A 1,153,433-nucleotide genomic window follows, 5' to 3' on the forward strand; every position below is an offset into this window, starting at 1 on the left:
TCTCTTTCTGACTTACTTCACTCTGTATGACCGACTCTAGGTCCGTCCACCTCACGACAAATAACTCAATTTCAGTTTTTTGTGGCCAAGTAATATTCCGCTGTATATATGTGCCACATCTTCTTTATCCATTCATCTGTCGATGGACATTTACGTTGGTTCCACGTCCTCACTATTGTAAATAGTGCTGCAATGAACATTGTGGTACATGTCTCTTTTTGAATTATGGTTTTCTCAGGGTATATGCCCAGTAGTGGGATTGCTGGCTAATATGGTAGTTCTATTTTTAGTTTTTTAAGAAACCTCCATACTGTTTTCCATAGTGGTTGTGTCAATTTACATTCCTACCAACAGTGCAAGAGGGCTCCCTTTTCACCACACCCTTTCAGTCATTTATGGTTTCTAGATTTTTTGATAATGGCCATTCTGACTGGCATGAGGTGATACCTCATTGTAGTTTTGATTTGCATTTCTCTAATAATTAGTGATGTTGACCCTCGTTTCATGTGCCTCTTGGCCACCTGTATGTCTTCCTTGGTGAAATGTCTATTTAGGTCTTCCGCTCATTTTTTAACTGGATTGTTTGTTTTATTGATATTGAGCTCCATGAGCTGTTTGCATATTTTGGAGATTAATCCTTTGTTGTTTCATTTGCAAATATTTTCTCCCATTCTAAGGGTTGTCTTTTGTCTTTTTTATGGTTTCCTTTGCTGTGCAAAAATCTTTTAAGTTTAATTAAGTCCCATTTGTTTGTTTTTGTTTTTATTTCTGTTACTCTAGGAGGTGGACCAAAAAAGATCTTGCTGTGGTTTATGGCAAAGACTGTTTTTCCTATGTTTTCCTCTAAGAGTTTTATAGTGTCTGGTCTTACATTTAAGTCTTTAGTCCATTTGGAGTTTATTTTTGTGTATGGTGTTAGGGAGTGTTCTAATTTCACTCTTTTACATGTAGCTGTCCAGTTTTCCCAGCACCACTTATTGAAGAGGCTGTCTTTTCTCCATTGTATGTTCTTGCCTCCTTTGTCATAAATTAGGTGCCCATATGTGCGTGGGTTTATCTCTGGGCATTCTATCCTGTTCCATTGATTTATATTTCTGTTTTTGTGCCACTACCATATTGTCTTGATTACTGTAGCTTTGTGGTATAGTTTGAAGTAGGGGAGCCTGATTCCTCCCCAACTCCGTTTTTCTTTCTCAAGATTGCTTTGGCTATTCGGGGTTTTTTGTGTTTCCATACAAACTGTAAAATTTTTTGTTCTAATTATGTGAAGAATGCCATTGGTAGTTTGATAGGGATTGCACTGAATCTGTAGACTGCTTTGGGTAGTATAGTCATTTTCACAATATTTATTCTTCCAATCCAAGAACATGGTATATTTCTCCATCTGTTTATGTCATCTTTGATTTCTTTCATCAGTGTTTTATAGTTTTCTGAGTACAAGTCTTTCGCCTCTTTAGGCAGGTTTATTCCTAGGTATTTTATGCTTTTTGTTGAAATGGTAAATGGGAGTGTTTCCTTAATTTCTCTTTTTGATTTTTCGTTGTTGGTGTATAGGAATGCCAGAGATTTCTGTGCTTTAATTTTGTGTCCTGCAACCTTACCAAATTCATTGATGAGTTCTAGTAGTTTTCTGGTGGCATCTTTAGGATTTTCTATGTATCGTATCATGTCATTAGCAAACAGTGACAGTTTTACTTCTTTTCCAATTTGTATTCCATTTATTTCTTTTTCTTTTCTGATTGCTGTGGCTAGGGCTTCCAAAACTATGTTGAATAAGAGTGGTGAGAGTGGACATCCTTGTCTTGTTCCTGATCTTCGTGGAAATGCTTTCAGTTTTTCACCATTGAGTATAATGCTTGCTGTGGGTCTGTCATATATGGCCTTTATTATGCTGAGGTAGGTTCTCTCTATCCCCATTTTCTGGAGAGTTTTTATCATAAATCAATGTTGAATTTTGTCAAAAGCTTTTTCTGCATCTACTCAGCTGTAGATGTTAATGTGGTGTATCACATTGATTGATTTGCATATATTGAAGAATCCTTGCAGCCCTGTGATAAATCCCACTTGATCATGGTGTATGATCCTTTTACTGTGCTGTTGGATTCTGTTTGCTAGTATTTTGTTCTGTATTTTCCCATCTATGTTCATCAGTGATATTGGTCTATAATTTGATTTTTTTGTGATATCTCTTTCTGGTTTTGGTATCAGGGTGATGGTGGCTTCGTAGAATGAATTTGGGAGTGCTTCTCCTTCTGCAATTTTTTGGAAGAGTTTGAGCAGGATCGGTGTTAGCTCTTCTCTAAATGTTTGATAGAATTTTATTTGTTGGAAGATTTTTAATTACAGTTTCAATTTCATTACTTGTGATAGGTCTGTTTATATTTTCTAAGTCTTCCTGGTTCAGGCTTGGAAAATTGTACCTTTCCAAGAATTTGTCCATTTCTTCATGTTTGTCCATTTTATTGGCATATAGTTGTAGTAGTCTCTCATAATCCTTTGTATTTCTGCAGTGTCCATTGTGATTTCTCGTTTTTCATTTCTAATTTTATTGATTTGCATCCTCTCCCTTATTTTCTTGATGAGTCTGGCTGAGGGTTTATCAATTTTGTTTATCTTCTCAAAGAACAAGCTTTTAGTTTTATTGATCTTTGCTACTGTTTTCTTCATTCCTATTTCATTTATTTCTGCTCTGATCTTTACCATTTCTTTCCTTCTACTTACTTTGGGTTTTCTTTGTTCTTCTTTCTCTAGTTGTTTTAAGTGTAGGGTTACATTGTTTATTTGAGATTTTCCTTGTTTCTTGAGGTGAGACTGAATTGTTATAAACTTCCCTCTTAGAACTGCTTTTGCTGCATCCCATAGGTTTTGGGTTGTCGTGTTTTCATTGTCATCTGTTTCTATGTATTTTTTTATTTCTTCTTTGATTTCTTCAATGATCCCTTGGTTATTTAGTAGCACACTGTTTAGCCTCCATGTATTTGTGTTTTTTACAGTTTTTTTCCTGTAACTGATTTTCAATCTCATAGTGTTGTGGTCAGAAAAGATGCTTGATATGATTTCAATTTTCTTAAATTTTCCAAGGCTTGATGTGACCCTAGATGTGATCTATCCTGGAGAATGTTCCGTGTGCACTTGAGAAGAAAGTGTATTCTGCCACTTTTGGGTGGAATGTTCTATAAATATCAATTAGATCTCTCTGGTCTATTGTGTCATTTAAAGCTTGTGTTTCCTTATTTATTTTCTGTTTGGGTGATCTGTCCATTGGTGTAGGTGGGGTGTTAAAGCCCCCTACTATTATTGTGTTACTGTCAATTTCTCCTTTCATGGTTAGCATTTGCCTTATGTATTGAGGTGCTCCTGTGTTGGGTGCATAAACATTTATAATTATTATATCTTCTTCTTGGATTGATCTCTTGATCATTATGTAGTGTCCTTCTTTGTCTCTTGTAATAGTCTCTATTTTAAAGTATATTTTGTCTGATATGAGAATTGCTACTCCAGCTTTCTTTGATTTCCATTTGCATGGAATATCTTTTTCCATCCCCTCACTTTCAGTCTGTATGTGTCCTTAGGTCTGAAGTGGGTCTCTTGTAGACAGCATATATATGGGTCTTGTTTTTGTATCCATTCAGCCAGTCTATGTCTTTTGGTTGGAGCATTTAATCCATTTACATTTAAGGTAGTTATTGATATGTATGCTCCTATTACCATTTTCTTAATTGTTTTGGGTTTGTTATTGTAGGTCTTTTCCTTCTCTTGTGTTTCCTGCCTAGAGAAGTTCCTTTAGCATTTGTTGTAAAGCTGGTTTGGTGGTGCTGAATTCTTAGCTTTTGCTTGTCTGAAAAGCTTTTGACTTCTCCATCGAATCTGAATGAGATCCTTGCTGGATAGAGTAATCTTGGTTGCACCTTTTTCTCTTTCATCACTTTAAGTATCTACTGCCACTCCCTTCTGGCTTGTAGAGTTTCTGCTGAAAAATCAGCTGTTAACCCTATGGGGATTCCTTGGTATGTTATTTTTTGTTTTTCCCTTGCTGCTTTTAATATTTTTTCTTTGAATTTAATTTTTGTTAGTTTGATTAATATGTGTCTTTGTTTTTCCTAGGGTTTATCCTGTATGGGACTCTCTGTGCTTCCTGGACTTAGGTGACTATATCCTTTCCCATATTAGGGAAGTTTTCGACTATAATCTCTTCAAATATTTTCTCAGACCCTTTCTTTTTCTCTTCTTCTTCTGGGACCCTTATAATTTGAATATTGGTGCATTTAGTGTTGTCCCAGGGGTCTCTGAGATTGTCTTCAATTCTTTTTTTTTTTTCTTTATTCTTCTCCTTGGCAGTTATTTCCATCATTCTGTCTTTCAGCTCACTTATTCGTTCTTCTGCCTCAGTTATTCTGTTTTTTATTCCTTCTAGTGTGTTTTTCATTTCAGTTATTGTGTTCTTCATCTCTGTTTGTTTGTTCTTCAGTTCTTCTAGATCTTTGTTAAACATTTCTTATATTTTCTCAATCCCTGCCTCCATTCTATTTCCAAGATTCTGGATCATCGTTACTGTCATTACTCTGAATTCTTTTTCAGGTAGGTTGCCTAGTTCCTCTTCATTTATTTGGTCTTGTAGGTTTTTACCTTGCTCCTACATCTGTGACATAGTTTTTTGCCATCTCATTTTTTTTTTTTTTTTTTAATGAGTGGGATTGTGTTCCTGTCTTACTGGCTGTTTGGCCTGAGGCTTCCAACACTGGAGTTTGGAGGCTATTGGGTAGAGTTGGGTCTTGGTGCTGAAATGAGGAACTGTGTGAGACCTCACTCTGATGATTATTCGCTAGAGTCTGAGGTTCTCTGTTAGTCCAGTGGTTTGGACTCAGAGCTCCCACTGCAGGAACTTTGGCCCAACCCCGGGCTCATGAAGCAAGATCCCACAAGCCTCGTGGGGTGGTAAAAAATAAATAAATAAATAACAAAGTAAAAAATAAAATTAGACTAGGAAACTAATAGATATGTTAGAAAGAATATAAAAATAAAAATATAGATGAATCAACAACTGGAAGGTACATCATACCATAATAATAACAAAGAGGAGGAGGAAAAAGAAAAAACAGGGGGGGTGGGGGAAGGCCTTGGCTGTGGAGGATGGGGCCTAAGCAAGGGTGAGGTTTGGGCAGTAGGTGGGGCCAATGCTCAGGACCCACAGGGCTGGAAAAGGCCCTGGTCCTGTGGGGGATGTGGTTTAGGCTCAAGGAACAGAAGGAAACCAGGCATGCCCCCCACCCCTGGTCTCAGAGGGCAAGGGACCTCACCTGGGAGCCCAGCAGGCTTCCTGGGTTCAAGTGGGTGGGGCAAATGCTCTCCTCTCCTCTCCTGCTCCTCTGGTCTGGGAGGGCCCCTCCCACCTGCCTCTCCTGATCTTCCCGGCCTCCTTCCTGTGCCCCCAAGGTCCCACACAACCTGGACAGGGCTTTGGAGGGCAGAGGATCAGCCTGGGAGCTCAGCAGGCTCCCCAGGCCTGAGTGGGTGGGGCAATCCCCCTCTGCTCCTCTCCTGCTCCTCCCAGAGGGCCCCTCCCACCTGCCTCTCCTGATCTCCCCTCAGCCTCCCTCCTATACCCCCAGGACCCACATGGCCTGGAGGGGGCTTTGGAGTGCAGGGCACTGGCCTGGGAGCTCAGCAGGCTCCCAAGGCCCAAGTGGGCAGGGCAATCGCCCTGTGCTCCTCTCCTGCTCTTCTCAGAGAGTCCCTCCCACCTGCCTCTCCTGATCTCGCCGGCCTCAGGGGCACCGATCCTGTCTGGCCTCCACTTCTCCTCCCCCCTCAGTCCCCCTACATCCTACCAGTTCACTTTGGGGCTCCTCCCGTCTCTTTGGGTGTCAGAGTCCCCCACCAGCGGCCATCAGGCATCCTAGCTATGGGGAGACACTAATTCCACATCTTCCCACACCACCATCTTGACTCCGCCTCCTGTTTACTATTGCTTTTTGAGAGTTCTTTACATATTCCAGATATGAACACTTTATCATATCTATGGTTTGCAAATATTTCCCTCCTAGTCTGTACCTTATCTTTTTATCCTCTTCAGTCTTACATAAAACAAATTCTTTTAAATTTGATGAAGTCCAATTTATTATTTTCTTTTTTTCTTCCTTTTTTTATAAATTTTTTTATTTTTATTTATTTTTGGCTGCATTGGGTCTTTGTTGCTGTGCATGGGCTTTCTCTAGTGGTGGTGAGCAGGGGCTACTCTTCATTGTAGTGCGCGGGCTTCTCATTGTGGTGGCTTCTCTTGTTGCGGAGCGCGGGCTCTAAGTGTGCGGGCTTCAAGTGTTGTGGCACACGGGCTCAGTAGTTGTGGCTTGCAGGCTCGAGAGCACTGGTTCAGTAGTTGTGGCACATGGGCTTAGCTGCTCCACAGCATGTGGGATCTTCCAGGACCAGGGCTTGAACCCGTGTCCCCTGCGTTGGCAGGTGGATTCTTGACCACTGCACCACCAGGGAAGCCCTATTCTTTTCTTTTATGGATCGTGCTTATGGTATCGTATCTAGGAACTCTTCACCAAACCCCAGGTTTCAAAATTTTTCTTCTATTTATCGTCCAAAAGTTTTAGTTTTATATTTTAAATTTAAATCTGTGATCCATTTTGATTTAATTTTTGTAGGTATGAGGTTTACGTCAAGGTTCATATTTTTACCCACAAATAGCCAGTTGATCTAGCATTATTTGTTAAGAAGACTATCCTTCCTCCACTGAATTGCTCTTGCACCTTTATCAAGTATCATTTGGCCTTAGGATTTTTGTGGGACTATTTCTGAGCTTTCTGTTCTGTCCTATTAATCTGGAAGTCTCTCTCTACCATACATTCTTAAATGCTATAGCTGTATAATAATTCTTGATACTGGGTTAAATGATTCTTTCTACTTTATTCTTCTTTTTCAAAATTGTTTTAGCAATAATAATACCTTTGCCTTCCCATATAAATTTTAGAAAACAAGCTTCTCTATATCTACAGAATTCTTCCTGGGATTGTGATAGGAACTGCATTAAAACTGTACATCAATTTGAGGAGAACTGACATGTTTACTATGTTTAGTCTCCCAGTCCATGAACACAGCACATCCACTGATTTAGATTTTCTTTGATTTCTTTCATCAGTATTTTGTAATTTATAACATAAAAGTCCTGAACGTGTTTTAAGTTTACTATTTCTTTTTAAAATGATTTTAAATGATACTGTATTTTTAATTTGTTTTCACGTACTTATTCATATTATATCGAGGCACAATTTATTTTCGTATGTTGATTTTGTGGCTTTGTATCCTGTAACTTTGCTGAACACACTTATTAGTTCTAGGGTTTTTTTTTTTGTTAGATTCCTTTATTTTCTACTTTATATTTTTAGATTCTGTTATTTTCTACTTTATATTTTTAGATTCCTTTATATTCCTTTAGATTCCTTTATATTCCTTTATTTTCTACTTTATATTTTTAGATTCCTTTATATTCCTTTAGATTCCTTTAGATTCCTTTATATTCATTTTCTACTTTATATTTTTAGATTCCTTTATTTTCTACTTTATATTTTCAGGTGTCTAGGGGCAACAGATTTTTTTCTGTCATATTTGACTGGGTAGAAAAGTAATTGTCTTAAAATTTTCTGTCTTGGTAGACTGATCCTTTGGTGATAAAGGGCAGGAATTTGTTGGTTGTGTGTTTTTGCTTTCGCTTTTTTTGATTTTTCTTTGTCTGCACCCTTTGGAATTTCTGGATTATTGACTCCTCTAGAAATGGAGAATTACCCAGTCTGTGATCTATGAAGCAAAAAGAAAACCCAAGGAACTCATCACCATGTCTCCCCTCAGGTCCCAAGTTCCCTAGCTGGTCTGCCTTCCTCTCTTTAACGTTCAGTCTACTTGTGTTTGTTTTATATATAATGGTCAGGACTTTAGCTCAACTTAATGAGAGGAATATGGGAAAGAATATCTACTCCATCCTTCTGGAAAAGGAAGTCATCCATATCACAACATTTTTATGTCTCAATTAAATTATTTAATTTTTAATTTTCCCAGCTGAGACCTCTAGTTCAGGAAAAGAAGAGTAGTTTCCTTCTTTCTCTCTCTTTCCCTCTCCCCCTCCTTCCTTCTCTGTCTTCATTTCAGGGTATCTATACTTCCATTGGCTAGATAAACACACTTCCCAGACCTTCTGTGGTTGAAGGCATTGGAGGAAAGAAACAGAAATGGCATCATAACTCTCTAGAACAGGTGGATATTTAAAGTTGACTCTTTCTCTTAAAGTTGACTCAACCTCTTGGATGGAGGTTCTCCAGAATCTCTCCATCCAAGCCCCTCTGAATGCCACTCCTTTGTCATAGAAAGTACCTCCTCTTTAGCCACGTGCTGCTGATCACACCTCAACTGCAGATTCCAGGTAGTACACTCCACAGCCTCTTACTACAAGAGCTTCCCTATGGCAGGATCACTATTTACAAGTCCCTCCAAAACATTTCTACTCAGAGTTCCACATCTCTTCCTTAAAATCGAAATTCTTTTGGCTGCGATAGAGGAAAGATATGTTATCAAGGTACCTAGACATGGCCTCTATTTAGCTACCAAAGTTTTTTAATTTTTTCTCAGATGTAAACCTCATCTACTGTGTCCCTTCAACTTTAGGACACACTTACAAAACACTCCCCCACCAGTCTAGGATGGCAGTGGTGGGGGAGAGGAAAGGAATCACAACTCAGCTTTTTCCAAAGAAACCCTACTCACCAAATCACATCAAATTCTCAACCTCCACCTTTTCACATGTTCAAAATAAGCAAAGGGCTCACGAGTCCTAAAGTCAGGTCTCAATCATTTTCATTGAAAATATGCATCACGTGGTACCTCTCCCTGTCTTATATTACCATATCTTGACACTTGAGTCAAATTTTCCCATTTAACATCTTATTACAGTTACAATAAGGGCAAATTCAGCAGATGCTCTGTAAATATGAATGAATGTGGTATTACTGCATTTATTTAGCACTTCCATCAACTGATTAAAACAAAATGGAAGGCTCTTAGAATGGAATTGGATTTCTTCTCAATCTTAACTAAGATATCCATACACAGGATACACATAGTAGGCACTCAAATTGTGAATTACTGAATTGAGTTACAGTCAATAATGAAACACTATTGTTCAACCAAAGCTCAAGTAGCATATAACGAATTAGCTGGCATGCCATAATCATGTGTTATTGAAATTGTGATAATTTACTTATTATATGCAATGGGTTTCTGAAAAAACTACTCTTTCCATTAGGATTTCATTTTCAGCATTTTCTTGTCAGTAAAATCCTCACATCACTAATGTAACTTCTCATCACAGGCAGAATTGAATATTCATGCCTAGCTCAAATCACTGTTATTCTGGCCTGTTGCTTTTTTTTTTCCCCAGATAGTTAACCCATCATTTGTATGGAAAATTTATTACAGTTTGCCATTTATAGACTCTCTTTCAGTCTGTTCTATGAACTGTAAATGTGGTAAGAAATTGTATTGGATTATTATGGAGGGTGGGGACAGAAAAATTAGACACATAGTAATCTTATGTTTGTTCATAAGACGCTTATCATTCTTCCTACTTTTGCTGAATGTTCCTAGTAACAGAATTCTTCTACTAGTTATGTGTTCTTCTAAAGTTTTCCTATCATATTAATGAAGAATCTTATTAAAGTCCAAAACAAATTAACCAGTATAAGTTAATTTGTTTTGTTAACTTTCTATGAATACGGACAGGATGAACTGCTATGATTTCAAATAACAAAAAAGTATACTTCTCTTCTTACCTGACAAATAGACTTGCATTTTAATTTTTTATTAGATTATTTAGTAATAGACCAATAAATGTAGTCTAGCACTTTTTTGCAGAAGTAATGAATTCTTTGTAATATGAGATTTTCATGACAGCTCTCTGCTATTAATAAACTTTGCTGAGAGTATAGAGAGAAGGGTGAGGTTGGTTTGAGAATTACTGGATCTGCAGATTAGTGAAATGAATGAGTCAAGTTCTACTATATCAAAAATATTATCCATATTAATTTGTATGCTAAACAGTTTACAGTGATTCTGTCCAGCAGCAGCAGAAGCCACCATTAATTCTAGTGATAACCCAGGGCTGGTATTTTCCTCTACCAGGCAACCTGTGAAAACAAGCCCAAATTATTGTTGAAGCTGAATATTAATTAGGCTCTCTCTTGCCCTGTGACTTCCCCAAATAATTCTCTGATAGTTAGGCAACCATTAAATGGCTAAGTATGCCCTGAAACAATATGTGTGCAATCTGGGAGTAATGCAAAAGGAGAACTAGATTAACTGAATCTTATAAACAGCATATTCTGTAGGGTGTTTACTTTCTAGGAGCTTCCATTCTGAAGCCTGGCATTCATCATTGACACCATACAGCTTTTAGCATAAACACCTTCTAAACGAATATTAATTGCATGTTAACAATATAACCCCTATATTTTGCCCACATAGAAAGCTAAATCTGTACAATCCATTATCAAAATAATATCTTGCTGTTAACAAGCAATAACAGGCATAAATTCCCTAAGCATATTCAGGCTCAAGTCATATACTGTAACCCATACAGCTTTTAGCATAAACACCTTCTAAACGAATATTAATTGCATGTTAACAATATAACCCCTATATTTTGCCCACATAGAAAGCTAAATCTGTACAATCCATTATCAAAATAATATCTTGCTGTTAACAAGCAATAACAGGCATAAATTCCCTAAGCATATTCAGGCTCAAGTCATCTACTGTAACCCATACAGCTTCTACATCATATTCAGCTCATTCCAGCCACACCCCCTCCTCAACAGGAACAGCAGGCTTGCCATCTTCTCTGTCTTCTTATTTCCCCAGAACCTCTTCCCTCTCTCCTCCATGACAGGTCCTGTAGTTCCTTAAAAACCATTGCTTCTCACCAACATCCACCCTACCTCTCAGCCAACCTTCATATCCTCGCCTGCTCAATTTTGGACTAGTTGCCAATGTTTCATCCAGTTTAAGAAAGTTTCGGTTATTTGTCCCTGAAGGTTGGGTTTTCTTCCCTTCTGAAGGAGATGAAGAAAAGTTTCTTTCAATTATTATGATTTAGAATCCAGCAGCTACAAGACAATCAGACGTCTTTTAAAATGCCAAGAGTCATCAGTTCGCAGAGTATCATGATTCCTATGAGTTATTATGCAAAAAAAGTTTTTGTCTCTCCTTTTCCCTTGTGATACATTACCGAAGGCCTCTTACTATTATCCTAGCTCAATGTGAACCTGACCACAGAAGGCAGATGGGTATGTGCAAGGAAGCAATGGTGAGGTGGGGATGGGAGTGGTGAGGGGAGGAAAAACTCTATCTTGCCATAATACAGATTAAGGAAAATGTGATCCTTGACCTCAAAAAATATATTTGAAGGCGAGCCTCATAAATGTTGATTCACCTAAAGTGAGATAAATCAATAGAAAAATAGAATCCTGGATTGGAAGGGGATTGAGAGATCATCTAGTCTAAGGTTGACCCTCTAAAAATACTCTTCAAGTGTCTTTCAGACAAGGAAATTAATTCCTTGGGTGAATGTCAGACATTTGAGGGGATAACTGTCATTAAAGGGTTTTCTTTGCCATGTGCACAAGCAGGCAAGGCACTGTATGAAGGACTGAATTAGCATGGCTTCAGGACCTGGAACACTACCAAAGAGTTAATAAAGTAGCTAGCCAAGAGCAAAAGGATAAATGACATGCCTGGACCTGGTCAAGTTTAAAAGCAGGAATTATTGTCCATGGAAAAATGACCAAATGTAAACTTCAAGTTACACTGACAAACCAAAGCAATCTCAGGAAATTTAACAGTCTTAGCTGTAAAGTGATGGGTTAACAATCTACACTTTCAGGAGGAAAAAAAAAAAAGTAAGAGGCCAAAATAACAGTGATTTGAGCTAAGCATGAATATTCAATTTTGCCTATGATGAGAAGTTACATTAATGATGTGAGGATTTAACTGACAAGCAAATGCTGAAAATGAAATCCTTAATGGAAAGAGAAATATTTTTCAGAAACCCATTGCAGATAATAAGTAAATTATTACCAACTTCAATAAAATATGATGATGAACACGCAAACCTTTAATGTCTAACATTAGGCATTACTGAACAATAGAGGTTTCAGAAAGATGAGCACCTTTTCATGTTGCTCCTTTTATTTTTGAAGTATCCACCTCTCCTTGAGATTTCTTTCAGCTACTAATAAAAGAAAAGCTGTTAGAGGGTTTTAATGTATTCTTTACTTTTTAAAGAAATAAGGGAAAGTGGAGGATTCCCTTTTTTCCCTACTAATAAATGTGATTTTTTTGAAAGTAGTGTGTGATTAGGTTTTTTTGGACATGTCAATAAACACATATTTATAATTATAGATTAAATTTTTACTAGTAAACAGTATTTAGACGTCTACTAAATTAGGAATAAAACAAAATTTATTCTATCAATTTTAAATACGAAAGTGTCCAATTGTGTTCAGTCAGTAGGTGTTACCCTGTTGTTCTCAGGGTCAAAGAAGAAAAACCAAACCTTTCAAGAGCTTCTTGTTAACAGTGTTACTTCACAGAGCAAAATTTATATTCGGAATTCACAGTGGTTTGGCCTTTCTGGAGGAAATGCCTAAGCAGAGGACTGTCTGTCAGTCAACTAGCAGTGCGAGTTTGGAGAGAAAGTGATTCCTTTTTCATTCCTGCTTAGTGTCAGCCTTTTACTGGGTTAGAAAACCATTTCACCCATCAGGATGAAAATCAAAGACCCTTTCTGAAGCAGAATAGAAAAGAAAATCTGAAACTGAGGTAAGGTGCTAATTTCCGGTATCTCCAGTGGCTGAGCGGTGAGTTGGCCCAAGGAGGTGGGACCTTGGGAACCCTAGGAGTCAGAATTCCCAAGAGGTCTCTTGCTGCAACAGCCTTTAAAGCTCTACGGATGTAGAACAGAATGGAATAATCTCTCCCCCACATAAAGATCTATTACTTCAACAGACGCCAAGGTAATTTACCACTGAATACTTGGAATTATCCTCCTGATGCTTTCTCCTGGAAATAACTATCTGTGGAAAGGAGGAATAAAAATTATTTGAAAAAAAAAAAAATTATTTGAAAAGTAACTTCTTATCCTCTCTTGATCCCATACTGGGTTAACATGATCCTAATAGCTCTGTTAAACTTCAAGATGCAAATGACCTCAAGAAATAAATCGTTTCAATACAGAACATAACATTACTTAGCATGATAATGGTTCTGAGAAGTCATGAATTAAAGAACTCTATATATTCTCAGTGAGTACTTTTTACTATATACAAGTGTTCCTCTGGACACACTTTGGGAAATAATGCCCTAAGCAATCAAAAAAGACATGAGTCTTCCTTTAAGTGATATTAAACCTGGTGTTTGCCTGATAGATTTGTCTGCTCAGTTTCCTCTATTTTTCTAGTGTATCTTAATGACTCAACTTGAATTTAGAAAGAAAAATAGAGTCCTATTTTTTAATCAAAAAAATCAACTTCGATCACTGAATGAAATTGTAAAGAGCCTTGGTAATCTGGTTTTTACAGAGATGAAAACTAAATTGAAATAATAAATGCTTATGAAAAGGGAAATATGGCCAAAATCACACAGGACATAAGACCAGGACTAGCATGTGCCAATCCTGCCTGTAACCCATTATAACTCAGCACACTGGTCCAAGCCACAGGCCTGATTTTTCTCCCCATCCTTCTCAAAACCTGCCTCCCACTCATCCACTCCACCATTCTACACTCTCAGAGCTCCTGACTTCTCAATCTACTCCCTTGTCCTCTACCTATCTCATTTTCCTGAAGAGATGCCCTGGTTGTAGACTGCTTCTCCCCATGGAACTTCAGTCCCTATCACCTCCACCTTATTCTTGGATACAAATCCTTTCCCTGACCTCCAGATCCACACACTGTCTAGTTCCCTAGATCCAACAGAAAGAAGCGAACAGAACCCAGATCTCCAAACTACTAATCCACCCATCATTCTTCTCATTAGATTCACTGACTCACTGTCTTTTCAGTAAATGCTCTCATTTATCTTATTGAAAAGGATAATCAAGATAGCAAGTTCCTAGTTGGGCGGGGGGAGAGGCAGCATGAGAAGACCTTAACAGAGCAAAAAAATATTGTTTCCCTATATATAGTCTTTCAATTAACCAAATACAGCACTAAACTTTTATTTTAGTTTTTAATTAAAAATTATTAGATTAGTGCCCAATTTATCATAACTTGAGTTTTACATTGGACAGGCCAATCACATAGAGTTATTCAGTACAAATAAACAACAAACTTTCTTGAGTAATAGAAAGTTTTCCAGATAGGCATTGTAGGAGAGGAAAATAAACTTTTTTTCTACCCTCCTAGATTTGGTCAGGCCCAGCAAACTAAACTAACAAAAGACAGATTAACAGGAGAAAAACAGTTTATGTACACATATAATGAGCATAGATACAAGTGAACTCAAACGAGTAGTTAGAATTGGAGGCTTATATACCATCTTAACAAAGGGCAATAAATTGTGGAGAAGTGATAAAACAAAGGAAAAGGGATTTGGGCTTGTAAGGATGGTAAATTGTGGTAAGCTAAATATGAGAGGAAACTAATGGAAGATAAGAGTTATGTCAGTAAGGCTTGTTTATAGAGATTCACCTCAGTGCCCACTCTTTGCCTCCAGTGAGAAGGGTTGTTCTCCTGCTCCTGTTACAGGAGAGAGGAGGAGGGCATACCTTCACAAAGGAAATTTATGCTCCGCTTTTAGGTAGAAATGGGGAGGGCAGATAATTCCTCCTGTGTCTGCTCTTAATTGCCTTCAGTTCAAAATGATCCTTACACCAAAGTGGCATGTTTTGAGGTAGCATATTCTGATTCCCTTCAGCACAGAATGAAATGAGGAAAAAGGCCATATGCACTGGGAACTGCAGGGATGTGAATACATCCAGCCTTGGATCTAGGGGAAAAGTCTCTTAAAGTGGTGGTTCCTTATTTCACTTTGTGTGAACTGATATTTGATTCATATCATATGCATCATATTTGATTCTACAGAACATAAGGCTTGAAACTGTAAATCAAGAAATCAAAAAATACAAATAATCCTTAAACTGTCTATCCATCACATATCTGGAAGACTTATTATTTTTATTTTCCTCACTAGGTAGTTATATAAATGAATATTTGGGACCTGAAACCTTCAAACAGAAAGTGCTTGTGCTCTATCAGTAAATACTCTATTACTGGCAAGATGGTCCTCTCATTTATTATAGCTGCTAATATACCTAAAAAAAGAATGAATGAGTAGCATTTTCCTATTTATGAAAAATAAGCATGCCTAATTCGATAATGAAAAAATAATGTTTTCCAGAGGAAGTATTAGAGGAGAGCTTATCTGATTTTTCACTTCATGCCAGTAGAATTAGTACTCTGCTTATTCTGGTGATGAGTGGGGAAGAAGTGAGGAGCAACAGAACTCAAGGATACAAATTAAACTGTGACAAAGACAGATAATTTTGAACAACCTTACAGAGCACAAACCAACTACAACAGCCTCCAGCCTCCTTGCCTCCCCTCTTCTCCATTCTTCTTTCTCTGTCACTCTCTCTCCCTCTCTCTTCTTATAATCTGTTTTTTGTCTTTTTTTTTTTTTCTCTATCTAGGGAAATAAGATTTGGGGGAATATGAATATTTTTTAGTCTCACGAGTTTTTATGTATATGATGCTTCCTGCCAAATAGTTGAGCCATTAGAATTATAGATCTAGCCTGTAACACTGTGTGTTGTCCTTTAGTTGACCGTCTGCACCAATGAAAGGCACTGTTGTCAAGACATTCCCCTTTGCCCTTGTGGTTACCATTTTACTCCAAAGGATTTCCAAGGGTGAAGCTATTATATTGCTCCAGTTACTGTATTCACCCTATTAAGTCACATTTTGGCTAAAAGCCTAATAGATGGCAGAGTCAATACTGAATTCAGATGAATTTATTCTTCAATATTTTTTAAAAGATACTTTTAGAACAAGGTCCTACTGGCAATTAACTAATATAACTGACAGTTATAAAATCAAAATAACATAGAAGCATGTATCATTTAAGTAATGCTTAAAAAAACATTCTTATGTAAAGTGAATTTCCTTTAAAATGTCATTGATTTTAATCTAAATTCAGATACACATTCTCCTGGCAAAAAAAAAAAAAAAGCTCTTGTATCTGGTAGCAGTTATAACTAAAAATGTGGTTACTTGTACAGAATCAAATATTTGAAAGAAAAGTAACATTGTTCTGATATAACATTAACCAAATATTCAGAATTATAATAATATAACAAATAATATAAATAATTTATATTATAAATTATAATAATATAACAAAAAACATTATAAAACAAAAATGGAACTATTAATATAAGGGAAACTCTGAAAGTACATCCCATTATGCCTCATCTGATCCTGCTTTTATAGAGTAAGCAAATTCTAAATCTAAAATAGTCTACTTTCCACACACCTCAAAATACTTCAACTCTTGAGGCAACTGTCTAATTTTTATTTGTACTTTAAACACAAATGGAAGAAATCAATCTCTATCTAAGCACTGGGGTTTAATAATCTTTGGAGTCACTCCGCTGCTTATTCGCTATGTTACCCTGGACAGTTCACTTTAAATCTCTGGATTTCAGTTTTTTCACTTAGAGATGCTTCAGAGACAGCAAGAGAGAAGCTCAATTTTGTCTCTGTTATGTACTGAGGTCCCACACGGGGACATCATGAGTGGGTTGGAGGGGATTTATCTGACTCCCAAAAAGCCATCTCAAATAAATGTATAACCTAACAAAAAAGACATGCCCCCCAGCCTCAACATACCTGCAAACAGGCTGTTACCCCCAAATCCTTCCATTTAGACATTCTTAAGCCACAGCAGGACCCACGTCCTATTTCATTTTATAAAAGGTTTTTGAGGGGTTTTGCTCAATTTGGAAGGAAAATGACCCAAACCAAATGAGCTTTGGGTTTTATAGTTAGACCACTTGGGACACAAACTCCTAATCTGCTCTCTATGATACCTTGGGCAGGTTCTTTAACATCTAAGAGCTTCAGTTTCCTCACTTTAAAACCAAGGATAACACCCAACTGGCAAAGTTGCTGCAGTGATTAATAAAATACTGCATATAACTGGGATGTTAAACATTGGGTGGCTTTCCCTGGGCTGTAACAACTCCACAGTCCTTTGAAGTGACACCTCTAAGACTTCCAATAATCCCCAAGGCAATTATACACATTGGCACCCTTTGTCTTTTAGGCTCTGGCTTCCCCAAATTTTACCTCTGCCTCACTCCACATAAAAATCAGTATACTTATTTCAGTTTTCACAAGCATTTATAAGTAAAAATGTGATAGATTTTTACTTATAAACCACCTAGGGTGGTTCATACTTTTTTCTCTCTTCCTGGCTTCCTCTCCCACATCTATCTCTACCTTTCCATGCCTCCCTCCAGAACTGGCTTGGGAGCTCTAAATTTTTCTCTATTATGAAAAACATCTTCTCTTACTGTAAAATCTTGGCAATAGCTATTACTCATATTCTGATTCTAGCCCACACATCGTCCATGCATTATTTAACAGTTACAGAAAATATAATTCTAAAAAATTTTAGACATTGTGATTATCTCCCCCAAATTTATTCTATCAATCACTCCTTATTAAATAGTTACTCTGTTTAGGTTTAGATAAATCTTGTTACTCAAAGTGTGCTCCACTGACCAGAAACTGTCAACATCACCCAGGAAATCATTAAAAACGCAGAATCTCAGGACCCACTCCCGACTAATGAGTTGGGGTCACAGATAACCCCACCTCTCTTGCTGCACAATCCTTGAGACTTCATGCAATTCATGCCTAAGCCAACCAGTGCCATAAATCCTTGGTCTCAGGAATCGGTTTAGGATGTGGACAATGCAATGATTGTCCAATCAGAGTGATGCTCAGTATTTGTGCTTTGTGTTTATCAGCAGAGGCCCTCTCTTCCACATCATACCATCCATCAAATATGAATAAGGAAACATAAAACCCTAGTTGTTCTGCACAGCCATCTTGCAATGATGAAGACAAATCCAATACAAAGAGGGTCTCAGTGAGTCTCAGCAGAGTGGAACCAGAACTCTGATGGACTGCCTTCTGAAACATATCCTACATTTACAACACATAAGCAAGAAAGTTCAGCTTAACTCTTGAGGCTGGATGGAAAAATCATGAACTAAGAGCCAAATCTGGTTTGTACTGCTCCAAACTAAGAATAATTTTTACATTTTTAAAAGGTGTAGGAAAAAAGAAGAAGGAAGGGGAAGGGGGAGGAGAGAGAGAAGGGGGGGAGAAGAGGGAGAGGAGGGGAGGTGGAAAGGGAAAAAAGGAGTGGAGGAGAGGGAGGAAACGAGAGACATACATGGCCCACAAAACCTAAAATATATACTATTTAGCCTTTTACCTCAAAAGTTTGCTGACCCCCTAAGGCAACCAAAGCAACCAAACAGAGGTTCTCTTAACTTCCTCATGCATGTAAATGGCCTGGCACTTAGCAAGTATTCAATTAATATTAGTTCTCACTATCACTCTCCTAAATTCTCCCTTCCCTAAGATTCTGTGATACAGTACATAAAACTAACAAGTGAAATATGCAAATATTAAATAAAATCATATTTTTTACACCTATAATTCTTTACATTCATCAAGAGATTGTGTTGCACTATTAATGGTTAAAAGCACTAGTTCTAGAACTAGTCGGCCTGGGACCCAATCCTTATCACTCACTAGCTGTGAGACTGTAGACAAGTTATTTAACCTTTCTATGTCTCATTTTCCTAAGCTGGAAATAATATCCACAGTACCTACCTCATAGGGTTGACAAGACGGTTAAATGAGTTACTACATGTAAAGTACTTCAGATAGTGCCTAACACATGGTAAAACAAATTAATAAAGGTTATCTTTATCATATCTCTGCTTTACAATTTTCTAAAATGTTTAAATATCAATCAAGATTCATCCTAATGTTGATAGAGATGTATAATTGTTCAACAAATGTTCACAACTGTGGGGAATAAAGATGAGATTGCTCCCAATACTACAAACTTCATCTAACTGATCACTGGAATCCTCGCTTATGCTTTCAGCACACTGTTCTTTAGTAGTGATGGTTTGGGGTTGGTAAAACATTCTTTGTTGCCTACTAGTTCTCAAACTGTGGGTATTGGGAAAGAAACAAGATTAAAAAGTATCTGAAGAAATTGCTATTCTGTTTCCTCCTTTATTGGTTTAAATGATAATCTGTCACTACTAAAGAACAAAAAATATCCCCAAGAGCATTCCTTTTGACCCTTCTTAACTTCCTCTTTTCCTCTGACTTTATTTTTAGATAGCTATCAAACAGGAAATTCCACTCCACTAAGAAATGGTGAATTTTCTAGCTAGAGATTGGATGGTGGGGCCCATTAGGAAATTAGTAATGAAGAAGAAACCAGGGAGTTGAGGAGGGCAAGGATGGATGGATACTGGTAAAACAAGAGGCTATTTCTATTTTATTTCCCCTACTAGGAGTGAAACCAGTAGCTTCCATTTATCCCTAAGGAACAACTTTTAAAAACCAGACCAGATGATTTCAGGCAAAATTCAAAAAATCAAAAGACTGGCAAGACTACTGAGCAGGTACAGCCAACAGAACTGTTCTAATGCCCCAACACCGGATGGATGAGGGTGTGTAGGTACCAAGAGACATAACAATGATTTGCCGCTTACTGCTAAGTGTTGCCAAATGTGCTTTAAGCACCTCATGTACTGGAAATACACTGCAAATTACCTTCCTTATGTTGTGAAGAGAAACAGAAGCTTTTTCTTTCTTTCCTGTTTATATTATCGATCACTGCATATTCAAATCCACCTCTTCTGCCTTGTAAGAAATTGATGTATAGGATGTACTTTATAACACTTTGTACCATTTGGATTTGAAACTGTAAGATGCCACAGTGTGACCTTTCTGAATGAGTCTATTAGCCTAAATGTAGTTTCAACTTCTTAAGCCAGGAAATATGAAATCTCATACAACTACTAAAATTTTACATATTTTTTTGCAATTCGCAAAAATAGCATTATATTCTGGATTAAAGAATCAACTGTAAACATAATTCTACTGGTCACTATTACTAAGGATCTCTAGTATTGGTTTCTGTAGTGTCGGAGATGTGGATGTGGTAATATTCCAAGTCGAGAGATTATCATTTTTGTTGCAGCTTGCACATAACAAGGTAAAAGAAATGTTATACACTTACATTACCAAACTGGCAAGCTCACATAACAGAGACTGGCCTGCTGATCTTAAAATACCTTTGTACAAAAATAATGATTAACAAATGATTTAATACTATGAAAGCTTTCTTAAAGTTTTAATCTATTAAAAATCATCAAAAATTAAGCTTTATTCTTAGTTTGTCCTCTTAACTACATTTAACTATTTTTTCAGCCAAGTAATATCTGCTTATATTAAACAACTGAAACGGTACAAAAGGGTATATATAATATATATATAAATATATATATACACATATATATATGACTCCCTTCCACGACAGACACCATCACAGAAGAAACTACATATTACTAATAGTTTATTGCATCTTTCCTGAAATTTCTATACAATATAGGAATATATATTCTTTTTTTTTTTTTAAACACCAATTGAGCATCTTCTGTACTTTGCATTTTTCACTTAATATTTTTGGATTAAATTTCCATCCAATCCTAGTGGCCATGCAATCTTTTCAATCTAATGATCAAATCTTAAAATCTGAATACCGTAATACTGCACAAAGTGTTATTCCTAGTGCATCTTCTACCTACTCAATATAAGTAAAAGAATGGTTGGTCAGACATGTATGAGAAACACTTGGTTAAAAAAAGGTAAATAGCCTTCTTTCTTGCTGAACTTTCCAGATTCCTGAATGTACTGATTTGCACAGTGACTCGTTAAAAGTCTTATGCAGTAAATTACATTTCACGAAGTAATTTAAGCAAGAAGTTTTCTTGCAGAGGAGCACCTTTTGGGGTAGGTATTCCAAAGAACACACTTTGGGAACTGCTGAGTTATAGCATCTAATTTAATCATACTAAAACCCCTGGCAGATGGGTTGTACTGTGCCCACTTTACAAAATAATAAAACTGAAACACAAAGTTTAAGTGCCTTTCCTATAGTCACCAGCTGGAAGTGGCAGAACTGGCATTAATCCACCAAATATATCCTCTGCTCCTTATACCACTCAGAGCTCATCATCCTTTTAGCATCACTAGTGCCTAGTGATATTAAATACATATCCCTTGTCTTTAACTTAACTGATGAGCTAAGCTTAAAAACATTTTAATAGTATAGGTCTTGAATATCAGAAGGACCAAAAGCACCCTACATATAAAGCATGCAACAGGATTTCAGAGAGGGAAGAAATGATTGTGGACATAAGAGACCAGGAAGCGCTGATCTATGTGACTTAAGAGTATGTTAATCATGCCCCTCCATACTCAGTTTTTTCAGCTACAAATCTAAGATAATGCCCTTCTGGTAGTATTTAAAAGCAGATCAAATGAAGGCACTTACACAAAAACTGACTTCTCAAACAATGTTGGTTCTTATTGTCATCTCCCATAATTTCCAATTTCCTTCCACTCTTAATCTTCACATTATTTGGAAAAATAAACCATTTTGCAGAAAACTGCATATCTTTTTGCCATGATTCACATAAACTTCTGGCTTATTAGAATTCAAAAATGCCAAATCTTTTGAAAATATTTCTCTAAAAAAAAAATTCAAAAATATTTTTGAAGATTTCTAAGTCAAAAAGTATAAATATTTTCAAAATAACTGTCAAGCCTTGTAATTTTTGCTTACAGATTAGAAAATGGAAATAAGACCAGTCGTAGAAAAAAATACCATGGGCCTCAGATGATGAGGATGGGAGAAGGTTATACGCATGAGGTCAGGAAGTGGCCTGAAGGAAGAATAAGGAAGACACTGACTTCTCCTCTCCTCTCTACCACTGAGTTGAGATAGAAGGTAGAAAGTGGATGGGAGGACACCAAGAGATGTCTACTGGCAAGAGCAACCTAACACAGGGTATCACTATTCCTCCATAACTTTCCCCATTCAGTTTCAGAATTCACCTGCAGTCACAGTTTTCTCTCTCTAATCACATCCGCAGCCCAAGGAATAACAAAATTATGGGACACTCAGTTTCCAGCCTTTGCTTTAATTTGCTCCCTAAATTGTTAGCAACTTGACCTATCTCTTGATAGTTTTTGAATTTCTGACAGCATCTCCTCTTTCTTGCTATGACCTATTGGCTTTGGCAGAGATAATGCCATTTCTTGGACTAGTGGGCCTCTTGCTCCAGTAAAATGCAATGTCTCCTAGTAAATTCTCATATAAACATGCCATTATTTAACCTCACTTACACACTGCCCTGCTCAGTGTTTATTTTATACAGGGCCGATCTCCCACTCACTCTCACCCTTATTAGATCTAGACACTTTAAACGGAGGAACCAAGCTGCAGCTCACATATTTTTGAATTACTAACTTAATTTTCTCACCTTGAAATTTTAGCTAAATTTTTATAAGACATTCAAGAAAAGATTTTTAAATATCCATTTCTTATTTTGGTAATTACACCAAACATGTCTTATGCACCAATTTACACATTCTGCTGCCTTCACCTCTTATTCCAACCACTGCAGCAGCAATCAGTTCTATGCAGGCTTCAACCACATTGGCGCTGATGAAATCTGATAGGCTTTCACTCTAAACAATGGGAGAGGAAAGCCAGTGGATAAATGTTTACTCCAATCTTCCTCCTATCTGCTCTGAGATAGATTTCATAGGTTTCTTAGAAGGGCCCATGGGATTGAAAACCCATTGCCTACTATACTAAAAAGCTACAATAATCAAACGAGTATGGTACTGGAACAAAAACAGAAATATAGATCAATGAAACAGGAAAGTCCAGAGATACACCCACACACCTATGGTCACCTAATCTATGACAAAAGAGGCAAGAATATACAATGGAGAAAAGAGAGTCTGTTCAATAAGTGGTGCTGGGAAAACTGGACAGCTATATGTAAAATAATAAAATTGGAACACTCATGGGACTTCCCTGGTGGCACAGTGGTTAAGAATCCGCCTGCCAATTCAGGGGACATGGGTTCAAGCCCTGGTCCGGGAAGATCCCACATGCCACAGAGCAACTAAGCCCGTGCGCCACCAACTACTGAGCCTCTGCTCTAGAGCCCTCAAGCCACAACTACTGAGCCTGCGTGCCTAGACCCCATGCTCCGCAACAAAGAGAAGACACCACAATGAGAAGCCCACGCACTGCAATGCAGAGTAGCCCCCACTCACCGCAACTAGAGAAAACCCGTGTGCAAAGACTCAACACAGCCAAAAAATAAATAAATTTGTTTAAAAAAAAAAAAGAACACTCCCTAATACCACACACAAAAATAAACTCAAAATGGGTTAAAGACTTAAATGTATGACTGGATATTATAAAACTCTTAGAGGAAAACAGAGGCAGAACACTCTCTGACATAAATTACAGCAAAATCTTTTTTGATCCATCTCCTAGAGCAGTGAAAATAAAAACAAAAATAAACAAATGGGACCTAAATAAAAGCTTTTGCACAGCAAAGGAGATCATAAACAAAACGAAAAGACAACCCTTCATTTGAAAATATTTGCAAACAAAGTGACCAACATGGGGTTAATCTCCAAAATATACAAACAGCTCATGTAGCTCAGTTTCAAACAACAATCCAATCAAAAAATGGGCAGAAGATCTAAATAGACATTTCTCAAAAGAAGACATACAGATGGCCAAAAAGCACATGAAAAGATGCTCAACATCACTAATTATTAGAGAGAAATGCAAATCAAAACTACAATGAGGTATCACCTCACACCAGTCAGGAAAGTCATCTTCAAAAAATCTACAAACAATAAGTGCTGGAGAGGGTGTGGAGAAAAGGGAACCCTCCTACACTGTTGGTGGGAATGTAAATTGGTACAGCCACTATAGAGAACAGTATGGAGGTTCCTTAAACAACTAAAAATAGAGATACCATACGACCCAGCAATCCCACTCCTGGGCATATATCCAGAGAAAACCATAATTCAAAATGATACATGCACCCCAATGTTCATTGCAGCACTATTTACAATAGCCAGGACATGGAAGCAACCTAAATGTCCATCAGCAGAGGAATGGATAAAGAAGATGTGGTACATAAATACAACTGAATATTACTCAATCATAAAAAAAAACCAAAATAATGCCATTTGCATCAATATGGATGGAACTAGAGATTGTCATACTGAGTGAAATAAGTCAGACAGAAAGACAAACATCATATGATATCGCTTATATGTGGAATCTAAAAAAAGAATGGTACAAATGAACTTATTTACAAAACAGAAGTAGAGTCACAGATATAGAAAACAAACTTATGGTTACCAGTGGGGAAAGCCAGGGGCGGGGGCGGGGGGGGGTGGATAAATTGGGAGATTGGGATTGACATATACACACTACTATATATAAAATAGATAACTAATAAGGATCTACTGTATAGCACAGCAAACTCTTCTCAGTACTCTGTAATGACCTATATGGGCAAAGAATCTAAAAAAGAGTGGATATATGTATAACTGATTCACTTTGCTGTACAACAGAAACTAACACAACATTGTAAATCTACTCCAATAAAAATTTTTTGAAAATAAAAAAGGTTATGAAAAAAAAGAAAGAAAGAAAATCCACTGCCTGCTGGCATGACCAACTTGATAACACATCTTTGTATTGCTTTTTCCTTCTTCCTGTTTCATTCCTCTGTCCTTGTCTTTGGCTCCCTAAGATTACATCCCCAAACAAACAGCTCTCACAAAGGCCTCTGCCTCAGGCTCTGCTTCGGTGGGTAAGCTGGTGTATTAATCATGGTCCAGTAGGAAAACAGAAACCACGCCAGAAATTTTAAGAGAGAAAATGTAACATAAAGAATTTTTCGATTTTAACAGAGGATTAACTACAAAGAGGTAAGAGAATGGTAAAGAACATGAGTACATCAGATAAAGGAAGCAGCAGCTGCTTCCAGGGCTAAGACAAAAGTACTCAAAGCAGGAATAAATTTGGAAGAGGGCTCTCCCCAAGGCTGAGAGTCAAAGCTCATTAGCGAGGGTGTGGCTGTGGCCCTTGGATGGCTGAGGAGTCAGCTGGAGTGTCAACAGGCAGTTTCCCGCTGGCCAGCCCTATTGGGGGCCAAAGAGGAAGCCATCCTCTGAGACGCCAGGAAGACTCTCTGTCAAGCTGTGCCCAGGGGTTCTGGTGAGACCCTCCAGGAAGCACTGCTGCTTCTGGCTAAACTGGCCAGGAAGCTACCTTTGGGGGCACTGGTAAAACTCACTGGGAAAGAACCCATCGTACCAACAAAGCTTCACATTGTGCCAGCGGGCTAAGAAAAATGTCTACAGGGTCCCACTCCAGGAGTACAAAGCAGGGCAAAGACGGTGGATTGGAAACAGAGAGGCAGTGATAACTAGCACACAAGGCAAAGGCCGCAATCTACTCACAACTGGCAAAACGTGTTCTTTCCCCCGGCCATTTACCAAAGTCCCTGGGACAGAGAAGCTCAGGCATGAGCCGCAGCTTCCTTCCAGTATCTTCCCAAACCACCTTCCTCTCACCGGCTGTTCTTTTGTTTTATCTTCCTAGCTTCCCATCTCAGAAGAGAACCTGAGCCTTCCTTGCTTTCAGGACTCACATTTTGCACTCACCAGCTCCTCGTATCTATCCCTGTAAGACGGGCTCTCGTGCCTGGTTATAGCCCATAAGGCCCCACGTAGGCCATACCAGCTAATGAGCTCCTCCACCAGGGAGAGGCATGCAACACCTCCCTTTCTCTCACACTTTCACTCGGAACTAGCTCTTGCATGTAAGATATTACCCAGATTCTTTGAGTCCGAAGTGCGCAGGGGATCTTGAAACCAAGGGTAATCACCAGTTAGAGCCATACACCTGCAACTTGCCTTCACTGGTCAAGCTCGCGCGAATTGTTTTTACGAAAACTTACATGTCCTCCAGGCGCCACGTAGCCTAAACAGTAAAGTGTTTCCTCGAGTTGTTTTTCAGAGACTTGGAGTCAGCAGCATCCAGTTCTAGCTCCAGCCAGCCAAGACTGGTTAAGACCACCGACCTTCCAACTGGGCATGCGCCGGCGTCCACTCCGTGACCTTTTGACGTCAGAGGGCCGAGAATTCCACCCTCAGAACTTGCTGGGGCCAAGCGTCTACAGCTCAGTTGCACCTGAGCAGAATGATTGTCTCACCTCTTTCTTATCTCCAATTACCTTTCTCCGGGTTTCCCCACCCCTCAGCTTTATCCCATAAACATCCTGAGCCTTTGGGGAGGCAGATTTGAGATCCCTTATCTCGGCTCCTCGCTTCGCTGCCTTGTGAAGAAACTCTTTCTCTGCTGCAAACCTCTATGTCTCAGTGTTTGGCTTGCTGCATATTGGGAAAACGAACCTGGTTCAATAACACTTTCATCCTGTCAACTTCTTCCTCACTCAATAAAGTCATCACAATAATTGAAAAACTTTGAAATGGTAAACTCAGCTAATCAAAATGCTTCCAAAGTCCTGATATTGAGAACATTCGTTTTGGAGTCAAACAAACCAGTGTTAAAATTCTGGCTCTGGCATTTGCTAACTGTGTGTTCTTAACCAAATATATACTTTTTAAACCTTTCTCTCTTCTCTAAATGGGAGATAAGGTTTGTTTTATAAGGTTATTTTAAAAATTAAAAAAGATGCATTTGTTCACCCAACAAATATTTATTGAGCACCTACTATGTGCCAGAAATTTTCCTAAACACTAAAAGGTAATGTATATAAACATCTGGTTCATGATTGAAGCTAAATATACAAGAATTTCCTTTCCTTTTCCTTCCCTTTGTGATTATGAACATTGCCCATAGTAAGTGAGCAACAAAATTTAGTTATCACTATTCTTCTTCTTTGTATTTCTTTGTCATATAGGAAGCACAAAAGAAAACTCTTTATAAATTACATTCATATACTAGCATTATTAGGGCTCATTCCTATAAGGATACCCAGGTGGCTTTTTTCATAAAGGTGTTTTGAATATTCGTTATTTATGTGAAATTTGCCAAAAGAGAAAAATATCTCAGATAAACTGCTGTGTGCGATTAAGATCATTGTTAGTGGGCACACGTGCTTTCTATCTTACCCATTATAAATAATAGCACACATGTCAAATACCTTTGACATTCTTATTGTTTCAAAGATCTTTGTAAGCAAGAAACATTAACATTTTACATAGGGGGATGGAGAGGTTAAATCATTTGCCCAAGGTCACTCAGTACATCACTGACCTAATTACTAGCTAAACTCTTAGCTTCCTGTGCCCTGGTCCTACTACCTTTTCCCTGTCCTTGAGAAAACATTCACATACAGTGATGCCTACTTGCTTTTTACTCTTAAGAAAGTACACTGAAAAAAAGTATAACTTGAATTTTCCCCAAAATCAAATTAATCAGAAAATAAAATTAAAGCACATTTATTTAGCAGAAAGCTACTCTTTCCATTAATGAGAATTTTATTAAATATAATATTTCAGGCAATTCTTTTCTTCATGGTTTTTTTTTTTTCCTCTTCCTTTCTCAGATTTATTGAAAAGCATTTTTATTAGTGCAATAATAGGTTCTGGGACATGCAATTATATTGAGATGCTGACACTTTCCTGTTAGTTGCAGCCTTTGGCCTGAGGCCAAACACTGAACCCAAGCATATGAGTTTCTTTGCCAGCAGTCCTGGCATGCCACTCGCCTGCATTTGTCCTTACAGCAACCTCCAATTTTATGCAATATAAAGAGAATTAACTAATTTTTCCCTACCATTACAATGGATCCAAATAGATACTTCCATCTCTCTTTTAGGGAAAACAAAAAATTCCTTATAAAATTTTTGGAGGATGCAGTTAAGGACAAACCTGATTAGAAGCTTTTGATTGGTTTCATGTGGGGAAACACCATAAAGGGTTTCATTACTTTGTGAGTCATTTACAAACATGAAATGCAAATGCTTGTGCCTTTGTCATGAGTTTTCTTTATAGCTTTCACTTCTGTATATTTTTTATTGCAAATCCTCCTTCCAAGCTCTGAGCCAGAGCATTTCATAGTAAAAGTGTAGATATCGACTATAAATAAAATACAGATCCAAACCTCTGGAACTTTTTTTAATTTCTCAAACCATCCTAAGAAAAAAGAAACCACCAGAGGATGCTTCTGAATCTACTCCCACTTTTCGTTTAAAGACATTATGTTCCAATCTTAAAGAAGTTAAACCTTTTATCTTTGCTAGGTTCTGTGCCATAGATTACTTTACCCACATATCCCAACCTCCTTCTTGGAAATGTTGTATGTGTTGTTAGAAAACCCACATACAAACCTTAAAAATTTTGCTTTTCAGTTAGATGTAAAGAATGAGAAAACACACACACACTAGACCATGCCCTCTAAAGATATCTCTGGGGCTTCCCTGGTGGCACAGTGGTTAAGAACCCGCTTGCCAACACAGGGGACATGGGTTCGAGCCCTGGTCCGGGAAGATTCCACATTCCGAGGAGCAACTAAGCCTGTGTACCACAGCTACTGAGCCTGCGTTCTAGAGACCACGAGCCACAGCTACTGAAGCCCACGTGCTCTAGGGCCTACGTGCCACAACTACTGAGCCTGCGTGCTGCAACTACTGAAGACCACACGCCTAGAGCCCACGCTCTGCAACAAGAGAAGCCACTGCAATGAGAAGCCTGCACACTGCAACGAAGAGTAGCCCCTGCTCGCCGCAACTAGAGAAAGCCAGCGCACAGCAACTAAAACCCAATGCAGCCATAAATAAATAAATAAATAAATAAATAAAGCTCTCTGACCCAAATGTGAACAAAAACAAAGGGCAAAGTAGGTTCCTGCCATCCCTAGACTGCCCAACAATGTACTGATGACCTTCCACCTCTACAGGTTGACTGTTCCAGCAAACTTTGGCAGTGTTTTGGGCATCACTTCCTCAGCCAGGAGGTTGAGACTAGAAAGACTAGTCCTTCTGACCTAAATTGGTGTGAAAGGCTCCTGGGAGAGGTCCCAAACACTCATGTGTCTTTTGAACTACAGCCCCTCAGCACTGACCATATCCCCTTCCTTTCTCACGGCTAGGGTCATCCTTGGTTTCCTGGGGCCATTTCAGTCCTACTGGATTAGGACTCTGACTGCAGTATATCTCTCATCAATCTCCTTTCTTGGGTACATACTGGCCAGACTCCTGCTTTAATCTAGTCAGACCTCACTCAGTGGCAAAGATTACTGGGAGCACTTTGAAACCAAACCAGATGCCAAACCAGATCAGGCCCAGTAGGCACAGTCCCTAAGACACTGACTGGACTCCTGCACACCTTTCTTTAGGTTGGCTCTACAGCCAGGTACTAAGCAAATGAAACCCAGGCCTACACAACCACCCCCCCCACCACCACCCTCCAGAGATCAAGCCTCTAAGCTAGTCTCAGGGGTTCAAATGGTACAAAGGTCAGAGATGATCATTTTTCATTCTTAGGAAGGTGTAAAGGAACAAAGGTCTCTAGGAATCTGTGAAGTTCAGAATAGGTGTGAGGTGAAAAGAAATTGAATTTGTAACCCGAATGGGCTTTCATAACGGAGGAGGAATTACAACGAGGCAGCTGGTGATGCTCTACTGACCACCAAATCAACTCCATTTTAGCATCACAGAGAGCTAGGATGGAGGAACAAGAACTGCTTGGGAGACAGGAATGGGAAAGGACCTGGTTAACAGGCAACAAGTGAGGCTCCAAGTCCCCTCTCTCTCACAGAGTGTAAGACAAGGAGCCACATTCCCACACTGATAGAGTATATTCTCTTGAATATAATCTATAATCTTTGTGTTTTAAAGTGTACTCATTTGTTATTCTGTTCTTTTAATATAATCATAATACAATCATGAATATTAAATACAGAAATATACTCATATATGTATATGTGCACCTATATGTAGGTATGTATATGATATATCATGCATATATATAATAATGATGCATTAGATTTTTCACAGTACCCACTGGAACCTCTCTCATCAGTGAAGACATTCTCATGTTCTCCACCTCTCAACAACACGTCTACCCCTCTATATAGTCCCTAACAGCACTTGTAATTTACATGACTTCTGTTCCCTTCTCACCTGCCCCCCACACCTACAATACAGGCCTTGACCATCTTGTGTGTTCTATTGCCTACCGTCTTCCTTCTATCACTGGCCAATGCAATTTACCTTTCTCCTTCTTAAACCAGTTTCCTAGCCTCCTTACACACCAATATTTTGCCACCTTCTTTACATATTTTACTCATGGGTAAGAAATAATCCCCATGTAATTTTGTCCTCATAAATCCCATTCAAGTGCATTGAATTTTCTTTGTCAAATTACTTCTCTGTTTTTGTTCAGAGCCCTAAAATGACATGGACAAAGACTAAATATAAGCAATAATAAATTCTCTTTTAAATTAATATTTGAATAAGTATGTGGAAAATAATTGCCATTAATACCAATAACAGTATTAATTTTGAAGCTAGAGCCAGAGAATCATTAGGGCCATACAGATTGGGAATTACTCTATTTGAAATGCTCATTTCATTGGAATCTACTTATATAAAACATTGCAGGGAACTTGTTTCTATTGTACCCTAATTTTTATGATGCTTGAAAAATATACACTGGTCACATTTTATGTACAAGATGAATGAAAACCTTACCTAATTCAACAGTCACATAATTCATATATTACAAAGGATAGGAAAATTACTGTTTACATTTTAAATGTCATCTCCAGGAGGAAATAAGAAAAATACAGGTTCCTCGCTTGATCTACTTGACCTACCAGGTTTGAAATGTGGAATTGTTAGCAGAATTTTTTTTTAATGCAGGAAGAGTAGTTGCTTCAGATTTTGAATGTAAAATGAGAAATTATTGATATTTTTAACAGATGTGGGTTTTTCTATAATCTTGAAATGAGCAACTAGGGCTCAAGGGTAAGGAAAGGGACAAGCTTAATACTTCCAAACTTTAAAGAGATTTACCAATGATTAGAGAGAGACAACTTCCCCAAGGCTTACTAGGAGTCAGCTGAGAGGATTCTACCCAATTAACTACTGCTGTCCTACTACTGTCTCTGCCATCTATATTAGCCATGGCCAGGGAAAAGGAGGAAGAAAGAGTCACTGGGATCATTAGCCTTATGGGAAATTCAGATTTCAAGGTGAAAATAGATTCTCTTGCCTCCTCATGGGTAAGGGAAAGTGTTGCCTTCCCCCTACCAGATAAAAGAGGAGGAATCCAAGAGAATCACTCGTGAAGTTCAGAAGAGGCTACTTGGAGGATACCAGGATATCACTCCTCAATGTGAGAGTTTCTGAGGCAGCAGACTTGCTCGTCTGCTTCAGTGTCTATTTCAGGAGAGAAAAGGAGAACTAGCGAGATGGAGAGCAAGGTAGGAACAGCTGACAGGTTCACACCAGTTTTCCACCATTCAAGTGAACACTACAAGGAGTAGCTAGGCCTGGGCTATCTAACCTGAATTCCACCCAAGAGGGAGACTACCATTCAAGCGTGAACCCATAGAGCAGGGAAGAGTAAGGCACCTCCCCTCCCCCAGAGCTTTTTGAAGAAGTTGGACACATGCCCTCAAAAGAGCCAGCTTTCAGACACCTGCCATGCCAGGATCACTAAAATTCAAGCCAAAAAAGCAGTGATAACTAAATGAAAACCAATTAACGAACCTTCTCCTTCCCCCTCATCCCTCCCCGCTCCTTCTCACAATGCCAGGGGAGCTAGACCCAGCATAAGGAGGAAGACAAGAAATTCAAAACACACAGTGTGAGACCCTCCCTTTCAGCATGGCAGAGTGAGAAGAATGAAAGAAGAGACCTCACTCCCTTCCTTACTTCTGGTCAACCCTGCTCTGGAAGCAGGCATGGTGATACAATTCAAATCAGTCAATGAATTGAAGATTTTAACTGAACTAGATTGAATGAGCCCAGAAAGTTATACAGTTTGCCTAGGATGTGTCTATGGGCTCCACAACCTAGACAGAAATATTCTTAACAGTACCCTTGAAGGCAGATTTTTAAATGTAATAATCCACATGGTTGAAACTCTTCAATAAATCAAATATATTTCTATAGACCCCCAAGCATGGATTTGCATAATTTAGATTTGTATCAAATAACTACTGTGTACTTTACTTTTGAAAAATAGGATGTTTTGGAACTCAAGAGGGTTCATGTGGCAGTGGCTACCAAGATGTCTTGAGAAGGTTTATTTATGAATCTAGCCCAGATGGGTACAGAGGAATCTGTAGCCATGCCACATGGTGACCTAAGTTCAGCTTATACCTGGCAAAATCTAGCTATGCTGGTCTCAGTCACACCAAGTAAAAATTCTCAATTTTGTTAACTAGTAAAATGAGCAGTTTAATAGTTTTGTCCTACTGTACTTACCAATAGCCCAAAAACAGGTAAATTCTGCCTTTGCTGAGACCAGGAGCCACTGGTACAAAATTTTTCTTTTGTAAATTCTAGGCCAATGTCCCATTCATAATTCATCTATGAGTCAGTTTTAAAATGAGCAGAGCTACAAGTGCAATCACTGCCCAGCACAAACACGATTGTTTTGGTTGTATAAACCTAACTACCTAGATTTATATCCAATTTGCTCAGCCTCAGAAAGAACAGAAATACGAGCTTAATATTGATGGTGAACAAGTATTATATTTTGATTGACTTTTCTGTGCTTGTGAAGATTAAGGAGCCCATATTATTTGAAACTGGAGTCCTTCATTTTCTCTCATGTTAATAGCAGGCAGTTGTCACATGAACATAGTCCATCAAAGCCTCCCGTTGCCAGGAGCCACAGTAAAACAATAGTGGGTCAAGCAGCAAGTAGCACCAGATTACACAAAGTGCCTTTGTCTCTGGCTTCTTTCTTGAGCAGAGATCAGCAATACATATGTAGTGTATCAGAGGTTAGAATTAGACTATATCCAAAGATGAAAACTGATATTCCAATTTGTTTAAGGTATTTTCTTTCATAGCTACATTAACTCATGAAGTCAAAATGCAAACACCCAAATTTATGTCTAAAAGTATATTTATGTTGTTAAAAGTACATTTGCTATACTAGTGATAATTGATAAAAAGCAAGAACTCATAAATATGATTGGATGTAATACAAAATATAAGCCTTAATCAGTGTCAGTTATGCTGGAAACATAAGCCATTATAAAATAACTATGGTTGCTTTTTTTTTCCTTATTTCATTAAAATAATTTAAGCTTTTGCTATACATTTATTATTTAGATTCATATAAGCAAACAATCAACTTCTTTTATTTGGAGTTTTACAGTCTTTGTTTAGAGAGAGGAGAAGTTTGACGTAAGCAATTTAGCTCCATTTTTTTCCCAAAATAACAAAAGAAACCATTTTTCACCTACAGAATCCCAAGGAGATTCTCCTTATAGAGTTATCTCATCCTATGCAACTGCTCCCATCGACTTTGTAGCCAGTGACAATGTAACTGTCTAAGTATTCTAATGAATCATGATGGGAACCAAATTTAGATACAGTTCAGCTTTTCACTGTACGAATGCTTTATTTTGAATTAATCAAAAATAAAAGTACAGTCTGTTGTTCTGACCTGAGGAGACACAAATAATTTACTAAGTTCAAAAAACTAATTTTAATATTAAAAATAAATATAAATATTTAGTATTCATGTACATTCAGGTTATCCTAAAAATAAAATGGAAAACAATCTGCAAGAATTATTTCTTAAATCTGTTTTGATAAAGCTTGGAAGTAACATGAAACTCATGAGAAAGTTCAATATCATAAAGTTTCTAGTTTGATATTTAGGAAAAAGGAAAGTAAAGGCTCCACATTTTTTACTACTTAACTCCAAATTCCGTCCCACATTTCAAAAGAAAGAAAAAGAGGAAAGGAAGGAAGGAAGGAACAAAGGAACCAAGGTATGAAGGGAGGGAGGGAGAAAATAAAACTGAAATTTTATCTACAAAGGCTAGCACAAATTAGTAAGCTATTTAGCTAGTATACTACTTCTGAAAATTAACAGATATTGTAGGAAAAAAAGGAAAGGCTACTGTTCAAAAATTGGAGTCATTGTAAGGAAATTTACTTTTTTTGTCAATAAATATTTATAATGCCTTCAATGTGCCAGACACTGTTCTAGATGCTGGTGAAACCACAATGAACCACATAAATAAAATTTCTCTCATAATAGAGTGTATATCCTAATGAGAGAGGCAGGTAATTAACTATATAAACCAAAATATACTGTAATGGTAGGTAGTAATAAAAGTTATGAGAAAAAATAAGCAGGGTATGGGATAGAGAGATGTGGGTAAGGAGACTTTTGTGAATAGGTTAATCGTGAAAGGCTTCTCAGAAGAGATGACTTGTTTGCAGAGACCTGAGGGATGATAAGGAGAGAGCCAGGGGTAAGTGTGGGGGAAGACCATTCCATGAGGGAAAAAGAAGAGTACCAAGGTAGGGATTTTATCCTGATTCCTCACATCTTCTGATTCACGTGCCAGCTTTCTTTAGCTCTTACTAAAGCACTCAATTTTTATCAACTTTTCAATGATAATTTCTTGCTAAAGAATGACGGTTTTCAGTGAAGCCCTCTTTTAATAATGTTTATTTAAGAGCTGGAAAGGCTCTTGGAGATAAAGTGGATCATACTCTTATTTTACAGATGTGGAAACTAAGTCCCAGAAAGGCTACATGATCTTCCTGCTGTCACACAACCAGTTAATAGTAGAACCAGGAGTAAGGGAAAAAAAAAAAAAAAAATATATATATATATATATATACACACACACACACACACACATACATACATATATGGAGACAGAGAGAAAGAGAGAGGATGGTGGCTTTTATAAAACTGGTGACAATAAATATTTCATGAATGACCAACTACTCTTCTAGGTCAGCCATTTTTCAAAACTGTACAATCTCTTTGGTAAAGTTGGTTTGTCTCCCCTAATGGAATTCTTCAATAAATTTGCAGGGATCTCCTTCACATACCATTCTATAAGTGCAGATAGGATTAAGCATGGTCCTTGCCAAATGGTTCGTGACCTAAATTAGAAAGGAAGACAGAATATAAACATAGAAGAATCTAGTAATATGCTCATTTCATGCCTGGATAGTCCTGCTGAGTAATATATAATTTTGACAGTAAGCTCTTAAGAAAGAAACTTTATGTTTACTGTAGACATCTGAACATATTGTTGGCAAGAAATAATCAATATTGATAACAGCCAAAATTTAGGCAATGTGCTCTCAATAAAATACATTGGTCTCTGTTGATTGGCACATATGCTATTAATAAACATTTTCTTAAGTACAATATTAGGCTTCCTATATTGTTATACTTGCAACACATATAAATGCAAATTAGGACTACAAAGGCTATTATCATTTGATCTGTATTAATTTATCAATGATAACAAGGTACACTGTTATACAGCATGGGAACTTAAAACTGGAGTAGTTGATAGTTCTGAAATACAGTAAATTCTTCCTAAATTTGTTCTTCCCTTACATAAACAATATAAAAAAGAATTAAACCCTCCCTGAAAGACAGCAATAAAAAAAATGACCTGGTTTTCTGTGCCCAAGTTCCCAGTACTTTGCAGAGCATAAGTTAAAAGTCTCAGCTTTTCCACCGTGCGATTCAGAGAATGTGGTGGGAACAGAATGCGAAGGCAACTCAGCTGGAAAATATCTTAGATGAAATATTTTTGTCGAGCACTTTTCTCATGTGAATTTGCCTCTAGTTTGGTATATACCAGTCACCAGAACATGGCATTCATTTTACCTCATGTCTTGAGGATTTTTTTTTTAAATCAACAAACTGCTGCATAAGCCAGCAGAAGAAAAGCAAAAAACAAAGCAACCATGTTTAACAGGAGCTGTTTCTCTTATGAGATCAACAGACAAGAGTCAAATTTCAATATCCTCAAAGGTCCTTTCCTGTGATAAAGTGGCAATGAGGAAAACTCCTTAAGGCTCTCTGCCTAGTTTGGCTTTCTTCCTAACATCACATCAAATCCTTACCCATAAGGATTCATTTCTATTTTTTAAAGATACATGTCAATTTGATAGCTTTTATTCAAAGTGAATAACAATCTAAATATTAAAAGCATGTTTTCCTCCAGATGTGCTGATGTCTCAATAGGTTCTTTTTTAAATCAAGGAAAACAAAGCATGTACAACTGCTTATCAGATTTACAAGCTTGTAAAACTGATGTCCTGGACAAAACAGCAGCTTATCCAGTAGGTGTCATCTGATCAAACGTATTTCATATACACGAAAAAAGAAAGTTAAGAGAACCATATGAAAATGTAATCGCTAAAAAAACAATTTAGAAATTAATTAACTCCAATGATGGAACAAAAATAAATTAGGTTATCTTGACCCTATTAAAAGTTTACATTCCAGAGCAGTGGTTCTCAATTGCTCTCAAATTTATTTGTTCTGGGATAGGGGCCAGGTATTAGGAATTTTCTTTTAAGCTCCATAGGTGATTCTAATGTGCAGCCAGATATGGGAATCAATGTACTATATTAACAATAAATACTAAAATGGGAAATGAGATCTAACTCCAAATAATTTCTCAGAATACAGCAATAAACAACAAAGGAAAAGAAAAATTAAAAGAGCCTTAACAATACGTGTTCATACAAATTGCCATTTAACTTTACCAATGATCAGCAACCAACCATGTTTCTATAGAGGTGAATCTTCCAAAGTGTTGCCAATTCCTTTTTGCCCCGCCACAATCTCATAAACCCCCTTTCACAGAGTACTAAGAAACTTTTTTCCCTCATTCATTGCTACTCTAGCTGGACTGATTCTGGCTTCAAAATTGCTACAGATCACAGAGGAGACAATCATTAACTGCTAATTTATTATGATGATGCTGGTACAACCCTAGAAGTACTTCCTAAAAGATTAGCCTACAAAAAGAAACAGTCATCTCTACTGAAAATTTGTTAAGATTTTACAATTATTTGAGGTAATGGAATCCTTTGTTTGCTCAAATATCCAGAATTTCTCATTTTTGTAACAGTCACCAATATGCTAGGATGGGAGGGAAAAGAATGAGTTAAACAAGGTGTAGTCATTAGACTTTTTCTTTTTTCTTTTTTCAAAGATTTATTGAGGTATAGTTGGTGTACAAAAAAACCCTGCATATATTTGATGTATACAACTGGATGAGTTTGGATGTATGTATACACCTATGATACCATCACCACAATCAAGGTAATAAAATTATCCATCACTTCCAAAAGTTTCCTTGCGTCCCTTTGGGATTTTTGGGGGGGGGGGGAGGGGGGAGAGAGTTGTTTGGTTTTTTGTGGTGAGAACATTTAACATGAGATCTATCCTGCTAAATTTTTGAGTACACAATATCATATTTTTTAACTATAGGCACTATGTTGAAGAGCAGATCTTTACAACATATTCATCTTGCAGAACTGTAACTTTATACCCATTGAACAGGAATTCCCCAATTCCCCCTCCCCTGGCAACCACCATTCTATTCTCTGCTTCTATGAGTTTGACTAGTTTAGATTTTTCATATAATGAAAAACAGAATCATGTAGTATTTGTCTTTCTGTGACTGACTGATTTCACTTAGCATAATGTCTTCCAGGTCCCTCCACGTGGTAGAATTTCCTTATTTTTTACGGCTGAATAATACTTTATTGTATGTATATACTATATTTTCCTTATCCATTAATCTGTTGATGAACATTTGGATTGTTTATTTTGGCTATTGTGAATAATGCTGCAATGAATATGGAAGTACAGATATCACTTTGAGATCCTGATCTCAATTATTTTGGGTATATACCCAGAAGTGGGATTGCTGAACCATATTGTTACCGGTAAACTGGGTTTGACTCTTGTTGGGTGTCAAGCTGAAAGACACAACCAAGACAAAGATCAGGAGAAGGAAGAATATATTACTTGCAGCAAGTAAGGAGAACACCAGGGATCCTTCCCAAAGCAGTGTCCCTCCAGCAAAACTGGGGAAGCTTTAAGCTAAGGGTATGTGCATATTCGTGTAGGGGCTTGAGCAGAGGAGAATTCTGCATAGAATTGGGGCAAAGGTTGATTGAATCCAAGCTTTAGTTGACTGAAGTCACAAGAGTCAGAAAAGGTCAACATCATCATTTCATCCTCCACCTGGATGGGGCGCCTTAGTTCCTGCACAGCTCAAAGATATATGTCAGATTGTTAAGTATATTCCTTGAGGAGGAACTAGGACTCTGTTTTACCATTGAACTATTGTTTCTTGACTGCTTTTCCTTTGTTCCTGCATTCCCTTACTTCCCTTAAGATCATTAATTACTGATACCTGTTCAAGGGCAAGCACTGTGGCCAAGCTTAGATCACAAAATGTCTTAAGCCAAAAATGTCTTCTCTTATGTCAGAAAAGCCATGCCTGGTTCTCTTTCTTGGGGAATTACCTACCCTATCTGCTTACAATATGCTATTTCTATTTTCAATTTTGGTGGACTACATCAAACTAAAAAGCTTCTGCACAGCAAAAGAAACAATCAACAGAGGAGAAAAGGCAATCTATGGAATGGAAGAAAATATTTGCAAACCATATATCCGATAAAGGGTAAATAGCCAAACTATTACTCAATAACAAAAATAATAATAATGATGATACTGAGCAGGACCCTGTGGGGCTTCTGGGCACAAAAGCCTTTCTGTGTCCCCTATTTCTTGATTACAGGAAACAGGCTTCATTCAGCCTCCATGACCTTCCCTGAGTTCCAAGGAGCAGGTTCAAACATTTGCTAATTAGGGAAGGGAGGGAATGCGGAGAAAAGGGAGGAACAGTCAAGAGAAAAAATAGTGCAACCTTTTGTTTAGGGGCAAGGTCCTGGTTCCCCATCAAGGGATATACATAACAATATCTTTGAGCTGTTTTGCAGATACTGAAACCCACACCAGGTGTGAGAAATTAACAATATGCTGCCCACAAGCATGCAGACCCCAGACCAGTTGGAACCAGAGGTTGATGACACTGACTCCCATTTACTTCACCACCAACCAATCAGAAGAATGTCCACGAGCTTATCACGCTCTCTTTGAACCATTACTATAAAACTTCTCACTACCCACTCCAGGTTGGGACACACAGTTTTGAGGGCATTAGCTCGCTGTGGCCCCCTTTGCCTGGCAAAGCAATAAAGCTATTCTTTTCTACTTCACCCAAAACTCTGTCTCCGAGATTTAATTCAGTGTCAGGGTACAGAGGCCAGATTCAGCTTCAATAATAAAGATAACTTAATTAAAAATGGACAAAAGGCCTGAATAGACATTTTCAAAAGAAGACATACAAATGGCCAACAGGCATATGAAACATCACTAATTATGAGGGAAATGCAAATCAAAACCACTGTGAAATATCACCACACACTAGGATGACTATTATTTAAAAAAAAAAAAAAAAAAGATAAGTGTCAAAGAGGTGGAGAGATTGGAGAAATTGGAGCCCTTGTACACTGTCAGTGGGAATGTAAAATGGTGCAGCCACAATGGAAAACAGACCTTCACTTCTGATGCCAACAAGCCTACAGTTTATGTGATCACAAAAAGAAAAGAACAAGAAACGTTGACTGGATCAGGACTTATCCTTTAAACCTCATTTTAGAATTTATAAATAACTTGACTTCCATTTAGTCAGAAAATACATTATCCACTGTTATCCCTTTTCCACAAAGAAATAAGAATATTGCCATTTTCAGTATGGGGCCCATGTGGCTCATAGAGATAAGCTGGTGTCAAAAATCTATCTTCAGACAAAGAAAACTATAATTAAACAGATAAGCACAATGGGGGGTGGTGAGAAGGAACCTTAATTTGTAGTATTTGTCAATTTCCAACTTGTAAATACTCTCATCATGGCAGAGTTCAAGCTACAAATGTGATGTCAACCAGCTAGCGAAATTCCTGAAAATGTAACAGTTGGCTCTGGTGAAACAATACATGTAGACTTCAGTACACCACTGCCTATTAGTGTCTAGTTTATTTTACCTATTCCCTGCTGTATATGTATTAAAAGCTTGATCCCATAGAAGTAATCATTATCTCCTCACAAATGCCAAAATATATTGAGATTGCATTTTACAGGAGACCTGACCTGGAAAAACTCTCCAGTCAAGATTTATACCCTTTATTTTATGCCACTTGCCCCATTTCTAGTCCCTCATAGGAATCACATTAGCAATCTCATTCATTTACTATTAAGATAAATTTTAACTCCCTGGTTTTAATTTGGGCATGGTTTGTGGTATTATATTGCACCAAATATTGTCAGATTTCTAGTCCTAGCTCTGCAGCTCCAAGAATTTTGTAGCCCTGAGGGAACAACCACAAAGCCCATGTATTCATTTACAGACCACTGTTAATAAATGAGGTACTCTCCATCAAGTAGGGGCAGTGCTATTCTCACAGTGGTAAGTGTTGGAATGACATTCCAGAATCTCTCATTAGGAATTACAAACGGCAGAAGGATATTCTGTAACATAAATTACAATAGAGATCAATCATATAACCATGAAATTTAGTGTTCATCAACAACCAAATGTTTGTTTATATAAATATTATGTATTTTATATAATAAAAGAAATCATGCTTTTAATAAATTATTTTTGAAGTCAGGAAAGAACTCCCAATCACTTGGATCTTCTGTAAGTTCAGCCCATTCTTACAGTAATGGAGGTAATGGAGGAACCCCAAGAGATGGAGAAGACAGTGGAAGAAGAACATTTAATATTTATTAGTTTATGAGGTTTAGTTTTAATTAGTCATTCTATTCGTCTTTCAATGTATCTTTCTGAGTCTCCCCAAAAGGGGTACAAAAACTGGGGGGTAAGGAGAGAAAGATGTTTTTGCTCAGTTTTTAGATAACCTCTTGGTCATTTGTCCCCTACCAAACACAACTAGTCATAGTAGGAGGGCATCATTCACCTAGTATAATAGTAAAGAGATATTGAGGGAAGAGACTACTGCTCAACTATATATGAAACAGTGATGAATTTATTGCCCAGGCTAAGAGAGGGCAAAACATAGTCTCCTGAACAAAGCAAAAACCTGATCTTGCATTGGGTTTGGAGGAACCATGGAGTTCAGGGATTGGCTGGATTTTAGAAATGGAGTGAGTATATAGGCAGTGGCTGACTTTCAGTGTGGAGTTTAGTGATTGTCTGGTTTTCAGAAATGTAGGTACCAGGGCAAGACTGCTGCTGATTGTTTGGGAAAAATTTAGAACTAGTTTTGTGGTACTTTGTCAACAACTGGGATTTGAACCAAAACACAAAACAAAAAAAACATTCTTTTACTTCCTTTCACAAACTTGAAGAACAGGAACATTTTAGCCTCAGAAAAAAATCAGGAATGGTGATACAGTCAAGTGTAGAATTTCTTCTAGATGACACCTTCCTAATACATTTTATGAGAAAATATATAGATTGTCTAAAGAAATTAATTTTTACTTCATTAATAAACACAATTATTATTTACTAATATAATAATGCATTGCGTTTTGTAGTTAATCATAAAATCTCTAACAATTCAAATATGTGATTAGGTCTAGCTTTAATGGTGAGAGAATAAACCTGATCTAAACAGCCAAAGTTAAAAATGTTGAAATACGGGGGACTTCCCTGGAGGTCCAGTGAGTAAGACTCCACGCTCCCAATGCAAGGGGTCCCAGTTCAATGCCTGGTCGGGGAACTAGGTCCTGCATACATGCCACAACTAAAGATCCCACATGTTGCAACTAAAGATCCCACATGCCACAGTGAAGATCCCACATGCCGCAACTAAGACCCAGTGCAGCCAAAAATAAGTAAGAAATAAATAAATAAATAAATATTTAAATAAATATTTTTAAAAATGTTAAAATATGGACTATTGCACATGATAGTTGGAGGATGTTTTTTGTGTGTTCTATGTTTATCTACTTTCAAAAATGGAAATTTAGGAATCAGCTGGATCTGTTCAAAATCTAACTCTGTCATTTACTAGATGTGTAACTGTAGAAAAATTAGTCACTTTGCTTCATTAATAAAATAAAGATAGTAATAACTTTCAATGTTGTGAGAAGCAATATATAGAAGAAATGCCTGCATTCATGTAGAATACATTGTTGAAATTATAAACAGAAATGTAATGTGAGAAAAGTAAATGATAATGTTGCCTGTCATTGCATCTACAAGAATTGCTGCTGAATAATAACAATGATAATAACAAATTTGTTTTAACAATAATAAGAAAATTATCTAAATCCTGAATTATGTTTTACAATGTATTTCTATCATTTTTATATGCAGTCTTTATCTTTATTTTCTCCTCAACTGACTTCACAGGTTAAGTTGAGGAAGAAGTTTTACCACTTTCAGGACACTTAATGATTTCTATCTATGCCTTAATTAAACCTAATTTATGAGACCCACATTTATTAAGACCAGTAATAACATTTTCATTTTTCTATTTCCACAAAGTGGTCAGAGAAAAATGTAATAAAATATTAAAACTGTTGCAGTAATTGCCAAAGACAGCAATAGTGCCAAACTCAAATCACTAGCTAGGAGGCAACAGCACCAATGCAATTCTCAAACCATCTAATTGTTGAGTCAAATGTAAATGTTGCTATTTCTTGTGGAAGAGATGCTGCACTAATACAGTAGCCATTTGCCACATGGGATGATTTAAATTTAATTAAAATAATTAACATAAAATAAAATTTTAAATTCAATTCCTGTCTCAATAGCCATACTTCAAGTTATCAATAGTTACATGTGGCTAATGGCTTCCATTTTGGACAATGCAGGGAACATTCCAACATCACAGAAAAAATTCAGATAGTGTTGGTCTAGACACTTTTCCATGTATAATGTTTAAAAATGCAAATATTTTCTGAATTGTCAATTCTTCTCTCATTATATTTCATCCCTTTCTCTCCATTCTCACAACTATTTATCACATTTCAAGTTCAGGATTCTCATGATTTAGCTATTATAATCATCTGTAAATAGTCTCACAGTTTCTATTCTTTTTCCCAGCTCATCCATCCTATAACCCAAACTTGATTAATTTTTCCAAAGCAATGCCTTTTTCCCCACCCAAAATCTTCAGAGTCTTCACCTTGACTATAGTATACATGTCAACAAAAGTATTTAGTTCATAAGGATCTTCCACCAACTGGTTTCTTTCCTTCTACAAAAGGATTCCCAAAACTATGCAAGTTCTCTGTTCCATCACAAATATAAGTTCATTACTCCCTAGTTATGCTTTGCCCATTTCCACTTTCGCTCAAGCTATTTTTTTTCTATCTGGAAACACTATCCCCCATACTTAAATGCTCTGCAGAATCCTATCATATCCAGTCTAAGTCTGATTTTATCCTTACAGCTGAACTTGACCACCTCACAACTGTCTAATAACCCATGTCAGTGATCTCTCCTCTGTAACTCAGATAGTCCCCATTGACTATCATATTTTATGACATTCATCATAACTACTGCTCCTTGCCTTCAAGGACTTTACAATCTGTTTTCTAGAGAGAATTATATATCCACAAACAGTAGCCAAGAACTGTGAGAGTTCTTTTTGTATACCCCCATACCATTTACCACACATCTTTCATGAGGTATATTTTATAAAATAATAGATTCAGATTTTATCTAGAAAAGGGAGTAAAAGGTAGGAAAAAAAAACAATATTTCTTGAGCATAACTCTGGATCTTCACAACCTTCAAGGTTAAGTATTATTTGATTTATTTTACAGATGAGATTCAGAGAAGTTAAGTAAATTGTTGAAGGTTATAGTTAAGTAATGGCACATCAGAGATTTTAAAACAGAGCAGCATCTAAAGCTCATGATCTGTAGCTCAAAGGCATATCTCCTTCAAGAAAGGACCTATGCTTTTTCCTCCAGAGCCAGTAATTTGAAAAAGTACTCATGGCACATAATCAAAAGTTATCTCTATGATTTCTGTCTTCTTCTGTCCTTTAAAACATGATCACAGGGGCAAGTTTTACCCTTCTCATTGGATTGAAAGTTAGGCAGCCCCAGGGCTGTCTAGGCTCTTTTTGGTAATAGAAATTCCTATGGTCACTTTAGCCCTTCATTCAGAAATTACAATATTTAATCCAACATATTAATTAACCCCTCAAACGTCATTCAGTGGGGAAGTAAGACTCTTCCCCGCTGCTCTCCAGCTAGTCCTGGCAGCAGATGGCCACCTGCCTTCAGGAGTGAAATGTGGTCTATTTCTTCTCTCTTTCCCTCACTTTTTTTTCTCCTTTACTCAATAGCTGCTGTTTCTTGACCTTCCAGGATCAAATGTGTGGGGGAGGAAGGAGAGGTAAAAGAGATAGGAAAGTTCTTCCTTGACTGTAAGTCAGGAGAAGGTACCATGGAACATTCTTTAGGCCTGGCAGACTCATACTTTCATGGGTGCTTTAGCAGATTCTTTGGAGAGTTTCATGCTGGGTACCTGCAAATGCAATTCCCTTGACTATGCTATGGCTGGCTGCTCCTAATCATTCTGTGGTCTCTGACCTCAGTGACATAGCTCTTAGCCTCTTACTCTAGGGTCCCCTCACCCTGGTCTTTTGCCAATTCCCATGTTTAAATGACTTCAGGCTAATATTCCTACTGAATTTTCCCCATGGCTACAATTCATGTACCTTTGTCCCCCTAACAGAGGCACATACAGAAACTTTGCAAATATGGTCCTTTTCCTTTAAAGGTTGCTTTAACTTACTCAGGTATGAATCGGACGTCAGTCTACTCTGTTCCCGATTGTAAGGAACACACACATCTAGTTCTCTGAGCTGAACCTCTCTCAACAAGACTCCAATCACTCCCATGTCAAGGAGGAGGGGTGATATTCATAGCACTCAGAGTTGTCTCCAAAAACTCTCCCCACAAAATCCTATTCTGTCCTCACTTTCTTGGTTCCTCAACATGGGTTGCAGAGTCGTCTCTCTAGTTCTCAGATGGGGGGGGGGGTCACTCTCATAATTCATTCTTGAATGTAGCCCTCAATGTCTTTATGCCTCAGCCAAAACTGAGAGGATGAGTCCCATTGTAACATCCTGTTGTGCATATTAAAGGACAATTACCTCAGATAGAATATAATCTCTGTCATGGGTTATAGATTGTATTGATCCCAAAGTGGCAACTTTTGCTCTAAAATATCCATTTTCTATGTACTTACTCTGCATCCTTTCAGTTCCCAATTATTTTTTCATGGCGACATAATTTCTTCTCTTTTCTCACCATTCTATATATCGCTTTTAGAATCTACCAAGTACTAAATTATATTTTGTTTTAATTTTCATCTCAAGCATCACTCTTGGCATTTGTACTCTTTTAACCTTTCTCTTTTTACCTAGAAAATGTTGTTCGATAATATTCCTCACTTCCACCCATTTTGAGTCAGAATGAACAAAAAGTAGATATTGTTTTTGCTCTGCCTCTAATTTCAGATAAATTGCTAGTGTTATTGCAAGTAGTAATCTTCACTCATCCAGTTGTCTTTCACAAAAGGAGCAAAGCAGAATCTGCTCCTAAGTTAAACAGAAAGCAGAAATCAGAATGTCAAATTATAATTGGCATATCCCAGACATAATCAATATTGCCTTTTGCAAGTTCCTCCCACAGTTAAAGCAAACCCTGGTTAGCGCTGGCCAAATCTTGACTAATTTGGCTTCAAGTTATTACCATACTTAATATCTCTGAATCAACACTGATGACTAAGAAAAGTGAACTACAAGAAATGATCAGTCTTCAGTGCAAAAACTTTTTCACTTTGTGCCAACTCTTGCTCGTGCACCTGTTTTATGTTCAGAGTGGGAAGAAAATCAAAAAAGATGTGGCCAATTTTGAAAGAGACACAATGTTTTCAATGTCTCAAAATAGCTCAAATACATAGCATTGCTTCTTCTACTTATTCAAACTGCAAGGCTGATTAAGCATATGTGTAAAGCAGGCATGCAAATAAAAAATTACCTACTCAAGTCCCACCTTACTCTCCCAGGTTTCAACTTCTTATCTAAGAATTGATATTCACCAAATAGAGGCAGAGAGAAACCAGCAATTCAGGGGTTCATACAAGGAGGCAATGTGAGAGGAATTTCAGTATTGCATTTGTGAAGGGCTCTAGAAATAATCTAACCCAGCCTCTGTTTTTCAGAGGAGACCTCCAGTCTTAGTTCAAGTACATTGCACTTGTTAAGCTAACATAATACTACAATAAAATCACTGTGATTTGAATCCTAGGAAACTGAGAAGAAATGGAATTTATGTTAAACTGAGTCAGATTTTTACCAAAGTTGTCATTCGAGAACCATGAAAGGGCCCAGAAATTGGTGATAAGAAGGTATTTTAAAGGATTATTAATATGAATAAACCAATTTCATTTTCCTGGAGAGCCCACACTGCGAAAGTGGAAATATGAAGAGTCATGTTCTAGATTCTTTCCTTCAAGCAATTATGTGAGTGCCACAGGTTCTTGCAGGGTTCAGGACAAAATATAGGGTTAGATGCATGGGTGAAGACTGAGACACATCTGTGCAGATCAGGTTTAGACTATGAGGGACAAGATGAGAGTCGGAACAAGGATCAACCATTAATGGATGAGCGTGCTGTAATGAGACAGATGGGTGATTCAAAACTGAGGATAAATCCCTAGGAGGAAAAGATATCCAGGGTTTTAGTACAAATAGCTAAAAACTCAAACCAAGTTCAAGATTCAAAGTATGTACCCAAGAAATAAAGGACAGGAAGTGGTTAGAAATCCAGATGGGTAATGTTACATATGCAAAGAAGATTCTAATCTCCCATTAGCAGAACAGTGAAGAATGTAATGATGCAATACTTCATTGAAGAGTGAATGTACATTATGTTGTATAGATATTTTTCTATTGATCAAAAATTTTATTTCATTTAATCTCCAAGGGTAAATTTTTTAAGTTGAAACAATGACATTTTAAATAACCCACCAATATTTTCTAAAACAATTAGGTCACACTTTTTTGGGCAATTGATCCACAAATTTTATTTCAAATCAACTCAGTGCAATGTAATACAAAAACAATTTTTAAGAAACTATCTGGGACAAGGTAACAAGGATACAATGATGAATAAAACATAGGACCTGCCCTCACAGAACTCAGTGTGACCGTGAAAATATCCAAGCAATTAAAAATGTGGTGAGTGTCAGGAAATGAATGCTATCGGAGTACTACAAGGGGAATTCAATCTAGTATGTGGAATCAGGAAATGTCTCCTTGACAATGTGTCTAAACTAAGATCTGGAGAGTGAGTAGAAGTTTGTCAGGTAGAGATTTGAAAATGTATGGGGTTTATTTTGGACTGTCACCATGACTGGAGAGGCTAGACTGGCATTCACAGGAATTAACCACCCAATCAACTGACCAAATTGTGAAAACTAACATATCATTGTTGTTTTAAGCCATTCAGTTTTGGGGTATTTTGTTGTTTTGCCTTCACATGGCCTAGCCAAGGTGCTGATGAACTAAAAATGGTCTTCTGATCATCCAAACACAGTACTGACATCAGAGCCTGATTTTCTATGCTTTTGCTGACTAAAAACTATGAGTACCCATGATTGGATCTGGCATTTAATTATTTTGTTGCCACAATGATGGAGGGTGCTATTAGCATTTAGTGAATAGGGCCCAGGGATGCTACATACCTTGCACCACAAGAAATTATTCAGCAACTCATTTGACTTTGGAATATCATGCCAGACATTCAATCAGGGGGAAAACCTGAGCCTACAACTTAAGTTTCTTTCACGTATAAACACAAAGTGTGCTTTATGCTGTTTTGATATCCATGATATTTGAGGAATGTAGCTACTATGAAAAGTGAGAGAAGATTGTATTTTATTTTGTTTGAAAGTATACCTGTGGTTGTTCATCATTCTGGAAAATCACATCACTGACAGCAACACCACTCATGGTATTTGGGCTGCTGGTATAACACAACTGTGTCAGTTTGCATTTGTGCCATCAAATCCACAGGGATTCTTCAAACAGGGGCACACACATCTGACTACCTCATGATATCTTCTAGTGTCACTTTGCCAGAATATTTATGTATGGGAATGCATACTATTTTAACATTAATCTTTTTATTCATTTTTACATTATATAAAAGTTGTGGTATTATTGATTTTATATTATCTGTGGAGTTTATTTCAGGAAAGTAGAGGTGACATTACCAAATATATATTGTAAAAAGAGAACTTTGGCTTGGAGACGATTGAGCTCGGAAGGAAAAACGTAACCACTGGAGCCCGTCAAATTCTTGTAAGCGTTTTAAAATGTTGGTATTCTAAAAGAAGATAATACCTTTGCATCCAATTGATCACTTCCCTATTCTTAGACAGTTCCTTTGGATTGACATATGAGTTAAAATGTGTAATGTTTGCAGCCAATCTTAACGCATACAGTTATTGACTGCCGTACGTGTATCTCATAGTTTGGGCAAATTGCTCAACAGTTTGGCCCTATTTTCCCCCCAAACCAAGGACTGAATCAATTGTATAGGTTCTCTCTGGTCACTAGTGCAGCCCAATCTTATTCAGTCAGGGTTTCAATCGATTCTTCTATGGAACATCAAAATTGTCTTCTTTGAACAACTCAAGCATGGATCAGCATTAGGACTGTACTCTGTCCACTTAAGTTCCCTGAATTAACCTTTCTTGCTTTTCCTTATTTCATTTTCCATCTTTACTCACTGCTTTATCTATCAATTATCCCCATAAAATTCCAAGAGATATATTCCTTGTATCTTGAATATTATGATACTCCTATATTATCTATACTGCCCTCTACATAGCCATCTGAGTCTTCCAATCTCCTCTCCTGGTCACTAAGTCTCAACTCAATGCGTTTCTAGAGCAGGTATCCATCTCCTGATTGTTTTGCCTCCTCCTACAAAAATAGCTGTAAATAGCAGCCCATGTAGAGGTCTGATGAATTTTTTTATGCCAGACTCTCCCAGAAAAAAAAAAAAAAGTGGGAGCTTTCGTATAACCTTGAGTTTTTGTGCAATTTAGGCAAAACACTTAACCTCTTTTTGCCTTAATATCCTGATATGTTAATTGAGGTTAAAAGAGAAAATTAATCTCATAGAGTTGTGAGCATAAAATGAACTTATATAAGTTAAGCAATTAAAACAGTGTTTACTCAGAGTGAACATTATACAATATATTATTATTATTACACACAATTTTGGAAGTTATACTTTACAGTCCAGTTTGGTGTTTAAAGGCAATAATTTTTAATATATTTAGTAAAACACTCTAATTCCCATTTAATTAGAAAATTTGCTGATTATACAAACATAAACATACACTATAAAATTCTAGGGCCCCCCAGGAGACACAGAAGAATCTGGCCTATTTCCAAATAGAATTTGCTTCAACACCAGCAGCCTGGGTGAGGCAGTCAGCAACAGCCTGTAAGCATACATTGTGCTGGCCCTTGTCATTCATTGGGCTTTTGTCCCAACTGTGGCATGGTAAGCCCTCCAATCTGACGTTCACTCCAGGTTACATGAAGTGAAAAACCATCCACTGAACTTTCTAGAAGCTTTGTTCTCTTGCAAAAATGACTCAGCATTTAGGCAGTTGTTCTGCACATGCCAAATTACTACAGACTTTAAAGCCCAGAGAAGGTAAGAAATCAGTTTAAGGTCTTACCAGCATGAAAATTAATCAGAATTCAATTCTCCCTTCTAGCTCTCAAATCTGTGCTTTAATTAGACTGGCGAGGGAGAACCAGACAATAAACTGAAACCAGTCATGAACTTCATTTCATTAAGCCCCTGGCAAGCTTCCTTATTAATTGCCTACCCAACATCCCGTTCTTGACTGATAAGCTCATCCAGTTGTGCAAACGTCCAAAATAGAATTCTAATTGTATGGTTGAGGTCCCTACATCACATACAGCACTCCATTCTGAGATTCTCAGAAAAAAGGCAGATGAGTCCCAAGCAGTTGGTTTCAGCATTTAAAATTGGGTGTGAGAAGGAAACATGAGCATTGCAAAAACAACAGACTTAAATCACCAGGAGAGAGATAGTTTAAGGAGGTGCTGGATCCCATATTCCCACCATGGGCACTGGGAGAATCTTGGCCTTCAGATAAAGATGGGCTGAGGGAGAAGCATAGGCATGGGTTGTAACAACTATAGAGTGGCCAAGAAAGACATATTGGGGGCCAGACAACAGTCATGGCTTTCAGTAACTGTTAGGAGGAGAAAGATGATTTTCCAAGTCTTTGGAAAGGAAATTCAGGGCTTAGGCAGTGGAACAAAGAAATATAAGGATTCAAAGCACAATGAATAAAAGATTATGTTCTTATCCTCTTCCTCTTTCTCTTTCCCCTCAATGTCTCATTCCTTAACTAGCCATGATATAAAATTGTATTTTTGTATGACTTGTGAATCTATTTTCATTAGAAAATAGATTAAACTGCTTTGGTTTGGGGGTTTGGGAATTTCTTCTTGTTTTGGCTAATGATTATTGGCCCGCCATAGAAAAAAGATACCTATCACTTTGAGCAGCTACTTTGCTAAAGCAGTAAATTGTATAGCAGAGTAACCAACTATTTAAAAGTATATTCAGTTTATCTGAAGAAATGAATTACCATCTTGCATGGTTTGAAGAGGTGAATTTGTGGTACACATATAATGCCTGACTAATGGAATACATAACTAAAAGAAGATCACTCTTTCAGGCATACAAATTATACAAGAGCAACACTTTGGACAGTGAATCATTAAATGTCTCCCTACTTGGAGTAGGCCAGTTAGCAAAAGTTGCCCCCTTCCTAAGGACTGACACAATTCCATGCCAGGTTGTACTTTCCAGTCCTCAGCCAGCCTCTAAGGAGAGCATAATCATACCTCGGAGCCCTCAACACAAATAACATCTTATTTTATAATCTTTACAGGCAACAGAGCACATTCAATATTCCACATCCCCAGGGCCATTGCACTGTACAACTCTAGGGGATACCAAGCACATGAAAACATCATGATGGTCTCCCTGGAGTTGTGCCACATGGCTATCCTGCATAGTACTTCTTCCCAAAGGATGGAATTAGCATGCAATTTTGAGTATAGGGTGGGAAATCTCTGACAAATGAGGCCTTCTCCCAAACCCTTCCCAACTACACATTGTTCAGCAGGCATCTGATCTATCAATTCTACCTATCCATTCAATATCTAGTCAATATCCATAACCTATCAATCAATTCTGTCTTGAGTCCATGTCCTTCTCTCCATCTCCACCTTCTTTTCTGAGGTACCATCCTCCCTCAGCTAGACCACTGTTCTCATGTTTCCGCTATGTTCCCTCCTCCAGTACATTTTCCACAAATATTACCATAGTCATATTCTTTAAACAAAACTCTAATCATGTCAATGTTTCTTAAAACTTGTCAATCATTTTCTATTTCTCTTAAAATAAAATCCTAAATCCCATGGTCAGCAAAGTCTCTGCATGGTCTTCTCCTGTCTTCCTCTCTAGTCTCATCTTACATCACCCACTCTTTCTCACTATCCTGCAGGCACATGTGCCTTCTTTCAGTTTCGTCAGAGTGCCAAGCTCTTTTCTACCTCAGGACATTTGGATGCCCTGTTACCTTTGCCTAGAATTCTCATCCTCCCCATCTTTCATTAGGTCATTCCTGCTCACTCTTCAGGTTGCAACACAATTGCTTCTTCCTTAGAGAAACTTCAAAATCTAAATCAGTTTCCATCATGAGAGGTGGTAATCTCTCATCATCTTCTGTGCTTTACTGAATACTAATCACAGTTCATAATTAGATATTTATTTGTATCATTTATTGAATGCATCTCCCCAGGTTGTAAGCACTGCCAGGACAGGTGGATCCACTGCATCTAGCTCAGTGCCTGCTATACTTGATGAATAACAAGGTGGGTAAAGCGCTTAGAGAGGGCTGGACTGGATACATAATTTTAGAAATTTTCAGCATATATTAGACATAAAAGTGCTACAAAACACTCATAGTAAGAAGAGAAGATGATGAAAGACAGAAATCTGGGGATCTCAAACATCCCTATGTATGGACAGCCTATGCCCAATCAAGTTAATTCCCAGCTACCCAGATGAGAAAGAAAACTTTATGTGAAGATGATGGTAGTATTGGTGGCAGTTGCATTGAAGGTAGCATTTGTGTTGGCAACAACGATAAGAAATTTTTTTTTTCCTACCCACCATTTTCTGCACAATTTCAGTAACTTATTTTGATGTCAAACTTTATCACAGTTGCGTTCTAACTTCTAAGCACATAAACTACAGAACATAAAATCCTCCTCTTTGAAAACCATAGACAGTTCTGACAATATATTTGAATTCATTAACCTCTTAACTCTGGTACAAGTCCATATTCACAAGTATGACAATGGTTAAGTTAATGAGTTAATCATTCCCTTCTAGTTACAGTCTTTCTTAATTAGTTGATTTAAATTGGGGAGTGGGAGGAGGAAGGGGAAGAATATTCTGTGGAGTCTATTTTCATAGTGCCAGATAAGATTTCTGAAGGCTCTTTTTTTTTTTAAAGATGCAGAAATGTAGACATCTTTTTAATACTGTTTATGATTTTTTAAGCTACCAAGTCCTACTAAGCCGATTATCATATTTTAGTGAAATAAATCACTTGGCAAGCACTTTCTACATGCCTGTCCTGCCCTGCAGAGACCATACTCTTAAATTGGGCCCTAAGGGAACACAAAGAGACCAAAGGATGTGACATGGGCCTGACAGGCTTGTGAATTTGAAGTTTTCTAGTCACCTAACCAAAAATTAAGGGCCACGGATCATATTTCCAGGATCAGCTGCATCCCCTTATAGGGCCTTAGTTCACATGTAACACCCTGTTCTCTGGTTTTAAAAATAAGTGTCAAAATTTACTCTAATGTCCCCACATGAATTGGATGAGGCCCCACAAATACTCTATCGTTACATTATGCAGATATTGTTCAAATAATATTCTTGGCATTTTAATTTCTCTTTCTCGTTTATGATTTAAAGAATTCTCTCAAGTGACCTTAAATGAATGCTAGATGACAGTCTCAAATTTCCTCTCTTCAATAATTTCTCTCTTATCAGTGCACTTGTAAGTTTTAAAATATCTTTGCTCCTCTCCCTATATAGTATAAACAATTAGGATGGTGTATACTCATTCTGTACTTTTGGAGTTCAGGGGTATTTTTCCTTTTACCTCCCAGTGTCTGTAGCAGAAAGAAGCAGAAAGGTGAGTGATTCACTAAAAGCAAACCGAGCTAAAGAACTTAGAAGATGATACCAGAGATTCATTGAGGCACCTAAGAGAAGTGATTTACACACAACTTCCCTTTCCACTTCCACTCTCATCTACTCCCTAAAACATTTCTCACTCTCTGCTTCTATGAGTTTGACTCTTTCACATACCGCATGTAAGTGGAATCATGCAGTACTTGTCCTTCTGTGACTGGTTTATTTCACTTAGCCTAATGTCCTCCAGGTTCATCCAGGCTGTCACATATGGCAGGATTTACTTTTTTAAGGCTGAATCATAAAAGCAGAGAGTAGAATGGTGCTGGCTAGGGGCTGCGGGGAGGGGAAAATGGGGAGGCGTTGTTCAACTGGTATGTAGTTTCACTTATGTGGGATGAATAATTTCTAGAGATGTGCTGTACAACTTGGTATACTTAACATAAAATTACCAGGTTGAATTGATTTTCCTCTTTCCACTATTTTTTAGTCAAACTCAAAACATATTTTAATTTAAATACTTTTAGGTTTTGTTTTCTGTTTTGTTTTGTTTGTTTTACTATGCATTAGTCTCCAGGATCCTGAAGTAATCAAAATTGGAACTCTGTGACACTACCATTTGGAAGTATAGAGAAGAGAATTTTTTTCTTTATGTTTCTTAGGTATCATCTAATTGTTTACAATTTTTACAAATTTATCTTCACTTAACAAATGCGAATATTAAGGCCTCCCTGAGAGTGTCTTGCCATAATTCTCTTCAGTAAATTTAAGCCATTGTAAAAAAAGAAAGAAAGCTTGTAAGGGCAGGAATTTACTGAAAACTGAATCTTTGCTGAAGAAGGCCAATGATCCCAGGACTTCCATTTGGGTCTGTAGAGAGGTCTCATACTATGTTTGGCTCAAATATTGGCCATGGGAATGGGGATAGGGTCTCAGCTTAGCCCTGAGGTCCCTAGCAGGATGAAGTAGAAGAAAAAGGAGGGAATGGGGGAAAGAAAAGCAAGTTAAGCACTGACCTGGCAAACCATTATGTCATTTCATTTCTGATTTGCATTTTTCCCATGTATTCTGAAAAACAAAGAATATGAAAATTAAATGTAAGAAATCAAGGTTGTTCTAAAAAGTAAATACAACCTAGCACTTTTCACTTTAATACAAAAAATAATTTTAAATTGTTTATACCTTTTATATTTATTTATATTTATATTGTTTATATTTTTTTTCATACTATATTATAAGCTTCTTGAAGGCAGGGACCTTGAAGTAGGGCTTGTACATGCCACTCAGGAATCACAGTGCACCAAGTACATATGTACTTGAATGCAGAGATGAAACAGAATCTAACGTTACTTACATTTTTAGTGCCATAAGAAATTAAACGTTTCATATTGAGTTACGAGGGATTAAATTTATCTGTATTTTAGTAAATAATTTAAAAATATGTTTGAGAAAATTTTTATAACTTTACAGAAGTGTTTCTTGTTTACCTGTCATTTTAAAAATTAAAAACAACAGAATATGATAATTCCAGTCTTTGTGTATGTGTGCACATGTGAGGTTATGTATATATATATTTTATATGCGTGTGTGTGTGTATGAGGGAATGTGTGTGTGTGTGTGTGTGTGTGTGTGTGTGTGAGGGAATGTGTATGTGTGGGTATGTGCATAATAAGAGAATGGAGGGAAAGAAGCATCTCTGAGCACCTGAGCAGCCACTTGACTGAAGAGGACCACAACCAGCATGGCGTCTTGTCCTTAAGACTATACACTTAGTCAGCACCTGCCTTGACACTTGCAAGTCAAATCTCTATTGATTTGCAGCCTCACTGCCTCAGAATGTGCTGTTGGTGAGTAGAGCGTCTGGCCAGTGGGAGAATTCAGAATGCAAAACACTGGGGGAGACGTTGGCTCCACTGGGAAAGAGGTCACAGGGCTTTCCTCTTCATGGTGCATTCAAGGGAGTACAATCTTTCAGAAAAGCAACAGCAGCAAAACAGAGAAGACTAGTATAATGCATCCAATATGATCAGACAAAGAAAAATAACCCCAATGAAAAATAATATGTAACTCATGAACCTGACTCTATCTAGCACCAGATAAAGAAATAATTTAACCATTATAAGTCCATCAGATCAAAATAAGTAGTCAACATTTAGACTAAAATGGGTATTTTTCACACTGGTTTATGCAGTTTGGCCAATTTCACTCTCTAAATCAATCTGTTTAAGCAGATTGATCAATTTCACATGGATGTAGTTTAAGAATGTTACAAGAATGTAAAAAAATCACACACACAGTCATTTCATAGGTGATTGACCAAAAATGGAATTTCCAACACAAGATAAAAACGAATACAATTATATGAATGGTGTTGGAAGTTGTATCTGCAGTTGAAAGACTGCTCTAAAACATATGATACCTTATAAGTGTGTCCAGTTTTTTAAAGCTGCCCCCTGGCATCCTTGCTGTAGAAGGTTTAGGGGCAGGTTATCAGACACTCATGGAAGTATCTCTGGGCTAAGAAAGGGACTTTCAGGCCACAGCATTCTCATGAGTTCTAAGAAGTCATTCCCAGTGAGAGGGACCACATTCGAAGAGGATTGACAGTTTAGACTGAAAACAGCTTTCAAAGAGACTAATCTTATAAAGTATTGCAAATGAATAAGGGCAACAGGAGTAGGTGTTCACCTGCCAGTCTCCGCCGAGCAAGATGAGAGCCTGTCTGTACTCACACATGCGCTGACTTAAAAAAAAAAAAAAAAAAATCACATAAAAAACAACATCTTTGCTAGGGAGACGTTTTTAACAAGTATTACAGAAAGAGCACCAGCTACCAAAAAGAGTTGCCAGGGCCAGAAGGAGCCATCAATCGAAACAGTTTACATTTCAAAGTTTTTCCAAGAAGAGTGAAACCATCTCCCCGCCTTGATAGAAAACGGAGGCACTGTAGTAAAGGTCCTACGTGCTGCCTTCTAAGACAAGTTCCTTTCTCTCCAGTGGTCCTTTAACCCTTAGGTTGGTGCCAACAGGTAGAGACAAACGGAAGTGTTTTCATCTCCTGGGGCTGGTGATCTGAGCAGCTTACTAGGCTGTGGAGTTAGGATAAAAAATCCTCTTCCTTTTATGAGTTTTGTAAGAAAAGATCTTTCTTGCTCTTGGGTACTATTTGAGATTAATAGGTCACTTTTACTTCTATACTCAGTACTTCCTCCTATCGCTTAACAAATAATTACACATATCTGCCTTGGAATGTTTTTTTCCCCTGGAGATAATTCAAGAATTGACTCTTACTTAGCTTCTTTAACAATCTAAAACATGAGTGCTAACAGTGCTACATTTTACCAGGGTATTTATTTGTCCCTTTTAAGAAATGGGGTGGTTTTTTGTGTGTGTTTGTTTGAAAGAAAAAGTTTGCATGTTTTTCTCTGGCCTCGGGAAAAAAAGAGCATTTCTTAAATTCAGTAACAATTTTCAAAAGGTCCATAACCTAATGTATACTTTTGGTTTTAGTTTTAATTTTCTGCTTAATTTTTCCATGACATTTCTAAACACCATATCTAATTTCCTGAATCTATTAGAATAAACTCTACATACTTTCATTCTTCGTTCTAGAAGCCAGTCAAATAGAAACACTAGTCTAAAACAATCTTTAATTTCATAATTAAGACTTGGGGAAAGAAAATAACAGACACTGCGAACTTTTTTCACTGACTTGGTCCGGTGAAAATAGTTACTTGTGTGCCTCCCTCCCACACGTATGTCCCTATGTCAACAATCCCTCCACTAGATCCAATTGTGTCACCACATCTCTTTGACCCACTGGCAATTTGTACAACCATGATAAAGATTCAGACACCCTGATAACCCAGCAGCATTGCCATAACCATTTTCTTAGATTGCAGTAGAATAGATCGGATAGAAAAGGGGAAAACTGAAAGGACCATCCTCTCTTTTTGCACACACATACAAATGCTATTCATTATGATTATAAAAATTACAGTCACTTTCTTAGATTGATCTGTTGATATTAATTACACAGTATCACTGAAAAATATTACCAGTTTCCATGCCAACATTCTTTGTAAATACCACCGGTTCTCAATGAACTCATTCTGACCTTCTGGTCTGAGGCTGTCACTGTGTGATGTACATAATTCTCTCAACACTGATCCATTACTTCTGCTCAGTGTTGGGGGTCAGGCCAATAGTGTAAAGTCAAAGATAATTAGCATCCCTATCAGTAACCAGCTACACGATTGCTGCCTAAGTGACAGGCCAGAAAAGCTAAGAAAAGAGGTAGCAATATGAAGTAGAAGGGAAGTGCCGGTACTTTCTGTGGTTCGAGCAGCTGCTATGGACTATCGGCATCACCAGGAGACCTCATTGCATTAGCATAAATTCAAATGACAAATGCACAGTGCTATTCAGAGACTCATTAATTTGCAATGGGTGCAGTGCTCATGACATATTAGTGCAAAATTCAAATGTCTCTGTAGCAATGTGAATTCAGTTGTGAGACCAAAGTCGCTAAAATGAAAATGTGTGGGTTTTTTTACCAGTTTATTAAATTATGAACTGTGATGACTATATCCGTGCATCTTTTTAAGCAGATGAGGTCCAGCGTGCTCCAGCGGCAAATCGCATGGTTTATGTTGATATTTTCCTGTCAGACAATTTCCAAGCAGCAGATAAGATACTAGACTGTCTGCTTTGCTCTGCTGCATGTGGACTGAGAGCTCCCCCTTCTGGACAAATGACACTGCCACTCTAAAAGAAAGCCCGACCATTTATTGTCTTCTTTCCGTATTTTTAACAACAGGTTCTGATGAAAAAATTTCGGTGTCCACCGAGAGCCAAAAGAAAGTAATTTGGTATCATTTATTGTAAATGAAAGTATATTATCACCTTCTACAAAATGCAGAAAAGCCACCCTCAATTGAAGTTGGTCTTGTATAATTTTATATGAAGCTACTCCAAGATCTCATTTAAAAGTATCTTTTTTAAAAATAATTGCCTGATTTATATATACCAAGAAAGTAAGCAAAATACAAGATAATAATAAAAAATTGTCATATCCATATGCTTTCATGATGCCATAAACAAGCTTACAATTATTAGCATTCAATTGTATAAAGAAAAAAGCATGCATATATATAGACAGAGCTTTTTAAACAAAGCAACCGAGTGTATATTGTATTCAACTTTGTTGAATGAGATTGTGAACATACACAGACAAGAAAAGTCAGATTATACCTGTGCCAAATGTGTCTGGTGGATTAATTTTTCTTTTAATATAAGGAATCTTCTGCCAAATTATTTCAAATTAGTCAAAGCAGATTTATCACTGGTGTGCCTTTTAAATATAGGCACGCCATATATATATATATATATATATATATATAATGATTCAGATTAGTATAACAATGGGATAAAAGGGGTTAACTTTGTCTGCAGCACTGACAAAACCCAAACATACAAAATGTCAACCCCTGGACTTCTTAGTATCTAGGGTTCATAGCCTCTTAGAGGAGACCCAGATCTCAGTTTATATAACTACTCACGTTCGTAACTAATACTTACAAAGACATACATTTAGCATTTTGCAGTAGAAGACATAGCTTTCCAAACCATGAAAACATACCTTTGAATAAACTGAAAAGGAGGTTACCATTTAAAAGTTGCTTTTAGGAGAATAGAAAATCCACAAGTAAAAGTTTACCCTTTGGCCATTTGAACTAACTAGTCTCCACCTGGCTACCAGAAGTGTGCTTTAGCAGATCCTTATGTAAAACTATGCTTATCACTTTCTAAACTTTGAATAAATTATGTAATGTAAAAAGAGGGTTATGTCACACTATTATTGCTTCTCAACTTAATTATGTACTTTCTGACTACTCAGTTTATGATGAATTTGGGGAAAGCCATTCCACTAAAAGCTGTGTACTTTAAAATTACATTTTATAATATCATTGATGTTTTGTGTCATCTTCAACAATTAAAAGATCATTGTCATCTATTCTACCTACTTGCACCTGAATTGGTCTTCCGTGACTTAGTAGGCTCATTTTATCTTATAGTCACTGCTACAAGAAAGATACAGAGGAAATGAGGATTGAGAAGGATAACTGTACATTAAACATGTGGAAGGAGCATGTAACTGAGCAATATCAGATTTATCTCTGTATCTGGATGTACGGGCAGTGCTTTTCCCTACCACATTCTTTTTCACCAAGTAATTAGAATACTAGGCTCACAATATGTTAGGGCTGGAAAGGCCGATTATCATTGATAATTGTTGATTATCATTTTACAAACACAAGAACCAGAGACTCAGAAAAGTCCATCAAATTAACCAAGATCTAATGGCTAGAAAGTGGTAGAACTGAAAAAAAGGAACCCTGATCTCTAGACATTCCTTCCCAACTTTATCACACAACAGAACCGCTTGGAGGGCTTGTTACAACAGATTGTTGGGCCCACACCCAGAGTTTCTGATTCCTTATGGGGGGGTTGGAGCAGGAAGGGGGGAATTCTCATTTCTAGCAAGTTCCAGGTGATACTGCTCTTGCTGGTCTAGGGATCACACTTTGAGAACTACTGGTCTCTAAACCAGTTTTTGTAAACAGCTGTTATCTTATTCCTAATAACTTTTCTCATCATAATGAGCAAAGCAAACTCAAGTTAATACCACATTAATTCGCTATAATCTCTCTAATAGAGGGCTGGGGTAATACCTACAGTGTGAAAAGTCTGGAAGGGTACAACAACAAAAAAAAATTAAAGCAAGATTAAGGACTGTAGGGGCACTAAACACTAAAAAGATTATGGCCACTGAGGTGAATCACTATCCCAGCCCAACCCACCTAAATCTTAAGGTAAAAAGCAATATTAAACCATATCCAGTGTAAAAGAGACAAACAACGTCCTAAAATGTTCTCTTTCTCTCCATTCTCAGAAATCTCTATGTCACTTATATCCTAAGAATTTCCTACTACATTTATCAAGTCATACCAAAGGCAGCTCTACTTCTATCATTTCCAAGTTACCCTTTTTCATTATCTCTTACCATTATCACGTGTCTATTTTGTGAGTGCAAAATAATCTCCGAGCTGCAGTTTTCTTAAATCATAACAGAATCTAGTCAGAAGCCAAACACAGGGAAGATGACCTTATCCTCTGCTGCCTTCCCCCACTAGCTGGCAATATTTAGACCAACACAGACGTTTACCTTCTTTTCAGTCTCTAAAACAGAATAGCATCCATAGACCTAATGAATCAAAGTGCAACTCATCATTGCCTATAAAGTATTAGCAAATTTATCTCAGAAGAACCAGAAAGAAAGAGCCCCTGCATAAGGGAACTTGAAATTGCCATTCTTGAAGCAACAGCTCAGAGGAACAGGAGTATATTCAAGAGGAATTTCACTCAGGCATTTGCCGGTTCCTTAGCCTCCTGTACAGAAGTCAGCAAACCCGTTCAGCACCATGGTCTCACAGTTGTGATATCACTGCCTTTTTTCCTGGTTTGGAGAATGACTGTGATGAAGGTAATCACCAGAATACCACCAAAAATAAAACAGTTTTTAAAATAGTTGGTTTGGAAAGTGAAAGTGACTGATGGTGTAAAAAGATTTTAATTATATATATAAACCTTGATATGTTTGTGCTCTCTCTCCCATTTTTATTGGGGTTTAACTACCTCTTTTTTCATAAGATTTTTAATTAAATTACCTTTTATCAATTTTGTTAAAAAATTGATTTCATGGAATAGGTTTGATTCCAATTCATACAATAAATAAGATAGCACTGTTCTGAACATTGATAATCCTCCCCCAAAAAATAACACCCCTATTTCTGGGGCTCTTTAGTAAGTTATCACATTAAACTCTGCTTTAATATATTAAACTTCTACAGAAAATAACTTTTCCATTTTAGAATAATTTTTAAATATAAATGGTTTATAAGCAGATTTCACTCTTTTTGCCTTATATCCACTTTCTACCATTGTCCCCATTTTTCAGATAAGCCAACCAATGCCAGAAAAATTAACATAGGTTTGCCATAATTACAGGTGCATCCAGGGTGTCTCTGGGCTTACTCCCTGCCTAAACCAACACTTTATGTCCACCATCATTTAACCTCGGCCTTCCTTTAATAGACTCTGAATCCCAAAATCTTTCCCACTCTAGGTGATTCCTTTCTCATTTCTTCTTCAGGTTTAGATAAAATAGACCTTCTGTCTACCACAATCCTTGAATGTTTTGAAATTTCTGAATTGTAGCAAAAATTTTATTTTCTTCTGTCTGAATTAAACTGAGTGTTTCTATCATTAATAATAAATAATAATAATTTAAAAAATCATGAGTGGCAAACATGGAATTTGTTCAGAACAAAAGACTATAAGAATATGATTCTTCTTTACAAGACAATAAAATATGTACTCCTTTGAAAAAAAAATTGTCTTTTTTTAAAAAATGTATTGAGACCAAGTATTGTAACTCAGAGGTTATTTGGCAAAAAGTTTATTAATGTAAATGGCTAAAAGCTAGCCTCATGTGAATACTAAGGCAGAAAAATAGTACTCCATTAATTCAGGTTATCTGCTCTACAACTGTATTTTTATTTATACCTTTTCATTTCAAAATATATGCGCATATACTATTTTTAATCCCTCAGTAAAAATAAAACTAGATGTTTTCCGGTATATTAAGCAAGTCTGTTTTACCTATTTCTAAAACCTTCTCTCTGATATTTTTAAGACAGTTATCTTACACAGACTCTAGAAATGCAAAGGCAATAAAAATGAATATGTTTTGTCTCATAGAGGAATCTTTTTAAATGAATATGTGAACATTCTCCATACAATTTAATAATCTGTATCCACACATAAAATTCTACAAAGAAGTATATTTTTGTGTGTGAGCCAATTGGCAAATTTGATTTTAATAAGAAATCAGTAAAATATGCATATTAAAAATGAAGAGGGTTCGGGTCCCTATCTGCCATTTATAGTAAGAGCTTATATTTCAGAGCTTAATAATGAACCTCCCTGGGGAAGATTTAATAAAGCAGGTGCTTTGGTATTGCAGGCAGTTTTGCTTTTCTGTCTCTCTTTTTCCTACCCCCAAAGGAAAAAAAAAAATCTAATGACCTTGTTTATCTAGCATAAATCTAGTAAAGTATAGTCTGGACGATAAATCACCTAAGCTGATCCAGATCTCTGACCCAACCCACTGTTCGTTACTGAGTTTATAAAGCACAACATGCCCCATGAAATTATAGGTTGAATCATTCTCTCTCCATCCTTACCACAAGAAGTATAAAACCAGTTTAGAGCAACTGGCAATTGCACAGTGTTTCAAATTTAAAGAAATACGTGTTATGAGGGGGTGGAGTAGGGGTAGGAGTTGTTCTTAACTGTTCTTTTCTCCAACAGAACACTGAACATCTAAAACATGTTCAATCCTGATAATGCTTGTCAAATATTTCACAGTTAAGCTTTGTTCAGATTTTTTACTATGAAAAATCAATTTAGTGGGATTCAGATTCTAGAGATAGAAGAGCTGGAAGAGACCTTAAATAACCTTGTTCTACCAGGTTCTATAGGTGAAAAACTGAGTCCCAAGAAAATTAAGTGATCTGTCCAAGCTTTTGCAAAAAGTCCAGCATAAAACTCAAGTCTGCAGACATCCAGTCCAGCATCCTTCTGACTGCTCTTTTCATCTGATTTTTTTCTTTAATAATTAAACAATTTCAAGGAGCTATACAATCTGATTTCACAATTAAGATAAAGCAGTCATTTTATAACCAGGACTGTGTAAAAATTCACTTGGTGTTTAGTCATTATAGTCAAATAGTATCATTATCTTTCAATTACAGAGATCAATTTTAGTTCATTAGCAAAATAAAATGCTTGCAGAAGGTCCACGCGAATTCTTCAAAGCTGCAATCTTCTAAATGCCAGAAGTGAAATACATTTCATAAAAAAACAAAATTTGACAAAAGCACTTGAGGTTAAACCACAGCTGTGCAAGCCTCACTGCCCTGCTTTATCATAGATCTGCTATAAAAGCATGATTCAAAGGTCTGAAAAGGAAAATATGTGCCATGGCCAACTAATAATTGCCATTTCCCCCTATTTCTTAGTTTTAGCGGCTTTTCCAAGAGAGATTTGGGTCACGGGATAGTGTGACATGAATAGAGCATTATGCGTACAGATTCAAGCTAAGATGATCTACAGGCTACATAAAAGGAAGACTAGAATAATCTTTAAGCTTTACAAAAGGATTACTACCTATAGGTAAAAACAGTGGCCCAAACAATATAGCTATTAGGAATGGTGGCAACCTTATTAGACTTTCTGAACTGTGAGCCTTAATTGCTACCCAGGGAAATCCCAGCCAGCTAAGCAGAGCTAAAGCCAGAGGGGTAGCAATATTATCAAGTTTAAGTTGATGCTAATATACTCTAAGTAAGACTGTATTGGTATATTTTGGAAGAAATCATTTACGAAATATATATAAAGGTGTTGCAGGACTTCCCTGGTGGCGCAGTGGTTAAGAACCTGCCTGCCAATGCAGGGGACACGGGTTCGAGCCCTGGTCCAAGAAGATCCCACATTCCGCGGAGCAACTAAGCCATGTGCCACAACTACTGAGCCTTTGTTCTAGAGCCCGCAAGCCACAACTACTGAGCCCAAGCACCACAACTACTGAAGCCCGTGCGCCTAGAGCCCATGCTCCGCAACAAGAGAAGCCACCACAATGAGAAGCCCACGTACCTCAATGAAGAGTAGCCCCTGCTCGGCTCAACTAGAGAAAGCCTGTGTGCAGCAACAAAGGCCAAAAATAAATAAATAAATTTATTTTTTAAAAAAAGATGTTGCTCCTTAATATGTTCAATTATTGTGAGGTTACATGAGAGTTTCTAAGATGATATGGACTTGTGAGTGTTAAATTGTTAGACTGTGTAAACTGAAAATATGGCCTTTGGTATTCCAACATATTATTTATTTATTTATTTATTTATGACTGTGTTGGGTCTTCGTTTCTGTGCGAGGGCTTTCTCTAGTTGCGGCAAGTGGGGGCCACACTTCATCACGGTGCGCGGGCCTCTCACTATCGCGGCCTCTCTTGTTGCGGACGGAGCACAGGCTCCAGACGCGCAGGCTCAGCAATTGTGGCTCACGGGCCTAGTCGCTGCGTGGCATGTGGGATCTTCCCAGACCAGGGCTCGAACCCGTGTCCCCTGCATTGGCAGGCAGATTCTCAACCACTGCGCCACCAGGGAAGCCCCTCCAACATATTTTTAATTGTATGTTTTTCAAAAAAAGGAGGTGGTGGTCCATTCATACTATGATGTGGCCACATTAATATCACAACTAGTGATGCTCATGGTATTAAGTCAGGCTTCTTTTATACATAAACCCTTTTCAATGTAAATCAACTCTTCATAAATTTGGTTATGCAACTTAAACAATACATGATCTCATTCTTCTTAGTGATTATTTGTTTCATGGGACACAATCCCTGGAATTCTCAGTTACTAGAAATTCAAGATGTTCATCTTGTTAAACAGTTAGTTAATATAATAGAAAGACCTTTTTGTGTCATACTGGACAAAGAGCCGTGGTAGTCAGGGAGCCTGACAGTAAGTTAAGGAGGTAAGCAAGTAAACTGGTTGGTTCAGGCCAATCAGGCGTGTGGAGGCTTGAGCCAGTCCAAATTTAACCTAGCAGGGGAAAAACTATGTGACTGTCCTTGCATGAAGAGCCTGGGAAATGGTTTATCCCAGTTATATAATATTGTGTTGTGTTGCTGTCCCTTCTATTTTAAAACTATTACTGAAAGTAACTGCTACATGTGCAGGTGAAAGTGAAAACCCCACTGCACAACTCTTGATCTATTCTGCATTTTTCACCTGCACACCTAGTCTTTTGGATTATGATATTTACAACTAAATGCCTTGTACATAAAATCTAGTATTGTTCCTACTCTTGCTCTTGTACTTTATTCCATAAATAAATCCATGTTATTAGGGATCCTTCTTGTCAAATTGTCCTAAATGCTGCCATTAATTCTTAGAAATTTTCAGCACTGCCTATTGTTTCATAATATGTTGCTGAGCATTCTTCACTTATATTTACCTTACGAAGAAAACAGAACTAAAAGAAATACTTCGGTATATTTATGTTCTCTTGATTTAGCTTAGAGATAAAGGAAAAAGTTTCAACCTTAGAGTTTAAAAAACACTGGAATGATCAGCTCAGTGCTTTGTGACCACCTAGAGGGGTGGGGTAGGGAGGGTGGGAGGGAGACACAAGAGGGAGGAGATATGGGGATATATGTATATGTGTAGCTGATTCACTTTGTTATAAAGCAGACACTAACACACCATTGTAAAGCAATTATACTCCAATAAAGATGTTAAAAAAAAAAAAACCCGGAATGACTAGAAATGAAGCTCTCCATCAATAAAAATTTTTACATAAAAAATAACATGCTACCTTAAATAGCTTAGATATTCTGTTTAAGGGCAAGCACCTAGAAAAGATAACTTCTCAGATTATTTTACTTTTTAGTCTCTTAAGTGACACATTTATGCATTTGCATTAAACTACAAACATTACAAGAACTCTAAAGTTCCACTTGATCATCACCCTAATCCAAATCAGCTTCCAAGAGGTAAGCACTGTGACCAGTTACAAGTGTCTTCTACTAAACTCTTTCCTATGCATTTCTTTCTTTATTTATTTATGTATTTATTTTTGTTTAAGGCCTCACCGTGCAGCATGCAGGATCTTAGTTCCCTGACCAGGTATCAAACCCATGCCCCCTGCATTGGGAGCACGGAGTCTTAACCACTGGACCACCAGGGAAGTCACTCTTTCCTATGCATTTATAAAGATATATAGAATAAGTGCAAAACTGCTTTTATATATATATATATATATATATATATATATATAGCGAGAGAGAGAGAGAGAGAGAGAATCAGGATATATTATTTGCTTGGTTTTACATGAACACAGAGAAAATAACTTTTAATTCTTGGATTGCATAATTTGATTAATTGTTCTGGGCAAAATAAAACATTTCCTTAGAACCATTGGCCTATGAGCTAGCATTGAATTTTGCTTCTGAAATAGCACGTAAGCAGGAGCATCCCCTACCTGAGGAAGAAAAATCTGCTTTTGTAGCCCTATCATGTTCTTTGCAGCCCTCCGACAGACAGCATATATTTGGCTTCAGGCTCATCTACAAACGAGCAATGTTATTCACCCTCAGTATCCATTATAAAAACTTGTACCTGATGAACCTCAAAGTTTCTGGATCACATACCCTTTTGGTCCAGCAACCGACTTTGCTCATCTTTTATTGTCATGCTTGTTAAATTCGCAACACACACACACACACTCATAAACATAGCCATGGAAAGAATTAAACCCTACACTGATATTCCCTTAGTGGGGAAAAGGAAAGAAAAACAGGAAAGTCAATATTCAATATTTGCTGTGGTTATTTAAGTATACATATGTGTGTGTTTCCCCTTGGAGGCTGCTTGATAGAGGATGGGTTTACAGAAAGTTTAAATAAGTGGGTCAATCACTCTAAGACATACAGAGACAACTCTTTTTCAACTCTATTATTGGGGAGCTGTTCGATTTGATGTTTGATTTGAAATTAAAAGGTTTAAATAAATGCTTGGAAAGTATACTGGATGGCAGTATTTAGCAATCTTGTTTTCTTTACATAATGTAACACACTAATGGACTACATTTTTCTTTGCTTTCTGCCATTAACTCTGAAAATAAGCAAGTTACTGTCCAAAACAGAGCCAAAAACACCACAGGGTTTCTGGCTGTGAAGGGACACTTCATGCATAAATGTGGGAAAGGAAAAAGTTGATAAACAGCCAGTTGGGAAGTGTGAAGAGATTATTTTTATTTCGTGGTGTTTTCAGCGTGTAGTAAGTATCTCAGATGTTCAAAAATATATTACTGTGCCTGAGAGTTTACAATCCCCATAGTAGCTATTATCCAATGTAGTTGATATGAAACACTTATATCAGGGACATTCTCCCTTAGTCCCTCCCTCTTGCTCTCCCTCTCTCTATTTCTCTACTCCAAATCCAACAGGGTTAAAATGCAGCTTAACAGAAATCAAACAAACATAGGTACCTTGGAATTTTAATGAATGGGTCCATGAGATGCAGTTCCTGAAAAAATGAAACAGATGCTGCCCCTTTGCTGCTGTTCTCTCTTCCTGGTTATTCTTCTTTCTTTCTCAGTCAAAAGAGTCTGGAACTTCAGGGTGATTTTTCTTTGCTAACCATCTTCTACCCAACATTGAATACCAAAGTATTACGCTCAGACCTCAAGGTTTACAATGATAGTGTTTGAACAAAACTGGGAAAAGAAAAAACTTGAACAAATTACAATCTGCATTCCATTGTTGATCCTGTAGAATTTTTTTTTAGTTATATATAAATACACACACACACAACATGGCCAACCTGGATCTCTGAAATGATAAAAATTAATTATCTGACCAGAGTGCCGACCTCCAACATCTTTGCAAGGTTTCCAGGGTATGATACACATTTTCGGTCTACATGAAACATTACCTGTGCTAGTCTTGCTCATTAGTTCATTCTTCTCGTTGTCATTGCCTCTGATCATTCTATTAGTCATGATCTTGAATTTTTTATTATTATTTATAGATTGTGACAGTTTTATAACACAGGAAACATTTGAAATTTAATTTAAAAAATCGAAATTGTCTTATTTAATCAATAAAGGTATGTTGCTTGGGAGTATAAATGGGAAGTTAATTTGTTTTGCAAAATAAATGCCACAATAGTGGAAAGACAAAAATATCCAAAATTCTCTTAATAAAAAGCAGCATGAAGAATATTTTCATTTGATATCTTGGAATAAAGGAGTATTAAAATATAATCAATTGACACATGTATAATCATGATTATAAATATTTCTTATATATTCACCTCCCCAAAAAGGCTACTTTAAAAGCAAAGAAATTATCACATAAGAGATCAAAAGGATCCACCTATAATAAATCTGCTGAGTGAACATTCAGAAAGGCAGAGAGTTAGAACTTTTGTGAAGCTAGAAAACAATTTATAAATACCATCTAATCATAATAGGTAGTGATTGCATGGGTAATTCCTCTAGGTATTCCATCCCAGTTCATTAGGTGAAAAACAAGAAAATCCAGAATAAAACTTGTTTCTTGGACCCTCCATCCAAAAGGAACCGAAGTAAATCACAGAATTTCCAATTTAATTTTGGAAGCTAGTCAACCCTCTGTTTAAACTTCTGAAATAATATTGGTAAAATAGAATCACAGACTCCTATCTGTTAGCTTTTCAAAGACATGTGGTTCCTCTGTTCCTATGCATAGAAAAGTTTTATTTCTAGTAAACAAAACATTTCATGGGAAAAAAACAATAAAAATGATTTTATAAAGATAAAATAATACTTCTAAGGAGAGAAAAAATGGCAGTGTGCTTATATTCACTATTTTAAGATAGTTTCTTTTTATATCAGCAGTTTCTTATCAAAACAAGAAATAAACTGTTCTTAAGATATTGAACGATCAGCCCCTGAAGGATATTGGTGTTTGACAAATAAAAGATAAAAAACATAGTGATTTTTCCTTTTGTAAAATTTGAAGATTACTAAACTCAAAATAAACCTCAGAAATAAGAGGGACTCAGTAGCACCAAGAGAAATGTATTACGCAGAGAAAATTCTTAACCAAAAACTGCCAATTTTCCTACTTAGTTTTATTGAATAAATAAATCCATTGGTAGAGTAAGGGGTTGGGTGTTAAGGCTTCCTTCTTGAGTCTCCCTACCTTAGAAATAACCAGACCAATGTACTCCCACTAAGTGTTAGAAAGTGACGTACATCTTTGGGCCTCAATCTTTGGAGGAAATGTTCCCATACTTAGATGGCCACCCCCAACTCTCTCTCCTGAGTGACCTCTTTGAGAATACTCTTACAGCTGTCCTGCCTATAAAACTAATTCCACAGTTCATCAAAAAATTTAACATAGAATTACCATGTAATCCAGCAATTCTCCTCCTAGATATATACTCAAAAAAACTGAAAACAGCTGTTCAAACAGAAACTTGTGTATGAATATTCACAGCAGCACTATTCAAAATAACCAAAAGGTGGAAACAACCCAGATTTCCATCAACAGATGAATGGATAAATATCATATACCCATACAATGAAATATTACTCACCCGTGAAAAGTAATTGATATGTGAAGTATCAATACATGCTACATGGTTGAACCTTGAAAACATTATGCTAAGTGAAAGAAGTCAGACACAGAATGCCATATGTTATATGATTTCATTTATATGAAAAAAAACAGAAAGGCAAATGCATAGAGACAGAAAGTAGTTTAGTGGTTGCCAGGCACCGAGGAGAGTGGGGAATGAGGACTGACTCCTTAATGGGTATGAGGCTTCCTTTTGGGGTAATGAAAATGTTCTGCAACTAGATAATGGTAATCATTGCACACACTGTGTAATAAAAGCCACTAAATTGTAAGTGGTTAAAATGGTGAATTTTATATTTTATGAATTTTACCTCAATTTAAATAATAATAATTTCAGTGCATGTGACCTGGCCCAGAAAGCCTTCAGGTTTGGTGTGCCTGGCGCAACTAAGTTAGAGACTCTGGTACCCAAGACTCCTCACAGCAATACTAAAGGTGCACTGTTTTCACGTTGGGTAAAGTTCCCACAGCAACACCTCAGTGCCTAAGCTAACTCTCTTAAAATGTGGCATTGTGGTCCTAAAGATAAAACCCTTGGTATGTTGACTTTTATTAGTCATTTTAACAGTATGCATTTTCAAGAGATCTGGATTTTAGAACATTCTTCTTTCCAAGCTAAGGACTTTCCGCCTTTTAGCTCTTTGGCCATTAGGTAAAAGATATTTTGCAGAGGAAGTGGTGAATTGGCTTCCTTATAGGGCAACCATACATTCAGCTTCCTGGAAAACTTCTAGTTCACATCTATTGACCTAGTGTAATTATTAGTAGTGTCCCTACCACTTTCAGAAGTGTCCCAGTCTGGATGATAAATTATATGGTCTCCCTACTTCAAGGGGACCACTGTTAAGCCTCCCTTCCTGATCTGTCCAACAGAAGTCTTTTTTGTGCCAGCTTTGATCCAGTTCTCTGGCAAGTTAGATATGATTTGTCTTAATATATGCGTTCTGTTTGCCAAGGCATACATAGCATGTTTGGACAATATGGTCTCATTTTATGATCTTTTGCTCTTATTTATTCTTCATATCCTATGGTAGAGCTAATCGTTTGTGAAAACCAAAATGTTAGGAATGATGCCAACAGCAGACTTTTCTGTAGGATATACTTTCAAAAGTAGGTTAATCCGAAAGGAAAATGTCTTAATATACTCAGTTTGGGTAGACCCTGGTGTTACTGAATAGTAGTATTGAGCTAAATCTGGAAGAAATTTCACTTTCACTTATTTGATGGGACCAAGTGCTACAGATAATTTCATGGTTGTCTTCCAAAGCTTACTAACATCCCTCTAGGTAAAAAAGTTGTCATCCTTCTTTTTTCTTTTAATTTATTCATAGTCTTAGAACTTATCTTCATACAAGATTAGATCAGAGAAGTAAGTGGTCTGAGAAGTCTGAAATGGGCTGAGAGGTTTTCAAATTAGATTTCTAGTAAGCATATCAAATGTAATGCATTCCCTTAAATGTCTGCTTATCACATCTAGAAATTTCTTACTTCTAGGAATTTGGTGGAATAATGGTCACATACCTCAGTATTTGCTGTCAAGGTTATCCTAAACAAAAATTAATCAGGCAATACTTCAGTTGGGCTCCTTTGACTACAACAGAGGATCACATAGAACGTCTTAAGAGAAGGGAAGTTTATTGTGAGATTATGCAGTCTTGAAGAATCAGTTACTCTCTGCAACAACCTTCCCTGGGCTAGGTGGTCTTAATTACTGCCTTCCTTCGCTTATTCAAAATGTAAGTTCCCTAAAATCTTCACTTTCCTTATGGCCCACCATGGTGCCAACTTCACTCCATAGCATACCTTGAGCTCCAGCTCCTAATTCTGTCCACTAATTTAGTTCAAATAACTAAAAGTGAGAATCTAATTAGGCCAACTAATCTTGTATTAGGTCATTGACTCCCCTATTGAACAGCTGCCCTTGTGTCAGATTCACCACCCCCTCTCCTCCCCCCCAACCAAGATAAGTTGTTTTGGTCAGAGAAGAAAGGCTGGGTCATGTAGCATAGTTAAAATGCACACCACCTCCCTGTTGGCAGGGATTTTAAGCAAGGGAATCTCCCTCAAAATGGGAGATTCGGTATACCCACCTGGGGCAGATTTTCTTTTGTATTTTCATCAATCTTTTCAGTCCATCTCCATGAAAAGCTAGCACTGTGAACATGCTTTACCTCCATTCCTGCTCCAGCTACCCTGGACTCCATTCTCATTAACTCCTACTCTTAATTAGATATCAAATATTTCCAACATCAACTGTTAATGACAACTTGATGCTTCTCCCAGGAGATTACATTTAAATTAGTGACTCCTCACAGCTAATGGAGACATATTGGGAGCCTATCTGTACTATTAGAGGAATAATTAGAAACAAGAACTGCTGAGCACCTCCTAGCCCCCAATTATATCATACTTCTATTTACTTGACTAACTCAGGATTTTCTTGCTTTTCCATTTAATTCAAATCAATACCCAAACAAAACATGTTTTGCTTTACATTTCCATAACACTGTTTCAAAGTACAAAATTCATACAATAAAGTCTGATTTTTTAAAGTATTTTTTAGAATTGTAAGCATAAGGTGTATTTGAAAGTCCTTTCTGGGGAAATAAAGGTCAGAAATCAGGTGATAAAGCATATTGTATTATCTGTGGTCTTTGCTGCACAGTCTACAAAGTGGTTTCTATGAAGTTTAAATAATTGAATAAGATTTACTAAATGACTATCTAGCATAATATAGTACTGTAAAATAATCTACTTCTTTAATGAAAGCTATCTCCTTGCCCTCAAAGAGCATATATTCAGTTTATGAGTTCCTCAGTATTCCCATCCTTGCTCAGTCTCTCAAGTTTTCAAATGAATAACTCATTCAGAGACTTGGGGAAAATAGCAAGTGAACAACCCTGGAAAGCTTCTCTGGGCATAAAAAAAAAAAAAATCCCATGGAATTTAATGTGTTAAGAAAATATCTTTCTTATTTCTCTGGTCCCCCAAGCAAGCCTGTCGAATTCCCTTATTTGTCTGCGTAGGAGACAATCAGGGACTGTACCAGCAGCCAAGGTTCAGGAGAATGACGTGTCATGAGCAGAGGGTGGCATCAGGAGCAAGCGCAGAAGATAAAGGTACACCTATCTTTAAGGGGTCACGTGTTTTGACTATCTTTTGTTCTCTTCCTGTGTCCCCAGGAAACATCATTCTGGAAGGTGAGGGTATGAGAAACAGGAGATAAGATGAAAGATATCAGGCAAGAGAAAGGGAGGGGAAGTAGATACACGGCCTGGCATCTCAGAATGTGAGGATTTTCTCTTTTCTGGGAAGCAAAAAAAGAAAAAAAGAAATGTCTTCTCAAGGAAATTTAACACTTTCATGCATATAATTAATGTATGAACACTTTAAAAAACATAGAGATATCAACTGTAGCTAATTCTATACTGAAGATACTGTTTTCAGGCATAGACCATGCAAAGAGTCCGCAAGCATATAATGAATTACATTCCTGGAAGAGAAGCTATCAATGATATAATTGGGTCTAGATTTTTCAATAGAAGTAATGCCGTAAGGAGGATAGGGGGAGTATGTCCCCAGCTAAAGCTGATATTAAACATTTTATAGACTAGGCAGCAAAAAGCTATTTAATCCCCCCAATTAAAATGTTTGTTTTAAACTTGTACAGATTAAAACCTAAAATATGTTGAAATTCAACGGCACCCAAGTATGAATCCCAGCTCTATCACATTCTAGCTATGTGACTTCAGGTAAGTTTCCCCATCTATAAAATTGAGATAATACCTATCTCATAGGGTGTGATATTGTGATATAACAAGTGATACATATTTTGCTTTTCTTCCCTGACTCCTGGCCAGAGCTCTTAAAACTCTAGTAATTTCCTAAGTGATAAAGGTAAAAGGAGTGTCTTTTGTTATAATGTTTGGTTTTTGTCCCTGGCTCCTGAAGTAGCTCAAGAGTGATAAAGATGAAAGTAATGTCTTTTATTGCTAATGACAAGCTCCTTTCAACCACACCTGAGTTTATGTTAATGAGGGGACCTACGGCTAGCCCCTAGGGATGGGAGGGCTTGTTACCAGGGGAACCAACAATGTGATCAGAGACTTGGAACTTTTAGGCCACCCCCCAACCTCAGGGTGGAGGAAAGAGGATGGAAGTTGAGTTAACCACTATTGTGCGATGATTTAATCAGTCATGCCTACCTAATGAAGCTTCCATAAAAGCTCTACTAACCAAAGGGGTCTTGGAGGTGTTGGTGAACACAGTTGCTGGGAGTGTGATGCATCCAGAGAAGGCATGGAAACACCCCACCCCTTCCCACATATCTTGTCTTATGCATCTGTTCCTGAATTGTATTATTGGGCTGTACCCCACAGGCCTGCAAGCCCTGTACTTGCCCAACTTCAGGACCAAAGAAAGAGCCTGGAGTCAGCAACAGAGCCATCAGTGATTTAATGGATGGGGGATCTACATGTCTGAAGCAAGGTCCTGGAGCAACACACCATGGTGTGCAGCAGATGGCAGGGTGGACATGGTGGCAGTCTTCACTCCCAGGGGGAGGGGGAGGTTACCAGTTATAGGGAGATTTGATATCGGATTGGCTCATCAGTTACCAGGGAAACCAGCAGAGGGGCATGTCCCTCACCACCCTTTTGATAAGCTATCATGGTAGAGATGTTCTGATCTAAAGATTAGGACAATCACTAGCTGAGGCCTGGGACAAGTAAGTGGGAAGGTCAGTCAGGTGAGTAGGGAGTAGGTGATACAGGCGCTGGTCAGGCAGGGGATGTACAGAGCAAGAGAACAGCCATCTTGAGTGGCCTGACCATACATGTATCTTTTATAATAAACCAGTAATTGTAAGTAAAGCGCTTTCCTGAGTTCTGTGAGCCATTCTCGCAAATGATCAAGCCTGAAGAGAGGGCTTCAGAAACCCCTGATTTATAGTAGGTCAGTCCGAATTACAGGTGACAACCTGGGACTTTTGATTGGTGTCTGAGGTGGGGGGCACTCTTTTGGAACTGAGCTCTTAACCTGTGTGGTGTGCACTAACTCTAGTCAGTTAGTGTCAGAATTGGATTAATTGTAGGACACCCAGTTGGCATCCACCAAGAAATGGAGACTTGGTGGGAAAGCCCCACACATTTGGTGTCAGAAGTGTTATGAGAGTAGAGGAAACGAGTTTTTCTGGTATAGGGTATTGAAAGAGTTAAATTAGGTAATCTATATATAGTACTCGGCAATGCCTATCAAACACTATGCACTCAATAAATGTTAGTTGTTATCATTATCACATGTATTGATTAATAAACAGGCTCCTGTCTTGCCACTCATCTTATAAATTGGCCTGGTTCATCAAAGCACTTTGCAGCTCACATGCCCTAGACAGAAACACCAGCCAATCCTGTAAAGTAGAATCTTCCATGGTTATTTCTGACGTGGTTTTGGTTCAGTCACTTCTCCTCCTGGCTTGAACCATACCTCTGGTTCCCAATATCCACACTGCGCCCTTTTTAGTTCCAGCCCTATTCTGGCCCCCAACACTTAGTTGGGACCTGCCCAAGCTAGCTATTTCCCCTGCACCAACCACTCCCCCCACCTCAGCTCAGTGAAAGGATTTGAATCACCATAATCGTCATATATTTAATACAATCCAGTATAAAGATATAAAATATAATGCCCTCATAATTTTCCTTTAATTTAATTGAATCTTGATTCTTCCCCTACTCCTATCCCACTAAAAACTGCTCCTTCTCATCTCAGTGAAAAGCCCTCCCCTACTTCTCCAAAATTCTAGGTGTTGATTCTTCTCTTTTTCTTCTTCCTAAAATCAACCCATCAACAAGTTCTATCACTCCAATTTTAAAATACATTCTGACTCTTTCCCCTTTTATCTGTATTGTTGACACCTTTGTCCACTGGAGAGTCCGCATCAGCCTCACCTGAGAACTTGCTGGACTGTGCTCAGGTCCCATCCCAGATGTACTGAATCAGATACCTGACGGAAGGGAGAAGAGAAAGGGCCTCAACCTGTGGTTTAACAGGCCCTCCAGGTGATTCTGTTGAACATTTCAATCTGAGAACCACTGCTTCCATCAAAACCACAATCATCTCTCAGTGTCAGTGTGTGGAAATATCTTAACAGCCTTCTGACTCAACTTTCTGCTTCAACACTTGCTCCCCTACCATCCATTTTCCACACGGCAGCCAGAATAATATTTTTTGAGTTGAAATGCTCCAATGACTTCCTATGTCCATTAAACTAAAATCCATTTTCCTTACTCTGGTTTACAAATCCCTATATGATCTGGCTACATCCTACTTCTCCAGCCACATCTCTCTCCATCTTTCATGATCTTGCAACACTGTTCTCTTTTCACTGCTTGAACATACCATGCTGGTTTCTGCCACAGGGCCTTAGGAAAAACTTGTTCCTCAGCTGGAAGCATTCTTGTCATTTGGGTCTCAGCTTCAATGCTTCCTCCTCACAGTGGGCTTCACATTAATTTTATTTAATAAACAGCTTCTGGGATCCAATAACTAGTCACTATTAGATAACCAACATTCATTCTCTACATATCAATGTGATCTCATAGATTTCTTATTTGCTATTTTGAGAGTTTATTATCTTTCTTCTACTATAATAGCCTAAGAGTAAGGACTTGGTCCATTGTGTTCACCTTTGTTCATCCGGAAACCAGAACAATCACGGGCATATAGCAAATGTTTAACAAATATTTATTGAAATAATTAGTTAATTGCAACAAAGCAGCAGAGGAAGAAATACTTTTACCAGTGTCAGGGAATTTGTAAAATCTTTGAGGAGATTGTGTCAAGTGACTCGAAAAGGAGGTAGAGTAGTACAATGGATCAAAGCTAAGCTTGGAGTTGGATCCAGCAAGGCTCAAATCCCAGCTCTACCTCTCACAGGGTAGAAGACTTGGAGCAAATTTCTATCTTTTTTTTGTAACCTCTTCAGCATCTTCCTCTCAGGGTTGTCATTGGGAACAACGAAAATGATATAACAGGGAACTCAGCACATAGGAAATACACAGTAATTATAACTTGGAACTACAGAAGATTTGGAGTTCCTTAAAAAATATGTTATATATTGCATATGACAATATGAAAGTAAATCAAAATTAAATAAAGGAAAACATTCACCTATAATCTTGTTACCCCAAAAAAACAATTTCATCTTGTTATTTCCCTTTTATATACATGGAATATTTTTACATAATAAAAATCCTAAAGTAGATTCAATTTTGTAACTTCTTGACTTTTTGAAAACCCAATTCAGAGATGTCTCCTTTTCTGTCTCCTTTTTAAATTTCCCTCAAGAAGACAGAGAGAAGTGTTCAAGTTGCTGGTCTCTCCTGCCTTTGAAGCTGAAAGTTTTACTACCTTCTTGAACTGTAATCTCTACATTAGCAGTTTCATCTTGCACTCTGATATTATGAATGTCATGCCTTTAAAATGCATGAATCAACCCTTATTTGCACTAAAAATTCCCAGCCTTTGATCATTTCTCATCCTTTTGTCTCAAAAATAACTATTCCAGGTTTTGACTCGAATAGTGGTCAACTCAAAGGCACACATCTCTGTGTTTGATCATGAATCTACAAAATTAAAAGACTTTGTTCTCATTGGAGGAATGCTAGTAACAGGGAGAGGAGTGAATCCTGGAGGCTGGTGGAAGCTGGAAGTCACAGTAGCATGATGACTGTTATTGTTCAGGAAAAACCCTGAGTGCCATAAATTGTTGGCGTGCCCGTGGTCACTCTTAAGTACTGGGAAGGGATGACATAGATGTAGTGAGAGAAGCACTGTAAACTGATGGACTCTCAAAAGTAAACAGGGGAAAGTGAAAGTCCCCAAGTTCACAATCTATCCAAACAATATTAAACAAGTGACTACTACATGCCATACAATGTGCTAAGTGCTAGGAAGATAATAATGATCAAAGATAAATAAATGCATAAAACTGAAACCTAGCCATAGTTCCTATGGCCTTAAATTTATAATCTAGTGTAGGTAATCACAATGAGCCAAATAAATGCACAAATGCACATAAATGTATAACTGAGATTATTGTTGGAAAGAAAGGTACATAGTGTTACAACATCATGAAATAATTGGATCTCACCTGGATTTGGGGATCAAGAAAGGCCTAAGAAGGGGGCATTGAAACTGAGATCTAAAAGTAAATGTTAACTAGGAAACTTTTTGAGTTGGGGGTAGAAGGGAATGGATAGCAGAACATTCTGGACAGTGAGAATAGCATACACAAAGGCCGAGTCAGGAGGAACAAGGCATGTTGATGGAACTGATGGAAAAGCAATATGATGATGACCAAAACTGCTCAGAAGGTGAGCTGGAACACTCTGGAAGTCAAAGTCGCATGTAACTGAATCAGTGATGGAGTTCTAACTCACAAAAATCTGTTGTGAGGATTAAAGGAATTAAATGAGATAATTCTGGTAGAGCACATAGTACAATGTCTGGCACAAAATAAAGCAGCTTGTGTTTTCTATTATTATTAATGGGAAAAATTAAATAAAATGGAGTCACTAATGTCAAAGGGTTTTTAAATGGAGCCCGGAGCCATTAAGGAAGTGGACCTTATGCCTGTCCTCACTGGGTGAAACATGAACTTTAGAACTGGGCCAAACTGCAAATATTCCACATATTCCAAGAACTCTGCAAGAACACCTGCAACTTGCTCCAGTAACAGACTTTAGCTTAGTGATAGCCTTAGCAACCAATCATGTTTAGCCAAGACTAACTTTCTGTTGCCAACACCAATGAAAATTATTTATAAGCAATTTATGCAAACATTTCCTTTATTTTTTATTTTTTTCTTCTTTGGCTTTTTTGGTTTTTAAAGCCCATGACTTGTCTCCCCAGGGAGACACTATTTGGGTGGCTACCCAGATCTGTGTAACACAAATTGCAATTCTTTGATCCCAAATAAATGCTTTTGCTTGATTACTGCCTCTTAACATTGTTGGGTTGGCATTAACATTATTTGGTATTACCATGTCTAATGCCTACTGTAGGTCATCCCAAAATATTCCTCAATGGCCTATTAATTATTTTAAAGTAAAGTTTCTCAATGAACAGCCAACGTAAGAGGGACACTCTGACTCTCCTTTCTGTCTCCCTGAAAGCAGGAAATAATTCTATCATGTGAAAAGAGCACCTCCTACATCCGGAGGTATAAGGACACTCATCACCAAAGACAGGGAATTTGGAGACAAGAAGCCTATGTAAACACACCTTGTTACTTCTTTAATTTACTACCCCAAGCCCAAACTCTGTTTAGATTCTTTACCAATTGGGCATGAGAGTTGAGAACATTTACTTTGTTAATAATATTTATTTATTTTCTGGTCATTAAAAAGTATATTCAATACAGAAAATTTGAAAAAAAATTTAAAAACATGAAAAAGCAAATAGAAAATCAGCTGAAAACATACATAAACCCTTTATTAATATTTTGATGTATTTTCTTACAGTACACTTCTCTCTATGTGTTTATGTATGGGTATGTACACTTTTCTAACAGCTTTATTGAGATATAATTCATACATCATACAATTCACCCATTTCAAATGTACAATTCATGTTTTTCAGTATGTTCACAGGGTAGTGCAACCATCACCACAATCTAACTTTATAACATTTTCATCCTCCCCCAACTTCTACTCTCCCCTCCCCCCACCACCACCATCATTTAATTAGCAAGCACTCCCTATTTTCTCCAGTGGCCCAGCCCCCAGCCCCAGGCAACCACTAATCTACTTTCTGTCTTTATGGATTTATGAAATGCCTATTCTGGGCATTTCGTATAAATGGAATCATACACTATGAATTTTTTGTGACTCACTTCTCAGTATAACATTTTCAAAGCTCATCCATGTTGTAGATGTGTCAATACTTCATTCCTTTTTTATAGCTGAATAATATTTCATTGAATAGATATACTGTATTTTATCTATCCATTCATCAATTGATGGATATTTGAGTTGTTTCCATTTTTTGGCTATTAGAAATAATGCTGCTATAAACATTCATGTACAAGTTTTGTGTAGATGTATGTTTCCATTTATCTTGGGTATATACAGAGGAGTAGAACTGCTGAGTTAATGGTAACTCAACGTTTAACATTTTGAGCAACTGCTGGACTGTCTTCAAAGTGGCTATACCATTTTATATTCCCACTAGCAACGTATGAGGATTCCAATTTCTCCTATACTCTTTGAATTAAAATCTTAGTGTATTTAGTTTTGTGTAGTGCTTTACAAACTACATGAATGCTTCTCTCTTTGAAAGAATTACTTTTAATGACTGCATTAGTCTGCTTAGGTGTCATAACAAAATACCATAGACTGGGTAGCTTAAACAACAGAAATTTATTTTCTCACAGTTCTGGAAGCTGAAAAGTTCAGGACTAAGGTTCTGGCTGGGTTCAGTTTCTGATAAAAACTCTCTTCCTGGCTTGCAAATGGCCACCTTTTCACTTTATCCTCACATGGCCTTTCCTCAGAGCACATGCAAAGAGAGAGAAAGGTTTGGTTTCTCTCCCTCTTTATAAGTACATCAATCCTATCAGATTAGGGGCCCACCCTTATGATCTCATATAGCCTTTATTACGTCCTTATAGGTCCTATCTCCAAATACAACATATGAATTTGGGGGTTAGGACTTCAACATATGAATTTGGGGGGAGTGGGGTAGAGAATTCAGTCCACAGCAAAGGCTAAACAGTAGTCTACTGAAAAATTCTATATGAAAATAATGCTCCAGGAGCAAGGTACTAAAGTTAAGAAACTTTTTCCTTAAAATATATTATTTGCAAATTTCCTTTAAAATTCATTTTGTTGTGTTAGCTACATACCCTTCACGTCCAAGTGTGGATAAAAGTGTCTTTCTGAAATTTCTCACCTGCATCTACTTGCAATCTGGAAGAACAGACTTCACACTCTTTCAAAAGATATTTAAATTTTCTGTGTAGCTCAACTGTTGTTGTCTCTAACTCCATTTCTATGCTAGAGAAAATGATGCCTTTTACACTAGTGAGAGCCTGAATAATCTTGAAAGTTTTCATGTGAACTGATGAAAGAAAAGAGGCCATCCTAGACTTAGCCTTATTGGAAGCTTCTACTAAGCAAAAGAAAAACTTCAGAATTCCAAAGAAAACTAATTGGAACCCTGGAGCAGATGGGAAAAGCAGAAATTTCAGAACACCTCTGTGACCTCATTACAAGCATAATGAAGGAGGCAAGATGGAGTTAATTAGAAAAGAGGCAAGAAAAAAGATTAAATGAGAGTACAAAAACAACAAAATGTAACTCAGAGAAAGGGAGGCATTCAGCAAGAAATAGAATAGGCTGATCTCTGCAAAACTATTCAGAATGGAGGGAGATGGGAGCTAGAATCAAACAAAGGGAATATAAGCCAGGTGGCCACTGAGGATGAAAAGTCTGTAGAAAACACAAAGAACAGGCACCTGGGAAAGAACTACCATGTATCAAGCAGAAAATATAAGCCTGGTAGCCAAAGTAATTTAGCTGGTTACACAGGAGGAGTCATTCTTAGCTGAGTGGCACTAACTGTGTGCCGTGTAGGTGATGGATAAAATTCAAGAGTTTTTTAATAGTCACAAATAGACACTAGTCCAAATTTTTCCTTTGCCATTTAAGACCACCTTAGATTTTTGACATCTTTACCACTTTCTAACTTAAGGGATATTCCTCTATTAACTATGTGTAGAGACTGAATATGACCTCTAAAGATCAATGATTATTTTCACAAGCAATATTTGTTCTTCAGATATAGCCTGCAGACAGTAAATTTTAAGACTTGTTCATAAAACAGCATTTAAGACATGCAGTTTGTTCATTTATCTATGGCTCACACTTGTTTTGACAACAATAAAAAGACAATGTCATACCCCCAAATTTCACTGTAAAAGTTTGTGACAAAGTATATCATGCTTTCTAATCCAAATATAATTTTGCTACTTGTGTAGACTGGTGGTTTAGATTACGAGAAATAAGTGAAAAAGGGATCAGGAAATTACTCAGATGACACAAGTCAACTTCCGGCTAGTTCAGCTGAAAATCATGTTTCTGAATTGTATAGATGAGCTAGTTACAATGAGCACACAGACGAGACATTTTCCACATATTTTCTTTATTTATATTTAAAATAATACCTGTCTGTATCCTGTGGTTGAATTGAACATGAATGAAACCATAAAACATGACTTACTATGATTGTTAATACAAAAATGCTGGTAAATTTAGGGCTCCAGGTTCTCACTCATGTACTGCCCCAGGGATGTCACCAAGCAGGCATCAAATTGGACTGACCAATCATTTTTGCTGTATTCATACAGCTCTCTGTGTATCAAGAATGTAAGATTTCTTCTAGCTCATGACTGTCACATGAATAATGTAGAGGGTATGTTTCTCACATGTACCATATCTTTAAACCTCTCACAGAGCTACATTACATTATAAAGGTAAATGAAAAGTTAATGCTGCAAACTTCCTTTACAGTATAAAGGAAGAAATGAAAAGTTGAAATAAAACAGAGAGGAGGGTCAAATTACTTTGAATGTGATTTTTGGAGGGTAGATTCCAAATGAGAGGAAGGTACTATCTTATTAGAACTTATTTAAGAATTTATACCATGACAGTCTACATCATTTACCCCCCTTGTGAGAATTATTTCCTAGCAATTAGTCTCTCCTAGAAAGTCAGAACCTCATTTTAACAACCATGGTCTTTCTAATCCACTAATCTCTTTAATCTCTCCACCTCAAACCCTTCCAATTATCTGCCAGGACAATTCCAATTTCTGCCTGAAATTCCTGACTGTTCTCTTCTGTGTCTTCTGAGACTGTAGACCATTTCTAAAAGAAGTCAGATAGCCATGTGGACTGGCTTCTACAAACTCTTACCACACGTTTTTTTCCCCAATTGTTTTTAACGTACAAGATTGCCATCAATGAATAAACAACAGCAGCTGTCCACTTGTCAGCACTGGAGTCATTCTTTTCCCATCTTTTTACATCCCCTCCCCCTGCCTTCTTCATGATAATCTGTGTTTGTTAATAACCTTGATTCCTTATATCGATTCCTTCTCTTGCCTGGCCACTTGGATTTGAGCTGTGTTTTGAACTGTAGTTATTTGTACTTAGACTTGCTTTTTGATGATGATCATTCAGTGCAAAATACAACACTCTTTTTTTTTTAATATTTATTTACTTATTTAGCTGCGTCGGGTCTTAGTTGCAGCACATGGAATCTTCGTTGCTGCGTGCAGGATCTTCATTGTGGCATGTGGGATCTTTTAGTTGTGGCATGTGGGATCTAGTTCACTGACCAGGGTTCAAACCCTGGCCCCCTGCATTGGGGGCACAGAGTCTTATCCACTGGACCACCAGGGAAGGACTTCAGCACTACTCTTTGAGGATAGGTCTTAATCACCTTTGATTCTCACACACAAAAATACAAGAGCAGCCACTGAATTAACCTGTTCCCATCACCTACCCCAAAATTACTACCAAACCAGATGCTCCTTCTTCCTGACTCCTCCCAGATAGGGGTAAATTCTGAACATTTTTCAAACTTATTTAGGCCTCAACACTGTTTGATAATCTTTTTTTTCCAGGTCCTGGTTTAATTTTTATTTCCTTCTATTTTATTTTATTTTATTTATTTTCCTTCTATTCTATTTCCTTCCTTTTATTTCCTTCTGTATTCTTCCCAGCTTCTACAAGTCTCCAGAAGGCTGCCCAACACTCCACCTCTCATTTGCAGTGGACATTCTACTCTATCAGTCACTCCAAAGTCATTCAACAATATTAAGGCCGTTGACTTCTTAACATCCCAGGGGGCAAGTACCAGTTTCTCAAGAGCTGAGTTTGGAAAAGCCTTGAGTTTGCAATGTCTTTCTGTAGCCTTAATACTTGAAGCCACTGGCAGAATCCTTGCAAATATGGCAGAAACGAGGTGGTCTCCAAACCTAAGCCCCCTATCTGAAGATCTGCTGGTTAAATTGGTTTTATTTGAAGTAGATGGAAAAACTTAATAAGGGAAAGGGTATAAATATCAAAGTCACAATGGAGATAAAGCGTTACTGATACCAAATTGAGCTCATGAGGATCCTGGAAAATGTTTTAAATACTCATCAAGGAAGATGTGAAAGCCAGCATCAGTCACTAGGAAAAGCATCAGAGTAAACAAGCAGCAGCAAGCAGAATGCATATACCAGGGTGGCCCGGCAAATAGAGCAGGATGGGAGTGAAAACACATCTCTCCTTAGATGGAGCTGAGCTGTGAGCGACAGCAACACAGTATGATGACAAGGGTAGAATGGGGAACTGACCAGCTGAGAACCAAGTGCCAAGACCTCTGCTCTCACAGAAGAGGGCGAGAGAGGAAATAAGACCACATTAACAAATCATGCTCCTCTTTTAAAACAAGTTTAGAATTTCATTGTTATAGATTGACACACACTCTTACACAATTTGTTCTTATCCTATTTTAAATCAGAACTACATGCAATGCATGGAGCAAGTATATTCTATACTCTGTAGGGAAGCCTTTCAGGGGAAAGGCTTAAGAGTATAATAATAATGCCACTATTATATCTATAGCATTTTATCATAATGCATTTGACAAAATACTTAATTTTATAATAATGAATAGTATATAATGTATAGTATTTTCTTATTATTATGTAGTATAATAACAAAGATTACATAATATATATTATAATATAACATAATAGTCAATACTGTAAAGTGGTATTTGTCTCCAAGCCTTCCACCAAAGCACCGACCTTCTTCTCTCCACTTCTGGCTAGCTCCTAAATTGCTCACACTTCTCCTTATCTGTGATTGGACTGTGAAAGTATTTATCCTTCCACTCAGTGAAGGTCTTGCTTTGTGGTTGCTCTTTGCACTGCCCAGAAAAGAAGCCAGTCCTGGAGCCACTGAGGCTACAGACCACCTGCTGCCTTTCCCTTCTCCAGCCCCATTATTATCCAAGCATCAGTGTTCAGGGACATATTCTTCTCATTTATCTCATCTTCTCTCAAAGCTTTTCTAATAGAACTGAAGCTTCTACTTCAGAGTTCCCTGGACGTGACCAGGTAAGCATCAGTTCACATTTTCAGATCTCAAAAAGTATGCAAAGGCCAAGTAAACAGAGATCAGAGACCTGCCCACTCCAGCTCCCCCAGAGATCTATAGCAAAAAACACAGACTGCATCCTAAGCCACTTCATTTAGTACCTACTAGATAGATCATCACAGAGGGAAATATTGTGAAACAGTTGATGGCAAGCAAAGACCACACAATAGCCTACTGTGGGTAGCTTACTAAGACTGAACTTTGTGGAAGACAGACAAGTATGAAGATGGAGGAGATGGTGCAGGATAAAAAGGGGCAAAGAGGAGGAGAAGGAAAAAGAAACAGTATTCTTATTCGAAAACACATAAGATACCACCACTTTTACAAGATAAGTATATTTGGAAAATGACCACTGCTCAGTTAGACCCTAGATAACCACTCATCCTGATGGCTTACTTCATTCCCACAGTTGTCACTTTCCTCTGAGCCATGGAGATCTAAGTTGTCAATTAATAGATAGTGTAAGTTTACCTAGATGTCATGTAAGCTTTTAGCCATGTAGAAATACTTACAATGTTGTACTTCTCTTTCAAGGCTATCATGCTAATTAAACTCTGTTTTTCTGAGGAAAATCAGTGTTTAACAAATGTTCAAAGATTATAGAGTCAGTGATCCTTCGGGATGGGAAGTAATACAATTATCATTTTTTAAATGGCTCTCCACTCCTCTGAGACTACAGAATGTAATATCAGCTCTGAAAAATGTTTATAGTATATGTATATATGTATATATACATAGATTATATAAATTTTGAAATATAATTGCATGATATTTAAAATTTCCTAATACTAAGCATGGATTAATTTTAAACAGTTTTGTTTCAGTAAATGCTTTTTCTCTGTTTTTAACACCTGAGTACCACATAATAAATGTAATACAAACTGGAAAAGAGCTAGATAATGGAATATGATATAATTAGAAAACACTTGTCTCATAAAGATACAGCATCAATGTCTCTGAAAGAGTTAATATAACTTCCAAAAATACCAAACCAGGGACTATGAGAAAGCAGTGAGAAAACTGGTTCAATATAATATTGATTTTTCAAATTCTTGAGTCCAGAGCGTGAGTTCCCCACTTGGTCTATAGATCCAGTCTAGGTATTCCTGGAACGAATATCTATAGTTGAGGCAGAGAGCTCAAGAGAGATCTAGCAATATAAATAAAGTTTGACCAAATTAATTCTAACATGGTTTAGCTACAGGTCTACAAACAATCATGCCATTGTTCTCCTGTGAACCCTTGGACTTTCCCATATTATCCATCTTGCTGTGAAATGCCCAGATATACTCCAGCAGCCAGGTAAACAATGGATGGCATTTAATAAAAGCAAATCAAAGTTAACATTTTGAATCAATTTCTTTCCCTAATATAGCAGCAGAGATTTAAAGCAAATGCTTTAATTGTGCATTTCTTCTGGCCAATCTTATTCTAGCATTAAAACAGTGCCTCCTACAAATTCGTCACTCCCACCTGCCAGTACTAATGTTGTAGTTGTGTAGGCATAACCCATGTGCATTTAGGCCCAAATTTAAAATATTCTGGAAGTTAGTGTTCCTTTTCAGTGTACTTATCTATATACAAACAGGAAGAAGTTAAGTCTAGACAAAATCTGTATCTCTTAGGACATTTTGTCTTAAGCATTTTCCTCACGCTTTTTATTCTTCTTCATAAAACTGCTTTGTCAGATAATACTGGTTAAATTCTTAAACAAAAATAGCAGAGAATTGTAAATAAAGAACAGTATAAACAGCTCCAGCTCCTTGCTCCAAATTAATACATTTCCTATTATATTTTGTCAGTGTAGTTACAGCTTAAAAGATATAAAAGGAAGGTCCAAAGCAGCTGTGTAAACAATAAATATTATCTAAAAATGAAACACCCTTTATTAGCTTTTTAGGTCTTTCTATTTCTTTTGGCTAATAGAGTGAATAATTCAAATAATACATTTGAAGCTGAATCATAAATCCATCAAAGAGCTTATTTTCCCTAAATCCCAACTTCCAAAACATATGGAAAATTGCCGTAAGGTAAAGAAAGTTGTTGTTTTTATCACACTGTGCATCTAAATTCCCAAGATGATTGATTTAACGAGGTTCGCACATTAGAAGCCTTTTCCATCGTTACAATAAGAGGAAATCACGAGACAGATTAATGCCCTCTGCATGGTGCCACTGTATTAAAATGTCTTTGAAATGTCTTCGCTCCAGGAGCACTTCCTACCCATGCCAGTGCTTAGTAAAGTTGGTCTCTGTGTAAAGAATTTATTAGTTATGGCCGATGAAGCAGTTGTGCTGGAAATAAATACCTGCGACATGCTTACTTTCAAAGAGACATATAAGCCAGTCAGTTTGCAAACAAAATTTGATTTCATGGCTTGGTTACAAGGAGAGCACATCTCTGAGTTGCTTGCAAGTGAGGCCACTCACAGGCCTGCCACGGTATCTAGGATCTTGTCACAACAGGGCAGTGTTAGCAAACTGGAAGCAAAGCCATGAACCCTCCTATCACTTAGGAAACTTCTCACACTTAGAGGCTTAAGGTGTTTTCTCTAAAGTGACAGAATGTTTTCTTGCCCTCACCTTCCCTCTTTTCCACATACACTGGAGAAAAGAAAACATTTCAACCCACTCTTACAAATCACTGGGATGGTGATATCTACCTGAGTCTGTCCCTTCTTACACCACTCTGGTAATACAAAAGAGGTGACTTTAGAAGAATTTTTTTAAACCAGATTAAGCTCATACCACATGCAATCAACCATCCTACGAATAACATTAACTGGGCACCAATCATATGCCTGGTAATGTGCTGCATGCTGGGATATACACATGAAATGATTTATGAACCAAAAATATTATTTATTATTTCATGACCCTGAAGTAGATAATAAAGTCCAAAGTATGTAGCCTATACAGTAATAAGACAAGTTAGAAATAATAAAAAGCACATTGAAAAGCAAGAGAACTATGGCTGACAGATACCAAAATGTATATGGCATAGAAAGACAATTGTTGGCACACACTGCACATTGGACCAACAAGCCTGGAAACAGAAAGGTTTCTATCTATCACGTCAGTCTTATTCCCTGGTATTATGCATTTCTGCTTCCTAGCCTTTACTTACGCTCCCCTGGTCTGGAGTGTTGTGGCTCCTCTCCATGTATCCAAGGGATGCTCTTCATAAAGACCCAGCTGAAATCCCACTTGCCTCATGGCAACTCCAAACCCCAACAACCTCTCACTTCCGTAAATTCTTACAGTTTTTTTAATCTCCACCTCATACTTCAGCAAATATTGTCCTATACTGCTTGCTATTGTTTCCCCTTGGTTAATTTTATAATCCTAGCTAGCTAGCTTGCAAGCTTCCTGAGGGCAGGAAACAAGTCTTCCTTAACGTCTGCCTCCCCACAATACTTACTATAGGAATGAGCCCATTGTTATTTGCGCTAAATAAATACCTGACAGTTTGCTCTAGGATGTGCTGTTACCAAAAAGGCTTCCTGTGGTTCTAAAAAAGTTGAGAAGTGCAGAATACATTTATTTACCACTTTAAAGTTAAAAATGAAACAGTTATCAAAATACATAGAAAACAAGAACACTGGGGTACAAATAGTAAAGTTGTAAATGTTTAATTAGGTCATTAGTTTAAAACAGTGAAGATTAGAATCATGAAAAAAATCCATAAGCAAACATAACAGGAACAAACAATGTAAGAAAATGCATAGTCTCTTTGCCTTACTCTGAAAAATTCTAGTATTGCTTCTTGAGCATCCCCCTCGATTTAAAGAGAAGATAGAGAGAAAAGCTGTTGAGGCAGCTACTGGTGAGAGAGGTAAGCATGAAAATACAGACCAGGGTTCCACTTCTACTCAGATACTAACCAGCAGAAAGATTTGGGAAAGTTATTTAAACTCTTTAAATTTCAGACTTCATATCTGTAAAATCAGACTGATAAAACCTAGCACACTGGGTTGCTGGAAGGATTAAGTGAGTTCTTAGCCTATGTTTGACTCTCAGTAAACGGAGTGAATGTAACCATGTTGTTATCCATAACAGGCTTTGAAATTTTTACTGATAATTACTTAGAAGAAAAAAAGTATCATTTGTTCCTACTTGAAAACATGCTTCCTCTTAGAAATTAGCATATCTCTAGGCAAATTTTAAGAACTGGACCCTATAAGAGGAGATCCCTATAGCAGAGACTAAACAGCATGCTGGTAGTGCATAGAGAAGCCAGGTGAGCATGCCAGACCCTGAACTTTGCACATGTCCTTTCTCTCCATTTCGCACTTCACCCTTCCCATTCTTTTGGCTATTTCTTCAAGCATTCTTGACCTCTTCCTACCCAAATCCTACTTTCATCCATTCTTCTTTTCCTATATTTTCATGAGTTCCCCTTCAGCCATCCTGTTGCCTACACATATTGCTCCTGAGAATGCAGAAATTTTAAAAATGAAAACGAGGAAAAATATTGATTCTCTTTCATGTGTGTAATAAGTTGAACCACATGAAATTGTCATTTTATAGGTAAAATTTATAGACACAAAAATATACATTATGTCTACCTACAAATATTACAGATATCTTTTAATGCTCTTACTGTTCTGAGTTTGTAAAAAGTGAAGGTAACTTCACTTTGGTAACTGAAAAGTCATGTTCAAAGTGTGTTGAAATTTCAACTGGTTTTGAAAAACCTTAAAACTTCCTTGCATTTGGCCAAGATGTGACTACAGCTTGTAAGTCAAATGCTTTTTCAAAAAATGAGTCATAAAACATGGATCAGTGTGTGTGGGTATGCAGTTAGGGTTCTCTGGTTGCAAGCAATAGAAGCTCACTCTGTCTAACTTAAGCATGAAAAGTAACTTAATGAAAGATAAAAGATAATTCATAGAATTTTTAAAAATCTGAACAATCAAGTCTTGCGAGAAAAAGAAGACGGCCAACCATGAGCTCTCAAGAGCAGGAATTAATGTTCAGAATCCTTAGGAAGCTCCCAAAGAACGATAAAACTCCATTTAAAAAAAAATAATAATAGGGCTTCCCTGGTGGCGCAGTGGTTGGGGGTCTGCCTGCCAATGCAGGGGACACGGGTTCGAGCTCTGGTCTGGGAGGATCCCACATGTCGCGTAGCGACTGGGCCCGTGAGCCACAATTGCTGAGCCTGCGCGTCTGGAGCCTGTGCTCCGCAGCAAGAGAGGCCGCGATAGTGAGAGGCCCGCGCACTGCGATGAAGAGTGGCCCCCACTTGCCGCAACTAGAGAAAGACCTCGTACAAGAAACGAAGACCCAACACAGCCAAAAACAAATAAATTAATTAAAAATAATAATAATAATAGACTTTATTTTTTAGGGAAGTTTTAAGTTCATGGCAAAATTGAGTGGAAGGTAAAGAGATTTTCCATATACCCCCTGTCCCTACATATGCATAGCCTCCCCCATTATCACCCAAAGTGTATAGCTTAAATTACGGTTCACCCTTGGTGTTGTACATTCTATGGGTTTTGACAGATGTACGACATGTATCCACCATTATAGTATCATACAGATTAGTTTCACTGCCCTAAAACTCCTCTGTGCTCCACCTATTCATTCCTCCCTCCCCATAACCCCTAGCAACCACTGATTTTTTTTTTTTACTATCTCCACAGCTTTGCCTTTTTCAGAAAGTCATATAGTTGGAATCTACAGTATTTGCCCTAAAACTTATCTGAAAAAAAAAAGTGGTAATAAAGTTCTTATAAGTTAATATATATAGAGTGCTTAGAACATGGCTTGGGACATCATAATGCTCAATAAAAATTAGCTGGATATTATTCTCCCAACTCTCCTGACATACGACTGTTATTAATTCTACCATTACAGTCACCCCTCACCCTTTAAGCTTGTATTTATACCCGTCTCTCTGGAATATGGTCTTAGCTTTCCCCCAGACTATATTTCTTTGCCTCATCCCTCAGAAAACCAACAAAGAACACTCCTTTTGGACTGACCTAATTTTTTCCCACCCACATATTGCCCCCATAATCAGTCTCTTAGTCTGATCTCTTATGACTCCAAATATGTCAGCAAACCAATGAAAAAGCTGACCCTAGGTATTCAAGACATCACCCTCATGTTGTTTAGAAAAGAAGATCACAGTAATTAGGAGGGCATCAATTTAGTAGTGAAACCACCATTCAAGTTAGGTAACTTGGGATAAAATCCTATACTCTGGAAATTTCACTTATCTATGCTAAAAGTTATCTTTATAGTATTCTTCTATGCCTAAACTTCACATAAATGTTTCAAATACTAACAAGGTGGCTTGGACAGCAAGAGCTCAGTGGTACTCAGATTGATCCCAGGGAAGGAGTCAGGCCATGGGATCATAAAGCAATGGCAAGCCATTGAAAGAGAGGGAAGGAAGTAGATCAGCCATTAAAAGTTGTAGTGGATTTTGTTAAGACGTAAAAATAAAGGTTCAAGGAAACTAAAGAGTACTCAGAGTATACAGGTAAAGGATAAGGTTTATTTTAGTAAATTTAGTTAGCTTGTTAGTGATCAAAAAATAAGGAGTGACAATGACATACATATAGAAAGTTATGTTCCACCAGGCATTGTAGTTGCCTACCCACTAGCAAGTTCTCTGCCTTTTCATTACTAACAGCACTCAGTTTTTTCAAATATAAAGCAGCATCTTCTCCTCAAAAAACTGGGCTTCTATTCAACCCCAAGAAGGTAAGCTTGTCTGATTCAATTTTATTGTGGTAATTCTACTTCCCTTGCAAATGATCACTTCAGGAATAGACATGTGCTACCAAAGTGGCCAATAAGAAGTAAAGGGAAACTTCTGAAGATGGGTGGATGCGCAAGTTTTATCACTCTTAAAAAAGGCCAGGAGAAAATTTTAAAAATGGAAAGGAAGTATCAAGCATTTATTCTCTTTCCTGTATTTTGAGTAACTAAATAGTTTATGAGGAAAAAATCTTCTTTATTCAAGAATTCCAACTAATAAATGCAACCTTTAAGAGAATAACAAATCTAGGCAACAAGTATCAGTGCATGCCAAAATACTATGCAAAAGCTGATGTGGAACTTTATAAAGAATGGATCTTATTGACAACTTCTGAATCCACTGATGAATCATAATATCACTAACAGTAGAACAACCAGATATTACCTGTCTTCTGATTTGAACTTTTAGGAAGTACACAGTATCACTTATGAAATATTCCTGCAAAATAAAACAAAAGTGAATCTGAATCTGTTCAAGTCTTTATATTTAAATATCTTAAATATGAGGAAGAGGATCAAGTTTAATGCATCACAAGGAAGCAATCAGTCAAATCCAGTATGTGGATAGTCTACAGGATAAATGATACAGTTTCTTCAACAAAATAAATGGAGAGAGACAATTATAGATAAAAATAGATTTAGAAAAATATAACAACCAAATGCAGTGTGTGGACCTTATCTGGATTCTTTTTCTTTCTTTAGATAGTTGGGGAAAATTGAACATAGATTAGTATGTAAATGATTTTAAGGAATTACTATTACTTTTACATGTGATAAAAGTATATGATTTCATTAAAAGTCCATATTTACTAAATGCATGCTGAACAATTTATGGGTTAAATATGTGATATTTGTTGTAATATAGTCAAGGTTAAAAAGTGGAGGAGAGGAATAAATGAAGCAGATGGGCAAAATGTTGATAATCGTCAAAGCTGGGAGAAGGGTGTATGCTTGACATTTTCCAAAATTGAAAGATTTTAGAGACATGGGAAAAATCTGACATAGAAGGATGCACCCTCTTCCTGTTTCCAGATTCTGAACATTACAATGACCCTGATGGGGCACCTCTTCTTATGGCAGAGCAGAAAAAGGGAAAGAAATTCAGTCACTGATGACATCATTGAGCCACTGGATTAGCCAGCTCTGACACCATCCTACTGTGTGATTTTATTAGGTCAAGTAATAAATGCTTTATTATTTCAACTAATTTTAAGATGGGTTTTCTATTACTTGCAGCCAGAATTATCCTAATTGGCACAATGTGATATGAACTTATTTTATTACTGCTTTTTAAACTGTTATTTTTAATTAAACAAGGTATTGCCTGCTCATTGAAAAAAATAAACAAACAATAGAGAAGAAAATAGGGCACAAAGTTATTATGCCTCTTCATGCTCCCCCCCACCCCATTTCCCGCTCCTTATCAGATGCATCCACTATTAACACATTTTTAATTAACTGGAATATCTGCACCTATGTTTGCCCAGATGATACTGTTTGTAAGGATTCCTTTGTGAATCTGTGTGCCTATATATCCATGTGTATCCTCATATGGGACCTAATCCTTTTGGGACAAAGAACTTGTCTTTTCATTCAGCTATGATTGTCTCCCTAAGTGGCTAATGTAGCACTAAAATTTCACCAGGCTCTCCGTAAACATTTGTTTGTAGGTGATCATGATGTTAAAAAGAATAGCTGGGCTCACAAGAATCATTTCCAAACTGCACACAAACTGAACTCCAAGTCTGCAAATTCAATATTATACCTTCCCCACCCCCGCAGAAAAATAACAATAGATCACAACTAAGGATACCAGCAGGTGTGCAACATGCAAATGGCAAGCATGGAAACTGAAGTGACTGACATTCTGAAGACATTTTCCAGCAAGATAAATTGTCAAAGCTGAGAACATTTGAACAGCAGGGCACAGCAAAGAGGCATTACATCTTCACATTTCAAGTCATTTGGCTGTGCACAGCAGAGTTACTTATAAAACTTAGTAAAGAGAAATCTACATTAACTGTTGAGCCATCCATAGGACTGCATTTGGTAAGGAGAGAGGGCATATGTGCCCATCTGTTCCGGATCTAGCTACCTTCCCAACCTTCCCTCTCTTGTCATTTTTAGAATGTAAACATTTTGAATGTAGGGAGGAACTGGGTTCTGTGGTATGTTCTGAACAGTTTCCAGCACTTTGAGCACTTAGAACATTTTTAAGGAATAACAACATTTTGCATTGGACTGGAGGGAATAGAACTTCCCCTTCATTTGCTAAAATGAGAATATCTTTTATTCACCAAAAGCTGTTCTTTGGCTGACCAATTTAGTAAAAGAATAAAGAACTCTTCTCATGCTTAGAAGAGACCTGTTCTTAAACAATGAAATGGTAATTCAAGAAGACATGTAGCATCAGAGAGTTAGTTTGTAAAAGTAGTACTTCTGTGAACAAGAAAGATAGTTTCAGAATGTAAAAGCTCAGTTGAACCCAGCCAGTGGTTCTGCTTTGGGAGGCCCAGTCTCTAGAGCAGATATAGAAGAAAAGTGTGCAAGATTAGGCTGGGCAGTTATAAAAATGGACAGAAAACTTTTTAATTCCACATGTCCAAGTTGCAAAAGAGGGGAAGGGCTAGTGTCAATCTTGTAGAATCTTTGAGAAATAATAATAACCTGTTTCTTAAAAAGAAAATCAAAAAATTTTAAATCCTATCTGGAATTTATCCTACAAATATCATTGCTCAAGTGTGAAGCAGGTATGAAATTAAAGTGAGTCATTGTGCACTGTAATAGTGAAAGATGGGAAACAATGTAAGCACCCATCAATAGGGGACCAGTTGAGTCATTTATAGCACATCAACACAATGGAATACTACGTAGCTATAAAAAAGAATGAAAAAGTGCTCTACATCATTATGGAAAGATCTGAGTTTAAAAAATACAGAATAGTATGTATAATATAATGTCAGTTTTAGAATAAATGAAAGATAAATATGTATATTAGTAGCAAGTATATGCATAAACAAAACTCTGTAAGGGCACATTTAAAATTTTCACAGTAGCTACCTGGGGAAAGTGGGAACTGGTCATGTGTGAGAAAAGAATTGAAGGACTGCTTTACACTGTGTAGGTTTTCATAGTTTCTTATTTTGAATCACATGACTACTAAAAACATTTTAAATTAAGTTCCTTTTAAACTTTTATTAAAATTTAAAATCAATTAAACAGGCCAAATTTCTTTTTAGGACGATTTTTAAAAATACATTCTTCCAAATATTACAAAAGAAGGCCATGCTTCCTGCCCCGATTGCCTCAAAAAATGAAAAATTAATAAAAAATTGGAGCAGGTAAGAAGGATGTAAGTGTATACAACACACTATTTTTCCCTAGATAGCTGTTAACCAGAATATATAAATATTTGAAATGGTGAGTTGCTAATGTAAAATGAAAGATGTAACCTCAGGGGTAGACCTGAATGCACAAGGGAATGACTACAATTTAGAGAAAGAAAAATACGCAGTCAGACTAATGCTAAAACCTCAATTTTGTCCACAGAGACTGTAAACAAGAAGTCTAGGTGAGTGACAAACATTATAAGATCTTCAACAATGAATGCTGGTTTATATTCTCCACTCCACTTACATCAATAACAGTTATATTTATGGAATATATAGCTGGCATCACCCAAAGGCCCTATTACCATAGAAAATAAAAGTGTGGATAAGGGCAACTCTGCCCATTGCCCCCGGTGAAAATAAATTGTTGAGGATACAATCTAGTCAAAAAATGAATGCCTAAAGGCCTCTGTTAAAAGTTTTAACTTAATTCCTGAAAACTTTTGTTGTATCTTTATTTTCTGTTATTTCTCAATTGTTTTGAAAATAAGTACTTATGATAGTAGGGGAAATAAATGCTGTATTAGGTTCTCTGCCAAGGCAATATGGGTCCTTCTCCCTCAATAATAACACAAAACAAAACAAAACAAAAAATTCAAGTACTATTGTTGCCTTCATTTTACCCTCTTTTCTTATTAAAAATAAAAGTTTAAAGAAAATGGCCACTGCTTTTTAATGTTGATTAAATGAGAAATAAGCCAATAATACACTAAAAAAATGCAATGAACATAAATGATAAACCAGCTAACATTATTATATTTGCTATTTAATTTAGAGATATTAACTATAAATATAAATCAATATAATGTAGGCATAATATTCTCTGATAGTGATAAATAATTTCACATTGTAATTCACACAAAAATCTTTCACTGGAAAATGAAGTCACTTTTTTAAATCAGGGAAAATACACTTGAGAAGATTGGAGCCTCTCCAAATAACTCATAGAAGCACAAACATGAGTTAATAATCTGAGTGTCATTTCAACTCAGTGTTTGTGAAGTATCAGATGTATGAAAAACTATGGTGAAAAACAAGGGGAAAACATGTCTCAACAAATTATCATTATAAGTTATTTTATTTCTATACATGGTTTTTAGGTTTGTTTTAAATCAGTTATCTTTCCTACAATCCAGACCACAGTATATCATAGATGGCATTGTTTCATTTGTCTAACATCATTAAAATTTATACCCAAGTAGTTATCAGTAGTTGCAACTGAAAACATTTATAAAAGGCCCTGTTTAACAATTTGGGTATGCTATACTGTGACCCAAAATCAATCAATCCATCAATCAAATCAATCCAAATGCAAAAGCAAAAGTGCAGTCACTCATCTTGATAGTTTGCCTAAGTCACTAAGTATCCAAAAGTAGAAGTGAAAACTCTTAAGGACTGGAAGGCTCTAAGAGGCTTTTAGTAACAGGGGGGACTTCTTCCACAACTCCCCTTGACAGATGATCATTCACACTGGATAACTGAGTAAGCACTACCAGAGATGAGGAATTAACAGAGAGCAGTTCCTTGTTGAATAGTTCTAATTCTTATTGAAAAGCTTTCCTTATTCCAACAACTAGCCCCCATACCTTATAGCAATTATTCCAAATCAAACAAAAAAAAGTCTCTTTCCCCTACATGGCAGCCTTTCAAATATTCAAACACTGCTGCCATGTACTGAGGTTCTTTTAGGTTCCAAACCAAATATCCCGAAGTCATTCCAGTGTTTTCTTATAACATACTTTCCAGACTCTCTACCGTCTACCTTCCCCGATTCTCTTTGATACTCATATATGTCAGTGTCCCTCTTGGAGTGTGACACCTAGAACTGAGTGTAATACAAGTTTAGTCTAACCAGCAGACAGTGCCCCAGGAAAAGTCTCTTGATGTGAACAATGCCAAGCTTCAATGAATGCATCCTGTAATTGTATGCCTTAACAGTCATACCACTTTTTTTGGTCTCATATTGCATTTAGGATTAACCACAATGCTAAGGTCTTTGTAATATTATACTTTCTGATTTCTTTTATATTATTTTAATGATCTTAGGACTTTATATTAATATTGGCAAAATTTTATCTGATTTCATCTTTCCAATGAGTATTGATTCTGTTATCTAGTATATTCACTATACCTCAAAGTTCATATTAGTTGTAATTTTTATAAGCTTGGATGCTGTTTCCAAGGCATTAAAGAGAATGTTTAATAAGAAGACTAGCGCATTATGAAACTTCACTAAAGAAAGTCTTAAAAATTGACATCAGTGCATTAATTAACCATTTTTTTTTGCATTTAGTTCACAGTCATATGCAATTCCAGTTAATTACATTATCACCAATTCTACATTTTATAACCTGTTCAAAAAGTACATGAAGAGGGGCTGTCAAATGAGCAAGCCACTCTGTACCATGGAATATTGCTGACGCATCAATTTCACAATCCAAAAAAAAAAAAAAAAAGGAAATGGCATTACTTAAGAAGGACTTTTTGCTGGTGAATACATGCTGCCACCCAGAGATTACATTTCACATTTCTATATACCATGTACAAGTTTATTTTCTCATCAAAAAATTTTTCTTGTCCACCACAGGTGACCCTAGAATTTGGAATTCAACTGTTATGGAGTGTGAAATTTTTAAAACACTAGTGAAATTACTAAGAGTGGTCAAGGGCAAAAAGTAGAAATATGGTATGATTACTCAGTTCCAGTTGAATCGGATAGGTGAGTTCTATCCAGTTTTATTTCCAATGTAGTAATAACATAAAATAGTCTGGAGAAAACAGTCTTCTTTTAAACCATTATCTTATTAATAGTACCCAAAGTTGCATGAGTGTTTGTTTTAAGTGGCTTCTCTTCTGTCAACATTTGTTACCTTCTTGGCAAATAGAGGAAGAGTCTAGGAACAAGATACTCCTCCTTGGTTATGATAGTATCTAGGATGAGCAAGTGAATGAACTAATGAATAAAAAATAGGTAGAGAGAAAGAGAGACAGGGAGGGAGGAGTGAGAATTTTGTCTACTAACAAATTGATCTTGAAGCTCCCTTTGTTAGGGTATAAATGCTTTCCTTAAGTGACTTGTGGTGGGAAAGCAAATTCACCAAGGAGAGGAGCACAGAAGCAGTGGGAAAGAGGTACACTAATAACTTGAGATATACCACCCAAATCTTTCACACAAGTTCTTGGATAGACTTGATTAACTTATTCTAAAAGATTTTTAATTTTTAGTAGGGAAAGATAAACCCCTCAAAATTCTGTCTGTGGACTAATACAGAAACATAAGCCAGTTGAGAGACCGTGGTCTGTCTACATGCAACATTTTGGAAGGCCTAATTAAAGTTGTAAGAATGATATAAATTATTTCTTCAATTATTTTAAAAATATTCCTTTTATAACAGATGAGTCTAATGCAAAACACTTTTTTCCCCAAGGGAACAAAATAAACTTGAGATGAATAGATTTCTAGAAAAAACTAATTGAGTTGACGTAACCTTATAAGAAAACATTAATTATAATACAAGTAGACTATGTAGAGATTAACTGATCTAAAATGCTACACATTGTGTAGGTGAAGATGAACTTGGTTTCACAAAGCAATTCTGGTCATTAAAATTTCAGGTTATAGGGCAAGCTAAAAGTTTTAAAGAATATTCTCAATTTTTGAAAAGTAGTTTATTCTATAAGATTTCTCATTAATGTGCATTCTTTTCTTGGATCTTTTCCCTTGACATTAAGAAAATCACTTGATTTTTTTTTTTAACTTGCACTGTTCTGCCAACTACAAATTTGAAAGGCAATATTATTTGCTCTTCCTCCCCCTTATTAAAAATTATAAGCATTAAATAATTTTATTCCTATTTATGTTTTGTGCCACTTTGGATAAAGTGTGTAGGATGTTAACTGTGTAACAGAGAAGGGTGATTCTTGTTGACTTAACTCTCCCGCAACATCTTCTTAGCACGATATTGTGTTGGTCCAGGGATGGCTAGGAAGAGGAGAGATGCATGGGTACATTGAGCCACACTGGCTCTAAGCTCTTTGGATCCTTGAAGCTAGAAAAACTACCTTTTCAATACTGTGAGCAACTTTATGTCCTCCAAGATGTGAAATCATATACCACTTTTTCCTTTGTCCTTAGAAAAATACCACAATGAGTCCCTTTGTTATATAGATACAAAACAGCGATGTTTGGGAAGCTGTGACTCCTAAGAGCTAAATTGTTCATTGAGATCATGGAAAAGGCTGAGTTCAACTTCCGCAAACTCTTTCCTTTAAAGCAAAATTCCTTTTTCATATCTGTTTTCATTGCAGCATACTTCCAAACTGTTGCTTTCCTTGTGGGTGAGGATGTGTGATAAATCTAATTATTGCTCACAGAATAGCAAGAACTAAGATTTAGAGCTACTGAAAAGATATCTGATATTATACTCGTTTCAAGGATAGAAAAGTGAACTCGAGTCAGAATCTCTGGGGATGGAGCCTGCACATGTATATTTTAGAAAGCTCCATGTATGCTTCTGAAGAACAGTCAGGTTTGAAAAGCCTTCTACAATGGATTGTAGGTAACCCTCTCATGGTCTAATTTAAGGTTAAAAAACCCAGATTTTGAAAATAATCTGATGTTGGGCTATTATGTTCTGATGTGACTGGAGCAAAGACACACCAGGAATGTTCTAAGACTGAGGGTTTTCTAAAAAGAAGTGGAAGTGAGAAGATCCAGGGACAAGACTGAGACTGCACGTGTGAGACTGGAATGGTAAAAATTTCTCAGCTCACATTGGGCCTTATAGTTCAGAGTATAGGACCTTGGAGTATCAAGTCATACTAGACGGTGCTCCTGGAATAAGCTGAACTTCACTCGTAGAAGCAGACCAAAAGCCAGACTAGAAAGCACATGGGAATGGCAAGTGCCAAGGGAATAGTGGCAGGGCACTGACAGCTTCACCTACACTCAGGAGCTAGGTTGTACTTGTGCATGAATTATGCACAAGATTGTCTAGTTACCCATCTATTTCTCTTTTTTGTGTGTGTTAAAGTTATCTAAATTTGGTTCTGCGCTTAAGTACAAAGATCACTCCATTTAAGATATTACAAATCATCACTAGTTCAAAACATCCTCTGCCTCTGGGACAAACAAATAGAGAAGAAAAGTTTCATCTGTCATTCTTGGCATCCGACTTCTTCTCCATCAGCAGCTCAAGATGAAATCGAAACGCTAGCACATGCTCCAGGCCCTGACAGAGAGAAATATGTTGCAACAACAATTGTTGCTACCATGTTCAGATTCACATGGATAATAGATACGACTTTGCAGGTTGTCTAGCAGTGATGGGACTGTATTTCATGTAAGTGAAAAGTGTATGACGGTAATATCTGCATGTGGGCTCAGAAAACTAACATGTTGCAATGAGACGTGCAAGATTTACAATATTTAATGACTTTTGTGCCATATAATGCACAAGGATCCTTGGACTCCTTTTTTTGGTAAAAGATCTCATCACTGAATGTGCTGATACTGTGATGCAGTGGCTACAGGAAGATTCTAAAATTTCATACAGATTTACACATAAGATTCCTATTGCTGGGTAAAAAGGGAAAAGTCAACTTGTCATTTTGTTAAATATTGCAAAATTCCTTCCAGAGGAGTTGTACATTTTACACCCTCTTCCCCCAGAAATGTAAGAAAGTGCCTATTTCCACAAACTTACCAACAAGAGTATATTACCAAACTTTTGGGTGATGATAAGCTGATAGATGAGAAATACACCTTGGTGTCATTTTAACCTAACTTCACTTGTTATGAGTTTGCTTGACTATCTTCTCATGTGTCTAGGGATCACATGTACTTTTTTCTGTGTTGTGTATGTTTATGCCCTTTGCTCACTTTTCTATTGAGTTCTGGTCTTTTTCTTCTCAATTTCTAAGATTTGTAAGACTCTCCCTAAATTAGCTTATAGATTTAATATAAGTCCAAGAAAAAATGCCAACAGTTTTTTTTTTTCCTGAAATAAGAAGTGCTGGGTTTTTTTGGATGCTTCTTTCTTGTTTATTTTTCTCTAAAAACTTGAGAACAACTTGGGTTTGCTTTAAATATATAGAACAACTTATAAGATTTGCATATTTCTTGTTAACTTTTCTCTAGGTACCTATTTTATCTTTATGTTGCTATTGTAAATGGGGTCTTGTTTTCGACTATATTTTCTAACTCATTTTTGTGTCTATTAAAGCTATTTTTTGTATATTTTAATTTCATATCCTGTTACCCTTCTGAGCTTTGTTTGTAATTACTTTTTAACAGATTTTCTTGGAATTTCCCAGATATCCATTCATAGATGGTCTTTTCCTTTCCTATTCTTATCATTTTAATTTTTTATCTTATTTAATTGTGCTAGCTAACACTGCCAATACAATTTTAAATAGTAGTGCCAAAAACACGTGTCACTGTCTTATTCCTGACTTCACTGAGAATGCCTCTGATGCTTCCTTTATTGTGTAAGATGTTGTTTGGGGGATGATGACACACAAATATGCACATATGTGTGTATATGTATTTCTCCATTTAGATAGATATATAGATATAGTTAATCTACCAATCGCCATTTTATCGTTTTTTACTAAATCAGAAATGGAGACTGAATTTTGTCAAATGCCTTTTCAGCATCTATAGACATAATCATATGATTTTTTTCCCCTAAATCCCCTAACGTTACTAATATCAAACTATCCTTACTTTTATGGGATAAACCCCACTTGGCTATGAAGTCTTATTTTTTACTATACTGATGAATACTGTTTGCTTATATTTTATTTAATATAGTAATTGCATCAATATTTAGAAGTGATACTGATTTGTAGGGTTTTTTTGTCTTGTGAAACTTTAGTTGTTTTGGTAACAGTATTATACTCCCTTCATGAATGAATTTGGACATATTCTCATGTTTTCTTTATTAAACTGGAACAGCTTAAATAGCATAGGAAACACCTATTATGATATTTTTAAGGGATAACACTTTGACCAATTTTTCTTTTTTTCCTAAACCCATCTTCCTTTTCCTTCATCATCCAATTTTAGTCAATAATTATTTTGCAGAGTACTTATTTTGGGAATCTTATATATGTTTATACTTCTACCACTTGATTTGTCACCTTAAAGTGATATTACTTTACTTCTGGTTATTACTAAGGAAGCACTATTGAACTTACATTACTTTCTACCATCTGACCTCCTCCTTCTCCCAATTTTTTCTGAGGTGCTCAATTCTTGCATTGTTGAGGCATATAACATTTATATACCATTATTTCACCCTTATCCTTTTGTACGTTTTTTAAAATTCTTGGTGCTATATTTATATCTATGTATTGCTTACTTCTAGTCCTTCTGCCACAGCTTCCTGATGGGAAGAAGTGCATCTTCAAGTTCTTACTTGTTCTACACTTTTTATCTGAAACTTCAATTTCTTTCCTGAATGCTATCAATTCCAATTTTCCTTTCATTCCTATTGTCATTTCATTCCTATTGTCTGGCCATCTTTTCTCTGAGTTCCTTTATTTCTATTTCATGATTTTTAAATAGCTGTATGATATATATATATATATATTATATATATATACATATACACACATTTTCCTTTCTAAGAACATCGTTTGCAATTTTCTTCTGATTGTGGTGCTGTTCTCTAGTGAGTTTTCTTCCATTGCCAAGCTCACTTGTAATTCCTTACTATGTGGATGTAGCACTTTTACTTTTTTTATTCATAATTGAATGAGTTTCTTTTTCTTGGCTTACCTATTATCAAGAGAACCTGGTGGATGCGAGAAGAGAGGTAAGGGTGCTTTCCCAGTTTCTTAGATCAAGGAATCTGCCTTCTGTTGTTACTGTGACAGGTATTTTCTTTACTATCTTCCACTGCATCTTTCCACAATCGTTCTCACTGCTTCCCCAAGCCCTAATGCCTTGTCCTACTTGTTCTCAGTCCTGCCCTCAGCAGTCCTCACTCAGATAGGACCCTCCCTCTTTTGGAGGGTGAATATTTGCTGATTTTGTGTGTGTGTTCTGCTTCTGCTAGAAAAATCTTACTCCAAGTTCTTCCCCACAGCACCTGCCATCCTGCAGCACCTGCCATCCTGCAGCACCCTTTGGCATCCCAAGCTATTCTGGTTTCATACGTTCTTTCCTCAACTTATATTTTATTTAGAGTTGGTGGAGTAGGGTGTGGGGAGTTGTATGTTTTGTTGTGGCTTTTTGTTGTTTTTACTTGAACCCAGAATTCCTCTAGTACAAATTTCAAGTTATTATCTCTGTTGTTTTTACCTTGTGTTATCCAGGAACCTTTAGTAAATTTTGATAAAACTAATAGCCAGGTTTCTGGAAGATCGTGGAACACTCAGAAGCATCTGTGTTCACATATAGCATCAAACAGAAGGTGTAGAAGAGCTTTTCCAGTCGAAGGATGGCCTGCCATCTGAGACTAGAGAAAGCATGCTGAGCAGAGGGAAGCTAAAAATCAGAGTATATCTGCAGTGTCGAAACAGCCAAAATAACACATGATGTGTTATTTATGAAGCTAGTAGGCACACTCAAGAACCCTCACAACTTCCTGTGGGGGAGAAGAATAATAATAACAGCAATAACAGCTAACACAGAGTGCCTCCTATGTGCCAGGCACTGTTCTCAGTGCTTTACATTTCTCTCTCACAACACTGTGAGATGGTTACTGTTCTTTTCCCTATTTTACAGGTAAGAAAACTGAGACACAGAAAGTATGAGTAATTTGCCAAAGATTACACAGCCAGTGAATAGTAGAGCTGAAATTCAAACCCATTCTGCTCCAAATGCCATGCTCTTGACTGGCATGTGATCTATATCTGTCAATCTTTTTCAAAAAAATTAGGCATCTTCAGAAAAGCTGATTTTTAAGGTGTCCTAAATATAGGACTCTACTTTCTTCAGTTTCTTAGGACATATGCCCAAAGCCGCCATAATTTGAGCAGTAATGTTAATGTGACTACATATGAGCCAATGTATAGATCAGGGAAATTTTGCTTTGCACATATATATTAAGAACAAATATCACTCTGGTACTTTAGAAACCAATGGGTAAAAATTCAAATCTGGAAGATAGTTATTTAAGTGAGAAAGTAAATGATTTACTTCAAGATGGCAATGACTTGATGTGCGCCACATTTTAAATAGAAAATGCGATTACAGTAAGTCCCCTACATAGGAACGAGTTCCATTCCAAGAGCACGTTCGTACGTCCAACAAAGTTAGCCTAGGTACCCAACTAACACAATCGGCAATACAGTACCAGCTACATCGCCGATGCTTTTAAACTTGCTTCCGACATCCTGGGCTTGAAATAAAGATACTGTACTACTGTACTCTGTACAGTACTGTACAATAAAGTACACAAAAGCACAACCACTTGTAGAGGATGCACGCACGTGATAATGTACACCAGACATGTGAACTAACATGCAAATGCACATTCACATCTTTGAAAGTTTGCAACTTGAAGGTTCGTATGTAGGAGACTTACTGTAATTTTATTTCATTTTAAAATCAAACTAATATTAAAAAATAAAACCTCTTCAAATTAAAAAACATACCTGCTCTGTTTGCTAAAATGACATCTTTCATTTGGGTTCTATGTATGGCATACAATCTTGCTTCCTTGAATATGGTCCCATGACTAAAAAAAGAGAACTCTTTTAACAATCACCAGAATGTACCAAACACCACTGATGAGTTAGTGTCACAATTATTAGAGAATATAGACATCGCATAGACAATTTGTGTTCTTAATTCCAAACTAAAATCTGTCTTTCTAAATTTTTTTTTTTTAAAAAGGTATTTTCAGGAAAGCTGATTTCCCTGAAATATTTTACTCAGAGATGCCTAAAAATGATTACTCTGATTCATATAATAAACTGTCCAAAGAAGTTTTTGAGACACATTCACAATCTTAAAATTTTAAATTTCTGCTCAAATGGTTTTCTTATTGGTTTTCAAAAAAATCATTAAGAAAATGAACAAGCAAACCAATGAAGAGGAAAAAAATAGTTACAGTACATATATCTGAAAAGGACTTGGGGTATATAAAAACTCTTGTAAATTAACAATAAAAACACAAATCACCTAATAAAAAATGTGCAAAAGATTTAAACACTTCACAGAAGAAGATATGCAAAGGGTCACTAAAAAAGTTTTTTTAAGAGCACAACACTATGAATTTTTAGGGAAAAAGAATGAAATCTTGCCATTTGGGACAAAATAGGTACACCTTGAGGGTATTAAGTAAAATGAGTTAGAGAAAGGCAAATAACATGATTTCACTCATATGTGGAATCTAAAAAAAGACAAAACAAACAAACAAAAGAAATGAAAACAAACCCATAGATACAGAGAACAGATTGGTGGTTACCAGAGGGGAAAGGGGTTGGGGGTGGACGAAATGGGTGAAGGGGTCATTTGTATGGTGACGGACGGTAACTAGACCTTTGGTGGTGATCACTTTGTAGTGTATACAGATATCAAATATAATGTTGTACACCTGAAACATATAATGTTACATACCAGTTTTACCTCAATTTTTAAAAAGTGACCATGCAAAATGTAGCAAAGATGTAGAACAACTGGAATGCTTATTCTCTGCCCATAGAGGTATAGATGGTATAACCACCTTGAGAAATGGGTTGATAGTTGCTTATGAAGGTAAACATGCATCTACACTGTCATCCAGTGATTTCACTCCAGCTATTTACTCAAGAGAAAGTAAAACGTATGTCCACAAAAAGACTTATACAGGAATACTCACAGCCCCCAAATTGGAAACAATCCAAATATCCATCAACAGGAGAAAAAATAAATAAATTATGCTGTATTCATACAATGGAATACTAATATAGCAATAAAAAAGAATGATTTCTGAAACACACAGCATGGATGAATCTCAAAAACATTACATTGAACAAATGAAACAGAATACATAAGAATATCTGTTGTATGATTTCTTTTATCTGAAGTCCAAGAATAGGTGATATGTGGTGACAGATATCAGAAAGTGATCCCCTCTTAAGGGTTGGGAGAGTGATTGAAAAGGGACATAGGAAACTTTTGGAGATTATGGAAATGTTTTTTATCTTGATTGTGGTGGTGCTTATACACGTGAACCCAAATATCAAACTCATCAAACTGAACACTTAAAATATGTGTATTTTATTGTATGAGAAATATCCCTCAATAAATAAAAAGGGAAAAATTAACAATGGTCATTTTCACTTATTTATTCAAAAACATTTCTTGAGTAAAGTTAGTATAATTATATATTTGATTTAAATTTGGACTTAAAATGATAAATGCCATATATTTCCTGCCATCAGGATCTTAAATTTCATTATTTTTCCTTCTATAAGTAAAGGAAACACAATAGCATCTGAAATGATCCTTAAGTTCTTTGGCTGAAAAAGAACAGACCCTCATTCAAATTACCTCAAATAATAAGGATATTTTGTGAGCATGCACACTGACGTAATCTCAAGAAAACCCAGAAACAGCCATGAGGTGGACCTCTGGAATTTGCAACAGGTCAAAAATTGAAGGACTTCATGTACCACAATGTTCATTGCAGCTCTATTTACAATAGCCAGGATATGGAAGCATCCAAAGTGTCCATCCACAGATGAATGGATAAAGAAGATGTGGCACATACATACAATGGAATATTACTCAGCCATAAAAAGAAACGAAATTGAGTTATTTGTAGTGAGGTGGATGGACCTAGAGTCTGTCATACAGAGTGAAGTAAGTCAGAAAGACAAAAACAAATACCGTATGCTAACACATATATATGGAATCTAAAAAAAAAAAAAAAAGGTTCTGAAGAACCTAGGGGCAGGACAGGAATAAAGACCCAGACGTAGAGAATGGACTTGAGGACACAGGGAGGGAGAAGGATAAGCTGGGACGAAGTGAGAGAGTGGCATGGACTTATATATACTACCAAATGTAAAATAGTTAGCTAGTGGGAAGCAGCCACATAGCACAGGGAGATCAGCTCAGTGCTCTGTGACCACCTAGAGGGGCGGGATGGGGAGGGTGGGAAGGAGGGAGACGCAAGAGGGAGGAGATATGGGGATATATGTATATGTATAGCTGATTAACTTTGTTATAAAGCAGAAACTAACACACCATTGTAAAGCAATTATACTCCAATAAAGATGTTAAGAAAAAAAAAAATTGAAGGACTCAAAGCAGGTATGGGAGCTAATTAGCCTATCACCCCCTCAACAGAAGGACTTTGTCGATCTCCCTCTGTTACTAGCTCCTGTGCTTCTGCTCTAGCCACTACCAAGCCAACTATCTCGCTCTGTGCTGTAGTATGTCTTTTGCCTTCTGCTTATGAATGATTTCTGCTTGCTCATAGCTTAGTCTCTAAGTAACGACTGCTTACTCATCACTTCAGCTCACTCAGCCCTACTGCTGCTAATAAAATAACCATTGCTTTCTCCATATATCTTCAGTAAGATGTACCCAAATAGAACATCTAAGTTGGCCTAAATAAACATCCACACTTTGACAGAACTTACTTGCAAAATCACCTTGCAAAATGACCAGGCCATTCACTAGACAGCTTAAAGACCAGCTGCACTGAGTTTACTGTCCTTCCTTGAGTCAACCACAGTGACATAAAGACAGAATAGATGATGCCATTATAGCAAGATATGGGTAAGAAAATACATATGGCTTTACTATCAACAGGGTGCTGCTTTAAGCAGAGCAATCTCCCTTAGATGGCGCAATAATTGGTAAGAACGTGATTGGCCTGTACTGCATGTTATCACTCTTAAATAATCCAAAAATATACCTGAAGTCCATAGTGGATTTTTCTGATGGGAGAGGAGAGACTGGCAGGAGGGTACCAATCCCTAGAGATAATACTTAATTTGCATTGTGTCCTAAAGCTCATGGAAGTGAAATGAAGCGTAATCAGTGTGCTCTTGGTGGATCCTTACAAAAAGAATACCAGGAACCAGGCCGGGAGTGAGGCGTAAGTCACCCCATTTAAGTGAGGGGTCAGTTAGATTAACATAATTATAATAACATAATAACAATTACATGGCACTCCCTACACACCAGGAGCTCTTCTAAGCACTTTATGTTATTAACTCTTAATTCTCATACATACTATGAGGTAGAGGAGACCAAGACACATATGGAAAAAGTCATTTATTCAATGCCAAATATCTCAGAAATGGCAGAGGTGGGATTTGATCATAAACAGCTTAGCTCCAGAGTACATTTTAACCACTATATTATTTGACTTCTTTGTGGCTATTCACCAATTTACCAAGATAGAATCTAGTTTGAAAATGGAGGACTGATGCCTATTTTAAAGGAAGGAAACCCTCCCTGCTCCCAGTGGGTGACCTGCTTCTATAACAGTGACTTGATTAAACCTTGTAAGAAACCATTAGAGTAGCTCCCCAATGAAGTCATGAGACTTCATTAATGAAGTGACTTAAGTGACTCTCTAGATCTAAGGGGAAAATGCAGGCTCCATTCCTGGTACTATCTGGATATCATTGGTGAGAGGGAGAACCTTCACCCATGAGGTGGAAGATAAGTATGAACCAAGAGCCAAGCTCAGAACCATCCAGCAGTGGCTGCTTAATCACCTGCAACACATGCACCCAGGAGAACATCTCACCTCTCATCTTACCTCACCTTACACTGTTACACAGCACCTAATAATTTTCAAAGCATCTCCACTCCTATTTTGAGCTTACACCAACCTGGTAAGGTAGGTAGAACTTTATCATCCTCATGTCACAGATTATGAGGTTCAAGTTCCAAGACGGTAAGTGATCATGCAAGGCCACATGAAAAGTTAAATAGTGTAAAGGGGATGAGGACCCAGGGTTTCTGCACCCAGATTCAGTGTTCTCCCCCTAGCACTTTACCAGCATGGACATGTGAGAGACAATCCAAATGCTTTCAAATAATAGATCAATGAGACAACTTAGCCAGGCTTTCCACGTTAGGTCTAAGATCAGTAGTCAGATACCCAAGAATGCCATCCTAAGTATATGGCAGCTCATGACTTCTGATTTCTTGTTCAGTAGAGAGGGTACAAATTCATTTAGTTTTCTGTATATTTGCCTTTTGAAGTCATCCATCGGTCAACAATAACTGGGTATTAAGAGAAGGACTGTCATGTATGTTAATCAAACATATGCCTAAGTTTTCACCGGGGCAAATGAGAAGCTTACATGGGTTAAAACTAGCTGAATTTCCATTACAAGTACATTCCAATAGATTAAAATCAGTTGACCTAAACCCACACAAATGATCCACCAACACGATATTTAAGTATACTACATTCTATTAATAGTCTATTTTTACAAAAATTTTTTTTAAAAACTAAATAACTCTTTGATTTTAAATTATGAACAACAAAGTTTAAATTTCTCAAGAAACGTACCATTCTTTAGGAAATAATGCATTTGTTTTGAGAGTCAAATTACCTTTGACCAGAACTTTAAAGATTCCAGTCAGAAAAGACAACAAAATATACTAATATGGTAGCACTTGAAAGGTAGCAGAATACGCCACCCCAAAATATGATCGTAGGAGTTCAGGACAGGACACCCCACCCCAAACTATGCTGGTCTGGTATATTGATTATTTTGAGCTGTAGGTACTTAAAAAAACAGAAAATTCAGGGACAGGTTTTCTCTGAACTCCCCTTATCTGCCTAAAGGCAAATCCTCCAAAAGTAACTCAGTTGTCATAAATCTCCTCCCTCGGGAATTTCTTCAACCAGGAAAGATTGACTCATCACATGAGATGAGAGTAGAAATGGCACCACATGGGAATGTAAATTGGTGCAGCCACTATGAAGAACAGTATGAAGGTTCCTCAAAAAACTAAAAATAAAGTTGTCATATAAAAAAAAAAAAGAACTTTATGGATTCAATAATTTACTTCAGGAAATATATCCCCAACATATATGATTTCTTCATATATGATTAACACTTCCTAAAATTCTCATTAATTTATTTATTCATTCAAAAACAGTTACTAAGTACCTACTCTGAGCCATTCTGGACACAAGGGATGCAACAGTGAAAAAAATAGCAAATTGAAAAAATCTTTGCCTTCATGGAGATAGCACTGGGGGAGGAAGAAAAGCAACCGATAAAAAACAAGTAGGTAAAATGTATAGTATAATAGATGGTGATAAATGCTAAGAGAAACAGCAAAGGAGGGTTAGAAGCCAGTTAGAAGGAGCTATAGTTTAAATAGGGTGACAAAGGCATCTTAGTTTGCCTGGGACTGATCAGGTTTTAAAACTAAAGTCCCACGTCCTAGAAATCTTCAGTCCCAGGCAAAACAGAATACTTGTCACTCTAAATCTAGACTGAGTGGCCAGAAAAGACATACCATGAAAATATTATTTGAGTAAAAAGAACATTCCAAATAGAGGAAACAGAAAGTGCAAAGACTGAGGCTGGAACATGCCTGGCTTATTTGAGCAAAAAGCAAGGACCAGTGTGGTTGGAGCTGGTGTGAGCAAGGTGTGAGAGAAGTAAAAAATGAGATGAAAGTATGACCCAGTGTGGTGCTTCAGGGAAATGTTCAGTGTCCTCAGCAGGAGGAAGGAATATCGTCAGTACTGCTGCTCCTTACCAGGAAGAAACCTGCCCTGGATGCTGGTTGTTCCCAGTTCTGACTTCTGGTACTTCAGGGAGACCAAGAAGCAAAAGGGGACAAGAAAAGTAGTTGGGGAAGGGAGGAGAAAGAAATGAGCCCAGCCCTAAGGAAAGGATCCCTCCCATAAATTCATCTTCCTCAAGGAAGTTTGAGGTTAAATCCTCAGATGTGCCTGCGTATTTATCCCATCTCTCCATTTCTTCCTCTCTAATCCTGTTCAGCTAGGCTCCTTCTGTTTGTTGACAACTCAGGGTTTTAAAGTTAGTACTACCACCAGACATTCCTGCTAATGGAAGAAGTCCAAATTCTATTTGGCCACGAATACAATTACACCCACAGAAGTATATTTTTGCTCCTAGCTTCAGTCTTCTTTTTGCCAGGTAGATAATTTATACAGAGCTAGAAAAAGATTGCTTGGGGGCAAATGACACAATACACTTGGCGCAGAAAGACACAGCCTCCATTTCTGAGACCGAGACATTGAGCAGTTCACTTCACTTTTCAACTCCCATTTCAGCATCTGTTTTAATTTAAATGGAGACGATATTTCTTTACAATCTACTAGCACCAGAAGGGTGTCATGAGGACACTTTTAAAATGCTTTCAACTACCCAAGATGAAAGATACTTTATGAGCATTATGCGATGCTGTCACTGAATCTTCATTCTCACTAGCCCTATTTATGTATCTTTCTTTTTTATTTTCAGCAAACATAATCATGCAGTACACCCATTGTCTGCATACTTGGTAAATTTGCTAACTAGGCATTCGTGTGCTCCTTCAGGTGTTTCATCCATATTTATTGATATTCATCAAATAAGCAGGAATAGTGATGTAGCCTGTTTGCTTTTTTAATTTTCTGCTGCTTTAGTTGAAGACGAATTAAATTGTCTTTCACATGTTATCAGCAGCTGTCAAAAAGCATACCTTACTCAAAGACTTATTTTGTATTCAGAAAGCACAAAATCATGCAACCCAGTCACCCCAGAAGCAAACTCAAAAGTTATCTATAGCTGTTTATTGAGAGGCAATTATGTGTCAACCATCAAATTCTTAAGACTGTATCTGGGAGCATTACCAGGAATGGGTAAACCACCATGTGACATATATGATTTCAAAGACTCCTAGCAATAATCCTTCCCCTGAATGTATTTTCCTAAATAGATGCCTCTAAATAATACAAGAGGGCCCATTAATGGTCTCCAGGCCTTGAGTGGAGGCTTCACAAGTAATTTCAGCCACAAACACCCTCATAAGAGGGGTGAGTTTAGGTTTGGGAGAGTAGGAAGTAAGAGGATAAGAGCATAAGCATAAGAAAAACACTTGAAGGAGATTAAACTGGATATGTGAGACCCCTGCCTGATAGAAGAATGAAGAGTAAAAATGAAAATATTGTATTTTAAAAGGTATTTTTATAAGTATTTGAAGTCATTCAATTTCTAGAAATTGACAATTGATACCTTGTAAGAGCTTATAATGTAGCAAACATTTAGCCTTTAAAAATTATTATGTATATTTAACATAGCAGAGATGGGACTTCCCTGATGGCGCAGTGGCTAAGAATCCACCTGCCAATGCAGGGGACACAGGTTCGAGCCCTGGTCTGGGAAGATCCCACTCGCCACTGAACAACTAAGCCCATGCACCACAACTACTGAGGCTGCACTCTAGAGCCCGTGCACCACAACTACTAAAGCCTGCACGCTAGAGCCCGTGCTCCGCAACAAGAAAAGCCACCACAATGAGAAGCCCACACACCGCAACAAAGAGTAGCCCCCGCTCGCTGCAACTAGAGAAAGCCTGTGCACAGCAACAAAGACCCAACACAGCCAAAAATTAATTAATTAATTAATTAATTATTTTTAAAAGCTAATTGGAGAATATTAGAAGCAATTTAAAAAAAACATAGCAGGAGTTTTTTTGTTCAACTCTTTTTTTTCTTGTTTTCCTTGTATTTTGTTTTGTTTTCTTTCTTGAAAAAAAAAAGAGGGAGGAGTAAAATATTTACTAGAAAATGTACACACACACACACACACACACACACACACAGAGAGAGAGAAAAGAAACAAAAAGTTTAAGTTCATGAACCTCATTCTTAAATCTGAGATTATTGACAAATTCATTTAACCTTCATATATATTGATTACCTAATATGGCAGATGCTTATAACATAACCACCCTTCTCTTATCCCAGGATTACTCCATTATGTGAGATAATGTGTACAAAAACACTCTGAAAAATATATCACTATTCAAATATTAGATAGAATTCATTATTTTTTTAGTTTCAACCTATTAATTTTATTCTCCCTTCTGTCCATCAAAGTTTACCCTGAACAAACTTGCAAAAAAAACCTTATGTGGGACTTCCCCAGTGGCGCAGTGGTTAAGAATCTGCCTGCCAGTGCAGGGAACACGGGTTCGATCCCTGGTTCAGGAAGATCCCACATGCCACAGAGCAACTAAGCCTGTGCGCCACAACTCCTGAGCCTGCACTCTAGAGCCTGGGCGCCACAACTACTGAAGCCCACGTGCTCTAGGGCCCGCGTGCTACAACTACTGAAGCCCGCACTCCTAGAGCCCGTGCTCCACAACAAGAGAAGCCACCGCAATGAGAAGCCTGCACACCACAAGGATGAGTAGCCCCCACTCGCCGCAACTAGAGAAAGCCCACACGCAGCAACAAAGACTCAATGCAGCCAAAACAAAACAAAACAAAAAAAGAAAACAAAAAAAAACCTTTGGCATTTTCTTATGCAATTGCACTCTGCCACTTCCATAGGAGACTATGTTTATATTCGCCCAGCCTCTAGCAAGCATATCACTCCACCCTGTGTAGCCAAAGTGAAAGAATAGTCCTGAATAAAAAAATAAGGGTCAATCATTCAATAAACAAAAACTCCTTGTGTTTCAGTCATCTACTTGTCATGATGAGAAGCCACAAAACTATATTTGCATAGGAAGTACAAAAATAAATAAATAAATAATAAAGAAGGGGGAAAAAAGAAAAACCTGAGCAATCATCACATATTTTTCCTTTGAGGGAACATTCCTCAGTCTGTGTTTCAAGAAGGTATTTTTGTTAAGGATTTTTTTTGTAGATTTCCCAATATGTAACCTTATAATGATGTAACCTGCATCTCTATAAATTATATAGCATGTGTCAGAATCAAATGCTCTTAAAATATTATAAAAGGTTGCTAAATATATTTTGCACATTCCTTCCTAACTCTATGTTATACAGTAATTGATACACAGCCCACAAAACATCTAAAAATACTTTTACAGCAAAATAAATGTCTGCAATTTCTTTCTACTCTATAGTAAATGTGGACCACAAAAACCAATGTAGAAGTTCAAAAGTACAATTCAGGAAACGAAGGAAAGGAAAGATAAAATAGTGGTCTCCACAACTCAACATTTACTTCATCTCTGCCTAATTACCGATCCACGCATAGTTCAAAGAGTTAGAATCCGTTAGAATCATGCCCTTTTCCCAAACATATAGAAGTATTTTTTTCTCTGGTCAGGAGACTGAATTTAAATTAAGCAAATATGAAGAAGTAGCAAACAACTTGCTTGGACACACTGTTGTTTGTTTATCCCACATCCAGTCTCCCTTCATCCTTCCTAACAGAAGGATGGTCTTCTTTAGGTATCCATGTCTCCCCTCCATGACTCAGGAGAGGAGCTCCTGACTCCTCACCCTCTCTAAGCGTAGCTCTCCACTGAGTAAATAGAAAATTGTGTAACTCTCAAAACTGCTTTTGGTCTAAGGTAGGATGTGTCCTAAGGTACACAGATTAGACTGAAGGGAACAACTTGATTCCATATGATTCCATACTTGAGGTCGGGGATCTCACTCTCTCCTGCTGGATGTGAACAAGAAATCATATAGCCCTGACAGTAACCACAAGGGAGAGAAACAGGAATAGGATGAAGCTGATGCTGTGTATGCTAGACCACAGAGGTAGAAAAAAACCTGGATCCTCAATGACTTCACACCAGCCATTTGATAACAAGAAGCCTGCCTTACTTCTGACTTAACCAGTTATATAAAATAAATGTCATAATTGTTTAACCAATTTAGGTTGGATTTTTGTTGTTGTTGCTACTTGCAGCCAAACACATTGCAACTGTTAGCAGACATATTCCTTTCAAGTGTTATTTTGTGCAGCTTATTAATGAGTAGACCTGTTAGGTAGGTACAAGCAAGCTCATACATGTACGTTTGCATTCATTGTATTGTATGCAAGTGACTAGTTCAGCTAGCTGCTGTTACTGGGCTGGAGAGGTGAGGGAGTCAACAGTAAAAATGCTTCATGCATCTCCATACAAAGGTATCAGTTATAGCACTAACACAAAACAAGTAGTGACTCTTCCCTGCTAGGAGTTGTTAAAACAACATTCTCATCACCACAGTGTACAAAAATTATTTATGAAGAGAAAACTTAGTTTAAAAGGCTGCATGCTATCTCATCTTCCTGAAGGAGTCTTTCCACTCTTCCTCTCCACCTGATCTGGCTGAGTCTTACTCACTCTTCAGGGTTCAATATCATGGCCTCTTCTCCCGGGAAGCCCTTTTTGACCCATGAACACCAGACTAGATGCTCTTCTTATTTGTTTCCAGAGCATTCTCTTCTAACCCCAATCCCAGCTCTCTACTATATGGCAATTTCCTTTTTGTTTGTTTGTACTCACACCTAGCATGTAAGTTCCCCTGGGGCTGGGATGATGTCCAATTCACTATTGCATCCATAGTATCTAACCCAATGCCTGTTCATCATAGGTGTTCAATAACCATTAACAGAGTGAACATAGGCCCAGAATGCTTTGAATAGAACAAGACCTAGAGTTGCAGCATAAAATAGCCATTCCTTTTAGAAAATTGAATAGGAACTATTTTGGAAAAAGCAAAATTTCCAAAATAAGACTTTCTTTGAGGTGAATTCTGAGCATTTGTAATTGCATATTTCAAAAAATTTATTAAAGGCCCTGATGCAAGAAGAAAATATATCTTATGCTATAAGAGATAAATATATGTATGCATATACACATATATATATACATATATTTTTAAACTATGTAAACTAGGGAAGAAAAAAAATTGGGGTTTATAGCAGAGACAGTACCCTTAGCTAGATTGTCTAGAGTAATCATCAGTTCCTTAATGAGAAATAATTGAACATGGAGATCAGAATTCTATGTCCTTTATCATTTATTGTTCTTAAGTACAGTTATACACTTCAGTCATTCTCAACAATTTTGTACTGTTCATAAAGGTCCAGATTAAAGAGTCCTTTCAAGTATTTTTGATGTAGGTAAATCCTAATTGACTGTTTTACCCTAAAGATTCTGTTGCCCAGAAATGATGATTTCTATTATGTATGAAGTTTTAATAATTATTAACTTTTTAAAATTTTAATTGGGATTTCCCTGGTGGTCCAGTGGGTAAGACTCCACGCTCCCAATGCGGGGGCCCGGGTTTGATCCCTGGTCAGGGAACTAGATCCCACATGCATGCCGTAACTAAGAGCCCGCATGTCGCAACTAAGACCCAACACAGCCTAAATAAATAAATAAATATTATTTTAAAAATTCCCCATCTCCACCTTTAAGTAAGTAAACAAATAAATAAAATTTTAATCACTAGTCATGTTATTCTGGGTGCATATAATTCTAGAGGTCAATTACTATTTAAAATGGAACCAGAGACAACCAAAGTTATGTTATTACACCACAATTTTTGGTATCAAATAATTACAAAAACTCAAACTTCACTAGAACTTGGAAATCTCAAGCACTTTTCTAATATAGGACTTTGTTAAAAATAGAACTTGTTTTATGCCATTAGAAAATGTCAAAATTTTAACAATATAAATTGTAACAGAAGGCTTTCATTTTCCTTAATTAGAGCAAAGAAATTTGTTTTTTTAAAGTAATATTTTTATTCATGAAAACTAACACCTCAAAGAGGTCATAAAGTGTGTGAAGAGCAGATTTTATGGGAGATAAAGCAGAATAGTCACACTATATATCTAGAATACTTGCATTTGTTTTTTTTAAATTTTTTTTTATACATCACGTTCTTATTAGTTATCTATTTTATACATATTAGTGTATACATGTCAATACCAATCTCCCAATTCGTCCCACCACCACCACCACCACCACCACTACCCCCACTTTCCCCCCTTGGTGTCCATAGGTTTGTTCTCTACATCTGAGTCTCTATTTCTGCCTTGCAAACCAGTTCATCTGTACCATTTTTCTAGATTCCACATATATGCGTTAATATACAATATTTGTTTTTCTCTTTCTGACTTACTTCACTCTGTATGACAGTCTCTAGGTCCATCCACATCTCTACAAATGACCCAATTTCGTTCCTTTTTATGGCTGAGTAATATTCCATTGTGTATATGTACCACATCTTCTTTATCCATTCGTCTGTCGATGGGCATTTAGGTTGCTTCCGTGACCTGGCTATTGTAAATAGTGCTGCAATGAACATTCGGGTGCATGTGTCTTTTTTTTTTTTTTTTTTTTTTTGATTTTTAGAAATTTCATGTAATGTCTGAAACATTTATATTAACATATTTCCATACATATTTCCATACAAATACAAATATAAGATTTTTAGAAATTTCATGTAATGTCTGAAACATTTATATTAACATGTTTCCATACAAATAACCCAATGAAAGTTTAGTATTAGTTGTTTGTTTTTTTATACTGCAGGTTCTTATTAGGCATCAGTTTTATACACATCAGTGTATACATGTCAATCCCAATCGCCCAATTCAGCACACCACCATCCCCACCCCACCGCAGTTTTCCCCCCTTGGTGTCCATATGTCCATTCTCTACATCTGTGTCTCAACTTCTGCCCTGCAAACTGGCTCATCTGTACCATTTTTCTAGGTTCCGCATACATGCATTAATATACGATATTTGTTTTTCTCTTTCTGACTTACTTCACTCTGTATGACAGTCTCTAGATCCATCCACGTCTCAACAAATGACTCAATTTCGTTCCTTTTTATGGCTGAGTAATATTCCATTGTATATATGTACCACAACTTCTTTATCCATTCATCTGTTGATGGGCATTTAGGTTGCTTCCATGCCCTGGCTATTGTAAATAGTGCTGCAATGAACATTCGGGTGCATGTGTCTTTTTGAATTACGGTTTTCTCTGGGTATATGCCCAGTAGTGGGATTGCTGGGTCATATGGTAATTCTATTTTTAGTTTTTTAAGGAACCTCCATATTGTTCTCCATAGTGGCTGTATCAATTTACATTCCCACCAACAGTGCAAGAGGGTTCCCTTTTCACCACACCCTCTCCAGCATTTGTTGTTTGTAGATTTTCTGATGATGCCCATTCTAACAGGAGTGAGGTGATACCTCATTGTAGTTTTGATTTGCATTTCTCTAATAATTAGTGATGTTGAGCATCTTTTCATGTGCTTCGTGGCCATCTGTATGTCTTCTTTGGAGAAATGTCTATTTAGGTCTTCTGCCCATTTTTGGATTGGGGTGTTTGTTTCTTTGATATTGAGCTGAATGAGCTGTTTATATATTTTGGAGATTAATCCTTTGTCCGTTGATTCATTTGCAAATATTTTCTCCCATTCTGAGGGTTGTCTTTTCGTCTTGTTTATGGTTTCCTTTGCTGTGCAAAAGCTTTGAAGTTTCATTAGGTCCCATTTGTTTATTTTTGTTTTTATTTCCATTACTCTAGGAGGTGGATCAAAAAAGATCTTGCTGTGATTTATGTCAAAGAGTGTTCTTCCTATGTTTTCCTCTAAGAGTTTTATAGTGTCCAGTCTTATATTTAGGTCTCTAATCCATTTTGAGTTTATTTTTGTGTATGGTGTTAGGGAGTATTCTAATTTCATTCTTTTACATGTAGCTGTCCAGTTTTCCCAGCACCACTTATTGAAGAGACTGTCTTTTCTCCATTGTATATCTTTGCCTCCTTTGTCATAGATTAGTTGACCATAGGTGCGTGGGTTAATCTCTGGGCTTTCTATCTTGTTCCATTGATCTATGTTTCTGTTTTTGTGCCAGTACCATATTGTCTTGATTACTGTAGCTTTGTAGTATAGTCTGAAGTCAGGGAGTCTGATTCCTACAGCTCCATTTTTTTGCCTCAAGACTGCTTTGGCTATTCGGGGTCTTTTGTGTCTCCATACAAATTTTAAGATGATTTGTTCTAGCTCCGTAAAAAATGCCATTGGTAATTTGATAGGGATTGCATTGAATCTGTAGATTGCTTTGGGTAGTATACTCATTTTCACAATGTTGATTCTTCCAATCCAAGAACATGGTATATCTCTCCATCTGTTGGTATCATCTTTAATTTCTTTCATCAGTGTCTTATAGTTTTCTGCATACAGGTCTTTTGTCTCCCTAGGTAGGTTTATTCCTAGGTATTTTATTCTTTTTGTTGCAGTGGTAAATGGGAGTGTTTCCATAATTTCTCTTTCAGATTTTTCATCATTAGTGTATAGGAATGCAAGAGATTTCTGTGCATTAATTTTGTATCCTGCAACTTTACCATATTCATTAATTAGCTCTAGCAGTTTTCTGGTGGCAGTTTTAGGATTCTCTATGTATAGTATCATGTCATCCGCAAACAGTGACAGTTTTACTTCTTCTTTTCCAATTTGTATTCCTTTTATTTCTTTTTCTTCTCTGATTGCCGTGGCTAGGACTTCCAAAACTATGTTGAATAATAGTGGTGAGAGTGGACATCCTTGTCTCGTTCCTGATCTTAGAGGAAATGCTTTCAGTTTTTCACCATTGAGAATGATGTTTGCTGTGGGTTTGTCATATATGGCCTTTATTATGTTGAGGTAGGTTCCCTCTATGCCCACTTTCTGGAGAGTTTTTATCAGAAATGGGTGTTGAATTTTGTCAAAAGCTTTTTCTGCATCTATTGAGATGATCATATGGTTTTTATTCTTCAATTTGTTAATATGGTGTATCACATTGATTGATTTGCGTATATTGAAGAATCCTTGCATCCCTGGGATAAATCCCACTTGATCGTGGTGTATGATCCTTTTAATGTGTTGTTGGATTCTGTTTGCTAGTATTTTGTTGAGGATTTTTGCATCTATATTCATCAGTGATATTGGTCTGTAATTTTCTTTTTTTGTAGTGTCTTTGTCTGGTTTTGGTATCAGGGTGATGGTGGCCTCATAGAATGAGTTTGGGAGTGTTCCTTCCTCTGCAATTTTTTGGAAGAGTTTGAGAAGGATGGGTGTTAGCTCTTCTCTAAATGTTTGATAGAATTCACCTGTGAAGCCATCTGGTCCTGGACTTTTGTTTGTTGGAAGATTTTTAATCACAGTTTCAATTTCATTACTTGTGATTGGTCTGTTCATATTTTCTATTTCTTCCTGGTTCAGTCTTGGAAGGTTATACCTTTCTAAGAATTTGTCCATTTCTTCCAGGTTGTCCATTTTATTGGCATAAAGTTGCTTGTAGTAGTCTCTTAGGATGCTTTGTATTTCTGCAGTGTCTGTTGTAACTTCTCCTTTTTCATTTCTGATTTTATTGATTTGAGTCCTCTCCCTCTTTTTCTTGATGAGTCTGGCTAATGGCTTATCAATTTTGTTTATCTTCTCAAAGAACCAACTTTTAGTTTTATTGATCTTTGCTATTGTTTTCTTTGTTTCTATTTCATTTATTTCTGCTCTGATCTTTATGATTTCTTTCCTTCTGCTAACTTTGGGTTTTGTTTGTTCTTCTTTCTCTAGTTTCTTTAAGTGTAAGGTTAGATTGTTTACTTGAGCTTTTTCTTGTTTCTTTAGGTAGGCTTGTATAGCTATAAACTTCCCTCTTAGAACTGCTTTTGCTGCATCCCATAGGTTTTGGGTCGTCGTGTTTTCATTGTCATTTGTCTCTAGGTATTTTTTGATTTCCTCTTTGATTTCTTCAGTGATCTCTTGGTTATTTAGTAACGTATTGTTTAGCCTCCATGTGTTTGTCCTTTTTACGTTTTTTTCCCTGTAATTCATTTCTAATCTCATAGCGTTGTGGTCAGAAAAGATGCTTGATATGATTTCAATTTTCTTAAATTTACTGAGGCTTGATTTGTGACCCAAGATGTGATCTATCTTGGAGAATGTTCCGTGCGCACTTGAGAAGAACGTGTAATCTGCTGTTTTTGGATGGAATGTCCGATATATATCAATTAAATCTATCTGGTCTATTGTGTCATTTAAAGCTTCTGTTTCCTTATTTATTTTCATTTTGGATGATCTGTCCATTGGTGTAAGTGAGGTGTTAAAGTCCCCCACTATTATTGTGTTACTGTCGATTTCCTCTTTTATAGCTGTTAGCAGTTGCCTTATGTATTGAGGTGCTCCTATGTTGGGTGCATATATATTTATAATTGTTATATCTTCTTCTTGGATTGATCCCTGGATCATTATGTAGTGTCCTTCCTTGTCTCTTGTAACATTCTTTAATTTAAAGTCTATTTTATCTGATATGAGTATAGCTACTCCAGCTTTCTTTTGATTTCCATTTGCATGGAATATCTTTTTCCATCCCATCACTTTCAGTCTGTATGTGTCCCTAGGTCTAAAGTGGGTCTCTTGTAGACAGCATATATATGGGTCTTGTTTTTGTATCCATTCAGCCAGTCTATGTCTTTTTGTTGGGGCATTTAATCCATTCACGTTTAAGGTAATTATCGATATGTATGTTCCTATGACCATTTTCTTAATTGTTTTGGGTTTGTTTTTGTAGGTCCTTTTCTTCTCTTGTGTTTCCCACTTAGAGAAGTTCCTTTAGCATTTGTTGTAGAGCTGGTTTGGTGGTGCTGAATTCTCTTAGCTTTTGCTTGTCTGTAAAGCTTTTGATTTCTCCATCAAATCTAAATGAGATCCTTGCCGGGTAGAGTAATCTTGGTTGTAGGTTCTTCCCTTTCATCACTTTAAGTATATCATGCCACTCCCTTCTGGCTTGCAGAGTTTCTGCTGAGAAATCAGCTGTTAACCTTATGGGAGTTCCCTTGTATGTTATTTGTCGTTTTTCCCTTGCTGCTTTCAATAATTTTTCTTTGTCTTTAATTTTTGCCACTTTGATTACTATGTGTCTCGGCGTGTTTCTCCTTGGGTTTATCCTGTATGGGACTCTCTGCGCTTCCTGGACTTGGGTGGCTATTTCCTTTCCCATGTTAGGGAAGTTTTCGACTATAATCTCTTCAAATATTTTCTCTGGTCCTTTCTCTCTCTCTTCTCCTTCTGGGACCCCTATAATGCGAATGTTGTTGCGTTTAATGTTGTCCCAGAGGTCTCTTAGGCTGTCTTCATTTCTTTTCATTCTTTTTTCTTTAGCCTGTTCCGCAGCAGTGAATTCCATCATTCTGTCTTCCAGGTCACTTATCCGTTCTTCTGCCTCAGTTATTCTGCTATTGATTCCTTCTAGTGTAGTTTTCATTTCAGTTATTGTATTGGTCATCTCTGTTTGTTTGTTCTTTAATTCTTCTAGGTCTTTGTTAATCATTTCTTGCATCTTCTCAATCTTTGCCTCCATTCTTATTCCAAGGTCCTGGATCATCTTCACTATCATTATTCTGAATTCTTTTTCTGGAAGGTTGCCTATCTCCACTTCATTTAGTTGTTTTTCTGGGGTTTTTTCTTGTTCCTTCATCTGGTACATAGCCCTCTGCCTTTTCATCTTCTCTATCTTTCTGTAACTGTGGTTTTTGGTCCACAGGCTGCAGGATTATAGTTTTTCTTGCTTCTGTTGTCTGCCCTCTGGTGGTTGAGGCTATCTAAGAGGCTTGATGGGAGGCTCTGGTGGTGGGTAGAGCTGACTGTTGCTCGCATGTGTCTTTTTGAATTATGGTTTTCTCTGGGTATATGCCCAGTAGTGGGATTGTTGAGTCATATGGTAATTCTATTTTTAGTTTTTTAAGGGACCTCCATACTGCTCTCCACAGTGGCTGCATCAATTTACATTCCTACCAACAGTGCAATAGGGTTCCCTTTCCTCCACACCCTCTCCAGCATTTGTTGTTCGTAGATTTTCTAATGATGCCCATTCTAACTGGTGTGAGGTGATACCTCATTGTAGTTTTGATTTGCATTTCTCTAATAATTAGTGATGTTGAGCAGCTTTTCATGTGCCTCTTGGCCAGCTGTATGTCTTCTTTGGAGAGATGTCTATTTAGGTCTTCTGCCCATTTTTGGATTAGGTTGTTTTTTTTTTAATATTGAGCTTCATGAGCTGTTTCTTTTTTGGAGATTAATCCTTTGTCCATTGATTCATCTGCAAATATTTTCTCCCATTCTGAGGGTTGTCTTTTCCTCTTGTTTATAGTTTCCTTTGCTGTGCAAAAGTTTTTGTTTCATTAGGTTCCATTTGTTTATTTTGGTTTTTATTTCCATTACTCTAGGAGGTGGATCAAAACAGATCTTGCTGTGATTTATATCAAAGAGTGTTCTTCCCATGTTTTCCTCTAAGAGTTTTATAGTGTCTGGCCTTACATTTAGGTCTTTAATCCATTTTGAGTTTATTTTTCTGTATGGTATTAGGGAGTGTTCTAACTTCATTCTTTTACATGTAGTTGTCCAGTTTTCCCAGCACCACTTATTGAAGAAACTGTCTTTTCTGCATTGTATATCTTTGCCTCCTTTGTCATAGATTAGCTGACCATAGGTGTGTGGGTTTATCTCTGGGCTTTCTATCCTATTCCATTGATCTATATTTCTGTTTTTGTGCCAGTACTATATTGTCTTGATTACTGTAGCTTTGTAGTATAGTCTGAAGTCACGGAGTCTGATTCCTCCAGCTCCATTTTTTCCCCTCAAGATTGCTTTGGCTATTCAGGGTCTTTTGGGTTTCCATACAAATTTTAAGATTTTTTTGTTCTAGTTCTGTAAAAAATGCCATTGGTAATTTGGTAGGGATTGCATTGAATCTGTAGATTGCTATGGGTAATATAGTCATTTTCACAATATTGATTCTTCTGATCCAAGATCATGGTATATCTCTCCATCTGTTTGTGTCATCTTTGATTTCTTTCATCAGTGTCTTACAGTTTTCTCAGTACAAGTCTTTTACCTCCTTAGGTAGGTTTATTCCTAGGTATTTTATTCTTTTTGTTGCAATGGTGAATGGGATTGTTTCCTTAATTTCTCTTTCTGATCTTTCATCATTGGTGTATAGGAATGCAAGAGATTTCTGTGTGTTAATTTTGTATCCTGCAACCTTACCAAATTCATTGATTAGCTCTAGTAATTTTCTGGTGGCATTGTTAGGATTATTTATGTGTAGTATCATGTCATCTGCAAACAGTGACAGTTTTACTTCTCTTTTCCAATTTGTTCTGTTTTTATTTCTTTTTCTTCTCTGATTGCCGAGGCTAGGACTTCCAAAACTATGTTGAATAATAGTGGCAAGAGTGGACATCCTTGTCTTGTTCCTGATCTTAGAGGAAATGCTTTCAGTTTTTCACCATTGAGAATGATGTTTGCTGTGTGTTTGTTGTATATGGCCTTTATTATGTTGAGGTAGGTTCCTTCTATGTCCACTTTCTGGAGAGTTTTTATCCTGAGTGGGTGTTGAATTTTGTCAAGAGCTTTTTCTGCATCTATTGAGATGATCATATGGTTTTTATTCTTCAGTTTGTTCATATGGTGTATCACATTGATTGATTTGTGTATATTGAAAAATTCTTGCATCCCTGGGATAAATCCCACTTGATCATGGTGTATGATCCTTTTAATGTGTTGTTGGATTCTGTTTGCTAGTATTTTGTTGAGGATTTTTGCATCTATATTCATGAGTGATATTGGCCTGCAATTTTCTTTTTTTGTAGTGTCTTTGTCTGGTTTTGGTATCATGGTGATGGTGGCCTCATAGAATGAGTTTGGGTGTGTTCCTTCCTCTGCAATTTTTTGGAAGAGTTTGAGAAGGATGGGTGTTAGCTCTTCTCTAAATGTTTGATAGAATTCACCTGTGAAGCCACCTGGTCCTGGACTTTTGTTTGTTGGAAGATTTTAAATCACAGTTTCAATTTCATTACTTGTGATTGGTCTGTTCACATTTTCTATTTCTTCCTGGTTCAGTTTTGGAAGGTTATACCTTTCTAAGAATTTGTCCATTTCTTCCAGGTTGTCTATTTTATTGGCACAGAGTTGCTTGTAGTAGTCTCTTATGATGCTTTGTATTTCTGTGGTGTCCATTGTAACTTCTCGTTTTTCATTTCTAATATTATTGATTTGAGTCCTCTCCCTCTTTTTCTATTTTTTTTTTTAGAATGCAAGTTTTATTTTTGAATCTGCATTGAAATAAATATGTTAATCTTTGAAAAATATTTGGTTATATGCCACTAAAATTATTCCTAGAGCCCCCAGTGATAGTCATGCCCCATTCTGGAAAACAGTACCATAGGGAATTAGTGGAGGTACCCTGGGGAGGTAGGATGAGGCCACTGTTTGTTAAGCAAGGGTCATCTTTGTCCCAAGTAAGCTGCTTGTTGCTGTTCATAATTCTCTGAGCCCCAGACCTACCAGCATATTTGATCTTATCTTTCCTGGCTGGCAACAATTTGGTGGCTCCCTATTCTCTTCTAGATAGAAGAGTAAATGCCTTAACATAACCTACAAGGTCCTTGGGGATCCTGGGATAGGCCTACCATGGCCCCATCAGGCTGGTGAAGAGAGGAAGACAGGAGACAGGGAGGATCTCCTGGAGGAAGTGACATTTGAGCTGAAGTCTAACTGATTTATGGGAGAGAAGTAGGTGATGGTGGTGAAGAGCTTTTTCAGGTAGAATCTCCCTCTTTTTCTTGATGAGTCCTCTAAGGGTTTATCAGTTTTGTTTATCTTCTCAAAGAACCAGCTTTTAGTTTTATTGACCTTTGCTATTGTTGTCTTTGTTTCTATTTCATTTGTTTCTGCTCTGATCTTTATGATTTATTTCCTTATACTAACTTTGGGTTTTGTTTGTTATTCTTTCTCTAGTTCCTTTAGGTGTAAGGTTAGATTGTTTATTTGAGATGTTTCTTGTTTCTTGAGGTAGGCTTGTATAGCTATAAAATTCCCTCTTAGAACTGCTTTTGCTGCATCCCATAGGTTTTGGATCATCGTGTTTTCATTGTTATTTATCTCTAAGTATTGTTTGATTTCCTCTGTGATTTCTTCAGTGATCTCTTGGTTATTTAGTAATGTATTGTTTAGCCTCTATGTGTTTGTGTTTTTTACGTTTTTTTCCATGTAATTTATTTCTAATCTCATAGCTTTGTGGTCAGAAAAGATGCTTGATACGGTTCCAATTTTCCTAAATTTACTGAGGCTTGATTTGTGACCCGAGATGTGATCTATCCTGGAGAGTGTTCCATGTGCACTTGAGGAGAAAGTGTAATCTGCTGCTTTCGGATGGAATGTCCTATAAATATCAATTAAATCTACCTGGTCTATTGTGTCATTTAAAGCTGTGCTTCCTTATTAACTGTCTGTCAGGATGGTCTGTCCTTTCATGTAGGTGAGGTGTTAAAGTCCCCCATTATTATTGTGTTACCATTGATTTCCTCTTTTATAGTTGTTAGCCTTATGTATTGAGGTGCTCCTATGTTGGGTGCATATATATTTATAATTGTTATATCTTCTTCTTGGATTGATCCCTTGATCATTATGTAGTGTCCTTTCTTGTCTCTTGTAACATTCTTTATTTTAAAGTCTATTTTATCTGATATGAGTATTGCTACTCCAGCTCTCTTTTGATTTCCATTTGCATGGAATATGTTTTTCCATCCCCTCACTTTCAGTCCGTATGTGTCCCTAGGTCTGAAGTGGGTCTCTTGTAGACAGCATATATATGGGTCTTGTTTTTGTATCCATTCAGCAAGCCTGTATCTTTTGGTTGGAGCATTTAATCCATTCACATTTAAGGTAATTATCAATATGTATGTTCCTATGACCATTTTCTTAATTGTTTTGGGTTTGTTTTTGTAGGTCCTTTTCTTCTCTTGTGTTTCCCACTTAGAGAAGTTCCTTTAGCATTTGTTGATGGTGCTGAATTCTCTTAGCTTTTGCTTGTCTGTAAAGCTTTTGATTTCTCCATCGAATCTGAATGAGATCCTTGCTGGGTAGAGTAATCTTCGTTGTAGGTTCTTCCCTTTCATCACTTTAAGTATATCATTCCACTCCCTTCTGGCTTGTAGAGTTTCTGCTGAGAAATCAGCTGTTAATCTTATGGGAGTTCCCTTGTATGTTATTTGTTGTTTTCCCCTTGCTACTTTTAATAATTTTTCTTTGTCTTTAATTTTTGTCAATTTGATTACTATGTGTCTTGGCGTGTTTCTCCTTGGGTTTATCCTGTCTGGGACTCTGTGCACTTCCTGGACTTGGGTGGCTATTTTGTTTCCCATATTAGGGAAGTTTTCAGCTATAACCTCTTCAAATATTTTCTCTGGTCCTTTCTCTCTCTCTTCTCCTTCTGGGACCCCTATAATGTGAATGTTGGTGCATTTAATGTTGTCCCAGAGGTCTCTTAGGCTGTCTTCATTTCTTTTCGTTCCATTTTCTTTACTCTGTTCTGCAGCAGTGGAGTCCACCATTCTGTATTCCAGGTCACTTATCCGTTCTTTTGCCTCAGTTACTCTGCTATTGATTCCTTCTAGTGTATTTTTCAATTCAGTTATTGTATTGTTCATCTCTGTTTGTTTGTTCTTTAATTCTTTGAGGTGTTTGTTAAACATTTCTTGCATCTTCTCGATCTTTGCCTCCATTCTCTTTCCGAGGTCATGGATCATCTTCACTATCATTATTCTGAATTCTTTTTCTGGAAGTTTACCTATCTCTTCTTCATTTAGTTGTTTTTCTGGGTTTTTATCTTGTTCCTTCATCTGGTACATAGTTCTCTGCCTTTTCATTTGGTCTATCTTTCTGTGATTGTGGTTTTCGTTCCACAGGCTGCAGGATTGTAGTTCTTCTTGCTTCTGCTGTCTGCCCTCTGGTGGATGAGGCTATCTAAGAGACTTGTGCAAGCTTCCTGATGGGAGGGACTAGTGGTGGGTAGAGCTGGGTGTTGCTCTGGTGGACAGAACTCAGTAAAACTTTAATCTGCTTGTCTGCTGATGGGTGGGGCTGAGTTCACTCCCTGTTGGTTGTTTGGCCTGAGGTGACCCAGCACTGGAGCCTACAGGCTCTTTGGTGGGGCTAATGGTGGACTCTGGGAAAGCTCATGCCAAGGACTACTTCCCAGAACTTCTGCTGCCAGTGTCCTTGTCCCCCAGTGAGTCAGAGCTGTCCCCTGCCTCTGCAGGAGATCCTCCAACGCTAGCAGATAGGTCTGGTTCAGTCTCCTATGGAGTCACTGCTCTTTCCCTCTGGGTCCTGATGCACACACCACTTTGTGTGTGCCCTCCAAGAGTGGAGTCTCTGTTTCCCCCAGTCCTGTCAAAGTCCTGCAATCAAATCCTGCTAGCCTTCAAAGTCTGATTCTCTGGGAATTGCTCCACCCATTGCCAGACCCCCAGGAAGCCTGACATGGGGCTCAGAACTTCACTCCAGTGGGTGGACTTCTGTGGTATAAGTGTTCTCCAGTTTGTGAGTCACCCACCCAGCAGTTATGGGATTTGATTTCATTGTGATTGCGCCCCTCCTAACATCTCACTGTGGCTTCTCCTCTGTCTTTGGATGAGGGGTATCCTTTTTGGTGATTTCCAGTGTCTTCCTGTCGATGATTGTTCAGCAGTTAGTTGTGATTCCAGTGCTCTCGCAAGAGGGAGTGAGAGCACGTCCTTCTATTCTGCCATCTTGAACCAATCTCCTGCATTTGGTTTTTATTTGATGCCTATTTTCACTTATTTCTAGTTTGCTGGTGATAACAGGATTTTCCAAGTTTATTTCTGTTGAAAGATAATGATTTTAGCTGCATATCTCAAGAGGACACCTATAGAAGCTTTTAAAAGGCAGCAAAGTTGCCCCTAATAAGAGTTCTCCAAATATAATTTTTTAAAAGCAAGCAAAAAAACAAACAAACTGGTTAACTGAATCTTTTGCAGGTTACAATTCCTATCTATAAATGTTTATTGAAAACCCATTGTGGTTATCACTCAGCCCCTGTATGGGTTAGGGGTAGGAGGTTGAAGAACTGTAGTTAAAGACTTTCATCTTGCATCCTAGCATCTGCATCCTTGGCATGTGCCAATAGAAAGAAAGAGCAAGAGATCTAAGGAGAGATGACAGAGTTGGCAACAAGGTTAGCTTAGTAAATTCTTTGAGCCTCTTATAACCACCATGAAGAGTCTTGGTTCACCTTTATTGAGTATCTACCTACTTAAATCCAAGCATGTTAATTGGGACAGCTTATTCTGTTATTGCGTGATTGGTTGGTTGACTGGGTGATTTTTGTTGACAAGGGAGGGAGTAGTTCCCTATACTACTATTGCCTAGACTAGTACATATACTACAGTTTGTTGCTTTACTAATATTTCCTTTTAAATAGTGACTGTTCTTATATGTCACCTTAATGCTCCTCCCAAGATATATTATATTTGTGTCTCTGTCTCATGCTCTAGTTCTCTATCTCTCCTCTTTACCTCACTCCCACTCTCCCATAGGTAAGTCTCTTTAGAAAAAAATTGCTAAGAGTATTAACTATGAAATGATGCACCCTATAATTATATGCATCTCATTTTAGAAGTCTAGAAAGGAGAGAAATTCAAAAGCAGCCAATAGATTTTACCTACATAACCTACTAGGAAGAAGAGACGTAAGATTATCAAGCTGACCAACTTGAGACAGAGGCAACGTAAGGTTCAAAGAATGATGGCATTTGGGCCCTAAATATTGTGAAACATCTCACAGTGCACCACACATACTAAAAACCTCATGTTAAGCAAAGAGAATGGAAAGCTTAGAAACCTGACATTTGAAAGGAGAAAGGTAAAAGTTGGTTACAATCCAGAGATGAACTGCGAGGAAGGTAGCATTGAGAAGAGTGGAAAATAGAAAGAAATCAGAAATGCTGCCAAATCCCAATCATATCTATGGAAGATGCATAAAGAAGAAGTGGATGGCAAAGTGGGACATTTAAAAAAAAAAGAACTTACCTCAGAAAATAAAAATGTCATCATCAAAAGTAGAAACAACAATAAAGGGAAAAGCTAAATAGATTGGGAGTAGAAATTATAAATGTAATTGCATGGGATTTTGAATATTTACATACACAGACCCATATGAAATGTCTATCCAACAAACTGCAGAACAATGGAGAAGAGGTTCACCTTGGAGCCCCTTTGTTGAGTGGAAGTGAGTCTTAGGACCACGCCTCCCTATGCTTGCTAAGACATTAATGTCAAAACCTAATATTGATATTAAATAAATCACTAAATCTTTGCTAAAGTCTGTAATATGTAACTGGAAATAATTCTCTAAAGATGTGTGGATAAATGTGAATACTCATAATAGTGTGCTGTACTACTATAAGCACTTTTTCCTTTTTTGATATTTCAATATCCAGCAGTGTGTAATTATATAATGTCAACCTGTTATGTTTGAAAATAATACCCCCACAGGGGTTGGCTTATATCACAAGATCTTTGAATATGAATGTGCTTATAAAAATTTTCCTTTTGATTATACCTATGTTGAGGTAGTTTGTTGCTATAAGTTGTGGTAATAATACTTCACATTTTATAGCCCTTTCATACAAGGATTTGGAGAGATGTTACTAAAAATAGGAGAGCTAAAATTCAATAACTAGAAAACCTAAAGTTGTGGTTCTTTCTCTATTTATTGTGGAGTATTTTAAAGATAAGATTTTTTTTTTTTTGGCTATTTCTCGAATTTTTCTGTGATAACACAGAGGAAGATTATACTAATATAAATGCAGAGGCAATTACAAAAAATATACAATTGCATAATCAACTAGAGTATATGTAATTGAAGAAAAATTTGTATCTAGAGCAAAGAAAAGACAAGCAGTTAAAGATTGCTTTGAACTCTGATGAAAACGTGCTATATTTAAAAATAAGATGACATTGGTAAGCTTCTTTTTGAATTGCTTTCTTGGGAATATAACTGGACCCATATTTGCAAAACAGCAGATTATGTCTAGTATGCTAGGCTAATTTACCATTTGGAATGGAATCTACAACTAGTTCTTATATAAAATATAAAAACTACAATGAGAAAAATATTAGTAAAATTACATTAGATTTTGAAGATTTATAATTCATTATAGCAAAAGTCCCCAATCTTTTTGGCACCAGGGACTGGTTTTGTGGAAGACAATTTTTCCACAGACCAGCAGTGGGGGAGATGGTTTCAGAATGGTTCAAGCACATTACATTTATTTTGCACTTTATTTCTATTATTATTACATTGTAATATATAATGAAATAATTATACAACTCACCATAATGCAGAATCAGTGGGAGCCCTGAGCTTATTTTCACTTGCCAGTCACTGATAGGGTTTTGATATGAGTCTGCAAGTAATTGATTTATTATGGTCTCTGTGCAGTCAAACCTCTCTGCTAATGATAATCTGTATTTGTAGCTTCTCCCCAGCGTTAGCATCACCACCTCAGCTCCACCTCAGATCATCAGACATTAGATTCTCACAAGAAGTGTGCAACCTAGATCCCTTGCATGCACAGTTCACAGTAGGGTTTGCACTCCTATGAGAATCTAATGCCGCTGCTGATCTGACAGGAGAGGGAGCTCAGGCAGTAATGCCAGGGATGGGGAGTGGCTGTAAATACAGGTGAAGCTTCGCTGACTTGCCCGCCACTCACCTCCTGCTGTGCGGCCAGGTTCCTAACAGGCCACGGACTGGTACTGGTCCGTGGCCTGGGGGTTGGGGACCCCTGCATTATAGTGTGATAAGAATATAAGAATTTACTGCTAAATAGAGAAGGTGAACATACATTGCAAAAAATTCTTATTTCATGAATCACTTGATTTCGAAAAGGATTGGATTTCTTCATACTTGTGAGCAAAACCTGAATTTCAAAGTAAAAAAAGAAAAACTCATTCTAAAATAAGGGCTTCAGTGACAGACTAAGTTTTAATTCTAACTTTGCCTTTTACTATGTTCCTTCAGCATTTTCTTTATATATATTAATACCTGCTGTGGAAATATGTTGTGATGTATATAAAGCACCTAAAGCTTCCTGTTAAATATGGTGGATTAAACACACCTGTTCTCCGAGAGCTACATGTAAAAGAATGAAATGAGAACACTCCCTAACACCATACACAAAAATAAACTCAAAATGGATTCAAGACCTAAATTTAAGATGGGACACTATAAAACTCTTAGAGGAAAACATAGGAAGAACACTCTTTGACATAAATCACAGCCATATCTTTTTTGATCCATCTCCTAGAGTAATGGAAATAAAAACAAAAATAAACAAATGGGACCTAATGAAACTTAAAAGCTTTTGCACAGCAAAGGAAACCATAAACAAGACGAAAAGACAACCCTCAGAATGGGAGAAAATATTTGCAAACGAATCAACGGACAAAGGATTAATCTCCAAAATATATAAACAGCTCATGCAGCTCAATATTAAAAAAACAAACAACCCAATCAAAAAATGGGCAGAAGACCTAAATAGACATTTCTCCAAAGAAGACATACAGATGGCCAAGAAGCACATGAAAAGCTACTCAACATCACTAATTATTAGAGAAATGCAAATCAAAACTACAATGAGGTATCACCTCACACCAGTTAGAATGGGCATCATCAGAAAATCTACAAACAACAAATGCTAGAGAGGGTGTGGAGAAAAGGGAACCCTCTTGCACTGTTGGTAGGAATGTAAATTGATACAGCCACTATGGAGAACAGTATGGAGGTTCCTTAAAACACTAAAAATAGAGCTACCATATGATCCAGCAATCCCACTACTGGGCATATACCCAGAGAAAACCATAATTCAAGAAGACACATGCACCCCAATGTTCATTGCAGCACGATTTACAATAGCCAGGTCATGGAAGCAACCTAAATGCCCATCGACAGATGAATGGATAAAGAAGATGTGGTACATTTATACAATGGAATATCACTCAGCCATAAAAAGGAACGAAATTGGGTCATTTGTTGAGACGTGGATGGATCTAGAGACTGTCATACGGAGTGAAGTAAGTCAGAAAGAGACAAACAAATATCATATATTAATGCATGTATGTGGAACCTAGAAAAATGTTACAGATGAATCGGTTTGCAGGGCAGAAGTTGAGACAAAGATGTAGAGAACAAATGTATGGACACCAAGGGGGGAAAGCCACGGGGTGGTGGGGATGGTGGTGTGATGAATTGGGTGATTGGGATTGACATGTATACACTGATGTGTATAAAAATGATGACTAATAAGAACATGCTGTATAAAAAAATAAATAAAATAAAATTCAAGAATTAAAAAAAAGATAGACAATCTACAGGGACCCATGGAGCTGGGCTGGAAAAAAAAAAAAGAAAGTAGTTGCCTCTGGAGAGAGGGAATTAGAAGAGGAGAAAAATAAAACAGGGGCCAGCTATTTCTCATGAGTCTTGAAGTATTGCTTGGGCTTCCCTGGTGACGCAGTGGTTAAGAATCTACCTGCCAATGCAGGGCACACAGGTTCGAGCCCTGGTCTGGGAAGATCTCACATGCCATGCAACAACTAAGCCCGTGTGCCACAACTACTGAGGCGGTGCTCTAGAGCCCACGAGCCACAACTACTGAAGCCCGTGTGCCTAGAACCTGTGCTCCGCAACAAGAGAAGCCACTGCGCACTGCAATGAAGAGTAGCCCTTGCTCACTGCGACTAGAGAAAGCCCACGTGCAGCAACAAAGACCCAATGCAGCCAAAAATAATGAATAAATAAATACATTTATTTTTTTTTAAAAAGCTGGAATAATTTATCACTATCCACCCCACAACACCCCAAAAACAAAAAAATCGTTTAACACTCACATTTCACCTCCAAGTAACAATCAGTTCTGCTTAGGTGATCATATATCTGAGAAATGGTATTTATAGTGTGGCTATTTACAGCTTCAAATAGCACAGTAAACCTGATGAGTACCTGCAGAAACAAAGTAGTCCAGAGCAGAGGCTCAGTGTTTGTCATTAGGATGGACGGATAGTTGGATGGTTATAAGGATGAGTACTGACTAAGAGGACAAAACATAATCATAGCACACACCTAATCTTAGACATGCAGTCTGCAAATATGAGAGTGAGGCTGTACCTCATGTATTCCTTCTTTCACAAATTTGGGTTACCTTATACAGTCACAGGTCTCAGAATTGGAAAGGATATTAGGAGTTCATTTCGTTCTCTTTATCTAACAGATGAAGAAACAAAAGCTTTAAGAATTCAAGGTAAGGAGAAACTCTGGGAAGACAGTGGTGGCAGTGGGGTAGTTTTGAATCTCCCCAAATTCTGTCATAAAAACAGAAGACAGTTATAACAGCAAAACAAAAACCCACAGACCAATACCTAAAACAAAGTAGGTGATAAGGTATTCTGTTGAACCCCCAAATCAAGCAGATAGGGACAAAACATCAGCATCTACATGACCTGCGTGGAGTTGGCATTTTTGTATAAGGAAGTGGAGAGGTGTCTGACTGACCTGAGGATGGCAAAAACCCCAAATCATTGGAAAGTGTTTCAGGCTAAGACTCAAGGCTTCTTCCTAATAAAAATAAAATCGCTGTTTTAGAGGTTAATGTTGATTTAATTGATATCACAAAAGATTGGTGAGCTATTCTTATGCTCTAGACTGCAGATTGGGTCACAGAAAATTTGAATATTGGAAAGTTATCAGGTTATAACAGTCACATTAGTTGGCAGTTTTTAAAAATTCGTAGGAAAATAAATAGCAGTTTGAAAGACTATTCATGTATGTGTGTGTGACCTTATCTATAACAATCTATCAATATTTTTATATAATCTTTCCTTCAGACTATTAGTTTTGTACTCTTTTTTTTGGTACTAAAACAAATATTCTAGAAAATCACTATATTTTGATTTTAAAATTGTTTCAAACTATGAAATTGACCTTTAAAAATACTAATGTTTTAGCTAAGGGCTGAAGTATCCTTTTAGCATCAGGAATACTTACTCTTATATTGGGGATATCAAATCTGCTTTTTTCCCTCAGAATGCATGAGAAGACCCTCCAGTATACATTGATATGGTGCCCTGAGGATGTCTCTATTTATAATGTGGGGTATCTCATGAACAATTCTGGTTCTAGGCAATAGTGCTCCAAGGCAGAAGAGCGTGGTCTGTCCCAGGTGAGTTTCTTAGGTGGCCCCCTACGATGTAAATTGGGCTGCCCTCAAGGCACCCTGTAAATTTATTATAAAAATCTAAAATAAAAAATACACAAAAACCCCAAAAAGTTTGCCTTAATAAAATGTAAACTGTTCCCCTGAACTAAATGTAACTTTAAAATAGAGCAGAGCAACAGCTGCCATAAGAAACAATGGAGGAGGCCTCCAGCACCTCAAAAAACACTTGTATATAACTCTGAAAGAAGTTTTTAAAAATCTGATTTTAAGTTGCTGAGGTGATTATAGTGTCTTCCGTGCTTTGCAATCATTACATTGCTTTGTGGGTAGACAATGAGCATTGACAATTGTTACAGTTTATTATAACAAATCCAGGATTTGTTTTAATAACCTTCTCGCTTTAATGTCTCCAGAAATGGATCCTAGCAAGAATTGCTGAACAAATAGTTAAATCCAAGTCTTAAACTACCTTTTAAACTTTAGTTATTTGCAACATCTGCTTCTGACTGTGACAGAGTAACAGGGAGCGTTCCACCTTAAACAGTTAGAAAACTTGACCAAAATATAGGAGAGAGTTGTTTTCAGACATTGAATAATAGATGGCATAGGAGTATGGTTCCTGAGGAAAGGGAGATGCTGAGCTCTACAGCCCTCCAGTATTCTGCATGAAGACAGTTAACAGTCCTCAGGGAAGGGAAGGGAGCCCAAAGCGAACCCAGTGGTCTTGCTGAGTTGAAGAGACAGAAGTTGGAATTCAGAAAGGCCAAGACAGGTAGACTTTCTGGGGCAAAGTACCAGAGAGGAGGGAGCTACAGAGAGATTTCCAGAGTTCTGTGGAGGGTGTCCCACAGATCTTTGGCTAAGCACTAATTTGTACATGCAAGAGAAGATAGTACCTCTGACCAAACAAAGAAGCAGCAGAAAGCAGTAAGCAGATCAATTTTCACATCTCCTACAGGGATGGAAATAGTCCCATGTTCCCACCAGGCAGAGTGGGAAGACATGTAATACACTAAGCTTGAGGAAGAGTCTTCAGAGGGTACTGCCTTAGCCACAGGGCCAAATTAGCCCTAGACTAAAGGCTGTTCTGGATCTGCCTAACAAAGCTTAAAACTTAGCCTCACCCCACGTGAAAGTGCGAAGTGAGAGTGGCATGGACATATATACACAACCAAATGTAAAATAGATAGCTAGTGGGAAGCAGCCGCATAGCACAGGGAGATCAGCTCAGTGCTTTGTGACCACCTAGAGGGGTGGGATAGTGAGGGTGGGAGGGAGACGCAAGAGAGAGGAGATATGGGGATATATGTATACGTATATCTGATTCACTTTGTTATACAGCAGAAACTAACACAACATTGTAAAGCGATTATACTCCAATAAAGATATTAAAAAAACAAAATTCACCCAAAAAAACAAAAGCACAATATCCATTATCCAATCAGTATTCACCACACAGGAAAAAGAGGAGTACATGACAGAGATGATAGAATTGGCAAACATGATGTGATGAGGTAAGAAATGGAAGATATTTTTTTTATGGAACTTTTAGAGATGAAAATTTTAGGACCTGAAATTTTTAAAAAATATATCCTGATATAATTAACAGCAGATTAGGCACTACAGGTGGGGGGCGGGGGGAGTGGATTTGAAGACATGCAATAGAAACTGCCCGAAATGAAGCATAGAGAGAAAAGACTGGGGAAAGAAAGTATCACTGACCTCTGGGACAATGTAAAGTTGTGTAATATATGTGTAATCGAAATCCAGAGGAAAGCCAAGAGAGGGGAGGAGAGAAAAATATATGAATAAATAATAGTTTGAAATCTCCAAAATTTGGTAAATTCTAGTTATTTTTTAAATTCATACTATCTCTAAGAAAATTCCATTCTCCAGTGATTGATGAGCCTAATATTTAACTTGGGGAGATAAAAAAGTCAAAAATTCAAAGCTAGTACTGAGAAATTCAACATAACATCTCAACTCTTTTATCAAAAAAAAGGAACAGAGAGAGAGAAAGAAAAAGAAAATAAATAATAGCCGTAAGAAGTGAATTAAGGTTGAAATGCCATGTGGTATTTTACCCTTAATTCTGAATTTCCTTGTTCTCATCTATCTAAATGAGGCCCTAATGATATTTAAATGAAGCTACTTGTAATTCCCATAATAGGCAAAGAGAAGGGAGGTTAAAATAATTCTATTATTTCACAATGATGAAACAGATTGAATATTTCAATTATTCTACTTATTATAGTACACATAGAACAATGCTCTGTAATCTGCTTCGATATATATAGGTTCTTTACCCACACCACAGTGGGACTAATGCAGTCAATTTGGTTGAGCCTCACTCGCTGATTCAGTGTTGGAATAAAGTACTTCACAGATTAGCTTAGTCTGCAGCACTTAAAGGTCAGGATTTATTGTAATGTAAATCACAAAGCAATTTTATCTTGACAGAGATTACATACTGTTACAATATTTCTCGCTGAATCTAGCGATGCGTTTGCTTTTTCTTTGCAACTGCTGTGCAAATTGGACCGTAGCCCAGAAAAGAAAAAGAGATGGCAGGCTGCTTTGGCTTTTTAGAAACAACTTAATTCTCTTCATTTTTCAAAGTTCCACAAAGAAAAAAAAAACTCTGAATATACACATAAAACCATACATAAATACTTGTAAACCTTTACAAATCCTGAGCTTGAGTGCACACAGATATCTTTGAATGACCATCTTGCAAATGTTTTGACGTGTTTTAGGAAAGAGTATAATTGCTAATGGCTGACCTCTTATCATTCATACCAAAGTGTCTTGATATATTATCTAAACTGTCTCCATTTGAAGCAAACAAACAAAAGCAATAACAAGCATTCATGCTTTCTATTGTCGGAAGTCACAAACAAAAAGAAAACTGAGTGCAAACAAAGTAAGGTGAGCATTAGGAAGTCCACTGCTGTCAGATCTTGGTAACACATACTGAAAGACAGAATGACAACACCTTCCTAATTTTTCTGTTTCTTTAGAGACTGCAATTAAAATAGAAGGGATTGAGACTAGATATCAGAAAGACCTTTTTGATTACCAGAGAATTAAATGAACTACTCAAAGAGTTTGAAGAGTATTCATTCCTGAAATTCTCAAGATGAGATCAACTAAGTCTCCATCCTAAATCATGTATCTCAAAGAATAAACATGAATAAAATGTTCCCACAAAGTTTAAACCAGTGTATGTATTAAATTTTGCCAAGTTTTATCAATTCTTCATACATAGCTTCCATTAATAACATACAAAATTACTGGTGAGGCCCAGGACTTACCAGGAAATATAACCAAGGCTTATCTTCAGGTGCAAATACTCCATTTCTATTCCCCTCACCTGAGCCACAATTGGGTATTTGTCTTTTCTCCAACTCTTGCAAAGCACTTTTCCTGGAATGAAAGGTGATATATTATAATACTGTTTATTCAAATACTGAATAGTTTATTCTTTCATTCTCCTGGCTGTATCCTATCAAGCAGAGCTTCACACATGTCAGTCATTCTGTAACCCATTTATATGATTTATTTGTTTCCTTTAAATCAATTCTAAATTTGGTCTAAATAAATTTATTTTAAAATTAAAAACTTTACTTCCAAAAATATAGATTTGACATGCTAGTTTAAAAAATTTAATGTTTGCTATATAACAATTGAAATGGTCTCAGGTAACACCTGTTGTCCATGTAGCAAACTTTGGGAAATACAAGCTATACAAGGAGTTGTGAAAATAAAAGATAAGTGGTACAGGTTCATCTTGTATGTGGGCAATGAATGATATTCTTATTCATAAAATTCAGGTATCTGTTTCCACAATAATATGTACAATTAGGCATAGGCACTTCCCATCTGAAAGTTCCCTACGTATGGACTGATCAGACATCCTGGTTTGCTCGGGACAGTCCCAGTTTTTGTCTGTCATTGTCCTGGAGCCCCCTCTTTCACTCTCAGAAAATGTTCTGGTTTGGATGATAACCAAAAGAGTAGAAAACCGGACACCCTCAGAAAACTGGACAGTCAGATGTTTCTGATTGGCCTTAATCTTATCTGCTGGACAGTTCTGCAGCTCTTCCACACACATTGCCTTATTCAGTCTTCACAACAAACCTGTGACTTAGGTAGTATGTATAAATTACAAATGGGGGGAAAGGCTCAGGGAGGTTAACAACCCAGGGTTCACACGGCTATTCCAGGACACAGCTAGAACTCACATCCAGTCTCTGCTCCATATCGAGAGAGCTTTTCTAGGGAATTGGGAGGTGTGGGGCTCTAGGAAGGAAAAAATGGGGTTTAGGAGGCAGAAGCATTCTGAGAAACAGCCCATTCCCTTTCACAGTGGATTTGAAGAGATCAGAGCAAGAAACAGCACAGCTCATCTGCAATGTTGCCACATTCTCATGTCATAAGAAGAACTCATTTTCCATTAAAAATGTAAGTACTGGTTAGATTACCAGGATTATAATCAACAGGCCTTGTGAGTTAAATGGACTTTTGTGTTCTGCCCTGAAAATCTAACCAGACTTAATCACAGTTAAATTTTATAACTCTGTTTTCTTTTTTGATGCTGAAAAGGAAAGAACTAGATGGAGGAAAAGGAGGCACCCCTGTGTGGAGACATGGAGAAAAGGGGAGGAGGTGTAACAACATAGTCAGCCTGCCTTTCCCCAAGACCCTCCTTTCCTCCTGTGCCACTGTGCACTGCCAAGCACATCTCCCCTCCCAGCTTGCGTCGGAGAGGGCCAAAAGCTTTGCGTTACACCACTGGTTTACACCCTGAGAAACGTCGCGTGAGCTGCAAAATACACTTTGAAGCAACTTTCTAAAAGGCACATCTATATTTACCAATGTGTTCCACATGATTAAACTGTGAAATTTGTCTCCAGTTTGGCAATACCTTAGAGAGATGTTGTGAGGTTTAGAAAGAAAATGTCTGTGAAGTGCCTTAAGTTCCATGGAAGGAAAGCACTATATACATCCAAGGTGCTGTTACATGCCTTGATGCTATATTGGTGCAACAGCAAATAAAATAACGTAAGTTATGATGTCACAATGTTGTCACGCAACATCATCCACAGTGAGAGCAAGAAAAATCTGTTTTTAAAATGCCTCCTTTCCCCCTCCTCTTCAGCATGTTAAAGCATATGGTATCCAAAACTAGTTCGCAGTGAACTTCATTTCTGCCACTGCTGTAAATGAAGTTTCTTCTCAGGCAGATGTCAGTGCTAAAAGTTTGGTGCTCATAAATACCAAATTTACATAAAATCTATATAGCTTTTCTCAAAAGTCTTCCTTGGTTGGTTTAGGCTGATTGGATAGAACTCATAGTTCACTTATTTATTCCTGAATCCCTAATACATTTCCAGATTCACTAATTTGAAAAACAATAATTATGACTGAACCACAAGTGATATTCCCTGAGGCCTCTCTGACTGTAAATGTCATATGTCAAAAGAAAGAGAAAAAACTAGAAAGGTAACGGATATTCTTGAACTGTTAATTTAGGCCTTATGGGTCTAAACTATGAGTCACCACTTATACAAAAAGCATTTGTAGATGGAATAAGAAATAAATCTTGTATGTACTTTACTCCCTGAAAACACCACCATAATAACCTCTTAATAAAGCAAACCTGAATTTATTGCTTACCACAGTACGAGAGGCCAATTCTCTTGACAAGAATCATGATGGTGTCTCAGAAGAGGAAAGGCAAAGACATACATATAAGATTTGGGGGATCTAGTTTAAGATGGATTTACTGGAGGGCTTGATTACAATTAGGCAAATTTGTGATCTGATAGTTTAGGACTGGTAGACAGAGGGAGGGGAAAGCTTTTTTTAAAAAAAGGGTTTCAAAGCACATCTTGAAAAGTAAAAAACTGTTTAATGCTACTTTAGTTTGAGTTGTCTAATATTGGTTTAAATGGATTCCCAGGAATTTTCTGAAATGAACAATAAAGTTATTGTCAACTTTATCTTTTTGGGCAAGAATTTTCTGAAATAGTAAGTAAAGTCATGTCAATGCAAACCATAGGCTGTTGTGGGTAGAGATCGTTTTGTTTCTCAACTGTTATTCAGCTGGAAAAGCCCAGCACACCAAGAGCAGCTCCTTTTCTGAGAAAAGGACTCACTTTAAGCCACCAAAACAGACAATGGTCTCCTCTCAGATGCCACCTCCCTTCAACCTTGTTGTCATTGCTTACCAAATTCAGATTGGTCCATTATTTCTTAAAGAAGCTACTACTTCTTTAAGCTCACAGTTAGTTCTTGGGACCATTCCTTTCCTTTACGTGACTTAACATATCTCTATGTATACAACATAGTTCAACACTTCGAGGACAAACCTCCAGTTCTTTGGAAACACCTCATCATCATTTCCACAATAAAAATCCTGATCTTATCTCTACTCTGCTTAAAACTTTTTAGTAAGTCTCCTTTGTCCTCTGGTTGAAGACTAAACTTCTCAACATGCCTCTTGAACTGTATTTCCCTCTGCTCCTCTCTCACTTCTCTACATTTATGAGTTCATACATGAATTCTTTATGCCAATCACATTAAACTACTTGCAATTCCAGGACACATTTGGCTCTCTCTTCCCTCACTGAAAGTTCTCTTCTGTGCAGAGCTGTGGCTTTCTGGAAAACTCACCAACACTCCTTTACTTCTCTTTCCACTGGTTAATTCTACTCATGTTAAAGATCCACTCAGTTGGATCTTTCTCCAGGAAGCCTCTTGCAAATATAAGGGAAATGCTCCCCTTTAGTGCTCCGTTAATACTTTGTACTTATTTGCATCAGCCAACTCCATCCCCAATAATAAGGTTCTTGTTACATTGTACTGTAATGGTCCATTTACTTGCTTACCCCGTCCTCCCTGTCAGTAAGCAACTTGAGGGCAAGTACCATGTCTTACCACATTGTCTGGGAAATAGAGGTCACTCAACATATTTTTTGAATAGGTAGTGAGTGAGTGGATAGATAAAACCTTATGACTGTGACCAAAAAAATTATAAAACTTGACAGGATCTCAAAAAAAAATCATCTGATAGATCCTAAAAAATAAAAAGAATTCTCAAAGTGTTAGTTCCAAATCAACAGTAAAATTTAAGAGAATTAAAATTAAACTTTACACAAACCAGATAAATAAAACTTTTAAAACATGGGAATGAACTCTGTTAGTGAGGCTGTGGGAAGGCAGGCACTTTCGTACCTTAGGGTACACGCTTTTGGAGGGGAATTTGACAGCAACTAACAAAACTACATACGCATGTACATTTTAGCCCAACAATTCCACTTCTGGAATTTAGCCTGAAGATTCACTTACAATAGAAAAAGACATATACATCAAGTTGTTCATTGCAACATTGTTTACAATTGAAAAATACTAGAAACAACCTAAATGCCCATAAATAGAATAATGATTAATAAATCATGCTACATCCACAAATGGAGAATTATGCAGCTAAAAAAAAAGAATAAGGAATATCTCTATGAGCTGATATGGAGTGATTTCCAGGATACTTGGCTAAGAGAAAACAGCAAAATGCAAGAGTATCTATGGTATTCTGCCATTTGTGTTAGAAAAAGAAAAGGGAAATAAAAGAAGATATACATATAAAGGATAAACCAAAAACTAATAAAATTGACTACCTACAAGGGGTGGGAACAGAATGGAAGGAAGGAAGAATAAGAACAGGATAGAATGGATAAGGGGAAATATCTCTAAGTACATCTTCTTGTATAATTCTGGTTTTTAGAAAAGTGACATTGTTTCACATACAAAAGAATATAAATAAATGATTAAAATCAACCAGGACTTGGAGAAAACCCAAAATGGAATATAAATAGCAACAAATGAACCTAACTCTATTAGAAAGGAATAACATAACTAAGAAGAAAAGAAGAAAAGAACTAACCTAAGTAACTTTGGAAAAAAATTTTTAATATATATTTTAAGTCTAAAGACAATAAAAACTGTACATAAGTATTATACCCTAATTAATAAATTATTCTGAAACTAAATACATTCTAGAACTGAGCAAATAAATATATATGGATAATAAAATCCAGGTATCTATTTCACTGTTGGAGAAAGGATTTACAAATAATGAAAGAGGGAAGGCTAGAATGAATCCTGTAGTGTAGGACTGGAATTAGAGATATCAGTATGAAATTGAGGTTTTTATCTATACAGAGAAAGAGAGAGAGAGAATGTTTCCTTACTCTGTCCACTGAAAGGGTCTAGAAGCAATGACAGCACAGTAGTAATGAACACACTTAGCCCCCAGATCTTGATTTCTAAAGGTATCAATACAATGAACCAGGACTCCTTGGAGAAATGACTGATTCAAGGGCTGGAGCAAAGAAAGTTCAATATGAGCCTAGAACATCTCGTGGAGCCAGAAAGTATGGAAGTGTTCGAATAGGTAATGTTGATCTATAGTCCCTATGCACACACAAATATACAAAATCTCACAAAACCTAAGTGAAATAGAGAGGGTGGAAAATATATGACGTTTTTTGTTTTAAAAAAAACCCCACTGGTGGCAAGGGAGTGTAGAGAAAATGTATAGGGGCAATATTCAAAATAGGTACCTAAAATTAATTAATTAATTTAACTCTCATTTAATTTTTTATTTTATTTTGTCTAGGTATCCAACTTTCCCAGCCACTTTTTGAAGGGTATTTAGAATGAAAGCATAAGCAATTATTTTATATCATGTGCTCTAATACCATAAGTGGGAAAAAGAAAACATTCCACTTGCTTGATCATTTTAATCCATTTTCTCTTTACCTATTATGGTCGTTACAAATAAAGATTAAATACTGCATACTTCAATGGTATTCTCAAGAATAATTTCCAACAGTAAGAATAAAGATCCACTTTTATGTCTCATGGCCTTACAATAGCGGTTGGTAAATAACTATAGACAGTATTTCTTTGTTCTCCCTGGGTTACCCCGGAAACAGAAAAGGGAAAAATGTAATTCTCGTTGCCAATATCAACTTCAGATGAATGCTTTTATTTCAAATGAAAGTTGACCATTCTTCAGAGAGTTGCTTTAGCACATATTTATGCTAATGGTGAGTGTTCGGACAATTACTCAGGTACTACCTGGGTCAGCTCTTCTAACGTTGCTTTGAATGTTATTTAAATCTTCTATTTTTATTTACTTTTCCACTTGTTTCTGATGTCTGTCCACTGGTGAATCAAAGACACCTGAGGGCACAGATTATATCTTACAATTCTCTTCTTTACACCCCCTACAGCATGTATCACAGCATTTGCTTAAAGAAGGAGATTGGGTTTGAGTAAGAGAGTGCTTATTACCTTGCAATTTTGATACATGCTTCCTTTACAAAGGAAGATAGATCAATATTACATACTATGAATAGAAAGGACAACCAATTAATCAGAAAAAAATACCTTTAATCATCTTCAAACTATTAGAAAAATATAAATACAAAGGAGAATTTGAAAATGATAAATACCTTTAGTCAAGTTAAATTAATCTAAGCAATTTTTTAAATGGCCAAAAGTTACTTTAGAAAAAAAGTAAAGGAGGGACTACCCTGGTGGCACAGTAGTTAAGAACCCGCCTGCCAATGCAGGGGACACGGGTTCAAGCCCTGGTCCGGGAAGATCCCACATGCTGCGGAGCAATTAAGCCCATGCACCACAACTACTGAGCCTGCACTCTAGACCCCACGAGCCACAACTACTGAGCCTGTGTGCTGCAGCTACTGAAGCCCACGTGCCTAGAGCCCATGCTCCACAACAAGAGAAGCCACCTCAATGAGAAGCCCATGCACCACAACGAAGAGTAACCCCCGCTCGCTGCAACTAGAGAAAGACCACACAGCAACGAAGACCCAATGCAGCCAATAAATAAATAAATAAATAAACAAATAAATCTTTTTGTTTTAATGGGGTTTTTTCCTGGCACATTCCATTCTTTTTTTTTTTTAATTTAATTTTATTTATTTTTTTATACAGCAGGTTCTTATTAGTCATCCATTTTATACACATCAGTGTATACATGTCAATCCCAATCTCCCAATTCATCACACCACCACCTCCACCTGCCACTGCTTTCCCCCCTTGGTGTCCATACGTTTGTTCTCTACATCTGTGTCTGAATTTCTGCCCTGCAAACCAGTTCATCTGTAACATTTTTCTAGGTTCCACATATATGCGTTACTATGCGATATTTGTTTTTCTCTTTCTGACTTACTTCACTCTGTATGACAGTCTCTAGATTCATCTACATCTCTACAAATGACCCAGTTTTGTTCCTTTTTATGGCTGAGTAATATTCCATTGTATACATGTACCACATCTTCTTTATCCATTCATCTGTCGATGGGCATTTAGGTTGCTTCCATGACCTGGCTATTGTAAATAGTGTTGCAATGAACATTGGGGTGCATGTGTCTTCTTGAATTATGGTTTTCTCTGGGTATATACCCAGTAGTGGGATTGCTGGGTCATATGGTAATTCTATTTTTAGTTTTTTAAGGAACCTCCATACTGTTCTCCATAGTGGCTGTATCAATTTACATTCCTACCAACAGTGCAAGAGGGTTTCCTTTTCTCCACACTCTCTCCAGCATTTGTTGTTTGTAGATTTTCTGATGATGCCCATTCTAACTGGTGTGAGGTGATACATCATTGTAGTTTTGATTTGCATTTCTCTAATAATTAGTGATGTTGAACAGCTTTTCATGTGCTTCTTGGCCATCTGTATGTCCTCTTTGGAGAAATGTCTATTTAGGTCTTCTGCCCATTTTTTTGATTGGGTGGTTTGTTTTTTTAATATTGAGCTGCATGAGCTGTTTATATATTTTGGAGATTAATCCTTTGTCCATTGATTCTTTTGCAAATATTTTCTCCCATTCTGAGGGTTGTCTTTTCATCTTGTTCGTAGTTTCCTTTGCTTTGCAAAAGCTTTTAAGTTTCATTAGGTCTCATTTGTTTATTTTTGGTTTTATTTCCATTACTCTAGGAGGTGGATCAAAAAAGATCTTGCTGTGATTTATGTCAAAGAATGTTCTTCCTATGTCTTCCTCTAAGAGTTTTACAGTGCCCGGTCTTACATTTAGGTCTCTAATGCATTTTGAGTTTATTTTTGTGTATGGGGTTAGGGAGTGTTCTAATTTCATTCTTTTACATGTAGCTGTCCAGTTTTCCCAGAACTACTTATTGAAGAGACTGTCTTTTCTCCATTGTATATCCTTGCCTCCTTTGTCATAGAGTAGTTGACCATAGGTGCATGGGTTTATCTCTGGGCTTTTCATCCTGTTCCATTGATCTATGTTTCTGTTTTAGTGCCAGTACCATACTGCCTTGATTACTGTAGCTTTGTAGTATAGTCTGAAGTCAGGGAGTCTGATTTCTCCAGCTCCATTTTTTTCCCTCAAGACTGCTTTGGCTATTCGGGGTCTTTTGTGTCTCCATACAAATTTTAAGACTTTTTGTTCTAGTTCCGTAAAAAATGCCATTGGTAATTTGATAGGGATTGCATTGAATCTGTAGATTGCTTTGGGTAATATAGTCATTTTCACAATATTGATTCTTCCAATCCAAGAACATGGTATATCCCTCCATCTGTTGGTATCACCTTTAATTTCTTTCATCAGTGTCTTATAGTTTTTTGCATTCAGGTCTTTTGTCTCCCTGGGTAGGTTTATTCCTAGGTGTTTTATTCTTTTTGTTGCAATGGTAAATGGGAGTGTTTCCATAATTTCTCTTTCAGATTTTTCATCATTAGTGTATAGGAATGCAAAAGACTTCTGTGCATTAATTTTGCATCCTGCAACTTTACCAAATTCATTGATTAGCTCTAGTAGTTGTCTGGTGGCATCTTTAGGATTCTCTATGTATAGTATCATGTCATCTGCAAACAGTGACAGTTTTACTTCTTCTTTTCCAATTTGTATTCCTTTTATTTCTTTTTCTTTCTGATTGCCGTGGCTAGGACTTCCAAAACTATGTTGAATAATATTGGCAAGAGTGGACATCCTTGTCCTGTTCCTGATCTTAGAGGAAATGCTTTCAGTTTTTCACCATTGAGAATGATGTTTGCTGTGGGTTTGTCATATCTGGCCTTTATTATGTTGAGGTAAACTCCCTCTATGCCCACTTTCTGGAGAGTTTTTATCAGAAATGTGTGTTGAATTTTGTCAAAAGCTTTTCTGCATCTATTGAGATGATCATATGGTTTTTATACTTCAATTTGTTAATATGGTGTATCACATTGATTGATTTGCATATATTGAAGCATCCTTGCATCCCGGGGATAAAATCCACTTGACAATGGTGTATGATCCTTTTAATGTGCTGTTGGATTCTGTTTGCTAGTATTTTGTTGAGGATTTTTGCATCTATATTCATCAGTGATATTGGCCTGTAATTTTCTTTTTTTGTAGTATCTTTGTCTGGTTTTGGTATCAGGGTGATGGTGGCCTCATAGAATGAGTTTGGGAGTGTTTCTTCCTCTGCAGTTTTTTGGAAGAGTTTGAGAAGGATGGGTGTTAGCTCTTCTCTAAATGTTTGATACAATTCACCTGTGAAGCCATCTGGTCCTGGACTTTTGTTTGTTGGAAGATTTTTAATCACAGTTTCAATTTCATTACTTGTGACTGGTCTGTTCATATTTTCTATTTCTTCCTGGTTCAGTCTAGGAAGCTTATACCTTTCTAAGAATCTGTCCATTTCTTCCAGGTTGTCCATTTTATTGGCATAGACTTGCTTGTAGTAGTCTCTTAGGATGCTTTGTATTTCTGCTGTGTCTGTTGTAACTTCTCCTTTTTCATTTCTAATTTTATTGATTTGAGTCCTCCCCCTCTTTTTCTTGATGAGTCTGGCTAATGGTTTATCAATTTTGTTTATCTTCTCAAAGAACCAGCTTTTAGTTTTATTGATCTCTGCTATTGATTTCTTTGTTTCTATTTCATTTACTTCTGCTCTGACCTTTATGATTTCTTTCCTTCTGCTAACTTTGGGTTTTCTTTGTTCTTCTTTCTCTAGTTCCTTTGCGTGCAGGGTTAGATTGTTTATTTGAGATGTTTCTTGTTTCTTGAGGTAGGCTTGTATAGCTATAAACTTCCCTCTTAGAACTGTTTTTGCTGCATCCCATAGGTTTTGGATCGTCGTGTCGTCATTGTCATTTGTCTCTAGGTATTGTTTGATTTCCTCTGTGATTTCTTCAGTGATCTCTTGGTTATTTAGTAACGTATTGTTTACCCTCCATGTGTTTGTGTTTTTTACATTTTTTTCCCTGTAATTGATTTCGAATCTCATAGCATTGTGGTCAGACAAGATGCTTGATATGATTTCAATTTTCTTAAATTTACTGAGGCTTAATTTGTGACCCGAGATGTGATCTATCCTGGAGAGTGTTCCATGTGCACTTGAGGAGAAAGTGTAATCTGCTGCTTTCAGATGGAATGTCCTATAAATATCAATTAAATCTATCTGGTCTATTGTGTCATTTAAAGCTTGTGTGTCCTTATTAATTTTCTGTTTGGATGATCTGTCCATTGGTGTAAGTGAGGTGTTCAAGTCCCCCACTATTATTGTGTTACTGTCAATTTCCTCTTTTAGAGCTGTTAGCAGTTGCCTTATGTATTGAGGTGCTCCTATGTTGGGTGCATATATATTTATAATTGTTATATCTTCTTCTTGGATTGATCCCTTGATCATTATGTAGTGTCCTTCCTTTTCTCTTGTAACATTCTTTATTTTAAAGTCTATTTTATCTGATATGAGTATTGTTACTCCAGCTTTCTTCTGATTTCCATTTGCATGGAATATCTTTTTCCATCCCCTCACTTTCAGTCCATATGTGTCCCTAGGTCTGAAGTGGGTCTCTTGTAGACAGCATACAGATGGGTCTTGTTTTTGTATCCATTCAGCAAGACTGTGTCTTTTGGTTGGAGCATTTAATCCATTCACGTTTAAGGTAATTATTGATATGTATGTTCCTATGACCATTTTCTTAATTGTTTTGGGTTTGTTTTTGTAGGTCCTCTTCTTCTCTTGTGTTTCCTACTTAGAGAAGTTCCTTTAGCATTTGTTGTAGAGCTGGTTTGGTGGTGCTGAATTCTCTTAGCTTTTGCTTGTCTGTAAAGCTTTTGATTTCTCCATCGAATCTGAATGAGATCCTTGCTGGGTAGAGTAGTCTTGCTTGTAGGTTCTTCCCTTTCATCACTCTAAGTATATCATTCCACTCCCTTCTGGCTTGTAGAGTTTCTGCTGAGAAATCAGCTGTTAACCTTATGGGACTTCCCTTGTATGTTATTTGTCATTTTTCCCTTGCTGCTTTCAATAATTTTTCTTTGTCTTTAATTTTTGCCAATTTGATTACTATGTGTCTCAGCATGTTTCTCATTGGGTTTATCTTGTATGGGACTCTCTGCACTTCCTGGACTTCGGTGGCTATTTCCTTTCCCATGTTAGGGAAGTTTTCGACTATAATCTCTTCAAATATTTTCTCTGGTCCTTTCTCTCTCTCTTCTCCTTCTGGGACCCCTCTAATGTGAATGTTGTTGTGTTTAATGTTGTCCCAGAGGCCTCTTAGGCTGTCTTCATTTCTTTTCATTCTTTTTTCTTTATTCTATTCCACAGCATGAATTCCACCATTCTGCCTTCCAGGTCACTTATCCGTTCTTCTCCCTCAGTTATTCTGCTATTGATTCCTTCTAGTGTAGTTTTCATTTCAGTTATTGTATTGTTCATCTCTGTTTGTTCTTTAATTCTTCTAGATCTTTGTTAAACATTTCTTGCATCTTCTTGATCTTTGCCTCCATTCTTTTTCTGAGGTCCTGGATCATCTTCACTCTCATTATTCTGAATTCTTTTTCTGGAAGCTTGCCTATCTCCACTTCATTTAGTTGTTTCTCTGGGTTTTTATCTTGCTCCTTCATCTGGTACATAGCCCTCTGACTTTTCATCTTGTCTATCTTTCTGTGAATGTGTTTTTTGTTCCACAGGCTGCAGGATTGTAGTTCTTCTTGCTTCTGCTGTCTGTCCTCAGGTGGATGAGGCTATCTAAGAGGCTTGTGCAAGTTTCCTGATGGGAGGGACTGGTGGTGGGTAAAGCTGGCTGTTGCTTTGGGGGTCAGAGCTCAGTAAAACTTAAATCCGCTTGCCTGCTGATGGGTGGGGCTGGGTTCCCTCCCTGTTGGTTGTTTGGCCTGAGGTGACCCAACACTGGAGCCTACCCAGGCTCTTTGGTGGGTCTAATGGTGGACTCTGGGAGGGCTCACGCCAAGGAGTACTTCCCAGAACTTCTGCTGCCAGTGTCTTTGTCCTCACGGTGAGACACAGCCACCCCCCGCCTCTGCAGGAAACCCTCCAACACTAGCAGGTAGGTCTGGTTCAGTCTCGTATGGGGTCACTGCTCCTTCCCCTGGGTCCCAATGTGCACACTACTTTGTGTGTGCCCTCCAAGAGTGGAGTCTGTTTCCACCAGTCCTGTCGAAGTCCTGCAATTAAATTCCGCTAGCCTTCAAAGTCTGATTCTCTAGGAATTCCTCCTCCCGTTGCCAGAACCCCAGGTTGGGAAGCCTGACATGGGGCTCAGAACCTTCACTCCAGTGGGTGGACTTCTGTGGTATAAGCGTTCTCCAGTTTGTGAGTCACCCATTCAGCAGTTATGGGGTTTGATTTTATTGTGATTGCACCCCTCCTACCATCTCATTGTGGCTTCTCCTTTGTCTTTGGATGCGGGGTATCTTTTTTGATGAGTTCCAGTGTCTTCCTGTCAATGATTATTCAGCAGTTAGTTGTGATTCTGGTGTTCTCGCAAGAGGGAGTGAGAGCACATCCTTCTACTCTGCCATCTTGAACCAATCCAACAAATAATTTTTTTTTTTTAAAGTAAAGGAAATAGGAATGTAAGCATCTATTTGTTTCATCCTTACAATAACCTTATACTGTAGGAATTATTATCCTCATTTAATAGATGAGGAAATTGAGGCTCAGAGAACTTATTAAATTTGCTCACAGTCATTCAGCTAGTAATTGGCAGAACTAGAATTCACAATTCAATTTGATTTCAAAGCAAATAATCTTTCTACTATATCACAAAAAGAAACATCTCTAATAAAATCTGAAAAAGATGAAATCAAAATAGTCAAATGAAGTTTTAATTATATTAAAACTAAAAACAGAGCATGAGAGGCAAAAACAACCTTAGAAATTAAAAGCAACTCAAATAGCACTGGACTAGAAGTAAGGAGACCTGGGTTCTAGATTATTTCTCACTTTACACCTCTTCACTCTTCTAATACCTAGCTCATCTAAACCAGTCATTAAATATTCATTGCCTCATCCACTGACTGCAAGGTACAAATAGAATTCTTAAAATCAATCAACAAACTGTATTATAGTAAAGTTTCAATTAGCCAGAACAATTAGGAGATTGTTCATTTTAATATAATCCTTGGTTAATTAACCATAAATGAGAAAATCCTTTTTGTAGGTTCAAGGTTGCCATTGGAAATCTTTCCAACTCTATTTTACTAAGCAGAGCAAATTTTATTGTACAGAAGCAGCACTGGAGGACTTGCTACAATGCAGATTCCTAGTTTCCACCTCAAGAGAGTCTTATTTGGTATGTACGTCTGGAGAGATTCTTATTCAGATCTTAAGATGAAACTAAGAAGCATTAAGTAAAGGATACAAAACATAATAAAACCTTTTTTGATGGCAAGACTTGACAGTACCTCAGCCATCATCCTGACCACTAATCATTTTTTCCAAACCTCTGAAATTAGAGGTTGAAGGCACAGAATCCTGGACAAGAATCTAAGAGTCAATAACTCTGCTTTTACCTTTGTTCTCTAAGGAAACTATATTTTAAAACTTCAAACTGAGGTTAGTTGCCTTCTAGTAAATTGAGGTTTTGAAATTTTTATTAGATTTATGTGACATGGAATACAAAGTGATATTTGGGATTATTAAAAACAATGTTCATGATACATCATATCTCAGAAATTAATAAGAATATGCCAGTGTCACACAAATGGTGTACACCAGACCTACTATTTCACACCTCCTATTTCAGTAGATCATAGGCTCAGTATATTCATGATTACAACACAAAGTGCATGGTCAATAGCTATGGGTTGCTAATGGATATATTAGGAATTAGTCTATAAGTAGCAGAATTTAAAAGATATGTTAAACAGCTGGTACAAATATTATTCTTAAAGAGAGAAAGAACAGTCTTTGTTTAGGAAAATGTCCTGGTGAGCCACTTGGATGGGAAAATATAGATCAGAAGAAAACAGAAGAACAAAAGGAAGATTAAATTGTTCTGGATGAAAAATGTAAGAAATTTGGGAAAGATCTTCCTTGAGAGTGGAGAAAGAATGGAGAAAGATAAAGGTAAGCAGTATGGCAGGAGGTTAGAGTATAAGCTATGAGAAATAGCTAAAGTTTTTCATTTTCTTTAAGCACAGCAATGTTCAATACAATTTAAAATTATCTGTTTGGCTAAGATATAAACTTTTTCTCTCTCTCCAAACATTCACTGAAGTCCACTATTCTCTAAACTTATACTTTTCATTTTAATCCCTTCTGAATTGTTCTATTTTTAATGTATATATATATATTCATAAAAAGGAGATAATATTCAAGTACTAAGCTCTTCAGTATTTATTATTTCATTTAATCTTCAGACCAATTCTATAAAGAAGGTACTATTATCAAATCCATTTTACGGATGAGAAAGCTGAGTTTAGAGAGGTTGAATAACTTACTCAAGGTCACAGAGCTACTAAATGATGTACTGGGATTCAAACCATTACTAGATCAAACTTATGTTAACAGCTAAATAGGTACATACAGACATATACACATATATACATACATACATAAAGAGACATCCTAGTATCTACATTTAAGTAAAATACATTTTTATAAAATAGGAATATTCAAAATATGAGTAAATATTCAAAATACTAGCAACAATGTTATATTACTATTATTTTCAAAATATTTCAAAATCACTAAAAGTGAAAGTATAGTAATAATGAATTCTAGCTATTGAATTCTGGCTATTCAGCATTTCTACTTTATTCCTTTATCATAATATCATCTTTGAAGAGTTAATCACTAATTAATTAATTGCTAATATTAGTAAATAACTAATAACTACTTAGTTAAATACTAATTATAGAGTATAATCTGTACATTGATTTTAAAATATGCCCACGAATTTTTTTGACACTCCTCCCTCCAAAAGTGGATCCTAATTCCCCTTCCCTTAAGTGTGGACTGGACTCAGTGACTCACTTTTAATGAATAGCATGTGGCATAGTGATGGTATATGACTAGGTCATAAAAGTCTGTAGCCTCCTCATTGCCCTCTATCTTGGATCACTTGCTCTGGGGGAAGCCTGCTGCCATGACATAATGACACTCAAGCAGCCATATGAAGAGATGCAGATAACAAGGAACTGAGTCCTCCTGCCAACAGCCAGTGACGAATTGAGGCCTCCTGTCAACAGTCAAGTGAGTGGGCCACATAAGAAGTGGATCCTCCAGCCCCAGTCTAGACTTCAGATGACTGCAGCCCTGGCTGACATCTTGACTGCAAACCTATGAGAGACCTCAAGCCAGAACCAGCTAAAGCACTCCCAGACCTGTGCCCACAGAAACTGTGTAAAATAATAAACATTTGTTTTAAGTCATCTAAGTTTGGAATAATTTTTTATACTAGCAATAGTTAACTAATACACTCCCTGTGTCAGTGATTCCCAAAATGTGGTCCCAAGACCAGCAGGATCAGCATCTCCTAGGTACTTGTTAGAAATGCACATTCTCACTCTCTACCCAAGACTTACTGAATCAGGAACTCTGGAGTTGTGGGGCAGCAATTTGTGTTTTAACAAGGTCCCTAGGTGATTCTAATGTACACTAAAGTTTGGGAACCACTATGCTAAGCCCTCAATAATTTGGCTAACAGTTAACAAACCTCAAACCTCCTTAATACCAGCCCTCACTCTCCACCTCCAGGGAAACCTGTATTTATTCTTGGAATATGGTGTAATATTTCAGCATCAGATTGTGGACATGCTTCATTCTCATGACAAAACATCAGCTCAGAAAGGGCAGAGAATCTGCCTATCTCCACATTGTGCCTGGCACATAGTCAATGTTAAATAAATATTACTTGGATAAATACATGAATAACTAAATACACAACCACTGTTTAGTGAAGATTAAAATGAAGTCTTATCTTTTTTCTTTTCCATTTATCATCACTTGAACTTGAACTCTTTTAAATTGACTTCAGCCAATATCATGTTTGCTATGATATCCATGGAAATGAGATGCTCCTAGTATTCAAAAGTAGAGATTAAAATGACTAAGCCTGACTTCACACAGACACTCACTTTGGTGGCTTGTGGAGTTGTAGAACACAAAATGAAGTCCATCAATTATCAGTAATGTACAATATGTCCCCTGGTCCTTATTAGGGACCTCATTTGGTGTTTGAACACTGAAAAGAGAGCTTGAGGAACCTGACAAATGCTAACATTTGCCTGACATTTGTTCTTATCATTCCTTTCTAAAACATGTATTATTAGAATATGATAACTCCAACTGACTACAGGAGTGTAGGAAAATTAACAGGTAGTGATATGAAGCCCTCAAAATCAGCCAACTTGCTGCGCTCGTAACACTAATTCTGTAGCATTTTTAATTAATTAAATGATAAAAATCTGTATTCAAACAATTTTGGGTTACAAGGTAGAACAGCCTTTTTTCCTAGTGAACATATCAGAGCCTTTGACATACACTAATGTGAAAATATGGAACCTTTTAAAGGAGCAGCTTGTAAAGCTAACACTTTAGTAAACAACAGTCTATTGCAAACCCTTAACAATTCCTTTACTTTCTTTTTTTTTAATTGGAGTATAATTGCTTTACAATGTTGTGTTAGTTTCTGCTGTTCAAGGAAGTGAATCAGCTATATGTATACATATATCCCCTCCCTCTTGGACCTCCCTCCGACCCACCCCCATCCCACACATCTAGGTCATCACAGAGCATGGAGCTGAGCTCCCTGTGCTATACAGCAGGTTCCCACTAGCTATCTATTTTACACATGGGAGTATATATGTCAATCCTAATCTCCCAATTCATCCCATCCTCCCCTTCCCCTGCTTGTCCACACGTCCATTCTCTACATCTGCGTCTCTATTCCTGCCCTGCAAATAGGTTCATCTGTACCATTTTTATAGATTCCACATATACGTGTTAACATACGATATTTGTTTTTCTCTTTCTGACTTACTTCACTCTGTATGACAGACTCTAGGTCCATCCACATCTCTACAAATGACCCAATTTTGTTCCTTTTTATGATGAGTAATATTCCGTTGTATATATGTACCACATCTTCTTTATCCATTCATCTGTCAATGGACATTTATTTTAACTGACTTCCATGTCCTGGCTATTGTAAATAGTGCTGCAATGAACATTGGGGCACATGTGTCTTTTTGAATTGTGGTTTTCTCAGGGTATACGCCCAGTAGTGGGATTGCTGAGTCATATAGTAGTTCTATTTTTAGTTTTTTAAGGAACCTCCATACTGTTCTCCATAGTGGCTGTATCAATTTACATTCCTACCAACAGTGCAAGAGGGTTCCCTTTTCTCCACACCCTCTCCAGCATTTATTGTTTGTAGATTTTTTGATGATGGCCAATCTGACCGATGTGAGGTGAAATCTCATTGTAGTTTTGACTTGCATTTCTATAATAATTAGTGATGTTGAGCATCTTTTCATGTGCCTCTTGGCCGTCTCTATGTCTTCTTTGGAGAAATGTCTATTTAGGTCTTCTGCCCATTTTTTGATTACATTTTTGGTTTTTTGATATTGAGCTGCATGGGCTGCTTGTAAATTTGGGAGATTAATCCTTTGTCAGTTGCTTCATTTGCAAATATTTGCTCCCATTCTGAAGGTTGTCTTTTTGTCTTGTTTATGATTTCCTTTACTGTGCAAAAGCTTTTAAGTTTCATTAGGTCCCATTTGTTTGTTTTTATTCTCATTACTCTAGGAGGTGGGTCAAGAAAGATCTTGCTGTGATTTATGTCAAAGAGTGCTTTTCCTATGTTTTCCTCTAAGAGTTTTATAGTGTCTAGTCTTACATTTAGGTCTCTAATCCATTTTGAGTTTATTTTTGTGTATGGTGTTAGGGAGTTTTCTAATTTCATTCTTTTACATGTAGCTGTCCAGCTTTCCCAGCAGCACTTATTGAAGAGACTGTATTTTCTTTACTGTATATTCTTGCCTCCTTTGTCATAGATTAGGTGATCATAGGTGCGTGGGTTTATCTCTGGGCTTTCTATCCTGTACTACTGATCTATATTCCTGTTTTTGTTCCAGTACCATACTGTCTCGATTACTGTAGCTTTGTAGTATAGTCTGAAGTCCAGGAGCCTGATTCCTCCAGCTCCATTTTTCTTTCTCAAGATTGCTTTGGCTATTCGGGGTCTTTTTTGTTTCCATACAAATTGTAAAATTTTTTGTTCTAATTCTGTGAAAAATGCCATTGGTAATTTGATAGGGATTGCATTGTATCTGTAGATTGCTTTGGGTAGTATAGTCATTTTCACAATATTGATTCTTCCAATCCAAGAACATGGTATATCTCTCCATCTGTTTGTGTCATGTTTGATTTCTTTCATCAGTGTTTTATAGTTTTCTGAGTACAGGTCTTTTGCCTCCTTAGGTAGGTTTATTCCTAGGTATTTTATTCTTTTTGTTGCAATGGTAAATGGGATTGTTTCCTTAATTTCTCTTTCTGATCTTTCATTATTAGAAAGTGGGCATACCGGGAACCTACCTCAACATAATAAAGGCCAAATATGACAGACCCACAGCAAATATCATTCTCCATGGTGAAAAACTGAAAGCATTTCCTCTAAGATCAGGAACAAGACAAGGATGTCCACTCTTGCCACTATTATTCAACATAGTTTTAGAAGTCCTAGCCATGGCAATCAGAGAGGAAAAAGAAATAAAAAAATACAAATTGGAAAAGAAGAAGTAAAGTTGTCACTGTTTGCAGATGACATGATACTATACATAGAAAATCCTAAAGATGTCACCAGAAAACTACTAGAGCTAATCAATGAATTTGGTAAAGTTGCAGGATACAAAATTAATGCACAGAAATCTCTTGCATTCTTATACAATTTCTTTACTTTGAATTTTTAATTCTAAATTTTAAGTAAACTGTTTGCTTTATAAGATATGTCTTCTAGTGATATTTAAATCATTATTTCATATACTTTCTATAAACTTAACTACATACCCATTCCCAACTCCATAAATACTATTATATATTCATTGATATTATTATTATATACAAAGTAATTCTTTTATTATAAAGTACAACTTAATTTTTTAAATTGCATGCCCAAAATCACATCAATATTTTCCCCTTATGTTATTAATTTAAATAAAAACCATATAGAAATATTCTTAACAGCTCAAGGAAACAATTTTAGAAACTGACTGTGATAGTCAAATCCTTTGAGAGTATACTAATAATCTATATAATTGTACTGATAATACTCTAAAAGAATGATTTCCAACTATACTGTTTTCCAACTGTTATCTGCCGCATACACATTCTAGGTTGTCAACCTCATTCTCTGAGAACAAATATTCCACCCCATTCAGAGATGGGTCCTGATACCCATGTGTCCTGGTACCATAGACCAGAATTAATTGGGCCAGATTTGGATACTCAACTAAAGCTTGTCCAATCAGATTCTCTTTCCAGGAAATTGTATTTAGGAATAAGAAATTCTAGTATGTCTCTGCTGGTGTTAAAAACTGAGTCCATATAAATTGGGGGACTTGTGGGATGACTATTAAAATAGAAAAGAAAAATCAATCTGCAAGAAAAGCAATAAAACATACACACCAAGGAAAGTGTGTATGACCTTAGAAAGGTGCTTCATAATTTTCTATTTGTAAAAGCATGGCATGTCTTTATAATGGATGCTTTACAGATTTAACAAAGAAAAGTCCCTTCAGTTTGTCACAACCTACATGAAATACACACAATAGAATGGTTATAAAGTAGTAGGTAAATTGCGAGTCACAGAACCATACTTAGAAACTTCTACTTTAACATAAATAAAAAAATAAGGAAACAAATAGATAAAAACACTAAGCATTCTCCATTCTCCAAGGTCAAGCTTTCAAAGATCCTTTACCCACGTCTAAAGCAGCAGCCCTATTTTTATAAATGGCTTCTGTAGCTGAGCCACAGAACACAAAGGCTGCTCTCTGTTCTTCTATCAGCAGATTTGATTCTAGGTAATGGGCCCTTGTAAGGAAAAACTTACTTCTGTGTGTTTCTCCTTTGCTTTCACACTACTACCACACTCACACTTCTGATACCAGATGTGTGGGGCTTTTTCTCACACCAAGCAATTTTTTGTGACACCAGCTGGGTGTCCTACAATTCAACTCAATTATGACACTAACCAGAGTTAGTGAAGACCCCACAGGTTAAGAACTCAGTCCTACAACACTGTCCCCAACTTTAGATGTCAATTATAAGTAGTAGGACCTTTGGTTACCCACAACTGCTGTCCAACTTAGTATAAATTGGAGGTTCCCATGACCCCCCTCCTTGGATTCAATCATTTGCTGAAACAGCTCACAGAACTTAGGGAAACATTTACTTACATCTACCAGTTTATTATAAAGGATATGATAAAAGATACAGATGAACAGTCAGATGAAGAGATACATAGAGCAAGATCTGGGAGGATCTTAACACAAGTAATTCAGTCACCATGGAGTTGAGAAGTACCACCTTCTAGGTACATGGATGTGTTTGCCAACCAAGAAACTCCCTAAACCCTGTACTATGGGGATTTTATTGGAATCTCCATCATGTAGGCACAATGGAATATTAACTCTGTCTTGTCTCTGGAGAATGGAGATTAGGGCTGAAAGTTTCAAGCTTTTAATCTTGGCTTGGTCTTTCTGGTGATTGACCCCCATCCAGGAGCCCACTTAGAGTCACCTCATTAGAACAAAACACATTCCTATCACCCAGGAATTTCAAGGAAGTCTCAAGGAGCTCAGTGTCAGGCATTCTTTTCACTCAGGAAATTACAATGGTCTTAGGAGCTCTGTGTCAGGAACCACATTTTTAAAAAAATTTCACAGCCTTGCTGGAAAAACTTTCACCATCTTGTGAACTACCTGTGACTGTCATGACCTGCAGAGAAAGCTAAAGGTAAAACTTACAAACACTCCTTGCCCTACAAGGGGTGGATGAAAATATAAGATATTCGGTGTCTGAGATTTCAACTCTTCCTGACTTACTAGTGTATGATAGCCATCTGGGTTAAAAAGAAAAAAAACTATTCATTTGAAAAACCAACTACTCAGCGAATAATCTGTGGATGGAAATCTGTGTTGTTAAGATATCAAAAAATTATACTTTTGTTTACTTTTTTATCGATCCAACAAAACTGGATTATGATGTGATAATAAAACACCTCCAAAACATAGCAACTTAATACAACCAGTTTAAGTCTTTCCATGCTAAATATTAAAGGTAGATCATAGGAGATTTCAGTCTTGTCACTAAGTCACTAAGAAACCCAGGCTGTGGAAATTCCATCTTAACATATAGCTTCAGGATCGTCACAGCAAGGGAATGCCAGACTGCACATGGGCTCTTTACATTCCCACCACTGGTTGACACATATCATTTCTGCTCCAGTTTTATCATCCAAAACATATAATATAGCCCGCCTAACTTCAGAGGTGGTGGGAAGTTCACTCCTTTCAAACTCCTAGAAGTAGAATGTAATACTTGTGAATACATTATGACATGTTTTGCATTGGAGCACCTGACAGTTCACATTTCTGTGTAAGAAGTAGAAAACACTCCTCCTCACCTCCATAGCCTCTTTTCACTTAAAGTTCAAGTCTGACCCAAACATTTCAATTCATACACAGCACCTCAAACACTTCTGAACTAGCTTCTTATGATACAGAAGAATTCGCTAAGGGATTCTGGCACAGGCACTAGCAACCTTTCAGAAATAAGAGGAAGACGATTTGTGTAAGCAAAAGAAATAGTGAGGCCTTGCTTTTCACAAATATCTTCTACCCCCAAAGTCTATCAGTTTTACCTCTTTAGGTTAAAAGGACCTTAAAATTATTTTAAATTTAAAAAGCAATGTATGCTCAGAAATTTCAGAAAGGGTAGGAAAGAATCAAGACAATTAAACGTACTCTTTTTCACTACCTAGAGATATCTATTTCTTATTATAGAGAACTTCAATGCATATTCAAAAGTATCTAAGCCTTTGATACATGGCATTATATTGTTGGGCGTTTAAGGAGATTATAGTTTTATCATTATAAATAATGATGCAATAGGAATTTGTGTGCATCAATCTTTCCACAAATCTCTAAGTATCAGATTAGATTAATAAAAATATAATAACTAAATAAAAAAGTGAGGACATTTTTTAAGGTTTTAATGCAATTGCTCACCTGTAAAATCCATAAGGTCAGGAACTTTGTTTTATTTGCCCCTGGGTCAGCAGAGCCAGAAAAGTGACTGGCACATAGTAGACCTTCACTAAGAATGTGCTAAATGAATGAACATCTTGCAGAGACTTTCCAAAATAAACTGTACTTTCAAATATTATTTTTCCCACAGAAAGGTAAGTCTATCACTTGTTGCCATCTTGATCTGATTCGTTGTTTAGCTAATTTCTTTCTTCCTGATACTCACTAAAGGAATAGGCACATTTAATGAGAGCCATTTCCTGGGAAGTAGTAAATGAGAGGATACAAATTCACTTTTCCCTCTAAGTCCTCCCCCAAATTTCCCTGAGACCTTAGGATTCAACAATTTATTTGACAATTTTGCAGCAAGAAAAAGAAATACACTCCATAGGCTGAAAATATTTATATTTTCCTAAAGCCTGGGTAGGGGATAGATGCTTATAGTTGAATGAATATAAATACTATAAATTACTGGTGTGTGTGTGTGTGTGTGTGTGTGTGTACACCCACTAATGGACACAATAACACCAATTACATTTTGCCTCAGATGAAAAATGTTTAAAAAAATTGTTCATATTCTTCAAATTAATCCACATCCAAAATGCATACATCGTTTTCCATTTCTAAACAGTACTATGATCTCAGCTAGATCAGCCTTTGACAAATTCTTTAGCTTGCCTGGCTCACTTTTCTCTAATAATACAAACGAAGTACACATGTAGTAGTTTGATACGAGCTTCTATATCTCAATTCCTAAATTAAGACCTTTCACAGAGCTTTTAATAATACAGTCCCATGCTCCTGGAATTACAAAGCTAAAAATCATTCCTTCTTTGTCTTTCAACAAATTTCAGTTCTCTCCTCTGTGTGCATGTAAATTCTATTAATGCTAATGGAGGCAATGCATGTGCATAAGGCGTGGAATATATCTCTAAACCACACTTTAATCTTTAGCTACATAACTCTGGCGCCTGTTCAAATGATGCATGTGCCTCAGATACACACTGTATGTCTGTGGTTTCCGGTCTGGATATTAAAATTTATTCACGTATTTTTAGTAGCTATTACAACATTTTGGCCAACAAATTTTCCTATTATTACTATACATGTGTTGAGTTTTCACTGAGTGCTAAATGTGACTGTAAACATTCATGATTTATTATAATGTATTAGAATGTAAATGCAATTCCTGACCAGGTTATATTTGTTTTAAAAAATGGAAAATTTCTGTTGTTTTCCACCTGGTTAAACATAGGTAGTAAAGAGAAAACATAATGCAAACAAAATAAATATAAGTAACCTGGTTGCTTGTTCCTGTACTGAATCATGGTTATCCTTACATTAAAAAAAAAAAAAAATTTAATGCATGTATTTAAAACCCAGTTAAATGATATCATATTAGGTCTACTAAAAATACTAATAATATTTTATTAACCATATTAACTTTTTGGAGAAAGTGGTTAGCTAAATAATTTTGCATTATTTTTACATAATCCTAATTGATGTTCTGTAAAACCATGTAGCAATTTCTCAAGAGAGCCCTACGCATCTCCATCTTTATATTTCTTCTTTCCTTTTCCACTTTTTACAATATTGCCCCAAAAGATTAAAGAAAGAAAAAAAAGAAGATAATCCTGAAATATGTAAAACATTGCATGGCCAAAATTTATATACTTTGAGGTGAAGAAAAATGGTAATTCTTCTCTATAACTGATCTCTTCTTATCCTGAAGCCCTATTCCAGTAGAAAAAAAATTCCCAATTAAATGTAATTCAGTCTATTTGCATTTTGAAATGTGAATATTCAGTCAATGCAAAGTTCAAAATCTCTGTCAGATCTGTTTTTCCCCTTCCTTCCCCTTTCCCTTCCAGAAACAGTAGAGGGAGTGTGAAGCTTTCATATCCTCAGGCAGTGATGTAGGGAAGCTCTCCTGTGATCCATGCAGTTTTGTCAGTTCTTTTGGTTGCAGCCCAGTCATTGGGCTCAACCAGTCTTCGGGCATAAAAATCCACCTTCTACAGGAACTTCAAATTATATGGCACTCACATACCCTCTCAGACACCTCTCACTTGCCGCATTCTTCAGCAATCTAATCTCTTACACAGTGGCATGTTGGATGTGGCTTTATTCCAATTTCAGGACTTCTCTAAAAGACTTGCAATGTCCTAAACCATGTCTTAAGAAGCCAAGGCTAAGGGTCCCTTCACTAGTAACCTGTGTGTTTCCATCACCCTTAACCTCTGCCTGCAAGGCCCCTTCCCAAGTTTAAACCCCAAGGTGTGGAGTCAGGACATTCATCACTGACCTTTCACTGCCTTTCTCTCTCTCCTCCTCTCAGTGAAAGAATTTTCCACTTTCCCTTCCTACCTCACCAGAACTATTGCTAAAATGTATATTTCTTCTTTTCTATTCCATGGCATTTACCTTTCTCCTCCCTTATTCCTTGCTAACATAATCCTGACTTTATTCAGGTATGAGTCAGAGATGTGTTTCAGGGGAGCCTGAGCCCCTTCCCAACTTCAGAGAGCATTATTTGGAGTAAGCCAACCTTGGTAATTCCATTACTCTGGTGACTTGTTTAGGAATGACATGTGATGCAATTATGATCATTGAGATGTGAGAAGAGACATGCTGGGGCTTCTGGCAAAATGTTCAAATGTGAATGTCTTCTTCTCCCATGCTGCCTTTGGATATTTATGAGGACGTAAGGCCTGAACTGATGCAGTCAGTTATTTTGCACCTACGACAAGAGTAGCCACCATGCTAAGAATAGCACACAGAATAAAAACAAAAAATCTGGTCCCTAATAATGTCATTGAGCCATTCAGCTAGACACCCTACCTAGAACCAGTCATCTCAAGATTTCTTTTTATGTGAGAGAATATTTCCTTATGGTTAAACACTCCTAGGTGGCTATTATTTGCAGCCAAAAGCATACTAACTGATTATATCTTCTCTGGGGTAAAAATGTCAGAACGGCCACACAGAGAGAAATCAGAGACCAGACAAGGAAAACTATATGGAAATATAGTGTAAAAAAAAATTATACCCATAACAAATACGCTGTTGTCAAGTGAGGTGAGAGATATGTAGTATCATTTCACAATTCTCTCGGGGGGGGGGGGGTCAGCTATAAAAGAATTATTGGTGGACTTCCCTGGTGGCACAGTGGTTAAGAATCCTCCTGCCAATGCAGGGGACATGGGTTCGATCCCTGGTCCAAGAAGATCCCACATGCCACAGAGCAACTAAGCCCATGTGCCACAACTACTGAGCCTGCTCTCTAGAGCCCGCAAGCCACAACTACTGAAGCCTGTGCACCCTAGAGCCGGCGCACTGCAACTACCGAGCCCACGTACCACAACTACTGAAGCCCGCGTGCTCTAGGGCCCGCATGCCGCAACTACTGAGCCCACGTGCTGTAACTACTGAAGCCCATGCGCCTAGAGCCGTGCTCTGCAACGAGAAGCCACCGCAATGAGAAGCCCACGCGCAGCAATGCAGCCAAAAAAAAAAAAAAAGAGTTACTGGTGAATTCAGGTTCCTACCCAGGAGTAATGAGTCCCAGTTGGCTACCTGGACATTATTGTGGCTAGATTTAATCTAGCCTGCATTAAAAAAGAGTGCCCAAAGTGCTATTAGCCCCTATTTAGTGGCATCTTTGATAGAGACCCAGATGTCTACAGTGCTTGAAAGAGAACTCCAAAGAGTTCTTAATGACTCAGATAAAAAAAGACAAGAGATAACTGATTTATCAGATGCTGCCTTCCATTTTTTTTTGTTTGTTTGTGCTTTTTTTCAGTTATAAATATACATAGTTTACGGAATCAACGAGTTCCACAAAGTTTTCATTAGGAAAAAAAAAAAGCCATCTCTCTTCTGTACTATCATATCCTGCTTCCCAGAGACAACCACTCTTAGCTCTTTAAGGTAAATCTTCTGGAATATGACGATGTATTAGTTTGCTAGGGCTGCCATAACAAAATACCATAGATTGTGCCTTAAATAACAGAAATATATTTTCTCACAGTTCTGGAGGCTACAAGTCTAAGATCAAAGTGTCAACAGGTTTGGTTTCTCCTGAGGCATCTCTCCTTAGCTTGCCTTCTCTGTGTGCCATCTGTGAGGAGGACACACTTCTCCTCACATATCCTTTTCTCTGTGCCCATGCATCCCTGGTGTCTCTCTGTGTATGCCCTCATCTTTCTTATAAGGACACCAGTCAGATTAGATTGAGGCCTACCCTAAAGGCTTCATGTTAACTTAATTACCTCTTTAGAGGCCCTAGCTCCAAATACAGTCTCATTCTAAGGTACTAGAAATTAGGGCTTCAACATATGAATTCGGTGGTGGGGGAGGGCACAGTTCAGTCCATAACAAATAATGTAAATTGAAAATATTTATACTGCAGTTACTACATAGCAGTACAGTGGTGATCTAAGCTCACTTACATATTACCCTCACAATAATCGTGTGTGATGTGTATCATCATATCTCCCTTTTATAGATGAGAACTGATATACAGAGAAGTCAAGTAACTTGCCTAAGGTCACACTGCTGGAGAGCAGCAGAGCTATCTTTCAAACCTAGGCAGTCTGAACCCAAAATTCATGTTCTTAATACTAAAGTATGCTCCATTCTTATATTGCTACTTCTCTCTATAGAAGATGAGCATTTAGTTCTCTAACACAGCTAATACAGACACATGAACACATGCACATACACATGTGCATGTGCACACACACACCCATTCTTCCCTCATCTTCTCAATATTATTTCATTAATTTTGGTTAGATCAATATTCAACATTTACCTTTTATGATTATGTATGTGTTTTTTACAGTTAGGCAGTAAAGACATTATTTCTTTCTCTTTCTTGCATAAGTTTTCATTTCCCTGGAGTTAACAGCAATCTTGTTTTTACATTTACTTAGTTTTACGTGTAGTTATCACCAACTTAACCCCAAACTCTCTGAAAATTATTAAATCTCTTCTCAATTTTTTATTCATGGTAGGTGTTCTAGTGATTTCATCTTGAATAATTCCTGCCAGAGCTTTCGGACTTACTCAAATCTGGATTGGTCATTCTCTAAAGCCTAAGGCACAATCAATACCTTGGTATTTGCTTAATCCACATCATATTTTGCTTTGCTTCTTCTTTCATGGACAATACATCTTATAGTTTCTTATAATATGTCCTCATTTTACAGGAGTATATCTTCCAGGAGCTTCCAAAGAAGACAAATGGGGAGGTAAATTTTTTGAGAACTTTCAGGTCTTCAAATGTCTATTCTATCTCACACTTAACAGTTTGCCTGGCTATGGAATATTAGCTTAGAAGTCATTTTTCTTCACCATTTTGAACCTATTGATATATAGTCTTCAAGCTTCCAGTGTGCTAAGAAACCATTCTGATACTTAATACTTTGTATGTGACCTATCTATTCTCTCTGGAAAGTTACAGAATCTTGTTTTTGCTCCCTAGTATTCTGACATTTTGCTGTGAGGTGCCCTATATTCACAACTGGGCCAAGCACTCAACCTGGAAGCTCATATCTTTAAGTTCTTAGAAATGTTATTTTACTGATGATTGCTTTCCCCTTATTCTCCCCCATGACACCCATTTCCTCTCTTGTCTCTTTCTGAAGCTTTATTCAGATGCCAGATATTTAGACTCACCTTCAGAACACCTTTTGCTGTACTTTCTGAGATTTCCTAAACTTTACCTTTAAACTTATCTATTGAGTTTTCTACATTTCTACCATCACATTTTTTTTAAATTTTCAGCTCTTTTTTATTCTTTTAATTTTTCTTCTTACAGTGTCTTGCTTTTGTATCATGGATGTAATATCTTCTCGTATTTATCTGAGGTTATTAATCTTTTTCTTTCCATTTTTTTTCTGTTTATTTGTTTTAGATTCTGTAATAGATAGGGTTTCCTGAGGCCGAGATTTAGGGGCAGGTGGTTAATTGGGGAGTGCCTTCAGGAACAATACCTTTAAGTGAGTGAGGAAGGCAGGATTGGGCCGACCGAGAAGCTGACCTCTGATGCAGTTGCAACAGCCAATCCCACAGGGAATTCTGAAGCCGGAATGGCCCTTTAGAGTTGTTCCCCATTTTTGTCCCCAGTTGAGGCAAGGGAACCATGTCTTTGTGACCGCAACTCAACATCTTACCTCTCAACCAGATGTGGGCTGCTCTGAGGAGAGGATGTAACCCTAGGCAAAGTGACACTTTTCAGCCACTCAGCTGAAAGTGAGCCCTCAGTAGTCAACATTACCAGCAGCTGGAGGAAAGCTTCAGTCCTTGAAGGGCCAATCTGAACAGTGCAACACAGCGTCTACTACAGTCTTTATCTTTCAGGTTAAAAACTTTCCTCAGTTAATTAGTGATCTTTGGTTTTTCATATTTAAGAGTGAGGTACTAAAACGTTGCCTGAAAGCTCTAAGTTCATGTTAGCACTTGTCAACTGTGAGCTTTACTGTACTGTGTTTGGGCCGGTCATTCCATTGGATTCCCCAGATGTCTTTTCTCTTGACTGGTCAGATTTCATAAAGAAGCATCTTCAGCCTAGACTGGACTGTGAACACTCTGCGCACCAAGTGGGAAAAGAGAAATGAGAGAAAGGTTCTTGATATTCAGTACGCAAATGCTCAATTAATCACTTTGTTTTCAGCAAGTTACTTACCCCTCCCCTACCTCTTCCTGGTACATCTTAATCCAAAGAGTTTTGTGGGATTTTTTCTTTTTTTAACCCAGTCCAGAAACTAAACCAGAAGATTGGGGAAGGGAATTTGCCTGGCTGTGAAACTGGGAACTTAACTGCTTAAAGAGGCTTTCAACCATTCTTCCTATTTTTAGCCCCACCTTCAATCGCATTTCCAGAGGTAACTGGAGAAGCCAATTCCTGAACCTTTTGGATATTCTGCAATGTGAAAGCTTCTCAGCTTTTCCCACTGTCAGCGAAGAATTTGGCTTTCTGGGTCTGCTGAGTCAGTACCATTCATTCATCTGCTTTCCAGCTTCCAGAAATTCACTATTTCTTCCTCTTCCAATCTCTCTGTCCTTGTTGGTGTACGCCTTTTCAAAAATACCTCTTTATTGTCATTTTAGGAAGCAAAAGTATATGTGTCTACTTAATCTCTGACTTACATATTCTCTTTTTCTTTCCTCTTTCTCACATACACACTTTTAAAATAGGTAGAATATTCTCCTGGTTCTAAAGAAAATGTCTTTTTTACCCATCTCTCAGCTACCCAGTTGCCTCTTTTGCCTCCAATCCCAAGCAGGTAATCACTTGTATTAATCCTTTGTGTATCCTTCAAGAGTTTATGAATATAAAAGGAAATATGAATATGTATTCTTATTCTTTCCTTTTTAGACAAAAGGTAGCTTAAGACTGTTCTGCATCTTGCAGTTTTCACTTAATATTGCTTAAAACTATTTGCATATCAGTGTAGAGCTTTCTCATTCTCTTTAACAGCTGTGTAGTATTCTATTTATCCAACCTCCTATCAAGGGACATTTCCAATTTTTGCTATAATAAACCTATGAATAACCTTAAACATAAATAATTTTGCATGTGCACAAGTATATCCACAGGCTAAGTTCCAAGAAACATGCTGCTGGACCAAGCAGTGTCTATCATTTATAGGGCTGATAGATGTTATCCATTGGTGGTTGTACCAATTTTTAATCCCAGCAGTGGAAGAATGTCTAGTTTATTTATTTATTTATCACCCCCCAACACACACACCTTCTAGTGTTTAACAGAGTATATTACAAAAATAACTGAATAGGTGAAAATGGTATTTCACAGTACTTTAACTTGGCATTTCTTTTAGTATGAGTAAAACTTTTCACATGTCTGAAACACATTTTCATCTCATTTTGCTTGAGTTGCATTCAATTCTTCATAATGTAGAGTTAAAACTTTTCTTTGGGGAGAAAAATGGTGTATGTGTGTGTGTGTGTGTGTGTGTGTGTGTGTCTGTAAACAGAAATTCAAAGGCATCCTTAAAACACTGTTGAGTCAAATGTATTATTATGGTATGAACAAAAAATATCTCTTGCTACAACTAAAACACCATGTGCTGGTATTTCCTAGGGACAATGGAAATTATCCAAATACTTTATCTAGAGCAAGGCATTTCTTGTACAGAAAAACATATCTAGTCAGAAGGTACACTAACTCAAATTATGAGTTCACTAGTCTTGGTTGAGAAATATGCTTGGAAAGATGATTAGTCCATATCTGGAATACCTTAAAATCAACTGTGGTATTGTGGAGAAAATCCTGGGCTTAGAATCAGAAGGTACAGTATATTACATTAGTCAGGTGATGTAATCATTCTCAGCCTCAGTTTCCTGATCTGAAAAATGGAGATAGTAATATCTGCCCCACAGAATTTGTAAACTGTTCATCACTGAAAACCATTAATGTAAATTACTTCTAATCAGTAAACTCAGGAAGGAGGTAGTAACATGAGTCATGTAAAAAACACTTAGAATATAGAAACAGAATTACTTGAACCATAAAAAAAATTAAGGAATATTAAGAAATATTAGTATAAACAAATAGAATAGTACCTGATGCTAAGAAAGCATGTATAATCTGAAGGCACAAAAGAGAATGTCTTCACTAGAAATGAGGCAAAAAGATTTACCAATTTTGTGATTACACAACTTACCCATTTTATGATTATAAATATTATAGTATAAATTAAAATGCTCCATAAAAACTATAAGCCTTTACATCACAGACAAAAGCCAGTAGAGTAGGGAATAAAATATACTGAATTGGCAAAATTTAGAAACGTGTTTTGTGAAAAAGATTTTTCTCTGTTTTATGTAGGTCATCCTATATATAATTTTAAATACAAATTATTCTCAAATAAAGACTGAATTTATATTTTCATTTTATAATTATTTACTAAAAGAAGTTTGTTAAATCAAGAAAACCTCATCTTATTACCCTATTTTTATATTTTAATTTTTACATATAATGTAAAAATAAAATTATGAGAAATATTCATATGGAATATAAAAGCATTTTTTCAAATGTGTGTATACCTCAAAAAAAAAAAAACTAATGTCATGTAACTGTCAGTGAAATGCATGTTCTTCCTCAGATTCAATTTTTTAGTTGCAGTAATAGGTCCCCCTGGTGGAAGTTGAAAGTATATTTTGTCCTATTTTTCTCTCTCCAAATACTATTCTAATTTGAACAGATTAAGTACATTTATATTCTTCCTTGAAGAAATGCATCGAGAAAGGTTTAAGCGAAGAACTGGTTGATTAAAATAAGTTAGAAGGCCTGTGAATTGTCAATTGCACCACATGTAAATTTGTTCTTAACACATTCATAATTACAAGAATCAAAATCCCTCCCCCTAAAAAGAACATCCTCAAAACATAAGATTTAGTTAATAGAGATTAACAAAGTTGAATATGTAACAAGATGAAGCTTTAAAAAATCAGACCCATAGATTACAAGAATCTAGCTAATGACTCCTCTTACTGGTCTACAGCTATTAATGTATACAAGGCAAATGGCTCCCTAGAGACAAAAGTGCAATCACTGTTCACTGAAAACTCACAAGAATACTACCAAATTGAGGTACCAAGAGTTATTACACTTCTCACTTTTAGGTTACATGGGATGATACCCTAAGTGATACAAAATGGGAGAAATAAGTGTGCCAACTTCTTCTATGCATGAATGAAACAAGTTTTTGAAATGAAACCAGAACCAGGTGTTCCCATTCAATCCCATCAGTGGATTCCCACCCAGTCACCTTAGAACAGTATGGAACTAAGATTTCATTCTGTGCTCTTTTGAAAACTGAGGTCAAGCAAAGTCAGTCTCAGGACAAAAACAGAAATCTGGATGATATTGTTTTCCACACCCTAGAGGTCCTGGAGATCCCAGAACATCCAAGATCAGATTGTAAATGCACAAGCCAATAACTACTGAGCAGTCCTTGCCATCAGTGTTTCTCGGCTACCCATCCTTTTCCGACAACTCCTTCCAGCTTCTCCCACACCACTCCTAAATCTCTGGCTTCCTTGAGGCTTAGGAACCCCTGAGCAGCTATTGATATGGTTAGCAGCTATTGAATTGGGCATTCCTCAATGCCCAATTTATCAGAATCCTGAGCCATGTTTTAAAATACTGGGCCATACATTACAGCAATCCTAATTTCTTTTAATTTCATGTTTCTAGACTTTCTTTAGAAAGTAGTATATGGGGTATGTCACTGGGCAAACAATGAGTCTGTGAATTACTTTGCACTTTGGAAACTTCTACATCAACACAGTAAGTCAGAGTCTAAATCAAGCTTATATTTTTTTTACCTCTTAGCCCTCACCTTTTACCTTGGTCTGGATTCCTGGAACAAATGTCTTGATTATGTAGGAACAGGTTAACTACTCTGTAGATTAACAACACTAAGGTATAGCAGGAATCCAGTATTTTCCCTCCCCTATAGTCTAGGAGTTGGGGGCATGTACTGGAGAATAAGGGGCTGCTGTAGGTTCTCACCCCCACTTCAACCAGAGATGCTTCTCAGTTAACTCAGCACTTCTCCAATCCCAGGGAGACAAAAGGAAGAAGGAGAGACTAAAAGGGGTAAAAAGCAGCTATTTATGATGGGGAGATAAGCCTTGTCCCAGGTCTCTGCTAGCCAGTTAATTTGAAAACTCTTTCAAGTTAACACTGAATAACTGAAGTTGACTCTGATTTGTCTCTTCTTCCATCCATCTGGTTTATAATCTATTACTGCTCATTAAATAATCTTACTGTATTTGTGCTGGAGACATTTGCTATAAATTTTTCTTTGGAAAAAGATGAGATATAAATTATCAATAAAATAGAAACAACTCTTTAAGGAAAAAAATTTGCCTTTTCTCTTTTTCACATGAATTAGAAATGAAGAAATGAATACCCTTTAGAAATGAAGACCCTAATACCTGCTAGGAATTAAGATTAGCTTTTTACAATAATGCTTTTAATATCTTTTGATCATAATAACTTAAGTAGAAATATAAACTGTTATGATTTTAAGCTTATTTCAACCAAATGGAAATAATTAACATTATTATTGTTTTGACCAAATGTAAACAGTATATGATTTATATAATTCTCTACTTTGAGATACCCCAGGTTCCCTAAGAATATACTTCCTTCAAATGGACTGAACACTGTGCCTGCTCATACGCTTATGAACAGTCCAAAGAAGAAACTAATGTGGGTTTAAAATTTTCCTCTAAGCAATCTCCTAGCTACCTGGGTCTGGGTACACCTGAGAGTCCCTTAGAGGCCTTGGAGATCCCAGAATTTCCAGGATCACACTATAGAACTGTAAGTCACCTGGGCCCATAGATCAATAATTCCAACCAAAGTACACGCCTAATTATATAAAAATTCGTATTTTAATAAAATTTGCAATTCGCAAAACATTTTCACAAGTATAATCTGATTTAATTTTTCCCAAAACCAAATAAGTTAGTTACAACAGATATTACATTTTCTAGTTTTAAAAAATCTTTCCTAGCTATTTTTTTCTTTTAATCTTTGCTATAGCAGTGAAAATAGCCAATTAGATTTGAACACAGTTTCCTTTCGTAAAGAAAATCTTTAGAATCTATATCTTGCTGCTTTTCTTTCTATGAGGGAGTTATTTTGTTTTTATTGCCAATGCTGAAAAACAACACACCATCTCTTAGGACTTAGGTTAGCAATAATCCTCTCTCAGCAGGATTGGTATAGAAAAAGTCTCCTGGAAAGTTTAGTTTTGGCCAACTATTCCAGATTTAATTGAGTATGTTTATCTTAATAGAAAATGAAAAAGAAAAATGTAGATTTTGCTTAAAGTATGGTTAAGTTTACCAGCTTGGCAAGGACTTTAAATGCCTGAATTTTCAACACAAGCAAAATGCATGTTTTCTAAGGAAAGACTGCTCCTCAGTAAGCCAAACACAAATCATTAATCTGCTGCTAAATTTAAGGAGGTCATCCATGATAGGAAATATGATTTGGACATATTTTAACCATTTAGCATTTAGCCGATGTATGCTGAATGCTATTTACTCTAAAGAGACATCCATTAGGAGTAGGCTTGTATCAATGAGTCAACAGAATTTATGTTCTACAACAGTACACGTTTCCTAGCTGTCAGGCTTACACAGACCTTTTGGAAGACCTTGGGGGCAGACAGTCTATGATGATGCCACACGGAGAAAATAATTGCTCTTTTCAGAGAACACAGTGGTATGTTGGACAAATGTTACAATCATATTAAAATTAGAAATATTGGACTCCAGAAGTCTATTAAGTATCCCTGATTTCTTTTATTATGGAATAAAGAAAACCCATTTAAAAATATTTTTAATTAAGTATAAAATGGAAGTAACCCTGCTGATCTTTGATTCTATAAAATGTCAGTAATCTTCCCAAAATTATCATACAATGAAAAAATACTTTACATATTCTCAGAACAGCACAAGACATACAGCTTTCCCAAGTTCTAAAGAAAAAGACAACTTGGATTTTTGCAGACAATTAGATAATACTATTATAATTACACTCAATATTTACAGTACAACTCACAAAGGTAACTCTAACGTAAATTTATTATCTCAGAAGAAACAGAGACTTGATTTCACTAGTTTTAGATTGTATTTGGCAATCTTTTGTAGAGTCTTAGATGAAGTTTTCAATGAATGCTGTAAATGTAGAATGACATATGACTTAACACAGAATCAGGATATGTAGGCAAATTACCTATTTCAATTGAATGGGTAAGCCTAGGCTGTTTAATCAAGATCTCCAAGACCCAACTAAGCTGCCATCCAGATGACTGCCACATTTCATCCCAAGAATTTCTCTTTGCAACCCAAAGCCTAAACAAGTCATCATTCTACCATTAAAATAACCTTTACTGACCCTCTTCTCTGACCACTGAGACCGACAAGAGCTTTGCTTTAGACTATCAGGTCCATAAACCTTCCTCCTCTCCAGCTAGATGCCTCAAAGATCTTCCCACACATCCTTTTACCAAATATACTCCTAAGCCCAAGGTTCCTTCCATTTCCTACCAAGAATTTAAAGAGTTCTTTCTTCATTCAAACAGCCCCTAAAATAAAATCTCCACAAAGGGTAAGTGGAAAAATGTTTTCTCAAAATGAAAATATTTTATGACTACTCAATAATATGCACTTTATCAATAAGCATTTGCTTAATATTGTATTGATTATTTTTTTCCCAAACATCTACTTTTTCAGTGTATTGACTCCATGATTTTAGAAACAGTCTATCGAAGCTTATTAGCTTCCAGAGGACTGGCACCAAATGTTAACTCACATGGAATAATACATAATACAACAAATGCCGTGCTAGATTATGCATAAATGTTTAATGCTTTTGCTGCTGAGCCTCTGAATTCCAGATTCTATCTCTTAGTTTTGTAGTTTTAAAAGTCTGATCCTTTACACCTTGAGATAGTTTATAAAAGTCACTGTAAGGAGATAATACAATCTAGTGGCTATGAGTGGGCCATGGAGTCAGAAGATTTAGGATCAAATTCCAATTCCTATTCCTACTACCTTGAACAAGTTACTTAAGCCTAAGCTTTGGTTTTCTTGCGTGTAATATAAAGACAACCCAACAGTATCTACCTCAGGTTACTGAGATTAAAATATATAATGTATGTAAATAACTATGTGTGCCTGGAACACAGCAGCACTTAAGTTACTAAATTTTTAAAGACATTTCCTTTATAAAACTTAGCTGAAGAATGGATAGAATATTCATGTGGAAAAAAATACTTCTATAATTTCATGTAAATACAAAGGAAACAGGTTGAAAGAATCTCTAAAATAACAATGGTTACTATCCCAGAGATCAGGTGACAGTTATGTCCTAGTCTGCCCAGGCTAGTTCTGAATTACACCTGTTGTGCCAAGATAAATAATAGTCTCCCCTAAGCTCCTTCACTCTCAAGTAACCCGGTTTAGATCATAAAATATATGGTCAATTGTGTTGGTCATTACACTTTTTTTCCCCACAGCTCCAAACCACTATTCTGTATTCAAATGTGTAACAGTAGGGTTAGGACTGTGTAAACTACATTTCCCCTTTGCCAGCTGAATTTTTTTAAGCTCCACTAAAAAGAGGACTAGAAGAATAAAACAGGAAGGCAGGAGGGGAAAAGACTCTTGCTGTTTCCAGTTTGCCTGGAGTTCCTGTCAGCATCCCCAGGGCAACAGTTCTTCGTTCCAGGAGCAGCACTTGGTTCCATCCTCCAGCTTTTTCTCGAGATTCCCCAAACCAGCCTCATCATTCCCCATCAACATTAGCACCACCTACCAGTACCCCCTTCCTCAAACATCTCCGAGTCCCTGCTCCATAGGACCTCTCCTCCCAGCTTCTAGTTTCCAGTAACTACAACTTTTACCCTCAGCTATCCCAGTGTTCCTTTCCTGATTTTTTTTTTTTTTTTTTTTTGGTTCTCCAGCACCAATTTAACCTATTCCCTATATTACACTCTTAAAATATCCAGTTGTGCTCCTCTTGATGTCTGAGGTCTAACTGAAACTGATACTATTCAGAGGAATGGGAGTGGAGCTGGCAGTTAAAAAAAAAAGAATTTTCACTTTTACTTTATATATTACCTTTATATATTACTTATGTAATTTGTTTAACTTCATATTTTAAGTGATTTTTTGAAACTCTTTTGCCTTCTTCACATTGGTCTTCAGAACATTAGAAATTATCTTTAGTGTAGAACACATCACTAGCAATTCCCAAGAGAATTTACATCCAGAGATTAGCATCAGACAGATGGTTTAGGGAGTTGAGGAAATTAGCAACTCAATTGGATCATCTAACTCATCATGGTGTTTGCTAATGCAAGACCATTAACACTGGCACATCAACTAAATTTGAAAGTCTTCCATTAGAAGTGCTGTATGAATTTCCTGCAATAAACGATTAAATAAGCCTAGTGCAGTACCCACACCACATATTAAGTGCATAACAAATATGTTTTTGATTTCCTCCCCATCCCAACTACCTACCGCCAGACTCTAATCTAGGAGCTGTTAAGAGGTACATAACTTAAAGTAGGCTTTGTTGGTTTATATGTAAGACAAGATCTTAGCTGACAAATCCCAAACTATCAAAGCTTACCAGGATACCAGAACAGCAGATGCAGTAGGTAAGTTTAGCAAGAAAGTTATTTTCTTACATCATGAAATGCCATTGCATAATAAATATAACTATAATGGTAAATGACTAATACCCACCTCCACGTCCTTCTTGTTTAAAGCAAATTCACTCCTTTCTTCTTATTGCCGCCTCTACTAGCCAATTTTATAAGCCTCTGACTCTACAGTTATTAACACTGGAAAAAACTTGAAAATAATTCATATCCTTCTGTAGGAGAAAGCTTTCACAAACATAAAGAACTGAAGTGAGCACTCTTCCCTCAACCCACAGTAAGAAGAAACAAAATGCTGGCATCCCAAGGAGTAACCATTTATATTAAGAATAAAGAAGTTATCTCTGTAAGTGACAAAAAGTACCTTAGGTTATTTATTCCAATAAAGTGGTAGAAGACTAGCAAGCCTAGATACGTTTGTGTTTTATTCTTCATTTTCTTTATTCTTCAATTTCCTGGAAATCAACATATTTTGTGATTGAGATATAGAAGGCAAATTCATCAGTAAACGTGATACAATTTTTTAAATTTCACAGTCTATTTGTTGCCCTGGATATTGGTATTACTGTGAACACTGATTTCATATTCAAAACTGAATTTTAATATGGTGAACAATTAACTTGCTTTCTAGATAACTATCTGAAATATCACCACCGTTACATTATTCTCTACTGATTTTTTGGTTAAATTTCTAGTGGATAACTCTTTCTGTAATATTCTAGGAGGCTCACAACATTTAAAGTGCCTCAAATTATTACTATGACCTATCTTCCCTAACCATGTGTTTCCCCCTAACTTACACTTCTACAAGGAAGAAGAACCCACCAATATCTGGAAAATCTGTCTCCACTGTTTCCTGGTGAATCACAGAACGTTCCTTTATACAGCTAAAACAGAGCCTTAAATGATTTCTGTGGCTTAGTTTCCTATTTTCATCACTGTGACGTTTAATTGAGTGATAATTATCTTAACAGATCAAAATTCCAAAATTTAAATCTTTCACTTTGTCAAGAAGTTAGATGATTCAAACTATATTCAATTAGTTTAAGAAAGAAATATCCAGATTTAACTGTCATAACTTAAGATACCAAAAGCGTTACAGAACATAATATTGAATACATGAGGATAAATGAGTCTATATGCACAATACTTTTTCCCTCCAAACTGAAAGACATGACTCATGAAAAAGGAATTATGCCTATACTGAGTCATTTTGTACTGAAACATCAAATGTCAAACTTGTAATGGAAAAATGTGCTCTTCTATTGCAATTTATATTTCAATTTCCATTTCTGAAAACAACCGTGTAAAGAGAAAAGATTTAAGAAAGATACTCTTGAGGGTTAGCAGACATTTGGAATCAAAATAAACAGAAAATTTACCAAATTTTAAAATACTAAAAAATAAACATTTTATTAAGGAAAGTCTGAAAAACATGTGCACCAAAACAAAAGTGACTACTAATGCTAAATAAAAAACCTTCAAAAAATGTGTACCACGATTCAATTTTTTAAACTTTATATATAAAAACTATATTATAAATACAAAGCTAAACTATTAGAGTACTAACAATACTGTTCATATAAAGAAACTTAACAGTAGTAAAATATGAATACATATGATGCTTATTTTTGGGCCTTTTGGAAAAAAGAACTAAGTTGTTTTCTTTTTTTAAACACAGCTTCAGGCACAAAAATAGAATATAAGATGATAACTGCAACATTCTTAGTGTTTATCCTTGTAATTCTTTAAATGTCACCAGTCATAATAGCAATGAATTCCTCTTGATTTACTGTGGTAAGAAAGAAAATGTAAGTCAGAAATACAAATTTTTTTCAGAGAACACTATTACTATTTTACTAAGTATCTTTAAATTTTATATTATACAAAATTCTTAATAAACCAAGACATAGCTTTTTGCTTTTACTTCTTTGCTAGGAAGTTGAATACGTTAATTAAATTGAACTTCATGAATACAAAAATACATAAAATATAATAAACAATATAAATTAACATTCTATAATATTAGCTAGGAAAAAGACAAAATGGTATATGTTAAAAAAATCTATCATAATAATATTTATACACACTTAATAAAATAGTTTTAAAAACTTAAAATTTTAAATTTCTTAGATAGTTAAACTCTCTTGATAATCATTATTGTACTAGTTCATTTAGCAAACCCTTTCTTAATAAATAAGCTTAAATATATCACACATGTAAGTTAGAATTCTGAAAGATAAAAATATATTAGAATTAGAAAAAACGTCAAATCATTGTTTTTTGGAACTTTTATATATTTAAAAGCCTATGTTAAAGAAAAACTAAATGAAACATAGTTAAAGAAAAAAATACTGCAAAAAATAATCTATAAGGAGTTAAGAGGAATGAGCCGTCCAGGAGCTGATAAAGAACCATGAATTCATGCATTCAATATGAAACATCTACAAGACACTATGATAGACACAGTAGAAAAGAATACAAAACCTGTAATACAAAACTGAAAATACTTTCAGTGATTTTATAAATTGTAGTACTGATCTTTAACCTTTGCAGTTAAATGAATACATTTCAGTATCTTATGAAAGCTATGACCCCTCTCGTCCTAGTTAAAAAAAAAAAATCCAAATATATAAAAATTTTAAACAATTTCATCAATATGTACCTTCATTTAAGAACCCCTGATTTAGAAAAATCTAGAGTGAGGCATCTAGACCAAAACAGGAAACAAGGGTATATTTTTAAGAAAAACAACATAAGGAAAGCAGCCTTGGAATGATCTGACTACACATTATTTTAACAGCATAATAGAGCCATGATTAAAATATTCAAAATCTGAAAAGTACTTATGTTTTGTTACTTAAAGATCTAAAACTGTTTTCCCTCAATTTGTAAAATCTCAATACTCAAATTTCAAATTAAGCTTCATATAGTTCTAAAACAAAGCAACTCAATATTTATATTCTTTATATGTAAACACTTTAAAGCACTGTAGCATTTCAAAAGTATTTTAAACTATTCCATAATTTCATACCTAAAAACAAAATACTTAAGTCCAAAAAAGTGAACCTAAAAGCTGAAGGGAAGAAAGTGGCTAAGGAATTTAAACTAGCTCCTTTATCGTCAGTGAGACTTTAAGACAATTAGGAGAATCTGTGATGCCTTTATACATTCGGTTTTATAACCTTCTCTATCAATCGTATCTTATATCAAGTTCCTTGATGTAAGGAACACAATGCCTACCTTAAAATAGGCATTTGATAAAATATATATTGAATCAAACATATATGACACTTCATTTTTTTCTACACCGCCTTTTTAAACAAAATTTTCATAAATCAATCATTTCATAGGGTAAATCTTACTACATGTCATTAAAATAAAAAATTTTAGAGAAATTAAGTACCTTAGAGACCATCTGGCTTTGAGGGGAAAAAACAAATTTTAATATCTGAAGTGCCAGTTGAATATTTTACTAACACACTGTTTCCCATAATAGTATACAATTTTAAAAACCCCATAAACATAGAAACCTAATTAATATTTTACTTTAAAGCACAAGAGGCAATACAGTGTTATGGTTAAAAGCATATTCTTTGTCATTATGGAGGTATGAGTTTAAGTCTGGCTCTGCCATGTATTAGCTTTGTAATAACCTTGGACAGGTTATTAAACTCTCAGAGCTAGTTTCCTCATCTATATATATGCATGTATCCTATGCATAAATGGGTATAACACTGTATTCACTTCACAAAAGCTATTATGTAAATTAAGTGACATAATCCACAATGTAACATGCTAAGCACAGAATCTAACATATATAAAGTACTAAACAAATGTTAACATTCATCATAATTATTTAGAAGATGGTCCACTTTGGTTTTTTAAATGTTGCTTCCACTTTTCCAAAATGATTTACTGTATTTTATTTTATATATCTTGGGAGGGATTCTTTCTATATCATTACCACAGCTGTATTTATATTTTGTATTATGTCTTCTTCTCCTTTAATTCCTCATTTACCATGTTTATTATTCTATATATACAATAAAAAAAAAATTTTTCATTGCTCTCAAATACTGAAGTGTGAAAAATTCGTAAAAACAGAACAATCACTGAAGTCCAAAAAAGGAAGCGAAGTATTATGATCTTTACCAGTTTAACATATACAAAGAAAGCAGGTTAGTTATATCTAAGAAAAACTCTGCCTACAGTCCAAAAAAAAAAAAAAAAACAGATTACGTGATCAGATTAATAAATTATTATAAAATCTAACTTCCCACTTTTTCAAAAATGGGCAGATTTTCAGATAGCTACAGAGACCCAATATAAATTAAGGCAGTAACCCAAAGCCACACTAAACAGATTAGGGTTGGAGTTCTCATTGTTTCTGAATATGAAAATGCCTTTAAATAATAATTTTCTGGACCTGCCACAATAACAGCTATCCTTAGTGTATCTCGTTTGAGAAGTAGATAATGTCAAATAGCTATATAAACTCTGCAATCAATCTCAATAGCATTTAAATATAACCGAAAAAAGCAGTATATGTATGCATGTGCAATACTATTATTCATATGGTCTACAGACAATATTTGATGCATACATGAACTCCCAGACCCTGCACAATACCTCAGAAGGCCTCCACCCCTAGATACCCACATCTCAGATTGGAAACTACTGGATTAGACTATTTTAATATGATAAGACCACCCTCCTATCCCCCCCCAAAAAAGACAAGTCTTAACAATAAAAGATTATGTGTCAGGTGTATTTTATTTGTAATCAATCACTTGGAAAAAAGAAATAAAAAGTGTTATTTGCCTGTTATTTTATTTGTAATCAATCACTTGGAAAAAAGAAATAAAAAGTGTTATTTGCCTGTTATTTTATTTGTAATCAGTCACTTGGAAAAAAGAAAAAAAAAGTGTTATTTGCCTGTTAGTCATGTGAATAAATGACAGTAGGATGCCCAAGCAACAGTTGTACAGTGACTTAAAGCAGAATAATGCAAGCAGTGAGGACCGAAGAAATGTTTTAAGGATGCACTAAAATAAATCTCCCAGCAATGGAGCACAGGTGTGAACTCAAACTCAAAAGCAGCAGGTAGAGCAGTCTAGCAAGGGATGCAAGAAATGGACACATTTTCTAAGAAAAGTTTCACATGATGTTTGAATTTAAGAACAGGTTACTAACTGGTATTTTATTCTAATGTCAAATGAAGCTAATAACTAAAACCTAACTTGCATGAGCCTAGTACAGGAAAAAGAAACTGTTTATAACTCTGGTCGTTTGACACGTAAGTAGCTGGAGTATGAAAAAGACATACCAAGATTCTCTCTACCACTGAAGAGAGTACCTTTACATAAAGGAACTCATTTAAAGCTAATTTAGGGTAATAATCAACAGCTAGGGAAGACACAAACATTTTTTAACTATGAAGACAGCGGATTATAAATCCAAATATTAGAATTATAGCTTAAGAAGTCCTTTAAGTCTTCTCAAGTTTTAATCATCTCTGTTTTAAAATATAACTAACTATATCGATACCCTTCAAAGAGCTAGTACTAAAAATAGAAAAGTTGTATAATGCTCAAATAATAGTCACATAAATATAATGAGAAAGCATAATAATGCGCAATTCTAATGGACAATCTGAGCTGATAACTATTTGCTACTGTCTTATCTCCTTATTGAAGCATGCCAGTATTTCCAAGGTTATATATATATATATTTATGTAAAAATGAATAGTTGGTACTATAGCAACATGTATCTACTGTAACGCACACTCCTGCTCGCTGCTTAAGTCAACAAACGTCAGAGTACTCATCATGTTCAAGAAAATGCAGGAGAATATAAAGATGAAGAAGAAAAAGGAAAACAAGTTTACATTTAGTGCTAGGCACCTTCAATTATCTTCATTTAATACTCACAACCATCCGGAAAGGTATTACCATTCTGATTTTTATAAATAGGAAAACTGAGACTCAGACAATGTTAAAAACTTGCACAAAATTACAGAGCTACTAAGTAACTGGTAGAGATTCAATTCGAATCCAGGTCTGTATGATTCCAAAGCCTCAGGCCTTTCACACTATATGATTCCAAACTACTCTTCAATGGCTCACAATATAACTGGAGTGACACACATGTATATAACTAACAGAAGGCAGTGTACAAAAGGTCAAAATAGTTTATTTCTCTAAATGTTATGGGCCCTTAATGGAAATCTCATAATTTATAAACAGAGACCACTGAGGGAGGCTTTTGAGAAAAAGACGGAGTTTAAAACGAACCTGAGAGAACAACTAACATTTTAGCAGACAGCAATTGGCAATTAGAGCATTCTAGGATTAAAGAATAGCATGATGAAAGGCACAGCATAAAAAGATAGGACAGAGTATATTTTGTCAAAGTATGTATACTATATGGGAGGTGAGGGTTAAAGTAGAAAGTAGAAGAATACAGTGGGAAATAAAACTAGATAATTATGGTACGACAGATCATAGAAGACTTTGGACTTTACTCCATAGGCACTGAAGAATCACTGTAAGTGTTTGAACAGGAAAATGACATCACCAAACCTGCATTTTAGGAAAAGAATGCTGCTAGAACAAATTAGGAAGAGAAAAGAGGCTTATAGGCATAGAGGGCAATTAGGAGGCTACAAGAGACTGTAAAGTCAGTGAGAGCAGGGACAACATCAGCCTCTTTCATTGGGTAGCACCAGTCAGCACACAGAACACGGTACCCAGCAGGCATTCAAGGAAATAATGAACAAAGCTATGATAACATTCCTACAAAGAAACTAGGGCCTGAATTAGGACAGTAGCAGTAAACAAAGAAATAAAACAGATTAAAAATATCTGGAGGGTAGACTCAACAGAACTTAGACACGCATGTAGGTTGAGGAAGAAGACATTAAAGGCTGAAATTTTACTGAGTGGCTGAAATTTTGGAGATATTTCACCTCAAAGAAAAGTAAAGCAGTTTCTTGAAGTGTGGAAGCTCATACTATAATCTGTACAGTTGGTTTTAAAGGTCTGCTTCATTCTAAACTGAGTATGTGAAATACTTATGCAAAAATCCCATTATAGGATGAAAAACATTTACACTAAATAGATAGCTTGCAAAGGGTCTTGAAAATCATTCGGTTTTAGAAAAAATTACTATATGTGTACAGTAGGAATATTTGGAATGTATGTTTTACTCAAAACTTACTTTCTCCATCACCATCTTTATCAAATTCTTCTATCATAGCCCGAAGTTCTTCATCACTCATGTTTTCACCCAATTCTCTGGCAACACGTCGCAAATTCCTCAGGCTTATTTTACCTGAATCATCATCATCAAATAGTTTAAATGCCTTCAATATTTCTTCATGTGGATCTCTTTCCAATATCCAGTCTGTCACTATAGTTAAAAAAACATGAAAAGTAAACCTTCATAGTCTCAAAGGCATTCATTTGTGAAATCAACTAATTATTAGATGAGAATTAAAGCTATGAGTCTGTCAACATTTAGTTTGACAATAAAAATGCCGAAGTCCAAAAACCCAAAGAGATAAACAGAAAATTAGAAAAACCAAATCCATATTTTAGAATTTAACCTTTACATTATCAACAATTTATCCTATTATAAGAATAAGTATAACTATATCACACAGAAGCAAAATTTTGAAAACTACATTTATACCATATTTATTTAAGGTTTACTATTATCAAGAATTGTACTAGGCTCCACTGACATCAAGCACACAAGTCTAGGAGTTTGTAACCTAGTTGTAGAGATGATATACCAACAAAACAATTAAAACCAACTAGATAAAAGTTGTTTGTTGGCTAAACTTAATAGTAATACTGATTGTTCTTCAAATTTAATACAACTTAAAAAGAAACAAAAAACCCCTGACAAATTTATAAAATTAACTGCCACCATTGATACAGATACAGTCTCAGACAGTAGATGAAAATTCCACTCATATCCTCATGATTTAAAAGAACCTCTTGGTTTCTCAAAAGTAGTTATTAAAAGGATTGAATCTGATTGTAAGAAAAAAAAAAGGTCGAAAAGGAGATCTCTCTAAAGTCAAATCCATTTTGTTCATCAAGATAATAACTATCAGACAGCTAAGTTAAAATTAAATGTGAGTAATTTCAGGCCTCAATAGTAATAATTATTTTAAAATACTAAATGTAATAATATATAATAATAGAGTCAACTTAATATTTTCAATATAGCCACAGTCTTTAATCAATAGCTACAATAACAGAAAATTTTAAATCTGTGGTATAAAATTTTTTAAGTTACTAGATAAAATTCTGAAAATATCAAAGGAAATATCTCTGAAGTAATTCTACATGCTAGTCTACCACTACAACAAGACGTATTTATGACCTTCACTGTCCCATTAAAAATAACTCAATCCTGTTGAGGTTTACAGAATCACTAAAAATTTGCAAATGCTTATAGATGGAAAATACTGGAATATTTAATGCATCCAAAAGAAAAATACAATTCAAGTCCCCCACAAATAGTTGTTTTGCTGCTGTTTTCATATTTGGTTGAATAAGCTTTAGAATAAGCACCTATTCAAGCTAATGTTAAATCATCTACACATATATTCAATAGTTTTCTTTTATCCATTAATTTTATACAAAAAGTCTTCCAAGTAACTAATTGAAGTATATTACTATAAGTATGCAAATCATCAAAGCTCATAAATATTCAGTTAAAAAGGAGTTGGCATATATACAGCCATAACACCAAAATAAAATACCACACTTAACTCTATGGCTCATACTCAACTTATTTTGAATTTAGTCCCAACAAAAAAGCAGGACAAGGAAAAAAAAGTGTTAAGAAATTTTCTTCACCAATTAAATAATTTACATGACAGGTGAACCAAAAAAGCAGCTTGCTGAAAATATTAATGTATTTAAAGAAGCAACAGGGTGACGTGGGGAACAGATGGGGCTCCAAGATGTATAAATTCCTATCCCACTGGTGCTTTAATTGTGTTAGTTACTTGAGACTTATGTGTCTATATAATCTTTTATCAATACTTTGTCTTAGAATGCAACTTTTCTTTGGAACTATAAATACCCATCATTCTGGACAGCTAAAACATTGTAACTTTATGGTGACTATCCTCCAGGCCTGCCTCTTCTATTCTTATTCTACAAAGTAGAATTATAAGAAATATATTTATTTTTCAATGAAAATAAATCGACTGACATACAAGCAGTAAAGATGGGTTCAATCTATTTCACAAATTTCTGTCCATGTAACTCAATTTTCAAATGATTTAATTATACTCTCAGAAATGTACTTACTCAAAATACTTAGGCTTTATACATTATAACAATCACTTAATAAAGCAAATTCAAAAACATCACATTAAAACTTTAAACCCTATCAGTTACTTATATCCTAGAGTACTGAGGTTACCACCTTTTTTACTCTTGAATGTACCCCTTTTCTTTTTATTCTCACCACCCTCAGCATAAAAAGTCTATTACAGTTATCCCTCAGTTTCCATGGTATCCATGGGGGATTGGTTCCAGGACTCCCCTCAGATACCAAAATCTGGGACGGATAGCATTTGCATATAATCTATGTACATCCTCCTGTATACTTTAAATCATCTCTAGATTACTTATAATACCTAATATAATGTAAATGCTATGTAAATAGTTGTAAATATGATGTAAATGCTATGTAAATAATTGCCAGGCACACAGCAAATTCAAGTTTAGCTCCTTGGAACTTTCTGGAATTTTTTTTTCCTAATATTTTCAATCCGCAGTTCGTTGAATCCACAGAAGCAGAACCCAGGGATAGAGAGGGCCAACTGTATCTTCTGCCTGCAATCTCTTCCCTCCAACACATCTTTAATAATCTCAACAGTTACCTCTCTAAAACATATTATCTCCTCTTCTTTAAAAACTGACATAGATCCTCTGACTAAAGTCCAAACTCTGTGTTATGCAAGACTTTACCTAGCTAGCCCGGTCCTACCTTTCCAGTTATTTCCCTGTCCTCTAGAGCAGGAGACTAACTGAAGTTTTCTGAACATGCTATATGTCTACTATTACTCCTTGTTGTTGCTGTTTTCTCTGCTTAGAATGCCTTTCTATACCCCTCCCACAATTTTTCCCTTGTGATGAAATCCTATTCCTGTTCCCAAAGCCTAAATTAAAAATCCCTTCTGCAAAGTCTTCAATTGCTCTAGATCAGGAATTGACAAACTTTCCTGCCAAAGACCAGACAGTAAATATTTTAGGCTTTTTTTGGGGGGCGCCGGGGGAGCATAAGGTCTCTATCTCAACCACTCACTCTGTCATGGTACCACAAAAGCAGCATAAAAGAATGGATGTGGCAGGGACTTCCCTGGTGGGGCAGTGGTTAAGAACCCACCTGCCAATGCAGGGGACACAGGTTCGAGCCCTGGTCCGGGAAAGATCCCACATGCCACGGAGCAACTAAGCCCATGCACCACAACTACTGAAGCCCGCGTGCCTAGAGCCCATGTTCTGCAACAAGGGAAGCCACCACAAAGAGTAGCTCCCGCTTGCCACACCTAGAGAAAACCTGCACGCAGCAATGAAGACCCAACACAGTCCAAAATAAATAAATAAATAAATAAAAATTTAAAAAAAAAGAATGGATGTGGCAGCATACAGGCAACAGCTGAATTTGGCCTAAGGGCTACAGTATGCCACTACTGCCCTATACAAAATTATAATTTACCACAGAGTATCATAGCTTGTTATCACCTGCATTTAAACTGTAAGCTCCTTGAAAGAAGAAACTCTTAGTAACTTCTGATTAATTCCCCTCCCTCACCCCAGCATAGTACTGAATGCCAAAAAAGTCAGCAAATGTTTGCTAAGCAAAACAAAAAAATATATAATATTCTATTCTAAATAGGCAATGAAATAATAAATAGTACATGCCAAAAATAGACGAGTACAAATAGCTGACTTATCTTGGTCTTACTTTAAAGCAGCAATTCCTAAAACACCTGTAACTCACTAGCCTCAGGCTGTCTAAATTCTAAACTTACATTAAGTATGTTTTAGTACTTTTTTCTAGCATTGGGAAGAATATGAAGTGCCAAACTTTATCTAGAAATACCTGTAAATATCTGTGGAACAATATCCTTAAACAGTAATAGATAGTAGATAAAAGTAAGATTCAAATATTCTGATTTAGAGTTATTTGTCCCAAACTATAAAACATATATTCATCTGTGGCCAGTTACTATTTAAAAATGATCAAAAAATGGGGAAAGTAATAGTTTTTGATTATTTGATTCCCAAACAGTAATAAAATTTTATTTTACAGTTGATATTCTCAATAGGTAACCTTAGGATAGTTAAAGTATGTACTAAGCCTGCCAAATGGTTGATCTTTGAAAGTCAGGCTGAAGTTTACTCATGACCATTTATTCTAGAAGGAACCCAGTATTTCTGTTCTGTTAATAACATAGAAGAGATGCAGGGTTAGGAAAGGCAGAGATTACATGGGACTCTGGCTTCAACTGCTAATAAAATCAAAATTTTAAAACTGTATTCACCTAAGATGAAATAATGTGTTTTGTAAAATTATTAGAGGCAAATAGTGCTTAAAATAACCTACAACTACAGGAAAAAGGTAATGAGAAAAATATAAATACATGGAGCAGAATACTTTTTATGTTCCAGTGATATACATATTTTCCAGCCATTGAAACAAAGACTAATTTTTGAAGTAATAATAACAACAAATACTTAATAGAACTTACTACATACTAGGCCTTTTTCTAAATACTTTACATATTTTTAGCTTAGTTATTTCTCCTAAGAACCCTATGAGATAACACAACTATCCCCATTTTATAGCTGAAAATGAGGCACAGAGAAGTAAAATGACCAAGTTACACAGCTAGTAAGTGGCAAAACCAAGATCTAAACCCAGGCAACCTGGTTCCAAAATGTCCATGCTAAACCACTACACCGTACCAAATGTGCCTGAATTATAGCTCTTTCCTAGTAGTATCATTTCTACTGTATCCTGATCCTTGTTTCTATAAACAATCTAAGTTGAAACTTGAACTAAGATCATAAACCCCAGAAAGCTTCAATACTGGGAAAATAAAGATGGCTCTCTACCTCTTCTCAAGTAAATAATTCTACGAACTAGAGAAAAAAAAAAAAAGAATATGCTCTCCAAAGGGACAAGCTGCCTCTCTAAATAGTCATCTATTAGTTCATAAATTGGGGATCTTCTGTGTAGTGGGTTTTTTTGTCTTTTAGATTTATTTGTTCTTTAATTTCTTTTTTCCTTGCTTTTGGTTTGAATTTTCAGATTTAAAAGAAATTACTAATGATATGAATCTATTTTTTCCACATGTACTAACTGCCATTTCTTTTCATTTCTCATATTACTTCTTGTTGAATATGTAAAATAAAGGGTTTGTGTGTATGTCTGTGTGTAACTGAATTTTCCTAGATTTTTAAAATATCTAAAAATAACTAAATAATATGCTGATATTATAACCCAGTGGGTTGTTCTAAAATGTTTTCTCCTGCTCCCAGTCTGCTAAGTGCCTCCCTTACTACAATCTTCTCCCCAGCAGCAACTTTAAAGAGATGACTTTATTCATTGAGATCAGGGTCATCCAGAGTAGGAAGCCCCTCATAAGCTTTGTCAAGCTGAAGGCATGCACTTCATCTACAGCTAAAGATACCAACTGCTACCAATTTCCTCTCCTTCCACTTTGCTAACAAAAATCACATACTAGGATGATCCTGGGAAATATTTTCCAAACAAAAATATACCAAATTTTATCTTTTACTGTGAGAAAATAATTTTTTGATCACTCTTTTACTTTTATCACATAATATAGGTACATATTACATGGAAAGACATCTTCCCGGGAGAAGCTACACAATAGTTCCTTGGTTAAAATCTTCAGAACAAAAGACAAAAAGATAAATCCCATTTACAGTGAAGCTATAAATCTTATTTTTTCTTTGAAAATTAGCAAAAAAAAAAGTACCAAAAAAACTCCAAAATAAGATCCACATTACACAGCAATGTTCAATAGCAAAATTCCATAACCCAGAGACTTCTAAAAATATTGATAGTAACCAGATAATTTCCTAACAAACTGCTGATTACAAAGACTATTGTAAAATAGTCTTTACAATATTGTAAAATACACACCAACTTCATTAAAATCTTCAAAGGTGATTTTCCCTGTGGCTTCTCTGTCATAATCTTTAAGAATCTTCAGTACATCAGCTTTTTTTACATCAAACCCCAAGGCTCTCATTGCCACCTTTTGGATTAAAAGGGAAAAGCAAATTATAAACATATTTTACAAAAGAAGTGAATTCCAATTCTTAAATAAGTTTTTACTACTTAAAAGATGACAACACATCAATAAAACCACACTCTTTTGCATGTTTTATGTCTCTAAAATAACAGTGATAGTTCTTCATTACTGAAATTAAATGGCAATTTTTTTCATTTATATATCCCTTTTTTAATGACAAACTAATCAATGAGTGTTTATAGAATACATTCTACAATGTACTGACTTTAGTGCACAGATAATTTTAATAAGTTATTTTTTCTCAAAGGATTAACAAACAAATCCAAAAAAAGGCACAGCATAAATATTAAAAAGTTATACAATAGAAGAGATTAAAAAAATTATAATAAGAATTTTCATCAGACTCGACATGATTAGTTACCAAGTAAGTGGTCTAAGAACCTGATCTTAGAGAAAGAAGAGATCTAGTTACTAGTAACAAGGAAGGAGAGATGTTACTGGTTAAAGAAGTCTTATTTGGAGAGATTCGAGTTGTTCCTCGAATCGTATATGGATGAAGTAGAGTAGAAGGGCATTTAGAAAAGAATGACTAGTATTAAAACACACACAGAAATAAAGAATAGTCTTGAAGGCAATGAACAAAGCAGTTTACCTTACCTGAATGGGAAAAGATCAGGCGGAAGAAAGCAGCTAGCAAATGAGAAAAGTAGGTGGTAGTAAAAGTGTGGAGGGCATTCAATACAAATGAAAAAAATCTGAACTTTATCCAGGGTACAATGAGGAGCCACTAAGGGTTTATGAGCAATGAATAATATGATGAAAGAATTTTAGAAAGACGAATCTAATGATAGTGTACAGGAAATGGAGAAACCATTTAGGAAGTTCCAGATATAAAATAAGATCCCAAACCAAGATAATAAGAATAGCAACAAATGGAAGAGACATTATAAAGGAAGAATGGATTGAAGCTGGGTAACTAAAAGAAACAGTGAAAAAGTGAGCTAAAGAGATACAAAAATACTATCTTTCTCACTGTGCTGAGTTTAAGACCCAAACTACCTTAAACATCAATTTCCCCTTGGTTCTTTATAAATAATTCTAAAACTTAAAATTGACATTTTTTCCCCATTAGCATTGTGTCAACATCAGACATCACTTATATTGTTTGCACCAGAGAAAATAGGTTGAGACTGTTAATAACATGTTCAAATTAAAAAACAAATAACACTCCCTCAATCTGAAAAATGAATGGATCACCAAAAAAACAAAACCAAAACAAAACAAAACACAGTGGGAAGAGGAATATAGTTAGAACTGTTTAAAACCTACAGTTTCAAATTTTTTAAGTATGTGAGTGGAAAATAAGCTCCTCCATAGGAATATATTTTTACAGTTAAAATACTATTCATTTTACCATGTGAAAAGGAGTTTCTAAAAAGGTATGTTTTGAGTACTATTCAATTTTATTATAGCACTTAATGGTAAATGCTTAAAATGGTTTCGTATTTCCAAAAACAGTTTAATTAAAACACTTTAAAATATATTTTTAATCAACTGTCAAAAATGCAAATCATTTTAACAGAAAAAGATATATTTTAAGTATATTACCTTTAATTCATGATAATCTATTGCTTCATCTTTGTCTGTGTCAAAAAGTTCAAAAGCATCTTTAATTTCCTGTTTCTGTTCTTCAGAGAGTTCTCTTCTTTTTTTCCTCTTTGTTTTGTCAACTACAAGCTCATTTCTATGAAATGATAAGAAAAAAGTCTATTTAGTCCACTTTAATCCTATTCTCCTAGGCTTCTAAATAATAAAATTCCAAAAATGCAATAAAAATTAGCCAATGAATAATCTTCTAAATTTCGAAAAAGGAAGTATTTTGTAAAAATATAAAGAAGTTTTCCCTACGTGAGTCAAAGCCCTGCTCATTTTATAGTCTAGGCTGCTATAAATGTGTACTTCCTAAACTGAAAAGTGTTACAGGTTATTAAAAGAAATGAGGACCTAGCTTTCCCTCTTCCTAGCTTTGTATTTATTCCCACTAATATTACTGTGGAAGAAATAAGAACTGTGAATAAGAAACACTAGTTTTATGTCAGAAACCCCAACAAAAAACAAAGCAACCGTAGTCCCATCATTCTACAATACAGACTGTTAAAAAAAAAAAAAAAAATTCAATTCACAACTGATGATCACTATAGATTAGGTTTACTTTTATAGTGCTTATAATTATCAAAATCATTGCAAAAAACATCTAATTCATCAATTAACTTACAAACTATTTTGGCATTGTGGGTTAAAAATGTTTTTAGATTACACATTTTTAACAGTTTGGCACTTCTTTGTAATTTCTCCCATTAATATTAACAAATCAGTCAAAATAATGAACCTAAGCATACCATGAATACTAAACACCAAAAAAAGTACATAATATTTGTGCTAATTCTATATAATAATGTGAAGAGTCAATAGTCTTGTAAATCTCACTTAACATATACATCTAGACTTAATTTCTCATAAACTCTGAAAAAACTTTAAGAAAGTAATTTACTGTAAAAGCCAGAAATGTCTTCCTTAAGAGGTGTCGATCTAAGTGTTCCAAATTTTCGAATGGGGCTACAAAACTTGTATAAGAACAAGTTTTGAAACGGAAAAATTCTATAAATTTAAAAAATGTAAAACCCAGTGGACTTTATTTGCATTTGAAGTTGTTTTGTTCTCTGAAATCTACCCCCAAAAAGGCAAGAGACGACTAAAAATGATCAAAAGAGGTATGACAAAGCTGAGGAAGTTATTTCACAAGAGACCTGACTTCACACAAACTTGCAGCTCCCGGGGGTCATTCTCTTCCCAAGATTCTGAAGGGACAAGTTCGCAACCCACCAACAGCTGACCCCATCCAAGAATACCACGATTATCCCTTATTAGAACTCGGTACCTTTTTAGTGTGACCTAACTACATAGACATTTTTAAGGTAAAACTTCTAGCTGGGGTTGGGGGCGGAGGCAACAAACAGTGCGTTAGAGGTTGGAACTGAAGGAAAGGTAAAGAAGCTTAAGACATTTCGGAAATCTAAGAGATTACCAACTATAATCACTAAAATGTGTCTCCGATTATACCGTAAAGCATGGCCGCAGGAGAAGAGCGAGGAGTGGGTTTTGTGTTATTTCCAAAATTTATGGGTAAGTATGTTAGCAGGAGGTCAGCGAGCTGGAAGCCGCTGACAAGGAACTGAAACAAGGGATGCTCCAAGGCCTGGTTTCCCGCAAACACCACGCATAGAAACCTCGCGATATTTCACTGCCTCCTCGAGACTAAGACAGCCCACCTTCTTGGCGGTCCAAAGCCCAACGCCCTGACAGAAATGACCACCTCAGCAGAAGTGTGCGGAGCTCACCAGAGCCTCCAGGGTGAGGGGTCCGGGCCCGGGAAGGTTGGCCAAAGATCTCTCCTCTCGTCCCAAACTGCATTCCCTTCCTCGACTCGGCCCCAAGCTGCCTCCCTTCCACACACAGCCGCCCTGGGGCCCGCGGCGGAGTGTGGAGAGCATTGCCGCCTGCTCATTACCGACCTCAGAGCTAAACTCATGTTCTCTTCGGACAGAGACGTTCCTCTCGAGAACGATTTTAACCCCTACCCAAGGCAGCACGACTTCCACAAGCCGTTCAACAGACACCAACGACCTCCGCGGCCTCAAGCACCTCCCACAAGGTAGACACGTCTGAGCTGGATTGGTTGAAATCGCTAATGTCCTGCCCATTGAGGCGAAAGCGTCACTAGTCCTCTGCTCTCATTGGGCATATTTCGCGTAAATCAAAGAGATCTCCCTGCCGGCCTCCCCCGCTACCTCTCCGGCCTTTTAGATTGGCCTATTGCTTTTCCCCCCTAATCCTTTGCGAAGCGCGGATCTTAGTGTCTGTTTGGCTTTTCGGTCGGAAGGTGGCTGAGCTACGCCTCAGGGGAGAAGGCCTGCGGCTTGTGGGCCAGTGTCTGGAGACGGGGCGGGAAGGGAAGGGAAGAGAGACGCCGCAGGCTGTCCTCTGGCTAGAAGGAGGGCGTGGCTTACGAACGCGGTCTGCGAAATTTGACTGCCTTGTGTTCTACATTTTTGGATGGTTTAAGTACATGGGTAGTTCGTTTAAAACGCAGATTTAAATATCCCTCATTTTGATTCTAGTAGGTGTGAATCTGCGTTTGTTTTTTTTTTTTTTTCCTTACAAACGCCAAGTGATTCTGAGGCAGGTGCTATGGATTATACTTTGATAAACACTGGGTTGAATTATTAGGCAATTTACGGTGGAGCTGTACCTAAAGGGCCATTTGCTCCCCTCTTCCTCCTTTGAACGTTTCTGTCCTTATTTTCAAGGTCTGTAAGCTGCTTATACACATGATGTTACCTTCACTTACCTAACCAAGTCTCTTGAAGCTCACTTGGGTATTATCTTTACCTGTTCATCTCTCCTACTAATCTTGAAGGCCAGGATTATACCTTTCATTTAACGCTATTCCTAGATGCTCAATATTTATTGAGCATTTGTTGCACTGAATGGAATCTTGCTGTGAAAACTCATAAAGTACTGAGCTAAACTGAAAATCTCATAAAGGAATGAAATTGCCTGAGAGTAGGTGTCGAGCCGGGGAAGGAGGAAGATATATAAACCCTGTGGTATAAATATAAAGGGATACGTGTACAGGTTTAGAGAAGGGAGAGAACATAGCAGGGTAGAAGAAAGACTTCTTGAAGGAGATGACATATATGTTAGGCCTAGAAGGATGAGCTAAATTTGGTTAAGTAAAGATGGTATGATGGAATAAAGCTAAATAAAAATTAATATTTACAGGCTAGCCCCCCAAAAAAACAAAAGTAGAAAACTTCAAAGTGTCTTTATAAATTATCTTTGAGTCTAAAAGGACAGTAAAATTGTAATTACATACTTGAACATAATGACAATGAAAAAACTATGTATTAAAATTGTAAGATAGAGACCAAGCTATAGAAGAAAATTATTATTAAATATGAATGAAAATAAACCAAACATTTATTAGAATATTTTAGAAATGAAGAACAAAATTAATTGAAATTAGGAAGAAGAAATTACTAAAGATAAAACGACAACAAAAGAATTAGAAAACAGGTTTTAAAAAGAAAATTGTTAAAATAGTAAGTTGGTAAGATATTCTCATAATCTAATAATAAACTGGTTTTCGGCAATACCAATAAAATTGACAGAGTTAGAGAAGTGTAACAGGAAAGGGAATATTGCCACTAATAAAGTTGGTAGTTTAAAAGGGAGGTTTAAAAATTATTAAAATACTTTATACAACTTCATTCTGCCAATAAATATTAATACCAAAATGAAATAGTCACTTTTCAGGGAAAACAAAGATAAGGACTCAAAAAAGGTGGAAAACTGATTTAGGTTAATAGCTATAGACAGGACTTAAAAATGATGCCAAAGTTCTGTATCACAAAATAAAAAGGCATCCAGCCTACTCAGATGTATGGGTGAGTTTTAAAAATTCTTAAAGAGCTAATTCTTGTGCTTTAAATCCAAAGCATGATGGAGAGCTTCTTAGCTTAATTTTTGAAACTAGCACAACCCTTAGCGTCTAAAAAAGCATTTAAAGTACTGAATGCATGCTCCATGATGAGAGTGTGTGCATGTTGCTCACCATTGTATGTGTTGGCCTCATATTTGATATTCATTAGTGAACATATGTGCAAAAGTCCTAGATAGTGACAAAATGAATTTGGCATTGTCTTAAGGAACATTTCACTATAACCAAGTAGTGTTTATTTTTAAAATGCAAAGATAGTTCAAAATGTAAATCTGTATTAATTAATCATAACTAATTAATCATAATTCTAGGTTAAGGTGATCATCTCAAATGTCCAAAAAAACACTGGAAAATACTCAATACCCATTCCTAATAAAATACATATTAATAAACCAAGTATAAAAGATACTTTTTTTTAACATGACGAGTAATGTACCTAATAAAATGTTAGTGTTTTTCACACTTGGTCTCTGAAACACTAGAATTTTGTGAGATGTTTATGGTCATTTCGTGGAGAATGGGTTTTGTGGGCAAATAATTTGGGAAAATAGAATATGGTAATCAGAATGGTAAGTCCAGAGCCAGAGCCAAAAGTAGATAAAACTCCTGATTTAAGACGATAGTAGCATTAGTATTTGTTTAGTCTTCCTCCTGAAACCTTAATGAAACAATAGTCGAGAAATTAATTTCTAATACTGAAGTGACCTGGAGAAAAACCATCAGCAGACAAGATATTTCAAAAAATATTTGAAAGATCTAAAGAGACATGGAAGCCTGTTAACAAATGACACAGATCATCAAAGTGGCATCTCAGAATTTGCAGGAGATGACTAAAGGTTCAGAGAGAGTTGATCTGACTGGCAGAGCCCCAGAGAGACCCTAGGATTAGAGTTATACAGTAGAGGGTGGAAATGAGAAGAAGGCTAAGTACAAAATGTAAATTTAAAAGCTCTTTAGGAAACCACTGCACTTCAGTTTCTCCAGATACCCCTCCTCATTATTCTTTCTCTTCACCTCTGTCTAGAACCCCACTCTTAAAAAAATGAATGAAAAATCAAAAACCATCAGAGATAAGAAGAAAATCAATGGCATGAAAGATAAAACTACAGAAAACAAACAGCTATCTAGGAAGACTGAACTTAGGAACCAAAAGAAATTCATAATAAATTAATAATATTAAGCTTTCTAAGAGGTGGTCAAGAAAATACTGTATTGGAGAATGGGATACTTTGAAAAAGGAACATCCTGACAGTAAGAAAAGACTTGAAAATAAATATGATTGCAGAAATTAAAATTTTAATACAATGGTGAGATGGTTTAATTGAAATATTTCAGAACATATAGCATTCAGACAAAAACATGGAAAAATTGAAAAAACGTGGAGGATTAATTCAATAGATCCATCATATGATTAATAGGAATTCCAGAAAGAGAGCAAAAACTGGAGAAGAGACAGAAAACTATCAAAGTAATAAATACTTGAAGAAAAATTTCAAGGTACTGAAGAGTAGCACAAGTCTCCAGATTGATAGATATTCCTAGTGCTGAACAAAATAAATGGTAAAGAAACCACACCTAGCCACATCAACAAGACATTTCATAACATCAAAAAGAAAAGAAAAAGGCCTAAAAGCTTTCAGATACAAGAATCTGATCTCCTATAAAAGAATAATAATTGAATTAGCATTAGATTTCTTTTCAGAAACATTAGATAGATGACAATACCGTCAAAATTGTAAGGGGAAATTATTTGAATTTAGGATTCTATTCCCTGTCAAGACAAAAATCAAATGTGAGAACATAATAAAGATTTCAGAAAATTCAGTCATCATTTATGCTGTCTGAGAGGTATACGCCATAAAAATGAGTGAAATAAAAAACTAAGATAGACATAAAAGACAAGAATTATAACCTAGTGTGGGAGGTAGAATGGCTCACCAAAAATGTCCATGCCCTAATTCCTGAAATTTGTGAATATGTTATATTACATTGCAAAAGGAACTTTGCAGGTGTAATTAAGGTTACCAACCTTAAGATCGGGAGATTATCCAGTAGGCTCAGTCTAATCACATGAGCCCTAAAAAGCAGGGAACTTTCTCCATGTTGAGGCAGAAGAGGTCAGAGAGATGTGCATAATGAGAAGGACTCAATCCACCATTGTTGGCTTTAAAAAGAAAAAATGATGTTATGAGTCAAGGAATGTGGGCAGCTTCTAGAAGTTGAGATAACCTCCAGCCAACAACCAGCAAGGAAACAGGGACCTCAGTCCTACAAAAGCATGGAACTGAATCCTGGCAGCAACCTGATTAAGCTTGGAAGCAGATTCATCCTCAGAGCCTCAAGAAGGGAGCACATCACTTCTGACACCTTGATTTAGGCCTTGTGAGACCCTAAGCAGATAACTGAGTTGAACCACACTGTACCTAGACTTCTGACCTATAAAACTGAGACATAATGAGTGGGTGTTGTTTTAAGCCATTGAATTTGTAGTAATCTTTTATGGCAGCAAGAGAAAACTAGTATGTTTCATAATTCAATGAAAAGAGAAAAGGTGAGATACAAAAGGCTTAGAAGGCAATTAGTCTAAAATAAATAGATGGACACCTAGAATGTTTTCAAGAAGAAAAATTGAATGGATTGCAAGCAATAGACAGAAAAGATATATGTGTAAAAGACAAGTATGATAATAAAACCAATAAAAACCCCAAAATACAAAGATTAAAAAATTGAAAGGCAAATAATGAAGTAGGAAAAATATTTGCAAAATACATGAAGGACAAGGAGGTGTTATTTTTTATAATATAACTGAAAACTGTTTACTATACAATCTGACCTTGACCTGTTCCAAACAAGAAAGAAGTTTATTTTCTTGTTCTTCAATTACTGCTTTCAAGTATATTTTACCCAATCTCTCCTTCTGGTTGCTTTCTGTCTAAGGCATATCTTATAGCTTTCTTTTCATTGTTGATTATAAGAATAAGTCCCATTTCTATAATTATGATTTCCTTTCTGGTATTAAAACATCCAATCTAGTCTATGGCAAAACCACATCTAGTCCATTGCTTTTCCCTAATAGTTAGATAAGTTGTATTGGAACTGGGTAGCCTTGTGGAAAAAAGATAAAGATGGATTCATACCACAAACTTAACACCAGGATAAATTTCAAATGGATGAATGATTTAATAATAAAAAAATGAAGTCTAAAAAAGTACTACAAGAGAGTGTGAGGAAGTGCTTTTATAATATTAAGAGTGGTGAAGTCCTGCCTAAATGTGACACAAAAGTCAGATGCTATATAAGTGTGTTATAGGCTGAACTGTGTCTCCCCAAAATGCATATATTGAAGCTCTAACCCCCAATGTAACTACATTTCGTGGTAGGTTCTTTAGAGAGGTAATTAAGGTTAAATGAAGTCATAAGTGTGGAGCCCTAATCCAACAGGACTGATGTCCTTATGAGAAGAGGTTGAGAAACCAGGGATATGTGCACACAGAGAAAAGATCATGTGAGGACACAGCAAGGAGGCAGCCATTTGCAAGCCAGGAGAGAGGCCTCCAGAGAAACCAACCCTGCTGGCACCTGGATCTTAAACATCCAGCCTCCAGAACTGTGAGAAAATAAATTCCTGTTGTTTAAGCCACCCAGTCTGTTGTACAGGGTTGGCCAAAAACTTCATTCGAGTTTTTTGCTACATCTTATGGAAAAACCTGAACGAACTTTTTGGCCAACCCAATATTTTGTTATGGCAGCCCTAAAAGACTAATACAACATGCAAAGATTGACAGATTCTACTATATGATAATGAAATATTTCTGTACAGCAAAAACTCCATTAAGCAAAGTAAACAAGCAGACAAAAGCATCGAATTCAAGATAAAATAACTGCATTAAAAAAATTGATTTGTGATGGAGAACTGTATCTTCATATATTTCCGAAGCAACGCCACATAGATGACTTTCTGGTCCCAAGGGGGAAAATGTAATTTTACCACAGGGTGTCACCAGTCTAATCTAATGATTTAAGTTAGCATCAGCAACTTGGAGTATTACCAGATATCAAATATCTGCTAATGTAATTCAATATGAAGTACCCAACCCAACTTCTTACATCTTTTAGCCAAGAATGTTTAACTTCAATTTTATTAAATTGTAATGTTTAATCTTCCATTTTATAGGAAATACAGGAGATAAGGAAACCTCTTTTTTAAAAAAAAAAAAAAAAAAAGGCACCATGAGGAAACAATCAGACAAGTCCAGAAAGTAAAACATTCTACAGGACAAATGGCTATTCTCTTCAACAAGTCAGTGCATGGAAAAAAAGGGGCTGACCTAGATCAAAAGGGTCTTAGAAGAGAGTACAACCAGATAGAATGCCTTGTCCTGAATTAGATACTGGTTTGGACAAAGCAGCTATAAAAGGCATTATGTAGACAATTGAGAAAATTTGAATATGGACAGGGTGATAGATGGACAGGGTGACAGATGATACAAGCAAATTATTTTGTCAGGCATTCTAATAATATTTTGTCAATCTATGAAAATGTTCTCTTGTTTAGAGATACAAATTAAAGTGTTTAGAGGTGAAATGTTCAAAATGTTTGTAGTTTACTTTAAAATAGCATACCTAAAACAGTTTAAAATTTTTTTAGTGCAATGATAAATTCTATGATGAAAATAAGACAGGAGAGTGAGATAAGAGGTGAGTTGAATACTCAAAGGTTGAGTACTACAAATTTGGGAAGGTCTCTGAGAAAGTGACGTTCAAACTGAGATATAAAATGATTTCCAGCTGTGTTACCTCAGGTCCTGTAAAGTCCAGAAGAGAAGATAGAATTGGGTGTGACAGAGACTAGGAAACATCTGTGAGAATAAGGTGTGGCAAGAAGAAGGCAAGAGAGTCTTCAAACAACAATCCAGTTGTGACACATGGGAAAGGAGAGCAGGAAGGAAGGAAAATTAGGTAGGAAGAGCTTCAGAGTGAAATGTAGTTGTGAGAAAATCTTAGGCCAATGAGGAGCCCCAAAGCCAGAATTGCCCTTTCAAGGAGTCCTGTGTTAGGCAGAAATAGCCTAACACTAGCTCTGATACCCCTGCAGTACTCACTCATTGGCTAGGTGCATCTCAGGGTAAGTGTGGTCTCAGTGTGAGTGGATCTGAAGGTAGAGCAGCTCGAAGGTGTTAACTAATGATCCTCACAGCAGGTTCTTTTAAAGGGAGATCTGACCAGGATGCCTTCATTACTGTTGCACAAACCTTGCAAAGGTCTGGAGGGAGAGTCTATCAAAAAGAGGAAATAGCAAAGGCCCTAAGATAGGAACGAGATTGGCATATTCAAGGGAAAAAAAGAATTCAATAAGTTTGAAGCACAATGAGAGTGGCAGAGTGGTACAGAAAGGCAGATTGATAAACAGTCCTAATCACATAGAACTTAACAGATTATGATAAGGAGATGAATTTTATTTCAAGTGTAATGGAAACCCATCAGCATGTTTTAAGCAGTGAATTATTATGATCTGATTTAGGTTTTAGAGCCAAACTTCCTGAAACAATCTATATACAGCATCCATTTCCTCATATCTCATTTTCTCCGAACCCACAGCAAATCTGGCTTACATCCTTACCTCTCTACTGGAAGAGCTTTTACTAGGTCACCAAAGACTTCTTAATTGCTAAGTTCAATTGCTTCTTTTCAATTCCCATCCTAGTTGTCCCCTGGGTCGCATCTGCACATTGACCACTCACTCCGTAAAATTGGTCTCATGGCTGCTTTTTACTACTCCTTCCTTGTTTCCTTTGATGGCTTTTCTTCACCTACTCCCTAAATGTATATTTTTTACAGAATTATATCCTTAGTACTTCCATGCTATCTCTAGGCCCTCTCATCTCCTAAATTCCAATAATCACATAACATGCTAACAACTCCAAAATTTCTCAAATTTTTTCCTCTAGCCCTCTACTCTCAGTCTTTCCATTTGCACGTTATGCATGTCCATCTTAATGGAAAACAATATACCAAAACAAAAATCTTTTCTCCTAAAAGACTTCTTATGTATTCTCTACATTGGATAATGGCATTGCCAGTCACCCCGTTCACATAACTCATTGGCGTAACATTTAACTCCTCACTGTTGTCAAAGTATAATTTTCAAAATTTAAAGATATGACTATCGTACAAATGTAGAATGAATATGAATATGTTTCCAAGATCTATTTAACTCTTTAATCAGGAAACCAGCAAGATGATAAAGCTGGTTTATAGAAAAATTAGAGAAACTGAGTGTACGTAGGTAGTCACAAAAGGTATGCTGAAATAAATTTGCTAAGTTACAATGTCCTGCAGGTTAATGTTTTTACAGGTCAAAATAAACTCTAGCCTTTGGTGTTACATTCTCTACCAGAGAAAAATCATTTGCAAAAATCTACAAGTTAACATTTTACTCAGTTTTAGCCCTAATCAATGGCAAATGTATCAGTGGAGTCGACCTACTCATACAGTCAGTTGATTCACTACAAAGGCACTAATATCATTCAATGAGAAAAAGATCTTGCAATGAATGGTGCTGCAGCAACCAGATGTCACACAAAAGAGAAATGAACCTGATTCCTACAAAAATTGATTTGAGATGGATCATAGACTTGTACATGAAAGAAAACATTATAAAGCTTCTAAAGGAAAATATAGGAGAATATCTCCATGACTTTAGGGCAGATAAGATTTCTTAAACAGGACTTAAAAAGCATTAATCATAAAATTAAAAATTGACAAATTAGATATCATCAAAATTTTACATTTCTCTCATCAAAGACACCATTAAAAAAGTGAAGAGGCAAGCCACAGACTGGGAGAAGGCATTTACAGTACATATATCTGACAAAGCGTTACAAGTCAATTATAAAACTACGAAAACCAAATTAAGAACATTGGATAAAATATTTGAATAGGCACTTTGCAAAAGTGGATATCTAGGTGGCCAATAAACATATAAAGAGGTGTCCAACAGTATTAGTTCTTAGGAAAATACAAGTTAAAACCACAATAAATATTATCACACATGCACCAAAATGACTAACATTTTAAAAAATGAAAGTTTTTTGAAAGACTAACAATATCACATGCTGGCAAGGATGTGGGCCAACTCTTAAACACTGCTGCTATGAGTGTAAAATAAAGCAACCACTTTGTAAAATTGTCTGTCTCTACTAATGTCAAGCTCACTTACCTTATGACACAGCAATTTCATTCCTAAGTATATACCCAAGAGAAGTAGTATGTCTCCCTAGAAAGATTTTTACAAGAATGTTTATTGCAGCTTTATTCGTAATAACTCCAAACTGGAAACAACCCCAATTTCCATTAACAGGTTAAAGGACAAACAAAGTGAGGTATAGTCATACAATGGAATACTACCAGTGATAAAAGAAAAATAATAAAGGACTATTCATAGAGTCAACAAAAAGATGGATATTTATGGATATTGTTTTAAGTGAAATAAGTCATTTACAAAAGAGTACAGGCAAATGAATTTGTAGCACATGATTCCATTTGTATAAAGTTCAACAACAGGCAGAACTAATCAATGTTTGTCTAAATCACAACAGTATTACCTTTGGGTAGGTAGTAGCCGATGGTATGTACTGAAAAGAAGCACAAAGGAACTTTATGGAGTGGTGGAAATATTCTATATCTTGATCTACATGGTGGTTATGAGTGTATGCATATATAAAAATCTTCTAACTGCACACTTAAGATTACTGTACTTTATGCATTTTATTAGGTATGTTATCCATTAAAAAATATTAGTTTTTCACAGGATTTTTGGATGAAAGTTTTGTAGAATTAGGGAATATAGATTGTAAAGGGTTAAAGAATGATGAAGCAGTGATTAACTTCACTTTGAAGAAATTCGGCTATGAAGAGGAGCAGAAGATTAAGGAATTAATAAAGATATCAACAAGTCAAAGAAAGTTTTAAAAATTCCTTTAGAATAGGGAATGCTTTATCAGGGGAGAAGCCAATTGAGAGGTACAGGTCAAAGATAGGAGTGAGATAGGAGAAGAGAAAGTTGATAACACTAGATGCCTTGGAGTCAAAAGTGGAGGATTATCTAAATAAAGGGAAAGAAGATAGAGTGAAAAAAGAGAGGTAGGGTGAAGATACTCAGAGACTGTGAGGTGGAAGATAATTTGAGGACTTTTACTGTACCTGTTCTCAAACTTCTTAGTAAACTAGGAAGTCAGGACATCTACTAAAAGTCAGGAGGTGGGATGAAAAGATGACTGGAGGGTTTGATGAAGCCAGTTAGCTATTTCATTAGCTGTGAAGGACTAGTTATTTACTTTTTATGTTTCCTCATCCCTGTGATGGAGATTACATTTACTTCACAGAGTTGTTATGAAGATTAAATAAATTAATGAATCTAAAGTATCCATTAAGACAATCAATAAATGTTAGTTTCCCCTTTAAAAAAAAAGGACCAGAGTTGCAGAAAATCATTCTCCATGAGTAGTTTGAAAAACAAATTGAATAATCTGAAGTCAGGATAAAAGACCCAGTGGAGGACAAGGAACCTAGTCCCCAGCACTTCCTTAACATTTGTGAGGGCTGGTGCAAATGAGACTCCAAATACCTTATATACAAATATTTTAAAGTTATAAATCAAGCTGGCAAGCTGTTAAATAAAATATGTTCTATCCTCCTACTTTGACAAGTATAGCTTCATAATGACCTGAAGTCCAGGTTCAAAGTTAGAATTCTCATTCCTTAGTGTTTCATACTGAATCCTGGTAATGTGGGAAGATCCAGACCAACTCAGCCTTTCCTTCCTTCTTCCAACTCCACCCCACACTGTGAGGGGCCTGTAGTGTACATGTGTGGATACGCCAGCCTGGAAGCCCAAGCTTCATTCTCACCCTTAGCAAACAGCGGCCACTTGGCCACCCATGAGCTTAGGGTTATACACTCCAATGGCAAGGTCCTTGTTGTGCAAAAACCCTAGAGGCAGGCTCAGAGCCATTTGCACAGGGAATTCTGGGGTCCCAAGTATCTGGAACTTGGTCGTGAAGTGGGTATGTGGGCTTTGGGTGTGTAGGGGAGGAAAGTAATTTTCCCTCTACCTTTCTGAGGTCTTGCCTGAGATCCCTGTAATAAAAGACAGATTAACAAGAGAAAAACAAACAGAAGTTTATTAACATGTTTACCCCTCTGGGCTAATAAGGGTCTGTCTCTAATAAAGGATCTGTATCCTTTGAAGGGGGTGGGTAGAGAGAGCTTTTCCTGCATTTGCTGCTTCTTAATTGCCTTCGGCTCAAAATCCTTTTTTTTGTCCGAGGCACATTTTAAGGTAGCGTATTCTGCTACTCTTCAGACGGGTATATCTTAGGCCCCTGAGACTCCTCACCTCGTATGAAGTACAGCTGAGGAAAAGCCAGAGTGGGTTCCAAAGTGTGGTGCCCTGAGTAGGGACCTCTTGTTCCCAGAGCTCAGGGCAATATAGCTAGTCACACTTAGGTCTAGGATTAGCCACACTTCCTGCTTCTAGCAGTGAATACACATAGATTCTAATACTATTAACTAGAAAGAACAAAAAACTTAAGATCAAAATATGCTGAAAAATATAATAAAAGTGAAGTGGAACATATACATCCTTAAGAGGCTGCTTTCCACTTAAAAAGTAAGCCATCTAGCCTTTTGAGTTATTTTGATGGATTGAAATCTTCCCTGTGAAGCACTGCATAAAATTGAAAATGATTTATTAATCTCAGATCTACTCTTCAGATCAGAGTATTTAGTTACCAGCAGTGGTCTGGTAACCACCTTTGGGGAGCCTCGGCTAAAGCAAAAATATGTCATGGCTTCTTTGTCTGGCTTTACATTTCTTAAAACCAGGTAAGTTGTATTTAGGTACTCATGCTTGTAGATTCATAGGCTGTCTTTGAACCCAAACTGTGTTCTTATCACAACAGTTAGAAACAAAGGATTTTGCATTTTTTGGATGAATTCTCATTAGTAATGAGTCACTAAACATGCTACTAAATACAATATAGAGAAGAAGATTAATAGAGTTATTTTTAGCTACCACCTATATACTATAGGCAGACAATATCGAGAGCAGGAGGGAAATAATGGTTCTTTTAGTTTAATAAATCATAATGTTCCTTAAAAAGTCTTCTCTTTCCTCCCAAAATTGGGGCATCCAGTTATATAAAGTGATTACTGTTGCAACAGCTAAGATATGAAGAAAAAGAAAAAGAGAGAGGGAAAAGAAGGGGAGGTGGGAGAGAGAGAGAGGGAGAATTGGGCTATTATACAAAAAAAAAGATTAAAAGAAAAAAGTGTTTTGACTGAAGAGTAAAATGTGGTAACTGGTAACTAAAAGAGAAACGAAACACTGAAGTAATTATGTTTAGGGCTTAAACAACTCAATATCTGAATATCAAAGTAAAGAAAAACTTTCTGAATGTAGATAAAAGAAACACAATAGTAGCTTGCATACGATAGGGTGGGAAATATATGTATATTTTCAAATAAACCCTCAAGTCAAATTCAATAGAATGTAAAACACCATATGAAATGAGAAGATCAAAATTTACATGTTATATAGTATATTATATATTATATATTGTTATCTATAACATTTAATATGTTTTTATATTAGAACCTAAAATGTATGGAAGACAGCTCACATAAAAAGACATACAAATAGCTTTTAAACATGTGACTTGCTCAGCTTTTCTAAAAATAAGTTAAGCGCTCAAATAAATTACACTGAGATATAAATCTTCACCTACTAGATTCGCAAATGTCTAAGTCTGGAATTATAAACTTACTATGGAAAATAGCAGGAAAAGCCTTCCTTAAGCATTGTTGATAGTTAGGTAATTTGCAGCAACCTCTTTGGAGAGCCTTGGAGTTCATATTTATCAAAATTTTAAATGCACATACCATTTGAACTAACATTTATACTTCCCTGAAATTATCCTGTAGATGTACTTGTGCATAAAGTATGTGCAAAACTATTCATTGCCATTTAGAAAAAGATTGGAAAAACACTAAATGTCCATGAACAGAAGGCAGTTAAATATATTAATTTACATCCATAGCATGGAATTATTATACACCTGTTAAAAAGAATAAGGCAGATCTGTACATACTAATATGAAATATGTTTGAAATATATCAAGTGAAATAAAAGAAAGTACAAACCAGTGTATATAACATACTATTATTTGAGTTAAAATAATAATAACAATAATAATAAAGAGAGAATTAAGCCCACTTCACAATGTCAATGCTCTTCAGCCAAAGACTAAGAGAAATAACTGTAGTTGAACAAGTGAGTTTATTTATTTATTTTTGCTGCAAACACCATGAGGGAACTGTGAGGTGTCTCAGAAAAAAGAGTGTAAGAAAGGACTTGTCTCTGGTTGAGTCATTTGAGAGGGTCCAAGGAAGCAGGGGGAGCTATAGGATTGGGTGTCTAAACAAATTTCATCTATAGAGAGGACAGCCTATAGGAGGATAAAGATATAATTGGGTGAAGTCTCAGCTCCCCACTTGGCCTTTGCTGGCATGGGTGGGAATGGGGCCATAGCTTCTTCTGTGGTAAATTGGTTATTTTCGAACAGTTTTCTGTCTTGCTAGGCTGCCCTTTTCTGGTCATTTGGTTCAAGGGAGCAGTCTTTTACTGGGCCTTTGTCAGTGCCCATTGTCATTTTCAGGTTGCCGACTTCTCCGGTATTCGTTCTGGGATGATGTGCATAAAAAAAAAAAAAAAAAATCCAGGCAACTCACCATGTTGTTTGTTCTTTAGATCCTGAAGTCCTTAGCTACTCTGCTTTCTCTTTACCTATCAGAATCTTCATATGTTTGTTTTATATGTTATGCCCAGTATTTTTAATTGTAATTGGAAAAGTGCAGCTATTCCATCTTCCGGGAAATGGAAATCTCCTGGATGTATTTTTGCACTGCTTGAATTGTTTCATTCAAAGCGTGACTCATCCATTCAGATAGATAAAAACCTACATAGATACATGCCTTGCTTTCTTAGAACTGATCATTGCTAAATATCTGTGAAGAAAATAAAGGAGAACAATAAGATAGAGAGTAGATGAAGTATGTAAAGCTGCGTGGATAGGGTAGTCAGGGAAAGCCTCTCTACAACACTTGAACTGGGATGAGAAGCCAGTCTAGTGAAGAGCTGAAAAAGAGCAGAAGGGTAAATGCAAAAGTACTGAAGTAGGAAGAAGCTTGGCATAATCCAGGAACAGAGAGAATTCTAATATTAGTGGAGTCCTAGAGCTGGCTAGTGTTGTCTTACTTATCGACATAATGAAAAGAATTAATGAACATTCATATTGGAACTACATTTGTTTTATCAGTTGCAACCACAGTTTGAATACAGATACAAGGTTTTGACAAAACTCAATGAGAGAATTCCGCAATAATTGATATACTATGTGGAATTTATAATAAAGAATATTTTCTATTTTTATTAATATTTACAGCTTTGTGCAACATATTCTTTATATCATTAAAATTTATTCTAAAATGTATGAACCTTTGTATAAACACGTGTGTGGGTGTATGACGCTTCAGAAAAAAGTGAAGGCTAAGAATAAATTTGAGTCATCAGTATTTAAATGGGTAAGCTATATAACTAGATAAAATCAACTAGAAAAAGTAGCGTGTGTTAAAAAAAAATAAAGTTCAAGATGAAATACTGGGCATGTGAAATGGAATGGTCAATATAAGAAAGAAAGAAAACCAGGACAAAATGTTGTGCTCAAAACCAAGTAGGAGGAAGTGGTCAACTCAGTTGGACTTGGCAATATTGGTAACTTCAGCAAGAGCACATTTAGTGAAAGGTTGTTGTTGGAAGCCAGACTGGATTAATTTAAAATAGTCATAGCATTTCTATTGTTGATCAAGATTTATGCAAAATGTATTTTGAAATTTTCTCCTAAGTAAGAGAACTATAAGGTAGAAAGAAAACTACTTATATGCATAGGTTTACCTGATAATTGGAGAAAGAATTCCTTCCTTTAACCTGACTCTATTATGAGACCATCCCTTCTTGCTTGCCCTTCCCCTCCCTATCATCACTAAGAATCTTCCCACAAGACCACTGTTTTTCATACATTCCTTAGGAAACTGTATAAATATTGAAGTATTTACAAGTGAGATGATGTGATGTCTACAGTTGGCTTCAAAATAATCCAGTGTGTGTGTAGGGTAGGAGAGTAGGGATTTGATGAGGGTGTGGATGAAACAAAATTGGCCACATGTTGAAAATTGTGAGGATAATCAACTCAGGGGTTGATTATAGTACTATTTTTCTACATTTGTATATGACTGAAATTTTCCAGAATAAAAAGATTTTTTAAGTGTGGGGGAAGAACAAGGATAGTCTTTACCATCAAAAAACTTACACACAATTTGAGAAGGACCTTATTCAAAAGAGTTAAAACTTGGCAGGTGAAGGGGGGAGATTGTTCACTGACGGAGATGGCTATACCGTGTTGATGGAGGAAGCCAGACTGCAGCATGATTCAAGCATAGTAGGAACAAACATTCATGGAATGCTTATTTCTGTGTGCTATGTCTTACAGATGTTTTCTCATTTACTGCTCATACATCCTGTGAGGACAGTGCCATACACACACACACAAAATTAATGCTAGGATATGTTAAGTTATTTTTCTTGGGTCACAAAGCTGGTAACTGGTAACTTCTGGGTGAGTAATCTCACTGGAAAAGCCAGAGTGAGGAAGTAATGGGCTAAGGAAGAGATGACCAGAGACCACCTACTAGCTTAATAAGACCTACAGAAGGTATGTTTAAAATGTTTGATTTTGCTACGAATATTTACAAACCAGGAACAAGGAACAAAAACTTGCAATTTCTAGCTTGTCTTAAAGAATCGAAGATTAGCATTACAGATGCTGCCCCCTCTCACAGCCGAGGCACGGCTGCCCCCTTTCTGTGGGACTTGAGCTCCTTTATGCCGGAATCCCCTTCACTCATTTTATTGCAAATGAACTGCTTCACTTTGTGCATTATGGCCTGTATAATTATTTGAGTTCATTTATATACTAATTATATTCAACTTGAAGTGCTATGACACACTAGTGTGGATCTGATCAGTGAGAGAGAAAGGAATATAGTCATAGAAACAATGTGATTTGTCCACCACATGTTGAGAACTACAGTCCAAACCACTCGTCTAGCCATTAATCCTGTACTCTATGCCTATTGTAATGTCTCTTGCAGAGTTTTCTTGTGCTATAAATGTTAAGTGCCATATGAATGAGTGATATAATAATAAATGCTTGATGATTCAGAGGAGGGCACAATAATTTCTACAATCATTAAGGCAAAGAATTTTAAAGTTGGGTTGAAATTTTATAAGAGAATCAAAAGTATTTCAGATGGAAGGAAAATCAAAGGAAAAATGCATGAATTTAGGAAAGTACAAAACATGTGGAGGGACTAGGATGGCAGACTAGTATATTTAAAGCTGAGACTCCTTCATTCCAGTAAGTCTAGTATTCCATCAGGATTGGATGGAATCACAGAAATGTTAATACTAGAAAGGAACTTACAGGTAATCTATACTTGAAGCCCTTCTTTCCTCAGATAACAACCAAGATTTTGAAAAGCTAGGTGATTTGCTTAATGTCACACAGCTAATTGGTGAAGGAACTGAAATTAGATCTTCCGATTTCTGATATTCTTCCTCCATACTTCCCTTCAATGTGAGTTATTTTCATTATAGACAAGGAGAGGAAAATATGAGCTGAGTTCTGGATATATTATTTTTAATGACCTCAAGTAGCAGCTGCCTTTTCCTTTCATCACTCACTTCCACTTCAAATTTTTAACCAGGAATTAAACCATGAAAGTGCTAGGGGAATCTGAAAGAAGAACGAAGGTTTAAGAATAGTTGATGTATCATACCACTTTCTGCCATTACATTATTATATTTACCTCATTCAAAAGGGGTCGGCTCAGCTTCTAAATTCTACGTGACTACCATTCTAGTAAGAGGAAGAAACTACATAATGAATTTCCAACCCTCTAAAGTGGACATGAAAAGAGGAAACAGGGCTTCCCTGGTGGCGCAGTGGTTGAGAATCTGCCTGCCAATGCAGGGGACACGGGTTCGAGCCCTGGTCTGGGAATATCCCACATGCCGCGGAGCAACTAGGCCCGTGAGCCACAATTACTGAGCTTGTGCGTCTGGAGCCTGTGCTCCGCAACAAGAGAGGCCGCGATAGTGAGAGGCCCGCGCGCCGCGATGAAGAGTGGCCCCTGCTCACCGCAGCTAGAGAAAGCCCTCGTACAGAAACGAAGACCCAACACAACCATAAATAAATAAATTAAATTAAATTAAATTAAAAAAAGAGGAAACATATGCTGGCAGCCAAGTCTCAGGCTTAGCCTTTATAATAGTAAGGATCAAAATCTGAAAATAGTAATCAGTCTCAACATTGCTCAAAAGAGACTGACAGGCTGCCTCTGGCTTTCACTCCAAGTTAGTCATGCCTGGTTTACATCTTGGAATTTGAGACTGGCAGTATAGCATAGTATTAAGATCACAGGCTTTGGATTTGAACCCAGGCTCTAGCATTTACCAGCTAAGTGATAAGAACAATTTATTTAACTTCTCCAAGCATTAGATTGCACATATATAAAACAGTGATAAGAATAGTTTCTACCACTCTCATTGAGTTCGTTGAGAATTAAATACCTTGGTTTTGGTTTCCTCCAGAGCAACCTCTTAGACAAGGATTTGGGTTCGAGTAGTTTATTTGGGAGGTGATCCCAGGAAGCATGGTGAGGGTGTGATAAAGTGAGACAAGGAAGGGAATCCTATTGGGGAATCCTCCACTGATGGGCTAGGAAACTTGGAAGGATAGTTATCCACGACCTCTATTCCCCACTGGTTGAGGGTTGCCCCTGGGGTATTAGCTGTTACACACTTCTGGCTTACCCTGAGCACAGGTCAGGCACACTCCAGGGTCAGAGAAAGCCCTCACAGAGAAAGGTTCAGGGCTTGAAGTAAGAAGCTTTGGGTTTTTCCAGGAACTGTCAATGAAGGCTACAGGTGACCTCTGGAGGGGGCTGAGAGGATATGGGTAGGGCATTGACAGCATCTTCTATAGGGAGATAATGTGTTTGTCATGGTAGCATTTGGAACATAACCAGCCCTAGCAAAAGACATTAGTTACTTAAAGTACAAAATACTAAGATTCCAAAGGGAAAGTCTTCCCAATTAAAAAGAAGAAGCACTCTTACCAAGGAGATGAGATGAATGGACTCAAAACAAAACCCAGAAGTCATCCTTCACTCTACCTTCCTCTCATCCCATCAATCTAATCACTTTAACACGTTCCGCTCTCTCTTCTCTGTCCCAGCAACACTCCTTAAAGCAGGTGTTTCACGTTTCTTGCTTGAATTATCAGGTAACCTTCTAACTGGGCTTCCTGCCAGTCTCCCTTTCTTGCCCCACCACTACCCCACTCAACCCCTTCATTCAGGACTATGAGAATGCTTTTTCTAAAACCCAATTCAGAGGGAGTTACCTTCTACTTCACTACTTCAATGATTCGCCACTTATTTCTGGGTGAGAATAAAACTTTTCAGCTTAGGATACAAGACTCTTCATGATCTAGTCCTGCTTACTTCTCCAATCACATTTCCCCTGTGCCACACTCTTAACTCCTAAATTCCAGATGTAAGAAACTTTCCTTGGTTCTTCATATATGCCACACTTTATCATAATTCAATGCCATTTTTCATGCTCTTCACCACCTTTCTTCATCTAGAAAACTACTAGTTTTTATTCAGGAATTCAAGTTGGGATCTTTTTATAAAAAACTATCCCTGACATTTACCCTTCCCTTTGGTCTAGATCAGTGATCCAATAACAGTTTTGTATATCTCTTAAAACTTACCACGTGTATTATAAATGTCTGTTTACTTTCTTACTTACTAATTATAACAATGTGCTTCATAATCAGATACTGAGAATCTGTATTCTTAACAAGTACCCAGGGTGATTTTTATTCCTACTGAAGTCTAGGAATCAATTTATTGTACTAAGTGCTTCTTAAGGGAAAACATTTTTCTCTGTAATTCTAGTGCCTATTTATAGCATCTGGCATGTAGTTGGTATTCAATAAGTAACTCCTGGTTTAATAAATACTACTGTTTACATTTTGAGGATTTCCATTCTTTCACAGAGATTTTATCAGGTTGCCATCTATGGTAATATGACTCATTAAAAAATTATTCCCTGTACCAACGGTATTATAAATTGGGAATCTCACTGGTGATCTGCCAGTCCTCCAGCTAAGTGGCTATTAAATTTGACCTGTTGTTCCACTTTTTCACCCTTGATTGCCTTTAAACCTTTTCCATGAAAAGTATTTAGTCTGATTGGTTTTGTTAATGGTGTCTAGAAGAATAGTTCTCAAACTAAGATGTATCATAAAGACCTGGAGAGCTTGTTAAAAATAGATATGGCCCCAATCTCATAGATTCTAACTCAGTAGTATTTGAGAGAGGAGGGGCAAGGCTCTATATTTTTAATAAGATCTTGAAGAAGAAACTATCCCCTATAATAAATAGATCTACGTATTATATAGACAGAGAAAAGGCTGACATTTCTACAAACTGACAGACTCATGTTTTATTTCTTCTAGACAAATAGTGTGACCTGTTTCAGCAGAGACTGTCAACACACTTTACAAATAGCACTTGAAGTTTAGCAGTTCTATAATATTTTGCCTTGATTGACTTGCCTGGTAACTTAATGTACCTAAAGAAAATACATTGTCTAATTTTTTTCTTTTGCTTTTAGTAGATATAAATGTAGATTACATACTTAATCTACCAGGATCCTTTGCTTTTATTAAATAGCTGCGTGACAGCAAAATTGGAAATGTAGTCAAGGATTAGGAATGTGGTCATCCAGCTTTGGCTTGTGTGTGCTCACATGGCTTGCTTCCTGCACGTAGCCTTCTTACTAGATGCCAGAATCAAATCTTTCTCCAAACCTTGAGTCTGTGCTTTTTTCCATTAGAACCACAACAGGATCTGTAGTTACCTGAACCCTGACAACAACTGTGCGTGGGTCAGGTGGGTGCCTGCAGGATGAGAAGTATACACAGTAATACTACTTCCTTCTCCTTTTTGTTTGTTTGTTTTTTCCACCTACTATCAGTCATCTTTCTTTTATATGTATATTTCCTTGAAGTATAGTTGATTTACAATGTTAATTTCTGCTGTACAGCAAAGTGATTCAGTTATACATACATATATATATATATATATATATATATATACATTTATTTTTACATTCTTTTCCATTATGGTTTATCATAGGATATTGAATATAGTTCCCTGTGCTATACAGTAGGACCTTGTTGTTTATTCACTCTATATAATAAACTTCTCCTTACTTCTAAACACTACTCAGGGGTTATATGGCGATCTGTGCCACTGAACCATTTTCAGAGTAGAAGGTTTCATCATTTCACACAGGGATCATAAATGGAGGCTATCTGTCCCTCTGTCTAGTTTCTGTGTCTCTCCTTTAGATGTTTGTATACCCTAGAAGATGCCATGAAAAGACATCTTTTCTCTTGTTTGTCCCAGGCTGGATGGATTCTATCATGATACTTTCCTGACCAAGGATGAGAAGGCTCTGCTAAGTTCAATGTAACATTATGGTTCCCAGAGTATAAAGTCTGCTTTAAAAGTGGAATCAGAGTACTCAGAAATTTTTATTTAAAAATTCCTCTTTGAAGAAACCTGGGTACATGATTATCTGAAAATCCAAGAGGAACTTGGAAAAATCCCTATCACAGCCAGATGGAGTCAGAATATCTGCAGGAGCTATTGTCTCTCATGCTGCTATTAGAAATGAAGTAGTTCTTGGGACTTCCCTGGTGTCACAGTGGTTAAGAATCAGCCTGCCAATGCAGGGAACACGGCTTCGAGCCCTGGTCCAGGAAGATCCCACATGCTGCAGAGCAACTAAGCCCATGCACCACAACTACTGAGCCTGTGCTCTAGAGCCCGCAAGCCACAGCTACTGAAGCCTGCGCACCTAGAGCCCATGCTCCTCAGCAAGAGAAGCCACCTCAATGAGAAGCCCATGCACCGCAACGAAGAGTACCCCTGGCTCACCGCAACCAGAGAAAGCCCATGCACAACAACGAAGACCCAACACAGCCAAATAAATAAATAAATATTTTTTAAAATTAAAAAAAAAAAAGAAATGAAATAGTTCTATAGTACAACAGAGTAATTCTGTTTTACACAGGACTGTAAAAATGTATACCAATGCAGAAAATAAATGATAATATCTGTGAATTTTCTGTTTACCTCTAAATGAAATTTTGCTGGACTTTTAAGTATAATTTTTATGTTTAAATGTCAAAGTTTTGGGGTTGGAGAGGTTTTTTTTTTAAATTTTTTAATTAACTTCAAATTTTTTTTTTATGATGATGAAAGCTTGATGGTATTCACATTGCTTAATTTGTGTCATGCTTTATTTATTTATTTATTTATTTATTTATGGCTGTGTTGGGTCTTCATTTCTGTGCGAGGGCTTTCTCTAGTTGTGGCAAGCGGGGGCCACTCTTCATCGCGGTGCGCGGGCCTCTCACAATCGCGGCCTCTCTTGTTGAGGAGCACAGGCTCCAGACGCGCAGGCTCAGTAATTGTGGCTCACGGGCTTAGTTACTCCACGGCATGTGGGATCTTCCCAGACCAGGGCTCGAACCCGTGTACCCTGCTTTGGAAGGCAGATTCTCAACCACTGCGCCACCAGGGAAGCCCTGGAGAGTTTTTTATAGAAATACATTTCTTATAATCAAAATGAGTGATAAAATAATACTTATTTAGTGGAATATTCTTTTGTAGCCAATTTGCTGTAATGGAGCTATTTAATAAAAGCAAAGGCTCCTGTTATAAGAGCCTAGCTTTAGATCATACTTTAGAGAACACGCTATTATAATTGTATGTAATGTATACCTATTTACTTTATATAGTTCCTTTTTAAAATTTGATTTGAACTATTAATTTTATCATTAATTTGATTTTATGATTTGGTTTAACATTTGGTTTGTGGTTTGTGTAACATCTGACAATTTATTCAGTGGAACATTGTCTTTTATTAATATTTTCTTCAAATTATGAAAACATCTTTGCCTGTTCTAATTCATATTCTACAGAGCTTAATAATTAGGGAACATAACATGAAAAAAAAGAGTGACAAAATCTGAAACAGTAATTTTTTAAAGTATTTTAATAGTTGCTTTTCTAAAAGCAAGTTTTTTGTGTTGTTGTTTTAACTTAGGGCCACATAAAGAAACTATTAATGTGAACCTTCATGAGAAAAATTGTTTTACTGAATTTTTTCAATTAAACCACTAGATGGCAATATCTTTGTTTCTTTATGAACCCACTAGACAAACGGCTCTTGAAGAAAACACTCAGTTATCATATGTTTTTAAAGCTCTGACCTCAGCTACCAAATTGCTATTCCTCAATTCTAAAGAAAGAAATCTACAGAGGAGAAAACTCCAGTCCAGTTAAAGAGTACTCTGTTGTATTTGGGTAGTAAATGAACGTCCTTCCTTAATAACCAGAGGTGTCACTGGGTCACTGAGGTGAAAACTCACTTTGAAGTTTGGCTTCACTTTGGAGCGCACAAACTTCCAAGATTTTAGGCCTGTAAGGATACTCTGTACAGAAAGACAGCTGAAACAGTGTTCTTGAATCTGTCTTCATTTCTTACCACTAATTTTTTTGCTTTCTCATCTGATTTCACTATTTCTAAAATTTCTCTTTCCCCTTTATGGATTGAAAAATGCAGCCAATTTCTCTTTCCCCTTTATGGATTAAAAAATACTCCTTTGTGGAGGAGATTCCTTTACCACAGAAAAGTTTACATACTGAATGCCGAAACTATAGTCACTATACCTAAAATATTCTACACCTAAAATTATCACTACAACTAATTTTTGTATAATTTAGGTTTACATATTTAGTAACCTGTCTGAGTTTCTTTTTCAATTGGAGCTACTGAGATACAATAATCAAAATATCAGGTATTTAATTGCTAAAGTATTATGTTCAAAAAGAAAAAATATATTTTTTACTTTTATGTATATATAAAATGAACACACATGAAAGATTTTATTCAACTTAATAATAATGAGAGAATCAGTTTAAAAGAAAATTTCAAAAACATACATGCATACACACACAATCAGGAATGCTGAAAAGAACTTGCTAATAGATGCAAAACTGGTTTATTACCAATAAGGCAATAATATTTAATGTTTGTGGTAATCTTTCCTATAAGACAGAAATCAATTTTATATCTATGACACAAAATTAATTAATTTGCATTGGTGTGCAAAAGCATTATTTGCTTTATTATTAGTTTTGTACAAGTTAATTTCTACGATATTGAGATGTAAAATAGCCTCCTCAGTAGAAAGTCAATCAAAGATGCACAACGTTATATAATCAGATAATCCCCAGAAGGTCTGCTAAACTCAATTAACTCTTTTGCCTATTTCCAAGTAGTGGACAGTTTTTCCTAGCATTACTACTTTTTAAAATAATTATGTTGTTGGGATGAGCATTATGGTTGCAGAAAGAGCCTTATTCCATGTGCTGCAATATTTAGGGCAAACCACAAGGAGGCACTTTTTGCACTAGATTCCCTGCACAGATGATGACCAGGACCAATGATTAAATCAGGCACACTGTCATTAAGTTTTGTAATAAATTAAGCAGACAATGGATTTCCTTAGCTCTGGAAGTAGATGTCAGAGGAGGTAAGCAAAGAATTGTCCCTAAATTAAAAGAGAATAGAAATTACTTGTCTCTGACTTGCCTCACAATTTTGAGTGTAATGTGGCACCACAAAATATTCTCAAATCTTGAGATGTGTCACAATTTCTCCAGAAGTTAGATTTGGAAAAAATTAAAAGAATACAGTAAATTTCGTGAACTAAGAAAGATCAAGATTTGCAAACACAAATGCCTACAAGGGCATTTAAGTAAAATGAGTCAAGCAGGCTGGATATAATACAGGACACAGTAGGGGAACTATGACAAATTGGGAAGCTCATGCCCCATCTAAAGAGGGAGACTACTATTTGGGTCCAGCTGTATGAAAATACAGATCCCCAAAGGCCAGATTTTCAGATTTTTCAAGAGAAACAAGAAAACCATATTGTTATTTGAATTCTCCTGATTTTTTTTTTTTTTTAAGATGCTAGCCACTTAACCAAAGTAAATAAATAAATAAATAAACATCATGTGTCTTCCCTTCCTCCCCCATAATTTGCCTAAGGGAATTTTCTAGAATCCTTCTCTCATGTGAAGGCTGTTGAAGGGGCAAGTTCTGAGAAGTGAGAGTGTGATTGCAGAAGTAGTGGCAAGAATTGAGCGTCACAGATGAGCAGGTCAACAATAAGTTTGTGTAGACTACACACCTATGAGCCCATTGGTAATTACCAGAAATGGAGGGTCCTTTAAGGATTTAGACTTTTCATAACTTAGAAAAACCTAGGATGTCAAAGACCACTTTTATCACTTATTGTCCTCCTCACCTCTCCCACCCTAAGTTGTCCAGTGCTGAGCTCACTGAAGGGAATCAATAAATATTTCCTCATTGAGTTTTCATTCAAATAACAAGTCAAACAGAAGGATCAAAATAACAACCTTAATTTTTTGTCAGCTGTTCAATAATTTAGACTGTGTGTGTGTGTATTGTCTAAATTTCTTAAACTCAGTAGGGAAGAAAAGCATGAATGAATTAATGGTGAGATTCCAAAATGGAGCTGGAAATATACTATCGCCATCGGCCTCTTTATCCCTTAAGGGTTTCACAAAACTGTAGATGATGTGTATTTTAACTGGTCACAGCCCCTGTAAGGCCATATACTAAGGCCTCCACACCCTATTGCTCCACCTGGAGACACCTGACCTAAACTGAACAAATCGGATTCTTTTTCTCGGACTTTTGAATACAGATACTGAGCCAATGAGTCAGAAGATGCTAAATACTTGAACTGAAAGGTCAGGGCAAAACATGAGAAAGGACAACAAATCAAAGCCAAGAACAAGATAGTTTATGTGGGAGCAGAGATGCCACAAGTAAACAGAGACAAACAGAGTCCATAACACTCTGACGGAGGTGAAAGGAAGTTGTTGGGTTTATAACAGTCTTTTTCCATTTTCCAGGTGACCCAACTGTATTTTATTCTTCAAATGTTTTTCAAATGGCCAGTTTTATCCCTTTGATAAATCCCCTCTTTCCTGATGCTGATTTGAATGTGTATTTGTTATACTTACAACCGCACAATTTTCTGTCTACTAGATGCAGCCCTGCCAGATGCAGGGAACTCGTCTTTGGCAGAATGGAGAGACCTCATTAATGTGACCTGAGAACACAGTGTGGTCTCCATGGTGATTCTTACAGTTGATTCTCAAGTACTTTTTATCGTTTTGATTCTGAGGTTAAATTAAAGTGTTGCTGAAGAGACATGAAATAGAACTTCAGGGTCAAATTGAGTCTTCCTTGGCATTTCCTCTGTAATTCTCTCAACACAATACATTTCTGTTAAAAATATCATGATGACTGCTAGGCTTACATTTAAAGGTTGTAATTTTTGCAGTTTTTGCCATAAGAAATATCATTTAAATATTTAAAATTTAGTTCATCGTATTGTCTATTTAATGGCCAGATATTTCTAAAAGCTTGAAATAACCTAAATAGTTCAATGGAAACAAATAACCTAAAAACAAATGTATTTCTCCTTGATTCATTGATCAATGGTTCAATTACTTTTTTTCCGCTTTCCCATTGTCTCATTTTTCCCAATACCTTACCAGAATTTCTACATAGCTTGATAATATAGAACACACTCCCAATATTCTCTATTTGTGTATTCATTTGTCTATTCCCATACTACAACATATAGTTCAGTACTATGTACCTTGTAAATGTTAAATAAGCAAGAATTGGGGCTTCCCTGGTGGTGCAGTGGTTAAGAATCCGCCTGCCAATGCAGGGGACACGGGTTCGAGCCCTGGTCCGGGAAGATCCCACATGCCGCGGAGCAACTAAGCCCGTGTGCCACAACTACTGAGCCTGTGCTCTAGAGCCCGCAAGCCACAACTACTGAGCCCGCGTGCCGCAACTACTGAACCCCACGCACCTAGAGCCTGTGCTCTGCAACAAGAGAAGCCACCGCAATGAAAAGCCCACACATCGCAATGAAGAGTAGCCCCCGCTCGCCACAACTAGAGAAAGCCCATGCGCAGCAACGAAGACCCAATGCAGCCAAAGATAGATAGATAAATAAATAAATAAATAAATTTATTTTAAAAAAAATAAGCAAGAATTGAAATGAATTATAGAAGATGCATAAAGCATAGTTTTTTAAAACATCTTTTTTCAAGTCTTTTACTGGCAAGTAGCTTTGTAATTATGTCTAATTATACCAACTATGTGGACAGTTATGTTATGGATAATTAAATTTCATTATTATTATTTTGCTATGAACTTACAGTATAGCAATAAGAACAAATAGACTCTTCAGCTTTTTTACCTCTAGTAACAAGCTTCATGGTACATTAGTTTTTATCATCAGTAAATAAATATATAAATATTAAATGATACTGAGCTGGAGAGGATCTATTAAAACCAGTCTTTTAGGGAAATTATTCTAATGGTAGTACTCAGGATAAGAGAGAGAGAAATGATGGGAAGCACAGTAGGAGTTTCCTGCAGTAATCCATGTGTTAGACGATAGAACCTTGAAATAGAGGGAAGCAGAAGGGATGAAAAGTAAAAGGACAGCTTGAGAGGCATCATGAAGATGATGGCATTTTTGATAGGGAAGAATCAGGATAACTTGAGTGTTTGAATCTGAGTACCTGTGAGGGAAATGGGGAAATCAAGAGAGTTGGTTTTGTGGCAAGACTGTCTAAGTCAGAGTGATGATACAACTATTCCTTTCATGATCAGTGACAACTTTTATTGTTATATTCTACACTATTGGCACCAGAAATAGTTATTTTATCAATATTACACATAAGAATCCAATCATTCGGAATAATCAGGTCTACCCACATTGAATAATTCTAGCCTAGAGCAAAAATTGGTCTGAAATAGCCTTCTTTTTTTTTTTCCTCAGTTATTCATTAGATAAATATATTACTGAGCACCTACCTTGAGCATGTTTGTCATATTCAAAGAACAACAAGGGGGCAGATGGGACAGGAATTATGTGAGCTGGGGTAGAATGGGAAGAGATCAGAGAAGTAAGTGGGTAGATTGGTAGCAACTTATAAAACTACATAAGCCATCATTAGGACTTAACTTTCATTTGAAATGAGAAAAAAAAAACTGTTAAAGGTTTGGGGCAGAGGAGTGATGTGATCCACCTTATGAATTTTAAAATGTCACTCTGGACACTTGTTGAGAAAACACCGTGGGGAGCCAGGCAGGAGAAGGGAGACCAGTTAGAATTTGTTGTTGCAATAACTCAGGTGAGATTTGATGGGACAAGGGTAACAGTGGTGGAGATAGTGAGAAGTACTCAAACTCTGAATTTGAATTAGATTTTGAAGGCAGAACCAATAGGATTTGTTATAAGTGGAGTGTATCAGGAATTTAGAAACTGTATTCAGCAATTAGGAACAGAACTCTACCTAGACCGTTGTTGTTTTTTTTTTAACGTAAAATAATCCCAGAAGTAGGCCATCCAAAAAGGTGTGGTGGCTCTCTGTGTCTTCTATACAGCTAAGTCGGACCTTTTAAACAACCTTTCCAGAAGTCCTACAAAGTATTAACATTTTGACTTATAACTCCTTAGCTAGAGCTTAGTCACAAGGCTATGCTTAACTACAAGGAGTGTCTGGGAAATGAAGTCTCTCAGGTGAGAATATTATTGCTCCCTGCCAAAAAACCCTGAGGTTCTGATATTAAGGAAATAGGAAGACTAGATATTGGTGGTAACTAGCACCTTCTGCCACATGAATATGAGATAAACTGAGAGGTCAAGGATGACCAGAAGAAAAGGGCTTTTACCCCTCTTATGGCATGGACCCTTTTAGCCCTTGGTGATGCTTATGAACCACCCTCTTAGAACAATGTTTTAAGTGTATGAAATGAAATGCATAAGATTACAAAGGAAGCCAATTATATTGAAATATTGTTATCAAAATATTAGAAAATATGTGATATATATGCCTTTTCATAATTGCTCCTATAATTTAAAGCAATGATAAGTATTAAAGATATTTTGAAATTTCTGCAACAACTGTATATGATATAAAAATATCTGTGATTTTTATTGGTGACAATGTGGTTTATTGCCTGTGATCATAAATGAAGGAAATATTAAATTTTAGTTATAGGTTCATGGTATTATAGGTGTAAATTTTTCCCCATCCAAGTTTATAGACTCCATCACCCCTTGAGCATTCATGAACCCAAAGTTAAGGACCCCTTTCCAAAAGGATTTTAGCCTGTGCAACTGGAAGGATATAAGATGCCATTACTGAGGTTTGAGAGAAAAAAAGCCGAAGTCCATTTTTGGACATATTAAATTTGAGATGTCTATTTTACTAGTTAGGTTTAGATTCAGTTAAAATAACAGAAAAATTCAAACTATCAGTGGCTTACATAACATTAACACATAAAGGTCTGAGATAGGCAGTCCAGAGTTGGCACGATGGCCCCACTATGTTAGTAACCCAGGATCCTTTCATCTTGTTGCTCCACCATGATTTTTCATTCCTAAGTTTCCTCTATGGGCCAAGATGGGTTTTGGACCTGAATCATTATATCCATTCTAAATGCCTAGAACAGAATTCTGGCAAAAAGATAAATATTTGTTGAAGGAATATGATAGAGACACAAATATTGTAGTCATCTTCCCAGAAGTAACAGCTGAAGTTTTAAGAGGAGATGAAATTTTTAAGGAAGACAAATAGTTATGAGTGTGTGTATACACACACACACATATATGTATATATAAAAGCATATATATTTGAGATTTTTCCTTAAAAATCTAATTTTTATATAAAAGTTTGTATTTGTGTATATATACATTCACATGCAAAACACACACACACACACACACACATGTGTAGAAGGGTCTGTGTTTAGAAGGCTTCTACACTCAGCTTAATGCTCTGCCATTGCCATCTTGAAAGTCTTCATAATTTCTGAACAAGGGGCCCCACATTTTCATTTTGCACTGAGTCCCACAAATTAAGTAGCTGGTCCTCTGAACAGACTTTTTGTTTTGGTGATCCAAAACCTTAGATCAGTCTTGAGATTGTACTTTGTCTGCTGGAGAAAACAAAACCATGATAAATCTTGAGCTAATGGTCCTGGAGTACAAATGGTGAATCACAAATTTTAACTCCCACATAAAGTCTTAGTTCCCAACAGATAATACCTATGCTAAGATACACATAGAGAATTATTACGTAGCCAAACACATATCTGAATAAGCACATATAGTGACTTGATGGAATCTAGATTAATACTGCTTTTCTGTATTCACAATTTGCAATACAGGGCAAAGAAATTCAACTTCCTTGCTTGTCAGAAAAGCCTCTTAAGTGGAATTCCAGGTTTTGAACTATTTAATCTTAAATGGATGACACCAAAACATTAAGTTAAAAAAGAACTTAGTGAAACAAAAAGACTGGTGGCAGATAAGTTTAAAAAAAAAAAAATTCTTGACAGACTGTATCACTAGAAATGCAGCTGGTTCTAATCTGCATTCACCAGCTACTTTTTCCTCATTCAAGCACAGGCTGCTCTTCATCCTCTAACCAGCCAAGGTGACTGTCACTGTCAGTCCCAAATATAAAGGAAGCCAGCTTGGAGAAATGTTTTGGGCATTTTGCCTAGTCTAAGAAAAGAAAAGGAGACTGACCAAATCGTCATTTGTCACAACTGGATTTTTTTTAATTTAAAAATATGTTGATTACTTCAATCCAAAAGACCCTGGATATCTTGGAAATGGTGGAAAGAAAATATGAGTCAACAGGTCTGTTGCTTAAAGTTACCTAAACTGACATTCAAAATTTCAGTATAATAATATTTCTAGTGGTGGTTCTTAACCCATTCTCTGAGCATCAGAATCACCTCTGGAAATTTTAAGCACTCAGATATCCAGGCTTTTAAAATTACAGCCCTTCAGTTATACTTTTTAAATTGGTTTGTGTGCATCCCAGGCTTTCATATTTTTAACACTCCTACATGATTTATATGTACAGTCAGGCTGAGAATTGTTATTTCTCTCACTTTTATATAAAGATATTAAAATATCTATTTTCCTATCACCCAAATACCTCTGGATTTTTTTTTTTTCTTTTTCTTTTTTAAATTGTAGGGCAGGTCTGGGATGGTCTGACAAACTTTAGAGTTAATAGTAGACTTACAATTCACTTTTGGTGAGTCCTGTGATTACCTGAGAAAGATAGGCAGCCATCTGCAAAACAGCTACAGAAATCAGTATGTTTTGAGCTGATTCACACAACTTTAAAGAAGGCTTATGCAGCATAGCATGCTCCAGGGTGAAGAACAGCAGGATTTTATTTAACAATCGTCAATGGACTTCCATGCAGTGCTGGGAAGGCCACTAACTGATGTGATAAAAGTTCAACTACTTGGACACCTTGGGAAATAAAGCATTTTGGGTGACAATTTTCTGGATAGCTGTATGTTTCTTCCTTTAAGCTTTAAAACCTACTTTAACCATTTGGGGTACAAATAGTTCTCAACTGTGTTACAGACTTATTATTTTCCTAAGAATTTTATTGAGTATAATTTAATCTTTTCTTTTTAATACAGATTCTTAATTATTATCAACTATTATGGAGTAATCAGTCAAGAAATTGTAAAGAAAGGTAGAAATGGTGAGGTGAGCCGGGGTTATCCAAGGTCAATAGGACCTGCTTTCTAACTTGAAGGCCCAGAGAATCATTCTTATCATAGGTGTTAAAAGATAAACTGAGGCATATTAAAAATGTTAAGAGTTTATTTGAGCAAAAATCAATTTGAATTAGGCCGCATCCAATCTAGCAGATAGAAAGGAGCTCCAGGGAGCTATACAAAATGAAAGACTTTTATAGCCTTAAGGGAGCAGGAACAAGGAAGTTATACTAGGCAAAAAAACAGGTGGTTATTGCAAGGTTACTTTTTTTTAGGGGATTACAGGGATCTATCAGGCAATTCCTGATTGACTGATTTAAGATTCCATTCCTGGTAGTGCTGAAACTGTAATTAAATTGTCTTGGTTTGGTGACATGGGGCTTAGAATAAGCAACTCCATTTTGGTCCTGTTGTCTTGTCTTTACCATAGCCTAGAGCCATGATCATATAAGATTAAACTCATACTCACTGGGGGGAGGGATAGTACAAGAATGCCAAGTTTGTAACTCTAACTCTCTCACACTGGAAATACTGATGTTAACCTAGCACGCTTTTGCTAATCTTCAAGCTCCAAGGGAAGCCAAATCAAAATTAGAAACTAATTTATAGATTCATCTTGAGAAATCTTAGAGGCTTAAGACAGTTTTCTCTATGTATAGGGAGTATACTGTAGTGGTGAAGAGTGTGGACTCTGGAATCAAGCTGCCTGGATTTTAATCCTATTTCATTCATCTTCGAACTTTTGGTCTCAGGTTCCCCATCTGCCACAAAAGAGTGGAGGGTAGCAAGCTATTAACAGTACTTACTTTATGTACTTTGTTGTGAGGAACAAATAATGTAAGCAAAACAAAACAGAGTTGGGCATATGATAAATTCTGTAAAAAAATAAAATAAATTCTGTATAAGCAGGCAAATATGGGAGTAAGTCATATTAAAAGATAATTTTCAAAAACAGTTAAAAACGGGAATTCCCTGGCGGTCCAGTGGTTAGGACTTCACGCTTCCATTGCAGGTGGCACGGGTTTGATCCCTGGTCGGGGAATTAAGAGCCTGAAAGCCACCGGTGCAGCCAAATAAATAAATACTTTAAAAAAATACAAAAAAAACCAATTAAAATCAAGCTCTGATATAGTTATAAAATATACATGTATCAAAGATTCTACTTAACTTATTCTTAATGAGAGAACCAGGAAAATGTCATAACTGATTCAAAGGCAAAGTTAAAGAATGGAGTTTGTTTTTTTTTTTTTTTAACATGTTAGTCAGAGTTTAGTTTTTTCTAAGGAACAGAAACTCATTGCAGCTTGGCCCCTCCTTTCCCAATGGAAGAAAGCATGTTATTTAAAGTAGTGCTTCTTAAACCATCTGTGGTGAAAAATCAGGTGTTTTTTGTTTTGTTTTTAAAAGCTTTTTTTAAAATTAATTTATTTTATTTTGGCTGTGTTGGGTCTTCATTGCTGCATGCGGGCTTTCTCTAGTTGTGGTGAGCGGGGGCTACTCTTCGTTGTGGTGCGCGGGCTTATTGCGGTGGCTTCTCTTGTTGCGGAGCACGGGCTCTAGGCGCGCCGGCTTCAGTAGTTGTGGCTCGCGGGCTCTTGAGTGGAGGCTCAGTAGCTGTGGCACACGGGATTTGGGATCTTCCCAGACCAGGGCTTGAACCTGTGTCCCCTGCATTGGCAGGTGGATTCTTAACCACTGCGCCACCAGGGAAGCCCTTGTTTTGTTTTTTATATTATTTATTTTTGGCTGCGTTCGGTCTTCGTTACTGCGCGTGGGCTTTCTCTAGTTGCAGCAAGCGGGGATGGAGATATTTATAAATCAGAAATACTGAAATGAATTTGCAGAGTGACTTAAAACTTGCTTTTTGGGGTGAGAGGGTCCCTATTGTCCTTCCACCAGAAAAAAATATACTTGCACTTCTATAGACAAGAATTTTATACATTGCTGTTTACTCTTCCAAGGCTAGGAAAACAAACCCAAGCAACTCTCTGACCAGGTTTCATAGACAGTACCTATAAATTTGGGGAAATCCCTCATTCTTGAGGTCTCCAAAATATCAGAGTATACCTGGACTGCCAGGAAGGAAAATTCCTTACCATTTGTCAGTCTGGAGCTGTCTTGGTCCCTTCAGCCTTCTATACCAAAAATGCAATAGACTAGGTGGTTTATAGACAACAGAAATTTATTGCTTACAGTTCTGGAGACTGGGAAGTCCAAGATCAAGGAAGATTCCATGTCTGGTGAAGGCCTACTTCCTCATTCATAGATAGTCGTTTTTTCATTGTGTCCTTACATGGCAGAGGGGCAAGGGAACTCTCTGGATACTCTTTTATATGGGCACAAATTCCATTCATGTAGGCTCTGCTATCATGACCTAATCATATCCCAAAGGCCCCATGTCCAAATACCAGCACACTCAGTTTCAACATATGAATCTGGGGGGGGGGGCAAAAACATTCAGTGTATATCAGAGACCCCGTAAGGCAGGAACAGGCCAACTTTCCTGAAAGGACTCTGTAGACACCAACTTACAATTTCTTTAACGTTGAATTCTTTTGGTATTTATGCCTATTTGGATGACACTAAATTTATACACAGCTTAGGAAGTATAGATATCTTTATGATATAGAGTCTCCTTGTCAAAAACTATGAAGGGTATGAAATTTTACCCCATTTGCAAACTAACAAGTTAAACTGTTACAATTTTATATATGCTGGCAGAAGACATGAGACTTCTGAATAAGAGACAAAAGATTTCATCACTCACAGCAATGGCAGTAGCTAGAATATTAGAATTTTCTTACACTGGTTCCCCCAGCACCAATTCCACAAGGTGATGTGATGAGAGCCAGGTGACATCTGTACATGCAGTGAATTACTTCATGGGAAAGAAACTCTTAGCTTAGGGACCCAAAGTTTTTATATTGGACAGTAAGAAAACCTGCCCTTTGCTGTAGAGGAGATACCATCTCTATTTTTCAAGGCTATTCACTATATAAACACCCTTGAAAAATTTATTTCAAAAAGGGTGCCAAGACAATTTAACGAGGAAAGAATAGTCTCTTCAGACAAATTGTGCTGAGACAACTGGCTATCATTTGGCAAAAAAAAAAGAAGTTGGACCCTCTACCTCGCATTGTAACCAAAATTAACTCAAAATGGATCAGTGCTCTAAATGTAACAGCTAACACTATTAAACTTATAGAAGAACACATAGGCATAAATCTTCATAACCTTGGACTAGGCAGTGGTCTCTGAGATATGAAAGTCCAAGCAGCTAAAGAAAAATTAGATAAAATTATCTTCATCAAAATTTAAAACTTTTAGGGCTTCCCTTGTGGCGCAGTGGTTGAGAGTCTGCCTGCCAATGCAGGGGACATGCATTCGAGCCCTGGTCTGGGAAGATCCCACATGCCGCGGAGCAACTAGGCCCGTGAGCCACAACTACTGAGCCTGAGCGTCTGGAGCCTCTGCTCCTCAATAAGAGAGGCCGCGATAGTGGGAGGCCCGCGCACCGCGATGGGGGGTGGCCCCCACTCGCCGCAACTGGAGAGAGCCCTTGCACAGAAACGAAGACCCAACACAGCCAAAAATAAAAATAATAAATAAATAATAAATAAAAAATTAAAAAAAAAAATTTAAAACTTTTGGGCTTACCTGGTGGTACAGTGATTAAGAATCCGCCTGCCAATGCCGGGGACACGGGTTCAAGCCCTGGTCTGAGAAGATCCCACATGCCGTGGAGCGACCAAGCCTGTGCACCACAACTACTGAGCCTGCGCTCTAGAGCTCACAAGCCACAACTACTGAGCCCAGGCGCGCCACAACTACTGAAGCCCGCGTGCCTAGAGCCCGTGCTCAGCAACAAGAGAAGACACCGCAATGAGAAGCCCGCGCATCACAACAAAAAGTAGCCCCTGCTCACCACAACTAAAGAAAGCCCACATGCAACAACAAAGACCCAACACAGCCAAAAATTAATTAATTAATTTTTTAAAAAATTTAAACTTTTGTGCTTCAAAGGACACTGTAAAGAAAGTGAAAAACTTTCACACAATGGAGAAAAAATTGCAATCATATATCTGGAAAGTTATTATTATGCAGAATATCTAAAAATCTCTTAAAACTAAATTTTTAAAAATCCTATAAAAATGGACAAAGGATATGAATAGTCATTTATCTAAAGAAAATATACAAATGGCCAATGTGCACATGAAAATATACTCAATATCATGTCATTAGGAAAATACAAATCAAAACCACAACTAAACCTTCATACACACTAAGATGGTATTCTAAAAAAAGACGAACAATGAGTTTTGGGGAAGATGGAGAGAAATTGGAACACTTATACATTGCTGGTGGGACATATGAAATGGGGCAGCCACTTTGCAAAACAGTTTGGCAATTCCTCAAAAAGTGAAAAGTAGAGTTGCCATATGACCCAGCAATTCCATTGCCAGGAATAAGTTGAAGAGAATTAAAAACATATGCACAAAAAACTTGTACATGAATGTCAGAGCAGCATTATTCATAGTAGTCTAATATTAGAAACAACCCAAAAGTCCATCAACTGATGAATGGATAATCAGAATGTAGTATATTATACAATGAAATATTATTTGACATTAAAAAGAAACGAAATACTGATACATGCTACAACATGAATGAACCTTGAAAACATTATGCTAAACTGAAGAAGCCAGACTCAAAAGACACATATTATATGATTCCACTTACCTGAAATTTCCAGAATAGGCAAATCCCTGGAGGCAGAAGGTAGAATAGTGGTTACCAGGTTCAGAGGGAGAAAATGCAGAGTGATTACTAATAGGTACAAAGTTTCTTTTTAAGGTGATAAAAATGTTCTGGAATTAGATAGTGGTGTTGGTTGCACACTTTAGTGGATATACTTAAAAGTACTGAATTGTATACTTTAACATGGTGATTGTTTTGGTATGTAAATTATACCTCAATAATAAACATTGGGAGCTTCCCTAGTGGCGCAGTGGTTGAGAGTCTGCCTGCCAATGCAGGGGACACGGGTTCAAGCCCTGGTCTGGGAGGATCCCACATGCCGCGGAGCGACTAGGCCCGTGAGCCACAACTACTGAGCCTGCGCGTCTGGAGCCTGTGCTCCGCAACAAGAGAGGCCGCGATAGTGAGAGGCCCGCGGACCGCGATGAAGAGTGGCCCCCGCTTGCCGCAACTAGAGAAAGCCCTCGCACAGAAACGAAGACCCAACACAGCCATAAATAAATAAATAAATAAATAAAATTTAAAAAAATAAAATAAACTAAACAGTTTTTTAAAAGTTAGTGTAGAAAAACACATGCATAGCCTCCCCCTGTTATCAACATCCCCCATCAGAGTGGTGCATTTGTTACAGTTGATAAATCTACATTGACACATCATAATCATGCAAAGTTCATAGTTTACCTTAGGGTTCTCTCTTGGTGTTGTACATTCTATGGGTTTGAACAGAGGTCCAATGACTTGTATTCATCATGATAGTATTACAGAGAGTATTTTCACAACCCTAAAAATCCTTTCTGCTCCACCTATCCATACCTGCCCCGGACCCCAGCCCCTGGCAACCACTGATCTTCTTACTTTATCCATAGTTTTGCCTTTTCCAGAATGTCATACGACTAGAACCATACAGTATGTAACCTTTTCAGAATGGCTTCTTTCACTAAGTAATATCCATTTGAGTTTTCTCCATATCTTTTCATGGCTTAGTAGCTCATTTCTTTTTTTTCTTCCACTTTTATTGAGATATCATTGATATGCAGCACTGTATAAGGTATACAGCATAATGATTTGACTTACATACATCATGAAATGATTATCACAATAAGTTTAGTGAAATCCATCATATCATATAGATACAGAATTAAAGAAATATAAAAAAAATTTTTCTTGTGGTGAGAACCCTTAGGACTTACTTTCTTAACAAATTTGATATATGACGTACAGCAGTGTTAATTATATTTATCATGTTGTACATTATATCCCTAGTAATAATTTATCTTATAACTGGGAGTTTGTACCTTCTGACTGTCTTCATCTAATTCCCCATCTCCCACTCCCTGCCTCTGGTAACCACAAATCTGATCTCTTTTTCTGAGTTAGTTAGTTTGCTTGTTTTTGATGTATAATTGACCAACAACACTATGTTAGTTCCTGTTACACAACAGAGTAATTCGATATTTCTATACATTTCAAAATGATTACCACAATAAGTATAGTTACGATATGTCACCACAGAGATATTACAAAGTTGCTGACTATATTCCCCACAGTGTACATTTCATACCCTTGACTCATTTGTTTTGCAACTGGAAGTTTATACCTATTAATCTCCCTCACCTATTTCTTTCCTCCCTTTCCTCCCCCCAACCCCAAACCTCCTGTTTATTCTCTGTAACTATAACACAGTTCCTGTTTTCTTTTTTCATTTTTTTTCACTTAAATTATAATGATATTTTATTTTAAATAGTCACAACATCTGACACTTCAAAAAAAGATACCACTAATAAATAACAAAAGTAGAAATATCAAAGTTAACAACAGACATAATGTTTAGCTGAGAATCACTTCAACAGAGTAAGGCTCTTAAGATATCAGACAAACCAATACTTGTTTGGAATAAGGTGTGCAACTTTCTTACTGTATAGGCTTACAGACAAGGCCCTGGTTCCATGTGGTCAAGGTTACAGTCACAAAACCTAAAATTTTAGCACAATTGTGCTTCAGACTAAATTTTCAATAGTTGTGCTCATCTACACAGGATGTTATGGACTGCCCCCTGCAAAAAATTACAACTTGAAAGATTTCTTTCAAGCATTACCAGTATCCAATATGTATACATTCTTAACATTTCTGAAAATAGAGCAAAATTAATAGGCGCTGGTATTCACATCTCACATCTCAGGTTTTATGACTGACAAGTCTTAATGCTCCTAGACTTTGGGGTGTACAAGGTAGCAGTATTTTAAATTTGTTTAAGTAGAATGTGGGGAAAATCAGGATCAAATGGACATTCATTTCTTGACTGTAGCGCCATTAGCCCTCAATTAACTCTTTATAGGGAATGGTTAAGCCATCAAAAACTAAACCGATAGTTTTTATATTAAAATGCTTCTCCATACTAGTAACACTTCAAAGTCACTAAAAACTAAGTATTTACCTTGCAGAGGAAACACACAGAAATGAACTGACAAACAGAACAAAACAAATTATGAAAAATGCTAATCACCTAAATGGATCCATGTCCACCCTTTGTGTCTACTTCATACATTCTACCCACCCACCCCACTCCAAAAAAGGTTCAGGTTATTACGTCCCAAAGTAATCTATTCTTGAATTACTTTTAGAGAGACAAACTGCTCTGTAGTGTATAAGCTACTTAGGTCTACACATTCTAGGATGATGCACTTCCACTGTCATAGCTCTCAAATTTGGAAATCTGCTCAGGTTCAGTCTCCTTTTAAAACCTTTCCAAATAAACATAATTAGAATTTGGGATCCCTAGATTCAAAGACAGTACAGGTTATATGACACCTCCTTTTTTTTGGATTAAATAAAAGCCACAGGATTCTGTGTGGCTAAACGCTAAATCTGAATTATTCGTGTCTGGCATTGAGTAAACATATTTTTAAGTTCATTCTGCTGGACTTCATTAACTACTTCAGGTTCTGCAGGGCTCTTCTGAACCTTTGCCACTGCAAAGTTTATCCCCTGGGTTAATCCAGCTTGGGTAATATTAGCAACCTGGACCATGCAACTTCGAATCTTTGCAAAGGGAGAGACTGCTCTGCTGCTACAGCTCTCTGAAGGAGAAGGAGTTACGTGAAGACTTCTCTCAAGTTCAAGTGTGCCAGATTCAGAGCCGGGGGTCTTTTGAGATACAACTGAATGCCCTGGTTCAACTGACAAAAGATGTGGGCCTGCTGCAGAAAAAGACACATCTAATTGAGATGGTCGAGAAGGTATCTGTTCCGTTGATTCAAAGTGAGTTTCTTCTTTAGAAACTTGATTGGTCATTTGATTTCCTTCCTCACTAGCCAGCTGAGAAACAGACCTGGTTTCTGACAGCTGGGTCATTTTGTTTTGTGCATCTTGAACAAATCTGTGGCAATAAATATCCATGGGCTAAGCAAAGCCAGTCAATATGTGTATGTTGGCAGCAGAAGGACTTTTCTTCAAAGAAGACGCATAGCCTTTTCCAAGCCCACTTTCATGAACAAGAGTAACCTCTGAAGGAACATAAGTGCTAATATCAGTGCTGCTAATAGACTGGGATGGACTGCCTAATCGAGGTATTGAAGCAATTATACCACAACTAGGAAGAACATAGTCTACTGGCCCCACATTCTCTAAAGAGTTTGCTAGCTGCCTGTCTTCATCAGACTTGGAATTTGTAAAGAATTCATCAGAGTGGTATGAGTCATTATCTGAAGACATTTCCCCGTCTGACTCTGCCTGGGCTTCATTATCCATCACACTAGTGTTTTCCATGGTTTCAAGACTACTATCTGATTTCCAATTTTCCCCTGGGCCAAAGAGCCTTGGTTTTGAGATCTGATGCCAATGATGTTTTCATGAGGTCTACTGCTCTTCCTCTCAGGCTTTTTCTCTATTATAGGTACATCTAATCCCATGGCTTCCTTGGTGATCTGCAGCACCTCTGCAATGCACTGAAGGGTATCTTTTCCATCCTCTTCTGGATTGCGCATTACAGCTCTCAGGGTGTGGAAATAGCCACTTGCTTCTTTAAATCTGTAGTGCAGTCGCATGCAGCAGAACTCTGCCTTACCGGAAAGAGTGGGTTCAGGACCTATTTCAATTTTTTCCAGGTCTTCTAGACTTAGTCGTTGATACTGGTTTACTTTGTCAACTTCATCATCGTAATAGGCCACGTAGTAGGCAGAGTTGGAAAGCAGCAACAGTACATCCACATCTCTGTGAGCAGCATCAATGAGGGTGCACTCTTAAAACTGTCGCTCGAGCCAAGCCAGAAAAATTACATCACGACACGTATTTTAATATGAAATAAATTCTAAACCTACTAATTAGTGTTACTTTATCTTAGCTTCTATTCTTTTTTTTCTATTTATTTATTTATTTATTTATGGCTGTGTTGGGTCTTCGTTTCTGTGCGAGGGCTTTCTCTAGTTGCGGCGAGCGGGGGCCACTCTTCATCGTGGTGCGCGGGCCTCTCACCATCGCGGCCTCTCCCGTTGCGGAGCACAGGCTCCAGACGCGCAGGCTCAGTAGTTGTGGTTCACGGGCCTAGTCGCTCCGCGGCATGTGGGATCTTCCCGGACCGGGGCACGAACCCGTGTCCCCTGCACTGGCAGGCGGATTCCTAACCACTGCACCACCAGGGAAGCCCTTAGCTTCTATTCTGACACTAATATTTACATTAGTCAGACATGATCTCAGTCAAAAGCATTATGTCCAGAACGAAAAGCACTTGGCACCTTAACAGGCAGTGGGGAAAGATGTCAGCCCTCCCCGCGCCCCCATTTTTACCGAAGTATAAGCTGCAGTAAATACTTAATTTCCCTCCCCTCTTAAACAGAAAAAAAAAAAAAAAACCCCAAAAAACAAAAAACCCACACTTTTTCTTTTTAAACACGGACAAGAAAACCCCTTTCAGTGCTTCCCGGCCCCCCACGCCTGCAGCTTGGAAGCAAGGGCTGCGCTGCTCGTTTTTCTCTTCCCGCCAGTCAGGCATCCCCTCCTTCCACACGATGAACACGAACCCCGCCAGCACCACATGCAGGCCCACCACCGCGACAATGGTCGCGCAAAAGCCACTGTCATCAGGGGACATTAACAGGAGGCTTTGGAAAAGCAGTAATTTTCAGGAAAAATACAACCCCACGGGAAATTTAACCAGAAGTCCTGCAAAAAGGAGAAAAGTCTTGAAAAGCCGTCGCCAGGCGGCCGCCTTCGGGCTTGGGCTCAGCAGTGTTGCCGGCTGCATCGCCCGGGGCGGTCGCCTGCCGCCGGGTGGTCGGAGGAGGCCAGTGGGAGCGCAGCACCTCGTCAGTCCGCCGGTCCGTCCACGAGTGGAAGCTCAGTCAGAGCTGCCTGCACCAGAGCTAACACCTGCAGCGACTGCCTGTTTTGTTTTTTAAGATTCCACATATGAGTGAAATTATACAGTATTTGCCTTTCTCTGTCTGACATTCTCTATCTGATTTTGGTATCAGGGTGATGCTGACCTCGTGCATTGAGTTCAGAAGGGCGCCTTCTTCTGCAATTTTTTGGAATAGTTTGAGAAGGATAGGTGTTAACTTTTCTCTAAATGTTTGGTAGAATTCACCTGTGAAGCCATCTGGTTTTGGCATTTGTTTGTTGGGAGTTTTTTTTTGTTACTAATTCAATTTCATTACTGGTCTGTTCGTATTTTCTGTTTCTTCCTGGTTCAATATTGGGAGATTGTACATTTCTTCTAGGTTTTTCATTTTATTGCTGTGTAGTTGTTTGTAGTAATCTCTTATGATCCATTATGTTTCTGTAGTGTCAGTTGTAACTTCTCCTTTTTCATTTCTGATTTTATTGATTTAGGCCCTCTCTCTTTTCTTCTGGATGAGTCTGGCTAAAGATTTGTCAATTTTGTTTATCTCTTCAAGAACTAGATCTTTGTTTCTTTGACCGTTTCTATTGTTTTTTTAGTCTCTATTTCATTTATTTCTGCTCTGTTCTTTAGGATTTCTTTCCATCTAATAACTTTGGTTATTCTCCTTCTTTTAGTTCCTTTAGATATAAGGTTAGGTTGTTTACTTGAGACTTTTCCTGTTTCCTAACATAGGTTTGCATGGCTATAAACTTCCCTTTTAGAACTGCTTTTTCATTTGTCTCCAGGTATTTTTTTTTAATTTATTTAATTTTATTTATTTATTTTTGGCTGTGTTGGGTCCTCGTGGCTGCACACAGGCTTTCTCTAGTTGCGGCGAGCGGGGGCTACTCTTTGTTGCAGCATGCGTGCTTCTCATTGCAGTGGCTTCTCTGGTTGTGGAGCACGGGCTCTAGGCACGTGGGCTTCAGTAGTTGTGGCACACAGGCAGCTTAGTTGTGGCTCGTGGGCTCTAGAGCACAGGCTCAACAGTTGTGGCGCACAGGCTTAGTTGCTCCACGGCATGTGGGATCTTCCCGGACCAGGGCTCAAACCCATGTCCCCTGCAATGGCAGGTGGATTCTTAACCATGGCACCACCAAGGAAGTCCCTCCAGTTATTGTTTGATTTCCTCTTTGATTTCATCAGTGATCCATTAGTTGTTTAGCAGCATATTATTTAGCCTCCACAGGTTTGTATTTTTTGCGGTTTTTTTTTTTTTTCTTATAGTTGATTTCTAGTCTCACAGCATTGTGGTTGGAAAAGGTGCTGGATATTTCCGTTTTCTTATATTTACTGTGATTTGTTTTGTGGCCTGGCATGTGATCTATCCTGGAGCATGTTCCATGTGCACTTGAAAAGCAGCAGTAGGTGCTGCTGCTTTTGGATGGAATGTTCTATATACATCTATTAAGTTCATCTTGCCAACACATGTGTCCTCATGGTAGAATGACTCCCTCAAATGGCTGCAGTCAGTGTCTGTCCCAATGTGATCTCCCATTGCCTCCTTCCTCTCCAGGAGGCTCTCCAAGATCAGCAGGGAGGTCTGGACCCAGGCTCCTTTCAAATTACTGCTTCTGCCTTGGGTCCCAAAGCATGTGAGATTTTGTGTGTGCCCTTTAAGAGTGGAGTCTGTATTTCCCAAAAGGGTCTCCCAAAAGTAAACCCTGCTGGCCTTCAAAGCTGAACATTCTGAGGGCTTGTCTTCCTGGTGCAGGAGCCCTGGGCTGAGAAGCCCAATGTAGGGCTCAGATCCCTCACTCTTTGGAGAAAAACTCTGCAATTGTAATTATTCTCCTATTTGTGAATCGCCCACTGGTGGGTACAGGTATTAATTATACCACATCTCTGCCCCTCCTACCTGTCTCACTGTGGTTCCTTCTTTACATTTTTAGTTGTAGAAGATTTTTTCTGCTAGTCTGCTGGTCCTTCTCATCAATAGCTGCTCTGTAGATAATCTAGTTGTAATTTTGGTGTGCCTACCAGAGGAGGTGAACTCAGGATCTACCTACTCTGACATCTTGGCCACTCCCTGATAGCTGGTTTCTTTTTTAGCACTGAATAATATGCTATTGTCTAGATGTACCACAGTTTATCCATTCATCTACTGAACGACATCTTGTTTGATTCCAAGATTTGGCAATTATGAATAAAGCTGCTATAAACATCCATGTGCAGATTTTTGTGTGGCCATAAATCTTTACTTCATTTGGGTAAATACCAAGGAGCACAATCAGATCATTTAGTAAGAATATGTCTTGTAAGAATGTGCCAATATTCTTACAAAGTGGCTGTATCATTTTGCATTCTCACCAGCAATGAATGAGTTCCTGTTGCTCCACATTCTCACCACCATTTGGTGTTGTCAGTATCCTGGATTTTGGCCATCCCAGTAGGTCTGTAGTGATATCTCATTTTTATTTGCACTTCCCTGATGACATATGATATGGAGCGCCTTTTCATATGCTTATTTGCCATCTGTATATCTTCTTTGGTGAAGACTGTATATTTTTTATGTTAATTTTATATCCTGCTACTTTGTTAAATTCTCTTACTGCTTTAAGTGGGTTTTTTTTTTTCATTTATTTCCATTTATTCTTTTAGTTTTCCATAAGATGCTGGCTCTTGGTGTATATATTTAAACTTAAGAGTAGAAGACTTTACAATTCCATGTGTGAAGGTGCTAAGGAAGGGAGGCTCAGCAATTGTGCACTGCATTGTAGGGTAATCTCACAGGAACCTTTCTTTGGGGACTCTAGATTCAGTATCATTAGGTCTTTTCTTTGGGGAGTCAACTTTTTAAGAAACGGCTTTTAAAATCTACTGTCTAGAGGGTAAATCTTGGTTGCCAGCATTCTTTAAGCTAGGTTAGAGGAGTCTGGGAATGTGAACTTTTATTATACAAACTTCACTGTACATTAAGCTTTGCTAAATCCCTCTCTTTTTAGTATAGGACCCTGGCTTAACAATGTCTAGTTTCTTTTGAGTAGAGATCCTATTTAATCCTCCTCACATAATAATCCTCTAGTCAGGAGCAGATCCCAGTTTTGCAGGGTCTGAAACTCATGAAATTTGGGGGCGTTGAGACAGAGAATAAAAAATAACTTAGTTTAAAAAATTAAAACCAACCAAAAAATGACCATTTGAACACATTTCTTGGGCCCCTCCCAGGGCCTTGGAAGGGACCCATGCCAGTGCTAGGCTCTGAACCTAAAGATTACTTAATTTCATGGTAAATCTAAACTAGCCTCCAATCTTCCTTGAGGTGGGGGGAGAGGAAATTGCTTAGTAGTATAGAATTAGGGGGGATTTGATTTAAATTGCAAACAAACTTTGAAACGAAAAGACTTTCACTCCAAGTCCTAGAGGTACCTGCTACTATCAATTTCTAAGCCTTTTTAGGGGGAGTTGTGTTGTAAAGGATTGCTTCTTTGCTTTCCGCATTCCTGTTTTCAGCTTTCTTGTGTTTGCCAAATTAGTTTTTGTTTCTCTATCAGCTTTCCAATGTCCAAAATGTTGATGCTGTTGGGTCCTTTACATTCTTGCTGTTCTTGTTAGTTTATGCCGCTTGAAAAAAAACAAAAAAAGCCTTCCTTGTCATTTTACTGAGTTTCAGAAAGGGGCAGAAGTTAAGGTGTGCTATACCTGCCATTCTTAACCCAAAATCAGAATGTGCCATATCACACTCCAAAATTGCCCCCCAAAATGGCTGGAGGACTTTACACTCCTAGCAGCACAGCATGAAAATATCCACTTACCTTACCCTTGCCAACACTCCATATTCTCCACATTTCTCAATCTGGTTAAACTATCTCATTGCTTAAATTTGCATTTCCCTGATTACTAGTGAGGTTCAGGATAATTTTATGTTTACTGGCCTTTTGTGTTTCCTCTTCTATGACTAACCTGTTTATATAATTTACCCATTTTTCTAATGGGTAGTGAAGGGTATCAGAACATGCCACCCTAAAATATATCACTTTGGCATACTGATTAAGCTGAAGGCAATTGAGAAAAAGCAAATACAGGAAAGGCTCTCTGACTTCCCCCTTACTACTCAAAGCAGGGCATAAAACTTCCCTTGAGAAAGATGCCCTCCCTGTACCAGGATGAGGAGAACATTCTTATCACTGGAGATGGGGATCCAACATCAAGATTAACCTGTATAAAAAATATCCATTAAAATAACCCTGGGACTTCCCTGCTGGCACAGTGGATAAGAATCCACCTGCCAATGCAGGGGACACGGGTTTGATCCCTGGTCCAGGAAAATCCCACATGCTGAGGAGCAACTAAGCCCATGCGCCACAACTACTGAGCCTACACTCTAGAGCCCACGAGCCACAACTACTGAGCCCACATGCCACAACTACTGAAGCCCGCACACCTAGAGCCTGTGCTCTGCAACAAGAGAAGCCACTGCAAGGAGAAGCCCTAGCACTGCAACGAAGAGTAGCCCCCGCTCGCCACAACTAGAGAAAGCCCGCGAGCAGCAAAGACCCAACACAGCCAAAAATTAAAAAAAAAAAAAAAAAAAAGTTGTATTTCATTAGTTTCCACAATTTATCAACCCTAGCTCAAGCCCCTTTTTCCTGTCTCATCATTCTCCAGTTTGTCTTTCTTTGCTAAAATGGTATACATGCGCTCAAGCCTATCCATTCCTTTGGGTTTATATTTCATATATATTAACCTCTGTGTACATGTAAAAATATTAACGTCAAATAAAATTTGTATGCTTTGCTCCTGTTAATCTCTTTTGTAAGTTTAATTCTCAGGCCCAGCCTCAGAATCTAAGAGGGTAAAGGAAAGGTCTTTCCTCCCATACATTAGTTTACCTTTTTCTTGTTGATTTGTAGGCATTCTTTGTATTTGTTTTAAAATTTTTTTCTGTTACACAAGGTAGGAATATTTTTAAATTTCTCTCCCTCTTTAACTTTCATTATGACATCTGAGTTCTAAGACATTTTAAAATTTGATATAGTTTTGCTTTTTGTTTCTATATAGAAAAGATCTTCCCTATCCTAATGTCTTAAACATGATTAAAATTTTCTTTCAGTACACATGTGATTCTGCTTTTTTATATTTAGATGTTTAATCCATTTGGAATTTATTTTTATGATGGTAGGGGTCTTCTTTCCCACATCAACAATTAAAATATATATTAAATAGTCCCTCTTTTATCCATTTATTTGAAATGCTATATTTATTAACTACTTAAGGCTTATACAGGTATTATTCAGTTTCTGGGTTCTCTATTCTTGCCTAGGGATTTACATCTTATTTATTACAAGCTTTTCAAAACTGCACTTCATATAGAAAATAACCTTGTAAGACATTAAATGGAAATTTGCTAACATTATAAAAAATACCAACTATAGATTGAAATAAAATGTCCACTTTAATAGTTATCACATAAATGTTTACTTACACTTATCTGAAGATTATAAGAGGACAATTTGTGCATGTCACATTCATATTACTATCCATATAAGAACAACTACACATAATCATTTATTCAACTATATCAGAATAACACACAAGGTTTTGTTTGTTTTAGACTTCTCAGTTAAAAGGAAACACCAAATAAGGAAACTGAATCTCCAAAAATTAAGTTATTAACAAAATGAATAATAAAAATTATTTCTAAATGTCTTAGGTTTTGACAACTTCGAATTATACTTACATAATATTACTTCCCCAAACCATAAATTACAACAAGGGTCACTGTCAGGGTGAAAATATATATTTTTAAAGCTTCTTTAAAATATGCTATTATGCTTTAACATCACTTGATTTATTCTTGGCACATGTGGCATCTTGAAAAGTAAAAATACACTTTGCCAGTTTTATGTTATTGTGCAGGTATAAGAGAAAGAGCACAGCTTGGGAGACAGACAGACTTGTGTTCAGGTACCAGCTTTGTCCAAAGTTGTGTTGTTAGGCTGGTCAATTACTTCTTGGCACTGGGGCCAGGATTAAATTAAATAATGCCTATTTTAAAATGCATAGCATGGGCACTAAATGAATGATACATCCTTTCCCTAATTTACCCACATTGAAGCAATAGCAAAATATCACAGTCTTATGTTTTGGTACAATTTGAAAAACTAGGAAAAAAATTGGGAAATTTAAAAATAAAATCAATGTGCTTTGAAAAAATCGCACTTTGAAGAAATAAGGAAAGCCTTCATCGGTTTAAATATTTTTCAATAAAACTTAGTGCCTACTATAACCTGATTTTTAAAAAAAGTCCTAAAATATGATAAAGTGGTCAATGGTTAAGGACTTTTGGTTTTCTCTTGTGCTATTGATATAAAAATAATGGCTATATTTAAGGCTCATTAAGTGATATAGTTTGTAGTTGCCCTGAACCAAATCTATGTTCTTGATGTTGCACTATCAATTAAAACAGACCTACTGCCTTGAATGACTGTCATAGAGAAATTCCCATGATATTCTTCATTTCAACAACCATGGCTTCCTTGCTGATTTTAAGTAAGGGTTCATTTTGTGGCATGTGGCAGTACAGCTTGTCTGTCTTAAGGATGATTCTTATATACACAATCACAGACCCATCTTTCTTATGCTAAATGCTTGGTGTTTAGAAGATCTAAGACACCGGAAAATTGAATTGACACAAGGAATAGCCTACTCTAGACAGCAATACTTCCATCCCTATTCTTAGCACTGAGGATGCAGAAACAACCCCATTCTTGTTTTCTACCCTCACCACCCAACAAATCATCCTTCCAAATCTGACTCAAAAACTCCTCCTCCAGGAACCTTTCCCTAACCAAACTTCACACCCCTCCATTCATGTCCCTGACACTCATGTGTAATTTGTATTAACTTCAACCTGCATATACTATTATTCAAGTTTTGTTTGTCTTCTACTTCCAGCTAGGATATAGTCTCTGACTTTTTAAGCTTCCACAGTGTTTAGCACAATGTATGCATGTATGTATGTAACTGTGTGTTTGCATGTGGGGTGTGTGTGTGTGTGTGGAATGAATAAAAGACTAAAGAACCTAAGTGGGGTGTAGGGTAGGAAAAGTTTCATATTTTTTCAGAAATCAAAATTGCTGGACCTTCCTAATACTAAAAAATCTGATTTTCAAAGCTATCTGAGTTTGGTTTTGGCTATGTCAATAATAAAAAGGCAGTGAAAAAACTGTTTAAAAAACCCTCATGAAATATTCCAAAAGGCTTTTCAATAAATTATTAAGAGTACCAAACTAAAATATTTTACTAAATAGTGGGATAATCTTTCCTATATCTTTATAAATGTAGACTTCTTTTCATTCAAGACAAAGAATACTGAACAGGAATAGGTGTTGTGAATCAGGATAAAAAAGGCAATTCACTCTAAGTCAATATCTAATGCACATTTTGCAATTAATTTGAAAAGCCTTCTGTGGCAAATATGTATGTTATGTTAAGTAAAAGAATGGTTTATATTAGGATGTTGTTTGGTACTATAAAATATGACACATATACTACAGCTGCTATTTAAAAAGAAAAATTTTGTTTATTATAGCTGTTATTATTAAAATAGAATATAATTTAAAAATTACTCTTAATGTGTATATTTTCAAATTTGCCTGACAGTGTCCTTTTGAGAAATCTGACAACTTAGAGTTAGATTACAGACATTTGAATTTCACTTTTACAACTGAAAGTATTACACTTACTTAATAACAAACAACAATATATAGTAGTTTTTTTTACTGAAGCACTCTGCAATTTATATTTAAAGCTTTGCAATAAAACAAAATTCACTGTACTTTTTGTACGTAAAATTACATTAACACATAATGTACACTATAATTACATTAAGAATAAATAAAATGAAGCATAAAAATTCTGTACCATAACAATGGATTGTTTTAGCTGTCATTCTAAATGTTAGTTTAAGTTTTGAGTTCTAATGTACTTTAAGCCCAAAAACCTTTATCTTCAAATAATATATTAAAAATATCAAGTTTGGAGTATAAACATAAAACTCTTTATTCTCTTTTTTCTAGGTCATCTAGGAAATAAAATGAGAGAAATGAGACGCAAGGATAGTTCTTTCTCTTACTGCAAAATGCCTCCTTGCTTCCCCATATACCTCTATATCATTTCTAGAACAAATATTACAGAATGATGGCAAATTACAAGCTTTGGCAAATTATAAGCTTATTTAAGTGGTTTCTTATTTGGAAAAAAGAAAAAATTTAAACTAAGAAGTTCCGTTTTTGGCTTATTCATTCTCAACCTTTTTTTCTCTAATACATAATAGTAGTAAAAAAGCACTTCTTAAAATGCTCATTATTTTAAACAACACAGAATTAATTGGATTAATTTACAGAATTAAATACTAGGGGGAGGTCCTAGAATTTGTTACACGTAGGGCTAAACTTGCAAGAGATCGCATGGCAAAAGTAGAAACTTTGTGACATATCCCAGCTTTTGAAATATAGTTAGAAGCCAATCGAAAAAGTCTTTCAGCACCAAAGGTATTGAAGTGCCCAGGAAGCACCCTCTCTACCAGACCTCTGTCCACTAATTCTATCAGACGTTCACAGGTTCCAACATAGTCACTTATCCTGCTGTATGGGAGCCAGTCAATCAGTGATCCATCATACACGACGTCTCCACTGAAGAGAATCTTTCGGTCTTTGTCATGTAAGCAAATACTGCCCCTAGAATGACCAGGCATGTGCATAACAGTGAGCTGTCTGTCACCAAGGTTGATCACATCCCCTAAAAATGGAAACAGAATTTACAGATAAACATGTTATATATTTGACTTCAATCACTTAAAGAATAGAAGAACACAACGGTTTCAAAGATGTTGGGAAGGATGAACTTATTTTACTTTTATTTTAAACATACCTACTTCTTATTGATGATTTAAAATAAGTTGCCTATATTTCATTTCTGTTGTTTGCTAGACCAGTGTTTGCCAAAGTAAACAGTGAAACACAATTTCTGCTGGTTGTTATAATATATAAAAGAAAAGAAGATTCTGTGGTCAAATAATTTTGAAAACTCTTCCTTCAAAGAAAATTAAGCAGCTTTCTTTTCTGCAAGATATGCTAATGTACATTTAATATGCTAACGTACATTGTGGACATACACAAGGGAGATATGGCTGTATAGTTTCTCAAATTTATTTGACCCAAAACCTCATTTTTCAGAATATCCATTGTACTAGTATCTGGTGACACAATTCATGAATGGTGCTCTAGTGAACAGTATTATATTTTTGCCCTTTGTTTTGTCACTCTATGGAAATTAAGGCCTGAGGAATCAGTACAAATGATGATGCTCTGGCTACTGGTATTGCTGTAATAAACTGTTGTTAGTCTCTGACCCAGGAACCTCATGTCTTCTGTCAGAATCCATGAAACTGTGGCAGGCTAACTTACTAACCTGAAAGTACGGTAAAATCTCACACTCTTCCCAGTTATTTGACAGTGGGGAGGAAACTGAGCTATATGAATACAAATTGCTCTTTTACTGGATTTAAATCAGTACTAATTTAGGTAAATCATAATAAGTTAAAATATTCATATTGTTATCTCTAGTGCAAACATACACATATACAGAAAAAAATCAAAGAAATGTAGCTAAAACTAATAGTGAAATTAAAATGGTGTAATAATCAGGAATTGTTAAACATAAAAGAAGAAAATAAAGGAAAAACAAAGACATAAACAAGAAATGAGACACAGAAAACAGATAACAAAATGGCAGACCTAAATACACCATACCAATAATTATATTAAATATGAAAGGGATAAACACTCTAATCAAAGGCAGAGATTGTCAGACTAGATTAAAAAGTGAGATATGTATGCAGTCTACAAGAAAGGAACTATAAAATCAAAGACAAAAATAGTTTGAAAAATTATACCATATGAATATTAACAATAAGGGCTTCTCTGGTGGTGCAGTGGTTAAGAATCTGCCTTAACTTAATGCAGGGGACACGGGTTCGAGCCCTGGTCCAGGAAGATCCCACATGCCATGGAGCAACTAAGCCCGTGCACCACAACTACTGAGCCCACACGCCACAACTACTGAAGCCCATGTGCCTAGAGCCCGTGCTCTGCAACAAGAGAAGACACCACAATGAAGAAGTGCACCGCAACTAAGAGTAGCCCCTGCTAGCCACAACTAGAGAAAACCTGCATGCAGCAATGAAGACCCAACGCAGCCAAAAATAAATAAATTAAATAAATTAATTTAAAAAAAATATATTAACAATAAGAGAACTAGAGTGGCAATACTGTCAGACAAAATGGATTTTTATATAAGAATATTACTAGAGAAAAGAGGTACATTTTATGAGGCTATACATTAGGTCAATACATGAAAAAAAATTCTAAATGCATATGTACCTTAAATAGAGACTAAAAATTCTTCAAATAAAAACTGGCATAATTAAAATAAGAATAAACAGTTCAACAACTGTGCTTAGAGATTTGAATAGTCCTCTCTGAATAATTCATAATACAAGTAGATTGAAAATCAGTAAGGATACAGAAGACCTAAACAACACTATCAACCAGCTTGACCTATATAAAACTGACATATATAAAATAGTTTACACCAAAACAGTGAAGTACACATTCTTTTCAATTGCACATGAAAAAGGTGTGTGGTTATATTTGTACACTGAAAACTACAGAAACACTTTCAAGAGAAATTAAAGAGGATCTAAGCAAAAGGAGAAACTTGCCATATCCATTGATTGGAAGACTCAAAGCTGTTTGGATGGTAATTAAATCCAGTTCTTCCTATAACTGCACTGTCTAATAGTACTTTCTAAGAAAATGGAAATGTTCTGTATCAACACTGTCCAATATGGTAGCCACCAGCTACATGTGGCTAATGGTACTTGAAATAAAGCTAGTGCAACAAGGAACTAAATTTTTAATTTTAATCAATCTTAATTAATTTAAATTTGTATTAGATAGCTACATGTGGCTAGTGACTACTTTAATGGTCAGTGTAGATCTATAGGTTCAAGAATCTCAATCAAAACCTTGACATGCTTTTTTACAGAAATTGAAAATCTGCCTCTGAAATTTATATGGAAATGCAAATGACCTAGAATAGCCAAAACAATTTTGAAATAGAGGTATAAAGTGGGAGGACTTAATCTAATTTCAAGAAGTATAACGAAGTTGCAATAATCAGGAGAGTGTGGTGCTGGTTAAATGATAGACATAATCATTGAAAGAGACTAGAGTCCAGAAGAAAACACTCACATATATGGTCAGTGGATTTTTGACAAAAGTATCAATTAAGATAATTCACTGGGTAAAAGGATAGTCTCTTCAACAAATTAGAGCAGAATACTTTGGATATATATATATATATGCAAATAAACAATAAGCACCTCTCAACCCTTACTTCACAATATTAACAAAAATTAACTCCAAATGGATCATAATCCTAAATGTGAGAGCTTCTAGGAAAAAAAAAAACAGAAGAAAATCTTTGTGATCTTGGGCTAGTCATATAACTCTTAGATATGACACAAAAAGCATAAAACATAAGGAAAAATGACTAATTGGACTTCATCCAAGTTATAAACTTTCTTGCTTAAAAAGATACCATTAAGAAAATGAAAAGGCAGGCCACACACTGGGAGAAAATACTTGCAAAATGTATATCTGATAAAGGACTTGAATTCAGAATATATAAAGAACTCTTAACAACTCAATAAGAAAACAATTTTTCAATTTTTAAAAAAGAGAAAAGTTTTGATAGACCCTTTAACAAAGAAGATATTTGAATAGCAAATAAGTACCTGAAAAGATGCTCAATATCATTAGCCATTAGGGAAATGCAAATTAAACCTCAGTGAAATACCACTACATACTCACTAGAATGGCTAAAATCAAAGGACTGACAAAATCAAGCATTGACAGAGATGTGGAGAAACTGGATCTCTTATACACTGCGCTTGGGAATGTAAAATGGTATAGCACTTTGGAAAACAGTTTGGCACCTTCTTAAACATTTAACATACATTTACCATACAACCCAGGAATTCCATTTCTAGCTATCTACCAAGGAAATGAAAGCATGCATCCACACAAAGGCTTATATGCAAATTTTCATGCTGCATTATTCATAACAATTTCAAACTAGAAAGTTCAAATTTCCTTCAACAGGTGAATATATAAAATGTGTTTTATCCATAAATGAGTTATTTCTCAGCAATAGAAAGGAATTATTAATAGATAAAACAACATGGATGAATCTCCGAAACAGTATGTCAAATGAAAGGAGACACAAAATATATGATTACATTTGTAGAAAATTTTCAGAAAAACAAAACAGATCAGTGGGGCCCGGCATGGGAATAGGGATTGTTCTGGTCTTGCCTTGAATCCCAAAATTACATTAAAATGGAATCAGGTACTCCCAAAGTTCCCCACATTCTAGTCATAAGGGGCCAGATTCCTTCACAGGATAATTGTTCCAGATTCAAAGTGCTCCTGGGGCTCACAAACCACTGCCATTTCCTGTATGATTGGCAAGTAAGGTAAAGGAAATTATAGCTAAGTTGATTTAATAATAGAGCTGTTGGAGACAGATTGTTTAATAAATGTACAGAAAGGAAAGGAATGAGGGAAGTTCGATGCTAAAAAAGGAGCTCTAGAGAATTACCGATGGAGGGGTAGAGTCTTATGGGTTTTTGATATTCAAGGCAAGGTGATACTCAAAATACTTAGCAACAGATAAGACATAAGCACCCACCTATCAAAATGGATACCAACTATAAGCAATTGATAAGGCCATAGTGACTGAATATTACTAGATCTGCCATTACCCTATGGCTTTATAAATGCCTCCCTTACGCTTATAATGCTCACATATAGAGGTCATCAAGACCTCTCTTATAAGAACCAAAACTGCCTATGAAATGTATCATACGTATACCATATATAAATATATATAAAAATATATATATACACACACTATCCTTCCAAGCCCTCACGCTAACCCAGTTGTCACCAGATTCCAACCATACTAGACTTCTCTTGGCTGCTCAAATACCCTTTCCCATCTTGGCATCCCCAATTTTTAATTTTTATTTCATTTTTAACCAACAATCTAGATGTACATATTTCAAATAAAAAACTTCAGAAGCACTTAAAATATTCTTTGCCACATCCTGGCTCTATCTCCAATTCTGCTCCCAAGAGGCAACAACTTTTAACAATTTTAGCAACTTCTTCTGGTAGTTGCCTCTACTAGATATAGTTATGTAAATAATATTTATACTCCATTTCTTGTTTTCCCAATTAGATATACTTTACTGATTTCGTTCATGTATAACCATTTCTTGGTTTTTAAATTTTAGATGTTGCCCATTGACTGCCACTATGAAATATAAGGATTTTTAGTAGCTCTTTTTACTCCCCTCTGTCCACCTACCATCAGCACACATATATACATTTCTCATCCTTTCACCCCTCAAAAGAGTAATGATTCAACTGCTTAGATCTGGAACACTCTGTGCCTGAGGTTCTATCATTGTCAGTGTCATCCTTTGCCATCATCCTGATGCTTCCTTTCAACTTTTTCTTGCATTAGATCTCCTGTTTCCTTTACTCCGTATCTTCCTCTTGGTTTATTCCCTTATTTTGAAGGGAGTAAACAGGATAAAGGTATATCTTAGTATCTTCCTAAGTAATAGCATGCGGGATTTTTTGAGAACTTGATTGATAGTGGAATGGATGTTAGAATTCTAAGCTGGAAATCAGTTTTAGTCAGATAAAGCACAGCTCTTCTTTTCTAGCTCCAAAGCCATTGTGATCTAGATGACCTTTTTTCCTTTAAATTTGGAAGCCCATAGACTCTTCTTTGACCCCAGTGTTCTGAAATTTTATAATAATGTGCCTTGGGTTGGATGTGTTTTCATCCATTGTGCAGGGAAGTCCATGGGCTCTTTCAATCTGGAAATTTACATCCCTTAATCATGGGATATTTTCTTGAATTTTCTCTACTATGTTTCTTTTCCTCTACTTTCTCTGTTTGCTCTGTGCTCCTATTATTCCAATGTCAGATTTTTCACACTGGTCCTTTACTGGTTCTCTCCTACTTTTCATTTTGCCTATTTGTTCCTTTTGTATGTTTTTCAACTTTATCTTCCAGATATTCTAGTAAATAATTTCTGACATTTTAAATTCCAAGAGTTCTTTTATGAGTGTGAATATTGTTCTGTCTGCTGCTTATTTTTAAGGCATCCTGTTGTCTCTCAGATATCTTGAATGCAATAGATTGTTATCCCCTGATGATATTAATGATTGCCCTCTCCTCTCAAGTTGCTTTACGTTGTTTTAGTATTTGATTTCATGTAGGATTTTCTCAGATTTTTTATAATGCTTGGTTGTCTGTTTAAGAGTGGGGGGATAATGAAAAAGTTGTTTGAAGCACATGCATGCGGCCTAGTGAGCTAGGCTTCACTGTAGAAAGTTCAAGCCAAAGATTACTTAGGAATCAGCATCTTAGTCTTTCCTCTAGGGCTGGGCAGATTTTCCAGATAAGATTCTTCCAGTTTCCTACTTGGGTGGGGGAGAGGTAAAGGTCTGGCTCTCATTCTTCTGGGAAACTAGTAAAGAACATATATATTACCTCTCTATCATCTATCTATCTATCTAGTCTTTATTTGTATATATATATACACATACACTTATCCCATTTTCCATCTGAACTCCTGAGCTCATTAGTACTTGGCATCCCTCAATCAAGAAACCCCTTTGCTTGCGACTTCCCTGGTGGTCCAGTGGTTAAGACTCCTCGCTTCCACTGCAGCATGGGTTTGATCCCTGGTGGGGGAACTAAGATCTCATATGATGCGTGGCGCAGCCAAAAAAAAAAAGAAACCCCTTTACTTTATTCTCCCCAGAGAACAAACTAACACTGGGGAGAGGAGCATTCACTTAGGGAGAAGAGTTCGGAGTTTTAACAGCTTCTTAAATGGCTTTCAACCAATTCTACTTATTTTAGTTTTCTTCCCTTTGCCCCCACTAAGGTACCAGCTACTGCTAATTCCTGAGCCTTTTAAGTCTCCTGCAGTGCAAACTGGATTGGCTCCCAATTCTCTATTGCTGGCATAGGATAAAACTGCTAACTCAGTCATCACATTTACTCTCCAGCATCCAAAACAGAACCTCAGTCAATGTGGATTTATACATAAAACAAATAGACAAACCATGGCCCATTTGCTGTAATCTTAGTGGGATTTTGAGAGGGAGTCAAATTAGATGTGTTCATTCAATCTGCTACCTTTCTGGAATCTATTTTTTGTTTTTAACCTCCCCAAATGATTTTTAAGTTTACCTGAAACAACTGTTCTAATATCTTGATGACTCCAGGAAAATTGTTTAAACATGTACAATAGGGGCCAAAATGCCTGCCTATTGTGAAAAACAGGCAGAATGATGTGTGCCCATTCAAGAAGAATGTGCTGTATCAATTTAGGGTTTATCGCTATCTTCTTATAGGAAGATATGATTTCACTATTAGCAGGGCGAGTTGTTTTTCCATCAAAGATGATGCACTTGATGATGATCTCTCCTTGCCCTCCTTGTCCCTCATAAACAAGTCAGCTTTTGGGTTACTGATACACTGCACAGATTTATGCTTCTCCATGACAGGTGGTCATCAATACAGTAAATGAAATGTAATAAGCTAATGAATTCAGCCTCCTTATTTTCTAACCGAAACAATGAAGACTTCATGCTGTTAGGTATGTGCGGTTCATGTGTATGCAACTGTGTATGAATTTTTAATATAAATATTTTCTATCTCCTTCCAGGCACCTGGATTATGATAATATCAAGTTAGCAGGCCACACCATTCAGAAGAGACAGGAAATTAATATTCCTGAGAAAAGAGGATATTAGATACTACTTGAGAGGGTGAGACATCCAGCTCCTAATGAAAAACAATTTTTAATCTAACACAGTATTACCACCTTCAAAGTTTTTAGTAAATATTAAGCTTTCATTTCACACTTTCAAAGTCTTAAAGCACCACACAGGTAGCTTGCAGGTCCCTTGCAACTCCAAAATCCTGTAATTCCAGCATCAACTGGGATTTAGGAAACCTGGTTTCCAGTCCGAGCTCTTTCCCTAACTGGCTATGTGACTTCAGGTATGATATTCAAGCCTGACACAGGCTTGAATGAAGGCTTCATCATGAAGCTTTTTATAGGCTTCATCATGAAGCTTTTTATAGGCTTCATCTATAAAACAATAATTCCTGTCATTCTTTCATCATTGATTTCCTATTTCTGGCACAGAAGCAAAAGTAAATAAATCAAAAGTCATTTATTCATTTAGACAATTTAAATATATTTTAAATACTAAGGTAAACTTTTTTTGGGGGGGGGAGCTGGGTGTTAATTTAGTCTGAATACCCATCAACTGCATGGAAATCCTACCTCTAAAAGTATCAATTCCATCAAGAAATACAGTAATTAAAAGTACCTTTAATGTAAATTTAGTTTTCTTTCACCTCAAATTGTCAGGTAATGTAAGACTCCCATCTAAACCATTGTTTTATTTAATCTTTAGATTTAAAATTTTAATGAAAAGACTGTTTAAGTGGGGTGTGAGGTATAGAATCTTGCTTTCTATTTTTTATGTCTCAAGTGATCAAGATCTCATCTGTAAGATAAACACATTTTTGTAAAGTACTTCATTATTTGTCATACTGGTTGGTCATAAAAGTGAGACTTATTGTACTGCAGCAACTGGATTTTTCTGCCTCTTAGAGGAACGGTTTAATAAATTAATTTGGAAAATAAAATAGTTTCAAGATAGAAAGGAAAGAGGGTTTCACCTCCTACTCAGAATTACCATAATATATTTATGGGGTAGGATTTATGTATGATCTGCATGCTTTGATCTATTGTGCCTGGGTTGCAATCCTAGCTTTTGTCTGTATCTTGCTCTGTGGACTCTAGACAAGCCATTTAATAGGGAGTCAGTAGCCTCACTTCAAATGTGTTGTGAGGATAAAATCAACAGAAGCATTCTAAAAAGAAAAAAGAAATTAATATACAAATATCACTGCTGTGACCAACTGGCTCAATTATTTAAGTGACTGTGAGGTTGGAAGGGCTGGAACCCTACACTATTTTATTCCATTAGTTTCTTTCTGAACACCATCCTGTTCTTCACAGAGCCAAAGAGGCCCAAGGTTATCTATGCATTAGTCCACATACTGCACCATTACGGGAAATAGCCTCCTTATTAATCTTTCTCAGGCCTTGCTTTCAACCGGAACAGAGAGCTGTCATAACATAAGACTCAGACATATTCTACTTCTTATGTTCACAATCAAGCTTTTTCTCTTGTGAGGCAACATTAAGAACAGAAACCTATCTGGAAGATAAAGATGCATGAGCAGATGAGAACCACTGCTTTCTAACGGCTTTCTAAGACTACAGGTGGGAATTGTTCATACCCGGCGGATGAAGTCAGCAGTTCTCAAAAGCATAGAACATGACATGCACTCTCCATGAGGCGTCATTCCTTAAAAGTCTTTTCGCTAGAAAAATGCCTGGAAATGTCAGACTTATGTTCGGGAAAAGAATGGGAATCCTAGTCAGAAGTCTCTATAGTGTTACTACATACCGTACCTTACACAGGAAACTGACTAGGGGGTGGGGCCGGCTTTCAGTCGAGTACTCAGCATTACTACAAGGGGCCGGAGCTTGTCTCTGGTAGGGAAGGCTGCAATGGCCTTCCAAAGACTCTATGGTCGAGTGGGCTTCTGACTCAGGGAAGGGAGAAACAGAAGTAGTGTTTCTGCGATGTAACACCTTACAGCCGAGCAGGTCTGCAACAAGCATCCCTCGGACAGTTTCTCCCCAGTCCCTTCCCTTAATGAGAACGCGCGCCCGTGAGGAACCATTACCATCCTGCAGGATGAGGGTGGGCTGCACCGCTTGCACTCGGAACTGCCTGGCCCTCCAGCCCGGGCTCGGTGCCCGCACCACCTCACTGTCGGAGAGCCAGGTCACGGTCTCAAAGTTGTCCCCGCGAGCCAGCGCCTCGGCCTCGGCGTGGTGCACCGCCACCCGGTCGAACTGGTAGAGGCCGCCGGAGTGGTCGAAGTGCACGTGGGTGGCCACAGCCAGCAGTGGCCGGCAAGCCGCATCCTCTTTGGCCCTGCGGTCCTGCAAGAGGCCGGAGGAGTACAGGTACTCCGGGAGGCTGCGCAGCCCCAGGCCTGTGTCGATCACCACGTCCTGCTCGGAGCCGCGCACCAGCCAGATGTTGGCGCGGTTGCCAGACTCATAGAAGCGTTCCTGAATCCAGAAGATGCCGTCGCCCAGGGACTTGTGGGCGTACCACTCGAGCGCAGACATGCTGGGCAAGGATGCGGCCAGGCGGAGTGGGTGTGGGCGTGTGTGCCTCCCGCAGGCTGTCCAGACTCGGGCGCTGCAGCTGTAAGGAGCGGTCTGCCCGCAGCCTGGGAGAAAGCGCAGAGCTAGAGGGGGCGGGGGATGCGGATGGGGTTGGGGGGAGAACCAGGAGGAGGAAAGACGCGCGGAGACTCTGCCTGGAGCGTCCGCCCGCACCCTCCCGCCAGGTCCGCAGAGAGCAGGAGCTGCTCTCCTCGCACCGGGGCGCTGGAACAATCGCAGCCTCACTGGCCGTAGCACAAGGGAGCGTTAACGCAGGGGCCAATGCAGTAGACGAGAGATCCAGAAAGTGATAACTCTTCCCACCTCTGGGGGTCTGACTGCAGAGGCCGCGAGCTAAGCGTGGGAGGGAGCAGGACAGCCCACCCACCGCGCGCTACAATGCGCACTTCCAGCTGGCGCAGAAAGAGTCAGGCCAAGGGGTTGACGACTACGGCGCCCGCCAAGGGCTAAAAAGCTCTTTGCCAGGAGGGCGGGGCCTAGCTAGGAAGTGGGTGGGGCTAATTGGTTGGGTTTGAACGCGGCTCTGAGGCCGCGTGGAGGGCGGAGCGCGCTTCTCCAGAGGTGGAACCAGCCCTGGAGCGCCGGAACCTTCTGTCCGCACCCCTTCCTTGCCGGCCGGCACTTCGGTTGCACAGTTTTCCAAGCCTCGAGACTTAGTGAGCAGGTAACAGAGGAGGCAATTGAGGGCTTGGGAGGAGTTGGAGAGGGTAAGTGGGGAGTTAAAGGGGCACGTGGAGAAGGTGGGGGAAGTCAGGAGTGGAGATTCATTAAAGCGCCTCTGGATTGAGGGGCATTGGGAGATAGCTTTACGTCCCCTTCTCCTAATCCCTTCACAATCGTTTAAAACTGTCGTTTCCAATTTTTACCTGGTTTCCACTTCCTAGGACTGTTTGCAGTGGGAATGGAATTTATACTCTTACCGATGGTAGATTTCCAATTCCGATGGTATGACTGGTTCAAATACGAGTCATTGCCGCAGACTTGCAGCTAAGGACAGACTATTCAATATGTTTTCTTAACTGTTAGCACTTTACCCTGTATCATGGGGGAGAGGTGTTGTTGATAAGATTTTTCCTCTCTTCTAAAAAATTAAATTATATATTCGTTCCCCTACCCTCCTTTGTTTTGCATTGTTTGTCCGCTCTTGGAAGAGAGCAAAGAAAGTTGGGAGAAAGGCTCAACTAAGGAAAGGTGGAGGCAGCCGCACCTTGAGAGGACGGGAAAAGTGGATAATGCCTGGGCGTGGCCCCAACAGCCACAGAAATCACCCCCACTATTAACACCAGGTTCCTGTCCCCATCCCGCATCTCCCCGCTGTTGAAACATCCATTTAGGCTTCAGAAATTCCCTTGAGAACTTGACTAACCTCCTTGCTCAGCCAGGAAAAATTATAAAGAGACCCATGAGACAGCATTATAAAAGATAATTAGGAAAACACTTATTGTGGCAGCTGCTAATAAGCCTTCTTAGAGGGAGAGGTGTATTCTCCTCCCCTACAATCCTTACGTCTTTGATGAGGATGTAGCCTTTCTGAATATTTGCCTAACCTAGTTAGAATTTATCCAGACACTCTGTTCAGGGTTATTCTTATGTGCAAGTCCCAAGCTAAAAGATGTGTAAAAAACAGAATTGTATTAAAAAAAAAAAAAAGTCATGATCTGGGTTCTCAAGAATTTGAAGGAAGATAATAACTGTACACAAATGTTTGCAATGTAAAGCAAATGAGATATGTACCCCGGAGGAAGTAAAAACTAGGTGCTATGAGAATATGCATGGAAGGGATTGTTGAGTGGCATTTGAGCTGGCCTTAAAAGACCACTGTTTGTTAGGATGTTCTCAGCAGGGAAGTACAGAACTCTCTGCAGTTTTATTTTTCCTCTAGGCAAGGGGAGGTGAATTGGAGTAATATCCTTACTAGGCCATGAGCTCAGCAATAATTCTCCCAATTTTTATTGGACTTTTGCCAGGCTCTGGTTGGTAATGGGTCGGGAAAAGGTGAATAAGTCTTCAAAGAGGCCTTCACACTTACAGATCCTTCTGCTTGTATTACACTTTCCCGTATATATCCTTCCCTAGTTCTCAGCCTGGCTTTTTCCTTCTCTTTGTCAGGTTTGTGCTCAGATATTACAAAATACAGGAGGACTTATTCAACCATTCTTTCCATAATAGCACCCGTGTTTCCTGCCTTTTTTTTTCATAGCACTAATCACTACCTGGCACTCTATAAAGTATATTTTTTTCCATTTCCCATAGTAGACTATGAGCACTATGAAACCAGGGATTTTGTTTTGTTCACTATTATATTCTCATTATGTAGAAGGTGGTCTGACACAGAGGGTGCTTAACAAATACTTGAAGGATGGATAATTGAAGAAATTACTGGGGAGACAGACAAGAACTGACAATTACAACATGATTTTTAAAAGGGTAATAAAAGCAGTGTAGTACTTGGGAAACAGAAAAGAGATAGGCCTACCTCCACTTAGGATGGAGGAAATGGTCAGAAGTGACATTTGCATAGTATCTTAAATGATGATGGGGGCTTGCTTACGTGGATGTGGCCTTCGAGGAATGTGACATGCAGCAGCTGGTGTAGCAGAGTTGGGAGCGGTTAGAGCTGGGGGGGGGGAGGTGCAGGGTGCAAGAGGCGGAAAGTTAGTCTGCGAAGCTCTGTTAGTCAAGGAGAGTGATACATCAAGGTTTGTGTTCTAGAGAGATGACTGGAGAGTGGATTGAAAGGGGGAGTCTGGCCATGAGAAGTTTATTTGTTCTGTATTAGAGGTCCAGGCAAGAGATGGTGAAGGCCTGAACTAAAGCGGAAGTGAAGAAAGGCAAACATGTAAGAAGGGACACAGAGCTGATAGTCTTCTACTGTTAGATGAGGAGATCAAGGGAGGTGGAGACAAGGTCAGCATGACTGTTAGTTTCTAATTAGGGCAATTTAGGTGTTATTCATCAGGAAAGAAACTGTGACCTGGCTTTCAGTGCCTCTCCTAGCTTCCATGCCTGCTTATATCTGTTTGTATGTTTACTGACCAAGGTAATATGTGCAAGAGACTGTGTGAGATGTGGAGGACAATACAGTTAAGCCACAATTATAACTCATAAAATGTTAGAGCTAGGAGGAATTTCAGAGATGAGCTAAATCTCTGCCACAAAATTGTTTCCACTGTTAATTAGAATAGGCTTTTGCATTTCAGCTCTTGGATACTTGAATTACACTCATCAAACTATCTCAGAACAATTCTGAATAGGAATTTTCAGGAGGCATCCCAAAATGGAAGGGTGGTGCATCTGATTTTACATTTCTAAATCCAATCTATTTTGCCATTACTATTTCACTTCATTGTAAAAATTAAAGACATTGCTGGGATTTAAAAGGTCTTCAACTAACCCAGAAGTGTGCTGCAGGCAGCATAATATAAATGCAAGGACAATGGAAAGGTATCATGAAGCTTTAACCCAGTCTTGTCTTTGTTAGGAATTAACTCTGTCTTTAGGCACTCAGCTGACCTCTTAGAGCCTCGCTTTCCTCTTCTATATAATGGGAAGTTCAATCTGGAGCAGTGGTTCTTAATGTAGGTTACATATTGGAATCTCCTGGAATGCTTTAAAAAGTCCTAGTGCCTAAATCCTACCTCCAGAGATTCTGATTTTATTGTTCCGGGGTGATGCTTGATGTGTTTTTTTTTTTTCTGTTTTTTTGTTTTTTTGTTTTTTTTTTAACTCTCCTGATGATTCCAGTGTACAGCCAGGTCGCAAACTTGTTCTAGAAGTTAAAAAGAAAAAAAAAATCCTTAATAGTAGGCTGACTGAATTGTATTTCTGTGGGTAAATTTGCTCATCAGATCACAGTAAGTAAGTGAATAAATAAATAAGGAAAGCCTAGGGGGCTTCCCTGGTGGCGCAGTGGTTGAGAATCTGCCTGCCAATGCAGGGGACACGGGTCCGAGCCCTGGTCTGGGAAGATCCCACATGCCACGGAGCAACTGGGCCCGTGAGCCACAATTACTGAGCCTGCGCGTCTGGAGCCTGTGCTCCGCAACAAGAGAGGCCGCGATGGTGAGAGGCCTGCGCACCGCGATGAAGAGTGGTCCCCACTTGCCGCAACTAGAGAAGGCCCTCGCACAGAAACGAAGACTCAACACAGTCATAAATAAATAAATAAAAGAACGTGAATTTCTAAAAAAAAAAAAAAAAAAAAAAAATAAGGAAAGCCTAACATTGATTACAGAGCTGTTGTATAGAGAGTATTCTGCTAAACAGTGGGAGATATAAAATCTCTACTGTTAATATAGTTGAAGAAATAAACAAAAAAAATGGAAGTGAAACTCCTTGTCTTCGGAGCAGGTCCATTTCCCAAAAGGGGCATTGTCTGTATTTCTTCCAGAATTGAAGAATGCTGCTGCCTTGTATGTATCACCTCAATTTTTAAAAATCCATTTATTTTAGCAAGAGGATCTTTCCAAGAGCAAGGTGGGATGAAATGACAGTTGTGCATGTTGAGGGACTTAAACTGGATCTTAAGGTAAAAAGGGATGCAGCCAGGCAAGGAGGAAGAGGGTTCCAGTGGAGAGAATGCTACTCAAGATATGATTATAGGCGAGTGAGTCAGGAGCGTCAGTGCAGCCATCTTAAAAGGGCCCCCAGTACTTGTAATAGGGAGTTGGGTTTTTAAAAAATAATTAATTAATTAATTAATTATATTTATTTTTGGCTGTGTTGGGTCTTCGTTGCTGCGTGGCCTTTCTCTAGTTGTGGTGAACGGGGACTACTCTTCGTTGCAGTGTGCGGGCTTCTCATTGCAGTGGCTTCTCTTGTTGCAGAGCACGGGCTCTAGGCACGTGGGCTTCAGTAGTTGTGGCACGCAGGCTCAGTAGTTGTGGCTCGTGGGCTCTGGAGCTCAGGCTCAGTAATTGTGGCACACGGGCTTAGTTGCTCCATGGCATGTGGGATCTTCCCGGACCAGGGCTCGAACCCATGTCCCCTGCATTGGCAGGCGGATTCTTAACCACTGCGCCACCAGGGAAGTCCCTGGGATTTTATTAAAACCTAGAGAAGAGACAGTTTCATAAGGATGGAGGCAGTAATGAGTGGTATGCTTTGGAAGTCCAAGAGCATGAACAAGGGAAAAAGGCCTGTGGATTTTGCCACTGAGGACCATTAGGGACCTTTGCATTTCAGCATCTGCCTGAGTATATATAGTTCCCATCACAAGTAAGATAAAAGCCAAACCTTTTACCATAGCTCACCTAGGGCTCCACAAGATCTGGTCTTAACCAGACTCTCCTGGTTCCTCACCAACTGCATGAGCTTCATGTTCCTCAGATGCTCCCAGCTTGTGGCTTCCTCCTTTGCCCCTGTTCTTCCTTCTGTCCATAGCCGTCTTCACCTCATTCCTTCATCTTGAAGCTCACAGCCCCTCTCCAGCGCACTGCTCCGATTTATCCTCCACAGAAAGGCTTCCCTTGTGTGAAAAAGTCAGTACCATACCCCTTTGTTATTCTTTACCCCTTTACCATGATTTATTTTTCTTCAGAGCTATACTGATTTTCTAGGGCTGCCATAACATATTGCCACAAATTGGGTGGCTTAAAACAACAGACATTTATTCTCTCACAGTTCTAGAGGCCAGAAGTCTGAAATCAGGGTATTAGCAGAGTTTGTTCCTTCAGGACGCTCTGAGGGAAAATCTGTTCAGTGCCTCTCTTCCAGCTTCTGTGGTTCCTGGCACTCCTTGGTATTCCTGGGTTGCTGCTACAGCACTCAGGTCTGTGCCTGCATCTTCACGTGATGTTTCCCCTGTGTGTGTCTCTCTCTGTCCAGATTTCCCCCTTATGAAGACACCAGTCATTAGGAGGGGGCTCACTCTTATCTCATATGACCTCATCTTAATTCGATTACATCTTCAAAGAGTTTATTTCCAAATAAGGAAGGTGACATTCACAGGTACCCGGGGGGTTAGGACTTCAACACATTTGGGGGTGGGGGGACATAATTCAACACTACAGGAGCACATAATATTATGTTACATACTTATGCTTGTTTGCGTTCTTTCATCCACTGAAATATGAGCCCTGAAGGCAGGGTCTTGGTTTTGTTCAGTGCTCTCTGAGTCCTACCACAGTGCCTGGAATGCTCAATATTAGTTGGATGAAATTGGCCCACATGAAGTAGAGGATGATTTGGATAATGACAAAAATGGGAAAAGCTCGTTAAAAAGACTCTTCATTCAAGAAGTTTAGCAGGATGAAAAAGGACCACGGTAATGGTTAAATCAACTTTAAGGATTTTAAACAGTGAAGCTTAGGTCACACTTGTGAGCCACTTTTTCCATGAGACGGTTACCCGAGTCCAGGGATTACCTCTCAGCTCTGCAAGAGAAGAAAATGAATTTAGCAGCTTCCCCAGGTACAGGAGAACTGACTCCTGATAACCAAACTAAAAAGAAATGGATTTGTAGGCCAGAATGCCATGTAACTATTAAGAGTGTCTCAATATTTAGGATTGATTTTTCTGCCAAGGGCAGTACATTCACTAATGGTAATCAGTTTATACACCCGAAGGTTTCTTGATAAATATGAAAGTTTAGAGTCAGCAGAGTTGATATTTCTCAAGGGATACTCCATCAAGCAATGGCAGCTGATATACTCTCTTTTTAGGGTGGGTTTTCATTAGAGTGAGGGTGTGAGCTCTTCTGCCCAGCAATTTTTATACTTGGGAGACCTGCTTTCTATAGGCTCAGCATATGTTTTAGTGACTCCGCAATTGAAACAAGGCCATTTGGATATTTTCCCTCTCTTAGTGTGGACAAATGGAATGAGCTTGGTAATTAAAGTAAGTATCTTTTCTGTATGAATTGTGTTTCATAGTAACTAAATAGTAGATGAGGGGAATTGATTACTGGTGGGATTCTAGTTAGTAAAGAAAGAATGATAAAATTTGTGTATCACCACATTACAATCCATGATGGAACCGTGAATCTAGGCTATGATCATCAATGGCTGCAATTTTAAAATCATTAAGTGAAAACTGATAGGAACTTTATACTGGACGAAACAGACTGACAGCACCTAAACCCAATGACCAGAGAACATCACCGAGAAAGACTTCATGTGCGTCCTGTGATGCAATAGGAAAAACAGAGCATCTCTTTTAAGTATTCTTGTAAAAAATCAAACCCAAATTTGAGTAAGCCTCTATTCCATCTGTTTATAGAAAATACGGGGAGTAGAGGAATGTGTTAAACCACATCTTGTGTAATCAATCATGTAAATCCAGAATATGGGAAATTGTACAGCCTTCCTACTCTCAAAGTGTGGTCTGCAAACCAGTAGCATTGATAGCTTCAGAGAGCTTGTTAGAAATGCAGATTCTGAGGCCTCACCCTGGGCCAGCTGGTTCAGATTCTGCCTTTTAGCAAGATTTCTAGGTAATTTGCACATGCCTTAAAGTTGGAGAAGCATTGCAAAGGACAATGACCTTGTTTTTTTCAACACATAAATGGTTAGGGAAAAAAAGGAGGGAACTGTTACAGTGGTATGGAGGGCATATTATTGCTTTCTTGGGCTTACAGAGTTGAATGATACTCAGTAGCATCATTGGGGGAAAGATTTAAAGAATGTGCATTATAATCTTCACTACAGTCCAATGCAGAGTTGTAGTGAAAGAGCCCTAGCGTAGGAATCCTGTTTTCGCATTACAGTTGACTCTGAACAACACAAGTTTGAATTACATGGGTCCACTTATATATGGATTTTTTTTTCAATAAATACTAACACTACACAGTCTGAGGTTGGTTGAATTTAAGAATGCAGAACCACGGATTTGGAGGGCTGACTATAAAATTATACATGGATTTTTTTTTTTTAAAACATCTTTATTGAAGTATAATTGCTTCACAATGGTGTGTTAGTTTCTGCTTTATAACAAAGTGAATCAGCTACACATATACACACGTTCCCGTATCTCCTCCCTCCTGCATCTCCCTCCCTCCCTCCCACCCTCCCCATCCCACCCCCCCAGGCGGTCACAAAGCACTGAGCTGATCTCCCTGTGCTATGTGGCTGCTTCCCACTAGGTATCTATTTTACATTTGGTAGTGTATATATGTCCATGACACTCTCTCACCCTGTCACGTCTCACCCCTCCCCCTCCCCATATCCTCAAGTCCATTCTTTAGTAGGTCTGTGTCTTTATTCCCTCTTGCCACTAGGTTCTTCATGACCTTTTTTTTTTTTTTTTTTTTTTCCCTAGATTCCATATATATGTGTTAGCATACTGTATTTGTTTTTCTCTTTCTGGCTTACTTCACTCTGTATGACAGACTCTAACTCCATCCACCTCATTATATACATGGATTTTTGACTGCATGGGGTGTCGGTGCCCCAAACCCCATGTTGTTCAAGCATCAACTGTAGAGTGTCATCACATTTCAGACGATTCAGAAATTCAATACAGGACTTAAGAATGACATTGTTATTATCTCTAAAGTTAAAGAGTACAGGTTTATCTTACCTTTAACTATTTGAGATGTTTTTCTCTGAACTTTAAAAATTTCTTTTGCTTGGACAGACCTCTTCAAAGTTTTACTGAGCCCATTCCCATTTCTAAAAGGAGGACATTGGAGGATCTCAAGGATTCTAACACTCAAATTTTAGGATAAAAAATTATTAAAAAATTTAAAGTATACATGACTGCTGATAGTCCCCAAGTTGATTAAAAAAGCAAGGTGTCCCCTCTTCATCAGCACAACCTTTCCTTGTCCACATTTTGTAATATCTCTCTGAGATCTTGTTGCCAAACCACAGAGCGGTGGAGAGAATTGCATCAGCTGGCTGCCCAGCGCTTGGGGCAGCATCGCAAAGGCGCCCCAGGATCAGCCCTCCACCCAGGATCTGGGTGAGGTAGTTGAGCCCATCATCACTTTACTTGCCAAACATGACTAGATGTGACGGGTTCAGGAGTCAGTTTATCACATATTTATTTCTTTACAGGTTTTGCTTTCCAGAAGTGTTTGAAATGGGCCATGCTATTTAAGGGGTGGAGTGTATTTGGTTTTAAAATGTTGGTTTCATTTTTCATTTGATCCAGTGAATCTTAATCATTAACAGTGTCTTAATTTGCCCACTTTTTCTGATGTAACTAGTTCTGATGGCTGGGAATAAAGGAAGAGGACGTGCTGCTTACACCTTTAATATTGAGGCAGTTGGATTTAGCAGAGGTGAAAAGTTACCTGATGTAGTATTGAAGCCACCCCCACTATTTCCTGTAAGTACATTAACAGCAAAGTGCTCACAGGGTGTTTTTTCATGTTTCAGAGAAAATTTAAATTCTGTATAAGACTTGAATATATGATATCATTACAATATCCTAACTATAAGAAAGTAAAAGAGAGTGTGTCACTTACCTTTAATTTAAATATTTCCACTGTTCTTTTCTGAAACTTTTCTAATTTTCAAACTGCTTCCTTAAAATACAGAAAACTATATACACCTTTTCCTGAATGTATTCAGTATTTTTTGAACCAAGAAAGAATTTTTTTTTCAATCCTTGCATCTTATAATGCTGTTATTGATATATTCCAATATTAAAATAATATTTTTAAAAGTAAAGTCAGGTTTTACAGTGGTCCTCACTTCCCATTGTGCCAGACCTTCACCTAATGATTTTCTTCTCATCTTGTATCTATAGAATTTAATTTTGCTCCCTGGTATACCACTTGACCTTTTACCCATGGAACTTTTTTTTTTGCTTATTTCCTTATTAAAGTCAATTTTAATTTTGTTACTCTTTCTCAGAATGTAAGCATTTCTACTACATTTAGTGTTGCTTTTAAATTTAATGAGTATGCTGCAGACTTAATTGGTATAATTTTTAATCTAATGTTTTTGCTTTATATTAAGTTTAAAATGTAAGCTTACATTTCCAGATGCACATGTGCTGTAGTATAAAATACGAAAAAATCATAAATAACCAGGTACTCCCTCCAGGAATCTTTTCCCTCTTTTAAAAGGAAACATCCTTTGTTGAAAGATTTACGTAAGTAGAGGACCCCGGATAAATGTATTGGGGATCTAGATGTCTCACATGGGGAGTGTCTACTTTTTGCTTTTGGTATTTTGCCTTTCTGATATATTCATTATAGCCTAAAAACAAAGGTAAATATCTCAGGTATAGACATAATGTCACTTTACATTGATTTCTTTTAAAACAAGCTCTTCTTCATGTGTGAGGTTACTTCTAAAGCTTGGGAATATTAGTACATACTGTTTTCTTCTGCTTGGAGTAAAAATGAAATTCCTTATTACTGGCTAAAAGGCTCTGTCTGATCTGGCCTTTCTGATGTCTCTCTGACCCTTTTCCTACCACTGTCCTCATTCCTTAGCCATGCTGATCTCCTTGTTCCCTTAGGCATTTTCCTCTGCTTGTTTCCCTGGCTGGAGCCATTGATTTCCCCGTTTCTTTGCATGGATGGCTTCGTAATTTTATCCAGATCTCTGCTCAAAGATGACTTCCCCGAGAGATCATGCGTGCTTACCCTGTCTAGACCAGCCACTTCCAATCTCTACGTACTCCGTTAGTCACTCTTTCCTCTTCCTGGCTTCAGCCCTTCTATTTCACTTATCACTATCTGAAATTATATATTACCTCATTTGTTTACTTATTTTCTCCCCTAGAATGTAAATTCCATGTAGGTAGGAAGTTTGACTAGTTCATCTCCTGTTGTCTAACCCCTTGTGACTTATAGTAGGCACTCAATAAATAGTTGTAGAATGAATAAATTCAGAGTGAAATTTTTTAAATGTACCCTATACTTAGCCTGTGAAACCAGAAATATCTTTTTTATGTACCCTGAGGACCCACATTTTAATGAATATATATATTATAAATATATATACATATGTGGGTGTGCATGTAATTTTTAAAAATTGAAGATACAGATTCAAATTTCTGCTTTGCCACTTTTGTGCTATATGGGCATACAGATTGTTCATTTCTCAGTTTCCTCACTGTAACAGGGGAGATATTGATACTTTAGATGAGTTCATGGATTTTGAATATTGAGTACATCCAGGTTGTAGTATGTAGTAACCAGTTGTTAAATGGTAGCTGCTACTACTTTTTTTTTAATGCTACTGCTCCCACCAATACCACCACCACTGACTGAGGTTAATAGGAGACTAAAGTGGCTGCTTTTATTTGGGGGCCTTGATTGTTAAAATATAGAATCACAGTCAACAGACTATATAGGAAAGTGATTATTGGTGTGATCAGTAGAAAAATTAGGCAGTTAGGAAAACTAAGTATCTTTTCTACTTCTAAAAGAAGAGCAAAATAGGAGATGGGTGAAAGGTTTAATAGATTATAAAAGCTCAAAATCTTTTAAGTTGATGGTAAACTTAATACCTATAAAATGTAGTTTTTCAATAAAACTGACATTTTTCAGAATATAGACAAAAAGGATATTAAAATATTTAATTTATTTTTAAAAATTGCCTCTCAATTTAAACAGGATACAGATTATAAACCAGTGCCACTGAAAACAGGAGAGGGTGAAGATTATGTGCTGGCCCTGAAACAGGAGTTGAGAGAAACAGTGAAAAGAATGCCTTATTTTGTAGAAACACCTGAAGAAAAACAAGGTGCGTATTGGACTCTTTATGTGGTTCACTGTCTACAGATGAAATAGTGTTTCAGCATAAGATATATGACCTTTAATGCTGATTGATTTGATTCAGTCAGAAATTTCAATCAACTACCTTGAAAAAGCATATTTATGTTGATTTAACAGAAAATATATTTTAAACTTTTTGATATTTTATTTTTTAAATTACCTTTCAAAACAGAAGTTTTATATGTTCAGTGAAATTTATGAAAAACAGAAATATTAAGAAAGTAAAAATCACCTGTATTCCTTATGTCTAGAGAACTACTATTAATATTTTATTATATATTCCAGATTTTTCTTCCATGTGTGTATCCCTTTTATAAAATTGGAGTCATATTACTTTGTATCTTCCTTTTTCACTCAATAGCATATTATTAGCATTGTCACATATTCTTTTTTAGTTAATTTTTATTGGAGTATAGTTGATTTACAATGTTGTGTTAGTTTCAGGTGTACAGCAAAGTGAATCAGTTATGCATATACATATATCCACTCTTTTTTAGATTCTATTCCCATATAGGTCATTACAGAGTATTGAGTAAAGTTCCCTGTGCTATACAGTAGGTTCTTATTAGTTATCTATTTTATCCACATATTCTTAGTATTCTTAGAAAATATGATTTTTGATGACTACGTGGTATTCCATTGTGTGGATATAACATTTTTAATTGTAACTAGTTCCCTGCTGTAAGATTTAAGATTGTTTCTAGTTTTTTTTCTCATATGTATAATACTATGAGTACTATCCTTATACATAAATCTTTAATCAGGTCTCTGATTATTTAATATTTTGGTTAAAATTTTTGAAAGCCTTGACTATATTTTGGCTTACCATTTACATATCAGATATAAAATATAAAATATGTATTCACTGGTTGTGCCAAGGACAGAGAGGAGAAATTACAGTTGGAGAAGGCTTGACAGTCTCAGACTGGAAGTGCAAAGTGGTTTTAGAGGAAGAGAACCCATTCCTGAGTAGTTATTTAGCACAGTAGAACTATATTGATTTTCGGTTTCTGCCCCTGAATGTTGAAATTAGAGAGATCGATACCATCCTTCAGTTCTCAAAACAACATCATTAAAACATGAGAAATTCATATAGTATCATTTCATTCCATTAGTATTAAAAATGCATAGCCTTTTCTCTCTTTCTAAAAGATTTAGAATTGGATAAGAATCAAAAAGGAAGGCTTATATAGTAATATTACACTTGCTTATAATTGTAAGAAGCATTTTAGACAAGTTTATTTAATTTTTCAAAACATAGCTTCTTGAAGTTATGTAATAAATGGTTTGATATTTTTACCTCAAAAATACTGAATTTTTTTACTTTCATGATTATGTTGCATGCTTTTATCTATTTGAGTTTAAAAATGAAATTAAATCTCATTTTAAAGATTTAAATAAGTAAGATTAAATGAACTAATAAATATTCATTCTTAGTGAATAGTGTAGGATATACTTTAGGCTTTTTAAAATTAGTCTCCTCTAGATTATGGGATGTACTTACTTAACTAAATGTGGTTGTTATTAAAGTAAATGTCTAATTTAAAAGTATGTCATACCATGGAGACATTTATTTGAGTCTTTTAAACCAGGAATATAATTTTGTTCCTGGTTTGTGAGAGTAGTTGGCTTATACCTGGATCAAGAGGCTCTTTACCTTTGATAACTGCATAATAAAGTATTTAAATATATAAGGAATCTTTTGTTACTGTTCCAGAAGAAACCTCTTGCATAGAATTTTCCAAACTGATACAAGTATATTCTCTTTGAATATACTCATGTTTACCTCTCTTTCCTGATATAATGTGTTATTAAAAAAACTATGGTTGAAAATAAAGGCTTTTTGGGTCGGGGCATGACCTCGACTGACCTGCACTCTGAGCCTCTGTTTACCGTGTGTAAAAGGCACACAAGGCCCAGGGCACCGCCTAGAGGCACCTGCAGGAAGGAGAGTTGGTGCAGAGCCAGAAGAGCATGCAGCCAGGTGGGGGTCGCGGCTCCTACAAAGGCACAGAGCATGTCAGTAAGCTGAGATTCTGTGGCTGAGACCGCTGTTAAGAGCCTTCTGGCACTACTAATATCAGAGCCCTGTGGCTGATAGGGTCTTGGTGCTCCAGCTGGGTGTCAGGCCTGTGCCTCTGAGGTGGGAGAGCCAAGTTCAGGACACTGGTCCACCAGAGACCTCCCGGTTCCAGGTAATATCAAACAGTGAAAGCTCTCCCAGAGATCTCCATCTCAACGCTAAGACCCAGCTCCACTCAACGAACAGCAAGCTACAGTGCTGGACACCCTATGCTAAACAACTAGAAAGACAGGAACACAACCCCACCCATTAGCAGAGAGGCTGCCTAAAATCATAATAAGGTCACAGACACCCCAAAACACACCACCAGACGCGGTCCTGCCCACCAGAAAGACAAGATCCAGCCTCATCCACCAGAACACAGGCACCAGTGCCCTCACCGGGAAGCCTACACAACCCACTGAACCAACCTTCGCCACTAGGGGCAGACACCAAAAACAACGGGAACTACGAACCTGCAGCCTGTGAAAAGGAGATCCTAAACACAGTAAGTTAAACAAAATGAGAAGACGGAGAAACACACAGCAGATGAAGGAGCAAGATAAAAACCCACCAGCCCAAACAAATGAAGAGGAAATAGGCAGTCTACCTGAAAAAGAATTCAGAGTAATGATAGTAAAGATGATTCAAAATCTTGGAAAAAGAATGGAGAAAATACAAAAAACGTTTAACAAGTACCTAGAAGAACTAAAGAGCAAACAAACGATGAACAACACAATAAATGAAATAAAAAATTCTCTAGAAGGAATCAATAGCAGAATAACTGAGGCAGAAGAACTGATAAGTGACCTGAAAGATAGAATAGTGGAAATAACTACCACAGAGCAGAATAAAGAAAAAAGAATGAAAAGAATTGAAGACAGTCTCAGAGACCTCTGGGACAACATTAAACTCACTAACATTCAAATTATAAGGATCCCAGAAGAAGAAGAGAAAAAGAAAGGGACTGAGAAAATATTTGAAGAGATTACAGTTGAAAACTTCCCTAATATGCAAGAGGAAATAGTCAATTAAGTCCATGAAGCACAGAGAGTCCCATACAGGATAAATCCAAGGAGAAACATGCCAAGACACATATTAATCAAACTATCAAAAATTAAATACAAAGAAATAATGTTAAAAGCAGCAAGGGAAAAGCAACAAATAATATACAAGGGAATCCCCTTAAGGTTAACAGCGGATCTTTCAGCAGAAACTCTGCATGCCAGAAGGGAGTGGCAGGACATATTTAAAGTGATGAAAGGGAAAAACCTACAACCAAGATTACTCTACCCAGCAAGGATCTCATTCAGGTTCAATGGAGAAATTGAAACCTTTACAGATAAGCAAAAGCTAAGAGAATTCAGCACCACCAAACCAGCGAAAGGAACTTCTCTAGGCAGGAAACAAAAGAGAAGGAGAAGACCTACAATAACAAACCCAAAACAATTTAGAAAATGGTAAATGTAAAATGTAAAAATGTAAATGGATTAAGTGCTCCAACCAAAAGACATAGACTGGCTGAATGGATATAAAAACAAGACCCGTATATATGCTATCTACAAGAGACCTACTTCAGACCTAGGGCCACATACAGACTGAAAGTGAGGGGATGGAAAAAGATATTCCTTGCAAATGGAAATCAAAAGAAAGCTGGAATACCAATTCTCATATCAGACAAAATAGACTTTAAACTAAAGACTATTACAAGAGACAAAGAAGGACACAACATAATGATCCAGAGATCAACCCAAGAAGAAGATAAAACAATTGTAACTATTTACGCACCCAACATAGGAGCACCTCAATACAAAGGCAAATGCTAACAGCCATAAAAGGGGAAATCGACAGTAACACAATCATACTAGGGGGCTTTAACACCCCACTTTCACCAATGGACAGATCATCCAAGATGAAAATAAATACGGAAACACAGCTTTAAAGGACACATTAAACAAGATGGACTTAATTGATATTTATAGGACATGCCATCCAAAAACAACAGAATACACTTTCTTCTCAAGTGCTCATGGAACATTCTCCAGGATAGATCATATCTTGGGTCACAAATCAAGCCTTGGTAAATTTAAGAAAATTGAAATCGTATCAAGTATCTTTTCCGCACAACGCTGTGAGACTAGATATCAACTAAAGGAAAAAATCTGTAAAAAATACAAACACATGGAGGCCAAACAATACACTACTTAATAACCAAGAGATCACTGAAGAAATCAAAGAGGAAATCAAAAAATACCTAGAAACAAATGACAATGAAAACACGACAACCCAAAACCTATGGGATGCAGCAAAAGCAGTTCTAAGATGGAAGTTTATAGCAATACAATCCTACCTCAAGAAACAAGAAAAATCCCAAATAAACAACATAACCTTACACCTAAAGCCATTAGAGAAAGAACAAAAAACCCCCAAGTTTGCAGAAGGAAAGAAGTCATAAAGATCAGATCAGAAATAAATGAAAAAGAAATGACAAAAACAATAGCAAAGATCAATAAAACTAAAAGCTGGTTCTTTGAAAAGATAAACAAAATTGATAAACCATTGGCCAGACTCATCAAGAAAAAAAGGGAGAAGACTCAAATCAATAGAATTAGAAATGAAAAAGGAGGAGTAACAACTGACACTGCAGAAATACCAAGAATCATGAGATTACTACAAGCAACTATATGCCAATAAAATGGACAACCTGGAAGAAATGGAAAAAGTCTTAGAAAAGCAGAACCTTCCCAGACTGAACCAGGAAGAAATAGAAAATATAAACAGACCAATCACAAGCACTGAAATTGAGACTGTGATTAAAAATCTTCCAATAAACAAAAGCCCAGGACCAGATGGCTTCACAGGCGAATTCTATCAAACATTTACAGAAGAGCTGACACCCATCCTTCTCAAACTCTTCCAAAATATAGCAGAGGGAGGAACACTCCCAAACTCATTCTATGAGGCCACCATCACCGTGATACCAAAACTAGACAAAGATGTCACAAAGAAAACTACAGGCCAGTATCAGTGATGAACATAAATGCAAAAATCCTCAACAAAATACTAGCAAACAGAATCCAACAGCACATTGAAAGGCTCATACACCATGATCAAGTGGGGTTTATCCCAGGAATGCAAGGATTCTTCAATACATGCAAATCAATGTGATAAACCATAGTAACCAATTGAAGGAGAAAAACCATATGATCATCTCAATCAATGCAGAAAAAGCTTTCGACAAAATTCAATGCCCATTTATGATAAAAACCCTCCAGAAAGTAGGCATAGAGGGAACTTACCTCAACATAATAAAGGCCATATATGACAAACCCACAGCCAACATTGTTCTCAATGGTGAAAAACTGAAACCATTTCCTCTAAGATCAGGAACAAGACAAGGTTTGTCCACTCTCACCACTATTATTCAACATAGTTTTGGAAGTTTTAGCCACAGCAATCAGAGAAGGAAAAGAAATAAAAGGAATCCAAATCGGAAAAGAAGAAGTAAAGCTGTCACTGTTTGCAGATGACATGATAATATACATGGAGAATCCTAAATATGCTACCAGAAAACTACTAGAGCTAATCAATGAATTTGGTAAAGTAGCAGGATACAATTTAATGCACAGAAATCTCTTGCATTCCTATACACTAATGATGAAAAATCTGAAAGAGGAATTAAGGAAACACTCCCATTTACCACTGTAACAAAAAGAATAAACTACCTAGCAATAAACCTACTTAAGGAGACAAAAGACCTGTATGTAGAAAACTATAAGACACTGATGAAAGAAATTAAAGATGATACAAACAGATCGAGAGATATACCATGTTCTTCGATTGAAGAATCAACATTGTGAAAATGACTATACTACCCAAAGCAATCTACAGAGTCAATGCAATCCCTATCAAACTTCCAATGGCATTTTTCACAGAACTAGAAAAAAAATTTTACAATTTGTGTGGAAACACAGGAGACCCCTGAATAGCCAAAGCAATCTTGAGAAAGAAAAATGGAGCTGGAGGAATCAGGCTCCCTGACTTCAGACTATACAACAAAGCTACAGAAATCAAGACAGTATGGTACTGGCACAAAAACAGAAATATAGATCAATGGAACAGGATAGAAAGCCCAGAGATAAACCCACACACCTATGGTCAACTTATTTTTGATAAAGGAGGCAAGAATATACAATGGAGAAAAGACAGCCTCTTCAATAAGTGGTGCTGGGAAAACTGGACAGCTACATGTAAAAGAATGAAATTAGAACACTCCCTGATACCATACACAAAAATAAACTCAAAATGAATTAAAGACCTAAATGTAAGGCTGGACACTATAAAACTCTTAGAGGAAAACACAGGCAGAACACTCTATGACATAAATCACAGCAAGATCCTTTTTGACCCACCTCCTAGAGAAATGGAAATAAAAACAAAAATAAACAAATGGGACCTAATGAAACTTAAAAGCTTTTGCACAGCAAAGGAGACTATAAACAAGAGGAAAAGACAACCCTCAGAATGAGAGAAAATATTTGCAAATGAATCAACGGACAAAGGATTAATCTCCAAAATTTACAAGCAGCTCATGCAGCTCAATATCAAAAAAACAAAAAACCTAATCCAAAAATGGGCAGAAGACCTAAATAGACATTTCTCCAAAGAAGATATACAGATTGCCAACAAACACATGAAAGGATGCTCAACATCACTAATCATTAGAGAAATGCAAATCAAAACTAAAATCAGGTATCACCTCTCAACAGTCAGAATGCCCATCATCAAAAAATCTACAAACAATAAATGCTGGAGAAGGTGTGGAGAAAAGGGAACCCTCTTGCACTGTTGGTGGAAATGTAAATTGATACAGCCACTATGGAGAACAGTATGGAGGTTCCTTAAAAAACTAAAAATAGAACTCCCATACGACCCAGCAATCCCACTACTGGGCATATACCCTGAGAAAACTATAATTCAAAAAGAGTCATGCACCACAATGTTCATTGCACCTCTATTTACAATAGCCAGGACATGGAAGCAACCTAAGTGTCCATTGACAGATGAATGGATAAAGAAGATGTGGCACATATATACAATGGACTATTACTCAGCCATAAAAAGAAATGAAATTGAGTTATTTGTAGTGTGGTGGATGGACCTAGAGTCTGTCATACAGAGTGAAGTAAGTCAGAAAGAGAAAAACAAATACCGTATGCTAACATGTATATATGGATTCTAAAAAAAAATAAAATAAAATGGTTCTGAAGAACCTAGGGGCAGTACAGGAATAAAGATGCAGATGTAGAGAATGGACTTGAGGACACGGGGAGGGGGAAGGGTATGCTGGGATGAAGTGAGAGAGTGGCATGGACTTATGTATACTACCAAATGTAAAATAGATAGCTAGTGGGAGGCAGCCCCATAGCACAGGGAGATCAGCTCAGTGCTTTGTGACCACCTAGAGGGATGTGATGGGAGGGTGGGAGGGAGATGCAAGAGGGAGGAGATATGGGGATATATGTATATGTATAGCTGATTCACTTTGTTATACAGCAGAAACTAACACACCATTGTAAAGCAATTATACTTCAATAAAGATGTTAAAATAAATAAATAAATAAACAAAGAAATAAATTAATAAATAAAAAGAAAATAAAGGCTTTTTAAAAAAATATATGTGTGAATACAGGTTTATATATACTGTATATATACATTATATATATATATATATACACACACACATAGACACACATACACACACACACACACACACACACACACACACATATAGTGTGCATATACACACCATGAATGGAAAAGAATTGGCCAGACTGAATAGAAGTACACAACTGTCATAGGGAGCCATATTCTAGATAGTGTTCCATCTCTGTATCTTCACCAGCCTTCTCTCATCACTCACTACCTATGTGCTTTAGGAAAGAGAGACTTACGGACTAATGTAAAGAACTAAAGCTCTACAGACTTGGACAAATAAGGTAGGAGATCTCTTCCTGATAATCAAATGGCTGGTGGCTCAGGGCATTGAGATTTGTTCACAAAGAACTGAGGGCACAGAATAAACATATTTCATGTTGTGATAGATTCAAGATTTGTTTGTAGTGTTCTGAGGTAGAATTATAGAAATGGCTGGTAGTTTCTCTGCAATGAAATTTATTATTTTTTTAATAAAGAGAAATGAATCAATGAATTTTATTATTTTAATGAGTTTTAGCTGCAAAGGTGCATAGAGAGCATCTGGTCCAGTGGTTCCCAGCTCAGGTTCCTGAACCACTGGGGTCCTCTGAGCTAGAAACAGGAGTGACAGTGGTGATGGTTCTGTAAGCCATTTTCAGAAGCTTAATGGAAATCATACATTTACCTGCATTATGACCACAAGGTCTGTTATTGAACAAATGGAGTTTGTTTGGTTTATTAACTCTCAATATACTGTCAGGGTCCATTTTAATTTTTTAGTTTCTTTCTGAGCAGTTCTTACTATTTTATGTAATGATTGATATTCATTACTTATTTTTTCATAGACATCTTCCAAAGAACAAAGAGAATTTGCTTTAGAAAAGAAAAAAATTCATATTATCTTAGCATTACCATACTGGCCAATTGGACCCTTTCATAAATCTAAAATACATTTTTGAACCTTAGTGATCTTATTTTTCTTGCATCTTGAAATAGTTTTCTGTTTCATCATCATAGGTATTATTTCATCATTTTTCATTAACTGTTCTCTAATATGAACTCATGAATCAATGAGTAAACAGTATATCTCTAAGAATGAAAAGGAAATATGGTATTTTCATACAGTTAATCTTTCGCATAATATTTTGTGATAGGAACCTTGAAAATTCTGTTTGCTAAAATGACGTGACCATATTTTTTTTCTTTTTTGATGGTATTTATATACCAAATTTTATTTCATATAGTTTGTAACAAGACAACTGCTGAAGGCAAAGGCAAAGACAAAGATGGTTGAAAGGAAATAGATTATGTAGAAATGAAACAATTTATTGGATTGATCACATTAATTGGTAATTATAAATTTAATAATGAAAATGTTTTACAATTATAGATTAAAGAAGATGGCTGGGCCATCCTCTCTTCAACAAAAGTGTGAGCCATAACAGTTTTTTAAAGTGTTACATTTTGATGGTGCAAATACAAGAAGAATTGGAAGTAATGATAAGCTAAAACCTGTTAATAGAATTGTATTTGTAATCTAGAATCACTTGGGTGGTGCAGGTGTGAGAAAAAACAGAAATAGTAAGTTAGAATTTATTAAAGATGTATTTGAAATCTGGAATCAGGATATATGAAATGCTTATATTTAAGGCTTGTACATGACAAATCCACAATGCACAGTTGATGCGCAGTTAGCTGCATTCAAAGGATGTAGCTCATTTTGGGTGAATATACCTTCAAAACCAGGAAAATAGTGGAATATAATGAGTTTACTATATTTTGTTATTAAAATCCCCAGTAATTAATTTTCTTTCTTTTTAAAGAACACCTTTATTGAGATAAAATTCACATATCTAAAATTTACTTTTTAAAATATTTCAGTGCCTTTGAGTGTACTCACAGAATTGTGCTACCAACAGTGCTATCTAATTTTTAGAACTTGTTCATCATCTTGAAGAGATACCCCCATACCCATTAGTATCACTCCCCATTGTCCCCTCCCTCCCCTCAGCCCATGGCAACCAGTAATCTGCTTTGTCTCTAGTGATTTGTCTGTTCTAGACATTTCATATAAATGGAATCATAATATGTGTTCTTTTGTGACTGATTACTTTCACTTAGCATAATGTTTTCAGGGTTCATACATAGTAAACCATGTATCAGTGTTTCATTCCTTTTTATGGTTGAATTATATTCCATTATATGTGTATACCACATTTTGTTCATTCATCAGTTGATGGACATTTGGGTCAGTTCCACATTGGGGCTACCATGAATAATGCTGCTATGAACATTCGTATACATGTTTTTGGGTGGACATATGTCACTTTTATTGTGTACATATCTAGAGTCATATGGTAACTCTTTATTTTACATTTTGAGGAATTGCCAAACTGTTTTCCAAAGTGGTTGCACCATTTTACATTACCAACAGCGTATAAGGGTTCCAGTTTCTCCACATCCTTGTCAGCACTTATTACTGTCTTTTTAGTTCCAGCCATCTAACTGGGTATAACGTGATAGCTTATTGTAGTTTTGATTGGAATTTCCCTAATGACTAATTATGTTGAACATCTTAGCATGTGCTTTTTGTCCACGTATATCTTCTTTGGAGAAGTATCTATTTATATCCTTTGCTTTTTTAAATTGAATTCCAGTAGTTGGTTTTCAACATCTCTTATTCTTCTGTAAATTATTTGAAAGTAACAAAAATATAAAAATGGTTCATTGGTAGTAACCATTATTATTAATAAATGGTAATAATTTTTTCTTGGTAAATTGAGGGTTAAATTTTTTCAAAATATACAATCTGTTTTGGAGAAAAATTTAAAATGCAGATGCTGGGAATCTCTCATTGGCCTTCTCTTTACAGATGAAAAACTTGAGAGCAAGATTGAAGTCAAACAGTTAAATATCTATAAAAGCCTTGTGTCTTAGTTTCTGATCTACTCTTTATTTTAGTTATCTTTGTCTAACACCATGGTCTTAGTATTATTTGGTGTACAATATTATATGTTACAGGTGTACAATATAGTGATTCACAATTTTTAAAGGTTACACTTCATTTATAGTTATTATAAAATATTTACTGTATTCCCTGTGTTGTACAATATATCCCTGTAGCTTATTTTATACCTAATAGTTTGTACCTCTTAATCCCCTACCCCTGTATTGCCCCTACCCACCTCCCTCTCCCCACTCGTAACCACTAGTTTGTTCCCTGTATCCGTGAGTCTGTGGAAGCATTTTTTTTAACATGGAAGAAAAATCAGTGTCTACTTGGGTCTTGATTTTTATATTTTAATCTTTTATATTACCGTCTGCTTTTCATGACTATACTCCTAAACCAGTTTTTATGATGAACCATGGTTTCAAGCTATTGTATAATGGTGTCACTTGCTAACTTGTGCTGTTGGGAAAGGGTTTGGGCCCTCATTGAGGGAATTTCTTGTGGCAAAGTGGGCAAAGCAGAACAAGAGCCACAGCCACAGTCCCGTTTTTGGTGAGCTCATAAGGTCCCTGCACAGTTCTCAGCAGTGACATGGAAGGCTTACAGCTTGCTCATTCATGCCCCATCAAGTCCAACCTTGCCTACTCCTACCCTTTTCCCCATTCTCTTCCCCAATGGATTGTGAAAAGTAGCTCACTGAGAAGCCTAAGTAAATGTGTGTATTAAGCATTTGCTTACCTTACTGGAGGTAAGCAAACAGCCCTCCATCCTCACTTAGGTACTTAATACCTTCCAGTTATACAAGGTTTAGAGATTGGGAGCTGGAGGCCAGTGTCACAAGAAGAAAATAGAAGATGCCAAGTAGACCCCTGCCCTTATGTGTAAGTGGCTTCCTGACTTGCATTTGGGCTTTTGTGAATATTCTTAGAGATGAGTCAGATTGTCTGATTCTAAGAACCATAATTAGGGTTTAGGTCTCTGCTCACCCCCAGCCATTCATACCCAGGTGCTTCTTGCCACTTCCCTAAACATGTAATACTCATTGAACTGTTCAGTATGTGTCCAGGAACACATTGTGGAGAAATGTAAGAAACTCCCTGTATGTGAAATAAAAGATGTTACCTGGTGTTTTCAATTATTTTAAAATTTGTTTTTTCTATCTTTTTTCTAGATATTGAAAGATATAGTAAAAGATATGTGAAGGTGTACAAAGAAGAGTGGATACCAGGTAATTGTAAAACTGAAAATGTTCAAATAATCTTTAAAGGCTATCTTCCTACCCCATATTTTTTAGGACAAATTTTGTATTTTCACCATAGGAAAATAGAGTCTGGCTCTTTTCCTATAATTAATTAGCAACATATATCTTTTGAAAACTAAGAAGAAAAGATTTTTATATTGTAACATGGAAGGGTTGAAGTGTTTTTGTGGAAATTCTTAGGATACTTTGTTTTTTTTTTATAAACTGGGGCTCACCAGAACCATTGGGTTTTCCATTTCCTTTTGCCACAATCACAGTTTTAGTCTCTAATACCAGTAATCCTCACTTCTGTGCACCTGTGTGATTTTATAGCTTCTGAGGAGAAAACAAGTCTATTTTTATGAATATTTTAAGCCAAGTTTGTGTATCTTCCTTTCTTTCCAGCAGGCATAGACTCTTTTTGATTGTTAAAATGCCTTTTCAACAGAACCATACCTAAGAGAGTTTTTTTTTTTTTCAACATTCACAAAATTGCCTTGGATAGAGACAAGGTGAAAGGGGGCTGCAGAGAACTCATCCAGTTCATTCATTTTATAGAAAATTAACAGTTGCCATAGAAATGAAGAGACCTGTCAGGACGACATGGACCATACTACTAAAACTCAGGTCTCCTCATTTTAACTCACTTTCCTTTGACATCTCTGTCCTTGGTGTGTTATAGAAACTGCCTGTATGTAAATGCGTAAGTTGCATTTACAGCATTATTGCTTTCCTGACTTACAGTGCTCTTTCTTTTCAGTGCCGATTATTGATAAGGTTGTGTCCCTCTGAAAACACTGTCTTAGGTCTCTCATTTCTTCTACTTCATAAACATTCATCTCTAAATGATTCTCTTTAAATACTTTCTCATGATCACCTGTGGATTGTTTATAAAAAGAAACATATTTAAAGCAAAATTTATTAGTTCGGCTAAAATAGCTTGAGATATAAATGTTTTCTGCAGAAGACACTGAGTTTTTCTTTTATTAGCAGGTAGCATTTTTATCTATTTTTATGTTGCTTCATTTTTCTGATTAAGCTTAAAAATGAAAAGGAAGTGACAAATTAAAGGAATTGTTTAATTAATGCAGGCACAATTATTAATTGGAGAGCATTTACTTTTCCATAGCTATTTGTATTTTTAATTTTAAAGTTTTCCTATAATTATTAGAATTGTTTATTTAGTTTTGCATGTATTAGGATTGTGATCACATTTTAACTTCTGAAAAAAAAATTTTATTACATAAGAAATACATATCAACTACAGGGCTTCCCTGGTGGTGCAGTGGTTAAGAATCCACCTGCCATTGCAGGGGACACGGGTTCGATCCCTGGTTTGGGAGGATCCCACATGCCGCGGAGCAACTAAGCCCGTGCGCCACAACTACTGAGCCTGCGCTCTAGAGCCCACAAGCCACAACTACTGAGCCCACAAGCCTAGAGCCCATGCTCTGCAACAAGAGAAGCCACCACAATGAGAAACCTACGCACCGCAACGAAGAGTAGCCCCCACTCACCACAACTAGAGAAAGCCGGCGCGCAGTAACGAAGACCCAACGCAGCCAAAAATAAATAAGTTAAATAAATAAATTTAAGAAAAATACATATCAACTACAGAAAACTTACAAAATACAGAGTAGTTAAATAAATAACACTTAAGAAAAACAGCTGTAATCCTAACACTCACAAGGAAATACTGTAATATTTTGTCCCCCACCTAGAGCTTTCTCTGCACAAATATATATAAAAATATTTATATGGTAGGTTTATTTTTTAAATGGAATTCTATATGTATTGTTTTAGAAGCTTTTTTAACTTACCAGTATATCATGAATAACTTTTCATGCCCATAAATATTTTTCTACATTTTTTTGTTATGAAAATTTCTGTATTTGAAATTAATTATATAAATACTATATAGCTGTTAAAAGAATGTTGTAGAAATTTTATAACACTGTTTCAAAGCTATTTTAATAAACTTTTTTTCTTCATAGGAGAAAATATATCACTGTTATAATTTGATCCCAGCTAAATATGTATAGTCAGATATTAAGAAACTTTATTTCCTTTGCATGAGCAACTATCATGTTCTTTAAATAGTTATAGCTAGTGCCAGTAATTCCTAGAGGAAACTGCCATTTTTATATTTCTCCTTTTGTACACACAGATTGGAGAAGACTCCCTAGAGAGTTGATGCCAAGAAAAAAATGCAAAAAAGGTACATTAACTAATATAATAATAATAATCCAGGTGGGAAAAGGTTATTGCTTAACTTCCATTTAATATGGAACTGTCAGTCTAATGTTACACTCAATGTTCTGAATGCTTTTTCTTAAAATATTTTTGACATTATGATTATTCTGTTGGAGCCTTTTGCTGTTGATTTTTTGTTTTGTTTTCTTTGTTTTTGTTTGTTTAATTGTTTTTCCTTTAATTATGGAATTTTGATGTGCTAGGAAAGACTTTTCAATTATGTAGATATTCTCATTTGCATATTTGAAAGTTTTAAAATGATTATACTGGCTATATTTTAAGTTTTTAACTAAAACATTTGTAACTGGTAACGTTTGGGAACTGTCAAATAGAACTTTATGGTGTATATAAAATATCACAGTGAAAGCTTCTGTTGTGTTGTTCTTTCATAATTCCACCGAACACAAAGTTGTTGAGCATCTACTATTGCCACACATTGTGCTAAGAGGGATAAAACAGTGAGCAAAGTAGGAGTAATCCTCGCCCTCACAGAGCTCACGGTCAGTTGGAGTAAAGACATTAAACGTAACACACTGTCTTCACTGGGAGGCCAGGGAAGGGTTCTTTGAGGAGGTACAATTGAACTCCAGATTGAAGGACGAGTACAAGTTTGCTAAGATGAGGTTGTGGGAGAGACATTGGAGAAATTGGGTTTTTTAATGTGTTTTTATTGTTGAGTTTTAGGAGTTCTGTGTATATTTTGGATGATAGTCTGTAGGAAAAACACTCTTGCTGGGTGTTTGTACTTTCCTGTCACACCACTACCACATTCACAGCAATTCTGACACCAGATGTATGGAGTTTTTTCCTGCACATCAAGCCATTCTCTGCAACACCAGCTGTGTCTCCTACAATTTAATTCCATTCTGACACTAACTGGAGTTAGCACAGACCCCACAGATTAAGGGCTCTGTCCCAGGAGACTACTCCCCACTACAGATGTCAATCACAAATATAGTGTGTCTCCAGGTTACCCACGACTTCTGTCTGAGTTGGCTACAAATCAGAGGTTCCCATGCCCTCCACCCCCAACCTTCGATTTGATTTGCTAGAACAGCTCAAACTTAGGGAAACATTTACTTACGTTTACCAGTTTATTATGTAATAAAGGTTATGATAAAGGATACAGATGAACAGTCAGGTGAAAAGATACATAAGATAAAGTCTGGAAGGTCGCCAGTGCAGGAACTTCTGTCTCTGTGGAATTGGGATGTGCCACCTTCTAGTACATGGATATGTTCACCAACCCAGAAACTCTTGGAACCACATACTTTGGGGATTTTTATGGAGGCTTCATCACATGGGCATGATCAATCATTAACTCAATCTCCAGCGCTTCTCCTCTTTTCCAAGGGATGGAAGATGAGGCTGAAAGTTCCAGGCTTCTAATCATGGCTTGATGTTTATGATAACCCACCCCATCCTGAAGCTGCCCAGCAGCCCACCAAGTGTCACCTCCTTAGAACAAAAGGCACTCCTATCACGCAGTAAGTTCCAAGGGATTTAGACACATATTAGAACAACAAAAATGCACACTGTTGTCACTTAGGAAATTATAAGGGTTTTAGGAGTTCTGTGCCAGGAACCAGGAGCTGAGACCAATATATATTATTTTCTATTATTTCACACAGTCCTTTTTCAAATATGTCTTTTGAAAACATTTTCTCCCAGTCTGTAGCTTGTCTTCTTATTCCTTGACAGTGTCTTTCATACAGCAGTTTTTAATTTTAATGTAGTCCAGCTTATCAGTTCTTTTTTTCATGGATCATGCCTTTGGTTTTGCCTCTCAGAAGTCATCACCAAGCTCAAGGTCATCTAAATTTTCTCCTATGTTATCTTTTAGGAGTTTTATAGTTCTGTGTTTTACATTTAAGTCTATGATCCATTTTGAGTTAATTTTTGTGAAGGGTGTAAAGTCTGTGTAAATTCATTTTTTTGCATGTGGAAGTCCAGTTGCCTTTTTCTGTATTTATGTGGGTCTCTTTCTGGGCTCTCTATTTGGTTTCGTTGGTCTATGTATTTATTCTTTCACCTATACCACTGTCTTGATTACAATAGCTTTATAGTATGTTTTAAAGTCAGGTAGTGCCAGTCCTCTAACTTTGTTATTTTTCTTCGGTGTTGTGTTGGCTATTCTGGGTCTTTTGCCTCTCCATACATACAGTAGAGTCAGTTTGTTGATTTCTGCAAAATAATTTACTAGGATTTTGATTGAGATTGCATTGAATTTATAGATGAAGTTGGGAAGAAATGACACCTTGAAGATATTAGCTCTTCCTATCCATGAATATGGACTATCTCTCCATTTATTTAGTTCTCTGATTTCATTAATCAGAGTTTTGTAGTTTTCCTCATATAGATCATTTTGTTAGATTTTTACCTAAGTATTTCATTTTGATGGGTACTAATGTAAATAGTACTATGTTTTTAATTTCAAATTCCACTTGTCAATTGTTTATATATAAAAAAACTATTGAATTTTGTGTATTAACCTGTATCTTATAACCCTGCTATAATTGTTTATTAGTTCCAGGAGTTTTTTAGCCAATTCATTCAGATTTTATACATGTCGTCTGTGAACAAAGGGAGTTTTATGTTTTCCTTCCCAATCTACATAACCTTTTGTATCCTTTTCTTATCTTATTGTATTAGCTAGGACTTCCAGTGAAATGTTGAAAAGCAGTGATGAGAGGGAACTTTCTTGCCTTGTTCCTGATCTTAGTGGCAGAGTGTCAGATTTTTATTATTAATGATATCAAGTTTTTCACCACTAAGTATGATGTAACTATAGGGTGTTTTTGTAGATATTCTGTATCAAGTTGAAGAATTTCCCCTCTGTTCCTAACTTACTAAGAGTTTTTATCATGAATGGCTGTTTGATTTTGTCATATGCTTTTTCTGCATCTATTGATATGATCATGTGATTTTTCTTCTTTAGCTTGTTAATGTGATGGATTACATTAATTGATTTTGGACCAGCCTTATATCCCTGGGAGAAATCCCCCTTGAATGTGGTGTATAATTCCTTCTATACATTGTTGGATTGGATTTAAGAATATTTTGTTGAGGAGTTTTGTATCTTTATTCATGAGAGATAGTGATCTTTAGTTTTCTTTCTCATAATATGTGTCTGATTTTGGTATTAGGGTAATTCTGACCTCATAGAATGAGTTAGGAAGTACTCCCTCGACTTCTATCTTTTGAAAGAGATCCCCCTCCCCTTTTTAACAGCTTTATTGAGGTATAGTTCACATATAATAAAATGCACATATTCGAAACATACAATTTGGTGAATTTTGACATATATTTTAAATGGAAGTATTTTTATTTTGTTTTATTTCAAAGCTACAACATATAAGAATATTTAGCTTGATTGAGAACAGAATTATTATATATTGAGATCTGATAGTTTACCTGCTGTCCTTTATACCCTTGGCTTTTCTTAGACAAATATATTATTTTCACAATAAAATAACATTTGCTTGAATGATACTGGTCATGTCCTAGTGGATCACAAATTTTTAGCAGACTTTAAAGAGCTGAAAAGAATATATCTGATTTGGAGGAATTAATGTTCAAATACATCCCACCAACTGCTCATCCCTAGAATCACATATACACATTGCTGATTTGTAAAAGCTTCCAGTGCATCAGGATTTTCATTTGTTGAAAAAGAAAACAACAAAACTTTCTTTTTCCATTCTTCTTAATATTTTTATTGCATATTATATAATTTTTGTGTTATGTTCCTGGTAAGCTTATACTCTCTCTTTTGTTAAAATGGCCTCCCCTGATTTACATGAAAGTAGACAATACCAAAAGAGCCAAAGACTGAAAAAGTTTGTTTCTTGAAGAACCAGCTATTGGCAGGTGTTGAAAGAAACAAAAAAATTGAAATATATGCATGTATTTGGCCAAAGATGAAAAAAAATTCATGTAAATGTTTTGGGGTTAAAACAGTCTTTTAACAGATTTTCATAATTTGACACTTCTTTCTCAATTATAAATAATACATAGCCAAAATTGCTGAGTGGACTTGAATATGCAACTAACTTTCTTGGCTAAGAGATTAATAATTTTTATAAGTTTATTTACCTGACCATGTTCTATAATATCCATTTAACAGATTTATGTGTATGAAATTTAAATAATTTGATAAAAGCTCCTTAGAGAAAAAGACTTCTTGATGTAAGTTACATTCTTAGCTAGTGTTTTCTGGCATCAGTATTATAATATATATTGAGAGCTTGTTCATATATGATATTTTATGTGCTACAATTCAGATTAAACAGTCTTTGCTCTCAAGGGGAACAGAGATAGTTACCCATCATTAAATCTATCTATTTTTTTTTAAATAACTTTTGTTTGAGCAAAACCTCACAAATGTGTATGTTTGGGAGTTCTGAACTCAGTGACTCCCCGAGGGGCAATTTGGTATCACATAATAAATTGTAAATTCCATCAGTTATGGGTCATGCACCACAATCTAAAAATTTCTTCTTCTATAGGTTAAATGTTAATCTTTAACAAAATTAATCTTTCTGAGCCATATTTTCCTCTGTTACCAAGTAATTTCTAGGTATTTAGTTTGATTTTGGAAAAGAATGGTAATACTTTTTGATCACCATGGGACAATTTTGTAACGTATCATAATGTTTTGGTAACTGACTAGCAGGATCTATATGTGAAACAATTCTTTATACCCTGCAGTTTCACATTAGCCTCAAAATGAAATATTTTTGATATAGCTTAAAAAATTTTATATCCCAAAGCTATTAAAACATTTTATTTATATTGCTTTGAGTTTTCAGATTCATATGATGGGTGTGTTGCATTTAACTATTTTAATCTTCATTACAAAGATAATGCTATGCTGCCCTGAATATAACCTCTTTCTCATCTCTTTAACCACTGGCAAATATATATTTATTCTACACTTGTATGTTTTTTAATTGAAGTATAGTTGACTTACATATTATATTATATATTATATACATTATTATATTATATACATTATTATATTAATTTCAGGTGTACAACATAGTGATGTGATAACTTTTATACATCATGAAATGATCACCACTATGAGTCTAGTTACCACCGATCACCATATAAAGTTATTACAATATTATTGACCTATTCCCTGCACTGTACATTACATCCTCGTGATTATATATTTTATAACTGGAAGTTTGTTTTTTATTTTCCCAAACCTGGTAAGATTGCCCTATTTAAAATTCCTGATCAGTGAACAGGAAGCCAGTGCAGATGATACATTTGTGAGAGCCTTTCACTGGCCCTCTAGTGCTTCTACCTGAGGGAACATTGTCGCAGTTTTGGCCCTGGGGACATTAAATGCCAGTTCAAATTTTCAGTAAAGATATCTGGTTGCAGTCTTAGAAAATATCCTATTAAGTGATTATCGTTTACCTCCTCACCATGGAAAATTGGTGATGTGTGCTGATTTATTTTGTTCGTTCTTTAGGAAAATTAATTCAGCCTGCAAATTTTGTGTGCCTGCTATGGCATACCAGCATGCTAGATGGCATATTAAAAGGCAAAGACATTTAATATACAATTGCTGTTATAGAAAAATGTGTTAACAGTGGTTTTACTTCAGCAGGCCCCAAATCCAAAAAGGCAAAAGATACAGGCAAAGGCACTTCACTCACTAATACTGCAGATGTATTGAAAAAAATTGAGGTAAGGTTTTCTTCTTATTATAAGAACAAACTGAAAAAATGTCATACCTCTTTTTGTCTTCTTCCACCTTTCCACCTTCTCTCTCTTTTAAATAACGTGTACACTTGGCAGAGCCAAGCCCAGCATACAGGGTAACTAGCAAGGTTTGAACATTGTTGGCTAGGAGATATGGGGGCTCCATTCTGTCCTGTCTACAACTCACCTGTCAGCTTGCCTCACCTTTTGTCACCTGACTCCTTTTTCACTCTATTCGTCTTTTCCCCTTGCATTTGAATTATGCATGGGAAAGAAACATGAATGTATATCTTTATAAACCTCTCATTTTTTTCTCTTATTGGTATATGTGTATTTTTAATGCTTTTCTTCTGCTTTATGTTTAAGTGTAGAAGATTCTATTGAGGGAAAATCCTATCTCATGGCACTTATTTTTATATCTTTATTTTTTAATATTTAAAAAAAAAGATGTAAAATTAAAAAGATTAATAAACTAAAAATATGCCCTCCCATCTCTGTCCCTAGCCATCCATTCAGTTCCTCTATTTTAGATGGCCAGTGTTACCAGTTTCTTATATATCCTTCCAGAAACATTTTATGCATAGAAAATACAGATTTTTTTTCTTTTTAATGACAAAAAAGTAGCATATTGCACTGTTTTGCCTCTTCACCTTATCACTTAAAATATCTTGGCAATGTTTCCATGTCAGTCTGTGAAAGAGTTCCCTCATTCTTTTCTTTTTCTTCTTCTTTTTTTGGCTACACTATAAGAATGAACCATAATTTATTTAATCAGTAATCTATTGATGGACATTATGTTTCATCTAGTGTTTCACAATTATAAACAATGCTGCATTGAATCCATGTTAGGTATGTGATTTCACATGTTTAGGATAGATTTCTAGAAGTAGACTTGTTAGGTCAGCTGTCATGTGTACTGTATAATATGGAAAATATGGATAAATATTGGCAGATCACTCTCCAATGAGATTATACCAGTTTATTCCCTTTATTCCCACTATCAATGCATGAATTACCTTGCACTGATGGTGATGGTGATGGTAATGATAATGATGATGATGATAATGATAGCAGCTAGTGCTTTTTGAGAACTTTTTATATAGCAGGCTCTTTGATGAGCTATTTACATCCATTATGTGCTTAAGGCTTCATAACAACAAAGAGAGATGGGTATTAAAATTCCTTACTTACCGATGAGGACGTCAAGGCTTTAAAACTTTTACTTGCCTGGCCAAGTTGGCATAGCTACCTGGTAACAGAAACTCATCTTTTTAAATTTTACTTTTGACCAGTCCTTGAGCTGAAGATAACATGTCTGAAAATCAAGCCAGGAAGATTGTTGAAGGAATAGCAATAACTGTCAGGTTTTACTGTGGTGGAATGATGGATGGGGTTGCAGAACTAGCCATCTTGTATTGATTGAACACAGATTCTGACTGTTCTTAAAACTTCCTGGAAAGAAGTTGCTAAGATGACATGTGCTATAAGGAAGACAGATCTGGACCTCCGGATGTGGTTTCTCATCAGAACAAGTTGTATTTCCTTATTCCCTATATTTAAACACCTTTTTTCATTACGCACATTGTTAAAACTGGAGTTTTACATCTAGAAATCCCAATGAGTTAGCAGCTTTATTTAATAGAGCAAAGTTAGCTTCCAGATGACTCCATTATTGTTCATTTCTTCAGCAAAAGTAGTTGCAAGTTTTCTTTAATAAAACTTCTGTGATGGAGAGGGAATGACATCCAGTCAAACCTCATGGTTATTGTGTGAATAATCAGACAGCAGTAAACTAATATTTGAGCTTATTTTCTGTATGACATACAGGTGGCTCTGTGAGTGGTCTATAGTATTTAAGCTGGAAGAACTGTTAACTGTTCATAATTCAACTGTTTTCAAAGTGTTTTCACATTGTTCTTAAAATAAATCCATAAAGTAGTAGGGGTAAATAGTTATATCTCACAGAAGAGGAAATGGAGACTACTAAGTAGATGAATTCAAACTAATACCTTAACACAAAAGGAATAAAGTGATGAGACAGTGTGTATGAGATCTTTTTTCTAAATTTCATAAATCTGATATTTGTTAACTGATTCAGGTATTTTATTGGTTTGATTTAGGTCTATGTAGTAGAAATAAAGTTGAAGTTATTTATTTAAAGATAATTGAGGTGGCAGTAGTGGAAATCAAGACCTCCTAGTCCCTACGTAGCACTGAATGAATTATATATTTAAAAATATTTTTACATAAATGGTTTAAATAATTCTATTGCTAATTATTAAATAATAGCTAATAGCGTGATTTTTCAGATATAGCGTATACCTTGCACAGAGTTAAATAAGCATAGCACTACAATTCCCTTTTAATTATACAGTCTTGTGGGTTGTCGGCCTTTTTACTAGGGTTTGATTAAAATAGAAAAGAAAAAAATTTCATATCTTAATTAACATTAACATGTCATCATTATATGTATGTGTTTTTATAAACACTTAAAAAATCTGTAAATACTGTTTTGTTTACATGCAGTTTTCCAAAGGGATTGCCAATTGGTAAAAATTGCACACATTATATTGTAGTAATAACTCATATAAGGTAACATGGGTCAGTATGAAGATAAATCATCTTATGTCTATTACCTTGGTCTTATTTGTTCTACCTAAGTGGGGTAAGGTGACAGGAAGGGTAGAGTTTGAATTTTGATTAAAAATTGAGACTATCTGATGTAGTCTTTCATTGCCTTTGGTTTTCTTAAATTCAAATTTGAATGTAATTAAAGGGATTAAAAAAAATATTTAAGAACCAAATGGAATAGTTAAGTTATAGTCACACCAAATACAAAATATGTTTTCTCTCTGTATGTAATCTACAGAGCAAATATCTTATAATAGGGTAGAGTATTTACAGATTTGTGAATTAGTGTTCTGATTACTGATTAAGAATAATAGTGTTTTAAAGTGATCTTATGCATTAATTATGAGTATTAATATATGAAATTATTGCTGTCCCCCACCTCCTAGAAAACTGGTGAAATTCTTTCACTTGTGCAAATTAAGCATAGAACAATTTAGCAAATGGATAGTAACAGTAATAAAAACAGGTCACTTTTTATCAAATGGAAAAAATTATTGGTAGTCATAATGGAAATATAAAGATGTAATCTTAAAGTTAAATCTCTGTTTTATGAGAAAGTGACAGTGGTTTTAACAAGGTGGATAAGTGGAGCCATCAGGTAATCAAAGTTTCTCTAACTCTGCATCTCTTCTTTGCCTCCATTCTTAGAGTTGCTAATAATTGCTAAGATTGACTGAGATTTGAGTTTTAATCTCTCTTTTCTTAAAGTACCTGCCAGATACATTAAGAAACAAAAATCCTTGGAAATGGGAAGTAAATAATGAGGGAGAACAGAGATAAGAACATGGATAATCTGTAAATAGGATGACCTGATATTATTTTAAACAGTTTCACTTAGAAACTAAAACATAGACATTTTGAAATGTTACCATTACATTCTCTTTTCTCCTTTCATGCTTGAAGGAAAACAAAATAACATTCTGAAAGTGATTCTCCATAAACAGAATCAACTCAATATTTTAGAAGGAGGTAGGATAGGAATCATAAAAATAAAGCATCGGGCAGCAGAGCTGATATCACAGCATGACTCAAGACCCAGTTATGAAGTAGCAAACTCAGAGAAAATACCAGTGTAATGACAGACCATTTAGTCCCATCTTTCTTGAGTTAACTCACGGTGTCCTAGGTGGTGGCCTAGAGGCGTCGGTAAGGGAGGGTTAGAATTAGGGTGATAGGTAGCTGCTCTCTTGAGGTTGAGCAGGCAAGTCAGAGTCTAGTGGTTTCCATTTAAATTAATGAAGCTCATTTATACCAGGAATTGGAAAAGAGAGGTGATGGTGAAAAATCAGATGAGGAAAATGAAGAGAAAGAAGGAAGCAAAGAGAAAAGTAAAGAAGGTGATGATGATGAGGATGACAATGCTGCAGAACAAGAGGAATATGACGAAGAAGAGCAAGAAGAGGTAACGGTCTGTTCTGGGAGAGTAACAAAGTTAACTAAGCTTAAGGATGATCTAATATGGTATATAATTAAAGTAAACCAACAAACAAAAACCAAGTTGATGGGAACCAGGGGTATTATTATCACTGGCATCAAGATCTTGGTACCAGGAGAATTATTATTGCGTTGAAATTATAGTGATACCAAATGGAATGTAGGAGGTAAAAGTAACTTGATAGGCAACTTTGAAAGTGGAAGTCCACAAGTTAAGGAAATTGATCAGATTAGTTTGAGATCAATATACATACAATTTTAAGTCAGCAATAAGGTAATTAAGGGTTTAGTCACATAGGTTTGAGGGGGGACTCTGCAATACCATCAGGTTTTAAATCCCAAAGTGCATGTGGACATTATCAGAGAACATTCATAATCCAACCTCAAGTATCTCAGTCAGAACTCAGTGTTTTAGATTTGGGATTTCCAACTTTCAGAAACATGGTGCATTTCAAAATAAGCTGGAGTCAGTCAAGCAGGGTAAGTTTGTTGGTCACGGCCTCCTTGGGACTTTGTAAACGTCTCATGCATTAACCCTAGGCTGAGAGTTTCTTCTGCATTGCAAGTGACCATTGTCTTCACTCCATTTCAGCTTCTCACACCACGCTCTGAATCTTTTTTTCACCTGAATTGCTCCACCTAAGAAATCTTTATTATATACTACAAGTACTTTACATTAAATTTTGGATTCTTATAAAATTTATATTGGTGTGCAGTGAGGGGGTACAGATGGATTTTTATCTGTTTCCAAATGGTTAGCCAGTTGCCTACCTCATGTACTAAATAATTTTCTTTCTGCATGGATTTGAAATTCTCTTTTATCAGCTATTAGATTCCTTCACCTACTTAGATGTATTTCTGGACTCTGTTCCATTGATCTATTTCTGAACTATCACTAAGATGTTCCAATTAATAGAAGCTTCTGATTATTTGTTAATATTTTTAGAGCATGTTACCCTTCTTTTTCAGAATTTTCCTGAATATTCTTTGGCTTTTGAAATGCTCTGTTTATAAAGTCTACTTGAGTTGAGCTGTGTTGAAATTTAGATCTGTCCTAACAAGAACAGCAAACATTAGGATTCTAGTAATTTCAGAATTCTGTATTGGGTCTTAACAGAGTCCAAAACACCACCAGTGGGTTTATATAAGTATATTTCATTAAAAAAAACCGCAACTTTCTACTTTAATAAAGAAAGGATATATATTCTGAGTGTGAGGCTGGGTGAGTCTGGGTATAAGCAAGCTCAAAGCCTTTCCAGATTTAAAGTTACTCTTTGCTCTTTCTAGCAGTTAACTAATTAATGAAAAATTACTGCTAGTTAACTCACCTGATATATATTGAGGATTTAAAGAGCATTTTGTTTTGAAGAGTAAAGTGGAGCAAATTATCTATGTAACACCTACATATAAAATTGAGAAAATATAGACTTTTTTCTTTCTGCAGTCTTTTGAGTGCTACAATTAAATAAAAAAACAGGGGCCCAAATGAAGCCAAGAACCATTTAAGCCATCAATTTCAACAAGTTCTCACTTTGTACCAACCTTTGTATCAAGATTACTAATCTCACAAAATTACCTAACACGAATCATTGAACATACGTGGAGGTGCTCATGTCTAAACACAAGTGGCATATGCTCAATTTGAAATACAGTATCTCTTCCTTACTCATTTCCACTTGTATGTACAAATTGGCTAGCTTATATTTTCACACAAGTGTCCTTGCCAAGATCTCACTTACAAGGTGGCCTCACTTGAACTCTCAACCATGCCACTCCTCCCTGGTACGTGGCCTCCGGATTCAGCCAGGTTTCCAGACTGTTGGATTTCTTGGCACCAGAGAAACCAGGCTAACTTTCTAGGGTCTTAGCTGGATATGGAACATTAAAGTGTTTAGGGAGGACAAAGTAATGAAATACATATCTGAATAATACAAGTTACCTTTCTTATATTATTTATATAAATCTATATATAAAATCTCACCATGCAGATACTAAAAAAGGTGATATCCAGGAGACTCTCTTTTGAGAATAGTCCCTATTTCTTACTCTATCATAATTTCTGCTGTAGATAGTAGAGATGTGGAGATTAATTTGGGGGGGGAGGGGGTGAAGTAGAAGAGAATCGCTTTATTGCTTTGCTAGGCCAAGGAGGCCACAGCGGGCTAATGCCCTCAAAACTGTGTATCCTGGAAATTAATTTTTTTATGGCAAATTTCAATCATTTACAAAAACTAGTGACTAGTAATATAAACACCTACAGACTCATCACCTAGCTTTAACAATGATCAATTCATAGCCAGCCTTTCGGCCACTCTTTCATCCACCCAGTCTGCTCCTTTTCCCCCCACTTCAAGCCCGCAGCTGCCTTGGATTACTTTAAAGCAAATCCCAGGCGTTATATCATTTCATCCATAAATATTTCAGTATGTACTCAAAAATAAGGGCTCTTTAACAATATCACAATATCATTATCATACCTAACACAATAAAATGTAACTCTTTAATATCATCAAATATTAAACCAGTGTTCAAATAGTTTTGATTGGAAAAAATTTTTTTGCTTATTCCAGTTGGAATCCAGCTGCAGTCCATACACTGCAGTTGGTTAATAACTCTCTTAAATTTCTTTTAATCTATATCCAAAATGGATTTTTGAATTTTTGATAGAAAGCAGAAATATCGTGAGTCATTTACACAGATAGTAGTCTTACTCAGCCATAAGAATTGGAATGTTCCCAGGGGCTTAATCTCTCTTAATTTAAAAGAAACTGAGGGGCTTCCCTGGTGGCACAGTGGTTGAGAATCCGCCTGCCAAGGCAGGGGACACGGGTTCGAGCCCTGGTCCGGGAAGATCCCACATGCTGCGGAGCAACTAAGCCCGTGAGCCACAACTGCTGAGCCCGTGTGCCACATCTACTGAAGCCTACACGCCTAGAGCCCGTGCTTCTCAACAAGAGAAGCCACTGCAATGAGAAGCCCCCGTGCAGCAACGAAGACCCAACACAGCCAAAAATAAATAAATAAATAAAAATTAAAAAAAAATAAACTGAGGGGCCCTAGATGTAAAATAATATGGCATCTTCTGCATTTGATTTAGTATCTTGAGGTCTTTTCATTTGTTTGTTTTTTGGTAGGAAGCAAAAATCTCTCTGCTTATGCTCAGCTATGCATTGTAACTGGAAACCTCAGTTCTGGTGTATTCGAATGAATGTTAGTATAAATTGACTTTGTTTCTTGAGTGTTTGTACATTTGTTTGGAGTAAGTGTTTAGTGCTTTAACTAACTAAACCATGTATCATCCCACTAAGGTATAATGAATGAGATGTATAATCCTATTAAGGTGTAATGGGCATCCGTTTATGTTCTCTTAGCTAGTTGGTGCCTGAGAATAGTAGGAGATGGTGGTCTTGAGGAAGAAAGCACAGTTAGATATGTGAAAGTTAATGTGTGTTTTAAGCATTGAAATAACAGAGACTTCTTTTAAGCCTGGCATGTTTTCTAATTACCTAACTTTGATATTTATAAACTTATATTAAAGGGACAGCCTACATTATGTTCTTTAATGTTACTACTCATACGTTTAATGTTTACTGAGGAATATATCATTTCACTTAGGAAAATGACTACATTAATTCCTACTTTGAAGATGGAGATGATTTTGGTGCAGACAGTGATGACAACATGGATGAAGCAACCTATTAGCTATGAAATTTCTCAAAAAATATTTTTATGATACAGCTTCTGAACATTTGAACAGACTTGTTTTCTATTTTATTTCCGATAAGGAATGAGTATTTTATTTTTGTTCCTGTTTTGTTGGAAAGATACTTGTTATCAAAATATTCAGAACCACTTTGAGTTTACATACTAGTTACCTTACCAATTAGTCTCTGACATTCCTTCTCAACACCTCTGTCATCTCTCTAATGTATTCAAGTGGATTTTTTTTTTTTGATATTATTTGGATTAGAATGTACCTAAAGAGTTTTTGCATCTTTTAATCTATGTATTCATACTTAAACAAATTTTTCTTGTTTAACTGCTGATCTTTTCTAAAACTACTAGTCATCGTAACGGATTTCTATAATCTGAAAGTTGGTTTAATACTGCACATGGAGCACTTTAAATACAAAGAAACTTGAAAATAATTTTATTTTTTACTTTTACATGGTATGTTCTGTGCTACTATATTATGACTACATAAACCTACCTGAGCTCTTACAAGTGCATATTTTATGAGATTAAAAATTTCGTGATCGGAAACACATGCACAAGGAAAAATCCCAATCTGAGCTAAATAAATTTCACAGCTTACATCTCAACCAATACAAAGGCCTGGGATGAATATTAAAAATACCTGAATTGGAGGCTAACTTCATACCATACAATATATGAATTAATCATCCCACGGTAACAAGTTTGATATCTCTGAGTCATTGGCTTATGAAAAATTAGACTGAGATTTAATTTTGTACTTTATAAAAATGTAGACTAAGTTCTAGTCATATAAATCTCATTAAAGGATGCATGTATGTGTAATCTGTGAGGTGTAGTGGCCTCTGTTACGTTTCACAGGACTGAGCTCTCCAATTGATTTATATAACAATGCAGAATGAAACTCAGGTCACTTTGAAATTTAGATTAATCTTTTTTGATTCATTTAAAAACTAGCTCCCCTGCCTTTTTGTATTGGGGTGGGGGAGAGGATATCTATAAACTTCAGCCTCCAATGACTCACATATGCCAAAGATTTTCAAGGAAATTCATATTATATATTTTAAAAATGATTTATGAACATTACCCACCAAAAGAAATACATTTTTCCCTCTTGGGAAGATACCACCCATTACCCTCTAACCTGAGAATCAGAAGCCCTAGATTCTATTTCTACCTTTACTGTTAAACTCAACCTTGAAATTGAGCTTAAGTTTTCTGTGCCTTAGTTTCTTCACTTGTAAACAATTTTCTATAAAAATTGTTTAAACTCTAACCAAAGTTTACCATATGTATTCATTCTCTCACCTTGTAGAAATGATCATTCTTAATTTAAATTTGGTTCTCACCCTTTAAAAAATTGTAGATGGTAAAGTGATTGAAAACAGCTTTGAGAAACAAACATGTTTTCCTCATAAAATATATTATAATCTGATTTTCCCATCTTATTTTCTGGTGGGAAAAATTGGAGAAAATGTGTATTGTCTTGTGCCATTTTGTAACATGGCTTTCTCAGGAAAAAGACCACTTTCAATTGTAATATTTCCTCAGATAATTCAGTATGTGTGTGAGGGCCGTTATTCAGTATTGTGCTGATCCTATGTGATTTCTTATTTAAAGGAGCTTATCAATAACTTTAAAGATTCTAAATGGAAAACATGAATAAAACACTCTGAAGTATTAGCAATCTACCGTACTTCTTAGAGTAGAATCCTCAGTTTTCAGTTGTAATGGGCAAGTAGTCATTTAGGATTGATAATTAACATAAGTTTCTTAATCTCTCACCTCCTTAGTACTACAGCCAAATACAATTTATAGAAAGCTTATCTTTATGGTTCTGTTTACTTGCTTTATTATACATCTGAAGATAACACTTAAATTGGGCAACTACACCAAAGATACAGGAATCTTTTCCTGGCTTTCAATGTGTTGCCACCATTTTAGTCCTGCAGATGGTAAAGCATCTCCTATGGGCAAGGATTTCCCGGGAAGGCCCCAGCCATCTCCGTTAAGTGCATTGTCTTCCTCCTTTGGAAGATCTTTTTATGTTTAAAGTAGACTAATTGTGAGAATAGGCAGAAAGTATTTGCAGGTTGCTTTACCAGCATGAATCTTGTTTTTCTGGCTTAAAATCTCAGAGAATGCTAAATTATTCTATAAGAAGGCAAGCTTTAATACAGAGATTAACCTCATACTTGTTGGTGAAGTATCTTTAAAATTTCTATATAAGATGCAAATCTGTTTTGTTGCTCTAATGCTTATTTTTCTGTATTTGTTTACACATTAAATTCTTACAATAGTGTCCTTTTGTTTTATATTGTTTTCTTTGACCCTGCTGAAATATATTTGATAGAGAAAACTAATTTGTTAATACTTATTTTACCTAGTAAAATAACTGTATATTTATTGAGCAGGGATGCCAGTATCAAATGTTCTTGAACAAACCACCATCAACAAGAAAACTCTAGGTGATTAAAGTTGTGATAACAAACTAAGAGATTTGGATATTGAGAGAATGCTAAGAAACTCAGATGACCTTGTTAACCTTTCCTTCCCCACTACCTTCAGATGTACAGTATCAGTGGCTTTCCTTAATATGGTTAAAGGCTCTTAAGTTAGTAAAAACTTCTTATAAAAACTGTAAATACAATTTTAAGATCAAGATACTTTTAAAAATGGAGAAAACAAGGATTACACCACAAATTCTCCATTAAATAAATGAAATCTCCAAATAACTGTCAATTCTTTTTGCTACTGGTAATTTTAAAAATTAGTATTTTGAGATGGAAAGGTTGTTTCATGATAATAAAATTTACATATAAATAGAGCATATTGTTACACGACCAATCTGTAACTTGCCAAGGTGTGGACCAGGTCTCATGAGGCCTTCTTCCGTGAGATCAGAGATCCCCCCCAAATAACATTCATCTGAAATTTGTTTTCATTTCCTTTCACTTATGTACTATAAATAATCCAGTGTATTTTGTTTCAGTATAACAAGGGGGAATCTGAATTGGTAAATCTTTGGCAATTCAGTCTATCTTACATAGTATGTCTAATAGAGGAGGAGAAAAGGTTTGCTTTATTCAATTAAATTAACCAGATTCCATTTTCGATTGAATAATAAAATAGAAACTTTATTACATTTTGCAGATCTTTTAAAATATGAAAAATGAGGGGCAAGAAGTTTTAAAAACCAGTTTTACAGATGTACATGCTAACATAACATTCTACAATTCCATGCTGCATCTGTATAAAATACATTATACAAAAGATTTATACAATTTGCATACATAAAAAGAATTAAATAAAGCATTCAGATTTCTATGATCTAACAGTGCAATATGCACATACTTGGAAGAAAAATACTGATTTCTTGAGCAACTTTGTAATTCAAAATAAGAATGATTCCCATCATAATGTACCATTTAAATACAGACTCCTAAAAACTACACCTTTACTCTGTAACACTTTGACTGGATCTTTGTTTCACGATATTTCTAAAACTCTAACTGTATCCTTCATATTCCCAAGTAGGTAATTTTAGTAGTAGATACCTTTAAAAAGAACTAATGACTAAACAGTGTTTCATTTAAAGAACTCTTCAGGCCACTGAACAAGTAAGTAGAGTCCAGAAAAAGATAAGCTTTAAAAAACAAAAAGTCTTTGGAGAAATTAATTTAACATTACTGTCTTCTAATTCTTAACGTGGCCACCAGACTCTATAACTGATCTTAATATATCTTTTGGGGACATGAATCCTATAATTTTCTAGGAATACGATGGCAAAAAATATTTAATTTAAATGGCATCTATTAGTTTGAAACAATCTTAACCATTTGTACCCATTTAAGAAAGAATCTGCCCTTTTTAAAAATAGCAGGTTTTTCTTCACTTGCAACTCCAACTTTTTAAGTGAACCAAATGCAATGATTCACAGTTCCGTTACTTTTACGTCTGCATGTATGTGTGTGTGTGTGTACATATCTTCTAATGTAAAGCCTCAAAGTAAATTCAAATAAGGGTTTCAACACAAAAGCCACAATATCAAATAACTTTTCTTGTTTTATTAAGTTTTACAAAGTAATCTGCATTTGTTACAAATTTTGATGTATTAGTACTTTTTAAAAGCTAAAATTATTCTAAATCTATTAAATGCTTAGGAAACTTTTCTTTTACAAATGACACTTAAGGATTAGAATCTAGAATTCTATATATATAACACAGAATTCTATATATGTTATACATATATAGAGAATTATATATAATTCAAATTATATTCAATTAAGTAAAAAAATATATTGGGTTGGCCAAAAAGTTCCCTCTGGTTTTTCTGTAAAATGTTATGGAAAAACCCGAACAAACTTTTTGGCCAACCCAATGTAATTCAAATATATGGACAAAGGAAACTGCCTGTGTCATACGGATATGTTATACTGCCTTCAAGGAATAGGACACTCTGCAAGACAGAAAAGGTTTTTAATCAAGTACATAGTATACCTCATTACTTTTTAAAAAGTTACTTATTTTATAAATCAGACTTCTCTATCACAATTTCAAAGTACCACTAGCAAAAAGGAATCCCTGACTCCGTAATTTCATCAATTTGATGTAAACAAAGTTCTTCAAAGGACATCTAGCCCATTCTACCCTAAAATAATCTGTATTTTCTTTCTTGAAACTTGATTTTCAGCAGGCTTAATAAATACAATGTAAACTGACCAAGTTAACACTGAGCATAAATTAGAAAGATCATACTTTTCTCAAGATGCCCAAAGCACATTAAAACAATTTTTTAAATCTTAAACTAATAGAGTTAACTCAAAAAATCAATTTGCTACAAACTTCCATATTAACACTTTTTGGTAATTGTCTAAGGCCCTCTAATATATGCAAGGGCTTTAATGTTTGACATCTTTGTCCTGTCTTTCTATGATACACTGCTCCTAAAAGTACATTAAGCCTCATTAAGCATATATATTTATTCACCCCACTTTGTATCAAGACTGAAGTTTGAAATATAAAATGACTGGTCAAAAGCTGAAACATTAAAAGTTAGGAAATAATGCCCAGAAAATGAGGTGGTATAATATATCTTAAGGTACATACTTTATTATACACAAACAGCCAGACTCCACCAAATGAATCATTTTGATAGCATTTTAAAAACACATACTTTTAAAAACTAAATGATGGAATCAGTATGCAAATGCTTATTTAGCCAGACTCTGATCCACAACAGATCTTAAAAGTGGCACTCTTTTGACCAATCCATATACACCTTTGGCCTCTCTTCCCCAATTTGATGCTCTAGTTCAGGGAAAAAAGACCTAAGTTGAACATTTTCTCTTTGAAAAACAGAGGTTAAGGGATCAATATACAAAGCAATTTGTCTGTTTTTGCTAATGCAAAAGGTCTCTTTACCCTTGCTTTTCTGCAACAGACCTCAGAGACAGACAACGAAAATGTTATGATCCCATTAACTTGTGCCTGACAGTGAAGGTGGAGACAAATTTATACAGCCTATGTTATGAATCCTATTGGACCATCTGAAATAATGCTTAATTTTAATTCTAAAAATTATACTAGTTTACATAAAGTATTATAAGGCATTAAATGTAATTAAGGCATGTTATTACATGTAACACAGCAACAACTTATCACAGTATGTAAGGAAATATTTGCTAATTAATACTAATCTGTACATGTATAACACTTTTCATCAAAGAACAACAAAAGTGCTTTCAAACATCAGAGGCAAATATAATCACTTAAAAAACAGAAGCAGAGGCAGCATTCTTTAAGAGACAAAGATAACTTTTAGGTCCTGACATAATCCAGTGTTCTAGTGACCAAATGGCAACTTCCCAACAGTAACACATTAATTTGGGGGCTTAAAAATAATAATATATCTCAGCTTCTATTACAGACATTATACATTTCTTTCCCCTTTCTGTTCTACTTATGTTTTCATAGCGTATGTACTAAATGTGGGGTTTTATTTAAGTTTCGAAATGAAATTTTAAGTAAGTCCTATCAAATAATTTTAGAATCAAACTTTTCTGCAACTAAATATTTTGATGGTAATAAATTTTCTTCAGTTGCAGATATCTGATGCTATCATTATTCTGCTTAATGAATTTACTATTAATAACCTCAAACCAAAAACAATTGCTTAAAAAATAAAATTTGAACATAACCAGTCTTGAATAAGAAAAAATGCATTTTCCAGGAACTTCCGAGACACATATTTAAATTCATTTCTGCTTTAAGCGTTGATAAAACAGATACACAGATTTACTGCTTTCAGTATCAACAACTAGCAACTGTAGGGATTTTATGCTCAATCCATTTGTAAATGGCTCCAAAAAACAAACCAAAAAAAAGGTGAAAAACAAAGCATCTTCAGTCTCCCTAAATCCTGCCTTTGAAGTGGTTATTTAATATAACTGATTCACCCACCACATTCCAGATACACAGGTGATCACTAACACTGTAACTGAACTAACTGCTATGTTTTGTGTTGAGCAGCAGGTAACTGAGAATATTGACTATAAAGCTTATGGTCATCTTGTGGGCCAAAGGGTATTTCTTTAGTTGGAGCAATTTCATTTTCCATTTCTCTCTGCTGTGATGGGGGTGTGACTCCTGAATGCAAATGTGAAGAATCCACTGTTGAATGGTGACTAACATCCACTTTAGCTAAAATTTCATAATACAGCAAATAAAATACTGGCGTTATTATGCCTACTATCAACATTATCACTACAGCTGTCCACCACCCTATTCCCCAGTCTGCTCCATAATAAGGATCCTTACGTTGAATGTTTTTGTTATCAGGTTCAAAACGTACTTGTTGTGCTGTCAAGGCAGACACCACCTCATTAAGGTTCTCTCTTTTGGTGTCTGTACATTTTACTATTTGTTCTATGTCTCGGTCTACTTCTTTTAAAAAGCTACCAGCTGACTCACTGGAAGAAAGAGAATCATTAGCTGACAAAACTTCCTGTTGTTCTGAAAGGTACTGAACAGATGAAGGACGTGAAGTCTGTCTTCCTTTTGGAGGATAAAGTGTTTCAGTCAATGAACTAAACTTTTTTACTGGAATTTTGATAGACCTAAGGGCAAAAAAGTCTTGATCACTGATGAGATTGTTAACCCTCTTGATATCTGCTACCTGTAAAGAAAAAAAAAAAGCAAAATTCAACTAATTCTAAATCAAAATAGAAGTAGTAATATTCATTCATCCCAGTTACTTTTGGAGGAAAAAAAATTGAGCTTAATTATTAGAAGTAGTAAGTTATCACATCCAGAGAGGATTTTATATTATTTGTGGATAACATTTCTATACCATTCTTGATCTACCAGTCTTAAGGAATCACCAATTACATTCTATAATCACCCACATATTATCAATATTAACACTAATCCTAGCTATTTAAGTAGATTCTAGGATCTTTTGGTATTTCTCTTTCTATATCATGTGCAAATATCATACTTCTGCCGCTTGTAAACAATTTGTGAAGGAAGGATTACAGATACTTATGTTCTTTCTTCTAATGTGGCGATTAGAGTATAGGCAAATGTCAACTTACCCAACTAAAAGTACCATATTTTATCAAAGCCAAGATGCAATCCACTCTAAGATGTGCCATTATTTTATGTATCATTAAGGTAAAAAAAACCCCACCAAATATTGAAGATGCCACCATTCTAACTTCAAAGATGTTAAAATGTGTAAAAGTATACACCTTAGAATTGATAAAATATGATAATTTGTCTCCTTCACTTGTCTCCTGAAGCCATTTTTCCCCAAACCTCTTGGTGTAAATGCATTATTCAACTATCCCCCAGATCAGCCATTTTTATAAGCTTTCCTTATATATTTTATATAGTCCTCGACCTGTCTACATGTTCTCTCCACCTGCCATTGTGAGTAAGGGGAGCAGGAGAGTGTTTCTCAGGTTACCAATTACTATGCCAGGCTCTCCAACTGCCTTTAAGTTATTAATCCATCATTTCCATCAATGCTGTAAACCCAAGCACTGATCATTTATCACGTGATTGATATCAGAGAGGTAAAGTGAGTCTAGGATAAAACTTAGATTTCTGGCTTGGCCAACTCGATGGATAATGATGTCACTCACTGAGATTATGGAACACTGTAGAGGGATAAAAGAATGAACGCAGATTTCACACATGTTGACTTCGAGGTGCTTGAAATGTGCCAAGTGGAAGATGTCCAAAGGCAGTTATAAATGTATGCCTGAAATTCAGAAGAATGATCTCAGCTAGAGATATAGATTTGTGGATTACCAGCAAAAATGGTAATTGAAGTCACAAGAGTAGATAGATTCACTAGAAAAAGTCTAGGAGAAAAAGGTAACATAGGAAAGATCCCTGAGGAATGCCAACATTTGAGGGGTATGCTGAGTTAAGAGAAATCCACAAAGGAGATTAAGAAACAGTGCCCAGGAAAGCACTATATGATGGTGGTTAAAAGCACAGACTATCTGGGTTTGAAGCATGGTCCTGACACTTTCTAGCTGTATGATCTGGGGCAAGTTGTTTAACCTGTCTGCAAATCAGTTTCACATATGTAAAATGACAGTAATAATACTACCTACCACATAGGGTTACTGTGAAGATTAATGTATTAAAATGTCCAAAGAACATCTATAGTAGTGACACACAGTATGTTATGTAAATGTTAGCTGTTATTAAATTTTAATAGTAGGAAAGTCAGAAACCTGCAGAATCCAGGTTGTCAAACAGGGTTCTTAAGAGGTAGTAGTGACCTGGATTAACTGCATATTACTGATGAAGAATGAGAGTTCTTATTGGAAAAATCAATTCCTTTGAAGTGTATGTGTGGGAGGAAAAGGGAGAGAGGACTGAACAGTAACTTGGAGATGAGTGTAATGTTAAAGGGTGCTTTGTCATTTTACTACCTTGAGACTCTTTTAAGGCAAATGAAGATTCACTGACAAACCCCAAAGCCTGATTCTATTCTCTTTAAATGCTCTTTTGCCTCGTATTGTATATTCCGACTAATAACTACTCAATAATCTTTCTGAACCAGGTTTCCAAGGTTTAGCATCTACCTAGGTTATCTCTCTAAATATCCCTATAATATTTTCTCTGTTACGCTAACTTCCTTGGTTACATTTAGGATTCCAAATGTATCCTTGAACTTTTTGTTCCTCTTATCACTGTTTTATAACAGGCATATTTTTAATAATTCCTAAGACTGAATATTTATAAGTGGAATATAGCACTAATTACCATATTTTTAAATGAGAAATCCTTTTGTAAGGTTAATCTTTTGCTAGTTGAGCTCTGTCAAAAGGGAGCACTGCTTAACTCCCTATCTCTGCTATATCAGTTTTCCCATTATTGTGGCCAATGCCATCTTTTCCCTAACGTTCAGCTAACTGCCTTTCATCACTCTTCATTTTAATTAAGGAAACCGCGGATACACCCTGTGATTTCCCCCCCAATACATTTTCTATTGGCTTCTTCTCTTCTTTACTATAAATATTTTAGCCTAAGCCCTAATCATATTCATTGGATCATCTTCCAGTAACTTCTTTCTTGGATTCCCTCTAATTCACCAGCAGGTTCCCGCCGCCCCCCCACCCCATTTTGCAGCACTCTTGTTAAAATCTTACAATGATATTCTCTTACTATATATCAAACTTTCCCTCAGTTATCTTAAAGCACTTCATCCTAGTCTGTCACTCATTTCTGAAACAGCTATTAAACTTCCTCTGTTGTCCGCCTTATTTCCTCCTTGAAATCTCCACATCACTGTCATGCCTGAAATACTTTCTCCTTTTCACTTCATTGGAAATATAACCTATTTTTAATCATTCAGATGGCACTTCAAATTTCTCTTTTTCTAAGAAAATTTTCTAGGCTCATTAAAAGAAAACTAATGTCTTTCTCTAATAAAGCTGCTGGACCACTCTCTTCTCTTGGATCTTCACCTTGATATTTTCAGTCTTGCCCCTAATTTTAAAGTCTTGATTACTTTCCATTATCATCCTTCTAAAGCACATTCTATAATTTATTTCTCAGTGGTCTTCTCTACAGAACACATATTAACAATTTTATTTGCATTAAAGAATGAAATCAGATATTTTCTGATTTAACAATAAATAATGTTGCCATACATGAACAAGTCGCAAAAAAAAACCCAAACCCAGCTTTTCTTACCTCATCAAGAAATGCATTTCAATAAAATATTTATTAAACATTTAAATTAAAATTTATAATATTTGTTTTGATCAACTGTGAATAATTGCAATAATTATTCAGGAAAAATAATACATAGAACCTCATGGTCATCGGAGACTTTAAAATTAAATTTAAATATATATATATAAATTTATCAATATATGTGTGTGTTTCTATTGCAGAGAACTATGACAGGTAATCAATAAAAGGTTTTCAAGATAAAAATATTTCATACTATGAAAGATTTTTGGGGGGATGAAAATATTAATCAAGGAGAAAAAATTTTTAAATATATAAAAAATTTTAAAATATAAAATTTCATGCTACTAAAACAAGAGCTCATATATATATATTTTAAATGAATGATTTTAGGTAGCAAATCCTGGTGGTATTTAGGATTCCATGCATATATTTAAAGAGTATTCTAATAGTCTTGTTTTTAAAAATCAATATTGACAACATTCTGGAAATTAAATCCTTTATAACTACTTTAAGTCAGGATGTATTTAAGATGTTCACTTTAAAAGGTGCAAGGAGGTACACAGTATATACATTTCAAAATTCTTTTGGGAGCATGAGAATAAAAAGTTTGAAAACGAAAGATATCAACAGTTTCCATATCAATGTGTTTACATGAAAATAGATTCCATGCTATGGATACAAGATGGACATGACACAGACATTAAATGGATTTAAACAGAGTTTAATACCTAGTAAAATAAAAAATATACCTTTCATCTATAAATCCCACTTTTGAGGATCTATTTCACAGAAATAAGGTACCAGTTGTGATGATATTCACTGCACAATGCAAAACATGGAGAAAATCCTATCAATGAGTAAGAGAACAACTTAATAATTATGGTACATCCATACTATGCAATATCATATAGCTACATAAAATAATGAGTTAGATCTATAAGGCTATGGGGGATATCCATGATATACTAAGAAATGAAAAAGTCAAAGGCAACTTGCAGAGTAATAGGTATAATATAAACCAATTTTTAAAACACAAAAATCACTACACACATATATATCTCCCCCCCAAAAAAGGTATGGAAAGAAATACACCAACGTGTGTTATCTCAGGAAATTGGGGCAGGAAAAAACCTTTCCTTATATATTTCTACATTCCCTTACAACTTGAATAAGGAGAAAAATAAACACATTTGAGTGTTTTTCAATCTGAAAATAGAATCATGATTTAGAAATAAACAGAAATTCAAGTATTCACTTAAAAATTTAAAAAGTTAACATCCACCAACATGATACTGATTTCTGTGAAAAGACAAAAAAGTGGGTGGGGGGGGAATACAAGATAAAAGGGCACAGAATTTATTTCAATTTTGTGCTATGAACAAATAATTTATTTGGGGCTGCATTATGCAAAATCAAATTAAAACTTACCGTACAACAGTATTGAAGGGCTATTGCATTTAAAGTGTCTCCTTCCTGTATATCTTTTGTTAATACTATAATGTCATCCAGTCTATCTTTCGATGTACTTCTTCGTATTTTTTCTTTTCCTCTGGATCGAAGCTCATACACTTCAGCATCCTCCTCCAACATATCATTGTCTGTACAATTTCCAAATGCATGTACTTGACCACTTGAATGAACTCCTGGAAGAGGAAAACTACGATTCTGATGCCTCCCTGCCATAATGTCAAAATCTGGTAGGGAAAGAAGGCAGAGAAAACTTTGGAATGTAGCTGATCCATTTGACTGATTTACATGAATCTTATATTCAGGACACTTTATCTTTTGTTTTTTAAAGAATGGTTTTAGGTTCAAGTTTTAAAGTTGTTGAAGTACAATGAACGTAATTGGCAATGGAGACAATGGGATGGGAGGAAGAAGTAATCCATTCTTATAGACCATATATCACAAAACATGGTGATGATTACATTTTAACAAGGGCAAATTGCTATATTTTTTTAGGTCAAAAAATTAAGTTTCCCCATTCTGAGTATGTGAAGAAAATTACAGAAATAATTTTGTATTATGTCTTAAAAACGTGTGATCATATATACAATTTACAGATCTGATAGAATCAAAGTATATGTTTTATATGTACACACACAACACTTTTATGAACCCCAAACTTTGAGTTGTTCTGCATTTTAAGTTCCATGGGATTGAACTGTCTTTTGAACTCCCTACCTACTTCCCTGGATCACGTTGATTTCAGTGTTTTTATTTAGTATAGTATGTGCCTTCTATACAGGTCATAATTTTGCTCTCAACCAGGGATTTTTCTTCCCTGGCAGCTTTTCACCAAACTTTAACTTACCAAAGTCCTCATGAAACTCAATTTATGGTCTATAAAGATTGCGAACAGATTATAAGTTCTACATTCATTTCTACTTCAGAAAAGACATCTTAAGACTGACTGAGATGAGAGCTGACCTAAGTGTACTCACTCTCAACTCACCTTCATCAAGTTAATCTATCCTCATTAAAAAAGAACAATAAGCGGGAGAAGTTCTCCGATGGGAAGGGCACTGGGTGCTACATGTTCCGAATGGATGGCTTTGTTGTGGGGATGCCACGATGCATGGCAATGCTGCCCGTGTCATCAACCACTCCTGTGAGCCCAACTGCTTCTCTCAAGTCACCCATGTGGAGCATGGCAATGCTGCCCGTGTCATCAACCACTCCTGTGAGCCCAACTGCTTCTCTCAAGTCACCCATGTGGAGGGCCAGAAGCCCATCATCATCTTCACCTACCCTGCACTGCACCCTGCATGGTGAGGAGCTCACCTATGACTACAAGTGCACCACTGACAATGCCAGCACCAAGCTGCCCTGCAACCGTGGCGCCAAGTGCTGCTGAAGCTGTGGCTACCTGCCACAGCCCCTGCTGCCAGCTTGCCCCTAGCCTGGGGACTCCCTCATCCCTCCCAGAGCATCTCACCCCACCCTCATGTTCAGGGTGGATGTGGGCATGCAGGTGGTAAGGGCCCTGCCTCCACCCCTCCAGCCCGCCCACCCAGCAATCACCCCCTTCCTGCCCTGGGGGCCCAGAACAGATACTGTACAGAGGTTTCTAAATCCCTTCTTATCTATATTAAGAGGGTAGGATCCCAGGTGGAAACCAGATCCTCGCCCCCATAAAGTCTGTCAATGTTAAAAACAAAAAACAATACAAGAACATAAAAAACTATTACCACATTCACAGTTTTAGCTTCATATTAATTGTTCACATAAGAAAGGATAGTAGATTGTTCTCAATTATTGTGAAAGATGGAGAGTAGAGAGGTAGTAAGAGGAATTTGGGGAGATAAATACTTAAGGCTTAATGATGTGGCTCAGATATGAAAAGAAATTAGTTAAGGATCACACCAAGACTTCTGATTTGCATCCCTGAGTAAACGGTGGTGCCATTCTCTAAGATCTGAAACACTGGAAGAAGAGCTTGGTGGGGGCGGGGGGCTTGGTAACTTTGACTGTAAATTCCTTTAAGACAACCAAAAAGAATGTCAAGTAGTCAAGTGGGCTATGTAGTCAAATTCAGAAAGGTCTGGGTGATATAATTTCATGACTCATCCGCACATAGGTGGAAACTGAAGCTGTGTAGATGAGATTAGAGAAAGAGAGACAGAGACAGAGACAGAGAGAGACACAGAGAGAGAGAGAGGGAGAGAGAGAGGGAGAGAGCGCACGCAGAATAAGAGGGTCCAAGACTGACCCTTGAAGAACTGCTACGTTTAATACCTAGACGAAGGAAAATCAGACTGCAAAGACGAAAAGAAGTGTTCAGAGGAGTAGGAAACCAAGAAAATGTTGTGCCATAGAAGCCAAGACTAAATGATGTATCAAAGGCAGTTGTGAATACTATGGACAAGTACCAGGTGAAAAAGAAAAAAATCAAAAAAGACCAACTCCAGAAGTCTGAATTTGTAATATACATGACAATAGATTACATACTCTCTATGTTGGGACATACTTTAAAATTTGGGGAACTATTTCATATCATTGAATAGAACCCTTGAAAACCAGTTTCTGACTCTGCTCTATGGCAACACTGTAATGCTTCAAAAACTCAAAGGTTTCTATTCAGATAACATAAATAATAGCTATATATTAAGTCGATAATTTCACCTGTTCCCCCAAGAGCTACATTATTTATTACCATGAACTGGAATTCCTAACTCAACAGCCACCCAACTAAAGAAAGCTACCACATTTTACATCTTAAAAGCAGTTTTAAGTCACACCTATTCCTTCAAGGAATTCTAACAAGTGACAACTCTAACAAGCTTAAACTTGTTTTAATACAATAATAAATTAAGGATGCTTTATTTTTATTCTGTTCTCAAAAAAGTTGAAAGAGTGGAGTATCTCACCTTCATCTAAAACAGATAATGATTTTATTTCCACTTATTTTACAGTCTTTCCTGTCTTTAATGTAGGGAATGTCTGTGAATCCTGTGGATTCCTAGGCAAAATTTTATACATATGTACATTTTTCTGGGGATAATATTTATTGTTTTCATATCCTCAAAAAGTTTAAAAAGTTATGAACCACTTAATATACAGCAATTTACCCATGGCTATACTGACTCAGTTATGCTGCCCTTTAGACGTTTTTCCCCTGATAATTTGGTCTTAGAGCCCCAAACTGGCTTAGTACAGCTGAAATTCACTGAGCAATGCCCCAAAGCCATTTTAGATACTTATATCAACGTCTCTCCATGATATATTGCTAAATAATATTTAAAGACTAGAACGTCATCTGTTTCACGATCTCGTCACTCCGCTTGGAATGAAACGCAGGCAGTAGAATACCACAAACTGTGTAGTTTGTTTGTGGACAATCAAGAATTGGTTGTGTCCCTAATTGACGCGAAAAGGTAGACTCTGGCCCAGGCATATAATTATCTGAGCCAACTATATACAGATTAGAAAGTACACAGTATTCAAGTCATCTGGTTCAATTCTCTTCACCTGTCATACTTCTCTTAAGGCAGGAAAAAAAGCACGAATACCCCCTTCAGAAAACTGAAACAAGCCTGCAAGAGTAATCCAATGGATACCGTGTTGAAGCACTCATCAGCTAGCTCACTTTCTGACTGAAAATGATTTCCCAAACGCCTTCGTGCTGCATAAATGCTGTTGGGTGTTTCGCTTTGACATTCCTTAAGCAGAGAGCAATAAAAGGGCCACAGGTCACAATCTAGTTCAGCACTGGGCCAGTATCACAGGGACTGTACCTGCCACGGCCAATTCAGTTTCTAAAAACTTAACTTCCCTCCTCCTCCTTTCCACACGTCTTGTTTTTTCTTTCCCTGTTACCCCCTGCGAGAATTAAATCTCAGATCTCTATCTTACACCATCACACTTGGACGACGTGGACGAGATGCTGTCAACGAATATTCAACAGAGACACGAAGTTGTGGGAGAAATGTAGTGTGTCTAGGTGGGAAATGCGCTGCTCCGGAATTGGGGCAAGTAGGAGTCCTTCCTCTGAGCCTCAGTTTCCCGGACAGTGTAACAAGGGGCTTTGGTGGAGCTGGTCTCGAAGGTCTCCCCTGCCTCGGAGTGTCTTCCACGCGGGCCGGGGTCCAAGCCCCAACCAGGCGCCTCGCCACATCTGCGGCCGCGGGGTCCGCGCCGCCTCCAGCGAGGGTGCAGCTAGGGCCCAACCCCGCCGGCCGGGACCCGGCCACCCCCGATCTCTCACCACCATCTTTACCTGTCCCGTTAGCAGGCGGGACTCAACGAGGAGACGGCTACCAAGTCCGCCGCCGCCGCCGCCGCCAGGGCTGCCGTCCCGGGCCAGTTCATGGCCAAGCCTCCGTTTTTGGCTGCCCCTGTCGACCGTCACCGCCGCCGCCAACGTCTCGGCCTTTAGTGCCGTGCGCCGCCGCCACGTCCGCAAACCTGCCGTGCGTCATCGCGTCAAGTGGGCGGAGGTGGGAAGGGACCTGGAGGAGGCGGGGGCCGGGGCGCGAGGGCGAGCCCAGAACCTGGGGCTCCCCAACCACAGGCCTACGCGGGCGCGCAGGCGCAGAGATTCCGCCGCAGCCCAGGAGTAGGGTCCGGTTCCAGCCCCGCCCCTGACTCCTCCCCTTCGGCCCCGCCCCTTCATCTCCAGTACGTAATAGATCCAGGGCCAAGGCCCGGGGCTAACCCGGCGGCCCGGGGCGACCTTCCGGGTGCGCCTTTGTCCTTCGTTCGCACAGCGGTGGCAAAGGCTGGCTAGAAAACACTGAGGGGGGAGGTGCTGGGGATTTGTCGGCGGCTGTTGTGCATTTCCTCTTGCTCGGCATCTGGAGGTTTCTGTGTGATGGGGAAGGACTCCCCAAAGCATAGTATCGACATCCATGTTTTAGATTGTTCTGTGCTTCTGACGCTTCCTGCTGAATCCTCTAGACTCCTGCAGAAAAGACAAAATGCTGGAGAAAAAACCCTTGGGCGGCGGGAGACAGTTGTTTCAGCCTTTGTGTTTTTAGGTGAGGAAAGTGAGCCACCTAGAGTTAGGCCCCGGGAAGTAATTGCCCTCGAGCCCTGGTTCCAGGCTTCCTATTCTCAATGAGACAAGGCTGTCTACAAGTTATAACTTAACTTATTTTGTTTTGAAAATTAACTGAAAGTATACCAAGTCAGTTTTGGAGTCAATAAGATATTAGTTTGTAAAATGACAAATTCATGACCTCATATATGATTCTTCTCAGAAATTTACTGAATGAGTATGATAATGTGTTTGAATTTATGTAAATGAGTGTAAAGCGTTTTAACGATGTGCCTAATGTCTCCCAGTGTTGACGTTAGACTTTGCACTTTGACGACCGTGCTGTCTTATAACAATATACATTTTAGACCCAAACAGGCAGGGTGCAGGGTGCAGGGCACTTCTTTTCAGAATGTCTGAATATTTATGCATCATGAAACCTTTGAAGCTTTGTTTTAAATTATTCTCAAAGAGTATGTTTTTTGTTTTCTGGGAAGTGCCTCAGTAAAGGTTAGGAATTCTGCATTGCAATATTTTTCTTTTATTTGAGGGGATAGGCACTGCGCTCCACAATCTGCAAAAAGAACTGGAGGAGAAGAAGACTTAAAAAAAAAATGTTTTTTAAGTTTGTCGGAGCTGTTCTGTATGCTGTTGCCCTTGTGACACCCCTGTCTGTAACCATTTATCACTGAGACATTTTCTCATCGGTAAACAAAGGATATATTCCCTACTTGATGTGTAGGGCTCAAGCTGCTCAGCCTTCATGAATGTTAATGTGAATACAACCTTCTTTCTGCATATAGGTTACTTTTCTTATTTTAATGTCAATAGGCAGTGGAATCCATGTGAAAGCCCAAGAGATAGAATTTCAAGCACTTCTACAGGACTGCTACCTGTTTCCTTTGTATAAATACTTTCTCAATGACATGTGCATGCTCTTGAACCATTATTTATATTTGACAAAGGTGCAGTTATTGAGCTTTTTACAAAAAGACAGTAATAGAATTATATCTTATTATTAGAATACACAAAGGAAGCAGTTAGCCATGAATTTTGGCCAAGTTCCAAAAAGCTGGCCAGAAGGAACAAGTACTTTGTCCTTGAGAAAAAGGATGTGCCTAGTGCTGAGCAAGGCCACAAGGATTTTCAGTTTTTTTAGATCTCATCTGACACAGTTTTTATTAAAAGGCTGTAGACGAAAGAATACGTAGTTTCTATGAATGTGTATTTCTGACATTAAACATTTAGGTTTTGTGGTTTGCCCCAGAATAAAAATTGTATTTTAGTAAGAGTGTAAAGTGATGCAACCAGTTAGGAGTGTTACTTGGAAATGTGAAAGTTAAAAATGCAATTGACTGAACTAGTACATTGCAAAGTAATTACCTTGGATTCACTTACAGATAAACATGTGTAAGATTTAACAGATAGGTTCAGGAATGTTTACTACAGTAATAGCCAAAAATCTGAAAATATTCTAAATGTTCATCAATAGCAGACTGGAAACTTCTGGTACATTTAAATAATGCAATATTATGCCTTTGCTCAAAACAATGAAGTTGTTTTTCTTCTGATTTATTCATTCATTTACCTAACACATTTTTTCTGGAGAAAAAGTATTTGTGAGACCTTTGTTCTAGGCATTGGGGATACAATGCTTAAAAAGACAAAGTTTCCTTATTCATGGAGCTTCCATTACTAGGTACATGGAAAGGTCTCCAAAATGTATTTTAAAGAGAAAACAGTAAGCTGCCACATAGAAGGTATGTTATTCTTTTGTAATAAAATTTTAAATGCACAGCCCTCATCGCCCACCCCCCCACACACATTCATATATCTATATAGGAAAATGCATTTAATTTTTCTTTCTAGAAAATAACTAAAGGAATTTTTAACAGTGGTTGAAAGGACTAGATGCGGCAGGAAACTTTGCCTTTTCTTTTTAGACCTCTCTACATAGACTGAATTTTTATTACCATGTGCTTTTATTATTATTTAAAAATATTAAGACTGAACACATATTATTGATGAATAACTGGACTTGTTTTATCCACAGTTAACCAATAGTCAACCATGCACCCCCTTAATCATTCCTGAGTCTCTTTGTACTTTGTGTGCAAGTAGTGAGTGTTTGTAAAAAAGAACCAGATCAAATCTGGTTCTTGGAAATCAAAAAAAATGAAAGAGTAATGGAACATTTAATTCTTTCTATATTTCTTCTTTATTTCCCTCTGCCAGATTTCTTTCATCCTTTTATCAGCCGTTCCTTCTCATTCTACTTTCTAGAAGCAAAAGACTGTAGTACACCAAGGAAATACTTAAATGAATTTAAAACTGGATTATGAGATGAAACCTAAAAAAAACCCCTCATCTCTGATCTTCAAACTATCTATATATAGAAAAAATTATTGTGTCTCTTCTCCAAAAGTCTTGAAAAAAACAAACAAACCAGACTGCATGATTCAGATTATGTTCTGCTAGAGATAAACCAGATGAGCTCCCTAGTTGCTGTTCACCCTGTGATTTTAAAGCATAGCGATTATCATAATCACAGCTCTGCCATAATGTAGATAAAAGAAGAGTCAAGCATACTTCAGGAATTCAGAGTTGCTTATAAATGCATTTATATATGCAAATATAAATGCTTATAAATGAAAGTAAATGTAATTCAGGGATATTAACTGTGACTTGAATGACTTCAAAAGTCTCTATCTATACAGACGTTACTAGATGAAAACTAGACTCAAAATACTATTCTTAAATTCTTTAGCTAAGTAGTTGTTACACATAGAAAGCAATAGTTATATATGTTTACAATTAAGTAGACTATAGTTTTTTTTTTTAATAAATTTATTTATTTTTGGCTGCGTTGGCTCTTCGTTGCTGCACACGGGCCTTCTCTAATTGCGGTGAGCCAGGTCTACTCATCGTTGCAGTGCACGGGCTTCTCATTGTGGTGGCTTCTCTTGTTGCGGAGCACGGGCTCTAGGCATGCGGACTTCAGTAGTTGTGGCTCGCGGGCTCTAGAGCGCAGGCTCGGTAGTTGTGGCGCACGGGCTTAGTTGCTTCGTGGCACGTGGGATCTTCCTGGACCAGGGCTCGAATCCACGTCCTCTGCATTGGCAGGTGGATTCTTAACCACTGCACCACCAGGGAAGTCCCAAGTAGACTATAATTTGAAATGCCTTGTTTCCTGTGAGCTCTACAATTACTGTGGCCACATAAGTAAATTGGGGCAGGTGAATGCCCTAGAATCTATAACCTGCTTGCTGTTTTGCCTACTCCTCCAACGACCTATGATGGTCAGAAAGAATTAATTGAGTCCACTTCACCAAAGGAGAACATGATAGATGACCCAGTCAGTGGAACTGGGTGAAGGCATCTGGAATTGGAGGACAAGTCAAAATAAAGTCCAGAGAGTGGATATCCAGTTAGATTTCTCAGGTATTCAGTAATGTGTTCATGGAGTCAGGAAGATCAGGAGGTGGGGAAGCATAAAGAAAAAATGAAGACATACATGGAAAGATCTCCAAAATGAAGACACAAAAGTGTTTTCGGGCTTCCCTGGTGGCGCAGTGGTTGAGAATCTGCCTGCTAATGCAGGGGACACGGGTTCGAGCCCTGGCCTGGGAAGGTCCCACATGCCGCAGAGCAACTGGGCCCGTGAGCCACAACTACTGAGCCTGCACGTCTGGAGCCTGTGCTCTCCGCAGCAAGAGAGGCCGCGATAGTGAGAGGCCCGCGCATCGCGATGAAGAGTGGCCCCCGCTTACCACAACTAGAGAAAGCCCTCACACAGAAACGAAGACCCAACACAGCCAAAATAAATAAATAAATAAATAAATCAATCAAACATACGCCAAAAAAAAAAAAAAGTGTTTTCTTGTTCTAGTCTAGGTCTTTCCAGATAGAGTACACTCCCGTGACAGTCCTTAGCTTAACCAACAGTATTTGAAAAGACAAGATAGAAATTCAAAGCAAAGCTTCCATGCCCATCCATATAAAGAATCATAGAACAGCACGGTGCATATACCTAATGAGAAGGTAGTGCTCATCTGACAAAATATAGACAGAAATTACATCTATTCATTTGACAAATATTAACTAAGCACTTACTGGGTTTCAGGCTCTGTTTTAAGCACTGGGGATCTGTAGTAAACAATCAGGCCCAAATCCTTGTTTTCATGGAGCTGAGTTTCTTGTGGTGGAAGAGAGATAAAATAAATAAATGAAACATTAGTACGTTAGATAGTGATAATTTAATAGAGGAAAATTAAGTAGGGAAGGAGGTTGCCGTAGTTTGTTGTTTTTATTGAAGTATAGTTGATTTACAATGTTATGCCAATCTCTACTGTACAGCAAAGTGACTCAGTTATATACATATAGACATTCTTTTTTGCAGTGTTTTGGGTAGGGGGAGTTGCTTTTGCAATTGGGTAGGTAAGGAAAGGCCTGATTGAAAAATTGATAGACACAGGCCTGAAGAGAGTCAGTTTGTGAGCCATGTTGGCACATGGGAGGAGAGCTTGCCAGGCAGAAGGAACAGCCAAGTGCCAGGTCTAGAGGAACTGTGCAGTGTATTGGAGGGACAGCAAGAAGGCCTGCGTGGCTGGAGTGGATTGCACAAGGTCAGAGAGCAACAGGACATGAGGTTAGAGGGAGACAAATCGGATAGGACTTTGTAGGCCATTCCCAGGACTTGGACTTTTACTCCCAGAAAGATGGGAAACCATGGGAGGGTTTGGAGCAGAGGAGGACATTATCTACCTTTTAAATGGATCATTTTAAAAGGTAGAACTCATAGAAGCAGGTAGGTCAGTTAGGAGGCTATTGCAGTAACTGGAGCAGGAAAGAGGTTGGCGTGAATCAGAGAGAACATAATATATCAGATTAATTTGGATTAAAAATACTTGGTTTAAAAATATTTTTTCAAAGCACCCAAATTCGTGAGGTTGCTCCATTTTGGTTTTTAAGATATTTTTCACTGGTTCCTTCTTGTATACCTTCATTAGTGAGTCTGTTTTCCCTGTTAATACAAAATAAGCCAGATTTACCACTGTAGCAATTGTTGCATCTAAGTTTCCCTTCTCCCTTCTCACCATGTTTTCTTTTATTTACAGTTAAGGTTGAGCTGATTTTTTTCCTCTTTTTTCCAAGCTTTAATCCTATCGGGCTTCTAAATCCTTTCAGAATTATTTGAAGCAAAGAATGCCTGCTGACTTCAAAGAGGGTTTCACACTTGGATTTACCCGCTGGGGCATATAACGAGAGTAGTGGAAACTTCCTTCCTTTCCACAGAATAGTGAGTTTGGCAATGGTATATGTTGACCAGTGAACAGTCTGTTAAGAAGAAACACATTGAAACTCATTTTTTTTTTAATCTGTTATTTTGAAAAGGACTTATTTTCCTTTCTAATATTCTAAATCTAATCTGTTATTTTATAGGAGAATCAATTTGTATTAATAGAAACTTGATTTACTTCCCTTTTATTACTTTGCCTTTAAGGTTACACTATAGATTTGGTTATCTATAGCATAACTTAATATAAATGAATAATTTGTTTATAAAGATATCTAAATCTTATTGCTTCACTACAGCAGTCCTCAAAAGAAAATTCCTTGTGTATTACTCTTGGCTTTGTGAAAGACAATTTATATAGATTTTATAATTAATGCTGATGCAAAAGAAGGGATTAGCTTGAGAAAGAATGATTCTTTGTATAATGGTTGCTCATAAGACAAAAGCCATTAAAACCATTACATAATCTAGTATGGTGAAATAGATATGCTAGCTTTTCTGCTTTATTTGGTTTTAGCAACTGGATGGGATAGAGTTTGGTGGTGAAAGGGATGTGAATACATGAAAGGGTTTATAATAAATCTTTTTTCTGCCTGCCTTGTCCTACCTTCCATGAGCCATATTCACCTTTCTCTAAATATCTGTCCTTTCCCCATTAAAATTCCAATTTCATAATAATTGAAATTGGGGACTACTATTGCTGTTTGGGTGTGTGTAATGAGAGCACCTAAAGGCATTGCTAGTAGACTGGAAAACTTCAACAAGGAGATTATGATAAGAATGGTAACATCCACTTCTTTCAACATTTGTGAAGTTAAGGCAGTCTTATGCAAAACTGACATTTCAATAGCTATACCAGCTTTTGTCAAAGTGTGGTCTGCCAAACTTGTCTAAGTGTGGTCTTGCCAATCCCCAAGACTCCTTCATAGAGTCCTCAAGGTCAAAACTATTTTTGCAATAATTCTAAGAAGTTATTTGCCTTGCTCACCGTGGTATCATTTGTACTTGCGTGAATGAATCAAGGCCGTGGCATCAAACTATATTAATAGTCATTATATTGCTCACTGCTACATACTCATTTTTTATTTTTAATTTTATTTATTTATTCATTTATTTGGCCGTGCCGCGCAGCTTGCAGGATCTTAGTTCCCCAACCAGGGATCGAATCCGGGCCTGCAGCAGTGAAAGGGCCAAGTCCTAACCACTGGACTGCCAGGGAATTCCCCATACTCATTTTTTTTTTAAAAAAAAACCTTTACTTGAGAATGTTCCTTAATTATTAAATTTCAACCCTTGACTACTTAGTTTTATTATTATTCTTTCTGATGAAATGGTAAAGCTGCATAAAGGTCTTCTACTACATATCAAAGTACAGTGGTTGTTTGGAAGAAAAGCCCTTGAGTTGAGTTGGAAGCTGAACAAGCCATTTTTATCATCAGACACAAATTTAATAGAAAGAATGACTGATAGAAAAACTATGGTCAATAAGACTTGGATATTTGGTGGACATTTTCTTGAAAATGGACAGAGTAAGCCAGTTACTTCAAGGAAAACAAGACAGCATTTGCTACCATTGATAAAATTCAAGCTTTATCTCAAACAAAAATTAGATTTTAGAAAACTTTTATTGCCTCTATAAGTTTGGCCGCTTCCCAAAACTGAAAGAATTGAAATTGGTGGTGATGAAATTGGTGGTGATATTATAATAACATGGTTTTTCAAATATCATATTATGAAAAGTATCAACACTTAAAAAATGTTCATAACTCAGTATACCTAATATTTTCCAAATGTACAGTGTGACAAAATCATGCACAGATAAAAGATGCATTTAAAGTATAAGGCCAAGGGGGACTTCCCTGGTGTCTGAGACTCTGCGCTCCCAATGTAGGGGGCCCGGGTTCCATCCCTGATCAGGAAACTAGATCCTGTATGCCGCAGCTAAGACCTGGTACAGCCAAATAAATAAATAAATATTTTTAAAAAATAATAAAGTATAAGACCAAGGGATTTTAATGTGAGTAAATAAAAAATGCTTATTGATACGATTTCACATGCCACATTGCAGCTAACCTTTAAGAAACTATCACTTACTGAGACTTGATATAGTTATCAAAGAAAATATCTATAATTATCTGAAAAACTTGCTAAAATTCTTTTTTTCCTATCCTAACTAAATATATATGAGAAGTTGGATTTTCTTCATATACTTCCACCAAAACAATATATAACAACAGACTGAATGCAGAGCAAACAGAAGAATCCACCTGTCTTTAGTGCTAATAAATACCTTTAGCAAAGTTGTGGGATGCAAGATCAATGCATAAAAATCACTAGTATTTCTATACACTGCAATGAACAATCTGAAAGAAAATTTAGAAAATAATTCCATTTATTATAGCACTGAAAAGAATAAACACTTAGGAATATATTTAACCAAGAAGGTGCAAGACTTGTGCACAAAAAACTACAAAACAATGCCAAAAAAATTAAAACAACATCAATAAATGGAAAGACATCCTGTATTCATGGATTGGAAGACTTATGATTGTTAAGATGGAAATACTCCCCAAAAGTGATCTACAGTTTCAATGCAATCTCTATGAAAACCCCAATGGACTTAGAAATGGAAAAGCTAATCCTAACATTCATAACAAATGGCAAGGGATTCCAAACAGTCAAAACACTCTTAACAAAAAAAAAAGCAAAGTTGGAGGACTCATGTTTCCCAATTTCAAAACTTACCACAAAGCTAAACTAATCAATACAGTGTTGTACTGGCATAAGGATAGACATATAGAATTTATTCAATGGAATAAAATTGAGTTCAGAAATAAACCTATACATCTATAGTCAATTGATTTCTTCTTTTTTTCTTTTTTATTGATTTTTTTAAAATTATTTTAACTTTTTTAAAACTTCTTTTAATTGAGTTAGAGCTGATATACAATATTATATAAGTTACCAGTGTACAATATAGTCATTCATAGTTTTTAAAGGTTATAGTCCATTTATAGTTATTATAAAATATTGTCTACAGTCCCTGTGTTATATAGTATATCCTTGTAGCTTACTTTATGCATAATAGTTTCTGCCTCTTAATCCCCTAGCTCTATATTGCCCCTCTCTCCTTCCCTCTCCCCACTGGTAACCATCAGTTTTTTTTCTATACCTGTGAGTTGGTTTCTTTTTTGTTATATTCACTAGTTTGTTGTATTTTTTGGATTCCACATATAAGTGACATCATATGGTATTTGTCTATTTCTGTCTAACTTATTTTATGTAGCATAATACCCTCCAAGTCCATCCATGTTGTTACAAATGGCAAAATTTCATTCTTTTTTATGGCTGAGTGGTATTCCATTGTATGTATTACCAATCTTCTTTAGTCATTCTTCTGTGCCTGGACAGAAGATCACTTCCATATCTTGGCAATTGTAAATAATGCTGCTATGAACTTTGAGGTGTGTGTATCTTTTCGAATTAGTGTTTTTGTTTTTGTTTTTTATATATACCCAGGAGTGGAATTTCTGGGTCATGTGGTAATTCAACTTTTAGTTTTTTGAGAAATCTCCATACTGTTATCTACAGTGGCTGTACCAATTTACATTCCCAGCAAAAATATATGAGAGTTGCCTTTTCTCCAGATCCTCTCCAACATTTGTTATTTGTGTTCATTTTGAAGATAGCCATTCTGACAAGTGTGAGGTGATATCTCATTGTGGTTTTGATTTGCATTTCCCTGATGATTAGTGATGGTGAGCATCTTTTCATCTGCGTGTTGGCCCTCTGCATTTCCTCTTTAGAAAAATGTTTATTCAGATCTTCTGCCCATTAAAAAAAATTTTTTTTGATGTTGAGTTGTATGAGCTGTTTACATATGTTGGATATTAATCCCTTATCAATCATATCATTTGCAAATATTTTCTCCCATTCAGTAAGTTGTTTATTTGTTTTGTTGATGGTTTCCTTTGCTGTGCAAAAGGAATAAACTTACCTCAGGAGATAAAAGACGTGTATTCAGAAAACTATAAGACACTGATGAAAGAAATTGAAGAAAACACAAAAAGATGGAAAGATATACTGTGTTCTTGAATTGGAAGAATTAGTATTGTTAAAATGACCATACTACCCAAGGAAATCTACAGATTCAATGCAATCCCTATCAAAATACCAATGACGTTTTTCACTGAACTAGAACAAATATTATACTTAAAAATTTTGCAAGGAAACACAAAAGACTTTGAATAGCCAAGACAATCTTGAGAAAGAAGAACAGAGCTTCAGGAATCACGCTCCCTAACTTCAGACTATACTGCAAAGCTACAGTCATCAAAACCGTATGGTACTGGCACATAGATCAATGGAAAAGGATAGAGAGCCCAGAAACAAACCCACACACTTATGGTCAGTTAATCTATGACAAAGGAGGCAAGAATATACAATGGAGAAATGACAGTCTCTTCAATAAGTGGAGCTGGGAAAACTGGACAGCTGTATGTAAAAGAATGATATTAGAACATTCTCTAACACCATACACAAAAATAAACTCAAAATGGATTAAAGACTTAAATCTAAGACTGGCTACTATAAAACTACTAGAGGAAAACGTAGGCAGAACACTCTTTGACATAAATCCAAATTTTTTTGGATCTGTCTCCTAGAGTAATGGAAATAAAAACAAACAAATGGGACCTAATTAAACTTAAAAGCTTTTACACAGCAAAGGAAACCATAAACAAAATGAAAAGACAACCTATGGACTGGGGAAAAATATTTGTAAATGATACTACTGACATGGGATTAATTTCCAAAATATACAAACAGCTCATATAGCTTAGTATAAAAAAAAAAAGAAAACAATAAAAAATGTGCAGAAGACCTAAATAGACATTTCTCCAGAGAAGACATACAGATGGCCAACAAGCACACGAAAAGATGCTCAACATCACTAATTATTAGAAAAATGTAAATCAAAACTGCAATGAGGTATCACTTCATACCAATCAGAATGGCCACATTAAAAAGTCTACAAATAATAAATGCTGGAGAGGGTGTGGAGAAAAGGGAACCCTCCTACACTGTTGGTGGGAATGTAAATTGGTTCAGCCACTATGGAGAACAGTATGGAGGTTCCTTTAAAAACTAAAAATAGAGATACCATATGATCCAGGGATCCCATTCCTGGGCATATATCTGGAGAAAACTATAATTCAAAAAGATACCTGCACCCCAATGTTCCTTGCAGCACTATTCACAATAGCCAAGACATGGAAGCAACCTAAATGTCCATCGACAGATGAATGGATAAAGAAGATGTGGTATATATGTACAGTGGAATGTTAGGAAAGATGTTAGGAAATTCATAATTCAGTACAGTACTTCAATTTGACAAATGTATAATAATTTCAAATGTGATTTTTCCTGTTATCTAGGTAGCTATGCTAATAATACATAATTTACTGATTATTTATTATGTGCCAGGTATTGTTCTAAGAGATTTATTATGTGTATTGTACTATTATTTTTATTTTTAATATAATATTTTGAAGAATAATTTGAGAATAAGGTACAGACTTCATGACGCTTCATCCCTAAATACCTCAGCATATGTTATGTTTCCTGAGAAGGAAGACATTAACTCAAGAAATATAATATGATACAATCTTATTCTCTAATATTCAGTTTACATGTAGACATCCAAGATTGTCCTGATTATGTCCTTTATCTGATTTTCTTTTTGTGTTTATTTATTTATTTTAAAATGAGATCCAAGATTTAATCAAGGTTCATGCATTGCATTTAGTTGTCATGCCTCTTGAGTTTCTTTTAATTCAGAAGAGTTCCCCAGCTCTCCTCCCCCATCTCAGTTACTTTATCTTACACAACTTTGATATTTTTGAGAAATCTAGTCTGCAGTTGTTTTGTAGCTGTACCTCAATTTGGATTTGTTTGATTGTCTTCTCATGATTAGATTCAGGTTAAATTTGGGGGGACAAGAATCCTACATGGGTGATGTTGGGTACTTCTCAGTGCATCATATCAAAAGACACACAATGTGCAGATTTGCCTCCTTATTGGGGACCAGGCACTTTTCTAAGTACTTAACACACTTAATTTTAAAACAATTTATGTTGTAGGTATTTCTTTTATTTCTTATGGGTTCCAGTACTTTGTAAGGATGCTGAGAGATTGTGTCTTGTCTAAGGTCAGCTAGCTAGTAAATAGTATAGAGCAGAGTTCTGAGCTCAGTTGTTATAGAATCTGCAAAATTAACCACTAACTAACATTGTAAAGAGACTGATAACTGGTTTTGTGATTTTTATCTTTTACCTACAGGGTATATAAGTGGAATCCAGGAGATTGATCTTGAGGCTTGTCGTGAGAATTCCTTTGGAGAGAGCTGTCATTGTGCTGTGCATTCCACTCTGCCACCCCCAGGCAAGAGTGGTAGAGAGTCAGAGAATCGCTTAGGGAACTTGACATGGAGTTTGAGGGACAGATAGACTGGTACCTGACTCATCCTAAAAAAGTCAAAAGGTGAGTTTGACGCTGCTCTGAGTCAGAGTGATGGCAAGGGAAAGGTGTGGTGTTCTGAGGGTCAGTTGTGGACATGAGAGAGAATCTAGATCGTTTAAAGATACCGCACTCAAGAGATATATCTGGAAGAATGAAGCGACCCCCTACCAAGAGGATCTGTGACAGACTGTGAGCAGGCAGGGCCTGAAAGGTTAATTATAAGTGGCCTGCCCAGGGAAACATAGCCCTCCTGTGTCGGAGATCCCCATAGATGAGACTCTTCGAAGAACTCATTTAGGAAAGAACATTTCTTTACCTCTATATATCTCTTTCCCTTCTTTCCAACCCTGAAGGACCCATAAAAGAGCACAGTAAAATGGATAAGTTTAAGAGTTGGGAGGAATCGAGAAAAAGAATGACAATGCCCTCCTTCTCCATTGTAGGTTTTATCACCTGGATCAGACTCAAGCAAGAACAGACTGACTCTCAAAGCATAAATGGGAGGGAGGTTAAGCTTTGCTTATACTATCTGAGCATGAGATCATTTGTTAGTAATTGAAAAGTGAATGTGAAACATGGGATCCACCCAAGATTTCATCCTGGGACAGAGAAGAATGCAGCATAGCTTTAATGAGTCAGTGGTGAGAAAGAACAAAACTGAGTTAATTTAATAAACTGGCTACTTTGATGTGGAACCGCTTTCCAGTATTTCTCCTCAGGTAACTCTGGAAAACAGCTTCATCCTCCATCACTGCCAGACTGCCTCTGATCTTTGACTTTAATTTAGGAAGAGTTGTTTAATGGTTATTCTCCTTCTGGGAAATGTCCAGAGATGTGTGCTAAGCACAGTTTTGTGAACTGCAAACAGTGTGAACTGCAAACAGAACTTTTCCAGTTGTTGAATGGAGGAGATTATCACTGACAACATAATATTTTTCAGTAGTACCACCCAAATCCTGCCCCTACAATGGGAGCCAACCACAGTTGTGTGAGCATGGGCCAAGCATTTGTTGGGATACCCATTCTGCTCTGGCCGTTGAGCCTGGAATATGGACAGTGCTTGTCCACTTCCCCATCCGACTCCCAGTACTACATCTTTAAACTAGGTTGTGCAGGCAGCACTCAGTGGCAAAGTTCTTTGTCTCTTTCAACTCAGTCCCATTCTGCCCCTCTTCTTGCTTCCCATTCTTCTCTCCTTTCACACTGTTCCTAAGATGAGACAGCTTCTCATCTTTAGCTTCTCATCTTTTCTCATCTCAGCTTTCTCTCTTCTCTCATCTCAGAAGGCTTTACCTTCTGTTTTCCAGCACTAGGCTTTCTCTCGAGACCCTGGAGGAGATGTGGTATTTCTGATTGGAGGTAGGATGGTCATCCATAGTAGGACCTGCTTTTGCCCTCTAGTTCCATTTGGGTTAAATTCCACTCAGTCCCACTCCAGCAGCCCTACACCTCCCTCTCAGCTCCTCCAATCCCTCAATGCACCCACACTACCTGCTTCTGGGCCCCTCAAAGTAGCAAAGGGAGGAAGCCTGGCACATTGTTTATGTCCCCATTTTGTAGAAGGGTTATAGGAGCAGAGTCGATCTGGAAAAGAGTTTTCTCCTCCTACCATCATCTCAAATAGAGAAGGGCCTCCACTGAAGTGCCTCACGACTGTCTGAGAGTAGCCCTAACAGAAGGACAAGTGAAAAATTTTAAGTAAGTAACTGTAAGTATATCCAACTTATAAAATATTTATTAAACAAGGGGGAAAGGGCTTCCCTAGTGGTGCAGTGGTTAAGAATCCACCTGCCAATGCAGGGGACATGGGTTCAAGCCCTGGTCCGGGAAGATCCCACATGCCGTGGGGCAACTAAGCCCGTGCACCGTAACTACTGAGCCTGCGCCCTAGAGCCCACGAGCCACCACAACTACTGAAGCCACCACAACTACTGAAGTCCGCATGCCTAGAGCCCGTGCTCTGCAACAAGAGAAGCCACCGCAATGAGAAGCCTGCATACCATAACGAAGAGTAGCCCCTGCTCTCCACAACTAGAGAAAAACCCGCGTGCAGCAACAAAGACCCAACGCAGACAAAAAAATAAATTAAATAAAAATAAAACAAAAAAACAAGGGGGAAAAAGGAACATTAATTCATTCATGTGTTTAGGGAAAGGGGCTAAAAATGTTAAATAATTTAAAATTAAATAAACTGCATAAAATTAAATAAATGTCTTTTATTCTACTGAATGATGATGATAAAGAACCGAATGGGCTGCCATTTTAAATTAGGAGGAAAATTGTGTATTAGATTAAATTATATAAAATTGCTACTATTCAACAATTTTGCCATTGTTTGACCATTTTAATGTAAGAAAATATCAGTTTCATGTGGTTCAGCCTAATATTGATGTTTTAAAGGCATTTCTGATAGTATTTCTCTGCTGTAAATAAATGATAATATATGTTAGTCTAAATTTTTTCTTTTGTATTATTTTCAATTACTTCACACTGCCAGCAGAGTGTGTTGGGTGCCTGGTGCTATCAAAGGAAATTTTTATAATAAAAATGTATGCTTAGACACATCTGGTTATGATTTGCTTTTCCTTTTCTCCAATTGCATAATTCAAGTTGATGCTGCATAATTCTTTCTTCTTTATTCCATTCCATATGGTGGCAGAACAACTACCAAAAGATGAATACTTTCAGTACCTTTCATATCAAAGCTGCAGCTTTCACATTCTGTTCTATTGACACCGCATTTTGGCAGTGGATTAAGGGACACAGTTAAAATCTCTGCTCATAATTGGTTTTATTTGGGAAAGATTTTCTTTGAACTGGTGACCACCCGTGATTTTATAATTATCAAAAATTAACCAGCTCAGCATTTCTTGTAGGACATATTCACAATTCACTTCTTTGCTTTTAGAAGAAAAAAGAAAAGGAAAAAGAGAAAAAAGAAAAACTAAGGAGTATTAGAGAACTCCATTTTGTTTGGGAGTGTTCCATGTGGGATTACTCTAATGCAATGCTAAGGCTGTATTTGTCTGCATAGTACTCTTTCAAGCACAATCTTAAAAACCTTTTTTCTTTTTCAGAACCCTACAAAGAGAAAAACTCAAAAGAATTTAGATTTTCTGAAGAGTGAGGCAATTCCAGTGTAACTTTTCTGATATGACCTGACTTACAATACAAGCTACAGACAAAGCAACGAAGCTTTCTGCAGAATACTCTTTTTTTCTTTCCTTTCTTTAAACCATTTTCTTGAGATATAATTCATGTACCATACAATTCATCCATTTAAAATGTACAATTCAATGGTTTTTGATATATAACGTTATTAATGTTGAAAAGTAATAGTAAAATAAATATAGCATAAAGTTTGCCATTTTAATCATTTTTAAGCGTCAGTTCAGTGGCATTAATTACATTCACGATGTTAGATATCATCATGATCCACTTCAAAAACTTTTTCATTACCTTAGCCAGAAACTGCAAAGAGTACTCATATGCATTTCAGTATGAGTTGAAATTCCTTTGGCTGTATGAAATTGTTTAAGTTAAGAAAGCTGACTGGATATTTGGAAGGTAAAGCACTCCAAACTTAAGTCTAAGGCTGCTGGCAACGATGTCTGTTTTAAGTAGACAGGCACCCACACATACATATACTTTGCAAGGCCCTGTGTGATCTCCAAACATAGCATCAGTCAAACCTCTCTTCCCACTAGGCTTGATTTTCCCACCCATGTGGGGAATAGACAGCGGGAGCTTTGTTTGCAGTGGCTTTGTTTCCTTGCAGCCATTGGTAAAATAAACATTACCTCAGTCTGAAGAAGTTCTTGGTAGAACTTGGGGGTCCTGGGATAGCAGATCCTATGGCCCAACGCCGATGACTTCATCATTTTATCTGGTGTAGACTCGCCCCACTGAAGATAACTGCATCACAGCGTCCTGTGTGGATCCTCGTAGGACTGGCCTAGGTCAGAAGATGTTAAGTGGGAGACTCCTTGGCTCTGGGAAGAGATGTAAAGGAGGAATACTGAAGAGAACCTTGCCCTCTCTCACATTAGCCTGCCCTATATGTCAATGAAGCTTCAAAGACATTTCAGGGTCTCACCAGGCAGATCCACACTTATGAAAATTTCTCATTTCATTGTTGGACAGTATTGATGAGCTCTACACTGAATTTAGCCCAGTGATAACTGAAAATACACACAGGGAGTATTTAGATTGAGAAATCAGACTCATTTTGTGACCCCATCCACTAGAAACTTACGTGATTATAAAAAAGTCTTTGAAGAAATCTCAGTATTTGAAAATAGAAAAGATCAGTTTTACAATTTTATATTTGTTGAAGGGGAAAGTGGACATTAATAAACAGAAAGATTTAGTAGTTAACATGCTTGTCCTGGTTCTTATTAATTATGCCTCTAGATGGGATATATAAAAATGGAATTTAAGGAATCGTATATTAAAGATTTAAAGATTTTCTATCAAAAGAAAATCTCTCCTCCCTGCCCTCCTCCCCCACATCGCCCAGGAAATTAGCTATTTGAATTCAGCATTTGACAAGCTTACCACAGTCCACAGAATGTTTTTAGAAACTTTAAATTCTTTTTCACTGTATTATCAGGCATGTAAATGCAAGCTTATTACAAGATAATTATGCAAAGAGGGGAAACCTTATAGTCTATCCTCATAAATAAAGTGTCGACAGAAATCATAATCTTGACCCAAATGGAACTTGATATTAGGAATGAAGGATTTGTTTGCCTCGCTTGCTCCCAAACCTCAAGTAATAAATCTCAAAAGCTTCAATATTGATTCAACAAAATGAATGGCTGAGTCACACAGAACGACTCTGACAAGTGGACAAATGCTGCCATGGCGACATTTTGATATGCAGTGTGGTTACTGAGCTTTGCTGGTTTCTTCCCCTGCCATTAAAGCAAAATGACAAACCACGGGAAGTACCACACACAGCGTGCCTAAACCAGAGGCAACTAGGAAAAAAGATTTAATTAGCTGTTCTTAAAGGATTAAAAATTCCATACACATTTGTATCTAATTTATGGGGAAATTCCTTTTAAAATATGAGAAAAACTGTTCTGAGACATGCTTCTTGTTAAGAAATAGAAATTATTATTAATCTAAAAAAAAGTCTCAGATAGCATTTTCTGTAAATGTTTTGTAAACAGATTTCTTGAGGAAAAAACATTTTTAACTTGGCAAGATAAAGTTTTAAAATATTTTCTACAGCACATAAAATTGTACTTAATTCATTCATTGCTAAATAATGTAATAGATATTGAATATGGCCATAATAAAAATAAAATACAGTATATATGGCCAAATACTACTACTGTGTATATTTAGATTTATAATGAGATGAGACTATTTGTTAGAAAGTGATATGAATGCTCGGCTATTACTTGATCTTAATGTTTATTTGATGGAGCTATTTAGCAATTACATGTATATTCTTTTCTTTATTGGTATAAAATATACACAGATGTATTAAAGACAGATGCCATCACATCATAGCAATGAAAAGAAATTATTTAAAACTTTTAATGGGAAAATGCTTTTAAATATATAATTATAAATTTGTAAAATTATTTATGTATAATTACCATAGTGCTTTCAATATTGGATTGGTTAACTCACAAGAGAAACTTTGTCAACTACATTTAAAATAGAGCTAGAGTAGGAAATCATTGTTTTTATTTCATTGTTTTTCTGTCAGTTATTGAAATCTTACTATGTACCAGACTTCACTACCTCTTTCAATCCACACACAAGTCTGTACAGTAGGTATTATAAAAAACCTCCATTTTGCAGATAAGGAAAGTAAAAGTGTGAAAGACTAATAAATTTATATTTGCTCGACCTAGTTATGTTATATTACCCTCTTGGCATCATCTGGACCTAACTATGAGAAATGCTTTTATTTTTGTTCTTCTATGCCTTTATTTTTATTTTTTTAAAAATAAATTTATTTATTTATTTTTGGCTGCATTGGGTCTTCATTGCTGTGCGCGGGCTTTCTCTAGTTGTGGCGAGCGGGGGGCTACTCTTCATTGTGGTGCGCAGGCTTCTCATTGAGGTGGCTTCTCTTGTTACAGAGCACAGGCTCTAGGCGCGTGGGCTTCAGTAGTGGTGGCTCGTGGGCTCTAGAGCGCAGGCTCAGTAGTTGTGGCGGACGGGCTTAGCTCCGTGGCATGTGGGATCTTCCTGGCCCAGGGCTCAAACCCGAGTCCCCTGCATTGGCAGGCAGATTCTTAACCACTGCGCAACCAGGAAAGTCCCTGTTCTTTTGTGTCTTTAGAAATAGAAACAGTGTTACCGTTCTCACAGTCACAATATCAGGTTTTGTAAATGGACTTCTTGAGGAAGAATATTTTTAACTTGGGAAGATAAAAGATTTAAAACATTTGTAGTGGAACATAAAAATCACACTTAATTCATCCTTTACTTTTTGCTCATTAATTTTAGAAAAATTAAATATTGAGAGTATGAGAAACTTAGAAAAGGGAGCTAATACCAAGTACAGAAAAAGTGAAATATTAATTTCACATGAAAAAAGCAAGAGAGAAGTTTTAATGTTGTTATTTATTTTTTTGCATCACATTTCTGATTCTAAAATGCCACCTCAACTTCTGTTGTGGTCTGGGTTGACTGCTACCTTGTCAAACATCTCATCTTAAATTAAGGAGGAACGACTCTTTGTACACTGCATCTCTGTAGGAACCAAATCATTTACAGAGAAGGTTCTGACACGGCACATCAGAGATTTCAAAATAATTGTGATAAATCATGACAAATTAGTCACCTCTAGACAACCCGTAAATAGGTAAGAGCCAGGGTAACCAAAGGCTTTGGCAAGACAGGAAAATATGGGGACCATGGCTCCTGCTAGCTCTTCAGCCTCTTCCAGTTGGCCCTCCTCCGTTGGCTACTGAGCAGTAGCTTTTAGCAGCCCCAACTTGCCCAACTAGAACCAACCAGGGCTCAAGACTAAGTCTTTCCTCACGCCTAAGTCTTTTCTCCAGAAGGTGTAAAGCCATCTCTAGCTGAAGCTGTGTATGAACCCTTTCTGCCATACTCCTTTGCCCTGGCTCCTCCCTCATACGACTGTACAGATGTCAACTTTCCTGGGGCTTTGGTATCATTTTTGTTTTGTTTTTTGTCTTGTTGACCTAAAACAGATAGACTGCCAAATAGTTTTCCAGCAAAGATGGGTTTATTTGGGATCAGCAAAGAATATCAATTCAGGACCTGCAACCATGGTGAGCCACATGCAAGTACCCCCACAACAAGGAAAGGAGAACACTTTCATAGAGAGGAAAAGGAAGTTGGAAGGACTACAGTAAACAAAGGCTATTCTTTGCCTGAGTCTTTGCCAGGAAAGGAGAGGAGTCTTTCTCCCTACTGGGCTCTGCTATTGCCACAAGGCATGAGAGCTCCCTCTTCTTGTCTCCCAACCCCACTTAAAAAAAAAAAAAAAAAAAATTTTTATTTATTTATTTAATTGGTTGCACTGGGTCTTAGTTGTGGCTCGCAGGCTCCTTAGTTGTGGCATGTGAACTCTTAGTTGTGCCATGCACATGGGATCTAGTTCCCTGACCAGGGATCAAACCTGGGCCCCCTGCACAGGGAGTGCAGAGTCTTAACCACTGTGCCACTGGAAGTCCCCTGACCCCATTTAAAAAAAAAATAAATTTAATTAATTAATTAATTAATTTATTTTTGGCTGCGTTGGGTCTTCGTTGCTATGCGCGGGCTTCCTCTAGTTGCAGCAAGCGGGGGCTACTCTTTGTTGTGGTGTGCAGGCTTCTCATTGCAGTGGCTTCTCTTGTTGCAGAGCATGGGCTCTAGGTGCGCCGGCTTCAGTGGTTGCGGCTCGCGGGCTCAGTAGTTGTGGCTCACGGGCTCTAGAGTGCAGGCTCAGCAGTTGTGGTGCATGGGCTTAGTTGCTCCGCGGCATGTGAGATCTCCCCGGACCAGGGCTCGAACCTGTGTCCCCTGCATTGGCAGGCAGATTCTTAACCACTGCGCCATCAGGGAAGCCCCCCCGACCCAATTTTAACTGAGGTTTCTGTTTATTAATTTTTTACAGTCTGCAGAAGTCTGATCATGAAAGTCTTGTATAGGGTAGGAAAGACATGAAAAATGCCTCTCAGGAGCTACGGTATTGATAACCTTCCACTTATTCCAGGCTTCCAACTTTATTTTCTGATTTAAGCCTTATACTCCCCAGAAGGACTTACTCCTCTCAATTTTCCAAGACCTTTTCCGGCTTTTCAACCCCCTCATAAAGTACATGTTTTCTCATGTGGTCCTCATTGGCGCGAACAACTCCAGGGGGCATCCCTCACATAGATTTCCGTGTAAATGATACTGCCAAGAGTTGCACAGCTCCTGCAGTCCTGGAGGGAATGACGCAGACAGGCAAGGAACCCAAACCCAAAAGAAACAGGTTTCTTTCCATTAATTGCCCAATTGGCATTCATATGACTTTGAGTTTAGACCTATTAGCCAGGCTTTGATATTTTTTTCGAACAGAATTTTCAAAAGTGTATTTTGAAGAATATTAATAAGAATCACATAGAAAAAGAAAGTTTTTATGAACAAATAAATATATAAAACAGTGAGCTAAGCAAATTTAAACTGGTTTATTTACTATAGTATTCAGATGCTTTAACATTTTAAAGTGCTTAATGGTTTTTTAAGAATGTTTCCCACATTTATGGTTTGATTATAGGGCCTTTTGCCATTTGCAAATTTGGGAAACTGAAATCCACAGTACATGCTTTCGGAAATGCTGATATAGCTGGTTTACTGAGGAGTTTTAATTCAGTGGGGTTCAAACATGAACTCCAAACATAAATGTGATTTAATATTGTTGTCTACAGTCTCTTCCCTCTGTGTCCTATGTCAAATTATTCTTTCTCATTGGGTAGCAAATCTCTTGGGGAGATTCCGTAATTTCAATATATGCCAAACTCAAATCGGATTCAAAGCTTTTTCCTCCTCGCTACAGGCTAGACCAATGGCTCCAGGGGCCTGAAATGGAAAGGAGATATGATTAGGTGTTGAAGTATGTAGTGTGTGTGTGTATGGTGATTCTGGTTCTAGAATACCTGTCTTTTCTACCTGTTCCTTTTCAAGGTCTAACTCTTCTGATGCTGAGAGCTGAGAGGGAGAATAGGAGAAGGACAAACATCTCTTTGACTGCTTATCGGCATAGTGCCCTCCTTTAAGGCTGTGGCTGCTTCTCTGGATAATACAGAGTAGCTATCCTCTGTGAGACTGGCATGTTGATGTTCTCAAAGGCACATGGGTATGTTCTGGTGGGTTCTGTGAGCCCTTCCCATTGCATGCTTCCTTGAAATCAGTTTTTTCTTAATCGCCTCCTTCAGCTACTTCCCTGAAGTACACAGTCTCTTGTTCCTGGGATCTTCCCACTTCATGGGCTGTTCTCTTGGGTCAGGTATTGACAAGATTTTACCAAAGTGCACCCTCCATGGTATCACAATCAATGAGAGATCTACACATTTTTGTACAAAGGTGACAGTGAGGCTGCTCCCTTACCCTCTTTCTCTCTGTCCTGCCTTCTTTCTTTCCCAGTTCTCTTTCCTCTTAGTGGTAGGGTCAGGGCAGATCAACAAATTTATTGGCCAGAGCAGACAACGCTGGAATGAGTAGCCAATCCTGCCTCTCTACTTTGATCTCCAATCTCTACCACAGTTCTGAAAGAGAGATAAAAGCAAGAACCTCCCCCATAGGCTAACTACTCAGGGATGATTTTCTTCCCCCTGAGGTGAGGGTGGAGGTAGGTAATTGTCCTGTATTTATCTTTCCACCTCTTAAAAGGCCCTGGAGGCACAGTCTGGTCTCAGTGGTTGGCTGCTTACTTTAGAAGTCAGGTACTTGTCTCTTCATTCCTAGCTTAGGCCAAATCAACAGTTCTATGGGAGCAGAAAACGGCCCATTCAGTACATTGATTTTTAATACTGTACAATGTACACAGCAGGCGGACAAGACACCCCAGTTGATGCATAAGTTGATAATAGTTGTTAGCTGCTTTTTTAAAGTTTCTTTTCTTTTCTTTTTTTTTTAAAGAGTGAGAATGTAGAACTCAAGGCAAGTTTGTTAAGGGTCAGAAGTTCAGATCAGAACAAGCAAGAACTTAGCCAGAACCTGCACATACAGTTGTTGTGAAGGTCAGATTAAAACATTGATTAGAAACTAGGCAGAGAAAAAAGAAACAGCAGATTATAAATATGTGGATCTAGGACAGGGAATAGTCCAGACTTCTTGCAAAGACTCAGGGCTAGAATACATAAAAAATGGAATATATAGAGGGACCTTGTGGAACAGGACAGCAAATTCTGCTACAGAAATATTCTTAAGGACTGAGACCATATCCTTATTCATCTTTACATTTCCGAAACATCATAGATCCTTGGCACTCAATAATTGTTTGTTGAGTGAATTAATCAATTTAGGATAGCAGTATAAAAGAAAACCTGCTAACTAAAATAACTTTTGCTTCTGCATAGAGCAGGGATCAGCAAACTATGGCTCCTTGGCCATTTCCGGCCACTGCCTGCTTTTGTAAATAAGTTTTATTGGAACGCAGCCATGCTCATCTGTTTACATATTGTCTTTGGGCGCTTTCACACTACAATGGCAGAGTTGAATAGTTGTGACAGAGACCGCATGGCCTGCAAGTCTAAAATATTTACTGTCTGGCCCTTTATAGAAAAAGTTTTCTGAGCCCTGGCATACAGGTTTAAAATTGTTTTTCTATATGTTTCCTGTTGAGTGTGACTCAGTCACAGCATGGCTAGCTCAGGTCCAGAGGTCATTGGGAGCAGCTGGTTCTTCTGTCAGACAGGACAACGCAAGCCCTGGGAAGCAGAGCCGGGTGGATATGACAGATCTGTCAGAGCCAAGAGGAAAGTCGTCTTGATGCAGCCCTGTAATCTCGTCTCTCCCTTCTCTGAACCATCTTTGTAATCTCTTTGATGGTCACATTGCACTTTCGATTATCATGATTTATGTCTTCTTTCTCCTACTCAATGTGGACTATAGGAGGGCAGAGGCCACATTTTGTCCATGTTCATATTCTGAAGGTCTAGCAATGCTTCTGGTTAAGTAGGTACTCACTTAGAAGACGAATTGTAGCTAGCAGGATTATGGTGCTATCCGAAGAAGAGGAAAAGCAAGGTCTGGCAGCTCAGAGGCAGATGGCTTTTAATTATCAGTAAGCAAGAGATTAGTTAAATGAATTTGGAGTAGAGTGTTCAAGGAAGTGGTAACACCAAGGGATAGCTATAGTTCAGGGACTTGCTCAGATTTTTATGTCCAGAAAGTCCAAGAATATTTTTCTTTTTCTAAACTGGGAGAAGTACCTCAAGCTTAAAGTATTCTCAGTTATTAAATGGATTCTCTGGTCCCTTTGTGGCAGAGAATGGTTTCCTTTGGCTCACGAAATGAAATTCTGGGTCCGACAGTGGGGCCTCCTTCTGACGTATTTGTCCAGTCACATCACTCATTCAACAAATGTTTAATGAGCTACTACAGTGCGCCAGGCCCTTTGAGAGCTTGGATTTAAGCTCTGTTTGTTTTTCCATTATGAAGTGCTAAGATGATAAACACTAAAATTTATTGAGAACTTTATGACATATTGGGGGTGCAAGGGAGGAAATTTGATTGGCTAGTTGCCTAGGCAGGTCTGAACCTAGAGAAAGAGGAATCCAGGAGTGTAGCAAGCTCCTGACAAATCTTAATTTTTTTCCTGTCTGGGCCCAAACAGAAGAAGCCTCTGGCAGACAGATTTGGGTACTCCTGCAGTAACATCCTACTTCTATTTTTTTGGAAGGAAGGGGAAGTAGATACTGCCTAAGCTTGGTTTTGTTCCTTTGATGAAATTCCCTTATGCATATCTAAACTTAGATATCTAAACTCAGAATGTCAAGTATGAGAAACACCTTTTTCAAGGAACTGAAAAGATCTTTGGAGAAGATGTACAAGGCTTATTAGTATGCAAGACTAACTAAATTGGAGAAGGAAGAAAAATTGTACGACATCAATACTTTTCTTACAGGGTTTAGGAAAACTAATTATTCTTTAATGTGTGAAATTTAGTGATTGATTTGATTTCATGAAGATTACAATAGTGAAAAAGACTTACACTTCATCAGTGCTGCACTTAGGCAGAATTGGGAATTAGGCCAACTTGCCTTCAGATCTTTCAACTTTCCTTTCAACACCCTTCTCTCTCAGTGGCCCCTCCACCTCCCACTTCCAGATGCCCAGTAATCCCCCTCTTTTCTGTTTTCCTTATCAAAGTGTGACTTGAAGAACCAGCTCTCTAAGCTGTAAATGACGGAAGAAGTTTAAAATATCTCTGATTCTAGCATATTTGTACTTTAACATGGGATCAAGTCATGTTTTCTAAGGCTGGATTGTGAAGTACAAGAAAATAAGCTCTGAAAAAAAAAAAAAAAAAAAAAAAGAAAATAAGCTCTGGGAATCCTTTTGATATGATAGCCTCCAGGTTCTTCACACAATCTTATTATATAGGCCTTTCCTCTCTCTCTCCCTTTCTTCCATACATATTAACTTTCTGCTATAACCCAGAGCCTATTCTAGCTACTAGCTATAGAGCAGCCAATGAGAGAGACATGGAACCTACCCTCTTGGGGCTTTCATTCCTATGGGCAGACAAAACACCTAAATAAACAAATAAGATCTTTATTACGGATAAATAATATGAAGAAAATAAAGCAAAGTAGTAGGTAAGAGTGCCCACAGAAGTAATCAGGGCAGACACCTCCAAGGAAAGGACAGTTGAGCTACCCCTCAAATGAAAGATATGATGGAAGGAGCCAGTCATATGAGGATCTCTGAAAACAGTGTGCCAGGCAGAGAGGAAAGCTTGTGCAAAGGTTCTGAGGCAGGAATGATTTTGCTGTGTTTGAGCCAAAGAAAGAAGTTCAGTGTGATGGGAATACAGTGAAAAGAGGGAGAATGGGACAAGTTGAAGCTGGAAAAGAAAAGACAGAATCATGCGGTTCTTGCAGTCCAGGTGAGGAGTTTGGATTTAAGTGCAATGGACGGACATTCATTGAATACTTTCAGCAGTTGGTAACATCTACATGATTTAGCTAAAAATATCAGCTATACTGTTTGCTGTGGTTTTATTTTTCAGCTCTCGGGAGAAGCTTTCAGCATTCTATATAATCTCTTCCTCTCGAAGCATTGCTACTACTCTCTGGGATGCTCATTTTTTTTGCTTGTCATATTCTGCTTTGTGGTTCATTAAACTCTCACCCAGAGAGAGAGTGCAACCTCAGTGAACTCAGGGTTGTGATTTAGAGATCATTGTTTTTCCCACAGTGCCTTCCAGTGTTTTCTGCTTCCTAAACACTCAGTAATAATTGTTAATGAATTACTTAATTCCCTGAGGTAGCTCTGAGAAAGAGAGTGGGTGTTAAGTTTTCATTTTGACCCACACAGGGCCTAGGATGGTGTCACACACACAGAGTGAAAATGCATGCTAAGTCCAGTTGTGCAGAATGGATTTAATCACAGAACTTGGTGAAACAATGATTAAGACAGAATTGTTCGTTGATAAACACTGACTTTGTTGGGGTCTCAGTAAAGTAACATTTAGCTGCAAATAAAGCCTTTAAGCATCCTAATAATACAATAAAACTGTGGGTGGACTTCCCTGGTGGCGCAGTGGTTAAGAATCTGCCTGCCAATGCAGGGGACACGGGTTTCGGGCCCTGGTCCGGGAAGATTCCACATGCTGCGGAGCAACTAAGCCTGTGCGCCACAACTACTGAGCCTGCCCCCTAGAGCCCACGAGCCACAACTAGTGAGCCCGCGTGCCAAACTACTGAAGCCCGAGTGCCTAGAGCCCATGCTCCACAACAAGAGAAGCCACCACAATGAGAAGCCTGCGCACCGCAACGAAGAGTAGCCCCCGCTCGCTGCAACTAGAGAAAGCCCACGTGCAGCAACAAAGACCCAATGCAGCTAAAAATAAATTAAAAACAAACAGAAACAAACAAACAAAACCCGTGGGCTGAATATGTATTTTAGTAAGACATTTTAAATAATCTGAAAGCTATAAGAGGTTTTAAATAATTTAGAAGCTGTAAATTCATGGGTGTATTAACAGACTAAACACATGTTAACAATAACTAAGGTAAGTAAGCGGATCTGTTAATAATGCCTCATGGATTTACAGCTTCTAGACCCAGATTCACCTTTGCAGCTGAGCCTCACAGGGAAAACTGTTCAATCCCCTAGATCATTTAGGTCGCTCTTCTCACAACCTTCTCTTAAGCTTTGAAGTGCATCATTTGCAGTCCCACACCATTTCTGCATCAGAACACTTTTGCCTGAATAACTTTTGGATTTGATGCCATTTGTTGACTGTTGCAGCTTTGAGATGATGCACTTAGTAACAGCTCATAATAATGCTAAATAAATACTCCTGGATAGCAGTTTGGCACTCAAAGTAACATTCTGGTTATTCCTGTTCCTACACCCTTCCTTAGGAAGGGAAGCTTGGAAATAGGAAACCTAGGACCTAGTCCTAATTATGCCTTTAACTAAGCCACTCAATCAGCATTTATTTTAATTTTTTTTTTTTATTGAAATGTTTATTTTTAATCTTTTCCCAAAGATCCTTTTTTTTTAGTACTTTTTAAAAAATTTTATTTATTTAATTTATTTATTTATGACTGTGTTGGGTCTCTTAGTTTTCGTGTGAGGGCTTTCTCTAGTTGCGGCAAGTGGGGGCCACTCTTCATCGCGGTGCGTGGGCCTCTCACTATCGCGGCCCCTCCCGTTGCGGGGCACAGGCTCCAGACGCGCAGGCTCAGTAGTTGTGGCTCACGGGCCCAGCTGCTCCGCGGCATGTGGGATCTTCCCAGACCAGGGCTCGAACCCGTGTCCCCTGCATTAGCAGGCAGATTCTCAACCACTGCGCCACCAGGGAAGCCCTATTTTAATTTTTTCGACCATAAAATCAGCGGTGAGGTGGTGCTGGACTGCTAATTGCTAATTTCAATCTCCCTCCTGGTTTCAAACGTCTATAATTCTAAGAATGCTGCATGTGCTTTAAAAATCTCTGATGCAGATGGTGATTTGCACGTTGCCGATGAGATGGTCTGACCTTGGGGGCTTTACTTTTAAGCCTTGGAAATAACTGCCAACATTTGTTGAGGATTTACCACGTGCCAGGTGTAAAGAGTTGCACCTCACACGATCTCATTCATCTAATCCTTCCAACAGCCTTCTTAGGTAAGAATTAATACTCGTATTTTATAAACGAGGAGACATAACTTACTCAGATGTTGACCTCAGTCTGTGCTTTTAAGTGTATGTGAGAGTAGATTGCTCATTTCTAATATTTCACCAACTCACGCGCAAATTCTCAAGAGGTGAACATCTCAGGGCGTGCTTCGACGTTAAAACAAATGTCCTTTTAGGAACGGAACAAGAGTCAGTAAATGGGTTTTCTCCCCGGAAAGAACACTAGCAATTGCTTACAGTGGTGTACGTAGGGCGGAGTACCCCGCTGTCCAGGTGTGTGTGTTGTTCTTGTGCCCAAAGGGACAAACTAGCAAGTTTCGTCAAAGCGGACTACCAGAAAGCGCAGTCCGCTCTCGAGGTCGAAGATGCGCTGCAGCTGCAGGACTCGCGTGTTCCTGCGCGCAGGCAGGTCAGCTCGGGGGCCTAGCTGCTGGAAGAGTCCATTAGGGACGGCCAAGACAGGGTGTTCCCGCCGCCGGAGCGCGGACCTAGCTGCCCGCTGCGCAACCGAGGGCGCGCTGCCTTGGGCGGCCACCCCCGCTCCGCTGGTCAGGTGAGCGCAGCCCGGGGAGCCGCGAGTCCTATTGGAGCAGACGGAGGATGGAGGGGGAGGAGGCAGGGGGAAGGATGAGAGGGGGAGGATGGAGCCACCTTCCTGAGCCGACAGCGGGAGAAAGACTCGGCAGCCCCGGCGAAGCGTGGGGACGCGAGCGAGAGGCGGAGCGAGGCTGTGCGAAGGGAGGACCGGCGGGGACCTCGGGGCGCGTGCGGATGTCGGTGTTCCCGGGGCCAGGTAAGCTGTGGCTGCGGGGTGGTTCTGCGGGCATCCCGGTGGCCCACGGGAGCGCCGCCGCATGCTCGGCGGCACGGAGTCGTTCGCCAGCACCTGTTGCTGGAGGTGGGCGGCGAGCGTGCCGCGGGTTGCTGCTAACTCAGCCGCGCCGCCCGCGTCCGCACTGTCTACGGCCGCGGCCGTGCATTGAGCGTGGCGTTCCTGTCACCCGCCCTTTCCACAGCTGCCTCATCTCAAAGAAGGTGAGAAGTGAGTGAGCAGAGGGAAAAGTTTCTTTTATTCTCTTTCTGCCTGTTTGAAACGTGAATCCTAGCTTTAATTTTAAAAAGTCTGCCTGAAAAATAACCGATCAAGAAAGGCGCGCCTTAGGTAATAATTAATAGCGGGAAGGTTGAGATAAATTTAAGGAGTCTTATGTTCCAGAATACCCGCTACGTCGAAGAACTTTCAGGGAATTAGGAATTAGCCTGGAGCTGTAGAATAATACATATTAAAAACGTACACATTTTTAATGTTTTAAACCATTTTAAAATTGATTTTTTTCTTAAAACTAAAACTAAGAAATTATGGCAGTTTTCATCAGGGGTGCAGCTGATTTTAAGGTGCAGTGTTTTTTCTTATTCTGTGTAACTATTGTTTTAAACTAAAACAAAAATTTCACAAAACCCAAAACCTTTAAAAACTTGTGTAATGTGTTTATATGTTAGATGCACACTGTTTTAGAGATTACTAATATCGAATCTTGAAGGTGCATAATTACTGACAATTAGGATAAAGCTCAAAAAATGTACCGTAACTGATGCATTCAGCATTATATACAAATTCTTGCTGAAGTTATTACCTTACTTTACTAAAGTTCTTTTTCCGCCGCTGTGTGTCATTTATCAAAAGAGCCACATGGAACCACACAGAATAAAAAAGAAAAAAAGATGTTCTATGTTCTAGTCATGATACAAATGAACACCAGCAATTTATTTATTTTGGGGTAATTTCCTAGGATGCTGGGACGTGCCAAATACATCTTGAACTGTGTTGCAATAAAACGTTTTAAATATATGCGTTTAAGTATAACATGCTGGCTTTGCCATTAACTTACAGTGACTTTGGACATTCACTCATCCTTCTGTGCCTTAGTTTCTTCATTTATAAAGTAAAGGGATTGGACTAGGTGCTTGGAAAGACTTCTTTCAGCTAGAAATGAAATGTCTCAAGATTATAACTTTTTAAAAAGGAGTAACCAAACTGTATACGCTAAAAATAAGTATGACCGAAGCCTATCTCCATGATGAATGACAATAGCAGTCACCCAGTATTGAATGCTTGCTATGTAATGAATTCTAAGAAGGCGTTTATATACGATATTTTATATAACACTCACAACAAGACCATAAATTAAATAGTATTATCCCAATTTACAGATAATGGCACTGAGGCACGGAAAGTTTAAGCTCCTTGTCCAAAGTTAATAAGAGCTGGATCAAGGATTTCTCCTAAGTGCTTTGAGCATGTACACTATAATGAATGTGAAGATTAAAAGCTGAAACTGCCCATAAACACCAGCTAAGAAATAATCTTAGACTAAAATATAATTTCATAATGGAGTGAAAGTAAATTATGAAACAACACTGAATCTTGATATCATCATATATAGAAATGATGTATCGGTCAACATTTATTATATTTTAATAACAACGATTATAGTTTATATTGTATATATACTTATCAAATATTGAGTGCTAATTGTATTCATTGTCCCAAAATGATAACATGAGGTATATTTGGAACACAGATGCTTTTGTGGTAATGAAAAGTAACAATTAGAAATAATATGGGAAGTCAGAGGCTAGTGTTACACAAAAGTATTTCAGATATCTTTCTACTTGGAGGTGCCCTTGCCTATGCTACACTCAAAGAAAAAGTGTTCATAGAAGAATCAGCTGTGAGTAAATCCTTTTGTGCATATTCCCACAATGAATGATAATAGTATGCCACATTTTTTGAAGGTCCACTATATACCAGGAATTCTACTAGGCCCTTTAAATAGAGTAACTTTATATTTAGTTGTCAAATACTATTTCCTTGATTTGCAGATGAAGAAACTGAGGCAGAAAGATCTATGCTGTGGGAGGGTCCACAAAGAAAATACATTTTGACTTAGATTAGGTGTGTGATCCTTTATTGTTCAGAAATTCATAGGCGGTGAATATAGCATTCAGCTGCTCAAGTACTGGGAGGAGACTTGGAGCCAAACTAGACCAATCCCTTTATTTTATATTTGGGGAAACTAAACTTAGAAAAGTTAAGAGATTCACTTAAAGACATATATTCTATTTTCCCATTTATGACTTAAGTCATTTGTACATTCCTAGAAACTAATAAGTGAGAAGCATGTTACCATTAACTTGGTCATTAAATGTTGAATTTATTGCCACTCAACCAAATGCTGCCCCATGCCCTTTTTTATATTGCTGTCTTACTGTTATTGAAAATTTCAAAGTTGCCCCAATTAGGATATAAAATCTTTGAGGACAGTGACTGTATTATATATTTCTCTAGTATCTCTAGGGTTTAACAAAGTGGTTAATATATTGAACAAGTGGTTTTGTTACCTATTTACCTGTGACAAGGGATTATTTTATGTACTGGGTCCAAAATCTGCACAGTGGAAGCACTATGCCATCACCACTTTGACTTCATGTAGAGGGCAACTAGACAATCTACACTTGCTTATAAAGCATATTAAGCTGCTTAGATCATGATTGTTTAATTTGACTATAAAATATAGTATGTTACCATGGAGAGATGTGGTTGGGCATTTCCCTGATGTTGTGAGAAAAAAAACCACACAGCTAAGTATTACACACAGTTGAGTGTACATTTCTCTCTCGCTGATTTGCAAATACCTTTTTTTTTTTCCAATTGTAAAGATAATACAAAGTCATGTAGGAAATTCAAATAGTACAGAAAAAAAGAAAAATTACCAGGAACTCCACTGTCCAAAGATTTTGGTGAACATCCAGCCAGAGAGATGTCTTTCTTCCCTTAAATCCTGCCGAATCAGGGTGAGAACTGAATTATTTATTTAACCGTTTATGGTTTAAAGCTCTATTTAGTCTTAGTATTCTCTCACTCTCAGGCAGCTCAACCATTATATAAACAAAGATATCTGTTGAGAAATGAAAATAAACATACTGCTAATAAACTGGACTCTTTCCCTCTCATGCAGAATGAAGTAGTACAGAAAGTTGATTTTGCCACGTATGCAGGCCTGTTTTTTTCCCTTCAGAAGGCAGTAAGCATCTTTGCAAGTTCGGAGGGTTCCCCGTTATGCCAGGCTCTCAGGCCACACAGGAAGCCGAGCTCTGTTGTCCTGATAGAGGTGTGGCAGAGGAGGAGGAGGGTGGAGCTGGGACACAGGAGGCTGTGGTAATACAAAGGCTGTGTTTTCTGATCGCACTGTGACACACTATACACTTTAAAATGTACCACACCAAGTCCCTCCCCCAGCTGTTGGGCAGGTGGTCATGGGGGCCCTTTCTGGTGCAGTCAGGCGTAAGTCTGCCTGTACCTCAGAATGAGGGCAAGATGCTGAAAGGACATTTCTCATTCATTTATTCAGGATTCTGAAAACCCAGAATGGACCTTCTTTCATATAAAGGGCTAAAACTGACTGTTGGAATAGATGTCCATAAATGAGCTTTGAACTAATACAAAATTATTAGTTAAAAAGGAAGGCTGGGGGCGGGGGGGGGGGTGTCTCTTTGAGAGAGGCAATGCCAGCTCTCCATATGCATTTGAATGTAATTACATTGAAAATATTCATTTTAAAGATTATATTGACTATTTAAATTTAATAAATGTATTTGTTATTCAAAATTCTTTTTCCCTAGGCACGTTTTCTTGATTTGTACTATGTATTTGGGAGTAGAATTCTTTCATGCTTTACTTTATTAGGGGCTTAACATGGCTTAAATCCAACCATCTGTTCGCATCTTGGCACGTCAGGTTGGAGGTGATGGTACAGGCTAAATAAAATTCCCACAATTTAAAGGTTAGGGAAAGAGCTACTTTTATGAATAGATTTCCAGTGATTCTCAGCAAGACAATAGTGCAGAAGTGGAATAAAAATGAACTTCATTCTCTGAAGCACAAGGTCCCCTGTCTGTCTTTAGTTTTGCTGAAAGGCAATTAGCATTTCAACTAGCCAATTTGGTTACATGCAACGAAGTACTTGGGTTTATAATTTGCTGCTCTCTCTGTCTGAGGCTGTTGAGCTCCAGCTCTTATGTAATCCTCTCCAAGTAGCCTTCTCTCCAGTATAGTTATTGTTGCTGGTCTTAAATAACTAATCAACAGAGAGTGTTCCTTGCCTTCAACTGTAGGGTGCTATAGGGCAAGGAAAATGAAATGCCAAGCTAATAAAGGGATGATTGTAATTATTAAATAGTCATTATTGAAATGTGGCCCAGGTTGAAAGATACTGAATAGCTTCAAATCAAATGCAACTTCAAAAAGGCATTGTGTGATACTCTTAATAGTTTATTTCTGCATGTAGTATGTGCAATAAACAGAGGGTATATATATTGGAATTAATTAAGATGACTCAAAATTAACAAAGAAGAAGCAATTCTTAATTATTTATATTGACTTTGCTCCTTTCTGCAAGAAAGAATTCTGTGGGGAATATGTGTAAAAGAGAAAATAATTTTTTTCTTAAGGGTTATAAAAAACTTACAAGTGCTCTGAGGCATATTGTGGAAATAATTCAACGGTTTGTATTTGTGTGCTAATTGGAAATAAGATTTTGTTAGCTTCTTTAGTCATGAATTCTGATAATTATAGTACTGCTGATATATTTCATGTATATACTCATATCCCTCTGAAGGAACCACTGTATGTTATGATAATCCTTTTGTTAGGATAACTGGAATGATATCCTTTAATCCATGTCATGTGGCAATAATTCAATTTAGCTCATCTTTTAATGCAGTCCTGTTTTGCAAAGTTGTGCTTATGTAATTATTTGGAAAAATAATACATTTCGCATTTTTTCAAATAATGTTTAACTGAAAGAAGGCATGTATTAGATACAAGCCTTGCAAGTGATCATTATAATTGAGAACATATATGAAAAAATTGCCTGATCTTCTATATTTCCAATCTGTGATATAAAGTGAAAGCCCTATCTGCAGCTACAATTAGAGTCATTTGTATATTATTCAACTAAATTCAGCAGTGTTGATGAGTAGGAATGAAACAAAGAAGGCTTACCTGTCCTCTGGCAGACTAGTCAACTAAGGATGGAAAGTGTTCTGGAAAAAGTGGGACTTGATCTGGACTTTGCAGAGTGGTAAAGGAGAGGGAGTGGGGAGAGGTAGGAAGAAGGGCCTGGGGAGCATCTCAGATCAAAGGTGCAGAGATAAGAATGTTCCGGCTGTCTTGTCCCAGATACACATTATATCAACTTGACTGGAACTGTTGACAGAAGAGAAAAAGATGACTGAATGTACAGGGTGGGATGGATTTTTTTTTTTAAAAATTGAGATATAATTCACTTAACAAAACAAAAAAATCACCTTTCAAAGTAGATAATTCAGTGGTATTTAATGTATTTACAAAGTTGTGCAACTGTCACCACTGTCATTCCAGAACATTTTCATCACCTCAAAAAGAAATCCTGTTCCCATTAGCTTTTACTCCCCATTCTCTCCCCACCCCCAAGTCCTCAGCAACCCATCTACTTTTGGTCCCTATAGGTATGTCTGTTCTGGACATGTCATGTAAATGGAATCGTCTAGTACATGGCCTTTCATGTCTGCCTTCTGTCAGTTACTATGATATTTTCAGGGTTCATCATGTTGTAGCATGTATCACTACTTTGTTCTTTTTTATGGCTGAATAATATTCCATCGTATGAATATACTACTTTTTGTTTATCCATTCATCAGTTGATAGACATTTAGGTTGTTTTTACGTTTTGACTAAATATTATGGACATTTGTGTACAAGTTTTTGAGTGAACATATGCTTTCAGTTCTCTTGGTTAGGAGTGGAATTGCTGGGTCAATAGAGAGGTGAATAAAACAGCCAGGATGCATTTAGAAGAAATTTATCCCTTCTATACATTCTGTTAAGCTTAGGGTTGCATTATGAGGCAAATGCATCAAGTATGGCCTGAAGGTTTATCACTTAGAACTCTGCTTGCATAGATCTCTGCCAATTATAAGACATTTAATACAACCAAACTGTGATAAAACAAAATAAAGGAACAGTTTGCAGCCAACAACTTCTCCCTCACCACTGGCTGTATGTTTTCTTAAGAAGGGAAGTATGGTGATGGCTGGCATAATGCTTGACCTATCTAGGATATGCTAAAATCGGAAATATGATTGTATATTATCTGATGCAACTGAATTCAATTTTCTGATGACTTCTTTCCTTTTGGTAGGCACTCATCTAAATGATATGGTTGAATTGACAAAATGAGATAAATTAATTTTTGCTACTAAGACAAATTACAGAAGCTTTAAAATGTTATTTTGTTAATGAGGGTAATTCATTAAATCACTTGATTGAGAATTGGGCTTTAAGTAAAAGACATGTCCAATTCACTAATGTATAGTTTGCCAGATATCACTAATTCTGGTGTGTGTGTGTATGTATGTATGTGTGTGCATTCGTGTATTTGTTTATCTGAAACCTTAAGTAGTTTCCTGAAAGGGTCTGATGTACTTTATAAAATAAATTGACATTTGAACACATTTGTCTAATTTTGGTTGAGGCAAAATATTTTAAGCTCTTTTGAAAAAACCTAAAAAATATATTTGCTTAGTGCCTTATGATTTGGAACATATGTTCACATAAATTAATTCATGTCATCTTAATAACCACTTCATTGTAAGTTAACTGTTTTTACTTTATAGATGAAAGGAAGATTCATAAGTCAACAAAATTAATTAAAAACAACAACAAACCCAGATCTTCAACTTAATGTCCAAAAGTTGTCCACTCATTAATAATCACAGTAATGATCATATTGTAATATTTTGTTGTTTTTGGTGTCTCACAAAAATATTTTTCTATTAATTTTAAAATGAATTGACTTCCTATCTTAAATCTCCTAATATAAACAAATCTGTTTCGTTGGGTAGCATTACATTGAAAACCTCACTATTATAAAAGTATAATGAAAACCTCAGCCAGGACTTCACTTCTTTTGAACATTTGTTACCAAAATTATTGTAAATAATTGGAGATAGTCTTTGCATACCAGTGTAAAGCAGTTTGATCATTGTGTAGCAGTTTTACATAGTATGTAAATACCTTTCTTAGAGAAAGTCAGCAAATTTTGGAAATTGTTCTTGTTTTTTGGTGACTAAAATGCCCTAGCTTTTATAAGTCAGTGCTGTACCTACTACTTGAGACCTTGGAATAATATGATTAATAGAATTTCCAAAAGCTGTTTTAGCTTGCAGGGAATTTTATTACTAATATTCATGAAAGATATTATATTGGCGGTTGGTCATTCACGCATTCATTGTTCACTGAAGCAGTCTACCATGGACTTGGAAAACACACTGAGCTGATAGTGTCTACTTTCATATTTTATTACATCTATTGACCTCAAAATTTATTTCGATTTTATAGTGATTTTTTTTTTTTTAAAGTATTTGTTTATTTATTTATTTATGGCTGTGTTGGGTCTTCGTTTCTGTGCGAGGGCTTTCTCCAGTTGCGGCAAGCGGGGGCCACTCTTCATCGCGGTGCGCGGGCCTCTCACTATCGCGGCCTCTTTTGTTGCGGAGCACAAGCTCCAGACGCGCAGGCTCAGTAGTTGTGGCTCACGGGCCTAGTTGCTCCGTGGCATGTGGGATCTTCCCGGACCAGGGCTCGAACCCGTGTCCCCTGCATTAGCAGGCAGATTCTCAACCACTGCGCCACCAGGGAAGCCCTATAGTGATTTTTAATGATACAAAATTCCAGTGATTTCATAGCGCTGCGTGTTTAGAAATCCTAATGCTACTCTTATAGGCAGCCAACAGCTTTCCCCTCCGCCCCCAGGCTCACTTCTTTCAGCACAGGAGATGAATGTAGCCATGGAAAGAATTAGGGCTGCTTACTTGCCTTCTTTCATTGCTTCTGCTCTTATTAAAGTATCATCAGCTACAAATAAAATTTATACTGGCAACTAATTACCTTGCAAATGGCCAGTCACTCTGGGTGTGAAATTGTACATAATATGACCATTCTTATTACATCATTAAGCATTGGGTATAGCGCTGTTCTATTCACTAGACTCCGAGAGTGAGTAGGTTGTGGCTGCCGGTAAGAGGCTGAGTTTGATTATAGAGAGAAGAGAATAAAGACGTGCACTTTTCATTTCATGGCTTTTTGATATGATAGGCTGTATGGAGTGGTGACTTTTAAAATTATCTGTCCTGTATGACTGTTAGCAAGATTCTTTTGTTAATAGAGAATAGTAATCTAGTATTTACTTAAGACCGTAGGACCTGGACCTTGAGAGCCTGAGTCTGTAACCTGGCTTTGCATTTCCAGGGTACAGTCTTGACAAATATATTTAATCTCTCTGTATCTCAGGTTCCTCGTCTGAAAATGAGTGTGATAATAGTACCCATCTTATATTTCAAATGGTTGCTATGAGGATCAAATGAGTTAACACATGTGAAGCAATTAGAACAACATCATTACCTAGCTTAGTAAAGTTAGCTGCTATTAGCTAATATTGTCACACATGAAATCCAAATTATTGATGATTAAGGTGCCTAAGGATATCTTCTTCCTTAGCTCCTTTTGCCCTCTCTAGATCCCTGAAGAGGATTTAAATTTACATCGAAGCTACTAGAGCTCAAGCTTCAACCCCTAATGTTTTTTTTTCTTTTTTACTTTGTAGGCTTATTTTGGATCCTTAGAACATTAATCTTTAGCTTTTTTATTTTTTAATATAAGCACTTCCTTGAGAAAGTCTTCCACAAACCCTCAAATTAGGTTTTACATCGTTCAGGGTCCTGTTTCTATAATGATTGCTGCTTTGACCCATGAGATATTCTAGAACTTGTTTTTTTTAAAAAAATTTACAAGTAATGCTGCTTTATTTTTGGTTTTTGGTATTATTAATTTATCAATGAATTTTATTGTATTCAGCATACAAGCTCAATATGATAACCAGTTTCTGGAACTTACTGTCAGTTTTTATAAACCTTTCCTGTGTGTTCAAAAGAACATTGTGTTTTCTGATTGTTGGGGATATATTCTATATGCCCATCGGATCATCACATCAAGCTTATTAACTGTGTAGTTCAAATCCTCCAAATCCTTCCTAATTTTTGTTTACTTGATATAGCAACTACAGAGCGGCGGCAGTGAGTGGGGAGGGAGAGGTGGAGGGAGAGAGAGATAGAGGATATGAATTGAAATCCCACACTTCTTTTTGGGGTTCTAGCAATTTTTGCTTTATATATTTTGAAGCTATGTTGTAGCTTGTAGTATCTCCTGGTAAATTGATATTTTTGTTACTATATAATGACTATCTTTATCTGTAGTAATGCTTTTTGCCTTGAAGTCTGTTTTGTCTGTTAGTAACAGACACCAGTAATATTTCAGTAGTATTTGCCTATTATCTCATGAACTTCAGGAAGAAGGGAATGATCCCAGAAGGGTCTAAGGTATAAGGAATGTTGACTAAAGTAGAGAGTAAACATTTGGATAAATGAAGAAAATATGAATGATTAAATTCTATATTCTAATGTTAAATATTGGGAGTTAAGTAAAACAAGATATAGCTTATGTTGTAAACAAAATTAGTATGATAGTGGGGTTTGTGTGACAGATGGTTGGGTTTAAGTATTCTAAGATCTTTTTATTGTTCAACAATAAGGTGAAGATATTAACTTTATTATTATTTTTCAAAATTAATAAATTTATTTTTGGCTGCATTGTGTCTTCGTTGCTGTGCGCGGGCTTTCTCTAGTTGCAGCGAGTGGGGGCTACTCTTCGTTGCGGTGCGCGGGATTCTCACTGTGGTGGCTTCTCTTGTTGCAGAGCACGGGCTCTAGGCGTGCAGGCTTCAGTAGTTGTGGCGTGCAGGCTTAGTAGTTGTGGATTGCAGGCTCTAGAGCACAGGCTCAGTAGTTGTGGTGCACGGGCTTAATTGCTCCACGGCGTGTGGGATGTTCCCAGACCAGGGATCGAACCCATGTCCCCTGCATTGGCAGGTGGATTCTTAACCGCTGTGCCACTGGGGAAGTCCCGAAGATATAAAATTTATTTATTTATTTATTTTTTCCATTTTAAAATTTGATTTTTAATAAAGATATAGTTGACATATAACATTGTATTAGTTTTAGATGTACATAATGATTTTTAAATTGAGGTATAATTGACATACAACATTGTATTAGTTCAGGAGTGCAACATAATAATTTGATGTTTGCATATGGTGTGAAATTATCACCACAGTAAGTCTAGTTAACATCCTTCACCTCACATAGTTACAATTTTGTGTGTGTATGTGATGAGAACTTTTTTCTTTTTTTTGGAAAAAGGCTTATTTTTTAATTATTTTTTTTAATAAATAGGTTTTTTCTATTTTTTTTTTATACAGCAGGTTCTTATTAGTCATCATTTTTATACACATCACTGTATACATGTCAATCCCAATCGCCCAATTCAGCACACCACCAACCCCACCCCCCTGTGGCTTTCCCCCCTTGGTGTCCATACGTTTGTTCTCTACATCTGTGTCTCAATTTCTGCCCTGCAAACTGGTTCATCTGTACCATTTTTCTAGGTTCCACATATATGCGTTAATATATGATATTTGTTTTTCTCTTTCTGACTTACTTCAGTCTGTATGACAGTCTCTAGATCCATCCACGTCTCAACAAATGACCCAATTTCGTTCCTTTTTAATGGCTGAGTAATATTCTATTGTATATATGTACCACATCTTCTTTATCTATTCGTCTGTCGATGGGCATTTAGGTTGCTTCCATGACCTGGCTATTGTAAATAGTGCTGCAATGAACATGGGATGCATGTGTCTTTTTGAATTGTGGTTTTCTCTGGGTATGTGCCCAGTAGTGGGATTGCTGGATCATATGGTAATTCTATTTTTAGTTTTTTAAGGAACCTCCATACTGTTCTCCATAGTGGCTGTATCAGTTTACATTCCCACCAGCACTGCAAGAGTGTTCCCTTTTCTCCACACCCTCTTCAGCATTTGTTGCTTGTAGATTTTCTGATGAAGCCCATTCTAACTGGTGTGAGGTGATACCTCATTGTAGTTTTGATTTGCATTTCTCTAATAATTAGTGATGTTGAGCAGCTTTTCATGTGCCTCTTGGCCATCTGTATGTCTTCTTTGGACAAATGTCTATTTAGGTCTTCTGCCCATTTTTGGATTGGGTTGTTTGTTCTTTTAATATTGAGCTGCATGAGCTGTTTATATATTTTGGAGATTAATCCTTTGTCTGTTGACTTGTTTGCAAATATTTTCTCCCATTCTGAGGGTTGTCTTTTCGTCTTGTTTATGGTTTCCTTTGCTGTGCAAAAGCTTTGAAGTTTCATTAGGTCCCATTTGTTTATTTTTGTCTTTATTTACATTACTCTAGGAGGTGGATCAAAAAAGATCTTGCTGTGATTTATGTCAAAGAATGTTCTTCCTATATTTTCCTCTAAGAGTTTTATAGTGTCCAGTCTTACATTTAGGTCTCTAATCCATTTTGAGTTTATTTTTGTGTATGGTGTTAGGGAGTGTTCTCATTTCATTCTTTTACATGTAGCTGTCCAGTTTTCCCAGCACCACTTATTGAAGAGACTGTCTTTTCTCCATTGTATATCCTTGCCTCCTTTGTCATAGAGTAGTTGACTATAGGTGCATGGGTTTATCTCTGGGCTTTTCATCTTGTTCCATTGATCTATGTTTCTGTTTTTGTGCCAGTACCATACTGCCTTGATTACTGTTGCTTTGTAGTATAGTCTGAAGTCAGGGAGTCTGATTTCTCCAGCTCCGTTTTTTTGCCTCAAGACTGCTTTGGCTATTCGGGGTCCTTTGTGTCGCCATACAAATTTTAAGACTTTTTGTTCTAGTTCCGTAAAAAATGCCATTGGTAATTTGATAGGGATTGCATTGAATCTGTAGATTGCTTTGGGTAGTATAGTCATTTTCACTATATTGATTCTTCCAATCCAAGAACATGGTATATCCCTCCATCTGTTGGTATCACCTTTAATTTCTTTCATCAGTGTCTTATAGTTTTTTGCATACAGGTCTTTTGTCTCCCTGGATAGATTTATTCCTAGGTGTTTTATTCTTTTTGTTGCAATGGTAAATGGGAGTGTTTCCATAATTTCTCTTTCAGATTTTTCATCATTAGTGTATAGGAATGCAAGAGATTTCTGTGCATTAATTTTGTATCCTGCAACTTTACCAAATTCATTGATTAGCTCTAGTAGTTGTCTGGTGGCATCTTTAGGATTCTCTATGTATAGTATCATGTCATCTGCAAACAGTGACAGTTTTACTTCTTCTTTTCCAATTTGTATTCCTTTTATTTCTTTTTCTTCTATGATTGCCGAGGCTAGGACTTCCAAAACTATGTTGAATAATAGCGGTGAGAGTGGACATCCTTGTCTTTTTCCTGATCTTAGAGGAAATGCTTTCCGTTTTTCACCATTGAGAATGATGTTTGCTGTGGGTTTGTCGTATATGGCCTTTATTATGTTGAGGTAGGTTCCCTCTCTGCCCACTTTCTGGAGAGTTTTTATCATAAATGGGTGTTGAATTTTGTCAAAAGCTTTTTCTGCATCTATTGAGATGATCATATGGTTTTTATTCTTCAATTTGTTAATATGGTGTATCACATTGATTGATTTGCGTGTATTGAAGGATCCTTGCATCCCTGGGATAAATCCCACTTGATCATGGTGTATGATCCTTTTAATGTGTTGTTGGATTCTGTTTGCTAGTATTTTGTTGAGGATTTTTGCGTCTATATTCATCAGTGATATTGGTCTGTAATTTTCTTTTTTTGTAGTATCTTTGTCTGGTTTTGGTATCAGGGTGATGGTGGCCTCATAGAATGAGTTTGGGAGTGTTCCTTCCTCTGCAATTTTTGGAAGAGTTTGAGAAGAATGGGTGTTAGCTCTTCTCTAAATGTTTGATAGAATTCACCTGTGAAGCCGTCTGGTCCTGGATTTTGTTTGTTGTAAGATTTTAATCACAGTTTCAATTTCATTACTTGTGATTGGTCTGTTCATATTTTCTATTTCTTCCTGGTTCAGTCTTGGAGAATTTGTCCATTTGTTCCAGGTTGTCCATTTTATTGGCATAGAGTTGCTTGTAGTAGTAGTCTCTTAGGATGCTTTGTATTTCTATGGTGTCTTTTGTAACTTCTCCTTTTTCACTTCTAATTTTATTGAGTCCTCTCCCTCTTTTTCTTGATGAGTCTGGCTAATGGTTTATCAATTTTGTTTATCTTCTCAAAGAACCAGCTTTTAGTTTTATTGATCTTTGCTATTGTTTTCTTTGTTTCTATTTCATTTATTTCTGCTCTGATCTTTATGATTTGTAACTTTGGGTTTTGTTTGTTCTTTCTCTAGTTCCTTTAGATGTACGGTTAGATTATTTATTTGAGATTTTTCTTGTTTCTTGAGGTAGGCTTGTATAGCTATAAACTTCCCTCGTAGAACTGCTTTTGCCGCATCCCGTAGGTTTTGGATCGTCATGTTTTCATTGTCATTTGTCTCTAGGTATTTTTTGATTTCCTCTTTGATTTCTTCAGTGATCTTTTGCTTATTTAGTAAGTAGTGTTTAGCCTCTATGTGTTTGTGTTTTTTATGTTTTTTCCCCCTGTAATTAATTTCTAACCTCATAGCGTTGTGGTCAGAAAAGATGCTTGATATTTCAATTTTCTTAAATTTACTGAGGCTTGATTTGTGACCCAAGATGTGATCTATCCTGGGGAATGTTCCGTGCAAACTTGAGAAGAAAGTGTAATCTGCTGTTTTTGGATGGAATGTCGTATAAATATCAGTTAAATCTATCTGGTCTGTTGTGTCATTTAGAGCTTCTGTTTCCTTATTTATTTTCATTGTGGATGATCTGTCCATTGGTGTAAGTGAGGTGTAAGAGTCCCCCACTATTATTGTGTTACTGTCGATTTCCTCTTTTAGAGCTGTTAGCAGTTGCCTTATGTATTGAGGTGCTCCTGTGTTGGGTGCATATATACTTATAATTGTTATATCTGCTTCTTGGATTGATCCCTTGATCATTATGTGGTGTCCTTCCTTGTCTCTTGTAACATTCTTTATTTTAAAGTCTATTTTATCTGATATGAGTATTGCTACTTCAGCTTTCTTCTGATTTCCATTTGCATGGAATATCTTTTTCCATCCCCTCACTTTCAGTCTGAATGTGTCCCTAGGTCTGAAGTGGGTCTCTTGTAGACAGCATATATATGGGTCTTGTTTTTGTATCCATTCAGCAAGCCTGTGTCTTTTGGTTGGAGCATTTAATCCATTCACATTTAAGGTAATTATTGATATGTATGTTCCTATGACCATTTTCTTAATTGTTTTGGGTTTGTTTTTGTAGGTCCTTTTCTTCTCTTGTGCTTCCCACTTAGAGAAGTTCCTTTAGCATTTGTTGTAGAGCTGGTTTGGTGGTGCTGAATTCTCTTAGCTTTTGCTTGTCTGTAAAGCTTTTGATTTCTCCATTGAATCTGAATGAGATCCTTGCTGGGTAGAGTAATCTTGGTTGTAGGTTCTTCCCTTTCATCACTTTAAGTATATCATGCCACTCCCTTTTGGCTTGTAGAGTTTCTGCTGAGAAATCAGCTGTTAACCTTATGGGACTTCCCTTGTATGTTATTTGTCGTTTTTCCCTCGCTGCTTTCAATTTTTTTTGTCTTTAATTTTTGCCAGTTTGATTACTATGTGTCTCAGCATGTTTCTCCTTGGGTTTATCTTGTATGGGACTCGCTGCGCTTCCTGGACTTGGGTGGCTATTTCCTTTCCCATGTTAGGGAAGTTTTCGCCTATAATCTCTTCAAATATTTTCTCGGGTCCTTTCTCTCTCTCTTCTCCTTCTGGGACCCCTACAATGCGAATGTTGTTGTGTTTAATGTTGTCGCAGAGGTCTCTTAGGTTGTCTTCATTTCTTTTCATTCTTTTTTCTTTATTCTGTTGTGCAGCAGTGAATTCTACCATTCTGTCTTCCAGGTCACTTATCCATTCTTCTGCCTCAGTTATTCTGCTATTGATTCCTTCTAGTGTAGTTTTCATTTCAGTTATTGTATTGCTCATCTCTGTTTGTTTGTTCTTTAATTCTTCTAGGTCTTTGTTAAACGTTTCTTGCATCTTCTCAATCTTTGCCGCCATTCTTTTTCCGAGGTCCTGGATCATCTTCACTATCATTATTCTGAATTCTTTTTCTGGAAGGTTGCCTATCTCCACTTCATTTAGTTGTTTTTCTGGAGTTTTATCTTGATCCTTCTTCTGGTACATAGCCCTCTGCCTTTTCATCTTGTCTGTCTTTCTGTGAATGTGGTTTTTGTTCCACAGGCTGCAGGATTGTAGTTCTTCTTGCTTCTGCTGTCTGCCCTCTGGTCCGAAGATATTAACTTTATACCTTTAAAAGTTTATAGGATAAAAATGAAATCTCTCAAAGAACAAACACATCCCCAAGCACAGCAAAGGGGAGAAAGAGAAGAAAAAATAAAACTGTGTAAGAGCAGGGCAAAAAAACCACAAAATAATACGACAGAAAAAAACTAAATGTAAGACTAATTGTAATAAATGAATATAAATTGCACTCTTCAGTAAGAACACAGAGATTATCAGAAATGACCAAAAAATATAGAAATCAATTATATATTGTTTACAAGAGACACACATTAAACATAAGGACATAAAAAGGTTGAAAGCCAGAGAATGCAAAGAGAGATAACAACCCCTAACAATTTTGTATTTAATTTTGTACTCTTACTTGAAGAGGAGCCCTCGGTTATTATATGCTTCAGTTACATCCAAGCACTCTGAAACTTAATGGCTTAAAATAAACACTCCACACAGTGTTTTCTGGGACAGCTTACCTGGAGCTGGAGGGTCCTCTTCCAAGGTGTCTCATTCCCAGTGGCTGGCGGGTTGATGCTGGCTGTCGGTTCCTCTCCACGTGGACTGCACTATGAGGAGACTTGGACTTCCTCACAGCATGGTGATAAGTTCCTTGAGCAAGCATTATTTAAGAGACAGGAAGTGGAAGCTGTCAGTGTTTTAAGGTTTGGGCCTGGAAGCTAGTACAGTATTCACTTCCACTGAATTCTGTGTCCAAGTGGCCACAGAGTTTAGATTTAAGAAGAGGGGACATATAAGCCCATCTCTCAATGGAGAAGTGCCAAAAATTGTGGGGCCATATTTGAAAACTACCACACTGCTGTTGTTACTAAAAACAAAATAAGAAAAGTAGCTATTGTGGAGTACTTTGTTGAAGTGATGGCAGTTTGGCAGAGGGTATGTTTTCTGGGTTATTTAAAAGGGGAAAAAGCCACTTTGACCTCCTGATGGCAGTATATTCATGCATTTTTTTAGACTGGAATTTTCAACTGAGGCACCAAAAAATATGTATATTAAATGTCAAAGCAAGTTGTGAGAAATTATTGAGACTCAAAATTTCAAAGAAGATAACAGACTTATTGCATAATTTAAAAATTTACTCGTATAAAGTGTATAAAAAATTCAAAAGAGTGAAGTCTGAGAGAGGATTTTCTGAGGAGAATTTATATTGTAAGAACCGTGGAAGTGCTGTGACTGTCCTCTTTCCTGGGTGTATCTGTGCCTTACCTTAAATGCGGTGAGGAGGACTTCAGCTCCCTTTGGAGAGTTTGATTTGTGGATGAGGACTGTAGCAAAAAAGTTTCTGAATAATTTCTGAGAGGGCTTAGCATGATAGAGGGACGTGTCCGGGCTGAATGCATCACCTCCCACAGCAGGGCAAAGGGAAGTAAGCCTTAAGGGCCAGCCATGACACAGTAGGGATGTTAGCCAGAGGTCATTTTAAAGAGATCTTGCCGAAGAGGACCGCTTGCAGGCAGGCCCTAGTTGGGGTAAAAGAAGTGTTAGTGTTAAATTAATTAGAGCTTTGAATTGTTATGTGGGTTTGCCAGTAAATATGTATTATTATGAAAGCTTTCAAACATACACATACATAAAGAGAATAGGAAAATGGACCCCTTTACACCCACCGCCCAGAATTGGCAGTTTTCAAGATTTTGCCATACTTGTTTCATGTATCTCAACATATCACAGCAGGAAGCTATAAAAAATGTGGTCGTTTTCTTACGTAACCAGAATGCTATTATGTTACCTAACGAAGTTAACAATAATTCCATAGTCTCATTCAGTAATGAGTTCATACTCAGATTTCCTTGATTGTCTCAAAAATGTCTTTTCAGAGTTTGATTCTTCTATTTAGGATGTAAATAATTCTTAGATATCCTATCTGACAGCCTCTTTAAAGTCCCCTTGAATCTCCCCTTTCCCCCATACCTTTGATGTGCTGAAGAAACTTGGTAATTTGTCCTCTAGACCATGTTCTGGATTTGATTGTTTCTTTCTTTTTGGAATACTTAATGTTTCTTTATTCCCTGTTTTTTTTCTTTCCTGGTAAACTTGGAGTTAGCTTTCAAGCCTCCATTGGATTCAGGTTCTGTACTTTGGGCAACATAAGTGGTGCTCTGAACTTTATATGATATTTATATGGTCATGTCTGGTTCTCTCTCTTTAGCGACACTAGGAGTCAGCAGTGGGTTTGGGTGGTAAAAGCCCAATCCCTCCATTCACAAGTTTCCCAGTAACTGCCCCCCCCCCAGTGGTTTTTATAACTGACATGTAACATTGTATTAGTTTAAGGTGTACAGCAAACTGATTTGATATATGTATATATTGCAAAATGATCACCACAGTAGTTGAGATAACATCCATCACCTCACATAGTTACAAATATTTTTTCTTACGATGAGAACTTTTAAGATCTACTCTCTTAGCAACTTTTGAATATATTGTCAACTGTAGTCACCATGCTGTGTATTACATCCCCAGGACTTATTTTATAACTGGGAGTTTATACTTTTTGAACACCTTCACCCATTTCCACCCCTACCCCCCTCTGGCAACCACCGATGTGTTTTGTTTCTGAGTTTGTTTTTTAAGATTCTACATGTAAGTAAGACTGTGCAATATTTATTTTTCTAGGTATGACTTATTTCACTTAGCGGAAAGTCCTCATGGTCCATCCATGTTGTCAAAATGGAAGGATTTCCTTCTTTTTTAAGGCTGAATAATATTCCATTATATATATATAAACATTTTCTTTATCCATTCATTCATTGATGGACACTTAGCTTATTTCCATGTTTTGACTATTGTAAATAATGCTGCAGTGAACATGGGGGTGCAGATATCTCTTTGAGATAGTTAATTTTTTTCCTTCAGATATATACTCAGAGGCGGAATTGCTGGATCATATGGTGGTTCTATTTTTAATCTTTTTGAGGAAACTTTTTAATGTTTTCTACAGTGGCTGCACCAATTTACATTCCCTCCAACAGTGCACATCCTTCTCGACACATCTCTTGTCTTTTTTGATTATAGCCATTCTAACAGTATGTGATATTTCATTGTGGTTTTGGTTTTCGTTTCCCTGATGATTAATGACGTTGAGCATCTTTTATGTACCTGCTGGTCATTTTTATGTCTTCTTTGGGAAATGTCTATTTAGTTCCTTTGCCCATTTTTTAATCAGATTTTTTTTTTTTTGGTATTGAGTCATATGAGTTCTTTATATATTTTGGATATTAACTCCTTATCAGATGTATGATTTGCAAATATTTTCTTCCATTCCGCAAGTTGCCTTTTCATTTTTTTTGATGGTTTCCTTTGCTAAGCAGAAGCTTTTTAGTTTAATATGGTCCTACTTGCTTATTTTTGCTTTTGTTGAATTTGCTTTTAATGTCAGATCCAAAAGATCATTGCCAAAACCAATGTCAAGGAGCTTACCCCCTATGTTTTCTTTTAGGAGTTTTATGGTTTCAGGTCTTATATTCGAGTCTTTAATTTATTTTTTGATTTTTATCTAATTGTTTCATCCGTGAATGATAATTTCTTTAGTTATTTTTTTAGGAGTTGCAAACAGTTGCTTTTCTAACTCAGTCATTCTTGCCACATTAGCTGGAATTCTTTAAGGAAAAACTTTTTCCTTAACTAGGCTATTTGGTTACTCTGAAAAGGGATTTACCCAGGATAGACAGGATAAATATTTAATTCTTCTTCTTTAAATGTTAATTTCAGAGTAAGGAGTTGATGCCCTAGTTGCTTTCAGTGGTGACCAATGAGACAGGCAGACAGACAGATAGATTGATTTTAGTATCCTTTTGAACATAAGGATTTATATATTCAGTGTGTTTCAAACAATTGCAGTCATTACCCTTTTAGATGCACAAAATTTTAATCTTTGATCAGTGGGAATCCTTTCATGTTCCTCTTGTGTCCCATTGACATGACCTCATTAATCTTCAGTAGCTTCCTTGATGGTATGAGATGTTCAGGTTCATTTTGCGTGTTTCCCTCCCCAGACATCAGTTATTCCTCTAAAGAGCCTTGGTTCCTTTTGGGGGGGGATGGTGTTTAGAGACAAAAATCTGGGCACTAGTGATGCTTATTGTTTTGGGTTTGTCATTACTTCTAAGCCTTTTAAATGCTCAATAGTCAGGAAATACCTGTTTTTACAAAGAAAACTCATGAAGTGATACTGCTATTTCCAACTTAAGTTTAACCTTATATAGATTTGGCATAATTTCTTTGGTTTTATTTTCGTTTCTTTCTTTTCTTATGTAGTTACTTATTATTTGTTCTATTCTACAACATATATAGTTTCAAAATATATTCTACAATGTATAAAATATGGTCCTGAAATGTATATTCTACAATATAAAAATTTAATTTAAACAAAATAATACTGATATTACCACTGACAATAAGAATACTGAATGAAGTATAAGCTTTCTTTACAAGTGTATTTGTCCTTAGAATTTATTCTACTTAGGGCAGACAGTCGAAATACTATGTTCTAAACACACTAAAGATAATTATTTTGTCTGTGTGATTATATCACCACTTGATATACAGTTACCTTCTTTTGCTTCAGTTTGTTTGTCTCTATATAGATATGTTTGCCAAAGAAACATTACCAACATAATTCCAGGGCTAGTAAAAATGGTTTCCTATAGGGGGAAGAAAGGAATAGGTGGATGGAGGTGAGAATTCTTTGACTATACCTTGTTATGCTATAGGTTTGAGCTTATATTCATAGATATGAGTTATATATTTTGAAAATTGAAATTAGATTGAAAAATTACCTACACCTTGAGGTGTCAAATAGTCTGTTTGATATCTTTGCCCCAAATTTAGGGGCGAAGTTTGGCTGGAGATGTAAATTTGGAAGACGGTGTTTAAAGCAGTGAGGTGAATGAGATCACAGTGAGAGTGAGTGTAGATGGAGACGAGGTCTGGGCCTGGGAACTGGAATATTCTGTCACGCAGACATCAGGAAAACAATAGGGATCCAGCAAAGGAGGCTGAAGGGTACCCAGTGAGTGAGAAGGAAAACCGGACGAATGTGGCGTCAGGAAGCCACGTGAGAAAGTGACTCAAGAAGCAGGAAGTGACCACCTGCTCTTTCAGTCACATTTTGTATTGCTAGCTTTCCAGTATATCCTAAACCACAAGAGCATATTTAAAGAGTTATAGGAGGTTGCTGAACTTAGGGAAATGGGAGATATTTAGAGTGGGAGGGGTTGTGCTCTGATAACGGGAAAGCAAGTCCAAGTTAGAGGAGAAATTCAAGTAAGCCAATTTTTGTAAACCCTTCACTCCTCGTCTGACTACCTTCTCACAACCTCAACCTTCTCAGTGGATTTTGTAAGTGTAAATGGGACTCGGGATTTAAAATAGGATGAAGTTAAAATTTAAAGTTGAAAGAATAAGAATTAACAAAAAAAGTATTGTCCTTCATGAGTTGTAAAAAAAAAAATTCAGACAGAAAAGTGATGCATCTTTTTAAAAAAGCCAGTTAATCTGATAAATTTTATGATGGAAGGAAGGGACAACTACCATGCTAGAAAGTGAGGGCCGAGTGGGTAGTATAACTTCAAAGTATTCTGTACCCTGGACACATCGATCAAAGGCAAAATAAAAAAAGGAGCAAGTCTGAGGGAGTCATTGCATTATGAGAAAAAGACTCCCTGTATTTCAGTTCGTGACACCAGATCTCCTAAGGCAAAGTCAAGAGATGAAAGATATTGTAGTCGATACACGCAATGAATTCTATTAAAGGCTTCCTTTCACTTGTGAATTTTCTTCAAAGGTAAGTTTTGGGTATAAAGGATTTCATAGAAGGATGTGAAATAACACGTGTGGGGGGAACTGTGTTCTCTTCTCAAGTCATGTATTGCAGCTGAAAGAAGAAAATGGAGAATGGAACATAAGGAAGAAAACAGGAAAGGTACAGAGATGATGAGAGATTTGTTTGTATTCTTATTTTGATTAAATGATGTTTCTGCCTTTTTTGTTTTATAAACACACTTGGGTACTAAACATATCTAGAAGTTCCGTATTTTGATAATGGGTTGAGAATACATTCACAGAATTCTAAGGTTGTAATTCTTGGATTATAATTAAGCCCTGGGGATTTATATCCACAATTCAAGTGTTAGGATGGGGGTGTTAAATGATCTTAGTTTTAGGGTTTAGTTTCAGAGATCTGTATTTTGCTTTTCAAAAACAGGATCAGGGACTTCCCTGGTGGCGCAGTGGTTAAGAATCTGCCTGCCAATGCACGGGACACGGGTTCGAGCCCTGGTCCGGGAAGATGCCACATGCCACGGAGCAACTAAGCCTGTGCGCCACAACCACTGAGCCTGCACTCTAGAGCCCACGAGCCACAACTACTGAGCTTGTGTGCCGTAGCTACCGAAGCCCAAGTGCCAGAGCCTGTGCTCCGCAACAAGAGAAGCCACCGCAATGAGGATCCTGCACACCACAGTGAAGAGTAGCCCCCGATCGCCGCAACTAGAGAAAGCTCACGCAGCAACGAAGACCCAACGCAGCCAAAAATAAATAAATAAATAAGCAAATAAATAAATAAGTAAATAAATTTATTAAAAAAAAAAGCCAGACTTCCCTGGCGGCGCAGTGGTTGAGAATCTGCCTGCCAATGCAGGGGACATGGGTTCGAGCCCTGGTCTGGGAAGATCCCACATGCCGCGGAGCAACTGGCCCGTGAGCCACAACTACTGAGCCTGCGCGTCTGGAGCCTGTGCTCCGCAACAAGAGAAGCCGCGCCAGTGAGAGGCCCACGCAACGCGATGAAGAGTGGCCCCCGCTCACCTCAACTAGAGAAAGCCCTCGCACAGAAACGAAGACCCAACACAGCAAAAAAGAAAAAATAGATAAATAAATTTATTAAAAAAAAAAAAAAAGCCCCAAGAAACAAAAACAGGATCAGAAATGACCAAAGTAAAACATATTCAAATGTGGTAACTATGGAAAATGTAGAAAAGCACAAAGAAACAGCAAAATCACTTCAAATTTTTTTTACCTAAAGTTGACCACTGTTCTTTCAGTACTTTCCTATGTGGATACTCACTTGTATACATAAATGTGTGTGTATGTTTAGTATTTACTTTTTACATAAAGTATTATGTTTTAGGTTAACATACTGTAGCATAAAATTCAGTTAAAATAGACTGTAATATTTCATAATATGATGTTCTTCATTCTTTTAAATAAGAACTAAAGTGACATATTTGATTTGGGGAATTAATATATATTAAAATGGCAGGATCATGAACAGAGATATTCAAGTTGTCTATTGCTGCATAAATGAACCATCCCAAAACTTAGTGGCTGAAATTAATTTATGATTATCTCTCACAGGTCTGGGGTTTGAAGGGCTGAGGGGTCATCTTGCTTGGGATTCATCACAGAATTAAAGCCAGATAGTGGCTGAGGATGAGTCATCTGACACTTAATTACTCCTATATCTGGTCTGACTTGTGAGGTCATGTCTGGACATGGCATGTGTGGACAACTAGAAGCTGTCTAGGTATCTCTCTTTCCTTGCAGCCTTTGCATGTGCCTAGCTTGGGCTTCCTCAAACCATGGCAGTCTCAAGGGAGGCACATGTCCTAAATTGTGGTTGGCTTCTGCTGGGGCAAGCATTCCAAGAGGACTGGGCAGAAGCTTCAAAACTTTTTATGACCTAACCTCAGAAGATCCAGAATGTCACATTTATGCTACATTTTATTGGCAAGATTCAAGAAAAGAGGAATTAGATTCCACCGTCAAAGGAGGAGTGGCAAAGAATTGGCAGCTATCTGTAACCTGTTGCAAGTGCCCTTATCCAATTTTAAAGTGGAATAATGCACTTCAGTTCCAACTTTCTATGATAGTAGACTCATACCAGCCATGTTATATGTTCATCTAACTACTATTTGTGAACACGGACATTTAAAAATAAAAATGCTCTCATAGTGTAATATTGTATTCATCCTACTTTTTAACCTTGAACGTTTTCTCATGCCTATAAATATTTTTATAAAAAATGTTTAAGGACTTCATATTGCTCTGATGCAGTACTTCTTAAAAAATAGGTCTTTGCAGAAGGATTATCTACTGGTATTACTGTATTAATGACAAAATAGTTTAAATTGTTTACTCTAAGTTGCAGAGAGGTTAAGCAAACCAATATAAAGGGCTAAAGTAACTAGAGATCTGCTAAAGGAAAGGTATAACTGCTAATGGCTCATTACTTAACTAGCCATTAGGGATCTGTAAATGATTTAAGAAGTCAACTAATCAGAGACATTTAAAGTGAATTCCTGTCTTAGTTGCTAAAAATAATTTCAACCTGGTGGAAATTACTACTTTTTGATGCATCCTTATAGAAGCTATGGTTTTGTTAGTATTATTTGGGTGAATTAATAACAGTAATGCACAGTTATTGAGTAGTTACTCTAAGTTAGACAGTGTGCTAAGAGTAGCTAGATGGAAGTGTCTAGGTAGTTGAAAATATGAGTCTAGTTCTTCAGGATGTACATAGATACCAGTAGGGGTGAATTGTTCTGTGGTCATTATAGGCTTGGGAAATGATGGGTTAAATAAAGTTAAGTCTGCTGTGTTTAGGTCATCTTGGTGCTTGTTGTTTGCTTTAAGTATTTTGAATATTTAGGAAGATATGTATAGTATCTATACCACTTTTTTTCCTAAACATGATTCACAACAGATTTCTTTAGTCTGATCAAAATGTGGGCATAGCATTGCATAGTATATTGGGGAATATTGGTTGGAGCTTACATGAGAATTTAAGAGTTGGACTTGGGAGTCTTTTATAGGGGTTAGGAAAAGTTGAGATTGCTAAGAGGGAAAGTTTAAATTTGATATTGAAGGGAAGGATAGAGTTGAGGTAGAAGCTTGAAGAGGAAGCAAGGTTGAGGACAGGGTATTGTTTGACTGCGTCTGGGGCACAGGGAGGGCTGGAGAGAAGGAAGGAGAGGGAGAAGAGAAAAGGTAGAGAAGAGGTAGAGAGACTAATAGGGGTAAAGTCTTAAGGAAGCATGAACGAATAGGGTCAGAAGCGTAGGTGGTGGATTATTCTTAGCAGTATGGGTGTTCCATTTTGGGAGACAGTCATTGGTGATGGAGGAAGAGAGGGAATTTTGGGGGAAGGGAAATAAAATCCTTAAAGTGTTTGAAATATAAAATTTTAAATGTGGGCAGTTAGTATTAATAGGCATTCTGATGCAGTAATGAAAGCAAAGAAGAATAAACCTTAGTTTAATTTTGAATTTACTAAGATGTACAATCCATTTTCCAGTAACTGTTTACACATCTATGTGGAGTGCATAGTTGGGAGGCAAAAACTGATCTAAAGAGGATTTACCTTTCCTTTACCTAGGAAGAAACCCAAGAGGGAATTCTATTTTAATGTCTTGATTTTGGTCACGTTAACTGCTGTGTGCTCAGGCCTTAGACAATGCCTGGCACATAGTAGAGACTCAGTAAGTATTTTTTGAATGTTGTTGAGTGATGAATGAATGTTAGACACAGCCACGGTACAGCAATAGGGTCCACGTGCCGCACATGGGTTTCCTTTGAGCTCTTTCAAACTTGTGTGCATGAACGAAAAGACTAAGCTCTTGAGAGGACTTGACAGTAAACTCTGTTGCTGGAGGGAGCTGGTTAGGGACTCTGTGGGCTGAAGAAGTGGTACAGTCCGTGCAGTGGCCCTCCTCTGAAAGGTGGTGCTGACCTGTGCTGGGAGCTGGGAGCAGTGTGGCACGAGGGCCACAGCCTGAGGCAGCAGGTCCAGGCAGATGGAGGAGGGCCAGGTTCAGACAGGGTACGGGGTTCTGAGGCTCAGTGGCAGCTGGAGCACTTGAGTCTGGGAGACACCAGACCTTTTTTAGGAATGCATACTCCACTCGAATTCTTGGAGCATTCAAGTAAAGAGCCTCCAAGAGGTAAAACTGGATTTCCTTTTAGCATGATGCATGAGCCTTGAGTAGGATTTAATTTAATTTGGAGAAATAATGGCATGGTGACATATTTGCACCATGGTTGTTTTGGGCTAGTTCATACTTATTACATACTAAGGATTCCAAGGAATTAATAATTTTCATTATATCATAGCTGTAAGAAAATTTTAATCAGATCTAACTCTGTCATCCTCCCAATGCCTAGCATAGTGCTGAAGTAGAGTTTGGGCTACATTTCAAACAACAAACACTATATCCTTTAAGAGGAAGAAAGAAGAGAAATATTTAATTTTGGAATACGTGTAGGCAGTGGATCATGGCCATGAAAGGCCCAAAAGAGTGGAAATTTAAAGTAAGACAAGAAAAAAATTAGATGAGTTAGAAAGAATGCTTTGAGAAAAGCACAGATACAGTTACCAAGCATGTTTATGAAAGCAAGAAAGAGTCAAGTCAATATAGTTATTAGGCATTTACTTTTCTGTAAAGATGAGTTTAAATGAAACCTAACAAATATTTATAATGAAAAATCAGAAGATCTTTCAAAATGTTTTATACAGCTCAGACCCATCTCAACGATCTATTAATGATAAACTCCTGGGCTTTCCCTGAACTGGAAAAATTTCAAACTTTGACATAGAATTTTGAAATGATGCTCTGATAGATGTTATAACGCTAATAACATCTATCACAACATTAGTCAAAATCCAGCCTGAAATGAGTTTACTCTGGAGTTAGTGGCACTTCCGGAGGGTGCTTAACAGTATATAATAAGTTCAGTGAAGAGTATTTCAGCATTTGGAAGTTTTGACCTGCTTGATAGGGATACTTTTGTTATCTACAAAGTGTTGTAGAGATTTATCAAAATGGATTTTTGGCTTTATTGTGATGCTTTTTATTTGTAAACCAGTCTGTGTAATTGGACAGTGTGAGAAGGTTAATCTCAGTGATTTCCCTTAGAGATACAAGTATATTGACAAAACATGGTAGCATACTGAGGTGACATTAAATCTATTTCTCACAAGTTCAGTGTGTGTGAGTCAGATGGAGAAATAAATTAATATTGAAAGGTCATTGGCTTCAAACTTTTTGGGATGGAAATGTTTGTAATCCAGTCTTAAGTTTTACAAGTTTCAAAGTTGCTGAGGACTATGGAAGTTGAAGGAAGAGTAGAAGGTGCTCAGACATTTTGGTTTCAAATTAGTTTTGTTTTAACATTAAAATTTTGAACAGTTCTTGAGGCCCTATGGAAAATTTGAAAATTGCTAATTGAAGGGGTTGGGTATCTAAATTTGTTTAAATTAGAAGAGGACTCCTGGCAGTTATAACAGATTGCATGGCATGTAATACCTTACAAATGGGAAAGAGGAATTACTCATCTGGACCGTAGGTGATTTTCTATCATTTTACCTAATTCATCTGAACGTTACATATTTAGGCAGTGTAGTTACTTTAAAGAAGCTATTTACTTTACCTTAACAAAATTTTGGTGAGACCAAAGAACTAAGGGCTTTTTCCCCCCCCTTTTTCTTTTTTTTCCCCCATATATTGTTTAGCTCGCACAATTCAGTTTTGTTTCATACTTAATAAGTGAAAGAGATTAACAGAAAACAGAATGTTATGAACAAAGTTAAATAAAAGCCTACTTTTTATTAAAACAAAAGTAAAAATGATAATAAATTTTTAAAAACCTCCCTTCTGCTTGGAAACAAGAGAAAACCCAGCTCTTCTAAATAATCCTTGTTTTACCGAGGAACTAATATCTGCAGTAACAAAATTTTTAGAATATCATAACAGCAAAAACTTAGCTTATCAAAACCTATGAGATGCAGCCACAGCTATTCTTGGAGCAAAACCATAGCTGTAGAGGCTAAGGAGTAATGAAAACTAAAATAATTTTAAATTTATGAATCTTAAAAAAATACTATAATAAACCAGTCAGGATAGAGGAATTGATAAAGATTAAAGAAAAAAATAGGTGAATTCTAAAACAGAATATTTGTGGACTTGGTAAATAAATCCAAGGTCAAATTAGCCAGATAAAGTCAGTAGACTTATTACTTCATTTTACAGATGAGGAAGTAGACTCACAAGGTTAAGTGACTGCCTGAAGTAGCTCAAGAGTTTTATTAACAGAAGCAGTAATGAGCTTATGCACATTATAACTTCAAGGAAATTGAGGAGCAAAATCTGAAATTGCTAATTAACCAACCATTTGGCAACATATCTTCATAATGACCCTATATTTTATTCTTTCTATTAGACTTCCATATGTATCCCTGAAAGGTACATATCTTCCAAGGATACATATGGAAGTATCTGCATCTTTCAATTAGATTCCATAGACAAGTTATTACAGAGTTACAATACTATATCTAGAAGATGTTTTGATGCTTGATATAGTTTTTAATAAGTGGATGGATGGATGAAAGGAAGTTGAACTTGTTTGATTTAAAGGAAAGCAATAAGAAGCTTAAAAAAATAAAAGCGTAGTTGGCTGCACATAGTGACATCCTTCCAAAGAGTATAGTATGGAAAGGGGCAGAGGCAGGGGCCAGTAACTTTGCAGTGGAGAACCTGACAAATAGTATCTCAGTCAGGCGATCAAGGGCAGCAGCAACAGTGATGTCATTTTGATAGAATGTACCTTGGACACGATGTGAGGAGAGTGTCACTATGTCTGAAGTCTTCCCCGTGACCCCAGTCTAATCATGAGAAAGTCATCAGATGAATTTCAGTTGAAGAACATTCTACAAAATACCTGGCCAGTGCTTTTCAAAACTGCCAAGGTCATCAAAAATAAGAAAAGTCTGAGAAACTGTCACAGCCAAGAGGAGCCTAAGAAAACATGACCACCAAATGTAACATGGTACCCTGGATGAGATCCTGGAACAGAAAAAAGACATTCGGTAAAAATTAAAGAAAATCAGAATAAAGTATTGACTTTAATTAGTTAAATTATGTGTTTTGTTTTTCTATTTCATTATGAAAATGATAAATATTTATTTACGAAATCATGATATAAAGTCATGGTGATGACCCAGCAGAAGCCAGGTGGTTAAAAGTGTGTAGTGTTTAAGCCTGAAGATATCACTGGGCTCTGGCACAAAGCGGTTGTGGCAGGGGTTTTGACCTCAACACACCTTCAGGGTCTCTTGGTCTGTCTTCTGTTTTTCTACCCTGTTTTTTTTTTCCTCAGGAAGAATCTCACTTTACTACAGATAGAATACAAATGCATTCTTCTAACTCTGAAAAGTACTCTCTTTCTGGGTTGATAGGTTGGACCAGGAGGGTGGGCATTTCCCACATTCCCAGACCTCCCTTCTACCTGTGCTTCCCATGCCAGGTACAGTGTTGTAGAAGTAGCTGATACTCTGGTTCAAGTTTTGCAGGTCATCCAGGAACATCAGGAACCCCACCATTTTGTTCTTCAAATACCATGTTGCAGTTCATTCCCCTTCTGACCTTGAAGTTAGAACCTGATGGGTTTTCATTGTGCTTTTTGAACTTTCCTAGGTTCTCAACATTTGCATTTACCACAGACATCCTCCTTTCATTCTAATGTTGCTGCTGTGAGGGTGGGTGGGTGGGAGGATGGTCTTTACACGGGCAGTCTAGGATACCCAATCTATTTCCTTTGGTCTCTTGACCATATGGACGTTGAAGGCCTAGAACCTGGAATCTGGCACTTGGTGGCATGCTGGGATGAATTCCTTCCACTGAACCTTACAACTACCCCAGTGCTGTAGCTGTTCTTTTTTCCTCCCTTTAACAGTTGAGGGAACTTGAGGCCCAGAGAAGTGAATTAATTTGTCCAAAGTCACCCAGCTGGGAAGATGGTTGAGACTAGAGTAGAGCCCATGTCTGACTCCAGAGCCGGTACTTACCTCCTGCTTTAGAGGCATCTGTGGGCTCAATACCCCCAGAGGCCTTGGCAGTGTCCAGCTACAGGCTTCATAGCATCTATAGCAGGATCTTCAGGTATAACAGGAATGCTTTCCCGTTGTCTTATAAAATCAAATTCCTGAAACTGCAGGGAGGCAGTCTGCAAAGTGTGTGAGTGTGCGTATCCATATGTATGTGTGGGCACACACTTGTGCTTGTTTTTCTACCTTTGGCATAAATAGAAGAAATATTTTACTTGCCTCTTTGACCCTAGTCTGAGGAGACATTGGCAGGGTACTGGAGAGCAAATTGTCTGTCTAAATAACAGCTGCTGGACAGATCCAGCCAATTGATGTCATGTAAAAATGTGGACTCAGATTTGCCAGTTCTGTAATTTTTCAAAATAGTCTAGAAATCCATTTTTTAAAATGCAAAATATTCACATTTGATCTTGGCAAAAATTCTTTTAGTGTTATTTTGTAAACACAGTTTAGACTAAAAAACACACATCTCTAGGCTTCTTTGGGTTGAAACCTCTGGGTTTATATCATGAAGCTCTCTCCCTTACCTGCCATGAGTGCAAATAATTCATTTAGAAAATACAAGCACCTACATGCTCAGTAAAAACAGATGATATTCAATAACTAGGTACAGAATAGAAGGAAACTCACACAAAGTGGCTGAGAGAACCTTTCCCCACCTTTTTTCTTTAGGTTAATACTGAATCTCAGAGGAAAGACTAGAACTATTAGAGCTCTAATAGTGAGATCTTAATTTCAAAAAATTACTCTTGTGACTTTTGTCTTTGAGTTCTATGAAGAACTAAAAATTGTAGTTGTAGAGAGTTATGGGTGGCAAAAATCTGTCTTTAAATTCTTATAACCTCTTTTCATAATTTGAGAAATTGTTTATAGATTGTTTTGGAAGATGGAGGGGTGCCATCTAATGGTGGCTCAAGAAACCTTCCTTTAGACACAGGATCCTTGTGTTTCAAAGGAGCAGAAAGGCAAGTGTGTCTCACTTCTCCTTGACAGAGCTGCCTTTCACACACTCAGATTTGGCGGCTGTGTGAACATATCTTGACTTAATTTATCGCTTCTGAGTTTGTCTCAAAGGATTTAGTATAGTGAAGCTTTCATTTTGCGTTTTGCCAAAGTGGCGTTGAGAGAGCACAATTGAAATCCATAATCTTCGAGGGCTCCGCATGTGTACTCTAGAACTGAAGCATCTCTACACTGTTCATCCTTTTTCCTTGATGGGCATTTGTAATCCAGATATGAGCAGCTTGAATGGTTTTTGTGATATGCTTATTTGGTGACTTATGAAAATGAGAGTACATGATCTCGTGGATAATGAAGAAATTTTACATAGAAGATAGATTCCAGAGTAAATACCAAAGCAACTTGGAGGTAACAGAGACTATAAAGAGAATAGAAAATTTTAAAAAATAAGTATTTTCTGAAAGGGAAAAGAGGTTAAAGGAAGAAGAACAGGATACCACTAAATTCTTATAAATTGAAAACACAGTGGCATAAATTAAAAAAATTAGTAGAAGAATTGAAATTTAATGATGAATTAAATTCTCTGAAAGGTCAGAAATCAAAGGATTGGAAATTAGAGAGAATTAAAGATTAGAAAATCAGAGGGTTAGTCAGAGAATACCAGTATCAAATAATAGGAGTTTCAGGATGAAAGAACAGTGAAAATGGAAGGAGGATAAATCATTGTGAAATAATATAAGAAAAATTTCCAAGTCTGTAGGATGTGTGTCAGATTGAAAGGAACTGACTGAGTGCTTAGCCAAATGGACAAAAATAAACCCATTCCAAGAAAAATCCCCTGCAATTTCATAACACTTTTGGACAAAGAGGAGAACATTCCAGAGAGGGGATGACACAAATATGCAAACAGATATAATACTTCAGAATCAGAATGATTTTGGATTTCTTAACAGCAACACTGTTCCATTGAAAACAATGGAACAAGGCTTTCAAAATAATGAAAGAAAACTTTTTACCTAAAGTTCTATACCCAGTGAAAGTATTAAGTGGAAGATTAATATTACAGTAATTTCTAATATGCAAGACCTAAAACATTTATCTCTACACACCCTTTCTTGGGAAGTTACTGGAGGATGTTCTCCATCAAAACAAGGGAATAAACCAAGTAAACCAAAAAAGAGGAAAACATGGAATCAGCAAACAGGAGATCAAACACAGGGAAGAATCAAAGGGAATCCCAGGATGATGTAAAAGGGGATCTCAAGATGGCTCTTGTGTTTCAGGTGTAGAGATCATGCTTAATGTAGGTCTTAATTAATGTAGGTTTGATAATGTGTGATCTAGGAAAGTGCAGGTTTCCAGATTTGTGTCTACTGTTCCCTAGAGGGTGAATTGATAGGTATAGTAAAAGTCAGCGGAAACCATCATTTTATTGATGAGATCTACAATATTGATGGGGATGTAGTTGAGACAATAAATATGTTCCCATCATGAATGTCTACATCGAAGCCTAGTATTTACCTCTCTATTAACCACTGTCTTGAAAAAATGTGTTGATTCCTGTAGTCTGTATGTAGAAGAAAACAGAATTCGTTGCAGGCATTTTCTCCTATAGACGTACATTTTTTTTTTTTTTTTGATGTGAACCATTTTTTTTAAAAGTCTTTATTGAATTTGTTACAATATATCTTCTGTTTTTATGTTTCTGGTTTTTTGGCCACGAGGAGGCATATGGGATCTTAGCTCCCCAACCAGGGATTGAACCTGCATCCCCTGCATTGGAAGGTGAGGTCTTAACCACTGGACTGCCAGGGAAATCCCTAGACATACATTTTAATATGTGTATAATAGATTCTCTCATGAGAGACAGATGACATTGATAACTGTAATGGACTATGGGTAGAAGAAGCATTTGGCTGGTGGGGGCTGGAGTGAGGGAGACTGACTTTTTATTGTTTAATTTTTGTTCCTTTTTAATATTGTACTACCTCTACATATGTTAAAGATGATTAAAAATATATTCCTTAAAACTGTAAAGTAAGTAAAAAATAAAAAATAAAGGTAAGAAACATCATTTATAGTCGGAATAACTATGAGACTATTCTCTTTATCATTTTTTTTTTTTAAGATTTATTTATTTATTTGGCTGCATTGGGTCTTCTTTGCTGTGTGTGGGCTTTCTCTAGTTGCGGCCAGCAGGGGCTACTCTTCATTGTGGTGCATGGGCTTCTCATTGCGGTGGCTTCTCTTGTGGCGGAGTACGGGGTCTAGGCGTGCGGGCTAGTTGTGGCACGCGGGCTCAGCAGTTGTGGTTCGCGGGCTCTAGAGCACAGGCTCAGTAGTTGTGGCGCACGGGCTTAGTTGCTCCGCGGCACGTGGATCCTCCCGGACCAGGGCTTGAATCCATTTCCCCTGCATTGGCAGGCGGATTCTTAACCGTTGTGCAACCAGGGAAGTCCCTCCCTTTATCATTTCAAAGTATTTAGCATTTCCTCAATTTGTAACATTAGATTATTTTGCTTTTGAAAGTTGCACATTTAAATTCTATTTTGGTATGGAAGAAGGAAACGGCCAATTTTTTGTAGTACTCGCCAAATACCAGTAACACAAATTAAGAATTCTTAGAGGCTGAATAATTGATGATATGAATGATGAAACTTCTCTTGTTCCACAGGAGTAATTCTATAGTTTTAGAATGCTCTTTAGTAAATGTAATAGAATTCAAGTAAGTCTAAACTTGAAAACCTTGCTCCATTAGGATCATATTTTTAGTATGAATTACCTGGTGGTCACACCGTGGGAAGATGCTTGCTATGGCATTGACAAGGCAGCAGCTGAAGCTGAAAGGTCGATGTATCTCTTCAATTCATCACTAGTAATGTTTGTCTTTTCACCTTGTCCTGTCATTCACAGAGGTTGTACAGTTTTTATTGTGAAACTTAAAAAGACCAAGTTAACTTTCACATTGATGAAAGGTTATGTATGAAAGTTGATTACTTCAAAATCAGCAAAATCAGTTGAATTCTCCTGTTTTTCTTTACATTGTCATCTATTGGGTCCTGATTCTCATTTATATATTTTATTCTATTTTGTTTCTACAGACTTATCGAAACTTAAGGTAGAAGACTATTCCCATTTATTCAAAATATAGTATACTTGTTACCTTTCCTGAGGTACCTATTAATAAGAGGCAAGATGGGAGGAAGGTAATATCCTAGATAAACAGAATTTAGAATTCAGTGATTATTATAACATATTGTGGGAGCAGATATTTTTTAATAAATGAAATTTAGTATGTTTCTGTGCTAAGTAATGCAAGTGAGGAATGAAATTAGCAACACCAGTAGATTTTCAGAAGGGAAGAAGAGCTAGGCATTAAGGGAAAAAAGCAAGAGAAAGGAATTAATGCCTGGCTAATTTGAAGAAGCATGATATTGGGGTTCCTTAGGACAATCAGAAGGGCACTAACTTTTTCTGAGTCAGTGTGGTATACTCCTGTCCTGCTTTGTTCTATTGTGAAAGCATTTTTGGTTTGTCTGCATGTCCTAAATTTTCTCACCAGTAATTGTCCATTTCAGGGTGGAGGGGAAAATATTGTAGATGGTGGTAATAATTGCATGAGAACAGGAAAGATAGCTGGTGTGGTGTCCTTTCACAAATGTTTAGAAAAGACTGTGGCTGTTGAGTGTGAGAGGGGAGCAGGAGGGATCTTCCACTTGGAATATCCTAACATGAGTTCACAATGTCACAGGTTTGAATTTAATGGATAAATATTGATGCTGGAAGTGACCGAATATCCAAACCAAGCTGGCTATAGCAGAAAATGTAATTTATTGCCTCAGCAACTGAAAAGGCAAGGGTAAAACTGGATTCAGTAACCTGAGCTTGATTATCAAGACTTGGCTCTTCTCCACCTCTTAGATCTGTCTTTGGCTGTGTTGGCTTCATTTTCAGACTTCAGAGAAAACTGGCCCCAATCAACATGATCCTGAATCCAGCAGTAGAGGGAATCTGCATCTTTATGCTTAAGCAAAAGTCTCAGAATTGTCTTTAAAAATTTTTTTAATTTTATATTGGACTATAGTTGATTTACAAGGTTGTGTTAGTTTCAGGTGTACAGCAAAGTGATTCAGTTATACATATACATATATCTATTCTTTTTCAAGTTCTTTTCCCATTTAGGTTATTACAGAATATTGAGCAGAGTTCCCTGTGCTATAAAGTAGGTCCTTGTTGGTTATCTATGTTGTATATAGTAGTGTGTATATGTTAATCCCAAACTCCTAATTTATCCTGCCCCCCCCACCCCAACCCCAGCCTTTCCCCTTTGGTAACCGTAAGTTTGTTTTCTAAGTCTGTGAGTCTGTTTCTGTTTTGTAAATAAGTTCATTTGTATCATTGTTTTTTTTTTAGATTACACATATAAGCGATATCATATGATACTTGTCTTTCTCTGTCTGACTTACGTCACTTGTGTGATAATCTCCAGGTTCATCCATGTTGCTGCAGATGGCATTATTTCATCAGAATTGTGTCTTGTTGGCTTTGATGGCCTGATCTAAATCCTTTGCCCATCCCTGTGGGTATCTTGGAACCAAGGGCCATCTCTTGTGGGTCTTTGTGTCCTCAGTGATTAGCACAGGTGTTATACAATGTATAGTAGGCGCTCAGTATACAGATGTTATACCAAACTGTAAGCTGCTCTTCTGAAAGCAACCAGTTTGCATTGTTAGAGCTGTTCTAATATATTCCTGATTTTAGTTTTGAAGTATTTTTTGTAGAATTAGGTGACTTGTTGGATAGGCTGAATATGATTACTAAAATGCAAGAACCTGAGACTTTGTGTCTGCATGCTCTCAGGACTCTATGCAAACTTCATAGTATAATCCAGGAAATAAGTAAGAAAGTAACCTAAATCTCATATTGTTTTAACACAATAAGAGATTGATTAAGAGTTAAGAGATCTACTGGCAGGAACAATTTTCATTTTTTTTTTTTTTTGAATCATGCTGAGCAGGAGTGGGAGGTGTGAGGGTAACATGGATGATAGCTGGAAATGAGAGGATTTGAATGTTAGAATATCATGCCATTGCAGAGCAGAGGAATGATTCAGTGAAGCTAAAATTATTCTTTCACAATTGTGACAGAATATGAATTAAGCACATAATGATCTTTAAACATATGTGGTTTGAAATTCACTTTATAGAGACGTTTAAAATAGGTGGTCTTGTGGGTCATGTAAAACATTCATTAATAAGAGAAGAGTGACCTGAAATAGACGTAAGACTTATGTGTTGTGTCAGTTACCAACGCGTAGTTTTATGAGTTTAATAAAGGGAATTCCAAAGACTAGATTTTTAGTATGATAGAGGAAAATGTACCTAGTTACCCTAAAAAAGGAACTATTCAGCATTTGTGTCATTATGCCTGTCTTCTAATGGGAACTTCACTTTCAAAGCTTTTGCTTCATCTTCTAACTTCTATTGAATGCCAACTTTGCCTCAACAACTTTTCTTACAAGTTGAAAAGATGAAAGCAGAGGAGATTCAATTATCAATGATGTCACAGAATTGGAGGCATTTCCAGTGATGCTTGTTTGTTCATTTTGCATAATCTCAAAACTCACTGATGTGAGTCAATTTAAAATGAGTTTACTGACTTAACCACAAGATCTAATTGCCTGGGAGACTGCAGGAATGCACCTTTTGAGCTCATTGGTCCTGACATTAAAAGATGTTAAATATTTAAAGTAGTCAAGAGAACCATAGTTTTAGTTAAATAAATTTCATGTTTCTCAGAATAATAAGGTGCAGACTTTTAGGAGATGCGTTAAGTATGCAATTTTATGGTAGTTTTGGTTATTGCGCATGAGTTTAAAATAGTAGAATGGTTGGAAACATGTAGCATAAATTACCTACCATGTTATTAAAGGCAGAGAGATGTGTGATTTGTAGGAATAACGTGTAAGAGGCAGTCTAGTGTGGTTATGGGTAGAGAGTCTGGAGGTAGACTCCTGGGTTCAAATCCTGCATAGCCACTTACTTAGCTAAGTAACACTGCCTGTGTTAACTACTCTGTCTGTGCCTTAGTTCCCTGAGCTATAGAATAGGGTTAATGATACTAGCACCTTCTTCACAGAGATGTTGTGAAGATTAATTGTGTTATTGTGTATAAAGTACATAGAACAACACTATATAAGCATTTGCTGTTATGATTACGTTCTATAGGTCATGACATTTTTTTCTTCAGGATATATGGAATCTTAAAATGCTATATAGTAATATGTAGAAAAATATATGAGGACGTCTGCAGTAAGTTCAAGTGTATTGCATTGAAAAATTCAGTAATTAACTTAAAGCTACAAATGTGATCTATTTCATGCCTCCTCCAAGACAGGTCCCTCATAATTTCTCACACTCTTGGATAATGTATTTCAAAGAGTGTCCCAAGGACCAGTTGTATTAGAATCGATAGGGCTGTCTGTTAAATGCAGATTCCTGGGCCCCACCCTAAACTCACTGGATCAGAATTTCTGGGTTTGCAAATCAGCATTTTAACAAATGTTGGAGTTGATTGTTATGCATGACAGATTTTGGGAACTTATGTTCCCAGTCATACATGATTTGCCCTTCTCACGCTATAACTCACTCTCACTTTTTCTTACTTAGAACTTCAGGTGTCATCTTATTTCTCTTAGCTCACGGTTCTATTACATCTCATGTTCAAGGAATTGAGATTTTTCTTTCAAAATTGCAACAGACCAAAGTTGTCTTTTTCTTACACATCCAAGGGCTGGGTTGCTACCTCCTCACCCCTCCATCCTGTATTCTCTTTCTTGTCCCTAGTTTCTTTCTTTCCCACTGTTTGTCATAAGTGAGATGTAACATCATCCTGGCTTTAGAATTCCACAAAAGATCTTCAGTTGTCTCTGGTTTAGCCCAGATCTCCCAGTTTCCCGCCTTACCTAGGCTTTCTCCTGTTTTCCTTCTCTTTCATCTTTTTTCTTTCCTTCTCTCTCAGTACACACTCCTGGCTTAGAAGTCGAGGAAGAGTTGGTGAGGGAGAACTATTTTATTTCTTCTCCCAAGTCCCTTAGCCCCATGGCAGCTTTCTAAGAGAGAAGGCACAGGTGTAAAAAATGCCTCAGTGCTCCAGAATCTCTGTCCCTGTTGGTCTACGTCTGTTTCCTGGACTCTATCTGAACTCTGCATCCCTGTCTATGGATTTTGCAGCCATAAACATGTGAGACATCATTAGGCAATCCCAGATTGCATTGTTTGAATACACTCGACTGAGAAAATTGCATTTTAACCCTAAAATATATCAAGAGCTCGTTTATGTGGTAGTTCCTAAATAGAAAGCCATGTTTCGCCATGTGGAAATACCAGATACATGAAAATTTTATTACATCTTGACCAAGGTAAAGATTAATAGGAAGCATTTTGGCTCATAGAGTACATAATGCAACTCTTCTTTAAAACGCATGAACTTGTTACGTTTGTGTGACTGATCACATAATCCTTTGGAATCTTAATGATCCGTGAGATAAATTGTTCACATTTTTAGAGGTACATCTACATTACAAAATAGCAGCTCTTTCAAGAGGCCACTACACTGTTATGCTTTTGAAAACACTTGAATTACACAGTGTTAAAAGTAGGAACAATATTGATGACTCATAAACACACACATTGTACTAAGAAAACTATAAGAGTTATGGAAAAGAAAGAAACACTTTGCCAAATTTCCTTAGTTTTAAAGCAACATGGACACTTTCTAAGAAGTGATATTAGTATTTTAGTTAGTAAAATGGGAGAAATTTAAGTCCTGGAAATTTACGTGTTCTTTGAAAGGATTAGCATTTCCTTGAAATAACTAAAAAATTTTAAAAAGCATTCTCAAGACAAAACTATGGGAAAAGTAGATACAAACAAGATACAAACTTTTAGCTTCAACTGGTTTATGTAACAGTTCCAAGAGTTTGCTCATATTTGTATAATCATCAAATAAATAATGTCCCATTAAGATTATCAATCCATTTGGTAATTTTTAGTTTTGGCTTGTATTTTACGGTTTGATTTGGGGGAAGATGGGCTTTAATTCAACTTTCATGTTGCTGCTTAGGTTTTACTTAGAATAAATTGGAGGGACTTTTTTTTTAAAGATTATTCTTTTTTAAATTAATTAATTAATTTGTTTTTATTTTTGGCTGTGTTGGGTCTGTGTTGCTGCACGCGGGCTTTCTCTAGTTGCGGCGAGCGGGGGCCACTCTTCGTTGTGGTGCGCGGGCTTCTCATTGTCGCGGCTTCTCTTGTTGCAGAGCACGGGCTCTAGAGCGCAGGCTCAGTAGTTGTGGCGCACGGGCTTAGTTGCTCCACGGCATGTGGAATCTTCCCGGACCAAGACTTGAACCCATGTCCCCTGCATTGGCAGGTGGATTCTTAACCACTGTGCCACTAGGGAAGCCCTGGAGGGACAAATTTTTTTAATAAACTAAATTTAATAAATAAGTTTAAGGCAAGTTATAACTATTACGTTAATATGTAAGTTAAATAACAAAAAGTACTTATGGATAGTAAACAGTACCGCAGAAGAGGGTTGTGATTTTTGACTTACTTCTGTGATCACACATTTGAATTGGATGGCTTAATATTTGATGGATTTTTATGTCTTAGTTGCTTACTAACTCTTCACTCTTATCTGTAGGTAATGCAACGTAATGAAAATATATTGGATATATTTTGTGAACAAAATCTTTTTTTTTTTTTCCCCTATAGGGATGCCCTCTGCATCTTTATTAGTAAATCTTCTCTCAGCTTTATTCATCCCTTTTGTGTTTGGAGAAACAGAAATAAGGTTTGCTGGACAAACAGAATTTGTAGTTAATGAAACAAGTACAACAGTTATTCGTCTTGTCATTGAAAGGATAGGAGACCCAGCAAATGTCACTGCAATTGTATCGGTAAGAAATGACAGTAGTTCTGTTTTTACGGAAATAGATAGGAAATGTCTTAGTTTCAGTGATAGGAATTTTTTAACTCTTTGAGATTGAGTAGTTCCATTATGATAAACAATTTGCAGATAAACGATTTATTCCTTTTATATCTGTTAGAAGTTTATAGAGTGCTCTAAGGTAGCATGTGCATTTGACAGTAAAGATATAGTATTTTAAAGATATAGGCTGATTATTTTTAAATGTTCATATGTTTATTTTAAAACAAATAAAACCCCAAGATATGAAGAAGTATTTCTAAGTAAAAGAACATTTTATTTTGGATAACTTGGATTCTCGTTATCTCTGCTTGGATTTATTACTTAGTATCAGGTGGCTTAGAGAAAATATATGAAATATTTAAATGTAGAGAAATGGCAATTAGAAAAAAAACGCTTCTTATGTCAGAGAGCTCCTTTTTTGGGAGAAATTAAGTATATTAAGTAGCAGATAGATGGAATTTGTTAAACTATTGCTCTATCTTGCACACAGTTTAGTTAGTAGATAGATTATATGTACATGTATTTGTGTTTGTGTTTAACCAGAAAATCATGTCATATGACCACTAAGGACATTGATATATTTGAGGCCCAAACTACTTGGAATTTTTATTTTAAAAAATAAGTTTTTAAACAATAGGTTAAATTGTCACATTGGGAAACACTGTAAAAAGAGACAAAGAAGAAAAACTATCTATGAAAGAAACCCAGTATTATAATTTTGTGCATTGCTTTTAGTTTTTAATTTATGACATGTATATATATTTATTGAATTTATTTTTAGTTTGAATATATATTATATTTGATAACTTTTTACATATAATTTTGATCGTATCCTAATAATTTTTTCAGGTTGCTCTGTCGTATTCACAACTTTTCTTGATGGTGGGGTCATCATTTCCCAATCATTTCTCAGCAGTTTTTCATAGAGCTTGCTTCCAGTTTTTGCTGTTGTAAATATTGCTCTGATGAAACTGTTTGCATACATATCAATTTTTGTATATTTTGGATTGTTAAATGAATTTTTGGGTTGGATTACTGTGGTTTTTCTCTTTATTTGTATCAGTGTCTCTTGATATTTAATGCTTTCTAAAAAGACCGTGCCACTTTTTTTGTGTCACTTTTTATATTAAGGTATGAGAACAAGTTTTCTAACACCCTTAACAACTTACTTGGATTTTTCAAGTATTTAAAACTAACTTTATTTTGTAAATGAGAACTAGAAATTGACTACAATATCCCTATAGACATCCTTCATTTTTAGTTTATACTAAATCGTGTTTTTTTCTAGTAGCTAAGTTATTCATTTTGGGTTCTTTGGCAGAAGAAATCTCATTTGGATTTGCACAAGAAGTTGCTCCATTATAATTTCATAATTATTGCTCCCTTGAGAATCTTAGCAATGCTGATGTTACAGAATGAAGTCTTAAAAAGTTTTGAGGAAAAATTTATAATGACTAATAAATTGGTATGCTAAAAGAATTGGGTCCTTATTGGTGTTGTGGGAGAATATAAATAAAACTTCAGGTTTAAAGCTTTGGAAAGAGTAGTTTCTTTAAGACTGATAGGGAAATAATTGATTTTCCTGATATATTTTGGCAGGCTACTTAACACCTCTTCTTTGGGAGAGTTTTAGCTACAATTTGTCTTCCCTGTTAGGTTTGCTGTAATCCACTTCAGATCAATCAAGAGACGGAGAAAAAAATTTCACATCATTACTTTCCTATATAATTATTACTTTTCTATGTAATGATTCCTTTACCTTCTAGAGCGTAAACAAATGTTTTTATGTAGAATCATTTCTTCTTATAATGCTTTTTTAAGGTGATTTTTATTAGTTGTTAGATATTTGTTTTGTTTTTCCACATCCTGTTTATAAACATCAGTGTCATTTGATGATTCATGTTTTTTTTGCCTGTTGATTGCTCTAATTAGCATCAATTTTGCTTGTCCTAACACTGTGTTATGTAAGAACTGTCTATGTTTTGCATTTGATAGCTGTATGGAGATGACACCGGTGACTTTTTTGACACATATGCTGCAGCTTTTATACCTGTTGGAGAAACGAATAGGACAGTGTACATAGCAGTATGTGATGATGATTTACCGGAGCCGGATGAAACTTTTAGTTTTCACCTAACTTTACAGGTAATTCCTTTTTTCCCCGGTAAGCTTAAACTCATAAAAATCTTACAACGCTTAAAAATCATTTTCTCTAGAGATGAGCCAATTTAAGTGCCTGGTGGTGGTTTTCATAGAAGCCAGAACTGACAATCTCTTCGGCAATTCCACGGTCTGGTTATTCCTCAGACAATCTTGTTTAGAAGATTCTACAGCTAGTTTTTGGATTAATTCAGCTTATTTAGGAATTGCCATGACAGATGCTCAGGAAAACCTTGTCTTCCCTTTGGCCCTTTTCTCTTTTATCCCTCTTCTGCTACCAGATGCACAAAGAATGACCGTGACTTCTGAGTTCAAAGGAGAAGGGTACAAAAAGCAGGCTTGGCAGTGGGAGGTCCCTGTGCCTTAGAATAAATTTGGAGCGCCCCTGGGAAAATGCTTGACTAGCCTAAGGTTTAATTGTCCTTTATGACTGAGGCAGTGATGGCTAACACTGCTCTAGTTAATTTTTCTGAAGTGAATTGAGAATTTTTTTAGAATGATTGGGTTGGTGTGATTAAAATTTTTGTGAAAATGGCACTTGAAGCAGTCATGTTTTACTTTTGTAAGACACTCTTTTTTCGTATTTCTTTATGCTGCTATTGAATATTAATAGAAATGTAGCAAACTCTTCCCATATTTATTAGAAAAATTGCTTTAATAGTTTAGCTTTAATTTGGTTCTATGATTTATAGAATAACTAATTCTTAAGTTTCAGCACCTTCTATAGTGTAAGAAAAAATCACATATGAATAGAATTTCATACTGTTACTTAATTCTCTGTTATATTAGTAATGAAATTAGAATATATTACTAGCCAGTGATTATTTATAGTTATAACAATTTATATTTTAATAGTGATAAATGGTTTTCAGAACTCTTTTGAAGAATTCTTGTTTGGAACTTAACCACGTTGACTTAGTTTTAATATATTTTCTTAATCTGTGCGTTAAAATATACTTGTATTTTTATTCATATTCTGAATGATTACTTAAAGACCAAAATCATTTAAAAATAATTTTTATTTTCCTCTTATGTTTAATTTCTTAATTTACTTTGGGCTTTTATTTTAGAAACCTTCAGCAAATGTGAAGCTTGGATGGCCAAGGACTGTTACTGTGACAATATTGTCAAATGACAATGCATTTGGAATTATTTCATTTAATATGGTACGGTTATAATTTGATTAATCTTGTGGTTGCTTAGATAATAGTCTATTAAATTTTTTGATTACTTTCTCTGCTACCTAGAATCATCCTGTCTTTTGATATATAAATAAAATTTGCTCCAACTCTGTCTGTATTCCACATTCTGTAGACTGTTCTTTTGTTTTACCTAAGATTTCTACGAAATGAGGGGACCCCTATGATCGTGGTCATCTCTTGCCCTACTCTCTTTCTGCTGATCATTTCACCTGACTCATTTGTTACCTCCTCTGGTGGTCTCTGACTCAGATGTTGTCCTTGTCAGTTTGGTCTGCTATAACAAAATACCATAGACTGGGTGGCTTAAAAACAACAGAAATTTATTTCTTACAGTTATGGAGGCTGAGAAGTCCAAGATCAGGGCTTTAGCAGTTTTGGTGTTTGGTGCGGGCTGACTTCCTGGTTCATAGACAGCTGTCTTTTTGCTGTGTTTTCATGTGGTGGAAGGGGCAAGAGAGGTCTCTGGGGTCTCTTTTATAAGGATACTAATCCCATTCATGAGGGCTCTGATCTCATGACCTACTCCCCTCCCAAAGGCCCCAACTCCTAATAACATCACTTTGGGGGTTAGGATTTGAACATGAATTTTGGGGGGGACACAAACGTTCAGTCTGTAGCAGGTGTTGTAACACAGTTCCTTGTGCTTGATGTCCCCAACTGGCACTTCAAAGAGCATTGTCTCTTAGCCTCCTCTGAAAGTTTGGAGTGATTCGAGACAAGAAAAATGTATTGAAAGAACACTGAAAAAACCTATAGTAAACTTACAATTGAATTGCAGACGTTATAGCTCTTAATATAGTTATTCTATACTTATTCCCTACCCTGAGATTTTCCTATTAATTAATATTTCTTGAAGGTTAAAACTCCATGTCATCTTCCTCAGTTTTGCTCAACAGTTCATTTTTTTCTCCTTTATCACCAAATTCCTGTGTCCCTGGCCAGTTCTATGTTCAGAGGGTTTTGTTCTTTAGAAAAAAAACACACAACACAGGTCCCCCCCCCTTTGAGAGAAATTGTTTTCAGCTCTGAAATAAAACAATTTATCTCAAGTAAAATTGGATATTGCAAGTAAGTTTTAGTCTACAATATGCTTCCTGGTGTGGAGTCTTTTTGAATCATGTTACTAATTATCATTACTAAAAGGTAATGTGACACTCCCCAGCTTTTTATTTATTTTCCAATTTAGGTTGCTACTTCAGTTGGTGTATTGTATGTCATTTTCTTAGCACCTTGAATTATCTTTGAAACAAGGTGAGCTATAGATAAATACGATCTTTATAGTTGCAGTATCTTTATTAAAATGGATATGTGAATAATGCCAAGGTAGTAGACATTTTGTAACTTCCATTATATCGACATTTACAAAAATTAATAATTAATCAATTAATCAATCGCTTCTATTTGAATGATATGGAATTTTTAGTTAATTATGAACCAGGCTCCCTTAATTGCTTAATTTTTCTCCCTACTGCTTTTCCTCTACACTCACTCCCAACTTTCATCCCCCACCTCAGACTGACTTGTTTAAAGGTTTCTTTCCTTCTTTCTTTTGACATTAAATATCTTAGCCTCTGGGAGTGAGTCCTAGTCTCTAGCATTGGTTCTAGGTCCCTGACTGTTGTGGTCTCAGAGCTGCCAGGAAGCCTATGACTGGGCACCTGCCCTGTGTGATTAAAATTAAACTAAGTAACTGTTGAGCTCACAGTCGTTACTACATAGGCTGGCTTTGATTTCCAGACTGGATAATGATTATATCGATGATGAAGGTAACGATGATGATGATAACAATTATAGCCAACATTTGCTGGGTCCTCACTATGTGACATGTACTAGGATAAGCACTTAGACGTGAATTATCTCATTGACACCTCATCACAACTGTTTGAGACAGGCATTCCTATTCCTGTTGATGGATGGGGATACTGAGACTTAGTGTCACCTGCTGCCTTAGCTAGCGTGTACCTGCCCACTCATCTCTTCTGCCCTGCCATGCCAACACTTTGCAACATTTGAAGCCCTGGCTTTCTCTTCCCCTCAGTGATCATGTCCTGAAAAAAGTCATTAGCAGATGTCTGTTTTCAGTGGCTAGCTGACCAATGAGGAGGGAGCAGTGGTTGGGAGCAAGGCTGAACCGTAGTCCCAATGAGCTGCCCTGGTTTGGAGGCACAACTCATTTCTGTGACCTCCTGGGCCCCTGGGAGCATTTGAGTTCATCATCTTTCAATGAGATAACCTTTAAGATTCCTCAGCGGAGCAGCTACTTGTTGCTGGAAGCAGGACAAGAACCTACATCTTTTGCCGGTCTAGTTTTATGTTCCCTTTATTCTATTATTTTAACCTTTTAAGCGTTATTAGCTACAGTTAGTGAATGCTAGGAAACCCCACATTTTTAGAGCACAATGTGGATTGATTTGTCTGTGGAAAATTAGGATTGCTAAGGTAACAGTTTGCACGAGCTCCTGCCTCTGATTGATCAGCACGTGATGGTCTTTGCTCTTCCCAATAGCCTTTCTCAATCACAGTGCGTGAGCCCCGGGGCAGAAATGAATCTGTGCCTCTTACTCTCATCAGAGAAAAAGGAACCTATGGGATGGTCACTGTGACTTTTGAGGTAAGTTTACTCTGAAATCATTTTAAATGGTAACGCTTCAAAGTTCATACCAGACGGCTGTAATTTTAAAATCAAGGTCCTTTGTATAATAAACATGACTCTTAATGAAAATAAAATAAAAGTAAATACTTTGATCATCTGATAAATTTCATGTTTAATATAAAACTGTTTTCCTCGCTGCTTGGATATACTGTGCTTATGTGAAACACAACATATCATTTTAGATTACAGGATAATAATAAACCACAAATTGAATAATAATAATGTTAATTCTATAAAATTCGTAGAACGTTTATGATAAATCTTTTCAAGGATATAAAATTTTAAAATGCTCATGGGTTCCTTAGGCTTATATAAAATTATTTAATATGTAGTCTTCCCCCATATACATTCCCCATTTTAAAAAATACACTTAATGGATGGTGTTAACAGCAGTTGTACTCCAAAATTTGGAAGAAAATTGGCTGTAGAAACGATAAGGCATCATCAGGTTATAGTGTTTTCAACTCTCTATGGATGTCTGAAGTTATTTTATTAGCTCTTGAGCCTTCTGTTATGTTGAAATAATTACAGCTAACATTTGTGGAGCACTTAATATTGCCATATACTGTTCTAAGTGCTTTACACTGATTATCGCTGCATGTAAACTGCAGCTCTTCCCAGCACTCAGTCTCCCTCATGCCCTTTAAAATTTTTTCTCCATAGTACTTACCATCATTGGACACACATTTATTTATCTTCCATTTGTTCCCTTTCATTAAATGTAAGGTCGTGGTGGGTAGAAAGTTTGCCTTGTTCCCTGCCATATCCTTAGTACCTAAAAGAGGGTTAGACACAGAGTACTTAATAAATACTTTTCAAAAGGAATATGATTTTATTAAATATTCATATCTAGCCTGAAAAGTGGACATTATTACGCTCATGTTAAAGATGAGGAAAAAGCTGGACAGAGTTATTAAATACCTTGCCCAAGGTTACACCGCCAGTGGTGGAACTGGTCTTTGATTCCGTTACTTAAGAGAATACACAAATTGTGAGTACATTCCGGTCAAGAAAAAGTACTTATAAGTTTTTTTGTCAGGTTTAATAGTATGGTTGAGAAAAAAAGAGAAAGCTCTTAGAAACCATGTAGTTTAATGTAATTATAGTCAAGATCTGTAATTATATTACAGGCCTTGACTATTAGTTAGAAGGGCAGACTTAATATAAGTTAGTATCATTCTTCTTCTTCTTCTTCTTTTTTTTTTTCTTTTTGGTGGAAGTACCAGGATATACTTATTTATTAAAAATTTTTTTAAAGTATCATTCCTCTTGCAAAACATTTTTAACTAAATATGTCAGCTGATATCACAATAATGCTTTCTTATTCTTCTGAAATATTTCATGTTTATTGATGGCACTGTGTTTCCTTGCAGGTAGAGGGTGGCCCAAACCCACCTGAAGAAGATTTAAGTCCAGTTAAAGGGAACATCACTGTTCCTCCTGGCAGAGGAACAGTAGTTTATAACTTGACAGTTCTCGATGATGAGGTAGGATGTGTTAAGTGCTTAAAAGGGACAAGGCCTCTCTCTGTGTTACAGACATGTTAGAGAATATTATGTCAAGTATTAACGCAGTTGTTAAGAACCCACCTGCCAATCCAGGCATCACGGATTCGAGCCCTGGTCCAGGAAGATCCCACATGCCGCAGAGCAGCTATGCCCATGCGCCACAACTACTGAGCCTGCGCTCTAGAGCCTGTGAGCCACAACTACTGAAGCCCGTGCGCGCCTGGAGCCCGTGAACTGCAACAAGAGAAGCCACTGCAATGAGAAGCTTATGCACCGCAACGAAGAGTAGCCCCCGCTCGCCGCAACTAGAGAAAGCCTGCGCACAGCAACGAGGACCCAATGCAGCCATAAATGAATGAATGAATGAATGAATGAATTTATTTATTTATTTTTAAAAAGTTTCATTTTAACAGTGTCATCATTTTGCCTAATAGTGACTCTTATAGCTTGTTCTCCAGAGAGACGTGATATGTATTTTGAAAATCATGTGATTGGTATCATATGTTTAAATCTTGAGATAGAAACTGTTTAGAGAGAAGCAAGAATAATTTGACATGATTGAAAACTAACAGTTTGTATGTGATGTTAATGTAGCTTTCCAGATTCTTATATATTATCAGACCTCGAATGCTGCTTCTGACCCTACCCACCTGATGAAACTAGTAAGAACTAGTTTTTACTGTCAGATCTTTAGTTATCTAAAGATTGATCAAGGTTGAAAGCCATTATACTGACACTTCCTTACTTGTTCTTGTCATTGCTTTATCTAAAATATGTTGTTTACCTTTGGAAAATATTTTAGTAAGTAGACACTGAACAAGCCTCTTTATCTGCTCCCTTCAGTTAAAGATTTTTTTATTTCTATGTAATTGCATTGAAACAGAGGGACTTTTCACACTTTGTTTTTTTTGCAGGTGTTTTGGTTATTGATGTTTTACCACTATTTATATTTCTCTGACAGGTACCAGAAAATGATGAAATATTTTTGATTCAGCTGAAAAGTGTAGAAGGAGGAGCTGAGATCAACACCTCCAGGAGCTCAGTTGAGGTCATCATTAAGAAAAATGACAGTCCTGTGAGATTCATTCAGAGTGTTTATTTGGTACCTGAGGAAGACCACATACTCACAATTCCAGTGGTTCGTGGAAAAGATGACAAGGGAAATATGATTGGATCTGATGAATATGAAATTTCGATCAGTTATGTTGTTATAACTGGGAATTCAACAGCACATGCCCAGCAAAATATAGACTTCATTGATCTTCAGCCAAACACAACTATTGTTTTTCCACCTTTTATTTATGAATCACACCTGAAATTTCAAATAGTTGATGATGCCATACCAGAGATTGCTGAATCATTTCATGTTATGTTACTAAAAGATACCTTACAGGGAGATGCTGTGCTATTAGTCCCTTCTGTTGTACAAGTCACCATTAAGCCAAACGACAAACCTTATGGTGTCCTCTCATTCAGCAGTATCTTGTTTGAAAAGACAGTTATAATTGATGAAGATACAACATCAAGGTAGGATTTATTTTAAATGTTGTATTGCTACAATTATTTTAATATATTATTCCAAGATTTAATATTTGTGGTGTTGGACACAGTGCTGAAATGTTAAGTGTATGTGTCATTTCTTTGACTATGGTTTCACTGTTGTTTTTCTTATTTTGGGAGTGATATTTAAATCACATATTTAAATATGCAAGTTAATTCACATTATGGTAGTTTCCTAGGATACATCTACATATCTACTCCTTCATATTAAAAACAGTCATTCTTTATGATTTTGATTCTGCTTTTACCAGTGTCTGGTGGCCAACTGGACGTTGAAAATGCCCATTTCAAGGGAAATGGAGTGTATCATATGACCATATATTTCTTTAAACAATTCTAGATTTGAAGAAATTACAGTGGTTAGAAATGGTGGCACTCATGGGAATATTTCTGTGAACTGGGTATTGACACGGAATAGGAGTGATCCCTCACCGGTAACAGCAGATATCAGACCAAGTTCTGGAGTTCTCCATTTTGCACAAGGGCAGATGTTGGCATCAATTCCTCTTACTGTGGTTGATGATGATCTTCCAGAAGAGGCAGAAGCTTATCTACTTAAGATTCTCCCTCATACAGTACGAGGAGGTGCAGAAGTGAGCGAACCAGCAGAGGTAGATCTCTTATTATGCTTTACTTGTGGGAATATTTCTGTGTCATAGAACAGCTGAAGAATTTGACCACACAAAGCACATTTATGTTTAGTTTGATGTGACAGGAAGAACACTGATTTTAGAAATGGTGGTTACTTCCCTTGCTGAAGGTTGTCCCTCTGTAAATAAAAAGTTTGCTCTTAAAAAAATTCCACAAAGTTTTCAAATGTGTTTTTGATTCATCTTTTACTGTATTACCTATGAGAATAATCATTTTTAGATGTGATACATAAATAAATATTAAAATTCAAAATAGCCTAGAAAATAAACCGTTTGGTAATCTCAGATGTGAGAATTCTGCACTTTAATATTTTATTCCTTTATCTGCAGCTTTTGTTCTACATTCAGGATAGTGATGATGTTTATGGCCTAATAACATTTTTTCCTGTGGAAAACCAGAAGATTAAAAGTAGCCCAGGTGAACGATATTTATCCTTGAGTTTTAAAAGACTAGGAGGAACTAAAGGAGATGTGAATATGTTTTATTCTGCACTTTATATTCCTGCTGGAGATGTGGACCCTTTGCGAGCAAAAGATGGCATCTTAAATATATCCAGGAGAAGCAGCCTCATTTTTCCAGAACAAAAAACCCAAGTCACTATAAAATTACCACTAAGAAATGATGCATTCCTTCAAAATGGGGCCCACTTCCTAGTACAGGTACTTGAATAATTAAAATAATCTCAAATTTGGTTAAACTACAAGCGTGCTTATCTGTGTGAGAGAGTTACCTAGTCATTATTTTGCCCTCATTTATATTTTGGATTCTGTTGCTTACTAGAAGTTATGTAGGGAGTCCAAAGAGAGACTGTCTGCCCCTAAGGCATATAAGGATGAATAAAACAAGGATTATACTAAAGTCAGTGTTTTAATCATGTGATAATAAAAGTAGATCAGACATGAAATGTAGGTCAGAATATAATGGATGATGTAATGGAGAAATTCATGAACTGTGAGTGGGGGAGGGCCAGGAGAGAGTGAGCCATTCTTTTGAGTTGATTTAGGAAAATGTGACATAGGAATATAGTTTGCAGAATAAATATGTTTTTCATGATGGATACTGCAGGGAAGGCATTCCAGAAATAAAAAAAGCAATATGAGAGAAATTGTGTAGATAACTTTAAATAGTATACTAAAAAATCTATTAACTGTAGATAGAATCTATGGACTTCTATCTACTTAATAAGAAGAAATAAGGGCCCTATATTTCTCCATCTTATCTCTTTTATTTCTTAACTTTTATTAACCAGAGCATATTTTCATTGCCAAAGTTTGAAACATCTGTACTTACTTATGATACTATGGTTATATTTTCCATATGGTTGGTATTGGTTGATTTTGAAAATTAGAAAGCAATAAAGGGTGCTTATCAAATTTTGGTTATATAAATAAATTTAATGCAGAATCAGATAGTATGAATGGATCAGTAAAGAAAGAATGTATGATCTATGTCACCATACATTTTGCTAACTGAAATATATATCAAATGAAATCTCATATTCCATTAATTTCTTTGAATAATGCTGCATTTAAATTTGTTTCATATTTTTGCCTAGACTTTGTTTTATACTTTATTATTGCTTTCTCTGGAGTTTCTAATTGCCCCTTTTTATTTATTTATTTATTTTTGGCTGCACTGGGTCTTCGTTGCTGCACGCGGGCTTTCTCTAGTTGCAGCGAACCGGGGCTACTCTTCCTTGTCGTGTGTGGGCTTCTCATTGCGGTGGCTTCTCTTGTTGTGGAGCACGGGCTCTAGGCACACGGGCTTCAGTAGTAGTTGTGGCATGCGGGCTGTAGAGCGCAGGCTCAGTAGTTGTGACGCACAGGCTTAGTTGCTCCACGGTATGTGGGATCTTCCCAGATCAGGGCTCGAACCCATGTCCCCTGCATTGGCAGGCGGATTCTTAACCCCTGCACCACCAGGGAAGCCCTGCTCCTTTTTATATGCCATTCTTACCAAATTAGGTCTTCCAGCTGTCTTAGATGTGTTGAATGCTGAGTTTAGCTGTACCAACTGCTTTCTTCACTTGCTTCACACCTGCTACTTGGGACTGTTTTTTACTGAACTCCTCAATTTTCTTGATTTCTTGCCTTTTACTTCTTGGATTGTGTTTTAGTTTTGTTGAAATATATCTATCATCAAATACATGTGCAGAAAAAGTATGTGCAAGGTAAACTTTTTGAGTCTTTGAGCAACTGAAAATGAAATTTCATACATTGATAACTGGCTTTGTAGAATTTCTAGATTAAAATAACTTCTTCTTCAGAACTTGAAAGGTATTGCCTTTTAGCTTCCAGAGTTGCCGATAAGAAATTTGAGGGGAAAGAAATCATTTACCTTTAGGTTAACTTGCTCTTTATCTCTGAAAGCTTTTTTTTTTTAACCTTGGCATTCTGAATTTCTCAGGGCTGTGTCGTGCCTTGCTTAGCACTTGGTGGGGTGGGCCCTTTTATTTTGAAGACTTTTGTCTTTTTTTTGGCCTAAGTCACTGCTCACGCTTGTATGGTTTGTGCATTAATTGTGGACTCCTAGTGGAGGTGTCTAGTGAGTGGCCTGTTATGAGGATATATGATTTGTCGGTACGTAGGGATGCCTTTTTGCAATATGCCTACATATAGGGAGACCTTTGGTCAACATTCCAAAAGCTTTGTGGTGGGAGATCTGCTTTTCACCTTTATTATTATAACTATTATTATTATTCTATTGTGTCTCCTCAAAATGGGGAAATTATGATACGATGCATCCTTCTGTCGGTGAGGATAACCCACTTTTTTGGAGGACCCTTGAATTCTCTTCTTGGGGTGATGGGTGAACAGAACATGGTGTCATTCATAGTTGTTTCCGTTCCCCCGGCAACTTGTGGAATGCTCTTATGAGATGACTGGCCAGATGGTGGGGGATCTGGATCTGTGAAGTGGAATTGAGCAAGTGGTCAAGCCCATGGCCCTGACCCCATTGAGCAGGAAGTTAAGGCAATTAGAATGCTGCCACCAGAGCACATTTAGAGAGATATTTAGAAAATTTTAAAAAGCTTTAAGTTTGACCTTCTAAAAAACATGTCATAACTTACTTTTTAAAGTTGGTCCTTTTAATATATGGAAATACATACTAATTTCACCAGTTTGCAATTAGGGTAGCATTTCCCAAACTTAGGAATTCTCAGGTGCCTCTGGGAGATTTAAATAACTTGTTGAGAGGAGTGTCAGAATTTATTGTGGGTTTTTGTGTTTTGTTTTTATTTTTGGCATCAGTGCTCTCCTTTGCCTTCTCTGTGGTTGGTGTCCTCTGGATTCAGAGCATTCTTACTAGTAGACATTGTCTTGGTCAGTTCGGGCTGCTATAAAGACTACCACAGACTGGGTGGCTTAAACAACAGACATTTACTTCTCACAGTTCTGGAGTCTGGGAAGTCTGAGATCAGAATGCCGGCATGGTGGGGTTTTGGGGAGAGCTGTCTTCCTGGTTTTCAGACTGATGTCTTTTTGCTTTTTGTCCCTACATGGTGGAGAGAGAGAGAGAGGATGCAAGCTCTTTGGTGTCTCTCCTTATAAGGGCACTGATGTATCATGAGAGATCTACCCTCATGACCTGATCACCTCTCAAAGGTCCCATCTCCAAATACCATCAAATTGGGCATTAGGGTTTCAACATGTGAATTCTGGGTTTGGGGATACAAACATTCAATTCATAGCATATATGTTTAAGGTTTTTTGTCCCTAGAACCTCAGTATTCAGTTCTCCCTCTGTCTGTCTCCTATCCTGCATAGGTCAAAACTCATATGAAAAACAAATTATTAAAACAAGTGAAATGAAGCAAAGGTTTCACACAGTTGCTTTTGCTTTCATGGAGGCCTGGGCATCCTGGAATTCCTGTAGTAGTTGCAGTGACATGACATGAGTTTGAGAACTGATGATGCAGAAGGGTTGATTTTGAGTTGTAGAGAACTTTTCTGTTTTCCATTTCTGATATCTTTTCTTACTCTGCCTCAAAACCAGTTTTTACTGTGGATAGACACCCCCTATATCTATGCCAATATTAGTAACCTTTATATTAAACTTTCAGTCTCTTGAAAATATCCAGTATCTCTATCCAAGTAGCTGCAGAGAATCCTTTTGTAAACAAAACTTTATTAAGAACCTTCAATCGGTCAGATATTATTCTAGCTATTTTATTTCAGCATTCTATATGAACATGACAATTTATTTTAGACAACACTTGAAAAGAAAGGAAAAGCTTGAAGAAGCATGTAATATCTGAATTTTGGTGATGCCGGGTTAGAAATCTGTTTGCACCACTAATCCCAGGCTCAATTTTTTATCTATCTCTGTATTCAGTTGAAAAACAAAGGTTTTACAGTACAGGCAGTCAATTTAACACTTTAGGACAAAAGGTCATTATTAGTCACTGACACAATTCCTTAAAGTTCAAAACAGCTGTAGGTTCTGGAAGGCTAGTTGGAATTAGAAGGTTGTGTAGTTTGTATAGTACGTAATGGATGAGCAACTCAAGAATAGGAGGCATCAGACTCTGCATGGAAAGCTGAATGAGGCTGAAGAAAGGAGAATCTGAGACATGAGCTCCTCATTCTTCAGTAACCCTCTCAGCTAAAATACGTTAGTCTGAGATACCGTTTTTGGCAGGCATGGGGTTACTAATGTGCTGTCTCAGTTGCAAACTGTCTGGAAGCAAAGAACGACTCTTTATGAATGGAGTAGTTTGATTTAGCAGATGCTTAAGGAACCCAGACAAAAAGGCTTAGAGACTAGGAAATAAGCCATGGAAAATTAGCATTTTTCTTTTGATCAGTTCATTCTGTAGCCTTCTATATCTTCTTTCTCTGTATTTTCCAAAAATACTATATTTAGAATTAATTCTTTAACTGTTTTGATAAATGTAAGTAGAATATGAATTTTCTTTCTTTCTTTTTGAAAAGTTTTGAAGTAAAAATAAGTCATTATTTTCCTTGCTATATTCAACAGTATTATCAGTTTAACTCTTTGTGAATGTGTGGGAATGAGAGTGTTCATTCACGAACACGTGCTAACTCACACAAGACCAGTGTATTTTAAAAAGTCTTCACCTCCATCCAATGCACACTTTATATTTATATGCCATTCAAATATATATTTTTATTTTTAATTTCTTGTGCTATTTTTAAAGATAAATACATATATATGAGTAGGTATATTCTTTTTCTCTAGCAGGGATGACAGTTATACTTATGTGGTTTGTTTTTTTTTTTTTTTTTTTACTTATGTGGTTTTAACTATGTATCTTTATGTTTCATTTATTTTATAGAGTAAATGCAGTATCCTAAAGAACCACATGCTATATTTTACTTGACTTAGTCCACATACCAGTATTTAGCAAAATTGGTCAGTCTGATTTCTTTTTTTTTCTTTTACCCAAATGAATATTTACCAATCATGGAACTTTTGATATTCTTCTACTGTATATTATTTTCAAAGCAAAGTATGTTACATTTAAAAAGGCATTGACTTTTACCCTTAAAATGTATATTGTTCATCACAAAATGTGAGCGTATGTGCAGGATCAGTGCAGTCCTTGCCCACCTGTGGAATATCAACTTAAATCACCAGTCTCTACAGGGGGTTACTTAGTGGCATTGCTTCCACATTACAAAGCCTAACAGAGGGCTCTGAAGAGTGGGCAATCCATAACGCCCCGTTAAGTTCACAGTTGCTTTTTACCTTAAAATCTCTATGCTTTTTGCAGTCCTGTAATGATTGTCTATGCCTACACTCACGTGAACACTGTGAGGATTGATAAGTTGGATTTTGAAAAGTTAGAATATTAAGATGTTGGAAGTTTTGATGTATCAGGATTCTTATAGAGCTCATTTTGTCTTGTAGGGATAAATCAACAAGTTTGTTGTGTAGCTGCTGTACTTAATGTCATGTTGCAGGAAAATACTGAGAAGGACACAGACACATAAGAGGTTTATAGTCCTGTTGGGAAGTAAAAGTCTGGAACACACAAAATGCTGATAAGCAAGCAATATGTGAAGTTTAACGTTAATTTCCAAGTTTAGTGAGTGTAGCAGTAGAAGTTCAGGAAGAGATAGAAGAAAGAGGGCGGGAGAATCCAAGGAAATCTTTATGGGAGAGAGGGATATTTAACTAGTCTTTAAGTGCGAGTACATTTTGACTTGTGAGATGATGGAAGGAGGCCATTCTACATGAGGATAAACTGTGAAAGTTACTCTGAAGGTCATGTTCATTAATCACAGGGACATTATATGTTATACATGTGTCACATTTCTTTAAACATAAAGACATATTAAGTCACATTTGGAGTTCTGAATGGTCTTCTGATAGTGAATTTTCTCTGGTAGAGAAGGGGAGTGGGTGATTTGATTGGAGGTGTGGGTCAGTGGAAGAGAGGAGGGAAATGTGGGCAACTCACCAATATTTGGCTTTATATCAAAGTAGTTGGGTATAGGCAACAAGGAGGAAAAGCGGATGGTGGTATTGGTGAAAACAGTGGTAAGAGGACATGGAGCAGAGATAGTGATTTCTCTTTGGCACATTCTGTCTGTAAGGTGTCTCTGTGATATTTATGTCATATTCAGTGACAGTTGGTTATAAAGATTTGGAATTTGAAGGAGAGATCCAGAGATTATTATTGAGAGGGTATGAAATTATAAGATAAAGGTCTTAGGAAGAACCCTGGGGAATAATAATAATTGAGGATCAGAAAGCTCAAGAAGCCAGTGTGGGACGTTGAATCAGATGGTAAATGAAGAGGGAAGTTGCCAAGTTATTGGTGACCTTTACCCATGCTTACTTTGTTTTCCCATGCAATTAAGACTTTAACATTTTTCTTAAAAATGTCTTTTCTTTCCATTTTTATGGTTTTTTTTGTTTATTATAGTTGGAAAATCTGGAGTTGGTGAATATAGTTCCCCCAATCCCACCCATAAGTCCTAGATTTGGAAAAATCCGAAATATTTCTTTAGTGGTTACTCCAGACATTGCAAATGGAGAAATTGGCTTTATTAGCAATCTTCCAATCATTCTGCATGAACCAGAAGATTTTGCTGCTGAAGTGGTAAGTAGGCTTTTTCTTATTGATGGGGCCTAATGAGTTTGAGATTATGTAAAGACACTATTTTTTAGAGGGGGAGGTGGGGTTAGTTTATAGAGTTAACAGATCTTGAAAAGCTTCACCATTTACAGCAAGCCTTCAATATGTAATTTGACATAAGTAACTGATGAATGTGTGATTTTTCATCATCTTTTGCGATATTCGATAGAATAAAATTAGAATTAATTGCTCACAGCAAAAGTAGGATATTTTGATGAGGCTGCATTCAGCTAGTGGTATGACATTTGGTAGAATAATAGCCAAACACAATTTTTTTTTATTGGCCAAGTCATATGTGCCACAGGAATCCTTGACCTTTTCTATTTCTGAGCACTCCTCATGCTTGCCTTGGGCAGGATTCAGGTGACGTCCTATACTTGGTGGTGGAGGTGATGGTGGTAAAGTAGTAGATGCCAGATCTTTGGAATTATATATATATATAATTTTGTTTACATATATATGTAAATTTCTGGATACACACACACAGACACACACAAACATGCTCACATATACAGCACCTCTCCCTGCCTCCCCGCACCCTGGTTGAATTTTCCTGCCATCTATATAGGGACCACTCCTGTTTTTGACCTTACCATTCCCGGAGCCACAGTCTGTCCCTAAAACCCTCTCCAAGTCTCTTACACTTAGATTTGGTTTAAACTGGGTTGCAGTTGAGATCAGGAAAGTGGAGAGTTGTTTTTGTTATCAAAGCCTCATGTCAAAATATGGTGACCAGAACTTCCTTTGTTTGTATATTTGATTCTGTGAATTGGCAGAGAAGCTCTATTTTTCAAGATGGTTTTGACTTTTTATATTTTTCATAATATTTTTATATTTTTCTTCTAAAAACTAAAAAGTGTTCAGTTTGTTCTGAAAGAATAGGTTGTTTTTATTCATTTATCTTACAAAGCTGTACATTTACCATTTCATATTTTTCCCTAGAGGGAAATTAGCTTCTAGGGAAAGTTTTGGGCTCTGTGAAACCTGCATTCTTCCCATCCTGGGAAACAGCAGAAAGAGTGAGAATTTCCCTTTGTTCTCTTTGTCCCCAACTACAGCCTGGCCACGCCCACCCTCTTGGGGTGATTTAAGGGCCCAGTCCTTTCTTACTTTTTTTTGTCTTTTCTAAGAATCTTGCTTTGCTTGCTAGGCTACAGACTTGACCGTTGCTAGCCAAATTAGAAGAATGGTTAGTGAGGAAAATATCTTCCATGTTTTTCAAGATGGCCTATGTTCAAGGGCAAAGAGCAGAGGATACTTTTTTTAGGCACTTAAAAAGAATAACATTATATACTATTAAATATTTGTTTACATTCTTTGGAAAAAAAACTTCATTATGATCTTCGGTGATCCTTTTCTTATACATATTTAAAGTGTGCTGCACTTAAATAAAACTACCAAATACAATTTGTTTCAGAATTATTATAATAGTTTCCATTTATTTAGCTCATGCTATGGAGAGACACTTTAATCTTCACCAGGAACTTGCAAAATAGGCAACCACTAGCTTCATTTCACATGTGGAAATTGAGGTCAGAGAGGTTAAGTAACTTGCCCAGGGTAACCCAGAGCCATGATTTGAGCATCTGATTTTGTTTCTGCTGCATTTGTTGTGTTGGTTAGAAACATTTCTTATTTGTATTATTATTTTCTTATTTTGCCCCCTATCATGTTAGGATGCATTTGACATAACTGTGTACTTCCCAGATTTAGTCACAAAAGCTTATTTTTCAGTTTGTATTGTGATATTAAATTAATTCTTTTTTTCCGAGAACCTCTGATGGAAATTTATTCTTTAGCCATTGTTCTGTGTTTTTCATGGTTCTTTGGCTTTTAAAATGAAGTCTTTTTATTAAGACAAATCCCAGGTTAGGCGTGTTTTTGGGTGGGGGAAATTTAGAGAAATTTGATTAGCAAAAACTAATATAAAATAGTCAAATCTGAAATTACCGTCATACTTAAAGAGAAGCTTGTTCAATTGTGCTTTTAATATCATTTTAATTGTTCACTTCTCTATGCACAATACATAAACATATTCATATAATAAGTGTATGCACTCGCTGAAAAGCATATGTAATTTGTGAGCATGTATTTCAGAAGAACTTGTTCTGTTTTCTTCTTTTTATAAGGTATGCATTCCCTTACATCGGGATGGAACTGATGGCCAGGCTACTGTCTATTGGAGTTTGAAGCCCTCTGGCTTTAATTCAAAAGCAGTGACCCTGGACGATATAGGACCCTTTAATGGCTCTGTTGTGTTTTTATCTGGGCAAAGTAACACAACAATCAACATTACTGTCAAAGCTGATGACATACCGGAAATGAATGAGACGGTAACACTTTCTCTAGACAGGTAATAACCCATTTAGGTAATGTTTAGTGACATTTATATGTTCACAAATAATTTTGTTTCTTGTTTTAATTCTTTTCTCCACATAAAGTAAAAAGAAAAAACCTAACTAGATAACATCATGCTGACCTTCTTCTGACTTTTCTGCTGTTTGTTGATGGCTTCTGGTTAGACTTTTATAACATAGTGAACTCTTACCCTGCTATTTATCATGAAGAAACATTACATAGAGAATTTATGGAAGGTATTAGATACATCTTAAGCATAGCTAATATGTTGCTATGTTCAAAAAATAGGCAGCAGCAAATCCAAAATGTTAGGTTAGGCAAACATCTCTGCTGGCTTCATTTTCATCAGGGAAGAGGATTAGAGCTTTTTTGAGTGAGTAAAAAGAAAGTGTTAATCTTCATATAATGAAATTCTCTTTTTTACATGGAATTTAACATTAAATAATACTAATTTTCCAGAGAATAAAAAATAATACAAATTTAAGCAGTATTTTTAAGTAATAATAAGGATTTAGTTAACATTTCTCAGTAAGTAATTTATATCAAGGAAATATCACAATCTCTCAAAGAGAAATTTTTTCCAGCAATTCAGAAAATTCCAAAAGTAAAAAACTACTGTGCTTAATTGATGTTAATTTAAAAAATTGAAACCAAGCTTATCTACTACAGGTCTCTATATTAAAGTTGATACATATTAGAGAAGGTTAATGTGTGACTTGAGGGCTTTGCAAAATTTTTATTTTAAAAACAATAAAATTCATAGGTGAATCAATATGTGTTATTTTATACTGTTTTAATCAGGACTGAAGTAGTAATAATTATTTTATGTAACCCCTGGTCCTCTCCAAATTTTACTCTCAGTCTCTTATAGGTTTTTCTATGTTGGTGTATTGTGTAAACACATTTTATAAACCTTATGAGTAGTTGTTTTTATTTTTATGTGGAAGAAAAATTCAAAATATAGGGAACAAATCTGTTGAATGTCTGCTGTTCATTTTGTGTGCTTTCAGTACCACATTGTGTTTTCTTCCTTTTTCTTAACATAAAAATTAAAACAAAACAAAATAGGCAAACAACAAAAAAAAAGCAAAAACCAAATACAACACACACACACACACACACACACACACATGCACAGTCTAAATGACTTATGGTTTTAATATATATTTTCCATTAAATCTTAAGGAAAGATATTTCATATGATGAAAAAATTGGTGAAATGTAATGAAATGTAAACTGAAAATTATTATTTTTTCACTTGTGTGCTTTTTTTCCTTAAGTTAGATTTGAGTACTTATTACATCAGTGGACAGTCTTAAAAACAAACTAAAGAAAAATGAACAGCAATTATAAGCCAAAGAGGTAGCAATCTATAGAAACTTTGTTAGCTAAGCTGCGAGTTTCTGCTCTGAACTAAATGTCTAAAGAATGATTTAAATTATACCTCTGCAAGTTCATAAGTGACTATTCTTCATATTCTTTCAAAATAGTCATTTTCAACCTTATCATGTAAATCTTTGAAAGTAACTAAATATAATTTTAAAGTATTTTTTCTCTCTCTCTTTTCTCTGGGTTAAGGCAGTACACAAGAAAGTATAAACCATGGGGCAGAGAATTTCAGAAATTAATGGTTCCTCTGTTTTCAAGCAGAAGAAATTAGTTCAAATTTATACTAAAATGTTTTAATGCAATTAGTAACTAGTGCATACTTGAATTATCTCAGTTGTGCATGAACAAATTACAATTCAGTGTTCTAAGACATATTTAATTAAATAAATGTGACAGTCTCGTATTTTGTCAAAATCTCCGTCTCAATTTTGCAAATTTTTAACAAAACTAAAATGAAAGAATGAATGAATGCTACTGTGATTACAGTAAGTTACAATAAAATATTGCAACAAAAAATAATTAACACTTTATTGTGATAGCATTTACAATTTTCTTTTAATGTCAAATTCAAATGAAAATTTTCTATATTTCAATTAAATAGAGATAAAAGTTGCCCTGGTACTGAATGATTTATGATGCTTTTAATACCATACTAATTAAAAATATTTTGTTGTTTAGTTCTCACCAAATCAGAAACAATATTATTATGCCAATTTATTTCAGAAAAAATTGTAATATATGTAGTATACAACTCCTTATTTATAGTGTTATTTGACTTGAAAAATGAAGCACTAGGACTCTACATTCTGACATGTTTCTCCAGGCTGTTTAAAAATACAGCACATTGGGAATTTGGCAAAGTGTTTAGATTTCCTGATATGAAGTTATATTTAAGTAATATTTGTCATAATTAAAAGATACAGTGATATCTTTTGGCTTCTTGAGTATATTCCTATGCAAATGATGAAAGATATGTATTTCTCTGCTGATAGAGTTTTTATATTTTCAAACAATAACTGGCTTTAGATCTGAGGATGTGGGATTTTATTTTTTTGAAACCTAATTAAAGCTACTAAGTAATTAAAAGTCGGGCTGAATGAAATATGCTCAGCTGCTGTGGTTTTGTGAGCATGCACAGAGCTTGGCAGCCTCCAGCGCCTTGGAGCAGGCCTGGAAAGGAATGTCTTCAATGGGTCTTGACGTGCTGGCTGGTCATGGGGTCATCTTCCCTAAGTGGGAACTGCTGAACCTTTTGCTAGCATTTGTGAATAGCAAAGAACCCAGTGTGCAGAGTTCCCTTAAAGTGAATATGACTAGCTTGTGCGGGGGGAGGGAAAAAAGAGAGCTTTCTTTAGCTTTATTTTTACCCTGCCATTCACATTTCTAACAGTATTGGTGAGATTCTGGCAAATAGTGTCTCTGTCTTTCCTCCCCCCCACCCGCTCCCCCCCTTCTTTCTGTGTTGACAGGGTAGAAACCGAAAGGTTTGTTGTGTATTTTGGGTAAGTGTGCTAGAGAATGTCTTGTTTTTGGTGATTCAACATTTTGCTTTGCAAGTCAATGTTTTGAACAAGGCTGCTGTTCTGCATGACCACCAGTCTTGAGAAAGTTTGCTTGTCCACCTGCCTGTGCATGCTTTGTGTGTCCTTTTATCTTCTAATGATAAGCTTATATGAAGTTTTTTTTTTTTGTATTAAGAGTTTTAAATTATGAATGCATTTAAGATAGCTGATAAAATTTTTGAGAATTTATGTAATTCCATGTTTTGAAGAACTTAAAAATTTTAACTTTCCTGATAGTGTACATATAACCAAGAGAACAATTAGTGTCCTTTGCTTGTGAGATTCTTACTTAACATCTTTTATGAATCTTGTGGTTTAACAAAGAATTCAGAAGCAGGGCGCTCATCTCTTCCATTGGTTTTTGAGTGCATCTAAGCAATTTCTTGCCTACATTCTCTCAGTTGTCGTATAAAGAACTTTGCAAAAATTTGCCTTTTTCCAAAAGGGTAGCACATTAAAAATAAATTCATTTGTTTAATGCTCAGAATGGATTTTTATATTTCACATTCTGATCGTGTTTTTTTTGTCTCTTAGCTTATATGGACATAGGAAATTTTAATTAATTAGAATATCAATGTAAATGAAATATGGGCAAATTTGCTATGAAAATTTGCTATTAAAAAATTTGCTATAAAAAATATGACTGCATTAATAATATAAAAATGATAACTATCTTATTATTTGGATTATATCTTCTGTGGCCACTAGTATACTAGGTATTGGCTGTCAGATTTCCAAAAGCTGGGGAAGGATGTTAATTCAGATTCTCTATTACACAGGAAGTGTGCTGTCCTTTTTATATATTAATTGTGACTGCATTGTAATTTTGAGGTCTGATCGGCGGTACTTTTTGATTCAATAGAAAGTGACATTTGGAAGGGTTTAGAACAGCTTGCAGGATTGAGAATTCTCAAAGAGTATGCTGGCTTTTAAACCCTCAGAGCCTTACAGTCCTCGTTCCTTTGATCATTCTAATTATAGGCTGAACATAAAAACCAGAAATAAAAAACATCTTGGTTTAATATGTTCTTTTGAGATTTGTATAGGAATTGCTATAGCATGTCACGTATCTCAGATCTATTCTATTCCATTTTTTTTCAAGTATGTCACGCATTTTCTTTTGTTTTATTATTTTCTTTTGTTTTATTCTTTTGTTTTATTTTTTTTATTTGTAATAAAACAAAAGAAAATGCGTGAGGTTAAAATCAAGGTGAATAGAATCATATTAAAGGTCACAAAATATTTCTAAAATCTAATCCAATTTTATTTTTGGTCAGTGTGTCTTGCTTTAGTCCAAGCAGTTAACCAACTTGTATTCAGTTAGTATAATCTTATGTAATGAGTTTTTTTTGTTTGAAAGAAATTCAAGTGTATGTAAAGTTAAAACAATTTTATTTAAATTATTTTTAAACTACATGTTACAAATTAACTTCTTCTAAAACTGGAAACAAATCTGTGAATTTGATACTACTTTATAAAATATATTTAAACCTTTGATTAATGTATTTTTAATGTACATATGCAGTGTTTGGTTTCAGTCAAATATGAAAGAACCAATGAATTCAGAAATAGAAGTTCTCCCATAAATGTTATCAGTAAAACGGTTTTGATCTGAAGTGATTTTAATACACTTAAATTCAACTTAAATTTTACCTCCTAATAACCTGCATATTCGTTATCTGAAGTGTTGTAAATATTTAAAATAAGACTTCAAAATTCAGAAGTAAGACTATAGGTAGTCTATAATACTTAAAAAGCCTATAAGACTTTTTCCCCTCTGAATTCTCCAGGGTCAACGTGGAAAACCAAGTGCTGAAATCTGGATATACAAGCCGTGACCTAATTATTTTGGAAAATGATGATCCTGGGGGAATTTTTGAATTTTCTCCTGCTTCCAGAGGACCCTATATTATAAAAGTAAGTATGAAAGAAACTTCAATCTATTCTGTACTCACAGCTTCAAAAGAACAATCTCAAAGGATTTAAACTTTTATGGACTTTTTTTTTCCTGTCCTGTATATGGTACTTCACTGGCAAGAACACATCACTATTATTGTTATAATCATATAGATAACATATAATGAGGGCCTTCTATATTCTGTTCCCTGTTCTAAGCACTTTGTAGTCACAACCCTTAATCTTCACAATGTGTTAAAGAGGTCTGTGCTCTATTTCACATTTTACAAATGTGAAAAAGAGACACATTGGCATTTCTAGCTGAGCCTTAGACACATTGCTTAAAGTTGTGATGCAAAACCTATTCAGTCCAAAATTCAGGGTGTCTGATTCTTTTGTTTTTTTAAAATACAGTTTTGAAAGGTTACAGTTCCGTTTACAGTTAGTACAAAATATTGGCTATATTCCCCATGCTGTACTATATATCCTTGAGCCTATCTTACACCCAATAGTTTGTACCTCCTCTCTCCCACCTCTCTATTGCCCCCCCACGCACAGGTAACCACTAGTTTGTTCCTGTATCTGAATCTGCTTTTTTTTTTTGTTATATTCACTAGTTTGTTGTACTTTTTAGATTCCACGTGTGATAACATACAGTGTTTGTCTTTCTCTGTCTGACTTACTTTATTCAGCATAATGCCCTCCAAGTCATCCATGTTGCTTAAAATGGCAAAATTTCGTTCTTTTTAATGGCTGAGTAGTATTCCATTGTGTGTGTGTGTGTGTGTGTGTGTGTGTGTGTGTGTGTATATATATATATATATATATATATATATATATATATATATACACCACATCTTTATCCATTCACCTGTTGATGAGCACTTAGGTTGCTTTCATATCTTGGCAATTATAAATAATGCTATGAACATTGGGGTGCATGTATCTTTTTGAATTTTGTGGATTTTTTTAAGGAAGGAGAATCTATAGAGCTCCACATCATCCGTTCCAGGGGAGCTCTTGTTAAGCAGTTTCTACACTACCGAATAGAGCCAAGAGATAGCAATGAATTCTATGGGAACACAGGGGTACTGGAATTTAAACCTGGGGAAAGGGAGATCGTAATCACCTTGCTAACAAGATTGGATGGGATACCAGAGGTATGGGATTTTATTTTTTCTGTGTGCTTTTGTGGAAAGTTGATAGTATCTTGTATATTATGAATATAAATATTTTGAACATTGGCAAGGAGATACAGGAAAGGAAGCGGGCAAGAAAAGATTGAGAAGTGCTTTTGTTTGGAAAATAAAAAAAAACAAGCTTAAAAAACAAAGTAAGACTTATCCCAATTTGAATTGTCCATGTTTGTCCTACGTAAAGCAATACCAAACAATCTGAAATGTTCAGTGTGTAATCAGTTTTCATCTCCTTTTAGGTTTATATATGTTAAACCTTATTTTATGTAGTCTGTATTGACTGAACTTTCAGTGATACAGTTTTGAACTGAAGAAATTTTTCTGTGAAATTACTCTTTTAAAGGAAATAAATTTTAGTTGTATATTAAGGGAATCAGATATTGTTCCATTATGTTTGCACACCGTTGCATATGTAGCTTTTACATTAATTTTATTTTATTTACTCTTATTAGTTTAAATGACTAGATCATCAGTGATAAGGTTAAGTCTTCTTACAATTTTAATATAGTATCATGGTTTATCTTTTCCCTTTTTGAATAATGTATACTTATATCTGATGTCTCAATTGATGGAAGGATGTTAAAAATTAAAAAATATCAGCTTTGTTTTTTCAGTGAGTGGCATGTTTGTGAAAAACTGATTCTTGAATACATATATTCTTATTTCCTCTGAAAATTTCAACTTTATATTTTTCCTAATTTGGCATGTTCATTTTAGTTGGATGAACATTATTGGGTGGTCCTCAGCAGCCATGGTGAATGGAAAAGCAAGTTGGGAAGTGCTACAATTGTCAACATAACGATTCTAAAAAATGATGATCCTCATGGGATTATAGAATTTGTTTCTGATGATCTAATTGTTACGATAAATGAAAGTAAAGGAGACGATACCTATAGTGGTAATTTATTCTACTTTTTATATTCTATTACTGTTTACTGAAGAAGACATTAGTCATATTTTTAGTTTATTTCTTTAGTAAGTAGTTATTTTTAGTTGTCCAACTGCTGAGAAATTATATGTAGTACAGAAATTGGTGTTTTAAAAAATCATATTGCTATTTTTATTTCTTACATAGTATTGTGATGATGACTTCAGTTATATTTTGATTTCAATTAACCATATGTGGTAGAACTCAAACACTCAAAAGAATGAGTTGAGTCAAATAGGAAAAACTAAGAGTTACTGCTAGGGAACTACTGCAGTGGCACGAAATGAGATGTATTGATAGGTTATTTTTAGAGCCATGTCTGTCTGGGTAAGAAAATCACTTTTGAGTATGCAGCTTCCTCTAGCTGCCCTTAACAAATATTCTTATAGGACTTTGTGATAGGTGTACCTAAGTAGTCACCATTCTGCTCCTTTTGCTGAATGACTTTTAAAATCGCAAACTGTGATAGAAAAGATCGAGTCCATTTATTTTATCAATTGTATACCTACAGAGGTAAGACTAGGTTAATTTATATATATACCTTGAGGCTGGGCTAAGGAAATAATTGGTTTTTATTAAAAAGAGGGCTTATTTTTACTTTTATTTGAACAATTTCTTCACTCATCATTTTAAAATTGTTTAATATATGCTCATATATGTTATACCCATTTGTATTTCACAGCTGTTTATGGTGTAATAAGAAATCGAGGCAACTTTGGTGATGTTAATGTATCATGGGTGGTTAGTCCAGACTTTACGCAAGATGTATTTCCTGTTCAAGGGACTATTTTCTTTGGAGATCAGGAATTTTCAAAAAATATCACCATTTACTCCCTTCCAGATGAGGTAAATGTTACACATATGACTCTCTCTTTTTTTGTTTAATAATTATTTTTTAAAATAATTAAACATCTGGTAATTTACTTTGTCATGAGAGTATGTGATAAAGCAGCAGCCCCCAACCTTTTTGGCACCAGGGACCGGTTTTGTGGAAGACAATTTTTCCACTGATAGGGGTGGGGGGGGGCAGGGGGCGGGGGATGGTTCAGACGGTAATGTGAGCGATGGGGAGCGGCCGATGAAGCTTCACTCGCTCACCTGCCGCTCACCTTCTGCTGTGTGGCCCGGTTCCTAACAGGCTGCCGTGGCCCGGGGGTTGGGGACCCCTGTAAAGAACTCATGTGTGATAATGCCTGACTCTAAGCCAAAATAGAAATATTATTTTTGGTTTCCCTGAAGGCACTTTTAACTCTTAGAACAGATAGTCGCTGGTGACACTGCGTAGGTGTCAAATATCAGGGATTCATACTTGTGAGAGAGGTTAAGCACTTGGTTTGTACTTAGGCCCTTTGAGGATGAGGGCACCATCTACCAAGTATCCTATGGTGCACCCTCAGAATCAGGACATTGGACCAGGTGGATGGTGGATTCAGGGTAATGCAGAGAAAGAAGTTAGTAACCATGGGGTGGACCTTTCTGAGGGACACTGTGCTTCGAGTAGGTATGGAAACCTGTCTCCTTTCCTTCACACTTGTGCCTCGAGAGACAAAGTTCCAACACTGTTCCATTTTAGGATCTGGAGAAGACCGGCTTACATGGATGAGAAAGAGAAGCAGTGTCCCCCTGGGGAGCCACATAGGCTCAGATATGTGGGGAGTCTCATCTTGTTAGGACAGGGGAATGAGGTCTTTGTGCTGTACTTCGGTGAAACTTAAGTAAGGTTTGTAAGGGGCCTTTGAGAGCTAGCTGAGCTTTTGTTATGGTTATGAATTCTGTTCTGTGTCAAAAAGTTATTTTTCTGTTCCATTGTTTTTCCTTAAAAACAATATATATCCCATTTTCTTATAGAAATAACTTAAGCTATGTAGTATTTCTGTTTTTAACTTATGTAAGGCAAAATATCTCTATTTCCCTTAAATTTTATAGTGAGTCAAAATAAAGTGACTGTTTGGATGAATGTACATTAAAATTTTGAGGGGTTCTGAGGCCTACTTGAATAATTTAGAATGGTTCTGCCTCAGAAGTAGAAACGAACATTAGTACTGTTATTAATAAAGCTCTTTTTTTAAAGAGATAAAAATAATTTAGGAATATGTAGTGGAATTATTTATACAAATCACCTGACTAAAAGCATGTGTAACATTTTCCAAAAGATTCCAGAGGAAATGGAGGAATTTACCATTATCCTACTTAATGCCACTGGAGGAGCTAAAATAGGAAATAAAACTACTGCAACTCTGAGGATTAGAAGAAATGATGACCCCATTTATTTTGCAGGTGGTATTGCTTTCTTATTTGAGTGAGTTTACATCTTTCTTGAACCGTATAAAAATACTTTTTTTCAATAATTGTTTGAAGTGAACATTTTCAATAAAGCACAATTGTCGCTTGTTTAAATAGGATTTCATAATTTGTTTGGATGATCATTATTCAATCTCTTTGACATTTTAACAAATACTTTTAAGAATCTTCTGCAGGAAAAAGAAAAGAAAATAAGTACTATTTTGTTAGCTTTGTTCTCCTCCCACTTTTAAATTCCAAGGTATTTTCTTTCCATTGTGCAAAAGTGAACACTCTTCCACATAACCTCTTCCAGTACACAGTGTAGCCAGTTCAGGGTCTGCGTATTGTACTTAATGAATGGTTACTTACTATAATTACTGTTATTTAATGGGCAGATAAGTTAACGTATAAATTAAGGTTTCCCCATTTTTGCCACTTTAATGCTTTCTTTAGAACTGTCTTTTCCACCTGAGACATCTTTTAGTTTTATTTGGTATGTAATCTACTGGTATCTAATTCTTTCTTAAATCATTTTTGCAAGCTGTTCAATTTACAACTGTAGGACACTTAAACCTCTTGAGTATTATTGATTTATATTTTAACCTTCAGTTAACATGTACTTAATGAGTTAGTCCTGTGTTCAGTCTTCTACTAACCCTGTAGAAGAAGTGACAAAAATAAAACCTAAGATATCTGGGCCTATTCTCAAGGAACTTATGGCCTAAATTTGAAAATAAAGTGTATGAAACAGTAGGCAGAGGATTCCAGATAGTATGTAATTTAATGACAGACTGGATGTTGAAGACAGTGGGTTCTATAGGAGTCAAGGCAAGAGGAAGGCCATTGACTAGAAGTAATCAGAGGAGACCTCTTGTAGACGTTGGGATCAGAGCTGAGTCTTTAAGTAAAGACACAGTGGAGGTCATTTCTTGTAGGGAGCAGGGGGAAACATATGTGATCTGAAAATATGTAGATGGAATCAGAAAAGCTCACACGTTTCTTCTTTTCTTTATGAATATTTCAGAACCTCGTGTAGTGAGGGTTTGGGAAGGTGAGACTGCTGACTTTATAGTTCTCAGAAATGGATCTGTTGATGTTGCCTGCACTGTCCAATATGCTACCATGGATGGGAAGGCTACCGCCAGAGAGGGAGACTTTGTTCCCATTGAAAAAGGAGAAATGCTTGTTTTTGCGGTTGGAAGTAGAGAGCAGAACATATCTGTATTCGTTAATGAAGATGATGTCCCAGAAACAGATGAGTCCTTTTATATAATCCTCTTTAATTCAACAGGTAAATAAATTACATTTATGGCAGATCTGTTGTTTCAGTGCTTTTATGAGATGACATTAAGCACTTAACTGTCACCTGGGATTGTTCAAGAGCAAAATTGTTTATTTCATTGCTTTCTTGAGGGAAGGGCTGAGGAATATATGTGTTGAGACTTCGTGTACCTGGTATACTCTGCGTCATTATTCTTAATCTTTTTTCACAATACAGCACACATAGAAAATTATGTTATTATTATATGAGGAATAGAAATCTTTTAGCTAAAGCTACCCTAAGTCTTTTCTAGTCATCCAAAGGCTTAGGGCATCTGTAGTCTCTTCCCTCCTAGCAGGCTGCTGGGCATAGTGGTTGGGAAGCTGCATTCTGTGGGTGACTTGAGCCCAATTGGCTCTACAGCCACAATGCATGACAATTTGCAGGAGGGGAAATTCCATCTTCTCCATGCTATAAATGAAGCAGGATGTTTTGTCCCCATTATATGGGTCCTGAGAATGTTTTCACCCCATCTTTAGTAAATTAGAGGGATTATAGCTTCTTTTGGTATTTATTTTATTCTTTTAAGAGTACATAGAGTTATTTTTTTCCTTAATCTTTTAGAGTAAGTTGAAGACATGATACTCCATCACCCCTGAATACACGAGTGTGTTTTTTCCTATATACTAGGACATTTTCCTACATAACCACAATGTAACCATTGAAATCAGGTTAACATTAATACAATTATTGCCTCAGACCCCATTCAGATTTCTCCAGTTTAACCAACAATGTCCTTTCTAGCAAAAATGATCCTTTCCTAAATCATGCATTGCATTTAATTGCTGTGTCTCTTTAATCTCTTCAGTCCGGAATAGAGTCTTTCCTTGACTTGCATGACCTTTATAATATAGAAGATTACAGGGCAGTTCTTTTGTTGAATGTCCTTCATTTTGGTTTGTTTGATGTTTCTCATTATTAGATTCAGGCTTTGCATCCTTGGCAGGAATTTCATAGATGCAGTTCTGTGTTCCAATTATATCCCTTCTGTTGGCACATGATTTTGTTTTGTCCCTTTACTGCCATGTTTACTTAGACCACTGTTTAGGTGGTGACTGTCAGGCTTCTCTACTGTACTTTTGTTCCTTTGTAATTAATAAATATTTTGTGGGGGAGATAGTTTATGTAAATATCCTGTTACTCATCAAACTTTCAATTTTTTCATTGATATATTTATCAGTATGGACTCATGATTTCTGTTTAATGCAGTCGGTTATATTTCGCTATCATTTTTCTTTTTTAACATCTTTATTGGAGTATAATTGCTTTACAGTGGTGTGTTAGTTTCCACTTTATAACAAAGTGAATCAGCTATACATATACATGTATCCCCATATCTCCTCCTTCTTGCGTCTCCCTCCCACCCTCCCTATCCCACCCCTCTAGGTGGTCACAAAGCACCGAGCTGCTCTCCCTGTGCTATGTGGCTGCTTCCCATTAGCTATCTGTTTCACATTTGGTAGTGTATATATGTCCATGACACTCTCTCACTTTGTCACAGCTTACCCTTCCCCTCCCCGTGTCCTCAAGTCCATTCTCCACATCTGTGTCTTTATTCCTGTCCTACCCCTAGGTTCTTCAGAACCATTTTTTTTTTTTTTTTTAGATTCCATATATATATGTGTTAGCATACGGTATTTGTTTTTCTCTTCCTGACTTACTTCACTCTGTATGACAGACTCTAGGTCCATCCACGTCACTACAAATAACTCAATTTCGTTTCTTTTCATGGCTGAGTAATAGTCCATTGTCTATATGTGCCACAACTTCTTTATCCATACATCTGTCAATGGACACTTAGGTTGCTTCCATGTCCTGGCTATTGTAAATAGAGGTGCAATGAACATTGTGGTACATGACTTTTTGAAGTATGGTTTTCTCAGGGTATATGCCCAGTAGTGGGATTGCTGGGTCGTATGGTAGTTCTATTTTTAGTTTTTTAAGGAACCGCCATACTCTTCTCCATAGTGGCTGTATCAATTTACATTCCCACCAACAGTGCAAGAGGGTTCCCTTTTCTCCACACCCTCTCCAGCATTTATTGTTGTAGATTTTTTGATGATGGCCATTCTCACTGGTATGAGGTGATACATCATTGTAGTTTTGATTTGCATTTCTCTAATGATTAGTGGTGTTGAGCATCCTTTCATGTTTTTTTGGCAATCTGTATATCTTCTTTGGAGGAATGTCTATTTAGGTCTTCTACCCATTTTTGGATTGGGTTGTTTGTTTTCTTGATATTGAGCTGCATGAGCTGCTTGTATGTTTTGGAGATTAATCCTTTATCAGTTGCTTCATTTGCAAATATTTTCTCCCATTCTGAGGGTTGTCTTTTGGTCTTGTTTATGGTTTCCTTTGCTGTGCAAAAGCTTTTAAGTTTCATTAGGTCCCATTTGTTTATTTTTGTTTTTATTTCCATTTCTCTAGGAGCTGGGTTAGAAAGGATCTTGCTGTGATTTATGTCATAGAGTGTTCTGCCTATGTTTTCCTCTAAGAGTTTGATAGTGTCTGGCTTTACACTTAGGTCTTTAATCCATTTTGAGTTTATTTTTGTGTATGATATTAGGAAGTGTTCTAATTTCATTCTTTTACATGTAACTGTCTATTTTTCCCAGCACCACTTATTGAAGAGGCTGTCTTCTCTCCATTGTATATTCTTGCCTCCTTTATCAAAAATAAGGTGACCATAGGTGTGTGGGTTTATCTCTGGGCTTTCTATCCTGTTCCATTGATCTATATTTCTGTTTTTGTGCCAGTACCATACTGTCTTGATTTCTGTAGCTTTGTTGTATAGTCTGAAGTCAGGGAGCCTGATTCCTCCAGCTCCATTTTTCTTTCTCAAGATTGCTTTGGCTATTCGGGGTCTTTTGTGTTTCCATACAAAATGTGAAATTTTTTGTTCTCGTTCTGTGAAAAATGCCATTGGTAGTTTGATAGGGATTGCATTGAATCTGTAGATTGCTTTGGGTAGTATAATCATTTTCACAATGTTGATTCTTCAATCGAAGAACATGGTATATCTCTCGATCTGTTTGTATCATCTTTAATTTCTTTCATCAGTGTCTTACAGTTTTCTGCATACAGGTCTTTTGTCTCCTTAGGTAGGTTTATTGCTAGGTATTTTATTCTTTTTGTTGCAGTAGTAAATGGGAGTGTTTCCTTAATTCCTCTTTCAGATTTTTCATCATCATTAGTGTATGGGAATGCAAGAGATTTCTGTGCATTAATTTTGTATCCTGCTACTTTACCAGATTCATTGATTAGCTCTAGTAGTTTTCTGGTAGCATCTTTAGGATTCTCTATGTATAGTATCATATCATCTGCAAACAGTGACAGCTTTACTTCTTCTTTTCTGATTTGGATTCCTTTTATTTCTTTTTCTTCTCTGATTGCTGTGGCTAAAACTTCCAAAACTATGTTGAATAATAGTGGTGAGAGTGGACAACCTTGTCTTGTTCTTGACCTTAGAGGAAATGGTTTCAGTTTTTCACCATTGAGAACGATGTTGGCTGTGGGTTTGTCATATATGGCCTTTATTATGTTGAAGTAAGTTCCCTCTATGCCTACTTTCTGGAGGGTTTTTATCATAAATGCGTGTTGAATTTTGTCAAAAGCTTTTTCTGCATCTATTGAGATGATCGTAAGGTTTTTCTCCTTCAGTTGGTTGATATGGTTTATCACATTGAGTGATTTGTGATTATTGAAGAATCCTTGCATCCCTGGGATAAACCCCACTTGATCATGGTGTATGATCCTTTTAATGTGCTGTTGGATTCTGTTTGCTAGTATTTTGTTGAGGATTTTTGCATCTATGTTCATCAGTGCTATTGGCCTGTAGTTTTCTTTCTTTGTGATGTCTTTGTCTGGTTTTGGTATCAGGGTGATGGTGGCCTCGTAGAATGAGTTTGGGAGTGTTCCTCCCTCTGCTATATTTTGGAAGAGTTTGAGAAGGATAGGTGTTAGCTCTTCTCTAAATGTTTGATAGAATTTGCCTGTGAAACCATCAGGTCCTAAGCTTTTCTTTGCTGAATATTTTTAATCACAGTTTCAATTTCAGTGCTTGTGACTGGTCTCTTTATATTTTCTATTTCTTCCTGGTTCTGTTTCGGAAGATTGTGCTTTTCTAAGAATTTGCCCATTTCTTCCAGGTTGTCCATTTTATTGGCATAGAGTTGCTTGTAGTAATGTCTCATGATTCTTTGTATTTCTGCAGTGTCAGTTGTTACTTCTCCTTTTTCATTTCTAATTCTACTGATTTGAGTCTTCTCCCTTTTTTTCTTGATGAGTCTGGCTAATGGTTTATCAATTTTGTTTATCTTCTCAAAGAATCAGCTTTTTGTTTTATTGGTCTTTGCTACTGTTTTCTTCATTTCTTTTTCATTTATTTCTGATCTGATCTTTATGATTTCTTTCCTTCTGCTAACTTTGGGGTTTTTTTTTGTTCTTCTTTCTCTAATTGCTTTAGGTGTAAGGTTAGGTTGTTTATTTGAGATGTTTCTTGTTTCTTGAGGTAGGATTGTATTGGTATAAACTTCCCTCTTAGAACTGCTTTTGCTGCATCCCATAGGTTTTTGGGTCATCGTGTTTTCATTGTCATTTGTTTCTAGGTATTTTTTTGATTTCTTCTTTGATTTCTTCAGTGATCTCTTGGTTATTTAATAGTGTATTGTTTAGCCTCCATGTGTTTGTATTTTTTACAGATTTTTTTCCAATAATTGATATCTATTCTCATAGCGTTGTGGTCGGAAAAGATACTTGATACGATTTCAATTTTCTTAAATTTAGGAAGGCTTGATTTGTGACCCAAGATATGATCTGTCCTGGAGAATGTTCCATGAGCACTTGAGAAGAAAGTGTATTCTGTTGTTTTTTGGATGGAATGTCCTATAAATATCAATTAAGTACATCTCATTTAAAGTATCATTTAAAGCTTGTGTTTCCTTATGTATTTTCAATTTGGATGATCTGTCCATTGGTGAAGGTGGGGTGTTAAAGTCCCCTACTATGATTGTGTTACTGTTGATTTCCCCTTTTACAGCTGTTAGCATTTGCTTTATGTATTGAGGTACTCCTGTATTGGGTTCATAAATATTTACAACTGTTATGTCTTCTTCTTGGATTGATCCCTTGATCATTATTTAGTGTCCTTCTTTGTCTCTTGTAATAATCTTTAAGTCTATTTTGTCTGATATGAGAATTGCTACTCCATCTTTCTTTTGATTTCCATTTGCATGGAATACCTTTTTCCATCCCCTCACTTTCAGTCTGTTTGTGTCCCTAGGTCTGAAGTGGGTCTCTTGTAGACAGCATATATACGGGTCTTGTTTTTGTATCCATTCAGTCAGTCTATGTGTTTTGGTTGGAGCATTTAATCCATTTACATTTAAGGTAGGTATCGATATGTATGTTCCTATTTCCATTTTCTTAATTATTTTTGGTTTGTTATTGTAGGTCTTTTCCTTCTCTTTTGTTTCCTGCCTAGAGAAGTTCCTTTAGCACTTGTTGTAAAACTGGTTTGGTGGTGCTGAATTCTCTTAGCTTTTGCTTGTTTGTCTGTAAAAGTTTTAATTTCTCCTTTGAATCTGAATGAGATCCTTGCTGGGAAGAGTAATCTTGGTTATAGGTTTTTCCCTTTGATCACTTTAAATATGTCCTGCCACTCCCTTGTGGCTTGCAGAGTTTCTGCTGAAAGATCATCTGTTAACATTATGGGGATTCCCTTGTATGTTATTTGTTGTTTTTCCCTTGCTGCTTTTAATATTTTTTCTTTGTATTTAATTTTTGATAGTTTGATTAGTATGTGTGTTAGCATGTTTCTCCTTGGATTTATCCGTATGGGACTCTCTGCGCTTCCTGGACTTGATTATTTCCTTTCCCATATTAGCGAAGTTTTCAACTATAATCTCTTCAAATATTTTCTCAGTCCCTTTCTTTGTCTCTCCTTCTTGTGGGACCCCTAGAATTCGAATGTTGGTGCATTTAATGTTGTCCCAGAGGTCTCTGAGACTGTCCTCAATTCTTTTCATTCTTTTTTCTTTATTCTGCTCTGTGGTAGTTATTTCCACTATTTTATCTTCCAGGTCACTTATCCGTTCTTCTGCCTCAGTTATTCTGCTATTGATTCCTTCTAGAGAATTTTTAATTTCATTTATTATGTTGTTCATCATTGTTTGCTCTTTAGTTCTTCTAGGTCCTTGTTAAACGTTTGTTTTTTCTCCATTCTATTTCCAAGATTTTGAATCATCTTTACTATCATTACTCTGAATTCTTTTTCAGGTAGACTGCCTATTTCCTCTTCATTTGTTTGGTCTGGTGGGTTTTTATCTTGCTCCTTCATCTGCTGTGTGTTTCTCTGTCTTCTCATTTTGCTTAGCTTACTGAGTTTGGGGTCTCCTTTTCACATGCTGCAGGTTTGTAGTTCCCGTTGTTTTTGGTGTCTGCCCCCAATGGCTAAGGTTGGTTCTGTAGGTTGTGTAGGCTTCGTGGTGGAGGGAACTGGTGCCTGTGTTCTGGTAGATGAGGCTGGATCTTGTTTTTCTGGTGGGCAGGACTGTGTCCGGTGGTGTGTTTTGGTGTGTCTGTGACCTTATTATGATTTTAGGCAGCCTCTCTGCTAATGGGTGGGGTTGTGTTCCTGTCTTGCTAGTTGTTTGGCATAGGGTGTCCAGCACTGTAGCTTGCTGTTCGTGGAGTGGAGCTGGGTCTTAGTGTTGAGATGGAGCTCTCTGGGAGAGCTTTCGCCACTTGATATTACATGGAGCTGGGAGGTCTCTGGTGGACCAATATCCTTAACTCGGCTCTCCCACCTCAGAGGCCCAGGTTTGACACCTGGCTAGAGCACCAAGACCCTGTCAGCCACACGGCTCAGAAGAAAAGGGAGAAAAAAAAGAAAGAAAAAATAAATAAAAAGAAAGAAAGTTATTAAAATAAAAAATAATAAAAATGATAAATAAAAAATTATTAAAAATAAAAAAATTTAAAAAGTAATTAAAAAAAGAAAAAAGAAAGAAAGAAGAGAGCAACCAAAGCAAAAAACAAATCCACCAATGATAACAAGCGCTAAGAACTATACTAAAAAAAAAAAAAAAAAAGGACAGATGGAACCCTAGGAGAAATGGTAAAAGCAAAGCTATACAGACAAAATCACACAAAGAAGCATATACATACATACTCACAAAAAGAGAAAAAGGAAAAAAAAAAATCTTTTGTGAAGTGTGAGGTCTTCTGCCAGTGTTCAGTAGGTGTTCTGTAGGAGTTGTTCCACATGTAGATGTATTTCTGATGTATTTGTGGGGAAGAAGGTGATCTCCACTTGATACTTCTCCGCCATCTTGAAGTTGTCTCAGGAAATTTATTGCAGATGACCTCATCATCTGAGGGGCTCACACGCCGCCGTGGTGACTACCTTCGCCTGCCGTCCAGTACCCTTCATGGTGACCGCAGCCGCCACCGCCGAGCAACTGACACTAACAACTAGCTAGTCACCCTATTTTGCTATCATTATTTACTTTGATGGTCAAATTGTCCCAGATTTGGCCAGTGGTAGCCTGTTCAAGATGACTTCTTTGTCTTTGTGACCTGTCCCTATTATTCTGTGGGCATTTTCTTACTTCCTGGAACAGCAAGCTATTCCAGACTCATCTTATACTTTCCCTGTCAAAACCTCGAAATGAGTCATTTTTTCAAGAAGCCCTGACTCCTCTTAGTGAGGAATGTTATTTATTTATTTTATTATTATTATTATTTTTTGGCTGCGTTGGGTCTTTGTTGCTGCGTGGAGGCTTTCTCTAGTTGTGGTGAGCAGGGGCTACTCTTTGTTGTAGTGCACGGGCTTCTCATTGCGGTGGCTTCTCTTGTTGCGGAGCATGGGCTCTTGGCGTGCAGGCCTCAGTAGTTGTGGCTCATGGGCTCTAGAGGAAGGGCTCAGTAGTTGTGGTGCACAGGCTCAGTAGTTGTGGCTCACAGGCTCTAGAGCGCAGGCTCAGTAGTTGTGGTGCATGGGCTTAGTTGCTCCACGGCATGTGGCATCTTCCCAGACTAGGGCTTGAACCCATGTCCCCTGCATTGGTAGGTGGATTTTTAACCACTGCACTACCAGGGAAAGCCCAAGAATGTTATGTAGAAACCAGGACCTTGGCACTAGGTATGCTAATTATTATTGAGTTTATGGTCCTCCTAGGCCCTCTTACAGAGATAGGGAATATATGTATGTATGTATGAATTTATGTATATAGAACATCTGTAGTTCTGTACCCAACTGTATACATTGAAGACGTTAGTTCACCTAGGGTCTCCATTTCTATCCAATATCACAAGTTTCATTCTAGTTTTCATATTTATCCCTTCCTCCCCTGGTAATGAGAAATCCAGTTCCCATTATCTTTAATATCAATATATTTACTTATTTGATTAATTCACCCTGTGTGTAACCACTTTCCCATTGCTTCGTTTACCTTCTTCCCACAATGAGACTGCTTTTCTTACTGCAGTAGCGTTCTAGCTTCCTGCTCTAGGCCAACCCCCTACCCTCATGTGGATGCCCTCCCACTCCACTCAGACTCCAACATCGAACTCCAAGCTTTTCTCTGTTGGAGATGCCCTCCTTACTCTGCGTGAGCTCTAACCTTGTGTTGGGTCACTGTGGTGTCCTATCCCTAACTCACAGTGTGCATGCCTGTGTTGTGCTCTACCTCTTAGACTGAAATATTCAGAAAGAAGAAGAGGAAAAGAAAGAGATCACTTAATTTTTGTTTGTGCTGTGTCTATCATTCCCCCTATTCCTTTGTCTCTCTCCATTTGTGTCTTTCTTCCTATTCCCCTTCCTCTCCATTATTTTCAGTACCACCTATGACATGCTGCATAACAAATGCACATGATAGTAGAACCCTGCCAAAATTAGGCGTTCTTGTTTTTATTTGTTTTTGTTAGATTTTATGATATATTTTAAGTTATTTTATTACTCCGTAATGTCAGGATTTTCCATACAGTTATTTACTGTCTGTTTTTATGTTTTTTTTCCTCTTTCCATTTGCTAATTATCAAGTAAGGTTGAGTACAATTGTATATTTATATAAATTATTTTTAATGTGCTGGTTTGCCACATATTTCCGTTTCTCTAATTTTAGTTTTAGGTGTTGTCCTTGTCTAATTTTCAAAGTTTTATTTGTATCAGTTCAGCGAACTTTGATAAATACCAATGACTGAGCATCTACCCTGCTAGGGGATGAAATTGATTAAGAAGCATTCGTCCAAGGACTTAACAGTAATATTGTGTGTGTGTGTGTGTGTGTGTGTGTGTGTGCCTGAGTGTGTGTACTTGTCAGTGTGTGTGTGTATTAATATAAGATGATAATCGCTATGCCAGATTGACAAAGTGTGAAGTGCTGTAGGGACACAGTGGAGGATGCACTTAACTTGGGAATTCAAGGAAGAATTCCCGGAAGAGTTGTTGCTTGAGCTGGGTCCTGAGGAGTTAAAAGAGGTGAATAAAGGTTAGGAAGCCTTTTGTTCACAGAGGGAACAGCTCCAGTAAGAGAAAAAGCTATGGACCTCAGGGTAGTGATGAGAAGAGACCAAATTTATTGGCTGTAATGGTGCTAACATGCTGTGGAAACAATTGGAGTAGAAAGGAATCAAGTTCAACACCATAAAGATTGCTTTGTTCTGTGTATGACCAGACCAGACTCTGCTGCCTAAAGGCGGAGATCTAAAGGGAAATATTGGGTTGCCCAAAAGGTTCGTTTGGGTTTTTCCGTAAGATGTTATGGAAAAACCCGAATGAACTTTTTGGCCAATCCAATATTTAAACCAGTGATTCTAATTAATATACCTTATGGGGTAATCCTTTCATTAATTTTTATGAAATGAAAGAATCTACCTCAAAATGTTGAAATTTGATAAAGCTATGTTTTTAATTTCTAATTAAACTATTGAGGTGATATTCCTATTGCAAAGAAAAATATCATGTATGTTTTTCAGTAAAGTAGTTCTTCTGTAATTAAACATTTCTTCAGAGACAGGTCACATTAAACTTATTTAGGCATCTCTTTCATTTATTTATGACCTTCAATGAGGAAATTCTTCCTGGAATTTGAACCTTATTTTAAACTGTTTCTTAGTTTAAAAATACAAATTTAACAATAAGTTAATTACTTTTTTGTTATTTTGACTTTTCCATTTTTAATTTAGGTGATACAGTAGTATATCAATTTGGAATAGCTACAGTGATAATTGAAGCTAATGATGACCCAAATGGTATTTTTTCCTTGGAGCCCATAGACAAAGCAGTAGAAGAAGGAAAGACTAATTCATTTTGGTAAGCATATTTGGACAAGGCAAATTCAAAATTGGTTAAAATAAAATAAAATCTTTATGTATGCAAAAATTTGAAACATTGTTAATCTTTCAAAATTAAAAAAATGGTTAAGAATGGAATTTCAAAGTTGGTAGTCTGAATGAATTGTAAACTTTGTTCATGCTGTTTCCACTTGTTTAAAAAAAAACCCTGACACTTTAGATGGAAAGCAGAAAATACTCTCCCCACCCTCCTTTACCCCACTTCTGTTCCTCGTCAGGACTGAGAGACTTCAGTTATCCAAGGTCTTCTGGAATTCTTCTTTCAAATGATATGTGACTACCCTCACCCTAGGCTTTGCTTTTGAAGAACTTTTGCCAATTCTCATCTAAATATTTTTCGATTGGATTTATCTTAGAATTTATCTTTCAGTTTGGACTTCGAAGATTATGATTTTTAAGACGGCTTCTTTTTATTATTTAAAGTTCTACTTCATTCTTCCTTTTCCATGAGATTCTTCATGGTTGCTCAGTAAGAACTGGCTGGCTGGTTTATATTAAAGATGATAAATAGACAAAGTGTATTTCTGAGATAATACAGAAAGTTCTCAGTAGATTTAGACTCACTACTTATACATTTTTCATAAAAAATAATTTTCTTTAATTTGTTATACAGGATTTGGAGGCACCGAGGACACTTTGGCAATGTTTCTGTGGCTTGGCAGCTATTTCAGAATGATTCTGTTTTGCAACCTGGACAAGAGTTCTATGAAACTTCAGGCACTGTTAACTTTATGGATGGAGAAGGAGCCAAACCAATAATTCTCCATGCTTTTCCAGACAAAATTCCTGAATTCAATGAGTTTTATATTTTAAAGCTTGTAAACATTTCAGGTGCTGTGTTTTCTCATCTATTTTATTTTACCACCAAAATTTACTATTTTATGCTGGAATAATTAGAGCTGTATAGAAAATACAGTTAAATGAAGTTTTATGGATGGAGACATATCCATCCTCAAACTTGTAAATAGATTTTTTTCCACACCAAATAGAGTATCTCAAACAAAACATTAATGGTAGTTAGGAAGTACAGATTCATGGTAGCTTAAAGTTGGTCTTCGTACCATAATTTTAATAATCAATTTTCCCATCACTTTTGGTTTTAAGCATGGGAATTAAACCTTTCTAGTTAGTATCCTCTTTTCAGGCTCCACTGGTTGTTAATGAAATTATGCTGAACCAGAATACCCTTGAAAATGTGGTGAAAGCCATATGGTGACACTATTGTTCATTGATTAACAAGTAAATTACTTAATGAGAAGTTTGCTAAACAAATTCTTTTTGTCTTCATCTTGTACTAGAAAGTACTCCCAATTCTGCTTTTTCATTCCTTATAAATTATCTTATTACAGGTGGGTCCCCAGGTCCTGGGGGCCAACTAGCAGGAACCAACCTCCAGGTGACAGTCATGATTCCATTCAGTGATGATCCCTTTGGAGTTTTTATCTTGGATCCAGAGTGCCTAGAGAGAGAAGTGGCAGAAGATGTCCTCTCAGAAGATGATATGTCTTATATCACCAACTTTACCATTCTGAGGCAGCAGGGTGTCTTCTGTGATGTACGAGTAGGCTGGGAAATACTGTCTAGTGAGTTCACTGCTGGTTTGCCTCCAATGATAGATTTTTTGCTGGCTGGAATTTTTCCCAGCACTGTGCATTCACAACCGCACATGAGGCGTCACCATAGTGGAACAGATGCTTTGTACTTCAGTGGGCTAGAGGGTGCATTTGGAACTGTTAATCCAAAATACCATCCCTCAAGGAACAACTCAATTGCCAACTTTACATTTTCAGCTTGGGTAATGCCCAATGCCAATACGAATGGATTTGTTTTAGCAAAGGATGATGGTAACGGAAGCATCTACTATGGGGTAAAAATTCAAACAAATGAATCCCACGTGACACTTTCCCTTCATTACAAAACTCTGGGTTCCAATGCTACATATATCGCCAAGACAACAGTCATGAAATACTTAGAAGAAAATGTTTGGTTGCATCTTCTAATTATCCTCGATGATGGTATAATTGAATTCTACCTTGATGGAAATGCAATGCCCAGAGGAATCAAGAGTCTAAAAGGAGAAGCCATTACTGATGGTGAGTGTTATCTTTACAATTAGGACCCTGAATTTTGAGTTTTTAAAAATTTTGACTTCTTAAAAAGGCTAGTGGGTATTTAAAAATCTGCTTGTGTATTGGTTTATTTTTTTAAATAAAACTACATGTCTACCAAGACCATAAGTTCTATGCTGAGTGTTGCAGAAATGAATCAGGCAGAGTCTCTGCCCTTAAAGTACCTGAAATAGGCTCTGGGAGAGAGGTGTGCAAACAGATCACTTCAACACATTGTAGGAAGAAAGAAAAAATTAATAAGGAAGAAAGAGAAAAATTCTTCTTGTGATGGTAGGAGGGATGGGTGTGATATTCCAGGTAGAAAAGAGAACAAAAGTGTAGAAGTGTGAAGCAGAGTATTGTATCTGGAGAACTGCTGTCAGCTCAGTGTTCTGGAGGTAAAGGGTGGTGGAGATAAGGTTAAAGAGGAATCAAAAGAAAATCATATTGAACAATCCAGCAATTACAGGGGTTTATAGTATCAGGAGTTAAATTGATGAATTCTATGGTGTGCTTTAAAGAGAGAATCCTTGTCTTTAAGCTGAATTATGTGCTGTTTCCTTGAGAAACACACTTGTGTGCATGTTTATGTACAAATATCAGTTATCTCTGTTATAATCACCAGTTCCCTCCCAGCGCCTCTATCCTATAATTTGATTCTGTTTTTTTATTTAGTAGGAAAGTAGAGCAGAGCTTATATGGTTATATCTTAACAGAATATTTTCCTTCTGAACCTCCTGCATTAGATATCTGGTTGTATTTTTTCTTTCCTAGTAGGGAAAAAGATGGGCAAAAGAACAAGATACACACAGTACTGATTTCAACCTGAAGAACTGTGCTTACAACAATCTGTGGCATTAAATTATTAATCTTTTGATTGTGTGAATATATGCATGTGTCTGTTAACATTGATGTTAACATCAATTTTTTTGACATGATGTTAACCACTGTGATGACATGGTGGTAGAATGGGAAAGACTGGGGAAAGTAAGAGCTGGTGTTTATATAGCTTACTGCAAAGAACATATGTTGTCTATGTAATTTGTAGCTTAGAAATAAAATTGAAAAGGTATATATATATTTTTAGGTTATTAATGAAATATAGGATATTTTATGTATATTATAAAATATATAAAAGTGTATAGAGCTGTACAGGTAGATGAATTTTTAAAAATTTTAAATTCATCAGTTTCAGCACTCCATGTAACCAGCCCCCAGATCAAGAAACAGTGTTCCGGAAGCCCCGTTTGGCTCTTCTCTAGTCATTGACTCATCACCATGCCCAACTACTGTTGCCATTTCTAAGAGCATAAGATAGTTTTAAGTGTTTTTATAATTTATGTAAATAGAATTGAGCAGTGCGTATGCTTGAGTGTCTGGGGTTTGTTCAGTATTGTGTGTGAAGTTCATCTGTATTTTTGTCTATTGTAGATATTTCACTCTCATTACTATATAGTCAGTCCAGAACCTCTGGAGAAGGCATGGAGGCAATCCCAAATCACTGCCAAACTCTCATCTTACATAAATATCTTAGTTGAGTTATTGGAGAGGGAATAAGTAAAGTAATAAGAATTGGTGAATTCCTAAAGAGGGTTATTATTGATGCATAGTAAATAGTTGAGCTGCATATTGTTATTATCATGAAAAAGTCCCTAAAACTCATATAATGTTCCTGGGAAGGAATATTTCTTTTTCTACATTTATTGCATTAGTTGTTTGGATTAAAAGTTATTTTTGGTCCACAAAAACTTCTTTTGCTGAACTCTCACAGCTTCATTTAACTCAAGGTGAATTTCTAACAGATCAAGAATTGAAATTCTCAAAGAATAGTAATACTAAAGTTTTAAAACTGTGACTGAATTGAATCATTCCATTCTTAGATGTGCAAGGAAATTTTTAGATTTCCCAGAAGAAATATCTATCCAAATATATACATATACCTCTGTATATACACGTACATACGCATGTACAACATATCCTTTGGTACAAAATATCTTAAATCCCAGCGATTACTTTACTGATTCATTTTTCCTTATAATAGATAGCCTTTATTTAATTGTGTTCTAGTTATGCGAAAGCTTTACTTACCTAATAAGACTTTTTAATAAAATCGCTTCAGTTTCTGAATCACACTTGTAATTCAGGACAGGATAGTTGTGGTTATTGTAGCATTTAAACCCATTTCTAATTTCAGGTCCAGGAACACTGAGAATTGGGGCAGGAGTGAATGGCAATGATAGATTTACAGGTCTGATGCAGGATGTGAGGTCCTACCAGCGGAAATTGACCCTTGAAGAAATTTACGAACTTCATGCCATGCCAGCAAAGAGTGATTTACACCCTGTTTCTGGATATCTGGAATTCAGACAGGGAGAAACTAACAAATCATTCATTATTTCTGCAAGAGATGACAATGAAGAGGAAGGAGAAGAATTATTCATTCTTAAACTAGTCTCTGTATGTGGAGGAGCTCGCATTTCTGAAGAGAATACTACAGCAAGATTGGTAATACAAAAAAGTGACAATGCCAATGGCTTGTTTGGTTTCACAGGAGCCTGTATACCAGAGGTAAGTAGTGAGTCTGGTGAATTTCAGAGTTAAAAAGTTCATCCTTAATGGATTTGTTTGGGAGTGGGCTTTCTTTCATTTGGTAAGATTGCCTGAGTATTGACGCTAGGCCCAGAAGTATGCTATAGCCAGCGGTGCAAATGTAAATTATAAGGTCTTTTCTCTTATAAGTTCACAGTTTGAATCAGAAGCTTAATAAGCTGAGGGAAGTAATAATAAGTTAGCAAATGAAACTTTAGCAATTATCTTTAAAGTTAATGCATTTCACAGAATGCATAATTGTACTCCACATGTAATTTACTTTTTGGCTACTGTGTAAGTAAATGAAATAATATATATTGAAAGCTTCTATGAAAAATTGTAATTGAGACTTTATTAAAATATGATTTTTTGAGGTTTTTTTCCCCACATATGAAACGTTCTTAAGTAACGGTGTTCTTCCATGTTGGATGTAAATGCCTTTCTTATCACCCATCTTGGCCAGCTTAATTCATTAGGCAGTTTTACTGCCCTTATCAGTCCTTTCCAAGTGTTCAGGGATTCGTAATCATCTTGGTTTCCTGTTCGGTAATGTGAGATCTTATGAAACCGCTTCACAGGTGTTGTGTGTGAAGCAACAGCTCAGTGTCCATGAAAGGATGCCAACGAACAAGAGAGGCTTTCCTTCTGCAAGTTGATTCTTGTAGGTTTAGAGGGGTGCATATGTAAATTGAAGCAATTAAGAAAAACATGAATGGGTAGAGCTTGAAAAAAATATCTAGGTCATCGGGCTCATTGTATCAATAGCTCAAATTGGGGTGCCTGGCTCTCTGGAGTGTTTTATGGCCCCTCTTATTCTTTGGTTTGGTGACAGTCATAAGAGATCTTCAATAAGTGTTCTTTTTCTATGCCAGAAATAGAATATCCTAGACAGGGAGGACAAATGTCATACAAATCTATGACTTAAAAGAGAAGTATGTTTATCTATAATGATAATACGTTTAGATACTTAGTTGTCAAAGAACTTTACATGTTAGTTTTTTATGCACCTTTCTGACAATTCATAATGTAGCTGCAACAAATATTAATTATTACCTTCTCCACTTCGTGGAGTTAGAAACGGCAGCTTAGAGACCTGAGAAAATAACTAACCCTAGTTGAATTAAATGAGATAGGATGAAATACCTGATTCACAGTGTGGCAATTACTAGTATTTAATAAATACTTATTTTCTCCCCCCGCCTTTTTTGTTTCTAAGATACAGTGGGAAGAACTGGAACTTGAACTTATGTCTCGTGAATTCTAACCTGTTGTCTTTCCCCCATGTATGTTTGATATCATCATGTCTATTTTTAAAAAGACAAAGTGACTTCCATCAGGTTGTGAGAACCATTCTGTGCCATCTAAAATCAGCTTCCCTTCATATCTCTTCATGACCCGGCACCTGCCTATGGCTCTGACTTCTTGTGTAATTCTCCTCTTTGGTCAGTATGTTTCAGTCAGACTTGCCTTGTTTCAGTTCCAATCTCAGGACATCAGCACTTCCTAGCCTTTCAATCTGGAATGCTCTTATTCCACATCCTCAGAATTAGTCATTCAAGTCTCAGCTCCAAAGACATCTACTCAGTGAAGACTTTTTAATTTAAAGTAATCCTCCCACTTCTCCTAACTGGTCACTCTCCATCCTTTCACCTAGTTTTACTTTTTTTTGTAGCATTGATCACACGCTTCAATTTGTTTGTAAGTCTTCAGTGCTGGCTTGTCTCACAATTTCCATTGATAGATTGTGTTGGTGTTGGTTTAGTTCCACCTAGGTATGCACCTTTGTTCCCAGATATTTCAGAATTTGAACAGGGCCAGTCAACCTTTGATTGCAGAAGAGAACTTCCTTATAGGAGCCACAGCATCTATAGTTGTATAACCGCTGGAAAGAAAAAGAAAACTTGACTGGTTATTCTCCAAGCCCACTTGAGAGAGAAATAGAATACATATATGTTGGAAAGAGTAAAGTTTAGATGGTTAAATTGGAAAAGTGTTGTGTCTAAAAGATCAGATATTGGAATTTGATTGTTAGGAAGATTACAGAATTTTCATTCCTGAAAGTCTTAAGAATTGAAGTATAAAACTCCTACTTTCATCTTGGTGTGATTTGAAGACAGGAGTGATATGAAATATTTTTGTCGTGATGACCATCATCAATATTTATTGATTGCTTACTGAAGTCATTCTCAAAGTGTAGCACAAGAACCCCTAGGGGTTCCTGAGATCTTTCAGGAGTTCTACAAAAGTCAAACCTAATTTTATAAAATACTATGATGTCTTTTTCATTTTATTGACATTTGCACTGCAAAAGCAATGGTTGCCAAAACTGCTAGCTGCTAGTGCCTTTGTATGAATCAAGGCAGTGGCACCAAACTGTACCAGTTGTCACTGTTTTATTTATCACCACACACCTGTAGTTTAAAAGGTGAAAATTTCACTTGAGTATCTTTGATGAAACAGTACAAAACATTAATTTGATAAAATTTCTACCCTTGAATACCCACCTTTTTAACATTCTGTATTGTGAAATGAGAAGCACAAATAAAGCACTTCTGCTACATTAACAAAACATGATAGTTGTGAAGAAAAGTGTTTGTGCACATACTGAGTTGTGAGCTGAACTGGCTGCTCTTTTCGTGGAACACCATTTTTACTTGAAAAATAACCAACAAAGTTTGGTTATTCAGACTTGGGTATCTGGCAGGCATTTTCATGGAAATGAATGAAGTGAGTCAGTGACTACCAGGAAAACGACTGATAGTATTTGTTGCCAATGATAAAAATTTGAGCTTTCAAACAAAAATTAGAGTTGTTGGGACATTTTACCTGCCAAAGTGAGCTTGATGGTTTCCCAATACTTAAAGACTTTTCAGATAAGATCGATAGTGATATTAGCAAGTGTGATTTACTTATTTTGTATAATGAAATACATCAACATTTGGAAGATCTGTATAACTCAGTGAACCAATATTCTCCAAATAATCAACGTGTATTGTTACAAAATCATGCATGGGTAAAGATTGATTTAAAGTGCAAGGTAGACCAATGGATTTTAATGTATTAAGAGTATGATTCCACATTGCAACTAAACTACTAAGCAATTAAGCAATTGCTTAATTAAGCAATTGCTTAATTCTAAAAATAGAATTGAGAGATGGAGAATTTAAGAATAGGAAGACCTATTCTAAAAGATATTCCAATTTCTTGCTCCATGTAATTTCTAAACATTATCTTAAATTACGTAAATAAAAATACTTTTCACATGAAAAATGCACACACATGTATGTATACATATGTATATGTATATATGTCAGAAATAGCAAAAAGATATTAAACATAATATCAGTGCCCTCCTTTACCTGACTATTGTCTCCCCACCAGGAATTTCTCCAGGCTGTCCCCACTGGATAGTTTATACCACCCTCAAAATGATTTCACCAAATCCACTCGATTACTTCTTGTGTCTGTGCCTAGAAAGTTCTCCCTGATGTCATGTTACACTCTTTTTACACCTGACTTTTTGTGCTGAACTCATCATAAAATCATGAGTTTGTTTTCCTCTTTAGAGTTACCCAGATAAAGGGTTGTGCTTTTTTAAAAAAAATCATTTGTAACCGTAGCATCTAGCATACTGGCTGACACACAAGAGGTTTCAATGAATGAATTACATGTGTAGTTAATTAATTATTATTATTTCTGCTTTTATTTATCCCTTTAAAGGAATGAGCGGAAAAACTAATGATTGTAAATACTTTTTAGCAGTCAAAAATATGTCCGGAGGAATGTAGAGGCCGCCTTAGAGAGGGAGAAAGTTATAGAATTAAGTTTATGGTAAAAGGATTTCAGGAAAGCCTTGTAATTTTATCACTGATTTGAATTGGTGTATACTTATAAAGAACTTATGTTCAATTTCAGATTGCAGAGGAGGGATCCACCATTTCATGTGTGGTGGAGCGAACCAGAGGAGCTCTGGATTATGTACATGTTTTTTACACCATCTCACAGATCGAATCTGACGGTGTTAATTACCTTGTTGATGATTTTGCTAATGCCAGTGGAACTATCACATTCCTTCCTTGGCAGAGATCAGAGGTAAACTCTACCTTCTCTGTTTCTTTGAAAGCCTCCTGGAAAGCTTTTCCTGATCTGTCTGTTCTGTAATTTATTTGCAGCTTCCTGCTTTTTAAGCAATTTAGAATATTTAGGCAATTAGTTATATATCGTGGCATAAAATATTTTTGTATTTATTTCTGCAATGAAAAATTAAGGATGTTAAATAATGTCTGTTATATCTGTTCTTTAATCTCAATATAATAAAGGTGGTATAGCTTGAAGATTTATCATTGTGGGTTTTTGGTTATTACAGATACAATGAGAAACTGCAGAATTCTTAATGGTACTCTTCCTGTCAGCCAAGAGGAATTCCTAAAACTGTAATATCATTTTATTTTTAAATTTGGAAAAAATAGGTAATTTTTCTTTGTTTTGAAAGTAAAAGCGATCACCAGTTTTATCAGACGCTTTCCGTGAATCGTTGTCTGATTTCTGAATAGATGCTCCAGAAATAAGTGACACTTACTGTAAGTGAAATTGAGATGAGACCTTCTCCTATATAAATTTTTTTTTACATTCTAATATAAAATGTCTGATACGTTGGAATATTCATATCAGTATAATTTTTCATTAGAAATGTAAATAGTTTATAGGTCATCAGGGATAAATAGTAAAATAACTTAAGACTTGCAAATATCTTTGAAGACATTTCTAAGGGACTTAGGAGTTGATTGGATGAAAGAGATAAAATTAGGAAAAATTTAAAATATTCTTAAGATTTAAAGAGTTCAAGCTAAAGAAGAGTGATCAAATCTCTATAATTTGGGGGAAGAAGGAAACAAATTAAATAACTTATAACAGAAGTTCCCAATAGCAGTCTGTAAATAAGAGCCATGATAAATGTTTTACTGGTCTTTGGTAAAATGAGGAAAATTAGGACAATGAGTAAGTTTTCGTAAGGCTGAAATTATTCCATTTAAAGGACTATAGTTTATTCTGATCCTGTCTTTTTCACTTCTTTTTTGGATTTAAATTGCTATTTCTTTTATCAAGTAACAGTGATGATATGTGATAACTTTTTAATGTTCCCACTTGGAAAACAGAGTTGATCCTCAACATTTTCCCCTGGAAAATTTACCTGCTATGAAATAAAAATATAACTGGGAACCACTGTTCTGTAAAGAGTATTCATATATATTTTGGAAGAGCTAAGAGTTAATAAAAGTTTGGTCAGGAAAATAGTCGTGTATGCTCCTGTCAAGATTTATTTAAAATATTTTCCTCTGTCATTTTAAAATTTCTTTAAAAAATAATTGACCTTTCAAGCAACAATAACATTGAATACTGGGGTTGGTTTATAGCGCTGTGCCTGCTGGATCTACACTAGCTTCTCAGTCTTACTAAGCCAGAGACTGGATACTGAGGTATCTGCTGATGCTCTGTGACTATGCTTTCCAGCACAGACAGCAGTCAGGTGACCTCCACTTGGCTATTGCCTTCCAGATGTCTGGGGAGTGCATTTAATTAAATACACTTAAATCACATCTAGAAACCTAGCGGCAAGACAGTCTGGGAAGAGTGTGTGTGTGTGTTTTGCTGCAGTACAGGAATGTATAGTGGAAATGTGTTTTTCAAGTGTTTTAAAATGGCCCATTAGTTATGAAATCAGTTGAGTGAGTTATGAGGAAGATTTTCAAAAGAGAATAGAAAATAGCAGAGTGTATAACATATAGTAAAGGTAAATACTGTTTTGTGTACTGAGTCACCATGTGAGATACATTTATACCTTGATAGGGTCTTCAGTTTCAAACTCTTCATTTCACTAACTGAATTGAGCGAGTACTTTGGTATGCTTCAATACTTTAAAAATGTTAATTGCTTCATTTTTAATGTACATCTTGATGTTTTGGTATTGCTTTTCATAGCAACATTTGTCAGCTTACTTTCTAGGGGCAAGATATTTTAAATCTTCAGACCACTATTGTTCCCTTTAGTTAAAAAATAATGACAAGATTTGGGTAGAAGTGTCATTTTTATACTTTGAGCACATTGACCATGCCATGTATTACTTTATTAATTAAAATTTTGATTAAAATGAACATTAAAACCAAATTCAGATTCTGTCTTGGGCCTACATTAAAAAAAAAGTTCTCCAAATGCTTTTAGGCCTAATGACTAGTGTTTTGGAGATTGCATTTGGAGTTACAGTTTGTTTTCAGACTGTTGTCACCCTCCTTTCTGGAAGAAACCAGGAAATCATACATCATTCCTTCCTGTCCCTCACTCCCTGTGCTCAGTCTTTAAGGCCTTGGTCTTCTATTTCCAGAACAAATTAAAATCCATCCATTTTTCCTCATCTCCATTGTCACTGAATTAGTTCAGTAGCTCATTAATTCTGGTCAGTCACCTCCTAACTCAGCACCTTGCGTCCTTTTTTGCTCTGTCCACTCTGTTTACACTCTGCCATGGTATTGATTCTAAAATGGAATTCTCATTTTGTCAGTCCCCTGCTTATGATTCTTCCATTTTCCTTTACTCTCTGTGGAGTGAAGTTCATTTTTTTAATGATAGCATGAACTGTCCCTATGATCTTGACTCCTGTTTATCTGTCCAGACTGCTCTCCCACTCTAGCCTTAGTGGTCTAATTGTAGATACCCAGATGTCTTATTCTTTCATGCTGTTGTTCCTTTTACTTGGAATGTCCTTCCTCATTATTACTCATAACTACAACTAATTCATTAAGACTTGCTTCAGACTTGTCTGTTGTAAAACCTTTACCAGATAGAGTTGATTGTTTTGTTCTCAGTTTACTTTGTGCATAACTCTATCATGACATTTTTGCATTGCATTTTAAATGTTTTTCCACAGATCTCTCTCCTACAGAAGACAGTGGGTCTCTTAGCGACTGGGGCCATTTCTAGCCCTGGCACATTGCAGATGTCAAAACATGCTTGTTCAGTTAATAAAAGAAGGAGGAATGGTTTTTTTCACTTCAAATTTTGACTTATATATTGTAGAGCATGGCTGAGTTATTGCTACTTCCTTTCCTAATTTTTTTGAGCAGTTTGTGTATGCCAGACTTATAGGGCTCATTGTAGATCTGTTTTCTAGCATTTATTGTGGATCTGTTTTCTAGCATGCGGCTGCTAGATATGTCAGGCTTTCCTTAGGCCAGAACTAGACATGGATACATTGTCCTTTCCTATTGCCTTACCGCATTCTATCAGATAACATGCAGTTCCTTAACCAGGAACTCTATACCCTGAGGTTGGTAATACCACTGTCTTTGGTACAAAGAATATATGATACTATATTGATATATCAATGTGTAATATATGGTATGACATTAATACATGACTAGGATATTTTTATACAGAAAGTATTACTCTTCAACACCCATTATTGATTAAAGAATTAATTTCTCAGATCTCTCTCTCTCTTTCTTTCTCTCTCGCTCTCTATTTTTATGTCTAAGTTTGTGTAGAAATCTGTCATGTTAAAAAGTAACTTTGTTTGGCTGCTTTATTTTCTTCTGATAAGTGGCACATAATTTCTGCATGCCTCATTGCTTAATGCCTTTGGATTTTTATATTTATAGGTCCTGAATATTTATGTCCTTGATGATGATATTCCGGAGCTTAATGAGTATTTCCGTGTGACATTGGTTTCTGCGGTTCCTGGAGATGGGAAACTAGGTTCAACTCCTACCAGTGGTGCAAGCATAGACCCTGAAAAGGAAACAACAGATATCACCATCAAAGCTAGTGATCATCCATATGGTAACCAAGCCCTTTTGCAAGAATAATCCCCTCTTCTCTGGGTGTACTTGATCTCGCTAAGGGTTTAAGGGACTTCTGCAAATGATTGAAGTAGAACTCCTTTGGATGCTCTAACTTCCGGGCTCTTGGAACTTCTAAGCTGCCATTTTGAGGGACAGTGCTTATGAAAAAAATATAAGGATCGATTTCTAAAGTTTAATAATATATTTTGAAAAGTATTTTTAAATGCAGGATTATTTTAAATGAAAAAAGTATTTTAATTCATGGTAATCAAATTTTTTTTTAAATCAAATTTTTTTTTACTTTTGAAAATTGTCCTACTGTGATATGTTAACACCTAATTGAAATACTTTGTAATTTATATTTTATTTGACTTCAAGAAGTAGCGTTACCACTGTCTGTTTATATTAGTTTCTTTTTGTCTTATGCTGAAAAGTGATAATTTTCTTAATTGGGAAACTATCATAGATGTCTGTCATAATAAGTTGAGACTGTTTTCTGCATTGAAAAGTAATAGTTCTTTTGTAGGAATAAAGCAAGACCATCCAATAAAAGATCTGTGAAGGAAACCTGGGAAGTTCTTCAACTCTGATTTTCATACTTAAATTTTCAAAAAAGTGTGTTGCAAATTCTTTAGGGTGCCATTAATTTTGTTCTGCTATAAATTTAAGGATGAATTCTAGAGAGTCAAATATGAGTAAATGTTTGATAATAATATTTTAAAACTCCATCACTATTCTTTTTATTGATGCTTCCATTAAAAAAAGCTTTCTTTGGGTGGAGACAAGGAAAATTAGCATTTTAATTTTTAACATCCTGAAAAGTTACTAACATATTCTGTCAAGAGCATGTTAGTCAAATCTTCACTCAAGTCTTTTCTAAATGAGAGCCCTCTGAATTTTATCCTGGTGATCAAAATAATTGTGTAAGATTGTTTCAAGTGAATAAGAGATTCTTCCACAGATAATTGGGGCAAGAATGCCCTGCTTCTCTTTGTATCTGCCAGGCTTGCTACAGTTCTCCACTGGGCTGCCTCCCCAGCCTGAGGACACAATGACCCTGCCCGCAAGCAGTGCTCCACACATCACCGTGCAAGAGGAAGATGGAGAAGTTAGGTTGCTGGTCGTCCGTGCTCAAGGGCTCCTGGGGAGGGTTATGGCGGAATATAGAACAGTATCACTGACAGCATTTAGTCCTGAGGACTACCAGGTAAATCACTTAATCCTTTTGAAGCAGTATTTATACTCTTAAAACAGACACGGTCCTCTTGGGGGATTGGAAGGGACTTGGCACTGTACCTGGAACTTACTAAACAAGGAAAAGAAGCATTGATGGCTTTTCAGCCTTTAAATTTCTGTGAATTAAAGTATTTCAGTCCACTGAAGCCTGACACTTAAATAGCTGTCATATTGATTTCTCTTGTACCTTATATTTGTCATAGGCTTCATTTGTATTATTTAAGTTATAGGTTTTAATCATATATATTTAAAATTATGTTTCTTACACATTTTAAATCCTCTTGTCTGTGTCCATTGAACAACACCAAAATTGTAAAAATGTTATATGTCTATGTCATTTCAATTTTAATTTTTTTTTTCTCCAAATGAGAACCAGTGTGGTACTGGCAAAAAAACAAAACAAAACAAAACAAAACAAAAAAACCTGGAATTTGAAACTGGGCAGAACTGGGTTTAAATTGACCTTCTAAATATGTGGCCTTGGGAGACTCAGTCTTTCCTGACCTCAGTTTCCTTATTTGTAAGGGAGAGATAATATCTGCTGGGCCGGGCCACTCTGAGGATTGATGGCAGCATTTTAAGTGTCACGTATAGTACGTGGAACATATATAGTAACCCTCAATAACTGTTGCCTAGTCTTATTATCACCAATACTCATATTAAGTGAATGCTCATAATTTCTTCTCAGCTATACTTCTCAGGAAGTATTTTATATCCTTCAACATTTGTTTTCCCAAAGAATCTTTTTCTTTAAATTTAATATTAGTTTTCTTGATTTTCCTCTTATTCCTAATAAGACCTGTACAAGGATGTAGTCTTAAGTAATTTGTACACACTTTTTCTCCCAAACCCCAGAAAACTTGGCTAATTGCATTCAATTAATTTTGGCTGTATTGCAGTTAGCAGAGTTTTCTTTGCTAACTGCAAGAAGATGATTTCTTCTTTCTCAAACGCATTTATTGGGCAAGTTATATTTCTCTTGCCCTGACATTTATTTTGTCTTTAGTTTGGTATGTAGTATACTTCATAGGGCATCTCAGCTTGGCTCAGTATTGTCTTCTCTGTGTTCTGTTAAAGAAATACTTTAGTCCTTATATTGATGGTCTTTTTAAAGTTTTTTTTAGCTTTATTGAGGTATAATTGACAAATAAAAATTATATATATTTAAGATTTACAACTTGATATTTTGATACACATATACATTGTGAAATGATTACCACAGTAAGCTAATTAACATATCCATCACCTCACATAGATATAATTTTCTTTCCCTCCCTTCCTTCTTTCTTTCCTTCCTTCCTTCCTCTCTTTCTTTCAAGATGCTTAAGATCTACTCTCTTAGCAGATTTCAAGTGTACAATATAGTATTGCTCCAGAACTTACTCACCTTGCATAACTGAAACTTTGCATCCTTTGATAACTTCTCCTTATTTTCCTCTTCTTCCAGCTCCTGGCAAGCACCCTTCTAGTCTAGTTTCTGCTTCTATGAGTTTGACTGTTTTAGGTTCCACGTATTAGTGAGATCATGAAGTATTTGTCTTTCTGTGTCTGGCTTATTTTACTTAGCATGGTGTTCTTCAGGTTCATCCCTGTTGTGGCATATGACAGGATTTTTTTTTTTTTTTTTAAGGCTGAATAATATTCTGTTCTATCTATCTACTATCTAATTTTCTTCATTCATCTGCTGAAAGACATTTAGGTTGTTTTCATATCTTGGCTACTGTGAATAATGCTTCAGTGAACATGGGAATGCAGATATCTCTTCAACATAGTGAATTCATTTCCTTTGGATATATATCCAGGAGTGGAATTACTAGATCATATGACGGTTCTATTTTTAAGTTTTTGTGGACCCTGCATGCCGTTTTCTATAATTGCTATATGAATTTGCATTCCTACCAACAGTGTACAAGCATTTCTTTTTCTCCACATCCTTTCCAATACTTGTCATCTCTTGTCTTTTTAACAGTATCCATTCTAACAGGTGTGAGGTGATATCTCATTGTGCTTTTGATTTGCATTTCCATGATGATTAGTGATGATTTGCACCTTTTCATATAGCTGTAGCCCATTTGTACGTCTCCTTTTGAGAAATGTCTATTCAGGTCCTTTATTCATTAAAAAAATTTTAAAAAAATTATACAATTTTTAAAGGTTATGTTCCATTTACAGTTATTATAAAATATTGGCTATATTCTACATGTTATACAGTACATCCTTGAGCCTATCTTACACCCCATAGTACCTCCCACTCCCTCAGCCCTACATTGCCTCGCTACCCCACTGGTAACCATACTTTGTTCTCTATATCTGTGAGTCTGCTTTCTTTTTCTTATATTCACTAGTTTGTTGTATTGTTTAGATTCCACACATAGGTAATATCATACAGTGTTTGTCCTTCTCTGTCTGACTTATTTCACTTAGCATAATGCCCTCTAAGTCCATCCATGTTGCTACAGATGGCAAAATTTCATCCTTTTAATGGCTGAGTAATATTCCATTGTATGTATATAGATATATATATATATATATATATATATATATATCCATATCTTCTTTATCCATTCATCTGTTGATGGACACTTAGGTTGCTTTCATATCTTGGCTATTGTAAATAATGCTGCTATGAACATTGGGTTGCGTGTTTCTTTTCAAATTAGTGTTTTGGGTTTTTTTTGGATATATATACTCAAGAATGGAATTGCTGGGTCATATGGTCGTTATATTTTTAGTTTTTAGAGAAACCTCCATACTGCTTTCCACTGTGGCTGCACCAATTTACATTCCCACCACCAGTGTATGAGGATTCCCTTTTCTCCACATCCTTGCCAACATTTGTTATTTGTGCTCTTTTTGATGATAGCCATTCTGACAGGTGTGAGATGATATCTCATTGTGGTTTTGATTTGCATTTCCCTGATGATTAGCTATGTTGAGCATCTTTTCATGTGCCTGTTGTCCATCTACATTTCCTCTTTGGAGAAATGTCTATTCAGTTCTTCTGCCCATTTTTTATTTGGGTTTTTTTTTATGTTGAGTTGTATGAACTGTTTATATATGTTGGATATTAATCCCTTGTTGGTCATATCATTTGCCAATATTTTCTCCCATTCAGTAGGTTGTCTTTACATTCTGTCGATGGTTTCCTTTGCTGTGCAAAAGCTTTGAAGTTTAATTAGGTCCCATTTGTTTACTTTTGCTTCCATTGGTCTGTGTGTCTGTTTTTGTGCCAGTACCATACTGTTTTGATTACTGTAGCTTTGTAGTGTAGTATGAAGTCAGGGAGTTTGATTGCTCCAGCTCTGTCCTCAAGATTGTTTTGGCTATTCAGAGTCTTTTGTGTTTCATACAAATTTTAAAATTATTCTAGTTCTGTGAAAAATGACATTAAGGGACTTCCCTGGCAGTCCAGTGGTTAAAACTTCACCTTCCAATGCAGGGGGTGCAGGTTGATCCCTGGTTGGGGAGCTAAGATCCCACATGCCTCGTGGCCAAAAAACCAAAACATAAAACAGAAGCAATATTGTAACAAATTCAATAAAGACTCTAAAAAAGTGGTCCACATCAAAAAAACTTTAAAAAAATGACTAATATTTTGATAGGGATTGCATTGAATCTGTAGATTGCCTTGGGTAGTATGGTCATTTCAGCAATACTGATTCTTCCAATTTAAGAACACGGTATATCTTTCCATCTATTTGTGTCGTCTTCAGTTTCTTTCATCATCATCGTATAGTTTTTGGAGTACAAGTCTTTTACTTCCTTAGGTAGGTTTAGTCCTAGGTATTTTATTCTTTTTGACGTGATTGTAAATGTGACTGTTTCCTTAATTTCTCTGATACTTTGTTGTTAGTGTATAGAAATGCAACAGATTTTTGTATATTAATTTTGTATCCTGCAACTTTACCAGATTCATTGATGAGCTCTAGTAGTTTTATGGTGGTCTCTTTAGGATTTTCTATGTATAGTATCATGTTGTCTGCAAACAGTGACAGTTTTACTTTTTCCTTTCCAATTTGGATTCCTTTTATTTTTTTTCTTGTCTGACTGCTGTGTCTAGGACTTCCAATACTATGTTGAATTAAAGTGGCGAGAGTGGGTATCCTTGTCTTGTTCCTGATCTTAGAAGAAATGCTTTCAGCTTTTCACCATTGAATATGTTGTTAGTTGTGGGTTTGTCATATATGGCCATCCCCAATCTCCAGTTGGATTATCATTTTCTTTAATAACTAAAACAAAATGAAATAAACAAAAAAAATCTATGTATGTATCCTTCATGACTATCAGAAAGCTAATACCCTTTGAGATGTTTCTGAGAATTTTCAGACCATGGGTTGCAGAATGGATGTTGTGTTAGCAGGTATGAAAACAACATGAATCTCATTGTACACCTCCATTAGAGCTCTTGTGACCAGGTGCATTGTCAATGAGCAGTAATATTTTGAAAGGAATATTTTTTTCTGAGAAGTAGGTCTCTACAGTAGGCTTAAATATTTAGTAAACCATGTTGTCAACAGATGTGCTGTCATCTAGGCTTTGTTGTTCCACTTACAGAGCACAGGTATAGTAGATTTAGCATAATTCTTAAGGGCCCTAGGATTTTTGGAATGGTAAATGAGCACTGGCTTCAACGTAAAGTCACCAGCTGCATTAGCCCCTGATAAGAAAGTTAGCCTGTCTTTTGAGGCTTTGAATCCTGCCATTGAATTCTCCTGTCTAGTTATGAAAGTCCTAGATGGTGTTTTCTTCCAGTGTAACACTGTTTTAACTACATTGAAAATCTCTTGTTTCGTGCAGCCACCTTCATTCATTATCTTAGTCAGATCTCCTGGATAACTTGCTGAAGCTTCTACATCAGCACTTGCTGTTTCACCTTGTACTTCTGTGTTATAGAGATGGCATCTTCCCATCAACCTTATGAACTAACCTCTGCTAGCTTCAAACTTTTCTTCTGCAGCTTCCTTACCTCTCTCAGCCTTTATGGAACTGAAGAGAGTTAGGGCCTTGCTGTAGATTAGGCCTTGGCTTAAGGGAATGTTGTGGCTGGTTTGATTTTCTACATAACTACTAAAACTTTCTCCATATCATCAATAAGGCTGTTTTGTTTTCTTATCATTCATGAGTTCACTGGAGTAGCACTTTTAATTTCCTTCAAGAACTTTTCCATTGCATTTAAAACTTAGCTAACTGTTTGGCTCAAGAGGTGTAGGTTTTGGCCTGTCTTGGCTTTTGACATGCCTTTCTCACTAAGCTTAATAATTATTTCTAGCTTTTGATTTAAAGTGAGAGACATGTGACTCTTCCTTTCACTTGAACACTTAGAGGTCATTGTAGGCTTACTGATCAGCCTAATTTCAATATTGTTGTATCTAAGGGAATAGGAGGCCCCAGAAGAGGGAGAGAGATGGGGGAATGGCTAGTCAGTGGAGCAGTCAGAGCACACACAATTATTAAATTAGCTGTCTTATATGGGTGTAGTTCCCTGTGCCCCAAAACAATTACAATAGTAACATCAAAGATCACTGATCACAGATCACCGTTTACAAATATAACAATAATGAAAAAGTTTGAAGTATTGTGAGAATTACCAAAATGTGACACAGAGACAAGAAGTAAGGGAATGCTATTGGAAAACATGGAACCAATAAACTTGCTCTACGCAGGGTCGCTAAAACCTTTAACTTGTAAAAAATACAATATCTGCAAGGTGCAATAAGGCGAAGTGCAATGAAATAAGTTATGCCTGTAGAAATTTGGAAGTTGGGAACATATACATGACATTAAAAGCCTAGAATATGGTAGCCTTTTCTAGAGATAGGGTCTAGAGGGAATCTGATGAAAAATAGTTTTTCCAGGTCCTAGGAGAATGTTAAAATTGGCAAAGAACACAAAGATGAGCTAAAAAGGTAGGAAAAATAGGAAATGTGGTATCACGGAATACCAGAGAGAGAGAGGGAGTGGCCAATTGTGTAAGATATTGCTAAGGTCAAATAATATGGTTTCCTAAGACAGTCAAATGTTATTTCTGCTGTTAAGATTTGTAGAATTACTCCTTTGATGACTGCACTCTAGGCAAGGTTAATTACTTTCTTTTCTTGAGCTGCTATATGTCTTTTATAGCAGTTGTTTTCTATCCTATGCTTAATACTCCTTAGGGAATGTTTGCGTGGAGATACAGATATGATTTGGCTGTTTTTGAATCCCAAGCATCTAAAATGGTGCAACGCACATGCTGTGTGTTTGAAAATATTGAAAATAATTAGTAAGTGAGTGATTAAGTGCATTGGTACTTGGGTTCCTCAGTTTAGCTTTAGGATCATTAATTGCTCCGCAGAATGAAATATAGTTGTCCACAAAAGCTAACCCTAGAAAAAATTTAAACATCTTTAAAATTTATTGTCATGACTTGAGGGGAAAATGCTTATATTAGATAGTGGGAGAAAAAGGGCCTTAAGACTTTAAATAACTACTTTTCTAGTAGCTATGAACTTTTCTGATGGGAGATCTGTATTGCGAATTGCAATTGTGATATAATCAAGGAAAGATTAATGCCCAGTGGATTGATATTTATTATTGCTAGGGGAAATTTTTGGAACGAAAATACCATTATTATTATGCAGTGAGTATTTAAATTACTCAATGACATAAACCGAATAGTTCTCAATATACTTAATCAAAAGAATTCCATGCATCTCATTGACTTAATTCTTTAGGAATTTGTGGATGTCACCTATTCAGATTTCTCATTTGCCTTAAAAATTTTTTTTGATGAATAGGAAAATAAGAGAGATCAAAATCCATCTGCTTTATTTAGTTTGAGGATATTTGTTTAGAATTTATATTGAACACTATTCATATCCACTTAAACGTTTTCAATTTTATATTTTACTTCATCTGTTTCAGTATTTATAACAATTTGGGATATAGTGAACATTCTCATTTTACACATTCACATACAGAATAATTATAATCTAATGGATAAATCTTTTATTTATATTTCAGAGTGTTGCTGGTACCTTAGAATTTCAACCAGGAGAAAGATTTAAGTACATTTCTGTTAACATCACTGATAATTCTATTCCTGAATTGGAAAAATCCTTTAAAGTTGAGTTGTTAAACTTGGAGGGAGGAGGTAAGACTCAAAAATGTCAAATATTTACTTGTACACTCACCATAGTGGTAGTAGATTCTATTAAGGAAACAGGTTCTTTTGAATTAACCTATTGTGCTGGTTTTCCCCCTTTCATTACCCATTGGTCTTTTCCTAAAGTAGATGTGCTTTTACAATGAAATAATTTAATTATACTGAATCACCAAATTATAGCTATCATTCAGAGTAGGTGCCCCTAAAATCACCTCTCTACCTTCTTCCTTATTTCAGTTTTCACAGTAGCTCCTTTAGAGCTACCTCCAGCTGTAGAACAGGTCAAAGTTAATCTCTTTAGATAATCCATTATGAGGTGATTATCAATAAAACAGGTTAACAATACCTTACTCTCAATTCTGTAATGCCGAAAACTCTGATTATCACAGATTTTTGGAGTCAAAAATCCATTTTGTGGCAAAACTTACCTGTATTGAAGACAGGCTACTTATAATCTTTATTTATCCCACTTAGATTAACTACATATGTTTCTTTGCAGAAGTATCACTGTGTTTGATTATCAGGTGCTACTGGGGGTGTTACAGTATACATGAGATGTGTACCATATTACCTTTATAAATGTAAGAATTTGGGAGTTGGTATGGTATTCATCAGGTCAGTCTCTTCCATTACAAAACTGGTATTATTAGCTTATTATTATTTTTATGTTTTGATGAAGAAAGTCATAGTACTGGGTAAGCCATCCAAAGGGAGAAATTGGGTAAGACAGAAATACTAAGATTGTCTTTTAGTATGCAGTGAGACTTTGGGGTAAGTATGACAAAATTTTCCCATGTTTCCCTTCCTTGTTTTCCCAAAGCCCAGGTGGCAGCAAAGGAGAACAAGCCAGGGAAATGATTAAACAGCGCCACAGCTTGGTTGACTACATAAAACAGTGAAAGTATGCTGGACAACCTGCTGGGCTGGTGTCATGTAACAATACCAGCTATGCTTGTCTTCTAGAGACAAGTCCTTTCATTTCCAAATCATTATTTTCATGAAACGACTTCATTAATCAGAGGTCACTATAAAGTATTTGAAGAGTTGTTCTTTGTATTACTTATAGCTAAAAATACTTGTGTAATAGAGAAACTGTTAGTGAGCATTACCTAATATTGATTAATAAGGAGCATCAAATATTCTTCAGAAATGATATTTGTGATCATAGTGATACTTGTGATTTTATATAGAAACTTCCTCCTGTATCTCTAGAATATGCATCGTTATGTATTAATTGGGCATGAGTACTCATTTGAAAACCAATCTTGCTCCTTAAGTGGGCAATACTGGCAGAGAATCTGATCCTCCCCTCCCCCTTTGAGTGCGCATTGGAGGCAGAGGAATCTAGACGCTGGCCTCCATTCCTCGAGTCGTAGCTGGGAGTGCCTAAGAGGTGAAATAGCTTGTAGAGCTAAATTCTTTTGAGGATCAAAGGAGAAACCCTTATTCCTCACTGTTTTGCCTATAAGACTAATTCTACATATGATAGCCACCTGAGTAGATGTTTTATGCTAGCCAGGGTACATTGGTGTTAAATTTCACCCCTCTTCCTCACAACTTGTGGTTAATATGGAAGCCAAGCCATGCACTGGATAGTCCCTGAAATCCGTTTTGCCTCTAATGTCTTTAAGATCATTTCAGGTTTTGGATGCCATAAATTCTCATATATATCCCAGTCCTTTGGAGGGGAAGCACAGAAGAGCAGGGCAGATCTTAGACTGGCCTGTCAGTCAAGGATACTGGTAGAAGCACATAGGTGTGGATGTGGTCTTGCTACTCTTACTCCTTTTCCACGGCTGCCATCGCTGCCCTTCCTGTCTTCTTTGTTTGCAAATATTTGGCAAAATAATGGTTGGCTTGTGAGTGTAGTGGAAGTAAAGTTAGAATCACTTTCTCTTTATTATAGTCTTTATATATTGCCAGGATACTTCATTTTCTACACTATTATTTATTTGGTCTGTACAGTAGTTCTGTAAAAGGCAGCAGACACCTTTCATAGGTGAGAAAAGTGAGGTACCAAGAGGTTTAGTGACTTGCTGAAGGTTTTACAAATGGTGTCTCTCACAGCTAGGGCTGCAGCTGAGGTTTTTAGGCTGCTTGTTTAGGGTTCTTTGAGAAATGTCAGTGGCAAAAGGGTGATCAAGCCTGAGAATGGTACATATGGTGGAAATTTAAGTGTGTGGTTGAAGGGAAATGTTAGATGCCTTTCCCTAATTTTGAATTGGTGGTTGTAAGCGGTAAGGTGACTGTCAAAGGTATGTAGGACTAAGTGTAAGCTGATACGTGCACGCAGATGTTTAAAAAATATTTAAAATGTTAAAAACAATTTACACTGTTGTAAAGTGAAAATTTAAAAATAAAACTAGTTAAATTGGCAGAAATGGGGCATGCCAATTACAGCCTACATGGAATATTTCCTGAAGCTATGAATGAAAGTTTTATATATTGGTAGCTTGACTAATGTTATACTATTACCACCTAATCTGTTTGTTGTTTTTTTTTTTTTTTGAAGAATGCATGTCTAATATTACTGTATTTTCCTCTTTGCTGGATATGTTTTAAGAGCTCTCAATTTTCTCATTGTGTCAACGTGTGTTGCGTGGGTTGTGTCTCTGTGTTTCTCCTTGTGAAGTGACTGAACTCTTTAGGGTTGATGGCAGTGGTAGTGGTGATGGGGACATGGAATTCTTCCTTCCAGCTATTCACAAACGTGGTAAGCAGCTGTTCCAAGGCCCTTTACTATTCTACATTTTAACTTTTCTTTTTAGAGACAAGAAAATTAACCATTTATTGATACCTACTACATGCAGGTCCTTTATGTATTTCGTCTCATTAACCAGCACAACTTTATGAAGTATTATTTGTTCCGTGTTATTGTCAGCCAGCTAGAAAGTGATCAAATCACAATCAGGTCCTGTCTGCCTCCAAAGCCCAGACTCTCCTCCTCTCTGTGTGAACCTAGTGCAGTTTCCTGATTCTAATTGTAACAGAAATTTTGCTTGGTATCATTTACAAAAGTGATTATTGAAAAAGATTTTACATCGGCTTTGAGTACCTGAAAAAGAGATAAATAGAACATTTATACTTTCATGTAGAATGTATCACACTGATTTTCTTTACGAAAACAATTGGGTCTTTATATGTAACTTTTAATCAGAACAAATGGGAAAGAGAAATTAAGAAGAAAACAAATGGGGAGAATAAGTTGCCAGTTAATGGGCGGGAATATTGAAAAGAGGATGCCTTTTGAATTATATTCGTATACAAACATGATTCAGTGTTTTACCTCAAATATTTTTCATATTAAGGGAGAATACATAGAATACTTGTTTTCTTTAGGGAGCACTTAACTAACCCTCAGAACATTCCTTTTTCACCATGTCACGTTTTATATTTTGGTTTCAGAACTCATGTTCCCACCCCTCTCATTCCTGACTTCCATCAGTGCCTCATGGAACTTCTGTATTTAATTACTCTCCTAATTTAGGCATTGTTTATTTTGTCATTCGAATCCATTAATACAACATAAATGTTGAACATACTTCTTAGGAAAAAATTAAATACTTCTTTAGATCTTGGCATCTTTTTAGTTATAGGACTGGATGAGATCAGGAGAGGTAGATCTATAATATCATAATATGATGAAAATATGCCTAGAATTAATGCACATTTGGAAACCAAGAATCTGTGCAGTCAGATTGATGAAAATCCTAGGGAAACTACTGTTTCATAAGGGTAAGAATCATTTTGGCTCACGTTCTTCTGAGGTTAGCAAAGGTCATGGGAGACTTTCCTTACATGCTCCATGTTAAAGAATGTTCTCTTTCATAGAGAAGAAAAAGAAAAACGAGTTTTCCTTATTCATCTTCAAGTGCTTATGCAGCACTTGTATATCACGTTAGTGCCCAGACAGAGGAAGGTCATAAAAGCATGAATATGTGTGGCAGCCATTTGTGTGTGCCTTTCTTTCTAAAGCAAATTAGAACATGCTCAGTGAATGGTACATCTCTTTTCAAAAAGTTGTTCCTTGCTTTTCCCTTTGGTTTGTAAATTACTGATTAACATTTTCTTCTGTTTGTTGGAACTTATCCATGCAGCCAGTCTAGGAGCGGCTTCCCAAATTCTAGTGACAATTGCAGCCTCTGACCATGCTCACGGTGTATTTGAATTTAGCCCTGAGTCACTCTTTGTCAGTGGAACTGAACCAGAAGATGGGTACAGCACTGTTATATTAAAGGTGAGTATGTTTTTCTCCATTCCTAGACATTGCTTTTAACACTGTTTTATTGTATTATTAAGGTGTACTTTATGTTCATTTTTTTCTATTTAAGTGGAGGGGAATGAGTCTAGAGGCACAGACAATTCAAACTGCTAATTAAACAGTGATTTGGCATTTGTCTTTGTATTTCACTTTGCATACAAATTCATCTCATGACTCTGAGGATTCCTGACTCTTTAAGGAATACAGTGGATCTGTACTACATAGATTTTTATATTGATTCACATAGGCTCTGGTCACAAACATCTCCAAAATCTCATTGGCTTACTACAACAAAGATTTATTTTTCACTCATGGTTTATGTCCATCTGAGGTGGGCTGTCATCAGTTACTTAGGACTGAGGATTGTAGAGGCTACATCTCAACAGGTGCTTCTCTCTCCACGGAGTGGGGAAATGTGAATGTGAGGAACTGCACACTGGCTCTTCAGCTTCTTTCTGGAAGTGATTCACAGCATTTCCACTTAACTTCTTTGGTCAAAGCAAGTGCAAGTCACATGACAACGCTAATGTAACCAGGTAGAGAAGTGCAATCCTGGCTTGTATCTCTCCCAGAAGGAAAGAAAATCCAAAACATTTGTGAACAGCAATAATAACAACTCTGTGTGTGTGTGTGTTTGTGTGTGTGTGTGTGTGTGTGTATATGTGTATGTCTGTATGTCTGTGTGTGTCTACTCTGCATTCATCCAGTAGGAATTAAGTAGGATTCTATGGTTAAATAACTTAGAGGAGCTAGAAACTTGCTCAGCTTTCTCAGATTTTATACAAGTGATATGAAGGATCACTCAAAGTATATCCTTTTTGTATTCTCATGGCAGATCTTCAGTAAACTGTTGTGGAGTAAATTAAACAACTTCAGAAGAAATAACTAATTAATTTTATTATTATTATTTTTTTGGCTGCTTTGGGTCTTCATTGCTGTGCACAGGCTTCTCATTGCGGTGGCTTCTCTTGTTGTGGAGCACGAGCTCTAGGCGTGCGGGCTCAGTAGTTGCAGCATGTGGGCCCTAGAGCGCGTGGGCTTCAGTAGTTGTGGCGCATGGGCTCAGTAGTTGCGATGCGCAGGCTCTAGGGTGTGTGGGCTTCAGTAGTTGTGTGCTCGGGCTCAGTAGTTGTGGCTCATGAGCTTAGTTGCTCCACAACATGTGGGGTTGAGTGGGGTTACTTTTCGTTGCGGTGCACGGGCTTCTCATTGCAGTGGCTTCTCTTGTTGCAGAGCATGGGCTCTAGGCAAGCAGGCTCAGTAGCTGCAGCATGCGGGCCCTAGAGCACATGGGCTTCAGTTGTGGCATGCAGGTGCAGTAGTTGTGGCTCATTGGCTTAGTTGCTCCATGGCACGTGGGATCTTCCTGGACCAGGGATTGAACCTGTGTCCCCTGCATTGGCAGGCAGATTCTTAACCACTGTGCCACCAGAGAAATCCCGATAACTAATTATTGGATTGGCCAAAAAGTTCCTTCGGTCTTAAAGTAAAAATAAAAGACACATTTTTCATTTTCACCAAGAACTTTATTGAACAACGTATTCACCCTTCTGTTCCACTACCTTCCGCCATTTTTCAGGCAACGTCATAATTCCATCTTCCCAAAACTTTTTATCTTTTTGAGCAAAGAACTATTCCAGGTGTCTTTTACAGTCTTCCAGGGAATTGAAATTTTTTCCATTAAGAGAATTTTGTAAAGACTGAAATAAATGGAAATCCGAAGGTGCAGTGTCTGGTGAATATGGCGGATGAATCAGAACTTCCCAGCCAAGCTGTAACAGTTTTTGCCTGGTCATCAAAGAAACATATGGTCTTGTGTTATCCTAGTGGAAGATTTTGTGTTCTCTGTTGACTAATTCTGGATGCTTTTCGTCGAATGCTGCTTTCAGTTGGTCTAGTTGGGAGCAGCACTTGTTGGAATTAATCATTTGGTTTTCCGGAAGGAGCTCATAATAGAGGACTCCCTTCCAATCCCACCATATACACAACATCACCTTCTTTGGATGAAGACCAGCCTTTGGTGTGGTTGGTGGTGGTTCATTTCACTTGCCCCATGATCTCTTCCATTCCACATTATTGTACAGTATCCACTTTTCATCGTTCATCACAGTTTGTTTTAAAAACGGAACATTTTCATTACATTTCAGTAGAGAATCGCATGCGAAAATGCAGTCAAGAAGGTTTTTTTCTCTTAACTTATGTGGAACCCAAACATCAAAGCGGTTAACATAACCAAGCTGCTGCAGATGATTTTCAGTGCTTGATTTGGATATTTTGAGTATGTCGGCTATCTCCCACGTGGTATAATGTTGATTGTTCTCAAGTAATGTTTTTATTTGATCACTGTCAATTTTAACTGGTCTACCCAACTGTGGAGTATCGTCCAGCGAGAAATCTCCAACATGAAACTTCACAAACCACTTTTGACATGTTCAATCAGTCACAGCACCTTCTCCATACACTGCACAAATCCTTTTTTGCATTTCAGTTGTGTTTTTACCTATCTTGAGATAATACAGCTATATGCTGAAAATGTTGCTTTTTTCTTCCATCTTTAATATTAAAATGGCTACACAAAAATTCACCAATTTTGTTAAGTTTTCTTTTTTTTAATGCACGCTGATATGATAGCCGTCACAATACAATCTAACAAAATTGTTTCTAATGAAGTTAAAGACAACTAAGCACTACTAGAGCCATCTTACGGAAAAAACCAAATGAACTCTTTGGCCAACCCAATACTAAAGAAAGAAAAAAAAAAAGGATTAAGGGAAAGCATCAAGTTTTATAAATTCCTGTCTCTAACTTTATTTTGAGCCAGCATTCATATTTTAAGTATAAGTAAAAATTACTTTTAGTTGGGACTTAACTTGAAGTGATTTTTTTAGGCTTTTTATTCTTTTTAACATAACTGTTGACAAAATATTTCTTGCTTTTTAAATGTGTTTTATATAACCTTGGGTTATGTACTTTTTTGGTGAATTTTTGTTTTTTATATTATATTGAACATACAATTAAATATAATTTGTTTTAAAAAATGAGTTTTATGGCTAACTTTTCAGAAAAATTATGAGTCATCTATTCCTTACAATAAAGTATATACCTTCTTTGCAGGAAATGTAAACATCTTCATGAATATACTTAAATATAAGACACTGTTAATTACATTTGCTTTATTACTAATATATGTTATAGTTGCAGAAGTGATACAGCTATAGTTTAGTTAGAAGCTAAAAATGTTCAGTCAGTCTGTCGTTTCATGCAACAATCACGTTTTAAGTGGGACTCCCTGAAGGTCTTCAAATATGGGTAGTACATTGCCTTCAAGAATTTTATATTCTTGAGAACAGCTTATATAAAATAAAGTAAAAAATTAATGTCCCTTTATCATTCTGTATTTACAGACCTCTAAGTCAATGGTTTTAATTCCTCTTTTAATACATTTTAATATTAAATATTTTAAAGATTATGAGAAGTCATGGGACTCTGTCTCGAGTGACTTTGCTTTGGAGCATAGACTCTGATCCTGATGGCGATCTGGCCTTCACCTCTGGCAACGTCACATTTGAGATTGGACAGAAGAGTGCCAACATCACAGTGGACATACTGCCTGATGAAGATCCAGAATTGGATAAGGCATTCTCTGTGTCTATCCTCAGTGTCTCCAGTGGCTCTTTGGGAGTTCATACTAATGCCACATTAATAGTTTTGGCTAGTGATGATCCTTATGGGATCTTCATCTTTTCTGAGAAAAATAGACCTATTAAAGTGGAGGAAGCCACCCAGAACATCACGTTGTCAATAATAAGGTTAAAAGGCCTCCTGGGAAGAGTCAAAGTCACATATGCAACACTGGATGATATGGAAAAACTGCCTTATTTTCCACCTAATTTAGCCAGAGCAACTCAAGGAAAAGACTATATTCCAGCTTCTGGATTCGCTCTTTTCAGAGCCAATCAGAGTGAGGCAACAATAACTATTTCAATTTTGGATGATGATGAACCAGAAAGGTCGGAGTCTTTGTTTATTGAACTGCTCAACTCTACTTTAATAGAGAAAGTACAGAATCGCCCAAGTAAGTAACCATTAGTGGGTTGTTATTATTATTAGAGGTAAGAATCCTGAAACAATAAATTAAGAATTTGGTATAGTAGAAAATTCTATAAAAATAATAAGTTCTAACTTTGAAAGCATCTTCTTACAAAAGTTTATTGATAAGGCAAATGGAAGTGGGACACTTGAAAACATGAAATCATGTTTTAAAAGCCTGTTACATTCCCAGACTAAATTTTTAGAAGTGTCTGTGTAATCCAGTGTAACTGATCTCTAGTACTATTGTACTTGATGTTGTAGCTTCCAAAACATTCTGGAATCAATCTGGGGATTCCAAGGACAGTCCTAGTAGCAAGATCCTGAGTCTCTTTCACCTTGATCCACTCTGGAAGATTCCTTAAACAACAGAGTCTCTTTGTATTAGTGAGGAGCATGAGTGAGGATCTGGCAACTGCATGAGGGAAGTGGGGGGACAGGGCTATGTAGTAGTAAGAAATCCTGGAAATTTTGTGGGTCACCGTGAGAGCTGAGAAGAAGGCAGTGGTTGGGGATAAGAATGAGGAATGCAGAGTGACCCGTGTTGGGCAGAGGATCTGGCTCAGCGGCTTCTATTGGAACACAGCAGCCTCTACCCCTGGGGTTGTGGCTCAGTAGCTTTGTAGAGAGAGGGGGGCTACTAGTTGAGAGCAGGGCCTGAGCTTGGGGAGCTAAAGGTAGTTATTGCACTATAGCTTGTTCATTAGTCATATCTCTCTGCGAAGACGTATAACTTTAGAAAGGGGGTTTTAAATAAAGAGAAGAATCTAGATTTCCTGGAACAAGACAACAAGGAAAGGAAGAATGGTGATATTAATTTAATATCAGTTTTAGGATAATATTTGTAAATATTTATAAATGTAATACAGTAAATAAATCTGTATCTAACAATATAATAAAACCTTCTTAAGGAAATTGGAATTAAATAGTCCAAAGAGTAAAATTAAAAAAAAAAAAAAATTTAAGATCTGCATGTTGACTGTGTTCTGCCATATAGATTAAGGTTTCTTACAAGTAAATTTCTTCACCTTACTGATATACTGTATAGTGAGCACCATTTGCCCACAGTGTAATTGTAGTCCAGGGTTATAGAAGGAAATTTACTTTCTAGGACAACTGCTAGCATTAAATTTTCAGGTTACAGTCAAGGTTAAAATTCTCACACAATAACCCATCCCTTTTTTTCTTAGCAAGATTTAGCATCAGTTATAATAGCAAATACATTGAAAAAAACCCCAATAATTAGTCTTATTAAGTAAGAATTATAAAATATAGCCCTGTTTTCAAGGAACTCACAGTTTATTGAGTGAGCTAGAAATAAAACCGGGAGGGAGGATCGCATATAGCAGTGGCTAGGAGCGATGGTTGCTGGTGCAGATAACTTAGGTTCAAGTGTATAGTAATAAATTGTTGCCCATAAACTTTTAAAGCCCCAGTTTCCTAATCTACAATACAGAATTATTATAGGGCTTAAATATCATAATATATGTGAAAATGAATACAGTGTCTGGCACGTGGTAAGCATTCAATAAATGTGAACGATTATTATTAATAAAGTGGTGTATGCAAAATATTAATGTGCTGTGGAATGGGAGAAACAGTCAACATGTATTTATGCTTGATATGTTCTTGGAACCATGCAGCATACTTGGGGCAATTCAGAATAGGCATAAGCTATGATGTGAAATAATTAAAGGACAATTAAGTGCATTAGAAAGAAAACAGTAAATGTCATTAGAAATGAAGAAAAAGAACAATTAAGTGCAAATCTATGTGATATTGTCTCCATTTTAATAGGCAAAATCAGTGTAGGACCTGATAGGGTCTCTGTACTCTGCTCTGAGTGTAATCATCAACCTTCAGGAGAGCAGTGTGAGAAGACTGGTGATGAACTGGCGCAGGGCAGGATGAACAGTTGTGGATAATTGAAGGTTTGATGAGGAATTGCATATAGAGAGCAAGAGATTAGACAAACCCTTACATGATGCCTCTTAATTGTGTCCAGCAGGTACTATTCTAATGCCTTAGCTTACTTCCTCAACATCTTTGTGCCCTTGATTCCACATCTGTAAAATGTGGACAGTGTTACCCACCACACAGAGATGGTATGGGAATTAAATTCCTGGATGCAAGAAAAGTGCTTAGAAAAATGCCTTTTGAATAGGCCATACTCAGAAAATGTCATCTGCTTCTACAACTCTGTGTTACTGCCATTTTTTTCCAATGTAGTTAAATTTAATTGTTATATTGATTTATAGTTTTGTGTTTTTAACTATATAATTTAGTGCAGTCTGGGCCTGTATCATTGAAATTAAATTGTGTCATTACTTGTTTTGACAAGGGTGCTAGTTGGAATTGAATCTAGAAAGTAAATCAGGGAGTTTGTGGAAGGTCCTAAATACCTTCAAAATAAGTTTTGCTCTCTCTAAAATCAGTGCAAGTAAGAAGAGAGTCTTAAAAATAGGCTTAAAAGCATAGCCTTAAAGTATAACCTTAAAAGCCTAAGTGAGCACACTATTATAGCAGCGTTGGGGTAGCATGACTCTGCTTTCTGGACGAGGTAGTTGCATGACTATTAACTGAGATGGGGCAGGGGGAACAGGTTTATGAGGAAGCACAGTGAAGCAGGGAGAGAGGCAGTAATTGAATTAGAGTGTGATGATTTTCAGCTCCTCTTTGAGGGCAAGTAACTAAATTACTTACCTACTCAATTTTGTAACTGTAGTGCCTTTAAAAAAATTTATGGCATGCTGGTAACTAATTAAAAGAGCATAATTCTGTAGGTTTCATCATTTTCTGTTATCATATTTTGCAAAGTGATGATTAATTATACTCTAATCATTTTTTTGCCTTTTTACAAGTTTCCAATAGTTATTAAAATAATTCTTGTAGGGTAACTATTCCTTTGCTATAATAAAAATCTCCCTAGAAGTTATAGGAGAGTAGGGACTTTCCATTTAGTTTATTTTTGTATCCCCAACATCTAGATTAGTGCTGGTACATAGTAAACGATAAATATGTTTTTGCTAAAAATAGTAGAAAACACAAAATGATTATCCCATTTGGCTGATGGATCTTGCTGAGGCTTTTTTAAAAAATTTTTTATTGAAGTATAGGTGATTTACAATGTTGTGTTAATTGTACAGCAAAGTGACTCAGTTATACATATATATACATTCTTTTTCATCTTCTTTTCCATTATGGTTTATCACAGGATATTGAATACAGTTCCCTGTGTTATACAGTAGGACCTTGTTGTTTATCTATTCTATATACTGGCTGAGGCATCTTGATGACTTTTGGCCAGTTCTTAGAATTTTGATATATTAGCTTTTCTTCTGTCTTTCAGTTCCAAACTCTCCATGCCTTGGGCCTAAGGTAGAAACTATTGCTCATCTAATTATCATTGCCAATGATGATGCGTTTGGAATTCTTCAGCTCTCAGCACCAATCGTTCGAGTTGCAGAAAATCATGTTGGACCCATTATCAATGTGACTAGAACAGGAGGAGAATTTGCAGATGTTTCTGTGAAGTTTAAAGCTGTGCCAATAACTGCAATAGCCGGTGAGAAAAGACATCTAAGGAGCAGTGAAGTGTTTTAGAGGGAAATTGTATCCTTGATTAACAAAGCCCCTCAAAGATGTAGTTAAAAAAATCAATTAGAAAGGAATAATACCCTTGAATGTTTTCAAGGCACAGACCTAGAGTTTTTATTATATATGACATTGATTTTGTAGAATTTGTGAAAACTGTTGGCAAATTGTATATGAATTTAAAAGCTTTGATGGCCCAAATATGCACAAACCAATGAAAAGTAAACCAAGGAAAACGTTGTTAGGCTTTCTCTGTGTGTACTTTTAAGGTTTTTGGAAGGGATTCATGTGTAAATAATACTGAAGAATACAGGATAAAATGTGCAGCCATATGATTGCAGTGCTTGGCAACAGTCTTGTCTCTCAACTCATTTATCTTGCTTATTTATTTATTTATGAAGAACATGGTAGAGGCAATGATTAGCATTAACTATTTTATGTATAAGCAAAAGGATTTCATTGCCAAATGTAAACATTAGGAGACAGCCGTCTTTGGTAGTGCAGTTATAGCATCTAGAGGGAGATTTGCCTAAGAGCTCTTCAATCAGAACCTTTCTAGTGTGCCCTCAAAGGACGTGAGTGTGAATGGATGGGATAACATGATTGATTTTTTGAAATAAATCATCTGGATGTGATACTTGCTTGAAAAGACAATGAACCAGGCTCACCTAGTCTTTAAATGACGTGTGTGTAAGGGGTGGAGTGAAGAGGCGTAGCTCAGAGGAGTGCCTATCTGTAGGTGGCTTTACACATTGACAGATGGTGAGGGTTGATCACTGTTCTAGAAAATCAGCACCCAAATTCCATAGGAAACCTCTCTGTTTTCCTCATTCACTTTTTGACCAGAGACAAAGCCACCCCGAGTGGTATGCAGTAGCAGCTTTTAATCCAAATTTGTAGAAAATTTCATAGTTTCCAACCATAAGATTGATGATGCTGACATGCCTGTCTCTGTGCAGCACTGTAATTTATCTCCCCAGTGAGATCAGAAATCTAGTTTTGCTCTTTGTTTTAAGGTATCTTACACATTTTTTTTACTGTTGTAGATAAGGGGCCATCTTGCAGTAATGAATGACTCTCTGTGTTCATGTGCATATCCATATCCATATGTATATGTCTGTGTCTATATCTGTATCATCTATATGTGCATATGGCAAATAGAACACATATGTATACATCTTTCTAAAAATGAAGAAATGAACTTGAACAACCCGGATGTCTTTTTCATTATTTTGTTGTATGAAACCCATTTTTTTCTTGCAAGAGAGGTAAATCTTGTTTAGAATAAATGTAGTCTCTATCCTCAAAAAAGTCTTTCAGAGTATGTCCATGGAATGTGATATGTCATAGTATTTCCCTAGAGTATGGGATGTTTATTATCATATACTGGAATAGGTCTTAGCATTTTTCCTTTTTGTCTTTATAGGTGAAGATTATAGTATAGCTTCATCGGATGTGGTCTTGCTAGAAGGGGAAACAAGTAAAGCCGTGCCAATATATATCATTAATGACATCTACCCTGAGCTGGAAGAATCTTTTCTTGTGCAACTGCTGAATGAGACAACAGGAGGAGCCAAACTAGGGGCATTAACAGAGGCGATCATTATTATTGAGGCCTCTGATGACCCCTATGGATTATTTGGTAATGAGACTAGTTTGTGTCTCTCTTTTACTTGTCTGTATAGATTCATACATTCCTTTATTTTTAGAGACTCAGAATTGATTTGATCTTGTTTCCTTTTAACCTGCTATTACTGATATGTAGGGCACCTATGTATGCTCACTAGCAGTGGTTAGTAAACCTAGCAGTGTTTAGAAATCAACCTCTCAGCATAAATCTGGAAATCATATGCTTTTAGGCTTTTAGGTCAGATCTCGTTCCTAGATGTGTTTTGTGAAGTTTAGACAATTCTTTAAAAAACTAATTTAATTCACAGAAATTTGTACAAAAATCTGTATTTCTGGCCTATCTTTATAGTAGAAAAATATGGTGACATCAAGGCCCTTTCCTTCATAGCATCAGTCTTAGGAGAAAAATAGCAACTGCCAGGCTTGTCCCATTGCAGTTAGCCCCCGAACTCACTAGACCTACTTCACTTATGACTGGTATATTCCTGACCTCTGTGGACATCTGAGTTTATGCTTTCTGCTTCTATCATAATGAAAAATAATTTGGAAAATTTGGCAGGCCTGACCAGTTTGTATCACAGCATGTTTCTCTGATTTTGTAGGGTTTAGCTTCTTAGATTGCTTAGGGGAAAAAAAGAATCAACTGTAGGATGGCAGTTGGTTTGCTCTACGTTGACTTAGTTTCACTTTGTATTTGAAATTATCTCTGCTTTGCCCTTTAGGTTTTCAGATTACTAAATTTATTGTAGAGGAACCTGAGTTTAACTCAGTGAAGGTAAACCTGCCAATAATTCGAAATTCTGGGACACTCGGCAATGTTACTGTTCAGTGGGTTGCCACCATTAATGGACAGCTTGCTACTGGCGACCTGCGAGTTGTCTCAGGTAATGTGACCTTTGCCCCTGGGGAAACCATTCAAACCTTGTTGTTAGAGGTCCTGGCTGACGACGTTCCGGAGATTGAAGAGGTGAGAGGAATGGCTACTCTAGAATGACACTGTAAAACATATCTTGTCTTATAGTGACTAGAACAGATGGCTGTTATTGTGACATTTATAGAGGTGTCCGATAAATTATTTCTGCAAGAATGTTCAAAATATGGTAGTGTGAAAGTGATCCTTAGAGATAACAAAAAACAGTGTTCTAAAAATAGGTCTCGTACACATACTAGTTTACTAGTATGAGATTTTTTTGGTACAGTTATGTAATATTTTCCTACGTTTTGGTTAAATGATTAAACATGTATAGTCTGTCATAAGTTTTGCTGTATTGTTTCATATAAACTCTTTGTTTGTATTCAGACTCCCTTTTGACTTGAGTGTGAGCCAGTCAGTCTTAATTAAGTGTAGATTTTGATTTTCCACTCATTCGTTTATTCTTTAGGATTTACTATGTGACAAATACCATGCTAGATTTATCTGCCTGATGTTTATTTTTCATTATGAAGAAGCAAGGTGGCAAATAAAGATAGAGTCTCAGTGGGGAAATTGATTCATCACTAACATATATTGGCTGAAGATAATTTTATTTTATTAAATTCAAGTATTAAAAGCTGGAGCTCATAAAATTACATTTAATAGCATTTATTCTTTAATAGTGTCAAATTTTTGTAGAAGGGAAGTCCATAAAATTTCTTTTTGGGTGCTAATTGTCATTACTCACTTCTTAAGTATTAGATATTAGTTAATACATATATAACATTTCTCTTTCCTTTTCTCTAAATTTAGGTATGAAAACCTAAAAACTTATCATAAATTTCTCTAAATTTATGATATGTTTTTAGTTTTACATTTTATCAGAGAATTTTCATTTGTGAGAATGTGGGAAATAAAGCATAATAAATGAACTATTCATAAAACACATATGCAGTATTCTCCCTAAGTAAAAAAAAAAAAAAAGGGTATAGGGATTAAAAGTATATTATTGAAGTGGTAAACATAAACAGGCATCTTAAAATTGATTCACAAGATTGTATAACAGAATATTAAGGAACTTAAACAGCCTGTATTTCTTCTGTGCAATCATGCTCTATTGTTAAAAGTTGGTGATGGATTGTTCTGTTACGTGTTGGGATTGTAAATGTAACGGAGGAGTTTCTTTGAGTCCATTTATATTTTACTCCATTTTGTTCTTGTACTTGTATGGATAGTTTTGATTTTTTTTTTCCTGCATCATTTTTATTCTAATTTCAGAACCGGGATTCTGTTAAGGAAGTTTTCACTGTATTTTTAGGTTATCCAAGTGCAACTAACTGATGCCTCTGGTGGTGGTACTATTGGGTTAGATCGAGTGGCAAATATTATTATTCCTGCCAATGATAATCCTTATGGTACAGTAGCCTTTGTTCAGTCGGTTTATCGTGTTCAAGAGCCTCTGGAGAGAAGTTCCTGTGCTAACATAACTGTCAGGAGAAGGTATATGAGATGGCTACTTGTATCTGGCGGGGGAGGGTGATGGGACTTGTGGGGTGGTGGGAAAGGATCTCTTACACAATCAAATAAAGTTTGGTAGTTTTTATAGAATGTAAATTATTTTACAGGTTGTTATAATTTGTTAATTGAATTATGCCTATTAATATAAAGAGCTCATTGTATCTATCATACCTTTTATTAGTGAAATGGATTATACGTCATTGGGCTTTCTAGCCCCAGACATTTATTGCTTTAATTGGTGATGTGTTTGAATTAGAACTTACATACAACTGGCTTCTAAATTAAAGAACATTCAGATGCCATATGAAGTGGTTGACTTTCAGGTTCTGTTTTGTCTGGATTTCTTTTGTGAGGCAGCATCCGGTTCACTGAGCTCCTTCAGAAATAGAAAATAATTGGTCTTGTGGCAAGTAGTTACATTTCCTTAAAATGTACTCATGTTGGTATCATTGTTACTTTGTTTCAGTGAAAGCTAGTAATGAAGATTCATTTTCTAAGTCTTTGACAATTCTGAAATGGATATGATTTGCGTATCTTGCAAGATATTTTCATAGCTTGGTTAAAAATAAGTAGTATTTGATTGAAAACGAGCCAGATTTCCTTACATGAGAAAACACAATGTGAAAGACAAATGTAATTAAGAAACATGGTTGTGTTTGCGCTAGTCCTTTATCCACTTAAAAAAAAAAAAAAGTGAAAACCACAATCAGCGTTCTCTTCTCTATTATGTAATCCACAGATTGCTTTGAGTGCTTAACCTGTCTTTTAATTGTCACTCCACATTTTAGCGGAGGGCACTTTGGTCGGCTGTTGTTGTTCTACAGTACTTCCGATATTGATGTAGTGGCTCTTGCAGTTGAGGAGAGTCAAGACTTACTGTCCTACTATGAATCGCCAATTCAAGGGGTGCCTGACCCACTTTGGAGAACTTGGGTGAATGTCTCTGCAATGGGGGAACCCCAGTATACCTGTGCCACTTTGTGCCTCAAAGAACACGCGTGCTCAGCGTTTTCCTTTCTCGGTGCTTCTGAAAGCCCCCAGTGTTTTTGGATGACATCGTGGATCAGCCCAACTGTTAACAACTCAGACTTCTGGACCTACAAGAAAAACATGACCAGGGTAGCGTCTCTTTTTAGCGGTCAGGCTGTGGCTGGCAGTGACTACGAGCCTGTGACAAGGCAATGGGCCGTAATGCTGGAAGGTGATGAATTTGCAAATCTCACGGTTTCTATTCTTCCCGACGATTTCCCAGAGATGGATGAGAGTTTCCTGATTTCTCTCCTTGAAGTTCATCTTATGAACATCACAGCCAGTTTTAAAAACCAACCAACCATAGGACAGCCAAATACTTCTACAGTTGTCATAGCATTAAATGGTGATGCCTTTGGAGTGTTTGTGATCTACGGTATTAGTCCCAATACCTCAGAAGATGGCTTATATGTTGAAGTTCAGGAGCAGCCCCAAACCACAGTGGAGATGATGATCCACAGGACAGGGGGCAGCTTAGGTCAGGTGACAGTCGAATGGCGTGTTGTTGGTGGAACAGCTACTGAAGGTTTAGATTTTATAGGTGCTGGAGAAATTCTGACTTTTGCTGAAGGTGAGTGATGGTTCTAAATGGATTTCAGTTCCCCCTGGTAAAGTCGTTATAGTCAGTTTTTATGACAAGGTTCATATGAATTTTTACTGTATACATACTTGCTAATATGTAAAAGTGAATGATGGTTTTGAAATAATAGTAGTTGGCTTGTTAATGGTTGACATGACATATGTAGGCCCATGACATAGGGCCCTACATGTGTATCTTTTTAGTTTATTAAAAAAGATTTTCAGGGAATGTGAGAATTTTATCCCTTTTATGTGTGGTAGCAGAGGCTTTAAGGAAGTGTAGAGACAACTCTAAAGCAACTTTTAATTTTGTAAGGGAAGTTACAAGAATGAGCCGTGTAGCTACAACCAAATGTGGGTAAGAAGTATTGGTAGCTAGGAAAATGGGTACTAACTGGGAAGCTTTTTCATATGCTCTAGACAAATCAGGATAAACCTCCAAAGAAAATAATTTGTAAGTATAAATAGCATAAACTTTGGTGACTTGATTCATATTAAATTAAGCCTAGTGGTAGATCAACTTATAATACTGTTCTTAGACTTGGATGGAACCACTATTTTAAATTTTCATGAACAATGAAATTACAGAGAACTTGGACAGTAATTATAATTAGGGTCAGATTCACTGATTCTTTTCCAGGGTTGGTTGAATCATTTATATTTGAAAATTTCAAAAGTTCATATATTTAAAGTAGTCTTCTTTGGGTAGAAAAACGATATCTTTACTGAGATCATTATTTAAATCCTGATTTAGGCAATTATAAATTCCATATAGTTTTTTAACATAGTGTTTTTCTGATTGAAAAGTAATATTTATTCATGAAAACTTCAGGTTATACAACAAAATGAAGGAAGTAAATGTTATTCACAATTCCATATCTTAGAGCAATTCATTGCATCTTCTATCATTTAATTTTAATGCATATACTTTTTTGGAAACAGTAGTCAGGGGTCATGATACATATAGATTATATACTTTTTGAAACATCTAATAAGCATTATATTTAAGAGTAAATTTTAAAAATAATATAAAACTTCTCAAAAATGATTATTTCCTAGTAAATGGTTTTGGGAACAATGGAATAATGATCTGCTTGATGCATGGGGTTGTGTGTGTGCACAGGTTAGTAACTGGTAACATTTCTCCCTATTTCAAAGGAAATAATGAGATTTGAGGAGGGAGTGGAGATGAAAATTTAAAGTTAGATTTTTTTAGTGGCTTTGGTAACAATAAAGAAGTTATCATATAAAGTAGTGGCATTATACAAATTAGTATTACCTTGAATTGTAACTGTAGAATCACACAACATGGACTATATTTTATAGGTAACCTAGATTCTCAGATAATATATACTCTCTTGAGGCAATCTTGACACTGAATTGATAAAATATACCAGGGTTGTGAGAGAGAGAACATGCATTCACATCCATTTTCTCCTTTCTCCTGCCTTTTCCCACCCTTTCAACCTCTTTCCAGAAAGTGGCAAAGAATTAGATGGGGAACACTGTAGGTGAACAGCAGAAGCAGTGTTGGGTTTGGGGGTTTTCAGTGATGCCCTATCTACTAGTGGGGTCCTAGACCAAATTGCAAAGTAGATTGCTTGGCCCTTGTTGCTGTTATGCTTCCCTTTGAATTCCTTTTCTTCCTCCTTCCCTTATTGCCCAAATCCTGGAGACTAGTATTTGATGTTGTCATCTCATCTGGCTCCCCGAAGACTTATCCCATTTAGGTGGGTTCTCTTGCTCAGAATTTACCATCCTTTTCTGTTTCCCATTTTGACCACTATTCCCTAAGTGTTCCTGGTCTTTCAGGGAAGTTTTGGCTTGATTACCTGAAAATCATTCATGGTAACGCCAAAATGAGAATGAGACCCCACTTTCCAGAGGGAACTGTTTCTAAACAGTAGATGCTTCAGAACCTCTTCCCCTCGCTAGGTCATGGTTCTAGGCTAAAGACCAGGAAGTAAAACCATGATTCCTTGAAATAATTCTACCCTTTAACTTTCCATAATTCAAAGTGTCCTCTTCCACAATCTGCCCATATTAATGAAATTTTTACAGTGTTTTATAGGTGAAAGGGTAAACAGACTAACATACAACATTTGCTTATAGTGGCACTAATACTGCTCATGGTATTGAACTGTTATAATTCACTCATGTATTTTTACTTAACTTTTTTTTTTGAAGGAAGTTATCTTGGACCTTTGTGAATTCTCTATTGATGATTTTCTTACTTAGATTTTATTCCATTAATTCTTTATAGGTGAAACCAAAAAGATAGCCATTTTAACCATTTTGGATGATTCTGAGCCAGAGGATGATGAAAGCATCATAGTTAGCTTGGTGTACACCGAAGGCGGAAGTAGAATTTTGCCCAGTTCCGACACCGTCAGAGTGAACATTTTGGCCAATGACAATGTGGCAGGAGTTGTTAGCTTTCAGACTGCTTCCAGATCTGTCATAGGTCATGAAGGTGGGTTCCTTTTTTTGTTGAGCACATTCATTCTCTTTTCCATGGATGTCATTTTTTGTCTAGTTTTTTAAAGTTTCCCATTTTAAAAATTCTTTCATTATTTTGTACAGCTGGATATGTTAATGTACATGGAGCTTATTTGGGAGAGGGCTGTATAGTGAACTGTTTAACTAGATTTAGGAGCCTCGCAGATTGGTATTGTGTTCTAGCTTGCCACTCCCCACTAGTGTGGTTTTAATGAAATTGGTCAAACCTAGGATGCTCAGCTTTCTCATCTGTTAAATGAAGGGAAATACTACTTCCTTTGTAGGTTTCTGTATGAGGATTAAGTGGATAAATGTAAAGTGCTTAGCATGGTTCTGGGCACATAGTGTGTATGTGCTCAGTGGTAGCTGTTGATGTTAAATGATGAAATATTGGCTCTCTGTTCAAAAAAAAAATAGCAGTTTCTGATCAGTGAATATTTTAGCCTGGATTTTATGTTTATATGTTTGTATATTTTATGAACAAAGTGCCAAACTAGAAAAAAATTATACAATGTCCTCTTTTCCCATAAAAAAACAGTAATTTCCTTGAATCTTAATATTGTACATCATTTATAGGGTTTACATTTATAGGCTACTTTTTGTTTAAACCATTATAGCAGTGTTTTTGTCTTTGAATAAGTCTGTTTGAGATAAAACTGGTATTTATAGTCTGTTTCACTATGATTTGTGTTTAAAATTAAAAAATAATTGTACCTAAAAGAGTTAAGAAATGAAAAGGATATAGATTATGCATTTGGACTTCGACTTTATGGATGAGAAAACTGAGACAGAGATTAAGGGACTGGGCAGAATCATATAGCGAGTTAGTGGCTGTGCTGGAAACTGAATGCATTTTAGTGTGCATCACCTTTTACCTTACTGTACTCCCAACTTGCAAGTTTATTTAACTTAATGAAAATATCTGAGCCATTTTCCAATACTCTTTCCTTTTATTAGCGGTTTAGAATCTCATGTTGTCATAGCAATAGTGAGTAAAAGTAACTAACAAGTTGCTATAAGTCAATCTAAAGACAGATCATCAACTCTCGAAAAATTATTTCTAGTATAATACAAGTAAAAAGTCACTGGAAGAGAAGTTAATCTCAATAATAATGACAACAGCAATAACACTTACTGAGTGTTTTCTGCATGTCAGACATTTTACATCCATCATTTCACTTAATTTTAACAACACGGCTATGAAGTGGGTATGACGATATACACCAGATTTTCACACAAGGAAACTGCGAATGTTAGAGGGATTACCCAGCACATAGTTATTCATGGTGGGGCTTAAACCTAGTGTTGTCTGAATCCAGAGCTTATGCTATAGGGCACCTTGTGAGAAGAAACTTGTTTTGCTTGAACTTAAATCTACTGCAGAACCCGACAATGCAGGAACATCGGGTAAATATTTCAAGATTTGAGTTGGAAGAATAATGAATTTGAGTAACAGTGTCCATGTGAGAGGAGGAAATTTGGTGAGAGAATCTGACTCTATCTTAAGCTAGGGGTGGAAATTGGATTTTAAGAGATAATCGTTGAAATCAGGAAAATTAAAGATCTAAAATTAAGATCTTAGTGGATAGAGGAAGAAAAGCAAGTTGTCAAGGATGGAGCTATGTGGGACACCAGGGTAAGGTGCTGGGACAGGCAAAAGGCAAAGGGGAGGCTTCCCTGGTGGCGCAGTGGTTGAGAATCTGCCTGCCGATGCGGGGGACACGGGTTCGAGCCCTGGTCTGGGAGGATCCCACATGCCGCGGAGCAACTGGGCCCGTGAGCTACAATTACTGAGCCTGCGCGTCTGGAGCCTGTGCTCCACAACAAGAGAGGCCGCGATAGTGAGAGGCCTGCGCACCATGATGAAGAGTGGCCCCCGCTTGCCACAACTGGAGAAAGCCCTCGCACAGAAACGAAGACCCAACACAGCTATAAATTAAAAAAAAAAAAAATAATAAAATAAATAAATAAATAAATTACTTAAAAAAAAAAAAAAAAGGCAAAGGGGAAAGGGGAAAGAAGGCTCTGCCAGAGAGGTGGGAAGAGACCAAAATAAGAATGTGTTTTCATTAGTTACCAGAAGAAAGTAACCAGCGTGTCTTGTACTAACATGGGCAACAAGTGAGATTAGATTTCCAAATGGGCTAGAGGGAACGGTAGTAACTGCAGAGAAATTTTAAAGGAGAACTTGGCATGGAAAGCAAATAACTAAGGATAACAAAAGACAAGACTGTAGAAGCCTTGGGGGCATTGCTCCTCAAAGTACTGTCCTCAAGCTGACGTCTGCACACAAAGTGTTTGCTTTTGGTTTGTGACAGGATAAGTTTGAAACTTGAAAGAATCTTTTCTAGAGACTTTTATAACGATTTCATTTTGCTGTGATATCTATGGGCTTACGTTTTGTATGTGTGTTCTTTTTGCCATTTAACTTATCTAGTCATTTATTTTATTGTGTTTTACAAAAATGTCAGTTTATGATAGATCAAGGAAAACAAAACAAAACAAAACAAAAAACAGACAAAAAACCCCGTGTCTGGGACTTCCCTGGTGGTCCAGTGGTTAAGAATCCACCTGCCAATGCAGGGGACACAGATTTGAGCCCTGGTCTGGGAAGATCCCACATGCTGCGGGGCAACTAATCCCGTGCGCCACAACTACTGAGCCTGTGCTCTAGAGCCCGTACACTGCAACTACTGAGCTCACGTGCTACAACTACAGAAGCCCATGCGCCTAGAGCCCATGCTCTGCAACAAGAGAAGCCACCACAATGAGAAGCCTACACACCGCAACAAAGAGTAGCCCCCGCTCACTGCAACTAGAGAAAGCCCGCACACAGCAACAAAGACCCAGCGCAGCCAAAAAAAAAAAAAAAGTGCTCAAAGCAGAAAAAAGCCAACCCAGAATTCTATACTAGTGAAAACATTTGTCAAGAATGAAAGTGAAATAAAGATATTTTCAGATAAAAGAAAACTAAAAAAAAAAAAAAATTATTAAAACAAAACAAAACCCTTGTCCTTCACTGCATTAAGGGTGAGAAGCACTGCCTTAGGGGATACTGTTTGTTGGCTCTGAGAGCAAGGAAAGGAGAAAAATTGGAGAAACCAGATTAAAGCGTAGAGTATTTTGGACTTGCTTTGTTTTGTTGAAGAAATATAGAGAAGAAGGTAATGTAGAAGAAGAGAATAAAAGTGTTAGTGGCATGGGGGATATAAATAAGTTCAGGGACCAGAAAGGATTAGATTTAAGGGAGGACACAGAGCTGGACTAGGTATGTGATTTTCAGCAATATGATGGGATTTTTTTTTTTTAAGAATACAAAAATATTTGGATGTCCAGGATCACTTGAAGGGCATTTTAACTGTAAAGGAGCTAGCGTCATTACATGCATCCTACGGGAGTCTGGGTGGTGACAGTGGTGGTGGGTTGGAGGCTCTGAAGAAACCCAGGCTCTTGTGCTGAGCAAGGAAACTGGGGAAACTGCATCTTGGGGAAACTGCAGGGTCTTGGCACCTGTGTTCTCTTTCACCTGAACGCACTTAACACCTGAAAACCAGATTATGGTCTCTTTAGTCTCCAACAGCTAAATATCTGCAGGGGATGCAAAGAGGAAAAATGATTAGTCATTAAAACACGTGGTCCAAGTGTGTTATTGGTTTATCTATCAAAAGCGTATCCTATCTGCTTCATCATATCAATCTATGAGCATGAGTTTGGTACAGGAAATAGAACAATGAATTGCTTTCATTAATCAGTACTCTCTAGAATTTTTACATTTTCTAAATAAAAATTGGGAGGAATTTCTTTTTTTTTTAATTTACTTTTCTTTCCCTTTCCTCCTAAACCTTTTCCTAGAGTCTAAATTAATTTTCTTTTTTCAAAAACATTATGTCTAACCTCAAGAATTCAGTATTTTGTGCATGTATTCTTTGTACTACTGCAAAATTGCCTAGAGAAATGTATATCAAGCAGATGTTTACAAAACTGAAAACTTCATTGTGATTCTTTAAAGATAACTGCTAAAGAAATGGGGTAAAAAAATCATGCCATGTAGGCTTTTGACAATGTTAACATTGCTTTTGACTTAGTGTTGGAGTTTAATTTATGTGATTAGATTTAAAATGTGGACAATGCTGAACTTCTGGCTCTAAAATACATTTTCATTTCATGGGGAGGAATTGCCTTAGTGTTTAACAGTGTATTGAATTCTGTAGAATCCTATTTCTACATTTTTGTCCTAAAGCAATTGGACAGATGCCCAGTGGTAAATATTACTTTCTTTCAAACGTAATGGGCAGACTTTAGAAATATAGGACAATAGATTTTTACTGTGGTTGCAAAGTATGTATAAATGCGCTCTTTATAAATCTGTGTTAAACGTTTCACTTCACACATCTCTGCAGCATCATAATCATGTCATGTTCAATGGATTTAAAATTTCTCCTTTTCTCAGAGACAGCATGTATTTTTTCTAGGTAAAGATTTGAACAAGAGATGTGATTCTTTAAAAATATATATCGAACTGCTATATTAGAAACACTCAACTTTTTTTCTTATTGACAGTTTGTGTTTCATATTATTCGTATCCCTGTAATTGTTTTAACTCATTTTCTATTAATTGTAGAGCACAATCAGTTTGGATGGTTCCTGTATACCACGTATACATGAATCTATTAAAACATATTTCCTGTATTTTAGTTTTCCATTATTTTTATACACATTGTAGTTGATATTTGTCTTTGTAAAAACAATTCTGATTTGTTTTAGGAAGAAATACACGAAATACTCTGGGTTATTAAAATGAATTTTATATTCATATTTCTTATTTGTGTTAGGCTAGGTCTAGAACCCATATGATAGAGCTTCCTTTTTTTTGGTCTTTTATGGCCGTGCCACATGGCATGTAGGATCTTAGTTCTCAGACCAGGGATCGAACCCATGCCCCCTGCAGTGGAAGTGTGAAGTCTTAACCACTGGACCGCCAGGGAAATCCCTTTTTTTTTTGGTCTTAGATCTTCTGCTTAGAGTTAAAATGTATCACCGATTTTTGGTGGACTCTAGATTGCATATCAAGATGATCTTCCAGGAATTAGTCAGACTCTTTAGTAGGGGAGGGCCCTCTCTAGGTCTTCATTCTGGGCAAAAACTAGAAGGCAGTGTGGTAAAATATTGGCTATCTGAAAATTTTACCTTCCTTCTTTAGGACCTATCTTCTGTCCTTCCCTTGTATTTAGAAGACTGAGCACTTGTTTCTAATTTTTTCCTTTTCCTATGTTCTTTGACTCCTCCTCTAGGTAGAAGGTAGCTTTCTGGTAATTCTTCCTAGAAGGTTTTTTTTTTTTTAAATAAATAAATTTATTTATTTATTTATCTTTGGCTGTGTTGGGTCTTCGTTGCTGAGCGTGGGTTTTCTCTAGTTGCGGTGAGTGGGGGCTACTCTTTGTTATGGTGTGTGGGCTTCTCACTGCGGTGGCTTCTCTTGTTGCGGAGCACGGGCTCTAGGCGCGTGGGCTTCAGTAGTTGTGGCTCGTGGGCTCTAGAGCGCAGGCTCAGTAGTTGTGGCGCATGGGCTTAGTTGCTCCGTGGCATGTGGGATCTTCCCGGACTAGGGGTCGAACCCTTGTCCCCTGCATTGGCAGGCGGATTCTTAACCACTGTAACACCAGGGAAATCCCTAGAAGGCATTTTAAATGGACCTGATTCTTGGCAGTCTGCCTTAAAGAGGCAGTTAATACATCTATTTTGATTCTTAGGAAAATCTTCACACTATTTATGCTGTTGACGTGATTTTTAATAGGCTCATGAAATTATGTGTTTAAGGAATACTTGGTTTACCTTTTATTTGTGTGTGTGTTGTGCTTCAAATTGTGTTTCTTGTAATATTTTCTTGCAAGTTAAATTCTTGCATGGTAACATTAAATTTTCAAAGGTGATATTAAGTGGTATTAGACTGAGCATTTTTACATGTAATAAGTTTGTAGGAGGATTTTACTTTTTCCTCTCCTTAGCATTTCATTTTTAGTTTTGCCTTTAATGGTGTATTTATTCCCAAATCTCTATGTACCATCTTACAATCATAATTTTTTTATTATGATATTTACAGGTTCCCCTTCAACATGGATTTTCATTGACCTACATTATTTTTTTGCCACTTGTATTCCCACTGCATTTTTAGCACTTGTTCAAACTTCTATAATTTTCATTTTGAAATATTACTAGGTTTTGTGATTTAAAAAAAAATTGAAAACCATGACTCTGTATACCTGTTTATTTGGGTCACCAGACAACACTGTAGGTAAAAGAGCTTAATAACTCCAAGGTTCTCTCTCTCTGGCATTCAGTAATAAACCCTTGAGAAATTCTGCTTGGTATACAATAGAGAGACTCCAGGGTTTCATTGTAGTGCCTGTGTTTTATTCATAGGAGTTATATAAGTATAAAAATTTTAAATTGCATGGCAATTATGGCTGATTGTACCCATTCTTTCAGTTATATCCTAACCTTTGGACACTCTGATTTCTAATAACATTTCCTTTATGTTTCAAAAAAAACCATCCAAGTCATAGTCTGCTATTGTGATAGCAATTAAAAATTTTTTTTTGTATTGAAACATTTTAAAATGTATACATTAAACATTGAACTGTTTTAGGAAATTTTATTTAGAAGTCTTCCTGTTTTTGCTTTCTTATATTTTCTGCTGTCCCAAAATAATTTATGTAATAAATGTATTAAAGTTATGTATGCTTAAATTTAGTATGAAAATTTTATTTTGTTTTTTAGTAATTGAAATAAGATAATCTCTAAATTAATGAATTTATGATATTTTAAGAAACCTTTCTATTAGAAATAATTATTTAACTTTATTATTTTAAAAATTTAAAAAACTGTGGTAGTTAAAACATATTTGGAAAGGGTGTTCGTATTTTACTGTGTTGTTGCTACTCTCATTTAAAAGTGTCAGAAGTGTGTATTTATTTGGATAACTAACTAAAAGTGATATTTTTAATGAATATGCATGGATTTCAACTATATGTCTATGCTGTAAGGATGTGTTCTTTAAAGCCTTTTAAACATGAATTCATTTATCTTTTAATAATTATTAGTTTTTAGTAATATACTTCATTAATGTACCTTAACTTCTGTTCATCATCATAAAACTTTTGAATTCAACATATTTTCAGCAAGACACATGGCCATCACCAGTACTCCCTAGGAGCTTACTTTTCACTTCCAGCAATTTAGAAGAAATGACTTTTATGATTTTCTTCAATTTTACAAAATATTACATGAGGATAAAAGCCAGGAATGGAAAGTATCTAAAATGCCTCATTTATCCAGGAAGGATAGCTGTAACTTCGGTGAAGTTACAGAGGTTGATATACAGATTTGACACCTTTCCTTTGTATTTCTTTTTATAAAACAAAATCGTTGATGGTATATGTAAGTTACAATTTCAAGAAATGTGATTTTCAGGTATTTGCAAGCATTTTTATGCATGCATTGTGTAAAATCACATTGCACACCAGTGTAAGGAATTTTTGTCCTTTTGGGAAGTGAAGGAAGAATTTACTTGTGTTATTACTAGTTTTGACCATGAGGACTTAATTATTTTCTTTAATTTACAGAACATTTATGTTCTGGTGCATGTTTTGGAGTGTATAAAAGTTTGTGTTTTCCATTTTAACGTGTGCTTTTGTAACTTTTACATATTAAACTTCCTGAAGTTCTACTAAATAGAAGTATTTAGAAGTGGGATAAGCAATAATGTGTTAATAAACAATAAGCATGTATAAAGCTTCTAGAAAATTGCAAACAGAACAGGTTTGTAATGTTCTTGGAAAAGGTACTGTAGTAGTTGCATGTTTGGGATTTGGGTTTTGTTGACTTCAAATGTTAAGCTCATTTTACATTAAACATTCATCAATCTGTACATTTCACCTGCAGGAGAAATTTTACAATTCCATGTGATGAGAACACCCCCTGGTCGAGGAAATGTTACTGTTAACTGGAAAATTATTGGGCAAAACCTAGAACTCAATTTTGCTAACTTTACCGGACAACTCTTCTTTCCTGAGGTAATACCACCAAGAAAAGCTTTACTGCAATATCTGGAGGTAACTGTGTTTTGTGAGGAAAATGGGAAAACTCTGGTTACATAATACAAAGATTAATAGAGATCCATGAGGGAGCTGCTTCCTTAGAAACCTAAAGGAAGAACATTACTCAAAGAATTTCTAAGACTTAAAGAGAGGGTTTGTTTTTCCATATGTACTAGGTAGATCTCCTTTAAGGAAACAGAAAAAGTTGACTTTGTATTTGAGGCAAGCCCTCTTGTTGCTTTCTTGCCCTCCCACTGTTGGTGTCAACTGTGTCATTCTGAAGATGATGAGTACCGCTTGTCCCTCTTCTCTTACCCCTCACTGTCTTGGAACTTTCAATGCACTTGGAACTTAAATGTTTCACTGCTATGAAACAGCAAATATAGCCTGAGAAACAAATGTCTTTTTATCTTCTGTTCACACAGTATTTTTGAGGTTACATTTAAAGGCTCTTGCTGACAGTTTGAAAGAAGATGATGGTGGAAAATAACTATAAGAAAGCAGTTCTTGGGTAGAAAGTTAACACTACTTTATTGTTTCTCTTCGTCTTCTCTTCTCCACGCTCACTTGATATGAATTCTTATTTGGTAAATTGTTTAATTCTTTTTCTCTTCATTTCCACTCCCTCAATATTAAGCCTAACCCCTATAACCTTCTGCCTTGAGGACTATATTTGACTTCTAATAACTGGTTTCCCTATAACACTGGTCTTCTTTTCCATACTCCAGTTTTTCCCATTAACCACTGCCATAGAAATCTCTCCAACTTATTGCTTTGTCTGGAATTTTCAATAGGGCTACATTGCTCACTAGATAAGATCTATATTCATGAGCTCAGCACTCAAAATCTTCCACAGTTGTTCCCTATCTACTTTAAGCCTGTTTTCTTATGAGTCAATGGTTTTTTATTTAATTTATTTTTTAAGCCACAGAACACTTTGTTTAAGTGAAAATATAGTTGGATGCACAATTTATAAGGCCAGTAAAAGCGGGAGATAGTTTGTGCTCAGTGACAGTAGAGGGATGAATTTCTTTCTGTTTGACATAGGGGTCATTGAATAAAACAGTATCTGTGCATCTGTTGGATGACAATATTCCTGAGGAGAAAGAAGTGTACCAGGTCATTCTGTATGATGTCAGGACACAAGGTAATGCAGAATTTAATTAAATTATTTTTCTGGTGTATTATTCTTTTCAGAAAAAAATAATAGTTGCTGTCTCTATATTTAACAGTTCGATGCATAGCGATTTTAAAAATGTTATTTAAATATCGTCTGCCCCATAACAATTTAGATCCAAAAGAATCAGCTCAGAATGAAAATACTTATCTTTATGGATTCAGTTAAAACCTCTAAAAATTTTGCTAAATATTTCCTATGGGATAAAATATATTTCCAAAGGTAGAATTTAATGAAATTAATTTTATACTAAGCTGACCAATTTGGATTCTGAATCAGTTTTATGGATAAATTAGATTTACTGATTTGGGCAAGTTATCTGGGTATTTTCCTCAGTTTCTAATCAATTTCTGTAATTCAGATGACCAGTATAGCACGTAATGACAATAATAGGTCGAGCCAAAAAAAAAAAAAAAATTTGCTATCTAAGAAGAAAAAAAACTAAAAGGTAACTCCTGTTTGTTAGCCTGAAGATTTCTGTTAGAGAAGTGAAAGTAACCACTTTCTGGTTACTTTAATATGTTTCAGAAGGTGGGGTTATATTTTAAGTATTTAGAGGTTAAGGTCAAGTCACTGTTAGATTTCTTGTGGTCCCTGACTTTCTTAGGAGTTCCACCAGCAGGAACTGCTCTGCTTGATGCTCAAGGATATGCAGCTGTTCTGACCGTAGAAGCCAGTGATGAACCACATGGAGTGTTAAATTTTGCTCTTTCATCAAGATTTGTTTTGCTACAGGAGGCTAACATGACAATTCAGCTTTTCATCAACAGAGAATATGGATCTCTAGGTTTGTGTTACTCTAGAATGAATGGAGTTTCCAGGCAGGTGCTTTTTTAATATTCTACTAGGGTGGATGAAAGCCATTGCTAGAATAAATCAGGGACAGGAAAACAATGAATATTTCTTAATTCAGGACAGGACTTTATAACTTCTTTATTTTTGAAAGATTAAAGGAACTTATCTAGTGTCACAGAATGCTGTGCAACAAACAATCATAAACTCTTAGCAGCATATGGTAATGGGCCAGCCGTGGGTGCACTAACTGAGCCTGGGCTTGGCTGGGGTGGCTGTATTCCATGTGTCTCTCATTCTTCTCCTGGCATCAGTAGAGGCACAAGAAGGCAAGCAAAGACATGCCAGACGCCGTAAGGTCTAGGCTCAGAACTAGCACACCATCACTTTTACCTTGTACTAGTAGCCAAAATAAGTCACACAGTCAAACTCAAAAGTCTAGAGGTAGGCAGAGATGCCTTGCCCACAGTGCCCATCACTGAGCCATTACATGGTAAAGGCCAAGAACAGAGGAAGGGGTGAGGAATTGGGGCCAATAATACAGCTACTGACGAGCTTTTAGGAAAGTCAGCAAGCTCATAATGAGATACTATTTTTTAACTCTAAATAATTTTAAAATCGCTTCCCATCCAATTCAATTAGGAGCCATTAATGTCACATATACCACAGTTCCTGGAATGTTGAGTCTAAAGAACCAAACAGAAGGAAACCTAGCTGAGCCAAATGTTGACTTTGTCCCAGTAATTGGCTTTCTGATTTTAGAAGAAGGGACAACAGCAGCAGCCATCAACATTACTATACTTGAGGTAAAACGCTTATTTTGCTATTACTGTATTAAACGCGAATAACCAGATAAAAAGTAGAAGTTGATTAAATGTTCTGGTGTCTTTAAATCAGCTTATTTCTTTTTGTGACTTTTTTTTTTTTTTTTTTTTTTCAAATCACACAGGGGATTCTGTTCTTGTCTAGATAGGCTGGTCTGTTGTTGTGTATTTTATCACAGAAGCAACTTGTGATAAAGAAAATTTCCTTAGGGCAGTCCCGTTTAAGATTTCTTTGGCCTAAGAGATTCCAAAGGAGCATTTTGATTACTCCAAGGGATTCAATGGACCAGCAAAGCCATGTAGGTCAGCGACTTAGTTGTTAGGACTGGTTAAATTAGAGATAGTGAGAAACTCACTAGAGGCTGATGGTATAAAATGTGATTATGGTCAGACTTAAAGTAGTCATTTCTGACTGAAATTATGTTTTAAATGATTTTTCATGTTGGGAAATCTCGTGTTGTTTTGGGACTTAGTGTTTCAACTACCTAAATTCATTTCCAAGAAGTTTATGAAAATAGTACATGTGGAGAGGGTAGGACATGGTGTGTGGGGTGGAGGGGTAAGGGAAGGGAGAAAGAGAGAGAATGAATATTGCCTTAGAAAAATAATTTTCAGTTACTATGTATTTTGGGGTTCTATTTTTTAAAGTTTTAATTTTCTCAGAGGCTCTTTACTTTTACAAAATTATAAGTACTGTAAACCATCTACCCTCTGAAATCAGTAATTCTTATTTTGTTGATTACTGTGGCACTGTGACCTAATATGGTAGTATGAGAACTCTAAAGCCGTAAGATGAAGGGTAATATTATTTCAGTACGTGACATACAACACAAGATTTGATAAAACTTTGAGGTAAGTCTTCTTCCAAATATATAATCTATTAATGTAATTGAATAAAAATAAATGGATTATTCCTTAGATACATTAGTTTCTAAAGCAGAAAATATATAGCCACCTTCAGAGGTTTGGTTTACAGTCTTGTTTTATGAACACAAGGTTTCAAAGTTTCCTTTTTTCTCCCCAGGTTTTTGCAGTCGTTTCTGTTCTCAGAGTAGCACAAGATTAAGAGACTGCAAGCCTGTATTTACAGAAATAAGCTAGCCTAGGGCATGATAGGGGAGAGTTGTTGCATGGAGGTGGGGAACAGTGCGGGTAGGTGGGGGACAGTCCCTTTTACATCGCTGATTCTGTAACTCACATTGGTCCCCTGTATTACAGAAGATAGAAACTGTGACCTTCATTTTCTTATTTTTTCACATGCCAACATATCTCCATTAAATACAATGAAGAGAGAGGTGTATGTACTGATATTATATATTCATATATATACATTGGGTTTCTATGTCACAATATTGTTGGCTGTCTGGTTACTACTGATGTGGGTTTTGCTCGTCCTCATGTTTTGAGCAACTGCCTTATTAGTGATTAATAGTAATATTGTATTAAAATTAACCATCATAAATATCTATCACTTTGTAGGGACCCTCTCTAGGCCAGGTACTCCATACACATTATTATTATTATTTTTAATTTTTAAAATTTATTTATTTATTTATTTATTTATTTATTTATTTAATTTTGGCTGTGTTGGGTCTTCGTTTCTGTGCGTGGGCTTTCTCTAGTTGCGGCGAGTGGGGGCCACTCTTCGTCGCGGTGCGCGGGCCTCTCACTGTCGCGGCCTCTCTTGTTGCGGAGCACAAGCTCCAGACGTGCAGGCTCAGTAGTTGTGGCTCACGGGCCTAGTTACTCCGCGGCATGTGGGATCTTCCCAGACCAGGGCTCGAACCCGTGTCCCCTGCATTGGCAGGCAGATTCTCAACCACTGCGCCACCAGGGAAGCCCTGTTTCTTTAAAAATTTCAGCTTTATTGAAGTATAATTAACTAGTACTGTATGATAAACTTATGTAGAATCTAAAAAATATATAAAATTATAAGATATTTGAAGTGTATATTCTGTTGATTTGATATATGTTTGCATTGTGAAAGAATTCCCCACATCTGGTTAATTAACACATCCATCACCTCATGTATTTATCTTTTTTTGTGTGTGAGAACATTTAAGTTCTATTCTCCCAGCAAATTTCAATTATACAGTACAGTGTTCTCAACTATAGTCACCATGTTTTACCTTAGATCCTCAAACCTTACTCATCTTATAGCTGAGTTTGTACTCTTTTACCAATCCCTCCCTATTCAACCTGCAACCCCAGCCCAGCCACTGGCAACCAGTTTTCTACGCTCTGTTTTAACGAGTATGACTTTTTTTTTAGATTCCACACGTGAGTTATACCATGCAGTATGTCTTCCTCTGTCTGGCTTATTTCCCTTAGCATGATGCCCTCAGGGTCCATCCATGTTGTCAAAAATGGAAGGATTTCCTTCTTTCTTGTGGCTGAATAATATTTCGTTTTATATGTATACCACATCTTATCCATTCATCTGTTGACAGACACTTGGGTTGTTTCCATAACTTTGCTGCCGTGAATAATGCTGCAGTGAACATGGGAGTGCAGATACCGCTTCACTATTCTGTTTTCATTTCCTTTGGATAAATACCCGGGTGTGGGATTGCTGGTAGTTCTATTTTTAAGTTTCTGAGGAACCTTCATATTGTTTTGCACAGTGGCTGCACCAATTTGCATTCCCACCAACAGTGTGAGGGTTCCTCTTTTTCCACATTCTCACCAACACTTACCTCTTGTCTTTTTGATAATAGCCATTCTAATAAGTGTAAGGCGATGTCTCATTGTGGTTTTGACTTGCATTTCTATGATGATTAGTGATGTTGAGCACCTTTTAATGTACAGGTTGGCCGTTTGTATTTCCTCCTTGGAAAAATTTATATGCTGTCCCTCTTCATTTTAAATCAGATTATTTGTTGTTTTGCTATTGAGTTGTATGACTTTTTAGATATATTTTGGATATGTATGATTTGCAAATATTTTCTCCCATTCCATAGGTCGCCTTTTCTTTTGTTGATGTTTTCTTTTGCTGTGCAGAAGCTTTTCAGTTTGATATAGTCCCACTTGTTTATTTTTGCTTTTATTGCTTTTGCTTTTAGTGTTAAATCCAAAAAACTCATTGCCAAGACATGTTTATTTTTTCTGATTTAAATCTTTTCTACTCTGTTTGCATTTTATATTTTCTGTATACTATTTAAATATTTATATTTAAAAGATAATTTTTAAAAACAGCTTGCAAGGTAATTAATTTGAGAGCATAATTATAGATAATTTAATGGCTGTAATTTTTGCAGGACGATGTACCAGAACTAGAAGAATATTTCCTCGTGAATTTAACTTATGTGGAACTTATCATGGCTCCTTTAACTTCATTTCCTCCTAGACTAGGTATGATGGGCTTTTTTGTTTGTTTCTGTTTACTCACTGCAAACGAAGTAAAGTTTCTTCATTTTTTAATCAGAAGTGATCACTGTGAAGTTTGCTAATCTCAGCTATATGTGTAAATATGTGAGCTTTTAGATTTATTTAAATTTAAAGACCATCATATATTGTAGCTTTGTACATTGGACAGCATAAAGACATTTAAAAATTGTGTGATGCTTTTTAAACATTACAATTATTTTATAACCAAATTTGTAATCTTCAAAATAGAATTAGTTCTTATGAAGGCATTTTCCTTTTAAAATTTAATTTGCTATTTTCATTAGATCTCCAAACTATCAGATGTTTTTATTTTCTCTTAGTTTAAGTAGAGTGTTTGCTGTGTTCTCTGCTTCTTTTTTGACTTTTTATCTCTTTCTTTTCATGCTTTAGAAAAGACTCAGTTAATTCATTACAGACTGAAAGGTAAAACTTGAACCTTAGTACAAATTTATGTAGATTACTTTAAAAAGATATATTCCTATTACTAAAACACAAACTCTTGCTTACGATTTGGACATTTGATATTGGAAATTTTGTCTGAAAGTTTTAGGTGTGACGGCCTAGTGGGGGTTGGTGGTGAGTTGCCCTGAAATAGCCTGTTCCCCATCCCTTGGTTAGAACAGCGGTCCCCAACCTTTTTGGCAACAGGGACCGGTTTTGTGGAAGATAATTTTTCCAAGGACCAGGGTGGGGGTGGGGATGGTTTTGGGATGATTCAAGCGTATTACGTTTATTGTGCACTTTATTTCTATTATTATTACATTGTAATATATAATGAAATAATTATACAACTCACCATAATGCAGAATCAGTGGAAGCCCTGAGCTTGTTTCACTTGCCACTCACTGATAGGGTTTTTGTTTTTTTTTAACATCTTTATTGGAGTATAATTGCTTTACGATGGTGTGTTAGTTTCTGCTTTATAACGCGGTGGATCAGCTATACATATACATATATCCCCATCTCTCCTCCCTCTTGCGTCTCCCTCCCACCCTCCCTATCCCACCCCTCTAGGTGGTCACAAAGCACCGAGCTGATCTCCCTGTGTATGAGGCTGCTTCCCACTAGCTATCTATTTTACATTTGGTAGTGTATATATGTCCATGCCACTCTCTCACTTCGTCCCAACTTAGCCTTCCCCCTCCCCGTGTCCTCAAGTCCATTCTCTACATCTGAGTCTTTATTCCTGTCCTGCCCCAAGGTTCTTCAGAACCACTTTTTTTTTTTTTTTTTTTTAGATTCCATATATATATGTTAGCATACGGTATTTGTTTTTCTCTTTCTGACTTACTTCACTCTGTATGACAGTCTCTAGGTCCATCCACCTCACTACAAATAACTCAATTTTGTTTCTTTTTATGGCTGAGTAATATTCCATTGTATATATGTGCCACATCTTCTTTAACTGATAGGGTTTTGATAAGAGTCTGCAAGCAATTGATTTATTATGGTCTCTGTGCAGTTAGACCTCTCTGCTAAGGATAATCTGTATTTGCAGCTGCTCCCCGGCGCTAACATCACTGCCTCAGCTTCACCTCGGATCATCAGGCATTAGATTCTCACAAGGAGCGTGCAACCTAGATCCCTCACATGCGCAGTTTATAGTAGGGCTTGTGCTCCTATGAGAATCTAATGCCGCTGCTGATCTGAGAGATGGTGGAGCTCAGGCGGTAACGCGAGTGACGGGGAGCGGCTGTAAATACAGATGAAGCTTCGCTCGCTTACCTGCCTGCCGCTCACTTCCTGTTGTGTGGCCTGGTTCCTAACAGGCCACGGACTGCTACTAGTCTGTGGCCTGGGGGTTGGGGACCCCTGGGTTAGAAGGTGCTCTGGGCAGAGGGAAAATTAGTCTGAGTTAAAGGGGCCCAGAGCAGGGGCGTGAAGAATTGGAGTTCCTCACTCACTTCTGAGGCTCAGTATGACAACTTTGAAAATAGCAAAAGGGAATAATCAGTTTTTAACATATTATTACATTGTTACTTGGAAAACTTCCATTTTTATGCAAAAGAAATATACGATTCCAACAACTAAGCTGTTTACATCAAGCAGTTATTACAAGTTAATTATTGTTCACACTAAGAAAACTGACAGAGTACATCATATTTCCTTATACTCAGAGGTAATTTGAATAGTTTAACTTTTGATAAGTGCTTTCTAATGCTCCTGTTTCAAGTGCTTTGTATATTAGTACCATTATTCCTTATGTTTGCCCATTTTATAGATGGGGGAGCTGAGCTAAGTACCATACCAAAGTCACACAGCTAGGAACTGGTGAGGCTGGGCTTGTGCTCTGTAGCTTCTAGCTTGATGGGCACAAATCCTGATATTATATTCTTTCTTCAACATTGTTGATCCCTTCACTCAGAGAGAATTCCACTCTCCTTACCCATTCTTCACCCCGACAGCTGTCATAACGTATCCGAGAGTAAGGTAGACCTTCTGAAATTTAAAAGATAAAGGATGAACATATTAAATAACAGAACAAAACAGTAACAGGGTTAGTTACTATTTCAAGACTGAATAATGGATATTGGTAACATACTGAGCTTGGTGGACAGAATACAGAATAAAAAGGGATAAGAGAAATTTACTCTAAGCTTAGTCTTTATTCCACCTAACCTTCCCCATCTTTCCTACCTTCTCAACTTCTGTTTGTATCCCTGTATCTCTCTGTCTCTTTTTCACACCTGTATTTTTCTCTGCAGCACGTCCTGTCTTTCTCTTCCCATTTTTCCCCTCCTCTTTCTACTCCTTGCAACTCTCTCCATTTTCCTTTCCTCTTGAAATGGATTAAAATAATAGAAATTAACTGTAACTTCAGTTGCTTATTTTATACTGTTCTCAGTTGATTAGATTTCTGTAAGTCAGTGGTTCTTGTTAGCAAAAGTTTCCTCATTCATATATTATAAGCATTTATGTCTTATTTTCTTAAACATCTTTTGAGTAATGTTGGCAATACCTCTATATTAGGAATTATATAATACCAAAGGTCTTTAAATTCTATATCAAATATTTCTCTTTTTAACTACTTACATTTATTTAAAGATATGTTTCTATGCTTTTTCAGATTCAGAAGGCTTGACTGCACAAATTATTATTGATGCCAATGATGGTGCTCGAGGCATAATTGAGTGGCAACTGAGCAGGTAAACCAAAGTCAGCATAAGAGCCCTTTTCTGAGTTTCAGATTCTCTACTATCTACTGAATAAAAGCTTATAAGGAAAAATGAATGTATTCTCTTTATTATAGATTTGAAGTTAACGAAACCCAAAGAAGTTTAACATTGGTAGCCCAGAGGAGCAAAGGGACTCTTGGCCACGTTTCCTTGTTTGTGTATGCCCAGAATTTGGAAGCACAGCTGGGGCTGGATTACGTCTTTACCCCAATGGTGAACTCATTGAGAATTATAGTGATTTAGGCCCTGTAAATAAGTTAATCTTGAAATAATAAACTACTGTATATTCCATAGTAAATTAGGGCAGAAGATTTCCACATGATGGAATAGCTCTCTTCACTATTTTGGTAAATTGTATAAATTAAACTTTCAGTACTGTTTTAAAGATTCTTCTGTATTTTACTTCATTCATTATTTTATTGTAATACTTGATACCCACTTCTTATTAATTTACTATCTTATTGCAGTATTTGATACTGGAGAACACACATTATTGTACTAAACAATTTATATCATTAGATGACCTTCCCAGAGTGTTTCTTACGCTTCTTGAAAATGTTAACTCTTCTGTTTCTTTGTTTTACTTTACCAAAACACCTGTAGTGTTTGAAAATGTTTTTTATCTTGTCTCTTCGTGCCTTTTACTGCTTAGTCAAATGTTTCCTTTCTTCCTCCACAACTTCTGCTTTTTAAACTTAATATTGTCAACTTAAATAAAAAGAGATCATGAAAAAGTAAGGGAAAAATCCTGTAAATAGGTTAGTTCACATTCAAAAGTATATTGTATTTATTTCCAAACATTTAAAAAAAACTCAGAGTGTATTTAAATATAATACTGCTACTTTTACTTTTTTGACCAGATTCTTCATTTTGCTAATGGAGAAAGGTATAAACATGTTGACATCATGATTCTTGATGATGACATTCCAGAAGGAGATGAAGCATTTCAGCTGATTTTAACAAATCCTTCTCCTGGACTGGAGCTGGGGGAAAATATAATAGGTAATTGATGATTTCTTACACACAGCTCCTTTTCACCCCTTCGCTCCTGAGTGAGCCATGGGCTATGGGTGATGCACTGACACCATCTGCTGCAGTCACACATTAACATTTTACAATTTTTTTCACGTAGGTCTTACTTTTTTACTTTGATTGCTAGGTATTGTTGCTATTATGAACGAGGTCCATTTTTATTATATTTTTAAATGGTTATACCTGATATATAGAGGTATTACAATAATCTTTTTGAATGCATGCTCCGAAGCAGACTTCCTAGCTTTGAGTACCAGTACTGCCACATCCTAACTTGTGAACTTCCACAGATTGCCTGTCTGTGCTTCAATCATCAGTTCTTAAAATGAGAATGATAATATAATCAACCCCATAGGGTTATTGTGAGAATTAAATGAGTTAATAATATAGGTTAAGCAATTTGTAAATTCTCAGTAGTATTAGTTGTTGTTTCGGCTATTATTATTAACATTATTAGTAGTGGTGGTAGAAAATAGAAAGCTCTTGATTTCAGAAGGTTACTCACCTTATATTTTAAACTCTTATAATAGTTCTAATAATTTTTTTCTCTTGCCTTTTCTAAGAAGACAATCATGATGTCTAGAAAATAGTGACAGTGCTGGCTCTTCCTTTCCATTGCTTTTATACCTGTTACTTGGCTGTTAGCTCCAGGACGATGCTGAATAGTAGCAGTGATGACAGGCGTCATTGTCTTGTTCTGTTTTTAGTGGCAACCCTTCTAATGTTTCAACATTAAGTTTAATACTTTCTATTGGCTTCTGAGACATATCACTTCATCAAGTTGAGGAAGCTGTCTTTTATTTCGAGATTACTAAGTGTTTTTATTTATATCGAGTGAATGTGGAATTTCATTAGATGCCTTTTAAAATTTCTCTTGTTTTTAAGATGATCTAGAAAAGAGTTGGCCTGGTTTACAATGAAACATGCACATGCTTCTCACTTACAACCCATTCTATTTTCATTTATTGTTTTAATACTTTTATTTGACAGCCTTAATCACTGTCCTTGCTAATGATGATGGCCCTGGAGTTCTAGCATTTAACAACAGTGAGCACTTTTTCCTACGAGAACCAACAGCTCTCTACATCCAGGAGAGTGTGGCAGTGTTGTACATTGTTCGGGAACCTGCACAGGGACTGTTTGGAACTGTGACAGTTCAGTTCATTGTGACAGAAGTGAATTCTTCAGTGGAGTCGAAAGATCTAACTCCTTCCAAAGGCTATATTGTTTTAGAAGAAGGTGTTCGTTTCAAGGTACAGGATGAACTTTTACTGAGAATGAATGATTAATAGTTACAAAATAATTTTCTCTTGGAGGAACACCCTAGATCCTAGAAAGAAAAAAAAAAATCCAGCTTAGGCGATAGGTAAAGACATGATTAGATGACCACGTGAAAGTGCTCTAGTGCTGTATTGTCTACATAGAGTGCAACCGGAGAAATTTGTTCCATTAATAGAGTAGTGGAATGTGCAAATAATAAAGAAAATATGCATGTTGCTGCTTTAAATGTTAAGTATATTTAAATGGCATACTTCACTTTATATTGTCTATAAATCACAAACTAAAAGAAACTCCAAGCCATTCATTGCAGTCATTAAGCCATAGCCAGTCATTCTTTTGCCACATTTTCATTAGACAAAATACAACTGCTTCCTTCAGACTGCTTATTTGAGAAGCAAGTATCCTATGTAAACAGGAATAGCTTATTGGGGGGAAAATGCTGGATTTGGGATTAATCATAAATGTGAACTATACTTGCAGAAGTTTACCTTCTGAAACTTCTATTTCTGTATATTAGTAATTTTCTGTTCCTGCTACTAAATTTTATTTTTAAGACACAGTTTAAGTTTAAAGTAACTAATTGTATTAGCTTAAGATATTTTTTAAGCCAGCTATATAAAGTATAATAATTCTAAAATAATATACTTTACACTATTTCATCTAAAAACAGTCCACCTAATTATTAATTTTATTTATGATCAGTTTGTATAAACTTCAGTACATTTTTGAATTCATATTCATTTGCATGTCTAATTTTTTCATGTTTCTGGAAATTTAGAACGTTTAATTGATTTATTCAAGGACACTTACATCTTGATATAGTCGAAAAGAATTCAAATTTGAAGTATTTTGTGAATTTTCTATTTTTTTACATTCACATGCCTTTTTAAAAAAGTTTTAAATTTTATTTCATTTAATTTTTTGTATATTTTAAATTTATTATATTTCTATTGTGTTTTTTTCTTAAAAGACTCTTTTTCAAAGTGTGTTTAGAGACCTTTCTGTTCATTAGGCAAATTAAATTTTAGAGCAATTTGGATTAAATCTATTTTTCTCTCACCCACATAATTATCTTTTTCTCCACATGTTTTTATTCTGAGGTATAAACAGTAAAATATAAAAATCTTAAGCGTATGGCTCAGTGACTTTAAAAATATGTATACACCAGTGTAACAACCACTTGGATTAGTATATTAATCATTAAACAGGGCATCCCTGGTGGTGCAGTGGTTGAGAGTCTGCCTGCCAATGCAGGGGACATGGGTTCGAGCCCTGGTCTGGGAGGATCCCACGTGCCGCGGAGCGACTGGGCCCGTGAGCCACAACTACTGAGCCTGCGCGTCTGGAGCCTGTGCTCCGCAACAAGAGAGGCCGCGACAGTGAGAGGCCCGCGCACTATGATGAAGAGTGGCCCCCGCTTGCCGCAACTAGAGAAAGCCCTCGCACAGAAACGAAGACCCAACACAGCCAATAAATAAATAAATTAATTAATTAATTTAAAAAAAATCATTAAACAAACCATCACACAGAAGTTTCCTGCTTGTCCCTTACCCTCCCCAGAGGAAAGTGCTTTCTGGTTTCTGTCACTGAAGACTCATTTGCTAATTCTTGAACTTCTTATAAATAGAACCATACAGTATGTATTCTTTTTGTGTCTGACTTCTTTTGGTCAACGTCATTTTTGGTTGCACACATGAGTAGTTGGTTCTTTTTTTATTGCTCAGTAGCATTTCATTGAATAGACCACTCTTTGTTTATCCATTCTTCTGTTGATAAACATGTGGGTTGTTTCTGATTTGTGCCTGCTGTGGCTATAACTGCTTTTTAAGAGTGAATTCTAGGCTAGAAAGAGGCTTAATGCAGTTACATAGCCAGGGCAGGATAAAGAAGTAGCAAAAATGAATATCTAAATTTAATTTTTTAATCTCAGTGATGTTTTCAAATGCCATAAATTTTATTTTTAGACATTTCAGTTGGACTGTGTCACAGTGTTGATAATCTTGAAAGTTGTAACTTGAAACAGTTGTAACTATTACTTTATGAGGATCAGTATTAAAATAAAAAAGAGGTACTGTTTTCCAAAAATACTGTTTTGTTGTCATAAATGTTTAGCAAATTACTCTGTATGTGTGTTGCTGAATTCTAGTAACTTTATCTTTTGATTGTGTTTTCAGGCCCTACACATATCAGCCGTATTGGACACGGAACCAGAGATGGATGAGCATTTTGTCTGTACCTTGTTTAATCCGACTGGTGGTGCTAGACTAGGGGCCCGTGTTCAAACCCTGATAACAGTTTTGCAAAACCAGGCCCCTTTGGGGCTATTCAGTATCTCTGCAGTTGCAAATAGGTATAATTTATTCGTAAGGAAATTGTCACTTCTGAAGCTAAGTAGGAAATAACTTTTGACGTAAAGAAAATGCAGAAGAAAATTGATCTCTGACTCTCGTAATGGGGACTTTTAAAATGAGCTCTAGCGGATAGATCGAGAGAGGCCATATGCCCCCTCATAACAGGGAACATCAAAAACCTAATCATGTGCTGTACAGTGGTGTCATTAGAATTCTTATTTTCTCAGAATCCACACTTCCAGGTAAAAGCACTATTTTGTGTTTTCAGTAATAATAAAAAGCAAGAAATAGTTTTAACTTATATTTAGCTGCTCAAACCAAATGAATGACTCTTCAAACATATATTAACATGATTGTAGTTTAAAAATTCCCTCTGGAAACTGACAAATATTTGTTTTTTTTATATCTTAGAAATATTCTAATAGATCTAGTTTTATTAATATGTCAAGAATTTCCTGATTCATTTTTTCTCTGTAAAATGTTTCTAGTTTATGTGAGAAGAAACTCAAGAATGACAAAGCTTTATTTATTTTAGAATGTGTAGTGTGAAGTTACTGAAGTTACTGACTCTCAGTATTTTCTTACTATCATAGTATCAGATAATAGTGCTTTTTAAATGTCTTCATAAGTGAATATTTTTGAGCTCTAGAGTCTAGTCTTCCTCCTGTATAAAATTCGTGGATGGATCTCACCTTGCGTAAATTTAAAAGTGTATTAAATATATACTAGCAATGTGATATAGGTATTTAACATGTAGAAATTACATGCTTTTTCTGCTTTCTGCAACTGTTTGTTTCTTTTAGAGCCACCTCTGTAGACACTGAAGAAGCCAACAGGACTGTATATTTAAATGTGTCACGTACTAATGGCATTGATTTAGCTGTGAGTGTGGAGTGGGAGACAGTTTCTGAAACAGCCTTTGGCATGAGTACGTTTAGTTTCTTATAAAAACAAAATTCTATAACCAAGAAAGATTGCATGTATAAGATTTACATTTTCCCCCATGAATTGTATCTTACAGATCTGTTGAAAATGGAGAACAGATATCTAATTCTTTTACTGCATTCACAGATATTTATTGAGTGCCTATCCTGTGACAGGCATGGTACTGAACTCATGGAACTTAGAATTTAAGGGGAGACAGAAATAAATAAGTAAAAATCAATGTGTAGTTTGAACTATAATAAATGTTTTAAAGGTGAAGTTCTAAATGTTGTGAGAACATAAGGGAATGCTTCCGAGGGGAATCAGTGTTTGAACTAAGACTTAATGTTGAGTAGGGATTATGCAAAGACTTGAGTTGGAGGAACATAGAAGAGAAAGCGGGAAGCTATCAAGGCAGAAGTCTAGAGCGTATAAGTGAAGAACTGAAGAGTGGGCACTGGGTTTAGAAATAAGGGGGAGTGCTGAGTTTGGAGAGCTAGATAAGACTAGATCATTCAAGAACCTGAAGAATATATCACATACATTAGTCTTTATCTTAGGGTTATGGAAAGTCTCTGAGTGGTCTAGGCATGAGGGAGGGTTCCCATGTATAGATGTGGGGTGGTCTGATCACATTTGCACTTTGAAGGTATCATTCTTGGTGCCAGGTAAAGAATGGATTGGCACAGGAGAAATTAGAGGATGAAGGGAGACAAACAAAAGGGCAACAGTTGATGGTAGCTTGGACTGGGTGATGGACTAGATGTGAAGAAGGTACCTGAGATGACTCTTAACGTTTCTAGTTTGTGCAGTTGGATGGAGATTCAGGCCGTTCAGTAAGAAGGAGAGTGCCTAATGAAAACAAGGTGTTACTTTGGTGAGGGGAGTAAAATATTTGAATTTGAGTTAACTTTTTAGAAGACATTTCTCTAGACTCAAAAGAAGATCTCTGCTGGAGAGAGAAATTTGGGGACCTTTAGCATGCATATTGTTTTTAAAGTCATGGAAGTTGAGGTAAAAACCTGGAAAGCAAGGATGAAGATAGAGAAGGGAAGAGGACTCAGACAGACTGAGTCAAATTGAATGACGAGGGAGAGGAGAAGGGGACTTCAGAGACCTGGTGAGAAAGCCAGCGGAATGCAGGATTGCAGGCAGCAGTGAAAGAACATTTTAAAAAGAAAGGAGTGGTAAATCGTGTCAATTGCTGGTGAGAAGTCCAGTAAGATGAGAACTGAAAAAATACACATTGTCATTAGCAATATAGAAGACATAAAATCACAAGAGCTATTTGTATAGAGGGACGTGGACTGAATAACATTTTGAATGGAAGTGAGAGAATGCAGGCCTCAAATATGTACAACTAGTTCAAGAAGTTTGGCTGAGAAGGGTAGGATCTAGTAAGAGTAGTGATGGGGTGTAGGAGTCAGGGTTTTTGTTTATTTGTTTAGTTTGAAGAGACTAAGCATGTGTAAATGCTGATGGAAAAGGCCTGGTAAGTAGAGAAGGACTGAATATTTAGAAGAGAAGGGATAATTAATAGTGGGACAGTGGCCTGGAAGCCAGGAAGAGATGGGATCCAAAAAAGAAAGATTATGGTTTCTAATTCAGAGTTATCTCATTATAGTTTGGGCTCTGCATGTGTTTTGTGGAAGTGCTTGTGGGAATATGTGTTGGAGGTTCTTAAATGTTAGCAGGCATTGTTTATTCTTCATTCACCATCTTCCGGAATTACGGTAGGGGAGGATTTGACCATGTGGTCGACTTCAGTGCAAAACATTCAGACTCTTAATGCAAAAGCTGTAGTGTGCCTTTAAAAGGTGGCAAAGCAGGAATCTAAAATATTGGATTTCTAGGAAAGGATATCACCAATGGATAGTACATAAAAGGCACTGACATTATGACTTCATCAACTGGTAATCTAAAAATGATCAATAATTTACAAGGAGCCTAGGTTTCAACTTTGACATTTGTTCTTGGTGCATCATGTTCACACCATTAACTAAAGTTTAAAAAGAACTAACTTTCTATGGGAAACTGTCATGATAATAGAACACACAAGGTGTTTTAAAGGTATTTTTCATTAGGCAGGAATTTTTTGTTTCTGTCTTTGTTTAATTGTAGCACAGAATTTTAGGACATGTACCTGTTATAGCAGGCTGATAAAACTTGATAGCTACTTGTAGTAGGTGAATCTGCTTTGACATTCTTAAAATATACAGCATGTAAAGTTAGAAATCATTGGATGGGGATAGTTTCAAATTAATAGTGTAAGTTTTAAAAACCTATCATTTAGCATGTTTCCATAAAAGGTGTTTATTATTTCTAAATTTCTCTGTTATATTTTCATCATCTTTATGAAAGCTGATAAAAATCATACTGAACATATTTCCTTTTAAAGTATAAATTCAGTATTTATTTATAAATATAACCTGGAAAAGTCTTTGTGGTTTTAGAGCACAGTATTAACAATTTTTCTTGTCTTTGGGTGTTGATATTTTTAGTTACTATCTATTTTGAAGTTCTCTAGTTTGTCTCTTCTCTCTCTTTCTCATACACATGCACTTACCATGGAAGCATTTTCACTTCTAGTAACAAACTCACTAGTTTCACTATTTAAACAATAAACAGAATAGATAAAGTTTGGAGAGGATTTTACACAAGCAAATCACGATTTATGTTTTTCAGGGGGAATGGATGTTAAGTTTTCTATATTTCAAAGTTTTTTGGATGCATCGGCTTCTGGCTGGTGTTTCTTTACTTTGGAAGATTCAGTATATGGTATAATGTTAAGAAAATTGTCTTCTACTGTTTACCGATGGCAAGGGATTTTTGTTCCACTTGAGGTAAACATCACTTATTTTATGGTACACAAACTATAATGTACATATAGATTTTGGATGCCCCGTGAATTACTGTTATTCCTTGTTTCCTAGGATTTACATATAGAAAATCCTAAAACTTGTGAGGCCTTTAATATGGGTCTTTCCCCCTACTTTGTGATTACTCATGAAGAAAGAAATGAAGAAAAACCTTCTGTTAACAGTGTGTATACATTCACATCTGGATTCAAATTATTCCTGGTAAAAAAACACTTAACTTTTTTTTATAGATTGCTTTATTTAAAAGAAAAATCAGATTCGTGAGATTGAGCTAAATAGAAGATAGTGTATGTTCTATGTTAATGTGATAAGGGGTTTTTGGCAAATTGATACACATTTTAGCAAGGTGTCTTGATCCAGGGATATTTTGGTCTTTCTTGAAATGACATCTGGATATGCATACCTAGGGATCAGAATGATTTTTCAAGTTTTGAACTTCAAATATTTACTCAGACTATTACTGTAATTCAGAGCTTTTCTTAGTTAAATTTTCGTTTAAATTTTTATTCTCACTGTTCTGTCTTCCTTGCAGGTACAAACAATCACTATTTCAGAAAGTTCTCAAGTAAGATATTTTACTTCAGACAGTCAAGATTATGTAATTGTTGCAAGTCAAAGTGATGATTCTGAATTAACTCAGGTGTGATTCTTTTAAAATGAATTTTTTTAATAGCATAATTGAAACACATCAAAGATGTAGTCTGTAGGTTTAGTATAAAAGAAAACCATAATTTGATTATGGTAAAGTAGTAGAAAGAATATAGATATTGATTAGTCATAGTTAATTTTTAAATGATAGAGTTTTGAATATTATATTGTCTTCAAGAACCAGAGCAAGTGTAATAATAAGCATGAACATTTAATTAGAATTTAATTGCATTGGAAAACATGGAGAAAAATCACACAACTGGATAGATGGTATCACTAAAAATTCATGATTAACATTGCCAGATGGACACACAATGTTACTCCAGAAATCCCATATTTCTCTAGTAAACTATATCACAGTGTCTTAATAATATTTATTTGATAATTTTCGTCACTCCTGAGATTCCCATACCTGCTTCTCATCTCTTCACTTTCAGCTCATGACTTTGTTGAAATGAAAGCTACCAGAAAGGAGATTACTCATCTTCCCAACGCCAAATTCAGAAACTGTCTTGTAAACCAGTCTTATTCCTGCCTCCTGTTACAATGGCAGAAGTGTTTCTTCTATAAAAGACAGGCGCCTCACATAGGCTCCCCTCTTGCCTTCATAAGGGTCAGTTATTCCTTCTAGTGCCAGCGTAACTGGCATCTCTCTCTCTCTGTAGGATTATTACAGTCAGCATAAATGCAGGATTTCCAAGCTTAATAAGTGATTTCTCTTCTGATCTTATCCCCCTGTACTTCCTGCTTCATTTCTTTTCTCCGCTCTCTATTGATACCTTGAAAGAATTATCTACTTGCTTTGCAAACTTCTTCATGGTCACCAGTGACACCTGGGTTGCAAATACAGTGGGTGTTTTTTTCTGTCATTATTTTGCATTGCTTCCCATCTGCACTTGACCGTCGCCTTATCCTCAAATTTAAACCATCTCTTATCTTGATTTTTGAACTACCACACAGATTTTCATTCTGTCTTTCTGTGTCTCCTTCTCAGTCTCCAATGCCACTTCCTTCTCCCTTTTCTGAACTTAGATATCTTGAAGTTTTTCAGGTTCAGTTTTGGTTCACATTTCTTTTTTCTTTCTCTTCACTCACTCTGAGTACTTTTTATCAATCCTATGGCTTTAAATATCAACTATAGGCTGTCTTCCAAATTTATCAGTAGCCTTTCCTGTGTATTCTAGATTTCGTGTCTAACTGCCTGTTGGCGTGTACACCTAAATATATTCTAGGTATCTAAGATTTAACATATCTTGAACTAAACTGTAGATTTTCTCTATGAAACTTGTTTCAAGTGTTTGCTTTCATCTCGGGAAATAGTAACCTCATAAATGCAGTTGCTCAAGATAGAGTGCTGGGCTATATCTTTTTTTAAAAATATTTATTTATTTATTTTTTGCTGCGTTGGGTCTTTGTTGCTGCGCGCAGGCTTTCTCTAGTTGAGGTGAGCCGGGGCTACCCTTCGTTGCGGTGCATGGGCTTCTCATTGCAGTGGCTTCTCTTGTCGTGGAGCACGGGCTATGGGCGTGCAGGCTTCAGTAGTTACAGCTCACGCGCTCAGTAGCTGTGGCTTGCAGGCTCTAGAACGCAGGCTTAGTAGTTGCGGCTACTAAGCATGGGCTTAGTCGCTCCGCGGCATGTGGGATCTTCCCGGACTAGGGATCGAACCCGTGTCCCCGGTATTGGCAGGAGGATTCTTAACCCCTGTGCCACCAGGGAAGTCCATATCTTTCTTGATTTCTGCTGATTATTCATTCCCATCTAATTTATTATTAAGTGTTTTTGATTATATCTCCTGATACTATTTTGAGTACAGATGTTTCTTTCCATCTCTGCTGCTTCTTCCCTAATCCAGGTCCCCATCACTTCTCACCGTGCTAGTAGAATAGCCTCCTAGCTGGTCTCCAAACTTCTCTGATCTCCTCAGATCCATGTTTCAAGTAGCTGGAGTAGTCTTTTAAAAATATTAATTCATGTTGCTCCTCATTTTAAAATTATTCAATGATTTCCAATTATGTTTGGAATAACTTCTAAGTTATTTAATATGGACTGTAAATAGGATAACCATATGGTCTTATTTGCCCAGCTCAGTGCTGGGTTGTGCCTATTGTCCTACAATGATTAAGATTGTCTCTTTCACTCTCTAAAGCATCCCTGTGTTAAATTATATGGGCACCTTAACAAAAGGTACCTCGTGATCGTACCTCTCCAGTATTATCTTCATTCCCCCAGTGCTGTCAACTGCATTCCAGCTGCACCAGTCTTCATTCAGGTTATGGCAAACTTTTTCTGCCTTAGAAACTTTGTCATGTCATTCTTTCTAATTTTATTTCCTAGGACATTCATAATTCTCTATCATACCTTCCTAATTGTTATGTTGAGTACTTGTCTCAGGTTAGTAGTCATACATTTATTTAATGATTGATGTATTTATTGTTTGCCTTTCCCTAGTAGTTAATAAGATCCATAAAGGAAGAAGTGATTCTGTCCATAACTTCTTGCATAATGCTTGGCTTATATAAGATTCCCAGTTTTTACTGAATAAATATAATTCTTTGTGAAATTGACCAGATGGCATAAGAAATCAGGTAGATTCAGGGTTTTCTTTCAGTTTAAAATACATGAACACTCACCTGAAACCTTGTATGCAGTGCCACCTTCAGGACTAAAAAGTTTAGGTGTTTTTCTTTATATTCTATTGCTTGAGCAGTGGGTAATGATAATACAGCATTAGAAAGTTTCTTATCTCGCTCTGAATTTTTCATATTTAAATAAATTTTCTCCTATTTTTGGCTTCCCCTTCTCTTGCTGTCACCCACCCCTGCCCAGATGTATATTTGAAATTGATTTATTTTCAGATAACTTCTCTTTCATTCTGTGTGTGTGTACTCAGGCACACACACATACACACACAGATAAAAAGAGGGAGAGAGCAATGAGAGAGGATCAGTTTTGATATTTTCTCATTTATGAAAGTATCTTCCTAACTAAATTAAGGGGTCTAGGAGAGTAAACATGTGATATTGGCTAAACTCTCACAAGTGCTGAATTGCTAGTCATGAGTGTTTTGTACTTGAACATTCCCTGCAGGTCTTCAGATGGAACGGAGGAAGCTTTGTGTCGCATCAGACACTCCCTGTCCGAGGTGTGCTGAGCATGGCCTCATTCACCAGAGGAGGTGCTATGTTCTTAGCCATTTCCCAGGCTAATGCCAGGTCAAACTCCCTTTTACTCAGGTGGTCTGGAAATGAGTTTATTAACTTTCAAGAAGTTCCCATCAGTGGAACAACACAAGTTGAAGCCTTGACTTCAGGCGATGATATTTACTTAATTTTTGCCAAAACTGTCTTTCCAGGTAAGACGATTTAGTGTTTGCAATGCATACATAGTTGTTATCGAAATTATCTTCCATTCATTTTATGTTCATATGAAAATGCTCTTGTAATAATTTTTTAGCTAATCCATAGTATGTTTCTTTAGCTAATCCATAGTATGTTTCTTACTTTTTTAGCTAATCCGTAGTATGTTTCTTGATGTTTCATAGTATGTTCATATGAAAATGCTCTTGTAATAATTTTTTAGCTAATCCATAGTATGTTTCTTTAGCTAATCCATAGTATGTTTCTTAATTTTTTAGCTAATCCGTAGTATGTTTCTTGATGTTTCATAGTATGTTCATATGAAAATGCTCTTGTAATAATTTTTTAGCTAATCCATAGTATGTTTCTTTAGCTAATCCATAGTATGTTTCTTACTTTTTTAGCTAATCCGTAGTATGTTTCTTGATGTTTCATAGTATGTTCATATGAAAATGCTCTTGTAATAATTTTTTAGCTAATCCATAGTATGTTTCTTTAGCTAATCCATAGTATGTTTCTTACTTTTTTAGCTAATCCGTAGTATGTTTCTTGATGTTTCATAGTATGTTCATATGAAAATGCTCTTGTAATAATTTTTTAGCTAATCCATAGTATGTTTCTTGTTTTAGCTAATCCATAGTATGTTTCATAGTGTTGATTGTCAGCTAACAAATGGATTTTGGGAAAAAAGAAAAACATTTTAAGTGTTATGTCCATAACCTTTGGGTGTTCTAAACCACTATTTTAAAGATATTAAAATAAAATTGGGGATGGGTGGGTAAAGTAGAAAGAATTATGAAGATTTTACACCCGAGGTACAAACAGGTAACTTTGTATGTGGCTGTACTTGGGACGCCATGCGTAATCTGCAGTGGTAATAAATAGTGCCAAGCAACTTTCGATAAGACCATTTAAAAATGTTCTCTGAATCCAAATATGCTTTTTTCTGCTCAGTAGGACTTTCATAGGTAAAATTTCAACATTCCTGAAAAATAAAACATTTGTTACTATTCTTTTTTTTGATACCAGATCATGATTAATGGCTAAAGCATGTATCAATATATACTTCATGTGGTAAATGCAAGAAGACTTTTAAAGTGTTCCCTACTAAATTGTATTTTTGTTTAATTGAATGAATTCTGAGACATGTCCTAAATTTGTTTCTTTAATTAAGTTTAATATTTTTATTATAGTTTTATTGTGTAATTTTGTCATTTTTTTTCTGTCACTTGTGCCTTCAGATTTGCTTTTTATTCTGTTATTGTAGGAGATCAGAACTCAATTGAAATTTTCATCTGGGAGGGAGGACAGTCTTCTTTCAGATATTTTCAATCCCTGGATTTTGCTACTGTTAACAAGATCCACTCCTTCACACCAGCCTCAGGAATAGGTAAGGGCATTTTTAAAAAAATTTTTATTTATTTATTTTTGGCTGTGTTGGGTCTTCATTGCTGTGCACAGGCTTTCTCTAGTTGCGGCGAGCGGGGGCTACTCTTCGTTGCGGTGCGCGGGCTTCTCATTGCGGTGGCTTCTCTTGTTGTGGAGCATGGGCTCTACGCGTGAAGGCTTCAGCAGTTGTGGCACGTGGGCTCAGTGGGCGCACGGGCTTAGTTGCTCCACAGCATGTGGGATCTTCCCGGACCAGGGCTCGAACCCGTGTTCCCTGCATTGGCAGGCGGATTCTTAACCACTGCGCCACCAGAGAAGCCCCCATACGTTTTAATTTTAAAAACAAAAACTTTTGTGAGAAGGGTTTTCATTACTTTTTTGTTTTTGCAGATCTCTTTAATGTCTGGTTTAATAGTTAGATTCTCATGTTTGCATCTGTAATTCAGCCTTTTTCAATAATATCAGTCATCTGGCCTCTGGAAGATCCCAGTGTGCACTCATGAAAGAATGAGAGTGAAGTAGACAAACAGCATCTTAGTATTATTAGGGAAATAGTTTTGACCTCACAGAACTTCTTGGAGGGTCTCAAGGACTCTTAAGGGTCCTTGGACTCACTCTGAGCATTACTGAGGTAGAGAAATCCTTGAAGGCATTTCAAAGGCAGGTGACGATCCAAGGCGTGTTTTTCAACTCCACCTAGCTTCAGTGTGTAGAACATGCTGGGTGCAGTTTGCAGCTGTCCGGGCAAGAGTAATGGAGAAGGTTTTGTGGGTCGTTAGAGGTGAGGGACTGAAATCAGGAGGACGTTAGTAAGAGGACATGTTGATGCATGGGGGTGGTTCAATTCACAAAAGTTAAAAATCTACAGAGGAAATGCTGTTGAGAAGAGTGGAGGATTTCACACAAATACAGGAATCTATTCTTGGGTTTTTCTCTTAGGTGCCGCACTGCTGCTTTCTCTATCAGGTGTTATAAACTTTAGGCACTGTCACCTTCAGTCACCTCAACTGCTGACCAGGACTCAGAGGTTATTTACCTCATTTTTCATAGTAGATTGTTTACCTCATTGTACTTTGCTTCCATGTGTCCTACTCCCCCCTCCTCAGCCCTGCGTCCTCCCAGATGTCCATGCCACGTGCTCCCCTCGCTCTGGACTCTTACATCAGTTTCCAGCCTCCCCCCCAGGTTGACTCTGCTGACAGTCCTGTGTCTGTCTCTGCTCTGCTCATCCTCTTCTTAAATAACTTCCCTTTACATTGTCAGCCTCTGACAGGCCATATAAATCTGTGATGTTATCCTGTGATTTCCAACTGTGTGACTTTCTTATCATTCACTCAACAATTGATTTACTGAATAAATTATGTATCCTTCATCCTGTATGTGTTTAGTTTTTGTTTACTTGTCCTTTAATTTTGTGCCTTTATCATTTTTGCTTTCCTTATACCTCAAGTTTTCTAGTGGACTATCTACATCTACTTGAGTCACTTATTATGATTCAAAATAGTTGCTTCATGAATGTTTTTAAGGGTGAAGAGTGCTGCCTGAATGGGCCATTAATTGAAGTTATAGAATTCTCTTTAAAGGCTTAAAAAAATAGAATAGGCACTCTTTCTAAAAGAATTTGTGAAAAATTCTGCCAAGGGCTTGTTCTCTTTATTTCTTTTGTTTCTGTGACTTGAGGATGTAGAAGTATGAAAAGATTATAGGTAATTATTTAGAATGGCTTATTATAGATCCCCTGAAAGCTGAAATTATGCATTAAATAATATTCAAGGACTTTCTTATTTTGAGTGTGTCAAATATTTTATTAAATGTATTAGATTGGAGACATGACTGTGAGGATTACATATTTATTCTGGTTAATGGCTTGACAGAGGTTATTGGGTAGTGACTGAATTCTTTAAATGGCAGAGGAAGAATGAATATGACAGAGACTGCAAAGACATATAAACGTAGCCTCCCCTTCTCCCTTTTCTCCTTCATTATTTAATAGATATTTCTTAGTGCCAGTTATGTGCCCAGCACAGTGGTAGACCCCAAGGAGACAAGGGTAAGCAAAATCAGGTATAGTCCTTGCCCTGAAGAAGTTTAACATCTAATAGAGGAGAAGGCCATTATATATAATCACACAAGTAAGTTTTTAGGTACAAACAGATAACTGCTATGAAAGAATAAAGTACTTGCATAACACAAAATGGAGAGGAGATGAATGACCTGGTCTAAGGGATGCCCAGAAAGCTTTCTTAAGGAAGAAACATTTAATTGTGAACTATAGGATGAATAAGAGTTAATGAGGCAAAGATTTGAGCATGAGGCAGCCTCTAGGCAAACGGAGCAGCAGGGGTAAAGAGGTCAGCGTGTGGCAAAGGACCAGGAGGAGGCCAGTGTGGCAGTGAGGGGAGAGTGGTCCAGGGTATAACTGAAGATGTAATCAGATAGGCCAGATAGGGACTTAAAGGGCTATTGTCTTTATCCTGTAGGTATTAGGGTGCCTTTTATGAGAACATAATGAGGAGATGAAAAAGAGAAGCGTTCAGAGAGAGAAAGAGAGAGGGAGACAGACACAGAGACAGATATTGTGTGTGTGTGTGTGTGTGTGTGTGTTTTAAAAATGGAATGTTGACTACCAATGGGAGAAAAGCTTAGAGGCTGGTAAGAGAATATGTCTGTAGACAAGCTGGAGGCTCTTATCACAGTTCAGACTGAAGATCTTGAATGCTGGAGCTTGGAAAGTGGTAGGTGATACAGGTGCAAAATCAGAGAAGTAGATTAATTCAGAAGCTGTCTCTCAAGTAAAATCCTGGGAGTTGATGATAGATTCCATATGGGAGTAGGTAAGAGAGTGAATATCAAGGATGAGCCCTAATTTCTGCAACTAATGGATGAGAGGTAGTCCCTTAACTATTATGGTGATCCCTGGGAGGAAACCAGGCTTTTGGGGGCAGAGATAATGAGTTTTGTTGGGATAATTTGAAATGCCTTTGAGTCTTGATATTTAGATACCAATAAGTGTTACTGGTTGGAGCTTAGAAGAGAAACCTAGACCGCAGCTACAGATTTTATACGTACAGAGGGTCATTTTACTACAGACAGGGGTGAAATTGTCTAGAAAGAGACTGTGTAGTATGTATGAGAGAAGGGGGCCTTGAACCAAGTTTTGCTGAATTCCACTTTTTAAAGAGAATATATGACAAAGGAGTCAGGAAAGATGGAAATCTGTAGCTAACATATGCTGAATGTTTATTATGTCCAAGGTCCTATTCTAGTCCTTTACTTTATCTCCTTTAATCCTCAAAGCTCTGTACGTTGCTGGAAAAATTCACCCCTCCCTCCCTAGTCCCTGAGCACTCTTAAGTTTCATCAAAACGATTACCTTTGGAAATCATGGTCTTTGGAGATTATTTGTATTAATTCATCACTCTCTTCATCCCTGTTTAATCATCCTAAGAAGACCAGGCCCCCTGGGGATAAAGAGACGCTCTTCCCCATGTGGTCTATGCATGCTCTAGACCATATGAGCCCTAATTTCCAGACCAGATGCTCAATTCACACCTCCCCCAACTCCCCTTCCATAGTGCCCTGTGTATTGTATCTCGAACGTTTGTCAGAATCTTCCCTTCATCTCAGTGCTCTGGAACTCAGCACTCTCCTGAGGACACTGCCTCTCATGCAGCCCTCTCTGGCTGCTCTGTCTCTTACTGGTTCCTCTTTATATTCCCAGATCTCTAAATGTTAGGAATGCTCACTCTTGCATTTAGTCATGGAACTTTTCTTTGTCTACACTTACTTTTTAAATAATCTTATTCAGTTTCCTTCCTTTGGGATATTTTTTCTTTTTTTTTTTTTTAATAGTTTGCTGTATGGAAGAGAATTCTGTAATCAGTACTAGTTAAAAATCCTGTTCCCCAGAGTAGATAGAGATTTAGGGAGTATTTTTTCCCCCCTTATAAATTCTCTGTCTAATATTATCTTGAACAAATATGAATGTCTGTTTTCTGAGAAAGTACTCTCTGCACACATATATGTAGATTTGAGTCCCTACATGTCCTGCTCTGAATGTCTGATGATCTATTTGCTGCCTTGTCATTCTAATCAGATTGCGAGGAATTGAATAGGGTATATCTCCAAGGGTTAAGATAAATAATCAGTGATGTTCAGGACACTTTAGTTTATGATTTTGGTTGGACTATAGAATCACTTAAACTTGAGACATGTGATTCATCTGAGGGGTTTGCTCTTTACTGAATGTATATAACTATAAAACTTCATGAAAAATGTTTGGTCAGTTTTAAAATGCAAGTTTATTAATAACAATCTTCTTTGATCTTTATTATATAATATTTACTAAACTGAAATAGTACTTAAATTAATTACCATAAATAAACATTATCAATAGTTTTTGATATTTAAGAGTAAGGATATGGGATTTTCCATTTCAACCTATTGGCTAAAATTTTAGAAGAGACTCATGGTTTCTGGTTCTACATGTTATTTTAATGCCCAGTAAAACTTATTTGATATCTTCAGATTCCAGTGTGTTTTTCCAAGTACTGGAATTTGTACGTTTCTCCATGATTTCCTACTTTTCTTCCCAGTTTTAAGTCTGAAGATTGCTTAATGGTATACACAGAGTAGTAAGCCCCCTTCCCCTCCTAATTTCTGCAGATATAAATATATACCATTGCTTTGAACTATTAAGAGTATGCTTTCCTACTAACATTTCAGAAAGCATTGGCAGAATATACTCTAAGATCATAAATTTGTTAATATCCTTTGGACACCTTTAAGAATTTATCAGGTGGAAATAAATAAAATGATGAATGCTGTCTCTAATTAATATTCACAAGTTAAATAGAATACAAAAATAAACATCCAATGTAGGGGAATAACTAAATATATTTTAAAGATCAACTCTGTAGATTAGTATCTGTATATTAAAATTATAAATCTGAATGCTATATAGCAAAATATAAAGCTATATATATATATAATGTATACTATAAATATAACATTAAGCTTTTTTTGTTTTGTTTTGTTTTTTTTTTTATGTTTTTTTAAACATCTTTATTGGAGTATAATTGCTTTACAATGGTGTGTTAGTTTCTGCTTTATAACAAAGTGAGTCAGTTATACATATACTTATGTTCCCATATCTCTTCCCTCTTGCATCTCCCTCCCTCCCACCCTCCCTATCCCACCCCTCTAGGTGGTCACAAAGCACCGAGCTGATCTCCCTGTGCTATGCGGTTGCTTCCCACTAGCTAGCTATTTTACATTTGGTAGTGTATATATGTCTATGCCACTCTCTCGCATTAAGCTTTTTAATTAAGATTTTTTGTATTTAGACTGTGTCGATTATGAATTCATATGAATGGTGACTGGAAAGGAAAATATAAAAATGAAACATTTAGTGGTGGGATTATGAGTCTTTTTCACTTTAAAAATATCCTACCGGGCTTCCCTGGTGGCGCAGTGGTTGAGAATCTGCCTGCCAATGCAGGGGACACGGGTTCGAGCCCTGGTCTGGGAAGATCCCACATGCCGCGGAGCAGCTAGGCCCGTGAGCCACAACCACTGAGCCTGCGCATCTGGAGCCTGTGCTCCGCAACAAGAGAGGCCACCACAGTGAGAGGCCCACGCACCGCGATGAAGAGTGGCCCCCGCTCGCCGCAACTAGAGAAAGCCCTCGCACAGAAACGAAGACCCAACACAGCGAAAAATAAATAAATAAATAAAATTAAGAAGAATGCAGCCTATCAGCCAAAAGCTGTTAAAAAAAAAATATCCTACCATGCTATCCAATAAATAAATATTAAGATGAATACAAAAGAGTTCAAAATTCATTTGGGTTTTATCATCCAGTGATTTTTTTTTTTTTTTTAAGTGGATTGTGGGTACACTGTCAGGCTGACTTGCACCTTCCACAGTATTTAAAAATTTTTATTTATATCTAGTTATTTCAGAAATTGAATCATATTTAGTTACTGCAGCAATCACAATGGAACTTTGAGAGGTGGGAGGGTTTTGCTGGGGGGAGCTGGTGAGGTGACATTCACTTTTCATTCTCGCTGCCTTTTCTCTCCTTCCTCTAGTCCACATACTTCTTGTTGGCCAAGCTGTGTCTGCTCTTTACTGCTGGAATTCAGAGCTGAATCAATTCTCTTTTCTTCTGGAAGCACCATCTGCTCATGATGCAGCCTCTGTTACAGTAAAGTCCCTTAATGCAAGCAAGCATTTAATTGCTCTTGCGGGAGCCTTCCACTCACACACATATGAACTGGCCTATGTCTCGAGCCAGTCTGACTTCATTCCTAGGTAGGTTCAACATTTTATGCTGAATGTCTTTGTCTCACCATAATTTTATATGGTACCTACCTTCTAAGTCTTTATCTAGTGATGGAAGAATATACAAAATATAAGAGCTATGAATAAGCCAGAAGTTTGGTTATTATCCATATTTCTAATATCTATTCTACCAAGTTAATTAGTCGTATATGAACATTTTGGATTAAAATTTTACTTATGAAATGTGATTTCTGCAAACTTTTAATACTAATCAGTATTATGAGAATTTTATGATTAATCTACCATTTATATGTCTTTAATTTGTTGTAGTTGACTTATTTTATATATACTTCTTATGCTAGTTCAGGTGAATTGATATTTGAGCCTGGAGACAAAGAAGCTATAATAGCGGTAAATATCCTTGATGATACAGTTCCAGAGGAAGATGAATACTTCAGAGTTCAGCTTAAAAATCCCAAAGGAGGAGCAGAGATTGGTATTAATGGTTATGTAAAAATAACTATTCTGTCTAATGATGATGCCTATGGAGTTGTTGGATTTGCTCAGGTAAAAATTCCACACTTAGACGTCAAATGATTTATTCATTGTATTTATTTATTAGTTTCTGTCAGCACTCAGTGAGTCATACTTTGAGTGTCTTAAGCCTCTCTTCTTTTCCTTTCCCTGCTTCATCCCCAACTCTGCATTATAAGGTGAATTCTACTGATGATTGAAATTTACAGACTTGCACAATGGACCCTTGAGTCAACTTGTCTTAACGTTTTTTTTGGTACTGATTCCTTTCCTAAGATTGAATTTGAAATGTTACCAGTTGGCCTTGGTCCAGGAGTTTGGCTCTGCTCTTACCCTTGTTTCCAGAGGGTAATGGTGAAGCAGATTCCAAATACACACTATGCACTGTGTCTTGTCACACACATCACCTACAAATACATTACTGTCCTTTTACGCCTTGTTACTTCTGTGTATTAAGAGAAAGAGAGAGAAGGATGTTTGTAACTGTATGTGCACTGTACACATGGAGATGCTTTCTCCTGAGGAAAGAGAGCTATCCAGTTATTCCAGTTTGACTTCCGTACCCAGAATTCATATTCCTTTACCAATGAGCAAAAGGACAACCTTCATATTGCATCATTTAGTCCTATTTGCAAAATGTATCACGATTTCTTAGTTAGAGTTACAGCTGCAGGTATCTTGTGTTTTTCTCCGAAATATTCTGCAAATAAGGAAAACTGAACTGAAACTGGCTTAAAACACCTAGGGCGTGTCCACAGAGAAGGTGGGCTTGGGGTTGACTGGATACTCTGCTGTGTCACTATGGCTCAGATTCTTTTCATCTGTCTATTTTGCCAGCAGAAAGCTAACCTTTCGTTTTGTTGTTTGAAAGCTGATGCTATCATTAGGGCTACTGCTTTCTTGTTCATGTCCATTTGCAGAGAGAGAGATGCTTTATGTGGCTCTCTGTGTAAGGAAGAAGTTTCCCAAAAGCCTCTTCTTATGTCTCATTGGCCGGAACTGGGTAACAAGCCCACTTACTCAGTTATTTATTCATTCATGTAGCAGGTATTTAATAAACACCTTCCATGTACTAGATGCTGTTTCAGATACTAGAGATATGTTAGAAAATAAAACAGTAAAAATCTCCGTCCTCCTGGTCCTTAGATTCTAGAGAGGACAAGGGGAGACAGACAATAAGCGAAGACAAAAGAAACATCTGTACCATAGCTGATGTTAATAAGTGCCATGGAGAAACATTAGACAGGGAAGGCAGATGGGGAGTGAGGGAGGAGGTGGAGGTTGTGTGCTGGGAAATCAAAAAAATCAGGGAGGGCTGCGCTGAGCAAGTGACATAGGGCAAAGGCCTGGAGGAGATGAGGGAGGGAGTTCTGTGCATATCTCGGGGGAGAACATTCAAGGCAGGGGCACCCATCAGCAAGGGCAGAGGCCCGGACGTGAAGCCTTGCTCCTCTGGTGCAGCGAGAAGGCCACTGTGGCTGAAGCCAGTTACTAGGGGAGATGAAGGGCCAGGGCCCCGTGTCGGGGTCCCCACCAGCACCCACAGTTGCAGCGACTTGCTAGGACGACTCACAGGATCAGCATTTAGTCTTTCTCATGTCTCTGATTTATTGGAGTGAAAGGTTACAAAGCAAAATCAGCCAAGGGAAAAGGCTCATGGGTGAACTCCAGAGGAAACCAGGTGCCTTCTCTCCCAGTGGAGTCACACAGGACACACATCAATTCCCCCAGCGTCAAGTTGAGTTGTGATAACGCGTGTGAGTGTTGCTGACCAGGGAAGCTTATTAGAGACTCAGCGCTCAAGGTTTTAACTGGGGGCTGATCACATAGACACCCTGTACCTGGCATAGAACAAAATTCCAGAGTCCCAGAAGGAAAAGGAGTGTTCAGTATCAACCACATTGTGTGTACAAACAGTTCAGGCACAAGAAGCTGGTTATCAGTTCTGTGGATGGTGAGAACCCTCCCGATATCCAGGTTCCCAGACATCAGCCAAGAAGGAACCCCGTAGACCTTTTGAAGGATAGCGGTCAAGCCTGCTACCTTAACTCTTTCCTGCACGAGCCCCTTAGTATTTTCATGAATTTGGCCTCTGAGGGAAACTGGGAGCTTTTGGAGGACTGGGGTAAAAGAGAAATTTGATCCAACTTGCACTTTTAAAGGACATTCTGTTCATAGAATTGAGACTAGATTGTAAGTGGGCAAGGACAGAAATAGACTAGGAGACTATTGCAGTAATTCAGCAGCAAATGATAGAGCTATGGGGAGCAGGAATGTGCCTTTCACCAAGACACAACCACTGTAAGAGGAGCAGCTTGGGGGGATAAGATTGGACTTACTAATACCCTGAGTCAATTCCTTGCAAGGATCGTAGGGTCACCCTGTTACCTGCTCTGTCCCGTCTCTGGAGCCAAAGGCAGGTCAGCTTCCTCTGAGGCACCTCTGCCCAATAGAAATATAATATGAGCCCCTGGGTAATTCTGAGTTTTCTAGAAGCCCCATTAAAAAAGTAAAAAGAAACAGGTGAAGTCAGTTTTCATGTTATATTTCATTTAACCCAATATATTTGAAATATTGTTTCAACATGTAATCAACATAAAATTACTTATGAAATATTTCACATCCTTTTTTTCCCATATTTTGTCTTCAAATCCAGTATGCATTTTTACACTTAAAGACTAGCCACATTTCAAGTGCTCAGTAGCCACATGTGGCCAGGAGCTGCTGTGTAGGACAGAGTAGCTCTAAGATGTGAGCTGCGTGGTTAGGATTAGAAAGAAAGAAGACAACTTCTCTCCCCACCAGGTATTCACATGACTTGTTTCCTCACTGCTGAAATGCCATCTTACACAAAGGCCTTTTCTTGCTGATAATTGTGACTCCCACCATCATTCTTCATTACACCTTAATCTTCCTTATGGCACTTACAATGGCCTGATTTGTCTATTGCCAGTTTCTTTTTACTAGAATTAAAGAATATGAGAGCTGGCATACTGCTTTCCTCGCAGCTTTCCCTGAACCAGGCAAGTGCCTGGCACTCTGTAGGTGCTTCCTGTGAGCCTGTCATTATGCAGGGGAGGAAACAGAAGACTCACGGGGCCTTCTCAGGATCTCATACAACTATGGAGGGCAGAGCTGGGGCTCCTGGGGCAGAACCCAAATGCTGTGCAGCTCAGCCTCATCTTCTCACCGGGAGCTGTGCCGCAGGTGGGGAGTACATTCTGTTCCTCAGCTGTTTAAGCACAGATCGCGCTTTATGAAGCCTGTTTCACAACTGTTCTAGACACACGAAGTCACCATGGTCTGATCCTTGCCAATAGATAGTATCCTAGGTTTCTTCAATCCGCTTAGGAAAATTCCTCAGTACAGGCCTCTCGTGTCTGGACAGCCTGGTTCCAAGATGAGACTTAGTAGATGTTGAGAATTTCTTGAATATTTTCTGGCTGTATTAATCCTCATTTTACTAATCCTTGTTAACAGATGGCATGAAGCCTGAGAGAGGCTTCTCTTTTTAAAAAGCATTTTCTTTCTTTTTTTTTTTAAAAGGCATTGTCTTTTGTGAACAAATTATATGCATCTTTTAAAATCAAAGCACTTTCTGTAGGAATGTGTGATTGCCTTGAGCAAGATTTTACTACTATGTAACATCTGTAACAATGTGTTAAAATGCTGTGTAAAACACTATAGGATTGGATATCTACTCAAGTTAGCATTCTAACTGGAAGCTTACATAAGCTTAAATGAAATTTCTTAATTTCATTTAAGAAGTTAATGGGGGGGGTCTTTTTTTAGATTAAGTAAAAGTAAGTAAAAAGACGAGAACCATCTTACTGGAAAGATTTAAAAAAATCTTTATACTCTGTGTTCTTGCTGTATTGCCTACGGAGAAACAAAGGTTATTGTAAGAAGGGATTTTTTGGAGTATTAATTTTGAGGAAGCGTTCATTAAATGGCTGGCAAGAGAAGTTGCAGGCCTTGGGCAAAGAATGTTATAGTCACACAGAGGCAGCAATCAGTTTGGAACAAAGGAAAGAGGCTCAGAAGTATAGGTGAGAAGAAGAGAGTAAGAGATTCTTACATGAGGGAAAAGGATCGTTCTGGCAGGAAAAACAGTGGTAAAGACCATGAGCTAAGAATGAAACATCATCCATGGAAACATCACAGCCTATAGAAACGTTTCAGAGGATATGAATTTAAGGATAAGAGACTTTTGTAAATGATCAGTAAGAGCTCACTGCTTCTCATGATGTCATTACATTTGGGTGGGTCCTTGGGGACCATGTAGACCAAACACTTATTTTACAAACAGGAAACAAAGACCTAGAGGGATTGCCAGAGCTTAACATAGGGGAGGAAGAAGATTTCTCTGTTCTTCTAACTCTCTCTATGACACTTCTGTTGTATAAGCTATTTACATGCTATGTATACTCCTTTTAAAAATGTGTATGCTTTCTGAGTATAAAAATAGTATGTTTATTGAAGAAAATTTGAAAAATATAGAACCTGGAAAAAAATCCTATAAAAATTAACCTTTTCATTTACTTTAACTTAGTCTTTTACTTATTCAGACATGCATGTTTTAAAGTAAAATCTTGGTCATCCTATATTACTGTTTTTTAAATATTGTTTTTTTACATAATATGTCATGTTGCTTAGTACTGTGAAGTTTGCAAATGCATAATAGCATGACCTAAAAGTCTGCTTAGATGATTTCAAATAACCCCTTATGACTTCCTGTGTATTTTTCAGAATTCATTATATAAACAGGTGGAGGAAATGGAGCAAGATAGCCTAGTAACCTTGAACGTTGAACGCTTAAAAGGAACATATGGTCGTATAACTGTAGCGTGGGAAGCTGACAGAAGTATTAGTGATATATTTCCTACCTCAGGAGTGGTATGTAATTTACGAAATTATAGGAGAGTCACTTTTAAATTATGGTTACTATTGATGCATGAGACCAAACCCTGTCTTGTGGGTGAAGTGTTTGAGTTTGACCATGTCAGCATTGGATTCCTCCTAATCACCATAGAGAGGGATACAAGTTAAGGTTAGTTTTATTGTTGTGATTTTTCTTTTTTCCCTATAATACCAAAATTGTCTGTAAAAACATCATCCCTTTTGAGATTCAATACACTGGTTGGCCAAATTATGGATGTATTACACTGTCAGAAAGATAAAACTAATCCAGCTGGGGCTGGAAATGTGGTTTCGAGATTTGGGTAGAATAGAAGCAGTAAATAGGGAACAAGTCCAGTGAAATAACCAGAAGTATGGAAAAGTAGACCAGAGTTGCTGAGTGATGTAGGTTGAGTTTCCTATAAATAGACTCTGAGATTGAGAGTTGTGGGCCAAATGTTCATTGGGAAGAGCACGTATAAGGAAGTGAGGAAGGCAGTCATGTGCAGAGGGAGAAGTTGATCCACAGGGACAGTTGTCCCTGAGGTTGAGTTTTGGAGCTGAGCTTGTCCTTTGGACTTGTTTCCAGTTGGGGCGAGAGGATATAATGTTGCATCCTGTTTTAGCTGTCCTTGACCTCTGGTCATCTTTTGGTTGAGGCATAACCTGGGGTGAAATAGTTTGCTGCAGCTAAGGACAGTTCCCAGTGAGAAATACAGAAGCTGTTATTCCCAGCAGCTGGGGGATGCGTGCATCAGTCCCACAAAGGGATCTGGACAGAGGATCACATTATCTACTGTTGGAGGGTAGAAGACAATTGTGACACAGGTTCAAGAATGGACTCAGAATGGGCCAGAGAAGTAAATGACTAACAAAGTGAGGATTCAAGGGGACTTTAGTTCCTAACTGGAAGATGGGTTCCTTGACTTGTCTTGGGTTTCATAGATTAATCTGTATATTTGGCCGAAATGCTTCTCTGAAGAGTGCTTTTAAAAGACCCCTCGTGGAATTGTCTCTAAAAAGGATGGGTGTATATTATGGTTCATCATTTCTTGGTTTCTGTATCATTTGAAAGGTGATTGAAGCTTCAGTGTCTTAAGAATATTATGGCAAATTTTCTTGCAGTGAATATTTACTTTATTCAAGCTACCAAAACTGTAAGTTCTATCTCTCAGGTGCTGTGTGTTCTGAATTATAATATGTTTCCCCAATTAATATTTCTTATATAAGCATGATTAAAATTATTTCTAATTTAAATACACAATAGTATCTTAGGTATGGACTGTATTTTTTAAAAATGTATTTATTTATTTTATTTTATTTATTTTTGGCTACATTGGGTCTTTGTTGCTGTGCACGGGCTTTCTCTAGTTGTGGCGAGCAGGGGCTACTCTTCGTTGCAGTGTGCGGGCTTCTCATTGTGGTGGCTTCTCTTGTTGCAGAGCATGGGCTCTTGGCATGAGGGCTTCAGTAGTTGTGGCGCACAGGCTCAGTAGTTGTGGCTTGTGGACTCTAGAGCGCAGACTCAGTAGTTGTGGCACACGGGCTTAGTTGCTCTGCGGCATGTGGGATCTTCCCAGACCAGGGCTCGAACCCATGTCCCCGCATTGGCAGGCAGATTCTTAACCACTGCGCCCCCAGGGAAGCCCTGGACTGTATTTTGGAAGAGAATTATCTTATCCAAAGGTCAGTAAGTTCTGTAAAGGGCCAGATAGTAAATATTTTAGACGTTGAGGGCTATATGTTCTCTTTCCCAGCTATCAGCTTTGCCCTTGTAGCACAAGGGAAGCAATAGACAGTATGTTATCAAATGACCTTTTCTGTTTTCCAATAAAACTTAATTTATAAAAAATGGATTTGACCAAAGGGCAGTAGTTTTCTGACTCCTGATTTTATTAATAAAGCTCTTGAGTTTACATCCTGAAGTGCCTTCTCTAGGTAGAGAGATGAGTGTCAGCAAAATAGGCCTGTAATGCTAGTTTGAATTGTTGTAAATAGTTTGTATCCCTATTACTAGAGAATAAAGTCTGAGATGGGGAAAAAAGGGAAATGACATTCAAGAAGCAGACAGAAGCCCTATCAGAAAGGACTTCAGATGCTTTTAGCAAATTTAGGTTTGACTCTTCAGACAGTGGAGACACAGGAGGAGAGAGAGACTCTGATTTGTATCTCTGCCTATCTTTCTCTCTCTATTTCTATTTTGATTGATTCATTGTTAAATAATACATCTATTCAGAGTTTAGGTGAGGGAAGTAGCACTCCTAGCAAAAGTTCTGTAGAGAAAAATGTTTAAACTATATGCCACCTGCTTTTATGTTTTTAGATTTTTATATATGGTATCCAGGACTTAAATTTCCAGAAAGAGTATGTACTCAATATTTTATTAAGAAGGTAGGTTTCAGGATAGGACAGTTTGGCTATATGTTTTATTAGCTAAGTTTTAGCAGTGGTTTACTCTTTCTTTTTCCTAACAATCTTCTACTTCTCATGTGAAAGGCATTTGATTGATTTGTAGGATCATATTATGTCGCTTAAATACCTCATTATTTAAGATATGGTCGATATTAAAAGATAATCTAACCTTTTGATATTCTTACTGTACAGTGATAAGTAGAATATAAATAAAATCTTCTTTCTTTAAAATTTTAGATTTCATTTTCTGAAGGCCAGGCACTGTCTACAATTACTCTGACTGTTCTTGCTGATGACCTACCAGAGTTGTCAGAGATTGTGATTGTAACACTCATCCGTATTATCACAGAAGGGGTTGAGGACCCATCAAAAGGTGCTACTGTTGATCAGAAAAGAAACAAGTCTGTGATAACCACTCTGCCCAATGACTCGCCCTATGGCTTGGTGGGCTGGCATGCTGAGTTTCTCTTCGTTAGAGTGGCAGAGCCTAAAGGTAAATCCTGTTAAATATTTTCCAGGTTCTAGTAAGTTTTATTGGATGACTTAATTCTAATATTTACTAGGGATGTAAGTTTCTTTTTACATGATATTTTCCAGTTTGACAGGTCATACTCAATCCTTTTTTACTTTTTGTTTGTCTTTATTAAATTTCCTGATCATGTCATTACACAGTGATATGGCTATATGAAATACTTTTACTTTTTGAGACATTGCTGTCATAATAGAAATAATAATATTTTAGTAAATCATTGTACTAGAAGTGTTTGGTTTTTATTTTACTTTCTCTTTGTCATTTTTGATATATCTGTTCTCTTTCCCCACTCAGATTTCTCCGCTATAGATTTTCAATAATTATAGAAAACAATGAGCAGCACAGAGAAATGCATGTGGTACTCGAGGTGTTAATTATTAAACCCAAAGCAGTAATTAGAATAATATTTTTTCTGTGAAGCGTAAGTGATCAGTGCCTCTTTTCCTGTTTCCTTTGAGCTTAGTGTTGACATCTTTGTCTAAATGACTATTCTTATCAACTGTAGAATAAATAGATTTTTATAGATAAAGGTCATTTGACTTATTTGAATAAAAGGTTATATATAATATATATGTATTAAGAATATGTGAAGGCGCTAAAATTTTCAGATAGGAACATGGACATCTTTCAAGGACCTTTTATTTAAAGAGTTGATGGAAAAAAATGGCATGTAATGATGCATCTAGGTCTTTATATATCTGTATATATCGGAATAGAAAGAACAATCTTAAAATAAAATGATCTGTTCATTTATCCATTCAACAATCATTTTTGAAGTACCTAGTAAGTACCAGAAATTGTGCTATGTGTTCTGGAAACAAAGACACGGTATTTGGTCATTAGAAATTCACAGACTGGTGGGGAAATTGACAAGCATTTTTTTCATTTATATAGCAAATTAAATTTTAAAAATCTAAGAAATGAAATAAAAAATACGTGCTGGGAAATACTTTGAACTTTGTGATAGCCACCTTTACTGTAAGAACGAAATTGCTCTTCTTCTAATGATTAGTTATTAAATGATGACTCTGTGTGCTTAATTTTGCATTTTCAAAGAATCTTCCTAGCATTTGTAATTAGCCCCTCTGCTCAACCAGCAGGTATGCACTTTCCTAAGATTTTCAGCAGTTTCTGTTAAAGTGCATGACATGTGCAACATAGGAGAGTGAATCAGAGTACCAAAAGTGAGGGTTTAGAACTGGGATATAATGCTAACAGCGTGTGGTGATTCTCAGCACAACTTTGGAGACAAGGTGGATAAAACACTAAATACTCCTTGGGAGTACACATTGTCTTTGTTTTACCTCTCTTTTTTACCTGTCTGAAAGGGGTAGTGCAGAGCATTCTATCCTAAGTGCTTGGAATAACATCAATAGCAAATAGAAAAGCTTACTTACTTAAGGCATGTCTGTTTCACAGAGAACATCACCACTCTTCAGTTACAAATTGTTCGAAATAAAGGACTGCTTGGAGACATAGCCATTCATTTGGTTGCTAAACCCAATTTCTTACTGCACGTCAGTAATCAAGCCACTGAGAATGAAGATTATGTGCTACAAGAAACAATGATAATAATGAAAGAAAACATAAAAGAAACTTATGTCAAAGTTGCCATTTTGCCGGTGAGTCTAAGGCTGCAATGAATGTGATGTAAAATAGAGGAAAATACTCTTGAAGATAAAAATGTGATGCTCTTAAAGGTAAAATCTTTAAAAAGGGTGCTTTTTAAATATAAAGATACAAGTACTCTAATGCTCCCACCCACCCTAATATTTAATAATGAATGACTATTTGATAACTGAAAGATAAAATAACAAGTGTATTAATTGTTTATATTTATTTTTGAACTGGAATATTGTTTGAATGAACTTTGAAGCATTGAATCTGGATTGATTATGTGTCTGGTTGGATCCTCTATTCTGTTGCTTTGTTAGTTGTTTTCAACTAATGATTGAATGAATAAAATACCCAAGTCAATATGGTTATTTTTATTATTGGTTTTATAGGACGATGTTTTCATTCCATGATACAATCACTTGAATTAAGATTAGTCTTCAGATGGGGTTTAGATCTGGTTTTAGTGCTCTCGCTCTCTTTCTCTCCTTTGTCTAAAGAGAATGTGTATATACATCTGTAGTGATGCCCAAGAAACTGAAATTTGTTAATAGTATTATCACTAATATATAATTAAATATTGTATTTATATATTATAGTCCTACATATAATATTAATTATCATATCCTATTAAATGAATATAATATTGTATAATAATATTAGTGTTATTAATAGTGGTAATAGTGGTATTAGTGGTATTAGGTAATAGTGGCTTCTGGAGAGGACATTCTGGAAAGATGTAAGGGATGGGGCAGAGCGGAGGTTTCCTTTCCTTTTCACTAGGTATTCTTTCTATCTTTTGAAATTTTTTATTACCTATTGAAAAATAAGGTAACAATTTTTAAAAAGTTAATTAAAATATAGGATTATAATTAGATTTACAAGTCCAGAGCTTTCACTTTTTGAGATGTATGTAGCATTTACCAGTTTCTCCTAAATTGAGGGGATGTTATATATGTAAAACATATTCAGTAGGATGGGGTCAGAATTGTAGGCTAGATACTTTTAAAAAATTATTTTACTTGCTCATGAGTATGTGGCTTCCATTGAAACATCACTGATAAGCTTGAATATCTCCTAAGATTCTGAAGTTGTCAGTGGGGATGTACTAAAATATAAAAAGGAATCTTTTTTTATATGTGTGGTAGAGCTGCCCATGCCTGTGGACAGTCATTCTTTACTGAAAAATATTGTCTTTCCAATGCAAATTCAATATATTTAAAAAAATAAAACACCGTCTCTCTCCCCTCCCCCTGTTCCTTACCCCCAGGATGATGCCGCCGAGCTGGAGGAAGGGTTTATTGTCAACATCACTGAGGTGTACCTGGTGAACTCTCACTTCTCTGCAGGACAGCCAAGTGTGCGGAGGCCTGGGATGGAAATAGTTGAGATAATGATTGAAGAAAATGATGATCCCAGAGGAATATTTAAGTTTCATGTTACCAGAGTGAGAGGAACTTTCACGTATTTATAGTAATAACAAAAGCTTGTACCTGCTGATTTGGCCAGTGTCATTTATTTTCTGAAAAATAATTGACTTTTCTTGTAGGTATTAACAAATACCCGTCTTAAAGTTTTTCTTATAGCCTAACTCTCAGTTCTCTTTGAGCTAGAACAAAGGATTAAGCAAGTTTATTTACATTGCATTTAAATGTAAGAGTTCTGAAGACCGAATATGCATACTTATAGTCAACTATTGATTTCTACTTTGAAGAGTGAAGTATAAGAACTAATAGTAGAAATAATAAATTTAGAACGTGATGACTTATATGAATTACTTTTGTCTTGCATTTTAACTTATATTCTTTATTAAAAGGATATTGGTGGAGTTATTACTGCCTATGAGGTACCTCCACCCCTGAACATTCTTCAAGTTCCTGTAATCCGGCTGGCTGGAAGCTTTGGGGCAGTAACTGTTTATTGGAAAGCAACACTGGACAGTGCTGGCCTGGAAGACTTTAAGCCATCTCACGGGATTCTTGAATTTGCAGATAGACAAGTATGCTAGTTATGGACATATTAACATTTTTTGGTTGTACTTGAAACATTTTATAGGCATCCACCAAATGAATGTGTAGTAGTGATTGCTGAATGTATTAAATTCTAAATTTCCATGTCAAGCCAACAGAGATATCATTAGTTAATGTATAATTTTTTAATGGACAGGGGAAGAGAATATAAATAGGCAAGAATCTTACCCTCTCTGAAATTCCCCACCTTACTCTATTTTAAATAGAAGTTATAAAATGATAATAACTGGCTAGGAAGTGTCTAAGAATGTATAAAATACTGCCTGATGAACTAGACTATTCCTATGAACTTCAGGTTCTTTTATTCTATTTATTTCTTAATGATTATAAATATAAAATTTTTTTAGGATTTGCAGTAAAAGTGTATGCATTTATTACTAAAGACATTTATTATTATGTACATTTATTATTACCCAAAGATTTTTTTTTACAATTAAAAAACACTAAAATGATAGAAAAGGAACAAAGTAGTTAAAACTGGAAAAAATTGAAAAACAGTATTCTAGATTTGGGCCAACCAATCTTAAAAATTATAAAATATTCCTTAAAAATTGTAAGCTTGTGAACTGGGCATTTTGCAATATGTAAGAATAAGGTGTTTTGATAAATTTTTAAATCAGTAAGTGGAAAAAGCATGTGAACAACCATGAAAATGTTAGTAACTTCAAATAGCAGTATCTATTTACATGCAGTCTGATTTTGCCTGCACAGATTTGCACAGTGGGCATCAACTTATTAGTTGCCGTTAGGGGGATAGTAATTACTGCTAAAAGATAAGCATACAGATCTAGATTTTCCTACATATAAAGGTCTATTGTTACTATTTGAAATCATGAGATTTTAACAAATTTAAGACTTTAAAACATTTCCTACTAAAAGGAGGGGAAATGCAGATTTTCATGTTAAAAGTAGAAACAAATAAATTGATTTTTCATTGAAGTAACCTTCCAACTTTATATTATCAGGACTTTATTCTTTTCATGAAGTTAAAGTCCCATCACTTAGCAGCACCCTTAGGATCATCATTATTCTTAAATTTAACATCCTGTAGGGAAAGTATTCTGTGTTCTACAGTACTGATTTGAGGTGCATTTTGACAAGCTTATATTTTAGCATTTGATTTTGTTCAGGTTTCTCTTTCTCTGAATGTGACGTCCAGATTTCTCACTTTTCTCTGTTATTATATTAAAGGTGGATTTAGGTAGGAAAACTTAATTTTTTGATAAATGTCTGTGTCATTTCCCTTTGGGATACAGAAAAATATTTTAAATATGGACATAGAGCTGGGATATTTTTATGACTAATAGTGAAATCACAAGCTGGACCAAAGTTTTACTCATTTATAAGTTATAAAAACTTTTAACATAGATCCAGACAGATGAATGAACTCCTGATCACAAAGTTCTAAAAACATGAAATTTGGGTTTTCTTCCTGCCTTTTTCCCTACATTACAAGAACAGTAATTTGAAACCGAAGGGATTTATTCTAGTTACAGAAGACAGTAATAATTTATATGGTACCATTTTATATCAGGTCGTATTAATGCTAAATATACTGAAATTTATGTTTGTGCAGTGGTTATTGGAGCCTGCATGACATTTTAAATATTTTTCTTCAAGAATAAGCCTTCAGGGCTTCCCTGGTGGTGCAGTGGTTGAGAATCTGCCTGCCAATGCAGGGGACATGGGTTCGAGCCCTGGTCTGGGAAGATCCCACATGTCGCGGAGCAACTAGGCCCGTGAGCCACAACTACTGAGCCTGTGCATCTGGAGCTCGTGCTCCGCAACAAGAGAGGCCGCGACAGTGAGAGGCCCGCGCACTGCGATGAAGAGTGGCCCCCGCTCGCCGCAACTAGAGAAAGCCCACGCACAGAAACGAAGACCCAACACAGCCAAAAATAAATAAATAAATAAAATTAAAAAAAAAAAAAAAGAAAGAAACAATTCTTAAAAAAAAAAAAAGAATAAGCCTTCATTGGTTTTTTGAATCTATAAATTATCCTATATTTTATTACATGTATAATTTCCTTTATCTTGGAAACAATAGACTGAAAAGTTTTGACTTTGAAATACTATAAATATATGACTTCTTTTTTTTTAAATTTTTAAATTTTTATAGAAAATTTTTGGCCACACTGCACGGCTTCTGGGATCTTAGTTCCCTGACCAAGGGTTGAACCCAGGCCCTCGGCAGTGAGAGCGCAGAGTCCTAACCCCTGGGCCGCCAGGGAATTCCCTAACTTTAAAATAGTATTATGAACACCACAGGCAAAAGTTCCTGCTTTTTTCTTTGGTACTATGTTTCTAAGTTTCAACTAAAAAGTTAAAATGTATGCGATCAAAAATTGCTATTACATTTTACCCTCTCTGCCTCTCTCCCTCCCTTTTTCCTTCTCTCCCTCCCTCTTCTCCTTCTTTCTTTCTTTTCTTTTATAGGTTATTGCAGTGATAGAAATCACCATAATTGATGATGCTGAATTTGAACTCGTGGAGATATTCAATATTTCCTTAATCAGGGTGGCTGGAGGTGGCAGACTTGGAGAAGATGTTGTGGTAACTGTTGTTATTCCACAGAATGATTCTCCATTTGGAGTGTTTGGATTTGAAGAAAAGACTGTAAGTGAAATGTATCAGGAAAGGGGGTGCCTTCCCCTAGGCTAATTTTTCGTGTAATTTATAGTAGAAAGGTCTTTTTCTTTTTAAAAAAAAAACTCTGCATTAGTCTTTACTTGCAGTTCTTTTCTCAAGACTCTTTTGAGTTGGCTGTTGAATTAGCGGCCAATCTGCAAACCTGTGCACACAGTTTGATAGTAGTGAGAGCTCTTAACATCAGGCAGTTACAAAGGGGTGTAATAGACTACGAGGTACTTTTTGTCTATACATGCTGTTCTGTACCGGCTCTGCTACCAGGCTGCCATCCTGATTACGAGGCAAAATTCTGTCATGCTCCAGTTTTACACCCCAGGAATGGATTTAGCTGAGGAGGGATTTATATTCCCCACCTTTCAGGCCCTCTATCTTGATTTATATTGAACAAAACACTACAGTCACCCCAGCTCCTGTGTTTCTCTGTGTTTCTTCTCTCTCTCCCCTCTTACTTCTCATTGGCTGCCTACTTCTAAGACCTGCAAGAGTGAGCCTAATTATTATTGGTTCAACCCCTGAGAGAGAAAAAGAAGCTTTGGCTAGTACAAAATTATCTCTCTAACTATACAATGAGGTGCTATAAACTATATCATAATTATTATGACATAGTGATTGTATCATCATCATTATGACTTTACCTTTCAAAGGAAATTTCAAGATGAAATAATCATACAAATATTTAGATAATTTCGATAGACACAGCAACTTTTTGGCTCCTTTGTCACCATTCCCTTTATTTAATCACTTATAGGTAATCAGTAATTCACCATAGATCATTTTAAATAATAGAAAATTGTTCTAATGCCTATTGTCTTTACTGTTCAGTGGATGCAAGGCTAGACCTGCAGCTTGGCTATCAGGGCTGGGCTTCCTAGATGCTCCAAAATTTAGATAAACCCTAATAATTGCCTAATTATTTGATCATTGAAATTTCAACTTCATAAGAAAATGGAAACTATAAAAGGAACAGAACCCTTCTACTGCTGTAGCCTATTTGAGACTCTTTCTTCCTTGAGAAAGGAATGAGCAGAAATAAGTGTTTGTAAAGAGTGGTAGATTCACAAAAGAGTAGCTGTGAATGTTTTCTAGGCAACCTAAAAAGTCTGGAAAATACAAGATGTATAAAGAAAAGAGTAAAAGTACCCATAATATTATTGCTCTAAGATAGATATCACTAGTATTTTGTCATATTTCCATCCAGGCCTTCTTTGCATATATGCAGAGAAATATTTTAATATATACGAGTATGAAATTTATTTTTAGAAAATGTATTAAATGTACTAAAAATGTATTCTCTATTACGTTCTGAGGTTAGATAAAAGGTTCAGGGTTTAAGTAGTCCAACCTCCAACTGATGAAATGTTATAATAATGTTTTTGCTTTTAACTTTGTCACACTTTTGGACTTAGCCATTGGATGGTATATTTACAGGTTTCTCTCACCTTTTGAGAAAATGAAAGAGTTATGCTACTATTCGTAAATAATTTCTGTTTATTCATTCTATCTTAACTACTGTCGTAAACCTTACCGCAATAACTTAGTGCATCCTTGATCTGGGAACTACTGTCTTATTGTAATAGCCTCAGATTTCCAACTTGTCTTATAGTCTAAAAGTAAGATTTAAGGTACCCAAACCCTTGTTGTGAGGAGTGAGTTGATACATGTAAAGCACATATAATTGGGCTTTACCCTCAATAGGTGTCAATTGCTGTTTTAATTGTTGATAATATTAGTAGTAGCTTGTGGCTCAGCCCTTTGTGGCTACTTTCCTTGTATCCTATCTTTCTTATAGCCAATAGCTCTTGATAACTTGGAGTTTATCTTTTAACCTGTATCTAAGATACACAATATTGTGCGCATAGTGAACATTCTGGTAGCATTATTTGGTGAGACAGATTATATTCAGAACTGAAGAACACTGAGAAAGGATTATTGCTATTAATCTGTCAAAATTAATAAGCTTCTCACAGGGCAATGTGCTGAGTATACCAAAACACTGGGAATCACAGAGACTCCTGGAAATATGCTTGTGAAACTGAAACTAGAATATTATTATCTATGGAAATGAAAAGGGCTTATATACGCAGTTTGTTTAAAATGGATTTTTTTTCTTTCTCACTTTGCTTTTTTCTTACTTGATATTTCTGGTGTCTGAGGAGTGCTTTGAACAGCACTGTGTGTGGAGTCAAAACATCTGAACTAAATCCCAGGCTCCTTTTCTCCAAATACATGTATATCTGTGCTCCTCAGCTTTCTTAGAGTTTTTGTGAGGCTTAAATAAGATAAAGTATGTGCAAGAACTGACACATAATAGAACCTCAGCAAATATCAGTTGGCTCCAAATCCCTACTCTTGGCACCAATGCAAAATCTCATGAAAAAAGAACCCAACAAGATTGAATTATACACTCGTTAAGTGTCTTTCTTGAAAATGGAAAGCATTGTGTTATATTTTTGTATTTACATAACAAGTGCGTAGTATAGGCTCAGTTTGGACTTTGCTTCACAGAGTCAATATGTGTAATTCATATTAGGTCTGTATTATGTGGGGAGCCTGACTGCCATAAAAAGAACCCCCAAAATCTCAGTTCCTTAATATAATAAGAGTTTATTTGTTCTTTATGCAAAAGTCCTACATCAGTGTTCCTAGTTGGAGTCTTATGGACACCTCTTCTCCAACTGGCATCTCAGGCACCAGGGTCTCTCCATCTGTGACTCTGTCCTCCTCTAGTCATCCAGCAAATGGAGGAAGAGGGAATGTGGAAGATTGTGTGGGAAGTTGATGGTCAGACTATGATTAGCATACTTCACTTCTGCCTGTATTCTTTTGGCCAGAATTCAGTCACAAGCTCCACCTAATTGCAAAAGGGGCTAGGAAATGCCAAGTAGCTGAGTGTCTAGGGAAAAAAGGGAATGGGATTTGGTGAAACATTTTTTTTCTGCCACATGATTGTAACATGCTGTGATTAGAGTTCTAAATTCAAAAATTGCAGTCATTGAGAAGAGAAATGAGATTCTGTTTGTTCTTCCTGCTGCTTTTTGCTCTTTTTTTTTTTTTTTTTTAACTTTACTGGATTTTCTTTTTTTCAGGTAATGGTTGATGAATCCCTTCTGTCTGATGACCCTGATTCGTATGTGACATTGACAGTTGTCCGGTCCCCAGGAGGAAAAGGAGCCATCCGACTTCAGTGGACCATAGATGAGATGGCTAAAGATGATCTCAGTCCTTTGAATGGGACACTTCATTTTGATGAGGTATAATCGTCATCAGGACTCCTGTAGTTTTTCTCTAACTTGTCTTTGTTTGATTTTCTGAATGTTTTGAAATCATATGCACCGTGGAGAAAAATCACAGACACACACACACACACACACACACACACACACATGCACACACACAACCCCCACCCCAAGATGTCTGAAATTTAATTCAGACACTACCTACATCCCACCCTTAAACTGCTCTTTTCTTGACATATCCTACCCTGATTGAGGGCAAAACCAGTCAACCAAGCCAGACATCTGGGTGTCATCCCCATCTCTACCCATTCTGTAACTCTTGCATATATTTGACAACTGAGTTTAGTCAGTTTTCCCTTTTAAATACCCTTTCTGTTCCTCCTACTCTGTCATGGCTGTGACAATCCGTGCCTCCATCATCTTTCCTTGGATGGTCTTTTAACTGATATTCCCACTCCAAGTCTTTTCCCTTTTCTGTCCAGTATCCGTGCCACTGAGTAGGGTTATTTTTCTATAAGGAAGATCTCGTTATGCCACCCCCTGCTTAAAATGATCCAGTGGCGGCGTCTTACCCACAGAACGTCAGGCTCTGAAATGTGGAACACAGAGCCTCTCGGAGGGAATCCTGGCTGTACCTTCCTCCCAGTTAATCTGAGCACAGAGTTTCACTGTGAATGCAGTGTAACCAGAACCAAGTAGCATTTATCTATCAACCTCTGAACTCTTTTTCCCTGGAAGGAGGGATGGACAGATGGAAGAGAATTGACAGGCTGATTCTTAAATCCATATGGAAATGCAAAAGACCAAGAATAGTCTCAGAAACTCACAAAGAAGAATGGAGGGTGCCCTTCCCTAACTAAACTTAAGATAATATGTAGCACAGGTAAATGTGACAGTATGATATTGGCTCTGGGATAGACAAATAGACCAAAGAGAAGAAACTGGAGAGTCCAGATTTATCAGTCTTTTATGGTTTTTGCTTTCATGTTTGCATAAATCTTTCCTAAATTAGTAAAAACTAAAGCAAAAGGAAATTAGTTAAAAACCAGAAAAACAGTAGAACTGATGAATAAGTTTTTTAAAAAGCAACAAAAAATAACCTCACAAAATAAGAACAAGCAAGAAAGAACCATTAAAAGTGAAAGTATAAAATTTTAAGAGATTACTTTGTACGTATCTAGACAAATGAATGTAAACATCTATATGAAGTTGACTCTAATAGGTAAATAGTAGTTATAGAAAGTCTAAGCAGATGAATTTCCATAAACGAAATAGAATTTAAAAAATTAAATAGGAGAGTAGAAGGTCCCCAAGGTGGATTTCTAAAAGAAATGTGACCAGATGATCCCAATGAAACATGGTCAATCTATTTTTTTTTTGAGTCTATTGACCTTTTATCAGAGCTTTCAACACCAAACAACACAAAAGCAAATACTTTTTTTTCATTCAGTTTTCTAATAGGTGATGAATAAATTAATCGGTGATGCCCTCTGGCAATCCATTTGCCACTTAGATATTCTGCCACCATTTTTGAGGTGTTGGTTACTCTAATGGAATTAAAGATCTCAAGCCAGATGGCACAGTTATTTCATCCACTCATTTCTTAGGTTCTGATATGCAATAGCTCAAGAAACATCTCGGTTGCATGCCCTAAACCTCTATAAACTTCTCATTTGGCATGAGAAGAATTTAGAAATTACTTTGAAATTTCTTTAAAGATTTTCCATAGTAATAATGAGCAGTCATTTCCCAGTTACTACATCTACTTCCCAGATGATTAGAAACATTTTCTGGTGTTGAGCAGGATATCCGTACCAAAATGGCAAATAGTCTGATCTTTTACCCCAGGGAATAAGGCCATCCTTGTTCAGAGTACTGCATCAGGAGGGGTGAGTTTGTGGGTCACCCTGGACTTGACCCATCTCCATCTTGTTCTTTGCTTGCCAACCTGGTGCGTTCCATGTACCTCTGCATAATAGCTTTATTGTTCTTGTATACTCAGCTACTGGCATATCTATGTCTCCATTCTAACAAATGGCTTTGTAGCTAAGCACATAGTTCAGAGCCGCTAATTGACAATGTGCAGAGAGTAAAAGGGATGGGAGTGATTCATTGCATCCCAGGAATTATAGATTTTCCATGAGTGCATTTAATAAGGTCTGAGGCAGGAAGTATACATTTTCCTAGCAACTCTTATAAAATTTTTAAGAAGTACAGTTACTGTAAAATAGAAAAAAAGGACTCTTACGAAGAGAGGACAGCTTGAGTGAAGAGATTAGAATAATGCTTTTAATAATAAAAATCTCAAAGAAAAGATGCGATTGCGGAACTAAGATGTACATAAGAAGCAATAAACAGCAGAATTCAAACTGTAGAAAATTAATCGGTGATGCATAGGGCAAATTCGAGTTTTTTTTATCAGCATACGGAGGAGGCGGTAAAGATAAAAGTGATTTCTGTCACGGTTATGTCTCGAAGTATTAAGCTGGTTGTCTTCTATATATTTGCTTTTCCTATTCTTTCTCTTCCAGCCTACACTGAAAACTTAGCACATGTTCCAAGAAATTACTGAGCTAAGTTTAAGCCAAGAGAGGGAAGGAATAATAGTGAAAATGCTTGAGATCAACACCTATGGAAGGAATGGGAAGGAAGCAGGAGTGGGTAGAGGGCAAGGAGTAAAAATGGGTAGTAGAAAGATAACCTTTATAAGTATTAAACCTATGACATTCATCTATTTACATCATGCTGTGACCATTTAATTCTAAGTGATCGAACTTTCAATGGTTGAAAATTTTCAGGAAATTTAAAAGTTGTGTTAACATTTCCCCCCTTTTTCCTATTACGAACCTTAATCGGATTTATGCTCAGAGCTAATTTTTACATAGTAATTCTCTCTAGCAGAAACCCATAATTCCAGGGCACAGAAAGGACACACTTTAAAAAATGCTTATGCACATAAATGTTATTCTGCTAATGAGAACATTTGAAACTCAACTTTGGTCAATCTGGAAAATGTGTTATTCCTCCTCATTTGATGTAGACTGAGTCCCAGAAGACCATTGTGTTGCACACACTTCAAGATGCCATGTTGGAGGAGGACAGGAGTTTCACCATTCAGCTGGTACCAGTTGATGAGGTAGAAATATCTCCAATAAAAGGTAAGAGAAGTCGACATTTTTGGAAATTAAAAAGTAGATTTTTAGAAAAACGTAACCAGATAATCAATAGTTACAAAGATAGGTAGTATTTGTTTTTATAATTCCTAAAACGTTTTCTAAATCATAAAGATGTTATTTCCTACTTGTATAACAGCTAAAGACTTTTTAAAGCTAAAATTACCATACCCATTGTTGGTGAGGTCATACGCCAAAGACTTCATACTACTTAGCTGTGTGATTTTTAAAAAGATAAAGATGTTTGTTTTAGCAGTGTTTATAAAGTAAAATAGGAAAGCTTCTTAAATGATCCTACAGTAGGAGACTGGTTAAATGTAACAGAATACTATGCAACTATTCAAAAAATGTGGCAGAAAAAGCCTTACTTACATTAAAATTAAGAACACTTCATTACATGGATAATTGTTACATTAATAAAATAGGCTTTGTAACAACATGTTCATTGTAATCCCCTTTTTGTCATGTGCATGTCATAAACATGTTTGGAATTATTTGAAATGTTGATAGTGGTTTTTGATTACCTATATTTTCTACACCTACTTACAATGATCACATGTTACTTTTGTAATAAAATGTTATTTTAAAACTTAGCATCTTATTATGTCTCTTTCAGCCTATCTATTGCCTATTTTGATAAGAAAGTAATTACTTAGATTTTGACATTTCAGAAACAGGCATCATAATTCTCACTTGCCTATGGTCCATGTGAAAATTTGTTTCTTAGGTCTGGAGAGAAAGGATTACTGGAGCTAAGATGGTTTCATTATAGTACAAACAGTAATAACCATAAAAAATGGCCCAGCAACTTTGATATGAAAGCTTAGTTACTGTTGCATGTCCTTTTTTGCCATCAAGAACTTCATCCTATGCAAGGGTTCGTGGTCAAAGAAGCAGAATTCCGTGGCTAAGGAAATTTGCAGAATTGTAGAGAGTATTGTGTACTGTCACCTATGATATCACGTAGGGTAGTTATTCCTTTTGCATTTATATCTAGAGTACTTCCAGCAAGCATTTGAGGGATTCATATCTTTGCATTATATTCTTCCATAAGTTTTAAGTCAGCTCAGTTGTCTACATCGTGTTAAACGTCAGGGTTGATATTATATAGACTAATTAGATGCAAAAACAAGAATATAACAGTGGATCAAGGTAAATCATTTGTTAATATAAAAAATTCATAATATATTTCTAACTGTGACATACTTGCACTTGACAAACCACTCTTGATCCCATTAATCCATTGCCAAAGAAACTGATAGTATAGTAATCCAATCCTTTGTTTCATTAAACTCTAATGTGTGCTTCTGGAAACAATTTTATTTAAGTTACTGCTAAATTATGATATGAATACTCAAATTACTTGATATGGTTTTTATTTCCATTTTAGTAGGAATACTTGACACATTTTATAAACACTTACAAGCAAATGGTAGAGTCAGAAAATTAAAAATAAAAAAGGGCCCCCAAGAATTCTAGCTTTTGCTACATAGCTAATAGATACAGCCACATAGCCAATTTCAGTGAGCTACAAAATGGTTACTGTAGAAGTGGATTAATGCACATGGTAGAAGAGTACTTACTTATGATGGGAGTGATAGTGGAAGTACTGCGCACTTTATCCCTTTCATTAAAATGTGATCTTGGGCAAGTCATTTGCCTTAGTGTCTTCAATGCCTCTCTGTGCTTAAATATCTGCGCTGGTAAAATGAGGATAATATTAGTACCTAACTTATATGATTGTCATGAGGATTAACTCACAAGATTAGTATATGTAAAGCCCTTAGAACATTGCCAGGCATGTACTAAGTGAATCCATGTGTTTTCTACATAAGTGGTATATCATCTTCAACTCAGGTAGCGCATCAATAATCATTCGAGGAGATAAGGGAGTGTCAGGAGAAGTTGGGATAGCTCCATCATCTAGGCACGTCCTCATTGGGGAACCCTCAGCAAAATATAATGGTACTGCTATCATCAGGTAAGGGTTTCCTAATTTTTGTTTGCCTATGTTAGGGTTTTGAAGTTTTATTTAAATAATTAGCATTATTAATTAAATACATTGTTCTCAATACAGACATATTCTTCAGGCATTGTCTTTTTATATATTTGTAAAATCCTGTGGAGAGTAGAACATATTTTTGATAAAAACTGAAGGTATGTTTTGAGTTATCTTGACGTTAGATCATGAGAAGTTTTCTTTTTTTTTTTCAACAACTTTATTGGAGTATAATTGCTTTACGATGGTATGTTAGTTTCTGCTGTATAACAAAGTGAATCAACTTTACATATACATACATCCCCATATCTCCTCCCTCTTGTGTCTCTCTCCCACCCTCCCTATCCCACCCCTCTAGGTGGACACAAAGCACCGAGCTGATCTTCCTGTGCTATGTGGCTGCTTCCTACTAGCTATCTACTTTACATTTGGTAGTGTATATATGTCCATGCCACTCTCACACGTTGTTCCAGCTTACCCTTCCTCCTCCCCATGTCCTCAAGTCCCTTCTCTATGTCTGCGTCTTTATTCCTGTCCTACCCCTAGGTTCTTCAGAACCATTTTTTTTTTTTTTTAGATTCCGTATATATATATGTGTTAGCGTATGGTATTTGTTTTTCTCTTTCTGACTTACTTCACTCTGCATGACAGTCTCTAGGTGCATCCACCTCACTACAAATAACTCAATTTTGTTTCTTATTATGGCTGAGTAATATTCCATTGTATATATGTGCCACATCTTCTTTATCCATACATCTGTCGATGGACACTTAGGTTGCTTCCATGTCCTGGCTATTGTAAATAGAGCTGCAATGAACATTGTGGTGCACGACTCTTTTTGAAGTATGGTGTTCTCAGGGTACATGCCCAGTAGTGGGATTGCTGGGTCGTATGGTAGTTCTATTTTTAGTTTTTTAAGGAATTTCCATACTGTTCTCCATAGTGGCTGTATCAATTTACGTTCCCACCAACAGTGCAAGAGGGTTCCCTATTCTCCACACCCTCTCCAGCATTTATTGTTTGTAGATTTTTTGATGTTGGCCATTCTGACCAGTGTGAGATGATACTTCATTGTCGTTTTGATTTGCATTTCTCTAATGATTAGTGATGTTGAGCATCCTTTCATGTGTTTGTTGGCAATCTGTATATCTTATTTGGAGAAACGTCTGTTTAGGTCTTCTGCCCATTTTTGGATTGGGTTGTTTGTTTTTTTGATATAGAGCTGCATGAGCTACTTGTATATTTTGGAGATTAATCTTTTGTCCATTGCTTCGTTTGCAAATATTTTCTCACATTCTGAGGGTTGTCTTTTCGTCTAGTTTATGGTTTCCTTTGCTGTGCAAAATCTTTTAAGTTTCATTAGGTCCCATTTGTTTATTTTGTTTTTATTTCCATTTCTAGGAGGTGGGTCAAAAAGGATCTTGCTGTGATTTATGTCATGCAGTGTTCTGCCTGTGTTTTCCTCTAAGGGTTTTATAGTATCTGGCCTTACATTTAGGTCTTTAATCCATTTTGAGTTTATTTTTTTGTATGGTGCTAGGGAGTGTTCTAATTTCATTCTTTACATGTAGCTGTCCAATTTTCCCAGCACCACTTATTGAAGAGGCTGTCTTTTCTCCACTGTATATTCTTGCCTCCTTTATCGAAAATAAGGTGACCGTATGTGTGTGGTTTTATCTCTAGGCTTTCTATCCTGTACCATCAATCTATATTTCTGTTTTTGTGGCAGTACCATACTCTCTTGATTAGTGTAGCTTTGTAGTATAGTCTGAAGTCCAGGAGCCTGATTCCTCCAGCTCTGTTTTCTTTCACAAGATTGCTTTGGCTATTCGGGGTCTTTTGTGTTTCCATATCAATTCTAAGGTTTTTTGTTCTACTTCTGTAAAAAATGCCATTGGTAATTTGGTAGGGATTGCATTGAATCTGTAGATTGCTTTGAGTAGTGTAGTTATTTTTGCAATTGTTGCTTCTTCCAATCCAAGAACATGGTATATCTCTCCATCTGTTTATATCATCTTTAATTTCTTTCATCAGTGTTTTATAGTTTTCTGCATACAGGTCTTTTGTCTCCCTTGGTAGGTTTATTCCTAAGTATTTTATTCTTTTTGATGCAGTGGTGAATGAGAGTGCTTCCTTAATTTCTCTTTCAGATTTTTCATCATTAGTGTATAGGAATGCAAGAGATTTCTGTGCATTAATTTTGTGTCCTGCAACTTTACCAAATTCATTGATTAGCTCTAGTAGTTTTCTGGCGGCATCTTTAGGATTCTCTATGTATACTATCATGTTGTCTGCAAACAGTGACTGTTTTATTTCTTCTTTTCCACTTTGTATTCCTTTTATTTCTTTTTCTTCTCTGATTGCCATGGCTAGGACTTCCAAAACTATGTTGAATAATAATGGTGAGAGTGGACATCCTTGTCTTGTTCCTGATCTTAGAGGAAATGCTTTCAGTTTTTCACCATTGAGAATGATGCTTGCTGTGGGTTTGTCGTATATGGCCTTTATTATGTTGTGGTAGGTTCCCTCTATGCCCACTTTCTGGAGACTTTTTATCATAACTGGGTGTTGAATTTTGTCAGAAGCTTTTTCTGCATCTATTGAGATGGTCATATGGTTTTTATTCTTCATTTGTTAATATGGTGTATCACATTGATTGATTTGCATATATTGAAGAATCCTTGCATCCCTGGGATAAATCCCACTTGATCATGGTGTATGATCCTTTTAATGTGTTGTTGGATTCTGTTTGCTAGTATTTCGTTGAGGATTTTTGCATCTATATTCATCAGTGATATTGGTGTGCAATTTTCTTTTTCTTTTTTTTTTTTTTTTTTAAAGCTAGTCTTTTTTTTTTTTATTTATTTATGGCTGTGTTGGGCCTTCGTTTCTGTGCGAGGGCTTTCTCTAGTTGCGGCAAGTGGGGGCCACTCCTCATCGCGGTGCGCGGGCCTCTCACCGCCGCGGCCTCTCCCGTTGCGGAGCACAGGCTCCAGACGCGCAGGCTCAGTAATTGTGGCTCACGGGCCCAGTTGCTCCGTGGCATGTGGGATCTTCCCAGACCAGGGCTCGAACCCGTATCCCCTGCATTGGCAGGCAGACTCTCAACCACTGCGCCACCAGGGAAGCCCCAATTTTCTTTTTTTGTAGTATCTTTGTCTGGTTTTGGTATCAGGGTGATGGTGGCCTCATAGAAGGAGTTTGGGAGTGTTCCTTCCTCTGCAATTTTTTGGAAGAATTTGAGAAGGATGGGTGTTAGCTCTTCTCTAAATATTTGATAGAATTCACCTGTGAAGCCATCTGGTCCTGGACTTCTGTTTATTGGAAGATTTTTAATCACAGTTTCAATTTCATTATTTGTGATTGGTCTGTTCATATTTTCTATTTCTTCCTGGTTCAGTCTTAGAAGGTTATACCTTTCTAAGAATTTGTCCATTTCTTCCAGGTTGTCCATTTTATTGGCATAGAGTTGCAAGTAGTAGTCTCTTAGAATGCTTTGTATTTCTGTGGTGTCTGTTATAACTTCTCCTTTTTCATTTCTAATTTTATTGATTTGAGTCCTCTTCCTCTTTTTCTTGATGAGTCTGGCTAATGGTTTTTCAATTTTGTTTATCTTCTCAAAGGACCAGCTTTTAGTTTTATTGATCTTTGCTATTGTTTTCTTTGTTTCTATTTCATTTATTTTTGCTCTGATCTTTATGATTTCTTTCCTTCTACTAACTTTGGGTTTCGTTTGTTCTTCTTTCTCTAATTCCTTTAGGTGTAAGGTTAGATTGTTTAGTTGAAATTTTCTTGTTTCTTGAGGTAGGCTTGCCTTGCTGTAAACTTCCCTCTTAGAACTGCTTTTGCTGCATCCCACAGGTTTTGGATCATCGTGTTTTCATTGTCATTTGTCTCTAGGTATTTTTTGATTTCCTCTTTGATTTCTTCAGTGATCTCTTGACTATTTAGTAACATATTGTTTAGCCTCCATGTGTTTGTGTTTTTTACGTTTTTTTCCCCTGTAATTCATTTCTAATCTCATAGCATTGTGGTCAGAAAAGATGCTGGCTATGATTTCATTTTTCTTAAATTTACTGAGGCTTGATTTGTGACCCAAGATGTGATCTATCCTGGAGAATGTTCCATGTACACTTGAGAAGAAAGTGTAATCTGCTGTTTTTGGATGGAATGTCCTATAAATATCAATTGAGTACATCTTGTTTAATATATCATTTAAAGCTTGTGTTTCCTTATTTATTTTCATTTTGGATGATCTGTCCATTGGTGAGAGTGGGATGTTAAAGTCCCCTACTATGATTGTGTTACTGTCGATTTCCCCTTTTATGGCTGTTAGCATTTGCCTTATGTATTGAGGTGCTCCTATGTTGGGTGCATGAATATTTACAGTTGTTATATCTTCTTCTTGGTTTGGTCCCTTGATCATTATTTAGTGTCCTTCTTTGTTTCTTGTAATAGTCTTTGTTTTAAAGTCTGTTTTGTCTGATACGAGAATTGCTACTCCAGCTTTCTTTTGATTTCCATTTGCATGGAATATCTTTTTCCATCCCCTCACTTTCAGTCTGTATGTGTTCCTAGGTCTGAAGTGGGTGTCTTGTAGACAGCATACATATGGGTATTGTTTTTGTATCCATTCAGCCAGTCTATGTCTTTTGGTTGGAGCACTTAATCCTTTTACATTTAAGGCAGTTATCAATATATATGTTCCAAATACCATTTTCTTAATTGTTTTTGGTTTTTTATTGTAGGTCTTTTCCTTCTCTTGTGTTTCCTGCCTAGAGAAGTTCCTTTGCATTTGTCATAGACCTGGTTTGGTGGTTCTTAATTGTCTTAGCTTTTGCTTATCTGTAAAGGTTTTAATTTCTCTGTCGAATCTGAATGAGTTCCTTGCTGGGTAGAGTAATCTTGGTTGTAGGTTTTTCCCTTTAATCACTTTAAATATGTCCTGCCACTCCCTTCTGGCATGCAGAGTGTCTGCTGAAAGATCCGCTGTTAACCTTATGGGGATTCCATTGTGTGTTAATTTTTGCTTTTCCCTTGCTGCTTTTTATATTTTTTCTTTGTATTTAATTTTTGATAGTTTGATTAATATGTGTCTTGGCGTGTTTCTTCTTGGATTTATCCGGTATGGGACTCTCTGCGCTTACTGGACTTGATTGACTATTTCCTTCCTCATATTAGGGAAGTTTTCAACTATAATCTCTTCAAATATTTCTCAGTCCCTTTTTTTTTCTTTTCTTCTTCTGGGACCCCTAGAATTCAAATGTTGGTGCATTTAATGTTGTCCCAGAGGTCTCTGAGACTGTTCTCAATTATTTTCAATCCTATTCTTTATTCTGCTCTGCGGTAGTTATTTCCACTATGTAGAATGTTCTTCTGCCTCAGTTATTCTGCTATTGATTCCTTCTAGTGTATTTTTAATTTCAGTTATTGTGTTGTTCATCACTGATTGTTCTTCAGTTCTTCTAAGTCTTTGTTAAACATTTCTTATATCTTCTCGATCCATGCCTCCATTCTAATTCTGATTCCTTCTAGAGAATTTTTAATTTGATTTACTGTGTTGTTCATCATTGTTTGTTTGCTCTTTAGTTCTTCTAGGTCCTTGTTAAACATTTCTTGTATTTTCTCCATTCTGTTTCCAAGATTTTGGATCATCTTTACTGTCATTACTCTGAATTCTTTTTCAGGTAGACTGCCTATTTCCTGTTCATTTGTTTGGTGTGGTGGGTTTTTACCTTGCTCCTTCATCTGCTGTGTGTTTCTCTGTCTTTTCATTTTGCTTAACTTACTGTGTTTGGGGTCTCCTTTTCACAGGCTGCAGGTTCGTAGTTCCTGTTGTTTTTGGTATCTGTCCCCAGTGGCTAAGGTTGGTTCAGTGGGTTGTGTAGGCTTCCAGGTGGAGGGGACTGGTGCCTGTGTTCTGGTGGATGAGCCTGGATCTTGTCTTTCTGGTGGGCAGGACCGCATCTGATGGTGTGTTTTGGGATGTCTGTGACCTTATTATGATTTTAGGCAGCCTCTCTGCTAATGGGTGGTTGTTTTTCTGTCTTGCTAGTTGTTTCGCGTAGGGTGTCCAGCACTGTAGCTTGCTGGTCGATGAGTGGAGCTGGGTCTTAACGTTGAGATGGAGATCTCTGGGAGAGCTTTCACTGTTTGATATTACGTGAGGTTGGGAGGTCTCTGGTGGACCAGTGTCCTGAACTCAGCTCTGCCACCTCAGAGGCTCCGGCCTGACACCGAGCCAGAGCACCAAGACCCTGTCAGCCACACAGCTTTTTAAAAAATGCTACTTTAAGGTCCCTGCACCTCTTTCTTTGTGGAATGGGAGTGTGGACCTTCTGCCTTCTGCCTTGGACCTGCTAGTGTTGGAGGGTCTCCTGCAGAGGCGGGGGTAGCTGTGGCTCACCGTGGGGACAAGGACACTTGCAGCAGTAGTTCTGGGTAGTACTCCTTGGTGTGAGCCCTCCCAGAGTCCACCATTATCCCCACCAAAGAGCCGGGTAGGCCATGAGAAGGTTTCTGACTGTTTTTTAGATTATTTGCACAAGCCCATGCCAAGGAGAGCACACTGAGTAACATCAAGAGATCTATGCTTTCAGCCCTGTTCTGTCACTAGCCATGTAAAATAGGAGTTACTTCATCTCTGTAAGCTTGTGTGCCTTAGCTACAGAATCATTCCTTAAAAAATCATCTGGATCAAAGATTTTATGATTCTGATTGTTCTAAAATTAGGACCTATTGTTTAACTAGGGTGGTATGCTCATAGGCAATTTTGTTTATCATAAATTTTCTCATGAGGAGTGAGATAGCAGTTATCAATAAAGTAGCTGAATTTGTGTTAAAACTTTATCTTTTTGGTAGTTTTTTCATTAGCATTGCATGTGTGAAGTGTTTACTGTCCTTTATTCGTATTTTGTATCTTGTGTAGTAAGTGAAAAGTCCATATGTACTTTTTTTTTATTCCTTTAAACCTTCTACTTTTAGTGTTCAGCTTTTCCTAGTATTCTTGTCAAGCAGATTTACGCAAGCTCAGTATTTTGGGTGTTACTGTCTTGGAATTAAAAGACTTTTTTTGCTTTGCAAAAAGATAGGGTTATTGAAATTTATAATATTCTTGAAATAATTGAAAATTGTTTATTGTTGAAGGATAGAGCAAATATTTAGGAAAAGCTCTTTCAATAAAAATGAAATATACATTTGTGTGTTGTTGTAGCCTCGTTCGTGGCCCAGCGATTTCTGGGGAGGTCACAGTGTACTGGAGGATATTCCCTCCTTCCATGGGGGAATTTGCTGAAACTTCAGGAAAACTAACAATGCGAGATGGACAGTCTGCGGCAATTGTAGTGTTACAGGTATCAGTATTACTGATTGCTGTTATGCCCTTTGCTGTGTGTGTGTGTGGTTGGGGGGTGGGGTGGTGGGAGGTGGTCAGTATCACAGAGTTCGTTGTTTTGCTTATATGGTAGATATTTTTCTTTAAATGTTCAGATTCTGCTGCTCATGGCTCTTTCTGTCCTTCTCTAGGCTTTGAATGATGACATTCCTGAGGAAAAGTGTTTCTATGAGTTTCAGCTCACTGGAGTCAGTGACGGGGCGGTACGGCGTGAATCCAGCAGCACAGCCAACATCACAGTGGTGGCTAGTGACTTTCCCTATGGACGATTCGCCTTTTCACAAGAGCAACTTCGGGTGTCAGAGGAAGTGCAAAAGGTGGAGCGTGAAATGCTTAAAATCTTAAATATCATTTTTATTTTTTATATCGTGAGTGATCTTTAAAATGTGTTTCTTTGTTCATATTCCAAAGTGTTCACAAACTGATTAATGTGTTCCTGATATCATTTTAACGTAGAATTTATATACTTGATAAATTTACATGTAACTTCAACCTAATCCTGGTAAATAGAATTAGAGACACTCAGAATTAAGTCTTGCCTGATAGAGTACTCATCCAAAATAAAAAACTGCTTCTTGCATAGGTTAACCTCACAGTCGTCCGTTCGGGTGGCTCTTTTGGCCCCGTGAGGCTTTGGTTTGAGGCTGTGAGTGGGACCGCCGAGGCCGGCGTGGATTTCATCCCTCCACCAAGGCAGCTCCTCTTTGAAGCGAGGGAGACGGTGAAAAGCGTGCACATTGAAATCCTTGATGACGGCCTTCCTGAAGGCCCTGAGGAATTTTCCCTAGTGATTACAAAGGTGGAACTCCTGGGAAGGTAAAGTAAAAGAGAAAAATAGGAAAAAGGAAACAAAACAGAGAGAAAGGATGAGTGAAAGCTAGGTTGTGCAGGGATGAATACTGAACTGACTGTAGAACAGTCTTTCCCTGCTTTGTCTCACATTTATGTGACACTAGACCAGGACAGAGGTGGCAAAGACTGTTAATTATACAATGTTCTAAAATAAAATTTTTTCCTGAAAGTTGAAAGTATGTGTTTCTGTTGTGTGAAGTCACTGTGGGCAGCAGGGGAATCAAACATGGTGTGGGCTTGTAGTAATTTGGTGAGGAAACAGAGGGGCCGTTCTCTAGGTCAGGTCAGCTGGCGGGGCCGATTTTGGTTCCCCCATCTGTGTCTCTACACCAGGGAACAGGCTAGACTGAGAGATTTCTTTCCTTGATGTCTCTGAAGGCTGTACAATATTGTCTTCTTTGTGATGAATGAGGTAGATGTTTGCCCAATGGCATTTTTAAAGCAGGGGAGAAAATTTGAGTAAAAGATGGTTGGTAGTTAATGCACCATGTTTTCATTGAAGATCAAGAGTTAACCATATTGAGGCCCTCTCATTCTCTGATTTAGTGCAGCGACTTGATTAACAAGGGTGGGAAACACGTGTTGCATGATGAAATAGATGGAATACGTACAGGTTAAGTGGCTCAAGAAGCACCTCTGCACCTATGGCTTACATACAACCTTCAACTGGAATAATGTTTGCACTTAGATAGGTCCTAAAGGAAGTTTACTTGTGCATGCAATGAAAATGCTTTTGCATTTGTGATATTAATGCAAAGCTTTAAAGCTTTTTTTAACTAAAATATTTCACTGAATGACTGAGGCAGAGTGTATATCATTCCCCCGGGAAAAATTACTGTGGCCTCACTAACACTTCAACTCTTAAATTTCCCAGGTATGATTCTGTGTCTGACGATGGGAATGAATGTGTACTTGTATTAAATGTATTAAAACTTGGGTTGGTCACTGACTATTTTAAGTGAGTGAAGTTTGGTAAATGTGGCACATTATGTGTGAGATTATATCTGTGTTTTTGACTAAGTGGGGCTTGAAGCATTTGTCCTCGCTGCCCTTTAAAAAAGGCAATTCCTACTTAAGCTTAATTCTGAGGAAACAAGTTTTTCTTCCAGATAAATTTCTAGGCTTCCTTTGATCTGAAAAGGAGAGTAGTATAAACCCAATTTGCCTAGTTGCTAGAAAATTTACTGCCTTGATATTCAGTTACGGTAAGCAGCTAAACCATGATCCATCTCAGACTACTGATAACGGTTTCTCTTATCATTTAATATTTTAACCCCCAGTTTTCTAATTTTGTCTTGTATGTAATCTAATTAATGAGCGTTCAACCTTTCCAAACTAGGTAGGTCAAAAATACTAGGTAAATAGAATTTGGGAATTGAAGGAAGGACTAAAATGGTTTAGTGCCATCTTTTTTGGTGGCTTCAGGAATTAAAGCGATGTAAAACCCGGGAAGTCAAAACTTTTCTTTGATGGGAGTAATAGCAATCTTTAAAAGAGACTTTCTCAGCAGAAATATATTGCTAGACAAGTAAACTACCATCTATATGAAAGAATAGAGGCATTGATTTAATTGATATTCACAGAAACTGGAATATTTTCTTGAATCTTGATGGTTTAGCTTAATATTTCTTTAGTGGCATGACACTCATTATATCCTTAAAGTAACTCTCTCTTCCATTAAAAAATAAAATAAAATAAAGTAACCCTCTCAACGTAACACTGTAGATCTCAAGCCCAGCTGGTTTCCATCTTTGAGTGCACTACAATTTAATGTACATTCCCTTCCGTGACCCATTACTGTAGTATGTGTTCAGCAGTACATTCCTAGCCCCAGAAGTTCATTTTCCAACTTCTTCCCAATTTCCTAATAGTTTTATTATCTTCCTATTGCCTAAGTTTAATAACTTTATATTAGTTTTGGTTTTATGCAGGCAGTGATAATTGGGAGCAGCACAGAAATATATTTCAAACATCATTTCAGAAAAGAAAAGTATTTTTGTGTTGGGATCTTTAAAAGGATGAAAAAGCTTAATAGGACTAAATTATAGGAGCTAATAGGACCCTTCTTCAATTCATGCTAAGCAATTATACTCAGTTTATTTTATTTATTTTTTATGACTCTGATAGAGGGTATGATTTTACCATCCAAGAAAATGGACTTCAGGTGGATCAACCTCCTGAAATAGGAGACATCTCCATTGTCCGAATCATCATAATGAAAAATGATAACGCAGAGGGAATCATTGAATTTGACCCAAGGTATACTGCCTTTGAAGGTAGGTTCAGTAACGTTACTTATAAATTTACCACCAATTTCTGAATTAGAGTACCTCAGCCCGACATTGTCAGTTTGAATTGCCGTATGCAAATTTTCCTGGTTTGGGGTGTGTGCATGCGTGTGTGCGTGCGTGTGTGTGTGTACACATATATACACCTTTGTATGTATTTATATATGCCTTTATATATATTTATGTATTTATTTTAAAAATATATTTTGAGTTACCTTTGGGCAGTCTTGAATCTCACTTTTGTATGGCAAAGTGGAATGGTTGGGAATAAGGCGTTTAGAGAAATTATGTTTAACTTTAAGATTGTTGAAATGTTTGTATTTTGAACACTTTTATGAATATATTTCTAATTTATGTAATGCTTAATTTCCTTTGTGATTAGAAATCAGTGAATATTCACTTTCTAATGAATAATCACCTTTGAAATATTTTACTGGACCGCAGATGCAGGTAGTATCTGGACTCCTAGTCATGCTTTCTTGAAACAGTTCCTAATAGCAGCTTGCCTTATCTTGCCAATTCTCCCCTCTTGTAGAAGCAGAATGCAGAATATATGGTTATATTTCCTCCTGGTAGAAGGAGGTGGCTGCTTTTCTGATTTTATTCAAAAGCAGAATATGAATATACCTTTCAAAATAAACATGTTATCTTCTTGTTGCAATTAATTTATTGGCTTCATTGCCTCCGTCAAATTCTTTCGTTATCTAGCCATTTTTAAAGTTCATCAGAAATCACTTTAGGAGTTGATTTGTATTGACTTCATGGGTAAAGTCATGGAAAACATCACCATTTTGTGAACTTCAGTCTACAGCGAGTAAAAAAAGGCTGCATTTTTACACCAACAGAAAAATGGGACTTGGATCTTTTTTGTTCACTGATTTCTGTTTGATTCACTATCGTTGGGGATATTTGGGACAATACATTTATAATTACAATGTAAGTTCAGTACTATTTAGCCCTGGCTAATGTTAACTCTATTAAATGATATTTTAATATACATATGTTAGCATAGCTGAAGAAGAAATAAAATGTGAATAGAATTTTTAAGTTGAAATCAAGCACTGAGGATACATTTTCAGATTTACAAGTAGATTTCATAGGAACTGAAAATGTAACAGAATCATCTTTATATCTGGATTTTTCAAGCACTCATTTGATATAAATAACATACACCTTATTTTTTATATTACTGATGTTTCAGTTAAATATGCAGAAACAATCCAGAATGGTTTCCTTGAGTACACATATTTTAAGTGTTTTTTGTGCTCATCTAGCATTGTCAAAAAAGCAAGGGTTATTTATTTATATGTGGCACACAGAGAAAGAATGGCTATGCTAATGATTAAATCGATTATTTAAATTCTAACTTACACTCACTATAATTTTCAACTTGTGACACACTATAGTTCTCCTAAAAAAAATAAGTCATGACATTTTCACTAATTGTTTTTTAAAGCGATAAATGAACTGCGGAAAAATTGAGTGCTTGTGTTGTACTGTTATATTTAATTGTCATGTTTGATTTGACTGGATCTTATAAAAGTCACTTGCTTTGTCTGGCATACCAATTAATTTCAAATTCCTGTTACAGTGGAGGAGGACGTAGGGATGATCATGATTCCAGTGGTGAGGCTTCATGGCACTTATGGCCATGTGACAGCTGATGTCATCTCTCAGAGCTCTTCTGCAGTTCCTGGTGGTGTTGATTATGTACTGCATGGTAGTTCAGTCACCTTTCAGCATGGGCAGAGCTTAAGTTTTATAAATGTTTCCATCATTGATGACAATGAAAGGTAATACTATTTAGTGATATTGGAAATAACATGGGCATATGTAAAGCATGAGTATTGTGCTCCAGTCCTTACCTATGTTTTGCACTGATAATAGAATTTTAGATTATACTTGTACCCGTTGAAAAACGAGTGAGAAACTTTAGGGGGTGCTGAGATAAGGAAAAAGGGATTGGGAGACCATTGTGATTGTGCGTCACTTTTTCTCAAATAGAAGAAGAAATAATCATTTTTATTCTTCTAGATTTGAAAAGTCTAATCAGAATGTGGAAACATCCTGCAGATCACTTCCTTAATGCATTAAGCAATTAAAAAGAGGGGAAGAGAGTCCAATAACTATCCCAGTTTATGTAATATTGAAGTGATCATTTGTGCTGTTAGCTAAGCACCCTCTTCTTACCACTTGGTGTGTGACTACTGTGCCTTGAATATGTATGACCAATTTGGAAAATGACTAGTTATTTGGATTTTAGAAGCATTTTAATATGTTTAGACTCACAGAATTGCTCCTTCTTGCTATGCAGTGAATTTGAGGAGCCCATTGAAATCCTGCTCATTGGAGCTACTGGTGGAGCGGTCCTTGGGCGCCACCTAGTGTGCAGAATCACGATTGCCAAGAGTGACTCTCCCTTTGGTGTAGTAAGATTTCTCAATCAAAGCAAAATTTCTGTTCCTAATCCCAATTCTACAATGATTTTACCCTTGATGCTGGAGCGGACTGGAGGACTCTTGGGAGAGATTCAGGTAGAGTTATTCTTCCCATGATTTAAAAAATAATTTGGATTGATAGATACGGTGTTGGATTTTCTTATTCCTCAAATACAGTCATTTATTTATTCACAGTCAGTAATATTTATTAATTACCTAGTAGGTATAAAGCAGCTTCTAAAATCCTTTGAAGTACATAAAAATGCATGAGATATATAGCTGTCTTCAGGGCACTCTTGAGAGAAAGTTAAAAATTAAATGAAGGATTCTGGTAAAAGTCAACAAGTATTTGTAGAGGGCTTTCCATTTACCAGACCGTGTTATAGGCCCTGAGAATGCACCGGTGAACAAGACAGACTTCATCTCTGTTCTCATAAAGTTTTCAAACAATAAACAAAAAAAAAATGAAAAGAAAATGATCTGATAACACGAAGTTTTTGGCAGGAATGTAAAATCAGGAGACACAATCATAAGTGACCTGCTGGCCACTGTTGATTGGATGGTAAGGGTGTGATATTAAAGCTGAAAGATGATACGAAAGAGGTGCTCAAGTAATTGTTAGAGGGATGAGCATTTGGGCAGAGGGATTAGCTAGTGCAGATCTACAAACTTGGCATGTTTGCGGTATGCAGAGCTCCATGTGGTGGATGGGCTTGGAAATGAAGGGATAACAGCACAAGATAGATCAGAGGGGCCCATAGGTGTTTGGTCACAGAGAACTTTCTAAGCCAGGTTAAAGATGAGTCTAAGTGCAAATAGGATGCCATTAGAGAGTTTTAAGCAGGGGAATGATGTCAGTGTCACTGGGTTGTCAGCTCACTTATAACTGCTGTGAGGAAAATGGGTTGTCAAGAAGCCGGAGTAGAAGCAGGGAGAGCAGTTAGAAGGCTCCTGCCCTCTATAGCCCAGGGCAGAGCTGACGATGGCTCAGACAGGGGTGGAGATGGAGCTGGCCAGATGGGAAAGGACATCGAGTATGTTTTGGAGGAAAAATTCACTGGGCTTGTGGAGGGAAAGAGAGTAATCAAGGATAACTGCTAGAATTTTAGTTGAGCAACTGGTTGAATTGTAGTGCTGTTTACTGAGATGCCGAAGCTTGGGGGAAAAGCAAGGGTGGGTTCTCTTTTGGCCTTGTTGATTTGAGATAGCTACTAGACACCCCACTGGAGGGGCAGGTAGGCAGGGGAAAGTTCGAGTGTGGGTTGTGGGGAGGTCAGGGCTGCAGACAGATTCAAAAGATGTTGACACACCTGGAGGCATTTGAAACTCTGTGGCCTAAGGAGTGTAGACAGGGATGTAAGGGGTATAGACCCAAGCGCGGGCTCCCAACATTTAAGGATCTGAGGAGGGAGAGCCAGCCAAAAAGATTGAGGAGTAAAGAAGGAAAACTAGGAAGGTATGTGTTATGTGAGTAACATGTAAGCCAAGGAAGACAGGACACAGTGTTTCAAGAGAAAGAAGTGGTCAGCTGTGTCCAGTGCTGATGAAAGATGAAAGAAGCAAAGAGAAGTGCCCAGTTTTCTTTATGCATATGAAACGTATACAATTTTAAATTATAGAAACTTTAAAAAATGCATTTGTTGCAATATAAAATTTTTGTTTCTTGTAACAATTTATGAAAATTTCTGTTCCTCTTACACTAGGAATTTAAGTATATTTATTGCTGCACGTCCAGCAGGCCTTTCACATGGTTTTATAGTCTGATTCAAATAGGTTTTGATGGACAGAAGCTGTGCACTAGCAAGACAGTTTGTACTCATATTTTTAAAGTTTATATTACTCTAATATATATATTTAGAATATATACCTTTATGTTTTTGTTATCCTGTGGTGATAACAAATGACTGGGTATTCAGATCTTTCTTTACTTGTTAGACATTACTATTCATGAAAACAGATATTCTATAGATACATAGCTTATATTTGCAAATATTATTTTAAACAACATGAGTTGATAACATAGGAATTTGCTGGAGATATTCTAGAATAATTTTCACATGTATGTATATATATTTTTAATACTACATATCCTGCTAAGTAATTCTTTGTTTAAAGCTGATCGTTTCTATTAAAAAAACAAACACCCTGCAGGTAAACTGGGAGATAGTCGGACCCAATTCTCAGGAAGCCCTACCATCACAGAACAGAGACATCGCAGACCCGGTGAGCGGGTCCTTCTCCTTTGGAGATGGGGAAGGTGGAGTGAGAAGCATCATTCTGATAGTCTATCCTCATGATGACGTTGAACTTGAAAAGACTTTCATTATTAAACTTAAACTTGTGAAAGGAGAAGCTAAGTTAGACTCCAGAGCTAAAGATGTTACATTAACAGTAAGTCAGACTTTGTTTTGCCCACAAAATTTTGGATTTAACGGATTTATTGGAAAATGCATTTACATTTGTTGAAACTCTATAGGCTTGTGATGAATTGAAAGTTATAAGACCAAATGAAGTCATAGTAATTCCTGTGGGTCAGATGTTCTGGTTGTTATGTTAGTTTATTCCATAGCCTCATTATTGATAATTTTTAAAGGCTTTAAGATAATGAGAAATACTTATTTTACACTTTCTGAGAAAATCTGATGTTTTGGGGATATTTGGCACTTTTAGAGACGAGGCATTCGTCATATCATACGCATTGGATATCTTTGCCATTAAAGTGCATAAAAGTTCACAGATAGTCACAAGTCAGATTGTTGGAAGGAAGAATGGTACTTGTTCAATTAGGGCAATGATGGTGTGGATCAGATCCGAGTTCAGCATATTTTGCATGAATCACCCAGTCCATTGGGGCAGAAAGTACAGGGGACCAAGGTACTGAAAAAAAGACTGAAAGATGCACCTTTTTTTTAAGTTTGGAAAACACTCTTGTCTGGGGTCTGTATCAGTCAGATGTCTCCAGAGAACCAGAACTATTAGGAAATAACATATGGAGAAAGAGAGAGTTGTTTTTTTTTTTAAGGAATTGGCTCATGGGTTTGTGGGGTCTGGCAAGTCCAAAATCCATAAAGCAGGCTGGCAGGCAGGAAGCCCAGGAAAGAACCGAAGTTGCAGTCTTGAGTTTGAATTTTGTGGGGCAGGCCAGCAGGCTGGAAACTCAAACAGGATTCCTAAATTGCAGTCCTGAGGCACAATTCCTTCTTCTCCGGGAAGCCTCAGTGTTTGCTCTTTAAGGCTTTCAACTGATTGGATGAGGTCCGTTCACATTATTGCAAATAATTTTCTTAACTTCAAGTCAGCTGGCTGTAAATATTAATCACATCTGCAAAATACCTTTACAGCAACATCTAGACTAGTGTTTGACCAAACAATTGGACACCGTAGCCTAGCCAGGATGACACATTAAATTAACCGTCACAGGGCCTTTGCTTCTCTCCATATTGTATTATATCATAACCAGAAGAAAGAGGTTAGCTAAACTTAACTGGTTAAATGAAGCAAATGAGAGGTGAATAAAGCTAAATTCAGTCATTGAAGTGTTATCCTTTGGTGATTCTACAAATTGTAGTTTTCTGAACACTTATTCCCATTATCCTTGGGGGAATAAGAACCTACTTGTTTTGGGTAATGATCAGCGTAATAAAGAAGGTTTTTAAAAATCAGGTAGCCAGGTGTATTATATCCAAGTATCATGATTGTGTTTCTTTCATTTCCTCAGCTTATCTTGTACATACACAATACATCAGTGTATTGATATATTGGATACCGTAATTTCATCCATAGCTGTTATATACATTTTCACTCTGCTCTCTGTTTCTGTTTCTAGATACAAAAGTTTGGTGATCCAAATCGAGTGGTTCAGTTTGCTCCCGAATCTTTATCTGAGGAGACGTATTTGGAGCCATTAGCTCTGGAAGGGCCCCTGATCATTACTTTCTTTGTCAAAAGAGTCAAGGGCACTTCGGGAGAGATTATGGTATCATTTTTCCTTTGATTTTTAAGTAGAGTAGTAATTTGCCTAACAACTGCGGTTGAGGGGAACAGAGAAACTGCGTGTTCTGGAGAATTAAAGTTTTAGATATACTGAAGTGACATGAGTTTTCACACAGGCTGAGAAGGCTCATTGAAGCACCTTTGGACTCTCTAGCCAGCACCAACCTCTGGCTGTCTTTCTAAATTCAGTTACAATTAAGTTAAAAAGATCTTTCTCACATTTAATGATGAAGAAAATGACTGAACTATTTTGTAATTTTTTGTTTGCTATAATGTAAAGGTTTTCCTACTGAACAGGCCTATCCATGATTTTTATAAATTGCTTAATATATTCTTAATATATTCTTTTTTTGGATATACCTCTTTAAATGTGTTTATTATTTTAAGAAGTTTAGAACATTGTTTGAACTGAGTTAAATGTTTGTGGAATCCTTGAAACATTTCAAGAAAACATGGCTTGGAATCACTGCTCTAGACCTATTACTCTCTTAACATAGATCAATATGCGTATATTCTTTATTTTCAATATATTCGAGATGCTCCTGTAAATCATCAGCATATTCATCGAACAGATCAAGGTTATCTGTTTGCTAGCAAAACTTATTTTGTGAACTCTCTCTATAAACTTACCTCTTTTCCTGTATTGGTGATTAATTGTTACTTCTTCAGTTGAAACTTTATGGTTTGGAGGTAAAAAAATTCTTAGAAGATAATTTTTTACAGATTTTGGGAGGGGGGAATTCTTAATTTCTGAAATCTTAGATATCTTCTTTTTTTTTAAACATTCCATTTTCTCTCTTTTTTTTTTTAATCTTTATTGGAGTATAATCGCTTTACAATGGTGTGTTAGATTCCACTTTATAACAAAGTGAATCAGTTATACATATACATATATCCCGATATCTCTTCCCTCTTGAGTCTCCCTCCCTCCCAGCCTCCCTACCCGACCCCTCTAGGTGGTGACAAAGCACCGAGCTGATCTCCCTGTGCTATGCGGCTGCTTCCCACTAGCTATCTATTTTACATTATGTAGTGTATATATGTCCATGCCACTCTCTTACTTTGTCCCAGCTTACACTTCCCCCTCCCCGTGTCTGCAAGTCCATTCTCTACATCTGCGTCTTTATTCCTGTCCTACCCCTAGGTTCTTCAGAACCTTTTTGTTTTGTTTTGTTTTTTTAGATTCCATATATATGTGTTAGCAAACGGTATTTGTTTTTCTCTTTCTGACTTACTTCACTCTGTATGACAGACTCTAGGTCCATCCACGTCACTACAAATAACTCAATTTCGTTTCTTTTAATGGCTGAGTAATATTCCATTGTCTATATGTGCCACAACTTCTTTATCCATACATCTGTCACTGGACACTTAGGTTAGTTCCATGTCCTGGCTATTGTAAATAGAGGTGCAATGAACACTGTGGTACATGACTTTTTGAAGTATGGCTTTCTCAGGGTATATGCCCAGTAGTGGGATTGCTGGGTCGTATGGTAGTTCTATTTTTAGTTTTTTAAGGAACCTCCATACTGTTCTCCATAATAGCTGTATCAATTTACATTCCCACCAACAGTGCAAGAGGGTTCCCTTTTCTCCACACCCTCTCCAGCATTTATTGTTTGTGGATTTTTTGATGATGGCCATTCTGACTGGTGCGAGATGATATCTCAATGTAGTTTTGATTGGCATTTCTCTAATGATTAGTGATGTTGAACATCCTTCCATGTGTTTGTTGGCAATCTGTATATCTTCTTTGGAGAAACGTCTGTTTAGGTCTTCTGCCCATTTTTGGATTTGATTGTTTGTTTTTTTGATATTGAGCTGCATGAGCTGCTTGTAAATTTTGGAGATTAATCCTTTGTCAGTTGCTTCATTTGCAAATATTTTCTGCCATTCTGAGGGTTGTCTTTTCGTCTTGTTTATGGTTTCCTTTGCTGTGCAAAAGCTTTTAAGTTTCATTAGGTCCCATTTGTTTATTTTGTTTTTATTTCCATTTCTCTAGGAGGTGGGTCAGAAAGGATCTTGCTGTGATTTATGTCATGCATTGTTCTGCCTATGTTTTCCTCTAAGAGTTTGATAGTGTCTGGCCTTACATTTAGGTCTTTAATCCATTTTGAGTTTATTTTAGTGTATGGTGCTAGGGAGTGTTCTAATTTCATTCTTTTGCATGTAGCTGTCCAGTTTTCCCAGCACCACTTATTGAAGAGGCTGTCTTTTCTCCACTGTATATTCTTGCCTCCTTTATCAAAAATAAGGTGACCATATGTGCGTGGGTTTATCTCTGGGCTTTTTATCCTGTTCCATTGATCTGTATTTCTGTTTTTGTGCCAGTACCATACTGATTACTGTAGCTTTGTAATATAGTCTGAAGTCAGGGAGCCTGATTCCTCCAGCTCCGTTTTTCTTTCTCAAGATTGCTTTGGCTATTTGGGGTCTTTGGTGTTTCCATACAAATTGTGAAATTTTTTGTTCTACTTCTGTGAAAAATGCCATTGGTAGTTTGATAGGGATTGCATTGAATCTGTATATTGCTTTGGGTAGTATAGTCATTTTCACAATGTTGATTCTTCCAATCCAAGAACATGGTATATCTCTCCACCTATTTGTATCATCTTTAATTTCTTTCATCAGTGTTTTATAGTTTTCTGCATACATGTCTTTTGTCTCCTTAGGTAGGTTTATTACTAGGTATTTTATTCTTTTTGTTGCAATGTTAAATGGGAGTGTTTCCTTAATTTCACTTTCAGATTTTTCATCATTAGTGTATAGGAATGCAAGAGATTTCTGTGCATTAATTTTGTATCCTGCTACTTTACCAAATTCATTGATTAGCTGTAGTCATTTTCTGGTAGCATATTTAGGATTCTCTGTGTATACTATCATGTCATCTGCAAACAGTGACAGCTTTACTTCTTCTTTTCCGATTTGGATTCCTTTTATTTCTTTTTCTTCTCTGATTGCTGTGGCGAAAACTTCCAAAACAATGTTGAATAATAGTGGTAAGTGTGGGCAACCTTGTCTTGTTCCTGATCTTAGTGGAAATGTTTTCAGTTTTTCACGATTGAGGACGATGTTGGCTGTGGGTTTGTCATATATGGCCTTTATTATGTTGAGGTAAGTTCCCTCTGTGCCTACTTTCTGGAGGGTTTTTATCATAAATGGGTGTTGAATTTTGTCGAAAGCTTTTTCTGCATCTCAATAAGATGATCATATGGTTTTTCTTCTTCAGTTTGTTAATATAGTATATCACCATATTAACCATATTGATTTGCGTATATTGAAGAATCCTTGCATTCTGGGACAAACCCCACTTGATCATTGTGTATGATCCTTTTAATGTGCTGTTGGATTCTGTTTGCTAGTATTTTGTTGAGGATTTTTGCATCTATGTTCATCAGTGATATTGGCCTGTAGTATTCTTTCTTGGTGATGTCTTTGTCTGGTTTTTGTATCAGGGTGATGATGGCCTCGTAGAATGAGTTTGGGAGTGTTCCTCCCTCTGCTATATTTTGGAAGAGCTTGAGAAGGATAGGTGTTAGCTCTTCTCTAAATGTTTGATAGAATTCACCTGTGAAGCCATCTGGTCCTATTCTTTTGTTTGTTGGAAGATTTTTAATCACAGTTTCAATTTCAGTGCTTGTGATTGGTCTGTTTATATTTTCTATTTCTTCCTGGTTCAGTCTTGGAAGGTTGTGCTTATCTAAGAATTTGCCCATTTCTTCCAGGTTTTCCATTATATTGGCATATAGTTGCTTGTAGTAATCTCTCATGATCATTTGTATTTCTGCAGTGTCCGTTGTTACGTCTCCTTTTTCATTTCTAATTCTATTGATTTGAGTCTTCTCCCTTTTTTTCTTAATGAGTCTGGCTAATGGTTTATCAATTTTGTTTATCTTCTCAAAGAACCAGCTTTTAGTTTTATTGATCTTTGCTATTGTTTTCTTCATTTCTTTTTCATTTATTTCTGATCTGATCTTTATGATTTCTTTCCTTTTGCTAACTTTGGGGATTTTTTGTTCTTCTTTCTCTAATTGCTTTAGGTGTAAAGTTAGGTTGTTTATTTGAGATGTTTCTTGTTCCTTAAGATAGGATTGTATTGGTATAAACTTCCCTCTTAGAACTGCTTATGCTGCATCCCATAGGTTTTGGGTTGTTGTGTTTTCATTGTCATGTGTTTCTATGTATTTTTGGATTTCCTCTTTGATTTCTTCAGTGATCCCTTGGTTATTTAGTAGTGTATTGTTTATCCTCCATGTGTTTGTATTTTTTACAGATTTTTTTCCTGTAATTGATATCTAGTCTCATAGCATTGTGGTCGGAAAAGATGTTTGATACAATTTCAATTTTCTTAAGTATACCAAGGCTTGATTTGTGACCCAAGATATGATCTATCCTGGAGAATGTTCCATGAGCACTTGAGAAGAAAGTGTATTCTGTTGTTTTTGGATGGAATGTCCTATAAATATCAATGAAGTCCATCTCATTTAATGTATCAGTTAAAGCTTGTGTTTCCTTATTTATTTTCATATTGGATGATCTGTCCATTGGTGAAACTGGGATGTTAAAGTCCCCTACTATGATTGTGTTACTGTCAATTTCTCCTTTTATGGCTGTTAGTATTTGCCTTATGTATTGAGGTGCTCCTTTGTTGGGTGCATAAATATTACAATTGTTATATCTTCTTCTTGGATTGATCCCTTGATCATTATGTAGTGTCCTTCTTTGTTTCTTATAATAGTCTTTGTTTTAAAGTCTATTTTGTCTGATACGAGAATTGCTACTCCAGCTTTCTTTTGATTTCCATTTGCATGGAATATCTTTTTCCATCCCCTCACTTTCAGTCTGTATGTGTCCTTAGGTCTGAAGTGGGTCTCTTGTAGACAGCATACATACGGGTCTTGTTTTTGTATCCATTCAGCTAATCTATGTCTTTTGGTTGGAGCATTTTATCCATTTACATTCAAGATAATTATCGATATGTATGTTCCTATTACCATTTTCTTAATTGTTTTGGGTGTGTTTTTGTAGGTCTTTTCCTTCTCCTGTGTTTCCTGCCTAGAGAAGTTCCTTTAGCATTTGTTGTAAAGCTGGTTTGGTGATGCTGAATTCTCTTAGCTTTTCCTTGTCTATAAAGGTTTTAATTTGTCTGTTGAATCTGAATGAGATCATTGCTGGGTAGAGTAATCTTGGTTGTAGGTTTTTCCCTTTCATCACTTTAAATATGTCCTGCCACTCCCTTCTGGCTTGCAGTTTCTGCTGAAAGATCCGCTGTTAACCTTATGGGGATTCCCTTGTATGTTATTTGTTGTTTTTCCCTGCTGCTTTTAATATTTTTCTTTGTATTTAATTTTTGATCGTTTGGTTAATATGTGTCTTGGTGTGTTTCTTCTTGGATTTATCCTGTATGGGACTCTGTGTGCTTTCTGGACTTGATTAACTATTTCCTTTCCCATATTAAGGAAGTTTTCAACTATAATCTCTTTAAATATTTCCCAGTAATATTTAAATATTTCTTTCTTTTTCTCTTCTTCTGGGACCCCTATAATTAGAATGTTGGTGCATTTAATGTTGTCCTGGAAGTCTCTGAGACTGTCCTCAATTCTTTTCATTCTTCTTTCTTTATTCTGCTGTGTGGTAGTTATTTCCACTACTTTATCTTCCAGGTCACTTATCCGTTCTTCTGCCTCAGTTATTCTGCTATTGATTCCTTCTGGAGAATTTTTTATTTCATTTATTGTGTTGTTCATCATTGTTTGTTTGCTCTTTAGTTCTTCTAGGTCCTTGTTAAACATTTCTTGTATTTTCGCCAGTCTATTTCCAACATTTTGGATCATCTTTACTATCATTATTCTGAATTCTTTTTCAGGGAGACTGACTATTTCCTCTTCATTTGTTAGGTCTGGTGGGTTTTTATCTTGCTCCTTCATCTGCTGTGTGTTTCTCTGTCTTCTCATTTTGCTTAACTTACTGTGTTTGGGGTCTCCTTTTCACAGGCTGCAGGTTCGTAGTTCCTGTTGTTTTTGGTGTCTGTCCCCAGTGGCTGAGGTTGGTTCAGTGGGTTGTGTAGGCTTCCTGATGGAGGGGGACTAGTGCCTGTGTTCTGGTGGATGAGGCTGGATCTTGTCGTTCTGGTGGACAGGTCCGCATCTGGTGGTGTATTTTGGGGTGTCTGTGACCTTATTATGATTTTCGGCAGCCTCTCTGCTAATGGGTGGGGTTGTGTTCCTGTCTTGCTAGTTGTATGGCATAGGATGTCCAGCACTGTAGCTTGCTGGTTGTTTAGTGGAGCTGGATCTTGGCGTTGAGATGGAGATTTCTGGGAGATTTTTGCCGTTTGGTATTACGTGGAGCTGGGAGGTCTCTGGTGGACCAATGTCCTGAACTCAGTTCTACCACATTAGAGGCACAGCCCTGACGCCCAGCTGGAGCACCAAGACCCTGTCATCCACACGGTCAGAATAAAAGGGAGAAAAAAAGAAAGAAAGAAAGAAAAAAATAAAATAAAATAAAGTTATTAGAATAAAAAATTTAAAAAACATTATCAAGTAATTTAAAAAAAAGGAAGAAAGAAAGAAAGAAGAGAGCAACCAAACCAAAAAACAAATCCACCAGTGATAACAAGCGCTAACAACTGTACTAAAAAACAAAAAAAAAAAGGACAGACAGAACCCTAGGACAAATGGTAAAAGCAAAGCTATAGAGACAAAAATCACACACAGAAGCATACACATACACACTCACAAAAAGAGAAAAAGGAAAAAAATGTATATATTGTTTCTCTCAAAGTCCTCCGCCTCATTTTGGGATGATTCGTTCTCTATTCAGGTATTCCACAGATGCAGAGGACATCAAGTTGATTGTGGAGATTTAATCCGCTGCTCCTGAGGCTGCTGGGAGAGATTTCCCTTTCTCTTCTTTGTTCACACAGCTCCTGGGGTTCAGCTGTGGATTTGGACCCGCCTCTGCGTGTAGGTCGCCTGAGGGCATCTGTTCCTGCCCAGACAGGACGGGGTTAAAGGAGCAGCTGATTTGGGGGCTCTGGCTCACTCAGCCAGGGGTGGGGGGGGAGGGAGGGGAAGGGAGTGCGGGCGAGCCTGCAGCGGCATAGGCCGGCGTGACGTTGCAACAGCCTGAGGCGCGCCGTGCGTTCTCCCGGGGAAGTTTTCCCTGGATTCCGGGACCCTGGCAGTGGCGGGCTGCACAGGCTCCCGGGAGGGGCGGTGTGGATAGTGACCTGTGCTTGCACAGAGGCTTCTTGGTGGCTGCAGCAGCAGCCTTAGCGTTTCATGCCCGTGTCTGGTGTCTGAGCTGATAGCCGAGGCTCCCGCCTGTCTCTGGAGCTCGTTTGGGTGGAGCTCATTTGGGCGGCGCTCTGAATCCCCTCTCCTCGAGCACCGAGCACCGCGAAACAAAGAGGCTAGAAAATGTCTCTTGCTTCTTAGGCAGCTCCAGACCTTTTCCCGGACACACTCCTGGCTAGCTCTGGCACACTAGCCCCCTTCAGGCTGTGTTCAAGCAGCCAACCCCAGTCCTCTCCCTGGGATCTGACCTCCGAAGCCCGAGCCTCAGCTCCCAGCCTCCGCCCGCCCCGGCGGCTGAGCAGACAAGCCTCTCGGGATGGTGAGTGCTGCTTGGCACCGATCCTCTGTGCAGGAATCTCTCTGCTTTGCCCTCCGTACCCCTGTTGCTGCGCTCTCCTCTGTGGCTCCAAAGCTTCCCCCCTCCGCCACCCCCTGTCTCTGGCCGCAAAGGGGCTTCTAGTGTGTGGAAACCTTTCCTCCTTCACAGCTCCCTCCCACTGGTGCAGGTCCCGTCCCTATTCTTTTGTCTCTGTTTTTTCTTTTTTCTTTTGCCCTACCCAGGTACGTGGGGAGTTTGTTGCCTTTTGGGAGGTCTGAGGTCTTCTGCCAGCGTTCAGTAGGTGTTCTGTACGAGTTGTTCCACATGTAGATGTATTTCTGATGTATTTGTGGGGAGGAAGGTGATCTCCACGTCTTACTCTTACGCCATCTTGAAGCTCCTCCTCGATATTCTCTTTTTATTAAAAACAAACAAAAACAAATTCCAATGTGAATGTCAGATTATCTACTTACTTTTTACCTTCAAATATTGTCTGTGGTTCACTATTGAATGCATTTGTGGTACTGGTATTTTAAAGTTAACTTGTTTCTCTTTATCTTTTCAAATTATGTTATTTTAGAAGCAGGTGAAATGAAATTTTATAATCCTGTCCTGCAAATTGCATACAACAGCCTGAAGGAGTTAAGATAGTTTCTAAATTACCTAACTACTTGGAAAGTTTCACTTGGAATATAATGATGCACACTTAATTTTTATTGTATATAGTAGAGGAAAACTAATTTAAAGGATTTTTGATTCAATATACGGAATTGTATAACTTTGTTGGGTGTTTTTTTCCTTTTATTTTAGGTTTACTGGGAATTAAGCAGTGAGTTTGATATTACTGGAGACTTTCTGTCTACCAAAGGAATTTTCACCATTGCTGATGGAGAAAGTGAGGCCAGCTTTGATGTTAACTTGCTACCAGATGATGTACCTGAGTTAGAGGAAGTTTATGTGGTTCAGCTTGTTTCTGTAAAGGGAGGAGCAGAACTTGATCCAGAAAAATGCATCACACGGTTCTCTGTTTCTGCAAATGATGACCCACATGGGGTATTTGCCCTGTATTCAGATCAGCAGTCAATACTTATTGGGCAGAACCTTAGTAGATTCATTCAAATTAATGTAACCCGGCTTGCTGGAACATTTGGAGATGTGACTGTTGGATATCGAATATCATCTGGTCCTAAGGAGCAGTCTTTTGTTACTGAAAATGCAGAGAGGCAGCTGGTGGTCGAAGATGGCACCAGATATAAAGTGGACACAGTGCCAGTCAAGAGTCAGGTTTGTAGCATTTCTTTAATTTCCTGATCATTCCGATAAAGCTCCTTCAAGAAAGCCCTAGTTAATCTCATGATCAGTTTAAAGTCTTATTCTGATATTTAAATGGAACCATGAAAAATGCCTTAGAAAATGCATAGTAATTATTGGATAATACATATACTGAAGTATTTGCAGATTATAAGTAAATAAGTATATTCTTATTTGGAGATAAAATATTTTTGTCTAGATAGTAACAGGCACTTATTTAGTACTCCAGAGTTCCAGAAATTGTTCCAGGTGCTACACAAACACACACACACACACACACACACACACACACTGGATGCTTGTTGAAGGGAAGATATTTGTAGACTTCCTAGGACAGCAGACTGTTCTGCCGACATATTAGGTGAGAGTGCTAGGAATACATGGATTTTCTGTGGGTCACATAGATACCTAGCAGTCTTTCTCGGTCTGATCCACAGAAAGTGATTTGAGCAACTGTTTTCATCCTCCCAAGAGGATAACTAGTATCATTCCATATGCATGGCAGAGAAGTTAATTTATTTCATGCATGGGATGCATTATAGCTGTGAGGATTAATTATCTCATGGTTGAGAAAGTCTGTACCAGAGGACACTTTTAGATTATGTCCTGTGGTGGTACCTGGGACATTTTGAAGGATGGTAGTCCTCTTTTCATTTCACTTTGAAAGCTTAATGGTATAGTTGATAAAGATACTTAGCTTTCTTAATACCTGTTTGAATTATCTATGGATTTCTTAATATCTGTTTTGAAGCTCTATTATTTTTATGATTTCTGTCTCTTTTCAATAAAGAGTAACAAAAGTTTACTAGCTTACCCATATATGAAAGCTTCCTCTTATTTGCTTACTTTAACATCTTTCGTTAGTATATTTAAATTTGCGTGGGTTCCTTCTGTCTCTTACATTCTACTATGGTTGGTGTAGACTGCACATAGATTATTAGGTGTTATGTATGTGAGTTAGTCTTCCAAGGTGACTGTTTGGGGCAATGTGTGACATGCGCATAAACTGAGGGGAGGATTTTTCCAGCAGTCCCTTTCTCCCCTCACACCCTGGGTGTAATGCATTGCTCTTTAAAGTTTGGGATATTAGTTACAAGTTACATATAGATCTACGTGATCTACCGCCCTGATAAAAGTTAGGACTTCGGACAGGTCCGCCACAGAGAAGGACCTTCAAGTGGGTCTTGGGACAGAATGAGTTTCCATTAGGCTCTGAAAACTAGAAGACTCTTGATGTTGGTTTAACATGAGGACCAGGGAGTGAACAGTTACCTCGCCTGGGTAACAACAGGCTTCTCAGATGAAGTACTCACTGATGATAAGAATCATTGGCACGATAAAGAAACAAGTCTACGTTTAAAAGAATTTAAGTTAGAATGGAAGATAAGATTATGTTCATGGCTGTCATTTATTCAGATATTTATTGAGTACTTACTATGTGTCAGTCATTGTGAGAAGCACAGCAGCTACAGTGATCACAAAGACATAATCTCTGTTGTCAGGTTGCTCCCTGTCTAGTGCAGGAGAAGGCCCTTGAACAGCCAATTATAAAAGCAAGCAGATAAGCAGTGTTCAAGGTGCACACAGGATGTTATGGGGCTGTTAATTCCATTTGTGCCTAAAGCCATCAAGAATGATGGGAAATATGTAGAATAGTATTGGTGATGTAGTCCTGGATCACGGACGTGGAAGGGCAAAACAGAACACCCTCAACTCCTAAAAACCTTCAAGATCCTTTTCAAATTAGTCTACCTGCTTTTCTTCTGTAGGCAAATCAGCATTTCTCCAAATCCACCGTTACTCCTGTTCAACTTTAATGTTTAATTACTGTACCTTGGGGACCTGCCACACTTCATAAGTCTGTGTGCTGCATGGGCCCATGAACAGAAGAGTTGGGTAGGAAGGCACAAATGCCTGGGAGCTTTGAACTGACATCTGGCCCTTCATTCTTTAGGAAATAGGGACAAAAAAATCCTTAGCTGCCCAGCCAGTAAACTGCATGGGGAAGGGGCACACCCTTCAAGGAGAGGAGGGAGGCACATGATTGAAGTCAGGACACCATGATTTATTTCTGTTTCCTCAGCACTTGAACTATGCTTCATGTTCAGTGAATGTGATTTTGAAAAACTGAAGATTGATTGAATGAATAAAACATCTGTTCCCCTCATGTTGCACATTTGAAACCACTATAGTACATATTTTACACATTTGGAGGGTGTGATATGTGTTTAAGTACATTACATTTAAAAGAAGAACAGACTTCACAGAAATGGTTATTTGTACATTCAGTAAAGATGTACAGAGTTGTTAGTAATATTCCAGGTTACGGGGGCTTATCCATTATCAATAACAAGGTTTCTATGGAAAAATGTATTATATCAATAAGTGTTAAAGAAATCTTTTAAAGTAATACCAGGTTTTAAATTCAGGATTTCCCTATTTTGTTGGATTCTAAAACTTTGAAAATTGGTAGTCTAATACATGGTGTTAGTTAGTAGTCTTTATTTGTCCAAAGTATTCAAATAATCAGTACACCTAAATCATTATCTGTTTTAAGTAACTGTCATTAGAGCTCTTAGTTTCTACCCAATGAAAAGGGAGAAAGTGAGTTTTGCTGGTTTTAGGAGCTGACACTGTTCACCAGTGAGTTCTTTCCATTCCTGTGGCACGTGATTTTGTCACTAATACTACTTCTGAGATTCTCATCATTCTTCAGGTCATTTGGGCACACAGAGAGTATTTGCAGATTTGTGTTTTTTTAATATTGTATGGCTCTCAGTGTTAGCGTCAAAGTCTTCCTGCTGGTGCTTTGTTTTGTAACATGGGGGAAAGGGCATATACTGATGAAACTGATACAAAAGGAGGAAAGTGCTAATGACTCATTTCAATGGTCAGTATTTTTCTTTGAAAATTATTTTTTACTATTAAAAAAGTCATTGATACTGTTTGTATATAGGTCTTCCTACCCCTGGGCTCTAATTTCACCTTGCAACTGGTGACTGTGATGCTTGTTGGTGGAAGTTTCTATGGCATGCCAAGAATTCTTCAGGAAGCAAAATCTGCCGTCCTTCCAGTCCCTGAGAAAGCTGCCAATTCTCAGGTAACTGGCCCTGGGTGTGGTACTACCCCGGAACCACTAGAGGGCAGCTCTTACAGGAAGGACTAAGATTCTTAGAATTTCTTAAGATTCACTGTTTCCTTAAATCTAAGTAATCCTATGAATATCAAAGTAGACACTGTGGATACACGATATGAAAATAATTTGTCAATTTTCGACATTAGATAGAAAAATATATTTCCTTTCTGGAGTTTTAGAAAGTTTCTGTCTTGTAGAATGTAAGGTATAGAATTTTTTAATTAATTAATTAATTAATTAATTTTTGGCTGCATTGGGTCTTCATTGTTGCGCACGGGCTTTCTCTAGTTGCGGCGAGTGGGGGCTGCTCTTCGTTGCGGTGCGCGAGCTCCAGGCGCTCGGGCTTCAGTATTTGTGGCTTACGGGCTCTAGAGCGCAGACTCAGTAGTTGTGGTGCACGAGCTCCAGGCGCTCGGGCTTCAGTATTTGTGGCTTACGGGCTCTAGAGCGCAGACTCAGTAGTTGTGGTGCACGGGCTTAGTTGCTCCACAACAATGTCACAACATTATGTCACGTCAAAGGGCCAGATCAGGGCCAGATCAGGGAAGATGTGGGATCTTCCTGGACCAGGGCTCGAACCCATGTCCCCTGCACTGGCAGGTGGATTCTTAACCACTGCGCCACCAGGGAAGTCCTAGAATTTTTAAAATAACAGTCACCTAGAGTCAAAACCTCAGGTGTTTTCTTGAAAATGAATATTTAACATTGAGGTATTTTATGCTAAATAATTAAAATTAGAATGAAACCTCAGTTAATATTTCAGACTTTCTCATTTACTAACATTGTAAATATTTAATTTGTGGGGCTCTTTTTACTGTGGCAAGTTTGTTCTGATGCAGGTGAATACCAGTGGTGCACCTAAGTATTTGAATCTCCTCCCTGAGTTCATTTTAGGGAAGATTGTTCCCTAATCACTTTATAAATTCACATGAGAACAAAGAATACCTTGAGGGCTTTGTTTGCTTCCTATGTAGGCCAATTCTGTCAATATAGGAACAAGACAGGGCTGCTGTCTCTGGCTACGGTAATGTGTGTATTTTATAAACCATAATAAGGGATAAGCATGCATCCTACTCCTTCAGGTGGGAGTTCCTTCAGTTCCTTGACCAGGATGTGGAATCTGTGCAGGTGGAGGGGCAGGAGTGTGGGCAGATCTGGCCACCAGCTTGTGTAACAGGGTCTCTGGCCATTAAGGGGATGCTCTTCAGTTACTCCCACCTGGGCTGCTTCTCCCCAGGGAATGAATTTGCTTTGTTCCCTAAAGTGGAATCCACCAGCATTAAAATTAACTGAGAGGAATTGTCTTCTTTCTGCACCTCCTCTATTCAAGAAGGAAGGAGGGTATAGAATTTAATGCTTTGACATTTTGTTACCTTCTTTTTGTTCACAGGTTGTTATAACAAAGATTCCTTTCAACCTGAATTCTTCGTTTGGTGTAGTAAACTATTTTCTTCTACTTGTCCAGGCATGTTGTCACAACATTATGTCACGTCAAAGGGCCAGATCAGGGCCAGTCATGGAGTATTCCTGTCCTTGGTGTATCCTCTGTACTCCTTACCAGTATTTGTATGTGGTGTGTGTGTGTGTGTGTGTCTGTGTGTCTGTGTGTGTGTGTGTGATGTGCTTAGGACACTTTCAAACAGCCTCTAGCCATTTGGCAAGCATGAGCTCAGATATGCCAAAGATTTTGGCAATTGCTAACCAGAAGCCTCACTGTAATAAGGAATCTAGGCTGGTGTCAAATTGAAGTTGTTGTTTTTTCTTTTCTGTGGCTTCAGAAGCTGTCCTGTGGCACCCTCTCACCCTTTTCTGCTACTCTCCATTCCAATTTAAAATGGGGAGAATGAGTCTTAATATAGAACTGTTGGTCCTATGGTATTCCAAATTTATAGATATTGGGACCAAAAGAGGTAAACTGAGTTGTCTAAATAACAATGTGAAGCCAGGAATCTGGTTTTATTCTTATTCTTTGACCAGAACTTATTTCATCTATAAATCCCAGGGTACCCTGGGAAGGTTGCCCTGAAAACCAGATCTTACTTGGTGTGGATGAAAAAGATTGTTATTTAAAAAAAATCTTCGAGGGTTTCTGATCCTCAAAAAAAAGATATTGTATTGAATCAAAGAGCTGAAAAGAACCTTAATAGAAAATCTAGTTCATGGTGCTCACTTTATAAATAAAGAATTTATTATTATACCTTAGAAAGAAGTCAGATTTCAGTTCTAGACAGATTAGGTTCTGTAAAGACCCATGAACAAGTCATATTAAAATACCATTTTTAATCTTTCTTTTCATTTAACCATAATTACAATTGTATTTTTAGATATTGTTAATTCAGGGGTTTACATTTTGATAAAAAAATAAAGCTATAAACTATAATCAGCATTATAAAATAGAATAAAATTTCAAATTTCACATGTCATTTCTTAAATACTACTCTTTAATTGAATATGTTTTAGAACAGGGAAATATACTGTGTAAACAAAGAGAAAGTTGACTTTTAACCCACTCTTCAGAAAACAAGAACCTTTAGAGAGAAATAAAATGTTCTAAGCATGTTTTTCCTCAGGTTGGATTTGAGTCTACTGCTTTTCTACTCATGGACATTACTGCCGGAACAAGCCAAGCTGTGATTTCTAGGAGAGGCACGTATGGCTCTCTCAAGGTTTCCTGGGCGGCTGGATATGTTCCTGGGTTAAAAATCCCCGAATTCGTTGTTGTTGGCAATATGACCCCCAAAGTGGGTGAGTTGTGGCTTTTCTAGGATTTTCCCTATAGAACATGGAAATGTGTAATTGGCCACTAATTTTCCTGGATCCTCTTTACTCTGGACAATGAGCTATTTGCCTTCTAATACAGTCCTCTCAGATTTAAGTGATCGGAATTTCACAGACTGCTTGGTGAGAATGAGAGGAACTTTATTCGTTCACATGGAAAACTTCATACCTCACCTGGAAATAATGGTCACTAAGCAGACTACTCTGTTTATACGTGAGGAGTTTGTTAAAAGTAGTTCTAAAAACCTAACGTGGCCCGTACGATAATCAAAAAAGACACACCTTTATATCCATTTACATGTTCATCTGAATATTTCTGACAGTTGAGCAGCTGTTATTTCATCTACTTTAGTTATACCATAAGCTCTGTGAGGATCAGTGAGATGCAAAACTTAGATGGTTTGACCTCTACCTTGTAAAGTAGACATGATTAAAGGCAAGGTGTGTGTGGTCTACGGAGATTCCTCTAAATTTATTTACACTCCCTCCCCCACTGGCTTTTTAAATGTTTTACCTTTTGTAGACTGTCATAGAATTTTTCACTATATTTTTAAGAGTTGAATCCCAATTTAAGAACTCAGAAATGAAACCCAGCTTCCCTTTTCATGTTCCCTGTCAGGGAGTCTTTCATTTTCCCATGGAGAAGAAAGTAAAAGAGTCTTGCTGTGGACATTTCCTAGCCCTGGTCGGCCAGAGGCCTTTGTCATTCACCTCTCAGGAGTGCAGAGCAGTGCCCCTGGTGGGGCTCAGCTTCGGTAAGACCAACTTGATTTTCAGCCAAGAAAGTCTCTGAGGAGTAAGCTGGAATTTACCAGTTGAAACAAAAAAAGGACACAAGGATCTCTCTCCTTGAAGCAGAGGCGAAAACAGTTTTAGTGTAGAGCAGTATATGGCCTGCATTGCCAAAGATGCCACCACCCACTGCTTGCTTGAAGAGCGTTTATCATGACCTCTCGCTCAAGAATGTTGGCCTGAGGTGACATCTCCAAAAAGAACCATGATGGCAAAGCCACCTATTTTTAAAGGAAACTGTCTTCTGAAAGGTAGCCAAAAATACCTGATTTCTCCAAGAGATAAAGAGTAAAAATAAGAAATCATAGTAGGATAATAAGGTGACTTGAACTAGTAGTTCTTTTGAGTTTAATTTATATCAGTATATTTGCAGATAAATATGTCCTGGTCAAAAGCAATTGACTTTTCTCATACGTGGGATGGACTTGATCAGAACAGCAGAGGACAGATCTTAGAGCCAGACTCCTGGGTTTAATCTTGGCTGTGTCACTTACTTTCTGTGTGACTTTGGGAAAGTTACTTGATCTTTCTGTTCTTTAGCTTACTTATTTGGAAACTGGGAAAAATGTGTGGGCAAAACCAGTGTGTGTTCAAGTGTGTTTGTATACATATTTATGTATGGGAGATATTGGTTGGTGGAATCCAATATGGCTTTTGATTATACATATGCCATTCAAAAAGTGTTTGGACACAACGTATTTTAGGTTAACAAATTCACACACCTTTAACAATAACAATAATAGCTAACAGGTTTTTTTATTTCTTATTTTTACATTTATTTTATTGAAGTATAGTTGATTTACAATGTTGTGTTAATTTCTATTGTACGGCAAAGTGATTCAGGCTATCAGTTTTATAGTGCTTACCCTAGGCCAGGCATTGCCCCCCTCCTCTCTCCATATATATATACATATATACATATATATATACATATATGTATATATGTATATATATATGGACCTTGTTAGGTCCTATCACCTGCAACTGCAGCTCCTGTTCTTACCTTTCTTGTGCTCTGGTATATTCATCAATAAATAAATAGGGTTTTATGGAATTTGAAAGGGCATGTCATTTTTAAGATGTCCTCATGAGCAGTATCTTAAGTGTGTGAAAGGTGAATCTCTACAGTGGTATTCCTATTTTTCATCAGTTCTCTCATGGTTTAATTTTTTTTTCCAGATCAGGTTTCACCGTTGCTGAAATTGAACCAATGGGAGTCTTTCAATTTTCCCCTAGCTCAAGAAATATCATAGTGTCAGAGGATACACAGATGATCAGATTACATGTACAAAGACTGTTTGGGTTCCACGGGGATCTTATTAAAGTTTCCTATCAGACAACTGCAGGAAGGGCAAAGCCCCTGGAAGACTTTGAGCCTGTTCAGAATGGGGAGCTGCTTTTCCGAGCATTCCATGCTGAGGTTGATTTTGAAATAACTATTATTGATGATGAGCTTCCTGAGATAGAAGAAGTTTTTTACATTAATCTAACTTCAGTAGAAATTAAAGGATTACAAAAATTTGATGCTAATTGGAGACCTCGCCTGAATCTAGATTTCAGTGTGGCAGTGATCACAATATTGGATAATGATGACCTGGCAGGAATGGATGTTTCCTTCCCCAAGACAACTGTGGCTATAGCAGCAGACACGGCTCTTCCTCTGAAAACCGACTCCTCCACCACACACCCTGACACAACCAAGATAACTGCTATCCCACAGCCAACCGAAGTGGTTGCCATTGTTACTGAGGCGACTGGTGTGTCTCCCATCCCTGAGAACCTTGTCACCCTTCCTGGTACGTCTGCTATGTCTGAGAAGCCTGATGTGCCCACTGTAACTGCAGATGTTTCCATTCATGGAACATTTAGTCTTGGGCCATCTGTTGTTTACGTCGAAGAAGAAATGAAGAATGGCACGGTTAACGCCGCAGAAGTTCTTGTCCGAAGAACTGGTGGGTCTACTGGCAATGTCAGTGTAACAGTTAAGACTTTTGGTGAAAGATCTGCTCAGAAGGAACCAAATGCATTGCCCTTTCCTGACATCCATGGGATTTCCAACCTAACATGGGCAACTGAAGAAGAAGATTTTGAAGAGCAAGCTCTTATCCTTGCATTTGTAGATGGAGAAAGAGAACGTAAAGTATTGGTTCAGATTTTGGATGATGATGAGCCTGAGGGGCAAGAATTCTTCTACGTGTTTCTCACAGACCCACAAGGGGGAGCACAGATTGTGAAGGGAAAGGATGACAGTGGGTTTGCAGCTTTTGCCATGATCATTATTACAGGTATATATTTGGAGTGATGGAGTTAAAAATGTACTTTTGTGGTACAGAATTTGTAATAAGATCATTCTATCTTTAATTTAAGAAGGTGAATTACTTGACTCACTCATAGTGAATCATTAAAATTTTGTTTTCCTATGGCATGAACCCATAACATAAACTCATGATGTTGTTCTGAGGTGCCAGGCTAGAGTTTAATGGACTGTAAATGTCACTTAGCTCAGAGCCAGCTAAACAATTAAACAATTTATAAATCTGTACTTTCACAATAAAGGGAAAACCTTAAAAATACTTAAGTTCATGTACTTCTTCTGAAATATGCTTAATCACCCAAACATGATTGCCTCTCCTGTTTTGAAACCTCATTCTGAATTTCCCAACCACTTTCATTAATCTATCCCAGAGTCTAAGATCTCATTGTCAGAAAATTCTTTATATCTGTTGGGAAATATATTAAAACTATTTCCTTTTGTTCTGCTTTTGAACCAGTGCAGTTTATATAAGTTTTGTACTATTGGGGAGGTGTGTGCATATATAGAGTTCCTCATGCATGTTATAAAATTTTTTGGTGATAATTTGCAGTTTTCCTCTGAAATCATACTATATTTCTTTAAGTGGCTTAGCTCAGCTTGTCAATACCTTACTGTAATTAGAGTATTGACAAAGCTGTCTCATGATTCTTACCTACTCCACTCTTTCATACAAACAGTTATACATAGTGTTTTAGAGTTTCAGATAACACTATGGTAAAACACAGTGAAAAGAAAATTAAAAGTTATGAAGCCTATATTTTGACCCAGCTCAACCATTAATTGAGGAATGACTAAATCATTTAGTGTTTATGCTTTGTTTTTTATAAAAGGAAATATTTAGAATAAGCATGTTTTTGATCCCCTTTTAGGATTTGGTGCTTCCTAGAATTTTATTTATTTTAGCCATTCAGTTATAATTCAGTCATAATCTTACAATTGTGTAACTTTTATACCCAGCATCATCTCATTTATGCTACCCTACAAATTTACACCAATTAGAATTGTCATTTATTCCTCTTTCTTCAGTTTATTGAATATTGTAAAGTCAAATTCTATTCTCCAAGTCACTTACTGATTTTGATTCACATTAGCTTAATGCCATCTATATATTTCTATTAAAATTGTTTTGGCACTCAGCAGCCTCCTCCCCCATTCCATGAAATAGATATTTTATTACATTTATTTGAATAAGACCAGAGCTGACAATCAAAGTATTTAGCGATTAGTTTGACAGAGGCACAGACCAATCACAATGGTTGCTGGAGGCTTTTTGCTGTCCCAAACATTCCCATTAGTTACTGGATCACAGGGAGATCTCATAATGGTTAGGGTGGTGACAGAGGGTTCTCTGGGGGCTCCAGACAGCAGCTGTATTCCAACTGGAATGGAAGTGCTACTCAGTCAGTTTGGCATACCAACGCATACCAATATGGCGTGCTGATACTATATCAATATGGCATACCGGTGCCTACCCATGCATCAGCTCTGAGCCTAACTCACCAGGCAAATTCCCATTTATCAGCTCTGAGCCTAACTTACCAGTCACTCAGTTGAGCCTCGATGAAGTTCTCTAATGAGAAGTTCCCTACCTAACATGGCATCATAAGTACTTGGCAAATGATTGGCTCCTCTTAGTGTCACATGATGTAATTCACCAGCACTTTTGCATGTCAGGTATCCTAAGTTCCCTTTGTCTGTGAATGTTCCTATCATTTTCTCCTCACCTGGCTTTTTAAAAAAATTATTTTATTGTATTTTATTTTATTTTTTTGGCTGCATTGGGTCTTCGTTGCTGTGGGCTTTCTCTAGTTGTGGCGAGCAGGGGCTACTCTTCATTGCGGTGCATGGGCTTCTCACTGAGGTGACTTCTCTTGTTGCAGAGCACGGGCTCTAGGCGTGTGGGCTTCAGTAGTTGCGGTGCATGGGCTCAGTAGTTGCGGTGTGTGGGCTCAGTAGTTGTGGCGCACTGGCTTAGTTGCGCCATGGCATGTGGGATCTTCCCGGGCCAGGGATCGAGCCTGTGTCCCTTGCATTGGCAGGCGGACTCTTAGCCACTGCGCCACCAGGGAAGTCCCTCCTCACCTGGCTTTTTATTTTAACGTAGTATTTCTGTTTTAACTATATCATTAATTTTGCTGATTCCTCTTACCTTTAATCTTCATAATCTCACATTTAGATTTTAGAACAAACTTTCAAGATAAATCAGGGGAAAATAGTTTATTTTGTTTTGTTTTTGATCATTGGCACGTTAGAAGTTTTGATTCATCTTACTGGAAATTTGACATCAACTTTATTATTGTAGATGTGGCAAGGGAAGTATTATACTCATTAGAACCATGCTAGTTGCTATTGCATTGAAAAAGAAAATGAAGGTTCTGCTTGTGGGAAGCTTATAATCTATTATTAACTGAGAGACCAAATTCCCATTAAAAGTGACCAGAAAACAGTTGCTGCTGAAGAAAAAAAAGTTGAGGTCTGGTTCTGATGCAGGGCTAAGAAGCGATTGTAGTGATTAATTGGTGAGGATGAGGATGGGCATCTGGCTGAGACAAAACACACATGAGGCACCAGGACAAAAGTGGTCCATCACCTCCATGTCCCTAAGCCATGGGCTCCACATTTGCTTACACTTCAGACCTGCAAAATAGGGGCTGGTAACCACTAGCTTTCCCCTTTCGGGACAGTTCGGTGGGTTTCTGTTTCCTTACAGAAGTTCTGTCTACTTGGAATCTCAGGAGTCAGGTTTCAGGGTGAGGGGTACAAATGGTTTTTGAGGCTGATTGCTTCGGATCATTGCTTTTAGGATCACTTTGCAAAACTGAGTCATTGAGAAATAGAAAGCAGCAGGAACTGTTTATTGGTATTTCTCTCGTCTGAGAAGCTAGTTTACATTTTGGCAAGGATTTGGAGTGACTTTCAGTGTAGTGTGGGCCCTAGGTTTGTTCCAGTTTAAACACAGTTTTGTAGAATGATGGTGCCTGTAACCTCAAGAGTTGCTCAGAGGAGTTTCTTTTATTCAGAGGTTCTCAAGAGTTCCTTAATAGTTCTGTTTTTCTCTGGGGAAAATAACCAAATGTGAAACATAAATGATCTTTTGGGTCAACTCTCTTATAGGAAAGTTAACAGTCAGATGGAGTTCATGTATTCACTAAATATTTATTGAACACTGTTCTTGGTACCAGGGATACAGCAGTAAATAAAACAGTTGCTTCTCAGTAGAACGTATATTGTCAGGATGCACTGATCTTAAACAGTAGCATCAAGGACTATGAAATAAAAAGTAGAGGCTCATCAGAGAGAGGTGAGCATGTTGTCAATATGGGGAGCAGGATATGATATTTTCTTTCTTTTAGTCTTCTGTTCTCAAAGTGTCAGCTACCTTGATGTGATCATTTTGATTCTAGTCTGTTTTTAGTAAAGATCGTTCAATGTTGTAGCTCCTGCCCACCCCATTCACTTGTGAATGTCTCAGTTTTATACCATCTAGCTGGAAAGATGAGTGAAGCATTGGAGATCTTTTAAAGTCTTAAGAATATTATAATCTTCTATTTTTCTTTTCAGGGAGTGATCTTCACAATGGCATCATAGGATTCAGTGAGGAGTCCCAGAGTGGATTGGAGCTTCGTGAAGGAGCTGAGATGAGCAGACTGCATCTTGTTGTCACAAGGCAGCCAAACAGGTATGTTTATATATATGTTGAAGGTGTAACATCCTGTATATCTAATTTGAATTCATAAAATGGTAGAGGCAGGATGAAATGTTGGTAGAAGAAGGTGGGGTGGAATTTGGCATGTCAGTGTTCAGATGCTCTAGTTCCTAATCTGTGATTTAACACGCTTGGTTTATGAACATAACTTGGGGCTGCCTTAACATTTTGTACTTTATAAAGTACCATACAGATGTTAGATTATGTTAAGTCATCACTTCATCGTATTTACTATTCTCTGATCACTCCGAATACGCAACCATTTACTGTTAGGGAGACTGGGATTACCAACGTTTTGCTTGCAACTTAGTACAGTATAGTATACCTGAGTGTTCATCATGTACGTGCACTTGGTATGCACACATGTACATGTATTTGTACTACCTTTTCCAGTTTGGGTCTAAATATTCTCTGAAAATGTAGGTCATCTCTTGCCCTTTATTTTTATAGTAACAACCATTTTGGCAGTAGTGTTTTTCCTTTAGAAGGATTCTTGTTAAAAGACAAATGAGGAACACTTACTTGAAGGCAAAGGTTCTCTATAATTTTTATGTTCATATTTCTGGTACATAGCATCAGGAATCATAGTTCAATAAATACTTAATTAGTACTGAATAAAGTGTGGTTAAAGAAATGCCATGTAAACTCTGGCCTTAATTTCTTAACTGTAGTGTGGAGAATTGGTTATTTTTGACATTATCAGTGGGAGAGTAAGTGCTCTGCTTTGGATGAAGAGGTACACTCAGGCACAGTGATAACACATTCTGCATTAGCTACAGGAATAATGCACTCTGTGACTGCATTTGCATAGGTTTTGCTTTGTTCCTAGAGCCTTTGAAGATGTCAAGGTCTTTTGGCGAGTCACGTTTAACAAAACAGCTGCTGTGCTCCAAAAAGATGGTGTGAACCTGATAGATGAATTTCTGTCTGTGTCAGGGACCACAATCTGTACAGCGGGTCAGACAAAGTGCTTTATCACCATTGAGCTCAAACCAGGGAAGGTAAGACACTATGAGACACAGTATTGGCAAATTCTGATTATATTTCTTTACAATTAATCATTTTAAAGCCACTTTGTTGAAACTTACACATTGCTTATGTGGAGATTCTTTGTGTCTCGCCTAGCCATAATGTCTAAATCTCTTAGATGAGCAATAGATGTCACACTTAGAATTTATTACATTATGAATTTTTGTAAATAATCTCATCACTTGTGTACTTAAGACTTACACAATGTTGTAAGTCAGTAATAAAAAAACTTGTATCTCAGTGCTAAAAAAAAAAGCTCATCAGTTTTCTCTGTTCTGTTTCTTGTCATTTCCACGATTCTTCCTGGCCCACCTGCTCATTGTGTGAATGATCCCTTGAGTCATTTTCAGCCAGATTAATATCTCTGGTTACTCTGAGTGTTTAGTTTTTTGCTTTTATCATATTGATAGATTTGGTCGCGTCATGTTATATCCATAGATTTCATCCAGAATGAAAGTTCTCTCATTCTCTAGAGAGTTCAGTTCTGACCCACTGAAGAAGCACCGAGGCCATGCTTGATGAGCCTTTGGATAAATTTCTGTTGGTTCATGTTGCACATGGCACCCAGGAGCCAGATGGTCCCCCCTCTTTCTAAAGGAACCTCCATTATTCAAATGGTATCGGTCACTGATGACCTAACAGAGCTTTAGTCATTTAGTAATCATGTGTGGCTTTTTTTAATGACTATTTCATGATACTTTAATGCCTAAGGAGCACTCAGTAGTATTTGTTCTTTGTCTACTACTTAATTTATTAAACTCAAGTATTTATACAAAAACTAGCCATAATATTACGAATGTTCAAAAGTATCATGATTTCTTTGTACATGCCAAACACTCTAAACAGCAGAAAAAGCATTGCACAAATAAAATTATTTCCAAATGCATAGCTATATTTAAACTCATTCTAAATAACAACCCTGTAGATTTAACTCTTTATTCATTTTTTTCTCTACTTGTTTTTTCACTTTCTGAGAATTACTGAAACAGTTATATTGATCTTCTCTAAGATTACAGTGATACATATTTTCATACCTTCCCAGAACTGTAGTAATTTTATTGGTTCCAGAAGAGAAAGAATAATCGTCTCAGATCACTTAAGGTTACATGCTCTTGGTTATCAAGAGCTCTTCGTTCTTTGTTAGGACCACAGGTCCTGGTGCTTGTCTGAAGCTGTTTCAAATGAGAATTGCTGGTCATCTGATTGGGGTCCATTTGATGACTTGACTTGTGAGATCAACATTTTTTTTTAAGTTCATGCTTTACAAGTTAATTTTTTCAACACCATGTGTTTTCCTCAGAATGATTTGTTCTTTAAATTTTGCAGTGCCAGCTTTAACTTAACCATTGCCCTGTCACTGTTGAACATGGAGCTGGTCTATTAGTGGTATTGGAAAGATAGACCTGCCTTGTTAATATCTTGTTAATATTTAAGAAGGCAACCTAGAGGCTTTACCTCATAAGAAATGAGATAACAAATCTGTGATCTTAGTGCATCTCTACAGTTCATCTGTTCTATCGTATTCAAACAAACATTCAATTGCATCATCTTTCAACTTCTGTGTGACCAACAGTACTCTTTAACTTCTTACTTGTTTTCATCTTCATTTGTATGTGTTTCACAGGTCCTAATAATTTATTCCTATTTTTGGTGCAATTCTTACTTTTTCTAGAAATAATTGTTTTATTAACATTTTTTATTAAGTCTTTACTAACACACGAGAAGAATGTTTATCATTCCTTAATAAATGAATATATACTTAATAAAAGATATAACTGCCTTGATATGTTAACATTCTCCTACACATTAAACTTAATAAAATATTAGGTATACACTATTATACTCACATTTTTCATTTTAACCATTTTTTAATACATTACAATAACTTTTCTCCTTTAAGTACCATTATAGATTCAAATTCAAGTAATTTTAATTGCTTACTAAATGCTTTTCTTTTTGCTACTCAAATAGTCATGCCATGGACACTGAAAGATCTATTAAGCTAGTCTTTTGTCTTTTCATATTGCTTTAAAAATCTCTGGATGTTTATTTGCTTTATAGCAATAACCTGTGTTCTAGAGCCATCTTGATTTTTCCTGCTCTAAGACATCCAATCAACTATTGTCTAAGAACTTGATTTCTTTCATCAAAAAGAGTTTCAGAGATCTGAATGTATGTTCTGGAGATAGGCATGAGAGCTCATGGTTGACAAAGATGCTGCTGTGAGCCATCTTGGTAGTGACGGAGCTAGAAAATATGTTTCTTCAAATATTGAGTTCCCACTGATTTTTTTTAAACTTGGGAAATTCCAAGAATTTTCTTTTTAAAAGTTTTTAAGGGGCTTCCCTGGTGGTGCAGTGGTTGAGAATCCGCCTGCCAGTGCAGGGGATACGGGTTCAAGCCCTGGTCCGGGAAGATCCCACATGCTGCGGAGCAACTAAGCCCATGCGCCACAACTACTGAGCCCATGAGCCACAACTACTGAAGCCAGCGCGCCTAGAGCCCATGCTCCGCAACAAGAGAAGCCACCGCAATGAGAAGCCCGCGCACCGCAATGAATGCGTAACATTAGACAAGTTGCTTAGCCTTCCTGAGCTTCCCAGACTTGGTTGAGTTAATAATAGGGCTGTTAGATTAAATGAGATAATGACTAAGGTTTTTTGACACGGTTCTTGGCAAGGAGTTGGCCCTTCACAAGGGAGGGTTACTATTATTCAGAATGGATGGGAACGGAGCCCGAGGTGATTCAGTGACTTGAGTAGTCACCACATCAATGCTGGTGGCAGGGGAGTGACAACAAAACAACACAGCAAACGCAATGCACGCTTTCATCTGTAGAGTTATACCACTGATGGATGGTGGTTTCTTCTAAAGACGCTCAACTGAAAGTTTTTCTACTCTATCATATCTCTAATTATCGTCCCTATAGTTATTCAAAATTTTCATTTTCAAGTTATAAAGAATTTAAGTAACTTTCCCCAGGTCAATTACTTGGCAAAGATTAGAACTCATCTTTTGAATTCCAGTCCGTTTACCCTTTCTCTGCTGGATATCTTACTGTTCTGTGGTTCTGTCTTATGGTTCTGTATTAGCAAAATCTATAAAGGTCATAGTTAATTAACTTAAGATGCATTTCTTAGCCCACAAAATCTGTTTAAACCAAACAGATTGTCTAAAAGTTTGTTGCAAATATTTTTTAAAAGTATTTAAGTAAGACATTATTTCATTATTATTTTGTTTGCTTCTGAGCAGGTCTGGGCCCAGGAAAAGTTATTTTATACTAGTTGGGCAAAAGATCATCCTGGAATGCTGCTGCCCTAGCTAGGAAAGGAACTTGAGTTCTTGTGAGGTCTCCAGTCATATTTAGGTCCAGAGAGGTTCAGATAACGATCTGTGAGTTTTGCTTTCCCCATATACTTCAGGCATATTGTTTGAATAGAGTATTTTGTTGTAAGACTGGAAGATTCCTTTTGTCTCTTCTAATTATGTGTTGGCGCCCATCTGCACACTGTTCAATTTGCATGGTTCCTTACTTAGATTATAACATATTCTTTTGACTCAAAGTAGTTATAAGTAATGTTTTAATCATCATCACAATGAGAAGAAATATTATGCTGAAAAACAAAGACAGGAGTATGTTGGAATGTAATATGCTGAAATCCTTAGTTAAATGAAACTATTGTGAATTCAAGCTCATTGGCCATTAGGGAATAATAGTTATTGAATATAGTTACCCATACTTTTCTAGTGCTTCAGTTTATTGTATTTGCCAAGTTTAGTTTCTCAAAAGCGGGAAGAGTGCATTTACCTTCATTTCAGTATTTACTGAGAGTTGATCAGCAAAAGTAAAGCATAATATACACCACAGGAAAACTAAATATGTTTCTTCAGACAATAGAAAGAGATTAAGTTCATTTATTGTGCTACTAAGAAGCAACTCGTTTTGAATAATACTAAAGAATTTGTTGTATTGCTTCATGACATAATGATTCTCATTAAAATGATCACAAAACAAATGATGAATAAGGTCCTTGCTGATAAATAAAAATGATGCATTATAACAAATTAGACAATGATACACGCAGTTGAAAATGCTTCAGCTTAGCTCTTGGAGTTATGCTAGGAAGCTAAAAATGCTGCTAAGATTTTTAGATTATTGTGTAAGAGCAAGTAAGTAAAAACAGGTGATTGACAGTATGTTATAGAATTGAATTCAGGCTTTGAAAAATTATTTGAGATTGTTGAGAAAGAACCGAGGTAAAACATGAGCAAACTGTAACCAACAGACTAAACTTAGATTTCTTGATACAGAATTTAGGGAAATTTTGAAAAATGCATAAAATCACTAAATTAACTCTTATCAATATTTGGTCATATTTATGTAAAACCCTTTAAAAATAAAACCTTACAAAGTTGAAGCTCCCTTTCACTCCTATCCCATGTTTTTTCAATTCCACACCCTGCCCTACCCCAATTGCCACCCCTCCACCTGAGATAACTACCATCATGGTGTCTTATTTTCCTTTTTACTCTAAATAAATATGTATCCATTAACAAAATGTAGTAAGCTTTATGTAATTTAAAATTTTACATTTATTGTAGCATGCCATACATATCATTATGCAACTTGATTTTTTACTCATTATCATGTTTTTGGACCCACCCATGTTGAAAAATATTGAAATAGTTCATTTTTTTTAACTACTAGATAACATTTCATTGTATGAATATATCTTATGTATCCTTTTGTTTATTGAAGTATGCATAGATTGCTTCCTGACATTGATTTTCTAGTAAGAAGCTCACCCAGAGAGAGGAAAGGTATTAAAGAAAGACCAAAACTAATAAATCTCATGGTAATCTAACATAAGATTTTAATTCTGTAATTATACAGAGTGTATCTCTAGATGTATACTTATTTCTGTAATAATGTATATGAATAATACTATTTCTTAATATCAGAATTATCTTAAAATAGAAATCTATTAGTAATCATCCTTTTTTTTTTCCTTTTATCTCATTGTCAGATACCTCAAGTTGGAATGCATTTTTTTGTGGAACTGTATGAAGTAACTGCTGGAGCAGCCATAAACAATAGTGCCAGATTTGCACAGATTAAATTATTACAGAGTGATAAACCTCCAAGCCTCGTGTATTTCTCTGTGGGTTCTCGGCTGCCGGTGGCTCATAAGAAAGCCACTCTAATCAGTCTGCAGGTGGCCAGAGACTCTGGGACAGGACTAATGATGTCTGTTAACTTCAGCACCCAGGTAAGCATGCAGTATGTATTATCACACAGTAAGGTTTTCTTCTTTAACTTTAGCATGTATAATGAAACAGTGAAGAATTGATATATTATTTTCTGAATTACCATCATAATTCACATTATATTTATTACATTAAGCTTTATCCTTGAAACAGTTCAATTTTTTTCACTTAGATTATGTTTTAAAATGATAGTCTTTTGTCTTTTTTTATCTTTTGGAAAAGTTGATTATACAGTGCAAAGCGTCTTAACATAAATCTCTTCTATAAAATCTGTAGAGAGTTGAAATTTCTTCAGAATGAAACTGTATAAGACCAGAAACAAAAAGTATGGGTCTTTGTTCTGATTTTTACCTGAACTAGTTGAAAATCTTCCTCAGGACTTCAAACGCTAACTGATCTTTATGTCTCTTTAAATCCATGAGTTCATGAGGTCTCACAGCCACTTTTCACATCCATCATATTAGGTGACATCAAGTGAAAGAGAGGGAGCAGGTGGGTGTCCAGGGATTCAGAAGAGTAATGCTACGAAGCGCTAAGCAACTAGAGCCTGGGGCTGGTCCACACAACATGCTATACCTTTCGAGCATTATGTTTTAAACTTTGTTTTAGGAGCAAAACTCTAACATATTAAAGCAAAAGTGTACATCTACTTTTCTTCAAGCATGATTGTAGATGTTGGAGCTTGCCCACCTTAGCCCTCTCTTATTTCCCCTTGACTCATATAACTCCCAAAACCCCACAGTTTGGAAACTACCATTCCGGACAGCGCTACCATTTCCCCGGTTTCAAGATTTCAAAGCTGATGACACTTTAGGCCTCAAGGTATCAAAGTTGTTTTCTGTTTTTTATACAAAGTGCTGTTTAGTATGTCTTTGGTTGTTGAGTGGCTCAAACACATAGAACATTCTGTGTATAAAATACAACATTTGTGCAGCCAGTTTGCTGTAGCAATCATGTGAGTCAGGGATCTGAGGTTAAGACTGGAGCTGTGGGTAGTGAGCTGTCCTGGAAGCTTGCCAGGCAGAAAAGTTGTCTTTATGACAAAGTCTACAGCTTGGCAGGTGAGAAGACGACACTCTATATCATATGAGACTCTAGAAATAAACTCCATCCTAAATAACATTGAAATAGTACGAACATGAAAAGAAGTACTTTGATTCATGGAGATTTTAGCATTTTTTTCTTTTAAGCATTTAAGATGGGAAGAGAAATGAGAAAAAAAATATGTGCTTCCTTCTTCTCCCATGAAATATATATCATCATATGCTCACTACTTTGTAGAGTGGAAGACTGGAAGAAGGGATACAAAGATTTGAGGCATACTTTAGTTCACACACTCAGTTGAAAGGGGAGTTGAAAATGCCAAAATAAGAGTGTGAATGCCAATATCTCTTATCATATTTATTTATATTCTTTCTAGATTATCCACAAATGATTCCTTGCAAAATACATACTGTCACTAGCATGTAACTCATAGCATTTTTATAACACTATAAAAATCAACATAGAGGATCTCTGTGGTGATGAAAATGTATCTTGACTGTATCAACGTCCATATCCTGGTTGTGATATATTATAATAATGCAAGATGTTACCAACGAGGGATGTTGGGTAAAGGGCACAGGAGACCACTCTTTATTATTTCTTATAACTGCATGTGAATCTATAATTATCTCAAAATAAAAAGTTTAATTTTAAAAATTAGAAATAAAAGTTTTACCTCTCTGGTACGATTTTATTTTCCTGTTGCTTCATTGCCCCTGCATTTTCTCTCTCAATGCTAGGCATATTGTTAGAAGAGAAACTCATATAATTCTAGTTTCCAGTAGCTGACAAGAATGAGAAAATAATTATGGACCAAGTTGCTATTCTGTTACAGTGATATTAATTTTGCTTTTACTTTAAACAGATTTTAATAATGTAGTTAAAACAATAGCTGTAGCATACCTACCCTTCGGTAGGTCAGCATTCCTGGTACATAAATACTATAAGTTCCCTTATATCTACACATTTGTGATCTAAAGTTAAGGGATATAAGGATTTGAGATAATGAAAATATCACTCATTCCAGTTATCTTTCTAAGCCAAATTTGAAAACCAATTCCAGATATTTCATTTGTATATATGTGTACTAGACCAAAGCCCACAAGTTCAAGAAAGAATATGCCTTTCCTTCTTATTCTCACATTGCTTATTCTATCAAAGGCCATTTCTATGTTGATTTTCGTTGCTTTTAAATTGCATAGTGCTTCTTTTTTGTGTTTGTTATATGTATTTTATAAACACAAGAACATTTTGATTGTTCCATTTCCTTTAAATGTCTGAATTGTGAAATAAATTCTACCAGAAAATAGTGAACAGAATGTATATGTGCAGTTTATAGTAATAAAATCATCACCACCTACTTTAAGAAATCCAGCTTAATCAGGATCTTAAAACTAGCTGCCACGAACTCTTCTCTGATGCCATCCTGCTTTTTCCTTGCAGAATAACCTCTCCCCATCTTGCAGATAACCTCTATCCTATATTACATGATGAATTATTACCTTGTTTTTATTTATAGTTTTACCACATATCATATGCTGTAACCTGTTTTGGAAATTATGCAGATGAGATTCTTCCAGTTGTATTGTCTTACGGTGTGCATTTTTTGCTCAACAATGTTTTTGAGAAATACGTGTGCTAATGTGTACAGTTCTTTCATTTTTTTTTTTTTTTATTAAATTATTCTTTTTTTTTTTTTTTTTAAATTTTATTTATTTATTTATTTATGGCTGTGTTGGGTCTTCGTTTCTGTGCGAGGGCTCTCTCTAGTTGCGGCAAGTGGGGGCCACTCTTCATCGCGGTGCGCGGGCCTCTCACTATCGCGGCCTCTCTTGTTGCGGAGCACAGGCTCCAGGCGCGCAGGCTCAGCAATTGTGGCTCACGGGCCTAGTTGCTCCGCGGCATGTGGGATCTTCCCAGACCAGGGCTGGAACCCGTATCCCCTGCATTGGCAGGCAGATTCTCAACCACTGCGCTACCAGGGAAGCCCCAGTTCTTTCATTTTTCCTGTTATATGGTATTCCAGTGGATAGTTTAATTTCTCCATTCTGAAGCCAATAGTCTTTTGTGTTGTTGCCTTCAGCAAGGCTTTTTTTCCCTACCATTATGCTGCAGAGGCTCTTGAAAACCCTTTTTCTTCATTGATTTTTCACTTTTTGTAACACTTGGTCACTTCCTCCTTCTGGATGTGTGCTCTTCTCCTTTGGGCATCTGGAGCACCACACTTTCCTACTCTTAACCCTTTTCTCTCTGGCAGCTCCTTCCTGTTGCCTGTGTTGGTCTTCCTGACCAATAAATATTGGGGTCCATCTAGACATACTCTCTAGGCTAGACCATCCATACCTGTTTTCTTTCAATATCTTCTATAAAATGAGAACTCCTGAATTTTTATCACTAGCCTCCTCACTGCCCTGGATCCAGACTCATATATCTGATTGCTCTTACCTGACATCTTTGTTTGAATTGTCTAAAAGGCATCTCAGGCTTAATATATATAATACATAACTCTTGATTTCTCCCTTAGCGCTATTTCCCCCCAGTTTACTGCCTTTCATTCAGGCACACAGCCAGGAGTTCTCATTCTCCTCGCCTCTCCATCCAGCATTGAATGAATCAGAAAGTCCTGCTGACTCTACATTCAAAATATGTTCCCAGTCTGAGTACTTCTTACCCTTTCTACTTACACAACCTAAACTACCGTTTGTGTTTTTTTTTTTTTTTGCAGGAACTAATGTAAAAACGCTCTATCTCTTCTTCCTGCTTCCATCCTCATCCCCTGCTACAGCCTAACTATCCACAAGAGCCAGAATACTCATGAAAATATGAAATAATATGTGTCTCTCTCCTGCTGGAATCCTCCAGTGTCTTCCTGCCGTACTTTTGTATAATGGACATACATGATCTGACCCCTGGGCATATATGCCTCTGAATTTCTTCAAATTGTTAGTAAGCTCACAATTGGAGAAATTCTGTGAGGCAGTAGTGACATTTCTTTTCTAATTCTCTTTCTTGATCTATTCTAAGGCATCCGTCTTTCCTGATCTCGTCACTGTATGATGTGTATTTATCTCTCTGATTTGTTTTAGGAAATTAGAAAAAGTATAAAACCTCTTGTTTTAATAGTAACATTGTTGTGGCCCATCAGATTGTTTAGGAGAAATAAAATTTGTTTAGGACAAGATCAGAGGTTTATAGTTTCACTTAAGTGGTGTTGTTTAATTTCTAGGAGTTAAGGAGTGCTGAGACAACCGGTCGTACTCTCATATCTCCAGCTATTTCTGGGAAAGACTTTGTGAGAACTGAAGGCATGTTGATCTTTGAACCTGGCCAGAGAAACACCGTATTGGATGTCATCCTAACACCAGAGACAGGGTCTTTAAATCCATTTCCTAAACGCTTCCAGATTGTGCTTTTTGACCCAAAAGGTGGTGCCAGAATTGATGAAGTGTATGGGACCGCTAACATCACTCTTGTCTCTGATGCGGCTTCTCAGGCCTTTTGGGGGCTTGCGGATCAGCTGCAGCAGCCCCTGGATGGTGACATTCTCAGCAGGGTGCTCCACAGTATTAGCACGAAAGTGGCAACGGAGAGCACAGATGAACAGCTCAGTGCTGTGATGTATTTAATAGACAAGGTAAGAAGCCCTCGCAAATGTTAGCAGTTGCAACACGCTTCATACATTTTTTTTTCAGAGAAATTTACTTTATGTGGGGAAGTTCTTTCTAAACATAAAACAAAACCCCCAAGTCATAAGGGAAATGATTGATAAACTTGACCACATAAAGTGTAAACAAAATTTCTCTTTGCATATACCACAAGCAAAATCAAAAGACACCTAATGGTTATATATCAATTATATCTCAATAAAACTGGGGGGGGGGAGTAAGAAAAAAAGAGAGCGCTAATAGGTGTGGGGTATATTTATGCAAATTTATGTATAACAAGAATGTTTATTTCAGCATTACTTATAATAACAAAAATTGGGAAAAATAGCTATTAAGAGGGGCCTGGCATATCCATAAAATGTAAAAATTTTTTATGATTTAGACACAAAATAATTAGAATAAGACAATAATAAAACTGGCATTGAAAATGTAGATAATCACATGGTAGGGTTGAAATTTTTTTTTTTTTTTTTAAAGATTTATTTATTGATTGCTTGCTATGTTGGATCTTCGTTTCTGTGCTAGGGCTTTCTCTAGTTGCGGCAAGTGGGGTCCACTCTTCATCGCGGTGCGCGGGCCTCTCACTATCGTGGCCTCTCTTGCTGCGGAGCACAGGCTCCAGACGCGCAGGCTCAGTAATTGTGGCTCACGGGCCTAGTTGCTCCGCGGCATGTGGGATCTTCCCAGACCAGGGCTCGAACCCGTGTCCCCTGCATTAGCAGGCAGACTCTCAACCACTGTGCCACCAGGGAAGCCCCTAGGGTTGAAATTTTAACAGTAACATACAAGATGCCCAATTAACTTTGTATTTCAAATAAACAATGAATATATTTTTTATTATAGGTATATCACAAATAAAAATAAATATTTTTATTTACAGGCACTATTTGGGACATACTTATATCAAGCAATTATTGGTTGCTTATCTGAAATTCAAATAGAGTCACCTATACGTTATCTGGCAACCATTCTTATGTCCCATATGTACTTCACATGTGCTCTAAGATATCCTCGAATTCAGGAATACAGGATAGAACTTCCAAGTACTGATACAATGTCATTCTATAAGGTCTTGTATTTTAAGTGAAATTGTTTCATATTTGTAAGTTTTATTATCCCTCAGATTCTAACTTCTTTGAAACAGAATCTGCTTTATGCTATATATTTCTTTATAGGAAGAGCTCAACAAATCTTAGTTATTGTTTAGTTAGTAGTAGAAGTGACTACTTATTTATGTTCAGTAGAAACAGCTACTGTGCTAAAGAGAGCAACAGCCTTAAATGACTCACTATAAAGATGTTCTGGATAAAACTCAGCTGTGGTTTTGGGCAAATTTTTGTCATGACATAATATTCTATCCCTTGATTTTCCTAGGTATGGTGCAATGAAAATTATTTAAAATGCTGTCATTTGCTTTAATAATAGTATTTGTCTTTTAAGACTGCTGGATTTGATATGCAAATTTTTAATTTCATTGGGTTTTGCTTTCCAGGTCATTGAAGCTTGGTAAAACACAAGTCAGGAGGCATTGCCTCTAATTTTGTGTTCTAGGACACTTGAAAAACCACAGGAATAATTTCTTCTGTGAAAGTTTGATAGACCCTCCTTTCCCATAAACGTCCCCCCTTCTTTTTCCTCTCCTGACAGTTTTTAAAGTTTTCCCTGTGGTTGATTCAGGTTTTCCACTTTTTCGTAAGACAGTTTTGATAATTTGGGGAGTTCTTTTCATTGCTGTTTATGTAAAATTGCTATTTAGATCCAGCATATTTCTTTTTATTATTTACTTTTTAATATTATATATCTTATATTTCAAGAATTATTTTTTACAGTTGATTTATTTTATAATCATACAAATGATGATTTAGACTTGGCTCTATATTTTCCTACCTGGTTTTGTATTTCATGCTTGCAATAATTTTGACTGAATTGTCTGCAGACTGAGTCAGTCTGTGTTGTTATTTTAGGACGAGCAAATGGGATGTTTTGAGTCAAGGAAGGGTGGCTGTCACAGGTGCCTCCTGGGATTGGCCGTTCATCATCTCTGTCTCCCTGGAAAAGCTAGGAATCCTCTTTCTGCCTCAGTTTCCTTATCTGGAAACAAAGCAAAATAACACTAGCATCTTCCTCACCGGAATGTTGTGAGAATTAGAGAAGTTAGTATAACGTGCTGAGAACAGCACCCTTACAAACCAAGGGTTACATGAACGGCCTTTTTGTTTTATTTATTTATTTATTATTATTTTTTAGACATCTTTATTGGAGTATAATTGCTTTACAATGGTGTGTTAGATTCTGCTTTATAACAAAGTGAATCAGCTATACATATACATATATCCCCATATCTCCTCCCTCTTGCGTCTCCCTCCCACCCTCCCTATCCCACCCCTCTAGTTGGTCACAAAGCAGCAAGCTGATCTCCCTGTGCTATGCGGCTGCTTCCCACTAGCTATCAGTTTTACATTTAGTAGTGTATATAAGTCCATGCCACTCTCTCACTTCGTCCCAGCTTACCCTTCCCCCTCCCCGTGTCCTCAAGTCCATTCTCTACATCTGTGTCTTTATTCCTGTCCTGCCCCTAGGTTCTTCAGAACCATTTTTCTTTTTTTTTTAGATTCCATATATATGTGTTAGCATACTATATTTATTTTTCTCTTTCTGACTTACTTCACTCTGTATGACAGTCTCTAGGTCCATCCACCTTACTACAAATAATTCTGTTTCTTTTTATGGCCGAGTAATATTCCATTGTATATATTTACCACATCTTCTTTATCCATTCAACTGTTGATGGACCCTTAGGTTGCTTCCATGTCCTGGCTATTGTAAATAGAGCGGCAATGAACATTGTGGTACATGACTCTTTTTGAATTATGGTTTTCTCAGGGTATATGCCCAGTAGTGGGATTGCTGGGTCATATGGTAATTCTAGTTTTAGTTTTTTAAGGAACCTTCATACTCTTCTCCATAGTGGCTGTATCAATTTACATTCCCACCAACAGTGCAAGAGGGTTCCCTTTTCTCCACACCCTCTCCAGCATTTACTGTTTGTAGATTTTTTGATGATGGCCATTCTGACTGGTGTGACGTGATACTTCACTGTAGTTTTGATTTGCATTCTCTAATGATTAGTGATGTTGAGCATCCTTTCATATGTTTGTTGGCAATCTGTATATCTGCTTTGGAGAAATGTCTATGCAGGTCTTCTGCCCATTTTTAGATTTTGTTGTTTGTTTTTTTTGATATTGAGCTGCATGAGATACTTGTAAATTTTGGAGGTTAATCCTTTGTCAGTTGCTTAATTTGCAAATATTTTCTGCCATTCTGAGGGTTGTCTTTTCATCTTGTTTATGGTTTCCTTTGCTGTGCAAAAGCTTTTAAGTTTTATTGGGTCCCATTTGTTTATTTTTGTTTTTATTTCCATTTCTCTAGGAGGTGGGTCAAAAAGGATCTTGCTGTGATTTATGTCATAGAGTGTTCTGCCTATGTTTTCCTCTAAGAGTTTGATAGTGTCTGGCCTTACATTTAGGTCTTTAATCCATTTTGAGTTTACTTTTGTGTATGGTGCTAGGGAGTGTTCTTATTTCATTCTTTTACATGTAGCTGTCCAGTTTTCCCAGCACCACTTTTTTTTTTTCACACACACACACTGTATTTTATTTTTACAAGAGATAAATAGACTGACACCAAGCATTGTACATGGATGACCACAACAAAAGCAACAATGATTGCAATTACCAAACATGAAACACACTCATACTATGTCATAATATTGACATTCAGTCCAGTAATCCTCCACTGTAACAGCTCCTTTACTTTGCAGTGAAAATTGATTTGTATATTCTTTGCCTCTGAGTCCTTGTGGGATTTTTTTTTTTTTAATTCAAACTGAAAGTCACAAAAATTATACTCATCCTCCTCAGTTCACTCAGTCCCATGTAATTAATTTTTTTTTCATCTTGATCTTTTTTTTTTTTTATGATTATTCTATGTTTATTTAATTTATTTTATTTATGGCTGTGTTGGGTCTTCGTTTCTGTGTGAGGGCCCCCCCTAGTTGTGGCGAGCGGGGGCCACTCTTCACCGCGGTGCACGGGCGTCTCACTATCGTGGCCTCTCTTGTAGCGGAGCACAGGCTCCAGGCGCGCAGGCTCAGCAATTGTGGCTCACGGGCCCAGCCGCCCCGCGGCATATGGGATCTTCCCAGACCAGGGCTCGAACCCGTGTCCCCTGCACTGGCAGGCAGACTCTCAACCACTGTGCCACCAGGGAAGCCCACATCTTGATCTTTTGTTAGCACTTTTATGAGTTCATCAGTTTTTCATTAGAGTTCTGAAAATGCTTATTCATTCAGTTCAGCAGTACAGTCAGTTACCAGAAACCTGTACTTGTCAGTCTTTTCCATGAATTTCTTGAAGATGAAACCCTTTTATAGGAACATATTTGCAAAATCATCAGAGTACACCCAGAACTGTCTGTAAATGACAAAAGACTTAAAAATGACCACGGTTAAAGATTTGATGAAAGTTCATAATAATGCAGTTGACAAGAAAATTAGTTATTTCTGAGATATACATTTTAAAGTAATAACTAGGATTATTACTTATAACATTATACCAGAACATATAAGATTTTTAGAAATTTCATGTAATGTCTGAAACATTTATATTAACATATTGCCATACATAATTCCATACAAATACAAATATAAGATTTTTAGAAATTTCATGTAATGTCTGAAACATTTATATTAACATATTTCCATACATATTTCCATACAAATACAAATATAAGATTTTTAGTAATTTCATGTAATGTCTGAAACATTTATATTAACATATTTCCATACAAATAACCCAATGAAAGTTTAGTATTAGTTGTTTTGTTTGTTTTTTATACTGCAGGTTCTTATTAGGCATCAATTTTATACACATCAGTGTATACATGTCAATCCCAATCGCCCAATTCAGCACACCACCATCCCCACCTCACCGCAGTTTTCCCCCCTTGGTGTCCATATGTCCATTCTCTACATCTGTGTCTCAACTTCTGCCCTGCAAACTGGCTCATCTGTACCATTTTTCTAGGTCCACATACATGCATTAATATACGATATTTGTTTTTCTCTTTCTGACTTACTTCACTCTGTATGACAGTCTCTAGATCCATCCACGTCTCAACAAATGACTCAATTTCATTCCTTTTTATGGCTGAGTAATATTCCATTGTATATATGTACCACATCTTCTTTATCCATTCGTCTGTCGATGGGCATTTAGGTTGCTTCCCTGACCTGGCTATAGTAAATAGTGCTGCAGTGAACATTGGGGAGCATGTTTCTTTTTGAATTACGGTTTTCTCAGGGTATATGCCCAGTAGTGGGATTGCTGGGTCATATGGTAATTCTAGTTTTCGTTTTTTAAGGAACCTCCATACTCTTCCCCATAGTGTCTGTATCAATTTACATTCTCACCAACAGTGCAAGAGGGTTCCCTTTTCTCTACACCCTCTCCAGCATTTGTTGTTTGTAGATTTTCTGATGATGCCCATTCTAACAGGAGTGAGGTGATACCTCATTGTAGTTTTGATTTGCATTTCTCTAATAATTAGTGATGTTGAGCAGCTTTTCATGTGCTTCTTGGCAATCTGTATATCTGCTTTGGAGAAATGTCTATTTAGGTCTTCTGCCCATTTCTTGATTGGGTTGTTTGTTTTTTTAATATTGAGCTTCATGATCTGTTTATATATTTTGGAGATTAATCCTTTGTCTGTTGATTCGTTTGCAGATATTTTCTCCCGTTCTGAGGGTTGTCTTTTCGTCTTGTTTGTAGTTTCCTTTGCTTCGCAAATGGTTTTAAGTTTCATTAGGTCCCATTTGTTTATTTTTGTTTTTATTTCCATTACTCCAGGAGGTGGATCAAAAAATATCTTGCTGTCATTTATGTCAGTGTTCTTCCAATGTTATCCTCTAAGAGTTTTATAGTGTCCAGTCTTACATTTAGGTCTCTAATCCATTTTGAGTTTATTTTTGTTTATGGTGTTAGGGAGTGTTCTCATTTCATTCTTTTACATGTAGCTGTCCAGTTTGCCCAGCACCACTTTTTGAAGAGATTGTCTTTTCTCCATTGTATATGCCCTTGCCTCGTTTGTCATAGATTAGTTGACCATAGGTGTGTGGGTTTATCTCTGGACTTTCTTTCCTGCTCTGTGATCTATATTTCTGTTTTTGTGCCAGTACCATATTGTCTTAATTACTGTAGCTTTGCAGTATAGTCTGAAGTCAGGGAGTCTGATTCCTCCCGCTCCATTTTTTTCCCTCAAGACTGCTTTGGGTGTTTGGGGTCATTTGTGTCTCCATAAAAATTTTAAGATTTTTTGTTCTAGTTTTGTAAAAAATGCCATTGGTAATTTGATAGGGATTGCATTGAATCTGTAGATTGCTTTTGGTAGTATAGTCATTTTCGCAATGTTGCTTCTTCCAAGCCAAGAACATGGTATACGTCTCCATCTGTTTATATCATCTTTAATTTCTTTCATCAGTGTTTTTATAGTTTTCTGCATACAGGTCTTTTGTCTCCCTTGCTAGGTTTATTCCTAGGTTTTTTATTCTTTTTGATGCAATGGCAAATGGGAGTATTTCCTTAATTTCTCTTTCAGACTTTTCATCATTAGTGTATAGAAATGCAAGAGATTTCTGTGCATTAATTTTGTATCCCGCAACTTTACCAAATTCATTGATCAGCTCTAGTAGTTTTCTGATGCCATCTTTAGGATTCTCTATGTATACTATCATGTCATCTGCAAACAGTGACAGTTTTACTTCTTCTTTTCCAATTTGTATTCCTTTTATTTCTTTTTCTTCTCTGATTACCGTGGCTAGGACTTCCAAAGCTATGATGAATAATAGTGGTGAGAGTGGACATCCTTGTCTCGTTCCTGATCTTAGAGGAAATGCTTTCAGTCTTTCACCCTTGAGAATGATGCTTGCTGTGGGTTTGTCATATATGACCTTTATTATGTTGTGGTAACTTCCCACTATGCCCACTTTCTAGAGACTTTTTATCATAACTGGGTGTTGAATATTGTCAAAACCTTTTTCTGCGTCTATTGAGATGATCATATGGTTTTTATTGTTCAATTTGTTAATATGGTGTATCACATTGATTGCTTTGCGTGTATTGAAGAATCCTTGCATCCTTGGGATAAATCCCACTTGATCATGGTGTATGATCCTTTTAATGTGTTGTTGGATTCTGTTTGCTAGTAATTTGTTGAGGATTTTTGCATCTATATTCATCAGTGATATTGGTTGTAATTTTCTTTTTTAGTAGTATCTTTGTCTGGTTTTGGTATCAGGGTGATGGTGGCCTCGTAGAATGAGTTTGGGAGTGTTCCTTCCTCTGCAATTTTTTGGAAGAGTTTGAGAAGGATGGGTGTTAGCTCTTCTCTAAACATTTGATAGAATTCATCTGTGAAGCCATCTGGTCCTGGACTTTTGTTTATTGGAAGATTTTTAATCACAGTTTCAATTTCATTACTTGTGATTGGTCTGTTCATATTTTCTTTTTCTTCCTGGTTCAGTCTTGGAAGGTTACACCTTTCTAGGAATTTGTCCATTTCTTCCAGGTTGTCCATTTTATTGGCATAGAGTTGCTTGTAGTAGTCTCTTAGGATGCTTTGTATTTCTGCCGTGTCTGTTGTAACTTCTCCCTTTTCATTTCTAATTTTATTGATTTGAGTCCTCTCCCTCTTTTTCTTGATGAGTCTGGCTAGTGGTTTATCAATTTTGTTTATCTTCTCAAAGAACCAGCTTTTAGTTTTATTGATCTTTGCTATTGTTTTCTGTTTCTATTTCATTTATTTCTTCTCTGATCTTATGATTTCTTTCCTTCTACTGATCTTTGAGTTTCGTTTGTTCTTCTTTCTCTAATTCCTTTAGGTGTAAGGTTAGATTGTTTAGTTGAAATTTTCTTGTTTCTTGAGGTAGGCTTGTATCGCTATAAACTTCCCTCTTAGAACTGCTTTTGCTGCATCCCACAGGTTTTGGATCATGTTTTCGTTGTCATTTGTCTCTAGGTATTTTTTGATTTCCTCTTTGATTTCTTCAGTGACCTCTTGGCTGTTTAGTAATGTATTGTTTAGCCTCCATGTGTTTGTGTTTCTCATGTTTTTTTCCCTGTAATGGATTTCTAATCTCATAGCGTTGTGGTCAGAAAAGATGCTGGATATGATTTCAGTTTTCTTAAATTTACTGAGGCTTGATTTGTGACCCAAGATGTGATCTCTCCTGGAGAATGTTCCATGTGCACTTGAGAAGAAAGTGTAATCTGCTATTTTTGGATGGAATGTCCTATAAATATCAACTAAATCTATGTGGTCTGTTGTGTCATTTAAAGCTTGTGTTTCCTTATTAATTTTCTGTTTAGATGATCTGTCCATTGGTGTAAGTGAGGTGTTAAAGTCCCCCACTATTATTGTGTTACTGTCGATTTCCTCTTTTAGAGCTGTTAGCGGTTGCCTTATGCATTGAGGTGCTCCTATGTTGGGTGCATATATATTTATAATTGTTATATCTTCTTTTTGGATTGATTCCTTGACCATTATGTAGTATCCTTCCTTGTCTCTTGTCACATTCTTTATTTTAAAGTCTATTTTATCTGATATGAGTATTGCTACTCCAGTTTTCTATTGATTCCATTTGCATGGAATATCTTTTTCCATCCCCTCACTTTCAGTCCGTATGTGTCCCTAGGTCTGAAGTGGGTCTCTTGTAGACAGCATATAGATGAGTCTTGTTTTTGTATCCATTCAGCGAGCCTGTGTCTTTTTGTTGGAGCATTTAATCCATTCACGTTTAAGATAATTATCGATATGTATGTTCCTGTGACCATTTTCTTAATTGTTATGGGTTTGTTTTTGTAGGTCCTTTTCTTCTCTTGTGTTTCCCTCTTAGAGAAGTTCCTTTAGCATTTGTTCTACAGCTGGTTTGGTGGTGCTGAATTCTCTTAGCTTTTGTTTTTCTGTAAAGCTTATGATTTCTCCATCAAATCTGAATGTGATCCTTGCTGGGTAGAGTAATCTTGGTTGTAGGTTCTTCCCTTTCATCACTTTAAATATATCATGCCATTCCCTCCTGGCTTGTAGAGTTTCTGCTGAGAAATCAGCTGTTAACCTTATGGGAGTTCCCTTGTATGTTATTTTTCGTTTTTCCCTTGTTGCTTTCAATAATTTTTCTTTGTTTTTAATTTTTGTCAATTTCATTACTGTGTGTCTTGGTGTCTTTCTCCTTTGGTTTATCCTTCCAGGGACTGTCTGTGCTTCCTGGACTTGGGTGGCTATTTCCTGTCCCATGTTAGGGAAGTTTTCAACTATAATCTCTTCAAATATTTTCTTGGGTCCTTTTTCTCTCTCTTCTCCTTCTGGGACCCCTATAATGCGAATGTTGTTGCATTTAATATTGTCCCAGAGGTCTCTTAGGGTGTCTTGATGTCTTTTCATTCTTTTTTCTTTATTCTGTTCCGTGGCTGTGAATTCCACCATTCTGTCTTCCAGGTCACTTATCCGTTCTTCTGCCTCAGTTATTCTGCTATTGGTTCCTTCTAGTGTATTTTTCAATTCAGTTATTGTATTGTTCATCTCCGTTTGTTTGTCCTTTATTCTTCTAGGTGTTTGTTCCTTAATTCTTCTAGGTCTTTGTTAAATATTTCTTGCATCTTCTTGATCTTTGCCTCCATTACTTTTTACGAGGTCCTGCATCATCTTCACTATCATTATTCTGAATTCTTTTTCCTGGAAGTTTTCCTGTCTCTACTTCATTTTGTTGTTTTTCTGGCGTTTCATCTTGTTCCTTCATCTGGTACAAAGTCCTCTGAATTTTCATCTTGTCTATCTTTCTCCAAATATGGTTTTTGTTCCACAGGCTGCAGGATTTTAGTTCTTCTTGCTTCAGTTTTCTGCCCTCTGGTGGGTGAGGCTGCAGGCTGGCTTCTTTGATGGTCACAGGATGAGTTTCTGCAGCTCCAGAGGTGCAGAAATATCCTCTTCAGATGTCTGCTTCAGAATAAGAAAATCTTTCCCAGATATCCCCTTGCAGACCTCTATTACCGCTCTTTGGCTAGAACTGGGACATATGACTGCCCCTGAACCAGTCACAGGAGAGGGGAATGACATTTTGATAAGTGATAACTAGACTAATTAGGTTCAATCTTCCTGAACTGAGAATTTGGCACGTTATTGCCTGAAAGAAAGGTGGATGGATACCCAACACGTTGCAGTTCTTGGAATGACTCTTCACACCCGCCAGTAAGAATCTGTTTATGTGAAGATCTCTTTCCTGCTAGTGTTGGAGGGTCTCCTGCGGAGGCTGGGGGTGGCTGTGGCTCACCGTGAGGACCTCCTTCATTTCTTTTTCATTTATTTCTGATCTGATCTTTATGATTTCTTTCCTTCTGCTAACTTAGGGTTTTTTTGTTCTTCTTTCTCTAATTGCTTTAGGTGTAAGGTTAGGTCGCTTAGTTGAGATGTTTCTTGTTTCTTGTGGTAGCATTGTATTGCTATAAACTTCCCTCTTAGATCTGCTTTTGCTGCATCCCATAGGTTTTGGGTCGTCGTGTTTTCATTGTTATTTGTTTCTAGGTATTTTTTTATTTCTTCAGTGATCTCTCAGTTATTAAGTAGTGTATTTTTTAGTGTTTGTATTTTTTACAGATTTTTTCGTATAATTGATATCTAGTCTCATAGCATTGTGGTCAGAAAAGATACTTGATACGATTTCTATTTTCTCTAATTTACCAAGGCTTGAATTGTGACCCACGATGTGATCTATCCTGCAGAATGTTTCATGAGCACTTGAGAAGAAAGTGTATTCTGTTGTTTTTGCATGGAATGTCCTATTAATATCAATTAATTCTATCTTGTTTAATGTGTCATTTAAAGCTTGTGTTTCCTTATTTATTTTCATTTTGGATGATCTGTCCATTGGTGAAAGTGGGGTGTTAATGTCCCCTACTATGATTGTGTTACTGTCAATTTCCTCTTTTATGGCTGTTAGCATTTGCCTGATGTATTTAGGTTCTCCTTTGTTGGGTTCATAAACATTTACAGTTGTTTTATCTTCTTCTTTGATTGATCCCTGATCATTACGTAGTGTCCTTCTTTGTCTCTTGTAATAGTCTCTATTTTAAAGTCTATTTTTTCTGATATGAGAATTGCTACTCCAGTTTTCTTTTGATTTTCATTTGCATGGAATATGTTTTTCCATCCCCTCACTTTCAGTCTGTATGTGTCTACGTCTGAAGTGGGTCTCTTGTAGACAGCATATATACGGGTCTTGTTTTTGTATCCATTCCGCCAGTCTGTGTCTTGGTTGGGAGCATTTAATCCATTCACATTTCAGGTAATTATCGATATGTATGTTCCTATTATCATTTTCTTAATTGTTTTGGGTTTGTTATTGTAGGTCTTTTCCTTCTCTTGTGTTTCCTGCCTAGAGAAGTTCCTTTAGCATTTGTTGTAATGATGGTTTGGTGGTGCTGAATTCTCTTAGGTTTTGCTTGTCTGTAAAGGTTTTAATTTCTCTGTCGAATCTGAATGAGATCCTTGCTGGGTAGACTGGTCTTGGTTATAGGTTTTTCCCTTTCATCACTTTAAGTATGTCTTGCCACTCCCTTCTGGCTTGCACAGTGTCTGCTGAAAGATCAGCTGTTAACCTTATGGGGATTCCCTTGTATGTTATTTGTTGTTTTTCCCTTTTTGCTTTTAATATTTTTTCTTTGTATGTAATTTTTGACGGTTTGATTAATATATGTCTTGGCGTGTTTCTCCGTGGATTTATCCTGTATGGGACTCTCTGTGCTTCCTGCACTTGATTGACTATTTTCTTTCCCATATTAGGGAAGTTTTCAACTATAATCTCTTCAAATATTTTCTCAGTCCCTTTCTTTTTCTCTTCTTCTTCTGGTACCCGTATAATTCAAATGTTGTCCCAGAGGTCTCTAAGACTGTCCTCAATTCTTTTCATTCTTTTTTCTTTTTTCTGCTCTGCCTTAGTTATTGCCACTATTTTATCTTCCAGGTCAGTTATCTGTTCTTCTGCCTCAGTTGTTTTTCTATTGACTCCTTGTAGAGAATTTTAAATTTCATTTATTGTGTTGTTCATCTCTGTTTGCTCTTTCGTTCTTCTAGGTCCTTGTTAAACGTTTCTTGTATTTTCTCCATTCTATTTCCAAGATTTTGGATCATCTTTACTATCATTAGTCTGAATTCTTTTTCAGGTAGACTGCCTATTTCCTCTTCATTTGTTTGGTGTGGTGGGTTTTTACCTTGCTCCTTCATCTGCTGTGTTTTTCTCTCTCTTCTCATTATGCTTAACTTACTGTGTTTTGGGTCTCCTTTTCGCAGGCTGCAGTTTTGTAGTTCCCGTTGTTTTTGGTGTCTGCCCCCAGTGGGTGAGGTTGGTTCTGTGAGTTGTGTAGGCTTCCTGGTGGAGGGGACTGGTGCCTGTGTTCTGGTGGATGAGGCTGGATCATGTCTTTCTGGTGGGCAAGACCACGTCCTGTGGTGTGTTTTGGGGTGTCTGTGACCTTATTATGATATTAGGCAGCCTCTCTGCTAATTGGTGGGGTTGTGTCCCTCTCTTGCTAGTTGTTTTGCATAGGGTGTCCAGCACTGTAGCTTGCTGGTTGTTGAGTGGAGCTGGTGTTAGCGTTGACATGGAGATCTCTGGGAGAGCTTTTGCCACTTGATATTATGTGGAGCTGGGAGGTCTCTGGTGGACTAATGTCCTGAACTTGGCTCTCCCACGTCAGAGCCACGGGCCTGACACCCAGCCAGAGCACCAGGACCCTGTCAGCCACATGGCTCAGAAGAAAAGGGAGAAAAAAAGAAAGAAAGAGAATAATAAAATAAAAAGAAATAAAGTTATTAAAATAAAAGAAGAAAATTATTAAAAATCAAATAATTGAAAAGTAATAAAAGAAAAGAAAAAAGAAAGAAAGAAGATAGCAACCAAACCAAAAAACCAATCCACCAGTGATGAGAAGCACTGAATACTATATTAAAAAAACAAACAAACAAAAAAACAGACCGACAGAACCCTAGGACAAATGGCAAAAGCAAAGCTATATAGACAAAATCACCCAAAAAGTATACACATACATGCTCACAAAAAGAGAAAAAGGAAAATAAAATCTATATATAAAAAAGAGAAAAAGGAATAGAGCAACCAATCAATAAAGAAATCTATCAATGATAATGAACTCTAAATACTAAACTGAGATAAACATAAAACCGGAAACCCATCAGTCACCTACAGCAAACCCCAAGTCTACACTTGCTCCCAAAGTCTACTGCCTCAATTTTGGGATGATTCATTGTCTATTCAGGTATTCCACAGATGCAGGGTACATCAAGTTGATTGTGGAGATTTAATCTGCTGCTCCTGAGGCTGCTGGGTGAGATTTCCCTTTCTCTTCTTTGTTCGCGCAGCTCCTGGGGTTCAGCTTTGGATTTGGCCCTGCCTCTGCTTGTAGGTCGCCTGAGGGCGTCTTTTGGGAAGTCTGAGGTCTTATGAAAGCGTTCAATAGGTTTTTTGTAGGAATTGTTCCACATGTAGATGTATTTCTGATGTATTTGTGGGGAGTAAGGTGATCTGCATGTCTTACGCCTCCGCCTACTTGAAGGTCTCCCCCCTTGTTTTATTTTTTGTGTGCTTTGCTGAAAGAAACTTTCTGTTACCCTTGAATATGTATGAAAGTTTGAGTGGCTCTAGAATTCTTGGATCACAGCCTTTAAGTCTTGAAACTGCTTATGTTGCTCTGCTGGCTTCTGTCATTCCATTTGCAAAAAAAGTCTGATGTCAGATTGAATTTTTATTTCTCTGTTAGTAATTTTTTTCCTGTCTGATTTCTGGTAAGAGTTTTTTAAAACTCTTGAAATTATATTTAAACATCACCCAAATACATCTGGTATTGTTTCTTTTCCTAATTTTCTCTGGCATAAAGCAAATTCTGCATTTTAGACATATTTCTTTAGCTTATCAAGGATCTGTGTTGGTTTTGTCTTCTACCTAATATTTTATATGCTTGTTGTATCTTATGGGTTTGTCCCATTTGTCTGTAATATTTTCTCTGAGTTCTGGGAGTGTTCCTTGAGCTTATTTTTCATTTAACATATTCAGTCTGATCGTTTTAGTAACCAATGGGCTGTTCCCTGTCTCCCCATTGTAGTTTTTACCTTGTTAAATTTCATTTTGTACCTTTTATCTTTTCCCTGTGGATTATTCTCCATTCTTCCTAATAGTCTTTAAGATGGCTACTCTTATAAACTTAAATCTTCAGCCATCATCTTGGCACTCTATAGATTACAAAGTTATAAAAAAAATATAGAGAACATTGAGCCACTTTCTCAGTGAGCTCAACTAGTAGCAGTAACAGAAAAATCATTTCAACATTGTCATAAGTTCATTAGTAAAAATATGTGCAAGTTACAGAGTGTAATCATGTATGCCAGCAGCTGGGGCATAGGGTAGAAATCACAGAAAAAGTGATGACTAATTTGGATTTTGAAGAATTAATAGGGACTCCTCAGGTATCTAAGAGTATAGTGGAATAACAAGTCAGTGGCTTCACACCCATGCTTACTCTGACAGTAAAAATGTGTCGCCCATCATTCATGTGAGGGGTAAAAATTAAATCATGAAGGCTATTTTCCTCTTACTCTCCTTGTCCCTCAAACAACAAATAACCCAGTCCTTTCAGGTAGGAAGGCTCATACTTACCAATAAAGGCAAGAGTATCAGGAGCCCTTGACTACTCTTGGTTGGAAAAGGATTTTCTCATTTGATGTTTGAGAAATTTAGTGATATGTGGTGGCTTCTGTCCAATAAAAAACAGATAAGAATAAATTTGCTTCTATTATAGACAAATATTCTTGTGTCTGTTTCCTTAGTGTTGGTCAAAAGAAAACAGAATCTTGGGGTAGGTGTAAAAGTGAGATTAATTTGACTCGTGATGTTAATTATTGTAGTTAAAATTAAGTGACCCATGCAACTGTTTGGGGCTTTATCTAGATATTAAATAGAAAATATTTTGGTGATTATGCCTTTTCTTTATAAAATGATTATTTATGCTTTTTAAAGTACAGATGTATTTGAAATATGATTCTGATGCTAACTTCTCTTAAATTCTTCATAGGTTCATCTTTATTTTTGTTAATGTTAGTAACTGGTAATAAAGAACAAGTTATACCATATATATCATTTAAGCAGTTTATTTTTGAACATATATTTTCATACTTGGATTTTTTTCCAGATAACTGTTGAAGGAAAGAAGCAAGCATTAAGCATTGAAAGCCGAAATCTTTTCTATGAGATTCTTTGTGCTCTTGTTAATCCAAAACGCAAGGACACTAGGGGATTCAGTCACTTTACTGAAGTGACAGAGAACTTTGCCTTTTCTCTACTGACTGATGTTACTTGTGGCTCTCTTGGTGAAAAGTAAGTATCATTTAATATAGTAGCAGTACCTTATATGTATTCCTTCATAGTTTACAAAGTAATATGCAGTACAAATTGACATTTAACTGATGTAACTAAGGATTATACAATCAATACATAGTACCTAATGGGCAAATTAAGTTAATTATTTGAAGAAACAAAGAAACTACATCAAGAAAAATTAATTTATACTGTCAGTAATATATTCCTCTTGTTTTGAAGGTTCTTTTAAAAATAAAAATGTGTTATTGCTTACTCCTATTTATATAATGAGTAGAAGATACATTCTGAATAGAAAAAAAAGCAAGATGATTCCGACTTTTAGACATATTTTAGGCCATATTTTTTACTGTGGTAAAATATACATAAGATGAAATTTACCATGTAAACTATTTTTAGGTGTACAGATCAGTGGCATTTAGTATATTCACACTGTTGCAACCATCACCACTTGCATCTCCAGAACTGTCATCTTCTCAAATTGAAAATCTTTACCCATTAAGCAGTAACTCCCCTTTCCTCCCTTCCCCCAGCCCTGGTAACCTCTATTCTACTTTTCAGTCTCTATGAATTTGCCTATTCTAGGCACCTCATAAGTGGAATCATACAATATTTGTCCTTTGTGTCTGGTGTACTTTGCTTAGCATAATGTCTTCAAGGTTAATCCATGTTGTAGCATGTGTCAGAATTTCACTCCTTTTTTTTTTTTTTTTAATTTATTTATTTATTTATTTATTTATGACTGTGTTGAGCCTTCGTTTCTGTGTGAGGGCTTTCTCTAGTTGCGGCAAGTGGGGACCACTCTTCATCGCGGTGCGCAGGCCTCTCACCATCGCGGCCTCTCTTGTTGCGGAGCACAGGCTCCAGACGCGCAGGCTCAGTAATTGTGGCTCACGGGCCCAGTTGCTCCGTGGCATGTGGGATCTTCCCAGACCAGGGCTCGAACCCGTGTCCCCTGCATTGGCAGGCAGATTCTCAACCACTGCGCCACCAGGGAAGCCCTCACTCCCTTTTTAAAAAAAGTTTTTTTAAATTGACGTATAGTTGATTTACAATGTTGTGTTAGCTTCTGCTCTATAGCAAAGTGATTCAGTTATAATATATATACATTCTTTTTTACATTCTTTTCCATTATGGTTTATCACAGGATATTGAATATAGTTCTCTGCTCTATACAGTAGGACCTTGTTGTTTATCCATTCTATATATAATAGTTTGCATCCGCTAACCCCAAACCCCCAACTGATCCCTCCCCCTACCCTTGGCAACCGTTTCTGTTCTCTATGTCTGTGAATCTGTTTCTGTTTTGTAGATAGGTTCATTTGTGTCATATTTTAGATTCCACATATAAGTGATATTGTTTGTTATTTTTCTTTCTGACTTACTTCACTTAGTATGATAATTTCTAGGTCCATCCATGTTGCTGCAAATGGCATTATTTCATTCTTTTTGTTTCTATGTAGTATTCCATTGTATATATGTACCACATCTTCTTTATCCATTCCTCTGCTGAAGGACATTTAGGTTGTTTCTATGTCCTGGCTATTGTAAATAGAGCTGCAATGAACATTGTGGTACATGACTCTTTTTGAATTATGGTTTTCTCAGGGTATATGCCCAGGAGTGGGATTGCTGGATCATATGGCAACTCTATTTTTAGCTTTTTGAGGAAACTCCATTTTGTTTTCCATAGTGGCTGCACCAACTTACATTCCCACCAATAGTGTAGGAGGGTTCCCTTTTGCCCACACCCTCTCCAGCATTTGTTATTTGTAAGTTTTTTAAGATGGCTATTCTGACTGGTGTGAGGTAGTACCTCATTGTAGTTTTGATTTGCATTTCTCTAATAATTAGCCATGTTGAGCATCTTTTCATGTGCCTATTGGCCATCTGTATGTCTTTTTTGGAAAAATGTCTATTTAGATCTTCTGCCCATTTTTTGATTGGGTTTTTGTTTTTTTGTTGTTGAGTTGTATGAGCTGTTTGTATATTTTGGAGATTAAGCCGTTGTCAGTTGCATTATTTGCAAATATTTTCTTCCAGTCTGTAGGTTATCTTTTCGTTTTGTTTATGGTTTCCTTTGTTGCATAGGAGCTTGTAAGTTTGATTAGGTCCCATTTACTTATATTTGCTTTTGTTTCTATTGCCTTGGGAGACTGAGCTAAGAAAACATTGGTACGAGTTATGTCAGAGAATGTTTTTCCTATGCTTTTCTTCTAGGAGTTTTATGGTGTCATGTCTTATGTTTAAGTCTTTAAGCCATTTTGAGTTTTTGTGTATGGTGTGAAGGTGTGTTCTAACTTCATTGATTTACATGAAGTGTCTGTCCAACTTTCCCAACACCACTTGCTGAAGAGACTGTCTTTTTTCCATTGTATATTCTTGCCTCCTTTGTTTAAGATTAATTGACCATAGGTGTGTAGGTTTATTTCTGGGCTCTCTATTCTGTTCTGTTGATCCATATCAACTTTTAGACATACTTTAATATACTGTTAATTGTGCTTCTCCCTGGAGTTTTGGTTCAGTTTCATCCATTTGGAGGCAGTTCTCTGAATGTTGTTGAACTTCAGAATCTATTGTTTTAGAACATATTGTTGAACTTCAGAAATGTTGTTTCATGGCTGGAGTTTCAGGGCAGCGAGCAAGCAAGAGGAAAAGGAAAAAATAAAATGTGGTTTGTGTTATTAACTATATAGTTAATTTTGTAACTATATGTTAATATTCTCCACTTCTGGTGTTTTATTGATAAATTACATTCATAAGGTAAATTGGATCATTGTAGTACAAAGACCTAAATCATGTTTTAATTCTGTTTGACTTAGCATAAAAATAGCTCATAATAGAACATGGTTGGAAGTTGATATTTCCCTCCAATTTTCACAGAGTACTATGTTATTTAAAAAACAATTATTGTTATTTAATGGGACATGTCTGATTAAAAGTGTTGTTTAGTGAAGTCAGATATTTCATAGCTTTACATAGTCCCAGTCCTTTCTCTTTGTTTTTCTATATTTATGGAAGATCACCAGGATGTTGAGATAGTCATAGACGTGAACCATCTACCCTGCTGTGCATGTTGATTCCATCTGTGCACTCAAAGGTCTGGTGAGAACTCAAAAGGGTATAAAATGCACAAAAGGAGTGGCTTTTTCTGTCTTGTTGCCTAATGTATTCTCAGGGCCTAGAACAGTGTCTGGTACATGGTAGGTTGTCAGTGGTTATGGTATAATGAGTGAATAGAATGAATAAAGGAATCAATGCTTTTTTGGCCATGTGCATCGTCCCTGTAGACTTGCTGTTTCGCATGTGTAATGGCAGTCAGGCAAGAGGAGCGAGCATGGCATATTTGGGGAAATCATCAATTGGGGAGATCATCTACCTTTAAAGATTGAATATAGAATACGTTAGGTAGGGTATGTGTATGTGTGTGTAGGAATCCGATTTAGGATTTTAGAGCCGTCATGTTGAAGACTATGTTAAAGATGAGTTTTTTTAACTCAGGGAACTCTAAAGATGTTGACCATTCTAATATGCATTATTTATACATTGTCTTAAGCAGTATTCAGGGGCATCTACTGAGAGTGAAGGGTTTGGGAATAGAGCAGGGATATTGAGGACAATGATGGTATCTAGAACAACCGTTTGGAAGCCAAGTAAAAACAATGTCAAGTGGCATTGAGAGTCTGACTGAAGTCGGTCATTGTGGATTTGTAGTGGTGCCAATCTACATGTGAGGTTTTCCCCCTCATTTAAGCCTAGGTGTAAAGCAGATTTGGGGATTGATCAAAGTGAGTGCATTGGAAGGGCATGGATATAGGAGGTTAAAGTGTCAGGGAGAGTGTAGTTGTCGTCAGGCCCTCTTAAGGGGCCAGGGATTTGACACACTTGTGTCAAGGTTGGGTAGAGTCACTGTACATGTTGTGTTGGTCTCAGAATGCCAACGTAATGGGGTCCCTGATAGCGCTGATGGGCTAAATATCAGAAGATTCCAGGGTGGGTGGGTAGGGGGTAGGTTCACTGGTCTCAGTCACATTGTACCTGGTCAGGGGTGGGGAGGTCGACAGTGGCAGCTTTTTAGCTCTGAGTCACCAGTGAAGATGTAGGAAGCTAGATGGGAAGATGAAGAGATGAGCTTTTTATAAGCTGTTGTGGAGGTGCAGATGGCCTATATGGATTGAAATGTTTTAATAGGAGTCTTGGACACAGGGGTCTAGAGCCTGGATGAATGGCTGGACTAAAGATAGATGTTTAAAGGTACCAATTCAAATGTGGTAGTTAAAGATTTTTTTAAAAGAAAGTATATAGCTAGAGGAAAAAGTTGGCCCTTACCCTTTCCTTTCTTTTTCAAATCTTCTGTTTAAAATTCTCAACTCCATTTCCCAGGTTAGGGGCCTTGACGAGGTATTTGTATCCATGATACATTTATACATATTCAGCATCTCTTGTGGCCCATGTAACTTTTAAAACTTAATGCATGATTTTTATCCTAATATATTCTCCATACTTTTTGAGGCAGGTTTCAGGTATGATTCACCTTTGTGTCTCTTCATTGTTTGCAAACATGATAGATCCACAGAAAAAATGTATCAGATTTTTTGGAGGACTGGTTAAAAAATACAGATTCGTAGAACCTCTAGCCTCCCCCAGGCAAGGTTTCTGATTTAGTAAGAATGGTATGTGATCTAGAAATCTGTATTTTAAAACAAACTTCAAGGTGATTTCAACACACACTGAGGTTTGGAAGCAATTTCACTGAGCACAGGATCTCTTGCCTAGGGAATGTTGAAAACAGAGTTGTTAAATGGATAAAGATCCCTGCTCAGGGCTGTTTCTTTTATCAGATATATGGTTAAATTCGAAATGCTCTGATGGCTTAGAAAGGGGTGAGGTAAACTTGATGAAAACATGGCTGTAGGTATATAAGTTTTATGATATTCTTGAATATAAAGCAGAGTTTCAGTTTAGTGATGCATCCTTTCCTCAACCTATTCCACCAATGATGATGTGACTAATACAGAAAAGTACATTTTATAGCCACAGATCTGATATCTGTGAAACAGCTTTCAAAAGCCCATGTTTTAGGTTATAAGGGGGATCCGGCAAGGGGATGCAGAAAGTTCTGTGCAGAAAATCCTAACAATTCACCATAAAAGAACTGAAAGCACATTCTCTTTACTGCTCCTGGGTAGGTAGTGTCATGGTTATACATAAAGAACAGAGCTCCAATGTGATGAATTTTAACAAATATGAGTAGATATACATATGCAAATGCATGCCATTTTAGCAGAACCTTTGCTTTTCTGTCATAGAAGCAAAACCATCCTTGACAGTTGCCCGTATTTGTCCATACTGGCTCTTCACTGGTACCCTCAGCAAATCAACGGGCACAAGTTTGAAGGAAAAGAAGGTGATTATATTCGAATTCCAGAGAGGTTATTGGATGTTCCAGATGCAGAAATAATGGCCGGGAAAAGTATATGTGAATTAGTCCAGTTTACAGAGTATAGCAGCCAGCAGTGGTTTATAACTGGAACTAATCTTCATGCCCTGAAAAATAAGGTAATCTATCATTTAAAGAATTACGTGGTTAGAATCTGATTTTTCCTTAGCAAACATATTCCTCAGGATACATTCACTTGATCAGATTTGTGGTAAGTGCTAGACATGGCGAGCTAATTACGAAACATGTCCTATCTTTATGAGCTAGTTGTAAAATGTTTAGTCTCAAAAATAGTTGGAAATATTTCCTTCATGTTTTATTAAGTAAAAATATATATATAAGTGGAGAAGTGAAAAAAAAAAACATAGCTTTCTCTAATGCTATATCGTATTGTATATCCCGCTTGTGATGAAGTCTGACAATGAAAGTCTGTCAGCTGGAGACTGCTCAGTAGCTGGAGTAGAGGTAGAATGTTTGCAGTGGAAAACCAACAAGACGCCCTGCATTCATAAGCTATGAATAATAGTGACATTAAGCAAGTAGCTAAAATGACTAGAAAAATGAAGCAAAGTTCAGAATGGGAGATTCAGTCATGACATTAATTTGAAAAAGTCATTACATTTTCTATTCTTTTTGGCCTTTTAGGTATTATCTTTGAGTGTGAAAGGCCAGAGTTCACAACCCCTGACCAACAACAATGAAATTCTCTACAGGATTTATGCTGCTGAGTCTAGAATTGTTCCCCAGACACCTCTGTGTCTCCTTTGGAATCAGGCTGCTGCAAGGTACTTGTTAATAATTCTTTAAAATCAGAATTTGTTCCTTCTCCATTCCAGTATCATTAAGCCCAGTTTTTTTTTGTACTGAACATAGAGGTCTCAGGTGAGATTTTAGACTGGAGAATAACCTCTACACTAAATGAGACAAAGCAGCATAGGAAATGGTCTAGCCTTGTGCAGGTGGCAAATGCAACCAAACAATTTAAATATGTGTTTAACACATTATGTACTCCTTTATTATTACAACTTTCATGGGACTTAGTGTGAGTTCTACTCAATTCAGATAACCTCCCTGTGGTTATTGGTTAATTTATTGAGCAGGGAAGGAATTTCTTTTGACCCCTTCCATCTGGGCTTGTGGTTCTGGATCTGCTGCTCTATGTTTAGAGGGATTAGTAGGGATTTATAATTCTAGTGCACATATGACTTGGACTACATTTTGGGATTAAAGCCATGCACAAGAATGGGAAGAAGAGCGTGATTCTTTCTTTAACTCTCCTTGGCCTAAAACATGTTTCTGAGCACTTCTGTCTCTGGGAGCTCAACCAGGGCTGCAGGGTCAGGCATTGCTGGCGTAGAAGGTTTAGGGTTCAAATCAGTCACTAGGTTCTGTTTGTTACTGACTTACAGCCACACCAACTAAAATTCTAAAGAGGGTTCAACAGCTTACTTGGGTAACCAACTGTCCTTCAAACACCAAAACTCTCCTTAGTCTCATTGTGAAAAAATAATTTTCCATTGAAATTCCTAATGTCCGAGGACACATCTTAAACCTAATACATAGATACCTACAATCCTCAATATATAATTAATACTGAATGTTTCAAGCTTGAATCTGCAGTTGGGATTAAGAAGTTTTATGTCCTTAGAAAAGTAAAGGGATCAAGAATCACTGGAAGGGAAGAGGCTCAATCGGTAGTCACTGAGGGATTCTCAGAAGGCATGGAATGTGACACTATATTTGCTATAATCGTGACAGTTATTGTGGTAAAAGCCAAACCTTATAGAAGGAAACACCTGAAAGAACCCTGGGAAACATTTACGTAATACAACTGGCTCAAAATCCAAAAAAGATGAGGGAGGAAACTTAGAAAAGCATGTAAGTAATTTATGTGGTTCAAAATAAAGGAGTTGTGAAAAAATGAGGAAGGGTGAACACTGCACATTTGATGGCTGTGTTGACCTTTTGGTATTCTTGAATGCTAGGGAAGAGTACTTTCTGTTGAACACCTTGAGTGTGTTTGCTTTAGATTAGGTAGGGACTGCTAATACTGCTCTTTTGAGAGGACCAGCTTCTTCGGTGTTGGGAATGCTTCTGCAGGTTTAGTTAGTATTTAGGCTGCTTCTTAGGGTACCTGTGGGATCTGTTGTGTCATGTCTTGGACAAGATGTTCCCTCCAATGTTTCTTCTTGAAAATGTGGTCTGCTTACATCTTGAGTAAAGAACACTTAGGTTCAGTAAGTTATTTTTTCTTTAAAAGCCATCTCAACGCCTAAAGTATTGATGAAAGAGGAGTAGTGACGATTGTGTTTTTGCCCTAGCTGGTTGTCTGACAGTCAGTTTTGCAAACTGGTTGAGGACACTTCAGACTACGTGGAATGTGCCTGTTCATACATGTCCGTGTATGCAGTCTACGCCCAGACTGACAACTTGTCTTCATACAATGAAGCTTTTTTCTCTTCTGGATTTATATGTATCTCAGGTGAGTTATCGTATTTTTGAGTCAACAATTTAAAATATCGATGAGAATAAAACCCGTTTTCCCGGAGTCCTTTTATATATGCAAGATGTGGGGGTACTGTAATTCATCAACACTAGGAGAAAATAAACTTTCCCATGGTCTTGGTCATTAATTCATACAGCAGTTGTTTATGGAGGACCAACTTTGTACTGAGGGAAAGGAAAGAACAAGACATAGTTCCAACTCATCCGTAATATAAAGTACAGTGTGGGATAGAAGCTAGATAGTAAGAAAGGGTATAGTTGATAGTGCTGTGATTTAGAAGGCAGATTCTGCAGTGGAATATCAGGATTGTGTGAGATAATATAAACAAAGCATTTTGTATTTTCATTAGAAAATAAACCTATCCCTTGGGTTGATTTGTATTCTGCAGTCTAGAAGCTCTGAATATGGCTTAACCACTATGTTAAAAAAGAAATTGTCTTTCACCTTCTACATCTAGGTCCCATTTCTGGCAGGAATAGGAACTTGAGTTGTGTTAATGGCTGTCAAACTATTTACCTATAACTTAGCTTTGAATAACTATAGAATTATTCTCATTTGCTGTTTTGATTTTGTGGTTGGGAGTCTGAGAATTCCTTACACTATATTTCTGTCCCCACCCTCATCCATTCTGTGCCCTGAGTCATCTTTTACAGACGTACAGCAGCTTCTGTGAACAATATGCTACATAGAGGACTGGGTATAGGGTAACTCTGAAGCCAAATGGCCTGGGTTCAAATCCTGGTCCTGCCATTGGCTAGTTGTGAGACCTGGGCCTAATACCTCCATTTCCATACCCACAATATATGATTTTAAATTGTGTTAACAGGGTGGTAGATATACTAACTCAGACATTCTGCTTTCATGATATTTTTTGTATGTAAATGTGATTATCATTGAATTTATGTCTTTTACTTGGTGTACAAACAGTCCCCTAATAATCTTTATCGATTAGGAAAATTTTGTGGAGGTAGAAGCATGTAATTAATTATTCTTCTTTGTCCTGGTTGTTAAAATCTTTCCACTATAATTTAATATTCTGTGTCCTAGTTAAAATATTTCCACTATAATTTCATTTTATAAAGTTATATATTTTCCCTAATGTATCTTAATTCTAAACCTAACTTAGATTCAGTAGCAAAAGTTAATAATTTCTTATTCTTAAGAGCATCTTCCATAAGAATGATGTTTCTTGCTTAATAGCTTCTTCTAGGTACACAGAGTTCCAAAGTCAGATGGAGACATCCTATTTTACTTTGATGCAATCTATTTACAGAAATTTCATAGACTGATGAAATAGAGCCAAAAGGTAAAATGCTGAAATAAAATCTATTTAGATATCATTTCATGTATTTCCATAGAGACATAAATCTAAGTGCTAATATAACCCACAAAAATCCTTTGCTTGTTCTAAATACTAAACATCAAAGCAAAGAGTTTTAAAAACTAAAGAGAGAATGTTACCTTGATTTTTTTAGAAGACTAGCAGGACTGTAAAATATTTCCTGAGAGAATTGTTAATAAATATGCATTTTTGCAACTAACTCTTGAAAAGACTGCATAGATTTACTCATGTATTTGAGAACCAACACCCAAATATTAATATCTACATTTATTACTTTCGACTTGGACTCATATTTAAAATTATTGTTTTTTTTCCCCTCTGTCCATGACATATTGTAACATGGATTGCACGTTCTGTGGATCAGGAGACATAAAGTCCTATCTTTGTGCTCAGTTTCAGCTTCTGGGGAGGATGACATTCCATCCCTCTGAGGGCCCCCAGGAACGAGGCAAGAGATTTTTATATATCTTACATACACATTCTCTAACTTAGGTCAGGCCACACCAAATATCCCTCTGAATTTGGAAGCAATCTGACAAACTCTTTTCAGGACATGTGGTAACATACAATTAGACAGGAATTAAACCCTTTCTAAAAAAAGTCAGGATAGATCACAGTGTATCTGTTCCAATTCTAGTTTACAGTTCTGGTTACTTTACTAGAGCAGAACAACTAAAATGATCCAAGTGTATGAAATGGGCATGTCGGCCAAGAAGTTAATAATCCTCCATTTAGAAAGGTGAAAGACTAGGCTATATACCTGTGACTTTTAAAATTGTAAACCAGTTTATCAAATTCCAAGAAATTAAAGTTATCCCTTAAAGCTAAAAAAAGATAGAGAGGACGAGTAAATAACTGTGCACAGCAGTGTAACGTTATGGGACTCGCCTCAAAGGTGATTTGGAAGAAACACAACTTACAATAACTTTAGATGATAATGCCTTAATTTTATAGTTATTGAGGAACCTAAGCATGGTTTGAGGTACTATTACTATTTGGAGAATAATATCAAAGAAACCTGCTCTGCTTCCCATAACTCTGTTGATGTTGGTCTATCAGAGGTAGACATTGGGTTAAAATCATCCTAATTTTGACTCTGGAGTACAATCCGTATGGCCTTATGAACTTAATGAGACCCTGTAACATTCCGTAATCCACTTCGTTTTTAACATCAATACATGAACTAGGTCATGTTTGATGTACTTGTAGGTGGGTGAGTCTCCTGTTTTGAAGTGCTTTTAAGCTGAGACCTCACATTTGTTCTTTTTTGTTCTCTTATGGTGGAGAAATCCTTTAACACATTAGTCAAACTAAAGCTTTCCCTTTTAAATGATGAATAGTTTTATTTACTCTATAGATTACTAAGTATATAAATGCCAACACAATGTCATTGTTTACAGTAAGTAACAGGAGATAATTGTCTATAAATTGCTAAATACTAAGACTTACAGGATAAGTAAATCAGCACAATCCAAAATCCTTTGAAGCATGCTTATTCTTTTGTTCAGGTTTATTAAACTGCAAGACTATTCTAAAAAAAAAAAAAAAGAATATTCTAGTTGTGCTTTTATATTTTACAAGCTGATATTCTAATTGTTTTTCTAGAAAAAAAAACTCTACCACCCATTCATTTTTAATTATTTTTAAATATAAGAGATATTTACTAAATTTCTGTGTCAGATTCTTCTAAAGATATTAAGTTCATATTCACAGTAAATCATTGTCCTAAGATAGCCATTATAATTATAATTATCAAAACAGTTTCATTCTATCAAATGGGGAGTTATTTACAAGAAGAATCAAAAAAAATGTCAGAACTTAAAAAAAAAAGCAGTTTTAAGGGGTCACTGCAGGTGATAAAGAAGTCAGAGAGCTTAGTCTAATTCTGACATGGCATAAAAATGTTGGATTTCTCTAGCTATGTGTCGATAATAACATGTATTGTTTAGGATGGCCCTGACTGCAAGTGACAGAAAACAAGTCAAATATCTTCAATAAGCAGAATTTAGTTCCAGGGTTGATTAGTTCAGCACCCCAATGGCATCATCAGGGGCCCAGCCTCCTTACATTTTTCTGTTTTGCTCTCCTCAAAGGTTTTATTTTATTTTCTCCGCCTTGCCCCTACGTGGTCTTGAGCTAGCTGCAGCAGCTCTAAGCATCCCACAACTCTGCCTAGGCTTGCCAAGGGAAAAGCACTTACTTGGATCCGGTTTTAAGAGCAATGAAAACTTCCCTGAAAACCACCCAGAGCGTTTTCCTGCACATCTCTTTGACCAGAATTGTGTTCTGTGACCTTTCATAAACAGTCTTGGGACAGTTTAACACAGCACTCTCCAGTAGATCTTTCTTCGATGATGGAAATGTTCTGCCCTCTTCAGTGTGGTGGCTACTGGCTACATCTGCTTATTGAGCCCTTGAAATATGGCTGGTACAATTGGGGCCTGAATGTTTAATTCTATTTAAGTTTAATTAATTAAAATTTAAATAGCCACGTGTGGCTAGTGGCTACTGTATTGAACTTCATAGGTTACCCAGAGGTTGGTCTCCTGGCAACCTCTTCCCTCTGGAGTAAACCCTTCCCTCTAATACACAGAACTTGTGTACTCTAAGGTGTTTCGTATTGACTTTTGTTCACCCTAGAAAACTTTCCAGGATTGACAATTTTGTTTTCCTGTCCTTAGCTTATTAGTAGCTGTAATCAAGAGGCATCATGCTGAGGGGAGAGCTGCAGGAATATGGGAATCAATAGAGATGAGCAACAAAAAATAAAAAAGGTGACAGTTACAGCTAACATTAGGTGGGAGAAGAGAAAAAAACCTAAGCTAACAAGCGAATAACTGATTTAATAATCTGGTGATCATTTGGTTTTTAGATTGATCTGTAGAGAAGACAGAGATACATAAGTAAAGCAATACAAAATTTATAAATATTTTAAAGAGATTTTCATGGGAAAAAGTATTAATATTTGGCTTGTGGAGGGATAAACTTCAGTGATTTGGACAGTATGTCCCATTTGTAAGTGATGCCAAACAGTAGAGTTATTTACTGGATATCTGTATTCATATACAAACAGTACATATGTATTTACACGTACAAACATTCGAATATTGTATAGATAGGTAAGATCTTTGGTCCACTTTGGTAATAGCAAAAGAATCCAGCAGTTCTTTAGAGTTTTTCTTATCTAAATCAAAGATTATCAATGTTATCATTTTGTTAAGGGTAATTTATCTTCCATCTTACTGTCTAATCATATAGAAAAGTTATTTGTGTTAGTAAATGGATTAATTGCTTTTTTCCAACGTATTCTGTAACCTACATAGTGCTAGGGAAAAAAGCAAATGAAAATTATTCAATCAGCAACTGGTTTTTGTACATAATTGCCGAGGAATCAGTTTTTACAGACCTGTTTAGAGTATACCTTTAGGTAATACCTGGAATTATTATACTTTATTTTTTAAAAATTCTATTTATAATTATACCTTTTTGTACCCTGTGATTTACATATTAAGGGAATTTAAACCAAAAAAAAGTTACAATTTTTAAAAAACTGACTTGTAAATTTAAATTATGGATGCTGAATACAGCTCTTCAATATCAGATAAGAAAATAAAAGAAAAATACTTAGCATATAGTGTTTAGGAACTTGGTAATTGAAGTATTTATTTCTTTAAATCTAAGGTATTCAGTATCTCTCCCAAGGCCAGTTGAGGCTAGGCCGCTTGAGGTTTTTTTAGCCACATTCTTTTCTCCTAAATAAAAAATGCATCTAGATAACCATCATACATTACACTTACAGGCTAATAGAACCTAGCGCACTTTCCTGCCACTGGCTTTGAATCCTGGACTGCCACCAGGTGTCATGCTAGCATTTTAATTGACGCTTAATAGACTTAATTAAATATTCTTGATCTGGTCAAGTTTAACTGTACTAAATTTATACCATGAAATGGGAGTATAGTGGAGAATTACCAAGTTAGGGGAAAAGGCTGTGAATAAGCTCTTCTTGTGAACTAGAAAGAAACAGCTGACTCAGGAGTATTTCTCCTTTGCCCAGCCCTAATCCCCTTGCCTCACATTGTTACCGTCCACCACAGTAAACTCACAGTAAAGCACATATTTGTGATCATGTGGCCGGCAATGAAATGAGACTTCCAAGGCCTTGCTTTTAAGTCAGTGTGGTAACACACACAGACCCCCACACACGCACTCATACACACACTCTCACACTCAACCTGAACATTCAGTTTAAGGTGACTCTGACCATCACAGGAAGTTCAAAGTGTACATTTTTGAGTTTGGAGCAGCAGCTTAAATAGTTTATAAGCTACCTAAGTAAAAATGCAGTTTCTGGCTATACTGTGTAGCTGTGTGGGAGGATTGGGCAGGCAGCCCCAGGACCTGCGCACCTGTCCCAGAACACCTCATGGCAGCCTTCCTAAAAGTGGATTACTCCGGATTTCTTGGCCAAATTTCTAGGCTGAAAGCCTTGGCTAATGCAAAGCCTCACTTCCTGTGTGGAACTTTGTCTACCTAATGCAAACCTAAACATACTGAAAGCTTTTCCCAGAAGGATTTCTGAGAGGCATTTTTGTGCTGACAATTAGTCACAGACCCCGTGTGGGCATTTTGCAGATGCCCCCAGTCCACTTATGCCAACATGTGGTGTACGTACTTGAGAAGTTTGTTCCATGGCTTCAGAAAAGATAATGAAGAAACAAAATGTTAAACAAATGCAGCATCTCCTGTTTGCCACGGAGGCGTTGATGAATGAGCTAATGCATGCGGAGTACAGGGCAAAGCAGCATACAAAAGCCAGTTGTTATGTTTCAACACTTCTTAGACGAAATAACCCTACTGAGGATGAGAGTGGAGTAAAAGGCTTAAGTGGTAAAGCAAATAGGTTACTTTGTGCAGCACATTTAAATTTTAAAAGGCAGGAAATATTTTTAAAATATATATACGTTCTACATTTAAAACCTAACATTAAAAGAAATTTATACAAGTTGCAAGATAAAAGATTTATGGGATAGTCCTGAGATTCTGATCTTCTCCTTGAAGTAGTATAGGTAGGTGAATTCAAGTAGATTTAAAGAAGATAAGAATAATGTTCTTCACACTACTTGGAAATGTAGATGTTTAGGTTAAAAATCATCTCAGTGAGAAAGAACACATTTTGTTCCTGGTTTTGGCACCCAGGAGCATAAGGTTGCTTTAAAAATTCATAATCACCACTGTTGTAATTACATAATTATTTCTAGTAGACAAAATGGGGTAATTACCAAACCTGAGTTTTGGTAGCACCATTCACAATTTTATGCCTGAAAAATCCTATTCACCTCCCTAAATATCTCTATTTAGCCAAGCCACCTGATCATGGAAAATTAGATTGGAATTTGATTCTTTTCTTAAACAGTAAAACTTGTCTAAATTATTAATCTGCTTAATTTGTGCTTTCTTTTTAGTAGGGAAGTAAACAAGTAGATATTTGAAATTTGAAGTTAAACTTTGGGCGTAATAAGTGTGAGGATTTTATATGTCTTGTCAAGTGGAGTGGATTAAAATTGGAACATGAATGTTCCCTGAGATGTTGTGCTATGCGGCCTTATGTGCTTACCTTTTCCAAAGATTTTACCATGCTTCTGTTTATTCATGGATTGTAAAACCACACATGGGCTTTTTTGTTTCTACAGGTCTCTGCTTGGCTGTTCTTTCCCATATCTTCTGTGCCAGGTATTCCATGTTTGCAGCTAAACTTCTGACTCACATGATGGCAGCCAGCTTAGGTACACAGGTAGGAGAGCGCTGGGATTTCCCACTTTCATGTGATGTTCATGTTTCTTCTTCTGTGATCCTTGGGTTGAATGTATAAGTAAAGTTTAATCTCAATTTAGTTGAAATAAGCTTGTTTAAATTGTAGTGGAAGAGGATGGGGAAGGAGAGCAGTAAGAGGAAATGAGAGTGTCAGGTCTAAAAAGTGTATTTTGTGAACTTTCTACAGAGAAATACCTTAGTGTCACCACTTACAAGAAAATAACTGCTGCTTATCTTGATGCATCATATTGTCAATTTATGTATTACTAACGTGTATATATGTTAAAATGAGCACATTTTAATTTAATCTGAATAATATATGCTCTGTTACAGATCCTTTATATGGAGGGCATTAAAATGATATATACTATTTATTTATTTATTTATTTATTTATATTTGGCTGCATTGGGTCTTTGTTGCTGCGCGCAGGCTTTCTCTAGTTGCGATGAGTGGGGACTACTCTTCGTTGCCCTGTGCGGGCTTCTCGTTGCGGTGGCTTCTCTTGTGGCGGAGCACAGGCTCTAGGTGCACGGGCTTCAGTAGTTGTGGCACGGGGGCTCAGTAGTTGTGGCTTGCGGGCTCTAGAGCACAGGCTCAGTAGTTGTAGTGCACGGGCTTTGTTGCTCCGCGGCATGTGGGATCTTCCCGGACTAGGACTCGAACCCGTGTCCCCTTCATTGGCAGGTGGATTCTTAACCACTGCGCCACCAGGGAAGCCCAGAATGATATATACTTTAAGACATCTGGATAATATATTTTGCTTCATTTAATATTATAGAATACAGTTTGGTAGAACATTCTTTTTTGAAAAACCATTTCTATGGCAGAAGAAATAGTGTGAAAAACATTGAGTCATTCATTAACATGCGTTTTAAAGCATACAATTTAAAGCCCGGAAGGCAGATCAAAAAGATGAAATTAAATGCCTTTTCTGTCCATAAGGTATTCACAGTCTGGAACAGTAGATGTACATACAAGTAACTCTAATGCAGTGTAATTAGTGTGAACACAGACTATTTGTGAATATAGTTGAGGACTTAATATTTCTGCAAAGGTAAGGGAAGTCTTCACAGAGGAGGTGATATTTGGGGTGGGCTCAAATGAGAAATTCATGCAGTTTGTTGATTAGGAGTAAGATGGGCATAGACATCTATATAAGCAAACAGGAAAAAGCATAATCACTTCTACTTGAAGACTGTAATTACAGTTTCAACTGGAAGAATACACTATATAATGTTATTATTGAGAAAACTTTGTAAAATTGTTTTATAAAATTTCCTCTTTTCTGGGTAGATGGGTGCACATCTGAAGTGCAGAAAATGCTGGTGCCTGATTGCATGCTGGTGTATGCATGTGTTCAGTTTACGTAAATTTATTGTGCCGTCCTTACACTTAGGAGTTGCACGCATTTTAGAATGCTAATGGCATTCTATTGACCTCCAAACAGAACCTTTAAAAATAATACTAGAGGAGGAGCTGAAATATAAAATGGAAGATTATCTGGGACATTGGACTTCTCTTGCCTTTTTTGGTCCCAGGAGTGAAAATGACATGAGTAAGTTCCATAACTCTTTTTTAGGGAACAATGAAGTGCTGAATTCTAAGTAGAAGATCCCAGATTGTGCTTTTAAAGTACCTATGAACTATGAGAGGTAACAGCTGTTACCAAAGGGGGGCTTACATTGAGTTTGACAAGACTATTTATATTGCCTTGGTAGCTATCTTAGTTGTCTGATCTTGCCTTTGCTTCTTGTATTTAAGATCTTAGAAAACCCGCCTTCCATAATTAGAGTTTACTTGGCTGTATTCACCACCCACTCTGGTGATTTTTTGGCAGCAGAATTTGTACAAGTCTTAATTATAGAACCATAGAATTACAGACAAATCTTCAGTGTCCTAGCAGACAAATTTGCTCATGTCTAGGGATGTAAAAAAAGACAGGATTTATATCTTGGGATACTGCCTTCAGATTCACATTATACTTAACATTAATTTTGGAGAAAATAGTCAAATCCATGTTATTCAGTATATTTTTAGAATAGATAAAGCAACGTGGCATGAAAAATCCTACAATGTATGACTTGTCACGTGACATAACTAAAAAGGAACTTCCGTAGTTTATTTTTGGCAGGAAGAATTGTTGATAGGTTGTGGATAGAAAGTACTGTTTGCTCAAAATGTTTTACCTATCTACTTTGATTTTTAAAAATACTCTCTAAATTAAAGAGAATAATTTTCTCCCTTAAAACCTTTTAGCAAAGCCTTTGAAAAATTCTTCGACTCTCCAAAAAAAGGAATGAAGCTGACTGCAGGAACTTGGGCCTACCCTTTCATTTATGAATTTTAAAATCACGTTTATATCTCCAGTTACAGAATCTTGCCAGTGGGGGGATTCCAGTTCCAGTCTTGGACCTCTCATTTGGGATCCTCCATCAACTATATGTTCACATTCTTACAGTTTGTTTCCTATAGAGAAGTCTTAAAAAATACAGTTTGGCCTGTGGGTCTTTGGCTAAAAGAGTAAAATTTCTCTAGCTGACCTCAAGTGTTTGAGTTGTGAATACTCTGCAGACAGGTCTGCCAAGACCATTTGGTTTTAAATCTTTATTGCTGGCCTAGGACTAAGTCGAATGGCTTTTGTGGAAAGGGGAAGAATGAAAACGTAATGGCCTCTGACTTCCTTTCAGGGCAGTGTGTCAGTGAGGGAAGCAGTCAGCATCAGGAAAATGTGATAGTCTGTATTTCTTGAAACATATATTGTATCTAATGTTCTTCCTTTAAAAGGCAAAAGATTCTGCTTTAATTTAGAATTTATGTCATTCAAGCATCTTTGAGAACCACTGACTATAAGTTACCAGCAGGTGGCAGTAGAAGTTTTTTTTTTTTTTTTTTTTTTTTGCAAAACTGGTTTTTAGTCTCTAGCAAAGATGGAGTTCAGTAGAGAACTTGAGATATTTTCACAGCACTTCTTGCACTGGGCTAGAGAGTGTTCTTCTGAAGCTTAGCAAATATGCATTTGTGATTTTCTACTTTTCTCTTTTTATCCCCTTTGTTCAGAATTGAACTAATGAGTCTGAAAGGCACTGTAAGAAAGCTTGGGCATCACTAGCTTGGACTATATCTTTCTGTCATTTATCATTTATAGTTAAATTCAGGGGTATAACATTATTTTCATTATATTTATGTTGTTCTAAGCTATAAGAAGTGTGTTGTTGGAGAAAAGTGTGTTTATTTAAATGTCACAGAAGTTTTAAGATAAGATCTGTGTTTTCAGTATTGTTTATTTTAAAAGTATGTATTTTTCTTCGGTGCCAAGTTAATGTTTCTCACTTATCTAAAAGAAAATGATTAAATGGCAAGAAATTGTGAGATCATTATCTTTAAATATGAAGGAGAAGAGAGCAAACAAATTTTCATTGCATTGGTGATATTTCTTGGAAAAACATCTAATTATATCTTAGGAATTTTTATCTTAGAATCACATTGCCAACCCATGTGTGCCCTGATAAGGCTGGTAAACAACTAGGACAAAGGACAAGTTTGCAGTTCAGGGTTCTCAGTTCTGGAGGTTCTGTCAGGAAAAGCAATTCTCCAAATCTAAAAAAAGAACAGAAGTTTCCTCATAGAAAGATGATAAGATAGAACTGCATTTACTCTGATTAATAAACTTAACCAGAGGGAAACGTTTGTTTGTTTGTTTTTTTCTCTGTTTTTTGTTTGCATGGCTTAAGCACATTTTTCTGAAACTGAAGAGCAAATTAGTCTAGAAAAAAATGTATGTACAAATACTCTCTGAATTCAGATGACACCGAATATCTGAGAATTTGAAATACTTAAATATGAATTTTGGGTAGCCGCTGGATGTATGGGAGTTTTAGCTTCCATAAGCCCTCTCCTTAAGAAGGGACAAGGAAATCGCCTTAAAATTCAGAGGACTGTTCTCTGGAATTTAGCAAAAAGTTGGACTGTCAGTGACGTGTCCAGTTTCCTCATTCTGTAATGCTTTGGGATGTCATCTTGCAGTGTCATTTTGTTTCCCGAGTAGGATCCTGTGTAGATAACTCCTGCCAATAGATTCTGCTTTAATCTGCAATTTATGTTATTTTAGCTTTGATACGTATCTAGCATTTTTGAGACGCAGAATCATTGGCTGTACGTGAAGGAAGCCAGAAGCCAACTGTGACCTCTTCAGTACTGACTCCTTATGGCTACTCCAGGGTCTGGTTTCTCTCCTGGCAGCTTGCACTGTTGTGTTGAGTCTCTCAGCTCAGGAAAGTCATTGTGTGTGTAGGGTCTGAAAACATGTATCTTATAGGCATATCTTTGTGGATTGAAGCAGAGTCAGATAGAAATTGTAAAATGTTCATTACTCAGAACAGATTTTTCATTAGTTGGAAGTTTTAGTTAATTGCTTGTTAAGCAGGGTATCCTTTGTTATTTCTGCTTTTGTTATTTAAGAAAAAGGAATTTAAGAGTTTGAGTACAAGAATAAAAATTGGACCTTGCTTTGAGGATTGGGAAGCACGAAGGATCATTATTCAGTGAAACATTTATGATCATTTTTTAGTGTAGATGTAAATGGATTAGGAAAGTGTGTCCTAAAGTTGGATGTAGGCATCTTGTTAAAATTCAGATACTAAATCATTAAGTCTGGGTGGGTTTCTGGATCCCACTAGTTGAGAGATGAGGTTAGCTCTGTTAGGACCCAGATACATTTCTGGTTGTTGTTGCTGCTACTGCTGCTGTTGCTGTTATTGTTTTTATTATTACTATTATTATTATTACTAAACCCATAGTACTAACCTATTTTCTTTACTATAAAAATTATTTGTGGAAGAAATTCCATTAATTAAATTTTTACTTCATTTGAAGCGTCATTGCCTTGAAACCGCTTACAAACATTTATCTTTCCATCCTGAAGGGAAAACTTCGGCTACCGTTTCCTTCTGGCTTTCTTTTCTTCCTCCTGGGTTACTAAGAAAAGATCCTCAGACATGGGAACTAATGTAGGACTGAGAGTGCAGACCAGACTTTTATTTTGGTCTTTCTCATAGCATTTCACACTTGCAGAACTTCTCAGTATTGTATGTGGACGTAAACCACTAGAAAGAAGGTGTAACCAGCACCTCCACCACCATTTCTTCCCTATAAAGAGCTTGTAAGCGCCTCCACTTCAATAGTATTGAGTATGTAAGGCTTTTATTTTTTATACAAAAAATCGTTAGGTATTTAACTGTACCTTTCCTTCACATAGACATTAATTTGGTGAACATGAATAAAGAGCATTCTGCACACAGATATGAATATACATTTGAGTTGAACTTATTAAACTATTTGATTCTAGTTTAGGTATGTTCATTAATGTGGCCAAAATAGTATCACATTCATGACTATGAATGCCCATTCAATCATCCAGCGGTGAAATTAAAGCAAAAAAAAAATTGAACAAACCCTACTTATCCCCCATCAGGATCATCATTCATCTATGAACTCACCTGCTTCCACCTTATCTACCATATGCACAGTATTGAGATTGTGCAACGGGAAATACCAGGCAAGATATGTACACGTGAAGCATGTAGATAACGGTCTGAAAATGAACCTTATGGTAAGAACCAAGTTGTATGTAGAAGAAAGTCTCCTCTTCTCTAGGATACTAGGTAGTATTGCATAAGCTGTGGGTGAGGGCCTTAGCTTGAAAAGACTCCACAGAGCAAGTGGAATCAGACTTGTTTGTTGAAAGATGGATAAGATTTGAAGAAATAGGATGTGGCGTATTCTAGGCAGGGGAAAAGAACAAGAATAAAGACCTGAAGGGAACCCTGGGAGTTCCACTTAGGTAAGACCTGCCCCTGGGCATAGGGAACTAGATAAGCCGATTGAAGGTGAGGTAGTTCTATATTGTCTGAGAATTGGTGGGAGTCACCAATGGAGTAGTCCGAAAGGGCACAATAAGAAAGGATTGTTCCAAAGGATTGATCTGGCAATTAGGGTTTAAATAAAAAATGGATTAAAGTAGAAGAATGCCTGGAATTCGGGAGATCGGTTTAGAGAGGCAGGGTGGGCAGCTTTTACCATCATCTGGTTATGCTGGGTCACGAGCGTGGACAGTGGTAGTGGCAATGAGAATTCAAAGGAAAGAAGAGGAACTAATAAAAAACACCCTGTTTTGCGCTATGAAAGTATTACTGAATTAGTTTTCTATTTAAATCAATACAAAGGTCACACTGTAAATTTTATTTTGTTTAATAAACGTATTAATAAACATTAATATAATACCTACTAAGCATTATATGAGGTTGGCACTAGTACTCTTCCTGTTTTACAATTGAGGAAACTGAGGCACAAAGAGTTTTAAGTTATTTGTCCTAGGTCATGTAGCGATACGTTACAGAACTGGAAATTGAACGTAAGCAGCCTTTAACCATTACGTATACTGCCTCATAAATCGTGAATTAATGAGATTTACTCTATCACCAAAGAGATAGATAGCCTTTTCTACTAAGTCATTTGACTTAAATAGAAAAGGCCAGAAGTTTTTTTTTTTTTTTTTTTTTTTTTTTTTTTTTTTTTCAGGTTTTAAAAGATTTCTCTTTAATATAGATTGTTTTAATTAGCAATGCTGTCTTCCTCATTTAAGTGAAAAATACATTTTGCATATCATACCATTTGGAGAACAAAGGAGGTATCTATTTAAAGCATTCAAAGTCATGAGTAGAAAATATTACTTATATATGATAATATATTTAAAATACTGCTTAAATCTTGGCCTCCTTAAAATATCTTTTAAGCATAGGAATTGAGTGTTTAATTTTTTCACTTTATAATAAACTGTTTATATGTTGTTTAGACAACAGCTTAAACACAAGACTGTTATAATTTAAACCCCATGGCTTAAGTGCATGAAGACATTCAATTGGACACTAGTGAAATTCTTAAATAGATCCCTACATCCCTGAGTATATAAATACACGTGCACACATATATATATGTATTTACATATGGACAACTTATATCAGGGAAACAGATAAGGGAAAAGGTGAGAAGACGTCTTTTTGTTGTCAAATCATATTTATTCTATGTACTTAGGATTTCTGAAATGCTGTGCCAGCCTTTGGGAATTAGCTGTGTTGTCATTCAACTTATTCAGGTTTGATAAAGTCTTCTAATAGGTTTAGGAAAAAAAAATAGGTTTAGGGAATAAAATAATATTAATAAAATAGTTCTACTTCTTTGTGTCCTGGAGGCACATCTAGTATTTTTGTTGAAATGATTTTCTTATAGAAGTTTTAATAGATGGAGGATACATGCAATTTTGGGCATTAGGAATTTAGAGTTCCCATAGCACATTTAAGCTAGTGATTTCAGTGTTAGCTAAATAAACAAGTGTTGACACTATAAAATAGTTTTTTGGGACAAGTTGAGGAGAGAACCTGATTATAGAATACATGTAACTGATGTCACAAGGGCTTGCCTTTATGGCACTGAACTGTGCCATGAAACATTTACATGTATTGCTTTATTCACTCCTTGTAACAACCAGATGAGGTGGGTACTTTTATCATCCCTATTTTACAAATGGAAAGAATGGGACTAAGAGAAGTTCAGTTACCTGCCCTAACCTTCAGAGCTAGAATGTGGCAGCTGGAAGGGTCTGAACTCAAGTCCATCTGCTTCCAAAATCTGTGTGTTTTAAGACACTGTGCCGTGTGGAATGAGAAGGATCATTAGAAGCGGCTAACTAAAACATAGTTAAAGTTTCTGAGGCCAAGGAAGGAAAAAATGTTTCAAATGGAAGGATTTAGCATCAATGGGAGATTAGTCCTCCAGTTTGGCAAGAACAAAGTCGCTGGAAACCTTGGTGAGAGATGATGAAAATAAGACACAAAAGGTTAGGGAGTTCAGTCGATCGGGAGGGAATGGAAGGGCTCTTTCAGACCACACCTGAGAGAAGCTTGGCGGTGAAAGAAGGGACCTGTTGGGGCACAAGAAGCGGGAACAGCTCTGGTGCCTCTGATATAAAAAGCTCGCTGAAGGGAAGCTGGACCCTGGGGCTACCAGCTACCACCCACCAAAGGGGTAGGTCTCCTCCTCTCCCATCCCACTCCCCCTCCCACATTGGTATTTTTCTTTTCTTGAAATAGAACTTTCTTTAGCAGTTTGATGAAAGGGTAATAGGAATTAGTAAATTTCTCTGTGATCCATGTTTTTATTTATACTTTTTGATTACTTTGACATTTTTTATGCCTAAGACAAGTAACTCCCTGCTTGTGTGCCTAACCTAATCATGTTATACCTAGGAGACGATTAAAGCTCTAGTTTGAGCTCTTTTTTTCCCCCCATTTCTTGAATCCAGATTTTCTTTGATGACCTTACATTTTTGGTATTATTATTATTGAATTTCACATAAACTTGCGATCAGTCATGAAGTAAATTTGTAGCTAGTGCTTATCAAATAATTTTATAATCCATTCCACAATCAAAAATATTAATATTATGCTATTCACAAGTATGTGCTTTGAGGGATTAAGATGATGTTGGTATTTAAATGGAGGAAAACTTGAAGAAATAGTATGTTTTATGTTTGCTTTCTTCTTAAGAACATATTTTCTTTATATATCAAAATTTTTTATTCTTAAAATCTTTTAATAATAAAATCCAGCTCCTTTTTTCCAGCAAGCTTTCAAAATTCAGCTCAACCGTAGATTCACTAAATTGAAAATAAGTGGACGCTGAAGATACAAAAATAGTGTCATGGTCACACTACTGGGAAATTCAAACTTTCCCGAGTGCTGAAGTGGCAAAGCAACAGAAAGAGTGAGTAATATTCTGAATGAGGCTACAGTGACATTATCATGTTTGCAACATAGCTTTTGTTACTAGGAAAAATTGTGAAGCAAATCCAGACTTTACCAGAAAATACCAGTTTGGAATCTTCTGTTACAGCCTCAAAAATATAAACTATCCTTGACTTTTAAAAGTCTTCTTTTGATCTCCCTAAGTAAGGAAAATCGGCATCTGAGAAAAAATGTTTTTATGAATGTTTAATGATAGCTCTAAAGAACTTTAAGTAACAAATATGGAGTGTAGGAGGAAGAGTCCCATTTTTGGAATTAGAGGACCAAATGGGGGAATATCTCTGAGCTGCAATTGGAAAATCATTGGAAAAATAATAAGAATGCCTGCCTTGCAGAGTAGTTAACAGGATAATAGGTCATGTTCAAAAATCTTGAAACACAAGGCCTGGGGAACAAACGAGGGGCAAAGGCGGAGGGTAAGGATGATTCCTGCTGCCACACAGCACTGCAGAGGCCCGTTGGGTTCTGCTCTGAGTCCAGCGCTTCCTAATGCCCTCTGGAGAACTGAGCCTGCTTTTCTCTTCTGGAGGTTTTCTTAAATCAACAGCAAGGGCGATGAAAGTTTCTTCAGCCCCGCCGTTTTTAAATAATCGGCTCTATCATGCCTATTATCACACCTCTCACTATACTCTCCCAGAAGGGTGTTTATGTTGGTCTGCATTATCCTTAGACACTATATTAATTTTTGCTTTGTTTATATTTTTCAAATGTGATTTTTTCCTCCTAATCTTAAGTATCTTCTAAGTGTTGTGTCATTATTGTTTGTGTTGCATTGTTAGAACCTTAAGAACAGTAGAGATGTAGATAGATATTTGAAAAAAAAACTGCATGTGTGTCTGTGTGTATATCGTTTGACCTTGGGAATGTGGATGTGTGTACATTTGAAATTTGCAATAAGCATTTAAAAAAATTTTATAGAAGTATAGTTGATTTACAATGTTGTGTTAATTTCTGCTGTACAGCAGAGTGACTCAGTTATACATATATTCTTTTTCATATTCTTTTCCATTATGGTTTATTACAGGATATTTTTATTTTAACATCTTTATTGGAGTATAATTGCTTTACAATGTTGTGTTAGTTTCTGCTTTATAACAAAGTGAATCAGCTATACATATACATATATCCCCATATCTCCTCCCTCTTGCGTCTCCCTCCCACCCTCCCTATCCCACCCCTCTAGGTGGACACAAAGCACCGAACTGATCTCCCTGTGCTATGCAGCTGCTTCCCACTAGCTATCTATTTTACATTTGCTAGTATATATATGTCAATGCCACTCTCTCACTTCGTCCCAGCTTACCCTTCCCCCTCCTCGTGTCCTCAAGTCCATTCTCTACGTCTGCGTCTTTATTCCTGTCCTGACCCTAGGTTCTTCAGAACCATTTTTTTTTTTAGATTCCATATATATGTGTTAGTGTACGGTATTTATTTTTCTCTTTCTGACTTACTTCACTCTGTATGACAGTCTCTAGGTCCATCCACTTCACTACCAATAACTCAGTTTCGTTTCTAGTTCGTATCTAGATAGGTAGATACACACACACACACACACACACACACACACACACACCATATCTTCTTTATCCATTCATCTTTCAATGGACATTTAGGTTGTTTCCATGTTTTGTCTATTGTAAATAGTGCTGCTATGAACATAGGGGTGCATACATCTTTTCCAATTATAGTTTTGTCTGGGTATATGCCCAGAAGTGGGATTGCTGGATCATATGGCAACTCTGTTTTTAGTTTTTTTTCAAGGAACCTCCATGCTGTTTTCCATAATGGCTGCACCAGTTTACATTCCCACCAACAGTGTAAGAGGGTTCCCTTTTCTCCATACTGTCTCCAACATTTATTATTTTTAGACTTTTTTAATAATAGCCATTCTGACTGTTGTGAGGTGGTACCTCTCTGTAGTTTTGAATGCATTTCTCTAATAATAGCGATGATGAGCATCTTTTCATGTGCCTGTTGGCCATCTGTATGTCTTCTTTGGAGAAATGTTTATTTGGATCTTCTGCCCATTTTTTGATTGGGTTTTTTTTTGGTTTTTTGTTTTGTTTTTTGATATTGAGTTATATAAGCCATTTGTATATTTTGGAAATTAAGCCCTTGTTGGTTGCATCATTTGCAAATATTTTCTCCCAGTCCTTAGGTTGTCTTTTCATTTTGTTTATGGTTTCCTTTGCTGTACAGAAGCTTGTAAGTTTGATTAGGTCCCATTTACTTATTTTTGGTTTTATTTCTATTGGGAATAAGCATATTTTTAACAAAGGGACACTATATTTAACGAAATAGTACTGCTAAGGACTACTGTAAGCGCTTGATCTGTGTAATTCCATGTAATCCTTACGACACCCTGTGAGACCGTCAGTATTATTATGATTGCCTCTGCATTGCACATGAAATATCTGAGACCCCAAAAGGTTACATTACTTGCCCCAGGCCCAATGCCCCATCTCTGTCTGCGAAAGACACCTCAGAACCCCTCAATGGTGCCTTTCCCCTCCACTTCCATGGAGCATAACAGCATGGTCCCCTGCAGACAGTTAAAAAACAAAAGCCTTGTTGAGATAGAATTCACATGCCATACATTTCACCCATTGAAAGTGTACAATTCAGTGGCTTTTAGTATATTCACCGAGTTGTGTACCCATTTCCACAATCAGTTTTATTTTTGTAGCTTTATTGAAGTATAGTTAATGTTTGCTACTAGAGTAGTCGTGTTAGTAGGCCTCTCTTTAATCTTTTTAGCTCCTCAACATCTTGCGTCCTTTTGTGGCTCTTTTCAATGACTGGCCCTCACCAAATTGGTTTTTACGTTTCCATATACATCTGTAAGTCCCAGGAAGCTGTGCCTGAGTTTTAGCTGCTTGCTCTACCTACAGTGTCTTACACTTAATTGCCTATCTGCCTAACCGAGCTTTAAGTTCCTGAGCAAAGAGACTATTTTTTACATCATATACTATGCCAAAAGGTGTATAAGAGGGCCAAAATAACAGCAGTTATACAATTAAAATAGCGTTTTCTATCGGCTTGTTAGTTGTGTGAGTCCAGAACCACCTTTCTGGCAGAGCCCCATTTGGATCCCATCTCCCAGGAACGTGTACTCTGTGTTCTGCCAGGGATGAGGAGGAACTTGGTTTCAGGCACTATGCTTTGGTTGTAAGCGTGAATGTTATTGCCAAGTTGAAAAAGTTACATGTCACATATCAACAACCAAGTGCATTTCCTGGCCAGGTTTCATGTGCAGAAGATGGCATGTGCAAATGATTTTATGGGCCTGGAAACGGAGAAATTCCACAGCAACCCCAGACCTCACCTCTAAGCCGCACCCCAACCCAATTTATGCCCTTGATCCTTCTGGAATACAGAAATCAAAGTTAAATGAAAGTCAGCTTCTGAATTGATATTCTCAATTTTTGCATGTTTTAAAACTTTTTTAGTATGGATATCCCCTTTGAAAAATATATATAGGATTAACCATATTTGGAAATTAAATGCATTTTATCTCTCTTCTTCCAGAGGATATCTCAATTGTATCTTTTTCTGTCAATCTTTACCTTTATCATACTCATCTAAGCCATCTCTCTTTTATAGTAGTGTCCAAATTATTACCCACGGTTTTGCTCTGGCCCCTTTCTTTATAATCTGTTCTCTTCTCAGCAGCCACAGTAGTCCTTTGCAAGACTAAATCAGCTCAAGTCACTCTCCCACCTAAAATCCTTCAGTGACTTCCTACTGCACTGAAAGAGAAACTTCTGACCTGCATCCAACAGACCATGAGGATCACCCCTGCCTACACTGATCTCACCTCCTCCCATCTCCACCCGTTCACCCAGCACCAGTGACAGTGGACTCTTTCCAGGGCCTGAAACATGCCACCTCCTTCTTGTCTTGGGTCCTGGGTTCCAGTTAGTCTCCAACCCTGGAAAGTCCTACACTAGTGCTTTGCTCATTCATGTATTCATTCATCCATCCTTCATTCACACTCAGCTCCCATAACATCACCTCAGAACAGCCTCCCTGAGTAACTCTCCCGCCCCACAATATCGCATCCTCATTATGTGTGCTTTATATTATATATCGGTATCTGAATCCTCTTGTTCATTTGTTGTATTCATTACCGTTCCTCGCTCCCTACTCCCCTTCTCCTAGAAGGTAAACTCCGTTAGATCAGGACTCCACTGTCTTGCTCATTGCTGTGTTTCTAGCACTCATAAAAAACTTTTTGGCACGTACTAGATTTCCAATAAAAACTAGTTAGAATAACAGAACAAACAGTGAGGTGAAAGGAAATTGTAGGCTTGCTCCTAATGAACGTCTTCAATTTAAAACTAACCTATCACCATTTTCTCATGAAAATAAACTTCCTGTATTCTCAATTCCTTAAAAAAAGTCAGAATTTAAAAAAAAGATTACTCATATTCTTAAAGAATTGTAATGTTGTAGTGATCTACAACTTATAAATAAATTGTATTATAAATTTTGGTTTATAATTTAAATGTGTTCAATTCCCAATTAGTTTTTCCCCCAAAAGTAGTTATAAAGAGAAGATAAGATCCCAAGCCAGCCACTAAAGCCCTTTAACTCTTAATCTGGCTATTGTGGGTTCTATTAGTAATTTTTCTTCATGTAAAACGCATTTCGATGTCTGGTGGGGAACTTCAAGAAAATCCTTCCTCCTTCCACAGCCTCTGTTACCTGGGTCGCCTTCCTTCAGAATTCCATAGAAGCAGACATGACGGCTCAGAATGGGGTGGGGAGAGGGGAGAGGAAACTCGAGGGGAAAGGCAGACTTCTTGAAACCAGCTTCCTGAGTTTTGGGTGGGTGCTTGTGCAAGTGAGTTGGATAGCAAATGTGAAGGTTCTCTGGAGCTTGGGGACATAGTGTCAGGATAGAGAATTGGCTCATAAAGTAGCTTTATTAACTTCTTATTGAGAAGCAACGTTAGAGATGAGAGACCCGCCACTGGAGTACACAGAAAAAGTTTTTCAATATCCCACAGTAAAATTTCTGTATCCCATAGGAATAACATTTTGTGTTAAGATTGAGTGTAGACACTCAAGATAGATAATAACTAATTATAATAGCTACTTCTGATAAATAGTTAACTAGTAAATGTCTGTAGTGCCAAAGTAATTAAAATGGGCCGTTAAAAATAAGGATATAAGTAACAAGGTTGTCATATTGGTAGTGTGTTGGAATTAGGGCTGGGATGAAATACCCCAACATACTGTAATATGTCTACACATAATGAACAATCCTGCCTTGTTTAGAGTCATGATGAAACCAATGTTAGTTTCTGAGCTTATTGTATATATCTAATACAACATCCCCAAAGCCTTTGAACTTATGAGTAAAGCATTCATTACAATGCCTGGTATTACAAGTGAGTTAATGAGACATAACAGTCACAAAACCCCATTCCTTCCCCCCAAAAAATATTGTAAAAAATTAGAGACTTTGCCTTTAAGGAGTACGGTTTTGTACCTTGGAAATCTTTAATTAAAAAAGTAAAAGTATTGGTTAAGTTTCTTTGCCTCTTTGAATCTGCCTAGAAAAGTGTTCAATAAATATTTGTTTTAGAAGGGCAATATAAGCATGTTAAATTATATAAATAGAGGCGTGTAGGTATTGCTTACACAGTTTCTTCACTCCACAGAGGTACAAAGGCCAGAGGAGTTTAAGAGATTAACCCCAGGAAGACAGTGTAGCTGGAGTGCTGGAGTTAGCTCAGGTCATGGTCATTACTATTGTTAACTCACTAGGTGCTTGTGAGACTCCATAAAAAATGGTCTTATATTGTGCAAACAGTCCTTACTTGAGCAACTTTCAACTCTAAGGATTAGGGATTGCTCTGAAAATGTTTGTCAGGGTAATTATTGAAGGCTCTTGTGTGAATGTAGACCAGTCAAATGAGGACAGGGAGGTCTGTCTACTACCTTGTGTTTGAGTCTAAATCAGAGCAGCAGAAAAATACATTTATTCTGTAGGTAACAAAAAGACCTTTTCTGAAGTTTTTGTGGAAACCCAATTTAAATTTATCTCCTTGTACAGCCACCATTCATTGTTCCCATTCTGCAAATATTGTCGTATATAATATATCAAGCTCTTTGGTAGGAACTGCAGACATAAAGTTAAATAAAACATAGTTTAGACCCTGGTGCATTTATAGTCTACTGCAAAGGGGATAAACATGTAAATAAATGAATGCAATAGAGTTTGATAGGCAGTCTGTACAGCATACAGTGGGAACCAAAAAAAGGGGAGTTTTAAATTCTATCTAGGATGAGGGGTGGCGTCAGGAAAATCTTTATAGCGGTAAGAGTGCTAAAGCTGTCTTGAAAGATGAGAAAGTCTTTACCAGGTAGACTCTACATATAATTAAAATACAGACTTTAGTAAAGGCAGAGGAATGGGCGGTGTCTGGCAGGATTGCTCTACATTGGATTATATTCTGTTTATTTCGCAAGGCTTTTGGGATGTTTCCGCTGGTTAAGGGTTGATGGTGACAGAAGGAGAATTACTTCTGCTGCAGACCTGGAAGAGATGGAGAGTAGTCTCCAGACCTGAGCAGAACTGATATTTGGGGAAGAAACAGGAATGAGAATTTCTTATAGGTTTTTCTAGGATAAAAACTTGGATGCCACAGATATATTTTTGTGTCTCATGAGCATTTTACTTAGAAGTGTGTTAACTGGTCTCACCTGAAAAGGCTAACATATCCAATTCTATACCACAGATCATAAAAAAATCAGAAGTCTCTATTCTGTAAAGTGTCAGTAGAAGTTCAGATGGTTTTTTTTTGGTCGTTTATTAATGCATGAGGTAATATGTTTTAGAAATCGAAGCATTCATTATGCATGGCGATAAAAAGCTATTTCATATTTTAAAGAATAATTCCTCAGAACAATTCTAATGAACTCTTTGTTGTTAGCTTTGGTGAAGAAATAGGAAAAAGCTGATCAGGTATAAAGTATTTTTCAATGTTATTTCGAATATAATCTGCAATCATATGTTAAAGACCCATAAAGGCCTAAATCAATATAGTCATATATATTGCAATATTTAAACTTATTTAAAAATATTAATACAACACTACATTTTATATGCCCTTTAAGTAAGCCCTAGGGACAAAATTCCAGAAAAAGGCTACAGTGAAATTGTGATAACTCCAACTGTATAACAGTAGGAAATACATCCTGTGTATATTTTCTGTGATACTACCCTTTGTGAATTTACTATTGAATTCATATTCTTGAGGTAAAGATAGAATTCAGAGCATAGAGAAATGCAGTGAAAATACCACAGGAAAGTATTTGTGTTGTTGTTTAAAATTCAGCATGTGTAAAGTTATCAACAGGCTTGAGAACAACAATATAAGCAATTTTTTCCTAAATAGAAGCTAGTCTGAGAGAATAGACTTCCGTCAGAAGTGGCTGCTGTTAGGGAGAGGGGAAGCTGAATTCAAATAGCTTTGTGAGAAACTAGAAAAGAGGAAGCAATTCAGCTTCACAATCAGTCCCTGACATTTGACTTACTCTCTTCGGAGTTTACAAGTAGCTGACAAGTTACACATAACGCACTCTGCCTAATCCTGGGCGGCCTCTCTTCCAGCTGATGTCTGCGTCAGTGGTGGCCATGAGAGAGGAAACAACTTGAAGAAAAGATTGTTTACCACTTCGGTGTAACATGAAATTTAGAAGGAAGTGGTTTAGCGCACCCTTGGAATACTGCTTTGTATAAATCTAAAAGATGTACTTAGCATCCAGTCCTAAACGATAATTAGGATCTCATTCTGAAGGGCACCTTCTTACTACTTCTTCGGGGGTAACTACAAAAAGTCAAAGACATACTTTTAATAAATACCTCTTTTCTTTATAGTCATTTATAAATTCTGCATGAGATTAAACAAATAATCAAACTGACTAACAAACACCAAAGTAGTCACAGTCGTGTCCTCAAGAAGATTGTAATCTAAGAAGTACTGGGGCCACTTATACAGATATGGAGCAAGAGAAAATAAGGAGAGCATGAAATCAGCTACATGAATGTGGTGTAGCTGACACACATTCTTTGTTGCTGCACATTTATACTTTTTCCTACTTAGAGATGATAATTTACTTGAGGGTAAGGACTCCAACCACATTTGTTTGTTACATCTCTTTCGGTGGACAGACTGGAACAGATGGGAAAGAAACCATTGACCAGTTGCATGTGAGTAATTCTTTCCCTGGAATAAGCCTGCTTCAGCTTTCAAGGGGAGAATGGCTTGGGGAAGGTGTTGTAGAAATAAGGTCACAGACTCAAACTTGTTTGAAAGGAGGCTTTTGCTGCTGTTCTCCCAGTCTGCAAGCAGGAGGAAGGGAAGGGAGCACCCACCAGCAAAAGCAGGGTGAGGACTCCAAATTCACTTCCATAGTTCACAACGCAGGAGTGGAACCCAAGATTCCCTGCCCCCACTATCTTTCCAGAAATCATTTTGAGAGCGACAGGAAAGATGGGTCTTACACTCACAAGTAAGCCCACTTCACATATGCATCTGAAGGGCGATACATGTGCACATTTTGAAAACAAGACAACTATCACTGAACAAGATGAGATATAAATTTGAAAGGAGATTTGAAAGAAAAGAACAGTTTTCATTCAGATAAATAAATAAGGTATGACATTGTGGGAGTAAAACAATTAAGATACTTTGTTAGTTTAGGCTAAAAAAAATTTTTTTAACTTTTAAAATATGTGATACATGGATCTTTTGATTGTGGAAGATCTGATTCCCCTCATCAAAGGAAGTGTGGCCTTTCCCCCAATTCCTTTCAAGGTTTAGCCTTGTTTCTTGAAGTTTCTATTTTATTTTTCATTGTGCTGCTTTGATTTGTTTGCTTTTTTCCCTTCATTTTCCTAAATGGTAAGTGACATATATTTAATTTTAAATTTTAATTCAGTTAAAATAAATTATTTTAAGAGTCTGTGTTCAGGATTTTTTCCATTTTATTTATATAAATTTTAGAGAGGTGATGGCATTGTTAATAATATTCTTTTTGAGCTCCTGGTATAATCCAGAGACTTTTAAGTATGGCTACTTCATTCTGTTCTCACAATAGTGCTCTCAGTAGGCATTATCATCTTCACTTTATAGCCGAGACTTAGTTTAAGGCTCACAAAATACAATTAAATTTGCCCAAGATACCACAACTATGAAGCAGGACTAAGATTTTAACCCATGTGTGTCTGATCCTCTTTTATCCACTAAACTACCCAAAAATGTGTATATGCACATATATGTCACAAGTACATGAATGTGTGTCATATAGAGCAGTACTTTTCCCTTTTCTTGGAAATTACTGAAGGCTTTAGCCAGGTAGATGAAATTGGAATAGTCAGAGTTAGAAGGTGACTTTCAGTGGGAAGAAAGCATTTTGAGTAAAGAAAGCAGCATCGGTGACACCTTGGGTCTTTGAATGAGGGTGTCAAGGGAAAAGCTTGGAAAGGCAGATCCAGATGAGCTTATGGGAGACCTTGAAAGCTCGATTTTCCAGACATTGGAAGGGTGTTGGTTAGAGAACTGACATGGTCAGAAGGTCCCAGAGCTGCCTCTCAGCTCAGCTTCTTTGGGCATATAGAGTTACTGACTTCACACCAACAGTTCCTTGGCTCTCAGCAGTGGCAGTCACCATCCCAATATGTCAGTTTTCTGGAGACTGGTGTTGCTGTGTTACGATATGGTAGTAATCTCAAATTTCCCATTGTTTTGTAGTCTCTTACCCTTATAAGTGAGCTTGCACTGAGCAGTGGACAGAGTTTAGCAAGGACCTTTTCTGATCAATGACTGCTCTATAAACCCCATGGCTCTAACTTGGCCACTTAGAGTTCTGACATCCCCTGCTATCACTCTTTGGGGAAACTTAAACTCTGTCTGCTTGGTGATGCATCCTTTTCTTCATAGCTGGATGATGTTTGGAGCTGCTTTTTAGCCAAATCGGACTCTGAGGGTGAATACCGATGTGAAGAATTTTGTTGTACATTTCATCCCTAGTTGATAATTGATGGAATATTTTGTATTTCTTGGATCCTATCTCAGTCCATTGCCAAGAAACTGCTGGATTCCACCTGTGCAATTTTTAAAAAGAAAATTAAACAATGCGTTCCAGGAAGGGTTCACATTTGCTCATTATTTCTGGCTTAATCAAGTTAAGGAGAAAGAATAAAAAATAGTTAAGACCAGAGCACCCATAACTAGTGTTGCCGGAAATTATGACTCTGTTACTTTGACATTTTGTGTGTATGTGGCAAAGGGGTCTAATTATTGGGCTGTTAATAATATTATTTAGGTACTCATTAAATGTGCTACCATTTAATAGACTTGTCTCATCACAAACCTTCATTAAAAGTCTTAGAAAGTTTTTTTTTTAAATCTTGTATTTTTCCAAAAAATTCAAGTCATTGGACATGCTCAAGAGAGGTGGACCTTGGCCAGTGGGTCACAGTAAAGGACAAAGATTGGGTATTGTGTGTGAAGGATGCTCAAAATTTGTAGTATTTCATAGATGTTCCTGCAGTATTAATGCAAATTGTGGAAAACAAAATCTGGAACATGATTAGTGATTGGAAAGAAGAGATAACAAGAATAAAATTTGGGGGGGATTTCATCTTTAACATTTGACTATAAGCTAACTTTTACTGAGAATTAAGTCAATGGAAAAACTTCTAAAATTCATCTTTGGGAGAAAATTGCAGATTTTCTCATAGGCGTAAAACAATTAACTTTTCCATTAATATGTTCGCTTCCAAACAGAAAGCTATTTCTGGATTTTAAAATTGAATTTGATATTTTGATTTAGTGTAATTATTTTAAAAGAAATATTTTTCTCATTTCTGAAAGCAGTTTTACAAAGCTCTTCAGTGCTTCTTTGTGTGTCTTTCTCATTCATTTTGGAGGTGAGGATAGGAAATAATATTGAATACTCTGTTGAGAAACAGGTATTTTATCTTTTTGAAATCCCCATTTTACAGGTGTGGAGACAGACTTACCCACAGTCACCTGCCTAAGTAACTGAGGAAGCTGTGAATATAACTTGTATCTGGCTCATTTCAAAGCCTATTTTTTTTTCTATTACACATATAACTGTATATATATTTTTCGCGACAGACTTTTAACAACTTCTGTATTATTTATCATTTAAAAATTTCAAGAAAGCTATTGTTCTGCTTGGGAAAACACCACCTGTGCCCAGACAGGCCTTTGGACGCACTCACCACTTACCTGTTTAGACATGATCAATTGCTCACTGTGTTCGCATTTCACATCTAGAAAATAAATGCCTTTCCTTTTTCTAAAGAAACTTGTATATATGGATCAAGTTCATGGAAGATGAGAGACAACATCCAAAAATACACAGATGTTTTTAATCAATAAGTACCTAAATATATGACAAATAATTTTTACTGTGTACAGAATTGTGATTTGAAAATTCTAAAGATTCTATTAATGTCCTTAGAATCATGTTGAATTAAAAAGTCTTACTTTAAAAAATGTCTGTGACCATATTATATATTATTCTATTTGTAATTAGAGATATGTAAATTAGATTTTTTTTGGTAGTAATATTTCTATGAAAATAGCAGTGCAGTAAGAAAAAATTCCATCTCCACTTTGAAGGTTCAGAGAGCCTTCAAAGGTTAGTGGATATGTCCCTAACACTACTGTTTGCCTTAATTATCTCTGAATTCATTTTGTTTGTTCAACAATATGATTTTAAAGAATCATGATTCTTTCTAAAATATTTTCAGATGAACCCTAATAGATTTTTAGTAGTAGAGATATTATACTAAAAATTACATATTCATCTTTGGGTACCAGAAAGAAGGCCATATCTTGCTTTGTCTTCTAGACCAGCTGCACAGTATTTCAGGCCTTGAAGAAAAGAGGTAGCAAATATGTGTTGATTCTTAAATAGCTATCTGGCTTTTTTCCCTCTTTTTCATATTATTTCAATAAGTATAAAGTCCAATATTGAGTTATATAGAAAATGATGGTCTGCAAATCCCTAGTTAGTACTTTGAACATTTCATTTTAATTAATGATTTCCTTACCAACTGGTCCTTTTTATGATACATAGTTCCCTTTCACAGCTTCCAGATTTAACTGGGAGAAATATTTGTCCCTTGGCAACCTAGGAATCACACTCCTAGAATAAAAATACTTTTCATGCACTTTAATGTCACTGGTTTTAGCTAAGTGGTTTTGATAAAGATTTTATGGACCTAAACTAAGATTTCCCAACCTCTGCATTATTGACATCTGGGCCAGAAAATTTGTTGTGAGGGACTATCCTGTGCATCGTAGAATGTTTAGCACCATCCCTGGCCCCTACCCACTAAATGCCAGTAGCACCCTGCCACACAACTGTGATAACTAAAAATGTCTTCAGGCATTATCAAATGTCTCCTGGAGACCAAAATTGCCTCTAGTTGAGAGCCAGTACTCTAGGCAACCAATCTATTCCTTTTATCATGTTTATCTACATGCTTTATGAAATGTATCCTGTTGTTTTTATTTTTTCTTCCAGTTTTATTGAGACATAATTGACATACAGCACTGTATAAATTGAAGGTGTATACCAAAATGATTTGACTTACATACTTCATGAAATGATTAGCACAGAAAGTTTAGTGAACATCCATCATTTCATATAGACACAAAATAAAAGATAGAAAGAATTTTTTCCTTGTGATGAGAACTCTTAGAATTTACTCACTTAGTAACTTTCATATATAACATACAGCAATTTTAATTGTATTAATCATGTTGTACATTACATCTCTTGTACTTATTTATCTTATAACTGGAAGTCTGCACCCTTTTTTTTTTTTTTTTTTAATTTTTTTGGCCACACCGCATAGCATGTGGGATCTTAGTTCCCTGACCAGGGATCAAACCTGCGCTCTCTGCGTTGGAAGCGTGGAGTCTTAACCACTGGACCGCCAGGGAGGTCCCAAGTTTGCACCTTTTGACTGCCTTCATCTAATTCCCCCTACTCCCACCTCTGGTAACCACAAATCTGATCTCTTTTCCTATGAGTTTTTTTGTTGGTTGGTTGGTTGGTTGGTTGGTTTTTGAAGAATAATTGAACTAGAACACTATGGCAGTTCCTGGTGTACAATATAGTGATTTGATATTTCTATACATTTCAAAAAGATCACCACAGTAACTCAAGTTACCATCTGTCACTATACAAAGATACTACATAATTATTGACTATATTCTCACTGTACACTACATACCTGTCACTCATTTATTTTGTAACTGGAAGTTTGTACCTCTTAATCTCCCTCACCTATTTCTTTCTCCCCCACCCCACCTACCCTTCCCTCTAATAACCTCCTGTTTGTTCTCTGTATCTATGACTCTGTTTATGTTCTGTTATGATTGTTCATTTGTTTTTTATATTCCACATACAAGTGAAATCATACAGTCTTTGTTTTTTGTTTTTTTTTTAAACTTTTAATGGGAAAATTGACATAGCTTTTTTTTTTTTAATTTATTTATTTAATTTATTTATTTTTTGGCTGTGTTGGGTCTTCGTTTCTGTGCAGGGGCTTTCTCCAGTTGCGGCAAGCAGAGACCACTCTTCATCGCGGTGCGCGGGCCTCTCACTGTCACGGCCTCTCCCGTTGCGGAGCACAGGCTCCAGACGCGCAGGCTCAGTAGTTGTGGCTCACGGGCCTAGCCGCTCCGCGGCATGTGGAATCCTCCCAGACTGGGGCACGAACCCGTGTCCCCTGCACTGGCAGGCGGATTTCCAATCACTGCGCCACCAGGGAAGCCCCCAGTCTTTGTTTTTGTCTGACTTATTTCACTTATCGTACTACCCTCTAGATCCATCAGATGGTTGCCAAAGGCAAGATTTCATTCTCTTTTATGGCTAAGTAATATTCCATTTTATGTATATACCACATCTTCTTTATCCATTCATCTGTTGATGGACACTCAGGTTGCATCCATATTTTGGCTATTGTAAATAATGCTGCAGGTAGGGGTGCATATATCTTTTGTAATTAGTGTTTTCCTTTTCCTCAGATAAATGCCCAGGAGTGGAATTGCTAGATCATATGGTAGTTCTATTTTTAATCTTTTTTTGGAACCTCCATACTGTTTTCCATAGTGCCTACACCAACTTGCATTCCCATCAACAGTGGGAATCCTCGCCAACATATGTTATTTGTGGTCTTCTTGATAATTGCCATTCTGACAGGTGTGACGTGATATCTAACTGTGGTTTTGATTTGCATGTCCCTAATGATTAGTGATGCTGAGCATCTTTTCATGTGCCCATTGGACATCTGTATGTCTTCTTTAGAAAAATGTCTATTCAGGTCCTCTACCCATTTTTAAACGGGTTGTTTTTGTTTTTGTTGTTGAGTTGTATGAGATCTTTGCATATTTGGACAGTAACCACTTATTGAATATATCATTTACAAATATCTTCTACCATTCAGTAGTTAGCCTTTTCATTTTGTTGATAGTTTTCTTTTGCTGTGCAAAAGATTTTCAGTTTGATATAGTCTATTTGTTTATTTTTGCTTTTGTTTTCCGTGTCTGAGAAGGCAGATCCAAAAAAATGTTGCTAAGACTGATGCCAAAGAGCATACTGCGTATGTTTTCTTACAGACGTTTTGTAGATTTGGGTCTTAACATTTAAGTCTTTAATCCATTTTGAGTTTACTTATTTATTTTTCAAACATCTTTATTGGAGTATAACTGCTTTACAATGGTGTGTTAGTTTCTGCTTTATACCAAAGTGAATCAGATGTACATATACATATATCCCCATATCTCTTCCCTCTTGTGTCTCCCTCCCTCCCACCCTCCCTATCCCACCCCTCTAGGTGGTCACAAAGCACCGAGCTGATCTCCCTGTGCTATGTGGCTGCTTCCCACTAGCTATCGGTTTTACATTTGGTAGTGTATATATGTCCATGCCACTCACTCACTTTGTCCCAGCTTACACTTACCCCTCACCGTGTCCTCAAGCCCATTCTCTAGTAGGTCTGCGTCTTTATTCCCATCCTGCCCCTAGGTTCTTCATGACGTTTTTTTTTTTAGATTCCATATATATGTGTTAGCATATGGTATTTGTTTTTCTCTTTCTGACTTATTTCACTCTGTATGACAGACCCTAGGTCCATCCACCTCACTACAAATAACTCAATTTCATTTCTTTTTATGGCTGAGTAATATTCCATTGTATATATGTGCCACATCTTCTTTATCCATTCATCTGTCTATGGACACTTAGGTTGCTTCCATGTCCTGGCTATTGTAAATAGAGCTGCAGTGAACATTGTGGTACATGACTCTTTTTGAATTATGGTTTTCCAGGGCATATGCCCAGTAGTGGGATTGCTGGGTCATATGGTATTTCTATTTTTAGTTTTTTAAGGAGCCTCCATACTGTTCTCCATAGTGGCTGTATCAATTTACATTCCCACCAACAGTGCAAGAGGGTTCCCTTTTCTCCACACCCTCTCCAGCATTTTTTGTTTGTAGATTTTTTGATGATGGCCATTCTGACTGGTGTGAGATGATATCTCATTGTAGTTTTGATTTGCATTTCTCTAATGATTAATTTGAGTTTATTTTTTTATATCATGTGAGAAAGTAGTCTATTTGATTCTTTTGCAGGTAGTTGTCCAGCTTTACCAACACCATTTATGGAAGTGGCTGTCTTTTCCCCATTGTATATTCTTGCCTCCTTTGTCATTGATTAATTGTCCATGTAAGTGTTGATTCACTTTTGGGCTCTTTATTTTGTTCCATTAATCTGTGTTTCTGTTTTTTGTCAGTACTGTGCTGTTTTGATGACCATAGCTTTGTAATATAGTTTGAAATCAGGGAGCATGATACCTCCAGCTTTGTTCTTCTTTCTCATGACTTTTTTGGCTATTTGGGTTTTTTTTTTTTTGTTTCCAAACAAATTTCAGAATTATTTGTTCTAGTTCTGCAAAAACTGCCATTGGTATTTTGATAGGGATTTCACTGAGTCTTTAGATTGCTTTGGGTAGTGTGGTCATTTTAACAATATCAATTTTTCCAAACCATGAGCATGGTATCTCTTTCCATGTGTTTGTGTTATCTTTAATTTCTTTCATCATTGTCTTATAGCTTTTTGAGTACAGGTCTTTTACCTCCTTAGATTTACTCCTGTATATTTTATTCTTTTTGATGCAGTTGTAAAAGGGATTGTTTTAATTTCTCATTCTGATAGTTTGTTTTTAGTGTATAGAAATGCAACAGATTTCTCTATATTAATTTTGTATCCTGCAACTTTACTGAATTCATTGATAAGTTCTAAAAGTTTTTTGGTGGTGTCTTTAGGATTTTCCCTATATACTATCATGTCATCTCAAATAGTGACAGGTTTACTTATTCCTTTCCAATTTGGATTCCTTTTATTTTTTTTCTTGTCTGACTGCTGTGGCCAGGACTTGCAATACTATGTTGAATTAAAATGGCAGGAGTGGGCATCCTTGTCTTGTTCCTGATCTCAGAGCTGAAAGTGCTTTCAGCTTTTCACCATTAAGTATGATGTTAGCTGCGAACTTATTATATATGGCCTTTATTATGTTCAGGTATGTTACCTCTGTAACCACTTTGTGGAGAATTTTTATTGTAAATGAATGTTGAATTTTGTCAAAAGCTTTTTCTGCATCTACTGAGATGATCATATGATTTTTATTCTTCAGTTTGTTAATGTGGTGTATCACATTGATTGACTTGTGGATATTGAACCATCCCTGCATCCCTGGGATAAATCCCACTTGATCATGGTGTATGATCTTTTAATGTATCGTTGGATTCGGTTTGCTAAGATTCTCTTGGGGATTTTTGCATCTGTATTTATCAGTGATATTGGCCTGTAATTTTTTGTGTGTGGTATTTTTGCCTGGTTTTGGTATCAGAGCAATACTGGCTTCATGGAATGAGTTCAAAAGCATTCCTTCCTTTGCAGTTGTTTAGCATATTTTGAGAAGGATAGGTGTTTACTCTTCTTTAAATTTTGGTAGAATTCACCTCTGAAGTATCTGGTCCTGGACTTTTGTTTGTCAAGAGTTTTTAAATTATTGATTCAATTTCATTCCTGTTTATTTGTCTGTTCATATTTTCTATTTCTTCCTGATTCAGTCTTGGGAGATTGTACATTTCTAGGAATTTGTCCATTTGCTCTAGGTTGTCCATTTTATTAGTGTATAACTGTTTGTAGTAATCTCTTATGACCCTTTGTATTTCTGTGGTGTCAGTTGTACCTTCTTTTTCATTTTTGATTTTACTTATATGGGCCCTCTCTCTTTTTTACTTGATGAGTTTAGCAAAAAGTTAATCAATTTTGCTTACATTTTTAAAAAAGCACCTCTTAGTTTCACTGATCTTTTCTATTTTTTAAACTATATTTATTTCTGCTCTGCTTTATTATTAAATAAACTATTATTTCTTTCCTTCTACTAACTTTGGGTTTTATTTGTTCTTTTTCTAGTTCCTTTAGGTGTAAGGTTAGGTTGTTTATTTTAGAATAGGCTTGTATCTCTGTAAACTTCCTTCTTAGAACTGCTCTTGCTACGTCCCATAGGTTTTGGTTTGTTGTGCTTTTGTTTTCATTTGTCTACAGGTGTTATATGATTTCTTAGTTGATTTCTTCAGTGACTTATTGGTTGTTCAGTAGCATATTGTTTAGCTTCCACATTTGTGTGTTATTTGCAACTATTTCTTGTAGTTGATTTCTAGTCTCATAGCATTGTGGTTGGAGAAGATGCTTGATATGATTTCAGTTTTCTTAAATTGACTGAGGCTTGTTTTGTGGTCTAACATGTGATCTATCCTGGATAGATGTGCACTTGAAAAGAATGTGTTTTCTGCTGCTTTTGGATGGAATGTTTTATATATATGTATTAAGTCCATCGAGTCTAATGTATCATTTATTTCCAGTGTTTTCTTACTGATTTTCTGTCTGGAGGATCTGTCCATTGAGGTAACTGGGGTGTTAAAGTCCCCTACTATTATTATATTACTGTCAAGTTCTCCCTTTCTGTTTGTTAATATTTGTTTTATGCATTTAGGTGCTTCTATGTTGTGTGCATATATATTTACAAATGTTATATCTTCTTGTTGGATCAGTCCCTTTATCATTATGTAATGTCCTTTGTTTCTTGTTACAGTCTTTGTTTAAAGTCTATTTTCTCTGATATAAGTACTGCTACGCTGGCTTTTTTTTCATTTCAATTTATGTGGAACATATTTTTCCATCCCCTCATTTTCAGTCTGTGTGTGTTTTTAGACCTGAAGTGAGTCCTTTGTAGGAAGCATATATATAGTTCTTGTTTTCATGCCGACTCAGCCACTCTGTGTCTTTTGATTGGATCATTTAGTCAATTTCCATTTGAACTAATTATTGATAGGTATGTACTTATTGCCATTTGTTAATTATTTTGAGGTTGTTTTTATACTTCTTTTTTGTTCCTTCCTTCTTCTTTTGCTCTCTTCCCTTGTTATTTGATGACTACTTTAGTGTTATGTTTGGGTTCCTTTCTCTTTTTTGTTTGTGTATCCGTTACAGATTTTTGGTTTGTGGTTACCATGAGCTTTATATATAGCAATCTAAATATGTATGTGTGATTATTTGAAGTTTTTCATTTCTTACATTCAAATGCTGTTAAAGAACTCTGTATTTTTACCTGTCCTTCTGTTATATTTAATGTTTTTGACATAATATTTTACATTTTTTGTTTTGTATTCCTTAAATATTTATTGTGAATATAGATGATTTTACTAATTTTATCTTCTAGTCTTCTTACTAACATTATAAGTGGTTGATCTACTTCACTCTATATTTGCCTTTACCAATGAGAGTTTTCCTTTTGTAATTTTCGTGTTTCAAGTTGTGGCTTTGTCTTTTCTGCTTAGAGAAGTCCGTCTAACGTTTCTTATAAAGCCTGTTTTGTAGTGTTGTACTCTTTTAGATTTTGCTTATCTATAAAATTTCTGATCTCTCCATCAAGTCTGAATGAAAGCCTTCCCAGGCAGAGTATTCTTGATTGTAGGTTTTTCCATTTCATCACTTTAAATGTATTATGCCACTCCCTTCTGGCCTGCAGAGTTTCTTTTGAAAAGTCAGCTGATACCCTTTTAGGAGTTCCTTGTACATAACTTATTGCCTTTCCCTTGCTTCTTTTGATATTCTCTCTTTATCTTTAATTTTTGCCATATTAATTACAATGTGTATTGGGGTGGACCTCTTAGGGTTGATCTTGTTTGAGACTCTGTGCTTTCTGGACCTGGATATCTGTGTTCTTTTCCAGGTTAGGGATGGTTTCAACTATTATGTCTTCAGATATGTTCTCTGCCCCCTTTGTTTTCTCTCTTTTCCTTCTGGGACCCTATAATAAGAATATGAGTATGCTTGATGTTGTCTCAGAGGCTGCTTAAACAGTCCTCATTTTTTAAAATTTATTTTTATTTTTTTCAGTTCAGCTTGACTGATTTCTACTACTCTGTCTCCCAGTTAGCTAATTTGATCCTCTGTACCATCTAATCTACTATTTCTTCTAGTGCATTTTTCATTTCAGTTGTATTCTTCGTCTCTATTTGGTTTTTCTTCATATTTTCTAACTCTTTGTTAAACTTCTCACTGTGGTTCATCCATTCTTCTCCCAAGTTATTTGAGCATCTTCATGATCATTACTCTGAACTCTTTATCAGGTAGATCCCTTATCACCACTTCACTTAGTTCTTTTTCTGTGGCTTTATCTTATTTCTTTGTTTGGAACACATTCCTCTGTCAGCTCATTTTGCCTAATTCTCTGTTCTTATTTCTATGTATTAAGTAGGTAGTTACATTTCCTGATCTTGGAGAAGTGGCCTTATGTAGGAAATGTCCTATGGGGCCCAGCAGCACACTCTGCTCTGGTCACCAGAGCTATGTGCTTTAGGGGTGCCCTCTATGTGAGCTGCATGGGCCCTTCTGCTGTGGTGGGGCTGACTACTGTGGGCATGCTGGTAGGTGTGACTGGCCCCAAGTCCAGTTGGTAGCCAGGCCCTACCTGGTGGGGAGGCTGCCAGCTCCTGCAGGGTGGGGCTGGGACCCAGCAGAGTTAGCTGCTTGGCCTGGGAAGTCCCAGTCCTGGTTCCAGCCTGCTGGTGGGCATGGCTGGGTCACGGGATAGCTGTCTGTGGGGCTGGGGGTCCTGTGCTGCTGTTGGCCTGCTGGTGGGCAGGCCAGGTCCCAGCTCGGCAGGCTGCAGGGCCCAGGAGTTCCCAGGGCTAATGTTGGCCCACTGGTCAGTGGGACTGGGTCCTGGGTTCTCTGGTGGGGAGGGCCGGATCTCAGGCACCTGGGGTCTCTTGATTTTCTCAAGAGCATTATTCATTCCTTCTTCTGCATCACCCACAGTATCTGATCTATCAGCAAGTTCCATTGATTCTGCCTCCAGATTATGCCGTGACTTCATCTACTTTTTTACAGATCTATGCAGTACCTTCTGTGCAACCCACCACCCAAACTTATGTGACTACTGAAATTGGCTTCTAATTGGTCTGCCTACTTCACCTCTAGCTCCCTTCCAATTTGTTGTCTCTTGAGGAGCCAGTGTCATCCTTTAAAAATGTCATGTCGGGCTTCCCTGGTGGCGCAGTGGTTGAGAGTCTGCCTGCCAATGGGGGGGACACGGGTTTGAGTCCTGGTCTAGGAGAATCCCACATGCCACAGAGCGGCTGGGCCCGTGAGCCACAACTACTGAGCCTGTGTGTCTGGAGCCTGTGCTCCGCAACGGGAGAGGCCGCGACGGTGAGAGGCCCGCGTGCCGCGATGAGGGGTGGCCCCCACTCGCCGCAACTGGAGGAGGCCCTCGCGCAGAAACGAAGACCCAACACAGCCAAAAATAAATAAATTAATTAATTAATTTTTAAAAAAAATGTCATGTATATCCTCTGTTGAAACTCTTTAATGACTCCCTGCTGCTCTTCAGATTCAACTCAAGCATCTTACTATGGCTGCTAAGATGGTACACAGCCAGCTCAGTCTGCCTCATCAGTCAGCCCCCACTTCCATCACTCTGCCCCTTGCTCACTGGGCTCCAGCCACACTGGCCTTTCTTGGTTCCCTGAAGGTCCCCTGTCTTGGAACCTCTGTGGGTATGGTGGCCTCTTCATGAAATGCTCTTTTTCTTGATCCCTGGCTCTTCACATTGCAGATTCCTTCACTCACTTCAGGGATCAGGTTGAATGTTACCTTTTTAAGGAGGCCTTTCTCATCACTCTGCTTCGCTCTGTTTAATTCTCCCTCATCCTCAGCACACAATATTCTCTCAGTTCATTTTTCCTTCCCTCTATAATACTAAGCATGTTGTAGTTATTTATTCATTGCTCTTTCTCTCATGAGACTGTATACTCCATGAGGACAAGAACTATGGCTGTGTTCATCACTACTGTACATTCGGTACCTGGAACAGTGCCCGGCTAATAATAAACACTCAGTGCATATTTATTAAATTAATTAATTAAGGTTTAGGTTTTATTTGTTTGTCTTTAATGTAGGCCCAAAAAATGTTAGCTGGGGAATAGAATTTGGGTGAGATTTTTAAAAATTACTGACTTCATATTGAAAGTGGATACCTACAGACTGAAACCTAATGTGGAGTTGTAATAATTCAACTCTGTGTTATCTGTCATCTATAATGCTTTTATGTAGTTTAGGTGTAAATATTTAACAACATTAACTAGCCAACACTTACTTCCTTTATTTGTATAATTCACAGTAAGATTCTTGTGCTACTTTTTTTTCACATACGGCATTCCAGACACAGTAACTCATTTTTTTCATTTATGTGGAAAAAGAACAAATACAGGCTTGACCTTAAATACAGGTAGAAAAATGGCCATCTGCCTGCATACTCCGACTCAGGGAGGTTATAAAAGCAAAAATAACTAAAAAATATTCTTTTACTCTTGATTTTTGTGCCTGAAATTTTACCATTTTGAATATTATCTTGTCCCTGGGGTTCTGTTAAAATTATATATACATGAGGGATTATTACACTATCCAAGTTCAGTATACATGAGATCTATTGCATCACTTTTATTTTGACTAGTGGAATTGGATAGCATTAAAATCATTTTTTTTCCCATAGAAGGAATAATGAACTTTAGGAGAAAACTGATCTCCACATATAGGCATACCTCAGAGATATTGCAGGTTTGGTTCCACAGCACCCAAATAAAAGTGAATATCACAATAAAGCGAGTCACACAAATTTTTTGGTTTCTCAGTGCATATAAAAGCTATATTTACACTACACTGTGGTCTATGAAGTATGTAATAGCATTATGTCTAAACAACCATAGATTAATCAGAAATACTTTATTGCTAAAAATGCTAACCACCATCTGACAATGCAGGTTTGCCACAAACCTTCAATCTGTAAAAAAAAGGAAAAAAAAAAGTGCAATATCTTCTTAGACATATCTCATTTTACTGTGCTTCACTTTATTTTTCTTTGCAGATACTGCATTTTTTTAAAAATTGAAGGTTGTGGCAACCCTGCATTGAGCAAGGCTATTGGCAGTTTTTTTCAAACAGCATTTGCTCACTTCATGTCTCTGTCTGTGTCACATTTTGGTAATTCTTGCAATATTTAAAACATTTTCATTATTATATTTGTTATTGTGATCTGTGACCAGTCATCTTTGATGTTACTATTGCAAAAAGATTATGACTTACTGAAGGTTCAGTTTTATGACTTACTGAAGGTTCAGTTTTTTAGACATAATGCTATTGCACACTTAGTAGACTATAGCGTAGTGTAAACATAACTTTGATATGTGCTGGAAAACCAAAAAAGTCATGTGACTCACTTTATTGCAGTATTCTGGAACTGAACTCACAATATCTCTGAGGTATGCCTGTATATATTAGCAACTTCTTGTAGCTGTTCAAATTATATACACAAAAAACTTGACAACAATTGGAATGATATATTAAAACATGCATAAATATGCTTATGGACTTTGGAGGAAGAAATGACTCTACTTGGCCTTTTTTCGTAGATAATAAAGTATTATGTTGGATATCATGTGTCAGTTACTTGGTGTTTTTAATCATAGTAGTACAGATTAGCTTAGTCAACTCTTACATTAGTTTTCTTCTTTCTTATCTAGCCATTTTCACCTTCTATGCTTGGCTTATTTTTGTTAAGTGGTACAAATATTGAGTAACATTTATTGATGTTGGCACACTTTCACAACCGCCCCCCACTGTGGCCTTTCTCCTTATTACCTTATCTGACACTCTTAAGCTGTATTTTTATTATTCTTGCACAACTGATTCAGGTGAAACAGAGAAACCATAGTTTCTAATCCCATCTACTCTTTTTCTCACAATAGAAGCTGTGGCTACATCTGGGGTATCATTAGTGAGTTAAATGCTGAATATCACATCTTGGATTGTGGCCTCTTATGAGTCATTTGTCTTTTGAACAAGGTGTGTCCAATGTTGGAAAGAAATCATAGCAAGGTCTACACTGGAGTGCCAACAAGCTTTTCAAAAGAAGTTGCCACACCTAAACCTAAAACATTTTTTCAACAGCTAAGATTAAGAATAATTAACATTAAATATAGCCCCACTTATTTGTCCATTAAGTTTCCATGAAAACTAACATTTTAGCCATGTGTGTCACTGCGTACTTTAACTTCTTGATCTTTCAAAGATTTGTCTTTATTAGATTGGTCTTTTCTCCGTAGAAACCTTTTTTTTTTTTTTTTTTTTTTAATATTACTGCTGTTCCATAGAGTATGGCTGATGGTCTAGATGAACTGACATCAACATTGTGATCTCTTGACAGGCCTTCCTTGTTCGTTATGCATAGAAGTCTCATTTGGGGAGTGAGGAAGAAGAGCTCAATGCCATGACCTTGTACAGATCATTGTTTTCAGAGCTAGAATCTCCCTTAAGTATATATTCTTAAAGCAAATACTTTTTTGTTAAGAGTCTACTTCAGTAGGAGGGAATTTCCTTGATAGGCCTATCTTCTGAGACTATACAATATGAAAACTGTTACATTTTATTTTTTCATCATTTGTTCATCTATTTTGGTCATGTAAAAGTAACCAGATTTCTTTTTTTATTATATGGTTTTCTATGAATATTTTTTGTATGCAATTTGGTATGTAAAAACCTTTCCATGTATTTGTGAAAACCATGTCTACTGTGTGTTAAAGCTTAGTGAAGTTGTTATACTATTAAGTATTTTGAGTTTTGTATGAAGATAATTGTCATAAATCAAGAATATAAGCCTTATGATAATTATGTGCCCACACATTTGATGAGAAGCCTATGGAGAGATGATAGAGAACATTTTCCTTTCTTGCACATAAGCAGATTTCTTTAATTACTTGAAAGACTTTGCGTGCCTGCTCCGAACAGCTACAAAATCCTTCACCATGCCAGCTGCTCACTCCAAAACCCAATCTAGTTAGTCAATCTTGCGGTTCCCGGAACTGACACATTTTTTTGAGGTGTTATCAGTTCTTAACCCAAGGGCAAGAAAAGGAGCCCTTTTTTTGCTCTTGATTCTGTATTTTTATTAATATGTATAGCCTAAGAGTGCTTTAGCTTCTTTAGCTATCGGTAATAAATCATAAACACGGTGTCGTGCAGTACAAATAATTTTGCACCTTGCCTTTTCCCTCCATGCCAGGCTGTTGGAATGTATGCAAGCTGCTGTGTGCAGTTTGGCTTTTGCATCTTATTACTGGCTGGGCTCTTCTGCTCCATGTGAATGTACTGCCAGTTGTTTGTTCCTTCCTCCTTCCTCTCTGATGGGCTCTTGGATGATTTCACCCCTTTCATTCTTCCATGTGGTACTTCAGTGACCCGTACATAGTGATTAACAGACTCCGGAACTAGATTGCTTGGGTTTGTGGTCCCACCACTACTAGTTATACGACTTTGGCGAGTCATAAACCTCTGTGCCTCAGTGTACTCATCGGTAAAATGTGGTATATTTCCTCTGAGAAAGGCGTGTTATGAGGGCAATAGAGTGAAAACATAGGAAGGACTTAGAACAGTGCCTGGCACGTAAAAGGCTCTGTACAAGTCTTAGCTATAACATTTATTAACGTGGTTCTTTGACATACCTTCTGAGGTCTAAGGTGACACTTTCTCATGAGTAAATGCCTAGAAGGGTAATTTCTGGGCCATAGCATAGGAATATTTTCAGTTTTGCTTGAAAATTATTAAGTTGTTCTCTAAAGACATTGTACCAACTTACACTTCTACTTGCAGTGTGTAAGTTCCTGTTTTTCCTCATCTTCACCAACACCTTCAGTCTGATAGGTGACAGGGTATTTCTCTGTTATTTTAATTTACATTTCTTGATGAAGAGTGAAGTTGAAAATCTTTTCTAATTGGCCTTTCTGGGAATTGCCAATTAATATTCTTTGTTCGTTCTTTGTTCAAAACAACATATATAATGCTGGATACAAGCAGATGAAATTAAAATGTAAGGAAGCTCACTTTTTACCTCTAGGAGGAAGGAGCAGGAATGGAATGAAAGAATAAGACTTAAATGTAACTGAACATTTTAAACAACAAAAATTTCAAGAAAATTTGGAAAATTTTTATGTTATATCTGGGTGATGAGTAGCTGGTTATAGTTTACATTATTTGTCATTTTCAATATTTTATAATTTTTAAAAGAGAAATCAGTTAGGTTTTATTGTCAAGCCAGGTCATGATGTGTTTGAGATTCAGACCCTCTTTTTGATTGGACATACTTTTGTACTTTTCTCACTTTTGGGTGGAAGGCATTGGTTTTCTTAGTATCTCAAGAGTAGTTAGCAATGGGTGTGTGTACAGAGGTAGTCATGCACTGTCATGTAACACAAACTGAAAGATACTGTCTTAAAATAGCCTTTATATGAAATCACCTTCCCGTAGATAACCAATAATTAAGTGATAGCAATATTCTAAATATCATTGAGTAAGAAAATTAGTATGTACGTTACTACAAGATAACCAGTTACTTACAGTAAAATCTTAATTATAAAAGTATAAACAGTAAAATTAAAATGATAACATTCACTTTATTAAAAAATATGGAAAATATATTTGGAAAGTAATAGGATCAGAAAAGGGAAAATCTTCAGCTTCTTGACAATACAGGATGATTATGGTGTGATTAAATAATAAAATATCCTATAGAATATTCTATTTTAAACGTTTTATTGAATATAAGTTACCAAAATTAACTATCAGTTATTATACTTGGATATCATATAAAAGTACTATTCTTCTTCATTTTAGAATGACTTCTATTTTAGATAACGTCATTAAAATAGGTTAAATGTTATTGCCTATGTAAGGAAACAAATCACATAAACCCACTTGCTCTCATTGCTTATCTATTTAGCACGTTTCAAGGCTCTTGTGTATTCAGCCCACAAAATCCACTTTAGCAGGGTCCATTTGCCTAATATTTATTGGCTGATTACATAACAGTCTTACAACGTCTTGAATAACAATTTTTAAAAGCACGTGTTTATTTAACAGTTTACTAATAGCCGTTGAAAATAACAATGTTGCATTTCCTTTAAATATCCTCTCTATTTCAAGAACTTTTTGTTAAATCTGGTGTATTTTGTCCCTTTGTGTTGGTTAAACCTGAAGCATGTTATGAAAGAATCTGATTCCATTATTTGTAGTTTTAGTCAGAAGGATTAATAATATTAAATTAGAAAGATTAGCTAATTCAATATTTATTTTTCCCAAACACTACTGTAGCAAAAAGTTGTTCATTTTGAGGACTGTTATTGTGTTGTTCACACTTTTCAATGTATTTCCTATATTTTAGGTGTAGATACATTTAAAATTCCTTCTTAACGTTGCTTTGAAAACGGGTATGGGGAGAAATAAAGAGGAGGATTTGAGTGTAAAAATAAGCCCCACTTAGAAATTCAGCATACTTTTAAAAGATCATCTAAAGTTAAATTATAGCTTATAGTTAAACTCTAATAAAGACTCAAAATATTAATAGATGTTCTAACATATTAACAGTAATAGAGTATGTGACTCAAAATAGGCCCCCAAATGCAAACAATGAAACTAAATGGAGCACAGCATCAAAAAATCTGGCAGTAAAATCATTTTGCCCCACCCTATAGCTCATGCTGTTCCCAAGGAAGAAGCAGTGAGTTCTAGGGCTTAAGTTTTGGCAAAAGTTTTCATCATTCTCAGACCTCCTTCAAACTCCTAGATCTGTATTCAATTTCACCATTCTTTTCATCCCCCTGTTCCATTTCCTCATCCTCCGCTCTTACTGACCACTTTATAAACATCAGGAATACCTGAACAACTTGATGTAATTTAAGTGCACCCTAAAACAAAGCGGCATCTAAAATGAGTAGGTAAAATAGCTTGCCTTTGCTTAGTAACTTGAAGACTCACTTGTTGGGTGGTAAGGGTAGGAGGGAGACTGAATTTGTTGACTAACTGACAAAACTGAGTAGACTAATACGTCTTAACTATTCTATTCCCAGGACAATTCTTTATTTCACTGATACTTTATGACTTTGTTCAGAGCACAGCGGTCACAGACTCTGCAAGGTAGGCTGGTTTCTCAGACTCCAGCAGGTTCCCTGAGTGTTGGCATAGATGCACCAAGCCCAGCACATGGCAGAGCATAGGGCACTGAGTATCATTTCCAAGAATGAATGTGGAACCTGATTCATTCTTTACCTTGAATTTCTTCAAGGTAGATTTTGATTAAATGTCAGTATTAAGGAACAATGTCTCATTTCCAAAATTTGGTCCTAAAATGCTTTTATTAGATCAGTTTTAATCACTCATTACTTATCGAGTTTCTAATAAGGGCCAGGCAAGGTTCATAGTGGTTAATTTTTCATTCACATGGAATATATATTTTATAATACTAGTTTCTAATATTATAATTTACTTTTTAAAAACTATCATAAATTAGTTTAAATGCAGTAGATCTGCAGTTTCTTTCTGAGATATTTCAAAGTCATTGGAAAGAAATTTATCTCTTTGTTTCTTGAACTTGTGAGTTTAGCCTGAAGTGATTAAATTTAAAAACAAATCTGATATTACAATGAATTATTTGTTACTCATTATATAAGCATCGGGGTTTATTCTTAAGAACTGAGTGGTTCTTTGTTCACTGTGGTGAACAAAAAAAGGCAAGGTTTCTACTTTTTGTCTGTAAGTATCATAACATTTGAGACAGACGTAAAGAGGTAAATAAACACACTTTACATACTGGTAAGTGTTAGGGTGAAAATCAGTTGGAGGGAGGTGGGCTCAAAGAAGACATCATCACTGTAGAGGTGACATGTGAACCGAGAGGAAGTGCAGAGACTGGGGCAAGAACATTCTTGGCAGAGAAAACAGCAAATGCAAAGAAAGTCCCAGAAACTAGAACAAGGTTGGCATACTTGAGCAGTAGAAATGGCAGTGTAGCACTTGCTTAGTGAACAAGATGGGAAGTCTTAGAAAATGTGGTCAGGAGGTGGGTGGGGCCTTGGTAGGACATATCTTTAAAGCTTAACATTTCTTTTCTTTTTTCTCAGTTCAGTAAATGCATAGGTTATCTGCCTCTTTTTCAGCAAATTTTAGGTTAGAGGGCTAGCTGATAATAATGTCATTATTTTGGCTATTTAGGGTTGAAATAATTTTTATTTTGCCGATGTCTCCAGCTTGGGGATTGTACTATAACATGGAGTGAGCGTATAGCCAAGATCATCCCAGACACTTGTAAGCAAGCAGTCAGGAGGGACATATCAAAAAGAAGGGTAGTATCCACACTTTGCTTTAATTGAACATGCATTTTTCTATTAATTTTGTGCAGAAAGTTGTTTCATCTATAGATCTGTGACATTCATTAGAATGAGATGTGCTCCGATCTGTCTAGGCTCAGGAGTGCCTGTGGAGTGACAAATAACTCCTTGAACCACAGCCTCTGACACAGCTGACTATCAAATGGTCAAGCTAAGCGGACTTTACTGCAGTTGAAAATATAAATTGTTGGACCATATACTTTTTTAAAACTATCATAAATTAGTTTAAATGCAGTAGATCTGCAGTTTCTTTCAGAGATATTTCAAAGTCTATGGAAAGAAATTTATCTCTTTGTTTCTTGAGCTTGTGAGTTTAGCCTGAGGTGATTAAATTTAAAAACAAATCGGATGTTACAGTGAAATTATTTGTTACTCATTTATATAAGCATCGGGGTTTATTAAGAACTGAGTAGAAAACGATTTGTATTGTTGTAGCTAATATATCCGGCAGTTGATACCTATTCAGTGTGTTTGGTCCCTGACTGCTATGTTTTATTCTTATGGTTTCAATATACATGTATTAGAAGTGAAACTAATATTATAAAATATATATCCCATGTGAATGAAAAAGTAAGCACTATGATTTCCCAAGGAAGAAAACTCTTAAAAAATAACCTTGTCATGAACTCCTTTTTACTGCACCAGCACAAAGCAGAATTAAATGCAGAAGAGGGAACTGCCAGATCTACATGTAGCTTTCATTATGGTGTGATCTTGGTGAGCGAACCAACATAGGGTGTAGACGGTGAAGTGCCTAGGTGCTGAAGCTCCTTTGCAGACAAAGACAAAATAATGGATAACACTTTCTGTTCACAACCAGAACCCAAGGGTCTCTTATGACTTTAATCAGTATGCTTGGGCCAAGAATTAGGGACCCAGCAATTCAGTCACGTTTTCTGGGTCGTCAGTGGTCATTTCATTGCCTTATATGGTTGATATATTTTAATTTAGCTCTGCATTTCAAACTGGTCATAGAAATTAGTTTTTAAAGCTTGATAAACACACAAGTTCCAAGGTTTGGTTCGCTTAGTCAGTCTTGAGTCATTAGTGTATTCTCACTTTCATAGCAAAATGTCATCATTAGGATTTGTTATACTGAAGTACTTTCCTTCTGAATAAAAATGTAGGTTAGGGTTTTCAATGTGTCTCACTTTCAAGCATGCTTGAATAAATTTAAATGCTGGTAACTGGTTGAAAGTAACTGAATCAAAGGAACTGGGGATGGTGTTACTGATTCTTGGAAGTCAGTTATGGTTAAAGATTAGAATGGACTCTGCTGCTCCCTTTCTCTCTTATGCAAACATAAAGTCCAAGGATCACATGATATCAAAAAAAATTACTAGCTTCTGCAAAACTTTTTTTTTAACTCTTTCTTTAAATAGTTTCCTGATCATATTCTGTTTGCAAAGTCGGTGAAACAGTTGAACTAGCTGGCTCTTGGGTTTTAGCAGAAATATCTCATATGGCACACTCACTGGCCTCGTTCACCCACGGTGAAGGAAGATGCACTGCTCTGTCCTGGGTCTCCGCTCTGTCCAGACCTGTGGGACGGTATTTCTGGCCTCCAGTCTACTTGGGGAACAGATCACCCCACATACCTCTCTGTGGTTGTGTTCTCTATTCTATCTGACCCTTCATAGGTAAACATCCCTTACCTGGCCAAAAGCAACAAAGTTGGAAAAACTTGGCTGAATCGGAAACCTGTTATTAGTCTGCCTCTTCCTGTTTCCCAGGGTCCAACTTCAGACCACTGTGCTTCCTCGCTGTCCTTGACCTCAGCACCCATCTAGTATATGAATTTGGACCTTCCTCTCTCTGCCTCATTTCACCCTCTTTCTTTGTACCCTGCCACAAATCTTTACACTCCAGATGCCTTTGGTTTTTCTTCTTTCTTTGAATGGACTTTCAGGTTTCCCCAGGCCTGGTATGCCTGTCCACGACATCTTCTAGACTCTCACTCTTCGTTCTTCCCACTCCTCCCCCACTGTTTCCCCATCTACTCCACCTCAGCTGAACAGTCTGGAATCAAGTGTGAGCTTCTTGCATCTCAGTCTGATAGAATTTTGGGCACCTAACGTTCCCCCGCCATCTAATGGACCTCACCAGTTTGTCTTCTGTCCACCAGGGGTGACACCCCTTGCCGCTGGTTCTTTAGGAGAGGGAGTTCTTACTGTGGATTTGTCCTGATTGATCCCTCTGGTTTCCTTTCTTTGACTTACCTTGTCCTTGCACTTTTTCTCACCCCAAATTTCATGTTGGATGCACAATATAAGAAACATATGTACTTCTTTCATTTACTATTTTAGTAAATTTTACCACCTGGCCCTCATTTTAGATCACTCCACTAATCTTGTTCAGTCTGTTAACATGTGATAGAAACTTAATGATAAGCAGAATGGAATAAATTTTACTAGCAGAAAGTAATACTTTAGAAATGTCTACTATTAGATAGGGATGTCTCCATTTAGATAGGGATTTAATAGTTCTTTTAGTCTGCATATAGACTACTGTTATTCTTTTCTTTGATTTAGAACTGTGCTTCTCAGACTTTAATGTGAATATGGATTTGTATACAAAACAAGTAAACAAATACGTATCTCGTACTTTATGGGCAAAATCACTTAAGTTTTTTGGCCCCTAAGAGAGTTATGTGTTTTGTTTTTTATAATTTAAATCATTTGCCAAGATTTAAAAACCAGGAAATTTCAACAAAAATCCAGATTTCCAGTGTCAAAAAAATTTTTAATCTTGCAACACCACTACCTGCATTTCTCTGCAGCAGCTGTATCCTGGCACTGAGGAACAACTGCCTCTTGACATGGGGATGTGCTCACTGGTTTGACACAATTCCCATCTTGCAGGCCTCGCTCCCTTATATTAGCTGCTGGTCCTTATAGGCATTTGAGTTTGTGATCCTTGTCTTAAAAGGAAAAGAAAGGTTGGAGCCAAAGAGTTAAAGGCATAGATTTCCACCAGGCAGCACTTTGTTTTTTGAAGAATTAAAACGTACAAAAAAATTACAAAGAATAAAATGTCTTTTGTATTGCCACCACCCAGAATAAGTTACTGTTAAGTTCTGAGAAATTTGCATTCAAGGTTTTTTTTTTTTCCCCTTCTGTCCAACACCATTTTTTATCCTGTAGAATTTTATTATGCTGCACAGGGCTTAATTTCTCCCTCAACAAGTTCCCCCACAGTTCTTAAAGATTTTACTACCTTCTTCCTCAGGAGATTCAGTAATCTCAGGTTTGCCAAAATCCATTCACTTTGTAACTAGGGCATTAGACGTTCTCCAAATCAGGAACTTGAATGGTTCCCAGTCAGGATTCTCTCTGGCCACTAGGCACAAGTAGAAAACGTGGTTGTCACTTGGTTTCATGGTGAACAGCACAGCCCTGAGTCTTTTTAACAGATTAATTGGTGAGTACTCATAAATGTGGAATATTTCAAGGCAGTTGGATTCATCTTAGTCCTGACCTCACCTGTTTAGGTGTGTTTTTCAAAGATTCTGGCCAGCTTTGGGCCAATGGAAGAAATGAATACAATCCAGTATTCATCTGGACCAAAACTGGGAGAGTCAGCTGCCTTTCTTGTGTGGTATGATACCCCCAGCCCCACCTCCATTGCCTTCAAACCTTTGCAAACCTTTGCAAGCCCTCCCCTTGAGAATGAACGTGAACCCATTTGACTTTTGTTCAGACTACGTATACAGTTATCAATCTCTGATTTGTATTGAATAGTTGCTGTGCGTTTTAGCAGTTTACCTTACTTATACGTAGGTGTTTAGGATGCAACTAATTTTTAAAAATTCGTATTTAGACTCCTTTGCTTGCTCCCCAAAAGATAATTTAAAACCATAATATGGCTGTGATATATAAATACATATATATTAAGGTTATAAAATCAATTTTTCAATGAGCTAAAGTGTAGAGCTCCACACTTTAGTATTTAATTCATGTTCAGTTGAGGTCAGTGTCTTCCTTATTAAAAATATGCACTGTCCCAGCAGTATAATGGATTAAATAGGATTCTGTGGTCTGTTCGGGAAGCCTCGCCATCTCATAGCATGGTTTCTATGGAAAAGTGCATTCTGTCCTAAGCACGTTAGAAAAGGAAGCAAAGATGCTGGGATACTTTCTTACTCGGCCACAACCCCTAGGCATGGTGGAAAAGTGTATGTGACAGTCACTGCCTGCTGACTCGGATCTTAGGGATTAAGACTAGAGCCCTATCTCCTCCACTTATCCCAGCTCGACATAGTAAGTATGTACGGCACATTTTGGCACCTATGCTACACCTCTCTTCCTGTCTCTCTTTTCTTACTATCTCTCTCCTGTTTGCTCCCATGCACACAGTGTTGGTGAACGTACCTCATGCTTCAAAGGAACATATTCACCCAGAGGCCATTTCTGTGTGTCTTTCTGCTTATTGTTCTTATCTTAAAGATAAATTTGAAAATGCCTGTATTGTACTGCTTTATTTGTTCTGTAATCAGGTAAGTCACCACTGCTGTTATTTCCAGATGTAAATTTGTGCAATTCAATTCAATAGCAAATTCTCCTAGCTAAGAGAGGACACATGATTAAACAGTTCTGTACATGGTCAGGTTTTAGTGTTGCATGAAACAGCAGTTAACGGGGATTTTGAATTGAGTACCAGCAGGAAGTCCAGTATGCCTTGGCTGGTGAAAGCAAGGCAGAGAATGGAAGAGGGTGAATTTAAAGGGAGAAGTAGGGTCCAGATAATGTAAGGTCCAGTCGCTTATGATAAACAGTGTGATACAAAGTCACTATAAAGTTTTGGCTGCCAGGTGGGGTATAGACCGTGGTGAATAGTGGATGGTGGGGAACAGTGAAAACAAAGAGGACAGTTAGGCCTTTGCAAGAGTCCAGGTGAAAGATAGTGATGGCTTGAGCTAGGGGAGCCATAGTAGGGAGAAGAGGTTTCAGGTTTGCACTATACCTTGAAGGTAAAACCAATAGGATTTACTATTGGTAAATAGTAAATTTACTGGATGAGATAGATGTTGTGGGTAAGGGGAAATGAGGAGTCCAGGAAAACCCCTGGTTTGAGTCATTTAATCTTCTTGATTCCTTTTCTTCATCACACCAGTTACCCAAGCTCCTCCTTCCTATGAGAAATCAACTTTGAGCCATACTCCATTACTCAGTTGCTTCTCATTACTTCTGTCACCACCCACCTCTGGAAGCTTACTGATTGTACCTGTTCTGTGAACTTTCTAACAGATTTTGAAATCCTTGCTCTTTCATCAAGCTCTTCTGATTGACCAGAGACCAGACTATTTCCACATAGTTTATTCAGTTGGGAGGAAGAATTTCCGTAGCTTTTCTGTCCTCGACCCAGTTGCATATGTTGCCTCCTTTCTGCAGTGCGCACTACCTGTAACGGAGAAATACTAATGCCTCATTTTCCATTCACATACTTGCTGTGCAAATTTAATTCCGTGTTTCAGTATATGTGCATTTGTGTGTCTGTCTTTGGTTTTTAATACCTAGAGGGCACTTCCTGCCTTATACTGTGTAATTTGGTTTTAAAATAAATGTGTTTTAAGTGATGATAATATTTTGATTCCACTGTAGTGACAGTGTTTGGTAAGAATTTTAATCACACTTTTGCCAGTAGTCAGGCTCTTTCCTTCCCAACATACTAAAATGCTGATACACGTGGGTTTTTCAGAAGGCAGCTCTGTGCTTTCAGGTTTCAAGGGCTGATCTCTTCACCACACTGAGTTTACCATACTCTCCATTATGCCACCCTCATACCTTTGCTAATCTACACATTCACCCTATATTTCCCAATACTGGAAAGCCACTTTTGTGTTAGAAACTGTTTGGAAAGGGATGGAAAAATCTCTTGTTTTATAAAAAAAAAAAAAAAAAGACACCTCATTTTAGTAATAAATCTAGATTTTTTTATTGAGTTCACTTTAATAATATGTTTTTATGAACCATGGTTAGCAAAGGGAATTAATTTCCTTTGAGACTCACCATGGACTTTTAGAAACCAAGAGTGATTTATTTGCTTTGTGTCTAAGATTAACCAAGTTAAGAATGGAAAAATCCTATTAGATCATAAGAGACTGTTCCCTTCCCCACTGCAGGGTTATGCATGAGAGTATATTTCCTAATCTTTGTTCTTTTTAATAACATTCTTCCTGTATTCATTTGAAAGTCATTACCCCAAAATATTTCCATGAAATTATAATATCGTGCATGATTTCAGGTGGAGATAAATTCCGTATGTTTATTTTATAATACAAACCAAAGTTTATTTTTTAAAAATATTGAGTAATGTTTATCTCTTTGAAATGGGACAATTATGTTAGCTTTCTTTTAAACTAATTTTAATTTCTTTTAAACTTTTTTTCTTAAACTTTCTATATAAGTTTAAATAATAGCAGTATTTTCTTTTACTTGAGTAACTTTCACTGTTATTTTGGAATAGTGATATTTTGTTTGGAATATACTGTGGACTATGGATTATTTGTCAGATATGCTTTAAAGAAATTAGAATGTACCCTAAACTGAGAGGCAGGCAGATCAGGGTTTTTTTTTTGTTTTTTGGGTCTTTTTGGTTTCCATTTTTTAATATAAAAAGGGCAGAATTGGTAGACTAATGATCCATTGGGACATGAATAACTCAAATAATAAAATAGTAGTTTGTAATATTCCATATATATGAATGGGTAAATAAATTATATATATTTATATGTATATAAATTGCTCCATCCGTATATCCATGTGTGAAGATGCTCATGTAGCCCACCAGACCTCTCAGCAAGTGACTTCTGCTGTGGTTCATGATTCCCAGATGATGGTCCAGGTAGGACTTAATTTTTTCAAAGTTAAGATACGTCTAGAAAATACAACTAGGAAATAGTCTAAATTAAATTAATTAGCAAATTATCAGGCATGTCATTATTAATACATTAAATGGTATCACTGTGGACATTTCTCTTTCAACCTAAATGTGTGTATGTTTTGAATTATTTTCAAAGACAGTTGGGAAATCAGCTGGCTTTTTAAAAAATAGCTAACTTGGAAACAAAAGAATAAGCCTGAATGTTATGTATCACTTTTGATTCTCATATTATCTTAGTAACAGTTTGCAATTATATAATCACTTAAATCAATAAATTTTAATTTTTGTTTACCAACCCAGATGAAATCTACTGATTTACTACTTAAAATTAGCCATGGCTCATCAAGGCCTCCAATATGAAACCTAAACTCCGTAACACCGTGTATGCTTCAACACCAAGCTGTGCTTCAGTCTCACATTCCATCCCTTCTCTTTCTCACATACCCCTCATGCCCCACACCCATACTCTGGTGGTCTCATATCTTTGCCCCTGTAGATTGTGCTGCCAGCTGCAGCTTCTCCACTTTCTTTATCTAGTGAGTTACTACTCATTCTTCATGCCCAACATCAAATGGCTGGACAGCCTTTCTGGGCTTGATTAGGTGGACTTGAAATATTTCATATTGTCTAGGTTTTTCTAAGGCTGAGATGATGCTTTATTCATCTCTGTATCCCTCTTTTCACCTAGCATCTATCCCAGTGTCTTCAAAGTATTCAACAGCAGGGATATTGTGGAGATTTATGGAATTTGTCAATAAATGAATAAGTGAATGTTATGGTAATCTTTCCCTGAATGGATAGTAATCCATGATTTAATGACTAGTGTCTAATATTTCCTATTCTAATTTTTCATATTTCACAGAAGTGAAGAAATCTATATCTATTGTATTTTGGTACAGAAGCCTTTTTATTTTTTAATTTGCTAAATAACCTTTACTTTGAATTCAGTGGTAGAATTTTATTATAATTATCTCAGGTAAATTACCTGATCTCGTAGAATTATATACTAAATAGTGTGTGCATGCCCCTCTCTGCATTTATCTGAGTAAAGAGTGATATCACAGTATTCGAAGAACTCAGAGACATTTAAGAAGCACTGACTACTAAAAGTCAAAGTGTACCGTGAATTCATAGCTCACCACTTGTTTGCAATCTCTTTGGGAATGCTGACACATGGAACAAGAAGAAAGTGCAAGGCTTCACACAGTCGTATCAGAATGCTCAGAGGATGAAATAATTGCTGTAGGAATTCATAGAGTGGTATGTTGAGATGGTTAAAGAAGGACTAAGAGAGCAGGTAAGATTTGTACTTGATTTTAAGGATGAATAGGAGGGGCGAATACTCCAGGAGGATGGGAGCATCATAGCAGAGGTACAGGCTATAGAGAATATTCCCTTGATCCCTCCTCCTTATTCCATCTTTTCCTCCAGACACTCACATCTGCACAGGGTCACACTAGCCACGTTCTGGGAAAGGATCCAGTAGGAAACGTGTAAGAAACTTCCTGGCCATTACAAAATTGCTTCAGTATCAAATTGCTTTGTTGCTTGGGTCTTGCATCTGTTTCCTTGTCCTTTCACCAGCCCCTGTGCTAGTTAAAGTGGATCTCCTGATTCCTGACTCCTCGACCTTTTGACCATTCCTGAAGCTTTGCCGTTATGACTTGGGGTTCTCATCTGCCTGCTTGATTTCTTTTCTGTATTTGGTATCTGAGCTCCTCTGACCTGTGTGGTCTAATTTCTGACTGGCTGAGGTTTCTGACTTGCTGTTCTCACTCAGACCCTTGGCTTGTTAGTATAGTTAGCTTACTATCTATCTAGTTGCTGACCTACTGCCTAGACTACATTTCCAAACAGAGACTGTTGTAATCTCAGTTTTCTGTGCAGTTTCTTTTTCTATTGTAACAACCAGCTTGCTTGCCATGAAAGATTCATTTGTGGGAATACTGAAAAATATTTGTGGAAATACTGAAAGAAAAAAGGTTAAATTTGGGCTGTGAAGGAACTTTCAAGACAGGTTGAATTTTACATTTCTACGTCAGTGGTCTTCAAAGTGGGGTGTTGGCACCTGAAAAATATGCAGGATGATCCATTGGGGTGTGGAAAGATATTATTATAGTGATTAGTTCAATGCGTTTTTATCTTTAAATTTTTTTAATGACTATAATTACTTAAAGTACAAAATAAATACAAAATGAAAATATTTAAAATAAAAATAAATCAAAAATACAAATATTTAAATAATAGAGTGGCCCAAGTTACTCTGTATAATCATGTATCAAGTGTGGTAACAGTTTTCTGGAGGAAGGAGTCTAAACTCAACAACCTAGAAGGGTTGACAGTGGGGACCTTATGTGTTTATTCACTTACAGCCTTTTTGGGGTATTGCAGTTTATATGTGCCTAGATTTACAGATTGTGTTTCTAGCTTTAACCAAAATAGCACTCACAAAGTGATCAAGAGCCTTAAAAAGATTCTTGCCAAGAACCTGCAGCCTGAAGCTGCTACTCATGATGCAATCACGTTGAAGCTGATACTTATACTCCTAATACAGACCCTTCCTTAACTACACTTAGAGCAAAAAATCAATGGTATTTTAGTCAGGTGTCACAGAAACCCCACCAACGAAAATAGGTAATTTCCAAGCAGACTATTACAAAAGTAGATACACACCAATATCTTTGAAGAAGAACCTCATCCTAAGTGTATATTCTGTTTTGAGATAGTAAGCACTGTGAGTGTGGTATTCTCATTTTAAAATAGTGTTTACTTCATTTTTATACTCAACCTTTAAAATGTCCACTTTTCCCCATGTTTAGTAATGTATGTATTTAATTCTGAGAATAGATGCATATATTTTATACATAAATAATATTCATGTTTTGAGTATATGACCAAACATTTTTTTAGTGATTGGGGTTATTTTGTGGTCAGCTGATTGAAAATGTTTGGAGACCCACAGGTTCTCCCAGGGAGGGGTGGTTTCAATCTGGGAGTGACAAGATGAATTTAGACTTTCCTGAAGTTTATTCTGAAGAGGTTGAAAAGAGAATATACCATTTATTGAATCGTTAGGTTCTCATTTGAAATCATAACCCAAAAGAATTCAGTTCTCTTGGAAAATTAAATTGTGTATCATTTTCCTGAATACTCAGTATAGGCTTAATGTGAACTAATTAATTTTTGAGGAAGAGGATATATGTGGATGGATAGATAGATGATGATAATAGATTGATCAACTTTGACATGTGATCATGAGTAGTAGCTTCAATCTTCAGGTTCTTGGAAGGAATCTTTTTTTTTTTTTTTTCTTAATGTAATTTATTTATTTATTTATTTGGCTGTGTTGGGTCTTCGTTTCTGTGCGAGGGCTTTCTCTAGTTGCGGCGAGCAGGGTCCACTCTTCATCGCGGTGCGCGGGCCTCTCACTATCGCGGCCTCTCCCGTTGCGGAGCACAGGCTCCAGACGCGCAGGCTCAGTAGTTGTGGCTCACGGGCCCAGCCGCTCCGCGGCATGTGGGATCTTCCCAGACCAGGGCTCGAACCCGTGTCCCCTGCATTGGCAGGCAGACTCTCAACCACTGCGCCACCAAGGAAGCCCGGAAGGAATCTTTTTAAAGACACATATGTATATAATTTCACAATTTGACTTTAATCTTTAATAGGAATAAACTGATTACTGACTAAAAATCTGATTTTTTATGGGAATTAATTTTTTGACAGTGGTGATGGCAAGTTCTTTTGTCAGCATTTCTATTTCCTACTAAAATTTTGGTCAGATATTTGAACTTTGCAACTCACAAGAGAAAGAAGGATAATGTTAACCTAGTCTGAGATGGTCCTTATGTTAACTAAGTAGTGGCCAAATCTTATTTAATATAGAAAAATAGAGTTCCAGTTAATGTGTTTTCTGTCTGTTCTACAAAGAAACCTGGTGAAGGAGTCTTAATAGAGAACTATAGCATCTTAAACATATTTGATAATGGTTTTACCAAGGAAAGTAATGATGGCTGTAAAATCAGTGTGGCTCTATTTTTAAGTGAAGTTCTTCAGGAAAAGGGGGTAGGCAGCATAATGAGAATTCTATTTTTAACTTAGGTCAGTTCTTTCATGTATTGACAACATGTGACTCTTTCAGACAGACAACTTGGCATTTACCTTTTGAACTCTTTTGTATTCTGTAAACATTAGGAAGGATCAGTTTGTCTCTTGATCCAGACATTCTCATCCAGACCTCATGTGCTGAATCTGTGATCAGTTACCTTTGTTTATTCAAAATCGATTAAAAGGTGTGATTTGGATCTGTTCTCTCAATATTTCCATAGAAACTAAAAAATTGGTCTACAATATTATTTTACATACTGGCTTATCTAGAAGGAAAATACAGTTTATTTTAGCTTTTGTTAATTTTTATTAATATAAAACATAAAATGAATCACACAAAAGTTGACCTTGAAACTTCTCATTTGTTATATTAGTGGTTTTAATATTATTACAGCTGAATTTCAAATGAGAAATTTTAAATATATAATATTTCCTCCCTTTATTTATGTATTTATTTTGGCTTCTGGCTTCTGCCTTCTTAGCTTTCTGCATCTCCAAAAGAATACACAATTTTTGAATCAGAAATGGTATCATGGACTTTTTTCCCCTTGTCCTCTCAGGAAGTTAATTAAAATGGGAACTGCCTCAGGTCCCACAAAAAGTGTCTTCCTATAGCTCAGGTTGAGGACACACTATACATTAGAGAACAATTTCAAAGTCTCCTGTAGGAGCAGCCGCATAATGATTAAAACATTGAGTCTGCAGTGCAACTACCTGGGTTCACATCTTGGCTCTGCCAATTCTGAGCTGCCTGCTATGGGCAGTTGATTTAATGGGACCAATCTCAGGGAGTTGTTAGGAGCATAAAATAAAAATAAAAAAAAAAAAAGAAAGCATATAAACACCCTCACAAGGTGCCTAATACATGGTAAGTACTTTATAAATAAAAGGTGTTATTATTGTCATTATGATTGTGGAGAGGAGAGAACCTTGTTTAACAGGGGTGTTTAAGGAGATAATTAACTTCTCAAAAAGACCAGTGATGAAAAGCAGAAAGCTGATACCAGGTCTCCTTGTAATGAAGGAAGGGGGAAGGGAAAGGAAGAAGAGAAGCAGCTGAATGGGAGGACCTGAGTAGACTTGTGGCCCCAGTGGCCTTTATGATTTTAAATGACAGTACCAAGCATTTCTCTTGACCATCTGCCGGCATCAACTTTTGCTCAGAGTTACTTAAGTCCAGTTATTCAACCTATATTGTCCATACTTACTGCTGTATAGTGGAAATTTGGGACTTTGATGTTTCAATGTAAAACATATTATCATTCTCCGTAACACTCCTTTTCATACTGTATGAAAAGTAAGACTAGATAAACATAGTAGGTCTTGAAAAACTATTTTCTAGATTGAATTGAATAAGAAAAATTGTTCAGAAGCAAATCCTAAAATCAAAGGATGACCATTTCTACCTTTGAAGAAGAGAACTGGAATATTCACAATTGTATTATTAGAAACACATATTAATGCTTTATTAATTAGGCACTGTTCAAGTCCCTTTATACATACATACATACATACATATATATATATATATATATATATCAACTTATCTAATCCTCACAATTATCCTAGGTACTTACTGCCATTTTACAGATGAAGATATTGAGGCACAAAGTATTTAACTTTCCTGAGGTCAAACATCCATTAAATGGCTCAGGATGTAGCTAGGCTCCAGAGCTCATGCCCAGACCCCTGCGTCCCATCACCTCTCTTAACCTTATTCTATGTTAATAAAATGCACATAGATTTCTGATCATTAAAAGGCTCACTGTAAAAATGATGTGCTGCACTTAACCAGGAGTTGGTGGTTTTGCTGGGTAATTTGCGCCCCAGGCAAATTGTGTACATTATAGACTGCAGAAATGAAGGTCAAGTGCCTTCTCAATGAGTTAATACTGAGGGCACGGTGGAAGCAGTTCTCTGCCTTGATCTGGGTTCACCTTTGGAATGAAGTGCTATCTCACATGGTAGCAGCACTTACACTAGCCATCAGAGAATTAGCACTTTCGTGGATTTCACTCCTAACCTATAGCATAAGCCTAAATTTGTAGACTTTTTACTGCAATTATCCTGTTATATCAATGTTTGCCATTTTCTTAATGAAATTTCTTATTTTTATGGTTTGATAGAAGTTATCTAATTAGGTCTAATAGAAGTTTTACTTCTGAAAGTGGTAGCATTTAAAAATTAGTTTTGGGGGGACTTCCCTGGTGGCGCAGTGGTTAAGAGTCTGCCTGCCAGTGCAGGGGACACAGATTTGACCCCTGGCCTGGGAAGATCCCACATGCCACAGAGCAACTAAGCCCATGCGCCACAACTACTGAGCCCACGCACCACAACTACTGAAGCCTGCGCGCCCAGAGCCCGTGCTCTGCAACAAGAGAAGCCACTGAAATGAGAAGCCCACGCACCACAATGAAGAGTAGCCCCTGCTCGCCGCAACTAGAGAAGGCCCGCACACAGCAACGAAGACCCAACACAACCAAAAATAAATAAATAAATAAATTTAAAAAATTCGAAAATAAAAATAGTTTTGGATTTAATGACTGATACAGAATTGTAAAGTAACTTTAGAAGAGTATCAATTATGATAAAATTTTAAGAAATGTCAAGTTTTTTTTCTCAATTGCAAGAAATGTAAATTTGATATGGAAACCTAGGTATCCTTCATTCAGAGTTTTTCAGCTGTGTGCCTTGTAAGCCCCATTGTCACAATTCATGCATCTCTTCCCGTTGCAGAGTAGTTTTCTAAATATATCACAAAGGGTCAGCTTCCTTTCTGTAGAACCTCATTCTAAAATGAGTTCCATGTGAGTGTCCACAGGGAAAACCAAGCCAACCCAAAGTCACTGTCAACATGAATGTGTTCATTTTATTTGAAAATATTTAGAATTAGTTGTTCATAGACGTGTGATACTTTTGTCCTGCTTCAGCATCATAAATCTTTGCCAGTGAATTATCATGCTATACTGTTTTGTCACATGGCACAGATTTTAAAGTTTTGATAAGACCCTCTTAGCACAGTTACACTGACAGTGAAAATCTAATCCTCTGTTAGGTATATGCGGTAGTGGGTGGGACTAAGGTAGTGGATCCAGGCTTAGCTGAATAATAACATAACCTTATTGAGGGAGGCTTGACTCTGTGCCAGCCACTGTGCTAAAGCTTTCCTGGAGACCATATCATTCAATCACAACAAATCTTTGAGTGAGCTGCTCTTATTGTCCCTATTTAAAGAATGATAAACCTGAGGCTCAGAGAGTTTATTCAGCTTGTTTAAGGTCACACAACTATTAAGTGGTGATAAACTCTTTGGTCCTTAATTCCAGACTAAAGAATTTGGATATTATACATAGTGAAGCATAATTATACAAGTGTATTACTAAAAATTATATAAGAAAAACTTTTATAAATATGATTATTTTATCTAATAATTAACCTTTAATAAAAGAGATATTTCCCCCATTTCTCATTGGTTTTCATTTACCAGAAGCTCCTAGATTCTTTTCATTAAGTTTATAGGTCAAGTGGTTAACAGTCTTTACACAGAGCTTTATATCTGCCAGATATGTTTATTTATTAACAACAATAAAAACAAAAACAGCCTGTTTTCCAAGAAACCTTTTCTAATTTAACAGTAGTCATATGATCATGATATTTTAATTACCTTCAAGATCTCTTAAAAGACAGATTCTCTAAGTAACTGTTGGAATATTTATGGACAAGGAGAGTTTATAGTCTCTGCCCACGTGCTCTCTTCAAAACTGGATGTTGTGATTCTTTTTCAGTTATATATTTTATATATATATGTGTGTATATATTGCTGTGTGTCACACTCACCATCCTGTGCTGGCTCCTGGAGTCCTTGTCTCCCTCCTCACTTCTCTGCCCTAGCTAACAAAACTGACACCAACCATAATTAATAAGTAGAGGCAATGTCCGGTGCTGGTGTCCTGAAGAATGCAAAATGATCTGATATTTCTCCTAACTATACAATAATGAGTTGGACCCAGTAGGCCACTACTGTGTTGTGATTTATTCCTGTAAAAACATTCAGTGTATATTATGCATAAAAATTCTCCAAAGGCTGTCATTTTGCAGTGGCAATGCAAAATAAAACCTTGGGAATTTTTTTAAAAAGCATATTATACGTATATGTGTGTGTGTGTGTGTGTGTGGTGTGTGTATATATGTATATATATATATTCTTTTTTGGATTCTTTTCCATTATAGGTTATTACAAGATATTGAATACAGTTCCTTGTGCTATATAGTAAATCCTTATTGTTTATTTTATATATAATGGTGTGTATCTGTTAATCCCATACTCCTAATTTATCTCCCCCCTCTTTGGTAATCATAAATTTGTTTTCTATGTCTGTGAGTCTATTTCTGTTTTGTACATAAGTTCATTTGTATTATTTTTTAGATTCCACATAGAAGTGATATCATCTGTTTGTCTTTCTCTGTCTGACTTAACTTCACTTAATATGGTAATCTCTAGGTCCAACCATGTTGCTGCAAATGGTGATATTTTATTCTTTTTATGGCTGAGTAATATTCTGTTGTATACATATACCACATCTTCTTTATCCATTCATCTGATGGTGGATACTTAGGTTGCTTCCAGATAAGTTGTGACGTTTATAATTTTTTCTTTTGCTTTCTTTGTTTTTCTTTTAACTTTGAGAAATTTAAACATAGTTAAACTTTTTTTAATATTCATTGTTATTAATTGGTGGGAATTATTACCTAGAAAAGACTAATTATCAAGACAGTAATCTTAAAGTAATCTTAGAAAATGTAATGTATTCAAATGTAGTGTAGGATAACTTTTAAAAAACTATTTGTTATAGGGTATTATCATTTTTAAACAACAAATAAATGATTTAAAATAATCAATATTCTGGTTTAAACGGACATTGATGTTAAAATATTGTTTTTAAATTTGTGTTGAGTGACTATGGAGTTTGGCTTAAGAATTCAGTGGTTGTTTAATTCTCTGACTTAATATTACTTATTAATCTCTGTGACCTTTGATCAGAAATCTGGGGAAGAGCCACATGAACTGAGCATGATAAAGTCCATGACCTTGTTTATTTGTTTTTTTCATTGTGTCTGAAGGCTAAACTCTTTTAGGAATGCAAAAGCACTCTGCAAAAATGAATACTGTGAGATTCGTAGAAAAGGGGTGGGAACAAAGTAAAAAATACACATCGAATTCTAAAATTAGCCACTATTAATCAATGCGCTGCCCACCAGGGGCTGTTGGCTGGCCTGTGGACCCTCCCCCTCCCACTGGGATGCGCTGGGGAGGAGGAGCCCAGCCTCATAATCACAGGCTTTGCCCGTGTAAGTGTACTACGTGGGCATGCTTCATCCTTAGGCAGAAAAATTACCAAAATCACTTCAAAAGAGTAGATTGGTTGATTTTACTCGTAAATATACATGTCATTAACAGTTCAGCGTTTCATAATTTATACGTGTAAACATTCAGACTCTAATAATAAGGCTTCTGGCCCTACTTAACATCATCATTTGTTCATACTTTCAAGCCCTTGAATGTTTCTGATGCGCCTATATTTGGAGTTAACAGGTTGTTGTTTAGATGGGTGTGGGCCAGGAATCTTGACCTCCTTGTAGTGTTGCCAGGAGGTTTTCTCTGAGTGTGCACTAACACCAGAGCTTGGAGAGATGTGGAGGGGATATTGGGGTGTGGGATGCTTTCGGCTTCCCCACTAAGTATTCAGTGTAGCCACTTTGTAATATTTTTATGGGATTGCTTCTAGAATCCCATTCTAGTGAGTTAATTGAAAGTAAGGTTTATATTTAATAAGGCAATGACAATTTTTAAAAACATAGATTTAATATAACAATTTTTATTTAATTTGAAGTGGCAACAATTAAGGTGATTTAATAACATTTAAATCAACTACGTGATTTAATAACATTTAAAAGTATGAAGGTATTTTGAAATTGATAACATCATTACACTAAATAAAATCTAAATGAAATGTAAATTTTCAACAGTTCCACCATCAATAGATCAATTGATTAGGATCCTTTTGTGATAGAGCCTTGGCATTTAAATATTTAGGAATCTCTGCAGGTGGTCTCATGGCCATCCCAGTAAAGAACCAATGTTTTATATAGTTTTCACTATGCATATTAGTGAAATATGTACATATTTTGTACATATTATTTTATATTTTATTTATATATATGCTATTTTACTTAATGTTATAGCAAATATTTTCAGTGCTTCTTCATAGCCTTCAAATGTTTCATTAAAATGTCCATATATGTATATATCATAATTTCTTAAAATCGTTCTTATAACGTCGAATGTTTCATGTGTAAGTCAGTAGAAAACAATGGTGCAGTATCATTTGATTTCTGTTGGATCATTTCCAGACCAAATCAAAGAGAATGAACAAACCTTGCTGTTCATGGTTGCCACATTGCTTTCATAAGGGATGTAGCAATCACAATACTATCAGCAGTGAGTGCTTGTTTCACCACAAATTTCCTGGAATTGGGAATTATCATTTACTAAACACATGTTAAATCTTCATTATTTTGGGGACTCCAAAAATGAGAAGAGGGGGAAAATGCTGCAAATAGCTACATTTACAAATAGAGCCATGGGCAATTCCCTACAAGTAGGGGGATGTACGTAATATGTGTCTGTAACGATAGATACAGGTATGTTATTCTAATTTAAAAGTGACTTTCTAAATCATTACCAACAAAAAAATTTTTAAATGCAAATTACCTACAGCAACCAAGAATGGATGAAAATTAACTACCGTGACTTATGCTAGCCATGTGTTAGCAGTTGGAATACTCAAAATAAGCAAACAAGATTGTGGTAAATCAAAACAAAATGAACAAGTGAAAATCGGCTTCACATTCTTAAGGTTTATATTAAGCTCTAAATCTGACACACTGCTGAAGAAGTAAGTTTCAAACCCAATAATCTCTTTAATTGAGAGAACAAACTTCTTTCCTTAAAAGAAAAACCACCTAGAGCGTCTTATCTTATGTTGTTTATTACCCCTTGACTATAGAAAGCATGCTTCCAAGTAGAAAGAAGGTTATTGGCTAACAAATACATAGAAAAGCAGATGTAAAGAGAATATCTCTGAACCTTTGAATTGGACTCCTTCTCTTCTTCCCCCTCCTCATCCTCTATCATTTTTATCATCATCATCATCATCATTTTTGTTAAAGGAGCATTTGTACAGTACTATACCGAGTACTTTCTCTGCCTTATTTTATTTCATCTTTATCATAGCTGTTAGGGAGATGTATTTCACGGTTTCCTTTTTTAGATGAGGAAACTGAGCATGGAGAGAATAAACACCCAGTTCAAGGTTATACAACCAGCAAGAGCAGAAGCTGGAATTTGACTGAGGCCTATCAGATCCTAGAGTCTATCCTTCTAATCCCTGCAATCAAACATCTAAGTGCACTTTCTGAGACTGTTTGGCTCTCACAGATGCTGTGATTTGGGTGCTAGATCATTCCAGCCTGGTGGCTATAGAAGGTGCTAATTCCTATAGGAAGTAGTCTCAGAGTTTTGGACCAGCTCTGGCTCTAATCATCCTCCAGAAGCGTTCCTTGACTTTCAGGAATCCTGCAGTGGTTTTATGACAAGCCACATCTGCTAGAGTAAATGAAGGCCCAGATCGAGAGAGAAATGATCTAAACTTCTATTTCCCAGGTGCTAGTTCTCTTTTATTAACATTCACATCACTAAGTTTAAATCTTGAGGCTATTTTCAGTGATTTTATCTCTTGCATCTTCCATGTCTATGAGTCACCAAGTTCAGTAGAAGAGGTAGGTACAAAGATTAGTGTGGAAAGACTAGATTTTGAATGTAGCTACTTCCGGTTTTGAAATCCAGCCCCACTATTTACTGTTTTTGTAACTTTGGACAGCTAAGTTACTTAATGTCTCTGTGCCCTGGTTTTTTGTTCTTTAAAATGTATATAACAAGTGTTAAATGAGATATCTGTGTATAAATTTTTTATACGGTTTCTGGTACCTGTAGGCTCTTTATCTCCAGTATTTTTCACTCCACAATGATTATTTAAAACGTTCTTTTACATTTCCACTTCTAATATCACTACAGCCAAGGCTTCCCTCTCTTCACTTCTTAGTTAGTGGAACATATACATATACCAGCCACCATGATCTTCTCAAATAATCCTTTAACTATGTCTTTCCTTAGTTTAGAAATTCGGTGTTCATCACCCAGAGACTTAATCAGTCTGCCCCCAGGTCCTACACTGGACCATCCTGCCTAGTGTGCCTTTCTCTGATAGGGATTTAGGGATATATATTGTGTCTAAAAGTACTAATCCCAACCCGTTTTGTCAGCCTTAGGAAACAAGGCACGTTTCCCAGCATAGTCACTGCTCCTTATTGTACTCCATTAATTTCTATAGATCTGTTTTTTTCTGTAACCACTTTTTTGTGCCATAACACAAGCTTCTCTAAAAGTTTACTATCTTTGATCTTAAAAAAAAAAAAAAAGTAGTATTGGGGACTTACCTGGCGGTCCAGTGGTTAAGACTCCACACTTCCACTGCAGGGGACCAGGTTCCATCCCTGGTTGGGGAACTAAGATCCCCACATGCTGTGCAGTGTGGCCGAAAAAAAGAAGTAGTATTTATTTTAAAGTGAATCCTTTAGACTTTACTGATGCCTTCTAGTTCCCAATTTCTATTTGTGCTTATTCTTTCCATATTTATGCCTGTATAGTCGATTCTATCTCCTCTCAGCCTTCTCCTCTTGAATCTTAAAGACTGACTTTGTCAGGTGGTCACTGCAGCACCTCTTCCATCCCCTTCAGCATTTTATTTGATTGATTCCAGACATTATTACACATTGACTTTTACAAGCATAAGAACTTTTTCTTTCTGGGTCAATTATAACGCATAAACCTTTACTTGGGCGCTTTGTAGCAGCATAGGGCTTTGAGGAAGTAGCCTTCAAGGACCATAACATTCCATGTTTATCTTTTAAAGCTGGCAGAAAGCTCATTAATCAAACATGGAGTTTGGGCTAAGTTTCTCTAAAAGTTTTTTGTTGTTGTTTTAATTTGCCTACTAAAGATCATCCCTCGGTTTTCTGACTACACATAAAGCATTGTGAACTACCCGCTACCCCAAATATCAAACCAAAACCTCTTTTTCTAGTTTTTAATATTTTCCAGCTACTAATAGCATCCTTCCTCTCACCTATATTTAGAATGACAGAATCATAAAGGACCAAGGAACTCATCTGGTCCAATCATTTCCTTTTTGCCCAAGCCTACACCCTTGTTCCTATCTCATCTCTTACATACTTCTCAACAGTGTCTCTATATTCACAAATAGTAGTGAAATAGAAAATCTTGTCCAGTCCTAATAGCAATTTATTCTAATGATTGTAGGGATGGTATTTAGATGGAATTAGAAATTTCAAAAAGAAGTCGATTAGAGAAAATAATGTTGGGAAATGTAGTTCGTATATATAAAATTCTTTTACTACAGTTTCAAATTAGAAGTTCACTTTCTTTTATTTTACCAGAATCTTATAGTGATTGTAATTTTAAATAAGAAGAAAAACAACTGGAGTTTGAAAAATTAAAGTTCTTCCTTGAAAGTAATCTCTTACCGTGATAAAATATACTACAATTACTTAATGTACTTATCTGTGATTCAGGTGAGATTTAGTTTTAGCTTTGAGTTTAGTTCCATTAGAGGAAATACAGACAATAGCCTGAGATCACATCACTGCTAGTATAAATAGGAAAAATGTTTTGAAAGAGGATTATTTTGCAGTACTCTTGAAAGTTGTTTGTATAAAACAACTTGAATAAAAAAGATATTTTTTCCCTTCAGAGTCAGGTTTTACTTTCCATTATTCTAAATTCTGCTGCCCCCTAGAATTAATATAGTTTTATCAGATATGGGATTTATTTTTAATATGCTAATGGAGAATGATTAACACTTTATAGTTTACTCCTATAATGAGCTAAGCTAATCAAGAAATTTATGTTTTGTTAGATAAATTGAAGTTATAATCTTGTTAGTATTTTTTTCTCTAATTACTGAAGAAACAAAATTCATTTATTTATTTTTCTCATAAAATAATTATATAATTTCCTATAAACTGAAAAGCTCAACAGAAACAGTGTAGCTAATGTTTAAAATTTAAACATGGAATTCTACTCCATTAACTAAAAGAAAAATCTAACTCAAGTTCTTCTGTACTTACTAAAATTCTTCTTATAAATGTCATTAACAAACTGCTGTCTGCCAAATTCAATTGTTTTTCCATTTCTCATCTTTGAAACTGTTTACAACATTCTACGTTGTGAAACTTTTTCTTTTCACCATTTTAATTAGTTTCAAAATTTTATTATGAAGCATATAAACTATTAAAAATGTGAGCATTCATGTGCCACCTCCCAGTTTGATAAATAAAATATTATCAACAGAGTTCAAAGTCCCTGTGTGTTCTTCCCTGATGGTAATTTCCTCGCTGCCCAGACAGAAGTGTAACCATTATCCAAAATTTGGTATTTACCATTCTCATACATTTTTTATACTTTTACTGAGTATGTGTGTACTCCTACCTCAGTATGTCATATGTCACATTTTTATGTTTTAACCTTTATGTAAATGATATCAAAGTGTGTGTGTTATTTAGCACCTATTTTTGTATTTTTCACTTGACATTGTTTTATGAGATTTGTCCTCTCTTTTGCTTTTTTAAACTTCTGTGACACTGTTTTCTATTTGCTCATTCACTCCCTCTACTCATCTCCTTTGGTTGGACCCTCCTCTTCCATTGGTTTTGTTCCCAGGGCCCTATAACTGACAGTATCTGCATTTGTAACTAGCACCCATGTGATCTGATACTGCTGGTGCTCAGGCTTTAGAAATAGTATACATATATTTGGTTCTTGAGGCATTGACAGGAACTGTATCTTGTTCAATTTGGAGTCCTCAAAAACTTCTACAGAGCATCTGTTACCTAGTGGCTGTCAGTACGTTTATACTGAGTGACCAGGTTTGTATTTCCTCTTGTCTTCTCTGGAAATATGCTGTCATAAGAAATCATGCTTGGAATTTGGGTGTTTTCAACACTAAACCAACCAAGTTGTTTATCTCCATGAGAAATAGAAGCATGTTTTGCCCCACCCAGACCATGTCCTTTTAAACTTGTGAGCATTACATGTATGTGTCACATAAATTGGATAGAATAAATTGCAGGTTATGCTCATAATGTTTGCTATGCCTATAAGGGATCCATTAGCTAAAAGGATATTTTCATACACACATGTTAGGGTAAGATTTAATATATTGTATATAAAAGATAATCACCTCTAATTTAATATGTACTATAAAATTCCATCACAAGTTACAGATTTCCCATGAATTCAATTTTAAAGGAATTGCTTTTTTTAAAGAGTAAGGGAAGCATAATCTAAAATTTAAGTATATACTAGAATATATATATATATGTGTGTGTATATATATGTGTATACATACACACAACTTGGAAGTTGAAAGGTACTGTTAGTATTTTTTTTTTAATTTTGCTATTTATGATTAGGCAAATCTTCTCTAAATAGGTTTTGGTCATGAGTTGGTCCAATGTGGATTATACTGCTCTGAGTATATTTAAGTTGTTGACTAATATATAGACATATGAGTATTTTTTTCTGTACGTTTTCTGTACAGAAACATTTTGTTAAGGAAAGTAGGGTGATGACTATGGGCTACAATCAAGGAAGATTTGTATTTATATTTTAGCTTATTTGTTCATCCATGTTCTGCTTTAAAATAGAGGAATTTAAGGTGGCCAGTCTATATTTAAGTATGCATTAAATTCAGCCATGGGTTTTGGTTTTCCATTGAATGGACTGACCTGTTAAGATTTCTTTTGTTGTTTGTTTCTGTTTTCTTTAATATGATTTGCCTAAAACTCTTAGGAAAAAAAACATGTTTCGTAACAGTACTGGTTTAAGGTCAGATCGTGGTGTGATTCTTGATTTGACAGCTTCCTGAGCTATAGGACGTGAGGTGCAACTTTCTCATTAGAAACACTTGATGCCAATATTTACTTTCAGTGTTGGTCTAACAAAATTTGATAGGTCCTTTTGGCAAACTATGAAAAAAAAACAAATAAAGTGAAGAAGAATGCCAACTTAAAAAATCGTTTTCATTATGGGCTTATTTGTCCAGGAACATTCGTACACAATCTTCTACACAATTCATAATAACCAAGTGGTAATGCCTTTTCATTGTCTGGTAGTTTTGTACGCAGATTTTTATAACTCTGTATTTAATGTATGAATTTGTCTAAATGCAATAATATTGTTTTGTGCATGTGTGTTTAAGTTTCTTACCAAATAAAAAGTGGCCAAATGTTGGTGTTAGCCAAATTTTTAATTTTTAAATGTTAGAGAATTATTTTTAGATTTACGCGAGTCCACACTTCTGAGTGGGTAATATAATTCTCCTTTGCTCACGTGATAATTTTTATTGTCCTCATCAGCTTGGTCTTGCACTCTTTTAAAAATTTTTATTTATTTATTTTTGGCTGCGTTGGGTCTTTGTTGCTGCGCGCGGGCTTTCTCTAGTTGCGGTGAGAAGGGGCTACTCTTTGTTGCGGTGCACGGGCTTCCCATTGCGAGAGCTTCTCTTGTTGCGGAGCACGGGCTCTAGGCACGCGGGCTTCAGTAGTTGTGGCACGTGGGCTCAGTAGTTGTGGCTCGTGGGCTCTAGAGCACAGGCTCAGTAGTCGTGGCTGCACGGGCTTCGTTGCTCCGTGGCACGTGGGATCTTCCCGGACCAGGGCTCGAACCCATGTCCCCTTCATTGGCACGTGGATTCTTAACCACTGTGCCACCAGGGAAGTCCGGTCTTGCAGTTTTATAAATGACTCCACTTAATGGAAAAGAGGATATATTGTGGTTTCAAGTTTAATAACAATAATTTTCCTGGGTTTTGAAGAAGTATCTCTCATGATGTGAGACCCTATATAATATAGATTATTCAACTCAGTGAACACTTACAGAGAACCCACCATGGGCAGTGCATGTTGCGGGGGGCTAGGGCTAAACAAAACCTGACTTTGAGAAGGAGAACCCTAAACAGATTGGTTTACTACAGGGTGTCAGTGCTAGAATATGACTTATGAACAGGTGCCATGAGAGCTCAGAGAGACGGCTACTTCATTGATCCCAAGGTGACTTGGGATAGATGACATCCCAGCTGATCACTGAAAGATTAGCTTAGTAGATTTTGATAGGTGAAGCGGAGGAGGAGGGGAAGAGGAGCTGCTGGCTGCAGTGTGTCCAGGTAGAGAGAGTAGCCTTGGTAAAAGCAGGCAGCTCTGACAGAATTTGTCATGTGTTGGTGGAGGAAGAAGATCAAAGTTCAGTTTAAGATGACTGGAGTGAGTGTAAAGTAAAATTAGGCCAAAGTGGGAGATGAAACTAGACTGGTAAGCAAGAGCTAGTCGTGAAGGTCCGTGTATCCAAGAAGCTTGTATTTTACCGTCAATGGGGAGACAGTGCAGATTTAGAGTAGAGGGGTGATATGAAAGGAATCAATTATCCAAAAAGTTCATCATTTATCCAAGAATATAGCTAGCTAACTTAATGGAGCTTCTATAAAACAAGTGTCTTTTTTTTTAGTTCAGTTCTTATATTGCTGCCCAAATCGATGAATTTCATTAGGCAAAAATGTTTAATTTCCTAAGAGTAATACAGTTCTACTTAGAAATTAGGAAGTCTTTTAAAATCACAAATGCTAAGAATAAATAACTTTTTGGTATTATCAGTGCTTTTGAGCAAAATTTTATATAATGATTAAATTGAAATATGGAAAGTAGAGACCATTCAACAACATGCAATTGACAACACAGTTTCTTAAGAGAAATATTTTAATAATTTGTCCATTCCTCCTTCTTTGATTAATTCATAATTAGGTATGTTTCCTAGCTGATGGGCAGACATGAAATAACTATTCCTGGACAGGCATATGCTTGAAAACCTTTGCTATATATTGACTGAGAAAAATCACTGGCAATTTACTGCTGATGTAAATTTGAGCACCTGAAATCCTAACACTTAATTGAATATTTAGTGGTCATAAAATAAGTGGTCCATAGGAGCAGATGTACAAAGTTAGAACAGCAAGAACCATAAAGAACTCTAGCTTTAGGTTTTCACTTTACTCACTTGGTTTTATTTTCCTTCACCACACAAATTGTTATAAATTTTCCACTTGCTAGAAAGGATTTCTCAAGCATTGCTGGACAGTTTAGCTTATTTTCCTCGTAAATAAATCTGTATGTAATCATTTTAACAGGTGAGAGAATTCAAGGAAGTGGTGACTTGCTAGGAAATGAGTTTGCAAGGCTGTGAGTTTTTTTTTCTTTATTGGTATGATTTCCCAAATAACCCATTTCATTTTCACGTGAAAGGTACTTTTCCATCTTGTCACTTCTACATTTAACAAGTCTACCCGCTAGGAGGCGCTCTTTCCAAACTCTATTTTTCAAAGCACCCGGAAAACTTTTCCCCAATAAACCTTGTGGGTATTTATTCACCTTTTCTGTTTCTGTTTCTAAACTGAAGATGTTTGCATGCAGTCTCTATTTGCTAGTGGAGACAGGTCTTTTTATTGTTGTTAAAACAACAATAACAAAAACTGCCAAATGTTTTGGTTGGTGCCTGTTTTTCTAGGTGCTATTTTTTGGACAGAGATATTTAATTTGTTAGAAAAACACAATCTATTTGTTATCACATATTTACTAAAAGTTCTATTAATACCTTTAAAATAGTGATTCTGTCCCCAGTATTTTTTTCTCTTAGGTAAAAACATATAGATCTGTAAGTTTATCTCAGTTGTGAAGAGTTGAGGATATTAAGCCACAATAGCATGCAATGTTACAAAAACTAAACATTGATTTGCGTTAGGAAAAGCTTTCAGGTTCAAAAAATCGTCAGAGACTGTAAGATTGGTGTGTAGTAGATATACACAAACATAAATACAGTTGAGAATGACCAGACCATAGAGAACATTTTCTTAATGGCTTGTGAAGGTCAGTCTTATTACTACTGGTCACAGACTGATATAGGCAGGCCCCTTGTGATAAGGATGCATATAAAATTAAACTAGAGTTATTAGTGATGTCCGAAAAAAAATCACACTCTGCGTTTTAGAGATAGTAATTAATGCAGTTATTGAATTTTTAGATAGTTTCAGATTTCTATTATCAAAGATTGTAATTGAACATTTAAAATGCACTTCAAATTGAAATTGGTTGGTTTACTTAAAAAGCATGATTTTTCAAATTTGTTATATCAGAGTTAGAGGCCTGGCTCCAGGTATTCATTCATTTATTGAGTGCGGACTGTGTCAGGGCCTGTTCCTGACTTGGTTTAGAGCAGCAAACATAAGGACAAAATCCCTTTACCTGTGTTTGTATTTGGTAGTGGTGGTGACAAGGGACAAGGGTACATTCCAGGTTGCAACAAAAAAGGGTAAAGCACTTGTAAAAGGTTGAGAGTATGTAGAAGCTAAGCTGCTTTATACAGAGAGGTCAGAAGGGTCTCACTGAAAAGGTATTATTTGAGAAGAGATCTGAAGGAAATGAGAAAGAAAGTCATGCATATAACATTCTGGATAAAAAGAAAAGCAAGCACAGTCCTGTGGTTTATTCTAGGAAGAGTCAGAGAGCCTGGGCCTGGAGTGTAGAGGAGAATGGTAGCAGAGGAAGTCAGAGAGATGTGAGAGGGCCTAACGGGATGTCATGGGTGGGATTTGTGCAGAAGAATGGGCTGATCTGACCTAACTTTTCAGAGCGTCACTCTAACTTCTGAGGTGAATCTAGGCCACATGAGGCTGGGATGAAAGTAGGAAAACTAGTTTAAATCGTTTTGCAGTGGTCTAGGCAAGAGATGTTGGTTCTTCGTGAACGTGAGGAAGTTCCTTAACTTGGTCGAGGCTGTTTCCTCCTGTTACTGGGAGATATTGAGACCTATGTATAAACTTGTTTTGAGGATTAAATGACAGAACATGCTGGGTTAATTTGGCCGAGAGTTTGTGGGACTGATTCATTTAGAAGGTCATCTCTTGAGTTTTATATACATGCACACGCACATATATATTGTATATATATTTCACCCAATCAAAATCATATCTTTGATTATTGCAAGAATCAGTCAACTCAGTGTTCTCTCAGTCTCCTGTCTTCTCCATCAAATACGTTTTACCATTAATTGTATTTCTCAACGCAGTTCTGAGTATGTGTTTCTTTGCCTGCACGCTCCCAATTCCCAAACCTGTGATGGTTCCCTGTAACTTAGCATAAAATCAGAACTTTTGAATCCAACGTTTGAAAGTCTTCGGTATTGAGTTTCCTTTACCCACTGTTTAAGCAATGCCAGACTGATGGCTATTTCCCGTAAATGCCCGGCTCTCCAATCCTTCTGTTTTATTTAGGGTCCTTCTGCCTGGAATGTCTAGGGTGTGAATCTCAGTTCACCCACACAGATATGTAAGGAATATGACTCTATTTGATCATAGCTGAATTGAGCCCCATTCTGCTGGGGGCGGAGGTGGAAACTTAATCTGGCAATTCTGATCTCCCTTGGCTTTTTTTCCTGTGGCTGTACTTAGGTTCTTGGGGACTCTTATAATTGTAAGCCATCAGGGGAAGGAAGGCAGGGACATCAGTCTGGTCCTCTGCAGTGATCCATTGGCAATAACACGCTGGGTGGCATCCCCGAGATGTCTGCCATTCAGCTGCTCTAGAGTTGGAGACTAAGGTCTTCACTTCTGCTCCCTCAGAGTGAGTAGTTACAAGCACCACCCTTCAAGGGTGAGTAGTACTGGGACTTTGCATCTCCTTATAACACTCACTCACAGTTTCTGTAACCCCTGTGCCCTAACTGCTAGCAGTGGACTGAGGGGAGTAGCTGTAACGTATCTGGGCGAGTTTTGCTCTCTTACATAGAGAGGAGAGATTGATTATGCTCTTCAAACTTTTGGAAATTCATAGTCTGTACGTTCAACAGGAAAACATGGGCATGTGATTTTCTAATAGTTCTTTTGTTACTGTTTTTAGTTACTAATTCTGTAGGCACCACAGAATTTATACGTTTACCCCTATACACACACCTATGGTATGTGTTCACCACAGTTAGGAAGATATACTGAGCTTTTATAGATAGATGTCCAAATGTCTTATGTCTTAAAACAATGTTTCTCACAAGGTGGCTGGAAGGCCAACTCTATCAGGGTTACTAGGAATGGTTGTTTAAAATGCAGGTGTTCCAGAATTTTTGATTTAGAATCTCCCATGATGAAGATGGATAGTTTGCATTTGTAATAAATTTCCAAGGTGATTCTTTTGTGCCCTAAACTTTCTGAATCATCGCTGTAAGTTATGGAGAAAGACAGTGGCCAAAAGACAGTGTCCTTCCAAACAACCCTTTTGATTTCTTCTGGGCCAGGATATTATGGATTATGGATCAAATTTGGTTAATTGTTACTAGATTATTAATTATTTTATTATCTGTTTATTTCCAGCATAAATTGTAGTTTTCTTTCTCTCTCACATGCACAGACACTTACATTCTATCTGTATCTAAATCTGTATTTACATCTATAGCTTTCAAATTTGTTACTATATGAATTTTTATATCTCTTTATGATTTTTAAAGTGCTATCAATTTACCTATAAACATCTTCCCCTTTTCATACCCAGTATTGTTTATTTGTGCCTCTTTTCTTGATAAGCCTTTCTGTAGGTTTATCTATTTTATTTATATTTTCAAAGAACAAGGTTATGGTTTTGGTTACTGTCTTTGCTTTTTTCCAGTAAGTTTTTTTTATTATTTATTTTTCTACCTAATTTATTTACATTTAAATCTATAGTTAGCTTTTGAATTAAATTATCTCTTTTAAGTTTGGTTTTGTAAATAAGTGCAATTAAGGCTATAAATTTAGCTTTCAGTGTCACTGTAGCAGCTTTACAATAAAATTTGGTACCTTCATTTAGTTCTAAATATTTTGTGATTTTCATTTTAACTTCAGTTAGTTTGAGAGCACATTTTTAAAAAGGTTTTAAATGTTTCATTTTTATTTTCCTGCTGAGTCCTAATTTAGTAATATTGGGTCAAAAGCATAGTGTGTATGACATCATTTTGAAAATTTTTTTTGAGATTTTAGTGGGAATCTTGTACATAGTAGTTTTTATCAATATTTTCTGTTAACTTGTCAAACTTTTTGTTTGTTCACACCTTTTCTATCCTTACTACTTTTTTATCTGCTTGATCTATCAGTATCTAACAAAAGTGTTTTAAATCTTTTATTTTGATCGGGTATTTCTCACTATCTCCTTTGAATTCTGTCAGGTTTTGCCAAATATGTTTTAAGATTACATTGATATTTTTCATGTATTTTGATAGTTTTTTCTATTACAAATATCCTTTTATCCTTTTAATGCTTTTTTTCTTTTAAATTATATTTTGTCCAATTTTCTTATTGCCAAGGTAGCGTCTTGTTCCTGTTTTTAGTGTATTTCATACTTTATTTTCAGCCTTTTGTGTGTTTTTGTTTTAGATAAGATTCTTGTAAACAATTAATAGCTTGATTTTTTTTTAATAAATTCAAGAATTCTCTCTCTTAATAAGTGAGTTTAGTCTATGTACATTTATTGTGATTACTGATACATTGGATGACTTCTACATTATTTTATGTTTTCTGTTTATCATCTTCTTTTTCTTTTCTTCTTAATTTTTCTCTTTCCCTATCTTCTGGTCAATTGATAATGCTTTCTTCAGCCTCTTATTTTTTTCTGATAATGTAGAAATTGTGGATTGTATTAATGTTTCCTCATAAATTTTAGCATGTATATTTAATTGTGAAAATGTTAACAGTATCTATAGTTATTATTTTTGTCCTCTTTCTAATTGAACCAAGTCATCAATGTTTTGTTTATAGATTTTTTTCAACAAGAATTATTATCATTTGTTTAGTACATAGATAAAAATTTTGGCCCATATTTGCTGTGGCCAAAACACTTGCTGTGTTTATCTTTGTTTCTTGTATATTATACCTTACTGATGAGTTTAATTTTCTTGTTCCAGAAGAATGTACTTTAATAAGTCTTTTGGTAAGTATGTTGGTGCCAAGTATTTCAGTCTTTTTATGTCTAAATTATATTTATTTTGCCCTCAATTCTTGAATAACAGTTTGGGTGGGTGTGAAATTTTAGGTTAAGAGTTATATTTCCTTGGCACCTTGCAAATATCGCTTCATTGTTTCTTGCCATCTGTTGCTGCCTATCTGTCATTCTAATGTAGATAATTTGTATTTTACTCCCTCTGGTAGTTTTTAAAGTTCTGCTGTTTCATTACAATATGTTTAGGTCTATATTTATCCTTATTTATTCTACTTATACTTGAAGTGCATATCAACTAATGACATGTTTTTCCTTAATTCTGAAAAATTCTCAGCAATTGCCTTATCACATATTTCTTTTTCAATTCTCTTTTTCTGGAGGATATTAGGATACTTTCCAGTATCTTACCTATTCTTTCATAATTTTTAACCTTGTCTTTCTGTGCTGAATTTTGGGTGAGCTTTTCAGTATTTACTACCCTTTCATTAATTCACTCTTTGATCCCAGCCTAAAATTATCCCATTTATTGCATCTTTTAATTTCAATAACTGTATTTTTAAATGTCAAGGTTTATATTTTTTCACATTTACCTATTCATATTTCATTTCTGTGTATATTTTGTGGACTCTTGTTATTTTTATTGATAATTTTGTCTGCACTAATTCTGGCCATTGTTAACCTACTCTCTTAAGCTCTTTGTCAGATTGTTTCATGAAATTAATTTCATCTGGAGCACATTTATATTCAAATAGTTGATTTTATTGATTGCCTTTATTTTCATTAGATTTATTCATGTGTTTTGAAATATTGGTTGGCAGACTCATTTTGAGTAGCAGGTTTTTTGTTTTCTTTTCTTTCTCCTCCTCTTTTCCCCTCCCTCTATAATCTCTTCACGTCTAATAGTACTGCAGTGGCTTCCACCCAAAACTTAGAGCCCCCATTCTGGAACTCAGACTTACAATAACAAAGTAATACGGGGGATATGGTCAGTCTAATCTCGGAGCCAAATGATGACTTGGCTCAGTTTCTGGCCAGGAGGCTGTATTGGTGTTTTCACTTACCCAGTCTTACAGCTTCATAAAACACTAACACAGGCGACAGTTGACAGAAACTGTTTCAGTCTGTTTTCAGGAAGTTGAGCTAGAGAGGCATCAACACATGCCACGTTCAATCCCCCATCTCCTGTGAAACATTTTAGTTTCTCTTTATCCCACAGGAGCTGAAATTTCTGATGTCTCAGCATACTTCCAGACCCATAAGCCCAACAAGATCACTACTTCAGCACCTGTCCAGTCCCTTGATTTTTGTTCCATTTCCAGTTCACTAAAATATTCAATTATATTTGACCCTGGCTGTAATTTTTACTCTTCCCACCCTTTTTAAAAAAAAAAAACTCCATCGTTGGTCTGTATTTAAAGTGGACTTTCCTCTGTGACGCTATTGTGCATCTTGAATTGGAAGTCCCGAACAGCTTGTTGGAGCAAGAGGAAGAAATAAAGAAATAATTTTGAGTTGTCATTCAGCAATTTTTAATGTCAATTAAGGCAAAAGTAACTTTTTTATTTACTGGCTTTCATTCTAGTTGTACAACTCATTGCTCTGAAAAATTCACTTTGATTGCCTTGAAGTGTTTCTTATTTAGATTGACTCAATTTTAGAACTGCTTGGTTTTGACTTGTAATTTGTTGCCAAATTTAATAACACTACTATAAGTATTGAAGAATATGCTTTTTGGAGGGAAAGTATAACAGCAAGGCTGGCAATGTTTTACTGTCAAAAGAGATATTATTTTATTAAAGGCTTCCCTACTGAACACTTCTATTAAAGCTTTTTGTGATCTACTCTGGATAATATTACTCTGCTTTCTCACAGAGTCTCTGCTTAATTCCCTAATATTTTTCACTCAACAAATATTTTATTGAGTGCCTATTATATGCCAGGTACTGTTCTATGCATAAAATATGGGCATATGATAGCAGACAAATCATATAAAGTCTCTAACTTCTTGGAGCTTACATTCTAGCTTATTGTAAATAATATCTTTGATCAAGCAGCATTTTTATTAATCACTAAACACTGAGGAAAGTTAGAATTCTGGGATTGGTTATTATGTGCTGTATTGGTAAGAGAAGTGCAGTTGGTGCTTCTAGGTTTACTTTTATTATCTTTCTACCCAGGTGCTATATCTAGAGGAACTCAATTGATTCTTCTTGTCACGTGCCTAGAACACTGACAAAAGAAATAACTACCCAAATCTGTACATGCTTGTGTCTTTCTATATATTTTCTATTGTAAATCTACAGTGGTAGAAGACTATCAGTTATTCTAATGCTATAGTTATGGAAGTTATGGACTTAAAATAAAGGTAATCCAGGAAAAGATAGATAATATATTTTGTTTGTCTAAAAATTAAACGTGCCACTTTTAGAAAACCACATTGAAATCTTCTAGCTTGAAAAACAAAGTTAAACTAAGAAGATGAAAGAAAAATGTATTGTCAGTTTAAGCCTTGGTATTATGTTTTAAAACATAGTAGTCAAAGAAGGGTCCCATTTTTAATGAAGTACAAGATGTGGATTAGAGTTTCTCTCATTAATTAGTTAGCTGTGTGGGGAATGACACTTAAAAGCAATTTTAGGGTGTTAGTTTTCATTGACTTACTCATTTTGTTCAGATTTGCTGCTGTGATTAATGAATTTTTGAGCAACGACGATTAGGTTAATTTGAGTTCATTACTCAAATACCAGGGCCTAACAGATGGAACACTAAACTGAAGGTCAGGAAATGTGGATTCCTGTCTAGGCTCACTGTTTACTTTCCCTGCAATTTGAATTTCTTCCTGCCTTGTAGAGATATTGTGGATTAATGTTACTGTGAATGAAATGCTTTAAAGGACAAGGATATAAAGTACTATGAAAGTTCATGTGGAAAAAAATAATAATTTAGAGAGAAAAATCTTTCTTGTTCACCTGGGAATAATATTTGGAATTGATAAACAACTTTTCAGTGGAAATTTAGATACTGTGCTCTACAGTTAGAAGAATAGCTTTTCCTTTCTGTTTTTTTTTTTTAATAATCATAATACCTATTATTTTGAATAGTGATTTCTAGATTTTTAAGTACTTTCTCATCCTAACTTCATATGATACTTACAAAAGCCCTTTGAATTAGACCATTTCTGTATAACCTCATGTAAAAAAAGATAATAATCTTTTCTTGGAGAGCTTAAGAGTGACTGGACACATTTATCTTATCCTTCAGCACTGATGTCATTTTAGAATTTCCCCATACAGGCAGGAGATCCTGTCATTCTTACCTCACCTCACCTCACCTCACCTCACTTCACCTCTTCATGGAGTTCAGAAATAACATATTTCCCAAGCATGCAACTTGATATTCTGATTTTCCTTAGGCCTTCAAAACACCATTGTTGACTTTGTTCTCTTAAGACCTGTTCCTGTAAATAGCTCCTAGCGTTTATTGCAGACTAGCAGAACAGCAGAAGAACTGCAGTTATTTCAGAAAAGGAATGTAAATAGGCTAAAAATCTACCACCCTCCGCGACTGTCCTTTAAGAATGTGGATATAAATCTGATCCTGTCTTATCCAAAATATGAGCTGCTCTTATTTTGTGACATACAGAAGCACACTCAGCATTCAAACAATTTCACAAAGGGAAAATACATTATTTGTATCATTTTTTAGTTTTCTCTAAGAATGCAAGGTAATTCAAAAAGCCAAGTTTAGTTGGCATTTACTCTGAATTTATGAGTCACCCATGATTTCGATGATGTTACTTCTTATTCCAAGTTTGCCCATTCCTGGCAAAGGGATAATACACAGGTGAACTGGCTAAGTTTCAGTACAAAGCTCTGTTGAATTGTAAACGTGTACACTGGGGACAGACAGTGTAGGATTATGTATATATGATCGCGTCTATTGTCACATTGAATTTGCTTCTGAGATGAAATTCCTAAAAAAGAGAGGAAAATATGTGTCAGGAGCTTGGAGGCCGGCTTTAGAATGTGGTCAGTGGAGATGCTGGGTCATAGGACTCAGTTTCTGAAGTGAGGTCACAAACTTTAAGGCCTTCAGGGGCCAGTCACCGGAATGAAGACAAATATAAGGCAATGGGGAATGGTGACAGTGGGGACCCGAGGAGTACAGGCGCTGCCTAGGGGCATTCACATTCAGATTATTAAAAACACTGTACTGGCCAAACAAAACACACATGCAGGCAGAAGTTCACTTTCCAGTGTGTGACGCCTGCTGTTAGGCCAAGTTCAGTTCCCTCAGCTGGTTTAGTGTGGTAGATCCCATTAGATCTGTCAAGTGTATGTTAGCATCTGAGGGGCTCTGGATCCTTGACTGAAAGAGTCACCGACCTTGTCACAGTGCCCTTACTGTTCACACTCTGTTCCTCTTCATCTTCCCATAGTGCCCATGTGCGGCTGCAACAGGCCCAGAGATACAGGAGCCTGAGGCCAGAACTCCACTCACAACAGGCTGGCGTATGAATCCTCAGCACTAGAAGGGGAACTGCAGTTAATATGGGGCGGCAGATGTTTGGTGTTATAAATAATGCAAATTTTTATTTTATCAGAACAGACTCTTTTTTTTTTTTTTATTCAAACAGAAAGTCACAAAAATTATCATACTCATCAGTTCACTCAGTCCCATGTAATTAATTTTTTTTCTCATCTTGATCTTTTGTTAGCACTTTTATGAATTCATCAGTTTTCCATTAGAGTTCCAAAAATGCTTATTCATTCAGTTCAGCAGTTTGGTCAATTACCAGAAACCTGTACTTGTCAGAGTCTTTTCCATGAATTCCTTGAAGATGAAACCGTTTTATAGGAACATTTTTGCGAAAGCATCAGAGTACACCCAGAACTGTCTGTAAATGACAAAAGACTTAAAAATGACCACGGTTAAAGATTTGATGAAAGTTCATAATGATGCAATTGACAAGGAAATTTAGTTATTTCTGAGATATGCGTTTTAAAGTAATAACTAGAATTATGACTTAAAACATTATACCAGAACATATAAGATTTTTAGAAATTTCATGTAATGTCTGAAACATTTATATTAACATATTTCCATACAAATAACCCAAAGAAAGTTTAGTATTAGCCGTTTTTTTGTTTGTTTTTTTATACTGCAGGTTCTTATTAGTCATCAGTTTTACACACATCAGTGTATACATGTCAATCCCAATTGCCCAATTCAGCACACCACGATCCCCACCCCACCGCAGTTTTCTCCCCTTGGTGTCCATACGTTTGTTCTCTACATCTGTGTCTCAACTTCTGCCCTGCAAACCGGTTCATCTGTACCATTTTTCTAGGTTCCACATACATGTGTTAATATACGATATTTGTTTTTCTCTTTCTGACTTACTTCACTCTGTACGACAGTCTCTAGATCCATCCACATCTCAACAAATGACTCAATTTCGTTCCTTTTTATGGCTGAGTAATATTCCATTGTATATATGTACCACATCTTCTTTATCCATTCGTCTGTCGATGGGCATTTAGGTTGCTTCCATGACCTGGCTCTTGTAAATAGTGTTGCAATGAACATTGGGGTGCATGTGTCTTTTTGAATTATGGTTTTCTCTGGGTATATGCCCAGTAGTGGGATTGCTGGATCATATGGTAATTCTATTTTTAGATTTTTAAGGAACCTCCATACTGTTCTCCATAGTGGCTGTATCAATTTACATTCCCACCAACAGTGCAAGAGGGTTCCCTTTTCTCCACACCCTCTCCAGCATTTGTTGTTTGTAGATTTTCTTATGGTGCCCATTCTAACTGGTGTGAGGTGATACCTCATTGTAGTTTTGATTTGCATTTCTCTAACAATTAGTGATGTTGAGCAGCTTTTCATGTGCTTCTTGGCCATCTGTATGTCTTCTTTAGAGAAATGTCTATTTAGGTCTTCTGCCCATTTTTGGATTGGGTTGTTTGTTTCTTTAATATTGAGCTGCATGAGCTGTTTATATATTTTGGAGATTAAGTCTTTGTCTGTTGATTCGTTTGCAAATATTTTCTCCCATTTTGAGGGTTGTCTTTTCGTCTTGTTTATGGTTTCCTTTGCTGTGCAAAAGCTTTTAAGTTTCATTAGGTCCCATTTGTTTATTTTTGTTTTTATTTCCATTACTCTAGGAGGTGGATCAAAAAAGATCTTGCTGTGATTTATGTCAAAGAGTGTTCTTCCTATGTTTTCCTCTAAGAGTTTTATAGTGTCCGGTCTTACATTTAGGTCTTTAATCCATTTTGAGTTTATTTTTGTGTATGGTGTTAGACAGTGTTCTAATTTCATTCTTTTACATGTAGCTGACCAGTTTTCCCAGCACCACTTATTGAAGAGACTGTCTTTTCTCCATTGTATATCTTTGCCTCCTTTGTCATAGATTAGTTGACCATAGGTGCTTGGGTTTATCTCTGGGCTTTCTATCTTGTTCCATTGATCTATGTTTCGGTTTTTGTGCCAGTACCATATTGTCTTGATTACTGTAGCTTTGTAGTATAGTCTGAAGTCAGGGAGTCTGATTCCTCCAGCTCTGTTTTTTTCCCTCAAGACTGCTTTGGCTATTCGGGGTCTTTTGTGTCTCCATACAAATTTTAAGATGATTTGTTCTAATTCCATAAAAAATGCCATTGGTAATTTGATAGGGATTGCATTGAATCTGTAGATTGCTTTGGGGAGTATAGTCATTTTCACAGTATTGATTCTTCCAATCCAAGAACATGGTATATCTCTCCATCTGTTGGTATCATCTTTAATTTCTTTCATCAGTGTCTTATAGTTTTCTGCATACAGGTCTTTTGTCTCCCTAGGTAGGTTTATTCCTAGGTATTTTTTCTTTTTGTTACAATGGTAAATGGGAGTGTTTCCATAATTTCTCTTTCAGATTTTTCATCATTAGTGTATAGGAATGCAAGAGATTTCTGTGCATTAATTTTGTATCCTGCAACTTTACCAAATTCATTGATTAGCTCTAGTAGTTTAATGGTGGCATTTTTAGGATTCTCTATATATAATATCATGTCATCTGCAAACAGTGACAGTTTTACTTCTTCTTTTCCAATTTGTATTCCTTTTATTTCTTTTTCTTCTCTGATTGCCATGGCTAGGACTTCCAAAACTATGTTGAATAATAGTGGTGAGAGTGGACATCCTTGTCTTGTTCCTGATCTTAGAGGAAATGCTTTCAGTTTTTCACCATTGAGAATGATGTTTGCTGTGGGTTTGTCATATATGGCCTTTATTATGTTGAGGTAGGTTCCCTCTCTGCCCACTTTCTGGAGAGTTTTTATCATAAATGGGTGTTGAATTTCGTCAAAAGCTTTTTCTGCATCTATTGAGATGATCATATGGTTTTTATTGTTCAGTTTGTTAATATGGTGTATCACATTGATTGATTTGCGTGTATTGAAGAATCCTTGCATCCCTGGGATAAATCCCACTTGATCGTGGTGTATGATCGTTTAATGTGTTGTTGGATTCTGTTTGCTAGTATTTTGTTGAGGATTTTTGCATCTATATTCATCAGTGATATTGGTGTGTAATTTTCTTTTTTTGTAGTATCTTTGTCTGGTTTTGGTATCAGGGTGATGGTGGCCTCATAGAAAGAGTTTGGGAGTGTTCCTTCCTCTGCAATTTTTTGGAAGAGTTTGAGAAGGATGGGTGTTAGCTCTTCTCTAAATGTTTAATAGAATTCACCTGTGAAGCCATCTGGTCCTGGACTTTTGTTTGTTGGAAGATTTTTAATCACAGTTTCAATTTCATTGCTTGTGAATGGTCTGTTCATATTTTCTATTTCTTCCTGGTTCAGTCTTGGAAGGTTATACCTTTCTAAGAATTTGTCCATTTCTTCCAGGTTGTCCATTTTATTGGCATAGAGTTGCTTGTAGTAGTCTCTTAGGATGCTTTGTATTTCTGCGGTGTCTGTTGTAACTTCTCCTTTTCATTTCTAATTTTATTGATTTGAGTCCTCTCCCTCTTTTTCTTGATGAGTCTGGTTAATGGTTTATCAATTTTGTTTATCTTCTCAAAGAACCAGCTTTTAGTTTGATCCTTGCTATTGTTTTCTTTGTTTCTATTTCATTTATTTCTGCTCTCAGAACAGACTATTTCTATGCTTTAACTTGCTTTTATTTCCTTTGAATTTTGATAATGACATACAAGGGAGGGGGAAGGGGAAGCTGGGACGAAGTGAGAGAGTGGCGTGGACATATAAACACTACCAAATGTAAAATAGATAGCTAGTGGGAAGCAGCCGCATAGCACAGGGAGATCAGCTCGGTACTTTGGACCACCTAGAGGGGTGGGATAGGGATGGTTGGAGGGAGGTGCAAGAGCAAGGGGATATGGGGATATATGTATACGTATAGCTGATTCACTTTGTTATACAGCAGCAACTAACACCATTGTAAAGCGATTATACTCCGATAATGATGTTAAAAAAAAAAAAAGAGACACATTCTTTTTTTTTTTTTTTAAACATCTTTATTGAAGTATAATTGCCTTACAATGGTGTGTTAGCTTCTGCTTTATAACAAAGTGAATCAGTTATACATATACAATATGTTCCCATTTCTCTTCCCTCTTGCATCCCCCTCCCTCCCACCCTCCCCATCCCACCCCTCTAGGTGGTCACAAAGCACCGAGCTGATCTCCCTGTGCTATGCAGCTGCTTCCCAGTAGTTATCTATTTTACATTTGGTAGTGTATATATGTCCATGACACTCTCTTACCCTGTCACATCTCACCCCACCCCCTCCCCATATCCTCAAGTCCATTCTCTAGTAGGTCTGTGTCTTTATTCCCGTCTTGCCACTAGGTTCTTCATGGCTTTTTTTTTTTTTTTCCCCTTAGATTCCGTATATATGTGTTAGCATACTGTATTTGTTTTTCTCTTTCTGACTTACTTCACTCTGTATTACAGACTCTAACTCCATCCACCTCATTACAAATACCTCCATTTCATTTCTTTTTATGGCTGAGTAATATTCCATTGTATATATGTGCCACATCTTCTTTACCCATTCATCTGTCGATGGACATTTAGGTTGCTTCCATGACCTGGCTATTGTAAATAGAGCTGCAATGAACATTTTGGTACATGACTCTTTTTGACCTATGGTTTTCTCAGGGTATATGCCCAGTATTGGGATTGCTGGGTCGTATGGTAGTTCTATTTGTAGTTTTTTAAGGAACCTCCATACTGTTCTCCATAGTGGCTGTATCAATTTACATTCCCACCAACAGTGCAAGAGTGTTCCCTTTCCTCCACACCCTCTCCAGCATTTATTGTTTCTAGATTTTTTGATGATGGCCATTCTGACCGGTGTGAGATGATATCTCATTGTAGTTTTGATTTGCATTTCTCTAATGATTAATGATGTTGAGCATTCTTTCATGTGTCTGTAGGCCAAAAAAACCAACAACCCAATCCAAAAATGGGCAGAAGACCTAAATAGACATTTCTCCAAAGAGACACATTCTTATTCCAAAAACAGAAATTGCTTTGCCAGAGTTTCCTTCCCACAGGTATTGTTACAGAATGGACACATATTCTGTGCTTCAAATAATTGATTCTAAAACCAGTGCATTGCTTAAAATAATGCCACTGTATCAGTGACATTTTTCCGTTTTCCCTTTGTTGGATGATTCAGGACTGTTCTGTTTACTCTTCCTGTCTGTCCAGTGGAAACAGAAAAAGTTAGGATATTTGAATGAGCTTTCCTTGGATTCTTCACAAATTCTTTATATAAATATTTCTGTAGGACTTTATAAGCAAGCAAACAGAACAATTATACTGAATGACTTATACAGAATCAGGAAAGTAGAGGAAATACAAATATATCTGATAATAAACAGTAAAGATGCAGTTATATTTGCTTTAGATTAATATTATCTTTTCAGATAATTAAGACATTAATAGGTTATTCAATGAGGTGTTTCAGTTTGGTGGATAATTGCACAGGCTACATGGAAGCAAAAAGCCATGCTCTGTTCTAACTCAAACAAAAGCCCAGAGAAAGAGAGGAAGGATGAGGCAAAGCCTGCAGCCAGCCAGTTTGAACCGGCACTAGTTGGTAATGACAGGGAGAGCCGAGGTGGGACCCGCAGAGAGGAGGAAGGCGCAGAAGGGGAATTACATTCATTCAGCCTGGGCTCGTTTCAGGGTTCGCTGTGAAGGCCATTTAGAAGCTCTCATTTAAATGTGTGGTTACGCGGGCATCATGTTCTCACAAACTTCTTATTCTTCTGTGAAAGAAACACAGAAATAGCTGTTTGCTCTAGAGCAGAGCTGTCTACATCTCCCCCCCCCCCCCGGGATTTGCCCTTTTCTCCCCGTCCTGTTTAGAGCAGAATATGAATACTGATAAAAGGGAATCCTTAGTTTTGAACATTTCCTGAGAAAAAAAAAACACAAAAGCAAAATATAAATAGAACCTGCTTCTAGAGAATTCCTAAGCAGGCTGTGCCAAGTAAAAGCACTTCTTTTAAATGTTGTAAAAGCAGATGTCACCATGCAAAGCAAATGAAACTTCACTTCAGACCATGTCTAATTGCAATGTTGTAGACTGTGCATCAGAGACGCCCATTTGCCGTCCGTCAACAGACAGGAAATCACTTATAACCCTCTGTGAGGATTAAAGTCACAAAAGATTTTAAGGAAATGAAATTGGTTGATGGTAAATGATCAGTCTTGTGAAAATGTGTAATACACATAGCTATTTTTTAAAATGAGAATGACCTTTAGGAATGAGTTAAATTGAGTGGGCAAGAGTGTGGCTGTGGGGCTTCTGGTATATTTCAAACTCATCATTCTCAAATCAGTTCTGTCTCATTAATTTTGGTTTTACTACTACTAGGCAACAATCCAAAACCATTTAAAACCTGCTAGATGGTTACCACTCTAGGAGTCACTGCCAGCATGGTCCCCCAACTGAAAATACAAGAGACAGAATTGGGAGAACAGTCTAACCCCCATTCTCAGCCACGCGCATATCTTAGGAATTTAAAGATGCGACTTCAGAGCAGACTCTCATGCAGAACAAGGGTGGCCTAAATTCAGGTGCGCATGAAATAAAACCCGTAGCTAACTTGACATTGCATTTCATAGAAGCCATCCAGGATGAGCTCATAGTGTTATAACGATTTTGGAAGCTAAAATATGATGATGAAATTGATTTTTAATTTTCCATGGTAATTGTGATCACAGAAATCCTAGGTAATCTAATTATCTTATTTTAGCCATTGATTTCTATCTTTCTCCTCATAAAGCCTTATGTTAGAGCATTCACGAGAAAACCATACCCTTCTTTTTATTCTCCCCACTCTTTGATAGATACCCATCGAGTAAGGAATTGTCTAGAAGTAAGAGGGTGAAGCCAAAAGCCTAGCTAATCTAATCCAAAGTGTGAATAATTAGAATTATTAACTAGCCAAGTCACTAACACCATTCACTCGTCAAGCAGTTTATGAAACTAACCATGAGTATTGTGTTAAGTGCCAAGATGATAGCAAAGACATTCATGATGACCCTATATAATCTTTAGCTTAAATACATGTACTTGACAATTAACTAACAATGGCAGTCAGCATTCAGTTAAGAAAACTCTAAGTAGCAGACACAATAAGGAGTTAGTTCTAGAAAAATAGTGGGCCAGGTATATCTGGAGAAGATGCCGTAACTTATGTTGTTCCCTGGCGGAGGGTAGATTTGACTAAAAGAGAGATGAGGAGGAGAAATGAATATGAAATATTTACAGAAGAGTTGAGGAATTTCTCAGAGTTAGTAGTAAGTTCTGAGTTTGAGACTAGTGAGAAGTTTAAGTGTACAGATAAAGTGGGGTCAGGTTGAAGATTGTAAAGTTAATCTTTATGGAGCAAGGCTCACAAACCGAAATGCCTGCAAGAGACCAGAAAAGCTATTTAAGTGAGTCTCTAGGGACTGTGGTTACCCGTAACTGCATGCCCTTTCTAGGTGGAAGCCATTTTCCAACTCAGACAAATCATTCCCTATGGCAAGGACTTCTGACTTTTTAAGAAAAATTGAGTATCTGAACTGTTGTGTGAAATATCCGGATTTTTAAAACACTAAGCAGATCAAACAAAACCTACCTGGAAGCTGATTTCAGCCTATGACACTACAGCTACAATTTGTGTAGGAAAAGGTGAGCCTTGCAGCTTTTTCATCAGGCCAGAGAACGTGATGAATATTTCAGGAAGGTTTCACAATGGTTGCCTCTATGTGGTTTTGAATAGGAGAGAGCTACAGCCTCCAGGAAGTCTTTTCTGCCCCTTCTCCAACTAGGAGCTACAAATAATCACCAAGACTTGGAGATTGATTAAGCTAGTTTTCACATGTGTTTCTTGAGGGTGCTTTGGCCTGGAGGGAAAAGTATAGATTACCTCTTTAATACTAGCCTTTTCCTGTCCCTCATAAAAATGTCCTTTGTCAGCAATATCTGCTCTGCCTGCCTCTAGCCATACTTCACTTTTAATTGCCAATAAAATTGAACAGTAAGGGGTGAATGGATGGGTGAGTTGGCTGGTTGGTTGGTTGTTCTGAGGATGTTCTGAGATCTGGGATGTAGAAGGAAAGCTTTAACCCCTGGTGTTTGAATTGGAAGTCTTGGAACCAAGTCTCAGTTCTTCTCTTCCTGACTTTATGACCGTGGACAAATCATTCAGCTTACTGAACCTGACAGACTCTTCTCCAGCCTGGGGCCATAGCACACGCTGTGTTTCCTTGGCCTGCAAAACCTCTCTTACCTTTACCCGGCTGCCACTTTCTTGTCTTTAAGATGAAAATGTCACTTCTTCAAAGAGGCCTCCGATGACCTTCCCATCTAAAGTGGAGCCTGTACTCATTTCCTAGGGCTGCTGTAGCAAAGTACCACAACTTGGACAGTTTAAAACAACAGAAATTAATTCTCTCACAGTTCTGGAGGCTAGAAATCTGAAATCACAGTGTCAGCAGGACCGTTCCCCCTCTAAAGGCTCTAGGGAAGAATCCTTCCTTGCCTCTTCATAGTTTTTGGTGATTTCCAGCAATCCTTGGCATTCCTTGGCTTGTAGCTGCACTACTCCAGTTTCTGTCTGTGTCATCACATGGACTTCTTCCCTGTATGTGTCTATTTGTCTTCATATTTTTTTTTAATATTTATTATTTATTTATTTAGGCTACGCCAGGTCTTAGTTGCAGCTCGCGCACTTCTTCGTTGTGGCATGTGGACTCTTAGTTGCGGCATGCCTATGGGATCTAGTTCCCCGACCAGGGATCGAACCCTGGCCCCCTGCTTTGGGAGCGTGGAGTCTTACCCAGTGAACCACCAGGGAAGTCCCCATATGGCCTTCTTATCAGGATACCAGTCATTGGATTTAGGGCCCACTCTAAGCCAGTATGACCTCATCTAAATTAAGACCCTGTTGCCAAATAAAGTCACTTTCTGAGGCTCCAGGTAGATCTGAATTTTGGGGTGACACTATTCAAACTAGCACAAGCTCCCCTTTTATTTTTAAAAATGCAATTCCAAAATTCCTAAGCAAAATGGTACCAGGCCTTACCTGGCCAACGAACTGAATTTCTTTGTATTCAAAAGACAGATTTTTCTTCTTTCTTTCTTTTTCTTTAGTATTCTAAGGAGGCCTAAAATACCAAAATTTAATAGAGGTAGGAGGAAGAGAATGCAGGTTCTGAAACAGCATGGAGAAGGTCATGGTAGTCTATTCTTGTCACAGGTATATTTATCCCCCGGATAAGGAGGACAGTGTTGCAGGGTGAATGAGAACCCATATGTCTGTCCTATCTTCCTGCATCATCAGTTATCAATATTATTTTACAGCATAATAAAATTAATATATAGTTAAAGTTAAATAAGCATGATGATATTAAGCAACATGTAAATTCACATAGTATTTAGGATTAAGTATGACACACACACAAAAGAAGTCTTTGTCAAGGATACAGCCCCAGACTTCCCAAGAAGAGTCAGACATGCATATTCTTCTCCAAAAGAGGTACATGAATAGAAAAGTTTGAGATATGCTAAATGTGTTATAACTTGACTTCACAATGACCCCACAAGATAAATATAATTTTAAAGATGTAGATACTGAAGTTCAGAAAGTTGAATAACTTCCCTGACATCACTGTTAGCTGTTGGTAATATTAAAATTTGAATCCAGGACTCTGATTCAGAAGGATGAAATCTTTATGTTATATAAGGAAGAGATTTAGGAGCAAGCAAATGCAAAGGAGGGCATGCCAATAACATAAAATATCAAACAGATCAAGTTGGATGAGGACTGAAAAGTAGTTTTGGTGGCTACTTGGTGACTATGGAACCTAGATTAAAGAAGGTTGAAAATGAATGTGAACCAGAATGGTATACAACTGTTCATCAACCAGAATGACTAAAATTAAGAAAAAACAAACATACAATTCCAGGTGTTGCCAGTGGGGATTTCTGCTAAACATATAAATCACATGCCTATCCTACAACCCATCAATTTTACTTTTAAATATATACCCAAGATAAATATGCCATAGAAGACAAGTCTGTAAGATATTTATTGTAGCTTTATTCATAGTATTCCCAAATTGTAAATAACCCAAATGTCCATAGGAAGTAGAATGGATACATTTTGGTATATTCACTCAGTGGTATACTACACAACAATTAAAAATGGAGTGAAATACTATTACATACAACAACATGGATGAATCTCACAGACATTTGTTAAGAGAAATAAACCAGACATGAAATAGTACATACTATAGTTCAAGAACAGGCAAAACTAACTGATGGTAATACAGGTGAATATGGTGATTTCCTTAAAGCTGCAGGGTACTGACAGGGAAGGGTCACAAGTGAACCTTATAAGATGTTAGAAGTGTTCTATATCTTGATCTTGGTGGTGGTTTTGTGGGTATATATAGATGTAAAATTTTATCTAATTGCAATTAAAGATTCCTGAGATCTACTGTATGTAAGGTAGACTTTAATTTTAAATATTTGAAATGAACATTTTTCTTACGGTATCCTCATGAGCTGGATGGGGAACAAGGAGGTAGTAAATAAAGAGAATATATTTTTTAAAGAAGAAAGAAAGAAGGAATCAGGCCAGAAGGTCCAATATCTGGATAATAGTAGATCTAGAAAGTATGAAAAGAGAAAATAGAGGGGAGGAAATTATCAAAGAAATAATATAATAAAAAATTCCCAGAATTGAAGACTGTGATTCATAAAAGCCCTTCAAATGCTTAGCAAACAAAACCAAACAAGGCACATAATCATCATGACATTTTAGAACACTGTAATAAAAAAAAAGGTGTAAAAGTTTCCAGAGGAACCCACGCCCAGTGTCGCACGTTAGGGATCAGAATGGTGTCAGACTTCTTAACAGCAGTGCTGGAGGACAAAAAATTAAATTAATAACTTTAGAATTCTGACAGTAAATTGTTTCTGTATCACAGCTACTTTCCCAGCTAAATTAGTATTCAATTGACAGAAAAAGTAAAACATTTTCAGTCATACAAGACCTCAAAGAATGATCTCTGTGTACTCTCACGTAGCTACTAGAGATGTGCTTCACTAAAAGAAGGAGGGAAACAGAGGGAAATATGGAATCCAGAATGCAAGGGAAATCTCAGGATGATAGCTGCACAGCAGGCCTTAGAGAGCAGCTGGTCTGTTATGAACCTTCTAAAACAATTTTTCTCTTAAAACCATGTACATGAATTTCTTTTAATGAATTTAAAAATGAATTGGGCTTAGATGGTAGAGGTAATAAATGGGAGAGCAGAGTCCCAGAATAGGTTACCAGAAGAGGGATTTGGTTATGAGCACAGGTGTAGAAAAGAGATGGGACATGCCTTTCCCTGTTACAGGGAAACTCTAAGGGTTCTTTGCATAATAAGATGTCCGTGCACATGATGGCTAGATTTGGTTTACAGTCTGACCCAAGTATTTTGAGATGCTTTTATATAAGTCAGAAAATGAAGAAAAAAAATCATGGTATTTTAGAGCAATATGGTAAGGTATGTTCGCTTGCATCCAGCCCAACCCTCTTAATTTTAAAATGGATTTTGTTCCATTGACTGTTTGGAAGTGACTCAGTAAAGTACACGGTGCTCTGATGTGGAGTTTCTTTGACAAAGGAAGGATGACTTCACTCATGCTTGATTAACCATTTCCAGAATAATGCATTGTTAAACATGGACTTGGTACAATGGCTGGTCCATAATTCCTGTCAGTATCTTAACAATCAAATGTTTCTGAATATAGGAGAGCTGGCAATCAATTCTTAATTATGGTAGTTATCTCAATGAAAAATATAGTAATGAGTAGATTTAAAAGTTTCATGCTTCATTTTAAACTGTTTTTGTCTCCTGGATCCAATTGAATATATATATGGAGAGAAAGAGAGAGAGAGAGAGAGGTATAGAGTGTATATATTGCTGTACATTAAGGGAATCACACCACCCTGTTCACCGTGGAGAGGAAGTTGTCCAGGTGAAAGATAATAATAGAAGGAGGGGGAAGGATTGACATATTCCAGAGGTACTTGAAAAGTATAGCTGATAGAATTTGAGAATTAATTGCACAGGATGAAAAATAAAAGGAGTCAAGGTCTTGAGTAACTGGATGAATGGTGGAGCCATTGACTAGGACACAGGACACTGGAGTAGTAGGAGTACTTTTGATGGAGAGGATCAGAATTTTAGTGTGGAGCCTTGTAGGAAGAGGTTATGCCTGAGTATATATCTTGCATTAATTCCTTGATCATAAATAATCACTTTATAAATAATGTTCTGTTATCTGTATCTCTCTTCCTATAGATGAGAGGCTAATTGAATAAAACATTAATGCTGACTATTTCATTTTACTGCCATCAACAGAAATAAGCCTCAGTCTTCTTTTATATCCTTATTCCTACTTTGCAGAACAAAGAATAACCCCTTTAGAACGTTTGTGGTTAAGACATAAAAACAGTAAGAGGGAGGGCATCTGGTGTGTGACCCAGCCTTGATATAGATCGGCTCATCTTAGCTTCTAGATGATCCACTGTTCCCAACTAAGAAATGTTTCTTCTGATCTTTAATCTCTTCCATAGCGCCCATCTCAATGCTAGTTATTCTCTGCCTGCTAGGTAAGAACTAGTTGGATTGGGTTGTAGAGAGGTAATGAGACTGCTAGTTTTTCAACGAGTCAGAAACAAGGCAGAATTATGGATTCTTTTTAAAGTGACACAAAATTTTGAAGATGCCTGTTCCTCCTACTTTATTGAGGAAAGAATGAATAAAATTTCATCAATTACTGTGGATCCTTGAAAATAGACTATATAATTTTAAACATTTCCTTGAAATCTTAAGTTTTAAATTTAGTACCATTTATCATTACTTATCTCATAAGCCTACTAAATTCTATTTTATTTTAGTCACTGCTTACTCGTAAAAATTAGAATTTTACTTAAGTTAATGCAATTTCTGTTTTATTGGAAACAAAGACTGTGAGTAAATTGACACATAGTTAATATTTAGAAAAAAAAAACCAAATAACTTTAAATGGTGCAAGCAATCAAATGAATAGGTCTCCAATTCAAATTTAATTTCTAAATCACAGATTCGTCAACATTTCCAAATGAGTTGATACCCTACATGAAATAAATTCAACAAATATTTTTAAATTAAATAATAAGTAATATTTTATTAAATTAATTTTTTACTGGGGTATGGTTGCTTTACAATGTTATGTTAGCCTCCACTGCACAACAAAATGAATCAGCCATACACATACAGATATCCCCTCTCTTTTGGACTTCCCTCCCATTTAGGTCACCACAGTGCATTAGGTAGAGTTCCCTGTGCTATACAGTATGTTCCCATCAGTTGTCTATTTTAAACATAGTATCAATAATATATATGTGTCAATCCCAGTCTCCCAATTTCTCCCTCCCCTTTCCCCCTTGGTATCCATAAGTTTGTTCTCTACATCTGTATCTCTATTTCTGCTCTGCAAATAAGATCATCTATACCATTTTTCTAGATTCCACATATACGCGTTATTATATATTTGCTTTGCTCTTTCTGACTTCACTCTGTATGACACTCTCTAAATTATTGCTTTAAATAATAAATATTTCTTTAAATTAAATACTTAACAAATATTTATAAATTCTCACTAGATCTTAGCCAATGTACTAAGTATTAGGGATACCTCAATAAACAAGACATGAGCCCTGCCCTTAAAGTGCTTAAATCTGAGCTGAGAATTTATTAAATCCACTTACATGGAGTTGGATCTATTTTTAAGGATATATATTATGCTGTATATAAAGCTATATTAATTTTTCCACACAATGGATTATTTGCTGTAATACTCTCATGCCAATCAATGGCAATATAGATAAAGCTCAGTTATTTGTCATTATTGAAGTAGAAATTTTCTCTAAAGATGAAGAGTTGAAATTTCTATGCAGGCTTAAAATTAATGAAAATTTTTTATGGACATCCAGAGCTCCATTATACAAAGAAGTGATAGTTGCCCATAGTCTACACTGAATCTTTAAAAATTCTCTCTCTCTCATTTTAGTGCTGACTTTGCTGCCAAGATAGAGCTCCACTTCTAACCTCTGTCCTGCTGCCACCCCTCCACCTCAGTGTTTTCTTTCTGGTTTTCTTTTGGTTTCTGCCACTTCTCCAGAGAATCTTCACTTTAGTTCCACACAGCTGACTGTTTATGGACATCATTTGGCAGTTGGCATGCTCTTTTCCTTGTGATCAATCATGGGATACCATTTATTCTCTCTGAGCCCTTTTTATTTTTCTTACAACTTTCTGTTCAAGGGTGGTCATTGTGTTAAATCTCATTTGTGCCTCAGGGTGGGACCATGGGAAAGATTGGGGTATGTGGGAAGGTGAGCAACTTTGAAGTTTGACTCAGCCTGGATACCTGAAGCTGCTATAAGGCTGATCTGTAGATACCCAACATGTAGAATATGATCAAGTACGATTCATCTTCCCTAAGTCCTTGTCTTATTTCAAATAGTATTTTTATAACCCTCTCAGGAGAATAAGATTTTCTCCTTTGGGGCACGAATTCTCTGTGTGGATAATAATAAGAGGATAATACCAAAATATCCCCTCAAATGCCTACCATTTAGATACAGGAGTAAACTTTTATGTAGATCTTGACCTGTTTATGTTGACTTGCCCTGTTTTCTTATACATAGCCTTCTTTTGTGTTATTTCCTTTATGCTGCTGAATGGTCTATAGAAGGAATTCTTCATTTTTAAAAATTTTAAAAGAGAGGCACTTGGATTTTATGTTGATAATTGTTGTGTCACCTAGTTTATCAGTTCAAGAATATAAATTTTAGTATTAATATAAATTTAAAACAGTTTAATAAAATTTATTCATTGAAAAGAACAGTTTGAAGCACTTGTGAGAGTCACTAGCTTTGACCAAGTATATAAGAACACTGGTATTAACAGAAATATTCTTTAAAGCCATGCGGCAAATCTCAGTTCTGTCTCCACATTCAAAGAACTAATGGCAGTCCTTGCCTGAATTTTAGCAGTTATCATGGAACAGCATAAAAGCAGCAGAGAATAGCAAAAAGAGCATCGAGTTAGTGGTCAGATAAGCCCAATCCAAATTCTGTCATTGGTTAGCTGTAAAGCCTTTGAGTTTCTGTTTCCTTAGCTATCACACAGGGGTAATAACCTAATAGGACTGTTATGAAGATTAAAATGAAATAACCTATCTACAGAAACCACAGAAAGCCCACCACACCTGAGAAACCCAATAAGTGTTGATTACTTTCCTCCTGGTTTATTTGAGTCAAAACATTGCCCAGGGACTTCCCTCGTGGCGCAGTGGTTAAGGATCCACCTGCCAATGCAGGGGACACAGGTTTGATCCCTGGCCGGGAAGATCCCACATGCCGGGGAGCAACTAAGCCCATGCGCCACAACTACTGAGCCTATGCTCTATAGCCCGCGAGCCACAACTACTGAAGCCTGTGCACCTAGAGCCCGTGTTCCACAACAAGAGAAGCCACGACAGTGAGAAGCCCACGCACCGCAACGGAGAGTAGCCCCACTCGCCGCAACTAGAGAAAGCCCACGCACAGCAATGAAGACCCAACGCAGCCAAAAATTAAATTAAATTAAAAAAAAATTAAAACATTGCCCAGTGTCCCCATAATACTCAATAGTTTCAGACAGTTCTGGGGTTTATATACTCACTTCTAGACCCAGGAATACTGGGTCTTCTTGGAGGAACTAGTTTATTTTTAGTGCAGGTTTTGGTTTGGTTTTATATTAACTGACCTGCTGAAATAATGAAGACTCTCGACAATTTATAAACATCCTGATGTTTCTACTTTAAGAACAGTTATGCAAAATTAAAACACAATTCAAACTGAGAAAAATCTGAGAAACTCGTAGGAAATGTGACTTCATTTATACAATAGTATCCTCTATTTCTTTAAAATATGATTTTATTGACTAACAAGTTATTTACCAATTGGAAATAACTGGAGTCTTTAGTTGCTAGCTGTTCATCAACTTTCCAATTTGAGACTCTCTTTAGCTTCAATTTTTGAAATTAATTTTAACTTGCCCTTTAATTTCAAATATTAAATGTCTTTAACAGATTCTCATGACAACACAGATGAAATTTGCATTTGTGGCTTCACTTTTTTCCAAAGATTTTTATGAACTGGAAATAGTAAAATATGCTAGCCTAAATTCTACAATTCTGGCCCTTTCCTTCATCCCATCAGGCAATGAGCTTTGTTGCTTGCAGTGTTCAGAGCACAACCTTGTTGGATTAATGGTACAGTGGAGAAATCTAGGTACACACACTTATTCTTCTGATTTGAATAAAATGTATAATCTTAGTTTTTGTTTTCATCACAGATTTATGCTGTCTGATAAAAGAACATGGCTTGTTCATATAATACTCAACTTCTCAGTTTCCTTATGAGCAGGTGATTAGATGCTTTAGTTCTTGTGGGCTGGCTAATGAGATTATAAACTGCTATAATACCTCAGGAGCCCTCACTCTGTATCACAGGTATCCTGTTTCTTCCAGAGGGCCACATGTTCTACACATAGAGCAGGCTTCATTTATTAGAGCTGTCTTTTTCTAAATAATACATATCCCTCACCAGAACTGATTCAGTCATGTCACTTTCCAGGTATGCTGTTGTTGCTTTAGACCCTGCAGATGCATCTATTTTGCTACTAATCAATCTAATGACCTCTGTGAAATTACGGATAAGGTCAATGCAACTTGCCCAGCATTTGAAGAATAGCAATTCAAGTGAAAAGTTTAAAAAGTTGTATATAGAAGTTTAGCTATTTGATTTGATTTGAAGTAAAAGTATGAATTGAGACTAATTAACCATGAAAATAATGTATGCCTTTCCTTTATAATAATTGTTATAATTTTCTTGCATAATTCTAAAAGGGGAAATGGTGCAAAGAGTAACATAAGAACTTCAGTTAGATGTACAGTAGAAACTAACACAGCATTGTAAAACAACTATACCCCAATTAAAAAAAGAAAGAGAGAGAGAGAGAGAAAGAAAGAAAAAGAAAGAAAGAGAAAGAGAGAGAAAGAAAGAAAGAAAAGAAAGAAAGAGAATGGTAATGGTTGTAGAAAATGTATTTGGTTGGCCAAAAAGTTCGTTTGGGTTTTTCTGTTAAGATGTTACCCGAACGAACTTTTTGGCCAACCCATATTTCATTTTTTTATTCCTTAAAAATCTAGATGAAAGATAAAAGCTTCTTTCTTTAAAGGTCTTTAAAAATGTGTTTAGTTTTTCTAATTGTGAATTAAATTTCTGCCATGCTCATTTAATTTTAACTATGCCAATGGATTGATCAAATAATTATCAATAGTAAACAAAAAGTACTTCATATATTTAAACAAATACTGGGGTAACTAAGTGTTAAGCTGACATTGATTTTTAATGATAACAGAATATATTAGATACCCACAAACTATGTAAAATCCTAAAAAGTTTTTAAAAACTTTTATAAAGCCTCAGTGTTCTCCTCTATAAAATGGAAGCAATGATCTCTAAATTCCATGGATTATTTAGGAATAGGATGAAATAATATCTTGTAGGGCATTTAGCATAGTACCTGGCACATAATAGCCATTCATTAAATGGAAATTATTATTATTGTTATTATTACCGATAAAAATAAGTTAGTACTTCTTTGACTATGTGCCAGATAAAAAAGACTAGTCTTGGTGTTAATGAATGACTCCTAAAGATATGTTTCTCAGAGAGATTACTCTTTAAAGAAAAACAAAGAAAAAAAAAACACAATAAAACAACTCAAAAAATATGAAATGAGGACTAAGAGAGTGTTACATCTTTTGGAAATTCTGGTGTCTTTTACAAGATGGCCTTTTAAAATGTCTTTTTCTCTCGGTGGCATATGTCCCAAGCAATCTACTTTACCAAAGATGAGCTAGGACCAAAATTAAGATGTTTATAGATAAGCCATAAGGTTTTTATTTTTTAATGATAATTAACAACATTTTATAGACCAACTTTTTTTAAGTCATATACCTAAACAGATAATCTGACTGTGTCTGCAGTTTGAGTGAACACTCCCAATCTCCATCTGCTTCTGACTAAGAGCTACTGATTTACTTGTGTTCTGACAGTACCATGCAGCATGAGTAGGAGATCTGTGTTATTTACAGCAGTTAGGGACAAGGATACACTGAAGACAACACGTACAGAATGTGCCACGTGAAAACTATAAATATGTTGATTGTTTTTTTAATTGTATTTTCACTATGACAGCTATAAAAAAGTAATAATTATAAAAACCTGTTCAAACCAGTTTGTGACATTCAGTAGTTGCCAGAAACTTGCATAAAACACCTTCCTGACACACCTAGGCATTCACAGCCATATTTAGTTTATCATTCCAGGGTCTTTGATTCCATACATTTTATATAATAGTCAAAGTAAGTATAAAGTACAGGGAGTAGGGATTTGTTTGAGATGGAAGGAAGAGAGGGAGGGAGGGAGGAGGTTGGGAGGAGGGAAGAAAGGAAGGGAGAAAGTCATGAAAGTGAACATAATAGATTTTGTATTCCTTGACATGAAGACCGTAAGAAAGCTATTCAAGAATGTTTAAAGTCTTCTAGCCAATGTACGAAAAGAATAGCTGTGTGAAATCGGTGAAAAGAATTAGAATGTTAAGTCAGATGTTTTTAATAACAGTGAAGATTAAGATTTGGTATTGACAGAACTTTCCTGACACTTAAACACTCTCTTAAGGGATAGGGTAGAAATACAAGTGAAAAATATGCTAGCCCAGAAAAAAAAATAGTCGCAAACATACTGTGTGATCACAGGGTAATGAAGAAAAGATATAAGAAATTAAGTATGGCATTATTCCAAGTGCTGTGTTCTTAGGGACATCATCCTGGCAATCTCTTTTGGGCACAGTCAAGCAGGAAAAAAAATTGATAACCTTTCCTCAGAGTTACTTTTCCACTTCTGGCTTCTATACTATTGCATAAGGAATTAAGGATTGTCACTAAGTTCTATTGATATTTTATGTTTAATACTGTGTTAAAGTTCTTCAGACAATTTTAAATGTTTTTTCAAATAATTTTTAAAATTGCACAGGTAATGCTGATAAAAAGTTAAACAAAAGGGAGTCTGTTACCACAGAATGCATTAGTGTCATGGAAATGTCATTACACTTGTGATGACACACTTGGCATTGCCACTGTGGCCAGTGCATCAGCAGCATGCAGAGATCTCTTTGTCTCTAGCATCAGATTAAAGTTATACACAATTCTCTACGAAAAGGTATTTTGCAGACATAAATGATTTACAAGTAACCGAGATAATTCAGAGCTCAGCATTTTGTGATTTTTTTTTGAACTTAAAATATCTTGTTTTTGCCATTGAAACTAATGTTTAAAATAGCTTACTTACCAGCTAACTTTGAAAGAACAGAGTGTAAAACTTTTTGTGGTCAAGAGAAGCTGAGTAGGTTAGAAAAAGTGAGCTGTAAAAATTCACAAAAGAGATTATATTGATAATTTAGATTTCAGTGCTTTTTAGTTGAGCTTAAGACTGAGCACCATAACAACAGAAAAATTTTAATAAAAAAAAAAAAAGTATACTAATAACAAGATCCAATGCCTTGAATACCTACTGGATTCTGCTTCAAGCTAAGATGAAATGACAGGGATCAGATTTACCCTCGAATCTGAAACAAATAAAAAATTAAAAAATATTTTAATATTTTAAATTTAAAAAATGAAGTAACAGTTTTCAAGAGACTGGAGATAAGGCAGTGAAGTATAGTGATTCCTGAGGTGTGGGAAAGAAAGTGAGCTTAACAATTGTCCTGAAATACTGCCTTATGAGAGTTTCCAGCCTGTGGCAGAAGGAGGAGGAACCCAGGTGGAGTCCAGCAGACTCACAGAACTTTTTTTAGCATATAGTTTGATGAATTTATATATATATATATGCACATACATATATATGTATATATGTACATATACACACACATTTGTGTAATCAGCATCTAGGTTCACAAAGGATATTTCCAGCACCTCAGTCAATATAAGAGATAAATATAAGATATATGATATATGATATAATATAATGTAATATATGAGGTAAACCCTTGCCTTTTTTTGTGATAAGCACTCTTCAGATTTACTCTCTTAACAATTTTCACACATAACATAAAGCACTGTTAATTATATTTACCATGTTGTACATTGCATCCCTAGTACTTATCTGATAATTGGAAGTTGGTACCTTGTGACTGCCTTCATCAAATTCCTCATCTGCCCACCACCTGCTTCTGATAACAACAAATCTGATCTCTTTTTCTATAAGTTTGTTTGTTTGCTTGTTTTTGAAATATAATTGACCTACAACCCTATGTTAGTTCCTGTTACAAAACACAGTGATTCAGTATTTCTGTGCATTTCAAAAATGATCACCATGATAAATCTGGTTCTGATGTCACCATAAAATATATTACATTTTTACTGACTATATTCCCCACACTGTACATTTCATACATGTAACTTATTTATTTTGCAACCTCTTAATCTCCATAACCTACTTCTTTCCTCCACCCACTCCCCTCCCCTCTGGCAACCGCCTGTTTGTTCTCTGTATCTATAGTTCTGTTTCTGTTTTATGTTTGTTCATTTGTTTTGTTTTTTACATTCCACACACAAGTGAAATAATACAATATTTGTCTTCCTCTGACTTATTTCACTCAGCCTAACATCCTCTAGGTCCATTCATGTTGTTGCAAATGGCAAGATTTCATTCTTATGGCTGAGTAATATCCCAATATATATCACATATATATCACATCTTTATCCATCCATCTATTGATGGGCACTTAGGTTGCTTCCATATCTTAGCTATTGTAAATAATGCTGCAATGAACAGAGGGCTGCATATATCTTTTCAAATTAGTGTTTTTGTTTTCTTTGGATAAATACCCAGGAGTGGAATTGCTGGATAATTTGGTGATTCTGTTTTTAAGTTTTTGAGGAGCTTCCATACTTACATTCCCACTAACAGTGCCCAGGGGTTCCTTTTTCTCCACATACTTGCCAACATTTGTTGTTTGTGGTCTTTCTGATAGCCATTCTCACAGGTGTGAGGTGATATCTCATTGTGGTTTTGATTTGCATGTCCCTGATGATTAATGATGTTTAACATCTTTTCATGTGCCTGTTGGCCATCTATATGTCTTCTTTGGAAAAATGTCTTTTCAAATCCTCTACCTATTTTTCAATCAGGTTGTTTGTTTTTTTGATGTTGAGTTGTATGAGTTCTTTGTATATTTTGGGGATTAACACCTTATTGGATGTATCATTTGCAAATATTTTCTCCCATTTAGTAGGTGATCTTTTCATTTTGTTGGTAGTTTCCTTCACTGTGCAAAAGCTTTTTAGTTTGATGTAGTCCCATTTGTTTATTTCTGCTTTTGTTTCCCTTACAAATGAGGAGACACATCCAAAACTATATGACTGAGACCAGTGTCAAAGAGCTTACCTATGTTTTTCTCTAGAAGTTTTATGGTTTCAGGTCTTATATGGTTTCAGGTCTTTTATGGTTTCAGGTCTTATATTTATGTCTTTAATCTTTTATATTTATGTCTTTATTTTTGTGCATAGTGTGAGAGAGTAGTCCAGTTTGATTCTTTTGCACATAGCTGTCAAGTTTTCCCAACGCCATTTATTGAAGAGGCTGTATTTTCCCCATGTATATTCTTGCCTCGTCTGTCATAGATTCATTGTCCGTGTAAGTGGGTTCATTTCTGGGCTCTCTATTCTGGGCCATCCATTTTTGTGTCTGTTTTTGTGCTAGTACTGTGCTGTTTTGATGATTGTAGCTTTGTAGTATAGTTTGAAATCAAGGAATGTGATGCCTCCAACTTTGTTCTTGTTTGTCAAGATTGTTTTGGCCTTTCGGGTCTTTTATGGTTCCATACAAATTTTAGAATTATTTCTTCTAGTTTTGTGAAAAATGCTATGGGTATTTTAATAGGGATTGCATTTGAATCTGTAGATTGCCTTGAATAGTATGGTCATTTTAACAATAATAATTCTTCAATCCATGAACATGGTGTATCTTTCCATCTGTTTGTGTCATTTTCCATTTCAGGTCTTTTACCTCCTTATTTATATTTGTTCCTAGGTATTTTATTCTTTTTGATGCAATTGTAAAAGGGACTGTTTTCTTAATTTCTCTTTCTGATAGTTAGTTGTTAATGTATAGAAATGCAATAGATTTCTGTATTTTAATTTTGTGTCCTGCAACTTTACTGAATTAATTGATGAATTCTATTTTTTGGTGGCATCTTTAGGATTTTCTATGTATAGCATCATGTCATCTGTAAACAGTGACAGTTTTACATCTTCCTTTCCAATTTGGATTCCTTTCATTTCTTTTTCTTGTCTGACTGTTGTGTCTAGGACATCCAATACTATGTTGAATAAAAGTGGTAAGAGTGGGCATACTCGTCTTGTTCCTGATCTTGGAGGAAATGCTTTCAGCTTTTCACCCTTGAGTATGATGTTAGCTGTGGGCTTGTCATATATAGCCTTTATTTTGTTGAGGTGTGTTCCCTCTATGCCAATTTGTTGAGAGGTTTTTATCATACATAGATGTTGAATTTTATCAAAAGCTTTTCCTGCATCTATTGAGATGATCATCATATGTTTTATGTTCTTCAGTTTGTTAATATGGTGTATCACATTGATTTATTTACAAATATTGATTCATCCTTGCATCCTTGGGATAAATCCCACTTGATCATGGTGTGTAATCCTTTTAATACATTGTATTTTGTTGAGGATATTTGCGTCTATATTCATCAATGATATTGACTTGTAATTTTCTCTCTTTTTTTTGTGATATCTTTGTCTGGTTTTGGTATCAGAGTAATGCATTCCAGTAAGTTCAGAAGCATTCCTTCCTCTGAAGTTTTTTGGAATAGTTTTAGAAAGATAGGTATTAACTTTTCTCTAAATGTTTGCTAGAATTCACCTATGAAGCCATCTGTTCCTGAACTGCTGTTTGTTGGGAGTATTTTTATCACTAATCCAATTTCATTATTGGTAAGTGGTATGTTCATATTTTCGTTTTCGTCCTAGTTCACTCTTGAGAGATTGAACATTTCTAGGAATTTATCCGTTTCTTGTAGGCTATTTTATTGGTGTATAGTTGTTTATAGTAATCTCTTGTTTTCCTTTGTATTTCTGTGCTGTCAGTTGTAACTTCTCCTTTTTTCGGATTTTATTGATTTGGGCCCTCTTTTTTTCTTGATGAGTCTGGCTATAGGTTTATTAATTTTGTTTATCTTTTCAAAGAATGAGTTCTTAGTTTCATTGATCTTTTCTTTTGCTTTTTTAGTCTCTATTTTATTTATTTCTGCCCTGATGTTTATGATTTCTTTCCTTCTACTAACTTTGGGTTTTGTTTGTTCTTCTTTTTCTAGTTCCTTTAGGTTTAAGGTTGTTTATTTGAGATTTTTTTCTTGTTTCCTAAGATAGGCTTGTATCACCATAAACTTCCCTCTTAGAACTGCTTTTGCTGCATCCCTTAGATTTTGGATTGTTGTGGGTTTTTTTCATTTATCTCTGGTAATTTTTTATTTCTTTAGTGATCCTTGGTTGTTTAGTAGCATACTGTGTAGCCTCCATGTGTCTGTGGTTTTTGCAGGTTTTTTTTTCTTGTAGTTGATTTCTAGTCTCAAAGCATTGTGGTTGGAAAAGATGCTTGATATAATTTCAGTATTCTTAAATTCACTGACACCTGCTTTGTGGTCTAGCATGTGTTCTGTCCTAGAGAATGTTGCATGTGCACTTGAAAAGAATGTGTATTCTGCTGCTTTTGGGGGGAATGTTCTATGTATATATCTACTAAGTTCATTTGGTCTAATGTGTTATTTAAGGCTAGTGTTTCCTTATTGATTTTCTGACTGGATGGTCTTTCCACTGATGTAAGTAGGATGTTAAAGTCCCCTACTATTATTGTGTTACTGTCAATTTCTCCCTTTATGTCTGTTAATATTTATTTTATGTATTTAGGTGATCCTATGTTGGGTACATATATATTTACAATAGTTATATCTTCTTGGATTGATCCCTTGATCATTATGTAATGTCCTTCTTTTTCTCTTGTTACAGTCTTTGTTTTAAAGTCTATTTTGTCTGATATAAGTATTGCTACCCTGGCTTTATTTGCATTTCCATTTGCATTAATACCTTTTTGCATCTCCTCACTTTCAGTCTGTGGTGTCTTTAGATCTGAAGTGAGTCTCTTGTAGGCAGCACATAGATGGGTCTTATTTTCATATCTATTCACCCACTCTGTGTTTTTTGAGTGCAACATTTAGTCCATTTACACTTAAATTAATTATTGATAGGTACTTACTGCCATTTTATTAATTGTTTGGGGTTCTTTTTTGTTCCTTTCTTCTTCTTTTGCTCTCTTCCCTTGTGATTTGATGACTACTTTAGTGTTATGATTAGATAAAAGTGAGTATATAGTATATATTGTATACTATATATATTTGATTAAGTTGCTGATCTCTTAAGTTTAAATGCATTTTAACAACCCTACATTTTTACTCCCCCTGCCCATTTTTACTGTTTTTGACATCATATTTATCATCTTTTTGTTTTTTGTATTTATTAACTACCTATTATGGATACACATGAGTTTACAGTTTTGTCTTTATCCTTCCTACTAGCTTTATACATGGTTGATTTACTACCTGTACTATATATATGCCTTTAATGAAGAAACTTTCTCTTTTGTTATTTTCATGTTTCTAGTTGTGGCCTTGTCTTTTCCTCATAGAGAAGTTTCTTTAACATTTCTTGTAAAGCTGGTTTGGTGGTACTGAATTCTTTTAGCTTTTGCTTGTCTGTAAAACTTCTGATCTTTCCATCAAATCTGAATGAAAGCCTTGCCAGGTACAGTATTCTTGGTTGTAGACTTTTCCCTTTCACCTTTTTAAATATATCATGGCACTCAATTTGGCCTTCAGAGTTTCTGCTGAGGAGTCAGCTTATAGCATTATGGGAGTTCACCTGTTTGTAACTTGTTGCTTTTCCCTGTCTGCTTTTAAAATCCTCTCTTTAATTTTTACTATTTTAATTACAAGGTGTCTTGGTGGGTTGCTCTTTGTCTTGATCCTGTTTGAGTCTCTTTGTGCTTTGTGGACGTGGATGTCCTTCCTAGGTTAGGGAAGTTTTCAACTATTGTCTTCAAATATATTCTCTGCCTCTTTCTCTCCTCCTTCTGGGACCCCTATAATCTTAATGTTAGTACACTTGATGTCCCAAACTGTCCTTATTTTTTTAATTCTTTTTTTCTGTTCAGCTTCAGTGATTTCCACTACTGTGTCTTCCAACTCATTGACCCCATTCCTCTGTATCATCTAACTTTTTGATTCCTTCTAGTGTATTTTTTATACCTATTATTGAATTCTTCATCGCTGTTTGGTTCTATTTTATTTATGTTTTCTAACTTTTTAAAAAAACTAATAACTTTTCACTCTGTTCCTCCAATCTTCTTGCTAGTTCTTTAAGCATCTTTATGATGATTGTCTTCAACTCATTATTGGGTAGATTGCTTATCTCCATTATACTTAGTTTTTCTTCTGGAGTTTTATCTTGTTTCTTCATTTGGAACATGTTTCTATGTCACCCTATATTGTGTGACTTGCTGTTTTTATTTCTGTGTATTTGGTAGGTTGGTTTCATTTCCTGATCTCAGAGAAGTGACCTTTTGTAGGAGATGTCCTATGTGTCCTAGAAACACATTCACCTCTAGTCACCAGAGATGTATGTATTAATGGTGCCCCCTATTTGGGCTGTGTGGGTTCTTCTGTTATGGTGGGCTGCCTACTGTGGGTAGCCTGGTCAGTGTGGCTGGCCCTGTCCATTTCGTTGCCAAGCCCTGCCTTGTGAGGAGGCTTCCAGCCACTGGTGGGTGGGGCCGGGTCATGAGGAGACTGACTGCAGAGCCCCAGGGGGTCCTGGGGCTAATGCCAGCTGGCTGGTGGGCAAAGCCAGGTACCAGAGTCTCTGGCTACAGAGCCCTGGGGGTCCCAGAGCTGGTGTCTGCCTGCTGGTGGGTGGGGCCAGATGTCAGGGCAGCTAGCTGAGGAGCCCAAGATGTCCCAGAGCTGATGTTGGCCTGCTGGTGTGTGGGCCATGTTCTAGGTTCTCTGGCTACAGGGCCTAGGGGTCTTGGAGCTACTTTTGTGTTGCTGGTAGGTTGGGCTGCGACCCAGGGGTCTCAGGGCTAGTGTCAGCTCACTGGTCGGTGGAGCTGAATTCCAGGCTCTCTGGCTTCAGAGCCCTAAGGGTCCCAGAGTTTGTGTCAGCCCACTGGTGTGTAGGGCTGGTTCCTGGGCCCTCTGGTGGACAAAGCCAGATTCTGGTTTGGCGGGGCTGGGTCCCTGTGCTAATAAGCTGGAGTGAGGTTTGCAAAATGATGCTTGCCAGAACCAGTGTTCACATGGTAGAACAAACTCCCAGAAGGAGCTGCCACCAGTGTCTATGTCTCCAGGGTGAATTTCAGTTGCTCCTGCTTCTCTGGGAGGCTCTTCAAGATCAGCAGGTGTGTCTGACTCAGGATCCTTTCAAATTATTCCTTCTACCCTGTCTCCCAGAGCATGTGAGATTTTGTGTGCACCCTTTAGTAGTGAAGTCTCTATTTACCACGGCCCTCTGGGACTCTTAAAATTAAGCCCTGCTGGCCTTCAAAGCCAAACATTCTGAGGTCTTTCTTCCCAGTGCAGGACCCCCTGGGCTGAGGAGCCCTGTGTGGGGCTTAGACCCCTTGCTCCTTGAGGAGAACCTCTGCAATTGTAATTATCCTCTTCCATGTGTGTTGCCCACCTGAGAGTATGCAGCTCTGCCCCTCCTTCCCATCTCGATGTTGTTCCTTCTTCCTGTCTTTAGTTGTAGAAGATCTTTTCTGCTAGTCTTCTAGCCTTTCTCATCAATAGAAACTTTGTAGATTGTTGTGATTTTGGTGTGCCCATGGGAGGAGGTGCACTCAGGGTCTTCCTATTCCATCATCTTGGCCATTCCTCCCAGACCCACAGAGTTAAGGAGACAAGATGAGAGTCTTGGGAAACCATGACAGCTAGAGTTTGCAGGACAGAGTACTGGAGAAGAAAAAACTATAAAAAAGAACTCTGGAGATATGCAGAGAACTTGGGGAAAAGCATTTGAAATAATAATGATTTACAAATTTTCAAATTTGTTGAAAGTGTAAACCTACAGATTCAAGAAGTTGAAAGAACTGCAATGAATCACAAACAGAAGAAACATAAAGAAACTATACCAAGGCACATCATGATCAAATTGCTTAAAACCAGTGATAAAGAGAAAATATTAAAAACAACAAAAATTACAAAAAACAAATTTCAAACAGCAGATTTCTTGTCAGAAATCATGTAAGTGAGGGGATAGTAGAAACCATGTTTAAGTACTGAAGGAGAAAAAAACCTGTTAACCAACATATATTTCAAAGTAAAGATGTTTTCACGTATACTAAAGCTAAAATTATCACCAGATAATTTTCACAGATGTGACAACTAAAAATCAAATAATGAGATGATAGATTTAAACTTTAGCCCACAAAATCACATTAAATGCAAGTGGTCTTAAATATGCTGTTTAAATGGAGATTTTTCAAAATGAATAAAAAGCAGGGCACAGCTATATGCTGCCTGCAAGAAGCATACTTCAAATGTAAAGCCACATATATTTAGGTTAAAAGTAAAAAGATGGAAAAAAATTGGATTGACTATATTAACATCAAAGTAGATTTCAGAGCAAAGAATAATATAAGAGAGAAAGAAGTTTATTCCATAATAATAAAAGGGGCAGTTTATTGAGAGAATATAGTAATTCTAAATATTCACGTACTTAATAACAGAGCTTCCAAATATACCATGTAAAACTGATAGAATTACAAGGAAAAATTGACAAATTCACAATTACAGTTGGTAATTTAAAGACCTCTCTTTAATAACTGAAAGAAAAAGACCCAGAAAATCAGTAAGAATATAGAATAGCTTTAAAATGTTATCTTTAAAATGAATATAGAATATCTTTAAAATGTTTATAGAACACTTCACCCAGCAACAGTAGAATATACATTTTTATCAAGTGCACATGGAATATAGGCTAGTAAATTTAAAATGATTAAAGTCATACAGAACATGTCATGTGACTACAGTGGAATTAAATTAGAAGTCAACAACAGAAAGATTGATGGAACATCCTCAAATATTTGGAAACTAAATAGCTTACTTTAAAATAATTCATAGGTCAAAATAGAAATCAGTATGAAAATTTCAGAGTATTTTGAACTGAATGAAAATGAAAACACAATATAACAAAATTTGAAGGATTCTGTTAAAGCAGTATTAAGAGGAAATTTAAAGAACTAAATGCCTATATTAAAAAAAATATGATTGCATAAAAGAAAAACAATTTTTAAACTCAAAATAAATAAATGATAAAGAGGAGAACAGAAATTACTGAAATAGAAAGCAGGAAAACAATACAGAAAATCAGTGAAACCAAGATCCAGTTCTTTAAGAAGATCAATAAAATTATCAACCTTTAGCCAGAATGATCGGGGAAAAAAAGAAAGTAGATCCAAATTACCAATATGAGGAAAGAGAGAAATGACATCACTACAGGAAAGATCTTAAAAAGATAATAAGGAAATATCATACATGACTTTACATCAAAAGATTTCCCAATTGTGGTGAAATGGACAAATTTTTTAAAAGACACAAATTACCAAAATTCATTCAAGAAGAAATAGATTACCTGAATATCTCTATGTCTATTAAAGAAGTTGAATTTATATTTAAAAATCTTCCCACTAAGAAAATTGTAGTCTAAGATGGTTTTACTGGTAAATTTTCTCAAACATTTAAGGAAAAAAAAATACCAATTTTACACAAATTCTTGAGAAAATTTAAAAGGAGGAAATGATTCCCAACTTACTCTCTGAAGCCAATGTTATCCTGATACCAAAATGAAACAAAGATATTACAAGAAAAGAAAACTATCAGCCAATGTTCCTTATGAACATTGATGCAGATATTCTTAATACAATTTTAGCAAATCAGAAGGATAATACATCACAGTAAAGTGGTAACTATCCCAGTAATGCAAGGTTGGTCTAATATTCAAGTCTCAATCAATGTAATTTATCATTAATGAATAAAAATAGAGTAATATTTTTGAATATCTCAATAGAGAAATAGCTTTGTCAAAATTCAATATCCATTTCTGATAAAAACTCCCAACAAAGGAGGAATAGAGGGGGGAACTTTCTCAACCTGATAAGGGCATCTACGGAAGAAAAAACATAGCTAACCTCATACTTGTTTTAATTTGTTGGGGCTTCCATTGCAAAATCACAGACCAGATGGTTTAAATAGCAGAAATTTATTCTCTCACAGTTCTGGAGTCTGAAGTCTGAGATCAAGGTATTGGCAAGGTTGATTTCATTTTGACCCCTCTTTTCTTGCTTTTTAGATGTCCATCTTTCTCCTTTGTCTTCATATGAATTTTTCCTCTGTATGTCTGGATTGCTGTATCCAAAATTTTCACTTCTTATAAGGACACCATTCATATTAGGTTAGGTCCCACCCTCAAGACCTCATTTTAACTTAATTACCTCTTTAATGACATCATATTTGAATATAATTACATTCTGAGATACTGGACTTTGGTACTTCGACATATGCATTTTGGGAGGACACAGTTCAGCTCATAAAAATACTTAATGGTGAAAAACCACATGTTTAGCCTTAAGATGAGAAGTAAAACAAGGATGTTCATTTTCACCGCCTTTGTGTGTATATATATACACTATATCTGTATTTGTATCTATCTACCTATCTATCTATCTATTCGTCTGTCTATATCCAGTGAGTACAGTAAGGCAAGAAAAAGAACTTAAAGCCATTCTGATTTTAAAAAATAAGTAAAATTTCCTTTATTCAGAGATCCTTTATGTAGAAAATATAATGTTTTCTACAGAAGAACTATTCAAACTAGTTAAGTGTGTTCTATAAGTTTGCAGAATATATATACAAAATCAATATGCAATCAATACTTACAATCAATACAATATATAAAATCAATATACAAAATTAATTAATATGTACAGTCAATATACTAGCAATGAGCAATCAGAAATTAAAGCTTAATGAAATACCATTTATAATAACAGCAAAATATAAAATACTTAGGGATGAATATTTTTTAAAATATATGAAGGACGTGTGCATGGAAAATTATGGAACACTCCGGAGAGAAATTAGAAAAGACCTAAATAAATGGAAAGATAAAATGTTCATGAGGCTCAAGAGTCAATATTGTTAACATGTCAATTCTCCCCAGATTGAGAGTCAACACAGTGCCAGTCAGAAGCCCAGCAGGACTTTTTTGTAGAAATTGAGTACCTGGTTCTAAAATTCATATGGAATGCAAATGACTTGGAATAACCCAAACAACATTGAAAAAAAAGAAGAAACTAGAGTCTAGCACTACCTGTTTTCAAGAATTACAGCTACAGTAATCAAGATGACGTAGTATTGTGTAAACATAGACAAACTGATGAATGGAAAAGATTAGAGAGTTTAGAAATAGATCCCCATGTATATAGGAAAATATGCAAAGATAATTCAGTAGAGAAAGGGTAGTGTTTCAAAAAAATTACACTGAAAAAAGTGGTTATCCACCTGCAGAACAAAAAGCTTTGGACCATACTTTGCGATGTATTCAGAATACCTCAAAATTTATCAAAGACCTAATTTTAAAACCGAAAACTATAAAACTTCTAGGAAACATATGAGAAAACCTTTGTGAATTTGAATTAGGCAAAATTTCCTTAGATATGATACCAAAAGTATAATCTATAAAAGGTCAAAAATGTATGACACAATTCGTAATTGGGTTTCATCCATGTTAGAAAGTTGTTTTTCAAAAGACAGTGTTTAGAGAATGGCAACACAAGTCACAGACTTGGAGAAAATATTTTCAAACAAGTATCTGATGAAAGGCTTTTATCGTGAATATAGAACGAACTCATAAAACTCAATCACAGAAAAACAGACCAACTTTAAAAGTGGGCAAAAGAGTTAAGTGGGAATTTCTTCAAAGAAGAGATATGGATTGCAAATAAACACATGAAAAAATGATCAACATCATTGCTGATTAGGAAAATGCAAATTAAAACCACACTGAGGAACTTCTGTGTACCTATTAGAAAGGCTAAAATTTTTAAAAGCTAACCATTGCAAGTTTTAGTGAGAATGTGGAGTATCTGGATACATACATTTCTCATGGGAATGTAAAATATTACAACCACTTTGGGAAAATAATTGATCAGTTTCTTAAAATATTAAATACACACTTACCATATGATCCAGCCATTCCTCTCCTAGGTATTTACTCAAGATAAATGAAAGCATATGTCCATACAAAGACTTGTACGTTCATAGCAGCTTTCTTTGTAAAAGCCAAAAACTGGAAACAACCCAAATACACATCAACAGGTGAAAGGATATGTAATTAGAACACTATTCAACAATAAAAAGAGAATGAACCATTGATACATTATTTTGGATGAATTTCAAAATAATTATGCTAAATGAAGTAAACTAGAGAAAAAAGTACCTATGATTCCATTTGCATGCAATTCTAGTAAATGAAGCTAATGCGTAGTGACAGAAAACAGGTTGTCTGGGAAGTGAGAAGTGGTGGTGGTGCAGGGTGGGTACTGCAAAAGTCATGATGAAGCCTTGGGGATGATGTATACGTTAATTATCTTGATTGTGAGGATGGTTTCATGGGAGTATCTGTGTGTCAAAATCATACACTTTAAATATGTGCCATTATGTATTGTCTGTCAATCATACTTCAGTAACGCTGTTTAAAATAACACTTAATATGCTCAAAATCATGATAGGGTCTGTAGGGGATACTGAATACTTGCTATGTTTTCCTTCTTAAAAAAATGTAGTTCAGGGCTTCCCTGGTGGCGCAGTGGTTGAGAATCTGCCTGCTAATGCAGGGGACACGGGTTCGAGCCCTGGTCTGGGAAGATCCCACATGCCACGGAGCAGCTGGGCCCGTGAGCCACAACTACTGAGCCTGCACGTCTGGAGCCTGTGCCCCGCAACGGGAGGGGCCGCGATAGTGAAAGGCCCACGCACCGCGATGAAGAGCGGTCCCCGCACCGCGATGAAGAGTGGCCCGCGCTTGCCGCAACTAGAGAAAGCCCTCGCACGAACCGAAGACCCAACACAGCCAAAAATAAATAAATAAATAAATAAAGTAGCTATAAAATTTTTTTAAAAAAATGTAGTTCAAAATAATAATACTAGAGAATACGATTGAATTGTTGCCTTTAAGGAGTTGACAGTTTTCCAAGAGATTAAGGCTGATTTTTATATAAGAATTGGGAGAACTGGATAGGAAAATCAATCCTTATGTTCATAAAATCCTGTTTTAAAAATTCAGAGGAGGGAAGGGTTATTTATGGTTGAAAGCAATAGCCATATAGTCATGACAGAGTTGACATTTCAACCACACCTTGAAAAATGGACTTTCAACAGAGAAAGATAAGAAACAATTCTAGCAACACGGAAGACAAAGAACAAAGGCAGAGCATTGAGAGATGATGGAACGTGTTTTAGGGAATGGCAGTCAGTGCAGTTAGAGTAGCAGGTTTGGAGTATGCAGGGTCCTGTGGAAGGTAAGCTTAGGAAGAGAAGGTGGGGGAGTTGGGACTTGTAGACAAAGCCACTGCAATTCTGTTTCTTTGAATATTTCTTTGACTTCCACAAGCAGAACTACTCAATCTTGAGTTTGCATTCCCCTGATATTTTACCCCATATTCTGTTACAACATCTGTTACATTTTATTGCATCATGTGTGTGTCTGGCTTCACCCATACGCACTCTCCTATTAGAAAGGACAACATTTGGCCCATTATAAATACTCGACAACACGTGCTGTTAACACTCTAAAAAACAGGAAAGTCTAGGAGTCTGTCATGATCAGAGTAGGCAGGTGGAATTTGAACTGTTCCTGTAAAAACTGAGTAGGTTCTGGGTAAGATGGAGAGTAGAGAGAAGGGCATTTCATAGAGAGAGGAGTGAGAATGTCTATAGTAAAGTGTCGGGGAGGGGTGGGAAGTGTATATTAAGGAGTACTGAGAATTGAGGTTTATAGGAAAACCAATTTTTATTATTTGTTATTATTTAGCCCAAGTAAGAAGAGACACGTGCTATATGTATTTTTTTATGCTTTTATATCTTTATTACAGTTTTGTCCAGCAGTAAATAGTATATAATGTTGTCTCTTGTGTCTAAAAATTTTTTAATAGATCTTTATTGGAGCATAACTGCTTCACAATACTGTGTTAGCTTCTGTTGTACACCAAAGTGAATCAGCCATATGCATACATATGTCCCCATATCCTCTCCCTCTTGAGCCTCCCTCCCATCCTCCCTATCCCACCCCTCTAGGTCATCGCAAAGCACAGAGCTGATCTCCCTGTGCTATGCTGCTGCTTCCCACTAGCTATCTATTTTATGTTCGGTAGTGTCGATGTGTTGGTGCTACTCTCACTTCGCCCCAGCTTCCCCCTCACATCCCGTGTCCTCAGGTCCATTCTCTATGTCTACATCTTTATTCCTGCTCTGCAACTAGGTTCATCAGTACCATTTTTTTTTTATTCCATATGTATGCATTACCATACGGTATTTGTTTTTCTCTTTCTGACTTGCTTCACTCTGTATGACAGACTCTAGGTCCATCCACCTCACTACAAATAACTCAATTTCGTTTCTTTTTATGGCTGAGTAATATTCCATTGTATATATGTGCCATGTCTTCTCTATCCATTCATCTGCCAATGGACATTTAGGTTGGTTCCATGTTCTGGCTATTGTAAATAGTACTGCAGTGAATATTGTGCTACATGTCTCTTTTTGAATTATGGTTTTCTCAGGATATATGCCCAGTAATGGGATTGCTGGGTCATACGGTAGTTCTATTTTTAGTTTTTTAAGTAGCCTACATACTGTTTTCCATTGTGGCTGTATCAATTTACATTCCCACCAACAGTGCAGGAGGGTTCCCTTTTCACCACACCCTTTCCAGCATTTATTGTTTCTAGCTTTTTTGATAATGGCCATTCTGACCGGCATGAGGTGATACTTCATTGTAGTTTTGATTTGCATTTCTCTAATAATTAGTGATGTTAAGCATCTTTTCATGCGCCTCTTGGCCATCTGTATGTCCTCCTTGGTGAAATGTCTATTTAGGTCTTCTGCCCATTTTTTAATTGGATTGTTTGTCTTTTTGATATTGAGCTCCATGAGCTGTTTGTATATTTTGGAGATTAATCCTTTGTCTGTTGTTTCATTTGCAAATATTTTCTCCCCTTCTGAGGGTTGTCTTTTTGTCTTGTTTATGGTTTCCTTTGCTGTGCAAATGCTTTTAAGTTTAAGTAAGTCCCATTTGTTTATTTTTGTTTTTATTCCCGTTTCTCTAGGAGGTGGGTCAAAAAAGATTTTGCTGTGGTTTATGTCAAAGAGTGTTTTTCCTATGTTTTCCTCTAAGAGTTTTATAGTGTCTGGTCTTACATTTAGGTCTTTAATCCATTTGGAGTTTATTTTTGTGTATGGTGTTTGGTAGTGTTCTAATTTCATTCTTTTACATGTAGCTGTCCAGTTTTCCCACCACCACTTATTGAACAGGCTGTCTTTTCTCCATTTTATGTCCTTGCCTCCTTTGTCATAAATTAGGTGACCATATGTGCGTGGGTTTATCTCTGGGCATTCTGCCCTGTACCATTGATCTATATTTCTGTTTTTGTGCCACACCATACTGTTTTGATTACTGTAGCTTTGTAGTATAGTTTGACGTCAGGTAGCCTGATTCCTCCAACTCCATTTTTCTTTCTCAAGATTTCTTTGGCTATTCAGGGTCTTTTGTGCTTCCATACGAATTGTAAAATTTTTTGTTCTAATTCTGTGGAGAATACCATTGGTAGTTTGATAGGGATTGCATTGAATCTGTAGATTGCTTTGGGTAGTATCGTCATTTTCACAATATTAATTCCTCCCCTCCAAGAACATGGTATATTTCTCCATCTGTTTATGTCATCTTTGATTTCTTTTATCAGTGTTTTATAGTTTTCTGAGTACACGTCTTTCACCTCCTTAGGCAGGTTTATTCCTAGGTATTTTATTCTTTTTGTTGCAGTGGTAAATGGGATTGTTTCCTTAATTTCTCTTTCTGATCTTTCGTTGTTGGTGTATGGGAATGCCAGAGACTTCTGTGCATTAATTTTGTATCCTGCAACCTTACCAGATTCATTGATTAGTTCTCGTAGTTTTCTGGTGTCATCTTTAGGATTTTCTATGTATAGTATCATGTCATCAGCAAACAGTGACAGTTTTACTTCTTCTTTTCCAATTTGTATCCCTTTTATTTCTTTTTCTTCTCTGATTGCCGTGGCTAGGACTTCCAAAACTATGTTGAATAGGAGTGGTGAGAGTGGACATCTTTGTCTTGTTCCTGATCTTAGTGGAAATGCTTTCAGTTTTTCACCATTGAGTATGATGCTTGCTCTGGGTTTGTAATATATGGTCTTTATTATGTTGAGGTAGGTTCCCTCTGTGCTCATTTTCTGGAGAGTTTTTATCATAAATGGTGTTGAATTTTGTCAAAAGCTTTTTCTGCATCTGTTGAGATAATCATATGGGTTTTTTTCCTTAATTTGTTTATGTGGTGTATCACATTGATTGATTTACGTATATTGAAGAATCCTTGCATCCCTGGGATAAATCCCACTTGATCATGGTGTATGATTATTTTAATGTGTTGTTGGATTCTGTTTGCTAGTATTTTTTTCAGGATTTTTGCATCTATGTTCATCAGTGATATTGGTCTATAATTTCCTATTTTTGTGATATCGTTTTCTGGTTTTGGTATCAGGGTGATGGTGGCTTCCTAGAATGAATTTGGGAGTGTTTCTCCCTCTGCAATTTTTTGGAAGAGTTTGAGAAGGATGGGTGTTAGCTCTTCTCTAAATGTTTGATAGAATTCACCTGTGAAGCCATCTGGTTCTGGACCTTTGTTGGAAGATTTTTAAATAAGATTTCAATTTCATTACTTGTGATAGGTCTGTTAATATTTTCTAAGTCTTCCTGATTCAGTCTTGGAAAATTGTACCTTTCCAAGAATTTGTCCATTTCTTCATGGTTGTCCATTTTATTGGCATATAGTTGTTTGTGGTAGTCTCGTATAATCCTTTGTATTTCTGTGGTGTCAGTAGTGATTTCTCCATTTTCATTTCTAATTTTATTGATTTGCATCCTCTCCCTTTTTTTCTTGATGAGTCTGGCTAAGGGTTTATCAGTTTTATCTTCTCAAAGAACAAGCTTTTAGTTTTATTGATCTTTGCTATTGTTTTCTTTGTTTCTATTTCATTTATTTCTGCTCTGATCTTTATGATTTCTTTCCTTCTCCTGACTTTGGGTTTTCTTTGTTCTTCTTTCTCTAGTTGTTTTAAGTGTAGGGTTGCATTGTTTGTTTGAGATTTTTCCTGTTTCTTGTTGTGAGATTGAATTGCTATAAACTTCCCTCAGAACTGCTTTTGCTGCATCCCATAGGTTTTGGGTCGTCCTGTTTTCGTTGTCATTTGTTTCTATGCATTTTTTTATTTCTTCTTTGATTTCTTCAGTGATCTCTTGGTTATTTAGTAGTGCACTGTTTAGCCTCCATGTATTTGTGTTTTTTACAGTTTTTTCCTGCAATTGATTTCCAGTCTCATAGTGTTGTGGTGAAAAAAGATACTTGATACGATTTCAGTTTTCTTAAATTTTCGGAGGCTTGATTTGTGACCCAAGGTATGATCTATCCTGCAGAATGTTCCATGTGCACTTGAGAAGAAAGTCTATTCTGCCACTTTTGGGTAGAATGTCCTATAAATATCAATTAAGTCTACCTGGTCTGTTGTGTCATTTAAAGCTTGTGTTTCCTTATTTATTTTCTGTTTGGATGGTCTATCCATTGGTGTAAGTGGGGTGTTAAAGTCCCCTACTATTACTGTGTTACTGTCGATTTCTCCTTTCGTGGTTGTTAGCATTTGCTTTATGTACTGAGGTGCTCCTATGTTGGGTGCATAAACATTTGTAATTGTTATATCAATTCTTGTATTGATCCCTTGATCATTATGTAGTGTCCTTCCTTGTCTCTTGTAACATTATTTTAAAGTCTATTTTTATCTGATATGAGTATTGCTACTCCAGCTTTTTTTGATTTCCATTTGCCTGGAATATCGTTTTCCATCCCCTCACTTTCAGTCTGTATATGTCCCTAGGTCTGAAGTGGGTCTCTTGTAGACAGCATATATATGAGTCTTGTTTTTGTATCCATTCAGCCAGTCTGTGTCTTTTGGTTGGGGTATTTAATCCATTTACATTCAAGGTTATTGTCAATATATATGTTCCTATTACCGTTTCCTTAATTGTTTGGGGTTTGTTTTTGTGGGTCTTTTTCTTCTCTTGTGTTTCCCTCCTAGAGAATTTTCTTTAGCATTTGTTGTAAAGCTGGTTTGGTGGTGCTGAATTCTCTTAGCTTTTGCTTGTCTGAAAAGCTTTCAATTTCTCCATCGAATCTGAATGAGATTCTTGCTGGGTAGAGTAATCTTGGTCGTAGGTTTTTCTCTTTCATCACTTTAAGTATATCCTGCCTCCCTTCTGGCCTGCAGAGTTTCTGCTGAAAAATCAGCTGATAACCTTATGGGGATTCCTTGGTATATTATTTTTTGTTTTTCCCTTAATGCTTTAAATATTTTTTCTTTGAATTTAATTTTTGTTAGTTTGATTAATATGTGTCTTGCTGTGTTTTTCCTAGGGTTTATCCTGTATGGGACTCTGTGCTTCTTGGACTTGGGTGACTATTTCCTTTCCCATGTTAGGGACGTTTTCAACTATAATCTCTTCAAATATTTTCTCAGACCCCTTCTTTTTCTCTTCTTCTTCTGGGACCCCTGTAATTTGAATGTTGATGTGTTCAGTGTTGTTCCAGAGGTCTCTGAGACTGTTTTCAATTCTTTTCATTCTTTTTTCTTTATTCTGCTCCTCAGCAGTTATTTCCAGTATTTTGTCTTCCAGCTCACTTATTCGTTCTTCTGCCTGAGTTATTCTGGTATTGTTTCCTTCTAGTGTATTTTTCATTTCAGTTATTGTGTTGTTCATCTCTGTTTGTTTGTTCTTTAGTTCCTCTAGATCGTTGTTAAACATTTCTTGTGTCTTCTCAATTCGTGCCTCCATCTATTTCCGAGATTCTGGATCATCTTTACTGCCATTACTCTGAATTCTTTTTCAGGTAGATTGCCTATTTTGTCTTCATGTATTTGTTCTTGTAGGTTTTTAACTTGCTCCTTCATCTGTTACATAATTTTTTGTCATGTCTTTTTTTTTTTTTTTTTAATGAGTGTGATTGTGTTCCTGTCTTACCGATTGTTTGGCCTGAGGCTTCCAACACTGGAGTTTGTAGGCTGTTGGGTAGAGCTGGATCTTCGTGCTGAGATGAGGACCTCCATGAGACCTCCCTCCGATGAATATTCCCTGGGGTCTGAGGTTCTCTGTTAGTCCAGTGGTTCAGACTCGGAGCTACCACCCCACCCGACCCCTGGCTCATGAACCAAGATCCTGCAAGCCACGTGGGGTGGCAAAAAAAAAAAAAAAGAACAATAACAAAGTTAAAAAAAAAAATTAGACTAGGAAACTAACAGGTATGTTAGAAAGAATATAATAGTAAAACTATAGATGAATCAACAACCGGAAGGTATAACAGTGTCACAATAGTAAAAAAGAGGAGGAAGGAAAAGAAAAAAAAACTGGGGAGGGGGCCCTTGGCTGTGGAGGGTGGGGCCTAAGCCAGGGCAAGGTTTTGGCCTGGGCAGGGCCTATGCTTCGGACCCACAGGGCTGGAAGAAGCCCTGGGGGCTGTGAGGGGTGGGGCGTAGGCTCAATGGAACAGAAGGGGCCCAGGCGTGCCCCTCACCCCTGGTCTCAGAGGGCGGGGAACTTCACCTGGGAGCCCAGCAGGCTTCCTGGGCTCAATTGGGTGAGGCAAATGCCCTCCTCTCCGTTCCTGCTCCTCCAGTCCGGAGGGCCTCTTCCGCCTGCCTCTCCTGTTCTCCCCTTGGCCTCCTTACTATGCCCCCAGGACCAATGCGGCCAGGGGCAGTGGGGTGTCTTGGAGGGCAAGGGACTGGCCTGGGAGCTCAGCAGGCTCCCTGGGCCTGCGTGGATGGGGGAAACGCCCTCCGCTCCTCTGCTGCTCCTCCGGGAGGGCCCCTCCCGCCTGCCTCTCCTGATCTCCTGATCTCCCCCATCTCCCTCTTATGCCCCAAGACCCACATGGCCTTCACGGGACTTTGGAGGGGGTGTACCAGCCTGGGAATTCAGCAGGCTCCCTGGGCCCAAGTGGGTGGGGCGATTGCCCTCCACTCCTCTCCCTCTTCTCCTGGATGGCTCCACCTGCCTGCCTCTCCTGATCTCCCCGGCCTCAGGGATGCTGAACCAGTCTGGCCTCCACTTCTTCTCCCTCCCTCAGTCCCACCACATCCTACTGATTCACTTGGGGGTTCCTCCCGTCTCCTTGGGTGTCAGGGTACCCCACCAGCAGCCAGCTCGTACCCTAGGTGTGGGGAGACGCTAACTCTGTGTCTTCCCACACTGCCGTCTTGACTCCGCCCCCTGTATATTTTAAATGAAAAAAAAATTAGGTATTTCCTCCCTTGGTTATTACAGCAGAGCTCTAATCAACCAGAAGAAGAAAGAATTTTATAAGTTGTTAACAAAATATATCAGATACTCTCTTCTGGAAATACATATATATATATTTTTTTAGTTAAGATGTACGTATGTTATATCAATATAAAATTAAGAGTAGTATTATATTTGCCACGGGCATTATGTTCTATTGCCATTGTGAACCTCTGGTGGCCCATGGGTTAAAAAAGATTGAGAAACAATGAACTAGAATTTCGGCACTTTGAGACAGGACTCATGCTGGATGTAGCTTGGTGGGCAGCAGTGTGATGTTCTAGAAAGAACTCTGGCCTCTCAAATCAGAACACCAGGATTTGAATCCCACTTTAAAACTTGTTCAGTGACCCTTAAACAAGTTAGTTCCCCTATCAGATCTTCTTTCATCATTAATTGAACTGGGATAAAACAATAGTGACTTCACATCATTAATATGTGGCACGTGTGCATGCACACACATGGACAACAAAAAAAAACGAGAAAACATGTAGCACCTTGCTGGTACATGGTACACAGTTTTCCGCCATCACATTCTTCATCTTGCATAGGTGGCATAATGCTCTGTAGATAGCAGGTATGCCAACACTTGCTTACTGAATGAATCAACACATGAATGACTGAGAACCATTGAAAAATTCCTTATTTTCTGTTACGGTGTTCAACTTAGTGTATCCAGAGAACTGACTGAAAATAACCTTTTTCCTGATCATCTCTATGTGTTTGAGTAAAAAAGCAACGGTAAAACTCCCTCTCTTCCTCGGTTATGTACCTTAAGAATATGTGAGCTAAATATGCTAGGAGATCTTATTTTATTTTACTTTAACCATTTAATTTATATTTTAATTCAATTTAATTTTAGATAGGCCCCATGACACATAATCTCTGGTTCTCCAAGTATTCTTAGCTCATCCCTGTTGTAGTAATATGTATTGAGAGCTCAGCCCTGTCTTGCTTACCAACCTTCTCCCATACAGAGAGAAGCATTTCTCATAGTTCAGAGAACATTCTGGAAGAATGTTCATAGTTTACAAAAGTAGGTATGTAACTGGTCTTATGATTTAGAAAAAGAAATTAAAACATAATCAAATATAAAGAAGCCATATCTTAAGAATGGAATTTTGGGTGTTAAAACTGTATTCTGAAAATAAATATAGTTTTAAACAATAACTTGTACTAATCTGCTTCAAAGAAAAAATATTGAAAAGAATAAGAGTTATTTAAATTAGCATACCATTTATAAATAGTTTCATAGTTAAAACTAAACACATTCAATTGCAGTTTGGATTACACTGTTGTTTTATCTAGCAAACCATTCAGGTTGATTCGTACAAAACCAGGAAATAAATTCAACACAATCCATATTATAGAATCTGAATTAGAGAGGCTCAAATTTATTATAAGTACACTTATAAAGACTTTATGAAAAGATGCCACTTTTTGAAAAGAAAAAGCATAAAATGTTAAAGTTGTTCTTTTTGATTTTTGGATTTTTTATTTGGCTGAATCTCACAGTTCTGTGTTTCTAAGGTCTTTTAAGGCATAGTTTTCGGTTATTTAGTGTTCATTGTTAGTGTTTTGGTGAAGGTGTTCAATGAATATTTGTGGAATTTAGGAAGTTTAAATGTATGACTTATAATATATTACAATTCAGAAGTTTGAAGCTAAAATCTAGGGAAATCTAAGCGTGTTTTTAAAATAAGCTCTAATAATTCAAAAGCTATTTGTGATACATTCTGGAAAGGCAAATTCGTTGGCTTTATTTTTTCCAGGGAACTAATTTGTACCAGATTGTTAGGATATAACGAGACATGCATTTCTAGTGTCTACTTTTTTTTTAATTGTGTGTTACAAATACTCCAAATCTAGAGTTAAAATAAACAAAAAGTTGAGTCAGGAATACTTCTTATTTAAAAAATAATCCTGGAATTTTGAAGTAGAAAGAGACTTTAGAGTTTATTTTTTCCAACTTCCTCCTCCTACTGATGAGGGAATTAGTCCCAGAAGGGTAAACTGACTTGTTTAGAGTCCATAGCTTGAAAAAGAAAACAGAAAAAAAAAAAGGAAAAAGGTTTCTTTTTCTTCTATACTTGGTACAGGAAGTACTCAGTAAATAATTCCCAAGAGGGAAGTCAGCATGGCATGAGATACATATTATTGTGAATTTATTAATTAGCATTTTGGTTCTTCTGTAATTGACTAAGGAGACTGGTTAAGGTAAGTCTTTCCCCATGAAATAGAGATGCTGGGAGCATGCAAGTTCTTATCCCAGATCCTGACATTCGCCACAATGATGCCATCCTGGGAACACTCCTGGGCAGAAATTTTCAGGAAGATTTAACGTACACACCTTTGAAATAAAAGGTTTGGGGAGGGGCATATTTCATTTGAAAATAAAATCAATGTTCTGATTTGATTTTGAGCACAGTATTCATTTTTTAAAATCCAAGAAATATTAATGACATTTGCATTTCCTTTTTAGAAGTTGAGAGATTTTGAGGCATAAGTCAGCTAGTTTTCTCCTTACAACACCCCTCTGTTTTTTTGGAATCAATCATTCTTTCTTTCAACAATTATTTATTGAACATTTCAGGCATATTCCAGGCATAGTGGTAGCTTATTAAAATATTAAGTTAAAAAGACTTGGTCTCTGTCTGAAAGAGGAAGGGAATTTATTCCTTGAGAGGTTACAGTACACTATTATTGCTCCAAATTTTCCCTTGCCATCTATACTTTCCATTATAAATTTGACATAGTAGTCATATAGTAGAGAAAATGATAGATAGAAATTACAGGAGTGTTTTACTGCATTTATTTATCCATTTATTCAACACGTATTTATTGAGTACCTCCAACAGAGACTTTGAGAGTACCTACTGTGTTCTAGACACTGGGCTGTGTGAGTGTGGGGTACACCAGTGAGTAAAACATCCAGTGATCCTGCCTTCATAGGGATTACATTCTAGTGGATGACACTAACAATGACCAAGAAACATAAGAAATAAACAAATTACAGAGCATGTTAGAAAGTGACAAGCACTGTTTAAAAAAAACAGAAAGGTAGAGTAGGGAGATCATATATGTGGGAAGGAGAGAAGAAAAGAGGGTGTAATTTTAAATAGTGTGGTCAAGAAAGGTCCCATTGTGAAGGTTACTTTTGAAGAAAGACTTGAGGGTAGTCAAAATAAAAATCCAAGAATTAGGGTAACCGTAGGGTTTGAAGTTTTACATTTATTTTAAGTCTATTTTGTTATATGTGTACTTCCTGACCAGAGGATGCAGATGATGGTAGACTCAGAGCTTTTTTCTTCTATTTCTTTTCTCTCCTATTAGCTTTGACTTACACAAGGAATGGTATTTCCACTCTATTTTCTCTTTTGTACTGAACTAAAATAAATGTATTTCATATGATTTTTGTCCATCTGTAAGAACAAGGTTTACTTTGAGAATTTCCTCTTGACAGTCCGATGCAGCATGTAGCATAATTTCGTATAATTCATTGTTTCTTATAAACATAAAAATATGTGTATTGCCATTTTAAGAGTGACTTAGTCATCTCATTTTGGGCAACAAATCAAATTCTTTTCCCTTTGAGTCATTGAATCATCGATTCAGATAAGAAAATGGTTTACTTTCTTAATATTCTTGATTAATATGATTTAAAAATGAAAGTATTTGTTTCTTACAGATTGCATTTCTGGCATCTGCATATGCAAGTCCCCAACTCACAGAGGAGAGCTGTTCAGCCGTGGCTGCTGTCATACATTACCTGTATCTTTGCCAGTTTAGCTGGATGCTCATCCAGGTTGGTACCTCATTTCCTCCCTCTGCCCCCTTCAGCTTTCCAGTGTGTCTGGATGGAGTGGCCTTTATATCTGATATTCTTTATACTGAAATGGAAGTAATTCCATATATCCATCACTGCATTCCCACAAGATCAATGCATGAAAAACCTTATAAGCTGTACAACATTAGAAAGTGTAGTGAATTTGAGGAAATGAGAAGAAATCTAGTAGAGTTGGAAATAAGGGAGTGGTAGGAGATGAGGCTTGTGATGCAGGCCCTCTAAAGCACAGTAAGAAATTTTAACTTTTTTTCTATGAGAAGTCATAGAATTATTTTTAAGCAAGAGAGTGACATGATGAGATTTGGATTTTAGAAGGAACTCCCTGTTTGTAGTGAATTGAGTTCAGCAGAGAGTTGACATGGGAGCCAATTAAGTAGCTTTAGCTGTATTCAGGGGAAAGAACGTGGTGGTATGAACCAAAGAGGGAGCAAAAGAGGCAAAGGGAAGTGAACAGCTTCTAAGAATTGTTTTTTTAAACTAGAACTATAGGATGTAGAGATTGGTTATAAAGAATGCAGAAGGTGGAACCAAGGATGTTACCCAAGTTTCTGGCATGAGTGAATGGGTAGATAGTGGTGCCTTGAACTAAAATAATGATCCCTGGAGACTGGGAGAAGATGATGAGTTTTTTTAAGGACATGCTGAGTGTGAAGTTCTTGTGAGATCTCCAGTGGAGACTCAGGGAGAAGTGGAATATGCAGAGCTAAATCCCAGAACAGAGGTCCATGCTAGAGAAATACATTAGACAGTTACTGACTTAGAGTTGGAAAATGGAGCCATTGCTTTGGAAGAGATCACTTTGGGAGAGAGTACAGAGTGAAACCCAAAGAGACCTAGCATACTCTCCTGAGGAACTAGTAAGGGTTGGGGAGAGATTTGAACTCTCCTTTTCTGACTAAAGTCCCAAATTCTCTCTATTGTCTAATGCTGATTTGCTTGATAAAGAGGCTAATGTGAGAGTTGGATCCACTTAAGCACTATTAATGTCAATAATTCAATAGCTCAACTAAGATGCTGCCTTCGAAAGTGATTTCTACATGGTGGTATTGTTCAATCTTTCATGTGATAGTAATAGTTTCATATGTGTTTCTGAGTATGCAGGTGAAGTATACTATGTAAACAGATGCATTCAGGCCCTTGCATATTCTTTTTTCTTGTTGAATAAGAAGGATGTGGGATTTCTACCATCTGGCAGTATTGGAGGAAGGTGAGATGATACTATTAGTAGAGAATACCATACAGATTCAAGGAAGGGATCTTTTCCCAAGTATGATATTATAGTTGGCTCTGAAGGAGAAGAAAACTGAACTGTTTAGTTAACAGAACTACTTGGAACAATTGGAGGCCTGCATCTGGGTTTGAATTCTGGCTCTGTTATTATCTTTGTAACCTTAATCAAGTTATTGACTCTCTCCAAGGTTTGTTTCTAAATCTGCGTATGGGGATAATAATTCCTACCTCATAGAATTATTGTTTTATAGCTCTTTGAGCAGCTCTAATTATGGAAAGTTTATGGTGTTCTCCAGTCCCCCACCAAACAATTAAAAAATAAATCTAAACCATACAACATAAAACAAATACTTGCTGAAATTACAATAGCATTTGCGAGATTCTCTGACTCTCTTTAGCAGTTTATCTAAGTTGAACTTTTTATGTGCTCCCTGTGTATGTTGTCATTTATCTGCCTGAACTGAGGTCCATAGCGGTTTGCTGAAGGTCTTTGTCCATGTCCTTGACCTATTCAGTTTTTGATGAATGACCTGGATGAAAACACAGGAAGCTGTCTTATCAGGTATGCAGTGATACAGAGCTGAAACAAGGTAAAACAGCAAGCTGCCTGTGTTAAGAGTACAGGTAGAACGAGTGTAGAAAACCTGTACTGTGACAGCTTGAAAATGAGAGTGAAAGAGACATAATCTGATGGGGGTTAATGTAAACAACTTGAAACTTTAATTTAACCCAAACTCAGTAGCAATCAAATGTGTGACCAGATTGCTTAAACCATAGCAACTACAGTAACTACAAAAACAACACAGACCTGGGTTACATTAATAACAGTATGGAGGCAGCTGGGAGAGCCATGTTTAAATTATAGTCTACAATAGTCAGACAACCCTGGCACCCTGTAACCACTTTCAGCAGGAATATTATTAACCAACCAATGAGAAGTTGGAAGACAGTCCTATAAGAAACTTGGAGGCAGCTGGAGACAACTAACCTGGAAAGAACTTAGTGAGATGTTATGGCTGTCTAAAGATACTGGGAGGGCTGCTACAGGAAAGAAAGAATGGACTATATAGCTCCATTTGGAAGAACCAGAACAAATGGGTCAAAAATTAGGGAAGCAAATTTTGAATCACGTTAAGAACTTTTATAGTCAGTAAGAATTTCAAAGTTGAAAAAGGTATGTCTAAAAGTAGAGAGCGTCCAATCACTGAAATATATTCAAATGGGGGAAATGACCAACTTTCAAATATGTTGTAGATAGATTTCCTGCTTTAGGGGATGGCATATAAAATTTCATCCAACTTAATAGAGATTGCTGTATTCTGTATGTCTTCTTCCAGTTTTGAGTAAATATGATTGTGGATGATGCACATTTAGTAAACTAATTAGATTTCTGTATGGCTAACGGTTTAGGAAAACTATTTAAAGTACCAGTGAAGTTTAATGTGTTTCAGATGGTACACCACACACTTTCATGGTTTGTGGTGTGACCACAAGGGAAAAATTCAATAACTTCTGATTCTAGGTAGGTTACTTCTAATGACTTACTTTGTGGTCAGAGGCTTTCGCCTTTACTAACCTGTGTTTTCCTGTTTATAAAATACTGTCTGCTAAAATCTTTTTTTTAACGAGAATTCGTTTTTAAAACATTATGTAAAAGATAAGACTACTGTTAATCCAATCTTGTTAGTCGAACAGTTGAAAATATTGAAAGAATATTAACATTTCAATAATTCTATTTCGTATTTCTAGCAGTGTAGGAGAGAAATTGATATATGTATGTGTGCATAGCTTATGATGAAAAGTTAATCACTAACTTTTAATCATTGAGCTAAGCATGCAAGAATTATTTATTTTGATCTGCATTATATCTTCAATCTTAGAATAAATACATTTAAATGAATTTATCTTAAAAAGTTGTTTTACTTTTACATCATACTTTTAATACATTGTAGTAAAAAGGGACTCTATTTTAGAGTGGGTAAAGAACAATTTTGTTGGTAAACATGTTACATAACTTCTCTGAGCCTAGATTTTCTTATTGAATGATTAGATTTGTAATAACAGTATCTCTCTTTGAGGATTGTAAAAAGCCAAAATGAATGAATACATGGAAAGAGCTTGGAATGATTCCTGGTATAGACTGCACACTCCATACGAATTTACCCATATTATCAGCTAAGCAAATATGTAGACTAATAATTCTTAGATTTTGAAACATGTTGAAATACTCTGTTTTTCCAGTATAATTTACATCTTTTTTTGCAAAAGAGAATTATCTTGATATAGGGGAACGAGAGGGCTGACAGTGTAAGGCAGACGTGAGCTGAAAAGCTTTAGCAAGCTGATAACCTCTGACCTCTTTACTGAAGTGCACGTGTGGCTTATAGCAGGCTCCAGAGCTGGTGGCCTTGAGTGTTTCTTTAGGCTTCCCCTTTCTTGAGTGTTTCTTTAGGCTTCCCCTTTCTTTGACAGGGAGGTCACACTGTGCATGATGGGAATAGAGTAACAAATTATTTTACTTATTTTTAAGAAGTATACAGCTCACAAATTCCTTTTTGCCCATGGAAACTGAGTTATCCTGCTGTTTGCTCTTCATGTAAGATCACTCTGAAATTACTGAAACAGTAGGGTTATGTCTACTCTAAGAAAAATTGACAGTGAGAATTTAAGCTCTCATAGTATGTTTGCTCTATCTTCCTAGTTATTGTTCTAATTTTTGTTTCTTTTTTCTGTTTTGATTTGCTTTCATTTTAGAAATAACATATACTAATTGTACAAAACATAATCAAACACTATAGAGAAATATTAAATGAAAAGTACATCTATTTCTCCCTCTTTCATATGCTCTCCACCCTCTGCTCTACCCTCAACCCTACTCCCAAAGTTAAACACTGTTAATGGTTTCCTGTGTATGCCTCCAGATATATTCCACAAATATATAAATATTTATAAATATATAAAGAAGCACATATGTGTGTTTGTGTGTATATAGTGTATATATGTTTACATATAGTGTATATATATACATATATATAGTGTATATATATAAATTTACCCCATACTGATATACTTTTTTTTCTATTCTATAATATGGTTATTCCATAATTTTTTTTCTGATTCCTATTAATGAAATGCTGGTTAATTCCAGTTATTTTCGCTATTATAAACAATGTTTCTTGGAACATCCTTACACTCTGAATATTTGTTTACTTACAGAATATCCATAGAGTAAATCCCTAGAACTAATGTTTTTGCTCTTAACATCTACGTGAAACATGCTACCAGATGGATTGCCAGACCATGAGTGAATTCATGCAGGAAATAAATCACAAGTAAATTATTTGAGATATTAGTATATAATATAGGTAAATAGAAACTTAATTTTGCCTGTATATTCATTTGGCCCAGTTTTATGATCGTTTCCTGTCACCAAGTTAAATTATATAATAATCTGCTTCAGTTATGATCAATATCCAAGCCTGGATTGTCCTTGCAGTCTGTTCATTTCGTGCCGAGGGACACAGCTTACTCAAAACTATAATGTTTTATTTTGAAACTAAAGCTTACTTGAAGAACATATTTCTTAAATGGTAGAATAAAGTTAGAAATCATTTCACAGTTGTACTTGAGCATTCATATCTTGTGCTTTAATCTCTCCTTAAAATCTGGCTATGAAGAAGCAAATGTATGTATATTTATTTCTTGGTAGAAAGACTACTTAGTGCCAGAGCATAACAACAGGAAGGGAAATGCTAATATTAGCTGTGTTTTTCCTTTGTCATTGATTTAATTTGAGGGGACATCAAAGGTATTAAGGACAACAGACTGGTAATTATCAAGATAAAAATGATATATCCAGGAAATACTGAATTCTCCAATCCCCACAAAGCCTTGTAAAAATTGTTAAAAGGGAGAATAACTGGAACAAGGACACGTGGTAACATTTCTTAGACTCTCCTCTGAAATGAATGACTAAGAACGTATGGTAATGACAGAATTAATAGCATCTGTGATCTCTGACTGAACTTGATGCTATATATCAGTGCAAGATTTCTGGTGACATAATTAATAACCAAATATTAAACAACAGGCTAGATTCCAATCTTATTCCACATATCATGAAAATGTATGGGATTCAAGCAGCCTATTTTAACTTAAAAAAAGAAAAGGTAGGGCTTCCCTGGTGGCGCAGTGGTTGAGAGTCTGCCTGCCAATGCAGGGGACACGGGTTCGAGCCCTGGTCTGGGAGGATCCCACATGCCGCAGAGCAGCTAGGCCCGTGAGCCACAACTACTGAGCCTGCGCGTCTGGAGCCTGTGCTCCACAACAGGAGAGGCCGCGATAGTGAGAGGCCCGCGCACTGCGATGAAGAGTGACCCACGCTTGCCGCAACTAGAGATAGCCCTCACACAGAAACAAAGACCCAACACAGCCATAAATTAATTAATTAATTAATTTTTTTTAAAAAAGTATTTCTCCTTTATATTTTATAAATATAATATGTATTATATTAGCATATATTATATGAGCAAACTAATGAATCTGTGTTTATGGAGCATAGGAAAGCATTTATGACTTATTACTATCAAACAGTTAACGCAGTATAGCTTCAATTTTCCTGTGCAGACACTTGGAAGATAGTAGCGGTAATCACTGAAAATGTTACTGTAAAAATAAATAGACATGTCCGTATACGAATGTAAGTAAATATGCTTACAGACACACCATCTTTTAGTTTATTCCTATCTATATTTGAACTAAATTGTATCTGGGTAATTCATTTGGTTGGTTTGCATCTTAATCAGAATCAGTTTAAATTCTAACAGCCTCAATTCCCAATTCTGAGAAATACGCTTCTCCTGTCCTCAGTTTCTTCCTGTATTAATAATAATAAAAATAAAACTTAGGAGAGCAGTTGTCTTTATTAAATGAGATATAGCTCAATGTGGGGTCTACATTTATTAACCAATTAGTAAGTACTGATTCCATTCTTCTTCTCTTAAACTGTTGTATTTAACATTTGTAAGTTTCCACCAGTTTAACGTTGACCCCCTTCATTAGGAGTTCAATCAAATCAATTCTACAATTCTTTCTGGCAAGGTAGTATATAAATGAATAAACTCAATAACTAAACCAAATTATGAAATTGTTATTAAATTCAATGAAAACTGTTAAATATTGAAATTGTGTACATCATCGTTTATTTGATATTTCTCAATGAAGATTGTATGCAGAGCATTTTACTAGGTACTACAAGGTATACAAAAATTAATCTACCATAGCTCACAGATATGTTTCAGCCATTTCTGTTCTGATTAAGGCTTTATAAGTTCTCATTTAGTGCTGGCAAAAAGTGGAGAGGGAGAGAGAATGGGTTATCTCCATACTTGAACCAGGAAAATACATCTCCATTGGCACATACAATGAGTGTGGGAAAATGAGCACAAAAAAATAAGCTCTCATGGAAACAGTAATATTGTCAGTATTTGTGTGACTTTCTATGGAAATAAATCTTAACCTTAGTCTTCACAAGATGCTTTTATGAAAAAGCTATGTTTTTCTCTCACTGCTTCAGCTTCCTTATCTCTAAATAAGATGTCTTGAGATGGTCCATAAGATGGTTCTATCAAAGTGTTTAAAGCCTAGAGATAGAAATGTAACTGGAGACCTAGATACTGAAATTTCAATTCACATTTAGTCTTTAGCAAGAAATATGTAAGTGTGGTAAGCTGTGCTCAGTCAGTATGAAGCATGTTGGTGAGAGTGACACCTTTAACTTATACTGAATTTTCATAATTCTTTTAGTTCTAACATTGGATAACACAGATACTGAGGCACATATGCTATATATCTGGCAACATAAAAAATATTATGCAAAGATAATGGTCTCTTGATGCTCTAACCTTCGATTACAAAGGAGGAACCACGATTACAGGGAAAGGAATGTATCTCAAATGCTCCACTCCCACCTTATTGTGGAGAATGGCAGTACTGGAGCTTTTAACCCAAGGGCTTCAGGGGAGCAGTATATGCCTCAGTGTTTTTAGAACAATGAAGAAAAACTAAGTTAATCTAAGCAAACGTTCAAATCATAAAAGGAATAATAAGCATATAGGCTAACTCACTGAACCCAAGTTCTATAAGTACAGTTGGACCTCAAGGAGCTGTGAGCAGGAATGGATGGCTTTGTCCCTTCTTCTCTGCAAACACACTTTCTCTCTTCACTGTGCTTTTGGCTACTCCCACCACTAAAGTTCATATGTTTTCTTTTCTCAGTTGACCAGCTTAACTATCACAAAATTTCAGGGAACTCAACGAGAGATGATTGGTCCAGCCTGGGTCAGGCTTTGTCGCCAGATCCACAGCTGTGGGCAGAGGAACAGGGTCATGAGCCCACCGTGCGTATGTTGGCAGGGGGTGGGGGAAGATGAGGAGGGAGACAGGGCTCAGAGAAAGAGCGCTGATGGCCTAGGCATACATCCCAGAATATACCTACCATGCATACTATATTAAAATATTTTAAAATTCAAGTAAAACTTGAAGTGAGTTCGTCAACACCGAACTTAGGTTTAGGCCATATGGTATTTCCAGAATAATTAGATGTTGTTTCATTACATAGTGTTTCCATTCTTTAGCAAAAAAAAAAAAAAAAAAATCATATAGTGGTAAATGCTGTCCCTAGAGTATACCTCAATGATTGGATTCTTTTGAGAAGGAAAGAGATTTTTTTTTTTTTAATTAACAAAAGCTTATGACATTTGGAGCTTGATTTGCTTAACTGAGTATTCAAGAATCAGTGACCCGGTACCTTGAGCTCTTTAGAGCAGAAGCATTGCGTTTGTAAATCTAACAAGCAGTTACATTTGTCTCAGTCTTATCTGAGGCTGTGGTAAAGGTCAGACAGTTGCTGAAACGTTCAGTGATTCTAACTGATGGAACTAATGTTCATCTGTGTAAAAGCGGACATTTTGGAAATGCCCCAATCTTTATCATGATGAATCAACTTAAAAGTCATTTACCAATCTGTGCGCTCCTTCCTGATTCTTCCACCGACTGCACCACTGAGTTACCATGTTATAAGGATACACACAACATCGATTTAAAATAAATAATCCGTGCTTTTATTTTGGAAATGGGTTAATCATCCTTACTTTGCATGGATTTTCATTCTCTAAACAGGCAGTGTTGACCACTCCAGCATCAGACGCTTGATACAGTCCCACCTATTTGAGTCATGTCCCTACGCTAATAATAGAAAGGAGGAAAAAAGCCTCTTGGACCTAATAATTTTTAAAAAGAAGTTAGAACAAATTTACATAAGCAGCAACTCAAAACATGCTTCATAATTACAGATAAATGCAGATGTACATAAAGATATGGAGTGCTGACAGGAAATAAAATTCAGAGACAAAAATCTTCAAGTAACCAAACATTTTTATCCTTTCCTGGTTTAGGCCAATCAATACTAATCCTTCAAGGCTGATTTGGTTCAGATAGAATCTTACCTGGAGGCCTCAGCAGACTATCTGAAAGCCTTCCCAGGAACATTAGGCATGTTGTTTTCCACATAGAAGAGTTTCCATTGTATCACTGCTTACTTTTGGTCTTTATTTATCTTTTGTTTTTCACACTGTCTGACATTCTAATAGAAGATTTAAGTGAGGTGGTCACATTTTTAATGCTGACTAGGTGCTTAGCACTTTATATGTAGTGTCTTATGTAATCATTATAATAGCTTTGTTGTACACATGAAGAAACTGAGATTGTCACTTGCTCTGGGATTGTTGTCACTTGCTCTGGGATTGTTGTCACTAATGTATAAAAATATACATATATGATTAATCTGTACTCACACTCCACAATATGAAATTGAGAAGGGGGATTTATCTAGTGGATAAGCATCGTTGTGTGAAATATGTATGATATGACTTTCAATGTTGTTTCTGTAATAAAGGATAATTAAACATGAGTGATCTCATGGGAAAAGAACATTAGAAGGCAGAATATATAAGTTCTAGATTTGGCTTATATACGCGCTAGGTGTGATTTAGGGCCAATAGTAACATTTCCAGGCCTTGGATTTCTTCTTCTATTTATCTAATGTATCCCTTCATCCCCCTCACTCTTTATATACACTTGTCCCTTTTATATTTTTATCTTAAGAAGATAAGACATAACAGATATAAAGTATGATATAAATATAAATGTTTTCCTTAATGATTTCTTCCCATTTGTTTCGAAAGTAAGATTCAAGAAGGTAAATACCTCTACCACCTCTGTTACTGTTATAGCCCCAGTGCCTGGACGGGCCTTTGAAATTTAGTAAGCATTCAATAAGCATTTATCAAGTGCTTATCAAATGAATGAAAAAGAGAGAGTGTAAACTGAGAAAGGAGAATGGCCGCAAAACCTACCCCATCACAGTACATTTTTCTCTGTGCAAACATTTTGTTTACTTGTCTGTCTCCCACTTGGGACTGAGACTGGGGCTGTTGTCACAACTATATCCCCATTCCCTGGAACGAGTGTCTGACTCTACCACATGATAAGCCCTCAATAAGTAAAAATTGTTTAAAAGTCTGGAACATAGGACTATTTACTTCATTATCATCATGAAGCTGTTCACATGGAAAGTAAGTTTGAGTATCAGTGTGTGTTTCTTCAAAGACATTGACAGAACAGTCACAGACGATTATGACTGAGTAAATTAAAACAAATTAAGCAAAATATAAAGTACAGTAAATAAAGTAAGTATTTCCTAATGTTTTCGGACTTTTGAGATACCCTGAATTTCTCCGGTATATGAAAAAAATGAATGTGTGAACTGACTTAAAAAATCAAATCAAAACTATAGTTATTGAGTAGAGCCTGGCCCTTTGTTGATCTGTTGTCACTCTTTATGCCTAAGTCAGGTGAGTGTGTTTCCTGTGCCACTAGACCAGAGCCTGTTCATCCTATGCTCTGCTTCTCTCCTTAGTCTGTGAATTTCTGGTACGTGCTGGTGATGAATGATGAACACACAGAAAGGCGGTATCTGCTGTTTTTTCTTCTGAGTTGGGGACTTCCAGCTTTTGTGGTGATTCTCCTCATAGTTATTTTGAGAGGAATCTATCATCAGAGCATGCCGCAGATCTATGGACTCATCCACGGTGACCTGTAAGTACATCCAGACAGAGCACACTGCCTCCTCCGCCTTTCTGTATCCACGCAGCTTTACTGGTAGAAGGTGGGAGCAGTTGACTAAGGGGTCTGACTGAAGGAGCACCATGAAGACCTTTGCCTTCCTGCCACACCTTCTAAATCTCTACTTCCTCTAATTATCTCTATAAATAAGAAGCTATTGCCTCTCCAGTTCCTTTGATAGATGCAGTTTTCTCAGGTGAATTGGGGTATCAAACAGTTCACAGTAATTTATACTTTACCATAATTTAGTTTGTTAGATTGGGACAAACAAAAATACCTAGTGAAATCAGGGAACTATGAAAATTTTGGTGAAGAATAGAATCAGTGACAAATTTGGAGTGTGGCATGTTATCCAAGGAGTCTGATATTTGGGGGGGGGGGGATGGGGAGCACGGCAGGCACCATCATTCATAAAATCCCTAAATACCAGAAGACTATCAGAGTGAATGGAGAGTGTCTGCAAAAGTACATGGGAAGGAGGCAAGGTCAGCTGGGTCCTTCTGATAGATTCTTATTAAAGTACACTGTAGTCTTGAAATCTAACAGATCTTTATACACACATATATATGCATGCCTTAATCCTGAATCTGGTATCTTACAACTTTGAGGACCACTCAGCCCCTTTTATTGACTCCACATTAAAAAAAAAAAAACTTTGTGGTAATAAAGCTTAATCAACTCCCTTGGTGTAATGAGGATTTAGAGGAAAAAGTAACATTTCTAAATAAGAAAGAATAGCCTAGTCACAATCTTATGAAGACAATATTACCTAATTATCTCACAGGTTATTGTGAAGATAAAAATTAGTTAACAGATGTAAAGAATCTTTTAAAGTAAAAGTACTATATAAGCAGAAGTCACTTTCATATTATTATTGCCTCTGATCAATTATGATCATCCATTATATACTTAATCAACACTTGTAATTGATGTATGCAGATATACTTCACACGTGGGCAATCACAGACTAATATCCCATACCACATTAAACCAAAGGAGATGAGCTATGTAATACACACACACCCATTGAGATACCATATATAGTAATTTAGTCTTTTTATTGCAATTCAGTAGGATTCCCTCATACTGATTAATTTATAGCATTACAACAATAGTATTGAAATATAGTATTATATTTTGTTGATATAAAATTCTAAAAGCCTGATCTTCTGGAAGGGAATGGTTGTGTCTTTTCACAGTTATATTATGACATATTACTACTCCTGGCATTAATTTAAATCTTGGGCTGCCAGGATTAATTTCAGAAAGTTCTGCATCTTTCTTTGTCAAGTACAAAGTAACCACGAGACAAGTCCTGGTGGCCAGTAGCCATCTCTTTCATGAGCTCCCTGGCAAGATCAGAGTTATTTGGCAGCAGTTTTAGCATCACATGTATACACACCCAGTCTGGATAAATGGGTGTGTATCACCCGATGAAAGTGATGAAAGTGATGTTAATTAGAAGAAACTCTCTCTTGATGCTTCTAAAAGGATTTTTAAGAGAGAAATAAACTGTTATACAAGAATGTCCAAATCAACTGACTCTTAAAATATTTGCCTTCTGAGCCTTTTGCAGAAAGTTCTTTATTACCAGCTCAACTATAATACATGCAATGTAAAATATATTAACCTTTACCCAATCTTAAAATTATAGCCTTATTCAACCAAAAGTGACTGTTGTAAGTAGTATAGGTTACTTTTTTTCTTCATTCACATAGAATATTCATGTGAATTTATTCCAGTTTTTAAGAAATTCTGTATTTCTGATATTACTTTAATCTCAGTGTAAGAATAAATTACTATGTTATTTTTGTAAAATATTGTATACTTATATCATCATTTAAAAACATGCCTTTTCTCTGGAGATGGTAGGATTTGTGGTTGTAAAATAACTGGACATCTGTTGCGCAGTGGTTGTTTGCAGTAATAAAACTTTCTTTTTAGTGAAGAATTTTCTCTAAGTAGATCTCTAATGTATTAATATGCTCAAGTTGTTATATTTACAATGTTTTTGTCAACTTTTGGAACCAAGATTATGATAATTTCGTAAAACCAGGAAGTGATTGCTCTTTTCCTATTAGCTGAAAAAATTTGCAAGTTCAGTGTTATTTCTTCTTTATTATTTTGGAAAATGTCACACATGAAGCCAGCCAGGCCTCAGGCTTTCTTTGTAGGAAGACTTTTAATTACAGATTCATTTTCTTATAAACATATAGAACTATTCATATTTTCCATATGCAGTTCTTTCTGTGTCAATTTGATAAATTGTCTTTTTTTCTAGGAATGTTTCCAGTCCATCTAACTATTCAAATTTTTTAGTGTTTGTAAGATCTGTAGTAATGAATCTTTTTTCGTTCTTGATATTGACAATTAGTGTCTTCTTTCACTATTTTTTCCTCTCCTCATCAGTCTTGCTGGGGTATTTATGAATATTACTGTTTTTTCCCAAACTCAGCTTTTGACTTCTTGATATTCTCTATTGTGCATTTATTTTAAATTTCATTTCAATTTCATCAATTTCTAGACTCATCTTCTTGATTTACTTTTAGTTTTGGATTTTATCTGACTTTTCTCTTTTTTTATTTATTCTGTTTATCTTATTTATTTGCTTTGCTTACTGTGTGCCAGGTACTATGTATTTATTTTGTTTATTTAAAAAAATTTCCCCAGCTTTATTGAGATATAACTCGCATATATAATTTTGTAAGTTTAAGGTGTACAATGTGATGCTTTGATACCCACATCTGTTGTGAACTAATTACCACAATAAGGTTAGTTAACACCTCCATCACCTCACATAATTACCTTTTGTGTGTGTGTGTGTGTGTGTGTGTGTGGTTAAGAACATTTAAGATTTCTTCTCTTAGCAACTTGCAAGTATGTAATATATTATTGTTAATTATAGTCACCATGCTATACGTTGGATCCCCAGAACTTATTTGTCTTATGCTAGAAATTTGTGCCTTTTGACCAATATCTCCCCACTTTCCCCATCCTCAGGTCATGGCAACCACCATTCTAATCTCTGTTTCTATGAGTGCAGCTTTTTTAAGATTCCTCATATAAGTGAGATTATACAATATCTATCTTTCTCTGTCTAAAGTACTTCACTTAGCATAATGCCCACAAGGTCTATCCATGTTGTTGCACATGGCAGGCTTTCCTTCTTTCTTGTGGCTGAATAATATTGTAGTGTATTGTATATATTGCAATATATATCTCACATCTTTATGCATTCATTCATAGACAGACACTTAGGTTGTTTCTATATCTTGGCTATTGTGAATAATGCTGCTGTGAACATGGGGGTGCAAATATCTCTTCAAGATCCTGATTTCATTTCCTTTATATGTATATACCAAGAGGTGGGATTGCTGGATCATATTATAGTTCTATTTTTAACTTTTTGCGGAAACTCCATACTGTTTTCTGTAGTGGTTGTAACAATTTACGTTCCCACCAACAGTATGTAATCTTTATTATTTCCTTCCTTCTGCTAACTTTGGGCTTAGTTTTTTCTTTTCCTAGTTCCTTGAGGTTTAGAGTTAGGTTGTTTGAGATCTTTCTTTTTTCGTCATGTAGACTTTTAGCACTACAAACTTCATCTTAGAACTGCTTTTGCTGCATCCCATAAGTTTTGGTATATTGTGTTCCATTTTTGTTTGTTTCAAGATTTTTTTTATTTCCCTTTTGATTCCTTCTTTGACCCATTGGTTGTTTAGGAGTGTATTGTTTAATTTCCACATATTTGTGAATTTTCCAATTTTCTGCCTGTAATTGATTTCTAGTTTCATACTATTGTGGTTGGAAAAGATACTTGATATGATTTCAATCTTTTAAGATTTGTTAAAACTTTTTTGTGCCCTAATATATGATCTATCCTAGAGAATGTTCTGTGTGCACTTGAGAGGAATGTATATTCTGTTGCTGTTGGATGGCATGTCTATATGTCTTTTAGGTCCATTTGGTCTAAAGAATAGCTCAAGTCCAACATTTCCTTGTTGACTGTTTGACTGAGTGATATATCCATTGTTAAAAGTGGGATGTTGAAGTCCCCTACTATTATTGTATTCTAATCTACTTCTCCCTTCAGATTGGTTAGTATTTGCTTAGTATATTTGGGTTCTCTGATGTTGGGTACATATATATTTATGATTATTATATCCTCTTGAGGAATTGACCCTTTGTCATTATATAATGGCCTTCTTCATCTCTTGCTACACCATTTGAGTTAAAGTCTATTTGTACGATGTAAGTATAGCTACCCCTGCTCACTTTCAGTTCCACTTGATGCAATATCTTTTCTCATCCCTTCACTTTGAGCCCATGTGTGTCCATAAAGCTGAAGTGAATCTCTTATAGGCAGCATATATTGGACCTTTTTTTAAAAAATCTATCCAGCCATTCTATGCCTTTATATTGAAGAATTTAATATATTTACATTTAGAGTAATTATTGATAAGGACTTACTAATACATCTTATTGTTTTTTTGCCTATTTTATTGTTCCTTTCTTCCTTTTTCCTCTCTTGCTATTTTCCTTTTTGAATCGGTGATTTTCCATAGTGATATGCTTTGATTCCCTTCTCTTTATCTTTTGTGTGTCTACTGTAAGTTTTTTGCTTTGTGGTTACCATGAGGCTTACATAAAATATCTTATTGATATAACAATCTATTTTATTGGTCAACTTAACTTCATTTGTGTACAAAAACTGCTCTTTTACTCCTCCCCTTTTCTTTTTTGGGTCATAATTTACCTCTTTTTATATTGTGTATTTATTAACAAATTAATGTAGCTATAGTTATTTTTAATACTTCTGTCCTTCAACTTTTTTAGTAGAGTTAACTGGTGAACACACTACCTAACTACTGTATCAGAATATTCTGAATTTGACTACATGCTTACCTTTACATGTATTGTATATTTTCATATGTTTTCATGTGACTAGTATCCTTTCGTTTCAGCTTGAGGAACTCCTTTCAGCTTTTCTTGTAAGGCGGGGCTAGTGGTAATGAATTCCTTCAGTCTTTATTTCTCCTTAATTTCTGAAGGACAGCTTTGCCAAGTAGGGTATTGGTTGGTAGGTTTTTCTTTCAGCACTTTGAATATATCATCCCACTCTCTTCTGGGATACCTCTAAGGTCTCTACTGAGAAATCCACTGATGGCATTATGAAGGTTTCCTTGTAAGTTACAAGTTTTTTTCTCTTACTGCTTTTAAGATTCTTTCTTTGTCTTTGATTTTTGACAGTTTTATTATAATGTGTTTTTCAGAGAAGATCTCTGTAAGTTGAGTTTGTTTAGGAACTTCTATTATTTATTCACAAGTCCAATAAACATCTTTACCAGAATGACATGCAGCTATCTTATATTTAACAGGTTTAAAATTAATCTCTTAAATGTGTGCTTTGACCTACATTCCCTAGGAAAAGTCCACCATCTACCTAGGTACCCATGCTGTGAACTTGAGAGTTTTTCTACTATTTTCCCCTTACATTTCACATCATATTAATCACAAATTGTTTCCTAGTCTAACTCGTAAATGTCTTCCTACTACTTTCTCATTTTCATCTCTTATTTCATAACCATCTCTTCAGTTCATTAGTGTCATCTTTGTCTTCTCTGTTGGGTTGCCTCTTAACTTGTGTTCTTATCTCTAATTTCTTCCTTTTACAGTCCATTCACTAAATTTTGAAAAATGGAAATAACCGTATCACTCTGATGCTTAAAACCCAGGAGCTGCTTTTCATTACCGTCAAGGTCATGGACTGTTAGGTTGTCCACAGTTTGACTCTAAACTATTGAACCAGCTTCTTTTTAGCATCCTTCCCACCCATCCTTTCCAGTTATCCTTTGTAACTGAATCACTTGATATTTCCCATGGTCTCCTATGCATATACCTTTAACTATATCTTCTATGTCTCAAATAATTTTCTTTCTTTATGTCTGCCAAAAAAAATACCTATTTTTCCTCTAAACATCAGCTTAAATATCAACTCTTTAAAGTGTCTATTTTCAGATTAAAACACTACCTCTTATATATAACCTTGGTAGACTCAGAACCTGTCATAAATGCTATGATTGTACCACTCATACTATATAATGAATACTTGAGTAAGTCAGCTATGTAAATTGAAATTCATCCTGGAGGTCAGTGATTAATTACAGAATATATGGTAAAAATAATAAATTTATGAAGAATGTGGGGCTTAATTTACCCCTTGATGGAAATATCTGAACTGGAAAAAAGAAAAGCCTTAACAACCAAGGCAAGTTTACACAAATGTAGGTTTAGAGAAAACTTTCATGCTTTCTCTATAATATATACATAATAAAATTTTACACAGTATATGGTTAGCAAAATGTATCTAAAATACCTGGAAGTCACCAAATGATACTAATGTCTCAACATTTTAAATACTGCGTGAGGCGTGTCATATCTTATAAGAAAAAAGTCTTCTTATACATATATAATAGATAAAATTCTAATTTACCAAGAGTAATGGATTTTTGAATCACACAACATGATTTAGAGAAAGGTTTTAAAGAGCCTATAAAATTTTAAATTTACTTTTGTCTATGAAGTAGAACACCCAATATAGACTTGTTACCCCTTCTTTGTCACTGAGCCGGTTAATTCTGTGAAACTATGAAAAACCATACTATACTCAAAGTTAACAAAAGAAGGCTTCCTATACCTTTAAAAAATTTTAAAGACATTTTCATCACTTTTTGAAAATTGTGCTAGAAATTCTTCTAGCTTTCTTTTTTATCTTATAATTGAACAGTGTTTAACTAAAGTAAAGCTAAAGTAAATGAAGTCTGTCCTTGATTGATTTCCATTGGTTACCAGAAGTAACTCTATTGAGAGTACCTAGAGGTAGTCTCTATTGCGTGGTGTATATTTAGTGTCTTTGGAAGTAGCCACCGATTTTTTTGGGGTTGGCTTCTCAGCTGCTCTAGGAAAAGGAACAATCTGAAGAAAAATCCCTAGCTTTATCATGCCAAATGCAGAGGAAAGAGAATACAGAAGGGTCAAGAGCCAGGGTAGAAGCCAAGGGAATATGGCCCTGAGACATTGTCCCTAAATAGATAATATGCTATTAATCTGGGGCCACAATTATGTGACTATGGAAGGATAGAGTGATTGAGAATGAGTGGCAGAGTCATGTCATACAGAGGGGAGGAGAGTGAAGACTTATCTCCATATTCCTACCTCTGAGCTGTAAGACCCTGACACATTAATAAATGTCAGTAACAGTAAAAATGATATAACAAAGACGATAGGTTATTTTGTACTTCCAAAACACTTGCTTTTTTCTCTTTCTTGCTAGGTCATATGAATTCAACCTTAAAGAACAAAATCAGCAAATTGCTTACTGAATAACTATTATGTGCTAAGGCCTAAGTGAATTCTCTTCTATTTAAGCTAAGAATTTGTTTGCTCATGATGAAAAAATGCATAACTTAATTTAAAAATTCATTACAGTTTTTTAGTTTTTCAGTACTTTAGTTTCTTAATATTTTGGCATCATGTTTTATTTTAGATATTCTTAACAAATCTTAATTATAACCTATTCTGATTATCCTGCTCCTGAACTGAATTACTTGTTTTATAAATAACTCAATCCTCTGAAAACAATCTAATTTTGCTAGCTATATTAGGAGAAATGTTGTTAACGTAGAGGACAAATCTGTGTATTCTAAATTAGAACTAAGTAGGAGATACAGCTCTGTATGGGAAGTATGATATCATATGAGAGTCTTTATTTTCATTGAATTACTTAAAAAGAGAATCATGAAAAATGTTTATAAATACAGGGAGCCTATTTACCTATCGTCTGAGGATTAGAGAAAATTGCAGTAAATCTATGGAAGAGAGATGTTGTCAGGATCTCTTCAAGGATTTTCTCAGGTGGGTGGTATGTTATTGCACATGGGTGTGTACACACACACACACACAAATACATGAATAGAAATAGCAGCTTTCGACTCGCATTTTCCATTTATCCAGAACTCCAAATAAAAAAATATTGAGAGTATGCTTCTCCACAAAGTCTTAGAATCATAGAATCAAAGGGTTGGAAAACTTCCAGGCATGTCCTCAAAGGCATATCATGATTCAAACCCCTGTTCAAAGACTCATTAGCTTCTTGAACTTCTTACTCTAAACATACTCAGTTTATATGACCTTTTATAGCTACTGATTATACAACTCATTCTACTACCCTTACCTCATTCTCTTAGCTTATGTTAGCTTTAGCTCTCCTAGCACCAGCCTCAGCTTTTCTGACTACTGCTGTATCTCTCTGAGAAAAATTCCAACTGGTGCTTTGACTTATACCCCTCATGACTTCTCTTAAGTCCCTGGATCCTCTTCTTCACATGCAAGATGGAACCTAGGTGAAAAGAGAACTTTATAAAGCATTGGATCCAGTCTCCATACAATCCTTGGTTAATCTTTACAGCAATCCCTGACAAATGTTCATTCACTTTCTATTTGAACTCCTCTATGAGAAAGCATGTATTTCCTCCCAGGACTTTCCACATAGAGTAGAAATCTTTTAGATTCTGGCTCAAAATCTAATTGCTGGATTCACACCAAAAAAACCCCTAAACATTTCAATTTAATAATCCTTCATTTTGTCACTGTTATTTTGTTTCCAGGCTAAACATTTCTTATTTGTTCAAATATTTCCACATATAGCATGCTTTTGCGTCTTTTCACTATCGTAGTAGCTCTCCTCTAAACTTGTTCTATCTATCCATCTATATCCATCTTCTTCTCTTACATTTTATTTTGGAAAGAATTTTAAACACAGAAAAGTTGAAAAAATTGTCAGAGTTCACATATATCCTTCACTCAAGGACATATATATACATACTTATATAACCGTAGTACAGTGATCAAAACCAGGAAATTAACTATGATAAAACACTATTAACTAAATGGCAAACCTTCAGATTTCACCAGTTTTTCTCCATCTTTGGAGACAAACATATGATTTTATTAATGTACATCAATATATTAATGTGATGTATGATATTATTAGATAGAGCATACCTACCATTCCTAGAAGAAATCCCTCTTGGTCATTGTATTATTTCTTAATATGGAGTTGGATTCTCTTTATTTATATTTCACTTAGTATTATTGTATCACTATTCATGAATGATGTTGGTTTATAGTTTTTTTTCCCCTTTGGACTGCCTTTATTTGGTTTAGGTAACAGTGTTTTACTTGCTTTATAAAAGGACTTAGGAAGTTTTTCTTCCTTTTAACAGTGCATGAGACAGTCTGGTCTCAAAAGGTTTGGTAGAATTCCCCTGTGAAACCATCTGGGCCTGTTTCTTTTTGTGGAGTTGTCCCTCAATAACTTTTTCTAGTTCTCTGTAGAAATTGGTCTGTTTAAGCTTTCTAAATCAAATGGGAACAATTTTGATAGTCTGTATTAAACTAGGATTTTATCCATTGTGTGTAGGTTTTCAAATTCATCTGCACGGAGGACTGCAAATCCTCATCACTTCTTTATGATATACCCACAAACATAAAATTCTGTTCTCCACAAATGATGTCACCATAGTGACCTAGTTTGGCTAATGTCAGACAGCATGACAGAGTTCTTTATTAATTGCTTGTAGCTATGGATAATGAAGAGAAGGCATATAATAGCCTTAAAGTGTGTCTAGCATACCTTTGCCATTATTCAGTTTAATTTGAATAATAATTACAAAGGTTTTTGTATTCTGTACCTGTGTCCCCATGATGTGGTGTATTACTTAAGACACACAAGCAAAATAAGTTTTCTTATTCAAGTAAGAGAAGTTGCCATTAGAAGACAAAGATGAGAATTATCTGTGATCAATTTAATATTCTAAGTTAAATGACCCGAGTCATTTTACCTGTCGTAATTACTGGACAAATTCATAGATAGATTACCTCCCTTACTCCTTCTTTCCATAAGCATTCATTGAATACTATATAGGATATCCAAAAAACCAGTTTTACCATGTCCTATATTTGAGTAAAAATCACACATTTTTTAACACTCATTTAAAATCCACCTGTAATATCCTTCTATGTAAAGGAGATAGCATCACCAAATAGCATTATCAGTAAAAAGAATATTTGTTTAGTCACTCTAGCTGGTTAACACTTATAAATAAGCACCCATGGCCGGATGCAACTCTGACTCTTATTTCTAGTACACAGGCATCCAACTCTTAAGTAAATGTGCTTAATATTTGGCACACCCAGGTACTGAAATGTAGGGACCTAAAAAAAGTGTACTTTAGCCAGTTCACTGTACTCACTATGTGTAGGGAAGTGGCTGTAAAATTTTTCTTGATCGGAACACAGTTGAAAGAGTAGAGGCTTTGTAGGTAGATAGACAAGAAGTCAGCTACTGGCTCTGCTATGTTCTAGCTCTGTGACCCTGAGCCGGTTACTCTCTGAGAGTTTGCTGTTCCCCATCTGTGGAATAGGTATAATAAAACCTGTGTGTCATAGGATTGTGATGTGGATTGAGTGAGATAATGCATGTAGAGAAAATGCATGTGCAGAACCTGGCACAGGGGGGCCAGTTCATGACAGCCTTGTGATGAGTCTGTGAATGTGTGTCACACATGAAGTAGTAATTACATGTAGTCTATCAGACAAGCCTGGCTAAACATTATTGACCCTATGAATTCCTGAAGGGCAGCTTATCATTTTACTACCTCCAGTTATTCTGAAGCTATTATTTAAATTATTTCTATCATTTTCTTTTGCATCTTTGACATTAGGATTACAAATAATACACTCTTTAATATTTCTGAAACTCAGAAGCTTTTATCAGCCAAAGTCAGGAGTTTGGTTTATTTTGCTTTGTTTTGTGTTTGTCATAAATGAGAACAAAATGCCTCTAAAGCTTGCAATCTTCTATGATACTGTCTCATTTGGTTTAGGTTGATATAACAGAATACCATTGACTACTGGGTGACTTAAACAACAAACATTTATTTCTCACAGTTCTGGAGGCTGGAAATCCAGATCAGAGTGACAGCAAGGTCAGGTTCTTGGTGAGGGCCCTCTAGCTGGTCTTGTCCTCACATGGCCTTCCTTGGTGCATGCAGAGAGAGATCCTGTGTTTCCTCTTATCTAAGAGCATTAATCCCATCACAAGGCCCCACCCTATGACCTAATCTAACAGTAATTATTTCCCAAAGGTGCCGTCTCCAAATACATCACATTGGGGGTTAGAGTTTCAACATATGAATTTGGGGAGAGGAGGAACACAAACTTTCAGTCCATAGCTGGTATTTTTATAGTTTATCTAAATGTAAATACAATCTGAAGTGAAAGATTAAGTATCCATTTAGTTCCAGGGAGTCCTTTTTGGTAAGACCACAAGTTGTAAAAAATAATAGAACATTAGCTTCATTTATGTCGAAAGATGAGGAACTGTATCCTTCCATATCCAGAAACAACTAGATTTATTCTAATATTATTTTCGGACAGTAGTGTCATATAAATATTTTTATTTGTGATTACTTCAGTAGTATCAGTAATAGCTTTTTCCAAGTCTCAATACTTGTAACAATATTATAATAATATGTAACTTCACCTATAACTTCATATTAAAGGTATTTGGTATGTATTTTTCTACCTTTTCTCTATGTATATTCTAATATATGTATATACACATGCTCATACCTACATAAATACAAACTCATAGGGGCTTCCCTGGTGGCGCAGTGGTTGAGAATCTGCCTGCCAGTGCAGGGGACACGGGTTCGAGCCCTGGTTTGGGAAGATCCCACATGCCACGGAGCAACTAGGCCCGTGAGCCACAACTACTGAGCCTGCGCGACTGGAGCCTGTGCTCTGCAACAAGAGAGGCCGCGATAGTGAGAGGCCCGCGCACCGCGATGAAGAGTGGCCCCCGCTTGCCACAACTAGAGAAAGCCCTCGCACAGAAACTAAGACCCAACACAGCCAAAAACAAACAAATAAATAAATAAATAAAATTTTTTAAAAAAATACACACTCATAATGAAAACAGGATATGTTCTGTTTTGTAATCTACTTTTTATTTATGGGACAATTTTCTATATCCGTATATATCAATCATATTTTGTACTGTAATGTTCTATTATATTTATTTCACCAAACTTCTATTGGTAGACTTTTGGACTATTTCCAGTTTTTCTTTATAACATTGTAATGAATATCCCTATATAGGTATCTTTGTATACTTGTGTTATTGTTTGCCATAGGATGAATTTTGAGCAGTGGAATGGCTCATTCAAAGAAGACATATATAATTTTTTACTTTAAAAGATATTACCAAAGCATTTTCTAAAATGAACACACCTGTTTACACTCAAATCACAAAGTATGACAGAGCCTATTGCTCCACATTCTTGACAACTCTGGGCATTGTAAGTTTTTTTTCAGTGTTTGCCAACGTGAGGTAGGTAGGTAGATATATAGATAGATAGATATACACATACACACACATAGACATATATGTTTACATATATACATATATAGATAGATACGTTTTATATGTATATACAGATATATGTTTTTATATATATGTTTTAATAGCATCATTTATTATGTATCAGACATCATACTAAGTACACGTCTAATTTATATATCATTGCATACACTTATTTACCATTTTTATCTATTTTGTGACTTGCTTGTTCATCTTCCTCCATTAATTTTTCTGATTGTTTTTCATGTTTTCCAATAATTTGAAGAGTAGTATTTCCTTGTTTTCTTTGTCACTTTTTTTGGAGGTGAGGTGCACTATATTAGGGCTATTAGCTTTTGTCTCCCTTGAATTTTTATTTCTCTATTAACACATCTTTCTCCTATCCATTTGTAAGGAAAATTTACATTTTAATGTATGAGATAAGCTTTTGTGTGATATCAGATTATTTCAGAGAATTAGTTTAAATGTTTTGTGTGCTAATTAAATTTTCCAAGTACAATAATGGTACAGTTAACACATTGAGAACATTTAAAGTGATTTACTCAGGGTCAAAATGGTGAAAACGTGTTGCCACAAGAATCTCAGTCTGTGTTCATCCTAATTTATTAACTAGAGGCAGAATCAGGAAGAATAATGATTACGTTTTAATGCAGAGTGCTAAGAACTTAGGCATTTCAAATATCAAGCTGAATAAAGCATTAGGAAAGAGGTAATTGTAAAACTGCAGGAGGTGGAGTTGTAATGAGAGATGCTTGTGAATTGCATTTCATCTTGCTTATTTTCTTTAAAAATTTTACAGATGAAATGAAAAAATAGATCAGCTTTCATTTTCAGATGCTCTGCATTACAAGGTATTTTGCAATATATCAAAAACTCTCATTTGGAAATCTAAGAAAGCTCATACAACCACAAATGGTCAATCGTGTATTAGTTCAGGAAATAAATCAGTTATTTATAGGGGAAGTTTTGTTGAAGTCTCTAATGAAAAAGGAAATGCCCACAAATATAAACAGTTTGTCCAACAGGATATTTAGTGACTTAAGAAAACCATACCTGGCTCAAAAAGATTTTCTGACAGTTGATTTGGGGGTTATATTTTCTACTTTGTGGCTTTTCAGGAGCAAGGAATCTGCTTGCTTTTTTTTTTCTTAAAATAATATTTTTTTAATTATAAAATTTTAGTGTTTTTAGGTGTTTTAGAAATTATGGAAAACTTAGAAAATATAATTTAAAAAATAAAAGTCAGATATGTTCCCATCATTCAAATATTATTACTTCTAACTGTTTATATGTTTCTGTTTATATCTAGATTTATAGATTTTTGCTTTTATTATGTAAAATTGGGGTCACACAGTTTTATCTCCTCCTTATTTCACTTAATGTTATATCATTAGAATTTCCCATGCCATTGGGTATACCTCCGCATTTTTTTAATGGCATCACAATATCTGTCTCAAGATGGACTTTATCATAGTGTGTTTACCATTCCCCAGCATTGGACATTTAAGTTCTTCCCTTTCCTCATTTTTAATATTTAAAAGGTCTGCAGTATGTGTGCTGTGTCACATTTCTACATCACAGATTTCTTGAAATGAAATTACTGGATTAAAAATATGAAATTTTTAGAAATATTGCCAAACTGTCATCCAGAAAGGTTAAAAATTTAGTCTTAATGATGTTTCTGGAGAGTACCAGTCTCCCAACAGCAGTGCTAGTCTTGATTGTGAGCTTTATGGTTTTGATAGGTAAGTGCAGTGTGTTAGGGTTGTCCAGAGAAATGGAACCAATAGGATGTAGGTAGGTAGGTAAGAAGGTAGGTAGGTAGGTAGATAGATAGATAGATAGATAGATAGATAGATAGATAGATAGACAGACAGACAGACACAAATTTATAGTAAGGAGTTGGTTCATGAGATTACCGAGGCTAGCAATTACCAAAATCTGCAGGGAAAGTCAGCAAGCTGGAGACCTGCGAGAACCAATCGTGTAATTCCAGTCCAGAGGCTGGCAGGCTTGGGACCTCAGAAGAGGCAATGTTTCAGTTGGAGTCTGAAGACAGGAAAAAAGCCAATGTCCCAGTTCAAAGACCATGAGGTAGGAAAAATTCCCATTAGGGAGAGCAATCTACTTTACTCAGTTTATCTACCAATTTAAATGTTAATCTCATCCAAAAACACCCTCACACACACAGGCAGAATAATATTTGACCAAATATCTAAGCATCCCATGGTCCAGTCAGGTTGCCAAATAAAATTAACCATCACATGGAGTGATTTATTATTGTTTCTGTTGCTATTTCTTTAATGAGACCAGGGAGTTTGAATACACCCATATATTTATTCGGCCATTTGTGCTTCTCTTATAAATTGTTCATGTTGTTTTTCTATTTTTTTATAGATTTGCGAGAGCTTTGTTCCTATTAAAGACATTATCCTTTGTAGTATTTGATGAAATATTTGTCACAATTTGTGATCTATGTTTTTAAATTGTAGTAAAACCTATCCATCTTTTCCTGCATTTTTCTTGGCTTATTATTTGTATGCTTAGAAAAGTTTTGTGTTCTTTCAGCATGAAGATTTATTTCTTCCTTAATTTCAGAAAATTTTTCTTCAATTACATCTTTAATGCCGTTCTATTCCCTTCCATTTAGGGAGGTTCTTTATTTCCTGAACACCAATTAATTTATTGGATCTTTGTAACTCCCGTATATGCATTATATTCTCCCTAATTTCTTTTCCCTTTGTGTTTATTTCTCTCAAACATTTTCTACTTTTTGCTAATTCAGTTGCATACTGTATTTTTTATTTCTTACGCTCTTAAATAATTTGTTATTTTTGGTGGATATTATTTTTCACATCAGAACTCAGGAAATAATATATTATTATTGTCTGGCATTTCGTGTTACAGAGATTAGCCTGATACTGTTTTTCCATTCAGGTAAATTTATTCTTTACCTTCTTGGATGCTTGTAGATCTTTAACATTTTATTTCTATAATGTAAAAATTTGGGCTGAATGTATATAGTTATAGCTATTTTTTCCTTTAAATGTGTCTGGTACTTGGGCTCTTAACTCCACAGACATAGCGTGTTCTGCTTTATTGAGTTTTTCAATCATATACATTTTCTAGAATCAGAGATAACAAAGTATTATGAGTACTTATCACTATACCTTGTCTTCTATGATCATAGTAATCACACTTAATCGTTTTCAACTCTTTGACTTTTTCCCATGCATCCTGCCACAGCTTCTCAAGTTTGTCTGCTCTGTTAGTCAGCTGAGTTTCTGCATTGTTATTCTGCTTATCCCTGCTTCCAATGCAGATTTCAGTTGTTACACATTTTTTTCCCGTTTCTTTTGCTTCTTTGACAGTTCCTTCAGACAACATTTGTCTGGGCCTTATTTCGCTTCTTTTCCTTAGGCTTTGCCTTCTTATATTCTATTTAAGTTCTAAGCAGTTAGAAAAAAAATTTTTCTGACCCCTTAATAATTTTCAAAATGTTTGATTTTTCAAAAATTATTTACTCATCCTAGAATGAGATTCCCATGGAGCCTTCTGTTGTCCAATACATGAAGCTGTGATGGTTAGCTCTGCTCGCTTTGTTCTTAGTTAGAATCTTCTTTTTAAATATCACAGTTGATTTAACGTCTATGTATATAATAATAGCCCAATTAACAATAATGTATAGCATACCTCTGCTGCAGGCCTATAGGATAGAAGTGGCATTTTCATCTGCCTACATAGCCTAGTTGTCTGACACTTTAAACCGATAAAATACATGAAAAATGTTAGCCCCCAACAGACATTGCTGCCAGGGTTTTTCCTGTCTCTGTACCTGTGAAATACATCTTTCCTAGGAACCATACCTCTCAGAGTACCATGCCCATCACAGTCCCCTTTACTCCTATTGCTCCTATGGATTTGGTGAACTGCAGGCTTGGAAACAATGGCTAAAGCTCATTAGTATCAATCGGATGAGTAGACTGCTGGCAGGAGGAAAAGAACTCTGGCTTCCTCACAAGGAAATTTCTGTGAGCTGCCTAGCTTTCCAGCGATAGAGATCCTGGCTGTTATTAGCTAAATGAATGCCATGGGAATTTTTAGGTAACTTGTTTCTTCATGAGAAATTAAGGTGCCAAGAGGTGGAAAGTCAGAAAAAGTATGGGTAGCACAGCCGGGATTAAACCCAGTGGGTCTGACTTATCCGTAGGTCCCTAGCTGCTCTCGCACATGCACACTGGAAATCCTATTCTGCTTAAAACAGAGTAACTGATGATATTTTATTTGAATATCTGACTATTTCTCAGAAGGTAGAGGAAGCAGTGAGGCATACTTGACACAATTCTGTTCAGTTCGAGAAACAGAAACAATAAGATCCAGCAGCTATCAACCTTTGCCAAATGGAGCCCTTGATAAACAGAGGGAAAGCTTGAACATAATTAGATATGTGTTCACACTAAAATTTAGGAAACTCAATTTTAAAACACTCAGATAAAAATTAGATAACATTAGTATTTCATGACCAGAGACTCTAAAAGGAAACACAGTACTAGAGGAGAAAGTTTAAAAATTAAATTCAAATGAAATGGTTGAAATAATTTTAAAGAGAAAAAAGGGAGAGATAGTCATCAGAATCATTAGGGTATATGTATTCTTTCTGGTGGGCTCAAATGAAACAAGGACAGGCATAGTGAAAGAAAGTAGGAATATATCATTAATAGAAAAAGAATGGCTAATATAAGAAAAAGGGATGCTTAAACCTCAAATGATGTGAGACTTGCTAAAAAAAATGATAAAATGACAACTGAAGGGAAGGAGGGGCCATTTAAAGTTATTGTTCATATTAAAGATACACTAAACAGTGAGGGAAATGTCTACTATAGGAAGGCATTTAATATTAGAAAAAGAAAACATGATTAAGGTAGATTTTGCTTTACCTTTCTCTGTCAAGTAGAAAGAGTCTCTAGAGAGAAGGAAAAAAAAGGCTGCTGGTAAAAGACTTGAAATCTCAAAGAGGTGAACTGTTTATGAGAGCACCTAAGTGTTCTAAATAACTTCACATTTCTCTTCCTGCATTAATGATAATATTCAAATGTGAGAGAATTTGCTGAACTGACATTGAGGAATGCAGGACAGTTAGGGAACAAATGGAGAATAAGCAAATATTGTCCCCAATTTCATAAATTGGATTCTCAATCTTCCTGGTCCTGAAAAAAGTTCCCAAAATATCTTCTTAAATTGATTCCTTAGGAGCACTTAGAAAAAAGAAAGTGGTGATAAACTAAAAGATAACATATACTCTTGGACTGATTTCCTTTATAAGGGGTATATCAATATATCAGGAGAATCCTATAAATACTGTAGTCTGTGACATATTTTCCTATCATTTTTTTTAAGGATAAGATACTAAAATATGGACTGGATATGGTTGAGTTGTCTTATGCTTGCTTAAATAAATGTATCTAACAGGTATTGATTTAATAATTTGTTTTGAATTCTGAAGGTAAAGAGACATGCAAAAAACAATAGCCTGTCAGGAGGAGAATGGCCATGATGGTTAGGAGGATGTCAAATGACATTATGTAGGGGTTTATGAATAGAAGCGGGGCCTTGTTATAAAGGAAAAGTCTTAGGGGACACAATACAGCTTTCTTCAAATGTGTGAAGGACTGACATAACAAAAAGGGAGACCGGGAGAGTCAAGCTTTGATTGAAAGCTAATTAAATGACCTTTAAAGTTCTTCTACCCTCAGTGGTTTATAATTTGATTCTCTTTTATAAACCTGAAATACTGATTTGTATTTTTTAATTGCTTTTAAATGTAACATACTACATTTAATCCTCCACTAAAAGAGCATACTGTGTATGCTTTTTCAGAATTCATTTTAAACTTTATAGCTTATCTTTGCTGGTTTTAGAGTAAATCCTCAGTAAATACTCAATAAATAAATTTGGTTAACTTGATTTGCTTTAAGATTCTATTTGTTTCTAAAATATCACCTAGGATATAAATGATAACCCCAAAATTGACTTCTCCTAAGGGGAGAAGACAGCCCAAGATACTCATAAAAGAGAAATTTAACAGTATTTTAACAAATCTATTTTAAAAGTGTACAAAACTTTTTAAGGCAGCAATTCTAATTTGTTTGCCATTATTACTTATGTTGTGAACATCTACTTATGCTGCATTCTCCAACTTATTATCAGCCGTATTATTCCTCTAGGTGCTCAAGCAAGAAAATTGAGTCATCTTTGGCAGCTTCCTCTCACCTACTTTCCACATCCTGTTAGTCACAGGGCTGTTGATCCTTTTGATAACACTTGAAACCTGTTCCCTCCTGTCCTGTTCTATTTCATAGGTCTAATTCGGGTCCTCATAGTCTTGAACAAAGTCTACTGCAATAGCTTCAAAGTCAGTTATTTTATTATTTACTCCCCATTTTAATTCTTTCCTTGTACTATCACCAGAGTTATTCTAAAACAAGATCTGCTTAAAACCCTTTGGCAACTCTCTGGAAAAAAAAATTCAAACTCCTATAAACAGTAAGCAGCACCATTAACGCCTGTGTTTTTTTCAGCTGTTCATACCTACTTGTGTTTGCTAAGCCCTGGATCTATACTTTTCAAACTAGAGTACTTGTAGAATGCCCCAGAGTCGTAGACAGAGCCTCAGAATAGACATGGCTTACCTTCCTGAAGTTTAATTTTATTTAAGTATCTAGGGTAAAAATAAAATAGTTTAGTTGGTACATAAATTAAAATATTATTTTTATACTAGACATAATATTATGCTCTGTGACATTTGAGTGGGAATACAGGCACAGGGCCTTACAGGGGCTGATCCAGATTCCAGGCAAACTGTGGAGAGACTAAAAAGATCAGTGATTGCCAGGGGTTATTCTGTATTATATTATAATGATGGAAACATCATTATACATTTGTCCAAACCCATAGAATGTACAACACCAAGAGCGAGCTGTAATGTAAACTATCGACTTTGGGTGATTATGACATGTCAATATAGGTTCATCAGTTATAACCCATGTACCACAACTATGGGGAATGCTGATAATGGGGGAAGCTATGCGTGTGTAAGGGTAGGAGATAAATGGGGACTCTCAGTACCTTCCCCTCAATTTTGCTGTGAACCTAAAACCGTTTTAAAACAATAGTCGTAGTAAAAAAAAAAAGTATATAGAGTATCATTTTATTCATTAGATATACTTCTGACAGAAGAGAAAAGGGGTCTAATAATAATTGGAAGCATTTTCTACAGGCCAACTTCTGAGTATATACATTCTAAACCTTGTTCCTCCACCATGCTCTTCTAAGGCTGCACTCATTTGCACATTTTCATACTTCTATATAATCTCTGACCCTGCATGTCCTCACCACTGATGCCCAGCGAGGTGGTACCATGGATTATGTCTAACAGTAACTTCATGAATGGAAGTGACTCTATGCCACATGAACATATCCCACACATTCCAGCAAAATTTACTCCCATCTGAACTTCCCCTTAGCCACATCCCAAATTATCAGTCATTCCAGTATCACCTAATGCAAGAGGTAGTGTGACAGAAGGAGAGTTGGGATTGAAAAGACAGCAGTGTCAACTGATTGCAATTAAAATATCTTAGTTTTATAAATTTTACAAAAACTCATAACCAGGTGAACATACTGCTAGGGCCATTCCCAGGCCCTTGAAAAGGGTTTATGCAAGTGAGTAGTCCTGAAGTTTAAGCTTAAGCTTCATTAGCTTCCTGGTACATCCAACGCTGGTTCATTATAAGAAAGAAAGTCTGCTGATACCTGATCATATACATATTTGGAGTCTAGGGGACAGTTCGAAAACATATCTCTACAGTGTAGCTTTCAGTGCTTAGAATCATTCCAAGAAGCTTTCCCTCCTTGATCTCTCTACTTCCTTTTCTATCTCATTGGCCCTGCTCCATCTTGCTACTGCATCTTTGCCCATTTTTCTCTCCATCCTGGGAGATTATTAATGGGTACTTACACCCTCAGAGCATAGCATATACAAGAAATACTAATATTTCCCTTCATAATATTGATTTTCCCTCATGCCTTTAAATACTTGATGTGTTGAAAGACCTTTTCCCTCCTAGTGGAGAGGTCAAGATGGAAAAAAAGAAGATGAAGAAGACAAACCCTATCCCAAGTGAAAATATCAATACATAAGGATGATGGAAAATTTTGATGAATTTTAAAGGCAAAATAGATGAAATTAAAGAAATATCTCTTAGTAGTGAGCCTTTTCAAGCTGCAACTTCAGATCACCCGAATAACCCATTCATTCTTTGCCATTAATGGTTCTGAGTGGGAAAGTCTTAGCAACACTGCCCTCGACATATTCAATTATTAGCCCTTTCCAAAACATGCCAAGCATTTCATGCTTTACCCTTTGTTCTTTTTTGGAAGAGCATTTCCCTTCTCTGCTAGTGAATTTTTACTCAATGTTGAAGGTCTGGTCAAAGGTTGTTTACTCTATGAGACCTTCTAAGAACACCTCAAGCAAAATTAATTACATCTCTTTCTTTTCCTGTGACACCTTTAACCCCTATTTTGTCACTTACAAGGCAATCTTATACTTAAGTATTTACCTGTCTCCCAATTAGGTCATAATTTCTATTAAGGCAAGGTCTTATTCTTCTTTGTAATCCTGGAACCCACCCTGCCAGTATTGTGCTGGTAAATGTTTAACAAGTGGCTCATGCGAGCAGGGCACAACTGATTGTAGCATTAGTTAGTTTCCATGTTGTAAATGCTCCCACTATGTCTGGGTTCAAGCTATCAGTGTGACATCCTTGAAAATAGAGGTGGAAAGGGATGCATAATAGCACACCATTATATGACATTTCCACCACACGAATATAATAGATGCACGGGTAATAATAAAATGAAGTAAAATAATTAGAAAATGGTGAGTTTTAAGTATTTCTTACCTTTGCTTTTAATATAATTAACTGTAAGTCTGTATAATTTCATTTTTAATAATGGGTCTGTTTAACAACTGGTTCACAAAATTCTTGAAAATTTAACAATCACTTCTCATGAGCTTGTACAAGCCAACCTCAGCACAACACTGTTTGTAGTTCCTTAGAAGCAAATGTTGACAAATCATAACAATCATTTTCAGGGGATTCTATTAAAAAATCATGTTGGTAGTGGAGTAGGGACACAAATACCTCCCCCAAGTTGATAACTGATGTTAGCCTCATAATCTATTGCATTTGTATGTGACTTGCTATCTCTTCAATTCATAAAAGTCTTCAAAATGGGTAGTCCATAGGGGCGAATCACAGACTAAGGAAAAGACTATTGACTATTTCCTAAGGTTCCTCCAAGTGTAACTTTCCCCCTCATGTAGATATGAGGTGAAAGGAAGCAACTATGACCTTCTACTCTCAGAATCTCTGCAAAATGATCTTTCATCAAGGAAATGATGAAGAGAATAGATGTGGTATCCAGAGCTGTCAGTATTTCCTCTGATAAGGTTTTACTAGCCCAGCATCGTAATCAGGCCACATGTCCTCAGATTGTACCTCCTGGTTCTGTTGGACAGAAGTGAAACAAGATGAGGAGGACCATACAGTCCTGGCAAGTCCCAAGAATGACTTACTGCTGATTTCCCTTGACATGAAATAAGATACTCCTGGGAGATTTCAGAATGCTTTTTTTTTATTCCAAATGTTCATACCTCTGATGTTTGCTTTGTCATATAATAAATGTCTGTCTGTGACAGATAATTAGAGCCTAATAATGAAAAATAATTACAAATTTTCTTTTGTTAAAGCTGTAACTTTTGAGTATGATTTTAATAAAAAGAATTCCGTTTAAGTTTTTTTTTCCATTTTGTAATGGCAAAAGAGTGGCAAATCAGTCATGTCATGAACTAAAGTAATATAATATGTGTTTATTAAGTTGTGCTATAATGCCTATGTCACTAAATTGGGTGGATTTCCAAACACTCTATCATAGCCCTTCAGGTATTTGGAGTCAAGGAGGAAGAGAGACTAAAAGCATCAGAAAATTAAGGCCATATATTTAAATATGTTTCAGTAATTTAAGGGTAGTTATGTGAATTATAAGTATGCATTTCATGTGTCTCTAAAACACTGAAAGTTGCTTTTATTTCTGAGTTCCATTAAGGTGTTACAGAAACAAAGGGACATGACTGGATCAGGGTCACCCTAGTAATACTGCCATCGTCTTAGCATCTCATTCACAAAAATTTGTCTATGATAGGTCACAAACAAAATAGTCTTTTAATGTGAGTTACTGAAAGCTGGATAGGGTAGGAAGTAGATGTTAGTAGGGGAACAAAATGAATGGCAATGTATAAAAGCTAAATGCAGCATGACACACGGGCTTTCTAAGTAATGAATAATGATCTCATTCAGAGCTTCTGAGAAGCGGTAGTTTCATACGCAGTTCCTAGGGTGGATCAAAGAACCACCTAAATATGAGCATACATCTGTCCATCTTCTAAAAGAAGGGGAAATGCTTGACTGAACACAAAGCCTGAGTTAAAACACCAGTCTTGTTCTCAGAGATCAGATGATCTCTGAGGCACTTTTCATTGACTCTTGTTTGCCCTTGTACAGGCATAGTTATGAATAGTAAGTGAAGTTTTGTTTTCCTCTGAGCCCTAAAATATTTGGAAATAGAGAAATCAGTGTTCACAGTTGTTCAATGGATTTTTGATGGGGCAAAAATAAAATGACAATTTTTAGGTCAAAGATATTTTCAGTAATTAAAACCACTGGAGAATGAACACCTTAAGTGATAGTCACTCTGTATATAGAGAAACTTTGCCTGACTTATCTGAAAATGCCTGGCTAACTCTTGTAATATTTGCATTAGAAACTTTCTGAAAATCTAGATTTGCATCCTAGAAATCACCTTTTACTCAAATAGGTTAATTTTAATTTCTAAAAATTTTCTGAAATTTTTGAAATATTCAATATGCATTAGACAAAGTAATGATTCTCATACTACTAAGTTCTGTATTATAATAATTGACTTCTCTCTCTTTCCTGATAGTAAATTCCCTGAAAATAAAATCCAGACACTTTTTGACTTTAGATTCTCAGCATAGTGCAGAATTACTATTTGATAAATGAATGATTTCTTGGAAAGAGATAGCAACATATTTTATTGAATTCAATTTATATTACAAATGTTAGTATGTATAGAACAAATCTGTAACAGTTTACAGGAAACCACTAACAGTTGTTTTCTCTAGGGAAGGAGATGGGGAAAGGGGTCAGGAGGCCTTTACTTTCTGCCTTGGAGTCTTCTGATTGTATTTATCACAAACTTTCTCTATTACTTTCTTAATAGTAATGTTTAAGGCCAAAAATGTATGGTACCTTAAAGCTTCATAGAACGGAAAACTTGGCAACTAACTCTCTTACATTCATATTGGAGGCTGCACAAAGTTTTGTTACTATTTATTTTGTTTCCAGAGGAAGAAAATTTTAATTTGAACATTTTTATAATTATGAACGTGTCATTTCTAGTTCTTTTCTGATTTCTCGGATTCAGCTTCTTTACATAGTTCTGTATCCATTTCCCTTTCTTCCAGTTTCCTCATTTAGTCATATCGCCTTACTAAGTGGCAAAAAACACTGTATCCTAGGAGATTTCACTCCACATTTTTCCTCATTCATTTAGAACACTATTAAACTCAAAATATTTACTTTCATGGACCCTTTATATGTATTAGTATATTAGCATGTTGTGTACGTATACAGCATTACTCATCTATAAAACTAGAAAGCGATGAATTTTAAATTTCTCTATTCTTCCTCTTACTATCCCTGTATCATTGTCAATTTATCTGTTAATGATATGGTTTATGCTTTCCTTTCACAAAGGCTTTTACTGTGCAGATTTAGTAAGGTAAGAAAAAAAAGTGGTGCTAAAAAGACATGGTTTCCCATGTAATAGAGCTACTTTATTAGCTTCAAATGGCATTCCATTGAAAATAGTAGCAATTAGCTGATCTATCCATTTAAACTAAAACACTTTCCTGCCTGGGAAATGAGCCATGATCTCCTTCAATTCTGAGAATTCTCCCAGGTATCTGAACTTACCTTGACTCCATTTCCCTCCTCCATTCTTCACGTCAAATACAATCTCCCCTTCTTTTTGATCTTCCTTCGCAGCACATCTCACATTCGACCTTTTCTTTCCATTCCCACTACTACCACTTAAATCCATGACCTGAAATATTGAAATAAAATCAACCTCAATAGCTTGCTGGTCACCTTCAGTCTCTCTTCACATTGGGGCTGGGTTGGTCTACCTTCCCCTGTTGCTATTCTTCTAGTGACTCGTTTCCTACTAATGCCTAAATAAAATCTGATTTCCCTTTGCCTGACTTTCAATATCCTTGGACACCTTTTCAGCTTGGTCTGTAACTGTTAGACATTCCATTTGTTCCAGTCTAGTTGGGATACTTTTTTATTCCCCTTCTAACAACTTACTCTTTCCTTTCTCCACCCATTTGCTTATACCATTTGTTTTAATAAATCTCCTTCAGTTTTCCTTTCCTACTTGTCTGTTAAAATCTTATATATACTTTGGGGTTAAATTCCATGACTTTCCAGAAGGCTTGCTTCGTTTTCATTATAGGCAGTCTCTCCTGTGAATAGCTTTCTATTTATTTAAACACTCTTATGGCACTTATCACATATTTTCTTGTATAATTTATGTAGCTTTTTCTCTCCTTATTAACTTACTCATCTACTGTGTGTCAGGTAGCGTGCTGATGGGGATGTTTTCCACGGCAAACAAGAAATAATTGCTCCCTGTCTGACAAAGGATTAGTGATAAAGTATATTCACAGATGATTAAAATATGCTTAAAATTGAGATGCTCAAATATACATCTGTTTGTAATTTTTAATCAACCTTTCATTGACTGATTTGGGCCATACTTTGCCTTCTATTCATTCAGCAAAGATTTACGGAGTATCTGTTTGGACCCAGGCACTGTGTGATGGGGAGTTCTTCAGAAATTACCAGAACCTGGAGGGTTCTTTCTCTCTTGGAGTCCAGTCACTGCCTCAGCTCCCAGCCCCTGCAAGTTTCACACACAAATGCAGAGACAAATTCCCACCTCCACGGATCCAGACTTAGGACCCTGGTCTCTTTCTTGGCCTCTTTTTCTATCTGAATTTCCTTAAGCTGACTACTAATTAAAGAAAAGAAAACCTTGGGACTTTGGAGGGAGGGGAAATGCTGGCCGGTATTCCATAAAAACCTCTCTGTCCTTCGGGATCATCCGTTGAGAACGCAGACATCAATCCCATAAGCTTGCCAAGGGCAAGGTTGATGGATTTTAGGTGTCCTGTGGCAAATGGTAAGAGTGAGAGATTACTCTCACCCACTCCACCTTGAGTACAGAGACTGAGTAAAGTTAAGATGGAATAAAAGATAATGTGACCAAAGGGGGAAAAAGCCATTTAATTCATTTATTCATTCACTTGTTCATTCATTCAAGGAGTATTTATTAATCATTTTTATGTGCCATGCACTCTAATAGATATTGGAGGTATGGTATTGAAAGTAGTCTCTGGCATTATTCCCAGTGATAGTAAAAAGAGAGAGGGTATGGGGATGAAAAGGGGAGGATAGAGAGAAAAGAGAGCAGAGAAGAAGACTCTGACGTCACTCAAGACTGTCACATGACTGTAAAACCTAGGGATGTTTAGACTATAATTTGAGGAGTTCCAATGGAAGAACCATTTATGAAACTATTGTCCCATTGCATTCAGTGGTACCTAGCAGCCTATAAGAATTAATACATATTTCAAACATGCCTTACTTTAGGTGTGGCTTTCAAAATGTATATATGTGACTCATGAAGAGCCTTGTTCTATATGCTCTTGCTAAATTGTCAATTTTACATACATATTTTTTCTCATTAAGAGATGTTCTCTCTTGCAGTGGTGATTGATCAGCTACCAAACCATGTAAACTGTATTTAGACCACAATTGGCAGAACGTGTTCTAATGAAAAGTGTAAAACACCAGGCACTTTCCTATAATTCTGTGTTAAAAATTAGAGGAAAAAATAAACGCCCCTCAAAATGTTAACTTTTCAAATTAAAATGTAGCAGTAGGTCCATGGGAGTCTATGAAATGTCTTGCTTTGTCACCTGAAGGAGAACTGAAGCTGTTTGTTTATATTGCGCTGCCACTTCAGCCGTGAGTCAGGAACACTTTGTCCTCCCATGGCATGAATACTGGGGGTGATAGCAGACAAAATAAGTACTCAGAGCAATAGTCTACTCAAATTATTAACTCTGTAGCTCTTGATAAATAAGATTTTATGCTAGAAGCATCAAGTTGAAGATATGGCACCAGCGATGTAAATTGCTGTTGCATTTACAAAGTAGGAATGAATGCAAAGTACAAATGACTGTGTGCCCTTGGATGTGAATTTCCCCCCAGGATAGTGTTTCTCAGCGTGTGGTTCTCAGGTGATTTGCATCACCTGAAAATTCAGATTTCTAGGCTCTGCCTACAGTGATTCAGATTCCTCAGGTCTAGGGTAGGCCCTGGGAGTCTGTACTTTGAACAAGTCCTCGAAGGAGTCTAATGCAAATTGAAGTTTGAAAGCTAGGGACCTAGAAGCAAAAGAATCTTTTCCTGTCAGTCAATGTAACTAAGTTGTTAATAGAAATAAAATTATAATAATTACATGTTCAAAAGTAGAGAATATATGTCATACACTGAAAGACAGTGTAAAACAAATTTATCTTATTGAAACTGTTCATAATCAGCCCCACCCAATTTTTACCAAGTACATGCTGGGTTTCCCATATTTATTTAGAAAAAGAAAGCAACATCCAGAGACCCAATAAAGAATCTGGTCCCGAAAGGGAAAGGAAAACCTTTTCTGCAAACCTCTGAGCCATCTCCTGCCCCTTCTGACCGTGTCTGTTTTAAGAGCTGGTGCCCTGCAGGAAGTCCCAGGTGGGCTTTCTGGAATGCAATTTCATACTCTGCCAGCTCTCCCTGCCCTTAACTACTTGGAGTTAATTGAAGCTCCAGGCAGCTCTGGCAGCCAGCTACGTTTCTCGCGCAGTTCCGTCTGCTGTCCCAGGACCTGGATGTAGATTCCATGGGAGATGCCGTAAGTAAACTTGATATGGGAGATTTACTAGCTTGTAGGACAGAGGTTTTGGCAGAGCCTCTTCAGAGAGGTGTTGATAGAAAAGTTGAGATTTATGTTACTCAACATCTTGACCTCAAATAGTGTTTGTTTTGGGTTCTTGGGTGTGAAAGGCAACTTTTGCCCTTCTAAAAAGTAACAGACACTGTAAGTCTTGCATCTCATGTTTGCTTTAAATCAGCTAATAGAAAAAATGTACTGTATATTCATGCAAATAAATTAAGAAATGAGTCTGAAATCCTTTTATGCAATAGTCCCATTGATATTCCTTTCAAAAGCAGTGTTCTAAAGTATATTGATACCGATTCAATAAAAATCCCCACATTTTATGAAGCAAGATTATATTACTCAGAATTCATGCTAATACAAAAGGCAGAAACCCAGTGCAAACTGGCAAGGCATAAGCCTTAAAGATTATGTATGTTAATTGATGTGCTGTGAATGAATGGCTTCAGGCATTGCTGAATCCAGGGGTTCAAGATGTCATAGCACTGTGACTTTCACCGTCCAGGGGTGGAGCTCATGTCATAGCGATCAGTCTTTCAGTCATTTATCACTGCGAGATGCTTCCCTTATGGTGGCAACATGATAGCTGGTGGCTTCAGACTCTCATCCTACCAATAAAGATGAAAGAGATTTTTCTTTTCAAGAGTTCTAGGGCTTCCCTGGTGGCACAGTGGTTAAGAATCTGCCCGCCAATGCAGGGGACACGGGTTCAAGCCCTGGTCCGGGAAGATCTCACATGCCGTGGAGCAACTAAGCCCATGCACCACAGCTACTGAGCCTGTGCTCTAGAGCCCGCGAGCTACAACTACTGAGCCTGCATGCCACAATTAAGTGAAGCCCGCATGCCTAGAGCCTGTGCTCTGCAACGAAGACCCAACCCAGCCAAAAATAAATAAATAAAATAAATTTTTAAAAAAAAACAGTTCTAGCAAAAGTCCTAAATATGAGTCTCATTGGCTTCATAGAGTCAGTGTCCAGCTCTGAGCTTATCCCTGTGGACAGGGGAGCAGGTGACATCAATTGGCCAGGTCATAGGCCCATTCTTAGAGCAAGGAAGAGTGAGGTAAGCCATGACCAAATCACGTGGATCTCAAAGGAAATTCTCTAGTGCTGTGACCAGAAGAAGAAGGAATAAATGCTGGGCAGGCGACTAGCAACTATGTCTATTACATAGGTACATCATAAGTAATAATATGTAAAAATCTACAGGAAATTAATCCTAGGGTTAGGAAATGTAAGGGAAACAGCAGTGGGCTTTTTGATCCCCACTCTTCTGATGAGATTGCAGTCTACTTTGATCTAGTATAGATGACCATTCTTAGCTAGAATACTTTTAATAATCTCTTCTCCTCTTAAACTGTTGAATAAGCAAGGATGTTACACTTTAGTGTAAAATGAAACCAATTTAAGAATGCTCTTTGGTACACTTGTCTAATGGTAATGGATGTGGTAGCTTGACCATTGCTGTGTCATTAATTCACTTAGTTTTTTTCTCATTCTCTGGGGAAAAATTGGAAATGATGCCATTAGATCTTCACTTTTTTCATAGGAGTCTGATGATTAGGAAACTGCTTTGTTATTTATTTTTAATTATAAAACACCCAGGATTCTTTGTGGTAGATGTCATCCAAATAAAATGATTGTTGGTGAAAATACCATCATCCAAGCACATTTTTTTAAATGAATATTTGTAGTTCTTCACATTTTAACTCTTTAGATTTGCATAACTATTTAAATATATATGGAGAGAGGTCCAGTTCTTCTTTCTCAGAGAATTTCCTTATTCATTTGTCTAGCTATTTCCTAGTCTCTGCATCTCTCCCACTCCCAGGTCTCCAATACTTCCTCGTTGTATAATTATCATTTGAGCAGCTGGAACTTTAAAATTCTCATCAAATAAGTGGGGCTTAGCTAGGCCTTGGTGATCAAAAAAGGTCATGTTTAAGAAAAATTTAAAGAAAATACGATAATGTTTTTAAATGTAATTTCTTCATGGCTTATAGTTATGGCACAATGACTGTGGTTTCTTCCCCATAGATTGCATATGATGCTACTAGATTGCATATGATGCTATTATCTGTGTAATATTTGCTGGTTTATGTTATTTCTGGGCAGGTCCCAGAAATTCTTATCGGGCTGCCATGGGTATACGCTTTTGGAAGCTGGCCTTGATCCTAAGGAGTGAGACTAGGAATCCAACATGTGTCCAGTTCCATTCTCAGCCCTCTAAACTATGTGACTTTCTTGGTACTGACATAGGCACTGGCCTGCATTACCTAATCAGTGGATCACAGAAAAAAGAACTTTCCAGACAGCTTCCATTTGTATGTGACTTTCCATTTTAGAAACTATTTTCATGTACATTATCCCACTTGAGTCTCATAATAGATGAGGTATCGTTATCCTAAATTTTCGGGTAGACTGGAGCTTGAGGACCTTTAGTAAATTGTGCCAATTTATGTAAGCAGGAAATGACAGTGTCAGGACTTTGACTCTGGACTGAATGTATATTCTTTCCATCATGCTGTTGCCTGGAATCCATTCTGGCATTTGTAGACTGTGAGACAAAGCAAAGCATGTGTGGAAGACCCTCTGCCATTGTTCGTGTCCATAAGGAAGGCTGCAAGGCTGAGGAATTTCAGTTGGCAAGCATAAAGGCTTGAGAGAAATTGAGACACTGGGAAGAGAATGAACCAGTAGGAGACATCTTAAAGGACATTAAACCTACTGAATGCCATTGCCTTGCCATCTAAATTTCTGAAATATTATTTAAGAGGTACTGACTTTGCGTATAAGTTCTTGCGCTGCTTGTATCACAATTCAAATAAAATATTTTCATTGAATGTCACGTATTTTAAAATATGTAATGTTTAACTTTGAATTCTTTCAAACTTATCCCATTTACTAGTATGCAAAAAGAAAAAGCATGCTTTTTCTCTTTTAAGTCCTTTTTATATATTTTCAAATTTTAATGTAAATTTAGAGCATATATTTCCGTATCAGAAAGAGACACAAATCAATGATTTGGATCCCTAAGGGCAATTATTTTATGTCAGTTACTTTATTGTTGGGACTTAGAATTGCAAAAAGAAAATATTTTATCTAACCTCATTTTTATCTTGTTTCAAGAATGTCAATTACCACTGTCACAATTGATTTTTGGGGGCTATAATGCAGAATGGCATAAGGTTGTCAGTTTCATTCATCAGTAAGTAAGATATGACTTGATTTCTAACCGAGGCCTACTGTCTTTCCCTTGGTGATATTATTTTTCTCTCGATTTCCTCACAACGTTGTATTTACACAGTTAAGTACATAAAATCCAATTTGAGTGGCTGGAAGCAGATCAAATGGTTTAATAAACTCAGCTTTATTTATATTAGGTGGGGAAATCAAAGCTGAGACTGATAATTTCTGTGCCCATGAAAGAATCAGAGACCTAATTAAGCCCACACAGAGAACCACGTTAGAGACTGCTTATCTTCCACATTTCCTGTATGAAATAATCCTGTGCCATCTCATCAGCTTTTATGTGAATCTCTACCAAGGAAGTGCAAAACCAAGGTAAATGTAAATCACACTGGCTCTTGACAAAGGCTGGCGGCAGGTAGATAATAGTGTGGTTGTACCACCAAATCATTACATCTGTGTGGCACAGGCCCATGGTGACCCTTGCCCTGGTTTTTCAGAAAATACTGCAGCAGTTCTGAATTTTATTTTAAAAGAAGGGTAGTGTCTAGGTAGGAAGCATAATAGTATCTTCATCTGGAGCAACTGCAACACTCGGAATTCGGATTTAGATGCTTCATATGAGCCAGGGTATCGTACATCCAGGGAGGGAGCCAGTGAAGATCATTTTTTAAATGATTGCCTACCCGGGAGAATAGGGCAGCACGGTTATTAGTGTCCTCTTCAGTCAGCACGATGGCAACTGAGGATGGGGATACAGTGACAGATTGTAAAATTGTGCAAGCAGTTGTATAGCACGCAATGCAAAACACTTTGAAATTAGAAAAAAAATGGTGGAACGGTTCATAGAGTAATCACCACCTTCAAAACAATTCCATTTTGAACTAGTTAAAATAGCATAATCATTGTCTGTCTTGTAGCCTTATGTGTCCGACTCAACCATCCACTGTGTATATCAATGCAGTCTCAGTTCTGTGATAACAGATCTTTATGGGTAGAAGTTATAGCCAAGTAAACATATTTCTGCTAAAGCTAGATTTAAGCTTAGATACATCCAACTGCTTATAGAATGTCCATGGAGCTCAGGTGGGAAGAACCACTAAGATTACCATCAGAGAGAGTTGAATAGTTGAGCTATAAAAATTTTCTACGACCTCTAAGAACTTCTTTTTTTTCCTGCCATGAAAATAGGCAGCAGGAAAAAAAATCTGACTGAAAGATTTGATTCAGATGCTCAACATAGAGTACCCCCTGTGCTTTAAGATTTATGGAAAGGAAACCCTCTAAGCAATTTTCTAAGTCCTGAATACATTTGGGTTCTTATTTGTGTAATGCCTGTAATCAAGGCTAAATAAAGACAGCTAAGAGTTTAGCTTGGCCTCTGTTTTCTTGAAATGGCTAACATCCATTTATAGGCTCATAAATCCTTCAAGTGTTTCCAACTGTGGGATTTGCGGAACCCCCACCCCCATTTATGAGCAGCTAGAATTGGGTCACAGCTTGATTACTGGTAGAGATACAGTTTTGGGGAGATGAATACAGCAAGTTAGTTTCCCTTAATGTGAGGACTGAATTTGTTCCAGTAGGTTTACAAGTTACACTTTTAGCCTACAGCTTTCTGTATTGCTGTTTTAAGATGTTACATTTAAAGAAGACAAAAGAGCTAACAATACCTAAACTTAGGTGTGAAATCCTGGGACCTTTGAAAGGAAATTTGAGATCCTATGATTATTTCTGTCATTTTTAAGCTCCCTGTTGTCTCAGGTCTTACTTCCTTTCTGTGCCAGTTAAATTAGAAGTGATTTCTTTTACCCTATTGAAGATCCTGCAGGTGAATTTAAGATCTAATGATTTTAAAAGGGGATCAATGCTTAAACAGAAACCCTTACTTATAAGCAAACTTACATGTTACAGTTTTACAGTTAATAAGGCCAGTGTTTAAATGTTAAAAACAGTCTTATGACTAAAACACTGTAACATGTAGTTAAACTATGACTTTAATACAAGCACTACATACTCAAGAGCATTAAGATTAATCTGCAGATGTTCACAGGCTGAATTAAGGGTGGGATATCAGAGCCCAGGGGAAAAGTGTGATAGTATAAAGAAGTGGTAAAGGTGAGGTGATAAAGACCTTACTTAGAGATGCAGTGGGAATGGAATGGAAAACAAGGACCTGACACCAGAAATACAGTTGTTGCTATATATTCAAATTAAAAGGTATATGATTCCTCTCCCTTTCTTTTGTTTGGTTTTTGAGCTAGAGAATTGTTAATTTTCCTGAACTGTTGCAGGTTTCGTTGCCCAAGAACAGTGGATGAAAGATATTTGGAAATGCTTTCTGGTATCAGGTTCAAAAATAAATCATATCCACACCTATGTTTTCTATCTCATAATCTCAAAAGGATCCTGGGCCACCCCCAAGATGCAGGGGTAGCTTAGGGGACAGGGAACCCAGAGTCCTAGCAAAGCTTCCCCCTGGAGCCCTGAGCAAGGCTGTTAGAGCTACGTTTCCTTTTTTGAAAATGCAAGTGTTTATACTGACAGAGGTGGGATGAAAAACACAGTGTTACTTAAATGCTTTTAAAATATTATTTTTGTTTATTTTTAGAATGTAAGTGTATCTATTAAGCGCTCTTTTTACTCTGCCAACATTTAGGGTTTGAAAACATTAAACCTTTGTTTACATCCTCTATAAATCAGCAGCGATTTGTTTCTCTCCTGGGATTTAACTAAGAGCAGTGCTCAGTTACACACACATATTAACAAAGTGAACAACTATACAAAATGATTAAAAGATGTAAAATTAAATTCCTAATCCCCAGAATATGCCTCTGAATATGTGCATATTTCATAATGAGGGCAACTAGGTTCCACTAAAACTTTTACTTTTTGGTTAAAAAAAAAATCGGTTTGTTCTCATAGACACAAACTAAAGCATGAGCATTTCTGTAGGGTTTAGAATGCTGCTTATTGCATAATGGGCTAAAGAGGTTAAATCTTTCATTTAAGGAGAAAGCATGCCCTTTAAATTTCACGCCAGGCTAAGTGACAGATGAGACAGTTTACATCCACTGAGATTTCAGTAACTTGATGCAATAGCCTTGGCAACAAAATTCTACCAAATGAAAAGCGTCAAATTGCACAGAATGCTGTTGGTAGCCAGTGGGTCTCCGCATCGTCTTCCCTGGGAATTGTGCCAAGATAAAAGGCTTTAAAGTTTCCATTGCTACTTCTGAGTTATAAACTGCAGCTTTTTGAGCTCTCATTAGACTAGGAAAGTTGAATGCCTATAACAGCGTTCTCTGACCAACCCCAGCGACCTCGAGAACATTCCCAATCCATCCAAGTAGGAGACCTGCTACACACTGAGTAACATATCCCTATTCTGCATAATTCTCCCTCTCTTCTCTCTAGCATCCCCTTGGTTCTCTGTTCTGTTTTTCCATTTACTCCTTCTCCCATTCACAGTCTCCCACCTCCTCCCCCATGCAGAACTTAGCTAACTTACATAAAAATCCCACAATTCGTCAGAGACAAAATCAGGAGCTAGCGTACTGTAAAAACAATAAAGTTGCCCAAGGGCAGAAGGAAGATTTTTGAGGCCATGTCTTACCTATGCCTGACGATTAAGCATTTTAATACCAATTATCAAAATGGATGCACAAATACCTTTAAAAGAACTTGGGATTGATTTAGGATAAAAATGATTGACCTTTGTGGACAGAGTTGGAACAATGGATATAATTACTTTTGAAAATGTAGGATCTTTTCGCTTGTGAGAGACCTTGAGGAAAAGCAAGCTCTGAGATAAATAAGGTTTATTTCCGCTGATCTCTCAATGGACTGCCACAGGCAAAAGACAAAGCCAGTGGTCTACTCTTCCCCTCCCTTCTGCCACAACATTCAGCCTATAAACCACAGCCATCACCAGTCAACAGCAGTGAAAAGACACCACACAAACTCTTAATTTTTGTTTCCATGAACAGCCACTGCATTTATGCCAGTACCTCCACTGATAGCCCAAACAGGGAATGGAAAGAACACTGTTTTAGTGCTCTTATTCCACTGTGGTTGGCCCAGGAACTCTGGATATACTGGTAAAAAATAAGGCTTAGTACATAGAAAAGCTCAGCAGATGAGCCTCAACACATGAAAGCACCTCATTTCTCAACAAGGCAGAGGTGACAAATTTGAAGAATTGGGCACATTATATTGATGAGATGATAACCCAGAAAATGCCATCTAACAATAATAATAATAATAAATACCTATTGAATGCTTACTACAAAGTGCTGCTATGAAGTACATACTATTATTATCATATCCATTTTAGAAATGAGAAAACTGAGGCACTAAGTAATGATGTAAAACTTGTACAAGTCACCCAGCTAACAAGTGGCTTAGCTGGGATGTGAACCTGCTCCCAGGTCAGTGCTTTAAACCCCTAGCCTACCATTCTGCTAACTTTTAGGAAACTTCTGTGACTTACAGACAAGATTAAATATTTGCAAATGCTTTAAAGCAGAATCGGTATGATGCCAACAAATGAAATGTAAAATATTTCATTGGAGCAGGGCATAAAACAATGCCTTTTATTTTCCTTTATTGGAGTATAATTGCTTTATAATGTTGTGTTAGTTTCTGCTGTACAATGAAGTGAATCAGCTATATGTATACCTACATCCCCTCCCTCTCGGACCTCCCTCCCACCCCATCCCCCATCCCACCCATCTAGGTCATCACAGAGCACCTAGCTGAGCTTCTGTGTTTTATAGCATGTTCCCACTAGCTATCTGTTTTACACATGGTAGTGTATGTATGTTGATCCTGATCTCGCAATTCATCCCACCCTCCCCTTCCCCCTCTGCGTCCACATGTCCACGTCTCTATTCCTGCCCTGCAAATAGGTTCATCTGTACCATTTTTCTAGATTCCACATATATGCGTTAATATACAATATTTGTTTTTCTCTTTCTGGCTTACTTCACTCTGTATGACAGACTCTAGGTCCATCCACATCTCTACAAATGACCCAATTTTGTTCCTTTCTATGGCTAAGTAATATTCCACTGTATATATGTACCACATCTTCTTTATCCATTTAAATGTCCAAATGTCATTGGACATTTAGGTTGTTTCCATGTCCTGTCTATTGTAAATAGTGCTGCAGTAAACATTGGGGTACGTGTGTCCTTTTGAATTATGGTTTTCTCAGGGTATATGCACAGTAGTGGGATTGCTGGGTCATATGGTAGTTCTGTATTTAGTTTTTTAAGGAACCTCCATATTGTTCTCCACAGTGGCTGTATCAATTTACATTCCCACCAACAGTGCAAGAGGGTTCCCTTTTCTCCACACCCTCTCCAGCATTTATTGTTAGTAGATTTTTTGATGATTGCCATTCTGACCAGTGTGAGGTCGTACCTCATTGTAGTTTTGATTTGCATTTCTCTAATAATTAGTGATATTGAGCATCTTTTCATGTGCCTCTTGGCCATCTGTATGTCTTCTTTGGTGAATTGTCTATTTAGGTCTTCCACCCATTTTTTTAATTGGACTGTTTGTTTTTTTTGATATTGAGTTCCATGAGCTGTTTGTATATTTTGGAGATTAATCCTTTGTCTGTTGCTTAGTTTGCAAATATTTTCTCCCATTCTGAGGGTTGTCTTTTCGTCTTGTTTATGGTTTCCTTTGCTGTGCAAAAGCTTTTAAGTTTAACTAGGTCCCATTTGTTTATTCTTGTTTTTATTTTCATTACTCTAGGAGGTGGGTCAAAAAAGATCTTGCTGTGATTTATGTCAAAGATTGTTTTTCCTTTGTTTTCCTCTAAGAGTTTTATAGTGTCTGGTCTTACATTTAGGTCTTGAATCCATTTTGAGTTTATTTTTGTGTATGGTGTTAGAGAGTGTTTAATTTCATTCTTTTACATGTAGCTGTCCAGTTTTCCCACCACCACTTATTGAAGAGGCTGTCTTTTCTCCATTTTATGTTCTTGCCTCCTTTGTCATAAATTAGGTGACCATATGTGCGTGGGTTTATATCTGGGCTTTCCATCCTGTACCATTGATCTATATTTCTGTTTTTGTGCCAGTATCATACTGTCTTGATTACTGTAGCTTTGTAGTATAGTTTGAAGTCAGGGAGCCTGATTTCCTCCAGCTCCATTTTTCTTTCTCAAGATTGCTTTGGCTATTCAGGGTCTTTTGTGTTTCCAAACAAATTGTAAACTTTTTTGTTCTAATTCTGTGAAGAATGCCATTGGTAATTTGATAGGGATTGCATCGAATCTGTAGATTGCTTTGGGTAGTATAGTCATTTGCACAATATTGATTCTTCCAATCCAAGAACATGGTATATTTCTCCACCTATTTATGTCATCTTTGATTTCTTTCATCAGTGTTTTATAGTCTTCTGAGTACAGGTCTTTTGTCTCCTTAGGTAGGTTTATTCCTAGGTATTTTATTCTTTTTGTTGCGATGGTAAATGGGATTGTTTCCTTAATTTCTCTTTCTGATCTTTCGTTGTTAGTGTATAGGAATGCAAGAGATTTCTGTGCATTAATTTAAACTTAATTAAATTAAAATTAAAATAATTAAAAATAAAGCAGTCATAGATTATTTGACCACTGTGTTGCTTTGGAAACATTAACCAAACTACTATTTAAAAATCCTGCAATTTAATTGTTACATAATATATATTTTTCTATCTTGGTGCAATTCCCTTTCCCTATGTTGTAACACAAGTCTTGAAAAATGGAAAATGTCAAGATTAAATCTCTGAGCTTGATATTGAGAAGTAGTAGGAAAATAAGTATATGCTGTTAACTAGGGATGACTTTGGTTTGGTGCCTCCTTGGATTTCAGTTAATAGAAGGAATGTGTTCAATGTTGAAGCTCTTAGGGAGGTTTAATAGCACTTTGAACATGAACATTCCTGAACTCATAGGTGACAGCCATCTGTGCTGCGAGTGGATTTTAGAGGCATGCCAAAGAGACCTGGCAGGTGGGAGATGGGAACACTGAAAGCCTTAGTCAAATACCTCGTCTATCAGTAAAAATGAATGTTTTCATGAAGACAAGTGAACCTCAGCTCTTATAGTGTGATGAGGATAGGACCAAAAGTCCACAGTACTAGAAATCAGTCCTCCCTGCCATTAACGAGCTGCCTGACTGGAGGAAAGGAACAATCTCTCAGTTATTCATTTTCCAATCCATAAAATAATTAATGGACTAAGTAATGGTTGCTAACCTCTTTGATAATCTAATGAAAGCTCAGAACTTTCTCTCTTGAGAAACGTGCAGGCATAAATTCAGTGGTGTTCTTGGGCTCCTAAACATCATCATAGAACCTAGGTTAAAAACATATAGGTTCAATCTCTCACATTCTTTACAATGCCTACTTTGGTGTAATGCTGAGAAGTTGAGATACAGTGGGTGTGTTTCTTTGTTTGGGAACAAGGCAAGGCCACCCCAGAATATGGAAAGATATAGGAACAGCATGAGAAGGGGCATCAGAAGGTTATTGGGTTAGTTGGGACAGGCAGTCAGTGACAAGAGGGAGGTCATTGAAATGAGAAGGCTCAGCTCTGTGCCGAGGATAAACTGGAGTGACTTGACTTGACGGTTGTGCTTGCAGGGGAGGGGGTGACAAAGATTTTAATTTTGCTCTACTGCTTTGGTGTACTATGCTTTATACCTTCGTCCAGACTGTCTAATCAGGATCTCATTAAGGAAAAGCTTAGCATTGTTTGAGTTCTCTTTCCCACAGCAGAGCGAAAAGTAAACAGCAGCCAAAGATAAACAAGGAACATTGCTCTTTTCCTGTGTTGTACAATAGTAAGTCTAATTTATTGACAGTATTGTTGGTGGTGTAAATACTGAATCTTACAATTAACTTTTTTTAAGAGCCTGCTGGTTTCTACGCTTTACCAGGCCAGCAGATTTTCTTTTGTTGTTAATGGAATTTGTTTTCTAAATCGGGATTTCTTAAATAACGGGCTTTGTGTACTAGAAGACACTAGAGACCACTTGCTATTCAGGTCCAGTGGTTTGTTTTGTTTTGAATTCTTTAAACCAATGAATGGCTGAATTTCAGCTTTTCTCTGTTTTTGTTTCTTGTAAAAAGAGTAGAAAGACAGATTTATGAGTAAAGAAGAGTTATACATCCCTGCTCTTGAATCTGTTTTGAGGCCATCTGGATCATGGTGTAGGGAAGGATTCCTACCAAAATCCATTCCTACCAAAATTCCTCTTCACCCTCATACCCAGTTATCTACATAAACCTAGAGAGAGGGCCTGACCTCATAGAACCTAGAGTTTCAAACATAGCCATGGCTGGCCTGTGTTACAGGCCGGGTTTGTGCCAGAAAATTACATTTACCGAGGTCTGCTTCACCATTCCATCTTGACTGCTTGCTTATTTACTTGTGGCTATATTTTCAAAAGAATTTAAGCTGTCTTTGATATTCTTAAGGTTGGTTTTGGTATCCTTTTATTTTGCGCTTTGTTTGTCTGACCCAGCTCACATCCTGCTCCTAAGCTGATTCTCCCAGCAATAAGGCCCATTTAAACATGGCCGGAATCTAACACACTAGAAACATCCTAATCATCTGGTGATGCCTTGCCCTGCCCCAGTGTTAAGACATCTGTGCCATCCAGGACCAGACTCTTTAAATACACCCTGTCCCAGACTTACCAGACTCGTTGAACATGACTGAACCAAAGTCCAACAAGTGAAAACATTAGACTTTTTTTCTTAGTTTTCTTTTTTAAAGGCATACTACATAGGTACAGTTCAACCTCCCTTTCTATCCTCTATATTATGAAGGTTACTGTATATCTTTTCTACCAATGTTTGTTCTTGGTTTTTTTATAAATTTATTTATTTTTGGCTGTGTTGGGTCTTTGTTGCTGCGTACAGGCTTTCTCTAGTTGCAGCGAGCAGGGGCTACTCTTCGTTGCGGTGCGCGGGCTACTCATTGCGGTGGCTTCTCTTGTTGTGGAGCACGGGCTGTAGGCGCGCAGGCTTCAGTAGTTGTGGCAAGCGGGCTCTAGAGCACAGGCTCAGTAGTTGTGGCGCCCGGGCTTAGTTGCTCCGTGGAATGTGGGATCTTCCTGGACCAGGGCTGAAACCCGTGTGCCCTCCATTGGCAGGCGGATTCTTAACCACTGCGCCACCAGGGAAGTCCTCTACCCATGTTTTGTTTTGCTTTTTTATTTTTGGCTATGTTGGGTCCTCGTTGCTGCACGTGGGCTTTCTCTAGTTGCGGCGAGCAGGGGCTACTCTTCGTTGCAGTGCACGGGCTTCTCATTGTGGTGGTTTCTCTAGTTGCGGAGCACAGGCTCTAGGTGCACGGGCTTCAGTAGTTGTGGTACGCGGGCTCTAGAGCGCAGGCTCAGTAGTTGTGGTGCACGGACTTAGTTGCTCTGCGGCATGTGGGATCTTCCCAGAGCAGGACTCGAACCCGTGTCCCCTGCATTGGCAGGCAGATTCTTAACCACTCCACGACCAGGGAAGCCCTACCCATGTTTTTATACTCTTCATGAGCTACATAGAATATTGACTTATTTAAATGTACCTATCCTTCTGCCTTTTGGTTGTTTAATCAATGTAATGTTTTAGAGATTATTCCAACATGGTACATATACCTTTAGTTCACCTATTTAAACTATTCTCCTATATGCCAGGGTATAAATAGAATATGATTTATTTCTCCAATTTGTTTACTATCAATAGATAGACATGTAGATTTTCCCTGATTTTTTGTTGTTATAAATAGTGGTTCAGTGAACACATTTGCATATGCAAAAATGTGCATATGCAGAAAATAAACAAAAATTTCTCCAGGACTTAAAACTAGAAATGCATGGAGGCACACCTCAAACATTAGTGGAAATTGACAAATTGCTCTTGAAGATGGTTGCAGCCATTTATACCCCACCAGACATATATGAGCATATCCCCACAGCTCTGCCGACACTTGGTAACTGGTCCTTTCAAATAATTGCCCATTTTTCCAATAGATAGTTTATCCTTTTCTAATTGATTTTAGGAGTTTGAATAACTTTTTTTCATGATAATAACAATTTGTCTTAAATATCTGCTTCCAGTCTGTCCCTTGTCTTTTTAATTCTGTGTATCTAGTGAATATTCAAGTTGATGTGGTCATATTAAACAATATTTTCCTTTAACATGTACTTTGCTTAAGAAAAAAATCTAACCCAATACCATTAATAATCTTTTATATTGTCTTCTAAGATATTTGAAGTCTTATTTTTTACATTTAGATATTTTATTTATCTGGAATGTATTTTTGTGAGTGGTGTCAAGTAGGGATTTATTTTTTAAAAAATAGCCACCAATTGTCTCAATACCATTTATTGAGAAATTTATTCTTCCCCCATTTATTTGTCTTATACTAAAATTCCCCTTCGCATGTGGGTAGACTCTTTCTTCTGTTCCTTTTGCTTATCCCTGTACCAAGATCATACTCTTTTAATTGCTGCATATTTCTCCTATAATCTGTGCGTGATAAGATTATATTTATAGATATCCTTATGTTAAGCTATCTTTGAAATCCTTGGATAAACCCTACTTTGTTTTGGTCCACTCTTGGATTCAAATTACTAATATTTAATTTAGATTTTTTGCATGCATCTTCATAAGCAAGATTGGTTTTTTATGATCCTTCTCATACATTTCTGGCCCTTTGATATCCAAGTTATGGTAGCATCAAAAAATGAGGTGGAGAACTTTCTATTTTGTAATATTATTTGTATAAGATGGAGTTATCAATTTCATAAAAGTTTATTTAACACTCACCTGTAAAACCTTAATGACCTGAAACTATAGGGTGAGTTTTGACTCTAATTTCTTTAATTATTTTTAATCTATTCATGTTTTCTATTTTTATTGAGTCACTTTAGAACTTTTTTTCTAGAAAACAGTTTATTTCACCTAAGTATTCAAATTTTTTGGCATAAAGTACTTGATATTATTTTCTAATACCTAAAGTTATATCCCCCTTTTCATTTTTAACACTGTTTTTTGGCTTTCTTTCTTTTTAATGACCAGAAATGCCAATGATTGTTCGTGTCTTTTCAAAGAAGTAGCTTTTTAAACAATTACGCTTCATTAAGGTGACTAGTAAACTCCACTGAATAACTACTATATACCAGACTCTGTTCTAAGTGATTAGGATGGGGACAAAAAGAGAGCAGTGAAAAATAAACAGATCCTACATCCCTGCTCCTGTGGAGTTTATGAGGCAGAGATGAAAAACAAATGTAAAATATGATTAATTATATGAGATATCTTAAGAAAAGCTATGGAAAAAAGTGGAGCAGGGTAAGCAGGAGCAGAAGTGCTATAGGGTATGAGGGGGCATGTGGGTTGCAATTTTAAAGAAGGTGGATAGGGGAGGTGTCACTGAGAAGATAAGAATTGAACAGATTGAAAGGGGGTGGGGAAGTTAGCCATGTGTGTATCTGGGAAGAAATTCCTGGTAGAGGGAACAGCCAGTGCAAAGGCTCTAAGGCAGGAGCATTCTTGGTATGACTGGAGATTGAAAAGAGACCAGTGTGGCCCAAGTAGAGTGACTGAGAGAAAGAGGAAAGGAGAAGTTAGGGAAATAGGTAAGTGTAATCACTCTGGGTCTACACTGAGACAGCTCTGGTGGGAATGACAGGATCTGATTTCAAACGTAAAGGAAGCAGGGTGAAGTTAAGAGGCTATTGCAATAATAGAGACAAGAGATACTGACCACTTAGCTCAAGGTGGTAGCAGTGGGACTGCAGAGGTGAACTTGGAATCATCTCTCTGCTGTTTTTGTTTATTCATTTCTATTTTAGCAGTGTTGGCTGATATCTTTATTATTGTCTTCCTTCTTTCTTTAGTTGAATAATTAACCACCCTTTCTTAACTATTTTGTTCTAATAATTATAATTAAACATTGTATTTAGCCAAATCCCTAATTATATAGTTTATTCTTTCACTGTTTTTCTAACTTTTTTATTTTTGTCAACTTGATCTATCAATTTCTGAAAAAAATGAAATTTCCCAATTAGATTGTAGGTTTGTTGATTTTACCTTATATCAGTGTTTGCATTATGTATTTCAAGACTATCTTGTTAGGTGCATATAGGTTTCAAATTGTTACATCTTCCGGGGGGAATTGTTCTTTTTATCATTAAATAATATATCTTTTTATCTCTATCAGTGCTTATAAGCTTTCTCCTCTATTTGGTTTTGTATTAGTATTACTATCCCAGTTTTCTATTTTACTGTGGCATTTCCTGACCTTTTACTTTAAACTTTTTGGGTATGATTTTTAGGTAAATCTCATGTGGCATGTATCTGGATTTGCTTAAATCAAATCTAAGCTTTATTAGCTAGTGGGTTTAATACATTTACATTTACTGTGATTGTTGGTAAACTTTGAGTTATTTCTACTAACTCATTTTGTATTTTTTGTGAATCTGAGCTCTCTGTTAGCTTTTCTTTTTGCTGTTCTTTCACTGGTTTAATTAAGCAATTCAATTTTTACTTACAGGTTTGTGTAGTTTTTGAATATATATACTTAGCAAAATTTTAAAAGTTAATAGTGTCTTTAACATTTTCTTGAATGATACAAGCACCTTTATTTCCTTGTGTGGTGTATGATTTTTTTTAGTTTAAGTTTAGCTAGACAAAGGTTGTTTTCTACAGGAATTCTCTGTGCACTTTAATGGGTCCTATACAATTAACATGTTCCAAACCAATTTTATCTTAATTTCTCAGCTTGATATTCCTGATTATATGAGTATGTGAATTTGGATGCCGCATCTAAATACATAGGATAGGGGTTGGAGTTCAAATTTCTGGCTGGTAACTGTTTTCCACTTCTTCAGGGCAGTGAGCAAAGATTTTTCTGGATCCCCTTTCATGATCTTGGCAGCCATTCACGGGTCCTAGATTTCTGCATGTAACTCAGTTCTACAGCTTGCAGGCAGAGCCCTGCCACCTCCACACAGGCATTAAACCCAGACCTTCCTGGTTCTGATTGCTCTGTGTCACAGGACTTGCAGCCCCCATTGACCAATGTGTGACTTTAATTTTGGCGTGTAAGGATTTGTTGTGTTATATGTTCAGTTAGACTATATGTTTACATTTTTAGTATTCTTGTTTATTTACTTATTTTTTCTTGTTTATTTTTAAAGTAATTTATTTGGAGTAGAGGGGAATTCAGTATAGTCAACCATATTGACTTAAAGTCCACCTCCACATTTTTACTTTAAATTGATATTCAGAATATTAGTGATATTGTTTCATATTTCTAATACATTGTTCATTGTTCAAATACATTGTTCATTTAAAGTTTTTTTTTCTTCTTTTGGGTCACCAAATATTTTAATTCCTTTATATAAGGGAAATAAAATTCAGTATATAGAAATTCTCAACCAGCTGCTGTTTTGTGATAACTTGTTTTTATATATGAATACCAAAATTTAAAAATTTTTAAACTTTTAATGTTTGGTTGAGTGCTTCTAAGAACATGGGAACAGTGATTGCTTTCTCTAAATCTTCCAAACTGCAGCTAGAAGACCGAGGCCAGGGTAGGCTAGGAGGTTACCCACACATTTTTCTGAGACTTGTAAAAACCAGTCAAGGTCAGTCTAAATACAAACCCATAACATTTCAATCCAGTAAGACCTGGATGCAAACTTTAAGCAGGTTAAAATCTGACTACCACGAAACTCCTAGAAGAATTAACACAAAAATTCATAGATACTGCACTGAAGCAAGGTTTACTGAACATCTGAAGAGAGATGCATGAAGGGTGACATTATTAACATCAATTAATGTTTTGTTTTAGAAAAAGGATCCTTTTAGAACTTTTATTTATCAAGTACTCCATCCTCCCGGGGTCACCCTTCCATTTAATGGTTTTGAGAACTTGACCCAATTCCCCATCACAGGAGAGGTGAGGAGTCCAGTGTCCTCACCTGTATCTCCATGAACACTTGTGCTTGGATTCCTGCATTTCTTGTATTCCCCCTCTCCACTCTGCATCTAGCTTCTTTCGTGAATTTTCTTCTCTCTTTCTCTTATCAATAAAGACAGAAAACATAGACTTCTTTTACTTTTTTGTGCCCTGCCAAATTCTACAAGCATAAGTCAGGGTAAAGAGGAGACAAAACAGTATAATGGACATCTTGCTTGACATCCCTATTTTTAATTATTTTCCTGTCTTCTGCGACATAGAGACTTTCTCTGTGGCTCTATCTTCCAGCCCGGTCCTTCTTCCATCATCCAGCTTTCATATCTTCTCTATCCTCCACCCTCTTTTATGCCCTAAGCTTTCACTACCTCCCACTTGGCTGCCCCTGGAAAGGAACCAGTTTTTTCTCACCTTCTTTGAAGAGCAAATCAATCTTCCCTTGGTCTCACCTTTTCTTTCTCTTGAGGCCCATGCATTTACCTCCCAATGGCCTATTAAGAAGTGTTACTAACTAAATTAGATCCATAAGAAGAATTCTGTTTATCACATTTTGAAATCAGATTTTTTTCTTCCTCAACATATGTTTTAGAATCATTTTTGCTGAATCTCAATTTTCTGAAATGCTTCAGCCAACTTTGATTTTGTCAAATAATAAAAATTATAAGAATGTAATTTTCAAGAATGTGATTGGTTAGCTATTACTTCGTAGTTATATTATTAACTAGCCCAACTTAGTTAAATCAAATCAAGTAGCACACATAGGCCAATATGTAACAGCAAGAGGAATCCAAAAGATCTTGAATTTTTAATCAAACTGAAAAGCCAATATAGCTTATGTGTGAAGGTCATATATAAATTCATATATCTCCCTGTCTAGTTTCAAGTCTTCCATCACTTGCTAGCTGTGTGACTTTGGACAAGTGATTTAACCTCTTTGCTCTTCAGTTTTCTCATCTGTAACATCCAATAATAATAATAATAATAATAGTACCTACTTTATATGGATGCTGTAAGTAATAAATGAGTTAATACACGTAAAGCTCTTAGAACAATGCCAGGCACCATACAAGCTAAGATTCACATATTCACACCACACACATTATTTCAAGTACTTAAGAACAAAAATATGATATAAAGAAGGGTGACCGGGCTTTCCTGGTGGCGCAGTGGTTGAGAATCTCCCTGCCAGTGCAGGGGACACGGGTTCGAGCCCTGGTCTGGGAAGATCCCACATGCCGCGGAGCGACTGGGCCCGTGAGCCACAATTGCTGAGCCTGCGCGTCTGGAGCCTGTGCTCCGCAACGAGAGAGGCCGCGATGGTGAGAGGCCCGCGCACCGCGATGAAGAGTGGCCCCCGCTCGTCGCAACTAGAGAAAGCCCTCGCACAGAAACGAAGACCCAGCACAGCCATAAATAAATAAATAAATAAATAAATAAAATATTTAAAAAAAAAAAAAGAAGGGTGACCAATTGGGATTTTTAGATTAAGTATCACAGATATCTGACATTTAAAGCATACTTAATGAAAAATTGCAGTTTTTCAACCTATTCTAGTATATCATAAATAAATCTAAAATATTCATAAGGAGATAAGGCATACACCCTTAAATTTTTCTTACAATTTAAGAAAACATATTTTCTGGCCTTTTGGAAAATATAATAAAAAACAGTTTACTCTTTTCAAGAACTCTGTTAAAACAATAGTGCTTATATATTGGATTCTTTATTCCCATGAAGCCCATCCTGGTACCTCAGCTTAAGGATTCATGGCTTAAATATTTTCTTAGATCAGTCTCCTAAGGCAAAAGAAGTAAAAGCAAAAATAAACAAATGGGATTTAATTAAACTTAAAAGCTTTTGCACAGCAAAGGAAACAGTCGACAAAATGAAAAGACAACCTATGAAATGGAAGAAAATATTTGCAAATGATGCAACTCACAAGGGCTTAATTTCCAAAATATGCAAACAGCTCATACAACTCAACAACAATAAAACAGACAATCCAATCAAAAAATGGGTAGAAGATCTAAATAGACATTTCTCCAAAGAAGACATACAGATAGCTAACAAGCACATGCAAAGATGTTCAATATTGCTAATTATTAGAGAAATGCAAATCAAAACCACAGTGAGGTGTCACCTCACACCTGTCAGAATGTCTGTCATCAAAAAGTCTACAAATAGCAAACGTTGGAGAGGATGTGGAGAAAAGGGAACGCTCATACACTGTTGGTGAAAATGTAAATTGGTGCAGCCACTATGGAAAACAGTATGGAAGCACCTTAAAAAACTAAAAATAGAACTACCATATGATCCGACAGTTCCACTGCTGGGTATATATCTGGAAAAAACAAAAACACTAATTCGAAAGGATACATGCACCCCAATGTTCATAGCAGCCCTGTTTACAATAGCCAAGACATGGAAGCAACCCAAGTGCCCATCAACAGACGATTGGATTTAGAAGATGTGATATACATTTACAATGGAATGTTACTCAGGCATAAAGAAGAATGAAATACTGCCGTTTGCAGCAATGTGGATGGACCTAGAAAATATTATGCTCAGTGAAATAAGTCAGAGAAAGATAAATACTACATGATATCACTTATATGTGGAATCTAAAAAATAATACAGATGAATCTATATGCAAAACAGAAACAGACTCATGGATATAGAAAACAAACTTGTGGTTACAGAGGGAAGGGCGGAGGGACAAATTAGGGGTATGGGCTTAACAAACTACTATACATAAAATAGATAAGCAACAAGGATAGGGTATAGTGTATAGCACAGGGAATTACACCCATTATCTTGTAATAACCTATAATGGAGTATAATCTGAACAAATACTGAATCACTATGCTGTACCCCTAAAACCAACATGATATTGTAAATCTACTATACTTCCATAAAAAAAATTCATGGCTTAAGAGTTTCTAGTAGTGGGGATATATGTATACATATAGCTGATTCACTTTGTTGTACAGCAGAAACTAACACACCATTGTAAAGCAATTATACTCCAATAAAGATATAAAAAATAAATAAATAAGAGTTTCTAGTAGGAAATCAGAGGCCAAAAGGAGTTTTAGCATTGTTTTTAATGTTAAGGATTACAAAAAATAGATGATCTCCTGTTGTCAGAAACTCAGGATCTAAAAGTTTACCTTCCTTCCTAGCCTACCACAGCTCATGGATACTGGCAGATATGAGAATTCTGGGTCAGAGACAAAGCAACTTTAATACTCCTGACACAGCCAGCAGGTCAGCTCCTTATAGCAATTCCCCTTGCCCTGCCCACTGCCCCCTGCCCCAAGATGCACAGGGGCAATGTGGGGCAACCTAGGTGGATGCTGTGCACAGAGTGGATTTGCATCCCACCTGAAGACCCTCAAGTTTAGGAAACCCCAATCTTTTATAATGGGCTGCAAGCAAACCTACCTGATCTTTGCGCAGGAAGGACAAATATTTATTATACCAGACAGTAACTAAATCCGCCTTCTGCTCCACAAGGAAGCACTATCTCTACCTTCCAAAGCTGTCCATACATTCTTCAAAAGATAGTCCAGAACAAAAGCTGTCAGCGCCTCTGTTTGCAAGCCATCCAGAAAGAGAGAGACCCGTGGAGAACTGTCTCGCAATATTTATCCCATCAAGTCAGGGGGGAAAGGTATTGTCATATGTTCTTTGGGGGAGGGGGAATAAAGTTAGTTATATGGATAGATAAACAATGATCTCTTCATTATAATAGGAGGAAGATGAAAGGAACAAGATACACATCGTGTTTGCCTTCAGGAAGCTTACAGGTTTTAAACGGATAGGCCTTAAAATGATTAATTGCAATTTGGATAAATTCTACCAGAGAAAATTAAAATTAAATTATGAAATTATATATTGGGGGGACTTGATCTAGTTCATGATGTCGAAGAAGGTGTCACTGAGGAAGTAACAGTTGAAAACAAGGCCTAACAGAGTAGTAGTAATCATCAGGTTAAGAGTAGGGCGTACAGTGTTCTAGGTAGAAGGAAGATCCTACTCCTACTGGATGAAGGAAGCCTAGGTTATTTGAGGAACTACAAGAAGGCCAGGATTATTAGATCAGAATAAAATAAGCAGGGGCTAGATTGGATTTTGGACTTGATCCAGATGACAATGCAAAGTCACAGAAGGATTAAGAGAGAGAGTGCCATTATTATGTTTGCATTCTTAAAAGCTTCCCTCTCACAACCATTGTTGTATAAGGAACAGGTTGTAGGGGAATAGTGAATGCAGACAGTGGAGTTGAAAGTTTATTTCCATAGGCCAGGCAGGAGGTGATAGTGATCTGGTCTATAGACAGTGGCAATGTAGATGAAAAGAAATGAATGGATTCAAGAAATATTTATAAAGTACAGTATAGTTGTCAGGCCTGGGTGATTGATTTGATTTAGAGAGAGAAAAATAAAGTCATGGATGATTCTCAGATTTCTGGCATGGGCAACTGCACAGGCAGAGTGCCTAGAAAGAATTAACTAGCCTCTTGAGGATTTATCTCGTAAATTCACTTCTATTTCAGTGACAGCAAGCATTTTAGATATATACACATAAGGAACCTGATTCTCTCCAGGGCTCTAAGAACTAACTTTTGTGCAGATGAAAGACAAGCTGTAGGGAATTGAGATGTTGCATATACCTCTTAACCTCAAAATATAGTGCTTTTTTGCTTAAGTTCATTGAAGAAAGAAGGCCCTTATGCTATCAGTTGGTAAAAAAATAATGCCTCAAATTTTCCTACCAGTATGATCCCTTCCAAACTCCTACAATTAAAATTAGGGTATAATGCCATCATTAATGCTCCCTAAATTCCCAGCATGTTAGTTCTGAGGCTTATGTCCTTTTCTCATATTGTCTTACTGGTCAGACATACTGAATATATAGTAGATAAGCAACTATATCAAATATGTATTGAGCCTGATGTTCACAACATGTAAGTTATTTCTTAGCATTTAGGAACTCCTAGAAGCATATTCTTGGAGTATTTAAAATGTAATTGACAAAAATCCAACTCAAAGTAGCAAAAGAAAACATATAGCTCATGTATGTAAAATCCTTCGGAGCAGAGTAGGATTCAGCAGCTATGAATACAGAAGAAGTCATCAGGGTTCTGTCTCACTCCATGACTCACCTCTGGATTCCTTTGTTACTTTCATTATTGGCAGGCTTTCTCTGTGAGGCAGGAAGAGAGGCCACTGGCAGCTCCTAGCCTATGTGGTCCTTCTGGTTTCCCAATGGAAAACTGTATTGTTTTCCCACCATGAAAACAGGGAAGACCGTTTGAGTCATGTACCCATCTCTGAACCAATCAGTGTGGCCAAAGGATGAAGCACTTACTGTCCAACTGAAGACACCTGTTTACCTTGATCAGCTTAACCAGTGTTATATGTAATCTCCTCTCCACAAGAATGGGGGATGTGATCCCAGAACATGGGGAAGAGGTGATGGATGGGCATGCAAACTAACGAACAATAGATGTCATTTCAGGTAGGAAAATAGGAAAAGTGCTGAAACATCACTGAATGATTTCAATAAGGGCAAAAGCAGAATTACAGACCTGAAAGGTTAAAACAAAGTATATAAATGTAAGATGAAGAGGAGGTAATTATGCGATAATATAAATAAAAAGATGAAAAGACTATATTGTGTTGCTTGTGAATCAGTAGGTGCCAAAGTTTTAAAGTCAAGAAAGTACAAGGATGAATAAAAACTATGTATAGGACTTCCCTGATGATGCAGTGGTTAAGAATCCGCCTGCCAATGCAGGGGACATGGGTTCGATCCCTGATCCGGGATCGATCCCACATGTCGTGGAGCAACTAAGCCCAAGCGCCACAACTACTGAGCCTGCGCTCCAGAGCCCACGACCCACAACTACTGAAGCCCGCACGCCTAGAGCCCGTGCTCTGCAACAAGAGAAAGCCTGTGCACAGCAACGAAGACCCAACGCAGCCAAAAATAAATAAATAAATTTATTTTTAAAAAAAACAACTATGTATAGAATATGGGAATAATGATTTAGTTTTACTATTTTACTACCCTTAAATGAGATGCTTGTATCTAAGCTGGTACTCTTCAACTAAAAAAATAGACTGAAAACAAATTGGAAAAGATTCAGAAGAGTTTTACAAAGATGTGTAGTGGGTAGAAAATGAAATTTAAAAATCAATAATATGAATGTAGTGCTTTGTCTATGCAAAACAAAGCCTTTTGAGATAGATAAAATATGTAAAAGTATTGCAGCAGTAAAAGAGAAATTGAATACTTTTATATATATATATAGTTTTAATTCAGAAAAAAATGCATCTGTACTCAAGATAAAAAAAACAATACAAGAAGTTTGAGAAGAAGCATGAAACATTTGGATTTGAGATAGAGAAATTTTTAGCTAAGAGTTAATAAAGCATTGGAATGAATCAGAAGCCTTTCTGAAATCTTTTAAAATAGCGTTCCTGCTAATACGTTTGACTGGTGAGGACCCTGTGCTGTTCAGAGTCAGAGTGAAGAGTTAGATGAATATAGGCTTCCTGAGGGCAGGAATCATGTGTTTTGCAAATTTGCATCTCAGGGGCTGGAGCATAATAGACCCTAAAATATTTGCTGAGTAAACGTGTGTTGATGCAAATTTGTATAATACACTCAATTCTTAATTATCTGTGTATGGAATCTGTTTTGTGGATCTGCCAAATAAATATTATATTTATGCTGGTGTTATCATGCGCAACAGATGCCTAGACTGCCAATTTTCTAGCTGCTGTGTTTTCAGTGAGTAGAAGCAGGATATGCTATTCATCCAAGTAAAAGATTAATGACAATGTGAAATGATATAATTTCTAATTATCTGCAATTTTGGATCCTCTGGTCCATTGTCTCCCTCTATTATTGTCATCAACTAAGAGTTCATTTTAACAATAATTATGAAAGATGGCACTTATTAATATCATAAATTATACTAAATAAAAAGCACATGTTCATAGCACCTTTATAAATAGATTTAATATTGAATCCAGGTTAAAATGGAATTGAGTGATAGAATTTGGGTTACAAAAAGAAACTGAAGGCCCATCTTCTACCTAAGCTCTCCTTCTATAATCATCTCATTATTTAAGTGATAATGAGATGGAGGCCTAACCATGTTAAATGATTGCCCAACGTGAAATAACCTCTTTACGGCAGAACCAGTACTAGAACCTGCTTAAAATATGAAAATTTCCTGGAGTCAGAGGAAAGTTTTCACAGGCTCTTTCTTAATGGAAAGATTCATTCCAAGTGGTTGATATAATCCCTACCTTAATACCATCATGAGATTGATTTGTAATTTTCTTTTTCGTGATGCTCTGAAAACAAATTCCACACATGCAGATAAATACAGGCTTAATATGTTTTCCTTTCTCTTTATATATAAGGAACATCTTAGATTTGAGAATTGTGGTTCTTCTTTTCTTCTTCTTTTTTTTTGGGGGGGGGGTGCCACACCAAGCAGCATGTGGGATCTTAGTTCCCGGACCAGGGATTGAACCCACGCCTCTTGCAGTAGAAGCACAGAGTCTTAACCACTGGACCACCAAGAAGTCCTGAGAATTGTGTATTTAAAATCAGGTCTCCCTTAGAAGGTAGGTTTAAGGATAAAGAAATGAGGAAGTTATTTAACTGCATTTAAACTTGAGGTTCTTAGTCAGTTTTACCGATTTACCTTCAATCTGATTAATCTACACCACTGGCCCAGGAAGACATGCTCATTCAGTTCAAAGATCTCCCCAAGCTCTGCCTAAACTTTTCTGAAATCAGTTGAGTAGTTAATGCATTATGAAAAGATTGTGCTTTGCTACAGACAGTCGCTTTTATTTTGAATAATAAAGTAATCCAGTAATCATGCTGTTGGAGCCACCGTAAGTGACAATGGGTTATATTAAGCATCACAGTACAGTTGGTATATTAAAAATTAACACCTTTCTTACAGCCACAAAGAAGACTGTTTTATTTCATTCACAGCTGGGCCAGAGCTGTCCATTTGGACTTCACAAGACACGTCTACCATCTTGGACATTAAAGCAAATGTTACGCTGCTTCAGCATGATGCATTTTGGGTTTTAGCCAATCATACTGCAGAGAGCTATCTATTAAATCAGGATAATTTAATCTGAATAAAATGTCAGCATTAGAAAATACAGCAGACTTTTAAAAATAATACCCTACAATCTCTTTCCTGTTTCCTTTATGCATTTCTAAAGTTACGTATGTCAGCGCTTTAATAAACTTTTGCTTGTACATCCATAAATGGGAGGCACCCTAGAAGGCAGCCTAATTTTTTTTTTTTTTTACATGGGATTCCTAGTGCTGAAAGCATTCACTGTTTCGTTCCAACTCTTTATTGAGATCCTTAAAACTTGATTTCTGGCTTTTTTTTTTTTCCTTCCCAAGAGAACAAACAAGCTATAGTTTGAGCCAATAGTAACCCCCAAGCATTTTTATTAATGTGTGCTCAGCAACAGGCTGAGCTTTCTATGGTTGCTTTATCCACAGTCCAATGTTTATCTGCAATTTCCTGTTCACCATCTGGGGAAACCAGATGTAACTCTTTTGAGAGGAAGCACCGAAGTTTCATCTCTGCTTCATTATTTCAGATGTAATCAAAGAAGTAAGCCTATGGAGTGTTTTTGACTCTAATACAGTAGAGTTGTCCCTAGCCTGGACAAAATTCCATCTGTGTTCATTATTCTTTTAGAGGAATTTCTATTCCAGATATAGTTATATTAAGCATTATGTTGGTTCAAGCTGATGAATCTTAATTTTTTAAATTAAAGCCAATATCTTACATCTTGATAGCAATACTCTTTGAAGCTCTGGAAGTTCTTGCTACAACTTTTTAAGGAGACTTCACTCAGTGCCCAACCCCCAGAGCCCCCTTGTTGAGAGAGGGAATGTGGTGCAGTGGTTAGAGAAGGGACTCTGGAGGCAGACCAACTGCTTGGGTTCAGACTCTGATTCTCTGCCTCCTCTTAGAGTTAACCTGGAACAAATTATTTAACCTCTCTGTGCCTTGACTCCCCCATTTGTAGAATGGAGATGATAATACTAGTACTACCTCTTAAGGATTAAATGTTATTCCGCTCATTCTACCCTTCTACTACTGAGAAGAGTGCCTAGCATTTAGTAAATAACACTTATGCGTTACATATTTTTACAGCTATTCCTGTCTCAAAACCTTTGCACTTGATGTTCCTTCTGTCTGGAATGTTCTTCGTTCAGATACTCCCATGGCACGCTCTTTTTTTTTTTAATGTATTTTTTATTTTTGGCTGCATTGGGTCTTCGTTGTCGCACGCGGGCTTTCTCTAGTTGCAGTGAGCGGGGGCTACTCTTCGTTGCCATGCGTGGGCTTCTCATTGCGGTGGCTTCTCTTATTGCAACGCATGGGCTCTAGGAGCGCGGGCTTCAGTAGTTGTGGCTCACGGGCTCTAGTGTGCAGGCTCAGTAGTAGTGGTGCATGGGCTTCCTTGCTCCACCGCATGTGGGATCTTCCCAGACCAGGGATCGAACCCATGTTCCCGCATTGACAGGCGGATTCTTAACCACTGCACCACCAGGGAAGCCTCCAATGGCATGCTCTTTCACTTCAAATATCACGCCTCAGAGAAGCCTTTCCTGACCATCTTTTTCACTCTCTATCTCTATTCGCTGCTTTATTTTATTATAGCTTTGATCACCACCCAATATTATATATTATATTTATCTCATCTTTCTAACTCTTTGTTTCTTCAAAAAGAATGTAATCTCAGTAAGGATTTTTGTGTAATGTTATATCCCTTGAGTCTAGAATGGTGTCTGGTGTGTGTGTGTGTGTATATATATATATATATATATATATATATATATATATATATATATATGTATAGTAGGTGCTCAACAAATATTTGATGACAGAATAAATGAAGACATTGTGTTAAAAGGATATTTACATTAGAGTACATTTCTATAGATATATGGATCTTTCTATCGGAATTCTCTAAAGCACAAAATAATCACAATTACTCCAAAATGAACTAAATTAAATAACTAGGTAAATGCATACTACATCAAATGGCCACATAGGGACACTCGTTGCCCTATGTATTAATGCAGACTTGTAACAAATACTATTATTCAAAGTATTTACTGGATAGCTTGTGCTTAGGCAAATACTGGGATTTAAGGGATGACTATAATCAAATGAATTGGATTCTAAATAAGATAGAAAAAAATGTCACCCTCAGGCAAATTTAAGGTTTGAATCACCAGTGTCTTTTGATTATTTTTGAAGGGAGAATGCTTTAGGCAAAAGTTATAAACTGACTGTGAGAAAAACAATACAGTGTATGAGGTCTCAAAATGCCTCATACAAATCTGTAGACTTATCAGATAGTCAGTGCAACTATTTTACTGACATGGGTCACGTGCTGGCCTGTCAGGGAGAATTCCAGATGTCCTCCTCCAGATCCTGCTGATAAAGAATTAGAAAAATAATTAACCATACCCATTTGGGTACATATGGTGACAATGAGGATCTTTATGTTTTAGAAATAAAGTGATAGGATTTTTTTCCAGTAGAGTAAGGTGTTCATTGGGTGATATTCTGCCATTTCAAGACTTAGCATTAATTTGTTCAGGACAACAACATGTTGGTAATAATACTGGAATATTACTATCTTTTCCTGTTGTTTGAAAGAGACATTCAGTTCACTGATTTGTTTCTAGAAAAATCTCATATCTCAGTTGAGATATATCTCTCTGACTCTTTCATGTAATATTAGTAATTCCCAGAACTTCATAGTGACCTTATCCTATTTTATTTTCCGTCATGGCATTATCACCATCAGATGTAGTATCTATTTATTTATTTGAATGTGTTTTTTCATATTTTCTTTCTCTCAGGTATCCATGTCAGATTCCAGTTGTGGTCTAAGAGGAAGTTTTTACTTTTTAATTTCTTTCTAATAACTTAGCTCAGGACGAGGTTGATAACAAAGAATTAAGAAAAAGCAGTATCCACTAGAAAGTAAGCTCCAGAAGGGCAAGGACTTTTTGTTGTGGTGGTTATTCACTGCTCTAGTCCTGGAGCCTTGAACAGTCTCTGGAATTTAATAGGTGCTCAGTAAGTACTCACTAAATGAAAAAAATGGAGAAAACACTGCTAGTCTTATGGATTTGTCATGAGGATTAAACTAAAGGTTGTGTGCAAAAGTACCTAATACAGTAGGAGATGGAATCCAAAAACCCTGAAAGGACTCATGTGGCACCCAGAAATGCCAAACCTGACTTTTAAGTGTATGAACGTCAACCCTTAAATATTGATACTGATTAAATGCATGTTTTAAATAAATTTGACTTCTGAAAATTATATTCAGCATCCTCATTTTTATAGTGAGTGAATTTTTTATAATGATGAGAAGCTCATTATGATTTTCATTAGCAATTGGCTTTATGTTTGGCTTATACAAGCTTCTTTCTTATAAAAGATGAAATAATATCCTAAACATTTTACCAAACCATAGACTGAGAACTACTGATGATCTTTATTTGACTGGTATCTTGGCACTGTTCATTTGATAAAGATGACACTTAAACTACTGAACGAACTTGTTGGCTTTGCTTTTCTTTTCTTTTTAATTAATATCAAGGAAGGCCAGAGACAGTGCTCCACTTAGAACTCTTAAGCAAATGCAAATATTAACATCAGGACCTCTGCAGTGAGATTTTACAAGGATTAAAAAAAGGGAATTACAAAGCATAAGACATCTGATATTAGCGTGTGTGATAGGCTGATAGCCTCTTTATTTTCTTGATCCTTTCTCCTCAAAAAGATGCATCTTAGAATCTAACTTTTCAAAATTGCATAGTAATTGCATTTATTAGATGGACTGTAGTGTTTTATACTCTGTTTTTGTTGAAAGCATTGACATACAGGAGAAGCTCTGCCGTATTTCTTTACAAGATAGATGCTTTACATGCTGGTGGTGACACTTCTTTTAGGCTATCAGGAGAGTCTAGCTTTTAGACCTAGCGTTTTAAATATCTGTGACTTGTTAAAGATGTCTATGTCAGATTCAAGTTATAGTTTAGGAAAAATTTTTATTTAGCAATCAAGGACAAATTTACCTTGAAAAGATATGGGGCAGGGGGGAAGCAGTATCAAAGGCCTCTTCTCCCTCCAGAAATATTGCTTCTTCAGTGTTCTTCAGTTTGCTACTTTTTATCCAATATTAGTACATTCTTCAGTTGTTAAGTTTGGATTAGTTTTCAGTTAACAAAAGTGGAATTTTTCAAGGGATGGTGAATTATACCTCTACTCCACTTCCCAAGCCCCCTCCACTCAGCTTTGATCTTATGGATCACATCTTGTCATGTCCATTGGGTTGAAGGGTCCTGAGAAGAGAGCATTGGTTCAGTAACTGCTTCCTTCCTGAGGCTGCTGTGATTTCTGGAGTGTCTGGGCTTCTTTTGAAATTCTTATATGGCAGCTCTCTTGAACTTTCTTCCATAATTATCCTTCACACAAACTGTATTGGAGGGGTTGTGAAATGACATGTCTCTCTTTTACTCTGGGCCTTTTTTCTAAAATTAGTAAAATACACAGTCCTTGTATCTTTGGACCAATCAAGCCTCTGTTTTAATTCTATGTAGTTATTAATTTTGGTCCCTGCATATGCCCAAAATCAGGGTCTATACACAGATCCTTGGCCTTGAAAGTTTTATAGCCCCAGAGGAACAAAGATTAATCATAATTATGTTATCTTCCTGAAAATCTCAGACCATGCTTCCTTTTTAAGAGCACAGATGATTCCTGAAGCAACAGGAAACAAAGCTGAGAAGTTTTTGAGCATTGCCTTTTCTTTGCCGTTGTCCGGGAAAGGGAGTATAGCTCTCCCAAGACTGTCCAAATTATTTTCCTATCAGGTGACTTAAGTAACAAATGTCCTTCTCGATTCTCATCTCTTTTCTTTCTTGGCCAATATGATTTCACCATCCTACTCCCCTTGCACACAATAACTCACGCCTTCCTTTGAGCTCCCGCCACCCTCCAGGTGGCTGTGCTATCACATTTAACACGTTGCAGTAAAATTTGGCACGAGCCTCTCCTCCACTGTAGACTCTGATCTTCTCCAGGTCAAGAGGCATGTATTATTCATCACTGATGAATAACATGGCAAATAGCATGCACATAGTTTTTGCTTAGTAGGTGTATGTTGAATGAATGAATAGCAGTCATGTAACATGAACATTGTAACATGTAACATGTAGCAAGAACACTGACCATTGTATGACACAGTAACCATGTTGCTCTCATATTGGAAAGAGTTGTACTTCTCTTGAACTACTGTGTGTGTGTGTGTGTGTGTGTGCGCGCGCGTGCATGTGTGCATGCCTCTGAAACATCTGCTGGAAAAAGCACACTGGAATGAATGTATAGCTGATTTTTAGCAAATAGTACTTTGATTGATACCCCACTCCTGATGCAGTCTTAGTTTATTTTCTATTTGCCTCATTTCTCTCATTTTTATTTTATCTTACGTAGATTATATGTCTTTATAAACTACTTAAAACCCTTTTAGGAACATTAGTTAAACTTTCATATTTTATAGGAATAATAAAGAAGCATAAAGAGAGTCCAGTACCTCTTTGCTGAGGAGGAAAGTAGGGGAAAAAACACCCTGAGAATGCTATTTACTATTACCCAGGTATTGAAATAACATGATAGGCAGCTTATTTACAAAGCTGCCTCAGCTGCCAAAGAAAATGTCTTCCAAGGACAGTAACATAGCTGTGAAAATAAAAGCTTAGTCGTAACAAAGGAGACCACTGTGATGGCATGTGTTCCTTTACCCTTCAAAACAGCAGCCATCGGGAAACACATCCCTAAGCAGTTAGACAATCTGCATCCGAACATGAAGACTTCATCACACCTGACCTTTATGTGGTTTTAAACCTAGGATTTAGTGCAAACAATTTTGGGTTACCTCAGCAGTACCAATTGAAGATTTAAACATATATTTTTTAAAGATTGCATGTCTGTCTTAGCTTTCAAATGACTAAATATTGACCCAGAGCCTTAACATTTTGTTTTTTGGTTATTGTTTAATTTTTTTGTAATTGACTTACACTATATATTAGTTTCAGGAATACTGCGTAGTAATTCAATATTTTTATACATTACAAAATGATCACAATAAATCTAATAACCATCTGCTACCATACAAAGTTATTACAATACTATTGCCTGTATTTCCTATGCTGTACATTGCATCCTTGTGACTTATTTATTGATATTTTATAACCGAAGTTTGTCCCATTTAATCCCCTTCCCCTACTTCACCCAGCCACTCCCCCTTCCTGGCAACTACCAGCTTGTTCTTTGTTTCTATGAGTCTGTTTCTGTTTTATTATGTTTGTTCGTTTGTTTTGTTTTTTAGATTCCCTGTATAAGTGAAATCATATGGTATTTGTCTTTCTCTGTCTGACTTATTTCTCTTAACATAATACCCTCTGGGTCCATTCATGTTGTCATAAATGGCAAGATTTCTTTCTTCTTTATAGCTGAGTAATATTGCATTGTGTGTGTGTGTGTTTATATACACCACATCTTCTTTATCCATTCATCTGTCGATGGATACTTAGGTTGCTTCCATATCTTAGCTATTGTAAATAATGCTTCAGTGAACTTTGGGGTGCATATATCTTTTTGAATTACTGTTTTCATTTTCTTGGGATAAATACCCAGAAGTGGAATTCTTGCTGGGTTATATGGTAGCACTATTTTTAATTTTTTCATTCAAGTCACTGCTATGGGTGTTAAAGGAAATGCTTGCTCTTCTGAGAAATGGTGTTGGACCTTGAGTTAGAGGTGATGATGACTTTGTGGATATGCTTGCTATAACAAAAAAAGTCAGTGATATTCACCAAATACATGAAACAATCTGAATACAGTTAAATGCCACATATAATTTCTATTCACAAGTTCGCATTACAGTGTTTCAGCAAAGTAATTTAACCAATTCACATGCTAAAGTGAATGGTAACGGTTGTCCTTTATTGAGTCTTTACCACATGCGAGGCATTGTGCTAAGCACTTTAATCAAGTTAATCTAATTTAATTCTCACAACACATTTATGAAAAAAATAGATTTTATTCATATTTTATAAACAAGAATACTGAAGCTCAGAGTGGTAACTTCACTTGCCCATAGTCACACAGCTATTAAGTAGCAGCCGAGGTTCAAAGCCAGGCCCATCTGATTCAGAGTCCACATCTGTAAGCACTTCACTTTCTCACTCCCTGTTTTGTGAAATCATCATATTCTTCCTGTCTTCCATTTAGAATGTCCCAGGCAGTAGTGGGTTTTGATGCGTTTTCACCCATAATCAAAGCCAGTTAGATTAGTCTCTGTTTTTAGTGATAACAGGCAGCAGAATCTTCAAGCAAGTGTTTGATTTAGAGGAGATGATATCTCCTGACTCCTCTCTCCACACACCTGAGTAATAGGCCTTCAAATGAGTTATGAAGAACAGTCTTGACATTTGGTAAGATTTTATCATAAAAGTACATGATACCCTCCCAGACAGCATGTATATCACACTCTTGCATTTTCAGCATGTTTTAAAAATTATTTCCATTTTGTGGCACATGAAACTTTCATTTGAAGAAAGAGAGAATAAGAAATAAAAAAGAGAATACACTAGTATACCATCATAAAGGGAAGTTTTTCAAGACTTTAGCTGGCCCAGCTCTACATTTAAGAAGTTTGGCTACAATGAAAAAGTTAAGAATTTTAGCCAAAAAAAAAAATCTTTACTGCATGTTAGATCATGATATTTTTTAATTAAAAGAAATTCAGAAAATTCATGAAGGAGATAGCCTTAATTTTTTTAAGACAGGTTTTGGACTATTTGGGCTTTTCTCATACATTCATGATTATGCTCAGAAATTAATATTACTCTGCTGTTCCCATTTCATTTCACTGCCCTGAAATCCTGTTGTTGAAATTACAGGACTTGAAAATAACAGGAACATCCTGTTGTCAAAAATAAATTCCTTAAGATAAAGTATTAATTCAACTGAAGCCAATTTTTTTTGGAGGGTGGGAAGTTCCTCAGTGGGAGGGGAGCTTATGAATGACAGAGTGCCATTCACTGCCCTTTCTTCATATCTTTGGATTCACTGGCCTTTTTTCATATCTTTGCTATATCTCTAACTAAATGAAATTTATTCTTTCGTATGAATATATGTTGCAAAAACTTAATATGTGGTGTCATTAAAAACTTTCATGAGAGGGATAAGTAAGGTCTAAGCTGCTTGGGTCGCTACTATTGAGTATTATATTCAGAAATATGCATGTTTATTGTTTCTATGATTTATTCAGTAGTCCCCTAGCCCCTGGGAATTCATATGCAAGGTAAAATAAAACACTGGGGACACTTCCTAAAAAAGGAATTTTTAGATTATTAGCAGAATATGGCCCCTGAAAACATTGGGGTTATTTTTCTTGAGTCTGACTTATGCTTTGGACCCTCATTTGGAACACTGACTTAGGAGTTTAGACAGTCAGGTTCTAGGCAGGCCTCAGAAGTCCTTGGTTCTTGGGTTCTTCACCCATACAGCTAGAGTGAGGGTGAAATGACCTTTATTATTTCTTCTAGTTTTAAGATTCTATGAAGAAAAAATGCCTTCGTGAAAGGAGGAGGTACAGTTATCTTTCTGGTGGGCGGATCGGGTTGATGGGACATTCACAATGCCTTGTTTCTGATAGTCAGCATTGGGAGTCCTTCAGCAGTCACCCCATCCAGACTGTGGGCTTCCCAGTGGCTTGAAACTCTCCCTCTTCTAGAAAACCATCAGCTAATTGGCCTTTTCCCTCCAGAACTGTTTGCCTTCTCCTTAGAGGACAGCAGGTAAGAAACCATCCGTTCAAATGCCTAGAGAAGCCCCTGAACCCAGCTGTGTCTCCTGCTGCTGACATTTCTGGGCCAGGCCTGTTTGTCAGCCTGTGGCAGTGCAATAATGTTATGTTGGACTTCCTTGAGGGTTACCTACCTCGTTTTGAATGACCCATAATTACCTTGACTTTTCAAGTTGGAACCAAGTTTCAACAATGGTTTTGCAGAAACACAGATGAGTCATGCGGAAAAGCTGCAAAGGGAAAGTTTTCCTCTTTCCCCTCTTGCAGAGCCTCTGTGGACAAAGGCGGATCATCTTATTTGCATGACTAAATCACACTAAGTATCTGCTGATTGGCAAGGAATTCCAGAGGGAAAAAGCTGATTATCAAACCCCACCTCTTCCATGAAGTCTTCCCTGACTACCGCAGTTTAAAGACTTTGCTATTGTTAAACTAGTACTATTCAGCACTTTTCCCTAACAGATAAAAAAGGTGCTAGGTGTTCACACTTCCCTCTCTACTATTTGGTTTCTTCTTTTTATTCAAATACAGGTTAAGTCTTGTATAGACATAAGAGGATTTGGGGCTTAGTAATAGATGATATATATATAATCATCATAAATATCTTTATTGAGCACCTACAGTGTTCCAGGCTCCCATCCAAGAGCTTTACATTCAGTTCTCACTCCGCTCTTATGAGGCAGATGCTGTTGTTCACTCCATTTTATTTTTTAGGAAACTGAGGTATAGAGAAGCTCAATACCGGCCCAGGTCACAGAGTCAGTAAAAGGTATACCTAGGATTGACTTAAGACAGCCTGCTTTCAGAGCCTTCATTCTTAACAGTACTCTCTTTTTTTTGTAGGCAGTATTATCCTGATGCAGTAAGAGACTTTTTCCTACTCTGTCCTTCTTCCCGCACATAAATTGTCAATAGCAACATCATTTTCTTTTGAGAAAATTCTTTACATAAATCATAAAGGAAATCATTTTATATCTATGTATCTGGTATCCAGTGTAAGACTTTCCAACTTTGGACTTTCAAATGTTGCTTCTACATCTGTATGATCTAATCCTTGAGATTTCAAAACTTCAAGGGAAGTGAAATGTGTCATTTCCCATCAAAGCTGGGGATTCCCCATAGAGTGGACAGAATTTTGGCCTCCATTTGCTTCCAGTTTTACTTTCCTTTTCTGAAATTAATCCATAATCTCTGTCTCGTTTCCCCCAGATATTTTGGCCTGTATTTCTTAACCATTTAAGCATTTATTAGATATCCCTCACATGTTGGCAGTGTATTGTGGGATTTTATAATGTTCTCTCATTGTTGCATCGTACTTCTCTTGCTCCAAGACCCTTCAGGGAAGAAGTTATGCCTTTTACATTTGCTAAGTTTCCAGCTGTAACTGCAACGTTGCAGGAGGTATAAAAATACTCAATAAATATCCATTAATTGTAGTATCATAAACCAGCTCTAACAACGACCCAGTATGAACATATTAAGGGTGTTTAGATATCTTAAAACACATCCTTGATGTGCTAACCCATTACTCTGAAGACCAACATCCTTAAATATTTGTTCAATAAAAAATTCAGCACATCACATTGAATTGAACTCAGCAACAGAGTGAGTATTGGAATTGAGACATATCTATGTTATCTACAACTTGACGTAATGACCTTGAAATAATTGACGTTATCACCTCATCTACTTAACATTATCCTGTTTTCTCAATAGTTAAAAGTTAACACTGTTGTTTCCAGGATTACAATTTTACAGAAAGCACAAGGAAGTGTATAGTGTATTTTAAACAGGGTATGACTAAATTCAATTAACAATTTCTTAGTGATTTTAAGTCAATATTTAGGAACATTACTTATTGCAATGTGTTACAAATGTTAATGTGAGTATAGATGATACAAGATGTGGGTATGACTGAGCATTCACTCCTACAGGGAATGCTCTAGGCATTTTTTCTTGGAGTATCTGCAACTTTCACATAAAGCCAGAGAAATCTGTGGGCCTAATCTTCAGGACAGTGTAATGTGGCTACTGTTTAGTAGTATATAGTCGATTAGAAGTTAGATTATCCTTCTACCAAGTGATTTTGTCCTTTTGAAAAATGATTACCATTGCTGTCAGGATTTTTTGCCACTTGAAACACCCATATCATTAATAGAGTGGCCACAGTGACACTTTTGTAAGCATAGACCTGCACTTCTACCTTTCTCATAATTTCCATGGGCTCTAAATGAAACACTACAAGTGTGTTCTAAGACTGTTTGTGGAGGGAGCAGTATTCCAAAGTCTACAAAGTCTTAATCAGGAAAAGGAGAGAATATTTATGCTCTTATGAAACATATCCCCTAACTTCTTCTAAACTATTCCTAAATGTTTTGAGTTTATTGAAATCACAGATTCAAAGCACAAAAAATAAAAAATTATATCTCCAACGTCAATCTAAGATCAGAAAGTATGGATACTTCATCCTGCCTGTGTGATGAGGGATTAGCCTCACCTGAATCTGCTTTCCTGCTTTCCTCACTCTGTTGCTGAATCCAGCTCAATGTGATGTGCTGAATTTTTTATTGAACAAATATTTAAGGATGTTGGTCTTCAGAGTAATGGGTTAGCACATCAAAGATGTGTTTTAAGATATCTAAACACCCTTAATATGTTCATACTGGGTGGTTGTTAGAGCTGGTCTATGATACTACAATTAATGAGTATTTTCTGAGTATCGTTGTCCATAAGTGCAATTGTGAGTGAAGATGGGGGTGCAAAAAGATAAATATTTCTTGCACTTTAATCTTGTATTCCCACGGTCACCTCTATCACCTTTTCAGATACAAGAAGGTGATAGGATTAGTCAGAAAAAAACTTTTTAGCCAACCATTCAGAGGCTTGGTAGGCAAGAGGTTAAGGAGGACACCTTTGAATGCTCTAGGACAATGACATTTTCCAGTACCTATCAATTTTGTTTTATGAGGGCATAGAGCATTAGTACATGCAAAAAGTAACGAGTCAGACCTTATTCTGATTAAATTCTGAAGGGGCTTGATTCACTGGAACCTACCTGGAGCGCGGTTGACAAGCACTGTCCACTGGACCGATTTCAACAGTATCATCAAGTTGTTAAGGGGACAGACTGCTCAGACTTGAGTTTCTTGGAAAAAGAACAAAAAGAAAAGGTCATTTGGGGGTATCATGATTTTCAGACTGTTTTTTATCAATTCTTTCTACTCTGTTAATACTTTTAAGTTTTTAATGAGCAAATTATGTACAATACAAGGCTGCATTTTAGTGTATGTAGTATATCTGACTACTTCAAAATTTTAGGCAGTTTAATATTCAGTGAATCAAAATATCTGCTCCTTTTGAAGTAGATGAAACAGTATTGCTTGGATATGTCCACATTTTTCTTAGCTCAATCTTTTCAAGTAATATAAGCATGTGGATACATTTTAAATACTAAAAGGTGAGACTGATTCTTATTCTTTGATCACTTGTCAATGCATAGAATTAGATAGCAATGCTAACCATGGAGTAGATTTGAGCTCTGAAACTGGTAGACATGGCAGTGATATCGGCAGGAAATGAGGTGTAGTTGGACCTCAGAGGACCTGGAATTAAAATGCTGAAAACCAGACCACACTCTTCATCTCTCAGGGACCACAGAGTCTCACTTCTTGTTGTGGTGGACATCTCAATGCTCCTCCCAACCCTTGCCTCCCCCCACCATTTTTCTATCCATTTATTCTCAATATTCATTGTGTGTTTACTCCAAGATGGCTGTTTGCCCTGAACTTAGAATGGTTCTAGTGCCCACTACTCACTGGCAATTATCCATGTGAAATTCTCAAGAGCAAAAAGCTGATTGGCTCAGCTCAATGTTTAGAGCAGAGTCACCAAGTTATAAATCAGGGGCAAGCCAGAAGAATGGCTGTCTTTGGGTCAGGGATCCATCTCAGAGCTGGTCACCTGTATTTGGGTGATCTGTGGGTGGGGTGTGAGGATAGAGGCATATGGAACACAGGCTCTTTCAGAACCCTTGAGCAGTGTCGGCAGTTATGGAACATGTCTATTGTGCCCACAACTAACAGAATCCTTATTCCTTCAAGGGTTGTTTAGATGCAGCGGATTGAGTATTTACGTCCCATCCACACCTGTCACAGCCCAGCACTCCCCTTCTTGTTTTGTTCCACCGGTCTGCAGATCGCTTGTGTCCTCTCTCACTTTATTCGCTATCTCTCTCTCCTTTTCTGTAACGAGAATGTTCAGGTTGCTAATCCCAGGCTTCTAAATGTGGCAGATCTCTGCTTCTCTATCCCTTTTGCTTCCTGTTGCTTTTCTCTCTCTGGTTCTTCAGGCTGCTGTGACCACCATGTGCTGCAAAATCTCTGGGCCTGATTCTCCTTGGGGTTACACTTGGCTTCACTGCCAAATAGATGTAAAGATTAGTTAATTTTGTTAATTACTTTAAGCTACTTTATGCCTCATGAGTGCGCTAGAAGAGTGCTTCTCCAGCTTTTCAATATGCACATGAAACACGTGGGGATCTTGTTAAACTGTAGTTTCAGGAGCTCTGTCATGGAGTGTGAGATTCTGCATTTATAGCAAACTCCCAGGTAGTGTTGATGATGCTGATGAATTAACAATGCTTTGAATAGAAGATTAGATTGACTTATTGTAACTATGATCTTCTTGATGGGAAGGACCGTGCCTTAGGCATCTTCATCTGCCCTTCCATGTCCAGCACCATACCTGATACGTGAGAGATATTCAAATGTTGCTTGGACTTTGATTAAACTAAGCACACAGGAAACACAGGATTTTCTATGCCTACTTTTTTTAAAGTGAGTGGTTTCAAAGACTGCTAAAAATCAGTGAAATAAATATACATTTCTTAAGGGTCTGATTATGCAAAGGACTAGGAGAAATATTTTAAAAATTACAGTCCAAGTCCTCAAGGAAACACTGTCCTACTAACTCTAATATGTCTTTGCTAGAATTGTGAAATAATTTTAGAATTGTAGGGGTAGCAGAATGAGCCTATTTATGCTATAGCATTTGACCTCATATACTTTGTGTCATTTTTCCATACATACAATGAGGCTAACGGGACTGATGTGATATTTATGTCTGATAATACATGTAAGGATTGAGTTTCATGCCTGGCACATAGTAAATGATCACTGCTAATACTGTTAGTAGTGGTAGAAGAAGTAGAAACAGTAGTAGTAATATTTAAGAGTGTTTTCATTACTAGCTAATTCAGCTTAAGAAAATACTTTGCTCTTCCTCTTCTTCTCTAAGTCCATACATTATCCTAATATGAGATTTCACTTTGTAGGGCTTATCTGCAATTTAGTCTTAATATTGTTCTTGTTTAGAGTTTAAAGGAAAATGAATTTTAGAATTCAGTTGTATGCACTACAACAGAAGGACTTCTAGAAGAATTTATTTTCCTAACTTGCAGCTCGTTAAACAGTTACTTTCTCTTCACTCCAATGTCTTCATAAATTTATTCCTGAGAAAAAAATGAATGTGCTTAAAGGGCTCTCTCTAAACCTCTCCAGTCATTTTGGATGGGACAGGAAATGCACACATATACACAGAAATACATGCATACATACATACATACATACATACATAAATTCACAGGTGAATTAAAAGTGTGTGTTAAATAATAACATCGTCTTTGGAAAGAAAGTAAATTGAGCAGGCAAGGAAAGGAATATTGAACTCATAAATATTGGCTTAGATATTATTTATAAACATCTACATAATGAATAACATCTGTATTCTTCAACTAATAGGGCCAATACATCGATGTATTGTACTTTCTACACAAAGTAGGACTCAGTTTGCAATAAGTGAACAATTCTTGATTCATCATACATTTTTAAATTTCTGGAATAAAACTGACAGACCATTTCTTTTTTTCCCATATAAAGTAGGGCATCACCATGAGTTTCCACGTGGAAAAGAAAAAGCTGGTTGGAGCAGCAAATGTAACTGTGACATAGGTGCCATCATTAGAGAAATCTCCCCTCCTGGGGGAGGTTGGCACATGAGCCTATGAGTCATAACTATTATCATTGTCTTGTTGAGGAGAAGTACTTATAAAGACCTTAGAAACAAACATCTATTATTCTTTCATTACCTAGTTCCGTTTTCATTACCTATGTAACCCAGATGTAACGCACATGTCAGCTGCCTGGATTGCTTCATGTCCTCCAGTGCGCCAGGGTCAGCTTGTTCTCTAGAATATAATTTAAATGGACTCAAATTACAGTTTCACGTACAGGGAGTTCCCAGCATCTCTTCCAATATTTTTAGCAGTTGTAAGTGAAGCTTTTGTCTCTCCTGGACTCTTTGCTTCTGAGCCCCTCCTTATGCTGATTTCATACAAGAATAAAAAAAGTTGAAATACCGTATACCACCCACATAATTTTTTTTAATCAAGTTGGGTGATACAAGTAGAAACACTTCAATAAGTATAAAGAGCTACCTGGGCGGGGTGGGGTGAGGGAGTAATAATAATCTTACTAAATGAGAAAGTGACATAAGGCGTTGTGAATGCTCCAGGGTAGACGTGAAGAGGAAAAACTGAAGATAGTGAAACAACATCCACTCATTTCGTCTGGCTTAAAATAGAGAAAAAGACGAAGTCCTGGCAAGATTTTGAAATAAAGTAGGATTGTCTGAGGGTTATAATAAGAAAGAAAATTTACCCATGAAACTTTAAAAGGGAACAGCAAAAGTTAGTCATGTGATTACAAGAACCCAAAAGAATATTTAACACCAGAAGAGAGAAGGGTCACCAGAATGCTTTGAAGCTGGTTGAGCTAGTAATTACAAGGAACAACTTTCCTCGCCCTTTTTAAGAAAGCAAATCCACATGGCCTTTGTCTCATTTTCTGGTCACTGCCACAGCTGTCCTTGAAGCAATAGTTGCCAGCAGGTTAATCAGCTGCTTCCACAGCCCTGTGTATGCAGAGTATTCAGTCTGCTTGTTTCTTACATTGTTTTTCCAAGAATTTGTTCCCAGCCTTACTTCAGAAACTGTTTTGAACATGATATTCAGTTTCCTAACTCCCCACATCACTTTCACGTGATCTAATCTTCAGACTACCTGGATGTACTGTACATCTTGTTCAGTTGGACTAAAGAAAGTTCTGGTTAGTGAGGCTTTTTTTTTCCTTTAAGGGTACGGTATAGTTCATTTTATCTTGGGAACTTTTAAATGTATGTCACAAGTTTTATTCTACATCAGTAGAAATTCCATTCAGACAAGACTGATCAGAAACTTAGAATACGTATTAGCTTTAAAGGAAAAGTTCAATGAGAATTTAAAACAAGGAAATGTTAGTATGTAAGATAGAATGTAGAATGACATAGCCAGCTCCACCTGCATTCCGTGGCCCAAGTCACATGAGTAGGGGCCCTGACTGCGGCCTGCGCTTGTGGGTTACCCTTTCAGCGCTGTCTCATTTGCAGTTGTTAGTGTTGCAGGAGAGTTGTCTGACCCCCTAATCCCTAAGAGAGGTAGTACACAAGGCAGAGAGTTTTTGTTGGAGGGAGACTGGGATGGAGTCCCAGCTGGACAGGAGTGGGCCGGGGAAGCCCCTGCCGGACTGTAGTACCTGAGCAGGAGAGGAAGGCAGGAGGGGCTGCAAACAAGGCAGGCGCGCTGGGGGCCCAAGCCCTCCGCATTCATGATCTGGCCGCATGCTGACCAGGTGGAGGACAAACTTAGGGCACTCTCACCAGCCTGATGCTAATGAGAGGCCACGATTTGTAGGGCTCTGAAGAAACAGAGGGGAAAAGGGTTGCTTCAGGATTAGATAATTTTCCTGCCCCTTTCTCTGAAAGAATGGCCCAGCATGGCCACGTCACTGTACGAACAGGGAGAATTGCAAATGAGATTGTGAAGAGCTATGACACTTCGGGAATTTCTCCCCTCTTCCCGAAGCCACTGCAGACATGCCTGGTTACTTCTAACCTCCCAGAGGTCCACTTCGCCCAATTTATTTTTTGACCAGGATCGCACGGCACTCATTGAAGTCCTCCTTTCAAATGTTTTCCTCTAAAATAAAGGAAAGTTTTCAGGAAAGCACTTCAGATAGAGAGGTGAGAACCAAACATGGCCAGCCGCCGGCAAGTGTAGATGTTGGAGAGCCAAACCTATACGCCATAAGACTGTGTACAAAATGTTTATTATCCTAAAACAGCTCACAGTAGATTCGGTAATTATCCCCATTTTACAGCCTGAAATTGACTTGTGATGACATTTTTCAAGATAAAAAATAAAACACTGAAGCCCGTGTGACTTCCTTTGTCAGTGTCTGTGTTTGTCTAAGCCGCCATAATTCATAATTCCATAATTCAGGTGAAAACAATAAGAAATCATTTAAAGCCAATGTACATAAAAACAAGTAGCCAACCTGACCCCTATTTTTAGTGCAGGAATATATTCAAGATCAAAGCCATTCGTGTTTGCCTGTTTTATTTAATCACATGCCTTTTACCTGGAAGATGTGGGTCTTATGGCATACAAATGAGTGTACAGGGAAGGATTCAGGCATTATGCTGTCCAAATTAAATTTTAAAAGCCAGAAAATTCATCATTCTGACATCTCTTTGCAGATGCAGAATGTGTGTTGAAATATCTCTTGAAATGTGTCTTGTTTACTTGAGGAATACATTTAGCAGATCATATTAATTAGAAATGATATCTGAGTAAAGTCTTTAATAACGTATCTCTTTTTAAACATAAAATCAAAGGGAATGATTTCCCAAGTTGCAAGAATGGGTGTTTCCCCTGATTACCTATAGTTTGGATTTTGAGGTTTTCTTCTTAATAAGTTATATTTTTTTCCTTGAGTTATCAGCATCCATTATTTTTGGCTATATTGCAATCTAGGTTTGCAGATATTATGTATTAAAAAATGGAGAAGTTGGGGAAAATATTTCACAAGAGACATTCTCTACTATTAAGATTTCTTGTAAAGTATTATTGCCATATAAGTTGTAGGAGGTATGTCCTCTATAAGAATACCTCAGAAGCACAATTTTAGATACTGAGAACCTATTTAACAGTCCTCCATTTTGAGATTTTTTTGTGAAAGATTTTATATGAACAAGATGATTTTTATAACCCGTGAGTAAAATCTTCCAATTACATCTCTAAAACCATTTTACGTGGAATTTCAGTATTACCAAAATATATAAATAATGTTAAGTTTACCTTAAACCTCATTGATCTAAATGAACTCCAGTAATAATAGATACAGTTATGCAGTATAGCTTCTAAATGGAAAATTGTCATCATTTTCAAGAGAATGAATGGCTCTAGGGAAATGTACAGCTTAGGAATGACAAAACTGTCATTCAAGCAGAGAACAAAATTGTGGAAATTACAGAGTTGAGCCCTGGGAATCTTCAAATTTGCCTTTAAACAATACCTTCTTCAAACTAGTGGTTACCAGTGGGGAGAGGGAAAGGGGAAAGGCAATATAGCGGTAGAACTATTAGGTATAAAACAGGTAGGAACTAAGAGGTAGGAACTATTAGGTATAAAGTAAGCTACAAGGGTATATTGTACAACACAGGGAATATAGCCAATATTTTATAACAACTATAAATGGAGTATAATCTTTAAAAATTGTGAATCACTGTATCGTACACCTGTAACTTACATAATATTGTACAACAACTATACTTCAATAAAAAAATAAAAAGAAAAGATAAAAGAAAACAATACCTTCCCTCATGTGGTCCCTAGTGAAACCGTGGTCTCATTAGACGAAGAAGACAGAGCTGGAAAAGCAAGTATGCATTTCTGAAATTTGTTTGGCCGTAACCTTTTTTGAAGTTTTCTGAGCACCTCAGGATATGCATGTTCCATGGAACCCACTTTGTGAAGCAGTGAGTTAGATTTAGTCATGTAGCCTCTACCCAAACAGAGCTCCAATTTGGCAAGCCAGAAAGTTGCTTTTGCCAACATTTAGATACAAAGAGCTAGTATAAAGCGGTGATGTAATGCATGGTGCATTTAGAAATGTTTGTGTTGAAGCTGAGTTATCTCTTCGCTTGTCTCTTCCAGGTGTTTCATCCCAAACATCTATGCAGCTCTGTTCAGTGCAGCTCTTGTTCCGCTAATGTGCCTCGTGGTAGTACTTGTGGTGTTCATCCATGCCTACCAGGTGAAGCCACAGTGGAAAGCATATGATGATGTCTTCAGAGGAAGAACAAATGCTGCAGGTTTGAAAGAAACTGTATTTGTATTTTAAGGTGGGGACTTTTAATGGAGGGAAAAGATCACTGAATATTCTTTATCAAGAAAAGGAGTGAGGTTCAACTCAGCTTTCAGCTCTGAAGCCATAAGTTAAATTATAGTTCTCCAATTTCTCCTGCTCCTTGGGACTTCCTGACATCTCTCTTTCTTCAGGGCTCTGCAGGTTTTATTGCTGATGCCAGTTTTGTCCCTAAGATATTAATATTCAAGTAAATGACTCACAGTCTTCAGGAGCTGCTTCCCCAAGTGTTCTTCAACTCAAGCAGTAACAACCTGTGTTCAACCTGTGAAATCTGTTCACTTCTTTCAGATTCTGAGACTTCATCACAAACCTCCATAATGCTTGGGAGTGCTGTATTTTGCATGTGGAGTTCTGACTGTGATGACAAATGTTTAAAAACATATGTGACCAGACAGCTTCATAAGTGGCTACACATGTCTGGTTACTTAAGAGTACAGTCTTTCCAGCTCAAATTGGCTTTCACTACAGCTCATTTTTTCCCTTTGAATCATACTTAACACAGGTTTTTATGATGTGTTTCTTTTTCTGTTGTTAGATTAGCGTCTCTTAGGAATTTTTTTAAGGAACAATAACCAAACACCTACATACAGAAAACTCACTCTAAAATGGTTTGAGTGATATTAGGGAGAATCTAATGAGCTGGGGGTGGGGGGAATCCCTCTTGGGCCAAGAGGAAGACTAGTCTTTTCTAAGCTTTTACAAATCTAAAGCCAAATGAATGGAGAAGTTCTTCACTTTTTAAGTGCTTTTCAGAGTTTAAGCAAGATACCATATATGAAGTCCCTAGAAAACATAATATAATAATGTCTAATACATTATTAGAGACTCAATAGATATTGTCATTTATAGGCTAATAAAAGGATTCATTCTAATATAAGAAAAGCCTCTAGCTCCTAAACTGTGTCAGGGAAGATGCAAAAAGATGTTCCTTGTTGTGTAAAGAGAAGGGACTCTTTTATATTAGTCTGTGGGGTAGTTTGTAGGATAGTTGTATCTAGCCAACTCTTCCCTCTTCTCTCTCATTTAGCATGCAATTATTATGTGGGCAGAAATATTATTTAAGGTTATGATTAATCTTAGATTCTTCAGTTAAAAAAGCAATATTCAATATAGAAATCCTACTTTTTCACGGGGTATAGAATTTATCTAGAAGCTATGCTTTTATTCAACTTGAGATTCATTTTATTAAAATGCATATTCTCTTTTGAAGGAAAAGTTTGTTTCTTTCCCCAAATAACCAGATTTATTTTGTTACGTATATTATATAAAAGTGCCAATGTTTGCATGTTTTCAATAATGATAACATCATACGGGTCTCACCTAACGAGTTAGTCCTTTCATGCCTGAATCACCCCTGTGCCTTTTGGATATGATCCATCACGGTTACAGTAGATAAACAATGCTCTGATTATCTGAAAAACAGCCCTCAAGCATTGAACATAATGCTAAAAGCGCTAGCACACTTCTATCTCAACTAGCGAAACCTCTCTTGCAATGAAATATTAATAGAAGCATTGCTCTTATTGTAGCTTTTCAAATAAAAAAAATTATGGCAGTTCTGATTCCCCTATTCCCACTCAAACTAACAGTCATTATCTCACTTGGACTCTTACAGTGTTTTCCTGATAGGTCACTAGTTCTAATTCTTCTCCAATATCATTTTCTCAGATGTCTATATTTCAACAAAATGGCTCCCCTCACTCTCTAGCTTTACAATCATTCAAAGTCTCTTTCATTGCCCAGAAGAAAGTCCAGGCTTTTTATAACACAAGAGTCTCTATAAGTCCACCCCTGGGCCATCTTTTCATCCCCAAGTTAGTTACCATTCAGCCTGCATTCTGACCATGCCATCAGTTTACTCCTCTTACTTGTTCTTTTTTTTAAAATAAATTTTATTTGTTTATTATTTATTTATTTTTGGCTGTGTTGGGTCTCCGTTGCTGTGCACAAGCTTTCTCTAGTTGCAACGAGTGGGGGCTACTCTTCGTTGCGGTGCACGGGCTTCTCATTGCGGTGGCTTCTCTTGTTGCATAGCATGGGCTCTAGGCGCACGGGCTTCAGTAGTTGCAGCACGCGGGCTCAGTAGTTGTGGCTTGCGGGCTCTAGAGCGCAGGCTCAGTAGTTGTGGCACATGGGCTTATTAGTTGCTCCACGGCATGTGGGATCTTCCCAGACCAGGACTCGAACCCATGTCCCCTGCACTGGCAGGTGGGTTCTCAACCACTCTGCCACCAGGGAAGCCCCTACTCTTACTCATCCTTAAAATTTCCTGATACTGTCATCTTTGCTCATGTAAGGTGCCCTCTATGAACTCCTCATCATCAGTTGATAAAACTCATGTGTTTAGTAAATAATGTGAGAAAGTGTGGATGAAAGAGAGGTGGAAGGTGCTTATTACCCTTCCATAATCTTCATTATCTCCCCAAAGCTGTCCTAAATAAACCCATAATCTAAGTAAAAGTGGTGTGCTGAACGAACACAAGTTAATCCCTAGGAAGCCCTCCCAGCAAGATACTGCTCACTCTTTTATAGAAATCTTGGAAGCTCCCAACATGCTACCTCTTCTGTGATGCCTTTGGAATTCCCTCTTTACAGAACCACACCAAATAAGCATTACTCATTCCTTCTTCTATACTTTTAAAGCACTTTGTTCCTACAGCCATTACAGCACTTAGCACTTATTTCAGAATGAAATGGTGACTTGTTTTGGTGTGTGTGGCTGATTTCCTTAATAAATTATGAATTCCTTGAGGGTAAGGACCACTTATTATTCACCTCTGTATCACCAGAGCCTGGTAGAGTGCTCAGTAGATAGCAGGAGCATAATTAATATTTGTTGACTAAATGAATAAATTAATCATCATCAATGCACCATAAAATCTTATGATTATAGGAATGGATCCCCAAGCTAAATATAGCTTTAAGAAGAAGAGCAAGAAGAAGAGCCATATCATCAGAAGTAGAAATTATAGAATTTATCTCATTGATCTGTTTGTAGGTATCCCTTTAAAAGTTATTATTAGGACTATCATTTTTTCCTTGACTTCTCTGATTCCCAAAACTATGTGTTCAGCTTCGATCTCTAAGCTGATATCTTACATTTTATCTGAAACCTCCTTTAACTCTCTTCCATTTGAACATGTTCCACTTACCTTGAATTCAAATTTTCAAGAAAAAAAATGTCAATCTACTACTGTACCAAGGAGCATTTGATACTCTCTTTGAATCTGTCTGCTAAAATTCCATTGCATTGACCTGAAAAATATCCAGTCAAGAAGAACTGTAAATTCATGTTTTGCCCATTTCCCTGCTCCATATACATAGCAGTTAATGACAAGATATAACAAGAGAAAATTACAAAGAAGATGAATTGTGGATCAGAAAGAGCAGAAACACAAAGTATAAGCTGGGCTACTGTCAAGGACCTGATGTTTTCTGGGTCCACAAGCCTGTGAATGCAGGAGTATCTCAACTGCTGTGGTGGTAAGTTGGGAATTAAAGGTCTCACCCAAGGCCGGTAGACTGGAGCAGTAGCACCTGTAGGAAAGGAACCTGAAAAAGAGCTGCCATAGTAGCTTGGGCTTTGGCTTAGGGATCTGGGAGCCCAAAGAGAAAGCAGAGGAAGCATCTCACCAAGTTCCTGGGCCAAAATCTCTAGAGTTCAGGGTTTATCTGCCATATTCATATGTATATGTCATTATGGGGACAGAAGACCCATGACACCAAACTAGTCCTTTTTGGACAGAAGGGTTAAGTGGAGGCCACCACAAAACCATTAGACAGAATAAGGTAGCCAGAGAGAGAGAGAGAGAGAACAAGCAAGGAAGCAAATGCTTTCTACTCAAAATTAGCTGCAATATAAAAGTCCCAAACATTGGAGGAAAACTAACAAAGATAGCCCTTAAAATCAGCAGTCAAAGAGATGAATTTAACACAGAAAATAATATGAAAATAGAATAAACTATAAATAACTTTGTTAAGTTATTTAGGCTCCTCAAAAATATAAAGTAGGAATCATCAAACTATGGCCCTGCCAGCCACTCACCTGTTTCCCCATTTTATCTATTTATTTTTTTAACAGCTTCATTGAGATATAGTTTACATGCCATAAAGTCCATCTGTTTAAATTGTACAGTTCATTGGTCTTTATTATATTTATATAGTTGTGTAACTATTGCCATAATCTAATTTTAGAATATTTGCATCATCCCAAAAAAGAAATCCCATACCTGTTAGCAGTCACTCCCCATTCTCCACTTCCCTGAACCCTAGGTAACTACTAATCAGCTTTCTGTCTCTATAGATTTGTCTGTTCTGGACATTTCATATAATGGGATTATAGAATAGGTGGTCTTTTATTATGTCTGGCTTCTTTCACTTAACATAGTGGTTTCAGAGTTCATCCATATTATATCATGTATCAGTACTTAGTTCTTTTTATTGCCAAATAATATTGCATTGTGTGAACATACTACATTTTGCTTTCCTATTCATCAGTTGATGGACATTTGGGTTGTTTTCACCTTTTGGCTATTTCGAAGAACATTCCTATGGTCATTTATATATAAGTTTTTGTATTAACATGTGTTTTCATTTCTCTCGGGTATATGCCTAGAATTGGAATTTCTGGATCATACAGTAGCTCGATGTTTAACATTTTGAGGAACTGCCAAACTGTTTTCCAGAGTAGCTGCAGTGACCTGTTTTTGTAAGTAAAGGTTTTTTTTGACACCCAGCCACACCCATTTGTTTACATATATTCTATGGCTGCTTTCACAATACAGAGTTGAGTATATGTAGCTGCAACAAAAACCATGTGGCCTGAAAAACCTAACATATTTAATATCTGGCCCTTACAGAAAATGGTTGACCATTGACCCCTGACATAAAGGAAGATGTATCCATTCAAAGCACTTAAACATAAAAAACAAAAATAGATATAAGCAAATAAAATTAAAACAGACCAATATGAAAATGAAAAAATTTCAGTAATCTTGGCGATGAAAAATAATACTAGTTGAAAATTTTAAATATCTTGATATTTGAGATAAAATATAGATGAGACACAGAGAAGAGAGAATTAATTAATTAGAATCCAAAGCTAGGATTAAGGAATTCATGTGAAAGATACAAAAAAAGAGAAAATATGAAAACAGAGCTAAGAAGTATGAGAATACGTTGCCAGGGGAAAAGAATACAGGGAATGGAGAGAAGTCAATATTTGAAGAGGTAATGTTGAGAATTTTCTAGAATTAAAGAAAGAAATTAACATAACTACCCATAAATATCTACCTTGTTTAAAAATGGGGGGAGAGGGGTAGGGGAATGCTGAAAAGTCTACTATATTAGTAAAGTTCCCACATATGTATTTTTGAAAACTGGATAGTAAGTACCCTGTCTTTGCTTCTAATATTCTTTACTGTTAGAATAATTGGCACAAACCCCACTCAGGAGGAGTTTGAGTCCACAGTGCAAGCAGTTGCCACTACGTTCTCTAAAAGCCAAAGCTTCAAATGCAACACAGACTGGTACCAAGCCTCTTCTCTTCTTTCCTCTGAGATTCCTGCACTTTTTACACCCCGTGTATACGTTATATCTGAGAAGGAGGGCAGTTCCAATTACAGTCGGCCCTCTGTATCACCACGTTCTGCATTTGCAAATTCAACCAGCCATGGGTCGGAAAATATTTGGGAAAAAAAATTCCAGAAAGTTCCAAAAAGCAAATCTTGAATTTGCCACACACCAGCAACTATTTACATAGCATTTACATTGTGTTTACAACTATTTACATTGTATTAGGTATTATTTTAAGTATTCCAGGGGATGTGCGTAGGTTATATGCAAATAGTATGCCATTTTATATAAGGGACTTTGAGCATCCTTGGATTTTGGTATCCTGCAGGGTCCTGGAACTAATCCCCAGTGGATACAGAGGGAAGACTGTAGTCTCAAGCAGATGTGGCTTAGTTCTCTACAATTCCAAGCATGCAAAATAGCCCTTTTTCCTAAGGCAGCTGAGATGGTTTATAGTTTAGTTTTATTTTGCCCTGCATTTTTTAAAATTTATTTAAAATTTTTATTTATTTATTTATTTATTTATTTTTGGCTGTGTTGGGTCTTCATTGCTGTGTGCGGGCTTTCTCTAGTTGTGGTGAGTGGGGGCTACTCTTTGTTGCGGTGCACAGCCTTCTCATTGTGGTGGCTTATTTTGTTGTGGAGCACAGGCTCTAGGCATGTCGGCTTCAGTAGTTGTAGTGTGCGGGCTCAGTAGTTGTGGTTCTCGGGCTCTAGAGCACAGTCTCAGTAGTTATGGCGGATGGGCTTAGTTGCCCCGCGGCGTGTGGGATCTTCCCAGACCAGGGATTGAACCCGTGTCCCCTGCATTGGCAGGCAGATTCATAACCACTGTGTCACCAGGGAAGTCCCCTGCATTTTTTTAATTGGATGAGTATTTTCAGATATTACAGTTGACCCTTGAACAGCACTGATTTGAACTATGCACTTATATGCAGATTTTTTCAATAGATACGTACTAGAGTACTATACCATCCACTGTTGGTTGAATCCTCAGATGCAGAAAGTACATATATATTATTATATATATAACTGTAAAGTTATATGTGGATTTTTGATTGCGAGGGGGTTTGGCACCCCTAACCTTTGCGTTGTTCAAGGCTTAACTGTATTAGATAGTAGCCTGAGAAATATATTCTCAAATAATAAATCAAGAGTTGAAAGTAAATCCCCTTTTATTACAGAAGCACAGTTTCCTAGTTTTCCAAATTATGTTAAATTTTGAGTATTTTTGGTCAAACCTTGTCAAGAGTTTTTTGTTTATTTATAAATTACCTTTAACAATGAGTAAGATGCATTATGAGAAGGAAAGGTCAATTTATAGTTTCCTTATAGCCAAGCTGTTTTTTGTTTTTAGTAGCTAGAATGATTACGATTATTTATTAACTTAGAGTTTTAGGTTTGGAAAACAGATGTGATTAGCTAACACCAGCATCAGCCCTGTTTGAATAACTGAAGAGCTTATATCAGTCATTTTGTTTGGGCTGGAATCTTCCATATTTCTATAGAACTGTTCTCCAAACTATTCACTCTGGTGCAGATTAGATGTGCCTGACAACAGGAGCAATTTTACATCAACACTTGTGTGTTGGTTATGTCTGCTCAGTATCAACCCCTTGACACTCTATATTTTGAGTGACTTCTTCACTCCTGACATCCCTTAATTTCAGAGCTCAAATTTCCACTGAAATCCAAAGGAAAGGGGGAACGGAGGAAGAGCTGCTGGTAAATCAAATACACTCTGTGCTGTAGTCTCCAAAGACAGCCACTGTCAGTCCCTCCCTTTCTGAGCGTGGCTGGGACAGCGATGTCAGCTTTGCTTCCTTCTGTGCCCTTTTTGCTGCTCGACTGCTGTGAACCACATTTTCGAAGGTCGGTGGCTCCTAGTGAAATTCACTTGCCTCCTCCTCCTTCAGTGAAGTGAGTGTGCAGTGAGAATGAGTCAGGATAAAGGTATGTTCCCTGAACTAAATTTTAGTGTTTTAAACAAAGCCTGTAATTTTAGGGTTTGGTTTTGATCTCTGGCAATGATAAGCTTGTCTCTCCTTTTAGGCTCATTAGAATTTACTGACTCTTTTCTGATTCATCAGCCAGTTCTTATGTGAGGAATGATTCATGGATCAGGGAAGGAAAATTAATTTGAATAAAGAGGAAGCAGATTACAAATCCCTTTCTTATAAAAATCCCATGCATATGTTTCAATATGATATATAAAAATGTAAAGGTGGCTTGATCCAGCTAGCCATGTATAACATGAATCTGAGGTATTTGGAATCTCCTGGTACAATAATGGCCGCTTCTCTGCTTGGTAATATATTTGAGGATGAATGCTTCCATTTCTTCTGAGTCTCCATGTCTTCATATTTAGAGAACAACAGTACTAATGTAAATCAAGATTCCATTGCTATTATGAAAATCATTGGAAACTTGCTCTAATGAATATTATGAAGTATCATCCCTTTCATCCTAAGGTTGAGTAACTTTTTTTCTCCTGACATCTTAGAAATTTCAAAAAGAGTTCAGGGAAACTCAATATAAGCCAAAGGAAAAAGAAGAAAAGGAAATAGCTCCTAGTAAATGCAGTACACTCTGTGTTGTGTTCTCCAAAGATGGCCGCCATCAATTATTTCCCTCCCTTTACATGTGTGCTTCTCCTCACATACAGCAGTGGAGTCTATTTCCCCTCCCTTTAACTCTTTGGACTTGCTTAGAATAAGATAATCTGATGGAAGTGATACTGCCCCATAATGGGTCTAGCCTTTAAGAAGACTGGCAGTTTCAGCTTCCTTTCTCTTGGAAGCCAGTCACAGTGTAAGAAGTCCAGTTACGGGCTTCCCTGGTGGCGCAGTGGTTGAGAATCTGCCTGCCAATGCAAGGGACACGGGTTCGAGCCCTGGTCTGGGAAGATCCCACATGTCGCGGAGCGACTAGGCCCGTGAGCCACAACTACTGAGCCTGCGCGACTGGAGCCTGTGCTCTGCAACAGGAGAGGCCGCGATAGTGAGAGGCCCACGCACAGCGATGAAGAGTGGCCCCCGCTTGCCGCAACTAGAGAAAGCCCTAGCACAGAAATGAAGACCCAACACAGCCAAAAATAAAAATAAATAAAATAAAATTAAAAAAAAAAAAAAAAGTCCAGTTACTCTGAGACCACCATGATGTTAGAAACTCCAAGCTAGTCATATGGAGTGGCCATGTGAATAGGCATAGTTGTTTCAGGCGTCTGATTCCAGACATGGGAGTAAAAAGCCTTCTTGTAGGTTCTAGCCCGAGTAGACACCACACAGAGCAGAAAACTGCCCAGCCCAGATTGTAAATTATTTTAAGCCACCAAGTTTTGTGCTGCTTTATTATGTAGCAATCAATAGCTGAAACACTCTGGTTCTAGTATCCTTATTATTCTCACATCAAAATTTTAAGTATGTCATTGTCATTTTAAATTCTATTTTCATTCTTATTTTATTGTGCGGTTTTATTTTAGTTTTTATTGCTTGTCATTTCAAATATATATTACAGAATTCTAAGTGTGTCATTATCATTTTAAATTATACATGGTTTATAAATATAAATGGAAAAACACAATATGATTTTTTTTCCCTAAACCAAAATTGAGGCTTCCACTAAAGCAAAGTAAAAGTAATCTTACCTAGCAACAGTATGTACTTGAATCGGATCCAGAATGACCAATATAACAGGTTTCACATGTCCTTGGCAGTAAGCTGCTTGTTTGCAGTGTACTCCCAGTTCCATTGCTGAAAAGAAAATAAAAAACAATGCCTAGGGACCCAAGGAAAACCCCAGAGCTCCTCACTACACAATGAACAATCTCTTCCACTTGAGCTTAAAAAAATCTTTGTGAGCACAGTTTAGTCTTCCCACATTTTGTCAGTAGTGCTGGGGAAAATCCAGAATATTTAAAGAAACATTATGGATGCTCATCCTCTGCTTAGAATTATATCTATGACCTCAGTCTTCAAAGATTCAAATCAGGAATCTTTGAGCCTGAAAGATGATGTGTAGTCATTCAATGTGTGTTGGTTTTTTTCATTATTGTTTTTGAAAAAATTGGGGATTTGATATTGCTCATTAAAAACTCCTAGAACAATAACATCAGGAATTAGTTTCCTAAGGCTTAGAACATCGAGATAAAAAGTAAAAAATAAAATCAGAGAGTTGAGAGAAAGCTTAAATTTCTGTTTGAACTCCTGATTGACACATGTAACCAATGAAGAAAAGGGACTAGTAATTTGTGGCAGAGCTGGGTCTTTCTAAAACTCAAGTTTCCTGAATGTCTATACCTCAGTGACTGCCTTTTACCTAGTCTGTTGAAAACTGATGAGACAAGGATGGTTCTCTATTCAGGCTATTTCAGTACTAAACTGTTAAATTCAATTTACATTTGTTTTCTAGGTGGGCAGCGGGCATAGAGCATGGATGTGGTAGGGTTGGGAGAGAGAGTAAAAGGCATGTAAGTGGCAGCTGTGGATGGACTTGGGCCCTGGTGGTGATCATCATTATCCTCATCACCACTACCAGTCACCGTATGCCAGACACTGGGCTAAGCATTTCGTATATATTATCTCAATTTTTTACAAGAATCTTGTGAAACAGGTATTTCTATTCCTACAGTGAGACAAGAAAATGAAGGAAATGAGAGGCTTAGGAAAGTGTCCAGATTTGCAAAGCCGTTAAGTTGTGCAGTTGGGATTAGAACCACAGGTGACTCTGGCCAACACCAATGCTTCACAGTTTACCATTTTGTTATCAAAACTTTCATTGAGAAAAATAACATGTAAACATTAAATTAAACCTAGAGAGCTCTAATTCCATAAAAGGAATTGTTAGATTTCATTCCCAAGAAAGAATTTGAAGTGATCCAGGCTAGCAAATTATTTCTTCATCTTCTGATTTCCAAGAAAGACTGCCCCCTCTCTTTATGGTACTGAAACATGCCTAGTTTTCCTCACTATTTGCATATGTAGTGCAGGCATAATAATAATAATATATAACTTTATAACACTGTTTGAAGGATTAAAGGATTAAATGTCAATTCATATAAAGTCTTTAGCACACTCTCTGAAACATAGTAAGCACTCAGTATGCATTGGTATTTTTATTAGCATAACAACTCTTTCAATATGTAATTGGTGCAGAATATACTCAGACTTTGTCCTGTATACTTACTAAATGTCTCTCAAATATGCCTCTCTCTTCCTTTCTTCATGATTATGCCTGATGTATTAATCAGCTCGAGCTGCCATAACAACATGCCATAGACTGGGTGGTTTAAACAATTAAAATTTATACCTCACAGTTCTGGAGGCTGAGAAGTCCCATAATCTGGGTGCTGGCCAATTCGGTTCCCCATGAGAGCCCTCTTCCTGGCTTGCAGACGATCATCTTCTTGCTATGTTCTTACATGGGGGAGAGAGGGAGAGAGAGAGAATGAGGGAGAGAGAGAAAGGGAGAAAGAGAAATGCCTCATGTCTCTCCTTACAAGGACACTAATCCCATCATGAGGGCTCTACCCTCATGACTTAATTAACTCCTTAAGTCCCTATTTCCAAATACCATCACATTGAGGGGTGGGGCTTCAACATATGAATTTGGGGGGGGGCCTCAATTCAGTTCATAGCACCTGGGTTATATCCTCCATCATCTCACAACTCTCTTAAACTGATATTCCTTGATTCTTGTCTGTCCCCATTCCACACTGAACATCTAAAAGGTGAAATTGATCACATCATTAATTCATCCAGTAGCAATCCTTAGGGACTTCTCTGGCAGTCCAGTGGTTAGAACTCTGTGCTTCCAGTGCAAGGGACACATGTTCAATCCCTGGTCGGTCGGGGAACGAGGATCCCACATGCTGTGAGGTGTGGCAGAAAAACAAACAAACAAAAAAAAAACAATAGCAATCCTTAAACTGTAGGGTAAAAGGAAAATTCCAGTACTTCCGTGCATAAACTCTCCATATGCACAGCCATACTGAACTAGTGCTGTTGCCTAAAAGTGACATGATGTCTGATAAGTCTGGACTTAACATAACTGAATTCACTCTCCCTTGCTGATTTCATCGTTTATGGTGGTTGGGGAGGAGAAGGAATGGAATTGAAATTAATTTCTTGATACCCATCGTGAATAGGCTTCAGTAGAATGTTAGTGGAAGATGTGGTCAGTATGATATACATTTAAAGCCAGTGTCTAAGAGCATCACAGTGGCATAGCTGCTCAGATTCACTGCACACTCTTTGCCCTTCATCTCTTATTGACATAGGCTTACCATTGCCATGCCAATACCATTGCCATGCCTCAGCTTGACCCAGAGGGTCAGTGAAACTTTCCCCATTGTTTATAATTTTTATGCATAGGCTGAGTTTCCCAAATATTTCCTTGGCAGCTTTTTCCCAAGTTAATTAAAAGTTTACATTTTAACTTTCCTGGCATACTCCACTCCTTCAAAGGACTTTTCCCCCCTTAAATACTTTTTTTAGTTATCTTGGAAAAATTACAGTGAGGTATTACTTTCTACTCTTTTGAAAATTACATGAAACAGTTATTCATATTTATTGCTTTGATCTAAGAGCACATTCAGCTTTTTAATGGGTGACTGAAGTCTTCCATTCAACTCTTAGCTAATGAAAATACAATTTCTGATTTTTTTTAACGTGTCTCTCTCAAATTTGTATTTAGACCATTGCCAAAGAATATATATAAAACTCTACTGAAGAGTAGAAAAATGAGTTTTTCAAGCCTGTTTTATCTTGCAATATTTATGGCATTGAAAACACTATATTCCCACTCAACCTGGTCTGTGAGCCACCTCAATTGGTGTCAACATTGTGATGTTGTGATACTCCATGGTTCTCTGTAATCAGGCAAATCCCAAGTTCTAAGATGTAAATTCCATTTGTGATTTGCAACTTTTTTCATGTATTATTTATTGCCATTCTCATTATTTAGAGATACTTTCAATTTATTATTCAGTGCCTATACAATTCTTTAAAGAATACATAGCCACAAAATAATAGTTTGTTTGGTCACACTTTAATAAATCAACTGGTACAGAATTAAAGAGAAGATCCAGAAATAAAGGAAAATAGCGTTGATAAGTCTAGGGAAATAGGCAGTAGGGACAAGTAATCTGGGGAATTAGCAATTGCATCATAAATTTCTTTAAAAATGTATGGTTGGCACGTCTGTGATCACAATGGTATACTTAATAGTTTATGCATTATAAAACTCAGAAAGTTGAATCGTGAAAAAGGACATTTTTATAAGTTGTTTCCTTTTGGAAGAAAAGGACATCCATATCAAAGGTGAAGTTTGAATTTCGTTGGGCCAGAAGGCAGTAACAAACTTGATCTGATCCTTTTATAAAATGACTCAGTTGCCTTATCATAACCAAAATGGTGGCCTCGTAAACCAATCACTTTCCTTACAACCAGTTATAAGAGGCTACTCCTTCCAACTAACAGGATATCAAAATATTTTTGTTCCATCTTGTACTTACTTCAAGGTCATTATGTCCCTGCTTAATAACTTTTCCTATTTTTAAATTTTTGCATTTTGCTTACGCCACCCTTTTCCTATTCATATTACCGTTATTACCATTTCTCATGATATCCTCCCTTCCTGGGTCACCGTTTCCCTCTTCATATCTCTCTCTGCCCTCCTCTCCCAGTTCCTCACTCCTACTGGTCTTTATCTTCACTGTGACCTCCCTCTCTCTGACCTTGTGATTGAACATCCAAGGATATTTTCACTAGCTCCCTTGATTTCCTCACCAACTTGGCTCTCTCCTTAAGCAATTTTGCCAGTCACCGTTCCAGTCTATGTCATGTACTTCTCTTCTTTTTACGAGCCAATTAATGCTACTCTGTAATAGATACAAATTTAGTCTAAGTAATCTTAACTGAGCCATCTCTGCTTCTCAGTAATCCTTTGGATTATTTTTAATTGATTCTTTGGCAGTCTTTGAAACAGATTGCCCATAAGTCTTATACTTAATACCTTCTAGTCTCACTCTCTATATAAGATGTGAAAACAACCTGATGTTCTCTCACTCAACTATCCTTGTATTATCTGATCAATTCTTTTTTTTTTCTCCCTTCTTTGCCATTTTTCCTTCCATTTTAGGAAGGGAGTAAATAACTCATTCTCACCAAAGCCAACCCTCCCAATTGTGCTCTTCATCTCTTTTTCCTTTTTTGGAACTTGTTTCATTGAATTTTCCACAATTGCCTTACATCTTAAACATCTCTCTATTCTGGGTCTTTCCTCTCCATCTAAAAACATGCATCACTTTTCAGTTCCTAAAAGAACTTACTCATAATGCTGCTGCTTTATCAAGTTACCTCCTTGCCTGTCTCCTTCACCAACAAACTTCTTGTAGAGTAGTCGTTATGAGCTATCTATACTCATCACCTTATGTTCACTGCTAAGCCTTGAGAGTACCTTGCTTATTCTCTTCCATTCATCACTTATAACCTTGGACACCAAATCTACTGACCACTTTTCTCATGTCCTTATCCTTAAACTCGTCTGTGTAAATCGATAACTTCCCTTCCTTGAATAGTCTATCTCCCTTGGTTTTCATGATGCTCTCTTTTTTATTTTCCTGTTAAATCCCAGGCCATGACTCATTCTTTTTGTGACTCATAACTCTAGAGTGTACGTGTTTTCCAGGGATTGCCTTTGCCTTTTTCACATCACAGTAGTAATTTGCAAATCTGTCAACTTGAGCTCAACTTGTCTTCCCATCTTCTTTTCTGTCCTCTTCCTGGGAATAATAACTTGTCCTCAGGAAGTACAAAACTTGTCAACAACTTGCCTGCCCCAATTGCTCTGATCTCTGTGTTACTCTTTCTCCCTCTTCCTTCTCTTCTTCCTCTTAATCCTTTTCTCATTTTCCTAATTTTGATGCCACTGTAATTTCTTTTACTCCACACTCCGAGACTTTCAGGTCAGTAGTTGTCAAAACTGATCATCAAAATCACACTTTCACAAATGATTGTTTGATGAGTCTCTCTAGAGGCTCAGTGAATTGGAACCTCCAGAGATGAAGTCCCAATATCTGTATAATTTTTAAAGTTTCTCACTGTTTTCTGATTTGGGGGTACTTCACCTTTAGATTCTCTCTTAATATTTTTGTGTCCATCCCCTTCTTTCCATTGTGGGAGTCCCTCCTCCGCCACTGCCCCAGGCCTTCAATATGTCTCACGTTGAGCACTGCAACAGTTACCTAACCGGAATCCCTGCCGCCAGTGCTCTCTCCACCAATCTGTTTACTTTCCTGTGAGATTAGGGAAATTTCTGTTTTGATTGGGCCACACATCTTCTCGGAAATTTTAAATGTCTCTCCATTTCCTGTAAAATAATTCTGTACTGCTTAACCTGGTCCTCAAGGTCCCTTCATGACCTCATGCTACAAATATTCTTCTCACTATTTACCTTCATGGACCTTTCACGCCAATCAAAAGGGATATTTTACACTAATTTATGCATTTGCCTTTTTGCCTCTCTTTCCACTACCTTGAGTTCAAAGTCCACATGTTCAAATATGGCTCATCTTTAAGTCCCAGTCGAAATGCCAGTGGCCTCTCTGGTACCATCAATGGTAAGTAACTGCTCCTTTCCCTGAATTTTTGTATAACTTGATCCCTCTTTTCTAATATTGATCTTCTACCTTTTATTATAGTGGATATATATATTATATATGTATATATAAAATATTTAAAAGAAGACCCATATGTAATTCATCCTTTTACCTGTCACATTTTATCAAATACATATTTGAATCTTAAATAAATATATATTTCTTGAATAATAAGCAATAGCTGAAGTTTATATAAAACTGTTCTAAGTATTCTGCATTTTAACCATTAAATCCTAACTGAATTCAGTATTCTGTATTTAGGAGGTACTAATGTTATTCTCATTGTACAGATGAGGAAATTGTGCATCAGAGCAGTCAAGTAACTCACCAAGGTCACACAGCTCGTAAATGGCCCTCAAGTAATCTGGCTCCAGAGTCCATGCTCATAACCACTCTAGTATTCTGCCTTCTGATGAATAAATCCCATTCAGTCAACCTCAGCACATGCTTTTTATTTTTCATTTATTTATTTATATATTTATTTATTTTTGCCTGCGTTGGGTCCTTGTTGCTGCACGCAGGCTTTCTAGTTGCAGCAAGCGGGGGCTACTCTTCGCTGTGGTATGCAGGCTTCTCATTGAGGTGGCTTCTCTTTGTTGCAGAGCAGGGGCCCTAGGCGCACGGGCTTCAGTAATTGTGGCACATGGGCTTAGTTGCTCTGTGGCATGTGGGATCTTTCCAGACCAGGCCTGGGACCCGTGTCCCCTGCATTGGCAGGCAGATTCTTAACCACTGGGCCACCAGTGAAGTCCCAGTGCATGCTTTTTAAAAAAGTTTATTTGACTGACTGCCCATATTCAAAACAGATCTTTTTCTTTTATTTGAATTTAACAGAAGGAAATTAGAAAACTTAGTATAAATAACCTTCAGGAAAGCAAATGATGTGATTTATAATTAGGATACATCAACTTCAAGAAAGATGTAGAAATTACGTCGTAGGAAACACTAAAAGTATTGAAGAGCAATTTGAAGCTCTATTGTACAGTTTTATAAAGACAGTGTAAATCCATGTGGTTGTAAATTAACAAGTAATTGAAATGAACAATAGTTGATACTTACACTCATTTAATTTTATGGTTTCCACTAAGTGTGGTGATTTCCCTCTCTCCATCATTTTCCCACTAATGCCAGAGTCTTTGCAAATAAACACTTAATCTATGGTTATAGTAAAGCTGCTTTGCCACCATGAAAAAAATTGTTTTTTACAAATGTGGCTCACAAACTTTGTAACAGAATAAACTTCACCTGGTTTAAAAAAAAAAAAAACAGGACAGAAACAAACAAATGAAAAATACAGCAGGATCTGTCTAACCTATTAAAGATGGAATTGAATAGTAAAAATAGCTCCATGTCGGGGGCTTGGGAAGCAAGGAAGGGAGGGAGGGAAGGAAGGAAGGAAGGAAGGGAGGAAGGAAGGAGGGAAAAAGGGAGGGGGGAGGGAGGAAGGAAGGAGTGGAAACATAAGCTAATTTGATTATGGGGAGGGAGGGAGGGGAGGAAGGAATGAAGGAGGGAGGGAGGGAGGGAGGAAGGAAGGAAGGAAGGAGTGGAAACATAGTTTTGAGCCTGAGGCAAAAATAAGCTCTAGTATCTACCTTATATTTGCTACTAACATCTGACACTTGTGAAACAGTGTAACCATTAACAATTTTAATTCCACATGAAAGAGGAGAAAAAGAGTTGGAATTTAAATCTTACAGATTTTAAGGTCTACACATGACACTGACAAACAAATACAGAAAGAAAATTTTAAAGTTTATCATTGGGTCCAAATCACTTTGATAAAATTACTTTGATCACTAATATAGAAATATTGTACATGTAGATGTTTTTTTGCACAGCCTCCTTCTCCCTAGATCATACACATGCCATTCAATCTGGGGATTACCTTTCTTTCTTAGCACAATGGTTTCTCTTTCTTTTCTCTGTAAGGGCTTGATCCAAGGTTGTTAGTAAGAATGAGCAATAAAATATTAGTTCATTTCCATATGCATAGACCTTCCTGGCACAACTGTTACTGTGCCATTATTTAATGGTTAACGATAAGCTTTTATATAACACAGGTATTATACCACTTTATGGTCTGTTCTTGTATATTCCTAAAAACAGCTCTCTATGTGGGTTTGGTACTAGTTTTCTGTATTTGCAGATGTAGTTATTTAACAACAGAGGGTAAGCAATATCCCCAAAGCTTTTGAGAAATACATAACATTATTTTTAAGACAAGACAATGCCCTGATAATCTGATACCAGAATATCTTTTGGGAGAAGAGATGCAATTAATCACATTGACAGAGAGGAACCAAAAGATTTCATTCAGTTAGACTTTTTAGAATAGTGGCATGGCAAAGGAAATTAAAATAAAATAAAATTTTAAATTGGTGTTACAGTTTTGTAATGTGAGGGCTAGAGAACCAAATTAAAGAAAGGAAATACGCATTGAGGTCAGCTGGCATTTATCCAGATTGAGGGTCTCTACCAGGAAACAGTTCTGGGAACTGACATATTTAAAACACTGTAAAAATATTTTCTTGAACATATAGAGTTATTTTTAGTGTTAATTTTTCTGAGACAGTGTGTCAGAATTGATTCAAGACTTCAGTGTTGAACTTGAGCCTATTAAATGGTAATGACTGCTCTGTGATGTACTATCAAACTATCTTTAAACATAACTGGCTAGTCATGGCCAAATACATAGCAACCTGATTCCCAAAATTATGAGACCATCTAGTAAGATTTAAAATATAGATATAGCAGGTTGAAAGATGCATTGTATGTTTTCATTGTGTTATGGAAGCAGAGTGTGTTGGGAATTGCTGTTAGGTGCTTGAGCATGCCTGGAGATGACTGTCCTGAACTCCTTAATGGCTAATTAACTGGAAATGTAGTTAGGAAGCTAAGTTAAGCCAGTCTTCAATTGTTGGTTGGCTGACTTCATGGTTGTTTTAGAACTCTGATCTTCTAAAAACGTTTGTCATAATGTGATTTTATGAAACATTTCTGAAGTGTGTAGAAAATTACTATGTTGGCTATGAAACCAAATGGTAATTCTCCTTCCCATAGTTTCAAGACATTTTTCCTCACAAGAAAAATACAGATCATTTAACCTTTTCCTTAAGAATCACAGACCTATCTGATCCCCGTCAGTAGGATATTCTCTGGCAACTTTGAAGTACACGGTTCAAATGGTATTACTCTAATAACAGTGCGTGCAAGGTCCGTGTGGGTAGGTCTCATCTAAGTTGATTATTCTCCTTGGATTCAAAATTATAGCCTGCAAATTGAAAATTATACATAGTTTTTGCAAGGCGAGACCATAATTCTAGGCTTGTGCCATTTTGTTTCAATCCCAATAAATCACCCTCAAAGTAGGCCTGACACTCAACTGTCTTGTAGCATCCAGGAGAGCCTCAAGTCAGCCACTGACAAAGTGCTGCTATTTAGGGTCCCAGCAGTCTTGAGACACCTCTGAAAATTTGCTCACATTCCTCCTCTTTACCCCTGGAAAATATACTCTAGGCCAGTATTGACTCTCTGCTCTGCCTGCAGATCTACGTGTCACCTGTACAGATCCCTCCAAATTAGGCTTGCCTCCTTCCTATAGCAGGAAGGGTCAGGGTAAATCCATGTCAGAACATGGTAGCTATAGGCCTCCCATGATAGTTACATTTACTCTATCTACCTTATGTCTGAGATACCCTACTAGCTACTTAAATTACCTTTTAGAGCAGAGGTTTACACATTGTGGGTCACAATACATTGGTGAGTCTCATTGCCAGCATTTTAAAGTGGAGTGGGATGAAACAGGATGGGATGGGATGGGATGGGAGGGGATGGGAGAGAATAGAATAGAAGAGAATAGAATAGAGTAGAATAGAATAAAGTATCAAAGGGAGACAGAGGGGAATAGAGGATACGGAGAGGTCCATTTTAAATAGGTTGGTCAGGAAGTTTTCAGTGACAGTTTGGATGTGATGGAACTTCGAGTCTGCACATTGAAAGCAACCCTCCTCTCTGTGTGATCTTCATATTACATCAGGATAAACAGAAGGGTTCTAACACCAAATAAGTTTGGAAAATCCAGGTACAAAAAAGTTAAACATGTTTATTACATGATTTTTTGGCCTTTTAAAGATGCAAGAGAGGGCTATCTATAGCCATATGCTGTTTCTGTAACTTGACTAAAGTCACGATGGTGATGAGGGTGAGGATGATGGGATGAGGGTGAAAATGACAGGAGGTAAAGCTTTTTGAGCACGTACTTTGTGCCAGGCTCTGTGCTGACTGCTTTCTGTGCGTGGTTCTCTCTCCCTCCCCCCATTTGGTGCAGTGTATGAGGAAAAATGAGTCATGGGGTAAATCCATTTGGATGGTGGTACTTGTACTCAGAAGGAAGAGAGAGTTTGAGAGGAAGGATAGCAAGTTTAGCTTTGAATGAACTGAATTTGAGATGCTTTGTGGATCTCCAGACCTGGAGGTCTAGAACTCAGGAGAGATGGAGATGCATATTTGGATATTGTTGGCCTAAAATGCTCATTGAAAGAAGGTGACGCTAGAGATTATGAGTTTGATAAGGATGGCTAAATAAAGTGAAGAGCCTGGCACATCATCCAGGTGACATACACAGAGTCTAGCCTGCTGCAACAAACGTTTGCAACTGTGTCTGGACACCAGAGCCACAGGACTGAGAGTGGGTTCCCTGTTGTCCAGATGGTTCTCAAGAGCTCTTTTGGGAATGTGTTGAAGTACTGAGGCAAGGAGGAAATTCTAAAACTAGAACCAAGTATAGGACTAGTGACCCAAGGTTAGGAATGCAAACTACCCAGATGAAGTATGGAGTGTTTCTTTTTTTTTTTTTTTTTTAAACTTTGGGTTTATTTATTTTTATGGCTGTGTTGGGTCTTCGTTTCTGTGTGAGGGCTTTCTCTAGTTGCGGCAAGTGGGGGCCATTCTTCATGGTGGTGCGCGGGCCTCTCATTATCGTGGCCTCTCTTGTTGCGGAGCACAGGCTCCAGACGCGCAGGCTCAGTAATTGTGGCTCACGGGCCTAGTTGCTCCGCGGCATGTGGGATCTTCCCAGACCAGGGCTCGAACCCGTGTCCCCTGCATTGGCAGGCGGATTCTCAACCACTGCGCCACCAGGGAAGCCCTGGAGTGTTTCTTTGAACAATTTACAAATCCAGTCCATAAGTTTGTTGTTATCTGTTCCAGCCACAGTATCCTAATGATGATTTGGCAGTTCTGTGAAACATGTGCCTTGTTCTCTTCTACAACATTAGGTTTATTTGCTGAGAATACCGGTGGGTGACTATACATTGTGTATTAACCCTTGTTAAGAAAGCTCAAGAACGCATTTAATATTTTCTCACCAGGAAATGGATCAGATCAATGAAACTTCTTGGCCTTCAAGTATCTGTTCATTTCAGAATAAAGGCCCATATTTTAGAAATAAGACCTTTTGATGCCTTTTTTTAATTACCTTTTTTTTCTAATTTAAAAATAATGCATGCTTATTGTTGGACATAGACCCATAAATATCTTAGATCCACATTATTTCGCAGTTGTGTTCCTTGTTTTACGTTGATGAGTTTGTTTTAGTAGCACATCCACATTGTTAGAATCAGAAGGTCAGTGAGGTAAAATTAAAACAAGTACTTTAGAAGATTGTAAACACAGAATAAATTTCAGCTTCATGTAAATGAGGTGTGATTTCTATAATAAAGCCATTATTGTTGTCACTGGTGCATAGCAATAAAGCCAAGACTGCAATTACAAAGAAAAGACATAATATAGAACCGTACTTCCTTTAAAAATGGCAATTCATTGAAATCATATTTTCCACTAAAAAGTAAAGAGATTTTATGTATTCTCAATGGAATCTACTAACTCCCATAAGTAGACTTTACTAATGATAGTAGTACTAAATAACAAATCTACTTGTTGGGTTTTTTTGGTTTTTGTTTTTTGGGTTTTTTTGATACTTTCCACAAGTAATTTCTTTCACTAAAACCTTTTCAGATTACTTTGTGTTTCACATTAGTGACCCTTGCTAATGTAAGTATTTTAAGTACTTTGAGGATTGATTGTTTTCTCCCTCGTTGTGGAACTTCATCTTGACACAAGCCTATCTTTTTTAGCATGTAGTAAAATATACGTAACATAAAATTTACCATTTTAACTATTTTTATGTGTACAATTCAGTGGCAATAAATACATTCACAATGTTGTGCAACCATCACCACCATCTATTTTCAGAACTTTTTCATCATCCCAAACATAAACTCTGTACCCATTAAGCAATAACTCCCTCTTTTCCCCCTCCCAGCTCCTGGTAACCTCTATTCTACTTTCTGCCTCTGAATTTGCCTATTCTAGGCACCTCATGTAAGTGGAATAATACAATATTTGTCCTTTTGTGTCTGGCTTATTTTACTTAACATAATGTTTTCAAGGTTTATCCATGTTGTAGCATATGTCAGAATTTCATTCCTTGTTAAGGCTGAGCAATATTCCATTGTATGTGTACATTGTATTTTGTTTATCCTTTCATCTGTTGAGGGACATTTGGGTTGTTTCCACCTTTGGGATACTGTGAATGATGCTGCCACGAGCATTGACGTACAGGTCTCTGAGTCCCTGGTTTTAATTATTTTGAGCATATACCTAGAAGTGAAATTTCTAGATTATGTGGTAATTCTATGTTTAACTTTTTGAGGTACCACCAAACCGTTTTCCACAGGAGCCACACCATTTTACATTCTTAGCAGCAAGGCACAAGGGTTCCAATTTCTCCACATCTTTGCTAACATTTGTAACTTTCTCATTTTTTGACAACAGCTATCCTAATGGGTACAAACAGTATCTCATTGTGGGTTTGATTTGCATTTCCCTAGTGACTAGTGATGTTGGTCATCTTTGCCTATGCTCAGTGGCCATTTGTATATCTTGGGAGAAACGTCTGTTCAAGTCCATTGCCCATTTTTGAATTGGGTTGTTTGTTTTTTGTTGACTTCGAGGGGTTCCTTGTACATTCTGGATAGCACAGTCTTTATATAGATACCCTTATTCCATGGGTCCAATACTGTGTTTTTAGGGTTCCCTTTTATCGGGAACATCGAAATGATTCTGTTTTCTATTAACTAATTCACTCCTAAACATATATTTCTAACATTACCTATTTTAAATGCCTGCTTCAGTAAGCAGTGACTTATATAGCCAACAGAAAAGTTACTAGTATTTCACCAAATGTGAAGTATCAGCTTAGGAAATATGTAACTAAATGATTTTCATTAAAAGAACATTAATTTTCAATTTGCCAAGAGGAATTCATAGTAGCTTTTAAACAACAGCATGCTGCTCCCCACTTTCACCACCATCACCCACTCTCACGCCCCTTCTCCCTTTGGTCATTGTTACTCTGGGCCCCAGAGGTGAACGGCACCTCCTTTAGGTTAACCATGAAGCTGATGAGGCATACGTTTTAGGGCCTGTTACTTGCATGGGCCTCTTCGAAGATCTTCTACCTAATTATGCTTTTGAAATTTTTAGTTTTTAAAGAAGCCTTTCCAAGTTTTATAAAAGTTCAGGCCCACAAAATCCGGATGTACCTCTGGATATGTTTCTTCCATCTGAAATCATGTCTTAGTTCTTGTTGCACTGCTGGAAAACCAGCCTGGGGTCTCTGGTGCAGTATACTGAGTTATTTATGACTGGCTTTCTTTCCTTGCAGTTTCTGATCTGGGTTGCCAAACTACCACACTTTTCTGCAGAGTTACAGAAAAACATGAGCCCTGGGTGTTCCTAGTCAGCTCCGGTATGCTCTTTTGGCTTCCGCATGGAGCTTTGTCAGCACACAGCGCTTGTCTGGCTCCAGGCACTCACAGGAACATGCAGGCCAATTTTTGAAAATTTGGTTCCTAGCTGTTCATGCAAAATATGCATGTCCTTTTATACTGTACACAGAGCCATAAATAGAATTTTGTACTTGCACAGTGAGAGCAAAGAATGCAATTGCCAGACTAATACCTAATCTCTGAAAACTTTCATGAGCATAGCTTAGGCAATTTCCTAAATATTAAGGTATCTTGTCAGAAGTAAAAAAGAGCCTTCTGGCCCTTTATCAAATTGTATGATTTCATTAAACAAGAATGATGTTTTTTAAAAAAGTTAAGTAAATCTTAATATATTCGCTCCTGTGCTAATGCACCGATGACACAGGGACTATTCATCTGCATAAACTGTGTCTTATATTATTCTTATTTTCTCTGTGTAGTTGTAATAACTTAGACAATTGACATTTTTTCTAAAAAGGGGATATCTGACAAGATATCAGTGTGGTCTCCTTCGAAAGCCTTTTTTCTTCTCAAAAAAAAAAAAAAAATGCTCAGATTCCCTCTTCCTTTCTTTCTTTCCTTTCTTTTCCCTTCCAGAACAATTCCATCCTAAAGCCCTTAGTTTGACAGAGCCAGGTATGCATCCAGTGGAAGGTGTCAAGCAGGGAGTATCACAGCCAGTCATTGTGAGGGGGCATCCGTGTGAAGGGTCGAGTGTACTCACGAGGCTCCTAAGAACCTGAGTGGATTTGGGAGGCCGTCTGTGCAAGGCAGGGACAACAGCAATGGGAGATTGGTTACAATCAAATAGAGCTGATCAAATAGGTAAATATTTTAAGAATAATGAGAAATACATTTCTTGCCAACAGAGAAGGAAGTTACAAATACAGAAAAAAGAGACAATTACAATTAACCTTGTGGCATTGGATTGGAATTGGAAATATTGGTATACACTAATGATTTTCATTGTACAGAGATAGACATAGAAATCTAGATGGAAATGAGTGTGTGTGCAGGTGTGTGCAGACAGGTATTCCCCAGCTCTGTCTACTGGGAGGACGTAGGAGCAGCAGCACCCCAATAGCAATGACCATACCCGGCCCCAGATCTTGGTTTCTGAACGCCATTCTGCCCTAAAGGAAACCAGGACTGGGGCAGGGAAAGTACAAGATGAGCTTGAAACATCTTGTTGGGCCAACACAGAATGATGAGGACATAACAGAAATCACAGAAACCATCTTGAAGGGGTTCCCATTAATCAGACTTAGGACAATTTGAGCATCAAAATAAATGGTAGTAATAGATGATAACCCATTACGTTGAGAATATATGAGTCCATATTATGAAAATAAATAAATGAACCAATCAGATATTTGATAAGTGAAAGGATATTTACCTAGTTTCAAAGTAATGCCATGCAAGATACATACTAATTACAAAGGGAAAAAGACTAACTTTACGGTGGAGAATTCATGCAGCCACTACCTTAATCAAATGACCAAAATGAACATCCTAGATAATGGGACAAATTGAAATCTTGTGCCAACCAATAGAATGTTATGAAAAGAACCCAGGATCACTTCTATGATTCCTGGCAAAGCTTATAATCTAAATCATGCGAAAATATCAAACTCAAATTTAAGGGCACTCTACAAGACAAACTGGCTGGTAATCTTCAAAAATGCCAGAGTCACAAACGCCGACACTCAAAGGAGCCATTTTTTTTTTTTTAAGATCAAATTTATAGAGAGAATGTTTTGCTTATCTCTTTTAAATTTATTTATTTATTTATGGCTGTGTTGGGTCTTCGTTTCTGTGCGAGGGCCTCCTCCAGTTGTGGCAAGTGGGGGCCACTCTTCATCGCAGTGCACGGGCCTCTCACCATCGCGGCCTCTCTTGTTGCGGAGCACAGGCTCCAGACGCGCAGGCTCAGCAACCGTGGCTCACGGGCCCAGCCGCTCCGTGGCATGTGGGATCTTCCCAGACCAGGGCTCGAACCCGTGTCCCCTGTATTGGCAGGCAGATTCTCAACCACTGCGCCACCAGGGAAGCCCCCCATTTTATTTTTATTTATTTATTTTTAAACATTTTTATTGGAGTATAATTGCTTTACAATGGTGTGTTAGTTTCTGCTTTATAACAAAGTGAATCAGTTATACATATACATATGTTCCCATATCTCTTCCCTCTTGCGTCTCCCTCCCTCCCAGCCTCCCTATCCCACCCCTCTAGGTGGTCACAAACCACCGAGCTGATCTCCCTGTGCTATGCGGCTGCTTCCCACTAGCTATCTATTTTACGTTTGGTAGTGTATATATGTCCATGCCACTCTCTCACTTTCTCACAGCTTACCCTTCCCCCTCCCCATATCCTCAAGTCCATTCTCTAGTAGGTCTGTGTCTTTATTCCTGTCTTACCCCTAGGTTCTTCATGACGTTGTTTTTTTTCTTCTTAGATACATATATATGTGTTAGCATACGGTATTTCTTTTTCTCTTTCTGACTTACTTCACTCTGTATGACAGACTCTAGGTCCATCCACCTCACTACAAATAACTCAATTTCGTTTCTTTTTATGGCTGAGGAATATTCCATTGTATATATGTGCCACATCTTCTTTATCCATTCATCCGATGATGGACACTTAGGTTGCTTCCATGTCCTGGCTATTGTAAATAGAGCTGCAATGAACATTTTGATAGATGACTCTTTTTTTTTTTTTTTTTTTAAAGAAATGTTCTCTCTTTTTTTTTTTTTTTTTTTAATTTATTTATTTATGGCTGTGTTGGGTCTTCGTTTCTGTGCAAGGGCTTTCTCTAGTTGTGGCAAGCGGGGGCCACTCTTCATCGCGGTGCGCGGGCCTCTCACCATCATGGCCTCTCTTGTTGCGGAGCACAGGCTTCAGACGCGCAGGCTCAGTAATTGTGGCTCACAGGCCCAGTTGCTCCGCAGCATGTGGGATCCTCCCAGACCAGGGCCCGAACCCATGTCCCTGCATTGGCAGGCAAATTCTCAACCACTGCGCCACCACGGAAGCCCCACATGACTCTTTTTGAATTATGGTTTTCTCAGGGTATATGCCCAGTAGTGGGATTGCTGGGTCATATGGTAGTTCTATTTTTAGTTTTTTAAGGAACCTCCATACTGTTCTCCATAGTGGCTGTATCAATTTACATTTCCACCAACAGTGCACGAGTGTTCCCTTTTCTCCACACCCTCTCCAGCATTTATTGTTTGTAGATTTTTTGATGATGGCCATTCTGACCGGTGTGAGATGATATCTCATTGTAGTTTTGATTTGCATTTCTCTAATGATTAATGATGTTGAGCATTCTTTCGTGTGTTTGTTGGCAATCTGTATATCTTCTTTGGAGAAATGTCTATTTAGGTCTTCTGCCCATTTTTGGATTGGGTTGTTTGTTTTTTTGTTATTGAGCTGCATGAGCTACTTGTAAATCTTGGAGATTAATCCTTTGTCAGTTGCTTCATTTGCAAATATTTTCTCCCATTCTGAGGGCTGTCTTTTGGTCTTGTTTATGGTTTCCTTTGCTGTGCAAAAGCGTTTAAGTCTCATTAGGTCCCATTTGTTTATTTTTGTTTTTATTTCCATTTCTCTAGGAGGTGGGTCAAAAAGGATCTTGCTGTGATTTATGTCATAGAGTGTTCTGCCTATGTTTTCCTCTAAGAGTTTGATAGTGTCTGGTCTTACATTTAGGTCTTTAATCCATTTTGAGTTTATTTTTGTGTATGGTGTTAGGGAGTGTTCTAATTCCATTCTTTTACATGTACCTGTCCAGTTTTCCCAGCACCACTTATTGAAGAGGCCGTCTTTTCTCCACTGTATATTCTTGCCTCCTTTATCAAAGATAAGGTGTCCATATGTGCGTGGGTTTATCTCTGGGCTTTCTATCCTGTTCCATTGATCTATATTTCTGTTTTTGTGCCAGTAACATACTGTCTTGATTACTGTAGCTTTGTAGTATAGTCTGAAGTCAGGGAGCCTGATTCCTCCAGCTCCATTTTTTGTTCTCAAGATTGCTTTGGCTATTCGGGGTCTTTTGTGTTTCCATACAAATTGTGAAATTTTTTGTTCTAGTTCTGTGAAAAATGCCAGTGGTAGTTTGATAGGGATTGCATTGAATCTGCAGATTGCTTTGGGTAGTGGAGTCATTTTCACGATGTTGATTCTTCCAATCCAAGAACATGGTATATCTCTCCGTCTATTTGTATCATCTTTAATTTCTTTCATCAGTGTCTTATAATTTTCTGCATACAGGTCTTTTGTCTCCTTAGGTAGGTTTATTCCTAGATATTTTATTCTTTGGTTGCAATGGTAAATGGGAGTGTTTCCTAAATTTCACTTTCAGATTTTTCATCATTAGTGTATAGGAATGCCAGAGATTTCTGTGCATTAATTTTATATCCTGCTACATTACCAAATTCATTGACTAGCTCTAGTAGTTTTCTAGTAGCATCTTTAGGATTCTCTATGTATAGTATCATATCATCTGCAAACAGCTTTACTTCTTCTTTTCTGATTTGGATTCCTTTTATTTCTTTTTCTTCTCTGACTGCTATGGCTAAAACTTCCAAAACTATGTTGAATAATAATGGTGAGAGTGGGCAACCTTGTCTTGTTCCTAATCTTAGTGGAAATGGTTTCAGTTTTTCACCACTGAGGACAGTGTTGGCTGTGGGTTTGTCATATATGGCCTTTATTATGTTGAGGAAAGTTCCCTCTATGCCTACTTTCTGGAGGATTTTTATCATAAATGGGTGTTGAATTTTGTCAAAAGCCTTCTCTGCATCGATTGAGATGATCATATGGTTTTTCTCCTTCAGTTTGTTAATATGGTGTATCACGTTGATTGATTTGCGTATATTGAAGAATCCTTGCATTTCTGGAATAAACCCCACTTGATCGTGGTGTATGATCCTTTTAATGTGCTGTTGGATTCTGTTTGCTAGTATTTTGTTGAGGATTTTTGCATCTATGTTCATCAGTGATATTGGCCTGTAGTTTTCTTTCTTTGTGACATCTTTGTTTGGTTTTGGTATCAGGGTGATGGTGGCCTCGTAGAATGAGTTTGGGAGTGTTCCTCCCTCTGCTATATTTTGGAAGAGTTTGAGAAGGATAGGTGTTAGCTCTTCTCTAAATGTTTCATAGAATTCGCCTGTGAAGCCATCTGGTCCTGGGCTTTTGTTTGTTGGAAGATTTTAATCACAGTTTCAATTTCAGTGCATGTGATTGGTCTGTTCATATTTTCTATTTCTTCCTGGTTCAGACTCGGCAGGTTGTGCATTTCTAAGAATTTGTCCATTTCTTCCAAGTTGTCCATTTTATTGGCATAGAGTTGCTTGTAGTAATCTCTCATGATCCTTTGTATTTCTGCAGTGTCAGTTGTTACTTCTTCTTTTTCATTTCTAATTCTATTGATTTGAGTCTTCTCCCTTTTTTTTCTTGTTGAGTCTGGCTAATGGTTTATCAATTTTGTTTATCTTCTCAAAGAACCAGCTTTTAGTTTTATTGATCTTTGCTATCGTTTCCTTCATTTCTTTTTCATTTATTTCTGATCTGATCTTTATGATTTTGTTCCTTCTGCTAACTTTGGGGTTTTTTTGTTCTTCTTTTCTCTCTAACTGCTTTAGGTGCAAGGTTAGGTTGTTTATTTGAGATGTTTCCTGTTTCTTAAGGTAGGATTGTATTGCTATAAACTTCCCTCTTACAACTGCTTTTGTTGCATACCATAGGTTTTGGGTCATCATGTTTTCATTGTCATTTGTTTCTAGGTATTTTTTGATTTCCTCTTTGATTTCTTCAGTGATCTCTTGGTTATTACGTAGTGTATTATTTAGCCTCCATGTGTTTGTATTTTTTACAGATCTTTTCCTGTAATTGATATCTAGTCTCATAGCGTTGTGGTCGGAAAAGATACTTGATACGATTTCAATTTTCTTAAATTTACCAAGGCTTGATCTGTGACCCAAGATATGATCTATCCTGGAGAATGTTCCATGAGCACTTGAGAAAAATGTGTATTCTGTTGTTTTTGGGTGGAATGTCCTATAAATATCAATTAAGTCCATCTCATTTAATGTATCATTTAAAGCTTGTGTTTCCTTACTTATTTTCATTTTGGATGATCTGTCCATTGGTGAAAGTGGGGTGTTAAAGTCCCCTACTGTGATTGTGTTACTGTCGATTTCCCCTTTTATGGCTGTTAGTATTTGCCTTATGTATTGAGGTGCTCCTATGTTGGGTGCATAAATATTTACAATTGTTATACCTTCCTCTTGGATCGATCCCTTGATCATTATATAGTGTCCTTCTTTGTCTCTTGTAATAGTCTTTATTTTAAAGTCTATTTTGTCTGATATGAGAATTGCTACTCCAGCTTTCTTTTGATTTCCATTTGCATGGAATATCTTTTTCCATCCTCTCACTTTCAGTCTGTATGTGTCCCTAGGTCTGAAGTGGGTCTCTTGTAGACAGCATATATACGGGTCTTGTTTTTGTACCCATTCAGCCAGTCTGTGTCTTTTGGTGGGAGCATTTAATCCATTTACATTTAAGGTAATTATCGATATGTATGTTCCTATTCCCATTTTCTTAATTGTTTTGGGCTTGTTATTGTAGGTGTTTTCCTTCTCTTGTGTTTCTTGCCTAGAGAAGTTCCTTTAGCATTTGTTGTAAAGCTGGTTTGGTGGTGCAGAACTCTCTCAGCTTTTGCTTGTCTGTAAAGGTTTTAATTTCTCCATCAAATCTGAATGAGATCCTTGCTGGGTAGAGTAATCTTGGTTGTAGGTTTTTCTCCTTCATCACTTTAAATATGACCTGCCAGTCCCTTCTGGCTTGCAGAGTTTCTGCTGAAAGATTGGCTGTTAACCTTATGGGGATTCCCTTATGTGTTATTTGTTGTTTTTCCCTTGCTGCTTTTAATATGTTTTCTTTGTATTTAATTTTTGATAGTTTTATTAATATGTGTCTTGGCGTGTTTCTCCTTGGATTTATCCTGTATGGGACTCTCTGTGCTTCCTGGACTTGAATAACTATTTCCTTTCCCATATTAAGGAAGTTTTCAACTATAATCTCTTCAAATATTTTCTCAGTCCCTTTCTTTTTCTCTTCTTCTTCTGGGACCCCTATAATTCAAATGTTGGTGCGTTTAATGTTGTCCCAGAGATCTCTGAGACTGTCCACAGTTCTTTTCATTATTTTTTCTTTATTCTGCTCTGCAGTAGTTATTTCCACTATTTTATCTTCCAGGTCACTTATCCATTCTTCTGCCTCAGTTATTCTGCTATTGATCCCTTCTAGAGTATTTTTTATTTCATTTATTGTGTTGTTCATCATTGCTTGTTTTCTCTTTAATTCTTCTAGGTCCTTGTTAAATGTTTCTTGCATTTTTTCTATTCTGTTTCCAAGATTTTGGATCATCTTTAGTATCATTACTCTGAATTCTTTTTCAGGTAGACTGCCTATTTCCTCTTCATTTGTTAGGTCTGGTGGGTTTTTACCTTGCTCCTTCATCTGCTTTGTGTTTTTCTGTCTTCTCGTTTTGCTTAACTTACTGTGTTTGGGATCTCCTTTTCGCAGGCTGCAGGTTCGTAGTTCTCGTTGTTTTTGGTGTCTGTCCCCAGTGGCTAAGGTTGGTTCAGTGGGTTGTGTAGGCTTCCTGGTGAAGGGGACTAGTGCCTGTGTTCTGGTGGATGAGGCTGGCTCTTGTCTTTCTGGTGGGCAGGTCCACATCTGGTGGTGTGTTTTGGGGTGTCCATGGCCTTATTATGATTTTAGGCAGCCTCTCTGCTAATGGATGGGGCTGTGTTCCTGTCTTTCTAGTTGTTTGGCATAGGGTGTCCAGCACTGTAGCTTGCTGGTCGTTGAGTGAAGCTGGGTCTTGATGTTGAGATGGAGATCTCTGGGAGATTTTTGCCGTTTGGTATTACGTGGAGCTGGGAGGTCTCTTGTGGACCAGTGTCCTGAAGTTGGCTCTCCCACCTCAGAGGCACAGCCCTGATGCCTGACTGGAGCACCAAGAGCCTTTCATCCACACGGCTGAGAATAAAAGGGAGAAAAAATAGAAAGAAAGAGGATAAAATAAAATAAAGTAGGATAAAATAAAATAAAATTATTAAAATAAAAAATAAAAAAATAATTATTATGAAAAAAATTTTAAAAAGAACAGACAGACAGAATCCTAGGACAAATGGTGAACGCAAAGCTATACAGACAAAATCTCACACAGAAGCATACACATACACACTCACAAAAAGAGGAAAAGGGGAAAAAAGAATATATCTTGCTCCCAAAGTCCACCTCCTCGATTTGGGATGATTCGTTGTCTCTTCAGGTGTTCCACAGATGCAGGGTACATCAAGTTGATTGTGGAGCTTTAATCCGCTGCTCCTGAGGCTGCTGGGAGAGATTTCCCTTTTTCTTCTTTGTTCGCACAGCTCCCGGGGTTCAGCTTTGAATTTGGCCCTGCCTCTGCGTGTAGGTCGCCTGAGGGCATCTGTTCTTCGCTCACACAGGATGGGGTTAAAGGAGCAGCTGATTAGGGGGCTCTGGCTCACTCAGGCCGTGGGGAGGGAGGGGTACGGATGCGGGGCGAGCCTGCGGCGGCAGAAGCCAGCGTGACGTTGCATCACTGAGGCGCGCCGTGCGTTCTCCCGGGGAAGTTGTCCCTGGATCACGGGACCCTGGCAGTGGCGGGCTGCACAGGCTCCCGGGAGGCACGGTGTGGTTAGTGACCTGTGCTCGCACACAGGCTTCTTGGTGGCTGTAGCAGCAGCCTTAGCGTCTCATGCCCGTCTCTGGGGTCCGCGCTGATAGCTGCGGCTCGCGCCCGTCTCTGGAGCTCCTTTAAGCGACGCTCTGAATCCCCTCTCCTCGCGCACCAGGAAACAAAGAGGCACGAAAAAGTCTCTTGCCTGTTCGGCAGCTCCAGACCTTTTCCCGGACTCCCTCCCGGCTAGCTGTGGTGCACTAGCCCCCTTCAGGCTGTGTTCACGCCACCAACCCTGTCCTCTCCCTGCGATCCGACCGAAGCCCGAGCCTCAGCTCCCAGCCCCACCCGCCCTGGCGGGTGAGCAGACAAGCCTCTCGGGCTGGTGAGTGCTACTCGGCACCGATCCTCCGTGTGGGAATCTCTCCGCTTTGCCCTCCACACCCCTGTGGCTGCGCTCTCCTCCGTGGCTCTGAAGCTTCCCCCCTCCGCCACCCACAGTCTCCGCCCGCGAAGGGGCTTCCTAGTGTGTGGAAACCTTTCCTCCTTCACAGCTCCCTCCCACTAGTGCAGGTCCTGTCCCTATTCTTTTGTCTCTGTTGTTTCTTTTTTCTTTTGTCCTACCCAGTACGTGGGGATTTTCTTGCCTTTTGGGAGGTCTGAGGTCTTCTGCCAGCATTCAGTAGGTGTTCTATAGGAGCAGTTCCACGTGTAGATGTATTTCTAATGTATCTGTGGGGAGGAAGTTGATCTCCATGTCTTACTCTTCCACCATCTTCTCCTGGTCCCCGCCCCTAGGTTCTTCATGACCTTTTTTTTTTTTTTTTTACATTCCATATATATGTGTTAGCATATGGTATTTGTTTTTTACTTTGTGACTTACTTCACTCTGTATGACAGACTCTAGGTCCATCCACCTCACTACAAATAACTCAGTTTAGTTTCTTTTTATGGCTGAGTAATATTCCATTGTATATATGTGTCACATCTTCTTTATCCATTCATCTGTCGATGGACACTTAGGTTGCTTACAAGTCCTGGCTACCGTAAATAGAGCTGCAATGAACATTGTGGTACATGACTCTTTTTGAATTATGGTTTTCTCAGGGTATATGCCCAGTAGTGGGATTACTGGGTCGTATGGTAGTTCTATTTTTAGTTTTTTAAGGGACCTCCATACTGTTAAAGGAGCCATTTTAGATTAAAGAAGACTATAGAAATGTCAACTGGATTCTTCTGCTACAAAGGAAATTACTGGAATAATTGACAGATCTTGAGTGGGATCTGAGGATAGTCGTAACATATCAGTGTTAATTTTCTCATTTGATGGTTGTATTTTGTTAATGTAGGAGAATGTCTTTGTAGAAAATATACATTACAGTGTTCAGAGGGTGATGGGGCATCAGGTTGGCAACTTTCAGATGGTTCAGGGAAAAACAAAACTTTCTTGTCATACTGTACTTGCAACCCTTCTATAAGTTTGAGATTGTTTCAAAATAAAATAAAATTTTTAATTTGCTAAAATTGTAAATAACCGGTCAGATTTCCACAATGTATGTAGATTTTAGGCATTAATTGATGATGCTGAGTATATATGGACTTTGAGGTCTGTCATGAGAGTTGTCAGTGATGTGGCCCTTCCTGATGTCTTTCAACAGCTTGAAAATGTGTTTATGTGCAGCTGCTAAGATCTGATTCACTTTCCAAATATTCTATAGCTTGCCATTTAAATATTAATAACCCTTCTTTAAGATTATTATTCTAAATCCCAAATATCAAAGATAAGTAGAAAGGGTAATGAAGTCCTTTGGCCCTGAAGAAATCTGTTCTGGTAAATATTACAACAAATTGCACAATAAAATGTTGGGTAGAATAAGCTTAGTGTTGTCAGTAGTGAATCCTTCACTTCATCTTTGCTCTTAACCATAGCTGTGACGTTTGGTGTCCACTCAGTCAGAAAAAGAGATAAATATGTACTTTTCCATTACATACAAACAAGTTATATCACTTAAGTTTTAAAATGTCAGACTGGACTACAGTAATTTTGAGAGCACACTGCTGCCTACCATTTTCTGGTAGAGAGCTCTTTTAAGGAGATTTATACACCTGGTCTTCCCTGGGATTGAAATGTGATTGCACCTCCCCAGTTGTTGGTGGCACTTCCTGAACAGTCCAGCAGGTGGTAGTCTAGGAGAGGAACAGTTCTCGTCCTTCTTCAGTCCCCTGCCTACCAGCAAAACAGAAGGAAGGTGGACTCAGCAATGTTACCGTTGCCTTCTCTGTCGTAAGACTGGTATTTCCAAGGTTGTTCTTTCAAAATGAGTACTTAGACATAGAGAGTATTTCCAGAAAGTGGCTAAAAATAATTTTGTGTATATGTATGATTATGCAGTACTCTGAAGTTCAAAAATTCTTTTTCTTTTCTTTTTATTTCATGGTGTCTAGAAATTCCACTGGTTTTATATCTCTTTGCCCTGATTTCAATGACATGGCTTTGGGGAGGCCTGCACATGGCTTACAGACACTTCTGGATGCTGGTCCTCTTTGTCATTTTCAACAGTCTGCAGGTAAGCCTTACAGTTTGGTTACAGCACACATGAACACGAGGCAAGGAGTTTCACCGTAAAGAAATCAAGTGTCCACATGTAGGTGAATTCATATGCACAAAAACATCACGCAGAGTTTTAGAATAAAATGACAAAGATTATGTTAAAATTTTTTAACACCTGAAATATGGCTGGACCTCTAACTGCTGGTTATACAAATAGGGAAGACATAAAATATTTACCCTCCTTCATTTTGACAATACGTAAGTAACTACAAAAACATGTTTCTTTTTCAATAGGATTGATGTTTATAAACTTCACAGATGGCAGCCATCTAGGGCATATGCACATATTTGGAGTGGGTCTGTGTCTAGAAATTAGATCAACTGAGAGTAAAATAACAATGATGGTCAAGCAATTCCCTCTTGAGTCTGGTGCTTAGTGTTTTGGTTCACTGAAAAATGATTGACATCCTCCAAGTCTGGCAATGCCTAGCTTAAATTAGCTTTGTGAGAATGTTTGGATAGCATAACCAGGAATTATATAACTGTAACAAAAGTTAAAGCTGACTTTTTTAGTGCTTTTGTTAAATGGAAAAAAAAGTTGTACCCTGAAATTAGCAAATGAAACAAATGAACTCATTTTTTCTTATTTTTCAAAGTGAAAAGATGTGTCCTAGACTAAAACAATTTATTGAATTTGCCAAGGATATCTGTAAACAGCCCTTGTTTGGACCACCATCTTACAAGAAACCTCTGTAGGAAAAATATTAGGATTATAGCATAAAACTGAAACATGACTCAAAACATATTTAGGTTTGCTTTTTAGGAGACAGATTCATTAGTGAGATCATATCTAACAGCATGGTGCCTAATCAAAACATAATATCGATTTAGGGAGGGAAAAATACAAAGTGGCTTAAACATTTGGAATCACATTGATACAAGTTGATATATAGACATCTCCCAATAGAGTTATAATTGAGTACCAGCTACTAGCACAGTGTGCCAGTGCTGCAGTTACTAGGATGAAGATGACAGCACTGCTTCTCTAGGACCTGATGATTCAGGGAGTAAGCAAACAATTAGCTGTAAGGGTGTACTCTGGCAGGTGCCATGTAAACAAAGTGTTATGAGAGCAGAGTAGAGGACTTGTTTACTCCTGCCTGTGCTAGTGTTTGAGCTGAACACCAAAGGTGAGCCACTCAGGTCAGAGGCCCTGTCTTGGTCACCTTTGAATACCTAGGCCTAGCGGAACTAACACCAAAGTCCACACTGACAGCCTATAGATGTGTTTTATTTGGTGGACACACTGGTACACAGAACAGGGTTTTAGATTGTTTTAATATACAGAGTGAAGTAAGTCAGAAAGAGAAAAACAAATACCATATGCTAACGCATATATATGGAATTTAAAAAAGTTGTACTGATGAACCTAGTGGCAGGGCAGGAATAAAGACGCAGATGTAGAGAACAGAAATGAGGGCACCGGGGATGAGGGGAAGGGGAAGCTGGGATGAAGTGAGAGAGTAGCACTGACATATATACACTACCAAATGTAAAATAGATAGCTAGTGGGAAGCTGCTGCATAGCGCAAGGAGATCAGCTCAGTGCTTTGTGACCACCTAGAGGGGTGGGATAGGGTGGGTGGGAGGGAGATGCAAGAGGGAGGGGATATGGGGATATATGTATATGTATAGCTGATTCACTTTGTTATACAGCAGAAACTAACACACCATTGTAAAGCATTTATATTCCAATAAAGATGTGAAAAATAAATATTTGCTCAATTTTTAAATTGAGAAATTTCACATGAAAACCTGAATGTCTGGCTTTTCTCTAATGGCAGTATTTGCATGGCAGCAATTTTCAAGTCTGAGTAGTTGCTGCCCTCTTTAGATGGGGCACGTTACCTCATTATACTTGATATATTCAATTTGTTCATTTTACCTGCCCCTGAGTTTGTTTCATATTTAATGTTTATTAAATAAGTGATGAGTTGATAGTTAGAGATGGGTATTTCAGGCAGAGAATACAGTGTTAGCCTAGGCTGCAAAAAAGAAACGTGATTAATCTTGCCTACAATCAGCAAAGGTTTGGGGGAAGAAGAAAGGTTTTGCAGTTAGTGGTGGGAGAGGAGACAGAAGGTTAGGTTGGCTTAATCGCCATGTTACCATGCTCAGAATGGGATGTTAAACTTCACCCTTTAGGTAAAGGGAAGCCATAAAAGTTGGGTGTTTTGTTTGTTTTATTCTGATTAGTTTTTAAATTTTTGTTAGGTTTTTTTCTTTTAATTTTTAAATTTTGAATGGGAATGACATGCTTATACCTACTTTTTAGAAGGATAACTGGAAATGTTTAGGAGGGTATTGAAAAGAAGAGCCGCTCCAGGCAGGAAGGCTGTTATCATATTCCAGCCTATAATGTTTGGGAGTGCACCTGGGAATAGAGATAGGTGACAGGTTTGAGAATATTCTAGAGATAAATATTGACGAAATTTGGTTAGCCAATTAAATGTAGGAATGTAGGGTGCAAGAGAGCAACGTCACCTAGAGATGCTGGCTGTGGTGAATGGCTGGGCACTGACTCCTTTGGTCAACATGGAGGTTACATCAAAAGAGGGTCCTAGGGAACATGCAGCAAAGTTGGTGAGTTCGTGAGATTTGGGAGACATTGGTAAAGCTAACCAATGTTTTAGCGAGAAGGCTAGTGAAAGAGATTGTTAGTGAAAGAGAATCAAGATATAGTGGTTTGGAGTTTCTGGTAGAAAAGAAGGCTTCAGAAGAAAACACCTAACTCTGTCAAGTGTAGCAGAGAAGTTAAATAGGATGAGAACAGAAGGGCATTGTGGTCTAGTGCCCTGGTCCCCGAACTGTAGTGTCATCAGAATCTCGTGAAGGGCTTGTTAAAACACAGATTGTAGGTCCCACACCCAGAGCTTCTGATACAGTAGATCAGGGTGGGACCTGAGAATCTGCATTTCTAACAAGTTCCAGGAGATGCTGATGCAGCTGCTCTAGAGACCACAGCTTGAGAACCACTGGTTAAAGTAAGTGTGATGGTAACTCCACCAGCCTACTATCTGGTTGACTTCAGCTGAGTCACAGATGTTTACCCAGTTCTACTTTCTTCATCTGTGAAACGGGAATAAATACCATTTAGGATTACAGTGTGATTTAATTAAATGGCATAATGGGGACTTCCCTGGTGGCACAGTGGTTGGGAGTCTGCCTGCCGATGCAGGGGACACGGGTTCGAGCCCTGGTCCGGGAGGATCCCACATGTTGTGGAGCAACTAGCCTGTGCGCCACAACTGCTGAGCCTGTGCTCTAGAGCTCACAAGCCACAACAACTGAGCTCCCGCGTGCCACAACTACTGACGCCCACATGCCTAGAGCCTGTGCTCTGCAACAAAGACAAGCCACCGTTATGAGAGGCCCGCGCACCACAAGGAGGAGCGGCCCCCGCTTGCTGCAACTAGAGAAAGCCCATGCGCAACAACGAAGACCCAACACGGCCAAAAATAAATAAATACATAAATAAATAAATGTATAAATAAATAAATACATAAATAAATAATAAATAAATAAATAAATAAATGGCATAATGAACATAAAGCAATTGTACAGTAACTCACACTTAAAGAACAGTTTTTTTTGTTTGTTTTATTCAAACAAAGCAATAGCTTAGGAGGGAAGGTTGGTTGGTTGGTTCAAAGGAAATTTGGGGGTTTGGTTTTCTTTCCTTGTGAAAAGAACCAACAGAGAAGAAGAAACTGTCAACTGGAGGAAAGGCTCATTGCCTTGGCAAGATCATGGACAGGGCAGGAAAACAGAAGAGACAGACGGCCTGTCTGAGGGAGGAGTTAGACATGTTTCTTTCACTGAGGCTCAGGAAAGAAGGAAGGATAGGAGTACACGAAAAACTATTCTGGAGCTGAAAGTCTGGAAAGTTGGGGTTTGTATGTAATGCTCTCTCTTATCTGAAAGGCAAAAAGCAAGGACATTTGTTGAGAGGAATGGATTAAAAGCTTGTGGTAAAATAGTAAAAGGTAAGTAGCAGTTTCTAGGCAGAAAGTAAATAATAAATTACGGTGGGTTGGAAGATGGTAAAGAAATGACTGCTTAGAGAGAAATTGGTGGGATTCAGGTTGGACACCTGAAATCTGTAATTGTAATTCAGCAGTAATTAAATAAATTAAGCCTTACGATTGAAATGGCAGCCATTGTAACCTATCAAACCACATACAAGAGAAAGGTTTATTGAGCTCTTATGGAGGTTAGAGGTTTGGTAATAAAGGAGGATTGTTGAGGATTAAACTATATTTCACAGGAAGATGAAAAAGGAATTGTTATGATCTCTTTCTTTGAGGAACTGAAAACAAGCTAAGTATAAGTAAAAACTAAAAATATTTCAAACTCATGTTTACTGAGCTTAATTCCATCTATGCGGCACCGTTGAAGCAATGACTGTTTGTATCACTGTTGCCTGGTATCTGGTGCACTGGCACATTCCTAGCACCAGTGCTCAGTGACTCAGTCCTGAAAGGAATGCCTGTTAAGAAACACTTGGAATATATGGTTTCTCTAGGGTTTATTAAAGTTCATTTAATTTATAAACTACTTCACGTCTTCAACTTGGGCATTTCCATGATTCCATGCTTTTTTTTTAATTAATTAATTAATTTATTTAGGCTGCTCTGGGTCTTAGTTGTGGCATGCGGGATCTTTAGTTGCGGCATGCAGGATCTTTTAGTTGCGGCATGAGGACTCTTAGTTGTGGCATGTGGACTCTTAGTTGCGGCATGCAAACTCTTAGTTGCCGCATGTATGCAGGATCTAGTTCCCCAACCAGGGATCGAACCCAGGCCCCCTGCATTGGGAACACAGTCTTACCCGCTGGACCACCAGGGGAGTCCCTGACTTTTGTATTTTCTTATTGGCTTTTGTCAACACCTGTGACCGGAAAAGTGTACTATATATCTTACGCTTGGCTTTTATATTTTGCTCAGAGGTGATTACTGCCTCACTTTTTAATCCAGATTATTATTATGCTATAGGTGCTCTGAAACTGACAGATGAAAGTTATATTTTTATAATATTCTGATATTTGATATTTATTATTGGGTACAATTTAAAAAAGAAAATCTTGATCATTTGAAATATTATCAGAAATTTCTTGATCACTTTCTGAAGATTCAGGGTTGAGCTACCAAACTTTTAATATGTTTGAGCATTTTAAGAAAATGTATATGAAATACTTTCTAAAGCATGATGGATGCAAATGCAAAAGTGATGTAAAAAAAGTTATCATTCTAAATATGTCTACTGTTATTTTTATTGCTTCTTCCTTGAACTCTAAGACTTTTTTTCCCCAAGAACAGAACTTTAATTCAAATTTTTATTGATTTAGGCATGTTATTTACATCTTCTTGATTGTTTAAAAAAATTTAAACTGTTGAGTATCAAGAGTAAGCAGAACATAGCGAATAAAGGGGGAAATGTCCTCTGAGTTTATTCCCTGGGGTTTTTTTTTTTTTTTTAATTCTAGGAGTTGCTCGCTAGCATGTCAGCATGTTTATGGTATCTGCTTTTTTTTCCACTTCCCCATGATGCGCTTGATGTGTGGATGTGAGGTGAACAAATCCTGATTTTCATTGTGCTTTCTTTTGTATCAAAAGAGGGACTCCAAAATTTCCAAAAAGAAAAAAGTAGTTCTGTACATAGTTGCTTAGCAATCCCAAATCCCAAAGGCCTCGGGGCTCTATCTTGTTTTTTGCTAAATGGGCTTTCTGAGTGCTCTGAGCATGGTAGCCACCCCCAGTCTTAATTCCTACCAGCTTTCCAGCCCCAGCAGGGAAAATCCTGTGAAGGACTTAAATTACCCTCACTTTGAATCACTGATTATCCAGAAACCAGTCATAGGGTGACGGGTACTCTGGCCAGGCCTGGGTCGTGAGCAGACGCTAACAGTGGAAAGATGAGTTGATCTCACAAAAACCACATGGAATGGAATTCCCACCAGGAGAAAAGAATCTCTTACCAATAGAATGGTAACAGTGCTAGGCAGACCAAAGTAACAGATGTCCATTATATATATTTTCTAAATTTTCTTGTTCACTGATGTAAGTTTGGACAAGGCCAAGGACAGCTATTGTCAAACTACTAGGAAACTTAATCAATGTGACATAGGTTTATTATGAATATCCTTGGGATCCATCATATAACCAAATGTCTCTATATTGTCCGCAGGAAAGTCATAAGGGACTACATTATTTTTCTTAATTTTCTCATCCATTAACTCAATAACCTCTATTTTTTTTTTAAAAGTTTGAGTTTGTCGTTTCTAAGTACATTTATGCTAAAACTTACAGATGACAACTTTCTTAAAATGTTTCGTTCAAGGTATATCCACATTTGTGTAACAATTAAAGAAAATAATCGCTAAGCTCGATACTCAGCTGGTAGTCACTAGTAGAACCCTATCAGTCATCATAATATTGAAATAGCTACTGTCTAAACCCCCTGCAAGAATAGTGAGAGGCCCGCGCACCGCAATGAAGAGTGGCCCCCGCTCGCCGCAACTGGAGAAAGCCCTCGCACAGAAACGAAGACACAACACAGCCATAAATAAATAAATAAATAAATGTATAACCCCCCTGCAAGTGTCCCAGACTTCTAGCTATTTAAGCTAGAAGCACCACAGACCTCTAGCAGCTAAAAGGCTAATGCTTGGCTAGACAGGGAGCGCCAGGACCCTGCTCCAGCACTAGACCTGCAGTCTGATGGGTCAGTGCCTATGCCACACTCTAAACGTTTTGTGCATCGCTCCTAGCTTAACTATGTTCTAAAACACTTTTCTATTTTTAACCTAACCACTCAGCTTCAGACTTACATACAGCATTTATTTGAGGTTTCCCTAGTGGTCTCACATTGACTACGTCAAAATTTCACTGACTGACAATCTTCTTACATGTAGGGAATCCCAGGTCAGATAATGAGGGTAGCCGGCAGTAAAGAGGCATGAGCTTCTTGGAGATGCTGAAAAATAAGTTCTGGAGAAGATTCATATACAGAGAAGAACCTTTCCAAAAGCTGAAATGCAGTCTTCTTGCAATGCATAAGTTGGCAAGGGAGCGGAACTTTACATAGTATGGGGATATGACATTTCTCAGTATGTGAGTTATGAGACCACATTCTTCAGAATCTTATTTGACTGTCTCCCTGTAACTGACTTGTACTTGTTAGTTTATGCGAGCATCTGGTCTCGAGATGTTCCCTGGCAGTTTTTGAATCATTCCCTATTTCAGAGAAGGGAGTTACAACATGGAATTTGTAGCTAAAAATATATAGCCTGTATTCAAATTTAAGGTCAGCTAGTTAAAATCATTTTCATTCCTAGCCCCGCATCTTTAACAGCTAAATCGCTAGGGAAATAAGTGACTTAAAGGTGGGAACAGTTTCTCCTACATTTTAAAAAATTATTGTTTTTTAGTGGCCACTAGAGTGCCTTGAACACATAAAGCATTTTTCTTCTACTAAAAAATAGTGTTTTTTTTTTCTTTATCCTCCTTCCTTCTTTCTCTCCCTTCTTCCTTCCTTCCCTCTCTTTCTACCTTCTTTCCTTTTTTCCTTCCTTGCTTTCCATGTATCTCTTGTTGTTCTATGTTGAATTTCAGCTTTAAAACGAAAGCCATCTTTCATGAAGAGATTTTCCCAATAAAAATAGTCCTTGAGGTATCGTGAGAAATGGAATATGTTTCCTTGCTCACGAAAAGGTACAGGGTTCATTGCAAATGGAATAGAAAAGAAAATAATCCTCCATTAATTTTCTTCTGTGAGAATCCCCATTTAGCATCCAGAGGGCTTCGGTGCAGGTGTCTACATAGATACGTACATTTAGTCTTGGCTGCTTCCTTTTGAGGATAAACAGCTCTTGGGAAATACACATTGTTAAATAATCAGTTACAGAGGACTAATTGTTTCAAGGCACTCCCTTTGCGATTGCTTTCCAACAGCCAGCAGTAATAAGAAATGTCACTTTGTTTCCATCGGAGACTAGCACATGAACTATTCATGAAGAGTGGAAAAGCAGTGTTCCCAGAAAACCCTGGAATAAACATGTAGAAGCCAGAGGAGGTTGGGATTCTATCATTGATTTGTCCCAGAACCATGTCAAGTTCACTGGAAAAAAATTACTACACTTGTTTTGTAGAGTGAAATTCAGAAACTAATGAATGCCTCGTGTGCTCTTCAGAACGTCTCAGAACATTTCTGTAACTTTACAAATAAATATACAGAAGCTAAGACAAGTAGATGTATTTAAATTGTCTTGATTAGGTCGTGCAACTCTGTTCAGTGTTCAGTAGCATCTGGGCTGGTGAAATATCTTTGAGTTTTCATGTAATAAACTTCTTACTCCATTTGACAATGAATGATAGCATTACCTTCTCATTAACCTGTTGATTGGCCAAGCTGGGCTCTTAAGACAGACTGCAGGATTTTTACCTTTGTTTGTGCTGGGTTCTCTAAATACAAGTGTCAGGATCTGATCTGCCAGTGAATGTCTTCTACAAATACAGGTTTAGAAATGATGGGATTGAATACACTACCTTTTGACACCTGGCTGCATCCTTGCAAAACAGGTACCCCATTTCTCCTGTCCTAATCCTATGTTAGTTTCTTACTTGGTGGTTTTTCCATTTCAGAGTTTTTTCCTGTGCCCCCTATGACTGCATTTTTTGCATTTTAACCGTGTAACATGGCTTCTTGGGCTTTGTGAGCCTTTACTTTACCTGTGAAAGGATTTAGCACGCTCTGATTCTGAATTATCAAACCTACAAGAATTAGAGTAAGTGAGACACATACCTCCACTTGTTAAAACAGTTTTGGGAGAATAAAGTCGTTAACATTTTGAGCCAGTTTTTACCCAGTCGTTCAGATTCTTTGCCTTGGTGTTAATTTATAATTTTTCCAGGGTCTAAAATTTTGTTTTTATCTCATGTATTACTCAAACATTGGGGTGGGGAGAATACATTTTTTTGTAAATAGATTTATATGCATATTTTATAACATTCTTTAATATTGAGCTGTTAGGTATAGTAGTAGAAGCATACAATTAAGTGTCATGCAACCTCTATTCTACCAAATGACTTGACATCTCTGAGCTTTAGTTATCTACTTTCCAGAGAGAGGTGCTAATTCTTGCTCTCAGTTTTGTCCTAAGTATTATATAAAAATATATGTATAAAATATAATTGGTAAACTACATAATGTTTTACTAATACAAAGTTCTATAAATGAATAAAAGGACAAAAGAAGTGTTTCTCAGAAGCTACATGAAGGCAAATGAGAGGCCAAAGAGAGGAAGTTTGTAAGCTCAGTCTTTTTTTTTTATTGAAGCATAGTTGATTTACAGTATTGTGTTAATTTCTGCTGTATAGCAAAGTGATTCGGTTATACATATATACATTCTTTTTTTTTTAATATTCTTTTCCATTGTGGTTTATCATAGGATATTGAATATAGCTCCCTGTGCTACACCATAAGACCTTGTTGTTTATCCATTCAATATATACTAGTTTTCATCCGCTAACCCCAAACTCCCACTCCATCCCTCCCCCCTCCCCCTGCCCCTTGACAACCACGAGCCTGTTCTCTATGTCTGTGGGAGCTCAGTCTTTTTTTTTTTTAACATCTTTATTGGAATATAATTGCTTTACAATGGTGTGTTAGTTTCTGCTTTATAACAAAGCAAATCAGTTACACATATACATATGTTCCCATATCTCTTCCCTCTTGCATCTCCCTCTCTCCCACCCTCCCTCTCCCACCCCTCTTGGTGGTCACAAAGCACCAAGCTGATCTCCCTGTGCTATGCGGTTGCTTCCCACTAGCTATCTATTTTATGCTTGGTAGTGTATATATGTCCATGCCACTCTCTCACTTTGTCACAGCTTACCCTTCCCCCTCCCCATATCCTCAAGTCCATTCTCTAGTAGGTCTGTGTCTGTATTCCCATCTAACCACTAGGTTCTTCATGACCTTTTTTTTTTTTTTTCCTTAGATTCTGTATATATGTGTTAGCATACTGTATTTGTTTTTCTCTTTCTGACTTACTTCACTCTGTATGACAGACTCTAGGTCCATCCACCTCACTACAAATAACTCAATTTCGTTTCTTTTTATGGCTGAGTAATATTCCATTTTATATATGTGCCACATCTTTATCCATTCATCCAATGATGGACACTTAGGTTGCTTCCATGTCCTGGCTATTGTAAATAGAGCTGCAATGAACATTTTGGTACATGACTCTTTTTGAATCATGGTTTTCTCAGGGTATGTGCCCAGTAGTGGGATTGCTGGGTCGTATGGTAGTTCTATTTTTAGTTTTTTAAGGAACCTCCATACTGTTCTCCATAGTGGCTGTATCAATTTACATTCCCACCAACAGTGCAAGAGGGTTCCCTTTTCTCCACACCCTCTCCAGCATTTATTGTTTCTAGATTTTTTGATGATGGCCATTCCGACCGGTGTGAGATGATATCTCATTGTAGTTTTGATTTGCATTTCTCTAATGATTAATGATGTTGAGCATTCTTTCATGTGTTTGTTGGCAATCTGTATATCTTCTTTGGAGAAATGTCTATTTAAGTCTTCTGCCCATTTTTGGATTGGGTTGTTTGTTTTTCTGTTATTGAGCTGCATGAGCTGCTTGTAAATTTTGGAGATTAATCCTTTGTCAGTTGCTTCATTTGCAAATATTTTCTCCCATTCTGAGGGTTGTCTTTTGGTCTTGTTTATGGTTTCCTTTGCTGTGCAAAAGCTTTTAAGTTTCATTAGGTCCCATTTGTTTATTTGTGTTTTTATTTCCATTTCTCTAGGAGGTGGGTCAAAAAGGATCTTGCTGTGATTTATGTCACAGAGTGTTCTGCCTATGTTTTCCTCTAAGAGTTTGATGGTGTCTGGCCTTACATTTAGGTCTTTAATACATTTTGAGTTTATTTTTTTGTATGGTGTAAGGGAGTGTTCTAATTTCATACTTTTACATGTACCTGTCCAGTTTTCCCAGCACCACTTATTGAAGAGGCTGTCTTTTCTCCACTGTATATTCTTGCCTCCTTTATCAAAGATAAGGTGACCGTATGTGGGTGGGTTTATCTCTGGGCTTTCTATCCTGTTCCTCTGATCTATATTTCTGTTTTTGTGCCGGTACCATACTGTCTTGATTACTGTAGCTTTGTAGTGTAGTCTGAAGTCAGGGAGCCTGATTCCTCCAGCTCCATTTTTCGTTCTCAAGATTGCTTTGGCTATTCGGGAAGAATCAACATTGTGAAAATGACTCTACTACCCAAAGCAATCTACAGATTCAATGCAATCCCTATCAAACTACCACTGGCATTTTTCACATAACTAGAACAAAAAATGTCACAATTTGTATGGAAACACAGGAGCTCAGTCTTTAAAGCCTCCCTTCAGCCACTGGTTCTCCCCCTGAATGGTCTCATCCCCTCTTAGGTATTCCCCTCATGCAGTCCCTTGCGATTACACTCACAGTGCTTGGCTTACAACATAGATTGTTGTCATCACTCATCTGCTTTTAAATGTGTAGCACATGCCTTCAGTTTCAGGTAAGTAACTTATGGGGGCAAAATAGGTTTATTGTGAGACTGCAGGGATTGGTGGGGACTGTAGAAGAACCAGGCAGTAGAGCCTCCTCCCCAAAGCATGCAGATGAGAAAAGCAAACATTGTGTGGGCCAAACAAAAGCTTTGGCAGGTCAGTTCTCATAGGGGGCAGTCAGTGTGCAACTCCCGTATAAAAAGAAGTTCAAATTTCTTTCTCTGAAGAGGATTTAATTTTCTTTTGGAAGCCAAAAGAGAATACGGGCTGATCACCTCTTTGGTCCAGCAGAAACTGGGTTTCAGGCATTGCAATGGTTACTCTAGTTATGGTTTGCCCCCTCTCTTGGGGCAAACTAAAAGTTCGTTCAGGGGACCCAAGTGACTCAGCTGAAAGCCTATCGTGTTTCCTGGAACTCCTTTTCCTCGCAGTCTCTGGACTCCATTGTTTCATTCCCTGGTACTGTGAACAGGCTGAATTCTCCGCTTAGCTTTTGAGCCTCTGAGCAGCTGCTTTCTGCTTAGTTTCTTAGCCTTTCAGCCTCACACAGGCAGCTTCAGAAGTGGCAAATGCCTTTACCGTTCCCTTTCTCTTTGGAGCCTTGGCCCCTCAAGTCCTGGTTGCTTTAGTAGATTTGAACTCTATTTTTTGTCTCCCCAACCTTGTCAGATTGCTGCAAGTCCCAGCTACAACTTTCTGTTCAGCCTCTGGGCATCTCACTTTGAATTGGAAAACTCCCTGAAGAAAAAAAAAAAAAAAAGCAGTGAATATAGGGCTCCCCACTCAATGGGTTTTGCTTCTCTCTAGGATCTTGGTCCCTCAGATACTAGCTGTTTGGATGCCTTCCCTCTGCTGTTTTGTTACTATATTTGTTGTTGTTTTGTTATTGTGTATGTGTATCTGAAAGTATATTCTCCAGCTTGTAGAATTGTAATCAATTAGAGTTAATCTGTTATAAACTCTATCAGAGCCAGAAACAAAAGTCTCAAATTTATTTCAACAAATAGCTAATAAATGTTTAACATAAACAGAATGCACATTAATAAATGAAGATATTTAGAGTCACTGCAATTCATCAGATATCCAGTGGATACCTCTTAAAACATATGCACTGGGCTGGTGCTCCTGGGAACACTGATGAGGAAGCCTATACATGCAACTTCTTAAGGTCAACTGATGAGGTGTACTTTATGTCTTCTATATCACCAAAACATATATATAATATATATATTTTATATATAATATATATATTTTATATATATATAGTATTTTGAAAAATAAAAACTGAGTAAGGTCTTAGAATTTATAATCTATCAATTGAAGACTGAGATTCAAAAAGGATATTCTGGGTATAGAATAACCTCATACCTATTTCACAAAACTAAAATACACCAATAAGACAAACAGACAGTCAATACAGAGGAGCAGCTAAAGGTGCATATTTTGAAAGGTTACTGCTCTAGGAAACAGGTCTGCCTTCTCAGAATATGGATTTTAAAAAATGCCAACTAAAATCCTACTGAAAAAAGTTTTAATGGCATGAATTCAAATATAAACTGAAATTTTTTAAAAAATCCTTTTAGATAGATGGATCCAGGAAGTTCTATCTTCATCCTTCAGAATAAATCAATTCCATGTCACTGTTTTCCTCTGCAAATATTTAAATAACATTCTCGTTAGCTTGAGAAATACCATGAAATAGTGAGGTAAAAGTATTTTGGAATACAAGTACTATCCTACAGATTTTCAGCTTTGTGATCTTAGGCAAATTATTTAATTTTTCCAAAATGGGAATACGACGATTTACTTTGTAAGGCATCTGTGGACATAAAGCAAAAAATATTTTTAAATTTCTAGCATATAGTAGGTGTGTAGTAACATTAACTGCCTTTCTTCTTTCCCTCACGTGACACCATAATTGCGTATGCATTTAAGATTATTTCCACACAAATGAAACCTCTGAGCTTCAGATCCTCAGAGCATACAACTGAAATCAGTTAGCAGTGTTTCTCTAATTGCTGCTTATTCAGTCTTTTCAGAACCCTGCTGATGTCACAGGCCACATTCACTAAGATATCATCTCAACGATCTTATTTAGCTACAAGACCCCAGTGTATAGATACTATATAAATGTGATGTAAATATGACATCTGTTAGTTATAGGGTGTCCTTTGTTCCAAAATGTTAGTTATGAGTATAACTATAAATACTTCAGACTCTCTGTCAGCCTTGGAAACTCTCACTATAAAGTGGTAATATGGTAGATTACATGTATTTTACCTTATTGTTTGAGCCAATATCATAACACTGGAAATTTTATATTCATCCATTCAAAACCATTAATCTAGAATGTGTTTGTGTATGTATATGTTAGACCACACGTCTCCATGCCTCTCTGCTCAATATATATTTATAATAAAAATCACAACAATAGTAACTAATATTTATTAAGTGCTTATTATGTGGAATTGTATTTATTTCATTTAATCCTTGCAACAACCCTGCAAGGTAGAGACTATTATATTTGCCATTTTAAATACAGAGAAACAGAGGCTTAGAGAAGTTAAGTAATTTAGCCTAGGTCACACACCCAGTTACTCATGAGCTGGCATTCTATAAACTATGATCAGTTCCCCCACTAGGCTCTGCAATGCTGCAAGACTGTAGAACCTCTTACTATTTCCTTATTCCACAGTACCTTAGCAGAAGGCTATGCTTATAGTAGCTATTCAATAAATGCTTGTTGAATTAAAAATTTTGCTAAATTAAAATACATAAAGAGACAAGATGAATTAAAATGAATCAATAAGCATAGTTAACATATGAATTATTGTTTTGTTATCTTTCACTTATAAAAATTAATGCATTTCAACAAATGTTTGTCTGTTTTAACATTGATGTTCACTATAAAGTCACATTCTCCCAAAGAACAGTCTCTTTTTGGCTTAGCTGAAGATCTTCATTGAGGGATCTGTGGGGCAGCAGTATCGTACAGCAGACTCCAGATTAGACAGAGGTTCCACAGTGAATATGCTGCCCACAAGTTATCTGCCATCCTTCATTTCCCTAGTTCTGTAATTTAGGCAGTCTTAATAGAAGTGACCTTGAGCATCAAGTCAAGTTAGCAAGTCAGGTTCCTGTGTCTTGCTTAGGACACGTGTAAACACTGAGAAAGCTGAAACAGACATTAAAAAAAAAAAAAAAAAAAAACATGATCCCTACCTTCAGAGGCAGGAAAAGCTCTAAAAAAAACATGTGAAGTTGGTAGTATGTCTATGGCTCCCTTACAGATCCCTTGCTTTCTCTTCCCATCTCTCATTGTCTCTGCCACTCTCTAAAGCCCAAGCTCTTAACTGCTGCTGCAACTGAACTGCCCTCCATCTGGACCAATTGCCTAGTCTGTCTTTTTAAATATCATATAGACCTTACTGGGTAGGAAAAAACTTACACATGGGACACAATTAGAGACTAAGACAGGGTTAGAAGAAATCAAGCGTTGGATTACATGGCCCAGGCTCCAAGCATCTAGGAGGATGATCGTTAAAGGAGATCCAAAAACCATATGCCTTGAGCGAAACAGGCCAGATGGAGTGGGTTTCCCAAACCTCTGGTAACACTCTTATCCATGAACTCCACTGTTTTCTGAAATCCCTAACACACATTACTTTTCAATGAATATCAACTAAGTTTAAACATGGCAGCAAAAGCACAGTACAGTTAACATTCTTCTAGGAAAACATGATAAGTCTCTGGCTTTATTTTTCTCCACTTAATTGATATTTACAGTGAAGACAAAGACATAGTAAACTTAGCACTAACTAGGGCTAGACAAGCCATCTGAAATGATGGAATTGCAAAAAAAGGAATGGAAACGTTGGATTCACTGGCTGTATTCAATCCAAGGAGCAGTTGTCCCAGATGTGCTTGGGTCTCTTAAAATGAAGTCAGGGAATTGATGCTTGAGAAGCCATTGTCTCCCTTTTGCTTCTCTGCTTTCTCTCCTTTTTGAGGGTTTAGGCAGTCTCTTGTCTGCTGATGTGGTCGCAGCACTTTGCACTGAAGATTTCTTGTTTCATCACTGAGTGCCCACCTCCATCCCCAGCACTAGCAAGAGTTGGAGAATCTTAAGTGAAAGAGTGCAGGAAAAAAGATTACTAGAACTGTATAACCTGATTACTAGAGCTGTATTAGTGACCTGATCATTTGCTAAAAGGAAGTTTTTCAAAGGAATTTTTTTCTTTTTTCAATGAAGAGTGATAGGCAAATTAAAATTGAGTAAACTTACCCATGATTTTTTTTTTTTTTCATCAGAAAACCCTCAAATACTTTTCCCCTTTGAAGTCTAACAGTTCATGGGGTAACCAGAGCTGTTACAATGAGTTGGACAGGGTATAGTCTTACTAAATGAATTTTGCAATAGTTGTAAATGTTACCGAATTACAGACGATATGCTTTTAAGTTATCCACTTTTCATGAAGAATCGCTATAAAAATAAAGGGGAGGGCTTCCCTGGTGGCGCAGTGGTTAAGAGTCCGCCTGCCAATGCAGGGGGCACGGGTTCGAACCCTGGTCTGGGAGGATCCCACATGCCACGGAGCAACTGGGCCCGTGAGCCACAATTACTGAGCCTGCGCGTCTGGAGCCTGTGCTCCGCAACAAGAGAGGCCGCGATAGTGAGAGGCCCGCGCACCGCGATGAAGAGTGGCCCCCACTTGCCGCAGCTGGAGAAAGCCCTCGCACAGAAACGAAGACCCAACACAGCCATAAAAATAAATTAATTAATTTAAAAAAAAAAAACACCTGCTTTAAATATAAAAATAAAAATAAATAAATAAAGGGGAGACTGTACAGGGATGCCTCCCTTTTCACTTCTCATCCCAAGTGTGAAAATTTAGTTAGGTGTTTCTGAGTCTGTCAGGAATCTGCTTCTTTTTAATTTTCTTATAATAATACTGTATTAGTAATAGATTTATTCATAATAATTTTCCTATTAATAATAACGCATTTATATTTCTCTGGGTCTTTTACAAATGTACATGCTTGAAACGAATTTAAGAAAAGTAGTCATCCCCATGGACGCTTTTCAACATCACATTCCTATGAGATACTTTTGAGAAATTTAACTTTCTGCCATGGCCTTTTGCTTTTCTTTTATTCAGATAATCTCATTCATCATATTTTAAAGGTTTACTTTCTTCCAAAGAAGCCAATTAAGTAGCCATTATAGAAAAAAAATCTGCAAAAGTTTTTCACATCTACTTGAATTTTGTCCGTTTGCAAATTTGGTTACTTCTAGACTAGTCTCAATATTTTGAGGAAACATCCAAGAAAATATTTTTTATTTCTAAATACATACTGGCCTCAGATAAAGTGTTTGGATGTCTCTCATCAGTGCCAGTGTGACTTTATGTGTGTACAGTCTTCAGTAAAATGAAATAATGTACTACAGGTAAACAGAGATTGACAAATTCCTGTTGACTACACTAGTTGAATACAGGTTCTATACAAGAACCTCTGCTCTGTTATTCACTCATGAGCTCCACTTCAAAATTAAATTACCTGAAAAACATTAACCTAGAATAATATAGATGTGTACTGCCAGTGCAAGAGTTATCTTGAAGAATGGGTGCCTTCAAATCATTGCTGCAAATTTTCTGGACTTGCTGTGTTTATCACCCCAATTTTTGTAGGTTTTATTAAGATGTGCTTGTAAAATTCTTATTTCGTCCTCTTCATCCATGCTTCAGTATGTTATTTACGTATAAATGATAAAATCCACAGTGTTTTGTAACTGGTAGGTTTCTCTTAGTACACTATAATTTAGTACTTTCGTCTTTGGACAGAGTCCACAGTGTTTTTCTATGCCTCTGAAGCATATAAATCAAACATTTTATTCGGAAAAGTAGAGTCAGAGAAACAGAAAGGTCATCTCTACCAAAACAAAACCACATTTTGCTAGTCCTTGATGCTTAATTTCATCATGTGTTCTTCTCTCTCAAGCATGGAATGCACATTTTTAATGCAAAAGTGAATTGAAACCATATATAAAATCTGTTTGAAATCTGGCTTTGTCTGAATCACCAAATGGGTTCATTAATTGGTGTGAATTAACAAAATCCTATATGCCCCTGACCTTGATACTCACTACTCTGTTCCTTTCTCCTGCCTCCCTTTACTGACCTGAGGGAAAGAGGCGTGTTCTCTCGTGCTCTGGTTATAGCTGTGCTCGCCCTCTGCCTGCCACTGTGAATTTTCTGAGAATCCTGTCTGGTTGCCACTATTACCCCCACACACCTGTAGGATTCATTCCAGCTTGTTCTTTCTTTTACACATTAGTCTTCTTCTGCAGACCTCTCCCTCTCATTCTATACAACCATAATTCTGAGAGATTCTGCACTTTTCTCTATTGGTATCCATACTGTTTATAATTCCGTTCTTCTACTTAAAACAGTCACCTGCCCCTGCCTAACCTTCTTTGTTTTCTGCTCCTCTGGATTATTATCTCCTATCACATATATTGCATTCTTTGCTCCTTTCACTATGACAACTTGGGTAATTCTTGGGCACCAAAAGTAGTTTTATCATTCTGTCAGATTCTCACTGACTTAGTAATCTTTTTTTTATTTATTTATTTATTTTTATTTATTTATTTTAGGCTGCGTTGGGTCTTCATTGCTGTGCGCGGGCTTTCTCTAGTTGCGGTGAGCAGGGGCTACTCTTTGTTGCGGTGTGCGGGCTTCTCATTGCGGTGGCTTCTCCTGTCGCGGAGCACGGGCTCTAGGCGCGCGGGATTCAGTAGTTGTGGTACGTGGGCTCAGCAGTTGTGGCACACGGGCTTAGTTGCTCTGTGGCATGTGGGATCTTCCCGGACCAGGGCTCAAACCTGTGCCCCCTTCAATAAAATAGTTTAATGACAGTAACAAATAGCAACTCAAGAGATACAAATATTCATAGTTAAATGCTAAATTGATGATACTGACAAGAATACTCTATCACTTACTAGGTATCACTGGGAAATGTACTTCACTTCTCTAAGCCTCAGTTTCTCTCTGTCTGAAAAATAGGGATGATAATAGTACCTACCTGAGGATTGAATAATATGAAAAACATATGTGAACCATGGTCAAGTTTGTGGAGTTGAAAGACCACTCAGAAATATTAGTTACTCTTACTGTGATGGTTGTGATCTAGTCTTATTCGTAATTATTCTTAGCAACAATAATAATAATTAGAGAAGTTCGCTGAAAGGTCTAGAAAAGGCAGAGATGACTTCATGAAAGATGTGGTCCTAGAGCTGGGTTGCAAAGGATTCCAAATTTGGATGAGTTTGGAGGAGAAGAAAGTCTCTTCAGGGTCTTCAGTTAGAAGAAATGGATCAGTCAAAGGCACAAGACGGGAAAGAACATGGTCATCTTCATCTAACTGGAATGACGCTTATGTAGGAGAACAAAAAGAAATAGCATTGAAAAGGCCCTGGAGTGGGAGTGGGGCGGTGGCATGAGCAAAGTCTTTTCGCCACATTGTTATGAGATCTATTAGAACAGTTTCAAGAACTTTTTTTAAAACTTCTTTAAAAAAATCATTCTTTTGGGCTTCCCTGGTGGTGTAGTAGTTAAGAATCCGCCTGCCAATGCCGGGGAAACAGGTTCAAGCCCTGGTCCGGGAAGATCCCACATGCCGTGGAGCAACTAAGCCTGTGCGCTTCAACTACTGAGCCTGCACTCTAGAGCCCGTGAGCCACAACTACTGAGCCCGCGTGCCACAACTACTGAAGCCTGTGCACCTAGAGCCTGTGCTCCGCAACAAGAGAAGCCACAGCAATGAGAAGCCCCACAACAAAGAGTAGCCCCCGCTCGCCGCAACTAGAGAAAGCCCGCGTGCGGCAACGAAGACCCAGCGCAGCCAAAAATAAATAAATACATTTATAAAAAGAAAAAAAAATCATTCTTTTGTAAATACCTTAACCACTGTAAATATTTAATTCAGTTCTTTTGCATTCCATCTATAAAGACAAGTTCAAAGACAGCCACCAGGGTGTTTGTTTTGCTGGAACACAGAACCATAGCCACGGGTGCTCTTGCTCCTCCCACCATCACTGCCTCAGCATGAGCTCCGAGCAGCATGAAAGAAATAAATAAATAAAACGTAAATGCATAAAATAAAATAATATTGTGATCCAGAGTGTAATCTTGAGATCAGGGGCCATGATTTATAAATCTTCCACGCATCTCACAATCCCAGCCCTTCTGATAGTGCTGAGAACCTACTGAATGGAACCCAGAAAGCACTTACAGTTTGGACACTGCACCAAGGGGCACTGCTGTGAAACAACCTCACCCCATCCGTAAGGCACAGAGAATGGCACCATCGAGGGCTCCTCTGAACTTCGCCCTGTGTGTATCCATCTAAAACCACTGGCCGTTCTCTTTTTTCTCTTCCTATCTCAATCTCTATTCCATCAGCTGGACTTTGTTATCATTTTCCTTTCCCTTTCAACATCTGTTTTTGATTGCATCTGTTCTCCTTGTGTTTTAATCTGTCTTGATCATTCTCACACATTCGGGGTTCCGTCAGTAATCCTCAAGATAACCATGTATGTTATCGTCTGAGACAGCAAGGCTTCCGCACACAAGGACCCATCTCTGCACTGAAAACACAGAGCCAAGAAATCCACCTAATAGTGTTCTGCAAGGCATTGTTTGTTTGTTTGTTTTAGGAGACATGCTGAATTTCCCAGTTCAGAAAGGGTGAAAAGACAGAATAAAACATCCAGATTTGCGCGATTTCAGAAAACCAATGCACATTCCTAGTAGCAGTTAATAATGGCCGGTGCTGTGAGGAATCATAGGCAGGCAACTGGATTCCCCAAGTCTGCCCAGAGTTGATTGCTTATGTTTTCAGAGCTGTGTGAAAGAAAGAACTGTAGCTGCCTCACTGCTGTGCGGTCAACGGGCGTCTTACAGCTGCAGGCCCTGAAGCACTTTGAAAATCACCCCAATTGTCTTTTGCCTCTGTGTTACCAACTTATCACCTAGCCCTGCAGCAGGTTTCACGCTGCGTTTCACCAGAAGCTAGCCTCTGCTGTTTTCTAAGGAGAGAACTGGCAACTGTCCCGAATACGGAGTCTAAATGTAATCTCCATAGTTTCAGGTTGAAGCAAAGAAAATATTTGAGTGCCCTTATCTTGACTTCGGACATCAGGCAGGCCTTATATTTATCAACTTTGCATTCCAATTTGGGGCCCGCATTAAGAAATAAAATAAAATCGCACACGCGCACACACACACACACATTTCTCCTTTGGCCCTCAGCACTCTCTCCCTTAGCATGACGTTACATCTTTTTATCGACAAATAGTTGGCTCAGTTATATGAGTTATCCATCTTCCTCACTAATAAGTCTTTTCCTGCCAAAGCAATTCGATTCACAGACACAAGGCCATCAGAGAGGGGTGGCATTTGGGCCTTTCTTGAACTTCTGACCTTTTGGCAAAGGAAGATGGTTCTTACTAGTAAGTGCCCGCATGCGGCTTCAGGGCAGCTCAGAGGCAGGTAGAAAGGGGAAGGAAGAGGTTAGACAAAGTACCAGGCAAATTGCCAAATATCTGCTGACAACAGCCTAGTGCTTCCACCAGGTTCTCTCTTAGGAACTTCGGCTGCTTTCACGAGCAGCTGCACACACTCCCACGCTCCAAGGCCTGAGAGCAGACGGGCCGGGCCTGCGGTCAAGAGGCAGCGTGCGTTGTCTAAAGGGGCAGCAGCTACTTGGCTCCAGCTAAGCGTTTACTAGACAGGAAGCAGAGCTGGTGTCAGCCCAATCGTATGATTTTTCTAGAGAAACCAGAAACCAGATTTTGATGTGCAAGCTCCTAATTTGTTAATGTTGGCAACTATTTAAAGGCAACCTTGAAATAGCGTACAGGCCAATCACAGCCTGTTAGCAGGCGATGCTCAGCTGCCAGGGTGGGGCCTCTGGCTTTACCTAGGAGGCACTCGCTGAAGGGCTCCTTCCCTCATAGTCCACGTGGATCAGGGAGAAGAAACTCTTTCCCGGCTTCGCTGTCATTTACACATTTTTTTTTTTATACCAAACATTTTTTTTAAAAATCAGAGTTGTTTTAAGAATTCTTGGACCCCTTTTCTGAACATAGTCTGGAACGAACCCCAACTCCCAGGGTGGCCACAGGATGATCCATCCCCTCAAGCGACCTCCAGTTCATGGCTGATCCGAGAGGGGAAGGGGAAGAGGCTGGCCCTTCCGGATGTTCTGGGTGACTACGAGACACGGGGTTCAGCCTTGCTCAGATCTATAGCCCGAGAGCAGGCGCAAATCCAGTTATCCTTGATAGATGGGGGAAAGCACACGCCTGGCAAGTCAGGCCAGGACCTCCTCAGCTGTGCTTGGCAACCTGCAGTATGTCCGTGCAGACGGGAATGAGATGCTGCGGGAGACGGAGGAGATAAAGGAGCGATGGAATGGGGAGTGTCAGGGAATGGTACTCATTCCTATTCCTCAACTGGAGCTAAAAACAGGCCATGAAAATCAAAAGTAGAGGAGCTCAGTAACGATGCTCTGTGCTGCTTCCTTACATGTTCCTTGAATGTGCCCCTCCATCCACCAGGCTATTGGAAATTTTCACCAAAAATAGAAACAGTGCCAGTGGTCCAGTGGCTGGGATGGAGACAACAGACGATTTTTGTTCCAAGTGGAGGACTGGGGCATGTGAGCAGATGAGACGTGGGACAAGGCAAAAGAAATGTCAGCCCCCTGGGCTCATGGGTGTATTTCTTCTTTACGCTTCTTTATGGTGTGTGAGAGTTGGCCCAGAAGTCTAATTAAGTGAGTCAGGACCTGCAGTGTTGGCTTTATCCAGCTGCACTTCAAAAATGCAGCTCAGCATTTGAGACAGTGTCATCTGTATCTTATGTTTGTTCCTTTGTTTCTTTTTAATTGATTTTTTTTTTTCTCAGAGAGGCGAGGCTGACATCAGTCAAATATGCGAAGCAAGCTTATCTAATTAAAATGTTGTTTATTTACTTGTGATTTTTAAAAGAATATGAAGCATGGTTGTGAGACGTTTGTGTCTGGAAAGAGTTGAGCAACTCTAAAGCTGTAGCATGTGGCTATTGGCTAAAAATTGCTAAATTATGTTTCTTTATTTTCCACAAAATGTCAGATGTTGTTCTTGTGCTTCTATAAAGGTCAGTATGGCTTAAAGAGAGGGGAAAAAATGAAACTTGGACCATTCACTTGTTATTGAACTTCAGAAGTGTTTTATTTACCAGTAAAATTAAATCTAAAAATGCTTTCCTGGCTCTGAAACAAGAGGAACTAGATTGCAATAAAGTTAATGACTTTGTATTACTTTCCTCTTCTTTCTGGGCCTTTCACTGAAAAAGCAAGGAGAAAACTAGTTTGACAGGAAAAGTTGTTTATGATTACTCTGTGTGTACATATATGTGGAATATATATTATCATGTGATATGTGTGGGTTGTCATAATTTTTTCCTTATGCTTTTCTACCCTTTCTTGTTCTTGAACAGAATATAGTTGTGGAAATAAAGTCTTTTACTGAATACATTGCATAGGCAGTTACCAAATGCTAACCAGGGACTTGCTTCTCAAGCAGAGAGGTCGTCTCCTGTTTATAATTGGTGATGAACAACCGATCACACACATACACACAGGGCTAGAAAAAGAGAAAACACTATTTGTTCTAGGTTATTTCCAAATAACCATTTTTATTTATTAGCACTGTTTGATTTGGTCATGGTGCACTGCCACCTCATAACCTCTTTTGGGGGGAAAAAAAAGTGAAAATAATAAAATAGCATTATTTAACAGTGAGAAGCCATAAATTTCTATTGAATTGCCTTTTCTGATCCTATAACAATGGCTGAAAGTAGTCTGGCAAAATACAGGTCAGGAAACTATCATTGCTATCAGTGACAGAACACATACTAGTAACATTTTCAAGATAGAGTATGCAAAAGTTTATCTTTAGTAGCTCCCCACTCAGCTTCCCATGTCGTTTTCCTTCTCCTGCCCCATCTACCCCCTACCCCCTAATTGTGCTTTTTTGTTGAGTGTGGTTCAGTGTTACTTAACCCCCCATGACAGTCTCAAGGTGCTAGTCTCAGGTGTGCCTCTTACCAGAATATTGGCACCTTAGAAAGGGACCCCCCCACCAGACCTCCTCCCATTTCTCCTATTCCCAGAGAGAAAGTGAACCTCCTAAAACCCATGTGCCTTAGTTGTCCACCTTCCAGCGTGTGCAGATAGCAGGCACAAGCTCTCCACCACACTTCCTGGGTTCAAATCCCAGCTCACCATTTGCTAGTTCTGTGATTTAAGACGAGTTACTTAACATCCCTGTGCCTCGGTTTCCTCATCTGTAGAGTGAGCATGATAAATGGTACCCATCTCACAGTGCTGCTGTGAGGATTACATGAGGCAATATACGTAAAGCATTTCAGAGTGGTAGTACCTAGTAAGCGTTCAATAAATGTCCATCTTTTTTGTTTTTACTGTTATTCTCAGTGTTACCTCCTGTTTTACAAATCTCATTTGCTGAATTGACTTGCAATAATTGCTTCTCTGTTCCTGGACTATGAATTTTCTGTAGTTAGCACTAGAAGATGGTTAATTTTAATTAATTGATTGATTAATTAATTAATTTACTCTGTTTCAAGAACTGTTGTATGTACTTAGGATAAATCAATTAACAAAACAGACAAAAATGCCTGCCCTTGAAAAACTTGCACTTGGTGGTGGGGAGTGGGGAGGGTGGATAGATAATACAAATAAACTTAATAAGGAAATTAAGTAGCGTGTTAGAAGGTGAAAAATGCCAAGTTCAGGAGAGTGAGGGTCAGGCAAGTGGGCTGCAGTTTTAAATTAGTGGTCGGGGATGCTCATTGAGAAGGCAAGTGATGACCACATCTAAAAGGAAACAAGGGAAGATCTCAGAGTCCAGCTTCAGTTGCTTTTACTTCCTGGTCTATTTATTTTTCAAATTTTTTCCGGACTAGAAGTTTTTGTTTGTATTATTTCTAATTTATTTATTCATTTATTTTTTTATTTTGGGGCTGAGTTGGGTCTTCATTGCTGTGCGCGGGCCTTTTCTAGTTGCAGCGAGCCGGGGCTACTCTACGTTGCGGTGCGCAGGCTTCTCATTGCGGTGGCTTCTCTTGCGGAGCACTGGCTCTAGGCACCCGGGCTTCAGTAGTTGTGGCTCACGGGCTCTAGAGCGCAGGCTCAGTAGTTGTGGCACATGGGCTTAGTTGCTCCACGGCATGTGGGATCTTCCCAGACCAGGGCTCGAACCCAGGTCCCCTGCGTTGGCAGGCAGATTCTTAACCACTGCGCCATGTTTGTATTATTTCTGAGTAGCCATTAGTGAGTTCCATTACATTATTAGTATCACAAAGTGACTGTCTCTTAGACTAGTTCTTTTGATCTATTTTTTTTGGCCTTTATCCTAAAATTTCCCATTGCATTAATTTTCTGGTATATTTTGAGTTCGTCCCTCCAAAGGCACCACAAAATTAATTTTTAAAAATGTTTGTCTTGTTTTTCTCTCCCAAGTAAGTAGGGTTAATGTTAGGTTCATTATGTAAAGTTTCAATTTCACCTTAGGCCAATCTAGTATTGCTGCATCAAAAGGAAGTTAAAACTTATTTGCTTCACATCACTTATCAAGATAGGTGCAATGTGAGCCAAAGTAGGACTAAAATACTAGATCTGGAGATTGAAGAGTGCCAGTGGTGACTTTACCACAGCTGTGGAGAAAACTTTCTCTCTCTAGTACAGACACCTGAAGTTAACTTAATGAAGGAAAGAAAAGGTAACAGATGGGACAAAAGCAAACTTTCTGTAAATTGGAGTTTTCCTCAAAAAAAATCTCTTCACAACTGACTTCGGCATTCCCGAAAAACAGGAAGAAAAATTTTAGATTGACTGGTTTAGTTCAGGGAAATTACATAAAAATATATGACTCTAAAGTTTTCCATAATACTCTCTTATATTTGAATTTGTATGAGTTTGTATAATGAACATCAAAATAAATATTTTAATTATTTAATATTAAAATTAAGTTTCACTTCAAATGTGAAGTTTAAAAGTCTCTGGAACTGAGCCGGTCCCTCAGAGACGGGGTTTCAGCAGTGTTGTTCTGGGCAGTGCAGACCTCAGAGTGAACAAGATAAAACCAACAGAGTAGAAGGAGGGGTGTCACGCCCTGCTTTTCTCTCTACTTCCTGTTGAGGTATTGTCAACTCTCAAGACTTGCTTCCCCTGAATCTATGCGGGGAGAGAAGAGCGACCATTGCCGCTCCCTGAGTGTGTTGCTTCCCAGGCATTTTAAACTATGGGCTGCTGACGTGATGCGTAAACACTGGTCTTTAAAAGTACATATCTTTCGCTCTGGGTGGGTCATGTTATGTAATACCATTTGCCCCAAAAGTAGGCGTTCCTTTGCTTCTCTGCTTGGATCCGGAGTGTAGTTAGAAGATACAGTGAAAGCTGTAATCTGGAGCATCACCGCACAGCATTAGTAGGGTGAAAAACCTGAATGCATTGAAAATCGCTGAGGTCCAGAGAGGATCCAGGCAGCACTAGCCTTGATAAATTACAACAAAGAGTTCGGGATTTGGAATCAGGCCCAAGTTTGAATTCCAGGTACAGTGCCATCCCTAAGTCCCAGTAAATGAAATAACACACATAAAGTGCTTAGCCCAGCACTTGGCACGTAAGTAAACACTCAATAAAGGTAGTTTTACTATTGGGGGAAAAAAAAAAAAAAAAAGGAAAAAAGAAGAGAGGAAAAGAAGAGTTGCACAGCCTTAAATAATTCTCCAGATTTATTTTGAGTAAATCCATTTTGTGCTAGAGTTTTTCATGGTAACCAGGTCACCGAAGCATGAAAAGCACTATTGCTAGGGCATACTGGCTGGAATGAGCAAATACAGCAATTATGGTCGTTTACGATACAGAGGGGTTTTATTTCATTCCCATCTCCTTGCCTTCGACCACGCTATGTTCATGTGTAATTGTGTTCCCCTTTAAAATTTTTTCCCAAATCTTACCTTTCTTAAGGATCCAGCTTTAAACGTCCACTTCCCTGAAATCTTCTGTTCCTCCCTAGTTACCGTAATCTCCTGATGGACCCACATCGTATTCTGTATTTTCACTCACTTGGTACATCCTACACCACCTGGGGGTGTTCCCCAACCAGTTCCCTGAAGACCCACTCTCCCACTTCTTTTGTACTGCCCGGAATGCCTAATTAGAGGGCTGGCAGAAGGTCCTCAGTAAATTCTTGTCGAACTAAATCTCTTATTTGAAATTTCCAGTGTCTGCACTTCCCTCCCACAAATCTCCTCAATTTAGGGAAGTCTCTTGAAATGACTCACAAGTTTTAGCACCTCATCCCAAGCTGACCTTTTCAAATTATTTACATGCTTCATAGTTTTCCAACATGTACCACCAAAATATTTATATTAAAATAACATTTAATTATCAAACATTGGCCCTAAGGGCTGTGCGATAGCCAGCAGCATTGTTCCAGTTAAGAGCTAGTTTAATAGCTAAAGGTTACATGCTTTGCCTCAAATCATAGACTTAGTGGTGGGGTTAGGAGTAGGAGTAAGAGTAGCCTCCCAGGCTACTCGGTCGGGTGACCTTAACCAACCAGGAAGGTGAAGTCAGTGCCTCAGCTAACTCACTAAGTTTACTGGAAGTGCATATTTTCCACGTGCCAAATTCATTAAGTCATGGAGCAAATGTTGATTTTGCTATGCTTTGAAAAGTTGCTTTGCTTCTTGTACGTTTTCACGGTGGAAGAATTCCAGGATGTGACTTACTCTATGTTTGCAGCATTCAACTGGAAACAGGGTTTGTTATGTGACTTGGCCCTGTTGTTTATGGGCCACTTCTGCAGGGAAGGTGTGTGGAAACAACAGGAGAAATGCCTGATGTTTGAGCCGTTGTCTCTCTCACAGAGGCAATAAGCAATATCCCCATATTACCAAGTTTGTTTTTTGTTTTTTTTTTTCGTAAAACCAAGTTTTTGGTTTTCCAACATCTGAAGGCAGGCATGCCACCTTACAGAAGAGTCATGTGTCCATCTTGTGGATTATTGTCACTTATTTCCAGAATTACAGTATCCAGGTTATACATGGGGTCCTCTCATTGGACTTCCCAGTAACCTGGACAGAGTATACTTTTGCACTCTCCTGTAGCTATTATGGTGTGACGGTTTCTATAAACTGCCTCAGGCCAGAGGTGAGCCAGCCATCACAGTAGGGAAGCCCATCCCTGGTCAGGCCTGTTATTATCCCTTGAACTTACTCTGCAGGCATCCTATAAAGCATTGAGACTTTGCTTGCTAACTAATAATAATCTTATTAGAGATTTGATTTATTATCAAAGGGACTACTAAACAGTTTATGTCTCAGAAAAATCTCTCCTCAGCTGGATGAATAGGCCATGTAGTCACACAGTAGACAAAGCCAAAGCAAGACTTTCTGACAGCTTGAATCCTGGGTAAGAAATTAGGGAGCTAACTTCATAGGTGACACCAGCACTTGGCCTGAACCATTTCAAGTTTTTTCTGTTTTCATAATACAAATCTGGGTTGTTTTCAAAATCAACAGACTGTCTTGCTGTTGATTCACCAGCTAAACAACTTTGTTAAGCCTTTCCTAAAGTCACTCTGATTCTTGCACTCACTGGAAGTGTAGTAGCTTTACACGTCTTCAGAATTCCTCAGGCCCCCCTCAAAGCAACACTCCAAAATATAGTTTAAAATCTAATCACACTTCTTGGTACTGTAATTTTGAACAATCAGCAGGATTCATTTGGGGTTTGCAGTGTGCTCACTGGAACAATAATGCCCATTTAGTAACCATCTGTGATTCCCTTTAGTTGTACACTGAAAGTAATAGGCTACATGAAGATTTGGTTCAGTGTGATATCCAAAGCTTCACCCCTCTTCTCCACTGCTTGCTTGAGCATGAACATGTTGTCTGGTCCTCTTGGGTACCTTCTTCTACTGCCCTTTCCTCCTTCCTCCTGCCTGCTGCCTGGCTTCTTAATTGTTTTTTTGAAAAACTCACTTAGGAGTCAAGTCTTAGAAGGGGTCTTCTTTGCTTGCCCCCAACCACTTTTTGTTGTATTTCCTCTGAGTTCCTACAATATGATTATGTTTCCTGATTCGTATGCTATAATATCATTACTTTTGTTTTTCTCTCACTCACCTGCTGGCCAGTTGAAGACAAGTGTTATGTGTTTTATCTCTTGGTTCCAAACTCTAACAATGCCTATGCCCAGTAAATATTAAATGAATGAATGGATCCATGAATGAATGAATACTTGAATGAATGCTAAGAATAGTGAAAGGTTTACTGTACCTTTCCAACATGTTGACTTATACTGGTGTGTCTGAAATTTAAATGGCTCTCTACCACCCCCTAACACCCCATACCCCCCCCCCCCACACACACACACACTTGGGAAAAACTAGTAAAGACAGGAAGACCCATTCTGCTGTTCTTGCAGTGAACTGATAAGGACCACACTGATTCCAGAATGGTCTATCCTGTATTCCCAGTACTTAGTACTCAAATCATCAACATTGGTCAGTCCTAGGCAAATCTGAGAGGATTTACTGGGAAGTAAAACTTCTGTTTAAGTTCCTAGAGGATTATTATAAAAACAATGAGGCAAGGATTCTTTAATGTTAAAAAAATAAAGCAAGACTTCTGTAATGAAAACCAAAAGTTATAGTATAGATGAAGAAAAACAGTAATCAGCCTAAAATAGGAAAAGCCTGAGTTTAAAGTATTTAATTTTCTCTGGACTAAGAAATTGATGCAGACTACTGTCGGTGTTTTAAGGTCAAAATTATTTAGACATACATGTAGAATGTTTTGCTATTTTATTTATGGGTTAGAACTAACTCTGAAATTCATTTCCTTTCTTTATAAACAAATATGGTTGACATTTACTAGAGATGCTCTTTCTTCTCTGACACATAAAATGCGGATCTACGTAACAAGAAGAGAAAAAAATCACTGTTAAAGATCTAGTTCTTGGGCTTCCCCTATTACCACTGTCAGTCATGCAGGCCATGAGCCAGGCTAAATGAGAAAGCACTTTGGAAAGAAGTAGACTTCTTCCCTTCCTATGAATTCTATCATCACTTGCTGTGATTGGATTCACTAGTATTTTTATGATATGTAGGATGAGGAATTACTTGTTTTTTCTCAAGTATCAATATATTGTAGAAGCTGCCTTTATCTTTCAGGACACCATAGATCAGAGTTTGATCCTTAACTTTGCAGGCTCAAAAACTCACACTTAACAAGGCTCCAGAAAGCTGATTCACTACTCAAGTATTCATGATGTATTAATTTACAGTGAGATTTGTGTATGGCTGGGAAATAGACAAGTTATCTACAGAAAGTAAATTCGTAGATTTAACCTTCTTTGTGATAAGCCCTAAGAGAAGACAGAATATCTGCAGCTATGTTATGTTCCGCAACGAGAGAAAAAAAAAATCAAACTTTAATTCTAGAAAGATTCATATAAAATCCGGTCTACAGCACACCTTGGTTTTGCACATAGGAAACGGGGACCCTAGGTTATCAGCACTATTTAGTGACAGAGCTGAGAATAGAATCCAGGTCTCCTGGTTAGAGATCTATGTACTTTTCACAGCCCCTGCTGTCTCCCTGATTTTAGAGTGAAATGAGTAGTCCGAAGTTGGACCAAGAGATGGTTCAAATTCTTTAGTGACTATAAAATTGAACAGGAAAAAAACTCAAAAATAATATTTCCATTAAGTTAAAGTCGTCTGCTAAAGCACTTTTTCTCCACTTTGGGTTGGGGGGACTGGTAAATTTCTAAATTTAAAAATGGAAGAGGACGTCAAGAAATAAAGCGTCTGGGTCACTGGTTAGTGGTGGAGAATCTCTGACAGAGTCTCGCCTCTCACTGGCTACCTAAGTGATCACCTGTCATTGATTTCCTAAAAGTTTTGTCTTTATAGAACAAACTGTTAAACTTATTTTAACTGTCTACACTTTCGATTAACGTGTCTTTAATTATAAGGTCCTCTGGAGTTTCTGATAAATTTGAGTTTTATTACCTTCATCAGTAACACATTTCCAAATCATATTTTAGGTTGTAACTGAAAAAATTTCAACAGGCAGCTTCCCTCATCATTTATTCATTCAAAGGTATTTATTAAGTTGGCCACTACATCTGGTTCTGAGGGCAAACAGAAATGGTCTTAAAAAGAATGCATAAAACCACAGAGGCTGCTTCTCCTATAGGAGGCATATTTTGATAAGATAATCACACAGACGTCGTCGTTAAAAACTGTGATAAGTTCTACAAGAGAACAGTGCAGGGTGCTATTAAAGAAAGTGTAAACAGAAAGAAAGCGAAAACAGAAGAAAGTCATCTTATCTGGGGGATTCCTAAGGAAGTGAGGTCAGAGGTTTGAGTAAAGTGGTACCAGGCCCAGGAGGGATGATGTGTTTTAGAAGAGTTTTCTGGAGAGAGCAGCAGTGTGAGAAAGCAGCACTTAGAGCTGTGCCTGGCCATTCTCCCTGTGTCATACACGTTCATGGAATGACTGAAAAAAGAACTATGCAAAGGCCCTGAGGTGGGGCACTTGAAATCAGACTAGTGTAGCTGGACGTGACGAATGCAGGCTGGGTGGTGACGATGAGCTTGGAAAAGTGGATGGAATCCAGGTCATGCAGAGGCTTATAAAACATGGTAGGATTGGGGCCTTGATCTTAAAAATCGTGGTAAGCCTTAAAGGGTTATAAGGAGTCAAGGGACACTTTCTATTATGAAGAATTAATTATTGTAGGAGAGGAGGGGAAGCGAGTAGGGGCAGGTTGATACAGAGATTCTTGCCATGAGGAAGGTGTGAGGTTGTGGTTACTTTGACCAGCCTATGAGCAGTGGATTTGGAAAGAAGTCCAAGGTTCAAGGAATGTTTTGGAGGTAAAATTGACTGGACTTGATGATGAATTGGATTGGGAGTGGGGAGGAGGCGAGAGAAAGTGTCACCCCAGGTGTCCCAGGCCCTCCTGGGGACCTCAGTATGCGTAGATGATCTACCCTACACAGCTCTTGGTGCTCTCCAGCCCCACTCATGCCACCTGGTGCCACCGGGACTTTGCCATCACCTCAAATTACTTCACTGCTCCAATATAAGGGAAGCACAAACTCCTGTGCTTCCAGCCACTTCACACCTCAGTTTCCGAGCCTGCTAAGGAGAACTGTGTACTTGAGGAAGTTACTGAATCCCTCTGAAGGAAGGCTTCATAGCATTGTTAAAAGGTTTGAATGACAATGTTTGCAAAGCCCCTAATACAGTGCGTCGCACACACAGAATGCAATAAGATAGAAATTACCTTTCCTCTTTTTTGTGCTGATTCGTGTATCTTATACTTCTGAGAATCCCCACTAACCTTGTCTGATTTGCTACTACAGTAAACAAGTATGTTCTTAATACAGCACATCTTTTATCAGGTTCTTGTACAGAGGTCAACACCACCACACAGCTAATTAAAGATACATATTTGCTATCAATTAAGCAGTAATAGGTGTTCTGAGGCCAGATTCCAATGTGTTTGGGAGAGTGTTTTCCCCACACCACCAACTAGCAATTCTCAGGACACCAGTTGGATGTCCTGCCATTCAACTCAATTCTGACACTATCTACCTGGAGATAGCTTGAGATTCCACAGGTTAAGGGTTCAATCTTATGAGACTGCCCATCTCGGCACCTCCCCCCAACTTCAGATGTAGTTGCAAGCCCAGGTTTTTACCTGTACTTCTGACTGTCTATAAACCAGATTCCCAAGGTCCCCTCCTCAGGTTCAATTAATTTGCTAGAGCAAAACTCAAAGAAACATTTACTTACTAGGTTATTGGTTTATTATAAAAGGACGTAACTCGGCAACAGCCAGATGGAAGAGATACAAGGGCAAGGTATGGGGAAAGGGTGAGGAGCTTCCATGCCTTCTCCAGGTGCACCATTCTCCCTGAATCGCAGTGTGTTTGCCAACCCGGAAACTCTCCCAACCAGGTCCTTTGGGGTTTTTATGGAGACTTCATTACATAGGCATGATTGTTTAAATCACTGGGCGTTAGCAACTGATTCAACCACCAGCTCCTCTCCCCTCCTTGGAGGTCAGGGGGTGGGACTGAAATGGCACCATTGGCATCCAGCCCCCATCTTAGGTGCTTTCCAAAAGTCACCTCATTAACCTAACCAAAGACACCTTTATCACTCTCCTCGATACAAGAATGTCCAAGGGTTTTAAGAACTCTGTGCCAGAAATGAGGGTGAAGACCAAATATATATTTCTTATTATAAATCACAATATCACAGGCAGTAACTCTGCTTATAGCACCAAGAGGGTGCTTGCTCCTTTCTTTAAAATGTAGCTACCATTTTTTTAAAAAACAAAAGGTAAATGCTCAGGATGCCACTGACTTCAGCTTTCTATATTAAAGATTGAATAAAATGGAAAAGACCCAACTACCAATATCTCAAGCCTGTTAACTTCAAATCTGTGCATAAAATATGTAGGAACAAGGAAACAATATGTAACCTACAGAGATACGTGTCCAAAATTCCTGAGGGAAAGAAAAATAGGCAAGCCTAAAGCAATCTGTTTTACCCCATGTAACGTATTGTCAAGGAATGGCCTGATGCTTCTCTGTGTCCAGATTTTGTTGTTATTGACAAATAATATAAAGGACCTCAGTCATCCTTTTGCCGTGTGGTAGAATACATAGATTCACGATTTTTCACCAATAACATGTAAATAAATATTTTCAGATTGTTTTTATTGACTGTACAAACATTTCCTTATACAAACTTAGAATGCTTTCTTATAATTTTTAGATTATTTTTTCAGAGAATATGGGATTTCATTTCTTTGTCTTGTAAGTCCCACATTTTCATTTGTTTATAAGATTTTTTTTCTTTTGGCCACGCCGCACGGCTTGCGGGATCTTAGTTCCCCAACCAGGGATTGAACCCTGGTTTCACAGCAGTGAATTCTCTGAGTCCTAACCACTGGATCGCCAGGGAATTCCCCACATTTTCATTTGTTCTAAAAATTACAACCTAGGTTAGAATAATGTTGTAAAATATGCATTCTCTTATAAGGGTGGTAAAAATTTAAAGTCAAGGTACAAACCACTTTCTGCACTGAAAGATTTGCAGAAGTACATAAAGTACAAAATTTGGTGTTTGGAGTTTAGTTCCTTAATTTTAGCAAAGTTTCATTTTAGACATAGCTATTGCTTCATATACTTAAATTAAAAGTATTTTTAAACCAATAAAATAGTAAAATGTATCATGCTTTCACATATATACTCCCAAGGGCTTTAAAGACACACACACACACACACACACACACACACACACACACACACGGTTCAGCTTTTATTGCCTTTCCCGTAACATTCCTTTCATCCCCTCCCACTATAGGTGGTTTTTGTTCCAACTTAATAGCCTATAAAAATTTGTGATGACATACCCTCATACCCCTACTTACTTGGGGTCTGAGTCATGGGAGCAGCTGCCAAAGAGATCACCCCAATTTGTCTTCTAGAGTTTCTGGGAAGGTGTAGTAAAGAAATGGCATAGATGGTACAACTATACCCATTTCTTAGTTAAGAGTAAGCCCTTAAGGCATCAGTGCTGTTCGTAGTGGTATCCTGGTTTTTCTTGCCCTTATTTTTCAAGGACCCAGATAATACAGATTCGGGGGTGGGGGGGGACTTCATATATTCACTCACCCACTCAACAAAGATTTATGAAGAACTTGGTCTTCACAGGGTGCTGTGCTGTGCTTATGGCAGTGATGCCCAGGGTGTGGGACGGAGTGTTGGGTTACCTAACCCAGAATGGAGTGGTGGGGTGGCCAAAGAAGCATCTCAGTGTCCTGGAGGAAGCTGATACTTACTTAAAGCCTTAGCCAGGCTAGGGGAGGAGGAGGGAGCAGAGAGAACAGCAAGTCCACAGGGCAAAGCTGAGACAAAGTGCAGCACATTTGGAGGAATTGAAAGTTCCTGGTGGTTCATTTTGCCCGGAGTGTGGAGTCTGAGGCAGGGAGTGGTGACAGACAGGACCAAACGGTGGAAGGCTTTATTAGCCAAGTTACAAATTGTATACTCTGAAGGTACTGGGAACCACTGAAGCATTAACACTTCCCCACTACCTTCACGTTTTTGTGAAATGACTCAATAAAGAATAAACCTATCAGTGAAGAAACTGATGCCCATGCCTTAAGGAAGATGGTCAAGACCTGTCTTTGTAATCGCACTAAGGCAGAACAGCACCGTGGTTTGTATTCTCTACCAGTTCTGGGAAAGAAGTGGTTCTTAGCCATGTAAAATATTCAACCACCAAGAGCCTGCTTAGCTTTACAGTGTTACGTTATTTCTCGGAACACAACCTTGTGGCGGGCCACCTCAACTGGTAGGAATGTGCTATACAAAGAAAGAAACCAACCAGGTTGAGGATGAGACTAACTTTGTGCAAATCCTTTTAGCATAAAAACAATATCACCTTATATTTATAAAGCAGATTTACAGCTTACCAATATACCTTGCATTTCTTTTATCTGAGCCTTATAATAATCCATTGAGGTAAAAGTTATTGATTCCCATTTTATAGATGAAGAAACTGAGGTTCATATAAAATATAGCTCAATATAACAGTATTTAGCAAATAGCAAAGCAATGTATACTAATTATACTAATTAGTATATAATTATACTTATTTACTAATACTACCTATTATACATTAAATTCTAAGATATATGACTTTAAATCCCATTCTCCACAAGATAATGATTATAACCAGTCAAGAAAATTAAGTTTAAGGCTAGAATAAAATCCTTATTTAGAGTTTTTGTTAAATTATCAGTCGTAAGAATTAAACACTGCGCTTCCTAAAAGAGTAGAAAATAATACATAGTGTTCTTGGACTCCAAATATAAAACAATATAATACCCACTTTGCTGATTGGTATACTTGTTTTGGTCTAAGGAAGAGAAATGCTCTGTTTAAAATGTTCTTTTTTTTAAAAAAAAGAAAAGTTAATTGATTGACTTAAGGTCATGGTCATTAAAAGAAGCACTAACTAAAAAATTTATCTTTTACTACCAGTATAACATATATATAAATTGTGTTCTGAAATATAGGCTATGGAATCAATACATGAAACTAAATCTTTTTTTCCTTTGACTTTCATCACAAGAGATAATACATGCCCACATATGAAGCTTACCGACTATCACAAAGTTGAAAAATTCTGTTGTGAAAGAAGTTTGGGAGTGTGGACCTGCATCGTAGGAGGCATTTTAGGCCACAGGACTTAATTAATTTATATGCCTCATATTTTTAATTCTAGTGTAAACTCTTTGAAACAGATACCACATCTTTTATATTATTTTATGAATCACAGAATTTTCCTATACTAGACACTCAAAAACTTTTCAAAGAATAGTATACAACATTATTTTGCTGAAGAAAGATAAAATATTTGGAAGAGTATCCCCAAATTTAGGTAAGGCCAATCACTGGACCCATCTTCCACTTCACTTATTTCCCCCTCAGGCAGCGATCTGAGATTTAGGAAGCAGAGGAACTCCTGGTGGAGCTCCAAGCGTTGAACCATGAGACTGGGCATGAAATACTCGAGAAAGCACTGAGCCTGTCTGTCCACTGCCTGTGTGGAACCTAAGTGCACTTCTTGGTGGACACTCAGCTATTATGTATTAACTTAATGAATGAATTGAAGATTGTTAGGAGAGAATTTAAATTGCAGACCATCCTTACGTAAAGAGGGCTGGTTAGAATCTGGATTTTTATTAGGATATACTCGATAGCTCTGCTGTTTCAAATAGGATTTCTTCCACAATGCAGGACCCTTCTTGAGCCCTATCTAGCCCTACTAAATTGCCATATAATTCACTGTCATTGACACTTGAGTGAAAGGGGGTGATGTTAATAAAAATGCTAAGACAGCAGGCTAAACCAGGAATCCCAAGCAAACCGGGACTATCCCAGGCAAACCAAGATCTGAGGTTTCTTCAGCCATCACCCAATTGTAAATCCAACCTTCAGCTCTTTTACCCAAAAAAATGCTTACATATAAAAACGTGTCCTTACATAATTAACAGGTGGGGAAAATAAACCCTCTCTAGAAATTGTAGTTTTAAGAAAGTTCATAGACAAGATAGAGTGGTTATTTCTGAGTGTTAAGATCTGGTATAAATTTGGGGTGCAGGGGGGTTGGCTTCTCTGTATTTTCTTTTCTTCTTCCCCCTTCTGCAATAAATGTTAACAATTGAACTTGGGCTGCTTTAAACTTTTGCTCTTTAAAATTAAAATATCCATACATTTTTAGAGTTTTGTTAGTAAATTAATTATTCCATAGAGCATTCCTGGATGTATCTTAGTGTCCTTGTTTCACTGACTAGAGAATTGCAATAAAAAGATACTAAATGATTTCTCCCTATTAAGTATCTCATTAATCATCAGAAAAGAGTATTTGAAAATAATAACAAATAATATTTCGATAATATGTAATCTGGTTCTTAATATCTAGGATTATTATTGATTTCTGTTTACGTGCTATATTATCTCAAATCTATAAATGCAAAGATTCCCAGAAGTGTGGTAACTCAGAGTTTTTATCTGCTGGTGAGATGTCTCAGAATTTTCCAGTTTTGCCAGTTATAATAAGAAATCTCTTTCTGTCTCCTCAGTGCATGATTTATAACCTGTGAGTTTCAGTACAGCAAATCATAGGATGTTGAGTTCCAGATTTCTATAAAAGTCTACATGGACTGTATCCTTATTTTGGAACTGACTCATCCAAGAATGTTTCTAAAACAAGGCCGTTTAGATCACCTTTGGTATTTGATTAACTATGTTATGATGAAACGAATAATTTCTTAAAACCTTACTAGATTTTTTTCCTTTCAAAAGCAATATAAAAGATGTAGAAGCCCAGTAGTTATATGTCGTTGGCTGACTGTCCGCCTTCAGCAACCTGTGGGACAGGAATAAGTCAAAAGTACAAAAATTGGGCATCTCCCAAAGGGACCTTGGTATCAGAGTTGACTTAATATTGGCAGGCAGGCACACCCATCGTAGAAAATGTGAAATATTCAATGTTCATTGAGTATCTTCAGATGGAATGCCTGAAGTTTGTAGTTTAAAGGAATTAAACTCTGTGCTGTATAGTCTTTTGCTCTAAGAATAATAATGAATGAAGTAGATGAGGTGGAAGGAGGAAAACCCCCCATCCAGTGTCAGCATGTAGTTATCAAACTGGCCGATCTCATGTCGTGCGTCAGATCATTCCGTAGCCTAAGGGTACGTTTTTCTTGACAACTCTGTGTATTATGTATTTCAGTCTCTTCTCATTGCTCTCTGGATGGGGGTGACAATAGACTGCAATATATAATATATAGTGCTATCAAGGAAAAGCTACCCTTAGGTTAGGGAGTGATCTGGTTGTGTTTTTCCCAAAGATATCAGTTACATCTGCAGTGAAGAAATGCCTCCTTTCGCTTCTTCTTAATGTCTGTTTGTGCAGATGTGGACCACCTCACTCTCCTGGAACAGAGTCTTCTCTTGGGGTTCCTGATATAGTGAACTGTGGCTGTTCTCTCATCTGACCTGCCTGACCAGTCGGTCGTTCCTTGTTTACTTCACTTGTTCCTCTTCCTGTTCGTGTTCTCCAGCTGTGCCGAATCCTGAGCACTCAGCATTTTCCTCTACATAGTGTCCTCCTTAAAAAAATCGTATACCATATGGCTTCAGCTTTTACCACTGCACAGCTATTTGCACACTTATGTCTCTAACCTTGCCTTTTCTCCTGATCTCCTGTCTAGTACTTAGAGTAATCTTATTTTCACTTCAGCATGGATGGTATGTAATTTAGTTTCCACAGCAAAATGATCCCTTCTCCTCTCTTATTTTTATTGGCACTGGGTCATTTAATTTTCCCTTTTCGTCATCACCAACATTATTCTTTGGTCTCCTATCACTGCACAAACAATTAAGATTAATCCATAGAGTTGTTAACAGATATCTGAATGCTAAATTTTTAAGGCCTTTAGAAAAGGCAATTTAAAGGGTGCTGACCAAAACTATGTTAAAAAGTTCTTATAGGGTTAAGAATGGTTTTTTCATTTATAAATGCTGGAAAAAATAGAAAGGAGAATGATATTTTGTGACATGTGAAAATTGTATGAAATTCAAACTTCAGTGTAGTTTCGACAGAGACCATATGCCCTGCTAAGTCTAAAATATTTACTATGTGACTCCCTTCAAGAAAAAAGTTTGCTGACCCTTGGTTTAAAAGATTAGTGTTCACTTTATTAAAACAACAAATTCAAAACTCTAGTGTGTTCTTCAGCTTTTAAAAAAAAGCAGGTGGTTACACACTCATGAAACCACAGTCAAGATACAGGACATTTCCATCACCCCCAAAAGATTCCCCAGGCCCCCTTGCAGAACATCCCTCCCTTTGCTTCCATAGCCAGGCAACTACTGATCTGCTTTCTGTCACTGTATATTAATTTGTAGTTTCTAAAACTTTGTATAAATAGAATCATACAGTGGGTACTCCTTTATGTCTGGCTTTTTTTACCCAGCATACTGAGTTTGAGATTCATTCATGTTGTTATGTGTATCAGTAGTTTGTCCTTTTTATTATTATTGGGGTTTTTTTTTCAGCTTTATTGAGGTATAATTGACAAATGAAATTGTAAGATATTTAAAGAATACATCTTGGTGATTTTCTATAAGTGTACAAATCGGCAGTGGGCCGATTTGACCCATTACCATAGTTTGTTGGACACACTGCAGACTTTTTACTGTTAGACAAAACTAATAGTAAACTTTTGAATAATCTCTTCTGCATAGGAAAACCACCCCAGAGGACAAGGAAACAACTCACTTTATTTTATTATTGTCATTGTTATTATTATTATTAATATTATTCTACAAACTCTAGGTATTTCCAGTGCCTGTGGCAGAGATTTCTCAGAGTAAACCAAAAATGGTTCAAATTATTTTTTTTAAGTACTTATAAATATAACAATATTTAAATAAATAGTCATGGTACAATTTGGCATTTTTGTAATTTCAGTTAAAAACATTTTTCACATTCAAAGCTTAATCCAACTTGAATCTCTTCTCCACTTTTTATTAAAACCTTTAAAAAAAATTATCCTCAGATTTCAAACCTCTTCTCCATTATTTAGTTCCATCCCAGTACTGTCATGACCACTTCCAGCCTTCTCTGCCCCTCAATCCTACCACCAACTCAATTTGTACTTCTGAAAATTTTCTTATCTAGGAACTCTCAAAGCAGGGTGTTGGTGGGGTCAGGGGTTTGTGTTGTTGTAACTTAAAAAAAAAAAACTTAATTTTCAGTTCCTTCTATCTTGTCAAAAATAGTCTGGCTCCTGATAAGTAGTATCATGACTGATTAGCACTCCATGCTTTGAAACTTAACAGAAGCATAAAGAACATTGAGAGTCTCTGTGATGAAGTCCTGTAGAACAAGGTTCAAGAGGAAAAGCTGAAGGAAAAGGGACCATACCATCTGGAGATGAAATTGCTGAGGCATAACCTAATAATTGTCTTTTGATTCATGAGTATTAATCTCGAAAAAGACTGACCAAATGTTTCTCCTGTCCATAAGTGACACACAGAGAAATATGTTCTTAAATTGCAGATAGAAACTTTAGTTGTATAAAAGCAAAAATATCTTGTCTATGCTCTCAATATTTATGATAAAAAAAAAACACATAGAATTGTTGCTCCTAGGACTTACAGTATTTAGAATAGACATCTTTCAAAGCCCCAACCTTGAAAGTGAAGCCCTGCTACCCAGATATTTCAGTCACAGACATGTCTGAAGCCAGCAGACTAAGTTAACTGAACTTCTGTTGACTCTCCTTGTTCTGAATAAATCGTGTCCCTTAAATTAATAAGAAATTTTAGAAGAACTTGACATAACCCATGGTGAACACTAGGTAATTACTGATCCCATCCAAATATTTTTAAGAGCGGTTGGGTGATAATTATTCCCAAAGAGTTCTAAATGTTACAATTGCACTGATAACCAATGGCCATCAAGATGACTCACTTGTTTCCTTTCCCTGTATATTTAATGCACACGTTAGATTGAAGATTCTTATTGTAAATAAGAACATTAACAAAAGCAACTTAAACTGTGAAAAATAAGAGCAGTTCAAAAAATATGAAGCAATGAAAAATGAAATTCCTACTTTTCTCGCACCTGAAAAAAATGTACAAATGCATATACTGCATTTGTCTTTTCAGTTCTGTCATTGGCATGACATCCATTGTCTTTGCTGCTAAGTCACTGGTGATGCAAAACAGCAGTAGGTCAGCAGCCCGAGAGCTATGTGAAACCAAAAAACAAGAAATCACAGAAACTTCACAGGGGTGTCTACCAAGGGGAGAACAAAAGCAGAAGCTGTGAAGCCCTGTAAGGAGAAGTAGTCACAAGAAAAAGCAGCAGCAGTATGCAAACCCAGTCCCAGCAGAGAAGGCAGAGACAGCCAGGAAGTCACCTGGGGATTCAGCACCAAACAAGCCTGCCGCCGGAGGGGCACAGACCCACAAGAGCAGAGGCCCAGCCAAGAGTGGATGCTTCACTCTCCCATAAGAGAGTCTTGGCACATGTAATGTACAAAACACAAAGACTGAGCCAAAACAAAATTTTATTGAGCAACTACCAAATTACCTAACAATAGTGAGAAAATTAGAGGACTAAAACGAACACTTGCCTGTCCCCACTCCATCGTACTCTCTCCCACTGACGAAACTTAAACACCAGAATTTCTTATTTAACAAATATTTCTTAAGCTCCTCCTGTGTGCCAGGGACCATGCTATAAACTAAAAAGTACAACAATGAGCTAACTGGACATAATCTCTTTCTTTCTAGGAGGTTACAATTTAATGAAAGATATTCTTTTTGTAATCCCAAATTTGTCATTTTTGAGTTGAAAAAAAAAACCCTAATTTTAATGAAGATTTCATTCCTCTAAGTCCTTTATCCTGCATTGTTTTGTGCTCTTTCTTAGGCTATCCAAAAGATAGGTGGTTTTGATTAGGCCATTTGTAGGATTACACTGCCTATTTCTTAACTATTTTTCTTAACAGAATTAGCATACACCTGGAGATTTTGAAATTGCACATTTTCCCTGGGTCTCAAAAAACAATATTCCGATTATTTTAATATCTTTGTGCTTCAAAGTTTTAAAAACATAGAAAAGAAAAACAGCATTAATAAACGGTCCCTGTGTCCATGTTCCCTTTATTACTAATATACTGACAAATTTGCTTAGACTTTTTTTTAATCATTATTATTTTTGGAAAAATAAATATTAATTGTAAAGAATTGAAACAAATTATAAAAATATAAAGATTAAAAACTTTTAAAGTCACTTCAAACTTCATAAGTAATCCTCATAACTATTAGGTGACTATAATGATGGCCAGGAATTTTCCAAATTTGTTAGTACAAACCACAGATCCAAACAGCTTAGAGAATCCCAAGCAAAGAAAAATATGCCTAGGCATATCATAGTCAAACTCTTGAAAATCTGAGTAGGAAATCATGAGGGCAGCTTGGGGATGTGAAGGGAACATTGTATTCAAGAAAATAATGATAAAAATTAATACCATTCTCATCAGAAACTCTGGAAACCAGAAGACAATGGAATGACATCTTTAAAGTCCTGTAACAAACGAGAAAACAAAACCTGTTAACCTAGAAATCTACATCTGGTGAAAATATCCCTCTAACAGGAAGGTGCAGTAAAGACATTTTCAGGCAAAAGCTGAAAGAATTATTTTCAAAAAATCTGAGCTTTAAGAAATGCTAAAAAGAACTTATGCAGGTTGAAGGGAAAGGGAAATGATATAAGAGAAATCCAATTATGTGGAAATTAGTGGAGAACACCAGAAAGAGTAGGTCATTAAATATAAAGGATCATTTAACAAAACATTCCTACTTTATACATATGTATGTCATTCTGTCTCAAAGACTATTGACTATTTTAAAGTAAAAATAACAACATTAAGTGAACATCATTTCAGGCATCTTTCTAGACATACTAAATATGATTGGATGCCTAATTATAAATAAAATTTAAATAATGTGACCATATTATAGTTGCTATAATATATTGGATGGGCCAAAAAGTGCCTTCGGTTTTTTAAGTAAAAATAAAAGACACATTTTTCATTTTCACCAAGAACTTTATTGAACAATGTATTCACTCTTTTGTTCCACTACCATCTGCCATTTTTCAGGAAACTTCATAATTCCAAAACTTTTTATCTTTTTGAGCAAAGAACTGTTCCAGGTGCCTTTTACAGTCTTCCAGGGAATGGAAATTTTTTCCCTTAAGAGAATTTTGTAAAGACCAAAATAAATGGAAATCCGAAGGTGCAATGTCTGATGAATATGGCAGATGAATCAGAACTTCCCAGCCAAGTTGTAAGTTTTTGCCTGGTCATCAAAGAAACATGCGGTCTTGTGTTATCCTGATGGAAGATTATGCGTTTTCTGTTGACTAATTCTGGACGCTTTTCGTCAGGTGCCGCTTTCAGTTGGTCTAATTGGGGGCGGTACTTTTTGGAATTAATCATTTGGTTTTCTGGAAGGAGCTCATAATAGAGGACTCCCTTCCAATCCCACCATATACACATCACCTTCTTTGGATGAAGAACAGCCTTTGGTGTGGTTGGTGGTGGTTCACTTCGCTTGCCCCACGATCTCGTCTGTTCCACATTGCTGTACAGTATCCACTTTTCATCGCCCATCACAATTTGTTTTAAAAACGGAATGTTTTCATTACGTTTCAGTACAGAATCGCATGCGGAAATATGGTCAAGAAGGTTTTTTTCGTTTAACTTATGTGGAATCCAAACATCAAAGCGATTCACATAACCAGGCTAGTGCAAATGGTTTTCAGCGCTTGATTTGGATATTTTGAGTATGTCGTCTATCTCCCGTGTGATATAATGTTGATTGTTCTCAATTATTGTTTCGATTTGATCGCTATCAACTTCAACTGGTCTACCCAAACATGGAGCATCGTCCAGCAAGAAATCTCCAGCACGAACTTTGCAAACCACTTTTGACACTTTCAGCACCTTCTCCATACACTGCACAAATCGTTTTGCGTGTTTCAGTTGCGTTTTTACCTTTCTTGAAATAATAAAGCATAATATGTCAAAAATGTTGCGTTTTTTCTTCCGTCTTCAATATTAAAATGGCTACACAAAAATTCACCAATTTTGTTTTCTTTTTTTAAATGCATGCTGATATGACAGCTGTCACATACAGTCTAACACAATTGTCTCAAATGAAGTTAAAGACAACTAAGTGCTACTAGAGCCATCTTATGGAAAAAACCAAATGAACCTTTTGGCCCACCCAATAAAAAATTTAATTTCAATTTATTTGAATTTGTCACAAGAAAAACTAAAATGGAAGAGAAATAATTGTTGAATAGCAAAAAATGCTTCTACACCGCAAAAGATATACTAATCATCACAAGAAAGATAAAGGTCTCTCTTAAGAAAAGAAATTATAAATACAGTAAAGGATTGGAATCACTGTTTTTTATGAGCTAGGTGTTTCAATTTTATAGTGTCAATTGACTACATACTATAAAAGATGATAAAATCATCAATATTCAGAGCTCCTCCCATTTTCACTCTTCCCAACCTTAAGTATTTTTTTGGTTAATATTATACTTTTTACATTGTCTAGACTTAACATTTACATTTGAATCTATAACTGTAATTCTGATAATTTTTTTAAGATTGGTCCTGTATCTAAATGCACAGATGCAGGTCCTTTTACATGATCCTTTTACCATCATCATTACTGAATTCTGTTTTTTCCTTGGTATGGACAATTCATCTCTTTGTTAGTTATATTTTATTATCATGTAGTTTGGGTTGTAAGTTTTTTTCCCCGAGAAAATTTATTAATGCTGCATTCCCAGTATTATTTTTATGTTTGATAATTTCAAATGCTATATTGGCTGGGTATAATAGTCTTGGACCACTTTCTCCCACAGAACTAAGTAGATATTGCTCCATTGTCTTTTTTTTTTAAGATTTTTTTTTTTTTTTTTTGATGTGGACCTTTTTTTTCTTAAGACTTTATTGAGTTTTTTACAATATAGCTTCTCTTTTTTATGTTTTGGTTTTTTGGCCCCAAGGCATGTGGGATCTTAGCTCCCCGACCAGGGACCGAACCAGCACCCACTGCATTGGAAGGCGAAGTCCCAAACACTGGACCACCAGGGAAGTCCCTCCATTGTCATTTAACACTAAAAGTTGATGTAAAGAAGTCTGAAGGCAGCATAAAATTTACCACTTATTAAGAGATTCGTTTTTTTCCCATTGGAATCTCTTAAAGTTTAAAACCTAATAAGGCTATGATGTGGTATTAAAGAATCTGTATCAAAATTTCCAGAGTACATGGTATTATACTTTCAATCTGCAGATTAAGTTTTTGTTTTGGTTTTTTTTTTCTCCAGGAAACTTTTCTTGTGTTAGTATTACATGTTTTTATTCATCTTCAGTTACATTCATTGGATTCCCTATTTCAAGGATAGCAATTTCCAATTCTTGAGTATTTTTCTTACGGAGTAGCTTCTTTAATTCCTTTAATCTCTCCGGTTTTTTTTTTAGTCTTAATTCATTGGAATTTTATATTAGCAAAATCTCTTCCTTTATTTTCAAATTCTCTGAGTCATGATATGCCTTATCCATAATCAGTTCCAGCTACTGACAGCACAGTTGTTCATCAACTCTCATGGCATCCGTGAGATATATGGTGTCTGTAAAACCAATCCCTCATTGCTTGTAGGTCTCCAGCTTCTTATTCCTCAAATATTTAAGTGCTAATACCACTATCAGATTTATATTTTAATATCTAGACTGATTCAATTCTTTGTGTTTTAATGGCTAGCGAGACACTATCACCAGCATATTTTTATCACATATAATAACTGTTTGCCAGAATCTAAAATAAATATTAGAAATAGAGGCCATGTGGAGTCAATATGTCAGGTTGCTGAACACATTCAAGTCAGGATTGTTGAGAGTTCTTGCTGTGTGGGTGTGTCCATGCTCACTGTTCTGTCACACTAGCTCCAACTGGCTGTGCATGCAGGCCAGCATTCAGAATGCAGACAAAATAATGAACTAATATTTCACTTTATTTAGAGACAGATAAAATTAAAGGAATGAGCCTGGGCAGCTGTTAAATGGGTTCATTTAATGCATTGGATAGCATAACCACTTTCCTGTAACCTGAAGAAATTATGGGATGGGAGAGGCAGAGACAAAAAAGACTGCTGCCTAAGACTGTGCCTTTAGTTACAGTTTGATACCTGGTTTTACCCTCCTCTGAGATCTTTTTACAAGTCCTGCGAAGCTTAACTATTCTTAGTTGAGGGCTGTATCTTAGTCCTCAGAGGGGATACTCAGATGAGGTCTCCAAATCAGTATGAAGCCCTGAGACTTCACTTCCTTCAGAGATAGGCAGCTTAATCAGCTTCCCATTTTACCCACTTCTCCTCTGCCATCACTTCTCGGGAAAATGTGGCAAATGGCAATGTTGATTCTTTCCCACCTCATATGGAACCAACATAAATTTTTGAGGTAAGCAGCCAAAATCTTCTGTACTTATTTGCTCCTTCAGATGTTTTCAGAGTATTTATTAACTCCTTTAGATCATTTTGGTCTCGTTTGTGTCTCACTGAACGTTTGCTAATAAGTTTAAATTCCTGAATCAAAAGAAATCCAAGGTTGGCCAATCCAGATACAATCTAACTAAAGACTTTTGAAAGCATTTTTCATCATTGTAGCAGGAGACCCAACAAAATAATCAAAACAGCAATGCACAGAAAGAATTTCCTTCTCTGTAAGCTTTCACTAAATAAGGAAAAGGAAGAACAGATGAATTATATACGTCCTGCTTCTGGAACAGTTAACCTATTATTTTGTAGGATATTGTTGTCTTTGTGAGCAACTTGGGAGTAGCAGCCAATGTTCTATCCTTGCATCTCATTATCTGGCAGTGCACATAGGGGTGGTCTGCAGATTGGATTGAATAATTGAGATTCTAGATTCTCTCTTAAAATTCTTTTACAGAACATCATACAAAGGAGAGCCTGAGATTTAACATACAGCGTTTGGAATAGGGATTTGTTTTCACTCAGGTCAGAAACCTCCACAGCTGAGTACTTTGGATAATGAAGGTCCTTTTTCTATATTCGCCCAGCCTGGGCTGGACACAGGCACGTCATACAATCTGCATTTAAACATTATTTTCTTTCCATTTTAACAGTGTTTATGTTTCCTGGCACACATCTAAAAGATTCAAAATATTTACTGTATATGTAAATATGCTTTTAAGGAAAAAAAAACACATGCAGTTTTCATATGCAAGTTATTTTCAGCAGACAGTTCCTTCTCTGAAACACAAAAGGCTAAATATAAAAACAAACAAGAGAGAAGTGCTGTTTAACAAATGAATCCTTGGAGATGGATTTTTAGGACTTTTTTTTTTTTTCCTGATCCAGCTTTTACCCTATCACTTAGTAACGCTAAGAGAAATCCTGAAATAAATCGGTGACATTCTCACAGTTTTTAAGGCTGACAGTTTAATTTTTTTCCTGTTTTGTCTGTGGCCAATATAATTAGGTCATACCCATGTGAAAAATTACTTGTACAAGAAAAATTTTGGATGTGTATGTGTTTTCAGGAAGATTTGTTTCTGCTAATGTACATGACATCATTTGCACATGAAACTAATTCACTTACCCTACGTAATTCAGAATATTAATGCTGTTTCCAAAAAACCAAAACGAGCCCAATTCAAAAGGGAATGAATGTTTCTGTTACTAATTTTTTATCATGGTTAGAGTAATTACATTTTAAAATATTTTTATCAGGTAAACCACTGATTTTAAAACATATTTGTTAATTACATAGACTGGATGCCAACTGAGGAAGGGGTCATTCCAGTAGAAAGAGGAGAAAGGCCTAATTTATAACAATATTCCAGAAATGGCAACAGAGATCAAATGCTAGCATTCCTACCTTGCAGACTGTCCTCTAATTTCATTTTACATTAAAAGTTAGTTGTAATTCTTGTGCCTTGAGGATTTTCTAATAGACTTTTTACTATTTATACCAGCAGATACAAGTTTTAAGCCCACAATATTATTTGCTTTACTGCTTCTACACTGCCAGAAATATTAGGAGCTATGGGAGAATGCAAACTTAAAAAAAAAATGACCATACTTATTTGTGTTTTATGAAGATCTTGACATTAACTCCTTTTCTTCTTTAACAAGCTGAGTGTCTTGCTTTCATTTTTGTGGATTAATTTAAGAATTTTAGTAATTAAGGAGATTCTTATTTGCTTCCAAAACTTAAACACCAGGATTAACAGACACAAAAGGCACAATTTAACATATTTTATTGGCTGAGTGTAAAGGTCAAAATTACCAAGCTTTGTAGAAGCGCCATTAGAAGTATACAGTAGATCCCTTGTAGAAATCATGAAGGAAAGCCAGTGTAGGCAGTGTCTGGAACACAACTGTAAAATGTGAGTTGCTCTCTGTGACGGAAGCAGAGCAATTGTCAAGAGTTTGACTAGGTTGCAAAAGAATTTAAAGGGCCTGCAGATGTTTAAGAATGCACAAGATAGCTTTGTCGTTCTCATGTAACGTTTACTGAGAAGCAAGGCATGCTAAATATTAAGCAATGCATACTGAGTCCCTACCCAGCGACTTTATTTCCAACTGAGATAAGTAGGTGAGATATTTAAACAGAATTAGAAGGCTTAATTAGGGTTGCCCTTCCCTGAGTCTCCAAGGTGGCTGGAGCATTACTCACCATTTTGCTAAGAAAAAATAAATGAGACTAAGTGAGATAGGGGGGAAAAGACAGTAATTTTTCAGAAGGCAAGAGGTTTGCCCTCTAAAACAAAATGTACACAGCTAATCAGATATACTTCTGCAATTCTGTTTTCATGTATTCGTCGAGCTAGATTCAGAGTTACTGATGTTCTAACCAAGAAAAAAATGACTTCTAAGTGAGAGAGCAGTTTTCTCAAATGACACTGAAGAACTTTTGTGACATTCAGAAATTTACAGTGGCCTGTTGGTAGACTTCGAACATGTTCTGTCATTCCCAGCTTTGGGTAGCATTTGGAGAACACTAGTAGAAAATCAGCTATGCTTACAATCATGTTTATTCTTTAGCTATGGTAGCAGGACTTCCTTTAACATGCTAGTGTTCTCTTCTTTTGCAGGGACTGTACGTTTTTGTGGTTTATTTCATTCTGCACAACCAGACGTGTTGCCCTATGAAGGCCAGTTACACAGTGGAAATGAATGGGCACCCAGGACCCAGCACAGCCTTCTTCACACCCGGGAGTGGAATGCCTCCTGCTGGAGGGGAGATCAGCAAGTCTACCCAGAATCTGATCAGTGCTATGGAGGAGGTGCCTGCCCTTGCCCTTTCTCCTTCTCTGTCTCTCTCTCTCTCTCACTCTTTGATACACAACCTTTCCATTTTATGGAGTACAAGTTAAATGGTGCCATGTAACTTTTAAATCCTTTTCCTACTGACATTCTCTGATCTCTGGTATTTGCTGTGCTTACCATGGTATCATGTCTGTTATCTGATTCTTTTTCCTCCTTGCTTTGTGAGCTCTATTAACCAGCAGTTTGTACTGGGAGGTCAGAGCTCTTTCTTCAAAAGCTTCCTAATTGGTTACGGCAGTGACTGAATCTGCTTCAGAAATGGTTTTTCAAATACTGTTTCTTCCTGAAAATATTTTCACAGCTCTCTTCCTTTACTCATGCCAATCCACTGCTTCAATCCCAACAAACAAATAAACCTCCCAATGTTCTCCATCCACGTCATTTTGGGCTCTTGTGTCTAAATCACATTGCCACCAACCTCTCAGTAGTGCCGCCCATAGCATTGGTACCACTGCTTGTATTTTGAAACATACCTGAAGACATCTGTCCAGGAAGAGATGGTAAACAGGTCCCTGACAATTTCTGCAGTGCCTGAGATGTGCTTGCCTACCATTCCTTACACAGCTCATGTTAGTGTCTCTGTATTAAAGAGCCAAGGGGAACAGTATTTGTGTTTGCATCCTGAAAAATGGCAGGAGATCAAAGTGCATATGTCTGAAAAGAAAACAGTTTATAGATAGTTAAGTAGGTAAATAGATAATCTACCTGCTCAGTGATATTTTTTTGTCTTCCATGTTAATTTAGAAAGTGATTTTATTCATGTCAGGTGAAAATTAAGGTAAGTGATCACAAATAAAGTACCATATTTAAAAATCTTGATATGTGTTTAGAACCCTAAAGTGTTCAGCGATCTAGTACCATTTCTATATCCCGTAAGCTCTTAGAACTGAATTATTTTCGCATCCCAGGTGATAACAATAGAAACGGATATTTTTAAGATCAGCAGTGTGGGAGTAAATCTTTAAAAATATGGTTTTTGTCTCTTTACTTGGCTACCCAGTTTAGCATTTGTCTAGATGGGGACTATACATTAACCATTAACCATGTGTGTCTGTTTAAATTTAAACTAGCCACAATTACTGAGAAGCAAGGCATGCTAAATATTAAGCAATCCATGCTGAGTCCCTACCCAGCGATTTTATTTCCAACTGAGATAAGTAGGTGAGATATTTAAACAGAGACAGATAAATATTATATTTATTATAATATATATAATATTATATTATATAATTAATATATTAATTAATTAATATATTAATATATTATATAATATAATAAATTATATTTATATATATATAATATATAAATAACGATAAAAATTCACTTCATCAGTCACCCTGGCCACGTTCTAGTGCTCCATAGCCACACGTATCTGGTAGCTGCCATAATGGAGAACAAATATCTAAAACATTTGTGGCATCGCAGTGCTATACTGAACTGTACTGAACCATCACTGTGTTGAACAGCGCTGTTCCAGATGTCCCGCTTCTTCGTGAGATCTTTTAAGCTTTCATGTTCTCTCAGATTTATTTCTCCAGCCCTCAAATCACTTTTCTCAGTGCGAGGCATCCCCGCAGTGTCTCCGAGAACCTTATATTGGGAGGCAGCAGCTGTGACAGTTCAGTTGCTGGCCTGAGCCACTACTTGAATGTTCACTGGGGGTGGAGCGCAGTGGCATACCCTGAAGTGTGCTCTGCATTCCTCAGCGGCTTACAATTGGCCTGGATCCAGCTGTCAAGGAGGGGCTGGCAGAGACATTCCAGAAAGCCACGCAGAGAAGGGAAGGCATTAGGAAAGGAAGGATTAAGGGGTATTTACCAGTAACCACAAGGGAAGCAAATATATTTACTCATTTCAAGATAGAACTATCTTTTTAGTCATTTAATTTTTAAAAAGGAGGACTTTAGCATTCTATCAAAGAGCTTTTCTTTTCAATTCAGTATATCCTCATAAATAGCTACTATACTTAAAATTATATGTTGTATCTTAAAGATTTAGGAGGGTTCTTCTCCAGTTCTTATATTTTTAACAGCTTTCTTTGCACATATTCTATGAAAAAATTTAACGTATTGATTGGGTTAAAAAATAAGTCTCTTCTTCCACGCACGACAGCTTAGAAATCTACAAGTAATCCTCGTAGAGAAATTGTTTAGCATCACCAGATTAGACTGTCTCATGGAGAGACATACTTTTCTAAGGAACAAAGGTAAAATTAAAGTCAATTCTAAACAGTTCAACAGCCCTTTCACTTAGTCTTTGTAATGCGATGCAGAGATAAATAGCTCATATAGATTTCAGGGTAAGTATGTATATACTCATATTATGGTTTCCTTTTCTCCCAACCCCAACCCAAAAAGGTGCCACCTGACTGGGAGAGAGCATCCTTCCGACAAGCCAGCCAGGCCAGCCCTGACTTAAAGCCAAGCCCACAAAATGGCGCCACATTCCCTTCCTCTGGAGGATATGGCCAGGGGTCACTAATAGCCGATGAGGAGTCACAGGAGTTTGATGACTTGATATTTGCATTAAAAACTGGTATGTGAACCCACAAACCCCATCGGAAGTAGGCACTCTTGCTATGCTACAATTTCTATCTTCTTCCCATGAAGTTGCAAAAGTACAATCAGTCACCCGTACCACATCCCAATTCTCATGACCCATTCCTAATCCCAGCCGAATTCTAGGATATTTTGTTCTTGGCACCAAATATGAGACAACCTAAAAATAATTGACAATTTGCTTTTAAGAAAAAGGCATACTCTAACTAGATGTAAATCTCTCTGCACTGGAATCTTGCTAGAACACCAAGATACTGCTGAGTCATAAGAATCTGGTAGTGATCTCCCTGAGAGAGTTTTGCCTCTGACCTACCAAAGAGAATTTCTTATGGAGTATCTTTGGAGCAGAAACTTGCAAAGGCAACATAATGGGCCTCGTATAGTTCTACAGTTTTCAAAGTGCCATCATATATATAGTATTTCATTGGCTTTTCCTATATGTTCAACTCCACTCAACCTGTGACCCCGATGGAGAGTTGTTTTCAAATCAAATATGCAACTTTTTTCTTTTCTTTTTTCCCTCAGAAAAATGTTGAACTGTCACTGTTAGAAAAAGTTCAGTGAACTTTTTCATTTCTAGATGTACAAACATGCAAGAAGATGTGTCCGTGTTCAGATGAACCTATTGAAATAGTCATTCAAAAGTGCATGCTACTATATATATATTCCCATGTCAGATCAGTGCTTGGCAGTTGGTAAACCTTTTGTAGATGTTGTTGGAGAATGAATGAATGAATTCATTTCATGAATGAGTGAAAGAAAAATGAAACTTAGAGTTTGCTTGGAGGAATAGACATTAGATAAACATGACATAAAGAAGAGTAAAATAAGTAGTGGAAAGAGTTATTAATTATTGAGAATTCAAGGAAATTTTTTTTAAACCTGCTCAGTTGATTCTTGAAGATATATAGAACTTAAGTAAGAGTGGAAGAAAAGCATTACAGACTGAGGGAACAGAATTAGCCAAAGCCCAGGGCTGCAGGTGCATGACCTGCTTGGGGAGAAGAAGCATGCAGTGTGGCTGGGATGGAGGGTGAGTAAAGCCAGGCAGCAGGAGAAAAGCCCAGAAAGTAGTTTACCTACATTGTTAATAAGTTACTGTAGTTCCTCAACTGGGTTTCAGCAAGCACCCTCCTTGGGATATTCCTAGACATCCTTGGTGAAACGATCCCCTGACCAAGTATATTTGGGAAACTGCAGAGATTCACAATTCACTTGAGCATTTTAGCAGCTCTAAAAAGTCCTAGAGTAAAGAAACCCACTTCACTTAATTTAACTTGGGGCTTCCAGAATACATTTAGTGATAGATTCATTTGGGGGGAGCAGAAGACTTCCTGATACCCTGCATAATATTAAAATGCTCTTCAGATGCCATGCTAAGGGATGGGATTTTTATAGAACTCAGTGAGCCATCAAGGTTTTTGAGGAGAGGCACAACATGTTCCCACTGGTTTTGAGGCAAAATAACTCTTAGGGAAGTCTGAAGAATAAATTTAGAAGCAAAATCAGAAAGGCTGAGAGGTGTTTACCGTGGTCCCAGGGAATAAGGTTTAGGCCTCAAATCTGGGGAGTGGAAAGAAAAAGGACAAGAAATGCTGAGGAAACACTGAGAGGACAGTCAGCAAAGGCTCATGCTTCTCACCCAGGTGACTGAGGCATCATACATAGAGCATTTGCTTGTTTATTTGTTTTCAAGGGGAAACTGATGAGTTCAGACTTGGATAATTTGATCATTCTGCCTGGTGACTCTTAAATAGTCAAGTTGGGATCTTTGGCAAGGGATCGGGGTTGGAAGTAATGGTCTGAAAGGCATCATGCAGAGATTACATTTGAAGCTATGGGGATGAATAAGTTTAGTCTGGAAGAGTGGAAGCTAAGAGAGGAGAAGAAAAGAAGTGAGGGAGGGAGAGGGAAGAAGGGAAAACACGAGAAAGGAAAAGGAACAAGAAGAACATCTAAGATAATACCTACGTTTAAGCGTAAAAAGAAGAGGGTCCCACAGAGGACACTGTAGCATGGTCAGCACGAAAACTAGAGAGAAGAGTTTCATGAAGGAGGAAGGAACAACTGTATAAAATGCTCATTCGAGCTAGGACTGAAAGGGGGCTTTCAGATTACAAATAGTTCCCAGGGTAGATTATGTCCCCAGCACTGCAATGCAGTCAGTTGATGTTACAGCACTGGAAGCATACAATGAATTCTTGCAACGTAATTAAATTAGATCTGGGTCCTATATATATATATATATAAAACAAGTATTAAATGCATTCCATTCCGGAATATATGGAATGACTTACTTACTTATAGACTGAGTTTAGCATTCCTTAGAGTTCACTAAACTCTTCAGGAAGTAAATACTTTGAAAGACCACAATAGCAGTCTCTAACACTGGCCCCCTCTATTTTTAGAAAAGGTCCGATAATAATCAAGTACCACCCCCTAGATGCTTTCCATCATGCAATATGGTCAAATCAAAGGAGCAGTTCACCTGCCACTCCATCCACAGTGGAATTCACAATTGATACATAGGCCAGATGTGGACCAACAGGGAGTTTTATTTGACCTTCATTGCACTTTAACAATTTTTTGTGACAAAATTTTAAAATTTAGAGATATCCCGTAAAAATCCAGAATTTCTTTTAAAAAAAAAATCTACCAATAGAGTGCTTAAAATCTAACACAACACTGCTTGATTGGAGCTGAGTAATGGCTGCCCCTTTAGACAGGACATGAGCTCTTCAGTTTGTCCAGTGCCCACCAGACCTGTGTCACTGATTTATGTGAGCCTCCCTGGCACCTGTGATGTTTGAGTTTGCAAACCTTGACCTATCTCAGGTCCACCTTAACTGCGGGCCACTCCAAGTCAACTACTGGGAACAGTGGGACTTCCAAGTCTTTTTCATTTGAACCCCTAAACAACTTTGAAAAGTTATGTTACCCTTTGCATATATCTAAATAAACATCCAAAGGGTTTCATAAGTTTAAATAGAATCAAACAATGTCATTTCTATTGTATTATAAATTTTAGGGTTTAAGGGCCTAAGTACCAGAGCAATTTGATACCCACTGCTATTCATTTTATTTTAAATATATACAAGAAAGCTTTTCTTTTACATTTGGGGATTTTACACTATTCTCTTTTCTCTTTGAACTTGTATTACCATTCTACTCCCGATACAGAATTTTATCCTAAGGTAATATATTTTATGTTTGAAATTCATTTAATTGGTATAAAATAGAAGCCCTTGCCCCAAAGCCAGTCATGGACTTGTTTTTCCATTTGAATTTTAGCCATATTGAATTCCTTAAAGGAAAAAAAAAAAAAAAAAAAAAAGGACACAAAGGAAAACACTATTGACCTTTTTCATTTTTAAAATAAATTGTCTTTCTATGAGAAATTCACATTTCACTCTAAAAAGAGGACATCATATCTTTCAATTAGTTGTTCTTGAAATGCATCAGCCTCTCCACAGGCAAATGAGACACTCAGTTCTAGACTAGTGATGCCATGGTTATTATTAGTTATTTTAATAGAACTCTCCAATGTATCATCAGTGTCCCCAACCAGGACTTTGGGAGAATGAGAACAGTCACCCTGGGACAGCGTCCATTTAGGGAAGAGGAGCAGGTAGTGAGCTAACTAGAACAGATTCAGCGCACACAGAGTGTGAGTGCAGGGTGGAGGGGCATGTACTCTGTTTACATCCTTAACAAGAAGTGTTTTGAGTACTGGCATTTTTATGTTGATCCAAAGCTGACAAGATTCTAGAAAATGTCAAACTGGGAGCCTGTTGGGCTTAGAAACAGGGTGTTTTTCCACAGGGGCTTCTCCCAGAGGGACTAATCTGATTCTCCATCATCCTTAGTCCCTTAACTTCCTGATTTTACCTCAGACCAATAACACTAATGTCATGGTAAACGTTTCCCTACTGGAAACTTTTTGTTTGTTTTTTTGTTTTGTTTTTTTTATTTTTGGCTGCGTTGGGTCTTCGTTGCTGTGCACGGGCTTTCTGTAGTTGTGGCGAGCGGGGACTACTCTTCGTTGCGGTGCGCAGGCTTCTCACTGCAGTGGCTTCTCTTGTTGTGGCACGTGGGCTCAGAAGTTGTAGCTCATGGGCTCTAGAGCGCAGGCTCAGTAGTTGTGGCGCACGGGCTTAGTTGCTCCACGGCACGTGGGATCTTCCCAGACCAGGGATCGATCCCGTGTCCCCTTCATTGACAGGCAGATTCTTAACCACTGCGCCATCAGGGAAGTCCCCTACTGGAAACCTTTAAATGATTTCTTTTTCAGCCAGAAGAAAATAAATAAGTCCTTGAACACCAATGAAAACATTCAGAATCAAGGTCCAAATTCATGAACTCCTCAAAGGACTCATAAATTTCTCTTTCAGAGACATCACATAAAACTACAATGACTTATTTAACTTCAAGAACTTCTGCAGCCCAATGTACTAAACAAAGTTAGGTGGTCATCAAGGTGGAAAAGTAAAATTTGGAAATTTTTTTTTTTAATATATTTATTTATTTATTTATTTATTTTATTTTTGGCTGCGTCGAGTCTTTGTTGCTGCATGCGGGCTTTCTCTAGTTGCGGCGAGCGGGGGCTACTCTTCGTTGCGGTGAGCGGGCTTCTCCTTGCGGTGGCTTCTCTTGTTGTGGAGCACAGGCTCTAGAGCGCAAGCTCAGTAGTTGTGGCTCGTGGGCTCTAGAGCTCAGGCTCAGTAGTTGTGGTGCACGGGCTTAGTTGCTCTGCGGCACGTGGGATCCTCCCGGACCAGGGCTCGAACCCGTGTCCCCTGCGTTGGCAGACGGATTCCTAACCACTGCGCCACCAGGGAAGCCCAAATTTGGGAAGATTTAGATTTTTTTTTCCTCAGGAGAAGATGAAGGAGTATGACCTTTGTTTCACTGCCGCATTTTAAAAGGCCATAGAAAATAAGAGTGGGCTCAGAGAGGGTTCAGAGAGCTCTGTGTTGGAATCCTAGCTCTGCAGTCTACTATCTGTGTGACTTTCAGTAAGGAACTCAACCTTTCAGTTTCCTCATTTATCAAATAAATGTTCTTTTTTAAAAAAATTTATTTTTTTAATTTATTTATTTTTGGCTGCATTGGGTCTTCATTGCTGCATGCGGGCTTTCTCTAGTTGCGGCCAGCAGGGGCTACTATTCCTTGCGGTGCGTGGGCTTCTCATTGCAGTGACTTCTCTTGTTGCGGAGCACAGGCTCGAGGCGCGCGGGCTTCAGTAGTTGTGTCATGCGGGCTCAGTAGTTGTGGTGCACGGGCTTAGTTGCTCCGTGGCATGTGGGATCTTCCCGGACCAGGGCTCGAACCCATGTCCCCTGCATTGGCAGGTGGATTCCTAACCACTGTGCCACCAGGGAAACCCATCAAATAAGTGTTCTTATTGTAAGTTTTCATGAAGTTTGGAGATTGTCTATGTGAAGAATCTGCCACAGTGTCTGGCAGAATTTAAATTCAGTATGTGATATAAATTATTTGTTGGGTTCGATTTGTTGCTATGTTTAAAAACACTTTTAAATATTCATAATGTGTTCTGTAACACCTGGGTGTTCACTGTACCATAACTATTGAGTGAGGGAGGTTCGTGCTTGAATGTGTGCCAAGGAGTTTGAAATTTATTCTATAGACAAATATGAACACGTGAAACCTGTGGGACAAAGAAGTCACACGAATAGAGCTGCCCCCATAAGAGGCTGTAGGATGTAAAAGACAACACCCTACGTCTGGGGTCAGAAGTCCAGTTGGGGGACTTCCCTGGTGGTCCAGTGGTAAAGATCTGCCTTCCAATGCAGGGGACACGGGTTCGATCCCTGGTCAGGGAACTAAGATCCTACATGCCGCGGGGCAATTAAGCCCACATGCCACAACTACTGAGCTCGCGCCTCAACTAGAGCCCACGTGCCACAAACTACAGAGCCCACGTGCCCTGGAGCCCACGCCACAACTACAGAGAGAAAACCCGCACGCCACAGCTACAGAGAGAAAAGCTGCACGCCACAACTACAGAGAAGCCCGCACACCATAAGGAAGAGCCCGCTCCACAACGAAAGACCCCGCACGCCTCAGCGAAGACTCCGCATGCCTCAACTAGGACCCGACACAGCCAAACAAATAAAGTTTAAAAAAAAAAAATTAAAAAAGAAAAGAAGTCCAGTTGGATATCTTCATTCTGTGACTTCCCTGCTGTGTGACGTGGGCAACTCAGTGAACACCTCTGATCCCCATTCAGTCCCTATGTCTGTAAAACAGGACTAATAATCATGCTTTCCTAACTAAAGCATGTTGAAATGTTGAGGAAAGGAGAGACGCTAGATGAATGTAAATTATTACTTGTAGTTCCTTTGACATTGCCCGTTCAGTCTACCAAGGGGGAGAGTTAACTGTTATCGCAGTTGCTGGCTTTTTCGTGAATTTTTGGCTTAAAATTTAAGCATGAAAATACCTTTCAGAAAATCAGGATACTTACTGCCAAATACCTTCCTAGACCATTGAATGAATTACAAAGAGACAAGAAACCTGGGCTGTGTTCCCAGTTCTGCCGTGTTATACTTGTATGTAGAATGTGTCCTTTCTGAGTCTCAGCAAGGGATTAGGATTTGGGTATTGTGCATTTATGTCAACTGGGAGGAAATTGAAAAGGAGGATGAGGTGGATCGTACAGATGTGGTGACTCAGGGGAGGCTGTATCTAGAACTTGCTAACATCTTCCAGGGCTCTGGGCTACTGAACAAGCTGGTGACACCCAGTCGCTTGTAAAGCTGCACCCCACGTTGAACCTTCCAGCCCAGTGTGCTTTGTCCCTCACAGTCTGCTCAGCAGGCTCTTAGTTCAGAACTTCTAGTGTGCTTTGTCCCCATGCTGGGCAGACGTTTATGCATTCCTAGTGGCATTTAGAGCAGGCCAACCTTGAAATCAGAGGGAGTTGGTGCTCATTTGTTCATTAAGACCCACTCTTCCCTGGTGCTAATGCTGGGGTCCTCTCTGTTTCTCTGTAGTTGACCCCATATTGGGCAACTCTGTTACTCACCGAGATCAAGCTGCTATAGGCCTCAGGGCCTCAGTCACCTTCTCTTTATAAAATGGCAATGTGTCACTGATCCACTTGGAGGTTCTTCTAAGTCGGACAGTTCCTCTGCTTCCCTGGCAGAGAAACATGGGCCCTTTGTCCTTCAAAGGCAGTGTGGCAAACTCAAATGTTACTCACATGTCGGGCCAGTCAAACACCATAACTGATTCAAGAGGGCTGATAAAAACAGCGGCATAGGGCTTCCCTGGTGGCACAGTGGTTGAGAATCTGCCTGTCAGTGCTGGGGACACGGGTTCGAGCCCTGGTCTGGGAAGATCCCACATGCCGCAGAGCAGCTGGGCCCGTGAGCCACAATTACTGAGCCTGCACGTCTGGAGCCTGTGATCCCCAACAAGAGAGGCCACGATAGTGAGAGGCCCGCGCACCGCAATGAAGAGTGGCCCCCGCTTGCCGCAACTAGAGAAAGCCCTCACACAGAAACGAAGACCCAACACAGCCATAAATAAATAAACAAACAAACAAAGAAGTGGAGAATTGTTTAAAAAAAAAAACAAAAAAAAAACAGCGACATACCAAAAGGTAGTACCTGATCCATGTTTTGGTTGTTGTTGTTTTATACAATCCAGAAATACAGGCCCAGTGTTGCCTTGTCTTCTACTTTTTAAAGGGTAACCCCAAATCTGATTTTTTATGTTAAATGTATTCATTTTTAAATCATGGCAACTAACTAAATTTTTGAAGATACATTGTCATTGGTAATACGCTAGTTCTTAACTTGAGGAAAGAGTTCGTGGGTGTTTGTCACGTTTTGCTTCATGACTTACATGTACATTATATATAGAGGTACCCTACAATTGATCATCCATACCAGGACAATTCAAGAGAGTAAAAGGGGTGTGATTAATAATTTTTTCAGGTATAAACTAGGACTTTTCAAATATTGCATCCTCCAGCTCCCTGCTTGAAGGAATAGTAAAAGAAGTATTTGTGAAAGGGTGTGGAAATGGGGCTTGACGGATAGGTAGGAAGACCCTCAGGCTGGATTTACATGGCACTGCAGGACCAGTCAAGAGACATCACTTTGAGAAAGCTCTCCAATGGGCAAAAGTTGGAATATGTCTATCTGGTGAGGTCCAGCCGGGTTAGGAGTATCTTGAAAGGCAAGGCAGAGGGTTCCAGGCTGACGCAGTTGACAACAGGAACTAATGTTTGTTCTTGAGAAGGCAGTGGAATGCAGAATGGATCAGAGGAACAGAACAGGCAATACAAATGGAAGAGGAATTTTCAAGAACTAGGATGCAGAGCATAATTTATTAATACGTTGAGCAAACATTTACTGAACACTCACAGTGTGCCGGGCACTGTCCTGTTAGCTAAGAGACATAATCCAATGGGTGAATCTGAAATTTTAAAAGAGAATCATCATGTTTCCATGGGTAGCAGAGGGGATACTACCTGAGTTGATATTTATAGGAAGAGTGGAAGCAGCCAAGCTAAAGCGTTGAGGGGGCAGAGAAAGAGCATCCTAGGCAGAAATGCTTGAATAATAACACGGTGGGGAAAGGGAGTGACCAGCAGCTCTAGTGAGACATTAGGCTAGAGAGCAGGCAAGAATCAGGTGGATCGTGCCTTGAAGCTGGGCTGAAGACAAGCCCTCCAGAGGTCAGACAGCAGGAGGAGATACAAAAGAAAGCAGAATAGCTTTGGAAAGGGTCAACAGGGGACTTCCCTGGTGGCGCAGTGGTTAAGAATCCATCTGCCAATGTAGGGGACACAGGTTCGAGCCCTGGTCCACGAAGATCCCACATGCCGCCGAGCAGCTAAACCCATGCGCCACAACTACTGACCCTGTGCTCTAGAGCCCGCAAGCCACAACTACTGAGCCCACGTGCGACAACTACTGAAGCCCACACGCCTAGAGCCCGTGCTCCACAACAAGAGAAGCCACTGCAATGCGAAGCCCGAGCACCGCAAGGAAGAGTAGCCCCCGCTCACCGCAACTAGAGGAAGCCTGTGCGCAGCAACGAAGACCCAACGCAACCAAAAATAAATAAATAAATTTATTTAAAAAAGGAAAGAAAGAAAGAGTCAACAGGTCAGTGGATGAGTGGATGAGATGGGCCAGTGCAGTGTCAGAGAAACAAAGCCAGGAAGTGGGGTTTCAACAGCAGCCTTTAACAGAGAGGCAAGGACAGAGACCCAAAAGAGGGAGGGTTTGGCTAGAAAGAGGTCATTAGTGGGCTCCTGCTTCCATCTCCAAATAGGTTAAGAAAAAGCTAATCCACTATCTTCCCATAGTTACTAACTGCAGAATTGCCTTTCCTACATCTCAGACAGATAGGGAAGTCTCAGCTGCCCAGGCAACTGGTTTTTCACTTCCCTTCTTGTTTGCAGTCTTGTGCCCAGCAGAGGGGGTGGGGCTGGGAACTGTATTCTCTGGTGATTCAGCCAACAGCACACCCTGTGACCACATCCCTAGTCTGTGTGTGTGTGTGTGTGCATGAGAGAGAGAGTGTGTGTGTGTGTTTATGTGTTCCTCTGCACATTACAGAAGAAAACAACAAGGTGTTAGTCTAACATAGTGTCAAGTTTTCCGAATTATTCTGAGTTGTGAAAAAAGTAGTAAACAGTGGAGCGTCCTCAAAACAGAGATTCCAGGCGCTATCTCCAGTTAACAGCTAGCTTTGTGGGATTCTTGTGCGGATCTGTTTTGGCGCTGTGTTACATAATTATTTTTATCTTGGGAGCAGATCTGAGTCATTGAGAGCCAGTGTCTTCTGGGCACTGATATGATACCAGGTGTTGTCAATGCACAGTTTTCTTCTCGGATCCCTGCCAAACTGAGTCTCAGCTGAAGGACCTACTAGGTTCGGTACATGTAGGGTTGGAGGTTATACGTTTTCTAACAGCAAATCCTACCCCCCTGCTGAAAAATTCTAATAACCTGCCTGATCTTTTTTATTTTAGTAAGCCCCCAATTAAGAAATGCTGTTCTTTGGAGTAAGTTATACCTGTCAACCATGTAGAAACAGAAAAAAAGATTGAGAAGCCAAATTCGTGTCTTTAGAAATTAATTTGTACTTATAAAAACTACCAAAAGGAATTTAAAATACAGTTTTATAATTGCTAGGTATTAATAATATTTATTCTAAAGGTATGGCTCACTTTTTACTAATATAATAGAAATAAACGTGTGTTGACTTACTGTAACTTGACCATTAATTTGCTGGACTAATAGTTGGGAGTTTTGTGTTTATTCTTTTTCTATTGCAGGTGCTGGTCTCAGTGTCAGTGATAATGAATCTGGTCAAGGCAGCCAGGAGGGAGGCACCTTGACTGACTCCCAGATCGTAGAACTCAGAAGGATCCCCATCGCCGACACCCACCTCTAGCACCTCAGTAACCATTAGGATGAGGGTACTCCCCTGTTTGTATTGGCTCTGTGCTAAAACTTTCTAAGTACATGCAGCCATATGATAGGACTCTGTGAATGGTACTGGATGACTAACCCAGAGATGATTGTTGTGTTTGGAATATAAATTACTTATCTTTGTGCAACCTGAAAATTAACTGCTATAATGAAAGACTGGATCGATTTGTATCAGTTAATAGGACTGACATATCAGTTAATAGAATGTACATATTCCAAGAGTATTAGTTGTTTTTTAATGATGCTACATGGCTAACATTGTTTAATAAAGGTAATAACAATCAATAAAAACCATAGAATCCATTTGGCATGACCCAGGCTCATTATTTATGAGGAAATATTGTGCCTGAGCAAAGAAACAAACTCTATCAAGATGATGTCCAGCACCCCGTTTCTTCCCACATTGATACAGGTGACCCAGATTTAAGACTTCACCTTCATTCCTAAAAACCATAAAATGTATTGTCTGTTGATTTTGCACCTGAGTGTTGACGGAGTACTGTAGTTTACATAGTCTTTGATCAAAAGTATGTATTTTCTGCTCATTATAAAATTAGGGATCTGAACATTTTCCAGAATGAATGTTCTGTTCCCAGTTAAAAATAACTTCATCAAGCATTTTAGTACAGCTAAGAAGAGGATCATCCAAACAGTGCAGAGTTTGTTTGGGAGAAATATTTCTTGGTTTGGATTTTTCAGTCTTTGTCTTGGAATGAGAAATCAGCAAGTATGTCCTAGAACAAACCCTATTATGTTCAAGATGATTTCATTGACTATGGTTCCAGAGGAATCATTAAGAACAGAACAAGTTTGTTCTAAGAAAGCCTTTTTGACCTTTTATTTTTGAACTCTTAAGTATTTGGGGAAAAATCAGTAGTCATTTCAAGAAAAAATTTTAAAATTGAAAAAAAATCTGCCTAAGGGAAAATTTTGTTCTGTTAATCATTTCACTTAAAACCATAATTAAAACACCCAAGTGTTCTGTCATCACTGTGAAGCATGGCTTTATTTTTTATAAAACCTGAGGTGGCATTACTGATCTTGATGAATTATAAAATGACTCTCCTTTCTTCTTCCTATTGGTCCTCCCCTACTTCCATCTCCTCGTATATTGAGTTTTGATCAGTGACTTTTTAGGTAGGAAACAAAAGCTGCACAACAAAATCAAACAGCCTAAAAGACAAAGGCAGCATCATTGGCAGAGTTACAATCCTTTTTAGGAAGTTTAGAAATGGTGCTAATAAGATTGAATTTACGTTACATGACAAATAAGTTAGTGTCTCTCTCAACCTACAGCATTGTACTGTAGTCTCTTCCAAAATAAGAAGCAATTGATGGGGCTTCCCTGGTGGCGCAGTGGTTGAGAATCCGCCTGCCAATGCAGGGGACACGTGTTCGAGCCCCGGTCTGGGAAGATCCCACATGCCACGGAGCAACTAGGCCCGTGAGCCACAATTACTGAGCCTGCGCGTCTGGAGCCTGTGCTCCGCAACAAGAGAGGCCGCGATAGTGAGAGGCCTGCGCACTGCGATGAAGAGTGGCCCCTGCTCGCCGCAACTAGAGAAAGCCCTCACACAGAAACGAAGACCCAACACAGCCATAAATAAATAAATAAATAAATAAATAAGTTAACAAGACTTGACCCTGCTGTGTGCAAAAAAAAAAAGCAATTGATGGAATTGGTTATAAAATAAAAATTTAACATGAAAATTTTGAAATTGGTAATAAGCATTTTAAAATTATTAATAGGTTTTAATGAATTTGAGGCTTAGATAATGATTTCAGAAATGTGAGATTTTATGGTGTGGAATCCATGAGTCATAATTACTATAACATTTTTTTTGCAGATAACTCGATTCCTATTTGTCACTTAAGGTAAAGTTATTATCAGCATTTTTAAAGTTCCTAAATGGATTATAACCATACCATAATGAATTCTCTAACAAAGACAATTGTCAATAGCTATTTTCATTTCTACGTGTTGTCAGAATTTGGGAAAATCTGGCCAAAAACATGACCAATCACAGACACCTTTCTTACTTCAGCTTACTGAATTTCTATTGTTATCCAAAACGCCATCTTGATAAAGAATCAAAAGAAACTCCTGCCACTGAGCAGCATGATTCTTTAAACATTAGAAGGAAAGGGCAAGATTTCTAGAAGCTGCAGTGCTAAAACAAATAAGCTTCATATTCCAACAGCAGCAATATTTTGCTATCCGGTTTCCTCTCAACGTAGAGTGAGATGGGACATCAGCCAGGGAAGGATAGTACCAGGTAGGAGGAAGCAGATCAAATCAAAGTCTTAAAAATGAAAACTCGAAGACTAGAACTATAACACTTTGTGATCTTTCTTTTTCAGGAGGTTTTAAGCTCCCTTTCTCCATGACATTTTAAAAATAGCTTTATTAAGATAGAATTCACATTCAATACAACTCATCCATTTAAAATGTGCAATTCAGTAGTATTTGATTATATTTCATTATTGGGGGTTTTTACAATTAATTTGTATTGGAGTATAGTTGCTTTACAATGTTGTGTTAGTTTCTGCTGTACAGCAAAGTGAATGAGTTATACGTATACATAGATCCCCTCTTTTTTAAAATTTCCTTCCCATTTAGGTCACCACAGAGCATTAAGTAGAGTTCCCTGTGCTATACAGTAGGTTCTCATATTGGGGTTTTTTAAATTGCTCTAAAATATGTGCAACACCAAATTTGCCATTTTAGCCATCTTTAAATGTAGTTTTTAAATTCAGTGATATTAATTATACTCACAATGTTGTATAATCATTACCTCTATTTCCAAAACATTTTTATCACCCTCAGACAGAAACTGTGTATTCATCCCATCTCCTTGACATTTCCTTCCCTCTGTCAGTAGACACCTAACATTTCTTTGGGAAATGTCTCTGCGTCTGCATTTTTGTAATTATTTAAAATTTGTTTTTCTTGTTGCTTTAGTTTTTTTCTCAACTTTTTTTTTTCTTTTAGAATGTTAAGGCCAAAAAAAAGGATTTTCCTAATTTGGATGCAAGTGCAGACAGGTATGCAGTTGAGGTATGGAGCAGAAGTAGAGCCCACAGAATTCCAACCAAGCCAGGAGCCCAGGCAAATGAAAATCTTAGTAAGCAAAACCCAGAATGAATTTCACTCTGGAACTGTATCTTTGTGTTGGCTTTCAATCTCTTGAGGTGCTTTAGGGTTTAATTAATACTTTCCATGGTTCCTAAATCTGACCAGAGAAGTTTAAATACGCAATGGGGTTATGGCTGGAAAAAGAAAATGCTATTCAGGAATATAGCTCCCAAACAACTTAGCCTTGTGTTTACCGGCACTTAAGATCCGCCTTGAGTTTAGCCTTAAGTACTCTGGGTAGATCTGTTTGAGGGTAGGTCTCAATCAGATCAGTAGGTAATGTTGAGTTTTCAAAACAGCTGGGTGGCAGAGTGGATCTCCTCTAGACAGCCTGACCTTGATAGGAACAGAGAAAGCAACATGGGAAATCCTGTATTTCATGTGGTTTTTAATTGTTAATGGCATGGACCCAGTTCCCCAGTACTGCTCTAGCAGGATGTAAGTCCAAGGACCACATTGCCTATAAGTATCATATTTAAAGAATGGACCAAGTGACTGAGGCTCGGAACTCTTCCATTATCTTGAATCTCTTTTAGTCTAATTGACTAACTAGTGAAATACAGGTAATTGATATTCTTATTGGTAAGATTTAGTTGGTACATTGATGTTGTTATTCAATACATCTCACCTACCTAAACTTTTCACTCATCAAAATAATTTTAACATCATAATAGAAAACCAAACTCACCTTTGCAAAAATTTAGAAAGCCCCAGATGCTTTCTAGCTAGCACATACAATGAATACATGAATACATGCACAGTATTTTTAAGAAATAATAGCCCTGAGGGGGAAGAAACTTTACTTCTATTGTGGTCTGTAACTATTCAAATCACCCTGACAAGTTTGGCAACCCTCTTAATTAAAAATTACTACACTGGAGATAAAAGAGTTTAACAATTATGGTTAGTAAACATCTTTCACTTAAGTAACTTACATGGTTTCAGGAAAAGAAGCAAATGGAGAATAACTTTGTTTCCCATCATCTATGACAATGGGATGCAGTTATCAAACACTGTTGCCATGGTCCTTGGGAGCACTATGGGATGCTTCAGTTCAGTTCCCAGCCTGCCCCTGCCAGGGACTCAGCAATGGGGCCCAATAGCTTAGGCAGTGCTGTGAGCACCAAGGTTAGCGCTGAAGTCCCTAGAAAGACTCAGCTCAAGGAAATTGTTAGCATTCGCAGGGCATGAAATGGTATGTTGGTCCTGTGAGAAAAGATAAGTACTCACTGTTTTCTAACAGATAAAAGGATTCCAACTTAAGCAGGGTAAACTATGCTTTTCCCTGTGATTAGCCTTTAGGAGTCTATGAGCAAAATCACAAATTTGATATTTTTTAAAAATTTAAGAATGTATTAATACCATTTGTTTTGTAACAAGAATGAAGGGAAGAGACAATGCAAATCATTTCAACATCACTTATTTGATTATGTTTATTTCAAAGGTAAGGGTGTATGCTTGTGAGAGAGAGAAACAGAAAGAGAAGAAGAAGGAAGGGAGGGAGGGAAAGGAGGAAAAGAAAGATTGAAAAAAGAATAAAAGAATTCTGGGAATTCAAAGCAAGAAAAGCAAGGAAAATCAAGATAATAATTTCCATTACGGTTTACAATACACGATAAAAAGATATTTTGAAAAGCTGATTCATGAAGTATGTGACACTGTCCGTCATCCTGCTCCACAGTATATATCCTTAGTCTGTACATTCATCAAAATCATTGCAGAATTTCCTTCTTCTTTTAAGACTGAATGGTATTTCATTGTATGTGTACACCGCATGTTCTTTATCTGTTCATCTGTTGGACATTTGTGTTGTTTCCATGTCTTGGCTATTGTGGATAATGCTGCAATGAAGATGGGAGTGCAATGTCTTCAAGATACTGATTTCAGTCCTTTTTCGTAAATACTCAGAAGTGAGACTGTTGGATCATTTTTCATTTTTTTGAGGAACCTCCATACTGTTTTCCACAGCAGCTGTGCTATTTTGCATTCCCATTAACAGTGCATTCCACATCCTCACCAATACTTGTTTTTTGTTTTTTTGGTATTAGCCATCCTGACAGGTGTGAGGTAATTTTTCATTGTGCTCTTGATTTGCATTTTCGTTATGACTAGTGACATTGAGCCTTTTTGCATATACCTGTTGGCCATTTGTATATCTTCTTTGGAGAAACATCTTTTTACATCCTTAGCCCATTTTTAAATTAGGTTATTAGTTTTTTTGCTATTGAGTTGTAGAAGTTCCTTATATTTTAAAGATTAATTTCTTATCAGATATGTGGTTTGTAAATATTTTCTCCCATTCCACTGGTTGCCTTAACACTTTCTTGATGGGTGAAACAAGACAGTGACAGAAAAACAAATACTGCATGATTCCACTTATAAGGTATATAAAATAGTCAAATTCATAGACTCAAAGTGTGGAATGGTTGTTGCCTGGGGCTGAGGGCAGGGAGAAATGGGGAGTTACTAGTCAACAGACATAAAGCTTCAGTTAGGCAAGATGAATAAGCTCTAGAGATCTGTTCTTCAATATTGTGCCTATAGGCAACAACACTGTATTGTACATTTAAAGTTTTGTAAGAAGGGTAGACTTCATGTTCAGTGTTCTTACCACGATAAAATAAACAATTTTTTAAATTGTTAACAGGACTGCTTGATCACTATTCTTCACTGCAAGTGCTAGCATTGCATGGAGAAGGAAGTTCAAACAATTTTTTAAATGTTTTCCAGTCTCTTCTGGAACTCCTAGTTAACCTCTCACAGAACCCCTAATGACATCTGCAGAACCCCAAAAGAGAAACCCACATTTGACTGTAAGCTCCTGAAGAGCAGGAACTACGTCTTACTCGTTTTGGTATCCTGAGCACCTAGCACAGTGCTTGGAACAAAATTGATGACCAATAAATACTCGTTCAACTGAAAAATAATTATCCTATTTGGATAGCTAATTAGAGCATAATTTTTCTTGATCTTTTATAGTTTTATTTACAGATGTTTTGCCTTTAAGAATCCGAATGAATGTCAGTTATTGCACAAATCAGATGCCATATCATCTTCACGTTACCAACAGCTTTCATTTCCAAAGCTATAATTTGTTGAATTATATATATGTAATTCATTCTGCTTCCTAGTCATCCAAGGAGTCTTGAAAACCACTGAAGACTATGAAAAACTTGTCATTTTCATTTTGGCAGTAGTCTATATAACAAGTTTCAAACTAGGATAATTTTTTTAAGGCTTACTAGGCAAGGAGGAGGCCAAACCAAAAGTACATAGACAACAAGAGGTGATGTTTACTCATCATATCTCATTGTTATTCCATGACCTGTTAGTCATAAGGGCTTTGTGTGGGAAATTACATATGCATGAATATTTTGTAACCAAAGGGTTATAATCTACAATCTTTCTCATACTTAATTGGTTCCACAGTAGGAAGTCAAAGAAGTATATATGTGTCATTTCATGGTTGATTCATTATGCCCGTACTAAATATATTTGAAATAATGGTCTGCATTGTAACACTCAAACCTAGATATATAATTTCTAATCTTAGTGAGCCAAGGGAATAAGACTAATTGTACTCTGAAGCTAAGATGTCAGTGTCTACCAGATTAATTGTTAGTGTCCAAGGTTCAGAAGAACACACTATCATCTTCATAACTGAGCAATGCCTCTACCCCATGCTATTAGGAACTTATTATGGATAAGATTCAAGACCTTCCCATATTCAACCACTTCGTGATTTCTCAAGACAACCCAAAAGATTATGAGTCAAAAGTCATTGTTTCTTGTCATTATCCAAGATAAAGACTGATCTGTGGAAAGTAGACTTTCTTTCTGGCAGAGGACAAAAATATGTTTGAAGAAAGCAACTAATTTTTTAAATAAACATTTTAAAGTCAGCCAAAAATAGTTGATAAATTGCTCAAAAATCACAATTTGCCTGTGTAGATGCTATAGACTATATAACAGAATTGCCAGATTGTAAGGATGAACAGAAAGATGAACAGATTTTATTTGAATTTATATTTGGTCCAAGTATTTTAAAACTCTATAAATGAGAACTGTATAAAATATTTTGAAGGAGAGAAAAAACATTTGTTTAATTCTACAAAATCTCCCTTTTTGTCTTAGCTTTTAAGACTGCTCACATAGTAAAGAAGGTTTTGGATCTTTACCCTTTGTCTTCCTATTTACCGTTTCCCCTTTTCCTCATACTGGCACACTTATTTTATATGAGAAACAATTTCTGAAAATTTATATTAGAATCATGTATTTAAATAAAGTATATCACATTTTTCACTCCATGTGAGAAAGTTTGATTAGAAATAAGGATTCTTTCTTTTTTTTTTTTTAAATCGGTCATCAATTTTATACACATCACTGTATACATGTCAATCCCAATTGCCCAATTCAGCACACCACCATCCCCACCCCACCGCAGTTTTCCCCCCTTGGTGTCCATACGTTTGTTCTCTACATCTGTGTCTCAACTTCTGCCCTGCAAACCGGTTCATCTGTACCATTTTTCTAGGTTCCACATACATGCGTTAATATATGATATTTGTTTTTCTCTTTCTGACTTACTTCACTCTGTATGACAGTCTCTAGATCCATCCACGTCTCAACAAATGACTCAATTTCATTCCTTTTTATGGCTGAGTAATATTCCATTGTATATATGTACCACATCTTCTTTATCCATTCTTCTGTCGATGGGCATTTAGGTTGCTTCCATGACCTGGCTATTGTAAATAGTGCTGCAATGAACATAAATAAGGATTCTGATGGATAAACAACAAGGTCCTAATGTATAGCAAGGGAACTATAGTCAATGGAAAAGAATATGAAAAAAGAATGTACGTGTATAACTGAGTCACTTTGCTGTACAGCAGAGATTGGCACAGCATTGGAAATCAACTAGACTTCAATTTTTTAAAAAACCAAAAAAAATATAAGGATTCTGTAAAAGTTTAGCTTATATTAAGATGAAGTGCACCTGCTTGCTCATCAAAAGGAAAAGAGAAAAAAGACAAAAAATGGAGATGTGTGATGTTCAGCCAGTCCTCCTGAGAGCCTAAGTCACCACCTGATCATGATTCAGCTGCTGGAGATGAGCTGTAGGCTCAGGTACAAAAGCATGCATTAGAGGCTAGACAGCCAGACAGGGAGAGCAGAGCAATAGAAAATGTTTCTCTTTGTGTTTTTATCTTATCCTCAGGGTTTGTTTAAGGCTGATAACAGCTCTAAAATGTTGCAGTTACTCCTTAATACAGAGATGTTGACCCTTAGATTGGATTAGCCACTGCATTAGAGGCACTGTTACAGAATTCAGTCACACTAACTTCTTCACAGCAAGGAAGGTCTTCTGTCCCCAAAGAACAGATTGAGGTTGGAGATCTGCAGCCCAGAACGAGAATCTCTCCCCTCCCAACCTCAGCTGCCCTGATGCAGGCACCTGCATTTGTGCCTCAGGTGCTTGGGGATATTTGAGAGCCAGAAAGGCCCACTTTTGTGTGCTGATCGTGGTCAGAACAAGTAAAGGACCAAAACGGTCAGCATGTTCTTCTCACCTCACATCACTTCCACTTTGTAGCTGGAAATACCAGGTAATTTTTTTTCCTTTCACAGTTCCCACCTATATCCTCCCCACTGAGTGTTGAAATATGGGTTATGTAATCCACACTGGATTTTTAGAAACTCATTTAATAAATACCCCCACTCCATTACTGCCTTTAGGGAAATGAAAAGCAGTTGGTATTTTCTACCTTCTAGGATTTTCACCAACAAACTAAATATGTTTTCAGCATAAATGAGGCAGAAAGACACTTAACTGTAAGTGTTCTCAATGCAATTTGTGTTTTTGGCAAAGACAGGAAAGATTTTTCTGTATGTGGGTGAATTATTTTGATATAAGATAAGAGACGAGAGGTGAGATGGGATGAACCTTTTTGCTCTCGCCTCAGCTCAGGAGGTTTTGTGATACTCTCTCCCTTCCTCTCCCCTCTCCTCCCCTCCTTTCTTCCTTCTCCTCCCCCTCCCCCTCCTCCTCCTCCCTTTAGGTTCTCTGAAGTAGTTGTTAGGGGTGAACAAATTAGCAAGTCCAAACAATTATTCATAGTAAGTTTAAGAATGATTTATTTTATTTAAACAGTGATCAGTTCCCTTATGACATTCAGACTAGTAGACTCTGCTTGTTAATAGCTAGGAAACCCTATAAGGAAATTACTTTCCTGGACTTGAAAGGAACTTATACAAATAAATATGACCAATTGTATACTCTACAACTAAAGAAAAATGTATAGAACATATACTGGATTTTCATAACAGAGCAAACAATAAAAGGAATGAATCCCATCAGGTGGAGAAATTTATTTTTTGAAGGATCACAAGTAGATGCAGTTATTAGAAATAAAGTAGGAATTGAACATGCTTTAAAGACAAGGTAAATTGGATTTATTTTGCAATACAATTATTTAAGTCAAGGAGTAAAAGACAAAAGCACTATAAAATATTTGACAAATTTGGAACACAAAAGATTTGTGTTGGAAAATGGTACAACTCTAGATTAATGTCTGCCTATTTTACTTAAAGGTGAGCTTAGAAACAGAATTATTCACTAAATGATTACTCTGAAAAGCTCTCTTTGCAAACGCCCAAAATTTTCTAAAATTCTATTGGATTTAGCCTGCTGCTTCATTTCTACAAGAGAGTAGCTTATATTTTCTATTAAAACACATACAACTGCTTACTTTTCTTGGTTTCATGGTACCGTACTTGAGATTATATACTCCTATCTCATCCAATCAACAGAAGTTTATAGGCAAAGTTCAGTGGATTTTGTATTTTGCTCAAATATTATCTCTAGAATACAGGGTTGTCCATTTGGAATTAAAAGATTCCTTCACTTTCCAGCATATAAGCTATTTGACTGCTTTTGCTGTCCTTGGAGAACAGCCATTCTTTGCAGGACTTAGATCGCAATAAATAACACTGAGACCACAAACTAGAAACTCTCTAAAGATGGCAAGCCTTTTAACTTCAGTGATTTGTACTTCTCTTTGCATCTACACCTTCTCCAAAGCATAGTTGCTGAACACTTAGACCTTCAGAGTGGAAAAATGCCAATCGGATATATAATAAATTTCATGCATTTCATCAACTCGATTCCAGTTGTCATATGGTACAATCTGTAGAAACCAAGGCCCTGTATGACTTTTGGAATACACAATAGTTGATTACTGTTTTAGGACTAAACTGTGTAATGTGAAGCAGAGTGGGGAATTGCTCACACTCTGCCTGCTTCAAGGCAAAGTAAAAATTAAGCTCAGCATGTCATCACATACTTACAAGTGACTTATGTGAGCATTCTTTATAAATAGATTTTGACAGTGCCAAGGTTTCCAATAAAATAGGAAACCATTAAAATGGTTTATCGTTTATCATTTGTATTATGAGAAAAACAGGGAGAACCCTGATTCCCCTCAGGCAAGAATTGACCCTTCAGGGAGTGTAAAAGAATCATAGACAATGGTGCAAACTATTAAATTCATTCCCAAATAGGTAGGCTTTTTAAAATATGGCTTCTACAATGACCACCTTGGCAGTACGTATGTTCACGGCATGCGAAGAAGTACACATAGTAAAAGATTTTATAAGCTTCCTTTTGATGACATTGATGAGCTGTAGTTCAGTTTTCTCTAATAACTCTAAAGCTTCATTTCAAAGAAGAGACCATCATTTGTTTTAAAGAAAAATGTAACAGGGGTAAGATTAGAAATTTATACACGATACGTGCCCTTCTACGGTACAAATTTTATGGACAGTGAAATAAATGTAGGAAGAAAGCTCTTGTGAAGTCACTTGAGAGAGAATATTTTTAGAGTGTCTTAAAAATATGAATGAATAGGACTTCCCTGGTGGCACAGTGGTTAAGAATCTGCCTGCCAATGCAGGGGACACGGGTTCGATCCCTGGTCCGGGAAGATCCCACATGCAGCGGAGCAACTAAGCCCGTGCACCACAACTACTGACCCTGCGTTCTAGAGCCCATGAGCCACAACTATGGAGCCCTTGTGCCACAACTACTGAAGCCCGTGTGCCTAGAGCCCTTGCTCTGCAACAAGAGAAGCCAATGCAGTGAGAAGCCCGCGCACCGCAACAAAGAGTAGCCCCCGCTCACCGCAACTAGAGAAAGCCCGCCGCGCAGCAACGAAGACCCAACACAGCCAAAATAAATAAATTTATTTATTTATTTTTAAAAATATGAATGATAAGACAACTTTTATAATACAAACCAAAGTTTATAGCTAACAAAGTTATATACAGTAAAATTCTACATATTTACATATATGCAAATATATAAATATAAAAATATATTTCCATATTATATGTATATAAATATATAACATATACATTTATATATTACATTTACAATGTAAGTATATATTTACACACATCTTCACAGACACACAAATGCACACATATAATAGTGTTCAGAGATTTTCCATTTTTTCTTTGGTTTTTGTGTATTTTTCAAGTTTTCTGCAAAGAACACGTATTATCTTTGAAATCAGAGAAAGTATATAGCTTTTTCGAAATTATTTTAGCCCTGAATTTAGCACAGGTGGTATTTAAGACACCTCTTTTTTTTTTTTTTTTTTGCTCAATTTCTAGTGAAACAATTATAGCTAGTGAGATCTATTTAAAGACAATCTTTAAAAGCAGTTTTAGGTTTACAATAAAATTGAGGGGAAGGGACAGAGATTTCCCATATACCTCCTGCCCTGATACTTGGATAGTCTCCCCTATTATCAACATCACTCCCCAGAATGGTACTTTGTTAGGACCGAGGAACCTACGCTGACACATCATAATCATCCAACATCCAAAGTTTACCTTACAGTTCACTCTTGATGTTGTAATTCTCTGGGTTTGGATAAATATATAATGATGTAATCCATCATTATTAACTCATACACAGTATTTTCACTGCCTTAAAAATCTTCTGTGCTCTACCTACTTCTCTCTCCGCCACCCACCCCTACCCCCGGCTGGTGAGATTTTTAGAGTCTGAGGTGAGGACCTTGAAAACCCTGTTCCTGGAGGAAATTACCTGCTTTTATAATCTGCTTCATAGATGATATTAGGAGACCACAGTGATTGACTCACAGTGACCACCCTGAGCCTTGGGACCACTGGAGCCATGGGCGATAGAGCCTTGGGGAGCCCTACTCATAAGCTCTTAGACTTCCCTCTCAGCCTAAGGAAATCTTGAATTTGTGTGTGGAAAGCAAGAGGGAAAAGAAAAGGGAAGCCCCAACCCACAGGAAAGGTCTGTCACTGGCAGTTTATAGACGGAACAAAGGAGTGCTTTTATCCCAATCAGTGGGTGCCACAATGTTAGCATACTTTAAAGATAATGACATATATTTGGTGGTTATTCACCGAAGAGTGAACATTTGGGGTATTACTTCAGATGTTTGGATTTCTTACATGTTTCAGGGAAAAAAAATAAACAACTGTGCTATATTTCAAAGAAAAACGCTAGCTCTAATTTTTTACCCTTCAGATGTTTGGAAATTTCAAATAACTCTTCCAAATCTGATCACTAAATATTTCTTTTGTTGCACAGAAACTGACTTTTAAGTCACTGTATTTAAGTACTAAAAAGCAAAGGGAAAAACGGGTCCTCTCCTGCCACTTTCTCTGGACTCCCAGGCCCAGCATGCTTCATATCTAATTGCATGCAATCCAAACCTTCTCCTCATACGGTTCCCATCCTCACAGCACCCTCTACTCAGCAAGCTCAGAGCTTCCAGCCTCTCCTATTTTGAAATACATGTAGCATAACTCAGCATTGTTTTAAAAAATCTTTTTTTATATTTAAGAACTTTATAGTTCTTTGATTTGTTTTCCTATCTTATATTTTTAAATAAACTTAATAGATTGTGCTTCATTTACAGTTGTATGAAATAGATATTCTTTTAATTATAGTTGTCGAAAGTAAGTCAGTCTACTTTTATACAAATTGAGGTTCATTGAGAGGTGTCCTGCTCCGTTCTAAAATTAGATCAGTACATCCACAAAATGTTTTCTGTCTCTGGAGGCCCTCCATGCCCAATGCCATCTGTTTTCTCCTGCTCTTCCTCCCACCCCCCTCCCCTTGAATATTCTCTCTCTTGAGTAATATTTTTCGACTTCTTTATTCTTTCTTTTATTCTCTTACTGTGACAATATCAAAGACAATATCGTAACCAAAGAGATACTATGTTACTCAGGATAATTAATGTTAGCTATTGTAAGAAACAAATAGCAACTTTCAGTGGCTTAAGTTTATTTCTTGTTTTGCAAAATTCAATATTCCTCCCCTCCAAACAATGACTCAGAAGACCCAGCTCCTTCTATCTTGTGGTAGCATCATCTTTCAGACCCTCAGAATCCTTCATTTTTAGCAGAGTGGCCTGGGAAAGAGAGAGAGAGTGGAAATCTTCATGGGATGTGTTGTGATCAGAACTACAAGTTCATTGACCAGAGCTCAGTCACATGACTGAGTACAAGAGGGGCCAGGAAATATGCTGAACTGTGCACCATGAAGGAGTGTATCTAGGTAAACACCAAGAGCCTATACCACTCAGTTCTTTCCATAATCACACCATCTCAGGTGACCAACCCTTATCTGGGGCATGTTTTATGCACACCCTCCTCTTACCATCCTAGCCACCTGTTGCCTTCTCTGTCTTACCTCTCTGGCGCTATCATTTTAACTCACGCAGAGCTATTCTTCCCACAATCCCAGTAAATTACTTCCTGCCAACCCTCACCACTGTACTTCAATTTCCAGGTAAGAATCAAACACTTCCAAAGCTAATATCCTTGCCTCAGTTTGTGTTTATCCTTTCAGTGTTTGTAAAGAACAAAAAATGATGGAGAAATGATCCAATAGAATCATCACCAGCCACCATAGGAAACTATTAATACTAAGAATAAGAAACCATAAACATGGCTATGATGAAAATTCTAGAGAAGAGAGAAGCTGAAATAAGAACTTAAGAGTTTTCGTAAAAGATTAACACAATATTACTTGATACTCCGATACAAGTCTACAATCCTTCAAAATTCCCTGAGATGAAAAGGTAAATCCTCAGTGCCAGAATAGAAAGCCTGGGGGTAGAAACTAGAGTTATGAAAGGGAAGTGCTCCAAAGAACAAGCTACATGAGGAAACATCTTGCAATTTTCAGACCTGAGGTCAATGGCCCAAAGATGAGTTGAAATATTCTGAAATACAATCTCTTACACCAGACGTCACTACTAAACCAGATATTTTTCTTCCCCGGAAACAAAAAAAAAACAAACAAAAAAAAAACCATGATGAAAAGACCTCACAGCTCTTCTGGAATTCAAAATCATACAAACACTGCTGGAAAAATAAATAGAGGGAGGTACTGAGGGATTTCCTAGTCTTTGCTTGTAGCCATCAAATTAATCATATACAATAAAATTAAAATGTTCCTATTTGACTTTATAATAAGTCAAATTTGACTCTTCTTTATAAGGCATGTTATAGTTTTTCAAACTTTGTTTAGGTTTATCTTATTAACTTCTTTATCTGTATCTCTTGAATAACTTAAGGGAGTATAACAGTCCTTCTGATTTAGATTGACTTGTTGCTATTAAAACTTTTTTTTAATCAAAATTATTCTAAAGCTTTACACCAGGTCAGATTGTTCTTGGCTGATTGGGGCAATAGTAGGTATTATAATTAAAAGTGAAGAAACAACTTAGATCAGAATAAAAAATTTTCCCTGGCTCTTTTACGTACAGGAAATCATAGATTATTCTTTTCCAAAGGGTAAGAAAACAATCTTGTGTGAGTAATAAGACAAATTTTTACACAAATAACCAATAACATGAGCTAGGCAGATGTTTATAAATTCTTTCACTTGTGCCATTTCTCTGGGAAGTTATTCAATTTAGGAAAAAGAAAATCATTTAAAGTGCAAGAGAATAGATGCTTTGCTCTTGGGACCTTATTGTAATATGCCAGAGACAAAGTTCAAGTCATTCTTATTGTTAATAAGCCTAAACTGTAAAATCATGAATAGTGTGATAGATTCTTTTGGTTGCAGAAAGATCCACCTATAACCAGCTTCTGTGATAAGAGGAAATTGACAAGTTATTATAAAATTACTGGTCATGGTATGGAACTCTTTTCTCTACCTCTCTCTCCCTTCAGACTAGATTTCTGTGCTTCCCGGGTAGCTATGAGAGAAAACGTGGCTGACAAAATATACCAACCTATCCTCCGTTTAAGAAAGTACCTCAATCAAGTCCCAATTCTTCATTCCTGCAAATGAATCTCAGGTTGTTCCAGTTTGAATCAGGGTTTCAACCTCTGATTCAATCAACTTTAGCAGGGTCTGGGTCGTTTCATACAAATGGGGGTTAAAGGTGCACTGCTGGTACAGTTCAAGAAAAACACAATATACAGTAATAAACAAGGGCAAGAACAATGTTAGCATTAAAGCCTGGAAAAGTAAGCTTGCACAATGATGAATCAACCACCGTAACTAAAATTATGTAGTAATCTGGCTGATTAGCTGTCAGCTTTAGTAGCATATTACACACAATCTCAATGAGCTACTTAAAGAGCCAGGTTAATGTACTAGTTGCATCATTGGCCTCAGACAACTCACAACCACGAGGAAGATTCCCAAGGAATGGCTCATCCATCTACCTATCCATCTGTCTGTCTCTGTCTCTATCTCTAGCTGATCCACTATTTTGTGTTGCCGCACAGGCTCTGAATTGTTTAGCTTTAGGGCACTCAGTTCACAAAGACTGTGATGTGTATATCATCTTCTGGTTCTACTGTACAGCAGTCCTCTTCATATGACAGAACAGTTAAAGGCTTTCATATTTTGTTATGTTTTTTGTGCTGTAACCTACTTCTCCAACTACATTGCAAACTTGTGGAGGCCAGGGGTCATGTATTACTGTATTAGTTATGTATTGGAGCATAACAAATTACACAGAAACTTAGCATCTTGAAACAACACTTATTTATTCTCTCCCCCAATTTCTGACTGTCAGGAATCTGGGAGCAGCTTAGCTAGGAGCTTCTGGCTCAAGAGATCTCAAGAGGTTGCAGTCAAGCTGTCAGCCAGAGCTGCAACCTCGTGGCAGTCATCTGATGGGCTGACCAGAACTAGAGGATCCACTTCCAAAATGGCTCGCTCAGATTGCTGTTGGCAGAAGCCTCTGTTCATCACCGCGTGGGCTTCGCAGGGCTGCCTGTGTGTCCTGACGAATTTCAGCTGTTCTCCCTAGAGCCAGTGATGTGCACTCATGAGAAGGAGAGGGGAGAGCACCACCGGGCCTTTTTATGACTTAGTCTCCAAAGTCACACACCACAACTTCTGCTTTATTCTTGTTGGTTAGAAGCAAGTTATTAAATCCATCCTCAAGGGGAGGGAAATTAGGCTCCACCTCATAAAGGAAGGACTATCAAAGAATTTGTGGACATGTTTTTAAAGCTGCCATTGATTTTCTAATGACATCTTCAGAGTTCACCTTTGAGCCAGTACTCAATTTTTCATTTTCTGATTGATTGCATTGTACAGTTCACCAAAGTGAGGTAGAAGACAGTGATATTGTGATTTATAATAAGAAATATGTATTTTGTCTTCATCCCATTTCTGGCACAGAGTTCCTTTAGTGATGAGAGCAATGTTATGTTAATGAGGTGACAACTACCCCCTTATCCTAAGGATGAGAACAGGGAAGGAAGAGGGCCTGCAGGTTGAGTCAATCACTAATGGCCAATAACTTAGTCTTGCCTTGTAATTAAGCCTCCTTTAAAAACCCAAAAGGAGAAGATTGGAAGAGCTTCTGGGTTGGCGAACACAGGGAGATTCAGGGAGAATTGTACTCCTGGAAAGAGTATGGAAGCTCTGCTCCCTTTCCCATACTTTGCCCTGTGAGTCTCTCCATCTGGCTGTTCCTGAGTTATATCCTTTTATAGTAAACCTGTGATCCAGTAAGTAAAATGTTTCTCTGAGTTCTATGAGCCACTCTAGCAAATTAATTTTACCCAAGAAGGAGGGGGTCATTGGAACCTCCAGTCTGTAGCCGGTTGGTCTGAACTACAGGTGACAACCTGGCTTTGCTATGGCATCTGAAACGGAGTCCAGGGGTTGGGGTGTGGAAACAGTCTTGTGGGACTGAACCCTTAACCTCTGGAATCTGATATTCTCTCCTGGTAGATAAAGTATCAAATTTGAATTGATTTGTAGGACACCCAGCTCATATCCCCAGGGAACTGGTGGTGGCATGGGGCAACCCCTCACGCCCATTGTAAACTGGGTGCTCAGAACACCAAAAGGAGTAAACCAAGATCAGAGCTCAAAATACCTGCTCTTGTTTCAACTTTCTAGAAAAGTGTTTAATTTACATGTGTGTTATTTAATGAAATATATTGATTACTTATGCATTTATTAATACATTTATCCTTTCCTTTTAAAACCATAATTGAGCCCAGACTCTAACCCAGAACAATTAAATCAGAATCTCTTAGAGTAAGGACTTGGTATTGGCAGTTTTATATAATTTCTCCGGTGAATCTAATATACAGCTAGCAACAAGAACCACTGAGCCCAATAGTAATTTTGGATGTCTTTTTCAGCTCCAATTTTCCATGATTTATTCTCTTCCATAATGGTCTTCTGACGTTATAGCAGGTCCCTCACACAAGACCTATACAAGATGGATGCATATAGGACCCAAGGAGGTCCAAGAGACAGTACAGGAAAAGATAATAGGTATTTCTCCATTCCCTGGCATATGGTGTGTCTTTAGCTCTTTGGATATGTGAAAAACACATTCCCAATTGCTAACTCTTTTCTTTGATTGACAGAATGCCTTGGATACCACTTGTATCTGCTTCTATAGCTAGATTGTAACTAAGATTATAACTAAATGAGGCACGGAATTTCCTTCAGCTGGGGTAGGAACAGGAATTCAAGAGACCAGAGAGGACCCCTCAGAGATTCATCATAAGGGAGGACTTGGTAGGCCTTAGATATTTTTCTTGGAGTTTGCTGGCTCCACGTGTAACTAGATAATTGCCTGCTTTATATAAACACGGCACCCGAGGGTAAAGATAGAGGCATCAGCTTCCTTCTTCCATGTTTCTATATACAGAGCTTTGACAAAGTCATTTCTCTTTTGCTGGCTACAGACTTCTCATCTGGGTGGAGCTGAGCTCACTGAAAGCAGGGTTATTTTGAAAATAGCACACCTATAATTGAAAAGGATTTCTTAAATCCTTTTATGATCTATCTTTTTTCTATGGCCTCTTACACCATCCAAAATCAAACCAGCTGAATCCAGAACCCAGGTGGCAGCTGTTCAGGCCTGGCCCCCAGCACCCTTAGGACTCAGGGTGTGACTCTTCAGTGAGATCAGACGTAACCCATGAGGCATCTCTGGCTACTTTCTAATTATTTCCATTGCAAAAGGCCCTCAGTTATTTGATGAATCATGTCATTTTTATTGAAAAGTAAACCAAGGGTGATAAAAGACCTATGGCCACACACACAAGAATCATGGGTTCATAACTGGGATCCAGAGGAAGAAAATCTGTACATACTCACTGTATATTTGGGTTTGGGGCACCAAGAATTGTGGCCAGAAGGCAAGGGTCAGATCATCTATACCACACATTTCAGCAACAGTAGGGATTATGGTTCCTTTCTTTCTTTCTTTCTTTCTTTCTATTTATTTATTATTTATTTATTTTTGGCTGCGTCAGGTCTTAGTTGCAGCACGCAGGCTCTTTGTTGTGGTGTGCGGGCTTCTATTTGTGGCGTGTGGGTTTTCTCTTCTCTAGTTGTGGCGTGGGCTCCAGGATGCGTGGGCTTTGTAGTTTGCGGCATGCAGACTCTAGTTGAGGCGTGCAAGCTCAGTAGTTGTGGCGCGCGGGCTTAGTTGCCCTGCAGCATGTGGGATCTTAGTTCCCTGACCAGGGATCGCACCCGCGTTCCCTGCATTGGAAGGTGGATTCTTTACCACTGGACCACGAGAGAAGTCCCGGTTTGTTTCTTTTTTTTAAACAAGGATCTATCTTTGGCTAAAGATAGATTGATACACATCTGATTTTTAAAAATTATTCCTTGTTTCAATTGCCTTGTTATAATAACATAATATAATAATTACTGATTACTAGTAATATACCAGGCACTGCTTCATGTTTTTTTCTATACTTCTTCTTACAGAATCCTCCTAACTTTTCTAAAAGCTATTTACTCGATCATTCCTGTGTTAGAGAAGAGGAAACTGAAACCTAGAACAATTGAGATCTTTACCCAATAGTAATTTCCACCTCAATCTTTTCCTCTCTGTCCTCTTCTAGCTTTCTTTCTGTTCCACCCTAATATTTGTTTTTGTTTTTGTCTTTTTTCCTTGATTCTTCTTTTCCCTGCCACTTGACTCTCTGGGCTTCAGGAGCAAGAAGTTCAATTTTAGAAGCATAAATGTTGAACTCACATAAAAAAAGATAAGTACAACCCAAGTTGAGGTGAAATTGCTGTGCAAAGAGGGGGAAGAAGCCAGGTCATCAGTGCAAGGATTTTCTCCTGACCCAAGCCCTCCCCTCGTTGCTGTCTTGAGAAGAAGTTGACTCGCTCACCTGACAGCCAAAACAAGTTTGCTAAGGAGGGAGAAGTGAGCACAGGAGCCTTACAACACTTGCCCCACCTGCCACCCACTTACTCAGAGAGCAGGAGGGTAAACATCACCTCAACTGGTGTAGCTGTAATTCAGCTCTCGACGCTGGGGGCCATGCACCCCAAGGAATCTGGAGGACTCAGATACGTACATATAGAAATTTTAACCATAATAACGTCTTACATTTGTATAACCTCTTTACAAAGAATGGTCTCACATGTCATCTCATATCATCACTTACATATTTTATTCATGAATGTGTATGTGAAGTTTGAGATTAAAGTGAGGATGTTATTCCCCTAAAATAGCTTGAGACTTTGATTTTTAAAAAAAAATCCTGTCTTTATTATCCATTTTAATAGTTTTCTGATGCAGTTTCATGAAACACAGAAAGGACTTGGTGGCACAAACTAGAACTATCTCTGGAGACATCTGTGTAAGGAGCTATGGGTAATTCCTGCATATATGCAAGTCAGCAGTATTCCATTGAAATATTCAATCCACTGGCTGTGTGTGAGACCTCTCCCTACAGCCTCCCAGAAGTCTCCACTGATTTTTTTTTTTTATAAATTTATTTATTTTATTTTTGGCTGCGTTGGGTCTTCGTTGCTGCACATGTGTTTTCTCTAGTTGCGGCGAGCGGAGACTGCTCTTTGTGGCAGTGCACAGGCTTCTCACTGCAGTGGCTTCTCTTGTTGAGGAGCACGGGCTCTAGGCTTGTGGGCTTCAGTAGTTGTGGTGCATGGGCTTCAGTAGTTGTGGCACACAGGCTCAGCAGTTGTGGCTCGCGGGCTTAGTAGCTCCACAGCATGCGGGATCTTCCTGGACCCGGGATCAAATACATGTACCCTGCACTGGCAGGTGGATTCTTAACCACTGCACCATGAGGGAAGCCCCTCCACTGATTTTCTACACAGCTCATGAACAGGAGAGATCTTAAAGTTACAAAGACTTGGAAAGACTTATTTTTATGGAAAATTGAGAAACTGGATTTAGAGAATGAACCTAAGGATTTAATTAATCTTCACAGTCAGCTTGTGACCTTTCAATGTATTGATGTCTCTAGGATCTGTGAAGGGCACTGGCATGAGATTAATACACTCCCCTTAATCCCTACCTCAAGGGGATTTTTGTTTCGCTTCCTGTTCCCAGAAGCCCTGCACTCCTGCCAGCAGTCCCAGCCCTTCCCAGAGGTGTTTTATCAATGGAAAGAACCAAACGGTAATTCCTACCAGGCTCTGGAATTTCCAGATGCACACAGAACTTTTATCATTATACATAATACAAACTTTGGAAGCCCTCACAGCTCCTGGAAGCAACACCCATTTAGAAAGGTAAACTGATTTGTTTCCAACCCAAGCAGGTAGTTTCAGTTAGAGCTCTGCTAATCGGGCAAATAAGCATTTTAATCAGTCAACATATAAAATGTGTAATAATAAAAGTAATATATATAAAACATATTTACTTTTATAGAGTGAATATAAAATTTATCATTTAAAGGAAGACACTTAAGATCAAGAGGGACCACTAATAACAATCACACCAGGACAACAGATATAAACCTGGACTGTCCCAGGCAAAATAGGACATGTGGTCAACCCACCCATCAGTGAATATTTAAAACAGTTTTTCTCTGTTTCTCATAATATTTTTATTACAGTAGAGTGTGGCAAGGATCTTCACTTTCTTTTTTATACTGAGAAGTGGATTTGTTCTAATTTCTTGAAAAATAATCCTACATTCTAAGTCTCAGCTAATCTGTTCATCGTATAATTGACTTCTGTGAAACTGAGCTGTAGGTTTCCCACATATATTTCTGTGAACCCTTCAGAAGATTATTTTAAAATACCTGCAGTCCTTCTCCTGATTTCAACATTTATTCAAAGACTTTTAGTTTTATTTTGAACAAATTCAAAGTTTATTTTGGAAGTAAAGTGTCAGTTTTTCCCTAAAATGCTCCAATTTTTAGTAGAGCAATGGACTCACCTTTGGGAGGAACTTTGAGTACCTGAGTATATCAGCAATTTACTGGTCATCAAATGTTATAAACTAATTCTCCAGCCCCCGCCCCATGGGTCACTTGCCTGCCTAATTTATATATAGATGTAGATGTAGAAATATAGAGACAGATACATACATTCTATTGGGCCTAGGTCAGACAAACACACAGGGAAAATCAGTTTGAACATCCTAGATTTTAAGAGGGCTCATTTGGCTACATTTCCAATTTAATTTTATTTAACAGTGTGTTACGTATTTTGTCTCATTCTGTACACACTTTTGTAAGCTTTCTCAAATTCTTTGGAACTAGGTAGAGTACCAAAAAACAATGACAGAGTTGTGACAGAGGGTGTGAAAGCAGGGTGGGTTAGAACTGGTAAATTCAGAAGTTTAAGCAATGGCTAGTTAGGGACAAAAATGACATGGTACCTGCAAGAAATGGAGAGGATTCCTAGCACATGGGTCCTCCAGGTTGCATTATGAGGTGTTTTTAATTTACCTATTTTTCTCTCCTGTATTAGCATCCAAATATTAGTTTCCATTTTTGCATTAGTTGACATAGTTGCTTAAGGTAAGGGCACTACTCTAAGGGATTTCTGGAATACCTGTTTTCCAATAAAATTATCAGTTATTTATGAACATTCTAGAATCTAACTTGTTGGTATTGGGAAGTATTCTGGATTTTTTTGAGCAAGAAATAACATGATAAAATATGCTTTAGAAAGATTGGGCAATGAATAAAATAACATTTACATAGTGCTTGCTCTGAACTGAGCACAATAAGTATTTTATATTGATTATATCACTGAATTTTCAAAACAATATATGTAAAGTAGATACTTTTATAATACCCATTTTCCAGGTGAAAAAATAGGATCTATTTGTATTGAAATAACTTGTCCAAGTTCATGTAACTATAAAAAGGTGGGGTGTGTCAAACCTCTGCAAGTAGTGCTGAAGGTTGTTTGATCAGCCACTATACTATCAAGACTAGATTGACTAGAAAAAGATACTGAAAGCAGGAAAATGATGTAACTGACTATTGCAATAGTCCAGACACAAGAGGATGAGGCAAATGGAAGGGGTTGGCAGTAAGGGAAGTGTTACAAAGGGAGAAATAGTAGGATTGTGATGTTCCATGGATTTGTCAGGTTATAAAGAGGGCACTAGATATGATTAGCTTGATTAATAGTAATTAATCGACACTGATAAACTAGTAAACATTGATAAAAGAGTAGAGGTTTTTTGTTTGTTTGTTTCCTTTCAATCTTTATTCCATGCATATACTTTTTTTTCCACAAAATTTGAGTCATATCATATACAATGTTTTATTTCTTAGCCTTTTTTAAAAGATATAATTTACCTTAGCATAAAATTCATAACGTAACATTTACCCTTTTAAAATGTACAATTCAGTGGTTTTAAGTATATTCACAGAGTTGTTCAGCTAGGATCATAATCAATTTTAAAACATTTTCATCACTCCAAAAAGAAACTCTTGTACCTATTAGCAGTCACTCCCCCAGACCTTGGAAGCCACTAATCTACTTTATGTCTCTTTGCTTATTCTGGACATTTCATATAAATGGAATCATACAATATGTGGACTTTTGTGACTGACTTTTTCACTCAGCATAATGTTTTCAAGGTTTATCCATGAGTAGCATGTATCAGTACTTCATTCCTTTTTTGGCTGAATAAAATTCCGTTGTATGGATATACCACTTTTTACTTATCCATTCAGTAGTTATTAGACATTTGGATTGTTTCTACCTTTTGACTATTGGGAATAATGCTGCTCTGAATACATGTACCAGTTTTTTGTGAATATGTCTTCAGTTCCCTTGGGTATATACCTAAGGGCAGAAATGCTTGGTCATATAATAACTCTGTTTAAAATTTTGAGGTATCTCCAAACTATTTTCCAAAATGACTGCACCATTTTCATACTGTTGTACAGGCTGCTTTTTTTTCGAGAGAGAGAAAAAGACGGAAATGATAAATGTATTTCCCACATCAAATTTTAGTTACTAAACCATTTAGGTTCTTACTGAAGAGTAGAGGTTTTGCTGGGTGGGGGAATAACTCCTCTTTGTATGTTTTGAATTTAAAGGATATCTAGAATAAACAAAGATATTTGACATATTGATATTGTTTGCAAAGCAAAACTAAATACCCAAATGAATGTTTGCTGGACTTCCCTACAATATTTTACTTCATTAAGAGGAAATCCTGTTGGTAGGACTTATGGGATGTCTAACAAGAACCATATAAAAGAAGTATGATAATTTTGTTGCAGAAATAACAGGCTCTTGAGAACTTAAATAACTTGTTCAATATCACACAACTTGTAAATAACCAAACCTTTTGTGTTCCTTTGGTTATCAATAATAAGTCAGAATACTTACCACCAGTGATGATTTTCAACCCCTTAGGCAAGGAGAGCTCAAAGTGTGAAGAGGACAAGGGAAGGGATGAACAAATGACAGACTGATGAATGAATGCATGGTATGTAAATTACAGGAAGAAAGAAATTCTCACCACTTGGAATTTACTTTTCCCGCTTTTCCACTAAACCCTGTAGGTTGTTTTTTTAAAAAACATTACTCAAAATTTAACCTTGGTTTCTTAAATCTTTCTAAATGGAAAATCATTTGCCTCTTAGCCCTTTGTTGTTGTTTAGCAACCCTTCATACACGGAATGTAATCTCAAGATATTTCTGGGCAGGCGCGGGTCATGTGACCGGAAGGGCTTCTGACGGACGCCGTCCCTCCTCGGCGCGGCCTGAGCGCCCGGCCCGACCCCCGCCTTGGGGTGCTGCTACAGCAGCGGGACCGAGGACTCGGACCAGGACCGAGAGGAGCGGAAGCTGCTGCTGGACCCTAGCAGCCCACCCACCAAAGCCCTCAACGGAGCCGAGCCCAACTATCCCAGCCTGCCTTCCGCTCGCACCGACGAGCAGGCGCTGCTCTCCTCCATCCTCGCCAAGACAGCCGGCAACATCATCGACGTGTGTGCTGCAGACTCCCAGGGCACGGAGCAGCACGAGGGCGTGGACCGGGCGAGGCAGTACGGCACCCTGACCCACTGGGAGAAGCTGCCGCCGCGGCCGTCCCTCACCAGCCAGCCTCACCGAGTGCTGGCCAGCGAGCCTGTCCCCTTCGCCGACTGGCAGCACGTCTCCAGGATAGCTGCTTATGCCTACGGTGCACTTTCTCCGATCCGCGTGGACGCACAAGAGGAGCTGGTTGTGCAGTTTGGGATTCCATGAAGAGAGGGGGCCCCTGGGCAGCTCTTCCTCTCCTCCCTTCACTCCGTCTCCACCCTGCCTCCCCTGGCCCCCAGCCTCACTGTGGCTTATACAGTATCCTAACCTGCTACTAATCACAGAAGAAAGTGGAGGAGGAGAAGAGTGAGGCGAGGAGCCTGAGCAAGTGAGGATGGAACAAGGGAGGGTAGAACCATTTGGGACTGGCCTTCGAAGCCCTGGCCAGGGGTGGGGTGGGGTGGGCGTCACAGGGACAGGGCCTGGTAGGTCTTCACCGTCACTGGGAAGGTGGAGGTGCCGGTGTGAGGGTGATCACTAGGGGGCCTCTTCGGACCCCCTGCCCACCCTTTCTTGGCCTCACTCCTGTCCCCCTCTCCCTGACTTGGTGCTCACATGCACCTCACGAGGGCTTGTGACCAGGGTCTGGATGAGCTTGAATTTGAATGAACTGAGTTTGTATTTCTAGCACCCTGGGTTTTTACATGTTTGGGGTTTTTCTGTTTTGGTTTGGTTTGGTTTGCCACCCTCAATAAAGGAAGTGTATCTGTCTGAAAAAAAAAAAAAGATATTTCTGCTTAGAGCCTATATCCATGTTGGGCTTGGTCTCCTTTAGGAAATACTGCTGTCCCAAAGGATTGGGCAGCAACTTTCTGTCTTCACTTTGTTCAGAAATTCATGCTAGGCCATATTTTATGGTTCACTGGACGAACATATCTAGGACACTGCCTGTGTCTTTGTATTTGTATGCAGGTTCGCTTATCTTTTGGCTTCTAAAGCACTAGTTGTGGGAACAGGTTTCTTTCTGCTAACTAAATCTTGACTGGTGAACTCCTCTTTGTTTGGAGGTATTTTAATCCTTTCCAAATAGATATTAATTTACCTAGTTGATTGACTGGAGTTAAAATTCAACTGCAAAGTGAGAGCAGCTTGTTCTCTTCCTTCTGACAGATTCATGTCCATCGGAGTACATAATCTTCAACAAAAGATGACCAACCCATGAGGTGACTCTGAGGATTAACAAGGTTTGGCAATGTTTATACAACTTTTTAAGCTCTGATTGGAAAAGTGCTTTGGTGACCATAAAAAGTTGATCTTAATCTGTCTATGCTTAGAATAAGAATCGTCTTTCACAAATTCAACTTTTTTCCAAAGGTAGTTTGCGTTAGCAAGTTGCTGTTTTCCAAAAAGGTCAACCTGTGTTTGAGACCAGTTTAAATTATAGTTGGTGTGAATTCAGTTGTTCCCTGGAACAGGGGTCCTCAAATTTTAGCATGCCTGCAATCACCTGGAAGGCTGGACCTGGGCCCCAGAGCTTCAGATTCAGCAGGTCTAGGAAGACGCCCAAAATGGTGCATTTCTATCAAGTTCCCAGGTGAAGTGGATTCTCCTGGCACCAATACTTTGAGAACCACTGCCCTGGGAATTGCACACTCCCACCAGTGGGACTGAGAGCAAAAACACCCAAGGGAAGTTGTGTAAACTTCTCCAGAGAGGTTCATATGTGGTCATTTTAAATTAGATCTGGTTTTTGTTTGTTTTCTTATCGTTTGTATATTATTTGTCTTGGAAGGGAGCTATGAAGGAAAAAAAGATGGCTTCTAATACTCGTATCTAGTTCTTTTGTTACTTGATCGAATTTCTATCAATGCGTGCTTCTAAATCCAGTATCTCCACTCACGTCTTCTCCCTCCACCCAAAACAGAACAAAACAAAGCAAAAATCTAAAGTGAATGTTGTCTCTTGCCAGCACTTAAAAAGTTAACAACAGCGCCAAACAGAATCGCTCAGGTCAGTGGAGGGTAAAACCAGCATTTGGAAATTCTGTGAGAACACAAATAGTTTAAACTGTAGAAGAGGCCTGAGGAAATTACAGAGGGAAAACTTGCCGTCCAAGGTTCCAGTTGCCAAGGAGTTTGTGTAGGTTGCTGGAGACCTCACCCCTCCATGGCTCCTCTGTGACTCACTGTGTCCCTGGGAAGCCTCAGATTCAGCAACCAGAGAGAACTCAGAAACTCTGCCTTTGATCTCACTGGGATGCACCAGAGAGCTTGGTTTCTAAAACATGGATGTTTCTGATCAAATAGATGGTAGCAGAGCCAGTACTCTGATTCCTAGAAATCAGTTTGGTTCTGGCCCAGGTGCAGAGATTAGAGAAAGCTGTGTCATGTGTCCCACTGCAGTAGCAGGAGAGAGGCAGGCAGGGTTAGAACACACTTGGATCCAGTTTAGATGTCTGGTTCGGTTTGGTACATCAAAGTCACTCTTGTTATGTTCTTGGAATCCAGCTCCCAGACTCCCCTGTTTTGGACTTGGATGGCCTCCTGCAGGTAGAAACTCCCACCCGTGAAACAGTTTTTCTTTCTGGATACATCTTATTCTTTGCCATTTCACATTTGCCCTTGCTGGTCCAAATCCAATACTAACCAGAGGCAAATATGTCAGTTGTCTTTTCCACAGCAACAAGGAGAGTATAACCTAATGCTGCAGTGCTTAATCAAACTTTTTCTGGGTTTGCATGAGTGCTTCTGACACTTTAGTGTGCGTGTAAATTATCTGAGGATCTTGTAACGTAGATTCAGTAGGTCTGGGTTGGGGTCTGAGATTCTGCATTTCTAACAAACTCCCAGGTGCTGATGCTGCTGTTCTGAAGACCAGGCTTTGAGCAGCAAAGGGATTAGTTCTCAACTTGGGCTCCTCAATAAGATCACCCTGAGAGGGCTGTTTGTTTGCTCTTTCTTGAGACCAATACCCAGGTACCCAGAGATTTTGATTTGACTGCTCTGGAGTAGGGCCTAGTAGCTTTTAAAGAACTTCCTAAGTGATTTATTATGCAACCAGGATTGATAAAACAAATAAATTAATGTTTCTCAAACTATGAGTAGCAATCATTAGTGGGTCAGAATCAGAAATAACATTAGAAATATTGTTTAAGTGAAACGTAATGTGTTCTACTGTGTTCTGCTCAATTCTTAGTGTAAAGATTGTTTTGTGAAACTTTTCAGCTGTGTGTCTGTGTGAATATATAGCTCTCAGTGTAAAATATATTACTGAGGGGGCTCCCCTGGTGGCGCCGTGGTTAAGAATCCACTGACAATGCAGGGGACATGGGTTTGAGCCCTGGTCTGGGAAGATCCCACATGCCACGGAGCAACTAAGCCCGTGCACCACAACTACTGAGCCTGCGCTCTAGAGCCCACGAGCCACAACTACTGAAGCCCGCACACCTAGAGCCTGTGCTCCACAGCAAGAGAAGCCACCACAATGAGAAACCCATGCACCGCAACGAAGAGTAGCCCCTGCTTGCCGCAACTAGAGAAAGCCCGCGCACAGCAACGAAGACCCAACACAGCCATAAATAAATCAATTAAATAATTACTGAGGATTACAGTCCTCAAATTTCAAAAATTTGAAAGTTTCTATTGCAACTACTTAACCCTGCCATTATATATAGTGTGAAAGAAGACATTGGTAACAAGTAAATGAATGGGCATCGTTGTGTGAAATTTGTATTTCATACTAATTTTTACATATCACAAAATATTTTCTATTGTGCTTTTCAGCCATTTAAGTATATAAAATCATTATTAGCCCATGAGCCCTGTGTAGATTGCCTACCCTGATTGAGATATCTTCTTGGTTTTGACTTTCAACTTGATGCAATCAGTTATAACCAATTGCCTGAGACTTGGTCCCAGAATAGCCTTCTATTATGGTTGGCTACTTCATCTTTTTATTTTGATTAAAAACACCTGGATTTAGACATGCGGCCTTTTGTGGTGGTAGTAATAATAATTGTTGTTGTTAAAATAGTATTTTGGGCTTTAAAAATCTATGTCAAAGCCCTATGTTAAATATGGCAAAGTAGTTTTGGCAAAGAAGACCTGAATCACTGGATAGAACACGTGTGCTCACACTTTGTGTAGCAACATTTCACTTTGATAATGAAATCCCAACACCTCCCTTAATAAACTGGCAGTTTATCATAAGGAATAGATCTAAAAAGTTGTGCTTTGCAAATGCACAATTGATGACTAATTACTAAATGCAGGTAAGTTCCTTACCAGAAAACATGATTTTTTCATACTATTTACAGGAAAGTTTTCTTGAACAGAAAACGAAACAATTTCAATGAAAGCCGTGGTTGAAACACCCTTCCCTTTTCTCAGTTACTTGGCATATTGTGCATTTTGTAGTAACCTGTTACTGGATTTTACTTTAAGCCATTCAAGGGACCAGAGATAAAAGCCCGTTGGGTACTTTTTGGGGTGAGGGAGAGTGTTCCCCTTATTTTGGCTACAATAATAAATACTTAATGATTGCCCACTGTGTGCCCGGTACTCAGCTCAGCCCTTGAAGATATGGAGATATGTTAAAAAGTAATAGACCACGACTTCTGAATTCATAGAGTTTACAATCTCACGGCAGAGGCAGCTCTTGGGCAGTTACAGATAAATCTGTAATTACCAACCATGATCAAATTAAATGTAAGTGCTGTAAAGAGAATGCATCAGGGAGACTCAGTTTTGCCGAGGTGTTTCACGGGAGGCATCTTTGAAGAGTGACATTTCAGTCAAGGCCTAAAAGAAGCAGCAGTTACTCAGGACAAGAATGAATTTTCCCCAGACTGGGAAGATCCTATATGAAAACTCTGAAGGGAGAGGCAGGTGGAAGTTTCAAAGGGCTGTGAGGCTATTGCAGTCAGAACGCAGAGAGGTTGGAGGAGAGCTCTACAAGCTGAAACTGTAGAAGTAGCAGAGCCAGACCACACAGGGCCTGGTGGCCAGGTAAGAATATTGTCCTTTATTCTAAGGGCAATGAGAACTAATCTTTAAGGACTTTTATAGGGTAGTTACATGAACAGAGCTGCATTTTTAATCTCCAGGGGAGCCAAAACCCATGTTGAGTTTATTCATCTTCAAGTGCCAACAGAGTAACACATAGCGGAATCCAATACCCATTCACTACTGTGATGAAATACCCAGCATCACTCTGGCTACTGCTTAGAAAATAGTTGGAAAGGTGTGCCAAGACTGAAAGTGGGAAGATCTGTTGTTAAGAAGCTGTGCTCCAGGCCAGAGATGATGGCATTAAGGACAGCAGTGGTAGAAATGGACCAAAGAGGACAGAGTCATGATGTGTTTCAGAGATAGAATAAGAAGATTGCTTATTGACTGAATGTAGGGAGGCAAGGAAGAAGGAGAAATGAAAGGTGACTCTCAGATTTTGCTTGAACCAATATATGAAGGGGAACATGGGAGAAGACATAGGTTTCACGGGATAGATTAATCATTTTGGAAACTTTCACTTTGAGATGTCTATGAAAGAGTCAAGGGGGACGACGTATGTGCAAGACATTGGCATGTGTATCGTATTTCAGTTTTTGTAATAAATGCTAACTTAGTACCTACTATATGCCAGGCACTGTTCTAGTCACTGAGGATATAAAGAGAAACAAAACAAAAGCAAAGTTTCGTATATGATGTCCTTTGAAGGCACAGTGCTCATAGTAACCAGAATATACAGTTAGAGAGAACTAGAGAAAGAGGAGTGCCTCAAGGTGACAATTAAGAAGGTAAAGATGAAGACAGAAAACAAGCCATTCAAAGATGTGGAAAAGTGTGCTCCAGAGCAAGGAGCCAGCAATCGCAGAGTCCCTGAAGGAGAAGTGAGTAGGTGTGTCTGAGGAGTGGCAAGAGACTTGGTGTGGCCGGAGTGAGGTGAACAACAAGAAACTGGAAGAAGGAAGAGGGTCTGAATCATATGGAAATTTGTAATCCACGGAATAATGGTTTCTAAGTGTGACTGAAGTCATTGGAGGATTTTGAACAGGGGAGTGATGTTATCCGATCTATATTTTTCAAAAATCTATCTCTCATAATAGATTATAGGGTCTAGTGAGGAAGAGGAAGATCCATCAAGAAAACTAGTAGAATACTCCTATTCATGTATTATGTTAGTGGTTTGGGCTAAGTTGTGTCCTGCCCCAAATTAGCATGTTGAAGCCCTAACCCCCAATGTGATAGTATTTGGAGATTGGCCTTTGGGAGGTAATTAGGTTTGGATGAGGTCATGAGAGTAGGGCCCTTAGGAGAATTAAGAATAGGAATTAGATGCCTTATAAGAATAGACACCGGAGAGCTTGCTTTGTGTCTCTCCCTCTGCCTTGTGAAGACATAGTTGGAAGGCAGCCATCCGCAATCCAGGGCAAGGGCCCTCACCAGGAACCCTGGTCATGCTGACACCCTGATCTTAGACTTCAGCTCCAGAACTGTGAGAAAATAAACTTATGTTGTTTAAGCCAACCAGTCTATGGTATTTGTTATGGCAGTCTGAGCAGACTGACAGAACCAACCAGAAAGCAAAAAATGACCTGTGGAGTGTGGGAGGGTCCAGAAATATTCCCTTACTGAGTCAGCTAATCTAGGTAATGTGCAGAGTTCTAATTTCCAGTGTGAACAAACAAAAGTCGTGAGTGTGCTTGGCATGGGAAGGAAGTTACTATGGTTTGGAATAAGATTCAGCTCCTGAACAGTACAGACAAAAGAACAGCTTCTACACTCTGGCAGCTAGTTTTCCTTCTGTCAGTTTCCCTGTCATATTCATTTTCGGTCTCTGAGAAAGACCAAGACATAAATGTAAAGAGAGCAGTTCCACAGGCTGTAGGATTAGTCAGTTCTCCGAGGAGACTCAAAACTCTATCCGCTGCAATTTATTAGATCACTGTGAACCACACGAATCTACCGATGAATGGTAGCCAATGATACACCATTACAACAATGGAGATAATGTAATAGCCATGTCATAAAATGATTACCATCATCATGGTTATGTTTCATTTGTTTCTCAATGCGCCGAGCACATTAAAGGGCTGTATTTCTACCTGCTAAACTGAATTCTGGTGCTGGAGCTCCTTGGAGACACCTGCTGTGAGTGAGCGGTAATATTGTGATGATTATTTCTGCCTGGAGAGCGATTGCACAGACCTGTGCCAGCTGCCTGTCCCTGTGCTGGATTATGTAACAGTGGGCTTAAATCCAACTGAAAATCAAATCAGTTAACTTTATATTATTTAAATTTCCCAACGAATTAAAGTTGCAGATAGGCTGAATTATCCTGTCCAATTTTGTGGCCATACTTTGGGCAACAGGCTGTAATGAGGCTGTAGTGAGGCACGGATATATTACTATTATATATCTATTACTATTATATATCTAGACTATTTCTTATATTACTAATTCTAGACTATTTCTAGGATACCCATTTCACAGTTCATTCAGTATCTCTTTTTCCTTTCCTCTGAGGAGCACAGAGGCCTGCAAAAATAAAACAACCTCATTTTTTGTCAGATGTTTGAATCTGTCCAGTCTTATTTCTCAGTTCAGATTAATGAAGAAAAGCATCCTACCCTTGCAATATTCAGTGAATGACAACTGATTTCTAATCACTTTCCCGGGGCTGCATCAAAGCAACCCTTTGACCTCAAGAATGAGAGGTTTTCAAACCGGCAGCCTAGATTCATGGGCTAACTGATCATAGGTCTGGGATAGCTGAGAAGCCGACAAGTAGCCCCAAATCTAGGATTCTACCCCAGCCTTTGCTCTCTGAAAAGCCTGAAGGAGCCCTAAAACACAGAGCCCTAGATGCGATTTACATAGTCATCACCCATGAATGTATCCCCACCCCACTGTGTCTCTGTTATCTCCTGCAGCTTTTTTTTTTAATTTGAGTGGTTTTTTTTTTTTATTGAAGTATAGTTGATTTACAATGTTGTGTTAGTTTCAGGTGTACAGCAACAATGATTCACATATATCTATATATAGATATATGTAGATATATGTATTCTTTTTCAGATTCTTTTCCCTTATAGGTTATTACAAAATACTGAGTATAGTTCTCTGTGCTATACAGTTCCTTGTTGGTTATTTTATATGTAGTAGTATGGAAATGTTAATCCCAAACTTCTAATTTATCTCTCCCCTCCCTTTCCTCTTTGGTAACCATAAGTTTGTTTTCTATGTTTGTGGGTCTATTTCTGTTTTGTAAATAAGTTCATTTTTATCTTTTAAAAAAAATTTTTTTTTTTTTAGATTCCACATATAAGCAGTATCATATGATATTTGTCTTTGTCTGGCTTACTTCACTTAGTATGATAATCTCTAAGTCCATCCATGTTGCTACAAGTGGCATTATTTCATTCTTTTTCATGGTTGAGTAATATTCTATTTTGTACATATATGTCACATCTTCTTTATCCATTCATTTGTTGATGGACATTTAGGTTGCCTATACTGTTGATGGGAATGTAAATTGGTACAGCCACTATGCAGAACAGTATGGAGGTTCCTTAAAAATAGACCTACCATATGATCCAGCGATCCCACTCCTGGGCATGTATCTGGTGAAAACTGTAATTCAAAAAGATACATGCACCCCAGTGTTCATTGCAGCACTATTTACAATAGCCAAGACATGGGAGCAATCTCCCATAGCTTCTGCTCAGGAAACCTATGGAGATGGAAAGTGACCTTTCCTTTTTTTTTGAATTTTATTTGTTTTTTTATACAGCAGGTTCTTATTAGTTATCCATTTTATACATATTACTGTATATATGTCAATCCCAATCTCCCAATTCATCCCCCCCCATCACTTTCCCCCCTTGGTGTCCATATGTTTGTTCTCTACATCTGTGTCTCAATTTCTGCCCTGCAAACCGGTTCATCTGTACCATTTTTCTAGGTTCCACATATATGCGTTAATATACGATATTTGTTTTCCTCTTTCTGACTTACTTCACTCTGTATGACAGTCTCTAGATCCATCCACGTCTCTACAAATGACTCAAGTTCATTCCTTTTTATGGCTGAGTAATATTCCAATGTATATATGTACTACATCTTCTTTATCCATTCATCTGTCGATGGGCATTTAGGTTGCTTCCATGTTCTGGCTATTATAAATAGTGTTGCAGTGAACATTGGGGTGCATGTGTCTTTTTGAATTATGGTTTTCTCTGGGTATATGCCCAGTAGTGGGATTGCTGGGTCATATGGTAATTATATTTGTAGTTTTTTAAGGAACCTCCATACTGTTCTCCATAGTGACTGTATCAATTTACATTCCCACCAACAGTACAAGAGGGTTCCCTTCTCTCCACACCCTCTCCAGCATTTGTTCTTTGTAGATTTTCTGATGATGTCCATTCGAACTGGTGTAAGGTGATACCTCACTGTAGTTTTGATTTGCATTTCTCTAACAGTGATGTTGAGCAGCTTTTCATGTGCTTCTTGGCCATCTGTATGTCTTCTTTAGAGAAATGTCTCTTTAGGTCTTCTGCCCATTTTTTGATTGGGTTGTTTGGTTTTTTAATATTGAGCTGCATGAGCTGTTTATATATTTTGGAGATTAATCCTTTGTCCGTTGATTCGTTTGCAAATATTTTCTCCCATTCTGAGGGTTGTCTTTTCGTCTTGTTTGTAGTTTCCTTTGCTGTGCAAAAGCTTTGAAGTCTCATTAGGTCCCATTTGTTTATTTTTGTTTTTATTTCCATTACTCTAGGAGGTGTATCAAAAAAGATCTTGCTGTGATTTATGTCAAAGAGTGTTCTTCCTATGTTTTCCTCTAAGAGTTTTATAGTGTCCGGTCTTACATTTAGGTCTCTAATCCATTTTGAGTTTATTTTTGTGTATGGTGTTTGTTAGGGAGTGTTCTAATTTCATTCTTTTACATGTAGCTATCCAGTTATCCCAGCACCACTTATTGAAGAGACTGTCTTTTCTCCATTGTATATCTTTGCCTCCTTTGTCATAGATTAGTTGACCATAGGTGTGTGGGTTTATCTCTGGGCTTTCTATCCTGTTCCATTGATCTATATTTCTGTTTTTGTGCCAGTACCATATTGTCTTGATTACTGTAGCTTTGTAGTATAGTCTGAAGTCAGGGAGTCTGATTCCTCCAGCTCCGTTTTTTTCCCTCAAGAATGCTTTGGCTATTCAGGGTCTTTTGTGTCTCCATACAAATTTTAAGATTTTTTGTTCTAGTTCTGTAAAAAATGCCATTGGTAATTTGACAGGGATTGCATTGAATCTGTAGATTGCTTTGGGTAGTATAGTCATTTTCACAATATTGATTCTTCCAATCCAAGAACATGGTATATCTCTCCACCTGTTGGTATCATCTTTAATTTCTTTCATCAGTGTCTTATAGTTTTCTGCATACAGGTCTTTTGTCTCCCTGGGTAGGTTTATTCCTAGGTATTTTATTCTTTTTGTTGCAGTGGTAAATGGGAGTGTTTCCTTAACTTCTCTTTCAGATTTTTCATCATTAGTGTATAGGAATGCAAGAGATTTCTGTGCATTAATTTTGTATCCCGCAACTTTACCAAACTCATTGATTAGCTCTAGTAGTTGTCTGGTGGCATCTTTAGGATTCTCTATGTAGAGTATCATGTCATCTGCAAACAGTGACAGTTTTACTTCTTCTTTTCCAATTTCTATTCCTTTTATTTCTTTTTCTTCTCTGATTGCCGTGGCTAGGACTTCCAAAACTATGTTGAATAATAGTGGTAAGAGCGGACATCCTTGTCTTGTTCCTGATCTTAGAGGAAATGCTTTCAGTTTTTCACCATTGAGAATGACGTTTGCTGTGGGTTTGTCGTATATGGCCTTTATTATGTTGAGGTAGGTTCCCTCCATGCCCACTTTCTGGAGAGTTTTTATCATAAATGGGTGTTGAATTTTGTCAAAAGCTTTTTCTGCATCTATTGAGATGATCATATGGTTTTTCATCTTCAATTTCTTAAATATGGTGTATCACATTGATTGATTTGCTTATATTGAAGAATCCTTGCATCCCTGGGATAAATCCCACTTGATCATGGTGTATGATCCTTTTAATGTGTTGTTGGATTCTGTTTGCTAGTATTTTGTTGTGGATTTTTGCATCTATATTCAGTGATATTGGTCTGTATTTTTCTTTTTTTATAGTATCTTTGTCTGGTTTTGGTATCAGGATGATGGTGGCCTCATAGAATGAGTTTGGGAGTGTTCCTTCCTCTGCAATTTTTGGGAAGAGTTTGAGAAGGATGGGTGTCAGCTCTTCTCTAAATGTTTGTTAGAATTCACCTGTGAAGCCGTCTGGTCCTGGACTTTTGTTTGTTGGAAGATTTTTAATCACAGTTTCAATTTCATTACTTGTGATTTGTCTGTTCATATTTTCTATTTCTTCCTGGTTCAGTCTTGGAAGGTTATACCTTTCTAAGAATTTGTCCATTTCTTCCAGGTTGTCCATTTTATTGGCATAGAGTTGCTTGTAGTAGTCTCTTAGGATGCTTTGTATTTCTGTGGTGTTTGTTGTAACTTCTTTTTCATTTCTAATTCTATTGATTTGAATCCTCTCCCTCTTTTTCTTGATGAGTCTGGCTAATGGTTTATCAATTTTGTTTATCTTCTCAAAGAACCAGCTTTTTGTTATATTAATATTTGCCATTGTCTTCTTTGTTTCTATTTCATTTATTTCTGCTCTTATTTTTATGATTTCTTTCCTTCTGCTAACTTTGGGTTTTGTTTGTTCTTCTTCCTCCAATTCCTTTAGGTGTAAGGTTAGGTTGTTTATTTGAGATGTTTGTTGTTTCTTGAGGTAGGGTTGTATTGCTATAAACTTCCCTCTTAGAACTGCTTCTGCTGCATCTCATAGGTTTTGGATCGTCGTGTTTTCATTGTCATTTGTCTCTAGGTATTTTTTGATTTCCTCTTTGATTTCTTCAGTGATCTCTTGGTTATCTAGTAACATATTGTTTAGCCTCCATGTGTTTGTGTTTTTTACGTTTTTTCCCCTGTAATTCATTTCTAATCTCATAGCATTGTGGTCAGAAGAGATGCTTGATATGATTTCAGTTTTCTTATATTGACTGAGGCTTGATTTGTGACCCAAGATGTGATCTATCCTGGAGAATGTTCTGTGCACACTTGAGAAGAAAGTGTAATCTGCTGTTTTGGGATGGAATGTCCTATAAATATCAATTAAATCTATCTAGTCTATTGTGTCATTTAAAGCTTGTGTTTCCTTATTAATTTTGTGTTTGGATGATCTGTCCATTGGTGTAAGTGAGGTGTTAAAGTCCCCCACTATTATTGTGTTACTGTCGATTTCCTCTTTTAGAGCTGTTAGCATTTGCCTTATGTATTGAGGTGCTCCTATGTTGGGTACATATATATTTATAATTGTTATATCTTCTTCTTGGATTGATCCCTTGACCATTATGTAGTGTCCTTCCTTGTCTCTTGTAACATTCTTTATTTTAAAGTCTATTTTATCTGATATAAGTATTGCTACTCTAGCTTTCTTTTGATTTCCATCTGCATGGAATATCTTTTTCCATCCCTTCACTTTCAGTCTGTATGTGTCCCTAGGTCTGAAGTGGGTCTCTTGTAGACAGCATATATATTGGTCTTGTTTTTTTACCCATTCAGCGAGCCTGTGTCTTTTGGTTGGAGCTTTTAATCCATTCACGTTTAAGGTAATTATTGATATGTATGTTCCTATTACCATTTTCTTAATTGTTTTGGGTTTGTTTTTGTAGGTCCTTTTCTTCTCTTGTGTTTCCCACTTAGAGAAGTTCCTTTAGCATTTGTTGTAGAGTTGGTGTGGTGGTGCTGAGTTCTTTCAGCTTTTGCTTGTCTGTAAAGCTTCTGATTTCTCTGTGGAATCTGAATGAGATCCTTGCAAGGTAGAGTAATCTTGGTTGTAGGTTTTTCTCCTTCATCACTTTAAATATGTCCTGCCACTCCCTTCTGGCTTGCAGAGTTTCTGCTGAAAGATCAGCTGTTAACCTTATGGGAGTTCCCTTGTATGTTATTTGTCGTTTTTCCCTTGTTGCTTTCAACAATTTTTCTTTGTCTTTAATTTTTGCCAATTTGATTACCATGTATCTCGGCGTATTTCTCCTTGGGTTTATCCTGTATGGGACTCCCTGTGCTTCCTGGACTTGGGTGGCTATTTCCTTTCCCATGTTAGGGAAGTTTTCAACTATAATCTCTTCAAATATTTTCTTGGGTCCTTTCTGTCTCTCTTCTCCTTCTGGGATCCCTATAATGCGAATGTTGTTGCATTTAATGTTGTCCCAGAGGTCTCTTAGGCTGTCTCATTTCTTTTCATTCTTTCTTATTTATTCTGTTCCGCAGCAGTGAATTCCACCCTTCTGTCTTCCAGGTCACAGAATGTGACCTTTCCTAATGCTCTTCAGTCTTAAAGGAGCTACAGTGGCAAAGTTGCCAAGGTTTTCCTCAGTTTTAGTTAAAAAAAAAGAAAATCACAGTTTGGCTTAGAGACTATAGTACTCAACAAATATCCATGTGCTTTCCACATTTCCCAGGCTCCCTGACAGTAGATCTGGGCCATGTGACTAGCTCTCCACATAGGATAAGGGCAGAGGAACACAGTCACTTCCAGGCCTGGCTCCTTAAGATCCCCATCCCTCCAGCTCTTCCCTGCCTTCCCCTTTGGAGGCACTGGTACAATTGTGAAACTACAATGGTGGAAGCCACCAGATCTGTATCAGACCAGAAAGTGAGGGAGAAATATCTTTGTTGTATTAAACCACTGAGATTTTAGGAGTCTGTGTTAAACCTGCCAGCATTCGTAATCCCGACTGAAATAGTCTTCTGGCTGCCTCATTGAATTAGTATCCAGGCTCTGTACCTTGTAGTTCGGCCATTCTGATCAAGTAGTAGTAATCTTAAGGCTTGCACTAGTGGGCAGGAAAACAGTTAAATGATATGGTTAAGCACATTATGTATTGCTGACTATATGTACAAAGCAGTGAACTGAAAGTTGTGGGAAACACCCCCAAAAAAAAAGAAAAAAGAAAAAGCTATATTCAGTGAGAATATGTGAGAGGCAAGGATAAAACAATTAACACATAGAACAGGTAACAGTGGTTCTTAGGAAAAAATTCAAGGTATGGGAAGGCCAATGTGGGCTGGACTTATCTGAGGAATCTTCAGGTATAGACGAAGGTACAGTCACAAATAAAACAAAAAACAAAACAAGTTCAGGAAAGCCCAATATTGAGAGTGTGTGTCAGTATGAGCTCATTTGAGTTCAAGAAAAGATTGTCCCTAAACATATAAACCTGGAGAGATGCCCTATATACTGTTCTGATTTTTTATTATAATAATCAGAATCATTATTTAACTGAGTCACATGTGACCATTTCTAACAGAGCAAATAAAACCAATCAAAAAGTGTTTATTAAGACTCTATAATATATATCAGATTGCTTACAGCACAGATATTGCCTTGCCTTCTGAGAAAATAAAAACACAGTATTCCAGGCAGCAAAAGAAGAAACAGATAATAAGTAGGTAAAAAATAGGTGAGAGGAAGCATATACACTGTTTAAAGATCAAAGTTTAAATGAGCTCTAGGGCAGCTGGTGTAATTGAGTCAAGTGTTAAATTTATATGAAAAAAGAAGAAATAAAGGCAAACTGAAAGTTAAATTTTTGTTTATGTAAAATATATCCACATAAAGATATAAAATGCCAAGCTACAAAGACACTTAATTTTGAATCAGTGTGTCCATTTTCTATCTTTGGGCTTTAAATTCTCAACGGCGTCAATATTTCACTGAAGGATAGAGACTATTTGTCCAAATCTTACTTTCCTTACATTTGCCCAGATAGCAGCAATCCCTGTGACAAACTTCAAAGGACATTTTCTTAAAGCTCACTTTTCTTTGCTGGGTGATTTTTGCTGTTTACCTAATGAAATAGATATTATCTGTAGAAATGATGTTATTTCCTGTTTAATAAAGATATTACCCCACTAGTTTCTTAGAAGTCTAAATTAACTTATATTTGTATGGACCTTTTTCACACGTCTCACAATCGTCCAAAAAGGACATGTATTTATTCTTCCTAGGGTACAGATAGGGAAGCTATGCACATTTAGTGTAAGGTAGAGCTGGGACTCAAACTTGACTTCTCTGACTCTAGATTTGTCACCTCTGTTCTATGTAGCATTCAAAACTAGAATAAAACTATCTTATTAACTGTCTAGCAAAGCAGGTAAGTAGCAGTAACTTATTATAAGAATTAGAGAAGTAGAAACAAAAGAGAAAAGGTTTTTTTTTTATTGACTTGACTGAAATGACACAAAATTAGTTGCATTAAAATAAAAAATATTTTATTTTCTTTAAATTATGAATTACAATAAAAAATTCTTAGAGAACCAGTTGAAAAGTAGGAATGAAGCCACATGGATCCACAGATAGTCTAAAAAAGAATTGTTTTTCCCATGAGAAATGGCTTCTATTCTCCGCCATTAATTCACAAGATAAAAAAGCAAATAAAACGCACTTGGTTTGTACTTCAGATACACGTCTTTTGGGATTTTAGAGAATGAAAGAAAACCAAAACAACAAAACAGCAACAACAAAAAACCACTGTGCTATAGCCTCTAAAACAATCCTTTCAACATTAATTTTGCCTCACTAAGCTAATTTAACTGCAAACTTTTGATATTATGCTTCTTTTCAGATGAGTCAGGTATATCCAATAAATCAACATTTAATGCATATGTTGAGTTTACAACTCTGTCTATGGTGACGTCTCCCCTCTTTCAGTTTTATGCCAGAGGTCCCACTGGCTCTGAAGATCACAGAATGGTTAGTACAGAAAGGACTTTCTGTGTACAACCTTCATGAGAAATGGTTTCATTTCAGAGCCAAAGTACTGGAAGCTGCCAAAATGAGTCTGAGTAACGGAAAGAGGTCTCACATGTACCTCATGGCTCATTTAAGAGTTTGCCCCTTATCCCCAGGCTTTTTCATATTTATCATAGATTTCTTTCAATCTCCAGCCATTTTGCAAAATTTCTAGAAAGAATAGTGACATCTGATGCTTCCACATCTGTACTTCCCTCTCAGTCACCATAATCTGGCTTTCCTCCATTCTACTAAATTTTTCCCCAAAAGGTCTCCGAGGGCTTTGTATTAGTAAGCGTGGAAGCCTCTGGTCCTTCCTGTTGTGGCATTTCAAGCACCTGACGGCTTGCCATGACAGCCTTGCTCTGAACTCGAAGGCTTGCTTCACAGCTGCTTTCCTCCTTCTCCTTTAGTCTCTCCTTTTATTTAGGAGGGTGCTGAACTGTAAGTGACTCCTAAGCCTCCATATTTGGCCCTCCTTTCTTTCTGCTCACCCTGGACAATCTCTCTTGCTTTCATGCAGGCTTCTACGGGGATTTCTATATACTGATGACCCTCTGCAATTTATCCCCCACTTCCCTGATCTTTGTGAGCCTGAGCCTGTATTTCTTTCCAAATAAAAGCTCAACACTTCCCCTTGGATGTGCCTTGATCACCTCAGGATCAGTTTTCCAAAAATCAAATGTTCTGTCCCCCCCAGTTTTTCTTTTCCTATGTCTTGGGCCCTTCTTGGGTGAATAACATTGCCATCTCCCTGTTCATTCAAAATCAAGAACTTAAGTCATCTTCGATACTTGCTTCCACCTAAGGTCCCTCCTTAAGTTGTTTAATCTGTATCTCGAGTTCTTCTCCTCTTCTCTCTTTCCTTTGACTCCACCTGAGCTCAGACTCTCACCACCAGTGTTCTGAACAATACCGATAGCCTCCTAAATTGTCCCCTCACTTCCAATCTTTCCTAATCTAGTGCATGATGATCCCGATGGTGATCCATGAGCACTGAAACTATTATTTCTTATCAAATGATAAGGTAAAATTCAATGGGAAAGCTCATCTCAATAACATTTTTGATAGGAAAAAAAAAACAAAACACCGCCATATTGAAAGACTTCCTGAACACCAGTGTTTTCCACGTGACTCCCTGCCAGAGGAGTATTTGTAAGGTGAACATAAGTTCCATTACTTCCCTGCTGAAAACTCCTTAGATGGTCTTATCGTCCACTCCCGTCTCAATTTCTTACCGACCTTACTTCCCACTCCTACCTCACTCCATCTCTGCTAATTGTGTTTAAATCCCTAGAGATCACTATGCTCTTTAACAGCTCTGGGCTTTGTACTTTCTGTTTTTTCTGCCAAGAATGCTGTCTTCCCACCTGTTCTTTGCCTGTCAGATGTCTATTCCTCCTTCATTAGCTAGCTCCACTTTACCCTTCTAGGCTCCTGTCTCACCATTTTCCTTAAAGTAAGTCAGTATTTAACCCATCCCAAATGTCTTTTAGTCCTTTGACATTACTCTTTCTTGCCTGGGGGACTTTGTACATACAAGTCTGTCTTGAACACTCTTTCCCTACTTAGCTTGCCTGACATTTACTTAGCCTTCAAAATTCAGTTCAGATGTTACCTCCTCTACCCCTGACTCCCCAGGCCATCCTCTGTTCTTGGATCAGAGCATGTTTTACCACTATCAGAGCACTGTACTATATAGTGCGTTCTTTAAAAAATCTATCATCCTGTTTGGTTTTGGGTGCAGTGTATTAATTAGGGCACAGCTAGTTATTGTAGGAGATAAACTCTTACATCTAAGAAGTTTAATGCAATAGACGTTTATTTCTTGTCCGTAAGAAGTCCAAAACAGATGTTGCTAATTGTCAGGTGGCTCTTCTCCAAGCAGGAGTCGGGGTCTCAAGTTCTATCTTGTGGCTCATCCGGTTTCAATACATATTTACTTTGAGAAAGGGGAAGGAAGTGCTACAGGTCAGGCCTGCTAGCATCACACTTGACTAGTGCCCACAGGCCACTGGGCTTGGGCGCACGGCCACACCTAATTAGAGGGGCTGGGAAAAGTGGTCTAGCTGTGCACCCAGGAAGAAGAGCAGATGACTTGAGTAACAGTCATCCAGTCTCTGCTGGAGTTAGACACTGCTTTTTATCTCTATCACCAGTGCCTGTCATAGGCCTGACAGTAGAAGTTGAATGGGTGAGTGATTGGAAGGTAATAGAGCTTCCAGTTCTCAGCCCTGAGCAGACAAGTACAATAATCCATAAGTAGAAGCCCATGGAGAATCTAGAAAGATTCAGAGAAGAACAAGAAGAGATTACTAAGCAATTGGAAAATAGGTATCTGTGGAACAATGAAAAGTTCTGGATTGTCATTCATGGAATAAAATAGCCTGAGAAAAAAAGTCATTGTGTTCCTAAAAGTTATCACAGTCTAATAAAAGTACTTCAAATATTATACTTAATCATTCCACCACCAAGCTTTGTTTCTTGGTTGTTGAAGAGTTTGGGGGATATAACTAGGATTTCTAACAAAAGATAATGACTTTGGTAATTTTTAAAATGTGCAGGTTATATGAGATTTGCTGAAAGAAGGTCATGATATATAAACCTCAAGTAACATCTGGTCTGTGGATCTTTGGAAATGCCAGGTAGGGACATACTTATCTTTTTTTTAATTGTAGAAAAAAAAGTAAGTTTTCAGATTAAAAAATAAAATCTGGAATAGGAATTCACTCTGTTGGTGCTATATAATGATTCTTTTTTCTGCTTGCTTCTACCCTGTGCAATAAGAGCAGAAAAGTTAGGCATAATGAACTAGGGTAGAATTTCTGTGTGATTTTCTTCTCACTAGCAGTTTTGTCTCTGCCATGAGAGAGAGGAGGAAAAAATGAAGAGAGTGCTGATACTTTGGTTGGTCTAAAGTTCTGAGGTTGAGATCTTAGTCCCAGAAGATGTCTTTTTTTCAAGATCATGGTCAGGGTTTTAGACAGGAGCACTTTTAAAAATCAGCCTCCTGTTAACCATGTGAATGACAATTAAATATATAAGACAGAGACATCACACTTTAACTCAGGAATTATTTTTGGTATATATAACCTCTTTAAGCATAGAGACCAGTAATATTGCTTTAGTTTATGTCTCAACTAAAACGTATATGAATAAGCTCTATAATTGGAAGAAGCGTAATCTAATGGGAAAATAATTGGTATGGAAATCAGGACACCTGAGTTCTTCTCCCAGTTCTGGCATAAACAATGTAATCCTAATAAGTATAAAATTGAATTCATCTAAAAGTGTCATGGTTATAAGTCCTATGTATCTGAATACTAGGCAATATAGAGCTCTTCATGTATTAGCACTAAAGCATAGTGGTTAAAGATGGGGCTTTGGAATCAAATAAACTGAGTTTACTTCCTGACCCTAACATATACTAAATGTGTGACATTGGGAAAGTTACTTAATCTCTCCAAGCTTCAGGAAATGAAGATAATGAGGATATAATAAAATGACCCACTGCCTTGAAAATAGTTTGTTTGAGAGTAAGATGAGATGATGGATATAAAGCTTTAAATTCAGGGCCTGGCCCTTTGTTGACTATTTTATACACTTAAGATCATATGTATGAAAAAAATTCTGCACTCATCTGGCTGCTGATGCTAATTTGTGGGCAAATAATTTATCATGAAAGAGTGTCCAAGAGGACTTACCTCTTGGTGGTGCAGTGGTTAAGACTTGCACTCCCAGTGCAGGGGGCCTGGGTTCAATCCCGGGTCCGGGAACTTGATCCCACACGCATGCCGCAACCAAGAGTTTGCATGCCACAACTAAGGAGCCCATGAGCCTCAACTAAGACCCGGTGCAACCAAATAAATTAAAAAAAAAAAGTCTCCAAGAATGCTGACTTGCAAACAACCTCACAAGACAGAGGTTACTTGATTTCACAAAGAAAAAACTATAACATTGAGAAAATGGGTTATTTAAATGCCGAAGAATGTCTTTTTCATTAATTGTAATTCTTAAACACAAGAATGGCTTATTTAATTCCAGAGCTAATTTTACAGGCATTCAGCTTCAATTTCTATAGGATTCTTTTTTCCATTATCTCCAGTTTTAAAGGTCTCAAATCTTATATCTGAATTGATAAAAATAAGAGGACTATAGGCAAAGGAAATCCTTAGTAAATTAGGCTTTGCTAGATTGGGAAGCTGGTCACACACATACACACACACACACACAATCTGCTTATAATGCAAAAATTAATATTTCAGTTACAACCACACTTGCTTCAGGTAAAGGTAAAATCAATTATATCAACCACAACCACTAGCCAGAGAAAAACCTAAATAATTAAATTTACTTCTATATTTCAACTGATATTCACTCGTAATAAGAGCTTAAAATAATAGGTCCCTGGCAACGATTAGGAGTATGTGAAGTATATCGCCCTGGATATTTCTTTCAAATTGCAGAAGAGTGATGAAATTTTGTCAGGGAGTGTGGAGTAAAACTTCTTTATGTAGGCATTATAAGAAAGGCTAAAAGAAAACCTGTAACAGGCTAATGTTACTCTTAAAATGTTTAGTGGGTGGAATATAAGGAATGAGGTGGAGAGAAATTAATATCAATTCTACGCTTGGGTACATATAGGTCATTCACTCAACATACTTTTAATCACCTATGGAGGATACCATGCTTGGTACAGGTTAATATTATACAGAACAAGATAGAAACAGTCCCTCCCTTCATGGAGCTTAAATTTTAGATGGAGAGACCTATATGAAACAATGAAATCCTTAATTATTTGTTTAATTGGAATTGTGACATGCTAGGAAGAAGTACAGAAAATTGATAGAATATAATCACGGAGACTCTCTTGGTTTGGGAGGATCAGAGAAAGGCTTTAAATGAAGTGCCATTGAGCAGAGCTCTGAAGGATGAGCTGGAATTAACTAAGAAAGGTGGGGCAGGAGAGAGCAGAGTGGGGTATGTTTCAAGCAGAGGAATCTCTTTGCTCGGAGATACAGAGATGACCAGTATAACTAGAATCTGGCTATGCTAAAGGGGTTGGCAGGGGACATGAGAAGATTTTTGTCTTTATCCTAATAGCTGTGGCAGATCATAGAAAGGATTTAAACAAGGAAGTTAATTGATTGTGTTTGTATTTTGAAAATTAAATTTTAAAAATTTACCTCATTCTGGCTGCAACTAGGAGAATGGTTTGGAGGAAGCAAGAGTCGTTGGGGGAGATAGGACCTTTTACAGTGGTCCAGAGTGAAAGATGGTGGTGACTTGAAAGAGGCATGAACGGGAAGTAGAAAACAGTGAATGGATTCACACGTTCTTTTTGAATCTTGGAAATTTCTCTTATTTCCCTAAGAAGTCAATTATGCATTTTAAAGGATATTTATTATATTTTAACCCAGTACCTTTAATGGTTTTTTAAGAACACTTAGACCACAAGTCCACTTAAAAGTCTTCTTCTATCCAATTACCTAAAAAAGAAAACCAAAACAAAAACATGTTTTTTAAGGAAAATGTAAAATAAGCAATACCGGTGATGTGTACTACTATAGCAAAAGTCATGAAAATGTTACTCAAATGACATTTAAGAAATCCCCTCTAGAAAATTAACAGTGATGGTAGTTGTATTCATTTGCTGGCACTGCCATAACAAAGTGAGTGGCTTAAAGAAAGCAAACAAAAAATTATCTCACAGTTCTGGAGGTTAGAAGTGTGAGATTAAGATGTTGGCAGTATTGGTTCTGTTACCAAATCGGTCAACCGGACCCACGCTGGGGTCCTAGCCTGGGCCAAGACCCCCTTTATAGGCCAGGGAGGTTCTTTTTCCAATCGGATTCACACAGCCAGTAACGAAACTGATGCTGAGACTAGAACAGCATGAGCTTTATTCAGCGGCTAAAGAATGAAGAAGTGAAACCTTGTTCACTGCAAATCAACTTCCCAACCCAATTCAGGTAGAGGCACCAAATACATAGGAGGGACCAAGTAAAAGAGAGAGAATTGGAAAGAGTGGGAGGAATATTCGTGAGAACAGGGGTGTGGTTTGGACCTGGAACTGATGGCAACTCTCCTGTTCAGTCCTTGTATGGACTTTTCTGGTTGTTGTCATGGCAACAGTCAATTGTCATGGTGCTGGTGGGTGTGTCATTCAGCATGCTAATGTATTACAATGAGCATACAATAAGGCTCAAGGTCTACTGGAAGTCAAATCTTCCTCCATCTTGGGCCTAGCTGGTTCTAACCAGTTCTTGTTTTTTTCTCTTTGCAGCCTCCTTCTGAAACTTAGATAAGAGTGATTGATTTCTATTCGAGGGAGGGGCAGGAGTATGATTCTGGGGCTACAGCCTTGGTAACACTTCCTTCTGAGGGCTGTGAGGGAGAATTTGTTCCATGCCTCTTCTCTAGCTCTGGTGATTTGCTGGCATTCTTTAGCCTCTGCTACATCACCCTGATCTCTGCCTTCATCTTAACATGCCATTCTCTCTGTGTGCCTTTGTCCAGATTTCCCCTTTTAATAGGGACACCAGTCATATTGGATCAGGACCCACCCTACTCCAATATAACCTCATCTTAACTAATTACATCTGCAACCAATGACCTTATCTCCAAATAAGGTCACACTCTGAGGTACTGGGGGCTAGGACTTCATCCTATGAATTTTTGAAGGACATAGTTCAACTGATAACAGTAATATTTGTGAAGTTCAGATGTGTTAGCCTCCCAATTTATCCTTACCTTGACATAACACTTAAAAAGAATCTCCACATCTGGATTAGACTCTTTTCTGTTAAAGAGCAAACTGTGATTCCAAAGGACCTTACTAGCTGAAGAGGGATGATGAGATGGAAGGCAACCCTGACACCAAGTGCACAAGCCCCACTTGCAACAACAATACTAAGAATTAACCTTCCCAGATTACTTTCTTCCTTTGAAACAGAACTAATTAAACCTCTAAATGCCCAGTGTAAGTCTGATATAAATTTCAAATTGGTCAGAGAGGCATAAAACATACTGAAGACCTGATATAAAGCACTCTTTTTTTTATATAGTACAATGAATCATTTCTGATGATGAATCAGTAGCTTGTATTAATTCAAGCATTCAAGAAGAAAAGGGCTAGTCAGTACAAGAAAATGTGAGTTTAGCCCTTATTCAAATTTTATAATTTTGAATTATCAGAGAAAATTTGTATTACTTTAATGCTCATGGATCTTAAAACTATAAATAAAATAATTCTATGACCAAAAAAAAAAAAAAAAAAATTACCTTCCCAACAACTGATACTGAGCTCTTAGAAGAGACATATTTGGAAACCAAGGTAGAGTACTTTGCTTTGACTGGAAAGTCAATGTCAACTGTTCTTTATGAGTACATTGTATTCCCCTGAAGTTCCATCTAAATGAAAATATATGAGGGATCTTCTCCTTTCAACAAACACATATACTAAGTGATATCTAGCAATTAAAATGACAGCTTCAATAAAAATCTGATTTCCCACGTCATCTGGTCCTTTAAATCATAAATATCACAGTCATCAGAGAGCCTTGACAAACACTAAGTGCAACAAAAGACATATTTTCTCTTCTTCTGTAGGGTTTTCATTAAAGACCTCATAGAATTGTAGAATTAATGAGCTTGAAGCAATTGTGGAGATTATCTCCTGGGGAATTTCCAGGTGTGCTCTCAGCAGAACCGTCAGAGTCCATGGGAGTCCCAAGGACTGGAGGTAGATGGGGGTGTGGGGCATGGGTAAAGTAGTGGGGCATTGGGAAGGGAGCCAGGGGTAGAGGGTCCTGGCCTTGTCAGCCCAACCCCACCCCGACTGGACCTGGGGCAGTCTATCTTCATCACATCCACAAAGTACCTATTTGTGGCTTTGTTTGAAGAAAGGATTTCACACTTTATAAAATGAGAAAATTGAGACCCAGGGGAATTGTGACTGGAGCATTTTTAGCTCAGCCCTCCCTCACAGCATAGTGAGGATTTTCATGATGTAAAGTCATAAATCTTATAGATGATCTATTATATTTCAAGTTAATAACAAATCTAGACCTTTATTCCTCATCTGCAATTCTTTTTCTCTCAGTTCAATGAAGAGCATCTAATTTTTAAAGACCAGTTAGTGCCGCTGAAGCTGATTGAGCCAGAGAAGTGTTTCATCAAGTAAAACATTACAAAAGGTTAAATTTCAAAGATAGTAATAAGCATTTTCATTTGCTACATATAAAGACTGTCGAGCCAGCCTGAAGCTGCTTCTTAAATTCAGTGTACTTAACAAATGGGCTATTTTAAATAAATATACTCCACGTATTATATTTTAGTATAAGCAGTCACTTTCTCATTTGTGCCCGAATGGTCCTAGGAATGTCCCTCTGCTCTTTTCCTCTCCATCCTGGCCATTTATTTCTATTTAGGGCAGAAAGAGTCAATACTTGGAGAAGAACAGAGGTGGGAAAAGTAAAGAAGGTCATCTTCCTCTTTGAAAGGGAGAACAGAAGAAAGTTAATAGTAGAAAAGGAAGAGCATCAAAAGGATCAAGGAGCTGGAGAAAGAGGAAAGGGAGAAAGAAAAGTGGGATGGAGGAGGCAGCAGAGAGAATAAGATACAATTTTGTCTTCTCTTCTCCCAAAACCTTGCTGTCCTGTCATCAGGAGCACATTTAAATTAGCTTAAGTGAAACAGAGGAATTAATTGGAAGGACACAAAAGATATTTCATAGAAAACCCAGACCACAGGAGGGACTGCCATCTACAGCAACAAATTGACAGGCTTCAAGGAAAACTCTCTCCCTCTATTTTTTTTTATTTGTTTGTTTGTTTTCACTCTTTCTCTCTCCCTTGTCTACTTTTTCTCCCTCTCCTTCCCCACCCACAACGCATGGTTCCTCATCTCTTCTCTCTCTGTGTGTCTCTCATTCTTTTTCCATGGATGCTGGCCCCCTGCTGGTCCATTCTGTTGAAATGACTGGCTCTCTGGTAGCCCCTGGAAATCTCTTCATTTCAAATAACCAGCAGGGGTTAACTGGTGTATCTGTCCCCATTTGCAAACTCTTAAAGTATCTGGTTGACTTACCTTAGGTCGTGTGTCCACCCATGGTTCCATCAGTTTTCGCCTAATTGCCAAAGTAACTACTTTGTTGGATATCGTAGTAGGGAAGGCAGTCGACTTAATATATTTCTACACCCCCTGGTAACCCTGTCTTGGGCTCTCAGCCAGTGTCCTCAGTCTCCTGCCCTTATCACAAGGGTCTTCAACCTTTGATAATAGTGTTTCTCACAGTATTGTTCAGATCACTTGCATCAAAGTGTGTTTATGAAAAAAAAAAATACAGATACTCAGGCCCTTACCCCTTATCTATTCCAGATATCCTATGTGCTGAATACACTTTGGGGACTGGCATGAAAAACTCACCATTAATAAGATTTTTTGTATTGGAAAGCATGCTCTGAGTTTCAAATAACCTATAGACAAATTAACTTCTGGAACAAATATATTCCAGATAATAAATATAAAACACTAGTGACAAAAATTATATAGCACTTTGAAGATTAAAAAGATATGTACTTTAATATTTCAGATGCTATCATGCAAAAATTAACATGCAGGATTTTCTCCTTTATTTATTTGCCATGCCATTTACTTCATACAGCTGCAATTGCCGTAGGTCTGTAAGGAACCTAGGAAATGTGCACTGGTTTAATCACATTTCTGCCTCTTCCGCATCCATCTTTATGACTCTGTATTTTGACTTTATTGTCTCTTCAACTCCAGTGCTATCTAGATACTCTTAACATCCCTGTCTCCTTACAACTATGTACTAGATCTTATCATCAAAAGCCACTGTTCCCCTGTGAATGTCATCCACAGCAGAACTTGGGCTAATCCTCCTTACCAACAGATTAATCATTAATACCCATTCTTCCCTGACTAGATCCTCTCCCTCACTATTCTTCTAAGTTTGTGCTTCTCAAATTTGAATACATATAACCCTGGGGGTACACAATTTTAGATCATAGGAGCCACAAGTTAATAGTGATGTTTCTTACTGGAACATTTATTTAACTGAAGATTTAATAACTTACCTGAAAGCAACCTACATGTTATTTTTGTCTTAAACACGGATAGGTTAAAGAGAAAGATACAACTTTCACATTAAACTTTTTAAAAAAAGGTAAGCCTTCAAAAAATTTGAGCTATGTTTTCCAGGTTCCCAATCTCAGGCACATTATTAATTTGATAATATGTTATAGATTTAGCTGATCTTCATGAAACACATGCATTCAACAGTTATGAAAATACCAGCTTAAACAATGAGAAAGTTTAAAAAAGCACATCAAGTCCAGCTGTCATCTCCCCTCTCTATCTAATTCTAATTGAGCCCCAAGGTTCTCTGGTTTTCAAGGGGCTGGGTGGGAGCCAAAAGAAAGCAATTTCATTTTCAAGCAAGTGTATCTTTCAGTAGATCTTCAACGAAGTAAATATCCTCTGGAGCTGGTTTCATAATAGGTTCCTCTTATGAAGGCTGGCTCTAACTGGTTCTTGGGAAATGTGCTTGCAGACAGGGATTGCCCAACTGATTTCAGTAGACAAGAAAGTACATAGGGCAACAGAGGTCATGCCAGTGAATGTACACCCTATACACATCTTTATGGACAAACTAATCCACCAAACAATGCCACATACTTACCTGTTATTAGTATTTAGATAATACCCTCTAAACAAGCTCAAAGTATTCTTCATAAAAATTAAAAGTAAACAAAGTTGTTCATTCTTTTCCTGCTTAGCAGATTAAAAATTACCTCCGTGAGGGTTGGCCATATAGATAGCTGGAGTGCACAGCTGCCCGCACAGTTTAATTTGATTTCTCAGAACATAGCCTTCTTCATATGCCTGGCCTCTAGTCCCACCATTAATCACCAATAAATTAGACTCTAAGTAGAAGTGTTATCTCCATGAGGTCACTGTGGAAACGTATACTTAAGTGATCTGGGAGGGGTGTTGTTTTTTTTCCCATTTATACAATAAAATACATTACTCATTGACGTGGGTTAATTTACCTGGATTAATTGTCAGCTTGGAAAACAAATACTAAGATTCTGATGACATACAACATAAAATGGTAAGTTTTTAATGAGTGTTGAGCCATGGGTTTCATGGGCTATTGCCCAGAATTAGAACTCCTGGTTGGAGCCCAGCAGAGGGCACCCTAGGAAACCAACACAAGGAGGCTAGATATATAGTAGTGGAGACAGATTTACTAAACGTAACCTTTTTCTCCTCTGTAATTTTTGCTAAGCCAGCCCTGATCACCACAAAGCAAACTGGACAACCTCAAGGTTAAATGGTCATGAGTAGAGTGGTCAGGAGGCAGCCAATCACTTCTGAATTCTGTAAAATGCTAAGATAACAACAGTCATCATCATCATCATCATCACCATCACTCCTGTGAGCCATATATAACTTCTCAATTGCCTCTGGTAGAATCAGTCATTTTCATTCCTCTGGTAGGTGACATAAAGTTGCTGGCAGCCACAGAAAACATAAAGAAAGATAATTAAGAAGGCACAGAGGGGAGTCAGGACTGATAAGCACAGTCAAGGGAAAATAGTCAAAGGGTAGCTTAGATAACATTCTCGCTGATTGCTCCATAATGTCTATTGCTGGAAAGGCCATCAAATTCCTTTTCTCTTTTAGACCTGTTTGCACACATACCTGTAAGGTCTTTATAGAAACTGACAAATGAAGCCAGATTGGTTTTTAGAGAGCCAAAGGATACCTCATCCACACGGCATACTAAATTAATTTCTAAGGAAAAGTATGGAGTTTGCTTTGCATTCATGAAGATGATCCCAGAATAGAATTGAGTGTGTGCTTGCACTATGTCAAGGAGTAGGAAATGAACTTTGAAAATTTATCAAAACAAAATTAATCCTTGGACTTCTCCCTGGTGGACCAGTGATTAAGACGATGTGCTTCCACTGCAGGGGGCGCAGGTTCGATCCCTGGTCAGGGAAGTTCTGCATGCTGCATGGTGCAGCCAAAAAAAAAAAAAAAAAAAATTAATCTAAATCATCCCAATCGTGTAGAGCAAAACATGAGAATCCTATTTTGTGACATAAACAAATGTAAAAGTGTTAAGCTTTGATGAGAAAAGAGGATATAGGGATGATCAAGGCCTACAACTGTCCCTGTCCCTTTTACACCTTCTGTTGTCCATCTTCCCCCACGATTCTGTAAATTGTGAGTGCAGAGCCAAAGTGATTTGATTTGATAAATGCTCCACAAATACTGATTTAATGAATAAATCCAATATATTCCCTAAGATTGAGGCAGTATTTGTGGTGATAGCCCAATCAGAGGTACTAAGAAGGAGTCTAGTTGGGCGGTGGAACTTGGTGCCAAATATGTGTACTTAGAGGCAACAGGTATCAGGGATATCCAGAAAGTAGTTCTGGAATGTGCCAGTGGTCAAATGGCACAAGCCCAGAAACAAGAAATCTAGAAGGGGCAGCACACAAATGTATATGTGCATGGAAAAATAAGATCAGGATAATCTGTCAGCAGGTAGCAAAATCCCAACATCAAGCTGGTGTCAAGGAGAGAGAGTCATTGAGAAAGCATCCATACAAAGAAGGCAGAGGTTAAGTCCTAGAATATCAGATGATCAAGCAGGACTCTAGGGACTTCCCTGGTGGCACAGTGGTTGAGAATCCGCCTGCCGGTGCAGGGGACACGGGTTCAAGCCCTGGACTGGGAGGATCCCACGTGCTGCGGAGCGGCTGAGCCTGTGTGCCACAACTACGGAGCCTGCACTCTACAGCCTGCGGGCCACAGCTGCTGAGCCCATGTGCCACGGCTGCTGAGGCCTGTGCGCCTGGAGCCTGTGCTCCGCAACAAGAGAAGCCCCAGCAATGAGAAGCCCACACACCGCAATGAAGAGTGGCCCCCACTGGCCGCGACTTAGAGGGGGCCCGCACTCAGCGACGAGGACCCAACGCAGCCAAAAAAAAAAAAAAAAAAAAAAAAAAAAAGACAGGACTCTAGATATTTTAGGAATAGAAGCTTCCAAAGCTAGGTTAAACAGGAGAAGAGGTTTGGTTTCATTAACAAGGCAAGCAATTGTAGCAGATCAGCAACAGGTGTTACTGGTCCATTTTACAGATGAGGAAGCTGAGGCTCAGTGAGAATAAGTAACATGTCCAAAGCCTTACAGCTAATTTAAGTCTCTGATCCCAGGTTTAAAAATAAAGCCTACTACAGTCTAAAGCTAATTATCCCTCTTTTTCTTACTTCCACCTGCAAATCTAGGGAATCAGTTACTGGAACTAGTAAGTCATACTAGCTTTGTAACTTGAGTTTGACTTCTCCAGACTCCTCAGAGCATTGTGCTAGCACTTCTCAAATCACCCCTTAAATGATTCCAGAGCTAGGGATGGAGCTGGGTCTGCAGTAGTGTTTCTCAACTTTGCCTGCACACTGGAATTATCTGTAGTGTTAAAAACACTGGTGCCTGGGTTCTGCTACCAGAGCTGATCATTTAATTGACCTGAGGTGTGGCCTGTGCCTCAGGATTTCTGAGAAGCCCTCCAGGTAATTCTAATGTGTAGCCAAGCTGGAAACCACCGGCTACAAGCAAAAGTCAAGAGCCCTCAACTGCTTGTAGAGAAGAGATATGAGGGCCAAGCTTGTATAATTCAACGAGCTAGGAAAAATACTACAAGACTCATAGGCTTATTTTTTTTTCTTGGGCAAGTGGACCATAACTTACTCTTTGCTTTTACAGTTTAACCTCTTAGAAAATATGCCAAAAGTAAACAGGTGTACGATTAACCTTGCAAATCAAAAGGTTCCATGTTTTTAGATTCTAAGTGCTAGTTGTGTGACCAAAGGCAAGGTTTTAGAACTGAATCTCCCAAACTGCTCATTACTATTCCATGCTTGGTTAAAACTCTTACATCACCCCACAATGGAATGTGACCCAAGTTAAGAACAAAATGAAAACATTTGCATCGCTTTCGTGATTAGTAATGATTTTGGAGAGGGGTTGAGGTGTCTCAAAAGAACTTGTAATTTTCCCAACCTATTTGAGACCTGATTCATGTTATTTACTAACTTTGATGCTCCCAAATGATATAGCAAATGTACAATTTCTGGATATGTAACTCTAGATGTGTAATTTGCTTGGACTAAATCCAAATCCAGAAACTCATTTATTATTTAAGGTATATATATATATATTTTTTAAATTAATTAATTAATTTATTATTTACTTTTGACTGCATTGGGTCTTTGTTACTGTGCACGGGCTTTCTCTAGTTGCAGTGAGTGGGGGCTGCTCTTTGTTGTGGGGCGCAGAATTCTCATTGCAGTGGCTTCTCTTGTTGTGGAGCACAGGCTCTAGACGCATGGGCTTCAGTAGTTGCAGCACGCGGGCTCAGTAGTTGTGGCTCGCGGGCTCTAGAGCGCAGGCTCAGTAGTTGTGGCGCACGGGCTTAGTTGCTCCGCGGCATGTGGGATCTTCCCGGACCAGGGCTCGAACCCGTGTCCTCTGCACTGGTAGGCGGATCCTTAACCACTGTGGCACCAGGGAAGCCCTAAGGTATATTCTTAATACAGCAAATACAACAAAGTCCCTACTCCCAACTTCCATTTTCAGAATTCTTGTCCACAGCTCCCTAATAAAAAGCAATTAACTATGAAACAAGTACACATTTGTCTATGGTGACAATACATCCTGGTTTATGCCTATTGTTCAAGCATAATTATTGATAGCACCCTCTCTCATTCTCAAAAATGTTTCCATTTGGGCGATAAATTATCTGGTCACCCTACATATAGCTCACTCAATCTGCATTCCCTCTACAAGTACTATAGGGAAACCTCATGATTGGAGTGTGGTCCGTTTATATTTAGAATGCTCCTATAGCTATACATGAAAGTAAGATCATTGAAATATCAATCAGCTGATCAGTATTCCTTCTTTAAAAACAAAATAATAGAGATTTCTAAAATATTTTCCTGTTTAACTCCATTAACACAGAAGATCCCATTAAATGAAAGTAAAAACCCTGTACTTTTCCAGCTTAAAACCTGCGTTCTTTATCTATTTCTGCTAGAAACTAACCATGTGGCCTTGAGCAAGAAGTCTATTCTTTATGATCAAGTTTTCTTCTTTGCAAAAAGAGTAGATTAAACTAGGTGGTCTCTATCATTCTTTGAGGGACAATTCTGAGAGTCTACATTGCTACTTTCTCTAAGCATTTTATTTTAACCAATGTTTTGCCAATTCTGTACTTCTGCACTGTTTTAAACTAAGCTCATGGATATCTAAGACCAAATCTATTGAATTCACTTTTTCAGTCTTTACCATCATAAACTATACATGTGATAGTTAAATATTTTTGAAGTTAGTCTTGATTCCAGCAATATTTATTTAATATTTACTATCTGTGAAACTCTGTCCTGGGCACATGGATACTCTACTACTTAAGTTTTTACTAATTAAATTTCATTTATTTGGCCATTGTTCACTGTCTGTGGCATTATCTATGAAATATTTAGACTGTTTTGAAAAATATGTAGCGAGCTATTTTTAAGCACTTAAACATATCAAAACATATCACTTGTTTTAAAGCATGCATCTGCCAGTTATATGTGTATTTTTAAGGACAAGTGCAAAGTTTTGTGTTTAAGCTAAAAACAATATGATTAGATTTATCCACCCCCTTATTCAATAAGCATGTATTTAAATATCTACTATATCCTGGAACTGAGCTAAGCTCTAGGAATACAAGATCAAATATGACATAGTCCCTCAAGTAGTTCACAGACTAGTGCACCTGTGCCTGTGGAATAACCTGTCACATCAGTAATAGATAGTGGTTCAAGACTAGGGTGACCAACATGAGATTCTGAAAGTGAAAAGGGCACCAATCATAATTACACTAGCCCAGAAGGCATAATTGGGGCTGTCCTAGGCAATGCAGACTATGGTCACTCTAGTCAAGACAAAATATAAAGTGGCCTATTGCATCCACTTTATGTCTAAATCCAAGGATTGGTATCCTAACCCAACTGGACTGCTTGTAGAAAGATGGGCCCCAGGTAACAAAATGATAGTCTGTATTTCATGGTGTAATCTTGTTTTCTTGTTGTTTCATTTATCCTTTCCCAAAGTATTCTTTTATAGAAGCATATTTTTGATACCCTAGTAAAAGGAACATAGAGAAATAAGAAAATGTCTTGAGGAAAAGTGTCCAAGACAATGAAGGTCGTAGAAAATGCGTCATTTGAGAAATGGCTGAGGAAACAATACTGGGTGGGAAGCATGATTTGCATCGTATGTGACCTCTTACACTTGAAAGAACATCATTTTAAAGTAGGAAGGGGCAAATGCTATACTCCAGAGAGCAGAGCGTAGACAGATGGTTTTAAAATCCAAGGGAGCAAATTTTAATTCATTATAAGGAAGAACTTTATCACTTATTGGCAACAGAATAGATTGCCAAATGAGAAAAAAAATGTATCAACGCAAGGAGTGTACAAGTGGGAGCTGAGTAACAGTCAGTGGTGTTACAGAGGAGCCTGACGCTCCAGGTGGTTCTTAGAATCCAAGGTCCTCTAGTGACATGGCTGTTACTTCTGCCTGGCCAGCATCCCATTCCTTCTTCTTCTGGTAGTAGCATCCCAATATTCTTTGTTGAACAACTTCTCCACTTCTATGAGGTTTGAGGTTTGATAGAGTTGAAGTCATCCTCGGGTTCTAGCAATGGGAATGTGATTCCAACACAGGCATTCAATGTCCTCCATATTCTTGGCCAAAAATGGCACATGAATCATGCTGGGTAAATCTGTGTCAGACCTAGGACTTTTTAAGAAACTGTTGGGGAAAAGAAATTTTTTTGGGACAAGATTGCTGAAAGAAAAAGATGTAGGCCCAGAACTTCTGGCAGCTGACTTGCGAGCAGTAGGAGAGGGCTTGCCCAGGAATGAAACGAATACAGAGGAAAGTATAGCCCAACAATGGGGAGAGTAGACTGAGTCCTAGTGATTTTTAGCCCCTACGTCCAGCGATGCCTGAAGCCAGACTAACTGGATTTTTCAGTTCTGTATGCCAAACACGTTCCCTTTTTCAATTTAAGCCAGTTGAATTGAGTTTCTATTATTTGAAACAAAAAGAATCCTGAAAAATACAGGTCCCGCTCAACAAAACTTGATTGTATGGTTACGTATTCTATAAATCTAGCTTGGCAGATTTCTAGTAACTTCTAGTAGATTTCTATCATCTCTAGTAATGCTTTGTTGGTATTTAGATGTAGTTACTTATTGTAAATACTTAGAAATTATAAAACTTCATTACTTTAAAAATTGGTATTTTTACATTGACATGGAAAGTCCTTCCTCCTGTTTAATTTGAACTAATGAGGTTTTATTGCATAGTGTGTACATTATCTCAACCTGGTGATCCTCAATCTAAAAGTAGTGATGAAGGCATATATCTTATTTTTAGGATTTTTAAATTGATGAATGGTGTAATTTCATCTGAGCTAAAGTTGCACAGACTTAATAAATGCATTTTGCTTAATATTAAAATACTTTAAAATATGAGGTCTGTGACTGACTTTTTAAAACAGATTTTTTTTTGAATTTTTCTTTATATTTTTATATATTTTCTAGATTTTCTTCAGTTTATGCATTACTTTATTTTTTTATTTTTTATTTTTTTTTAACATCTTTATTGAAGTATAATTGCTTTACAATGGTGTGTTAGTTTCTGCTTTAAAACAAAGTGAATCAGTTATACATATACATATGTTCCCATATCTCCTCCCTTTTGCATCTCCCTCCCTCCCACCCTCCCCATCCCACCCCTCTAGGTGGTCACAAAGCACCAAGCTGATCTCCCTGTGCTATGCGGCTGCTTCGCACTAGCTATCTATTTTACATTTGGTAGTGTATATATGTCCATGACACTATCTCACCCTGTCACATCTCACCCCTCCCCCTCCCCATATCCTCAAGTCCATTCTTTAGAAGGTCTGTGTCTTTATTCCCATCTTGCCACTAGGTTCTTCATGACCTTTTTTTTTTTTTCCTTAGATTCCATATATATGTGTTAGCATACTGTATTTGTTTTTCTCTTTCTGACTTACTTCACTCTGTATGACAGACTCTAACTCCATCCACCTCATTACAAATACCTCCATTTCATTTCTTTTTGTGGCTGAGTAATATTCCATTGTATATATGTGCCACATCTTCTTTATCCATTCATCCGATGATGGACATTTTGGTTGCTTCCATGTCCTGGCTATTGTAAATAGAGCTGCAATGAACATTTTGGTACATGACTCTTTTTGAATTATGGTTTTCTCAGGGTATATGCCCAGTAGTGGGATTGCTGGGTCGTATGGTAGTTCTATTTTTAATTTTTTAAGGAACCTCCATACTGTTCTCCATAGTGGCTGTATCAATTTACATTCCCATCAACAGTGCAAGAGTGTTCCCTTTTCTCCACACCCTCTCCAGCATTTATTGTTTCTAGATTTTTTGATGATGGCCATTCTGACCGGTGTGAGATGATACCTCATTGTAGTTTTGATTTGCATTTCTCTAATGATTAAGGATGTTGAGCATTCTTTCATGTGTCTGTTGGCCATCTGTATATCTTCTTTGGAGAAATGTCTATTTAGGTCTTCTGCCCATTTTTGGATTGGGTTGTTTGTTTTTTTGTTATTGAGCTGCATGAGCTGCTTGTAAATCTTGGAGATTAATCCTTTGTCAGTTGCTTCATTTGCAAATATTTTCTCCCATTCTGAGGGTTGTCTTTTGGTCTTGTTTATGGTTTCCTTTGCTGTGCAAAAGCTTTTAAGTTTCATTAGGTCCCATTTGTTTATTTGTGTTTTTATTTCCATTTCTCTAGGAGCTGGGTCAAAAAGGATCTTGCTGCGATTTATGTCATAGAGTGTTCTGCCTATGTTTTCCTCTAAGAGTTTGATAGTGTCTGGCTTTACACTTAGGTCTTTAATCCATTTTGAGTTTATTTTTGTGTATGGTGTCAGGGAGTATTCTAATTTCATACTTTTACATGTACCTGTCCAATTTTCCCAGCACCATTTATTGAAGAGACTGTCTTTTCCCCACTGTATATGCTTGCCTCCTTTATCAAAGATAAGGTGACCATATGTGCGTGGGTTTATCTCTGGGCTTTCTATCCTGTTCCATTGATCTATATTTCTGTTTTTGTGCCAGTACCAAACTGTCTTGATTACTGTAGCTTTGTAATATAGTCTGAAGTCAGGGAGCCTGATTCCTCCAGCTCCATTTTTCGTTCTCAAGATTGCTTTGGCTATTCGGGGTCTTTTGTGTCTCCATACAAATTGTGAAATTTTTTGTTCTAGTTCTGTGAAAAATGCCTGTGGTAGTTTGATAGGGATTGCATTGAATCTGTAGAATGCTTTTGGTAGTATAGTCATTTTCACAATGTTGCTTCTTCCAAGCCAAGAACATGGTATACGTCTCCATCTGTTTATATCATCTTTAATTTCTTTCATCAGTGTTTTTATAGTTTTCTGCATACAGGTCTTTTGTCTCCCTAGGTAGGTTTATTCCTAGGTTTTTTATTCTTTTTGATGCAATGGCAAACGGGAGTGTTTCCTTAATTTCTCTTTCAGACTTCTCATCATTAGTGTATAGGAATGCAAGAGATTTCTGTGCATTAATTTTGTATCCTGCAACTTTACCACATTCATTGATTAGCTCTAGTAGTTTTCTGGTGGCAGTTTTAGGATTCTCTATGTATAGTATCATGTCATCTGCAAACAGTGACAGCTTTACTTCTTCTTTTCCGATTTGGATTCCTTTTATTTCTTTTTCTTCTCTGATTGCTGTGGCTAACACTTCCAAAACTATGTTGAATAATAGTGGTGAGAGTGGGCAACCTTGTCTTGTTCCTGATCTTAGTGGAAATGGTTTCAGTTTTTCACCATTGAGGACAATGTTGGCTGTGGGTTTGTCATATATGGCCTTTATTATGTTGAGGAAAGTTCCCTCTATGCCTACTTTCTGCAGGGCTCTTATCATAAATGGGTGTTGAATTTTGTCGAAAGCTTTCTCTGCATCTACTGAGATGATCATATGGTTTTCCTCCTTCAATTTGTTAATATGATGTATCACGTTGATTGATTTGCGTATATTGAAGAATCCTTGCATTCCTGGAATAAACCCCACTTGATCATGTTGTATAATCCTTTTAATGTGCTGTTGGATTCTGTTTGCTAGTATTTTGTTGAGGATTTTTGCATCTGTGTTCATCAGTGATGTTGGCCTGTAGTTTTCTTTCTTTGTGACATCTTTGTCTGATTATGGTATCAGGGTGATGGTGGCCTCGTAGAATGAGTTGGGGAGTGTTCCTCCCTCTGCAATATTTTGGAAGAGTTTGAGAAGGATAGGTGTTAGCTCTTCTCTAAATGTTTGATAGAATTCGCCAGTGAAGCCATCTGGTCCTGGGCTTTTGTTTGTTGGAAGATTTTTAATCACAGTTTCAATTTCAGTGCTTGTGATTGGTCTGTTCATATTTTCTATTTCTTCCTGGTTCAGTCTCGGTAGGTTCTGCATTTCTAAGAATCTGTCCATTTCTTCCAAGTTGTCCATTTTATTGGCATAGAGTTGCTTGTAGTAATCTCTCATGATCGTTTGTATTTCTGCAGTGTCAGTGGTTACTTCTCCTTTTTCATTTCTAATTCTATTGATTTGAGTCTTCTCCCTTTTTCTCTTGATGAGTCTGGCTAATGGTTTATCAATTTTGTTTATCTTCTCAAAGAACCAGCTTTTAGTTTCATTGATTTTTGCTATTGTTTCCTTCATTTCTTTTTCATTTATTTCTGATCTGATCTTTATGATTTCTTTCCTTCTGCTAGCTTTGGGGTTTTTTTGCTCTTCTTTCTCTAATTGCTTTAGGTGCAAGGTTAGGGTGTTTATTCGAGATGTTTCCTGTTTCTTGATGTAGGCTTGTATTGCTATAAACTTCCCTCATAAAACTGCTTTTGCTGCATCCCATAGGTTTTGGGTCGTCGTGTCTCCATTGTCATTTGTTTCTAGGTATTTTTTGATTTCCCCTTTGATTTCTTCAGTGATCACTTCGTTATTAAGTAGTGTATTGTGTAGCCTCCATGTGTTTGTATTTTTTACAGATCTTTTCCTGTAATTGATATCTAGTCTCATAGTGTTGTGGTCAGAAAAGATACTTGATACGATTTCAATTTTCTTAAATTTACCAAGGCTTGATCTGTGACCCAAGATATGATCTATCCTGGAGAATGTTCCATGAGCACTTGAGAAAAATGTGTATTCTGTTGTTTTTGGGTGGAATGTCCTATAAATATCAGTTAAGTCCATCTTGTTTAATGTATCATTTAAAGCTTGTGTTTCCTTATTTATTTTCATTTTGGATGATCTGTCCATTGGTGAAAGTGGGGTGTTAAAGTCCCCTACTATGATTGTGTTACTGTCGATTTCCCCTTTTATGGCTGTTAGTATTTGCCTTATGTATTGAGGTGCTCCTATGTTGGGTGCATAAATATTTACAATTGTTATACCTTCCTCTTGGATCGATCCCTTGATCATTATATAGTATCCTTCTTTGTCTCTTGGAATAGTCTTTATTTTAAAGTCTATTTTGTCTGATATGAGAATTGCTACTCCAGCTTTCTTTTGATTTCCATTTGCATGGAATATCTTTTTCCATCCCCTCACTTTCAGTCTGTATGTGTCTCTAGGTCTGAAGTGGGTCTCTTGTAGACAGCATATATATGGGTCTTGTTTTTGTATGCATTCAGCCAGTCTGTGTCTTTTGGTGGGAGCATTTAATGCATTTACATTTAAGGTAATTATTGATATGTATGTTCCTATTCCCATTTTCTTAAATGTTTTTGGTTTGTTATTGTAGGTGTTTTCCTTCTCTTGTTTTTCTTGCCTAGAGAAGTTCCTTTAGCATTTGTTGTAAAGCTGGTTTGGTGGTGCTGAACTCTCTCAGCTTTTGCTTGTCTGTAAAGGTTTTAATTTCTCCATCAAATCTGAATGAGATCCTTGCTGGGTAGAGTAACCTTGGTTGTAGGTTTTTCTCCTTCATGACTTTAAGTATATCCTGCCACTCCCTTCTGGCTTGCAGAGTTTCTGCTGAAAGATCAGCTGTTAACCTTATGGGGATTCCCTTGTGTGTTATTTGTTGTTTTTCCCTTGCTGCTTTTAATATGTTTTCTTTATATTTAATTTTTGATAGTTTGATTAATATGTGTCTTGGCGTGTTTCTCCTTGGATTTATCCTGTATGGGACTCTCTGTGCTTCCTGGACTTGATTAACTATTTCCTTTCCCATATTAGGGAAGTTTTCAACTATAATCTCTTCAAATATTTTCTCAGTCCCTTTCTTTTTCTCTTCTTCTTCTGGAACCCCTATAATTCGAATGTTGGTGTGTTTAATGTCATCCCAGAGGTCTCTGAGACTGTCCTCAGTTCTTTTCATTCTTTTTTCTTTATTCTTCTCTGCAGTAGTTATTTCCACTATTTTATCTTCCAGGTCACTTATCCATTCTTCTGCCTCAGTTATTCTGCTATTGATCCCGTCTAGAGTATTTTTAATTTCATTTATTGTGTTTTTCATCGTTGCTTGGTTCCTCTTTAGTTCTTCTACATCCTTGTTAAATGTTTCTTGCATTTTGTCTATTCTATTTCCAAGATTTTGGATCATCTTTAGTATCATTACTCTGAATTCTTTTTCAGGTAGACTGCCTATTTCCTCTTCATTTGTTAGGTGTGGTGTATTTTGACCCTGCTCCTTCACCTGCTGTGTGTTTTTTTGTCTTCTCATTTTGCTTATCTTACTGTGTTTGGGGTCTCCTTTTCACAGGCTGCAGGTTCGTGGTTCCCGTTGTTTTTGGTGTCTGCCCCCAGTGGCTAAGGTTGGTTCAGTGGGTTGTGTAGGCTTCCTGGTGGAGGGGACTAGTGCCTGTGTTCTGGTGGATGAGGTTGGATCTTGTCTTTCTGGTGGGCACGTCCACATCTGGTGGTGTGTTTTGGGGTGTCTGTGGCCTTATTATGTTTTTAGGCAGCCTCTCTGCTAATGGATGGGGCTGTGTTCCTGTCTTGCTAGTTGTTTGGCATAGGGTGTCCAGCACTGTAGCTTGCTGGTCGTTGAGTGAAGCTGGGTCTTGATGTTGAGATGGAGATCTCTGAGAGATTTTCGCCGTTTGGTATTACGTGTAGCTGGGAGGTCTCTTGTGGACCAGTGTCCTGAAGTTGGCTCTCCCACCTCAGAGGCACAGCCCTGATGCCTGGCTGGAGCACCAAGAGCCTTTCATCCACACAGCTCAGACCAAGTACGTGGGGATTTTCTTGCCTTTTGGGAGGTCTGACGTCTTCTGCCAGCGTTCAGTGGGTGTTCTGCAGGAGCAGTTCCACGTGTAGATGTATTTCTACTGTATCTGTGGGAAGGAGGGTGATCTCCGCATCTTACTCCTCTGCCATCTTGCCCCTACTCTCCAGATTTTTTTTAAAGGGATTGTTTTGAAGGTATTTTTAAAAAGTGATTCATAAGGTTGACAAAATGTTGGAAAGTACCGCAACAGATGCTATATTAGTTGGGACTCTTGATTTCTAACAATTCCAGCTAGAGTTAAGTAGAAAAGGAATTTATTAAAAGGACATTGACTAGTTTACAGACACACTGGGAGGGCTAGGGAGCCCAATTTCAGGCTAAGAATCCAAAGGAAAATCTCCAAACTAAGTCTCAGTCTTGCTTTTTGTAAAGAAATTATTGCTGTCATTGCCACGGTCACAAACACACAGAAAAAAGCCTCCTATTCTTGGTTTCTTGCATTACTAACTACTTGGTCAAAGTCCAGCTATGAATTTAAGTCTCACAAGAGTGTTCTATCTTTAAGGGAAATTGCTAAGTATCTAACATTTTCAGCTTCTATAGCAATAGACTCTTTGCCCCACTCTAATACTCCTAAGTGGAGAATTCCCCAAATATAGAAAGGGGCTTGGTTACTATATAGCCAAATGAATCACAAATGTCCTCTATAAGTCAAACCTTTTGCAGCCCAACATCAATTTACACCTTCTCTTGCACTTAGCCTAAAGTAACTACTTTTCCCCATATAAAGGGAACGAGCTGAAGTCTTATCCAAATTGAAATCCAGGCTTTCTGGAAGATGTCCAGTTCTTCTGGAGTTGTGCCATGGTCTCATCTCAATATTCTATAAATTATCTACTAATATTTAAGCTAACCACCAGTAAAATACACTACATAAATCACAGGAGAAATGGAGGGAAAATGTAGGAAAACCTGATAAAATATATAAATACACACCTGAAAGAATATATGCGTAGACCCAATCCTTATTTCTGCAACTCATCGTTGGTGCTGTATTTATGTTGTTGACTTGCCTTCTCTATCATCAATTTCATGTTTCTTTTGCCCTTACCCAAGAGTTTACCTATACTTTAATCCCTGAGAAAAGGGGCCCTTGACCATCTTTCCCCTGCTGGGTTGTTGTGGATTTCCTTTAACTTTTTTTTTTTTTTTTTTTTTTTTTACATCTTTATTGGAGTATAATTGCTGTACAATGGTGTGTTAGTTTCTGCTTTATAACAAAGTGAATCAGCTATACATATACATATATCCCCATATCTCCTCCCTCTTGCGTTTCCCTCCCACCTTCCCTATCCCACCCCTCTAGGTGGACACAAAGCCCTGAGCTGATCTCCCTGTGCTATGTGGCTGCTTCCCACTAGCTATCTATTTTACATTTGGTAGTGTATCTATGTCCATGCCACTCTCTCACTTCGTCCCAGCTTACCCTTCCCCCTCCCCTTTAACTTTTAACACTGGAAAGGGCAGTATTAAAAGGCACCTCAGAAGATCACTGGGTTTCCATTAACACCTTTTTGATCCCATTGTGTAATAGCAGCACTGTTTCCTCATTATAGCTAGGATCAATCATTCCTGTCATACCATAATCCTCTTTTTGACTATTCATCCTGTGGTTTCAGAATCAGAAATAGAAAAGTGGCAATCTCAGCTTCCAATTCAATTAAACCAGTCTTTAGTTGATTCATGGCAGCAGCCTCCCCTAGCCTACTAAGACCCCTAAACTCATGGAGCCTAAAGGGACTGGAATAGGATGCAAAATTTTTGTGAATGAGCCATTAGGTGAATTTGTGGGAGGTGTCACTTTTACTTTTGCCCCTTGCTTACCAGATTCATGTATTCTGGCTGTGGAAGCATCAGTGCCATAAATGTTTACTGGTTCAGAGCACATACCATATGTATACTATGGTATATAGTGTACCATATATACTAGCACCTCAACTTCCAAGCTAACATAAGAACTGAGTATTTCATGTGCTGTTCCAAAATTCTGTAAGGTCAACTGCTGCTGGATAATGGGAGTACATGGTAAAGCCAGTAATACTGTAAACACTAGTCCATTTTCTTATTTCTTTCACCATAAGTTTCTTGATTGGAAGTTATGTTGTATGGTGTTTCATGATGGAGAATACATACACTAAATCTATGAATGGTGATTCTGGCAGGATGGGCAGGAAAAGCAAATACAAACATAAAATAATCGTCTAATCATTTATTCCCAAATAATTGTGCTCTTCATTATGGAAGGAGTCCAATATAATCAACAGGCCACCAGGAGGCTGGCTGGTCTCCAGACAGTATGGAAACTGAAATGTTGGTAGTTCAAGCCCAGCTGGAGGCAATATCATCCTAAAATATATTTAGCAGTTTTCTTTCCAGAGCCGGTTCTGGTTTTGGGTGCTTGGGGGAGATTTCCTTGAATAATTATGCCAAATTCTGGTTCTTCAGCTCTCCCAGTAATGCCGTGAGGTACCCAATATGTTACAATAACTGCTTAATTCAACAACAGTTAATTTCAAGTGCTTATAACTAAGTAGTAAGTAACCTTCCTGAAATAGATGCTTTTATGAAAGTTGGTTATGAATCAACGTTCCACAAATTGAATATTCATCTAACTGCTTATTCCAAGTCACCAAATGACTGTCTAATATGCACCTCAATCTTAACATGTTTAAAGTGTAACTCTTGATTTTTCTGCCTTTCCTCCCCTAGTCCTGTTTATCTTAGGTTGTGATACCACCATGCTCCCTCATGCTCAGGCCCCAAACCATCATCGTTTTCTTCCTTGCTTCTTCTCATTGTTTTATCCATCCACATCTAGCAAGTTTCTACAGCTCTGCTTTCAAAATATAATCTGAAACTACATATCATTCCAATTTCTACCACTGTCATACTATTCAGAGCCTTTATCATCTCTTACCTGGACCATTGCCTTAGACTAATAACTAGTCTCTCTGTTTTCACTCTTTCCCCCATGTGGTCTATTCAGCACACAGGAACCAATGTGATATTTTTCAGAGTTAAGTCAGATCATATTATTCCTGTTATGGCCTGAATGTTTGTGTCCCCACCTCCAAATTCATATGCTAAAGCCTTACACAGTATGGCCATACCATAGATGGGGCCTCTAAAAGGTAATTAAATTTAAATGAAGTCAGAAGGATGGAGGCCCTGCTCCAATGTGATTATTGTCTTTATAAAAAGAGACATCACTAACAATAAAATATCTGAAAATGAACTAAAACAATCCCATTTACAATAGCATTTACAAAAAAAAATTAGGAATAAGTTTAACCAAGGAGGTAAAAGATCTGCACACTAAAAACTGTAAGACTTTGATAAAAGAAATTGAAGAATGCACAAACAAATGGAAAGATATCCCATATTCATGGATTAGAAGAATGAATATTGTTTAAATGTTTACTCAAAGCCATCTAGAGATTCAATGCAATCCCTGTCAAAATTTCAATGGCATTTTTCACAGAAATAGGAAAAAGAATCCTAAAACCTATATAGAACCACAAAAGACCCCAAATAGCCAAAGCCATCCTAAGAAAGAACAAAGCTGGAGGCATCACACTTCCTGATCCCAAACTATAGTGCAATGCTATAGAAATCAAAACAGTGTGGTACTGGCATAAAAATAGACACAGAGATCAATAGAATAGAATCAAGAGCCCAGAAATAAACCCATGCATGTACCATCAACTAATATTTGACAAGAGTGCCAAGAATACTCATTGGGCAAAAGATAGTCTTTTCAACAAATGGTGTTGGGAAAACTGGATAATCAAATGCAAAAGAATAAAATTGGACTCCATCTTACACCACTCACAAATATTAACTCAAAATGGATTAAAGACTTAAATGTAAGACCTGAAATTGTAAAACCTGAAGAAGAAAATAAGAAAAGAAAGCTCCTTTACATTCATCTTGGCGATGATTTTTTTGGATATGACACCAAAATCACAGACAACAAAAGCAAAAATAAACAAATGGATCTACATCAGACCAAAAGCTCTGTACAGCAAAAGAAATAATCAACAGAATGAAAAAGCAACCTATAGAATGGGAGAAAATATTTGCAAATTATCTATTTGTTAAGGGGTTAGTATCCAAAATATATACGGAACTCATATAATGTAGTAACAAAAAAACAAACAATCCAATTAAAAAATGGGCAAAAGATCTGAATAGATATTTTTCCAAAGAAGGTACACAAATGGCCAATAGGTACATGGAGAGGTGCTGAATATCACAAATCATCGGGGAAATGCAAATCAAAACGCCAATGAGATATCACCTCACATCTATTAGAATGGCTATTATCAAAAAGACAAGAAATCACAAGTATTGGTGAGGATGTAAAGAAAAGGGAACACTTGTGCACTGTTGGTGGGAATGTAAATTTGTACAGCCACTATGGAAAACAGTATGGAGGTTCCTCAGAAAATTGAAAATAGAACTATCAGCAATGATCCAGCAATTCCACTTCTGGGTATTTATCCAAAAGAAATGAAAATACGATCTCGAAGAGACATCTGCACCCCCATGTTCATTGCAACATTATTCACAATAGCCAAGGTCTGGAAACAACTTATATGTTCATCAACAGATGGACAAAGAAGATGATATATATATATATATATGTATATACACACAACACACAATGAAATATTATTCAGCCATGAGAAAGAAGGAAATCCTGCCATTTTCAACAACATGGATGGAACTTGAAGGCATTATGCTAAGTGAAATAAGCCAGACAAAGAAAGACAAATACTAGATGATCGCACTTATATCTGGAGTCTGAAAAAGCCAAACTCACCTCAACAGAGAGTAGAATGGTGGTTGCCAGGGGCTGGGGGGGTGGGGAAAATGGGGTGATGTTAGTCAAATGTTACTAACTTCCCATTAGAAAGTGAATAAATTCTAGGAATCTAACGTATAACACAATGACTCTAATTAACAATACTGTATTATACACTTGAAAATTGCTAAGAGAGATCTTAAGTGTTCTCACCACAAAAAAATGGTAATTATGTGATGTGATGGAGGTGTTAACTAACCCAATTGTGGTATCATTTTGCAATATATAAGTGCATCAAATCATCATGTTGTACACCTTAAACCCACAAAATGTTATATGTCAATTATATCTCAATAAAGCTGGAAAAATAAAAAAGAGATACCAGAGCTCGCTCACATGCTGACTCTCTCACTTGCTTGCTTGATCTCCCTCCCCCATGCAAGCACATATGGAGGAAAGGCTATGTGAGGACACAGTGCGAAGGTGGCTGTCTGCAAGCCAGGAAGAGAGTCCTCACCAGAAAGCGACCATGCTGGCACCCTGAACTCAAACTTCCAGCTTCCAGATCTGTCAGAAACTAAATCTCTGTTGTTTAAGCCATCCAGTTTGTAGTATGTTGTTATGGCAGTCCCAGCTCACTAATACGACTCCCCACTTTTACATGAAGAACAAAATCCAGAATTCTCAGTGTTACTAAAGGAGGCCAACATTATCCTAACTTGTCTGTGACCAGCTTCTCCTGCATTCACTTAGCACCAGGCACACTGGCCCTCTCGATGTTCTTTAAATGCACCATGCCCAGTTCAGTCGCATCTCACGGGCTGTGCACTTGCTTCCCCTCTGCTTGGGTCAACTTCCTCAGGCCCTCTAATGTCTCAGTTCCTCACTTGGTCTCCGTGTAAAATCTTCTCTTCACAAAGATCTTCTCTGACCACCTCATCCAAAACAGCAACTCCCATTTTCACTCATGCTCCATCACTTTATCATCTCACTCTGTTCTATTCTTCTTTGTAATGCTAATCCCCACCTAAAATTGTTTATTTATCATTTTACTTGTTTTCCTAAAGTATCTTCCCCACTGGAAGATAAACTCCATCAGGGCAAGAATCTAGCCTGTCTTGTATACTACTGTATTATAGGAATGTACATATTCCTATTGAAAATTCTAGCCTTCCAGATATTGGTTTTAAAAAGCCATGCATAGTTCAAAAAAAAAACCAAAAAACTTTTGCACATGAAACAACAGGCAAAGTTTTAAAAACTACATGTTAAACAGTAATGAAAACTTTCTAGGAAAAATCAATAACATTTTAAGTCAAGCATTGTGCTAAAAATGTTAACACTGCAGAGTAATGCATAGCATGACTTCATCAGAAATCCATAGAAAGGAAAAGCCCTTGGTGTACTATTTATGATAGAAACACCTAAAGAATTATTTTTAAGGGACTATTAAAAATAGGTGTTAAATGAATGAACTTACCTATGAAACAGACAGACATGGAGAACAGACTTGTGGTTGCTAAAGAGGAGGGGAGGTAGAGGAGGGGTGAATTGGGAGTTTGGGGTTAGTAGATGCAAACTATTATATATAGAATGGATAAGCAACAAGGTCCTACTGTAGAGCACAGGGAACTATATTCAATATCCTGTAATAAACCATAATGGAAAAGAATATATATGTGTATATATGTGTGTGTGTGTGTGTGTGTGTGTGTGTGTGTGTGTATAACTGAATCACTTTGCTGTACAGCAGAAATTAACACATTGTAAATCAACTATACTTCAATAAAACAAATTTAAAAAAAGAAGAATAGGTGTTCAAATATAGTTGCCTTGAACAATTTCTTAACCTGTGGTTATAGCTTTAACCCACTCCTCTCATCCCAAGAATTTTTGTTTTTGATAATGAAGCTATAGTAAAAAAAAAAAAAAAAGAAAGAAAGGAAAAAAACCCCAATAACATGTATCTGTGATACTTCTAGGTTGAGAGTGTAATTAAGATTAGCAGCTGGAGACAAAAAAAAAAAACCCAGCTAGAGATTTCTGTACTTTAGTAAATTCTCCTTCCTACGCTCCTAATAGCAGTAGCACCGCCACTATGAGCAATGCTGCAAGATAGTTTGCTCACACACCCTGCTTAGCCAAGAATGGGTGGCTTGAAGCAACCAGGAAGACACGTTTAAATTGGCAACATCAGTTTTCCTGCTTTGACCCTGTGACTGAAGCGTCCTCACAGGACTTGGGTCAGTGAATCCGCAGGTATTTATCCAGTGCTTACTTGGTGTCCAGAGGCTATTAACTCAGCAGGATAACACAGGCAAGGCAAAAAGTTAGAGGCAAGAAAACAAAAAAGCAAAAGAACAAAAACTGGGAATAGAAAATCATATTTCACTGAAGAAAATTTTAGTACCACTAAAAAGTAGGAGATAATTATATTCACAAATACATGAAGTAAAGAATCATCCACAGCTATAATCTGTTGATTTAAACCAAACGTACCTATCAAACATATGCTAAAAACATTGGATAAATATATATATATATTTTTTAAGTGTTTTGCTTGTTATTTCTACTGAGAACAATAGGAACTGCCTAGCTATTTATTTTGATGATAGAAAATTCCATACATCACCCCTCCCCCCAAACTTCTCATTCCTCTCAAAATTAAACAGTTGTTTAAAAACATTTAAAAGCTCACATTTGAGTACAGTCAAGCATTATCAGACAATGCCTCAAATTGTAGTGATTCCTAAATGCACTCTAATGGCAAAAAGAAGGTGGTGTCAAGGCCTACACCAAAAAAGAATCAGTCTCTATGACAGTCTGATGTTCACATTCAGAGGGGATCTCACCTGCTGTCCCAGCTACTTTCACATCCTTGATCTTGGAACCTCCTCCTCTGGCCTTGCATCCCTATTTCTAGTCCAAGAGAGACATATCTGCAGCAATGTCACAGCCTTGAATATTTTATTTTATGTGTGGGTCAAGTCCTCATAACCATGAATATATAAAACCATTATGGTTTAGCACCATGAGATATATCCATAAAGTTACTGAGATCAAGTTGCTACTTTCACGTCCTCTGGCCTCTTAGCAGTGACCACATCTCCTACCCACTGAGGAGAATTGCAGCAAACAGATGTGTAAGGAGCCCATGACTCATTTCACCTTTTTTCCCATCTCAAGAATTTGTCCCTGCACTAAAAGGTAATTCTTCTTGATTCAAAAGTAGATCCCCTACTCTCTCTTGCAATATTTTGTTTCATAAATTATTTCCTCAAAAACTGTATTTTAGTATCACACTTCTTTCCCCTGTAAAACAGATTTAGTCTCACTACTATAAAAAATAAATTAAAACACTCTTCCTCAACTTTGCACGCACTTCACAGCTGGCCACCCTGTTCCTCTACCCTTCACAGCCCAGCTCCACAAAAGAATGGTCTTCAATCTCTGTCTACATTTCTTTTTTTTTTTTTTAATTGAAGTATAGTTGATTTATAATACTGTGTTACTTTCAGGTGTATAGCAAAGTGACTCAGATATATATATATATGTTCTTTTTCAGATTCTTTTCCATGATAGGTTTTTACAAGATATTGAATATAGTAGTTCCCAATGCTATACAGTAGGTCTTTGTTGTTTATTTATTTTATATGTAGTAGTGTATATGTTAACCCCAAACTCCTAATTTATCCCTCCACCCACCCCTTTCCTCTCTTGTAACCATAAATTGTTTTCTACGTCTGAGTCTGTTTCTGTTTTGGCTCCACTTTTTTATATCCCAATTCCTCCTCAATCTCCAGCTACTTTCCGTGTGGCTCAGTTTCTCATATTTTCCTGGTAAAACTCATCAAAGACTTTCCTATTTCCAAATCCCTGGGTCCTTTTAGTCCTCACCTTAATTAAATTATCTTCTATGTTTCTGCGGTAGGAAGTGAACCACTTCCTTCTTAAAACCCTCATCTCCCTTGTCTCCAGAGACAATTTCTCTGACCACTTCTTTATCTTCTTTACTGGTGCCTGCTATTTAAATGTTGGCATTTCTTTTTTATTACTCTACAAATTTTCCTAGGAAATTGTATGTGCTGATAACTCCTAGATCTCTATATCCTTCCCTGCCTTTTATGTATCCATCCCATAATCTTCCCCACATACCCAGTTGCCTAGTCTCTATCAATCTCTATCCTGCAGTCTCAGATAAATCAAACTCAACATGTCCAAAGCAGAGATCATTCTGTCTCTCAAAACTTAATCCTCAGTCTATTTTTCTCATTTTAACAAATGCCAGTGATATTTCTATGTCAAAAGGTTTCTTGCCATCTGTATTTTATCTATTCTGTTCCCTCTGCTGAAATTACACTTTTGTCCCACATGTCTGACTAGGAAAGCTTATTCATCTTCAAGTTTGAGAATCACTCTGTCATGAAGCATTACCAGTCTGGCCCAGTAAAACTAACCACTGCCTCCTGACCCTTAAAGAGATGTCTAGAATAGTACATGCAGCACTAAATTGTGAATGAGAAGCATATTCCAGGGAGAGGGAAGAGCACAGGGGAAAGCTTTAAGATAAGGAAGAACCACAAGAGCTCCAAGTGCCTGGAGTCAAAGGGACAGTGGCTGGAGAAACAATTGAAGAAGGTAGGGTCCTAATCAAGCAGGGTCTTATAGGTTATGGCAAAATTTTTGCATTCTATCTTAACTGCAATGGGAGGCAAAACTTTTCAAAGTCTCTTGTCTAGTGACAAGATCCAAATTAGGTTTTAAAATGATCTCTAAGACTAAAGTGTGAATAGATTTCAGGGAAGCAAGATTATTAAAGAGGCAACCAGTTAGTAAGTCATTACAATAATCCAGCTGAAAAACAGTGGTCACTTAGCCTGGCATGGTGGTAGGAATGATACAGAACAGAGTCAAGATTTCTCTTGACAAATTCTCTCTTACAAGCAAACAAATGAGACTCTGTTGCTTGATTAAACTAATAATGTTTCAGGATGTTCCATGGTCATTACTGGCTGCATCCTGTGACCATCTGGAGACCAGAATGACCAGCCAAGCCCTGTGTCTTCACACACACCAAAAAACAACTTTTACAAAATTCATTGGCATGTTCCTCAAAGTTTGCTGTGTTCTTTGAACTCTCCTGACCTTGGGAAAATGCTTTGCCCACAGAAAACTTTTCAGCCAATAGAGCTTGGACTCTTCTTATAAGTCACATGGACTCCTGTATTAAAAATGTTATTTTGTACATTTCTATTTCCTTTTTGGCTCCAGATTCTACATTTCTCTCATAGGGCAAGCAAAGCATGAAGTGAGATGCATGAAGAAAATGGGTTGTAGGGACCAAAGTACCGGGTCCAGCTCTGAATTCAAAGTTATAGGCCTAGTTGCAAAGATACTTCATTATTAAATCAGTTATGCAATGTTCATTCCATAAATATTTATTGAGAACTGACTATGGTCTCAGATCCACGCTAGGTGTTAAGGATGACAAAGCCATTGCCCTCCAAGGAACTCACAGACTATCAGATGGAGACTTTTTGTTAACCATTCAGCAATTTAAGCCCTACAAACACACAGATAACTCAATTTTTTAACTATCATATAAGAAAGAGATAGAAGTATGGCTTTTTTTTTTCTACTAGCTTTATATAATCAAAGCCAAGTGAAAAAAATAGGCTATTTTCTAATGGATTTACATATCTTGTAAATCTGGATAATCTGAATTCATCTGGGTTGGCTATCTTCCCACTATCCAACCCATGTCTGCTAGTTAGTTATCAATTTTAATCTGTTACTACAGTGGATCTAAAATGATTTTTCACATTTCCTTTATAATAATGGTAAGAATAAGTAAATAGGGAAAGTTGTTGAAAATGACAGCATATCTACATGGGAATAAATTTCCCTAAGACCACCTTTAAATATTTTTTTAAAAAACTCTCAATGAGAATATGGATCTCCAACATAAGGAAGGAAAATCATCTTATTTCATTTCATTGTTGAAAAGTGTCTGATCTCTGGGACTTTTAGGGATGACTGAGTTTGTTCTTTAAAATCAGGTTAATTAGGACTTCCCTGGTGGTCCAGTGGTTAAGAATCCGCCTGCCAATGCAGGGGACACGGGTTCTATCCCTGGTCCAGGAAGATCCCACATGATGCGGGGCAACTAAGTCGGTGCGCCACAACTACTGAGCCCACGTTCTAGAGTCCACGAGCTGCAACTACTGAGCCCATGCACCGCAACTACTGAAGCCCACGCGCTCTGGGGCCCACGTGCTGCAACTACTGAGCCCGTGTGCCACAACTACTGAAGCCCGCGTGCCTAGAGCCCGTGTTCTGCAACAAGAGAAGCCACCTCAATGAGAAGCCCACGCACTGCAACGAAGAGTAGCCCCTGTTCGCCGCAACTAGAGAAAGCCCGCAGCAACAAAGACCCAGCGCAGCCAAAAAAAAAAAAAAAAAAAATCAGGTTAGTTAATGGTAACTTCATCTGGCTCTCTGGAAAATTATCTTTTTTTATCAACTAAAATGCTTGCAAGATATTTTCTTAGTTATTTGTACTAAGTTGAGACGTGACATCTGAAACATAGTTTCAGTGTTTAGTAAGCTAGGTGCAAGTGAGCAACATTTATATGCTGGGTTTGTTTGTGTATCTTCTCTATTTCTGATTTTAATGGTTGCTGTGGAATCTCAAATAGAGTAGAATCCTGAAAGTTTTCAATCATTGAAATTTCTTCATCAATCTTTGTGTTAATTATTTCATCTACTTATTCAACAAATATTCATTATCTATCATGTGCCAGTTGGTAAAAGAACATAGCAGTGGCAATAAAGTAATGAGCAAACAGAAAAGGCCCTTGCCTGCATAAGCCTTCACATTCTAGTGGATGGAAATACATAGTATAAGAACAGTCAGAAAACTATGTAGTGTGATAAGTGCATGGAGAAAAAATAATCCAGGAAAGGAGATACAGCATGTTGATTAATAATAGAACAGTAATTATGAGAATAGGCCTAATTATCTGGAAATCACGGTGGCTTCACATACTTGACTATGCATCTGTTTATTACTTATAAATATTTTTGATAGCTAGGATGTCCTATGGGTTCATATTATATTCAAAGTAACTGGTTCTATATTTTATATATAATCAATCAAATTACATATTGAAATTGAGCTATATAACAATAAGAATGAGTTTTTCTTTGTGAATTTCCACTGTGAAACTCAACTGGGGTCAAATTATAACATCTTAGAACTTTGTCTGTTTTCATTGCTCTGAAGTGAAAGCTGACTTCTGTTGGCTCTACAAAGTGAAGAATATAATTACCTGGCCCCTGCCAATGAGTATGCATTTACTTTCCAGTGTACACCAACCTACACCCTACATTTGAAGGACTTCTGGTCCTCCACATCAGGTTTGGCTGAGGTTCTAGGGAAGACTATTCTTGTTTCAAATCAGGATAACCTGCAGCAGACCAGAACCAAGGTGCTTGATAAGATACTCATTTAATTACATTGCACATCCCTTTTACAAACATTACTAGATTCCTCAGAACTTCCCATAACTTAAAATTCTGAGTAGCTGCTTCCAAATTTTCCAAAACTAATTGATCTCACGATGCTGAAAATATTCTTCAGGTACATGACATTTTGAATATACTCCAATTCTAAATCTGACTAGTCATTCTAAACTCCAGTTCCAAATTCCATTGCCTTCCTACAACTAAAACCACATCCATGTTTTCTTTTCTTTTTTTCCCCCCTAAATAGTGATATGCAGGTCAGTGTTTAACAGCTGATACTCCAGGGTAAGAAGACCGGATTTATAGTGTTTTCCCATTTCTGTGGTATAACTCCTCTTGCCAGGACTGATTTCGAACTATCAGTATGATGTCACTGAATGTGGGGTTAGAAAACACCCACACTGGTTCTCAAGAGGCAGTTTGCACCAGCTCTAACACACCATGGACATAACACACCTCTTTATATCGTACTGGAAGGTACACAGAATTTGACCTGTGAAAATTTTTGTTTAACTGTTTCAGGCAGCTTTGATGGTTGTAGTTGAGAAGGCTGGGCATAAGTTATTCGGATCTGGAATCTAGTTTATAAACCAGACAACTGCCCAAGGTACAGTCTTTTTTAGTATCAATAATAATGATTATTAATGATAATTTTACATCTCAAAAGAAAGAACTAAAGATTTATTTGAATTACAAATTCCTGATCTTCAAATACCCCCAAATACATTCTTGATTAAAAAAAAAAAACTATTATTTTTCACTGAGAGGTAAAGGCCTTATGAAATTTTGTTCTTGGCATCCTCACACAGAAATACTAGCCAGTTCACCATCAGCTGGCCAGCTCATGATTAACATAAAAAGTATTATAAACATAGCAATATTTACTTATAATGATGTTGGGTTACTTTCATTGTTGAAGGAGAAAAGTGTGTTTTTCTTGAAGATAACTCAAAATGAGGTATTTTGAAATTTTATACAAAGTCTCCAATAACAAGTATTTTGACAATTCCAGCAAACTGAATTTAGAAATAGCAACACTTTAAATTTTCGAAATATTACACAATACATTAAGTTCTACCTCATGCTTATGAATTACACATGAAATCACACAAACAATTTTTTGTCACTGCACAGATATGCATGACCTTCCATTTGCAGTCTTTCTACATGCCTGGGAGAGAGTAGATAGTTGACAGTGGCCTTTGCACAAGCATCACTGATAGTAACATGCAAACACAAGCAACACATGCATGCAGAATGTTGCTTGTGCTGAGCTGGAAGTGAAGAAACTGTTCAGAAAATATTTGTTAGTCAGTATCACACTTATTAGAAATATATGAGATATTTTTATTTCAACTACTAATTACTTGAACTATGAATTGGAAGTAGACCAAAACACACTATTTTTGTTTTCCATTACATTTTTAGACATTAATTCATTTGATAACTTCCATCTATACATGTTCTACAAAATTATCTGAAAATGGAAAGTTTTTTTCATTTAATTTTATTGGCCTATCACCCCTCCAAAATTTAAGTGTTTTTCTCACAAACTAGCTAAAATTTCCTGTCAAAACCGCTAGCTTAAAACTCTTATTGGTCTTATCTCAAAGGAGACTGAGCTTAATACTAATACTTTTCATTTTAGAGATGTTTGCTCCAGTGATTCTAGAATTTTTATTCCCATTTACACACGTACACACTCGTGATGTGTGATGAGTTAGAACTGAAGTGCAGATTGTTTTTAACTACAAATTCAAAGCATTTTATAACATTTGTTGGAAACAGCATTTATTTCAGAACCTATTACTAGAGCCTTCCCCCAGATTTTATGGGTATATTATGAAATCTCCTTTGAATGCTTTTCTCCTTTTACCTTCTTAAATATTGATGTTTTGAAGGTTCCCCCTTCTTACATTATATTTTTTCTTGTGTGATGTCGAGTAGAATTCTTCTTACCTTGTTTGCCATATGTGTCTTAGTTACACTTGGCCTTTTGTATTTTCATGGAAATTACAGACTCAGCTTATTAAGTCATATGCACACGCTAGAATTGGAAAGGAAGGTGGAAAAGTGTACTGGGGAAGGAGAATGGGAAGAGAGGTTGGGAGGTTTTGTGGGGCATGTAAAGTACAGTGGTCGAGAGATCCACATCTACAAACTTGGGCTACTCTGCTAACTTGTGTCAGGCAAAAGGAAGAAAAACAAAAAATAAATGCCCTTTTTTCCCTCTAATAATCCAACTCCTCTATAGATAAAATTGTTTCCGTACAAGTAGCTAACTCCACCACTATGCCTCCAAAGATTGTGATGCTCTTCCCCACCATTTGAGGTCATTGAGAAAGAGATTAACATTAGGGTTAATGGAAAAGTCCATGCTTAGCACCATAAAATCTCAAGGCTGTGTGGTAGAAGAATGCAGTTGAATAACATCGGCTGGAAAAAAGGACCAAGATGCTTTGCTTTTTACTTCTTTCTGATAAGACATTAGACTCATAAATGACCAAATTTCCAGAGATTTTCATTTTAGGGACTGTCAATCAGGAACAGAACTGAGGATCTAAATGTGTGCATGTCTGGACTCCAAGACTGCTAAAAATGTTCCAGCTGCCAAACAGAGGGAGTGAATATTTTGTCAGCATGCAGCTGAGGGGTAAATGAAGACAGCCAGGCTGGGTACACTGCCACAGTTGCCTCTGTATATTCAGCTCACGTCATAGATTTCCTTTCCCCACCAGTCGCCTCCGTCTTTCCCTCCTTTATGCTTAATAATACTCGTATACTTAAATTTAAATATGTTCTTTGTATATTTCTGTATGCATTTAGATGTGTTTTTTATCTCTTTTTGACATAAAGCTGGTTAAGGTTAGAGATCATCTTTCTTCCCTTATAACTCATGTGATCTGATTCACAGTAATATGAACCATGGAACAGGGCTGTGATACAGAACAGGAAGTTTGGTAATTTCCTCAACTCTTGGGTGGCAGTGCATGGCAGACTGTGATCTACTAATTCTAAAGAGTCTAGAACTTCAGATTTAATGGTTTAGTACAAGAGATAGAATCCATTCAATATAGAAATTCTTTTATGAGACACTCCTCCAACGACAACTAAAATTTGTTCCCCTCAATAGGACAACTAAGAAAAAAGAAAATAATAAAGAAACTTGCCTCTCTTAACCTGCTGTATAAAATAAATAAATAAATAAAAATAGATTAATTAAATAAAAAAAATTTTTTAAAAGCACACTTATTACAAAAATAAATATTAATGGGACAAATGAAAGATAGCAATGATTATCAATGTTATCTTTATGTGGTAAGTCTATGGGTAAATTTTTTATTCTAGTTTTTCTAGGCTGTCCAAATTTCTATAATTAGCACTCATTGCTATTACCTAAGTAAAAAATCATTATTAAAACACTCCACAAGGAAAAAAAAGAAAGAAACTTGACTCTCTTGATCTTAACTCTGGATAGGGTGGGAATTCTTCCTTGACAATATTTAACCTCAAGCTAGCCCTCAACCTGAGTTTAGGTCAAACTTTATACTCAGTGTCACTCAAAATGCCCAACCTAAAAATTTACATCAAAGTGGTCCTAGGTTGACAATGTTCCCAGGTAGCACTGATAGAAGAAAATGTAAGGGTTTCAAATCCAGGTCTTAAAGAGTTCTTACAGATACATTTCCAAGGAACAGGAGTACAAAATGAAAAATCTCAAAACATATAACACAAGAGGCCACTCTGAACAGGAGAAACAAGAAGAAGAAAACAAAATGGCATCACCACAGCAGAATCAAAACTGCAAAGGCTGAAGATGCTGATATTATAGGCTATAGAATATAAGATAATAAGCATGCTTAATGTATTTAAAGTAATTATTTTTAGAAGAACTAAATAGATTCTAGAAATTATATAATAATTAAAATTAGAAACTCCACATTCAGTTTAAAGCAGTTTATAGACACAGCTGAAGGATGAATTAGTGGGCTAGCTTGTTACTTTAAAGAAATTGCCCAGAATTGTGCACAGCTTTGTGTACATTAAAACTGTTAGTAGAAGATAATTTTTAAAGATGTAAATGAGAATATTCTAGGCTTGAGAAAAGATACAAATCTTCACATTCAGGAACATAAGGAACCCCAAGCAAGACAAATGAAATCCACACCTAAACTTGTATTTAAATTGCAGAACAGCAAGAACAAAAAAAAAAAAGGGGGGGGGGAAGTCTAAATAGGACTCAGAAAACTAGACGAATTTAGCAGAACTCAAGAAGCTTCCTACTCTAAGATGACAGTAGAGAAAGTAAAAAGAGCTACCCAGTATATACCCCAAACTCACTAATATCTCAGCATTGCTAGCATCTGATCATTTTGGAAGTGGGAGTAAAGTTAGGCCTGAAAAAGGAGGACCTAGCTACCCAGAGCCTTGCAGCTCTATGTTGCCAGGGGGTTGCTGTTTTCCTACCCCAGCAGAACACTGGAGGTTTATCCCCTGGAGAGGATAGAACAGAGTGTTTCTGGACTGGAGGACTCAGGGCACAGCTGAGGACAGAACTGGCTACCACCCTGAAAACAGAGGGATTAAATGAAATGTTTACAAACTGGCTATTGAGATACCACCATCGCTCACCTTCCTCCTGAGTCTGAAACATTAGCAGTCAGGTTTTACTGGCAAGGGAGGAGAAAGGAAGAATCTCTTCTGGGGAATCTTCCAGCTCTCATAAAAACACTGATAGGCAAGATGTCAGAGATGCACCAATAAAATTGTTTAGCCAAAACATCTTCAAATAAGCTCACAGTCAATAAGTCCAAGACATGAATATGGAACTGCGAACACGTTTTTAATGCCCCTTTCTTAAATGACAGTGACAGGACAAGGATCACTGTAAGATACTGAAGAATGTGAGAAAGAGTCACCAAAACTATAAGAAACAGAAAAAAGCATTTCCAAGAAAATAGAGACCACACAAAGAGGAGAAAAATATTTTTCAAGTTATTTATATATTCAGAGAAATAAATAAGATAGTGTAGCCATAAAAGCATCTGAGACTTCAGTGAAAGAACAGATGAGGAAAAGGCACTGTATAAGAAAAATCACCCCATTTTTCCCTTCTGTGTCTCTACTACTCACATAGAACACTTCACTTCTGACATTCTGGTCACCAAATGCATGGAGGTTTTTCCCCACATCAAGCAATTCTCCATCACTTCAACTGGGTGTCCTACTTTTTAAATTAATTCTACCTGGAGATAGTGTCAGATGCCACATGTTAAAGGCTCAGTCCCACAAGACTGCCCCCACCCCACTTCAGATGCCAATCACAAGTAGTAGGTCCCCAGGTTACCCACAACTTCTGTCCAGTTTGTCTACAAATTGAAGGTTCCCATGACCCCCTCTTCAGGCTTGATTATTTCACTAGAGCAGCTCACCGAACTCAGGGGAACACTAACTTATGTTTACCAGTTTATGAAAGGATATGATAAAGGATACAGATGAACAGCCATACGAAGAGATACACAGGGTGAGGTCTGGGAGCGTCCGAGAGCAGGAGCTTCTGTTCCCATGGAGTTTGGGGTACATTACCCTCCTGGTGTGGAGGTGTTCACCAACCTAGAAGTTCTCTGAACCCCTTACTACTGGGATTTTTATGGAGGCTTCTTTACGTAGGCATGATCAATTATTAACTCCATTTTCAGCCTCTTTGCCCTCTCTAGGGAAGTGGGGGACAGGGCTGAAAACTCTAAAGCTTCCAATCATGGCTTTGTCTTTCCTAGAGTCACCTCATTAGAACAAGAGATGCTCCTAGTGCTCTTATCACGTAGGAAATCACAAGGGTTTTAGGAGCTCTGTGCCAGGAACCAGGGGCAGAGACCAATACATACATTTTTCTATTATCTCATAGGAGCCATTGGAAATTATAAACATGATAGAAAGAAATTAGAAGGGCTTAAAGATAGAATTAAGAAAATGTCCCAGAAGGTACAGCAAAAAGGCAAAGAGATAAAAAAAAAAAAAATGAGAGAAAATGTTTAAGAAATTAGGACACCAGCCCATCGCATCCAAAATTTAAATTAAGAGCAGGGAACATAGGTAATCATCAAAAAAGTAATCTAATAACATTTCATGGAGCAGAAGTTTATGAATTTCCAGAGTGAAAGGGTTCACAGAGTGCTCAGCACATGGATAAAAATAAACCCACACTGAGACATCGTTGTGAAATTTCAAAACACTGCAGACAAAGAGCTTCCACAGAGGGCAAAAAGCAGGTTACATACAAAGGATAAAGAATCAGAATGGCATCAGGTGTCTGAACAGCAACACTGGAAGCCAGAAGGCAATGGAACAGTGCCTTCAAAATCCTGAGGTAAAATTCTTTCCAACCTAGAATTCTATACTCTGTCAAACTATCAGCACTGGAGAGGGAAACACAGGGGTTTCTAAGATAGGAGTAATGTTTTATCATTTAGACTTGCTGGAGAGTACATGAGTAGTCATTTTATTACTCTTTAAGTCAGTTTAAATATACTATTTAAACTGTCTAATCTAGCACATAGTTTAAAAGAATAATTTTTTTAAATTAACAAGTAATGTTAGAAAAAAATGTTAGGCAAAATGTTAGAACTTAATGGAGTTGAATGATGGGTATGTGTATGTGTGTTATGGTATTCTCTGTACTTTTTGTATACTTAATAGATATTATGATAAAATATTTAAAAAATTTCTTTCAAAGAATAAAGGTTTGGAGGGGAGATGGTGTGGAGAAAGAGTGAGAGAATGAGTGACAGTACACCAAAAGAACGTTCTCTCTGTCCCGAATTATAAAAAGACTCTTCTTCATGGTGGGCTCTGATCCTTACTACCTTATCTTTACCATTTTTATAGGTGTAATCCTAAGCAGTTGGACTCAGTGAGTAGTCTGTTCCACTTACAAACCACAGCATGACCTCTTCTATCAACTTACAGACTCTTGGCTTTTTGCATATGCCATTCAAAATGCATGTTGGAGTCTTTCTTCTTCACGTATTCTACACTAGAAATAGGCAGGCTGTCATGACCCATGCAATGCTGTCATTATGTTCATACAGTTTTTACCTTGTGTAGACTAGCTGGGCTCTAACCACTTAGTTGTAAATTTCTTACTAAGTTTCTATCTTCTTTTTCAGTATCCTCATCAGTATACTGGGAATAATAACAGTGTCTGACTTGTAGGGGTTTTGTGAGGATTAATGTTAGCTATTGTTATTATCACTATTTGCAAATGGCAGAGTTGTATTGTCATAAACTAAAAGTGGTCGTCATAGTTCTCTAACATTGTTAAATAAATGCATAATGAGCATTTTGACTTGTAAGGTTAGATGTAAACATAGTCATATTGCAGAGAGACAATAAAATAATACTAAGACAAATATAAATATGACAACACTAAAGATTGGTATACATCAGTACTAAAAGGGTCCCTGAACTAGGGCGCTGTTCATTACTTTTGAAATAATCTTGTTAGCATGGAATTTTGGGTTTTGTCCCCAATCAATACTCTTTACTTCTTATAGTGCAAGGTAGTTGAAGGACAGCTAAGGACTTTTGGTTTGCTAAAAATATATATTACCAAAAAAGAGGGAATAAATGAAGATGGCCTTACCTCCTTGGAAACCAAAATTGTAATTATTTCTACCAAACAGGAATTGTTTGGCTGAAGTCTTACAGAGCAGTAGGGTAGCCTAAATACTAAATTTCCTATAGCCAATGGTTGCCTCATAACAGGTTGAGTAGGTCACAATACTCATCAAAAATAATATTAAATACAACATTTAAAAGATCAAGTAAACTGCATATAAGCATGTTGGTAGTACTAAAATTTGTCATAAATTCATAGTCTTAATTTTAAATTATATAGTAATTTCTGCCCTTTGACTATTAGTACAATATTCCTGAATAAACTCTAAAATTATAATGCTATATAAACTCGAAAACTTATATAGTACTTCCTTAACCTGAAGGCATCAATTATAGAGCTTAACATTAGTGAATTTTGGTGCTAAATCTGGAATAATTTGGTTATGATCCTGATTACATCAGAGGAAAATATTAAATGAACTCTTGTCCTTTCTGGCCTGTGCAATCATAAGACTTCTTTGAGTTTGAGTTATACTATAGTTATAGATGCAAATACAAAATGCATTAAAAATTTTCCAAGCCTATTATCTTTTTTTTGTCTGCCCAGACTCTGCTTATTCTCAATCCATGAGGCTCAGATAAAACTGACATCACCGCTGGCTAAAGTGGTGACTCAAGAAAACAAAAAGAATAGCACATCCTCTTGGGCAAGAGATTGCTTCCCTCACTGGAGCTACTGAGAAAAAAAAACTCCCTTTATCTGCTGAGGTTTCTAAACCATTAGCATATAAGTCTGGAGCTACTTAGAGTATGTTTGCTGGGATTGTCTGCCTGAGAACGAAGGTAACTCAGAAGAAAACAGAGCAGATCAAAGGAGTGACATCGTTTCTTAATGACAATGTCTGAATCTCTGTATCTGAAGTAGGTCAAACCACAAACTTCCAAATTTCACAAATGAAGAAACAAGACAAAGACCGACTCTAAGGAAAACAAAAAATTATGCAGGAAAGAGAAAAGAAATTATAAAATGCTACAGGGATCAGCTGTGAATAGCTTGTACATAGTCATAATAATGTAAATATTGAATATTGATTTAACCAAAATTGCAATATAATTATATTAGGTGGATTTGAGGATGAGAAGAGAGAGACAGATGAAGGGGGTAATGGTGAAACAACACTAAATCTACATCTATCACGTTAGGGAGTCAATAGATAATACCTAAAGCTGCAAAATCAAGAAGCAGCAATATAAGCACATTATACTGGAATATGGCAAAAAAATTACCCCCCCATCGCCCCCCAAAAAAAACACTGAAAGATTTAGTAATCTTTGTTGTGCGTACTTGGTAATCCCTTTTAATGGGGGAATTCAAATCTTTCATTTCTGCAAAATGTTCTTGATTTACTTGATTATTTTCTTCTATCCATTTTCTCTTACTTCTGTTTCTTAAATTTCTGTTACTCAGATATTGGACCTCCTGGGTGGTCTGTAGTCCTCTGATTTCAAAATCTTTTCTTCCTTCTTATCCTCTCATTGTCTTTTTCCTCCACTTTCAGAGAGATGTCCTCAACTTATCTCTTTATATTTCAACCCTTTTATTATTTTTGTTTTAAATTTCTACTCTCATAATTTGAATTTTTAGGAGCTCTTTATTTGTTCTCCTTAGAGATGAGACAGATGATAGATGATAGATAGGTAGATAGATAGATAGATAGATGATAGATAGATAGTCACCCTGTTCTAATTTATGGCTACCATACTATCTCTTGTCGATCTGGGATACGAAAGACAGTATTTTCGTTTTCTTCCCTTGCCTATGTTCATCTCTTCAATGCTGCTTTTATCTGATTGTTTCCATCTTTGTCTTTCACACAGAGGCTCCCCTCAAATATTGAGTGACCTCTGGTTTTCTAAGAGTGGGGGGACTAGAAAGCTGATAGGAAGCTCTGAGCACCTCTGGGTGCAGTATGTTGAGGGGGGCTTTGCTTTTGGTGGGTGATTTGGGTGGCTCATGTCATTGAAGGAACCCTGATGTCAGGATCCTAGGGCTGATCAGATTCCCCAGAGGTGACTTTTCCATTCCTAGGCCTAGGAAGTAGTGCATGGAAGCGTGCATTCTGGGAACCAAGTGTGAGAAGACAAGATGGTTGTTCTTAGAATTCCATATGTTAAAGTTCACTTAATTCTACTTTTTAGCAAGGTACCAGTAACTTCGATTTTGCCTAGTGTCCTTCTTTTCAAAACTCCTCTTTAGAATAAACCTGTGATCTTCTGTACTAATTAGGAATGCTCAAGTGGTCCATTTTACAGATAGGGAGAGAGCTCTGTGGGGGGAAGTGTCCAACTGCATCCCACTGACATTCAACTCATTCTCCTGTTTATAGCCTCACATTTAACACAGTTCAAAATCCCCTAGTGCCAATAATTTTGAGCCCTCAGAAAATCTGAAATGTAAATTAATTTGCTTCTTGACATTCCCCACAGTTGCTTTCTAAAGTTTTAATAGGCAGTTACCACTTCTGAGTCTGCTTCTCAGTTTCTAGAATTTTCTTGTATTGACTCCTCTTCCATCCTCTTTGTCTTTATGGGTTTGTTCTTTTTAAATCACTATCATTTTGATGATATTATAGAAAGGAAGCAAACACAAGTACATATATTTGGTCCATTATCTAGAAGTCTAATCTCAATTTTTCATCATTTTAGCTCTTATAGCAAGCACCCTAAAACTATAGATATTAGGTTTATATAAAATATCTGAAGATAGTAACTTTTAAATGGTTCAGATTGAGCAGATTTAGGTAAATCATGGAAACTCCTATTTGGCCGCCAAAATTTTATTGAGTATTATTAGCTTTTATAGCAGTTTATGCATTTCTTAAATTGACTCAGAAAAAGTTCCCCTCTCATTTTCTAGGTCCTAAAACTGATTTATTCTATACATAATTTCCTCCATATTTTGAATTCAATAGGAGATTGTTTCACCAACATAAGAGAATATTTTCAAATCTGTTTTCACCAAAATATCTGTGTGTGTATATATATATATATATACTTATACATATATATAAATTTTTTATGGCATATAAACAATGAGCAAGCTCTAAAAACTGTTTTCCCTTCAGTCCTCATTCAATTTTTAATGATAAAAGTAATTTAGTCTACTTAGTTTGACAATAACATATTCAAAAGTGCAGTTTTCAGGTACATCTTAGTATAAATTCAACTTTATAGAATTTATGGGATTATCTCTGCTAGATGGTAAGCATCTGGACATCAAATATAGGTTAATGTTTGTGTTTCTTTCCATGTCTAGCACAGTGAATTGAACCTCGAACTTGGACAATAAATGATTATTGAAGTGCAATTGATATTCAGCATAATGATCATGGGTCAGGATTACATATAAGAAATCTAACAGATTAACCCTTTACCAGTCTCTAGGTAATTTTTACCAAAAGTTTGGCACCATCCGAAGGAGTCCTGTGATTCTGACAAAATTTGGTTCTCTAAAGAAAGGTATCAAGAAGCACCTAAAGCTTTTATCTACCAATCTGAAGCAAAATCGTCGCTAAGAACTAACTAGATTATAAATCCTTTGAGGGCAAAAACAATTTCATTTTATCTCTCATATTTCTTCATCACTCTAAACCACTGATGGACATAAAATAGATGTTCAATGCCGTTGTTGGCTGAATAAGCAGTTTCCAAAAGGGCTTATCTTTTCCAATTTTAAATGGATTTTATTGAAATTTACTACCTGGGCAATGTTAATTTGTTACTTCATTGAGGAAGAGCTATAATTCACATTTCTACTGGTTAGTAAGTTTTCCAAAGTTGTTTAGCAAAATGAATTTGATGTTAAATCAGCACAAAGGTTAGAAAAGTCACTAAGAAACTTTGCTTATTATTTTATTTATTATTTTATTTATTCTGCCTATTCTGATATTCCAGAATTACATGAATCCCAATTTTGCTTGTTCTTAGAAGCCTGCATTTTATTTGGAAAAGGAGATCCTTCCCACTAACAATTTATTCCACTCTCAATATATACCAGTATAAAATGTGCATTTGTAATCTCTCCATCAGCAGATTCAGCAAACATCTTTGCCAAAAGAACAGCCCAGAAAAAGAGATATTTGGGGCTCACTGATCTGTAAATCTAAAATTAGTGAATCATGTTCTGGTACTCATTCTACTGTTTGTGTGATTTTTAGCTTGTTGTACCACACTTAAATAATTATACCTCTGTCTGTAAAATAGAAATACTACCTCCCGAATAGTTTCAAGGAATAACCAAGAAAATCCATTTTAATACTAAAATATATGTGTGTGTATTGATGTAATGAGTCATGATTGATTACAGAAAAAAATGATCAAGTATCAAATTGTATGTGGCACATTATTACGTAATATAAAGAAGGTTAAAATTTCAGCCTTAGGGACTTCCCTGGCGGTCCAGTGGTTAAGACTGCGCTCCCACTGCAGGACGCGTGGTTTCAATCCCTGGTTGGGGAACTAAGATCCTGCATGCTGTGTGGCGTGGCCAAGAAAAAAAAAAAAATTCAGCCTTGGAAAGAAATGTTCTCCTTTAATTTCCCCCAAAATTAGGTAAAAAGCTTTCTTTATAAAATTTTAAACTATGTAGTCTTTACTATTTAATAAAATATGTTTATATCATATCAAGTAAACAATAAGAGTCTTGCTAGCTATCTTCGCTTTGATAAACAAGGCTCCGAGAATTACTTAACCTAGTTATCCTTAATCTTTCCAAATATACACAGCTCTTGTGTTTAAGAGTGACAAGTTACCATTATGGCCTAATTACTGGTGCTTGCTCTAAACATATGCAAAATATTTACAATGGAATAAAAGAATCCACACATCCCAATTGCCTTGGTACAGATAAATTCTACAGCCCTCTCTTTTTTAATTTTTATTTTTTATTTTAGGGGAAATGCATGCTCAGCATCAAAGAAGTAAAAATTACAGTTCTCAACCCTGCTTTATTTAAATGTGTTTGCAAACATTCTGTGTGGATTTCTAAACATCCCCCTCACTCCACTACCTGCAACACACACATATTTGGACATATTTTGCCATTACAAAATAAATCTACACAATTATAGTAGCATTAGATGTTTTAAAATACTTAGGGTTACTGATACAGATCATAGTTTTCCTAGAAATTGGCTTGTCCAAGTTCTTTGTGCTTCACTGAGCTGTCATTTGGTGGATCCTACTAAATGAGTTAACATCATGTAGAATCTTCTCATAGTCATCTTATTGAGGTTTCAGGACATATGTCATGGGTATTAAAGATATTGATATTTGATATCCTTCATTAAAATTGGCAGAAAAGATAGGCAGCCCTGGGCAGGAGTCAGCAATTGATCAAAGAGTATAACTGGGCTAGAATTCGAATCAGTAGACTCTGATCCTAGTCTCTGACTCATTAGATGTGGCCATATATTTATCTCGATTTTAAATTTATAACCTATAGAATAGTAGGACTAATAGTTGTTCATCTCATATTTTGTAGGATTGCTATGATTCTCATTTTACTCTATTATTAGTTATTTTCCAAACTTTAAGTATTTTTATATGCTCAGAATTCTAAAGCATTCACAAATCGACATACAACCTGTATATTACATTTTTTCATAACACTGAATTTACTTTAGGCAGACACCATGAGCCATTTAAATTGAAAATATTTGGGGTGATTAAAATGGTTTGGATTCACCAGTGACCATGAGTTTCAACTTAGTTTCTTACAGTTTTTAAGCATACAAACTGTGTGGGTTTTTTTCTCCCTTTTTCTTCTTTAAACAGATTTTTTCCTATACTTAGAGAAAGTATAGGTTTGGAATTACATTGATCTGAGTTTGGCTCCTCTCTACAGAATACTTCCAATCCATTGGGTATATTGTCAGCTCTGCCTTCAGAATATGTCCAGAACCCCACTACTTCTCTTCAGCTTCACTGCTAGCATATTGGTCCAGTCTTTCATCTGGGCAATTGTAATAACCTCCTAACTGGTCTACCTACATCAACCCTTGCCTCCTATAGTTTATTTCCCATATCAGAGTGATCCTTCTAAAATACAAGACACATTGTATCTTTTTAATGTTCAAAATCCTAAAACGACTTCCTATTTCATTCATCCAAAGTTCATTAGCCTAAAAGCCCTTCATGAGCTGGGCTTCCTACCTTTCTGACCTCATTTCCTATTCTCCTCTCTCACTGCATTGCAGCCCCCTTGGCCTCCCTGATATTCCTCAAACACACCAAGCTCTTCTGTACATGCTGTTTTCTTTGCCACCTGAATGCTGTTCCCCGAGATATTTTCATGGTATTCTCCTTCACTTCCTCCAGGTCTTCACTCAAATGTCTAGAAAGCATTTTTTGACCATCTTCTGCAAATAACAATGTATCATCTAGGCCTTTTTTACATCTCTCCATAGCACTTATTCTCAATGAATATATTATATATTTATTTATTAGTTTATAATCTGATTTTCTCCATTAGAATGTAAGTTCCATAAGACCAAGGACCATGTGATAATTTCAGTAGATGCCAAAAAGGCATTTGACAAAATTCAATATCTACTTATAGCAAAACTCTCAGCAAATAGAAAAGAAAGGAGTATCCTCAGTCTAATGAAGGGCACCTATAAAAATCCTACAGGTAACATCATACTTCATATTGAAATACTGAGTATTTCCCCACAAAGACTAGGAAAAATGCAAGGATGTCTGCTTTCACCACATATATTCAACCTTGTACTAGAGGGCCTAGCCTTTGCAATAAGGCAAGGAAAAGAAGTAAAAGACAAGATTGGGAAGGAAGAAGTAAAGCTGTACTTACTCACAAATAACATGATTATAGAAATAGAAAATTAAAAGGAATCCACAAATAAACTACTGTGACAAGTGAATTTAGCAAAGTTATAGAATACAAGGTCAATGTAAAAGAGCAATTGCATTCCTACACACTAGTCATGATCCTCTGGAAGTGAAATTAAAGAAAAATTATATTCACAACAGCACTGAAAAACATGAAATACTTAGGGATAAAATTAACAAAATATGTGTAATACCTGTACATTAAAAATTTCAAGATGCTAATGAAAGAAGTTTTAAAAGGCTTAAATAAATAGAAAGATAAATTGGATTCATAGATTTGTAGACTCAGTATTGTTAAGATGGAAATTCTTCTCAAATTAATTAATGCAATCTTAATCAATAGCTCAGCAGGCTTTTTGTAGAAATTTAAAGTCAATTTTTAAGTTTACATGAGGTTGCAAACAACCTAGAAAACACTTTTGTTAAAGAAGCATAAAATTTCAAGACTTCTATTGACTGATCTCAGCATTTACTATAAAGCTAGAGTAGTTCAGGCAGTCTGTTACGGGAATCAGTATATATGATCCCATGATTCCATTCCATACACATATATTTCAATATAATCAACAGTAAATTTTAAAAAATTGGCCCAAACAATATTGTTAATTGATTTTCAACAAAGTTTATCTTTTAATCAAATACTACTTGAAATGAACCTCAACACTTACCTTATACCGTAAGCAAAAATATAACTGGATATTGATCAGAGACTTAAATATAAGAGCTAAAATCATAAAACTTCTTGAGTAAAGCATAAATGTTCATGGCAAGCTTGGGATAGGCAATGCTTTCTTAGGGCATAAAGCATACAAGTCATAAAAGAATGAAATTGATAAATTGGACTTTCTCAAAATTAAAAACTTTTGCTCCTTGAAACACACCATTAAAGAAATGAAATGGCAAGCCAAAAGGTAGGAAAAATATCTGTAATACATATATCTGATAAAGGACTGGTTTTCCAAATATATGAAGAACTTTTACAACTCAGTAAGAAAATAACAATCCAAAACAATATCAGCAAAAGATTTGAACAGACATTTTATTAAAGAAGCTATCCAAAGGGCCAATAAGCACATGAAAAAATTGTTTGATGTCCTTGGTCTTCAGAAAACTGCAAATTAAAATCACAATGAGACAACTCTATAAACCCACTAGAATGGCTAAAATTTTAAAAAGTTGACAAAGCCAAGTGGCATTGAGGATACGAAGCTACTTGAATTCTCATATATTACTTGTGGGAATGTAAAATGATGCACTCAATCTAGAAAACAGGTTGTAGTTTCTTAAAAGCTTAAATGGGTACTAATCATACAACTTAGCCATTTGCTCTTAGAACTTTGCTCAGGAAAAAGGAATATTACACAGAGAATTATACACAAAGGTCCATAGTGGCTTTACTCATAACAGCCCCCAAATGGATACAACCCAAATGTCCCTCAACAAGCAAATGGAAAAACAAATGGTATATCCATAAAATGGAGTACTTCTCAGAGGGAAAAAGAAGAAATAAGTTACAGATACATGCAACAACATTGACGAATCTCCATAAATTTATGCTAAGTAAATAAGCCAGACCCAAAAGAATACATGCTGTTTGTAGGAAATTCTGGAAAAAGTAAAACTAATCTATCATGTTAGAATGCAGATCAATTGCCTGAGATTGGGAGTGGAGGTAGGATTGACTGAAAAGTGCATTAGGAAGGCTTTGAGGGGGGAGATGTTCTTATCTTGTAGTGATGGTTTACTCAAGTATATATACATTTGTCAAGATTGTACACGCAGTATGCGTGCATTTTATTGTATGTAAACTCTAACTCAATATAGGGTTTATTTTTTAAAGGAGGCTTCATGAGAAGAAAAAGAATATAATCCATGGCTGAAAACAGTATTTTTAACTATATATCTTAGAAAAGGGGGTCTCTGAGGGTACACCACTGAAAATTTTTATTCTTTTTTTCAAATACAATTTCACTGTGCATTACAACTTAAGATGGCTGGTAAAAGTATCCTGGTTGGCATGATAAGAAAAGTGAAGAAGTCACCCTGAAATCAAAGCTGTGATTCCTGTTAAGCTTCTGAGCTAGTACAGAAGCTCTGGTCCTTGTGAACATACAAAGTAGTGTTCTGGAGATGCAACGTCACAAAGAATAAAACCCAAAAGGTTGGGGAGGTGGCGAAAGGGGGATAGTGCTAATACCAACCTGGCTCCTTTGCTGGGAATTCTTGTTATCTTGTTCTGTACTTATCTAGTGCCGTATTTAGAAAAGATTAAATCAAAACTGTGAAATTAAAACATGATGAGTGACAGTTGTGAGAGACAATAGCTGTGGCATTAGATTTTCATCATGTCAGGCCTGAGATCTGTATTTCAGGTTACTTTTTTCCACTGGCACCAATCCTGAACTATATGTAGAGAAAACAGATCACTCATTGCTGAAGGCTGAGGGAAGGTAGGACTTGACTTTAAATGAGTTTGAGGAGACTTTGAGGAATAACGAAATTGTTCTGTATTTTGACTGTGATAGTGGCTGTGTGTCTGTATGCATTCGTCAAATCTCAGAACTGTGCACTAAAAAGGCTAAAAATTACTGCATGTAAATTATACCTGATTTTTTTAAAAATTTTATTTATTTATTTATTTATTTATTTATGGCTATGTTGGGTCTTCGTTTCTGTGCGAAGGCTTTCTCTAGTTGCGGCGAGCGGGGGCCACTCTTCATTGCGGTGCGCGGGCCTCTCACTATCGCGGCCTCTCTTGTTGCGGAGCACAGGCTCCAGACGCGCAGGCTCAGTAATTGTGGCTCACGGGCCTAGTTGCTCCACGGCATGTGGGATCCTCCCAGACCAGGGCTCGAACCCGTGTCCCCTGCATTGGCAGGCAGACTCCCAACCACTGCGCCACCAGGGAAGCCCCCTGATTTTTAAGAAGAAAAAAAATCAGTATTTTCATAAAACTATTTCCCCCCAAAATGTGTTTTAATGTGAAGGAGCTATTAATGGTCATCACAGGTATTACAGATCTAAACATCCTCATTAGACTGTCAGTGTACAAAATGAGTCATCAGGCTGTTCTATTAATAGAAATTGAAATGTGTGAATAACAGTATTTTAGTAAGGATGTAAGACATAAATAGCTGTAGATACTGTTGTGGGTTTTGGTTGTTTTTTTTTCTTTGCATTTGTGTTCAAATGTAGTAAGTATAAGAGTTATTGTATATTTGAATTTTGCTCTTTTACATTTGCAAAATTAAGACACTTGATTGAAAGGAAAGCAGGAACTTTCCACCAGTAGATTACTCACATTTAGTTTTAGAATGCTCTATATATGCTTTTTAATTACCTTTGTAGGTTGTTTAAAGTGAATAGATTGTTTTGTTTGTGCATATAAATACTAGTTCTCCAGCCTGAAAATGTATTTACACATCTATTGATTCATCATTCTATTGTATCTAACATCATTCTTATTAGTAATCTTTCTACAAAAAGAGCACTTTAGTAATATTTTGTGGGAGTGGCACTTAGTACAATATCTGGAAGTAAAAATCAGGAAGAAAGTAAAACCTACCCCTCCTGATCACTTTCCTTTTTATGCTAATGGCACTATCACTCTGGGAGTCAACTCAGGCTTAAAACCTAGTAGACAGTTTTGATTCCTTCCTCTTTGTTCTTTCTGTACCCAGTCATTTGCCCATTCATGAGCCTCCTACATCTGCTTTATCTTATCTAGTTACCTCCTCCTCAGGAAACTAGTAACTTCTTGGTAGTGCCCAAAACTGAATGTGTGCATGAGCCAGGGAAGGTATTAAAAAAATACAGATATCTAGGCCCATCCCAGATGTGCTGAATCAGGATCCCTAGGTAGAGCCCAGGAATCTGTACTTTTTGAGAGTTTCTAGGAAAATGCAGAAGGCTGCCTATTCGTACCACCCAAGCAGTCTCTGTTCTCAGAGACTGAGAGACGTAAGAAAGGATAACAGTGAAAAGTGGGACAAAAACATTGAGATGAAGTGAAAGTCCTATGGAGAACAGTGAACCACAGTGAATGAACAATGTTCCCCATTTCCCTACTTCCAGCCATCTAGCTCAAAACATGTAACCATCAGGCATTTGTGCTAATCCAAAACAAAAAGCAAAAACTGAAGATTTTCATCTAGGGGCATTGAAAACAAACATTGCCTGGGAGAACTATGACAGCTAGTAGCAAACCGGATTCTCGATGCCCTAAAATAAGATCATTTTGGAATTTGAGGACCTAGGGGCTTATGTATCCTAAATTGATGTATTTCTGGTGCTTTTTATAATACAAAAACCCAATCAACGATTCCTAGACATTTGAAGAAAACCTGCAAAATGAAAGAAATGCATCAATAGAAAACCCAGCATAAGGAAATATAAATAATTCAGGAAACAAAGAACTCTTAAAAAAAAAAAGAAAACTCTAATAAGTTTATCAGAGAAATTCGAGCAGATAGGATGTTATAATAAAAGAACATCAGACACTAAGTAAAAGTTCTCAGAAACTAAAAGTATATTTGCCAAAGTGAAAACATAATTGGAAGGATTAAAAGATAAAATTAAGTAAATGCATCAAAATAGAAAAAAATCAAGAAAACATAAGATAGAAGAAAGTTATAACAAAAATAGAGAGTTCACCCAGAGATCCAAGATCTAAATACTAACAGTTCCATAAAGAAACGTCAGAGAAAATAGAAACAGGAAGTATTCAAAGAACTGAAGGGATTCATGAGTCCTCAGACTAAAAGTTTTTACTAAATGATAAATAGAATAAATGAGAAAATGCCTACAAACACCATGAACTTGCAGAAAGTTAAGAATAAAAAGAGATTCAAAGGTTGGAGAAGAGAAAAAAAAGGATTGAGAGTCTGGCTTTCATCTGATTTCTCATCTGCAGTATTATTAAAAGAAAATAAAGTAGTGCTCTCAGGCTTTTTGAAGAAAAGTTATCTTCAACCAAGAATTCTATAGCCAGCTTAAATATCAATTAGATGTAAAGGCAGAATAGAAACATTTTCAAATATGCAAGAATTAGTACATGTATCTCCAAAGCATTCTCTCTTTAAAAGACATTTGAGAGTGAAGGGAGTAAGTTAAGGAACAAAGATGTTAGATCAAGCAAACAGTGGCTGTAACCTAGTGTTGCAATGCACAGGAGTCTCAGAGGGATAGCTGTGCACCAGGCCTAGAGAGCAATCAGTTCAGAGGCTGAAGGGGGACCGGAGGCTGGACATGTCTTAGAAAAAGAGGTTTCCACAGACCAGGTAGTACGTTTGACAATTTTTTAAAAAAAATTATGGGAGATAATGGAAGAACAAAATAAAAGGGCGAGACAATAAGAAACTCTAGGAAAAACAAGAGACTGTAGAAAAGGATATGTAATCATACTACACTGTTTTCTCTGCTGTGAATAGTCATATAGTCTTAATATAATGCACATGTTGTTTACGAATTTTTTTTAGTTGTGTCAAATCTATAGACAAACCTCAGAACAAGTATATAAAAGTTATCAATCCCAATAAGATAAAAGGAAATATACAGATGACAGAATTTAACAGAAAGAAGAGAAAGGTGAAGAGAAAGAATGGGGAGCATATACCCTCTTCTAACAAAGTAAATATTCATATTGTCTGTCCAAAAAAATAAAAATTTTTTTTGAGTCTTAAATATTTTACGTAAAGTCATAGGTGGTGTAAGAGAGCTAAATCCACCTATCATAAGCAGGAAATCGATGGATAATGTAGTTCCAGGCATATAATATGTACTCAATAAATGTCACTCTTCATCTTGATCAAAAACCATTAAAGAATTATGTTTACGTACCTCTCCATGATATTCATGATTCACTATAATTTCAAAACAGCTACCTTGGTGGCTTATTCTCCCTATAAACTCCCTACTCCAGCCAAATGAAACCATATCCACCATGCAACTATTGATACAAGCATGTGATGGGAGAGAGATTAGTAAGAGTAAAGAATTAAGGATTCTGAGAAGCTGATGTACCTTGATGAAATTAAATTTCATCTGTACAACTCAAAAGACACACATTTATTTAGTGTTGGCCAATATGAAGGCTTTAGGCTAATCTTTGCTTGCAAAGAAAAGATCACATTTAATCTGGCATAACAGGGACTCTGTTTCTATTTTGCCAGTTAGCCCCCAGTAAACAGCTCTAATTAGAAACTTTGGAGTACTCTTCTTTAATCTCCTTAATACTGCAAATATCATGAAAACCACAATGAGGAGCTGGAGGCAACATAAAGAAGATTATTGGTGTCCACAAGTAGCATAACAAGAGTGATTCTCCCTTTTGCACCCATTGGCAATTTGGATTGTCCAGAAGGGAAGAATGATTCAGCTTGAAACACAGGACAATAATGATAGCTGAAAAAATCAACTGAAATAAGCTGAAAAGAGCTTCATTACATTTCAAGAGTACATATTTTGTTCATCATGAATGCAGACTACTATTTCAGGTTGTCTTAGTATGGCGGCTGTAGGCAGTATGTGTTCTCCCATCAATATATTCATGGTAGTTATGTTCCTTCGGTTGTAAGCAATGGAAACCAACTGGAGCTAACTCTTGGCCCCATTAAAAAATAGTTAGTAATAAATTATAATAAAATAATAGAAAATAATGAACTAAAAAGAGTAAGTTAAAAATAAGGGCTTCCCTGGTGGTGCAGTGGTTGAGAATCCGCCTGCCAATGAAGGGGACACGGGTTCGAGCCCTGGTCTGGGAAGATCCCACATGGTGCGGAGCAACTAGGCCCGTGAGCCACAACTACTGAGCCTGCACGTCTGGAGCCTGTGCTTCGCAACAACAGAGGCCGCGATAGTGAGAGGCCAGCGCACCGCGATGTAGAGTGGCCCCCGCTCGCCGCAACTAGAGAAAGCCCTCGCACAGAAACGAAGACCCAATGCAGCCAAAAATAAATAAATAAATAAATTTATTTATTTATTTAAAAAAAAAAAACATTGAAATTTTACATTTTAAAATAAATTAATATTTGGAAAGATACTGAGTAGCTCTCAGAATAAAAGAAAGAGTTAAACAATTGGGACTTGGGAAGACTGTAACTAGGGTTACTCTGGTATTCTCCGTGCTGAAACAAACAAACAAACAAAAAGACCTGGTTGGTGTCTTTGAGCACTGCCACTGAAATGACTCAGCTTCAACCACTTCTGCATTTTTGAGACTCACCCAGATTCAGATGTGCAGGACAGAAAGTAAACAGTCATGTGTTTTAGCCTTGGGAGGAAGGGGGAAGGGAAACCCTGTGGTTGACAGTCCTGCACAAAAATGTTGAAGTGAATGACGAGAGCTTTCTCAAAGGAAAGAGGGAAAATGCATGCTGAGCAAACAAAATCAGGTGCCCACTACAGACTGTCAAGGGCTCTTAAAAAGACGTTACTCTCTTGGAGCTGCCTCTCTGGTCCTATTCTTATCCTTTCCTGCGGTTATAAGGATTCCCTTCATTTTCTTGCCCTGGTCCTAAGGTATTTTCAGTTTGCCCATCAATGTGGTTATAGTTTTAGCTGTAAGTATTTTTTTTTCCTCTATTTTAGGGCTTAATTTTTATGGTCAAACTAATCTTTGTGGTAGAATTTTCTCTTACCCTGTACCATTAATAGATTAAAACACGTGAGATTTTGTATATTTGTCCAATAGTATTTCATAGCTTGATTATCATAATTAATAACTACTAAGTACTTCCTAGGAACTCAGTATCATGTAGAAAGGGTGGCAAAGAAAGTTGGTTTTGGAAAGAGTTCATTATCCAGCTGAGAGAATACGAGATAAAAGTGTGAAATAACAGTCAATGGGAGAGAATAGTTTATAATTATTTTATAAAATGTGATCAGGTTATTTCAAAACAATACTTATTTTTAATGTTATTTTTCACATAATGCATTTCTACTTATTGAAAATGGAATTTCCACATCTTCCTGTCGTGGGTTGAATTGTGTCCCCCAAAGAGATATGGTGAAGCCCTAACCCCTGATACCTGTGTATGACCTTATTTGGAAATAGAGTCTTTGGAGATGTAATCAATTCAGCATGAGTTCATTAGGGTGGGCCATCATCCAGTATGACTGATGTCCTTATAAGAAGAAATGTAAAGGCAGAGAGAGACACACAGGAAGAATGCCATGTTATGACAGGGGCAAAGATAGGAATGATGCAGCTATAAGCCAAGGAATACCAAGGATCCACCGTGACTATCACTAGAAGCTAAGAAGAATTCTACTCAGTCTCAGGGAAAGCATGGCCCTGATGATACCTTGATTTTGACTTCTGGCCTCCAGAACTGTGGAAGAATAAATATCTATTGTTATAAACCACTTAGTTTATGGTACTTTGTTACAGCGGCCCTAGGAAGGAAACAAATATACCCCACTTCTGTCTCTTCTCTTTTCCTCCACCAGCCGCAGATTATAACTCTTACCATTACTATAAGACAGCCCCTCCCAAATTTTAATATACATACAAATTGCTTGGGGATCTTACTAAAGTGTTGATTCTAAGTCAGTAGTTCTAGGTGGGACCTGAGAGTCTGCATTTCTTATAAGTTCCCAGGTGATGTACATGCTGCTGGTCCAGAAACCTCACTTGGAGAAGCAAGGCTATATAAGAAAGTCAGCGTGGAGACGCCCCTGTCAGGTGTGTGTCAGATCTAAGCTTTTTGACACAATGCTAACAATGATGAAGTGAAAAACTTACCCAGTGAGACAAAAAGAAAATGAGTAAATAGAATATCCAAAGAAAAAGAATAAGAAACATTTCAAAATCAACTCCCAGATTATTCTCCAACCATCCACCATTCTCCCCACCCCCGCCCCTCCAAAGATTTAGAATACAAATATTTCAAACTTGCTTTCTGAAGAAGTGAATTTACCAATATAATAGTAAGTTGATATTTTATGTGGTCATTTTTAACTTTATTTTTTAAATGGTGATTTCAAAAGCAAACAGTGCAGGGGACTTCCCTGGTGGCACAGGAGATAAGACTCCGTGCTCCCAATGCAGGGAGCCCAGGTTTGATCCCTGGTCAGGGAACTAGATCCCACATGCATGCTGCAACTAAGAGTTCGCATGCCAGAACTGAGGAGGCTGCCTGCCACAACTGAGGAGCCCACATGCCACAACTAAGGAGCCCGCCTGCCGCAACTAAGACCCAGTGCAACCAAATAAATAAATAATAATTAAAAAAAAAAAAAGCAAACAGTGCAGACTGAGAGATGAGTGAACACCATAGAACAACACAGGCCAACCACCCTGCAGTTAATGACATTTTTATTGTATTTGGGAATAGTCGCCTTTTGCAAAGGAACAGAGACTAACTTTCAGAGCTTTTCAAACTGCCTGTTCTTGGACTTCACCTTCAGATAGTGATTCTTTAGGCCTAGGGTCTGGCCCAGGGATTAGAATGTTTTAAGGCTCAGTGGGTAATTCTAATGCAAAGTCAGGTTTGGGAAATACTGGTCCAAAATAAGAAAATGTACTCAATAGGTACTTCATTTTATTCTATACCTGAATTTCTAATGAAAAAGAAAAAAATCTGCCAATATTAATACACAGTTAAAGCAAACACAGTATTATATATAAAACTAATTTTAGAAATATGATTACCTGGCATCAGAACTTCAATATCAATTTTAGAACAGAGTGTTCTTGATTATAAAGATTTCTCCTAGTCTTCACAGAATAATATCTCATACCCTCATCCTCTGCCTAGTAGTTTACAAACCTAAGTATACATTGGAATTCCATATGGGCTGACTTCCAGGCCCCAGCCCAGGACATTCTGAGTCGGCAGTTTGAAGTGGGGTCTAAGAACCTGCCTTTTGGCCACGTATCGCTGGCACTCTCCATACAGGTGGCCGGTGGGCTACAGCTGGAGAAATACTGCCTTGGTATTGCTCTCTGTGCTGAACCCTGCAGAGGAAGAAATGAACATGACTGCTCAAGAATCTGGCTATTAACAATCTAAATCTATCCCAGGGCCTTGCAAAGGGTAGTGACAGACTGAAAATGAGCATGGCATCTAATCAGCAAGCGAGATGGCAGATAAGGACGTCTTTATGAAGTGTTCCCTAGTTTTTACAGTAAGCCACCCAAGGCCCACACATAATGCCAAGTTCCAACCTGATTTGCGTCACCGCAGTTGTGGGTTTGGGCCAAGGCTAGTTATCAGACATATTGAAAAGATAACCTCCCCAAATGTGGGACCAAATAAGACGCGAGCTCGGTGCGCCTGAAGCAAAAATCTGAGTGGAGGTCATCTCTAAGTCACTGTGGAAGGACGACGTTAGGGATTTGTTCCAACAAGCCTTTGAAAGAATTTGATCAGTGGACTATGGAGCTCTTAAAGTCAAAGACAACAAAGCCAGTTAATTCCCTGCTTGATCGGGATTCAAAAGCTATAAAAATCTGTCCCGCTCTGTTGAAAGCGCCAGGACTGGTCCGCGTGCAGGAAAAGACGAGGGAGCAGGCGTCTGCGAGAACTGGCTGAGCGCGCGGACCGGGAAATCCACCGGCAGCGGGTGCGGTGAGTCAGCGCTGAGTCACGCCGGGCGCTACGTGCCGGCCAAGGCGCCCCAGCCCTACGCGCAGCCGCTCGCGCAGCCGAGCTCCGGGCTTCCTGGAAAACCCTCCCCGAGCCGTTTTCCCCCAGGTCCCCACCCCGGACCCCCGCGGTCACACACTCACTCGCCTGCACGCACGCCTCCTCGTCCCAGCCTGGTGACATCTAGACTTCAGCACCGAAGAGTCACAGATGACAGTCGGTGACAGAGCTCCGGCGGATGCTTCAATCCCATGTGTTTCCTCAAGACCGAGATTCCAGTTGCTCTGGCTTTTTTCGTGTTTGTTAGTTTTTTTTCATTTCTTTTTTTTTTTTTTTTTTCCCCTGGCAGGGGAGTAACGCACTGATCTTTTTATAGTTTCCAGTATTTTAAATGAACCTCAGGAAGAATGGATTAATAAAACATGTGTTGAAAATTATGCATCAAATGGTCACACTGCTTTGGGGTCTAAAATTATTACAATGTGACTACGGTTAGAGCTTTGAATGCTGGGTAACTGGAGAAAAAGACTAACTCTGTTCTGATTTGCTTTTTGTTAGTGAAAAAAAATCTTTGCTGGTTTGTCCAATCACCTTTCTAATAACTAAATTATTTTGAAGACTGGAGACGTGTTTGGTAGCGATTTGATGTGAGGTTACCAAAGAACGGGGAGCCATGTTTTTGTGTATCCTATAATATCCCACTGTCCTGAGGTACAGATGATACTTTGTTGGTCTTACAAAATATGGCAATGATTGCATTTGTGCTGAAAGTTGATAGCAGGTATTATGTCATTGAGTGGCTAGTCAATGAGATAGTCCTGATGCAGATGGGGTAATTATTATTTAAGGGCAGTTTGAGGCTGATTTTCAAGACAGAGTCAGACTGGATCTTTAGAAGTTGTTGTACCAGCTGTTGCCAGTTGTTTTGCTTCTTTGGGAGAATTATATCCCTCCTTATCCCTGTGTGCGTGCGAGATGATGCAAAACATTGGAGTGTTTTTGTATTTTGACAGCCTTTCCTGCAGGGAAGGAGACTGAAGTAATTAGAGGTTGAACTGACTCACCAAGGTTACAGAGAAGCATGACTATCCAATTTTTTAAAAGGAGGGAAAAGCCACCAAACTGAAAAAAAAAATAAGGAAACATGAAGATATGAGAGTTGATGAGAGCCCAGAAAAGCAAAATGAGTAGTTTTGACCAGAAGTAGAATCTAATATACTTGAACTGTTCATAACCAGATATATACTTGTGTGCAAGGCTTTTAAAAAAGCATGTTATTCTCATATAAAATATCTAAAATTTTAACTAAGCATATACAGATCTTCCTCAACTTACAATGCGCTTACGTCCCAAAAAACCCATTGTAAGTTGAAAATAACATAAATCAAAAATGCATTTACTATACCTAACCTACTGAACATCATAGTTCAGCCCAGCCTACCTTAAACATGCTCAGAACACTTACATTAGCCTACAGTTGGGCAAAACCTGTTTTATAATAAAATGTTGAATATCTCATGTAATGTATTGAATACTGAAGGCAAAGAGCAGAATGGTCGTAAGTGTATTGGTTGTTCACCCTCGTGATCGTGTGGCTCACTGGGGGTTACTACTCACTGCCTCTGCCATTGTCATGGGGAGTCTACACCTCATAGCTCATGAGCTCAGGAAAAGATCAAAATTCCAAGTACTATTTCTACTGAACGTGTATCACTTTCTCACCATTGTAAAGTCAAAAAATCATAATTTGAACCATTGTAGGTAGGGGATCCTCTGTACATCATTTGTTTAAAAAACTGTGCATGGTTCTGATTCTTTCTTACTACCTTATCAATATTGATACTATCTTGGCACTTATGGAGTCATACAAACTTCAGTTTGAAACCCAAGTTCACGTTATAACAGTGCGAACTTGGGCTACTTACTTGGCTTCACTAAACCTGTTTCCTTCTCTGTGAAATGGAGATTAAAATCACTATTTCATGGGCTTGTTAGACAGGATTAAAAGAGATGATGCCTGTAAAAGTTTAGCACAATGCTAGGCACATTAAAAACAAATTCCTTCAGTAAATGAATGCTTGCATCCTGCTGTCATTGTTATTGAACTTGATTAAACTATAGATTAGGTCACAAAGAGGTAGTATTTTGTCCAGATCACAGAACTAATAAAGGCTTTGGGAATATACATCACAAACTGACCTTAGGCAAGATATTTGGGTAAGACTGTGAAATAGCTAGGTGAGTGTTTGATGTTCTTTGATTATGAAAGGAGAGCTGAAAGAGAATGCCTACAGTCATCAGTTGGCCAGAAAGGTGATGCAAAATAGCCAAGCAAGAGCCCTTTTCTTCTGTCCTCAGAGAGAACAAGTTGGCAGAGTAGAATGGCAGTCACTAGGCAAAGAGAATATAACATTTGCCCTTTAAATTATAGATCAACTCCCTTGACATGCAATTATTCATTATTTTGCAGAGACAGAAATTTAGTTCTTTCCAAGTATAAAGTAATGAGCTTAGCTATTAATGGAGATTAGCGACCAATCTCCAAGCAGCTCTGAGCCCCCCACCCATAAGACATAACAGTCATTCTCTTGAAATAATAAAATAAATATTTCTTTTATAATTACCTCCCTCCCAAATAAAGCAACTGTTTTGTACATGATTGTAGTCTCACATTTACAGAATCAAGAGGTGAACATGGTCACGAAAGCAACTGCATTTTATGATAGTTACTCTCTATAATAGTTTTCCATTTATTTCCTTTTGCTAATCCATTGAGTATTCTCTGCGATCTTCAGTATAGATCCTGGAGACTGAAAAATGAACAAGACAGACAAGACCTAATCGTTGAGGTTATGTTCTGGTAGGGAGAACAAACATTTTAAAAGTTAAGAAACTAACAAATTCAGTAAGTATCAAAAATTCTCAAAGAATTGATAAGTGCTAAAGAGGAAAATTCATAGGCTGCCATCTAGAATCCCAGAAGGAAATTATTTGCATAGTTAGATCAAAGAAGAACTCTCAGAGGAGGTGACCTTTAAGCTGAAGCTTGAAGGGTAAGAAGGGTTGCATAAAGCAGGGGGAATAACAGCTCAGACAGAGGGCACAGGAATCACAAAGACAAAGACCTTGAGTCTGAAAGCACTTTGTTCAAAGAACAGCAAGTGAGGGGATGAGTAACATGACGTTAGGTTTGAGAGGCCAGATTCTGCAGAGCCTTGAAGGCCATAGTAAACATTCTGGATTATATGCTCAGTAAAATTGGCAGCCGTTGAAAGGTTTTAGCAGAGGGTTCCGTGACGTGATTTACATTGTCAGAAGACTGCCCTGTGGAAAATGCATCGCAGGGATCAGGAATGGAATGGGGGTTCCTTTAGCATTGGTACAACAATGGATAGCGAAGGCTGATATTGGGGCAGTGGAAATAAAGAGAAGTGGAGGAATCTGAGATATATGCTGGAGGGAGGAGAGCCAGAATGAGCTGATAGATTAGAGTGAGAGTCAGGAGCCAGAGGAATCAAAGATGACCTCTACTTTTCTGGGTACTGAGCACTTGGGGAGTCACCAAGTTCTTGGTGTTGTTTCCCTGCCAATATTTAAAGTTGAGAGTTCTGAAATGTGTGCTCATACATACACACACATATACACTTGTGAAAACTCCCACTGCCACTAGAGAACTAAGTTCCACATAAGGAATGACCGAGTGAACGCTTAAGTGAATGCCCCACACTTAATGGTGTTTGTCTCTACCTCTGTACTTTTGTCCAGGCACATAAAGTTGCAAGGCACATAATACCTTCCCCTCTCCTCTCCGCTCCTCTTTGAATTTGTGTATTCAGACCCAGCTCAATATTCATGCACAGGTAAAGTCCTATTTTCTCTATGAAGCCATCACTAACACCCAAGTCAAATGGATCTCGCTGTCCATGTCCAATCCGCTTGACACTTAAACTTTGGCCTTGTCATGTGGCTATACCAAAGGTTTACATGTCTCATAAATGTCTATATAAATGTCTCTCCAACTGAACTTTAAACCATCTTAAGACCAGAGACAGATTCTCATACACCCATTATAGCACCCACAGTATGAGCAGCATGTTTTTTTTTTTTAATTTTTTATTAATTAATTAATTAATTAATTTTTTGGCTGTGTTGGGTCTTCGTTTCTGTGCGAGGGCTTTCTCCAGTTGCAGCAAGTGGGGGCCACTCTTCATCGCGGTGCGTGGGCCTCTCACTATCGCGGCCTCTCTTGTTGCGAAGCACAAGCTCCAGAAGCGCAGGCTCAGTAGTTGTGGCTCACGGGCCTAGTTGCTACGCGGCATGTGGGATCCTCCCAGACCAGGGCTCGAACCCGTGTCCCCTGCATCGGCAGGCAGACTCTCAACCACTGCGCCACCAGGGAAGCCCTGAGCAGCATGTTTTGAACATAGGAGGGGCTCAATAGCAATGCAATCACTGGCATTTTTACATGGATGGAAACTTGGTGATCACCCAGTCTAATAGTCCATATATTTGGTAAATAGATTAGGTCACAAAGAGATAGTCCTCTGTCCAGATCATAGAACTCATAGAATGTTTGGGAATATACATCACAAACATGTGGGCTCAGTCACCTTAAGTGGGATCCTTTACTTCTGGGCCTCCATTTCTCATTTTAAACAAGAAGGAGTTTACACCTTGTGACCCCAAAAGTTCTTTCAGGATTTGTTTTTTTAAAACCATAGTTTACTGTCTATTGTTATGAGCCAGATACTGAAGTAAGCACTTTAGGCATGCTTTCACTTAATTCTTGTAAAAGCAACTTTGTGAGGTGAGACGGTATTATTCTCATTTTCACAGACTGGGAAACTAAGAAATAGGAAGTTTAAGTAAGTTGCCCAAGAGTACTCCGGTAATAAGCAGCAGAATATAATGAATTGGAATCCTGGCCTGTGCAACTGCAAAGGCTGAGATCTTCATAATGCTATGCTGCCTCATTTCTACACTCTTCATTTTTATAGAGACTGAGAAAAGTTAGATATTTTACTCAGAACTTCACATCTAAGAACTGGTAGAGGTAGGCCTGGATTCCAACACCAGCTCTCTTTCCTTTATAACATGCTTCAGGTATCAATTTTATCAATGAATATTCAGAATGGGGGTTGTTTTAGCCTATTTCAATGAGTATACTGGTATTGAATATAATTCAACAATGAACATAGTCGATTGTGTTTGTTGAATAAATAAATGAGTTTATCTTCTAGTTTACAAAATACCTCTATGCTTCACCAGTTCTAAGTCAAAGTCAATGAAAAGACAAGTACCTGATAGATTCCAGTAAGTAATTGTGGGAACACCCTGGAGTGTGCGGGGTGGCAGTCATCACTATAGTATAGGAGACAGCCTCTGTGGGCAGGTTGTTGAGAAGAAAGAGTAGAGTATAAATTATATTCCCTCTTAGTCACATTGACAAGGAATGACCTAGTTTATGTCATCTCTATCTCCAAGGAAGAATAAACGTGGTTCCCTGCCTTGAGTTCAAACTATGATGTGCAACACCCCAGAACCCACTTTTCCTCAGGGAAGGAGAATCTCTCAGGGTGTAGCCCATGAAATACATAAAAGAATAGCATGGACCCCCCCGCCCCCCGCCACCTGCAGGAATTTGTAATCTACCTTAGGAAACAAAGTAAGAGAAGAATTCTAGGGCCTAACAGGTCTATCCTTAACATTTTTTTTTTTATAGTAATCTTTTATTTATTTATTTATATATTTATTTTTGACTGCGTTGGGTCTTCGTTTCTGTGCGAGGGCTTTCTCTAGTTGCGGCAAGCGGGGGCCACTCTTCATCCCGGTGCGCGGGCCTCAAGCGGGGGCCACTCTTCATCGTGGTGCGCTGGCCCCTTCACTACTGCGGCCTCTCTTGTTGCGGAGCACAGGCTCCAGACGCTCAGGCTCAGTAGTTGTGGCTCATGGGCCTAGTTGCTCCGCGGCATGTGGGATCCTCCCAGACCAGGGCTCGAACCCGTGTCCCCTGCATTAGCAGGCAGATTCTCAACCACTGTGCCACCAGGGAACTAACAGGTCTATCCTTGATCACGTTCTGTCCTTTGAATAAGTCCCCTGAAATGACCTTGCTGGGTGCTCTGTGAAGCCAAGCAGGCCTGGGCCCCACTCAGCATCTCAGGCCTTCTGGTCTCTCAGGTCTGAAGTCAATGAGGGAAGCATTAAGGTGACAAAGACCTTGTGGAGAGCCCTCTGTGAGAAAGAAACAATTCTGAAGGGAGGGATCAACGCTAGAAGGATGATGACGGTGATGATCTAATCACATGTCCCAACCAAGTTATTCCTAGAGCAACCCTGGGATTTTCCACAGCCAGACCAAAGCATAAAGCTGGCATTCATCCCAGTAGACCAGGGCTTGTTTAGAGTCTCCTCAGCAATTTGACAGACCCTGAGGAAACTTAAGTAATAGTGAAAAAACAGACTCTCCCATGGCTTCAAACGTCAGAGTTGCCCTCAGAGTTAAAAATGATCATTTGCAACTTTGTGTGTGTTTTTTCTACAAGTGTACATAACATGTGTATTTATAAGTATGACTGGAGAATGATTCACCAAGATTTCCAGATGAGTTCTAAAGACACAAACTTCTGGGTAGCTTGAATAACATATGTATATGGCAAGGAACATTTATTCTTATTAATAATTGTCAGAAAGCACAGTTCTGCTTATTAAAGCACTTCCCAAATGTTGATCTATATACATATTTTCTTTTCAACAATATAATCAGATGAAATGAAAGATCTGTGTGTGAGGGCAGGCCCTAATTCAGCTGACATCTGGCCACTTGCATTTGTCTACTTTCATATGGCCAAGCCTTTGCCTCTAAACTTCAAACTTTGTGGGACAGAACCTCCTTTCTAATGGAAAAGGTTGGTTTTGTTTTGTTTCAGAATCTAGGAGAAAGACTCAGAGGCGCAAATGAATTCTATGTCTATCTTGAATAAAATCTAGAGACCCACATTGAAAATGCTGTTATCCACACTTCACATTAATATAGGGAATGGCTGTAGTAAACAGTAAACAAATGGATTCACCATTAACCAGTGCTGGTTAATGATAATCACAGCATTTGCATAGTGCTTTGTCCTTCCACAGTGCAATCCTTAGTTTTACATAATACCCTTTTGAGGCAAACTGGCATGATATCATTATCCCCCCTTTGTAGATAAATTAACTAAGTCAAGAGATTGGAAGCTTTGAGGCCACCCAGAGATCAAGCAAAGCCAAATACAGACTACTGGCCCCTGCGGCTATTGTTTTATTAGCTGAGGACATGGCAATTCCTGCAGGCTTTGTACTTTGATAACCTTGGAGGGTGGAACTAGGATTGCCCACCCACTCCTGAATAAGAGGTGTAGGGTGTTTAGGCCAGAGGTGTGGTGAGGCATCTTGAATGCTTTGTCAGGTGAAGTTTCTCAAATCAGAAGGAAGCCCGGAGGCATGGATATTGCTGCCACATCAAAAATGTTGAAGTATAGTAAATACCTGGTTACTATATAAGAGCAATACATTAATAAAACCACAACATGACTGAATCTCCTAAAGGAGCCTTCAGGATGCCAAGAACAAAGCAGTGCTCTTAAGTGTGTGCTGGGGTGAAATTCAAGGGCACTGTGCCTCTGATGAGTTTGGCAAAGAGGAAACCAAATGTGAACCTTTGGGCCACCCACCGTACTTCCACCTAAGTGATGGGGGGTGATAGGGAGGGGGTGGAGCTGGAAACAGACTTTCCTTGTTTAAAATTTAGATTTTTATCTTGGCTCAAAAGGAATTTTATCTCAAATTTCCCCAAATCTAGAGGCACATATCCCTCCTTCAGAACAAACTGATGGAATTAAACAATAAACAAACATGTAAAAGGGGGTGCACATTAAATACTGTCACTAAAGACGCGTGCATGAACGTCCCTTCACCTCTAAGCATTTACAATCTTGGTAGCTGGATGTGCAATGCTATGTGTACAACAGGTAATTAAATCCTACCAATCAAAAGTTCATACTCAGTCAAAATGAGCAAATGTGCAATGATAATTATTGTCACGATCACGATAAATAACATTTACTCTGGGCTTACCATATGCCAGATCTTAGGGTAATGTCTATATCTCATTTAATCCTCACAATATGCCTAGAAGATGCTATTATTCCTAGTTTTACAGAAGCAGAATCTTGGATCAAAAAATTTGCCCAAGGTTATCCAGCTATTTGTTTGCCACTAGGGTCTATGATATTATGACTGGGCATATATATTTCACTGGGCATGAAATTCCAGACACAGACTCAGGTATAGCATTGTTACTGAATTGGTCATATAGACACCCCCCTTGGGCCCTAGCCCGACAGAAGCCCCCTGCCTCAGCTGGGAAGGTTCTTTCTCTGTTCAGATTCACACAGCCAATAAGGAAAACGTTGCTGAGACTGAAACAGTACAAGCTTTATTCAATGGCCAGAGAATGGAGAAGGAGAACTTAGTTTGCAAATCAACTTCTCAACCCCACTTGGGCTGAGACACCATATACATAGGAGGGTCCAGGTAATAGGGAGGGAACTGAGTAAAGAGAGTGACATATTCATGACTTATCAGTCCTTGTAGGGCTCTTCTGGCTGTTACCATGGCAATTGTCAACTGTCATGGCACTGGTGGGTGTGTTCTATGGCATGCTAACATATTACAGTGAGTCTATTATGAGGTCAAGGTCAACTGGAGGTCAGGTCTTCTGCCATCTTGGGCCTACTTGGTTCAACCAGTTCTGGCGGACTCTTGTTTTTCATTTCTGGTGGTTTCCTGTAAGACAAGGATAATGCTTCTCTACAGCCTACATTTTTCCCTGGAGGAAGAGGGAGGGTTAGAGCTGAAGGCTAACAGCCATGGTAACAGCATGTAGTTTTATTTCTCTATCATTAATCTTAGCCTAGCCCTACTTCCACTGCCAGTGGAAGACTGCATTTTGCTAATTCAAAACTCATTTTCTATTGAGTGATTCTCACTGAACTCAAGATTACTCTTTCTCTATCTTTCCTATCCCCTTTTCTGGGGATGAGATATTGAAGAGAGGAGAGTAAAGCATATACATCATCCTGACATCTGATGGGAACGGGGCCCTTGGTCTTCCATCATTCTCTGTCCCTGCTGGCCTTGGTTGATGCAGAACCCAATCTGCTTGGCCCCGCTGGCCTCTGCCGCTGATGTTCACCGTCCATACACTGCAGACGTCATGTCCAGCGTTCGGTATCCTCCTCATCCCACCCCAGGCTCCTTTGGGTCCCCTGGCTATTCTCAGCCAACCCAGTGCTCTTGAGAACTGGGGAATCTGGTGGGTCCTTTCCTGCCCCGTGTAGGGTGAGACTCCCCTCAGTTCTGACCACCCAGACCCTCCCTCATCCACTGTGCTCTGTTGCCTTGCTGGATGTGACAGTTCTCTGAAATGTCTGGAGTCTCCTCTGGGCATACTCTACAAAGAGAGGCAAGATTTCCCACATTCTCCATCTCCAGTCTTCCTAAGTCTTTATGCGGCTTCTACTGCCCCCTCTCAGGGACCTAGGCACTAACTAGGTCTCCCTTTGAATTTCTCACCCCTTCAAGCTGGAGGAACATATATCTCCTATCTTAATGGTAAGGACACTAGCCATTTTACCCACTTTATATCTTACATAGAAACTCTGTGGGGCTCTGGCTCCTTCAGGCTCTAAGCCTTATGGAACTTAAAACACCCTTTATTCTTTTGTAAATGTTGGCTTTCAAGATAATTCTATCTATCTGAAAATTCATAAAAACTACTGAGTACTTTCATTTACTTTTTTACTCTAGTCTGTGTCTTCCTGCTTTCTGAGGCAATATTTTCCCCTAACTTACAGGTCGATGAGGGCAAACAAGAGAAATGCAAAAAATAAAAACCTTAAACATTATCTCTAAATAGTAACTCATAAAATTTCTGTACAGAGATATATATTGTGTGAACAGTAATACTTTATAATTGTCTTCTATGGCATCAGTGTCTTAACCTCAACTTTCCCTATAAACGTGTGTCTTTTAGTTATTTTTCAACAGTATTCAGGATATGTTACCTGTTAATGAAATGAAGGATGCCACACTTTTATGATCTGCAGTTTCACTTTCCTTAGCAGAAAAGCAGTTAAGATGTGTGAAAAGCACTATATTTGTGTGTGTGTGTGTGTGTGTGTGTGTGTGTGTGAGAACAACTAGTCAGGCTACCATTTTGCACATACATCGTAATTGCCTTTTGTGCTAAGAGCCGTGAAAAAGTGAGCCATAAAATTTTAGCCACTGGGAAGTTTCATTCCAATTTCACTGCATTCAAATCATTGACATTTTCAGCTGAATCACATATCACAGATTCATTCACATGTTCCCTCCTGGCTGGTTAAAGTCAGTCTGATGCTGGCCTGTGTTGGGCCCTGAAACACAAGTACCTGACTCTTGGCTGCATGACTTATATTTGAAAACCAGATGTTCTTTGTGCCATTGGCCATGCCTCTGCTGCACGGCCAGATCCTGGATGCTACACCAGAGAGCTCTCCTCTGTCATGAGGTCACACAGAACCAGCTCACGGGGCAAGCCTGAGAGGGAGGGGAGGAAGGCAAATTGCACCTGAGTCTCTTCCACCTGCTGCCCACACATATTTTAGCAGATAAAGTGAACATTGAGAGCCCATTTTTGTAAAAATAAGCCCCCAAAATCACAAACTCATAGAATCACCTACATATATATATATATACATATACACACACGCATATGTATATATTTGCATGTATTTAGAGAAAAGTCTAGGAAAACACCAAGACACTGGGGGTACAGAAGGGCAGAAAGGTGGACTTCTACCTTCAATTTATATAACTCTGGGCTATTCTGATTTTTTTCCCCATAAGTACAGTTTAGTAATCTTTTTAATTTATTTTTATTTTATTTATCTTTGGCTGTGTTGGGTCTTCATTTCTGTGCGAGGGCTTTCTCTAGCTGTGGCAAGCGGGGTCCACTCTTCATCGCGGTGCGCGGGCCTCTCACTATCGCGGCCTCTCTTGTTGTGGAGCACAGGCTCCAGATGCGCAGGCTCAGTAATTGTGGCTCACGGGCCCAGTTGCTCCGCGGCATGTGGGATCTTCCCGGACCAGGGCTCGAACCCATGTCCCCTGCATTGGCAGGCAGACTCTCAACCACTGCGCCACCAGGGAAGCCCTAGTAATCTTTTTTATAATGCAATGAACACCACTATACCCATTAACTCAATTCAATAATTGTCTTTTTAAAAATTAATTAATTAATTAATTAATTATTATTTTGGGCTGCATTGGGTCTTTGTTGCTGCACGCGGGCTTTCTCTAGTTGTGGCGAGAGGGGACTACTCTTTGTTGTGGTGCACGGGCTTCTCATTGTGGTGGCTTCTCTTGTTATGGAGCACGGGCTCTAGGCATGCAGGCTTCAGTAGTTGTGGCACGTGGGCTCAGTAGTTGTGGCTTGTAGGCTCTAGAGCGCAGGCTCAGTAGTTGTGGCTCATAGGCTTAGTTGCTCCATGGCATGTGGGATCTTCCCAGACCAGGGATCGAACCTGTGTCCCTGCATTGGCAGGCAGATTCTTAACCACTGCGCCACCAGGGAAATTCCCTAGTAATTTTTTAATATGTATATTTTACGAAAGAGCACATCAGTGCCAGCATTATAAGGGAACAGGTCATGCCAGAGGGGGAGGTTAGAAGGTGTTTCCTTCCTTCAAATGCAGTCAGCTCTGGGAACTGCTGTTGTAGAAACATTTGGTTATACGAAAGGAGCAAGGAAGAAACATGAACGCTTTACTCTTAAGAATGATGAAACAAAAGGGTCCAGGAGAAACTTTCAGGTACATGATGTAGACAGGTGGGCTGAAATCTCCAGGCTACAGCCTGACTCTTCTCCAATACATGCCTCCTAAGGCTGAGATAATAGACTCAGCACGTAAGTCACATCTTGACTCTGTCTCAACAGCATCTCTGCCCAGTCACCCAGAAATTCAGTATAGTAACGAAGTGAAGGATGTGTGTCATGCCCAGCTCTGCAGTTGGGACACAGCCCTGGCACACCTCCTGCTGACATGTGCCACTCCTGGAATGTTGGGCCACTCCACCCTCAAACTAACTTCTGGCTGAACTGGGGGTGTCCTGGCTCCAGCAGAGAAGAAGGTCCAGTCCTGGTTTTCACACTTGAACTTTCCAGTTCAGGAGCCAGAGCCAAAAAATGCAACCTACCCTGAGCAACAGCCAGGATGTTGATGCTGCCAGGCAATTCCTGGCTCATTGGACCACCGCCTCCCACTTTCTGGACCAAGAGGATACACTAGAGACCAACCTCCTTTGATTCAGGTCTTGCTGACAAATCACTGATCCAGCCAGATTGCTTCCTTTGCTTGAGTTACTACCTGCTAATGAGTTATGCACTTTGTGAAGTGTATTAATACTCTTACACTAGCAAGATGTGGAAGAAATTCATACAGCATTTATTTTTAAATGACGGCCTTAGGGACTAAAAGAGTTTTAGGAGAGGTGGAATTTTATTTTTACTACCATATCTGCTCTAACAAGTTTAAAACTTCATATAAGTTGCTACTGATGTGATTCATCATATCATCATTGCAATTCTAGTGTAGTGGTGGGTTTTTTTTTTTTTTTACATGGAAGTGTTAAATGCATGGGGCTTAAAATGCTGTGATCAGGCCACAGCTGTATGGGAGGATAATTCTTAATCTCTTTGGAAAAGTTGACTGTGATTCGAATAAACTAAATAAACATGGTTGTGGTACCCATTAATACAATGTGGTATAGTAAAGATGAGAAAAATCTAAGAATATTGAAAGAATATGCAGTGAAGGATTCTGCAATTATAATAATGAAGATTTCTCAAAGCCTTGTTTCTGGCTCTGGCAATAATACACTTAATAATTTGCATTTTATTTCCATATAATCTATTTGTGCCACTTTAATTGGCAACTTTACTTTTAAAAATTAATTCATATCTTCATGTTCTTTTTGCTTTATTTTGAAAATCGAGTCATGAAACTTTGACTAAAGTTTACCAAATAAATGCTCAATAGAGACAAATTCCAACCATCTCCTGACTCCAAAACAAATATGATGCATTTTATTTGACCAACCTACCTCCAAGGCTCTGATTTCCAGGCAATTATGTTTTATTGCTGCTATTCTTAATGCCATTTCGAAACTTTAATCTTTTTCTTTCCTCCTCACTTACCTATTATCACTGAGCCATCTCTACTGTACAAGAAATGCTCAACAGAGGTTGGAAAAACACATAGAACCTTGGAAAGCATGAGTAGGTTAACAGCTTAAGTACCAGCAAAAATTCTCATAGGTGCTTGGAGAAGTAAAATATGAGAAAACAAGAATGTGTTTGCTTGTTTACAGTTGCATTGGCTTTGTCACAATGATGAGAGCAGAGAGTTCAAACTTTAAATATGGGAATGGAAGAAGTTAATAACCATTTTTTACATATTTCCAATTTCATCAGTTTATATTTTAGCTCCGGAAATTTGCTGTATCTTTGTACTAACTATAAGAGGTTTGCATTCTTCTTGAGAATACTGACTACAAGATTGATGAAGAATGTCAAGTAAGGAAAACTGAATTCCCTCTACTTGTTCCAACTTTGACCTTGGAGAAGACAGAAAGTTTTCTTATTAGGCATTGTTTATGGTTCATGTGTTCAGATGAAGCAAGCTAGTAAATTTGTCAGAGAAAAATTAATGTTTCTCAGGAGATTGAACATTAATGCCAGCCAGCATCCCATTAAAGAACATGATTATATATATTCATATATTTAAAACTCTGGGGTTTTGTTTATAGTATTTTAAGCTTCAATTCACGAGCTTGTTGACGTATGAAAATCTTCCTTTTTGGAAGTCCAAACAGATGGAAAAACAAATTGTGAAATTACATGACACGCAGAAATATTGCATCACTCTATTCCCTCTTTCTGTCTCAAAAGATTTCCTAACATCTGAAAGCATCATCAGTGTGAGTAAACTGACATTTAAAAAGATGAAGAGATTTTTAAAGCCCGCAAAGCATTTACTCTTAAAAACCATATATAGAATGAATTTACCATTGAAAGTTAATCTCAAAGGACTTCCCTGGTGGCGCAGTGGTTAGGAATCCACCTGCCAATGCAGGGGACACGGGTTCGATCCCTGGTCCGGGAAGATCGCACATGCCGCAGGCAACAAAGCCCGTGCGCTGCAACTACTGAGCCTGCGCTCTAGAGCCCGCGAGCCACAACTACTGAAGCCCGTGTGCCTAGAGCCCATGCTCCGCAACAAGAGAAGCCACCGCAATGAGAAGCCCGCGCACCGCAAGGAAGAGTAGCCCCCGCTCGCCGTAGCTAGAGAAAGCCCGTGCACAGCAATGAAGACCCAGTGCAGCAGAAAATTAATTAATTAATTAATTTTTAAAAAGTTAATCTCAAATATGCACGTGTTTTATTCCATCTCAAGCACAGTTGAAAGGACACTGTTGTTTTGTGCTAAAACAATGTTAAGATGGCTTTTATTTTATATATCTCTTCCAGTATTTGATTAAGTAGGAAACAAAGAAGTAAAGTTAGAAGAGCTGGTTCTAGTAATTTTAAAAAATCACTGTAAAACAAGTCACAACACTCAGTTCCAGTCGCCTTTCCAAGGACAGTGAGCGGAAGTCCGTTCTCATTGGTACATGCATCACCAACAAGAGGCAGGCCCAACAACAGCTGCTTCTGAGAGAGGGCCCTAAACCTGGAGAATGTCAAAGTAGATTAGCTGTCTTATAGTCAACGGATGCAGCCCCCAAAAGAATGTTAGTTCATACTGAGTTTTGACATTTTATTCAGCAAACTATTATTATTATTTATTGATATATTATTAGTACTTGCTCATTAGCTGTTATTATTATTATTATCATCTGCTTTTGATCATTGTTACATTTCCAATTCAGAGATTAGTACTTGGCACGTAAAAGGCAATCAATAAGTATTTGTTGAATGAATAAATGAATGACTCAGTTAATCAAGAGATAAGAATTACTACTCAAAGAGTAATTTTGCCCTTGTTTTACTGTGTAAAAATAGCACTTAATAATCAGCTATATTTAATTTATTTTCTTTCAGACCTTTCTTTGCTAAAACTTTACATTTCTTCTGTCTCTTCTGCTGAGTCAGTGAGCTTAGACACTCAGCTTTAACTTGATTTTCCTCCTATTTGTGGATGTCATCCATATATATGCCTTTTCAGCCAGTGTAATCTTTCCAGAAGTTCTTGTTGACTGCAAGAGCTTAAAAGCTCTTTATTGTTGAAGGGATGAGAAGACTGATATCCATTGTGTTTCATTTGGTGACTGAAATGTGTGACACATAACAAGGCCTTTATCCTCTGTTTATCCATCTGGAAAATGAGAACAACAATACTCACTAGTCTGGTATGGAAGTGATTGCCACGGACTTTGCGATCCATGCAGGGAAGGTGACATTTTAGTTGGTACCTAATACAGATGTTTCCCTTTGATTAATTGGGTGTTCAGGTACCAAAGCACTTTCAGAGATGTTAAGCAAACAACAGGAACAACAACAACAAAAAGCAGAGTCTGGCTTATAGATTTTTAATGGTATTTACATGCTTCTACCTTAACGTATTAACTTTATATTCAATACTTCTTTAATACACAGCCACAGATTAGAGATCACTGAGTCTAGCACTTCTTAACCAGGCTGTGTCCACACTCCCCTGTGGAGTCTTTAAGTCTACACATGCCCTGTCCCCACCTTATTTTCTCCTGGGTAAGAACCGAGGATCCAACCTCTTTCCTTCTTTATGAAATAGCACATTAAGGGCCAGCTGCTAAGTGTAACATCAGGACTAAAATCCTCATCTTCTGACTTCTGGTGGGTTGTTATTCCCCTACATGTGAGGTCTCTATTCTATTATTTTTTTTGTTTTTGTTTTTATAAATTGTTTATTTTATTTTTGGCTGCATTGGGTCTTCTTTGCTGTGCGCAGGCTTTCTCTAGTTGCGGTGAGCGGGTGCTACTCTTCATTGTGGTGCATGGGCTTCTCATTGCTGTGGCTTCTCTTGTTGCGGAGCATGGGCTCTAGGCGTGTGGGCTTCAGTAGTTGTGGCACATGGGCTCAGTAGTTGTGGCTCGTGGGCTATAGAGCGCAGGCTCAGTAGTTGTGGCGCACGGGCTTAGTTGCTCCATGGCATGTGGGATCTTCCCAGACCAGGGATCGAACCCGTGTCCCCTGCATTGGCAGGCAGATTCTTAACCACTGCACCACCAGGGAAGTCCCTCTATTCTATGATTGATAGTTTGCATTGTTATACAGTTGACCCTTGAATAACACAGATTTGAACTGTGAGGGACCACTTATGTGCGGATTTTTTCAATAATAAACACTACAGTACTACACAATCCTGGGTTGGTTGAATCTGAGGATGCGGGACTAAGTTTCTAGAGGGCCGGATGTAAGTTATACCTGGATCTTTGCACAGAGGGTCAGCACCCCTAACTCTCACATTGTTCAAGGGTCAACTGTATTTTAAGTTAACTGCCTAGATAGAACTTTGCTGTAACTACTAGAAGTTTAACTATCTCTGCTGCTTTTAGTTCATAGCTATTTTCCCCTTTTCCATTTCTTATCTATTCTATAAAGCCTTCTGAGATTCATCTTGTTAGAAATAAATTCAACCCCTTAAGAGCTTTCAAAGCAAATTAAACCTGTATTAGAGCATTTGTCAAACAGTATGGTCCTGATTAAAGAACTTAATAAAGGGCTCTGTCTTTCCCTAGATTGTGAACTCTTGGAGATAGAAGTCAATATACTCATTGTCTTTAGAACAATAACAAGAAATAAAAGCTTAGGCGCCAGGCAATGTGTTAGACCAGCAGTTCTCAAATTTTAGCAACCATCAGAATCACCTGCAGAGCTTGTTAAAGTTTTTTTTGCTGGACCCCACCCCCAGAGCTTCTGATTAAGTGGGTCTGGGGTAGGGCAGGGAATTTGCATTTCAAACAAGTTCCCAAGTAATTGGGCTAAAACAAAATTGTTTCTTCAATAATTACATTTATATTCATTGATTCACTCCCAAGCATGTTAAAATCCAAGTTTTAAAAGGAAGCAAGAAAGGATAAGTAGAGGACACACTATCTTTAGTCAATAGATGATTCCATTATGATATCTTTTAGGGTCTGGAATACCCTGACTAGGGTATTAGACAAAAAAAATTCATAAGAATGGGCTAGAGAGAGAGGGAATAGATCCATTTGAAATTAAAGTATATGATTTTGAGAGTAAATTTCCGAGGGGAGAAGCTTGCAAGTCACCAGAACATGCCCTGGACTCTGTGTCTGTGTCTGCCTTGGTAGTGATGTTGTGTCATTGCCTCATTCTTGGCCCTCGGTCTGTACTCAAGAAAACCAGATTGAAAATTTGGAATCTGTGCTTTAGTGGATTGAAACTGACCTCCAGTCACTAAGGAAAAATCAAAACAAAACACACAAGAGTTTAGAGAGGACATTTTTCTGCCAAAAAATAATTTTTCCTTGATGTTATTTCTTAGCTGGGCCAATATTCCAATGGAAAAAATAGATAGATTGGTCAAGAGTTCAGTATAATTTTCTGTAACACTTGACCTAAAGTGACATAATAAAAAATTAATGACAGAAAATTGTATGCTTTCCTATGGATGCATGTGTGACAACTTGTCTCACACACATTGTTTAAGAGAAAAAATAGAAAAGATGAACTAATGATATTTTGTTTTACTTCAAATGTTAACTCAAACTAATTTATTTATTCAATACATATTTATGCCAGGTGTTCTTATAGGCACTTGGGATACACCTGTGAACAGAACAAAACCAGTAACAAAACTGTACGTGGAAATGAGGGTTTAAATTATTGTTGGGCTTCTGAGACTCTTTTGTGAACTAATTTATTTGCTTGCTATAATTGCTGTAATAATTGTTGTCTACTATAATGTCTCGATTTTGGGAAAACTTCACTTGGGATCTAACTTCCTGTCCTTTGTGAGCCAAATGACATGACAGGGAGGCTGAGAGGAGGTTAAACTGATCTTTGTGAAAACAGAGGGGCAAACTGGGATAATTTGGAGGAAACAGGGGAAGAAAATTGTCATCCAGGTAAGGAAGAACCTATATGAAGGGCGATGTTGGGATTTCTTTTTTTTAACATCTTTATTGGAGTGTAATTGCTCTACAATGGTGTGTTAGTTTCTGCTTTATAACAAAGTGAATCAGCTATATGTATACATATATCCCCATATCCCGTCCCTCTTGCATCTCCCTCCCACCCACCCTCCCTATCCCACCCCTCCAGGTGGTCACAAAGCACCGAGCGGATCTCCCTGTGCTATGCGGCTGCTTCCCACTAGCTATCTATTTTACATTTGGTAGTGTATATAAGTCCATGCCACTCTCTCACTTCATCACCACTTACCCTTCTCCCTCCCTGTGTCCTCAAGGGATTTCTATAGAAAGAAATTCTGAGAAAAACTGTTCAAGGTTTCAACAGGGTATTCATTATCTTTGTGGTGTGAGGTACAATACAAATGCCTCAGCAGTACTTAAGAAAACTCCAATAATACCTCCCTTTCTCTTCAGTATTTTTGCTGGGGATGGTTTTTTCCCCCCTTTGTATCTTTTCTTACTTCTCCTCCTCTTCTTTTTCTTTTGCTTCTTTTTTTCCCCTTCCTCTTCTTTTAGGTCAAATGTGCAGAGAATAGACCTTAGGGCAGGGGCAAAACAAACTACCTTAATTAAATCAGGAGGTCATTAATCTGAGGTGGTTCTAATGCCTTAGCAGCCTAGTAAGCAAACCAAAACATAAGCCTGTAAATGCCTCAAGGTTAAGAAATCAAAACCTAAGGACACCCAATCACAAACAGCCAACCAGGCTTTTCCAAATAAGGCAACCACTTAATCTATAGCCAATAATTTCCTTGCTTTCTTCCACCTCTTTTCTATAAAACTCTTTCCCCTGGCTCCTGTTGGTGGAGAACTCCTAACCACTTCTGGTTTGGCACTGCCCCATTTAGTTCAATCTTCGCTCAAATAAATTCTTTTTAATATGCCTCTGTTTATCTTTTAACACTACTATATTTGAGTTACATGTAATTTAGAAAAATTCAATATTACAATTTTATGTTTGAGAAAAAATATTGCTCTCATAAATTAAACATTGTAAGTAACCCAGACAGTATCTTCTTGACTGGGATTTTCAACTGGAGGTCAATTTTGAGTTTTTATGACTGTTCAAAGAAGAATATGGATTTAGAAAGGATGAGACAGGTAATTCCCTGGCCATCCAGTGATTAGGACTCCGTGATTTCACTGCAGCGGGCACGGGTTCGATCCCTGGTGCGGCGAAGCCAAAAAAAAGAAAGAAAGGATGAGACACACTGAACCATAGAATTCTATCATTAAACATAAGACCACTGGTCATACCCTAGAAAAATTGCTGGCTTTATACGGGCAACCTAAGTAATAGTAGTAGAAGTAGTGATCATAATGATAATAAGAGAAGTTGCAGTTGTGATGGCTTCTATTTACAAGGAGCCTACTGTGTGCCAGGCACCGTTCTAAACATTGTTTCACTGAATTCTCACAACTCTTTTATGAGGTGGGTAAATTATTTCTTAATGTTACACAGATTTGCAGCCGTTCTTTGACACTTCTGTTGGGCATGGACCACCAGAGGAATGATAGATTTTCTATCATTAGGGATTCTGACCCATTCTGAGGAGAAGAACAAAGGGCCTTTTACTCTCAGAGGGGATTCTCAGGACTTTAAGTGTTGACCTAATCTCAGAATGGGCCTCCTCGATTCCAGAACATCCCTGGTTAAGAGCCTGCGAGTGTCCTGAGGCACTGTAGAATCTCCAGATCCACCTAAGAGCAGAAACCTATAGTCTATTTGAAATTCTCATTACAGAAGAAAAAAAAAATTAACTGGATGCTTTCATCTTTACTTCCAAATACAACAAAAAATAATAGTGAGATGATTTTTTTCCCTCCTCCCTCTCTTCCTTCCTTATTTCTTTTCTTCTTTCCTTCCTCTTTCATATATTTATTCCACAAACAAGTATTGAAGGGGCTCCTTCATGTAAGGCCCAATGCTAGATGCTGAGACTGCATGATTGTGATATAACAAGAAATAATGTATTTTGGTTTTTATCCCTGGTTTCTGGCACAGAGCTCCTAAAACTCTTGGAATTTCCTGAGTGATAGTGGTGATAGGAACATCTTTTGCTATTCATGGTAAGCTCCTTTCAACCGTACTTGAGTTTATGATAATAAGGTAACTCTTGGAAAATGGGGGCTGGCTGCCAGTGGATCCAAGCATGTGATTAGAGGGTTGGAACTTTCAGCCCCACCCCCTGACCTCCAGGGCAGGGAGAGGGCTGGAGATGGATTTAATCAATCATGCCTACATAATGGAGTCTCCATAAATATCCTAAACTAGGCGTTTGGAGAGGTACTAGGCTGGTGAACAAGTCAAGGTATTAACAGGGTGATGTGTCCAGAGAGGACATGGAAATTCCACTGCTCACCCCTCCACACCGCTCCAACCTTGCCCCATGTAGCTCTCCCATCTGGTTGTTCCTGAGTTGTATCCTTTATAATAAACTGGTGAACATAAGTGTTTTTTTCTGAATTCTGTGAGCCATTCTGGCAAGTTATCAAACCTGAGGAGGGGATCGTGGGAATGCTTGATAGAGCCACTTAGTCATAAGTACAGGTGATAACTGAGACTTGCTGTTTGAAGTTGAGGCTAGTCTTATGGGACTGAGCCCTTAACCTGAAGGGTCTGTGCTAACTCCAGGCAGTTAGTGTCAGAATTGAGTTAAATAGTAGGATACTCAGTATTTGCCAAGAACTGGAGAATTTCTTGGTGTGGAAAAACCCACACATCTTGCTGTCAGAAATGTTCTGTGGGTAGAGAGGAAACAACAGTTTTCCTTTAGTTGATGTTCCTTTTAATGGTATACAAAGCACAGCCCCTGCCTGTAGAGGGGAGAGTATAAATTCCATAGAGCATAGAATATCAGCACCATGAGGTCAGGAGCTGGACTGTTTGCCACTGTATCCTCTACACCCACCCAGGACAATACACGGCAATGAGCACGTGCTCAAAAATACATTGAATGAATGAATACACATCTAGTGTTGCTTCACTAATAAAAAGGTAATCTTGCCACTTCATCTGGGTAAAGACACCCTACAGACTGTTCAGGTTGCCCTCAGGAAAAACAGAACTAGTCTACATTCAGATCTTGAGAGTGGTCATCCAGAATACATACCCTATGAAATGGTAAGGATATGCAGGTTGAGTAATGACACACTTGGTTTGCAAATAACACATGTTCGTTTTTATGTTGCTGAAGACTCCTTGCTAGGAAATGAAACACTTGTAATTTAATATGTAGTGTTCTCAGAGTCTGAGGCCAAACCACCTCAAGCTGTAAACGCCTTGGCTCTGAAGAGCCAGTCAGGGTCAGGGCAGGGCAGTACTTGGCCTGATGCTCCTCCAGAATAAACCAAACAGCTACAGGAAGTGGTTTCCGTGATTCAGTAGGTGGCACACTTCCTTTTGAGTCAGAACTGAATCACAGCTGTGAGAGGCGAGAAAGACCTATTTCTTTATCCCATCTTTTTTCCCTATTCCCAATAGTCAATTTATCACAGTCTGTCATATGATATATCCCGTTTAGTTTAATGTGTTTAACTGAAAAGAAAAAACCAAAAAAAAAACAACAAAAAAGTCAACTACAAGGAAGCAGGAAGGGAGTGGGAAACCTCACAGATTATAATGAATCGAAGCATTATTATTTCATCAGAGGGCCATATTCTCTGAGGAGATGGAAAGAAAAGCCATAATCTGATTTCGCTGGGGTCCTTAAGGCTCCTGGTTCTCTTGACTCAAATATGACCCATTTCCAGTGGAAGCAATTAGATCACACTTACATAAACCGTGTTGCTTTAAATGGCCCTGCTCTCCACTTCACTCACTGACCCTGGATTACTCCCTGGCATGTCTGCTGGAAGGCTGTTCTCAGTGCTGTCCCATGCATGGCCCTAGTTCAGCCGTGGGTGAAATGATCCTGTTCTGAATGTACTGAATGCTGTTGGCAATGTTGTAAATTGTTTTGAGGCTTAAGGAAAAACCCCATAGATATCAACAAGTCATAAAAACAGACATATTTTCCCCTCATCTTTTTCCCAGTGGGTCTTTCATTCTTCAATATTAAAAGTTCTGCGAACATAAACATATTTATCCATATTTTCATCTGATGAATTAGATTTTACTCTATGTTCTTTGCTTCCTTCTACTCCAATTTATTCCAATTGGTTTCATGTTTCAGAGCAAAGATTCAGACACTTGTGCTATACATCCTGTATTTATATCACTCTGAGAAGACTGATAATCAGACTGGAATCAGAAATTTTATTGCCATATTAATATTCCACAGCTCTTTCTGTGAACTCTTCCAGTAGTTTAAAGAATACAAGAGTCAAAGTCACATAGTCCTGTGTTCAGATTCAAGCTCAACAAAAAACTGTAAAACTGTGTGACCTTGGATAAGCCTCTTGACCTCTCTGAGCCACAGTTTCCTCAATCTATAAAATGGGATTCTGACATACAGACACTATTGCTGTGAGAACTAAATAAATCTTTTACATAGTGCCTAGGACAGCTCCTAGTTCATATTTGGTGTTTAAAATAAGGTAGTGCCCTTTCCCTTTATTTACAGTACATTTCCGTTGGGAGGTAAGGACAGAATTTGGACACAACAACTGCGTGGGCATGCAGTCTCATCCTTCCCAAAGACGTCAGTCATATCCAGCAACTTTAGCACTTTCATCAACAGCACCTGCAGCACATGTGATATCAAATGGTATCCTTACTGGAGTGGTGGAGAAGCCCAGCCAGGAAGCAGGCTTGAAAGCCAAAGCCAGTGCTTCTGGTCTGGACAGTCGTGGCTGATAGATGAGAGCCAAATGTGAAGAGAGTCCTCATCTGACACGCTAAAGGGAGCACCTAGAGGATGGGCAGGGAAAAGAATCATCAACAGTACTCGCAGCCAGACAGGGCAGCCGTGAGGGCCCAGGTCAAACAGGGTGATGGCTGGCAGACAGGTGAAATGAAAATACACTCAGATTTGAAAAGCCCTTCTAAAATGTCCATCCTCCCACATCGCTTTGATGTCTCCCACATCCCTTCAGTTCCTCCCAGAGAGCCACACACAGAGGGTGATAGCTTTTAGAGAAGAGTAGTGGTACCTTCCCCTTTCCCCAAAATATCATCTTGTACTTACCTATCTTGGAGCCATCACTCTGTAAATTGTGGTTGCCTGGTTACCTGTCTCTTCCACTTTAGCCTCTAAAGGCAAGGAATGTGTCTCATTTATCCTTTGACCAACCCTTACCTGTAGGTCAGTGCCCAACCCATAACAAGTGCTCAACCAATGTCTGCTCACTTGACAGAAATATTAGAAAGACAATGAGAAAACTTGGAACAGGAATTGGTGGCCTCTGGGGCCAAGGTCCCATTGGAGGATCGGCTGGATAGGCTCATTTTGAGGAAAGGAGCCAGAAGTCAGAACCCCCTAGCATGACAATACTGTGAAAAGAGGATGGAAACTGTTTTTGGAAATTGTCCTTGTCGTGGGCAATCCAGGCTGGACACGGTTTCTGGAGGTCTGGGCATTGTCTGAGTGGAGTGTTGATTGTATGTCTGCTGGAGGCTTCTGTTTAAATAGCTACCAGAGTAGGATGACTCAGCAGCCGCGATGGGACACTCTCAGGCTTCCTCCTCCTGTAATTGACAAATCACATTGCCCCGGGTGTCTGTGGCGGTCTCTGATATAGCTCCTTTCTCGCCAGTCCATCCACCTGGATGCCAAGTCACCCATTACTAATCTGGAGACTGACAGAAACTGTTTGACAGGCCTGATCTCGTGCGCCAAGTGTATCCCTATTTCAAATGAACTCTTATCAACAGATTCCATTTCTGAAATTTTTTTAATTCTATCTCCTTATCAAGGACCTCTGATTATCTTCAAGGTAAAGACAAAATCCCATCTCCTGGCAACTGAGATCCTGCAGAAACTGATCTGATCTGCCCCTGCTTCCCAGCACCACAGACCCTGACAGTGTTTGGTTTGTTGTTTTCCTTTAACACTGGCTTGCTACTTTTTGTTTCTTTGTTTTTGTCGCTGGCAGATAAACAGGAGCAAGACAAAGCTTTAAGAAAGAGGCCTGGGAGGAAATCCTACCTAGTAGTTATTTCCTGAGAATTGTGGAAGTTAGCATTATTCATATTGGTCAGAAAGAGCAGGGTTCTCTGGATTTTTTGTTTGACAGATGCTGGTCACTTTTCAAGTAGGGATCCAAGAATAGCTCAGATACAAGGATCAAAAACTATACCTAAAAAAAAAAAAAAAAAACTATACCTATAGGAGTGCATAAATTAAACTTTCGAATTGGACTAGCTGGAAAGTGCTATGCCTGAAAAGAACTAAATAACATTTCAAACCTTTATTTTTAAGCACTCTAAGTGTTTAAAATATCTGCAGGACTGAGTCAACTTTCAAATCACATTTTTGCAACCCCTGGCTCAGATTAAGGAAGTAACACAACCAACCACAACTCCACTCTTCATCTCCAGCACCATCCTTCCCACATACTCAAACCAGCCTTCCTGATGAGAAGGTTCTCGGCTGCACCAGGATAGTCACTGGTCAGCAAGCACTTGGCAACACACATTCTGTGTTTCTTAGGGCTTAGTTCTGTGGGTCCAGCGTAGGCAGGGTGCTTACTACCATTTATTTGATTTAAATTTGACAGAGGACGTCTCCACTAACCTCCGCAGATTCCACTCAAGGATAATGGTGAATTGTGGGTTTTGTATTTACCCCCCAGGGTTTTCAATGTGAGCCTAATTATTGTTTGCAATAATAATTTCTGTTGGCAGATGGTGGTAATTCTGCAAATCCCTTTTGGAGACCAGAGAAAAATGTGTTCCACTTGAGATAAATATTGGATAACAGAAATAGAGAGAGAAAATATTCAGACATTTTTGTGATTCTAACTCACTTGAAAATTTCATTTTTCCACTTTGAGATATGCTGTAGTTACAAGTCCTTAGGAAATCCGTTCTGGATTGCTTATAATAATTTTTAACACTATTGAAAAATGAAATAAAATTAAGCAATACTTTGTTTCAATAGTTTATTGTAGACATTTAAAAATATGTAGATAAGCACACAAAAGAAACTCTGAAATGTCTATACTCTCACAACCCAGAAATAACCACAATTAATATTCTGGAGTTCCCAAAGTTTTTCCATGTATAAGGAATTAGGCTGAACATGCTACTTTGTTACCTACTTTTAAAATTTAATAATATATAATATACCTCTTTCTACAGCAATTTAATTGCTATAATGATTTAATATTTTATGGCTTCTTCATAGTATATCTAACCAAGCCTCCTTATTTTTTTTTAAATCAAATATAGGGTATTTTATTTTATTATTATTATTTTTTAATATCTTTATTGGAGTATAATTGCTTTACAGTGGTGTGTTAGCTTCTGCTTTATGACAAAGTGAATCAGCTATACATATACATATATCCCCATATCTCCTCCCTCTTGAGCCTCCCTCCCACCCTCCCTATCCCACCCCTTTAGGTGGTCACAAAGCACGGAGCTGATCTCCCTGTGCTATGCAAGCCTCCTTATTTTCCATGCTATTACAGAGATGCTGCAAAGACACTTTTGTAAATAAATATATGAATCTTCTATTAAGCCCTACAACTTGAGTTTCTGAATCAAAAGTCCTGTTTTTTCTTGTTTATTTTTTAATATATGGTAAAATTTCTCCTTAGAAAATTTGAGTCAATTTATATTTCTACACATGGTGTACATTTTTTAAAATCACCATGACAATCTCTGCCGTCAAATACCTTTGAAATAAAAGTGTGTGTGTGTGTGTGTGTGTGTGTGTGAATTAATAGAATTTATTGAGCCTCTTCCTCATGGCCAGCTTCGGTTCTAGGCACTGGAAGAATAAACAAGTCAGGCAAGAACTTGTCTCAGAGAGCTTAAATTTTATTGATGGGGTTGAACAATAAGCAAATAATATAAGTTCAGGCTGTGCTATATGCTGTGAAGAAGAGTAAAGTGTTCCGCGTAGGCATTCGTGTGAAAGTAGGGCAGGAGGGAGGGATCACAATTTTAGAGAGATGGCCGAGTAAGCCCAGTCTAAGGGTGCGATATCAAAATAGAAACTCTTTCTAAAACTAATACCTGATTAACTCAGAAATCTTTGAATGTGGACAAGTATAAACAGAAAATTAAAAATTACCCATAATCTTAGCAATTTGGTTTTTATCTTTTCAATTTTTGCTTCATCATACACATGCACGCAGCTGTATATTATTGAGGTATTACTGAATGTACTATGCATATTTGCTCAGCATATGTAGGCGGCAGTACTCAGAAGATTGTACGGCCAGTGTTTCTAAGTGAGAAGATTCAGTGCTCAGAAATTTAGGGTTTTGCAATTGCAACATCCCTTGGTAATTTGGCTTAAAATATTCCTTTTCCTCCTTTTTCCTAAAAAGTCTGTGTGACATGTGTGCAGGTTTGCTTTTTTAATTAAAATGGGTTAAAATTCATTCCCTTGGGTGGAAATATCTGCAACAGTCTAGAGATGATTGGAGAAACTGCAGAAGGCCCCAGGACAGGTTCTAGGAATTCCAGTTTTGAGATGAACACTACCAATAGGAAAACACTTGCTAAAGCAATCTTGAAAATTCTTGGAGGATATCTTCCCACCTCTGAAAAAAAACCACAGTCAATTCCCTTTCTGTCAGGCCTCTAAATAGCACCATTTTGTTCCACAGATTTATAAAATGAGGAGTCTTTTCTGACACTTTTTTTTAGTGCCCATAATTAATGCATCAGCAAGTCCTGTTGGTTCTATTTACATTCAATGAATTCCGGACTCTGACCGTTTCCCACTGCATCTGTTGTTACTACTGTGGTTCCCAGCACCATCCTCTCTCACCTGGATTGTTGCTGTTGACTTCTAACTGGTCTGCTTTTATAGCCTCCTCCAGCACCCAAGTAATCTTTTCCCTACAAAACAGCCAGGGCAACTATATCTCGATGATATCAGGGTCTTAGTAGGAAACAGATGACACACACAAACTAATTTGAAAAGTTTAATAAAGGCACAATTTACAAAGGTAAGGACAGGTTTGAGGGAAATCAGAAAGGAATGATGTGGTATCTCAGAGCACAGGAAGTGGTTATCAGAATCCAGAAAGGGGAATACTCAGACCTCGCCCAGCCTGATCTCTTTGATGCCCCCCTTACAGTCCAATCCCATTCACCCTGGACCACCCAGCCAGAGGAGGAGAGTGAAGAGTGGATCTGGAGGGGCAGATAGAAGGAATCCTCAAAAGTGTAAATCAGAAAATGTCCTTCCCTGCTCCAGATCCTCGAATGTGTGTTTATCTCAGTCATTAGAGGATCTACTTTTTCCCCTCTCCTGGTTTCCATAAGGAGGAAGTATTACTAAGCACATTCCTGGCTTCCGTCTCTAGACACTCTGATCCTGGGAAGACAGACTGACTTATCTGATAAGTCCGGGCTGATAAACCTGGCATGGTACTTCATCCCCTTGGGCTCTCTCCTCTGCTCTGCCCTCACATAACTCTCCCTCAGGCTGCTTCTGAAACAGGAGGGAAGGGGGCAGGGCACATTCTTTAAAAGAATGACATAGCCCGAGGACACAACATAAACTGATTAGAACCTAATAGGTCCAAGAAGGAGGACAAGTCCACTTCCACTAGACCTTAAGCCTCAGTATACACTCATTGTAACACATCAGCAAGCTAAATGACATACCCACAGGCACCATGACAGTTCCAAGGCCAACCATAAAGGTCAAAAAGTGGGTGGTGGCCCAATTTCTGGAAATCCCCACTCCTTCCCCAAAATAGCTGGAATAGTCCTCCCACTCATTAGCCTATGAAATTACCCACTGCTATAAAAACTGACAGCCCCAGACCCTGGTGTTGCTCTTACCTTCTGAGATGGCCCGCACTCTGTCTGTGGAGTGTGTATCTCTCTAAATAAATCCACTTCTTACCCATCACCTTGTCTCTCACTGAACTCTTTCTGCGATGAGACATCAAGAACCTGAGCTTCATTAAGTCCTGAGATCAGGTGTGTGATCTCAGTTAAAAGACTGTGGGTTCAAGTCCCAATCTGGGTTGCATGGTTTCACTTCTGCCCCTTTCAGTTGATGCACTGATCATTGGTTCTTTCTGCCTAATACTGGGATTCAGTATTAGTAAGTCCACTTGGCTAACTAACCCAAAGCAGCATCTAACAGCTGCCCCTCTCTCAGTAATAAAGCTGACGTGTTGGTTTCCATCTTTACTTTAAAACAGAATTTCTTCTTTCATTCACTCATCAAATATTTGTTGAGATCCTACTCTATGCCAGATACTGTTCTGCTGCTTGTGATACATTAGAGAGGGGAAAAAAAAAGAGAATCAGATAAAAATCCCTTGCTTTATTTCACCAATTATTTAAAACCTGGGTGGGGAAGAGGGATGCAGCTTACTGGGGATCTCTTCTGAGGCCTTTTGCTTTATTCAGAAGAAAGTTCTAATTAAAATAGAAAGTTCCCATCATCGCCTACAAGACTCTTCCTGATCACGGTCCTTGCTTCCTTCTGTCCTCACCTCCCACCATACTCCCTTTCTTGGTTGTGCTGGCTTCCTTTCTGTTCTCCGAACATATAGCGCACACCTCCTCCTCTGTCCTTTGCTGTTCCCTCCACCCAGACCCTTCCTCCCCTAGATGGCCACGTGATCTGGGCTCTCACTTCTGTCAGGTATCTGTTCAAACGTCCTCGTCACAGTGAGGCTTTTCCCAACCAACCACCTGTCTAACATGAACCACCCCCCCATATCTGTTTCTAGTCTTTCTCTATTTTCCATACCCAGTTTTATTTTATAACTATTGACTCATTAATATCATACCATATCACTTCATATCAGCCTTCTAAGGTAGGAACTGTTATCATCTGCCCTTTACAGATAAAGCAATTTAGGCACAGAGAGATTACGTAATCTGCTCAAGGTCACAGAGCTTGTAAGAGGTGAAGCAGAGATTTAAACACAGAGTTGTTCCCCTGATGAGAATTATAAACTGTAGCAGAGCAGGGACTTTTGTTTTGTTCATGTTCTACCCCCAGGGCAAAAAATAGTGCCAGGCACTTAGTATATGTGTATTAATAAATGAAGGGATGATATTATATGCTTCTAATATTCATACACATAATGGGTTTAAATCAGTGCCTGGTCCATAGTTAAGCACTCAATAAAGATTAAACAAAAACAAGGAAGCTGCCCATAGATGCCTTCTAGTTAACCTTGGCCTATATTAATACCTTGTCTCTACCTTCTGAGCAGCAATTAGATGTAATGCAGTCTCAATTTAAAATTAGAGGAACAGTTCTCAAGCTATACTCAAGTCTATTATTGCTGGACTACAAGCTGGACTAATGTCTTCAGTGCTAAAATCAAAAAATGGAATTTTCCCAACTCAGAAAAATCTCAAAAGAGATAGAATCTTAAAATTTTTAGATTTTTCTCTCATAAATTTTTCTTAAAACATCAGCTATTCCATCTTATTTGCTGGGTACAAAAGTGAGTGAACAAGTAACAAACAAGAACTAACAGGAAAAGATGGAAGCAGCCCTAATTGGAAACCAAGAAACAGCCTTGTTGTATTTATAAATATAAGATCAAGAGAATGCTATTTACAACACCAACATTGACTAATCTTGAAAAACAAGTAAAATAAATGCATAACTTTTTATATATCTCTATAGAGATCTGTCTCTAGAGAGAGATACATAGTTCAGTCTTTTTGTACTAAATCAGAATAAATATATCTGTATTTCATCACGTGACACGAAGAGCACCTTGACTTCCAGGGTGTTCTGCTTTTGAAACAAATTAGAACACCGTTGAACTTGGAAAGAAAGAATAAAGAAAAAGTGAAAACCTGGCAAACTCAGTGTCAGAGATTTCCCACTGGCTCACTCATCACTTAAATGAGGAAACCCACAGGACTTTAGCAGAATTGTATTTTCAGTGTAATTTTTAGTCTGAAATTTCTTCTCCACCCACGTGGAACTCATTTTAGTGTTCACAGTGCCAAGAAATGCAGTTTTACAATGCTACTCAGACACTATAAAGATAACTTATAGATCATTTAAAAATATATATAACTAATCAAGAAAATCATGACTTTTTTCCATTGGTAAAGCTTATCAAAGAATAGCCAAAATTGGGACTTCCCTGGTGGTCCAGTTGTTAAGAATCCGCCTTCCAATGCACGGGATGTGGGTTCGATCCCTGGTTGGGGAACTAAGATCCCACATGCCGCAGGGCAACTAAGCCTTTGCACCACAACTAGAGAGAAGCCTGCATGCGATGTAGAGCCTGCGCACCACAACAAAGACCTGATGCAGCTAAAATAAATAAATTAAAAAAAAAAAAAGCCAAAATACATTTTTTAGAAGTTATCCTGTAGCCTAGTATTACTTTGCTTAATTGTTTTTGCAAAGGAATAATCTCAATGCAGGCAGAGGATGGCAAGAAAAAGTTTGCAGCTTAAGAGTAAAAATGTGAAAATAACATGTCATTTGAAGGGCCTAATTATGCTTTTGGAAAGAGCACTGAACTGTAGCTATTTTCATTAGTAGGCACTGACTGTGCAAATTCCCACTTCAGTCGGGCCTTACCATTGCCCCCAAACCATGCCCTTTGTGTAAATATTAGTGCAGTTTCCACCACAGGCATAAATCATGGTGATATTAACCAGATCTCCTTGAACAGTTCCACTGAGTTCCTCCTGGCTGTAATGAATCTCACCCAGCAGTCAGCTGAAACATGTTTATTTTAAAATATTTAAACATTTACTTGGTGCAAAATAAGGGAGCAGCAGCAGCGTGTTTAACGGCAATTTTCTTAGCAGAAAGAGGAGAAATAGACATATGTATTTACAGTAACTCCTCCTTACCTCATGGAAAGATACATTCCAAATCTAAAAAAGAGGAAGATATAAAATCCGCCCCCCGATGCCAAAAGTTACAAAATCATTTCTCAAAAAAACCAAACCAAACCAAACCAAAACAAAACCCTCAAAACTTGGAATGTCCCCTTTCCCTAATGTTCCTCTCCTCATCGATGTTGGCTTTCCATTTCTCTCTCCACTGTATCTTTCATCTTGGTAAATCCCCTTACATCCTCACTATTTAAAATTTTTTTTTTTCCTGAGCCCTGTTTTTTTTTTTAATTTTAATTTAATTTAATTATATTTATTTACTTATGGCTGTGTTGGGTCTCCGTTTCTGTGCGAGGGCCTTCTCTAGTTGTGGCGAGCGGGGGCCACTCTTCATCGTGGTGCGTGGGCCTCTCACTATCACGGCCTCTCCTGTTGCGGAGCACAGGCTCCAGATGCGCAGGCTCAGTAGTTGTGGCTCACGGGCCCAGTGGCTCCACGGCATGTGGGATCTTCCCAGACCAGGGCTCGAACCCGTGTCCCCTGCATTGGCAGGAGGATTCTCAACCACTGCGCCACCAGGGAAGCCCCCTCACTATTTTAAATTAAAAAAAAAAAATTTCTTTTCTCCCATGGGCAGTGTTATTGAAAGCAGTCTAGTCTCCTCCGTACAGGCTAGGCAACCCCGGGAGTCATCTGTCACTCCAGCCGAATGACTCCCACTCACTCCCAGAACCAGCCTGTCTCTCACAAGCAAAGGGCAAGACAGGTTCACAGGTCTCTGGATCAGACTGGGGCCCGCTCAAGCTTCCTGGGACTGTTTCCACACCTAAGAAAGTTGTGTATAATGTGCTTCAGAAAAATGTATGTAGATAGAACTGGCACTGAGAATCCCTTTTTAAAATATGGAAAAAGAGCTAAAATATTGCAAGCAGCCTCTTATTGTGAGCCTTGTCTTCTGACCACACCATACAGCTGCTTCTCACTGGTGCTCAGCCTCATGGAAGATGTGACTCAGCTTCTGTTGTATTTTAAACACATCTGGTCATGTTACACAACAAAATCAACAGGTAGTTCCATATCTCTACTGCAATCTAGTCTCATATATTGGTGGCTTACACAGCAAACAACCCATTCTGTTGCACCTCAACCTTGTTTGGAACATAACACAAATGTAAACCTCAATATATCTGAAGAGCTAATGCTTAAATTTCATTTTTCCCTACATCTCCATTCATTAAGATGTGAATGTTTTTAAAAATGTTATAAAAATAACTTCTGTGTTTCTATAGAGAAAGTAAAAGGGTAGAATGCTGGAGTTAGCATTTCTATAAAAAGGTTAGGCACATTGCTCTTGCAGTGTAATTACAAAGCCACCAATGATTATTGTGAGTTAGGAATCTGCATTTATAGCATGTGATTGGCATTGACAACAAATGCAGAGGTTTATAAAATTCAATTGTTGTACTAATACTTGGACCACATCAGGCAGTCATAAACTAACTTCTAGAAACTTTCAATACAAGTTCACATTCTGCGGTTGTGCACCCTGAATTATAAGATATATTCTAAAATCCAAACTCAAAAATAGTCTCTATTTTTAAAAAGATAACTATTGGCTTGACCAGGACTAGTAAGTCTATTTTGTTTTCAAGTTAAAAATTGGTCTCATCTTTCAATAATAATAATAAGTCCTTAAAAATATTGGTCTCATCTGCGTTATTTCATACAGTTCATAAAACTTTGCAGTGAAGAACATAGTACAGCATATATCCTGGCATTTTCACGTTTATGGATGAAAATAAGGATGGGAAGAAAAACGAGTATCCAGCACTATTTACCGGGGAAGGATTTCTCTCTTTTCCACTTCCTCACATCCAATCTACCACAAAGTCCTTTCTATTCTACATAAAGATCTACCTTTCATCTCCTTTGTTCCTTTCCCACAGGCCTAGTTACCATCCTCTGTCACCTGGACTAGTGCAGAGCCTCCTGACTGTCTTCCCACCTTTATACTCTCCCCCAACCCCCAACCTTAATCTATTCAGCACCCAATAGCCAAAGAGATGTTTTACAAATTTAAGTCAGGTTACCTGACTCTTCTTAAAACCGAAGGCATCCTATTGCACTTGAAGTAAAAATCCATACCCCTTGCTTGGCCTTCCTGTGCTACATCCTCTAACTCCTCATGTCCTACCACGTTGCTTCTCGTTCACCATGTCCCAGCCATGCCCTGGCCTCTTCCCTGTTCCTTTACTATGCCAACCACTTGCTGCTCCCTTTGCCTGGAACAATTGTCCTTCTGTTTTTTTTAAGCCACACTAAGTACTAAACACTGATTACATTTGCAAACAGGCAAGTTATCATTTAGCCGTTCCCTTTTCTTTGAGCCACTGGGTAGATACTGCTGGTTCACCATGTCTATCTTCCCCTCCTTCTTGGGCTCATAGGAGACTGTACTTCCCAGCTCACTTGTAGTCAGTTGATGCCATGTGACCAGTGCTAGCCCAGTGAAATATGAGCAGAAGGAAGATGTGTTGCTTCTGGGCTGAGGCCGAGGGCCCTCTGATTTGTACAATTCCCCATTATCATTCTGGTCTTGGTTCAGATGTCACCCACTCAGGGAGTCCCCTCACGTCCAGTGCAGTCACTCCACCTACAAGATCCCGTTCTTTTGCTTTTTTTTAATTTTTCTATCTCCATTACATTATTTACTATTTGAAGTAATTTGCGTGTTTATGTAAATGAAGTCATTTAGTGTCCTCCCTTCCACTAAAAATATTAAAATATTAAGTTTTATTAAGACAGGGACCTTTTAAATCTTTTGTACTGAGTTACACCTATGCCTAGTACAGTGGCCAGCACATAGCAGTGCTCAAGAAATGTATTAAATGTGTGAACAAAATGAAAATAAAAAACATTCGACCCAGTCTCACTCTTCAAGACCTCAAATATGGTGATAGGCAAACCTCATGGTCAGTCATTAATCCATTCATCCATCCTTCCATTCTGAAACTCACTCAACAACTTTCAGTGAGCATTAATGTGAGTCAAGCACTGTTCTAGAAAATACAAAAGTGAGGAAAATTGGGTCCTAGCCAATGAGGAACTCATATTGTAATAAGACAGTTGGATATGTGAGTGTATAATTATGATTCCACGTAGTATGTGGTAAAATTGAGATCAGTGCAAAGTGCTGTGGGAGTGAGATGGAGATTCCTCATATCTATTAGTTCTGAAACAGTTAATGAAAGATTTCATTAACAATACTCTGGAGTCAAGTGAATTAAAGTTTTACTGAGCTCTGCCCACCAGAGCAACAGCCAGCTCTACCCACCACCAGTCCTTCCCATCAGGAAACTTGCACAAGCCTCTCAGATAGCCTAATCCACCAGAGGGCAGACAGCAGAAGCAAGAAGAACTACAATCCTGCAGCCTGTGGAACAAAAACCACATTCACAGAAAGATAGACAAGATGAAAAGGCAGAGGGCTATGTACCAGATGAAGGAACAAGATAAAACCCCCAAAAAACAAATAAATGAAGTGGAGATAGGCAACATTCCAGAAAAAGAATTCAGAATAATGATAGTGAAGATGATCCAGGACCTTGGAAAAAGAATGGAGGGCAAAGATCGAGAAGATGCAAGAAATGTTTAACAAAGACCTAGAAGAATTAAAGAACAAACAAACAGAGAAGAACAATACAATAACTGAAATGAAAACTACACTAGAAGGAATCAATAGCAGAATAACTGAGGCAGAAGAATGGATAAGTGACCTGGAAGACAGAATGGTGGAATTCACTGCTGTGGAACAGAATAAAGAAAAAAGAATGAAAAGAAATGAAGACAGCCTAAGAGACCTCTGGGACAACATTAAATGCAACAACATTCGCATTATAGGGGTCCCAGAAGGAGAAGAGAGAGAGAAAGGACCCGAGAAAATATTTGAAGAGATTATAGTCAAACAATTCCCTAACATGGAAAAGGAAATAGCCACCCAAGTCCAGGAAGCGCAGAGAGTCCCATAAAGGATAAACCCAAGGAGAAACATGCCAAGACACATAGTAATCAAAGTGGCAAAAATTAAAGACAAAGAAAAATTATTGAAAGCAGCAAGGGAAAAATGACAAATAATATACAAGGGAACTCCCATAAGGTTAACAGCTGATTTCTCAACAGAAACTCTACAAGCCAGAAGGGAGTGGCATGATATACTTAATGTGATGAAAGGGAAGAACCTACAACCAAGATTACTTTACCCTGCAAGGATCTCATTCAGATTCGATGGACAAATCAAAAGCTTTACAGACAAGCAAAAGTTGAGAATTCAGCACCACCAAACCAGCTCTACAACAAATGCTAAAGGAACTTCTGTAAGTGCGAAACACAAAAGAAGAAAAGGACCTACAAAAACAAACCCCAAAACATTCAGAAAATGGTAATAGGAACATACATATCGAAAATTACCTTAAATGTGAATGGATTAAATGCTCCAACCAAAAAACACAGGCTCGCTGAATGGGTACAAAAACAAGACCCATATATATGCTGTCTACAAGAGACCCACTTCAGACCTAGGGACACATACAGACTGAAGGTGAGGGGATGGAAAAAGATATTCCATGCAAATGGAATCAAAAAAAAGCTGGAGTAGCAATACTCATATCAGATAAAATAGAATTTAAAATAAAGAATGTTACAAGAGACAAGGAAGGACGCTACATAATGATCAGGGGATCAATCCAAGAAGAAGATATAACAATTATAAATATATATGCACCCAACATAGGAGCGCCTCAATACATAAGGCAACTGCCAACAGCTCTAAAAGAGGAAATCAACAGTAACACAATAATAGTGGGGGACTTTAACACCACACTTACACCAATGGACAGATCATCCAAAATGAAAACAAATAAGGAAACAGAAGCTTTAAATGACACAATAGACTCAGATAGATTTAATTGATATTTATAGGACATTTCATCCAAAAAGAGAAGATTACACTTCTCAAATGCACACGGAACATTCTCCAGGATAGATCACATCTTGGGTCACAAATCAAGCCTCGGTAAATTTAAGAAAATTGAAATCATATCAAGCATCTTTTCTGACCACAACGCTATGAGATTAGAAATGAATTATAGGGGAAAAAAAACGTAAAAAACACAAACACATGGAGGCTAAACAATATGTTACTAGATAACCAAGAGATCACTGAAGAAATCAAAGAGGAAATCAAAAAATACCTAGAGACAAATGACAATGAAAACACGATGATCCAAAACCTATGGGATGCAGCAAAAGCAGTTCTAAGAGGGAAGTTTATAGCTATACAAGCCTACCTCAAGAAACAAGAAAAATCTCAAATAAACAATCTAACCTTACACCTAAAGGGACTAGAGAAAGAAGAACAAACAAAACCCAAAGTTCGCAGAAGGAAAGAAATCATAAAGATCAGTGCAGAAATAAATGAAATAGAAACAAAGAAAACAATAGCAAAGATCAATAAAACTAAAAGCTGGTTCTTCGAGAAGATAAACAAAATTGATAAACCATTAGCCAGACTCATCAAGAAAAAGAGGGAGAGGACTCAAATCAATAAAATTAGAAATGAAAAAGGAGAAGTTACAACAGACACTGCAGAAATACAAAGCATCCAAAGAGACTACTACAAGCAACTCTATGCCAAATGGACAACCTGGAAGAAATGGACAACCTGGAAAAAATGGACAAATTCTTAGAAAAGTATAACCTTCCAAAACTGAACAAGGAAGAAATAGAAAATATGAACAGACCAATCACAAGTGATGAAATTGAAACTGTGATTAAATCTCTTCCAACAAACAAAAATCCAGGACCAGATGGCTTCACAGGTGAATTCTATCAAACATTTAGAGAAGAGCTATCACCCATCCTTCTCAAACTCTTCCAAAAAATTGCAGAGGAAGGAACACTCCCAAACTCATTCTATGAGGCCACCATCACCCTGATACCAAAACCAGACAAAGATACTACAAAAAAAGAAAATTACAGACCAATATCACTGATGAATTTAGATGCAAAAATCCTCAACAAAATACTAGCAAACAGAATCAACAACACATTAAAAGGATCATACACCATGATCAAGTGGGATTTATCCCAGGGATGCAAGGATTCTTCAATGTATGCAAATCAATCAATGTGATATATCATATTAACAAATTGAAGAAGAAAAACCATATGATCATCTCAATAGATGCCGAAAAAGCTTTTGGCAAAATTCAACACCCATTTATGATAAAAACTCTCCAGAACGTGGGCATAGAGAGAACCTACCTCAACATAATAAAGGCCATATATGACAAACCCCCAGAAAACATCATTCTCAATGATGAAAAACTGAAAGCATTTCCTCTAAGATCAGGAACAAGACAAGGATGTCCACTGTTACCATTATTATTCAATATAGTTTTGGAAGTCCTAGCCATGGCAATCAGAGAAGAAAAAGAAATAAAAGGAATACAAATTGGAAAAGAAGAAATAAAACTGTCACTGTTTGCAGATGACATGATACTCTACATAGAGAATCCTAAAGATGCCACCAGAAAACTACTAGAGCTAATCAACGAATTTGGTAAAGTTGCAGGATACAAAATTAATGCACAGAGATTTCTTGCATTCCTATACACTAATGATGAAAAATCTGAAAGAGAAATTAAGGAAACACTCCCATTTACCATTGCAACAAAAAGAATAAAATACCTAGGAATAAACCTACCTAAGGAAACAAAAGACCTGTATGCAGAAAACTATAAGACACTGATGAAAGAAATTAAAGATGATACCAACAGATGGAGAGATATACCATGTTCTTGGATTGGAAGAATCAATATTGTGAAAATGACTATACTACCCAAAGCAATCTACAGATTCAGTGCAATCCCTATCGAATTACCAATGGCATTTTTATGGAACTAGAACAAAAAATCTTATAATTTGTATGGAGACACAAAAGACCCTGAATAGCCAAAGCAGTGTTGAGGGAAAAAAATGGAGCTGGAGGAATCAGACTCCCTGACTTCAGACTATACTACAAAGCTACGGTAATCAAGACAATATGGTACTGGCACAATAACCGAAACATAGATCAATGGAACAAGATAGAAAGCCCAGAGATAAACCCACGCACCTATGGTCAACTACTCAATGACAAAGGAGGCAAGGATATACAATGGAGAAAAGCCAGTCTCTTCAATAAGTGGTGCTGTGAAAACTGGACAGCTACATGTAAAAGAATGACATTAGAACACTCCCTAACACCATACACAAAAATAAACTCAAAATGGATTAGAGGCCTAAATGTAAGACCGGACACCATAAAACTCTTAGAGAAAAACATAGGAAGAACACTCTTTGACATAAATCACAGCAAGATCTTTTTTGATCCATCTCCTAGAGTAATGGAAATAAAAACAAAAATAAACAAATGAGACTAATGAAACTTCAAAGCTTTTGCACAGCAAAGGAAACTGCAAACAAGACAAAAAGACAACCCTCAGAATGGGAGAAAATATTTGCAAACGAATCAACGGACGAAGGATTAATCTCCAAAATATATAAACATCTCATGCAGCTCAATATTAAAAAAACAAACAACCCAATCCAAAAATGGGCAGAAGACCTAAATAGACATTTCTCCAAAGAAGACATACAGATGACCAAGAAGCACATGAAAGCTGCTCAACATCACTAATTATTAGAGAAATGCAAATCAAAACTACAATGAGGTATCACCTCACACCAGTTAGAATGGGCATCATCAGAAAATCTACAAACAACAAATGCTGGAGAGGGTGTGGAGAGAAGGGAACCCTCTTGCACTGTTAGTGGGAATGTAAATTGATCCAGCCACTATGGAGAACAGTATGGAGGTTCCTTAAAAAACTAAAAATAGAATTACCATATGACCCAGCAATCCCACTACTGAGCATATACCCAGAGAAAACCATAATTCAAAAAGACACATACACCCCAATGTTCATTGCAGCACTATTTACAATAGCCAGGTCATGGAAGCAACCTAAATGCTCATTGACAGACAAATGGATAAAGAAGATGTGGTACATATATACAACTAAATATTACTCAGCCATAAAAAGGAACGAAATTGGGTCAGTGAAGTAAGTCAGAAAGAGGAAAACAAATATCGTATATTAACGCATATATGTGGAACCTAGAAAAATGGTACAGATGAACCGGGTTGTAGGGCAGAAATTGCGACACAGATGTAGAGAACAGATGTATGGACACCAAGGGGGGAAAGCGGCGGGGTGGTGGGTGTGGTGGTGTGATGAATTGGGCGATTGGGATTGACATGTATACACTGATGTGTATAAAATTGATGACTAATAAAAACCTGCTGTATAAAACAAACAAACAAAAAACAATACTCTCTTATCCAGTATTTTTATATAATAAAAGTGCTACCTTTTGAAGCTTATGTTCTGCTGTGATTACGATGATCCTTCAGATATCCTCTGAAGGAAAAGCATTACCCAGTCTCATTTAATAAGATGTTAGGAATAGGAATAGTTTGGCAAATGCACATTTAAATGGCATGCCACTTATTTTAGTAGAACTGCTATCCTGTTTGTATCCACAGAGTATGATTGTCATTATGCCTGGGCTGTGCCATTGGATGTTGAAACTGGTGTTCTTAAAAATTGGATTTGTGAGACTGGTTAGTAATTTAATGTCTTTGTGCTTTGGTTTTCCCATTGATATAAACTAATGTCTATTAAAGTCTATTAACTTCAAACTAATGATGTTTGAATTAAGGTTTTAAATGTAAAAAAAAAAAGAAAAAAATCAAATAAACCCCTTGTATGTTTTGAACGAATATTTAAGTTGTCTGAAAATAAATCTTGATTTCTTGAATCCCGCTTTGATATTTAGAGTGCTATGATCTTGGGAAAATTAATAATCTTGCTAAAGCCCAAATTCTTCAGCTATATACTTGGGTTAAGAATTAAGTGATTTAATGAATGTGCTTGGTACAATGCAAGCCCTCAATAAGTGGTAACTATATTATCATTATTAGTGTTTTATTTTGAAAATATGCTCAATCCTTATTATTCTTGGATTCTATATTTACGAATTTGCCTACTTGCTACAGTTTATTTGTAACCCTAAAATCAATACTTGTGGTACCTACGGTTATTTGCAGATATGTGCATGGAGAGAGTAGTGAAAAAATTGAGTTACCTGAAATGCATGTTCCCAGCTGAAGTCAAAACAAGGTGACCTTATGTCTTCTTGTTTCAGCTCTCACAGTGTAAACAAATGTCCTTTTTGTGATCTGTTTAGCCATGTTTTTCCCATTTTTGTGCTTTTTGTTGACGATATCATTGTTTATGCTGGCCGCCAAGCATTGTGCTGTAGTGCTATTCCTAAGAGAAAGAAGGCTGTGATGTATCTTACAGACAAAATACATGTGTTAGATAAGCTTCAATCAGGCATGAATTATAGTGCTGATGACCATGACATTATTATTAAGTTGTATTTAAGCAGAAAAACATGTAAACATAGTTATGTATTGATCAATTGACAAAAATATTGTGACCAAAGTCTTGTAGGAACCTAACCCTGTGTTTCCTCTAAGAGTAATGTTTCAGTGTTCACTAATTCAGTGTTTGTGGTAACTTTATAGAATGTAGCTACCATGAATAATGAGAATCAACTATATTTCTATTGGAGTCTGGCTTTAAAAAGCACCTGCTATTTAGAGGACTTCTACACAAACAAGACTACTGGAATTCTCAGAATAACTTTATTCTTATAAATACCAGAAGTACCTACCTATATCAATATTTGATATAACCCAGCAAATATTAAGGATCAAGGCCAAATTTAATTTATGTCACTCTAACTAGGGTTCCCCTGGTTTTGTCTTGTCAACCTGGTAGCTGGAAAAATAAAGCATAAACATGGTGTACAAGAAAATAGTTTTTATTTCCAAATATATGACTTAAATGAAAAGACATTTTGGAAAGAAGAAAGATTATTTCTTACAGAGAGAAGCATCCTTCCCCTCAGTCAAACCCGCACCAGGGCAGAACATTAGAGAGAAAGAAATGCCTTGAATAAGAGAGATGTGGTCATAAATTCTCTCCCCTTCTGAGTCTGCGAGTATACACAGTCATGGCATTGGTTACTAGTTTGCATCAAAGTATTGAATGCAATTATGGAAAGGAAATCTTGGGAACTAGCACACTAAAACATTATCCATAATTATTGCCTCAACATCTCTCAGAAGATTAGTCTTGACAGAGAATTGGGCACAAGGAAGTGAGAAGAGGGAAGGGCAAATTTGTACCTGGGAGAAAGGTCAGGAAAAGTCTAGGCCAGGACAGTGGTTCTTAAACATCAGTGGGATTTAAGTATCACACTAGATCAAACTAAAACACAAATGCCCAGCCCCACCTCTTGGGATTCTAAATTAGTAGGAGTAGTTGGAGCACCAGGAACCCCGATGAGATTGTCCTGGACCACACTGGGTGCTGATGGGATGGGCATCCAGCTTGGAGGAGCTGTGACGCCTGCTGATAGAGCCCTCACCACTCACCTGAATATGTTCCTATGCATTATCCCGAGGGTATAACGCACTGATGGAGTGATTCTCTGGGAGAGGAAAACTTACAAGGATATGCTGAACAGACTGAGAGGATGAAGGGTTCTGAAAAACAATTCTCATGTATAATTTTTTTATAACTGTTCCCATTCCTTTTGGGGGCCTATAAGGTGAATGGGAAGAGGGTATTTGGATTTTTTGCTGGAATGTGGAATGTCATGATTAAAGCTGTAACATTCATTGCTTCTAAATTTATATTTTAATGTTGCTGATTCACGGGGAAAAAATTTAGGTCCTAAAAGTCCAAACACTTATGTCTGCATGCCAAAAACTGATGCACTCAATAGTAATATATTTCACATACTTCCATAGACAAATTATTGACTTTAAAAACCAGCTGTACTCATTCTTTAGGGTCACTAACTATGACCACTTACTCTTTCCTTCCTTCATTCAACAAATCTGTATGGCATTTAAGATACATTAATGTTGACAAGCTTAAATTCTGGTAGCGAAGACAAAGTAAGTAGTAAGTAAGTAGTAAATTAGATATTATATTCGAAAGTGGTAAGAGCCATGGGAAAACAGAGAGTGAAAGAGAGAGTTGGGGTTCAGCAGGTCCAGGGACAGTAGTAGTTTACAATTTTAATTAGGGTTTTCAGTGTAGGCCTATCATTTGAATAAAGACTTGTAGGAAGTGAGAAAAATGACCATGCAGAATTTCGGGTAGAGGGACTGGCCAGTGCTAAAGCCCTAAGGCACAGAGCCTGTGGGGGATATTTGAGTACAGGAGGAGCAAGTAGTCCAGTGTGGCTGGGTGGCTGTGTACGTGGGAGGGGATGAGGTCCTCCAAAGAGGGAGGAGGAGCAGAGCGTATGTGGCCTCGTAGGCCATTGTAACAATCTTGGCTTTCACTCTGAATGGAATAGAAAGCCACCGAATGGTTATGAGCCGAGAAGTGACTTGATCTGACTTTTGGTTTTAAAGGATCACGCTTGACTACCGTGTTGAAAACAGCCTGTTAGAGGGCAAGCCTAGAAAATATTTGGGAGGTTAGTGCAGTAATCCAGTGGGGAGATGGCAATGATTTAGACCAGGATGGTGGTAGTGAAGATGGTGAGAAGCAGTTGGAATCTGGGTATGTTTTGAAGTTTTCTGACAAATTGAAGTGGGATGTAAGAGAAAGACAGAATTCAAGGATGTTTCTCTGGATTAAGCAAAAGAAGGACAGAGGTGGCATTAACTGAGATGTCATCCTGTGTTTTACCTAGCAATGTACCATATTCAAAAGCCGACATTGGTTAAGTGTGTAACCCCTGGAGGCTGACTGCCTAGGTTCTAATCTTGGCTCACCACTTACTAGCTATGTGACCTGGAGCAAGTTACTTAACATTTCTGTGCCTCAAATATTTTTTCTGGGGAAATGGGGATAATGACAGTACCTACCGCATAGAGTTGATGCAATTCAATGAATTGATATTTGAAAGCACTTAAAAACAGAACAATTTAAATACTAGCTGTGAAGAAGTTGCATCTCTTATTCCCACACTTCATTAGAGTTGGTTTTTCCCATTTCTTTCCATAATGAGTCACTTGGTGACTTTTAGTTAGGAAGTTGTAAACCTTTCTGGGAACTTCAGAATAAAGGGTAAGTATGATTTCCATTTGCCAATTTATGAGATGAGAATTCAAGGAACAAAAGAAATAATACTTGGACATGCCAGGGAAAATGTACACACATTCAAATGTTAAAATCAAAAGCAATTATTCTCAGATTCATGCTTCAGCCTTTAATGTTAGAAAGAATAAAGAGGGGAAATGTTTGAAAAAGAGACGTTAGATATCATCTAGCTTCACCCTTCCTTTATTCATTCCACATTGTTATGTAGCACAGACGCCAGTGCCCAGGTGTCACCTGCTTGGGAGCAACTAGACCTCTAATATTAAAGTAAGATTGACTCAAGCCCTTTATATAAACATGGGGAAAACCCAGCATCTATCTCAATATCTTCAGTAGTCCTCGAGGGGCGTACCTTTCTCATCACTCTACTCCAATTTTCTGTTATCTGTTGAGATCTCAGGCTACTCCCCTCTTTGATGTCTTTTTTTACATCCTGTTCCCGACATTGGACACAGCCTGGATTATACTCCCATTTCACAGAGCACCACTAATACAAGGTTGAGAGTGCAAAGTTTTTACTGGAATTCATGTTAATAATTAAATGTTACAGAGCTGTACAGTACAGGAAACAACTCCAAAATCATTACTAGAACTCTCCAAAAATCTGGCAGTTAGTCCCTGTCAGAGAGAATGTCAATGTCTCCTGAACATACTTTTGTGGCCCCAGGTCTCTCCTCTCTCAAGTCACCTCCCCCACCTCCAAATCTTCTAATTCTTATTTCATCATACAAAGCAGTTTAATACTTTCCTCCCATCTAAGCTATGCCTGTCAGTGTTTCTCCTTCCACTGCAAGCAGATGCATAGTAGTATGCTGATAAAGACATTTATTCCAATCGCCATCAGTTACATTAACTCTTAGAAGGCAAAACCTGGGATTCGTTCATTCAGTTGTATAACTGAGCTACTAGATCAGGTACCATGCTGGACCTTGGAGAGGAAACAATGGGCAAAGTGACTCTGCACTCACAGACTTACGGTCAACTAGCAGAGCTGGTTTACACGAGTGTATAATGCAGTTTTGTAGAGTATTAAGGAAAAAGTACAGGGGGCTATGAGAGTTTATAGCAGATTGACTTTATCTAGTGAAGATGGATTAAGGAAGGTTTCCTCGAATTGAGATTAGATCTGAAAGGTAAGAAGGAATAAAGAGGGGTGTGTGCAAAACTGGGAGGCTCTGAGGTGCAAGGGATCAAGGTGATAGGAGCAACTAGCAGAGAGGGGGCAGGAGGGAGCTCCCGCAGGGTCTCGTAGGACATTGACCTCAGTAGGGTCTACAGCAAGGGAACCCCCCCCATCATTTAAGCCATTCTGGCTGCTCTGGGGAAGACTGGAATAGGGGGGAGCAGAAGTAGAAACAGGGAGGCCAGTGGGAAGGCTACGGGAGTAGTCCATGCAAGAATGTATGGTGGAATGGTCTAAGGTACAGGCAGTGCACGTGGCAGAAAGGGTGTGTGTTAAATTGTTTTCGCTCCTTGTGCGCTAAATTCTGTCCCATGGGCCCTGTGGCACATCACATAGTTCAAATAAAGAGAAACAAAGATGTGTCATGTCAAGGTTAGTCACCCTCAGTACTCTCGACATTTGGGGTGGGCTAATTCTGTTAAGGGGCTGTGCTGTGCATTGTAGGATGTTTAGCAGATTCCCTGACCTCTGCCCACTAGATGCCAGTAGCACCTCCTCCTCTCTCCCAGTTTTTTTTTTTTTTTTTAAATTTTTGGCTGCGTTGGGTCTTCGTTGCTGTGCGCGGGCTTTCTATAGTTACGGCGAGAGTAGGCGCGCAGGCTTCAGTAGTTGTGGCATGTGGGCTCAGCAGTTGTGGCTCGTGGGCTCCAGAGCGCAGACTCAGTAGTTGTGGCGCATGGGCTTAGTTGCTCCGTGGCATGTGGGATCTTCCCGGCCCAGGGCTCGAACCCATGTCTCCTGCATTGGCAGGCGGATTCTTAACCACTGCACCACCAGGGAAGTCCCTCTCCCCCAGTTCTGACAACCAAAAATGAATCTAGACTTTGCCAAATTTCCCCTAGGGTATGGTAAGGGTTGGGAGTGGGAGGAGGCACAATTGTCCCTGTTGCCAACCACTGGTCTATATGAACGTAAATATTTATTTATTTGGAATTATCCCAGAAATGATACAAATTTTCAAACTGGCTTCTCTGAAAATAACTGAGATGAAAGTCACAGCAGAACTGAATGTTTTTGGAAGTATTCTGCAATAACATTTCAGTTTGCGCAAATAATAAGGAAAAAAGGAAAGTGATTTGGAAAAGGGGTTTTGTCCGTTATCATATTTTATGTTTGGTTTTTCAAACTAAATTTTCTATATGCCTTCTATCACTATAGGAGAAAAACTACCAAAAAACTTTTTTTGCCTAAGTTTTGTAAGAATTTAGTGCTCAAGGTTTTCTTCTTTCACCTCCGACATAATGTCCGAGAATGACTGAGACGTGCTCCTGATTATTTACGTAACATTTCCTTAAGAGGAAGCGGGCACTTTGTAAATACAGATGCAGACAGTAACTTAGAAGAATTTTTGCTGATGATGATTATTTCCCCTTCTTGAACATAGGGCCTGGATGTTTTAGATTCACACTAAAAATAATTCAGGCTGAAGGGCATTGGAGATTCCACCTAACACTTTCTAATTGAGGACTGGCAAAAAATTGTGTTGAATAGATTACTTAGTATCTGAAAATCTCTACATTTGACTAGCTGTTGAGATTGCATTGAGAGAAAACATCTAGCCCCAAATTAGTTTTTTAAATAGTTCATAATTTGCTTTAACAATGGTAACATTCGATCAATGTAAGGATTTTAATATCTTTGGTCTGACTCAGAGTGGACCTGTTAGGCTTTTTATGGTACATAAGGTTTTCCTTTCTCCCTGCCTCCTACCTCGCCCTCTCCCGAAGTAGCACAGCCAAAAAACTGTCCACTTGGCAGACGGTTCTCACAGGCCTCACGGCAGGAAAAATTCTCTTGGATTTTGTCCTTTCCCTTCCACAGATCTGCTCAACGGAATGATCTGTGCTTCAGTTTCCAAATCATTACTGGCAGATAACTGGAGTTTAGAAAGATTTATTGTTTTCAATTTAAAGCACTGCATTCTGAATGTAGATTACAAAGTATAATCCTTGATAGACCTCTTTCTTAAACCCCAAGCACTTCGGCACCATCACGCAGTCCAGGAGCTCCTATATGGTTTCCAGCTTCTCTCCCAGGGTGTATTTTTCTTTCAAAGAAATGTTTACTTGTGGTCCAGCAGGGGCTTATAAGAATCTGAGCTTACAAACATTGTGGGATCAAACTAGAACTCCCTTTAGGCACTTTCAGATTTTAAAATTTGGAAAGATTTTGATCACTCCTTTACATCCTTGATCCCTGAAGCTAAACTCTGAAACATAATCTAGAGATCCGCAGAACACTTTGCGCTATGTGTTTTGCACGTCAGCCTAGCAAAAACTTGTCATTTTCTCCAGGGGCTGACATGCTCTCACTGGGGTAACATACATGTGATAGCAGGAGAGCATGTGTGTACCATGTGGCTTTCCCCTTAACATATACAGTCTGTATCTCACATGACTGCAATCCCTGCCTACAATCTGGACAATCAAGTTCTTCCTTCACAGTGATGTACATTAAAAGAAAGCATGATCCTTGCTATGTCATTTTACATTTCACCGGCACTGGGTCTTAGAGAAAAAATACACATAACATTCCACATGTGGCAAATACTGTCTCCAAACTGAATCCTTGGATTAGAGGAAACCTTAAGGAATCTGGTTCATGCTCAGAGTCTCACCAAAGGAGAGGCAAAATATTGCAGTGCAGAGGAAAGACCCGTCTTCTAGTCCTGTGGAAACTGTGTGCATGTGTGTGCATGTATGTATGTGTGTGTAAATCATTTAGCCTTTCTGATTCTGTTTGTTCTTCTATGAATAATACCATATTCAAAGACTTCAAGATGTCATTGATGTGAAGATGCATCATAATTTTAGGTATCATTAAGAAAGGAAAAAAATGATGCCAATTAAACTGACAAATCTTTTTATCACTTAGAATTATTATTTTTGTAGTTTAAAGAGTTCTTTTAGACTTAGATATAGATTTTTGTCATATTTTACTCTTGTAAACAGAAAAAGGAAAATAGAAGCCAGATAATTAGTTAAGGTATTCCTAAAATTTTTTGGAGTCAGCCTTTCAGATTCATTTTTTTAAAAATTTTGTTTATTTTTGGCTGCATTGGGTCTTCGTTGCTGCGCACAGGCTTTCTCTAGTTGTGGTGAGTGGGGAATACTCTTTGTTGTGGTGCACGGGCTTCTCATTGTGTTGGCTTTTCTTGTTGCCGAGCATGGGCTCTAAGCATGCGGGCTTCAGTAGTTGTGGCACGCGGGCTCTAGAGCGCAGGCTCAGAAGTTGCAGTGCACGGGCTTAGTTGCTCCGCGGCACGTGGGATCTTCCCGGACCAGAGCTCAAACCTGTGTCCCCAGCATTGGCAGGCGGATTCTTAGCCACTGCGCCACCAGGGAAGTCCCTTCAGATTCACTTTTGAATCAGATTTATCAATTCCTATGGATGTTGATGCAGCATTTTCAAAAAGACTGCTTTACTGTTGTCATTATACATTTTCCCCCCAAGCTTCTGACACCTGTTTACAAGTTTTTATGCTGTAGCTTTTTTCATCTTACCAAAAGACATCAACAGAAAGTTTTTAGACAATAAGCACAACTCAAGTGGGCCTAAAATGACACGAGTTTAGAACTTTTCCAGTCTTGCCATCAGAAGTAACTAAAAGTCTGTGCACAGTCAATAGCAACTGCATCACAGTTCCTGCTTGGCCAACAAAAATTGCAAGATACTATCCAATTTCAAAGACTGTATAATGTGAAATAAAAGTGTGTTTCTTTTTTTTTTAATTTTTAAAAAATAAATTTATTTATTTTATTATTTTATTTATTTATTGTTTCTGGCTGCGTTGGGTCTTCGTTGCTGCACAGGCTTTCTCTAGTTGCGGCGAACGGGGGCTACTCTTCGTTGTGGTGCACAGGCTTCTCATTGCGGTGGCTTCTCTTGTTGTGGAGCACAGGCCCTAGAGCTCGCGGGCTTCAGTATTGTGGCACACGGGCTCAGTAGTTGTGGCTCGCGGGCTCTAGAGCACAGGCTCAGTAGTTGTGGCGCACGGGCTTAGTTGCTCCGTGGCATGTGGGATCTTCCCGGACCAGGGCGTGAACCCGTGTCCCCTGCATTGGCAGGAGGATTCTCAACCACTGCGGCACCAGGGAAGCCCAACAGTGTGTTTCTTAAAATCAAAATATTGATTTAAAAACCTAAATGAGGTTGTTGTGAGTCTGTAAAATGACTTAGTAAATTTTAAGCATCCTATCTCTGTGATGCTTTTTTATTTAGGTATTCCTGTGTTCACTGAAATAATAATAGAGTTTGCCATTAAGAATATTATGCCTGCTAGGTTTTGGAAGAGAAATGTCAGACTCAGAGTCCAAGGCAGCTCCTTGAGGGGTGCTATTTTTAGGGATCAAAGTGGTCACCTTGCCCGCTAAGTATCTCTTATATCCCTGATAGAGTCTCTGAAATTCCAAAGTATTTTAATTCTTTTAGGGAAGATGCATGTTAAAAACATAAACAGTCTGAAAACAGGGGTATGTTAATCTATTATTAGTCAATAACACCTTGGATTAAGGTTGTTTATCAGAATAATTATGAAATCGACAGCCCAGTTAGAGAGAAACTAATCCATAGACGTGTAATAAGAAGAGAATAATAAGTAAGCAAGTACCAAGTGGCAGAGTGTGGCACAAAGTAAATATGTACATGCTGTGCATATTAACAGGATCACAACCTACCTACCCCCAACAAATGATCATCTTAACCCACCTTAATGCTCTTGAGATGGACAACTGATTCTGGAAATGTTTTCCAAATGTATCAATTCATAACTTCAGGGTGTTTAAAGAAAATTATTATGTATTTTTTAAAGATGAGGCTATGGTAGCATAGTGGATAAAGAATAGGTGGCTTCCTTAGTGTGACTTTTGGAAATTTCCTATACTTGCTTGATCCCTCACCTTCCCCTTTCACAGTGGAGATGGTAACCATACCTACCTGCGTCCACGTGTATGCCTTTCACTTTGTTCTCTTTGGCTTCCCTCATGGTTGCCAAATGAATGCTGCAGTTTCTGGCATCACGTCTAGACATAACAACACACAGTGCAAGAAGATAGGATGTTTCTTTCTTCTGTTTTACTTTAAGGGAGAGGAAACACTTCCCAGATGCCTCTTGGTTCACTGGTCAGAGATGAATCACATGCTCTTCTTTAACCCATCACTGGCAAGGGAGGAGGGTTTATTGTGATCACCTTACCAACTAGAATTCACTCCTGAATCACTTGTAAGGGATGAATGCCCTGAGTAGCTAGGAATTCTGTCAACAAAGAAGTAGGTGGGAACAGGTGTAAACTGGACCACCTAACAGTTCTGCTATACTATCCCATTGGATTATTAGAAAGCTAAGTGATATGACTCCTACGAAGTACTTAGTAATAATAATGACAATGACAAACACTTCTATGACACTTGCTGTGTGCAATACGTTGTCCTACACATATTCAGATTTATATATACAGCAATCCTCACAAGAGCCCCATGAGGCATTTGTATTACTGTTATCTCTGTTTTACAGATGTGGAAACAGAGAAGTTAAGTAACTTGCCCAAGTTTCACAGCTTTTAAGTGGCTTTGCTGGGATTAGAATCCTGCAGTCTTGTCCAACAGCACATGTGCTTAACCATACTCCTAAAAAATAGAAATGCTAAACCCCTGTTAGCTATTACTATCATCTCTGCTGATCTACATTCCTCCAGCAACATTTACAGGGTTTTTTGTCTTCTTGTTCTGTTCTTTGAAGAGATGGAAAGATACATTAAAAAAATGTAATATAAGGGGTTTGAATACAAATTTAGTGGAAGTGTTTTTCAAGCTTTGTATCATCACTTATTAGTGGGTCGAAAAAACTCTTTAATGAGTAATGATCAATATTAAAAAAAATACAATAGGCTAGAATAAAACAGTGGAATCGAATAAAAATATAAAGGTACACTCCATAAAATAACCTTTGTCTCTGTTTCAATTATATGTCTGTTTTGTATATGTTCTAGGTTGCCAAGTAAAATGTATTTCTTATTTTAGACTGTGGTCAAGAAAAGTTGGAAAAACCTACTCTAAAATCTTGCTTCTCAAAGTGTGAAACAGCAGCTTTGCAACATCTGGGAACTCCTTAGAAATGTGACTCTCAGGCTCCGCCCTAGACCAGTCAGAATCTACATTTTAACAGGATCCCCAGGTGACTCCTATTTGCACTTTGGAGGTCAAGAAGCCCTGTTCTGGGGCTGGCCATTTTCTGCCTAATGACACCTGCGAGGGCGACTCTCAGGTGTGGGGGAGAGGAGATGTGAGAGTAGTTTGAAAATGATGCTCAGATGATCTGTTCCTCAGTCTCCTTGAAGATGACCTCTCTAAAGGATACCTTACACTGACTTTCTTTTTTCCCCTCTTTCTTTTCTTCCCCCTCTTTCCTTTTTTTGGAATGAACACTGATTTTCTTTTTCTGATTAGTTACTTTTACAGACACACACGCACACACTCCATATACACACATTTTCAGCTTCTCTTGAAAAAATTGGAAAATCCGACAACACAAGGGTAACATTTCTATAGGGCAACAAACTTCTAGAGCTAAGTAGCCCCTGTGCACTTTGAACAGAGCACTAACCTCAGCCCTCTCCACTCCCCACTGCTCACAATTCACTCATGTGCAATACCTGCCTGGTCACCGGTGGCATTTGATTTTTGTGATCTCTGAGCTACATTATTCCGGTTTTAAACTTTCCTTCGTAGATCTTCATCTGCAGTCGTTAGATCCTCTTTGGACTTTATTTTTTTTTAATTATTATTATTTTTTAAAAATTATTTTTAAAAAATTAGGCTTCTGACCCATGAATCAGCAGCAGAGTTTAGTTAGAGTGTATTATTGCAACCATGACAAAAGTATATGGCTCTGGACCTCTTGTGTTTGCAATTGGCTTCCACAGTTTTTACACTGCTGACTCCCATTCTGCTGCTAAGAAAGCGGGACCCAGGCCTTTCTCAGTGGTTTTACAATTATTTCTCAATTCTTCTCCATGGAGTTTCGGTTCTTCTAATATATGCCCCTGCTTTGCTTCTTCAATTGTTCATTCTGTTGTTCTGTTTATTTTATCAGAGACATTAGTTTGTTCTAAGAGGACAAATTTATGTAATTTCTATCTAGTGTACTCAGTAAAGTGCCTCAGGCTCTGGGATGGGCCAACACTCACAGAGATACAGTATTGGAGGGTTAGGACAAACGTCCTTACAAAGCATTTGGGGGATGAATTGGATCAGATTGAGATACAAAGTGAGGTCTGAATTTTCTCCTGTGGATAATAATTTCCTAATTGTAATGGGCTTAGCTCTCCTTTCTATAAGAAGGATATTTCTGGTTGCAAGTATTTGAAGGCCAGGCTCACACTGACAATGAAGGAAATTTATAAGCTCACAGAACCAAAAAGTACAGGGGGAGGTCAGGCTTCAGGTGTCATCTGATCAAGGCTCCAGCTCTACTTCTCCTCTCTCTCACCTCTGCCCCTCTCTCTGGGTCTGCTTCATTTTTAGCCTACCTTCCCACACAGTAAATAAACAGTCAAAGCAATTCCACACACAACAACTTAATGTGAAGAAAGAATAGCTGTTCTGACAATTCTTTGTTGAGAGCAAGGAAGTTTCCCAAAAGTTCTCACAAAATTCTTCTTATATCCCTCTGGTTGTTATTGGATCATTTACCCATCCTTGAAGGATTCACTGTGGTTAATGTAACAAGACTAAGCTAACCAAGGCTTACTCTTTATTAGTTTATTCATACCTTGTGGCTAAAAGGTGCTGGGTAGCAAAATAAGATAGACTGGGTGACTTAAACAACAGAAATTTATTTTCTCACAGTTCTGGATGTTGGAAAGTCTAAGATCAGGGTGCCAGCATGGCTGGGTTTTGGTGAGAGCTTTCTTCCGGGTTTGCAGAAGACTGCCTTTTGGCTGTGTCCTCACATGGTACAGAGAGAGAGAGAAAGGGGGCAGGAGGGAAAGAGAGAGAGAGAGAGAAGGAGAGAGAGAAAGGGAGAGACACAGGGAGAGACCTCTCATCCTCTCATCTCTCACCCTAAGGCCAGAGACCCATCAGAACAGAGCCCGACCCGTAGGACTTCATTTATCCTTAATTCCCTTCTGAAGACCCTATATTCAGATAATGACATTGGGTATTAGGGCTTCAACATATGAATTGGAGAGGGCGGGGCACATTCAGTCCATAGCAGTGCCCAGACATTAACCATTGCCTTGTTTTTTTTGAGCATCTGTCCTGGACCAGGCTGGACCAGGCATTGAGAAAGTTGGGAGTGGGGTGGAGTGAAATACTCATTGGGGAGGTAAGAGCAGTAAATCACAAACTAGAATAAATGCTGAGGGAACTCCAGAGCAGCAGAGATCAATGAGTGTTTGGAACAGTCCAGAAAACTTTATGAAGGAGTTGAAGCTTAAGCTGGGATTTTAAAATGGGTGGAAGGAAGAAAGAAGTGTGTGACAGGATGAAAACCTAGACCAGGAGGGTAGCAATGTGAGTGGAGGGAGAGGGACAGGGACCTTACCAACGTCTTACCATGAAGACCTTCTTGGTCTTACCGAGAAGACCGAGAAAACTTCATAACTTACTGGCCTGCAGAAAACCTCAGTAACTGAGGCATGGAGTAAATGGGTGAGGAGAGTAGTTCTTTTAACAGATATCAGAAATTCCAGAAAAAGGGAGGGTAGGGGAGTGGTGGTGGTTAGCTACCTGGGGAAAGATGACTTCATTTTAGAAATATCAGGGTTTTTTTGTTTTGTTTTTTTTAAATTTTTTCATTTTATTTAATTTATTTTTTTATACAGCAGGTTCTTATTAGTCATCAATTTTATACACATCATTGAGAAATACCAGTTTTCAGGAACTGAAGAATTTACTAAGTAAAATATCTGTAATGTCTTTGAGATTAAGAGCAAAGAGATGAGAAAAAGTAGATAATGGAGACCACAGATAATGGTTATTTGAATCATTATCATAGAGTTGATAACTGAAGCTAGGGAAATGAAAGGTTTCTTTGAGAAAATATGTAGAGAGATGTATGGAAAGCAAAGAGCTATTAGCCATCATCATTACCCTGAAAGATCTAGCAATAGCAAATGGCGTAGTGGTGTAAAACTATTGAAAATTTAATGGACTTAGTTCTGATTTTTCTCAGGACCTACACAGCACTTAGTGCTACACAAAATGAATATTTGTTGGTTGGCTTGATGATTGAATGAGTGAATGTTAGAGGTTTAAAATCCAAAATGCCTAGTGGGCATCAGGGATGTTTTGAAGTCAAGCAGCTTTCCCACCTCCATTGAACTGAGTGTTCTGAGCACTATTTATTATTTATTACTCCTGCACTGAAGAAATGATTAGCTGAATGAAATGAAATTCATTTTCGAAATTAGCTGAAGAAATGATGAGTTCTGCCATCACATGAAGGGATTAATTAGCTCAGTTTTCAAAGGAGTCATCTGACTGTCACACGAGTCCAGGTACATTCACTGAGGCACTCCCAGCGGGCAAGGAGCGTGGGACAGTGCAGCACTGCGCTGTGACCTAGTTTTCCCCTTGGAATCAGGTCCTGTCTCCTGGGCCTACTGTGGTCTCTCCCCCTGGCAGTTCCGCTCTCACTGACCTTTCTCCTGTACTAGTAGCTGCTGCCGACAGTCGGGCTCTGGTTCCCTCCGTGAAGACAGTGTGTAGTAGTCTGCCCTTAAACTTCCTATTCCTCGCCTAGGAGCTCAGGGCTGCCTACACCTGCACCCAGCATTTAGATCCCCCAACCACTTCTGCCTTCCTACATGCAACATTTACCGTTCTAGTGTCTAGTTCTTCAGGGCTCCTGGTGAGGATGAATGCTAACTGGGAGCCTTCTGAAGACAAAGCCTTGGTTCAGATAAGGGGTTAATTAATAATATACGTAGTGTTATAGCAAAATGCCAGGGCTTTAAATCCAGACAGTCCTGGATGTGAATCACTGGTCTTTAATGTGACAGGTGTGTGGATGGAGAGAGTTGCTCAAACTTTCTTTAAAATGGTTTCCCCAACTAAAAAATACTACGTGTAATAATTATCTTTGAAAGTGGCTGGAAGGATGATTAAGATAATATACATAAAGAGACCTTGCACAGTACCTGACACATTGTAGGAGCTTCGTAGGATGGTATTTACAAGACAGGCCAAAGAAAAATACACGTGTGCCGTTTCTACACTTCACAAATCATTCTACACAGGTTTAGGAAAAAGAAAATTAAGGCAGACAGACATACAATCTTTCCCCTAATTTAGGAATATGTACTCCAGGTTCTACCTGGTCAGAGATTTTCGATTTCTATGATGTTCTTTTGTAAGCTAGTGCTTCGGCATACAGAAGAATAGTACCTTAGAGAATGAAACGAGTTAATAGATTTTCCTTGAATTGGAGCAATTTTCTTCTCCTTTATTGAATCAAGAAAGCTAACTGTCAAAGAGACATAGAATGGTGTAGATAATGCCCTAAGGTAACAAAACTCTATTATGCTGTATTCCACCGAGCCAAGGGTATTTTGGAAGGAAATTTCGCTGTGTAATAAGGGGGGATTGTAGCTCAAACTTTATACTGCATTTTTCCAGGTTTTTCTACTTTGTACCATAGTAACATTGTCCCAAATGGAAATGTCCCAGGTTAACTTTTTCCTCTTGAAAGAATCTCGTGTTAACACTAAATTGGATATTATCTTTGAAGTAATCTACATTAAGGTGAACAGAGAAATATTCAATTTCCCTTAGAAGGAATGTTTCGACTTATCATCTTCCTCCCTCCTTTTATGGAAGCCAGGGTCACCAGAGTCTTCACCATAAATAAGCAGGCAGGTGGCCTTGAAGCTGCTCCTGAGTACTAGCCAAATCTTCTCGTGAAGTTTTACTCTCTTCTGACTCTTATACCAACTAAGACTCAATGGCTCTTTCTATGAATTAATGTTTGCTGTCATAAATCTTATAAAACCAAATATATTTCTTATTTAATAGTCATATCCTAAAATTTAAAAAATTATATCCCTATCTTAGCATTAGGAATACGTATTAAAATTGCTCAATGCTAGGTAAAAACACACATCGTTGTGCTGGAATTGGGAAGATTCTAGTTACCTTAAGTAAGAAAGAGACTTATGCCTTAATAATCGAACCCATCCCAAATCACACAGTTTGATTATGTGGTACTCTGAAAGCAGGGTCTCACCCGCATTTCATACCCACTGAATAAGAAAGAGGTATGTCTAGAAGAAATGGCAGAAGTCATGGAAAAGTTTCACTTTTACTGTTGGGGAATGAAGAAACTGAGGTCCAGAGAGTTTACTGATGTGTGCCCTGTGATCAGCTAGCTAGAGGAAGACTAGGATCTAGGATTCTCAATTCCTGACACAGTGTGCTTTCTAAACACAGTGGCTATTCGATGATATCCTGGCTAGCTTTAAAAGAAAATGGTGAGTTTTACTGTTTTGAAATAAAGTAGTGGCCTACATACTACTACAAATTATTTTTGAGAGTGAAATTCAATTGTATAAGTTTTAAGCTACAGTATTGGTTTAAATATATGGAAATTATAAATTTTGTAATAATTATAAAATCTTGAACACCAGAGCCTGAACACAAGGCTAGGGATTTTCACTCCATTATATCAGGTAACCCAAGTAGAAAGGTATTGTTGGAAGGGCCCCAAAAGACTTTTGTTTCTTAAATGAGGAAACAGGAAATGGGGGCCCCAGAAAACTCAAATGACTTGTTCAAGTCAAGTTCATTCAGCTACTTTGTGTCTGTGGACCAGAATTTAGGTTTCTTATCTCCCAGATGAGTGCTTGCCTACCACAGTATCTAATCAGGAAAAAAAAAAAAGTAGTAGCTTTTCCTTATAAATACTGCATTGTTATTATGGTTTCATTTTTGAATGGAAGGAAGATGGTATGGGTTGAATTGCATCTCCCAAAAAGATAGGTTGAAGCTCTGATCCCCAACATCTCAGAATGTGATCTTATTTGGAAAAGCGTTCTTGTAGATGTAATAGTTAGTATAATAAGGTCATACTGGAGTAGGGTGGGTCCTTAATCCAATATGACTGTGTCCTAATGAGAAGAGTCAGAGAGAAAGTCATATGAAGAGACAGAGATACACAGAGAGAAGATGGCCATTAGATTACAGCGGCAGAGATTCCAGTGATGCATCTACAAGCCAAGGAAGGCCAAAGACTGCCACCTGCTACCAGGCAAGGAAAGATTTTCCTCTCCAGGCTTCAGATAGAACTTGGCCCTGCTGTGATTTTGTACTTCTGGCCTCCAGAACTGTGAGCGAATACATTTCGGTTAAATCTCCTGGTTTGTGGTACTTTGTTAAGGCAGCTGCAGGAAACGAATACACAGGGCAGTGTAACAAGGCAATTTATTTGGCTTTTTCAGATCAGTCTGCTCAAGGCACTCATAAAAGCTCACCAGCCTGAGGCATTTGTCTACTGCTTCCCTACACAGCATGTACTCCTATGGCTATTTCTTCACAAGGGTTTTGTAGAATTGGCTTTCCAAATGGGAGGAAGAATAGTGAAGGGGAAGGAACATTTTCTCTTCTGCTTTTGTAATTTTGGAAGGCAGCTATGCTCACCACTATACCACCAACGCTGCTTTTGTAATTTTGGAATTGACAATTTGGAGAAGAATGCCTGTGTGATTTTGTTGTAGGTTCTGGGTATGCTTTTATAGGCTGCCAGCATACCATTTTGTTTGCAAGATCCATGTGCTGTATTTGAGTTTCCTATTATTTTCCTAATATTCTAAACATCTTGAGTACTACTTTTTGGGATTCAGACCTGTCAAGATGTCTAGATTATCAAAGTGGGCCTTGTACTAGAAGATGGAAATATTGATTTTCTTTAAAAAAAAAAAAAAGGCAGAAACTGACTGCTTATTCTAACATGTTTTTGCATTTCTATCATTGTTTAAGCTACTAATTCATGTGACAAAATTGACCTAATAAATCCAAATTCCTATACTCATTAAGAATCAGATAGCTTTTGCTTTTGACAAAAATTCTTATCATCTAAAGTAATAACAGTGTAATACTTTGACTTTCACTAGTTGTATCATCACTGTTAGACATACAAGTTGGCAAACGTAACATCATCTTACAAGGTTAAAAATTAGGGCAGTATATTTTAATTTTTCACAACCTTCTGTTCACTGTTAAGACTGTTCTGTGTAACTGGTAAACAGACCTCTAAATTATACAAAGTGATGTTCTAACTCATTGTTTTAACTTTATTAATGTTCCCAGAGACTTACCAGTGCCAGAGGTAATAATTATTTTGTTTAGATTGGAAATTGATGTTGAGAGCGTATGTAAGTCTTGAATTTAGAACTAGCAAAAACCCATTTCCGGTTAGAATTAGTTATGATGTATCAGAAGTTTTTAATATAGGTGTCAAACATATTTGTTTTCTTGAATCACATTAGACTATACACTTTTTTTAAAAGGGATGATTTTTTAGAACTAATTTTTAAAAATTATTTATATTTATTTATTTATTAATAAATATTTATTAATAAATATTTATTAATGTTTATTTAGGCTGTGTCGGGTGTTAGTTGTGGCACGCAGTATTTTCATTGTGGTATGTGGACTTCTTAGTTGCGGCATGCGGATTTCTTAGTTGTGGCATGTGGACTCTTAGTTGCCACATGTGGACTCTTAGTTGTGGCATGCATGTGGGATCTAGTTCCTCGACCAGGGATTGAACACCAGCCCCCTGCATTGGGAGCGCAGAGTCTTACCCACTGGACCACCAGGGAAGTCCCTAGACTATACACTTTTAACATATAAATGCTATAAACTATTCTAAAGCATCTTTATTGCTTTTTGGCTCTATATATTACCTTGACATTATTTGTCTAAGTTGATATTTGTGAAGCTAGTTTGAAAAAAAAAATTCTTCTCCTTTTATGTTTACCTTTGTGCTGTTCAACAGTCAAAGACAGCGATACTGGTTCCATTTCCAGTTGGGCATGTGCTTTTGGATTTTTAAACTACTAGTTGTCTTGGATTTGAGGTGACCTTTCCATATTCATGTGTTTACCACATCTCTGGGTTATTTCCCTAAAATTTTTTTCTTCAGAAGATTGCAGACTTACATTCCTCAAAAGTCAAAAAAAAAAAAGTCAAAATAAATTTTCTTATATCAGTAATTCTTTTCTCATGAATTGAAAAATGTATTTCCCCTCTGTCTTGATTTGATATCAAGAAATGAAAAGGCAAATTTCGTTATTCGGTCATGCAAGTTTTGAGAAATGCCGATTGTTGACATGGGAGTTCCAAAGGTATAATAATTGCGACCAGGGACTTCCCTAGTGGTGCAGTGGTTAAGAATCCACCTGCCAATGCAGGGGACATGGGTTTGATCCCTGGTCCAGGAAGATCCTACATGCCGCAGAGCAACTAAGCCTGTGAGCCACAACTACTGAGCCTGGACTCTAGAGCCCACGAGCCACAACTACTGAGCCCGTGTGCCACAACTACTGAAGCCCGCATGCCACAACTATTGAAGCCTGTGTGCCCAGAGCCCGTGCTCCACAACAAAGAGAATCCCCCGCGATGAGAAGCCCGCACACCACAACTAAGAGTAGCCCCAGCTCGCTGCAACTAGAGAAAGCCCGCGCACAGCAATGAAGACCCAATGCAGCCAAAAATAAATAAATTTAAAAAAATAAAGAAAAAAAAATTGCCACCATCTCAGTAGTTACAAAGTTCTATCTCAAAAATATCAAGCCGTAAATATGCCTTGGGATTTTAAATGGCATGGTTATTTTTCACGTATTAAGTGGCCCAAATCCTCAGCTCTGTTACACCTTGGGATTCATGAAAACAGAGTTGCCTATTGTTTTCATCTCATATGTTTGTTTGGTGTGCTGCAGTTTCTCAAACTTTGCTGTACTTATTGTACAAATCACCTGGGAATCATGTAAACAGGTGTTTTGGGTCAATATTCTGTGATAGATCTTGATATTTTCCTCTTCTAATGAGCTCTCAGGTGATGCCATTGTTGCTGGTTTGGACAACACTTGAATAGTAAGAATATAGTGATCTCTTTTCTCCCTTCTTCTGGAAAGAGAACTCTTTGTATTGGGAAATCCATTCTAGGTAGCATGAAACATGACCCAGGTATTGGCCAACCAGGATTTTCCCTAACAAGTGATTTGGGGGCTTGAGATAGTATTTCTTCTGTGAGCTATAAAAGCTGAGGTCATCTTTCCTGACCCATCTAACATGAAAGAATAGGCTGATAGGAAAAAATAATGCTAATATGAAAAAGGGTAAGTGAATGGAGATGAGAGATGAGTGTGTCCCCAGAGGATTATTTGGATTTCTGGATCCAAGTGTGCTTAATATAGTTCATCCCTGGAATTGCTATTTAATACATTTTACTTAAGCTAGCCTGAGTTTCTCCCTCTGTTACAATCAAAAGTCCTGATAAATATACCAATGTTGGCCATTCAATAAATTATAATTAATGACAAAGGGAGTTTGATGAGTATAGGTGATGTAACGCAAAAATTAGACCCAGATAACTGTCTTTTATATAATTTGAGACATGTACTTAACTGTCTAAAAGTATTCAAATGCAAATTTAGAAGCAGTATGGTTAATTTCCAACGTTTTAATAATTGACATAGAGCATTCTTTCTTTATCTAAATATGTATTATAACCTCATATCTGCAGTCACGAAAAGCACTTTGGATAGCTACTTTTCCACTTTGCAGATGAAGAAATCAAAATTCACACGTCTTGTTCAAGTAGCACCTAAAGCCATAGAACCCAGAACCTAGGTCTCCCCTTCTCATGCTGATTCCTCTTCTTCTAGTCATTTTTCTTTTCTTATCGTATTATTTTGTAGATTGCTGTTAACAAGGTTGATAGTATAGTATTTCTATAAAATACAATATAAATGTCTGTCTCTAAATGTCTTTGTAACACACTTTTTTCCACGTGTGTATACATTTAAGACTGGAGAATCATATACTAAGGCACATATACAACTTGATAGCTCATCCGTGAATGTATAAACACTGAAAGAAGAGAACTTCTAAATGTGATTCCAAATGTACTTTTTTTTTAAGAGATGGAGCATCTGTTTTGGTTTTTTTTTTTTTTTTTTTTTTTTTTGGCTGTGTTGGGTCTTGGTTTCTGTGCGAGGGCTTTCTCTAGTTGTGGCAAGCGGGGGCCACTCTTCATCGCGGTGCGCGGGCCTCTCACTATCGTGGCCTCTCTTGTTGTGGAGCACAGGCTCCAGACGCGCAGGCTCAGTAGTTGTGGCGCACGGGCTTAGTTGCTCCGCGGCATGTGGGATCTTCCCAGACCAGGGCTCGAACCCGTGTCCCCTGCATTGGCAGGCAGATTCTCAACCACTGCGCCACCAGGGAAGCCCCAAATGTACTTCTTAATGTTACAAATCACTATAAAATTCAGACATTCTTTGAGAAAAAGGACGTTTTAAAATTTAGAAAAATTGTTTTAAGATTAGATTAATACAATTTTTTAATTTATGTGCTCTTAAAATACTAGAAACTTGGACACATCACAGAGAGAAGGAATTAGTACCTGAAACTATACCTGGTTAAGTTTGGTTCATATATAAGATGGAAATTTATATATCTAACTTTATTTTTTTCTAACTTTTAAATTTTATTAAAAAAATCCATAGCTTAATGAATCATTAAGTAAAACGATGATAATTTGTACTAAAAATTCCTTTAAGCCTTCAGTAATTTTCTTTAGCAGAGAGCTAGAAACAATTCTTACCCAGAATGGCTTAAAATAAGAGTTTAATTGTAGTCTTCATTTTATTTTTAAAAAATTTTTGGTAATGCTGTGTGGCTTGTGGGATCTCAGTTCCCTGACCAGGAATTGAACCCAGGCCATGGCAGTGAAAGCACTGAATCCTAACCACTAGACTACCAGGGAACTCCCTAATTGCAGTCTTAATTGTGTCTGCATGTATGATGAGTTACTGATATGATCAAGATTCAAATAAATCTCCAAACAAGTTTACAAAAAGGAAAAAAACCGAAAACACTTTTATTTTCCACAAGGAAGAGCAATAGGAAAAATTAAATCATTTCCCACATATTGTTTTCTTAAAACAGCCTACAAGGACATATTCAGCACCAAATAAAAAAGAAAAAAAGAGAGAAATTACAAACAGCCACAGAATATAATCTATAAAGCAAACATTTAATATTGCACTTCGTTTTGCTAACATTTTGGATTTTACTTTTCCTAATTGAAAAATCAGGAATCTATCTTGAATACTGGAATACACCTGTGAACCTCACATCTTGTATCAAGAATTGACCAATATTTAGAAAGGAGTAATGCCTCTAAGTAAGAAAGTAAAGGAATACTTTAATGGGGAAAATAAAACTTTATTTGATAAAGTTTTATATATTTAAAATTTTATCACATTGTGACCCAGTGCCAATTAACAGAATATTGGTCATTCTTTCCTCATGTGTTATTTATAAGAGTATATGGTGATAAGTATTCCAATGCTATGCATATCAATAATTGTTCCCTAGTCAGTTAGACATAAGAAGAGAAAAGAAAAGGGATTTTCTGACAATCCCCCCGCCCCCCGCCCCAACAAAAATAAAACCACCAAATGCCCTTTATGCCAAATATTCCATTAGCTTCTTTTGAGGGGGACATTCACAAAATGATTTAACAACAATAAAAAAATATTTCACCCCCATTTCCTTATTATCTAGTATTAGTTTGCTACGGGAGCCCAAACCCTTTAACCGAATCACTTAAAACGCGATTCATTTTTACATGGGCTTTCTTCACCCTGTCAGCATTTTTCAAACATGAATTGTCTTCCATGTTTTCTTAAAGGCCACTTATGGAAAAGCCTATTTGTTTTGTATGAAGCTTTAAGACAGTATTTAACCAGGTCAAGCACCAAGCCAGAGTTACTATCATTTTCAGCCACTTTATTAACTGTGGGATTAAATGGCAGGATAGATGTAAGACCCATTTCATGCATATGTTGCAACACCAGAGATGCTGATTTTCATTAAGATACATCAGAGCTGAATTCCTTCTAAAATAAGACAATCAGTACAACTTGCTACCTTGGAAAATGCAGTTTTAAGTGTCTTCATGAATGCTGGTATATTTATGAGCCAACTGTAAATTATCTTTAATATAAGCTATAATTTACTGATGTGATCGTTCTTCATAACTATATATACTCAAAGTGAATGATTTCTCATGCTTAGCAAAATCTTCTTTAGGTAATGGAAGAAAATACTTTCATTAGAAGAACCACAAAAATATAAAAGTTATTATTCCAGCACATATTCTAGTATTTGTAATTTTGAAGTTATACACTTTTAGAATAAACTTGGGTTTTCAAGCTCTGTCAAGCTTGAGCAGGATAGGAAATGTATAAATTGAGCTCTCTGATCATAATCTGAACATATATATTCCTGCTCATGAAAATACTCTGCACCAGCAAAAACGATTTCCAACATATGTGTTTTGGAGGTAATTAAGTAACTCTGTATAAAAATAAATGCACTTTCTCCTCCTTTCCAGTGACTGGAAAACTTCCATACTTTTAAAATAATAATAAAAAATAACAATAATTTTTAAGAGCAACAGCCCTTAACTCTTTGCTGGTGCCTGCCATACTGCCTCTCTTTACTCCATTCTTAGCTCTGCTAGTTTCTTCTCATATGTAATGATAAAAAGGCAATGCGGGTGGGTTATCACTTTTGTGTATGTCCCTTTTCCAAATTTCCCTCTCCAAAAAGCCAACCAAACAAACAAACAAAAAAACTCAACAGTGCAACAAAACACAAATAGCATTCCAACAGTTTGGCAAGTGATGCGTTCACCTGAGATTAAGTGATTTTAGGCAGTCAGTAACAAAATGTTGCTTTGCTGTAATAGTAGAAAGGCAACAAACTCTTAAAAGAAACCAAGAAGGTATACAATCTTGACAAAGTCTCTTATTAGCTTCCTCCTCTTATCTCTTTTCCCACATATCTGTTGCGTATCTACTACAGTAGGCTGCAAAACATACAGCAAGAAGGATTGGCTTGAAGGCATTTGATGTTTGTAAATAAATCCACAATAGGATCCAAGCTGAAGAGGTGATACATGGTCAGCCTAGTAGGACAATTCTGAGCATGTGCATACGCAGGTAAAGTCCAGGCTATATTAAATTAAAAAAAAAAAATGTCAGTGCGTTTTTTTCATGTTAAAGTTTTTTTCAAAGCTTTCTTTTGTTCCTTGTTGTGCTCACTGCAAACAAGTTTTAAGAGTATCAAGAGTCTGGCATAAATGGAAAAAAAAAAGCTGTAGTGACATGGAACCGCACAATGTAAGCATTGAGCATGTGCAAATTTTCAAATCAAAAGAAGGAAATCATCCCTCTTTACAACGTGGTGTCTTGACACGTATGACCATAGGCTAAGAAGACTGCTCTTGGTATGTGCCAGTTTTAAAGGAGAAAAGCTTAGATCTTCAAGCATGTTGGAGCAGTCCCAGAATGTTGCTGTAGGCTTCTAAAGCATGATCACTGGTTGTTTCATGTATTCGCCATTTTTCTGGGCAAAAGCAATTCCACTTCCTCTGAAAACGTGTCTCCTATATACTTCTCTGTCCTCAGCCGGGAAGGGAAGAGATACAGTTCGGAACCCACATCAACTTGATTTAATCAAGTATTCCTTCAACGAGACGGGCAGGATGGTCTATCATCTGCTGACTGATCAGGATTTGGATCAATCTAGAAAGAAAAGAGAAAAAAACCCCAAAACCAAAGTTAATTGATAAGGTTTAGTAAGAATGCAGCAAATAGGGTAATATTTTGAGTACTGGTTGAGAAATGTAATCGGAAAGAACATACAGAGTTTGTATGGGGAAGAAAGGGTATTAGTATCATCTATAAAGTACTTGCTATTCAATTACTAGATTAACAATTAAATTTAGAAAGGTATGCCGGAATAGTTTTATTTGATAAAAGCTAAAGGTAACGTTCTATCAGAGAATGGAGTTTTACTCAGCACTTAGTCACACTTAAGACTCAAATACACAATTGGCCAACATTTTCATAGCAATGATTTTCTTCTGTAAAGTATCCATTTCATCCTGTTACAAAAAAGTCAACTCATCTTCTCCCGAGCGGGAAGAATGTAGTTGTGTAAACAAAGTTCTTGGTGCTTACGTGAAGTAATAACTCATGGGTGTAAAGCCCTAGGGAGGGCCTAGGAATACAGTGTGTATCAAGAAATAGGAATGGTGAACCCAAAATGCTCTAGAGGCTTCCCACCTTGCCTCTTTCTGTAGTGACTTTCATATGCACATACACTTAATAAAAGTGAACATATTTCAGTTGCTTCTCAGGTACAAAGAGAATGGGCACAGGAAGGCAAATTGTTGGGTTTAATACATTTCTTTTACTGAAAGATCTTTTGGACAAGACCCATGTACAATACTTTCCCCCCTCTATGTGGCTAGATGTTAAATAATTAAATCACACCCTGAACCAATTTAGGGTTTTAAAAGTTTTGAATTCTCTTAATTATCTTTAGTTCATTTTAAAAGAAGGAGGTAGATTTTATGACAAATTGCTTAAAAGTGGATACTTAGATTGCCATTCTTTTAAAATGCCTGTCAGATCAAATCACAAATGAGGGACTTAATAAGCAAGACAGATATGTCAGAATAAAAATGTAGTGACAATGTTTCTAAAAAGTGGGAGGACATTTTTAGCATCTAATAATTTTATGAATTGAAATAGTGGGATAGAAAAATTATGTCCAATCAAGAATCTGCAGAGAACAAAACAGATTCTGAACATCCTATAATCAATGAATAAAGTGGATTTCATATTAATCACATCCAAAGGAAAATTGACTCTTCTAGTCATGGTATTAAGGGGAAAAAAAAGCAATTCGTTGAAGAGTGAAACAATCCTTTTATGTCTTTCTTGGGAGTAATATTTCACTGTAAAATAGCTGCCTCAACTACAGCAACCAAAAAGAAAAAGCTGATGCTAGTGATTTACAAAATCATTTGGTATTAAATTGGTATCAAGGCCAACTCTAAGGTCCCTACAATGTGTTATTATGTATATATATATTCTGAAGTATCCTGACATTGCTGGATTGCTCCCTACCTCCTTTCCTTTGCACCTATTTTTCTTCCTGCCTGGAACATTCTACATTTTGAGAATACTTACTCTTCAAGAATTAGTTTAACAATCACCTTCTTAGGGAAGCCCCTCCTGATTCTCAAGACCCAGCAAGCTGCTCCTCAAATGAACTGTGCATTACTATTACATTGTTATGTAATATTTTGCTTCTAAGTTTGTTTTTCTCACCAGTCTGTACGCTTCTCCCAAGGGCCATATTTTATTCATGTAAGTGCTTAGTTACTTGAGATGAATAAAAATAATCTAAGAGTACAGGAATGCTGTTTAAGATGTTATTACAAATGTTATTTTCCCTTATGACTGAGAATGTTAAAATATGAAAATTAAATTGGAAAAGGATGATGAATAAGATAAATTCTAGCTATTTAATCAATGACTGTAAAATGCCAGCTCTATAGATGCTTTAAAAGATGAATTATTCCTTTAACTGGCATTTTGGAAGTATGAGGTTAGATCATTATCTTTATTTCCCCAATAATATAAGAGACCAGTCCTACCTCTGGGTCAAACTTAGTAAATAGTGACAACCTTATGATCTAACTTTTAATCTGTTGTTCAAAATTATTTGTTTTTCTCTTATCATGATAATCAAAACCTAACTGTGTTTTTAAAAAGTCTGCAATACTGTTTACTAAGAGAGTCACAGCCCATTTTGTACTTGAGGGTTTGATGCTTACCTCTGAATAAAGAGGTGGAGGCAAGAAACGAAACTCCTGAATATATGCAAACAGTGGTCCCTGAAGCGCTCTCTCAAAGTCATCACAAGCACTCACTGGTGCAAGATTATTCCGCCTTTGTTCCTCTGTTACCACTTCTGCATAGCTGGGTGGTGCTGAAGGAAAAAGATACACGCAATTCGAACAGCACGTTCTTATGCATGTCAAAATACACAGAATAGAAGGTATTAAAAAGGAATGTCAAGGTAACATAATAATAATTTGTCTTGTGATCAAAACTAGGGGGATATACGTTTTAAACCTAACATTAGGGGCACATCTACTCTCTTCAAGTATAGACAAACTTTAATCATAAAATATCAGAAGCAAAATTACGTTCTTGAAAATAATAGATTAAGCTTAGATATGCATTATCAAATTATTACCTTCAGGTCTTTCAGGTAGGGATAAACCAAGCCAGTTCATATTCATGCTACACTGACTGCTTACACTTGAGGTTCTGCTACCAAACGGATGTAGAGGAATGGTACCAATGACAAGTGGCAAATTAAGAAATAAATCCATAGCTCCAGGAATATCCACATATACCTAAACAATGAAAGGAGATGTTAGGTTTAGAATGCCAAGTACTATTTCCTTTAAAAAAATGAATAACCCAATCTAATGTTATTTGAGGCTCTCATTTACTTCATTTTTTAACTTATATACCTACGATATACTTGAAAAGTTTCTCCATCGTGTACATTTACCTCAGGTAAAATTAGTAATTATATTCCAAACCATATAAAGAATTACATATAATTATATATATCACACATGGAATAAAAAAAATCAAATCCTGGATAAGACAAAATGATACCCTTACGACTTTAAAACCTAAAAAAAAACCACCCCAAACCCTTAAATCTATACATACCATTAGTGAATATTCCACACGGATTATACTACAGTCGAGGATAGAGGGAGAAACTGGTGGAATTTTCAGCAACTTGCCATTCCACGTCTCTGTCTTTCCAGATGATAAGGATTCCCCACGCAAGTTAGCCACAAGCTGTTTGACTTCCTTCATTTTCCCTTTGGCATAGAAGGCCTGTGTTTGGTAAATGGCTGCCTTTGGCACCACCATTCGGGAGGAGCAGTTCTCAATCTCAGCAAATATCTGAATTGATTCACCTACAGGAAAAAAAAATATTATCTACTGTTAAAAACCAACCAACCAACCAACCAACCCCAAAACAAATGTAGACTCTCAGGCTAAAGTCTGAAAGTTCAGTGAACTACATGGATAAAAAGCTTATCCTAAGAGTGGCAAGTAACTTATAAAAATAAACTACACATTTACAGTAGCAATTTAAAAAAGAAGACTACATTCCAATTTATAAAAGGAAACTGGATAAGCACAATTTATGATATTTTACCAAAGAATACTGTATCATGTTTGCATTTAGTAGAAATAATGTAAATTCATACACAAGAGCTAAGTGAAGAAAGATCGTTTTTTGTGGGAATCCACCTCATACATACCTGGCGTATAGCCCTTCCTTTCAATTTTGGCACTTAAGGATATTGGGCCTGAGGTACAGAACCAGCAACAGAGAGTCTTTTCTTTTGTGCCTGCTTGGGGTGACTGTAAGAAATAAATTTACAGAAAAAGATCAATGTATGAATTGAGACAGTAATAGAATGCTTTAAAATACAATCTTAAATTCTTGAAGAATTTAACATTAAAAGTAGTGTTGGTTTTTTTTTTCAGTATCCAAATATACTTTTCCACTAACCAATGGCTTCTGATTTATATTAGTATTTTTGTCTTTATACAAGTTTCCATTCAATTAAAGAAAAAAGGGTGCAGGGTTTAGCACCATATTTCATAAACATAGTTTTAGCCCAGGCTATTTACATACACAGTAATTAAAAACCAACCAAAAAAACAAACAGAAAAAAAAAAAAACCCTTTCCACATTCCATTTAAACTGCCTTAAAAAAAAAAAAAATTAAAAAAAATAAAGGCAGTTTGGAAAGCAACTTGGTTATAATCCCAAATGATAACATCTTTCTCTGAGAATGTACAACTCAATAAGTAAAAAAAGAAAACTGCTCATTTTTAAGATTAATTTTACTTGCTTAAAGATGTTATTATTTGTTTAAACCAAGTAAAGTTTTTGAAGTCAAATTTGAATCTTATGAAAAAATACAATTAAAAAAGATTTCCTTTAAAACAGAATTTAAGTTTTTTCATGAAAATAATAATCTCCCCATCATTAGACAACTATCCCTATATTGGAATAATGCAATGCAGTACAAATTTTAGATTATGATATTTTCAAGTTAAGGGATATTGTTATAATAATAATAATTGATACTACTGTTCCTTTTCCACTAAAGTTATTTAGGGAACAGATCTACTCTTTTGTTATTGCTGTTACCTTCTGAGGAAGATATTTCATACCAAATACTGGTCTTACTTTAAAAATTTACTTAAAGTTATTACAGTATCAGAAAATGTGAGCATATTCTGCATTAATTTGTGTGCTCTTAACTATTTTTTTTTGAAAATGGTATTTATGTAATTTAAAAATGAAGTTACTATTTAAGAATTATAAAGAATGTGTATGTAGTTTAGGTGATTATTCTTTAGTATTTATATGCCAAAAACAAAAAATGAAGAATTCAGTTAATTCTTACCAGTAATGAAGGAGTGTTGATATCTATATGCTCAAAGACTGTAAATTCCTTCTTTAATTTTACTGGTAGAAGCCAAGGCCTGTGCAATTCGGCTTTCACCCAATAGCGCACACTGCCATGTCGGCCTTCGAATGAGGTAGCAAGTGGTCTGTGCAGAATATAAAGGTCAATATATTAATCTTACACCTCTTTTTAATAATTATACAGTAGCTCAGCATAGAAGTGTTAATATATTGTATGTTTACACATCAATGAGTTATCAAAGGCATAATTTATATTTCCAAAGGGATAAGTCATTGGGGAAAAAACCTTCTGTTTCCAAATAATAATACATAGTTGTTAAATATTACAGAAATTTGGTTAAAAAAGCCAGAAGAATACAATCTCTTTAAACTAAGAAGAGGCTACTTTTAATGCTGGTGGCAAAATTACGAAAGTCTGGAAATGAACAATTCTTGAAAAGGTCAAGACTTTAGTTTAAAAATAAAGTTAAGAATGGTTTAACTATTTCTATTGAGATATTCTGGACACTGGTTAAACAATCAGACCAAGCGACTCCCTACGGCACTCCATTTTTCATTAACTAAGAATTATTATTATCTCTTATTATAGTAACTAATTAAGATTTAGAAAAGGCCTGGAATAGTCGTTATAGTTTCAAAAGTTTTTCACATTTCATTAAATCCACTGAAACTCTAAAAAAAGACTTTTACATTTCCCAGTTTACTTATGTTCTAACTCTTTTTGGCCATGCTTTCTAACTGTACTATAGACTTAAAAAGGAAAAGAATCTTTTCTGTTGACCTGTATCAAGAGAATCAGAATTCTTTTTCAACTCTCCCAGATTTTATTACTTGTGTAAGATTTTATTTTAGTGAATTTAGTCTCTTTTTCATAATTTCATTAGAAAAATGCACAAGGTTCATTTATTTACAAGGTAGAGTGCTAGCTTTTTATGAGGAGTAGTAGTGGTGTTTTACTTTTTGTTTTGCATTTTAGACTTCTGTATTAACTTGTATAGCAGAGAAATAAAACGCAGGATCTATGCTAGTCTTCTATAGTTTATTTTAAATGACTTTGGTTTATAGATAGAATTTTTAAAAAATATATTAAGTTACTTCCATCCTTTGAAAACATTCAGGCCCAAATGTATTAGTCCTATTGTATTCAGACTTAAAATATTTCTCTCAGAAAGTAATTAGGGCATTATATTAAAAATCATGTTCTTAAGCAATATGATACACAGGATACTCTGAAAAATACCCTTTATGAACTCTATCCATATATAACAAGTACTAGAATTTTAAAAAATACAGAATTATGTACCTTTGGCACTTGAAGTTCTTATGTAATGCCAAGCTTACCTTTCAGAACAAACAGTACAAGTGCCACTTTGCATGTTTTAATATCTGTTAAGGCATTATTTCAAAAATTACTCTTTGTATAATTTCCTCTAATGATTTATTATTACATTAAGAATATACTACTTTCCTTCTTCCTTTCATACTAGATTCCAAGCCTTAGATTAAGGTATCTCTGATGGATGTTTCCTTTTAAGTCCAGGTCATAATATCTCAAGTGACCTTCTCAATAGCTCTTTGCACAGAAGCTAATGAATTCATATCAGAAAAAACACATCACTTCTGAAGTTAGGATATTCTTAATTATCTTGACTTTCTTAGCTTACTGCTGTTGGGCAGCATCAGTAGAAAAAATGATCACTGAATTTTTATAAACTACTAAATGAGAGACTTGTTATGTTCTACCTTTTCTGCTAATGCTGATGATAAACTAAGTATTAAGTGCTTACTATTTCACTGGCACCTTCCAATTCACTCACTTTAAATGAAATACTATTCAAGTTTTAAAAACCATATAAAACTTGAGATAGAATACTAAGAATTGAGCTTTGCTTTCTATAATATTGCCACTCTAGATTAAAAAAATAGCTTCTTTTTTGAGTATATGTTTTCCTCTAGCAAGTTTCAGTAATGAAAAGGGTTTTTTTTTTTAAACTAAAAATATTTAAATTTCGAATGTTTCATTTTAAAAGAATGGATGTTTATGAAAAATGCGTGTCACAAAATACTTACGTCTGTGGAAGCTCGAAGCTGAATGCATATTCATGCCTTCCTGAATGAATAGTGTTGAAGCCTTCTTCGGAATTATCATCATCTAAAACAAACAGAAAAAGAAAACAAAAAACTTGTTAATAAACCTTTACACTCTCTTCCTGGTGGCAGAACTTTAAAGATGCTCACATAGTAATTAAGGCCACAAACTTTAGAGTGTGAGAGATCTGAGTTCTAATTCCAACTTCATCACTTCCTCTGGGTAAAATAAAAGTCCTGTCTTCAGTTGCTTCATCTGTAGAATGGGGATAATTAATACTTATACCCCATAGTTGGTTTTTCAATGGAAAACAACCTAAACTGCAAAGCATCTATGTGTGACAATACAGGCTCAACAAAAGATTCAGATTTCAAATCTCATACTACGATGTTACCTTTCTCTTCATCCACTTACTTAAATTTATCCTATTAAGACTATATATAAAATGAAAACTGTTCATGTAAGCCTTTTAAAATATGTCAGTTTTGATACGGAAGATGTGAATGTTAAAGCCCTAAAACCATTAGAAAACTGTCAAATAGATGTTGGAGTTAAAAAAAAAAAAAAAGGAACAGTGATTTTAATGTCAGTTTCATAGCTAAAAATAAAAATTCTTATTGAACCTAAAATTATGACCTCAGTCTATCCTAGCAACAGCTAAAAATTCGCATATATATAAAATATACTTTAGATTTAAAAGGTGCCTGCTTAATGGGAAACTGTCACACATCCTTGAAAAATGAAGACTAGGTTTGTTTCCCATTGCTAGAAAAAACGGGATGACTTTATTTTACAACCAATTTCTTTTGCTCAAATAGGTTATCTCCAAAACGTCTCCAAAACAAATATAACGAAATGTGGGAGGGTATTCTGGATTCTTAAAATGATTTTCTAAAGCGCTCTGACCGGTTAATTTAATTACATAAACGTCTACTAGAGCAGTTTTCGCGGTGTAGAAACCTTTATCATTATTAACCAGGAGACTAAGAAAAACGGGTATTATCATATTTAACTTTCCCTCACCAAAGTAATGAATTCACACAAAAACCGTGATGCTTCTCTTCCATCACAGGAGAAAAGGAAAAAAGCGCCTATATGTGGAAACTTTTATTCAAAAAAAATCACCAAGACTCGCTTCTATCTCAGTAGTATTTTCTTCTCCCCCCGTGCAAATCCCCTCTACGGGATTTCAGCACCGAAAGCCCGCTGATGAGCTGGGGGCCATTTAAAATCGCTCCCCCTGACGGCGCCCAAAGTTTGTCTCTCGCTCCCTTTCTTCCCGTCTCGCTCCCTTTTTTGTGCCAGCTCAGCAGTCTCATCGAGGCGAGCGGCGGCGGCCGCGCCGTGGTAAACAAGTGCCGGGCTGTCAATCAAGAACTAGACCGGAGCAGGAGAGGACCGGCCTAAACCGGCGCGAGCAGATCCCAGCCGGCCCGCCCGCGCGCCGCCGCCGCCCGCGCGCCCCGCTATACGTACGGCATATGTCGCACGGCGCTCGCGCTCGCGGCCGCGCAGCCTAGCCTGCTGGCGTGGGGCGGGGCGAGCACGCTGCGGCGCTTCCGCTTTACACGCCCCGGCCGGTGACCGGTTCGATCTGGCTCGGGCCACCCTGACACCTTTACAGTTGCGGCGAGGGAAACTGGTGGGGCGGGGAAGGGGGGCGCGGGATGCAAAAGCCCCAAAGAAACAATGACAAGGGGGCAAGGAATAGTCGCCGAAGCCCTCACCCCGCTTTCAATGATAGTGTCACTTTCCCTTCCCCGTCCCAGCCAGTCTTGGCGCTCTCTCTCCCCTCGGGTCACATCAAGGTAGCCAGTCTGGTGACTGCATAGATCGGGAAACACGCTGTTTCAGCTAAGAGGAAGACAAGCGTTCACAGAAACTGCCTGACAGCTTCCACCCGAAAACGTGGAAAATGGGGTCCTGCTAACCCTGCCCACCCAATTTCCCCGTGAATGAGATTGTCAGCTAAAAAGTTGCGCCCAGGGCCATCCGGCACCTGTAAGGCCGGCGGAAGCTTCTCCTCTCCACTCTGTTGAAACCTGTAGTCGTTCCTTTCGGGGCTGCAAGCGGGCCCAGGTGAGGGGCAACAGAACGGTATGTGACATGAACCCCGCGCGCTTCCAGAAGCCCCGGCAGGGATGCGAGTAGGGGCGGGGGCCGCCGCTCAGGAGGGACCTTTACCGGTGCACGCCGGTTCCAAGCCTCGCCCCAGCCGGCGAGCCCACTCTCCCCACCCGCCCGCGCCCAATCCAATCAGAGCCTGGCATCGCCTTAGCAACAGGCTAACAAACCCGGCTCCGCCTATCGCCGGCCGCCCGGGGCGGGGTCTCAGTTACCAGGCTAGTTTGAGAGGTCCCAGTTTTAAGTCATTGAAACTATTCCAAGCGAAGCTCGTTCAAGCTTGCAGGGGTTGAGGGGTGTCTCGTGGGGGTGCGGGGCACATAGTGTTCTTTACTATGAAATCGTGGCGCAATTAATGAAATTGTCCCCATAAGTCGTTATTCTACTTTTACCCCACTGCAAACCTCAACTCCTTAAAAACCTTTGTTTCTTCTCACTCATCTTATAAAAAGCTGCCAGTCCAGGAAGGATGAAATACAAACTCTCGTGTGTCCTGTTCAACAAATACCAGGACTGTCATTAGGCAGTTGCATTTCTTATCACTGTCAGTGCTTGGAGAGGTTAACTAAAAATTATTTCAGGATGCAAATTACCTATGTGTAACTGAAAATCCAACTAAAGATTGATTTCATCTTAATATTTTAAAAATAATGCATTCATGCTGTAACTCAAAGCACCCTACGTTTCTACACTTGCCTTAGTTCAATTAGCACTTCCTCGTGGATGTGTATTTTTAAATTAAAAATGGAGGTAAAAAGTGCTCTACTCTTTGAAAAATCATCAACATTCGAGTTAAATACTGCATTAAAAAGGAGAAGGACAAAATTACATAACCAGTTTTAACATTATATTCTTCTTGGGCTAGGAATTAAGTCATCGCCACCACCTGACGCGTGTAACCAATCTGCTGAGAGCAGAACAAGCGCCCCTCCTCACCACCCCCCAGAACTGGTCCGAAACAGGATTGAACCGCTTCTAACAAAGGGTGGAAACTTAGAAAAACAAGCTTAGAGTCTGCTATATTTCCACAATGTAACCATTTAAACAATAGATTTGAAATCTCAGGACCCCTTCTCCCTTGGACAACCCTTTATCTCCAGTTTCTAACCAAAAATCAAATCCAATGAGCCGAATACTTTTCAATTCCATTTGACTGGCACGGGTTTCATTGAATGCACGTTCCAAAGTTAGGCATGATGCTTGGAAAAGAAAATTTCTGACCCTAAATGGCTTCTAAAACTGATACTAAACATATCATAATGATAGGTGCTGTCCTTTAAAATAGAGAATGCTTGATGTAAATTTCTAAAGGAACTGGAAAGAATAGGGAAAAAACACGTGGGGTGTTGATACCATATGTCAAAATAAACCACAGAAACCCATTATCAAAGAACAACGATCAATTCTGTGAAGTCTTTTGCGTGTCAATATTAAAAATGAAACACACCTATTAACCCACTTAAAAATGTTACTCCATTTCTTCACTGAAGCTTAGTTTTTAAGATCTAAGGTTGCAGAGTACAAGGAAAAACCTAATATTGGACTGCAGCTTTTAGCAATTCATTTGAAAACATATTAGTAAAATTACTGAATCGGATATAAGCAGAATTTATACGTAAGGTGGAAATGGACTGCAAGTGTGTATGGCACAGACCAAGCCGGGTATAGAGGTAGTGGAATAAGTGCAGTTTGCAGTCACTTTGCAGATGCCTGCATGCATTACGGCTTAACACACGATGAATGTCAAGGAGAATTCAAATCTTCCACCTTTCCAACCTTTATCAAACAGCTATACGTTATGGTAGGAGTAGGATTACATTAATTCAGAAAAATTGAAAAGGTATTTTGCCAAAGAAAACAGGTCTAATAATTTCTGAATAATGTAAAAAACTTACCTCTTTCGTGTCCAATTAAGATGTCTTTATGGTTGAAATATTCTACTTCTTCAGTGTAATTCTGTGTATAGGCAGTATTGGAGCCGGCGTTTCTCGATTCGGTCCAGCGTACTTTCGCATGTCCTCTTGCATGAATTTTAAGAGATTTTACTCTGATTTCCCCAGTAACTTCTAAATTCACCCTTCCTGAGACTGTATCCCCACTAGAATACACAGGGACATTGCTGTCATTAAGACAGTCAAAGCTTATTGTCAAACTCTTTACCTTTCCCAGCACCATGTTTATAACAAAATCTATAAAAAATATAATGTAAGACAAAAAAGTCAAGATCACATATAAAATGTGATCTTCACTTAACACTGATCGATGTCTTTGCCGTGCAAAGAGCTTGCAGGCAGGATCAGTGATTCTTTACAAATAGTTCATTGAGATTTCTTAAAAAGTCAGGGCAGCACAGAGGCTGCTGCTCAGCGATCCTGCTAGTCTCAGTGGTCTCCTTACAAAGACGGGCGGCTGGAAGCTGCCAGCTCACTTTAAGAGCAGCTTTGTGAAAAACAACCCCAGTGCGCATGCGCACGCCGCGGCTGCTGTCCGCCCTCCCTGCGCGCCCCCTCCCGCGCCCGGCTCGCTCGCGGGTACAGTAGGTGTACAGCCAGGGGAAGAAGACACTGGGGCTGCTGGGAGGCTGAACCTGACTTCTCTTCATTGTAGGCTCCTATTGGTAGGCAGGCTACCGTAAACCCTCGACGTGCTAGCTGGAGTCCCTTACTGAGCACAGTCTAGTGGAAAGATAATGGCCGAGGGAGGGAACTGGGGGACAAGGTTGGGTGGGGAACTGTTTGCAAAGCCAAGTGAGGATAAACTGCTGAGTGACCGGTCCGAAGCGTGCGTTCCCGGCACTGCAGTGTTTTGCCCACTGCCCTGATGGGAGGAGGAAAAAGTGATGTGTGTAGAGATGGGGGAAGGGGAGAAAGCGGTTGGGCAAGGGCTGGTTGTTGAGCATAATCTAACGAATTTCAAAAGAAAATGTAATAAAAACCAGAGAAGAGATAATGTTCATAGACAAGAGCATTCTTGGCTTGGGTTTTTTTCTTTTTAAAACCAGTGCTTTGTAGGCAGGGTGGAAATGAGCCCAGTCGAGGTCAAGTCGAGACCTTAAAAGAATAATATAAGGAGCAAGGAAGAGAAGCAAGTATAATTTAATCAGTATATTTTGCTTTCTCCTGTGCTTTCTCTTCCATCTCTTAATTCGATAGCAACGAAAAACAATCAAGTTTTTGCCTGATGACAAGAGGGAAAAACAAGGTTTGACCACTTCCTAGAAGGAAGAAAACGTCCTTTTTTGAGACACCACCTACCGCTAGATTTGCAGGGTATGACATGATTACAACTCCTGTGTCCAGAGGATTAAGAATAGGATTCGGCCTAAAAATGTATCACCTTATAAAAGGCAGCATGACATAGTGTTTTAGCTGACATAATGTTTATAACAGCGTTGAAAAATCTTTGTTAGAAGTTAGTGAAGTGCAAAAGATGGTTTCTTAAAAAGCATGGTTTGTTATATAAATAGGGCTTAATTCTGTAAAGCTCTAATTTTAATTTTCAACATAATCTCATTATACATCTTTCTTAAGGACAGGTACATTTGTCTCTTTACTGTGAACGTTTTGGTAACAAATTGCAGTGCTTTCGTAAAATCACCCTGGGATTCAAGACATAACAGCATAATTATCTAGATTTTTTTACAATCAATGAAATTGCTTATAGGAGAGAAATATAGGGAAAAAGAATATGAATCTGGAAGTACATATACATAACCAAATACACTTTGGAATATTCTTGGCTGTGTCTAAGCCGTTTTAGATTCTTTTGTGCAGTGTATTTGGATAGGTTGAAACTATGAGTCACAATACATTGAGCTCATTCATTGGTCTTGCTGTTTTTTTGTTGTTTTTTTAAAGAAACTAAATTTTACTTAGTTGGGTTTTAGTTGAAAGGCAGTATCTTGGAGTCAAGAGCATTGTATAAATTATATAGAGTATAAATATGCAAACTATTTAGACAGTTAATGGACAGGGCATTTACCTCTGATAGAGCTTAGATGGTTGTGCTTAAAACTATGAATTTTTGTATTTGAGTGGGGAGAATAGTCTTTTTTTTTTTTTTTTTTTCCTCTCTTGGATGACACCTGGTGGCTATTTTAGTTGTTCAAGTACTTGGGATCTTGTACTAGCTTTGTTAACAGATACTATTTGGGTTTTTTCGCCACCTAGTGGTAAAAGTGGTGAATTTGTTAAAGTGTTAGCGTTAAGGTCAAATATACTAACCATTCAAATAACTTTGGGCGTGGATTTAAAAGCGCGGTTCACAATGATGCCTTTATTACCAAAGTTGTTTTAAATTATTAAGGGCTAGTGAACAATTGCTGAATTCTTCAGAATTTTTAGTAAAATCTCTCCAGTCGGAATATAACTTATTTGTGAAAAATAAGAATCAGCTGTTTAAATCAAACTAGAATTCCATTTAACCAAAAAGAACTCTTAAGGGATTTACTCGTAGTTTGGAAAATTGTTTTAGCACATTAAATGATTCAACCCTGTCACTCTATTACATTATTCCTTCTGTTTGAACCCTTTAGGATATTATAAATCATTATCATTATTTATTTTTCTACTTCTCTTTATTTTCTTTTTACAATGTCTTCCTAAACACTTTAGTAACTGACAAGTTGCCAAAAAATTCTTATCCCCTATCATTTTTACTTAAGATCCTCCTCACTTACCCTAATTATCACCTTTCTTCTCTGGATTCAGTCATGTGACTATTTCTTAAACACCTAAACTTGAGTCTACTTGCTTCATTTTGTTTTCCTCCTCCTATTTATTCAAACTATGAAAACAGCAGAAACAACCAACTCTGGCACCTCTAAATCCCTGCTTGTGTTTTCATTTCTATGAAAACACTTGGACTAAGTTTTGAATGTTTTCTCTCATGACTTTTATAACCTCCCCTTTTCAAGACTCCTTATCTAAATATCTACCCTGTAGACAGCTTGAAATGCTGTACTGTAGCCATTATTTGCGGCTTCTGGACTTGCTTTACTGGGCCTTTATTGTATTTTGCGTGAAACTGAAGCTGTTCATCTTTACCACCAAGGCTCTTTCCTACCACACCCCAGCCTACGTCTCATATGCCATCTCCTCCTACTCATCTGCTAACCCTCCCTACTGTCAAGTACATCTTCTGTCCCCTTTGTTAGCCTGTCTCCCCATTGCCAACATGCAGTTACAGGCTGCTTTCCATGCCGAGAACAGTATCCCACGGCTGTGTTGTCTCCCTCCTTCTAACCCTCCACTAGATCACCTGGCACAACTGAATAAAACTCTGACTAGGCAGAGTAACCAGTTCCCCTCCCCTTTTTATAGCTGCTTCAGAACTTATATGGGAAGCTCTTCTTATGGTATTTGTTTCTTGGATTTTAAACTCCATGGCTGTTCCACCTTACTGTATAAAGGTTTAAACTCAATCTCAAGAACTCTGTCGAAAACAGACAAATGATAATTGCTATCACGGTATATAATACTGAGGCAACATGTCAAAACTACTGCCAAGTCTGGAGTTTTTCACATATTATATCAAAATGCTCAGTATCATTAAAAAAAAAAAAAATCCACCTCAACTGAAAGTTTCACTGTGTGGTTGTAAGAAAAACCGTATCAGCAGTCGGAACCTATTTCTTAAGGAAAAATATGAAATCCATGCTTACTCCTTATTTTAACTAACACCTGATAGGCTTGAGTGCTGTAGAACTAAGGGAGGTTTTGTTTGTTTGTTTTTTAAGTCTTAACTCTGCCTTTCAAGATTTTGCAACTCTGGCTTAACTCTTTAACATCTTCAAGATGCAGCAAATTTGACTTTGATGTGGAGATTAGAGGTAAGATGTGCTATACATAGTATTAGCAAAATGAGTAAGATTTGTTTTTTATATTAATTATATATGTTTGTTACATTCTTTGTACTTAATAAATGTTTTAATGTCTTGTGGATTTTGTGATAAAATTCAGTACCAAATTTGGTTTCTGTCTTCCGTCGTTAAATAGTGTAGTATGTTATGTGAATGCCATTTAATCTTCTTATTTTTGATTTTTGATTTAATATAAAATCATTCGTAATTCTACTATTCACCCGGAGATGCCACTGTTAACATTTTGGTACATTTCCATCTAGATGTACAACTAAGAAAGAAAAGCATTACCAGTTAAGCAATGACAGTGCTTCTTATCAAGTACACTTTTTAAACTTTAAAAAAATTACATAAGTTTTAGGTGTACAGCATTATAATTTGACATCTGTACACACGACAGAGTGATCACCACCACAAGTCTAATTACCATTCACCACCATCCCCTTCCCCATTTTCACCCACCCTCCAAACCTCCTTTCCCTCTGGTAACCACTAATCTGATCTCTGTATCTATGAGTTTATTTTTGTTTTATTTTGTTTGTTCACTTGTTTTGTCTTTTTAGATTCCACATGTGAGTGAAATCATAAGGTATTTGTCTTTCTCCATTTGACTTATTTCACTTAGCATAACGCTGTCCAGGTCCATTCATGTCGTTGCAGATGGCAGGATTTCCTTCTCTTTTTATGACTGAGTAATAATCCACTTTGTATATATAACGCACCTTTATCCATTCATCCATCTGTGGACACTTAAGTGGTATCCATATTTTGGCGATTATAAACAATTCTGCAGTGAATATGAGGGTGCACGTATCTTTTCAAATTAGTGGTTCCATGTGCTTCGAGTAAATACACAGACGTGGAATAGCTGGGTCTTATGGTAGTTCTGTTCTTAATTTTTTGAGGAATCTCCCTACTGGTTTCCACCGTGGCTACACCAATTTACAGTTGCACCAACAGTGTATGAGGGTTCCTTTTTCTCTGCATTCTCTCCAACATTTGTCATTTCTTGTCTCTTTGATAGTAGCCATGCTAACAGGCGTGAGGTGAGATCTCATTGTGGTTTTTGTTTGCATTTCCTGATAATTAGGAAATTATCTGCCTGTTGGCCACCTGTATGTCTTCTTCGGAAAAATGTCTATTCAGACCCTCTGCCCATTTTTTAATCGGGTTGTTTGTTTTCTTGTTGTTGAGTACAGTAGACTATTTTGACAACAGATTTGATTAGTGTCTCCAAGGGTATAGTCTCTTTAATTAATTTGTAACACTTAGGGCCTGCTAAGTTAGATGAGTTGAAAAACTTTATTCATCCAGGCTCAAAGTGGCATCAGGCCTACAAGAAGGATCAGAAATGCTAAATTTCTGTTCTGAACTATTTTATGATTTTTGACCAGGCACAGCATTATGTAATGAGGGTAAAAGAATTCTAATTATAATAACTAATATTTTCTGATGGATATTGAGTTTTAGTGGCAAAGTGTAATTGAAAGGAACGAGTTCTCAGTTTTTTACATCAAACTCATATTTGGCTAACTGGAATTTCATGTTCAATATCTTACTTGGAGAATTTTGCCCTTCCAGTCATCTACATTTTTGCTTTTGATGTCGAGGATCATTATGAATGATTTAAAAAACCCAAAACTTGTTATTTACTGCCACTACCTTCTCAATACTGTTTAATGGAGGCATTTTCCAAAGGTCTGCCATCGAAGGTTAGTTTTATTTACTGTGGTTAATTATTATTAATATCGTAATTTAAAAATTGTAAGAGAGAATTCTTGCTTCTCACCCATCTGTAATCAGCTCAGTTTTCATGTTACTTTCGTTTCTCTTGTTGGGGAATTTTACTTGCTACCACATTGAAGAAGTAGCTATGATGAAGGAAGTGTTTCCTGTGAAAAGCTATAAGGAGGAGGGGCAATTTAAGCTTAGAAGTTTGCTGAGGACTCACTGTCTCCAGAATTTTACGAGTTTCAAATGACCTTTTGTTTCAGGATTAGGGAACAGGTTAGGTGATAGGTAAACCTTAAAATCACAGTTTCAGTCTATGACATAGTAAATTCATATGTGGATCACCAGCAATTAGCTTTATATTTGTTGTTTTTGTAACATAAACATCTTTGTAGTTCTTGTATAAACTTCTTAATACATTTCAGTGGAAACGTGAGGCAACTAAAATTTTCTGCCTCAACTTGCTATAACATTTTTGTAGTCAAGTAAGAATTTCAAATTATTTTGCTGCAGAGAATCTGATTGAAAGAAATTTAATGCTTTAATATTTTGGACTTTGAAACATATATGAAGGATTTTGTTGGCATGGAGGTACACATGCTGTTGTGAAGATGTATAAAGCAAAGTATCCAAAGTGAGGAACAGAATTAAATCATGAATAATTTACAAATTAAAATAATACAGTCTGTCTTGGTTTTTAGAAAGTGGGAGTAGTGCTTAGATAAAGCCAAAACAATTTTGTAAGGTATGTGTTAAAAACAAAATTTGGAAGCTAGAGTAGATGCCCTTTTACCCGATACTTAATAATGTCCAAATCATATCTTTTGCACTCTTAGAAATAAGGAACACTTAGTTCTACCAGTGAGCCACTTGAATAGGGAAACATCTTTTAACTTTAATTTGTCATTTATTATTATTATTATTTATTGCTATCATTTGAATCTGTTTTGGTGAAACTTGGTAAAAGCCGTCAGAAAGGTGAATGTGTAAGAAGAAATTGAGTTGAGCCCTGCCCCTCCCGTAGGTCTTTCTGCAAATGAATAGGAGGGAGAAAACCTTTCAGAAAGGGTCACTTGATAGACAACTGGCCAGTGGGAGATTATCGCAGGGAAAGACCGGATTGTAAAATAGAGTCATGATCCTAAAGAGGATAAAGTAGGAAAGAACAAAAGACCCAAATGTTATTCTTGGGCTTCCCTGGTGGCGCAGTGGTTGAGAATCTGCCTGCCAATGCAGGGGACACGGGTTCGAGCCCTGGTCTGGGAAGATCCCGCATGCCACGGAGCAGCTGGGCCCGTGAGCCACAATTACTGAGCCTGCGCGTCTGCAGCCTGTGCTCCGCAACAAGAGAGGCCGCGATGGTGAGAGGCCCGCGCACCGCGATGAAGAGTGGCCCCCACTTGCCGCAGCTGGAGAAAGCCCTCGCACAGAAACGAAGACCCAACACAGCCAAAAATAAATAAATAATAAAAATAATAAATTAAGAATACACACTAACTTGTTGGAAGCCCTGAGAGGTTTAACAGGGAAAATAAACCTACTTATTAAAAAAAAAAAAAAAAAAAAGTTATTCTTTTTCTAGCACTAGCTTTTCTCAACCTCACAAAGCTTGATGATTTTGTTCTAATCACATTTTTTTTTTTCTGTCTCTGCAATGATGATAACTCCAAATGAAATGAAATGTTGGCCACTGGCTTGGAGACAGTGGTGGCCAATAGTTAGAGGGCAAAGCTGATTAAGTGAAATGCATAAAAATCACCAAAACACTGGTAAGAAAGACCCATCAGAGACTAGTGTGGGGCTGAAAGCCAAGAGATCTGTCTCCTGGTGGATATGGGGCACAGTGAAGGATGAGAGGAGAGTGGTGGTGGACAGGTAGTCCAGAGATGCCTTGGTGGCCAGACTCACGTGCAACGAATGGGCATGGCGCAGGCATGTCTGGTAATGACAGCAAGTCAAGCAGACTTTTCAGGGGACTGGGAAGCCTGGATGATAACAGAAGATGGGGGTGAGGATGGAGCAGTTTTTTCTTTTATAGCTGTGTGGCACATGCATACATTGGCCGAGAAGTCCAGAAACTACCAGGTTGTACACTGAGTGGGGTGTGTATGTGAGAGAGAAAGAGATCATCATTATAACAACCAGAATACTAGCATATCTTACGGCAGCCATTGTGCTTTCTACTCTTATTTGGTGTTTCTACTCTTATCTTATTTGGTCCTCTTAACAGCCCGATGAGGTGAATACTATTATATCCATTTTGTAAACAAGGAAACAAGCTTGGGATGATGAAGTAAGTTGTCTAAACGTATACAGTTGGTAAAAGATGGTGCTAGGATTTGAACCTGTGCTCTTAAGTCATTAGGCCATACTGCAAGCAAGTCAGTAGGCTTATTTGTTAATAACTCCTCCAAGAAGGCTCCTGTAACCATCCTTTCCTCCCCTAGTTTGGATTATATATTTCTCTTCTTTGTACACAGCACCTTTTAAGACCCTGTTCCTTAACAATCTTTTATATAGTTTGTACATTAATTGTCTCTTGCATAATACTCCAAGCCTCTCAAGGGCAGTCTCCATGTCTTATCTAGTGCTCAGTGTTAATCATTTTTATATCTCCAGCACTTAGCATAGTGCCTGGCACATAATACACGCTCAATAAGTATTTATTGATATGTGATATATTGATAATGGAGTGTTATCTTTAAGCAATTTTCCATTGTAAGATTGTAGAATGTTTTTTTTTTTTAACATACAGATAGCAAAGTGCACAAATCTTAAATTTACAGCTTGATTTTTACTTATTATTTATTTATTTAAATTTATTTATTTTTGGCTGTGTTGGGTCTTCGCCGCTGCGCACGGGCTTTTCTCCAATTGCAGTGAGCGGGGGCCACTCCTCGTTGAGGTGCGCGGGCCTCTCATTGCGGTGGCTTCTCCCGTTGCGGAGCACAGGCTCTAAGTGCGTGGGCCTCAGCAGTCGTGGCACTCAGGCTCAGTAGTTGTGGCTCATGGGCTTATTTGCTCCACGGCATGTGGGATCTTCCCGGACCAGGGCTCGAACCTGTGTCCCCTGCATTGGCAGGCGGACTCTCAACCACTGCGCCACCAGGGAAGCCCCTGTAAGATTGTAGAATCTTATGGGAAGTTTTCCCAGACGACCACATGAGACTGAAGAATTAAAAATAAGATTTAAATTTCAAACCATCATTTTATAAAAGTATGCCGATTGCCACAAAGTCACCATCCTGATGTATTATCCGATACTAGTTAAAGCAAATAAGAATTACTATTTGCTAAAGTTTTATGGTTATAAAGTAATAATCATATTAAAATTCATATATCCTCTTTGGGCATTTTTCTACTTATATTACATTTGGTACATTGTTTACAACTGATGAACAAAGAGTCTTCCAGCCTGCTTTTGATTGCTTAGGAAAAATCCAGTTGTGTGCCACAGCAGAGAGCAAAATACAAGACTGTAAGAATTTGGGAAGTTAAATGAAACTTGTGATATTGTTTATCTGTATTTTAACACTGTTTCACAGCTGACATTTACTAAAGTATTCTGAACAGATTTGCAAGTAGGTAATAGGTTTATTTCAAAGGTTTCAATTATGTAATATTTTATTTGCTACATATATTTAAATTATGTATAGGTGATGTCTCTCTTAGAAATTAAAATCACTAAAAACATTTCTGAAGACAAACACTTCTTCATTCATAGGTTTGGTAAATTCAACAGTCTGGTATGTGAAACCCTGGTCATTAAAAATATATATTGTTTTAAAATGATTACATATATTGTTGACTGTTGACCAACTTGAGGGTTATAGGCACCAACCTCCCCCCTCCCCTGTGCATATAATCCGTGTATAACTTTATAGTCAGCCCTCCGTTTCCCAGGTTCCTCCAAATCCAAGGTCCTGCAGCCTCTGATTCAACCAACCCTAGGCAACCTCGGATCGCCTAGTACTGTAGTATGTATTTAGTGAAGAAAATCCACATATCGATGAAGTTCAAACCCATGTTGCTCAAGGGTCACCTATATTTTTAAGTATGTTTTTGTTTTTAAAAATAATGAAATAATTAGGTGGAAAATAATGCAATATTTGCTGTGGAGAAGCAGATTTTTATGCATTTATGACTTGAGATGTAACATTCTAGATACTTGCAAGATATCACAAAGCATGAGCAATGGTTAGTGCTGTGGATTAAATTTGTTTGTATAAATTTAACTCTGAAAATATGAATTACTTTTCCTTTAATAATGAAAAGAAAAGCTTTAGGGATGTGGTTAGTGTATTATCTTATATGCTTTACTGAACAAAGGGGATCTATGATTAAATCGTATAATTAACAAAGATAAAACAATGATAGTTAAATTTAGAGAAAGAGTGTAGTCAGTGAGTAGAAATATACAATCATGTAATTCTGAATTTTCACTTCTGGAAGACGAAACACAATATTAGGTAGAGAGCTTCAAAATACCCACATATTTTTCCTCACAATTATGAGACTCCAAAGAGCTTTAAATATATTATATTCAATGTCCAGTCTGTCAATGTAGGACTCATTAATTGTTTTTGTTGAATTGTTATTCTTTTTTACAATAGGGCTTTCTTTCCCAAAACAATGTTTAGTTATTAATAAACAACTCTTTAATTGATTGAAAACATTGTTCTCCACAAATTTATACATTTGGCACTCATTGTTTTGTAATATGTTAAAAGTGTATTTTCATATATATATATATATATATATATATATATATATATATATACACACACACACTATATTTGCTATACTATATATATGTAGAATTTGCTGTGGGGACTTGCATGTGTTTACTCACTAGAACAGGGAGGAAAGAAATATCCCATTGCCTGAGCAGAGCTAATAGTTTCTGGTGTTATCTCATTTCCCAGAAGATAACTTTCTGTAAGAACATGTGTTTTCTTTAAAAAAGGAAATAAAATTAAAAAGAACTCTATCATAGAGACTTGTGATATTTGTGTTAAGAAGAAACAATCTTTAACTCTACTTGCTTGATAAATAGGGTACATAAAACAAAAAGATTAGGTATGAAAAGAAGACAGCTAAGGAGCTCTAGAGAGAAAAAATACGTTTGACTATTTACATAATTCTTAAAACATAAAATGATGAAGGTGGTGGGCTAAGCTCTTCATGCGCTTTATATCATTTGATCTTAACAACAATACAGTTATCCTTGTTTTACAGATGAGGAAGTTGAGGCTTAGAAAGGTTGAGTAACTTGTTCAAGGTCACACCCTAAGTGGCAGAGTTATCTGTACAGAAATGCAGTTTAAGAGGGAATATAGGGGCTTCCCTGGTGGCGCAGTGGTTGGGAGTCTGCCTGCAAATGCGGGGGACACGGGTTCGAGCCCTGGTCTGGGAAGATCCCACGTGCCGCGGAGCAACTAGGCCCGTGAGCCACAACTACTGAGCCTGCGCGTCTGGAGCCCGTGCTCCACAACAAGAGAGGCCGCGATAGTGAGAGGCCCGCGCACCGCGATGAAGAGAGGCCCCCACTTGCCACAACTAGCGAAAGCCCTCGCACAGAAACGAAGACCCAACACAGCCAAAAATAAATAAATAAATAAAAATTAAAAAAAAAAAAAAGAGGGAATATAAACAAATAGTTACAATAGAGATATGTATGCAATAGACAGAGTTACTAGTAGGATTAGTATAGTGTTAGGGAGCATCTAGCAAATATAGTGAAGCCTGATCCAGTGTTCAGGCAGAGCTTTCCCAAAAGAGTTGAGATTCACTAGCGAGGAGAGGGAAATTGGGGGAGCGCTTAATGATCAAGCTAGAGAAGTAAACAGAGGCCAGATTTTCAGAACCTTACAGTGAGAACGTTTATGTTATTGATTGTCCTGGTTGAGACACTTGAGAGTGAAAAGGAGGCCAATAATGTCTGTGTTGGTACAACAGAAATGAACAAAACCTGTTCGGGCAAACCAGGAATTCACTGAGATGAGGAACATGAGAAGGAGTGAGGGTGATAGTGAATTTGTATTTGTTCAGTTTCATAGTTGTTCATTTAAAAATTTTTTGATTTTTACAATTCTGAAACAACTAAAAATTGATAGAAAATTTCCAGGCATAAAAAAGTACAAAGACTTTTTTTCCTGAACCATTTGGAAGTAATTTGCCAGTGTGCTGCTCCACTACCCCTGAATACTTTACTGTGTATTTCCTATAAATAAGGACATTTGCCTACATAAACATAACACAACCATGGAAATCAGGTCATTGACATTATACATGGCTACCATCTACTCCACAAATCCCAATCAAGTTTGTTGTCTTAATACTATCCTTCAGAGCAAAAGGATACAGTTCAGAATCACCTGCTGCATATAGTTATCATGCCTCTTTAGTCTCCTTCAGTTGGGAGCAGCAAAACAATCTTTCCTGGTTTTTAAGGACCTTGACATTTTGAAGATTACAGATCGGTTGTTTTATGGACTATGCCTCTGGGCCTTTTCCAGCCTGGGTTCTGGAAGGGAATTAAACCCTAACATCCTAAAGCATCTATTGTATGAAAAAATTAACTTCTCTCAGTACACCTAAAACAGTATTAGTTATGAAACATTCTTGAGAGAGTTGAGGAAATAGTCACTGTGTTCTCTGGCTCAGCTGAAGAAAGCTAAATTATTAGATTTTGACAGGAATACCTCTAAAGTGATGCTGTTTTCTTCTCATTGAATCCTATTAGATGACATACAATTTTGATTTGTCCCATTACTGATGGTCACTTGATTAAGGATGTGTCTGTCAAGATTCTCAACAATAAAGTTTTTTTTTTATTTTGGCAACTAGTAAGTATTTTGCAGGGAAGTTCTTTGAGACTGCAAGTATATCATTCCTAATCAAACATTCAATATACTCATTTATTTATTTATCGTACTATTGGGCCTTAATTCATTGCTATCATTATTTATCTTGATGTTCAAATTGTGCCCCATTTAGCTAGAGGAAACCCCTTCCAGGTAGCTTGTGTGTCTCTTGACATGTTTCCATCACTTTTTGACTAGTTTCTTTCTTTCTGGTATAAGATATTAACAAGTTTATCTTGTACTTTCCCTACCCTAGCCCTGGAATCAGCCATTTTAGACCTGAGTCTTTTTTTTTTTTTTTTTTTAATTATTTAATTAATTATTTATTTACTTTATTTTTGGCTGTGTTGGGTCTTCGTTTCTGTGCGAGGGCTTTCTCTAGTTGTGGCAAGCGGGGGCCACTCTTCATCGCAGTGCGCGGGCCTCTCAGTATCACGGCCTTCTCTTGTTGCGGAGCACAGGCTGCAGACGCGCAGGCTCAGTAGTTGTGGCTCACGGGCCCAGTTGCTCCGTGGCATGTGGGATCTTCCCAGACCAGGGCTCAAACCCGTGTCCCCTGCATTGGCAGGCAGATTCTCAACCACTGCGCCACCAGGGAAGCCCAGACCTGAGTCTTTTTAGTGGCGAATTATATTTAGAAGACAGGATCTGGGCACTAGGTGTGCTCTTTGCTTTTGGAGTATCGTGCTTGAAGGCTATCTCAGTGAAGAGAGCTAGGACATATATGCATGTATATATGAATGTATGTACACACCTTTGCATTATATCTATCTGGCCATGAATGTACACTGATACCATCAGTTCTAATCCAGTACCTCAGAGTTTCTTCTAATTTTCTTCCTTTACATATATGTTACCCCCTTTTTTGATGCTGAGAAACCTGGCTCACTTTGGCCTTATTAGATTTACTTGTTTAGCCAATCTCCCTGTATGTAATCAATCTCTCCTTTCCACTGCCATCCCTTCTCCCATATAGATGCGCTCTTCTCCTGTGTGGGCTCTGTTATCCACATCAGACTGCCCCTCTACATGGATGTATCCTCACCCTACTCAGGCTGGGCCTCTCCACACTGGACTGACCTTTCTGTGATGCCGTCTTCACCCTGTACCAGGTGGGGTCTGACTCGCATGCTGCTGCCATTGTTTCTTCCTCCTGGGCCCTTCCTTCCACAAGCAGGGCAGATATACAACTACTTTAATTTAGTTGTGAATGAGAAGAGAAAGGGCAGTAGCTAAAAGGTGACTCATTCAGGAAAGAATTGTTTTTTGTTTTTTTCTTTAAATTCTCTTTTTCCTTCTTTTTTTAACTTTGGGTTTATTTATTTATTTATGGCTGTGTTGGGTCTTAGTTTCTGTGCGAGGGCTTTCTATAGTTGCGGCAAGTGGGGGCCACTCTTCATCGCGGTGCGCGGGCCTCTCATTATCGTGGCCTCTCTTGTTGCGGAGCACAGGCTCCAGACGCGCAGGCTCAGTAGTTGTGGCTCACGGGCCTAGTTGCTCCGCGGCATGTGGTATCTTCCCGGACCAGGGCTCGAACCTGTGTCCCCTCCACTGGCAGGCAGATTCTCAACCACTGCGCCACCAGGGAAGCCCCAAGAATTGTTTTTTTATAAGATGCCCATCTGGAGGGTAAGGTTAAAGATATATCAACAGAAGAGGCAGAGATACTTGATAAAGCCGCTTCTCTCAGAAGGTAGAATAGAATGGGATCTAGAGCATAATCCTAAGGATTAGTTTTAAGTATGAGAAAAGACCATGTTCCCACTCCAGCAGAGACCAGGAGGGAAGAATGGGTTTCATACAGGTTTGTTTGAGAGTTTCCCGCCTGGAAGAGGAGTAAATTTCCATCCTATGGCTTTTACTTTCTCTGTATGGACATTGTGGAGAAGGAGTGATTTAGTTGGAGATTTGAGGACAGTGGAGAAGGTTCTAAAATCACTGTGGAAAATGAGAAGTGAAATGAGCAAAAACACAGGAAGATTTCTGTGTGGTATGGAAAATCTAACTGAAAATAGAAACTGAAAATGAGTGAAGACACTAACCCGAACGGTTGCAGTATTTTCTCCAGCAGTCCCAGCACTAGGAGTGGAGAAGGCAGTTTTTATCAGGCAAACAGTTAAATAGAAAGACATGGTGCAAGTAAGTTGAGGATATTGGCTAGAGAGAGGTTGACATGAAGGAAATGAATATTGAATGTTGAATAGTTCTTTTGTAAAGAAAAATTTATTGAAGTGTAGTTGATTTACAATGCTGTGTTAGTTTCAGGTGTACAGCAAAGTGATTCAATTATGTATATAATTATGTATATTTAGATTCTTTTCCATTATATGTTATTACAAGATACTGAGTATAGTTCCCTGTGCAACAAGTATGTCCTTGTTGGTTATTTATTTTATATACAGTAGTGTGTATATTTTAATCCAAAACTCTTTTAATTTATCCCTCCCCCTCTTTTCCCTTTGGTAACCGTAAGTGTGTTTTCTGTGTCTGTGAGTCTATTTCTGTTTTGTAAATAAGTTCATTTGTATCATCGTTTTAGATTCCACATACAAGCGTTATCATACGATATTTGTCTTTCTCTGTTTGACTTACTTCACTTGGTATGATAATCTCCAGGCCCATCCATGTTGCTGCAAATGGCATTATTTCATTCTTTTTTATGGCTGAGTAATAGTCCATTGTATATATATACCACATCTTCTTTATCCTGAAATGAATAGTTCTTTAAATTATTAGAAAAGTAAGGAAAGAAAGGAGGGTTCTGGAATAGGGACAGTAGATGGGTCATGCCTATCCCAAGGTCTTTGTGTGATTTGGTCCCAAACAGTAAGAAACCAACTCTGTCTAACTTAGAGGTATGTGTGTAGAGGTGGGAAAGGAAAGGATTTATTATATGTATATTGAGTAACTCACAGAATTAAAAATCAGGCTGAACAATCATGCCTCAAAAATACAGGAAGCATGCAGCTTTGGTGTTGGAGGTTTTAGGAAGCCTCTTCAGATGATCACTATGGGGATGAATCTGCTCTACCATCATTTATTCTCATGTTACTGCTCAGGATTCAAATACTGAGGGAAAGGTTAAAGTGTCATGGCTTTGCTTGGGTCGGCTAGGTGGTTGAGGGTTCTACAAAGACCGCCTGAAATGGGATAGGGGTAGTTCCTCCAAAGAAAACAAAGGTGCTGTTAAGAGAAGGAGGAGAATGGATGCTATGCCGGCAAAAACAAAAGATGTTCAGCACTAGTAGATTGCATGTGTGGTATTGAATTTGCGCAGGATAAAGCATGATTTGATACAGAAGGGAAGATGATGAATAAAATACTAATCCTTGTTTTTTACTTTTATTTTTCTTAATCACAAGAATAATAAATGTACATAGTAAAAATAATTAAAACTATCTCCTTTTCCCCACATCTTCTGAGACTGTGTAACAATGACCAAGCTATGACAGCAAAGGGGAGAAGTGGGTAGAAGGTGATAGATAGATTTGAAAGTCATGGTTTGAACATTTTCTGTGGTTTCAGGTCTGTCAGGTGCACTGTGGATAGGAAAGTCCATAATGAGAGTTTGGTCTCTTGCTCATAAGTTAAAGTACAAAGCAGTGCATTGAAAACTTTAAAGTCAATACAAATCCAAAGTTGGTTTTACTAAAAATGTCTCCTTTTGGAAAAGACATAAGTAAGTATGTGTCTTCAACTTATATAATAAAACAAATTTATATGATTTTTTATTCTTTTAAAATCTCCTTCCGTAATCCCTACATTTAAGAATTGACTTGTTTTTTGTTATCTTTGTTCTTTTTATTGTTCATTATTTTTGAGACAATGCGTAACCTCCTTACCCCCCTAAAACAGCCCCTCCCAGCTTGCTTTCAAAAGTCAACATTTTCGTGCAAACAGTTTATTGAGTAGACTCTACATTGTGCATATTAGCGCAGTAATGTTTTTATTTTTCTCCAATCACAATTCCCAATAGTGCTATATAGAATCTCCCAAGACAATTTCTTGGGTACATTCCACAACTTTCTCATCGCTTTCAGTTATTAAAAAAACAAAGCAAAACCAGACTAATTTCACTCCAGTGTAAAAATCCAATCTCAAATCTGATTCAAATGTAATCCTCTCAATTCCCTCTACTAGCATCTAACTCCTTTGTTGGGGAGGAGGAATATGAGAGATGGCAGGGGTTGCTTACTGGAGATGAGGAGTGCCCCTCCCCACAAGACTACATGATTCTGTTGCTGCTGGTATTCTCTGAGGATGTGGTGGTCTCCTCATAACTTTGTGCAATTTTTAGAGTTGTTGAGCTTCACCTTGGGTCACCACATTACTGAGGACACCTGCAGAGGGGGCACCCATGTCCTCCTGTAGTCTTGCCTTTGGTCCACGTCCCAACCATTTCTCCTCTCTTCTTCATATTCCTTCATAGGGTGTCAAACGTGGTAGTCCTCGTCTGCACCCTCTGAAAGACGAGGAGACCTGGAATGGGTTGGAGGTTTTCTCACCTTCTTCTTAAGTTCCCTATAACATGGTCTCTTTTTGTTCCACTTTGCTGGGCTCAGACAGCAAGTCCTCTTCCTTCAAAATCTCCAGAAAAGAAGCAGGCACAATTCTTGGTGTTCACATATGTTCCCGAATTCCAAAGGACACAAGTCAAATTCTCCCCCGGACTCTCTCACGGGGCTCACTGCACTTTGAAGGCAGGCATCAGGTTGGTCTCTAGGTACCTGACTCTGCAAGTCTTCAGCCAGGTAGCAGGCTGTCAACCTTCCCTCTTTGCCAGTACTCACTTTCTGTATTCCATTGAAACTCCTCGCTCTCTTGGCTTCTGGAGGGTTGATGGGAAATACTTTTCTGCTGACCTAGGACTGAGATGTTGGTTGGGAGGAGCAGAGGTGGTTCTGAGTAAGTCCTTCAGGAGGCTTTTGGCCCCAGTGGTTGGAGAAGCCTTTTTTTTTTACTTTCGAATTTTATTTATTTATTTTTTTCTACAGCAGATTCTTATTAGTTATCTATTTTATACATATTAGTGTCAATTATATGATATATGTCAATCCCAATTCATCCCATCCCCCCACTCCCCCCTGCTTTCCCCACTCGGTGTCCATACATTTGTTCTCTACAACTGTGTCTCTATTTCTGCCTTACAAACTGGTTCATCTATACCATTTTTCTAGATTTCACATATATGTGTTAATAAACGGTATGTGTTTTTCGCTTTCTGACTTACTTCACTCTGTATGACAGTCTCTAGGTCCATCCACATCTCCACAAATGACCCAGTTTCGTTCCTTTTTATGGCTGAGTAATATTCCATTGTATATATGTACCACATCTTCTTTATCCATTCATCTGTCGATGGGCATTTATGTTGCTTCCATGACCTGGCTATTGCAAATAGTGCTGCAGTGAACATTGGGGTGCATGTGTCTTTTTGAATTATGTTTTTCTCTGGGTATATAGTGGGATTGCTGGGTCATATGGTAATTCTATTTTTAGTTTTTTAAGGACCCTCCATACTGTTCTCCATAGTGGCTGTATCAATATACATTCCCACCAACAGTGCAAGAGGGTTCCCTTTTCTCCACATCCTCTCCAGCAATGGTTGTTTGTAATTTTCTGATGATGCCCATTCTAACTGGTATGAAGTGATTACCTCATTGTAGTTTTGATTTGCATTTCTCTAATAATTAGTGATGCTGAGGGGCTTTTCATGTGCCTCTTGGCCATCTGTAGGTCTTCTTTGGAGAAATGTCTATTTAGGTCTTCTGCCCATTTTTGGATTAGGTTGTTTGTTTTTTGAATATTGAGCTGCATGAGCTGTTTATATATTTTGGAGATTAATCCTTTGCCCATTGATTCGTTTGCAAATATTTGTTCCCATTCTGAGGGTTGTCTTTTCGTCTTGTTTATAGTTTGCTTTGCTGTGCAAAAGCTTTTAAGTTTCTTTAGGTCCCATTTGTTTATTTTTGTTTCTATTTCCATTACTTTGGGAGATGGGTCAAAAAAGACCTTGCTGTGATTTATGTTAAAGAGTGTTCTTCCTGTGTTTTCCTCTAAGAGTTTTATAGTGTCTGGTCTTACATTTAGGTCTTTAATCCATTTTGAGTTTATTTTTGTGTATGGTGTTAGGGAGTGTTCTAATTTCATTCTTTTACATGTAGCTGTCCAGTTTTCCAAGCACCACTTATTGAAGAGACTGGCTTTTCTCCACTGTATATCTTGCCTTCTTTTTCATAGATTAGTCATCCATAGGTGCGTGGGTTTGTCTCTGGGTTTCTATACTGTTCCATTGATCTATATGTCTGTTTTTGTGCCAGCACCATACTGTCTTGATTACTGTAGCTTTCTGGTATAGTCTGAAGCCAGGGAGTCTGATTCCTCCAGCTCCGTTTTTTTTTCTTCCCCCTCAAGATTACTTTGGCTATGTGGGGTATTTTGTGTCTCCATACAAATTTTAAGATGATTTGTTCTAGTTCTGTAAAAAATGCCATTGGTAATTTGCTAGGGATTGCATTGAATCTGTAGATTGCTTTGGGTAGTATAGTCATTTTCACAATATTGAGTCTTCCAATCCAAGAACATGGTATATCTCTCCATCTGTTTGTGTCATCTTTGATTTCTTTCATCAGTGTCTTATAGTTTTCTGCATACAGGTCTTTTACCTTCTTAGGTAGGTTTATTCCTAGGTATTTTATTCTTTTTGTTGCAGTGGTCAATGGGATTGTCTCCTTAATTTCGCTTTCTGATCTTTCGTTGTTAGTGGATAGAAATGCAAGATACATCTGTGCATTAATTTTGTATCCTGCAAATTTACCAGATTCATTGATTAGCTCTAGTAGTTTTCTGGTGGCATCTTTAGGATTCTCTATGTAGAGTATCATGTCATCTGCAAACAGTGACAGTTTTACTTCTTCTTTTCCAATTTGTATTCTTTTCCTTTTTTTTTTTCTTCTCTGATTGCCATGGCTAGGACTTCCAAAACTATGTTGAATAATAGTGGCAAAAGTGGGCAACCTTGTCTTGTTCCTGATCTTAGAGGAAATGCTTTCCATTTTTCACCATTGAGAATGATGTTTGCTGTGGGTTTGTCATATATGGCCTTTATTATGTTGAGGTAGGTTCCCTCTATGCCCACTTTCTGGAGAGTTTTTGTCATAAATGGGTGTTGAATTTTGTCAAAAGCTTTTTCTGCGTCTATTGAGATGATCATATGGCTTTTATTCTTCAATTTGTTAATATGGTGTATCACATTGATTGATTTGCGTATATTGAAGAATCCTTGCATCCCTGGGATAAATCCCACTTGATCATGGTGCATGATCCTTTTAATGTGTTGTTGGATTCTGTTTGCTAGTATTTTGTTGAGGATTTTTGCATCTATATTCATCAGTGGTATTGGTCTGTAATTTTCTTTTTTTGTAGTATCTTTGTCTGGTTTTGGTATCAGGGTGATGGTGGCCTCGTAGAATGAGTTTGGGAGTGTTCCTTCCTCTGCAATTTTTTGGAAGAGTTTGAGAAGGATGGGTGTTAGCTCTTCTCTAAATGTTTGATAGAATTCACCTGTGAAACCATCTGGTCCTGGACTTTTGTTTTCTGGAAGATTTTTAATCACAGTTTCAATTTCATTACTTATGATTGGCCTGTTCATACTTTCTATTTCTTCCTGGTTCAGTCTTGGAAGGTTATACTTTTCTATGAATTGGTGCATTTCTTCCAGGCTGTCCATTTTATTGGCATAGAGTTGCTTGTAGTAGTCTCTTATAATGCTTTGTATTTCTGCATTGTCCGTTGTAACTTCTCCCTTTTCATTTCTAATTTTATTGATTTGAGTCCTCTCCCTCTTTTTCTTGATGAGTCTGGCTAAAGGTTTATCAATTTTATCTTCTCAAAGAACCAGCTTTTAGTTTTATTGATTTTTGCTATTGTTTTCTTTGTTTCTGTTTCATTTATTTCTGCACTGATCTGTTTGATTTCTTTCCTTCTGCTGACTTTGAGTTTTGTTTGTTCTTCTTTCTCTAGTTCCTTTAGGTGTAAGGTTAGATTGTTTATTTGAGATTTTTCTTGTTTCGTGAGGTAGGATTGTATTGCTATAAACTTCCCTCTTAGAACTGCTTCTGCTGCATCTCATAGGTTTTGGATCGTTGTGTTTTTGTTGTCATTTGTCTCTAAGTATTTTTTGATTTCCTCTTTGAATTCTTCAGTGATCTCTTGGTTATTTAGTAACGTATTATTTAGCCTCCATGTGTTTGTGTTTTTTCTTTTTTTTTCCCTGTAATTTACTTCTAATCTCATAGCATTGTGATCAGAGAAGATGCTTGATATGATTTAAATTTTCTTAAATTTACTGAGGCTTGATTTGTGACCCAAGATGTGATCTATCCTGGAGAATGTTCCATGCGCACTTGAGAAGAAAGTGTAATCTGCTGTTTTTGGATGGGATGTCCTATAAATATCAGTTAAATCTATCTGGTCTATTGTGTCATTTAAAGCTTGTGTTTCCTTATTAATTTTCTGTCTGGATAATCTGTCCATTGGTGTAAGTGAGGTGTTAAAGTCCCCCACTATTATTGTGTTACTGTTGATTTCCTCTTTCATAGCTGTTAGCATTTGCCTTATGTATTGAGGTGCTCCTGTGTTTGGTGCATATATATTTATAATTGTTATATCTTCTTCTTGGATTGATCCCTTGATCATTTTGTAGTGTTCTTCCTTGTCTCTTGTAACATTCTTTATTTTAATGTCTATTTTATCTGATATGAGTATTGCTACTCCAGCTTTCTTTTGATTTCCATTTGCATGGAATATCTTTTTCCATCCCCTCACTTTCAGTCTGTATGTGTCCCTAGGTCTGAAGTGGGTCTCTTGTAGACAGCATATATATGGGTCGTTTTTGTGTCCATTCAGCAAGCCTGTGTCTTTTGGTTGGAGCATTTAATCCATTCACATTTAAGGTAATTATCGATATGTATGTTCCTATGACCATTTTCTTAATTGTTTTGGGTTTGTTTTTGTAGGTCCTTTTCTTCTCTTGTGTTTCCCACTTAGAGACGTTCCTTTAGCATTTGTTGTAGAGGTGATTTGGTGGTGCTGAATTCTCTTAGCTTTTGCTTGTCTGTAAAGCTTTTGATTTCTCCACTGAATCTGAATGAGATCCTTGCCGGGTAGAGTAATCTTGGATGTAGATTCTTCCTTTCATCACTTTACATGTATTGTGCCACTCCCCTCTGGCTGGTAGAGTTTCTGCTGAGATATCCACTGTTAGCCTTATGGGCGTTCCCTTGTATGTTATTTGTCGTTTTTCCCTTATTGCTTTTAATAATTTTTCTTTGCCTTTAATTTTTGTCAATTTGATTACTATGTGCCTTGGTGTGTTTCTCCTTGAGTTTATCCTGCCTGGGACTCTCTGTGCTTCTCGGACTTGGGTGGCTATTTCCTTTCCCATGTTAGGGAAGTTTTTGACTATAATCTCTTCAGATATTTTCTTGGGTCCTTTCTCTCTCTCTTCTCCTTCTGGGACCCCTATACTCTGAATGTTGGTGCATTTAATGTTGATCCAGAGGTCTCTTAGGCTGTCTTCTTTTTTTTTTTTTTTAAATGTTTACTCTTTTATTTATTTATTATTTATGGCTGTGTTGGGTCTTCGTTTCTGTGCGAGGGCTTTCTCTAGTTGCGGCAAGTGGGGGCCACTCTTCATCGCGGTGCGTGGGCCTCTCATTATCATGGCCTCTCTTGTTGCAGAGCACAGGCTCCAGACGCGCAGGCTCAGCAATTGTGGCTCATGGGCCTAGTTGCTCCGCGGCATATGGGATCTTCCCAGACCAGGGCTCAAACCCGCGTCCTCTGCATTGGCAGGCAGATTTTTAACCACTGCGCCACCAGAGAAGCCAGGCTGTCTTCTTTTCCTTTCATTCTTTTTTCTTTATTCTCTTCCGTGGCAGTGAATTCCACCATTCTGTCTTCCAGGTCACCTATCCGTTCTTCTGCCTCAGTTATTCTGCTATTGATTCCTTCTAGTGTAGTTTTCATTTCAGTTATTGTACTGTTCATCTCTGTTTGTCTGTTCTTTAATTCTTCTAGGTCTTTGTTAAACATTTCTTGCATATTCTCAGTCTTTGTCTCCATTCTTTTTCCGAGGTCCTGGATCATCTTCACTATCATTATTCTGAATTCCTTTTCTGAAGGTTGCCTATCTCCACTTCATTTAGTTGTTTTTCTGGGGTTTTATCTTGTTCCTTCATCTGGTACATAGTCCTCTGCCTTTTCATTTTGTCTATCTATCTGTGAATGTGGTTTTCGTTCTACAGGCTGCAGGATTGTAGTTCTTCTTGCTTCTCCTATCTGCCCTCTGGTGGATGAGGCTATCTGAGAGGCTTGTGCAAGCTTCCTGATGAGAGGGACTGGTGGGGGTAGAGCTGGGTGTTGCTCTGGTGGGCAGAACTCAGTAAAACTTTAATCCACTTGTCTGCTGATGGGTGGGGCTGAGTTCCCTCCCTGTTGATTGTTTGGCCTGAGGCGGCCCATTACTGAAGCCTACAGGCTCTTTGGTGGGGCTAATCGTGGACTCTGGGAGGATCACACCAAGGACTACTTCCCAGAACTTCTGCTGCCAGTGTCCTTGTCCCCAAGGTGAGCCACAGCCAACCACTGCCTCTGCAGGAGACCCTCCAACATTGGCAGGTAGGTCTGGTTCAATCTGTGGGGTCATTGCTCCTTCCCCCTGGGTCCTGATGGGCACGCTACTTTGTGTGTGCCCTCCAAGAGTGGAGTCTCTATTTCCCCCAGTCCTGTCGAAGTCCTACAGTCAAATCCCACTAAGCCTTCAAAGTCTGATTCTCTGGGAATTCCTCCTCCTGTTGCCGGATCCCCAGGTTGGGAAGCCTGACATGGGGCTCAGAACCTTCACTCCAGTGGGTGGACTTCTGTGGTATAATTGTTCTCCAGTTTGTGAGTCACCCACCCAGAGGTTTTGGGATTTGATTTTATTGTGATTGTGCCCCTCCTACAATCTCATTGTGGCTTCTCCTTTGTCTTTGGATGTGGGGTATCTTTTTTGGTGAATTCCAGTGTCTTCCTGTCAATGATTGTTCAGCAGTTAGTTGTGATTCCGGTGCTCTCACAAGAGGGAGTCTGGAGAGACCTTTAAAAGCATGAAATCCTTGTGCCTTTTTGTCATCATTTTTCAGTCAGAATAACTTAATTTCAAGACAACAGAAAAAGTCCCATTCAACATTCTATTATTATAAAACTAAAGTAAATGATAACCTTTATTCTTATTTGATACTGCAGTTTACAATGAAAAAAAAAAAAAAACGACGCAAACTCTAGCCCATAGGATATGGCAAACCAGATCTTTTCAGTGCCTAAGATTTTTAGTTAGGCATGTTTAAAGTGCCATTGATTTTCCACAGTCATCAGAAATATTATTAATGAATAATATTATGGTTGTTTTGTCTGACTTCCTATTGGAATATGGCAGGTATAAGAGGGGTCAGTGAGGGAGAGAAGTTAGGCCTATTGTTAATCATTGGTCAGTCAAGAATATAGATCAGTAACAATGTTTAACTATTTTTATTAGAAGGGCTTTGAATATAATAAGTAGAATTGGCATCAGTTAAAAAAAATAAATAGATCTTTGTTTAAGACCTTTGAAAGACACTTTTTTATTTAAGTAGATGTTAAAATGTACTTGTTAATCTTACACCTCATAGTCCCCTTAAGAGAGGTTTGAATAAAGAAGTATTTTAGGTTCTGGCTTAAATATGAAGATGATTTTTAGTGTTCCCAGTGGCCAACAAATATAATGATTATCATTCCCAGAGTGGTACTGTCTTCAGACTGTCTCAGCTGAATTCTTTCTGAGTGACATTTCTGTTATCCATATCGTTCTTGTTAAGGATTCAATAATGACTAGGTTAATTAGAGATAGGTAATCTTACCTTATATTAATCATCCTTTTCTCAGAATAAATTAACCTTTTTAGCTCCTATTTTGTGGAATTCCCAGCCTCTGCAGACTCTCTTCTTGAGGCATTAGTCTCATAAAATTTTAAACTCATTTGAATTTAGAAATACCCATTACTGATAGAGTTATTACACTTGATAATCAGAGCATTACTCTGAGATCACTGAAGGTAAGCCTAGTTCATGCACCTCACAGCCTTGTTCCTTCCTAGATGTGTGATCTGGGGAAATTCAGTGATCATCTCTGAGTCTTCATTTCCTGACTCAGAGAATAGGGGTAATTATAGCCACCTCAACTTGTGGAAATCAAATGGGATAACACCTACAGTAGATTCTTAATGCCCTGCTGAAATGTTCGAGATTATTTTGAAATGTGATCAAGTCAGAGGACTTTACTTTTTCCAGTGTTGGTGTTAACTGACCCCTGATATTGTGGAGTCTTTTTCACTGGATCCCCTGTATCATTGGCAGGGAGAAAAATCATGGTAAAATGTTGTGTGAGAGGGTATTCTGACCACTTGTGGCTCCCACAATTCTTTGGTACGTGTGTGGTCCAGGGAGCAAATGTGTCAGTCCATCAAAGACTAGAGCTTGGGCCAGCTGTGGTAGAGATCCATGGCGCCCCGTGACAAACACACTGAAAACTAGCATGCATTGAAATAAATCTATTAACAATGTACATATAAGTTCATCTGCTTTTAAAAGGCAAAATTTGCAGTGTATTTCATCAGAGGTAGTTTGGGATGTATTGAAACATTTGGCTTTAATTAGAAAGCAGGAAAATATATCAGAACTAGATTCCATTTGGAGAGGATTTGTTTATCCTTCTCATCTTGAGTTTGAGCCCCAAATCCTAAGTTTTGACTAGTTCTTAAATGTTTCTCCCAATTTGGGCAGAGCCTTTGGCCTATTTAGATGTAGATGAAACTTAGTTCATGTTGGATAAGAGGGATGGTGGCCCATGCATATCAGGACCCACCAAAATGAAGAGCAGGGGCGAATAATGCTGTGTGTGTAGACAGAGGGTCACCACTAGTGGGTAAATGAGTACTTCACGAGGTGGAGGAAATCCCATTCGTTGGAGTTTCTCTTGGGCAAAGAATGTATGTATTTAGAAAAAAATGCTTTGATAAACTACTTGGGAGTAGTTGTCAGAACCCGCCTTCCTCCCCCTACCATTAAGGGAGCATCATTGCCTTCCACATAGGGCCCTTTGTTTTGGTCACTTCCCTAAAGAGTTGGTAAGTAGGTTTGGAGGTAGAATTTAGGAGAGGGCTGAGTTTTGGGGTATACTTGAGGAGAATGGAATATGAGTTTCTGAGGAATGCTGGGAGGAGTGAAGAGCCAGCTTACCGGACCCTTTAGAGAAGGAGTAAAGGGAAGTAGCCACTAGGTTAAAAGAAAGACTTTGAAAAACAAAAATGTTTAATGAGGGATTTTTAAAATTAATTTTTTGAATAGAAGATAGAAACACATGTTTCAACAGAAGTATAGAAACACGGACCATAAAGTTTCCTTAATATCCTGGTCCCTCAGTGCTCATCCCTCTCTCCACCAGCTAACCACTGTTATTGTTTTTTTATGTAAGCTTTCAAATTTCTTTACACACATAAAAGCAAATATGAATATTGATTTTTATTTTCCTTCTGTGCTTTTTTTAAACACCGAATTTAGCTTATTACATACATTGTTCTGTACCTTCATTTTTTTTCATTATACTGTATATTTTGGACATCTTTCCTATCACCACATAGAGAGCTTTCTAGTTCTTTTTATTGTCTCACTGTATTCCATTTTATTGATATATCATAATTAACTGAACCTATTTGTAGACATTGGCTTATTTCCAATAGTTTGAATTTACAATATTGAGTACACTTATATAGAGCTTATTTTGCATTAGTACATGCATACCCACAGAATAAATTCCCATTGTTGGACAACATGTATGATATATGCAGTTGGAATTTTGATTGACATTGCTACATTTCCCTCTTAAGGAGTTGTACCAATTTATACTCCCAACAGAAATAAATGAAAGTTCCTGTTTTCTCAAAGCTTTGCCAGCACAATGTATTGTCAGACTTTTACATTTCCACAAATCTGGTAGGTAACAGATGGCATCTTGGTGTCTAGGTTCAATTCTCAAGTTCAATTTTTCAAAAATTTCAAGCTATCTCAAACTTACAGAAAAGTTGCAAGTACAGAAAACTTTTTTATCCCTATTTAAGAGTAAGTTGCCAACATGATATCCCTGCACTCTGGAAAACTTTAGAGTATATATTTTACAAACAAATACATTCTTTTTGTAACCAAAATAAAGCCATCAATCTCAGGGCATTAGCTTTGATAAATTACTACCATCTAATCCTCAGACTCCATTTATGTTTTGCTCATTATCTGTAATATGTTCTTTATGGCAAAAATATCCAGTGAGAATCATGTGTTGTGCTTAGCTGCTGGGACTCTTTAACCTCCTTCAATCTGAAATGGTTCCCTCTGTTTTCTTTACCGTGATACTTTTAAGATTATAGGGCAGATATTTTGTAAAATTTCTCTTAATTTGGGTTTGCCTGACGTTTCCTTTTGACTCAAGTCAGATTATACATCTTTGGCAGGGATATCACAGAAGTGACGCTGTGTTCTCATTGTAACCTATCAGATGGTGCATAATTTTGCATTATTGCATTAATGATGATGTTCATTCTGGCCATCTGATTGAAGTCATGGCTGCCAGGATTCTCCACTGTAAATTTAGTCTTTTCCTTTTGTAATAGGTAATGTTTTGTGGCAGGGTACTTTGAAATTATGTAACTATCTCTTTCAGTATTAAAATTTTGATTTATTAATTTGTTTCTTTTAGTTTTATCACTATGGACTTATTAGTTTCTATTATGTTCAATGGATTATAATCTGTTATTATCATTATTTATTTTGTTGGTCAAATTATCCTAGATTTGGTCAGTGGGAGCTCCTTCAAGCTGGCTCCTCTGTCCTTTTGACTTATTTCCATCATTCTGTGAGCATTTCCTTATTTTCTGATTCAAAGAGATGCACCAGGGTCATCTTGTACTTTTTCTGACCCGGACTTGGAATTATTAGTTTCTTCAAGGAAGCTTTTAGTGGAGAATGGTGTTTGGAAGTCAAGATCTGGTGTTAGGTGTGCTCCTTCCTATTGGGGTGTCTCTGTTCCCAGGCCCTCTTAATAAACAGACACATATTTACATCTATATTTGTTTATTTTCTTCTATATTAAAAATTATGAGTCTATACCATACCTTCAATTCTTATCCGACACCACATGATTGATTTTAGTTTTCTCCCTTTCCATATTTTTAATTCCCTTCTCTGACAGTGAGAAACCTAGCTCACGTTATCCTTACATATTTACTTACTTGATCATTCCCCTGTGTGTAACACATCTCACATCACTGCCTCTCTCCCACATAAAGACTTCCCGCACTCCACGTGGGCTTTTTGTTTCCCCTTCAATATTCCCTCCCCCCATCTCCCAAGGAAGTTCTCTTCACTCCTCATTGGCTCCTTAAGCTTCTTGGTGTAGTTTTTTTTTTTTCCTCCTATAAATTTATTTATTTATTTATTTTTGGCTGCGTTGCGTCTTCGTTGCTGCACGCGGGCTTTCTCTAGTTGTGGCGAGCGGGGGCTACTTTTCGTTGCGGGGTGCAGGCTTCTCATTGCGGTGGCTTCTCTTGTTGCAGAGCACGGGCTCTAGGTGTGCGGTCTTCAGTAGTTGTGGCGCATGGGCTCAGTAGTTGTGGCTCACAGGCTCTAGAGTGCAGGCTCAGTAGTTGTGGCGCACGGGCTTAGTTGCTCCGTGGCATGTGGGATCTTCCTGGACCAGGGCTCGAACCCATGTCCCCTGCATTGGCAGGCAGATTCTTAACCACTGTGCCACCAGGGAAGTTCCTTGGTGCAGTTTTAATTTATACTCTTTTTGTTGTGAGTGAGGTTGAGCAATTTTTAATGAAGAGTACCAATATAAATCCTATCTTCATTTCCCATACAAAATGTTCAGGAAGGGGCTTCCCTGGTGGCGCAGTGGTTGAGAATCTGCCTGCCAATGCAGGGGACACGGGTTTGAGCCCTGGTCTGGGAAGATCCCACATGCCACGGAGAGACTAGGCCCGTGAGCCACAATTGCTGAGCCTGTGCGTCTGGAGCCTGTGCTCTGCAACAAGAGAGGCCGCGATAGTGAGAGGCCCGCGCACCGCGATGAAGAGTGGCCCCCACTTGCCACAACTAGAGAAAGCCCTCTCACAGAAACGAAGACCCAACACAGCCATAAATAAATAAATAAATAAAATTAAAAAAAATAAAAGTAGGTAGTCCTTTAAAAAATAAGTATGATGTTACTTTAACTTCGTAACTTAGGATTAAGATATGTAGTCATTAATTAAAAAAAAAAATGTTCAGGAAAATCAACATTGCCCAATAGTATTTTTGTATGAGTGAATTATTTAGTAGTTCTTGAATCAGAGCTGAGTTTTATGCTCAGCTGCACAGAGTGAGTACAATTATTTAAATCATTTATTCATTTAACATATTATCTGTTGAAATTGCTGTACATTCCAGCCACTCTTGTAGACACTGAGGAAAAAATGGTAAAAAAGAGAGACAAATTGCCTTCCCTCATAGAATTTATATTTTTAATGGTGGAGTCAAATAATGAACATGTTAACCTATCAGCTTAGAATGTAATTTCAAGTAGTAAAAAAGCTACAGAGAGAATAAAGCATAGTGACAGCATTTACTGTTGCAGGTGCCAGAGCAGCAGGGAAGCCTCAATGGGTACCCAGTGACAGAATGGAAAGAAATGTTTTGTGCATACATCCCCAAGGATCAGCATCTGGTGAATCACGTCTACCTGGAAAGAATAAGCCAATTTCTGGGTTTCAGAGCCTGGGTCAGAGATCCAAACCACATAGGAGGAAAGCTACTCAGTAGTCTGTGGACCTCTTGCTAATTAACCCTGGAGTCACTTCCCAGACCCAGGCCTGTGCAACACTGCCTGCTCAGCTTCAATTCTAACAAAAACATCAGAAACAGCAACTTCATAAGAAACCAAAAACACTTTGTCTTAAAAACTTTTTAAACCTATTTCTAATCTTTAGGACATCATCCTTGCAAGTTAGAAGATATTACTTCCTTCTTACAGATGAGGAAACTGAGACTTTTAAAGATTAATAACTTGCTCAGTATCATACAGCTAGTAAGACACTGAGCAGTGATTAATTCCAAAGCCCAGCTCTTTCAACTGTTGACAAGGATCAGACCCTTTCCTATTCTTTTAGGGAAGTGCCTTGCAGAGGCAGCTCCACTGTAAGGTAAACTAGGGCCTTAAAGGAGCCAGTATTCTCTAGACTATGGGCCTCTTGCTAAAACTTAATTAACATCCTCCTGTCACGTAGATCTGTTTCCATTTCAGTTACAATAGAATGTGAACAAATTTTTATTCACCTTTTTAGGCTGAAATATTATCCTCTAGTGTCCAGGATCCAGGGTATATTAGATGGTTTGTTATATACTTGCAATAAACTAAAAGCATACATCCTTGTAAGATATAAAAATGCATAATATTATTTCACAGCAAGTGCAGCTACCCCATCTGATACTCTTGTAAATGTGCATCTCTGAACTGTATTGCACCAATGAGATCACAGATAAATTCAACCAATCAACTCAGCAAAGCCCTGATCACAGATCAGTTACTTAAATAGATTTATTTGGATTAGATATGAGAACTCAGTAATTAAACTGTAGTGGTGGCTAATATTACACTTGAAAGCATCAGATAATTGAAAAAAAACAAATTGTTCATAATTGGGGACTGAATAAAATAATAATATTATACCCATCAAAAATCAAGTTAAAAAAAACAAAAACACCAGGAGAGGTAATAAGAGCAAAATATTTGAATCACTTTGTGTATAATGAGAAAGACATATCGCTGTGGAAGAACGAAATTTGCCTCATCTGTGCTTTAGGTGAAACCTGGGAGAGTGTAATCTTACTGGTCATCGGCAATCACTTGGGAGTGCCTGCCTGGAATGCTGTATTGAGAGACTGTGAATCCTAATCAGGTCTCAGCAGCACAGAGTGCAGGGATTGAATAGTGATGTCTACCTTGGGAAGGTGAATAAGGAGTGGTGGCTTTCGTTTTGCCTGGGGCTACACAGGCCCTGAAGCCACCGCCAAGCCCCTTTCCGGAGCTAATTCTGCAGCTCTTTCCTCGTGGTAACTGCAGAACACAATGAAAATAAGCACGAGACCTAGAAATGCTGGCCACCCAAATTTACTTTAACTTATAGTCAAATAGCTTAGTCTAGCACCCACCACCCTATAAGAAGAGTTTGTCAGTATACTCATCCTGTTAAAGGGAAAGAGCTGGAGGAGTTTCCGGTGCTGGGGAAAAGGAAATCAAGACTGTGTGAGGAAATGGCCTGAGAGATGGAAGTATTGCTAGGGTCTTCAACAGCTGTGCCCTCTACAGGCCAGTACCAGTGCACCGGTTACAGCCCCGCAAGAGAGGCATGTGGAAGTGGAAAGGAATTCTGCTTAGGAAAACGAAATCACGCCAGAAATAGTAGCAGTTGGTGAAATGAAAGGAATCACTTGGCAGTATCTTTTGCAACACAGAAGCATAATGATTAAATTAAGTACATTTCTGAAGCATAAAACTGAAAATTAAGATAGGATATTGCAATATTTCAAATCTTTTCTGAATTCTGACTCTCCTGTCTGTGAAACCTTGAACCCCAGTTCCTTATCAGTAAAGTGGAGATAATAATTACCCTTGTGGGTGATCAGGGAAACCCATTGAATGATTTCATAGAAATGGAACACTACACAGCCATTGAAAAAAGGGAATGATCTCTAAGATATGTTGCTGCTTGGAAAAAAGCAAGGTGCAGGACAGGATTACTGTATGCTTGCATTTTTAAAAGGATATTTAAGCACATGTATACTTGTATCAGTATGTACATTTTTGGGAGTGATACTCAAGAAACTGTTAGTACTTGGCGAGGGGCAGAATGAGTGGTCCATAAGCCTCATTTTCACTATGTACCTTTTTGTACTGTTTGAAATTTTAAATCATGCATGTGTACTTTTTAATTGCAAAGAAAAAGTTCAAAGTTAAGAATATATAGAGGTAAATATTCACTCAGGGCAGACATTTTTCCAAAATATTGTTTCACCTATTGAAATAGAAAATTTCCATTGGTAAATTATGAAAGTGAGCTACTGCTAACAGAATGATCCTTAGGAATTCCAATAGGTATGACTGAATACTGAAATCTATATAAAATTACCTGTAGTCAGTCATGATCTATAACAATTTATGGTATATTATGGTGAATTATTTGTTGGATCTCATTTTAATCCTCATCTTTAATTCAGTAATTTGGATTAGAAGTGTATTCTAATTAACTGAAACTAAATCATAATAGTAACTTATTTATCATTTATAAAGCCTGTGACACATTTCAGCCAATAATAAGCATAGACTTTTAAAATGGCATACGAGCGGCCAACAGTTGGCTTTAAAATGAGTAACAACATGTAACTTTCTTGTTTATTAAAATCATGTGTATTCATTTTAGAATATTTGGGAATTGTAGAAATAACAAACATGCCCTCACACATGAAATTTCTATCTGGTACACCTACTTCTGTGAGTGTATTTTCTTCCAGCCTTTTTCCTCTTAGTTTTTATAAATTGCATAAGAAGTTTCTGGGAAGGTAGTATATGGAAAATTTTTTGCTTCATTTTCACTCCCAATTCCACTCTATGTGCTTCTCCTGGATGGAACTGAGAAAGCTGAGTGCAGGTAGGGTGTGAGGCCAGTGGCTGAGTGGGCAGAGGAGAGCCAGAAAGCAGTGGTTTCAGGGGAGACTTTGGACCCTGGGGGACAGGGTCAGTCCAGGCTTAGCATGAGTAAACCCAGTCTCCTTGGTTTCTATACAGTCAAGAAGGAGTTGGGGCTCAGAAGCCAGAGGGAAAATCAGGCAGAATATTCAGTGAAATAGAGCTTTTGGATGGAGAAAAAGGAAATCCTGAATTCAAAAATAAGAAGAGCACCCAAGGAAATAAACATGCAGCACAAAAGAGGCTTTCTGGAGCCAAAAACAAAACAAAACAACCAAACCAACCAAATAAATAATTTATTAGAGGAACTTGGGGAGAGGGTGCTCATTGTTGAAATATGAAATTGTCTGAAAATCAGCACCAAGACATTTCTCCAAGTGCAGAGTAAACAAAGAGCTGGGAATCTGAGGAAAGCAATTAGATACCTAGAAAATGTGTCCAAAAGGTCTAACAAGTGAATAATGGTAGTTCCAGAAGAGGAAAAAGGAAGTCAGACAGTAATTAAGCAAACGAAGTCAGTTTCCATAAAATGAAAGAAATGAGTTTGCAGATTATAATATCTCACCAGGCTCTAGGCTGGAGCGATGAGGGAAAACACTTAGTATATCATGATAAAATCTCTGAACTCCAATCATTAATAGAAAATGGTACATGACTTCAGGCAGAAAGAGCAGGTTCTACAAGGAGGAAGATCTCAGACTGATAACAGAGTTCTCTCTTACCACACTGGAAGCCAAAAGACAGTGGAATAGCATCTCTTGGCACTTGTAGTTCTTAAATACCGTAGAAATATTATTTATACTAATTCATTTATTCTTCACAACAACCCTGTGAGGTAGGTATCATTTTAATCTACATTTCACCAGTGAGGAAACTGGGGCACAGAGAGGTTAAGTAATAGGACCAAGGTCTTACAGCTAGAAAGTGACAGGCAGAACTCAACAAAAGCGGTCTGTCTCCAGAGGCACCTTGCTTTTTCATCACAAGTTGGGTCTCAAATGGGGTATCAGGTTTAAGGAAGATGCATGGGAAAGAGTCGAAGCAAACAGCCGATGAACTAGAAGAGAAAAGAGACAAAGTAAGCAATGAACCATGGTGTGTGTGTGTGTGTGTATGTGCGTACACCTGCACTTCTCCCCCCAACCAACCCCGGCTTCTCTCTCTTTCTCCTTCTCAGCAAATTCTACCTTTGTGGACAATGGTTCATCTCACTGCCACCCCAGGTGGAAGGGAAAAAGGGAAAACTTGGAATTGATTGTTCTGACTTGAAATGATCATAAGAATTTGAAGTATTTCTCAGGGAATCAGAGTTTTGTGTTAAAATTTATGCTGCTAAGTGTTAAAGTATACACCTATTTTATTAAGTTCATTTCTCAGTCTTTTTGAAGATGTAGTTGTAAATATTTTTTGTAACTTACACTTCACCTATAGAAAAAAAATTCAGATAATGAGTGATAAAAGTTAGATAAGGCTTTGTTTTTTGAAAATTCCCTAATTCTGGGAAAGAATACAAGCTCAGAATCAGATCCTCACACATACAGAAAATTGATAAATGACAGAGATATTATAAAAATCAAGGAGAAAAGGATGCACTGTTTCATAAATGATGCCACAGCAATTCTTGGCCCATATGGAAAAAAATTAGATTTTTATCTAACATCATACTCAAAAATATATTTTTGGTCCATTAAAGTCTTCAATGTGAATGAAAAACTTTAAAATTTTTAGAATAAAATATAAAGAAGTATCTTTACGCCCTCAGAATAGTGATTATTATTTTAAACAAGACACAAGATATAAAAAGTACAAACCATAAAACAAAGAGATGAAGCTGCCAGGTAGGTATTCCTCATATTACTTTATGTGCATTAAAAAGGAGAAAATGAGCCACAGATGGAAAGAAGATATTTGCAGTGCTTATTACTGACTTTCAAAGGAATGATATTCCAAATGTACAAAGAATCCTACAAAATCAATAATAAAGACATCAGCAACTTGATAGAGAAATAGGTGAAGATATGAAGAGGCATTTCACAGAAGAGAAAGTCTGAATGGCCATTAACACAAGAAAAGATGCTTAACCTCACTTGTAATCATGAAAAAGGAAATTCAAACCTCATTGCAACACTATTTCACTCTCATCAAACTGGCATAAAATTAGAAAATTTCATTTAAAAGAAGTTTTGGTGAGGAGGAGAAACAGAAAGAATTCACACCGTTAATGAGAGGCTGTGTCAGGTCAGCGATGTACCTTGAAATGTGGAATTCAGACAAAGTCTTGCATGTGTGTACGAGAAGACTGGGGCGAGAAGGCTGATGACAGCATTGTTCATAAAATAAGTATGGAAAAATATCTAATTCCAACAATAGAAGAGTGGGTAAGTAAATAGTATGTGGTAGAAAATCTGAATGACCTATAGTGTCGCATGTGTCAATTTGTAGCTAAATCCCAACATTATATTGGATGAAAAAGCAAAATGGGGAAGCATCTGTACAATAGAATACTATGTGTATAAAGTTTAAAAATATGCCAAATAATACTGTACATTGTTCATAGGTGCTTATATAAGTAGTAAAGATATAGCAACATGCAGGATCATAATGATAAACATCAAATTAAGATAGAATTTATCTCTGGGATGGGATTAGGGTGTGTGTGGAGGTACACAGGAAATTTAATTTTCTGTTTCATGTTTTAAACTCGGGGGGGTGCTTAGCTATTTCTGCTGTTACTGTCTGTATGTTTTGATAGGCCTGACAATTTTTACGTTTAAAATAAGGGAAGATACACTCTTGGTATTTTTTAAAAACATATGGCAGCAGGCATTTTCCAAAATGATGCATAACATTATAATGAACTTGATTGGATGTTGGATTTTTATTCATCTTTTAAAAATTAAGGCATCTGTCAATTTATTTGCAGTGGAGAAGAATGCCCTGTATAAAGAAATATGATTTTAAAAGTTAATGCAACAAAGCTTTTATTTTTTTAGAAAAATAAAGCATTATTTTACCTCAAAGGAAAACATTGTGATTTAGAGTTAGGTTAAAACTACTTGAAGATAAAAAATATACTCATGGTTTCAATAACTCCTGATAAATACTTGTAGTCTAATCTAAGTAATGCCTTCTTTCTCCAGAGTTACACACATATAAATAACTAACCATTTAGTGCTTAAGTAGTATTGTTTTCATGGACGTTGTGGTTGAATGGGTCACAATGAAAGTAAAAACACAAGTGAGATTAGCATTATGTAAACATGATTAGTTTGCTGCATTCCCCTTGGGCCAAGTCTACCAGATGAAGGTTTAAGTGATAGCACCAGAACAGTGGAGGATTGCCTAGTTATAGCTTTGTTTATATAGCATTTTTTTCAGGATCTATGGAACATTTTGATGTGTCAGACATTTAAGAACTCTGTTTATTTTACAAACCATTAGAAGAAAACCTTCCTGGATAGGGAGATGGGAAGTAGCAGGGGGGGGGAGAATAGGTTTATTTATTTATTTTAAATTAAAAAAATATTTTTTATTGGAGTATAGTTGCTTTACAATGTTGTGTTAGTTTCTACTGTATAGCAAAGTGAATCAGCTATACATATACATATATCCCCTCTTTTTTGGATTTCCTTCCCATTTAGGTCACCTCAGAGCATTGAGTAAAGTTCCCTGTGCTATACAGTAGAGGTGTGTTTTTATTTATTTATTTATTTTAAAAAAAAATTTATTTATTTATTTTTGGCTGCGTTGGGTCTCTGTTGCTGCACACGGGCTTTCTCTAGTTGCAGCGAGCGGAGGCTACTCTTCGTGCGGTGCGCGGGCTTCTCATTGTGGTGGCTTCTCTTGTTGCAGAGCACAGGCTCTAGGCATGCCGACTTCAGTAGTTGTGGCTCGCGGGCTCGGTAGTTGTGGCGCACGGGCTTAGTTGCTCCGCGGCATTTGGGATCTTCCCGGACCAGGGCTCAAACCTGTGTCCCCTGCACTGGCAGGCAGATTCTTAATCACTGCACCACCAGGGAAGCCCAACAGTAGAGATTTATTTTTAATGTCTTTTCTTGGTTTCTTTCCACCATGCCTCTCCTTTTCCTCTGTCTGCATCCTAATCCAGGTCCCTGTATCTTTCTGAGTTACTGCAGGTCATTTTGGATGTTCTTTCTTCTAGGCTCCCCCTTCCACCTCCACACCTCAATTCTAGTTGGCCCTCTACTCAAAGATGTACAGTAGTTACTGGTTGCCAACCAGGTGAAATTACTCAGCTTTGTTTTGAAGATGTGCTCACTTTCTCATTCATCTCAATTTGGACTCTCTGTATTCAGGTCAGTTACTCACAAAAGCTGGCTTGTGACAAAGTTTTCACTGGCCCATAGTAAAATGATAAAAATATGGAAAATGTGGTTAGAGTAGTATACTCAAATTAAAAAATTTGAGATTATTTTTCCTGCTTTTTGTGATAAAATGTTCATTCTTCATAAAATGCTGGTAGTTGATGGCAGAATTTTAAAAAACATCTTCCTTGGGAAAAGTACAAGTTGGCAACTTTGATGGTTGCCTTCTTCCCACCTCCCTACTCCTCTACTTCTCCCCACCATAAAAACACAACACAGGGCTTCCCTGGTGGCACAGTGGTTGAGAATCTGCCTGCCAATGCAGGGGACACGGGTTCGAGCCCTGGTCTGGGAAGATCCCGCATGCCTTGGAGCAACTAGGCCCGTGAGCCACAACTACTGAGCCTGTGCGTCTGGAGCCTGTGCTCTGCAACAAGAGAAGGCCGTGACAGTGAGAGGCCCACGCACCGCGATGAAGAGTGGCCCCCGCTCGCCGCAACTAGAGAAAGCCCTCACACAGAAACGGAGACCCAACACAGCCAAAAATAAATAAATAAATAAATAAATTTATTAAAAAACAAACAAACATGTTCTCACCCTCAATAGTTAGATATTCTAGCAGGTTAGATATTAAAAAATAACTGTAATTAAAAAACAGAAAACTAGGGCTTCCCTGGTGGCGCAGTGGTTGAGAATCTGCCTGCCAATGCAGGGGACACGGGTTCGAGCCCTGGTCTGGGAAGATCCCACATGCCGCAGAGCAACTAAGCCCGTGAGCCACAACTACTGAGCCTGCGCATCTGGAGCCTGTGCTCCACAACAAGAGAGGCTGCGATAGCGAGAGGCCCGCACACCGCGATGAAGAGTGGCCCCCGCTTGCCCCAACTAGAGAAAGCCCTCGCACAGAAATGAAGACCCAACATAGCCATAAATAAATAAATAAATAAAAATTTAAAAAACCCAAAAAACAGGAAACTAGAATAAGATAAAAGTTTAGGGGGAAAAAAAAACAGCACAGATACACACACACTCTCTCTCTCATTCTCACTCACACACACACACACACACAACATATTCTGTTAATTTTTTTTTTTTTTGCAAGTCAGGGAAACAATGATCTTAGTCGTTTTACATAATTCATACTCAACAGTTGTTTATTCCCACTTCTCTGTCCTTTCTCATGGTCATTCCTGTTGTCTCAAATGTCCTCCTGATACTTCAATACAAATTCTACACTTCCTGTAATGCTCAGATCAAACCTCCTCTCCTTCAGCTAGTTTTCTTTATCACTTTGTGACAGTTTTATTTTATCACTTTATTTATTGGCATGGGTATTGGTTGTCATAAGAATTTTGTTTTTCAAATATGTCTTTTCTATCCAACCAGTTTTAATGCCTATGAAAGAAAGACCTTTTGCATTTCTTTAACACTAGGAAGATTTGGTAAGGCCATAAAAATTCATATAAGATGCTTTATATTATAGTAGTCCTAAATCTGTTATATATGGTAGAGTAATGTAATAGTTATGATTTGCATATAGTGTCTCTTCACCATATATTTCCAGCTTTCTGCTTTATAGGTCTCCTGGTGTTAGTTGTATCCATGTGACTGGTTTTGGCCAATGAGATGCGAATGAAAGTAGAGTGTTACTTCCAGATGGAAGCTTTTGAGCAACTGTAGGAATATTCCAATTGGCAATTGATCCCTAGCTTGGGTCCTAGAATGAGTTTGATGCGAAAGAGAGCCCCAAACAGCCTGCAATGGACTTGTAGTGTGAGCAAGAAATAAACCTTTGTTTCTTAATCCACTGAGATTTTGGAGGTTGTAGATAATAGCAGCACAACTTAATCTATCAATGCCGATACAAACTTTAGTTAAAAAAAAAAGATAAAATTTCTAATTTTCTTTACTGATAATTAAAAAATTCGTTTATAATGTTAAATATCTATAGTTTCAATATATTCTATTTCTTATATTTAAAAATAAAGAATATTGAAACCTGAATCATGTTAATGAGATCAATACCAAAGTCTCAAAATCTCATAGTATCATCCAGAAACATGTACAACTGATTTTAAAATATACAATGGAACATTGAAAGTGTCAAGTTGAAAACTAAAATACATATGAGGAAGAAGATTCATCTGTAGATTAAAATATTAACATCAAAGCGAGACTCTGGTAAGATCGCATAAAGGAGTCTTGATCCTTAGGAAATAATTTCCCATGACTCTTCAAGGTGGTGGTGTATGTAACCACAAAAGTCAGTAAGCAACTGGCTCACCTTCTAGACCTAAATTAACTTTTGAATACTGTTTTGTCTGCCTGCTACAAAGATTTTTGGCAGCTTGGCGCCACCTTCTGGTCAAATACCAACTTTTTGGATTTCCTTTTGCGACTTTTCAAGAACTACTGTGATTATACTTTCTAATAAGTACCATTAAGTAAATAAGTAAAAGTCTTTCAAATATAAATTTCAAGAACTTATGCACATAAAACAGACATATTTCTGTGCAATATAAGCTACCTATATTTATATGACAGAGTTTCAATCGTGACTTTTTTTAATATTTGTACTTGATTTGTTTTTGAGAACCTTACACAGATAAAACTGCCACCTTTTTCTTAATATAAAGAAGACTCTTTTCCAAAAAGATTTCAGATTTGTCTCTGTTCGATAAGATTTAAAGTTATTTTATCACATTTCTGTAAAAGCTTGAGCTAGGGGTGGGGTGTGTGTGTGTGTATTTTATTTCAGAAATTATTTTTAAAATACAAGAAAGAGAAGGGGGGGGTGCTGCAAATAACTTTGTTAATTGTCTGCATTGTATTCAGCCTTGTGCTAGATGCTTTCAGGAGATAGTCTCATTTACTTCCCACCCTTACCCCTCAGGTTAGGCAGTGTTGCCTCAGTTTTATTGCTCAAGAAATAAGTCTAAAAGGTTAAGGACATAAATGCTAATGTTTTGGAAGAAAGCAACTTTATTTTAATAGAATGATTGCAATTGCTCATTTATTAAGCTGTGCCAGAAAAACTGAATTGACAGATTTTTTTTTTGGTCTTTGTTTTTTTTCTTATGTAGGGACTGATTTTTGTCATTGTTAATTAGATTAGGTAGGTATTTGATTTAATTCTATTTTTAGGATAAGGAAAGGCACAGGGTTGTTTGTGTTCTTCCCTATTACACTTTTGTTCACTTCTGTCTCCAGTATCTAAAGGAAGTAGCAGCATTAAGTGTAAAGTAGGCATTCAATTTCTATTTCAACAGAAAGAGAAAAAGGAAGGGAGAAATATATATAATATTGTTATTATTTTATATATTGATATCAATATTTTATATTGATATATATATATCAATAGAAAGAGAGAGAGAGAAAGAGAAAGGAAAAGAAGGGAAGGCAGGAAGGGAGAGGAGATAATCCTCTACTTGGCATGTAAAAGGCTTCAGTAAAAAAAAAAAAAAAAAGGTACAGTTAGAAGTTTCACCCATGGCATTGGGGTGTTGTGGACTTGGGGTGGTGGAAGGTTAACACTTACTGGAATTTGCTATATGCCATGCACTGTTAAGCACATTATACCCATAATTTCATTAGTCCCAAAACCAACCAAGTGAGCTATTTATTATTATTTCCAGTTTTACAAATGAGAAAATTGTACTTAGTGTGGTTAAGTAATTTACCCAAGGTCACACAGCTCGCAAGTGGCACAGTCAAGATGTAAATCTATATCTGTCTGACTTATAGACATTTTTTAATGGGCTGTTTACCTATTCATTTAGCAAACATTTACTGAATGGTATATCACTCTTGTCAGATAATCTCATTTCTTCTCATACCTTACAATATCACATGTAAGATAAATACTCCCAAAATATTTCTTCATATACCCAAATGCCTTTTTGACATTCCTTACTCTGCCATCCGTACATACTTTCACCTAATATGTAAAATCAAATTCTAGATTTTAGCCTCCAATTTGTGTTTTCCTGTGTCTCCATTTCCTCTGCAGATTATACAACTATCGATATAGTTAATAAAATCAGAAAATTGGGAGTCATCCTTAACTCTTTTCTTTTTTAAAAACTCTCAAATCCTAATCTCATGTTTTACAAGACTTTATAAGGCCTGTCCACTACCCCCATCTCTACTTTCATTTCTCTCCTGCTTCTTATCTGCTAGTCATGTGGGCATTCTGGCAGTTTTGAGAACAAATCAAGCTCTTTCTTTCTTTTTTTTTTTTAATTTTTAAAAAAAAAATATTTTATTTATTTATTTTTTGGCTGTGTTGGGTCTTTGTTGCTGTGCATAGGCTTTCTCTAGTTGCGACGAGCGGGGGCTACTCTTCGTTGTGGTGCGCGGGCTTCTCATTGCGGTGGCTTCTCTTGTTGCGGAGCACGGGCTCTAGGTGCACGGGCTTCAGTAGTTGTGGCGTGCAAGCTCAGTAGCACTTATGTTGAGTTGTTGTGATCCGTCCATTAAATTTTGGACCTTTAAAAGACAGTGTCTGACCATCTCCAGCATCTAGCAAGGTGCTTTTTGCATAGTTTCAGTTGGTGTTTAATGTCTGTTTTCAAAATGAATGATGATCAGAGAGGTCAGGTGGATTCCCCAAGGTAACATGCCTCTCTGTGGAAGATTGAGCTTAGGTTCTCTGATGCTTTTGCCTGCTGTAGTGTTGTCATAAAGAGGCACTTTGAGGAGAAGACTTTACACCCTTCTGTAATCTACAGCCTTTCTTCCCTATTTATCAATCCCACATAAATTTACAGTGTAAAGAAAAATAACATGGTTATTTTGCAAACATAGGCCAAGACTAGACCCACCTTCCAACCAGTTCACCTAAGTCCCTTCTATAAAAATGACATTCCAGGGCTTCCTTGGTGGCGCAGTGGTTGAGAATCTGCCTGCCAATGCAGGGTACATGGGTTCAAGCCCTGGTCCGGGAAGATCCCACATGCCGCGGAGCAACTAGGCCCGTGAGCCACAGTTACTGAGCCTGCGCGTCTGGAGCCTGTGCTCCGCAACAAGAGAGGCCGCGACAGTGAGAGGCCCGCGCACCGCGATGAAGAGTGGCCCCTGCTTGCCGCAACTAGAGAAAGCCCTCTCACAGAAACGAAGACCCAACACAGCCATAAATAAATAAATAAAATTAAAAAAAAAAATGAGATTCCATACTTGCTTATTTAGATTGCACTACATAGACTTCATAGCTGATTTAAATATGCAGATTAGCACAATGCACTTATGACTGATGACAAACTGTCTGTGATTTATTAATTCATGTATTTTTTTGGTAGTCATCAGACATGAGATTACTCTGACAAAAGAACAGGTTAATGACAAGTCTGAGATCAATTTGTATCACTTGGATTTTCATGTACATGTTCATTACATTTAATAACTCATTAGTAACTCCAGCATAGATCAGTAGACTAAAATGGAAATACACTATTTTTCAAAACACTAGGGCAGTTTTTGTGTTAGATTGGTTATTAAATACTATCACATGAAATTCTTGCAAATTGAATGTTATCTCCCATGGGATTTTATAAATGTTTGTTAAATAACTTCATATATGGTCTGAAACAGGGTTTGGCAAACTGTGGCCACTGGGCCAAATACAGCCTACCTCCTGTTTTTGTATGGTTGCACACTAAGAATAGTTTTTGCATTTTTAAGTGGTTGAAAAAAATTGAAAGAAGAATGACATTTTTTAACACATGACAATTACATGAAATTCACATTTCAGTGTCCCTAAAGTTTTATTGAGACGCAGCCATGCTCATTTGTCTATGTATTGTCTATGGCTACTTTTGTGCTACAGCTGCCCAGTTGAGCAGCTGCAACAGGGATTGTAATGGCCCACAAAGCCTAGAATGTTTACTCTTTGGACCTTTACAGAAAACCTTTGCCTACCCCTGGTCTGAAATATAGCAGAGACTGTCCAAATCCCATCAGGTCCCACCCACCCCTGTAGTACAAAGTCCTTGTCACTGTCTGAGGGCTTTCTCTGGGCCTGAGCCCCCTTGCCTGGGTTCTCAGCAGGTTGGAAACAGCCACAGATCAACACCTTTGGGGAGTAGCTTTGCATCAGTGACTATTAATGGACAGATACCCAGGCTCCCTTGTCCCTCGATTGGGCATGTTCAATACTGACTGTCAGAGTCCTCTTTGGTTGCCCACAGTGTTAACTGCCTCAATAAAACACCCTTCACTGACTTCTACTCCACCACACTGTTTCCTGAGTTCTCCTTCCAGATCAACTAGTTGTACTAGAATCCTTGTTGCAGAGTGTGCTTCTGGGGGAAATCCAAACTAAGACAAATGTGAATTATTCGTGTATATATATTATTTAGGGTGTCACTTTGATATGTAAGCTATGCAGGTGTGATGAAAAATTTCTAACCAAACATTTGGGCCATTTTTTTTTCTTACCACTAAAGGAAATGCAGGTTTTATTAATTGATAGTTTTATTCTGTATGACATTTATCGGCCAAATTTATCCTGAAAGATGCAATTTGATAATTTTCTCATATTTTTGAACATAATGCTTATTCCAGGAGAGTGATTCTTGAAGTACTGAATTAATCTTTCATATTACAAAATCTTCCTTTTATCTTTTGTAAAATTTATATTTTCTCCTTTTATACTAATAAAACTTTTCTACTTCCTCTTCAGAAAACTTCAGCCCAAATTTTATTTTGCATCAATAATAGATGGAAGGAAACTCAGTATAAGAGGTGGCTAAGATAATTCTTTTCCATATGATGATCAGCTATAGGTTCAGAATGTTTAAAAAGAAATATTTCATAACTCTATGGAAGATGTCCATATTTTGTTCTTTGTATACCCCTATTTTTTTCCCTAGTGGTTAGTTAAAATTAATTAAATAGCGTCAGACCTAAACCTCTGCCATTTACCCTTTAAGATTCTGTAGGTGTCTATTGCTTGAATAAAACTTTAATTTTACCACTTAAGTTACATTGCCTGTTTTTTTTTTCATTTGCTTAATGAACATAATATTTGTTGCTCCTAAACTGTTTCAAGGAATAGAACACATGTTTAAGAGATTTAATTTAAAAACCCTGGGACTTTCCTGGTGGCACAGTGGCTAATTAAGAACAGGGGTTCAAGCCCTGGTCGGGGAAGATCCTGCATGCCGTGGAGCAGCTAAACCCGTGCGCCACAACAAGAGAAGCCAGGGCAATGAGAAGCCCACGCACCCCAACGAGGAGTAGCCCCCGCTCGCCACAACTAGAGAAAGCCCGCGCACAGCAATGAAGACCCAACGCAGCCAAAAATAAATTAAAACAAAACAAAACAAAACAAAACCCTGAGGAATAAAGTATTCGGTTTGTTTTTACCACATTAATGTTTTATTTTTTAAACAATTATACTGCCTCAAATTACTTTGATATTTTCCAGTTTTTACCTCTTTTTTTTGGTGTATATGTTAATGTAGTATATTGTTTAACAATTTTAGAGACATGGTTATATGAAAAAAAGTTGAATTACTGCGTTTAAAATACTACCATTTGTGTAAAAAAAGATACATATATTTGTATATGCCGAGGATATATTTAGAACAATACAGGGGAAACTGGTGGCCATATTTTTCTTTGAGGATGGGAACGGGAGACCAGAATCAGAGGTGAAAGGGAGACATACTTTTCACTGTACATTTTTTACACTATTTGTGGGGGGTGTTTTTTTGACTGTTTATATGAATAACTTTTAAAAGGAAGTTAAAAAGAAATAGAAGAAAGCAGGAAAAAGGCAAGCAAGGAGACTCTGGTGTTAGAGGGATCCAGGTTTGAATACCAGTTAAGCCACTTACTGACCATATGATTTTATTCACATCACTTAATCTCTCTGCTCTTTTATAAAGTGCAGATAATACAATTATAATACATTCATAAAAGCACTTTGCACACTGCCTGGTACCTAGTAAGTCTCCAGGAAATGGTTATGTGACCATATGCATTATTAATATTTAAAGTAATCTTCTGCCCTGACTTCTACACAGAGTAGGTTTTTGTTTATCCACTCACTCAACACATGTTTTCTGAGCATTCTCTTATTGACAGATACAATAAGTAGCCTGGGAAGTCACACTGCCTCACTTCTGCTGTACTCTGTTGGTCAAAGCAGTCATAAGATTCAAGGGGAGAGGCTGTAGACCACGTTTCAATGGGAGGAGTATAAAGAATTTGCTGTCATCTTCAGTCTACCTCAGTCTGCTTTCTGGTTGTAGATTATTTATATCCCTCTCACTTGCAAAATATACGTCCCCCTTCCAAGGTTTTCTAAAATGTCATTCTACTACAGCATCAGCTCATAATCCAGGAGCTCTTTATCTAACTCAGATCCAGATGTGGCTGAGGTTCCTCACATGTGGTAACTTGGGTACAGTTCCTTGAGTTCAGATCCAGTTGCTCTGAAGACCTGTTCATTAAAGAGACTGATTATCTGTCCTCTTCCACACTGTTAACCCTCCCCACCCCCCGAGCATACCTTGGTGAGACAGAGATAGGATCACTGCAGAAGATGTTCCATTAAAAAGGGGGAGAACAGGGGCTTCCCTGGTGGTGCAGTGGTTGAGAATCCACCTGCCAATGCAGGGGACGTAGGTTCGAGCCCTGGTCCGGGAAGATCCCACATGCCACAGAGCAACCAAGCCCGTGCGCCACAACTACTGAGCCTGTGCTCTAGAACCCGCGAGCCACAACTACTGAAGCCTGTGCACCTAGAGGCCATGCCCCGCAACAAGAGAAGCCACCGCAATGAAAAGCCCGCGCACCGCAACAAAGAGGAGACCCCGCTCGCCGCAACTAGAGAAAAAGCCCACGTGCAGCAACGAAGACCCAATGCAGCCAAAAAAATAAATAAATAAATAAAAGCTCAGTTAAAAAAAAGGGGGGGGGGAGAACAGAAGGCTTATACCCCTTAGTGATTATGGTAGGTAGAAAAAGGCCCCCCCAAAGGTGTCTATGTCCTAATCTCCAGAATCTGTAAATATGTTACTTTACATGGCAAAAGGGACTTTGCAGGTGTGATTAAGGTTAAAGGACCTGAAATGGGAAGATTATTCTGGATTGTCCAGGTCACCTGAGTCACCTGAGTCCTTAGAAGTGGAAGAGGAAGAAGAGTGCGTCAGAGAAAGGCTGCTGCTGACTATGAAGGTGGAGAATGGAGGCCATGAGCTAAGGAACGTGATGCCTTCCAGAAGCTGGAAATGGCCATCCTTTTACAGCTGGCAAGAAAACAGGAAACTCATTCCTATAATCTCAAGCTACTGAATTTTGCCAAACACCAGAATGAGCAGGAAACAGATTCTGTCTTAGAGCCTCCAGAGAGCCCTGCCAACACTTTGGTTTTAGTCTGGTGAAAATTGTACCTGATTTCTAATCTAGAGAACTATAAGATCATAAATTTGTGTTGTTTCAATTCAGTAAATTTGTGGTAATTTGTTATGGCAGCAATGGAAAATGAGTCCCCTGATCAATAGCAATTCTGAAATCCAGCTGGGCACAGGCTGCCAGTTCCTTGATCAGGCCCTGGTTCTGCCCTGGTTATACGTCTCTGTGCTCTTAGCTCCACACTCTAAGATCTTTGGTTCTGCCCTCTGAATCATCCTTCCTCTTCCATGGCCCATATGGTAGTTGGGCAGACTAAACCTGCTTTCCACCCTCTGTAGAACATTGGTGGCACTATGGCTCTTCTTCCTTGTCCCCTTTAGTCTAAGTCAATGGTGCTCCTGTTAGTACAACTTTCTTAAAAGTTTTGTGGGTTTTCTATGAATCTCGTTGGAGTTTACTGCATTAGATAAAAGCCACACACACAAGTCTCTTCAAGACGGGTTCCTCTCTGGGTTGGCTGATAGGGTGCTGTGAGACAAAGCCCATATTAGTCATAGAAGCCAGTTGGATTAGTGGAGAGGGTCAGTTTTTTCTGAAGTCTTTAAAAGTTTTATAGTCACATCTTGAAAATAATCTTTACACTGAATCTTCTCACTCTGAGGACCTCTTGCCTGGAGAGGTTGGGAGTGACTTTGGTGCTTTCTACAGCTTTTCCCTCTGAATTAAATCACAGCAAATATTCTTGTCTGCTCTTGCCTGCCAGCTCATTACAAATACAGTGTAATGCAGTTGTTGTCACTTTTTAATGCACATCAGAATCACGTGGGACTGATGCCTGGGCCTTATATGCAGAAATCCTAATTAATTTGTCTGGGGTGTGGTCTGGACAGTAGGAGTTTTAAAAGTTCCCCAGGTGATTCTAACAAGGATCCAAGATTGAGAACAGCTGCCTTTAAGCAACGTTTTACTATTGCTTGTAGTCAGAGTGTCAAAACATTTATTTTGTCTTGAACTCCTAAACTTCTTTTTTCTATAGGAATTTCCTAAAGGATTAAATGAGTGATAAAGCAGTATTTTTAGGTCTCCATGTTGTAGTAAACTGTTAAATTCAGAGTAAAAAAAACTATAGTTAGCTTTTCAGTTTTATAAAATGATTTTGACACAAACCAGAAATTTTACAGCCATCCTAAGAATAGTGTGAATAGATGCTTTCAATTAACTCTATGGAAATATTGTTTTTATTTCATGGTTTTTAAATCTAGCTTCTATATTAGGCACTTTGGAAATGATGATCAATTCTTCAGTACTGTTGTGATAGAACATTACATTTTACATTTTATAAGATTTATAAGTTACATTTTATAACTTTACATTTTATAAGAACAGAATACAGTGAATAGGAAGACATCCCCCTACTGCCTGCAAATTAATGTATCCAGAGTTGCCCACGTTGCTATGTGTGGCTTTAAATGTAGGATATTCTGGTTCATTACATGCACTCTTTGTGAGCAATGTCTTTTTAAAACTGATTTTGGTTTGCGTTAGAAGGAATGCTTTTCTTGTTTGGCAGCTGGGTAGGAATTTAATTATTGAAAATAAATATGATCTAATGTTACATTGAGCTTTCTGAATAACAGGATAATTTGGTCATCACTGCTATCTAAAAAGGCCTGGAAGAAAGCCAAATCACAAGAAGCAACTGCTCTGGTGAGGAGGAAATTATTGGCAAATTCATGTGATTTACTCCATTTAACATACATTTTAAAAGCAGGTGTAGACATATATATGGAATCTAAAAAAAAAAAAATGGTTATGAAGAACCTAGGGGCAGGACAGGAATAAAGACGCAGATGTAGAGAATGGACTTGAGGACACGGCAAGGGGAAGGGTAAGCTGGGACAAAGTGAGAGAGTGGCGTGGACTTATATATACTACCAAATGTAAAATAGATAGCTAGTGGGAAGCAGCCGCATAGCACAGGGAGATCAGCTTGGTGCTTTGTGACCACCTAGAGGGGTGGGATAGGGAGGGTGGGAGGGAGACGCAAGAGGGAGGAGATATGGGGATATATGTATATGTATAGCTGATTCATTTTGTTATAAAGCAGAAACTAACACACCATTGTAAAGCAATTATACTCCAATAAAGATGTTTAAAAAAAAAGTGGGTGTAGATTTGGTTGATACTCTAATGCTTCTGTATCTTGTGACTTGGTTACAGAGAAATGTTATAGAAAGGAAATGGCTGCTGATGTGTGTTCTCCATTTAACACGTGGTTTCACAACCAAAGCTACTGTCCCTGTGTAGAACTGCTGCCTACAGTGGCAGCTGGATTTGAAGGTGCAAGACCAGGAGCATTTGCAATGTGAACGTGTTCTTGGCACTGAAAGGATGTAGGCAGAGGAGAGAAACAAGGTTTGAAATGCGTAGAACCAGAAACCAGTCAGTCATATGTGAAAGAAATTTAATGAGAAGAGTTGTCAAATTTGAAAAAAAAAAAAACCTAATAATTTACTCAACATTCCGTATTAGGTGTAAAAGAAACGTTTAGAATCTATTTGTAATAAAAAACAAAAATCTGCCAACCATGCTAGAAGAAAGATTGAATTACTTTTCTATTCTCTCTGTAGAAAATATGAGCTAATTGTTGTCATTTAAAGACATGGTCAATGATTGTACAGATTTAAAAATGTAGTAAACAGTCTTAAAAATCTGTCAGATATGTCAGCTTTAAAAAAATGAATAATTCATTGTTATTTATTTTCTCATTCTAAATATATATTCACTTTTGTGCCAATTAAAAAAATTGAAAAAAAATTGTAAGCCTGTGTATTAAACAACCGTGGGTCTGCCCCTGCCATTTTGATTGAAGAAATTCACCTTAACAGACTTTTCCGTATCTCCTTCCAGATCATAACTTACTTCTTATACCTTCCTATGCCTTCACTCCTGCCTTTAAATCTGTGCTTTTACTGATAACTGGATCACTTCAGGGCTAAATGTCTGGGTCTATAGTACTTACTGCTTGTGTTTTTCAACCCAATAGCACAAGACTCCCTTCCTTGGTAATGGCTATTCATACGCTAATTTACCAAGGGTACCTGTAGGTATTTTAACAGAGTTGATCCAGAGAGACCAGGCCTTAAACTTCTGTGGCTATTAGTGTGGGAATGTGAGGGCAACATGAACGGTTACAGAAAGGGAAAAGCACCCTGGAGGTTTTTGGCAACTCGTTAAGTCATAACATTTTCTCTTCCTGTGTTTGTCTCTGTCTGGGAGCTGGTTTGTTGAGCAGGGATTGATTGATCCAGAACATTGAGATGGAAACCTTCAGAAACTGGGAGAGAGAGAGGGAGGAAGAAGGGGAGGGGGTGGGGGGAAAGGAGGGGAAGGTAGGAAGTAAGGGAGGGAGAGGAAAGGAGAGATTTTGATTTGTAGATTTGTAGTTGGGCAAAATAAATATTAGCTCTGGGGCTGGTGATGGGGACACCTGCCCACTTCTTTGGGCATAGTACACGATAATGAGGCTTTCCTGCTTATCCTGTTAGTTAACCTACCGTAGTAGGTGATTTACTTCACTGGAATATAAAAGGCCATTCCTAATACTTACTAATTGAGGTAGCAAGCTGGGTGAATGATGCCCAGTTACATGAATGATGAAATCAGTTTAGATTGTGGCTTACAAAGCTTTTGAAAACTGATGTAGCAGTTCCTTGACGGATAAAGAAAAGCAGAAACTGCAAGTAAAAAATCTCCCAGGTCTTAGAAAAAAGTGAAAGAAATTTAATTTCTAATATAGAAGGAGGATGGAAAAGTAAATGAAAGCTGTATTGATGTTTTAAAATTTAAGCTGAAAAAAGTGATGTTAATTCTGAGGTCTAATTGTATTACCTGGCTCTAGACAATTTTGAAATTGTGACTGATGGGGATTGGGAGAATATATTTTTTATAAACTTTATGCCAATAAAGTACAAGTGATATAAATAATAAATGCAGAATAAGTAATTTTCATTGTGGGAAATCACTGTTTTGGCAAATAGACAGAACTTTGCATATTTCTTGTGTAGGGATATCAGGACACAGTGCTATTGAAAGTGATTTTAAAATTCTTTTACCAAGTCATGTTATTAAGTCACGTTGGTAATGAGGTAGATTGTCTCTGTGGAAACCATCTGGTCTGGGGGTTGAGAGTTCAGTAGGGTAAAGTTATTGTTGCAAAACTCGTGCACTTACTTGCTGTCCAGCTCCTTGTTAGCTGTGTGCCGTAGTGCACTGCACACACAAACTCCGACCTAGTCACGGAGCAAACTCTATACTTCTGCGATTCGAATTTGCCATGCACTGTTTTCTCTTGCCCCTAATTTTCTTATTAAGTTCTGTTGGTATGTTGCAACAGTCTGCTTTTATGTTAGCCTCTGTTCTTTGACCTTTTTCATCTGTGAAATGGCATTGTCACCTACTGACATTGGATAGGTGTGATGGAGAGTTTTATTTTGCAAGGCATTTTCAAACTTTTTTTCCTGAAGGGGGCCTAAGAATATACAATTAACTCATTTATTAAGAGACTATCATGGGAAGGACTTGATTGTACAAAATAATATGTGTATCACTGAGGTGTTTTTGGCTTCAAGGAGCGAAGACTGTCCCTTACTGAGCTTAGGCCAAAAAATGGAAAGAACTGGTTCAGAAGCAGAGGAAGAGTTGAAAATTCAGGGCCTTGGGAAGGTCAACAACCAGAGTGGCTCCAGGGATCTCTATGGTAAGAACTCATGGAGAATCTCTTTAGGGCACTAGACTTGAAATGCCTCAGCTCCAAACTCCTTCTGTCCTGTGTGACTCTGCTCAGATTTCAGATCCTAAGAGACCAAGGCTGATTGAATGCTTGGTCCAGAAGTCTCCCCTGGGCCAACTGCAGTGCGAAGGATCTCAGGATGCCATAGTCTTGATCACGTGCTCACCCTTTGTTTAGCAGACCCACAAGGACTCCATGGAATAGAAACCCTTAGAGAAAACGGGGTACTCTTGTCAAAACAGATATCCATTACAAGTCCATCGGGCTACACTATCCAGACTTGAGTAAATCTCAAAAGAATCAGGTAGTAGGGTAAAATAATTTACTTACTATGTTAGTCTGCTCAAGCTGCCATAACAAGTACCACAGACTGGCTTAAACCACAGATATTAATTTTCCTCACAGTCCTGGAGGCTGGAAGTCCAAGTAAGGCCTTTTTTTGGCTTGTAGATGGCTGTTATCCTCCAGTGCTTCACATGGTGTTGCTTCTGTGTGTGTTTGGGTCCTAATCTCTTCTTATAAGGACACCAGTCATACTGGATCAGGACCCACCTGCATGACCTCATTTTTATCTTAATGACCACTTTAAAGACCCTATCTCCAAAGAGAATCAGATTCTGAAGTACTGGGGGTTAGGACTTCAACATATGAATTTTGGGGGAACATAATTCAAGCCATAATACCTACCTAGTAAATTGTAGGTTAAATGACAGTGTATTTAAGTGGCCAGCATAGTCTTCAATCAATGGTAGCCAAAATATTGTTACACAGCTCAGAATATTTGTGTTGACCATAAGGTGTCAGGTTATTACACTGGGTACTCTGATACAAAGATGGCTAAATTATGGCTCTTGCTTTTGGGAAGCTCAGTAATACATATTTTGCATGAATTATGTTAATAGACATATGTATGTGTGTGTGCTATATGTCTAGGTGCATATGTATAATATATAGCACTTGGTAATCATACCACCTGACTTCAGAAGACAATCAGTTCCTGCTTTGGCAAACTACCTCCTCTCTTCTGTACTCAGAGAATTCATAATCCTTCATCCATCCCTCAGAATACCTATTGTTTAATTGTCTAGTTCTAGGAAAGGCCCAGAGGTGACAAGTGAGTCAAGCAAACCAAGAGTAAAACTTAAAATGGGAATTATTTTGTATTATATCTTTTATTATCTTTTTAAAAGTGATTTTCCCCACAAATTCTCACGGTTCTTGTAGTTTTTTTTGAGGGGAGAGGAGGTTATGTTTTAAATAAGGCCATACATTTTCTTAAGCAAATCTTTTGTGTATGAGATTTGTTGTTCCTTAGATTTCTGACATTCAGCAAATTATTTCTGTGTGTATGAAAAAGCAGAAAACCTTGAAACACTCACACATAATATATGAATATATGCTCATTGTAAAAATCCAAACAATATACAGAACTATACAGGGAAAAAGTCAACATCTCTCTTTACATTTTCTCCCTCTAACTCCCTCCAACCCATTCTCCTCTTGAACAGCAGCCATGATAAGAATTTAGTTTCCATCCTTTCTAACCTTTTCAAAAAGTATTTTCATAATTGCATAAGAACATACACAGAATTTAGGGACATTTTTATTTTGACAGAAACAAAATTATAATATAGATATTGTTCTAAGGCTTTTCTTTCTTCTGCTAAAAGATTTTTCTGGAAATTTTGGTGGAATTTTAATACTAAATCCTACCACTGGCCCATCTTCTCTCCAGGACTCTTGACTAGTAAACAACTGCCCAGAGGCAGGGAGGAGGGGGGCAAAGTACAAGTAATGACTTCTAAGATAGACCAGCTGGGCAGGTGCCCATATCTTTGGAAGGAAGGTTTCCCTGTGAAGTGGCAGTGGTTCAGGAGGAAGAGGCCAAGCCGTCTAAGCAGGTATTCTTGCCCCTTGCTTCCTAAGTCCAGTTACCTAGCCAGCCTATGGCTGGGCGTGCTGGCTTGCTTCTGAGACTAGGCTCTGCTCTGTGAACCAAAAGCATAGGAACAGGTAGCAGTAGAAAATCAGTGGAAGCTATTCTTACTTTTAAGCAATAGTAGCCCTGCTACTAGTCAAATTTGATCCAAGCATTAGGCTAATGACATTAACAATTCCTTTTCTCACAGGAGGCAGAAGAGTAGCTGGGAAGTGGGTGGAGAGATGGCCTGGGAGCATAGGTGGGAGTATGCCCTCTCCCATGGGCTGACACCTGGAGATGTGAAGCAGAAGGAAAACATCTTCGCCAGCAAATATATCTTGGAGACCTTACCATTTCAGCACATGGAGATTTAAATCATTTTAAACGGGTGGTATTACTTTATAACTTACATTTATATAGGGTTTTAAAAACTTTTATATTTTTCTCCTAATTTCACTCTCATAACAGTTCTGTGTAGGGCTTATTGGATAGATAAAGGAGTAAAGCCTTAAGGGGGGTCCAGACATTTGTCAGTGAATTCAAGATCTATGGTCATCTGGTTCAGTTCCCTTTCCACCATAACATACTGCTTCTTGTTAAATTCTAGTTTATACTAAATTGGACAGGAGTAAATGGCAGCCATTAAAGTTATTTGTTAATAAGAACTCCTTTTCTGAAAGGCCTAATTTCGGCTCTCTGTTGTAAATCTGATTCAACAAGTATTTACTGAAAACTATCATTGACATCTTTATTTTGTATTAGTTTTTATGTTTTGATGCCCAGCATCTGAACCCATGCCTACGTTCAGGATAATATTCTACCTTATTCATGTTGTCGGGGGTAGCATTTGCCCATAATTATAAAGCAGAAACATTTGTGTATCCAGCCTCCCTTGCAGCTAAAATATGTGTTCATAATATAGGTTTAGCTTATTTTTGCACCCACATTAGACATTGAATTGGTAGCTACTGGCCTGAGAAGTCAGGACAGAGAATCCTCTCATCTGGCAGGTGGTTGCTATGAAGTGTTCATATCCAGTTTCCAGGGGCTGTAGGGATAGCAAGGGTAGTGAATTCTGATGGAGCTTTGCATGTTCCATGCCCCAGATGATGGCGGTGCTGTGGTCTCTGGCATCCAGTCTCCAGAAATAGTGGTTCCTTGTCCACACGAAACTGATTTGGGCTGTGGTCCTCAATTTTGACTGGCCTTTTAAAATTTCTGCTCAGTTCTAGATCTAGTTCTCCAAAAATATAGTGATTATATGAGCTTTCAAGTAACCTTTCATTTTTTAAATTTACATGCAATGAATTCATTCTTTGTGGTAGACAGTTCTATGGATTTTGACAATGTATAAAATTATGTACCCACCATTGTCGTCACCCCTCAGCCACTCCCAAACCCTAATCTGTTTTCTATTCCTATAGTTTTCCCTATTCTAGAAACATCAAGTATTACCCAATAACCTTTTAGTAATTTTTCATTATTACATAAATAACCTTTAAAATTAGTATTAATACATTTATTTTCTGCTTAAATAAGAATAGTCAAAATTGATTGGATGTTTAACGTTTGCTTTGTTCTGTTCTTACTAAGTGCTTTATATGAATAAACTCATTTAACCCTGACTACAATTCTAATAGGTAGATCCTCTTATAATCCCCATTTTATATATGAGAAAGCTAAGGCACATGGAAAATAAGGACCCTGTCCAAGGCCACAGAGGTAATAGATGGCAGAGTCAGTATTCAAATCCAGGCAGCTTGGTGCCTGATGTAGATTTTAACCCTTATGTCTCCTGTGTTGTAAATCAGTCATAATTGGTGTCTGTTGCTTGCACCCATGAATTTGAATGATAGAACTGGTGAGCAAAAGGTTCAAAGTACACACTCTCATGGATGTTACCACTGAGTTGGGGACACAGACATTATTGAAATAATCCCATCATGAATGCATAATTGCAAATGTAGATAATTGAAGGAAAGGATCATAATCCTTTAGAATTCATAAACAAACTTGACCTAGACTGGGGGGTTATGGAAAGTTTCCCTGAGAAAATGATACTTTAACAGAGATTGGAATGCCTTACTTGGTCAAGACTGTGTATGTGGGCCCATGGAGCATGAGACTGGAGCCTTCCAGAGGGAGCTGCAGGTGCCGGGGCCCTGGGGCAGGAGGCGAAGTGGCTGGTCCACCTGGAGCAGCGAGGGCTGTGGGAGCCCCACTGTTTGCCAAGGCAGGGGGAGTTAGAGGTAGGCAGGTGGCCAAATCATGCTGGACCTTGTAGATCACATCAAATACCTGTGAGGCTTTGCGTCCTTCTGGTTCGAAATGACATGAGGGTCTTTAATCACCCACACAAAGTAAGAAAACCAAACAGAGGACAATGTACATAAAGGACTCTGCTTTCTTTTTTTCTTTTTTTTTTTAACATATTTATTGGAGTATAATTGCTTTACAATTAGTTTCTGCCGTATAACAAAGTGGATCAACTATATGTATACATATATCCCCATATCCCCTCCCTCTTGTGTCTCCCTCCCACCCTCTCTATCCCACCTCTCTAGGTGGTCACAAAGCACTAAGCTGATCTCCCTGTGCTATGCAGCTGCTTCCCACTAGCTATCTATTTTACATTTGGTAGTGTATATATGTCAATGCTACTCTCTCACTTCGTCCCAGCTTACCCTTCCCCCCTCCCTGTGTCCTCAAGTTCATTCTCTACGTCTGTGTCTTTATTCATGTCCTGCCCCTAGGTTCATCAGAACCATTTTTTTTTTCTGGATTCCATATATATGTGTTAGCATATGGTATTTGTTTTTCTCTTTCCGACTTAACTTCACTCTGTATGACAGACTCTAGGTCCATCCACCTCACGACAAATAACTCAATTTCGTTTCTTTTTATGGCTGAGTAATATTCCATTGTATATATGTGCCACATCTTCTTTTTTTTTTTTTTTAAACATCTTTATTGAAGTATAATTGCCTTACAATAGTGTGTTAGCTTCTGCTTTATAACAAAGTGAATCAGTTATACATATACAATATGTTCCCATTTCTCTTCCCTCTTGCATCTCCCTCCCTCCCACCCTCCCCATCCCACCCCTCTAGGTGGTCACAAAGCACCGAGCTGATCTCCCTGTGCTATGCGGCTGCTTCCCACTAGCTATCTATTTTACATTTGGTAGTGTATATATGTCCATGACACTCTCTCACCCTGTCACATCTCACCCCACCCCCTCCCCATATCCTCAAGTCCATTCTCTAGTAGGTCTGTGTCTTTATTCCCGTCTTGCCACTAGGTTCTTCATGGCCTTTTTTTTTTTTTTTTTTTTCCTTAGATTCCGTATATATGTGTTAGCATACTGTATTTGTTTTTCTCTTTCTGACTTACTTCACTCTGTATGACAGACTCTAACTCCATCCACCTCATTACAAATACCTCCATTTCATTTCTTTTTACGGCTGAGTAATATTCCATTGTATATATGTGCCACATCTTCTTTATCCATTCATCTGTCGATGGACATTTAGGTTGCTTCCATGTCCTGGCTATTGTAAATAGAGCTGCAATGAACATTGTGGTACATGACACTTTTTGACCTATGGTTTTCTCAGGGTATATGCCCAGTAGTGGGATTGCTGGGTCGTATGGTAGTTCTATTTGTAGTTTTTTAAGGAACCTCCATACTGTTCTCCATAGTGGCTGTATCAATTTACATTCCCACCAACAGTGCAAGAGTGTTCCCTTTCCTCCACACCCTCTCCAGCATTTATTGTTTCTAGATTTTTTGATGATGGCCATTCTGACCGGTGTGAGATGATATCTCATTGTAGTTTTGATTTGCATTTCTCTAATGATTAATGATGTTGAGCATTCTTTCATGTGTCTGTAGGCCATCTGTATATCTTCTTTGGAGAAATGTCTATTTAGGTCTTCTGCCCATTTTTGGATTGGGTTGTTCGTTTTTTTGTTATTGAGCTGCATGAGCTGCTTGTAAATCTTGGAGATTAATCCTTTGTCAGTTGCTTCATTTGCAAATATTTTCTCCCATTCTAAGGGTTGTCTTTTGGTCTTGTTTATGGTTTCCTTTGCTGTGCAAAAGCTTTTAAGTTTCATTAGGTCCCATTTGTTTATTTGTGTTCTTATTTCCATTTCTCTGGGAGCTGGGTCAAAAAGAATCTTGCTGTGATGTATGTCATAGAGTGTTCTGCCTATGTTTTCCTCTAAGAGTTTGATAGTGTCTGGCCTTACACTTAGGTCTTTAATCCATTTTGAGTTTATTTTTGTGCATGGTGTCAGGGAGTGTTCTAATTTCATACTTTTACATGTACCTGTCCAATTTTCCCAGCACCACTTATTGAAGAGGCTGTCTTTTCTCCACTGTATATGCTTGCCTCCTTTATCAAAGATAAGGTGACCATATGTGTGTGGGTTTATCTCTGGGCTTTCTATCCTGTTCCATTGATCTATATTTCTGTTTTTGTGCCAGTACCAAACTGTCTTGATTACTGTAGCTTTGTAATATAGTCTGAAGTCAGGGAGCCTGATTCCCCCAGCTCCATTTTTCGTTCTCAAGATTGCTTTGGCTATTCGGGGTCTTTTGTGTTTCCATACAAATTGTGAAATTTTTTGTTCTAGTTCTGTGAAAAATGCCAGTGGTAGTTTGATAGGGATTGCATTGAATCTGTAGATTGCTTTGGGTAGTAGAGTCATTTTCACAATGTTGATTCTTCCAATCCAGGAACATGGTATATCTCTCCATCTATTTGTATCATCTTTAATTTCTTTCATCAGTGTCTTATAATTTTCTGCATACAGGTCTTTTGTCTCCTTAGGTAGGTTTATTCCTAGATATCTTATTCTTTTTGTTGCAATGGTAAACGGGAGTGTTTTCTTAATTTCACTTTCAGATTTTTCGTCATTAGTGTATAGAAATGCAAGCGATTTCTGTGCATTAATTTTGTATCCTGCTACTTTACCAAATTCATTGATTAGCTCTAGGAGTTTTCTGGTAGCCTCTTTAGGATTCTCTATGTATAGTATCATGTCATCTGCAAATAGTGACAGCTTTACTTCTTCTTTTCCGATTTGGATTCCTTTTATTTCCTTGTCTTCTCTGATTGCTGTGGCTAACACTTCCAAAACTATGTTGAATAATAGTGGTGAGAGTGGGCAACCTTGTCTTGTTCCTGATCTTAGTGGAAATGGTTTCAGTTTTTCACCATTGAGGACAATGTTGGCTGTGGGTTTGTCATATATGGCCTTTATTATGTTGAGGAAAGTTCCCTCTATGCCTACTTTCTGCAGGGCTTTTATCATAAATGGGTGTTGAATTTTGTCGAAAGCTTTCTCTGCATCTATTGAGATGATCATATGGTTTTTCTCCTTCAATTTGTTAATATGGTGTATCACATTGATTGATTTGCGTATATTGAAGAATCCTTGCATTCCTGGGATAAACCCCACTTGATCATGGTGTATGATCCTTTTAATGTGCTGTTGGATTCTGTTTGCGAGTATTTTGTTGAGGATTTTTGCATCTATGTTCATCAGTGATATTGGCCTGTAGTTTTCTTTCTTTGTGACATCTTTGTCTGGTTTTGGTATCAGGGTGATGGTGGCCTCGTAGAATGAGTTTGGGAGTGTTCCTCCCTCTGCAATATTTTGGAAGAGTTTGAGAAGGATAGGTGTTAGCTCTTCTCTAAATGTTTGATAGAATTCACCTGTGAAGCCATCTGGTCCTGGGCTTTTGTTTGTTGGAAGGTTTTTAATCACAGTTTCAATTTCAGTGCTTGTGATTGGTCTGTTCATATTTTCTATTTCTTCCTGGTTCAGTCTCGGCAGTTTGTGCATTTCTAAGAATCTGTCCATTTCTTCCAGGTTGTCCATTTTATTGGCATAGAGTTGCTTGTAGTAATCTCTCATGATCTTTTGTATTTCTGCAGTGTCAGTGGTTATTTCTCCTTTTTCATTTCTAATTCTATTGATCTGAGTCTTCTCCCTTTTTCTCTTGATGAGTCTGGCTAATGGTTTATCAATTTTGTTTATCTTCTCAAAGAACCAGCTTTTAGTTTCATTGATTTTTGCTATTGTTTCCTTCATTTCTTTTTCATTTATTTCTGACCTGATCTTTATAATTTCTTTCCTTCTGCTGGCTTTGGGGTTTTTTTGTTCTTCTTTCTCTAATTGCTTTAGGTGCAAGGTTAGGTTGTTTATTCGAGATGTTTCCTGTTTCTTGAGGTAGGCTTGTATTGCTATAAACTTCCCTCTTAGCACTGCTTTTGCTGCGTCCCATAGGTTTTGGGTCGTCGTATCTCCATTGTCATTTATTTCTAGGTATTTTTTGACTTCCCCTTTGATTTCTTCAGTAATCACTTCATTATTAAGTAATGTATTGTGTAGCCTCCATGTGTCTGTATTTTTTACAGATCTTTTCCTGTAATTGATATCTAGTCTCATAGCGTTGTGGTCGGAAAAGATACTTGATACGATTTCAATTTTCTTAAATTTACCAAGGTTTGATTTGTGACCCAAGATATGATCTATCCTGGAGAATGTTCCATGAGCACTTGAGAAAAATGTGTATTCTGTTGTTTTTGGGTGGAATGTCCTATAAATATCAATTAAGTCCATCTTGTTTAATGTATCATTTAAAGCTTGTGTTTCCTTATTTATTTTCATTTTGGATGATCTGTCCATTGGTGAAAGTGGGGTGTTAAAGTCCCCTACTATGATTGTGTTGCTGTCGATTTCCCCTTTTATGGCTGTTAGTACTTGCCTTATGTATTGAGGTGCTCCTATGTTGGGTGCATAAATATTTACAATTGTTATACCTTCCTCTTGGATCGATCCCTTGATCATTATATAGTGTCCTTCTTTGTCTCTTGTAATAGTCTTTATTTTAAAGTCTATTTTGTCTGATATGAGAATTGCTACTCCAGCTTTCTTTTGATTTCCATTTGCATGGAATATCTTTTTCCATCCCCTCACTTTCAGTCTGTATGTGTCTCTAGGTCTGAAGTGGGTCTCTTGTAGACAGCATATATATGGGTCTTGTTTTTGTATCCATTCAGGCAGCCTGTGTCTTTTGGTGGGAGCATTTAATCCATTTACATTCAAGGTAATTATCGATATGTATGTTCCTATTCCCATTTTCTTAAATGTTTTGGGTTTGTTATTGTAGGTGTTTTCCTTCTCTTGTGTTTCTTGCCTAGAGAAGTTCCTTTAGCATTTGTTGTAAAGCTGGTTTGGTAGTGCTGAACTCTCTCAGCTTTTGCTTGTCTGTAAAGGTTTTAATTTCTCCATCACATTTGAATGAGATCCTTGCTGGGTAGAGTAATCTTGGTTGTAGGTTCTTCTCCTTCATCACTTTAAGTATATCCTGCCACTCCCTTCTGGCTTGCAGAGTTTCTGCTGAAAGATCAGATGTTAACCTTATGGGGATTCCCTTGTGTGTTATTTGTTTTTTTTCCCTTGCTGCCTTTAATATGTTTTCCTTATATTTAATTTTTGACAGTTTGATTAATATGTGTCTTGGCGTGTTTCTCCTTGGGTTTATCCTGTATGGGACTCTCTGTGCTTCCTGGACTTGATTAACTATTTCCTTTCCCATATTAGGGAAGTTTTCAACTATAATCTCTTCAAATATTTTCTCAGTCCCTTTCTTTTTCTCTTCTTCTTCTGGGACCCCTATAATTCGAATGTTGGTGCGTTTAATGCTGTCCCAGAGGTCTCTGAGACTGTCCTCAGTTCTTTTCATTCTTTTTTCTTTATCCTGCTCTGCAGTAGTTATTTCCACCATTTTATCTTCCAGGTCACTTATCCTTTCTTCTGCCTCAGTTATTCTGCTATTGATCCCATCTAGAGTATTTTTAATTTCATTTATTGTGTTTTTCATCATTGCTTGATTCCTCTTTAGTTCTTCTACGTCCTTTTTAAATGCTTCTTGCATTTTGTCTATTCTATTTCCAAGATTTTGGATCATCCTTACTATCATTATTCTGAATTCTTTTTCAGGTAGACTACCTATTTCCTCTTCATTTGTTAAGTCTAGTGTGTTTTGACCCTGCTCCTTCATCTGCTGTGTGTTTTTCTGTCGTCTCATTTTGCTTATCTTACTGTGTTTGGGGTCTCCTTATCACAGGTTGCAGGTTTGTAGTTCCCGTTGTTTTTGGTATCTGTCCCCAGTGGCTAAGGTTGGTTCAGTGGGTTGTGTAGGCTTCCTGGTGGAGGGAACTAGTGCCTGAGCTCTGGTGGATGAGGCTGGATCTTGTCTTTCTGGTGGGCACGTCCACGTCTGGTGGTGTATTTTGGGGTGTCTGTGGCCTTATTATGATTTTAGGCAGCCTCTCTGCTAATGGATGAGGCTGTGTTCCTGTCTTGCTAGTTGTTTGGCATAGGGTGTTCAGCACTGTAGCTTGCTGGTCATTGAGTGATGCTGGGTCTTGATGTTGAGATGGAGATCTCTGAGAGATTTTTGCCGTTTGGTATTACGTGGAGCTGGGAGGTCTCTTGTGGACCAGTGTCCTGAAGTTGGCTCTCCCACCTCCGAGGTACGGCCCTGATGCCTGGCTGAAGCACCAAGAGCCTTTCGTCCACACGGCTCAGAGTAAAAGGGAGAAAAAATAGAAAGAAAGAAAGAAAGGAAGGAAGGAAGGAAGGAAGGAAGGAAGGAAGGAGGAAGGAAGGAAGGAAGGAAGGAAAGAAAGAAAGAAAGAAAAGAAAGAAAGAAGCTATAATATAGTGAAGTAAAATAAAGCTATTGTAAAGCAAAGCTATACAGACAAAATCTCCCCCAGAAGCATATACATATACACTCACAAAAAAAAAAAAGGAAAAGGGGAAAAATTAATATATCCTGCTCCCAAAGTCCACCTCCTGAATTTGGGATGATTCGTTGTCTATTCAGGTATTCAACAGATGCAGGCACATCAAGTTGTTTGTGGAGTTTTAATCCGCTTCTTCTGAGGCTGCTGGGACAGATTTCCCCTCCTCTTCTCTGTTCGCACAGCTCCTGGGGATCAGCTTTGGATTTGGACCCGCCTCTGCGTGTAGGTCGCCTGAGGGCGTCTGTTCCCCGCCCAGACAGGACGGGGTTAAAGGAGCAGCTGCTTCGGGGACTCTGGCTCACCCAGGCCGCGGGGAGGGAGGGGTACAGAGGAGGCGGGGCGAGCCTGCGGCGTCAGAGGCTGGCGTGACTTTGCAGCAGCCTGAGGCGCACAGTGCGTTCTCCCGGGGGATGTTGTCCCTGGATCACGGGACCCTGGCAGTGGCGGGCTGCACGGGCTCCCGGGAGGGGCGGTGTGGAGAGTGACCTGTGCTCGCACACAGGCTTCTTGGAGGCGGCAGCAGCAGCCCCAGCGTCTCACGCCCGTCTCTGGGGTCCGCGCTGATAGCCGCGGCTCGCGCCAGTTTCTGGAGTTCGTTTAGGCGGCGCTCTGAATCCCCTCTCCTTGCGCGCCGCGAAACAAAGAGGCAAGAAAAAGTCTCTTGCCTCTTCGGCAGCTGCAGACTTTTTCCCGGTCTCCCTCCCAGCCAGCTGTGGTGCGCTAACCCCTTCAGGCTGTGTTCACGCCGCCAACCCCAGTCCTCTCCCTGCGATCCGACCGAAGCCCGAGCCTCCGCTCCCAGCCCCGCCCGCCCCGGCGGGGGAGCAGACAAGCCTCTCGGGCTGGTGAGCGCTGCTCGGCGCCGAGCCTCTGTGCGGGAGTCTCTCCGTTTTTCCCTCTGCGCCCCTGTTGCTATGGGATTCGCGCTGTTAGCTGCGGCTCGCGCCCGTCTCTGGAGTTCGTTTAGGCGGCGCTCTGAATCCCCTCTCCCCGCGCACCAGGAAACAGGGAGGAAAAAGTCTCTTGCCTCTTCGGCAGCTGCAGACTTTTTCCCGGACTCCCTCCCGGCTAGCTGTGGTGCGCTAACCCCTTCAGGCTGTGTTCACGCCGCCAAGCCCAGTCCTCTCCCTGCGACCGAAGCCCGAGCCTCAGCTCCCAGCCCCGCCCGCCCCGGCGGCTGAGCAGACAAGCCTCTCGGGCTGGTGAGTGCTGGTCAGCGCCGAGCCTCCGTGCGGGAAGTGCGGGAATCTCTCTGCTGTGCCCTCCTCACCCCTGTGGCTGCGCTCTCCTCCGTGGCTCCGAAGCTTCCCCCCTCTGCCACCCGCAGTCTCTGCCCGCGAAGGGGCTCCTAGTGCGTGGAAATCTTTCCTCCTTCACAGCTCCCTCCCACTGGTGCAGGTGCCGTCCCTATTCTTTTGTCTCTGTTATTTCTTTTTTCTTTTGCCCTACCCAAGTACGGGGGGAGTTTCTTGCCTTTTGGGAGGTCTGACGTTTTCTGCCAGCGTTCAGTGGGTGTTCTGTAGGAGCAGTTCCACGTGTAGATGTATTTCTACTGTATCTGTGGGAAGGAAGGTGATCTCCGCGTCTTACTCTTCCGCCATCTTCTCTCCTCCCCCCTCCATCTTCTTTATCTATTCATCTGTCGATGGACACTTAGGTTGCTTCCATGTCCTGGCTATTGTGAGTAGTGCTGCAATGAACATTGTGGTACATGACTCTTTCTGAGTTATGGTTTTCTCAGGGTATATGCCCAGTAGTGGGATTGCTGGGTCATATGGTAGTTCTGTTTTTAGTTTTTTAAGGAACCTCCATACTGTTCTCCATAGTGGCTGTATCAATTTACATTCCCACCAACAGTGTAATAGGGTTCCCATTTCTCCACACCCTCTCCAGCATTTATTGTTTGTAGATTTTTTGATGATGGCCATTCTGACTGGTGTGAGGTGATACCTCATTGTAGTTCTGATTTGCATTTCTCTAAGGACTATGCTTTCTCATGGAACAAGACTCTTGTGATAGGAAGGTAGTGGGCGCAGGATCTCTTGCATATTTCCTGGAAGGTATTCTTGGGCCACCTGCCTTACCCCAGGAGGTTTCTGGGAATATATTGGGACCCACTGATGTGCGCAGGAGCACTATGAGGATGACTTCTGTTCATTGTTAGGCCTGAAATTGTTACAGAATTTCTCCAAACCTCACTGCAGAGTGTGTATTTGGTGTCCCTTAGTGACTGGTAGGTCTCTCAATGAGCACAGCAAAATCAGCAGACAGACACAGGCTCTTCACTCTGTGGGCTTCATAGACCCAGACTTCAGTGAACCATGGCCATGTTAGAATGAAGCATTATTTTGCAAATAAGTATAGGTTAACCCAACACAAAAAGACAGGTTAAGTTGGCCAGGGTTACAAAAATAGTGAATGAAAGATCACAACTAATTCTCATGCTTTTTGACCTCCAACCTACTTGACGTGTATTTTGACACACATATTTCTAAAACAGTTCAACAACAATCATTGTTTAAATGGCTTAATTTGATAACACTGGCCAATGCATTTGTATTTGATAGAAAGTAGATCTAGGTGTTCAAGAAACACAGAGTTGAATTTTTCCTAGATACTGCAAGTGATTTTCAGTAAACTAATTTAAAAATCAGCAACAGAAGGCCTATGGTAATTTTTTAAAACTTTTTTTCATAATTTTACATTCGACTAATCTTTTATAACATCCAAATGTATGGGCATGAGTTCATGCTGAGAGGAAAACTTTCACAAATCTAGGAACTGAGGAAGACCGTAAGGCATTCAGAAAATAAGTTAATGTTCTGAGGTGCATTAATTAATACTTTTGACTACCCTGACCAGTCAAGATCCTCAGAGACATAAACCCCAATTTCAAATCCAATTAAAATGATATCCATTATGAAATTAACCCATGTACATTCAAATCTTGAAATAAAATGACATAGTCTCAAGACACCAATTAATCAAACATGCAAAAATATGTCAAGAAAATTATTAATCCATCTATTCTGATGTTATATCTCAAAGGTCTTCAAGCTTCTTATGTATTAGAAGTATTATATACTACATCAGTTCTTCTTCACTTCATTTAAAAGATAACCCTGAAAAAATATTTCACCATATGCTTGTTTTTGATGCAGTGAAAAAATGTTCTTTTCAAAGCATGTGGTGATATAATTAGGTGTCTCCGAATCCAGCAACGTTGGAAAGAGAACTGTATGAACTAAATTGAAACAATTTGCTCCTCTGGTGTTCCCCCCACCCCCATCATCACAGTATCTTCTCTGGGTTATCGTCGTTTTAATAAAGAAATACTATCCTAAGCACTTGAAGATGAGAAAATCTGTTGTCACCTCCCATAGCTATGGCGAATAGAATCCCAGCCTGCTCCCTCTGCCCTTTCCCTGTGTAAACCTGTGTGACTCATGTTCGCTGGTTGAGGAGTTCTGGCATCACTCCAGCAGCATTGACATTGGTGTAAAGTTCTATGGCCAGGAGCCTGCTTTTATCTATGGCTTAGCTACCTTTCTTCATCCGCCTCATGGGATTATCTTCTAAATACTAATGGTGAAAGGCCTTGCACTTCTTTTACTTCAATAAAAGGGTTTGTTTTAAAATACTTCTTCCTGTTTTGCTGTACTCAATCTCTAAAGAAAAGAAAAAGGTTGAAAAGAGATTCTATATGATATAATGATAAGGACATTGGTTATTTGTTAGGAGAAATGTAAAGTTAAAGATTCATGTTTTGAAATCTGGGAAACAAAGCATCATGGCTTCAGATGGATTTGGGTGTGATCTTGTATACTGTTTTTTATTCATTTTCCCAACTCATTAGCATGTACATTTACCAGTGCATTAAGGGTAGTAGGATTTGTCACATTTTAAACAAATTCATGAGTATATTTGAGTAATGAACCTTTCATTTTAGGACATCAGTGTTTAATATTCCACTGATTATCAGAGTCTGGGTTCTTAAAAATTTTTTTTTCTTTAAAGTATCTGACTGGAATGAATAATATGTGTTTATCTTAGGCATATGTTGTTTTCAGCCAAATTCATTGCAAACTGATACGGTAAGTTTCACTAATTTTAAGTCCTATTTTTACATCATTTATAGTGAGTATTCTTGGTTTTGGTTAACAAGCGAAACTGTCAGCAAACAAATGTGGATTGTACAGCAATATACATAGAAGATAGATGCTACTGACAGGGGTGACTCATGATCACTCAATGGATTATTTGCCTTGTTTCTTTTGTGACATTTTGGTAGATATTGAAGAAATGAATCATTTTCTCTAGCTTTCCCAGCACAGTGACTTTCTAATCAACTTGTTGTTACCTGTATCAGGGGACGAGTACCTCCTGAGGTGAAATGCTGTCACGAGCCAAATCCTATTCCCTAGCGCAGTGGTTTGCAAACTTGTGCATATATCAGAGTCACCTGGAGGCTTATTAAAATACAGATTGCTGGGCCTCAGTCCCAGAGGCTTTGATTCAGTAGGTCAGCAATGGGACTGCAGTGTTTGCTTATCAAATAAGTTCCCAGGTGAAAATGACATACTGGCCTGGGAACCACATTTTGAGAATCGCTCCTATAGTACAGCTCCAAGTACCTGTCCTCTGGTCAGTCATCTCTGTGTCCCAGGGGAGATGGTGAAATGTCCTACTGCTTATTGATCTTACATATGCCATGTAAACAGGGTGAACCTCAGTTTCCTCACCTGTAAAGTGGAATAATAATACTTATCTCATGTAAGTATTTACATGAGACAACATGAGGCACTTAGCATAAAGCCTTAGAAATATGAGTTTTCAATGGTTGGCAGCTATTATTGTTAGTAGTAATAATATTATTAATAAAAATACAAAGTGCCCCAAATGTTAGGGATACTAAATGACTTTCTTCTAAATGGACCCCTGGTAAAATGACAGAATCTTGGATTTGGATGAGATCCCTCAGAAGAACCTTCTCACTATCATTGCTTCATCTGTTATTTATTGAGCATTTACTAAGTGCCGGGCACTGTTCACTCTCTAATATATAGTCTTTGATATAGCACTATTGATCCTCTGAATAAACACCTACAGGAGCAGCCTACTCACTACTTTAGACCAGTCCCCATTCCATGTTCAGATTACTTTAATGGTTAGAAATTTGTTCCATAATGTAGTAAAATCTGCATCTCTATTAACTTCCACTCACCAAACCATTGTATATTAGTCTAAAAGCAACACAAAGCTCTTGTTGTCAGTATGTGGCAGTTATTATGCGGTAACTTCCTTTAAGAAGTTTGAAATAAAATTTATTCTTTGAGTATTAAATTTAAAGAACAATACAAAAGAGGACATATAGATACATACGTAGCCACCTTACAAATGTAAGTGATTCCAGCCTACAAAAAATGGACTCTAGGTTGCAAACTCAGAAGCTCCAGAGAACTAGACAGTTAAAAACAAACAAAAAAATAGTTCAAGGCCTATGAAGTGGGTAAATTTTTTAGAACCATCAATCGGGAATATTATTTTGCTGAGTGTTAGGTAAAAGTCCTATTGATAACAGGAATATACTCTCTTTAGGTAAACTAGATTATATTGTCCATGGAGGAAAATTAAGACTTAATATTGTTATGGGTTGAATTGTGTCCCTACAAAGATGTTCAAATCCTTACCCTTGGTATCTGTGAATGTGACATTATTTGGAAGTAGGGTCTTTGCAGATATAATCAAGTTAAGATGAGGTCATACTGGTTTAGGGTGGGCCCTGATCAAATGACTGGTGTTCTTATAAGAAGAGGGAAATTAGGACACAGACACAGACACAAGAGAATGTCATGTGACTATGGAAGCAGAAGTTGGAATGATTCATCTACAAATCAAGGAATGCCAGTAGTCCAGACAGAATTTTATATAATTTACTACAAGACATACACCTTCCTCAGAACGTGACTTCCACCTGGTTGGATGAATGTCATAATAATATACAAATGTATGAAATCCATATGAATGTTGATGATATTGGTTGTGGTCATTGTATATTCTATAATCCATATAATCCACATAACTGTCCCTGGTGGCCTTGCCTGGCAAATTTGCTTTGCAAGAATAGCCAGAAAAGAATGCATCAATCAGAAAGGTTGGTCAGCTTACCCAGGAAACAGAAGAGAGTTGCTGGGGAAACATTAACATTGCTCATCCAGTCTTTGTTCTGGGGAGTCAGATTTGCAGGTCTGTTCCTACTGTGCAATGGTAACGCAGGCTCAGTTACTCTGGTGCTGTTCAGCATCCGAATCATACTGTCACTCCTTTACATGGGTTGTATGCTCATGTGCTAATTGTCATTTGACCTCCATGACTTGTGACTGTCCTTTCACTAAAGGCCTTAAGTTTGCCTTCTGGTATCAATGTTGTTGCTCTCTTGCACGGATGGAACCACTCTCTGTGTTCTGACATATCAGATTTCGTAGCTGTTGGCAGCATTCACTTCCTTGCTGGCTGTTGGACAGAGACTGCCCTCACTTCCTTGTTATATGGCCCTCTCTATACAGTAGCTCACAACATGGAAGCTTGCTTCTTCGAAGCCAGCAAGGGAGAGTCTCCTAGCATCAGGGACATTCCCATCTTAAATAATCTAATCACATATATGTAATCACATGCATCCCATTACTGTTACCATATTTTATTGGTTAGAAACAGGTCCTGCCCACCCTCAAGCAGAGGGGATTATACAAGGGTGTGAATAACCAGGAAAAAGGGATCATAGGGCCATCTTAGAGTCTGTGTGCTAAAACTGAATATATATCTGCTCAGCTAGAGTCTATGCTTCCTAGCCTTCCTTGTAGCTAGGGGTGGCTCTAAGTTTTGGCCAATGGGAAGATAGCGGAATTAGTGGGTGGAAGTTTTGGAATCTATTTAAAAAAGGAAGTTTCTTGCCATTCACTGCTCTTTGCCCCTTCCTACAAGTGACAATGTGAATACGGTACTAGTGAGTAGTGTTGACCATGCAGATGAAGATAACCCTAGGAGATGATAGAGGAAGAGCCTGAAACGACTGCATCCTTGGATAACCTTGTACAGCAGAGCCACTTTGCCAGTCCTGGAATGTTCACTTCTGAACTGCTACATGAGAGCAAAATAATCCTCTTCGTTTCTTTAACTGTGTTTTGGAGCCTCTTTGTTATAGCAACTTAACTTATACCTATTCATAGCAGTTCATTCTCAAGATAGACTATCTCAACATGGTGGGTCAGCTTCTTGGCACTCCCTGAATCATGAGAACCACTCACAAACCTACCTGAACTGGAGGATAGGGTACCAGACAAAGAGCAACACGTATTCACTACAACAGACTTCATAAACTTTTATTTTATATGAGAAAGACATCACCTTAAAAGCAAACTTTTAAGTTTGTACATGAAAGACATTACCTTAAAAACATGCTTATAGGGAAAAAAAAAACAAGTTTCTAATATTAACTTAATCTTCCTGGCATTAAAAAATGATTTTAATAGGTAACTATTCTAGTTTTCTATTGCTATGTATTAAATTGTTCCAAAATTTAGTGGCTTAAAAGAACAGGAATAATTTTAGTTTCTCTCATGATTCTGGGGTAGTTGGGCTCAGATAGGCGGTTCTTACTTGGGTTGTCCATTTAGTAGTAGTCAGATAGTGACTGGGGCTAGGTCATCTCCAAACTCACTCCCTCATGTGTCTGGAGGTTGATGCTGGCTCTTGGCTGTCACCTCAGCTGGGGCTGTTGACCAGAACACCTTCATGTGGTTCGCAGTGAGGTCTTTCCTCTTCCTCCTGCTGTGGTGACTGATTCCAAGAGGGAGTATCCCAAGGGCCCAGGTGGAAACAGTATCACCTTTTATAGCCTGTGCTCTGAAATCAATTCACTTCTGCCATAATCATAGACCTTCCCAGATTTAAGGGGAAGGGAACATGTACCCTCTCAGTGGGAGAAGTGAGCTCTCAAGGTCACATAGTAAGAGCATCGGTAATGGGAGGGCTCATGGTGGTCATGCTGGAGAGTACTATCAGTTGCAGTCAACCCTTTGGCCATAATAATTTAAATTCCTCCCTTGTGCAAAATACACTTATTCTGTCCCCTTCCACCGAGTCTCACTCTTTGATGGCATTTGCTCAAAGTCCAGGATCTTGTCATGGGAGTGAGGCCCAGGTGCAGGTGCAGCTTCTTGAATGTGTTTCCTCGGGTACATCTCCTTGAGTCCCATTCCTCTCAGTTTGAAGACCTATGAACTAAAGGGACAGACTTTCTTCCTCCCGCACCCCAACATACAGCTGTGGGATAGTGCCCCAAGGCTAAAACAAGAGGGACAGCCACTGATTTACAGCTTGTTTCCTGAGTCAGTACACCTGCTTGGCTCTTGGCTCCATCCACCTTCTGGGCTCTTGGTTCTGCCCTGAGTCATCCTTAAAAAAAATTTTTTTTCCAGTAAGAAAACTTGAGTTTGCAATTGAGAAGCCTTCTCAGCCTGCTTCCTGCCTATAAAATAGTAGGGGTTCAAAGTCCTCTTTTTATTTAGTGTTAATCTGTTCTTTTTGGTCTAAGATGGCAGTGGTTCCACCAAAATAATTCTCCTAAAAACACTGTGAGTTTGCGTGTCTTTAAACGTAATAATCCTATTTCTTCAAGCTAAACTCTTCTTTACCAGAGCTCGTGTGACACTGGTGTAGGACGACATCCTCAAGATTCCGATAGGCCCAATTATTCAACTAAGAGGATCTTCAAGGCACGCTCTCAAGAGCCTTGAAAAGCTTTGGGTCTGATTGAAAGGGTCTATGAGGTACTATTTTAGATCTTTCTAAAATCTTAACAAAGCATTTTAGTCGTGCCCTCGGTTTCATTTTTAGACCATGTTTTCCTGATAGTGCACTGGATTGCATCTCTGCCCAGAAGCTACTTTTAATTTTAGAATCATTTGCTGTCTAGAGAGGCTGGGAATAAGAAATCGTTTTATTTTCAAACCCAGCAAGTCTTGGCGCCTCTATGTTAACAGTTCATTCTTTAGCTCTTTCCTTTTGCATTTTATCACTGGCAGGGAGAAGGAGCCAGGTGGCAATTTCAGTATCCTGCCTGAAAATCTCCTTAGCTAGAGCTTCTAGTTCATTAGGTACATTTTGCATGTTCCACCTTACCATAGGCGACAGTGTTGCCAAACTTTGCGCCTCCTCATGACAAGTGCACCGTTTCCTCTTGCTTCCAGTGACATTGGCCTTACTTTGCTTGAGCCCTTGCTGGCAGCCTCCTTAAGGCCCTGAGGTTCCACTAACGCTTTCATGGAGGTTCTTTAGTTTTCCACCAACAGTCTCCTCAGTGTTCTTCCATTTTCTGCTCACAACCTGGTCCCATAGACAATGCTGCATGTCTTAGGATTTTGTTAACGACAGCATCCCAGTTCCGGGAGCCAGAATCCTTCTTAACTATCTGCTGTTAGGAAACAAATCACTCCAAGGCATAATGGCTTAAAACAACAACAGTCTGTTCATTATTACCTCCTGTGGTGGCGGGGTAGACTGGGCTCGGTTAGGCATTTCTCACTTGAGATCAATCTTGCGACGGCAGTCAGATGGTGGCTAGGGCTGGGACTTCAGCTCAGGCTATTTTTGTTGCCATGTTGAAAAATACAATCTGACACACTAGCTGTATCAGAAGAGTTTAAAATGTAAATTCTGTAGAGAAACCCTCACTGATTAATTAAAACAGGAAAGAAAACAGAGAAGAACTCACTGAGAGTATATTGTATAAATGATAGTACTGATGGACCGGCAGGAAAACCAGCCTCAGAAAATTCGAACCAAAAAGCCAGTAGAAGGTAATGACAAGGTTGCACTGGATGAAGGATGGAAGAGGAGAAGGACATAATCATTTGAGGAGCAGAATCTACCTCGTCTCTTACCTTGAAATATGGAGGTGATAGGAGGGTGTTCCTACTTTGGACAAGGCTTGATGTGTGTTAGTAGCGTCATGATTTCCTTGTATTTACATTTTGATTTTGTTCTCCTTTCATTGTAATAACCACCCTATAATCTCCCAATGTTAAAATCTACTCATCCTTAAAAAGTCAGCTCCAATGCCAATAGTCCCTAATGGTTTGCTGGGTTTGCCAAGCAGAATTGATTTCTCTCTCTTCTAACTCATAGTGCACTTTTCCCTTCTCTTATGAAACTTATTGCAAGATGTCTAGTATTAAAGCATGTGTTAAACTGCCTTATCAACCTAACCATATGTAAGTATCTTGAGGGCAAAGGCCTTGGCTTAGTTTTTTTTATGTCCTAGAGTATCTTAAAGCAACAGGTGCTCAGACATATTTGAGCATAATGAGGTTGGGTACCAAGGTAGAGATTTTGTAAATAGCTTAGCAATAAGTTCTGCACGAATATTTCCTGTTTATTGATTAAAAAGCCCATAAAGATCATTCTCTTCACTTAATGTGTCATTAATTAAAAGCTTTCAGAAGATCAGACATATGCAGAATTTTTTTTTAAATTTAAATATACTTTGAGATTAATGATTGATATTGCCTCAGAATATTGAATAAGATGAAACAGCAAAATCTCTCCAAGTAATTAGTTTCCTTATCTATAATTTTAACCAATGACTCAAAGTGATTTTTGTTTTCCTTATTAGGTAAGTGCTTTCAGTGGATTACAAATAGCTTTGCTGTTAGATCAGATACATTTTTTTTTCATCAGTTAAATGTGGATATGCTTGTAATTTTTAGATTGATTAAATTATTATGGTTGAGAACCTCTATTTTTACCTTTATGCCATTTTAATGCTCAGCCAAGACAGAAAAGTGAACATGTGCAAAATCAACCAAATAAAAGTGTATGTACAATGGAAGCTTAAAAATTTGAAAATAAAATTTGAGTATGATAACCATCCTTCAAGACGGCCCTCAAATATCCTCACCTCTGGTATTGAAGCCCTTGTGTAGTCCCCTCCCATATTAAGCTGGGTTTGGTTTGTGTGACTGTTAGCCTATGGCAGAAGTGATGGCGTGTGACTCCCAAAGGTAGGTTGTAAAAAACTGTGCCTCTTCTGCCTTGTGCTCTTGGATCAAACATTGGGGAATCCAGCTGTCATGTCATGAGGACATTCAAGGAGTTTTCTAGAGTTTCACATCAAAGGGACTGATACCTCTTGTCAAAAGGGTTAGCACCAACTTGCCAGTCACCTGAGTGAATCATCTTGGAAGCAGATCCTCCCGCCGCAGTCAAATCATAAAATATCTACAGTGCTGGCACCTAAACTGCAACCTCATGAGAGATCTTGAGCTGTAACTGCCCAGCCAAGCCACTTCTGATTTCCTGACCCACTGGAACATTGAGATAGGAAGTTATTATGGTGTTTTAAGCCATTACATTTTGGGGGTAACTTGTTACACAGCGTATAGCTAATAAAAAGACATGTTTGTTCAACATACAATGTGCAAATATAAGGCAAATAAATACCTGTAGAGACTGAGGACATTGTAAAGATTTCTTTAATTAGATAACCATACAGCTCACAGCGCAGATATTTTTCCAGTAAGTAGTATAGTTGTCAAGAACTAAGTAGAGAATGTGTTGGACACAGATTTGGCAAGGAAATGATTGTTTTTTGCTGTATGATGACTTGAAGATGGGTACCATACCGTACATATGTTCAACTGTGACAGCTAAAGTTATTTCTCCATTAGACTTTTGCAACAGGTTCTACCAATATGTATTAAGCATATAGCTGTATTGGTAAGAAACATATGTTCATTTATAGATAAAAATATTTCCAAAAAATATCATCTTATTGTTTTTGAAAGTTCAGCATCATAGCAAATGATGCGTGGGCTTTGTGACATTGCTGGATGCCTCTCCTTATGGGGAGCTGAGCCTGCACACACGTAGTAATGCACGCATCACCACATATTCACTAATGAAGCAAGGTAAAGAAATAGAAAAACTTTCATTCCCTCAACATGCAGCTGGTGTGCGATGCCAGATGTAAAATCACTGATGCTCTTGCCAAGTTCTCAAGAATATGTCATGATTTATTTAGACTCAGTCAGTCAAGAATACATTGATTTAAAAAAAATAGTCAAATTCAAGGGGACTGATTAGTAGGTGAATAGAAATATATCTTTTAAAATAAAATCTTGGCTGTCTATTAAATATGAAATTCATATTTACATCTTTCATTCTTTCTTTGTGGGTTATTGTGGTTTTTCTCTGAAGAAAGAGTTAATGACTTTACTTTCTAATCCCTCAACTCCTACAGAATTACTTTATAGTGAGGCATATAAACTCACTAGAGCTGTAATTGAAAAAAAATTCGTTATTTTGAAACAAATGTTACAGATGCCTATCCAAAATGGATAGTAAATGACATGTCTTCTTTTAATAGTCTCAAGCATTTCCTTTGATACTTTGTAATTTATGATTAGAATTGATTATAATAGAGACCAAGCTGTAGGGTTTCTTCCAGAACTGCTACCTCCACCATCTGCAATATCAGGACATGAAGCACTACAAGAGTTAGAGATTTTTTTCCCCCAGAGGAAACTTTTTATCTGGAAATAGGAACTGCAGGCATTCTGGGTGACTTGTCACCATCAGGGGCAGCTATGATCTAGCACTATTGGAAAAGGGAACTAACTTTATCGAGCTTCTGCCCTGTGCCAGACACTCTGGTATCTCACTCCATTCTCAAAACAATCTTGTGTTTCAGTAACACAACTTCCCTTTCTTCTTACCATGGCAAAAATGTGGTAAAAATATGGACATTTAAAAAAAAATTGTGGCAAAATCTACATAACATGAAATATACAATTTTAATCATTTTTAAGGGTGCAGTTCAGTCAGTTTGGCAGCATTAAGTGCGTTCACATTGTTGTGCGACCATCACCACCATCCATCTCCAGAATCAAGGAACCCTTCTCCTCTTAAGGAAAATTTACCCAGGAAAGGAACAGTGTTAAAAACTATATTAATGTAAGAGACTACTACAAGCAACTCTATGCCAATAAAGTGGAAAACCTAGAAGAAATGGACCAAGTCTTAGAAAGGTATAACCTTCCAAGACTGAACCAGGAAGAAATAGAAAATATGAACAGGGCTTCCCTGGTGGAGCAGTGGTTAAGAATCCGCCTGCCAATGCAGGGGACACGGGTTCAAGCCCTGGTCTGGGAAGATCCCACATGCCGCGGAGCAACTAGGCCCGTGCACCACAACTACTGAGCCCACGTGCCACAATTACTGAAGCCCACACACCTAGAGCCCATGCTTCGCAACAAGAAAAGCCATTGCAATGAGAAGCCCACGCACTGCAACAAAGAGTAGCCCCCACTCGCCACAACTAGAGAAAGCCCGCGTGCAGCAACAAAGACCCAATGCAGCCAAAAATAAATAATAAATAAATAAATAATTAAAAAAAAAGAAAATATGAACAGACCAAACACAAGTAATGAAACTGTGATTAAAAATCTTCCAGCAAACAAAAGTCCAGGACCAGATGGCTTCACAGGTGAAGTCTATCAAACATTTAGAGAATAGCTAACACTGATCCTTCTTAAACTCTTCCAAAAAATTGCAGAGGAAGGAACACTCCCAAACTGATTCTATGAGGCCACCTGATACCACCCTGATACCAAAACCAGACAAAAATACTACAAAGAAAGAAAATTACAGACCAATATCATTGATGAATATAGATGCAAAAATCCTCAACAATGTACTAGCAAACATAACCCAACAACACATTAAAAGGATCATGCACCATGATCAAGTGGGATTTATCCCAGGGATGAAAGGATTCTTCAATATACACAAATCAATCAATGTGATACACCATATTAACAAACTGAAGAATAAAAACCATGTGATCTTCTCAATAGATGCAGAAAAAGCTTTTGACAAAATTCAACACCCATTTATGATAAAAACTCTCCAGAAAGTGGGCATGGAGGGAACCTACCTCAACATAATAAAGACCATATACGACAAACCCACAGCAAACATCATTCTCAATGGTGAAAAACTGAAAGCATTTCCTCTAAGATCAGGAACAAGATAAGGATGTCCACTCTCACCACTATTATTCAACATAGTTTTGGAAGTCCTAGCCATGGCAATCAGAGAAGAAAAAGAAATAAAAGGAATACAAATTGGAAAAGAAGAAGTAAAACTGTAACTGTTTGCAGATGACATGATACTATACATAGAGAATCCTAAAGATGCCACCAGAAAACTACTAGAGCTAATCAATGAATTTGGTAAATTTGCAGGATACAAAATTAATGCACAGAAATCTCTTGCATTCCTATACACTAACAACGATAGCTCAGAAAGCGAAATTAAGGAGACAATCCCATTCACCACTGCAACAAAAAGAATAAAATACCTAGGAATAAACCTACTTAAGAAGGTAAAAGACCTGTACTCAGAAAACTATAAGACACTGATGAAAGAAATCAAAGATGACACAAACAGATGGAGAGATATACCATGTTCTTGGATTGGAAGGCTCAATATTGTGAAAATGACTATACTACCCACAGCAATCTACACATTCAATGCAATCTCTATCAAATTACCAATAGCATATTTTACAGAACTAGAACAAAACATCTTAAAATTTGTATGGAGACACAAAAGACCCTGCATAGCCAAAGCAGTCTTGAGGGGAAAAAAAAAAAAAAAAACGGAGCTGGAGGAATCAGACTTCCTGACTTCAGACTATACTACAAAGCTACAGTAATCAAGACAATATGGTACTGGCACAAAAACAGAAATATAGATCAATGGAACAGGATAGAAAGCCCAGAGATAAAGCCACACAGCTATGGTTGACTAATCTATGACAAAGGAAGCAAGGATATACCATGGAGAAAAGACAGTCTCTTCAGTAAGTTGTGCTGGGAAAACTGGACAGCTACATGTAAAAGAATGAAATTAGAATGCTCCTTAACACCGTAGACAAAAATAAACTCAAAATGTATTAAAGACCTAAATGTAAGACTATACACTATAAAACTCTTAGAGGAAAACATAGGAAGAGCACTCTTTGACATTCACAGCAAGATCTTTTTTGACCCACCTCCCAGAGTAATGGAAATAAAAACAAAAATAAACAAATGGGACCTAATGAAACTTAAAAGCTTTTGCAAAGCAAAGGAAACTACAAACAAGACAAAAAGACAACCCTCAGAATAGGAGAAAATATTTGCAAATGAATCAGTGGACAAAGGATTAATCTCCAAAATATATAAACAGCTCATGCAGCTCAATATTAAAAAAACAAACAACCCAATCAAAAAATGGGCAGAAGACCTAAATAGACATTTCTCCAAAGAAGACCTACAGATGGCCAAGAGGCACATGAAGAGCTGCTCAACATCACTAATTATCAGAGAAATGCAAATCAAAACTACAATGAGGTATCACCTCACACCAGTTAGAATGGGCATCATCAGAAGATCTACAAACAACAAATGCTGGAAAGGATGTGGAGAAAAGGGAACCTTCTTGCACTGTTGGTGGGAATGTAAATTGATAGAGCTACTATGGAGAACAGTATGGACGTTCCTTAAAAAACTAAAAATAGAATTACCATATGACCCAGCAATCTCACTACTGGGCATATATCCAGAGAAAACCATAATTCAAAAAGACACATGCACCCCAATGTTCATTGCAGCACTATTTACAATAGCCAGGTCATGGAAGCAACCTAAATGCCCATTGACAGATGAATGGATAAAGAAGTTGTGGTACATACATACAATGGAATATTACTCAGCCATAAAAAGGAATGAAATTGGGTCATTTGTAGAGACGTGGATAGACCTAGAGACTGTCATACAGAGTTAAGTAAGTCAGAAAGAGAAAAACAAATATCGTATATTAACGCATATATGTGGAATCTAGGAAAATGGTACAGATGAACCGGTTTGCAAGGCAGAAATAGACACAGATGTAGAGAACAGACGTATGGACATCAAGGGGGGAAAGCGGGGGTTGTTGGTGGTGGGATGAATTGGGAGATTGAGATTGACATATATATACACTAATATGTATAAAATAGCTAACTAATAAAAAAAATATCATGGAGAACCCCCCTCCAACCAAAAAAACTATATTAATGTATCTTAGGTTTATTTAACCTTATAGCAGCCCAGTCAATATTTTGGTACCTACGAGAAACAAGATATCCTACTAGGCTGTTTAGAGGATATACAGGCTAACGAGGTGAAAGCCCCACTCTCCAGTGTAGACTGGAATTCTGTAGTCTGGCCTTGATTCCTTTAGGAACTTCATTCATTTGACAGATCTAGAATATTTTGTCCATGCCAGGAGCTCTGCTTGGCATTGATATGTAGTGGAGCATAGTTGCAGCCGACTTGGAACTACATTCAAATCATTGTCAGTGTGGCCCTCAGCTGTTCCTCCTCAGCTTGTGTGAAGGGAGTTGGAAGGGTAATCCCCAAACTATGCAGATGTAGTAACAGCAGCCTTTTGTTATATATTTATTTATACAAAGCACTTTATAAATAGCTATAGTCTTTTTGAATTCCTACAACAACCCTAAAAAGTAAGTACATTTATCATTTTTATTTTAGAGATGAGGAATTCTAAGTACACATATGTCAAATAAGGCCTATAGTCACACAGTGGTAGGACTGGGGTATAAGCTCAGGTCATCTTATTCTAGAAGGTAGGTGTTTAACCCTACCCCACACTGCCTCTGTTATGTGACCTTCATGGAGCTCCTTCTAAATTAATTGTTCAAAATAAATCACTCTTCAAGGGAGGAGTCTGGAGGGAGGGGCAGACAGAGGCTAGGAGAATTACTCTAGGGGATCTCCCTCCAAGTGGAAGGATTTCCTACCACAAAGCAACAAGGCTAACCCAAAATCGTTTGTGAAAGTCAGAAATAGGTAAACCTTCCTCCCAGAAGATTTCAGTTAAAAAACTTCCTGCAGGAAAATTTTCCATTAAAAAATACACAAATTTGTGAAAACTGTGATGTGGGTGACACATTTTGCAGTTGTATGATGCATGACTGACACAACCATATGTGGTAACCTGGCCCGCTAACACCTTGTTGTGGGCTGAATTTTGTCCCCCCCCCACCCAATTTTTATGTTGAAATCTCATCCCCCAGTACCTCAGAATATAACTGTATTTGAAAATAAGGTTTTTTAAAAGAGGTAATTACCTTAAAATGAGGCCTTTAGGGTGTGGTCCTAATCCAACATGACTGGTGTCCTCATAAGAAAAGGTAGTGCCAGGGGCGACACGCACAGAGGGAAAACCATGGTAAGAGATAGCAGGAGGGTAGCCATCTGCAAGCCAAGGAGGGAGGCCTCAGAGGAAACCAATCCTGCCCGAACCTTGAACTTGGACTTCCAGCCTCTGAAACTGTGGGAAAAAGAAATTCTCTTGTTTAAGACAGCAGTCTGAGGTGTTTTGTTATGGCAGCCCCAGAAAACTAATATGTATCTGTAACATTTTCAACTGACTAATTTAAAGCGTGGGTATGGATATGCCATGATGGGCATTGAGAGAGAGAGAGAGAGAGAGAGAGAAGAGGGGAAGGGAGTGAGAGAAATATCCATACCGGGGTAGAGAACCCTCAGCATCTTAAAAATTTGATGTTTCTAATTCTTCACCTAGTACTGTATTACCTTGCTTTTGTAGCATCAATTACAATTATATATTTATTTGTGTACTAATTTGAATAATTTTCCCCCACTATGCTTTATGCTTCATAAGAGACCTTCCTTGTGTCCTCAGCATCTACATAGTGAATGGCATATACCAAGTGATCAATTAATATTTGTTGGGTTAAAGAATGAAGGAAACAAGGAGTGTATCTCTGAACTTGTGAATGTTTTCAATCAGATTACTACCTGATTAATGATGATACATACATCCAAGAAAAATGAAAATATAATAATTATACACAATAATAATACATTTTTTTCCCAGTTAAAATGACTAAAGTATACCCAGAAGTAAAACATGGCTTCATTAGAGTACTTTTGCTTAAAAGATTTATTTTTATTTGATGACATACAAACCTGAGGTCTGGACCATTTTCTGTCTTTAGAAGTCCCAAGACTTTTCTTAATGCACTAGGTTCAATATGCCAGCCAAATTCTAGTAATTATGTGTTTCCTTTGCAGAATTCCCAAAGAGTATGGATTTGGAAGATAATTCTTTTCTTTCCCCTGTTAGCCATTATGGCAATTTATTGAAACCACCAATGTGTAATGCAGCTGGTGGAAAATATCAACTTGAGCCACAGCCATAGTTATGTTCTTTGGCTCAACAACCCCACACAAGTTACTGAAACAATTATCTGATTTATGAGAGTTTGAACTCAAGGGTAGTTCAAACTAAAGAAGACTGACTCTCTGGCAAGGGTTCCAAAGTGCAGGTGAACTTGACGTAGATGGGAAATTGTTGCAGAAAAGCAAGATGAGGCCAGAGTGCAAATAGGCAAAGTCAAGTTTCCGTTCTATTATAAATTAGGGAAAATCATTTTTCTTTTTACTATCTACTATTGTACAATTTTAAAGTACAAGTTTTTTCTTTTTTCTTTTTTTTTTAATTTTGGGGAGCCACAAAAATTTCTGTTGCAAACGAAAACCTTTCTGTAAAGGAATAGATTGTTATTTTTGTGCACTATTTGGTAGTGCATTATAGTAAATATTCAAGAACTATTTTTTGCTTGGGATGCAAACTATTTTCAGCAGAAGCTACCAACTGAAATTTTATCCTACTTGATTTACTTAACCTAATAAATGATCCTTAAAATATAAAATTTAACTCCAAATAATATCTGTGTTTAATATGTTATTATTAAACATCAGCTTATCATTATTATTACTATTATTATAAATTTGTTTATTTATTTATTTATCTATTTATTTTTGGCTGCGTTGGTTCTCTGTTGCTGCGTGCCAGCTTTCTCTAGTTGCGGCGAGTGGGGGCTACTCTTCATTGTGGTGCACAGGCTTCTTATTGTGGTGGCTTCTCTGGTTGTGGAGCACGGGCTTCAGTAGTTGTGGCACATGGGCTCCATAGTTGTGGCTCATTGGCTCTAGAGTGCAGGCTCAGTAGTTGTGGTGCACAGGCTTAGTTGCTCCACAGCATGTGGGATCTTCCCAGACCAGGTGTCGAACCTGTGTCCCCTGCGCTGGCAGGTGGATTCTTAACCACTGCGCCACCAGGGAAGCCCTGTTATTACTATTATTGAACATCAACTATTTTGCTAGGTTGAGGTGTGCAGTTTTTTTTTGTTTTTCTTTTTTTAAAGAATGATAGCTTAATGTGGAATCTATCTCAACTCTCATACTGTGAACTACATACACAACACCTTTTTCCATGGAAGCCAGTGGAGTTATTTATTTATTTATTTTAAACATTTTACCCCTTTATTTTAAAAATTTTTTTCAGTTACACATATACATATATCCATTCTTTTTCAGATTCCTTTCCCATATTGGTTATTACAGAATACTGAGTAGAGTTCCCTGTGCTATACAGTAGGTCCTTGTTGATTATCTATTTTATGTGTAGTAGTGTGTATATGTTAATCCCAAACTCCTAATTTATCCCTCCCCCAACCACCTTTCCCCTTTGATAACCATAAGTTTGTTTTTAAAGTCTGTGAGTCTGTTTAAGTTTTGTAAATAACTTCATTTGTATCATCTTTTTAGTTTCACATATAAGTGATAGCATATGATATTTGTCTTTCTCTGACTTACTTCACTTAGTATGATAATCTCTGGGTCCATCCATGTTGCTGCAAATGGCATTATTTCATTCTTTTTTTATGGCTGAGTAATATTGCATTGTATATATGTGCTACATCTTCTTTATCCATTCATCTGTCGATGGGCATTTAGGTTGCTTCCATGACCTGGCTATTGTAAATAGTGCTACAATGAACATTGGAGTGCATGTATCTTTTCGAATTATGGTTTTCTCTGGTTATATGCTCAGGAGTGGGATTGCTGGATCATAAGGTAGTTCTCTATTTAGTTTTTTAAGGAACCTCCATACTGTTCTCCATAGTGACTGTACCAATTTACATTCCCACCAACAGTGTAGGAGGGTTCCCTTTTCTCCACATCCTTTCCAGCATTTATTGTTTGTAGACTTTTTGATGATGGCCATTCTGACCAGTGTGAGGTGATACCTCATTGTAGTTTTGATTTGCATTTCTCTAATAATTAGTGATGTTGAGCATCTTTTCATGTGCTTTTTGGCCATCTGTATGCCTTCTTTGGAGAAATGTCTATTTAGATCTTTTGCCCATTTTTTTGATTAACTTGTTTCTTTTTTTGATATTGAGCTGCATGAGCTGTTTGTATATCTTGGAGATTAATCCCTTGTTGGTCAGTTCACTTGAAAATATTTTCTCCCATTCTGTGGGTTGTCTTTTCATCTTGTTTATAGTTTCCTTTGCTGTGCAAAAGCTTTTAAGTTTAATTAGGTTCCATTTTTTAATTTTTGTTTTTATTTTCATTACTCTACGAGGTGGGAGTTTTAGTTTAAAAACATTTAAAATACATGTTTTTGGGTCTCAGATCATATTTTTTTTAAAAGTTGAAGTATAGTTGCTGTACAGTATTATGTAAGTTATAGGTGTACACTGTAGTGATTCACAGATTTTAAAGTTTATAATCCATTTATAGTTATAAAATATTGGCTATATTCCCTGTGTTGTACAGTATATCCTTGGAGTTTATTTTATACCTTATAGTTTGAACCTCTTAGTCCCCTACCTCTATATTGCCCCTCCCACTTCCCTCTCCCTGCTGGTAACCACTAGTTTGTTCTCTATAACAGGCCATATCTTTTGAATCAGAATATCTGAGCAAGCATCACAGGTAATTCTGTGTCAT

General features: G+C 37.2%; 7 protein-coding genes, 1 long non-coding RNA gene and 1 pseudogene across 11 annotated transcripts; 4 read left to right on the forward strand and 5 right to left on the reverse strand.

Annotated features, from left to right (window-relative positions):
• Nucleotides 1–177,666: 177,666 nt before the first annotated feature.
• CETN3 (centrin 3) lies at nucleotides 177,667–193,217 on the reverse strand. 2 transcript variants are annotated; one of them, XM_059916757.1, is made up of 5 exons: nucleotides 192,998–193,062; nucleotides 191,120–191,258; nucleotides 189,400–189,514; nucleotides 183,409–183,600; nucleotides 177,667–177,978 (listed from the first exon to the last, which is right to left on the reverse strand). In XM_059916757.1, exons 1-5 carry the CDS (start codon nucleotides 193,060–193,062, stop codon nucleotides 177,935–177,937), a joined length of 555 nt encoding a protein of 184 aa, XP_059772740.1. In that variant the 3' UTR covers nucleotides 177,667–177,934. The 2 variants fall into 2 exon arrangements, with proteins under 2 accessions (XP_059772740.1, XP_059772739.1); XM_059916756.1 differs by lacking the exon at nucleotides 192,998–193,062 and adding an exon at nucleotides 193,084–193,217 and having other exon boundaries at nucleotides 177,680–177,978; nucleotides 191,120–191,255.
• Nucleotides 193,218–231,681: 38,464 nt separating this feature from the next.
• On the reverse strand, nucleotides 231,682–233,105 carry LOC132363348 (phosphatidylinositide phosphatase SAC2-like; annotated as a pseudogene).
• Nucleotides 233,106–242,094: 8,989 nt separating this feature from the next.
• On the reverse strand, nucleotides 242,095–253,007 carry MBLAC2 (metallo-beta-lactamase domain containing 2). Its single transcript, XM_059916755.1, has 2 exons — nucleotides 252,134–253,007; nucleotides 242,095–242,941 (listed from the first exon to the last, which is right to left on the reverse strand). The coding sequence occupies exons 1-2, from the start codon at nucleotides 252,585–252,587 to the stop codon at nucleotides 242,556–242,558; spliced, it is 840 nt and encodes a 279-aa protein (XP_059772738.1). The 5' UTR covers nucleotides 252,588–253,007; the 3' UTR covers nucleotides 242,095–242,555.
• A 205-nt stretch (nucleotides 253,008–253,212) lies between these two features.
• On the forward strand, nucleotides 253,213–292,026 carry POLR3G (RNA polymerase III subunit G). The gene is made up of 8 exons (XM_059916758.1): nucleotides 253,213–253,354; nucleotides 261,796–261,917; nucleotides 264,163–264,292; nucleotides 276,205–276,261; nucleotides 278,441–278,491; nucleotides 284,150–284,229; nucleotides 288,131–288,277; nucleotides 291,925–292,026. Exons 2-8 carry the CDS (start codon nucleotides 261,801–261,803, stop codon nucleotides 292,009–292,011), a joined length of 669 nt encoding a protein of 222 aa, XP_059772741.1. The 5' UTR covers nucleotides 253,213–253,354; nucleotides 261,796–261,800; the 3' UTR covers nucleotides 292,012–292,026.
• Nucleotides 292,027–295,322: 3,296 nt separating this feature from the next.
• Nucleotides 295,323–308,280, reverse strand: LYSMD3 (LysM domain containing 3). The gene is made up of 3 exons (XM_059916761.1): nucleotides 307,964–308,280; nucleotides 303,673–303,938; nucleotides 295,323–299,200 (listed from the first exon to the last, which is right to left on the reverse strand). The coding sequence occupies exons 2-3, from the start codon at nucleotides 303,925–303,927 to the stop codon at nucleotides 298,535–298,537; spliced, it is 921 nt and encodes a 306-aa protein (XP_059772744.1). The 5' UTR covers nucleotides 303,928–303,938; nucleotides 307,964–308,280; the 3' UTR covers nucleotides 295,323–298,534.
• A 53,914-nt stretch (nucleotides 308,281–362,194) lies between these two features.
• Nucleotides 362,195–894,015, forward strand: ADGRV1 (adhesion G protein-coupled receptor V1). The gene is made up of 90 exons (XM_059919079.1): nucleotides 362,195–362,246; nucleotides 375,922–376,106; nucleotides 378,134–378,283; nucleotides 379,369–379,464; nucleotides 382,007–382,111; nucleotides 383,527–383,640; nucleotides 384,623–385,188; nucleotides 385,562–385,832; nucleotides 386,202–386,531; nucleotides 392,768–392,944; nucleotides 395,110–395,333; nucleotides 400,080–400,206; nucleotides 401,160–401,345; nucleotides 402,099–402,279; nucleotides 402,992–403,155; nucleotides 404,463–404,586; nucleotides 405,617–405,883; nucleotides 416,102–416,228; nucleotides 416,883–417,100; nucleotides 417,619–418,362; nucleotides 420,572–420,945; nucleotides 424,882–425,058; nucleotides 428,619–428,799; nucleotides 429,806–430,008; nucleotides 437,040–437,169; nucleotides 439,814–439,894; nucleotides 441,279–441,418; nucleotides 444,908–445,517; nucleotides 448,881–449,096; nucleotides 450,552–450,767; nucleotides 451,477–451,721; nucleotides 452,986–453,167; nucleotides 453,974–454,785; nucleotides 457,057–457,266; nucleotides 465,234–465,364; nucleotides 466,436–466,535; nucleotides 467,173–467,352; nucleotides 468,000–468,163; nucleotides 471,439–471,532; nucleotides 474,636–474,714; nucleotides 474,819–474,957; nucleotides 475,605–475,746; nucleotides 476,767–477,029; nucleotides 479,232–479,407; nucleotides 480,212–480,336; nucleotides 483,018–483,175; nucleotides 483,266–483,412; nucleotides 483,744–483,851; nucleotides 486,950–487,214; nucleotides 488,486–488,608; nucleotides 494,700–494,922; nucleotides 495,255–495,459; nucleotides 500,176–500,322; nucleotides 502,975–503,230; nucleotides 504,689–504,891; nucleotides 506,154–506,330; nucleotides 506,700–506,882; nucleotides 509,350–509,529; nucleotides 512,649–512,813; nucleotides 515,839–515,956; nucleotides 517,829–517,952; nucleotides 525,184–525,322; nucleotides 525,495–525,680; nucleotides 525,947–526,179; nucleotides 528,343–528,491; nucleotides 530,095–530,296; nucleotides 530,818–531,037; nucleotides 533,093–533,332; nucleotides 534,768–534,917; nucleotides 543,365–543,838; nucleotides 546,822–546,965; nucleotides 549,572–549,746; nucleotides 550,399–550,534; nucleotides 551,751–552,856; nucleotides 556,447–556,564; nucleotides 557,421–557,592; nucleotides 562,648–562,890; nucleotides 567,159–567,566; nucleotides 582,903–583,087; nucleotides 588,397–588,646; nucleotides 589,173–589,312; nucleotides 590,849–591,009; nucleotides 598,069–598,169; nucleotides 714,318–714,434; nucleotides 724,684–724,862; nucleotides 796,814–796,971; nucleotides 831,262–831,383; nucleotides 880,442–880,633; nucleotides 883,034–883,211; nucleotides 893,556–894,015. The coding sequence occupies exons 1-90, from the start codon at nucleotides 362,195–362,197 to the stop codon at nucleotides 893,672–893,674; spliced, it is 18,957 nt and encodes a 6,318-aa protein (XP_059775062.1). The 3' UTR covers nucleotides 893,675–894,015.
• A 472-nt stretch (nucleotides 894,016–894,487) lies between these two features.
• LOC132363350 (ragulator complex protein LAMTOR1-like) lies at nucleotides 894,488–919,077 on the forward strand. Its single transcript, XM_059919080.1, has 3 exons — nucleotides 894,488–894,520; nucleotides 896,705–896,837; nucleotides 918,367–919,077. Exons 1-3 carry the CDS (start codon nucleotides 894,488–894,490, stop codon nucleotides 918,846–918,848), a joined length of 648 nt encoding a protein of 215 aa, XP_059775063.1. The 3' UTR covers nucleotides 918,849–919,077.
• Nucleotides 919,078–995,093: 76,016 nt separating this feature from the next.
• LOC132363694 (uncharacterized) lies at nucleotides 995,094–995,885 on the forward strand. The gene is made up of 2 exons (XR_009502643.1): nucleotides 995,094–995,430; nucleotides 995,557–995,885. It is a non-coding gene; the product is annotated as an uncharacterized LOC132363694 (long non-coding RNA).
• A 61,302-nt stretch (nucleotides 995,886–1,057,187) lies between these two features.
• ARRDC3 (arrestin domain containing 3) lies at nucleotides 1,057,188–1,071,388 on the reverse strand. 3 transcript variants are annotated; one of them, XM_059916762.1, is made up of 8 exons: nucleotides 1,070,856–1,071,383; nucleotides 1,066,818–1,066,899; nucleotides 1,064,725–1,064,872; nucleotides 1,063,564–1,063,666; nucleotides 1,062,956–1,063,212; nucleotides 1,062,465–1,062,627; nucleotides 1,062,040–1,062,194; nucleotides 1,057,188–1,059,934 (listed from the first exon to the last, which is right to left on the reverse strand). In XM_059916762.1, the coding sequence occupies exons 1-8, from the start codon at nucleotides 1,071,133–1,071,135 to the stop codon at nucleotides 1,059,878–1,059,880; spliced, it is 1,245 nt and encodes a 414-aa protein (XP_059772745.1). In that variant the 5' UTR covers nucleotides 1,071,136–1,071,383; the 3' UTR covers nucleotides 1,057,188–1,059,877. The 3 variants fall into 3 exon arrangements, with proteins under 3 accessions (XP_059772745.1, XP_059772747.1, XP_059772746.1); XM_059916763.1 differs by lacking the exon at nucleotides 1,057,188–1,059,934 and having other exon boundaries at nucleotides 1,062,072–1,062,232; nucleotides 1,070,856–1,071,388; XM_059916764.1 differs by lacking the exons at nucleotides 1,064,725–1,064,872; nucleotides 1,070,856–1,071,383 and having other exon boundaries at nucleotides 1,066,818–1,066,901.
• Nucleotides 1,071,389–1,153,433: the final 82,045 nt, after the last annotated feature.

Source organism: Balaenoptera ricei, chromosome 3 (assembly GCF_028023285.1).
Source record: "Balaenoptera ricei isolate mBalRic1 chromosome 3, mBalRic1.hap2, whole genome shotgun sequence".
Taxonomy (NCBI): Eukaryota; Metazoa; Chordata; class Mammalia; order Artiodactyla; family Balaenopteridae; genus Balaenoptera; species Balaenoptera ricei.

Bases quoted from the DNA above. Each gene is read 5' to 3' on its own strand.
- CETN3 (XM_059916757.1), bottom strand. From the start codon at position 193,062: ATGCTCTCCACACTCCGCCGCGGGCCCCAGGGCGGCTGTGTGTGGAAG. The intron at 191,259-192,997 runs GAGTCGAGGAAG...CTTATCATTTCA, and splicing joins AAGGGAGGCAGCTTGGGGCC to TAGAAATGAGCTTGTAGTTG. The intron at 177,979-183,408 runs GTAAGTTTTGAG...TTCTTACCACAG, and splicing joins TAAAGATGGTGATGGAGAAA to TAAATCAAGAGGAATTCATT.
- POLR3G (XM_059916758.1), top strand. From the start codon at position 261,801: ATGGCTGGGAATAAAGGAAGAGGACGTGCTGCTTACACCTTTAATATT. The intron at 264,293-276,204 runs GTGCGTATTGGA...TCTTTTTTCTAG, and splicing joins AACACCTGAAGAAAAACAAG to ATATTGAAAGATATAGTAAA. The intron at 284,230-288,130 runs GTAAGGTTTTCT...CATTTATACCAG, and splicing joins ATGTATTGAAAAAAATTGAG to GAATTGGAAAAGAGAGGTGA.
- ARRDC3 (XM_059916762.1), bottom strand. From the start codon at position 1,071,135: ATGGTGCTGGGAAAGGTAAAGAGTTTGACAATAAGCTTTGACTGTCTT. The intron at 1,066,900-1,070,855 runs GTAAGTTTTTTA...TGTTTGTTTTAG, and splicing joins CTTAATTGGACACGAAAGAG to ATGATGATAATTCCGAAGAA. The intron at 1,059,935-1,062,039 runs GTAAGCATCAAA...TTTTCTTTCTAG, and splicing joins CTCCACCTCTTTATTCAGAG to ATTGATCCAAATCCTGATCA.
- ADGRV1 (XM_059919079.1), top strand. From the start codon at position 362,195: ATGCATACTCCACTCGAATTCTTGGAGCATTCAAGTAAAGAGCCTCCA. The intron at 401,346-402,098 runs GTATGGGATTTT...TGTTCATTTTAG, and splicing joins GATTGGATGGGATACCAGAG to TTGGATGAACATTATTGGGT. The intron at 450,768-451,476 runs GTAATGAGACTA...TTTGCCCTTTAG, and splicing joins TGACCCCTATGGATTATTTG to GTTTTCAGATTACTAAATTT.
- LYSMD3 (XM_059916761.1), bottom strand. From the start codon at position 303,927: ATGGCAGGGAGGCATCAGAATCGTAGTTTTCCTCTTCCAGGAGTTCAT. The intron at 299,201-303,672 runs GTAAGTTTTAAT...TTTTCTTTACAG, and splicing joins CCCTTCAATACTGTTGTACG to GTAGCAGATATCAAGAGGGT.
- LOC132363350 (XM_059919080.1), top strand. From the start codon at position 894,488: ATGGTTCCAGAGGAATCATTAAGAACAGAACAA. The intron at 894,521-896,704 runs GTTTGTTCTAAG...TTTTTCTTTTAG, and splicing joins AATCATTAAGAACAGAACAA to AATGTTAAGGCCAAAAAAAA. The intron at 896,838-918,366 runs GTAAGCAAAACC...GCGCGGCCTGAG, and splicing joins CCAGGCAAATGAAAATCTTA to CGCCCGGCCCGACCCCCGCC.
- MBLAC2 (XM_059916755.1), bottom strand. From the start codon at position 252,587: ATGTCTGCGCTCGAGTGGTACGCCCACAAGTCCCTGGGCGACGGCATC. The intron at 242,942-252,133 runs GTAATGGTTCCT...TTCCATTTTTAG, and splicing joins CACCCTCATCCTGCAGGATG to GGGATGTGATCAACCTTGGT.